We start from the raw sequence: 1,117,805 nt of genomic DNA, 5'->3' as shown, positions 1-1,117,805 counted from the left end.
AGTTACTCACCTCGTGCAGTAATGGTGGTTCTTCAAGATGTCTGTTCCCATGGGTGCTCCACTCTGGATGCTGGTGCGTCCTCGCTCTGGCAACCGGAGACTTTTCTAGCAGTTTCCACCACGCAGCACATGCACAGTGGTGCCCCCTTGTGTTGTTGGTGTCCGTTAGGCGCGTGTGCGGCGTGACCCCTCTGTTCCTTCTCTACCCATGCTGTTAGAGCATGGGGCTCCAAAGCAGGGGAAGGAGGGAGGGTAGTGGAGCACCCATGGAAACACACATCTCGAATAACCACCGTTACTGCACAAGGTGAGTAACTCTTTCTTCTCCTTAGAGCAATGTCCCCATGGGTGCTTCACTCTGGGTGACTATACAGCAGCTGTCAGCCCGTGGAGGTGGGTTTGGAGCCCTGTATTTGTCACTGTGGACAGTACTGCTTGTCCTATCACCATGGATGATGCAATGGAAGAAGAGAGAGTGTAGTGCTGTGCAAATGTATGGTCTGATGACCACGTGGCGGCATTACTAATGTCCTGGAGGGGGATGTTGCTGAGGAAGGTGGTAGTGGAAGACATCTCCCTGGTGGAATGCGCTCTGATGGTTTCAGGTAAGTCTTTATCATGGAGTGTATAGCATGTGTGAATACAGGAGGAGATCCACTTTGAGATTCTCTGTGATGAGACTGCTTGTCCTTTGGATCGTTCTGCATAGGACAGAAACAGTCTCGGGGACGCTCGCCCGGCTCTGGTGTGATCAATATAAAACACAAGTGCCCTGCGGACATCGAGGGTGTGCCATGCAGCGTGCACAGGATTGGCATTCGGTTTGGGAAAAAAGGCAGGTAAGTATGGGTTTGTTGATGTGGAAGGGGGAAGGTACTTTGGGGAGAAACTTCAGGTGGGGTCGAAGTGTAACTGTCCTTGGTGAACACTGTGTACGAGGGTTCGGCCATCAGCGCAGCGACTTCGCTCACTCTCCTGCTGGAGGTCCAGAAAGGACACTTTCATCGATAGATGGGACCAAGAGCAGGTTGCTAGGGGCCCAAAGGGTGATTTTGTTAAGCTCTTGAGTACATGATTCAAATCCCAGACAGGGACTGGTGGGCGGACGGGTAGAAAGGTCTTGTGTAGGCCCTTAAGGAATCTCTTGGTTATCGGATTGGTGAGGAAGGAAGCGCCTTCCTCGGCACGATGGAAAGCTGCTATGGCAGCTGCATGTACTTTGACGGTACTGAGAGCAAGGCCTGATTGTTTAAGGTGTAACAGATAGTCCAACAGAAGGGGGAGAGGGTTGGATTCTGGAGATGTGTTATGAGATCATTTGAACCAATGGGAGAATCTCTTCCATTTATTTAGGTACGTTTTCCTGGTAGATTGTCTCCTGCTGTTAATCAGTATTTCCTTCACCCTTTCTGAACAGGTGTTTTTGGCATCCTGGAGCCATGAAGGAGCCAGGCGTGGAGGTGAAGTTTGTGAGGTTCTGGATGGCGAATCTTCCGATGATTCTGGGATAAGAGGTTGCACTGAAGCGGGAAAGTGTACGGATCTGTGATTGTCATCCTGTGGAGGTAAGGGTACCATGTCTGCCAGGACCACACTGGTGCAATCAGCATCACTCGAGCCTGGTCTATTCTGATCTTGTTGAGGACCTTGTGAAGAATCGGAAAGGGTGGGAAAGCATAAAGGAGAGGTGCGTCCCACCTGATAGAAAAAGTATCCCCCAGGGAGTGCTTTCCTAAGAGCAATAGAGGTGACGCTTTCTGTTGTTCATAGTGGCGAAGAGGTCTATGTCTGGTTGGCCCCATTGGTGAAATACTTAATTGAGTGTGTGCTTGTCTATTTCCCATTTGTGATGGTCGTGAAACTTGCGTCTGCTGTGACACTGAGTACCCCTGAAAGGTACCCACTGGGGTAACGTGGTGAGTGAGGCACCAATTTCATAATTTGATGGCCTCTGCACAAAGGGATGGGGATCGTGCCCCTCCCTGTCGATTAATGTAGTACATGCACGTGGTGTTGTCTGTCATTATAGTGATGGGCTTGTGGGCTATATAGGGTAGGAAGTGTTGGCGTGCATACCGAACTGCTCATAGTTCTAGGAGGTTGATATGGAATGTGTGTTATGTAAAGGACCATTTGCCTTGAGCTGTAATGGTTCCCAAATGGGTCCCACAACCTATGAGTGATGCATCGGTCATCATTGTAAGTGTGGGGGAAGGTTGTTGGAATGGTACCCCCTCTAGCATATTTTGTAGGTTTGTCCACCCCTGAAGGGGGTTGAGGATCCATGGTGGAATGGTGACTAGTTTGGACAGTGGATCTCTGGATGGCATATAGGTTGTGGCTAGCCAAGACTGTAGGCCTCATGTAGAGCTTCACAAACTTTACAACGTATTTTGTGGAAGCTATATGTCCGAGAATTTTGAGGCATTCATGAACTGTCATGGTTGGTGCTGACTGTGCAATTGCGATAAGATTGCGTAGGGTATCGAACCTGTGTTCGGGTAGGGTAGCCTTTGCCGCACCCATGTCGATGAGAGCTCCTATAAACTCCAACCTCTGGGTTGGATGGAACGTGTACTTTGCATAGTTTATATGAAACCCGAGGCTGAGCAGAAAGTTTGTAGTAATATCGATCATGCTCTTTGTTTTCTGAAAAGATACCCCCTTTATCAGGCAATTGTCTAAATATGGGAATATTGACTCCCTGATGTCGTAGTGAGGCCATTACCACTGCTAGAGTTTTGGAGAATACTCTGGGGGCCGTTGATAGGCCAAAGGGGAGCACTCGGTATTGGTAATGTTGGTGGCCCACCATAAATCGTAAGAAACGTCTGTGTGCGGGGTGAATTGTAATATGGAAGTAGGCATCCTGGAGGTCGAGAGCCGAAAGCCAATCTCCTTGATCTAGTGCGGGAATTATTGTTGCTAGGGTCACCATTTTGAAACGGTTGTAAGTGATGTACTTGTTGAGTTTCCTCAAATCCAGTATAGGTCACCATCTTCCACTCTTTTTCTGTGTTAGGAAGTAAGTTGAGTAAAACTCTCGACCCCGAAACTCTGCTGGTACCTGTTCTATGGCACCCAGTTGTAAGAGGTGCAACACCATTTGCTGGAGGAGGGTCTCGTGAGAGGGGTCCCTGAAAAGGGAAAGAGTGGAAGGGTGGGTGGGAAGCAGAGAAGTAAAGGGGATGGCATAACCATGTTGGATGAGTTCTAAGACCCATTTGTCTGATGTTATTTGGGACCACTGCTGAAAAAAGAGGGAGGAGGCATGTCTGGAATGGCACCGTCCAAGACGCTGGCACCGCAAAAGAGGGACTCTTAGGCACGGATGTCGGTGCCGAATGTGAAGCGGTGCAGTTGGTGCAGCTTGTTTTTGTTTTGGCTCTGAATAAGCCCTCCTTTGCAGTGCCAGCGTCTTGGACAGTGCCATACCAGACATGCCAGGCCTAGCTGTGGTGCTGACCCTTGCAGCTGTTAGTGCCGAGGGTAGTGATAGGGCTGGAGACAGACCCGTTTTTGAGGTAGTCGGGCTCGAAGGGGCAGAGGGATGAGCTTTATCCATACCCTTCGGCTGGGAAACCGGTTTTGGGCCCGCTGGGGTGTCCTCTGACACTGGTTGGATTTCTCATAGAGCAGTCTTCAGCCTGTTGGCTTGATCACGGCGTGCTCTGGCCGTCAATTTGGAACAATGGGGGCACTTTTGTGTCTGATGTATCTCCTTCAGGCACTTTATGCACTTTGAATGCCCGTCCGAAACAGGCATAGCATCTTGGCACGAATCGCACCTTTTAAAGCCGGGAGATCCTAGCATGAGACGCGGGGAAAGTGGCAAGCTGCAACGAATTTTTTTTTGTGTGTGTGGGTGTTGGGGTAGGGATGGGGTAAGAAAACTTGGAACTTGAGATAACTGATGGGAAATAACAGGTTTTTGTTGGTTTGTTGATAGGTCACTTGGAGAAAGAGAGGCTCCATCTGCTGCCGAGGACAGTAGAGAAGGAACAGAGGGGCCGCGCCGTGCCTAATGGACACCAACAGCACAAGGGGGCAACACAGCACATGCTCAGTGCAGTGGAAACTGCTAGAAAAGTCTCTGGTCGCCAGCGCAAGGACGTACCAGCACCCAGAGTGGAGCACCCACAGGGACACCATTCAAAGGAGAACAACTGATTTGTTTAATTCAAACTACAAGAAAGCATCCTTAAAATAGATTTTTTTAACCTATCATAACTAGTCAGCTGTGGTGTGATCTGCAACAAAATCCAAATGTTCCACATGTCTGTCTTGTATCAGACCTCCCAACTGCTGCTGTCACATTTGCCATTTGAAAGGTACAGGCAACAGAACAGTCTGGAATCTCCCATCAGGATGCTAAAGCCTGACCTCTTACAAAGGAAAAAAATAATCCCCTTAACCAGAGAGAGATTGTTTCTAATGACTCTGCCTTAGTTCAGTGACAAAAGAGCTAGTTGGGTGACATGTGGGTTTGTACATTTGACCTTGCAAGAGCTCGATGAGCACAGTAATAAATGAAAAATGCTGGCAAATATCACGAGATTGTGAATTGAACAAAACTTGCTCTGCCCAAGACTCCAGACAGTCCAAAGTGTGGTGTAGTTTATCTCTGAAAGGGAAAGTCAAAGCTCTTGTGATTATGTTATGTGATGCTGTCCTCTCTTGCCATGACCTGCCAAAATGGTCTCATTTTCTTCCATGACCACTGGCAATGAGAAAATTAGTTGTTGGGGAGAGTAGGTTCAATCTGGCCTCCTTTCTCTCCCGTGGCTGAAATGCTATTTATGAGTATATTTACATTGCAGTGTAAGCCCAGGGATTGACCTCAGGCTCAAGCCAAAACCCTCTTTCCCATCTACTTTCAAATTGCACTAACACAGGACTTGGACGTAGTGTCCCTTCACCATATGGGGGATGGAGGGTCTGGGCTTTAGTCATGTCAAGACTCAGGGTTCAAACCCTATTACTTTGCAGTGGAGATGCAGCCCCACTGGATTTGGGTTTTGGGAGTCTGCCAGAAGTATTTCATAGCCTAGGCCAACTTTATTTGTCCTCTGGACAGTCAGGTGTGGTGAACAGTCAAATTTTCCTGCCGTGCACCATGAACAAAAATGGTAGAGCAGCTACATTTTGGAAAGGCACTAGGAAACCAAAACAAGCCAAAAAAGAAACTACTTACAGATCAATCATTTGCAACAAGTCCTTGCTACTGTCACATGTACCAGGACTGTCAGAGTGATCGTCTGCGATTGTTACTCCAGGCTCCTCACTGCCTGTTGTTTAACCGTGCACATATGAAAACAGTCCTCCAGCCCTCCCATGAATTATCAGCAGAGAAAGAACCCAGAATTTTTAGCATGGAAAGGCTCCTCTACATGAGCTAAAATCTATTAGCAGGATCTTAGCCTGTGGGTGGGCCAGCCTCTAGCTGTAGACATGCTCATACGTACCTAGACAGTGTTCTAGCCTTCAGTTCTAGTCACTGAGGGTGTGTCTAGACTACATGGCTCCGTCAACAGAGCCATGTAGATGAGTTTACTCGGCAAAGGGAAATGAAGCGGTGATTTAAATAATCGCCGCTTCATTTACATCAAAATGGCTGCTGCGCTGTGCCGATCAGCTGATTGTCAGCACAACGCGGTAGTCTAGATGGGGATCTGCTGGCCCCAGAACCCTTTGTCGTCAGATCCTTTATGCCTCATGAAACTAGACACACCCAGTGTTTGTTTGGAGATCAGGCTTTGAGGCAACTCACAGCTTTTTGCAGGCTACAGTGAGGTCAGCTAAATGAAAGCTTATGGTTCAGACAAGGACTGGTCTCAGCTGATTCAGTCTAGGACTGTGTGTATTAGCACATGAACAATTATAAAATGTTCAAGTTAATCAGGGAAATGTCTGAGTGAACACAGCTCACCCAAGAGACAAGCATGTACCACTGCGCAGCAATTCTATGAGACAGCATGATGTTTCCTTTCCAACAGCATGTAGGTCAGGGGAAGCCAAAGGTGTCTGTATCTTTTCCTTGTTTTCCACAGAGAGGCACAACCGCAAACTTGAGATCCCTGAAGAATCAGAAAGGTTAGTTAGGGCCTCATCCTATGGGATGTTGACTCTTTAACTCCCACTAAAGTAAATAGGAATGGTAGGAAATCAAGTGGAAACCGGATCATTTATTTGGAGGGTTAAGAATGAATGAAGTAACTAACTTTAGACAGCCCCGTTGGAAAATGTTCCCCCATTATCAGACTGGATGGTCACATGGTTTTTTTTGAGCACTTAAACCCAAGAGCAGAACAAATATTTGGAAAAGAAAAACAGATCACAGCTTCCAATTGTGGAAGAAAAGAGGCTGAAGGCAGTATCTTGAATTGGAAACAATAGTGACAGGATGTAATACAGATGATGAGCTGCGATTCCAAATTGGACAAATTGCCAGCAGAAAATAGGCATTGCAGGAAAGGGAGTTCTGATATGATGCTCATAATGCAGGGTCAGCATGATGCTACAGGAAATACCAACGGGCTATGTAGGACAACTCGATGAGGGAGATGGGAGGTAATGTTTCTGTCAGCCAAACAGACTGAAAGAGACAAAGGAAGGAAAACAGGTGTAAAAGGCAATAACATCCTTACAAGAGCAGAATTGAAAAGGAAGGCAGACAGGTTATGGGGGTAAAACTGGGATGGGATCTAACAGTGGTTGGAGGGCCGAGATAGGGCAGCTGCTTGCAGTAGTAATGCAATGCTCCCTTGTCTAGCTCAAAGTGGAGAACTTCACCTGAACCTATTGGTTCTAGCCCCATTGCACAGACAGTGAACACAAGTTCACTGAACCTGAGTCTCTGCCTTTACTGAAATGTCTGGAGTCCCCACAATGATCAAGAAGGGGTTAATGAGAGCTTGTAAACCTAGTCAGCCCTGAGCCATTACACGTGTAAATTTTCAAACCTGGGGGAAAGAGACAGAAGAAGAAAACTCCAGGTCCATGGTGGCTGACAGAGAGAGAGAGAAAGACCTTATGAGTGGGCCCTGTGAAGGAAGGCCTGCCTGGGGCCAGAATCTCACCCAGAAACTGCCTAGGCAGAAAGATCAGTTGGGGCAGGGCCTAACTAGAGAGAGCTAAAGATCAGAGCCTCCTTGGGACAGGAAGGCCCAGTGCAGCTGCTTAGTTATTTCTCATAACTAATTCAGATGCCCTTTGCTTTGGGAACAGGAGAGACAGCTGGGGAACAGCCTGTGAGGAAGGCGTAGCTGCCAGCCATGGCAAGAAGCAGCCAAAGATCCAGCAGAAGATCTGAACAAACATCTCCTCTGCTTTATACAGGGTCCCTGGGCTGGAGCCAAGTGTAGAGGGCAGGTCTGGGTTCTCCTATTGACCCAGGTTGCGCTGGGGAGTGAACACCCTGGAGCCAGTGGCTGGCAGGCCCAAAAGTCTGAGATTCAGCCAAACCCTGGTAGGGTGCTGCCAGACCAGTAGGGTTTCCAGATGGTCTCCCAAAAAATACCAAACACCCAGTATTTTTTTGGTCAACCAAAAAAAAACCCCGCGGGATAAGCAGCGATTGCAACCCCGCCTCCCAGCTGGGACTCACAGGCTGAGAGGCGGGGCCAAAACTGGCACTAGGAGCCTGTGATTGTGCAGAAGCCTGGCGGGGGCGGGAGGAGTGGCTGGGACTCCCAACCACTCCCCCCACCAGGCTTCTGCACAATCACAGGCTCCTAGAGCCTGATTGTGGCCCCGCCTTTCAGCTGCTCCTCCCGCCCACGCCAGGCTTTTGTCCAGTGCGCAGCTAGAAAAATCAGAGAATACCGGACATTGCACATGTCCGGTATTCTCTGATTTTTTTTACCGGACAAAGAGAGCAAATACCGGACTGTCTGGTACAATACCAGACACCTGGCAACCCTACAGACCAGTGGTGCATTGGACTTAAGTTTCTCTGGAAGAGGCCAGACTAAAAAGATAATAGTACACAGCAAAAACAACCCCAGAGCTGACCCATGGCATCTGATTTAGTCTCACTGGGTTCTGGCTGTGGGGATGTTTCATTGTAGTACGGACTTCCAGGCTAGGGTTGCCAGGTGTCCAGTATTCACCCAGACAGTCCGGTATTTTTAGCTCCTGCCTGGTAAAAAAATTCAGAGAATACCAGACACCTGAGATGTCCAGTATTTTCTGATTTTTTCCCTGGCCAGGAGGCAAAAATGCCGGGCACCTGGCAATCCTACAAACATTCAATGCCCAGCCTCCCCTCCCCCTCCTCTGGCCCCCAACAACCCAGCCCCCTGAGCCCAGCCCCCATGCGTACCTGGTTTGCAAGGCTGCCAGCACAAAATGGCTGCTGGCCAAAAGACCTAGGGGAAGCAATGCTTCCCCTCCGTCTTAGCGCTCAACCTCTCCCCTGTTCCTATCCCTGCACTTAAAGGGGACATGCAATTTTAATGCTGTTTTATTTTACATTTTTTTTGGCTTAATAAGTCCTTGGAGTCTCTTTTTTTTTTGCTCAACAACTTTGGTCTCCCCTCCCCCTTTTCTCCCCCCTTCAACAGAATTTTTTCCTGGTGTTTTTTTTTTGGGGGGGGGCAGGGGTGTTCAGTATTTTTATTTCAACCATCTGGCAACCCTATCTGTAGCCTGAACTTTGGCACCCTCCCAGCCAGGAAGTCTACACTGCAATTAAACATAGCCAGAGCCCCTCAGTCCAGGACAGCTGCCATAGACTAGCCATGGGTGTCTACTTGCTATGTAGACATACCCAGCGTGACCAGGTTAGCAGGCATAGGCACAGGAAAAAGCAGACAGCTGTGGGGCCAGAGCAACAGTCAACAGATGGTGCCAAAGCAGGAGGAGAGGAACTACACCATGCCTAGCCCTGAGGGGAGGCGCCTGTAGTGAGTACACTGTTCCACAGTCTGTACCATGATTTCCTATAGTAGTGGCTGATGGTCATATAGCTAGGAGTAATAGGCCTCTTTAGTGCCCAGAAAAAAATAGGACATAATTTATTCGCAGCAGCCATTGTCTCCCAGGTGTCTGATGTATTTCACCTTGCCCAAAAAGTAATTCTAGCTGGCCGGGTCCAGGGTCATGTGTTGCCTGTACAAGATGAATCATCTGCTTTGGTAACAGCCACAAGTCTATGTTTTAACTATTATTGGCATTCACCATCGTCCTCTACTCCCAAAAGGTGAGAAGCCTTCTTTAGTTCAGACCATCATCCAGGGGACACAGGCTGTCCAAAATACCGAGAAGCACAAGCAAATGTTATGAAAGCTTATTACCTAAACATGTTTGCATAAATCTACATTTAAATTTTGTTCTGCTTTAATTTTATACTCTTTTCCTTTGTGCTATGTTTAAAAAAGAAGTATTGGTTATCAACATTCCTGCTTTCAAATACTTGAGTAATGTTTAGTTGCTCTCACAAGCAAATTAACTCTAAAAAGTCTAATTAAAAATTCTGCTGCTAACTGTCTTGTTAAAACAATGCTCAGATGGGGACAGCCATACACAGAAGACTGGGAGCATCTGTTTTAACAGTCAAGCACTAAACTATGGAAAACTAGTAAATGCATATGGTAAGGAAGTAAAAATTAATTAAAAACTTCAAAAGTATCTAAAACAGTTCTATCTGTGCTGAAGAACTGGGGAAATCAGAACAAAGAACATAACTTGTGTTTTAAATGATTTGCTCCCTATTACATTATAAATAAACTAAGTCCATCTTTGTATAAATTCAGGTGGCAAGAGAAATGTGAACAAAAATAAAGCTTATCATGTTAACCAACTTAAAATGTTTAAGGGTGCATCCCAGGGTGTGTCTAAACTACATGGCTCCGTCGATGGAGCCATGTATATTAGGCTGATCGGCAGAGGGAAATGAAGCCGCAATTTAAATAATCGTGGCTTCATTTAAATTTAAATGGCTGCCGCGCTCTGCCGACCAGCTGATGATCAGCTGTTTGTCGGCAGATCGGGGCAGTCTGGACGCACTGCTGTCGACAAGGAAGCCTTTGTTGACCGGTGCAGGTAAACCTCGTTTCCGCAAAAGCACTGACTTCCTACTGTAAGAAATCAGTGCTTCTTGCAGAAATACTATTCTGCTCCCATTCAGGCAAAAGTCCCTTTTGCGCAAAGCTTTTGCACAAAAGGGCCAGTGTAGACAGCTCAGATTTGTTTTCCGCAAAAAAGACCCGATCGTGAAAATGGCGATCGGGGCTTTTTTGCGGAAAAGCGCATCTAGATTGGCACGGATGCTTTTCTGCAAAAAGTGCTTTTGTGGAAAAGCGTCTGTGCCAATCTAGACGCTCTGTTCCGAAAATGCTTTTAACAGAAATCTTTTCCATTAAAAGCATTTCTGGAAAATCATGCCAGTCTAGACGCAGCCATAGTGTATTTGTATTCTCATTAACCATAAAATGTCATTCTAAACACCGATTGCCATTTAAATGTATTTATACAGAAATAGTACACAATTCTGATTGATGCTAATTAGTTACTTCAGTCATGTGACCCTAGTTTTGGCTCAGATGCATTAGTGGCAAATCAGAGGTAGAAATTACGTTGTACTTTTCATTTATGTTTGGTCCATACATTTTGTAATTTATAGGGCTGACTCCCCCATTCCAGTAATTTCTCTGTCTTCAGTGAGAGATATAGTAATTGAGTCTTCTTTCTAAAACTCTTGAATTTATATTTATTTAGTTAAAGAAATCTATGCATATTACATTGCATAGCACGATGCATAACATGGCATGGCTTTTTATTATAAAGAATAACAGAATATTTAGGAAGCTTAGGTCTAAGCAAAGACCAAATTCAATTCACTTAAGGTAAAATTTGCACTCAAAAGACAAACCAGAAAGGCCACTAATCACTCTTTCAATTTCTTTGCCTTACAGTTGATGTTTAAATTATCTACCCAGCTTAACTTTAAGCACATAGTGAAACCTATTGGTATTATTGGGACAACTCATCCTACCCCCTCTGTAGTCCAGTTACCTCGCCACCGTGAAAAATCAGCTCCCGGGCAACATTATTATTTTTACAGATTGTGTATCCTATTGTCAGGGCAGAACTTCACTTCCATTAGCTGTCTGTGCCATTGGAGAATACCCTGAGCTGATGCCCAAGGAAGTTCCCAAAGCAGCAGCATGACAGCTGCTGGAGCTGGGACCGGGGCCACAGCGAGGCCGCGCCCTGGCTCCAGCCGGAGCAAAGTGGGGCAGCTGCCCGCCGCCATGCGGCTCGGCCAGCACCCACCAGACCGCCACCACCGCCACCACTCACCTTCCGTTCCAGCAGGAAAGTGAGTGGTGGTGAGTGCTGCTGGTGCGGCTCTGCAAATGAGGCAGGTGGGCCTAACATTTTTTCTACGCCATCATGCGGGTGTGCAGCTTAGGGGGAACCCTGCTGGCAATGTGTTAAATCATACAGGCCAATTCCCTGGGCCCGATGCATCATTTGGGATCAGCGATACCACATCCTAATTAGGGCCTGCATTACTGAATCCTGCCCAGTGCCTGCTTCCATGCATATTTATTTTATGAAAGTGGTTTTCAGCCTGTGATCCATGAATCCAGGGGGCTCTGCAGACTATGTCTAAGCCTTAGTCTACACTAGAATAACCCCCCTTATTTTGAAATAACAAGCCAAGCGGCCACACTACCAAGCCCATTATTTCGAAATCTCTACTCCTGCTTTCCAGGGGGAATAACACTAATTTCAAAACTGTTATTTCGCAATAGCCATGGGTATGGATGCTCCAGTGCTGCTAATTTGAAATAATTGGCCTCCAGAGGCCTCTCAGAGCTGCACCTGTGGCCGCTCTGACCACACCTGCCAGCTCCACTGCTCCCTTCTCCTGTGGAGCTTACAGCAGCAGGCTGTGGGAGAAGGGCTTGTGGCATATGCAGACCTTTGCCAGCCCCATGCCACACAACACCATTGCAGGAGCCATGGCAGACCCAGTGCTCCCTCTGAGCCCTCCATGGCTGCCACGGGTCAGGGATGCAGAAGAACACTAGCCCGGACTGGTGCGGAGATCCTGGACCTCATCCACGTCTGGGGAGAGACGACCAACCTCCATGAGCTCTGCACCAGAAAAATGTCTATGGATGGTTCGCTGCCACCCTGGCCACGAAAGGCCACACCCAGACCCTGGACCAGGTCTGGACAAAAATAAAAGAGTTCCAGCAGGCCTATCACAAGGTCAGAGAGCAGAGTGGACAGCCTGGCATGGCACCTCACATGTGCTGTTACTATGAGCAGCTCAGTGCCATCATGGGAGGGGGGAGGTGATCATTAAGTCTGGCCAGGACATGCCCAGCATCTGCCTCCAGGAGAGCGGGGTAGTGGAGGATGACAAGGAGGTGGAGGAGTAGGAGCAGGCCAGCCAGGTGACCATGCCTGCAAGCCAGGAGCTGTTCCTCATCCTGGAGCCAGTTCCTCCCTCCCAGGATGTCTCCCAGGTGTCGGACAAAGCTGGGGAAAGTATTTCAGGTGAGTTCCATAATTTTCCCTATACACACACAGGGGCAGGTGGTGGGCTGCAAGGGGCTGTGTGCTCCTTGCCCGGCCTACTTGGCTTGGAGAGTGACACAACAGCCTGTGCATGTGGAGCGCCAGTCTGGAGCACCCAGGCCCATGATGCTCTCACACTGGAACCCCTCGCTCCTCCTCACAGGGTTCTTAGAGAGGCCTGCCTCACTCCAGCCTCTGTGGTGCTGCACGTGGCATTGGCTTACTTGGACAACATTCACTCCCAGTCAAGCATGGCAATGCGGAGCTGTCAGGGAACTGTCAGGGGTGGAGAAAGTGAAGGGGACCCCAGTAAAACTCTCCCCAGCAAGCGGCGTCAGTAAGAACCTCCAAAACACACCCTTGGCAGGCAGGGATAGAAGTTCTCTCTCTGCAGGATACCGCAAGTACCAGACCCGACATGTGTGGGACACAGAAGGAGGCTGAGCTGCCCCCCCTCCCTGCAGGTCCCTGGCCTGGCTGGCATCTTGCCATGCCTGGGCTGTGGGTGTTGCAATGCTTCCTTAGGACATCCGTGCCCCTACTAGGAAATGCCTGCTGTCTAGGCAATAGATGGCCTTGCTCAAAGCACATCACCATTGTCTGAACTGAGACCTTTGGTGTCAGCACAGTGTCTCCTGGGATGACTGACCTTGTAACTTTTCTTCACAGCTGGGCCAGCTGCAAGTACGGTGTGTCCAACACCTCCCACACCATCTCCCCAACTCTGCAGGATCTGCAGGAGGAAACACACCCAGGAAGACCATGGAGCAGATGGCCTTCCTCCAGTCCCTTATCCAGAGGCTCTTCCCTTGCTGGGAAGAATACCAGGCTGCCTGGGAGGAGTGGAAGGCCACCTGGGACCAGCTGTTAAGCCAGCAGGAGGCCATGTGCTCCTCTCTCACCTCAGTGATGGAGCGTATGGCCTTGTGCATGCATCGGGCCACCAGGGCCTGTGGCACCATCCAGAAGTACCCCTTTTTGTTTATGTAGTCTGAGGCATGGTGGTCAGGGGCCAGGATGGGGGTATGAGTGTTGTCTATGGCCCCTCTGCAGTTGGGGAAGCCCATGGCAACAAAGCCATCGACAATGCTATCGACGTTGCCCAGAGTGACAACCCTCCATAGCAGGACGGTGTTGATAGCCTTGGCTACATGCAGGAGCATGGCCCCGACTGTGGATTTCTCCACACCAAACTGGTTTCTGATGAAGGGGTAGCTGTCCAGCGTAGTGAACTTCCACAGGGTGATGGTGACATGCTTCTGCGGGGGAGGGGGGTTGCAGTCGAGTGTCAAGTCACCTGAGGACAGGAGCGAGCCACTCACAGAGCTCCAGGAAGGTGTCCTTCTACATGTGGAAGTTCAGCAGTCACTGCTGGTCATCCCATTGCTGCAGGATGTTGCCGTCTCACCAGTCCAAACTGGTCTTCCACCACCAGAAGCAGCATTCCATGGAGTCCAGAGAACTGAGGGGCATTTGCTGTAGCAGGAACACCAGGACCTGGGTGAAGGGGTGCTCTGGTTCGGGCTGGTCATCGTCCTCCTGGAGCAGCATGGTGGACAGTCTGGATGAATTGCACCATGACGCACAGCACAAGGCCCGGGAGCCTCGCACTGCTTTGCAGCAGCTCTGGCTCCATGGTGTCAGTGCTGTGGTGCCACAAAAGCAACCAGAGCACACTGCGTCTGTTTGGTGTCCCACAAACAGTGGAGGAGAGGCGAGAGATGCAGCCATGAGAGGAGCCCCTACAAGCACACGTTGCAGTTTGCCTGACCAAGCAGCCATAGAAAGTTTCTGCCTTCCTGCTGTTCTCCCCGGAGTGCTTCCAGGTTTCTAAATCTCCAGGTGCCAATCAGTGTGGACGCATTATTTCAAAATAATTCTGAGAAATGTTGATGCTCCCCTGCAGTAGAGATGCACTATTTTGATTGTGTTATTTCAGGAATTATTATTTTGATTTTAACTATTTTGAAATTATTTCCTAGTGTAGATATGCCCTAAGGGGTCTGCGAAAGGTAGATGTTACTATAGAAGAGCAGTTTTAAACCTGTGGTCTGCAGACCCCTGGGGACTATGTTTAAGATTTTGAAAGGACTCTGCATCTCCATTTGAAAATGTGAAGAGGTCCAGAAATGGAAAAAAAAAAAAAAAAAAAAAAGCTGGAAACCACTGTTTTATGGTATCACTACCAATGCTGGGTCTGGATCTGATTGCACAGTGCTTGATAAATTAACTCCTGTCCATTCGGTAGATTACCTGAAAGACAGCATCTCCAAGGAATGCTGGGCTCTACCTCAACGACTGGTGTATCGTGCAGCTGTGCACATTTAAGGGACCACACATGGCTTTTTGTTCCAGTAAGGGATATTAATATTATGCCAATGTGCTGTTTGTAACACTGAGACTCCAGTGTGTGGGCAGTATGACTCAGTAAAATGAGAAAGAGAACTTAGCTGCTCCTGTCTCCTGCCCAGTGAAGCTTAACAGATGGTGACAGCCACAGTAAGGATAACCTATAATATGGGTGGACAGTATTGTGTAATAACTAATTACAAGAAATGTACATATAAAGACCTTGCTTGTAATATCACTACCCAAAATTTCTGTTTAATGTAGGGTTAGGCAATAATTTTTGATGGGGGGCGGGGCATTCCAAGATTTTGGAAAGTGGCCACACTCTTTCATGATATTAATGGAGGAGATACAGGGTCTGGGATAGAAGCTGGGTGAAGAAGAGAGCTTGCAGTAAGGGACTGGGGTGCAGGAGGGCATGTGGAGTCTGTGACAGAGTTTGAGTGAAAGAAGCAGTTGTGACCTGGGGCATGGGACTGGGGTGCAGAAGCAGGGGTTTGGGTTGTGAACTAGGGCAGGAGGGGCATGTGACCTGAGGCATTGGATTGGGGTGCAATAGTTTGAGTTGTGAGTTGGGGCAGCGGACTGGGGTGCATGGGTTTGGGTTGTGACCTAGGGTAGGGGACTAGGGTGCAGGGCCTGGGAGGGGGTATGGGTTCAGGAGGAGGGCAGTAGTGGGGGGAGGGGGAGGGAGAGGCTGCTGAGATGCTGGGGCAGGCTGTGGCTGGGAGACTTACCTGGGTCATTCCCAGCCAGCGTCCCAGCCCTTTCCTCAGGCAGGTTCCCAGCCTGCCCGCCCCCACATAGTCTGCAGGAACCATGTACATCTGTGAGGGGAGAGGGGATTGGTGCTTCTTATGCTGCCTGTTCTTCAAACAGGTAGCTCCCATTGGCTAAAAACCAGCCAATGGGATTGTGCTGGGGATGGGGGCAGCACATGAAACATCTCCCACTTCCCCCTGACTCACAGCTGTGAAACACAAATGGCCCAGCAGATGGTTTTCTGAGTGGCACGTAGGGGCAGGCAGGGCAAGTAGGGAGTCTGCCTGAGGCTACCTTCTGCGTCTGCAGGCCAGATCTGGCCCGTGGGCTGTATTTTACCTAGCCCTGGTTTAATTCATAGTACAATTTGGTCAATTTCACAGATATAGAAATTTAAAAATAATAAATTTCATTATTTCAGATATTTAAGCTTGACTTTTCATGCTGTTGAAATTGTACAGGCCCTAAACCAAAAAGGAATGTGTGTGTGGGGATGTTTGCAAGGTTATTGTAGGGAGGGCTGTGGTATTGCGACCCTTACTTCTGTGCTACTACTGGCAGCAGTGCTGCCTTCCAAGTTGGGCAGCTGAAAAGTGTTGACTGTTGGCTGGGATTGCAGCTCTGAAGGCAGAGCCGCTGCCAGCAGTAGCACAGTAGGATAACATGGTACGGTATTTCTACACTACTGTCCGCAGAGCTGGGCAGCCCTCCGTCAGCAGCCACCATTCTCGATCTGCCCAGCTCTGATGGCAGCAGCACAGAAGTAAGAATGTCACAGCATGGTACTAGCACCCTTAGTTCTGCACTGCGGCTGGTGGAGCGCTGCCGTCAGAGGTTGGTGCTTGGCCAACAGCCATTGCTCTGCAACTCTCTTGTTCCAAAGGGAGCACAGAAGGATGAGCCACCCTCATCCCTTAAAATAACCATGTGTCTTCCCCCTTTCTCCTCCCCCGCAACCTTCTTTTGGTTAGGACCCCCAATTTAAGAAACGCTGATATTCTCCATGAAATCTGTATGGGATAGAGTAAAAGCATGCAAAAGACCAGATTTCATGGTCTGTTCTGTATCCGTGAATTTGGTAGGGCCATACTCATTAAGGGTATGTCTACACTACCCCGCTAGTTCGAACTAGCGGGGTAATGTATGCATACCGCACTTGCTAATGAAGCCCGGGATTTGAATTTCCCGGGCTTCATTAGCATAAGCGGGGAGCCGCCATTTTTAAATCCCCGCTGCTTCAAACCCCGTGCAGCGCGGCTACACGGGGCTCGAACTAGGTAGTTCGGACTAGGTTCCTATTCCGAACTACCGTTACTCCTCGTGAAACGAGGTGTACCGGTAGTTCGGAATAGGCACCCTACTCCGAACTACCTAGTTCGAGCCCCGTGTAGCCGCGCTGCACGGGGTTCGAAGCAGCGGGGATTTAAAAATGGAGGCTCCCCGCTTATGCTAATGAAGCCCGGGAAATTCAAATCCCGGGCTTCATTAGCAAGTGCGGTATGCATACATTACCCCGCTAGTTCGAACTAGCGGGGTAGTGTAGACATACCCTTAGGTAGTATTGTGGATCAGACTATCATTATTCTTATTCCAGTTTCTCAAAATAAATCCAAACTTCAAAACAATTTCCGATGCTTGGATAACGAATGAATTTAAATGGTTATAAATTGGCTTATATTATAAAACCATTAGTTTTACTTGTACTAATTACATGCAGCCTCTTACACATTTTGCTAAAAAGAGTTCAAGTCCCAAACCAATCTCTGCTTATCTCTGCTTCATAAACTAATTTAGCAAAGGTGTCACCCTGATATAATAATAGAGTGACAAGCGGGGGCCTGTTAGCCAAAAACATATGTTAGTTTAGTACAGTGGTCCCCAACGCGGTGCCCGCAGGTGCCATGGTGCCCGCCGGGCCATTTATGTTTGCCCGCGGAGCAATCTGGGCTGGCCCCGCCCCCAGGCGTGCGGCAGGTGCCAGCCCCGGGCGCATGGGCGGCCCCTGCCCCAGGGTTGCTGCACATGCCGGTGCCAGCCCCAGGCGTGCCGCGCATGCCGATGCCGGCCCTGGCCCTGGGTGCGCCGCACATGCCGGTGCCGACCCTGGTCCCGTGGCACATGCCGGTGCCGGCCCTGGCCCCAGGCGCGCCACACATGCCGGTGCCGCCCCAGGTGCACAGGGCCTGGGTGGCCCCTGCCCAGGGTCGCAGCACATGCTGGTGCCGGCCCCGGGTGTGCTGCACATGCTTGGCCCCGCCCCCAGTCATGTGGCCTGTGAGCGGCCCTGCCCCCATACGCCCAGCGCGTGAGTGGCCCTGCCCCCAGGCGCCTGGCAGCCCCAAAACATTGGGGACCACTGGTTTAGTACATAACACATTATACAAAGGCCTGGCAGATATAAAAGCGGAACTGGCCTATGTTTTTTCTAGGGTTCTAGTCACTCATGCTAAACCTCAATACTCTGCAATACTACAGCTCAGCATTAGGCATAAGCAAATAGGAAACTTCTTAAAATCAAGATAGATTTTTTTCTATGTCTTAGTACAAGCTTGGGCAAACCTTCACAGCCAGTACCTGAAGTGCTAGTATTCAAAACAAAGACAAGGAAAGAAACAGAACAATGTGGAACTGGGATGCATGGATGGGCTGTGTTTTAGTGACATGTAAAGAGTTTCATAACTTGTAAAATCATCCTATAATTACTCCTAGCTGAACTGTGTAACTATGGGCACTCAGCTTCTGCAGAAGGTAAATGTAACATTACTGCACACGATGGCTTCCTAAAGACTGGTATCATATAGAACAGTGTTTCTTAAACTGTGTTCTGTGGCACACTGGTGTGCAGCAGAGAACAACAGAATTCAAAATGGCCACCCTTAAAGTGGCAAGCAACTTTTTTTTTTTTGCTCAATAACTTTTCCCGACCCTTTTTTCCCCTCAATAAGTACCCCCCCCACACACACACTTTTTTTTTTGCTCAACAAAAAATCCTTGGTGTTCCTCATAACAAAAAATTGTTTTGTGTTCCTCAGACTTAAAAAGTTTAAGAAACACTGATATAGAACCTTTTCCCTGTATTATATTATTACTGGCCTATTGCAATAAACCAGACAGATATTGTGTGTTTAGTCCCTTGAATATATTCCATTATGAAACAAAGTGTGGTTGAGCAATCATCTATACAATTTATCAACAACTGGAAGTGACAAATAAAATAACATATACATACCTTTAACCCATTTATATCATAGGCGGGGGCTACCACCTCCTAACAATAGCATTTATCTATGGTAAACCTGGCCCTGCTGCCATAAAAAAATGCATATGTTCATTTAACTAAATGAATAAGAGTTGTAGTTCTTTTTTTTTTTTTTCTGAATGAGGCAGCATTTAGTCTGTGGACTGCTAGCCAGCTCACAAATACTTCAGATGTTTCCCATTACCAAGACTGCCTCGTCCTCCATTCCATTTTCCAGAGGCTTCTGTGATCATAGGCTGAGAAAGGGAGCCAGTGGTCTGGGGAGGGAGACCTCCTTTCCAGGGTGCTCATTGGCTTGTAATGCAGAGTGTAGGAAAGACCACCCAGACTGCTGAGTTGCTGTTCGAGGGTTAAGCATTGGAAAAGTAACCGGGGGGAGGGAGCTAGTATGACAGGAACATATACTGTACGGTGCACTCTAAGAATTCAAACTGCACATCAGCTCTGCCTAAGTATAACTATACTGCACAAAATACACTAGATTGATAAGAGGCAATTATGACTGATCATTAGCACGGCTGTATCTACCACAACAGAGCCCCTGTTCTGCTCTGCTCTGCTCAGACTTACTTATATTTGGTGAGATCAAAAGACTCCTTGCTGTCTTGGAGCCAGATTGCCCCCTCTTGTGGAAAATCTGCAGTGGAAGGCCTAGAGAGGGGAAGGCAACTCTGTAAGATTCCCCTCCCAGTTTTCCTTGCAGAAGGGCTTTTGGAACTCCCCCCTCCAATTCCTTTCTTACAGGTTTTGGGCTAGAAACAGAAAGCAGCCGCAGAGCATCTGGCTCCGCTCCCTTCCCTCTCCACTGGCAGCACGATTACAAAGGAAGCCACAGAACCATTGGCTGCCACCCTGCCCCATTTCACAGCAACAGCTGCATTACCTCCCACCCAGTTTCCACATGGACATTTATGCACAGGAGAAAGTCACCAATATAATAAAAAGTGTGATTTTTAAACTGGTTTAATTAAAGCAATGCAAACCCCCGGGAGCAGGGGAGCTGGCAGCTTCTGTGGACCCCTGGGGCAAGGTGTGCATGGGGGGTCCAGCTCCGTGACCCCAGAAGGGGCAGGACCTCAAGCAAAAGGGGCGGGACCAGGGATAGCCAGCTCTCAGCATCACCCAGAGCATGGCACTGGCCTCTGTCGGCTCTCAGAGCCAAGCAGCCCATGTGGCGCAGTGCTCCAGCAGTGATTTAAAGAACGCGGGGCTCCAAGGTAATCACTGGGTCCTGGGGCAACCATCCTCCATGCCCCTCCGCCCCGGCAGGCCTGCCTATGAGGACATTTCAGTTTAAACCAGACCAGTTTAGCCTAAACTTGGTAGGAATCCGTCTAAGTAAAACCAAACTAAGGCCATGCCTGCTTTATAGAGTAAAGTGAATTTAAGTTACTTCAATGACAATAGTCCATTGTAATTACATTGCTAGTGCATGTTCACACAATGCTCCTTGTGTCAGTCAAGCATATCCACATTCTGTGCTCTAGCACTGGCAGAGAGAGCTGTGCTCCATCGGTAGCTATCCCACTGCGCTGCTCACCACTTTTCCTGCTAGGTAGTCTGGGAATGGGTCATGAACTCACAGTACATCATTGGGGGGAAGGATCACTGCCCCCCATGCAGTTTTCTCCATCCCATCATTCCAAGGGCTTCTGACTGTGTTTTGCACCATTTTTCAACTGCCCTGCCACCATCTCTGCTTGAAAGCACAGACTCTGCACAACTCACCAGTACCGTGACGAGCGTGGTGAACACAAGGTGGCTGATTCTACAGCATTTCGTGAGTTAAAAACCTGCGTGGGAATCCGTGCTGCCTGCCCTGCTGTGAGCCATGGAAAGAAACAATTCAAGCTTGATGCTGGAATTCACAGAGCAGCTGCACATAGTGGGCTGTTGCTCTTGGGCTCAGGAAAGAAGCTCTGAGAGGTGGGATTGGATTGTTATGCAGTGTGGCAAGGTCCTTGCTCAGGCCCCTCACCCTGGGACCCCTTCTTTGGTCACAAATCAACCAGAGACCCTTTCTGGTGCCATCACCCGGGCTTTTTATTATCAGTGCCAATTTCCCACCACCTTCTATTTACAGAGCTTCTACGTTCACAGCAAACTCAGCCAACCTCTCTAGCTGGCCGGGGAGCACACTCAGCCACACTCTGGCTCCTTCTCTCCCACTTCCCCTCTGGCTGCCTTATTTAGCCCTCTGGCTAATGAGGCCCATAGCTGCTTCCATGAGCCCCTCAGGCCTGGGCTTGCTCAGCTGGCTTCCATTTCCCTTTTCAGCCCGGCTGTAGTGGCAGAGCTCTGGCTTAGCCAGCAGTCTGTCACAGTAGGTACGGGGTTATGAGCAGTGGCTGCAGAATTTTTATATGTGCAAAGCCATCATCCTTGAACTCCATGTGCAGTTTGCCCCTACTGCAGTTTTCAGGGCAAGGACACCAACATGAGAGCTGTCCTAAGGGTGGGAAAGCACATGGTGATTACGATGTGGAAGCTGGAAACTCAGGCCAGTTCCTGGTCAGTTGTGAATCAGTTTGAAGTTGAGAGATCACTGTGGGATTTTCAGTGATAAAAATGGTACAGAGCCATTAATCACTACCGGCTAAGAAGGATTGTGCCTCCGGGCAATGTGTGGGAAAGAGGGGATGGTTTTGTGGCAATGGGATTCCTTAAGTATGGTGGGGCAATGGATGGCATGCACATCCCATTTTTACCTCCAGATCATCTTGTGACAGAGTACATCAACAGAAACTGCTACTTCACGATGGCATTGCAGGTGCTGGTGGGCTACTGAGGTCATTTCACTGACATCAACATGGGTTGGTCAGGGAAGGTGCATGACATGTATTTTCAGGAATTCTGGCCCATATAGAAAGCTGCAGGCTGGTATTTTCTTTCCAGAACAGGAGTTTCCGGGAGAGGAGGGGGGGAGGGAGGAGGGAAAGGAGGGAGGGGGAGGGAAAGGAAAGGAATGCTGAAATGCCCAAAGTGATCCTGGGAGACCCAGCCTACCTTTTACTCCCATGGCTCATGAAGCCTTAGAATAGATACTTCAACAGCAGCGAGGAGCGCTTCAACAACAGGCTCAGGAGGTACAGAATGACTACAGAAGGTGCATGTGGCCGATTAAATGGTTGCTTGCGCTCCCTTTTCAGCAGGTTAGACCTCAATGAGGAAAATATTCCTTTAGTCATAGCAGCCTGCTGTGCTCTGCATAACACTTGTGAAGCACTGAGCTGGATCGCCTTGCTGCTGATTTTGAGCAGACAGACACTGGGGCTATTAAAGATGCTCTATGAGGAGCTATTTGAATCAAAGAGACTTTGAAGCAGCCTTGTGAAAATGAGCTCCAGCAATGTCTTTTTGTAATTAACTGAGCCAGGCATTGCTTACTCGCTGCACTGAATGATCCTTGCAATGATTCCTGCCTGAGCATTAATTATAGCCTGCAAATGTGCTGATTTCCACTGTGTACGAATATCTGTTGCAACCACCATGTGTAGTCACAAACAAAGAATCAATGTCTTTGTAAACCTAAATCTTTATTACACAGCAAAACACAGATTAACATTTCTTAGGGACATGATAGTGAGCAGCACTCTCTGAAGTGAGGGTCTCACAGTAAGTTCCTCTATCATTATAGAAAGTGTCCCTAGTGGTAGAGCATAAGGGGCACTGTGATAGACTGGGAATGTGAGAAGAATGGGAGGAAGGAGAGAGTTTCGTGAGGGCAAGGAAGGCAGTTCTATATGGGCTTCTTGGGGAGCTGAGCATGGATGTAGCCTGCCTACAGTATAATCAGGGACCTCAGCATCTGTTTACTCCTTCCTTAGTTTTATTATCTACTTCTGGCCTTGTATTATCCGCTCCTGCCCAGTCTCCTCTTCTGGCTACCCATTTCTAGTTTCTCATTTATTGGCTCTCTCCACACCACACTCCATGCTCGCTATCTGCCTGATCTGATGATTGCAGCATTTTGCGAAATATGGCCTCCTTACTCCTCTCCTTGCATCCTTATCTGGCAGAGCTCTCAAGGGTTCATCTAGAGAAGCAAAAGAAACTCAGAGCCTTGAATCATAACAGTCACGTATCCCCTTTCTCACTTTCCTTTAGCAAGTATGCAGCATGGCACTAAATATGAAGAGCTCAGCTTGGGGTTGGGAGTGATGCAAGATGGGACAACGGATCTGGGTAGTTTCAGAAGAGGATCAATGCAAGCCCCTAGGCAACACTATTCTGAATACTAGCACAGCTATCCACAGGCAGGAGCGATCAAAGCTGAAACCACACTATGAGGATAACCAAGGACGCCAGCATGTTCCTGCATGCATGCAGCTTCAAACTGGGTTCATATGCTGTTCACCTGTGTGCTGCTTTGGTTACTGAAGAAGTAACTGCCAATTGGCACAGCAAAGTTTCCTACAACCATGAAAGAAACAAAGTAGCTCTGCTAAAAGACTTTCAGTAGAGGATTGCAAGGTATCTGCAAGAAAGTTTCCTAGAAAACCCTACGGAGGACTTCCAGGAGATCTTGATGGATATTAATAAACTTTTCCACAGGGCCCCCACTGCATTGGGGGGAATTCAAAGCAGATTAAAATAGTACCTAACATGGTGCATTTTAATCTGATCCCTTGCTCCATGTGCACCATGTAACAAAATAAAGGACATAACTACCTCATGCAATCATGCACTATAACATTAAAATGAGTATTTACCAGAGCTCCCCTCTCCTGCCTTAGGTACACCATAGCCAGACTGCTGGGACTGGTTAGAGTGTTCTGGAGTCAAAAAGACACCACCAGACAAGCCTGTTGCCCACATTCTCCTCCAACTCAATCTCCTTATCCACCACTTTGTCCTCAGGATTGATTCTGCTGGCCACTGCCTCCAATCCCCCTGAAGTGTCCACAGGGCTCTTAGCAGTGGAGGTGGAGTTGCCCCTGTAAATGGTGTGCAGGCAGGTGACTGTAGAAGTGGCATGTTTTCAGTGCTGCCCGAGAGTGACAGTTGGCCTTTCTTGCCTTCTGGCATGCCTGTCTCAGCTCCTTCATCTTAGCACGGCACTGCTGCGAGTCCCTTTTGAGCGCCTTCTCATCCATGTCAGGAGCAATATGCTTGTAGGTATCCAAGTGCCTACAGCTGGATTGGAGCTGCAGCTGCACAGCCTCCTCTCCCCACCAGGGCCGGCCCACAACATTTTGGCACCTGAGGTGGGGAGCAAAAATGACGCCCCCATACCCTCTTTTCTCCTGCCTGCCTGTTATGTCTCTGTGCTCTCCTTCCTCCAGCACAGCACTCCACCATCTCAGTGCATCTAGAACAGAGAGAATACATATGCACTAGCAGCAGACACAATTTTCTACATTCTGGGTCCTAGTGGTGCCCCCCCCCCACACACACAGTCTGGCACCTGAGGTGGCCGCCTCAGTTCGCCTCATGGTAAGGCCAGCCCTGCTCCCTGCAGATCCAACTATGGTGTACGCCACACAAGAGCGAATTTGCTGTGGGGGAGCCAGCATGGTCAGCTGGGAAGATGTGATGTGAGCTGTCCAAGTCAAGCAAACAGGAAGTGGAATTTCAAAAATTCATGTGGTTTTACAGGGGGAGAGGTGCATGCCTGTGTACCTGGCTGCAGGGAAGTAGAGTAGAAACTGCTGACCAGAGCTGTCACCACTGGCATTATGAGACACTCCTGGATGCTACTTACAGTGACACAAGCAAGCGCACTGTGTACACCAGGGCTGGGGAATCTTTTTTGGGTCAGGGACCACTGACTCACAGAAAAACCAGTCAGGGACCACACACAATGAGAACCAACAAAACAAAACAAAACAAAACCCCTCATAGATGGGGCCCAACTGATAAACAGAAGCCCCCCACACTCGCCTCACTTATGCAACACCAGCACTGGGTGCATGCAAAGGTCTTCCTAGTTTTACAACAGGCTACATAACAAGTACTAGTGAAGTCAGTACAAACTACAATTTCACATGATGACTTGTTTATACTGTTCTGAGTACTATACACTGAACTACAATAGTTATATTCCTATTGATTTATTTTATAATTACATGGCAAAAACAACAAAATAAGCAATTTCTCGGTAATACTATGCGATGACACTTCTGTATTCTTATGTCACATTTTGTAAACAAGTGTTTTTAAGTAAGGTAAAACTTGGGAGTACACAAGACCAATCAGATGCCTGAAAGGGTGCAGCAGTCTTGACTGGCTGAGCGCCACTGATTTAAATTAATGGCTTGCCTGTACCTATTGAAGCCTATATTTCTAACCTTGAAAATAATGAATAATGAAGTGTATGCATTAACTAATATCCATGCCCATTAAATATTAACAGAAAAACATACACAGGGGACTCATTTGTATGAGTGGAGTTAAGGCAGTGTGCTTCAAAGATGTAATTCAATAAGAAGGAAGTAAAAACAATATACTGCTTCCTGTTTCAATCGAATTCGCTTGGGCAGGTTCACTGTGAGGAGAAATGTTTTCCTGGAGCTCTGATCCAATGCCCATTGACATCATCAGTGGAAACCCAGGTAGTATCTCTCTATTGTCCACGCCTGCCAATTGGCCTGTAGTTCCCCTAAAACATGAGGGGCCTATGATTGTGGATTTCAAGAGCTTCAAAAGCCTGCCCTGGGCATCTGTAACTTACAAGCTTTACAAAAAAAATGTCAATGTTAAACTTTCCATGCCAGCAATTGAGTTACATGGGTATGTTTACTCTGCCAAGAAACACCCATGGCAGTGAGTTTCACAGCTCTGTTCTATGGATACGGGTTGGTGCGGGTTGAGCTGCAGCACTAGAAGGATAGATGCTCCCATCTGGGCTGTGAAACCTGGCAAGGAGGGGGGATCCCTTAACCCAAGGTCCAGCCTGAGTGGCAATGTTTATACTGCTGTTTTTAGTGCCATAGCATGAGCTGGTTTGTATAGATCTGGGCTCTGGGACTTGATTCTATGTTTGTTTTTATGTGTAATTTTTGTCTTTTTATAGTGTAGACAGACTCTCAATGGCAAAAAGGACCTGAAACTTTTCATTTAAGGAAAGAGGAGATCAGTTTTTCCATCTGCAGATCTCTACAGTGTAGGCCAAGGATGAGGACATTCAGGCCCTAAAGGTCAGTTCAAGGGCTCATGAAATGTGGTCAGTTTTGTCAGTTTCTATAAACAAAACCACATATGTTTGCTTAAGACAGTCAAAGCAGAGCTCACATCATAAAAAGAAGTATTCTCCCAGTGTCTATTTATAGCTGATCCTAAAGTTGCACATTAAGGTCACTGTGCCATACATTTTCTACAATTTGAACAGCCTCAAAGTAACCAAAAAATGCTTCCTCCCAACACATCAATAACTGAATTAATGTTAAATTCCTCCACTGTGTTTTGTCCCATTAATATCAGAATAAGATGTAGCTCACCACACACACACACACACACACACACACACACACACACACACACACACACACACACACACACGTGCTGTCTGATTATTTTCCTCATGCAATGAGCGTGTTTTGAAGAGAACAGGAGTACAGTTTGCAGCTCTTTTTTGAGCACTGGTATGTTGAAAGAATAATGTTATAGTACTTCACCCGGCTCATTTGCTTTCCTCTCCAGGGATACTTCTGGTTCATCCTTCCCTGGCAAACATGACATTGCAACAGTAAATAAAAACATCTTAGCTGTATTGTTCAAAGCCAGATCAAATGGTTTCCTCAAAACAACAGTGACCTTTCCTTCACTGTTAAGAATGCTAGCTGATTGAAGTCTTTTTTGAATGGATGAAATACTCTGCTAAGAGGCAATGGATCGGTTGTCAGTTTAAACAAGTTTAAGCAGTGATATAGGAAGCTTAGGGAAAAAGATTAGATCTTGGTAAAGGAAAAGCAAGAGTGTAGGAAAAACAAAAGAAGAAACTGTGATGTTTGAGTAATACTATGCCAGAATTAAGGCAGATAAACTAACAGTTCACATAGGCTATGTCTAGACTGCAAGCCTCTTTCGAAAGAGGCTTTTTCGAAAAATACTTTCGAAAAAGCCTCTTTCGAAAAAGAGCGTCTAGACTGCAAGCGGAACTTTCGAAAAAGCAAGCCGCTTTTTCGAAAGGCAGTCTGGATGCTCTCTTTTGAAAAACCCGTTTGTATTCAAGAACGCCTTTTTTTTGAAAGAGCACTTTCAAAAAAAGGCGTTCTTCCTCGTAAAATGAGGTTTACCGCCGTCGAAAGAAAAGCCGCGTTCTTTTGATTTAATTTCGAAAGAACACGGCTGCAGTCTAGACGCAGGTGAAGTTTTTTCGGAAAAAGGCTACTTTTTCCGAAAAAACCCCTGAGTCTGGACACAGCCTATATATAGTAGAATATATCAAAGACTGTTCTGGATGGGACAGATAATAAAAGTCAAGGGAAATGAAAGATGAAAAAGGTTTTATCTGGCCACAACAGGCATGTGATACAGTGAAGCAAGAGAGTAGTTAAAAGATGGGAGCTGAGCCTGTTTGCTGAAAATCGGACATGACCTACCCAAAGGGCTACTTTTCTCTTTGCAATGTTCATGTTCAAATATTGATTTTAACCACAATTCATATACAAAAATCAAGGCCCTGATCCTGCCACCCCACTCATGTGGAGTAGTATTTACCTTAGTGGTCCGATTAATCCCTATTGAACTCATTCAGGACTACTCATGTGAGTAAAGATGGAAAAATTGGAATGTAAAGGGACTCTAACTGATGTGTCCAAATTTGCAGTCTGAAACAACAGCTGAGATGGAACCTGCCTCATTCATTTTAATGGGTGCCAGAAAGGATGCTTGAAGTGGAAATGTTATCTATTTCTCTGCTCATCACAGCTTGCCAAGAAGAAGAGGAAGTATATTAGGAAGAGCTCTACATCAGCATTTTTCAAAGGAGGGGGGTCAAAAGAGCTGGCTAGGGGAGCATGGAGAGTGCATCCATTACGATTAGTAGGACTTTACCAAACCATGATGTGGTCCTGTTGGGAGAAGGGAATCACATTTGTTTTCATTTTCCTTGAGTTTTCATAAATCTTCAAACACTGGACTAAGCAACTAACAAGACAGCAGAGGGCACACTGTAATCACAAGCGGTACAGGTTGGCTTGGTAACAGTTTGTGATTTAGTCCATGATATGGAAATACATAATTTCCTGACACACAGTCAGGCCCGTAAAAATCTCACTTTTGTTGATGTCCCTGCTTTCCTGGTGCCCTAAGCACATGCTTAGTCTGCCTATTGGGTAATCCAGCCCTGTTGCCCACCCCGATATAAGTCATCCGCAGGGTTGGATCCTTTAGATCCATCAGACAGCTCAAGTGGCAGGGGTCTAAGTAAAACACAGCAATAGTAGGTTGTCATCCTCTGTGTGGATCAGCACGAGATGAGACACAGTCTGCCAGTGGGCTTCACAAAGGGCTGCTGACAGCAGAGGAACGATGTGATTCAGGAATCTTGACTTCCATTCCAGGCTTGGGAGAGGAGTGTGCTCCGGTGATCATAGATGCTTTTGCCTCTTCCTCAAACTTGACCTTTTTGCCCAGTCCCTGCCACACTGTTCCTGTCCCAGTCTTTTCTCTTACCCACTGCTAGCTCCTCATCCCAGTCCCATGATGCTTCCCTACCTCGGCCCAGTCTCTATTCCTCAGGCAGTTCATCCTAGTCCCCTTGCTCAGCAGTCCCAGGCTCCCTCTCCAGGCTCCCTGTACAAGCTAATCCTGGCCACAGTGAGGTTGGGCCAAGTAGCCTGCCTCCCCTCTGCTCTCCGTAACCTCTGTGCTTGCTCCAAGACAGCATGGAGAAGGAAGCGGTCTGATTTAAAGAGGGCAAGAGCCAGATTGGGGGGACTGGAAAGAAGTAGATTTGGGCAAGGAGTTGGGTGAAGCTGGGACTGGAGGTGGGTAAATGCTCCACTGTGACTGGGAAAGTGGTGAGGGAAGGGACTAGGCAAGGAGTGTGTATCCCTCAGAAAAGGGCTAGATTTTCTGCACAGTCCGCTGGGGAGCCCTTCCTGATGGAAAATGACAACTGTGAACCATAGTGGGACTGCAGCCTTCACACAAACAAAACCTTCGTTTAGAGACAGATGGGATGCCGTGGTGCAACCTTCCAGTTAAAAAAAACCAAACAAACCATACAAGTACTGAAATCACAAGTTACTGAAAAATCTCCTGCGGTCCTTGCTGCTTTCACATTGTCTAGGAGGGCAACCTCTGCAACATTAAGGCAGAAAAACTTCCCAAGAGAGAGGTGGGTTCTACCTGTGGAGGACTGGAGAGCTGTGAGCAGTGAAGGGAAAGGGTTTGAGGGAACCTGTTAAACACATTTCTCTGACAACCTTAGCTGTGGTTTTGCTACCAGTCCATCATAATAACTGAAGGGTGTTCGTGCGTCAAACAGCACTCACTCAGCAAGAACAGCAACTTCCTTAATAAACATAATTGCAAGAGGAGCTGGCAATGCCTACACGTAGTTTGTTGGATGCTCCCTATTACAATCCCGTTTTCATAACTGCCACACTTGATGTGGGTGTTCCCCAGTCTGTCCTGTTGAAGCTATTCCATGTGGTATAAACAGTCACTGGAGCAGGGGGACTAGACTCTGAGGGAACCCAGCTGGGGGGTGGGAAACATGGGGTTTGCTGCAGCTGGGAGCATGTCTCCTAGTCCAAGTAGACAGACTGGTGTTAGCTGGCTAAATATAGCAGCATGGACTTTGTGGCACAGGCAGAGGTTCAGACTAGTCACCTGAACTCAGACCCTGGGAGTCACATGTGTCTGAATTCAGGCAGCTAGCCCAAGCCGCCATTGCTGCACCAATGTTCACATTGCTATAGCCAATCCACTACCGCATGCTAGCTTAGCACAAGTCCATTCACCCAGGCTAGGTGGCAGGCTCCCAGCTGCAGTGGAGCCACTCCCCATGTCTCCCATTTCTGAGGTGGGTGCCCTAAACACCAGGTGACAGGTGCTTTCTCTGACCCTGTGCCCAAGTGACTAGTTAAATATTTAAAAAGTGAGACAGCTTGAACAGGAGAGTTTCAGGAAGTCCCACACCAGCATATTCCACATCTTCAGTGAGGGCACATCTAGAAGCAGGGCAGAAGTCAAATTAAGAGACATAACTTCAGCTACATCAATTGTGTAGCCAAAGTAGCTTAATTCGACATTTGGCACTGTCTACACAGCAGGAATTCGAAGGAACAATACTCTCCCTTTGACTTCCCTTACTCCTCGCGAAATGAAGGTTACAGGAGTCAGAGTAAGAAGTCCTCCAGCTTGACATTATTTCGAAATAATGGCTTGCTGTGTAGACGTGTATTTTATCTCAAAATAATGCCGGTTATTCCAAAATAACGCTGCTGTGTAGACATATCCTAAGTGTGCTAACCACTGGGACGATGTAAAGGAAACACCTCCTCCAGCTGGATTTTGAATGGGATCCAATCTGATAGCCATGCTTAGAGCACCCCAGTCAGAATGGAGACAGACATTAGAATGAATTTGTACTATGCAAGCTACAGAAAACAGGAAATGTAACAAGATATCTATGAAAGAAAGACACAGGAAACACATCAATTTATCAAAAATACAAGGGAAAGCATTTATTAGTTGAATATCCCTGGTGATCGCAGGTGATTTTTCACAAAATGTTGCTTTGTAATTGGTTACTATGAATGCATTTCTACTGGAAAAGTTGGATTAATTTCACGGGCAACATTCATTCTGGCATTACTCAAATTGGGAATGCTAGTCTTTTGCAAACAATGTTATATAAACACTGGATTTTTATCTCGCTTTTTCTAGGCTATTAAAATATGCAAATTATCTCATGCAACTGTAACAACACACCACGTGACTCAACAGCAGGTTTGAACAGGACCCATTACCTGCCAGTAGATTGTTATCCTCTGTGGACTAGCTACCATGGGGAGATACATACCACATACCACTGTGAATTTTATCCACAGCAATTACCCCTTTTCAGGCTTCGTTCCTAAGCCCAAATATTTGGCAGGCTCTTTCTAAGAGCTGGTGTCCCAGAACCACAAAGGGACTCAGGTGCCTAAAGCCAGTTTTGTGATTCACAAAAGCCTGACTTGGCTGATATCTACTCTGAAGGCATCTAAACTCACTGGATGCCTAAATTTTTCCAGTACGGTTTTCCTAGGCACCTATATTTCTGCCCCTGGGCACGTGCACTGCTGCCTTATTACAAGCTCCATAATGTTCCTCTGCTTTGGGAAATTTGCCCTTTCAAAGCACCAAATATATGCATCACCACTTGGGCCCATACTGAATGTAATCAGGTCATGTTCACTGGTTCCTAGGCAACCACCAACTTCCAGTCCCATAATCAATTCAAATAAGCCACTGTTAGGGTTGCCAACACTGACTGAATCTGTTCCGGGAGACTTGTTTCCTCAACATGGAGTAATGTTGTTTTCCTAAAATATCCTATTAAAATCTCCAGGATCGCTTGCACTAGTCGCTGGGAAATTAATGCCAATTCTGGGAGAATCCAAGCCAGTCCTGGAGGGTTGGTAACTCTAGTCTCTGTAGTCCAAGCTTCAATGTCAAGATACTCTCAGTGAACATTAAGACAAGGGTATTTCTTCTGGACTGACCCATCCTCGAGCAGGCATAGCTTTTCACTCTGCTCATTCTGGAGAATGACAGCTGTGCTTCAGTTTTATAAACAGTAACGGGAGATAAAGGCAAAGAGTGATGCCTAGGTTTGGAAAACTGGACTCAAGGTAGGGAGCCTTCAAACTGTTTTCAATGGCATTTTACACTTGTCATTTGTTGTGAAAGAACAAAATGGTTCAAACTAATCTTCTACACTTGCTTCAAGATCAAAAGATATTTTCCAACTCAAGTGCAGAATGAATCTCCAAGTGGGGTAGAGTGTTGAAATTGATTAGGAAGTCAAAATCCTTTTGTGACGGGGCATCTGCCCCACACTGGACCTTTAAAGGGTAAAACCCAGCCCAGGAAGAGGGCTGGAGTGGTGAAGCCAGCAGCTGAGGCAGAGGCAGCAACTCAGGGCCCAGTGGGGCTGTTTAAATAGGGGTATGTCTACACTAGCCTCCTAGTTCAATCTAGGGAGGCTAATGAGGGCGACCGAAATTGCAAAGGAAGCACAGGAGTTAAATATCCCATGCCTTATTAGCATGTTCCTGGCTGGTCGCCATTTTAGAAATTGACTAGCCCGAAGTAACTGCCCGAATCTACACGTGGCAGTGAAACAGGATTCTGAATTAAAGCCCTAACTCGAATTAGCTGGTAAACCTCATTGCAGGAGGAATACCAGCTAATTCAAGTTACAGCTTTAATTAGGAATCCCTTTTCACTGCCACGTGTAGACATGGGCAGTTACTTTGGGCTAGTCAATTTCTAAAATGGCGACTGGCCGGGAACATGCTAATGAAATGCGGGATATTTAAATCCCGCGCTTCATTTGCAATTTCGGTCTCCTTCATTAGCCTCTCTAGATCGAACTAGGGGGCTAGTGTAGACATACCCTAAGGCAGTGGTCCCCAACCTTTTGGGGCTGCCAGGTGCCCGGGGGCGGGGCCGCCCATATGCTGCATGCCCGGAGCTGGCATCACCCATGCGCCACACTCCTGGGGCTGGCGCCACAACTGTGCTGCACGCCCAGGGTGGGGCCGCCCGTACACCACGTACCCGGGGCTGGAACAGCCCATGTCCCATGCGCCCGGGGGTGGGGCCACCACCGCCCACGCACTGCATGCCCAGAGCCAGCGCCTGTGCCACTTGCCCAGGAGCTGGCAGCGCCCCATGCCGCGCACCCGGGTCGGTGCCGCCCATACGCAGCAAGCCCGGGGCCGGCGCCACCAATGAGCCATGGGGCTGGCTCCGCCCATGCGCCGCGCGCCTGGGGGTGGGGCCGGCCCCAATCACTTGGCGGGCACACAGAAATGGCCCGGCGGGCGCCATGGCGCCCACGGGCACCACGTTGGAGACCACTGCCCTAAGGGATCCTGGAGGGGCAGAGACAGACTCACTCTTGCTCCAGCTGTGGAGCAGGAGGGACCTGACTGCCAGGGAAACTAGAGGCTTCCTGACGTAGAGCCAGGCTGGGGAAAGGCAGGCAGAGCTGAGGAAGCTCTGGTCAGGCAAGATCCCAGGCTGCAGGGCCTAAAGCAAGGTCTGAGGCTACTAAGGCAGCAGAATGCAGCGGGTCCACATCCTCTTGCCAATGATGAGTGGCCAGTTCAGACTGCAGTTTGCCAGGGGCTAGATGAAGACTGGTGGTGGGTCACTGAGGCAAGGGGGCATAGGCGGTTGAGGGTTCCCTGAGGGGAAGGACCCCAGAATGTGGAGGCACTGTGATAGGGCAGTACCCAGAGGGGAGGATGCCACGGTCTGGGAAGGATATGGGTCCTAATGCAAAGTGGGGGAGAATAACAGCTACAGCAGGTATGACACCAGTCAGAAGGAGGTGCTCCAGGGCTGAAGATGCTAATTCCCAAGTGACCAGAAGGAGGTGCCATGGCAATGACCTGCACCGTATTACACCTTTATACAGTATAAACAAATATAAGCTTCCAGGTGATTTTGCGGGGACATTTGCAAATGATCAACTATGAAATTAAAAGTTTTTCCTCTGAATGTTTCTGGCCCTTGCAGCTCCACATTTGGTGGATTTTCAAGCCTATTGTTTATGTTTAGGACCTGGTGAGTTTCACTGAACTAGGTTTGAGAGACAGTTGGTGTCTTTCACTTTGCAAGTGCTTCCGTTTCATCAGTCTGATCCTGCAGGTGCAATAAAAAAAAAAATCAGCCTGGGACTGCAGGAGTTAAGCAACAGTCAGGCTTTGCTTTATAAAGTGTGGAACTCGACTGAGATTGCTATAGGACATTATTCCATAATATCATATAAATATAGTTTCAAGACAATCCATCTTCTCTCACAGGAACTGAGTTTCTGTTTGTGTACCCCCACATTCAGCAGCATCTTTGCTGATTTTATCCAGAGCTTCTTCTACAGTTAACCAATTGTGGCAGAAGCCTTTTGTGGCTTCAGGGGGACAGGGCCAAAAGGTATTAGACAAAGATTTCAGAATGAAAAGACAATTATTTTGCTTTCCTTTAGTTCTCTTTGTAAGGATTATTCAGCAGTAAGACATGGAATTGCTGGAGGAAGCAAAAAAAAAAAAAGTACTGCAAGCAGGTAGCACATCAGTAACTACAGTGTTCAGAGGTTCAGAGAATTTGCAGCACAAGGAACAATCTGCTAAAGAATTAATTGGTGTAATGTGTGTCTGAACCCTGGCATATTTTCTTGATGTTGGTAGGATTATCATAGTTCGTTTAGAGAACACAGCACATTCTTTGCAAGACTTTCACTGGAATGACAGTAAATGGGCACAATTTGCAGAAAATATTTGATGGGATGTCTGCTTTTGTTAAAATGGACAGTGCATGCCAACTGATAACATGAGGAACAGTGGAAATACTGTCAACTGAACAATAACACTTTGCTATACTGCTGATAGAACTTTCTTCTCCCTCAGATGCAAAAATCTCATTGAAGATAACAGAGGAAATAGAGGATGATTTTTGATACCCAGCAGTACTGAACTTCTCAATATGATTCGTGAAGAGCTCGTCAGATTTGGAAATTAGCTATAGAACTCCCAAAATATATCCATTGTGAACAGATCCATTTTTTTTTCATTTTCCTCACCAAGCAAGTACCTTCTTACAGCAAGAAATGTTTGTTATTCACTTTAGCACCTCTCACCACTAGTGTTCCCTGTAAGCTGTGCACTTTGGTGGCCACAGAGGAAAAATACTGCCCAGCTGATTAGCAGAGTGCCCAGAGCTAGATTTCGTGCTTTGATTGGTGGTGCACATTTACACATGCCTCGGTGCACATAAAAATGTATTCCGCACATGAATGGAAAAGATTAGAGGAAACGTAATTGAAGGATCAGTTCATTTTGAAACTGTTATTTTGACAGTTCAGTATCAATACACTGATTAACTTATCACACGTCAACATAGATAATCAGTGCTACTCTCTTACTTCACAATTCAAACAGTAGGATGAATCTCATCACTAAATCCACCACAAAAATCATGTGTGTGGGGAAAAGCTTGACCATGAAACAGAACACAGTACCAGTTGAAAATAAGCCCACAACTATTTCCATGTAACTGTTTGAGGAGACTTTCAGCTGGTTCTGCTTCAGACTATACTGGACTTTCTGAAGCAGCACATGTAACATTCCCTCAACCACAGCATCCATATGGAGCTACCACTTCATTTGAAAAATGGTTCCGTTTCGCTACTTTGCTCAAAGACTCTTTATGCCGCACTTCCTTTTTTACATTAACTTGCATTTAGAAGAGTGGCTCAGGTACTCAGGTACATCAAATTAATCCATCAGCTTAACTACAGTGTGTGTGTGTGTGTGTGTGTGTGTGTGTGTGTGTGTGTGTGTGTGTGTGTGTGTGTGTGTGTGTGTGAAAGAGAGAGAGATGTGTGTTACCTGCAGTCATGTACATTAAGGTTAAACAAACCTTAACAGCTTTCAAGAGACAAAGGCCAAGGGGCTGGAATGCTTTGCAACAAAATGACTATAGCAGAATGTCCAACGTTATGGTTTTTGTTAAAATGCAAGTGAATGTGATGTTTGCGTATTGTTGATTTGAGTTGGCAGGGGTAAGCTTTGGGTTGGGTTTTCCAGATGAGGTCAGGAGCATCCTTACAGAGAATTGTTCTGTTGAAGTGCGTATTGGTTAATCTGTTCTTTTCACCATCCTGCCACTTTCAGCCTCCCCATCCCCAGGCCCAATTACAAGAATTACTGCAGGAACAGTCCACATATTACGGGACTGCTATGTGGTTCAATGTGCTGAGTTACAATAGAACCCTGGTACTACCAAGGTGACTACGTTGCATATGCTCTCAGGGATGTAAGAGGGGGTTTTGGTTAATATCACAAGCTAAGGAGAAACCTCTCACCTGTGGTTAATAATCCAATGGCCTTGGGTTTGGTTTCCCCAGTCAACTTCTTCATCTTAGTCAAGAAGCTCCGGAGCGAGATATTGGGAGGAAACCCAGCAACATTCTGTGCCCACACAGAAGGGTATCTAGAGAGCTGAGGCAGGTTCTGGATGGCTGTGCCAAGAATATTGCCTAGGGTAGGGGGAAACAAAGAGGGAGTGCTGCTCAGAGCCTACACCACATGAAAATACCACAGCTCCACTGAAAGGTATGGTAGCTAGACATGGTCAGTGTTCACAGGCTCTGAGACCAGTGGTGTCCGTGAATCCCAGGCTGCAGGGGCTCTCTCAAGGAAGCAGAGTGATGTGGGGACTCCTCTTTCATATACAAGGTGGAACGTGTAAGCAAGAAGTGCTGCTTTGTGGACAGACTTCATCCCAGCCACTCAGGCCTTAGTGAACACACCCTCCTTCCCAGGGAGATACCCGATGTCTGGAGGGATCAGACTCCCTGCTTTTGCTCCTTCAACCACCAAGTGCTCTCCAGGATCTCCACAGAAGTCTGGGGGATGCTGGCCACTCTTTCCAGCTGAAATCCAGTCCAATGCCCGGTGGCTGCCACATGTCTCTCTACTCTCCTTTCAACTTCCATCCTCACTGGGAAAGTAGAACTGAATAATTAGGCTCTGAAAGGAGACACTAATCAAGTGTGTCCACTTGGTGCACGTGTTTGAAATGGACCAGAAACTATACCTTCGATATTCAAGGTATAAGTTCATTAGCATAGTTGCTAAGCGCCTCACACTCTAATATAATTTTCCCTCACAATATCCCTGCCCAAGCCTGAGGGGTGTTGTAACCCCATGCATGGAGTTGCAACACCAGCCATGAAGTTTGAACTGTCCACCTGCCATCAGCATTTTCTTTTCTCTGTTGGATTTTGTTTTATCTGATGTTAATTTGCTTGTATAAAAACCATGAGGTTCCCTGAAAGAGTAATTCCATCTCCCTAGTATAGGCTACATCTAGACTACAGGCTTCTTTCAGAAGAAGCTTTTTTCGGAAGAAATCTTCTGAAAAAACTTCTTCCAAAAGAGCGCGTCCACACTGCAAAAGTGCATTAAAAAAGCGATGCTTTTTCGAAAGAGAACATCCAGACTGAATGAACGCTCTCTCACATGTAAGCTGTGATTGCTATGGATGGAGTCGCCACCAGGGCACCTGTGCTTTTTCTTCTTTCCTCTTCACCCGAAAGAACTCCCTCTTCCCTGTCCACACATGCCTTTTTGCGAAAGAACTCTTCCTCATTGAATGAGGATTCCCAATGCCATTCTTTCTTGCAGAAGAACGCAATTGCAGTGTGGACGTTCATCAAGTTTTGTCGGAAAAACAGCAGTTTTTCTGACAAAACTGTAGCGTACACAGGCTGCATCTAAATTGGCATGATTTTCCGGAAATGCTCTTAATGGAAAAGTTTTCCGTTAAAAGCATTTTTGGAACAGAGCGTCTAGATTGGCACGGATGCTTTTCCGCAAAAGCACTTTTTGCGGAAAAGTGTCCATGCCAATCTAGACGCGCTTTTCTGCAAAAAAGCCCCAATCGCCATTTTCGCGATCGGGGCTTTTTTGCGGAAAACAAATCTGAGCTGTCTAAACTGGCCCTTTTGCTCAAAGCTTTTGCCTGAATGGGGAGCAGAATAGTATTTCCGCAAGAAGCACTGATTTCTTACAGTAGGAAGTCAGTGCTTTTGTGGAAATTCAAGCGGCCAGTGTAGATAGCTGGCAAGTTTTTCCGGAAAAGTGGCGGATTTTCCGGAAAAACTGGCCAGTCTAGACACAGCCCTCATGTCCCCAGTGGAGTCCAATTCCATAAGCTAATACCCAGTTTGACACACACCTACAGATTCTCTCATCCCCGCAGGGGTGATCCCTTCTCTAAACGGAATTTCCCCTGCTGAGTGTTTCCAGCCACAGTGATGTTAATGCTTTTTATTGAACTGAACAGTTGGTATGTTTGACAGAAGGTCATAAAACAGACACCTGGCCCTCCAAACTGGGAGCCCACTGAACGACGGCTAAGTGCCTGATTGTGGTGAGGGGGAGAAGACACAAGGAGCTTTCCTTACACCTCTCATACAACCAGGCTTGCTGACAGGGAGCGGCGAAAGGGGCAACTGCCCCAGGGCTCGGTGATTCAAAAGGGCGCAGGGCTCCCAGCGCAACCACCATTGCTACTACGGCAGTGGTGGTGCCTGAAGCCCCAGGCCCTTTAAACCAGCCTGGAAAACCATGCGGCACACTCCAGGCAGCTCGGAGGGCTGGCTGTCTGCAGCCCCACTTCCACTAAAGCCCCGCCCTTCCTGTTGTGCAGTGCCAGCCTTCCTCCTACCTTGCCCAGGGACCTGGCGAGGCAGTAAACTCCTGCTTTCCAAAACGAGGGTATGTCACAATCCCAGGCCTTGTGCTCTCTGTGGCTATGTGTAGACTGCAGGCTTCTTTCGAAAGAGGCTCTTTCGAAAGCATCTTTCGAAAGAGCCTCTTTCGAAAGAGAGCGTCTGGACTGCACGGAGAAATTTCGAAAAAGCGGCTTGCTTTTTCGAAAGAAAGCATCCAGTGAGTCTGGATGCTCTCTTTTGAAGAAGCCCTATTTACATTGAAGAACGCCTTCTTTCGAAAGAGGAACTTTCGAAAGAAGGCGTTCTTCCTCGTGAAATGAGGTTTACCGCCATCGAAAGAAAAGCCGCGTTCTTTCGAATTAATTTCGAAAGAACGCGGCTTGAGTCTGGACGCAGGGGAAGTTTTTTCGAAAAAAGGCTACTTTTTTCGAAAAAACCCCTGAGTCTGGACACAGCCTGTGTGTCAGCCACTTGGCTCTCCAAACTCAGCACCAACCTGTGGACCAGAAGCAGAAGTGGAGGGAGCACACTGCTACTCCCTGTAAGCGGGTTCAGAGCTGGAGCTCCCCTTTGCAGTCCCACCTGTCGTGTCTACACTGCAATTAGACACTCCCGGCTGGCCCGTGGGCTAAGAGGCTGTTTAATTGCAGCGCAGACACTGACTTGGGCTGCAGCCTATGCTCCAGGACTCTCCCTCCTCACAGAATTCTAGAGACCAGGCGCCCGAGCGCAAACACCTGCACAGCAATTCAAGAGCCCATTAATCCAAACTCTGCGAGCCTGAGTCATCTGGCACGCACCAGCTCTGGGTGTCTAATTGCAGCGAAGACCTACTTCTCCCTCCCCCTGAGTCCTCCAGAAAGCTTTAGGGAGGCCCTGAGTCAAAGACTATTACAAATTCCCCTTTCCTCACTCTCGGGTTGCCAGGTGTCCAGTTTTCAAGGGGGAAGTCTGGTTGAAAAGGGACCCTGGTGGCTCTGATCTGCACCACTGGCTCGGCAGTTAGAAGTCCAGTCAGTAGCACAGCCATGCTAATGAAGGCTTCCTGCCTGCTCTGGCTCCAAATAGCTCCTGGAAGCAGTGGCATGTCCCATCTCTGGCTCCTAGGCACAGGGGCAGGCAGGGAGCGCCACGTGCTGCCCCAACTCCGAGCACGAACTCCAGTTCCCATTGGCTGGGAACAGCAGCTAATGGGAGCTGCAGGAGCAGGCAGGGGCAGTACACAGAGTCCCTTGGCCATCCCTGAGTCTAGGGGCTGCCAGGACATGCCCGCTACTTCCAGCAGCCACCTGAGGTAAGGCCACTCCCCTTCCATGTCCCATACCCCAGCCCCATCCTGCACCCCAACCTCATGCCCAACCTCAGATATTGGGATAGAGAGTACTCTTATTAAGTTTTCAGATGATACCAAACTGGGTGGGGTTGCGACTTCTTTGGAGGATAGGGACATAATTCAAAATGACCTTAGCAAGTTAGAGAAATGGTCAGAGGTAAACAGGATGAGGTTTAATAAAGAGAAATGCAAAGTGCTCCACTTAGGAAGGAACAATCAGTTCCATACATACAAGATGGGAAGCGACTGTCTAGGAAGGAGCATGGCGGAAAGGGATCTAGGGGTCATAGTGGACCACAAGTTGAATATGAGTCAACAGTGTGATGCTGTTGCAAAAAAAGCAAATATGATTCTAGGTTGTATCAACAGGTGTGTTGTAAGCAAAACTCGTGAAGTCATTCTGCCGCTCTATTCTGCACTAGTTAGGCCTCAGCTGGAGTACTGTGTCCAGTTCTGGGCACCACATTTCAAGAAAGATGTGGAGAAATTGGAAAGGGTACAGAGAAGAGCGACAAGAATGATTAAAGGTCTAGAGAACATGACCTATGAAGCCAGGCTTCATGAACTGGGCTTGTTTAGTTTGGAAAAAAGAAGATTAAGGGGGGACATGATAGCGGTTTTCAAATATCTAAAAGGGTGTCACAAGGAGGAAGGCGAAAATTTGTTCCTCTTGGTTTCTGAGGACAGGACAAGGAGTAATGGGCTTAAAGTGCAGCAGGGGAGGTTTAGATTGGACATTAGGAAAAAATTCCTAACTGTCAGGGTGGTCAAATATTGGAATAAATTGCCAAGGGAGGTGGTGGAATCTCCCTCTCTGGAGATATTTAAGAACAGGTTAGATAGACATCTGTCAGGGATGGTGTAGACGGAGCTTGATCCTGCCTTGAGGGCGGGGGGCTGGACTCGATGACCTCTCGAGGTCCCTTCCAGTCCTATTATTCTATGATTCTATGATTCTATGCCCCAATTCTGAGCTCCTCCTACACCTTAATTCCCTTCCACACCCCCTCACACTCTGAAACTCTCAGCCCCAGCCTGGACCCTCCTCTGCACCCCAAGGCCTTCATCCCAGACCCCACACTAGAGCCCATATCCCCAGCTGAAGACCTCAACTTCCCACACCCCAACCCCCTTTCCCCAGCCCAGAGCCCCTCCCACATTCTGAACACCTCACTTCTGGCTCCATCCCACAGCCTGCACCCCCAGCTGGACCCCTCATCCCCTCCGCCATCTCAACTCCCTGCCTCAGCCCAGAGCCCCCTCCCATACTCTGAACCCCTCAGTCCCACTGCCAGCCCTGAGCCACATCCTGCACCCCAAGACCATCATCCCGAAGCCCCACCCCCTGCCAGAGCCCTCAGAACCTCCTGCACCCCAACCCACTGCCCCAGCCTGGAGAAAATGAGTGAGTCAGTGAGGGTGGGGGACAGCAAGCAACTGAGGGGGGGGGGGCTCGAAGAAAGCCTGGGGAGGGGCAGGACCTTGGGGATTGGGTGGCGCAAAGGGTGTTCATTTTTCTGTAATCATAAAGTTGGTAACCCAACCTTAGTCCAGAATATGCTGTTTCCTGACAACTACAAAACAGCCCAATAATATACTTTCTGTAATGCTTTCCAAAACGAGACTTTGACTGGATCCGTCGCACTTTACTAATGATCAAGCCAAATAGTGGGGATGAGTGACAGGTCTCTGACTGGTTTCAGTCCCTTAGTAACTGCAGCGGGCCCCCTTCTGCCTCGCAATTCAATGCGAGACATTTTCCCTAGCAAGTAGCATTATCAATGGACCCGCAAGTGAGGCAGATTAGAAGTAACTAAATTAAAAATCCCAACTAGAAGGAGAGCAAAATATCCTTTTGATCTGCAAACAAAGCCCAGGGTCAGCAACAGAGAATGTGGGGCCCGAACCATAACACAGAACATGCTATACGACGACTCAGCTCTCCTTTTCCTCTATAAGTCACACCAGCCTAACACTGGTGTAAAGTGAGATGAAAATCAAGCTCTAGCCATTTAAATCTTACTTCATATTAGAAAGGCTGCTAAACAACTCCTCCGTGAAGTCACAGAAAAGTCATTGTATTGTTTGGCATCACTCCAAAGTGATTTCATTTTCTGCCCAGGATTAAGATGCATTAACAGTCTGAGAGTAGCAATTTTCTTGCCAAAAAGGTCTTTTTCCTGGCTCACATTAAATACTAGGACTTGCAGTTCAGGAACTAAAACCCATCAAGTATTCCCTGAATTTTCAATCAAGTGCAGCATTAGCATTCTATCTGGTGCAAACACTGAGGGTGCGTCTAGACTGGCAAGATTTTGCGCAAAAGCACTTGCTTTTGTAATGTACAAAATCAATGCTTCTTGCGCAAATACTTTCATACTCCCACTCGGGAAAAAGCCCTCTTGCACAAGAATACTTGCGTCAGAGGGCCAGTGTAGACAGGGAAGAACTGTTCTGCGCAAAAAAGCCCCGATGGCTAAAATGGCGATCAGAGCTTTCTTGCACAAAAGCGCGTCTATACTGGGCATGGATGCTTTTGCGCAAAAGCACTTTTTGCGCAAAAGCATCCATGCCAATCTAGATGCTCTTTTGTGGAAATACTTTTAACAGGAAAACTTTTCCGTTAAAAGTATTTCTGCAAAATCATGCCAGTCTGGATGTAGCCTGAGATAATTGAAATGTGCACTCTGGTCTTTGCACAGTTCACATTATTCAGAGGGCAAGTACAGATCCATGTGTAACAAAGGCAAACTAAAAATAATCTGTGACTAAATGCCACACAAAATCAGGTTTAGACGTACCAAACTGCTGCAGAGAGAGCAGTCTCTCATTTCCTAAGGCTATGTCTACACTACAGTGGGGATCGACAACCAGACATCAAGACACTAGCAGTCAATTTAGTGTGTCTAGACTGCGCCAGACCTCCTGAGGTAAACCTCCAGGCTGCTTTGGGCTAGTGCCTAATATGGGGGAACTGTCTGGTCCATAGGATGGGGCCGCTGTGAGGCCTTCCAAAACATAGGGCCTGGGGCAGCCACCTTGAACCATCCTATGGTGACCTCTTCCAACTGGGAAAGCCTGCCCAGCTTTCCTGACCCTAACCCCTTGCCTACCGACAGGAGCGAGGGAGGAAGGCACAGCTGCACTGGGGCCTGGCAATTCAAAAGGGTCCAGGGCTACTGGTCACCTTCCCCATTGCTACTGCAATGGCAGCTTTGGAGCCCTGGGCCCTTTAAATCACCACCAGAGCCCTGGGAGGCTCATGCTGGGCAGCCCTAAGAACTGGGGGTATGTCTACACTACAGCGCTAATTCGAACTAACTTAGTTTGAATTAGTTAATTCAAACTAAGCTAATTCGAACTAACGCATCTAGAACTAAAAACTAGTTCGAATTAGCGTTTTGCTAATTCGAACTAGCGCATCCACACTGATTGGACGCAGGGGCGCATTTAAGGGCAGCTGAAACCGATTCCGGCAGGGCATCAGGTCAGTAGTTGCTTTGTGTGGCTGCTGTCTGAGGCTATCTGAGGCTCGTGCTTAAAGGGACCCCCCTGGACAGCCGGTTCTCAGCTTTTCCTGCTTGCTTGCCAACCTCGCCGAGGGACAGCTGCTGGGTGTGCTGGCTGGGTGCTGGCAGCCTTGCAACTGGCACAAACCCCGTAGCCAGCCCGTGCCCCTTTAAGGGCTCCGGGGCCGGGAGGGGAGCAGTAGAGTTTCCCTGGTGTTGGCCAGAGTGGCCACCAGGGCAAGCTGGGGAGGGCTAGCCTCCCACTAGTTCGAATTAAGGGGCTACACACCCCTTAATTCGAACTAGTAAGTTCGAACTAGGCTTAATCCTCATAGAATGAGGTTTACCTAGTTCGAACTAAGCACTCTGTTAGTTCGAATTAAATTCGAACTAACGGAGCGCTAGTGTAGCGCCTATGAAAGTTAGTTCGAACTAACTTTGTAGTGTAGACATACCCTGGCTGGGGTTGGATGAGTGCAGAGCTAACAGATGGCTGCCCAGGCCCATCCCTTCCACCCCTTCCAGGAGTGCAAAGCTGTCCCCACCTTGCCCAAGAACTCAGCAATTCTGTCAGCCCCCATGAAAGTGCTTTAGCAGGGACCAGAGAGTCCAGAGGACATGAACACAGAGTGGAACTAGCAGTGCCTGGAGCAAGGTGTTGTGGGATATCCTGCCCTACGAGAGCTATCTCCAATTACATACAAAGTCATTTCAGTATGGTTCTGTCTAGACTGGACTGAAGTAATTTTTCCTAAATGTTTCAAAGGAGACTGCAATGGGAAGGGAGAAAAAAATGTAACTTGCCCTGAAAGTTATATTTAATACCCCCCTCATTTGATATGAAATCAGAATTTTTAATATTGGAAGCCATCAGCACTGCTCAGTACTAGAACAAGCATCTTAGCCACAAGGGCTGTTTTCAAGCACAGCTTTTTTCCGTCTACATTTTGAGCTGAGATATGTACATCTGGGATATGCAGGCAAATGGATGGGATTTTAGACTATGCTAAACTCAAGTTCTCATTGCCATTTTGTTCCGTTTTTACTCCTCTAGGTGGGATTATTCAATAAATTTGGATAATCTGTGTAAGAAATGAATGGTGTGTGATCTCAGGTAGCAATGTACTGCTAGTTACATCATTGAGACAAAATGGACAATGCATGGGGACCACACTCAATATTTCAGGGCAGAGTTTTACTGTTTTGTGCTCACAAAGTTTCACTCGAGTTATAACTAGCTGAGGGCCCTTAATATTAAATCATGTGAGTACATTATTCTGTCTTTCAGGTCATTTTTCTACACTCTTGTGGCCATACTCTGCTCCCAGAAACACGGTGAAATTACTGGAAGTTGCACTCATGTAGAAGAAGGTACCTGAGGAACATGCTACTTACTGTTCTGTCTCAACAATTCTGATTTAAGGAGCTGTTTTTCTCTTCTCACAGTAATCACAAGGAAGTAACATTTTGTCTGCTGCCAGCAAAGGAGGACCTGGAATGAGAGTCACCAGAAACTGCTAATCCCTGCCCTCCCATCTGAGCAGCTATCTATCGCTTTGCTAATGTAACTGGAGTTCAGATTAATTGTTCAATGTTCACCAAGAGTCACCCCAGAGAGAAAGACCCACCCAGACCTGCCCCATGTGCCTGTTGGTCTGCAGCTGACTGATTTGAGAACAATTTCTTTAGTCATATATAGAGCGTGGGCCAATTCTGTTCTCATTTAAACTTCAGTGAAACTGGGACAACTCCATCACATTCAGCACCATTATTGGGGAGTTGTACTGAGGATGCTGAATACTATTTGGGCCATGACCTTTCCAACTGTTCCTGGCATGACCTAAAGTATTTAGTAAGGGTGCATCTACACAGCAATTCTGTTATTTCGAAATAAATTCGAAATAATGGAAGGCTGATTCTGACTTCCATAAACCTCATTCTACGAGGAATAACGCCTCTTCTGAAATGGCTAATTTGAAACAGCAATAGTGCGAACACTCCACTGCTGCTATTTCAAAGTAGCTCCTCCCCACGGCCATTCAAAGAAATTACTCCCCAGTGCCTCCTTAGGGGAGCCTGCCTCAGACTAATTTTGAGGTTTCCCTGTAGTGTAGACGTGTTATTTCAAAATAAGCTATTTCAGAGTATTTCTTCTGGAACAGCTTATTTTGAAATAAGTATGCAGTGTAGATGTACCCTAAGAGAGACTTGCTGTGATGAACAATCAGACAGATAAGCATCACAACTATCAATGCACCTGTAGCTCCCATTCCCTCAGCTGCAGAGGTTTCCTGGGAGAGGACCTGCACGCTCTCTGAGGGAGAGGGATGGGATGTGGAGAAGCAGTTCAGGAGCTGTGCATCCCATGATAGCACAGGGGTGAACATTACACCAAAGTCTTCAGGTCCCCACACAAAGTATATGAGGAGAGCAATGTTGGGACAGTAGCAGCCAAGCAGGGACCGAGGTTGCACTGGTGCCTGGATCCTCCACTGCACAGATATATTTGGGACCTAGAAACATTGATCTGAAGCAGCCTCTGTGGAGTGGGTTGAGAGAGGTCTTGCTCCCCAGGGTCAAACAGGACTTCTCTTCAAATTAGCTTCTTAGAGCTGGAATTTCAATACTGGCTTTTGATATTTGAGCTTGGTGCTGGGTCCCTAGGTCTCTCGCTGCACAGGCATTATTAGAGAGACACTGCAAATAAGTTTAGATAGCCAAGATGATCACAATCTGGTGGGAGTGACTTACGCATTTAAATGAAAAAATCATATGCTGTCCAACAACTGGGAGGTGAGCGAGTGGGCAAGAGTCAGAAGCCAGTAGCAGTCAGTAGCCCAGGGTCAGTAGCAGAGTCAGAGGCCAGAGCCAAGGGTCATAGCTGAAGTCAGGAATCAGAACTGAGGGTCACAGCTGGTTTATTTGGAGTGAAGCAAGGCAAGGATGGGTCTGAGGCAGGAACAAGGCTGGAAAACAAACAGACCCAGGAGCTAATGCAACCATGGGCAAATGCTTTGAGCATCTGCTGAACTGCTGCTGGCCTCTTCCCACCAGTAAGGCACTGTAGCCAAGCAGGTAGCCTACTATAAGGCAGCTTTTTTTTTTAAGTTGCCTGGAACCTGGCTCTATTGCAAGAGCCCATTCCTCCCCCACCAAGAGTGAATTTTGGGGCCTTGGTTCTTAGGAGTACTTCTAATGGAACTCTCACAACAGATGTGGGACATAGAGGAAGGCTCCAGTACTTGGTGGACTGGGAAGGCTGCAGTTCAGATGGATCAGTGTTAGGACCGAGAAGAGAACCTCTAAGTTGCAGAGCATTGAGGATTTGGTGGAGCAAGTATTCCTCCTATCCTTAGATCCCAGCTATGGTGGGTTGGTTTGGATATGGGTTCTCCATGTAGGGCTTTGAAAGTGAGATGTGAAAGGTAGGATGTATCTTCAAGGATTTGGGCGGCTGTCATTGGAAGGCAACTGGGTTCACCCAGCCTATAGTCTTAAACTGTCAGAGTCTAGTCTGGGAGATTGGTGGCTCAATCTAATGGTCTGGGCAGAGAGACACACCTTGTCCCCTGTGGCCTAATGGGTGCAACCTCATGGACTTGGCCCACATGCGGTTTACAGGCTCCTTTGGCAGAATGCAAGCGTTCCTTGAGCACTTCGTGCACCCTGTGATACGCTGGAGGGCAGGGATAGGGTCCAGAGTGACCTAGACAGATTAGAGGATTGGGCCAAAAGAAATCTGATGAGGTTCAACAAGGACAAGTGTAGCGTCCTGCACTTGGGACGGAAGAATCCCAAGCATTGTTACAGGCTGGGGACCGAACGTCTAAGTAGCAGTTCGGCAGAAAAGGACCTGGGGATTACAGTGGATGAGAAGCTGAATATGAGTCAACAGTGTGTCCTTCTAGCAAAAAAGCTAATGGCATATTGGGGTTCATTAGGAGGAGCATTGCCAGCAGATCCAGAGAAGTGATTATTCCCCTTTATTTGATTCTGGTAAGGCCACATCTGGAATATTGTGTCCAGTTCTGGGCCTCCCACTATAAAAAGGATGTGGACGCATTGGAGATGGTCCAACAGAGGGCGACTAAAATGATTAGGGCGCTGGAGCGCATGACCTATGATGAGAGACGGAAGGATTTGGGTTTGTTTAATCTGCAGAAGAGAAGAGTGAGGGGGGATTTGATAGCAGCCTTCAACTTCCTGAAGGGAGGTTCCAAAGAGGATGGAGAGAGGCTGTTCTCAGCAGTGACAGATGGCAGAACAAGGAGCAATGGTCTCACGTTACAGCGGTGAAGGTCTAGGTTGGATATTAGGAAAAACTATTTCCCTAGGAGGGTGGTGAAGCACTGGAATGGGTTACCTAGGGAGGTGGTAGAATCTCCATCCCTAGAGGTGTTTAAGTCTCAGCTTGACAAAGCCCTGGCTGGGATGATTTAGTTGGGATTGGTCCTGCCTTGGGCAGGGAGCTGGACTTGATGACTTCCTGAGGTCTCTTCCAGCTCTATGATTCTAAGAGGGGAGGGGAGGTGGAATTGGTTCAAACATGAAAGGCAGCTTTGCAAACAATGAGTCTCCAAACCCCACACCAGCAGCAGGAGAACAACAGAGCCCGCAGAATTGTCGGAAAGGGGAGAGATGGAGTGTGACACAGGCACCCAGTGCTGCACTTGGCACAAAATTGCTGTCTTCTCGTGTGTTAAATTGACAGAAATAGAGAGAGCGATAAATAAATTAGATGAAACCCTGGAGAAGTCGTCGGGAACGGTTCAAGTTGCATCAGCTTTTAGCTGATTTGGGGGATTGATGCAGCTGCCTGAAGCAAGAGAGGAGCAGATGTTATAGCACACTAGAGGCTATCATACACCATGCAGCAGAGAGAAACATCCTCATCAGGTATCAACAAAAAGAATTCCTAAAAAAGCCACTTTCCTTTAACTCTGAACCAGGAACTTGGAATAAAGAAAACAGCAGTGCCCCTAACACAGCTACATCAGCTACACAGTGACACTTCTGCTCAGAGCCTGTCCCAGCTCCTCCTGCCTTGTCATGCCACACAGACTCAAGTTCGGCTCTCTGTGCTGAGGCTGACAGGCCACCCACATGCCCTCCTCTATCATCTGAACATCGGCAGATACCTGGCTGATCAATATGGCTCCACCTTCCCTGGGGCATATTCTGAAAAAGGGTTAAATCTCATCACATACAGGCCCAGTCTTTGGAATCTGATGGGTATCTTTGTCTAGGTTTACTGTTTACTGAGGCTACAGGGACCTCCTTAGGATTTACGGGGCCTTATACAGTACTGTTAAACTGGTGCCCCTTTGCCTAAGAGCAGCCCAGGGGGAAGGGAGATAATTTTTTAAGAGATGCGATTTTATAATATTCAGCAACACACTCATGAAATAGTGTTAAAGCAAATTTTAAACTAGGGCCCTGCAAACTAACACAGTAAATTCAGAAACTGACAGAATATAGTGGGGTTTGCAAATGCCTGTTAAATGGCTTCATTGCCATTCAAATGGCTCTTTCACAGGTTCAGAGTTGTGCTAGTAGCTCTGGCCAGCTTTTTCACTTTTAAGTTCACTAGATCTTCTCTAGGAGGAAGCAGAGTCACAGAACAGAGGTAGGAAGAAGAGAGTAGGTGGACATTAAGACCCAGTGGTGCCCCAAATTTTCAGATGCCCCATGAAATTGTGTATTCTGTGTATGGGTAAAATGGCTCTGGATAGGAGTGATCTGAGGCCTGGCACTCTCTTGAGATTATAAAGACCTTCATGCATTTTGTGAATGTCTGACATGCCGTAAACTTGCCAGGTGTTATTGCTTTATGGCTATGTCTAGACTGCAGGCTTCTTTCGAAAGAGGCTCTTTCGAAAGCATCTTTCGAAAGAGCCTCTTTCGAAAGATTGCGTCTAGACTGCAGGCGGATCTTTCGAAAGAGAAATCCGCTTTTTCGAAAGAGAGCACCCAGCGAGTCTGGATGCTCTCTTTCGAAGACGGCCTCTTTACATTGAAGAATGCCTTCTTTCGAAAGAGGAACTTTCGAAAGAAGGCGTTCTTCCTCGTGAAACGAGGTTTACCGCCATCGAAAGAAAAGCCACGTTCTTTCAAAATAATTTCGAAAGAACGCGGCTTGAGTCTGGATGCAGGGGAAGTTTTTTCGGGAAAAGGCTACTTTTCCCGAAAAAACCCCTGAGTCTGGACACGGCCTATGAGGATGAACCTGGTCTCAGTTTGTGAAAGTCGCTGAATCAATATGCCGTGATAAGCTTCTTTACACCTTTGCCAGAAATAGTGAACATTTTTGTTTTCCAAACATGGAAGGACATCAGTGTCACAATGCTCTGCTCAGCCAAAGCACTGGCATAGCCTACATTGGACCTACTGCTAAAATGATTATCCAGATTCTATGTTCCCTTGAATAGCTGTGGGGACTTTCTCTGACTTAAACTGGAGCTCATCTAAGGGTAAACTGTGGCCCTTAGCAGGAGAACAGGGTAGGCAAATGAGAACAACAATAAACTCATTTTTTCTTGCTATATAATTAAGAGAAGAAAAAGCTAATTTTCCTGGAATCTAGACATATTGATCTCAGTCTGCATGTGGGCCAGGAATGCTTAGCATGCAGAAAACATCATAAATATCACTGCACAATGATCGCACAAGGTCTGCAGGAAGCTTAATGTTCATTTCAGTGATGGTTTTATGTGCTACAGCAGAGCCATTTGTTAGGCAATTTCCACGTTCTAACTGATAATCACATCTAGTTCTGATTTATTCCTGCTTTTATGCCAAAAATAGAGTTTTGCACTATGCAAACAAAAGGGATTCTATATCACTGAATGCAGGGTGTCACCTTCATAGTACTAGGAAAAGATTTTGTTCCAATTTGTGGGTACTCAAAAATTGGACAAATAGTACAAGAAAAAAGCCATTACTTTGTGATGTCAAATCAAGTGCGGTTCTCAAAAAGTTATGAAGGGTTGATATGGGACACAGGCCTGGCAGACAGACATTATGCAGCCTTCATTCACCAGGCTCTGTTAATGTATTTCATTCCTGTCCCTTTGTAGTTCTTGGGCCCCTCCTGAACACAGAGAGGCAACTTGTGCCAAAATGTGTAATAGGGACACTATGCTAATATCTGCAGAGACCACCCAACTCATGTCACTGGTGATCTCATCCAGATTTGGCCATCAGGCTTCAGAACTGGAAAGCTCAGCATGGGAAATCAATGCTTTAACTCGCAGCCCAACCCTGTCCATTTCAAAGATTCAGCCAGCAACAGGCATTTGCACTCACTCTCTATACGTATTTTTTAAAAAGCCTTAAAAAACCCCAAACTGGTCCACTTCTTTGCTTCCATGTCGAAAGGAACAAATACATCTGAACTAACTGTGTTTTTTAAAAGGGGCCTTTTTGCAAGACCCTGTATTGCACGGCTGAGAACGGAGATGGCTGTGAACCAAATGGCAATGAGCCTAACCGGGTTTTCTTCCCTGAGGTCCATTTGGGAACTACTATTAAATTCACACGAAAGTCTCATAAAAGGCAACATTGCACCCCCATTCCTATCTCCCTTTTCACAAAGCTGGAGGGAAGCTTCCATAAAGGACAGGGAGGAAAGAGAATAGGCATAATTCACAAACCTAGAAGCTCTGTGTGTCGCGTCTTTTCTTGCTTTAGAAAGAAAACTAATTTTCTTTTCTATTTGTGTCCTTCTCTCTCTCATTTACACTTCACAATCTCTTTTCTTTTTTGCTGTTTATAGTCTCTGTGAAGTGGGGGGAAAAAAAACACTTTTCTTTTAGGCTACACCTACACTGCAATTCTATTTCGGGATATCAGAGTATCCCAAAATAGCTATCCTGTATCTTCACAGGCCGTTATTTTGGGCTCACTTTTCCAACATCCCTGTAAACCTCATTCCACGAGGAATAAGGGACATTTCAGAATAGAGCTTCATTTCAAAATTTGGTGCTGCGTAGACAGTACCAAATGAGCTATTTCGAAATAGCCTAGTTTAAATTGCGTCTCTTGTTTCGAGCTATAGTGTGCAGTGAGACACAGGCCAGAGTAGTATCCCTGTCCCCTTCATTCTCTCTCCTTTCCCCATTTTTGGTTTATTCCATTTTCCCCCCTTTCCTTATTTGTCTCACTCACACAATTCCATATGTAACATGCTACGAGGTGATGAGCTACAGCGTGGGATTGACTAATATCACTGACAAAAGTTCACTTTGACATGTGTAGAGCCCAACTGAGAGAGTACACAAGGATGCAAACAGCCCTAGAGGTGAGAGGGGGTGGGGTGAGGACTAACACAATCCAGCCAGTGTAGCCCTGGCCCCCTATCTATGTATTTATATATGCTCTCATTACTGTACTAAGATAGAAGAGGGCTGCATGTGAATTAAGCTGTTAAAAATATGCTTGCGATTCTCCTGTTGAAACATACTATGGCATTATTTGTCTCCTGATTGTTAAACTAGCATTAAAATAAGTAAAAAACCCCAACCCCAAAACAAAACAAAACCCTGGCACTACCAAAAATGATACTTTTCATGCAGGAAAGGGTCTCCAACAGCAGGCTTATGCTTGCTTGTCTAAGTAAAAACCTTCAGTTTCATATACAGATGGCCATTCTTTCAGAATACTGCAAGCTCTCACAGAATAAAAGAGGTCTAGTTTTCTCTGAAATCATCTACCCTACTTCAGCTACATGATGATGCGGACTTTCCATGCTGTTGTGCTCCTGCATCATAGCTATGACTGTACTGGGACCAATGAACCGACACAGTATTTTACAGCTGTGCATTTAGGTCTGTGAAATAGGCTCTAAAATCTCTCATGCAATATATAAATAATCCATGTAATTATTAGATTTAGTTACAGGAATGGATAAAAACACTTTTGGCTTCAGTTCTATTCCAGTGTTTCCTTATTTAGATACATGAATTTAGTACACTAAGTTGGGTGCCTTAAAGATTACCTGAAAAGTGGAGGGCATAGATTTGCATTTTTTTTTCTTCTTTTATGCAAAGGAAACCTGCAAGTTTTTTCTAAGCAGTGATTTTTACAGTAGAAACAAACCAACAAACCTTGTTTTTCCTTGAAGACTACAAAGGAGATGGAGGTCTCAGTACAGGTGCAACTCCTTGTGTCCAGGTCTGGAAATTAGCTCCCCCTCTAGCTAATATATACTACTCTTTGTAGCTTCTTCTTCATGACAGGGCCCTCAGCCAGGACAATATACAGTCCCCTCATTATAGTGTAACAAAATCCAACTGGAAACCTGTCCAGGCATTAACTCATTCTCTCTTTACACTGCATTCCAACTAAGGGACCGTACAACCTCTAACCAAGCTCTTCACAGTCCCATTTGTTGTTGCTGCTGCTGCGTCTTCCTTGGGCTTCTTTCTACTCATCCCTTTCTTAAACTTGTTTTCCCTGTAATTTCTCCAGGTGGACCCACCTTTCAGGGCTGTGGGTGGGTGGGTGGGTTGGTTGGTTGCCCCTAGGTTTCCACCAGGTTGGTCCCACACAGTGACTGAAAATGCCATTTCTAGAATTATCTTTTGGGCTCAACTTCCTGGCTTTATATTAGCCCACCTTCTTCTGCCCAGATGGACTTCATGATCACTTAAGCTTGGTTCTGGATGCCATGAATCCCTTCAGGGCTTGGCTGGGGAACACACCCAGTTACAAAATTGGCAGTATTATGACATCAGAGACACGAAACAACTGAATTATGTACCAACTGAGAAAAGAAGTAACTTCTCTTCAGATTATACACAAATATTTCTATTTGTTAATATCCAGTTAGCTCAGATGCCTGAGAAATGGTTAGGGGAAAATATGTCTTTGCTATAGCTTCAACACCCATCCTTGCAATTAAGGGCTGAGAAAACTCCCAGATCATATCTGAGACTTCTAATGAGATCTCCTGCAAAAGCAGGGAAAACAAGAGTTGACATTCCTAAAATAAGTTAAGGAGAAAAAAATCCTACAAAGCTAATTTTGGTCCTCTTTATATCTCATAGAGAAACAAGAGAGTGCAGTCCCATTTCCCCCCAATTTTCAGGTCACCTTTAAAAACAAATCCCAGTTAATTATTCTGTTATTTGAAAATAATTTCCCCTATTCTCATTGGGCTTAGCAGAGTGAGTGAGCTGCTAAGCATGGAATAAAAAAATTTTTCATTAACAGATGATCACACTAAATTCTCCAGACAATTCATTATGGGTGTAACCAGGCACAAACTCCCGTCCAATTTGCTATTCTATTATTTTACAGAAAGCTCTAAACACAGCTAAATTCTCTGGAGTGTCTCTCAGCTGGAACACTCTGATAATCGCTTAGCTATGAGTTCCCGTTTAGTCAGCTGCCCTGCAGGAAATCATTGTAACTGTTTGATACACCAGTGCTTTCAGATATCTGCTCATGTACCTGTGTATCATGAGATCTGTGCCAGCACTAATGGTGCTCCAAGTATTATGCTCTATACTATAGCTGGTTAAAATTATTCCAACTGAACAACTTCCATTACGAAGATACTGATTTAAATGAAACGACATGACATGAAATAATATAATAGTCAAAATGTTTCAGCTATATTATGTTAAACTGGGAAGTCTAGTCAATAAAGTCAAAAAAGAAATATTTCAGCCTTAACAAAATGTTACAATAAGGTTGTAGCAAAATGTAGTTTAGATCTTTCCTAAACAAAATTTTGGAATTTCATTCCATGAACATTTTCAGAATTTGGATTTTTTAATTCCCATTTGGAATGACTTTTAAAAAACTTCAGAAGTTTCTATGGAATAGAAAATTCCAGGTTCCAATGAGTAGTATTCTAGACCAGTGACTTTAAGTTGGAGATACATATACACTGGGGCTGCGTCTAGACCGACATGATTTTGCGCAAAAGCAGGAGCTTTTGCACAAAATCTTGCCGCCTGTCTACACTGGCCGCAAGTATTTGTAATGTACAAAATCAGTGGTTCTTGCGCAAATACTCTGACGCTCCCGCTCAGGGATAAGCCCTCTTGCGCAAGTGTAACATCAATGTTAATTTCTTGTGCAAGAAAGCCCGATGGCTAAATGGCCATCGGAGCTTTCTTGCGCAAGAGAGCGTCTACACTGGCACGCATGCTTTTGTGGAAAAGCAAATCTTTTGCACAAAGGCACATGCCAGTATAGACGCTCTCTTGCGCAAATACTTTTAATGGAAAAGCTTTTCCGTTAAAAGTATTTGCGCAAAATCATGCCAGTCTAGACGCAGCCTGGGGTTACACAGAGGTCTTCCAAGGGGTACATCAACTCATCTAAATAATTGCCTACATTTACAATAGGCTACATAAAAAGCACTAGTGAACTAAGTAAAAACTAAAATTTTCATGCAGATAATGACTTGCCTATACTGCTCTATATATCTTACTATATATTTTAGAAATGTGCACTGAGGCAGCTATACTCATGAATGACCACCGGGGAGCAGCAAGCACCCCAGCAAGAAGCCGCTGGCTGGCAGCACAGACCCTGCCACCCTGGTCTGCACTGTGAAGCAGCTGCCAGCTTTTGCATAGGCCCCACCACCTTCCCTTCCCCTGGGAGAAGTTGGCAGGTGCGGTGAGCGGCCTCCACAGCCCCCGGGTAACCCCTGGGAGAAGCCAGGAGCTATCCCCACCCTGTGCCCTGAGACCCCCATCTCCTGCCCACATCCCCCCTCGTCCCAACCTGCTCCTCTGACTCCTGCACACTCCACCCCCTACCATGCTCCTCTTTATCCCACCAACCCTGACTTCAGCACTCCCCACACCAAGTTTCCCTGTAAACTGTGTGGCAGCACAGCCCCACAGCTGCTTAATCAGCCCCATCCAATCAGGGGCTCTGGTCTCCGTGCACAGAGGTGCCTGGCTGGGGGAGGGGCACTTCTCCCTCAGCAATAGCAGCAGCTCCCGGCTGAAGACAGAGCAGTGAGTCTCTCCCAGGGGGTAGGGACACGTCCCCTCCATACCGGCTGGGAGAGACTCACTGCTCTGCCCTCAGCAGAGAACTACTGCTGTAGCTGAGGGAGAAGTGTCCCTCCCCCAGCCAGGCAGCCCCATGTGTGGCAGGGTTTATTAAGCAGCTGTGGGGCTTAGCATAGCAGAGAGCAAAACTTGTTCCAGGGGCTATTTATGTAGATACTTTTTTTGCAACAATAACTTAGAAATTATGTGACAGGAGCACTGCATCTAATTCCTACATTAAGAAAGACAAAACATACACAAATGCCAATTAAAGTCGTATTGTTGCATAAATTGCTAGTTTCATCCCCTGGAGGCTAGTCCAATTTGCCTCAAGAAGGGTATGTCTACACTAGAAAGTTAGTTCGAACTAACGGACGTTAGTTCGAACTAACTTTAATAGGTGCTACACTAGCGCTCCGCTAGTTCGAATTTGAATCGAACTAGGGGAGCGCTTAGTTCGAACTAGGTAAACCTCATTTTACGAGGACTAACGCCTAGTTCGAACTAGCTAGTTCGAACTAAGGGCTGTGTAGCCCTTTAGTTCGAACTAGTGGGAGGCTAGCCCTTCCCAGGTTCCCCCTGGTGGCCTCTCTGGGCACAACCAGGAAAACTCTTCTCCTCTCCCCCAGCCCCGGGCCCTTAAAGGGGTAGACTCTGGCCAGACGGCACTGGAGTCAGCCAGCCCTGCCAGGAGTCTCTGCCCCGAACCAGTGGCCCCACCATGAGCCAGGCAGCCAGTGGGAGTGACATGTCCCCTGCCCAGTCCCCCAGCACCCAGGGGCCAGCCAGGGGCCATAGACGGCGCGCGGCCTCCTGGACTAGTGCGGAGGTCATGGACCTCATTGAGGTTTGGGGGCAGGCCCCCAACGTCCATGATCTCCGCACTAGGAGGAGGAATGCGGCCGTCTACGGGCGCATAGCAGCCGCCATGGCCACCAGGGGACACAGGCGCACCCAGGAGCAGGTGCGCATTAAAATTAAAAAGCTGCGCCAGGCGTACGCCAGGGCCACCAGGGGTGGCGCCACAGCAGGGGCTGCCACCTGCCCCTACTTCTCTGCCCTCAACCGACTCTTGGGGGGCAGGGCGGTCCGTGCCAGCCTGGGGGACAGCGAGCCGGGACTGGAGGGCCCTGACCCGGGCACACCGGAGGGGCCACCGCAGGATGTCCCAGCACCGGAGTCGGCAGGGTCGTCCAGGGAGACCGTACCGGGTAAGTAGTTTGAATTAAGTAGTTCGGGGGGGGAGGTGGCAGGGAGACCAGGGACCGCGCGCGTGGGCCATGCCTTCCACGGATCACGCAGACACCTGTACACGTGCGAGCACGTGCCATGCCACCCTTGGGCAGGTGGCTCCAGCTGCGTGACACCCAGGGGCCATTGCCCAATAGGCACATGCTTGTGCAAAGAGACGTGACATGCTCCCGACCCCGGGGCAGGACCCAGCAGGATGATTTCCCTTCACATGTCCCCTCTACACGGAGGCAGGGGACATCTCCCCTTTCCCCCCACCGCCCCGGCCACACTATACATGGCACAGGGACATGGGTGCGGTCTTGGGGCAGCTTCCAGTCCCGGGGAGAGCCAGACATCCTGACCATGGCCTCTGTACAAGCACAGCGGCTGTGACGGTGCAGGACATGGTCACCCTCACGTTGCGGAGTTGGGGAGGGGGCTGGGCATCATCCTCTGCGTCCCCAGGGAGAACTGACCCCTTCTCTTCTTTCTCTACAGCTGCACCAGCTGCTCGTGCAGGGCGCACCACCCCGCCTGGGACATGCTCCCGCACCCGCGGCCTGCTCCGGACTGCCAGCACGGAGCAGGAATACTGGGACCAGCACCTTGGGGCCCTGCAAGCCGTGCACCGCACACTGCGGTCATGGATGCAGGAAGACCTGCAGGTCCGCCACGAGCTGCTGTCTGAGGTCCGAGGGCTGAGCACCAACCTGCAGCTCCTGCTGCAGAGCATGGTGCCCCGTGCTGATCCTGCACCAGCTGTCCCCCCAACTGCTGTCCCTCCTCCCACTCCTGCTCCCCCTCCCACCTCTCCCTCCTCAACCCCCACAACCTCTTCCTCAATGTCCACACCCCCCACCTCAACCTCCGCACCCTCCACCCCATCGCCCCGGGGACGCCGAGGCCCCCTCCCTCGCTGTACTGGGAGGCGGTCGGCCCGGCGAGACCCCCACCCCTGATCCTTCAGTTTCCCCACCCCCTCCTTTCCCTTGCTTCCCCCTTTCAGCTCCCTCCTCCCAGTTTTCCCCCTCCCCTCTCCCAGCCTCTCTCTTCCCCTCTCCCACCTCCTTTTCCCAGTTTCCCCGAGTTTTGTTAAATAAACAGAGTTTCTATTTTTGAACACATGTGTCCTTTATTTTGTACATCAATAAGAAGGGGGGCTAGGGAAGGGTAAGTGGAAGGAGGTGAGGGAGGAATGGGGCACGAGCCCCCGATGGGGAGGACTGGGCTGGCTCTGCGGGTTCTGGGGGTGGAAGCTCTCCTGCAGCCCCCCGATTGTCCCCTCTCCCCAGATGGCAGCATGCGGCAAGTGCAGCCGGTCTGATGGCCGAGTGGTGTGATGTGCCCAGTGTGGGTACTTCGGGCACTCCAAGCCAGGACTGGTTTGTAAGCGGGGCACCCCTGAGAACTGTCTGTCCGGGGTGGGGGTCGGGACCCTTTAAGCGCAGCCCTCGGCTAGCCTGAGACAGCATCTCCACGCTCTAAGTCCTCCTCTGATGCCCTGCCAGCACTGCTTCCGGCCATCCTTAAGCCCTGTTCAGAGTCCACTCAATGTGGACTTGCTAGTTCGAATTAGCAAAACGCTAGTTCGAACTAGTTTTTAGTTCTAGATGCGTTAGTTCGAACTAGCTTAGTTCGAATTAACTAATTCGAACTAAGTTAGTTCGAACTAGCGCTGTAGTGTAGACGTACCCGAAGAGAGTCACACTTTCAGGCTGGATCCAACTCCATTTTATTGTTTGCAAACAAGGTCGACAGAGGAGCTCTGTGCTCAAAGCAAGGTCGACGACGGGCAGCGCCTGAGCTGAAACTTTTATGGATTCCACATTCCTTCTGGCCAGCGTGTCGCAACGTGATTGGTTACTGCAAAGTTTACTTAGTTCCCTTATATAGAAAGATCTAGCAGAAAGTTTAGCAGCTTCTAAGGCATGCGCAATCAGCTAAATAATACGTGCTGTTTCGAGCTTAAGCAAAGAGGGGAAGAAGCACACTTAGTTTTTACTACAATATTGTAAATTTAAATGTACAATCAGGAGATAAAACAGTAAGATATTCCCAATCCCAAAACTTGAGGTATCATTTTTAGAGCCTTAAGGCAGATATCAGAAACACAAGTTTGATATGTTGTACACTATTATTACTAGAAATAAAATAAATAAATAAAATATACTTACTCTCTCTAACGACACACCTTGTGGTACTGTCACTATCTACTCTATTTTAGTTAATTGTTTTTCACCACACTAAAAATGTATTTAATTTTAAACATAAGCAAATAAGTTTTTTCTCTTTTATTAAGCATGGGAATTTATTTTTCTAATTATTCTGGGATTTATGTTTATTGATCACAAGTGTGTATGGGACTTGCTAACATTTGACTCCATCACTATTATCAGACTTGGAACTGCATTTATTTTTATACGAGTTTTAAAAGATATAACTAAAATACAGTTTGCAAACAAGTGATCTTCATCTGATGTGTTTAAAGTTATGTGTTTAGCTAATTCAAGCTAAATTTACATACCAGAAGTATACTGTTATTTGATTACATAACTTTAAAAATGAATGACAAAGCACAATATGGTAATAAAAGTAATGAAAATTAAGGCTATGTTTTAGTCATGGGTCTTTTTAGTAAAAATCATGGACAAAATAAAAATTCATGGTCAATTATCCATGACTTGTATTATACACATCTGACTAAATCTTGGGGGGGGAGGGGGAACAGTGCCATGGAGACCACATGGGTGCTTTGGCAGCAGCCCAGGAAGGACAGCAGCAACCCAGGTAGCAATGCACCCCAGGGGGTGTCAGAGGGACTGGGGGAAGGGTTGGTGGGGCTAGCAGGCTCTTGTCTTGACTCTGTGCCTGCCTGAAAGCAGCAACACTCCCCTCAATTAGTTCATAAAACTGGAAGGGACCTCGAGAGGTCATCAAATCCAGTCCTCTGCCCATCTATCATCTCTGATAGATGTCTATCCAACCTGCTCTTCAATATCTCCAGAGATGGAGATTCCACAACCTCCCTAGGCAATTTATTCCAGAGTTTATCCACCCCAAGAGTTAGGAAGTTTTTCCTAATGTCCAACCTAAACCTCCTTTGCTGCAGTTTAAGCCCATTGCTTTTTGTCCTATCATCACAGGTCAAGGAGAATAATGTTTCTCCTTCCTCCTTGTAACATCCTTTTAGGTACTTGAAAACTGCTATCATGTCCCCTCTCGGTCTTCTCCTTTCTAAACTAAACAAGCTCAGTTCTTTCAGTCTTCCCTCATAGGTCATGTTTTCTAGATCTTTACTCATTTTTGTTGCTTTTCTCTGGATCTTATTCAGTTTCTCCACATCTCTCTTGAAATGTGATGCCCAGAACTGGATGCAATTACTCCAACTGAGGCCTAATCAGTGCAGAATAGAGAGGAAGAATTACTTCTCATGTCTTGCTCACAATACTCCTGTGAATGCAGTGTCACAATGTTGACTCATATTTAACATGTGGTCCACTATGACCCCCTAGATCTGTTTCAGAAGTACTCCTTCCTAGACACTTGCTTCCCATTCTGTATGTGTGAAACTGATTGTTACTTCCTAAGTGGAGCACTTTGCATTTGTCTTTATTAAACTTCATTTTATTTACCTCTTCTCCAGTTTGTCCAGATCATTTTGAATGATGACCCTATCCCCCAAAGCACTTGCAACCCCTCCCAGCTTGTTATCATATGCAAACTTAACAAGTGTACTCTCTATGCTAATATCTAAATTGTCAAAGAAGATATTGAACAGAACCGGTCCCAAAACTGACCTCTGTGGAACCCCACTTGTTATGCCCTTCCAGAATGATTGTGAACCATTAATAACTATTATCTGAGAATGGTTATCCAGCCAGTTATGCACCCACCTTATATTAGCCCCATCTAGGTTGTATTTCCCTAGTTTATTGATAAGAAGGGCATGACAAACCATATAAAATGCTTTACTAAAGTCTAGGTATACCACATCCACTGTTTCTCCCTTATCCACAAAACCTATCAAAAAAAGCTACCAGATTGGTTTGACATGCTCCATGCTTCCCCTGCGTCTAGACTGTTGCCACATTCTTTTGAAAGTAAATCAAAAGAACGCAGCAGTTTTTTTGACTGCGGAAAACCTCGTTTTATGAGGAAGAACGCCTTTTTTCGAAAGTGCTCTTTCAAAAAAAGGCGCTATGTAATGCAAACTGTGCTTTTTCGAAAGAGAGCATCCAGACTGCCTGGGTGCTTTCTTTTGTAAAAGCGGCTTGCTTTTTCGAAAGTACTGGTAGTCTAGACACTCTCTATCAAAAGAGGCTTACAGTCTAGATGTAGCCACAGAGAATAAATAGCTGGTATCTAGACACAGATGGGGAGTTCTTAGAGCCTAAAAGCATAATGTACAGAAACAAAAGTCATCACCAAAATCACAGTCCCAGCTTATCTAATAATCCCCTGGAGCTCTCCACTCTAGCAATGGACTTCTTAACTTTCATGCTTTTTGCATATACCTGATTAATCCTATTAATCCTTCACTCTGATTGCAAAAGGCTTCTTACTCTGCAATCTAAAAGGCTTATTGTAAAGCCCTAGGAAACAGGTTCTATAATACAAAGCTTGGTTGCTAACAGACATGCCCAAGAGCTGCAATATCTCTGTTCAGACTTATGATACGCACTACATTAGCTACCATTTGCATTACACAAAATTGGATATGCTGGCTGAAAGGAAATGTGCCTGGGGAAAACAAAGAAACCTACTCAGGACCATAGCAAGACAACAAAACATTCATTGATACTTGAAGCTCGTGGGGAGTCCAACAAATTAAGGAACAGTTTTAATTTCAATAGCCGTGAAACACTTTTTCAGGGCCCGGGGCTCCATATTGTGGTGATGAGCATAACAGATGGATAGCTAGACTGATGTTGCCCTACGTGGGAATGAACTGCACAGAGGATTGGAGTCTCTACAAAGATCTAATTTATAGCATTTCTCATTCTGTCATCATAGGGCAGCGTTTGCTCCCCTGCAGAAGTGGCCAGGAGTTAATACTGAGGATCCCCCAAGATCTGAATGAATCTTGGGATTTCTGATACAGGCAAGAATCTCAGCACACTGTCTGCACTAACACTTACCTTACCACATTATCTTCCTGCACTAACACTACCACTTACCCTCCCACATTCCTGGAAGGCACAGCCACATTGGCTGCTCCTAAAGCCCCTAATGAGGAGGAAAGGGTTTCAGGCTTGCAGCAAGATGCCACAGAAGTTACTATAGAGCTATGGTGTCCAACCAGTTCTGAAGCAATAGCCACTATAATAGCAAACTAGCCACACTCAACCGGCCAAATAGACACATTGTTCAAGCCAACTAGCCCCACACAACCAGCCAAATAGTCACGTGTGGCTATAGAATCTTATAAGACTTTGTCTTGATTCCTCCTAAGCTGCTAACAGGGAACACCCCAGAGACCGTCTATGGGATTAAAACTAAGTAAACAGCATGCTTTCGAGGTGACTCTTCCTGCTCATGTAAATGGAGAAGAATATTTCTCTCTATGACACAATGGCACTATCCTGGCACAAAAATTGTCTCAAGAGGGCCATTTTCACAGTCCAGCATGTTCAGAGCAGATTGCAGGAGCTATACATCCAAATCCATGTGAACCTTGCTGTGTAAATCTTGGCAGCTCACCAACACTGCAGACACTAGGCTAGGATAGATAGATAGATAGATAGATAGATAGATAGATAGATAGATAGATAGATAGATAGATAGATAGATAGATCGATCTTGGAAAACGGAAAGGAAGTCTTTTTAGGAACAGCTCTGCCACTGTGTCACATCTTGTTTCCTCTTTGCTCTTTCTCACTGGGCAGGGTGGCAACAGGATCCTTACTTCAGGATTACTGTTGTTTATTAGCATTACCTGGGAGGCTGCACACTGGAATTACTTTTCTAAAACACACTGGAGTGACTTTAAATCAAAGATGCAGCAGCTATCTGAAGCCAGCATCCCAAGCAAGGGGGAAAAATCACAAGGAAGGGTTGCAGTGAATGAGCAAGCATCTAAAGTATGTGATTGAGAGAAAGCAGACAGTCCACAAGGCAAGGAAAGCAACCTCTTGGAGGTCAGAAAGTGTAGGGTTAACGTGAGAACTGCCAAAATCCAAGCAGAGTTGAAACTTGCAAAGGAATTTAAAACCAACCGAAAAAGGTTATGTACATGGGTGTCTGGTAGCCTAGGCCAGTGTTTCTCAACCTTCTTTTTATAAAGTACCCCCTTTTTAAAAAAAATTATAAGTACTCCCGGTACCTAAAGTTTTCAGACACACAACTTTTTTTTCCACCATTGCAACACATCTCTTTAAACAACTTAATCATAACCAGGCGGGTGATTAAATTTTTGGGTGTAAAAAGTACAAAAATAACAAAGTGCTGTAAAACTTAAAACAAAAATTCAGTTTTCTCCAAATTTCAGTTGTGTTGATGTACCCCCCAGACTTCTCCTGAGTACCCCTAAGGTTACTCGTACCACTGGTTGCAAAACACTGGCCTAGGCAGGGGAAGGTATTGCCTTCCCAAACTGCCAGCCATGGCCCCGCCCGCACTCCCCTCCCAGAACACCTGCTGTAAGCAAATTGAGGCTGGAGTGTTGCTGTCCCCAAGCGCCTGCTGTTCCTGTGCTCTGGGTCTGGGAGGTTGGAGCACCGCTGCCCACCTTCCCTAGTGCTTCAGGCCAGGAAGGCTGGAGCCACCTGGCCTCCTCCCTCCCTAGTGCTCTGAGTGTTGCAGTCGAATTCCCTGCTGAGCGAGTGACAGTGTACTCTGCCACTAAGGCTATGTCTAGACTGCAGGCTTCTTTCGAAAGAGGCTCTTTCGAAAGCATCTTTCGAAAGAGCCTCTTTCGAAAGATCGCGTCTAGACTGCAGGCGGATCTTTTGAAAGAGCAATCCGCTTTTTCGAAAGAGAGCACCCAGCGAGTCTGGATGCTCTCTTTCGAGGAAGCCCTATTTACATTGAAGAATGCCTTCTTTCGAAAGAGGAACTTTCGAAAGAAGGCGTTCTTCCTCGTGAAACGAGGTTTACCGCCATCGAAAGAAAAGCCGCGTTCTTTCGAAATTATTTCGAAAGAACGCGGCTTGAGTCTGGACGCAGGGGAAGTTTTTTCGGGAAAAGGCTACTTTTCCCGAAAAAACCCCTGAGTCTGGACATAGCCTAACAGAACCCTGGGTTGGGGCCTGGTGGAGAAGGGTGAGCACACACTCCCCTACTGGGACTACTGCACCGAACCTGTGACTCTAGCCATTGGGATGTGCTGCCCTGAACTGAGATCTGTGCTATTGATTGTAACCATTAAGCTATGGTTACCCTAGGGCTGTATTATAGACTGTGGCCATTGGGCTGCACTGCCTCGGAACGAGGCGAGCTTGTGATGCGACATGTGTTTTCTATTTTTATTCACTTTTTAGCATTATTGCATGTCCCATAATTAATTATGAATTGCAGGTTACAATCGGATTCATTATTAAAATGTAAAAATAATGATGGCAACTCAAGTGAAGGTGCAATCTACTCAAGGGAAATTACACAAACGTGAACTTAAATGCAAAATATATAAGTACTGTGATGAATAATTATTGTCTGGATTTGCAAAAGTTCTGAAGATGGGCACAAAGTACAATGTGTTCTCTGTTATGAGTATGAATTTATTATCCAATGAATGTATGAAAAGAGCCAAACTTTGCCGACATCTAGAAACAAAACATAAGCAACACATGAACCAATCTGTCAATTTTTCCAAAAGAAACAGCAAGAACTATGTGCAAGCCAGAAATCAGTCAAAAAAAAAAAAAAAAAAAAACCCCGCAATTGGCTGCAATAATGAAAAGGCTGAGTTTGCTTCCTCACAAGTATCCCTATAGCAGAGACAGGGAAACCACACACCGTTGCACAGGAACTAATTCTACCTGCTGCAAAAGCAATGACCAGTGCAATGCTGGGGGATAAAGCTGCAAAAGATTTAAATTTGACCTCTCTACACAATATTGTCAAGTGTAGAACTGAAGATATGTCTGGAATAGAAAAAAGCAGTTAATTAAAAGGTTTGCAAAAGACAATATTATTCCCTGCAACTGGATGAAAGTACAGATGTTTCTGGCAATGCTAATTTGCTGGCATTCGTTTGATACAAATTCAATAGTAAAATTAACGAGGTTTCCCATTTTACCATGCACTACCACTGGGTTGGCCTTACTACGAGGCAAACTGAGGCGGCCGCCTCAGGTGCCAGACTACAGGGGATTGGAGGTGGGGGCGCCACTAGGACCCAGAGTGTAGAAAATTGTGTCTGCTGCTGGTGGCGCGAGGAGTTATGGGGGCATCATTTGAGCTCCCCGCCTCAGGTGCCAAAATGTTGTGGGCCAGCCCTGCACTAACTACCAAAACGTACTACTGCTGGGGCTGCCTTTAAGAGTCTGAATGATTCCATAATAACAAATGGGCATTCTCTGCACTTTTATACGTGAAATCAAAGTACAGAAATTGACTGAATATAGAATCAGATCTAAGAATACAACTTTCCACCACTGAACCAAAACGTTTGTAGTCTTGTTTTGGCAAAGCATCATCATCCTTCACAATACTGATTTGTATGAAGTTTTAATGAAGTTTTCTATCTTTTTAGATTTTTAATTAAATGTTCTATCTTTTTATATTTAATTATAACAAAGAATAGTTCCTTACCCATACATATATCTGGGTAATAATATTATTGGTTCATGAGTGAACCCGTCACAGGGAGACAGCAGGTTGGGGCACAGCTGGAGAGATGTGCTCCAGAAAGGACACTGCAGTCTGAAAGAGATGCAGGTCCAGGTGGTGGAGAGGAGGAAGACAGCAATAGTGATGGGGAATCACCACTAGAACTGGGCATGCTGGCAATTGTGAACTAACTCCCATAACAACCAGCAGGAGGCATCATGCTGGTGAGTCAGGCCCTGTTACAGAGCTTTTCATTAACACAGACATTTTTTTTCCAAATGTAAATAAGCATCGATTGGCTTGGGGCTCCATGCAAAGTTTTAAAACAAAATGCTGGTCCCTGGGTTGCTAAAATTAGATACTGGGTGGCCTAAACAAATACCTTGCTTCCATTTGGAATGAGGCTAATGCAGAGTGTCGAGGAAGTAGCAGGTAGGGTTGCCAGGTGTCCGGCATTGTACCGGACAGTTCAGTCTTTGCGCTCTCTGTCCGGTAAAAAAAATCAGAAAACACCAGACATGTGCAATGTCCAGTATTTTCTGTTTTTTCTGGCTGCGCGCTGGACGGAAGCCTGGCATGGGCGGGGGAACAGCTGGGAGTTCCAGCTGGGAGGGGGGCCGCGATTGCTGCTGGGAGCCCTCAATTGGTTGAGTGTGAGGAAGAGGGGAAGCCTCCTCCTCGCTCGTACGTCCCCGGGAGCCGGCGCGGGACAGGCAGCAAGTGCCCAGGTCAGTCCCGCTCCCCACCGGCCAATTTGCTTACCCTCCCCCCCACTTCCTGGCCGGCCGGTTTTCCCCCACTTCCCCTCCTGATCTTCCCCAGCCAGCCCCCCTGCATCCTCCCCCAGCTCTGCTTCCCACCAGCCTGTTCCTCTTCCTTGTCTCCCCCGGCCAGCACCGCTGCATCCCTCCCCCCGCCAGCTCTGCTTCCTGCTCCCCCTTCCTCCCTCCCTGCTAGCTGTGCTTCCTGCTCCCCCTTACTCCTGGCCAGCCCCGCCCCCTTCTGGCCGGTCCCTCCTCCCCTGATATCCCATGGCCAGCCCCGTTCCACCCGACCTCCTCCCCATGACCAGCCCTATTTCCTGTTGGCCTCCCATCTCCCCCAGCCAACCCCATTGCTGCCCCCCCTTCCCAGCCAGCAGCGCTCCCTTCCTGGTTGTGACCCCCCCCCATGAAGTGTGTTCGGGGTGAGTTGTTTTTTTTAATGATGACCTGGTAACCGCTAGCAGTGATCCAGTGGAGGTTGCTTTTTTTTCTCAACTATTTGGGTCTCCCCCCCCCCTTCAACAAAATGTTTTCCCAATGGTATTTTTTGGGGGGGAGGGGGTCGGTATTTTTCTTTCAGCCATCTGGCAACCCTAGTAGCAGGGTGGTTAATGGCAAAGGGGTTATGGAGACAGAAATGACCACACCCAAGGTGGAAGTCAAATTCAGATGGGGATAAACGGGTGGGGCGGAGGGAGGGAGAGAGGGACAAGAGGCCCGGCTAATCTTCATCCAAGAATATTAAAGGATCTAGCATATGAAACTGTAAGCCCAATAGGAAGGATTTGGGCTTAATAAACTCAGGGGTTATGTTCTATGACTGGAGAATTGCTAACATAGTTCCTGTTTTTAAGAAAGGGGGGGAAGTGCTCCAGGAAATGACAGGCCTGTTAGTTTGACCTCCATTGTATGCAAGATCTTGGAGAAGATGGGGATTAATATGATAATTACAAAGAGGATAAGAAACCAGGATGGATAAAAATCAAAACCATTGGTATTTTTTTATTTAAATTGGATTTTTTAAATTTAAATCTTTTTTTATTTTTTTTAAAAAGCATCAATATAATACTAAATTTCTCATTTAAAAATAACATTTAGAATTACATCTAATCACAAAAATACTACACCTACATTTACAGTCACATAAAAATGAGTTAATGGCTCTAGTCTGCCTAGCCTAACAACCAGCTCTTGCTTCTTGAAAGTTCTGGGCTTTCAATTTCTGCTTCTGAGCAGATTAACATGTGCAAAGACAGAGACAGGCTGGAGAAGATTGTTTTTGTTATGCGGTGGGGAACGTGGGCTATGCACAGCAGAGTTAGTTAAGACATTGTCTAAAGACAGAGGGTATGTCTACACTACAGCGTTATTTTGAAATAGTTAGCTTATTTCGAAATAATGCATCTACACACAAAATGCATTTTGAAATAGCGTTTTGCTATTTTGAAATTGCATGTCCACACTGAGTGGATGCTGAATTGCATTTAAGGCTGGCCAGAACCAGGTCCAGCAGGGCATCAGATCAGGAGTTACTTTGTGTGGCTGCTGCCTGAGTCTATCTGAGGCATGTGCTTAAAGGGACCCCCCCCCCCATGGACAGCCAGTTCTCAGGTTTCCCTGCTTGCTTGCTTGCCTACCTCGATGAGGGACAGCAAAGCATTTTGTCTCTGCGTGCTCCGGTTGCCCTCACTCGGGACACGACACCACTCTACAACATGGAGCCAGAGCTGCCCCAGGGCACTCTGGTGCTTCTTGTGGATGCGTTGCTGCGACCGTGGCTGCACTTGCTGCAGGCTGCCATCTGGGAGGTCCATCAGGGGGCTGTCAGTATCCAGGAGGCCCTGCGGGAGAGCTTCCACCCTGAGAAGCATTAAGAGCCTCCCTGCTCTGCCCCACTGGGGGCTTGTGCCTCATTCCTCCCTCACGTCCTTCCACTTACCCCTCCCTAACCCCCCTTCCTGATGTCAAATAAAATACATGTATTTTCATGAACACAAATTCTCTTTAATTAACAAAACGGGGGGGGGGGTTAATGAAACTCTGGTGAGACTGGGGAAAGGAGACGGGAGAGGAGAGAAGAGAGGCTGGGAGAGGGGAGGGAAAACATGGGAGGAGGGAGCTGGAAGGGGGAAGCAAGGGGAAGAAGGGGGAGAGGAAGCTCAGGGCTTAGGGTTGGGGGTCTCACCGGACCAACTTGATTTTAATGCAAACCTGCTCCTGGGTTCGCATGTGGCCTTTGGTGGCCAAGCTGGCAGCTATCCTGCCTTAGACAGCCATGTTCCTCCGTCTAGTGAGGAGATCATGGACATTGGGGGCATCCCCCCAAACCTGAATAAGGTCCATTATCTCCACCCTGGACCAGGAAGGTGCCTGCCTTCTCTGGGCCCTGGCAGGCTCCTGGGAGCTGGCAGACTGCTCCTGGGGAGCGGTGGAGGGCTGGCTGCCAGTTGCTTGCTGGCTCATGTTTTGGGGCCACTGGGTCTGGGGCAGTGACTGCTGGCTCTGGGCTGGCAGGCTTGGAACTGGCACATGCACTGTGGCCAGAGTCAACCCCTGTAAGGGCTCCAGTGAGGGGGGAGGGAAAGGAGTGTTCTTGGTTGAGGCTGGAGTGGCCACCAGGGCACCCTGGGAACACTTTGAAGGCACCCTATTTCAATATAAGTGTCTACACAGCACTTATTTCAAAATAACTATTTCGAATTTGGTGTTATTCCTCATGGAATGAGGTTTACCAAATTCAAATTAAGCACTCCGCTATTTCAAATTAATTTTGAAATAGAGATTTGCCTGTGTAAACGCTAGTAAAGTTATTTCGAAATAACTTTGCTGTGTAGACATATCCAGAGAGACAATATATAGGAAAGGGCAGAGACAGCATAGAAAGGAACAGTGGAATGGACTGGAAAGTAAAAGGGAAGACGTTATTCAGCATGCACACAGCTTCCTATATTCCCTATGCTTTTGCCACAGAAAAACTGCCATGGCTACTGGGTGTTAAAGAGACCCAATAAGGGAATTTTGAAGAAATTCGTTCCCTGGGTAAAAAAGGAAAATGTGTCAAATGTAAGCAGAGCAAGAAGATGCAGGACCTAGCTGCAAGAATGAAACATCATAAGGAAACCTGCTTTTTCGGAGAAAATGATGTGGCTGGAGATGTGCATATGTCAGAAGCACAATGTAGATCAACTTTTCAATGGATCATTCTTCAAGACTCTCTCTGTGCCTTCTAGTATAAGTGTGATTTAACAAGTAAATTCCCAAGCTGTTTGCTGTGTTGGATGTTCCAAGAAAAAAAATCAGGCATAGCTAATCCTTATGACTTGTTAGGTTTAAAATCTATCACCCAAGTATATAGTATAGAAAGCTGCAGTAAGAGAAATGTAAAGTTGCCAATTGCCACTGAGTGTCATTTTTAAATTTTATATTACACTAGAGGATTTACCCAGCATTGCTTGGATCCTTGTGGGGACTCAGGACAGAGGATGTGTGTGTGTGTGTGTATATGTACACACACGTGCGCAGGAATAAAGGCTGGGGGCTGGGAAGTCTGAGGAGGCTCACTGGGGCCACCTGCAGTGACTGTAGCTCTCTGGGACACCTGGGGCCAGGCTGCCCAGCCAGTGGCTCCTCCTGGTAGCCGGGGCTGCATTGCCTGGTCCCTCCCCAGCCCACGTCTTCTGGGTGTATGTCTGGGGTTGCGCTGCCCAGCCCCCCTGGCCCACATGTCCTCCAGGGGACAGGCCCTAGTGGTGCTCTTGGGAGGGCTGCCACAGTGGGGCCACTGGCTGGTGCCCCCCCCATCCAGTGCTGCAACTGAGGGCCGGGTATGAGGGGTTTGGGGCAGGGGACTACTTACCTGTGGCCTGTGGCTGGCAATATGGCTACTTACCCATGGCCTCTGGCCCCAGCTGGCCACTGTCTTCTTGGTGTGGCCGCCCCACAGTGGTCACTCTGCAGTATAACTGTTAGCCACGCTCATTGCCCCAGTGGTCATTGTGAAGCATTAACTGTCCCTCCTATCAGACCCCTCTTTTTCCATGTTATGGATAACAATCCCATTCCAGGACCTTCCCCTTTTCCTGGAACAACCAAACTCTGACCTTGTTTTAAGTTATGGTAAGCGGAAGCTGCCTACCAGATTTGGTGGTCCTAGCTCTTACCATTTAGGATAAGCTGTTGAACAAACAGACTCACAGAGTGATGGACAGACTCAAGAACAGACAGATAGATGCACAAACCTTCTAAAATATATAAATAGATTGTACATGCACCTTATTTTGGAACATCAGGCCCACAGACCATAATGGTGATGCCGTAAGTCAATTTCCTATTTTGCTTCAGCATAACTCAGCTTTCCCAAAGGAACCCCATCCTGTACTTCTTTCCAGTGGGGCTTACTTCAAAATTAAGTGCGCTTTAAGCATAGTCAGTTTTAACTTTTTTGGTAATTTGGAATCTGCATCAAAATGACAATGGGAGTGGGGAAGATGAGACCACCGCTGCTTACAATGCGCAGTCATTGCTGGACAGAAATAGGGCAGCGGGTAGGGCCCTGCTGGCATGCAGCAGGGGCTCTATTGGTGGACCAGCAGGGGGACTGACCAGCTCTGTGCACTGCAGTTTTGCCCCACCATCAGCATTGCACACCTACTATCATAAATGGCCACTGTCCCCCTTACTCTCCATTGGTGCGTGGGCAGCTGATGAGCAGAGATCTGACCATCAGTAGGACCCACCAGTACTGATGGGGGAGACAGAAAATATAGGACAATTTGCCTGTTTTTCAGAAAAAGTCAGGACAGCTTCAGGAGGACTTAAATAGAGGACTGTTTCTTTAAAAACAGGATGTCCAGTCACTCTGCCGAGGAGTGAAGTTTTGGAACAGACTTCCAAATGGAGTGGGAGGATGGGGGAAGCTTCAATGGCTTCAAGACTGACCTTGAAAAGTTTATGGAGTGGATGGTATAATGAGATTGCCTACAATGGCATGTGGTTGATCTGCAACTGCTACCAGCAAATATCTCAACAGCCAGTGATGGAATATTAAGGGCGTGCCTTCACTCACTGCATGAGAGATCGACATTTTGGCATTTGATTTAGTGGGTGTAGTATAGACCTTCTAAATCGAACACTGAGGACAGCTCCGGCTAATGCCTGTACTCCTCACAGTCATGAGAAGTAAGGAAAGCTGACAGGAGTGTCTGCTCCTGCCGGCTTCCCGCTGTGGGGACACCACCCAGCTCAGTTTAAGGTAAGCCAACTCTAGCTTCATATTCTACATAGCTGGAATTTAGTACCTTAAGCTGACATTCCAGGTCTAGTGTAGTCCTGGCCATATCAGGAGGGCTCTGAGTTATTATGGAGACTTCTTTCCCAGATGTCTAACTGGTGGATCTTGTCCATATGTCATGATCTAACTGACTACCATATTTGGGGTCATGAAGGAATTTTCCCTGAGCCCTGGTCTATACCAGGGAGTTATTTTGAAAGAACCCCCCTTATTTAGACATTATAAGCAAAGCGTCCACCCTACCCAGCCCGTTATTTCAAACTAACAGGCTGGTTATTTTGAAATCTGTACTCCTGCTTTACTGGGGGAATAAGCTTATTTCAAAATAGTTATTTCAGGAGTTATTATTTCAAATTTAGTTACTCAAAATAATTTCCTAGTGTAGACATGCCTTTAGGTCAGAATGGCAGAAACCCGAGGGCTTCTTCACCTCCTCTTCAACATTGGGCACAGCTCACCTGTGGGCTTAAACTAACACAAATGGTCAGCTCTCTGTAACTTCAAGTCATAACCTCAGGATTTCAGTATAATTCAGCCAGAGATTATGGGCCCATTACAAGAGAGGTAGGTGAGGTTCCATGGCTTTCAATGTGCCGGAGGTCAGACTAGATGATTATGATTGCCCCTTCTTGGCCTTAACGTCTTTTTTCTTGAAAAATTTTCCATTTAAAAACACATGTATTCAAGTTGAAACCTGTTGGGATCTTGTTTTCCCCACCTCTCTTTCCCTGCCTTTTCTGTTCATTCCACTTTTCTCAGGGGCGACATGGAAAAAGGGGGAAAATGGGGAAAACCCCAAACCAACCTCTTTTTTTGTTGAAAAATCAGAGCATTCCTTAAAAAATGAAAAACAATCATTTTTAAAAGCCAGTTTTGGTCCAGCTTTAATGATATATTGACCAGCTTTAATTATATATTGTTGTTGTTATTATTATCATCCCCATCAACCCAGGCTACTCTCAACTGACTCGAATTATGTCAATTTTCTTGCTTCTGATCTTCTTTTTGGAGGGCATTGCTTGGATTCACAGAACTCTTGTGAGCCAGATTTGGTGGACCAGAGCAGAAAGGCACAGCTGTGCCATTATCCCTCAGTGGATGAGTTTTACCCAATTTCCAGCTGCCATTTTAGGTTTGCAGCAAGTTGTCCACTTAGCCTCAAGCAACTCAGATGAATGTCTGTCTTTGCTGGTAATAAATGGGCCCTTTTTTATTAAGCAGAGAGGCTGCCAGAAACCCTAAAACAGGGTATATAGTTAGCTCTCTGAACAGGAAACCAAATCTAAACACTAATTTCCTGTCCAAGTACTACCTAGCCCCTAACTTCCTCTTCCCTCAAATAATAAAGTTGCATAGTGAGAGGCCAACTTCAACAATGTCTGATAAATCCACGCACATACGCCTCAGACTGGGCCATGGCACAGAAAAGACACTGACTGTTGGGAGTAACAGTCCTCTCTGAGCAATGAACAGAGAGAGGCCAGATGTCCTTGCTGACAACTGCTTGATCTTTCAGTGGCCCTCAAGCCTATTGATCATGAAATGTTGACAGGACAGTAAGACCAGCCAGAGATTCTTTTTAAATGATCACAAGAGCTATTGCTGCGCCAGGGGACTTCCCTTTGAGAGGGTCTCTGTGGGCTCCTTCTGGCCTCCACCCTCACATGTCTTCTGTTCAGTATCGAAGTGAAGTTGTTGGGAGAAAGTGAGACAATATAAGCTGCTGTACAATCCGTAAACCAAAAACACTCTGCTGTATGGCTCCTTTTCATTGAATCCAGACACAATTGTTGGCTAGGCTCCTCTACTTGTTGGCAGAGACTACGGTGTGCATGAAAGCCAGGTGGCTGTAGCTCAACCTAGATGAGACAGAGAAAACACTGTCTGAAACAGGATGTGCTCTAATAAAATCTATAATCCATCAGCTGAGCATATCTCTCCAACCGTTGTCAAAGTCATCTGCAGTCTTGGGAGCTCGCTAGAGCCAACACTGCTTCCAGATTCACAGAAACAGCTTTTTCATCTACAGCTGCCACCTACCTATAAAAGCCATGTCTGAAAACAAAGAAATAAGTCTACTCAGGACTTCATACAACAGTGAAGTCGATTTTCACAACGTATCTAAACAATTATGGGAACTGAAGGTCAAAGGCTCAGACTGAAGGAGTGGGGAAGGGACTGGTCTCTGGGATGAGAACAGATCGATATGGGGCTCCTTCTGGCAGGAGGTACTCTGCCTCACGCTGTAGGAGAGGAGTTTCACTACACGCCAGACAGCTGGGCCAGCCTCCAGGGGAGAAGCATCGCATCCTTGACTGAGAATGATAGTTGAGGATACTAGGTAGCACCCAGCTGTCAGTGAACTTGTGGCGTTAGCCTCCCTTCAATCTTACATCCACTCCTACCCAGAGGGACCTGAAGCCTTGACAAGAAACTGCAAAAGGTCCACAAAGGGGCACTACTCCAGTTGAGCCATTATAGACAATTTGAACTATAGAGACTTTGTCCCGGACTGAAGGGATGAAGATAGGTAGAAAGCAACTCAGGGCAATGAACCCTCATTCTTTACCAGAGATACAGACCTACTGTTGCTTTACACAGTTCTGGACTGAGAACCAGTAGGGAGGGAGGGCTGGGTCTCCCGATCACAAACTTTTAAGGACAGAGGCCCAGATATGAGTGGAGGCCAGAAAATTCCCAGCCTAAGATCAGACACTTGCCATGGGGCTCGAATGTGAATACCAGCTCTCCCCACTGCAGATGGAAGCCCCAAACTTTGCTGCGAGCTGGATCAAAGTAAGCTGGGGTGGGAGGAGAGCATATCCAGCCCGTGGGCCATAGATTCCCCGCCCCAGGTATATAACCTTGATGTTTCAATTTGCACTGCATTTTCCAAGGCTGGCAACTGCCTTCAGCCAGTCATCTAAAACATTCCACTCAAAGCAAGTCTGCTGGAGACTGAAATGTAACAAGGCTGCCACAATGATAAAACCATTTTCTTTGGTTAATATTCACTTTTTGAAAAAGCACAAAAATAATTACTCTTATTGTTCCCCAGACAAATGAACCAATTATTGACAAAGGCCCCTTCTAATCACCAAAATTATTTTTAGTTTCAAAAGTCTTCAAATGTGTTTGAGCCATTTCTTGGATGGTTAGATGCTCAACCGTAAAAGAGAAATGGGTGGGCTTTAAAAAAAAAGGTTATATGTGAAGTGCCTAACTCAGCTGTGCAAGAATTAATCACAAACAGAACTTTCACTATTGTATTTCACATGGGTGTGAAATTGCATGGGTTATAATAAATGTTTTGTTAACAACCAGTGATGTAGCAAAGGGAGGTGAGGGGGGCAGTTGCCCCTGGACACTACGCTCGGGGGGCACCAAATTAGTTTCCCACCACTCCCCCTGTCATCCCTCGGCTCAACTACTCATCCTCCGCCCCCCACTGCCAGCTGGAGCCTCCTCCCTGCCTCTCCGCCCCCAGCCTGACCCTCCTCTATATCCACTGACGGGTTAGTGCATGCAGGGGCCCAGCCCCAAACTGGAGAGGGCGGGGGAAGACACAGTGCAAGCTCCCCCCTCCCCTCTTCCCAGGGTCGCGTTCAGCTGTGTGCCAGGTTCGAGGCCTTGTCGCGTGGCAGAGGTGGCGCAAATTTTTCCTTTGCCCCAGGTGCATAACACCCTCGCTACGCCTCTGTTAATAACAATTATATCCTAATTAATTTTAAATAATGCATTTGGAATTGAAGCCTGCATACCCGTGCAAAATTAAAAGTGGTGGTAGTGATGGTGTAATGGGGAATTTTATCTTGATAGGGAAATTATAATATATGAAAATATGGAGGATACACGTCCCTTCAAGTTTTCACCAAAGAGAAAAAGACTATTGACAAACTTCAAGAGAATGCGTTATTTGTCAAGAAAATCAGACGAATGCAAAACTGTCATACACCACTCTTGCTGAACAGAATTCTGTAATGCTGGCAGCAGAAGCCAGAAGAGATGAACTGTCCTGTTGATTACCGATTGACTTTTCTACTGTAGATGATGTCCTATCACAGGAGTTGCTTTCAGAAACACACGCAAGTGGAATTTGGCACATATCAGAGATATATTGAATCAGGAAAGAAAAGTGACCCTCAATTTGATCAGAGAGCATCATGCTCATTCCCTTCTATAACCAATAACCACCAGAGCATGAACTTCCTCCATCACTTGGTCATGGGGTATGTTTTTCTTGAGCCAACAATGTAAAAAAGACATGGCACTTCATAAAACAGAGACATTTGAGAGCAACAAATCGAAAGAAAGCAGCACATCAGAGAGGAGATGATAAGTGTTGTTGCCCAGAATACATGTGGACGACTTGATTTCTAAGGATGCAGTTTATCACTGAACACGCCTTTCTTCATACTTGAGTTAAATGAAATTTAAAGCAAAATCATCTACATTGCAACCCTGGGGACCTAGTGACATTGCTTTATCAGCTGATTGAAGAGATAGACAATGATCTATTGTACAGGAAGGCTCTTCTCTTGTACAAGCTGCTGCAAAAGCATAAAGCCCTACCTCCCTCAGACGTAGAAACCACAAGCGATTCCAGGCAAGATTAGAAAAATCTTGGGTCTGCAATTTCATTCTATGCCCAGCATGGACAAGGCAAGTCAGCCACACCGTTAGACGCAATGAAATAACATTAGCTGATGCTATCCAAGCTGCTATCCAAGCTGAAGCAGGAATAGAAATCATCCAAATGTCTTGTGAATGTTCTTCTGATGAATGAGCTTGATGAACAGATGTCAAATTAACAAGCAGTTCTGTATAATGACATTTCAGCGCTTCAGTCTAATATAGCCAAAATGAAACACCCCCTGAATATTGTCCAAAGCTAGGTGACGGTTGTTTACAGAAGTCAACTCTTTTTATACGTCATTTGGATTACATCTAGACTGCAGGCTTCTTTCAGAAGAAGCTTTTCCACTGCATGGATGCTCTCTCACATGTAAGCTGTGATTGCTATGGACAGAGTGGCCACCAGGGCACCTGTGCTTTTTCCTCTTTCCTCTTCTTCTGAAAGAACTCCCTCTTCCCCGTCCACACATGCCTTTTTCCGAAAGAGCTCTTTTGGAAAAAGGCTTCTTCCTCATAGAAAGGGGATTACCAATGCTGGAAAAACCCCTCTGTTTTTTCGATTTTCTTTTGAAAGAATGCAATTTCAGGGTGGACGTAATTGAATTTTTTTTGGAAAAATGGCCGTTTTTCCGAAAAAACTCTGTAGTGTAGACATACCCATGGTGCAGAAGTCTGTCTTTTGGTTTATAGACTGAGGCATGTAATTCAGCCAGCAATGAGTATCTTTCTTCACAGGGCCATCCCTACCAATACTCAAAACACACAACTGGGTCGGGCACCACAACTTTTAGGACACCATATTACCTGAATTATGCAGCTGAGTGCTGTGTATGGGCTCCAGTGGCTCTTAGCCCCATCCCCGGGACGGTCTTCCCCTCCCCTGCAGGTGGTGCCCAGCCCCTGCTCACCAGACAGTGGTGAGCAGCGCAAGCACGGCTGGAGGATTTAGGAGGAGCCGATGGCTGGACAGAAGCAGCGGTTTCCGCTTCAAAGTGCCGCTTCTCTCCAGCCCTCTACTCCTTCAGCCTGCACTCGCCCCGCTTACCGCCACCTGCCCCTCCTGCCTGCTCCCCTCAGGCTGTCAGGTGAACCTCTCAACCTGTCCCACTGCTGCCTACAGTTCCCAACTCTCCCGACTGGATGGACCAGATGCTATTTGTGGCAATGGCATCTCATCCACCTGGCTCAGAAGATTTGGAAACCCCTGCTTCTGCCCCCCACAGCTTCTGCCTCCACAGTGCCCTGCTCCTCTCTCACGCCCCTCTCCCATAGGGCACCAGCATTGGTAGGGACGGCTGATCTTTCAGAAGGTGCCTTTCAACAGCAGAGTGCATACTATTTAACAGTTACTGCTGCACAGCTACGGCATGAATTTGGGTCTCACGATTTAATCGACAAATGACACTTTCATGGTTTCTGCATCAATTACGATGAACTCAAGTGGTTCATCGCTAATGCTACAGCAGTAGAAAGACTCCAGGGAGGCGTGTTCATTCCAAACGGAATTATATCACTTCATGCTGGTGGTAGAAATCTCATCCATGAAGGAGATGGTAACATAGACAACAACATAGGGAGACCATTGATGGAAAGAATAAAGTGGGAAAGAACGACCGACAAGCCTTTTCTGCCACAAGGAAGTGGGTAACAGAGTGGTATGACCAGAGCAAGAGACACTCACAGAGACTAGAATTCCTTGTGCCTCAATCTGGCCATCTAAAAGAACAAACACAGTATGAAACACAGCGCAAAGACAGCTTTGAGGAGCATCTCACAAAAACATCTTGAGAAACAAAGATTTGGATGTCTTTTCACATAGGCAAGTCACGCATTGGATCACCTTTGCAACATGGATGGAAAAAAGTGACTGATGAACCATTTCTAGTACTCTTCAAGGGCCCAGTGGCATCAGAGCCTCTACAAGATCTTAACTATACCTATATCAGTATGACTTCTTGCACAGCCAACTGTGCCTTTACTCAGAACTAGGGATGCAACAGTGTAGTCGATTAACCGATTAACCAATGAGCAAAAGCTTGTAGGTTAATGCTATAGACTACATGCATTTCCCGCTCCCCCTCTCCCTGCCAGTAAATGTTTTAGCAGGCTGGCCAGCAGCCCTGCTCAGTCCTGGCTCGCACTGGGTCTGGGATCTACTCCCCTCTCCCCGCATCTCTGCATTTAAAGTGTATTAGGAGCCAGCCAGGCAGGCAGCCCGGCTCAGTTCCAGTATCAGAGGCAGCAGTGCAGGGCAGCAGGCAACCAGTCCAAGAGGGGAGCTGGTTTTTAAATTGGCTTCCCTCACTGATCAGCTCCCACTTGGCATCCTGCGCTGCGACCTCTGATACAGAGGCAGCAGCATGAAGTGGCAGAGGACACTTCAGTGGCAGGCCAGATCCTCACTGGCTGCCAGCCCCACCCCTGGGGACTATAGACTAGTTGAGTAACCGATAAGAATTCATGAGGTTACTCAACTATTCAATTAACTGATATTTAACATCCCAAGTCAGAACTATCTTCCCTGCACCAAAGCGTCTCAAGCGCAGGCAATGAAGACCGTAGTAACTCAGCCATTCTCAAAAGAGATCATTGTAAGACCTCTGTGTGGCTGGAAAGCTTGTCTCACTTACTGGCAGAAGTTGATCCAATTAAAGATATTACCTCACCCACTTTGTCTCTCTGGAGACCATAATGATGAACAAGATAATTATGCTGACTAGAGCTGTCACCAGTGCTATTACAGTTCAATGATACCTTGTACACATCTATTATTAGCTTTCTGTTTCACCCTTTGGCGTGTTGTTGTTAAGCTTTGAAGTCACAAAGAATTCCAGTTTTATGTTTTGAAATAATCCATAGCCATGAAACTACCAGAAACAAATGCAAATATTTCCAAGTGGCCCATGTGGGTGGTGTCATTGTTTATTGTCATGTCTACTGTAATGGCACCACTTGGCAGCTCCACTTCATAGCACATTTTAAAGTAAACATCAACAGCTTTCAAATTGTGTATGACGGTCTCCAGGCCCCACTCCCACTCCACCCCTTCCCTCAAATGCCCGCCTGGCCTCTTGCCTCCTCTTCTGAGCACGCCCTGCCCCTTCCCGTCTTCCACCTCCCCCCCACTTCCCAGCCCTTCCAGAGCACCACACATCAGCTGATTCATGTCGTTCAAACTCTGGGAGTGAGGGGAGGGGAGCAGGAGCGGAGTGCAAATCAGCCAGTTCACATACTCAGGAAATGCTAGTAGGAAGGCGGAGGAGTAAGTAAGTTTGGGGCCCCCATGCCCAAGAGTCACTGGGAGAGGGGTGTCAAGAAGGTGCATGGGCCACGTATCAAACTCTGAGGGGCCGTAGGTTGCCCATCACTGCTCTATGGCCTTTAACAACACAGTTCTGTGTTGGAGCCTTGGGCATGTAGGAATTTTCCCCCTTCAGGTATTCAGCTACTTAACAGCCAAGTTTATTACAAGCCCTTCTTTCTCCCACTCTGCACTTCCCCTCCCACAAACTAGGAACAATCTTTCCTATGAATGTGAGGAAGTGGGAGAAGTAAGAAAATTAGCTACGTTACGAAATACCACAATTACCATCCTTTAAACAAGCACAGAAGAGGTATTCAATCTCAACTTCTCTCACTTCCATGCCTACACAACAAAACTTTGATTTCCTGTGTGGCAGCAGCTCTGTGACTTGCCTAAACTGGATGATAACTTCAGATGAAGCCAAGAATTTTATTTCTGTAAGAAAAGGCTGAAGCAGCAGGGGGAATGTTGTCACCAGATTTAGCAGGACTCAGGAGAGGCAAAAATGGTTTGTTTAATGCAGATTCTCATTATTCGTGGCACTTTATGACTCATTAAGTGTCCTAGTTTTGTAACTAACTCAGACTGAGCTCAGTTTGATGCAGGTTTATGTGAGGCCCAGGGGTGATAATAATGATTGACCTGCTCATAACTCCCCTGCTTATATTAACCTGGCCCATGAACGAAGGAATTTTCTTAAAAGAAGTTTATGGCAAAGATATTTATAGGCTTTTGCTAACACTGTGGATTATATTTACCTGGGAGAATGTATTAAAAATAGCATTATCTACTCTGCAATCAAACAGAAATGTGCTGAGCCTCAAAAAGTTATGTTCCATCCCAATATATTTTACACTGCTTCTCTTTTTGCTGGAGCATTATTTCTACCATTAACTGATTCATACAGGCTGACTCCCTTCTTGTGGACATTTCAGCAGTCAGATGTTTTGTCTGAAAGAGCAATCAATCACCCTTGTTCCTTCTGGCTGGTAAGAGCCAGTGGGGAAAGTATGAGTCTAATATGGATAGGAAACTGAAAGCAAGCGGTGGTTAAGCTGTTGTTCAGGAAAACTTTTTGAGATGTTAATGACCTTATCAATTGTTATAATATGATCTTGTCAATATGAAGGAATTATTTAAATATATTAGGAGCAAAAAGAACCTCAACAATTATATTGGTCCATTAAGTCTACCAAGTGAAAATGGTAGAATTAATAACGCAGAAAAGGCAGAAGTATCCAATAAATATTTCTGTTCTGTATTGGGGGAAAACAGATGATGCAGATAACTCTTTCTGTTCCACTTGTGCCTGCATAGCATATTAAATAGATGTTACTGAAGTTAGACATTTTTAAATCAGAAAGTCCAGATAAATTCCATCCAAGATTTTTCAAAAATCTATCTGAGAATCTTGCTGGACAGTTAACCCAGATCTCCAATAAGTCTGGGAGAACTGTGGAAGTTTCAGAAGACTGCAAGAAAGCTAATGTTGTGTCAGTTTTGAAATAAATTAAATGAGATTATGTGGGACACTATAGGTCTATCCGTCACACATCGATCCCAGGTAAGATAGTGGAGTGGCTTATACAGGACTCAACTAATAATGAACTGAAGGAAGGTAATGTACTTAATGCAAATCAGTATGGGTATGTCTACATTTGCCCCCTAGTTCGGACTAGGGAGGCAAATGAAGCATACCAAAGTTGCCAATGAAGCATGGGATTTAAATATCCTGTGCTTGATTAGCATATTTGCAGCCGGTCGCCATTTTAAAATGCTGGTAGCCCGAATTAACTTGCCGCGTGTAGACACGGTAGTCTGATCCAAAACCCTTCCTTCGAATTAACTGTTACTCCACATTGCATAATTCGAGGGAAGGGTTTTGGATCGGACTACCGCATCTACACACGGCGAGTTAATTCGGGCTAACGGCATTTTAAAATGGCGACCAGCCGTGAATATGCTAATCAAACACGGGATATTTAAATCCCACGCTTCATTGGCAACTTTGGTATGCTTCATTTGCCTCCCTAGTCCAAACTAGGTGGCAAGTGTAGACATACCCAAAGTCTTTATGGGAAAACTAACTTGCTTTTTTTTTTTAAATTACAAGTTTGATTGATAAATGTAAGTGTTGACTGAAGACACATAGACTTCTGCAAGGTGTTTGAACTAGTACTGCATGACAATTTTATTTAAATAAGCAGAATGATATAAAATTAACATGTAATAAATGGATTTAAAAACTGACTAACAGGTCTCAAAATCTTCAGGGGGTAGCCGAGATAGTCTGTACAAGATAAACTTAAAAAACAAAAAATGGTCTGGTAGCACTTTATAGCCTAACAAAACATGTAGATGGTATCATGAGCTTTTGTGGGCACAGCCCACTTCGTCAGATGACTGGAGTTTTGAGTTTAGGATGTGCAGACTCAAAATAATGTGGGGTCTGTTTACAGCAGTGATCCCAAAGGGATCAGTTCTTGGCTCTATGCTATTTATTATTTTTATCAATGACGTGGAAAAAAACATAAAATCATCATGATAACGTTTGCAGAGGACACAAAAATTGGGGGTATTGTGACTAATGAAGAAGGATGGAAGAATTTAACTGGTTAACCAATTAACCAATAAGCATCAGCTCATCGCTTTCTGTTCCAGTTAAACTTTTCTGCCCTGCAGGCACATGCCAGCTCCCAGTGCATGCCGGCTCCTGGCTGCCAGCCCCACCCCTGGGGAGCTAGCTGCTGTCCTGTATTGCAGGCTCATACTGCAGAACCCGCAGAGCAGGATGGCAGCCAGCTAACCCGGGAGTGGGGCCAGCAGTTGGAAGCTGGTGCATGAGCAACATGGGGCAACCGGTGTCCTGCTGGGAGCAGGGCCAGCGCCCCAGAAGTGGGGCTGGTGTAAGAGCCCTCAGCGCGGGGTGGCTGCCAGCTCTTCAGGAGCCGGGCTGGCACGGGAGCTGGTGTGTACCAGGAACTAGCTTATACCAGTTCCCGGCTCGCACCAGTTCTCAGTTGTTGGTTCCACTCCCAGAGAGCTGGCTGTGCTGCAGGCTCTGTAGTATAAGCCTTATATGGCAAAGCTTGCAGCATGGGGTGGCAGCTGGCTTCCCAGGAGCGGGGCCGACAGCAGGTGTGAGCCCCATGCTAGTTCCCTCCCTAGTCCCATCCAGTCAAAAACAATGAACTGTGTAACCACTAGGATTTTTAACTGTTACACAGTGTTTTTAAACCATTTTTACATCCCTATAGCTTACTCATTCAGAGCAACATAGATGACTTAATAAATAGGGGAAAAGCAAACAATATGCAATTTAGGGGGGAAAATGTACATGTATACAATTGGGATAAAAAATATAGGTCTGAAAAAAGTTTGGGGCTTGTTATAGTCAATCAGCTAAAGATGAGATCCCAGTATGATGCTGATATCAAAAGAGCTAATGTGGTCCTGAGATGCATAAAGACGGAAGTCTTGTGGAGTAGAAAGATTATTTTAGCTCTTTATTTAGCAATGTTGTGACTGCTGCTGGAATACTGTGTCCTGTTCTGGTGTCCACAATGTGAGAAGACTGTTATTAAACTAGAGATAATTTAGAGAAGAGCAACAAGGAGGATTAAAAGATTAGAAATCCTGTTTTATAGTGATAACTCAAAGAGCTCAATCTACTAATTTTAATAAAGAGAAGGTTAATGGGTTAACTTGTCTATAAGTACCTACATGGGGAATAAGTATTTTATAATGGGCTCTTCAGTCTACCTGAGAAAGCTATACCACAATCCAACGGCTGGAAGCTGCAGCTTGACAAATTCAGACATGAAAAATACATACAATGATAATAATTAATCTCTGGAACAATTTACCAAAGTTCATGGTGGATTCTCCATCACTGACAATTTTTAAATCAAGATCTGATTTTTTTCTCATAAAAGATCTGCTCTAGAAATTAGTTTAGAGAAGTTCTATGTCCTGTGCTATGGTCAGACTAGATGACCTCACAATGGTCCCTTCCAGCATGAGAATCTATGAATTTCTGATCTGCTGCCTATACGATAACCTTCCCTTTTTGGCAAAACACCACCACCTAGGGCCAGTCTGATATTGAAAGCCACTAAAACAGCATCCAGCAAGAACTTTGTGGTGGGCGTGAGAATTGGCTTTCCTGAGACAAAGAGTTTTGGGCACAGTGCCATCTGCCTGTCTCTCATGAGAAAATACTGTGTGTAGTCGTCAGCAGGGATGGGCATAAAAGTCTATGATTTGATTTAAGGGAAGGGTGGGGAACCTTTTTGAGTTGGGGACTGCTGACCCACAGAAAAATCAGGGCCAGATCCAGCCTCTGGGCCTTAGGTTCCCCACCCCCATGCAACTGAGATTATAGCTAATCCAGATGTTCTCAAACTTCATTGCACCACAGCCCTCTTCTGACAACAAAAATGACTATGAGGCCCCGGAGAGGAGAGAGGGGGTGAAATCTGAGCCCATTTGAGCCCTGTCACCCTGGGTAAGGGCCAAATCTGAAATCCAAGGGCCCCCCACACAGGGGGCCTTAACCTGATCCTTGTCACCAAGGCTAAAGCACTTGAGCTTCAGCTGTGGGCACTGGGGCTGAGGTTTTGGCTTCAGCAAGTCTAAGACAGATCTGGCAGAGCTGCCCATATTTTCCCAGAATGCACTACAGGCAGACCAGGCAGCATTGTAGAATTGGATGCACATAGTAGGTTAACTCTTGGGTGTGTGAGTAAAAGTCATCTGTGTTTGTGGTAAACAGGACATGAGTGTCACAAGCTGGTAATAAAGCCACTGTAATATATAAACTCACAGTGTGGATGCTGCCCTAGAAGATGAAGACCTTTGCTTTTTGCACTTTTCAGCAACAAAGATAGAAACTGAGGGATGTTATAGATAGATAGAAACATCAGCTTCTTTTCAAAGCTTTAACTTCAAGGGCAGCGTACAGCAGCCAGCCTGCAACATAAGCAATGTCTGGATTGTAAAAAGGCCAGAGACAGAACAAATGAGGGTAAGTGCATGATTGTGGAAGGAAAAACAAGGACGGTAGCTCATTTCAAATTGATGTTATTGCAATGTTCTCCACTAGGTGGAGCTGTGGTAGTCCACGTTAGAAAAACCACCATTGGTTTTTGTTTTAACCCCCAGCCGCAGGGTGAGTTTTGCACTACTTTGTGAATATTTTGAACATTTATGCTTGAAATCATGAGCTTTTAATTAATGATGATATTTTATAATTAGAAGCCTGCTTGGAATCAAACAAAGGAGACTCAATGAAGCACCTGGGAAGAATTAATATAATGAGCTGCAGTGCAGGGTCTCATCTCCTTCAGTGTCAGGGACTGTCTCTGGCATAATTTGGTTCTTCCCTTCCCTTGTGAAACAAGTGGCATCTTTTTTAAAAAGCCTGGCTCTAGGGAACAGTCTCCTTCAGGACAGATTTCACTGAGGTGATCTGCAAAGGACTAGAGCATAGAGACTGGAATATATCACATGCCATTTTTCATCTTTTTTTGTCTCTTCCCCTTTTGCTTTTCTCACAATGGAATATCATCCAGAGCTGTGAAACTTTCACACCAATAGCAGGATGTCCTGGAGATGGGCAGAACATCTTGATCTAGGCCATCTACCATTACACTGGGAGCTGGGACTTGAGCCTAGTCGGGTGTCTTAATTATAAGACCATCCTTTCTAAGGGTCACAGGAATACAGCCCTCACTGCTACTGACCTAAATTGCCACATAGCCTGACCATCTGCTCCCAGGACCAAGACCAGGGGGTCTTCTATGGGAAGAGACCTGCCCGGTGAAGCTACTATATCAGAGCAGGAATCTTGCTCTCACCACCCAGTCATCTTCTCCAGCCCCAGCCCCAGCACTGCCTATCTTATCTCCTGGAATTCTGTGTGCCTCCATTTCCTGAGCCCAGGTTCCCAGCCACTCAGAAGAGATGTAGGATGTGGAAAAGCAAGCTTTAAAAGCAAATGAGCAGCGGACCCTGCATGGATTACAGTGCACAGACTGTGAAGTGTTTTGAGGTCCAATGAGATGAAACACGTGATATAAATGTACGATGGGATTGATTTTCATATTATTATTTGAAGTGCAGGGTCTGCTTCAAAGTGATTTGTGAAAGATTTTAATATTAAATCATATAGCATGAGCCAGATTCTGCTCTATGTTACAGCTATATAAAAGGATAAGTATCTCTATTAAAGTCTTTATAGTTACTCTGGGTTTACCCGTGTATAAGGCTATGTCTACACTACAAGGTTTTTGCACAAAAGCAACAGAGTGTCCACACCTCAAGCGCATTTTTGTGCAAGAAAATCAACGGAACAGAGGGCTTTTGCCGATAGAGTTATTCCTCTCCCCACAAGAAATAACTCCTTTTTGCGCTACAGCTCTTGCGCAAAAAGGCAGGTGTGGACGCTCCATAGTGTTTTTTACGCAACAATCCCCTATCAGGAAAAGCACAGATGTGGACACGCTCTTGCACGAAAGCACATTGCTTTTGCGATGCACTTTGAGGTCTGCACGCACTTTTGTGCAATAACTCTTCCGCAAAAGGCTTCTTGCATAAAAACCCTGCAGTGTAGACAAAGCCTAAGTGAGATTAGAATATGCCCCAAACATCACTGAAGTTAGTGGAGTTACACCACTAGAAATGAGATCATAGCCATATATCCATAGGCCAAAACCTCAGCTAGTATAAACTGGAGTTATTACCTTTTATCCTGGAAGGAAAAAAATATGGATGTTTATAGCTGTATTTAATTAAGCTAAGGGAAAGCCGATTTGTACTGCATCTCTATCAAAATAAAGCTTTTAAGAATGACTCTACCTGAAGCCAAAACCCCTAAGATGGAAAGATTTCCCCTTTCATTAATCAGAGGATGCTGATTTGTGAATATGTCAATAAGGTTTATTGGAGATGTGACTCATGATGAGGTAATTCTGAAGGTTATTTGGCAGCATTTCAAGCAGCTTACCCAGGGGATTAACTTTGGCTAAGGAATCAGAAAGAATTTAAAATTGCAAATCAATGCCAATGGAATTTAGCAACTTTCAGGGTGTCTAATTTTTGTAATGAAAGTTTGAATATGTTTATTCAATGCCTATAAATGCATTGCTTCAAAGATACCATAGTGATAGCCAAGTTCAGACCAAATGGTTATGCATGTGACAGATACAGCAGCAGAGCAACAACCATTGTGTCTTCTGCCCTGGCAGAATAGAGGGTTTTGCCATTGTAGTCTCAATAAACGTGGTGTATTGCCATTTCCCCTATAAAGATCCCTCATACTTCTTATAAGCACAACAGGAGTACATATCAGGAAGGTTTAATCTAAAGTTTTTTTACGTGTGTTGAGTAATTTGTAGTATACAGGTCCTACCAAGAGTATGCATATGGAACACCTGTTCCATTTTCAATTTTCAATCATAAAGCAATGGTTTGCTGTAAAGGGAAGGTGTCATGTTTTGGAGATATCTTATGGTCATTTGCTTCACTATTGAGCACAGTGCATCCTGGAATTGTTTTCTTGTGAATTGTTTAAAGCCAGGTGGGTTCAAGGTTTTTAAATAGCTCCCAAATGTCCTCTGTCTCGACCCCATACTTCCTTCATGGTTGGGCTCATGCAATTTTTAAATTGCTGTTAGCCAACATGAACCCAACAATGTTCCCCACTGCTATGACAGTCAGTGTGAACACCCCATTTGTAAGAGAGTTTTGTGGGTGGGGTGGGGGAAGTTGTGTTTTGTGTGTGTAAATGTGTTTTCTTCTTAACAGGAGCTTAGCAGAGAAGGTGATGACAGCTACAGAAGTAGTGACTCAAGGAATGGAGTAACGCAGTGAAAATAGCTGGATTTGGAAGCTGCAGCATGTACATTATCCTGGAGTGGTTATTTAAAAAGCGATGAGAGGAGGCTGAAGGGAAAACACAAGACTCACAGATGCAAGCTGTACTGGAAAATTGTGAGGGGAGACTGCTGGATGAGGAAAGTGGCCAGCAAAGCATGTGACTACTAACACCAGCAAAAGACTGACTATTGAAGGAGAAAGAGAACTCAAGAATAAATGTGCTGAGTTGGAAAATGAAAAAGGAACCCAACAGGCAGTAACTGAAAGTGGGAGAGCAAAGATGAAGAGAAGTGCAGCAAGCCCTACAAGAAGGGAAGAGTCGATGGAGATTTTGGGGCTTCCAGAAGACAGAGAACAACCCACTGAAAACTGTAAGAGCGAACAAAAGACAAGAGAACTTCTAGCCAGAAAGAATAGAAGGAAGAAGGCTGGGGAATTGTACCAACACAGAGAGAAGCAGGTCTATTTGATTGGTGACTCCCTGTCAGAATTCATAGTTTCGTCAGTCCTTGACCGCTCAGACTGCCAATCAGGGAATTAAATAACTTCAGATTTCCAGGAGACCCCAATCTTTGAAGATTGAGAATTTATTTAATATCAACTGACAAATGATTATCATCTGATGAGAATGGGATTCATAGAACACTAGAACTGGAAGGGAGGTCATCGAGTCCAGTCCCCTGCCCTCACGGCAGAACCCAGTGCCATCTAGACCAGTGTTTCTCAAACTGGGCTCCGCAGAGCCCCAGGGCTCCGTGAGACATCTCCAGGGGCTCTGTGAGGTTGACATACTGGAACCATCGATAGGTACAACACATACGATCAGTGGACTGCTGGGGCTCTGCATAAATTTTTATGCATGTAAAGGGCTCTGGAGCCCCAAAAAGTTTGAGAACCGCTGGTCTAGACCATCCCTGATAGATGTCTGTCTAATCTGCTCTTAAATATCTCCAGACATGGAGATTCCACAACCTCCCTAGGCAACTTATTCCAGTATTTAACCACCCTGACAATCCTGTGCTGGATTAGGCTGGTGATATAAAAGCAAAAGGCTCCCATTCCCCAAAGCCCTTTGTCATCCAGCCTCCCTCTTTTGTTACTGTACATTTCTAAACTTACACAGAATCTCATGATGATTACATTTCCAGTAGCATTCATGTGCTAGGTGTTTTCCCAAAACAGAAAGATTATTCCATATAATGAAGAGCTCACACTCTCAAGACTACCATGTAAATAGGCAGACAGTAGGAAGCATGGGGGCAACAAGTGTGTGTATATGTGTGTGTGAGAGAGAAAGTAAAAAAAATCCTAAATTATTCTTCAAGTTTTCCTTTAATATAATGTACTCTCATACAATTATAAATAAATAAAGGAAACGGTACTGTTAACCCAAGAGCAGAAAGGTATAAACTGGCCATGAACAAATTTAGCCTGGAAATTGAAGGTTTCTAACCTCCATAGAGGAGAGTTCTGGAATAGCCTGTGTGGCAAACAACCTAACTAGTTTTAACACAGAGTTTGGTACATTCATTAGCAGAATTATATGATGAGGCTGTCTCTGATAGCAGGGGACTGCACTCAAGCCCAGCAGGGACCTGTATTTGTGCATTTAGCTTTTCTTCCTTAAGTGGATCGCCTTTCCTTTGCCTTTGTTGAACTTCATTTTGTTGCTTAAACTCCAGTTCTCCAATTTATCAAAATCCCTCTTAGTTTTAGCTCTGTCCGCCAAAATATTGGCAAACTTCCTCAATGTTGTTTTATCTCCTTGTGCAATCAATATGCTCTCTATTCCTATATATAGGTCATTAAGGGTACGTCTACACTGTGGTGCTATTTCAGGATACTTCCAGTATCCCAAAATGCTATTCCGCGTCTTTTGAAATAATGGGCACACTATTCCGATGTCCCTGTAAACCTTGTTCCACGAGGATTAAAGGACATTTTGGAATAGCTGTTTATTTTGAAATACACTCAAAATAAATTATGCAATTTACACCACAATGCATCTACACGGCACCCTTACCTTGAAATAAGCTACATAATTTGCGCGATGCAAATTGTGTAGCTTATTTCGAGGTAACTTCAAAATAAAATGCTATTCCGACAACTCCCTTAATCCTCATGGAACAAGGGTTACAGGGACACCAGAATAGCATGCCCGTTATTTCAAAATATATTTTGAAATAGCGTGTGCGTTTAAAGATGCATAATTGCTATGTCGGGATACTTCTGGTATCCCGAAATAGCACTACTGCCTAGCCATAGCCTAATAAAGCTGTTCAATACAGGACCCAGAAAAGATCCCTTTGGAAGCCCACCTATGACCTCCTTTCAGTTGGACATAATTCCATTAATAGTTACTCTGTCTGTGGTTCTTTAATTGTGTATCCATCTGATGGTAGTTCTGTTGAGCCCACATTTCTTCAGCTTACTTATCAGAATGGCATGCGGGCTTCTGTCTAAAGCCTTGCTGAAGTCCAGATACATTTAGACCATCAGATTTTTCCAGTCACCAAATCAGTTACCCTGTCAAAGAAGGAAATCAAGCTAGTTTGGTGTGACTTGTTCTTGGTAAATCTATGCTAGTTGCATGGATTACCTCTTCATTTGCCAGGTATTCGCAAACTGAATGTTTTATATATTACTCTAATACAGGGAAACTCAACCCGCAGCCCATTGGCCGCATGCACCGAGGCCTGTTTGTTTGCGGCCCTCAGTGCAGTTTGGATTTACACAGGGCTCAACACACGGCCCGTGGGTGGGGAGCCAAAACAAAAAAGTAGTCAGTATAATGGTCTTCTGTTGATATGCGTTTCAGTGGTTAAATTCCTGGACAGTCATTACTCATTAAAAGTGCTGTCATATGGGTGGAAATCAGGTAAATATTGCATTGTATTAATATCAGCAGAACTGACTTAAATGGGGCCTGTGTGTTGTGTAGTCTTGCCTTAATCTCTGTATTCATGCCCATCGGTGTTAAAGAATCTATTTGCATATATTTGCATATATATTTGCATGTATATGAAACCACACTTACATTGCGGCCCTTGGCATGTGTTGAGAGTATCATTGTGGCCCTCGGGACTTCCAAAGTTGAGTAGCCCTGCTCTAGTAGCTTCCCAGATATCAAAGTCAAGCTGACTGGTCTACAGTTCCCCAACACTACTTTTCTCCCCTTTTTGAATGTGGTGTGATGGGGCGTGCATATCCCGCTCGGAGCCAGGAGTTAATACCCTTTAGACGGAGGATGTCCCAACCCACCACAGGCAGCATGCTTAAGGGCTAGGCTAGTATAAAAGAGAGCAACTTAGCTCTGTCTGTGCTGGATGCTGGAGAGGATGGGCCTGCTGCAGGAGCTCCAGAGGTGAATCAGCTGCAGATCCAGGAGACTGGAACGAGCCTCCAGAGCTGGTGGAGCCCTGGAGAGTGACTTGTGCTGTGGAGCCAGAGGACCCTGAAGCCTCTTAGATTGCCCCACTGCTGGAGATGGGAGAAAGTGACCCAGGGAGGCTCCTACCTAAGTGAGCTAGGCATTTTTCTGTTGGGATTCCCCACCAAGTTAGTGGTGGACCACTCCACCACCACCAGTGTCCCTGAGTTGGGCCTGGTGGAGTTGAGTGCGCCTGGATCTCCCCACCAGGGCTACTAACCCATCTCCTTCTTCTAGCAATAGCCTCCTTGGTACTGGCTATTAAGCTGTGCCCCAGGGGCTTCTCTATAGACTCTGGCCAAAAGACTATGCTGCCCTGCAACTGAGGGGCTGCTATAGAGGATCTGGCCATTGGGCAGTGCTGCCCAATGACTGAGGGGCTGCTTTAGAGCAGTGGTTCTCAAACTTTTTGGCCTGGGACCCACCTGGCTCAAACCTGTCCATGGACCACCAGTTGCTAATGGAAACTTCCCTTTAATTACATAATTACAGCTGAGTCATTTTGCTAGTGCTGCAACTAGGGAGAATAGTTTAATTTAACTAGTAAGGAAGGAAATATTAATTTAAAATATTAAACAGATTAAGTGCTTTAACTCAGTGGTTCTCAACCTTTTTTATACTACAGACCTGCAAACCAATTCACAAACTTTTGGTGGACCAGTAAAATTCTATTTGCATTTTCCTTATGCAAATCATGAATATGGAAATATGTAAATAACACATTACCAGTTCACCAAAAGCCCTGGCCTCTAAAGCTGGCTTCAGCTGGCTTCAGCTCAGAAACAGCTGGCTTCAGCTCTGGCAGTCACCACATGGTAGACAGCTGCCACAGCTGAAACCCGCTGTTTGCAGTGACTCTGGGGACCAGCGCAGGAGTGCTGGGGTACCAGTGCCAGTCCTAACTCCTAGAGCCTCCCACCCTTCCACTACCCCCCATTGCTAGCCACTGACCCCAGAGTCCCCTACATGCAACCCCTCCTGTGCCAACCTCCCACTCTCAGAGCCCCACAGTGCCAGCCCCAAATGCCTCTGTGCCAACTCTCACCCTTAGAGCCCCCTATCACCAGAACCCCCAGTGCCAGCCTCCTGTTTCCAGAGCCCCACTGCACCCAATCCCCAAGAACCCCCTACATTGCCAGTTCTTAGAGCCCCCAGCAATAGCCCTGTGCTCAGAGCCCCCAGTGTCTGCCCTACCCCTCTCACATAGCCCTGCAATGCCTCCCAACCGTTGCCAGCTGAGTGCTGCTGCCCAGGTCGCAGCTGCTCTAAGGCTGCTGTACTGGCCTCTGCACGGCCCTCTCACTGTGCAGTGAATCACTCTTCTACATTCATGAGGAGACCCCGCTCCTGATCAGCGCTGGCTGGCTGAGAGGTGGGGCAGGACACAGCTCTCCTAATCGCCATGGCGGGAGGGGAGGTGCTGGGCAGTGTGCCCCAGCCCCAGAGCGTCCATGGCCTAGCATGGCTAGTGGTTTGTGGTCCAGTATAGGGCCGCAGCCCAGCAGCTGGGAACTGTTGCTTTAAACTTTCTGTTAGTTTATCAAACTTCATTTTAAATCAAGGAAAATATTGATTAATGTCCAGCACAAAAGGGTCCCCTGTTTTCTTTATGGCAGGGGTGGGGACCTCTCAGCTGGGGACACACAAGTAGGAAGAGGGAAAATCCCAGCCCTTCCACACATTCCCAACCCTCAGCCATGTGACACGGGGACGGAGGGGGTGGGGACTGAGGGTCAGGACTTCCCATAGGCCAGATTTACTCCTCTGGGGTTCCAGGGCTCAGCCTCCACCTGTGACCCCTGCCCCCTGATTGGCTGCTCACACAGGGGCGGGCGCCTGCGAACGCTCAGAGCCCCCCCCCCCCCCCGCGGGAACCATGGCGCAACCCACGTGGGGGAGGGGCGGTCCCTGACTCCTGAGCGCTGGCGCCGCGCGCTCCCCAGCACAGGACCCCTCCCGCGACCAGACCGCGCTTAGTAACCATAGCAACACGCAGCCACCCCGTGCGCCCCTCCCTCGGCGCGGCCAGTACTTCCGGGTCAGAGGGCGCTTCCGCTCTTGCGCAGGGCAGCTCTCCAAAAAAAAAAAAATGGAGTTGCCTTCTTCCCCGTCGACCTACCGGCCGGCCCCCCTGGCCTCGCTGCCCCCGCAGCTGGACCCGGCCGAGTACAGCGAGTCCCTGGAGAAGCGCCAGGCCGAGGCGGAGCGTCTGGCCATCCGCGCGCGCCTCAAGCGCCGGTTCCAGCTGCAGCTGCACGACCCGCGCTGCACGGGCATGATCGTGAGTCCGCCCGCGGCCCCCGCCCCCCCCCCCCGAGCTGCTCCCGCTTGACTCTGCCGGAGCCGGCGGCGGGACACCCCGGGCCCTGGGTTATGGTGCCCCGCGGCACCCACGCCCCTGCCCTGCGCCAGCCTGCGGGGCGGGGAGCTCCCTTCAGCCGCCGCGTCTGTCAAGCGGGGTCGCGGTTCCCGCCGCCCTCCCTGGTGTCCTGTCGGCGCTCTCGGGCCGCTGGGCGGTTACGCCCGGCTGCGTGGTGACCCGCACGTCCTCCTGCCCCGGCCCGGCTTGAATAGGCCTAAGCACAGAAGAGGGGCCCTTCTGGGAAAGGGGTGAGGCTGGGTCAGTTTAGCAAACGAGCTGCTAAACTAGGTTCTTGGGTCTGGACTTCTAATACTCCATTCATCTGAAGAAGTGGGTTACGCCCACAAAAACTCATGATGCCACCCACATGTTTTGTTAGTCTTCAAGGTGCTGCCAGACTCTTCGTTTTTTATGTTTTAGCTAAATCAGTGCAACTCACAACCTGTTAGTTGAACAGGAGCACACCTGTGAGTAGAGGAGCAAGCCTTAAGCTCTTACAGATGTACTATTAAAAGCAGACTAGGTGCAACCATGCCAACCCCATTGTAGTTTTTTGATAGCCTCCTGAACTATCAATCTATTCTTTCCAAACTTTAAAAACTACGAATAGTCTAGTAGCACCTTAAGACTAACAAAAATACGTAGATGGTATCATGAGTACAGCCCACTTCTTCAGATGAACCTCTGTTCAACAAAGCAGTTGACTCATTCTCTCAGCTTGCTATGCTTGGAGGAGCTGTCCCGTCGTTAGATGAGGTTACTAAGGCAATGTCTACATTAGGAATGTTTAGCGACAAAAGTGTTCTCACAAAATTTGCCAAAACTGGTCAAACATTTTTTTGCCTCCCATTGTCAACATTTCATGGCCACATTGTTAGCACCCTGTTGACAGAGCAAAGCAATGTGGGTAAGCATCCCACAGTGCAGTGTTGTGGGAAGACAGGATGCAGAACTATGTATAATTGGCAGCAATGTGAGGTGCCAGACGAGCTGGTCCATGAGGGGAGCCAGTTTTTTAAAAAAAAAAAAAAAAAAAAAAGCTTCCCTTGTGGACCCAACTGCCTGTTGCCCTGTGCAGCACAAAGCGGCAGCAGGTCCTGCTTGTGGTGGCAGTGGGGTACTGAGTTCCCATACCCAGCGTAAGTTGGAACTGAGCCGGATTGCCTGCCTGCCAGGCTCCTAATACACTTTAAATGCAGAGCCACACTGAGGGTAGGTCCCGGACCTGGCACTGGCCAGCCTGCTAAAAGAAATTTCTGGCGGGGGAGGGAGGATGCATGTAGTTTATAGCATTAACCTATAAACTTTTGCTTATCAGTTAATCAGTTGTTAAACTACGCTATTACATCCTACTATATAGTAGTGTGTATGGTCTCTACAGCAGAAGAGAGCTCAACATAAGGTTAATGCCTCTAACACGTCCTCCTGCCAATCATTACACTTGTAAAATATGCAACTGTATTTGTAAATTCAGGATTAGACTTGCTTCTGCTTGAGAAGCCATAAAATAAAATAAAACCAGAACAAAAATCAGCACTAGCTGAACACTCATCTGTCAAAGTGATACGAGAGTCCATCCGTGAATTGATCTGTTTTAAGCAGAGCCTAAATCTGTCCAGGCACAGAAAAGGGTTGTCCGAAGTTCATGTATTTCCTCCAGTTCTTTTGAACACAAGGAGACTTGGAGACTGCCTCTTAAACCTCATTCTTGTGTTTATATTTAGAAGCAGAATGGTCAAGAAGCTAAGGTGTGGGACAGGGAGTAGTCAGACTTGTATTCTCTTCCTAGCAAAGTCATTGGTCCTTTGCGTAACCTTGGCCCAATCTCTGTACTGCTCTACACAGTAGTGAAGTGGACAAAATGTATGTAGAGGGAATGAGTAATTAATTCAGTGCTATAGAGCTGGTGTCTGAGCAGAAGCTAGAACACAAGTTATACAACAGTCCACTGGATGTCAGTCCCCTTGGGCAGGGGCCTCTGAACAAAATCAATCACAGACCACATGCAACTCTGCAGAGGAGAGTGGAGGGTTGGTGCTTCCTTCTGCATTGGGGTGAGCCTGGTGCTCACAGCTCCAGCCCCACATGGGATGGGGTTCACAGGTTCAGGGGGAAGAGGGCTGGGAATTGGTGTTCAGGAGAGGCTGAGGCCTCTGGGAAGGGGGTGTGGGCTCTGGGGTGGGGATGAGGGGTTTTTGGGTAGGCTCCAGGCTGGGTTCAAAGTATTTGGAGTACAGGAATGGGCTAAAGGCTAGAGCAGAGGTTTGGGGTCTGAAAGGAAATAAGGGTATGGAAAGGATTCCAACTTGGGGGAAGAGGGTTCAGAGTGTGGGCGCTTACTTGTGGTGGCTCCCTGCCTGCCCTGGATCTTGCCACTCCCAGTACTGGCTGCCATCTATCCATCTTCTAGACAGAAGGGCCAGGCATCTCTGTGTGGTATGCACTGCCTTCGCGCGCAGGCAGTGATGAGGTGATTCTGGATGTGCTGCCTATACAGCACAGCTTTTTGTTGGTGATACTGAATATCTGACAACTATATCACCTATCAAATGTTATAAGCATTGCCAAGTTTAAAAAACAAAACAAAACAAGGGTGCAAACAAACAGCAACCATATTTTTTTCAGCATGATTTGATACATTATTCAATTTCATCCACACTAAGGATGTTAAGTATCGGGTAACTGAACATTCGATGCATTTTTGCATCAACTGTTCGATTGGTTGATAGGGTGCCTCTGCCTTTGAAGTGTAATAACACTTCAAAGATGAAAGCACCTGTGGTGCTGCTGCTTTAAAATGCCATGGTGGTGTTTCAAAGCGGCAGTGCTGCACTGAGCTCTGGCTTAGCTGGAGAGTCCCTAGCTGATCCTGGGTTAGCAGTATTCAAAGCGGCAGCACCACATGGTGCCCGTGGTCAGGTGGGGACTCGCCAGCTGATCCTGGGCTCCACACAGCATTCAAAGCAGCAATGCTGCACGGAGCAGCTGGCCCCGAGCTCTGTTTGGCACTGCTGCTTTGAAATATCCTCCTCTTCTTCCTCCCCTTGCTGACTCTCTCTGATAGAGGCAGCAAGGGATGGGAGGGAAAGCGACTAGTCTTTCACATCTCTTATCCAAACAGAGTAAGTTTTGCCATATTCATTAGCTTCTATTAAATATTTCGAAGATCTTCATGGAAGCAAGAAGGTTCTTCAATCAACTGCCATTGAAAGAGGGGTAACTGGGTTTCAGCAATCCATACTAAGTTTCAAGATGCCAGTCTTTTGAAAGCAAAACTCAAAATATTTCACTGTTTGAAAAGTGGCTCAATCCCTGCAGAATTCAGAAAATGGTAGTGCCATGCTATCTGATTCCAAGACCAGTTTCTGAACATTTCTGAATGCAGAAACCTGCAAGAGACCTAAATTTATACTTTGCCTCTCAAGGCTTCTGCTTCAGAAAACTCCCTCCGGTCGCTGATATCCTGACTTTGGGGGAGAGGCTGCCAAGTTCAAAAAACAAAACTTTCTTCGTGAACCCAGGAAAAAAGCACTTGGAATTTCTTCCAGAGGGGTACCCCAATCTCTCTTACCACAAGAGAGTTTGAAAAAAAAAAACCAACCCTGTAATTTCTGATAGCTGAGCTGTCAGTCTTAAGCATTCATATACAGACCTCCTATTACCTTCCAGGACACAAGAATCAAATCATAGCCTTAAAGAAGTGATTTTATTAATAAATCAAAAATATACTTGGTAAAGCATACTTGGTTGGTAGGTGTTTTAAAGCAACTGAGAAAAGAACAAATTAAAACAGAGTATTTCATCCCTGGGAATCATCTTAAAGTTACAGTGTATAGAATGAGACATGGAATTAGCACAGAGAAGTTTAAACAAACAATAAAACAAAGAAAATAACATGATCACATCTAAATAGACATTCCCTTTCTACTCACTTATCTGCTTCAAGGTCCAGTCCATTTCCATGCCCAGTATTCTTTGTAGGCATGGTAGTCCTGCCTGGTTACATTCATCTTGTTCCCTCAGCTCCTGTCTTAAACTCACACAAAGGGAAAATAAAGCAAACAGGGTTTCTTTCATTTAAAATCTCAGTACCTTATCCCATTGGCTCTGCTGGCTCCCTGCCAACTCCACCTACCTACCTGAATTTAATCCTTTAGACACCAAATGCCCAGAAAAGGACAGCACTCCTCCTATCCAGCACAACTGGTCAGCCTATTAGCATTCACATTTAAATGCTAGTCTACAATTGCTAAAAAGGTAATTATTTTACATGTTTTTAGAAATTCATTTAATTTGACATTGTTCTGAGTTACAGTAGCTTAATTTAATATATGTGTTGTAATTAGGCATAAGTATCTAACTAATGGCAATCCTATTGGAGACCATAAGGTCTGACTCCTTTTTGTTACTCCTTTTAATAAACTAGTGCTTTAAATACTTGAACATTTCTGACATTGTTTGACCGGTCAATTGACTACATATCTATCTTTTTTTTTTTTTTTTTTTGACCACTCAGATGTCTAATCCTAAGCTTGCTAATGTTTATAGTGCTGCATCTTAACATTGTTCACTGTGCATTGCTCTTCATTTAGGAGGACCCTGCTATGCACCGTTGGACATATGCTAAATCATACAACATTTACCCCAATTTCCGGCCCACTCCCAAGAATTCCCTGTTGGGTGCATTGTTTGGGTTAGGACCCCTTATCTTCTGGGGGTACGTCTTCAAAACTGAGAGGGTAAGATTGACTAGTCATGTACAACTTTAATAAAGTTATAATACATATGCATACATAGGACAGAAGTGAGGAAAATACCTATTCCCGAGGGCAGAAAACTAGTGTGGGAAGAACTCTCAAATCACTAGTGTCTTATTGCAAAGCTATCTTCTAAGAGTGCTGTCAAAGGGAACATTTCTTTGTTGGTCCTTTAAAAAAGGTGCTACCTTAATCCTTCTCTTGTATCCTAAAACTTGGTAGTATGAAATTCTTCTGTTAGAACACTGCCAATGTGTTCGGATTTTTGGGAGAGCGACACCAAAAGTTTAACCAAAGCTGCTATTTATGTGAAAAGCTTCTGTGTATCTTAAAAATAGAAATAAAATCCTGGTTGACCTGTTGAATCAGTGAGTGGGAGCAAGTGCAAATTTAAATCTCCCCCCTCCCCCCTTTCCTTTTTTTAAGGGACAGTATCTTGCAGGTAGAGTCCAAAATGCAAAAATTTACAGAACTTGTTGCTGGATTATTATGCAACTTCAAACATTTTTTGGTTGAATATGAACATCCTCTGCGACCCAAATGCTTTACCATTGGTCAGGCACAAGAAAACTAGAATATGAAATTGGCTGAATATAATTGACGCCTACACACACTAACAGAAGATAGTTAAAGCTTCAACTTCATCACAAAATGGTCCAGTATATTACTGGCCAGTTCCTTTATGAAGCATCATACGCCCTTTCTCAAAAGTAGCAAGGATGAAAACACCGAGATGGGAGGTGATAGTCTCAACTTCAAATAGTTTATAGTCTTTCTGTTCTGAGGGTGACTGTATAGCATCTAGGACAATGGGTTCCCAGTCCATGACTGGGATTCTTAGGTGCTAACACAAAATAAATAACGTGGTGCAAGTTGACGTAATAGGGGTGAAAAGTGAACAAAGGAAAATGTAGGTGAAACATCTCATGACTTTTTTTATGACTGTGAAATATATTAAACTTTAGGTTATGCACTCAAGTAAAGGGGTGGAAGCCCCATCAAGTTAGGATGTTCTAAATTAGTCGGGACAAACCCCTGTTGAGAATACATTATAAGAATACATTATACTATATCTATTATAGAAAATACTGGCTAATGGAAATGGGTAGATTTGCCTTAATAGAGGTTTATTCCATCTCTGTCCATCATTTTGTTTTTGAGGGTAGGAGCTACACAGCTTCTTCTGCATTTGGACATATTGCATTTCTGGTTCTTGTGCACACAGGTGAATGACAGGATGTTTTGTCCTCACAAATGTTTCTAGAGTGCTGTTTAATCAGAGCTGTCTGTAGCTCTTGTGCTTAAGAACTTGCATGCTCTTTCTCTTTGGAGGTCAGTCTGTGCAATGGACCATATCTTCTCTTTCATAGGATAGTAATTTTTTGTATTTGTTTTTGTTTCCTTCTCAATACAGGATCATAAAGAGAAGCTTATTCGGGAAGGCAAATACAAGCGACCATTTGCTCTCAGCTCCTAAGTCCCTGGAAATTGGATATTGCACAGTTGCTGTTGGGTTAACCATAGACAGTGCTGTATATTGTACATTGATGAAAAGACTAATCATCTATCAAAATAAACTTTATTTCAGCCATATGACCATGACTTACAGTGGAATCTTCTTGTCTAATACCAATATCAATCAGATTACAGACTAAATGTGTACAAGAGATTAAAGACACTAATTTGTGTCCTTGGATGATGTTCAAAGTTTCAATTTAATCTGTCAGAATCACATGCCTTTGTCTAAGAGCAGCTTCAAGATGAATTTTACAATTTATAGTAGGCTAAAGCATCAAGTGAGTCCAAGAAGTTATTTGAGTGGCTGTCTTGTGCTCTCAGAATTTGTCCGGAAATCAGTTTAGTTATGTAGCTGTATCATTCTAATTGAATAATGGACAACTTCTAACTCTGTATTGTGAATAATTCATTAAAGGGGCTGAGCAGGTTGGAAAGCTGCCTGGCTGTTTGTTCCAGGAGCAGTCAGCCTCCCATTAAACAAACTCAGGTTAATTCTCCATTTTTTCCCAGTCAAACAGAGGCTTGTACTCTTGAAAATGTCTCAGTGATTTAATGGGGTCTATTCCTACAGAAGGATTTCTGGATACTACTCAGAATGTGAGCTTGGCGCTTTCTCATTCCTGGGAACCCCTACCGTAGTGAGACTGGAAATAGGATACTGGTTCTATTCCTGTTTCCCATTGGCTCACTGTATAACCTTGGGTAAGTCACTTCACCTCTGTCCTCTTTACCTTCTGTAAAAATGGGCATACAACAAATAAGGTTTTTATGAACAAATATGCATAAGTTCCTTTTAAAATCCATGGATAAAGGTGCTGTTCCAAACCAAAGAGATTAGTGGCATGTTGAGGAAAGAAAGTGGGCTTTTGTGTCCTTTTACTTTATTACATTGTGGACTTAAAAGGCCTGAACATGACTTTTCTGCTTATTTTATACATTAGAAATATCTAGCTGGCGATGGAGGACACGAGAACTAGTAGGGCTGTGATATCATGAATATTGAGAAGAATTGACTTCTTATCATGTTACGGTCAAACAAAAAACTCTCCCCAGCCTAAACAGTAGGGGGGGAAAACTGTTTGAAATGCTTGAGAAAAGCCTCCTTTATGAGGAGTGAAAATTCTCACACTGCACTTGAGACCTCTTAGGGTGTGTCTAGACTACATACTCATGTAAATTAGACTACCTGATATAGTCAATGAAGCCGGGATTTAAATATCCCCAGCTTCATTAAAATAAAAATGGCCGCCATGCTGTGCCGGCTCAGCTGATTGTCAGCACAGTGCGCAAGTTGAGACGCACATCGGTTGACAAGGGAAGCCTCTGTCGACCACTCCTGTAAACCTCATTTCACGAGGCATAAGGGAGTGGTTGACAAAGGCTTCCCTTGTCGACTGATGTGCGTCTTAACTCGTGCGCTGTGCTGACAATCAGCTGAGCCGGCACAGCGTGGCGGCCCTTTTTATTGTAATGAAGCCGGGGATATTTATATCCCGGCTTCATTGACTGTATGGGGTAGTCTAATTTATATGCCTCTGAAGACAGAGGCATGTAGTCTAGATATACCCTAAGAGGCTGTATAGTGATACTAGACTTGATACTTATATTTTACTTCAATATCAAGAGTAAGACCACATTTGTGCTGCTTCTTCCTACACCATAAACAAGCAAGAGAGCAAGTCCCTTGCAGTGTCCTTTGCCAGAAGTGGCTGAACTTTTGCTTCTTCCTCTACAAGAAGACCCCATTCTTCTGATGTTTGTATTATTTCCCAATTTAGAGAAAGGTGAAATCTGCGCTCTTCATCATAGATTAGCTGGCACTAGAGTTGTTTAGCAGCTATGCAGAACTGTAGCATGTCTCTTATCTGCTACTTTGTTATTCTCTGACTCTCAGGCTACATCTAGACTGCAGGCTTCTTGTGCAAGAAACTTTTATCGGAAGAGATCTTCTGCAAAAACTTCTTGTGCAAGAGTGCATCCATACTGCAAAAGTGACTGCATGGATGCTGTCTCAAAAGTAATCCCTGATTGCTATGACCAGCAGGACACCTGTGCTTTTTCCTTTTTACTCTTTTTGCACAAAAAAACCTTCTTCCCCATCTACACATGCCTTTTGGCAAAATAACTTTAGCAAAAAGGCATTCTTCCTCATAGAGGAATACCAATACTCTCTGTTCTTTCGATTCTCTTGCACAAAAATGTGCTTGAGGTGTGGACGCTCCACAAGTTTTTACAGAAAAAGACTGTTTTTCTACAAAAACTCTGTAGTGTATATATAGCCCCAGTTCCCTCTTATTCTTTCACTAGGTTAAATATAGCAAACAGATCAGACTCTTCCCAAAACTGTTTCTGCAAAATACTCACCGTCTTCAGGGACATCACAAAATATAGCTATGGGTCAAGGAAGGGAAAGGCATGAATTCATGAAGAAAGTGGTATTTAAGGAAAGAAAAAATTGCCCACAGGGTTTGAGCATGCTAAATAAAATACCACCGACTGCCACAAACTGATTTGATCTCTCAAGACCCATTTCTTTGGCTAATTGGGCCTTGAGTTTCCACACACACAAATTCTGTATTTGTTTCAGGCCAGTTGTACAAATTATCCAAGTAGGGGTTGCTGAGGAATAAGGGTGCCTCTGGTCACTGGGGAAGCATTTCCAATTGATTTGCCAATACACATGCCTTAGGCCTTCTCTGCATAGCTCTGAAGGAATGAGATTACTCCCCATTTACTGGAGTTTGGTGCTTGGAACTAGATCGGCTTGCGTCGTCTTTTTCATTATTTTCAGAGTTCTCCAAGCTGCCTTTTCAGTTACTTGGGAGGAGCATGTTTGTGCTGCCAGATCTTGAGTTGTTTCCTGGCTGCAGTTGAGGTAGAGATATTTATTGGAAAAGGTGATTATTTCCCATCAGAAATTTGGGGAAAAGAGTGGACAAGTGTAAAAATCTTGTTGCATGCCTAATTTGCACACAATTCCCAGTGTCAGCTATGGAGATGTGCCTATAGCAGGAGGGTTTTGAGCATGTAAATAGTCTATAGCTTTCATGGGTTAGGTCCCCAAAGAGAGCCAAAACTTTCTCCTCTTGAAGCATTTTGTTTTAGGACTGTCTGTGCTTGAAAGCTAATGTTAATTAGGAGAGTGTGAGCTTAACAATAGCCATTTCTAGATAATGCCATGTGGGCGCACTCATTCCACAACAAGAGTGCCTTGTTCTTGGCTAAACTCACTTTCAAAATTAATGAGCAAATCCTTGTGTAGAAAACCTCTTCATTTCATTGTGGGCCAGTTCAGTGAATTGAATCTCTCTGGCAGATTGATTGTTGGTAAGTGGCCTCTTTTCAGTTTTTCTGTTTTAGCATCAGTGCTGCATAGTGGATTTATGTAACAATACTCTGCACGTACAAAACATTCTACCCAAACAGCTTATACAGGGTTGAGTCCATTGTTTGCAGTGACTAAACAAAAAATATCCTAGGTGTCCCACTGCCAAATCACGTGCTCTATGCACTAGACCATTTACATGTGTCTCTCCTGGCAAATAAGTTGTGTGATGCTTATGCCCCTCTTATCCACAGTAATTCACACTTCTTACTTTGAGAAGGGAGCTCATTCAATTATTTCAGTCCCAGATATGTGCCATGGGACATGTGCCTTTTGGTCTAGTGGATTCAATAAACAAGGCCTCATTTACGTAGGAAAATTGAATTAATTTAACTCAATCGGTTCAGAAACACTAGGAAAACTTACCTGGCATTGCCCAGGTCCTTCAGGGTAGGGGGCTGGTAATGTGGTGGGTGCAGGAGTCTGGGGAGGGCCTTGAAGGTAGGTGGGACAGGGCAGGAAGGTAGGGGTGTGTGAACTAGGGTTGTGGGGTGAGAAGGGGCTCAGGGCACGGGGTCTCATGTCTCTCCCCCCTACGTCTCCTAGCCTCCAGGCCCCCCTCCCCCAAGTGCAACAGCCAATGGCCATGGGGTGGAAATATTTGCGATGTGGGGCTATATATGTTGCAGGCAAGATGGTGGAACACCAGCGCTGCTAGCCACTCTTTTGGGCTACGTCTACACTGCAGGCTTCTTGTGCAAGAACTGTTTTGCACAAGAGTTCTTCTGCAAAAGATCTTCCACAAGAGTGCATCCACATTCCAAGAAGAGATCCTCCGGAATAGGGCTTTATTCCGGAGGATCGGGCCAGTCTAGATGCTTTTTTTCCGGCTTTTCCCCAAGCCGGAAAAAAAGCGGTGGACATGTTTATTTAAATCCGTGGGAGATATTTAAATCCCCCGCGGATTTCCCTATTCCCACTTTCAAAATTAGCATGCCCCTTCCGAAAAAGGGGCTAGTGTAGACGCTCTGCAAGTTTTTGCGCAAGAAAGTCTGCAGTGTAGACGTAACCTTGGTGCTGCAGCTACCCTCAGAGGTTACTCTCAGTATCAGATCCCTCCTCTCTGTGCCCCTCCCTTTCCATGTTATGGAAAACAATCCCATTCCCAGCCCTTCCCATTTTTGGCACAACCAAACCCTGACCTTGCTTTAAGTTAGGATAAGAGGAAGCTGCATTCCAAATCTTACTGTTCAGGAGGAGTTCTTGAACAGACACAGCCAGACAGATGCATGTTTCTAAAATATATAGATTTAGATTAATGTGTGCAAATGCTTGTGGGGGCACTTTTGGGCTAGTGTGCAATAGCAATTGATAAAGAATCCATAAAGCAATGGGAAGTCAAGGCTGTAACTCAACCAATTCACTGCATGTTAAAAGCATCATCCAATAAGGGGAAGGGGACTTGACTCTGGGGCAGCGGAGCCAATAGCCTCGTAAGGCCAGAAAGGGTGGGGCCTTGGGTGGAAGGGGTGGGGTTTGGGGCAGCCAGTCCTCAGTGGTTGGCCAGTGGCACCTCTTTCTCTCCCCCGCCCCTGTGGCCAGCACTCACAACTGCCAGGAACACATAGGCTGCGTCTAGACTGGCATGATTTTGTGCAAAAGCAAGTGCTTTTGTGCAAAATCTTGCTACCTGTCTACAGTGGCCACAAGTTCTTGCGCAAGTACACTAATGTTCTAATGTATGAAATCAGTGCTGCTTGCGCAAGAACTCTGATGCTCCCGCTCAGGAATAAGCCCTCTTGCGCAACTTCTTGTGCAAGAGGCCAGTGTAGACAGGCAATATGAATTTCTTGCACAAGAAAGCCCTATGGTTAAAATGGCCATCAGAGGTTTCTTGCACAAGAGAGCATCTACACTGGCATGGATGCTCTTGTGCAAAAGCACATCTCTTGTGCAAACGCACATACCAGTGTAGACGCTCTCTTCTGGAAGAGTTTTTGCACAAGGACTCTTCCACAAAAGAGTTCTTGCACCAGATCATGCCAGTATAGACGTATCCACTGAGTTTAGGGACCTACAGGGTTCAGCAGCAGCCAAGCTGGAGTTGTGTGCACCATAGTGGTGCCTACAATGGGGATTTAGGTACCTGAGTTCCTTTGTGAAACTCATCCTTCGTGTTGACAAACCCAGACAGGTATTGCTGGGAAAAGGTAAATGAGCAGGAGCTGAAGGGTGGGCCCTGTGTCCTATTGGAAAAGTAGCCTTGCCATGATTGGCAGTATGTTTGCTGGGTCTAAGACCTGATCTGCTGGTTCCTCCAAATCCTATTATTTATTCTTACCCTCTCACTGAAAGATCATACCTTGAGTATTCTTTATTAAATTATCAGAGGGGTAGCCGTGTTAGTCTGAATCTGCAAAAGCGACGAGGAGTCCTTTATTTATTCCTGCCTCTGGAAATTTCCACTACATGCATCTGACGAAGTGGGTCTTTGCCCACGAAAGCTTATGCTCCTACACTTCAGTTAGTCTATAAGGTGCCACAGGACTCCTCGTCGCTTTATTAAATTGTTACCCCAAGCATCCCCGTGTAAAAGACACATCCTACTTTCATGAGGGTACGTCTACACAGCAACATTATTTCGAAATAACTTAGTCTGCATCTACACAGCAAGCAGTTATTTCAAAATAATGTCCAAATACTGTCAAGCTGGAGGACTTCTTACTCTGACTCCTGTAACCCTCATTGCATGAGGAGTAAGGGAAGTCAGAGGAAGAGTGCTCTATTTCAAAATAAGTACTGTGTAGATGCTCCCAATTTCAAAATAAGCTATACAACTGACATAACTCAAAATAATCTACACAAATTGAGCTAAGCCCTGCAGTGTAGATGCACCCTGAGGTTATGCCTACACTCACGGTGTCTTGCGTCAGAAGTATGCAAATGAAGCTAAGCATGGAATATCGCCGAGCCTCTTTTGCGTACCTAATGAGCCGCCATTTTTGTAGAAGAGGCTCTTGCGCCAGAAGGAGCTATCTACACTGCCCCTTCTTGCGCAAGAAAAACCCTCTTGCGCAATGCCGTTACGCCAGTTATTTTCAGGAATAACGGCATTGCTCAAGAGGGTTTTTCTTGCGCAAGAAGGGGCAGTGTAGACAGCCTCTTCTGCAGAAATGGTGGTTCATTAGGTATGTAAATGAGACTCTGCGATATTTCATGCTTAGCCTCATTTGCATACTTCTGACACAAGAAGCCGCGAGTGTAGATGTAGCCTGAGTGTCCTGAGAGAGGAAGTCTACCACTATCTCGCTTCAGTACAGGGCAGAGATTTCGTACCATCCCTCCCGGTGCGGGAGCCTCATGGCTTGAGCACTGCAGCTCTTATCCTTGAATTGGATGCTTGAAAGCTTTGAACTGTACTATGCTTCAAGGCTAGACACATAGGTTTGCAAGAGTAATTCATTTAATTGGTGGCTGTTGAAATGACTGCAGTGCAGTGGTGCTCCTTGTATTGACAGATGTGTGTTCCTTTGCCAGCCAGATAAGTATCACTGATTGTTTTCCATCACTGTGACTGGCCTGAGAGTGCACAAGCAGCTCACTTCTGTTTACTTGCAGCTGAGAGTAAAATGGCTTTTCAGTGGTTCCCAGCACTTGTAATAGGTCTTATCTAGACAGTTGGAAGTCTTCAGGCCCCACTTGGTAACAGCCATGCTAAAGGAGGACTCGAACATGAAGGCCTGTTGGGAACCACAGAAAGTACATTAGGGCATGAAGAAGAGGAGGGAGTCTGAATATATACTTTATTAGTCATAGACAAACAATACATCAAATGTGCAGAACTGGCTCCTCACCTGGGGAAGTTTCACAGCTGAGGCCAGCCCAGCATGACTCCTGTCTCCTCAGTTAAGGGGAGAAAGCATCTAGCTCAGACCACTACACTGTCCCTAATCCCCATTAAGATGTACCTTTGCAATGCTGGTGTTTGGCAGGTCCCACAGGGATTTTAGAAGCTGGGAACATCTTGGAGAATCAAGACCATCCAAGAAATCCTGGGACAAGGCCTGATGGGGGATCTTTTTCTAGAACAAATCATTGTTGTTCCTTGGTTGGTCTGAGGAATGGGGGGGGGGGGGTGCTTCTGCCAGGCCTGAATTTCCAAAAAATCTCAGCGTCCCTTTCAAATGTCAAACTACGTGGCCAGACTGTCAGAAGAGCTCAGTGTGTTGTATCACAATGGGGAGAGGGGGGGGACCTATGAAAATCTAACCCCAATTTTAGGTGGTCAGCACTTCATCTCTCTCCGTAGGCACACTTTCAACCAGGAAAGCAAGGGTCTGAGCTGCTAGCGGGTTGTGCTGCTGCTAGATCTTTTACTTGGCTGGGCAATCATTTTATCTGCTCTGTGGAGCTCTTACCATGGTGCCTTCTGCAACTCTCTCAGGCTCTAGCTTGGCTTTGCTTGCCTTCTCAAAACACTCAGCATCTGGACCATGGGGAATCATCATGCTGTGCAGGCTGCCCCCTCCTGGCTGGAACCCTTCTTCCTTCGCTTCATAGTGCCCTTTGATCAGCCCCATGAACTCACTCATGCAGTTCCCTACAGAAATGGAGGCATAGTTGATGTTACAACAGGATACCATTTGCAGTCATTGCAGCAAGGTGGCCATCACCTTTAAGATCACAAACTGAGTAGGGCTGGACCAGTTCACTACCTAAATCCAGGACCTCCAAGCAACTGCAGGGGTGATGCAAGATGTAGGGTTCATGACCCAGTACATGGTGCTCTTAGGGTTCCTTTACATGCAGGTTTTGTACCACCACATTTATACGTATTCAGAAACTGATATCGTCAAAGCAGTAAAACCTCATCTGGATGCAGCTATGCCAGTGTGTAAGGAGTTCATACTGTGTACCAATATAAACATCTTTAAATCAGTATTACTGCCTCCACACCAGTATTACTGCCTCCACACTGCTTTAATTATATTGGTACTAAAACCATGTGTAAAGGAGCCAATACTACTACCTTATGCTTTTAGGCTGCAAACCACTTTATAAAGAAGGGCCAGTCTTCTTATCGCTTTTTTGGAGATGGGAAAAGTGAGACAAAGAGCTGAAGTAACTTGCCTGAGGCCACATAGTAGGTCACTGACAGAGCCAGTAACAGTTTATCTTCTTGGTCATAAAAGTCCAATATATCTCTAATTGTTATAGGCCAAATTTTTCCACCAGTGTTCATGATGCGCATTAATCCCACTGAAAGCAATGCAGTATGGAAGAAGATGCCACACATCTAAGGGTTGCTGAAATTGGCTCTTGAAATCTCATGAAGGTATGTTCTCTTTTCTCTGAAGTATGTATTTGAGTTCCAGTTCTGTAGACAACTAACCACTTGTAGTACCCACTTACCTCACTAGCTTTGACTCTAATGGATTTACTCAGTGTAGTTAGTATTATGCTTGATTATACATTTTTGTAAAACCTGCCATATGGGGCTAGCTGTGTTCTTTACATTTCCATTTTAATGAGCAATGTACCCTTTCTTAAGTGGAATTCAGGAGATGAAGCATTTAACTATTAAATTAATTTAGCAAAATATAGGTACCCTAAAATGCAAGCAAATATACACTACTACTCATTGTTAATCTGCAGTATCATACATAAGAATGGTTTACTGAGAATTTTTCATAGAAATTGCTCATACACTATGTTTGGAGGCATAAAATGTTACACAGTAGTGAAAGATGTTACAGTGGTGTAGCTAAGACTGTATAGTAGCTTGTAGGAAGGCTGGCCTAACAGATAGGACATTGGCTTAGAATTTGAAATGACCTAGGTTCAATTCTTGACTCATCTACCAAATTCCTGTGTGACCACAGAGAAACCACTTTCTGCACTCGGCCTCACTTCCTTATCTGTCAAATGGGCAAAACAGAACTCTCCTCTCCCCTCCTGCCCCAAGTGGGCTGCCAAAGACAAATACATTAATGACTCTCAGATATTTGGATGCTACCGGCATAACAGTCATATAAATACCTTCAGAGATAAGAGACTGGGCACTTCCTAAGCCAGTGTAATGTGTTCAGTGAGTTTATACCCTACCATTTCACAGATGAAAAGCAATCTGATAAATACAAATTTAGCGTTTCAGAAGCACATACACAGTGACCTATCATAGTTGGTCTCTAGCTGTTTTCTCTCTCTCTCATTATTTGACATGAGAGCAGGAGAACACACCAGGGACTTGTCTCTGGGATAGCTCAACTGCCCGCTGCACTGTCAGGGTTCTGGGGTTTTACCAGGAAAAAAAACAAAAACCAAAATACAGGTGTCCCTCAGAACTAAATCCAAGGAATGGCAGGGGAGGAGAGGAAGGCTGGGGAAATGATTATTATACAAATATTTAAGGGGAACACAATACATATGATTGTTTTTAAGTAACATTAGTGCTATCAAAGGTGTGGGCAATGACAACCCTGAAACCCAAGGCCTCCTATTTATAGGCACAGCATGGACAACAAGACCAGGCTTTCCCCACGCTCTGCGCTATCAACGTGCTTCACCCATGCCTGTGGAGGATAACTGCTTGGAGCTTGAGGAGAAAAAGAATCTTTATCATGCATTCAGTCTTTGGCCCCTGTCCAGGGCCACTCAAAAAGAAGCTGTTAGTGTTGGTGAGGGGTTATTTTTCTTCCATTATGTAGTCATCTGCCACTGGAAACAGGACTGAAAAGGATACTGGTTCTTAATCTCTGCCTGTCAGCTCTCCAGATATTGCTGGGTAACAACAACAGCATCACTTTCCAACTGGATACATGTGAAGTGGTGAAGAAGGATGGCCTTGTGGTTATGGTAGTGGAGAGGAGCTCAGGACATCTAGGGTCCAGTGCCAGGTCTGACACAGACTTCCTGAATGAGCTTAAGCAAGTCACTTCACTGCTCCGTATCTCAATTCCCCATCTGTGAAACAGGCATATTTCCCTGCCCCTGCCCTTTGTCTCTCTTCTCCAGTGTGATGGCAAGCACTTGACGGCAGGGACTATCTATAGCGTATGACTACACTGCAAATTGACATGCAGTTATAGCTTGCACAGGTACACCCATGCTAGCTTTAATATAGTTAGTGCAGATATAAATAATTGGGGAGATATGGAGGCACAGATTCTGGTGCAGGCTGGTAACCTTAATACATAGCCAGGGTCCCCTGTGGGGCTGTACAAAGGCAGTGAGTCTGCACTGAAGCCTGAGCCACCACATCTTCACTATTTCTGTTATCTGCTCTAGATTAAAGTTGATGTAGGTCCTCCTCCCTGTGCGACACTCACACCTTCTCTTGCAATGCAGACGTACGCTGACGAGGCATTTGCACAGAGCCAGTACAATGGGCATCCAATGTTGGTGAGGCCTCTCAGTGTTTCTCTGATACAAATAAATGTGTGTATGTAGCTGCAAGCCCCATCACCTCCCTTCCAATTGTCCTCAGCTGCTGTAAATGGGGGCAGCTTTCCTTTCGTTCCTCCCTCAAGAGAGACTGGGCTGGCTGCAAGTAGTCCATGTTAGCTGAGTGAGAGGATGCAGGGCAAAGCCATCTTTCTCCTTGGGGTTCGAGTGGAGTACAGAAAGCCTGGCTTTTTTACCCCCTTCTCCAACCCACTTCTCAAGCATAACAGTAATAGCAGACGTACTGTGGTAATAAGGTGGCCGGAAGGTGTTGTTAGCCACTCCCCATCGGGGTGGGAAGATGACAAAGTCAGCAAGTGCTACTCCAGGTCGTGTTGACTTGGCCGTCAAGACAGTGAAAATAGAGGGGTCCTACAACAAAACAAAACAAAACAAAACACCAAACAGGATGGCAAATCAGAAAACATGGCCAAATTCAGGTCTCTCAGTTCAGCGGCATCCTCTGAGCCACACCTGCCAAGTCAGCCTCTCCCCCTCTGCATTTTAGAAGTGGTTAGGATGGTGAGTGGGATTCTGCAGCAGCCATTCATGCCCTGGATCCCATTCTGAACATTCTGGATCCCATTCTGAAGGAGGAGATGGAATAGGCTGCTTCTTCATTTGGCTGGTCTAGAAGAACCCCAAGTCTTGTCTCTCCCAAGACAGGCACTCTACCACCCCTGACCTTCTCTGGATCCTACTGGGTACCTCAGGTAACTGCACCACTTACTGCAAGAGATGAAGAGGGGCTGTCTTGAGCCCATAACACTATAAATTCCTCAAACCTGCAGGGACTGCTGGTTACCAGGCAGACCATACAGCTGTGCTCCTCTCCCTGCCCTCCACCCCCAGCTCCCTTAATACTGTATGGCATAACACAAAATTTCCAGTAAGTTCCCTGAATGTACTGGGGACAACTTTTTGTTTCAGAAAGTGGAGGAAGTAACCAGGGGAATTGTCATTTTAGCATGGATTCTGACCAATGGGAAGACATTGGTTGTGAATCTGAAGGTAGAAGGCAGTTGGGGTGAAAGCTTTCATGAAATGATAGTTTTCACAAGTCTAAGGGAAAGGAGTGACCGCAACAGAAAAAGGACAATGGACTTTAAAAAAGCAAGCTTTAACAGACTCAGAGAACTGGCGAGGTCTCATGGGAAGAAAATCTAAATGAAAGAAAAGTTAGTAAGTTTCTCTAAAAGACATAGCTGCAAACTATCCTGATGTGAAGGAAGGACAGGAGAATAGTATGGATCCATCAGAAACTCTAATTATTTGAAAATTAAAAAGGAATCCTACAAAAAGTGGGAACATGGATAAACTGCAGAGAACAAAAGAATAGCACAAGTGTGCTAGGGACATAATCAGAAAGGCTATGGCCAAAATTGTTCACTGAGTACATTAGGAGCAAGAGAAAGAGGAGGGAAAGTGCAGGTCCTTAGGAAAGTGGAGGTGTTTCATGCCTTTTTTTCCTTCAGTCTTCACTAAAAGGTTAATAATGATCAAATACTCAGTGCAATATTAACAGGGAAGGAAACAGAAGCCAAAATAGCGAAAGGGGCAAATTAAAAAATATTTAGCTACAATAATTACTTATATATATTCAGTATTCAAGTTAGCAAAATGTGATTAAATTCATTCTAGGGCACTTAAGGAATTAGTTGAAGCCATCTTGGCACCATTAGCAATTATCTTTGAGAATTCCTTGAGGATAGGTGAGGTCCCAGATGACTAGAGAAAGGCAAACATAGCCCCTATCTTTTAAAAGGGAAACAAAGGTGACCTGGGAAATTATAGACTAGTCAGGTTAATTTAAATGCCGGGAAAGATATCGGAACAAATTATTAAACAATCAGTGTGTAAGCCCTTAGAGGATCATAGGGTGTAAGGCAGGGGTGGGGAACCTACAGCTCAGATAATGGCTTACTTTGATCTGGCCTGTGTGACTCAGGGCTCCCCCCATATTCCCCAGGACTGCAAGACAGTGCTTGTGCTCTAGCCACGCAGTGGGCACCATGGATGGAATGCTAGCGCTGTCTCCCCACTGTGTGTGTGTGGGGAGTCCTGAGCCTTACATGTTCAATCCAGGCAAGTTGGGTCTGGATCCTCTCTGCAGGCTCTGCTGGCAGGAGGGAGACAGCTCCACGGAAGGCACGCCTCCCCCCCCACCTCCCGCACTGCATTGCTCCCATTGGCCGAATCACAGCGGTGGGCAGTGCACAAAGCCACACAGAGCCACGTGGGCTGCCCTAAGCTGCACCTGGTAGGCTCCTGCACCCCCTTCCAGACCTCCCACCCCCAGTGCACTCCCACACCCTTCCTCCTCAACAGGGAGCTGGTGCTGTCACTGAGGAAGAAGTGCTCCTCCCCCTGCCAGGCAGCCCCGTGTGCGAGTCCTGAGCCGCTGGCTGGGCGGGACCCATTAAGCAGCTGTGGGTCTGTGCTGTGCACTGGTTAGAGGGGACTATTGTCTGAGGCTCTCCAAGCATTTTGCAGACACAAATCAATAACACCTCAGTGAGGCAGTGCTCTCATCCCCTCAGTTGATGAGGAAAGGGAGTGATTTGTTCTAGATGGCACAGTAAGACAGTGACAGAAGCCTTGAGTCCACAACTCCTCCTCAATCCCTTCCATGAAGTTTACTGGAGACAAGAACATGCAACAGACTACAAACTTCGGTTCAGAGGCAGCATTCCCTGTAAGCTGTGCAGTTAGGTGGCCACTCAGGAGAGATTCATATACTGCCCATGTGATTAGCAGAGTGCCCACAGCCAGCAGCATGTGTTTCTACGACATGCCTAGATGCGCATAACAAAATATATTCCACATATGGATGGAAAAAATAGAGGGAACATTGCTCAAAGGCCTTCATGAGGTGGGAAATAATCACTTTTCTTTTTTACTAGTGGGGAAATTGAGGTACAGAGAGATTGTGACTTGCCTCAGGTCACATAGTGGTTCTGTAGCCTAGCTGGGACTGGTCTCCAGTCTGACTCCCTGGGTTTTCATCACAAGATCATCCTTTCTCCTGGCCTGTTTAACTGGAGTCTGAGCAATGCTTTCTGTTGGCTGCCTAACTAGAAACCCTGCAGAAGCTATGGTAATGAAAACAAATGTTTCGCAGGGCTGGTTCTTTATAAGAGAAGCTGCTTGCATTGATTTTGGCTTTTGTTACTTTTCATAAGCATTAGAAACTATTGCGATGAAAACTGCCAATTCTTCAAATACAGTTATAGCCCTGGGCTCCAGGGACCCAAAGGAAAGACTCTGCAAAGTCATTTTCTAACGACGAGAGGTGAATCAAAATGAGAATTTGAGGCAAAACCTTCTCTGATTTACACAGTGGACACCAATTCCAATAGTCAACTCTCCTTGTAGGTGCACAGTTCCCCTGCTTGGCCCTGTTTAGTGAACTGGGCCACATTCAGTGATATGTAAGCATGTGCAGCACTTAGGAAGTTGCCCCCTTTACACCAGAGCTGGATTGGACCCAGTGTGAAAAGCAGTAGTGATGTCACACAACGTCTTGTAGTGTAACACAGGAACATTTAAAACTTGCTGCTTGAGTCAGGTACCATGGGGTTGCTCTGCTCAGTTGATTGTAAAACAGATAATCTCTAATCAACAGGATGTTAAAGACTTGACTAAGGCTATGTCTAGACTGCAGGCTTCTTTCGAAAGAGGCTCTTTTGAAAGCATCTTTCGAAAGAGCCTCTTTCGAAAGATCGCGTCTAGACTGCAGGCGGATCTTTCGAAAGAGCAATCCGCTTTTTCGAAAGAGAGCACCCAGCGAGTCTGGATGCTCTCTTTTGAAGAAGCCCTATTTACATTGAAGAACGCCTTCTTTCGAAAGAGGAACTTTCGAAAGAAGGCGTTCTTCCTCGTGAAACGAGGTTTACCGCCATCGAAAGAAAAGCCGCGTTCTTTCGAAATAATTTCGAAAGAACGCGGCTTGAGTCTGGATGCAGGGGAAGTTTTTTCGGGAAAAGGCTACTTTTCCCGAAAAAACCCCTGAGTCTGGACACGGCCTAAGAGTGCACTTATTCAGTCAGGGTATGTCTACACTACCACCCTAGTTCGAACTCAGGTGGTAATGTAGGCAACCGGAGTTGCAAATGAAGCCCGGGATTTGAATTTCCCGGGCTTCATTTGCATAAAGCAGGGCGCCGCCATTTTTAAATGTCCGCTAGTGCGGACTCCGTGCCGCGCGGCTACACGTGGCACGGACTAGGTAGTTCGGACTAGGCTTCCTAGTCCAAACTACCGTTACTCCTCCACGAGTAGTTTGAGTAGAGGAGAGTACTCGTCAGGAGATCCTCCACGAGTAACGGTAGTTTGGACTAGGAAGCCTAGTCCGAACTACCTAGTCTGTGCCGCGTGTAGCTGCGCAGCACGGAGTCCGCACTAGCGGACATTTAAAAATGGCGGCGCCCGGCTTTATGCAAATGAAGCCCGGGAAATTCAAATCCCAGGCTTCATTTGCAACTCCGGTTGCCTACATTACCACCTGAGTTCAAACTAGGGTGGTAGTGTAGACATACCCTCAGTTCTTAAAGCAGAGGTGGGTGATGGAGTGGTCCCCCCATCAAAAAACTAACACTTTGGTAAGTGGTCAAGAACCTTACAATTCTATGATAATTAATGGAGGAGGTGTGGGGTCTGGGATGCAGGCTGGGTGCAGAAGTGAGCATGGGGTAGGGGATTGGGATGCGGGAGGAGCTGTGGTATCTGGGAGGGAGTCTGGGTGAAGGAGGGGGTTGTGACCTCGGGTAAAGGATTAGGGTGCAGCACCTGGGAGGGGGTAGGGTACAGGAACAGGGGTGCAAAGGGTTTGGATTATGACCTGGGGAGGGAGTTGGGATGCGGGAAGGGTTGGATACCAGATGCAGGCTCTGGCTGGGTGGTACTTTCCTTAAATGGCTCCCAGCCAGTAGCCCAGTGGGACCCTTGGGCAGGCTCCCTGGCTGTAATGCCCCTGCATGCTGCTCAAAGCAGCCAGCTGCAGAGGCCATGTGCATCTCTGAACCACACGCCCTCGCCCTCGGAGTAGCCTAGTTTCCAGCTAATGGTAGCTGTGAGATTGCGCTGGGGTAGGAGCAGTGTGCAAAGCCTCTGCTCCGCTCCCCTCCCCTGCCTCCCCCCCCACCCCTGGGCACAGAGATGCACATGGTCCCTGCAGCCAGTCACTTTGATCAGCCTCCTGGCGTGCAGTATCCAGGGACCCTGCCCAAGACTCCTGCTGGGCTGTGTGATGGAGAGAGACAGGCTGTATTTTGTCCACCTCTGCCTTAAAGGCACAGGATTACTCTACCTTGGGAACAGTTTCCAAGGAGAGTATTTTCTCTTTAGGCAGGAGGCGAACAGGAAGGTTTGCAAATGGTGATATTTAAGTTATTCAAGGTGATTGGATGCCTATGGGACTATATTCTCTCAGTGTCCCAGGTTACCTTCTCTTATGTCCTACCTCTGTCCATTCAAAAAGATCAGAATCCTGTCTGGGACATCTTCATACCCACTCCCACTGAAACAGATTTCTGAGAATGCCTGTCGGCTAGAACCATGCCCGTCCTGTTATAGCTGTTACTCTGTCTTCCCCACCCTGACCTACTTGTTTGTCTCATCCACCTGTTAGGTCTTGTCTTTTAGAATGCAATGGTAGTCCCACAGTAGAAATGTTAAATAAGAGCAGTAAGTAATAATAATTGTCTAGTGTAGCAGGGACACACCATGCTGTCAGCTACATGCCTGGAGAAAGTCTGTCAGAAATCAGGAATAAGTGGTAAACTAGACTAAGTCCCATCAATTTAGGTGATGTACAAAGTGACTGTAGCTTATATTCCTGCCCCCGCCCCATTACCTATTCAGAGTGCAAGAAGAAAAGCAAAAAGCAGGAGAGCTGAAGATTCCCTGACATAAGGATGCAGGGCCCAAGTCCCCACCCTAGTACACCAGTTTCACCCATTGTTTCATCATAAAAAGGTGTAATGCATTGGAGTACCAGGCCTACCCTGTATGCGGTCTGTCTTGCCTTGCACTGTCAATGCTTTCCCAGCTGTTCCCAAAAGACACAGAGTCACAGCTCTTTGGATGCCAAAATGGTGCAAGCTACGCAGACTTCTAATTCACCGGTTACCTGCCATATCACTTGCACTGTCATTTAGACCACTGCAGGATTTGGCCTACACCTCCAAGGACTTACAGACATTGGTGTTTGGCTGAATTAGATGTCAGCTTTGTGGAGCAACAAGCAGAAGATTGAGCTGAAGAGGAGCAGCAGCATTTTGCAGCTCTTTAAGCAAGAGACTGGGAGTCAGGAGATCCAGGTTCTATTTCTATCTCTGTCACTGCCACATTATGTGGCACTGGAGAAGTTAGGCCAAAGTATTCAAACGCAGGTGCCCCAGTTTTGCTCCTAAATCTATATTTAGGCTCCTAATAAGAAACCTAGTTTTTCAGTGGATTTCATAGGAGCCAATTGCTTTGTTCCACCTCAAACAGTCCTGTACTGACAGCCCCAGAACTTACCACATGGTCAAAAGCAACAGCATTGATGACCATAAAATTGTCCAGATTGTATTTGTATGGTGTATAGTTCCCATGCCAGGCCACCACATTGAATGGGGAGAAATCCTGTCAATTCAAGAAAAACAAAGAGGGCAGAGGATTATCCACAGAACTCTCCAACTCCTTAGTAACATACAGGGCACTGCTCTGTAATTCAAAACACATTCAGTGTTAGTAAATGGTGCCAGCCCGGACTCCAAAGCTCCCTGTATATCAATAGAATAGATACTGCCTGGGCAGTGGCAGGGCACATTTCTCCACACCTCACACTGCCAAGGGGCCTCAGCCCTGCCTCATCTCTAGTGATTGGGGGCCTTCAGTATCCAAGGCCCATGTACTCTTTCATGGTTGTAATGGCAATTTTTTGATGAGGGGAACACCTGCTCACTAGAAATTAGACCAACACCATTCCACACAACACACTCAATTCTTTTGACATAGGCCACAGAATAGCACTTGGAAGCAGTGAGGTAAAGATCATCACCCCGAGGCACAGAATCGCTAACTGTAGAGTCAAACAATTCTTTAAGATACATTTATGATGGACAGAGAGCATTTTAGCTGGAGGGAGAAATGTGCCAGCCAGCTATGGATTCAATCTTAGTTTCATTGAATTCAGTGGGAATTTGGCCACTAACTTCAGTAGTACAAGGACTGGTCCCCCACAGTTATTTGCCATGTTGGTAAACAGTAGTATAATGTGTACTAATTGTAACTAACAGAGCTTCAGTGTGATCCAGTCTTTGTGAAAAGGATTCTGATTTCCTTACCTGTTGGGCTGAAAACAGCTTGCCCTGGTACTTGCTGATCACTGTGTAGTCACCTGGTACTTGGCGATCTTCATACCAGGCAACTGGTACTAAGAAATCGCGTGGGTTAGCTAGACCATTGGCCCCTCAGAGAGAAGAAAAAAAGAAAAAAAACCACAAAATTCTGGGTGATATCTTTACAGAGTAGGGACTGTTGCCCTTCTCTAGTTACACGATGGTATTTTTTAATGATCTTAGAGATACTCCATACTCGACAATACCTCATAAAGCGGATTATGGCCAACAAAATTATTTACATATTTACTATTTACATATGCTCATACAGGGGTCACTGTTACATGCCCAGGTACGTAAATCCATTCCCATTATGGGACTCAGACAGAGCTCTCACAGCTCAGATTAGTAAACTATTATACACCCTCAATAGTCAGGGAGTGTTATCTCATGGTGGCAGAGACTAGACAGCAGGGACTTTCTATTCCAAGTTCTGCCACTCACTGCTTGTATAAATTTGGGGGAAGTTATCCAGAAAGTCATCAGGCACTTGCACATTTCTGGATGTGTGAAAAATAAATAAATGAGGCTAATGATACTTTACTTGTAGGTGTATTGTAAGAATTATCTAATGTTTGTTGAACATTTTTGAAGTGTAAAGCACCATATGAGTGCTAAGCATTCTTTTTCTTCTCATTATTGTTGTTGTTATTACAAAGCACTTTGACTTCCCTGGATGAAAGTGCTAGGCATTACTACCTGCTGCTGAGGTTTAACAGTCAGTACTTTCCTCTAGCTGTCAGTTTTCAAGTGAAAAATGAAGTTAAACAAGAATAAAATATAGAGCATCATGATCTCTGGGGGAAGCAGTGACTGGTGTGGAGAGGATCTCATAATTACTACCTTCTGAAAAGAAGAATTACAGGCAAGCACAGTCATTTTCTTTTCTCCAAAAAGTGGATATTATAATAGATTTTCTCCTTTCTCAGAGACATAAAAATGTCCAAGGTACCTCTGAAAAATGCTAACTAATGAAAAAACTTGTTACAAATACATAGGCATAATGGTATAAATAATCATATGAAACAGGCACGGATTGTAATAATATGAAATTGCTGTATCCTGGCTGGAGTGCTACAGCTAAGGGTGTCAAAGAATCACTCATTCCACAAGACCGCGGGACTTCAGTACATGCAGGCTGTGTCTACATTGGCATCCCTTTCCGGAAAAGGGATGCTAATGAGACACTTCGGAAATGCAAATCCACGGCTGCCGCTTTTTTCCGGCTCGGGGTTTTTGCCGGAGAAAAGCGCCAGTGTAGACGCGATTCTCCGGAAAATAAGCCCTTTTCCGGAAGATCCCTTATTCCTACTTTCAAGGAGTGCCTTTGCACCAAATGGAGGGGGGACCATCCCCATCTGCCTTCCCCCCCACAAACATAATTTCCATCCAGGGGCTATTAAGACAATGGAAAACTCTACTTTTTTGGGGAGATAACTTAGCAGTTAGCTGACAGGAGCACTATCTAATTTCTATATATAAAAAAATAAGAAAATGAAACAAATAATTAGATCCACTCAGCTCTAACACTAACATATTCTGACATCTTGTGGCAAGTCACTTAGGGGACACTGCTTAGCCTTAACATTTTAATGAATATTCTTACTTTTATTACTAACCCCATGGAGAGAGAGAGACCCGGACAGGACTCCTGGGTTCTCTCTCAGCTCTGGAAGGAGAGGGGGGTCTTTACAGCAAGGGGGCAGATACATTTCATCTCTATATAAGAATGTCAGAATGGCCATACTAGGCTAGACTAAAGGTCCTTCCAGACTTGTATCCTGTCTTCCACAAATGAGGCAATCATCGTGATCCATCCCCTATTACCCATTTCCAGCTTCTGCCAAACAGAAGCTAGGGACACCATCTCTGCCCATTGTGGCTAGTAGCCATTGATGAACCTATACTCCTTGAACTTATTTTGTTCTTGTTGTAACCCTGTTATAGTTTGGGCCTTTCCCCCATCCCCTGGCAAAGAGTTCCACAGATTGACTGTGAAGAAATAATTTGTTGTGTTTGTTTTAAATCTGCTGCCTATAAATTTAATTGGGTCAGCTTCTTGTATTATGTTAATGAAGGAATACACAATCTGAAGAGAAAAGACTACATTTGAGATCTGGCTCCCATCCTGACCATAGTAATGATCTCTAGCTCCCTCAGAAATTCTTTTGGAGAATCCTTTCTGGGTTCTTAGCCCATCCATTGTAGGAGATGGGAGAAGAAAAATCAGAGACCTCCTCTTCATCCTCTGTCCTTTGAAAACACAATACAAAGTGGAGGAAGCAGATACCTTTTTAACAATAGAAGGTTGTGTAGACTTTTGGCCTTGCACCAACAAGCATTTATGCACACTAATAAGGTACAGTGATGATTAGAGATGTTAGATATCGGTTAATCAAACAATTGTGTACCCACATCAAATTTTAGCAGTTACACGATTATTCGTTAGTCCCCGAGGGCAGGGCCTGTAGCCAGTGCACTACCAGCCCCGCTCCCGGGTAGCCCCCTGCCACCCAGCACTGCTGCCTCTGATACAGAGGCAGCAGTGCTGGGTGGCAGGCAGAAGCCAGTCTGTGCAGGGAGCCAGCAACCCACAGAGCAGCCTCTGTCCACAGCGAGAGGCTGCTCTGCAGAAGCAGCCCCTGTCTACAAGGGGCCCAAGATCCCTGCATACAGAGGCTGCGCCGGCATCCCATAGAGCAGCCTCTGTCTGTGGTGAGTCTGGGTCTGCTGCAGACAGAGGCTGCTTTGTGGCAGCCTCCCCAGTCCCCGCAGTGCTCTTGCCTCTGATAGAGACAGTAGTGTGGAGGGTGGGGGCAGGCGGCTTCGCAGAGCATGGGCTCCTGCCTGCCCCCCCCCTCCATTGCCTCTGTGGGAGGCAGCAAAGGGAGGGGCAGGCAGTTCTGGCTTAAAAGCCAGCTCCCCACGTGTACTGGCTTCTGCCTGCCCTTGCTCTCCTGCCGTGCTGCTGCATCTGATAGAGAGGCAGGAGTGTGTGTTTGTGTGTGTGTGTGTGTGGGGTGGCAGTTCCATGGGAGCCAATACGCGTGGGAAGCCAGCTTGAAAGCTGGCTTCCTGTGGGTACCAGTTCATGCCTGCCCTCCCTCATCCTATGCTCTGCTGCCTCTCTATCAGAGGCAGCAATGTGGGATCCAGTGCTTGTGGGGTAGAGTACTGGCTTTCACCCCCCCCCCCCTTACTGCATGATACAGGCTTATCGGGTAATCATGTAGTTGACTATACGGTGACCTCCCTAGTGATGATACACAACTGGCTAATTACCTAAACTGCAGTTGTAAATGCCAGTCTGGCACACAGATGCCAGATGGTGGCTGTACAGCAGGCAGGCACACCTGTAATGCAGCTTCCCTGGTGCATGGAACTTCAGCAATGTAGCCCTAAATTTCTAACTAGAGTCACGGGGTTAAATTTTTCTCTCAGTTACATTAGTATAAATCCAAAATAACTCCACTGACTCATTGGAGTGACTGATGCACCCCAGTGCGGCTGAGAGTAGAATTCAGCTCAGTGTTTGTATAGAAGACGTGAAGGAGCTTAAACAAACAAGCAGAATCTAAAAGACCAAGAGACTGTATGGAATGAGCTGGCTTTGGCACAAAAGATCACTTTCTCTACTCCTGGGGGATCAGGGTACTAATGGCCTTCCAAGTTTTTTGTTGGGAATGGGGGCTTCTCTATGAAACAGTAGTGTCCATTTCCAGGGAACAACTGAATAGCATCCCTGGGACTCCGATTGAGCATCTCATACAGGGGCTTCAAATTCTTTCCTAGGAGGGGGCCTCTGAAATGTTAAGCCTTCCCATATTGATAGAGGTCATTTGCCACAAGAAGAGGATGGGTGTGACCTTCTATATCCCCTGTGAATGGAAAGTCTGGGGAGAAAGGAGGAATGGAGTCTGGTTTGTGCAATCCCTTGCTCTTGTATTACACTTGCCCTACGGAATCCCCTGTAAACTTGATGGTGAATCTTTACCAATGGGTCCCAGGTCAGGCAGCTCGAAATGTGCACCATACACCTCTAGGATATAGCCTCTGGTGTCTCCGAACACCTCCACGCTGAAACGCATCCCTTGCTAGGAGAGAAAATACAAAGGTAGATATGAAGAGGTGACCAACCTGCAGCTCATGGGCCAAATGCAACCCACGGACTTCAACAAGGTGGTACAAAAGCTGCCTTCAAATTTAATATGGTGGCCTGGCTTGCTGAGCATGCATAGGCCAGCACGTAGTGCTCAGACATGACCCAAGAAGTTGTGCCACACTGTGTGCTTCTCTATTAAAGATCAGGGTGGCCGTGATTGGTGTACTGTGCACAAACTAGATCAGCCTTAGGATTTGTGGCAAGTTCCTAATGCAGCCTCTGGGTTAGTCCAGCTCTCTGGAGTTTGACTGAGGCCGAGTAAAACTCACTGTTTCAACATCAGCAGCATACTTCAATATCAGCTTCCCTTCAGAAACAAGCCAGCAGGAGGCAGAAACCTGCCTAGTCCTCACCTGAATGACACAGATCTCATTGGGCTCCACCAGCAATTTGCCAAACTCAGTGGTGATCAGCAGCTTGCCTTGCTGCGGTACTGTGGGGAGGAAACATAAGCAACACTCACTGAGGAACTGGAGGGCTTTCCTGTCACCAAAAGTCACAGCTTAGAAGCTTCAATTTATATTTTCATTCTCCACTGTCCACTACCAGCCTCCTAGAAAGACCCCTGCTACTCTTAGCTGTAGGTGCTCTCTGTCCCTCTTGACTCCACCATCAACTTCATCACATGTGCGCACTGGCCTATGAAGAAATGTTGTCTGTAAGCAGCAAACAGAAGCAGATCAGTGTGACAGGCAGGCAAATGTCCCAGGCAGAGAAAAGTACAGAAACGTGTTTTTTTGTTGTTCACGGAAGCAATTGCTTGTGCATGATGCCAGACCAAATGCTCTGCATTCACAGAGCAGGCCGCAGCAGTGCAACAGTGCTTCTCACTGCTGCTTCACTGGTAGGATCACCTTGAGGGGTAAGATACAAATTCAGCCTTCTTGAGCCATTCAGCACTTGGTCTCAGGTGAAACTGACAATAAGAAGCCCAGTTACTGACAACTGTAATTTATGTTTTACTGGAAGATTTACCCGGCGTTGGTTGGGTCTTTAATTCAAATAAGTTTTGTTTTTCTTCATTTAAATTATGGTTCTGGAATGGGGCTGGGGATGAGAGGGTCAGTATGCAGGCTGCCCCAGGGAGAGAGGACATGGTAAGAAGCATCTCTGAATGACCACTGCAGCTGCGGTGGGCACAGCTGGGGGAGGGGTGCATGTCCCCTGACGGGAGACAGACAAACAGACACACAAACAAACTCTCTGAAATATATAGTAGATAGCTGTCCCTTTCTCCTCCTTGCTCCCTGCTGGCCCAATGGGGTTACAGCTATCTGGGTCCCCATCTCTGGCTCCTTGCTGTCCCCTGTGGTCATTCTGCTGTATAACTTTCTCCTGCCAGACCCTCCCTTTCCATTGTATGAGAAAACAATCAAATTCCAGGTATATGCCATTATCCCGACACAACCAAACCCTGACCTTACTTTAAATTATGATAAGAGGGAGCTGCCTACCAAAGTTGGTGGTCTTATCATTAAGGAAGAGTTCTTGAACAAATGGACTCACAGACTGACAGACAGACACACATTTCTAAAATATATAGTAAGATATATCCACTAAGTAGTAGCCTGAGTTTCACAGATTCATTTCATCTAGGCTATGTCTAGTCTGCAAGCCTCTTTCGAAAGAGGCTCTTTAGAAAGATACTTTCAAAAGAGCCTCTTTCGAAAGAGAGCGTCTAGACTGCACGTTGAACTTTCGAAAAAGCAGCTTGCTTTTTCGAAAGAAAGCATCCAGTGAGTCTGGATGCTCTCTTTCGAAGAAGCCCTATTTACATTGAAGAACGCCTTCTTTTGAAAGAGGAACTTTCGAAAGAAGGCGTTCTTCCTCGTGAAATGAGGTTTACCGCCATCGAAAGAAAAGCCGCATTCTTTTGATTTAATTTCGAAAGAATGTGGCTTGAGTCTGGACGCAGGGGAAGTTTTTTCGGAAAAAGGCTACTTTTCCCGAAAAAAACCCTGAGTCTGGACACAGCCCTAGTGGCCAGTGACCAGTCATTAGATGGGAGCAGTGTTCAGTCAAAAACAGTGAAGTACCTAAGTCCCACTGACACCAATAGAAGCAAGGTGCCCAACCACCAATGGAGATCTGGGCTTAGCAGCTGAGGATGGATTTAAACTAGAGACCTAGACGTGAAAGGCTCCATATGCCAATCTCCAGAGCTAGCCAGCCAGCTTTTCCCTTGTGCCCACTCCTCTAGGAGAATAAGTTAATGATTGAGTGGCAGTGAGTGCAAATGTCAGAACTCTGAGTATACAGTGAAAGGGGGCAGAGGTTGCTATTGCACTGTACCTCAGGCAGTGTTTTGGGGATTACTCAACACCTTCTCTCATGTGAGAAGCCTCTCCCCTTCACCATAGATACAAACAGTGTCTACAAGAGCTCCAGGATCCTACGTTCCATATGGGACTGCCCTTTCATTTCTTTCATAAACAACAGAGGTTAACCAGTGTAGGGGTAGTTAACCTTTAGACTGGACTGTTCCAGGAGGGCCCACACTCTAACTGTGGAGTTATATAATGTGTCCCAGGGGTGAAGTTTCCCTTTCATCTCAGGGTGAGGAGAGAGTTCAGCAACTGCAGTTGGGTATTTTGGGGGGGTTTGCTGGTGAGTTCAGTCACCAGGTAATTTTGATTAATCAATTAAGAAAGTTTTTTTTGGTGAAATAAAGAACTCTAAAATGCATGCATTTCAAATGCCAATGCAACACTTATTGTTGAGAATTTGTTCGCCCCAGCCTGGAGGAATTCAGGAGCACCGATCACTCTGACAAGTCTTGGACTGAAGCAAACCTGTGAGCTGTCTATAAACCACAGAGTTCACAGCTTCCTGAAAACCTCAAGGGTTTTTATGACATGCCTAAGAATAGGATTCCCGCAATAGCACTGCAGATCCATAGCCTAAGGAACCAGGCACTGACTTAGCTAGCCAAGGAATCTGGTTCCTGTTAAAAACAAGACTTACACTTAGTGTTCCCTGTAAGCTGTGTGCTTGGGTGGCTACCCAGGAGAGATTCAAATGCTGCCCAGCTGATTAGCAGAGCACCCACAGCCGGCAGCATGTGTTTCTACTGGTGGTGCATATCTGTATATGCCACAATACACATAACAAAATTGATTCTGCACTTGGATGGAAAAATATTAGTGGGAACTCTGCTTACAATCCTGGACTGAAAAAGAGAAGCAGAGTATGATAGGCAATTTAACCATTACCAAACCACCTAATTTTGGATAGTCCAAGAGTGATGTTAATCACCGACCATCAGTCCAAACCTTTCCAGCAGGAAGAATGAACCAGATGTTGGGAGAAACAGAGTAGGGTTGATGGCAACAGAGGCTAACAAAGATGAGGAGGAGAATAGAAATCACATCTGGAACTCACCAATCAGGAAGTCACCATCTGAATTGTAGAAGCACCTAAAGAAAACGAAGAGCACAAGCACACAATTACTGCAGGTTCCAAGTTGAAGGTCTTCAGCAGGCAGAGTGTCAGTGATGCCCATGGAGGCTTACAGGGTTGGTGGAAACTCAGCACATACAGGCACGCAGGGAGTCAAAAGGATCTAATGCACAGAGCCTGGAGCTGGGAACCAGGAACTCCTGAAGTCTAGTTAGGGAGACCAGATGTCCCAGTTTTATAGGGACAGTCCTGATATCCAGGGTTCTGTCTTATATGGGTGCCAATTACCCGCTATCTCTGTCTGTTCACCTTATGTCCAGATCTGCCTCTGCCTAAGTCCTTTCCCTGTGATCTGGGGTACATCACTTCCCCACTCTGGGCCTCCATTTCCCATCTGTCAAATGGAGATGATAATGCGGATCCACCCAACAGAATGGTTGTGAGGAACCATTAGTGTCAGTCAGTATTACTAATCTCCCTGGGTGGGCTTGGCCTCTGGGATGAGGATCTCAGCACCCTTCAATGAAGCACTTCCCAGCACTGCAGCCATAACCCTTCACCATCGCCCCCCCCTCCCCCCCCACTGATCTATGTGCATCTCACCCCCCTGTACAATATTTACCCAAAAGAGTGTCATCTGCCTGTCAAGTTTAGGACTTTCCGTAGCACCTATCACCATACTATCCAAGTACTCTGGTTGTGTGGACATGAATTTAGGGGATATCTAGGTATTGCTATTTGTAAAATAGCTGCTTTATGGCCTGTGTACTCAGTGAGCAGTTGCAATGAATTTCAGATGCTCTCGGGGTGGTTGTCACATATACTTGCAAACCAACAGCCCTGGAAAACCTTGGCCTCAAATCTAACAGTCACTGACCTATTGATCATGGGGGTGTTACAAGTGAAGATGTGGATGGCAATCCCATTGCGTGACTTGGGTTCCCCAGCTCCACACAATGTGTGCAACCCCTAGGAGACAAACACAGAAAGTTAGAAAGAGCAGCAAGCAGGAGGGTTGAGGCAAGAGCCCTTCATCTCCTCTGATGGGGCTCATCCCACTGGCTGGGCTCCTTCCTTCCTCACAGATCCCACCTCAGCAGGCTGGGCTCCCCGACTCTGCATGACTGCTGTTTGCTTGTGTTTAAAATGACCCTGATCTTTGGAGACCACTTCAAACTGGACACGCGACAGAGCGGCAGACCACTGGCTGACAGCTTCTCCAAAGCCCAGTGAAGTGAGGGCTTTGACAGATGGCACAGACCCAGCCCAACAGACACTCGCGGGCAGTGGGAAGGGGTGTGTGCGCCCTCCTCGCCGCGTTTGCCAGGGAGCTTCCCTGTCTCCCCTAAAGGAGCAGTGGAACTCTGGCTTGGTAAGTCAGGCATCATACCCAGGCTGACCAGGGAAGTCTGGGCTCTGAGTGGCCTTGCCGATTTCAGCTAGGGAGTTATGACTGCAAAAAGTCTTCTAACTATTCATTACCAGAATCCTATATAAGGGTATGTCTACACTATCCCGCTAGTTCGAACTAGCAGGGTAATGTAGGCATACCGCAATTGCAAATGAAGCCCGGGATTTGAATTTCCCGGGCTTCATTTGCATAAGCCGGCCGGCGCCATTTTTAAATGCCGGCTTGTTCGAACCCTGTGCCGCGCGGCTACACGCGGCACGGGGTTCGAACAAGCCGGCATTTAAAAATGGCGCCAGCCGGCTTATGCAAATGAAGCCCGGGAAATTCAAATCCCGGGCTTCATTTGCAAGTGCGGTATGCCTACATTACCACCCTAGTTCGAACTAGGGTGGTAGTGTAGACATACCCTAAGAGACTTGGCTGCTTTTCACCCAGACTGGATATTGCCAGTGCACAATCTAGCAGTCAGAGCAGGACTCCTGGGTTCTATTGCTAGCTCTGCCGTTGACTCTCTGTGTGATCTTGGGCAAGTCAGTGTATCACTCTGTGCCTCAGTTTCCCTCTCTGTAAACTGCACAGTACTGCTCTCAGCTCTACTAAACCCTACAAAGAGGGGTAATGCCTGGGAGGCTCCAGCCACTTGACTTACGCTCACGAAGTCCAGTTTTTTTTCAGAAGCTTTCGGGATCACAAAAGGCTTCCATCTCAACTAGAATGAAGCAAATACAAAGTGAGGAAGGAAACGTCAGCCATTATCATATGAACAATGCCAGCTAAAAAGAATGGAAAGTCTTCCATGCCCTCATCCCGCCCTCTGGTGGGTATTTTGGGAGTTTTCTTGCAAGCCAGTTTTAATGCCAAGCTTGAAATTCCTATTTAAGAACTGTCCTTCCCTGTGTTACTAACAGCACCTGACAGGCAAAGAATTTCAAATTAACCTACTTGTCACCCCGATCCTATGATTTGCATTTTATACTTGCTCAGCATGTGGCCATTCACTTACTGCGTGACCCTGGGCTACTCACTTCCCTTCTCCGTGCCTCAGTTTCCCCCACCTGACAGACAGGGGGGCTGTGGGTTAAGGGCTGCTGCTGGTAAATCCCTTGGAATTGCTCAGAGAGAAGGTGCTTGAGAAGTATGTATTATTTGGAATGGCAAAGTCAGTTTTGCTCACTGGCCCCAACAGTGACCCCAGTGACACTGAAGGTATGTCCACATTTGAGCTGAGCAGTGTGATTCCTGGCTTGCAGAGAGGTACCTGAGCTAGCTCTGCTCGAATTAGTACAATAAAAACAGTGGTGTAGCAGAGGTGGTGGCACAGGGTAGCCATCCCACCACATCCCTGCTGAGATCCTTGGACTTATTCTCCAGCTTTACTCCAGTGTAAGTGTACTGGTTTTAATGGAGTTACTCCTGATTAACACAGGTGGATTGGAAGGCAGCATCAGGCTCTCTGCTGAGTTATTTTTAAATCATGAAACATTTTGTAACGTTTAAAAAAAACCCAAAATCTAAATGTTGAGCCTAAATGACTTGTCAGAGTCTCCTTGAAGATTAACCTTAGAAGGAAAGGAAAGCGGCGGTGTGCTGGGCCATGCCAGATGCACCTGGGAGTGAAAGAGTACAGGAGTTCATCACTTATTAATCAGCTGCACAGCAGGCTTGGCACTGCTACTGGCAGATAATTGCTCTGTTCTCTGAAGCCATCTGCTTCCAAAGAAGTCCTGCAGTTCAAGCCCTGGCACAGGCAGCCCTCTCTGGTCAGCCAGGCAGCTTTTGCTCTGGCAGAATCTCCTACTGCATACAAGGAAGTACGCCGAGTATGTCTTTCTGTGACAACAGGATATTGTGGTTTTTTTAAATGTAAGAGTATGGATCAAGACAGTATAAATGAAAAAGATCTGAGTTGAAGGATTAAAACTTGCCTTTACGTGTACTAAGTAAGGGTACGTCTACACTAGCTCATTAGTTCGAGCTAGGTAGGGTAATTAGGGCAAGCGGAGTTGCAAATGAAGCCCAGGATTTAAATATCCCGGGCTTCATTTGCATGTTCCCGGGCCCCGCCATTTTTAAATCCCCCTTAGTCTGAACTCCGTGCCCGCGGCTACACGTGGCATGGAGTAGGTAGTTCGAATTAAAGATCCTAATTCTAACTACCGTTACTCCAGCCCCCCTATAACCCATGGCCCCCCAACTGATTTTTCTGTGGGTCAGCAGTCCCCATCCTAAAAAGGGTTCCCCACCCCTGGTCTAGTGGTTAAAGCAGTGCTCAAAGTTAGAAGATCCAGGTTCACTGGCTGCCTGTGTGACATTAAGCAACTCACTACCTTGCTCTGCGCCTTTGTTCCAATGTCCATGAAATGAGGATGAGAATGACCTATTTTACAGAAGGAGTGGGGCTTATTTCATTATCACTGTGAGATAAAGGGACGGAAGAGGATGGAGCAGAACAAGGGGTTATCTATTAGTGGTAAATGTCATAATAAAAATGGATATGATGCACAAGTAAGGGCAGAGTGAGTTACCAGACAAGAGATCAACACAGGATGCAACAGCTGACAGAGAGCTGGGAGCTATGAATGATACAATAGCCCAGACCATTGGATACAATACTCTTCCTTGGGAGCATCTGGATGAACTTACAGATGGTTTGTTGCCATACAGCAATGTTCCAAGGGGCTCTCCACACAAAGAGATTTTGGCTGCTCAAAAAAAAAAAAGCCTCTGAGGGTGGAAGTATTCAGAAATCTCTCCACCTCTGACCTCTAAAGGAGCTATCAGATTAGGTTGGGGTGTTAAATATATGGCCTGCAGACCAGATGTTGCCCTCGTGATGTATTCCTATGACCAGCATGAAACAACTAATTTATGGACACTCTAAGCTTTCAATATTTATTTAAAAGTGGCAAGGCCTCACTGCTGCAGTGATAAGTGGTGACATGTCTGCCTGAGTCTGCAGACAGCCTGGAGCATTGACCGAGAGGTGTGAACTTCCCTGTCCCCTAGTCATCTCATTGGGAGTGACAACTCTAAAGGGCAATGCTGAAACTTTAGTGTCAACAGTGACAACTTCAGTATCCACTGCTGATCAGTGTAAGCCCTTGATGGCTGGGAACTGACAGTCACTGCAGGCAAGGAAATGCAAATGGAAGGACAAGGAAAAAAAAGACACAAAAAAGAGGAGAAGGGGAGAAAGTCAGATGGGAAAGAAAGGGGTCAAAGGGCAGAAATAAAAGTGGCTTACAGGACAGCAGATTTTCTCACTGAGTGATACTGAATGTGACAAAGCACTGAGTAAATAATAATGTTTACCTCCTACACAGAGGCTGTATTCTCCCCTTGATAAACCTCCTCTGAAATTAGTCAGAGGTCCACCATGGAACGAGGGAAATAGAATGTCCTGAAACTATAGCTTAGCTCATGGACCATAATTAAACATAGAATCCAGCTCCCTCCTCCAAAGGACTTTGACACCCTGTGCTAGATGTCAGGCTACTGGCCTCAGGTTGCATTGCCTGGTGGGTTCTTTGTTATGTCGGAAGGGTTTGTTACCTTGGGGGGCTCTGATCCCAAAGCCCACGAAAGTCAAGGGAAAGCCGTCCATTGACATCAGTGGGCTCTGAATCATGTCCTTAAAGGACTCACCGTGAGCCCCTTATAAATGGATGAATATATAAATAAAAGATCCCACAGAAAACTAAAGTGAACTGCAAGACACCAGCTCTGGGGCCATACCTAAGATCAATTGTGCTGGCAGGCTCTGAGCACCCAGACAGATAACACCCTGACCTGGTGATGCCAATAGGTTCTGGCAACTAACTCATTGATCATGACTATATTTCCAGCTCAGATAGCAGAGCCTGAAAAAGCAAAGGTGCAGTGGCACACTGACTCCCACTATCCAAAAGGCCCTTCATGCAATTAGCTGGAATGCCAGCAGAGGTGCTTAGATACTAGAGTGATGGGTGCCATGGAAAAAACCATATTGATAACAAGACATTCTTCTTGTCATAGAAACTGAATCTTCTCTCTTTCTCCGCCTCCTAAGGTATCAGTTGAAAAATGGCTGCCTGCTCTGTGCTCTAGGAAATTATTCTCCCAGATTTGATTACGGTGGCTTTAAGATGTGAGGGAGGGGATAGCGGTTTTATCATTCTTTCTTCAGGGAATGGATATAATGTAAATAAATAGCTCCAGACACTTCAGGGATGGATACCTTAGAGATACCTGTATTAATAAATCATCATAATCATTCTGTTTGTGCAAGGGGATCAGGGATGGATGAGGCTATAAAGGAAACCATCAAAGCTTCAGCTAGGAAGGAGCGTCGGACAAAGACACACGAATATGATCGTGTGTCTGCAAAACATATTCCAGCACAACTGGGAGCATATTGAGACAAATAGTGGGGCTGCGGGATGGCTGGAAATTAGCTAATGATGATGCATGGAGGATTAAACCCGAGAGAAGCTAGAGCCAATGAATACAAGAACACAGAGAGGGAAGGATGGCAGGAGCAACGAGGAAGATTAGCAAAGCCAAATGATGTGCAGCTGATGAGGACAGGAAATCATGATTAAAGATGATGGCAAGGCCATAAAAGAGGACAAATGCAATCCCTCTGCATGACTCTCTAGAACAAAACCTGATTTCCAATGAGGGCAGAGGAGAAACACATTGGAAGGGAGTTACATTTCCAAAGGCAAGTGGACAGAATGCGTAGTGGGAACAAGCTGCTCCTCTGCCTTCTAGGTGGGAATCAGACGACCTTCTGATTGGGAAACCTGAGACGCTGCAGCAGCAGGGGTGGCAAGCTGGGAACTATGGCTTAGGAAGCCTTGAGCAAATACTGCCCAAATTCTGTCACTACAATGGCTGCTCTGGTAACTGGCCAAGAAACCAAGGGCAGGACACAATTTACATACTAACATGTATGTGGGGAAGCATTTGTTAATGGTTGAAACACAGGGCCAGGGGTCAGGATTCTTGGGTTCTTGTTTTATCTGGGCAAGGATCTCTATGGGTATGTCTACACTACATGGCTCCGTCCACGGAGCCATGTAGATTACCTTTATAGACATAGGAAAATGAAGCAGCGATTTAAATAATTGCTGCTTCATTTAAATTAAAATGGCTGCCGCACTGTGCTGATCAGCTGTTTGCCGGCACAGCATTGTAGACTGGACGCTCCGCGGTTGACATCAAAGGCATTTGTCGACCTCCCCGGTAAACCTCATCCCATTTCCTATGTCTACAAAGGTAATCTACATGGCTCTGTCGACGGAGCCGTATAATGTAGACATACCCTATGTGACCGAGGCTATGTCTAGACTACACTCTTTTATCTGAAAAAGCTACGCAATTTGCGTACCTTTTTCCTATTGGTTTTTTGGAAGAGGCTTTTCCAACATTTGGCCCTGTGTAGACAGGGCCAAATGGTGGAAAAACCTCCTCTTTCAGAGGAGCCCTTATTCCTCATGGGAGGAGGAATACAGGGCTCCTCAAAAGAGCGCATGTGCCCTTCTGCAAAAAAAAAAAAAAGGAAGAGCAGACACGTTCCCTGGATGCGGTGGGTTTTTTTTGCAGTGTAGACATACCCTGACTGGTCTAATCACTTAATTGCTGTGTGCTATAGTTTCCTACCTGGAGTGTTGGGGTGTATGTGATTGAGCACTATTTGTTTGGATGGAAGAGATTGGCTATCTGTTGTTATTAGTGTTTTCAGGACTACACTGTGTCTTTGGGATTTTAATAACACTCATTTCTCTTTATTTTAATGCTGGATTCATGCTAACATATCTTTAAAAATAGTGTAAATTCCTGCTGCGCATTAAGCATGGTGGGGCTGCCAATGAACGAAATCACAGAATTTCCATACACTGATTTCCCTATTCAGATCTGGTTACCTGGTTGGGTTCAGCCTCCACTTCATCCCAGTTGTGTGTCAGGTGTCCTTGATCTATGGGTTCAAAGGGCTTGTGACAGACAGAGGGTAGAATTCTATACAGCCAGCTACAGAAAATGAAAACACCAGTGAAATCAAGCCCAGACTCTACAAATAACTGTTTCTGTGCTCTTGACAGCACCTATGAAATCTGCAATGAGATTAAGTGGATCTCTAGTGTGTTAATTGACCTATTATACTTCACAGTTATATAGATTCATAAGTACTTTATATGAACCAAAATCACACACAGACATATGAATATGGGTAACCAAATCTCTCACTGAAATGCAGCCATACCTGGGGGGCTAAACCCAGCAGCTGTTTAACAGCACACAGCAACAGTACACAACAATGTACAGCAGGCAAGGAAGAACATAACATCTCACTGAAAGTGCCTCTTCACTGCACAGTTAAGGAGGGTGACTGGCAGCAGGATTAGTCTAGCATGAGTGTGAAAAGCCACCCTAGAAAGTCTTACTTCTGTTACTGTGTCCTCATGGCTTCTCCACCTGCTAGTATGTGTCTGGGGGCATAACCCTTCCTTCTGTGCACAGAGATGCTTTGGGATTGTTTCCTAGTCCATTGTGTCAGTTGTAGGGAAATTGGTCTATACCTCCTAGGGAGCTGTGGGATAATAGTGGAGGACCATCAACACTCAAGAGATTTAGCCTGTGTCCTGGATTGTAGCCAGAGCAGAAGCAAAGCAGGAGTTCTCATCCTGCCCTCTCCCACTCAGTCAGGCCAGTTAGACTGGATTCACAGTACCACCCAAGTCAGAGAGTTTCTGCATAGACTGGAGGGGAGGCTGGCCTACAATCCAGGTAACAGCCCAGACTGATGCTAAAGTGAAGACGTATTCTAAGACTACAGGGAAATTACAGACAAATAGAAGGTAATTACCAGTTTGCATTTGGCTAGGTTACTGGAAGTAACATCTTACTCTTGCAAACAGTGCCACAGGAAGGTTAATGAGCAGAGGTAGTCAGTGCCTGTTTCATGAAAGATGGCACCCACTAGCACCACACTGGGTCACCTATCCCTTACTGTTTCATAAACAGCAGTTCCAAAATTCATGTGGGTTTTTTCCAGATAGCTCTTCCGAGCGCTAGCCAAACATATCCCTGCCTAGTTCATGAACCCAGCCCAAAGCTGCAGGCTTTGCTGAACAGGCTATCACTGAATGGCTTGACTTGTTTCCCCAGAGCCTTTCCCTTGCAGCAGAATCAACTTGTGCTCCAGAAACTGTTGGTTTGGGTCATCAGTCTTCGGTAATGCATCACTCACCTCTGTGTGGAGCAGAAGCATCCATGCCTCATGGTGAATGCAATGCATCCACCACAGCCACAGCCAAAGCAGGGCAGAAGTAATCCAGCCACCCATCCAAGGAAATGTCTTAAATGAGCTCCCAGACTATTCAACTCAGCCCAGCATCCCTAGCCTCCCTGGTGAACATATCTAACTAATACTACCACCTCCCCTCCAGATACACAGTGAAAGGCTTAACACCCCGCCTGCCCCCGCTCCTCTGAGGAAACAGGGCTTTAGCGAGTAAGTGCAACATGGGAAGTTCAGCGCAAAACCTGTGTAACCAAACTGCAGGAAACGAAAGTGCTGTTCGGTCTCCTGCGATTGTTTCGTCTCCAAATTTCTCTCCTCAACCACAGCCCCTTTCAAGCTGACCATTCTGAGAAGCTCTGCACTGCACGAAGGGGTCAGGAACTCAGGGCACGCCCGCTCAGCTAGACAGAGCCTCCAGAGCCACATCAGAATTTGCATTTGGGACACTCCAGGAGTAGTCAGGCCTGGACTCTGAGTTCCAGCCTAGCCCCACTGTTTGCCACAGGTGAGCAGGTTGCCCCTCCCTTTGTACAAAGCCCTAATATAACCCAAGGCCCTGAATGTTTCTGTCTGCTATGCCAGTTCCTCAGCCTCCCTCTCTCTCTACATCAGGTGCCTGAGTTTGCATGTACACAGAGAATGGGCTAAGCCAGGAGATGGGCTTTGAACCAGGCAGGTGGCTAGGGATAATCAGGAAGGCAACAAACAGGGTTGCCCGAGCCTCTGCCTTGTTAAGGTTTCTCACTGCAGTTTGGGTGGGGGGAAGGAGCTCTTCTTTGGGAGATGGAAAATTTCCATCAAGGACATTTTCATGCAGAAACAATGAGTCACTCCCTTTCCCACGCACCCTGAGAGATGGCACCAGCCTGGAGAGCAGAGCACTCTGAGGCAGCTCAACTGATGCATCTGCCTTTCATTTGACTGAACAGTGGAGGGGACAGAAAGCCGCTTTGGGAGCAGGGGCATGACCAGCCAGTCTCCTGCCATCAGGCCATGGCCTGAACTTCAGGACTTTGTCTTCTGAACAGCAACACTCTGTTTCCAGCATCTGCGGAGAGTTCTTTGGGGTAAACTGCATGCTGGTGCCTGGTGCCAGTTTGACAGCCCACAGACCAACAGCTCTACTTATCCACCAATCAGACACAGTCCTGCGGCACAGGCAGGAGCTTCCCCCACACCAGTCCCTCACAGTGGGCCTCAACTATGACCTGCAGGGCCATTCCCTAGGCTGAAGAATAGCTCAGATTCCATAGCTCATCTTCTGACACTGCCAACAAGGGGCCAAATCTGAAGATTTTTTCTGTGGTAGCTGCCAGCAGCTGGGCCGAGACCCTCACCTCATTTCCCAGAGCACGCAGATTCACTTCTCAGTGAAACTATTCCAATCCCTTCCCCTATAGATTCCACCCCATGAGACTTTTCTCTCCTTAACCAGTTCATCCTCACCACCCTCCTTAGGAGACTTTATGTCCCTTTCCCCTGATCCTACTAAAACCCTCCCTCTTCTCTTCACTAGTTGAGTGGCACCCCATTCCCACTCCTGTCTCCCACAAAAGAGCCAGCTCCTACCCCACTTTACTGAGATTTTTCCTCTCCCTTCCAAACACTTCCCCAGCCCACTCCCAGAAAGCAGTAGAGTTGTTCACAAGCTCAGGAACAGTGAGTATATTCAGTCAGATCTCACTACCAGCCTTGCTGCTGGCTTCCTGCATGCAGCAATATATCATGGATGTCCCAAGGCAATGTCACAGTACCTTCTCTTATTGGTGGACCTAGGGCAGGTGAAGGCAGAGCCCGAAAGCTGTTCTGCATACAGACCATATGGGCAGACCTGAGGGTTATTCTAAACCAAAAGAGAAGATGATGGATGGGTTAAAGATGACTGCACAAGTATAGCATTCGTTTCATCATCACAGAGAAAATTAAATGATGTATCTGTATTCCCAGTTCCTCTTGGGGTGTGACACCTGAGCCTCTTGCTCAGAATGGTATGGATCTTATTATCGCAGGGATGTTAAGCTGAAGTTATCTGACTACTTGTATAGTCGATACAATTTGTATCAACTACATGATTAGTCGATGAGGGCTGCTCTGCAGAGCCACAGTGGGGGTAGCTCCAGGAGCCAACTCGAGCCAGGACTGAGGAGTTCCGGCTTGTGCTGGCTCCAGGAGCCGCCAGCGCTACAGCTCTGCATTTTAAATGAGTCCAGCAGCTCCTGTTTGCAGCAGCCAGCACTGTCCGCTGGGACCCCTGAGGACAGGGGCTGCTGCCCGACTATCATGTGCCCACAGCCAGGGGGAAGGGCACCAAGGAGTCAGTGCTGTGGGGGGAAGCACTGGCTCCTGTTTCCCTCCCCCTTGCTCCTCTCAAAGAGGCAGGATTCTAGAACTGGGACTTCCTGTCCTAAGCTTTACGTCTACCCGGCTCTTGGTGACAAAAGTCGCACTGTTTACACAGTGCTGGTAAAGGCCCTTGCCCCTTGGCCCTACAGGAGCGGCAGCAAATATTAAGTATATGTTTACCGCCCAGTGAATGTATAGTCCCCTCCATCACAGCCATGGCTCCCGTAACCAAACCATTCTTCCCACACCTAGAGAAAGGGTCCATGCAGGGGACATTAAAAATGGGACAGGGCCTCTGAATGCTAATAGGATAGCTTTCCCTGGGGGCCTTTGGGGATCTCTTTGCGTTTGTGCAGGGTTTCAGTACAACCAGCTCAGTGATTCAACTGGATTGCCCTTGATTGCTGTGGAGTGAAATAATTCCTCTGAGATTATAGATAAGAGTTTTGTTCTTCACGTAAAAGGGTTACAGATTTCCATGCAGACTGACAGCTTTTGGTTGTGACATTAGTGTGAAACAAAGGCACCCAGATAAGTGGAACAGATAGATCAGGCCTACAGACCACCTGCAGCTAACTTGGTATCCTGTCACTCTGCTGTGCCAACACAGACCTGTGGTCCATGAAGTCTCACATTCTGCTCTGACAGCATCTACTGCCAGGAATGCGAGAGTAAAATACAAAGCCATCATGATGCACCTAGTTCTTCCTCCTTTAAACCTCACCTTATGAATATAGTGTGCTCTGAAGTGGGGATCAATAGCCTCTGTAGTTTTTATCTTAGTTAGCATCACCACAGATGCCTGCTTTATAAATACTGCAGAGGGGAAGAGAGCCACCTTTGGGACTTGGTATTTTTTTACTTCTCGAATTTTGTATTAACTGTTTTGACACTCTGTATTGTTTGGAGCAAGCAAACTTTGCTCGAATGAGCATGCTGCATAGCCAACCAGGATTCTGAGTGCTGCATCTAATTTACATAAATTGGTGCAGATTGAAGTTGCCCTCCTTTTGAATAGAGTGGCTCTTGGAGACTATATGTGCTGGCATGTAATGAGCATGCCAGGCATCAGGACACAGCACTGCATAGTGAGACCCACAGTTATGAAAGCTTCATTGTGGAAGTGGATGGGCCTCGATACTGACTTTCACGAATCCCTGACTGGTGTTGAACTGTCTAAAGTTTACATTCCAGGCACAAAACCGTGGCATTAGAATAAGTCCTCAAAAGACAGGCCATTCCAAAGCTGAGGTTCTCTACACAACCTTAACTCTGCTCCCATGGGTGTGCAGTTTATGCTCCTGGGCCTGATTCTCCTCAGCTTTGTACTTAATGCATTTACATGTTTTCATAGTGCAGAGCTGGGTGTAAAATGCTACCACCCTGTCGTGGGTGGGTTTTATACCTGCTCTGCCCAAGGGTAAGCAATTACACAGAATACGAAGTGGTAGAGAATCAGGGTTAGCGGATTTACTTTGGTGTAAATTAAACCAGATCTGGGCCCATAGTCTTTAATTCCCTGATGACTTGTTCTTATTTCTACAGGTTGAATAGGAAGAGTAAGTGAGGCTTGTGGGTCCATATTTAAAAAACAAGGATAACGTATTTTTTAAATGGATATATTTGGAAAAGTTATTCTATTTTATTTGCTTTTAACATTTTTTTAATGAACCTGTCGATTAGAAGTTAGCTAACTGTTCCCAACCCCTGTCCCTAGCATGGGGACACCACCCTGTTAAGGAGTCATTGCTTAGTAAAATCAAATTCAGTTTTGACTTGAACAATTCTCCTCTGTAGGGCTATTTCCCTCCTGGATTTCAAGCTCCTATCCCAATCTACAATAGAGCTAGAGTGGAGTGAAAAGACACATTAAATGTTAATTCCGCCATCTCTTCATTCTCAAATACTGTTGAACTATTTTTATTTCAACTTCCTCTGCCAAAAAAAATGACTCTAGGACAGAGACCAGGCATGGACATTTCAGCTCCAAAGGTGAAAACTTTGTTATGAATGACTGACAACGGGAAGTTTGACCGGAAACTCTTAACTTGTAACTCTTACTAATGCATCAGTTCTATGCTACAAAGAAGCATTAAAAGCATGAGAATGCTTTAGCATTTCTGTAGTGGCAGGCTTGAGATTCATGGTAGCATCTAGAGACTCAAAATAGCAGAGGAACAGGTGCTCATGCTATTCTATGCTATTTAAAAAAATAAATCAGTACCTGTCCTTCAGGTAAAGCTCCAGGGCAGCGTGGATCTTCAGAGGCACATTCATTCCCAAATCCTGGCATGTACTATGAAATAACAAAACAAACATACACTCATGCAGCAGTGTCTAAAAATAAACAGATGTGCTTTTTCCACATTCTTTGGGTACAATTTGAGTTTGCCAAGTGATCTATTTTGGTTTGGTTATTTCAGAGGACTGTCTGTGCAATATGTGAACGGGGGTTTATCTAGCCTCACTAACCAACCATGACATAGGCAGGATTCCTTTTCTGTCTAATCTGTACATGATTCATTCAGCCAACACGGTAGCTTGAGGGCACTTTTTACGTATGCAAGTTAAAAATATGCATGCATTCAACAATAATACTCTTGAGTAGCTCCTTCCACACAAAGAAACCAAAGCTCTTCACTAACATTATGAAAGAGTATTAGCTTCACTAGAGTTAAAATTGAAACAAGAAAACTCTTTCAAAGGTGTTTTTTCGGAGTGCTCTAACATCCACTTGCATGCCCATACTATCTTATAAACTGGTGAGGCTTATTGGAGTTCGGGACATGGTTAATACTGCAAATCACTTGGGTAATGGGGGGGTTTGACATACAGGGCCCCCATAAAAGAGCCTGTCAGTAATTTTGGGTGTGTGCATGCACATGTGTACACACGCCTAGTGCTCCAACGATGATATGCACCGGTAATGCCTGGCTGAGCTAGAACTCAGTGAGTGTTCAGCACCCGCTGCCATGTTAGACTAGCAATATTTTCAAAACATTTACCTAGTATTTTAAGCCGATGTGCAAAGAGGGGATTCACACTTGAGAAGATGATCTGCACGTCCTCCTAGGCCTACTCTGCCTGCAGCGGCTCCAGAGCCGGGGGCAGAGTTCCTAGTCCAGGCTTCTCCTCAGGCCTACAGCTCCTGCCTGTTGCGAGAGCAGCATGGAAGAGAGCTAGGCTCCTCAGAGTCCCTGAACTACCACATGTCCTCCTACCCTAGCCCCTCCCCCAACCTAACAGTGGGAATGGAGGGTCTGGGAGCAGGGTTCAGGGGAGGTATGGAGAGGGCAGAGCAGCCATGCAGGGCTCTCAGGAGTACACTTCCCAGCCCCACTTTCCCTACAGCAGCCCCATAGCTGCAAGCTTCCTCTGATCACCCTGCATGCATCTACACTGCAGGGCTTAACTCGAAATAAGCTATGCAAACAGCTACGTCAATTGCATGTCTTATTTCGAAATATGGAGCGTCTACACAGCACTTATTTCGAAATGGAGCATTCTTTCTCTGACTTTCCTTATTCCTCGTGCAATGAGGGTCACAGGAGTCAGAGTAAGATGTCCTCCAGTTTGACAGTATTTTGACATTATTTCGAAATAACTGCCTGCTGTGTAGACTATGATATTTCAGAATAGCGCTAATTATTTCAAAATTGTGTTGCAGTGTACACGTACCCCAACATGTACCTTAACTCAGAATTTCCTAATTTTCAGAAGTTTAGCTTCAGCCATTCTTCGTCTTCGGGAAGGACATAAGCCAATACCGACCAACCTTAACTCTGCATTAACTATGTTTTTTGGCAGTGACCTACACACACAAAGAGCAAGCTACATATTAATTGCTTGATTTGCAGGTTGCAGGATGGAAACACAGAGAGGCTAGGTGACTTGTCTAATTCACACAGCAAGTCCATAGCAGAGCAAAGGTTAGAACGCACTAGTTTGCCCTTCTCACCACACATTAGGTCTTTTTCACTTTCAGTCACTGAAGTAGCTATGCTGATATAGCTGTGCCAATGCAACCTCCCTGCCCCCTGAGTGCTAAATGAGGCTAAACCAAGATTTACACCAATTAGGGATGTGAAATCCCATTTAACTGGTTTATGTTTAACTGGTTAACCAATTAAAAGGGAGGCGGGTAGGGGAACTACTCCAGCCTCCACCACCCCTCCCCCCGGCCTCCTGAGGTCAGGCCGGAACAGTCCCAGTCTGTGGGGCACCTGTGCTCTGGATGCCAGTGCACACCCTGCTTGCAGAATGGGTTTAAATGTCAAGCTGCAATTTTATTAATTATGCCATGAGGTGGGGGCACAACTTTGCCCACCCAGCTTTCATGTACTGGGCATTCAATTGGCTCCAGGGCTTTGGCCACAAACCAAACAACGCAGGGTAGCTGCTCTTCCTTACCTTACAGACTCAGTTCAGTTGTAAAACCTCAACTCCGTCCCTCTCTCCCCCACATAAGAGATGGTGGATTGATGGTGGCCATAAGGCTGGCTGGGTGGGAAGATCAATCTGCAAAGACTTCAGCCTCTTCCTCCCCTCCCCCCAGCACCTGGTCCATCCACACAATCCTGGGTCATAGAGTTTACCAGATAGTTTCAACAAAAATACCGGACACACTTGACATTACATCATAATCTACATTACAGCTTATTTAGAAAATACCCAACATTTATATTTTCTCAATTTGTTTCCCGAACAGAAAGCTCAAATACTGGACTATCCAGTTCAAAACTGGATACCTGGCAACCCTAGTCTCATTTACCTCCGGGAGCTGGCCCTTTAGTTTTTACTGGCACTGGACACCAGCCACTGGGGACATAAGCAATTAGAAGCAGCTCCTACTCTGCTACACATGTGTTTTGGACTCCATTCATTCTCTGCTGTCCAGTCACATTCTTTCCCCTCACAAACACGCACTAAAGGCGGTAAGAAATATTTGCAATAATAGAGATAGATCAGAGCAGCTAAAACAGTGGCTGAACATTCACTTAGACTTCTTGATAATTGGGTCAGGAAGTTGATGTTTAGGATCAGAAGAACTAAAAATGTCTCAAACAGTCCCCTCACCTGCATCCTCTGACACTTAAAGCATCTGAGTCGCAAAGAAGAGCTGTAAGTGCTCCTCAGAGGTGTATTTGTGACATTTCTAGGAGACCCAGTGGAAAACCATTCAAAAGACAGTAAACACTGTTCCAACATTGTGTAGTTAACAGATGATAATGCAAACCACAGAAAAATTCATAGGGAGTGGGTGTGGAAACAGTGAGTACTTAGCTTTGTATGGGCCTACTGGAGTATTCAACTAGTTGTCAAATAATCTCAAACTGGTGTCAATTCTTATTATATGAATACAGAACTTATGATATTCAATGATTTTTAAAAGCTGTTCATGATCTTGGGATGGTATGTTAAACCTCATGAAATGCTGCCATGAATCAAAATTGCCACCTTCCACTATTGTCAGGAATCAGGAAGGGACCTGCTGGGGGGGAGCTCTCGGTTGGATACTAGGAAAAACTATTTCCCTAGGAGGGCAGTGAAACACTGGAATGGGTTACCTAGGGAGGTGGTGGAATCTCCATCCCTAGAGGTTTTTAAGTCCTCGCTTGACAAAGCCCTGGCTGGGATGATTTAGTTGGGGTTGGTCCTGCTTTTGGCAGGGGGCTGGACTCGAAGACCTCCTGAGGTCTCTTCCAGCCCTGGGATTCTATGATCTGGTGGGAAACAAATAAATATGAAGGGACAGTGGGCATCTATGTAGGATGGTAGAGGGAGTACTCTGCCAGAGTTACTGCAGCTCAGGGGACCAGAACATGGCATAGGGAAAGAACCATGAAGGGCCCAGTGACATGATATGCAGGGGGCCACGGATCACCTTAATCCATTCCTACTGGCTCTAATGGCGCAAACAGTTGGGAACTAAAGGTATAGAGGAGCAAAGTTCCCTGTTACTTTTCCTGAAAAAGAATAAATCACTGGGACTCTGGTCTCTATGTATTTCTGCAAGCACTGCTGCAAGATGTATATTGGTATGCAAAACAGCAGCTCACCAGAAGCAGTCCTGTCAAATGTATTGTAAGGTAGCTTTGGGGGGCAGGAGAGGGGTGCTTTTTTTAAAAAACAGATCTGCAGCAAGATCTGATGGACTGCAGCAGCTCCAGAATTAAATCTGTCCTACTCACTGCATTCACCTTTACCAAAGATGCAAATGCAATGAGGGTAAGCATGTGTGTGTTGGGAAGAGGAGAATAAGGCAACACACCCTATTTTTCCAAGGCCCAGGATGGCCTAGGCCTGATGCAACAAGTCATCTCCACAGTGAAGGGAGGGTTAATGCAAAAAGCCTGCATGAGGAAGAGAGATCATGTGTAGAATATCATATGTGCCTGTAAAATGTCAGGACCTAAAACTGATGTGTACATGGCAGAATAGTTTGTGATTCTCAGAGATATGACTGGCCCTCATATTTGCTAATCTAGTCACGGAAAGCCTCAGATGTATGATGTCCACAGTGCAGCAACATATGGGGAAAAGAGATGAGCTCACTGCTGGGTTTATTACAAGAAAACCCATCAGCTCCCTCACAGCTAAAAAGGTTTAAATCCTCTCAGCTGACCCCATCTATCTGCTAGACAGAATCCCAGCTGCACCCAAATTAAGATACCCTAAACATCTATAAAGTCCTCTTTGTGTGATATCAAAAGCAGCAAATCTGTTCTGAGCCCACATTCTGCTGCACTGCATCTCATGTAGCCAAGAGCATAAGACTGACTTGAGCACACTGGGATGCAGGCAGATTTCTGACAGACTGAGCCACTGTCGGTTCCCTTCATACTTTATGCAGTCAGTGGGCAGGTGCAGAATCATTAGTCATCCCCTATCAATAGACTGAGCACAGAGATTCAGGGGTGGGGGTTGCAGGTTTTATGGGATTCAGTCATGTCAGGGAAGGGTTGCTGTTTAGAGACCTGTCATACAGGCACTGTCAGAGCCCTGTTTTAGCTTCCCTATCTCAGCTGCAGGGTACTGGCAGGAGTGAAAGAAGCTGCTGCTATGGCGTTGTTTGTCAAATGAGTTTTTTCAGATGCTACTAAAAAAAAAAGTCACAGGGAACCGCACAGAAAACCTCCAAAAGACTGTGGTCAGGGAGACACTGTCCTGCCATTAATTTAGTACTGACTTGCTTACAAGGACTTTTATTTTATAGCAAATTCGAAAAGACAGAACTCCCTTAGGGTACATCTGCACAGCAACATTATTTTGAAATAACTTAATCTGTGTCTACACTGCAGGCAGTTATTTCGAAATAATGTCAAAATACTGTCATGCTGGAGGACCTCTTACTCTGACTCCTGTGACCCTTTTTGTACGAGGAGTAAGGGAAGTCGGAGGAAGAGTGCTCTATCTCAGATTAAGTGCTGTGTAGATCTCCCAATTTCAAAATAAACTATGGAATTGATGTAGCTCAATTTGTGTAGCTTATTTCAACACACCTTAGAGATCAGTTGTGTGGACGCACCTTAGAGATCAGTCTAGAACTTCGCAGCATTTTCCTCTGGCTACACAAAGATGCTTTTAACCCCAGAGCCCATTAAACTAAGAGTCATTTGAGTATTACTTTCGAGCACATTCCTCAAACTGGCAAAAATAATAAAACCATGTTGACGAGGGTTGGGTGCAGATGGCTCTGGTGCTAGAAGCGCTCTTACTGATTTGAATCCAATTCATACCGATGTTGTTAGTAGTTTCCACCGTGGGACTATAGTTCGGGGCACATTTAATGAGTGTGGTGAAGCTAAGTCCAAATCCTAGTGGAGAGGTCGCTAGGTCAAAAAGCACTAGCACAACTAGCATCAACTGGCTAGTTGATCAACTGGCCTGTGTATTGACAGTTTCAGTGCAGCCAAGGACTGAAAAGGCCATGGGGAATGACCTCCCTTCTCACCACCAACGGTACATTGATAGCACAAATTAAGATATAACCCTACTGTGGGGAGGCACACCCAGGCTACCTTTAATGTAGCTAGCACAGGTAACAACAGTAGTGAAGACATGGGCTAGCCATCCCAGTACAAGCCCACCAGGAACCCTGGGTACTTACGTGGGTTGCTAGCTTGTCCCAGGTTCATATCACCATAGCTTTCCAATTGTTACAGGTGCTAGCTAGAGTAAAGCTCCTGTACTACAATCACACCTTCATTTGCTCAGGACACACACCCCAACAGTCGCAGTCAGGGCACCATATGGGAAACTTCCCTGCCACTGCCCAGGCTGTATCAGCTCTGTGGATAAAGAGAGGGCTTCACTCGCTGGGGCTGTTACTCTAGCACCTTTCACCAACACTGAATTTACATCTGAGTTTAGACAAATAACACAGAGATGAACTGTAGTGGATTCCCTGGCTTGAACTTTTAATTAATATTATGTCTATTGATCTGCTTTGCACAGGCTGTATTGACCATCCTGTTTGATCCAGGAGACTGGAGCGCCGGATATCAGTGGGATTCCATACAGGGGTAAAGATGTGCTTGCATATACTGTTACAGGACTGGGACACATTTAGCAATGTCTTCAGAGGGCAGAAAAGTTAGCAAGGAAAAAAAAAACACTGAAATTTGTTTGAAATCTACCCTTTACCAAGTTCTTAGATGTGAGGCAAGGCAAGATAATTATTACAGGCTATCTCCCCTGGGAGGCACTCCTTCCTGGTCTGTTTTCATGATTCTTGCCACTATTTCTAACATCCCAGTGGATTGTGGGGGTGAGTTAGTGTGGGAAGGTTTTTCTGTGAAAAGAAAAGTTTAAGATGTCTAGTATATATGCGTTTCTCTCATAATCTTAAAGCATTCTATATAAATATGATCTTAAGACTATATTTTATTACATTTAATTTTTGTTTTGACATTTTTCAGTAAAATGGGGGAGAGAAAAGCCCAGTGCAACATAAAAAATTAAACAACATCCATGGATTTGTATGAATGGGATGCAAAGCAGAGTTCTCTCTTTGGGAGCCAGGCACTGACCTATAAACCATAACCTTTTTCTGGAGAGATTAGACAGCAGGCCTGGAGAAATGCTTCTGAAGTCTGAATACATAGACTGAAATATAATTAATGCCTCACTCCAAGCAATGTGAATAATACATTTTTCAACTACTGCTGGGTAATAACTGAAAAATAATTTATTCAGACACAAAAATGTTACTTTGTGCATCAGTTAAGTTTGGTCTACATATAATACCTAATGCAAAACCACAAAAGCAAGGAAATGAATAAATAAGGCATGTAACAGGAAATAGCTTCTACTCTTCCACCCAGAGATACACATTTCACTAGGGCACTGCCTCCATATGCCACTGTCAATAACCGTACCTCCACCATGGTGCTGATGCTGGACTTCCAGCCCTCCCCTTACTCCAAATTTCCCCTTGCCCAGGTAGGCAGAATTAAGGTTATAGTGGTTCATTCTGCAATGAAAAGTGGCTGTGTTATTTGTGAAGTACAAATCTCTGGGCAAAAGATGCGCTGTTAGATAATTTAATTATTTGGTATGTGTAGACCACCCTTAACAGATACATATTGTGATATTTTGGAGTATGGATTTCCAAGTTTTGGAAAAATTGTGTTTTCTCCTGAAAGAAGGAGGATCTTTGACACAGCAACAGCTCCTTCTGTGAAGAACAAGTTTTTCATGGAAGGGGTGAGATGGCTCAGGAACTTCACTGTTGAAGGTAAAAGCTGATATTGTCTCAAAGATCTGTATCTCCAAACAGGCTGATTATCTTTCCTAAAGCTTGCAGTCCTCCTGTGAGAGAAGTCAGTATCATTCTCCCCATTTTATATATATAGATACTGAGAAGTGAAGTGACTTGACTAAGATAACCTAGAAAGTCAGTATTAAAGTCAGATTTAGCATCTAGGGCTATGTCGTAGACTGCAGAGTTTTATTAGAAAGAGATATGCAAATTGAAAACTGCAATTTGCATATCTTTCTCCGCCTTTTTTTTCAGAAGAGGCTTTTCCGAAATGTGGTCCATCTACCTGGGGCCAAATTTCAGAAAAACCTTCTCTTCCAGAACATCCCTTATTCCTCTCACCGAGAGGACTACAAGGATGCCGAAAGAATGCATCCACTTTTTCAGAAACTGTTCTGAAAAAGCGGATGCATTCCCTGGACGGGACAGCGCTTTTCCGGGATACCTCTGGTATCCCGGAAAAACTCTGCCATCTAGACATAGCCTAGGAGTCCTAAAAATCCTCTGCTCTAACTACTTTTCTATGATGTAAAGAATTTCTATAGCCAGGAGAATGACCACTTGTCCTCAGTTGCTTTGGAGTTAATTTAGAGGATTGCAACAGCTGGTAAGATATTGCAAGACAAATATCATTGGATGGTTGGGGAACACCCCTGCCAGCCAGATCAGCAGCAAGAGGTGTGCTAGGGAGGGGGAATGACAAAAGTCCACATGGAAAGACTCGCAAACTGGGACATTCTGCGTAAATGAGATTTACAATACCCCCAAAGTAAAACACAACAAATTCCATCATCCAAGAGAGGGAGATTTTGTAACCTTGAAAGGTTTTTTTTTTTAAATGAGAGACTTTAAATCTAACTAATACTTGGTATCTCTGTCAAGAGAGCCATGCATAACTCACACATGGACTTTGGCTTTAGACAACTTTCCCGTTAGGTCATCCTAACTGTCCAAACCTTCCCAGTTACCGGGCTCCATCTCATACATTAGGCACCTGACTGCAGACACATTCTAGACATTTCCTTTCCCCTCTCTTTTGGGCTTTAAAGTGCTATGGAACTGCTAACAAGGTGGTGGTGGTGGTGGGATGACGACATATTTCTCTCTCTCTCTTTGGTATCACTTACCTTCAATTCTGCCATTTTCCTCACTTTGCTGTCTTGCTTGGGCAAATACAAAAACGAATGAGATGTTTGGCTAAAATGCTCTGTTGTGGGCTCCTGAAAACAAACTCTTCTTGCTGATTTTCTTGTTGGAGCGGCTGCAGGGAGAAAGCCAGGCTGATTGCAAACTAAATGCTCTGCAAGTGAGAAAGTCCAAAAGACTTTTCCAGCTATTTACTCAACTTAGCCTGGGTTTAATCAATCACAGAGCTTTCTTCTTTGAACCAATCCAGGGACTGATCTGAGGAAGATAAAAAGAGGAGAGGGGAAAGAACACTTTTCCACAAGTTTTCCTTTCTCTTAATAGCTGTTTAATAGCTATTCTTTCTCTCTCTTTAAGTACAAGGAAAGAAAAGTGTACACTTTAAAATCAATAAGGCATTTCAGGAACAAGAAAAAGACCTTTCTGCAATGGATTCATAAGAATCTTTTATTAACAATAATTCTAGCAATTTGCATCCACAGAGTTCACAACATGTGGGATTTGAAAGGAATCACTTCCCCATCTCAGGTGTGGAAGGTGGCAGTTGTTAATCAGTGCGCAGCAATGCCACACTGCAGGGTAGAGACAGAAGTGAAGAAGGATTCCATACTGTACTCATTAGTGTTGGCCAGAACTTTCTGCATTTTGAAATGTTGACATTTTTTGGTAAACTTTTCAACAGAATGTTCATGAAACATGTTTCCTGCTTTTCTGCTATAGAAGCTGGCCAAAATTATCTCAATGTTGATTTTTATTTTTTTTAACAGGAGAGCGTTTAAAAAAATTTAACGTTATTTTATTTTTTGACCAGTTCTAGCATGGAGTGCTAGAGGAGGAATTCTGTGAGGCAGAGTGTATTTGCGCTAGTTGGAATTTGGGCAGGGACTAGGGTTGCCTGCTTTCCCGACCTCTATAAACCAGAACTCTCTGGTCTGGCAATATTTGTGGTCCAGCAAGACCACAGGTGTTCCAGGATCAGAGTCCTGGAGTGCTGCAGGGGGTGGGGGGCCCGGAAGCCCAGCGCAATGAAGGGATATGTGGAGGAGGGGCAGGAGCCTGGTGTGTAGCCCAGCTGGGCTGCCCAGGAGCCAGGAAGCTGCTGGGAGGAGGAGGAAGAACCGGAAAGCCAAGCATGAGGCTCAGCTGGGCTGTGGGAGGTGGAGCCACATGGTTCAGATAAACTGGGTGGGGAAAAAAGGGACAGATTGCCAGGTGCATAACCCAACTGGGATACCTGGGGGAGCAGGGCAGAGGGTGGGGCCAGCAGCAGAGGGGCCAGAAATAACCTCCCCTGCTCTGGCAAAATCCCTCATCTGGAACCAGTCAGATCCCAAGGGTGCTGTACTAGGGAGGTCCAACCTGAAGTGGTTAAGACCTTGAATGAAATCCTAACACAACGAAGATGATGGGAGTTTTCCACTGACTTATATAGAGGTAAGATTTCACCCCTTAGCTTCAATTTTATCTGAAAGTCAGCAGCTTTTCACACATGCCTTGCTAGGGAGATAATCTAGAATCACCATTCTTGACTGGTATCAGAGGGGCAGCCATGTTAATCTGAATCTACATAAACAACGAGAAGTCCTGTGGCACCTTATAGACTGACAGATTTAGTGGAGCATAAACTTTCGTGGGCAAAGACCCACTTCGTCAGATGTATCTGACAAAGTGGGTCTTTGACCACGAAAACTTATGCTCTAATAAATCTGTTAGTCTATAAGGTGCCACAGGCCTTTTTGTTGTTTATGCTTATTCTTGACTGTAAGTTCTTGAAAGCAGGGACTGTCTATACTTTTCTGCACTGTACAGACGAAGAACATCATCAGCAGTGAAGAATAATATTAGCTCATTGTTTCCATATTGATCCAGAATTCTATATAAATGATAGAATTATCAAGAGAGCAGTGAAGAAAAGGCAGATGCATTCTATAAATATTTCTGTTTTGTATTGGGAAAGAACAGATGAGGTAGTCATATCACAAAATTACACTTTTTCCATTCTATTAGCTTCTTAGGAGAATTCTAAACAGCAGGTACCACAATTAGATGTTTTAATCAGTAGTTCCAGACTCCTTGCACCCAAGAGTTTCAGAAGAAGTCTGAGAAACTCTCAGGATTGTAAATGTTGATTTTCAATAAGTCTTGGAACATTCAGGAAATTCCAGAAGACTGGAAGAAGCTAATGTTGTGCCAATATTTAAAACAAGTAAATGGGATGACCCAGGTAATTAAAGGACTGATATCACATCAGTCCCAAGCAAAATAAGAGTGGCTAATACAACTGATCTCATTAGTAAATAATTAAAGGAGGGTAAATACTTAATGCAAATCAATTTGGGATTATGGAAAATGGATCCTTTCAAACTAACTTTGTATTTTCTTTATGAGACTATAAGTTTGGTTAACAAAGGTAATTATGTTAATGTAATTACTTCTGTAAGGTATTTGACTTGGGGATGCATGATATTTTGATTAAAAAACTAGAATGCTAAAAAACAAATGTGATACACTAAATGGGTTAAAAGTTTGTTAACTGATAGATCTCAAAAAGTAATTGTAAACAGTGATTCATCATTGAGCAGGTGAATTTCTAATAGGATACCAGAGAGATTGGCTCTTGGTCTTATGTCATTAACATTTTGATTGATGATCTGGAAGAAAATATAAAACCATCCCTGATCAAATTTGCAGATGACATCAGAGTTAAGGGAGTGGTAAATAATGAAGAGCATAAGTCACTGATACAGAACAATCAGGACCACTTGGTATATAGGATGCAAGCAAGCAATATGCATTTAATAATCCTGGGGGAATTCTGTACCACTGTGCATACTCAGAATTTATGTCCCTGGCAGAATTATTGGATTTCCTGCAGAAAAATGAAATAAGAGTAGTCATGAGACCTTCTCCAGCAGTATGTTTTGGGTGCCCAGGAAAGCTGGTGTAACTGCCACGGGGCCGATTTGAGCCTGGGACTTCTGAAGTAGAATACAGTATAGGAACCTCTACCCTCTGAGCTAAAAGCCAGCTGGCTCCTAGACCATGCTGTAGAGGTCCCTAGATCTTAACTGTTGCTGTGGTCTAGGTGCCACTTGCATTGCTCAGTAACCACACTACATGTGTGGGTTACACTGGCAGAGAGGTAAATCACTGGGGTATGAGAATAAACTAGGGAAGACTCAGTTGGTGGCTTCTATCTTGCGCCAGGTTCAGTTCTAGGCCCAGGTGGGCTGGGGAACACAGAATTTCCTCGTCCCCTGCACAGCATCCAAGGCTAACTCAGAACTACCCCCAGCTTTCTCCCCAAGCTGTAGGAAGCTCTGCAAACTCTCCTCCCTCCATACCCGCTTCCTGCACCCATCACACCTCAGCTGCAGGAGTAAGGATCCCTTTACAGGGAATTGCTTCCCCATCTGTCCGACCCCCTGCTGAGCATCACCCCCATATATAGTCAGACCCCCCCCAAAAGAGCCCCATTGCCCAGCCTCTCCCCTGCTGAGCCCCAACCACCTTCACCCCTCCAAAAAAGTTCCATTACCATTGCACTCAAAACCCCACAACATATCCCTATGCATCCAGATCCACCCCCCGCATCCATAATGCACCCAGGGCTGGACGGAGGCATGGGCGAGCCGGACAGCTGCCCAGGGTGCCAACCGATATGGGGCGCCTGATGGCAGCTGTAAGGGGCGTGTGACGTCCCTTACAGCTGCCATCAGGAGCTGTGCGCCTGGCTCCCGCAGCGCCGGCCCGCCCGCATCCCCATGGCACTGGCCAGCAGCACCCTTCCCCTCATGCCAGAAGGGCTGGCCAGGCCAGGCTGGGCAGCACATGCACTGTGCGCCCCGGAGGGCGGGCCCATGCACTCTGGGGGGGCGGACCCACGCTCCACGGGTGGGCCCGCGCATATGCCCTGCGCCCGGGGCCAGCGCTGCGCGCCCGGGCCCAGGGCGCCAAAAGGGCTCAGGCCGGCCCTGAATGCACCATACAGAACCCTCTCAACCTACACCTGGATCCTCTCACAATAAATCCCTTCATACTTGGACCCTACCATACTTGGAGTCTGGTTACCCACACTTGGTGTACCTGGTGTAGGAGGAGCAGGACCCTCAAGCATTTCTGGAGCAGACCCAGTCCTTGCACTGTGTTAGGGTTGGATGCAGCCTCAACACAAGTCTGTGTCCCAGGAGGGCTGGTGGGGGGAGCTTCACAGTATCTCTCACATCTATGGAGGTGGTGGCTTGTGCTGCCCACTACAATGCTGGAGCCTCCACATTTGACAAATAAAATTTGCAGAATTTTTAATTTTTGAAACAAAATTAAATTCAGGTAAATATAGCCATCTAGGAACAAAGAATATAGCCACCCATACAGGATGGGAGACTTAATCCTCTGAAGCAATGACAGAAAAGATTTGGGGTTGTGGTGGGCAATCAGCTGAACATTAGCTCTCTTTTGGATACTGTGGTTGAAATGGCTAATGTGATCCTTGGAAGTATAACCATAAAATCTCAAGTGGAACAGAGAGGTTATTTTAGTTCTATATTTGGCACTGGTGGGAACATTGCTGGAATATTGTGTCCAGTTCTGATGTCCCGATTCAAGACGTATGCCAATAAATCAGAGAAGGTTCAGAGAAGAGCCAAGAGAATGATTGGGGTGGGGAACCTTTTTTGGGTCAGGGGCCTCTGACCCACAGAAAAATCAGTAAGGGGCTGCACGCAAGTGAGAAGCAAAACAAAAACAAAAACAACCCTCACTGATGTGACCTCTGATTGAGATGCAGAAAGACACTCCCTACATTCCCCTCACACATCAGAGCCTGGGATGGAAGAGGGGGGCAGGCTAGTAGATTTTGTGTGCTCCAGCTCCACAGGGTGGTGGGGGCTGGAGTGCCAGCACAGGATCCCTAATGAAGGGGAGGAGCCCCAAGCCTGGGGGACAGGTCCAGGCAAGCAGAGGGCCAAATTCAGTCTCCAGGCCTTAGATTCCTCACACCTAGATTAAAGGATTAAAAAAAAAAAAGTTACTTACCTCGTAACTGTTGTTCGAGATGTGTTGCTTATGTTCATTCTGCCTAGGTGTGCTGTGTGCATGAGTTCTGGAAGCTTTTTACCTTTAGCAGTACCCATTGGCCCGCCAGTGAGCCCTCTGGAGTCACACTACTATATCGGCACACAAACCCCTGCTGACCCTCCACCCCCTCAGTTCCTTCTTGCCTGACGTTCTGACAAAAGGGAGGCAGGAAGGTTTGGAATGGACATAAGCAACACGTCTTGAAGAACAACAGTTACGAGGTAAATAAGTGTTTTTTTCTTCTTCGATGCTTGCTCATGTCCATTCCACCTAAGTGATTCCCAAACTATACCCACAGAGGAGGGTCAGAACCTAGAACGAAATGGATTGCAACACAGCCTTCCCTCTCCAGCCTGCTGAGTAATTGCATAGTGGGTAGTGAAAGTATGCACCTATGGCCAGGTAGCTGCCCTACAGATGTCCCGGATCAGTACCTGCGCCTTAACACATAGGGGACTCATCTACATTGGCCCCTTTTCCGGAAGGGGCATGTTAATTTCAGAGATCGTAATAGGGAAATCCGCGGGGGGCGGGGGGGGATAAGGGATCTTTCAGAAAAGGCTTTATCTTCCGCAAGATCAGCGTCTAGACTGGCGCTTTTTTCCGGAAAAGCTCCGTGCCGAAAAAAAGTGGCAGCCAATTTTATGCTAATGAAGCGGGGGAGATTTAAATCCCCGCTTCATTAGCAATTGCAATACGTCTAATTTACATCCCTTTTACGAAAAAGGGATGTAGTCTAAACGTAGCCCTAGTGTTCAGTTGTTGTCTCCTTTCCTCCTACTCCCAGTAGTGCTTTCCTCTGTCCTTTCAGCTGTGCACATGCCCAAACTGTAGGCAAAACTTCTTTTATAGCCAGTCTGAACTGGTTTTTTTCATTACTTCCAGGTGTCCTAATTAGCCTAGTCAATTATCCCCAGGTGTTCCACTGACCCTGATTCCCTCTGCTGGTTCTAAACCAGCCCCTTCCTATTATTTTGGGGACAGAGATCCCCTCAGTCTGAAGCTTATCTCTCTCCCCTTCACTACTTTTGTACAGCCTTCTACTCTAACCCCATCATAGTACAGAATAGCTTAAATAAATCATTGTCTATGAAATTTCTGTTCGTACTGACTTTGCTAGTGCTTTTTATATAGCCTATTGTAAAACTAAGTTAGATGAGTTGACATACCCCTAGAAGACCTCTGAGTACCCCCTGAGGTATCCTTGGTAATGGACCACTGATTAGATCATCACAATGGTTCTTTCTAGACTTGGAATCTATGAATGAAATCCTGGTGAAAAGGAAAAAACTAACAGGAAAAGGAAATTGCTTTTTCCCCCCCACATCATTTGCAAGAATCCCATTAGTTGAGGCTGCCTGAGCTCTGGGAGCAGATGGAGATAGTAGGCATTTACTGTATCTATATTAATCAAATATATTCTAATGAATATATTGTCCATAATTGTTTTGTTAATTTGTATTGCTCTTCCCAGAGCTTTCATGCATTACTTATCTAAGAAACTCTTCAGTGCAAGGATAGTAAATGTATTTATACATGGTTTGTACAGTGCCTAGAACAATGGAACGCTCATCCTGATTGTGATCTGTTGGCCTTATGGCAACACAATTATTTAATAATAATAATAGAGACCCACCTACTGAGTCAACACCTACCACCCCTGCCTGTACCACTAAGATGTTCTTTGAAGATCTCTAGTCCAAACACTGATGTAGCCCTGTCCTGCTTGGCTTGCAAAAGCTAATGGGAATCGGAGCACAGGACCATATGGCTATATGTTGTCACGAGTCAAACAAAATCACTAGGCATGGGAAACACACTAGTATGAACAAGACTAGCTGGGAATGTGTTAGCACTTCATGTGGAGTAATGGTGATGGATTGTGTCACTGGTAGGCAACAAGACCCATTGGAAATCTGATGTGGCATATGTCAGAGGCAGAGATGCCAGTAGGAGCCACAGGGAATTTCATCATGTAGTACAGGATTTGAAATGTATTTGGGAACACTACTTTGATAATCTGCCAGTAATGTTGTACATCCACAACATTCGCAAGAAGCAATATGGGGACTAGGGATCCTAAGCATCATAGGGTCATGTATAGGATTATTATGTTTATACTGACATATTTTGTTTACATAAGGATAAATCTTCTCTCCTCTTGTTGTCCAACTAAAATGTACTAACCACATTTGTTAATTTATGCAATCACACCTGTTTGTTACCTCGACCTCCCTTCCCCCACACCATTTGTCTGCATATTCATATACTGCCAAATCCTCGATTATTAGCGCTCTGGGGGCTGGTACTGCCTTGTGTGATTTATTTGTACAATGCCTAGAAAACAGGGCCAGAGCTGGTTGGGTCCCCTACCACAATACAATAACAAACAACAATAATAGTAATGCAAATGTGTCGCTTGTTCTTTTTTAATTTAGCCCTTTGTTTTGCAGCAGATGTTTTTAAAAAACATGTATGTTTAGTTTATTGAGACAGATTATTGTGAAAAATTGTTTCATCATTGTTCTGGGGTCGCCCTGCAGGTGGCCCAGTGGAGGTTAATTATCATTCATTGTTAGTGAAAGGTCCCTGGAGGTCAGCAATGGAGACTAAAATCTCTTTTTAGTCAGATAGCAGAAGGACAAATTGCTCCCCCGCTGTAGCCTGCCAACACATACTTCCACGCTAGGCTGTCCCCACTTCAAGGAGGGAAGAGGTGAAATCAGTCTTCATAGCCCACCCATCCTTAACCTCTGGTGTGACGGCTAGTGAGGAAGCTAATTTCTGATGCTTGCCGGCTTATGTGATGTGACTACTTGTCACCAACAGAATTAAACCACCACTCAGTTCACATGGGACAATAGACAATAAAAATGGAATTTACACCACTGATGGACATTAAATCAAACGAGTTGTTAGGAAAACTCCAGAACTTAGTCCAGATCCCAGAGTCATTAGGACTTCTCTAATAAATCTTTAGCCCAAAGGAACTAGCACATTTCTATGTACATTTATTACCTTTTAGGTCAAAAGATGAAATAGGAGAGCACAAGAAGTATCAACACTGGTGTTTCCTTAGACTGTCTTTTATGAAGCGAGAAGCATCACCCAGTCTGACCTCTGGTGTAATAAAACACAAAGGCTTGTATTTCCTGCTCTCTTTCCCAAATAGGATTTCCATCTAGGCATAAGGCAGAGCCCAGAGTGGAAATCTGCCTGCTCAGTTTCAGTGGATGGGGAACTATATTTTGTGTATTGATAAAACCAGGGAACACAGCAGCTACATCTAGACTGGCATGATTTTCCACAAATGCTTTTAACGGAAAAGTTTTTCTGTTAAAAGCATTTGCCGAAAAGAGCATCTAGATTGGCACGGATGCTTTTCCGCAAAAGCATTTTTTGTGGAAAAGCGTCCATGCCAATCTAGATACGGTTTTGTGTAAGAAAGCCCCGATCACCATTTTCGCGATCGGGGCTTTTTTGCGCAAAACAGTTTTTAGCTCTCTACACTGGCCCTCCTGCGCAAAAACATTTCCGGAAAAGGGCTTTTGCCCGAAAGGGAACATCAAAGCATTTGCGCAAGAAGCACTGATTTCGGACAGTAGAACGTCAGTGCTTTTGCACAAAATCAAGTGGCCAGTGTAGACAGCTGGCAAGTTTAGACAGAGCCAGCAAGTATAACTGAACTAAATAATACTACAGCAGAAGGAAAAAGAGAACATAGTTAAGGTCTCCCCACCTTATCAGTATTTGAGGTTAATCTTGGTTAGGCAACTAGACCACAACTAAACTCACTCCTACTCAGCCTCATCTCTTTAGGCCTCGCCCATACTTCACCTCTTCCTAGCCCTGCTCTGCCTCTTCTCCCCAAAGCCCCTCTCCATCCCTGCCTCTGAGCAGCTCCCACTTGCTCCTTTCTGCTTCCTTCTGCCTTAAGGGAGAGGAATGGGGAAGGGAGAGGAGGCAGAGAGGAGCAAGCAGCAGGGTCCTGAGGGAAGAGGCACAGAATTGACAGTGTCACTGGGAAGAGGACTTGCAGAGGTGGGGCCTCAGACTATGTCTACACTGCATCCCTCTTGCACAAAAGCCTATACAAAGGAAGCACAGATTAGCATATTGCCACACTTCATTTGCATAATTAATTAGGGGCTGTATTTGCACAAGAGGCTTTTGGGCAAAAAGGAGCTGTCCAGAAAGCTCCTTTTTGTGCAAAAACACCCTCTTGCGCAAGAGCAGTTCTTCCTGAAAAAATGAGGAAGAATGGCTCTTGCACAAGAGGGGATTTTTGCGCAAAAAGGAGCTGTGTGGATATCTCCTTTTTGCACAAAAGCCTCTTGTGCAAAAATGGCCTGTAATTAATTATGCAAATGAAGCGTGGGAATATGCTAATCCGTGCTTTATTTGCACAGGCTTTTGCACAAGAGGGAGCAGTTTAGACGTAGCCTCAGGGTAGAACATGGGCCAGGTACTGTTCCATTGAACATGCCCTATTTTTTCCTGAGCCTTGGAGCACCCAGGGAGTCAGCACCATTGCTAGGGTATCTGATGCAGAGAAACCTGGGGTGCATTTGTGATTAACAGACAGTGCTTTTCAGAACGCAAACCGGGCCAGTTTGTGGCAGTTGGCTGTACCTGTCACTTTTGTGTGTGTGTGTTTTGTTATGATTTATTCACTTAAATAACTGACAAGCACTTGGTTAGAAGGATTTAACACACCTGCCTCTTCAATTAAGCTCTGAGAAAACTCACAAGCCACGTTTCAGCAAAAGAAGGGAAGACAGGACTTGAGGTGCTGATATTTCTAAGGAAAAATGGAGCACAGAACTCAATAGTCCTACCTTCCACAACACATACACTATCACACCCCCACCACAAAAACATTCCAGATCCTATTTACACATCACAAACAAAAAAACCACTAATTCAGTCCGCCTGTTACGTTATTGGATTATGAGGGGAGCAGCCGGGTCACTGCTGCACTCATGGGGGGGTGTTCGCCCCAAAAGTGGTACAAAGGGCACCAGGTGAGGGGTCAAACAAAAGCTTACTTTCTTCTGATTCTGTATCTGCTCTTCATATATCTGTATAATGTCTGTGTGTGGAGTTAGGAATCTGTAAACTGTATGGAGACTGGAAGTCTCTCTGAATGTGGTTGAGCATTGGGTAGAGCCCGGTCTATAGACATGCTAATTAGCGAGGCCCTGTGGGACAATAGCACTCAAGGGGCCAAGGACACACCTCGGGAATGGTGACCGACACCTAAGGGCTACCAGCAGGGAACACATTGATATGCCGCTGGCCAGGTGACCTGCTGCAGCCAAGAAGAGAGCAGGAAGGATGTATAAAGATGCCATGTGGCTTACTCCATCTTGGTACTCAGCTCAGCACTTCATCCCAGAGGCAGCAGTGCAGGGATCGAAGAGCCAGAAAGAACTGTGGACCCATCCCGATCTAGGATGCACAACAAGGACTTTTAAGCCAGCAGCTAGAGCCTGCATCGAGAACTGGGAGAGTCGATGCATGTAATATATGATACTTTAGCAACCTTACTCATATGCTGTTCTTTCTTGTGGTAATAAACCTTTAGATGGTAGATTCTAAAGGATTAGCTCAGCGTGATTTGTGCGTAAGGTCCAGAGGGTAAATTGACCAGGGATCTGTGGCTGGTTTCTTGGAACTGGACAGAACTCGTTCGGGGTAGGTGGGATTGGGTGCTAAGACCCCCCCACCTGTGCATGAGGCCCGGGGCCATCTGGGGCATGGATATTGCTGGGGTGTTGGAGGGGTTTTGCTCGTGAGGCTTCAGGCAGGCTACTGAAGCGCTCCGTGGGACTGGTTTGTGGCCTGTTTGGAGAAATCACCAGTCTGGGGGCTGTAAGGAGCCCTGAAGTTGAGCAATTCGCCCTGAGCGGACGCCCTCAGCTGTGCCCAGAAACAGCCTGGTCTGTCACAGCCCCCTAGGTTCAAGAAGGCTGGGAGTATTTTATTCTGTCCTTTTTTGTCCCCCTTACTTTTGGGAGTATTTTATTCTGTCCTTTTTTGTCCCCCTTACTTTTGCCCTTGTATTTACCATGTTCTTCAAAGAGTGGAGTCTTTATCTGTGGGAATGGAGTATAGTGCTGCTGGATCGAGCATGCTTAAGAAAGATTTTCCTCCAAGCTCCCTCAGGTAATACGTCATGGTGTGATGGGTTAATCAATTACTATAATGGATTCATGTAAATGAAAAAAAGCATGTTCAGAGCCATAGAAACACAGTGTTCTAAGGGAATCAAAGTCACCAGTGTTTTAACAAGGGAGTCAGATAGGAGCATGATTTCCATCAGGGAAAGCCAAATAATAGCAATGTAGAAAGGAGAGAAAAAAGCAGAAGGGTAAAGTTTTCTTTGTTTGCAGAACCTATCAGAGTGTTTTGCTAGTAAACTCTGACACAGTCCTATCAGTGGAGAAAGATGACCAGAAACAGTGGGCTGAGCATCCATCAGACTGTATCTAACTGAGGGATTACTGCCAACTGGTTGAGATCTAGAAGTCTAAACCTAGAGCAGGTAACAGCTGCCCTTGATAGTCATATTATAGAAGTATTCAAAGGCCTAGTGAGGATTGGAATCCTAGTATTATTCATTATTTAGATTACAGACATATCTAGAGACCCGAGGTGAGATCAAGACCCTAAAGAGATGTGTGCTGAACAAGCACAAATAAGGAGACAATCTCTGACCAAGAGAGTTTAGGAACAAAAAGACCCAGGAGGGTTGGGGATAGATACAAGGCAAATTAATATGAGAAAAGATTGGCATAGCTTTGTTCCTAACCAAGGTTTAAAAACATTTTTAAGGTAGAGGGAGAAGAAAGAATGGCAGGGAATAGGTTAGTGAGACCGACTGACTGACTAAAGGAAAGAAGGAAAGAGGGACAGTCCCAGTTTATCACTGGCTAAGCCATGATTAGCAGGCAGCGTTTTTGTATGCATTACCGCAGAGGTGTCTTAGGCTGTTAGTCTACACATAGAAGTTGCATCAGTTTACCTAAAGGTACTATGCTAAACTCACACAAATCAGCATGTAGACACTCAGATAGTGGGATTGCCTGACCTTGCGATTCAAATAAAGAATGGTGTGTTCCATCCCCACGATGCATCTACTAACACAGTAACATTGCACAGAAGGATTGGGGTTTCCTTCCTGATCTCCACTGGCAATATTCTGTATCTGGTTTGTGTTGTGCAACAGCAGAAGGATGTGTCAGTTAGCTGGAGAAGCAGTGCAGCATGTTACAGAGAGGAGTGTGTGGGAGAGAATCCTATTTCTACTAAGCCTGCAATTAGATGCTGTGGGATCCCTGAAGCCAGGTCTATACTAGACCTGGAAAGTTGGCCTAAGGTACAAAACTCTAGCTTCATAAAAACGTAGCTGGAGTCGACATATCTTAAGCTGAGCTTGGCATCGTCTTCACAATGGGAGGTTTACTGGAGCAAATGCTCCTGTTAGTTTCCCTGACTGCTCTCAACTGTGAGGAGGCACCCTCAGGGTTTGATTTAGGGGGTCTTTAATAGACCCACTAAATCAAATGCGATCAATCTCTGGCACAGCAAGTGGAGACATGAACTGACTGAAAAAAGAGCCGTTAGAAGGCCAGCACTGATCACAGTTCATGAAATGCAGAGAGAGCTGGATGGAACAAGGTGGTCAAGCACTTAAGGGAAGTTACATTAGGGGTGAGACGTGGTGGTGCACAAAGCTAATCTAATTTATTTTTCTGTTCCCATGTAGCTCCCGCTCTACTTTCTTCTAGAGAAACTACTATTAAACCCAAACCAAAACTATGTTAAACTTGTATTAAGGTCAAGATAGAGAGCAGTAATTTTACCTAATAGTGATGCTGTAATTATCACCAAACTAAGCATTATGAACTCAGGAAATTCTCAGTTCAGGTTAAATTTAAAATAAATCCAACCATGCTAAGGTACAGAAATGCATTATTGATGCATCTAAACCACCTTAACTCTGCCCTGTTGAAACATTATGAAAGAGAATTAAAAAAAAAATTAGATAGGTCTCTAAAAATCAGTTTAATCTAATTTGTGTCCACAAAAACTAATACGCTTTAATCATAATTGTATCAGTTTGCACGGACTACAGGACAGAGTTAAGGTTTCTGCTAAAAGAGAAAGTTCAATGATTAAGAACAAGGAAAATGGCTCTAAACAGTGTTCTCTCTGACGCTATGCTGCCATGCAATTTAAAGGGAACACTGGTTCAAATTTTTAAAAAATTACATCTTGTGACAACCTGTTCACACGATTTCAGTGCATTATAATATGGAAGTTTGAAGAGTCTGTAACAGGGCAGAATTAAAAGCACGTTCCCCACCAGTCTCTTGCCTTCCCCTTACTATTTCTGCCGTCCTTCGTGCCCCTCTTTCCAGCTACAATTCCCATAAACTTGATTCTTTCCCTATTCACCCTCTCCACCTACACTCACCTCCCTCACCTTGTCTACATTAAACTCAATATTGAGGTCCCTGAGATAACATGCCCGTGGAAGTTGACATGCTCCAGACAGTGGAAGTGCCTGAGATGGCCCCCAAAGAGGCTCTTAAGAGCTCTGGGCAAAGAGACCCCCAGCCCCTGCACACCAGCAATGTAAATCCACTTGGATTAAGTTACTTCACAGGCTAAGGCTGCACTTGTGACAGCTACAAAAGTAGGCTCATCAACACAGGATAGTCCTAAATAGGACGAAGTCATCTCACTTCATGTGGGTGAACTGGAGTGAGCCTGTATCAGTCATGTCCTGCCCAGGGCTTGTTTCTGAGATAGTACCATCCATGTAATCAGTGCTTTTTTTTGGTAACAAAAAACAAACAAACAAAAAAAAGTGCCGGTACGCTTTAAGACCCAGCCGACTGTCGGCCATTTTCATTACAGAGGTGCTGGTACTCTGTTCATTCCAGGTTAGCTCTGACTGGAGGTGCCAGTACTGTGTACTGGGCAGTACCATCACAAAAAAAGCACTGCATGGAACATATCTTACCTTAACCTATGTGAACTCTCACCCTTAACTACATTTTAATATAGCTCTTTGGGAAGCTAATCTGGGTCCATAAATACTAAAATGCCTAATCATTCTGGGAAAGTTTGACTCTTCTTATGCTGGAACAGATTAATAGCAGCAAATAACCCAAGTTCAACAGCAGATGCTAGACTTCTTTCAGGCCCCATTTCCAATTATTTTTTAAATTAATTAGTAGATTCACTTCAAAATGTTATGATTCTGGGGAAGATATAGTGCATTTTTTCAGTTAACCATTCTCCCACAAGAAAACCCATTATCTACCTTCAGACCCCTTTCTGATAACTTTAACCATTTCCATTTTGCAGGGTAGTCCCGTTCACTATGAAAATAGTTTAAATGATAAATCCTGCCCTCATACAATTCACGTAAATAAAAAAAGTCACATTCTAACACCTCCATTCTGAACCATTACATCTTCTCCTAAGCAGTGACAGTCTGAAAAGGCTTCAGACCTAGTTTGGGCCTGGGAATCCTCACTGCTTTTGTGGGTTGGTCCCTTTATGATGTTCTACTGATAGTCCCTTGTTAATGCCATCACAGGAGCTATGCTCCTTTATGCAAGTACCCAGTACACCTCTGTGAAACCCCCCTCGGGAGTAAGCTGCAGGGAGTGGTCAGCTTGAACTAGCTCCCTTAGCAGCTGCCATCTTTTACTCCAGAATCTAAGATTTAATTTTTTTTTAAACACACCAATCAACCCACCCTAGCTAATAAGGTTGAGGAAACCTCTCAAATGTGCATCCAATGTAAACCAACCTAGTGGCTGGCTGCCTTAAAACACAGATAGACTTGATGCTTCAGGCTGAGATGTGTAAACTCCTATTTCTCTCAACTGGCAATCTAGTTAAATATTTCACTATTAATCAAATCACGACAGAAAGCAGAGGGATGATCACAGTGTGATAATCTGCAATCCGAGTGGTGTCTTATTTTGGTGCAATGAGCGGGCAAGCCCTTTGGTGCTGGGCAGAGCTTCAGAGTTCCATCACTTGTTTTCCCCCCAGTTTGAGCCCCGGTTGCAGGCAGATCTTGTTACTACTGCTTGCAACAGAAATGCATCTGATAACAGATGCAACAAAAAGTGGCTCCCTCTAGCCCACAACACATCAAATACTGGAAATCCGAGTTGCTGTGAGCATGGATGTCTCCCAGGTCTCCTCTGATGCTGAGGAGCAATCTTCAGGTGAGTGCTCTGTTTGACACACACACAGGGCAGGGTGCGAGTGTCGCTTGGCCTGGACATCGTGCTGCAGTCCATGCATATGGAACCACATGCAGAGTTAGTGTGCACCATGTGGACTCAGCAGGCAGCCCCTGAGCACGGCTTGGATCTGCTCCAAGGCTCAGGGAAGGCCCCCGCCCCATACGTCTGGTCCCGGGGACAGAAAGCAGGCAGCATGGTTCCCTGGCCACCTCGGGGCCCCTGTGAGGCAAGGCCTGCTGAGCAGCCCACACATGGCCTTGCTCCCAGAACATCCCCCTCCTCTGCTCCAAGGACAGTTGGTTGCTGCTCAAAGAGGAGGGCATGGCCTCAGGGACGTGTCTGCATGGATGACTGACCACCTCTTCCTCTTTGTGTTCTCCACAGCTGGACCAGTTGGGACTGAGGGGCGAACCACACCACCTGAGCCAATCGCCAGAGCCCAGGGGATCTGAAAGCGTGCCAGGGACCAGGAAGACCTCATGCGGCAGTATGTCAGCATCCTGCGTGACATGCAGCAGACCCTGGCGCAGAATATCTGGTAGGACGCGGAGTGCTGGAACTATACTTGGGACCAGCTCATGCAGCGGTGCGATAGCTGTCGCTGCTTCTGCCCCCCTGCTATGCCTATTCCCTCTCCCCTCTTCCCCTAGCAATGCCCATGCCTCCTCTCCCTGCCATCCCTGACCTTGCTCCAGCCCCCCATCCTGTGATCCCAGGACCCACCCAACCCCAAGTCCTATGAGGTCCCCTCACCCAAGGCGGCACATCTAGCCAGCCCCCATGCCACTCCGAGCCCCCTCCCCATCCAAGTTAAGAAACCCCCCCCTTTGCCCTCCCCAGCTTTTTTATTGAATGATCAATACACAGTTCATTTTGTTTAAAACCAAACAGGTGTCTCTATTGAGAAGTCAGTGAACTGTGCCTTGAAGTGGCCAAAGGCGCACTCTACCTGGATCCTGGCCCGGTTCAGGTGGGCATTAAATTGGTCCCTACTGGGATCCAGGTGGCCGGTATATGGCTTCATGAGCCATGGCATCAGAGGGTAGACCATATCCCCCACGATGCACAATGGTATCTGCACATCCCCAACTGCAAAGTTCCGGTGGGGAAAGAATGTGCCTGCCTCCAGCTTGCAGTAGAGGCTCGAGCTGCAAAAAATCCAGGCATCGCATGCCCTGCCCAACCACAACATAAATTTCCATGAACTGTCCACGATGGTCAACGAGGGCCTGCAGCACCATCGAGAAGTAGCCCTTGCGGTTGATGTACTGGGCTGCTCTATGCTGAGGTGCGTGGATCGGGATGTGGGTCCCATCAATTGCTCCCCCACAGTTCGGGAAACCCAGGACAGCAAATCCAGCCACAATTGGGTCCAGGTCTCCCAGGTGGATGAGGATGGAATTGATGGTGCTCATAACCTGAAGAAGGAAACACACACACACACACACACACACACACACACACACGAATGGAGAGGGAGTGCCTGAGCCTTTGGGAGGTACCCACCCCTCCCCACAAGCCCTTCCCCACCCCCCAACACCAGAAGAGCCACCCCTATGAGGCCACCCCCCCCAACAGCAGGGATGTGGGAGGGTGGGATGGCACAACCCCCTGGGGATGGGGTTTCCCCCCACCCCCAACCTCCCTTTCCCAAGGGTGCCCCTCTTCCAGGACTCTTCTCCCCCCCCCCCCAACAGCAGGAACTGCAGCCCAAGAATGCCTTACCTCCACAAGGAGGGCCCCGACAGTGGATTTCCCCACTCTGAACTGGTTGCCCACCAACCAGTAGCTGTTGGGGGTGGTGAGCTTCCAGGGTGATGGCAGGCCACAGGGGAGTGTCGTGCCAGAGGGCAGGGACGAGCCAGGCACACAGCTCCATGACCAGCAGAAATTTTGGAGCCACTGCTGGTCGTCCCACCGCTCCATGACAAGCCGGTCCCACCAGTAGGAACTGGTGTCCAGGCTCCAGGAACAGTTCTCCATAGTGGATTGCAAGGATGTTGCTCCTGCACCCAGGGAAAGGGTCCAGAGAATGAACTTGGGATTGAGCTCGGTCAGGACCAGGAAAGCAGCCAGCACAAAGTGCTGCAAAAAATGCAGCATGGCCATGTGGGGCCACTGCGTGCTCAGGAGCAGCTCCAGTTCCATGGCACACAGGAAAAAGCTGTGACATTCAAAAAAGGTGGGCAACCACAGCAGGCACTGTGAGAGCTTTGCTGTCCCTCAGAGGTAGGCAAGCATGCAGCAGAAGCAGAGAAACAGCTGTCCGGGGGGGTCCCTTTAAGCACTTGTTTCTGCTAGGCTCTGGCACCAGCACCTGGAAGCAACTGTTGACTTAAAGCCCTGCCTGAAGTGGTTCCAGGTGGCCTTTTATGCAGAGAGTGTCCAGTCAGTCTGGATGCTCTCTTTCAAAAAAGCAGATTGTTTTTTCGATCTGCTTAGCCAGTGTGGACACGGTCTTTCTGAAGTTTTTCCAGAAGAAAGCTTCTTCTAAAAGAAGCTGCAGTCTAGATGTAGCCTAAGAGACTAAATTTGGAATCTATTGTGTTCTCTGTTCATAATTAGGCCTACGGTTTTACTGGACATACCACAACTCAGATACTTTAATGATTTATTTTAGAAGACAACAGTCTCGTGGCTAAAGGCTGAAGTCTGTAAAACAGGATCCCCGGAATCTATTCCTGACCATATAGTGTGACCTTTGGAAAGCCAGATTCTCATCTTCAAAGATGACACTCTGCAGCTGTCTCTAACAGGACACCTCAAACTGCAAAATGTTGAAGACTTTAGACTGAATATCTTGGTACCTGTTTCTCTGGCTGTAAAATATGAATACTGATTCTCACCATACCTCATCCAGACACTTGGTGCCTTAGTTCATTCAGGTTTGTAAAGTGTTCTTGAATCTCTTTGGTGAAAGGTGCTAGAGAGAAATGTAAATATTTTTACATTTAGTAAGTTAGGTCTGATTATCTCTATGTCATTCCTGCCTTCTAAATAACTATAGGCAGCACTCCATTACTCCCAGCAAACAGCCAGAGAAGAGCCACACGCAGATGCAATGTGGAGTTTGTGGAACAGCATACAGTCAATTTCACACCAATGTTTTACTTTTTTACCCTCCTTTTATTATTAATTTATATTTATATTTAACACTGGCTCTTAGCCTCTGGCCCAGACTAAAGCATTATAAGTTACTGTGAGAAAGAAAAGCTGTTAGTACTTGAACTTTGGGATACTCATTTAATAACCTCAACACTTCTAGTGTTTTATCTCCAGCAATGGCTAAAACCAGTGCTTCAGAAGAATTATCGATTTACACAGTTTAGAAATATGCATCTGTCTGGTTGTCTGTGATTCTGTTTGTTCAAGAACTGCTCCTCAACATTAAGAGCTAGGACCACCAAATTTGGAAGGCAGCTTCCTCTTATCATAACTTAAAGCAAGATCAGGATTTGGTTATGCCAAGGAAATAAGAAGTGCCTGAAATGAGACTTCTATAACACGGAAAAAAGGGGCACAGAGAGGAGGGACACAATACTGAGAGTGGCCACTGGGGTCACCAAGCCCAAAGGAGAGAGCTATACTGCAGAGAGACCACTAGGGCACCACCAAGAGAATGTCCAGAAGAGCTGGGACTTGCCATCTTGCCTGCTATCAGACAGGCTAAGTAGTTCCCCTGTCCCAAAACCTTTGCCCCCCAGCCCTTGGCCATAGCACTGGAGGGGGACAGAAAGCCCCAGACAGCTGGCTGGGAAGATCGGGAGGAGAGAGGAAAGGCCTCTGGTTTTCCCATAATTTTCTTTCTAACCTCCAAAACATCATGGTTAGGAACCCTGAAGCAGATGAATTTGTGTGTCACTTAAAAATTTCTACCCACTCTATTCTAACTATGCAGCTAGGTGGCTCTTACTACATTTAAAAGGCATAGGCACAGCGGTGGTCCCAGAACTGCTCCCCCGGCAGCTAGCCCTGTTGCAGCTCTGCAATTTAAGTGTAGTCAGACTCCTTTATTTAACTGCAGAGCCACAGCAGGGGTAGCACATGCCCCTCTTTATTGACTAATCAAGTAGTCGATGGAAATTCCAAGGACTATTTGATTAGCTAATTAAACACTACCTAACATCCCTAGTCATTAAATAACCCCATGTTCTGGTATTATGAGAAAAATAAATAGGAATACCTGGTCTACTTTCTCTGTCCTCTCTAAACTGCAAATACCAAACTAAAAGGCAATACCAATCTCCATAGGGAATTTTTTTTCAGGCTTTTAATCATTTTGAGCACCTGTCTTGGAACAACTTCTGTTATGTCCCTTTTGAGATGGGGTGATGTAAACCTGAGTGTTCCAGCTGAGGCTGTACTACTGATTTATATGATGGCTTTCTAATGTTTTCCATTCTATTTCTTGTATTTTTCGTATAAAATATATGTCTTATATTTTGCTTGCTTGTTTTGCTTTATGTTAATGTAAATGAGAAGCCTATTCGGTGCTCCTTTTCAGCTAGAACTAAAATTACAATAATGCATTGAAAAAACAAATGTTCATAAATTTTCCAAGCTGTGGGGAAAAAGAGGTACACATGCATGCTGTGCATGAAAATGTTTCCCACAGCAGTGTGGAAAACACTGAATTTATTGCACCAATTCAAAAAGATCCCGTATTTCCACAAGGTTCCTAAGCTGAGGAGGAAGCCTGGATTTCAAAACAGATTTGGGGATTCTTCCCTGTGCCTTCATCAGCACTGATATCTTCCACAGTCCTATTGGCCAAAGCAATTAATAAAATTTATTTTGCCTGGCAAGAGAATGGTAGCTTTCAAGGAGTCCAACAGGGAAAGGAATATGTTGCTGTAAATGGAGAGAACTCGTATTCCATTCAATCTCTGGACAGTGAGCAGTGTTCAATCATAATGAAGGCTCTTCAATGTACCACCTCCAAATCTTTTTCTATCAGAAAAGCCAGGAATCTGTAAATATGGAAGATAAATCACCATGTCAGAGCCAGCATATTATCAAGTTGACAACATTACTTCCTTTCCATCCCACTCTTCCTTCTGAATTAGGAATACCAAGTACTGCAGCATGCGCCTACGTAGTACCATCTTTTGAATTCAATGTAAAAGTGAGGTCCTGTCTATTGGGATATATAAAAATTAATAAGGGTCTGGGATGACTCACATCAGGGGTCTAGCTAAAATAGGCATTGCCCTTTAAACATGTTTTTTTCCCCCCCTTTGTTTCTTCAGTCTGGAAAGATAGATTAAGAATCAGGCTAAAGCAGGTATTATCCTTTCTGATGTATAAATATGCTCTCTTTGTTCTTGCAGCCTAGGAAGATAGACAAGCATGCAGCTTCTCTTCTTTGTTGTGTCTTTTACTTACTCTCACTGACTCTGTAAAAAATATTTTCAGAGTTACTTTTCTTGTAATCTCTGTAACCTGATGATTTGAAAAGTTTGTAGTGTAGAAAGGTGTTGATTTAATTAGAAATTCTGTAAATAGTCAATTAGGGGAGGATAATAATAATATTCATCACCTGCTTGTTAATATTCATTTTATGGGAGTTAACATCCTAAATAAGGTTTTATGGAAAGTAATGATAGACATGTGAATTAATATACTAAAATAGATAAAAGGGTATAATTGTTGCCAAATTGTTGCCACTCGGAACGTTGTGCTATATATCTGAGGTAAACGTGCGTGGGCAATAGAGCTGTTCTGTTTACCCCATCTGCTCTTGAGTTGCCTGTTTCTTCTCTAACACTGTCCACTGGCCTACAGGGCTTCTGGAGCTTTATGAAAGAATTGCAGTCTCAGGAGTACCGTCCTGGCCAAATTCCAAGTTGGTTTACTACATTGTTCCTCTCTAAATCTCTCTGCAATTTCAATTATATACAGCAGCCTTTTTCCTTTTCTAAACTATTATATACAGTTACTGTGCTCTACTAAACAGGTGCTGTGTTCTACTCCAGAGATGGCTGCAGTTTAGCAGTAATTAAGATAACAGTCTTTACATATCAAGGTGTGAAGTTTGGCGAAATCCATCAGAACGAAGAAAGCTGCAGTAAGGTATCAGCACTCACATTTCTGCTGTGTATGTCTAGATAGCGCTTATACTGTGAGAATCAGCGCTTACAAAGAAAGTCTATTCAAAACTACCAGAAATGTCCTTGCTTAATGGGATTTCATGTAGATTTACACTGCAGAGGGCATACAAACACACAATTTCCCAACGGAAAGAGGATCCATGATTCTTTCATCCTATACTATACTACTGCTCTCGTGGCAGCATCTCCTGCAGCTGTCAGCAAGATTATGGTTTGGGAGTCACCTCATCCCTCTGTCTACACATAGGCAGAGCTGAGGTGCTCGCCCAACAGGACATATAGCCTTTCTTACACTGTGACAGCAACCCAGATAATCAATCTACTGTACAAAAGCAATATCAAAATATAAAGTATCTTAATCAAAAGCAGTATATCTGAAAACATGGAGGAAGGGAAAGTACTTTAGACTTCACAATAAAAACAGCCTGTGGGAGTTATCCTACAATGGTAGACTGAAGCCTGGTCTACATTAGAAAATTCGTTTGGTATAATTATGCCATTCTGAAGTGTGAGAAATCTATACCCCTAAGGGTAGGCATGTTACGTATCATGTAAATGAACAGTTGTGTAACCGCATGAAATATCTGCGGTTACATGTCTATCTGATAGTCCCCAGGGGTGGGGCCAGCAGCCAGTGCACTCCCGGCCCCCACTACCAGGAAGACCACTGCCACCTTGCACTACCATGCAGGGTAGCAGGCAGGAGCCAGTCTGTAAAGAGAGCTAGTTTAAAAACCAGCTCCGCATGCAGACTGGGTGCCTGCTGCCCCATGCTGCTGTCTCCGATAGAGGCAGCCGGACAGGGTGCTAGCAGCCCTTGTCCTCGGGCCATCAAATCTGGTCTGCAGCAGCAGCCCCTGTCCATGGGCAATCTGAGCTCCCCATGGAGAGAGGTGACTCCGTGGGATGCAGAGCTACCTCTCTCCAACAGGGACTGCTGCTGCAGACCAGCCTCTGTCTGTGGTGGGCCCCAGGCTTGCTGCAAAGAGAGGCTACTTTGTGACAATCTCCCCTGCCCCACCCCCTGCTACTGGCTCTATTAGAGGAAATAGCAGGGAGTAGAGGGAGGAGGCGGTGGAATCACGGAACTGATGCTGCGGGGAGCCGCTTTGAAGCGCCCCTTCCTCTCTCCCTCCCTCGCTGTCTCTATCAGAGACAGCAATGGGAGGGGGGGGGAGAGAGTCGGACAACGACTAGTTTACTACTATGTTGACTGTCCAATAAGCATTTGCTTATCAGATAGTCGACTACGGGGGTGAGGGGCAGGAGGACCCAGTGCTTGTGGTTAGCTAGCTTAAAGCCCAAGGACCAGCTCCTACTCCCCATCTTGCTGCCTCTGATATAGAGGCAGCAAGAGGGGTGTGTGCATGTAATCCAAGATTAGCCGATAAACCCCGGCTGGTTAATCATGTAGTTGACTACACATTGACATCCCTACCAGAGAGATGCAGTTAAAGCAATCTAGCCCTAATGCAGACAGTGCTAAGCTCACAGGAGAGCTGTCCCATTGACCTAGTTACTGCTTCTTGGGAAGATGGACTACCTATGCCAATGAGAGAACCTCTCCTGTTGACACAGGTAAGATCTATACTGAAGCGTCACTGTCACACATACAGTATTTAATAGTGCAGCTGTGCCAATGAAGCATTCAAATGTAGATAAGAAAGCCACAGATCTTGGCAAAAATATCAGTTCACCGGAGAAGTGCAAGACTTGGGGGCTTTCAACTCAAAGTACTTCACAAACTTACAGCGATAGACAAAGTGGATTCACAGGGATCACTTAGCCGTCACTATAATGCAGTCAGATCTGGGGTGAAACTAGACAACAGTTGATAGCACAGCCAATTGAAATTGCAATGGTATGCCACAGAAGGAAAATGTGAGTACAGGCAGTCCCCGGGTTACGTACAAGATAGGGACTGTAGGTTTGTTCTTAAGTTGAATTTGTATGTAAGTCGGAACTGGTACATATTGTAGGGGAAACTCTAGCCAAACATTTCTCCAGAGCTCAGTTTTATTCTCCCACACCTCACTTCCCTCAGTCCTTTATTCTCAAGCTGAGGTGTCTGCTGAGAAAAGCCACTCCACGTCTCCCTGGTCTGCTGGAGGGGGGGCACTAGCTTCGCGTCTCCCTGGTCTGCTGGGGGAAAGCAGCTAGTGCGGGGTTGCCTCACCCCGTTTGTAAGTAGGGATCTGATGTAAGTCGGATCCATGTAACCCAGGGACTGCCTGTACTAGAATTCAAAGGCAGTACTACACTGGGGCTATCAATCAAACTTTTGCCAAAACAGCTATCGGATCCTTAAAACTGTGGTCCTCCTCACCTGTGGTTATTTTATCACTCCAAAAGATAGCACAGCACTTCACATCTACACTCAGGTATTAGTCCACTATCAACTTAGGAGACAGAATGCAATAACCAGATTCAACAGCACATATCCTAGACCATCCTCTGTGTTCTCTGCTGGTTTCCCACCAACACCAGTGGGATCTGACCACACTCAGAGATCTGACTGATGCTATGGCTGCAAGCTAAATGCAAGATCCCTAGGCTAAGGCATGATTTAACATATGCTTAGGGTCTATTCTTCCATCCATACTTAGGAGAGTTTTGCCATGTATATCCCTGAAGCCAGGAGTGGAAAGAACAGATCCCACTACTATTTTACTATAGATACACAAGGAGCAGATAATTCCAAACACTAATAGTAGGGAATATACTGAAGCTCCTAGACCCCTGTTCAGTTTGTCTGTCTACAACAGGGCTGGGCAAAATACAGCCCGGAGGCCAGATCCAGCCCACCAAGCAACTCAATCCATCCAGCCCGCGGACCACTCTGCCAGGACCCTCAGGCATGCAGCTGCTGCAGTTTAAAGCTCAATCTGTGCAGCTCTCTGCTCTGCAGGCAGGAGGAGGCTGTGTGTGATCTGCCTGCCCCCAGCCCAATCCTCAGCTCCTATGGGCTTGACAAAGCCTTTGCCGGGATGATTTAGTTGGGATTGGTCCTGCCTAGAGCAGGGGGCTGGACTTGATGACCTTCTGAGGTCTCTTCCATCTCTATGGTTCTATGATTGGCTGGAAACAACCAGTCAATAGGAGCTGAGAGACTGACCTTGGGAATGGGGGCAACACAAGCCTGTTCCCTTTTCTGCAGCTGAGAGCCACATGGAAGAAGCAGCCTGCAGTTTCAAGCAGTTTGGGGCTGCTGCAGGCAGCGAGTCCAGCCTGCCTTGGGGGTGCTGGCCAGGAGATTCTTTGGTAAGCACTTCTCAGCCAAAGACTGCCTCTGGCACCCCTGCTCTCCCTCCCCCAGGCCACCATCCAAATCCTCTGCACCCCCTTGCCCCAGGCCACAACTCTCTCCCAGACCCTGTACCCTACACCCTCCCCAGGCCAGAATCCTCTCACCTATACTGCCTCCTGCACACCATCCCCAATCCCCTGCCCCAGGTCACAACCTCCTCCCTTTACTCAAACTCCTTCTCAGACCTCATGCTGTCTCGTGTACCCCACTTCCTTACCCCTTTTGTATCCAATCTTCACCATAGACCCCACAATCTCCTCTACTGAAAAGTGCAGCCCTTGACCTCTTTCCAAAATCTTGGAGTGGCTCCTTCCACCAAAAATTATTGCACACCCCAGTCTACAACAATACTTCAACTTTAGTGATTCAGGAGCCAAATCTGCATTACCCAAAAGACCCACAGTACTGTAAATTTATTGTTTTCTTTACTATTTACACACAAACACACACACACTTGATTATTCTGACTAAAGCCTCCTGACTAGTTGTTAATTAAATCAGTGTTTTAATATCATGTCTTGCAAATAGCCACTCAGGGCTTCTGAGCCTCAGTCTGAGCATCACTGGTCTACAATATATACTTTGACTTGTTTAAGTCCTATTTAACTTCTGTGCTGTCATCAAGGGAACAGATCAAAGTAGCTGGCAGTGAGCTGCAAATTTTTGCCCTTGGCCATAGAAAAAAGAAAGTTAATTCTTGGTTAGCCACTAAAACCTATTGTATACAATAATGTAATCTTGCATCATGGCTTCAAGACAAAAACAAACTCCTGCATTAAGCTATTATCTTCATGAAACAGAGATTCTCTTTTACGTGGGAAGGGGGTACTCTTCCAGGACTGAAATGGAAGAAAACAGATTTGCTTTTAAAAAAATTTGGATAAAAAGTATTGTGAAAAACTGAAATAATACTTTTCCTGCTTTCATTTTCACATTCCCCCCCCCCCCCCCCCAAAGGGACAAAGCACAGCACCGCAACAGGTTTTTAATGTGCAAGTTTTTCTATGTGTTCCTATAATATGCAACTACGTCACTAATGTGAATTAATTAAGCCTTACTACACTTCTCTTGAGATAGATCAGTCCTAAATTATATTCCCTGCTCAGTCACTAGCCTACTAAGTGACAAGTCATTCTTAGGTGCTTTGATTTCCCCATCTATAAAATGGAGATAACTATACTGTCCATCCTTGTAAAGTGCTTTGAGATCTGATAGAAAGTTCTGTATAAAGTTCTGTATTCTTACTCCCCTCATTTTACAGATGGGAACACAGTGTAACACAGAGGGGTGACACAGAGGATTGAAGTGACTTGTCCTAGGTGGGAGAGCCCAAGTCCCAGTTTCTAGTTAATACTTCCAATACTTCAATTAATCAAATTAGTTAAGCATTCAAAGTCCAATTAAGTTGCTATCATCCTGTACTTCTCTGATAGTTACACCAACTTCAGCAGAAATTATAATTTAAAATGTACATGACTAGCCCTGGTTATAAATAAAATTTTGATTGTGATTCAAAATGGTGCTGTGTGATTCTGAATACACAAGCTTGACAACTACTCAGAGATACTAATTCAGCTTCTTTTCCTCTCAATTTCATCTGATTCCCCGTGATGGCAATATTATTAGTTATTTCACTGCTTATTTTATAGCCAAAACATCCAGACTGCGGGTGGCGCATGTAAAAACTGGCACTAGGGATGTAAAATCCCAGTTCATCGGTTGATTGGTTAAACCTTTGCTTTAACCAGTTAAGTAGGATCCTGTTCACAGCACCCCTGCCCCCACACTTGGGGCTGCTGTCCTACCCCCCTCCCTGTGCTGGGAGGCTGGCAACCCCAAGCGTGAGGGGACAGCACCTGACCCCCACCCCCACACAGGGCTGGAGCAGCCCTCTGCCTGTGGCAGGCCACGGACTGCTCTTGGGTAACGGTTAACTAGTACCCGATAAGCATCTTTTCCATGTATCCAACAGCTGTGCTGCAGCAAAACTAATAACCTAACTACCAATAATCACTAGCATTTGAGCCAATATCTCCTATTCTGGGTGACCTTTTAAAGATCAGGGCCTTGTCAGCCAACAAAACCCACAGGTAGCAGTGTACCAAAACTAACAAAAAAAGCCCCGGGGGGGGGGGGGGGGGGGGGAGGGGGCGGGAGAAGAGAGGAGGAGGAGGAGAAGAGGAAGGAATCACTAACCTGATTATTGTCTCGTAACAAGTATCTCTTCTCTATGACCTGGGGGGAAGCAATCAAAGAGAGAACTTAGCAGGTGTGGCATGTACATATAACATGATTAACACTTTAAACAAGATTGAAAAACATCAACAATCGGGATACTTTATTCTCAAATGACAATCCTGACTCCAGACTGCCTAGGTTGGGCGATGCTGTGGAAGCAGTGTCCTCACTACACGGGCAAGAAGGAGCAGCTCATATTGCTCTCTGTTCTCCCTCGAAAAATCCAGGCCAAATAATGATTTGTACAAGAAAGGGGATCTCCTGAGCCTGCATTGCCTTCTCCATCCCGTCCCCTGGGAGCACTACATGGCTTCACCAAAGCATTCCCACTTCCAGTTTGGCTGTTTTCATAGTCACCCTGATGTTTCTCAGGGGAAGAGGGGTGAGAAATAAAGGACTCTATTTTTTTCTTCCAGATTTGTTTTAACCAGGAATAGCAGTGTTGGGCACCTGCATTTGGCACTCACTTAAGTGCTAGTAAAGTGCACTGTAAACCTACTAGCCCGTTAAATGATAGACAATGGAAATTTGCTAGTGCACTACAACACTTTACATTTTATTCAAATTTCAATGTTCTAAGCAGATACCATGGTCAATGTTTCACGTAGAGTAACTGTTCTCAGGAAATCTCCAAGGCTGAAGAATTGCTAACCCATCTCCTCTTCCAACTAGAGATTACAGAATTACGATCCCAGAAATAGCTTCAAGTCTCAAGGCATAAATTGCATAGTAAATGAATGTGGAAAAAGACAGATGAACATTATAGCTCAGGAAAAGTCACAGGAGACCCAAGTGGAGGCTGTGAAATCCAAAAAGTCATGAGCCAGCAGCTAAGGCAAAGTCTCATCAAGAAAGTTGACTGGTTTAAAAAAGGAGTTACATTTATTCTACTCTGTCTTCTAAGCAGAAGAGTGTTTCTAGGTCTATGATGGAGGTCCCCTGTGTTGCCCCAACATACATCATCCTGGGCATCCAGCATTAAAGGCATGAGAGTGGGACAAGATTCCTTTCCTAGAAAACAATTACAACGTCTTACTCAGCAGTAGGGTTATTTCAGAGCAACATCAGTTGCTCCTTTTCCGAGTTAGTCTAACTGGAAAAACTTAAAAAACAACAAATAGTCTTGCAGCACCTTAAAGGCTAACAAAGCATGCAGATGGGATGATTAGAGGGATGGAACTAGCCACAGTCAGACATAGTTCAGTAGGGAACAACAGAACATTTCCTATTCACCATTTAATTCTTTCCCTGTTCTCAACTCCCTATACAACTCAGACAACAAAACGCAGTAATGACTTAACAGTAATAATTTATCAGTTTGTTAGTTTAACTTAACTAAGTCATGTTTTAGATGAGACTGAAGACTCTGACAGTAGAGATTGTGTATTGCAGACTTAAGGGAGATTAGGTCTGAGAACTATCCAAAGCCATTTTCACTTGCAATTCCACACAGGATTTGAACCCAGACTCAAGAAGAAAGTGAGAACAGAAGCCCAACTATGCCATTAGCTCTCAGAAAACAGACAGGATTATTTACATAAAGAAAAACAAAAGACATAATTGAATTTGCATTACCTTATCAAAAAACCTGCTGAGCTTGACAGCATTGGATGAGCCTGCAGCCAGATAGCGGGGATTGGTGCAATCCTGGAACACACAAAAGGCAACTCACAATTAGGAACCATGTTATGCAACATTATTTTCAGGAGCTTTCCTGTTCCTTAAAAAAAAAAAAAAAAAAAGAAAGAAACACACACCCCACCAAACAGGTACACAGCACAACTCTTCATCTTAAACAAAATTATTTTTCAAGGTGCTTGATTTCTGTAGAATGCAAAAAACATGCAATGACAGCCCATACATGTGTCATTTTAAGAACTGATTCTCTAATAGGACATAAATGGGTGAAAACCAAGCCAAAACAGCTGAAATATTTCATTTTGCTGCAGTTAGTTATCTAGCAAAGGGAGTACAAGGAAATAAGTAAGTCCCTCTTTCCAGAAACATGCAGACAAGACCAGTGAAATAAACATGGCAAACTCATACTTAGGGCAGGTCAATACTACGGGGCAATGTAGTAAGGTATGCAACTACAGCTATGAGAACAGGGTAGCTGTAGTCGACGTACCTTAGATGGAGTTGCTGCAGAGTCTCTGCTGCAGGGGTTCAACGTGAGAAACTCTCCCACTGACTCCCCCTTACGCTTTTCTTTCCAGCGAAGTATTGGAGTCGATGAGAGCATGATCAGCAGTCGATTTACTGGATCTTTACAAGGCCCACTAAATTGACCCTTAGGAATTGATCACCACAGCACCACTCCTAATAAGTGTAGACCTGCCCTGACTTCTGCCAAATGGCTTTGGAACAGGACATGGAAAGTGAGGGGGGAAAAAAAAAATCACTGACTGACTTCCAAATGGAACAGGATAAAACTAATTGGGAAACTTTAAAAAAGTTCCTTTTAAACAGAGTTCTATACAAAAGAGATGGCTTCATCACACTCTCAAAACTCTGTGTTAAAGGGAACTTTAGAAGACCCACAACAAATACAAAATCTAAAGTAAGCTGTTTATAACAAGCAGCTGCTTAACATTTTTAAAAGGCACAGTAACAGAAACTGGAAAGCTGTTAGTAGTACAGCAAGAGGTACCCTCCACAGTCTTTCTTCCCTCCCTCCATGTGGAACAGGGATGTTAAATTTAGATTAGTTAATTAATCGAATAGTCAATGGGATCTACATTGACTATTCGATTAGTCTAGGTGGGTGCCTCTGCCTTTCAACTGTAACAAGAGCAGACACCCCACGGGGAGCGGGGCTCTTGTACATTTCAAAGGCAGAATCACAGCAAGTGGAGACTGCCTCAGTCTTTGCTCGTGCCGTTTCCCGCTGTTCCTATACCTCCCCACGAAGATAGTGCTGGGGGAGGAGAAGGGGAAGAGAATCGGCTTTTAAGACTCCCCCCCAGGTCCCATGATCCCTGTGGTGCCTGAGTCTTTTGCATTTCAAAGGCAGAATCGCAGCAGAAGTGCATGAGCGGAGACTGCTTCAGTTCCTGCTCGCAATGTTTCTTCCGCTGTGTCTCTACCTCCCCCTGTGGAGACGGTGCTGGGGGAAAGCCAACTTAACCGGCTCCTGCTCCCCCCTTGCTGCCGCTCTTTGATAGTGACAAAAGGACTAGGAACAACTAATTACATCACTAGTTGACTATCCGATAAGCTTATGCTTATCGGATAATCAACTTGTCCAGGGGTGGCTAACCTGTGGCTCTTCTCCCCCAAAAGTGTGGCTTGCGAAGTCGCTCCTGCGCCCTCTGCAAACAGCTCCCCCCACCCCTGTGCTCACTGGGGCAGTGATTCAAAATGGCACTGAAGATGACAGCCGTCAACAGGAGCTTGATATGGCCAAAAAGCCTAAGCTTGTTTTTTTTTTAAACTCAACAATTCTGGTGCAGCTCTTCGCATTTTTTCCGCCGCTGTTTCGGCTCTCTTTGTTAAATGGGTTGGCCATTCCTAGTCACTTACATTCCTAACACAGAGCTACTATGTTAAGATTTAGTGCACTACTGTTGCCCCTCTGACTGCATATACGCCTATAACAAAACATGGACTCCTTGTGATCTACCCTTTAGGCAGCTGAAGCTTCTTCACAAGTCAAAATACACATAATTGAATGAGTGGTTGTGGGCATAGCTGATGTCAGTCTGAAGTGGTCTAAGTAAGCCAAGAACTATTTGTCTATAAGCAATGCAAAAGGATGTGTCTAGGGTGGATGCTGTACTGAGGAACAATTGAGAGCCAATGATTCACAGAAGCAGCAGCGTAAGATTACTATGAACGTATCAAGGGTGCCTAATAATCAGCAGAAACTGAAGACTTTCACGTTGAGAAAGCCTATAGGAAAGATTCTTCCATGGCACTGGCTGCAACTTCCAAAAGAAATAACCTTTTAATATTCATAGTAACTCCAGTTTAGCCACTTAATTGACTCTTACAATAAGCAATTTTTCCCTCCTCCCCCATCACCTCGCCCCCACCTTCTGTTCTATGTAGCTGATTTGTTAGTTTGTAATTTGTTTACTTTTGTCATTGTATCCCTTTGTTACATAATGGTCATGCCAATTCCTTTTCCAAATATGATCTGAAGTGGGTCTGCCCCACGAAAGCTCATCACCTAATAAAACTATCTTGTTAGTCTTTAAAGTGCTACATGACTGCTTTTTTGTTTTGTTTTACCTAGATCATTCTCAGACCACACTCATGATTTTTCCTCACATTAAAATGCAGAAATCATCAATGTGACTGGTGAGAAAGAAATCCAGATTCCCTGTTTGTACCAGTACAACTGGAGTGCCTCCCACAATAACGCTTACTGGCAAAAGAAGTCACTCTGCATGTTATCTTCTTCAAAGCCCCAAGAGGCACAGGAAAGCCAATATACCAGAACAGCTTTCTAGCCCATGATAGAGAAGTAGATCCTCAGTGCTAAATATAAGACAAATAATTCTTGATACTGATCAGCCACTGATAGGGTTGGGAAAATGATTTATTTATTTGTGGGGAGAACTGACTCAACCAGGAATTTTCTGTAGAGCCCTGACTCAGCTTTGTAAACATGAACTAGAGTTTGACACTTGTCTTTTAAAAAGAAAATTTTCCAGACTTTTTAAAGACTTTTTTTAAAGTGAGCTGTGTGCTAGGGAAAAGTGTTGTTTTACAGCCCTGGAGACTGAAACCCTCTGTTCTCACAAAATATACAGCAGGCAATGCTTTCCCGGTCTGGCTGATGTGTCTTAATCCTGACCTGGTGGCTCATCTGAAAGCATTAAGACAAGTCCAATCTTCAAAGCTGAGAAGCAGACTGAAAATTTCAATACTACATTTCCATTCCCAAGACTTAGTTTCAAACAACATCCAGCCACTAATTCTGCCCACACAGAAGTATAGATATTGTGACATAGTGGGGATTTTGTCCACTCTTGTATTCTACTGTATTCACTATGTTGTTGCATTCACTGTTTGCTTTGTTGTGCTCTGTGTGACTCCTACTCTCCTGTGCTGCTCTGAGGGTAGGCATGTAGGGAATGGCCCAGGATGGCCTGACACCTGAGCTAGGTGGGGGATTCAGTCAGATGACACTTTGCCTGAGAATCTGAACAAAGGAGGGGGCAGGGCAGCCTGGAGAGTTGTGGGCAGTTGCTAGATGTGTGAGTTAGTTTTGGCTGGCTTGGAGGAGAAAGGATCCCAGCTGACCTGGGGGGCCAGGGCTCTGGACCTCCCTTTCCCCAAGATGGGCTGTATTGAATGCTCCTGGTTCCTGTAACAAGTCTGAGCTATGCTGTGTCTCTGTGGCTGTGGATGGGGCTGCAGGCCCCGGTTACAATATAAATGGGTGTAATCTGCATTTGCTCAGAAGGAAAGTTAGTGGCAAAAACCAAGAATAGGATTCAGGACTCCTGACTCCCAATTCCCTAACCTCTGTACCATCTTGCTGACTTCCCCACAACCAGCTCTTTTCTATGGGACATCTATTACTATTATTTCTCCTCTATGCATGCAAGGGTATGGTCAACCAACACTAAGTGACTCCAGAGTAACTGACCAGTCACTAGTAGCCTAGCTCCTACAACTGGAATCTAACAGTTCTGTCTGCCTGAAAAACATCATACAAACATAAGTTCTGGCAAAAATACTAACCAGATTAATCTCTTCTGCATTGAAATCCTCAGCCAGGAAAGCTATTCTGGTCAAAACTTCATTGCGCTTAGTCTCTGGGATCTGGTCCAATTTGGTTCCTATCACCAGTAGTGGAATCTGATTATCAGCAAACTGTTCACGGTCATAGTCCCTGGGCAGTGAAAACAGAGTAATACAAACCTAAGTGAGGCCAGAAAAAGGGAACCAACACCTACTCTTTCCAGTCTAAATGGGTGGCAGATTCTTGGATACTTTGTTCTGATGGCCAAGAGTGTGCCGTTCTGGGACTTGGAGGAGGGTTTCTGCAGTTGAATCACAGGGTGTGTTGGGAGATTTAGTGTGGAAACAGATAAGGAACTAGCACCAGACAAATGGGTTGGGGCTCTTGTCTAAAGAGAACAAGGTGGGAAACAGCAACTAAGAGATGAGCCAGATCACAATATCTAGCTACATAAAGAAGTTTTCATCCTTGCACGTCCTCCCTGCCCCAGACACTTTTCAGGGACCAGCAAAACCGCCTGGCACTCTGGCCTGGACAGATTTTGCCTCCCTGCAGGAAGGAGGGCCAGGAGGCGACAGCAGCTCTTTGCTGCGCTAAGGGTCCCGACACTCCAGGGCCCAGCAGGGAACTGCCGCCTCAGGCCAGGGCCAGCAGCTCTCGACACTCCAGCCTTGACCTCCCCCCCACCCAAGATTAGTGCACCAACACCAGCTTCCTGCAGGGGTGCGGGAGAGAAAAAAGCCACGAGATTCTGCACCAGGTCCAGTTTGCACTTCTCTGGCCTGGAGTCTCAGGGCTTTCTCCTCTCCACCTCTCCCGCAGGAAGCTGGCATGCTAATCTTGCTGAGGGTGCGGGGGAAAGAGTTGAGGCTGGAGTACCAGGCAGGTGGCAGCTCCCCAGAGCACTCCTAGCCCTGACCTAGGCAATGGTTCCCTGCTGGGTCCCAGATTGTCGGGGCCCTGAGTGCAGCAAGGAGCTGCTGCCCTTGTCCCCACTGTCCCCTGGCCCAGTCTTGTCGTCCTCCAGCAGCCAGAGGTGGGCCGAGAGGCCAGGGCTGGCTGCAATGAGGGAGGGGGGACCCCCACCCCAAGAAACTGGGGCTGCTTGCAGCCAGGAGGACGTGGAGGGGGAGGGAGGGCAAGAGGCCAGGGCTGCAACCAAGGAGATGTATGGAGGGTCCAGGGGTGGGAGCCAAGAGGCTGGGGCTGGCTGTGGCCAAGAGGGGGAGGGGGTAGCCACGAGGCTAGGGCTGGCATGGCCCCCGGCCCTCCCCAGTGGGCGTGTGTGTGTGTGTGTGTGTGTGTGTGTGTGTGTGTGTGTGTGTGTAAGGCCAGGGCTGTCTACCCCCCCAGATAGGGAGGTTGGCAAGTGTAGTAAGCAGGGGGCACTGCCCCCTAGTACGAGTTGGAGAAGAGCAGAAAGGAAACAGCAGCTGAGAGGCTGGTTGGGTCACACTGTGCATTTGAAAGGGAGAGAAGAAGAAAGGAACCAGTAGCTGAGGTGGGTCTAGGGATGTGAAAGTATAACTGTGTGAACGGTTCACCAATGAACTTGGGCTCATCAGTTAACACTGCCATCCCGCTGCCTCTGTACCAGAGGCAGCAGTGCAGGGCAGCAGGTGGAACCTGGCACACATGGGGAGCCAGCTGAAAATCCAGTTCCTGGCATGTACCAGCTCCCAGCGAGCTGCCTTCTGCTCTGTGCTATGCATCTGTCTGCGGTGCACATGTAGTGGGGGGGCAGAACCCTCACTATAATCCCCACACATACTCGTTCCATTACTCTCACTCTCCTTTGTATGATTTTTTTTCCAGGGTTTGAAAATCTTCCTCTTTATACTTGTAACCAAGAACAGGGAAAAACAGCAACAAATACTCAGATGGGGCAGTACTGAAAACACATGGTCTGTGAACAGATTTCTTTAGTGAAATTTTTCAGAGATTTGCTAAAGAAATCTGCAAGATTTAGTGTTTCATTACTCCTCACAGGAAAAGAAGCCAGCTAGGACATGGAAACATACACATTTTCATGATAATTCACAATAGATGGCTCTGAATGCCACAAAGCAGCTATGAAAATCTTTGGGGTAGCAGAAAACTATATCTGTTCCCACATAAACCTCAACAAATATAGAAGCAATACGGAGACATGCTCCTCTGACCCCAGACTATGCCCAGAAAGCCCAAGGATTTAGTTGCAATGGGAACTAGGGATGTAATAGTGTAGTCGATTAACCAATACAGCATTAACCTATGAGGTTTTGCTTAGACTACACGTATTTCCCCCCACCCCTTGCCAATAATTTTAGCAGCAGGCTGGCCAGCAGCTCAGCTCAGTCCCAGCTTGCACTAGGCCCTGAACCTACACTTGCTGTGGCTCTGCATTTAAAGTGTATTAGGAGCCAGGTGGGCAGGCAGCTCGGCTCAATTCCGGCTTGTGCTGGGTCCAGGAGCTCAGACCACTTTCTCCCGGACAGAGAATAGTCAACTAACTGATAAAAAAATCATGAGGTTAATTGACATTCAGTTAACCGGTAGTTAACATCCCTAGTGGGAACGGTTCTTTAGATGGAATAGCAGTATCGTTTCTTTTCCATAGTCCCAAAACTCTTCTCAGACTTCCCAACTACACCCTAACCCAAGAACTCAGCACTTCCTGTGGATTTCAAGGGGCCTTAGTGATAAAGGATGAAGAGTTACAGGACAGCTGGAGTCATGTGTCTGATACTGTGGGCATGTTGTACACTCACCCATTTGTCACTAGCACTCCACTTGGAGCCACATCTCGGTTAAGTGCTTCCAAAGACCATCGATACAAGTTCTGGGAGGACTTCTTGTTAGTTAAGTCATGCACTAATATTATACCTAAACAGAGAGAAAAAAAAAAAAGACAGAACATTCCTTAATCATATGGTATTTTCCTAAACTCACCTTTGCACATCAGAGACTAGAAAACTGTGCAACTGAGAAAGAAGAGAGCCTCATCTGGAGTCAGGCTGAAAACATTAGCAAGGAGGAGCTATGTGGTACTACAGGCAGTCCCCGGGTTACGTACAAGATAGGGACTGTAGGTTTGTTCTTAAGTTGAATTTGTATGTAAGTTGGAACTGGTACATATTGTAGGGGAAACTCTAGCCAAACATTTTTTTTAGTTTTGGATAGCATAGGGAAAGGTTAACTCCCCTCTAATGTTTGTTTTGCTGTCTGTTCCCCTGTTCAGAAGATTTCACATCTATTTCTGTCCCTGTGACAAACTCAGGACTAAAGGAGTAACTCATCAAATACCAAACAGCTCTGAACCATGCTTTGAGCTAATAGCTTTATTTCCACACACCACCCAGGGTTCTAGGAGGAGGGTTCTTTTTTTGCTAACACAAGGAGGCCAGCACTTTGTTTGTTTTGGTGGAGTCTTTGTTTGCCCAGGGAGCCCAGCATGTATAGGGGGAGGAGGGGCGGAGAGGCTGCTTTTGTCTGCTGTTCGGCAGCCTGTTGCTGGCAGGAGGGGAGGGGGGAGGCGTGCAGGATGCGAGGCCGCGGGGGAGGGGGGGGGGCAGTGGGCGTGGGGAGGCACTTTTCCTCTGCCCGGCAGCTCTGCGGGATCCCAGTCCCTGTGGCCAGCTGCTGCAGGCAGAGGCCAGTTGGAGCCGGCAGGCCGGAGGAGCAGGCCGAAGAGGAGGAGGAGGTGGATTCTAGGACCCAGGTGAGCGAGCCCCGGGGACGCTGCTGCGCTCAGGGAGCCCGGCATGTATAGAGGGGAGGAGGGGCAGAGAGGCTGCTTTTGTCTGCTGTTCGGCAGCCTGTTGCTCAGGGGAGGGGGCAGCCTGTTGCTGGCAGGTGGGGGGGGGGGGGGCAGCGGGCGTGGGGAGGCACTTTTCCTCTGCCCGGCAGCTCTGCGGGACCCCAGTCGGAGCTGGCCCGAGGAGGAGGAGGATCCTAGGACCCAGGTGAGCGAGCCCCGGGAATGCTGCTGCGCATGTGCGGGAGTTGCCTCACCCCGTTCGTATCTAGGGATCCGACGTAAGTCGGATCCACGTAAGTCGGGGACTGCCTGTACTGTAAATTGCCTTGTCTTTATGGAGGCATGGTTAAATGTGTTAGAGTTAAATGGGACCTGAAGAGAGAGGATGGAGGGATTGGTTTTTTGCTCTTTTTGTTTTTTAATGGTGTATAAAGAAGTTATAAAAGAATATCCCTCTTTTTTTACTTGTTTTTTTAACTTTAGAAGTTATCAGAAATGACAATGTTTATGTTTCTTTTTCTGAGTCACTTGAATTGAAAAGGCATAACAAACTACAAAGTTTTCAACAATATATCTAAAAATCTTCTCTCCCACTGAATGAGGTTGCATTCATTTACAGGCAGGGCTTGTAGCCTTGCCCATTATTAAGGCTGCCTGACAGTTCCCTTTATAAGACCCTGTTTTCAATTGCTTATAATTTTGCCAAACTGTAACCATTTGGGCTGAACTTTTCCCACACTGGATGTCTGCCTCAGACTGAATATGGAATAACTTTTGAATAGTTCAACCAATTTCAGTCATTGCCAAGAACAAGGCTAGGGAAAATAGACTGTTTTGCCCTTGTTAAAAAATGCCAGGTCAACTTTTCAAGGAGGGATTTACAATTTTTAAGGGATGTGCCTTTTGTCATTCTTGTGAAAATCTGCCCAAAATTCACTGTAATATAAGCCCTTTAAATAAATGTTTGCATATGCTCCAAAGAGATTTCTTAAATTTTAGTAGCTAAATTCCCTGAAGATTTTATTCACACTGGGCATGCATGAACCTAGGCTGAGCAGGACTGTTCCCCATAATTGCAGCCCTAGACTGGTCCAGGGCCAAGCACCAGAACTGTGAGCAGGAAGCCTCTCTCTCCTGGGTTTTCAATGACCCTCCTGCTATCCACAATTCGTGTGAAGTAAGCTGTTTGATTTAATGCATTGGGGATACAGGACAGGCCTTCTAGGAAAGGGCATGGAGGTAAGTAGATTGGGACTAGGAGTGCCTTGATGTGGATGGAAACTGAAGGCTTACCTACAATGGCAAGTTATTGCACTGTAACTTTCTCGCTCAGAAGTGAAAAAACCAAAACACATACCCTAACTGAAGTTACAGCACTGTACAGCACAAACGCAAACAGGCTCCTGAAGCAATTAGCTACTCCCCTCATACGGGTGGTTTCTCTCTCCCATAGAACTGCAGCCACAACCATACTGTTGTGTGAAAATGCTGCCATGGCAGCACTTTAATGCTCTGAGCATAGACAAAGCCTGAGACTGGACCATGGTAGGGGGAAGTGGAAACTGGGACTGAGAGTTCAGATGGAGGCACACCAGGCATAGGGACCAGAGGCAGACTAGGATTAGAAGCGGAGGATGAAAATAAGAAAAGGAATGGGGAAACAGAAGTTGAGGGGAGGGAGACCGAGACTGGATGAGGAATGGGAGGATGGGGAAAAAAAGACTGGAACTAGCTGGACAAGGAGTTGGGGGAAGAGGATGGTCTCATAGTTAAGGCAGTTGATGCTGCCCAGAGAATTTGACTCTAGCCCTGCCTTTGCTAGGGAGTTCCTCCATCGAACTGTGCAAGTTACATAATAATCACTTATGAAAAGTTTAGTTATGTGTGTGATCCTCAGATTCTTGGCGTCCAAATTGAGTTCTGGGTCGTATAGGTTCCGGAGCCACCTGCACTGCAGCTCTACATTTTAAATGCTGTATAACAGCCCAGCAGCTTTTACATTTAAAATGCAGGAGGCGTGGTCCCGGCTCGCACTGAGTCCAGCAGCCCCTGTTTGGGGCAGCCAGGGCTGGCTGTAGGCAGGGGCTGCTTGGGCAGCAGCCCACTGTCCGTGCCCAGCCCTGGCTGCCGCGAACAAGGGGCTGCTTGACAGCAACAGCCCCTGTCCACAAGGGGGCCCAGCTCTCTGCTGGGATCCTTGCAGACAAATGCTGCTTTGTGTAGCATCCCCTATTCCTCCCCCCCCCCCCCCCCCACCAATGCCTCTGATAGCCTCTGCAGGGCTCTTGTACATTTCAAAAGCAACAGTGCCTGCAGTAGGAACAGAGCGAGCAGAGACTGAAGCAGTCCCCACTTGCACCCTTTCCCCACTGGGCCTCTGCCTCCCCTGTCCCCCATGGAGATGGTGCTGGGAGGTACTGCCTCTCCTGCCCCGCAGCACCGGCTCCTGCTCCGCCCCCCTTGCTGTCTCTGTGTGATAAAGAGGGGGAAGGAGGCGGAGGAACTAGTTGATAAGCTAAATAGTTGCTAACATCCCTAGTAGGAGGAAATAAATGTCTTCATAGCAGAGTTTGAATAGCACGAAGTAAATAAGGCCTATGGCTACATGTTGAACAGGGAGACAAAAATAAAATATTCAACAGCTGCTCACTATGTAAGTGCTGTCCATTCTATACACTCAGACAAGAATCCTGAACAAAAAATGGTATGTGAATGAGTAATTACAGACTATCATAATAGAGAAGCACAAGTGGGTTGAATTAAGGTTGCACAGGCAACCTGAATTCTGGTATTTCCTAACTTCTGTGTGCTTGACTTTGCAACTTTAAAAATAGTCTTTGAGCAGGTAATATATTTTCATGTCATACCCCCCCTCCCAAGTTCTCCATTCTACAGTCCCAGAGCAGACAAGACCTGATTTTCTACTTCTGAAGAGAAACGTTTCAGTCTGGCTTTATACAGCATAAAGGGCAAAACCCCAATCTTTCATCATCAGTAGCATCACAATAACACTTGCACAATAAGCTCCTTTTTTGTCCCCCAAACTCTTAAGAAGTCCCTCCCAATTCCAATAAGTGTGGGAATTTGGGGGCAGAAGAAAATTTTCTCCAACACAAGAGGTGAATTGGCTCAGCTGATTGAGTTATGGTAACCAGAATATGATGGGCTGGATTTTTCAATTTGCTACATTCACTTCATGCAGCAAAAAGTGAACATACCTGCAACGGTGTCATTTCCCTCCCAAGCACGCTTTATGAAATTTGGCTTATGAATATAAATGTGTGTAACTCGAAGATGTTTTTGACAAAATACCTTATGTAACCTATCAATTTTAATGTTACAATTGGCTGGATCTGTATATCCTATTTTGATGTGTATGAGAAGTTAGAAATATGAAGATTGAGACTATTTATAATTTTAATTGTGCTAATGAGCACGATTATTGGTGTCCCCCTCCCAAAATTTAATGACTTAGTGATCAACTTAATGACTTGTAAACAGCTTTCTTTTTCCTGTAACTCTCCCACTGGCCCCGTGCTCCCCACAGCGTTTCAAAGCGGCAGTGCCGCATGAAACTTGGGATCAGCTGGGGAGTCCCCAGCTGACCCCAGGTTCCATGCGGCCCTGCTGCTTTGAAACACGATGGGGAGCCCAGCATCAGAGTCCACGCGGCATTTCAAAGCGGCAGATTCCCCCACTGGCCCCAGGCTCCACACAGCCATGCCGCTTTGAAACACTGCATGCAGCCTGGGTCAGCTGGGGACTCCCAGCTGGCCCCAGGCTGCATGCAATATTTCAAAGCAGCAGCGCTGCATGGAGTCCAGGGTCTGGCCCTAGGCTCCACATAGTGCTCCCACTTTGAAGCACACCCGCTTTTCTTCCCCCATGCCTTGCTGGCTCTGACAGCAGAAAAGGGGGGAAGCAACTACTGTAGTTGACTAGTTGTTCATATCCCTATTAGTGAATTAGAACTATGAGTCTTTTCATTTTTATTTAGTAACTTACTTTGACCTGTCTGTTTTCACTTGCAAACAAACACTTAAATCCTACTGTTTGTACTTAATTAAAAATACTTTTGTTTACAATTTGGCCCAGTGTAAATAATTGTTATTTGGGGGGAAATGTACATTTCTCTGTCATTGATAAAGAGGAAGACCATCTTCATGAGCTTTCCCTGTGCAAAATCTTTTACACAGAGGATGGACGGATTTATCTGGGATTTTGATTCCTTTTGAGGGCTGGTTTCCTGGGTGCTGTGCCCTAGAACTGCATCCTCTTACAGCTGAAGTGTTCTGCATTGCTCTGCAGGGGATGGTAACCCCAATTCTGTGCCTTGCCTATATCTTGTCCAGAGGATCTGGCTCAGCAGGACAGAGCGGAGCGGAGCCCCAGAGAGCAAGAAGGCAGGCATCAGTGGCATGATCAGCACACCAAGGAACCAATCCCAAAGGGACTTCTGTAACTGCACCCCATCACAATGTCCTGTTGGATATTCCCCCTGTAGAATTTCCCTTGTGTAGGGGGACTCTCTTGTGCAAAAAAGACAGAAGTGTCATAACCACCTCCTTCACCTGCTCTGCCACCATGTGACCATACCACCTGGTACTGGGATTCCATTTTGACTCTGGTATTTTTCCATGTAAAGGGGGGAGGGGTTGGTGTAGAATAAAAGGTTTTCACCCTGGGTAAATGTGTTATATTGAAATGAAAACTTTCTTAGTTTGCCAAATAGCTAGTAGAGACATGCATAAACAACATTTCCTGTATTTAAAAAGTTAAATTTATGGCCCTTTTCCTTGCCAAGATATTTACAACTGTACACCCAATAGTACGAAAAATTACAGGCCAATCCTAGTAGCTGTTCTCTTCTCAGACCACAACCTCCCACAGCTAGAGCTCCTCATTCAATTAGTAATTCCTGGCAGCAGCCAGCACCTTCTTCTCCCAAAATCCTGCCAAAGGAGATGGGCATTTGGGGGATGCCTCTAGGTTTCTCCAGAATTTAATATGCCATGTAATTAAAAACAAGGAAAGAGCACACACTCTTGGTGTGCACACACCAACATGGGAAGACCATTCCCTTTGTTCACAACATTTGCATCCCGTTGAAAGCTTTTTTTCCTGTGTTCACACACCTGGTTTCCCATAGACGCCTCCCATCTTACACAGTAACATGATGCTACCTTTCCATCAACACAACTATCACTTCTTTAAGACCATGCTGCAAAGGATTTTTCCCCAACAGTGCTAGACAGGCTCAAACAGATCTCTTTAACCTTCTGTGCATCCAGTGAGACCCCACTGCACAAGCTCATTTGACTAGGAAGAGCAACTCAAAAAAGGGCAATACTGAGACAAAGCCTGATACAAGAGAGACCTATCACCCATTGCCTGTTCAAAACCTTGTCTACAAGCCAGCAGATGCAACAAAGCCACAAGGTCTCAAGCTGAAGCTCATTAACACTTAACCTGTAGTAAGCAAACAGCAAACCACACACTACTTCATCAACAACGAAGTCCTCAGTATGGCCTGGGTTTAAACTATAAGCATGGTGCCTCTGAATTTGATGTTTTCCAGCCCATCACAGGCCCAGAAAAGACAAGTAGGCAGGACAAAGGACTACATTCATCTTCTCTTCTTACATCAGATCCAAAAAGCACCTGAATAAGATTGTTAGACAAATTCAATTGACTATCTAAACAAGACAACCAATATTCATATAGCTTTCATGCTCAGTTTCAGACCACCAAAGACTAAAGATTTCATAAAATAGTGATAGAAATGTAGCCGTGTTAGTCTGGTGTAGCTAAAACAAAATACAGGACTATGTAGCACTTTAAAGACTAACAAGTTGGTTTATTAGATGATGAGCTTTCGTGGGCCAGACCCACTTCCTCAGATCAAATAGTGGAAGAAAATAGTCACAGCCATATATACCAAAGGATACAATTTAAAAAAGTGAACACATATGAAAAGGACAAATCACATTTCAGAACAGAAGGGGATGCGGGGGAAGGAAGGAAGGTGAATGCTTGTGAGTTAATGATATTAGAGGTGGGGAAGGGTAGATGTCTGTGAGTTAATAGTGTTAGAGGTGATAATTAGGGAAGCTATCTTTGTAATGGCTAAGATAGCTGGAGTCTTTGTTCATGCCCCCGCGGAGAGTGTCGAATTTTAGCATGAATGCCAGTTCAGAGGATTCTCTTTCAAGTGCAGATTTGAATGTCTTCTGAAGTAGGATGCAGGTGAGTAGGTCATTGAGACAGTGTCCTTTTTGGTTGAAATGGCAAGCAACTGTATACCTAGAAACCATCTACTACAAGACAGACCCAAGAAAACCAACAATAGAACACCACTTGTCATCACCTACAGCTCCCAACTTAAACCTGTCCAACACATTATTAATAAATTACAGCCTATACTGGAACAGGACACTAAACTCCAAGAAGCTCTGGGAGACAGACCCATAGTCTCCTATAGATAACCACCTAACCTCAAGATGATTCTTACCAACAACCACAGGACATACCACACTAATACCAACCCTGGTACTTTCCCTTGCAACAAACCCCGTTGCCAGCTTTGTCCACATATTCACTCTGCTGACACCATTACTGGGCCTAACCAAGTGAGTTATAAGATCAAGAATACATATTCCTGTGCCTCCAGAAATATAATCTATGCTATCATGTGCCGAAAGTGTCCGTCTGCTATGTACATTGGACAAACGTCTCAGACGCTTTGCCAAAGAATCAATGCCCACAAAACAGACAGACAGGATCACAAAGAAAAAACAGTTGCTTGCCATTTCAACCAAAAAGGACACGGTCTCAATGACCTACTCACCTGCATCCTACTTCAGAAGACATTCAAATCTGCACTTGAAATAGAATCCTCTGAACTGGCATTCATGCTAAAATTCGACACTCTCCGCGGGGGCATGAACAAAGACTCCAGCTATCTTCCCCATTACAAAGATAGCTTCTCTAATTATTACCTCTAACACTATTAAATCACAGACATCTACCCTTCCCCACCTCTAATATCATTAACTCACAGGCATTCACCTTCCTCCCCCCCGCCCCGCATCCCCCTTCTGTTCTGAAATGTGATTTGTCCTTTTCATATGTGTTCACTTTTTTTTAATTGTATCCTTTGGTATATATGGCTGTGACTATTTTCTTCCACTATTTGATCTGAGGAAGTGGGTCTGGCCCATGAAAGCTCATCATCTAATAAATCATCTTGTTAGTCTTTAAAGTGCTACATAGTCCTGTATTGTGTTTCATAAAATAGGTGATACTTTGTCAACAGTGGTGTTAAAATACTCCAGACCTCTGTGGAGACTTCAACATCCTTCAGTTGGAAAAGCCCAAAATTTAATTTCCCCATTTGGGGGGGAAGAGGAAGAGAAAAATAATGCTAGGAACCACACATGATGGATGCTTACCACACTGCTTAATGTACTACTGAATAGCACTCAAGATACCATGACAAGAGACATAGAACAAGAACTTGAATAAAATAGCATATTTGGGACAAAATTTTCAAAACTGGTTATTAATTCTGGTTGCCTTGTTTTTTCCCCCATGAACTCCCTCTGCCTTGTTTTCACTTATGGCATAAGTAAGGGGTTACAGGACATTATATATTATATTATTCTATTTTAATTTAAATGATGTTTTATGAATTACAAGAATATAAATCCATGTTTCAAAACTAGGATACCATTTACCAATTAATATAAAATATTAATTCCTACCTGGGAGGAGGTTGTGAGATTCAGCTGTTAAAAGCTATTTTGCAGATGAAGTGAAAAAAGGCGTGATGGTAATCAGAATGTTTTATGAGACAATATCCCACAGTCTGCTGGGGCTGCAAATACCTGGCAGAACTATTGTAAATGATTTTACAACCAATACATTTTTCCAAGCATAGGTCCTGAAGCAGCCAGCAGACAGAAAAAAAATTATGTTCCTGCATGTTTATGAGGCCTGGAAGAGTGAAACATGTCTTCATTACTGCATGCATAGCCTGAGGAAACCCTACTGAAGTTTCAAGGACTCCCTGTTGTGTTAGTTCTGGAACACAGAAAGTCTGAAACAGAGTGAAATGCTGGATTCTGCTCATTTGCATAATTACTCAGAATCTTTTTCCAGCTCACAGCTGGTTCCACACAGCTATGTTTGACTTAAGAAATCTATACATTTTTTTCTAATTTCTTTTTTTAAGAAGAAAAAATAAGATCAGCAAGACCTGGGAGAATCCTGACTCAAAATCAATAGCGATATCTCATATCCGAACGTAGCTGGAAACAAAAATATATTTACACCAAACATACTTTACCATTCACAGAGTTGTAAAACACCGCCCGTGTGCTTTTCACACTACTAGCACTGCCCACTGAACCACCAACATCCCATAACTCGATGTAGTAGGTCTTCTCTTCTGGAGTCCCCTCTTTGTAATCATGGATCTGGAAAAAAAACCCCAACAATTCATAAATATGCACAGTATCAATTGCAGAAGGTGAGCCACACAATAAGGACCTCAGCTGGATGGGCAAAAAAACACAGGGATGGAACTGAAACTTTTAAATCAAGTACAGGCAGTCCCCGGGTTACATGGATCCGACTTACATCGGATCCCTACTTACAAACGGGGTGAGGCAACCCCGCACTAGTTGCTTTTCCCCCTAGCAGACCAGGGAGACGCGAAGCTAGCGCCCCACCCAGCAGACCAGGGAGACGCGGAGCGGCTTTTCTCAGCAGACACCTCAGCTTGAGAATAAAGGACTGAGGGAAGTGAGGTGTGGGAGAATAAAACTGAGCTCTGGAGAAATGTTTGGCTAGAGTTTCCCCTACAATATGTACCAGTTCCAACTTACATACAAATTCAACTTAAGAACAAACCTACAGTCCCTATCTTGTACGTAACCCGGGGACTGCCTGTACTGAAGTCATGTCCCAATGTACTGTGAGGCCGTAAGATTGCTCGAACAAAGCATGTTTGGGCCAGGTGATAATTGACACCATGAGTGCTTTAGGATGTAGTCTTGCTGATCCAATAGAGGGCCTTCTTCCTTCGGAGATACTGGTGAACCTAAATCAGGGGTGAACAATACTTTTTGAGGCGGGGGCACTCCAAGATTTTGGAAAGTGGTCAAGGGCCTCACTTTTCTATGGAGGGGGTGTAGGGTCTGGTATGGAGGTTGGGTGCAGAAAGGAGCTTGGGGTAAAAGGACTGGGGTTCAGGGTCCAGGAGTGAGAATGGGTGCAGGAGAGGATTCTGGCCTGGGAAAGGGATGTAGGAGGGGTTGCAGGGTCTGGTAGGGAGCTGTGATCTGGGGAGGGGGAGTGCAGAGGGTTTGGGTGGAGACCTGGAGCAGGGAACTGAGGTGCAGGAGAGAGTGCAGGGTCAAAGAGGGGGTATGGGTGCAAGAGAGGATTCTGGACTGGGGCAGGGTTGTACAAGCAGGTACAGAGGGTTTGGGTGGTGGCCTGGGGCAGAAGAGGGTGATGACGTAGGGCAGGAAGTTAGAGTGTGGGCAGGGATGGGGTGCCAGAGGCAGGTTCTGGCCGGGAGGCACTTTACTAGGCAGCTCCCAGGAAGCGGCCTCAGACAGGCTCCCTACCTACTTCAACCCCAGGCTGCTCAAAGTGGCTGGCTGCTTCATGCATTTCTCTGTGCTGTGCACGAGGAAGGTTGGAGGTGGGAGAGGACTTGGCCCCCACCATCCCAGCTGCCATTTGGAAAATGGGAGTTGCGATGACTGTGCTGGGTGCAAGGCAACATGCAGTCTCCTCCACTCTCAGCTAAGGACATTAAAATGTGGTTAATTGATTCCAGTGGGCAAGCGACCAAGGAGCTTGTGAACAGGACAGCAGCGACGGATGGTGATAGGTCTGCTGTTGTTACCTGCACGGAGTGTGCCATGTTTGTCTTCCTCCCGGAAGAAAGAATGGATTTCATCTGCACTAAGTGCAAGCTGGTTGCCATCTTGGGAAAAAAAATGAGAGGACTGGAGGCCCAAGTGTCGACCCTACGCTCGATCAAAGAGGATGAGGACTTCCTCGATAGAAGGCAGCGTTTAATCCTTCAAGCATGGCAGGCGGAAGAGCCAGAGAGGGCAGTATGGGACCAGGAAGAGAACTGGCAGCATGTAAATTCTAGAAGGGGAAAGAGTCCAGCATGGGAATCCCCCAATGCTATAGAGGTAAGTAATCGCTTTCAGGCTCTCTCCATAGGCTCTGCAGTGCTGAAAGCTTTGGAAGGGTCCTCACAAGGAAGGAACCGCAAGGGAATACCATCTACTAGAATGTATGGGATGCGTAGTCCTAGGGATGGGGGTTTCACGGCCACCACCCCCAAAAGAAAACGATGGGTGGTGGTGGTCGGAAACTCCCTCCTAAGAGGGATTGAGCCATCCATCTGCCGTCCGGACCTAGAATCTCGAGAGGTGTGCTGCTTACCAAGAGCTCGCATTCAGGATGTGACTGAGAGGCTTACCAAAATGATCAAACCTTCGGATCGCTACCCCTTCCTGCTTCTCCATGTGGGAACTAATGATACGGCCAAGAATGACCTTGAGCGGGTTACTGCAGATTATGTAGCGCTGGGAAGAAGGATCCAAGAATTCAGAGCGCAAGTGGTGTTCTCGTCCATCCTCCCTGTCGAAGGGAAAGGACTGGGCAGGGATTGTCAAATTGAGGATGTAAATGCGTGGTTGCGCAGGTGGTGTCGCAGAGAGGGCTTTGGTTTCTTCAACCATGGGACTCTGTTCCAGGCACAAGGATTGTTAGGAAGGGATGGGATCCACCTAATCAAGAGAGGAAGGAGCATCTTCGCGGGTAGGCTTGCAAACCTAGTGAGGAGGGCTTTAAACTTGGTTCGTCGGGGGACGGTGATCAAAACCCTGAGGGGAGCGGGAAAGTTGGATACCGGGAAGAAATTCAAAGAGGAACAAGCAAGGAAGGAGAACCCCAATTAGAATGGAAAAGGTAGGGCAATCAACTGGTTTTCTGAGGTGTTTGTACACTAATGCGAGAAGCCTGGGCAACAAACAGGAAGAACTAGAGGCCCTGGCCCAGTCCAAGAAATATGATTTAATTGGGATAACAGAGACTTGGTGGGATAACTCGCATGACTGGAGCACTGTCATGGAAGGGTATAGACTGTTCAGGAAGAACAGGCAGGAGAGAAAAGGAGGAGTTGCACTATATGTAAGAGAGTAGTATGATTGCTCTGAACTCCAGTACAGAGGGAGAAAAACTTGTTGAGAGACTATAGGTTAAGTTTAAAGGAGTAAACAACAGCAGTGATGTTGTGGTTGATGGCTGCTACAAGCCACCGAATCAGGTGGATGAGGTAGATGAGGCTTTCCTCGGACAACTGAGAGAAGCTTCCAGATCGCAAGCCCTGGTTCTCGTGGGGGACTTTAATCACCCTGACATCTGTTGGGAAACCAATACGGCAGTACACAGGCAATCCAGGAAGTTTTTGGAGAATGTTGGGGATAACTTCTTGGCACAAGTGCTGAAGGATCCGACTAGGGGCCATGCGCAGCTTGATCTTCTGTTCACAAACAGGGAGGAACTAATAGGGGAAGTAGAGGTGGGTGACACCTGGGAAGCAGTGATCATGAGATGGTAGATTCCAGGACCCTACCAAAGGAAGAAAAGAGAGCAGTAAAATATACACCTTGGACTTCAAAAAAGCAGATTTTGACTCCTCAGAGATCTGATGGGTAGAACCCCCTGGGATGCTAACATGAAGGGGAAAGGAATCCAGGACAGCTGGCAGTATTTTAAAGAAGCCTTATTGAAGGCACAGAAAGAAACCATCCCGATGCATAGCAAGAGAGGCAAACATGGTAAGAGACCTGACTGGCTTACAGGGCAAATCCTTGGTGAACTTAAGCACAAAAAGGAAGCTTACAAAAAGTGGAAACTTGGACAAATGACCAGTGAGGGGTTTAAATGTATAGCTCAAGAATGCTGGGAGGTTATCAGGAAGGCGAAAGAGCAAATGGAATTGTGACTGGCTAAGGATGTGAAAGATAACAAGAAAGGTTTCTACAGGCATGTTAAGAAGGTGATCAGAGAGGGTGTGTGACCCCTATTGGATGAAGGAGGTAACCTAGTGACAGATGATGTGGGGAAAGCTGAAGTACTCAATGCTTTCTTTGACTCTGAGTTCACAGACAAGGTGGGCTCCCAGACTAATGCGCTAAGTGACGCAAGATGGGATGAAGATGGACAGCCCTTGGTGGGTAAAGAACAGGTTAGGAACTATTTAAAAAAGCTAAATATACACAAATCCATGGGTCCGGACTTAATGCATCCGAGGTTACTGAGTGAGTTGGCAAATGTCATTGAGGAGCCTTTGGCCATTATCTTTGAAAAGTTGTGGAGATCAGGAGAAATCCCGGATGATTGGAAAGAGGCAAATGTAGTGCCCATCTTCAGAAAAGGGAAGAAGGATGATCCAGGGAACTATAGGCCGGTCAGTCTTACCTCGGTTCCTGGAAAAATCATGGAAGGGATCCTTAAAGAATCCATTTTGAGGCACTTGGAAGAGAGGAAAGTGATTAGGAATAGTCAGCATGGATTCACAAAAGGCAAGTCGTGCCTGACCAATCTGATTAGCTTCTATGATGAGGTAACTGGCTCTGTGGACGTGGGAAAGTCAGTGGATGTGATATACCTTGACTTTAGCAAGGCTTTTGATACCGTCTCCCACAATATTCTTGCCAGCAAGTTAAGGGAATGTGGATTGGATAAATGGACAGTAAGATGGATAGAAAGATGGCTAGAAGGCCGGGCCCAGCGGGTAGTGATCAACAGCTCGATGTCAGGATGGCGGTCGGTTTCTAGCGGAGTGCCCCAAGGTTCATTTCTAGGACCGGTTTTGTTCAATATCCTTATTAATGACCTGGACGAGGGGATGAATTGCAACCTAAGCTAGGGGGAGAGGTAGATACGCTTGAGGGCAGAGATAGGGCCCAGAGTGACTTAGACAAATTGGAGGATTGGGCCAAAGGAAATCTGATGAGGTTCAACAAGGACAATTGCAGAGTCCTGCACTTGGGATGGAAGAATCCCAAGCATTGTTACAAGCTGGGGACCAACCAGCTAAGTAGTAGTTCTGCAGAAAAGGACCTGGGGGTTACAGTGGATGAGAAGCTGGATATGAGTCAACAGTGTGCCCTTGTAGCCAAGAAGGCTAATGGCATATTAGGTTGCATTAAGAGGAGCATTGCCAGCAGATCCAGAGAGGTCATTATTCCCCTTTATTCGGCTCTGGTGAGGCCACATCTGGAGTATTATGTCCAGTTCTGGGTCCCCCGCTACAAAAAGGATGTGGACGCATTGGAGAGGGTCCAGCGGAGGGCAACCAAAATGATTAGGGGGCTGGAGCATATGACTTATGAGGGGAGGCTGAGGGAGTTGGGTCTGTTTAGTCTGCAGAAGCGAATAGTGAGGGGGGATTTGATAGAAGCCTTCAACTTCCTGAAGGGAAGAGGATGGAGAGAGGCTGTTCACAGTAGTGGCAGATGGCAGAACAAGGAGCAATGTGGTGGGAGAGGTCCAGGTTGTGGTGGGAGAGGTCCAGGTTGGATATTAGGAAAAACTATTTCACTAGGAGGGTAGTGAAGCACTGGAATGGGTTACCTAGGGAAGTAGTGGAGTGTCCATCCCTAGAGGTGTTTAAGTCTTGGCTTGACAAAGCCCTGGCTGCATTGATTTAGTTGGGATTGGTCCTGCCTAGAGCAGGGGGCTGGACTTGATGACCTTCTGAGATCTCTTCCAGCTCTATGGTTCTATGAGTCTATGACTAGTCGATGGAAATTCTATCGTCTAGTCGATAGGCACTTCCGCATTCCTCCTTTGAAATGGGGCTCTTGTACTTTTCAAAGGAGGAATGCAGAACTTCGCGTACAGCCCTAGGCCAGCGGGAAGTCTCGCTGACTCCGGGCTGCAGGTGGCATGCCTGCTTTGAAATGCACAAGAGTCCCCAGAAGGGGCTCTTGTGCATTTCAAAGCCATGCAGCCCAGAGTCAGTGGGGGACTCAGTCCCATGCTGACCCAGGCTCCATGCTACGCTGCATGCCACTAGGAGCCCGGGGTCAGCTGAAGAATCCCCAGCTGACCTCAGGTTCTGCAGGGCACTTCCCTGGAATCTGGGGTCAGCCGGGTTGTGAGGATATGTCCCTGACCAGGGCTGACCCTGGCCTCGAGTGCTGCCCCTTTAAAATGCCACCTCTGTGTGATTCAAAGGGACAGCCCGCCACACAGCTGATCCACGTATCAGCTGTGCAGCAGCCACCTTAGGGTTTCAAAGCTGTGCGGCGCTGCCACTTTGAAGGACTCCCCCACCCTTTGCTGCCTCTCTCTCATAGAGGCAGCAAGGGGGTGGGGGGAATATCAACTAGTCAAAAGGCTATCCGATAAGCAAATGCTTATCGGATAGTCCACTAGTCCTTAACATCCCTACCCCCAGTGCAGAGAGACACATGGAGCAACCAGCCACTTTGAGAGGCCTGTGGCTGCAGCAGGCAGGGAGCCTGTCTGAGTCTGCAGTGAGGCTTCCAAAGGCTTTGTGGTCCAGTTCTTGCCCACCTCTGATCTAAAGTCTCACTGCAGTGCTGAAGAGCGCACTGCTGTTTCAGCATATGAAAAGATGAGGTTCTGATCTCCTGTGATCATTAAAGGACATATGGTAATAGTTGCAAGATTAAGATTAGCATTGGCGTCCTGGCAAAAATCCAGATTTAATTATTATCTTCAGCCTCTTTAAAATCTCCCTGAAGTTTCAACTGAATTCAGTAATCATCACTTCTCCTTCTAATGTCCAAAGTTTTGCTGTGCACTTTAAAAACAAATGCCAAATTTCTTTTAAAAAAAAAAGTTGGAAAATGTGTTTTAGTATCTTTTGGAACGAAAAATGTTTTTCAGACATTAAGATAGTATCATCACTAGCCTCAGGCAAGGCATGACACTGGAAACAATGAAATATACCCTCCCATGGCCATTGTATGTTTCTCATTATGCCATGTGGATGGTTCCTCATACATTTCTCGATTTCCCAAGCCATTAGCTTCTGCTCTCAGCAGGTGATAAGAAAGAGGCAACATTTCACCAACGATCTGCTCATTAATGATATGAGCAAAACATTCTTATGATATAAACAAATTAAATTAAATCCTTTTCTATGTTTGGCTGACTCCATAAACGTGAAATTAAGCTATATGTGGCAACTGATACCCAGGAAATTCTGAAGAATTGAATTTATTCACCCACTGATACTAAATTCACTACTCAATGAATAATAAAAATCTCTATATATAGTTCAGAGATTTGCGTGTGTCTACAAGTCCGTTTGTTCAAGAACTCCTCCTAAATGGTAACAGCTAGGACCAAATTTGGTAGGCAGGTTCCTCTCATCATAACTTAAACCAAGGTCAGGGTCTGATTGTTCCAGGAAATTTAGATGTGCCTAGAATTCAATTGTTTTCCATTATATGGAAAGGGGGGGGGGGGGGGGCTGAGTGGAGGAATGCAATACTGCACTGTGACCACTGGGGGCAGCAAGCACTGAGGACAGCTACACCAGGAAACCAGTGGCCAGCTGGGTATTGGGTTTGTCATCTTGCCAGCCATCAGCCCAGGTAAGCAGCCACCCCCCCCTTCCACAAACCCGTACTCCAAGCCCTTGTCGCCAATGCTAGACTGGCAGGAGCCCCGCTGGCACTGCTGCCGAGGCCACTGTCCAGAGCACTATCAGAGCTGTGTAGCGCAGCCCTGGCCCTTCCGTTGGTAATGAGGAAAGAGGAAACTAAAGATGACAGGTAAACCCCTTCCATTAAAAAACTGACCATGAGATCTTTTAATGTCAATACAAAATAGACTTCAGTGTAAGTATTTAAGTCATCATTTGAAAGACTCACTCATAGCACACTTAGATAGCTTGGAAGTATCTTGGGAGATCTGAACCTTTAACTCTAGAGACAACTGCCCAAACTGTCAAGAGATTAGATGGTTAATTTCTTTTAGCTTTTGAAGCACAGACACATTATTCACTACAAGTTTAGAGTTTCACCTACTCGGACGTCCACCGAGCAGCCCACAGTCCAAGACGGGTTTCCCAACACCTGGTTTTGGCACAACAGATGAACAAGTGAAGACTTTCCAACACCTGCAAAACAAACATTAACTGAAGCTGCATAGTTGGCAATGCATGATCCTTACATTTGACAGCAATACCAAAATAACATTGTGTTTAAATCTCAAGAGGGATGATAGCATAATCTTCGATCTATTTAATAAGGTGGAATAATCTTGGTAAATCAGATAAAAAGGCTCAGCAGTCAAATTCTAAATATAGTACAACTTAATATAAAACAATGTACTCGAGTAGAAATAGTATTCGTACTAAGTATAACTTAAATGGCTATGAACTGATTATCAGAGCAAAGGATAGTGTTCTAGCTGTATTGTTAGACAAAACATTTAAAACTATGATCCAGTGTGCAACAGCAGTAAAGAAAATACTAGTGAGAGGAATACCATGGGTTTCTCTACATTAGAGTGGAAGGTGAAATGTCCAATTCAGGTAGATGTTTGAGCTCGTGCACTAAAACAGCAGTATAACTGCAGGTGCACAGGCTGTGGGATCTGCTAGTTGCCTCAAATACAAGCCTGTCTGAAGCCCATCCTGCTGCCTCTACAAAAAGCCTCAGTGGCACTTCTATTTTACACGAGCTCCACCAGAATACTCACATGCTACCCAAACTAGAAATTACTCCTCCAGCTCCACTGTAGACATAGCCTACACATGAAGTAGTTTGTAAAATTAAGGCTAACTAGCATATGGGCTTTTGTCAAAAGAAATACATAAGTCTGAAGCTATTGTTTATATAAAAACATGTAAGCCACATTTGTATCACAGTATCTAGTGCACCTTATCTGAAGAAAAATATAACTGAATTGGAGAAAGTGCAGAATTAGACACCAAAAATGATAATGGATTAGCAGGTGTTAAAAAGGCAGGGATAGTGCTAACGCTGGAAGTGAAGAGTGGACAATGAGAAAGCGACATAATTGAAGTACTTAAGAATTTAAACTGGGACTTGTTCTAAAATTAAGCTTACATCTAAGAATTTACACCATGCTCATAATTCAGAATATTTCATATGTTAATATAGGCCATAGCTTAACAATCTACTTGAAGTTTCCAGACAGACCAGAGCAAGTGGACATGAATATAAGAGAAAACAGAATTTTACAAGGCCGAGACTAACAGGTGGAATGGATTTTCAGTCAAAGTGCAGAGCCAAACAATGAACACAGGTTTAAGCAAAAATTGGATGACTATGAAAAGTATAAAATTCAAAGCATCGTCCATTCGGTTTGTACTCCACAGTGGCTGCTGTACTTCCCCATCCTCCAGTTGGTCCCGTTATTTTTGCTGGCTTATGTGAGTTTCTTTTGCCTGGAAATATCTGTCCTTCTCTGACTCAACATTTTTGAGTTTTTTTGTAAGCGCCATCAAACCGGCCCAGACACCCCAATGGGCTGTGCCGTACCCCACAGGGCTGCGTAAGAACATAGGCAGCGGGGTGTTTTGACACTCGAGTTGTGTTTCTCACAGCAGGTCCCATTTGCTACCCGGCCCCGGGGACTTAGCAGACTCAGGCTGAAGAGGAGCGGCAGGCGAGAGCGAGGGGGCTGGAGGCGGGCGAGGAAACACGAGGGCGGGCACCCACTAGGGAAGGGAAGGCCACTGGGGTCTGCACCGTCCTGCCCAACGGTCACCCCCCGCCCCCTTTCCATTCCACACGCGCCTAGGCCCCCGTTTCTGCCGGAGCGGAGCCCTAGCGCTGGCCCGGGCTTTGCCCAAGGGCGGAACGTTCAGAGGAGCCACGCGCCAGAGCTGGGCCACAGCCTACGGGGGGAGGGGGCGAAGGGAGCCGCGTCAGAGCCGGGGCACGTGGCAGGGCCCGCGTTCCAAGGCAGCAGCTCTGACTTGCACCACTGCGCAAGCTCGAGCCGGATGTCGTTAGCGACGTCGGGGGGGGGGGAAGAAGGGGCGGGGAGTTGCTGGGACACTCGCTCCCGTTGCAAGGCACCAGGCGGGACTGCCCCTGTGCGGAGGTGGGGTGGGGTGGAGCGGGAAACCCCTCACTCACCTGAGTCCCCCAGCACCAGCACCTTGACCCTGTCTAACGCAGCCATCTTACCCTGCCTAGCAACAGTCTCCCGGCACCGCCCCCTCGGACCACTCACTCATCCCATTGGCTGTCCCCTCACTTCCGCAAGCCTCTATGTTGCCGTCTTCGCTTTTGATTGGCAAATGTGGATCGAGGCGGGGCCTAGTGAGCTCTTCAGAGAACAATTGGTGCGCCTTCCTGTCAATGCTCATCGCAGCCGGAGATTGGGGAGCGTCGCCGCCTCCTATCCCCAACTGGGTTGGACCCAACCGGCTCGCGCCGTGGCGAGGGTGGGGGTGCCTCGTGTGTGCGTCACAAAGGTGCGCTGCTGCCGGGCTGGTGTGCGACGAGCGCTGCGTATGACGCGCCGTGACGCAGTTGCCGAAAGCGCCGCCCGGAGACGGAGCCAGTCCGGAGCGGCCGGCAGGCAGGTCAGTCCCGTGCTCTGGCGCGGGGGGCGGTTGCTGGTGCTGCCGCCGCCGCTTTCCGTGCGCTGCAGCCGCGGCGACTCGCAGTGAAATCTTACCCCCCGTTTCCAGGGCCAGGCAGCGGCGGTTCGCTCCCCCCCCCCGCCCGAAGTAAGCCACGTTCTCTGGCTGTTGCAGCCGGACCGAGGCGCGCGGGGGGAGTTAAACGGCGCCGGGGCAGCCCCGCGAGACGCGCCACGTGCGTTGTGCGAAGCCGGCCGTGCGCCCCTCGGGGCAGCGCGCTTCGGGCCAGCGTCCTCGCAACCCCGAGCGCCTCCCTTTGGGCCCCATTGATGCTCCTTCTCAGGTCCAGAGCCTGGTCCTGAGAAGCGTCTGCTGGCGGGGGACCTCTGCCTGGCATCAGGCTCCCCCCGCCAGCTCCTGACTATTCAGCGTGAGAGACGGATCGCTTTCTTCCCTCATCTTTCTGCTTTCCTAGTCGCTGCTTACACCTTGTTCTGCTAGCCAGCTTGCTGGGTAGTTCCAGGTCCAGAACTCAGGCGTTTTGCCTTAAGAATAAAGAATATTCAAAAGGAGATTTTGGGAAAAGTAATGGGGTGCAAGGAAATACATGGTTAGGTTAGAGGAATTATAGAAGGGGGATTTAGGCAGGCTGCTATAATAGATTTGGAGATTAAGTTTAGGAAAAGCACAGCTAATACAGTGGGAGGGGGAACCATCAGAAACAACACACATAGTGGCTGTGTCTAAGAGACTGGCAAGTGTTTCCGGAAAATCAGCCGCTTTTCTGGAAAAACTTGCCAGCTGTCTACTCTGGCTGCTTGAATTTCCGGAAAAGCGCTGACGATCTCATGTAAGATTGTCAGTGCTTTTCCGGAAATACTATGCTGCTCCCGTTCGGGCAAAAGTCTTTTTCCGAAAGACTTTTTGCGCAAAAGGGCCGGTGTAGACAGCACAGGACTGTTTTCCGCAAAGAAGCCCCGATCGCGAAAATGGCTTTTGCGGAAAAGCGTCCTGCCAATCTAGACGTGCTTTTCCGAAAATGCTTTCAATGGAAAACTTTTCCGTTAAAAGCATTTTTGGAAAATCATGCCAGTGTAGACGTAGCCAATAGGTGGAAGGAATGCCATAAGAGACTGAGGTGGTGAGTAAATAGGTGGTCTCATATGAGACCAAGAGGTGGTGAGTGATAGAGGCTGTCTACACTGTAAGCTTTTGCTGCAGAAAATATACTAATGAGGGGTTCATTAATATGACTCAGGTTGTCGTTAGCATATTTTCTGTCTGTTGTTTTTGTGCAAAAAGAAGCAGCATAGCTGCTTCCATTTTGCGCAAAACCCCCTTTTTGCCTCAAAAAATCCTAATGCCTCAAAAAAGGTGTAACCAATCTTGCGCAAAAAGGGGTTCTTGCACAAAAAGGAAATCTCCACACTGCTGGTTTTTGTGCAAAAACTGATCAGAAGAGCGTATGCAAATGCAGTGCAAGAAAATGCAAATCTGCACTTCATTTGCAGTGCCTCTTCTGGCAACACTCATAGGCTATGTCTACGCTGGCGGGTTCTTGTGCCAGAAATATGCAAATGAGGCTACACGGCCCCTTCTTGCGCAAGAAAAACCCTCTTGTGTAATGCCTCTACGCTGATTATTTTCAGGAATAACAGCATTGCACAAGAGGGTTTTTCTTGAGCAAGAAGGGGCAGTGTACATGCTCCTTCTGGTGCAAGAGCCTCTTCTGCAAAAATGGCGGCTCATTAGCTATATAGATGAGGCTTGGCGATATTCCAAGCTTAGCCTCATTTGCATATTTCTGGTGCAAGAACCCACCAGTGTAGACATAGCCAGAGTGCAGATGAGACATGAGTTTGCAGCTGCTGAAAAAATGCCTACCTCGGATACCAAATGACAGGACTTACCCTCCCACCTTTCTTGGGATACTTATTCCTATCCCACTTCAACTAACTAGTTCTCTGCTTTTGCGGAAAAACTTGCCAGCTGTCTACACTGGCCGCTTGAATTTCCGCAAGAACACTGACTATCTCATGTAAGATTGTCAGTGTTCTTGCGGAAATACTGTGCTGCTTCCATTCAGGCAAAAGCCCTCTTGTGCAAATGCTTTTGCGCAAGAGGGCTAGTGTAGATAATGCAGTATTGTTTTGCACAAAAAAGCCCCGATCGCAAAAATGGCAGTTGGGGCTTTCTTGCGCAAAACTGCGTCTAGATTGGCACGGACGCTTTCCCGCAAAAAGTGCTTTTGCGGAAAACCGTCCATGCCATTCTAGACGCTCTTTTCCACAAATGCTTTTGACGGAAAAACTTTTCCGTTAAAAGCATTTGCGGAAAATCATGCCATTCTAGACATAGACCTTATGTTTTGTAGATTCTCCCTCATATGAGTAATGGTATGGAATTAAGACTAATAATGTGCCTTTTCAGCCACCATCGTTTTCTCTTCCTTCTTTGTGTTTATCATCAATGTTCATAAACTGTCATATGCCCCCCCCTTTGTTCTTTAGCTGCACTAAATATTAAGAGCCAGATCATTCCTCATACAATAAATAAGTCAATTCCTTTAGCCTCTTGATTACTCTTGTTGATTTCCTCTGAACTGTCATATCCATCAGTTTGTCAATTTCTTTCTGAGAATGTGGTGCCCAATGCCAAATAAAACGTTCTAGGTACAGTTGCATCCAAGATATAAAGAAAATGAGTTATCTCCTTATCAGAAGTTGTGCAAGGAGAATATACTGAGCCTTTTGGCCTGTATAATGAAATCATATGAGTCTTTAGAAAGGATTCTGAGATGTATGAGAAACATATTACTAAAATAGACCCACCATCTTATTAACTTCATTGGAAAAAATAATTCCACTTTGGTCCCTTAAATTATACTTTTGGTGGAGGAAGATTAGAGTCTTCTGCTGACATCTGCTACAGTGACAGTGTAATTGTGGTACTCTTGGATTCTTATACAGTCCTTAGGAACACATTCATGTACCTTATCAGATTGCTGGTTTTGTTAGTCTGATAATCTGACCTCAGAGGCTATCAATATCTGCTGCATGAGAAATAGACAGTCCCAGCCCCAATAATGAATCCTAGTCAGTTATACAGTTCTGCAGTGATTAGAATACCAGATTAAGAATAAAAAGATCTGAATTCTGCTCTTTGGTTTCTGCTACCAACTGAGCATGGCCTTGAGAAAATCTTTCTCACTCTACTTGTGTCCATATGTGCAAAATGGTGTAATATTGTTTCTCCATCTTTGTTGAGTGCTTTGAGATCAATTAAATCATTTGTAAGGTATATATGTATGTACTAAGCATCGCTGTTATACAGGGTTGGGTTTGCATTCATGTGAAAGGATTACTTACTTGACCCTGCAATGTTCAGTTTATACCCTGAAATGTGGGGACTTCTTTACTTTTACATCATTTTATTACCTCTGGCTCCAGATGTGAATTGCAAAATCAGTCAGATGTGTCTAAATTCCAATCGCCATATTGGACTCAAACCACGTTCTTCAGCAAATGCAACAGGTTCTCTACATAATGCAGTGAAAATATTCCCTTCTATTCTAAAATCATACACCATTAGTTTAATTGTTAACATTTGTGTTTATATTGTGAGATGACAGACTTAAAGAAACACAGCTCAGTTTCTTTTTATCTTTTCTTTTTTCTTTTTTTAATTTCCACTTCTGCGAAAAGGAATCCTCTAGTAAACATAAATAGAAATAAAGTATGTCGGTTCATCTCACACAATGTCTATAAATGAGACAAAGCAGGAGAAAGGAGGTATCAAGATTAAGGATGTGAATGGTTAACCAGTAGGCCTCACCGGTTAAGGGTGAGGCTTACTGGTTCTGGTTAACCGGTGGGGGATGGAGCACCTCCCTGCCTGCCCTGGGTAGGCGGCTGCTTAAGCCCTGCAGGGCCCACTGCAAGCAAGGGCACGCCAGCCCAGCCAGAGTAGCTCCTGTCTGTGGCGGGCTTGGCCTAGTTGTGCTGCACACAGGGCACTCCAGCCAATCAGTTAAGTGGGATTTTACATCCCTTTTTGTGATTGGATTTTAAAAGACTGAGCACAAGGTTTCCTGCAGCCTCCACGAAGTGGCAGTTAGAATGCTGTGGGATTTGAAGGTAGTCTGTTTTAGAAGCAGATTTGCATGGTGATAAATTAGAATAATCCATAGCTCTCAGTCAATAAAAGACAGATAGGGAAGGATGCTCTTTTACTTGGTTCTGAAATAAGCAGCTAGTGGGAATTTGTTTTTGAGGATATATACTGAAGCAACAAATCCTGATTAGACATTTCTATTAATAAATTTTCCTCACTGCAGTTCTGTGGAATCACCTTATTTTCCCTCTTTTTAGTCCTCCTTTATAAAGGAGGATTGAAAAATGCTCTACCTCTTCATCCACTGGAGGACTTCATGCTTATATTCACCAGATTTGTCAAGCCAACAATCAAATTTTGGGGCTCTTGTGTGGCTGCATAAGTAGGATACTGGACAACCCGGGTCATGGAGAGCGAGCGTACCTTGTTATCTGTGTAATGCCAGAACTTTTCATGACAGTTGTCAGAGACTTTTAAAAAAACATTGTCATCATCATGAGGGATAGCCAGCAGCCTGGGGACTAAGGGGTTAACTGTACCTAAGCGAGGTAGCAGTCAGCCAATAAAAATGCAGATAGGGATTTCAAACTGGGGAAAAAGGAATTTTTGCGTTTTTCCCTCCTTTGTCTCTGGGCAGTTTTCTCTTCAGATACTGAGGGAGACAGACATGTCTATTTCTCCAAGAAAGACTCTTCACTATCTGTAAGTAGGGTACAATTTAGATTAATCCATTAGGTTTTATTGTTTTATGGTTTGGGAATGGGAATCTGATGTCTGTGCATTTAGAAATGGGTTTTTCCCTCAGCTGTGTCTACATTGGCACGATCTTGCGCAAAAGTAGTCACTTTTGCACAAAAACTTGCTGACCGTATACACTGGCCGCGGTTCTTGCGCAAGTACACTGATGTTCTAATGTATGAAATCAGTGCTTCTTGCGCAAGAACTCTGATGCTCCTGTTCAGGAATAAGAGCCCTCTTGTGCGACTGTTCTTGTGCAAGAGGCCAGTGTAGGCAGGCAACATGAATTTCTTGCGCAAGAAAGCCCTATTGTTAAAATGGCCATCAGCGCTTTCTTGCACAAGAGAGCGTCTATGCTGGCATGGATGCTCTTGCACAAAAGCACATCTCTGGCACAAATGCACATGCCGGTGTAGACGCTCTCTTCTGGAAGAGTTTTTGCACAAGAACTCTTCTGCAAAAGAGTTCTTGCGCAAGATCATGCCAGTGTAGATGTAGCCCTCCTTTATAACTAAGGTTTTGGCCCACGGGCGGTCCCCAATGAGTATATTAATTGGTGACTTTTCCATCTAGTCATTATGCTTGTAACAGGATTATTGTGGTGATAATAAAAGTTCTTTCTCTTTTCTTTTTTTTTTTAATTAACCTGGTATTGGTTAATTTTTTTTGTATCCTAGTTTTACGTTAGGGCTGAGATTTCCCAAGTGATCTCTTCCCTGGTTTGGGCGGTGACAGCGGATTTTTATCCCCAAAATCTAGGTTTTTAAGATTTTGGGGGGAAGCCTTATACCAAAGCCTAGAAATATAAGGTTTTGGGGTACTTTTGCAGGCCCCCACTTCTGTGTTCATTGTGCCAGAGTGCGGAAAAAGCCTTGACAAACATGGTCCTGGATCTCTGAGTTTTTGATAATGATTACACAAATCTAAAATCTGAATATAACAGATGCGGAAAGCAGGTTGTGGAAGATGAGGAGAGGATTAAAATAAACTAATGTGACTCATACAGTGAGTCAGTTGTAAGTTCTAATATTTGTAAGCACAGACTGAAGTCTAGTGGTTAGGAAAAAATGGAGTTGGGACTTTGAGTTCTTCTTTTTCCCGGTGACTCTCTCTCAACTGGACAAGTCATTTAATCTGTCTGTTTTTCCCTTCTGATACCTTCTGCATACCAACAGCATGAGGCTTAATGACTGAGACCAATAAATATGCAAGTAAGGAATCAGTATAACTCTATTTTAACAACATCAATAATGCACATTCAAATAAATAAGAAGTTACAGGTGTAGTAACCAAATAAAAGTTGGAAAATAAAATTGTCCAGTTTTAAAATAAATATATTTGCTGATCTTGCTGACAGATTGTTGTCCTTAGTTTTTGGCTACAAAAGCTGCTATCCTCACTTTTGTTCTTACCCTGATAGTCAAGTAAAATGGGAAGGAAGATAGATCAGGCATCACTGTCAGCAAATCTGTTTAGAGTTCAGTAGAGTTCTTGAAATATTTGTTGTCGCTGTATATTAGGGATATGAACCCATTATTGGTTAACTGGTTACACGGTGAGCATCACCCTGCCAGCTCCCCTGTCCATGGGATCCCGCTTAACCGGTTAACTGATTAAACAGAATTTCACATCCCTGTTGTATAAAGGTGAAAAAAGGTTTCATTGCTTGCTTTGCATACCATTGGCAAATTCCTGGGTGGTGGGACTGGTTTGCACACAGTGACAGTTCTTTGCTATGACTGTTGAAGGGCTAGCCATGCATCTCTCGCCTTCTGGTCTCTGAATGCACTCCTTCAGGTGCTAGACCTCATATCTTTACTTCAGCTGTGTGTATGTGTTGGGGGGGGGGGGGAGAAATGGGGGGAGTGGGGAGTGGATTCCACAATTCTCCCACTATTAAAATGTATCCTGGACTGTTGCACCCTGTGTATACATTGGGCCTACCCAGCAGGTCCCTCTGGGTTAGGCATCTGTGGTGGTTTCCATCAGTGATCAGTGTTGTGTATAGTGCCTTTTTAAACAAATTTGTTTAATCTCAATAATAACAAAAAGAGCAAAATGGGATTTTAAGCCCCTTCACAATCATATCTATCATACCAAAGACTTACCATCCCCTCATGATAACTTAACAGGTCTAACTTCTACATATATTCCAGAGGGTGTCTGTATCAGTCTGGCTTCCTAGAACAGCTCCCCAACAAATGCTTCCCTTTCTATTGAGAGATCCCTTTTTAAACTTCTAAAGTGCTATTGATCTTCTTGGCTACGTCTACACTGGCCCCTTTTCCGGAAGGGGCATGTAAATTTCAGCAGTCGTCGTAGGGAAATCCGCGGGGGATTTAAATATCCCCCGCGGCATTTAAATAAAAATGTCCGCCGCTTTTTTCCGGCTTTTAAAAAAGCCGGAAAAGAGCGTCTAGACTGGCCCCGATCCTCCGGAAAAAGTGCCCTTTTCCGGAGGCTCTTATTCTTACTTCGAAGTAAGAATAAGAGCCTCCGGAAAAGGGCACTTTTTCCGGAGGATCGGGGCCAGTCTAGACGCTCTCTTCCGGCTTTTTTAAAAGCTGGAAAAAAGCGGCGGACATTTTTATTTAAATGCCGCGGGGGATATTTAAATCCCCCGCGGATTTCCCTACGACGACTAGTGAAATTTACACGCCCCTTCCGGAAAAGGGGCCAGTGTAGACGTAGCCCTTGTGTTACCATGTTTCTTCCTGTCCAGCATAGTATCTTAACCCCTTCCTCAAGGGCTTTCCAAGTGATGACTTATTACGGAGCTATTGTTTTCCTCTCTGCTTATTTTTCCTAATAGCCCCCATTACTAAATCAATAGATTCATACATCTCTAATAATTAGGTCAGTATTAGAGATGTAATAGTTAGTCAATTAACCGTGAAGCAAAAGCTTATGTTAATACTATAGACTACGTGCATTCCTTGCTCTCTTCCCCCCTCCCCGCACCGGCCAGTCGTCTTTTTTAGCAGGCTGGCCAGGGGCCCAGCTCACTTTTGGCTTGCACCTAGTCTGGGACCTACCCCTGCGGCAGCTCTGCATTTAAAGTATATATTAGGAGCTGGGCAGGCAGGGAGCCCCACTCAGTCCTTGCTCACGCTGGGTCCAGGACCTACTGCCACTGTGGTTCTACATTTGTAGTGTATTAGGACCTGCATGGACAGGCACCCAAGCTCAGTTTCAGTTCACGCTGGGTCCAGGAGTTCAGACGTCCCCTAGACAGGAGCTGCTGTCACCCCGTGCTGCTGCTGCTTTATCAGAGGCAGCGGCACTGGGCAACAGGCAGCCTGTCTGCAAGGGGAGCTGGTTTTTAAACTGGCTCCCTTTGCGGATCAGCTGCTGTCTGGCACCCCACGCTGCTGCCTCTGTATCAGAGGCAGTAACACAGAATGACAGAAGGCTCAGGAATGAGGTTGGAGTGCACTGGCTGGTTGCCCCAGCCCTGGGGACTATAGAATAATTGACAAACTGATAAGAATTCATGAGGTTATTCGACTATTCGGTTAACTGATATTTAACATCCCTTATCAGTATACTATATTCATAAATTATTACGGAAGAGTTCCATGTCCATCATGCTTGTCATGAGATTTCTTCAAATTTCTTTGCATGCATAATGAATTTAAGCTTAGCTTACTGCTTCCGTGGGGTGGAAGCAGTTCCCAGGTGTACACATGCAGAGTCCTGCTCACTTGAATTTTAGCCTGTGATCTTTTTTGGGGCTTTGGAAGTACTAGAAATGTATGTGAGTTGCATACATACCCTTCCAAATAAGAGAGAGTGAAAAAGATATTGTTGGGGACTATTACTACAACTGATGGTTCTTTGTGGCAGGAGAGCAAAGTGCAAGCTTTTCGTAAAGAAAAAAAAATCATGAGACATTTCCTAACTGAGTTCTCTTGATATTGACATGCTCTCTAACCATTTCTTTATCTCAAATCACATACAGTATATTTGTGGCGAGATTGAGAGGGCAGTGCAAGCTGACTCCATCCATATGTAGATTATTCATGTTCTTGTCTGTAATCAGTTTGGTTTTAGAGCTTAGTGTAGTAAGAAAGTTGCATTGGTAGTGGTAGAAGATCAAGTGTCCATAATTATTTTTAGATCTGTCATTTGTGGTATTGCCAATTAATTTGCAGACACTGGTGGGGATTGAAAAGGTCTCCCTTGGATGATATTACTAATTGTTATCTGGATCTTCTCTGAAAGACACAGGACAATTGCTTGTCTACCACAAAGGTGCTCTTTTGCAGAATTTTATCTATGTAGTCCTTTTGTTAACCATTTTATTTGGATGGAGGTTAGTGAAGAAGAGTATGGGTTGCAGCAGTATGCTTTAGGCATGTATGTGACTAGTTGACTATCGGATAGTCAACTAGTTCCTCGACTAGTCACTTCCCCTCATCCCCTTGCTGCCTTTAGCAGAGGCAGCAAAGAGGAGGACCAGGAGCGAGTGGTAGGGGGAGCCAGCTTACAAGCCAGTTGCCCCCAGCACCGTCTCTGCGGAGGGCGGGGTGCGGCGTGGACTGGGCACGAGGCGGGAATCAACTGGTGCTCGACTCGTGTCTAGTCCCAGTCTCTGCGACTCTGCTTTTTAAATGTATTAAGAGTCTACCAGCTCTTAATACATTTAAAAATCAGAAGCACAGCGGGGGGAACCCAACATGAGCCAGGCCAGCTGAGCCGGGCTGGTATGCAAGGGGGGGACCCGGTGCAAGTCAGCAAAATCAGCTGTCCTGGCTCACACTGAGTTCCCCCCACTGGTTCTTAATGCATTTAAAAGGCAGAGCCGCAGTGGGGTTAACCACTGGGACTGGGAGCTAACCCCGCTGTGGCTCCATTGCTCCTCTACTAATTGATTAGTTGGTTAAACTATATTAATATCCCTAGTGTGCTTATGTCTGAATTTTATATTTTTTTTTTTTTTTTTTTTTGTCAAGTCACCACTGAAGCAGCTCACCTCATCTAAGACTGTCTCTATAGTGTAAGTACTATAGCAGCACTTGCTATAGCAATGTAAGGGGTCCTCCCCACAAGGCGGTAGTTGGCAGATGGAAGAATTCTTCCATTGACCTAGCAGTGTGTATACTAGGGGTGTTAAATATAGATTAATTGAATAGTCAAGTAGCCTCACGAATTCTTATCGGTAACTCTACTGTTCTATAATACCTGGAGGCAGGGCTGGCAGCCAGTGCACTCTGATCCCTCTCCTGAGGAGCCCCTGTATCAGAAGCAGCAGCGAGGGGTGCCAGGCAGGAGCTGGTCCATGAAAGAAGCCAATTTAAAAACCAGCTCCCCTCGCAAACCAGCTGCCTGTTGCCCAATGCTGCTGCTCTGATACAGAGGCAGCAGTGCGGGGTGGCAGCAGCCCCTGTCCGAGTTGCGGGGGTCTGAGCTCCCAGACCTGGTGTGAGCTGGAACTGAGCCTGGCTGCCTGCCCACCTATCTCCTAATACACTTTAAATGCAGAGCTGCAGCAGGGGTAGGTTCCAGACCCGTCACAAGCCAGGACTAAGCTGGGCTGCTGGCCAGCCTGCTAAAACATTTACTGGCAGCGAGAGGGAAATGCATGTAGTCTATAGCATTAACTTATGAGCTTTTGCTTATTGGTTAATCGTCTACACTATTACATCCCTAGTGTATACTTGAACACAGGTTGACTTAACTATATCTCTTGGGGTGTAAATTTGGGGACTAGGTGAAGGTTAACTGGATATGGTTCAGCCTACACAAAAGTGTCTTTCCTGAGTAAGGGGTAGTAGTTACAAGAAATATAGGAAAATCTGCTGACCCTTCTCACTAAATTCAGTCCATTTTCAGTGCCTGTAATCTAGAGAATTTTGTTGGCTCCCTAGTTGCTACTGCATGTTGAAATAACAGTGGTTTTCTGTACTTGCAGGAGCACTGTTTTATTTGCAGCTTCATTAGGTTTCAGCTTGTAGTTTAAGCTACTCTATTTTAAACTAGCTGGACATACCCGGCATTGCTCGGGAAACCGGAGGAACAAAATTTAGGAAAGGAGGGGACCCTGAGCCAGGGGACCCCCAGGCCCACAGATTCTGGGGGCTGATGGCTCCTGGCCCACACCTGACCCTCTGAGAGCAGCAGTACCCTCCTCCCTGCAGGACCGAGCAGCCAGCCCCCAGAAGAACAGTACACAGTCATGCGGCCAGTAGCAAGGGGACTTCTTTTTGCAAGGTTGGCTCAGGGATCCACCTGCCCTGCCTTGGCAAGCAAAAGCTCAGAGCTCACATCTAACCCCGATGGCTGGAACCAGACACAGAAGAGCCCCACTCACAGTACGAACAGCAGCTGGCTGGCTTTACAGCAGCGTAACGCATCAAAGGTTTAATCCGGCCCCTGTGCTGCAGCAGGCACACGGATTCCTTCTGCTCAGATAAGCCCAGCAAGCTGAGCAGAAAGGCTGTCTGGCTTCAGTTTTGGTTTCTGGAGGGAGGGATGGCAGGTGTGAATCCCTCTTAAAATAAGGGATAAGGGATCTTTCGGAAAAGGCTTTATTTTCCGAAAGATCCGCGTCTGGACTGGTGCTTTTTTCCTGCAAAGCTCCATGCTGAAAAAAAGCGGCAGCCATTTTTATACTAATGAAGCGGGGGAGATTTAAATCCCCACTTCATTAGCAATTGCGATACGTCTAATTTGCATCCCTTTTACGAAAAAGGGATGCAATCTAGACGTAGCCCTTGTGTCTGGCCCGGTGCTGGTTTTAACCATCAGCGCCCTTTTCCACGCCAGCATCCCTGCCAACGCCCCTGCTCTCCCCGGGTCCACCTGCCCGCTGGTTTGCATGCCAGCTGAGATGCACCTGCGCCATGAGCACCGCCTCTGTGCAAGCGCCACAGGCCCAGAACAGCAGCGACCTGGGAGTACACTGCTGCCGGCGGAGCTAGTGCCGGGGGGGGGGGGGGAGAGGAAGTGGGGCCCCCATCACACCCTCCCATAGTACCTTAAAACCTTCTCTTGGAGGAAAGGTTATCCCATGCAAAGTTTGGTTGTGTTAGCTCTTATAGTGTCCAAGTTATTAGAGCACAAACATACAAACATTCTCCTTTATATATTAGATTTAATCACTGCTTGAGGTTTCACTTTAAAAGCATTTTGAAATAATACCTAGTACAGAATTCCGTAGCCTGTTTATTTAACGGGGTCTATGGAGAAAATGTCTTTCACCTAGGCTCTGTGGTAATCCTAGGGCAATGTTTCTCAGATGTGGGGTGTTAACCCATAAAGAGGTCACAAGGCTATTGCAAATCATAGTATCGCCACCCTTACTTCTGTGCTCCCGTCAGAGCTGGGAACGGGGAGGGGGGCCTGGCAAACAGTGGTCACTGGCCGGACACCCAGCTCTGAAGGTGGTACCATTTCCAGAAGCAGTGCAGAAGTGAGGGTGGCATGGTATGGTGACAAGTATCAGAGGGGTAGCCGTGTTAGTCTGAATCTGCAAAAGCGGCGAGGAGTCCTGTGGCACCTTATAGACTAACTGAAGTGTTGGAGCGTAGACTTTCGTGGGCAAAGACCCACTTCGTCAGATGCATGTAGTGGAAATTTCCAGAGACAGGTATAAATATGCAGGCCAGAATCAGGCTGGAGATGACCAGGTGGATCCAATCAAGGAGGATGAGGCCCACTTCTAGCAGCTGATCTGGAGGTGTGAATACCAAGAGAGGAGAAGCTGCTTTTGTAGTTAGCGAGCCATTCACAGTCTTTGTTTAATCCAGAGTTGATTGTGTCAAACTTGAAGATGAACTGTAGCTCAGCAGTTTCTCTTTGAAGCCTGGTCCTGAAGTTTTTTTGCTGCAGGATGGCTACTTTTAGATCTGCAATTGTGTCCAGTGAGCTTGAAGTGTTCCCCTACAGGTTTTTGTATGTTGCCATTCCTAATATCAGATTTGTGTCCATTGAGTCTTTTATGTAGGGACTGTCCAGTTTGGCCGATGTATATAGCAGTGGGGCATTGTTGGCACATGATGGCATATATTACGTTAGTAGATGTACAGGAGAATGAACCAGTGACAGTATGGCTGATCTGGTTAGGTCCTGTGATGGTGTTGCTGGTGTATATATGTGGGCAGAGTTGGCACCGAGGTTTGTTGCATGGATTGGTTCCTGAGTTAGAGTTATTATGGTGCAGTGTGTAGTTGCTGGTGAGAATATGCTTCAGGTTGGCGGGTTGTTTGTGGGCAAGGACTGGCCTGCCTCCCAAGGCCTGTGAAAGTGAGGAATCATTGTCCAGGATGGGTTGTAGATCACTAATGATGCGTTGGAGAGGTTTTAGCTGAGGACTGTAGGTGATGGCCAGTGGTGTTCTGTTGGTTTATTTATACCTGCCTCTGGAAATTTCCACTACATGCATCTGACGAAGTGGGTCTTTGCCCATGAAAGCTTATGATATGGTGAGTTATTTTTTAGGAGAGGTCATCACAACCTGTGGAGAGATCTGGGCTCAACTGGAGCCTGGGCTCTAGAACACTCCCCTCTTGTGGGGTGCCAGAGCAGGGTGAGGGGAGTGGGTTCCAGAGCCCACATTCCAGCCTGAGCTCAAATGGGTAGGAATGGTCTCCCTAGCCTCTGTCTGTCAGAGGCTGGAAATGGATGACAGGAGAGGGATCACTTGATGATTATCTGCTCTGGCACTCCCTCTTGGACATCCGACAATGGCCAATGCCAGAAGACAGGATACGGGGGTAGATGGACCTTTGGTCTGACCCAGTATGGCTGTTCTTACGTTCAAATGTCTGTAACAGTTTTACAGTCTTGTTGCCTGTTCCTACCATGAATATTTAATTGCTACATAGATATGCAGAGAGTTTATAAGCTTGAAGAAAGACTACTGGATTATTTTGTCTATCCTGTATATTGTCAGCCAACACCACAATAAACACAGCAATAAAAATTAGGATGTTAAATGGTAAGTATCGTCCTTAATGGCTGATGCTTACTGTTTTTGGTTAACCAGTGGGGACTGGAGCAGTTCACTATGGGCGGGGGAGCTGTTCCAGCCCCGGGGGGGCTGCAATGGGCAGGGGCGCTTCAGCCCAGCTGGGATGGAATGGCCCCCCACCCGCCCTTCTCTAATTGACTAACCTGTTAAACATCACATTTAACCAGTTAACTAATTATATGCGATTTTACATCCCTAATAGAAATGAGTCCCAAATAAATAAGGCGTATAGGAGACTAGACTATTATGTGGTACAGACAGAGAATAGGAGGGACTGAGGTACACCTTTAGGCTCCCCAAGGACAGGGAAATGATTAAATGAGCTATTCCCAGATAAATCCTGGCAAGTGACCAATACTCACCGTGCAAATATGTTGATTCAGATGGGAGGGGGCTGGTGGGAACTCTAGGTGATGAGTTTTGTCCCTTGAACTCTGTTCCCTGCGAGTTCCATAACAACCTATACTAGTGACTAGGTTTTTGCTGACTGGGATGATTGAGAGTAAACATTTTAAATCAGAATATTTGGGGGGAATGTGTGTGTGGGGGGGGATTGTTTCATTTGAAACTATGGGTTTTGCATTTGTTTGGGTGGTGAACTCTGACCTGCATATTTAAAAGTTGTCTTCATAGAAATGTTATAGGTTGCCTAGAGCTTGAAATAAGCACAGTTAATTAATCTGAATAAATGCCCATAGCCAGAGTCTGCCTTCACATGCTCAATTTGAAACCCTGGAGTGGGTGGGCGTCAGCGTGCCCACTTCTAAAAGCCTCTCCCCCAGCCTTGTGGGAGGGACGACTAGGCCTGGGGATCAACTAATTCTGGGGACAAATAATGAAAAACATGGTCAGGGGGTGCAAGTCACAGGGTCAAAACAAGGGAACCGGATGGGGACACTGAGCAGAGAACCCTGGACAGCGCCCACTGTTCCTCAGAGCTGTCAATGGAGCCCGTAGATGCCGCTCAGAGGAACTCTGCCCAGATACGTGATACAAAGGAGGAACGGAAATAGACCCCACAGTTGCAGAGACCCCCTGCCTTCACATGCACCCTTGTTTTACAGTGACTTAGGGGAGAGCCTGGACAGGGTGTGTTGATTTGAATCAAAGCAATTTAGATCACTAATTTTAATTATGATTTAAATCAGCAAGCAGGAAACATTAATTTAAATATCTGTTTCAATCATGTTTTGCTTCTGTACTTCATTATTTTCCTAATGATTATCATTAATTGGTAAACCATTAAACGTTGATTTTGCAACTGAACATTAAATTTAGTGTTTCTTTTTGCTAACTAGGAGGTTGCATTATAACTGAGCATATTTATTTAAGCATTTAGTACAGTTTAACTTACATTTTTTGAGAGTCTTAAATTTTACATGAATGTTTAGATGAATTCCTTGTTTAATAGATTTGGGGTTTTTTCCTTGTGATTATTTTGTGCCAAGCATTATTTGGATGGAAATTCAAATTAAGTTAAATGCGCAAAAATGTTATTTTATTTCTTTAGTTAATAAAACTATCTTTAAAAGTTATATACGTAGGAAAAAAATTATCAAAACACGCTTTGCATTTAAAACTGACATTAAAAGACACAGTCTCTATAATTAATAAGTTGAAGTGATTGTTTCTGGTCACTGTTTCTTTTCAGATTTTAGAGCTAATGGATCTCATCCCCTTGCACTTCATTTTTAATTTGGATTGGAAAAGGAAAATAAGTGTTCCCACTTTTTCAACTCTTGATCAGTTTCATAGCTCTGAATGAACTAATCATTTAACTGAACTGGTTGAATAAACTGAAATAGAATTTTTTTTAATCTGCACCTGGAGAAGAGGCTACTGCTGTCAAAAACTGAGTTAGCACTTCAACAAACTCGGGTTCTTGTTGCTGTACCAGTGACTTCCACCAGTTCAGTGGTTTCATTTCGTTTAAAACTTAGCAGCATAGGTACTGCTTAACATTAATTTTTATATTTAAATGTTTGTAATAAATTATAATTCCAGGTGTAAATGTAGGTTGTCAATTTCAAATTTAATTTTAAATTAGTTTATTTTAAAAAAGCTGTATTCAATTTAAATTGAACATCTTATTTTTTTAATTTTATTTTAATAGATTTTTATCCGTCTTAAACTTGTCAAAGTAATTTTTAGCCCCATGCAACTGTAAAATTGTATTTAACAATCATTCTTCTTTGATATGTGCAACTTTTTCCATCTCTCTAAAAATAACCATAGGAGTTTAGTATTTTATTGTTACAAAATATTTTGCTTTCAGTCTATTTAAAAGAATTTCTGCCTGAAACCTTTCAAAAAAATGTCATTAACCCCTGCAAAAAGTGAAACATTAATGGAAGTAGGAATGTAAAAGGTTAACTGGATGCTTACTGAGTAAAGGTTGGATGGCCAGTTGTGCCAGGCTGGAACAGCCCTGATAGAGTCCATCCAGCCGTGTGAGGGCAGCAGGCAGGTCTGTGCCCACATCGTACCTCAGCCCTGGCTGTACCAGAGTGGCCCCTGTAGTCACACAGAGTGTATTAGAGTGGCCCCTGCGGTCACTCTGGCCATGCTAGAGTGTTCCAAATGGAAAGGCGGAACCATGGCCTGGTCATGCTGAAGTGGCAAGAGGGACCCTGGGCATGTCAGAGCAGGCTGGTAAGATCCTCGCCCAGCCTGTGCTGGAGCAGCCTGAGCGGCAAGGTGAGGCCTTGGCCATGCCAGAGCTGCCAACAAGATTCCAGCCATGCTGTAGTGCGCCAGCAAGATCCTGGACCTGGGAGGGGTGGGCTGGTGAGATCCTGGCTGGACCAAGCAGAGAGAGCCGTTAGTTAGGACTCTGACCATGCCAGAGGGGCCCAGGCCTCACTGGGCCATCAGGCAGGACCTGCCTGCCAACAGTTAACTGGTTAAACGGTATAAGTTTCTCTGTTTAACTCAGAGGTGGGCAATGATTTTTTTGCCTGGGGGCCACTTCAAAAAGTTTGAAGTAGCCCCGGGTCACCCCGGAGGGGGCAGGGCCTAAACAGGAAGGGATGGGACCTGAACAGGAAGGGGCGGGGCTACCAGCCCCCAGACCAGGGGAGCCCCTTTGCCCCCCCTTCCCACTAGGCACCCATGCCCTGGAAGAGGCTTGGCACGCTCCCTCACCCCCAGGCCAGCCGGGGGCAGGGGAGTGCAGGAAGCCTCCTCCTGCCCTGACAGGAGCACATGACACTTTGAAGTGCTGTGGGCTCTGCGTAGGGCAAAGGAAGCTTCACTCAGCTCCCCCACCCCCAGGTCCTGATAGGCCTGGGGCAGCGCACGAAGCCTCCCCTGCTCTCCCTCCCCTGCCCCCCCCCCTGTGGATCTGGCCCATGGAGGCCCTTTTGCCCACCCCTGGTTTAACCGGTTAACTATTTTAATGGTTATTTATATCCCTATGAAAGGGATATTTATATACCTATGGAGGGACAATGTCACTTTTCACTAGAGTATTATAGTGAAATATTTCGTGTATCCACTCTCACTCCTTAGTAAGGAAAATGGGAAATTGACACCTGTTTTTTATCTTCATTTTCATAGACATGTGCTGTAAGAATTGAGAATCCATGAATTACCCCAACCCTTAAGGAGCAAGTAGTTGATTATTCCAGCAGAAATCTACCTTTACTATAATGTTGTGTCTGAGAAATGAAGTGCTTAAAATGCAGTTCATATATCAGTTAAAGTTTCAGCAATCACCTGAACACTGCATCCTGAGCTGCCATGCTCCATTAAGAGCCTGAAACCTCCTATCTGGATCACTTCAGTTGGATCAAATTTAACACATCATCCTATGGATAGCTCCCTTACTATTAAGGGACCCTCTTGTAATCTGGAAGTTTTGTGTATAGAAGGCTAAATAGGGATTACCTAGTCCGTCTGTTTGGACATGCAAACAGACTTTTTTGAAAGTCTCAGAGGCATAGCAGTGCTAGCCTGTGACTTAAACAAATACGTAATCCTGTAGCACCATAGATAGATAAGTATCGTGAGCTTTTGTGGGCATAACCCACTTCTTCAGATGACTGGACCAAAAAAGGCTTGTTTGAAAAGTAAAGTTGATGTTTATGGGCTAATGTAAAGATAAAGCTGGCATGTTTGTCTTTGACAACTATTTCCCGTGCCACATTCAGTTAGGGGCAAGTTACTATTAGATTATCTCATTCACATTTTGATGAATGAATCACTAGAAGAACTCATCACTAAGGGTATCTCTACACAGCAGAGTTAAAGTGAGAATAAGATACGCAGCTTCATCTACATCAATTGCATAGCTGAAGTTAAAATAGCTTAATTTGGCTTTTGGGGCTGCCTACACATCAGGAAGCCCAAGGAAGAACCATACCTCCTTTGACTTCCCTTACTCCTCGTGAAATGAGGGTTGCCATGAGTTGGAATAAGAAGTCCTGCAGCTTTCCATTATTTCGAAATAAAGGCTTGTAGTGTAGATGCGCTCTTTGTTATTTTGGAATAACGTCACTTATTCTGAAATAATGCTGCTGTGTAGACGTACCCTAAGTGACCTAAAATACATGTCGTCATCTCCTTGGAAAGGGCAGAGACCTCATTTCTTGCATGGACAGGAAATGCCATGCACCACTTTTTCCTTAGTGGCCTGTATTTGTATTGAAAAGCTTCAGGGGGTAGCTGAATTAATCTGTACAGAAAAAAACAACAAACAGTCTGGTAGCACTTTATAGACTAATAAAACATGTAGATGGTATCATAAGCTTTTGTGGGCATAGCCCACTTCTTCAGATGAAACTCCGGTCATCTGAAGAAGTGGGCTATGCTCACTAAAGCTCATGATACCATCTACATGTTTTGTAAGTCTATAACAGCATTTTCCAAACTATGGGCCGCGGCCCGGTACCGGGGAGTGGGACTGACCCGGCCATATGTAGATTTCGGGGCGCTTTTTCCCCCCCCCCCCACCAACAAAGCACGAGTTAGTCCGGCCTGGGGATTCTCTTTACCAGCCAGGCAGTTCGAAACTACAAACTGATACATCTAGTAATAATAAAACTTACCTAATGAGAAAATACCAGACATGTTATATGTCTGGTATTTTCTCAGATTGTTTTTTATGTGTTTATATTTTTGGGCTGCAAAAAACAGTACTAGAAAAAAAAGGTTTCCAGCTAAAGTAAAAAGTTTGGGAAACCCTAGTCTAACCAGCTTTCTGTCTGTCTTACAGTCCATTTATCCAATCCATATTCCTTAACTTGCTGGCAAGAATATTGTGGGTGACCATATCAAGCTTTGCTAAAGCTGTCACTGGGGGTTTTGGGATGACCAGAAACAATGTATTTGAATAGTCATCATTTTATTGATTAATATGTAAATATGCAAATGAACATTACTGGTCCTCCAAAAGTTCGTGAATGGATTTACTGGTCCCCATGTCAAAAAGTTTGGGAACCCCTGGTCTATAAAGTGCTACCAGACCACTTGTTGGGTTTTTTGGTATTGAAAGGTTGTCTGGTTTCTCTGCTTTTTGGTAGCCCAGGGAGGGGTTGAATTTTGTAGCTCTGTAGTTAGTATAAGCCAGGCTAATTCACTAGCTCCTTCAAGTGTTCACTCTCTTCAAAGATAGAATTTCTCCCCACGAGCAATAAATACCTTGCAAAGGATCTTCCCTTGCATTCGTGACGTCATGCTGACATCTCTGGGTCAGGTGGCTGCAATTCTTGGGAAGTGTGCGTGGGAGGAACTCATCATATTGTCACGTGCTAAGCAGGTTTATTAAAATGGAAGAAGTGTGTGGGAGAGGATAGCATAGAAAAAATCAGGGAAATTGGCATTTGAGTAGGTGGGGGTGTCCACTGAAGTAAAAAGAGTCAACAGTTTGGATCAAGCACAAACTGATTTTCTATAGAGAACAGATAAAATGGGAATGAACACAGCATACAGATGGAGGATATGAAAAGTGAGTTCTAGATATACATTTATGAGAATAAATTACTTCCCCCTCCCTCCCTTTTTTACTCCATGCTGAAAAAATGAGTCCTCAAGTCTGAAGCTTTTGTGTATCCCCTAAATAGTCATGGTTAGGGCCCTACCAAATTCACAGATCTGAAAAACCTGTCAGAGACTGTGAATTTGGTTTTGTGTGTGTGTGTGTGTGTGCAAGTACTTTTACCCTACTATACAGATTTCATGGGGGCAACCAGCCTTTCTCTAACTGGAGATCTCTACCCAAAAGAGGTTTGTGGAAGAATTGCAATATTGCCATCCTTCCTTCTGCAATGCTTTCAGACCTAGGTGACTAGAGAAAGGCAGCACTGTGCCAGCAGCAGCGGAGGAGAAAGGGTGACGATACTATTCCAAACCACACTTTCTTCTGTGCTGCTGCCTTCAGAGCTGGGTGGCTGGAGAGTGGTGGCTGCTGGCTGAGTTCCTAGCTCTGAAGGCAGCAGCACAGGACTAAAGGTGGCAATAGTGAAACCCCATGCGATAACCTTGTGACTTCCTGATAGCCCCCTCTTGGGTCAGGATTCCTTCAGTTGCAACATGGTGAAATTTCAGATTTAAATAGCTGAAATCGGGGTTTTAAAAATAGCAAATATCATGACTATGGAATTGACCAAAATGGTCTGTGAATTTGGTAGGATCCTAAGGCTGTCATAGGCCAGGGGTGGATAAATTTCAGCCTGCAGGCCAGATCTGGTCTGCAGGGTTAGTCACTGGCAGGCCCCCACCACTATGTTTACTTGTGCTTTTGCAGGTATTGGACAATCAGAGCTCTTGTTGGCCACTGCTTCCTGCTGCTCGCATTGGCTGTGAACAAATGATCCATTGCCAGTGAGAGCTGCAATCGTCCGATACCTGCAAAAGCGCAGGTAAACATAGTGACAGCGATCCATCAGGGACTAACCCTGGCAGGCTGCTTCTTTTTTATTGCCCACCTCTTGTATAGACAGTGCTGAAGAAGATTCCCTCATGCCACCTCTTACCACAGTATTTTACTACTGAGGTGAAGGGGAAGTTGAGTCTTTGTATTTCTGGTCCCTCTTAGAAATCTAATTTTTTTGTGGAAATAGGTTAGTCAGTTACCTGACAGAGTGTAAGGTAACTAAATTATAAACCATGTATTTCAGGACAAAATCCCAAAGTTCTGTGTCTACATCATTGTTAATGCTGGTTCAGTTTGACTGGGGAAAATTTTCAAAGTTTTCCTTTGAACTCTAATTTAGCTATACTGTGTTATTAATGGTGAGTGCTCCGGTCTAGATGGAGTGTTTTTAAGTGCCCAGTAGACCTGCTAAGATCATATCAAATCTATATGGTGTTAATAACACTGATGGCCCATTTATACAAAGACTCAAGTAGTGGAGATAAAATATGTTAGAGGACACTTCTAAAAGTTTACTAAGTGTAGTACTTTTTTATGTGGGATGTGGAGAGTTAACCATTGATTTTTATGGCATGCATTTACTTTTCACAGAGGAGTTGGAGATATATATCCAAATGCTGACTTCTCTCTGTCATTTGCAGTCTGCAACCCATTCACATTGGGGGGTATTTGGTATCCAAGCTGAGGATAGGATATAGCCAGGAGTCAGGAAAAAAGCAGGGAAGGCGAGTGCAGGGAAGGTTTTTTTAATCCTGCAAACACAGAGGAGAAGGATGGAGCAATAGAGCAATTTTAACTTCTTTATTATGAGCTGTACCAATAAAAGTCTAATAATCCAGCCACCAAGGTCATCAGCTAAAGTACTAAGAGGAGCATAATTTTTAGCTGCAGTAGAGAGATTGAAAGGGGATTGAAAAAAAGCAAAGCTTGAGTTGGAAATGAAAGAAAGGCATCTGTCACTAAGGATAGAAGGGTCTGTACATGGGTCAGGCACCAAGAACTCTTTGTTTGCAGGTTTGTCTTGGGCTATGGAACATGTTATATAAATGATTGCTAGCAAAATCCTAACCAGTCTCAGCTGACAGTGATTCAGCAGCTGCTGAGTCACAGGCAGGGCTTGATGATTGCACAGTGATGGCTCATTACCATGCTTAGATAGATGAAGAACACTGAAGGTTTTCTTGCTACCAGGGATGATTGTGCTCCCTGTCAGTTATGAATAATGGGAGTTCTGGAACTCATGCTTTGGGAGAGTAGATGTTTGTCATAGTGGTGACAAGACAGGATAGTAGTGCAGTCTTTCTTCCTCTATATTTCCTACCCATCCTTTACTTGTGGTCTAACGACTCAGCAAGTGGAAGGTGAGAGGGAAGACTCATGGAAGTGAACACCAAGACAGGTAAAACTGTCTACAGATGGTGAAATGCCTAATTTAAATTGCCTGGGATTAGGAAAATACATGTCAAAAACAGTACCAGGTTTACTGTGATGCAGTCATACTTGGCCCACACTGGGAAGGGGCCCATAATGACTCCAATCCCCAGTGTGTGTGGGGCAGATGGATCCTGTGGTTGTGTGTGTGTGTGGGTGTGTGTGTGTGTGTGTGTGTGTGTGCGCGCACGCGCGCACAGAGACATATCCTAATTAAGTTAATGAACAGCTATTAGCTGGAAAGCAGTTTTTGAGGGAAAGAACAACTCTTTATGAGCAAGGCCAGATTAATGCTCTGTGGGCCTGGTGCCCAATATATTTGTGAGCCCACCTCTAGCCCTAGCTTCTATGAAAAGGGGTTGTGAGGTCCTCCAATCCTGGGGCTACAGCAAGGGGGAAGAAAGAGTGTACAATTTACAAATGTAGATTTTTTTTTTAACATAACTGCACTCAACTATAAAACAACATAAAACTTATTTACTTTGCAGTGCTGATTACCAAATTATCTTGAGACTGTCACCTGAGGGTGAAAACTGGCAATATATATAAGAAGCCTGCAGCAATGTATCCCATAAATATAACAACTTGTTTGTCTTAGCTGTGCAATTGGCTAAGGAGTAGGACTGAATAGACTTGTAGGCTCTAAAGTTTTATATTCTTTTGTTTTGGAATGCCCTTATGTAACCAAAGCAAACTCTACATTTCTACATTGCATTTTCAGAATAGAGATTGCAGTATAGGTCATTTGTATGAGGTCAATTGAAAAATACTACTTTTTTTTTCTACAGTGCCTAATATTTGTAATAAAAATATCAAGTGAGTACTGTACACTGCATTAGATTTTGTGATTGAAATCAATATTTGAAAATGTAAAGAAACATCCAAAATATTTATAAGAGAAATTAAATTAGTATTTTGTTTCACAGTGAATTATTTAAACTTCAATTAATCACGATTAATTTTTGAAGTGTTTGTTTTGAATTAATCACTTAAGTTAATTGCAATTAATTTACAGCCCTACAGATTACCTGCAAATACATTGAACAGTATTGGTCCTAGTATAGGTCCCAGAGGCACCCATAATTTATTCTCTCTAGTCTGAAAACTGACCATTATTCCTTACTTTTTGTTTCCTATCTTTTAATTAGTTAATGATTCAAAAGAGGAACTTTCCTCTTGTTCCAAAACTGTTTATTTTGTTAAAGTGACTGATTGCCATTTATCAGTGAAGCCTCCTACATTGATATCTCAATCTGAGACAGTTCCACAGATTTGTTACCTAAAAAGAATGGCTGAGGTGTAGAAATCTCCCTCACATCCTCTACAGTGTAGATTAATGCGTATAATTCATTTAGCTTCTCTGTGTTTTGTCTTGTCCTCCCTGAGTGCATCTTCAGCATTTCAGTTGTCCATTGGCCCCTCTGATTGGTTCACAGGCTTTCTGCATCTGATGTATTTTCTGCATCTGATGTATTTTCAAAAATTCTGCCGTTAGTTTTGTGTCTGTTTTGTTATAGGGATATAAACGACTAGTCGACTACCCGATAACCCTAGACTTATCAGGTAGTCGAGTCACTCCCCCAGCACCATCTCCATGTGGGTGCATAGGAGAGGCAGAGGCACAAAAAGGGAAATGGCACAAGCGGAGACTAAATCAGTCCCCGCTCGTGCAGGGTCCTGACCGCTGCACCTCTCCCTTGAAATGTAAAAGAGCCGCAGGCAGCTGTGCCTCTGCCTTTGAAATATACAAGAGCTGCCTGGGACCCCATACAAGCAGGGACTGTTTTGGCCCCTTGCATGGATTCCCTTCTGAGCCGCTGCCTTTGAAAAGTACAAGAACCATGGGCAGCTCTTGTAAATTTCAAAGGCAGAGGCTCAGGGGGATAGCCGGTGCACCATCCCTTATTGACTACTTGATTAGCTAATTAATCAAAATTTAACATCCCTGTTTTGTTAGTTGCTCTTCAAATTCTTTTGTGACTTGCCTAATTATACTTTTACACTTGACTTGCCAGAGTTTATACAACTTTCTATTTTTCTTAGTAGGATTTGACTTCCAGTTCATAAAGGATGCCTTTTTGTCTCTTAACTGCCTCTCTTATTCTGTTGTTGTTTAGCCTTTTTTGTCATCTTGCTTTTTTTTTTTTTTAATTTGGGGCATACATTTAAGTTGAGGATTTATGGAATTTTAAAAAAAGTTTTCATGCAGCTTACAGGAATTTCATTCTTGAGATTGTTCCTTTCACTCTCCATTTAACTAGCTTGCTCATTTTTGTTTGGTTCTCCTTCTTGAAGTTAAATGCTGCTCTGGTGGGTTTCTTTGGTATCTCCCCAGGGGATGTATACATTTTAATTACAGTATGGTTGCTATTACCAAGCTGTACAGCTTTTTTTCACCTCTTGGGCCAGATCCTATGCTCTACTTAGAACTAAATCAAAAATTGCCTCTTCCTTTTTAGATTTCAGGGCTAGCTGCTCAAAGAAACAGTCATTAATGGTGTCTAAAAATTTTATCTCTGCGTCCTCTTCTGAGGTGACACATAACCAGTCAGTAGGGGATAGTTGAAATCCCCCATTATTATTGAGTCTTTTTATTTTTATCTCCAATCTCCCTGCATATTTCAGAGTCACCATCACCAATCTGGTCATGTGGTCAGTACAGTAGACTTCCGATAATCCGGCACCTTTGGGACCTAGGTGGTGCCGGATTATTGGATATGCCGGAGTACCAGGAGCTACTATAAGGGGGCATACTCCCAACCCAATCCCCCTCCACCTTATGCTCGGGTCCCAGAGCCACTGTTACAGCCGTGCGTCTCCCTCCAGGTGCTGGGGCACGTGTGCTGAGCGGCTGGCTTTTCAATGAGCTGGCTGGGACGCTATGTGCAACCCAATCCCCCTCCCCTTCCTTTCCCCAGAGCTAAACACTTCCTCTCCTTGCTGTCACCCAATCCCCCTTCTCCCTATTAGCACTTCATCAGCATCTATCCTCCCTTTGTTAGTAGGATATAGCAGATCCCTTTAAAGAATTGCTCTGCTAAGGGATTTTTCTGTCCAAACTGCATGCTCTTCTGCACCTGTCAGCTTTCCCCCAGCCCTTTGCTGTGACCTTCTCTAATTTTACTTGCCAATGATTTGGTTTTGGTGGTTTATCTTTCCTGGATAGGCTCCTCTGTCCCAAATGGTTCTACAGTTCCTAATAAATCTAAAACCCTCCTTCATACACCCTTGTCTCATCTGCATTGAAGCCCTGCCATTCTGCCTGTCTAACTGGCCTTGGTGGTGGAACTAGAAGCATTTCAGAGAATACTACCATGGAGCCCCTGGACTTTAATCTCCTATCTAGCAACCTAAATTTGGCCTTTGGTACCTTTCTCCTACTTTTCCCTATGTCATTAGTACCTACATGAACCACATCCTCTCCAGCACTGCACATAAGTCTGTCCAGGTATCTTGAGAGATCTGCAACCTTTGTACCGTTAAGCAATTCACCATGCATTTCTCATGGTCATCACAAACCTATTTTTAATAATCAGATCCCCCAGTACTATTAATGGCCCCTGCCTAATAACTAAAGTCCCTGTGACAGGTTTGATCACAGGAGTCCCTCTGGGACTGTCAGCTGGTGTGCTGGTCATGTCACTGAGCCAGCCTTTCTGCCCTCTGGGGTGCCCCACCATGCTGTCCTACTGGACCAGAAGCACTGGTTTCCCCGAGTCAAGGCACAGAGTATCCCCACCCCTTGGTTTACAGATCTTAAAGGGATTAGAGGGCAAAGCCTTGTTAAAAAGCTCTTAGCTTTGCCAGGCAGACCTTAGGCTCAGCATATAATGCCCCAGCTAGACCACACTATAAACTTCAGGTAGGCACACAAACAGGCAATAAGAATCTTTCCTCAAGCATCTTGTTGTTGCTCCTCTTTCATCTGGAGAACTCCCTCGTAAAACTCCCTAAATGTCAAACTCACTTATTTCTGTGTCATATCTCTCATTGTAGACATTTGCTTCTTGCTTCCTAGTTGTAAGTCTCAGTTGATGATGTAGCTCTATAAGAGCTCAAAGGCAAGAGATGTTTAATGTTACAGCTTCATCAGAGCAGAAAAATATCACCAACATTTTCACCATTTTGCAATGAAAACAATGTGCTGGCTAATTGTTTGGTGCGGTTAACAACAGCTAGATTATATTGAGGGAAGGAGAAATGAAAAGCTGTTGTCTTTAGTGGTCCTTCCTTTTTAGGTTTTGATAACCTGGATCAAAAGTGATCCACTATGATCACTGGCTTACGTGAGGAAAAATAATTTATTGTCCATCTTTTCCCTGTAGTATACATGAAGCTGCAGTGTCATACCTGATATGACGGACCCGGACGTCCTCACTGAGGTCCCAGCAGCTCTGAAACGCCTTGCCAAGTATGTGGTGCGTGGTTTTTATGGCATTGAACATGCTTTGGCTTTGGACATCCTCATCCGGAATCCCTGTGTAAAGGAGGAGGACATGTTAGAGCTGCTGAAGTTTGATCGGAAGCAACTGCGAGCAGTTCTCAACACCCTCAAGGGGGACAAGTTCATCAAATGCAGGATGAGAGTGGAGACAGCTCCAGATGGCAAAACCACCAGGCACAACTACTACTTCATCAACTATCGCCTGCTGGTCAATGTGGTGAAATACAAACTGGACCACATGAGGAGGAGAATTGAGACAGACGAGAGAGACTCCACCAATCGTGCCTCCTTCAAATGCCCTATTTGTTTTAGCACCTTCACAGACTTGGAGGCCAATCAGCTGTTTGATCCCATGACAGGTATGGGGCAGGCATCAGATGCTATGTGATTTTGTCTTTCATCATTTAGGATCGAGAATTTCAGAAAATTCAGTGCTTTTCAGTAGTAAAATATATTTTGGTAATTGTGATTATTCTCCTGGGTTATCCTGGAGCTGGGGTACTATGCTTTAAGACAGTGTTTCTGAAAGTGTTCTGCGGAATCACTCTCAGAAACACATTAACTGGCTGCCCCAGTTTGTTTATTTACTGGTGCCATGGCCATGGAGCCTCGCGGCTCCCATTCACTCCATTACATCCCTTGCAGCCAAGGGGAGCTGCGGGAAGCGGAGTGGGCCAGGCCACCACTTACCGCAGCTCCCCTTGGCTGCAGAGGACAAAATGGAGCCAATGGAAGCAGCGCCAGTAAATAAACAAACCGGGGAAGCCAGTTAGTGTGTTTCTAAGAGTGATTCCGTGGAACACTTTCAGAAACATTGCTTTAAGAGGTACTAATAGTTGAATGAAATGCAGACCTCATGTCCTTATTATTTGTAATCAAAGATACCATGTTAATTCTTGAAATAGCAAAAGTGTTAGACCCTTCTTATACTGACCAAATTTCAACATGGGTAATTACATGGTGACCTTAGTTTTCTCTTTGTTTCAATAGAACATAGTATTCTTCGAGTGATGTCCCTGTGGGTGCTCCACTGTAGGTGCTGGGCTTGCCCTGGCGCCACAGATTGGAGATTTTCAAAGCGGTAGTTGGCTGGACTGCGCATGCGCAGAGGGCGTCTCGCGGCATTCGCGCTCTTTTGCACCATGTGGTCTGGATCTAGCCAGTTCCTCTCAAACACCTCAGGCTGCAGACGGAGTGAACTGCTCTCTTCAACTCGACTCGTTCGTGAGAGAATTCAAAGTCTTTGATTGTTCTTTAGTAGTTCCGTTATATAGTTCCTTCTGCCGTTACCATTGTTTGCTGTTTACTAGTTTAAAAAAAAACCCACAAGAATCTATTACCTTTACTGTCAGTTATATTCCTTGTTAACTCCTGTACCCCTTGTTGTATATAGTTAGTGTCCCCCTTTTTCAAAAAAAAGAGAGAAAGAGAGAGAAAAAAGAAGTTAGAAAACAAAGACTTAACAGAATGTCAGGATCTCCAGGCTTTAAGAAATGTGAGGCCTGCCGTGAGGCCATTCCCGCCTCAGACAGCCACTCAGTCTGCATATGTTGTTTGGGTGAGGGTCATGTTCCGCAGAAGTGCCCTCATTGCTCTAAGCTCACAGCTAGAGCTCATCGAGATAGGGAGATGAGGCTCTGCATGATCATCTTTGATAAAGCTCTCCAGCCTGAAGGATCAGCTTCCCCCCCCCTCAATCATCGCAGCAGGCTCAAAAGCATAGGGCTTCATCCCCGAGGAAGAGTAAACTCTCTCCAATCCGTTCTCTGCCTGCTACTTCACATGGCAGATTGAGTGTAGGGAGCAAACCGGGATAAGTGGGTATATCTACTACCCATGCCACTGCGATGGCAGTCTTCAAGACAAGGAAAGCAAATATGACGGTGCCGCCCGCACGCCATTCTGCGGCACCGACAATTGGCTGCAGCACTGACTGTCTCCATGTGGATACTGACTGAATCGCCTACACAGGCAGCACTGATGTGCACCGAGCCTTTGTTGGCACCAGCCTCGGTGCTGGAGCGACCGGCACGGCAACCAGATCATGCGGCACTGACTCAAGCTGCACTGGCCTTGATGCTGACCTAGGCGGCGCCGACCGCTGCCTTGGTGGCCCCGGCTCCGGAGCGTGTGGCACTCAGGAAGGCCCGCGCAAAAACATATCGGCACCGGAGCCCGATATCATGCTCCCTGCCTCCAACCTTTTCGCTGGCAGTATCACTTTCACTTCCACCTCAGTCACTGAGGCGATCACCTCCACCAGTCAGGCACTATACATCCTCGGAACGATTGCCATCTCCCTTTCTTACTCCACTTAGGGAGCGGCTTTGTTACTATCACCACTGTTTCTCTGCTTCTTCGCCACCACCACGGAGGTCTTATTCCCCATCACTGTCACCTTGGTCACCAAGGTCTACTTATTGGGGAGAGTATAATAGATCATACATTTATGGATGTTCCCCTTCCCGCTCTTCATATTACCATCACAACCGCTGACAGACGCGATCATCGCAGAGGCTATTCATCACACTGCCATTCCTACCATTATGCCTCTAGATGGGCCCCAAGATCCATTGCAGAATATTCATCCTCCAGACACTCAACTGTGCCCAATCCACCTCTCTTAGACCAAGGACCGGTGTCCCCACACCCTCCCCAATCTGAGCCAGAGGAGGAGCAACCCACTATAGCGGAGGTGCAACACCCTGAGGTATCTCCTGCCGACCAATCATCATCATCACCAGACGAAGTGGTCATTCCAGGGGACATTTCCCCCCTTAATGACCTCAGGCAATTTCAAGATCTTTTTAAAAGAGAGGAAAGTCTGTACATCTTCTATGCTGCTTCTTAGAATAGCCAACTATTTGACTCACTTATCGAACCATAATTTCAATAACTACATTAAACTCACAGCGTTAATGGAGGTGCTAACTTGTAGGGAATAATTCTGGACATTCTGGATGCAGGTGAAAACAAGCTGAGGATTTATTGTACACCAGCGCTGATGGAGTACCACCCAGGGGCTAACCTGGATAGCACTGACTTAATCAAAACATGCATTGGATTATATAGGCAACAAATGGGCGGAGTGAAAACAATTTCATAGGTTCTGGCAGCAAGGCATAATGAGCACATAAGCCAATGAACTACAGGGTTACACGGTATCTCCGCCCATTGCCAATTAAACATGTTATCAATAATACAGGTAATCATTCCTAACAAGCTAAATGAGCCAACATAAACAAAGGCATGTCGATGGTAACTTTGTCAGCTGGAAATACGATACGTCTACTGCAGGGGTGATATTGCCTTGGGTTGGCGCAGCCCTTGGGATCCAAGCTTATTTTCTAGGGATAAAGCAGACAGTGAAAGCAACTTTTGCGTGGTTTGTTTTAGGCACCAGCCAGTCTGATAAGGCTCTCTTGGAATGTAGTTGCCAGGGTGACCAGGGTCACGGTAGCTGCTTGTTCTGTGTGTTCCCAGGCCTCAAATTTAGGATATGAATGAGAATTCTTAGCAACATACCATGGCTTGCCTCAGTTTACCCCTACATACCTGAACCCAAGAAGCCCATCTTAAAATCAGTCGTCCAAGAAGGCTATGCTTCTGCCAGAGCTAGTTTGCAAATAGCAATGTACATAGTGGATGCCATGGCTCGAACCACAGCCACTGCCGTGGTAATGAGAAGAGCCTTGTACCTTCAGTCTGCGGGAGTCCCCAAGGAACTGCAAACAAAAGTAGAGGATTTACCATTTGAAAAAGATAATCTGTTTGAAGAAAAGACAGAAACTATCCTTCATTCTAGTAAAGACTCCAGATCAACCCTTCGAATTCTGGAGATGTACACCCACCCTATAGGAGAAAGCAGTACACCCCCTTTAAGAGGTGTGATGATTATACACACAATAGACAGCAGTTGCAGCAACAGCAGTGGTCCTTTGACCAGTCACGCCAACGCCACAGACCACGTAGACATCATAACCAAAACAACCGCTCGCAGAATCAACCCAATGCCAAGCAGCAGGTTTGACTCCTTGGTTGATAGCAAGCAAATGATCACACGTTCTTACCAAACTAACGTCCCCACCCGCTTGTTTCATCATCGCCTGCAGCCATTCTACCATCAGTAGGCCAACATCACCACCTACAAGTGGGTTTTGGAGATAATCCAAGCTCTACTAACCCTGTCCCTCTTCAGGGACCCCTCTCACGAAGACTTACTCTGCACTGAGATCGACCACCTACTCCACATAGGTGCGGTGGAAAGGGTGCCAGACCAGTTCAGAGGGAAATGGTTTTACTCCCATTATTTTCTGGTGCAGAAGAAAACGGGAGGATGGAGACCGATATTGGATCTCAGGCATCTGAACAAGTATCTTTGAAAGCAATGATTCAAGATAGTAACCCTGGTATATATAATACCATCCCTGGATCAAAACGATTGTTTTGCTGCTCTGCACCTCCAGGACGCATACTTTCACGTTACCATTCATCCCACGCACAGACGATTTCGCCGCTTCACTGTCGGTACAGATCACTTCCAGTACCGCATCCTACCATTCAGACTCTCCGCTGCCCCCAGGGTGTTTACAAAGACACTCTCAGTAGTGGCCATTCACCTTCAGTGCAGAGGGGTTGTCATATTTACCTATTTGGATGATTGCCTCCTAAAGGGTTGATCCTCAGTGGAGGTATCCCGAATGCTTGACATCACCAGACAAACGTTTCATTTATTAGGCCTGCTTGTCAATGAGGACAAGTTGACACTACAACCCACACAAGATTTGGAATTCATCGGAGCTCGACTCGATGCCGTCACAGCAAGAACATTCTTACCCATCAACAGATTTTGGACGATACAAGGATTAATAGACACTTTCTGCTGCAAGTGTACAGTACAGGTGCTCACAGGTCTCAAGATCATGGGTCACATGGCAGCTACAACATACATAGTTCCCCATGCCAGGTTACACTTCTGCACCTTGCAATACTGGCTAGCCACGGTTCACAATTGCACATCGCATGACGTGCACAGAATAGTGGTTGTTCCATCCAGAGTCCACGCCTCCCTTGCGTGGTGGACCATAGACAAGAACATGTTATCGGGAATTCCCTTCCACCAACCACAACCTCGATATCTTATTACCATTGACGCTTCCCTCATGGGCTGGGGAGTGCACACATGGGCGAAGTATCCATCCAAGGTCAGTGGTCGCCCTAGGAAACACTGCTTCACATAAACCTTCTAGAGCTCAGGGCAGTTGCCAACGCCTGCAGGCATTTCCACAGCCAAATTCACAACTGCACAGTGAAGATCCTTATGGACAATGTGGCAATGATGAATTATATAAATCGTCAGGGAGGCGCACGCTCCCGATCCCTATGTGCAGAGGCAGTCTGACTCTGGAACCGGTTCGTTGCCACCAGCATCACTCTTATGGCATCCTATTTACGTGGCATTAACAATACTACAGCGGATTCCCTCAGCAGGAACTTTGCGCTAGGCCACGAGTGGGAGCTTCACCACAGAGTCCTCCACTCTCTTTCCTATTGGTGGGGGACTCCACTCATAGATCTCTTAGCCACTTACAACAACAGGAAATGTCTCCTCTATTGTTCCAGAGCGGGTCTCAGCCGCCACTCTGTAGGAGATGCTTTCTCCTCAACTGGCGCGAGTGTCTCATGTATGCCTTTCCACCCACACCTCTTATCCTAAGAGTCCTTCAGAAGATCAAACTAGACAGGGCCATGGTGATATTGGTCGCTCCAGCACTGGCAAGACAACACTTGTTTCTACTTCTTCTACAATTGTCCCTGTATCCTCCTCCTCAGTTCCCACTGCTCCCGGATCTAATCTCTCAAGACCATGGTTGTCTTCTACACCCATAGCTACACACCCTACACCTGACCGCATGGTACTTAGCTGGTTAAATGCTTCTGAGACCCTATGCTCCGTTCACGTCAAAAACGTACTGATACACAGTAGAAGGCAGAACACAAGAGCTACTTACCTCGCAAAATGGCAAAGATTCACCTGTTGGTGTTCCGAGCATCATATCAACCCTCAAGAGACTCCCATCCACACCATATTGTAATATGTACTGGAACTGAAACAAACAGGATTAGCTTTATTGTCACTCAAAGTCCACCTCACGGCAATGGCAGCTTTTCGGCAACCGATTGATGGCATTTCTGTGTTTGCCCATTGTGACGGAGTGGGCCGCCTCCACCCCACGGACGCGGACCCACCCCGCACTGAACCTGCGGTCGCCCTAACACTCCTCGGGATGACCCGAGGAGTAAGAATGAAGTGCGGCGGTTGCTCTGCCGCCGCCGCCCAGCTGACGAGCGGTGAGCAAAAGACGCTGCCAGTAGAGAGGCAGGGAATGGAAGAAGGGGCGGAGCTAACGTGCGCGACGACCGATGTCACCACGTCGGAATGCCGGTGCGGATCTTTAAATCCCAGCTGGGCCGGGAGAAGGGGGAGAGGTGGTGGTGGACGCGGGAGTGGAGTAGGGAGAGGCAAGAGGCTAGAGAGGGGAACCGACGAATCTACACGGTTAGGACCGAGACCGAGAGGGGAGACACGGGGGAGCTGGAGACGGAGGGCCTGATCAGGAAGGGGGAGATAGGAAGCAGCCCAGGGCAGGGCAAGGAAGCCGGCGTGCTGGTGAGTTTCTGGCTAGTGCCCCACCGGCAGGACAGGTCCCAGTGCACCTGTCCTTAGGGCCCTGGGCTGGGGTCCGGGAGAGAGGGTGGGCCCGGACCCCCCCATGCCCCATTGGCGACAAAAATCGAGGGTATCGCGACGAGTAACTGAGAGAGACAGAAGGTGGACTAGCCACCTCTGTTACACCCATCCTCTCACAAAGAGGTTTATCAGAGGTTTAACGAATTTGTAATCCCCCCCCACACCCTCTTTGGGCTCGTCCCCTACAATGGAGTTTGGACTTAGTACTGTGAACTCTCACTGCTCCACCATTTGAGCCATTAGCCATAATACCTCTCCAGATTTTGACTAAAAAACTGGTATTTCTTCTCACCATCACCTGAGTGCACAGAGCTATCAGCATTGATGGTGGTATCCTTGTATACTGTCTTCAGTAAGGACAGCGTTATCCTTAGATATCATCCAGCCTTTATTCCCAAGGTCTGTTCCAAATTCCATATTAACAAGCTGATCGTTTTACCGTCCTACTACCTTAAGCCACACACAAAGCAGCGCTTCACACACTAGATGTACACAGGGCTCTAGCATTCTACATAGAACGCACTAAACCTTTTAGGAGAACTGACCGACTCCTAGTCTCCCTGGCGGAGCGGTCAAGGGGGGAGCCTTTTTCTTCTCAAAGACTAGCGAACATCATTGTCTCCTGCATAACTCACTGCTATGCTACACGTAATGTACCACTCCCAGAACGCCCTAGAGCTCACTCCATTAGAGCTGTGGCAGCCTCCACTGCCTTTCTCAGAGGTGTTCCCCCTTGCGGATCTTTGTAGGGCAGCCACCTGAGCCTCCTATCATACCTTTGTTAGGCACTATGCTATTCAGCACAGAAGGCTGCCAGATAATTCTGTAGCAGCTGCAATACTTCCATCTGCAAATAGATAAGGAGCTCCGACTCCCACCTGCTTATACACAGGTGAGTACTGCTACTCCAGCACCTACAATGGAGCACCCACGGTGGCATCATTCAAAGAAGAAAGCGAAGTTACTCACCTTGGTGCAGTAACTGTTGTTCTTCGAGATGTATGTCCCCGTGCTCCGCTACACACCCACCTCCTCGCTTCGGAGTCTGTGTTTTTGTGTCTTCCAAATTCATAGGCGGGTTCAAGGAACTGGCTAGATCTGGACTGCGCGGTGCAAAAGAGCGTGAATGCCGCGAGATGCTCTCCCCGCAGGCATGATCTGGCCAGCTACCACTTTGCAAATCTCCGATCTGCGGCACCAGGGCAAGCCCAGCACCTACAGTGGAGCACCCACTGGGACACACGTTTCGAAGAACGACAGTTACTCCACCAAGGTGAATAACTTTGATTTCTTTGCTTCCTGACTTCAATTGTTCTGTAGCGTTGCTGAGAGGTATTAAAGAACTGCCACCTTTTGTCCTAGTGGTTGGCTGTGTTTTGGTGATGGATGTAGTGATACTTACATAGTTGCACGGTCCAACAGCAAGGTATGTAAGGATGTTTGAGTAAAAAGTAATATAGAAATGAAAGCTCAGTATCACAATCAAATTCCTAGAAGAATTAAACAGGTGTTCTTGCTGGTATTAAACAGCCTTGCACCATACACTGCTCTTGCTGATAAATAGTGTGGTTTACTGTTTGGTTCCATTGCTACCCTGATAGAGCAGGTTAGGAAACTTAAAGGAAATAGATTCCTGGTTAAAGTCAAATAGTCATTAAAGAAATTGGCCAAATTTGTCCATGATAGAGGATAAGTAAGATTTTTATTTTTAGGTTTGTCCATATGGTTCTACTGTTGGTGCTTAACTTAAAAAAGACTGGGTTTGGAGGAAGGGGCGGGTTTGGCCAGTGACTGTATCACAGGAACACTTAGGTTAAATGACACTGAATTTGGCTGTTTAACAAAATCCTGTCATGTCAAATTGCAAGGTAATGTGAGTAACTGTGTGAATGTTTAGAGTGTGTAGAAGAGTTGCACTTTTAAACAGAAAGCTGATCTTAACCTTAACAGTAGTGGGGTGGTCATCCGACTGTAATATAACTAGAGATAGGGCTTTATTTTAGCTATCTCTTACAGAGGCCTCTGGGGAATAAGTTAATTTTTTCTCTGCATGGCTTTAAAAGCACAATCTGCAGAAATGTTCTTTCTAAAGACCAAGTGTTGCAAAGTTGCCAAAATCTAAACTCAATACATCTCTTCAAATGGATTTTTGTAAGTACTTAAGAGAAACACAAGGCATTAAATATCCACAAGTACATTCTGTTGTTCATGAGGGTCAGCCACAAATTCCATGTAAGAGAGTAAAATCTTCAGTGCTTTTCTTTTCCAGTAGAGGGAGATGCTCAGTTCTGTCTGGAGACAGTGCCTGGGGAAGATGAATTTGTTAACGGTTACCAACATAAAAACATACAATAGCTTTGTTTGCTGTGGCTCAGGTTAATTGAGTCTGGATGGGTGATGCATATCTTTGATGTTTCTTCCCTCTTCTCCTAGCCCAATCATATTTATGAATCTGACATTCAGTTGTCAAATTCAAGGTTAATCTGAACAAAAGACTACGTGACTAGAAACTGCAAGGGTGAGTGGGTTGTAGTGATGGAGAGACATAAGCTAGAGATCCCACATAGAGTTTTAATGGCTCCCCTCGGGTGCTAGTTCCTGTGGAGCTGCCTGCCTCCCACAGAGACAGCACTGTCATCTGAAGAAGGGGGTTGTGCCCACAAAAACTCATGATACCATCTACATGTTCTGTTAGTCTCTAAGGTGCTACTAGACTATTTCTGTTTGTTAAGTTTTTCCTGCTACAGACTAACTCGGCTACCCTTCTGAAACATAATTTCTCTGAATGCCCAGTTTCTTGCTTCATTCCCTTCAGAGTATTGTAAACACATGTGCCAAAAGTCTCTCAATACTCAATCTCCCACTTTCTCACACAGACCCTGCGCTAACTTTGAATCTTCTACACCAAGTAGAAATTACTGTTAGGGCTCTATGTAACTTGGCCTATCATATACTTTTCCTAGTCTGTTTTCTTGAGCCTACCCATCTGCTGCCCATTCTCATCTCTTTTTACTTTTGATGGTCTCCCTTGTCCATTTCTCACTTCATGTCCCTTCTTTCTGCTCCCTCCCTTTCCATCTTTGAAAAAAATTTCTAAGCACCATGACACATTGAAGCTGTATATCTACCCATTTCTTTGTTCTGTGTACTGTTGAATCACAACCCTAGACCACAACATTTTTGAAGCAGGTATTGTAGCTATATTTTACTTTTCAGGTAGCAGCAAAATGAAACTGACCAGACTCTGCTCAGTGGTCTTTCATTACTTCTCAGAAATGAAATGGGTAATCATATCAGTTTCACTCTGTTTCAGTTTGGCACATCTCTGAAGTACACTCAAGGACAAATGGAGAAATTCAAACTGTAAAATAAGGAACGTTCATTTCATAGTAATGTGTAGAATGACTCCTGAAGAGATATGATAATTGTCCATTGTTTGAAATTTTTAAATCAAGATTATATGTCTGAAAGAAATACTTTAGTTGAACCACAAGTCACTGGGCATTCAGGAATTAGTCGGTCAGTACTGTGCAGAATGTCAAACAAGATTATCATAAATGTCCTTGGCATTACAATTTATGAATCACTGGAGCTGTTGCTCCTAGAGTCCTGTTGAGCATCCTCTGATATCTTATAATGATATCTGTGATATTACCCAGGGTACAACCTGCACTGATGAACCTCTGTGTCCACTCAGTTTTCCAGCCTGGTGTGCTTCACTGTGGGAGTAACCACTCATCTGCTCACACAAAGCCTCCAGCATTTAAGTTATTCCTGGATTTAATATATAAGGGCTATACCTTGCTCCTCTTAATTACACTGCAGAGCAACACAAGCAAACTCGCAGTCTTGGACTTTCCCCAGAATCTGTTCTGTACTGCCTAGCTTTCACTTACATCCCTGCTTGGAACATGATTTTCAAAGTCATATTGTACAGTAGAATCTTATATCTTTACATACAGTGGTGCCACACACTATTTGTGAGGAGAATAATGGCCAGAACGTGATAAGTTTTCAAACGGTAACTCATTTAAGGACAGCCATATTGGGTCAGACCAAAGGTCCATCTAGCCCAGTGTTCTGTCTTCTGACCATTGACAATTCCAGGTGTTTCAAAGGAAATGAACAGAGCAGGTAATCATCAAGTGATCATCCCCTATCGCCCACTCAGAAGACATTCTTTATACAAAATATATTATAGCCCAGTAAAAAGAGGTGAATGTAGGGGTAATACTAGACATATTAGCTGAATTGTGACAATCTTCCTGGAAATGAAGCATCTGCTAAATTTTTCATGCCATGACCAACAGTATTCATACCATGTCTGTCTGGGTGAATCTTGTCAATACAAGCATAGGAAATATCTGCCACATACATTCCTTTCTTGGCTTTACAAATCAAAATACACATAAATAGAAGAACTTCCTTAACCTTTTTGTGAATATTGCTAAGCCTCTGCCACTACGGTGGAAAAAGTTGTTCCTACAGCTTTGTATTATTGTTCTTGTCTTGGAGTATTCTGCTGATTCGCTGTTCTTTTGAAGGTGCATGCTTGGTAAAACAATCTCCCAAGTGTGTCATCCATTTAGACATGGGCATCTGTTTAAATGTCAGATCAAGAGCACATATGGAATCCTGTTACTTAAGTTGCAGTCGATTACATTGTTGGATTCATATTTAAACTTAAGTGCAAACCTAGTCAGTTTTAGCACTGATGCTAAAAACTTACTCTGCTGTGAAGGAGGCTAGATTCGAGGGACAGGACTAAAATGCTAGATTTTAGAGAGCAGTGGGGTCTGTTGTTGTGGTGGTAAATATTTGAATCAGCCTTGACATTGGGAGAAAGTATGAGAGGCTCTTGAAATACAGCACGCCTAGAAGGATGGCCAAGTCAGGATTATAATATCTTGAAATTTCAAGTAGACCTGTAGAGGAGTAAAGCACTGGATAGGTGAGCTTACCCTATATAACATGGCAAAGGTCTAATCCTTATTTAGTGGATGACTGATTAGCAATGTAAGTGTTATATAAAAGTACATTTTGAGGACCTGCATAATTGAATGTGATTGTTATAAACTGCATAACCTTTTAGAGATGAAAGTACAAACAAAGGTTTTGGGGAAAAGAATACTAACATCTGGTCATCCTGTTGTTTATTTTAGACACTACAAAGACTAAGGAAAGTCCCTGTCAAATTATAGGATTAATACTTTTCTTGATGCTAAAAAGGGGAACAACATGTTATGTAAGTTATTGTGTAATTCATAACATCAAGTATATCAATAACTGTTCCAGTTGTAAAGGTAAGAATTGAGTAGTGAATGAGAAGAATGGATGACCGTAAAAGATTGCGTAATATTGTTTATAAAAGCTCATGTCAGATACTAAAATCTTTGCCTTTCCCCTTGTAAATATAGTCAGTTGACTGGCTATCCAATCCCTGGGTGTAACACTCTGTGGGTATGTCTACACTAGAAAGTTAGTTCGAACTAACGGACGTTAGTTCGAACTAACTTTCCTATGCGCTACACTAGCGCTCCGTTAGTTCGAACTTAATTCGAACTAACGGAGCGCTTAGTTCGAACTAGGTAAACCTCATTTTACGAGGACTAACGCCTAGTTCGAACTAGCTAGTTCGAACTAAGGGCTGTGTAGCCCTTTAGTTCGAACTAGTGGGAGGCTAAGGCTTCCCAGGTTTCCCTGGTGGCCACTCTGGCCAACACCAGGGAAACTCTATTGCCCCCCTCCCGGCCCCGGAGCCCTTAAAGGGCCATGGGCTGGCTACTCACTTTGTGCCAGTTGCAAGGCTGCCAGCACCCGTGCCTGCACAGCCTGCACCTGCCACAGGATGAGCCAGCCATCCGAGGGCTCCCAGCCCTCCACTGCTCCCCACGACCAGCCTGGCGGCTCCCGGGAGCCTGCCCGGGGGCGCAAAAGGCGGGCGCCCGCCTGGTCAAGTGCGGAGATCGTGGACCTCATCGAGGTTTGGGGGGAAGCCTCAAATGTCCACGATCTCCGCACTAGCCACCGGAACGCGGCCGTCTATGGACGCATGGCTGCCAGCCTGGCCGCCAGGGGCCACCAGCGCAGCCGGGAGCAGGTGCGCTGCAAGATTAAAGACTTGCGGCAGTCCTACTCCCGGGCCTGCCTGCCAGAGGCTGACCCGGAGGCCTGCCCCCACTTCCATGCCCTGGACCGCATCCTGGGGCCTCATGCCGTCCCTGCCCCCCGGGACGTGATTGACCCCGGGGCAGAGGGACCGCTCCTGGACACCGAGGAGGAGGAAGAGGGCTCTGAGAGCCAGGAGCCTGCCGCCAGCCTTCCCAGGACCCGGGACCCCCGAGGCACCCCACAGAGCCGCTCGCCTGCATCATCAGAGGCCGGGGAGGCGTCCACCTGTGAGTACCCTCGTGTTCCCCTTATGTGTACGGGGGGCTGGGGCGAGAGGGAGCCCCGGGACCGTGCGCCTGGGCCTTGCCCACTACGGAGCAGCAGCTGGGGATCCTGCAGGGGCCCTGGCCTTGCAGAGGGGAGCTGGGTTTCACACACCTGGGCCCCTGGGGTAATTGACCGCTGGTGGTCTTGCACCACAGCTGCAGCACCGGGGACTGCAGGGCGCACCACACCGCCTGCAGCAGCCGCCCGCGCCCGGGCAAGCAGGACAGCCAGGAACCAGGAGGACTACCAGAGGCGGCATCTCCGGTTCCTGGACCGACAGCTCCGTCTCCAGGACCACTGGGTCCAGGAGGACCTCAGGCTGCGCCAGAGGAGTCTGGAGGCCCTGGAGGAGCAGGGCCGTGCCCTGCGAGGCCACCTCCAGAGCCTGCTAGACCGCTTTCCATTTCCTCCTCCCCCTGCTCCCCCTCTTGCTCCCCCTCTTGCTCCCCCTGCTCCCCCTCTTGATCCCCCTCTTGCTCCCCCTGCTCCCCCTCTTGATCCCCCTCTTGCTCCCCCTGCTCCCCCTGCTCCTCCTGTTCCTCCTGCTTCCGCTCCTGCTTCCGCTCCTGCTTCATCCACACCCCCTGTCCTCTCTGCCCCCCCCCTCCACAACCATTCCCCACCGACGCCCCCGGACCCGCAGTGTGGCAAGACGGGAGAGGCACCCAGACTCCCACCCCTGAGCTTTCCTTTCCCTTCCTCCCTTCCCTCCCCTCCCCTTCCAGCTCCCTCGTCCCAGGTTTCCCCCTCCCTTCTCCCACCTTCATTCCTCCCTCCCCCACCCCAGGTCTCTGAAATAAACAGACGTTTTTGTTTGAAAAACAGGTGTCTTTATTGTACAGTAGATAGGGAGGGGAAAGGGGAAGGGGGGGGGGTAGGGTGGAAGAAGGCCCCGGTGGGGCATGCAGGGAGAGGTCAGTCCTCCTCCTCCTCCACCTGGAAGCTCTCCCGCAGGGCTTCCCGGATCCGGATGGCCCCCCGCTGGGCTTCCCGGACGGCGGTGGTGCGGGGCTGACCGTAGTGTCCAGCCATGCGGTCAGCCTCAGCCATCCAGGCTGGCAAGAAAGCCTCCCCCTTCCGCTCACACAAATTGTGGAGCACACAACATGCCGCCACCACGGGAGGGATGTTGTGCTCGGCCAGGTCCAGACGGGTGAGGAGGCATCGAAAGCGGGCTTTCAGTCGCCCGAAGGCCCCCTCCACCACGATGCGGGCCCTGTTCAGCCTGTTATTGAAGGCCTGGCGGGAGGGATTGAGGTGCCCCGTGTAGGGCTTCATGAGCCAGGGCTGCAGTGGGTAGGCGGCATCCCCCACCAGGCAGACGGGCATGTCCACGTCCCCGACCCTGATGTGGCGGTCGGGGAAGAAGGTCCCGTCCTGCAGCCGCTGGCACACGGAGGAGTTCCGGTACACCTGGGCGTCGTGTGCTTTGCCGGACCAGCCCACATTTATGTCCGTGAACTGTCCCCGGTGGTCACACACGGCCTGCAGGATGACGGAGAAGTACCCCTTGCGGTTCACGTACCGGGACGCCTGGTGTTCCGGGGCACGGATGGGGATGTGCGTCCCGTCGATGGCCCCCCCGCAGTTGGGGAAGCCGAGGGCGCCGAATCCCCGGATGACGGCATCCGGGTCGGCGAGGCGGACCACCCTGCGGAGCAGCACCCGGTTGATGGCCTTGACCACCTGCGGAGAGAGACACAGCAAAGCGTCAATCAGTGGGGCGCCCGGGTGGCTGGGAGCATTCATGCCCTGGCAGTGCCCCGCGCCCCACTCCCGGAAGCAACCCCCCTGGCGGCGTGTAGTACGGCCGGGACAGCCCGACCCCTCCGGTGCGGGGCGCCTTCGCCTCCTCCCGCCCCCCCCTTTGTCCCTGGGGCGGCCCATCCCCTCCTCGCAGCCCCCCTCCCCCCCGGCTCGGTGGCCGACGAGCGCCGTACCTGCATGAGCACTGCTCCGACAGTGGATCTCCCCACGCCGAACTGGTTCCCGACGGATCGGTAGCTGTCCGGCGTGGAGAGCTTCCAGAGGGCGATGGCCACCCGCTTCTGGAGGGGGATGGCGGGCCTCATGCGAGTGTCCCTTCTTTGCAGGGCAGGGGCGAGCCACTCGCAGAGCTCCAGGAAGGTGTCCCTCCTCATCCTAAAGTTCTGGGTCCACTGTCGGTCGTCCCAGCGCTCCAGGACGATGCGGTCCCACCAGTCGCTGCTGGTGTCCAGACGCCAGATGCGGCGGGGCACGCCGGTGCCGGGGCGCCGCCGCGGCTCCTCCATGGCCCCCAGGGCGGCCAGGCGGAGAGGCAGGGGGCTGACGTTCCCCAGGTGGTGCCAGGCAGCCTCGAGCCATTGCTGGCAGGCTTGCAGTAGCAAGTCCAGAACGTGCACCAGAAGGTGCAGGGCGAGCCGTGGCTCCATGTTGCCACCTGCGGCAGTCCCCCCCGAAGGGAAGCACCGACACAGACGGGCACAGAGACCGACGCTTTGCTGTCCCTCGGCGAGGTTGGCAAGCAAGCAGGAAAAGCTGAGAACCGGCTGTCCAGGGGGGGTCCCTTTAAGCACGAGCCTCAGATAGCCTCAGACAGCAGCCACACAAAGCAACTGCTGACCTGATGCCCTGCCAGAACCGGTTTCAGCTGCCCTTAAATGCCCCCCTGCGTCCAATCAGTGTGGACGCGCTAGTTCGAACTAGCAAAACGCTAGTTCGAACTAGTTTTTAGTTCTAGATGCGCTAGTTCGAACTAGCTTAGTTCGAATTAACTAATTCGAACTAAGTTAGTTCGAACTAGCGCTGTAGTGTAGACGTACCCTATAAGGGTATGTCTACACTACAGCACTAATTCGAACTAACTTAATTCGAATTAGTTAATTTGAACTAAGCTAATTCGAACTAGTGCATCTAGACCTAAAAACTAGTTCGAATTAGCATTTTGCTAATTCGAACTAGGATGTCCACATTGAGTGGACCCTGAACCGAGGTTAAGGATGGCAGGAAGCAGTGCCGGCAGGGCATCAGATTAGGACTTAGAGCGTGGAGCTGCTGTCTCAGGCTAGCTGAGGGCTGTGCTTAAAGGGACCCGACCCCCACCCCAGACAGACAGTTCTCAGGGGTTCCTCGCTTGCAAAGCAGTCCTGGCTTGGAGTGCCCACGCTCGGCACATCACAGCACTTGGCCATCAGCCCGGCTGCACTTGCCGCAGGCTGCCATTGGGGGATGGGGGGCTGCAGGAGAGCTTCCACCCCGAGGAGCCCACAGAGCTGCCCCAGTCCTCCCCATTGGGGGCTCGTACCCCATTCCTCCCTCACCTCCTTCCACTTACCCCTCCCTGGCCCCCCTTCCTGATGTGCAAAATAAAGGACACGTGTTCAAAAATGGAAACTCTCTTTATTGAACAAAACTCGGGGAGACTGGGAAAAGGAGGTGGGAGAGGGGAAGAGAGAGGGTGGGAGAGGGGAGGGCAACTAAAATGATCAGGGGTTTGGAACAGGTCCCATATGAAGAGAGGCTAAAAAGACTGGGACTTTTCAGCTTAGAAAAGAGGAGACGGAGAGGGGTTATGATAGAGGTCTATAAAAGCACGAGTGGTGTGGAGAGGGTGCATCAAGAAAAGTTCTTGATTAGTTCCCATAATAGAAGGACTAGAGGACACCACATGAAATGAATGGGTAGCAGGCTTCAAACTAATAACAGAAAGTTGTTCTTCACAAAGCAAATAGTCAACCTGTGGAACTCCTTGCTGCAGGAAGCTGTGAAGGCTAGAACTAGAACAGAGTTTAAAGAGAAGTTAGATAAATTCATGGAGGTTGGGTCCATGGAGTGGTATTAGCCAGGGGGTAGAAATGGTGTCCCTGGCCTCTGTTTGTAGAAGGCTGGAGATGGATGGCATGAGACAAATGGCTTGGTCATTGTCTTCGGTCCATCCCCTCCAGAGTCCCTAGTGTTGGCCGCTGTCGGCAGACAGGCTACTGGGCTAGATGGACCTTTGGTCTGACCCAGTATGGCCATTCTAAGCTCAGGGCTCAGGGTCTGGGGTCTCACTGGACCGCCCTGATTTTCATGCAAACCTGCTCCTGGGTGGCCAGGCTGGCAGCTATCCTGCCCTATGCGGCCACTTTCCTGTGCCTAGTGCGGAGGTCGTGGATGAGGTCATGATCTCCGCACTAGACCAGGTGGGCGCCCACCTCTTGCGGACCTGGGCAGGCTCCCAGGAGCCGCCAGCCTTGTCCCGGGAAGAGGCGGAGGGCTGGGTGGCAGCGGGTGGCTGGTTCGTGCCGTGCCAGGTGCAGGGTCTGCTGTCTGGGTGCTGGCAGGCTTGCACCTGGCACGGGCACCGTAGCCAGACCGTGCCCCTTTAAGGGCTCCGGGGCTGGGAGGGCGGCAGACGAGTTTCCCTGGTGGTGCCCAGAGTGGCCACCAGGGAAAGCTGGGGAGGGCTAGCTTCCCACTAGTTTGAATTAAGTGGCTACACAGTCCTTAATTCAAATTAGTTAATTCGAACTAGGCGTTAGTCCTCGTAGAATGAGGCTTACCTAGTTCGAATTAAGCGCTCCGCTAGTTCGAATTAAGTTCGAACTAGCGATTTGCCTGTGTAGCGCCTATGAAAGTTAATTCGAACTAACGTCTGTTAGTTCGAATTAACTTTGTAGTGTAGACATACCCTCTCTGTGTAAATAAAACCTGGACTTGGGATCTAAGCACTCAGTTTAAGCAGAGTTTTGTCTGCTTTCTGTGCATTTGTGAGGTATCCTGTGGGCCTGGTTGAATTGATCCTGAAATATCCTTACGAGACCCATTGAATTCCATTTTCTCTGTCTTCATTGTCTTTCCCATGGCAAGAAAAGGGTACAGATGACTAAAATGGTGGTAAAGTTCAGTGTATGTGCATGTCTCCAGCTCTGAGATGGCATTTGAATAGTTGAGGCTTGTAGGCATATACATGTGAATTTGAGATCTCTGTTAAGGTTACCAACCCTCCAGGATTGTCTGGTGTCTGTTGGAATCAGCATCAATCTCCCAGTGACTATAGAAAGCAATCTTGGTGCTTTTAATAGGGTACAAGGCGTCCCCACTATAAGCTGCCCTTGTATACATCCATTCTGTGCTAAAGTTATTTGTAGTAACTGATGCGTTATAAGACTTCTCATTCCCTGCTCTTAAGTCACGCAAAAAAAAAAAAAAACCCCAGTGCAAATGGAAGTCAGCCACAGAAAAAATATTCCCCACTTTAAGTCCCAAGTTTTTTGGAATGTATCTTGGACTTATAGTGAGGCAAGCCTGTATTTTAAGAACATGACATTAGATCATGTTGGGTCGGGGGGAAGCTCCTGGAATAGCTTCAGTCAGAGTTGGCAACCCTAATCTTACTGCTAGATCTTGTAGCAAAGCTCTGGCTGTGCCCCGAGGGTCCTGCACTTCCAGGCAGTTAGCATTTGCCTCAGAAGCTCTCTGTGACCCTCCACAGAGCATTTGGTCCTTTACTAGAGGCAAAGGTCACAGCCTACTGAGCCATTCTCATCATAGTTTTGTCCATAGTTTGGGGTTAAACCCCTCCATAGTCCTGGTCCTCCCTCTCAGGGGCAGACTCTGTAGTGGCATGGGGAAGCTGGGCACCTCTGCCACCTCACCTCCACTGATACACATATCTTCTTCCCCTGATGACACCCTGATGCCCCCTCCTCCCACAGCAGAAGACCTATATCTGTATTTGGGGGAAGCCGGGCCCACCCACTATTCTGGGTCTGTCCTAGGGACCCTAAGACAATGGCAACTGACAGTGTTTCTTCCTCTTCCAGTCTTTCAGCCTTTCCCTCAGCCACTTCCCCAAATGATCCCCCCATAGTACCTTCTCCCTAGTCCCTGTGCAATCTTTCCTGCTGCTCCACAGCTCTTCCACACTCTCAGTCCTTAGGTCTCTCAGTGCACCTCCTCACTCAGTTGCTGGCCTTGTACATTTCAAAGGGAGAGGATCAGCAGTTGGGACTCTGCGCAAGTGGGGATTGCTTGGTCCTGCTCATGCGGGATAGCAAGTACCCCCCCTTATCAACTAATCAAATAGCTGTCACGAGCTGTCATCTAGTATAGATCCTGGAACCTTAAGCACCTTAATGACTCTGCCATTTAAAGCTGAAACAGTAACTCCATCAGCTGTAGAAGGTGGTTATCCTCTGTGTGAGCCAGCCTCTAGTCAGACAAAACACACAGAGGCACAAGCACAAGGCATCAGTGACCCCACATTCAGCATCGTTGGCACTACAAGTGGTGGCTATACCATATTCGGCACCGGTGCCCCTGACACTGCAGCATTTCATTAGGGCAGAAGAGCTTAGAGTAACGTCCATGCCAACAGTCCTGTTGTTTGGCAGCGACAATACACCCACCTCTAGCAGGTGTACTCTCTCCACCCCTACAGGCTCGGTTCCGTCACTATTTAGTGAAGAAGATGAGGAGCCTCTAGTCGGTACCCATGTACCAAAGCATTCTTCACCAAAACAGCCTCAGCAACAGGCACCACCTCAATGGCAGGCACCCCAATGGCTGCTGCCTCTAATACCACTGCCAAACAACTGGGCACCATACAGAGCACAGCAGGCGCAATCTCAGGCACCTCCTTCTGCTTCATCAAGGGCTACGTCTGTGCCCTCCCTTGGTAGATCTGTGTAACAGGAGGAGGATGAACCACGCTCTAGTGATGAGGAAACCTCTGCCTCTTCACCTCCACCGATACACATATCTTCTTCCTCTGATGACACCCTGATGCCCCCTCCTCCCACAGCAGAAGACAATTTTAAATCGTTCAAAGAACTTTACAGGAGAGTGGTGGACATGCTGGAAGTCTCCCTACTGAGTCTCTCCGAATCCTAGCACAAGTTAACTAGCATCCTGCATGCTTCCCTATCTTCTAAGCTGGCCCTTATGGACCCTATCAAAGTGATCTGGCAGATACCAGCTACAATCCTACAAGTTTGTAAGAGGACAGACCGTAAATACTATGTAGCACCACAGGGTGCTGACTTTTTGTTCTCCCTCCAATTTCTTAATTCCCTCGTGGTGGATGAATTCAACCAAAGAGGAAAACAGAATGCAGCCAGAACGACACCTTATTACAAAGAGCGAAAACCCCTGGATCTCATGGGGATGAAAGCCTATTCCTCTGCTTCTCTTCAGCTCTGGATTTCCAACTATACGGCAATGCTCCCAAAATATACACACCACTTTTTTGAACAAGTATTGCATTTTTTAAAGTCTTCCAGATTAAAAAAAGAGAACAATTTAGAGCTAATATAAATGAAGGGGCTCTACATTCATGGATGGGCCTATAAGCTGCCTTGGATGCCTCTGATACTACATCCTGCTCCATTGCATCAGCCGTCATAATGAGAAAGTCCTCATGGCTCATTTATCTGGGTTTCCCCATAAGGTACAAGCCACGGTGAAGGATCTTCCCTTCCAGGGCTCTAAGTTGTTAGTGGACACCACTGATGCATCCCTCCACTCACTGAAAGATTCTCATGCCCCACTGAAGACGCTTGGCATTTTTGTCCCTGCAACAAAACGCAAGAAGGGAAGATATCTTTTTACATAAAGGTACAAACCGATGCCTTTTAGCCAACCACAAAGGCATTATGACAACAGGAGGTGTCAATGTCTAACCAGACTAAGACAAACTCCTGACCAGCCCCCTCTCTCTCAATTCTTGACTTCATGGCAAACATTTTGAAGTTCAGGTTGAGGGTCAGGTAACACCCCTCTGTTTAAGGCCATTGCATCTCTACCAACTATTTTGCAGATGTCAATATTCATACCTTGACAACTGCCTGATCAGAGCATGCACAAGTCAAAAAGTGGAAGATGCAGTTTCCCTAACCAGGTCGCTATTCCAGACCCTGGCCTGCAGATAAATCTGCTCAAGTTCAAACTCCAACCAGCTCAGACAATAGAATTTATTGGAGCCCACCTCAACTTCATAGAAGCTATAGCTTCTCTGTCACAGCAGAGGTTTCGGGCCACAAAGGACCTCGTATCAGCAATTCAAGCCAGTCCAAAATCCCCGCAAGGATGTGTCTCTAGTTGCTAGGACTCATGGCAGTGGCCACTTCTGTAGTGCAGCATACCAGATTGAACACAAGACCTTTACAATAGCTGTTGAAAACTGCATACAGACCACGTTTCCATAGTGTCAACAAACTAGTATCAATCCCAGTCGGGGTCAAGCAATCCCTGGACTGGTGGACAGACCCAAGAAACGTGTACATTGGAGTACCTTTCCACAAACAACCACTGTCCATGACCATCATGACCCATGCATCTTATGGCTGGGGAATGCACTCTAGCATCCTCAAAACTCAGGGACGGTGGTCTCCACGGGAATCGAATCTGCACATAAACATACTAGATCTCAGAGCAGTATTTTACACATGCCACCATTTTCTATGCGTCATATGCAACAACACGGTACAAATCTTTATGGACAACTAATCAACCACGTATTACATCAGTAAGCAAGGAGGCACCAGATCCCACCACCTATGCAGGGAGGCTGTCCGCCTTTGGACATGGTGAATCTCACACAGCATGCATCTATGTCCTTGCCCAATAGGCTTAATGTCACTATGGATGACCTCCGCAGGAATTTCAGCTCCAGTCACGACTGGGAAATGGATTCCAAAGTCCTCCATCAACTGTTCACCTGCTAGGACTTTCCAACAGTGGATTTGTTTGCAACCAATGCCAACAAGATGTGTCCACAATATTGTTTCCATGCGGGCATTGGCATGCACTCTCTCGGAGAGGCATTCGCAATACCCTGGAAAGCACTGCTCCTCTATGCTTTCCCCCCATTTCTGCTCCTTCATCGTGTAATCAATAAAGTAAGACTTGACACAGCCAAAGTGATCCTCATCACTCCAGCTTGGCCCAGGCAGACATGGTATACTTACTGCTCCAGATATCCAAGAGAATGCCATGGTGACTCCCATTGCTCCCTCATCTCCTGACGCAGAAGTGCGACCGAGTCCATCACCCATGCCTGCAAACACTTCGCCTCTAGGCATGGTTCCTCAATGGTTCACTTCAGTAGAAACAACATTCACCAATCAAGTCAAACAAATATTATTGAATAGCTGAAGGATAACACCCAGAAAATCTTATATATAAATGGAGAAGATCCTCAGTTTGGACTGAAAAAAAATGCTTGAATCCATCAATAGTGCCACTACCTACTATCTTAGAATACCTCCTAGAGCAAGGCTACTCAACTTTGGAAGCCCCGGGGTCCACAATGATACTTACAGCACATTCCAAGGGCTGCAACTTAAGTGTGGTTGCATGTACATGTAAATATATGCAAATACCTTCTTTCACACTTATGGGCATGAATACAAAAATTAAGGCAAGACTACACAACACGCAAGCCCCATTTAAGTCAGTTCTGCTGATATTAATAAAATGTAATGTTTACCCGATTTCCACCCATATGACAGCACTTTTAATGAGCAAAGACAGTCCAGGGATTCAACTACTAAAACGCATATCAACAGAAGACCATTATATTGACTTGCCATTATGGAGCGTGTTCCCATGTTCAAAGGATCCCACTCACAGGCCGCATATTTAGCCCTGCGTAAACCCAAACTGCACCACGGGCCGCAAACAAACAGGCTGCGGGATGCATGTTTAATAGCTCTATCCTAGAGTTAAAAGAATCGGGCCTTTCTTTCAGCTCCCTAAAGGTTCACCTCATGGCCATAATAGCCTTTTACCCATTCATCAACAAATCTGTGGTGGTGTTTTTTACCCACCCAGCGACCAGGCACTTCCTGAAGGGAATACAGAACACTTACCCCTCCAATAAGGCCCCCAGCTCCAGCTCAGGGCCTCAACTTGGTGCTTCGGGCTCTCACCTATAAACCATTTGAGCCCATGGTGACATGCTCCACCTTTCTATGAAGGTGATCTTCTTGGTAGCAGTCACATCTGCCAGGAAGGTGGGTGAAATTGGCAGACTGATGGCAGACCCTCCCTTTTACGGTATTGCATAAGGACAAGGTGGTTCTTCGTCTACACCCAAAGTTCCTCCCCAAAGTCTTGACTTCTTTTCACTACAATGAACCCATACACCTACCTGTCTTCTTTCCGAAGCCTAAAACTGATTATAAGGCGTCTGCATAGCACACACTGGATGTCCGCAGGGCAACTACCTTTTATTTGGACAGAACTAAACAAGCATGTAAGTCACCAAGGTTGTTTATTTCCACTACAGAGAGATCCCTTGGCATGCCAATTTCTACTCAGAGACCACCCACGTGGATAGTGGGCCGCATCAGACTAGCTTATTCTGTGTTTGGTACAGATCCTCCTTTGCAGCTACATGTACACCCTTATGAGGGCCATGGCAGCTTCTACAGCTTACCTGCACAGCATTCCTCTTATGGCCATTTGTAGATCCGCAGCATGGTCCTCCATCCATGCATTTTCAAAGCACTATGCTCCTGATACCTACCTGCCCCACAACACTCATTTTGGGCAGATCATCCTAGCTACTGTACATGATACTGACTACCTGAAGCACCTGCCTCCGATCACGGGTACTGCTCCATAGTTACCTAAGGTGGAGTACCCAAGGGGGGGGGGGCGAAGGAGGAGGTAGCGGCGGAGGCTCACTTTGTGCAGTAAGTTCTTTGAGTTGGTTGTCCCTGTGGGTGCACTGCCGTCCACCCGTCTTCCCCTCTGCTTCGGACATAGATGTTTTTCCAGGGCAGAGAATGAACTGAAGGGAAGGTTGGCTGTGCATGCATAGTAATGACACCATGCATGCTCTACATGCGCAGCCTACTGAGGGCACTGCTACTCAAAATCTCTGACTAGATGCACAGTGGTGCCCCAGACACCTAAGGTGGAGCACCCATAGGGACAACTATCTCAAAGAACCTCCGTTACCGCACAAGGTGAGTAACCTTCACACACACACCTCTTGCTGCCTCTGTATCAGAGGCAGCACCAGCTCTGAGAGAGCCACCAGAATGGTCAGGGCAGGTGGGAACTGGTACATGCAAAAAGACGGCTCCCCCAAGCATCTTGGCTTCTGCCAAGCTGACTGCCCTTCCCCTGCACTACTGCCTCTGTGGCAGGCAGCATTGGGAGGCAGTAGCCAGTATGCTCAGGGAGCCAACTTTTAAGCCAGCTCTCCATGTGTGCTGGTTTCCATGTAGCCACCTGACTCCTCCCACCTCCCACAAAGCCAGCAGCGCAGGAGGGGGGGGGCTGGAGGGAGCTGGTATACACGGGAAGCAGCTTTCAAGCCAAATCCCTATGCGTACTGTCTCCAAAGAGCCTCCTGCCCCCCACACTGCTGTCTCTTATAAAGAGGCAGCGGGGCGGAGGGGCTAGCGGGAGCCATCTCCCTGTGAGCACTAGCTCCTCCCCACTGTGTAAAGATGTAACCACTAAAACATCTAGCAATTACATGTTTACACAAATACATTAATATCTCTACTAACAACAAAAGGGGATTGCTTTCCATTGCTTAAATAGACTTTTCCAGAGGGTGGGAATCCTTTGTTTCACATTTCCCCTTCCATGGAAAATGGATTTCAATACCAGGTGTTATGGTTGCATGTCTTTTTAGACCAACCACCTTCTGAATTTACAGGGGAGAAACAGCTATTTACAAGTTGTTGAGTTGATCACCAAGCCATTAAGCTTCCAGGGTATCAATAATGGCTTTCATTTGCACGTTTAAAATGATAAACAAATTCACACTTCATATTTCTAACCTCACATACAAGAATGATACATGCACAAAAATAGGATATACAGATCCTGCAGATTGTACAATTAAAATGGATAGGTTACTTGAGGTATTTTGTTTGAAGCAGCCTTGAATTAGGCATATTCATATTCACAAGCCAACTTTCATAAAGCACAGGGGGACCGTCACAAAGATTACTGTGGAAATATAACAAGCATCTACATTAATCTTTAATGTGTTCATAAGTATTCATTCTAATATTGAGAAATAGGAAATAACTGGGACTTTACAGTGAAGTGTTTCATGCTATAACTTCAGTCAGCTTTAGTTCCAGCTGCCTTTAAAATCAGAAGAAAAAAAAGAGGTAAGAAAAAGTAATTTTGGTCAGAAACTATTTTTAATTGAAGTCTGTGTCCAGAGTTCTGGAATCATAAAGACGTCACCATATCTTCCACTGAGATGTAGAACTAAGGCCCTGATCCTCTTGTCATTAAAGTTCACTAGCACTTTTTGAGGTGTTTATTCTTAGTGTACTAAACTGAATTCATCTTAAGTAATTATGATCTGCCACTCCCAATTAGTTTGAACTCATTGTGTGATTTTTCTGCACTTCCTGTCCTAAAATTTTATGTCGGTTTCACCCTAGAGGTGTCTACAATATCAGTGATAAAGTGATTGTTACTTGAAAATGTTGTCACCCCTCATGACTTCATTGCAAATATCACAATATGTTTTTAAAGCCCAGCCTACTGGAGTCATGACTGTATGAATGCCTCACTTTTTTTTAATGAATGCTAACTAGATAATCCTCATGGTGGTGGAGAAAAGTTTGGAAACATTACCCAAGTGTACTTAAATACCAGAAGGCAAATTGGATTCCTACCCTTATGCAGCAGATGTGCACATTTAAGAGATACTGGAAAAGTTCTCTGAGTGTAATGTTTTCCTCCCCATTGCCTACTAATCACTTTTCTGAAGAATGTGTTTGGTTGGTAACACACATAATGAGCATATTCATTGCTTTTAAAAAATGCCCTAGTAGAATGTTGTCACAGAATAAAGTTGCAAATAAGAGGGGATGTATATTCTTGGGTAAGGAGCCATTGACGATTGTGCAGTTTGAGCATAAAAATCTCTGGTCAATTCGTTGCAAATGACAATAGATTTCATGAGCCATTAATGTTCCTAAGTTTGCTGTGCAATGAAGCAGAACAGAATCCATATTTTAAGTTGCTAGACATATAGGTACTAAAGAGAGAACAGATCTGTGTAGTTCACTCCCTGCTGATCTACAGTTGTCCATCATGCACATTTTCTAGCGTCTTGTCCAACTTTGCCCTCATGTTTCAAATGTCAAGGTGGGGGTGACAGCCATCATTTCCCTTGGGGAAAATTATCCCACAGTCAAATAAATTGTATTATCTGGAAGTCTGTCCTTTTCTACTAAGTGCTTCAGTTGCACTTCTGAAAAGACATCTTTTTTGAGTCATTGCCCCTAACTGCATGCTTACAATGAACTTTGAGGAAAAACTATCCTTGGATATCTGAGTTTTAGTGGTAATTGGGTCACTTCAGAAGTTGTATATAGGTAAATTCAAAGTAACAGGAGTGGTAGTGATGAACAAACGCTTAATGGCTTGCAAAATCAGTATATATTACACGTATCCTCTACCTGAGGTTATATTAGTGAGAAATCTATTTAATTGAGACACTACAGGCAGTCCCCGAGTTATGCGGATCCGACTTAAGTCGGATCTGAACTTACGAACGGGGCTTTTCTCGCCCCGGAGGACGCGGGCAGCGGGGCGAGAAAAGCTGCTCTGCGTCTCCCTGGTCTGCTGCCCCCCCCCCCCCCCCCCCCAGCAGACCAGGGAGACGCGGAGCAAAGCCGCAGGCTTCCTGGAATCAGCCGCTGATCAGTTTCAGCAGCAGCTGACTTAGGGACACCTGGGGTAGAGCAGCTGGGGTGCTGCTGGGTTGGCGCCGGGTTGCCGGGGACCTACCCAGCAGCGCCCCAGCTGCTCTGTCCCAGGCGTCCAGATTCAGCTGCTGTTGAAACTGATAAGTGGCTGATTCCAGGAAGCCCGGGGCAGAGAAACTCTGCCTCGGGCTTCCTGTAGTCAGCCGCTGGTTAGTTTCAGCAGCAGCTGAATCTGGACGCCAGTTCCGACTTAAATACAAACCTACAGTCCCTATCTTGTACGTAACCCGGGGACTGCCTGTAGTTGAAAATTAGTTGATTTTAGTCTTGCAATGTGTCTAGTCCTGTAATCATGCACTATACCCGCCCCAATAAAAAAGCTGAATGTTGAATGGGGGCAGGTAGAGAGTAAGTGAAGAGAAGATGGTGGAAATTTTCTTTTGGGCATAGGAATGCCTTGTCTTGTCCTGCTACAAGCCAAGTGATTGAAGGATTCCATGAGAGAATTTATTTCATATGTGAACTTACAGATTTCATGTGATATGTGGAGCAGGTAGGATTCTTCGTTAAAGAATCCAGAAGACCATTCTCCTTCAAGGGGAACATACACAGTCAACCATGTTTACAATTTTCTGTATCTCAAGGCTCTGGAAAATACAAAATGAATGGTCATAACATTAGTTTTGCTGATATCTTTTTGCTTTCTTTCCAATTTAAACTGCCAGCTTAAGTGAGGGTACACTGCAGAAATTAGTAAGCATGAACTGAGTTAAAATGGGGGGAAATGTTAAATATTTTCTCAGATGTTTCCATTTTACAGCAGTTGTGAGGATATTGTCAAGCTGAATTTTGCTCTGCTATTTGCAAAATTCCACAAGTGGCAAGGGCACGTACCCTAGGTTTGATTTTTGTCATTTTGGAGTGATCCTACAGAAATGTGTCGTCTGTTCTATTTGCTTCAGCAGTTCTGTTGTGAGGTGGAAGGTACTTGCAGTATGTTCATTCAGGCAGCTTATTTGCAGCAGACACATGAAAAATAAATGAATAATTACTTTCCCACGCTCACGTCACATGGGATCACTTATTTTCACTACCCTGCAGTTCATGCTGCAGGAGTGTGAATAGCACCGTACCCCACAGTGCTCCGCTCTAACTCCCTCAAGTGGATGCTGTAGATGCAAACTGAAAGATTCCTAACATCACATTCCTGTAGTCCTGAAGAGCACTTTGGTGCGTGCTCCTATTTACACCTCCAGGCTGAATATTAGAGCACAATAGACAAGCCTCAATGGTTTTGTCTATATAATATCTGGTGTTAGTGCTCTTCCTCACTAAGACTGTGTCTAGACTACATCCCTCTTTCGAAAGAGGGATGTAAATTAGACGATATTGAAATAGCAAATGAAGCCAGGATTAGAATTTCCCACGCTTCATTTGCATAATCGCGTCACAGCCTTTTTTTCAAAAAACGCTATTTCAAAAGTGAATCCATGGTCTAGACATGGTTCTTTCGATTAGAAAAGCCTTTTTCAAAATAGGATTTTTTGAAAAAGGCTTTTCTTTTGGAAAGAACTGCGTCTAGACTACGGTTTCACTTTCGAAATAGTGTTTTTAGGGGGGAAAAAAATGCCGTGACGCAATTATGCAAATGAAGCGTGGGAAATTCAAGTCCTGGCTTCATTTGCAATTTCGATATGTCTAATTTATATCCCTCTTTCAAAAGAAGGATATAGTTTAGACGTACCCTAATTGCCTACTAATGGTTCTTATCTGCCTCTTTTGACTATCCAGTCTTTTAAGTGCTTATAGACTATTTGTTTTTCCTGTTACATTCCAGCTTGCCTTTCCCCTTGATATTTTTATACCCACTGCCTCTTCTTGTCCTCCTCCCCCCCCCCCCATTTTTTCCTTCTTTCCGCTCGGTGTCTCCCTCTTCCTCCCCCCTTTCTCCCTTATTTATTTTAGTTCTGGACATCCAACACTCTAGTCATCTGAAGAAGTGGGCTGTGCCCATGAAAGCTCATGATACCATCTACATGTTTTGTTAGTCGTTAAAGTGCTACCAGACTGTTGGTTTTTAAGTTTATCTTAGAGGAACAGTTACAGGTACCCCTGACAACAAGGAGCCTGGTCAAGGTGACATGTTGTGTTGAGCAGGGGCTGATTTTGCTTTACCTATTTATTTGTTTCTTAGTGTTAAATGTAAGGAATTAGAGATGTATTGAAAGACTAAAATGTTGCTGATTATTGCTTCCCTCCACAGCTTCTTTTCATTCCTAATGAAGATGTATGAATATTGCTCCACTTTTTTCCCCAAACGCCTTTATTTTCCTAACTTTGATCATGGGAAAGAGCAGTAAGGAAAGGAGGCAGTTCTATAGATTTTTACAAATTCTGGAATGCAGATTCACCTCCTACTTAATTAATCAATAGGTACATCAAGTTTAGTATTCTCTTTTTTCTTATTAGACTACTTGTATATCCTTTGCAATACCATTTCATGATGTTATAGACATATGTTCTCTTCTTAAAATTGAGGCCAACTCCCTGTTCTTTATTTTTTTTTAAAGTAGGTTTTCAAAAAATGTGGAGGGAGTTTTTCTATTAATAATGTGGAAAGAAATACAGTGGTTTAAATGTTTATTCTTTTAAGATCCCTCCAATTAAGTGCCTTCTAAAGTGTGAAGAAAAATTCTGCAGAACCATGCTGGCTGTGCAGATAAGAGAATTAATGACTGTATTGCTGAAGGATCAGCTTTTTTGTCCTGAAGTAACAGAAAATGTCTTGCTTAGAAACAAAAGACAGTAAGGAAAGAAGAGGGAGGGCAGGAAAAGGATGGCTGGCTGATTAGAAATCGCATATGTAAGATGATAGTAATTTTAGGAGAAGATAAACAAGTATTCCAGTTCCACTTAACATGGAATATTTGTTAATCTTCAGGGAGAGATGGCAGTAGCAAAGGGCATGAAATCCATTTGGGTGAAGATTTACATTTCAAAAGGATTGGCACAGCTATTAATTCCTCCATAGACAATCTGGAAAGACATTCATCAGGACATAAGGTCCTTTTTGAAATAATTAAAAGAATTTTGGTACAGGAGGAAAGTCGGCAGCTGCTTTAGCAAAACAAGCAGGAGCTCAAAAATATAGAATAGTTAAGATAAAACCATTTTAAAGCTGCAGGGGTCTGTCTTGTTGCACTCTGACATTCCTTCTTTTCCGTGGGCTGCTTGACAGTCATATGTTGTCTGACTTTCTGTTTATTGCTGTGGTCTAAATGCATGTAGTAAAATTAGATTAAGTCGAAACTGGAGTTAAAAATCTCCCCTTTCCTTATTTTTTACTTATCAGTGGGAAACTGTGGAATCAAGCAGGCTTGAATACAATGTGGGAGGAAAAAGTTAAAATAATCTGACCCTGCAAACACTTTTACTAATTACATACATGAGTAAGTATGTTTCAGGATTCAGGGTAAACTATGGAACTTGTCTGAGTGACACACAAGGCAGCTGCCAACAGAAGGTACAGTCTCTGCAAACAGTTGAATAGGCTTCCATTTGTTTGGGCCAGTGGGGTTAGAATCATAGAACACTAGAACTGAAAGGGACCACGAGAGGTCATCGAGTCCAGTCCCTTGCCTTCACAGCAGGACCCAGTACAATCTGGACCGTGCCTGATAGATGTCTATCTAACCTGTTCTTAAATATCTCCAGTGATGGAGATTCTACAACCTTCCTAGGCAATTTATTCCAGTGTTTAACCACCCTGGCAGTTAGGAAGTTTTTCCTAATGTCCAACCTAAACCTCCCTTGCTGCAGTTTAAAACCATTGCTTCTTATACTATCCTCAGAGGCTAAGGATGACAATTTTTCTCTCTCCTCCTTGTGATACCCTTTTAGATACCTGAAAACTGCTATCATGACCCCTCTCAGTCGTCTCCTTTCCAAACTAAACAAGCCCAGTTATTTCAGTCTTCCTTCAAATAGGTCATGGTTTCTAGACCTTGAATCATTCTTGTTGCTCTTTTCTGGACCTTCCCCAATTTCTCCACATCTTGAAATGTGGTGCCCAGAACTGGACACACTACTCCAATTGAGGCCTAATCAGCGCAGAGTAGAGCGGAAGAATGACTTCTTGTGTCTTGCTTACAACACTCCTGTTAATGCATCCCAGAACCATGGGTTTAAAACTCTTTTGTGCTTCTAAATGTAATTTCAGTGAATTTGGCTCAGTTCAAGGGGTTTTTTGTTTTGTTTTCCCTGCATTTTCATGGCCACTGAGGGCAAGGGAGGAAAAAAGGGATCAGAAAGAAACCCTTATATTATTTAGGGATGTTAAATTTAGTTTAATCAAATAATTGACTAGTTGATGGATTTTCTATCAATTAGTCGGTAAGTGGGGCAGCTGCAGCGGGGTTAGTTCCTGGCCCTGGGAGCTAACCCTGCTGCAGCTCTGCCTTTTAAATGTACAGTAGACTTCTGATAATCTGGCACCTTTGGGACCTAGGAGGTGCCAGATTATCGGATATGCCGGAGTATCAGGAGGTACTGCATACTCCCAATCCAATCCCCCTCCCCGACCCCCAACCTTATGCTCGGGTCCTGGAGCCGCCGGTACAGCCTCGCATCTCCCTCCAGGCACTGGGGCACGTGCGCGGAGCGGCCAGCTTTTCAATGAGCTGGCCGGGACGCTGTGCGTAACCCAATCCCCCTCCCCTTCCCTGGAGCCAAACACCTCCCTTCCTTGCTGTAACCCACGTGAGAGCGGCTGACCTGAGCAGTTCCGGGTTCCGTCCCAGTTCCATCAGGAGCACTTGCCATTTTGATGTCAGACTATCGGGATTGCCAGACAGTTGGGTGCTGGACTATTGGAGTTTTACTGTATTAAGAGCCAGTAGGCTCTTATTACATTTAAAAGGCTGAAGTGCAGCGGAGGGACCTGGCGCAAGCTGGGCCAGCTGATTCACAATTTGCACCACTCCTCCCAGCTGCGCACCAGCCTTAAAGGTAAAAAAGCTAGAGCACAGTGGGGGGACCCAGCACAAAGCTCACTCAGCTGTCCCAGTTCATGCCAGGTTCCCCCCCGTCCTTCTGATTTTAAAATATATTAACAGCTGACAGACTCTTAATACGTTTAAAAAGCAGAGGCGCAATGTCTAGGACTGGGTGCAAGCCTGGAATCAATTGATTCCTGGCTTGCACCCAGTCCCCACTACCCCCTGCCTCCCTTGCCCCCTGTGGAGACGATGCTGGGGGGAACTGGCTTTTAAGGTAGCTCCCCGCAGCACCAGCTCCTGTTCCCCTCTCCTTCCCGCCTCTGATGGAGGCAGCAGGGGGGAAAGTGACTAATTGAGGGACTGGTCGACTATCTGATAAAGCTTTTGCTTATTGGATAGTCGACTAGTTGCTTACATCCACAGTATTATTGAGAGAGATCACTTTTGGATGCTTCTTGAATTGCTGTATTTGGCACTGAGATACTACAATGGAAGGGTGTTCTTGTGGTTAAGGCACTGGACTGGGACTCCAAAGATCTAGATTGTGTTCCCTGGCTTCCTGTATGACCTTGGGTAACTCACTTAGTTACTTTGTTCTCACTTCCCTAGCCTTGAAGTGGGGTCAGTAATACTTTTTTTTAGGGGGGGGGAGTGTCTTTTTTTGTCTTGTCTGTTTAGATTTGAAAGCTCGTTGAGGTAGTGGACTTGTTTACTATGTGTTTTTACAGGAGTCTTGATATTTCTAGAATATGCATATTGAAGACTGATGCCTTTAATATTTCTAAATAGGGCTACATTACAAACTTACTTTGGTATAACTACCTCTTAGCAGCATACTGATACCGATATACCCCTAATATGTGGACAGCATGTTTTCCCATTGACATAGCTAGAGCCCTACGCAGAAACAAAATTAGTATATGCATCCACAGAAATGAGCTGCGGATATTGCATCTAAATCTGCAGAGGTAGATGCTCATGAATATAAAGCGGATATCTGTGGATTTGCAGGGCTCTAGATGTAGCTATTATCTCTCATGGAGGTGGATTAACTACACAGATGGGAGAAGCTCTCCTGTCAGTGTAGTAGCATCTTAAGTAAAATGCTACAGTGGTACAACCACTTCAAGCCCATTATTGCTGCTGCTTTTACTTCACATGTGACTGAGTTAATGCTTGTTGCTGCTAGTCAATTTTCACTTGGATTTTAACTGAAGACATTTAAGTCACTTTTAAAATACACTGTCAAGTAAACTGATAGACCAGACTAACACGGCTACATTTCTAGCTGAAAAAAAAACAGGACTATGTAGCACTTTAAAGACTAACAAGATGGTTTATTAGGTGATGAGCTTTCATGGGCCAGACCCACTTCCTCAGATCAAATAGTGGAAGAAAATTGGCATGACCTATTGTATCCTTTGGTATATATGGTCATGTCAATTTTCTTCCACTATTTGATCTGAGGAAGTGGGTCTGGCCCACAAAAGCTCATCACCTAATAAACCATCTTGTTAGTCTTTAAAGTGCTACATAGTCCTGTTTTTTGTTTCACTGTCAAGTAAAGTAACTAAAAGCAAAACTAGCACACTTTGTATGCTTCTGAGAGGGAGGGAAGGAATTTTACTGGCCTCCTGGGACTTATTTAATTTTGTTTGCTCTGAAAGAAGCATGTATGGTACCAAGCTTTCGTGCATATTGGAGGAAGAAGGAGATAAATAGAAGGCACATAGTACTAAGTAAAACTTCTCTTGAAAGCTCAGGATTTTGCCATGCTGCCCGTTCATAGATCGTCTGGTTTTTAACTCATATGGTCTCTTCCAGCCCTATGATTCTAGTAAAAGAGTGTTCAGCTTCTGCAGGTTTCTGAAGGTGCTTCCCATATTAGGTAGTCAGACATGCACTAACACTGCTCCAGCTAGCATGCTAAAAATGGGAGGGTGGCTGCAGTAGCATATGGGTGATGCTTCAGGCTAGCCACCTTAGTACAAACCTGCCCAACACCCATGGTGTGTACTTTGGTGGCTAGCCCTAGCCACTGCAGCCACTCTACTTTTTATTGCACTAGCCGTGTGTAAGCTATATCTTGTCTGTCTACTCACACTAGAAAGCACCTGCCAGCTGCTGTTGAGAAATTTTCAAGCTGGCCTCACCAAAATAATTTTATCGATCTCTTTTTTTTTTTTAACTGCCTATTTGAATTGGATTTCTTCAGTATAGCACCAGTGTGTTCTACATGTTTTGACTTGGCAGATTAATAATTTTTTCTAATTTTGATAAATACTATCAATGTTTAAAGCATTTTCCTCATGTTTATCAATCTAATTTTGAACTACCGAAAATTCATAGGTCTCTAAGATTTTTTTTTTTAATTTTTAGTGATTGAAATTTTCACAGTTTGAAAGAGTATGAGGGCTCAGACTAGGGATGTTGTCAAACATTTTTGGGGTTAATGTGTAACTGCTGAATTTTTCAGTGGTTACATGTTTACCACCAGGGGACTAGGTGGGAGCCAGTAATTATGGAGAACTGGCTTTTAAACTAGCTTGCGCCTGCCCCCTTTGCTGCCTCTGATTCAGCAGGGTGGGGAGGTACCTCTTCGTGAGAGCCCCCCGCCCCCTCTTGCTGCCTCCTACAGAGGGAGGTCAGGTGGTAGCTGGCTTAAAAGCCAAGGACTGACTCCTGCCTGCGCTCTAGTGCTGCTGCCTCTGTGCGAGGCACGGGGGTGGGGAGGGACAGCTCTATGCGAGAGCCAGCTCCCCATGGGCACTGGCTCCCAACTTCCCCCTACTTTTTCAGCATCTGATACAGAGGTGGGCGGGGGGACGACGACATGTAGTCATTAGGATTAACTGATAATCCCAGGCTTATTGGTTAATTATGTAAACAATTACAAGCTAACATCCCTAGATCAGACTATGAGGAAGATGAGACGCTATTTAGTGACACTAGATTGGGGCGGGCAATAATTTTTTATAGGGGGCCAGTCCAAGATTTTGGTAAGTGATTGAGGGATGCACTTGGTAAGTGGTTGAGGTTGGGTACAGAAGGGAGCTTGGGGTAAGGAACTGGGATGCAGGAGAAGGTGTGAGGTCTGAGAGAGTTTGATTGAAGGAGGGAATTGTGACTTTTGGCAGGAGATTGGGGTGCAGGGTCCAGGAGGGGGCATGGAGCCCACTGTGGACAGGGGTCTTTTACTCATAACTGAATTAAGTAACCATTTTAGCCGGGGACAGATAAAATGGGGTTAATTTATACTATGGGAATACGGCGAGCAATGAACTTGACATTAACTGCTTCTCTTAGGCTGTGTCCAGACTCAGGGGTTTTTTCGGGAAAAGTAGCCTTTTTCCGAAAAAACTTCACCTGCGTCTAGACTGCAGCCGCGTTCTTTCGAAATTAAATCGAAAGAACGCGGCTTTTCTTTCGACGGCGGTAAACCTCATTTCTCGAGGAAGAACGCCTTCTTTCGAAAGTGCTTCTTTCGAAAGAAGGCGTTCTTGAATGTAAATAGGGCTTCTTCGAAAGAGAGCATCCAGACTCACTGGGTGCTTTCTTTCGAAAAAGCGGCTTGCTCTTTCGAAAGTTCCACGTGCAGTCTAGACGCTCTCTTTTGAAAGATGCTCTTTCGAAAGAGGCTTGCAGTCTAGACATAGCCTTAGAGCTAACAATCATTTGTTTCCATTGGGAATACAAATGGTTACTTATAGGCTGAAGATACTGGCTTTGTTTGAGTTTATTAATTTGAAAGGTAATTTTTAGTCTTGTATAGAATACGTGTGAGCTTTAATACAGTAACTTGAACCTTTGCTAAATTGCTATATCAAAAATCTGTATATTGCCTATTGCCTGCACTTGAATCTCTTATCTGGTTTTACTTGACTCTAAAATGGAACCTTTTATAATCACTGAACACTTTCTCACACAAAGAAAGGACACATCTATTCTTGTGATTAGGGTTGCCATCTTTGATTTAATTTTCCCGATGTGTGTGATGCAGACAATGGGCAGATAAAATTAGGATAAATAAAGTGATGTTTAAATGATGGATTCTGTATTTTGAAACCAGGAGAAAGAAAGTCCTTGGACAACACAAAAGATACCATTTAACTTCAGCGCTTTCCTCCTTCCTGTACCGAAGGAGAATCTTGAGCTTTCTGGTTTTGGATTATATTGATGAAGGGCTGACTTCTTGTGCATTTTCTGTTCAGAGCTCTGTTCATAGTTTTGCAGCAAGTGTTTAGTGTGGGGTTCTAGTGGAGGTTTCTCGCCAGCCCCAGTTAAGTGGATCTAGGGAATATTATGTCCAAATCCACAGGTAGCTCATTTAATTTCAGAGTGAATTGCTTCATCCCCCTGACTGGCCAGTTCACAGTGAGATTAGTTTTCCATTATTTATGGGGAACCAAAGCTCTCATGAAATGAAGGCTGCAAGCACCAGCTCAGAAAGAGTGTGTAGTTGATTCTTGGGCTAAACAGATAGGGAAAGAATGTAAGGAATTTTGGTTAAATGGTGTGGAATGTTTAGCAAAAATAATCTCAGTAGAGAGTAGTTGACTTAGATATCCAGAATAATTTATTTATTTCTCAGGAACACCTGCATGCACACATCCCAGTAAACTGGAGATATACATATATAGCATCTTGTACTACTGTGATATGTGCCCATTAAGTGAATGTGAAATGTTAGCTCTAAGCAATACTTTGTACATTGTTTAACAAAGTAGTAGTGAGAGTGTTCCAGCATATAGGCTTCAGAATGATATTTACAGCATTAACTCTCTTTAGTGACTGTGTCTCTATCTCTGATACTTTGGGAGCTATGAAATCAATGTCAAGAAAGACTACATTAGCAGAGTAACTGCACCTCTGTTCACTTTGTTGCCTCTGGAGGGAACCCCCCTCCAGATCTCAGAACAATAGTCATCACCTTTCTTGGGCATGAACATCTGTTCCTCTTCTCCAGACTACAGATTTAGGCTCTAATTCACTATGATCACAATAGCAAATCTGAGTTTAGTTTAGCAACTGCCAGTGTAGTCTCTTCCAGGAGCAGTGGCAGGCTTAACCAGTGACTAGTCAGCTTTAATAAAGCTCTGTCTACTGATTTCCTCTGCAACTCAGAATAACAGCTTACATACCATCTTCCGTAATTCTTAGTTTTGTTTAATAGCCATCCTCTACCAGTTCAAATGAAGATATGCAGTTTTCCCCGGGTGGGCTGGTGTCTGTGAAGAGTTGTTTACTTGCCTAGGGATTTGCATTAATTACATGCACCCCACATGATTTTAGTTCCTGCAGGAAATTCCTGCAGCTTCTCTTTTGCCTTTAGCTCCTAACAGATATATATGGCACTTACCAAAGTGATTCAATGGTATTTGAATAGTCTATAATTCTAGTGTTTAATTTGCCAGTTGACAGTTCTTCATAGTTTGCAGTGTTCTTCACTTCATGTTAAATGGTCTTCTACGTGGCAGCCACATCTTTATTTGTCCCACCTTATACTCGGCTTGGATACTCTGATTATGAAGAGCCCTGTGAAACTCAAATGCTTCTTTTTTCCACCAAAAGAAGTTGGTCCAATAAAACAGTGGTTCCCCACCCTTTTTTATACTATGAACTGGGAAACCCCCTCACAAACTTCTGGCAGACTGGTAATATTGTATTTGCATATTTACTATGTAAATAAACAATATGTAGATATGGAAATAAAATGTTACCTGTCCGCCTAGCCCTAACTCAGCCCCTTGCTACCTACCCTTTGACCCCACCCTATGACCCCTAGAGCCCATGCCAACACCCTCATGCCCTGTGATCCCACCACACCCTTACCTAACACCCCTTTGACCCTTCCCCTCCCTCACACTCCCCAGAGCTCTAGGGAGCGTGGTCATTACTGCTGCACAGGCAGGGGGAACAGCCGTTGGCGGTGAGCCCCCTCCCTTACCTCCCAAGTGCATCTTGTGCCCCCATGGGTAGAGATGGGGGCGGAGCGGGGAGTCCTGGGTGGGAGGAAAGAGGGAGGCATCTCCTGCTGCACCCCCTCTTGCCACTGCCTCAGCCCCAGCATTACCACTGGTCAAAATCAGCCACCAAAGCTGCTGGAGCTGAGCTACTGTGAACAGCTGGCTTCACCTCTGGCAGCTGCCGGCAGCCAGCAGTTCATGGACCAGTGGTTGGGAACTGCTGCAATAAAAGATTCTGCCTGATGTGCCTCCATCTCTCTGTCCTTGATAATCCATTCATGGTTATGTGACTTGCCCAGTCATTGCCTTGTTCGTTCTGTTTCTTAAAAGATATTGAACTCACTATACCTAGCAAGTAACAATATGTGGGGGGGGAACCAAGTAAAAATATATCAGGAAGTTTTCCAGTCCACTAAAATTGCCTTGTGTGTTTGGGTTCTGTGTTGCCATGGAACTTTTTCTATAGTAGTCAGCAATATTATTGCCCCTTTTTCTGAATTCTGACTACTCAAGTCACTGTATTAGTTAACAGTAAAGTTAGAGTTTATTGGAAAGGTCTCTCTCCAGTGGTAGATGCAGTGTGGAGTGTACTGGAGAAACTACTTCCTAGTTTTCCTGATCAGTTAAGGAAACCGCACATTTCTCTGCCTTCCTCCTCTTTCCCAACCTGCTTCAGCCCTGCAGGTGAGGTGGACCCATATCCTTATCCCCACTGAACAGCTGAGGTACAGGAAAGTTAAGTGACTTGCTCGTGGTAACAAAAGAAGTTAGAGATAGAGCCAGGAATAAAATCCAAGAGTCCTGACTCTCAGTAAAGTAACTATCAAGGTTTTTTGAAATGGTTTCAGTGTATTCTTTCAGACTATAAACAGCTAAGCTGACTATGGTGTGAAATGACAAATATAGAGTGATATTTTCTCCATCAGTTAATGCTGCTAATGTGAGAGTGAAAGCCAAGCTGGAACACTAATGTAACTGTTATGAGTCTCTTGTTCTCATTGCTGTATAGGGAAGCCAGGATTCATCTACACAATACTTTTAAAATATATTTTCAGTGTCCTAAGACACCTAGTGATACAATTTTTCAAACTTGGATACTGACCCTGCATGCTCAGATACTGCACCTGGACACACATTTTAAGCACCTAAATTCTGATTTCAGCCTGGAGATTTATAGGACCTATTAAGTGGCCACTGTTAGAAAACTGGACTCATAACATATAGAAGTATATTGAACTTAAGTGTTCACAAGACACAATCAATTCCAGGAAAGATGCTTTGATTTTTATTTTAAAATCCTCTGTTGGTTATTATTATGTGATATTTTATGAACTTTTACGACTTTCCAACAGTTGAATTCATAATCTGGGAGAGCCTGCTAGACCCCAGTTGTTTGAACTTGACACTCTGGTTAATTGGCAGGTGGATGGGTGTATTCATCTGAAATAAATTTCCAAAAAACTTCCTCAAAAATGAGGAAGAACGGCTCTTGCACAAGAGGGAGTTTTTGTGCAAAAAGGAGCCACCTACACTGCTTTTTTTTGTTCAAAAGCCTCTTGCTCAAAAACAGCTGCTCGTTAATTATGCAAGTGAAGCTCCACACCGAGCTTCATTTGCATAAGTTTTTCCAAAAGAGGGCTACAGTGTAGATGTAGCCGAGGTGACAAAGGCCAGAAATCACTGTGAAGTCCACATCAACAAGCACAAATGAAAAAAGAGAATTTTGTCTTTTTGTTGTTACATAAATGTTTGAGCGCAAGTGAGATTTCCAGCATGATGACCAGTTTGCAAACCAGAAAAACAAATAATGATAAATGCATTCTGTCTCAATCAAAAGGCCTGATATATCTTAATTTCATCTCCCAGCCTACTACCCTCATTCTTCTCCAGGCAAATTACTGATATAAATATATATATAGGTAGAGGTTAAAGTGGTTTAAGTGTTTCTCTGTTGGAGATTTGTACCCTTTTAAAACAGATTGATTTTTAAATTGATCTAGTCAGGGGCCAGAGAACTACTGGAGGGTTACTCCGTCAACCCATAGTAATGCTCACAGTTACATCAATACCATTTAATGGTGATAATTATCAAATGCTGTTCATAGATGTCAAAACAGTATAGTTCTTTGGTCTTTGTGAAGGAATAGATGGTTCTGGTTATCTTGGTTGGTACCTAGGCTTTCAACCACATTGATTGAAGACTTTAAAAAAAAAACAAGAGAGCAAAACAACTGGCTCAAAAAGTCCTGGAGCTGCCTCACCACAAACTTATCGACAATCTTTTCTGAAGAATTAAAAAAGATTGAAGATAGGCCAATAATTGGTGAAATTGTCACACCACAAGATGGTTTCTTGAGCAACAATATAACAATTGCTATTTTTATAAATACATTGTCAGTATGTCCTTTAGGGAGAGCAGTCTCGCCCAGTAACGATTAGCTAATGTCTATGTCACCACATCCTTCCAAAACCACTTCTTGTCCCTATGGGAGAGAGTAACCTGATCTACTGTGTGATGTTACTTTAAAACATTTTGTACTGAAAAACCAGTAATCCTACATATGTATGAGATATGGAAATACGTGAAATCTAGATGTCACTCAACCCATATAAGAATGAGTTAATGTTTTTGGGTTGCTGGGAAGTTGTCCGAGTTGAAGAGACTATCTGCATTCCTTAACAGAGGACTGTCATTTGTAATATAAACTCACAAATATTGTTATATCACAGAACAAGTAATGCCAATGCTTTGTGATCTACATTGGCTGCCAGCTACAGATATTTTAACCCAGTAAAGTTCTAAGTGGTTGGGGAGCTGATGACTTGAGGGACCATGTGATACTGCGTCATTTGATACCAGTGGAGAAACTTACACTGGGCCTATCCTGATTTAAGAGGCAAGGATTGTGGAAGGATATTCTCAATGAGAAACACTTTATTTTAGAGTTATTTCATCCTTCTCCCCTTCTCCTGGATCTTTCAGAACTAGGGATGTGAAAGTATAACTGTTTACATGGTTACACTCAGCCCTCTCCCCCTCCCCTTGAGCTGCTGCCTATGTATCAGGCAGTGTGGGAGTGGGCGGGAGCCAGTGCTCATGGGTAGCTGGCTTTTAAGCTGGCTCCCAACATGTACCAGCTCTCGCAGCACTGCCTCTCTCCTCTTTCCCCCCCACGTATAATCACTAAATTTTTCAATTGTTACACTATTACATAATTAAACATATTTTAACATCCTTATCCAGAACCTGGATTTTCAATCTTCTGTTCCTGCTCGTCTCTTGAGCATTCAGAGAAGAGGTAGCTTGGTGTTTTAGGAGTAATAGTAGCTTGGGTCATTGTTGTCATAGCCATGGAAACAGGTAATATATCTATGTGATGCTGCTGGACATCTTTGCAGCCTTTGATAAAGTACACAGTCTCAGACCTATGCTCAAGCCTCTGCACTGGCCCTTGATAAGTTTCCAATACCTCTTTTAAGTACTTTATGACTTCAGAGCAATTAATGACTCAAGCACCAGCTACTTTAGAGACTGAGTTTTAGTCTGTGAGCCACCATGATGGCTATAATCCTCTGGGGCAATGCACATCTCAAATCTTATGAAAGGTAGGAGCAAAGCATGCTCTGTCAATGGCGTTCCGGCTATGAAACAATCTTCAGATGAATCAGTTCAGGCACTGTAAAGGGGTCTATGAAGTCTATAAACTTCACTATTGATTTTACTTTGTAGGCGTTCAGATATTGGTGGTAGTGGAAAGCCTACACAGATGTCATTTTTATGATTGCATTAACTTTACTTGTGGAAAAATTAACAGCTTTTACACGTCTATTAAATACTGTATAAAATCAATATATTAACATTTGGGGAGGGGTTAAGCAATAGGAGCACATGGAGTTTTCAAAAGCTGATAGAAAAAAACCTCAAAAGTCTAAGATATTCTATCTTTAGCTTTTCCTTTTTAGGGGGTCTCTTTTTTTTTTTTTTTTTTTTTTAACCCCTCATGTCTTCCTCTCTCCTTTTCCTCCTCCCACACAAAGCAAATGCTCCATGTGGGTAAGGACTTTGGACCTATGAAATCCATCTACTGATGCTGCATTGTATGAGCCATCTTTAGTGCTACAATCATAGTAAATTATTCTTGGGGTATAATTTGGGTTGACATTTCAACTTTTTTGGCTAGTCAAAAGGAATCCTTCAGTTCCATTTGAACTTCCCCAGTACGTATTTATGTAGATGTGTAGGGAAAGAACGGACCTCAAGAAGTTATTTCATCTACCTGCAGTGAGGATGATCCCTTGATCTCACAGACCTTGGGAGCTAGGCCAGTCTTCACTTACAGACAGCCCCCTCACCCCCCAGTCTGAAACAGTGTGGAGTGTATGGTTGGTGGTGAGTCTGAGAGCAAGGGATCATCATTTGGGATAGATTGTAGATCTTTCTTCTTCCATTTCATGCATCTGATGAAGTATGTTGCAACCCATGAAAGCTTATGCCTTAATAAAATTGTTAGCCTTTAAGGTGCCATTGGACTCCTTATTGTTTTTGTTGAAACAGACTAGCACGGCTACCTCTGAAACCTGTCATTAATGAAATATTGAGTGATTCTAGACATAGGACAGAACCTTAAAGGACCCTGCTGTGAATGCTGGGTAAGTCCTCCCATTTAGACAGTAAATCAGTGATAACTGTTCCTTGAGCTCAGTCTTTAAACCAGTTGTGAACTCAACTTGTAGTAATTTAATCTAACCCACATGTCCCTAGATTTTTATGGGTATGTCTTGTGCGATTATCAAAAGCATGACTTAAATCAAGATATGTCACACCTGCTGCTTGTTCCCTATCCTCTAGGCCAGTAACCCTGTCAAAGAAGAAAATTAAGTTGGTTTTGCGTGGCATAATTTGTTTTTGATAAATCCATGTTGGCTAATGCATCTAACAATTATTCTTCGAGACCTACTTACAATTGGTTGTTTAATAATTTGTTCCAGAAGTTGGAGTTAGGCTGACTGGTCTATAAATCTGTGGGTCCCCTTCATCTCCTCTTTTCAATATAGATACTTTGCCATTCTCCAGTCATCTGAGACCTCACCTGTGCTCCATGAGTTCTCAAATAATATTGCTCGTATTCCCAAGAATGCATCATCTAGTCCCTTAAATCACCTATGATGAATTTCATCAGGCCCTGTCAATGTGAATACATCTAACTTACCTAAATATTGTTTAATCTGTTTTTCCCTATAGTGACATATGTCCCTTCCTTTCCCTCTTGTTAATATTCATTAAATACCTGGTCACCATTAAGCTTTTTAATGAAGACTGAAGCATAATAGGCAATAAACATCTGAGCCATCTTGGTGACATCTGTTGTTAGCTCTCCTTCCCTACAAAAGTGTAGCTCTGCTACTTTCTTTGTCTTTCTCCTGCTTGAAGTGTATTTATTAGACGCTCTCCTTACTACTTTCTGCATCCCTTGTTTTTAACTTTTCTGATTTTGCTCCTATGTAGGGTTGGGAATGGAATGAAGTCAAGAGCTTAGCTTAGAAACTGAGTGTCTTCTGGTCCAGTGACCATGCATCCTTTAATCCTAAACCGTGAAGTGAACAACAGGGATGGCTCTTGTATCCTGCTAAGTACAGTCTGTTCCAACTCAAGATGACTTCTCGGTCACTCGTCTCTAAATTGCCAAGAGGTTTTGGAACAGAATGCAAGAATAAACATTGCTGTTGATTTTTATATGGAAGGTGCTCTGATACTACAGAAATGAATGGCAGTATGAAATTCCAAACCAGATGTCCTTTTTAGGATTTGGTGAACTCACATAACTGTTGGAAAATGAGCAGCTGTATATTTGATCAACATGCAATTATTCAACCATCAACCAATTAAGAGATGCATTTAAATGATCAAATTTTTTTTTTTTCCTGTGACATGCCTGCATGAACCCAGTGTTAAACAGGGCCGGTATATTCAGATGTGCAGCAGCATATCAGATCGATACCAAGAAAATGCTGCCTTATTTTCCTCCTTCCCCACCTTTTTACCTTCCTAAGCTGTTAAGATTGCCTGGGTTACCCAGAGAGTTGAAGGGTAATTGGGACATTCTATTTATATTTGCTGGAAGAAATTAATCAAAAGACTGGCCATATGGAGAATAAATAGTTTCTTTCTTATGATCCTGCATTTATCCATCTGTTTCCCATCGTCAGTCATGCTCGGAGAACATGTGAATGGATTCTCTCACCTTCTCCCCCTGCCACCACCCAGCAGAAGAATGGATCCAAAGAGACGATGCTGCTCCTACTGTGCTCAGTGCACTGGATAGTGCAGTGACTGGTTTAGAAATAAATTAATCTGAGAGCAGATGGCGAGGCAGATTATTGTGCATCCTAGGGCAATGAGGATGATGGGCCAGCTAACTGCTGGTGTCTGTTAAAATTAATCAGGAAATGTTGTTGCGCATGATAGATAAGTGAAGCCACTGCTCCACCAGAGAAAAAGGAAGGAAAAGGAGAGGGGCAAATTTTCAGTGATGCATTTTGCTTTCCCAAGGATGAAAGCAAATGTCTGGTCCAGAAAGGGGAAAAAAAATACTTCTCTTTGTAGCTCACTCCTGTCAAGCTCCCTGTCTTTGTACAGCTGTTCGGTATTCCCAGTTCCTCAACACATGCTCAAAGGGTAGACTTCTTAGTTTTCCTCTTGTTTTTTGGTTTAGCTAGACTGCAGAGGCCATGATGGATGCACTTTAAAATTAAAATGCTTCTAAAAAGGTCTAGACTAAATTTAAAACCTTCTTCCAGCAGTAGGGGGAGCCCAGATTACTCAAATGTGGATGTTTTTGAGTTTACTTGCCTTTGTCTTCTGGATCACAAAGCTTGGCACTTATTTTTTCAAAGCACTTTACAAACATTAATTCCTCACAATACCCCACGAGGAGAGTAGCATTTCTCTGTCTTAATAAAGCAGGATTATTCTAAGATAGTGATTCTCAAAGTGTGGTCTGCAGAAGATGAGTCATCCACAAGAGTCTTGTAGGTGGCCATAGGCTCAGGGCTTGCTCTTCCCCTGCATCCAGAAACCTGCACTGGTGCTCCAGCCCTGTGCCTCCCCTCTTCTTCTCTGTGAGGTTGGTGCACCTGTGCCAGTTTCCTGCTGCGGGGGAGGGAGGAGCGAAGGGGGAGGAAGCAGCTCTGCACACTGCCACACCCCCACCTTCCCAGCTGGGAGAATGGCTGTGCAGGAAACCACCCACCTGGAAGCTTTGCCTGCTGCTCTCATTGGCCAGAATCATGGTCAGTGGGAGCAGGAGGGGGTGGCATCTGGGAGTGGCGGGAGGCATGGATCCAGGTAAGCCCTCCCATTCCTCTCACGCAAACTTCCTGCCAAGTCTTCACAACCCCCTCCCCACTTCTGCACCAATTTTGTCATCATGGATGGTTGGCTGGTGGTCCGTGGAAAGGTCTGTGTTGAGCGGGGTGGGATGCGGGCCAAAAAGTTTGAGAACCACTATTCTAAGGGCAAGTCTGCATGACAAAATTAAGTTGACCTAAGTTACATTGTCTTATAGTTTTTGCACGTTCACGGTACGCTCCTTTTGTCGCAGGTATGCATTCTCACCAGGAGCACTTTGCACAATGTAACTGTTATGGTGGGGCATTGTGGGACAGCTTCTGAAAGGTAGCAACAATTGCTGTAAGCAGTGCAACATCTACACTGATACTGCATTAGCCTAACTTCATTGACCTAAGCACTGTGCTTCTTAGAGAGGTGGAGTTATTAAGTTGATATAGTGGGCGTGTTATATTAGTGGGAGCTGCAGTTTAGTGGAGGTGCTTACAAAGTTAGATCAATGTAAACTGCCTTACATTGACCTAACGTGTAAACCAGATACTCTTGCCCAAATCCATTCAGCCAGTGGCAGAGTTTATAACTTGGGAGTTTTAATGCTGAGCTCAGTCTGTTAAACTACACTGCCTCATTGAGTGCCATTGAAAAAGTAAGTTTTGTGAGGGCTTAAATGTTTGTAATTGAACTAACTTAGGAATGGACATTCATTTTCAGTTCCCAGTCAAACTCAGAATCAACCGTAAAATTAGAAAATCACTTAGTCTGTCATTTAAACTTTGTGTGCTAAACATTTCCTTCTTTCTGTATATTCAGCATCTTATTTTCCTGTTATCTATTCTTCCCTATTCAAAGCATATTCTGTAAGCATGCACCAGATCTCACATCAAAAGATTCATGTAGATGGTGTGTGCTTTTGGGGGAGGGCTCATTTCTGCTTCCAAGATGTGTTCTGTTTTGGGAATCGATACAGAAGACTTCAAACCCCAGAGATTGTCAAGTCAGTAAAAACTACTGTTAGCTGTCACTCATTTCCTTACCTTGAGATGAAATAGGGACTGGGATCCCTTCCACCTTTATCTCTCTTGTTTACTTCTTTCCTTGAACACAACTCTTCTCTTAAGGTTGGTATGAAGAGGTACTGGAATTTCAGGGTGCTGGAAAAATGCAACCATTGCCAAATAATCTAACTTCTATCTGTTTTTAACAATGCAGTGAAGGCAATTATGTTGTTCATTTAAGCCCCTCAGATCTGACCTTTCCCATAACCAACTGTGAAACAATAGAGATAGGAGGAAATTAACTTAGAACAGGAACGTGTCTGAGTGGATTCAAGAGAAGCTGTTTCTGTGAGCTCTCAAATTTACAAGTGTAAGGGAGATTTTTATTGCTTTGTCTGCTTTTGTCACACTAGTCCTTGTGCTGCAGTAATCTTGCTTCCCAGCCTTATGAATGAGATGGAAGGTCACCAGCAGCAACCTTGGGGCCAGGAAAATTGTCAACATAATCCTCCTGATTCTAATGTTTCCTTCCATGCTGTTAACAATGCTACAGTTTATTGGAGTGGAAATAATCAAAACATATAACTGGCTTGTCATCATAGATGCCTGTTTCTTTTTGCATTTAGCTCAGGTTGGACTATAAAACTAGTTTTGTACATTCTCTCTCAGGTTAGTTTTGCTTTTTAGTTCTCATGCATGGCACAATACTGAAATATTTTTGATCTCCAACATTTAAGATGAATGTTTATTTTAAAAAAATCATTGGCATAATTTCAAGAATTTAAATTTCTTTTACACACTCTCCTGGGAGAGAAGGAAGTTTGGCTTGGTTGTTACAACTTTTAAAGTAATTAGGAATAGGAGAACAGGAGAGTTTATATACACAGTTAGCCACTCTTATAAGTTGGTTGGGGGGGGGGGGGGGGAAGCCTAAAGCCTTTTTTAAAAAATGACAGCCTAGGAAAGGTCTTGATATGGGATTTAATCCTATGGGAAGCAAAGTTGAAAATATATATTCCATAAAGATAAGAAGACAATTTCCATAGTGAGAGAGGAAAGAATTCTCAGCATCTTTCCAGAAGTCGGTAACGAACTCCAGCCGACAGGACTTCAACCAGGCCCAGACCATGATTATAACCGATTTCCTAGGAATATTAAATTATATAGCATACCCGTATATTAGCTTTTTCCCTGCACTACAAACAGATATGGAACTGGGCTTTTAAAAGAAGGATGCAATGTGAAGAGAGATATGTTTAGGAGGAGGAGTATCACTGTCACACTTGAACTTTTCTTGTGCTTCTCAAGTTTCAAAGCAAGAGGAACTGATCTCTCGTGTACAGAATTACCATAATTTTAGGGAATATGGAATGCTTGTTATTAGAGTGAGTAGACTGTTTACCTCTTACTCTGTGTTGTCATTGAATCATCTCTCTCCAACTCTTGCATTTCCTCTGCATAGAGGTACACTTAACAGATTCATCTGGGGATTTTCTTCTGAGGGTCCTTGGAATTAATTGTCCTGCATACATTAAAGATACGTGCAGAATAATACATTTGTTCCACTTTCTGATAAGAGAGTTTAAGGACAAGATCTGAAGGGATTAGGTTAGTCTTTCAACACTTTTACTCCAAATGGTATTTACTAGATAAAGTTTTGAGAGAGAAATTTAATGGTAATAGTCACCTCATCTAATTGTGCACATTTTATTGCCTTATTTCAACCCATATAGTGTGGTCTTTTCATCTTTTTTTGTCCTTAGTCCCATGTAAAAAGTTAAATTATGGCCACCTCACTCCCTCCAACCTGCAATTGCCATTCCTATTGGCTGGCTGGGATTCCCTGGATTGGAGATTATTTCTGCGGAAGGGAGGCCTGAACTTTCATGGTTTTGGTGTTTGGCCAAATCCAGTTGGTGTTTTGAGTTTGCACACCTCTGTAGCAAATGCAGCGTTCCCTTTAGCAGATGCAGTGTTCCCTGTAAATTGAGTGGTTGGGTGGACATCCAGGAGAGATGCAGAATAAGGATGTTAAGAGGTGGGTAATTGACTAATTGTGTAGCCGATACAATTTGCATCGACTACACGATTAATCGATAAGGGAAGGCACTCTGTCCCAGCTCACATCAGTTCAGGAGCTATGCCCACTACAGCTCTGCAGTTCAAATCTAATAGGAGCCCAGCATGCAGGCAGCCTGGCTCCTACAGCGGGAGTAGGTCCTGGAACAGCGCAAGCCAAAACTGCTGCAGCTCTGCATTTTAAGTGACGTAAGAGCCAGGCAGCTGTCCCAGACCATCGCAAGCCAAGATTGAGCCAGGCTTGCTCAGTCCCAGCTCGCGCTGGGTCCGGGCAGCCTCTCCCCAGAGCCAGCCCAGGCCACTGCGAACAGGGGCTGCTGCAGGGGCAGCCTCTGCCTGTGGCCCTGCTGTTTCTTCCTCCGAGGCAACATGGAGAGATGTGCACTTAAAGCCCATTCCAAGCTTTAGTAGTGACCCTTCCTAATATCATGAATGATGCTTTCATTCTGGTTAGCAGATCCAGCCCAGTTGCTTCTGTACTCCTCTTAAGCATTCTTCCTCCTTGCCTTCTCTCCCTGCTGTTCCTAGCTCTAGAATGAGTGAGATTTCCTCTGGCTGCTCCACTTTTCTGTGGTAACTGTATCATTCTAATTTCTTCCTCTTGTACAATGCTGGCATCTTTCTGCAATTACCCAAGTCTGTCCTTTGAACCCTCTCTTTTCATCTGCTCTTATTCTCCGCTCTGAGAGAGGGGTGTCATTCCCACCAGCTATTGCCTATTTACTATGAGACATGGCATACTGCCTGAATTTTGAGTGAGATTTCTAAATTTCTCATGTTCTTGTTTACCACACATTCAAAAAAAGTTATAGGCCTGCCTAGTTATAGAGCTTTGTTGGGATCATACAGTTGATTTAGTTTTGCATTGATCTCACAAATAACACCTGAATCTGCTACATGAGGGTTCGGAAGCAAGATACATCAAGAATAGAAGAGATTGATGAAAGGAGAATAAAAGATTCATGACATGTTTGCGTGTAAAGAGAAGGGAGGGGCTTCCATGTTAAGATACATTTAAGAGGCCTAGAATTAAGGAATAATAATAATAAGCAGCAGTATGGATTATAAAATAACTAGAAGACTTATCTGGTGTTGCTTGGGTCCTTAAAGACAGGTTGCTGGGGGGGGGGGGATGCAGGAATCTGGGGGGAGGGGAAGTGGCTCAGGGCAGGGGTGGGGAGAGTAGGGTTTGGAGGTGCAAGAGTCAGGGCAGGGAGTTAGGAAGTGTGAGGGAGCTCAGGGCACATGGCAGGGGCTGCATAGCCCATCTGCTGATTTCTCCCCAGAGCCAGCGGGGGCTGTGTGGCCCAGCCAGCAGCTGCTCCCTGGGGATAACCAGCACAGTGGGGACCATTCTGCTGGCCAGAGGCTAATTCGCTGTGGTCATTCTGGGTTATAACTGTTCCCTGTGCTTGCTTCCCTCTCACCCCGCCCCCCCCCCCCGCCCCCCCCCCCTCATAGCCATTTGTGAGTATAACTGTCCCTGCTACCACACTCTTCCCTTTCTGTTTGATGACAATCCCATTCCAGGCACATCCCATTGTCCTGGCACAACCAAACCCTGACCTTGCTTTAAGTTATGATAAAAGGAAGCTGCATATCAAACTTGGTCATCCTAGCTCTTCCCATTTAGGTAGGAGTTCTTGAACAAACAGACTCACAGACAGGTCGACAGACACACAAACTCTTAAATATACAGTAGTCTAAAATCCATGGAAGTTTATTTGGGTGTTCTTAGTTACTCCATCTCAGTATAATTATAAGATTGCATGTGGTGAAATATAACATGTAGCTCACTTAAAATGGATTTTAAAATACTATTTATGTGATTAAGAATAGAGAGCTACATTAGCAAATATCAAACAACTATTAGCTCTGAGATTTCACAGCATAAACTGAATCCTGGGTTGGTTAGGGAGAAATGTCCTTCCATTATATACTATACACATTTGGGTGCACTGAGTTGTTTTCTTAAAGTTGCTTTCTGTAACATCTGGATAAGATGGATGGTCCATTGGTCTGATCTGGTGCATCAGGAAGAAAAGGCTATTAAATCCTGGCCTATTCTAGTATTGCAGAGAAACAGGATATCAGGCCAGATGGCCCATGATAAGTCTGTCTGGTATGGCAGTTCTTAGTTCCTAAGTAACCACTCGCTGAAAAAAGCTGAATGGTTCTCCTTAAGTGCCCACCAGTGAATGTTGGTTCTTAAATTAGAAGGAAAGAACAAGCTGAAGAGCAGCATGTCTCTTGCTCTCCCTTCAGGACAGAACCTGCTGGGAAGTAGAGGTTTCATATCTTGTAATAAATTTAAATACAAGATTATGAATGTGATTATGTGTAAGTACAAGATGTGTAGAGAGCACAGGAGAAAGGAACCCATCTTGAAATACTAATAAATAGAATATTTAAAAAACTATCATCTTGAAGTTCCCTATTGAGCTTTCTCATTTGTACTCCTGTGATCGGTAGCTTCAGCCAGATTTCCAAAGCATGCAAATTTTTGTAGCACCAGGACCCATATGCAGGGTGTGTGTGCAGAATGCGTGAATGCATCCCCCCATGATCCCCCAAGTAAGTGTGAGGGGGCTCTGCAGCTCAAACTCAGCCCCCCTCCTTCCCTCCTGCTGCGGGAAGCCAGCACTGGTGCTGCCACTCTCTCCCCTGTTTAAGTTTAAGACAAGTATCTTACTTTCATTCTTTGTTCTTAAATAGATTCCTTGTGTGAAAATGAGGCTTTGTGTTTCATTCAAATCCTTTCCACATCTATATCATTTCCTTTCTGAAACCTTTTGTTTAACTGGAGTTTACTGTAGTGAGGAGGGAATTGCATATTTTTTTATTTGCCTATGTTGTCTGTTGGCTCAAGTGGCTTTGTGATGAAAGCTCATAGAACTGTGAGCTCTAATAGCTAGAGCCCTGCAAATCCACAGATATCTGATTTATATCAATGCAGATATCCATGGCTCATTTTTGCAGTTACAGATACAAAAACAAGGCTTTACTAATAACTGCATCAAACGACAAAGAGAAGTAAATCTTTTTAAAATAATCAACACACAAAAAACAGTGTGGTCTAACAAATGAGCATCGGGCATAGAAATCATAAACTCTAATCCTGGTTTAGCCATTAACTCTGTGTGGGCTTGAGCTAGCCACTTAACCTATCTGTGCCTGTTTTCCTATGCATATCCTAGGGATACATATCTACCTTTATCATGCACATTGAGATCTTCTGTAAAAGATAAAATACTTTGTATATGCGAAATGTTTTTTATTCTTTTAATGATTCTTTAACAATAAGAACAAGAGCTGTTATGGCATCTGTTTGATGCTCTGAGATAAAATGCACTGAACTACCTCATTAAAATCCACTCTGTAGCTTAATGGAGACCTTCTGTTTCCAACACTGCCAGTCCCTAACCTTTATGGATATACACGTTTCTGAAATTGAGAATACATAATGCATAAACATATGTATTGGTTAAGTGAAATTTCAACTCTGGATGTGGTGAGACACTGATTAACAGCAGTTATAAACCACCATCTTGCAAATAATGCATCGTGTCTGTGTTTGTCTCTCCTCTTGATGTATAGTTGCCATTTTATTTGGTTTTAAATGAATTTTGTTTAAAAGGACAGACGGGGAATTCTGAGAGCTTTGCACATGCTGGGAAATTTATAGTTTTGTACCCTCCAGAAAACGATGTTTCCTGAACACGTTTCTGGTGGGTATTAGTTAAAAATAGTTCTCATGAATGAATACCCTTAAATACAGTATCTGTTGTATATATTTCAAAATAATGGGGTCTTGATAATGCAGTGGATTAGTGCACCAGCACTTCACTAGTTGGGTGCAATCTTGGCTTACATCCCACATGAAATGTTTGGCCTCAGTTTACCTTTTTTTAGTGGGCAAATCCATATTCTAAATCTCACATAACTGAGTAGTACCTGCTCAGGAGAGCCCAAGGAATAAGTTGAAGGTGTTGCAGTGTTTGCACTGGCATAGCTGTGGGGGTGGGAGGGACAGGAAAAACAGCATAGTGGCTTTGCTGCATTCACCTCACCCCTTTGCACATCTGACCCAGTGAGCATTGGGGAATTCCACACACTTGCTTCTGTGTTGTAGTAGTAGTTCCTCAGGTGGACCTGCCTACCTCGTTTTGAACTAAATCCATGTTTTTCACCTGCTCTTCTGAGCATCACTTTTTATGTCTTGCTTTCACTTCCTCATTTTCAGAGGCCTTTCTCTGTCACTGTTTCTAACCTCTGTAATGTTTCTCAGTAATAGTGAAATGCATTCTATGTGAAGGTGAAAGAAATGTAAAAAGTATTTTTAAGTGTCAAGATGAAAACCTATGCATTTTAGGTGAGATTGGCAAGGTGACTTTTATGCAAGATTTTGGATTGCAAATATTCTCTAGATGCCAACCTTCATTGGGTACAGCCAGGTGTTTTATAAAAGCACTTCTTTCAGTAACATGTGCATTGGAATATCTACAGCCACAGACAAGACTTAATGTAAAAATTTACACACTCTTCCCATGTCATATTTCAGAGCTAATGTTGCAATCATCTTTGGGCAGTAGAATGTCCTTAAGAACTTGAGATCTACTGGACCATGAAATCTGTTTCAGAAAGATTACATGTAGCATCTGTATGGCTTATGTTAATAGTGTTCTTGGCAACTGCCTTTTTTAAATACTTGTTGCAATAAACTACAGTATTTGTAATGATGAGTTTCTGATAAACTTGATGATTTAAAAACACCACCTTGCACATTATTGCCAAAAAGGTTTGCTTTTTTGGAAGTGAGCCATGAATGCAAATGTGTCTATAGTGATGGGACACCAAAAGAGACTGACACAACATATAAGGGAATAGACCATATATCCTCAGGACTGGAGGCTGAAATGCTCCATTTTCTGAACAATCATGGTGCTTTCTTCTCACAATCCTGAGGGGTTGTTTATAGAGGAGCAGGAGTCTGAATGGTCCAGAGAGCTATGTGAATTGTTTTGTGTGTGTGAAACACGTTGGATCAAGAGCTTTTGGGTTCTAATTCCAACTGTGCCACTGATATTTTATGAGCAAATCTCACAATCTCCCGTTGCCTCAGTTTTCCCTCTTGCTCCAGTTTCTGGTAGGCAGGTGTCTAAATACACAGCAGGCACATTGGTCCTTCTGTCAAAATTCTTAGCAGGAGGCTAAGGATTAAATGGTCTGCAGAGACTGAATACTTTCATCTCTACAGATGGTCCCTGAGGCCAGGTCTTAGGTATGTTAACTAACTAAACTTGTTCAAAGTCACAGAGGAAGTCTGTTTTAAATATGGAACTAGAACTCGGGAATCCTGCCTATAATTAAGGTTGATGGATATTTCCCATTTTAACTGTAGCTGTTTGGCTAGGGAAGGTGTCTTCCTCAAACTGAATTGTTTCAGAAAACTAGAGCCAAAAGAGTTCTCCCATGTTCAAGAATAAGACTAGGGGAAAAATTGTTTTGTATTTTAAAAAATCCATGGCAAGGTCCTCATGCTTTGGAGCAGAAACTTTAAATCTGACAGGAGACTGTCTTTGTTTCAGATGTACCTTTTGCTCTTCCTGTGACAGTTGAGATTATAAACCTTTGGAAAAAAAGCCGCTTGTACATGCTAAATAGAGCCTTATTAGATTTGTAACAGCTGAATTCCCTCAAGATGCCATTCTCAACGGGCATGCATTTGTCCCGGGTGAGTAGGACATTGCCATGCAATTTCAACTGGGGCCGCTGTGAGTCTGTCTGTCTTGGCTCCTGAGCTAAAGGCACACTCTGCTGTGTTCTCTGATTCACTGCTGGGGACCTTAGAGAGGAGGAAACTGATTTGAAAGCAGAGGAGTAAGAACTATTCCTTTTGAGCTGTGTGGGCAGAGTTGATTGAAACCCAGAGTCTTTGGTGAGTGGATCGGAGAGGACCTGGAATGGTTGGGAGGAGACTGGGATAGGAAGCCAGGAAGGGACATTGTCTGGCAGCCAGTACGGATGAGGAGCTGAGGTGGCAGAGTGGGACTGACTGGGAAGAGCGAATGGGGCTGAGAACCAGTGATGAAGAGAGAGAAGAGACTATTCTAACCTTGCCGCTGTCACAGTGATCCTCCATGATCCTAAACTGAACTTCTCACAAATGTTCACTCAATGTGTACTGCTCATGCACCGACAGTCTGCCTTGAAATCCGACAGTCTGATTTGCAGAAGTGCTGAGCACTCATAGCTGCGACTCGGGCCACTTGGCGCTGTGCTTTGAATGTATGAAGTGCTGTGGAAAATCAGGTCTCGGGTATTTCAGACCTGAAATTAGTGGATACTTTTAATCTTTCTCTGTGCCTCAGTTCTCTAGCCATGAAATGTGAATAATAATATCTCCTTATCTCACTGGGGTATTGTGAAAATATATTCATTAATATTTAAGCACTCCAATACTATGGTGACGAGCACCACAGAACAGCCCATGGGGAAATTAATAATTGTGTCTTTAGGCGGGGTTTGAAGCCTGTGCCGTGAATAAGGCCTAGGGTCAGGCTCTGAATAATGAGTATAGAACAAAATATTGAATAGTTCCTCATTTAAGTGAACATTGTCCATCATGTGTATTGAATGAGTCAGGAGTCCTGTTGGAAAAATAGTGTGTAATCATTAGGGATATCAATGTGTAGTTGACTACGTGATTAATCCTATTGACTATAAGCACTACTCCCCCCTTGATGCATCTATCTCAGAGGCAGCAAGAGGGGGGAGGTGGTGCAACAAGTATAAAGCTAGGATCACCCTTTCAAGGTATGATAGCTGAGCATTTGGTTTGCATGTCAGCATCTAAGTGGAAAAGCAAAACTGGGCCTTTGTTGGGATGATAGGAATGATGAATGGTGGAAGTCTGACAATTTCTGACCTTAGAGCAGGGGCAGACAAAATACAGCCACAGGCTGGATCTGGCTCATGGCCAGTGGGACCCTCGGGCATCTCCTTATCTTTCACACCCCACAAACCACTCAAAGCAACTGGCTGTGGAGGCCATGTGTTCTCTGCACACTGCATGCCGGGGACAAGAAGAAGCGTGAAGTCTCTCCCCCCCCCACTGCCCCTGAAGCACATGGTGCACAGAGAATACATGGCCCCCCACTCCTGGCCACTTTGTAATCAGCTAATCAAGTAGTTGATGGAATTTCCATCAACTACTCAATTAGTCAATAAGGGAGGAAACTGCGGAGCCACAGCAGGGTTAGCTCCTGGCCCCGTGAGCTAACCCTGTTACAGTTCTGCCTTTTAAATGTATTAAGAGTCACCAGGCTCATGCTCGGTCCCAGCTACATCTCTGCTTTCCCTGTCCCTCCAAACAGTGCTGAGGGGAACTGGCTTTTAAGTTGGCTCCCCCAGCACCGGCTCCTGCTCCCCGCCTCCTTTGCTGCCTCTCTCTGATAGAGGCAGCAGAGTGGGAGTGACATGGGGAAGTGACTAGTCGAGTCACTACTTGACTATCTGATAAGCTTATGCTTATCGAATAGTTGACTAGTCGTCTGGTCACTTACATCCCTACTCTGAGCCATGTGCAGGGGTGTAGAATGCAGGGAGCCTGCCTGAGGGGTTCTACTAGGCTGTTGGCCAGGAACCACCTAGGTCAGTGCCTGCCTCTGGCACGCTAGCCCTCCCTGCCCCCAACTGTCTCCTCCTCCCCTGCCTCAAGTCACAACATAAACCCTTTATGTCCTTGATCCTGCATCCCCTGCTCAAGGTCACAATGCTCTCCTAGACTCTCCACTTCCTCTTTTACCCCTCCTCTAGTTCAGAATCCTCTTCTGCACCCACCTCCCTCCCAGATCCTGCATTCCAGTTCCTTGCCCCAAGTCACAACTTCCTCCTGCCCTAGATTACAACCCAAACCCCTGCCTGCACCACTGCCCCAGGTCACAACCCCTTCCCAGACATTGCATCCTCCCCTAAACCCGTACTCCAAGTCAGAATCCTCTTTTGCACCCATATCCCCTCCTAGACCCTGCACCCCCTCCTGCACCCTAATCCCCTGCTCCAAGTCACAACTCCCTCTTTCATCCGGATGCCACACCCCCTCCTGCACCTCCTTCTGTGCTCAACCTCCATGCTCCTCCATTAATATCACGGAAAAGTGTGGCCCTTGACCACTTACCAAATTCTTGGAGTGGCCCCTTATCAAAAATTATTACCCACCCCGCCTTAGTGTGACCATTATATTTCAAGCTTTTCTAATGGGATAAATTCCTACATGACAACATTGTAATTCACATTCGGCAGAAAGTTGTATCAAAGTTGTTGTGATGCAGTTTCTCAAGGCAGTGATGTACATTAGTCATACAGTGATTTTGTGATCTCTTTTACATCCCATAAGTGAGGTTTTCAGCACTGCCTTGATGGGCAGCACTAAAACTAGCTGCTCAATTCTGCTCCTAAATGTGGGTATTTCTTTTTAAGTGCTGCCTCGCCACAAAATCTTGAACACTATTGCAGGAAACTTGTCACTTCAATCATTCCCCAAGGTTTTTTACGCAACTCATTGCATTGACATTTATTTTTTGTTCCTTAAGAGCCCTGGCGATGTTGCAATAAATCAGCTTTAGTTTTAAATATTCTGTTAAATTAGAGCTGAATTAACTCTGTGATTTTTTTTTTTTAAGATGCTTTGAATTGGAGCTATCCTAACTGGTTTTAATCTTAAGACTCTGGAGGTTTGTGAGTAAAAATTGAAAAGCACAAAAAATGTATAACAGTTTTTTCTTTAGGGCTTGCAGTCAACCACTGTCCAGGCAATAAACTCCTATTATAAGCTAAATCTTATTAATTATTGTAGACTTATTTAGGTTGTTCTATGAATTTAGGGGGTACTGATGGTGTCAGATGTGGAATGTGAATGAGATCAAACTGTGACTTAAAACATAACTGGACTGACAAATTATATAATGTGGCGTTTATGCATGAGTGGTGGTGCCTTTCCTAGCATGAAAAAAATAAACATAGTGCTTTATGCTTGGGTTAAGAAAGGTCTGGAGAAAGCCAGCTATTTCCCACTTTCACGCAACGTTTCTTGCCACCACTGCTCTTGCTTTCCTGTGTAGATAACGTTAATACCTAAAAATAAGGGCTGAAGAGGTTTTGTCAAATTTCAAAATGATTTTGACTTCATGAGTTGAAAAAGTTGACTTTAATGCCAACATTACTGGACTTGTTTTCTGGCTAGGAAAAGCTCCCGGGGGGGGGGGGGGGCCGAGAAAGGAGAGAGAGGTTTTAATGCAAAAAAATAAAAACTTTGTGTAGCGTATACATAAGCACTAATTTGTCTCTGCTTAGGTTGCTGTAGGGAGAGAGACAGAGATGTGCCGTCCCTGATTCACAGGACAAAGAGAAAAAGTTCATAAATTGAAACGAATTTAAACATTTTAGAAACCCTTGTGAAGTGATGCAGGGTGCCCCTCCTGTAATGAACAGCACTTACTGTAGTGTCTTATTTTCAGAGCACTAACTTGTGACGAAACTATAAGTATTATCCCCATTTTACATCCAGGGAAGCAGAGAGATAAAGTGACTGGCCCCAAGTTGATGGGGTAAATGTTGGAAGCAATATGAGACCCTCAGAGTTCTGACTCTGAATGCTGTGTCTAATCTACTCTCCCACAGTGCTCCTGAGCAGGTCAGCCACTTTCTTTCCTGCACCACAGTGTCCCCATCACCTGAATCTATGACCCAATGGGTGAGATACAAAAATGTACTGAGTCACGACTTCCAGAAACTTCCAATGCAGTGTGGCATCTTGTCAGATATATTGACTCTTCCCCCCCCACCCCCAAGTTTATCTCTTCATCAGAGTTGACCCACAGGTGAGTTTGCATGTGGTGACAGTGATCTAGCCATTGGTGTGCATGTTCATTGTGAGATGAGTTGACTTCCCTACCCACCTTGCCAAGTCAACAAATGAGACTGCTATTAAATAGAGTGCAAGGTTTCTATGAAGCTAAAGTGCCCTGGAGACCGTAATACAGTGAGCTAGGCAGGTAAATGTTATCCCCAGTTCACAGATTGGGGAACAGAACAAGGGGAAATTGCTTCCCTACCAGATGCTTTAATCTGTTCAGTTGGCAAGAAACTAGGAGTGAGAAGGTGTGGTTCCAAATCCAAATTTTGGCACTTACTTTCCACATGGCCTTCTGCAAGTCACTTCTCAATGCCTCACGTTCCCTGTTTGTGAAAATATTTACCTTCTTCATAGGGCACTCTGAGGCTACACTGAATGTTTGCTATATAACGGGAAAAATAATGCAACCAGTTAGTGGTAGAAGTGCAAAGAAAAATCTCAAAACCTCTGCTGTCAGCTGTCAACTTAGCAAAACAACACCACTTTCACCATCTAGGATTTGGCATGACCTGAATTTCCTATGCATCACTGCAAATTTAGCATGAGAATGTGTTTTGCAGCACCTCTAATATTGTGCTGGATGGTAAAGTCCTATTATTAATGTGCCTCCCTAAAATTCTTACATACAGATTATCAAGTAAAATGAAACAGAAAATCCTCCACTGGAACTCTTTTTTTTTTTTTTTTTTTTTTAAAGTTAACTTCAGTGCCACTGGACCAATTTCCTTTTCACTTGGCTTGTTTCTTAGGTCATGTTGATTAATAAAACAAGCTGAATTAGAGTAAACTCTGATCTTTCTTACCCAAAAATTCTCAGTAAAATGCAAGAGACCAGGCTTCCCCTCCCCGCTCCCTTTTTTTTCTTTAATATCAAGCAACTCAGAACTAAGGATGTTAAGATGCAGGTAATTGACTAATCACTTTGTCAATTTGAATTGATTACGCAATTAGTCAATAAGGGAAATTAGTCTCTACCGGTTCATGCCAGTCCAGGAGCTGCTCCCGTTGCAGCTCTGCAGTTTAAATGTGGTAGGAGATGGGTGCACAGGTCCCTGAGCCAGGACCACTGTGGCTCTGCATTTTAAATGTTTTAAGAGCCACAGAGTTGGCCGGGAACAGGGGCTGTGGGCAGAGGCTGATGCGTGGTAGCCTCCCCTACCCCCTGCTGCTGCTTCTGATAGAGGGGGAGAGGGGAGGGGGGAGGGAACCAAATTTTAAGCCAGACTCCCCAGCACCAGCTCCTCCCCTCTCAAGGAAGCAAGTAGTCTAGTAGTGGACTCAACTACTTTCTTAGATACCTACTCTGAACTAACAGAACAGATTTTTAAAAAGAAAAAAAATTGCCTTTGTTTGGAGACCAAGCATGGAAAATAACATTTTGGAGAAAATTGCTACCAATTGAAAAGGAAAGGGAATGGGTTATTCCTTTTGTGGAATGTGAGCATTAAAAACACTGTTTTCAGTCCATGTTGAACCTATCTATCTGGCACCCTCAGGATCTAACCGGTGCCGAACCAAAGAATTTGTAGAACCACAGGAGATCAATATTGTCTAGAAGTATTGCCAACACGTCCACTGTTTACTGAGCTCTCAGAAGACATTTAGGGTTAAATTAGAGCTAAATAACAGCACGGAACACTGGGAGCCAGGACTGGAGGCTGTAAACAAACTGTATGGGACCACAAGAAGTTTGGCCGGGACCACAAGAAGTTTGGCCACACCCATGAAAAGTGGATGTCCAGCTAACTAAAATTATGTCGGACCACTGATGTTGCTGGACCAGAGAGTGCCAGATTACAGAGGTTCAAGGTGTAACAGTATTCAATGAACCTGAGTGAACTGCCCTTGCCTCCCCCCTGGATTATTTTGGAAAGGGATGAATGCAAGTCTTACAGACAATGGAGACCCCTAAAACAGGAGATACCCATCCCAAAATACATCTTGAAACTGATATTGCAGTGCCATTAAAATGTATGGCAAAGAAAAGAATGTGTAATGCTAAGATATGTCCTGAATGGTGCCATTTGCCATCCTGTAAGGCTTCACAAAGAGTGAAAAACCCTACCCTGTTTTCAGCATCACTAGATGGCATTTAAAATCTTACTTTATGTGGTTAAAATAATAATCCAGTACATTATGTGTGGGAAGAAAATTGTCTCAAGGAAAAAAACTATGTAGTTTCAATATATGAGAACAGCAAAATACTCTCACTCTCTCTTTAAATGCTGCTTAAAGAGTTGGGCCTTTTGACTTTCTCCTTGTGCTCATCAGTTTCTTTTCTCTTTAGGAACCTTCCGCTGTACCTTCTGTCAAAATGAAGTGGAAGAGGATGAGTCGGCAACGCCCAAAAAGGATGCCCGGACTCTTGTGGCAAGGTTTAATGAGCAGATTGAGCCAATCTATGCACTCCTACGGGAGACTGAGGACATTAACTTGGCCCGTGAAATTCTTGAGCCAGAACCCACAGAGATTCCTGCACTGAAACAGAGGTGAGAATGGGCACAAAGCCCTCTTCAGCCACACTGCATTCATATTGCATATTTATCTGCCTTAATCATATCATTACCTACATCTTGACAACTTGCTTGTTCAGCATCAGCAATGCAGGATACTGATAAATAATATTTGCTTCAAGAGATTTACAGTCTAGGGATGTAAGCAAGTAGTTGAGTTGAGTACTTGACTACTTGCTTTCCCCACCCCTCCTCACCTTCCACTGCCTCAGTGTCATAGGTAGCAAGGAAGGGAGAGAAGGGGGGGAAAGAGGAGCTGGCTTAAAAGCCGGTTCCCCTTGCACCGTCTCCATCGTGCTGCCTGCTTTCCTACTCACCCCTGCGCTCCCTGCTGCTGCCTCTATTAGAGGCAGCAGCAGGAGGGTGAGTAGGGGAGTCTGCAGCGAAGCTGTCTTTGCCCACAATGGGCCAAGGCTGCCGCAGGCAGAGGCTGCTCTGGCAGCAGCCCCTGTCCGCAGCCAGCCTCAGCCGTCACAAATGGGCTGCTGCCGGAGCAGCCTCTGTTCACAGTGGTCGGGGCTGTCTGTGGACAGGGGCTGCTGCCAGCCTGGGCTGCCATGAACAGTAGCTGCTGGACCCGGCATGAGGCAGTACCGAGCAGTCCTGGCACACACTAGTCTAGGACTGCTGCAGCTCTGCAGTTTAAATGTATTTAAGAGCCAGGTGGCACTGGTCCAGGACTTATCCCAGCTGCGGCTCTGCAGTTGAAATGGATTAGGAGCTGGGCTGCCTGAACACCCAGCTCCTACTGCATTTTAACTGCAGGGGAGTAGCTCCTAGATCGGTGCCAGCCGCGACAGAGCACCTTCCCTTATCGACTAATCATATAGTCGATACAAATTATAGATTGTAATAAGGATGTTAAGAGACCATGGCTGCAACCATTTTTCATAAAGCAGAGCAGACCGAAGTTGCCCTCGCTTTTTAATAAGAATGTTTGTCCAACAGGAGGCTCTACAATGATGAGCAACCTAGGCTAGTGAGTGGCTGCATGAGTGGCCTCCTTCATATCAGTGTGCCACAAGATTGTTGTAATCAAGATGGTCTCCTGGGATAGGTCAGTTTTGCTGGGGTTTTTCCATTGTAAACATCTTTTCTTTTATCTTTTTATTTTGCTTCTGTAACTCTGTAGTTTTGAAAGTCTAAACTAGCTGTGTCCACACTTTGCTTCTTCAAGCCCACTTACAACAAACCTCTCAAAGAAATTATTTGAATTCCTTTTTATTATTTCATTCTTATTTCTCCCTACTTTTATGGAGTAAAACCTGTTAGTCATAAATTATAAGATTAATATTTTTCTAGCATTAGGAAACCAACTTGCACCCTTCAGAAGACTTCTAACTACACAAACTAATCTTGATAGAGATATTTTTTTTTTCATACTTAGATACTAGATAGGTTTCCATTTAATTTAATTTAATAGCAAAATGCATTGCCTAACTCTAGCTCCTTCTAACCAGGGAGCTCAGATATTAACTAACTAATATTCTCCATCTTCCAGGTGAAGCAACTAATGTGTATAGAGAGGGGAACTGACTTCTCTAAGGCCACATGGTCAGAAAGTGTAGTAGAATGTTGGTGCCTTTATTTCTAACCCTATGGCTTTATCATTAGCCTTTGCTTGAAAATCAGTTTCCAAAGTTTGACTAGCACATTTGGCATAGCCTCCCCAAATGAGAAAAACAGCCCTTTGTCAATCCTGCACATGGCACATCATCTCTCTGACCAGAAAATTAACACAGCAAAGGCCTGGTACAGTCCCATGAATAATAGTTAAGTAACAGCAGCACCCACTTATGTGGCTCTTCAATGCTTTAAAAAATTGTAAATGATTAATTACTCTGTGCAAGGACTTAAAAAATAAATAGGCCACTTTTTAAATGGTTCCTTGAACACAACTAGCTTCAGCACATACAGTGATTCAATTATTTATTAACCCTTATTAATTCAAAGCAGTTAATTGCCTAAAAGTGCTGCAGTGAAATATTAAAGAATATCCTCTTTCCCCCATATCTCCCTCTGTATACATACCTCTAGGTTATTTATTTACTCCATTTCACAGATTTTTGAAATATTGGACTTTTGATGCCACTGAAGAAAAAAATCTTCTGAATTTTCCTACTGCCTTTCCTATTAACACAGGAGTGAATAAAACTGTATGTTTTGTGGAGAGGTTTAGCATTCACTGCCTACACTGTAAATTGTCTAAGGATCCAGGCATCTTCATTGCAAGACTGGCCAAATCATTTACTTAGGTTTTTCTAACCTGTCTTACGTAATATGTTTTATAAATCCTCTAGTAAGCATGAATTTGTCCCATGCAAATTTCATAAGAGTCTGCTTTTCCTAAACCTGTCCCATTGGCTTTCCAGATGGGTTGAATATAATCTCCCCTCCACTTTTTCTTGGGTAAAATATCTGGACTTTATGTAACATCCTACATTTCCTGAATAGCTTGCTTTTTGCAGCTACACTATTGAAGGCTGAGAGTCCATATGCCTTTTAGTGGATGCTGCTAAAAACCGTATCATGAGAGATTTGTCCAGTTCCCATTAATGCAAATCACAGATATATACTTACATTACAGGCAGTCACAGAGTTACGCGGATCCGACTTATGTCGGATCCGCAGTTAAGAGCGGGGCTTTTCTCGCCCCGGAGGACAGGAGTAGCGGGACGCCCAGATGCGCTGCAGTCCGGCGTCCCCGTTCTCCGGGGCGAGAAAAGCTGCTCCCCGTCTCTCTGGTCTGCAGGGAGACTGGGAGCAAAGCCTTGGAGCACGCCCGCAGCTGGACAGCTCGGGTGCGCTTGAGCTCTCCCCCTGCGGGCGTGCTCCGCGGCTTTGCTCCCCGTCTCCCAACCAGCAGACCAGGGAGACGGGGAGCAAAGCTGCGGAGCACGCCCGCAGCGGGACAGCCCAAGTGCGCCTGGGCTGTCCCGCTGTGGGCGTGCTCCGCGGCTTTGCTCCCCATCTCCCTGGTCTGACCAGCAGACCAGGGAGATGGGGAGCAAAGCCTCGGAGCACGCCAGCAGTGGGACAGCCGCAGCACGCCTGGACTGCCCCAGGCTTCCTGGAATCAGCCGCTGATCAGTTTCAGCAGCAGCTGACTTGGGGACGCCTGGGTTTCTTAAGTTGAATCTGTATGTAAGTCAGAACTGGCGTACAGATTCAGCCGCGGTTGAAACTGATCAGTTTCAGCAGCGGCTGACGCCAGTTCCGACTTACATACAGATTCAACTTAAGAACAAACCTACAGTCCCTGTCTTGTACGTAACCCGGGGACTGCCTGTACTATACACATTTGTTGGACACTAGAGTTTTTCCTATTCTTGTCTTTTCTTAAGTTTCTATAAACCGTTGAGATGCAAAACCTGTGTTTGATTTAAATAATTTGAGCTCTGCTCATTGGTTTCCCTTAGCTATATCCTAGACTTGGTGACGATGCTTTGTGCTACCTTAAATCTAGTTTAATCCATTATCTTGGGGGACTTTCAATGTAAGTTGACCCCCAAACAGCATAGTCAGTGTAGCCAGCCACACTACTGTCTCATCTCTGATCCCCAGCTTCATAATAGCACCAAGGAGCTGTAGCAGCCAGGCGAGTTCAGGGCATTCCTAGCATGAGCCAGAGGACAAAACAGCCCTTAGAACTGAGAGAGATGGACAGCTTTTCATAGGTGTTGCATTTTCTCCTCAGCTCTGTTTTAAAACACTGCCTTGGTGCAGCTGAGTATCTGGCCTTCTGTCTATAATCAATGGTGTTTACTCCACCTCTCCAGAGCACAGACACTGAATAAAAAGGCTCTGTTGCTTTGTAGCAGCAGGTAAATCCCCAGTCCCAAGGGGCTGCATGTTGCTGCTAACAGCATAATTGATGATACTGTTGTACTAACAAGGGAAAAAATGGAGCCATTTACTTAGTTATTGACCTTAGCAGGGGTCAAATTGTAGACGTAAACCCTCCAGGTTTTGGTCATGCTGGGGCATGGCAAGGAGCTCAACTCGCTCATTACTCCCTGTAAATTAACCACATTGCAGGTGATGGTTTAATCTAGTTTACAAGGATAGGTATCTGTTGTTTAAGAATTGTTACTTTAAAAATTATCTTACATATCCAATGATGTTCTATCACAAGTAAATGGAACTTCATAGGGAAAAGGAGACTTTGAATTCACAAGGCAATCCCTGACTCTGTGGATCACTTAAATGTCACCGCTGCAGCTCTGATGAGGGAGGTGGTTTTGCATTGTGTATTGTAGGAAAGTGGATTACATAAAATTGTCAGGGACGCTCTACTGTTGCTGATTTTTTATTGTGGGTGAGGGAGAATGGTGCTCTTTACAGAACACATGCTATTCTTTGAAAACTGAAAAGTACCAGTATTTGAAAAAACACAAATGGAGAGATCTCTGTGTGGTTCCTTAAATTGCATACGTGATCCACATGCATCAAAAATACTCTTCCACTTGCTCAGAAATTCATGTTGTTTAGTTCTCCTAATTGGGCTGACTGTGGGAAAGAAACACAAGTGATTGATTCTGTGAATGTGTATATGTTGTGTAACATGTGTCCATATATATATACAAAATGTCCTGCAGGACAACAGTGTGACGACATCATGTCACTTTACACCCTGTCTGCCTCCTCCCTCCCCTCTCCCCTTTCCCTGGTGCTCATGGGGAGCTGGCACTGCCAAACCATGGACTTGGCCCACCCCCCTGGCGGCCGGGACGGGGAAGGGCATGAAGCCAGGGCTGGTGTGGCGTAGGCTCTACCCGGCAGCCAGGAGGGGGAGAGCCAGGGCTGAGCCAGCCTTGGCCTGGCAGCCCACAGAGGGGAGGGGGCAGTCTAGAGCTGCCATGCCTTGGCCTGGCCCTCCCCAGCAGCCAGGGGGAGAGCCAGGGATGCCTACCCCCATAGAGAGGGGGCTTGGCAAGCATAGCGAGCAGGAGGCATAGCCCCCCAGTAAACATAAAAATATTGTGTTTATGTGGTTAGTAGTTCCTGAGAGGTTAAATGTTTCTTGCTCCTGGCAGAGATCTGAGTGCACAATTATTTTCCACTTGAGCAAATAAAATGGTGGCATACATATGCAATTTCCCAGGACCAACATCTTACACCTCTCCAGTTACCACCACCTCACAAACTTCCCCTCTTTAAGGAATCTTATTGAGAGGATCATGGCAGAATATCTAGATCTTCTGTCAGTTTAGCTTCAGCCCTGGGGGTGGCACAGAAATAGCATTGGTATCCGTGGTTGATCATGTCCTTTACAAAAGGAGGGTCGTGCCCATGCGTATTTGTTATCTGTCCACAGTCTTTGATACCATTTACTATATAACATGTTGAAAATACTTGAGAGGTCTAGTAAGGGTGGATGGGTTCTTTCTCCATTGGATCTGTCAATTCCTTTGAGCAGTGTTCACCTAACATTTCATTCACTCTGGGTTTCCCTGAAGGGGAAAATGGCAAGGTTATTTCTGCAGCCTTTTCTGCTCAATATGCATATAAGAGCACAAGACCAGATAGCGAAGGTAATTTGGGCTGATTGCTATCGATGGCAGAGGACATTCATATCTATGTCCTCTTTAATCAGACCAAGTAGTGCATTTTCCTGGCCCACATAGAAACCTAGATGAGGATGATTTGGATGTGGATCAATTGAGAAAACAAGCGCATGTTAAATTCTGATGAGCAGTCTCTTGCTGTTCCAGCCCTGGGCACTCACCCAGTAACCATCAATACTGACCTTCCAGCCCTCAATACCTATTACTCAGGGTTAGGACAAAAGCCTCCACCAAACCTTGGTTATTGCACCATTCTGTTGCTGACCTGTAGACCCACAGTCTGACTTCCTGTGTAACACACGCCATAGAACTTCACCAGGTAGTTCTTGTAAGATCCTTATCACTTGCAATCAGAACTGGGATTTACACTTTTGTTTTCTGATGTGAATTTGTCTAATGGCTCATAAGCACTATGAATAAAATCCCCACATCTGAGCATTGTAAGACTCCAATCTCGTCAGCATACTTGGTTAAACACAGAGTTGGTCTAGAACAGTGGTCACCAACCAGTCGATCATGATCAGCTGGTCGATCCTGGGGAGTCTCTCAGTCTGTGGTACTCCTTGGTGGTGGAGCAGGACTCCCTGCTTGCTCCAGTCCTATGCCACAGGACCATTCCCACAAGCAGCCAGTGCGGCTTCATGGCCATGTGTATGTGTGGAGGAAGGGACAGGAGACTTGGTGCGCTGCTCCTGCCTGTAGGCACCATTCCTGCAGGACCCATGGGCCAGAAGTAGGGGACCGTGACCAATGCGAGCTGAAGGGTTGGTGCCAGCAAAGAGGGGCAGCACATGGAACCATGTACCTCCTGCTCCACAGCACCAAGGCCACAGGGACTCTTTGGCCCCTTCTGGGAGCGTTGTGAGGACAGGACATGGGGAGCCTGCTTTAGCCTCACTGCGCCACCAACCAGGAGCCACCCATGGTAAGTGCCACCCAGCAAGAGGCTGCACCCCAATTCCCTGCTTCCTCCCACAGCTAGAACCCCTTGCCCCCTCCTGCACCCTAAGCTGGGGTAGGGATAGGATAGAATCACTTAAATTTTAGAGAGTGTTCTTGGGCATAAAAAGGTTAGAGACCACTCGTCTAGAAGTTCTTGGCAAAATGGTTAAGAAAGGGGGTTGAGATTCTCTAAGCATATCATAGGAGATAATTAATTTTAAAAGGCACTATGTGGCTTAATCCTTGGGCTCTTTTAAAAATTACAACAGGAAATGTCTGTTATTCCTGAAAGGACTATTTCTGAACAGAATCCTTTTTTTTTAAACCCTGTGGCTGTTCTAGCAAGGAACGTGCTGCTGCAGCTGCAGGAGCAGCTGGCCTAGCAGGTGGACACCATCGGGAAGCATGGACTACAAAAGGACCATCATATGAAGACTTGTACACCCAGAATGTTGTCATCAGCATGGAAGACCAGGAGGATCTTAATCGGCCAATGAATGAAGGGAAACCAGCCAGAGAGAGGCCAATTTGGCTCCGGGAAAGCACGGTGCAGGGGGTTTATGACCCAGACGAGATCAAAGATGGTAAGAAAACTAAAGGGGAGAAGTGCCGCATAATCTGACGGGAGAATATTTTTGCCCCTTTTCTGTTAGGGTTGTGAATGGGTAACAGGTTTCCGGGAGCGGCCTAATCAGGTGATGCTTACCAGGTACTGGTTAATCAGCACCTGGGAGAAGCCCCTGGCCTGTTGTGAGTGGAGGGCTGCTCTAGCCTCCCAGGGGTCAGGAGCCAGACCAGGAGAGCAAGGGCCAGCCAGGAGCAGAAGCTGGCCCCTCTGTGCACTGGGCTGCCAGCTCCTTCTACTCTCGCCCGCTTCCCTCCTCCCCCATGCACCAGGGACTGGCAGCTGCAGGAACGGGATCCTTCTTAATTGGTTAACCCAGGGGTTCTCAAACTTTGTGATACTGCGACCCCCCTCTAAGTTGCTCGCGTCCCACCCGTGGGGGTCGGGATCCACAGTTTGAGAAATGTGGGTTTAACCAGTTAAACCTGAGGATTAACTGGTTAACTGATTCACTGGGATTTTACATTTCTACTTTCTATCTAGAGCTGCTGCTCCCAGCATCCTAGCACTTACCTGCTATTCTGTTACATCTTTCGTCTGCCTTTGTAATGCCTTTAGAAGCCAGGCAGGTGTAAAAGAACAAGATGTACCAGGCACTTCATTGAAACCCATGTCAGTAAAGCTGAGTTGCCCACAGTGTTATGATTAGGTTACTAAAATGTTAATTGTTCTTTAGCTTTTCTGGGAGCTTCAGAGACAGATGTTCTGTCCCATTCTGGCTTGTTTGGGTTTGGATGAAAGATTTTTCAGCTTCTTGTTACCAAATGGATGGAAAATGAAACTCAGATTTGTATGTGTGCTAAGCACAAGGCTCATCAGATCAGCTATTAGTGGAGATGCAATGTTCTTATATCCACTTTCCCCTTCTGTCACCAGTTGTCTGTATTTTCAAGACTCCTATTTGTATGCAGAGAGCAATGCACCAGAACCGCACCTTTAGAGTGTAGGAAAAGCAGGAATGAGAACATTAGGAAAATCAGTCACTATAGTGGGTTATTCGTTATTGCTTCCTTCTGAGACTGTCAACCATCACCAGCCTTTTATTTTTCAGTTTTTGCTTTTATTGTTTGTATTATTTGCATCCTCAAAAGACCCCAGTCAAGATCTTGGGCCTATTGTGCTGAGCTTTGTGCAAACAGAGTAGCAGACTGTCCCTGTTTTGAAAAGTTTATTAAAATCCCACAATAAAGAAATAATAAATGGAGACTAGTTTAGATTTTTAACAGGCCGATTCAACTGAAATACACAATCACATGAGCTGTGTGAGGAGCATCAAAGGAAACAGGCAGTGTATCAGAAAACAGAACCAAACTCCCAAAGCAAAAGTGTTGGTTTATTTTCAGAACCCTAAAACCCAGCACAAAGAAGAACATCTTTGCAGGATGCCTGCAGGTTTATTAGTGTTGGGTGGACTCCCAATGCTCTTTCCAAGTACAGGAATCTGGCAAGAGCCTTATGCAGAAGAGCTCAGAAAGCCTTCTTTTTAATAGAATGGTGGTTTTGAATCCTTGAACTGTAGACACGCTGCTTACTCAAACACTATCAAATTTTTCCAGCTATTGTACAGCAAATACTACTTAACAGACATGCAGCCCTTTCCCAGTACAGAAAATGCCACTTCAGTGTGTGTCTGTCTGTCTCTCACCTGGGACACTATAATTCCCTACCAGTGAAATAAAGCTCAGAAACAAGTCTCAGATTGAAGGAGCCCATGCCACCAAGAAGAAGTTGGCGTGAAAACTATCAGCCCTTTTGTGTTGCCTGTTCAGTCAAGGGCATTCCTGTTCCACCTACCATGCAGGATTCATTTTATTGAATAACACCATGTTCCTGTAATAAACTTTCTCTTCCTGCAGACCAGGTGCAAGGTTCCAGGACACTTCTCCTTGTTATATTTATCCATATTTCATCTGAATTAAAGGCCAGAGGCTAAACATTTATGTTTATTAACATACCAAAAAAAAAACCCTCTGCTTTTCTCCGTAGTGACCAAAAAGTTTCCATGGAGCCCCAGTGAGCATAGTTTGTTTATGGCCCCCTATGGTGAACTGTGTTAAAGGAGGCACTTCCAGAGCAGTGCTGAAACAGTGCTCTCTAGCAAACAGACCCGTCCTGAGATGCCAAAAATGGAGATTCTGCCCACCCATTCCTCTTTCACCAAATGGGGACCCTCTTCTTGTTCATTGGTTTGTAACTGTGCCTTTGGAGCTCAGATACAGCCTAGGATCCTTTGCACTGCCTGCCATGGCACCTCATTTGACACACCACTGCACTCTGCGCAAGGATGCGATTGGAGAAGTGGTTTGCCAAATAGCCCTGGGCCCAAGTGCCAGCCCTCCCATAGCCACCTTCTCTGCACTGAGACTTCTTGTAATTACCATTTGTTGTCTGAATCGTTTCAGTTGCAGCTGGTTTCTGCATGATGGCTTCATTAGCCGCACAGAACTGGTATTTGGAAGTTCAGCTTCAGAGCCTGCAGATTACTTTCCAGCGAGCTTTCTTGTGGCTCCTTACTCTGGAGGAAAATGTCCATCCTTCATTGTGCTAGGCACTGTACAAAGTTACTTGCTTGGCTGATACCCCTCTGTGGAGCCTCTTCCAAATACCGTTATTTGTATTATAGTAGCATCAGGGCCCCATTGTGCTAGGTGCTATACCGAGCACAGAACTGCATGGCAGTCCCTGCCCCAGGGAGCTTAATATAAGGCAGGAATCAGCAGATGGGGAGTTTTTGAGATAGCATCTGAGGGGTTGGATAGTGAGGTAGCTTGGTGGATGTTCATGGGGAGTTGCTCCCAAGCATGTGGGCTGCCAGGGAGAAAGCACAAAGGGGCTTGTTTGAAAAAGAATGAGTAGGTGATGGAGGCTGGCTTTATGGGTCAATCAGAGGGGAGCGGAAAATCATCAGTAGGGTTGGAATTGACCTGTTCTTGCTGCATTCTCTGATACACATCAACTTGCTGTTCTCTTGCCAGGGGGTGTCCCCCATCTACCCTAGGGGTTGGGAACCAGTATGGCTACACACCTTTCACAGTCTGTCAGCAGTTAGCACACAGTTAGCCTCGCCCTGCTCTGAAGAATACCAACTCTCTCCACTTTAAGATGGGCGAAGGGAGGAAGATGTGGAGAAAGGAAGCAACTTGCCCCAGGCCCCACAAGCAGCGACAGAGCTGAGACTAGAACTGAGGAGATTTGACCTCCACCCCAGTAGCAGGCTGCCCTCACCATTAGATCATGCTCCATCCTTAATGGCCTCCATGATGTAGTGATATGACTACTTACCTAGCATTCTTCCATGCTTTCTTGCAGGTGGTCAAGACATGGATACATTTCAGGAGCGGGAGGAGGGCCGGGCGGCCCCAGACAATAACGAGGAGGTGATGCGCGCTCTGCTTATCCATGAGAAGAAAACCCCCTCTGTCTCTGCAGCTGGTGTGGGGGGGGCTGCTCCCTTAGCCAACCCCAATGCGAGCGACTCGGAGAGCGATACCAGCGAATCAGAAGAGGAAACCCCACCCCGCCTGCCTGCTACCACAGCTTCGCTGTATGGGCTCGAGGATGAAGATGAGGAGGAGTTTGAAGTGGTGGCAGAGGACCCCACTGTCATGGTGGCTGGACGTCCATTCTCTTATAGTCAAGTGAGCCAGCGGCCTGAGTTGGTGGCCCAAATGACCCCGGAGGAGAAGGAACTGTACATAGCCATGGGGCAGCGTATGTTTGAGGATATGTTTGATTAACCCTTTCCCTCCGCAACAGCTTTTAAAGGTGAATTTTAACAGGAGACACCCTAATGAAACAGCATCGCTCCCTTCCCTGCACAGTCTCATGCACGGGCTTGGGGGATTAGAACACCTCACTGACTAAAGGGACTGCTGATCTCAGGCCTCCCACACACCGGAGGAGGGTACAATTAACTGGGTGTGCTGAAAAGGGAGGGAACCCAGGTGGCTGATGGAGCATATGGATTTTTTTATCAGGTGAGAGAGCTTGCAAGGTAAAACTTACTTGCTGCTGCTTTAGCCCAGCTTCCTTTTTCCTGGTGTTGATTTTTTTAATAGAAAGCCAGAGATCAGATTTTGGTGCAGTCCAGTTCCCTCTCCATGGAGTATTTGGATGCTCTGTGCTTTGATCAGGCCTTGCTTCCTGGTGTTACAGAATCAGAAGTAAAAGCCACGCCGTGGGGCGGGCGTTGGATGCTGAGACAGGCTGCAAATAAAGTTGTTCTATGGACCTGACCTGAGTCTTTTTACAGTGGCTAAACCTCTCAACAAGGTTTATAGCCCCAGCTTCCTCAGAGTGACCAAAGATGCTTAGCTTCAACCATGTATTTTGGCCAAGTCATGTTTGAGATTATTGTCCAACATGGCTAGGGAGCCCTGGAGTGGACAGCTGGTGATCATGGTTGTAACTGAGGATGTAAATGGGAGATTGCTTTCTGGTGGGGAGAAGGATGGGAGACAGTCTCTAGAAAGAGGAGTACTGATCTCTAGATGATGCTCATTTGAAAGACTGTCAGTAGTTAATGCCTTAACTACTACTGTCCAGTTTCAATCTCCAGTCTTTAGCAAACAGGTATTGCAGTCCTCTGTGAAAAGATAGGTCTCCCCTCGCCTGCCTCCCTCTTCCATGCCCCCGCCTTCCATGCCCATCTGTTGGAATTTTCAAATACGAGATCTAAGGATAAGCATCTAACCAGTGGCTTGATTTTTCAAAGGTACTGAGTGTGCTCATAGTGTGTGTTGATTTCAATGGAAGCTTTGGGTGCTCGGCACCTCAGGGACAGATAATAACCTAAGCACCCAAATTTAAAAGTCTTGGCTTATTGTAAGTATAATGAAACCCTCAGAAGGAACTGAACAGGAAGAGCATTCTCTGGATAGGTCACAGAACCTTCAATATACTGTTACTAGCAGTCACCTCACCTTATCCCCTTTTAAGCCCCAATAATACAGTCTGAGCTTACAATAGATGGGCTGTCAGCCAGGCAATACCAGGGAACACATAGCTAGTTTTAATTTCACTAACACCCAAAGATTTGTATCATTTAAAAAGGAATTATGCAGAGTTCTGAATTCTGCTATTTAGCCTGGCACTGTCTGTTTAAATAAAAACATTTTACCAGTACCTATAGCAATATCATATTTGTAATGTTATCTTAAAAGTGTTACTTTTTTAAATAATTGTGTTTTCTTATCCAGTGCTCTGATGAAACAAGTGATAAAAGGATTTTGCATTTAAAGGCGGTATCAAGCGCTGTTTGATTTACATGACTGGTACAGATTTGCCGAGCATTTAAACTGTAAAGCTATTTTATACTGACTAGCCTTGTATGCTTCCTTTGTGGTTTTATTTTCAGCATCTTGCTATTTTACCCTTTTTTAAAAATAGTGTGGTAACTTTGTTGTCATTTTTTAAAAGAAATTAATAAAATGATGCTTCTGTCCTGGGTTGCCATTTCAATCTATTACTTGTTCAGCTGTTTTACTTGTTCCATGGCTTCTGATACGTATAATATGCTATTTGGAAGGCTTCCAGCTGCTTTGAAATTATAACCCCACCTTCAGCCTTAGTTCTTGCTTGGATACATCTCAGAATCCTTTGCACTGTTTTCCACGGTGTTCCCAGCTTGGAGCTGGGAACGATGGTTGATTGCTGTGTCAGAGGGATCTGATGGCTAGCTCTTGCATACTTTTTCAAACTTCACTGAGGGTATGTCTATACTACAGCACTAATTCGAACTAACAATTCAAATTAGTTAATTCGAACTAAGCTAATTCGAACTAGTGCATCTAGACCTAAAAACTAATTCGAATTAGCATTTTGCTAATTCGAAATAGCACATCCACATTGAGTGGATCCTGAACCGAAGTTAAGTCTGGCCGGAACCAGTGCTGGCAGGGCATCAGGTTAGGACGTAGAGTGTGGAGCTGCTGCCTCAGGCTAGCCAAGGGCTGTGCTTAAAGGGACCCAACCCCCACCCCGTACAGGCAGTTCTCAGGGTTCCCTGCTTGCTTGTCTAACTCGATGAGGGACAGCAAAGCAGTCCTGTCTTAGAGTGCCCTGAGTTCCCACACTCGGCACATCACAGCACTCGGCCATCAGCCCGGCTGCATTTGCCGCAGGCTGCCATCCAGGGGGGGGGGTGTCAATCGGGGGGCTGTCAGGATCCAGGAGGCCCTGCAGGAGAGCTTCCACCCCGAGGAGCCCACAGAGCCACCCCAGTCCTCCCCATCGGGGGCTCGTGCCCCATTCCTCCCTCACCTCCTTCCACTTACCCTCCCTAGCCACCCTTCCTGATGTAAAAAATAAAGGACACGTGTTCAAAAATAGAAACTCTCTTTATTTAACAAAACTGTGCGGGGGAGAGGGGGCAGATTAACCTCTGGGGAGACGGGGAAGAGAGAAGGTGGGAGAAACCTGGGAGGAGGGAGCTGGAAGGGGGAAGCCAGGGAAGAAGGAGGAGGGGAAGTATAAAACTATGGTACGCCATATCTTCAGTACTGTTTACAGGAGGTCTCCTCACCTCAAAAGAAATATTTTGGCCTTGGAAAGGATTCAGAAAAGGACAACCGCCGGGGGGCGGGCGTTGGATGCTGAGACATAAAATGATTAGGGGTTTGGAACAGGTCCCCTATGAAGAGAGGCTAAAGAGACTGGGACTTTTCAGCTTAGAAAAGAGGAGACTGAGGGGGGATATGATAGAGGTATATAAAATCATGAGTGGTGTGGAGAGGTTGAATAAAGAAAAGTTCTTCATTAGTTCCCATAATATAAGGACTAGAGGACACCAAATGAAATTAATGGGCAGCAGGTTTAAAACTAAAAAGCGAATGTTCTTCTTCTGGGCACATAGTGAACCTGTGGAAGGCTGTGAAGGGTAGAACTATCACAGAGTTTAAAGAGAAGTTAGATAAATTCATGGAGGTTGAGTCCATGGAGTGCTATTAGCCACAGGGGTAGGAACGGTGTCCCTGGCCTCTGTTTGTGGAAGGATGGATGGAGATGGATGACATGAGACAAATCACTTGGTCATTGTCTTCGGTCCATCCCCTCCAGGGTACCTGGTGTTGGCCGCTGTCGGCAGACAGGCTACTGGGCTAAATGGACCTTTGATCTGACCCAGTACGGCCATTCTTATGTTCTTAGCTCAGGGTCAGGAGTCTCACTTTGATTTTTCATGCAAACCTGCTCCTGGGTTCGCATGTGGCCTTCGGTGGCCAGGATGGCAGCTATCCTGCCTTAGACGGCCGCATTCCTGTGCTAGTGAGGAGATTGTGGATGTTGGAGGCCTCCCCCCAAACCTCGATGAGGGCCACGTTCTCTGCACTAGACCAGGCGGGCGCCTGCCTCTTACGGCCCCGGGCAGGCTCCTGGGAGCCACCAGCCTGGTCCTGGGAAGAGGGGGAGGGCTGGGTGGAAGCGGGTGGCTGGCTCATGCTGTGCCAGGTGCAGGGTCTGCTGGCTGGGTGCTGGCAGGATTGCAACTGGCACGAGCACTGTAGCCAGTCTGTGCCCCTTTAAGGGGTCCAGGGCCGGGAGGGGGGCAGAAGAGTTTCCCTGGTTTGGCCCAGAGTGGCCACCAGGGCAACCTGGGAAGGGCTAGCCTCCCACTAGTTTGAATTAAGTGGCTACACAGCCCTTAATTCGAACTACTTAATTCGAACTAGGCGTTACTCCTCGTAGAATGAGGCTTACCTAGTTCAAATTGAGCGCTCTGCTAGTTCAATTTAAATTTGAACTAGCTGTTTGTATGTGTAGCCCCTATTAAAGTTAATTTGAACTAACAGCTGTTAGTTCGAATTAACTTTGTAGTATAGATATACCCTGAGGAAGTACTGTTAGCTAAAATAGTATCTTAAAATTGTCTTGCTGATTTAAAATGACTAATGTGACACAGAAATGTGTATGAGGCATGATACGTATGGATATCAAACCACAAAGATGCTAAATCATGCCAAATGGTGGTCAACTGAGAGAAAGGAGCTTTACAGACTCCAGGAAGATGCATACAAGGTGACAGAATATAAATGAATAGATATTACTGACCACTGGCTGGAAACTGGGGGACCAATCCTGCACACACTATAGTTAACTCAGACTCCTAACTTCCCTAAGTCGTTTCTACTGCGCTTCAGTATTTGCAGGATCAGATCCTCAGTTTGTTAAAGCTTTAGCAAAGGAATAGGGTTACCCACTGTTGGCGTCTGAGAGATTACAAAGGAATAGCTTATGTTTTGAATAGTGCATACAGAAGCGGTCATCTCATCTCAAAAAAGATATATTGGCATTGGAAAAGGTTCAGAAAAGAGCAACCAAAATGATTAGAGGTTTGGAATAGATCCAATATGAAGAGAGATTAAAAAGACTTGGACTTTTCAGCTTAGAAAAGAGGATCTTAAGGCAGGGTATGATAGAGGTCTATACAATCATGACTGATGTGGAAAAAGTGAATAAGGAAAAGTTATTTACTTATTCCCACACTATAAGAACTAGGGATCACCAAATGAAATTAATATGCAGCAGGTTTAAAACAAAAAGAAGTTTTTCTTCACTCAGCGCACGGTCAACCCATGGAACTCCTTGCCAGAGGATGTGGTGAAGACAGGTTTAAAAAAAGAGCTAGATAGGTTAATGGAGGTTAGGTCTATCAATGGCTGTTAGCCAGGATGGGTAGGAATGGTGTCCCTAGCCTCTGTTTCTCTGGAGGTGGGTGACAGGGGAGGGATCACATGAGGATTACCTGTTGTGATCCCTCTCTCTGGGACATCTGGAATTGGCCATTTTTTGGCCAGCGGTCTTTGTCCATGTATGATCTTAATATAATGTCATTCAAGATTCCCAAAATGAATAGTAAACCTGCCATCAGGAATCTATTCAAATATTTATAGAACACTCCTGGAATTTCTGGTTCACCAATGGCAATTCACCGAGATGCTGCTCTGCTGGAGGTAGGCATATGAGCAGATGTACTGTCCCCAAACAGCTGCTGAGTCCCTAGATCTGCTAGCCAGTTTATCGCAGCCAGTTCAGGACTCGTGTGAGAGGAAAGCGATGCAACTGTTGTCCTGATGGGATTGTTGTTCCTTTGAACAGGAGCAGTGAAGGCCAGTGGCACTTCTAAAACGTGCTCTGTGAGAAGAGACTGTGCATGCACACTAGCGGAGAGAACTGGCACTGTAGCAATTGCTACAAGTGAAGCACTGCCAAGTGCAAGACGAGATCACAAAGCAAAGTGGTGACTGCAGGAATTGAGCCCATGAGTTGTGATGGACACCCAGTCTGACAACTGGACCACTGGTTTATAGTTTGTCTCTAGAAATTGAAATCAAATGATTGTGTATACAAGACCATCCTGCTCACAGTCTCTCACAACCCCATTGCACTGAGTTTCTGCTCCTGACTTCAGCATCATCTGCAGTGTTTCTGCTTAGTAAATGCCAAGGTACAGAATTGCACCTCTAACAACGTATTTTGTTAGTCTCGAAGGTGCTGCAGAACTATTTGTTGTTTTTTAAACGAGAAGAAAATAAGCCTATACATGTAGAAATCCCTCTCAGCCATGTGTCTGTTGTTCATGGTACTATATATAACCCTGGTGTCTAACCAGATCTGAAGAGTACTGCTTTAGTCAACTAGCCACACTCAATCAGCCAAGTAGCCACATGTGGCTAGTGGTTAGCATGTTGGACACCATGGATATAGAACATCCCAAAGCCAGTAAGAAATGCAGGTTCCAGCCATCTGACTGGCAGAGCATTGCTCCCATGACAATGAAGCGTGCAGCCTTCCTTGCTTAAAATGACTTTATCTCCTCTAACTGGCTAATTGCCAGGCTGCCTGGCTATTTGGAGGGAGGTGTACCATAATTTGAAAATGGAGGAAGCTTTGATTTTGATTTTGATTTTCACAGAGATCCCAAGAAGCAGCTGCCTGGAAACAACATGTCTGTCCTACCAGCTTTTCTTTTCTCTGTTGCTTTCTTCTTCAAACAGACTCAGATTAAGCAGACTGGCACTAGCAGAGCAGCAGGGGAGTTGAAGATCCCCTAGAGGTAGGACGGAAAAATAGAATTACCCCGCCCTGACAGATCTAAGAGCCTTGACTCCATGATGCCTTGGGGCTCCTGGCTGGCTGCTGAGAAGTTTACCAATGCTTGGCAGGGAAAAGCAGAAAGCTTAGTTCTTCATTATCTCCTGCTGACGCCCTTTGTGGAGGGGGAAGTAAGAGGATAGAGAGAAAGCATAAACCAAGGTACTTTCATCAATGAAATGGGAAGTTTACAGTTGGAAATGAGTGTGCAGGGGGTGCAGCTGAACGTCAGCAATGAGGCAGAGTGCTCAGCTGTTCTATGATGAAAATTAGTCCTTGGGGGATTCTGCAATTTTACTGTGGCTCCAAATGCAGCACTTGCAGAATTCCCCCAGGACTAGAAAATGCTTCATAAAACAGGTTCCTGGGATGAGACCCTGTGAGGGCTGCGATGTATCCACCCTCTGCTGGATTTCCAGTCTGTGGCAACCCCAATGAATGGAGTCAGAGGGCTGTGATGGGTGTAGTTCCTAAAGGGAGAAGAGCACGTCACGCTGCTCAGCAAAGACTCTCTGCTGCTTGGTCAGGACTGATGCTTCCAGAGCCACGTAGGAGCTCTGGCTGCAGTGGCCGGGTTTCCCACACAGCAGGCATCTAGACATTACAACTAGTTTTGATTTAATGAACACAAGTAATATATCAAAACACACCCGGACGGTTTTTCTCACTTTTTTGGGTGTGTGCATGGTACCTTAAATTCATTCAAAAACAAGGTCACACCCCATATGGGCCTGATCATGGACATTCTTCAGAGATTGCCCAGGCTTCTATATAAACAGAAAACATAATAGCAGCTGACCACAGAGATGAGGGGATTTCACAGGGAAAAGGGAAGACGCCTTTGGGAGAATATCAGAATTCTGAATTGTCAGTGTAACGCTGTGCAGTGCAGTATTTGGGATTTATTCATCTCCTCCATTTAGTTGTCATAATCCTAAAGTTCATGCCTATTAAAATTCATATTTCCCAGCCTCTCAGAGCTGGCTTGTCACCAGTGTACACAAGGCAGGCAGGGTGAGTGTCTCTGTTTAGAGGCAAGAGAGCAAAGATTGCTGGGTTTGGAGCTGGTAAATCTGAGCAAGGAGGGCTGTCTGAGTCCCATAGGCTTGGCACAGCCAGGCTCCCCTATGTTCAACCCAGGCTGCTTCCAACCCAAGGCCCTGCCTTTGAGGTCATCTCAGACCCTCTGAGCCCAGCCTAGAGGGATGCAGAGCTACATCTGTTATCTCAGGGGGGTTAGATACAGATTGGCCAAGGGCAGCCCAAGTGGGCCCTATACACCCTAGTTTGGGCCTAGTTGGCCCAATGTAACTCTGCCCCCTTCTCATTGCCCACCCTGCCTCATGGGCCAGAGTGCACAAGGACCAGCCACTGACATCAAACTATCACATGTCCCGGGACTTACCTTTTATTGGTTGCTGGTGAGAAGGGGTGGTGCCTATTGAGGCGCCTGAGCTATAAATACCAGTGGCCGTAGCCCTTACTCTCCTTTCCTTGGTGGCTCAATGTGTGAGGTGAGCGCAGTGGAGAATGGGCCCCAATTTGCTTCAGGAGGTGGGGGTGGGTCATCCCCTTGGCTTCAGGAGGAGAAGTGGGGGTTGGGATGACCTGGCAGGGCTTGGGGTGGGCTGTTTGCACTGGTGGTGATGGGGGGAGGGGGATCAGGGTGGGCCTGAGGTGTCCTCTATCCTTTCCACACTGTAGGGACACACACACCTTTACCCAGTTCCTAGGGCTCAAGGTGCAACCCTGTAAATTTACACACCCACCCTTACCCAATTGCTAGGGTTCAGGGTGTAACAACCTGCCGGTTGGCAGGATCTTTAGCCACTTGAAAGAGCTTCACACAGTAATGTTCTTATCCTCTGTTTATTGACAATTCCCAAACAAGCAGAATGCACATGCTAAGCACACACTGTCATGCTCACCAATCCTGATAAAGGCAGGCAGACTTCCCCTGTTGGCCAGGCAATATCAGTCTCTCTGGTCTTAGGCTGTGTCTGGGAGGTGAGTTCTTCTTTTCCAGGTCTTCTCCCTCCTCCTGGTCCTCTTCTAGCCTTTTCTTCCTTCTGTTACTCCTGATGATCTTCTCCTCCTTCTCCTTCTTGAACCCCAGTTTATATAATGAAACCTGAGTCTTCCTTAGCTATACTTTAACCAATTATTTTAGTATAATTTTACTAACCAATCATACCCCACCACCTTAATTGATTTACACCTAGCAAAATTCATTATACAGCAGACAGAAACAGTTACAAACCAGACAGAGATCACACAGTCAAACAATAGGAAAGTGTAGTGACAATGCTCACAGGATGAGGATTCCACAACATCCTCTATTGATAAGCAGTTCCTTACCAGACAGAATGGTGTTACGCACAAATTTCTTTACCCATCTTGAGATCTGTTTCTTTATCTGGTGACAGTGAGGGAGCTATCAGGGCAACATCCCTCCTCACAACCTGGTGTGACACTTTGTAATACAATTTAGATGGAACTGTGAGTATGTGACTCCAGGTCTTACAGTAATGGCTGCTACTCTTCAGTCTGGCTGCAGAAAGCGGCTTTGGTTCAGGCCTAGCACAGGCCTTCCAACATGGCTACAGAAAAGCCATATTGTTACGCCCACATCCCCAGCCCCCTGACAGAAGACCGCCTGAAGGCACGCATGAAGCTGGATTTGACCAGTTGTGATGTCAACATCACAAAGAAATGCACGGAAAGATGCAGCAGCAGAAGTCCCATTAAATAAAGTCTGTGAGTACAATGTTTCATTTATGCTGTTATTAATCATTATGTCAATTATCAGTAATATTAAGTTGTATATTTTCGGTCATGCAAATGGGCATGCGTATATAGCTCTTTGCTGACTGCTTATTCTGAATTTTGATGTAATTTGGCTTTTTGCTTTGAAAAGGTTGCCGAGCCCTGCTCTAGGCATTAAAACCCAAATTTGCTTATAGTATATTCAGTCATGCATGGACAGCTCACCCAAGGAAACAGAAGAGCAGGAGCATCAGGCTACGTCTAGACTGCTAAAGTGCATCGAAAAAGCTTGTCCACACTGCTAAAGCGCATTGAAAAAGCTATTTGCTTTTCGAAAGAGAGCATCCAGACTGAATGGACGCTCTCTCGTATTTCAGCTGTGGGTACTATGCACGGAGTGGCCACTAGGGCACATGTGTTTTTTCCTCTTCCCTCTTCTTTCGAAAGAACTCCCTCTTCCCCGTCCACACATGCCTTTTTCCAAAAGCTCTTTCGGAAAAAGGCTTCTTCCTCATAGAAAGAAGATTACCAACACCGGAAAAACAGGGTGGACGTAAGTGCAGGTTTTTTGGAAGAACAGCCACAACCTCAGTACCTCACCCAGATCTGTAACCAGGTGCAATCTCAACAGGATATCAGCACGAAGGGGACCTTGCCTCAGGCAAACAGTAAGGGGAGGAGTGTTCCAACTCACAGGTTGGGGCATAACTAAAACACTGTCTTAGCAGGTGCCTCGCCTGTAGTCAGTTTCCAGTTACACTTTCCGCCTCTTCTCAGTATTGTGGCTCCACAGCCCCTCTAAAGAGGGGCAGCAGCTCGGCTCTGCTGAGCTCAGTTTCTGGAATTTGGCCATTAAAAAGTCCAATTGGATCACCAGTAGAGTGGGCTGCCAGCTGCACAACACATTCCTTCAGAGCCCTCTGGAACCTGACACGCTCCCTAATCAAAACAGGGCTAGCCCCCTATGGAAGCCTCAAGCCTCCAACTACAGGGCAGTAATGTTTGATCCAGAACCACACTAAGCGCACCCAGATGGCAAAAGGCCTCTTGATATGCCTTAGTACAACTCAGTTGGCTTGACTAGCTCAGTGCACCTCACACTTGTAGTGATATTTATTTAACTGGTGTTTTCAAATAGCACTTGAAAACTAACACCACACCAGCCATTAATATCCTTGTGAAATATAAGTACCCTGTATGTTACAGGAACCCTGCTGTGTGCGAATGTGTAGCTGTTCAGATATTGTTTTTGCAAATCTGTAAACAGATCCAGAAGGCAAAACAGATTTTTTTCCAAAGGAAGGGGAATGGCCGACACCTCTTGGACTCAACTGAAAAATCAAACCAGGTGCAGCCAAGAACAAGGGACTATTTATTTGCATCAGGGATCCCAGGAAGACAGTTGCCATTGTGAAATTACAGGACACTGAAACATTAGCATGGCAGTGGCTCCCTGATGAGCACAGACAGCTGAGTCCCCAGGAGGGTTTTCTGTGGATGTAAGGAAGTGTGGAAAGACTTGGAGATGTCGATCGCTTTGACTAAAAGAGCAGTGGCTCAACTTGGACCAGGAGGCAAGAGTAGCTGGAAACTGATGATAAGTAACAAACCTGCTGAGACAAAGATGGTAACTGGATGGAATTGTTTTAGTCACTACAAGCCTGATTTGGTTTGATACTTGTAATCCTCCCGTCTGGCCTCCAGCTTCTTATTCTTTAAATCTTTGTTAATAAATGTATTCTTGGTTTATTACAAAACCACCTTAGTGCTGTGTATTAAACTGAAGGGTAGACTCCTCAGCCAGATTATCAGGGTAGTGTCTCCCTTGCCTCTATGGAGGCAGTAACTTAAACTTCTGTGTAGGGCCAAAACCAGGTTGAGACCATTGTGCTATGAGCAGGCTGCCGGTGTCAGCACTCAGCCCAAGCTGCACAGCACAGAAGCACCCAGGATTGCAGAGCGGGTGGTGATACAACCCCTTACGGGTGTGGGTGAATCACAGGCGACTCTCCAAACTCCTGCCCTACCCCCGACATCAGCTCACAACCAGCATCTGGCCAGTACTTGTATCAATCAGTGGCTCCAAACATTGCCATCTCTAACATCCTTGTAAAACAGCATTTTTTGCTTTTCCTTGTCTCTACCTTCCCTCCGCAATTACTTGAGGGAAATCTGTTTTTTCCCCCCTTTTAGCCTCCTTTAATGAGAACTGCCAGGAAGTGGCTCTCTTATTTAGACAACAGCTCAGCTTTGGGGAGCACCTCTTGTACCATGGAAATGTAGGAAAGACAGTAATGAACTTGGTTCTTTAGCTCCACGTGCTGTCATATCTGCCGCAGACAGCGAGTCTCTGCATAAGATGAGACTCCCATTATATTTAAAATAAATTTCTGACCTAAATATATTTCCATCCCTTTGAATAGTCTGAGTCTAATGAATCAGCCAGGGGAGGCTGGTCCAACTGGATGGGAACTAATTCAGCTCCACTGCCATGCATGACAGACACTGCACTTTAACTTAGCTACATGCTGAGGTTGGAATACAGGGCCCTGGCAAGGGCTGGACAAATCAGCAGGAAGAAACTTTGGCCTGATCTGTTACAGAAACAGTGAATTACGCCTTCTGATTAAGGCTGATCAAATGCTGCTCCAGGTGTTTTCCACATTCTAGAGGGGAAAGCTACAGCTTCCAAACAGAAAAGCGTTGCCATGCCTCTGGGTTTCCCCAGACGTGTCTTCTTGTTTTGGTGGTATGCTCTCTGGGTGGATTTTCCCATAGGAGAAACGTCTGTGATTTTCAAGCAGAGCACACACTGCAGCTCGGAAGGAGGTGTCTCTGCGCCCCAACTGGTCCCTCCCTGCAGCTGTAGTTGCTGCATCCCGGCCGCCCCAGCCCAACCCACTAGATAAGCGGAGTTGCCAAGCACCTCTCCGCTGGGCCTCCTGCCCCACAGGATTGCCAGGTGTCTGGTTTCCAACCAGATAGTCCAGCCAAAAAGAAGAGCCTGGCAGCGTGGGGTCAGCACTGAGACACGACACCCAAAGACCAGCCACCCACAGTAACTGGCCCCTCTGCCGTGGGGGCTGGGAAGCCTGCTCCTGTGCTCTGCCCAACTGCTGAGAGAACTGGATAGCTGCTATCTGTGGGGAAGGCCTGTCAGTCTCCCTCTGACACACCCTGTTGTGCCCCATTTTCTTCACCCTGGCACCTCACTCCGGGGGACCCATCCCCTGTGACCCAACTGGGCAAGTGGGCTCCAGGTCAGCTCCTCCCCACCCAGCCCTGCAGGCAGCAGGTGAGTACCGGGACAGAGGGAGCAAGCGCCATGGGCAGGGGAAAGAAGTGAGTGGGGGGGACACCTGAGGGAAAAGGCAGGGGCCAGGCCAAGGTATCGTACTGCAGGGCCTCAAAACCTGGCTCGGAGGGGAGGGAGAGGTATGCAGGGAGGTGCTGACTGACAGGTGGGCACTAGAGGCTGAACCTGCGCTAGCTGCCCTGCCACCATGACAGGGAGCACAACACTGCCCCCCAACCTCAAGTGTGATGCCACAGATATGCCCTCCAGCACCCCACCAAAATCTCCTCCCAATACACACCCCTTCAATGCCCCCAACTCTCCCACCCAGTACACTCACACCACTCCCAATCCCACAGAATCGCCTAACCATACACACACCCCTCCAGTACCCCCAACATCCTCTCAGCACACCAAGTACCCTATCCCCATGCACACAGCCCTCCAATACCCCCAAATACCTTCTGCCAGTACACACACAACCTCAGCTCTCCCAAAATACCTCCTCCCATCCCAGTTCAAGCCCCTTAAATGCCCCTTCCTAGCATGCACGCCCCTTCAGCCCCTCCAAATACTACCATCCCAGCACACACACAGACACCTCACCCCAGGCAATGTCCTCTCTTTGGGAGCTTGAAATATGATCATCCTAAAAGACAGGAGTGTGTCAAGTATGAAATTGTTAAAGAACTGCTTTGATGCTCTTGTTTATTTTTTTTTAACCTGGAATCCTTCTCTTCAATATCCCAGCTGGTTGCTGTGAGGTGATAATTATGGTAATTCATATTGTAAGCTAAAATTGTGAGCAGATCTGGCAAATCTCATTCAGACAAAGCTATGGACTGACTCTTATTCTTCAGTTTTATGTTTATCTCACAATCTACATCTGCTCTTTCTAACCTGAAATGTATCTGATACAGCAAACGTTCAAGCATTTATGAAGCTTTTCAGATATCTTTGTGCTGTGAAGTATAAGAAGGTGGGCAAGGTTGGTGAACTATGCCAAACATCGAAAACACAGTTTAGGGAGGCTAGCAGGCTTAGGGGATTTAAGTGGATTACAGAGCCTTTCAGTGCTAGTTTACTGAGTCGAAACCAAACCTGGTCCATAGTGGATCTATGGAAACATTGGGGTCCTTGTAATAAAGAACACATTTGAATTTAGTCATTTAAATTAACCAGTGATCCATAGCTCATGAATGTGTTGAATTTTTATCATTGTTGCTACCGCAGCAGTGCCTACAGACCCTGCTGTAGACCAGGCCCGTTGTGCTAGGGGCTATACACGGAACAAAAGAGACAGAGCTGCTTAGCTGAAGTACAGACTGGAGAATTCTCAAACGTGAAATGAGACTTCAGCTTAGCTTTCTGGGGACAGAAGTGGTTGGTGACAGGGCTGGATTACCCATTAGGCAAACTAAGCACATGCTTAGGGCACCAACAAAGCAGGGGCACCAAAAAAAAAAAAAAAGATTTTACGATATAGTATTGTTTTATTTTGAATTACATATGGGGGGCACCATAATCTTTTCAGTGCTTAGGGCCTCTATACGTCTTAATGTGGCCCTGGTTGGTGATGTCATAATATAATGGGGGAGGGAGACTAGGAAAAGTCAGACACCTCCTCTCCTACCCACTGTAGAATTTGAAGCTAGTTCTCCAGAGAGAGAAAGCTAGTGTGTACAATGAGCCATCAAGCACACCTGGAACGACTCCCCCGCTGTGTTTCCCCTAGTGGGACTGGGAACTGGAGCCAAGAACATTTCTGAAGAACTTTGGCAATGAAAAACGTAAAAAAAACAACAAATAGCACCTTCAAGTGGCAGGTTGTGCCCACGAAAACTCAAGATCCTGTCTACATGTTTTGTTGGTCTCTAAGGTGCAGGACTATTAGTTGTTTTTTAAGTTTTCCAGTTACAGACTAACTCAGCTACCCCTCTGAAGCATTTGGCAACGAAGTCACACTGGACTGGTTGTCCACTTCAGCTCATTTATTTTTCTTCCTTTACTACACAAAGAGCTGATAGGATTTTCCTGGATCTTATTTTTTATTCTTCTCATCCCTGCCACATAATTTGAGTTGCTGAATTTCTCATGATCCATTTCCTTACTGCTAACAAGATTTTTTTTTCAAGTGCAAATGAGACTGTAAAATCGTTTTAGGGAGACAGAGCTGTTCTCCTTCCCCTGCCACTATAATTACAATTACTTTGCCATAACAATGCTTCTTTGCAGGAAGATGTGCAGGCTTTGAACATCCATCACTGCCACTAATGATTTCTATGGGAAGACAAAGATTAGTCCCTAGACTGAGGAAGGGGAGAGAAGGGGTGGGAGAAAGGTTAGAAGGCTAGGATAAGAAGGAATGTGTCTACTTTAACACTGGCTCTTGTTGAGAGACATTTCATTGTTGTACATGCTCCCAGGCCATGTGTTTATGGAGGAAACTTTTAAAACACATATTAAACAGAAACAAGCTGCAATAAGGATGAGGAATAGAGGATGTGCTATGGTTGAATGAACCCATAATCCAGCTAGCCTGGTATGCTGTCCTAGTTCAGCCAGATTCCTTTACCAGTTACTTCCAAGGAATTGGGAAATTTTCTGTGCACATAACCGAATAATGTTTTCTGACATGGAAGGTTCCCAGTTAGTGATTTAATGCTTTAGCCCTTTTTCAACTACCTAAACTATTTGCTTCAACAGTATCCCACAGCAGCAAGTTACATAAGTGAGTTCAAAACTGCAGGAGCTGATGCCAACAGCAGCAGCAGATCACTAATCTAGACAGTCACTCCAGTGTAATTACTCCAATGTAAATAAAAAATAGTTTATTTTCATAAACTATGTGCATTGTGAAATCTGTTAGAGTCTTATCTGAAAGGGGGTGTCACCATCATCTTGTCCAACTTTCACTATTTGACTTTTTTTCTTTTGCATTTCTCTACACGACTAAAAACTAGCACTGAGATCTTCATTACACCAATGGACTACGGCTTGATCTGAACCAAGAGCCCTCTTGTACTTAGAGCTCTTTGTTTTGAAGTTTCTTCATGTGTATTCTCTTAGGGTGGGAGAGGCAGTTTCAAAAGCTGGTGATTGCTTCCCATCTTAAATCCAACAAGCAGTCCTGTGGCACCTTAGAGACTAACAAAAATACAAATAGTATGGTGAGCTTTTGTGGGTAAAACCTACTTCCTCAGATGAACTTGAGTGGAGGAAAAAAAAGCATTTCTTAAACAGAATTTCCCCAGGTGCGAATCCATTGTTTAACTCTCCCCATCTCCCTAGAAAAATACCAGGTTTAAGATGGATTCTAGGACCAGGTGGCATAGTCACACATCTTTGTAGGACTAAACACTGTTTGGGTTTACAGGAAAACCACAACTATTTACTGATCGTTTTTTTCCATCCATAGAAGGTGGTCAACATCTGCTAAGACCAATGTACTATGCCTCTAGCTAGCTATGATTTTGTTTTGGCTGCACTTCCCCATTAGGTTTCTGAGGGTCTACTGACTGCACGGACAGCTGCCATTTTATGATGCAGAACTGATGGAGCATGTTAGAAAGGAACCACACACACATTATGCTCTTTCTTTGAAGACTTTATGTCTGTTTTATTAGTTTTGTCAATGTTTATTCCTTAATTGAAAGTAAAAGTGAGTCAAAGTGAGGGTGGGAAATGTTTATTCTTTATGTTGGTGTGTGTGTGTTGGGGGGGCGGGGGGAGACTAACAATATCCAGGACTACAGTTTGACAGCAGGGGATCAAAGAAAATTGATGATTCCTGGTTTTGACTTCATTGGCATGAAAGAGTAATTATTCTGATCTGTTGCCTTGAGCTGCTGCCAGGCAGACATTCAGTCTGTGGTTAAATGAATGACAAGGACTTTTTTTGCTCTATATGGCTCTGTGCTGGAATGCTTGGCTTAATGCGTGCTCATGACATGTTGCAGGCCCATCAGCTACTGTCTAGCACCTAAAGCAAAGCTGCAAGACAAGAACTTTTTAAAAAATGCATGAGGGGACTGAATGGCTCCAGGACTATGTAATGAGTCACAGTGACCAATTCATAGCACCCTTCTGCACTGAGCTAACCTTGTTACTGTTGAAGAACTGTTCTGATGGCCTCTATATGACTTCAGTTGGGTGAGTCCCGGTTCATCTCCTAGCAGAGAGGTATTCAGATCTCAAAATCATCTCCCACAAATGGCTTCAGTTGTCTCCCTTGCTGGCAATCTCAGCCAAAGTCCAAAGGGGCCATGGAGCTAGAGTTCCTAGAGGTGACCTTTGTAGGGCAAAATTTCCACTTATTAACAGATAATGTATTTAAAGAGAATAAAACTCACCACAGTAGCTCAGCCCCAATAACAAGAGAGAGCTCAATTTGACTCAGACACAGAAAGCCAGACTATGACTGCAGTAAAAAGTCAGAATTCATCAGTGTCCATGCAGCAGATCATCATCCGGTTCCCCCAAGTAACTTAGGGCCTGGCACAGGGAACTATTACTGTTCACATAGAAGGCTTCTCAACAGGTAACAAAACAATTTCCCTTGCAATTAGCAGCTGTCTGTAGGCATCGGGCCTGAGATAGGAACCCCCAAGTTAGTGATTACTTGAACCTATAGACCAGTTCACAGTTTCATTCCTACAAACTCATTCTGAGGAAGTAGGACACTGATTGCCAAGGAGACCTACATTCATAAACCACTACAGGACATCTTTTCAGACACACATGCAGGTAACCTTGTGCACCTGTTTATTTACTAGTATATAATACTCTGCCCCCAGGAGCTCAAATTTCTCTGAAGTGGATGGGTAAATGTCCATCTATTTTGTTCATCCACTGACTGCTGGTTTTTTATCAGGCCAGAAGTACTGGCAGCAGAATGTAAATGTTATATATGGAGTATCTGCCTTTGATCTGTCCAGAGAAGGATTGCAACCAAAGTGCAGACTAATTCATTACGCCCAGCAGGTTAGCTCAACCACTAAACTGTTACAGGGTACTGAAAGAGAACAGCATCCCCTAGTGAGCTGTTTCTAATGGACACGGTTTCACATTGTGTTAATTAACATCATGAATAACTGTCCACCAGGAACCACACTGAGACAACCAACAGACTTCATACAGACCTCCAAATGGTCCACTTGTGGAAACAGCGCTACTGGATTCAAATGAGTGACGCTACTGGAGCAAGACTCTGCAGTTCATTCTCAATCCTCTGACTCACAAGCTTTTCTTTGTGTTTTCTCTTCCCTCTCTATTTGCTGCATGGATGTGTCATGGTGAAATGGAAGCTGCCTTGCTTCAATCACAGATAATTCTGTATGGTCACTTCACAGCCAATTACATTTACTTTTAAAATGTTCAGAAAAAAACAACTTGTTTTTGAAATGTTCTCCCAAAGTGTGTGGTTTCTGTTTGTCACTCACAAATGGTGAGTGCAGTGCTCCTCAGGGAGGGATTGGCTCACTCCAGCTGGGCATAAGGGTGGCAGAGCCAGCTGCTCCCTTACAGATGAATGGCTTGCCACGCTTGTTTCTGTTGCTGAAATTCACCTCTAGCATTGATCTTCTCCCCTGAAAACTAAGCACCAAGCACTCTAGGCAAAGCTGACGCATCAATAGAGAAAGCACAGGTAACTAGCAAATGGGATCATCAATATAAATATTATCTCTCTATAAGACTAAATGAATATCACACATTTCTGAGGGAAGAAGCAACAGCAACCAGACTAATCAAATTGGTGCTTAAAATAATCCACCGCAATCTACATTCTTCTACTTAGTCAGTTAATGATCCCCTTCCTTTGTTCAGTCACTTTTACCATATCAAAAGAATACCTCATCTTTGAAACTAGCAGCATTATCAGTTTGGTCCAGGTCCTGTCTAGCCCCCTTGCGTTGCCTACCTGGCTTCCTGAAGGTCATTGCTTTATGTCACAGCATCCTCAGTGTAGTGCAGCATCAGCTAAATGAAATAATAATTGTAACAGGACTAAAACTCTGCACATTTAGAATCAGCCTTCCAGCCATGCACTTTATCAGCTTGAACAGACTATTATTCTTATTGCTTGTGTAGGAAGAGTGCTCTGGGAGCTCCACAGACAGACACGATTGCAGGACCCCTACTTCACAGAGCTTACCCTCTAATTGTGCAATGCACAACCACAACCACACACTACTGCTACTGGTAGTGGAAAGAGACCTGTGTGAGGAGGAAGCAGGAAGGCAGGATATGCCAAGTTTTGAAGACCAGGACCAGGCCTTTCCTTCTGATGCAGTGCATTAAAGGAGTCGAGTGAGAGGAGCTGGATGGGAGCAGAGAAACGAGTGAGGCAGAGGATTTTTGCAGCAGCATTTTGGAAGGGATGAAAAGGGCGAATAGGGGCTTGAAATGCAGAAGGAAAGGAGCTCAATGAACAGAAGCATTTTAGAGTAGGAGTAGGACAGGGCAGAAAGCAGAAGAGGTGGTTGAGGGAGAAACAATGACAAATAACACGAGTTCAGTACAGAAACTAGCTAGATCATGGCAGAGGAGCATGAAAACTTAGTCAAGGCTCTGAACAAGCCAGAGAAACAAGTGAGTGCTACAATCACCATTTCACATATGAAAACAGGCACCTCACACTGATGTGACTTAGCCAAGATCACAGGCTGAGCCACTGATGCACCTGACAACTGAGTCCAGAAGTCCTGATTCTATGCTGTTCCCTGGCCCCTCCCACTGCGACTCCTGGGCTGGGCTGCCTTTCCGTTAATATGAATTAAAATTAAACTCTCTCTGGCTCCTTTCCTTTGCAACTCAGATTTGCAGACCAGGGTAGGATCCATGAAGGGACTGAGGGACTATGGCACTTAGCACTGGGGTGCCTAACTTTTAGACCCCCGGAAAATCAATGGGTGACACCAACCTTGCGATCCACAAAGCCTGAGCTAAGTGTCTAGGCTCTCTCTGCTAGGGAGAGCAAGGTGCCTAAAGCGTGTGATCCACACAAGCCAGCATGCTAAAAGGGACCTTGCCTAAGCTAGCCTATGGGAGAGACTGACCAGAGTGCTGTGTCCTATGCCCTGCCTCCTCGCATGGAGATAGGGACTGAAATCAGGGCTACAGGGAGGTGCCCATCAACTCCTGATCCACACACTGAGAAGAGAGAGGAACTCAGGCACTTGAAACAATACTAGTGAGGAGGTGCACGTCCCTGATGATCTTTGACCCAGTGGAAAGGGTACCCAGCCAAGATATGGGACACTGCCATGCAGGTTCCTATCACTCCTAAGGATGAGATGGGATTTGAGTTTGACTGGGCTTTGGCCACTTCTGAGGTGAGTGCTCTAACCACTAGACTACAGTGTCATTCTAACTTGTCCTGGCCCAGTTATTATTTAATTACACACTTATTTAAAGTGAAACAACATCAGTAGGAGAGAGATGCCTCCATGAGAATATTCCATAGCCCAGTGGTTGAGGCACTCATCTGAGACGTGGCTGAGACTTGTTCAAATTCCTTGCCTCCCCTTCCTCCCATTCTATAATAAAGAGAGAATCTGAACCATGGTCTATTGCCTGCTGGGCCAGTACCGAAACACATGGTTAAAGAAGATCCCTCCCGTCCCCCCCGCCACTCAGCTCTTTTCATGTGACCTTGCCTAATGGGACTGGCCAGGTAGGCAGCCTCTAAACACACTTATTAGATTGGGCCCTCACATACCACATAGACAGCCCAATGCCTATCGTCTCAGGGTCATGGATTGCTCAGGGGCTTAGGTGAGAGAGAGGCAGCAGGACACATGCCCAGATGCAGAAACATCAGTGTGCAGAGATCTTCTACTGTCGAAACATAGACGTGATGTGAGTTCAGGCACCTGCAGAGCTCCACGGCAGCCAAGTGGGAGTTTTGTGGCGCGCTGTGTTACCTAAAGCCAGAACTTGGGACCTAAGAACCTTTGTGATTTGCACCCCGAGTGATTTGTGAGGTTCCTGGAGGTGGTAAAATATAAAATGGAAGAGCCCTTAGCAGCAGCTCCCAGAAGTGAGAAAAACACTGTAGAGAGTTGCCTCCATTTAGGACCTCAACCTCTCTCCCTGCCAACTTGTCATAAGGACCTGGAGTTGTGGACAATTAGCCCTTTCATAGCGGAAGATGTTCACACTGTACAGAAGCTGTCACAGAAGGATCATCTATGAACTGGTGGGAAAGTGTTATGTTAATAAAGGCAACTGGTGTGAAACCTATAACTCACTCACTTCACACTAGTCCAGGAGTCCTAAACAAAACTCATCTGGGCTTTTGACTAGTGTCTCTGGCTCAAGTTCTGATGTCAGCATCTGAGCTATCAGCAGTAGCAGATGAGACTCACATTACCAGATCTCTGAGGGTATGTCAACACTACAGCGCTAATTCGAACTAACTTAGTTCGAATTAGTTAATTCGAACTAACGCATCTAGAACTAAAAACTAGTTTGAATTAGCGTTTTGCTAATTCGAACTAGGATGTCCACATTGAGTGGACCCTGAACCGAGGTTAAGGATGGCCGGAAGCAGTGCCGGCAGGGCATCAGATTAGGACTTAGAGCGTGGAGCTGCTGTCTCAAGCTAGCCGAGGGCTGTGCTTAAAGGGTCCCGACCCCCGCCCCGGACAGACAGTTCTCAGGGGTGCCCCGCTTGCAAAGCAGTCCTGGCTTGGAGTGCCCTGAGTGCCCACACTGGGCACATCACACCACTCGGCCATCAGCCCGGCTGCACTTGCCGCAGGCTGCCATCTGGGGAGAGGGGACAATTGGGGGGGCTGCAGGAGAGCTCCCACCCCCAGAAGCCTGCAGAGCCAGCCCAGTCCTCCCCATCGGGGGCTCGTATCCCATTCCTCCCTCACCTCCTTCCACTTACCCTTCCCTAGCCCCCCTTCCTGATGTACAAAATAAAGAAAACGTGTGGTCAAAAATAGAATCTCTCTTTATTGAACAAAACTCGGGGAGACTGGGAAAAGGAGGTGGGAGAGGGGAAGAGAGAGGGTGGGTGAGGGGAGGGCAACTAAAATGATCAGAGGTTTGGAAGAAGTCCCATATGAAGAGAGGCTAAAGAGACTGGGACTTTTCAGTTTAGAAAAGAGGAGACTGAGGGGGGATAGGATAGAGGTCTATAAAAGCATGAGTGGGGTGGAGAGGGTGCATACAGAAAAGTTCTTCATTAGTTCCCATAATAGAAGGACTAGAGGACACCAAAGGAAAGGAATGGGTAGCAGGCTTCAAACTAGTAACAGAAAGTTGTTCTTCACAAAGCAAAGAGTCAACCTGTGGAACTCCTTGCTGCAGGAGTGGTATTAGCCAGGGGGTAGGAGTGGTGTCCCTGCCCAAAGTTTGTGGAAGGCCGGAGAGGGATGGCACGAGACAAATGGCTTGGTCACTGTCGTCGGTCCATCCCCTCCAGGGTCCCTAGGGTTGGCCGCTGTCGGCAGACAGGCTACTGGATTAGATGGACCTTTGGTCTGACCCAGTACGGCCATTGTAAGCTCAGGGCTCAGGGTCGGGGGGTCTCAGTGGACCACCTTGATTTTCATGCACACCTGGTCCTGGGTGGCCAGGCTGGCAGCTCTCCTGCCCTAGACGGCCACTTTCCTGTGCCTAGTGCAGAGGTCGTGGACGAGGTCCACGATGTCCGCACTAGACCAGGCGGGTGCCCACCTCTTGCAGTCCCGGGCAAGCTCCCGGGAGCCACCAGCCTGGTCCCGGGAAGAGGGGGAGGGCTGGGGGGCATCGGGTGGGTGGCTCGATCCGTGCCAGGTGCAGGGTCTGCTAGCTGGGTGCTGGCAGGCTTGCACCTGGCACGGGCATCGTAGCCAGCCCATGCCCCTTTAAGGCGTCCGGGGCCGGGAGGGGGGCAATAGAGTTTCCCTGGTGTTGGCCAGAGTGGCCACCAGGGAAAGCTGGGGAGGGCTAGCCTCCCACTAGTTCGAATTAAGGGGCTACACACCCCTTAATTTGAACTAGTAAGTTCGAACTAGGCCTAGTCCTCGTGCAATGAGGTTTACCTAGTTCGAACTAAGCGCTCTGCTAGTTTGAATTAAGTTCAAACTAGCGGAGCGCTAGTGTAGCGCCTATCAAAGTTAATTCGAACTAACATCCGTTAGTTCGAATTAACTTTGTAGTGTAGACATACCCAGAGACTTTAAGAAACGTTTCCTTCATAGGTAGGTAGGTAAGGTAGGAAGGAAGGAAGGAAGGAAGGAAAGAAAAGGCCATACTGTTTTGTGAGTATTATGGCTGGGTGGTTACAGCTGTGACACTTAACATGGGCAATCCAGGTTTGCCTAGTCCTCATGGGCACTTAGCTTCCTTCTAGGCTAGAAAACACACTCAGCTACTTACAGTGATCATGTCTGACTAGTTGAGGCATGGGACTGATATTCCAAAGCAATTGTGTTCCATTCCCTTTGGATGAAACCTGGCACCTTGATGTGGAAGAGAAACGGTGCTGTCGCCAGGCATATAGTATACAACACCACAAATCTTAATTTCTCCTCTCCTTCCCACACCCTTAATAGTGGGGTCTCAGTCTTTGTTTAGTCTTACCATCACTTTGCTAATGGTCACGTGGCTGGCTGGGGGCCTACAGGGATCTGATACTAAACGTGGTCCTGACTGACTGGAAATACGAGGCCTAATGTAATTTTTTTGACAGATGCTGAAATGAAAATAATTGCATAGAGCAACAGGTACTACCCATCTAATAACTGTCTTACAGGAACAGCTGCTCCCTGGCCCATAGCGTAGCAATGATACAGTTCTTACAAGGAGGTACCAGAACAGGTACAACATGGGAAGGACACACTTCCCTGAACCAACACTGCAACAATGTGCCTGTACTACAGCTGGAAGAGATCACCTCAGGGCTCCTCTGACCTCGGCTGTGACTGGCCAAATAGGATTGGTGGATCTGAGAACCGGGTATTAGAACTAGAGTGTGCCCCCCCCCAACTCATTCACAGGGCTCACCAGAAGCACGGAGCAAGCTCAGTGTAATGAGTACCTGACTCTGCCTACAATTTAGGCAGCCTTTGATTGTCTGATCAAAGCTATGGGATATTCTGATGTGGGGCTTCCCAAGTCTCTCCTCTTGAGGCTGTTCTATTGTGTATGAGTAATGAAAGAGCAACTGGAACGGGGACTGGCCCCAGGTTTCTCCCATGTGGGTGCTCTACCCACTGACTTACAAAGTCATTCTCCTTCTCTGTGGCCCACTCACATTCCACTGTGGATAAATACTTAGGCAGCCATTGGGCCCACATCCCACGTCAGCAGTCTAACCACTGGTTCAACAATGATAAGGTGGCGCCGCCTCCTCCAGCTGATGCTGAATGGGAGCCAGTCTGGTAGACAGCTTGTGCACACCTCTAGCTGATCAGACCACACAGGCAATGTAGGCAGCTAAATGACCATCTTCTCTGGTTTTGGAATCATACTGAGGTTAAAGCAGGAGATAGGTGGCCCAGTACCCAAAGGGAGGCAGCTCCACTTGTGCCCAGAATCTGAATCTTAGGCACCAAAGGGAATTTCAACTTTGAAAACTTGGGCACTGTCTGAATGTAGGCACCTGGAGGGTTCAACTGGGACTTTTAGGATTGCAGTGGTGCCAAAACTGGGACTTAGGTGCCTAACTCTGGGATTTAGGCACCTAAGGAGGTTTGTGGATGTGGAGCAAAACCTTTGCTCCAGAATTCTCTTTTCACTGATCCTTAACACACACCATCAGTGAACCTTTTGCAGTCACTACATTGTACCCTGCACAGAGCCCTACATTCACACTCGCTATGCAATTTAAGATTCTTTACTCCTTTTGACTTCAAATAACTCAACTCTCAATTGCCTCCTTTTGTGATTTTATTCCTGAAATTACCACTCACTTCTCTTTGCCTTTCTCAGAAACATACTTCTGTGTACTGAATAACTGTATTAGATTAGGACTCCCTTTATAATAGTCAGCACAAGAGTGCAGTGCAGGTATGTAAGCCCAGTGGGAGTTGAAGGCAATTTTCCCCCTCTTCTTAACAGATTACTGGTCTGGCATTTCTCTGGATGTTATGCTTTTACTAACGGTTGACCCAGCTCCTCTGATTCATGGATCTATTTTCTGTCTGTCACGGAATTTTCTCATCCTCCTACTTTAGGAATATTTTCTACCATGTTAGGTTTTTCACCTATTTCTTTTCACCTGCGCTAGCTTTCCCAGGTCTTCATCCTCATTGCTTTATTGAAGGTTCGGACTGCCTGGCTGCACTAACATCTGCTAACAGGCTTGGCTTTATTGAGAAAATTTGTGGGCTGGAAGTTCCTGAAAAGCATCCCTGTTGCCCTGGATCGCAGTTCTCCATTTCTGTAGGGAAATAACACAGTCGCTTGTATGTTATGTTTGCCCTCTGCAGGAACTATCCTACACACAGAAATTAGTAAACATGAAGCTCAACATTCAAGCATATCTCAATGGTCTGAGTGCACATGAACTTTCAAGCGTATTAGACTGAAAAAAAGCCGCCCTACCAGTGTGAAAGACTCAGGAGGCACAGAGTTAAGGTTGCAGTTCCCAAACAAAACACTCACGAGCATCTTAATTCTGTTTTCAGACAGGCATCAGCCTGTCACCTTCCCTTCTTTTCAAAGAGGGTATTGAAAATGCACCCCACAGAGCATGGTTTACAGTTTGGTTCATAAACACACATCTCCATTTCCCAGGAAGAGTGGCAGTGGGTTGTCACCCTAACTTTCCCTGCCAGCATTCTGATGGTGTGGGCACCTGTGGGTTATGTAAGGAGTCATCTAAAGAATACTTGAATAACTGGTTGCCTCATGGAGTCATAGGACCTGATCCTGTGAGGAGCTGAGGAATTCTGGAGAGAGGCAGTGAGTGCAGGCAGCACCTGGCAGGACTGCGCACTGGACTCTACCTTTCCTCAGGATACTGATACTAGTCAGAAATTCGCATGTGCACTGTGTAAAGTTACACAAGCATCAAGGGACAGAGCCCAGTACTTTTACTTATGTTGAGTAACACATTACACCATGGGCACATCTGCTCTAAAGGGGAGTAGACGTACATAGCTGGAGTTGACATAGCTTAAATCACTGTCCATACAGTGGGATGTTGATGGGAGCAAATGTTCCCATCAGCTTCCCTTACTCCTCCTGAGGAGCAGGAGCATCGGCACCATCAGGGACATCCTCTCAGTTCGAATTAGCAGGTTTTCACTAGACCCGTTAAATCAAACCCTGGAAGATCAACTATGGCAGTGTCGATCTTCCCTGTAGTGTAGACATGGCCCATAAGTAATCCCATTGAAGGCAAGTGGCACCATTTTATGCTGATGCAGGGCATCTACACTAGGGCTTTGAATCAGTACTGCTATATCAGGATAGCCATATCAGCACAAAACTTCCTCTTAGGAACAACTACAGGCCTGCATGTGCACATGTGTTTCATTTCTAGCAGTAAGTCTCTTCTCTGATTCTCTTCCTCTCTCACAGAGGCATTCTGGCAAGGATCTAATTTTTTCAGGAATTCTCGTAGAGCCAGTTGCTCTGGCTTCAGTTTTTGTGCTGGCCTGGAAAAAAGCCTCTTCCGTTGCCTTCATTAATTCCTCTTTTAATTGGATCAGAATGAAGGGGAAACAGCAGGATAATTTAATTGTCCTCTGTGCGCAATGCGGAGAGCAGTGATGGGGGCTGAAATGCCCTGGTGGTGACAGTGACTCTCGGCCTCTGGCTGGACACAAACAAGGCAATTCACTGTGTTCTCAGGAAAGGAAGTGATCTGCCCCTAGTGTGCAGGCAAAAAATGACCTAGCTAGCCCCTGGTCTCAGGGAAGAAGCTCCAGCCATTATTAGTCTACCACAAGGCCTTCAGCCTACATGGCCTATAGACATCCGAGAGGCTCATACACTACAGCCAGACTCAAGTAACAGAGCTGCCAATGGCCCCCATCCTCTATCCTCTCACTGTTTGTTCTCTGTCTGTATTATTTACATTAGGGGTCCTGGACCGGTGCTGGCTCTCTACAGGGTTGTTCCCCATGGCTGTACTATGTAGGGTGGTGTTTCACAAGCCACATGTGGCTCAGTGAGCCAGCTGGAAGAAACCTGCAGCTTGCCCCATGTTACCAACACCTGTTCACGTAGGGACCTTGAATAAGTTGCTTAACTTCTTTGTGCCTCAGTTTACCCATTTGGGACATGAGTAAAACAATACTTCCCTACCTCACACAGGGCTGTGAAGATTAATGCGTCAATACTTGCACACTAATGAAAACTAAGGGCCCATCTAAATGAACACATTACTCACAGAAACCTGGGGTGTAGCCTGCTGCACACTGAGCATCCATGTGAACTATGTTGTCATGCACTAAAAGGTCCTCAGTGTGGTTTTATCTACTCCTCTTTCCAAGCAGTGTAAATCAAAGTGTGCTACAGAACTTTTCGTGGTGGAAGGCTAGGATGGGATAGATTTACACCTTAGCTTGTCATGTGAAGTATGTGTTCATGTAAACGAACCCTATGTAGACACTTACGAAGAATTACAATGAACTTAATTTTGTTTTAGCTTACTTAACTAAACTAAATTGTATTGAAGGCACTTTAATTCTGACTAAGAGCATCCACGCATGATTAATTGGTTGTATCTAATCCACTTTAAATTCACATCTTGAATTAACTTTTCTGTATGTCCCGGGATAGACCAGCCCTTACATGATTCAGAGAGGAAGTGAGGGTCCTGATGACTATTAAGCAATATGGGATCAGTGGGAAACAATTGCCAGGGTAAGTCTTTCATACAAGAACATGAGAATCTACCATCTCCTCAATATATCTATTGACCGCACGTTCCCCCCAGCTCCAACCTCCTTTGCTTTCGTTTACTCAGTCTTCCTTCCACTATAAATGGTAGGTTACTGGAACCTTCAGTAAGGCCTCCATCCTCAAGTAGCAACATTTAGAAGGCTGAAAAATACTAATTTAAAAGTTATCAGATAAAGCTGTTCATTGTTACTCCTCTTTTCAAAGGTACCAGTGAATTAAGAGAGCTGTATAGGATAGACTATCAAACAGAGAAAAGAGCACTTTGTTGCCTAATTCCAATTGGAAGCGCACAGATATTAGATGCCCAGGTACAATTTGTGCCTTTGAAAGTTTATTCCTGAGTCAGTGCCAGGACAGGGAAGGGAAAGGGACAGGAAAAGAAAGGGGTGGAGTACAAATCTGGTGGGCTGATTACAGCATATAGAAGACATAAGACATTTTAGGTTAGAGGACTTACATTGAATTTTTCCAGTTACTGGGAGATGTGCACAAGGTCTAACTGATAGCCAGGTCAGCTTGGCAGTGACCTTGGAGGGGTTTCACTTTCATCTGCAGTACAGGTCACTTGCTAGGATCATCTGGGCATATCTCACTTACTCGCTTCTCTGCTAATGCAGGGGCCTCGGGTGCACCTCCGTCCTTCTAGTCACTCTGGGAAACATGGTAGCTTAGTCTTTTGAGAGCTGTAACGTTTTGGTCTAATTGTTGGTTTTAATGTGCAGGTGGTAGAGTTTCATCAATGACCTGTGAAAGACAGGAGGTCAGACTAGAGGACCTAGCAGTCCCTCCAGACCTTAAACTCTGCGATAGCCAGTAGAAGATAAGGGTACCTGTTTTTCTGGGACATCAAGCTATCTTTCCTCAGTGCCAGTCTTGCCCTAGTGCAGACTGGGCTCATGATTGAGATACAGGCACTCTCTGGCTGTGTCTAGACTGGCAAGTTTTTCCGCAAAAGCACTTGCTTTTGCGGAAAAACTTGCCTGCTGTCTACACTGGCCGCTTGAATTTCCGCAAGAACACTGACTTCCTACTGTCTGAAATCAGTTCTTCTTGCGGAAATGCTATGCTGCTCCCGTTCGGGCAAAAGTCCTTTTGCACAAAGCTTTTGCGCAAAAGGGCCAGTGTAGACAGCTCAGATTTGTTTTGCTCAAAAAAGCACCGATCACGAAAATGGTGATTGGGGCTTTTTTGCAGAAAAGCACGTCTAGATTGGCACGGACGCTTTTCTGCAAAAAGTGCTTTTGCGGAAAAGCGTCCGTGCCAATCTAGATGCTCTTTTCCACAAATGCTTTTAACAGAAAACTTTTCCATTAAAAGCATTTGTGGAAAATCATGCCAGTCTAGACGTAGCCTCTGTGTTACAAATAGCCACACATACAGACAAAAGCTCACCTGCAGCCTCTCAGGGAAGTGGAAAAAAGGCCCAGGTGATGGTGAGCAGCACAAATGCTAGCCGGGGACTCCAGAGGAGCAGGGGGCAATCACACAGCCCACGGCTAGAGAGAAGTGGCACTTTGAAGGGGAAACTCCTCCAGAGTCCTCAATTTTGCCACTTGCTGCCTACTGGTGAGAAGGGGCTGTGTGCAGCCTGCAGGGGCTGGGCAGGGGATGGGGCTGGCCACAGGAGCCAGCAGAAAGCCACAGGGAAAGGGATGGTGGCTGGTGGATGCCTACAAATCCCCTTCAGACTCTCCACCTACCTCCTCATCCTTTTCTAATTAAACCTGCCTTTCCTCAAGCAGTAGCATTCAAGGTTAAATTAAAAAAAGATTTCTACTATTTTTCAATGCAAATATACAGTATTCCAAGTACATTATGGGTTACATAAGCTTTTGTGGGCTGGCCCAGAAACCTATGATATATAACGTTTTGTTTCTATGGGAATATGTGTTCTGAGTTCCAAACAACTGACTGAAAACAAACTTCTGGAACAAAATCCGTTCATAAGTTAGGGACTTCCTCTAGTGTGGCTGATGGCTTGGATATTATGAGTGGGACATAGGATCATAATCAGTCACCTCTAGTAGAAATAGATGTAGGTGTCAATCTATCCTGTTCCTGGTTCAGATTCTGAATCTCCTCTGAAATTCATGTGCTTCTGGATCTGGAGTTTTGGTTCAGACTATAGTGGAGACAGTGGTTAAATGTAAACTTCAGATTCTAAATCTAAACCCTTCTTAGTCCTCAAAGACCAGAGGTGTTTGGATTTGAGGGTTGCGTTTGGACCCTTCTGCTGATTAGTGATCTTAGCACATGCGCAAGATGCCTCATATGGCATGTGACCAGGATTCATCACCAAATTTGGTCTGCTGGTTGGATTATTAATTTCCCTTGTTTGGTCCTTGTACTGATGGGAAGTGCAACATGAATGGTACCCTTCAATTCTAGAACAAGTCTCATTGCAGGAGATGGCAGAAAAGTATACCAAAAGTTCACAGAGAAAAATGACATCAGAAACATTTTAAGGACAACCAGGGTAGATGAGTGATTACTGGATGTTGCTCCAGGTCACTTAGATAAAGCAGATCAGTATTGGTTTTTACTGATAAGCAAGGGTTTTTGACTTTGTGGGTTTTTTAATTATGCTGATAATGACTGAGATATAACATAGTTGTTAGGGGGACATGTTTATAGGATTTTGTTTTTTCACTGACTCTGTTGGCTGACTCTTTCAAAGCATGGCAGGGCAGAAGAATCCTACCATGCATGCCAGCATCATGTGAGATTTCTGAGAGGAATCCCCTGGCAAGTTTCTAAAACTAGCCACAACTTTTTGTCATTTTTGAATTTTTGCAGATGGGTAGTAACACTGGAAAATCTTGACAGTTGCCCAGATACTAAGAAATCTCATCCTGAAGAGTTAGATTCTTGTTTCTGTGGGTTACTGGGTGTGTGGGTGGAACAGGGGAGAAGTAGCTGACTGGACAGAGCTGCTCAGGTAATGGAGAGGCCTGGATGAAACCATTGCAGCTGGAGTAACTTAGAACAGTGTAGGGACTATTGTAAGTTACCCCAGGGGCAGCTTTTGCCACCAACTGGCCCAGGTGACCGGAGCCACCTTTCCTTCTAACTCACAGCCAAGAAGCTAGCCCTTTATTTTTCCATGTCTCTCAGAGTTTATTCTTAGTGAGTGGCATCATAAATCAGGGCAACCGTTCCCATCAGTGGTCCAACAAGGGCACCCTCTTCTCAAGCTTCTCTCTCCCTAGCCAATGCCTTTCTGGGTGGTGACCTGTGCCTCAATCTCTTCTCACTGTGACATGCCCAGGCTGCATGGTTCCCTGCCTTCAGGGTTATCCCCAGCACAGACAGTTGCCTAATCACATCTGATGGCTTTCCTTTCAGATGGGGTTACCAGGTGTACTTGCTACCATTATTAGCAGGCCTGCCAACAGGGGGTGCAAAGGGAGCAAATGACTGGGGCCCAGCAATTCAAAAGGGCCTGGGGTTCCGGGCCACCTCCCCATCTACTGTGGCAAATGCAGTGCCTGGCACACCAGGCCCTTTAAATTGTTACTGGAGCACCACGTGGCATGCTCCAGACAGTGCTGAGGGTTGGGGTAGGGGTGCACTGTGGTCTGCACAGCGCTGAGGGCTGGCAGACCTGCCCCTGCCCCTGCCCCTGCCCCTGCCCCTACCCCTTCCAGGAGCATAGAGTTGTCCCCGCTCCTTGTCCTATTTGGAAAACCATGGGAGGGTGTCAGTGTGCCTGCTTATAAGGCACCACAAAGCATATGCTACGCAAGCCCATTTTATTCTCCAGGCAAAAGCATTATAGAATAAATATATAGCAAACAAGAAAAAAACCAACACATATGCTAATAAGCATAACAGTGTCCACCTTAATATGGATTCTGGCAGGACCAGTCCTTCCACATCTTCTTTCCCTACAGGACTCTTTGTGATTACAAGTTCATTACAACTTCAGCTCATCAAAAGCTAGAGTTGCCAGATGATTTAAACCAAAAATACCAAACCCCTCCCTACACTCCCCCCAAAAAAAATTCTGTTGAGAAAAAAAAGGGGGAGACCAAAATTGTTGAGCAAAAAAAACAAAACAAAAAATCAGCATGGCCCCTTTAAGAAGAGGCTTTTTTTTTTTGCCAGTGGCCATCTTGTTTTTCTGTTCCAGTCACAAGACAAGCCCATGTGGAACCAGGTAAGCAGGGAGTGGGGCCTGGTGGAGGAGCTGGGGGGGCCTGGCAGGGGATCCAGGGGCTGGGCCCAGTAGCTGAGTGTGTCATAGGTTTGCCAAGTGTCCAGTATTTTCGTCTCCTGGCAGGGGAAAAAAAACCCAGAAAATACCAGACATTTTAGGTGTCTGGTATTTTCTGAATTTTTTACCGTACAGGAGGCAAAAATACCGGACTGTCTGGGTCAATACTGGACACCTGGCAACCCTACAGGTATCTGGTATTTTCACCTCCTGGCATGGAAAAAAACCAGAAAATACCAGACATTTTAGGTGTCTGGTATTTCCTGATTTTTTTTACTGGACAGGAGGCGAAAATATCAGACTGTCCGGGTCAATACCGGACACCTGGCAACCCTACCAAAAGCACCCAGTCTTCTGAGGTAAGTAGGCCCAGTCCTTCCAGGCCTGCCCTAAGGAATGGGACCTTCGGTAGAAAGAAGAGCTCTGTCCATTTGCAGGATCAAGAAGATGGTTTTGAGCCAGTTTAATAGCAGGCTATTTATCCAAAAATCCTTTCTTTGCCTGCCAGTCCAGGAGAATCTAGTGTAAACTGGTGTATGCACCCTACTCCAGAGATGGCTTCAAAGTTCTGATGATGAAGGGAAGTACATTAACATTCCCCTCCCTACTAGAGAAAGTACATTCAGTGCCACAATAACAGATAAACAATTTCATTTTGAATACAATATACCCCAAAGGTATTAACCCTGATTCAATAAGGCTTAACTTAATTCAGTAACGTTTATTCAGGATATTACAGGAAATTGTCAGTCTGTCACAAGACTTCTTGTCTTTCAAACATCCATGCTTCTAGGATTGAGCAAAATGTGTTTAGTTATATTCCCTTGTAGGCCTGTGTTACAGGAGGGTCTTTCATCATGTGATCCCACAAGGCCTGGCAATGCGACCATTGAGTACTGACAGTGTAAGGATAGGCAGCTTCTTACTAATGAGGGAATGATTATTCTAATGTAATTCTCTGATTAGTGGCCCTGTAGCATCTTAGAGACTAACAAATATATATATCCAGGCAGTTCCCGAGTTACGCGGATCCGACTTATGTCGGATCCGCAGTTACGAACGGGGATTTCTCGCCCCGGAGAACTGGAGCAGCGGGATGCCTGGTCCCGCCGCCTGCCTTCTCCGGGGCGAGAAAAGCTGCTCCCCGTCTCCCTGGTCTGCTGGAGGGAGACTGGAGCAAAGCGGGGGAGCACCGGGGGCCGGACCCGCGGCCGCTTCCAGATCAGCTGGAAGCGCCGCGGGTCCGGCCCCGGGTCCTCCGCCGCTCTGTTCAGTGTCTCCCTGGTCTGCAGACCAGGGAGACGCTGAACAGAGCGGCGGAGGACCCGGGGCCGGACCTGCGGCCGCTTCCAGATCAGCTGCAGACCAGGGAGACGCTGAGCAGAGTGGCGGAGGACCCGGGCCGGACCCGTGGCGCTTTCAGCTGATCTGGAAGTGCCGCGGGTCCGCCCGGGTCCTCCGCGGCTTTGCTCAGCGTCTCCCTGGTCTACAGACCAGGGAGACGCTGAGCAAAGCCGCGGAGGACCCGGGCCGGACCGCGGCGCTGATCTGGAAGAGCCACGGTTCGGCCCGGGTCCTCTGCCGCTTTGCTCCATGTCTCCCTGGTCTTCTGGGGGGGGGAATGCAGCTAGTGACCCCCCAGCAGACCAGGGAGACGTGGAGCAAAGCCGGGGGCCTGTGGTAGAGCAGGTGGGGCACTGCCGGTTGGTCCCGCAGCACCGCTCCTTGGCGCTACTGGACCAACCCGGCAGCACCCCAGCTGCTCTGCCCCAGGTGTCCTGATTCAGCTGCTGATCAGTTTCAGCAGTGGCTGAATCAGGATGCCTGGGGCAGAGCAGCTGGGGTGCTGCTGGGTTGGTCCAGTAGCGCCGAGGAGCGGCCGCGCTACTGGACCAAGCCAGCAGCACCCGAGCTGCTCTGCCCCGGGCGTCCCAAAGTCAGCCGCTGCTGAAACTGACCAGCGGCTGACTACAGGAAGCCCGAGGCAGAGTTGCTCTGCCCTGGGCTTCCTGGAATCAGCTGCTGATCAGTTTCAGCAGCAGCTGACTTGGGGACGCCTGGGGTTCTTACGTTGAATCTGTATGTAAGTGGAACTGGTGTCCAGATTCAGCCGCTGTTGAAACTGATCAGTTTCAGCAGCGGCTGATGCCAGTTCCAACTTACATACAGATTCAACTTAAGAACAAACCTACAGTTCCTATCTTGTACGTAACCCGGGGACTGCCTGTATATATATAGTATCATGAGCTTTCATGGGCATAACCCACTTCTTCAGATGAGAGGAGCAAACGGGGTTTCTGTTCCTTTTGCTCCATTCATCTGAAAAAGAGGGCTGTGCCCATGAAAGCACACCTCTCTCTATATATATAGATTAAAAAACTTTCCTGTGGGACGACAGAGTGACATTATCACGTCACTCTGCATCTTGCCTGCCTTCTCCCTCCATCCCCCCTTCCCTCTACCCAGATGCCAGGAGGAGAGAGCTGGGGCTGGCATGCCAGGGCCTTGGCCCGGCCCCCTGCCACTGGCAGCTGGAGGGAGTGAGCCAAGGCTGGTGCACTGTGGCCTCAGTCCCCCTCCCCCACACCTGTGGCCAGGGGGAAAGAGCCCCAGCTAGCCCAGCTTGGCAGCCGGAGGTGGGGGAGGGGGCAAGCCAGGGCTTCCATGCCTCAAATTAACCTTCTCCAGTAGCCAGGGTGAGAGCTGGGGCTGCCTAGCCCCAGAAAGAAGAGAGGGGGGTTGATGAGCATAGTGAGCTGGTAATAGTGATAATATGTATATATATAGTTAATCTCTAAGATGCTACAGGACCATTTGTTGTTCCTTAATGGTTTGTTTTTAAGTTACAGACTAACATGGCTACCCCTCTGAGACTTTTTCTCTGCTTTGTGTTGGTTATACCTTTATAGTGATAATATTTATGGAAGTATTATAAATGTTAACTTTTTAATTAAAAGCAGGGATTCAATTTCTTTGTTGTGTATGAAAAATACAATATGTCCTCCCCAGAATGACAGCACTTGCTCTTTGAGCACAGAATTAATTTTCAGATAATTTACAAGTAAAAGTGTAAGAAATCTTTAGTAAGGAATCTGGCACCTGCTTTCAAATTTGGGTATTTTGCTCCTCATAATGTGTTCCAGATGATTCAAACTTCCCCAGCACAATTAGGCATTTTAGTGTTTGTGGCCCCAGATTAACTTCCCAATGGATTTAAGGTTGAGCATCCACACAGCAATGTAGGGTAAAGTATGTTGCATGGATGTTATCATCCCAAAACACAAGCCTTGGGAGCAGCTGCTGATCATCACAATCTTTAATGATGAAGCCCACCTGGGAGGAGCTGGGTGAGTGATTATAAAGCCAGGAAGTTTGTAGTAAAGCAGCTGTAGAGAGAATTTGCAGTCATTCTCTGGAGGTTTGAAAGAGACAGCAAGGAGTCTGAGGGAGTAAAGCTTGGCTGCTGGCTGAAGTATCTCTGGTCTGGAATATAGAGCAGAAATAGGGCTGGGTACTAGTACAAGTGGCTTGAAACCTCCTGTGGCAAAAGGTGTAAGGATCACAGAGATTCATGGAAGGTCTGTTGTAAAGTCATTATCTAGCTGGTTGGACAATCTGTTCTCCCACAAAAGGTGAGCTAAAGTGTGGACTTGCTGGAGGGCCAAGTTGTGGGAAGAGAGAGCACCACAGTGATAAAATGGTAGTTGGCAGGGGGTGCCATAGTGGGAAACAGCAGCCATACTGTGCCTGGCTACAAGGAGGGTGCACCTGTGCTATGTGAACCCCTCAATAGAATGCAATTGGTCAGCAGCTGTCCATGCATGTAGGTGTTGGGAGAGCTGGGAATTGAGGGAGCATTCTGCACTTATCATCTGTGCAAACAGTGTCCCGCATGTAGTCTGATAACATAATCTACCACAATTATGTTGTATTTTTACCATTTGACAACTGAATCTCTGAGCACCTTGAGGCTATAGGTTCATTTCTTCCTGTGTGGCTTCTGCCCCAACGATTACTCCCATTTCTCAACTGGCCTTTGCAGCTGGGATTCAGCATTTGTTCCCCTGCCTACACCTTGTGTGCTACACAGTTCATGCTTTAATTTAGATGTAGATTTTTCTGTGCCAGTCATGAATAATGAAAAGGTCTCTTCACACATGTGCAGACAAGTGTGTCATCTTTTGATCCTAATTTCTTCACTTGCCTAACACATCAATTGGTATTACAATGACAGCTCCTTGAATCCAGTGAGTACTAGAAAAGACTAATGGGCAAAGAGCAGAACTGAAATTATAAATAAGTGAAATCTGATGGTTTTAAATAATGTTCAAGCTGTGTCTCAGGCCAACAGAAATTGCCAAGAAATGCATACTGCAGATTGATTCTTCCTTCTTTATTCTGTATTGCACTATTGAGGAAAAATAAGATGGTTAAGGGCACAAAGGAACTTAGTGGATCTTTGCTGAGTGCTGTAGTACCTAACTAACCTCCAGGTTCTAGCACCCAATGTTTTCCTGTGAAGGATAATGACAACATCAGCCCTTCAGCATATATCACTCAAATTGAAGTGACCCCAGGCTGACCCAGCTTTTTTTCTACACATTCTAGATAGCTGCGAGAAGAGCTGGTCATCCTGTTACCTAGTGTGTTTGGGGGTCTATAACAGGTATCAACTAATGGCCCATGTTTTAGTTGATGGAATACTGATTCATCAGCACTCAAGCATTTTCTTCTGAGTTATCAGTGACTTGGAAACAAGTAATGTCATTTCTGACACAGTGCCACCTTGCCTCCTTTTTTACCCACTCAATCTCTCCTAAATAGGTTATAACAATTGATTATTTTTTTTAACATTCCAATCATGGGAATCATCCCACCAGGTTTCACTATTGCTGCATAGGCAATTACAGAATTTCTTCTCCATTTACTTAGGTTCCTTGTTGAATTTTATTCTCCACATCCCAATTTTGTGCTAAGTGAACACTCATATCTGTCCTCTTTTTACCTCCTCTTTCTGTTATTAGTTCAGTGCCATCCTGACTATTCTAGCCAGCATGTCCCTGAGGAGATTAGTCCTCTTCCTACTGAGGTGGAGGCTATCCAAACCGTTCAAGCCCCCTCTCCACATAGGTGAACCAATGTTCCACCAAACCAAAACTATCTATCCTACATCAGTTACCTAGTCAGTGGTTCATTTCCAGAATCTTCTGCTTTCTGTCCTCCTTCATGGGAAGGATTACAGAGAAGACCTCTTGAATATTCCTCTTCTTCAGAACACTGTTGGGCTACGTCTAGACTGGCATGATTTTCCGCAAATGCTTTTAAAAGTTTTCCATTAAAAGCATTTGCGGAAAAGCGCGTCTAGATTGGCACGGATGCTTTTCCGCAAAAGCACTTTTTGCGGAAAAGCATCCATGCCAATCTAGACGCGCTTTTCCGCAAAAAGCCCCGATCGCCATTTTCACGATCGGGGCTTTTTTGCACAAAACAAATCTGAGCTGTCTACACTGGCCCTTTTGTGCAAAAGCTTTGTGCAAAAGGACTTTTGCCCAAACGGGAGCAGAATAGTATTTCCGCAAGAAGCACTGATTTCAGACAGTAGGAAGTCAGTGTTCTTGCGGAAATTCAAGTGGCCAGTGTAGACAGTTGGCAAGTTTTTCTGCAAAAGCATTTGCTTTTGCAGAAAAACTTGCCAGTCTAGACACAGCCTTGAGTTCCCTGAAATCATCTTTCTGAAAGATATCCCATGACACAGTGTTATCAATGCCAATATGAGCCATCACCAGTGAATCATTTCCCATTGACTTCAAAAGCTTATCCAACCACGGAGTGATGTCTTGGCTCTGGGAGCTCAGCACATTGTCATGTTTTCTGCCTGTCCTTCGCAGAATGTTCTTTTGATTCTTCCGAGTATTGAATCCAAGCAAGGATTGTCTGTCCTCCGTGCATGGCTAAAGAAATGTTTAGGGAGAAACTTGATTTTCTTACAAGTTGGGCTGTGCTGTCATCTGTGGGTTAGCCTCATACTTTTCCCTGTTCTCTTGGACCATCTAGATCTTGAACTATCTTCCATAGCTTCCACACTGAAGACCTGGGCTACGTCTAGACTGGCATGATTTTCCGGAAATGCTTTTAACAGAAAAGTTTTCCGTTAAAAGCATTTTCGGAACAGAGTGTCTAGATTGGCACGGATGCTTTTCCGTAAACATACTTTTTGCAGAAAAGTGTCTGTGGCCAATCTAGATGAGCTTTTCCGCAAAAAAGCCCCGATCGCCATTTTCGCGATCGGGGCTTTTTTGCAGAAAACAAATCTTAGCTGTCTACACTGGCCCTTTTGCACAAAAGTTTTGCGCAAAAGGGACTTTTGCCCAAACGGGAGCAGCATAGTATTTCCGCAAAAAGCACTGATTTCTTACAGTAGGAAGTCAGTGCTTTTGCGGAAATTCAAGTGGCCAGTATAGACAGCTGGCAAGCTTTTCCGGAAAAGCAACTGATTTTCCGGAAAAACTGACCAGTCTAGACACAGCCCTGGTGTTAAATGGAAACTTCATGTTTCTTCCTAACTGATTCTCCATATTTTCAAATGTTAGGGTAAGTCTACACTGCTCATGTTACAAAGCTGTTGCCACAGTGCTGTAATGTGGACAGTGTAGCCAGTCTTTATCGCTGAGGGAGAGTTCTTCTGGCAATTAAGAAACCCCAACGAGAGGCAATAACTTTATTGCTGGAATTGCATAACCCAACAACAAAGCACTGTCTATACTGGCACTTTTCAGCACTAAAACTTTTATCGTTCACACCCCTGAACAACTAAAGTTTTGATTGTTGAAAGTGGCAGTGTAGACAGAAGTTTGGAAACATCTCTGTTCTCTTCACCTGTCTCTCTTAACATCTCTCCCTCTCCCTTCCTGCTGTTGTTTGTTGTGTAAAACTGTGTCTGTTATTTAACTTACTAATGTATTTTAGGATACAGTTTCCATGAAAGAGACTGTGCAATAAAGCTGCATGGAGATATTGCTTCAGTGAAGACAATTCTACTATGTCTCTTGGCAGCTTTTTCTATTGACTAACCATCCATAGCTTTATAAATATTTTAAATAATACTTCACCTAATTATTTCCTGTTGCCTTTTAAACCCATTTCTATATGTTATGTATGTTAAGGGGAGATTATATAAATTGGATAATTTGCAGGGCCATTGTTCTTACACAACTTATCTTTGATCACTTCACCTGAACTTTACCCACTAATCTATCTCCCGTGGGACTTATACCAACTTTCCCAAACTCTAAACATCTTCTCTCCAGGCATTGCTTCTCTCACATCCATATCTATCCTGGGCACATACTGTCATGGTTATGCATTATGCAGACATTTTTGACAGAACAAACATGGCTTGAAACCTTCATTTTGAGAGGGTGGAAATGAATGGATTACTTATGATTTGCAAGCCCCTCACTCCATCGTCTATATCAGGGCTACTCAACTTTGGAAGCCCCAGGGGGCCACAATGATACTGCCGAGGGCTGCAACTTAAGTATGGTTGCATATACATGCAAATATATAAGCAAATAGTTTCTTTCACACTGACGGACATGAATACAAAGCACTTCCCGCAATGCCCTGGTGCTCCCGGCATCTCCTCCCTGGGGGCTAGAAACGCCGACACTCTGTATCCGACCATTCCAGAGAGTCCATCTGCTTGTCTCTTTCAATGCTCACCCCAGCTAGGAGACACCTCGCCATTGGGAGCATGTTCCCAGGGGAAGCCAGGTTCAAAGGATCCCACTCGCGGGCCATGTGTTGAGCCCCGCATAAGCCTAAAGTGCACCAGGGGCCACAAACAAATGGGCCGTGGCCCACGGGCTGCGTGTTGAGTAGCCCTGCTCTATATCATTTATTTTTCTGTATGGTTCAGTGGGGAAAGCCCGAGGACTTTTTGTTCATCTGCATGGCAGCTGATCTTGTACCAGCTTATTGAGCCTTCCACTGATATGCCATGTAATTATTTAGTGGCTCTAGCTGCACTTTCTGTTTCCTGGCTCAGGGGTTGTTGTGTGTCCTCCCTATGGCTTTGTTAGTATTTTTCTGATTTCTCCCCTATGACATTCCCCTTCTTCTTTTCCTAGCCTGAATCTGGTGAAGGGTTGGACTCTGTGTGCTCTGCGATTCTGCTCTAGTTCACTGTCAATTATTCCTTTTTGTTTATAGTAATGCTTCATATCAGGCTTGATTGTCGTGGTGGCTGTGTCTTTCACACTTTTGCCTTCAAACACTAAATTTATTCCTAAACCTGGCTCTTTTTAAAAAATTTGCTTTATATAGTATTTTAAATCTGGAAGGATTTTTGGTGGGTGTGTTTATTGTTTAGCTGTTATGCAGCAGCTGTGCCCATGTATTGGGGATTATTGTTCAATTTTCTGTGAGAAACATGGATGTTTTTTCTTTTCTTCCTTTGTTTCAATCCTTGTACCTGCCTCTGGGCCATTCTTTCCCTCCCTGTCGGGCCTTTAATTCACACTCCTTGTTTGGTTCTTTTGTTATCTATTGTGTTGAGCAGAGATGTACATGTGTGAAAGTGCTTGTGGTTATATGGGCATTATCTTCTTCTAGCTAGATACTTATAAGAGGGGTAGTCGTGTTAGTCTGGATCTGCAAAAGCGACAAGGGGTCCTGTAGCACCTTATAGACTAACAGATTTATTGGAGCATAAGCTTTTGTGGGCAAAGACCCACTTTGTCAAATGACCTCCTGAGGTCTCTTCCAATCCTATGATTCTATTCTCCTAGGGAACGTCTACACAGCAACATTATTTTGAAATAAAGTAGTCCACGTCTACACAGCCAGCAATTATTTTCACATTATTTTGCAATACTGTCAAGCTGGAGAACTTCTTACTCCAGCTCCTGTAAACCTCATTGTACGAGGAGTAAGGGAAGTGGGAGGAAGAGTGCTCTATTTCAAAATAAGAGCCGTGTAGACCCAACCCTAGGCTGCAATGCATTTTCTGAGTTTCTCTCTCTCTCTTTTAAAAAAGTCATTTTGTAATGTCTGCAGGAGAGCATGACAGGCCTGCCAAGTGCAGAAATGTCAAGTGAGATGCATGATACTTGGCAGGTTTGCTCTCTACAAACAGATACAAAACTGGTGAAAAATAAACATAGAATTAGTAATAGAATGGCATTAACTTAGGAGGCTGCCTGGAATGCCACCCTTTCTCAATTGCCCAATCCAGTTGGGAAAACAGCAAATCAGTGGGAAGATACTAAAATGGGAGAGTGTACATAACCCAGGGCTTTGTTTATTCTTAGATTCTATCTTGGAAAACTGGACAAAAGTTCTGAAAAAACAAACAAACAAGATTTAACCATCAAAATGTAAAAGGAGGGGGGAGTATAACAAGCAAATATAGAAAAAGAACTATGAAAGATGTGAGGCCATAAAGCAGGAGTGAGGAATCTTTTTTTGGGTTGGGGGCCACTGACCCACAGAAAAATCAGTCAGGGGGCTGCACAAGTAAGAAGCGGGGAAAAAAACCCTTCACTGTGGCCCCTAACTGAGAAGAAGAAAGACACTCCCCACATTCCCCTCACACACCAGAGCTGACAAAAAGCTGACATGAGATTGACAAAACTATAGGACTATTACCTATCAGGATCTCCACATGAAATAGGGGTGACACCTGGAAATTATCAGAAGTATAAACTCTTCATCGTTTAAGATGTTTTCTGTGTAATGCTTTTGCCCTAAAATAAATCTACTGTGCTTTGTGAAAGCTGGATGGTCACTAGTAAACTAGACATTCACTCTGCGACAGAGTTAATTGCAGGTGAGGGACTCTTCTGGGATCAACATAGTGCATTGCAGGGGAATGGCAAACCTAGACTCCTGGTCTGAATGGAGAAGAACATAGGACCTGGTGATAGCTGGAGGCCTAAGATCTAAAGGAGTGCCTTTTCCCAGACCTGTAATGGACTGGGATGAAAGCAGTCCGGACTAGTGGTCAGAGCAGGAATCAGGTTTAGAAGGCAGAGCAGGCATCCAGCGTGGGGAACAAAGCAAAGGATCAGAGCCAGAGTCAGCCGACAATTACCAGAGCCAGGGGTCAAGTGTGGAATCAAAGCTGAGGCTCAGAACCAAAGTCAGATACTAAATTCTTGAGCCAAGAGTGAAGCTGGAGTCAGAAGTTGAAGGCCAGGGTCAAGCCAGGACTGATAACTGATGGTTGCAAGAGAGGCATAAGGGCAGGAACTAGAGGAGAGACCAGGATCAATCACAGAGCAGGATCACAGTGGTAATAGGAACAGTGGAGAGCCAAGAGCACAGCAGGAACAGGGTTGGGTGAAGGAAACAGGGCCAATGCAGCAACAGCAGGAAATCACCTTGTTCCTCCAACTATTTCTTGTGCTTCCTTCTGGCTTAAATAGCATGACTGGACCAATCAGAGGAGCTGGGCAATCCTCCAATCAGAGCTCCTGTAGGTGGTGCCTTGGCTTAGTGCTGCTAGTAGCTTGTCCCATGTCATTGGGTGGTTGTCAGCAGGTGGTGGCTGTCTAGGCGATGTTACAGAAGAAGCAAGTGACCTAGGAGCGGATGGAGTAAACAGAACTGCTTTATTGCCCACACATGTTTACCTCGGATGTTCAACACAACAGCTTCAGAGGAGTAGCTGAGTTAGTCTGTAACTAGAAAAACTTAAACAACGAATAGTCTAGTAGCACCATAAGACGAACAAAACATGTACCTGTTATTCAACACAACAGCTGAGTGGCAACCAATTGGCACCAATTACACCTTTTTATCTATTTTAGTATGTTAATTCACACGTCTATCACTACTTTTCCTAAAACCTTAATTAGTAGTATTAACTCCCATAAAAAGAATATTCATAAGCGGGTGATGAATATTATTATACCTGCCCCTAATTACTATTTACAGAATTTATGATTAAATCAACACTTTCCTATACTACAAACTTTCCAAATCATCAGGTTACAGAGATTACAAGAAAAGTAACCCAGAAATATTTAAACAGAGCCAGTGAGGGCAGATAAAAGACACAACAAAGAAAAGCAGCTGCATGCTTATCTATTTTTCTAGGATGCAAAAATGAAGGGAAAGAGCATGTTCAAGGGTAATGCGTATTGTGGCTGAACTGCTTATCACTATCTCAGACCTCTATTCTTTTTTGCATATTCCAACATTCCTGTGTCAGGGTTATACTGCTTTGGTTCTGCACACTGCTGTAGGTACATTTTAGATCCATATGAGAAACCAAGAAAAAATAAATATAACACATTCACCCACACACAGTTACATTTCTTTTGTTTGGTTGGTGGTTCCTTGTGATTCCTTGTTCCCAAGGACATCTTGAGTGCTTGCTTACAAGTGGCAAAGCATCCACTCAAAAAGGTGAGCAAGGAGATTATGTATTGATTTTCCAGAGCCAGAAATAAGAGAATGACTCTGGATATGGGCTCAAACCCTAGTTTTTATTTTTATTTTAGGAAGTGACCCCTTGATCCATTGAACCTTGCCCTTGCTGCTGCCATTGGCACCTGATAGATAAGTTACACATATCTCTAAAAAGATCAGGGTGGAATGAGTTTAAGCTACAGCAAGCAGAGTCGGTTAAATAATTGGGGAAAACAAAATGGGCCAGATTCTGAAGTCAACAGAGTTTAATGAATTTACAATCAACTGAGTATCTGGCCTTTAAATCTAAGAACGATTTGTCAGTAGAAGTTGCCATAAGAGGTGGTGGAATCATCTCCATTGTGGCTATCATACAACCACATTTTGTTCCATGGCCTTGATTAAAAAAACTGTATCCTGAAATGCTCTTTAGAGTTAAGCAGTAATGAAGATAACACAGATTGATGACTTGAAAGGCTTATCAGAAGAGGGAGAAGAGACGCTTTCTCTGAAATCTGCAAACAGAGGAAGAGTCAGGAAAGAAAGGGAGGCTATCCCAGTCTGTGGGAGAGGCAGCCAGTGATGTGTTGGGATGAGCAAGGAAGAGAATAAGCTGGAGTAACAATTAACCTGAAAGTTATAAAAAGGAGATTCTTAATTAAATTGTGAAACTTTCATTTTCAATTCCTTTGAAATGCATTTCTAATTTTAGGAAAACCCTCTGAACATGAACTGAATGTAAACTGCACTTGTAGCAATAATGGCTTGCATCTGCAGAAACCTCATGTGGAGCTGCTTTAGGCTATCTTAATGGGGTAATGACTCCAAGGAAGAATGTAACCTACTTGTATGTTACAGGTCCCCCTCTGTGCAGAGGATAGGAGTCTGTTATATTTGCAAGAAAAGAGCTAAGAATGGGCAAATTAGTATTTACTCTTGAAATGCTGCAAGAACTCAAGTGAAAGCAAAAGAAATATTCAGTTGCAGATAAAACGTACCTCCAACACCCAGGCACAATGAGGTGTATCATTAATTACTTGCTTTAGGCTGACTAGTGCTCAGAAGTCAGAGGAGATGCAATCACTTTCATGTGTGTCTGTTTTGGCAAAAGTATTGTTTTCTATCTAAATGTTAATGTTCCTCTAATATATTTGTCTTTGGTATTTGATTTTATTATCCAGAATTTATTTTACCAAGAACCCCCACTTCCACCCAAGATTAATTTCTCTTGTTTTTCTTGTTTAATAGTTTCGTGGAGACCACAATAGAAATAAGTATAGTACAATCTGGTACTAGCACTAGAATAAACCTTCCAGCAATGAATGATCCATATGGAAATGGTGACTATTAAACACTAGCACAAGAGGTATTCTCCACATGAGTTCTTTGAAATGTTCAACACTGAAATCACTGCAAGATGGCAGCTAATGAATTCCAGAGAAATGTCTGCTCCCAGAAATCAGCACTGCATTTCCACTTACCTTTTCTCTGCTTTGTAGTAGACAAGTTGGAGAGAGTTCACAGAACACCAACAAATTACTGTAATAGAGAGATGTAATGATCGACTAGTAGAAAAGAGTAAAAGAGCTAAATATGCACAAAATACTGAAGTATGGAGAAACAATGACTGAGGGCCTGTTTCTACAGTCCTCACACAAGAAAACTCCCTGTAACTTTAATATGAGTATTGGCAGCAAATGATTTTGGGGTTTGATCCTAAGGGGGAATTGGATAACTGACTACAAGTACTTGAGGATATAAACACACTGGAGTGAGAGGAATTATTTTGATAGACTATCATTAGGAGAAGTGGGATGAAATTCAGAAACTTTCCTAACAGTTCTGAAACTTTCCAAAATAGTTCCAAAAACTTAAAATGTCCTACCTCCCAAAGGTGGTATACCTTTGAATCCGTGAAATACAGAGATGCTAGTCTATGCGTAGTTAAGTTGAAGCTACATTTTTGCAATACACAGAAAAATATGACACATTTGCTCACTTTTCTTTAGAAATTTGAGAAACTATTATTTTAAAAGTTCTTGTGCAATTTTTTCCTCCTCATCCTTTCAGCCTTGATCCTTGATTATCTAACACTCATATGGTGACATTTGCTTCTTGACACCTGCATAGTGTAAAACAATCTTTAAAACAGAGTGAGGAGTCATGGTTTATTGGTTAGAATGGTGGCGGGCAATCTGAGTTCTATGCCTTAGCCTTGCTTTATGATTTTAGGTAAAACCTCTCGTCCCTTGGTAAAACTGCATTACCCTTTTTCAGCAGTGGTCATATGTCCTAACACATTTGTGAATTCCTATTCTACCCACATTAAAAGAACACAAAGACTGAGTTGTTCAGATCAACACTGCTTCCCCCACAAACATTCCTCTGTGCCCCCCAGTTTTCAAACATCTGTTCTAGAGCCACAGGTTTGATGTGGGTCAGTCATGGCCCTGCCCCTCCCCTCAACCTTTAAATTGTGTTTCTTGGTATCAGCTGTGATGTGTTGCTTCTGCTTCTCTGGCTCACTTCAGCTAATAGGATGGGAGTATGCTAGTGAATAAGGAGGATGGGGTGACTTTTCTCTCTGTGATTCTGCTGACATTCACCTATGATCTGAGCAATTCACAGGACAGTGGAGAGAAACAGAAAAAAAAGCAAGACAGAGGCAAGAACAGGGGAACTAACAGTTTCTATGACGACAAAATACACCAGCCTGTGGCATGACTTTGATCTGAGTGCATCATGGTAAATGGCAGTACAATAAGTCAAAGTGAAGAGCCTTCTCCTGATAATAGCAACACTAAGAAATTTCTGAACCAGCTGTGAAAGCATTTTTATTGCACATTATGATTTTAATTGTGTGTATGTGTAGGTGGCAGAAAATTGGATCTTTAAACTTTATAATCAAGGTGAGAGAAGGGAAAGTGTTTGAAAAACACTTGTCATCAAAATACTCACATCTATTACTAATTGTTTCTCAGGCCGTAGTAGCAAAGCTTTCTAACTTCCGCCTACTAACTTCCTCCACAGTTCAGAGACTTCCTGAGTCACACTTATCTATGTATTTATTCATTTTGGTATAAACAGAGATAAAGGCCAAGGTGAAATAACTACTGCCTTGTCTTTGGTAGGATTTTACCTCGGGTTAGTTTACTATGTGTTCACTCCAGTTAAAAAGACATCATTTTTTCCTCAATGAAGACAAGGCCTAAGTTCTAGGGTTGCCAGATGGTTACAACAAAAATACCGGACACACTTGACATTACATCACAATCTACATTACATCTTATTTAGAAAATACCGGACATTTATATTTCCTCATTTACATTTTCTCAATTTGTTTCCCGAACAGAAAGCTCAAATACTGGACTGTCTGGTTCAAAACTGGACACCTGGCAACCCTACTAAGTTCTGGATTCACAAAAGTACTCTAGTGCCTAAATCCCAGTCTTAGGTATCTAAGACTGGGTATAGGTGTCTAAAGCTGGGGGTTAGGTATGAGAGTACTTCTGTGAATCTAGAACTTAGGCCTTGTCTTCACTGAGGAAAAGAAGATGTGTTCTTAACTGAAGTGAACACATAGTAAACTAACCTGACATAAAATCCTAGTTCTAGCATTCTGCTGGGATCCCCAAAACTCCTGCTGAGACCTGTTATTGCCTAATCTCACTTAGCGTCTATTTTTTTTTCAGTAAGAAGTGCCTAGATGCCTATGCTTCTGCCCCTGACCATGGGCACTGCTGCTTCCCTTTAGGAGTTCAGGTGTCTCTCTCAGGCATAAGTCCCGAATGCTTAAAAAACCAGAGAAGACAGACATTTGGTGGGGCAGGGGTTTGGGAGAAGAGGTGGAGTGGGAGTGGGGTCTTGACCAGAGGTAGGGAGTTTGAGTACCTCATAGCAAGAAGATAAGTCAGTCAGAGTCAATGTAGCCAGGCATAGTTGGGAGTGATTTACATGCTGGAGAGTTTTTGTGAGCAAATCAGGTTCAGAGGCTACAGCAGCAAGGCAAGAGCTCAGATCAGCAGTAATTGAAGGTTGCAGATGACCCAACTAGATTAAATGAATTGTTGGGTTTAGTCTAATTCCTACTAGGGAAAAACACAAATCACACTAATTACCTTTATAACTGTCATAATTACTTTGGTAATCGCAGAAGACTCAGGTGGCTGGAGGTCTGTATGTGGGAAGTTAACACTTTTTACAGCCTAGCTATACCCATTCAAAAGATAAGAATAAAGAAGTATCAGTATCTAAGGTACTGTTCTTCAGTTATGGATTTCTTTAAGTTTTGAGTATTTGTAGATAATATTACATTGTTGTATAGTGGTGCTGAAGCCCACTCCAGCAAGGAGAGGGTTACAGACAAGTCAGAGGAGGCTTGTGCAATGCTGGCCCATTAGTATGGGGAGCAGTTAGGCAATCAAGGCCAGGCTGGGCCCCATAAAAGGCTGCAGGACTGAAAGGAGGTCACTCTTGTTCTGGCCAAGTAGGGAGCCTAGAGAGAACAGTGCTGGGCAGGCTCAGAGGAGCTGGAGAGAGGCTCCAGGCTGTTACCTCCCAGGCTATGGCCTTGATACAAGGGCTATGAAGGTATAAGGGTAATGGGGAAGTGGCCCAGCGAATAAGGATAATTAAGGGGAGTGAAGGAGGGTAGGACAAGGCTGCCACCAGCAGGTGTCTGGGTTGGGACCCAGAACAGTGGGTGGGCCTGGGTCCCCTCTTGCTCCTTGTACTGCACCTTGCCACACTGAAGCATAGCCTATCAAGACTTTAACTTGCCCTCAGGCAAGCGGCTAGGCTTTGGGGCTGCAGTTAGCTACAGTGGTAGGTGTGAGACTGAGGGCTGCTTATACCCCTGGAAGAGGGTGAGAACAGAGTGCTGGGCACTGCCCTGAAGAGGACATTGCAGTCTAGGGAATGACATGGGTCCAAAGCCAGAGGGTGGAGACAGTGGAGTGGAGCAATGATGGGTGAGACACCTGCCAGAAGGTGGTGCACTCAATGGTCAGAGCTAGTTCCTGGTGTGACCAGCAGGAGGTGCTGTAGCAGTGAGTTGACTTCACTATATTGCAATATTATTGTTTTGCTATCTGGCCACACTTTGAATGTTCATGGAGTAAATATAGAGAATTTAGTAATTTGAACAATTCAAATTAGGCCCTTTGGCTTATCTTAAATTGATTGCTGTAGTAGCTGGAACTTCTGTTTTACTCCACTGCTTTCTTTCTTTTGACCTTGTTGTTCAGGGCTTATGTCTGAATTCTCTGCAGTATGTTAAGAGCTAGGCTGAGTGCTCAACTAATCTCAGATACCTTGTAAAAGGCCCATTGAATGGTGGTGGAGAAAAATAGGCAGAAAATGGATTCTTCTATTTGCACCAGTTCATAGATTTTTAAACAAATCATATTGGGCTGAGTGTTTCTTTTCTTCTTTTCTGCCTGCTAGAAATAGACTGAAGCTTTTATGCATGGCTGTCTGTAGCTGGGCATTTAAATAAGTGGCCTGATTTTCAACTCTGCTGTACACTGGTAGCCATCACTGAAATAAACTGGGGAAAGTCTGAAAACCAGTCCTCTTGTATGCCTAACTTTAGGCACTCACACTTGAAAATATTGACTACTTCCTGTTGTATGTGTACCTGTTGCAATAATTATGGCCTCTTCTTCAGAGGCTCTCAAAGCACTAAGAATCCTAGATAGCTGAGGAGAGAGGTGCCAAGAGACTTCTCTGCCACCTCCTTATCCTCCTTAGCAAGGGCTAGACATAATAGCAGCCCTTGCTCACAGAAGAGAACTATTCCCTCCTTGTGCCTTTAGAGACTTACAGTGATAAAGCTAGGAAAGAGGTGGAGTCCTGGCTCTGCTTCCTTGTGTGTGCCAGAGACAGGGTGGAACAAGTTTCATCATTCAGGGAGGTACGTAGGGGTGTCCGCTCCTTGTGTTTTCCATGGAATTAGATGGGATTCAGTGTCTATCAACACATATGCACAAACCTAAACATGGGCCACTTTGTGAGCTGTATTCTTTTGCCTGTTAAGGAACAGTCTCTTAAAACCCCAGTAAAGTAAGTGGCCTATTGTACAGATTTGGGGGTAGGTGAGGTTGGGGGGAGAAACTAAAGCCCAAAGTGAGAGTTACTTGCAAAAGGTTATACAGCAAACTGGTGACTGAGCTAGAAATAATCTCAGGATGTTTTCTGGATATATATCCATATGTAATACAGGTGTATGACTGAGCATTCATTGCATTTTTATGCTGCCTGTTGACAGAGGTGAATGAAAATTAGTAAAAATGGTCTTTCTGCAGCATGACACTAAGGGATTGTAAATATGTTTTACGTTAAAGGGTGATTTCAATGTAGCAATAGAAGTTAGAATTAAAAGGCCCTGACTGCCTCATGTATAATTGTTCCCAGCAGGCTATAATCTTTCAAGAGCAACCTGAGGTCAACTTAAGATAGCTGCCTAGGGTGAAGTAAAAGAGCATTTGGGCCAAATATCCCCCCCGCCATTTTCCATGGAGTACCTTGTGAAGTAGGATCCTGCCACAGTTCAACAAAGAAGCTGATCTTACGGGACTTAGTTGCTTGATGATGACTCTAGAGTAGAAGCTGTGTGAACTAATGCCTTGGAGGAAACTAGAACAGAGTAGCTACTTAAGATTAATGACTGGATTCATTAAAAGCTACTTATGTGAGAGGTAATGTTTTATGTACAACTCTCAGCCAATTAATAAAAATGGGTCAATTAGACTGTCAAATGCAACAACATACATTCAGTGTTCATATATTTATGAATGAGATAAAATACATACAGGAAAACACCTACTTGCATCACACAAAGCAGATACAGCTGTTTAACCGATGATATTGAACACTTCATTCAACTTGCATCAGTGTCACCCACCCACTCATTAGAGAGGGCAACATGAGGGTTTCTGTCATGGGTGTACTATAACTGGAACTTGTCATTAGGGTGCCTTTCATCCCAAAATAACCATTACAAATTAGACATACAGGGCAATCAGTTCACATATGACAGAAATGCAGCCACTTCCGGTGTTGGAAGGTGGTAGCCAAACCATGGAGCACAGCAGTGAGCGGAGGGGAAATTTTAGGTCATTTGAGCCAACCTTTTTCATATAAATAAGTGGTTTTTTTTAACCTTGAATATCCCTGCAGAGCAGAAAAGAATTCTTAATTCTTTCTTTTTAATATCATCCCAAAGATCCCAATGCAGAAACTGAATATCCATAAATTAATCTAGCTTGGAAGCAGAGCTAACCTTGCCAGAATCTGGTTTTTAGGGATTCTGGATTAAACATGATGCTCAGACCATTAATGGTATGTCTACACAGCAAAAGGAAACAAACAAAAACCCCAAACCCATGGTAGCGAGTCACAGAACCCAGGTCAACTAAAATTAGCAGTGCAACACCTGGGTTGGAGATATGGTGTCTAAGCCCACTCTCTCCCCCGCTCCCTCACCTCAGGTCTCAGATCCTGTGTTCCAGCCCAGGGGTGCTGAAATAATGTGTATAGTGGGGAAACAGACATTGAACCCAACTGTAAATCCTTTATATAATGGAAACCACTTTAAGCCATGGGGTGCTGCCATACCCACAGCTCCCCTAGTTCCTGCACCTATGCTTCACTCTGAGGAAGAATGTCTACACTGGACTATTAATTTTAGTTCCCTAGAGTAAACCCCATGGCTGTGTCTAGACTGGCCAGTTTTTCCAGAAAATCAGCCACTTTCTGGAAAAACTTGCCAGCTGTCTACACTGGCCGTTTGAATTTCCGCAAAAACACTGACTTCCTACTGTAAGAAATCAGTGCTTTTTGCGGAAATACTATGCTGCTCCCGTTCAGGCAAAAGTCCCAGTGTAGACAGCTGAGACTTGTTTTCTGCCAAAAAGCCCCGATCGCGAAAATGGCAATTGGGGCTTTTTTGCGCAAAATCGCGTCTAGATTGGCCACGGACGCTTTTCCGCAAAAAGTGCTTTTGTGGTAAAGTGTCCGTGCCAATCTAGATGCTCTGTTCCAAAAATGCTTTTAACAGAAAACTTTTCCGTTAAAAGCATTTCCGGAAAATCATGCCAGTCTAGACATAGCCCATGAGTCCAAGTTACTTGACCCTACCTCTGAGACCTACTGCCATGGTGTTTTGTATGCATTTTTGGATTTGCTGTACAGATGTATGCTAAATCAACCCCTGGAGTAGCTTCTTTTGTGGCATGTGGGAAAGAATGAATTGTATACATGTGTAAGAAACACTTCTGGTGACTGATTGCCAGAACCATGAAATGTGTTTCTTTCCCAAGGTGGCTATAATCTCCACTATCATCAGCTATATGTAATTTCAGAGAGAAAAACAAGAAATAGTACCCGTAGAAAATATACATGCTGACTTGAGGAATGGACGATCTATTTGCAATATAATATGCAAGAGGCTGGGGTTGTCCATAAAGAATAGGACCTGTACACAGGTGAGAAATGACATGAAATGTGAAAAGGAATTATTTATAAATAACAATCTAGATAACTGTCCCAATGGCCATACCTGTGCAATAGATTTCATTTTCTTATTCCACATGAGAGTGCAGGATTGTAACTCTGGGTGTCAGTCTGAAGCCCAGAAGGGTGGTTGAGCTAGTGTAAAGCAGCGGAAACAGCTGTAAATTGAGGGTTTATTTTTGTCTAGAATATCACAAATATCATGTGGCTTTGCTATCTGTTGCCATTAGGTATTTAAGTTCTAAACTATTTTAACTTTGGGATATAGCTCTACATAAAACTGGTATAAGGCCATGAGAAGTCCTAGACCACGGTGTTATCAGAGGCAACTCCACCAATCGCTACCCTTACTGTCCAGTTAATTTTCATGCAACAACTCTCTACAGTCACCATACAATCAATGGTAGATTATTTAGTCCACAACATGGGCTCCTAGTAATATCTTTAATTTACGTAGTACCTTCTCATTGCAAAGGTGTTTTAAAGGTTGTACAAACAAATATTGCCATTCACTACCGATGGACAGCTCCCGCAGGATTGCTATTACGCAGCAATCTATAGGAGGGGACACCAAACAATCCTACATCCAACTTGAAACTATAGGAAAATTTTTAGATGGGAGAGAGATACAACTACATAATTTTGAAGCTGGTCAAGACAGAATATTTTCTGAATACAAATAGTCAATAAGTGCCAAGAGAACTTTTGTATTCTTAAGGGGTGAGTGAGGACTTTGATTTTATATCTCATCTGCAAGATGACACTAGACAGAACAGTGCACAATAGCCCTGTGAGGAGATATTGTGTGCAGTACGATTCTGAATGGAAAGCATTTCCCTGTGATGCCATCTAATTCTCTGAAACCATAGTGCCCTCTGGCATCACAGTGGGATCCATATTGACTCAAGGCAACAGTACTCCTTCATGAGACACCCACTCTACTTCAGGAAGAATAAAATAGTCCAGACACCCAGCCTGAAGGCCTTGACCCCTTACTAAATTGCTAAAAGTATCGGTTATGCACCTCAGTCTTCAAATTTGCCAGTGTGTGAAACAAGCCATTAAAATGTGATAAATATTTGAGATGTGGAATACCTGGCTTTTGCTGCATAGTGTTTCCTAATTGACACAATTGTTTTGAAATGTAAAATCTGCAATAAGGGATTTCCCCCCACTGTATACATTCAGCTTTCTAAAAAAAGAGAACCAGAGAAACAACTTCCCTCACACACAAGGATAATTAAGGCAGTTGATTAATCAGTTAACTCGTGATTAACTAAAAAGAATTAATTGCAGTTTGAATCGTATTTTTTCTACATTTTCAAATATATTGACTTCAATTACAACACAGAATACAAAGCGTTTACTGCTTATTTTATATTTTTATTACAAATATTTGCACTAGAAATGATAAACAAAATATACAGTATTTTTCAATTCACCTCATACAAGTACTATAATGCAGTCTCTTCATGGTAAAAGTGTAACTTACAAAATATAGATTTTTTTTTAAATTACATATACTGAAAACCAAAACAATGTAGGTGCTAATGTTTTACAAGTCCTCTGTGTTACTTCTTGTTCAACCAATCGTTAAGACAAACAAGTTTGTTTACATTTAGGGGAGATAATGCTGATGGCTTCTTATTTACATTGTCATCTGAAAGTGAAACTAGCCATTCACATGCACTTTTGTAGCTAGCATTGGAAAAGAACGGTTACTTACCTGTAATTGTTCTTCGAGATGTGTTGCTCATGTCCATTTGAATTAGGTGTGCGCACCGCGTGCACTGCGTCTTCCGGAGTGTTTTCCCTAGCGGTACCTGTAGCGCCGGCAGGGCGCCCCCTGGAATGGTGCCGCCATGGCGGGGCATAAGTACCCCTGCCGGCGCTCCCCCACTTCAGTTCCTTCTTGCCGGATGCTCCGACGAAGGGAAGGTGGGGGGGAATCGAATGGACATGAGCAACACATCTCGAAGAACAACAGTTACGTAACCGTTTTTTCTTCTTCGAGTGGTTGCTCATGTCCATTCGAATTAGGTGACTTCCAAGCCAATCCCACTTCAAGGAGGAGGAGTCGGAGCACTCAGAAAGAGTAGTCCACGAAAGTTGAACAATCCAAACAAATTTATTCAACTACACGAACACAGAGAACTGTAGAAAAGTACAATGTGGTACAGGTAAAAACAAAAATATTTACAATACAGAACTGAGGACTGCAGAGCCCAGTCCTGTGTCCTCCTTGGCCTGCTGTGTCAGTGCATAGTGCGCCGTAAAGGTATGGACCAACGACCACGTGACCGCCCTGCAGATTTCAGTGATTGGAACCTGCGTCCCAAAAGCTACAGAGGACGCCTGCACCCTGATGGAATGTGCTGTAATCCGGGATAGGACCTTCCCGTCCAGGGCATAACACTCCCTGATACACCCTGCAACCCAATTGGACAACCTCTGGGTCGATATGGGGAACCCTTTCATTCTGTCAGTGACAGCAATAAACAATTGTGTGGACTTGCGAAAGGGTTTAGTCCTATCAATATAAAAGGCTAGCGCATGTCTAGCATCCAGGGAATGGAGCACTTGCTCCTTAGGGGGGCTTTGGAAAGAAAACCGGGAGGTAAATTTCTTGGGACAAGTGGAATGGAAGGCAAAGAGACTGGCCAGGCAGAGGGGTGGAGCAGGCCCAGGCCAGTCCCCTAGGGGCAGTGAGGGAGAGATACTCTGCCCCCTGTTCTGCTCTAACCCCACTCCTAAGCACTTGGACACGACGGCTGTGTCTACATTGGCACCCCTTTCCGGAAAAGGGATGCTAATGAGACCAGTCGGAATTGCAAATTCTGCGGGGGATTTAAATATCCCCCGCGGCATTTGAATTTACATGGCTGCCGCTTTTTTCTGGCTCAGGGTTTTGCCGGAGAAAAGCGCCAGTCTAGACGCGATTTTCTGGAAAATAAGCCCTTTTCCGGAAGATCCCTTATTCCTACTTTCAAGGCAAAACCCCGAGCCGGAAAAAAGCGGCAGCCATGTAAATGCAAATGCCGCGGGGGATATTTAAATCCCCTGCGGAATTTGCAATTCCGACTGGTCTCATTAGCATCCCTTTTCCGGAAAGGGGTGCCAATGTAGACACAGCCTACGAGTATTTCTACACAGCAGCATTATTTCGGAATAACGTCCATTATTCCAAATAACTATAGGAGCATCTACACAACTAGCCCATTATTTTTAAATTATTTTGAAATAATGGGCATCTTATTTCAGCATTCGTAAACCTCATTCCACGAAGACGACGCTCCACTGCTGCTATTTTGAAACAGCTCCTCCGCCAGCTCCAAAGTAATTGAGGCTCTAAATCGAGGTAGCGCATCCACAATAGGGGAGCCTGCCCTGGACTAATTTCCAGGCTTCCTTATAGTGTACATATGCTATTTCAAAATAAGCTATTTTGGGGTATTTCTGCTAGAATAGTTTATTCCAAAATAATCATGCAGTGTAGATGTAGCCTAAAAGTCTGGTTACCTGCAGAAACTGGCCTTCACCAGTGGCAGTGAGTGGAAAGAGCAGCAACTGCTGCTGGAGTCTAGAGGACCACTCAAATAGCTTTATGCTGCTTCCCCTCCCCCATCCTGCCCCCACACCAACCCTGCCCTAGCTTTGTGGAGTGGGACACAGAATTAAAAAAGCATGATTTAAAAAGTTTGAGATCATTGATCTAGTCTGACTTTCTGCATGTTGAAGGCCACAGAACCTAACTCGCTGACTCCTATAATAGGGTATGTCTACACTACAGCATTAATTTGAAATATCTTATTTCAAAATAGTTAATTAGAAATAAGTTATTTCAAAATAATGCGTCTACACACAAAATGCATTTTGAAATAGCCTTTTTCTATTTCGAAATATTGCGTCCACACTGAGTGGACACTGATTCAGATTTAAGGCCGGCTGGAACCAGGTCAGGCAGGGCATAAGGTCAGGAGTGTCTATGTGTGGCTGTTGCCTGAGGCTATCTGAGGCCCGTGCTTAAAGGGATACCCCTTCCTTCCCCCGGGCAGCCGGTTCTCAGGTGTCCCTGCTTGCTTGCCTGCCTCAATGAGGGACAGAAAAGCATTTGTGTCTTGGAGTGCTCTGGTTGCCCTCACTCAGGACACCATAGCACTCTGCAACATGGAGCCAGAGCTGCCCCTGGGCACTCTGGTGCGTCTCGTGGACGTGTTACAATCAGCCTGGTTGCACTTGCTGCAGGCTGCCATCTGGGAGGTCCATCCAGGAGGCCCTGCGGGAGAGTGTCCACCCTGAGGAGCACTCAGAGCCTCCCTGGTCTGCCCCACTGGGGGCTTGTGCCTCACGTCCTTCCACATACCCCTCCCTAACCACCCTTCCTGATGTCAAATAAAATACATGTATTTTCAAAATATAAACTCTCTTTATTTAACAAAACGGGGGGGGGGATGAAACTATGGTGAGACTGGGGAAAGGAGGCGGGGGGGAGAGGGAAAACTGGGAGGAGGGAGCTAGAAGGGGGAAGAAGGGGGAGGGGAAACTCAGGGGTAGGGGTCTCGCTGGGCCAACTGTCTCCCAGCACAGCAGGTGCAGGGGCCTCAGCGTCCCTGAGGGAATGGGGAGGAGGGTGTGGAGTGAGAGGCAGGAGGGGGAGAAGGAATGGGAGGAGGAGCGGTAGCTGGGGAGGCAGCAGGCGCTGGAGTGACACGAGGCAGCACGCTCTGCACCAGGGTCTGCATGTGTTCGCAGATGACATGACCCTGGGCAAGCAGCTCCTGCCAGAACTCCCAGTAGTCCTGCACCCAGTGCTCCAAGGTGTGGTGCAGGGCTCACAGGGCCCCCAGGTGCTGCTGTCGGTACCCCTGCAGTGTTTGGGTGGACCTGCTGAGCCCGCGGGTGTGGGAGGATGTCCCGGGCGAGGTGGTGTGCCCTGCATGTGCAGCTGGTGCGGCTGTGGAGAAACAAGAGGAGTGGTCAGTTCTCCCTGAGGACATACTGGGTGAAGCCCAGCCCCCCTCTGAGAGGTGAGGATGACTGTGCCCTGCACCATCAGAGACGATGTGCTTGCACAGAGGCCATGGTCGGAATGTCTGGCTATCCCCGGGAGTGGGAGCTGCCCCAAGACTTCACCCATGCCCCTGTGCTGCGTATAGTGCAGCCAAGGTGGGGGGAGATGTCCCCTGCCTCTGTGTAGAGGGGGTTTAAGAAGGGGGGGCGTCCTGCTGTTTATGAGGGGGGGTCAGGAGCATGTCATGTTTCTTCACACACGCGTGTGGCTATCAGGCCACAGCCCGTGTGGCAGGCAGCTGGAGCCACCTGCCCAGAGGTGGCACCGCACGTGCATAGGTTGCTGCGTGATCCATGGTAAGCAAGGCCCACACGTGCACTCCCTGGTTCCCCCCCCCCCGGCAAGGGGACAGTGATGGTACTCACCTGGTCTGGCCTCCCCGGATGACCCTAGTGACTCCGCTGCTGGGACAGCTCGGGGGTCCTGTCAGCATGGCACCCTCCGTGGCAGCTCCTGTGGCTCCTCCTCTGCGCCCTGGTCAGGGCCCTCCACTCCCGGATCGGTGCCCCCCAGGGTGGCACGTACCATCCCACCCCCCATGATGTAGTCCAGTGTGTCAAAATAGGGGCAGGTGTCTGCCCCTGTTGAGGAGCTGCCCCGAGAGGCCCTGGAGTACGCCTGCTGCAGCTCCTTAATCTTCATGTGCCCCTGCTCTTGGGTGCACATGTGACCTTTGGTGGCCATGATGGCAGCTATGTGGCAGTACACAGTGGCGTTTCTCTGTCTAGTGCGGAGATCATAGACATTGGAGGCCTCCCCCCAAACCTCAATGAGGTCCATGATCTCCACACTATTCCAGGATGGTGCCCGCTGTCTCCTGCCCCTGGCTGGCTCCTGGGAGCTGGGGAACTGGGTGGGGGACAGCTGGCTGGCACTGGCTGCCCGGCTCATACTGGGGCCACTGGGTGAGGGTCAGTGACTGCTGGCTCTGTGCTGGCAGGCCTGTAGCTGGCACATGCACTATGGCCAGAGTCTACCACCTTACGGGCTCCGGGGTTGGGGGAGAGGAGAGGAGTTTTCCTGATTTGGACCAGAGTGGCCACCAGGTGAAACTGGGAAGGGCTGAAGGCCCCATATTTTGAAATAAGCGTCTACGCAGCGCTTATTTCAAATTAGCTATTTCAAATTTGGCATTATTCCTCGTAGAATGAGGTTTACCAAATTCAATAGAAGCGCCCCACTATTTCGATTTTATTTTGAAATAGCGGTTTGCCTGTGTAGACGCTAAGAAAGTTAATTCGAAATTGGGGCTGTTATTTCGAATTAACTTTGATGTATAGACATACCCATAGACCCCTAACTTCTGGCTGAGTTACTAAAGACTTCAAATAATTATGTAAATATTTTCAAGTTACAGAGAATTCACCATTTACACTAATTTAAATCTGCAAGTGACCCAGGCCACAGAAAGTGCACCTCCTCCTGGCCCCCCCTTGCATCTCGGTTAATCTGACCCCAGGGCAAAATTTCTTCTTGACCCCAAATATAATGATCAGTTAGACCTTGAGCATTTTGACAAGACTCAAGATTCAGACATTTGGAGGAAAGAATTATTTGTAGTAACTTGGAGCCTTCCCCATCTAGTGTCCCATCACTGGGTGTTGGATATTTGCTATAAGCAGCCACAGATTGGCTATATGCTGTTTAGGCAATTCCATCATACCCTCCCCTCCACAAACTTATCAAGATCAGTCTAGATGCCAATTAAGTTTCTTATGTAGAAGGGGTATTGGAGGCATTGCCTAATATAGGGAAGCCTTGTAAGTGGGGGTCCCATTGACATGTGTGTTCAGGAAGCTGAAGGAGCTGAACAAATGCCCCCAACCTTGTATGGAGGGATACGGCCTCTGTGACGATGGTCCTGTCATCCTGCAACAATCTGGGTGACCCCAGTCATGGAAGCAAAATTACTTGGGAGGGTCAAATCCCACCCCTCAGTGGAACAGCTCCAGAAAAACTCCAGTAGGTAAGTCATAGTTTTTTCTGCTACACTGAATTCTCTCCCACAGGTTTTTCTGAAGAAGGCAACAGAGTCCAAGAAAATTTAGATTTTAAAAAGAGTAGAAAGAAATTTGTTTTTTTTCTGGGCCATAGAAACATCATAACAAAGAAGCTAATTTATTTGTTTGATAATAAAGTAGAACATTGATAGCTCCATTTCACTATGGAGCATGTGCATTATTGCGTTTCTCTTCTTTTTGTCATTTTATCTTTAAAAATGTTTAACTTCATATTCACCAGGGATAACAGCAGTATGTATAGGAACTTAGCTACCTTTTCCCACAGGGTTATATAACAAAATTGAAAGTTGTATTACAACTAGCATATTCCCTACTGGATTTCTCTGATGGAGCAGTTTATTACAGCACATTTAGTGTTCCAGAAGAGACAACAGTAATGTATTTATAGGTCAATCGGAATGTAACTGAAGATCCTCCAGACTTATAAAGATGAAGGAGAATTAAATGCTCTTAAAGAAGGAAGTATTGAAATACTGAGATTGTACTCTATCCCCCTTTCTCTTCTTTCCTTCCTTGCATCCATCTTTCTAACACCATCTGCATCTTTATGCAAATGTATACAAACTATGCTGCTGCTTTCCCCCGCCCAAAACCACTGCTACCCTAAACAATTTGTATATAATTTACAGCTTCTTTTTTTAGTCTGTTGGTAGGCCTTCACAATATTATTCCTACTTGATGTCTTCAGTATCACTGTTCAGGCCCTTAATGTGGGCAGTGTAATCTAATGGTTGGAGCCCAGAATAGAGTTGAGGTAGTGGTTAGGAGTCAGACACCACAGCTATGGCTACATTGGCAAGTTTTTGCGCAAACACTTTTAACACAAGAGTTTTTGCGTTATAGAATTTGCGCAAGAGAGCGTCTACACTGGCATGTGCTTTTGCACAAGAGATGTGCTTTTGTGCAAAAGCATCCGTGCCAGTGTAGACACTCTCTCGCACAAGAAAGCTTCGATGGCCATTTTAGCCATTGGGCTTTCTTGCGCAAGAAATTCATGTTGCCTGCCTACACTGGCCTCTTGGCTTATTCCTGAGCGGGAGCGTCATAGTTCTTGCACAGGAAGCACTGATTTCATACATTAGAACGTCAGTGTTCCTGCACAAGAACTCGCGGCCAGTATAGACAGGCGGCAAGTTTTTTGTGCAAAAGCACTTGCTTTTGCGCAAAATCTTGCCAATGTAGACACAGCCCACTAGAGTTAAATGAATCAGAATCGAGCCAGAGGCAAAACTGGAAGCAGATCCAAAACTCATACTATGGGCCAAAGCCAGAATCAGAGTTTAAGTCCATTCAAAGGGTCAAACTAGAGTCAGTGCTACACCACGGGTCTAGAAGCCAGAGTCAATAACTGGAGTTAGGGTGAAGAAGGAACAAAGAAGGAAGTGAGGGAATAAGGACAGGAAACAGGAACAATGCAAGGAAGCAGGAACAGATCAAGTCAGCAGCAGACCTAGCAACTAGTTGCTCAGACAAAGGATGTGGCAAGAACAGAAAGCTTTATGCCAAGAGGTCTCCAAGATATAAACCAGAAGGGATTTATTAACGAAACAGCTCAGTGGTTTAGCACATGTATATAAATAGGCATTAAGCATAAAAAACTTCCTATGTTACTCAGCTGCAGGAAATAACCTGAAACCAGACCGGATCAGTGGTCCCAGCAACTTCTGAGCAGCGAATAGGGCAGCAGTCAACAGGGGAATCTGCCTGGGAAACGTCCAAGAGGAGCTCAGGTAAGTGTGGATTTTGGGGGGCTGTGTTGTGAGCTGGTGGGGTGAGTATCAAAGTGTTTATCTGTCTGTCTGAGCATTTGTTTGACTATGTGCTTGACGGTTTGAAAAGAGCGGCATTTGAAAAGTGTGAATTGGGAGTGCTTTGTCCCAGGTGGGCCGTCAGGGGTTGATTGCATTAGAGGTAAGGCTTTGAGCCCGGCCTAGTCTCAGCCTTATACAAAGGGAAGAAGGATAATCCAGGGAACTACAGACCAGTCAGCCTTATCTCAGTCCCTGGAAAAATCATGGAGGGGATCCTCAAGGAATCCATTTTGAAACACTTGGAAGAGGGGAAAGTGATCAGGAATAGTCAAAATGGATTCAGCAAGGACAAGTCATGCCTGACTAATCTGATTAGCTTCTATGATGAGGTAACTGGCTCTGTGAATATGGGAAAGTCAGTAGATACCTTGATTTGAGCAAAGCTTTTGAGACAGTTTCCCACAATATTCTTGCCAGCAAGTTAAGGTATGGTTTGGATAAATGGACTGTAAGATGGATAGAAAGCTGGCTAGACTGTCGGGCCCAATGGGTAGTGATTATCATTGGCTTGATGTCAGGATGGCGGTCGGTTTCTAGCAGAGTGCCTCAAGGATTGGTTCTAGGGCTGGTTTTGTTCAACATCTTTATTAATGACCTGGATGAGGGGATGAATTGCAACCTCAGCAAGTTTGCAGATGACACTAAGGTAGGGGGAAAGGTAGATACGCTAGAGGGCAGGGATAGAGTCCAGAGTAACCTAGACAGATTAGAGGATTGGGCCAAAAGAAATCTGATGAGGTTCAACAAGGAGAAATGTAGAGTCCTACACTTGGGATGGAAGAATCCCAAGCATTGTTACAGGCTGGGGACTGAAAGTAGTTCTGCAGAAAAGGAACTGGTGATTACAGTGGATGAGAAGCTGGATATGAGTCAACAGTTTGCCTTTGTAGCCAAGAAGACAAATGGAATATTAGGAGGAGCATTGCCAGCAGATCTAGAGAAGTGATTATTCCCCTTTATTCGGCTCTGGTGAGGCCACATCTGGAGTACTGTGTCCAGTTCTGGGCCCCCCACTATAGAAAGAATGAGGGTGCAGCAGAGGGTGACCAAAATGATTAGGGGGCTGGAGCACATGACCTATGAGGAGAGGCTGAGGGATTTGGGTTTGTTTAGTCTGCAGAAGAGATGAGTGAGGGGGGATTTGATAACAGCCTTCAACTTTCTGAAGTTGGATATTAGGAAAAGCTATTTCACTAGAAGGGCAGTGAAGTACTGGAATGGGTTACCTAGGGAGGTGATGGAATCTCCATCCTTAGAGGTTTTTAAGTCTCGGCTTAACAAAGCCCTGGTTGGGTTGATTTAGTTGGGATTAGCCGTGCTTTGGGCAGGGAGCTGGACTTGATGACCTCCTGAGGTCTCTTCCAGCCCTATGATTCTATGATTCATCTAGGAGCCTTGGGAGATCGTGCCACCATTGGATCAGGTCGTGACCTGATAGGAACCAGAGCAGTTCAATGACAGGAACAGGTCTTTACTTTCAATGTTATCATGAACGAGCACAGGACACCTCTAGGGAGGACAGCTTCTGGTACCCTTCAATGAACTCCATAGGTGACTGCTAGAGAGGGACACATGGGGTCCAGTAGCCATGTGATCATCCCCTTGTGACTCTTCTCCATGCTACCCCTAGTCTTGGGGAGGGTGTCGCTAAAAGGGTGGAGGATGTGGGAGAGCCCCCAACTTGCCCTCAGTCCACCCTTTCCCCTCTGCTCTGCTCCTGCCCAACCCCCACTCCACATCTTCCCCCTTCCTGAGCAATGAAGACTGGAAAAATAGTAGAGTGCTTGGCGCTGGCTTAAAGTGTGGCCCCCTCCCTCCCTGCACTCACAGCCGATGGTGAGAAGTGGAGCAGCCTGGCTCTAGCTTGTTCTGCTCCCTCGATGGCCAGGCTTCCCCAAGCAACTCAGCTGGGAGCTAGGGAACAGAGCAGGCTGGTACAGCGTTGCTCTGCTTTCTTTAATCGGTAAGCTCAGGGGTGGGCCTGACCCCTATTGCCAACGCCAGGCCCCTTATTAGTCCCTTAGGCTGCCCTATGTCCTGCCTGGGATGGTTGCCCGAAACCATCCAATGGATGGGATAACTGCATGCTGGCTGCTGCCTCCCCTCATGGGTTCTTTTTTAGGAAAGGGGGAGCATGTGACCCTTTGTGCCTCCACCCACCATGCTTTTGCACTGATGAACCCTTATTGAGTTTCCTTTGCCAAGCAGATTTTTCCCAAGGTCAAATGTCCTTTTTTGGCTTTGGCACTGTTGGTAGGCAGAGCTCTTTTAAACTCATCCAATTAAAAAATAAGGAATAAAAGAAGTGCCAAAATAAGCACCAAGAAGGAGAGGCAATGTGGAGGGTAGCAAACAAAACAAAAACGGATAACAGAGCAGGTTAGACAGACATCTATCAGGGATGATCTTGACCGTGGTTGGTCCTGCTGTGAGGGTAGAGGTCTGGACTTGATCTCTCAAGGTCCCTTCCAGTTCTAGTATTCTATGATAATACCTAAAACCTTTCAAAAAGTATGGTCTTCTGAGTAACCAAGCCTGATAAGATTGGGGACCTGTCCCTAGTTTCTACCAAATTCAAATTGGTTTGGGGTTTTACTCAAAGGACAAAGTTCCATCCAAAAAAATCGATGAAATTATCTCCTTCCAAGTCACTCAAGGCCCATTGTTGGGGAAAGGCCTGTTTGTCTTGAAGGATCTACACCTGCAGGGGAATGTGCAAAAGTGGGAAGGAATGAGGGCCTCCTAGTTGAACATAAACTTGTGGTCTTCTGGTCATGGTGCCTAGGAAAAGACAGAGCCTGGGCCTAATCTTTTCCTGTTGTTCAGTTGGCAGAGAGTTTGGCAGGACACAAGGATAACACACACCTTGCTCCTCCACAATAGAAACAGATCTTTTCCATGTCTATTACTCTTGCCTCTCCTGTCTCCAAGAGCCATACCCAGTCTATCTGTATGGGTTTGACCAGAGCCAAGCATCCTTGAGTCTGAAGGCTGAGCCTGGGGCTGAATATACATGGGAACTTCCTGCATTCCATTTGTCATTCATGAAGTCTGTTGTATATCCTGATACATGGATTCATAAAGGCCTCCAACTTGGTAGGAGGGTCTACACAGGCCTGGTCCTTTTAATTTGTTGCAGAGATCACCTGAAATGATGTCACATTGCTCCACCAATTTTTGTATCTGCAACCAACTGTATAAGAAGGGTTTTCCAAAGCTTATGTAAAGTGGTCTCTGCACTGAACTTTATCTGGGGCCATGTCTCCACTTACCAGAGGATCTATGTTCTAGAGTTCATCTTCCAGGGTTCGATTTAGTGGATCTAGTAAACACCTGCTAAATGGAATGCTGAGGGTGCCCCTCATTGGCAGCAGTATTCCTCACTGTCACAAGGAGTAAGGGAAGTATATGAGAGAGTTTCTCCCATTGACCTTCCACTGTGGGGCTGCCCCAGAAAATCTATGCAAGGTACGTCAACTCCAGCTATGCAATTCACATAACTGGAGTTGCTCATCTTGCGTCGATTCCCCCCCCTTTTCCCGCACACCTCCCTCCACCTGGCCTGGGTCATCAAAAATAGTGGAAAACACTTTCAGGAAAGAAGCCCAGCTTGTCAACAGTAGCTGGTCCAAATCTAGAAGTGCAGACGCCTTTTGCAAGGGTCTTGCCAGAAGGGAAGTTAAGGGCCAGTCCCACCTTTACCTGATTTGTGGTGTATTTGTGCTCAACCCCTGCATTGGGTAATAAAGTCTCTCAAAACTTGTTGAAGGTAGGGGAGTGGAATGGACAGAAAAATGAATACTAAAAGGTGTCCAATCAGCACTCTATTGCTAGTCAGCTGATTCTGTTGAATCAGCAGATTTGGGGGGGGGGGTCTGTCTGCTCTTGTAGCAAAGTGATGCAGATGATAAGGCTCTTGCTCAGCAACTCTAAGCTTAAAACCTGACTTTACCTGGCTATCTTTAATTAGACCTTTACTGTGATTTGAGCATTCCTTAAGTCTGGTTACTGGTAGTTCTGGTCAAATAGTGGGTATGAAGATTTTATTAGGGTTATCCAATGATAAAATGTGATGGATGCAATACAAAGATTTGAAATAAACACACACACTAACAGTTTCTGAAAAACTGTTTCTACGCCAGACCCAAAACTTTATATTGGGCACCATCATAATTTTCAATGTTAGACTAAATACTCAAAAGAAAAATTATGGGTGCAAAGCAAGATCACAAAAAATAATGATAGAGACATTACTGTAAAGTCAAATGTGGACATCCTTTCTCCTGAAGGGAAATCTTTGAAATAAATCATGTAATCACACAAGGATTTACCTACTTTTTGACTTAAGTATTCAATTTTTATTTTTTATACTAATTTCTCAGCCAGCTGCTTGTATTATACAAGTAATTATGGAAGGTTCTGTTGAAAATCATATGAAATACTGTTTCTGGGAGCGTATTCTTAATCAGTTCTAAGCTCTTGTGTACCCTTACAGACTTTAGGCAGTGGCATGAGTCCTTTTTTAACAGCTATCTCATTTGCTTTTGAGCTCAATAGACTTCTTGTTGTGCATTGGGCATAAAGTTTGTTTCACGCTTCTGAAATCAGACAGGCCATTTGTGAATTCAGAATAAGCCTCTGGAACTCAGTCATTTAAAAAACACTATTGGGCCATAACTGTTGCAGCTCCATTAGTAGTGAAAATGGTGGAAACTGTAATTTCCCTTGTACAGTTTCTCTGATTGTGTGGTTCTTTCACACAGAACAAGATGAAAGAATATTTTAATGTATTACAAATTTGATATTAAAGTACAAAAAATGAGCAAGGGGATCAGGGCAGGTAAAAAACATGAATTAATTTAAACTTTCTTAAAAACTGACTAACTTTGAAGTAGGCTGTCCCCCTTCCTCCTCAATTCTGTGTCATTAATCTGTTTAGAAAATTAAAGCTAACACTGATTTTTTTGTGGCTTTCAAAAGAAAACTTTCTAACATTGCTGAACTTAATCTTTCTGAAGGCAGAGTGTTAACTTCCCTTAGATGGGTAGAGGAAAGGACTCTTCTTAAGAAACCCTCTGTCACTGATTACTACTTTGCCTTTTACCACATGGCCTTGAGCATCGTAACATGAGTGGGGTGGAGGGAGCTAAGGCCACAGATATAGCTAAACTGGAGGCCAGAGTTTATTCAGCATCCTGCCACCAATAGCAACTAGGACTAGCTGCTTCAGAAGAAGGATGAAGAACCCCTGCCAAAGCTGATTCTGTAACTGCCCTATACAGGGGTGTGATGTGTTCCCCGTTTCTGCTGATGTTATAGTTACTAGTCTGTTGCTTGCAGTAGCCTAGCTGCCAGTTAGGCTGACTGCAAGGGAGGAGCTTGGCTCTGTCAGTCTGGACCGATGCACTAGAATTTTGGCAGGATGAAACCACCCAAAACATGCAAGACACCCCATCTTTTATGGGAATCCCTTCTTGTGCAAATCTATGGATTTTTGGTGCATCATGTTATAATATGTCACTTTGCAACATATCTTTATCTGGAGGTTGTATCAACAGGTGTGTTGTAAGCAAAACTCGTGAAGTCATTCTGCCACTCTACTCTGCACTAGTTAGGCCTCAGCTGGAGTACTGTGTCCAGTTCTGGGCGCCACATTTCAAGAAAGATGTGGAGAAATTGGAAAGGGTACAGAGAAGAGCAACAAGAATGATTAAAGGTTTAGAGAACATGACCTATGAAGCCAGGCTTCATGAACTGGGCTTGTTTAGTTTGGAAAAAAGAAGATTAAGGGGGGACATGATAGCGGTTTTCAAATATCTAAAAGGGTGTCACAAGGAGGAAGGAGAAAATTTGTTCCTCTTGGTTTCTGAGGACAGGACAAGGAGTAATGGGCTTAAAGTGCAGCAGGGGAGGTTTAGATTGGACATTAGGAAAAAATTCCTAACTGTCAGGGTGGTCAAATATTGGAATAAATTGCCAAGGGAGGTGGTGGAATCTCCCTCTCTGGAGATATTTAAGAACAGGTTAGATAGACATCTGTCAGGGATGGTGTAGACGGAGCTTGATCCTGCCTTGAGGGCGGGGGGCTGGACTCGATGACCTCTCAAGGTCCCTTCCAGTCCTATTATTCTATGATTCTATGATTTGTTGTTTAGTATCAGTATGTTAACTATTTTTCTGGGTGTTACTCCATCCTGGTTTTAATAGGATTTGTTATCTTCACATGTTGGGAGTGCTTCCTTCTAACGTCAGGGTCGCCAATCTGTCCCTCATCTATCACCAAATACTATGGACACATTTGATAGTTCCTTTGTGCCCCCAAGATTCTGACCTTCTGATTGCTGTGCTGGACTTCAGACTAATCTCTTTTAAAACTGACACTCACATTCTTTACTTACACAAACAGAAATTACATAATTGTTTCATACAAGTAGAGATTACATAGTTGGTGTTGTAAAAACAGATTTAGTAGAAAATATTTTAAGATTAAAATAAATTACTTCAAATTCTTTCATAATAGCAAAAATTTTTACTCTCTTAAATTAAAGAAAACAATCCTAATGGTAAAAGGGGAGTTGCCTGCTCTCCCATCCCCTGGATCCCAGCTGCCTGACCCCAGTGGGGTCCCAGTCTCTGTCCTCTTACCCCTGTTGGGATCCCCCTTTCCAGAGCCCCAGCATTGCTCCTGGCCCCAGCTCTTGGGGTGTGGACAGGGGTAAGGATGTTCAAGGTCAAAAGTAGGGGATCGCTGCTTTACAGTTTAGTTAGCAGGTTTTCAGCACCCTTACTGTGTAAAGTGTTCCAACACCACTGCAAGTCTCTGGTTTTTGTTTCTCTCCTTTATCTTCAGCTCCTCCTCCTCTTACGTGGAGTCACGTAAGGGGGGGGGCATAGAGCTCAGTGGTTTGAGCATTGGCCTGCTAAACCCAGGGTTGTGAGCTCAATCCTTGAGGGATCTGGGGCAAATCTGTCAGGGATGGTATATGGTCCTGCTGTGAGGGCAGGGAACTGGACTCAATGATCTCTCAAGGTCCCTTCCAGCTCTATGAAATAGGCATATCTCCATATATATGTAATGTCCCCCGACCTGGCTGTGCCCAAAGAGCAGAGCAAGCTCCATGGCAAAGGCAGATGCCTCAGAGGGGGGATGTGGGTGTGGGGCTGGGTGGAGTGCACCCTTCTCACTGAGGCCCCATGGGCCAGGTGGTTGTGCGTTTAGCAGGAAACACAGAGGTGGGGGGGGACTTAAAAATACACTCAGCACTTGCACACTTTGTAGCACCAACAAGCTCCTCCTGGCTGGGCACCCCAGTGCCACCTTCTGGTCAGCCACCAGTAGTAGCACTGGGCCATTCAACTTCCCAATTGGTTGGCAGTACTGCTGTCAGGGCCAAGTGGGGAGGAGGAGCCGCTGCTGGTTTCTGAAGCTGGGAGAGCATCAGAGAGCAGCTTTGTGGCAGAGCTGGAGTTATGGGACCGGTATAGCAGTTGCCCCATTACTTTGTTTAGCTTCTGAAACACAGACATGTGACTCCTGCTCAGTGGCTGGTTTAGAGCTATGCCGGCTATCCTGGCATCACTGAGCACAATTACTCTGGCTACAGTAGGATCAGCTTGGTAACACTTGGCACTGATACCCCAACTACCTTGGCACTGTAGGGAAAATTCTGTATTAACTTCTGCCCCTTCAATCACCATCTTGGATTACCATAATGGTTGTTTGGGATTCATGTTTGTTCCCTTCTCCTACACCAGTTTAGCCCTCTTTTCCTACTTTGTTGTTCTTTTGAGTAAAAATGTGGGAAAAGCTAAGGGCACAGGACTGACTAATCGGCCCAGCAATGGGAAACTATTAAAGTCCATCTCCACAGTCACCTAGGGCTACCACTAGCCAGATAAACATCTTCAGACTGGTTGGCAAAGGTTAAACTCTCTTCCCCATCCTTATTAAGGAAGACATGATAGCCCTGGTACATGAGTGCATGTCGGGGAGGATTTTTGATGCTCTTCCCAGGCACCTTTATATAGTTGGTGTGTACTTCAACTTGTAGCTACATAAAGGTATCCTAAATTTTACCATCTTCACCAAAACCTAATTCTGCTGAACAGCACTGAGCAAATAAGCACCCGGAGAAATGCCTTCATCTGAAAAAAACTCCTCAATTGGCAAGAAGACTCTGCACAAAGCAACATTCCTGAATTTAGGGAAGTAATCTTGCAAGTACTTACCATAACTCTCAAGGACCCCTGGGAGCACTGGATCCACAGGGGAATTTGAGTCTCACCTCTGAGAGACATTTGAAATATGAGAGGCCTTCCCATTGTCAGCCTCAAGGAAGCAAGTGACAGTGGTCACACAGGAGAAGGAGTTCAGAAAGGATCCGCAAGAGAGTTCCCGCTACTCTTGAAACACCAGAAAACCTGCAATAATGTACCAGAATCAGGAAAATCAGCCATGCAGGACTGCACTGAAGAACAGAAAGCACTCTGTAACTTAATATGGAAGCAGCTTCAACATGAAGAGAAAGAAGACATCAATAGGCTGGTTCCTTAGAGTCTGGCCCTGCACAAAAAGGGCTAAGCAGATCAGCTAATTGCCACCTCCTCTAGCTTATTGTGACAGGACCAGATAAGGCACCAATATTCCATGACAACTGGAGAAGATGCGTAAGAATGATCATTATGGACGGAGAGTTTGAGGAACTGAGCCAAACTACGCTGGTGAATACAGATGCCTCTGTTTCTACCCTGTGTTCCAAAGGGGAATCTAAAGTCAAACTAATTGCCATTGTAACCAGAAAATTATTGGTGGGAATCAATGGAGGTATTAATATGCTGTCCTTTACTAAACCTATACTCATAGGTTGGCAACATGTCTGTGCATGGACACAAGTGTCTGTAATAAAAATTGAGGTCCATGGTAACTTTTCAAGAAACATTCATACTATGAGCTCTGTTTGGAAACAAGTACATTATTTATCTATGTACATCTTATAATTATGATGCAACAGTGCCAGATCTCTCCATAAAGCGACAGTAAAGCCAAGATTCTACCATCACTGTGGTGACTGTACAATCTTGATGACATTTAATAAAGTTATCCAATCAGACAAACATTAGCTACGCTCATTATTATGTGCATTTCCCTTCTCCCCCACCCCCCACATTCCAGTGGGGAAAGCGCATGCACAACATGGCACTAAATTCTAAAAAAAGACTGTTCAACCCAGCTTGGGAAAGAGAGAATATTTTATGTATGAAAGACCTACAGATTGTTTTATAGAGCATGCAAGATATAGCTAAGTAATGAAACAGCTCGAGGAAACTGTAGCTGATGACCAAGCTGAGAAGTAGTCCTAAAAATGTACAACACTTCAAACATGTCAAGTGTAGAGAAGGACAAATTCATCAAGGACACTAAAGCAAAAAGAGAGAAAGCAAGGTACTACCATTCTTAACCAGGATGTCAAAGATGCATAGAATGATCTTTGTCTTGTCGATAGTTCAGCAAAAGCCAAATTGCTATTAACAGCAGGCATTGTTTTCAAAGAAATTGCCAAAAAAAAATTGGCCCTATATCTGCTCTTTTTCAAAGACTGCACTGCAGTGCCAGAACCATGGCAAGAAACACTAAGGATTTAGATGGTAACCTTTACAATGAAACTGGTAAAGTAGCAGTAAATGCTTAATTTGTTAACTATGTATTAGAAAAGTACACACAACAGTGACAAGTGTCAGTTTATTATTTACTATAGTTTTGTGAATGTTGACACAAGCAAAATTTGCTCTGAATTTTTTAGCTGAATTGAACTAGCTGAATACTATAAAGCTGAAAATCTGAATGCAGCCACGGTTGGTTATTTGGGGGAAAAAAATCAAAATAAATACCTTATGGAGAAAGTCGAGGGATTTATATCAGACAGGCCATCTGTAATGCTAGCCCAACGTTAAGTGTTTCAAAGTGACTGAAACATTGCTATGGTGATTTATTCATCCAGCATTGTACCTGTCGCCAAGCCCTAATGGCTAGAGATGCTGAATCAGTCGTACCTGACTCTTCTTTTGTGGAAGATACAATCAAAACGACATTTATACATTTCAGTGGGGCTGCAAGAAAGAAGGAAGTTAGACAGATTTGTGAGCAGAATGAAGAGGAATATTCAAATCTGGTTAGCTATGAAAAATTAACTGGTTAAGTTTTGGTGGCCAGCACTGAGAGGGTGGAGCTACAGGACTTATCTTGTCTGGCACCCTTGGGACCTTACTGGTCCTGAACTAGGGAATTTGCTGGACCAGGGGAGGTCCCCTGCTACTACCCCTCAGCCTACCACCTCTCCCTGCTGCCAGCCCCAGTCACCCCCCCCAAAGCTACTGGGGCCTCCCTATCCCCACTACTGGGGATGCTGGGGCCTCCCCGTCCCAGCCCCACCATGCTCCCAGCCCTCTTGCTGCTGCAGAGCCTGACGAGATCACTGCGTCGATGCCGGTGCAGATGAAGGCACGGAGACGGACGCCAGCTCCTGGGTGACCTCCATGGAGGAGAGAAAGGTCTGAGTGGACGCCACATGGCTACTCAGATACGGCACCGGCACCGCCAGGTGGGGAGCTGGTAAGGAGCTCAACTGCAGCTCAGTTCGCGCATGGCTGGAAACTCCCTGAGAGTGACAGCTCGGCGACGAGAAGGGTGCCGAAGTAGCGATCGGTACTGACCCCACATGGGGTGGTCCCGACGCATAAGCCACTTTAGCATGCTGACCTGGGCCATGCTGGGGCGAAGCCGTAGCCAGCCGAGCCTCCGACGATGGTGATCTCGACCCTTCCGAGTCAACTGAGGATGGAGGGGAGGTTATGAGGCTAAGGTCCTGCACCGCCTCGAATGTATCCGGCGTGGACGGGCGGTGTGGAGGCAGGCGACCAGGACTACCTAGGCCTCCTCGGCACCGATGGTGCGGAGGGGACGATACGCGTACCGGAGAGCCCACCGTGCGGTGCCCAACAGATGTTGTCTTCTTTGAAGGGGACCTTCCCCAGGATTTCTTCATTCTCTTAGTCGGAGGAGAGTGCGACCGGTGCCGAGAACTCGACACCGACGCGCGGTGCCGGTGAGGGGCCTCCCGCGTGGAAGCTGGTGCGCTGCGCAACGCAGGCTGTTCCGGTGGCACCGGCTGAAGCGCTGTCTCCATGAGGAGAAGTTTCAGGCGGGAAACCCTTTTTTTTCTGGTACGGGGCTTAAAGGACTTGCAGATCTTACAGGCAATAGCCAGATGAGCCTCACCCAAGCACTTGAGACAGCTGTCGTGTGGGTTGCCCCTGGGCATAAACTTCCCGCAGTCAGCGCACGTCTTGAAGCCTTGTGACCCTGGCATTCCTTACCCCCAAGCGGGAAGGAACAAAGCAAAGAACCTAACTATCTAACTGTGAGAACTATTTACAAACGACTGTGAGAACGGGAACCATTAACTAACTAAGTAGACTGGGAGATATGGAGACACTCCAACGACTGTTGCTGCGGTAAGAAGGAACTGAGGTGGGGCAGCGCCGGCAGGGGTACTTATGCCCCGCCATGGCGGCGCCACTCCAGAGGGCGCCCTGCCGGCGCTACGGGTACCGCTAGGGAAAACGCTCCGGAAGATGCGGTGCGCATACCTACTTCGAATGGACATGAGCAACCACTCGAAGAAGAAGATCTGTGATCTAGTTGCTGGGACTACAGAGTCCCAGTTTTGGGAGGTCCAACCTGTACTAAGATTCTCTAGTGCAATATTTTGAGTGTGTCATTTAGGAATGGATTGATAATTACAGAACAAGTTGCCAGAATATCTATGACATGCTACAGTCTCCTAAATTCAGTCTATATCTGCTTCCTGAATAGGGTTTTGCCACTTCTTGCAGCAATGAATTTGGCACTTTAGAAAGAGAACTCTGATCTCTGCTATGCATTCTGCTCTCTGTTTAAGCAGTCTTCAAGTGAAGAATATATGTTAGAATCTTTTGTAACGCCAAGCAACCTATCTATTCCCAGTGCTCAGGTCACAGATACTCAGGGAAGGTGAGGAGCAGCACTACTTTCCTGGAATAGAGATTGCTCAGGTAAAAGCAACATTCATCGAATATACAAAGACTTAATAGGCACTGAAGGCCAGGTTTCCTGAAATGATTTGGTGAAATGCATGCTTTACTCAGCACCTGAAATCAAAAGCCAGCACTTTCAGAAATTAAAAAACTTTCAGCATAACTTACACAGCGCATTGACTCCAGCAAGGTTGAAATGCAGTATAGGTTGTACTGTGAGGATGATGCAGTCAAGACACTTTTCAGCTCAGACTGAATTATCAAACGATGTATTTTGTTTAAGACAAGTGAGAGTGAATATACTGACTTGGCAAGGCTTTCAATTCTTTTATTGTCACTGAGCCCTGACGTGATGCTGCGAACGAGGCCTTGGTCACATGAACTCGAAACCTCCATAAGGAATCGCTTCAGAAGTGTCGTGTTAATGCTTATCTACAACACGCAACAATGAGCATGCAACTTCAACAATGAGCACAAAGTACTTTCATGTAGCTGTGGTGACAAGATACATTCAAAAACATGAAACTGAGCTGATTTAATTAATTAGCTAGCGGGGTAGGTTACTTTTTTTTTCAGCATGGAAAACTGCACTATTTTACAGGTTGAATGACACAACCTCCTACCAATGTGCATTACATAGTCCGGTAATTTTATCAAGTGGTAGCTGTGCAACATGGCTGTGCCGACCCCTGCCTATAAGGTGCATCTTACTTTTGCATTTAGGATCTCATCCAACGTGCGGAAGTTCAGCAGCATGAAATTTCTTTCATTCCACCGAGTTGCTGCCTTGGAAGCTTCTGAAGATCTCGATTTGCAGATATAACTAAGGTGGTAGTAAAGCTAAAGTTTCCTTGGCATATCCCAAGCTGGATCAAGTATACCAACTACAACTAGCAACATCAAAAATGGCATCAGCACTGTCCTGATGTAAGACCAAGGAAATGACCCAAGACCTGTCACATATGGATCTCCTATCCTCAATGAGGTGGTGAATCAGCTCACTGACTGTGAAAAGGAAGTTCTTGCCCTGGTGTAGGAATAGGTGGATGGTATGGCCCCAGTGATCTCAAAGAGAACCCAGACGCCTTTGAATTGTGTGCTGGTAGCTTTTGTAAACGAGGGAAGAGTAGCAAGCCCTAATCTTACCATTTGGACTAATAATATAGATATTAGAGTACAAAGAACAATGCAGCTTAGTGTCATAATATATGCCCTCCGGGCTGAGGAGCAAAACTTGGTGTGCCCTTTACCTCACCAGAGCCATGAGTGAGTTCACCATTTAAGGGAAAAAAACCACTTCCAAAAGATCAAGGAGCAGAAGTTAGTTGGTTGAGTGGGAGGTTGGGATAGAGGACAAATTCTTTTCCAACCAAAGCCGCACTTTATGCCTTCAGTGGGTGTGACTAGCCTACATCATGAATAGGACATGGTTGTATATTTGAAATTGAGCTGGAAGGGAAAAAGGGCCAAAAATCTAAGTGCTTCCATTCAAGCCAGTTAAAAGACTGGAAAGGGCCTATGTCTGGAGCTGACAAATCTTAACTGTTATTTGTTTTGTTGAAAGGACCACATTTCATCCATTGCCTGGTATGGTCCTTGCTATGCATAGAGATGTGTTGTACACTCATTGTGAACAGGATCACTGTTTTGGCCTTCTTAGTCAAATAATGACATTCAATATACTGGCAAAATTAGTGTGCTTATTCCAAAGCCTGGCATCATTTGTGAAGGAAGGACCTGTGATAACTTTTGTCTATAGATGTGATGTCAATTGCTTTTTTGGTATAAAAGAGGAAAAGGGAAGTAGGTCCTCTCATGGAGCTTGTTTGCTATGAAAGCTCATAATCAGTTTTGGATCAGCAGGTTGTAAACATGTCAAGAAGTTGTCAAAAGGGACTCTATACCAGCACCTCATCAGTTATACCAGTGGTTCAGAGAGACGAAGTCCCTTCACATACACTTGCATGATGTCCAATTTAGTCTTTACAGTAAAGAAAGGATTCATGTTTATAGGTAAGAAGGCATACTGCTGTCGCAACCTATTTTGTCCAGTTAAATTGCAGCAGTCCAATAGTGCCATACTGTAATATATCCAATTATATAAACAATTTTAGTTATTATAGCTTTTCAACTTTTAAGATAAGTTGTGCTGGTAACCTAGATTTCTCTGTAACTGTAAATGACTCTGGGAACTGGTACTTGGCAGGAATGTTCAGGGTTAAGCAACATAATAAGGTAGCAGTTTAGAACTACTGGGCTTATATTGCCAATACAAGCCTCTTTATGGGAAGTATCGGCCTAGTAGTTGTAAAAAGAGATCTTAAATGCTGACTAATCGTAAATCCAAGGTATGCAGTAAAGAGTCACCATGGACATGCAGCTATTCATTAATAAAATAAAACTTGCCTGTGCTTCTTTTGTCCCTGCATTAACAGTGAACAGAAGGGCCAGTCTAGATAGCATCAATCAAAGGTTTTTTTTAGAAACACATTGTGGTAAGATACTTGGTGGAGTGCGGACAGGATGGGAGGGGGCCAAAGCCAAAAGCACAGTTTAACACTAAAGCCATGTAAGCTATAATCTGGCCTCACTAGATGAGCCTCTCAACTCTTAACTGAAGACAGATCAGGGGTCTATATTATAAGGTAACATCAGTCATATCTACTTGGTACTCTACCTAGGAACAAGACCAGATAAAAACACTGGCAGCTTCTTGCGCAAGAACTCTTTTGCGGAAGAGTTCTTGTGCAAAAACTCTTCCAGAAGAGCGTGTCTACACTGGCATGTGCTTTTGCACAAGAGATGTGCTTTTGTGCAAGAGCATCCATGCCAGTGTAGACGCTCTCTTGCGCAAGAAAGCTCTGATGGCCATTTTAACCATAAGGCTTTCTTGTGCAAGAAATTCATGATGCCAGTCTACACTCGCCTCTTGCGCAAGAACAGTTGCGCAAAAGGTCTTATTCCTGAGCGGGAGTGTCAGAGTTCTGGCGCAAGAATCCCTGATTTCATACATTAGAACGTCAGTTTACTTGTGCAAGAACATGTGGCCAGTTTTTGCGCAACAGCGGCTGCTTTTGCGCAAGATCGCGCCAGTGTAGAGACAGCCTGAATGCTATGCGGGTGTGACAATCTAATCTGTTGTGGGCTCTTACCTGAGTACAGGTGCAAACATGACTCCAGACAATCATCAGCAGGGGACATCAGCCTGTTATCTCTGAAGAAATTAAGTCTAGTTATAAAGGATGTTCTCCTATTTAAAAAAAAAATGAATGGTGGAAGTCCATAGACTTTGATTTTTGACCCAAGTTATGCATCTACTAGCTATTAGCAATGCTAGTGGTCAAAGGGTTTACATCTTAATTCTGCTGGGCATCACTGCCATGATCCCGATGGATCTCCTCCAGTAGATAATAAAGGTAAAGGAAGTGTATCATAGCACAGATCTAAGATAGTGCGTGTGTGAACTGGAAGTGGGTGTATGCACAGCACAGATATGTACGTAGGCCCATATATCTGCTTGACTGCTGATCAAGGTAGATGTCATTACAACTTGCAGTTCCAGCCAAGTAACCAGTTCCAGCCAGTCATAATTGATTAACAATACAAAGGTACGATGTGGCTTTCATCTCTGAAAACCTCAATGTGCAAGATATTAAAATAGCCCACCAACTATATACACACATATCTAATGCATTTGGGAGCTAATCTTATCCTCAGATTGAGAAGGTTCTCCAAAAGGTGCTGAAGAACACCAAATATAATCGCTGAAGGGACAGTTTGCTCATAAGCCCCAGAGAGACGATGAAAGCTTGGCATATCCCTATGTACTCTTTTATAATTATCCTTGTGAATTTATCACAATTTTGTTTATGGTTTTAATTACATAGGTCAAATCAAAGGTGTGCAGAATTAACTCAAGATGCGTACCTGTACCCAGATGATTTAAAAAAACAAAAAAAAGAAAGGCGTGTCGAAAACCTCCCTATAGCAGCATGAATACCATGTCACCAAGAAAGGGAACTGTAGGAAAATTTCATATTTTAACATCTGTCCCGACAATCACCATCAGGGCCGGCCTTAGGCCGATTTGACCGATTCGGTCAAATTGGGCCCCGCGCCTAAGGGGGCCCCGCGCCCCTGAACCCGGAAATGCTGGGGAGTTACAGAGCCGGGGGCCCTGCTCCAGCAATATGTGGAGCTGGGTCTCTCCTCCAGCTCTGCCTGGAGCGGGACCCGGCCCTCCCCCCGCCAACCCCACTGCACGTTCTCCAACCCCGCCCCCAGAGCGTCCTCCATGGCCCCGGACCGTCCCTGCCATGCACAGCTCCCCTTCACCACCTGCTGCTGCCCATGTGTGGCATTGCACATGGGCGGGGAGGACGCCCGGGTGTGACGTGACGGCCTGGGATTTTAAAAGTCCTGGGAGGCACGTTGGGGGGCCTGGCTGGCTCCGGGTTCGGCCTCCGGGGCCTGAGCGCAGTCTCCGGCCCTGCAACGTGGAAGGCAGAAGGTAGGGAATGGACTTGTGCGGCAGCGATGGTAGGGGGAAAGGGGGGAAGGGAAGGGGCTTGGGCTGAGGGAGGAGAGGAGGCGGCAGCAGCGGGAAGCTTGGGCAGGGGCTAAGGTGGAGGGCAGGGGGAGGGGCTGGGGCGGAGGCAGAGGGGCGGAGGGGGAGGGGTGGAAGGAGAACGGGTTTGGGCGGCGGGAGGGGAAGACACCAAGAGAGAGGTGCAGAAGAGACAAATGGCAGGGGGCCAAGTGCAGACAATGAGGGAAAGGGCAGGAGGGGAGGTGTCAGTGGGAGGGGGAACAGGGTGATGCTGGGAGAAGAGAGGAGAGGGGAAGGGAATTGGGGGCAAAAGGGGGGAGGTGCTGGGAGAAGGCTTGAAAGAAGGGGCGGGCATGAGAAAGGTGGGGATGGAGCAAGTCGTGTGTGGGCACAGAGGGGCAGGAGGGGAATGGGGCAGAGAGTGGTGAGGGGGTGGGCATCAGGGAAAAAGAGGGCAAAGGGGCAGGGGCAGTAAGGGAAGGGGGAAGCACCAGGAGGGTGCAGGGCTAAGGGAAGGTGCAGGTGCCAGGGGATTCAGGGGTGAAGCAGAAGGGCAGACACCTGCAGGGGAGAGACCAGCACCATAGGAGAGAGGCAGGGCAGGTGTGTAGAGGGAGGTGTTAGAAGAGAGGTAGCTCACATGATCAGAGTGGGGCTACTAGAGGAGTGGGCACAGGGGGAAGAGAAGGGCTGGTGGAGGGGGGCAGGTCGCAGGTGGGCTGAGGGCAGTGAGGAGGGCAGGAGTCAGGACAGCAGAGGAGGGTGAGGAGTTGGGGGGCAGCAGGCACCAGGGGAGATGATGGAGCAAGGAGAGGAGACATGGCAGCAGAGAGAAAAGGTAAAGGATTATAAAATATTTATTAATAACTTGGTATGCTGCCCACGGCCAGTTTGTTTGTGCCCCGCGGTGCAGTTTGGGTTTATGTGGGGATCAACACATGGCCGGCAAGTGGGAGCCAAAACAAAAAAGTAGTCAGTGTAATGATCTTCTGTTGATATGTGTTTTAGTAGTTAAATTCTTGGACTGTCATTGCTCATGAAGAGTGCTGTCACATGGGTAGAAATCAGGTTAATATTGCATTTTATTAATATCAGCAGAACTGACTTAAATGGGGCCTGTGTGTTGTGTAGTCTTGCCTTACTCTTTGTATTCATGCCTGTCACTGTGAGAGAAGCTATTTGTATATATTTGCTTGCATATGCAACCACACTTAAGTTGAGGCCCTCAGCATGTTCTGTAAGTATCAGTATGGCCCCTGGGGTTTCCAAAGTTGAGTTGCCCTAGCTCATCCCTGACAGGTGTCTGTCTAACCTGGTCTTAAATATCTCCAGTGATGGAGATTCCACAATTTCACTAGGCAATTTATTCCAGTGTTTAACCACCCTGACAGGCAGGAAGTTTTTCCTAATGTCCAACCTAAACTCCCTTGCTGCAATTTAAGCCCATTGCTTCTCATCTTAACTTCAGAGGCCAAGCAGAACAATTTTTCTTCCTCTTCCTTATGATACTCTTTTAGATATTTGAAAGCTTCTCTCATGTCCCTTTTTGGTCTTCTCTTTTCCAAGGTAAACAAGACCAATTTCTTCAGCCTTGCCTCATATCTCATGTTCTCTACACCTTTCATCATTCACGTTGATCTTCTCTGGACTTTCTCCACATTTCCTGAAATGTAGTGCCCAGAACTGGACATGATACTCCAGCTGGGGACTAATGTAGGCTCATTCCCTGCCTAGGGGATGTGAGACTGGGTGGGCTAATTTCCAATCCTCCTTTTTATTCTTTTCCTAAGCCAGGAGGGCACAGTAGTTCTGATGGGGGCTCTGCAGGAAGGCAGCCCGCACTGCCCCCTGCATGAAACCTTGTGCAGGTGTTAAACAGCTGTCCAGCCCACCCTAGAGGTGACTGCATTTCAGAATGCCTGAAGCAACACTGCACCAGCAATGGACAGGAGAATGGCTCCCGGGCATGGCTTGCTCATGACTGCTTCAGTCCCATTGATGGGCCTCAGCCTCTTTCCTTCCACTCCCCCGCTTTGCAATGCGGCTGTAGACTCTGGGGGGGAGGTGGTCTACCTGCGGCAGATGTAGACATGTCTTTGTATTAATCATTCTCTCATTGAAGTTTTTAGCTTTGTAGTGAGTCCTTTTACATGGAAACTTTGTATTACATCTTGGTAGAATAGTCCCTAGGACAAGTGAGGCAGAGACTGTCTCTGTGGGGTGAATGAGGTGGGAATGGATAAGGTGGAAGGTGAGCACCTCTGGGCAGTTGCAAAGGTTGGAGAGGGGATGGAAGCCAGATCCAAAATCAATGAGCCCTGGGAAGTGGGCCCATTGAAAGGAGACTGGACCTGTGGATGCCTTGAGGGTCTGCAGCAAGGGACTGCTTTGGGAAGCCCCCTCTTTGGAGGTGAATGTGGCAGCATTGAGACACCACCCAGAAGCAGGTGCCACAGACACTAACTGCAGATTCATGGAACGGCTCTCACAGATCTTACACATGCATAAGATGATAGATCTGCAGGAGGGGGCAGTGGTGTAGTGAGGGGGCCGGAGGGTCAGATGCCCCTGGGAGAAAAATAATATAAATTTAGTTAAAAATAGATGTCACATGTTTTTAAAAGGAATACCATATCTCCTGCCTTTTGTCTATTTTTGTCTCTTTAGGCCCCCAGTTAAAATTTTCAAAAGCACTTGAGTGACTAAAGTCATTTTTGAAAATTGGACTTGGAAATCTAAGCTCAGATTTTCAAAGGTAATTAAGCTCCTAAAGAGACAGTTGCCAACTCGGATCTTCAAAGATATCTATCTGATCTTAACACGTCTTCAAAAATCTGGTCATAAGTGTCCTAGTGAGTTCTGAACGTGAGATGTAGGAGCCCAGTCCTAATTCCTTCAGACTTTTTTTTTTTGTAATTTGAACATTTATCTACACTAATTCCCCTCCTTTCTCTTTCTCTATCCAATAAATACATGGATCAAAATTATAGGTGCTTTGTGAATATGCTGACTTGAGAGTGGAAAGATTTCATATTGTCATGTATGATTCCTGGTAACCCATCTCAGATATGAAAAACTAGGTTGATACCTGTTCATATCAGGAGCTGTTGAATTCAGTTCACCATTTGCAGTATCTCATTAGGATGTTTAGTGGAGAAGATATTGTTTTTTTTATTTATATTGTGGGCAAAGCATGGCTCTCAAGAATTCCTCCATTGTTTTACCATGAGTCTCAAAACATTTGGTGTTTTTCTAAAGGCCTGGAGTCAATTAATTATGTAGGAATCTCAGCTTTCATTTTAAAAAGTTCTCTATACTTCTGGGCCTTACAGCTAAGGAGGAAAGTTTTAAAACATAAACCCTAAATACTCAAGAAACAAAAGGCCAATAAAAATCCAACATGTTTTATTTTTAAAAAATCTTATGATTTGTAGGTATTCCTTGTGATTTTGGGGTAGGCAATACTGCTCTTTGATTGGTGAATTTAGAGAGGTCTCTCCCTTCAGTTTCCCTTTCCACCCTCCTTTTTTGTCACAGGTCATCAGAGAATCATAGAGACAATGGAGAGTAGGGTGAGTCCATGACTATGGTTAATGACTGGTCAGGTTGACTAACTATTATCAGCCAGTGGTCTGAATGAGCTATCTACTGCCATCTGTTAATCAACTGTAGGAAAAGGCTTTAGGAGCTGACCTTATTTATGTAGACAACCTACTTTGCCACAGAGATCAGTAGACACACTTGCTGTGTCAAGGTGATCTATTTTGGCTCTTTTGGGTTGAAATTCACTTAAGACTTGGAGCTGGGAGAATGAAATGTTGTTATCCATATTGTATGATTAAAAGGTAAAAGACCTGAACTTAATACCATAACTTGGCTACCATAACTTGAACACTAAGCAGAGGATAGTGAGTCACATCTAACTGAAAGTCACAGAAGATGGAAACAGGTTTTATTTCTGGTGGTGCAGAGTCTATTTGGGAGTCCTCAATTATATGTGACACTTTACATCCTACTTTAAAGTAGGAATAAGATCCTCCGGAAAAGGGCGCTTTTTCCGGAGGATCGGGGCCAGTGTAGACGCTCTTTTCCGGCTTTTCTAAAAGCCGGAAAAAAGCGGCGGACATTTTTATTTAAATGCCGCGGGGGATATTTAAATCCCCCGCGCATTTCCCTATTGCGATTTCAAAAATTACCATGCCCCTTCCGGAAAAGGGGCCAATGTAGACGAGCCCCCAGTGTTTAAAGGCAGAGCTGACTAGAATCAATTGAGAATTCTTGTCTTGTCTCAGTGATCGCTTGAGCAAAAATCATTGATTAAAATCTTGTGTAGACTGACCTTGGACTCAACATGCAGGCAACGTGTTGAAGGGCAGTGCAAAGGAGGCAATGGTGGTGAGGTACCATATTACCTAGTGAAATCATTAGTGCTGAAATCACTAAGGATTGGAATTTGACCACAGAACTTTCTTAACAAAGACTCAATTTTTGCTATTTAAAAAGTAAATCAATGTAACAGAAAACAGCAATGCTCTCTGGTAACTTTTTAAAAATCAAACTTTAAACTTTATTGAAAAAATTGGATAGTTTGCAATTGAAAATATTTGACCTACACTTAAGGCAACCAATTTAATTTTGTGTAAAATTTTGCATAATAAAGGATGGCATTTTTTTTTGAAAATGTTCAACTACATTGATATACATTTTGATCAGATCTACTTCTGATGTGGTATGTGTGTGTGGTTGTGGTTTGTTGTGTGGGTGGGTTTTTTTTTTTGCCCAACAAAAAATCCTGGGTGGGGGAAAAGGGCCGCCAAAGCAGTTCGAATTGGGCCCTGCACTTCCTAAAGCTGGCCCTGACCACCATCTTGAATCACCTTGTTTGGGATCAATGTTTGTTCTCCTTCTCCGTCACGAGTTTGGTGCACTATTTCAACTTTGGGTTTGGGTTTTTTTTTTGAGTAAAATGGCAGGAAAAGCTAACGAGCTGTGACTAGCTAATCTGTGTGGCAATGGGGCACAATAAGGGTACGTCTACATTGCAACACTATTCCAAAATAACTAGTGCTATTCCACAATAACTTAGTCTGCGTCTACACAGCAGGCAGTTATTTTGAAATTGCGTCAAAATACTCTCAAGCTGGATGACTTCTTACTCTGACTCCTGTAACCCTCATTGTACGAGGAATAAGGAAAGTTGGAGGAAGAGTGCTCTATTTCAAAATAAGTGCTGTGTAGATGCTCCCTATTTCAAAATAAGCTATTTTGAAATAAGTATGCTATTGATGCAGCTCAATTTGTGTAGATTATTTCGAGTTAAGCCCTGTGGTGCAGACGCACCCTAAAAGTCCATCTGGCTGAGCACCTAGGGCTGCCTATCAGAGAGGCAGTTAGCAGATGGCTGCATTTAGGGTAGCTGAAGCATTAATACCTCTGGCTATAGGGTTGGAATTACTTGCCTGCACAAAGAATAGCAGTCCATTAGCTGTCCTTGGTCTCCACACACACAGGACGTTGCAGGGTAAGACCACCAATGGGAAAAAGACTGGCATCTCTGGTTATAGCTCCATTTTCATGGAGACCCGTTGGGGAAAGATCAGCTTACTTGTCTTGGAGCCCCGTCTTCAAGTCTTATCTTCATCTATCATCTGTGTCCAGTACGCTAGTCCTGACATGCTCATGAGTGTCTGTCGCATCCTGTTATTGAGACATGATAGACTGTCATTTTTGTAATGGTTGCAGCCTGCCCTTAGAGTGCTTTTGGATTTGGAGGTCCTAGTTAAGTACATGTCTGTTAATTTACTTCAATAAATCATTTAGTCCCAAAACAGCATAACAATCTGATGACAGATGGACAAAAGAAGGGGGAGGACTAGCCTAATTGCATTTTGGTCAGACAAACAACACCATCAGGCACAGCTGCCCTGGCAACACCAGGCACAGTTGCTCCAGCTACCCCAGAATTGTCAGGAAGGGTTGCCTTGGGACTGAGAGGAACAGTTGTTCATTTACCCCTGGTTTGTGTTGTGGTGATGGAGAACCAGTCAATTGTTTTAGGGCTGTGGGTGATCAATTGGGGTATGTCTACACTACCCCGCTAGTTCGAACTAGCAGGGTAATGTATGCATACCGAACTTGCTAATGAAGCCCGGGATTTGAATTTCCCGGGCTTCATTAGCATAAAGCCGGCGCCACCATTTTTAAAAGCCGGCTAGTGCGAACCCCACGCCGCGCGGCTACACGCGGCACGGGGTTCGCACTAGCCGGCTTTTAAAAATGGCGGCGCCGGCTTTATGCTAATGAAGCCCGGGAAATTCAAATCCCGGGCTTCATTAGCAAGTTCGGTATGCATACATTACCCCGCTAGTTCGAACTAGCGGGGTAGTGTAGACATACCCTTGGTTACCCTGGGATTAGGCAGAGAACAATTTTTGCTTTTCTCATGACTGTAGGGCATAGTCAGTCAGTTAATCCAGGACCAAGAGTGTAATCTGTTACTCTAGGTCTCAAAGGAACAAACTGATTGTCAGGCTAACTGTTTTGAGACTAACAGGTTATGTCAGTAGCATGTAACCTTTTTTGATCTGCGACCCCTGCACTGCGGGGGCCACCAATTGCCGGGCCCAGCCACAGGTACCGGCTGGATCTAAGTGCCGTGACCCCCCAGGAAGATATCTGCATTGTGCACCACTGGGTTATGTTACCAGAAGGGACAGTGTCAGTTGTTTTGGAACCAAAAAGCAATCAACTACTCGAGGATTGCTAGGGAACTTTTATTGTTTACACAAATATCACAAAAAATGCCTGTGATCAAAGGATTATCAAAGGATTAACAGGCAGTTTACCCCAGACCAGTGCAGCAAGGTTTTGTTCTCTTACAATTGTGACAAGTATCCATAGTCTGTATATACAAAAATAGGAGTCCTGTGTCATGGGACTCCACATTGTTGTTAGAAGTGAGTGTGAATTTTGGGATACACCAGGAATATGTGTGTGTGGGGGGGGGCGGGGTGTGCTGTTCAGTGATGTTACAGCTATGAAGTGTCTTCAGAGGGTGAGGGGCAGTTCAATTCTCCTATGACTGTGCTGGATACCAGTGAGAAATGGTAGATTAATCCACCCTGGAGACAGAGAGAAAAGGGTGAGTGAGAAAGATCAAGCACAGCATCAATTGCTGTGGCTGCTGGGACAGGCAGAGACCAAGAGCAGGAGGCGGCAGCAGAGTCAGGGAGAGAATCCAGGCTTCAAAAATACCATAGTCCCAAAATAAAACTGTAAAAGCTGTATTACCCCGCCCTGTGCCAATAGGAAAGCTGTAACAACTGGCATTTCTAATCGCCGGAGAAAATCGGATTTATAGTCCAGTTAGCATCAGGCGTGCGGGGGGGGGGGGTTGCTACTGCACCCCCAGATTTTAGATGGGAGTCCTCAGGGTCCCGGTTGTCGCCTCGGGGCTCGGTTCCTGGCTCTGCGCAGCGAGGACTGGGCAAGGGGCTGCCTGTCAGCTCCTCCATTATGAAAAGACTTGCTGCGCCGCTACTCCCGCCGTGGCTTCCCCGAAGCGGCGACGAGTCCCTGTCACTCGTAGGCGGGGAACGGCCACGGGAGGGGCGGGGGTGTCAGAGCGCGGGGGGGGGGGAGGATAACGGCCATGGGGGTCGCAGTGCGTGTGTGGGAGGAACAGCACCGGGCGGTTGGAGGGGGGAGGGGGCTCACCTCAACCGACTCCCCGCGAGCGGCGCCGGCGACCAACCCTGAAGGTTCGAGCCGAGGCAGGCGGCTCCGCACCCTACTCCCCCGGCCCGGCGCTGGCTCCACAGATCCCATTGGCTGGGATTCTGGCCAATGGGAGCTGCGGGGGCGGAGCTTGCGGACGGGGGCAGCGTGCGCAGAGCCTCCTGCCTCGCCGCGCCTCCGCCTCGGGGCCGCAGGGACTGGTCGCTGGCGCCGCTTGCGGGGAGCCGGCTGAGGTGAGCGCCCCTCGGATCCGGCGTCCCGCGCCCCCATCCCTCACCGAGCCTCTCTCCTAGAGCTCGCGCCCGGACCCTCCCCTGCGCGCTCCAGCCCCCCCCGAACTCCCTCCCTCTGAGTTAACCCCAATTTTTCCACTTAGCGGCCCCCCCCCCCCCATCGACACGCCGGATGAAAAAGCGGCCCCCGCGCCTCTCAGCGAAGGCGGTTTGGGGAGTCTAACGTGCCTTGTTATCGGTACCTAAACACTAAGCGTTAAGGGCAAGGCTGAGGCAAAGCAGAACCGGCTCCTCTGGGCTGCAGGTTTAAATTTTGATGGATGGTTGTTGATTCGTTTGGAACCAAAATCACTAGAAAACGTGGTTTCTGTGAGAGAACCAGCTGCTGGGTGTGACATTCTTTCTTTTTCCTTTTTTACTGTAATTCCGAGTTTTGCTGCTTGTGGAGTTTTTAGAGGACCTCTGCGGGGCTGCTTTTACCTCTTGACAAAATGAAGCCCATATATTTTTCAGTCAGTTATACGTAATATTGGCAACCTGCTTGGCACAAGGGACTGGCACTGCCTGACCCAGCAGAACATTGGACACTCCCTCTCTCTCTTTCGCTCTCTCTCTCTCGCTTTCTTCTTTTTTTGCTACATGTAACTGATTGTGTTAAAGCACACTGGTTTTTTTCCCCCCCACATCCTTTAAAGATTTTTCCAAAATGAAGAAATTTAATTTCCGCAAAGTTTTGGATGGTTTAACTGCCTCATCTCCGGGTGGCAGTAGCAGTGGTGGCAGTAGCAGTGGTGGCGGCAGTGGGGCTGGAAGTGGATCCATGCATTCAGGAGGAACTGCAGGTGCTGCAGGGACACCCAGAGAAGAGATCCAGGAAATCCTATCTTCGGATTGTTTCCAGATTTGTAAGGTAAGGACTGGAATGACTTTTTCTATTCATTTACTATTAGAATTAAAAGGGAGAATGAAAGGGGAAAAAAACAACTATTGGGGGCTTGGGTGGTGTGATGCCATCATACCCTTTACTTGACAACTGCAGTATTTGTGGAAGTTAACCCTGGAGTGAGGGGATGAAAATTGCATTTATGCTTGTTCTTCCCTGTGCACAGTTGTAGTAGTCAAAACATTCATAAGGCTCCCAATGTCAGCATCAAAAGCCCAATCCAGAGCTCATGCTCAATTTCCAAATTGGTAGCACTACATTGCCCAGGTAAGGAATTCAGGGGAAGCGCCTAAGAATAAAATGTGCAAGTTAGCGCTTTTTTTTTTTTTAAAAGAAATTCAGAGTATTTAAAAGTTATTTTTCATTTCAGGTAATGCATTAAACAAATCCATCGTAGTTAATGTTACACCTAATGTTTTCATTTCTCATTTGTGATGCATTGAAAAGGGATCAGTAATTTTTCTTTAATATTCATAATGAAGACTGTTAACTATGGCAACATTATAATAATAGAGCAGCATCCGGATTGTAAAGCCCAAAATATGATTGGTCTTTGTTTTTCTTAGGTGTTGACCTGATCCTTCAATGAGAGTTTTGCTTAAGTAAGAAGTGTAGGGTCATCCTTATGTTTCTTTTTCATGTTTGTTTTTCATAATGAAAGCTTCAGCACTGTTCTTAAATAAAATACAATTAATACTAGCTTTCTCAGTAATTATTACCAACACTACATCAAGAATTTTTAATTAAAAAAATAAATGAAATATTGAGCTCGATCCTATTATCTTTAACTTTGACATGAATTCTGTTGACTGTGACTGGGAGTTTTTCCTGAAAAGACTGCAGATTCTGGTCCTTTAATATTGAACTTTCAAGTATGTCCTGTAAATAGTGAGAGAGGAAAACAGATATTTTCAAACTATTATAATTAAAAATTGCTAGTAAGTTTTAAAAGCTTTGTTGATTTTTCCCAAAATATATTTCATCCTTCAAGGTTTTTGAAGTTACAGTTTGGCTCAAAACTTGATGTACAAAATCTTCTTCAAAGGATAAACTATTTATATTTATTTTTTGTTATTTTGCTAACACCTTTAAAGAATGAAATAATTTGATTGACAGAATGCATATAAAGACAAATAAATGAAGTTTACGTGTTTAAGTTACTTTTTCATTACTCAACAGAAAAGGTTATCCTTTAAAATTTGGGGAAAAAAAGAAATCTAAGAGATTTAACCATGGTAACTATGCATTTTTATTGTGTATTAACATAACTATTTAAAACTGAGGGCCCATATCTGATGTCATTACACAAACTACCAGCACAATTTTGGGAATTATGATTCTAATTCTGTTCCCAATTAAAGTCAAGATCGAAACTCACATTGAGTTCAGTAGGAACAGGACCAGAAGGAAAATTACTTCACAGTGAGCTTTGGATTAGGCTCTGTGTTTTTAAAAAAAGGGGAATTTTGCCTTTGATTACTTTATGTGAAAGTAGGATCAGGCCTTTGGTTGTCTCAAATGGAATTATATGTGTTTACACCAGGGTTCGATTTGGCTCCTTTTGTGTATGTATACAATACAATAGTATTATGTCAAACTTCAAATATTTTAATAAAAGCCCTGCCTACCCTTTTTAACATTACAGTAATAGAGGAATACAAATAATCAAATAAAACATTGTAGAATCTGACTTAAATCCACAGTGTCAAGGGAATACTGAGTTAACATGCTGAGTTTTAGCCTTAAACTCCATGATGAAGTCATCTTACAGCACCTGAGATTTGTATTTGTCTCAGAATAATTTTGTTATCTTATGTGTCACATATTGTAATATAAAGTCAAAATAGGATGCATTAAGAACAGTGCCAGTTCATTTTGAGCCTTAATTCTGAATCTCCTTGTTACCTTAAATTATGTCTGTGGTGTTATTTTCAGAAGAATCTATCTACAAACATGAGTACATTAAGAATACATCATTTGGGGAAGATTTTGGCAGGGGAAAAATAGTTTCTCTTTTTAAAATTAGCAGACTTTATTTTTTAAAAAACTTATTAAGTTGAACATTAATATCATTACAAAGAATACTTGAGGCTGCAGCAGCATTGCTTCTAAAAGCATGGTACTGCAGAGGCCAACCTGATAGTGCAAAATAATTTATTTCCTTTGATCAAAACACATGGATACAATAAAAACAAACTTGCCAAAATATTCCATACATATGTTGTGATGACAGTGTCGTTTTTTAATCTTATGGGCACTTTTGGTAATTTTACAAAATATGTTTGACTAAACTAACAGAAGACCCAGAGGCCCAATCCTGCATTTTGTAGCATGTGTACGGACTGCTGTGCTCACTGTGACCCTCTCTGAAGTCAGAGGAGCACCACATAGACACAGCAGTCCATCTGCATCCTACAAGGTGCAGAATCAGAGTAGTAATTTGTACCATAAACCAATTCAAAAGAAATGTTGCAAAAATAAAAATAAAGATAGGGTCATAGACTCCAAAACTTGCCCTTTTTTCAAGCTACTCCCAAACAGACTTTTGAGATTACCATTGAATATTACTCATCAAGAATAGGTAAGTTTTTTTGGCTGCGTGTCTGAGGGCCTGATCTTACAGCCCTTGCTCACTCAAAATTCCCATCGAAGCAAATGGAAAATTTGGATTTTTATGGGCTGAAGGCTAAGGACAGGTAGACCAACTGTTCAGCTAATCTTCTGAAACAGTTTTATTTTTCTTTCCTTTTTTAAGGCTTCATTTAGATGTAGGATATAAAAGCTGACTCATACTTCAGAGTTATAGGGCCAGTCCTTATTTAGGCACAACCTCCTATTTGAAGTGAATGGGAGTTTTTCTTAACTGCAGGATCTAGTTCACAGTTAAGACACTGTTTTTATTACTAAGAGATTTGAGGGCTCTTTGTGTATTTTGAAGTTGTTTATTATTGGAGTATCTGTCAGCTATATTTGCAAAATATGGATTTAGGCAGGAAGCTAATAGATGGAAACTGAATATTTTATTTTATTGAATATATTCACAATTGCCTTTTGGTATTTATTTTCAAAAACAGGGGACTTGCATTAATGATATTAGGAGTATAAATTCACTAGATTGGGAAATATTATGAGTTAAATTACTATTGACTTTCCTAACAAACATGATACATTTAGATGAAGGTAATGCTGTAATAATAAATCAGTGGCAACTTTTACATTATTAATATAATTAAATGAAATTCTGACACTTATAGTTGTTAGCTACTGTAAAATCAGGAGACTGAGATACAGTTCACACAGTTTTACCTAGCTGGTCTTGGGAGGTGGATATGCATATGCTTATCATAAAGATATTGATTATAGCTGGGATCAACAGAATCAAAATTTTTAATGTGGCTATGACGCTTCATGCTGTTGCAATATCTATTGGCGAGACATTTTTAGTTAAGTGTATTGAATGGTTTATATAACATTGTGGACCATGGTTTGTATGCAATTTCAAGGAGGAAGGATCAACACAGCTCCATGGGGAACTAAAATGAGTAGGGAGTGATTAAAATGAATCATTTAGATTGGGGTGGACAATAATTTTTGGCCAGGGGCCTCTTCAAAATTTTTTGGAGTGGCCCTGGGCTGCCCAGGAAGGGGCAGGGCCTAACTCAGAAGGGATGGGGCCAGGATGCTTCTGGGCTACCTCACCCACAGACCATGATTGGTCTGGGAGTGAGGGAGCCCCTTTGCCCCCCCCTTCCCACTAGGCACCCATGCCCCTGGCAGGGCGGAAAGAGGCTTTGTATGCTTCCCTACCTCCAGGCCAATTAGGGTCTGGGGGAGTGGGGGGAGAGCCCGTGAAGCCTCCTTCCACCCTGCGAGGACCATGTGACGCTTTCAAGTGTCGCGCGTTCCTCACAGGGCCAGGGCAGGGTGAAGGAAGCTTAATGCAGCTCCCCTGCCCCCAGGTCCTGATTGGCCTGGGGGCAGGGGAGCGTGCGAAGCCTCCCCGTGCCCTCCTCTCGCCCTGCGAGGAGCACGTGGCACTTAAAAGTACTAGTGCTCCTTGCAGGGCAAGAGGAGGCTTCACGTGCTCCCAGGCCAATCAGGGCCTAGGGGTGGGGGAGCTGTACAAAGCTTCCTTTGTCCTATACTCACCCTGCATGAGCGTATAGCACTTTGAAGTGCTGTGCACTCCTCACAGGGCGGGGGAGAGGGCAGAGGAAACTTTGCTTGCTCTTTCTGCCCCCAGGCCAATCAGGGCTTGAGGGCAGGGGAGCATGTCATGTCTCCTCCCATCCTGCGAGGAGCGCATGGTGCTTCAAAGCACTGTATGGTCCTGCCTGGGTAGGAGGAAGTTTTGTGTGCTCCCCGCTCCAGGCCCTAATTGATCTGGAGGCAGGGGAGCGTTAGGGCCTCTGCAGGTGGATGAACCCTCTTGATGGGCTGGATCCGGCCCACAGAGGCCCTTTTGCCCATCGCTGATTTAGACTATAAATACTCCAAAGATGTACCACATCTTTGAGAGGCTTCAGTAAGGCAGAACCTCTCTAATCTGGCAGTTTCTGATCCGGCAACATCCATGATCTGGCATGATTTTAGCCAGCCAGATGTCCACTTACGACTGGTGTGGCCATATTTCCCATGGTCCCATAATGTTTGTTTATAGCCACCAGTCTTGGCACTCAATGCTCTGTGCTTTTATTTACCTTTAAAGTCTTGTAAGAGCCCAGTATGCAGTGGAAGTTTTGGTAATGCTGCTAGACAATACTGATCTCCCATGGTTTAGCAAATTCTCTGGTTCGGTTTAGCAAATTCTCTGGTTCGGCAACAGTTAGGTCCTGAGGGTGCCAGACTAGAGAGGTTCAACCTGTAATAGTTCAGGCTTTTCTTTTTAAGAAACTAACAGACAAAGAAAATGCTTTTGGTATAAAAAGACTGGGTTTAAGCTGATTTCGGGCCACGTTTGTAATCGAGCAAATGGACAGGACCTTGTGTTGAAGAACTCCAACCTTCACAAAAGGGTAGAAACCCATAAGACTGATGGATGACTTCTGATAAAAGTTCCTATACTTATGCTAAAATTGTTATTGTTTTTGACACGTTTTCTCTGTAATATTTTTATCTTTCGAATAAAGGTGCTTGCTTGAGGGGAGCTATGCAGTAACTGATAATACACGATTAATAAAATGGAGAGGGAGAAGCAATTCCGGCCTTATAGTGTAATGCAGGGAGCTGTGCACCTTTAAAGCCCCAGTCAGAAAGAAGAGAGATACAAGTCTCCAACCAAGAGAGGTGATGGCTGAGAACTGTAATCCTTTGAGTGACCACTGAGCGGGAATGTAGGTGTAGTTATCCTGAAATGAACAATAGTCTCATGCCAAAAACTGTACCTAATCGAGGTGAAGAAAGTAGCCAACGGGCAACAGTTATCATAGGTGGGGGAGGGGTAGCTGCCGCTCCAATTCTTGGTTTCTCGCCCCCCTGGCTTTTCATAGGTCTATACTCTTCATTATGTCTTCCATTCCCCACTCCTCCCCTACTTTGGGTGTGATGATTAGGAAAGCAAGAATTGCCTAGTTTTTCTCATTCCTGATGCTATTTTGGACAGAGAACGTTCTGTATGCTGACGCAACTTTGTCAGCCCTTCCTCCACAGAATTTTTCTGAAATGACAGCCTGATAGTAAAGCTCAAATTGAAGTTAGTGGCATAGAATTAGCTTCATTCTTTGGAACAAGGAGTATAGTTTCTTATATTTTGTCATTGTATTAAATGGCTATTTTCCTAACAGAAGTTTACAGGTAAGTCCAAGCCAAAGTCCACTAGGCATGTAAAATCCCATTTAATTAGTTAACTGGTTAATCATCACATCTGGTCAGTCCTAGAGAGACTATGAAAGCACGTTTTGTATGTCTACTAGAGAAGTTTACTGTTGACGAGACCACCATTGAATTATTGGATTACATGGTCTCTTTAGAGTGTATTCAGATGGAGCCATGTACTACTTGACAACATCCTAGACCCTTTGGGAACTTCAGTACTACTTATATAGTGTGAATTTTCATAGGTGATTCATCACCAATTTGTTCGGAGAAATAGCCCTTCAGACTTGCCTCTTTCATAAAGTCATTTAGTATTCTTGGTGACCTGAAGCTCAGCTCGAAATTGCCTTTGTCATGGCCCTGATTTTTTCATTCACCCTGAGCTGACTTGCCTATTTATAGTCAAAACGGATTCATCCAACATGCCATCTGGGTGGTACTCTTACAGCAACTTGGACTGCACCCTTGTATGTTCTGTTCTTGAGGACTTGGCCCTGCTAAGATGAACTATGGAATACTGGACAAGGAGCTGCTTGCAATCCAAAGTGCATTTGAAGAATGGTGTCACCACCTTGAGGGAACTCAGGACCCAGTGCTGTTTTATACAGATCCATAAGAACGTCGGATACCTCTTTAAGATCCAAACATTGAACTAGAGGCTGTTAAGGTTGGCCTTGTTCTCCTCTTGATTTGAGTTTACAATGACTTACAATCCAGGAAACAAAATGAGAGCCAACACTCTAATGCAGTGTTTCCCAATTTTATTTGGCCATGGAACCCTTTTCAACTTGAAAGAATTTTGCAGAACTCCTAATAACGGTCTTATATATGAAGCTGAAAAAGTAGACCACAAATAAGTAAGGATAATAATAAACAAATGCTAAACAAGGTCATGAGATCAACATTTTGTTTAATTGCACATATTTAAAAACAAAAATCATATTTAATGTGCATAAACTGTTAACGGTGGTATATAAAAGGTGATCGCACTATTGATTGACTGCGCATGCAGCACTGAGTAGTGACATCGTCTCCACTTTCTGGCTAAGCTGGCATTACACAGTGACACTTATCGTGGCAAACACAAATGAAAATTGTTTTCCATAAAATTCATAAATGCTTAAATATTAATTTTTTAAAATCAGAAAATGTTATTGTAATGGAATTTTCTTGCGGAAACCTTATTTTCACTTTGTGGAATGCCATGGTTCTGTGGAACGCCTTTTGGGAAACACTGCTTTAATGTGAAAGGGGAAATACTACTGGGAAAATGACAAACTTTCCTCTTACCTGTTTAATCTTAGTAATTTGATCAGTGCTACAGTTCAGGAGGACCTGTTTTCCCTTACCCAGTTCACCTTGAAAGAAGAGTAGCTTGCCCAAGGAACACAGCCTACTGGTGACACAGATGCACTGTTCTGTGTTGAATGGGGTAATACACATTAATGAGTATGTCCTCTGGGCACCCTCCCTAATTGAAGGTGCAACAACTGTGCTAAGGTGCTCTGTTGGCAGGTGTCTTAAGCCCTTCCACACGGTTGTCCAATTTTTCTGTTGGCCCCAAATTTAGGCCGAAGTCCAAGCTTACATGGATTCCTGCAATTGCTGGGCATGTTTGCCAAATTGCCTCAGAGCAGACCCCTTAGTATTCTTGGAGACTCCAGCTAGTCTTTGATCTGCCATCAGTCTAGGCTTCATTCTGAAAGTCATTGCGTTAGATGGTCACATAGTCTTAATGATTGTGGACTGTCTCACTAAAACTGACCATTTCATTCCTTGCAACCAGCCAACTTCTGCTAAGACTACCAGCCAACTCCTTGTACAAAATATGGTTCATCTCCATGGCCTCTTGGATTACACTGCTTCAGACTGAGCCTATAGTTTAGCTCTCACTTTTGGCACAGAGCATACAGGTTACTGGATGCCTGCATATTCATAGAACACAAGAACTGGAAGGGACCTTGAGAGGTCTTTGAGTCCAGTCCCCTGCCCTCAGGGCAGGACTAAGCACGGTCTATATTATTCCTGATAGATGTCTATTCAACCTGCTCTTCAATATCTCTAGCAATGGAGATTCCACAACCCCTCTAGGCAATTTATTCCAGTGTTTAACCACCTGACCGTTAGGAAGATTTTCCTAATGTCCAACTTCAACCTCTCTTGCTGCAAGTTAATCCCATTGGTTCTTGTCCTATCCTTAGAGGCCAAGGAGAACAACTTTTGTCCCTCCTCCTTGTAACCACTGGAAGATTCTCTGAAGCTAGGCAGTGCAGGGAGTACTGTCCAGAAGGGCCTTAGAAACACCCCCTCACAACCTACTGATTGGATTATGCCAATATATAAACCCAGACAGCTTCTCAGCGGTTATGGAAAGCAGTCTGAGCAATGATGCAGACTGTCTGCTTACTATCACCTCAGACCTTCTCTTTCTGTGGACCCTTGATTTCAGCTTCTGACTCGGGTTGTCCCTGATTCTGCTGTTTGCCTGATGTCCAACCTGATTTCTTGGTAACTTGACCCAGTTTGACCCCCCAACTCTGTTGTTCGTCTGCCATCTGTAACTTGGTGCCTGACTCAGACCCTGCTACTATTCTCCTGATTTGGTAACTGACTGGTGCACACAAGCTCCCCACAGCCTGGTTCTGACACAATATGTAGAAATGACCAGTTAGTTGGGGGAATAAATCTTAACATTGAGATCTTGCAAGATCATGTTTAAAATACTGAAAATCTCTTAAGTACAGAAACACCATAAATAGAGAATTGAAGGATTGTATAACTTTTGTAGGAGATTGGTTGCTAGGCATGATGTAATTTGGAAAAGATTGAGAATTAAAATGTATACTTATCAGCAGGGCTCGACAAATAATACAATCTACTCGCCCGTGGCGAGTAGATTGCAACCTGGAAGAGCCGGGTTTGGGTGATCTGCGCATGCACAGATCACCAGACAGCGCAGCTGGCAAGCAGGACTCGCTGCAGTTTGGTGAGCCCTGCTTATCAGACATAGAGTTGGTATTTTTTATGCAGGGAAATCTCCCATTGGCGAGAATGTGAATTTTTCCTTGAATAAGGAATATAGAGTTGAGCATGTAGACAATATATATTTAATTTAGACTTTACAAAAATGTTGGAAATTGAGAATTGGGTATACATTCCCATGGAAAAAGTGATGGTACAAGAAGAAACTTGCATTAAATCCATTTTGCAGAATTTTCTAGGAGGCATCCATTCAAAGGAGATTGGTTGCAGTGGGGGGTTTATGGAATGTGCAGTGGTGATGCCTCCCAACTCCACTTGATCTGAGAGTGATGTCTGCCCCCCAAAGAAGCAGGAGGGCTACTGTCTGCATGTAAGGAAAAATTCCCCTATGCCCTATCCTGGTAGTCTCCATTCTGTGGATTCAGCAGGAGCCATGTTTTCATTGGCTGAAAGAAAGTGACACTGTATAATTATTACATGATTTTGATTAAGACATTTTTAGTGTTTGTAATGCCAGATAAAAAAAAATTTTAAACACACACTAGATTTAGTTAGCCTGGAAAAGAGAAAACTGCGATGAGTCATGATAGCAGCATTCAAGTACTTAAAAGATTGTTAGAAGGAGGAGGGAGAGAAAATAATCTCTTTAACCTCTGAAGGTAGAGCAAGAAGCAGTGGACTTAAATTGCAGCAACGTAGGCTTTGGTTGGAGGTTTAAGTTGGACATTAAGAAAAATTTCTGTGAGGGTGGGTTAAGAACTGGAACAAATTGCCTAAGGAGGTTATGGAATCTCCATCATTGGAGATTTTTAAGAGACAGTTAGACAAACACCTGTCAGGGCTGATCTAGATGGTGCTTGGTCCTGCCATGAGTTCCGAGGACTGGACTTGATGACCTCTTAAGGTTCCTTCCAGTTCTGTGATAGTGTGATTTCTCCCCCCCCCCCCCCATGGGGTCTGTTGCAGGCCACAGATAAGGTTGATCAGTGGCCTTAATTGTGCCTTTACATACCATATCATGTCCGGGTTTCTTTCAGGTGTAAGGTTAATTCTTAATTTGCAGTGTTTATCATGTTTGGTTCTTGGACAACATGGCTGCAAAGTATTTAACCCTAAATTACTAATATGTACTCTGAAGCCTTGCATTGATTTGATATAGTTTTTGTCTAGGAATTTTTGCTTTTAATTAAAAATGTTATATATGAACACTAAACAAAAAACTCATAGAGAACGTTTGCCATATGATACTTCTAATGATTTGAAGATACAAAGTTCAATGTTAAATATTTTAATTGTATGGCTAAATTAAGCAGTACACTCTAGCACAAAGTATATTGGTTAGGTAAACAGGGTTTGCTGTTGCTTTATTTCACCAAAATGTACACTAAAGATTAACCCTCCTTTTGAAATTCCCTTCTTTCCTTGCACACACATTCCAAATTTCCTCTCCCGCTTGCTCCACATCTCTTGCGTGCACACATGTACTGCAGTTTCTCATTAGACTCGGACATTTTCCTTTGTGTGTGTGAGTGAATGTGTGTGTGCGCGCGCACGTACACACACATACATTGAGCCCCCCTTCCCTCTCTGTTCATTAGAATTTGTGCAACATACAGCTTTTGAAAAGGAGAATTTAAGATGAATGATGACTTTTGATTGTCTCTTTCCAAAAGCCCACCATCTTCAAACTACTCTCTTAATTTTTTCCACTTATGTGCAGAATAAATTGTATGTGCACCGAAGTATATTAAATGTGCACCACCAGTAGAAATACATACTGACAGTTGTGGGCGCACTGTTAATCAGCTGATTAGCATTTGAATCTCTCCTGGGTAACTGCCCAATCACTTGGCTTACAAGAAACACTGACCACCTTCCATTGTTCCAAATGAAAGAGAGGCCAATCTCTCCTCATGAACATGGTGATAGCCTATGCTGTCAACTCTCAGAGAGGAACATAAAGAGTACAGGAGGCAGCAGTCTATGGCAGTGAGTTTTAGAGCTTGGATTAACGGGCACTAGTTTGTGGTACTGTCCTAAAAATAGCTGTGTAGCTTAGGGATGTTAGTGAATAGTCAACTACTCAGGAAGCATAAGCTTGCCCCCGCTCCCCTTTGCTACCTCTCTGAGAGTCAGTGGGGATGGGGGGAAGAGAACAGGAGCTGGTGCTGGAAGGAGCTGGCTTAAAACCAGATTCCTCCCAGCACTGTCTCCATGGCGTTGTCTGCCCCCTCCTGCTGTCTCTATCAGAGGTAGCGGGGGGGGGGGGGGCGTAGGCTCACCATGGGCAGAGGTTACTTTGGCAGCAGCACCTAGTCACAGTGGGGAGCTGGTCTGCAGCTAGCCCTGGCAGCTGCGAACAGAGGCTGCTGGACTCAGCACGAACTGGGACTGAGCAGTCCCAGCTCATGCTGGTCCGGGATGCTGCTCTTCTGCATTTTAAGAAATGTAGTCAGAGCCCAGCGGATTTGACTACATTTAAAATGCACAGCCACAGTGTGGGTAGCTCCCGGAGCTGGTGCGAGCCAGGACTGTAGGAGTTACCCCTGCTGCAGCTCTGCAGAGCAGCCCTTAACTAATTGTGTAGTCGATACAAATTGTATTGACGTCACGATTAGTCAGATAACTGCAACATAACATCTTTAGTGTAGCTATTACAGCTTGGACTGGAGTTAATGCTCTGAAGCCCATTTCTCCCGCCTCCTTCCCCCTCCCCCCCCCAAGCTTTAGAGCCTGAGCTCCAGCCCAAGCCATGCTATCTACAGATATTTTTAGTGCAGTAGAGTGAGCACTGCTGGCCTAAGTCTGTCAACCCAGATGAGTCACTGCCCTGGGCTATGTAGATGTTTCCTCAGTACTAAGGATGTAAAATTTTGATTATTTGGCTAATTGAATAGTGGATGCAATTTGCATTGAATATTTGATTAGTTGATAAGGGCTCCTCCACCTTTGAAGTATAGCAACAGCCCTCGAGCTATTGCTACACTTCAAAGGCGAAAGTGCTTTGGGGAGCACTGGGTCAACGGGGTACTCAAGCAGTCCCCTGTTGGTCCCATGCTCCCTGTGGTGTTTCAAAGCGCCAGTGCCACAGGGAGCCCAGGGGTCACAGGGGACTCTGAGCCCCCAGCTAACCCAGGACTCTCTGTGGTGCTGCTGCTTTTAAATGCTTCATGGAGCCTGGGGTTAGCGGGGGAGTCCCCAGCTGACCCCAAGTTCCATGTGGTGCTGCTGCTTTGAAACATCGTGTGCAGCCCGGCGTCAGCAGGGAACTCCTAGCTTGCTCTGGGCCACATGTGGCATTTCAAAGCGGCAGCGCCACATGGAGCTCAGGGTCTGGCCCCAGGTTCCACATGATGCTGCTGCTCTAAAAGTATCCCTTCCTCTTCCCCTTCCCTCCCCTTTCCCCTTGCTGCCTCTCTCTAATAAAGGCAGCAAGGGGGGAAGCAACAAGTTAACTAGTATGTTGACTATCTGATAAAGCATTTGCTTATTGGGTGGTTGACTAGTTGTTCACATCCCTACTCAGTACTGCTTAATATGTTAGAACATATTTTTTTCAAAGTAGCCACCTGATGGCATAATGGAACATGTCTGCCATTTTGAAAGAGTTTTTGTGTAGGATTTTATGTACTACACTATTATTCTTTAACATCTGCTGAAGGAGAAACTTTCAGATGTGTTTGTTTTGTAATGATGGTGCTGCTCTGGGGTTAGTATCCTCTTTCTCTCTTAGCACAAAGTGGGAAGAACTGAAATGCTGCCCTGGTAACAATCGGTCTGTGGACCCTTTTGGAGAACAGCAAAGGAAACAAGAGAAGTATGGTTCCCAGTCCTGCAGCATTGGCCTAGAGTGTCCCAGTCTCTCGGTGACTATTGAAATCACTCCTCAAAATTTTAATAGGATATTTTAAGAAAATAACATTCTGCTTCGAGTGGTCCCTGTGGGTGCTCCACTCTGTGTGCTGGTGCGTCCTTGCGCCGGCGACCAGAGACTTTTCTAGCAGTTTCCACCGTGCCACACGTGTGCCACAGCGCCCCTTTGTGTTGGAATCTGTTAGATGCGTGCACGGCGCAGCTCCTCAGTTCCTTCTCTACCATCCTCGGCAGTAAATGGAGCCTCTTTTCTCTTCTACTTCTGTGAAAATAATAGATACATACCCAGTTAATCCCTGCAGTTACCTCATCATCCAAGTTCTTTCAATCCCATTCTCCATCCCAGTCAAAAGTTTTTTTTTGGGGGGGAAGGTTTTCATTGTGGTTTGCTGCTTTTCCCTGGTGCCTCATGCCCAGTTCTCCTGGCTTTAAGAGGTGGGAGATGTGCCGTGATGCTATGCCTGTTTGACGGGCACTCCAAGTGCATAAAATGTCTGGGGGAGTCACATCAGACATAAAAGTGCCCTCACTGTTCTAACCTCACAGCAAGAGCGTACCGTGATTGCGCTAATAGGCTGAAGACGCTCCTCTATGAGAAATCCCTTTGACCATTGTCAGAGGACTCTGCCGCGGCTCCAAAACCGGCCTCCCAGAGTAAGGGTATGGATAAGGCTCATCCCTCTACCCACTCTGGCCTCGCGGCATCGAAAACAGGCCTTTCCTCAGTCTGTTCGCTACCCTCAGCACTGCCTGCCTCCCGGGTCAGCACCGAGGATAGGCCCGGCAGGTCTGGTATGGCACCATCCAAGATGTTGGCACCGCACAAGAGAGCCCACTCGGAGCCAAAACAGAGACCATCGGCACCGCCCACAACTACGGCACCAGATACATATACGGCAGTGGTCACACTGGCAGGCCAACATAAGAACCGCTCAGCACTAAAGTGCCATAGCAAAAAGGCACCGGTATCCCCACACTGACATGCCTCTGCCGGATTGCTTGGCACCGGTGCCGTCTTCGGCACCGACTAAGCCACACGCCTCGGCACGGATGGAAGGACGAGAGCATTACCGATCCCCAGTGTGAAGTCACACGCCAATGGCACCGATTTCACTGGGCTCTTCCATATAGTCGCTGCGGTCCCGCAGGTCATCCAGTGTTTCTCGGTCTCCCAGTGAGGTGGGTATGGAATCAAGGAATAGGTTTTCTTCCCAACATGCCAGTCGAGCCCACAGACCTCCCTCTTGGCAACCTGGTTCAGTACAATACGCATACCCTCCTCCACCACCATCATGGTATGCACAACAGTATGCCTACCAGCCACCACCATACACCATTCAGTGGCAGCCATGGGAGCCACGTCTCAGAAAGAGCCACCATTGTGCCTCTTGTATCATCTCTAGACCACCACCGGCCTCGCCTCCTATTGCTACTTCAGTGACTGAGCCAAATTCTCCAGCTCACTCCAAAATATAGGACTCTGTCTCAGAAGGGGAAGATAGAGCCTTCTTACACAATTCGTGATCACCAATGAGGTAGTCACAGCCCAAGCTCCACCATCCGGTGACGACGTGAGAAAATGCCAAGACCTTTTCAAAAGAGTAGCCTTGGCGAAGGAGCGAGATCTTCAAGAAGTACAAGTAAAGCAATATCGACTCTTACGCACAGTACAATCTCCCACTACTTCCAGAATAGCGCTCTCCATGGATGAGGCTATTATGGACCCCGCGGATAACATCTGGCAAACTCCTGCATTCATTACCCCGACAAACAAAAGAGCTGATCGCAAATACTTTATCATGGAAAGACATGGACTTTCTTTTCACTCATCCCCCTCCAAACTCATTAGTTGTGGACTCTGTTTGACACAAGGGAAGACAGCCTAACCTTAGGACTGCTCCACAAGACAGAGACAACAAAAAAGTTGACTTCATGGGCCACAAGGTCTACTCTTCCACCACTTTGCTCCTTAGAGCAGCGAATTATATGGTGATGTTAGTGGACTATGACCATGCCAACTACTCCAAACTGCAAGATCTGGTTCAACACCTTCCAGAACACGAGACCAACTTTACTCAATATCATGCAGGCGGGTCACACCATCTCCTGTACTGCCCTGCAGTCCACAATGGATGTAACAGATACCACGGCCTGTATTACAGCACCCACAGTTGTACACTGAAGGATCTCGTGGCTTCAGGCATCAGGAGTCCTGAGAGACTTACAGCAGAAAGTTGAATACTTCGACAAGACCAACCTCTTCGCAGCCAAGACAGATGAAGTGTTATATTCTATGAAGGACTCCCATACCACCCTCAGAACCCTGGGAATGTACACTTTCCCCCTTTAAAAGAATGAGGTACTCGACTTACCAGAGACTCAGGGAGCCCTTCAGACAACAGATCAGATATGACTTCCGTCAGAAACAAAGACCCCAATGTTAACAACACTCCTCCACAACCCACCCACCTACAACCAAACAACAGATTTGAAAAATCATCCCCTGCATTGGATCAAGGGGACTGGCTTTCGGCTCTCGACCTCCAGGATGCCTACTTCCACATCACGTTCCATTCAGCTCACAGATATTTTTTACGGTTTATGGTGGGCACCCAACATTACCAGTACCAAGTGCTCCCCTTTGGTCTCTCAACTTCCCCCAGGGTGTTTTCCAAATCTCTGGCAGTCGTAATGGTCTCACTTCGGCATCAAGGGGTCCTGATATTCCCATATTTGGACAATTGCCTCATAAAAGGGTCATCCCTTCAGGAAAGCAAAGCCATGACCGACACCATTATTCACCTTCTTGTCAACCTGGGCTTTCATATAAACCATGCAAAATCTACACTACTTCCAACCCAAAAATTGGGAGTTTATGGGAGCCCTCATCGACATGTTAGCAACAAAAGCTACTCTGCCCGAACACAGATTCAACGCTATTTGCGACCTTATCATGAGTGCGCAATCAGCTCCCACTATGACGGTATGCGAATGCCTCAAAATCCTTGGACATATGGCCTCTATGACACACGTCGTCAAGTTGGCCAGACTCCACATGAGGGGCCTGCGGTCATGGTTGGCCACAACCTACAAGCCTTCCAGCGACCAACTCTCCAAAATAGTGTCTATTCCACCACGCATCCTCAGTTCCCTTCATTGGTGGACAATTCCTCAAAACACACTAGACGGTTTACCATTTCAGCATCCTTCCCCCACGTTCACCGTTATGACAGAAGCCTCACTTATGAGTTGGGGAGCCCAGTTAGGGAACATCACAGCCTAAGGCAAATGATCCTTCATGGAACAAACCTTTCATATCAACCTTCTCAAATTACGAGCAGTCAGATATGCATGCCAACACTTTGAACTATATGTAGCCTACAAGTCTATTACCATCATGACCGACAACACCACCTGCTTGTACTACATCAACCCGCAGGGGGGTGCACGGTCCCCATCCCTTTGCACGGAAGCCATCAAATTATGGAACTGGTGCCTGGCACATCAGGCCACTCCAATAGCTTCTTACCTTCCTGGGGTATTCAACATCACAGCAGATGTCCTAAGCTGCACATTTCACGATCAACACGAATGGGAGAGAGACAGACACGCTTTCGCTCCGCTATTCTATCAGTGGGGCCAACCAGACATAGACCTCCTTTGCCATGAAAAACAACAGGAAGTGCCGCCTCTACTGCTCCAGAGCAGCCTTAGGGAAATACTCCCTCGGAGATGCTCTTTCCATCAGGTGGGACACATCTCTCCTCTACGCCTTCCATCCCTTTCCCCTCCTACACAAAGTCCTCAACAAGATCAGGACAGACCAAGCTCGGGTCATACTAGTGGCACCAGCGTGGCCCAGACAGAGGCTAGAGGCTCAAACGGTGGCTTTGTCAGGCTTTTTAGAACGTGGTTCAGATCCCAGACAGGGACCAGAGGGCAGAAAGATGGTGATAATGGACCTGTACCCCTTTCCACTACATCATGAACTCCTGTCACAGAATTACGGGAGGACTCTCTCCATCCAGAACTCTCTAAGCTTCATGTCCACTCCTGGCTCTTTTATGGCTCCAGGATGCCAAAAATACCTGTTAAGAGCTGGTGAAAGAGATACTGATCAACAGTAGAAGACAATCTACCAGGAGAACATACCTATATAAATGGAATAGATTTTTCTCACTGGTTTAATTGTTCGCACACATGTCCAGAGTCTGCCCTCTCCCTGTTCTGTTGGACTACTTAATATCCCTGAAACAGTCAGGCCTTGCCCTTATCACCATCAAGGTCCATGCTGCTGCCATAGCAGCTTTTCATCATCCCACCGATTGGGTTTCCTTCCTTGCTAATCCGATAACAAAACAGTTACTTAAGGGCTGCAAAACACTTTCCCACCTTTCTGCCCTCTGGTCCCTGTCTGGGATCTGACCACGTTCTAAAAAGCCTGACAAAGCCACCGTTTGAGCCTCTAGCCACATGCTCTTGGTCTCATCTTTCCATAAAGGTGTCCTTCCTGGTTGCGATAACCTCCAGTAGGAGGGTGAGCGAACTCGCTGGCTTGATGGCTGAACCCCCATACACGGTGTTCACGAAGGACAGTGATACTCCGACCCCACCTGAAGTTCCTCCCCAAAGTCCCTTCTCCCTTCCATGTCAACGAACCCCATGCACTTACCTGCCTTTTTTCCTGAGTCGCATGCTGATCCAGTTCAGGCCTCATGGCACACTCTCAACATCCGTAGAGCACTGGCATTTTATGTAGACTGAACCAGATCCTGGTGAGTCTCCCCTAGGCTGTTCTTGTCCTACGCTGAGTGATCCAAAGGACAAGCAGTTTCATCTGAGGATTCCGAAATGGATTGTCTCCTGTATTCGAACATGTTATACATTATATGACAAAGACTAACCTGAAACCATCACAGCTCATTCCACCAGAGAGATGTCTTCCACAACGGCCTTCCTTAGCAACGTTCCTCTTCAAGACATCTGTAACACTGCCACTTGGTCATCTGACCACACATTCGCGCAACATTATGCTCTCTTCTCATCGATTGCATCTTCCATGGTGGTGGGACATGCAGTACTATCCACAGTGACTACCCCGTGGCTCCAAACCCGCCTCTGCGAGCCGACAACTGCTCTGTAGTCACCCAGAGTGGAGCACCCACGGGGACCACTTGGAGAAGAAAGAATTACTCATATTGTGCAGTAACGGTGGTTCTTTGAGGTGCCCCACTACCCTTCTTCCTTTCCCTACGGCACGTGTGCGGCGCGGTGGAAATGACTAGAAAAGTCTCCAGTGCGAGAAGGCACCAGCACCCAGAGTGGAGCATCCACGGGAACACATCTCAAAGAACCACCATTACTCAAGGTGAGTAACTCTTTCTTACATCATGGGGGACAAGGGGCGGGGAGGGAATCTCCGGGAACAGCTTCAGTAAGACTTGGCACTCAGAGAGAGAAGAGAGTCAGTCACTACTATAGACAGTGAGGGGGCTGCAGCACAGAAGTCAACTTTGACTGTCCAGACCTAATGGGTGTTATAGGTATTTATGCAGTAAATGTGTTGCATTGACTCTCAAATTCTATTGTACCTGCTATTTTTATGACATCTAATGTGGGAAAAGAGCATTTTAATTATAAAAATATTTTCCAAAACAATTATTCCTAGCAGTAGTGTAGTATTTTTCTTGAAAAAGGGACCTATAAATTTGGTCTCAGTGTTTTAAGAAGTTTGGATCTTCATTTTACATATGGAGAAAATGAGAAATGAGGGATAAAGTGACATACACAAGATCAAATACTGTGTGTGTGTGTGTGTGTGTGTGTGTGTGTGTGTGTGTTTCTGTAATAGATTTCCAGTTCTGAGGCAAGACTACATGACCTTTCAAGAGCTCTTCCAGCCTGAAATGTTTGATTCTGTGTTTTTTTTTTAAAAAAAAGCTGTTTACATGGATTTGTTAGCTTGTCATAGCTTACATAAGACTCTTGCTGAGAGTAAGAGAGGAGGAAAGAGGGTTGTAGGATTTAAAGTATAAGTGTGTGTCGGAGGGAGGAAATAGCAGTGTTGTCAGATACAGGTGGTTGATAATACTTCACTTTTTAAATGGAATGTGATGCTATCCCTGGATAGTTATGTCTAGTTTAATAGGCGTTTGCTAGCGAGGTTTGTGAATATAAAATGCAAGTGGGAGATGCTGGGTGCTTGCAGTTTAGGATACATTTTGGGATCACATACCTTTTGCATAACTCTGAAGTCACTAGGATTGCACACTAGTCAATGCAAAATTTGATATTAGCGTTTAAGGCTCTGACCCTGGCTGGTAGTGGCTATAGTAGCACACACCTTTGTACTCAGAAATAAGCACACCAATTTCACTGGTATGTTGTACAGATGCAGCTGTTTGCAGAATCACAGCTTAAACAATTAAATGGATTGCTTATATTTCATACAAAAAACGCAAAATAATAACAATGTTGCAGATGGAAGCACTCAAAATTCTGGAACCTGATTCACCTCTGTTCCCTTGCTTGAATACACAACAATCTAATTTGTAATACAGGCAGTTGCCGAGTTACGCGGATCTGACTTACATCGGATCCGCAGTTATGAACGGGGTTTGCTGCCCATCTCCCTGGTCTGCTGGAGACCAGCAGACCAGGGAGACAGAGAGCAAAGCGGAGCAAAGCCGTGGAGCACGCCGGCAATGGGATAGCTCATAGCTGGTCTGGGGAGACGTGAAGCAAAGCAGCGGAGCACGCGGGCAGTGGACAGCCCAGACGTGCCGCGGCTGTCCCGCTGCCGGCGTCCTCAGAGGCTTTGCTCCCCGTCTCCCTGGTCTGCTGGTCTCCAGCAGACCAGGGAAATGGGCAGCAAACCCCGTTAATAACTGCGGATCCGATGTAAGTCAGATCCGCGTAACTCGGCAACTGCCTGTATTACAAATTAGATTGTTGTGTATTCAAGCAAGGGAACAGAGGTGAATCAGGTTCCAGAATTTTGAGTGCTTCCATCTGCAACATTAATGTTATTATTTTGCGTTTTTTGTATGAAATATAAGCAATCCATTTAATTGTTTAAGCTGTGATCCTGCAAACAGCTGCATCTGTACAACATACCAGTGAAATTGGTGTGCTTATTTCTGAGTACAGAGGTGTGTGCTACTATAGCCACTACCAGCCGGGGTCAGAGCCTTAAACGCTAATATCAAATTTTGCATTGACTAGTGTGCAATCCTAGTGACTTCAGAGTTATGCAAAAGGTATGTGATCCCAAAATGTATCCTAAACTGCAAGTCATATCCCCCACCCGCGTCTCCCTGGTCTGCTGGGGGATTGGGGGGGGGGGGGCGCAGCTAGTCCAGCAGTCCAGGCTTTTCTCCGCTCTGGGTGCTACTGGACCAACCTGGCAGCACCCCAGCTGCTGTGCCCCAGACGTCCCCAAGTCAGCCGCTGCTGAAACTGACCAGCGCTGACTACAGGAAGCCCGAGGCAGTTTTGCTCTGCCCCGGGCTTCCTGGAATCAGCCGCTGATCAGTTTCAGCAGCAGCTGACTTGGGGACGCCTGGGGTTCTTAAGTTGAATCTGTATGTAAGTCGAAACTGGTGTCCAGATTCATCTTGTTGAAACTGATCAGAGGCTGATTCCAGGAAGCCCGGGGCAGAGCAACTCTGCCTTGAGCTTCCTGTAGTCAGCCGCTGGTCAGTTTTAGCAGCGGCTGAATCTGGACGCCAGTTCCGACTTACATACATATTCAACTTAAGAACAAACCTACAGTCCCTATCTTGTACGTAACCCGGGGACTGCCTGTATATTACATGTACTATTATTACCCCAGGATACTTGCCTGTTTTTGGGACAGATCCTCATCTGATGTAGATCAGATTTGCATTGAGGGTCTGGTCCTTTGTATACAGGTTGGATGGTGTATAGTGAAAGAGGCAGCTGTTTGATATTTATTTGTATGCTCCTTATTCATTGAGAAATCCTTTGCCTCACTCACTGTACATCATGCAGACTGCATGCTAAATAAGTTGCTGGTCCTCTGATACTTGTCTCATGACATATATCCTGTACATGCAGGGACTAAATGTACTTTTGGTGAATATATGTGTTAATTTGGTTTTATTCCAGATTTACACTGGGCTAATTTTAAATATAATTTGCCCCCCCCCCCAAAAAAAAAATAACCCCCAACAATACCCAAACCACAAACCCATAAGGCCTCTGTTTGATTCAGTGTATATCCCTACTTCAGATATTGTATACTGTTTAGTCTGCACACTGGGTGTGAATAAATGCAGGGATAATAGCATGTTGTCACTTACACAAATATCTGATTCTCTAGTGCCTTGCACATTGTGTAGTCATTACATCTGTACCGAGACTGCTACATGAGAGGGTAAAATGTCTTCATTCTGATTTGATAGCATTTCATACTTTGCATGGATGTAAATGACTGCACAAGTGGAAAGACAGTGAAGAATCACCCTTTAAGACTCTGTCATAATGCACATACAAACGGCTAGGTTTAGAGCTAAGATGGTGTGAGCAAACTTAATTATGGCTTTTTTTCATTTTCGGTGCATTCTTAATGCTCTCAACATTTTCGTATGAAATTTTCTAGGAATTTTTAAAAGAATGTTTTTAAAAGCAAAGACATTCCATTATGTGAAGTTCTTCTGTATATAGCAGTAAAGTGCTATGTCCTGCACAAAATGTGTGCTCTTTGACCTAGATTCTGGAGTTGTCTCTGAAGCAATGTGAAGGTGAAGAGCACAAAGGTGATTGTAAGTCACTTTTATGATTTTCCCCAATCCTGGAACTTTCAGAGCACAAATTCAGTCTCTACATACAATGTTGAGCAGTCTGAGGCTGCTCTATTTATTACCTTTGGTAGTCAGGGATTGCTTATTTTGCATTGACAATGATTTTATGTGGTGGGTTTTTTTTTTTTGGTGGGGGACAAAATAGTTCATATAATTGGTCATTGATAAGATTGATATTCATAAAATCAAGGTTTGCTACTTTCTCAAATAACTTCAGACTAAAAAATGGATGAATTATTCCAATTGAAATATTTCAAACTGTGGTATCCAACCAGTTCTGAAGTAGTAATCTCTGTCGTGGCTATTGATATAGCAAACTAGCAACGCTCAACTGGCCAAATGGCCACATGGTTCAGGCCAAGAGGCAGCCAAATAGCTACATGTGGCTAGTGTGTTGGACACACAGTTTTAATCCTTCCCCTCAGAAATGAAAACACCTACATTTGGGCAAAGACTAGCTCTGGAAAATTTAATCCCCAAATATGAACATTTTAGAAAGTTTTAAGAAGTTGGAAAAAATAAGCCTTTAAAAAAAGACATAAGCAGCTTTAACTGTATGTAGATTGTTATGTATTGAAAATTATAACTGCAATAAAAGTGGGCTTGTTTTACTTCCCGTTAATAAACTACCATAAATTTATTTTTGGTGTGCTGTTTGGTGTTGAAGAAGAGACAGGAATGCTTCCTGTCAAGACTTACAGGAATGTTGAATATTTTACAGTTCTGATAAATATCTGCAGACTAGCTCTCCTTTGCACAGATGTTGCTCTAAACACAGTGTATCTTCTGTTTTTAGATTATTATGGTTAATGCTTCAACAACAACAAAAATCAATATGAACAACTACTTTGATTTGGGGCCAAATACACAGTCCCAATTTGAGATAATGGGCCATATGTAGCACAAATTTAGGCAATGCCCAATTCCATAAGAGCTGATTATTTTTCAGTTGGATTTTTACATAAGGATTGAGGTCCCAGGCCCAGAACCACAAAAGGAACTTGCACATTGCAATGTCTAACTTTTAGGTGCCTAAAAAATGACTGAAATAAAGCTGCAATCTATCAAGCCTGAGCTAGGCACAGAGACTCCCTGAACAATGAATGGGGGGAGTGGGAGGGAGAAAAAGAGAGGCACTTAAGAATATGATCCACAAAATTCAGCTTGCTAGTCAGGGAACTTCCTAAACTAGTCAATAGGGAGATGCTGGCAAGAGGAGTTTGTCCTAAACCCTGCCCTTCTCCCAGAAATAGGCACGTGAGTCTAGTACTTATGGTCTTTTAGTACTGACTTCCTGTATAACAAGCTCTTGAGCTTTCTCAAAATAATTCTTAGAACAGATCGTTTGAAAAAACATCCAGTCTTGATTTTAACATGGTGAGTTATGGTGAATCCCTTGGTAAAGTTGTTCTAGTGGTTAATTATCACCATTTAAAATTTATGTTTTATTTCCCTTCTGAGTTTATGTATCTTCAACTTCCAGCCATTGCATTGTGCTATATCTTCCTCTGCTAGCATTGGAGAGCTTATTATTAAATATTTATTTTCCTTCTAGATATGTATAGACTGTGACTACCGTATTTTCCGGCGTATAAGGCTACTGGGCGTATAAGACGACCCCCTCATTTTTTAGTTAAAAGATAGGTTTTCGTCTTATACCCCAGCGCCCCTCTGCCTCCCCGGCTTTGCTCCCGGTGTCCCTGGTCTGCTGGAGACGGTCCCCAGCAGACCAGAGGCACCGGGAGCAAAGCCGCAGCGGCGGTGGGGTCCCGCGCCTCTGAGGCTTTGCCAGAGCAAAGCCTCAGAAGCGTGGCACCCCCCCGCCGCTTCGGCTTTGCTCCCGGTGCCTCTGGTCTGCTGGGGACTGTCTCCAGCATACCAGGGACACCTGGAGCAAAGCCTCTGAGGACGCCCCGGCAGCGGGACAGCCCCGGCGCGCCTGGGCTGCCCCGCCGCCTGTATACCCGGCGTATAAGACGACCCCCGATTTTTGGGGGATGTTTTTTAGCATCAAAAGTCGTCTTATACGCCGGAAAATACGGTAAATTGCCCATTAACCTTCTCTATTTTAAGCTAAATAGGTTGAAGTCTTTGACTTTATCGCTATCAAGCATGTTTTTAATTGTTCTTATGTCTCCTTTCTGAAATTGTGGACACCAGAAATGGACACTGTATTCACTGGTCACACCGGTGCTAAATATAGAGGTAGAATAACCCCTTAACTCATAATCAAGATTCCCTTTTTATGCATCCAAGGATTGCATTAGCCTTTTCAGCCACAGTGTCATACCAGGAGTTAATGTTCAGCTGGATGGTCCACCATGACCACCAGATCTTTTTCAGAGTCACTTCTTTTCAGGATGGTGCTTCTCCCCTCTTGAGTAAGTATGGCCTACATCTTTATTCCAAGATTTATACATTTACTTTGAACTATATACATGTTATTTCCGTGTGCCGTTTATCAAGCAATCCAGATCATTATGTATTCATGATCTTCCTTTTCATAAGTTACCACTCTTAATTTTTGTGTCCTCTGCAAACTTTATCGGTGATTATATTTTCTTCCAAGTCATTGATTAAAAATAGCATAAGGAAAAATCTAAGCTCTGCAAGATCCAATTAGTCGCACCCATTTGAGGATTCCTCATTTATAATTAAATTTGGAGATCTATCAGTTAGCCATCTTTTAATCTATTTAACGAATGACCTGTCAATTTATCTTTCTAGTTTTTAATAAAAATATCCTTTAGTATGAAGTCAAATGCATTACGGAAGTCTAACACTATTACCTATTAATAGTGCATCAACACTGTTACCTTTGTCAACCAAACTTCTCTTGTCAAAAATATATCTAGTTAGTTTGACAGGATTTGTTTTCCATAAACTCATGTTGATTGATAGGCATTAACTATATTACCATTCTTTATAAACAATATTTTTATCAGCCACTCTGTTATCTTGCTCAGGATTGGTGTCCAACTGGTAGGCCTGTAATTATCCAGATTATCCTGTTTGTCCTCCCCCTAGCTTCACGTATAACTCAGGGAGAGGTTGAGGACAAGAAATAGTACTGAGAGATGTAGGAGAGAGAGAATGAATGATTATATAGGCTTATATTTAGGCATTCACCTGGGAGGTGGGAAATCAAAGGTCCAGTCCCCCTACTAGAATGATTTTTTAAACACAATGGAAATGCTGAGGAGAGACCAAGGGAAATTGATATCACATATCTTGTAGTCCAGCAATTAGAGCACTCTCCTGGCAGAGGAGCAGATTGAACCATGGTCTCCTGCATCCCAGGTGAGTGACTAATTCCTGTGCTAAAAGTTATAAGCAGTGTACTACTGCTAGCCAGATTTTATTGGGGCCCAATTTAGGAGACCTGCTAGAGTCCACCTACCAGATTTGGCCTATTGGTGATAAGTGCTCATTCAGTTTGTGGAATACCTTGGGAGATAAGCCTCTGGATGCCTAGAATGATGCAGTAGCATGTGCCCCCAGAATAAGAAAGCTAAGCATCTAGGAAACAGGGAAACTATTGGTACCTACAGAGTTAGGCAGTCGCCTTACTGATTTTTTTTTAATTATAGTGTTGCTTAAGACTGGGATTTAGGTGTGTAAGTCTGAGACTTCAATGTCTAAGTATCTTTGTGGATCTGGGCCCCACTGCTCTTCTTCTGTTTCACTGCCACTAACTGTCCAGCGAAGATTATCTTTCAGGGGTTATGCTGCTCACATGGAAACTCAGATACGTGGTGCATGTGGTAACTTTGGTGTAGTTGTTCAGAGGCAGGCCATGGTGGCACAGGTTTAGCACCATCTAAATTGGCATAGGAAAAACCCAAGGAATAATGCAGAGATTCACGTTTGGTTAGGCATGTGAAGGAGTAACTGGTTAACCAGTTACCTGGTAAGCACGGCATTATCAGCCTGATTACCGGGGTAACCAGTTGACTGGTGCCTGACTGGATTAGCCCCCTGCTCATGGCATGATGCGACAGGCCAGTTAACTGGTTAAACCAGTTAACATTTTAAACAGGATTTTACATCCCTAGGTTCAATGAGATTTCTTTCTGTATTTTGGGTTCCTGAAATTTGAAGGTCTGTATTCTCATTGTGTGAGACAAACCCTACATATGTAAAACAACAGAGCACAGGTAATTATTGTCTGAAATCCCAAAGTTCTTATTCCTCAGTGCCTTACACAGAGGCTGCAGCATGGGAGATGGGGATCCTGTGTGTAACCATACATGTTAAACGATGAGCCCAGGTTTATCGGTTAACCGTGTAAACAGTTGCACTTTCAAATCTCTATTAAACAGTATGGGCATTTCGTGTTTCTGCAACCTGGGGTAAAACATAATGATTCTGAATTGGTAGTGTTTCAGTTTGCACAGGCAAATATAACAAAACTGAGAAAAGACAGCGGAGAATCAGATTACTGGAATTTCTTAGTCTTATATGGATTTTTCACATGAGGAGAGGCTTCTCAAGTAAGGATTGTAGGATTTTTCCTTTCTTCTTGTGACTATTTCTGGTTTTAGTTTTTTGATTTTTAAAAAAAATAAATTAGTTCACTGAAAAATGTATTTTTATATCACCCCTACTTTCATGGGCCAAAATAATGAGGGGTGAATTCAGAATTTGTGTGATGCCTTGTGTTACAGCGTTAGTGATACAAAGTTGTTGATGAGCCATATATACTGTGAAGACATTTTGGAAATAGTTAAATGACAAGTATACATTAGAAAAAAAGATCAACTTGATATGACTTTTGTAATCTTACTTTTTTTATTATTGAAATAGAGTTATTACCAAATTGTAGTTCAAACATGTGCTACTTCCTTTTCATAATATATAAAAAACATGTTGAGGTCCCTGTTTCCAAGGGAAAAAAGGCCTTGCATGTACATAATGCCAAAAAAAGCATGATATAGGCTCATTTGTTAAATTCAAATGCTAATAACACAATTGGCAGTGTATGATATTTATGAAATCAAAGTGATTAAAAATTTCAGTCTCAGTTTAAAGTGTAGTTTGTCTTTCATTCAAGGACAGAAGTTTCTTAATATTCTGCAGTGTTACATTAAATAACCTTTTATACTGCAGTTAATATTATTAATTGAGTAAGAATTCAGAAGAAGAAAAAAACCCTGTAAAATGTGGGTTACATACTGAAAAGTGACTATCATGATACCTTAACCAAAACAGATCTCATCCCCGGGTATACTGGAATCAGATCTTTTGACTTCAGTGACTCCATATCTACACTATGAGATGAGGTTGAATTTAGTAAGGCTGGTTTCTTGCCAACTGATTTTGCCAAGTTGAAGGCCCATGTCCTCACTGGACACAAGAATTCAATGTAGTTCAAAGTAGCGCATCCCTAGTAGGGAGACTGCTTTCAATTTTAAGAGTGATGCACTGTGAGTAGCTACCCACAGTGCCTGCGCTGCTTTGCATTCTGGGTTATGCTGTGCACTGGGTGGTTATAGGTTCATATCATCAGCATCTCATAATGCACTCGTCTACTCCCTCCCCCCTTGCTTGAGATCAACAGGAAACAGTCTTTTTGTGCCACTTTTGGCCCTGGTTACACACACAGATACGAAAGCAGTGCAAGCATAGGTCCCATGTGTGCCGCAAGGTGCTCCATCACAGCTGCTGTTGTTGCCTCAGCTGCAGTTCCCTGCACCCTTTCCTCTTCAGCTTTTCCACTCTCATTTCCTCAAGGAGCGTATTCCTCCATTCCATTTGCTCCTTAAACATGTCTCCTCTTGTCTGTTTTTGCCTGCGGATTTGTGTGAGCCAGGTAGTTGCTAGAGCCAAGGGAGTTCATCAAGTTCCCTGCTGTTCTCGCTGTAATGAAAAGTTACAAGAGCACATTATGGAACTTAAAATCTAATCTGTTAACATACAGTGAAGGTCTCTATACAGACAATGGAGATGTGTTCTGTGCAAGACCAAAGTTATGTTTTAAAGTGCCTGCTCTTCAGTAGATACACAGCAGATTTCTCAAAAGAACACCTGGACTCACGCAACTTGGAGGCAGGCATGGTAAGGGGCCTGAGAGGGCCTGATCTTGTGTGCAGGAGAGAGGATGGAGATTGGCGGGGCAGCACGGTGGCTCACATGACTTCCTTCCTGAATACTACACTCCACTTCCTGGGAGAGTGCTGCTTTCCCATTCCACAGGCGCCTGCATGCGGGAGGATAAGAGGTAAACGGAGGGAGAGGGTGCCAGAGGCTTAAGCCATGCTAGTAGCACTGGCAGCAGCTAGCTCCTCCTTCATCCAGGTTGCAGTATGAGATACCAGTCTTCTCTGAATCACACAGAGTGATGGGGAACTGATGCTGACTGAATGTGGCCAGAAACCTGGGCCTTGTGCTGCAGTGTTTTGTGCTGCAAAGAGTTCCTGTCTGAGAGCTTTATGGAGATATGCAGGGAGGATTCCTACTTCAGCTCCAGACATCTTAACAAGCTGTTCTGGGCCTGCCCCCATGCTGTGTAGCCACACATCACACCCAATTGCCTTAACCCACTTGTAGCAAGAAAAAAATTGTGAACTCACCAGAAGTCCCCTCTCCAGGATCTGTGCTCAGCTGGGAGATTGGCTCCAAAGTGATGAAAAGTTCTTGGCTTTCTCTGATCACAGGGGCTGCTCTCCTTATCCTCCTCCCCCTCCAACACCATGCTGCTGCCCTGAGTGTTTTGGGCTGCCTCCACAGTCTGGCTTGGGAAGCTGGTTGGATCTCACCTTAAGATTGATTGCAGCTGGTCATAGAAGTAGCATGTTTGTGGCGATGCACCAGACTTTCCATTTGACTCCTTTGTTTTATGATAGGATTGCGTCAGCTCTTTTATTTTAACTCTGCACTGCTGGGTGTCCCTGGAATATCCTTTCTCCACCAGGCATTTTGCTATCTTAGTGTTGATATAATTTCCCTTGTTGTTTCGGAGCTCCGAGAGAATGGATTCCTCACCCCTCACCTTGATGAGGTTCGAGATCTCCTGCACACTCCCTGCTGGCACTTTATGTCCTTGGGTACTGGAGCTTATGGGGCATGAACTCATTTAAATCATGGCCAGAAGTGTTGCTCAGATGTTCTGAGATGTGCTTGCAAGGCTGACCACATGGGAAATGAAATTCAAACATTCCTAGGGCTTTTCCTGTTCAGACGGAGAGCAGTAGAGGTGCAAGTTCTGACCAGAGTGGTCACAGTTGGGCTCTGTGGGATGCCTGCCAGAGGCCAACAATCTCAACTTTCTCAATTCTGAGTCTACACTACCATAAATTCAGCGATGCAAGATAGGGACTTGAAGGATTAGTCGACTATCTGATAAGCATATGCTTATCGGATAGTTGACTAGTTTTTCCCCCCCACCTTGCTGCCTCTATCAGATAGAGACAGTAAGGGAGCGAGGAGAAGAGAGGTTACTTCAAAGTGGTAACGCCACTTGGGGCCAGACCATGGGCTCTGTGCGGCGCTGCTGCTTTGAAAACCCACATGCATTGACTATTTGATTAGTCAGTTACCTGATACTTAACATCCTTAATGCAAGGTCGAAATTTGTATTTACTCTTCCTAAAAGCAGGAGTACCCAAAATCAACTTCAGCAGCCCTTAAATTTGACAGTGGTGTGGATTCACTGTTAAGAAAATTAACCTTATGTGGCTAAATTTGATCTAAATTCCTATTGTAGACCAGGCCTCAAATAATTTTTCACCGACTTACACTCCTGGTAGCCCTGCACAATCAGAGTCAATAGAACTAAGAGTTAGCTGGGTTCTCTCTCTTTAGTCAGTGGTGCTAAATCTGGGGATCCTCAGACTGTCTAAGATTTCCAAAGAGGTCTGTATTTCCATTAAAAAATGTTTAGAGGTCTCTGAATGTAAAAAGTTTGAGAACTATTGCTTTAGTGCATCTTGACAGAATTGTTTCTTCACAATTACACCTGTTCAGTTCTTTTGAAGACAATGGAATTGCACAGATGTTACTAACAGTCTAATTTTGTCTTGCAGATTTTGTATTACTAGTGATGATTCATGAGCAGAAAAGAGCCCAGCTTGACCCTCAGATTGCAGGGCTGACAATGATGGAAAATATCTTTTTGCCTATAAAATGAGCATATTTGATATGGAAATCAGGAAGGCATTAAGCATAGAGCCTCACCATTTCAGTTTTCAGTCACTTTGAAAAGTAGAAATTTGCAATAAGATAACAGTAAAGTTAAATGTTTTTGAAAATATAGAAAACAGAGACAATATTGTGATCCACTCATCTGTATGGGGAGGTGACCCCCTGCAAGCCAATATCTTTCTATCAATATAAAAAATCAAGGTTAGCTGACTTTGTGGCACTATACCTTACCTTTGCCTAGATCCTGAAAAGATCTCTGGTCCTGTGATCTGTGAAGTGGGAGGGTCTCAGAGCTTGGGCTGCAGCTTGAACCCATAAATTTAAATTGCCACGAAACAGTCTCACAAGCCTGAGTTAGCTAGTATAGGCCAGCCCCGGGTACTTGCTTGCAGTTAGGGATGTGAATGACTAGTTAACTATCTGATAAGCAAATGCTTATTGGATAATCGATGCACTAGTTGACTAGTCGTTCTCCCCCTCTCTCTGAGGCAGCAAAGTGGGGGTCCCTCCTCTTCCCCCTTGAGTGCTGGTGTGAAATGCCATGGGGAGCCTGACACTGAGCTCTCCACGAGTGTTTGAAAGTGGCAGTGCCACTTGGAGCCCTGAGTCACCTGGGGAGCTGACCCTGTGCTTCCTACAGTGCTTTTTGCCTTTGAAGTGCTTCAGACACTTCTTTGGGCGCCTCTGCCTTTTCGAATAGTCGATGCAAATTCCATCGACTATTCAATTTGTCAATTAATCTAAATTTAACATCCCTACTTGCAATGTAGACACACCTTGACTAGGCAGGCAGGTGGAAACCATGGCTGTTCCTCCTCCAATTACACACAGAATCTGCTTAGAAGTTAGTACAAACTGGAGCAATATTAATTCCTGAATGGAGTTTCCTTTCCAATGTGGAAACTCCAATTAAGGAATTACAAGGGCAGTAGCAATGTGGAGACCACTCTAGTCGTCAATGCCAACAGGGAACTAAGGGGAAGCATCAGAGAGCCAGAATACAGCAATATAGGGACATAAGGTCTGTACAGATTGGCTTGATCTTCTAGCAGAAGGGTGGGTAAAAGGTCCTCTGTTGGCTGGATCCAGCCTGCTAAGCGGGTTGATTTGGCCTATGGAGGCCCTGCTACTCCCCTCCCCACCTCCATGCCAATCAGGGCCTGGAGGTAGAGGGAGTGTGTGAAGTTTCCTCTGCCCTGCAAGGAGCGTGAGGGGCTTGGAAGCGCCATACATTCCTGTCAGGGTGGGAGGAGACTTTGTGCGCTCCACCTTCCCCTTCTTCCCCCTCTCCCCCCCAAGCCTTGCTTGGCCTGGGGGCAAAAGCGGGAGTGCGGGAAGTCTCCTCCCACCAGGGGCCATGGGAGCCAAGGAGGGGGCAAAGACTTCTCATGCTCCCCCACCCCCAGGCCAATCATGGTCTGTGAGTGGGGAAGCAGGGAAGTATCCTGGCCCCCACCCCTTTTGGGGTGGCCTGGAGTCACTGCAAAAATTTATGAAGTGGCCCCTGGCAAAAAAATTATTGCCCATGCCTGCTCTAGCTGATTCCTACATCTCTGGAGATCTGCTGGTTCTGGGTCCTTGCCCCCAAAAGAAGAGCATAGAGGAAAACTCTGAGGGGAGGGATACCTTGTGAAAACTTCTGACACTAGCATGCAGTTTTCTTCCTAGAGGCACAATTTGACACATGCTAATGTCCATTTCCAAAGTCCTGTATATTTCTTGAGACATTCTAGATTTGTTCTTCTGTTATTATTTTTAAGAATTTTTTTATAATTTTAATTAAGAAATACTTTACTAAAATGGGAACCCATGGTTAGAATACAGAATTAATAAGTACCACATATAATTTTGCATGATAACCCTCTCCTCCCCCAAAATAATCAAGGCTTTATCTTAATGGTACATATACTAAAGCTAAGTTACAAATTAGTTCTTATTGAGGTACATGTATGTTTCAAAATACCCTCTAAATGAAGTCATTCTGATCAGTGTATTAATCTTAACAGATTTAAAAGTAGTAATCCTAATTTGCTAGCTTTGTCAGGTAGAAAAACTATGAAATTTAGAGCACATCTATTGTAAATTCATGTAGTACAACTAAAGCTGAACCACTTCTGGGAATTGTGCCCACAGATGATAAATGCAATGACAATCATCTTGACTCAGCAGAATGCATTTAGGATGTTACAGTTTGGATATTGTGTTAAGTATCATAGAAATTATAAGGGCATGTGATTGCAGCTTTTACTTTTAAACAACAACAAAAAGTTAATATATAAGCATATCTTTTCTTTGGCACCAGACCAAGTTAAAATAGTGATTAGAAGTATATGTAATGATGTCCACTGTTTCATTCTTGATATGAAGCAGACTAACACAGATACTCCTCTGAGACTTGTACATAAGTAATGTGTTAATATTATTTATATATTTAATAATATTAAAAAGGCTTATCCATGGTTTCAGAGGTCTTTGATACATATTAAAAATACAATTAACCAATACCCACAAATCCATTACCAAAACTTAACCTTTACATTAGAATAACCAGGCAACCCATCCACAAGTCTCTGAAAATAAATGGGTTTTGCAGTGTGCTCTAATGTTCATTTTCACAAATGTATGGGTTTTAAGACTAGAAGGCAACGATTTTGATCTAGTCTGGCCTGCAGAAATCAGACCTCACCCAAGAAAATTCTTATATCAAGCCTAAAACATATGTTTAAGCTATATCTATTGGAAATAGGGATGTTTAAAAATAATTTAAAATGGTAACCATTAAATATCAATACCATTGGTTATATGATTAACTGTTGGTCTAGCCTGGGGACGTACTACAGCAGAGGTTCCCAAACTTTTTGACACGGGGGGGCCAGTAAATCCATTCACGAGGTTTTGGAGGACCGGTAACAGTCATTTGCATATTCATCAAGCAACTGATGAATATTCAACTAAGTTGTTTCTGGTCCTCCCAAAGCCCCCAGTGCCAGCGTTAGCAAAGCTTTTGATACAGTCACCCACAATATTCTTGCCAGCAGGTTAAGGGACTATGGATTGGATAAATGGACTGTAAGATGGATAGAAAGCTGGCTAGATCAGGGTTTCCCAAACTTTTTACTTTAGTTGGAACCCGTTTTTTTTTTTAGTACTGTTTTTTGCAGCCCAAAAATATAAACGCATATAAAAAAGAATTAAAAATGAATAAATTTTCAGTGTTTCATCTGGCTGCATCCTCCACCCACCCTGGGCCAGGCTTGGGTGACCCGGCACTGCATGGGCACTCCAGGAGGCAGGAGCATGAGCAGATTAGGGGTAAGGTATCTGGCTAGGAGAGAGGGTGCAAGGAGGGGTAGGGTTGCCAGGTGTCCAATTTTGTACCGGATAGACCGGTATTTGAGACTTCTGTCCAGGAAACAAATTGAGAAAATACTGGACATATAAAATGTCCAGTATTTTCTAAATAGGTAAGTTTTATTATTATAAGGTGTATCAGTCCTTATCTGCAAACTGCCTGGCTGGTAGATGTGCTCAGGCTGCGTGAGTGTGTCTACCAGCCAGGCAGTTCGCAACTACTCGAGGGAGGGTATTGGGGGTGGGGGGGCAAAATGGAATCCCTGGGGCCATACTCACTCGTTTGGCATGTGGCTGGATCAGTCCTGCTCCCCTCCCCTGGTCAGCCCCGCTCCCCCAACGACCCCCCCCCCCCACCAGCCCTGCTGCCCCCATCCAGCCCTGCTTCCAGCAGCTGGTTCTCCTGTCCTCCTCCTCCTGATCTCCCCCATCCAGCGCCCAGCCCCACCCCGTCCCCTGGCCAGCCCGCTGCCCTCGTCCAGCCCTGCTTCCACAGGGTGGTTTTCCAGTCCTCCTCCTCCCGATCTGCCCCGGCCAGCCCCCTGGTATCCCGTTCAGCCCTGGTTCTGTCTCCCGCCCTCCCTGACCTCTGCTGGACAGCCCCTCTACTACCCCAACCCTGCTTCCGTTGCCCGCCCGGATCTCTGCGGGACAGCCCTGCTACCCCCAATGCTGCTTCTGCGGCCCGCCCACCCAGATCTCTGCGGGTCAGCCCCGCTATCCCTAACCCTGCTTTCCAGTAGCTAGTTTCCCCCCGCCCACACACATACCTCCTCCCAGTCCGCCCTACTCTGCTCCCCTCCTGGCAGCCACACTGAGGCCTGGTATTTTTTTCCAGGCCATGGCCCATAGTTTGGGAAACGCTGTACTATAGCCCTCTGTGGGCTCTGCATTTGAATTTGGAGTCAACATGGAGGCTCAGTTCCAGTATATGCCATGTCCTGGCAGCTGGCTCCACTCTTGGGCTGCCTCTGCTGCAGCTCTGCATTTAAATGTGGAGTTAGCAGGCAGGCTCAGTCCTATCTTGGGAGTGTGGCCAGCTGCCAGGACTCAGCACACATCGGGCCTGAGCCTATCTGCTGGCTCCGATTTGAAATGCAGAGCCACAGCGCAGGGGATGGCTGACTCCATTCTTGAGCAGGGTTTAACAGGTAACATTAATTGATAAGCTGATGCTTATGTGTTAAACTGGTTAAACACTTAACATCCCTAGTTAGTATGGTATCTAATTTTGATTTAAAGACTTAAGTGAAGGAGACTCCACCACATCCCTTGGTAATCTTGCAAGTTTTGTGTCCCAAAAAGTTCTGTGTCTGCTCCCTGGTAGCCAGGATCGTGCTCATCACTGCTCAGTATCAAGAATGCCAAGTGTGTAGGTTACATAACAAGATAGGGGACTGCTTCTTTCCTTATCTGGTTTTCCCTTGGCTTTTTGATTGCTTTCTGCCTTTCTTACACCCAGACACATGCAGCTGTCATCAATCAGTTCCCACCCCATGTGTTTCTCTGGTTTAGTTTCTGCTCAAGTCTTGCCAGAATGGTCTTTGGTCCAACACTTCTGTTTTTTCAGCTGTCTCTACACGTAGGGGTATTAGATGAAAGAAACAATTTAAGACAAAATGAAAGGTGCTTAGTGCACTCATCAGCTTTAACCAGGTCTGTGGTTGATTTAAAGATCTAAGAAATCCTTGATGGCAGCCATCAACACTGAAAAAAGTAATGAAAAAATTCAATGGTTTGAAGTTGTTTTCATTTTGTACTGTTCCAAATGGAATAGCTTTTTATTTTTTCAAAACTTTTTAAAAACTATTGAATTGTGAGGTTTTGTATTTCCCCCATTAACTGCAATAAAATCAGCGAATCCTAGCTTAACCTATAAGCTAGGGATGCAATAGTGTAGTGAATTAACCAATAAGCAAAAGCTTATAGGTTAATGATATAGACTATACACATTACCAGGACCTACCCCCGCTGCATTTAAGATGGAGTAGGAGCCAGGCGGGCAGGAAGCCCAGCTCAGTTCCAGCTCGCACTGGGTCTTGGCACTCAGACCCACCCCTAGACAGGGGCTGCTGCCACTCTGTGCTGTTGCCTCTTCATTGGAGGCAGCAGCACAAGGTGACAGGCAGCTGGTCTGTGAGGGGAGCTGTTTTTTAAACTGGCTCCCCTTGTGGACCAGCTCCTGCCTGGCACCCCGTGCTGCTGTCTGATACAGAGGTAGCAGCGTGGAGTGGTAGGGGGCTTCTCTACCTCCCCCTCCTACTCTGGAGTGAGGCCAGAGCATACTGACTGCTGGCCCTGCCCCCGGGGACTACAGAATAGTCAACTAACTGATCAGAATTAATGAGGTTACTTAACTATTCAATTAACCAATATTTAACATCCCTACTATAAGCCTTTGCTTATTGTTTAATCAACTACACTGTTAGATCCCTAGTTCTAAAAGCTATAGAGTACAAAAGGAAAATGTAAATCTGTGCCACTTTAAATTTTTGAAAACGGCCTCAAATTTTAGAGAAGTTAGAATGGCAGATATACTCCCTCCCCTTCTTTTGCATTATGTAACCTAACTTTTCCAAAGTTGAGGAAGTTTTTAAAACTTCCAAAGTGACAAAAGGGACAAAAAAGCCTAGACATAGTTCATTCTAGTGCATTTTGTGGTGGACACGAATAAAAGAAAAATGGAGAAGAAAGGGGTAAAACCCAAAACTTTAAAATTTCAAAATAGAAGAATTACCTGGCATTGCTCAGGTCTGTAACTCAAAACATTTTTGTTCTTCATTTAAATCATTCCTTTGGGTTGGGGATCACCCTCTCCAGTTCTAATTACACACCATAATAAATTAATTCTGCTTTCAAAGTTTACCCCCAAAATGTTATATCTAGAAAATATTAACAGAACTCCAGGTTTTTTTTAAACTTTACATTATTAGACAGATTACACAGGAGCAATTTGTGAATACATGCAGTGTTACTTCATGGAAACCCTTAAAATCAATCTTACACTGCATTTTCTGGAGTTGTTTATGGAAGATCAAAAATACACTGAAAGGAAATAGCTTTACAAGCTAATATATTTTGCCATAGGACAAGAGTTATTAGAAGGTATCATCACTGTGTAAATAATTATATTGTTGTATGCATACTAAAATCTATTGGGATTTTGTTGCTACAGCTACAAAAGAATCTGATTACATCTCCTGGGTAGCTTAATTGAACTGAAATGACCGTGTTGTGTTAGATACAGTTTTGGTAATGTTTTCAGTTTTATGAGTGAAACATTGGCAAACCCAGTTAATCTTATTTCAGTTTAAGTCTAGATAATTTACTTGCATACAGGTGTGGCAAAGTTTATTTCAACTGCCTTGCATTTGAAAAAGAAATTAAAAATGTTGAAGAAGGACTTTGTTCGGTTTACAAGAAAGCATCTTATATCTTTGGTGTATACTGGATGTGGTCTGAGGAGCACAGGTACTGCTCACTTCTTTTGCCTCCAGGGATCAATATGCCAAAAAAGGAGATAGAAGATGGTGGGATTATGTGAGGAGAAACCCCATCTCCTCACTGTCTTCTCTAATTCCTTTTTTTTTTTTCATGTCAAGAATAAGTTGTTCCTGCAATCAACAGAGCTGCTATTTTGGGATTCCTTTGTGATCCCACTACCTGCTATTTTGATAGTTTAATCATGTAAATGATTTCTAGTTTTGTTGGTATTTTCTTTTTCTAATATCCATAATTTGGGGTACCCTGTGCCTATTAGGCAAAGCCCAAAGTATAGGATAGTGTTTAGCACCAGCAGACATTCTTCTGTCTGAGAGTTGCAATGTTCTTGTACTATTTCGCCTTCTTATCTCTGCTTCAAGTGTATTCAGGAAAATCAGACAGGATTGTGGATTTCATATTAATGGTTTTCACATGACCTCATTAATTTGGTAGGTTAGATCTCTGACTTCGAGTGAAACCTCCAGTTCAACTTCTAGCTCTTTCATTGATCATTAGATTGAGATAAGTTTCTCCTTCAAGATCTTATGGCTTGGAAGCATGATGCAATCTGACTTCTAGGGGCCAAATGAAAAGCCCTGGTAAGAACATAACAGCCATATTGGGTCAGACCAAAGGTCCATCTAGCTCAGCATGGCCAATGGCAGGTGCTCTAGCGGGAGTAAACAGAAACAGGTAGTCGTCAAGTGATCCCTCTCCTCTCATCCATTTCCAGCCCCTGACAAACAGAGGCTAGGGACACTATGCACTGCATGAAGAAACTTCCTTTTGTTTCCTTTAAACCTGCTACCTATTAATTTCATTTGGTGACCCCTAGTTCTTAGGTTATGGAAACAAGTAAATAAATAACTTTTCCTTATTCACTTTCCCCATACCCATCGTGATTTTATTGACCATTATCACGTCCCCTCCTTAGTCTCCTCTTTTCCTAGATGAAAAGTCTGTCTTTTTAATTTCTCTTCATTTGGCACTCATTCCAAACCCCTAATCATTTTTGTTGCCCTTTTCTGAACCTTTTCCAATGCCAATATATCTCTTTTAGGATGAGATCAAATTGGTACACAGTATTCAGGATGTGAGCATACCATGGATGTATATAGAGGCAATAAGATATTCTCTGTTCTGTTCTCTATCTCTCTTTAAAATGATTACTAACATTCGGTGTGCTTTTTGATTGCTCCTGCACATTGAGTGGATGTTTTCAGAGAATTGTCCACAATGACTCCAGTCTCGCTTTTGATTGGTTATAGCTAAATTAGTCCCTATCATCATATATGTGTAGTTGGTATTATTTTTTCCAATGTGCATTACTTTGCATTTACAAGGTGTCCCCGTTATAAGTTGTCCTCGTATGCATCTGTTCCACACTAATGTTATTGATGCTTGTAGGAACTGATGCGTTATAAATCCTCCCATTCACCGCTCTTAAGTTGCACAAAAGAAAAAACCAAAAAAACCCAATTTGCACAAATGGAAATCAACTGCAGGAAAAAAATTCCCTGCTTTAAGTTGTTTTGCTATAAGTCCCAAGTTTCTCTGGAACGTAATTTGGACTTATAGCAAGGACAGCCTGAATTAATATTAAAATTATTTTGACATTTTGTTACCCAATTACCTTGTTTTCTGAGATCCTTTTGAAGTTCTTCACAGCCTGCTTTGTTCTTAACTATCTTGAGCGGTTTAGTATCACCTGCAAATTTTGCTCCCTCACTGTTTACCCTTTTCTCCAGATCACTTAAAAATAGTTTGAATAGGATTGGTCCCAGTACAGACCCTTGTGGGGCACCACTAGTTACCTCTCTCCATTTTGAAAACTGACCATTTATTCCTACCCTTTGTTTCCTTTTAACCAGTTATCAATCCTTGAGAGGACCTTCCCTCTTATCCCATGATAACTTACTTAAGAGCCTTTGGTGAGGGATCTTGTCAAGGCTCTCTGGAAATCCAACTACACTATATCCACTGGATCCCCATATCCACATGCTTGTTGACCTCCCTCAAAGAACTCTAGCAGATTAGTAAGACATGATTTCCTTTTACAGAATCCATGTTGACTTCCCCCCACAAATTATGTTCATCTAGGTGTCTTGACAGTTTTATTCTTTACTATAGTTTCAACTAATTTGCCTAGTACTGATGTTAGACTTACTGGTCTGTAATTGCCAGGATCACCTCTAGAACCCTTTTTAAATATTGGCGTCACGTTAGCTATATTCCAGTCAATTAGGTACGGAAGCTGATTTACAAACCAGAGTTAATAGTGCCACAATTTCCTGTTTGAGTTCTTTCAGAACTCTTGGGTGAATGCCATCTGGTCCCAGTGACTTGTTACTGTTAAGTTTTAGTTTGTTCCAAAACCACCTCTAATGACACCTCAGGGATACAGCCCCTTTCCTTTGGATCTTGACCAGCTTTTGGCAAATTGCTGAAATAGAGGAAGAGGATCAATTGTACACCACTCCTCACATAGTGTCCGGCTTAGGGAAAATGCTAGAGTGTGGTCAGGGAGAAGATGGACTGAAATGCTGCAGCATTCCTTGGTTGATTGGCTTGTTAAAGTCAGATGCAATATCCAGTAGTCCTGAGGCGGCTCTAAATTGTGTCATGCCTTGAACTATAATGCTGTCTTTGTCCTCTGGTCTTTAGCTGTGTTGAGAGGAACTTGGGGTGCATCTGATGACTGAGGCTTTTTTGTTGCCAGGAGTCTCAATTTTTGCTGAAGTTTCAGAACCCTTTCATAATAAATGTGTTACAAAGTGGAAGAGGTTTGCATTATGGGTCTTTCTTTAGTGTAGTACTCCACTGATATTTATGTGCCCCCAATTTTTTACTATTAACACCTATATAATCCAGATTTTCTTTGAGCTATCTTGAAATTCACTTAATTCTCATATGCTTAAGTCCATTGGACTTTATTCTTCCTTCATTCTTCTATTTACACAGATTTCTGCCTGTTAATAATTACCTTCATTTTAACTATTTAATTGCATTCTTCTTTTTATAGATTGTATTTTAAATTATTTATATAGCCATGATGGAGAGTTAGTAACATCACAAACCAGATGGTTGAACATCCCTGTGTTTTATAAGAGTAATAGGGTTTTGTACCCACATCCTAACTTTTTTTTACCAAGATTGTATCTGAATTTCATCTATATTGGTCAATTAAGTTCCTAGTAGTTACCCTGGACCTCATTTTGCTCAGAAGAGGCAGATTACATATAAGTAATCTATAGGATAAGACTTCTAAGTTACTATCTTGATAGGACAAAATCTATACAGAAGTTTCCTATATAGAATCATAGAAATGTAGGGCTGGAAAGGACCTTGAGAGGTTATCAAGTCCAGTCCTTTGCACTGAGGCAGGACCAAGTAAACCTAGACTGTCTTTGACAGGTGTCTTTCTCTAACCGGTTCTTAAAAGCCTACAATGGAGATTCAACAGGCTCCACTGGAAGCCTGTTTCGGTGGTTCTCTTATTATAAAGTTTTTCTAATATCTAATTTAAATTTTTCTTGCTGCAGAGTAAGCCCATTACTTCTTGCCTTACCTTCAGTGGACCTGGAAAACAATTGATCACTTGACTCTTGATAACAGTCCTTTAAATTATTTGAAGACTGTTATCAAGCCATCTCAAGCTTCTCTTCTTAACATGAGCAGTTGAGATTTTGTAATCCTTTAATTGTTTTTGTTGGTCTTTGCTGAGCTCTTTTCAACTTGTCCACATCTTTCCTAAAGTGTGGTACCCAGAACTAGATACATAGTTCTAATTGAGGCCTCACCAATACTGAATAGAGTGGAAAAATACCTCCTATGTCTTATATCTGTCTTTCCTATTAATATACCTCCCAGAATATTAGCCTCTTTTTCAACTGTATCATATTGTTGACTCATATTCAGTGTGACCCCTGATCCTTTTCAGACGTACTACTGCCTAATCAGTTATACCCTATAACGGGATCAGATTCACCACTGGGGTACCTGTGTTGGTCATGCTGGGAATTTGCTCTGTCCTTAGCAGAGTGCCTTGGCTGGTGTTTTACCCATGTTGCTCCATGCTCTCTCCAATAGGGATTTGAAAGGTTAATTGGTTAACCGATGGGGTCTGGAGCAGCTCTCCACTTGCTGTGGGCAGGAGGGCTGCTCCAGCCTGCCTCCCCCCTTTAATCAGTTAGCTGGTTAAATGCTACATCCCTACTTTCTGGGCTCTGTTCTGGACCCACATTGCTCCTTGGATTGAGGTGTCCTCTTTCAGGAGCAAGAGGGGGGGAGATAACCTTGAATTCTAATCCTACCCTCCAAAGTCCTAGAAATCAATAGATTGAGCTCCTTAAGTCTATCAGTTTAAGGCATTGTTTCTAAGCCATGAATTGTTCTTTTGTCTCTTCTCTGAACCCTCTCCAATTTATCAACCTCTTTCTTGAATTGTGGGCACCAGAAGTTGACACAGTATTTCAGTAGCAGTCACACCAGTGCAAAATTCAGAGCTAAAATTAACTTATCTATTCCTACTTGATATTCCTCTGTTTTTGCATCTGAGGATTGCATTGGGAGAGTGGGAGCTCATGTTCAACTGATTGTCTGTCATTACCCCCAAATCTCTTGCAAAGTCACTGATTGCCAGGAAGGGGCCCTCATCCTGTAAGTAAGTCTTGCATACTTTGTTTCTATATTTATTCATTCACATTTAGTTGAATTAAAATTCTGAATTCTTATTCTCTCATCCCTCCTTACTTCTCTGTTTTTGGATGTGGTGAATGAATAGGGAAAACATCACCACATCAGGCTGATCCCCTATGACAGACAAGAGCACTCTTCCCTCTAACTTTTTCCGTCCTTCAGCGGGTTGAAATTTATGCGCACCAATAATGCGGGTATGTGTGTGTGTGCACCACCAGTACAAATAAAACACATAAACATAATTTTAAGCAGTCCATATGTGTGGAAGAAAATATATTAAAACAAGGGATTTTTAACACTGAGCAATGCATATGATATTTAATGTGAAATTAAATAAAGAAAATTAATATTACCCTTGGAGAGTACATGTATCAACCTTTCGAACAGCTCAAGCTAGTACTTGCTACATCTGACTCAAAGCCAGAACTCTACCAAATAACACAGATCTGGTCTTAATGCCATACAATATACCATGTATTAATTAGCAACAAAGATTTTTTTTAAAAAGTTCAGAGTTCTAGATATCTGCAACACTCTATAAACATTCTGTTAATGACTTAAGAAAAAGATTCTTTTAACATCTTATGCAAACTTTGTTTGAAATGAAATCATGCAAATGTCCTGGCACACACACAGTTTTCTTGCACCCGGTTTCCCACCTCAACCCAGTCAGACAGAGAACTGCAGCTAGTCAGACACCCCAAATAAACTGCCCCTGCCTCCACCTTACTGCACAGATGCCAGCATCCACCCATCCTCTTTCCCCAATCTACCCCATGCAGTCAGCCCCTTACCTCCCCCTTCCCAGGAGGCTTGAGAGTGCAGAGTTTCTGCCTCTCTTCTCCTGCAGAGGGATGCTCTAACTCCCCTCTGACTCCTCATCAGCCAATTACTTACTTAATTCCTCCCTCCCAATCCCTCCCCCCCCCCCAGCCACTAATTGTCTCCTCATTTCCCTTTTTACTGGCTCTGGGAGCTCCTCAATTCAAGCAGACAGCAAGCTCAGTTTAGCTGCTTGCTCAGCAAGACACCCTCCCCCCTGCAGATCAGCTGAGTGGGAGCTTTAAACTTCTGAGCAGAGCTCAGAAAACTTGTGTGAGTGCGCAGGCACTCAGCTTACAGGGAACCTTGGACAAGAGATGCCTGGACCTTGTCTGTTAGAAATCTTACTCATCTGCAACCGTACAATTTTAAATTATAAATTACCATGGTAAAATATAATTATACAAATGACACAATTGACTGCTTTTTGTGGGCACCATCACTGGAACACAGCAAACATTTTCAGGCCATCGTTGATTAAGGAGTTAGTGGTCAGGACATCCTGTCAGGTGTCCTCAGATAACTTCTGCTGTAGAAATTATGTGCTTGGCATTCTGGACCCAATTATCCTGTTTTCCTGGAGAGGTCCAGAGAACAGCAGAGAGACCTCCCTTTTGATGATCTGAAGTTGTTTTCAGATGAAAACATGAATGAGTTCCTGCACATTTTGAAAGACTCTAGAGTTGCTTTGCAATCTCTGGGAATGTATACCTTTGAACAAAGGAAAAAACAGGTGACCCAATGTTGCCATCCAATCCAATTCTCTGGTTTGCAAAGACATACTGATCCGTCTATTTACCGGTCTCCCCCTGCAAATGCTATGGCTACGTCTACACTGGCCAGTCTTGTGCAAGAACATATGCAAATGAGGCGTGGCGATGAATATTGCCATGCATCATTTGCATGCTTAATGAGCCACCATATTTGCACAAGGGGCTTTTGCCCAAGAGCCGTTCTTCCTGAAAATAAGCGGCAGAACGGCTCTTGTGCAAAAGCCCCTTGTGCAAAATGGTGGCTCATTAAGTATGCAAATGAGGCATGGTGATATTCATCACCATACCTCATTTGCATATATTCTTGCTCGAGACTGGCCAGTGTAGACCTAGCCCATAGGTTCCAGAGGAAGAGAAGCACTCATTCTGAATATTCAGCCTCCATCGTTACTGAAATACCCTTTCCAAGCTTTAGGTCGTTAATTGCAACAATTTGCCCGCCTCTCTACATTGTGAGATTTTTAATTTTTGTTCTGCATGGGAGTGAATTACTACACACAATGGGTCTTGAAGATTATAACACTGAACTACATCCACTTTACCTACTCCCCGCTTCTTTCCTATCCTGCTTCAGGGACATGATCTTACTGAGACAAGCAATAAAACTACCTTCTTTGTTTAAGAACGAGAGAGGCTGTCTCTGCTCAAAATGAGGGAAAGGGCTTCTAGTCAAAATACTTTCTTATGCCAAAGAAAGATGAAGGTGGAGGGTGACTTTAATTTTAAGGCAACTAAGCTAATTTTGTAAAGTCTAGGAAGTTCAGGATGATGAATCTGGCAACTCTAACTTCTTCACTAAATTTAGGGGGTAGTTGTTTTTTTGGCCCTTTATATGCAAGATGCATATCACCATATAGCAATACATTCATTTCACAGACAATAAAATAAAATAAATTGTTACAGACCAGGATCATTTCAATACTAAGTCCTCAGCATTGGGCTCACCTCATCTAAAAGTGTGTTTTCAAAGGTTCTAACAATGGTGAGAGGCTAATATTCCTATGTTTTGATGATTGGCAGTTCATGGATCAGTCTTACCAAAGAGTGCTGTCAGCCACTCTGTTTCTCTGTTACAGGTAATTGAGTCTTCAACTTAATGCAGAGGTAGGCAATAATTTTTGAAGGGGGCCCACTTCACAAGCTTCAGAAGAGATTAGGGACTGCCCCACAAGGGGCAGGGCCTCTGGCAGAAGGGGAAGGGCCAGGAGATGTTGCGTATTGCCCCCACCCACAAACTCTGATTAGCCTGGGGTGGGGGAGTGCACAAAGTGTTAGCCCCCCACCCTGCCAGGAACGTGTGGCGCCTAGAGAGAACCACCAGCTGTTTGGAATAGCTGATAGTTCCCTCTAGGTGCCATGTGCTCCTGGCAGTGGAACGAAACTTCACCTACTCCCTCCCATCCCCAAGCCAATCAGGTCCTGGGGACGGGGGAGCGCATGAAGTCTTTCCCCTCCATGGCCTGTTCAAAACAGCTTGTAGTTCTGTCTAGGCCCTACACACCCCTGGTGGCAGGGGGGAAACTTGGTGTGCATCTCTGTTCCCAAATCTCGATGGCCTGGGGGTGGAGGAGCAGCAGGGCAGCCATGGGCCGGATCAATTGGCTTGGTGGGCCAGATTCAGTCCACGGAGGCTGTCTTGCCCAACGCTTACTTAATGTGGGAAAAAATCCATGATGACATTGCAGAAAAAAATACAGGTCATGGGGCATCCTCCCCTTCTCTACCTCTGTAGAGATTCTTAGCCCAAGTTACTTCTCAGTTCTGGGAACAAGTATTTTTTGTTTTTGTTTGTTTTCCTTTCTCAGGAGTATTTCCAGGTCCATACACAGGAGTGTGCTTTCTTTATAAATGTGGACTGCAAGGGTGCAATCTCCCCTACCCCCATACTCTCCCGTGCTCCGGCCCATTGGGAAGGCAGGAGTGGTGCACTGTTCGAGCTTCCCTCTCCCATGCTCCCGCTGGACAGGGGACGGCGGGGGCTGATTTCCCCCCTTCCCGCAAGAGTGAGGCCCAGCTCTTCCCCCAGCCACGCTCTTGGGGCAGGAGAAATCAGCATTCGCACCCTTCACACATACCCTGTGTACAGGCCTGCTAAAGTTAGGATCCAAATTCCTGATTCTGCATTGTGGATGTCAAGGTTTATTCTCATTGAAATAGTAGAGCTGTAGGCACTGAAAAGACTTGGTTTTCCAAAGTACTGAAGGTCATAGAAGTTATTGGGTTCTCAGCACTTTTGAAAACCACTTCTATATAGGTCTATAAGGATTTAGAAGCCTAACTCTTAAGCTCCGATTTTTAAAATTTTGACTCAAGTTTATCTCTCTCAGTCTGTTTTCAAACTTTCACAAATATGAATAGCTGATGTTAGAAATGCTATGTCTTCACATTATAATTATAAATCTTTATTACTTAAAAAAAATCCTCATTCATCTCAAATTATCCCTTGGTCTTTCAATTTCTTCCCTTGTTTCAGCCTTTTGATGTTAATTGTAAAGGCCATTGTTGCATTAAACAGATTAGTGGGTTGAACAAATATGCTGTAATTTATTAGACAAAATATTTTTACAGAAGTAATAAAATGGAGTAAACAAGATGAAAATATTCTTAGTACAAGGAGCACATTGATTTGACCACAGAGATCTAATGATCGGATCTAGGGGTATGTTACTTACTTTTCTCCCTATATTAATTTAACTTTTCCAAAAGTCTTGCAGCGATGGCTATGGGTCTTAAACATATATAAGAACATCACTGCTATGCCCTTTATTCTGGTTGCCCATATAATTCAGGCTTGGATATGGGAAAGCAAAATTCGACTTTGAAAAATAAAAATCTGTGCAAGGGGAAATCTGTCACACACTTTCCTTACACTCACTCTCTCTCACACACACACACACACATTTAGATTAAAATTCTTACATGCCTAAATGCTGTGTATGGTATTGTTTTTAAAGCTATTATAGTTTGTCACTATTTCCCTGTGAAGATCTGTATTATTTTACACCAATGCAAATAGGTTAAAATGTTAGTTATATAAAAATGAAAGTCATTTACTTATGTCGCTAGTATGAGTTATAAAGAAAATTTAAAGTCCTCTTTAAAGGTGACTTGGAAAGGGGGGGAAGAAACCAAGCAGGACTTTTGTGTGTTTTTTGTTGCTGCTTTTAAATGTATAAATTATCACTTTTCCATTTTTAAATGTGATTTCCTCCTGGCTTACAATAGAAATTCAAGGCCTTCCTAGGATGGTGACCAAGTGACATAATGACATTAAATAGGCAGGGAAGGAAAAGTGAGCAACCGAGAAGGGAGAGAATATTATAACACTTGGTCTCAGACACAAGGGGTCAGGTCTAAACATACTTCTTGAGATACCCTTTATACAGCTAACACCCAGCTTGAAGGGGTAAGGTCTGAGCTAGCCAGTTGAGTGTGTAGAAGGAATGCTCTGTGTGGGTGGGTGCGTGGGCGGAAGGGGGGGGTTCTTCCTGAGAGTAGCATGTACTTACATTCCAACCACTCCACTTGCCAGCATCAATGCAAACTTCTGCACAGGAAAGAAACTTTGTGTGTTAGTTTTGGTTCAGCTGCAGCATGTCCCAGCCTGAGGGGTGTGTGTGGGGGGGGGGGGGGGGGGGGAATAGAAGTTGTATAAGTAGCAATTACCTGCCTCAGTGGATGAGCTGAGCCCACAGCCCCCGCGTCTGCCCCCAAGCCACTTCCACTACAGACTGGGTTACCTCTGAGCCTGCGCAAGTCTCATTCCCGCATCCCCTGCATGCTGTCCCTGCTGAAGCTGTAGCTGACTGCGAAGGGACATATGTGCTGGAAGGACAGTAGCTGTGCACATGGTGGCCTGGTCCTGCCCTATGCCTTGTCCTGACATAGTGCAATAAAAGCTCCTGGAGTAGGGCATGTCAGCCCCTGCCTTTCCTTACCCGGCTGGAGTGTGGGTGAGGGAGGCTTGTGCAGGGCACCTCTCCTGCCTTACCCCAATGGTCCAGATTCCGGCCGGAGGGGGTATGTGCATTCGCACCTTTCACACCCCCCCCCCCCCATTGCATATGGGCTTGATCTCACACTATATTTTTAATCAAAATTCAGTTTAGCCATAATTTGTAATGAATTGCCATTTAGGTACATTTGATGAGAAATACATTACTTGGAACACAAGTTAGTAAGGAGAGCTCAATAATCAGCTTTAAAAATCATGAAAAATAAGAAAAGGATGGAAGCAGGAGGGCCTGAGTTTTCAGCAAGCTTAGCCACTGCTTTGAAAAGTCACAAAGAAATATAATTCCACACCCACAAATTCATCTGCCTTTTACTTGGACTCCAAACAAAACTTCTGAATGAAAAGTCTGACTCTTATTGCACCATAAAAATACTGGGAATAAAAAGAAAATGCTGAAAATATGGATAGAAATGCAAAACAGGTTTTATAAAATCCTTCACTTTCCAGGTCTCCAGATCCAAAGGAAACTAATTTTAAGCTCCGTCTAGGAAACCCCTATAAGAAAATGTTACTGGTATTGGAATTGCTGGAACTACAAAATATATTCTCTTCTTCAGAAGAAATTTGTAAATTGTTAACACTGAAATGAAGCCATGTAGACAATGTGGAATCATGTTTCTTTCTCATGGTGAAGGAAATGAATAGACAAGAACAGAGAAATCCTAGTTATCAAGAAAATAAGTGAAATAGACAGTGGGGAGGAAAAAGATCCAAAGAAAGACAGTAGAGAATATTGGCCCAATTCAAAACCTTGGTAATCCTTGAAAGTCTGACAATAGCAGAGTATTTGTATTGCACAATATTCCAACTCCGGCCAGGGTACTGCAAAAACAAAGCTGTTTATTCTGAAATAATGCAGACCTCCCAACAAGAGACTGGAACTATAGTGATTTGAGTTTTTGTTTTGTTTTTGTTTTTTTTCAATTTCCATATCATTGACAACAATTAATTACTAATGATTGTCAGCATCATATCTCTCACCATCATAGATTAGATTTTTTTGCAATTTAAAGACTAGGTAGGAATGAAGGCCAATATTCTTCAAAGCCCTATGTGAGGGATAGTTTTCTATAATTTATTAAACATTTTTTGTTCTAGTGCAGTAATTCTTAACATTTCCCTCCAGGGACTCCTTTTCCCACACTACAGTCTAGATGGGGCATTTCTCCTACTTGGCAACAACAGAAGGGTAGATTCCTCACCTCCTCCTAAAACATGTTCACAATCCCCAGTTTAAGAACTAGTGTTGCTATTGTTTCAGCATATCTGCAGATTCAGGCATGCATTACTACGTCAATTTATGCTCGCTCTGTTCACTATTTCAGGATCATATCTGCAACTACAAGTGTAATATATTTTAATTAAAGGATAAAAACAGGAGGGTGATTGTGTCCCTCTTGAAAACGAAAGAGAACCCCGGTTCTAATTCCGTTTCTTTTTTGTTACTCCTGTTTGCTGCAGTGTTTTGAAGCACCATTTTATGTACTATCAGTGTATAGCTACAGTTGTCTTTGATAGTATGAAAGAATGTCTATACAGCAAACGAACAACATGTACCGGTTGTTTTCATTTATGTATATTTTGTCTTTTCCTATATTGCTACAAATATTTGTAAAATACATGATTTAAAATGTCTTTGTTGGAAAGTAATTTGTATGGGTCTAAATAGCATATGCTTCAAAATAGTTTGTTTTGATAACATTTATTTTGAGCAAATACAGTTTTGAATAATTTGTAAATTCTATTTACATGCAGTTGGTATGCAATATGTATAGTGAATTTAGTGCTTCAGATCCTATACTTTAATTGTTTGCTCTATTTCAGACGGTTCGCCATGGTTTTCCTTATTTGCCCACTGCCTTAGCTTTTGACCCAGTTCAGAAAATTCTGGCTATTGGGACAAGAACAGGAGCCATACGAATGTATCCTTTCTTATTCAGAGATTTTACAGTTTGTGTACTTTTGATATTATGGTGACTTGAATCAGCTTCACTTCAGCATACATTCAGGTAAGATACATTTTATAAAATTAAATTCTGATAATTTTTCCAGTCCAAACAGTAAAGGAAAACATATCTGAAAAAAGTTGTAGCTTTTTTGGTTGTTCTGGAATTATTATAGGCTTACTAATGTGACTGAAGATGATGTTTGAGGTATGAATTACTGATATATGAATAATACTGACTAATAAATAGATGAGTTAATTGTTATGCTCAGGATATGAAAGTGGAGGGAATAAAAACAAATAGGTTAGGTTCCAAACAAGAATACGTGTGGAGGACATTTTTATGTGTTCTCATTCTTCATGAGTTTTTCAAAAGTGAATACCCATTTATAAAACTTGGCATTGTTACAATAATGTATTGCCTTAAAGTTTTGATGTTTATAATATGCATAACTTTCAACTCTGTCTTGAGACTAGGATATTTTTAGAATCCATTTTTACAAAAGATTAGGATAACCATGAGCCTCATTGTATTCAGAACAAAATACAATGTTCACTTCCCCCCCATAATTTAAAAAAAACAAACCCACAAGAAACCCCTAAAATAAAGGGAAGATGAGGAAGAAAACTAGAGATATTTTAATATAATTTTTGATTTTTGCAAAATGTTCAGATACCATGTTGATGAGTGTGATAGAACTGTTGTGCTACAGATAGATAAAATGAGTCAACCTGTAAACATAGGGAAAAATTCAGTACAAAAGAAATGAAAATTGAAACATTCGAACTAACGCATCTAGAACTAAAAACTAATTCGAACTAGCGCGTCCACATTAAGTGGACCCTGAAGTGGGGTTAAGGATGGCCGGAAGTAGTGCCGGCAGGGCATCAGAGGAGGACTTAGAGCGTGGAAATGCTGTCTCAGGCTAGCCGAGGGCTGTGCTTAAAGGTTCCCGACCCCCACCCCGGACAGACAGTTCTCAGGGGTGCCCCGCTTGCAAAGCAGTCCTGGCTTGGAGTGCCCTGAGTGCCAACACTGGGCACATCACAGCACTCGGCCATCAGCCTGGCTGCACTTGCCGCAGGCTGCCATCTGGGGAGAGGGGGCAATTGGGGGGCTGCAGGAGAGCTTCCACCCCCAGGAGCCTGCAGAGCCAGCCCAGTCCTCCCCATCAGGGGCTCGTGCCCCATTCCTCCCTCACCTCCTTCCACTTACCCTTCCCTAGCCCCTCTTCTTGATGTACAAAATAAAGATAACATGTCTTCCAAAATGGAATCTGTCTTTATTGAACAAAACTGGGGGAGACTGGGAAAAGGAGGTGGGAGAGGGGAGGGCAACTACAATGATCAGGGGTTGGGAACAGGTCCCATATGAAGAGAGGCTAAAGAGACTGGGACTTTTCAGCTTAGAAAAGAGGAGATGGAGGGGGGACAGGATAGAGGTCTCTAAAAGCAGGAGTTGGGTGGAGACGGTGCATACAGAAAAGTTCTTCATTAATTCCCATAAAGAAGGACTAGAGGACACCAAAGGAAAGGAATGGGTAGCAGGCTTCAAACTAGTAACAGAAAGTTGTTCTTCACAAAGCAAAGAGTCAACCTGTGGAACTCCTTGCTGCAGGAGGCTGTGAAGGCTACAACTAGAACAGAGTTTAAAGGGAAGTGAGATCAAGTCATGGAGGTTGGGTCCATGGAGTGGTATTAGCCAGGGGGTAGGAGTGGTGTCCCTGCCCAAGGTTTGTGGAAGGCTGGAGAGGGATGGCAGGAGACAAATGGCTTGGTCACTGTCTTCGGTCCATCCCCTCCAGGGTCCATAGGGTTGGCCGCTGTCGGCAGACAGGCTACTGGGCTAGATGGACCTTTGGTCTGACCCAGGACGGCCATTGTAAGCTCAGGGCTCAGGGTCGGGGGTCTCAGTGGACCCCCTTGATTCTCTTGCACACCTGCTCCTGGGTGGCCAGGCTGGTAGCTATCCTGCCAAAGCCGGCCACTTTCCTGTGCCTAGTGCGGAGATCGTGGATGAGGTCCACGATGTCCGCACTAGCCCAGGCGGGTGCCCACCTCTTGCGGTCCCGGGCAAGCTCCCGGGAGCCACCAGCCTGGTCCCGGGAAGAGGGGGAGGGCTGGGGGGTATCGGGTGGCTGGCTCGAGCCATGCCAGGTGCAGGGTCTGCTGGCTGGGTGCTGGCAGGCTTGCACCTGGCACGGGCACCGTAGCCAGACCGTGCCCCTTTAAGGGGTCCGGGGCCGGGAGAGGGGCAGTAGAGTTTCCCTGGTGTTGGCCAGAGTGGCCACCAGGGAAACCTGGGGAGGGCTAGCCTCCCACTAGTTTGAATTAAGGGGCTACACACCCCTTAATTCGAACTAGCTAGTTCGAACTAGGCTTAATCCTCGTGGAATGAGGATTACCTAGTTCGAACTAAGCGCTCTGTTAGTTCGAATTAAATTCAAACTAACGGAGTGCTAGTGTAGCGCCTATGAAAGTTAGTTCAAACTAACGTCCGTTAGTTTGAACTAACTTTGTAGTGTAGACATACCCAGAGAGAGAGAGCGAGTCTAAAAAGTACATTTCAAAGTCTGGAATTGCAGGATGTTCTTCTGAACACTTTTCTCAATTCGTTAAGGCTCAAATAGTTCTACCAAACTGGAATATGTGTCATTAAAGGAGAGAAAAGAAAAATACTACAGGAGTGTTAAAATGTTAAGGGTTTGATGTATTTAATAGAAGGAATACTTTTTTTGTAACTTAGTTCACAGGTTCAACTCTTCTGCTGTAAATAATTGGCAATAAGTGAGAACATGATTGCCCTGATCATATGAACACTAACACACAAGCTTCACTACAGTCCAAAAGGATTTTATTTTTAAGGTTTTCATTCTTTGTGCACATTCTGTACCCTGTAAATGCCAGGTTTAAACAGAAAAATATTTTGTGAAGTATGGTCAATTTAATCTATATTCTTTCTCTGTCACCCTGATGCCTGAATCTAGTGACAGCAGAGACAAGGTGCAAATAAAGTGCAAACTGTTTATTGGGAAGCTCAGCCAGTGCCTCACGTAACATATTTAGCAACCAGGACTTTGATTCTTCACATCTTAGAGTGCTCTTGTACTCAATAAATTTTATTCTCAAAGGCTTTGATGTTTTTCCAATATAAGCCTTCCACAAGGGCACTAAACCAATTATACCACAAAGTCTGTGCTGTTGGTGATTCTGCTCTTAATAACATATTATTTACCTGAATCAGAACATATTCCATTGAACACAACACTTCTGGGATAGAAAATCTTTGCATGGTCTATACGTCTCACACACAGCAACTCAAATGGTCAGATTGTACTCTTCTGTAGAAATACCTGTGGAAGGGGTCTAGGGCTTCACCTCTGGATATTTCATTCACTGTCACTTCAGAACACTGAATCCTCAGCCTTCTTCCCCTCCCTAGTAGCCAGGCTCTTTTAAGAGCTGTGCCACTATTAGCCTTAGAATGCCTAGCCACATAAATTTCCTGCTCTTAGGAAGAGGCAGGGGCAGGGACAGAGCTCAAGTTAATGCTACTTTCAAGCTGTGGTATAGCTAGGAGTGGAAATCTAAGAGGCTAGCTAAGCTTCTCCTCAGGCACAGGGCTTTTCCTGCCAAGCTGGGCATGCACATGGGGCCAAGATCTCATTCCTGTGTTCCAGTGTGAGTAGCTGTCACTGATATGGACACTGATCTCCTCTCGCACTTCAGTTGACCATAGCCTGAAGGCTATGCTATCTCTGTTTGCGTTGTACCCAGCCAGGGAAACAGGTTCCCTGAGCCGAACCATCTTGGGAAGAAAGAAAGTTTATCCAGAGCAAAGAGGGGAGACTGGATGGCGAAGGTAGAAGCCAAGAGCTGGAATAGAGAAGAAGCAGGACACAGGTGTGCAGAATGTGGGTGAGACAGCAAAACTTGGAGGAATAGCAAAGTCTGTGGCTGGAGGCTTGGACAGAATTGGGGTATGTCTATACTACCACCCTAGTTCGAACTAGGGTGGTAATGTACGCAACTGGAGTTGCAAATGAAGCCCGGGATTTGAATTTCCCGGGCTTCATTTGCATAAAGCCGGGCGCCACCATTTTTAAATGTCCACTAGTGCAGACTCCATGCCGCACAGCTACACGTGGCACGGACTAGGAGGAATGAAACGAGGAGTAATGGCAGTTCGGAATAGGAAGCCTAGCGGACATTTAAAAATGGCGGTGCCCGGCGAGATGCAAATGAAGCCCGGGAAATTCAAATCCCGGGCTTCATTTGCAACTCTGGTTGCCTACATTACCACCCTAGTTCGAGCTAGGGTGGTAGTGTAGACATACTCTAGGCGTGTAAGAGGGGTCAGATTAGGCATAGGAGAATGGTGCAAGGGAGATCTGGGACACGGGGGAGGGGAACAGGGAGAAGGATGACCAGGAGGGATCGGGGGCTGGACTTCCCCCAGCCCTTCCAGCCAGCTCTTGCCCAATCAGTGTTGTTAGAAGATGAGGCTGCCTAGGGAGCATAGGTTGTGGGGTGTGCCAGTGGAACAGAGGGGATCCTTCCGGGGCTCAAGCTCTGTCCACCTCACCTGACCCCGGTTTGGTGTTCATCCACCTGGCCACCCATGTTTCTCTGTCCTGCCATTGCTGATATGTCCATGCGTCCTTCACTGTATACTATGACCTGAATATACCTAACATTCCTATGACTGCTGCGGATTGTGAGAATGGATATAGTAAATTAATGCCATTTTTTAATTTATGGGAATACTGAAGGAATACTTAGAATATCTTAATTTTTTAAAAAACATGTTAATTTTCTCTTCTTACAATTTGCACATGGTTAGTAATTTAAACCAAATTTATTACAATAATTTGTTTCTGAGCTAAGACCGTTATGCTAATTTCAACATTTTTGCAGCTGATTGATTGTTACCCTCCTGAAAATTGAATTTGTAATAGAAAGACTTTTAAAATATAAAAAAGCAGGTTTTAATGACTGTATTACATAGCCTTCTGCATAAACTGCTTCTAGTGGATTAATACATAATATTCTGAAACTCATTAGTGTTAGATAATAGAATGGAGGAATAACTTCAATATACTTTGCTATTGCTTTTGTTTTCCCTGCTGTTGGTGTCACTGAACAGTCCTGGTGATGGTACAAGGAGGACAGTTTGTCCATCTTGAGGAAAATCAATTCAATACCAGTATCTGATTAAACTGGATTACTGATTATTTATGTATTATGGGGTATCTCAAATAACCAGTTAAGATCAAGATCTTGTTAGACAACAGAAATACACATGAAGAGAGTTCCTCTCCAAAAATGCTTAGGGGTCATGGAACAAATGTACCTTTTAATAATGCAAATCGTGTGGTGTTAATATTGCTTTTCTTTCTAGCAAATAATCTATTTTGTGACATTAAAGTTGATAGATCTAAAATTGCTGACACAAACTAGAACCAGGTGCTACAGTACATCATTTCTCTGTTAGATTGAATTAGGAACCAAGGTAGAAAGTAGATATACATATGGAGGAGGTGAATTTTTCTGTGCATTTTTATGGGAAATATTGAGACAAGAGGGAGAACAATAGTGTGATAGAATTGACAAGAATAAGTAATTCCTTATGTAAAGATTGTCTCTTGTGACACCAAAGTTAATGAACAGTGTTTTATGACATAGGTTGAACCTCTCTAGTCTGGCACACTGTGATCTGGCAACATTGGTCATCCAACATGATTTTAGTTAGCTGGATGTCCACTTACCATGGGAGTGGCAATAGCCCTATGCAGTTTGTTTACAGCCACCAGTCCTGGCTCTCAGTATTCTGAGCTGTTATTTAGTTCTAATTATCCCTAAATATTTTCTAAAAGCTGTTGGTAATGCTGCTATACAATATTGACCCTCCCATGGTTTGGCAAATTCTTTGGTTCGGCACTGGTCAGGTTCCAAGGGTGCTGGTCTGGAGAGGTTCAACCTATATTTAAATTTCAATTTGTGCATATGATCTTTAGCCTATTAATTCCAGGATATCTTTCAGGAGCAAAAGGGGCAGGAATGAAAAATAGTGGCTTCTGGCAGGAAGATCAGCAAGGGAACAAGAGCAACTTCGGAGGAAGGATGGAGAACTGGTTGAGTAGGCAGGAGAAAAGATACAAGAACTGGATCTGATGAGTTCATCTATTGAAAATGAAAGGAAAATTGGGGACAATAACTTTAGGTCCATACTGTAATCTGAAAGTATAGAATAGCTTGGTTTCTTATAAAATATGAAAAATGTTTCCTAATTGCATCTTTTCTTTATTCTGTACTTACAGAAAGGCCAAAATATTTTTTATTGCAATGGGCACCTAATAGCAACCTTTGTAGTTACATTAGCAAAATAATTCTCTTTCTAGCCACCTATTTTAAAATGCCCATCTCCTTTGAAGAGAAATTTTTTGTGTATGCTTCACTAACCCGAGGTGCCTATCTTGCATATTGATTTAAATTTTAGCATTAGGTTATACAGTGTACAAAATAAGGATATTAATACTTAACCACCTTTGTAAAGCATTTTGAGAGCTACAGATAAGTGTTACATAATTGCAAAGCATTGTTAGGCCCTTTATACAGAAATGAAAACTGATACAAAGAAAGATGGCATGAAATAGCTGAGCGGCAGTGACAGACAGTGGGTTAGATCTGAGGAAAGATTTCTGGGTCTGAGTTCTCATTTGACAATTATTTACTGTCTGACCTTGACCTTCTTGTATCCTCCACTTGTAAAATGGGGATATTGGTTAATGGGGACTGTTTGCACAGCTCTTTTGAAAAAACAAAGTTCTATATAACTAACTTACTAACTCCAGTAGTATGGCGGAACAGTGAGCATGGCATATAGAAGAATAAATTGTTCTGCCTCTATTTTAAATTACATGATCTGGTGGTTAGGGTGCCCACTGGAGAGATGGGAGTCCAGGGTGCAGTCTCTTTAATCCAATGATTATCATGCTGGCTTTTTTTGATCACATTCTTAGGTGCCTCTGTCTCAACATTCATTGATCAGGGAGACACTGCACCTAATTCAGACTTTGTAGAGTATGATGTTGATCCAGAGATTTGCTAGGTGCATAAAAGTTAGATATGTTGCAAAGTTCAGCATTACAATACCATAAATCCCTGTGTGGGTCCAGAGCTTAGTAAACAAGTCTGTTGATGCACAAAAAGAGGCGGGATTAAGCTCTTCCTCTTTTAGCCATGTTCGCTACCATGAGTAAAACACATCATAGTTTGGCGGAGCGTTTTTCCCCTAGCAGTACCCATAGTGCCGGCAGGTCGCCCGCTGGAGTGGAGCCGCTATAGCAGCACATAATTATCCTGCCGGTGCCTCCCCTCCTCAGTTCCTTCTTACTGCCAGTGACTGTTGGTTGGAGCTGTCAATTACATTAGTTAGCTTAAGGTTCCCCCGCTTACCTCTTTTGTGTAAATAGTTTCTCTGTAATTATCCCATTAGTTAGGTACTTAGTGTTAGACTTTCCTTTGTTTCTCCCCAGGGAGTAGAGAATGCCTGGACCACAGGGGTTTAAGCCTTGTGCGTCCTGCAAGAAGTTTATGCCCAGAGGTGACCCCCATGACAACTGCTTGAAGTGTCTGGGGAAGGGTCACTTGACAGACGCCTGCAGAATCTGCCAGGCGTTAAAGCCGCAAACAAAAAAAGACAGGGACTCGCGCTTAAAGCTGTTATTGATGGAGGAGGCTCTGCAACTGGTACCGGTTCTTCAGACCGTGTTAACCAGTGCACCAGACACAGCGCATGCTGTGCTGGCATGCGATGGGGCATCGGTGCCTAAGCCACCAGCACTGAGACAGGGTTAAGGCTTCAAGGGGTCCGTCGCCTGGAAGCCTGGTGCAGGCAAGCACCATCGCCAGTGGAGATCCGAGCGGTCTGATGCTCCTCCCTCGGGGACTCAGAAGGACGGTTTTGGCAGTAGTCCAGGCGTGCTGTCACTGCACTGGCCATCAATGCCTGAGACCTTCAAGGCGACTCATGAGTTGATCCCCCTCATGGCCTCCTCGCACTCAGTGCTGGGGCTAGTAGGATCATGGCCGCCAACACCGGGGGCTGTGATGGCACAGGTTGCCCCCCTGCAGGGTGAGCCTTGGTCAGTGGCGGTGCCACAGCCGCTCGTGGTGCTGTCACCCCTGACAACCCCATTACCGGCACCGGTGACAGAAGCACAGTGGACGCCAGGAAAGACATTGGCACCACTTCCGGGGCCTATCATGCCCATGTCGGGTGCCCCGCAGCCAGCCCAGTACCAGCAGGCACCATTTCCTGTGGTCCCACTGCTGCAGCACCCTCCAGTCTGCCGCCCAGTGCTGTGCCAAGCAGGGGCATCATCCCCACCCCCGGCGCTTGCTACTCTAACTCCGGCTCTGGCACCGCTGCAGGCGCCGGCAACCACTGCTTCTACTACAGCACTGGTGTCAGTTTCAACACCGGTGCGGGCATCCACCTCGGCACCGGCATCCGGCTCGAGCGCCCGCCTCGGCACTGCTACCCGGCTCAAGGGCCCGCCTTGACTCCTGCTGGAGTACTCGCCGCGGCACCCGCACTGACAGCTGTTCCATCTGGCACTGATGACCTGGTGCCCGTGCTGGAGAGGAGGGAGCACCATCAGCCAGCATCAGCTGTTGTGGGCACTTCATTAGCACTGGCTCAATTGCGGCTTCCTGTACCGGCCCATGCTGGTAAGCCTCTGTCTATGGCCATGCTTAAACCCCCTCAGTGTCGGGGACAGCCTGGCTCTGCACCGCCTTGGTCCGCCTCCGACTACTCGTCGGAGTCAGATGTAGAGTCGCTCCGCTCAGAGGCTTCCTCTAGATCCTCATCCAGGCACCGTTCCCATCCCCAGCGCCACGTGGGCCAGTTCCCGTCCTGGCCCCCGGAGCCACAACCCCCCTGGCCTTTTTGGATGCCTTGGGCTTATCACCAGTGGCAGGGACCTGCACTGCCCACACAGGAGTCCGCCTCCTCCCGCCGACACCCCCCTTCCGCGTCAGCCTCACTTCCCAGGCCTCTGTCGCCCCCAGGGCCTGTTGCTTCCCATATGGAGGTCGCAGACCACCCCCCTCTGGAAGTTGTGCCACCGCAGCCGAGTCCCCAGCTTCCTCAGGTGCCTACTCCACCGGAGGTGCTCCCGCCTTTGGAGCCCACGAGAGAGTCTTCCTCATCCTCCTCCCCAGATAAGGCTTTAGCTGACCCTGCACCCTCCATGCTGACGATGGACTCCAGGTCCCATCAGGACCTCTTATGTCACCTCACCTCCAACCTGGGTGTACCGGTGGAACCAGTGCCAGAAGAGTCAGATCCCATGGTGGACATCCTATCGGGATGCTCCTGCCAAGCTGGCTTTGCTGCTGAACAAGACGGTAGCCAAGATAACTACCACGCTTTGGCAGACCCCCCCCCCTGCCTCACTGACCCCTACCCTTACAGGTGTTGAGAGCTGTTATTTTGTCCTGCAATCTGGTCATGAGCACTTGTACTCTCACCCCGTCCCGGGATCCATCATAGTCCAGGCCGCAACACAAAAAGAAAATCTGCCACAGCCTGGGTCAACCCCAAAGGCCAGGGAGCCTAAGCGCCTGGACTTATTGGGGCATAAAGTTTATGCTATGGGGGGGAGTACAGCTTCGCATTGCTAACCAGGCAATTCTTAGCCACTATGCCTGTAATAACTGGCAGGCTGTCGACAAGTTTGGGGATAAGCTTCCGCCTGAGGCACAGCAAGAATTGGCTGCCATGACCACGGAGGGCAGGGCAATCGCATGCACAGTCCTGCAGGCCTCTTTAGATGCAGTAGATTTGGCTGCCAGGACTGTGGCATCGGGCGTGGTTATGTGCTGCAGCACTTGGCTGCAGGTATCTGGCATACCACCAGATGTGCAATCTACTATCCAGGACCTCCCATTTGAGGGGAAGGCCCTCTTCTCAGAGCATACAGACTCTAGACTACACACGTTGAAGGATACTAGGTCGACACTTCAGTCATTGGGGATACACACGCCAGCTCCTCAAAGGCGGCAACTTCCCTGTAGACAGCCGGGTAGACCACAGTTCCAGTAGAGCCGTGGAAATTACTGGAGGTGCTAGCCTCGTGCTCCCAGTGGGGGCTCAGGGGCAACAGGGGCTGCAGCCTCTAACCGCAGGCGCTGTCGCCCTTGCCTGGATAATGCTAGGGGAGCCGGTTAGCCCCCTTCTCACCCCACTAAGCCCCAGTTGTGACAGCATCAGCGAGGATCGTCTGCCAACCCCCCTTTTCTCCCCATTGTTTGGGGACAGGCTATCCCACTTTGCGCAAGCATGGGCCGAGATTACCTCGGACAGATGGGTCCTCGATTTAGTGAGGATGGGGTACTCTATCCCTTTTCAGGGTTCCCCCCTTTCTTCTCTCCCCCCCATCCCTTTTTAGGGACCTGTCTCACAAGGCCGTCCTGCACCAGGAGGTCCTCACCCTCCTCGAAAAGGGTGCGATAGAACGGGTCCCCTCCCATTTGGAGGGCAAGGGGTTTTATTCCCGGTATTTTGTTATCCCAAAACCAAAAGGGGGGGTTCGCCCTATTCTGGACCTCTGAAACCTCAACAAGGAGGTGATAAAGACAAAGTTCAGACTGCTAACCCTGGCCTCTTATCATTCCGCTAATGGAACAGGGCGATTGGTACGCGGTCCTCGACCTCAAAGATGCGTCTTATCCTATAGCGATGAGGCCAAGTCACAGGAGGTTTCTACGATTTATTTTGTCCCCAACCATTTTCAATTTACTGTTCTTCCCTTTGGGCTCTCTATGGCCCCCAGCGTGTTCACGAAATGCATGGCGGTAGTAGCCGCATTTCTCAGGACCCAGGGCATCCAGGTTTTTCCCTACCTGGATGACTGGCTGGTTCCGGGGTGCTCTCAGGCACAGGTGGCAGCTCACGTAGACTTTATACAGTCCCTCTTCACGAGACTGGGGCTTTTACTGAACAATGAGAAGTCAATCTTGACCCCTTGTCAGGAAATAGTTTGTCGGGGCTCTCCTTGACGCCAGGGTGGAGCGAGCCTTCCTTCCCAGGGTAAGGTTCGATACCATACTAGCCATGGTAAACGACCTGAAGTGTTCCCCCCTTGTTTTTGCCTGTACCTGCATGAGGTAGCTGAGCCACATGGTGGCGTGTACCTATGTCGTTCGCCATGCCAGGCTAAGACTTCGGCCCCTCCAGGTGTGGCTGGCAACTGTTTTCAACCAGACTTCAGTTCACTGGGACATACTACTCACTGTACCTCCGCGAATAATTGCCTCCCTTCAATGGTGGACTCGCAGGGAGGTGGTATGTGAGGGGTACTGTTCCAGATCGAGCTGCCGTCAGTCACGTTGGTGACAGATGCCTCCGACGTCGGCTGGGGAGCTCACCTTCGCTGCCGCAGAACTCAGGGAGTGTGGACACCTCTCGAGAGAACCCTACATATCAATGAAGCAAAATGCAGGACAATGTAGCACTTTAAAGACTAACAAGATGGTTTATTAGATGATGAGCTTTCGTGGGCCAGACCCACTTCCTCAGATCAACTAGTGGAAGAAAGTAGTCACAACCATATATACCAAAGGATACAATTAAAAAAATGAACAAATATGAAAAGGACAAATCACATTGCAGAACAGGAGGGGGATGCGGGGGCGGGGGGAAGGAAGGAAGGTAAGTGTCTGTGAATTGATGATATTAGAGGTAGGGAGAGTGGGATGTTTGTGAGTTAATGGTATTAGAGGTGATAATTGGGGAAACTATCTTGGTAATGGGTGAGATAGTTCAAGTGTTTGTTGAGTCCTTTTTGGAAAGTGTCGAATTTTAACATGAATGACAGTTCAGAGGATTCCCTTTCAAGTGCAGATGTAAAAGGTCTTTGTAGCAGAATGCAGGTGGTTAAGTCATTGAGAGAGTGTCCTTTCTGGTTAAAATGGCAAGAAACTGTTTTTTCTTTGTGATCTTGTCTGATATCTGTTTTGTGGGCATTAATCCTTTGGCGAAGTGTCTGAGATGTTTGTCCAATGTACATAGCAGACGGACACTTTCAGCACATGATAGCATAGATTATATTTCTGGATGCGCAGGAATATGTGTTCTTGATCTTATAACTCACTTGGTTAGGTCCAATAATGGTATCAGCAGAATGAATATGTGGACAAAGCTGGCAACGGGGTTTGTTGCAAGAGAAGGTACCAGGGTTGGTATTAGTGTGGTATGTCCTGTGGTGGTTGGTAAGAATCATCTTGAGGTTAGGTGGTTGTCTATAGGAGACTATGGGTCTGTCTCCCAGAGCCTCTTTGAGTGTGGTATCCTGTTCCAGTATAGGCTGTAGTTTATTGATAATGTGTTGGACAGGTTTAAGTTGGGGGTTGTAGGTGATGTGTCATCCCCTGCCCATGGTCCCGGACCTCATCACTCAGCGCTATCGGAGGGGACTCTTAGTCCATCCGAATCTCAGGTCACTCCACCTCATGGCGTGGCTTATCAGTGGTTAACACATGACAAGCGGGCTTGCTCGCATGCAGTTCAGATGGTTCTGTTAGGTAGCAGAAAGCCCTCCACTAGAAAGTCTTATGCGGCTAAGTGGAAACGCTTCACTGTATGGGCATCACAGAAAGGGCTGGAACCATGCTGAGCTCCGGTTCCGCTGGTACTCAACTACCTGCTTGGATTACAGCCGACGGGCCTATCCGCCTCGTCTATTAAAGTGCAATGGGCTTCCCTTTCTATCTTCCACGCTGGTTCAGGGTCTAGTTCCCTATTTACTAATCCGATAGTCAAGAGATTCAGGAAGGGCCTAGACAAAGTGTGCCCTCATGTGAAGCCACCCGTTCTTCTTCGAGTGATGTCCCCGTGGGTGCTCCACTATAGGTGTCAGGTTTGTCCCGGCGCCGCAATCCAGAAAGTTTTCGCCAGCAGTAGCCCCTTCCGGAGGACTGCGCATGCGCAGAGCCTTTTCTGCGTCACGCGGTCCGACGCGCCAGTTCCTCCTAACCGTCCACGGCCACAGACGGACTTGGAACATGCTCCTCTCCTGACGAGAAACTGTATCGTAAATTCTTACTATTCCTTCCCAGTTAGCCCCTTCCTACTGTGAGGGACTCCAAGAAGATCTCACCAAACTAAGTGATTGGTCAACAAAATGACAAATTAAATTTAATGTGGATAAGTGTAAAGTAATGCACATCGAGGAAAAATAACCCCAACTATACATACAGTATGATGGGGGCTAATTTGTCTATGACAAATCAGGAAAGAGATCTTGGAGGTATCGTGGACCGTTCTCTGAAAACTTCCACACAGTGTGCAGTGGTGGTCCAAAAGGCAAATAGAGTGCTAGGAATTATTAAGAAAGAGATAGAAAATAAGACCCAGAATATCTTACTACCCCTGTATAAAACTATGGTATGCCCACATCTTGAATACTGTGTACAGATGTGGTCTCCAAACCTCAAAAAAGATATTTTGGCCTTGGAAAGGGTTCAGCAAAGGGCAACTAAATTGATTAGGGGTTTGGAACGGGTCCCATATGAGGAGAGGCTAAAGAGACTGGGACTTTTCAGTTTAGAAAAGAGGAGACTGAGGGGGGATATGATAGAGGCCTATGAAATCATGAGTGGTGTGGAGAGGGCCGATAAAGAAAAGTTATTTATTAGTTCCCATAATAGAAGAACTAGAGGACACCAAATGAAATTAATGGGTAGCAGGTTTAAAACTAATAAAAGGAAGTTCTTCTTCACATAGCGTGTAGTCAACCTGTGGAACTCCTTTGCCAGAGGAGGCTGTGAAGGGTAGGACTATAATAGAGTTTAAAGAGAAGCTAGATAATTTCATGGAGGTTAGTTCCATAAAAGGCTATTAGCCAGGGGATAAAATGGTGTCCTTGGCCTCTGATTGTCAGAGGCTGGAGAGGGATGGCAAGAGACAAATCGCTTGATCATTGTCTTCAGTCCACCCTCTCTGGGGCACCTGGTGCTGGCCACTGTCGGCAGACAGGATACTGGGCTAGATGGACCTTTGGTCTGACCCAGTACGGCTGTTCTTATGTTCTTACATAGTGTTAGTCAGTTTATTATCATAGTTAGTCGTTTAAAAAAAAATTCTCTTTTGCTGTTATAATTACTGAGGGCTGCTCCGACCAGCCCCTCAAGTTGTTTCTTCCCCCGAAGACCGCCGCACTAAACATGCCCAGCTCTCCCGGCTTCAAGAAATATGCCTTGTGCGGCGACACCATGCTGACTTCCGATGGCCACTCCTGTTGCATTAGCTGCCTGGGAGAGGGCCACATCCCCCAGAAATGTGGTCACTATTCGAAGTTGACCGCTTGGGCGAGACGGGATAGAGAAATGAACCTGAAGATGTTACTCTTCAATAAAGCGCTTCAGTCCCCGTCAGCAGAAGAACGGGAAGTCCAGGGACGGAAAAAGCTCCACTCCGCCTAGGAGCATAAGTGCAGGAGAGGCACGGAGATCATTGGGCTTCTCTCCCAGACAGAGAGCAGATAAGTCAACCAAAGCCCAAAGTACATTGGCGCCTAGCCCCGCGCTTTCAGTATTCTCGGTACCGCCAGGTCGTCCAGAATCGGCACCGAGTCTCCACGCGGCACCACAGCTAGATACGGTGTGGTCCTCGGCACCGACACACCCGGCACCATTGCCACATACGGGACGGGACCGGACCAGACGTCCAGGGCGGAGTTGGCACCGATGACCGTTCCTGCACCGAGAGCCGATCCGGCACCGAAGACTAAGCCGGCACCAAGAGCCGAATCAGCGCAGACAGCGGAGCTGGTACCGAGAAAGCACTCAGCACCCAGATCAACCTGGCCCCATTCAAGACCTGGGGACGTGGCTCCACATCGCATACAGGGCACGCCCGCACCGACTACCCAATGTGTGTGACCCGACCTGCACCGCCCGTCGTTTCAGCTCCAGTCCCTGTGGTCCAACAATCCTTTGGCTCGGGAGGATACGGCACCAGCATCCCCATCCTCCGCACCTAGGTCACCACGCCTGTTGGGGGAAGTTTCCGACTCTGCCTCGGGCGTCTCGATCCCCGGTAGCCCAATCCCCATGGCTCCCCCATCCACGAGAATACCGACTAAGGCACAAAGGAAGACTCACCATCCCTGTACGCCTTCCCCCAGTCCCGACAGGGCAGCGTTTTCTCCTGAGCCATCGCTCTCACCTTGTCAAAGACGACTGCACTACCATTATGGACACTGTCTCACACACCGTTACTGCAGATCTCTAAGACGATCTATCACACCACCATGTTACCACCGCACATACTACTCTAGATCTCCATGTCGTCGTTCCCATCGCTCACGATCCCCGGGGTCCCCTTCTCTCTCGCGTTACTATCGTCATAGGAGCACTTCTTCTTACTCTCCGGCATATTTGCACCATGACTTCCATTACCGTAGCTGCACCTTGCCCCATCTTGATGGTTCACATTCCTTCACAAGGCCTTCACCCCCCCCTTGTCTCCAGAACGGCAGCAATTATATTCACCATGACCAATGACCCAGGACTCTATCCCGCTGGCTCAGCGCCCACCAATGCCTACCAGTGATGCGTCGTCAACTTTTGCTCCCCACAGTGACGTCACTCAGTCACCTGTTGTGGAGCAACAACCCACAGCTTCCCCAATGGACATCTCTTCCTCCTGCCCAGATGATGCGGTATTTAATGATGAACCCTCTCTCGTGGATGATTACAAACAATTCCACGAGCTTTTTAAACGGGTAGCTTATTCACAAAATTTACGTGCCTCCGAGGTGCTACAGAAGCAGCATGCCCTCCTCAGAAACCTCCAACAGTCCAACAAATCGATGCTGCGATCTTGAAATATCTAATTACATCTGGCAGACCCCAGCGTCCGTGCCCCCTACCAACAAATGCACAGACAGGAAATACTTTATTGACGCCAAGGACGCGGAATTTCTTTTTACACACCCCGCTCCTAATTCCATCGTAGTGCAGCAAAAGGCGAAGTCTGCACAATCGAGAAACTCTGCCACGGACAAGGAAGCTAAGCGTCTGGACTTGCTCGGGAGGAAGGTATATTCGTCGGCAACAGCCACACTGAGGATGGCCAACCAACTACTCCACCCAACTTGCTAACCACGACTTCGATAATTACTCAAAGTTGGTGCCTTTAATGCAACATTTTCCGGACTCTAAATGTGACATACTGAAATCCATTGTGCAGGAGTGTTATACAGCATCCCGAAAAGCACTCCAGATATCTCTGGATATTGCTGACTCGGCTTCCCGCACTACAGCAACATCGGTCGTCATGCGACGTGCCTCTTGGCTCCACCTTGCTTCTGTACCGAAAGATCTACAGCCCAAGGTGGAGGACCTCCCATTTGATCAGGCCTCCTTGTTTGCCCAGAACACGGATCAAGTGTTCCATTCTAGAAAAGACTCCCGAACTACATTAAGAACCCTCGGGATGCACACTACGCCTTTCAGGCGCAAGAGAACAGACAGAGGCCTTCTTCTTCTTCTTCTTCTTCTTCTTCTTCTTCTTCTTCTTCTTCTTATTATTATTATTATTATACCGCCCAACGCTTCAGGCCTTATGACCAACATAAACAAAGGCAGAGCCCCCAACGCCGCCGCCAGCAGCCTAATAAGACGCATAACCAACAACAGCCTTGGCAGCAGGTTTGACGCCGTTGTCGAGGGTCTGCGCACCACTCCCCTATTGGAGCCCTCGTCACGAGTAACCAAACTTTTCCACCGCTGCCTAGGCCCTTATTGCTGCCACTGGTTCGCCATAACCACAGACCGTTGGGTCAGGGAGATCGTAACCTCTGGACTCACCATTCCCTTCTCCACTCTACCTCCCTCCAACCCCCCATCTCCGTCCCTTTTCAGGGACCCCTCTCACAACCTTCTACTGCGTCAGGAGGTCATGCGCCTACTTATCATCGGTGCAGTAGAAGAAGTTCCTCCTGAGTTCCGAGGCAGAGGCTTCTATTCCCGGTACTTCCTCACCGAGAAGAAGTCTGGCAGATGGAGACCGATCCTGGATCTTCGTGGACTCAACCGCCACCTGCAGAAACAGAAATTCAAAATGATTACTTTGGGCTCCATCATCCCAGTGCTACACCAAGGGGATTGGTTCACGTCCCTCGACCTCCAGGACGCGTACTTCCATATTTCCATCCATCCAGCTCACAGGAGATTTCTACGCTTTACCCTGGGCAACGATCACTACCAATATGCGGTGCTTCCCTTTGGTCTCTCTGCAGCCCCAAGAGTGTTTTCAAAGACCCTGGCAGTCATAGCTGCGTACCTTCGACGGGCCGGCATCACCATCTTTCCCTATCTCGACGACTGCCTCCTCACGGCCCCCTCTATGCAAGAGACCGAGACCACAGTTACCACTACAAGAGGTATTTTCAAGACTCTTGGACTAATCAATCTTCTAAAATCTTCTCTGGTCCCAGCCCAATCCATCGAATTCATTGGCGCCAGACTGGATTCTACAACCGCTATGGCGTACCTACCCATAGACAGAGCTCACGCCATCCGAGACCTATCGAGCGTCCTGCTTACTGCCCTGTCAGTCTCGTACCATATCTGCCTGAAGCTGTTAGGCCACATAGCGTCTACAACGTATGTCATAGCACACGCTCATCTTCGTATGCGGTGCATGCAACATTGGCTTCTGGCAGTCTACAAAACCAGTATCACCAATATCCACAAACGCATGTCTATCCCTGCCCGCGTCAAGGACCTGCTCGCATGGTGGCTTGACCCTGCCAATACTCTCGCGGGTGTCCCCTTCTGTGCTCAAGCCCCGTCAATCCAGCTTACCACGGACGCGTCCCTTGTAGGCTGGGGATCACATATGCATCAGGTCCAAGGCTTGTGGTCCCACCAGGAATCCCTACTCCATATAAACTTCCTGGAGCTCAGGGCAGTTTTCAGTGCTTGCTGCCACTTCGTCCACCAGGTCCAGGGAACCACACTACATGTTCTCACGAACAACACATGCACTGTATACTACATCAATCACCAGGGCAGAGCTAGATCCAGAACTTTATGTGAGGAATCGGTATGCCTTTGGAACTAGGCAATTCGCCACGGCATCACACTCATAGCCTCCTACTTCCCCATCAGGATCAATACCATTGCAGATGCACTCAGCAGATCCTTCCACTCCCAACATGAATGGGAAGTCTTCTACTACGTAGCCCACGATCTTTTTCAACTATGGGGCTACCCAGAAATTGACCTCTTTGCCACCCGCGACAACAAGAAATGCCGCTGTTACTGCTCAAGAGCTGGCATAGGCAGCCAATTGAAGGGAGATGCCTTCCTGCTCAATTGGGGGACAGATCATCCCCATACGCCTTTCCTGTGATTCCACTGATACCCCGAGTGATAGGGAAAATACTAGCTAATGCAGCGACAGTAATCCTGGTGGCTCCCTTCTGGCCTCGTAAGACCTGGCTGATGCAGCTCATGCAGATGTCGCTATCCCGACCTCAACGACTTCCACAACTGCACAACTTGCTCTCGCAACAACGCGGCAGTCTTCTCCATCCAAACATCGACTGGTTGCATCTGACAGCGTGGCTCCTAACTGGCTCCAAGGGCTAGAACTAACCTGCTCCCAAGCAGTCAGACGTGTTGGTACAAAGCAGGCGTCAGACCACTCAGAGGTCTTACCTCTACAAGTGGCGTCGCTTCTACGCCTGGTGCCACTCACAGGCCGTTGATCCTCTCCAGGCACATATCCAATGCATCCTAGACTATATACTCCACTTGCATTCGCAAGGCTTGGCGGTCGCTTCCCTGAGTGTACACATTATTCACTCAACAGGGCGTCATGCCAGCCTTTGTGCCACCCAGCCTTTGTGCGAAAAGTTAATTCGTCATTCCACGTCAATGAGCCTATGGTTTTTCCTACCTTCTACCCCAAGCCACACGCCATGCCTGAGGAAGCACGCTTACATACATTAGACGTAAGAAGGGCGCTTGCATTCTACTTGGACAGAACACATCCCTTCCGGAAGTGCCCACGATTACGATTATCAATGGTGAACCGTTCTAAAGGTCATCAACTATCATCACAACGTATATCGACACATCGTTAACTGCATCACTCGCTGCTACACCCTTAGGGGCAGGCCTCTGCCCTGTGCACCAACAGTGCCCTCCACCAGGAGCATGGCTACTTCCACAGCATTCCCGAAGAACGTCCTGCTATGAGACATATGCCGCACGGCAACCTGGTCGTCGTCATCCATGTTTGCTAGGCATTATGCCCTTAATTATTTCAGAGCTATGGACGTAGCAGTCGCTCAAGCAGTTCTTCTGTACAAAGATAATTCCGAAGCACCATCAGCCGTTTGGATTACTGTTTCATACTCGCCTATAGTGGAGCACCCACGGGGACATCACTTGAAGAAGAAATTGTCACTCACCTTGTGCAGTAACATCTGTTCTTCGAGATGTGTGTCCCCATGGGTGCTCCACGACCCGCCTTCTTCCCTGCTTCGGAGCTCTTTTATTTCTCTGTTTCAGATGTTCTGGCTAGGAGGAACCGGCGCGTTGGACCGTGTGACGCAGAAAAGGTGCGAATGGCACGTGACACCACTGCTTATGTGCGGTCCTCCAGAGGGGGCTACTGCTGGTGAAAGCTTTCCAGATTGCGGTGCTGGGACAAGCCCGACACCTATAGTGAAGCACCCACGGGGACACACATCTCAAAGAACAGATGTTACTGCACAAGGTGAGTAACAATTTCTTCCGCAGTGGGACCTCAATCTAGTGCTCACAAAACTGATGTCAACTCCATTTGAGCCCTTAGTGACTTGCTCCTTAAGGCACTTGTCCCTAAAGGTAGCTTTTTTTAGTGGCCATAACTTCAGCACACCGGGTCTCTGAGCTTCGTGCCTTGACTATAGAGTTGCCTTACTCGGTGTTCTCAGCGGATAATGTGAGACTCTGCCCACACCCAGCTTTCCTCCCCAAGGTGGTTTTGCCTTTCCATATGTCGCAGGAAATTTTCTTACCCGTTTTCTTTCCGAAACCGCGCCACTCCCCTAAGGAACAAGCGTTGCATTCTTTAGACGCCAAAGGTGCCTTGGCTTTTTACATAGATAAAACAAAACTTTTCCGTAATTCAACGCAGCTGTTTGTTGCATACGCAGACAGAATGAAGGGCCTTCCCATTTCGACCCAAAGGTTATCCACCTGGGTTTCCTCGTGTATCACAGAATGTTATAAGTTGACCCACAGGGAGCTACCCCAGGTTAGGGCGCACTCCACTAGGGCTCACGCGTCCTCCACGGCGTTTGGGGTGCATGTTCCCATTGTAGAAATCTGTAGAACAGCCACGTGGTCATCTGTCCACACGTTTGCGGCACACTATGCGCTTTCCCAGCAGGCTAGAAATGATGCTGCGTTCGGGGCCACTGTTCTCAGTTCTGTACTGTTTAAAAAAAAAAAAAAGTTAAGAGGTTTTTTTTTTATGTTCTCTCCCTTCTGTGTTGTTAAACTATATGGTGGTTGATTTAATCTCTCTCTTTGTGGTTCTAGAGGCTTACTCCGACCCCACCTCCGTAGAGGTTTTCTGCTTGTGAGTCACCTCACTCGAATGAGGTGCAACCACTCGAAGAAGAAAAGAATGGTTACTTACCTGTAACTGTTGTTCTTCGGGATGTGTTGCTCCTGTCCATTCGATTTCCCCCCACCTCCCCTTTGTCGGCGTGTCCGGCAAGAAGGAACTGAGGAAGGGAGGCGCCAGCAGGATAATTATGTGCTGCTATAGCGGCGCCACTCCAGGGGGGCAATCTGCCGGCACTATGGGTACTGCTATGGGAAAAATGCTCTGCAGGACTGTGCACTTGGCGCGCGCACATCTCACTCGGACAGGAGCAACACATCTCGAAGAACAACAGTTACAGGTAAGTAACTGTTCTTTTCTGCATGTGCGCTCTGGATATCCTTATGCTATGTACCAAAGTCACGAAGGGCAGCATCAATAAATTATATAATCAGTTGCTTGACCACACTTTGGTTTTTCTCTTCAGTATATTTCATAACATTGTGAGTCATATTTATCATGAGCCAATAATAATACAGTGTAGGCAAAGTTTCCAGGAAGCCATTACCTGGAGTGTTGATATATTCATTCACTGTAAACAGAAGTTGTTACCAAAAAAAAAAAAAAATCTGTGAATCCATCTTTTTGTACCCAATTTGTTTACAGATTTGAGGTACTGTGTACATCAACTAAAGCTATATTTAACTAATCGGATTTTTGTCTTGTTTTTCCTAATACTATAGTGTACTGCATAGCTCTTTTTGTTCTGCAGATATGCATTCTCGCTACCAAAGGGCATAAAGCAAAGGTCTCAAACGCTCGGCCAGTGGGCTGGGGAGGCCTGTCTGTTACTAGCCCCCAAGTCTTACCCCTTCCTGCTATCACCCCACTCTCTCCCTCCCATGGCATCCCGCCCCCATGAGCATGTGGATTTGGGGATCCCCAGGGCAGGTGGCCTGGTACTGTGCAGGGGCTGACACGTGCCAGAGTCCTATAGTGGAGGAGTTGGCAATGAATTCTGGTGAGCTTTTAGTAAGTCTATAGGAACATTTATTGGTTTTAAACTGAATATATATTTTATGATGCTTTTAGCTTAGAATAAATGTATGCCACTGAGAGAGAGCTGTCTGATTATAGTCCTCAGAGAGAAAGCAGCACAGAGGTGTTGGTTGTTATCCACAGCAAACCAGTTTGCCTATCATAGTGTAAGGTGGAGATAGGCAGCCTTAAAGCCCACCTTCAAAAAGGAGTGGGAAAAGAGACAGATGATGGCTGGAGATTTTAGACCTGGCTGGGCATCCTGGAGTGGACCATAAAGGGGAGGAATATAGCTGAAGCTACCCTGAAACTGTGATTTGAATCCCATTCAGCATCATTCTCCAATTTGATTCGCTGCCATTTATTATTACCCTTAAGCCAGCTTTCACTCCACACAACTCAATTTAACATAATGCTTTTCTTAAATCTAAGTATGTTGTATCTCCTGTGCTCCCTTAATGCACTAATTCAGTAATTTTAGCTAAAAAGAAAGCACCTGTAGATTGCTTAGCAAGAACAGCTCTTTATCACTTATTATTTTTACACTCCAAGGGTCAAAGGCTAAAGCCCTTAGTAAGGGATAGATTGTGGCGTTTATGTATATTTGAACCACAAAGGAGACTGTGGTCTGATGTGTGGCGTTTCCTATGCTATTAAAAATCTCACTCCAGCACCACCAGCAGGCATTACACTATTGCATTCTGTTAAAGGGAGAACTTTTAAAAGCCCTATGGTAATGAGGCATCTAGCAGTCCCAGGTGTCATGGAAACTCTCCTCTTTATGTATAGACAGACTCCAGAAATAGATTGCACTGAATTTGGGGCCCAAAGAATTGGTATCAACACTGAATTGAAAGCCATTAGAAGTCTTTACCCTTGTATAAATTGACACATTAAGGCTGTAGGTGTAACCCATGTGCATTTATACTATTGCTTTCTATATTTTTAAGTCGAAAGAGGGGGTGGGCAGGATGGGATTAATTGGTATGATCTGTATTTCTGTCCATGAGCTCCTATTGCGAGTAGTTGCCTTATCTTTTCAACTAAGGGTGAGGAACCGGTGGATCCAGCCCACAATTGACTCTTGGGGTGCCAAATGGAGAGAAAAAGCAATGGGAGTGAAGTTTAAAGATTAAAAATCAGGGGGACTGGAAATAAGCAATGAAATGGGAATCTCTGATAGCACCCACTTCTTCTCAAAGGTGTCTAAGAAGTTAGTAGACATGTCCTTGAAGAAATTTTTTCTTGGAAATGTGACTTAATGAGGGACCAGAAATGGACCCCACTGTCAGAGAACCTCTCCTGCCCCACTCAGCTTCCTTTTCCTCTGGGGGAGCCAGAAGAAGGGGTTGTAAACTTGATGCACTCAAAATAGATAGGTTTCTGGGACTTCCTCTGATCACAAAAAGGATATGTGTCATGGTGCACCAGGAACTATTTCAGAATCACACCCAGGTTCACAGTTTCATGGAGGAACTGCCAACTAATATCCCTTGCAGGGTATAGAACCAGAGTAGGTTACAGAGTGGTCCACCAGGGCACCCCACCTGCTGCAGCAAATTCTGTGACTTGGAGTAGGGATGGGATATCCGTGTAGAGAGCAGAGCAGGTGACATTGATATACATATGCAGAGGAATAACACCTCACCGATGAGTTGTTAATTACTGAACAGGCTTAATAATTGTTTGAAACCAGTGTTGAAATCAGCATTAGTGGAATCTCTGTGTGTCCTCAGCTCAGAAGTTGAGCTGACAGGAGCTCAAAGGACTGAAAAGAGAAGGCAAAGAGAATGTGGCTACCAATATGGCTGGGTCTCAAAACCTGTACAAATCCTGCACTTGGTCCCAAGGTGATTAAAAGCAATGCTGGCTCTGCTGGCCTTCTGAGCATGCAGCATCAAGAGGAGTGGGTTAAAAGTTGCTCAGCAGATCAGGTAACAGATTGTGGAGAGGATGTCAGAGAGAAAAATCCTACTTCAGGAAGCCAGAGAGAAGGTGAAACCTGAGAAGGGACTGCAGAGTGGGCAAGGCCCCCAAGGCACTGTGTTTTGTAACCCCACACGCTTTGAGAGCCAGCTGGTCTTGCAGGGCCCTGCTCGTCTGAACTTCGTTTGAGAAGCTGTTGACAGGACTACAGAGGCTACACCCAAAAGCAAAGGTGCATGTAGTTAGAAAATAGCCCAGTGTAGTGGACTTATTCTTTGCAGGTCAGTCTCTACTAATGTTACTTTCTGCAAGGTCCTGGACTGAGACCAATAGAGAGGAAGATCTGATTTTTCCTATCATGCCCCATATAAGGGGAAAAGGCCTCAAGAACGAGATATCACTACTGACTCCATCCACTGAGGAAGAGATAAGAGATTGGAGGTCAGGTGCACTAAGCCAGTTAAGAACATAAGAACGGCTGTACTGGGTCAGACCAAAGCCCAGTATCCTGTCTACCGACAGTGGCCAGCACCAGGTGCCCCAGAGAGGGTGGACCGAAGACAATGATCAAGCGATTTGTCTCCTGCCATCCCTCTCCAGCCTCTGACAGACAGAGGCCAAGGACACCATTTTATCCCCTGGCTAATAGCCTTTTATGGACCTAACCTCCATGAAATTATCTAGCTTCTCTTTAAACTCTATTATAGTCCTACCCTTCACAGCCTCCTCTGGCAAGGAGTTCCACAGGTTGACTACACGCTATGTGAAGAAGAACTTTCTTTTATTAGTTTTAAACCTGCTACCCATAATTTCATTTGGTGTCCTCTAGTTCTTCTATTTAGGGAACTAATAAATAACTTTTCTTTATCGGCCCTCTCCACACCACTCATGATTTTATAGACCTCTATCATATCCCCCCTCAGTCTCCTCTTTTCTAAACTGAAAAGTCCCAGTCGCTTTAACCTCTCCTCATATGGGACCCGTTCCAAACCCCTAATCATTTTAGTTGCCCTTTTCTGAACCCTTTCCAAGGCCAAAATATCTTTTTTGAGGTGAGGAGACCACACCTGTACACAGTATTCAAGATGTAGGCGTACCATAGTTTTATACAGGGGCAATAAGATTTTCTGGGTCTTATTTTCTATCCCTTTCCTAATCATTCCTAGCATCCTATTTGCCTTTTTGACCGCCGCTGCACATTGCGTGGAAGTTTTCAGAGAACTGTCCACGATACCTCCAAGATCTCTTTCCTGATTTGTCGTAGCCAAATTAGCCCCCCATCATACTGTACGTATAGTTGGGGTTATTTTTCCCAATGTGCATTACTTTACACTTATCCACATTAAATTTAATTTGCCATTTTGTTGCCCAATCGCTCAGTTTGGTGAGATCTTTTTGGAGTCCCTCACAGTCTGCTTCTGTCTTGACTATCCTAAACAGTTTGGTATCATCTGCAAACTTTACAACCTCACTGCTTACCCCTTTCTGCAGATCATTTATGAATAAGTTGAAAAGGATTGGTCCCAGGACTGACCCTTGGGGCACACCACTATTTACCCCTCTCCATTCTGAAAATTTACCATTTATTCCTACCCTTTGTTTCCTGTCTTTTAACCAGTTCTCAATCCAAGAAAGGACCTTCCCTCTTATCCCATGGCCATGTAATTTACACAAGAGTCTTTGGTGAGGGACCTTTCTGAAAATCTAAGTATACTATATCTACTGGATCCCCCTTGTTAACCCCTTCAAAGAACTCTTTAATAGATTAGTAAGACAGGATTTCCCTTTACAGAAACCATGTTGACTTTTGTCCAACAAATTATGTTCTTCTACATGCTTCACAATTTTATTCTTTACTATTGTTTCGACTAATTTACCCGGTACTGAAGTTAGACTTACCGGTCTGTAATTGCCAGGATCGCCTCTAGAGCCCTTTTTAAATATTGGTGTCACGTTGGCTACCTTCCAGTCATTAGGTACGGAAGCCGATTTAAAGGATAGGTTACAAACCACAGATAATAGCTCAGCAATTTCCCATTTGAGTTCTTTTAGAACTCTTGGATGAATGCCATCCAGTCCCAGAGATTTGTTAACATTAAGTTTTTCTATTTGTTCCAAAACCTCCTCTAATGACACTTCAATCCCGGACAGTTCCTCAGATTCATCACCCACAAAGGGTGGTGCAGATTCAGGAATCTCCCTAATGTCCTCAGCCATAAAGACTGAAGCAAAGAAATCATTTAGTTTCTCAGCAATGGCTTTATCGTCCTTGATTGCTCCTTTTATAGCTCGATCATCTGGGGGGGGGACAGGTTTTTTAGCAGGCTTCCTGCTTCTAATGGACTTAAATATTTTGTTATTTCTTTTTGAGTTTTTGGCTAGCTGTTCCTCAAAATCTTTTTGTGTTGTTCTTATTACATTTTTACACTTGATTTGACAGTGTTTATGTTCTTTTCTATTTATTTCACTAGGATTGGACTTCCACTTCTTAAAAGATATCTTTTTGTCCCTCACTGCTTCTTTTACATGGTGGTTAAGCCACGGTGACTCTTTTTTAGGTCTCTTGCTATGTTTTTTTTTAATTTGGGGTATACATTTAAGTTGGGCCTCTATTATGGTGTCTTTAAAAAGTTTCCATGCAGCTTGCAGGGATTTAGCTCTAGTCACTGTGCCTTTTAATTTGTTTAACTAATCTCCTCATTTTTGTGTAATTCCCCTTTTTGAAATTAAATGCCAGGGTGCTAGACTGCTGAGGTGTTCTTCCCACCAGAGGAATGTTGTTATATTATGGTCACTATTCCCAAGTGGTCCTGTAACGGTTATATCCTGCGCTCCACTCAGGACTAAATCGAGAATTGCCTCTTCCCTTGTGAGTTCCTGCACCAGCTGCTCTAAGAAGCAGTCATTTAAGCCATTGAGAAATTTTATCTCTGCTTCTCTTCCTGAGGTGACATGTATCCAGTCAATATGGGGGTAATTAAAATCCCCCATTATTACAGAGTTCTTTATTTTGGTAGCCTCTCTAATCTCCCTTAGCATTTCAATGTCAGTATCGCTGTCCTGGTCAGGTGGTCGGTAATATATCCCTACTGCTAATTTCTTATTATTGGAGTATGGAATTACTATCCATAGTGATTCTATTGAACATGTTGATTCATTTAATATTTTTATTTCATTTGATTCTACATTATCTTTCACATATTAAAGGCCCCTCTTACAGAAGCATTTAAAAATGTCTGGTTCATTTCAGGGTATTGTATCTAATGGAAAGTTTGGGAGGGGCACTTTTGTTATTTGGGAGACTACTGACCTGTTTATTTTACATTTACTTATCTGTTAATTGTTCTAAATTCGGATTCTGACTCTCTAATGAAAAATAGAGGTAGAGCTTAATGAGATGGTACTTTCCATTTGATGGTGGCTGGGAGCTACGATTAATCCTTAAATTCTGGGTTTAACTACAGTGACCCCTAGGCATGACTCTGTATGATACCTTCTGAAAAGACAAAACCTTGGCCTTCACTTCAGCAAGAGTTAAAGTGAAATATAGGCAGATAAGTGTAATAGTAATTATGCATATATTTCCTATGTAATGTCTACATAGCCTTATATCAGTGGTTTGAGTCCATATTGCCTTTCAAGAATGTATTGTTTATTAAACAAACTTAGAAACCCTGGAAATGTAGAGTTAAGGTATGCTTCTTAAAAAAGGCAACCACACTCCATTAACTCTTTTTCTGTAGAAAGACCAGACCAGCATCCCTTTTTGGCATAAATAATGAAAATCTGCACCACAGAATATGATTTTGCAAGTTACATAGAGATCTTTGTTTCTAAATGTGGTAGTTTGTTGCCACATTAATTTCTGCTCTTTTAATATATGTTCGAATAACATAATCTGGTCACATCTATCTATATATTTTGGAAATATGCATAGATGGACAGATGCACATGTCTGTTTGTTCAAGAACTCCTCCTAAATGTTAAGAGCCAGGACCATCAGATTTGATAGGCAGCTTCCTCTTATCCTAATTTAAAGCAAGATCAGGGTTTGGTTGTGCCCGGACAAAAAGATATGCTTAGAATCCAATTGTTTCTCAGAAAATGGAAAGGGAGGGATCCAACAGGAGACAGTTATACTGTTGAATGACCACAGGGGGACAGCAAGCATCCTAGCCAGGAGTCACTGGCAAGCAGCACCTAGTAGCCTTGCCTACCCTGGGGAGCAGCTGTTGACCTTTGTGTAGCTTCCTGCTCCCAGACCGGCCCTGAGGTGAAGAGGCAGCTGGAGTGTGTGGTCCCCTCCGCCCCTGAGCCACCAGCCCCAGGGCAAAGCTGGTGGCTGGGATGCACCACCCACATATACCCCAGCACCAGGAGGAAGCCAACAGGAGAGAAACCAGCATCAGGATGCCTGGCTCCATGCCTGACCAGGGCCAGACACGGTCAATGCTGGGTAATTTTTTCAGTAAGTTTTATATATGGAAACTAGTCATGTTAAAATGTGTTTATTTGTGCAAATGTGTATCTGCTGAAAATTTTACAAGCTGGGAGTAGGGGAAAGGTGGGAGCCAGCTCCTGTTCTCCTCCCCCCCCCCCCACTTTCTCTGTATCAGAGATAGGGTGGGTAGTTGGCTTGGTGGGATCCAGTATACATGGGGAGCCAGTATGTATGAATCAAAGGCAGCAGCAGGGCTGGGGACTCTGTGGAAGCCAGCATGCATGGGAGCTGGCTTAAAAGCCAGTTCCTTGCGTGTATCTGCTCCTACCTTCCCCCCTGCGCTGCTGCCTCTGATACAGAAAACTGGCTTCCCATGTGTACCAGCTCCTGCCTACACCCCTCACTCCCTGTGCTGCTGCCTCTGTAACTAAGGCAGCAGCATGGGAGGGTAGGGGAGGATGGCTCTTTGGAAACCTTTTCCTCCCCCCCCCACTCCTTGAGCAGTAGCTCCGCCTGTCCCCCCCCCCCCATGCTGCTACCTTGAGCAGGGGGTTGCTCCAGCCTGGCGATGTCTGCAGCATTTAGGGGGTGCTCCAGTCCGACTGGAACAATGTGCCATGGGTGGGGGTGATTCAGCCCGTGGTGGGCCTGGCCTTAAGGGAATGTTTACACTGCAACCAAACACCCAAAACCAGCCCATGTTACCTGACTTGGGGTAAAAACGGGCTCAGGGAGTGTTTAATGGCACTCAGACTGGAGCTCAACCACTGAGCTTCAATTTGTGGTGTTCATATAATAAGAATGTTAGAGGCACTGGACTTTATAATTTAGGTCTTTAGATAAGCATTTGAAACTCTTTTCAATTAAAAACATTCTATGTAAAAGTTTAATAAAATAAGGAAATTAATTAAACACATATGCAAAATTTCTACTTTGTTAATTTAAGACTAGAAAATGTGAGACTAAAATAACTGGCAATTTGTAAATGTTTTTAAATGTTTAATAATGTTTTTGTTTTCAAAGCAAATCATATTTTTTATCTAGCTCAATTGGAGCTTTTCTTATTTATTTTTTAAGAGAGGGAGACTGTAAGAGGTTTGTCAAATTTAATTAGAGTTCTGCATTTGTTGTTAACCTTAAGTCCCTTAATGAAATCTTTTAGGGGATAGGAGTTGTTTGTTATTCTTTGGGGGAAGTTTTGATAATTTCTAATTTGCCTGACAAATTACTTCATGAAAAAATTGAATGAAAGATGTATTTAAATACACTTATAAACTAACTGTTAAATTCTATCATCCTTTAAAAAGAAATTGATGGCCAAAGCTCTCTTGCTTAATCATACAAATAGTTATGTAAACCATGCAAGTTCCAAAGCAAAATTACGGGCCTGAAGCATTCATATATTGTATGGATTTTATGTTGTATTCAGATTCTAAATGTTAAATTGCCTGCCTGTCTCTCTTTATTGGGGAATACACCCCATATGCAGACAAATTAACATTTGACATAAGGAAAAGTTGTTCTTAGTTCCTCATTCCAATTATATTGCATATAATTGGCTTTTTAAAATCCCTGGAGATTGGAGAAAAAACAGTTTACTCTGCAGCTTCCCAGGTTTATCTTCTTGCAAAAATTAGTTTAACTGCAATAGTATACTAAACTTGCATGCCAATAAACAGGAATGATGCAAAATCATTATCCCTACAGTAATTGACATTAATATATAAATTCAAGTACTGTACTGATTTAACCCAAACTGGTAGCTGCAGGCAGCCAAAAACTTATTATTCCTGCCCTAACACTTAGGAACCCTAATCATGGACCAGAGCCCAGATTCACAAAGGGATTTAACAATATAAAAATGGTGATACTGTGTCAGACCAACGGTCCATCTAGCCTAGTACAGAGGCTGGCATCAAATGCTTCAGAGGGAATTAACAGAACAGGGCAGTTTATCAAGTAACCTATCCCATGTCATCTGATCCCAGCCTCTAGCAGGTCGAGGTTTAGGTATACCTAGAACATGGAGTTGAGTCCCTGACCATCTTTGCTAATTGTTTTTAAGAAACCTAATCTCCATGAATTTACCTGATTTTTCAAAACCAGTTGAATTTTTGACATTCACAACATCCCCTGGCAATGAGTTCCATAGGTTGACTATGTGTTCTGTGAAGAAGTACTTCCTTTTGTTTATTTTAAACCTGCTGCCTCTTAATTTCATTGGGTGACTTTTGGTTCTTGTGTTACATAAAGGGTAAATAACACTTCCTTATTCACTTTCTCCACACCATTCATAATTCTATAGACCTTTATCATATCACCTATCAGTCATCTGCACATAATTCTCTGCATACAAAAGCTGTTGCATGCCCTTAGTTATTTATGTTGCACTTCGTTATACTTTTTCTTATTCTGGTAAATCTTTTTTGAGCTGTGGAGACCCGAACTGCACATGGTATTCAAAGTGTGGGAGAACCATGGCTTTAGAAAATATTATATTTTCTGTTTTATTATCTCTTTCCTAATGTCTCATAACATTAGCTTTTTTGACTCCCATGCACAGTGAGCATATGTTTTCAGAAAACTGTCCAGGATGACTCCAAAGAATTATGTCTCATGTCTTGCTTATAGCATTTCTATTAATACATCTACGAGTGATGGTTGGTTGCTTGCTCTTTTTTTTTTTTTTTCCCAGTAGTCACACTGTTCACTTGTATTTTGTTTGTGGTCCACTTTTTCAAAAGCTGTGTTGATTCTTCCTCATCAAATCATTCATCTATGAGTGTGGCAAGATAAACTGGATTTGGAGGCCCAATCTCTTTGTATCACTCCTGCCCCAGAGCAGAGCAGCATGAACTCCTCCAGGCAGCCTAGAGTGACTGCAGAGGAGAGGACAATCAGAGGAGCTGCTGAAGTGATCAATAAGAGTCAGATAAAATGCAAATAGGAGAGCAGAACTTTCAATTGCTGGGGCACAGAATTGTGGTGCTGGGGTTTGGGTTGTGACCTAGGGCAGGAGGGGATTGTGGTGCTGGGTCTGGGAGGGGGTATCAGCTCAGGAGAGGGGCAGAAGGTTTGCATTATGTGGGGTAGAGGGGTAGGAGTGGGGGGCGGGCAGAGGGTTGGGGTGCCAGAGGCAAGGTCTATCCAGGAAATTTACCTGGGTGACTCCTGGCCAACAGCCTAACACATTTCTCAGGCAGGAGCCTTCCCCATCCCTGCATAGGCTGCAGGGGCCATGTGCATCTGTGACTAAGAGCCTGAGGGAAGGGGGACATTGGTGCTTTGTGTGCTGCCTGTTCTTCAAACAGGCAGCTCCCACTGGTCAGAAACCAGCCTCTGGGATTGTTCTGGGGGTGGGAGTAGCACGTGAAGCACCAGTCCTTCTCCTTCTCCCCACCCCGCCCTCCCGCTCACAGTTAGTAGAACAGCTCAGCAGCTGCTTTTCTGAGCAGTGTGCAGGGGCGGGGCAAGCTGGGGAGTCTGCCTGAGGCTCCTTGCTGCATCTGCAGGCTAGATCCAGTGGCTTGGTGGGCTGTATCCAGCCCACTGAGGGTGTGTTTTGCCCAGAGCTGCCTTAGATATTACTTTGTGCTATCAATTTGTGTTCCTTTAGAATTCTCGAGTGACTGATGGTGCAGGTGACTTATTACTGTTTCATTTATCAATTTGTTCCAAAACCTACTATTGTCATTCTGCAGTAGTTCCTCACATTTGTAACCTAAAACGAGTGGCTCAGTTGTGTGAATCTCCCTGATCTCATCTGCAGCTTAGACTAATGTAAAGAACTCATTTAGCTTCTCTGTAATGGCCTGGTATTCCTTGAATTCACCTTGAGTTCCTTGATTATCCAATGGGCCCACTGATTGTTTGTCAGGCTTTCTGCTTTTGATGTACTTACAATTTTTTTTCCTTGTTAGTTTTTGTGTCTTTTTCTGCTTTCCAAATTCTTTTTTGACCTACCTAATTATACTTTTACATCTGATTTGCCAGAATGTATGCTCCTCTTTGTCCCAGTTTCATGCTCCATTGCAATCCACAAAAACCCCACTCACCTGGTGCTTATATTTTTACTGTAGAAGTCTCCTAGGTACCTATGTTTCTACCGCTGTGGATACATGATGATGCCTGAGGCAGGTGCCTGGAAACCTACCTCACACTTAATTCCCAATGTGTTAGCCTGCAGGTCTGATATCTCTGAGCACCTCTAACTCTAAATAAGATAATACAGAGGTGAGGAAAAGGAAGTAATAGTTTCCCTCTGAATCTTTAGCCTAGCGGTTATGATACTCATCTGGAATATGGAAGACTCCAGGTCAGTCCTTCTCTCTGTGTGATGAGGAGAAGGGATTTGAACAGGTAGTCCCTACTGAAATAGTCTCATTAATAATAAATAGTAGTAGTAGTCGATTCATCGGAGTTTGAGGATGGTGGTCTTTCTGTAAAATGATTGCCAATTAATGCTTTTAAATCTTCAGCTGGCTAATACCACCAACCTGGGATCTACACATTTTGTCACAGGTAGGACAGGCTTTTCCAGTGGAATGAGAAGATCTGGATTGTTAAACTGGGCTGTAGCATGTACTTTCCCTTTATTCCATTTCCTGTTGGATCTCAAAATACTGAGATCCCTGACACAAGATCCTCTTCCATTTTAGTCAGCTGAGGGCTTGGTTCTCCTATGAATTTGTCAGTATTGTACTAGTTTCCGTTAGGGATGTGAAAGTGTAACTATATACATGATTAACTGATAAGCCTAGGCTCACTGGTTAACGTTCACGTTACATGCAGTCTCCTGATGCCTGCAGGGAGCTGGCTTAAAAGCCGGCTCCTGGCTGTATTGGAGGCAGCAACATGGGACAGAAGATGGCTCCTTGTGTATACCAGCTCCTGCCTGTGCTTTTCCCCCTGCACATCAGAAGCTGTTGTACAGGGGGGCAGAAGGGCAGGCTGGAGCCAGTAATCTTGGGGAAACTAGCTACCTGTGCACCACTTCCTGGGGAGCCAACTGCCACCCCATTTGTAACGCTGTAATTGCCGAAATGTTTAGTGGTTACATAGTGACTTAATTACATGGATTTTAACCACCCTACTTCATGTTGGCTTAGAGGGAATCTTTGAAATGCTCTTTTTGCCTGCCCCATATCCATTGGCCATGGCTCAGGTATCAGAACATTGGAGCCCAGAATGGATACAAACTTCCATAGCCACATCTGTATTTGCAAAAATTAGATACAGATAGCCACATTCACATCCGCGTATGTGGAAACCCACGAATAGAAAGTGGATATTCTTCTTTGAGTAGTGTCCCTGTGGGTGCTCCACTGTTGGTGTCGGGCTTGTCCCAGTGCTGCAGATCAGAGATCTTTTAGCAGTCGTCTGCCAGATCGTGCATGTGTAGCGGTAGTCTCATGGCTTTTCGCGCCGTTTCTGGTCGTGCAGTCCAGCTCCCGCCAGTTCCTCCTAACCGTCTTCAGGCGCAGATGGAGAAAGCTCCCTCTCATATTAAACCTGTCAGTAATCGAGAGACGAAAAAAATTGTAAACAGTTAGCAGTTGTCACCTAGTTGTTAGTTAGTAGTTGTATATAATAGTTCAGCACGTTTGGTTAAAACAAGGATGTTCTTCACAATGCTATACCAGGATCAGCAGGCTTTAAAAAATGTGATACATGCCGCGAGCTGATGCCTACGTCTGACGGGCACGCATTGTGTATAACGTGCTTGGGCGAGGGACGTAGTCCACAGAAATGTCCCCACTGCTCGAAGCTTACTGCTCGAGCGTGACGAGACTGGGAGATGCAGCTGATAATACTGTTCTTCGATAAGGCGCTTCAGCTGCAAATGGACTTCCCTACCCCTTCACAATCGTTACCAGCAGCCAAGTGTCGACTACCTCTAAAGGTGAAGCATTCTAAAAGAAGGCCTTTTCTCTCTCGCTCCCTGCCATCAATTTGCATGAGCACAGGAGATAAGCCAGGCACTTCGGGCACAACTACAGTTCGCTGACCTGACAAACAGAAACAGGTTTGGAGTGTCTCGGCACGAAGCCTGGCACCGACAGCACAGCCGGCAACGGTCACACAGACCGCCTGCCCCGGCACTGACGAACCATTCGGCACCAGCACACTGCCCGACCATGGCACCATCATCCTGCGCAACTTCCCAGACAGCACCGACTCCCACGTCAACACCTCCCTCATCACGAACACAAAACTCTCTGGCACCGACCAAAGCGCGTCGGAAAATACACAAGCTACCAACCCCATCGCCAAGTCCGGAATAGGTTGCGTTCTCTCCTGAACCACTTTCACCTTCTCCGATTCCATCAATCCATTCAGGCCACTTTCCATCCAGAACTCACCAAGTACCTCTCCTTCTCCCAGATAGTACCATTAGCACCGTTATCCGTCACCCTCTCCGGTGCTCTCACGGGGTATATCCAGATCACTGAGGTCCCCTACACTTTACACCAGCTCCAGATACTGATTGTTTACAGACGCAGCCATCACCACAGATACTCCCCGCACTACTATGACCATCAGCATAGACACAGTTGTCATGACAGTCGTTACTCACACTCACCGGACCATACTTCATGCAAGTCACCATCCTATCATCGGACACGCGCGACCAGTGACAAAACTCTCTCTCCCTCTCCCTCTACTGTGAGGCCACTCACACCTACTGAAAACCATCCAACCATAACACATCAGTCTGAGCCAGAAGAGAGACAGCTATTAGACAGAGATGAACCACAAGACCATTCTCCTGCAGACATCTCTTCCTCTTCACCTGATGATGCTGTCTTCCCTGGAGACTCCTCACCCATGGACAACTTTATGCCAATTTCGGGAGCTGTTTAGAAGGGTTTTTGACAGCCAAAAGATGCAGCTATCAGAGGTCCAGCAGAAGCAGAACCATCTCCTAAGAAATCTGCAGCCCTTGCAAACATCAAACGTGGCTCTTCCACTTGACGAGGCAATCCTAGAAGTGGCCAACAACACCCGCCTCCACTCCAGTGACAAATAAAAAGGCCGACACAAAGTACTGGCAAAAGGTATGCAGTTTTTATTTAACCATCCACAGACTAACTCCCTCGTTGTTGACGCGGTGAAACAAAGAGCCAAAGCGCCACAATATAAGAACACCTCTGGAGACAAGGATAGTAAGCATCTGGGGAGGAAGGTCTTTTGGGGAGGAAGGTCTATTAATCGGCCACTTTAACATTGAGAGTGGCCAATTATGCAGCATTATTGGCCAACCACAATTTTGATAATTATTCAAAACTAATTCCCCTCCTCGAACACTTACCGGACACTAAGCGTCAAGTACTCAAGGCTGTTGTGCAAGAGGGTTACATGGCTTCCTGATCGGCACTGCACATTGCCCTTGATACCGCAGATGCGGTGGCGCGGACCACAGCCACATCAGTGGTCATGTGCAGGGCCTCATGGCTCCGCATGGCAACAGTGCCAAAGGAGCTTCAATCGAAGGTAGAGGATCTGCCTTTCGATAGACACAGCCTGTTCGCTGAGAACTGACCAGGTGTTACACTCGGGTAATGTACATGCTGCCCTACCGTCGCAAGTGATATACGCCTTACCAGAGACAAAGACCTTTCCCTTACTCAACACCACAGTTCAGAAATTACGAATAGCAGCATTCCAGGCAGTGTCATCAGAGATGGAGGCCGCAAGCCAACAGGTCATCCAATCAGCAAAACACCAGGCAGCAGGTTTGACATATCGATCGAGGGATTGCAAGCCATTCCAATATCAAGTGACCGAGACATCACCACGAGACTCTTTCACCATCGTTTAAGGCCGTTTCAACATTGTTGGGCTGCTATAACCACAGACCAATGGGTCCTGCAGCTGATCACATCAGGCTACACAATTCCATTCACTTCGCCCCCTCTTCCTACTTCTCCCTCCCCATCCTTCTTCAGGGACCCCTCTCACGTGTTCCCTCCTAAGACAAGAGGTGGCTCTTCTGCTGGATATCAGCACAGTGGAGAGAATACCAGAGGAATTCAAAGGGAGGGGATTTTATTCCCACTATTTTCTAACTTAAAAGAAGTCAGGGGGCTGGAGGCCAATTTTGGACCTTTGTTGGCTAAATCATTACCTCCGCAAACAGCAATTCAAGATGGTGACGTTAGCAATTATTATTCCAGCACTTCACCAAGGGGACTGGTGTGCATCCCTCAATTTACAGGACACCTACTTCCATGTGACTATCCATCTGGCACATAGGCGATTTCTATGTTTCGTAGTAGGATCCGAGCGCTTCCATGGTCTTACCATTCAGCCTCACTTCAGCTCCCAGAGTTTTCTCAAACACTGGCAGTAGTAGTGGCATTCTTCCGATGGTTGGAAATCATTATATTCCCTTACCTAGACGATTGTCTCCTCAGAAAGTCTTCCTTCGATGAAGCACTCTGTGTCACTAACATGGCATGGGCACTATTCAAGATATTCGATCTTATAATCAATGTTCCCAAGTCATCCATGACACCTCAACAGTCCATAGAATTTATAGGGGCTTGACTCCATTCAGTCATGACGTGTGCATACTTGCCCACCACCAGGTTCCATGCTATTCGAGACCTTGTTCAAGTTCTCACCACCAGTCCAAGGGTTCCCATACTTACTTGCCTACACCTCATGGAGCACATGGCAGCTACAACATATGTCGTGGCACATGCAAGACTGCATTTTCGATGCCTCCAGCATTGGATGACCGCAGTGTACATGCCGCACAAACGTGATGTACACAGGATGGTGTTGGTGCCGCCACGCATGGTCAAGGAATTGTTAACATGGTGGACAGTTCCCTGCAATATGTTGGCTGGGATACTTTCTACCTACCCCAACCATCCATGCAGATCACAATCAATGCATCCCTACTTGGCTGGGGCGCCCATCTCCACGACAAACACCCAAGCTCGGTGGTCTGCAAAGGAGTCCATTCAACATATAAACCTTCTCGAGTTGAGACCTGTCTTCAATGCATGCAAACATTTCCTTCGTCTTATTCGTGGCTGCGTGGTGCATAGGCTCATGGACAACATGACAACAGTATAGTATATAAACAGGCAAGGAGGGGCTCGGTCCTGTTCCCTGTGCATGGAAGCCATACATTTATGGAACTGGTGCAATGGGCACAAAGTTGCCATTACAGTGGTGTACCTCCCTGGTGAGGAAAATTCCACAGTGGATGCCCTCAACAGGCATTTTACCTAGCAGCACAAATGGGAGATACATCCTGCACATTCTATTCAACCTCTGGGGATATCCATCCATAGACCTCTTCCCCACTCAGTACAACGTGAAGTGCCCTCAATATTGTTCAAAAGCGGACATCGGTCAGTCTGGCATCCAGAGGAGATGCTTTCCTCTTCAGTTGGTGTCGTCATCTCCTATATGTGTTTCCTCCCATTCCTTTAATTTCAAGGGTTCTAGAGAAGATAGCTGTGGAGGGAGCCAGAGTGATATTAGTGGCACCCCTCTGGTCATGTTAAACGTGGTTTCCTTACCTTTTTGCATGTCACTCCATCCCCCATTTCATCTTCCCAGAAGACCCAATCTACTGACACAGGACCACGGGCACCTGCTACATCCTCAGCCAGACTGCCTCGCTTTCACAGCATGGCTCCTAATTGGTTCCAACAAGGAGAAATGAGTTGTTTGCAGGCTGTCAGGCATGTTCTCCTACATAGTAGCAGATCTAACATGCGTACCGCTTACCTGCACAAATGGCACCAGTTCTGTTCTTGGTGCTTGGACTGGAAGCTAGACGCTAACATGCTAATCCTGCAATCCATCTTGGATTACATTCTCCACCTCAAACACCTGGGCCTCACACTTTCTTCTCTGAAGGTCCATTTAGCGGCAGTCACGGCTTTTCGACAACTTGTGGATGGCTATATTGTTTTCTCGCACCCTATCACAAGAAGATTCATGAAAGGGTTGGTCATTATCTTCCCATGCCACAAGCAACCCCCAGATCTGTGGAATCTGGAATTGATCCTAGATACCTTAATGTGACCACCATTTGAACCGTTAGCCATGTGTGATTTACCCACTCTAACTATGAAGGTTATATTTTTGCTGACAATAACTTCAGCACTCAGGGTGGGAGAATTGGCAGCCCTATCGGTGACACCTCCCTATTCTGTCATTACACCTCAGGGAGTCATACTACAACCCCAACCAGTATTCTTACCTAAAGTTAAGTCAGAATTTCACATAAACGAGTCCATATTCCTTCCCATATTCTATCTGAAACCACATTCTTCAGAACAGCATACTTGACTGAATTCCCTGGTCTGGGGGTAGGGGAGTCCCTTTGCCCCCCTCCCCCTTCCCAGTAGGCATCCATGCCCTAGAAGAGGCTTGGCACGCTCCCCCCACACATCTGGCCCTGTGGGCGGGGAAGTGCGGGAAGCCTCTTCCCGCCCTGTGAGGAGTGTGTGGCTCTTTGAAGTGCCGTGGGTTTCTTGCACAGTCAGGGCAGGGGAAAGGAAGCTTCATGCAGCGCCCCCAGGCCCTGATTGGTCTAGGGATGAGGGAGCGTGTGAAGCCTCCTCAGCTCCCCTCTACCCCCACCCTGTGAGCAGCACATGACACTTCAAAGCACCATGTGCTCCTGGCAGGGTGGGAGGAGGCTTTGCACGGTCCCCTGACCCCAGGCCCTAATTGGCTTGGGGGCGGGGGAGCAGCAGGGTCTCCGTGGTCTGGATCCACCGCCTTGACAGGCCAGATTCGGCCTGCGGAGGCCCTTTTGCCCACCGTTTTGCCCACCCCTGTCATAGCTTCCAAACTTGAGGTTTTGGTTTGGACCAGAACATTGACGTTAATGTATTGGTCACCGCACTTGATTTGGAATATCTTTCAGAGGCATTGATTAGCATTGATCAAGTACCTTGACTGTATATGACACGCCCTCCCCCCTTTTGGCAGTCTCAGTACAGTTGCAGCAGAATTGTTGTGTTAAATGGTTTAACTACTTGAAAGCACAATTTTTAAATGAAACCTTTTGTTTGATTGAAGTGCATTAACATATTAATATAATTCCATACAAGCACAGAAAAAACAGTGCAAATAAATTTAATCTTAACTGTATTCACAGGAAAAATTATACAAAGATAAACCGAAATTGAACTAGTAATCAGTACAAGATACTATCATCTATGCTTGTGATAGATTTAGGAATGGTCCAGGAAGAGAAAAGCTAGGAAATTTTATTTAGTAAAATTGTCTTGATCTTCACAATCTTCTTTTACTGTGTGTCTCACTTAGGGGTAAAAGTGACGAGTAGTCCTGTGGCACCTTATAGACTAACTGAAGTGTAGGAGCATAAGCTTTCGTGGGCAAAGACCCACTTCGTCAGATGCATGTAGTGGAAATTTCCAGAGGCAGGTATAAATATGCAGGCCAGGATCAGGCTGGAGATGACGAGGTGGATCCAATCAAGGAGGATGAGGCCCATTTCTAGCAGCTGATCTGGAGGTGTGAATTCCAAGAGAGCCGAAGCTGCTTTTGTAGTTAGCGAGCCATTCACAGTCTTTGTTTAATCCATAGTTGATTGTGTCAAACTTAAAGATGAACTGTAGCTCAGCAGTTTCTCTTTGAAGTCTGGTCCTGAAGTTTTTTTGCTGCAGGATGGCTACTTTTAGATCTGCAATTGTGTGCCCAGGAAGATTGAAGTGTTCCCCTACAGGTTTTTGTATGTTGCCATTCCTAATATCAGATTTGTGTCCATTGATTCTTTTATGTAGGGACTGTCCAGTTTGGCCGATGTATATAGCAGTGGGGCATTGTTGGCACATGATAGCATATATTACGTTGGTAGATGTGCAGGAGAATGTACCAGTGACAGTATGGCTGACCTGGTTAGGTCCTGTGATGGTGTTGCTGGTGTATGTATGTGGGCAGAGTTGGCACCGAGGTTTGTTGCAAGGATTGGTTCCTGAGTTTGAGTTATTATGGTGCAGTGTGTAGTTGCTGGTGAGAATATGCTTCAGGTTGGCGGGTTGTCTGTGGGCAAGGACCGGCCTACCTCCCAAGGCCTGTGAAAGCAAGGAATCATTGACCAGGAGGGGTTGTAGATCACTTAGGGGTGCAATTCTTGTCTGCCATTTTTCCTACTTCAGGGAAACAGTGGCTCTTGTTAATGTACCCAGGCTCAAGGTTTAATGGGATAATGTGGATTGAACACTGGACACCATTGTGCTTTACTACTAATGGGTCAAATTCTTGTCCCATTCTGATCAATGTCAAAATTCCCAGTGATTCCAGTGGACCAAAATTTTGCTCTTCTTTCGGCTAGTTCCTCATCCCATAGCAGTCATCTTGATGTCTGTCACAGCACTTTAAATAATAATACTATTAATCCATAATAAATAAAGCTGGTTTGAATAGCTAGTTGAGGATTCCCTGTGTATGTAGGGACTCCCAGAATGGTATGTAGCTGGCAATATGCCAAATCTCTCATAACCATCAATTTACAGGGTCTGCTGGGGAAGGGAACTTGGCTGGAACATGCTCTGCTTGCTTCAGTGAACTCCGTCTGCCACGATGGTCCCTGGGGCCTTTTTTGTGGAACACATTATCTTATTTTTATAAAACATAGATTGAATTTAATGTTTTGTAGGTGTTTTAGAATATAACTTTCATACAAGTGGTTCATTGAATAACTTGTTAACATGGGCTGAATAACTTGTTACGCTATGGGCTGAAATGGCTTTTGGTAACTCTGTAATTGCCAAGGTAGTTCTTGTGCTTAGTGCAGCGTGAGTGAACCCAAACTTCTCAGTCTTCAAATTGGCTAATTTGTGACACAAGAAATCAAAATGTTTGCCAAATGACTAACTTTAAAACACCTGTGTTTTGTTTCTTGTGAGTCATAAGGGAAAGAATTGTAACTATAAGATCTGATTTAAAGGATGTTTTTCTTATTAGGTGAATTAAATCACCTTGTTTAAAAACAATGGAAATGAGAAATTCTGTCATGTATAACTCTAAGGATTCCCCCACTCCCGCATACACAATTTCAGTATGGTTTTAATCCTGGACTTTCAGAACTAAAGGAATGATTGTTTTAGTCTGTGGACCGTATGGTGATGCAACACATAACAGTGGTTACAAAACCAAGTGCTAGACAGCAATGGAATGTTGGATTTCTGAATTCCTGTTCCTGTCTCTAGGTGTAGCAGAAAAACTAGTGATTTCACACTTAACCGCAAAGCACATAAGCTTGGCAAATTTAACATGAAAAGATATGTGTCTGAGCAGAAGTGATTTTTTTTGGTTTGCCTTATTAGAAGCCTGGATTCCATTCCCAACTTTGCTTCAAGTGATTGTATACAATCTTTCAGTTAATGCAACTGCCTTGATTAATACTGACTACAAAGTGCATGTAGGCAATGATCAGAGAAAGTGAGATCTGGATTCATAGGCAATGTTCCCACTAATCTTTTCTATCCATGTGCTGAATACATTTGGTTATGCGCGCTAAACATGTACAGATGTACACCACCATTAGAAACAAAAACCTAGCTGTGGGTGCTCTGCTAATCATCTGGGTGGCATTTGAATCTCTCCTGAGTGGCTGCACAACACTTAGCTTATAAAGCAGGGGTGGGGAACATTTTTTGGGTTGGGAGCTGCTGACCCATAGAAAAATCAGTTGGGGGTCGCACACAAGTGAGAAGTAGTGTGAGATGCCCCTGAATGAGAAGGAGAAATAGACTCCTCACATTCCCCTTGCACACCAGAGCCTAGAGGGCCCCGGGCAAGTCAGTTTTGTGCACGCCAAGCCTGCGGGTGGGTGGCAGCTGGGGCTGGAGCGCTAGCGTGGGCTCCCCAATGCTGAGCCTCATGGACAGGATCCAGGCAAGCAGGGGGCTGCATCTAGCCCCTGGGCCTGAGGTTCCCCCACCTCTGTTATAAAGGGAACACTGCTCACAGGATATGTGTATACTGCAGTGAAAGAACCACAGCTGGCTCCTGTGGACTAACTCAGACTTGATGGGGCTTAGGCTGCAAGACTGTTTCACTTTGGTATAGACTCTAGCATCCTGTAAAATTGGAAGTGTCCCAGAAATCAGGCTCTAGTCTGAAATGAAACAGCCTCACAGCCTGAGCCCTGCAAGTCTCTGTTATCTGGAATGGGCCAGCCACAGGTGTCTAGGTGAAATGTAAACATACCTGTAGTTTCCTGGCTCTTAGCCCTACTTAATTTTACCTAGACCAAAGGTATTTTGACTGGCAGTATTTTCTTTTCTTCCTTCCCTCTCTTCCTCCCCCAGTGGAACGTTAGTTAACATGGGAGTGCAGAAACCTAAGTCAGCTAAAATTGGAACATACTGTTGCTTACTCAGGTAAGCCATTTACTCAGCTTCCATTAAGGTTAAAGTAATAGTGTTCAAAAGGGTGCCAACCCCATAGACTCATAGACTTTAAGGTCAGAAGGGACCATTATGATCATCTAGTCTGACCCCCTGCACAGTGCAGGCCACAGAATCTCACCCACCCCTCCTAGAATAACCCTATGGAATAATCCTGGAGTCTTCAAGAATTAAAGATTAATCTAAATGAAATATTGTTTTGTGATGAAACCTCCAGGAACACATCTAATGAAAATTGGCAACCCTCGTGTTTGGGAGTGCAGTCCCAACCAGTAGGGGTTAGGGATGTTAACTAATGGGTATTTGTGTAAACGTGTAACCACTTGATTCATTTAGCGGTTACACATTTACACTGTTGAGGGGTGGGGGGCAGGCAGAAGCTGATCCTCACGGAGAACCAACTTTTAAGACAGCTCCCCGCAATCACTAGCTCCCTCCCAACTCCCTGCACTGCTGCCTCTGTGAGAGGCAGGGGGCAAGCAGCTCTGTAGAAGCGGTCATGCGTGTACCAGCTCCTGCCTGCCCCCCTATGCTGCTGCCTCCGAGTTAGTCGGTACATGTAGTCTTTAGGATCAATTGATATGCCCAGGCTTATTAGTTAATCATGTAAACAGCTACACGTTAACATCCCTAGTAAGGATTTGTAAGGTAATTGCAGAGCAGGTAGTAACATAATGACTTGCTGCTGTAGCTCCCAGCCTGGGTTGCTCATAACCAGCTTACCAGCATGAAGATCACACCTTGAGTGACTGTGTGCTTAGACAGCCCTAGTTCCACAGCTCTGACTTCACCTAACTATCTGTAGTTCCACGCTAGCTTTCAGCAGCGTTGGTTAAAACTAGCCAGGTGTCCCCAACATTCTCTCAGTCCAGGATTTTCCCCAAAACCATGTGCTCTGTAACATCCAGCCCTCTCATGGAAAGTTCAGAGAAATAATAAGGTGTCTCGTTCCTCTAAAGACACAAAAGCACATCATGGCTAAATAACTTAACTGGGAGACTCCTTCCATTTAATACATCTTCTATTTAAACACTGCACTGAAATGGTTTATTTGTAAAACCCATGTATTAATAAAACAAAATAGTTTAAGTGATGGACAAATAAAAAAAAAGTTAGAAAGGGTTACATGAAAATAAAATTTAAAACATGGATATAAAAGCGTAAGACATAATCTAGCAAAATACAAGCATTGTTCCGGATATTATCTCATCTATGTTCAGTTCCCAGAAACTTCAGCTTCACCCTGCTAGAAGGACCCATCTTTCTCAGCTTGCAAGATCTCTGTTCCCTTGTGTGTTTCTGTCTTTAGTGATTTATGCCATAAATTGCTTCTCTTTAGTTACCGTATTTTGTATAGTGTTCAGTAACTTAATTCCAGTCATCTGAAGAAGTGTGCTGTGCCCACAAAAGCTTATGATACCATCTACATGTTTTGTTAGTCTTAAGTTCTGCCAGACCATTTGTTGTTTTTTCTGTACAGACTAACTCGGCTACCCCCTGAAGCTTTTGTAAGAGGCAGGATGACCTCATGCTTTTCTTTCCTTCCTGTGAATTTCCCACCTCCCTGTATGTAAATAGGACTTCCATTGTTTTGATTCCACCATGTTGAATTTACATAGGAGCCAGGTAAATAGCTTCCTGTTCTCCTCTCTGGAAGGGAACATGTTTCTCTATTTGGCCACAGACTTTAAACACAATATAATTAAACATTTCTTCTTCAAGTGATGTCCCCATGGGCACACCACTCTAGGTGTTGCTGTGTCCTCACGCCAGCGACTGGAGATTTTTTTCTAATAGTGGCCTTTCATACCTGCACATTGGTGTCTCCCTCTGCCATTGGTGTCTGTTAGTTGCACATGTGGTGCCTCAGTTCCTTCTCTACTGTCCGCAGCAACAGATGGCGCTCCCTTGCAGTCACCCTTTCTTGGTCTTAAATTAACAGAAAAAAGTTCAAAGTGCCTCAGTTTTTATTGTTCTCCAAGTTTTTCAACCCTTCCCCATTTTTCATTAAAAAAATCCAAAGCAAAATAAAAGCTCTAAACAAAACTTTATTCTCCTGCATTTTTCCCCCGCACTTCAACATGCCTGTTTCAACAGGTACCAACTCATGTTGAGAAACCATGCCCACCTGTGATGGGCATTCTTCCTGCATTAAGTGCCTAGGAGAAGGACACTTCACCCAGTAATGTCCTCATTGCCTCAACCTGACTGAGAGAGCAAGGTGGGAACAGGCCAACAGACTGAAGACATTCTGTATGGAAAGTCACTACAACCTGCTCTTGAGGTCTCTTTTCCACCAGCACGGTTTAAGGAGAAGGAAAGTGTCCACAGTTCAGACAAAAGCCACTCCCCTCCTCCCGCTCTTCCTCCTCCGACTGAGTGAAGACGAAGGCCATGGTTTCCCCAGCTAAGTTCCTGCCCTTGGCATCAAACTCCTCAAGGGTGAGCCCTGCTGACAGGCCCGGCACCGTGCTAATGAAGGAGAATATGACACACAAACAGGCACGCTTAGAGCCCAGGTATAAATCATTGGCACTGCCTGCACCATTGGCACTATCAACCGTTGCAGCACTCAGAAAGTCTGCATTGAAGTTGGCACTGAAGTCGGTCCATGCTGACATGCAGCCACCATGTGGTCTAACATAGACACCATCTGCAGTACTCTTTGCACCGTTGTTGGCACCGTTGTCAGCACCGACCAAGATGGCACCGCATAAAGAAACTCCCAAACACACCATGGCATCAACAGAGCATATCTCGTTGGTACCGCGGTCACCACTTTAACCCATTGTATTCATTCACCTTGATCTCCAGCTCCATCTATCCTGGTCAGTGAGGCAGACACAGGACCACAGAGCTGCTTCTCCGCCCAGCACTCCTCACCCACACAGAGGCCTCCACCCTGGAAGTCAAACTCAGTATGATCAACTCACATGCCTCCGTCACCCTGCTGGTACAGTCACCACTGGCCATACATACCACCACCGTACTGGGACAGTGGCCCCCATGGAACACATGGTTGGTCCACAGGAACCAATACATTGTTCCTTCAACATCAGCTAGAAGGCCACCTAAGTCCCCACTGCACCAATCCTGTAATATGGCACTGAACTCCCTGGAGCATTACCAATCTGAAGAGGAAGACTCCCACTCCAAAGGAGAAGACAGATTTCCCACACACAATTCTTCATGCTCTTCTAATGAGGCCATAATTCCCACCTCCCCAACTCCAACGTATGACATAAAACTGTTTCATGAGCTTTTTAAGAGAGAGACTAATGGACAAGAGCTGGACCGCCAGGAGGTACAGGAGAAGCAGCATAGGCTGTTTCATATACTGCAACCGATGACATCCTTAAAAGTTGCACTACCCATGGACGAAGCTATCCTCGACCCTGCCGATACAATCTGGCAGATGCCCCCCTCTGTCACACCTACAAATAAGAGGGCTGACAGAAAATATTTTGTGCCCGCCAAAGGGATGGGTTTTCTGTTTTTCCATCCACCTCTGAATTCCCTGGTGGCTGATTCAGCACATCAACATAAGAACGGCCATACTGAGTCAGACCAATGGTCCATCCAGCCCAGTATCCTGTCTGCCAACAATGGCCAATACCGCATGCCCCAGAAGGAGGGAACGCAACAGGTAATCCTCATGTGGTCCCTCCCCTGTCACCCACCACCAGAGAAAGAGAGGCGTGGGACGCCATTCCTAACCAGATTGAAATGTTTTGCAATAACTAAAGTCATTGGACTCAATAAAATAATATCTTCATGAACCATACTTACTTTTATCACATACAGGTCAAACAATATGATCTTGTGGTCCTTTGGGCTTTAGACACTATCAAATCATAAAGAATTGTCTCAAGCAAGTAAAGCACAAGTTTCCTATACAGGAGCTCTGGATGATATAATTCCAGGACTGAAACTGACGCTAATGTGTTATGCAACCTTGAACTAGTTGCTTAATCTGTTTCCCCAGCTCTTTATTGGGAATATTTGCTTACATGAGAGGTATTGTAAAACTTAATTTATCTTTATAAAGTGCTTTTAAAATGAAATGTGCTATTATAATAATGAGCAGTTATCTAATACTTAGCATGTTTAGAGCTCGGCAGAAACTGTCTTTAAATACTTTGTAAGATATATAGATATCTCCATTTTACAGAAGTTGGAAGTTGAGTTACAGAGGTGAAATGACTTTACCCAGTCCACCCAACAAGTCAGTGTCAGGACTAGGATTAGAACTCAAGATTACTTAACTTCCAAAATTATACTTATTCTAAAGCATGTTTCCTCTTGTGAGTGTAAACTGTCACCTTGTATATTGGGAGTACTCTTTCTTTATCATCTAAATAAATATACATCTTTGGAATTTCACATTTTATTTGCTTAAAAAACATGTAGCGTGTAGAGCAGCTGCTTTTTACTGCACTGCTAGTCTGCAGTGGCAGCAAAACATTAGTAAGTGCTGTCACCAGGTACCTGAGAATTGGACCAGGACTACCTGTGAACAATTAGCTTGCCTCCTTCAATGAAGAAAATAAGCAATTTGACATGACAGGTAGGCCATGTGATTAAATCAGGCCTCTGTCTGTAGTGTAGATAACAGATGCTTGTGGGGAGCCGTAAGGGATAGGCAAGACCCTGGTTAGACATCCATGAGAACTTTCTCTTGATAGGGAGTGCGGAGTGACTCAAAGGAGCCAAAGAGAGGCAGAGAAGAAAGCTTCAAGAAGAAATGGTCACGTATGTATGACAAGCTTGAGACTGGAGTGGAAGACTTTTTGTTTATTTGGGACTTCTATAACTCAAAAGGCCTAGTTGCTGCAGCAATTTACCACAGTGATCAAACCAGACTGAAAGGTTGGGAGATTCAAAATGAAAAAAGAGAAAATGAGGCAGCTGCTATTTTGAAGCCAAATTGAACAAAAAGTGCTGCTGCTATGACCTGTTAAGGATCATCCTAATGTAGTGCTTACACTTTGTACATCTCTACTATTTGTTGATAAAAGCTGACTTTTGTCAACAAAACTATGTAGTGTAGACAGGATATAAGACTTCTGTCCTAAGTTGTTGACAAAATCAGTTGAAAGGGAACTGTTCCACCAGCTACAAGCATTCGGAACACAAGGCGTCAGGCTACCACCTTTCTTAAGCAAAAGCCTGAATAAATAAGCCTTGCAACATAAACTGAAGAACAATGACCTCAAACTCTGTTAAACCAACATAAAAGGCAAATTTCAGAGGTGAAGAAAAGCAAAGAGAATGTCCTACCTCTGTCCTCTGAAAGGTCTTATTTGGTTACTGTTGGCTAGTAATGGTGGATAAAGGGGGGAGAGGTGTGAAAATTGCCACATTTCAGTGCTTCTGTAATATTATTTCTGTTAATTTGTTCTCTTGGGTACTGAAATTGAAAAAGAAAGGCATAATCTGATTAGGTCAACTTGGTTTTCTCTATAGTAGAGAAACTGTGTCATTTTGTTGTAAGAGTGAAATTAAATCAGGGAAAAATTGATACTCTTCTTTAGAGCAGATGCAAGTTTCAGGGCTGCTGAACAATTTAGGGTTCTTCTTCGAGTGGCCCCGTGGGTGCTCCACTCCAGGTGTTGGGTCTGTTCTGGTGCCACTGATTGGGAGATTTCATAGCCATATCACGCCGGACCGAGCATGCTCCCTGTGCTGCTGGTCATTTGCGCCCTTTCTAACGAGTGCAGTTCGGCCCCCCCCCCCCACCAGTTCCTCTCAACCGTCCTTGGTTGCTGACGGGAGCTGGTGATCTCTCTTCAGTCGCTTACCATTTCTCTGAAAAAAATCATATAAATAGTTAAACTTTAGTGTTAATTAGCCTTTGTTTAGTCTTCAAAAGAAAAGAAAAAAGAAAAGAAGATAGTTTTAGTCAGGTGCCAAAGCGCTTTTCTTGTCAGTTTCACCGCCGTGTCCGGATCACCTGGCTTTAAGCGGCGTGTTCAGTGTAAAGAGGCAATGCCCGCTTCTGACGGGCATGCACTCTGCATTCGTTGCCTTTGGGAGTCTCATGTCACTAGCAAATGTGCCTATTGCTGTAAGTTAACACCAAGGCCATGAAGAGACAGAGACCTATGCCTGAAACTCCTGCTATGTGATAAGGCTCTTCAGCCATCACACACTCTACAGCAGGCATCATCTCACCCCCCAAAAGGAAGGGCATTATCCCCTGCGGCAGTGGGAGCAAAGAAGAAAAAATCCTCCCCCGCCCGCTCCTTGCCAATAGTTCCTCTGCCTCTGATAAATCAGGGAGACCGGGGATTTGAAAATAGCTGGTCGGCGGCTAAGTCAGTTTCATGGCTGCGATCTTCTAAGCCTGTCAAGCTGTGCACGGCATCTTCCCCGCTGCCAGCCTCCTCTCTCCATAGGGAGCATAAGCAGGCTTTGACCCCTTTGGGGAGCAAGCGGCCCCTGCTAACGGCGCAGACGGAGAAGGCACCATCCCCGGAACAGCGAGATATGCCAGGATCGGCACCGGAGTTGGCAGTGTGGGTGGTCACTGAGACGGTGCCACTTACGGCTCTGCAAGACCAGGTGCCGTCGGCACCGGACAGGAGATGGCACTAGGAGAGCCCCACACCGCAAAGTGTGGAGCCAACGCCGACACTGCAGTCGGCACCGGCAGCAATCAGCTGTTCCGCAGCACACTCAGTGCCGCGAGAATTACCCTGCTCGGCACTGAGAGTGCTCTCGCACTCTATTCAGCAGTCTACAACAAGATTGCAAACAGGCTCTCATTCCTCCCGTGACTCACTCTCCATCAGTGGAAGAGATCTATCAGAGCACAGCAGGGGACTCTTCAGTTGTAAAGGGTCACTTATCAATCCCTACAAAAGCATCTAGGAAGTCAATCCCTAGGGATCATTCACTGTCTCCTCCTGTGCCTTCAGCAGACCCTTCCCCACCCCATTATCCTGAATCGGGAAGGGGGACCTTATTTCCGGGGAATAGGTCTTCGCGTTCCCCGTGATGAAGATCTGACCATTATTGCAGATACACATCTCGTTCTCAGAGTTACTCTCCTCCAAGATCTCACCATACTAGACATGGGAGTAGATATGCTTCCAGAGCATCATCTCCCGATTATGACGATAGGTATCACAGGAGTTATTATACGGGGAGGCAGGGCAGATCACAGTCCCATTCTTATTCATATTGCTGCCGCCAGTCATCTTACAGATGCCGCTCGACACCTGTCTCTGACCACCAACCGCTGCGGTCACCCAGACCTCCTCCTAGTGCCCCTTCAGTTTCGGTCCTGTTGGAACCTGAAGAGGGTCAAATCTCAGACACAGATGAGTGTATGCCACAAGCTTCCCCTCAGGATGCCCAGTCGTCTTCTCTCAATGACACAGTTTTTGAAATGGACTCCTCGCCACCAGATGATACCCGAGAATTTCAAGACCTCTTTTAAAAGGGTGGCACAATCACAGGAGGTTCAATTAGCGGAGGTGCAAGCAAAGCAGTATAAGTTACTAAAGAACTTGCACCCTAGACAGCAATCTAAAGTGGCTCTACCGCTGGACAAGGTGATCCTGGAGCCAGCCACAGAAATTTGGAATACGCCGGCTTCCACTAATCCATCATGTAAGTGAGCCAAGAAAAGAGATTTTATATTTTCAGAGGGTGCTGAGTTCCTTTTTACTCACCCTCAGCCAAAATCGGTGGTGGTGGATGCAGCTCTGCAAAGAGCAAAAAATCTGCAAGTAAGGAATTCAGCAGCAGACAAGGACTCAGAGACTGGATGCATTCGGAAGAAAAGTGTACTTCTCTTCAGCACTTCTCCTCCGTATTGCAAATTACGCAGCGTTACTTTCTAATCATAGTTTTGACAACATCACAGAATTATTGGGAATTGCTCAGAGGATTTCCAAAACCGACAAGATACTTCTCCAGTTTATACTGCAGGAGGGCTATGCATGTGCCAGAGCAGGATTGCAAATTGCCATGGATGTGGCCGACACAGCAGCTCGAACAATTGCAGCAGCAGTTTCCATAAGAAGAGCTTCATGGCTTGCGACCGCTGCGGTACCGAAAGAGTTACAATCCATGGTCGAGGATCTTCCATTTGACAGGATTAAGTTGTTTGCGGAGAAACCCCGCCGTAAGCATTATTTCCCATTCCAAAGACGTTACGAGTACCAATTTCGCAGACAGCAAAACCGTCCGTATGATCAAAAACGGTCCAAGCAGAGGTCACAGCACAGATGCCTTCAGACATCTAGGGCGAATAACGCAGTGACACCCAAGCAGCAGGTTTGACTCCCAAGTCGAGGGCATGCCGAATGTTCCTGTTTTAGTCAGACACACCAATCCCATTTTCCAACACAGGCTCCGACCCTACTACCATCAATGGGTTGTCATATCATTGGACAGATGGGTTTTGGAAGTGATAAAATCCGGACTCACCATCCCATTCACTTCCCTTCCCTTCCCCCCACCACCCCTCCCACCCCGTCCCTTTTCAGGGGACCCTTCTCACGAGGCCCTCTTACAACTGGAGTCCTATCACCTGTTAGAAATCGGAGCGATAGAAAGGGTCCCAGACTGCTTCAGGAGAAAAGGGTTCTATTGGAGGTACTTTCTAACTCAAAAGAAAACGGAGGGTTTTGACTCATACTCGATCTACGAGGGTTAAACCGTTATCTGCGGAAGCAGCAATTCCAAATGGTGACTCTGACTATGATCATTCCTTCTCTGGACACTGACGACAGGTTCTCGGCCCTTAGCCTCCAGGATGCCTATTTCCATATAGCCATACACCCTGCAATTTGTTATAAGCAACAAGCACTTTCAGTATTGCATCCTTCCGTTTGGGCTGGCTTCAAGAGTTTTTTTCAAAGACCCTCGCCGTTGTCGCCTCCCACCTTCATCGTCTCGAAGTCGTCATATTCCCTTATCTGGACGACTGTCTCATGAAGGGAATGTCATGACAGGATACGACGCAGATGCTTTCAATAGTCAGAGAGTCTTTCAACTCAATTGGGCTGATGGTAAACGAACAAAAGTTCACGTTAATTCCAACACAGAATATAAAGTTCATAGGAGCAGTTCTCGACTCCCATACGGTGAGAGCGTATCTGCCCAGGGACAGATTCCAGGCAATAAAAGACCTGGTCAATCTTCTCTACAAAACCGCAACAGTCTCAGCATATACTTGCCTACGCTTGCTCAGCCACATGGCTGCAGCCACCTTCATCGTCCCGCACGCACATCTCCATCTAAGAAATCTACAGCAGTGGCTGTCAACGGTGTATGTCCCCACAAGACACGACATACACAAGTTAGTTACTCCTCCATCTCCCATGCACAGGTCCCTTCGATGGTGAACGCACCCATCAAACATCCTCACGGGAGTACCATTTCACCAAGCTCAGCCATCCATTCAGTTAACGTCAGATGCTTCACTCATCGGATGGGGTGCTTACATCGGTGGGGAGCGCATCTAGGGATGATGGTCTCACACCGAGAGAAGCCTTCACATCAACCAACTAGAGTTGCGAGTGATCTTTCTAGCGTGCAAACATTTCCTCCCCAGTCTGACACACAAAGTCAGGGTGTTGACAGACAACGTAGCGGCAGTGTATTATATAAACAGACAGGGAGGAGCTCCCTGTGTGCCGAAGCGGTACGATACTGGAATTGGTGCATACAGAGCAACATAATCATAACAGAATCGTATTTACCTGGCATAACCAATGTCATTGCTGATTCCCTCAGCAGACGCTTCCCCACGGACCGTGAGTGGGAGGTAAGGCAGGATGTACTTCAGAAGATCTTCCGCAGATGGGGAATGACCCGGTAGATCTCTTTGCAACATCCATCAACAATAAGTGTCACCTTTTTTGCTCCAGAGCAGGGATCGGCAAAGGATCTCTCGGCAATGCACTCCTGATCAATTGGAAAAAGTCGCTCCTATATGCTTTTCTGCCAACAGTCCTCGTTCCCAGAACACTAGAGAAAATCAGGACGGAGAGGGTGACGGTAATTTTAATAGCACCAGCTTGGCCGAGGCAAGCATGGTATCCGTTCTTACACAAAATATCACTTCGACCACCATGGCCTCTGCCCTTGTACTGAGATCTCCTCTCTCAAGACCAGGGATCTCTCCTTCACCCGAAACTAGAAGCATTGCACTTGACGGCGTGGCTCCTGACTGGCTTAGACTAGATGAAAAGCTTTGTTCAGATCAGGTCTGGTCCATATTGATACATAGTAGAAAGACATCTACGCGAAATACTTACCTCGCTAAACGGCGCAGATACTCCTACTGGTGCCTCCAGAATAACATGCAACTGTTGTCTTCTCATCTACACCAAATTCTCGAGTACATTCTTTACTTGCGAAACTTGAAGCATTCTCTGGCATCCCTGAGAGTTCGCTTGGCAGCCATCAGTGCCTTCCATTACCCAATACAGGGTTCTTCGGTGTTCTCTCATGTGACAACTAGACGATTCTTCAAAGGCCTGATCAACATAAGCCCACCTCGAAGGCCACATCTGCCGTCGTGGAACCTCGACCTGGTACTCGATATAATTATGTATCCTCCATTCAAACCTCTAGCAGCTGTACCCTTACAGATGTTAACCATGAAGACCATCTTCTTGCTCGCAATTACATCAGCATGTAGAGTTAGCAAGCTAGGGGAGATAATGTCAAATCCTTCTTTTACCACTTTCTCGAAGGAGTCGGTGACGCTACGATTACACCCAGCGTTCATACCCAAGGTCTCTTCATCATTTCATATCAATGAGCCGATCATCCTTCCTTCCTTTTACCCTAAGCCGCATGCTTCAACGAGGGAGGCCCTGCTGCATACGCTGGACGTAAGGCGCGCTCTTTCCTTTTACATAGACAGAACCCGCCAGTAGAGACAGAGTTCTGATATCAACAGCTCACCGATCTAAGAGTGCTGCACTCTCCACTCAGTGCATTGCCAAGCTTATCACCTTATGCATTACCACATGTCATTCCATTCGGGTAGACCCTTGTCTTCTCAGCCACAAGCGCACTCGACCAGAGCAGTGGCGACATCTACCGCCTTTGCCAGAGGAGTTCCATTAGCAGATATTTGCAGGGCAGCCATATGGTTTTCCAGCTCTACATTTATGAGACATTACGCTATAGTACAAAAATGAGCGGCAGACCATGCAGTGGCTTCTGCAGTCCTTTCTACAGTAAAACCTAATTAACCTGGAGCGCTCCTTGTTCCAGCTACTGCTATACAGTCACCTAGAGTGGAGCACCCACGGGGCCACTCGAAGAGGAAGTTGCTCACCTTGTGTAGTAACGATGATTCTTCGAGATTTGCCCCGTGGGTGCTCCACGTCCTTCCCTCCTCCCCGCTCTGGGGTTGTTTCTCTCTTTCTCGTTTCAGAGACCGAGTGGTGAGAGGAACTGGGGGGGGAGTGGGGCGAACCGCACATGATAGAAAGGGCACGAATGACCAGCAGCGCAGGGAGCATGCGTGGTCCGGCCCGATATGTCTATGAAATCTCCCGATCAGTGGCGCTGGGACGGACCCGACACCTAGAGTGGAGCACCCAAGGGGCACATCTCAAAGAACCATCGTTACACAAGGTGAGTAACTTCCTCTTCTGAATCACTTCTAAAACAACTTAAGGACCTCACTTTCAAAATTTTTGGGAATGTAACTCAATTACTACAATTGCATGTACACCTCTGGTATAACCATTTGTAAATAAACAGTTTTCTGTCTATATTGTCATTTGTGTGCAGACACTCACTTGTGTATTTACTCATGATTGCACATCTGACATGTCTGAGTTTTAGTTCTTTAAGAATATTTGTATAATTATTTAAATAATTAAAAATGTAGTTCATATGTTGGGACAACATCTATAGTTAAGTTTGCTTAACACTTTCCATTACAATTTCTTGTGTTAATTCACCTACAACTTTGTTAAAATATTAGCCATTTAGAGGCAGATTTTTTTTAAAGTATTTGGGTGTATTTAGATGCAGCCCCATGGCCTGGGTTTTCCTCAGACTGCTAGATGTTGGGACTCGATGATCAGAGAATCGATCATGTGATGATTGTCCTTCTCTGATCATTCCCTCTGAAGCATTTGGCATTAGACATTGTTGCAAGACAGGAATCTGAACCATTGGTTTGACCCAGTATGGCTGTTATGTACATGGCCACCTGTTAGGATTTTCAAAAGTACATAGGCATCGAACTCATGGAAGTCTAGCTTTGGACCAAATTCTCAAGACTTAGGTTCCTATCTGCATTTTTGCACATACAAATAGTATTAACATTTTCTGTGCTTCAGGCATAATGGGTTTTTTGACAGTTTCAGTAAAATGTCTCATTAGGGAGAGGGAGAAGGGAGCTGGGGGCAGTGCACAATGTAGGATCTTTCTCTAATCTTGAGCTGTCTGACTGCAGGAACAAGGATGCAGGGCACTAGGCTCCCCTATAGGCCAGGAACAAGAGGGAACCATGTGGCAGCTAGCAAAGAGCCTGCCAGTCTTGCTGCATGCCGTAGCGATAGTACCATCACCTCCAGATGCAGTACTAGCACCTCCAGTCAGAGCTCAACAACTTTTCCCCTGGAGTACTGGCACCTTTTTTTTTTTTTAACACAAAAAAAGCACTAGCTGCGTTGATGTGCCACCAAACTGGAAAATCATTTGTCTAGTTGGTGGCTGTCAAAGCTGTTCCTCACTCTGGCACTCTGAGTGCAGAAGGTGGGGGGCCTGCAAGAGACCTAAAAAATATCTTGCCTTTATAGGCTTCTGCTTAAAAAACTTGCCAAGGTCACAGGTTCCCTGGCCTTGGGAGATTAGGCCCCCATCATCAAGTGAAAATCCCCTTGTTGGACACATGAAGAAAACACTTGCACTTCTTCCAGAGAAGTATTCCCAAACTCTTTTTCCACAAGAGAGATTGAAGAAAAAAAAGAGAGTACAATCTATAATCTTTGATAGCTGAGCACTCAGTCTTAGGCGTATATGCACAGACCTATTACTTTCCAGGACACAAGAATCAAATGGTTGCCTTAAAGGTAATTTTATTAACAAAACAAAAATATATACTTGGTAAAGCGTATTGGGTTGCTAGGTTTTACAGAACAACTGAGAAAAGAGCAAATTAAAACACAGAGAAAATGGTATCTTTGAGCCACGTGTATGGAGGGGGCACGTGGACTTAGCACAGAGAAGTTTAACCAAACAACAAAGCAAAGAAAGCTGTGATTAATAGATTGCGACTAAGTAGACATTTTCCTATCTACTTACAATCTGTGCTTCAAGGTCCAGTTCACTTTCATGCCCAGTATTCCTTGTAAGTATGGTAGTTCTGCCTGGTTCAACACATCTTTTTTCCCCAACTCAAAACTCCCCCAAAGAAAACAACAGGCAGGTAAGTCTTTCAATTCAAATGTCTACACCCTCTTCCATTGGCTCTTCTAGCTCCCTGCCAACACCCAATAATTACCTGAATTTAACCCTTTAGTCACTGAATGCTGGCCAGCACTCCTCCTATCCATAACGGTGGCACAGCAATTCCCATGGGCTGTGCAGCAGGGCTCAGAGGCAGTGCTCATGGGAGCCACCAACATTCCTGTTTGAGTGAGTGAGTGTTCTGTTTCAGAACTGGACACCTGATCACCCTATTTAAGTCCTGAAGCATGAGCATTTATTTTGTCTAACTCAATATTTTTATTCCTATAAATACTCATTCCCCTTTTGTCTTGCTAAATTCTTACCCTCCATGACATTTGATGATTTACACAATCTAATTACCCACTGTGCAAAAAGCCATTCCTTTCAATTTGCCACCTTTCAATTTCATTGTATGTCTATTATGTCATGTCTTGTGTCTCTTTTCTAAGGTAAATAATCCCAGTCATTTTAAGATATATTTATATGAGAAACTTTCCATGCTCCAGATCATTCTTGTCACCCTTTACTGGACCTCCGCACCCTCTGATTGTTTTTACCATGCTATGAACCTTTTAATGATTTTGTGGGCCCGACTATAACACACACGCACGTATTACTATAGTCTTCAATGTGAGCAGCAGGTAGCATGTGATGGAGAGTACCAAAGGTAAATTAAGCTTCCACAGGTAGATTTTTATTCGAAACGCATGCAAAAATCTGTATGCAATGAAAAGGGTAAAGCTTCATACATGCAGGGGAAAATGTTTTTTTTTTTTTTAAAGGGGAGAGAACAGCACTTCGTAAGCATGTACACCTACCTGGGAGAGCTGCATCAATGTATGTGCAACTGTGTGTTTAACCTCCCAAGGGTATCTCTTCAGTATGTACTACTGCTTTGGTATCTGTTTTTACCTGTCTGTGGAAAATTTAAATTCTGTTTCTTTTCATTCTTCCTTAAAACCATGCCCTCTTTTCCCACTGCCAAAGGCTAAGTATCCTGACCTCAGACCCAGTGACACTTTGCCTCTCTTGACTTCTGCTATGCTTGATCTTTGATTTTTTTTTAAATGCCATGGCTATGTGTCCCTATCGTAGTCCTTCTCCATGTCCCAAGCAAGTTCCTGCAGCTGGAGCAGAGCAGAGCTCTCCCCACAGACCCAGGAGATCCAGCACTTCCTGTGTACTCCAAGCAAGATCACATTTACTATGTGAAGTTGGTATGCTCAGCTGAGCAGCTGATATCTGAGCATCCCATGTCCTATCAGGAAGGCCAATATTTTCTGGGGCTTTAAAGGTATAGGGGTGCCTGCCTGTGTACCTGGCTGCAGAGGAGTGGAGTTCAAACTGGTGGGACACTGAGGTCTGCTGACGGAGAGAGGGAGATAGAGGTGGGGGAAGGAAGCAACTGCTCCAGAGTCTGGCAATTCAAAGGGGCCCAGGGCTCCTGGCCACCACTAGTGTGGCAGTGGCCAGAGCCCTGACCCATTTAAATTGCTGTTGGAGCCCTGCACATTGCACATCAGATAATACCAAGGGTTGCTTGAGGTAGGCTCAGCATGCTCCAGTTGGCACTGAGGCTGTTGAACTGGAGGTGAGGAGTGGGAGGGATATCAGAGAGCTAGCTCCAGCCCTGCCCTCTTCTGCCTGAGGCCTCACCCTTTCTGGAATATGGAACTGCCTCTCCACCTTGCCCAGGGTCCCAGCAAGTCTGTCAACTCCACGGGGGAAAGCTCCTGGAGGCCATTTAGGGCAGCATAACTAGAGTGATGCAGAATCAGTGTAAGTATTGTGCTTACCCTAGTTCTATCTCTCTCATTGTGGTGGCTTTATTTTGTTGCCTAAGGAGGAGAGTTAAACCCATGAGGGCAACATTGCAGTATGTACAATTTCATAGAATCAGGACTAGAGAGGACTTTGAGAAGTCCTGTAGTCCAGTCCACTGCCCTCATATTAGGACTGAGTATTATCTAGACCAGTGTTTCTTAGTCAGTGGTACGAGTACCCTTAGGGGTACTCGAGAAGTCGGGAGGGGGGATGTCAACACAACTGAAATTTGGAGAAAACTGAATTTTTGTTTTAAGTTTTTCAGCGCTTTATTATTTTTGTACTTTTTACACCCAAAAATTTCAGCGCCTGCCTGGCTACGATTAAGTTGTTTAAACAAATGTGTTGCAATGGTAGAAACATTTTTGTGTGTCTGAAAACTAGGTCAGGGGTGGCCAGCCAACGGCTTGTGAGCCGCATGTGGCTCTTCACCCATGAAAGTGCTGCTCGTTAAGCCCCCCCTCTTGCAGCTCGCAAAGCAGCCCCATGCACCCCTACAAATGACCCCGAGCTCCCTGTACTCACCGGGTGTAGGGAGCTGTCTGGCACGGCCTTTTGTTTTTCTTTTCCTCAACAACTTCCTTTTTTATTTTATTTATTTATTTAGCTCAACAATTCTGGTGCAGCTCTTTGCATTTTTTCCACCGCTGTTTTGGCTCTCTTCGTTTAATCAGTTGGCCACCCCAGCTGTAGGTACTGGGGGCACTTATATTATTTTTTGGAAAAAGAGGTACTTTACTAAAAAAAAAAAAAGTCGAGAAACACTGATCTAGACCATCCCTCAGAGGTGTTTGTCTAACCAGCTCTTAATTCCACAACCTACTCTAAGCAATTTATTCCAGTGCTTAACCACCCTGAAAGGAATTTTTTCTTAATGTCCAATCTAAGCTGCTATTGCTACTATTTAAGCACATTGCTTCTTGTCCTATCCTCAGAAGTTAATGAGAACAAGTTTTTCTCCCTCCTCCTTGTAACAACCTTTTATGTTCTTGAAAACTGTTATCTTGCCTCTTCTCCAGACTAAAAAAAAGCCCAAATTTTTTCCAATCTTCCCTCCTAGGTCATTTTTTTCCCTAGACCTTTAATCAGTATAGTTGCTTTTTCTGGACTTTCTCCATTTTGTACATATCTTTCCTGAAATGTGGCATCTAGCTTTGGACACAGAACTCCAGTTGAGGCCTAATCAGCGAGGAATAGAGCACAAGAATTACTTCTCGTGTCTTGCTTACAACGCTTCTGCTAATATCTCTAAGAATGATTGACTCATATTTCACTTGTGGTCATATTTCACTTGTGGTCTTTCTGCAGTATTCTTTTCTAGGCAGTCATTTTCCATTTTGTAATGTGTGCAACTGATTGTTCCTTCCTCAGCAGAGTACTCTCTAATTTGTCCTAACAGAATTTCATCCTATTTATTTCAGACCATGTCCCCAGTTTGTCCAGATAATTTTCAATTTTAATCCTATCTTTCAAAGCCCTTGCAACCTCTCTTACCGTGGTATCATCTGTAGACTTTATTATAGGTTCACTCTTCATGCCATTATCTAAATTATTGATGAAGATATTGAACAGAATACTATGCAACTGAGCCTTATGGGACTCCGCTTGACATGCCCTTCTTCCTTGAGTATGGAGCACTGGTAACTAGTCTCTGGGAATGATTTTCCAATACGTTGTGTGCCTACCTTATAATAGCTCCATCCAAGCTGTATTTCCCTAATTTGTTTGAGAAGTTCATGTGAGAGCATCAAAAGCCTTCAAGATCTACCGCTATTACATTGATTTGACATGACTTGTGTTTGACAAGTCCGTGCTGACTGTTGCTTATCACCTTATTACAGGGGCCTCAAACTCATGGCCCACGGGCCGGCCATCTGTGGCCTGGAGCGTATTTGGTATCCACCTGGGAGACCCAGTAGCCTGGGGGCAGGGGCATGCTGATAACCATCCTGCCTATTCCTGCCGCTGCCAACCCTGTCCTCTCCCCCATTGTCTCTTGAGGAACCTGGCATTAGGGATTACCAAGGGGCCCTGGTGTTGGGTTGCATCAGTAGTCAGTCTTCCCTTCCTATGGTGGTGGAAAGTTTAGAGCATTTTGTGCGCACACTCGTGTCGTGCTTTTTTTAAAAAAAAACTTTTAAACTTACTAACCTTTTTGGTGAACCCTGACACACACAAGTCATTTAGTCCTTCTGCCATTTCTACATTTTCTGTTATTTCCCCCCCCCCCAAAATTATGTAATGGGCCTACCCTGTCTTTGATCTCCCTCTTGCTTCTAATGCATTTGTAGTGTGTTTTCTTGTTGTTCCTTGATGTTTCTATCTAGTTTGATCTTGTTTTGTGTCTTGGCCTTTCTAATTTTGTCTCTACATGCTTGTGTCATTTATTTATATTCATCCTTTGTAATTTGACCTAGTTTCCACTTTATGTAGGATTCCTTTTTAAATTTCAGATGTTTTGTTAAGCCATGGTTCTCTCTTGCCATACTTCCTTCCTTTCTTATGCAATTGAATAATACGTTCTTTTGTCCTTAATAACGTGTCTTTGAAATACTGCCAGCTCTTGAACTGTTTTTCCCCTTAGACTTGCTTCCCATGGGATCTTACCTATAACATTCCCGAGTTTGCTAAAGTCTGTTTTCTTGAAATATATTATCTTTCTTGTGCTATTTTCCCTCCTACCATTCTTTAGAATAATCAATTCTGCCACTTCATGGTTGCTTTCTACTGAGCTGCCTTCCACTTCGAAATTCTCAATCAGTTCCTCCCTGTTTATCAAAATCAAACCTAGAACAGCATTTCCCCTAGTTGCTTTCTTCACCTCCTGAAACAAAAAAAGTCTCCAATACATTTCAAGAACTTGTTGGATAATCTGTACCCTGTTGTGTTATTTTCCCAACATGTGTCTGGGTAGATGAAGTCTCCCATCACCACCAAGTCCTATGGTTTTGTTAGGATGGCCCCCAACCAGACAATCAGAATCAGAGAGGAGGACATGCCCATTGTGATCCTGGGTGATGCAGCCTAACCCTTGCTCCCCTGGCTCATGCAGCCCTACGTGGGCAGTCTGAACCCCAGCAAAGAGAAGTTCAACAACAGGCTGAGCTCTTCCGGAACTTGCGGCATCCGACAGAGAGAGAACTTCCATCACTGACCGCTGGAGAAGGGGGAAGGTGTGTGTGAGCACCACATGCTGCTTGCTGGAGACAGTGCTAATTGATTCACCTTCTATTTCTCCTCCTGGTAGTTCTCATGATATCAGCCTTCTCCACATTAACATGCTTGATTTGGAGTGAATGCTGATGAACCTACATAACATAAGAACGGCTGTACTGGGTCAGACCAAAGGTCCATCTAGCCCAGTATCCTGTCTGCTGACAGTGGCCAGCACCAGGTGCCCCAGAGAGGGTGGACCGAAGACAACGATCAAGCGATTTGTCTCCTGCCATCCCTCTCCAGCCTCTGACAAACAGAGGCCAAGGACACCATTTTATCCCCTGGCTAATAGCCTTTTATGGACCTAACCTCCATGAAATTATCTAGCTTCTCTTTAAACTCTATTATAGTCCTAGCCTTCACAGCCTCCTCTGGCAAGGAGTTCCACAGGTTGACTACACGCTGTGTGAAGAAGAGCTTTCTTTTATTAGTTTTAAACCTGCGACCCATTAATTTCATTTGGTGTCTTCTAGTTCTTCTATTTAGGTAACTAATAAATAACTTTTCTTTATCGGCGCTCTCCACACCACTTATGATTTTATATACCTCTATCATATCCCTCCCTCAGTCTCCTCTTTTCTAAACTGAAAAGTCCCAGTTGCTTTAACCTCTCCTCATATGGGACCCGTTCCAAACCCCTAATCATTTTAGTTGCCCTTTTCTGAACCCTTTCCAAGGCCAAAATATCTTTTTTGAGGTGAGGAGACCACATCTGTACACAGTATTCAAGATGTAGGCGTACCATAGTTTTACACAGGGGCAGTAAGATATTCTGGGTCTTATTTTCTATCCCTTTCTTAATAATTCCTAACATCCTATTTGCCTTTTTGACTGCCACTGCACACCGTGTGGAAGTTTTCAGAGAGCTGTCCACGATAACTCCAAGATCTCTTTCCTCATTTGTCATAGCCCTATGTGAGCTGTGTGCTGTACTGATGTGTGGTTCCATGGTACCAGACTACTTACTGGTGACTTGGCATGGGGAGGTATCCTACCACGGAGGCTGGAGTAAATCAGGCCTCTCCAGGAACATTGTGAGAAGGGTCAAGGGATTCCTATGTGAGAGTGTCATGAAATTGATTGCTCCTGGCTTGTGCTCCATTTGCAGACCCATGAACAAGCTTTTCTGCAATTCCTCATGCTGAGTAGACCAAGAGAGGCTCACGCCACTTGTTGCCCGCTTCTTGTGTGTCCAAGGAGAAATTATGTATGCTATCTGTGCGTTAGGATACATCTATGCTTTAATCTGGAGGTTTAATTTCTGGTTCAACGAGAGATACCTGTACTAACTCTGATTGAGCCAATGTGATGAAAATGGAAATCTCAGACAGGATCATATTTGGGTGGGGCTACATTTCTCTTTGTTGTATGTAGCTCAGTCAGAACTAATATGGTAGGTCTCCTCTAGCTGAAAATTACATCTCCAGCTCAAAGAGTGGACATATCCTTTGTTTCCTCATCTGTAAAATAAGGATAAATACAAGATTTGGAGCTAAATTGTTTAGCATTTATAACACATATTAAGCTCTTTGAATGGAAGATACGAGTGCAAATTATTTTCAAATTCAGGTTTTGAGCAGCACTACAGCACATGCAAGGACTTGTTGAACATACAAGAACTAAACTGATAGATGCCATATAAATCTAGGATAAACTGATTCATTGTGCACATTCCTCAAATGTCAAAGGATGTTTTAAAAAATTTCATTGCACAGACGGCCTCATTTTGTGTTATTTCTGGCATTGCCTAAGGTAGGAAAACAGAGAGAATACTTAATGTAGAAAAGAAAGGAAAGAAGGATATCTTTGGCATCCATATAGTACCAGATTGCATTTACTTCTCAAAGGTTTTCTGTGGGAGAGCTGTCTAGGGTTGCCACCTGTCAGGAAAATTCTAGGACAATTCTGATTTTTGAATATGTATCATTTGGCTTGATCTCAGTTATTTAGAACACTAAGAACAGACAAATTACGGCATCCATGCTAGCTTGAAAGGAATGGGTAGTGTGACAGTATTTGGTCCTTTTAATGGGTTTAGAGGATATTGAAAATAACAGTTTACTAGCATTATAAAAGAACAAAGAAATTGCTCAAATTGATGTAAGAGAACAGAAGCCTGAGTTGAGGCCCTCAGCAGATTCAGCTTGATAGTCCCTTTTTCGTAGAGTTGCCAACCCTCCTGGATAACCCGGAGACTCTAGGAATGAAAGATTAATCTTTTATTAAGGATGATATCGTGTGATGAAACCTCCAGGAATACTTCCTGCTAAAAATGGCAGCCTTGCTTTTTGCTTTGATTGTAGAGACCAATTGTCCTCCAAAACATTACCTTTTCAAAATCTCTCTCCATTTGAGCCTCTTTTAGAATCTTTCCTCCCTCTCTGTCCACATTGAAAATTCAGCTGCGTTGGTGGTGTTTGGGCCTGTGTGGCCTGGAAACTGAAGACCAAATGCTCCCCTGCATTGGCTTTTCTTTCATAGGGACCGGGAAATTCCCAAGTTTTCATTTTCCATTTCCTTTTCATTCTTCCACTCTGGAGGGTGGAGGGATTTGGGAAACTTGGCCTTCCATTTACCATCCACCATCACGGCAGTCTTTGTGGAGGTGTGGTCTTTCTGCTCTGATGCCACCAATTCTGTTGCCTTATGCACCTCAAAACTTCGCAAAATAACCTGTTTCTAAATTCACAGATCTCAGACTTGTTTTTAGTGTGGACTATATCTTAATAGATAAATTGTTTCATGTATATCTTTCTCCCATTTGCCATCTCCTTTCCTGGTTGCAAATTCATGGGAAATGTCCCCTGCCATGGTCATTTAGGGCCAACAAGTTGTGCACTTCTTGAAACCCTGTCAAACATTACTGCAGCTCATCCAGATTTTCATATGTTGAGCTAAGCTGTGAGAAGGCAGCAGTCATTTGCCTGCAGTTTTGCCTTTTGGCTGTCCAGAGCTGGTGAAACATCAAGCTTCCTGCTGCTCCCCTGCTGGGTCACAGGCTGGAAGGAACAATAATAGAAGGTCACTGTGGCATCAGAACACCAAGGTGAGGCCTCAGACTTCCCAAATGGCTCTCCGCAACTGCAGCTGGCTCCCCCCAGTGCATGGCTCCAAATACCACAGAATTATTCTTCGAGTAGTGGCCCAATGGATGCTCCACTGTAGGTGTATGTGTGTCCCTGCGCCTCTAATCGGAGATTTTGGTAGCAGTGCCCATTGAGCCCGCACATATGCTCTTCCTCCCTTGTGATGAGCCTCGAGGCTGTCTAGCACTGAACAGGTAAAAGCTTCTCACTTCCTTCTCAAGTGCTTTGGCCTCACAGGGAGAGAGCTGTTGTCCCTTCCTCATCTGTATCATTAGCATAATTAGTAGCTTTTATTTCTTTTGTTCTTCCTAATAGTGTTCCCTTGTGATTAAAAAGGGGGGGGGGGAGTTGTTTTTATCCTGTCTGGGGGCATTTCCTCCTTTCCCCCCTCTCTGATAAAAGAAAGGAAAAGAAAAGAGGAGTAAAGAGTTAGATTTGCTTGCTTCTGCATTCCTCATTGCTAGAGATTGCTCTGCCCCCAACTCCAACCCATCAGCATTCTTACTTCTTCTAGCTCTGACAAGTTCCTTTCCTGTAATCAGTTTCTGTAACAGCCTGTCACATTATTGGGTTTTAATGGGATCAGGCAGATCATTGCTACACTCAGTGGTATGCGTTTGCCCCAAATTTGGTGCAAGGTTGGGCCATATCAGGTGTCAAATGAAAGCTTATGCTGTTCTGACTCCATCTAGGTTACTCATGTATTTGTACAGTCTGTGTGTAAAGTTATGAATACTGGCTTTATATTGGTTTTTTACATATTTTCTGCTGTGTGGGTGGTTGCTCCATACTGCATGGACAATGGCTTGTAAGTGTTGCCAATTTATACCTGAGGAGCACACGATGGCCCCTTGCCTGAGAAGGATGCACCTAGGGACTACATGGCTCCTTGCTTAAGAGGGACAGAAACTGGTTTATGGGTCATGTGATGGCCCATTTTGGGAGGGACCAGTACTCAGAGGAGGAACAGGTTTTCCTTCTGCACAGGCAGGATTACAAAAGTATCATGAGGATGTGTCCATCTTGCCTTTATCTGTGCTAAGAGCCTGCATCAAGTACTTGGTGATTTGGTGTATGTAATGTATTCTCTTTAACAATCTCTTTCTCAACTTTTTCTTTCTTTTATTAACAAACCTTTAGATTTTAGATTCTAAAGGATTGGCCCTGCATGCTTTTTTGGGGTAAAATCTGAGGTATAAATTGACCTGGGACTGTGGTTGTTTCTTTGGGACTCGGAGAACCTGTTCAGATTTAGTGAGATTGGTTTTTATAACCTCTCACTTGTGTAGGGGGCGGTGCTGGCAGTGGCACAGAGAACGCTGGAGTGTCTAAGGGAATTTGCTTATGTGGCTTCTTGCTGGTTAGAGAGGCAGCTGAAGTGCTTGGTGTGACTGTTTTGGTTCCTTATAGGGAAGGATCCCTGTCTTAGGCTGTAAGTAGTCCTGGTTCTGAGCAATTCTCCCTGATTTGACCCTCTCAGTGGTGCCCAGACCCACAAGATATATTACACAACCAGACACTCTCGCTGTGTCTGATGCCAAGGACAGCCTCACAGAAGTGCTTTAACCACCACAGGCACTAGGAGCTGAAGTTTAAAACTCCCCCTAAAGGAAAAGGAACTTCAGTCTCCAGGTGACTCCTGACAGGTTATCCTCAGAGACTTGAACTTCAATGAGGGTAGAGTCATTAAAAATCTACAGGAGACTCCTGCAAGCTTGGAGTCATTAACAGCCAGAGGAGTTTCCCCAGAGCTGCTACCTCAGTACTGACAGAGAAACCAACTCGGAGTGATTGGCCAGCTAGTGGGGAGTCCTCAGAGCTGCCACCTCTGCAGGGACAAAAAACCTAAACTTTGAGTGGTTGGCTTTCCCAGAGCTGCCACTTCAGCACAGAGTGATTGGCAGCCAGAGGAGTTTCCCCAGAGCTGCTACCTCAGTACTGACAGAGAAACCAACTCGGAGTGATTGGCCAGCTAGTGGGGAGTCCTCAGAGCTGCCACCTCTGCAGGGACAAAAAACCTAAACTTTGAGTGGTTGGCTTTCCCAGAGCTGCCACTTCAGCACAGAGTGATTGGCAGCCAGAGGTGTTTCCCCAGGGCTGCCCCCTCTGTAGGGACAGAAAAACAAGCTTATCATAGCACCAGCAGCTCTGTAGCACTAGCTCTGCTCTGCAGCACAGACTGCAATAGCATGCGATAAGCCAAGGTCTGTCAGGCTCTCAAGCAGTTAACACAATTACTGTACTGTTTCTAAACAAGTGGCACAGTTAAAACTTTTGGTCTGAGGTGACAGAACTCCCATCTAGGGAGTGTTCTGCACCTTCCCAAGCATCTGTACTGACAGTGTACCACAAACAATCCTCTGCAGTACCAAATTAACCCATAGTAACACATGAGATCTGGTGTCCTGGAAACCTGTGGCCTTGGTACCCAGGGAATAAGAGTTGCTGTACTGTTTCCAAAAGTGTGGCACTGACAACTTTCAGTACTTGGCTCAAGAAAGCTCTTACCTAGGGAGTGCTCTCCACCATCTCTACCATTGGTACCAATAAAGTGCCATGGACATTAGTCCATGGTTTTGTGTGAGCCCAGGGTTCTGCATGAACTCTGACATAGAAGCAGCAAGGGAGTGGAGGGAATATGAGCAGTTGGCTTGACTACCTGCTAAGCCTAGGCTTATTGGGTAGTCAACTATTTGACTACTCATTTACATCCCTACCATTCACACACATGTCATGCCTCTCAGAAGTCACCTGGCCCTATTTTCCAGCAACTGTTTCATGTCTGACAGATCCTATGGTGGGGGTATTTTGAAAAGTTACACCATTCAATTCATGTTGTTTCCCCAATACAAACTTCCTGCTCTGTCCCCCTTCAGGTACCCTTCTCGTGAGAATCTACTTAATCAGGAAATATATAATTTGTTATTCCATTGAACCAGTCTTGCTACAACTCAGGAGCAAGGGGGTTTATTCTTATTATTTCCTGATCTTCAAAATGAAGGGAGGTTGAATTTCCATTCTAGATCTAAGGGTATTAAACAAATACGGGAAGGTGCAGATAGTTACACTAGCAACCAAAGATTTTCAACACTTTGCCATTGGGCAGGACCATTATCAGTACAGACTTCTCCAACCAGGTTATTCACCACGGTTCTCCTCATTGAATTGGAGCACTAACCCCAGTACAGCAACTAGAGTTCTTAGCTCTACCCTTGATGCTTGTGTGGCTTCTTGCTGGATTCACCACCTTGGGACAGAAGCCTTCCTAATTGGCTGGGGAGTTCACCTACATAACCACAAGGTCCAGGGAAAATAGCCTTCTGCAGAAGTGATCCTCCATAGGCTCTTTCAGACCTAAGTGTTGGCAGGAATGCCTGTATGCACTTTCTGACTTTCATCAAGGTGAAGGATATGAGGGGCTTAAAATGATCTATATATTTTACATAAATCACCAAGAGGGTGCCAGATTGCCCTCACTCTTCAGGGAAGCACTCAGACTGTGGAAATGGTGCATCCCTCACAACGTACTTATCCCAGCTATCTATCTACCAGAGATACGGAGCATGACAACCAACAGTCTATCAAGATTTCTGTCACGGCCCGAAATAGGAACTGAATTCAGAGGTTCCTTGACTATATTTGCCCTCCGGGTAGCCTTGTCTACAATCTCTTCTCTACTTAGTGGGACAAGTAATGTCCTCGATACTGTCCCAGGCCAGGCCCAACATTCATGATGAGGTGCCCTCATCCTCCTATGGCATAGTGCCCTCTTGTATGCCTTTCCCTGGTTTCCTCTTCTATCCAAGGCCCAGTTTAAAAGTGAGAGTTATTCTGATTGCCCCTTTTGGCCAAGACATGTCTGACTCTCTTACCTGACACAGATGGCTATATGCCCTTCTGTACCTCCTCGGCTGATTCTACACTTAATATACTTACCCACAAAATTGGAAGTGATTCCAAGTTGTTGTTAATCTAAACATATACCCAATCTCATCTTCTCTTCCTCTGATTTTACACTACATTTTAGACCTCAAGATCAAAACTCTTACTCAGGTCTATTAAGGTACATCCTGCAGTGAAAACATCCTTCCGCGACCAAGTAGACCAGGGCTACTCAACATGCGGCCTATGGGCCGCATCTGGTCCACAGCCCATGTTTGCGGTGTGGTTTGGGTTACATGGGGCTCAACCCACAGCCCACAGATGGGATCCTTTGAACATGGCCTCCAATGGGAACATGCTCTACAACAGTGAGATGTCTCTCAGGCAGGGTGAGCACTGAAAGATGTAAGCTGACAGGCTGGCTGGAACAGAGATACAGGGTGTTTCTAGCCCCCAGGGAGGAGGTGACGGGAACACTGGGGCATTGTGGGAAGTGCTGGCTGCTTAACTTTGTGGGGAGAGCCTCAGAGGTACTGACTGGCTCACACTGGCCATGTTTGGGTCTGGTGCAGCAGCTTACAGCTTAATCTTTGTATTTATACTTGTCAGTATGAAATCTATTTGCATATTTTGGAATGTATATTTGCATATATATGCAGGCTCACTTAAGTTGAATCCCTTGGCATGTGCTGTGAATATCATTGTGGCCCCCGGGGCTTCAAGTTGAGTAGCTCTGAAGTAGACCTATACTCAGTGTTTGCTAACTTGCTGATGTATAGATTCCTTAAGGACACTGGGAATCTCTTTCTACGTCTGACACCACCCACTCCAGCCTGAGATCTTAACCTAGTTCTCAGGGCTTTGACTAGACCTCTCTTTGAGTCCATGGCAACTTGCTCTTTTGTGCACGTGTACATGAAGACACATGCACAGAAGATGGTCAATTCCTTTTTTAAAGACAGACTAACTCTAGGACCATCTCAAGTTTTCCCCTACTCCAGGGGTGGGCAATAATTTTTGGCCAGGGGCCACTTCAAAAATTTTTGAAGTGGGCCCCGGACTAAACCAGAAGGGGCGGGGCCTAAACCAGAAGGGGCTACCCCACCCTCAGACCATGATTGCTTTGGGGGTGGGGGAGCTCCTTTGCCTCCTCCCTTCCCTCTAAGCACCCTTGCTCCTGGCAGGGCGGAAAGAGACTTTGCACGCTCCCCCACCACCAAGCCAATCAGGGCCTGGGGGCAGGGGAGCTGTGCAAAGCTTCCTTTGCCCTGTCCTCACCCTGTGCGAGCGCACAGCACTTTGAAGTGCCATGTGCTCCTCACAGGGCTGGGGGTAGGGATGAAGAAACTTTGCATGCTCCTCCCGCCCCATGGTCAATCAGGGCTTGGGGGTGGGGGAGCGCATGGTATCTCCTCCCGCCCTGCAAGGGGTGCGTAGCACTTTGAAGTGCTGCGTGCTCCTCGCAGGGCAGGAGGAGGTTTCGTGCGCTCCCCAGGATCTAATCGGTCTGGGGGCAGGAGAGCGACAGGGCCTTCATGGGCTGGATCAACCTGCTTGGTGGGCTGGATCCGGCCCATGGAGGCCCTTTTGCCCACCCCCGCCCTACTCCTTAGGAATCAAAAGATTAATCTCCCTGTTTTTTCCCCCAACCCACTCTGCGACAACGGTGCGGGAGGATTCTGTATATGCTATGTATTAGAAGAACAGTAGCATTCTACTTGCAAAAGACTAAGGATATTATGAAGTCCCGTAAACTCTTCCTTGTACCCACAGAAAGATCCCAAAGCTCTGCAATATTGGCTTAAACTTAGACTGTCCAAATGGGTCTTTGGTTACATTAGTGGTTGTTATCAAGGGCACAGTGTGCTTCCATCCAGAGTCCATATGCACTCCAGGAGGTCAGTTTCTAACTTGGTCACATTCCTTACTGATATTCCAATTTCAGTAACCTGTAGAGCAGCGACTTGGGTCTCAGTTCACACACTCACAAAACATTATGTGATCACCAGATTTGGCTCCCATGCCATCTTTGACTCCAGAGTGGAGTCTGTTACTATACAAAGCACTATGAAGTCCCAGCGTCCAGTGATGAGTACTGCTTGGAGACACCTACAGTGGAGTACCCATAGGGACACTATGTGAAGAAGAGGAGGAAGTTACCTTGCGCAGTAATTATGGTTCTTTGAGATGTGTGTCCCTATGGATGCTCTACAACCCACGCTCCTCCCCTCTGCTTCGGAGCTCTATATAGGACTCTGCAGTAGAGAGCGAAATGAGAGGCATTTGCCTGTGCAGAGCTTGATAGTTTTGAGGCTTGTCAGGAGAGAGGGAGATCATGTGTGGGCTCAATGGGCATTGCTACCAAAATCTCCAATTTAGAGGCATAGGGGTGCACATACACCTACAGTAGAGCACCCACAGGGACACACATCTTGAAGAACCATTGTTACTGCAAGGTGAGTAATTGCCCCTTCTCCCAACCCCAGCACCTCCTCATTACCCACTTCCCATGCAACCCAAAAGACCCAGAGGCTTCTGTTTCCACACATCTCAACATTTCCCCTGCTTCAGTATGTACTCCCCAACAATCCTGCCAACCAGCAGACATCCACCTCAGGTCCACCCCAGCACTGATCCATCTAACATCCCTGGCTGCCTCTGCACCCACCCACTCTGCTAACCCCCTCAGATAATCTCCAGCCTTCATCTATCATGAATTTCCCATATACCCAGCGCACACTTTTTTTTACCTTCCAGCTACAGTTGCCAAATTTTGTGCTGTTCCATGTCCTACCCTTCTAATTGCTTGTAGTGGTATATCTTGACCATGAAGTATAGGTTTATGATAACATACAAATTATTTAATTTGTATAAAATGTCACACCCAGCTGCTCAGAACTTGGAAGTCATGAATCACATAGACAATTTCCAATTTCATTTGCAAGTAACAACTTCCTGACACTTGTAATAATGGCTTTTATAAAAAGTTACATTTTTAAAAATACAATCAGTTGGGGGAAAAAAAGGAGACAAGGATATATGACCAGCCAGTTCTCTGAGACAAGTTTGAGAACCACTGCACTAAAATATGTTTCATTTCTCTATTCGAATAATGTTTGAATCTCAGAGTATGTGGTATCAAATAATTGATTATTGCATTCTGTGTTTGATAGCAGTTCATAAGTGCGGAAGATTCTTAGAGCAATTAGTTTTGCTTTTGGTCTAAAGATATGAATTTGTTGTGTGCAGTGATCTTCATAATGTGTCATCTTTAATTGATTTCCTACATTTTAGAGGAGAAAAGTAGTAATTTTAAAAACACAAAGTACTGCAGTGTATTCAAACTGCATGTATAATATGTGAAATGAATTCTAATTCACTTTCATGAAAAAAATCAAATGCCCTTTGACTACTCTATTTTTAGTCAGAAAATCTGCTGACATCTAATGCATTATAAAAATTAATCTGTACGAGTTACATTGGTTAGCTACTGTCTGGATAGCTTACCAAAGGCTCATATTCATTTAGTGAAGTTACAATGTGTGTAATTTGTTGTCTCTGGCTCTTTCACCAACAAACATTGATTCAACCAAAGGGCAAGAAGAATTATTAGGAGTATGGAACAGCTGCCTATATGGGGAGACTAATAAGACTGGGACATTCAGCTTAGAAAAGAGAAGACTAAAGTGGGATATGATAGAGGTCTATAAAATTATTGCTGATTTGGAGAAAGTAAATAAGAAAAAAAAATATTTACTTCCATACTACAAGAACTCACCAATTGAAATTAATAGGTAGCAGGTTTAAAACAAAAGGAGGTATTTCTTCACATAAGGCATCCTGGACAGAGGATGTTGTGAAGGCCAGGTTTTGAACAGGGTTCAAAAAAGAGCTAGATGAATTCATGGGGGTTAGGTCTATCACTGGCTATTAGCTAGGGCCAGTAGGAATGGTGTCCCTAGCCCCTGTCAGAGTCTGGAAATGGGTGACGGGAGAGGGATTACTTGACGATTCCCTGTTGTTTATTTCCTTTGAGGTTTCTGCCATTGGGCACTGTCAGAAGACAGGATACTGGGCTGGATTGACCTTTGGTCCAATTCAGTATGGCTGGTCTTGCGTTCTTATGTCCAATAAAAGACATTGCTTCACCCATCTTGTTTCTCTGCCATTTATTTAGTTATCATAAAGGTCAAATAACTATGTACAGCTAAGGGAATTTTGAAAAACCTACCTGGTTAGAAAGCTTGATTTTTTTTCCCAAGGTTATTTAAAGATGCTATCATGACACAACTCTCACACTTCCTCACACTTCAAGATAGGTCAGACTCCAATAGCTCAAAACTATTTGAGATTTTTGGGCACTCTAAGGCAGTGGTGGCTAGTGCCAGAGGCTCCTTCTCTGCTAATAAGTAGTTGTGAGCTACCAATTGCTATTACTTGAGTTCCTACTAACAGAAGTATCCTGTTAGTTCGTGCTTGGTTGCCTTTTAAAGGAGTTCCAGATAAGAGTTGTCCCACCAAACTCTCTTGAGATTCTGATCTGGATCTCTCTCTCTCTCTCCCAACAGGATTCCAGCCCCTGTTCCCAATTCTGTTGGTTTTCCAGATCCTGCCACTCTTTTCGCTCCCTTTCTGGGTCCCCCATTTTGACCCTCCTTCTTTATCTCCTCTTTTAAACCTCACATTCCTCTTCTTTCTGTCTCTACTTGTTCCTTTCACCGACATAAGGTGGAGAAGGCTGTTTCTTTTATTGACTAACTTCTGTTGAGACACAAACTTACCAGCTTACATAGAGCTTTTCTTCAGGAGTTGTTTTCACTGCATTGTTCTCCTACCGGAGTAACCTTCCTGGCTGGAAACCACAGTGGCCTTTAGTGGCCAACACGAGGTGCAGAAGTGTGTCTCATGCAAAAACTGTATTCTGGTGACTTGGGCGATGTGGGAACAGGATTTTGGGAAGCAATGACCTAGTTTGTAGGTTAAGCAGTCCTAAAGAATCATAGGAGCAGCTGGGAGAGAAATTTGAGCATGGATTTTAACTTTCTTTTGGTACAACTAAATCCCAGAACAAGGAGTGAGATTTTGACACCATGTGCAGCAATCTTCTTGTTTTGGAGCAAATTGGAAGAGACACCTATCTACTCACATTATTTCTAGTAATTTCTTTTGAAAAATGTGAACATATGTACTTGCATATGTTTTCTAACTGACATGCTTGAAATCTCCAGTGTTTTAGGGGTTTCTGGTCTTCAGTTAAAATTTGTAATTTGTGACAGAGGCTTTAACTCGCTTATCTCAAGATTAAGATCATGTAAAGGGCCACAATGTGGCTTTAAATTTTGACCTTCATTCTCGGGGGTATGTCTCCAACCAGATGTTCTAGAGGGGGAGAGCTACAGCTATGGGAATTCTGCCACTCCTGAACGGGTAGATTATAAAGGTCTAAATCTTACTGTTTTTAATTCATTTGAGCACTCTTTTAATAATCCTCTTCTAGAGATGTGCTCATGGTGCAGGTTGGACCAATGAGACCATTTAGTTACAGTGCTCTCATGCCCCCTTCTGCTCCCCTTGTGGGTCTGAACATTCAGATGGCAGTACTGTAAAATGGGGCATTGATTTCTTTAGTTCTTTCTAGCTGACTGTTTCTCATCCTCACTGAGTCAGTGATAGTTCCAGTGCTGCCACCTTACTGCATTTAGTTTTTAGGTATTATAGTGCGTGGTTTTTTTCTTCTTTGTTTCATTGACATATCTTGAATTTAAAAGCTGGAGGACATTAAATTGTATATAAATTGCATCTACATTTATACAGATGTATACTTTACATCCCAGAGAAGAAGCCTTATTTTTTCACATTTACATAAGGAGAGTGCCTTATGGCAACAAATAGGTGGCATTCCACTTTGCTAAGCAACATACAAATATATTTTGGAAAGAGACTATAATTTATTATACTTGTCAGTCTAAAAGACAAGCCATAACATGTGAATGAAACAGGCAGCTAGGATGGGGGGTGGAGGACACAGTAACATATACAATACGATGTTTCAAAAAATTGGCTGTGGGGATTATTTAACTAATCTTGGTTTTATTAACATGTCCATTTTCCTTGAAAGGCTGCAAAATCCAATAATTTATATGGTTCCAGACTCTTGCTCGGCCTGAGAACTGATAGTTGTTTTGTCAGTATTTTCCACATTTAAAATTTAACTTTGTCAAATTCTCTCTCATTTCAGGAGAGAATCTGTAGGGTGAATATTAGTTTCAGGATAGTTTCCTTGCTATTGTCTTCGCAAGAACTATCATTATGTCAATTATCTGTTTAGTTTCTTTTTCTAGTTTTAAATAAACCCTTAGCTATGGTTAGTTTGGTTTTCCCATTGGGGCACTTAGGGGAGGCATTGGGACCATTATTAATATGTTGAATTTGTTAAATAGTTAATTACAAACATTTAAAAAAACCTTCCCCTCTGTAAGGTAAATTACAAAAAGATTGAATTTTTGTACTAGCATTGGTAATGACATCTCACTGTTCTCAAAACATACATGCTTCAAAAATTATAAGATCATTTGTATTCCGTAGCTTTCTTTAAATCTTTGCCTGGGCCAAATGTGCTACTTCAATGTTTTCTGAAGAATTGTCCTGGAAGTTTGAGTGATCACTATGAGAGAGTGTTTAACTGTCTCATTATTCCTGAGTTATGAACCAATTGTTTTACGTAGGGCCAACATGGCATATGCATAAATTAGTTATTTGTTCCTACCATTACATGGACAATGATAATAAAAGCAGAGAAAAGGCCTTGGGTGGTAAGCCATGCAGTCATTTGTTCTTTATTTTTGACAATATATTGGCTGTTTTGTGAAAGCCAGAGATACAAAGTGCTCTTTATTTTGAGACGTCTCACCCAATGGCTGAGACAGATGCTCTTTAGAAAGATATTCAGCAATGTCACATTCAAATAATCAAATGTTTCTCTGCTTACCAACAAGTTGCTTGTTACGTGATTCTGTTTAACTAATTTTGTCAGATCTTATTTTATTAATAATGGTAACTTTTCACAACAGGCGTGATTGGTGTGATTCTGCATTCTCTTCCCCATTTTTTTTCTTCATCTGTCTCTTACTTAATGAGTGCTTTCCTTTCTTCCCCCCTCTCTGTTGCTCTGTGGAATACTCATCATAGGATGGTTATCACTCCTCATGTTTCCCCTATTTTAATTTGCATTGTTTAGTTCTGTTATTGGTTGGACCCCACTGTCAGTAATAAAAACCACTGTCAGTAATAACTAATGGATAAAAATAGCTGTTTCTTCAAAATTAAGTAGATAAAATTGTCCACTCATTACAAGCCACTTCATCATTCAGCCTCACTCAGATTTGTCTGTCTGTCTCTCTCTCTCTTTCAAAATTGAGTTTTGTCCTCATAATTCCTGTTGGGAGGGTGATCTAGTTCCTGTTATGTTTCAGAGCTTATGTTGTTAAATGCCTAATCATCTTCCTGTCTACCAGTTCTCCTCTTTGCAAATAGTTCTTCATGCCCTCACCAGGGAACATGCTTCAGGTTTGGAAAACACAATCTTCATTACAGTATGTAGGAAAGGAGAGGACGTGTCATGTTATGAACAGTTAAAAACAGCACTGACAAATACAAATTTAGTACCAGAGTTAGCACTCTCTGAAATGTGTGGAATAGCCTATGTCTCAAAATTATTTTTCTATCTTTGTAGACTCAAGAAAACAGGACTACATTGCTTATATTCACTTTGTATGAAGATAGTCTCTGCAGAAACAGGGTACGTCTATACTAGCTCGTTAGTTCGAGCTAGGAAGGGTAATTAGGGCAAGTGGAGTTGCAAATGAATCCCGGGATTTAAATATCCCGGGCTTCATTTGCATGTTCCCGGGCGCTGCCATTTTTAAATACCCCTTAGTCCGAACTCCGTGCCCGCGGCTACACGCGACACGGAGTAGGTAGTTCGAATTAAAGATCCTAATTCGAACTACCATTACTCGTGGAATGAGGAGTAACAGTAGTTTGAATTAGGATCTTTAATTCAAACTACCTACTCCGTGCCATGTGTAGCCGCGGGCACGGAGTTCAGACTAAGGGGGATTTAAAAATGGCAGCACCCGGGAACATGCAAATGAAGCCCGGGATATTTAAATCCCGGGATTCATTTGCAACTCCACTTGCCCTAATTCTCCTACCTAGCTCGAACTAACGAGCTAGTGTAGACGTACCCTAAGGGACTACTTTCTAATGAGAATTGAGCTTTGGGAGAAAAATCACGTGTTCTACACAGAGAAATGCTACTGTAAACTGAAAATATGAATCTTGATTAAAGTGCCTCATGTTCTGGGATCTGTTCAGATACAGATTTTTCCCAAGTAAGGTATTCCCCAAGAAAAGCTAGACAACTTCACACCAGAAAGAAGGCACTTATCTAGGGAAACAGGCTTTTTGTTTCTATGGGGATATCATTTGTGGGATTTGGTGTCTTGGGCATAGAACTGTGGAACAACCTTGAAAAGCTGAGTGTGTGGTGTGTATTGAGGGTGTGTGAAGGCTGTTCTCCACTCTGCAATGCCAGGTGCGGAAGGTAAGGGCCTACAAGAGACCTTAAAAATATCTTGCCTCTGTAGGCTTCAAGGATGTTAAATCAGTTAATTTCCTAGTTGAGTAGTTGATGGAATTTCCATGGAGTACTCGACTAGTTGATAGGCACGTCTGCATTTCTGCTTTGAAATGTACTATTTCAAAGGCGGAATGCAGAACTGCGCATGAAGCCCGGGACCAGTGGGAAGTCCCGCTGACTCTTGGTTGCACACGGGCATACCAGCTTTGAAATGTACATTTCAAAGTGGAAGTGTCCTCATGGACCCTGGGCTCTGTGTTGCGCTGCAAATTTGAAATGCCACGCAGAGCGGATCCTGGGCTCCGCACAGCATTTCAGTGGAACCCAGTATCATATGGGGAGTCCCCAGTTCACTGTGGGTTCCTCGCAGCATTTCCCCAGAACCCTGGGTCAGCTGGGGATTCTCCAGCTGACCCCGGGCTCCACGGAGGCGGCGTTTCAAGGGGGCAATGCTGCACAGCTGAGCGGGGATCAGCTGTGCTGGGATGCCCCTTTGAACACTGCCTCGGCATTTTAAAATGGCAGCATCACACAACTGATCCCAGAGGCAGTAAGGGGGGAGGAATCGACTAGTCAACTGGGTATCTGAAAAGCATTTGCTTATCTGATAGTCAACTAGTCCTTAACAGGCTTCTGTTTAAAAGCTGCCCAAGGTCACAGATTCCTTGGCCTTGGGAAAGAGGCTGCCACCACCAAGTGAAAAACCGCTTTCTTCTTGAATCCAGGAAAAAATACTTGGAACTTCTCCCAGAGGAGTGCTCCAAGCTCTTCTAACGCAAGAGAGCTTGAATAAGAAGAGCAAACAAACTGTAGTTTCTGATAGCTGACCTCCCAGTCTTAGGCATGCATACACAGACTTCCTATTACCTTCCAGGGCACAAGAATCAAATCATCATCTGAAAAAAGGTGATTTTATTAAACAAAACAAAAAGACATACTTGGTAAAGCATACTTGGTTGCTAGGTGTTTTAAAGCAACTGAGAAAGGAACAATTTAAAAACACAGAGAAATTCCATCCCTGGGATACAGCTTTAAATTATGACATCAGGGGGCCACATGGCCTTAGCACAAAGAAGTTAAACCAAACAACAAAACAAATAAAATAACCTGATCATGTCTAATTGGACATTTCCCTGTCTATTTATGATCAGTGCTTCCATGCCCAGCATTCTTTGTAGGTATGCTAGTTCTGCCTGGTTTAATTCATCTTGTTCCCCACGCTCCTGACTTAAAACTCATGCGAAGAACAGCAGCAGGCAGGTATTCCTTTTATTTCAGATCTCAACACCTTCCCCCATTGGGTCTCCTGGCTCCCTGCCAACACCCCTTAGCTACCTGAGTTTAACCCTTTGGTTACTGAATGCTGGAATGTTCAGAAAAGGCCAGCACTCTTCTTGTCCGTCACAGGGTGCCTGAATATTGTGTGGGGGGGGGGGGATGCTGTATTGCATTACTCTCATCCCTTCAAATGCATTAATTCATTTGCTAATGCTTCAGGGAGAGTAAACAGAGCCTTGCCTTCTTGTGTCCTCAAAGACTACACCTTTATTTAGTTTCTCTTTTAAATAAGCCGCTACGGACTTCAAGAGGTATGTCTCTTGGATGGGAACTATACTGTGTTTGGTGCCTTCCTTTTCTGGGAGAGCCCCCTCTGGTACACATCATCATAGAATCCTAGAACTTGAAGGGACCTCCAGAGGTCATAAAATCCAGTCCCCTATCCACTCAACACGACCAAGCACTGCCTATATCATCCCTGACAGGTGTCTACATAATCTGCTCTTAAGTATCTCCAGTGATAGAGATGCCACAATATCCCTAGGCAATTTATTCCACTGTTTAACCACCCTGACAGCTAGGAAGTCCCAACCTAGACCTCCAATTCATTCAACTATGCGTCATAGCTCATGTTTTCTATACCTTTTAATCATTTTTGTTGCTCTTTTCTGGACCTTCTCCAATTTATCCACATCTTTCTTGAAATGTGGTGCCCAGAACTTGATGCAATTCTCCAATTGAGGCCTAATCAGCACAGAGTAGAGTGGAAGAATGACTTCTCATGTCTTGCTCACAATACTCCTGTTAATGCATCCCAGAATCATGTTTGCTTTTTTGCAACAGTGTCAACTGTTGACTCATGTTTAACTTGTCCACTATAACCCCTAAATTCCTTTCTGCAGTACTCCTCCCTAGACTGTCCCTTCCCATTCTGTATGTGTGAAATTGGTTGTTCCTTCCTAAGTAGGGTACTTTGCATTTGTCCTTATTAAACTTCATCCTGTTTCTCAACCATATCTCTAATTTGTCCATATTATTTTGAATTTTGACCCTATCCTCCAAAGCACTTGGAATCATACCCATCATAGTATCATCTTCAAACTTAAGAAGCGTATTCTCTATGCCAATATATATATCATTGATGAAGATATTGAACAGAACTGGTCCCAAAACAGACCCTTGCAGAACCCCACTTGTTATGCCCTTCCAGTAGGATTGCGAACCATACTCTCTGAGAATGGTTATCTAACCAGTTATGCACCCGCCTTATGCAGCATGCCACACCTTTATGCTCCTGCCTGGGAGAAAGAGAATTGAGATTGCAGACTCATTTGGTTTATCAGTGCCTAATTCTGTGGTGTCCAACCAGTTCTGAAGTGAACTAGCCACACTCAACCAGACAAATAGCCACATGTGTCTATTAGCTAGTGTGTTGGACACCATGGCCCTAAAGTATGATGTTTTACCAGGCTTCTTCCCAGTATTAAGAGTAGCCTCTATGCTGAGGTAGTCTTCCACAAAACCCAAGAAGCACCTTTCCCTTTGAGTTACCCCAGTGCTGCCTTCTGTCAGTCAAGACTAGGAGCTCTCATCACCATTCTGGGAATGAGTCTCTCAGCAGGCACCACCAGTATCCATCAGATCTATTACTGTAAAGTCAATACCAGTCACTAAGCCAGCACTGCCTAATGGCTTTGATGCCAGCTCAGGAGAGTTTCACCCTGGAGCTAACTTTGCTGACTCCAGAGCTTACACCAGAAGTGTCCTCTGGGATCTCTGTGCCTCAAATCCAGTCATCTGCCTTAGATTAAAGGAGGAGAGAGGAAGTACAACTTCCCATAAAAGTGGTATAAAAAAATGGAAGTGCCATTGCTCAAATACTCCTTAGTCCACAAGACAGGAGTGTTTAGTGGTCCCTTAAACATTATCACAGTCATCTCTTCTCCACACACTTGTGATGTTGGACTCAGCACCAATCAGCTAGTCATGTCAGAAGTTCAGATTCTGATTTTTCTTGAATCTCTTTGTTTCTGACTGGAGGAGCACTGTTGAGGTTGCTGGCCACTCTGCTGCATACATTTCTGATTCTTGACTGTGTGATTGCAACTATGTCTCCTTTTCCAATTCCAGACAGCTTTCAACAACTTTGGAAATGGATTTGGAAGGGTCCCTGAATCAACCTCAGGAAAATAGGCTTCTTCCTTCTCCTCAGATTCACACTTTGCAGTAGACCCTGCAAAATGTCCACAAAAAGAACATTTTGCAGGGTCTGCTGCAGCTGTTTGTGACACTACATATAGGACTCTATATAGGCTGTCCTGGAGGCCGAGGTGCGCTCCAACTATTACCCCAGCAGTGACCAAAGTAAGAGCAATCGATATGCCTTCCAGCACTGCACCCTTCTTTGCCACTGATTCTATCACCAATGTTTGTTTCACATCCAGTGCTGATGTCCCATCATTGCTAGTGCTGATGTCAGCATCAGATCCCTGAAAAAATTTGCAAGACTATTTCACATTGGTAGGCATTAGGAAACGTAAGTGTAGAAGTCACTTTTAACACCCCATGTAATTAAACCCCAAATAGCTTTGATACCTACATGGGTTCCCCTGCTCCTTTTCACATCTGGATCCAGGATGGTCAGCAGGGTGGGAGAAGAATGGAGCCCCTGTGGTAATCTTCCCCTTTCTACACAGTTTCATTTTTTCTGGAAAGGAAGTGGGAGTGGAGAGAAGAGCAGACCAATACTAGATTTACCCATCTTCTTCCAACCTATGGGAGACGAATGTACAAGAAATACTGCTGGCTGTTCCTCTAGTCTAGAATTCTCCCCTATTTTGGGCAAGATTCTGGGAGCAATCACTTTTGGGAGAGACCCTAACAATAGAACTCCATCAGGAAACAGTTTGCCTAGTGGCTAGGTGAGTACAGAGACCTAGAGGCTCTGTATAGATTGGGGTGGGCAGGAGCGCCTCCACAGGCCAGATTTGGCCCACCAAGCCTATTGATCCGCCTGTGACTGCTCTTCCACTCCCCTGTCCCTAGTCCAATCGAGACCTGGGGATGAGGGAGTGCGTGAAATCTCCTCCCCTCCTGCCAGCGGTGCACAATGCCTAGAGTGAACCACCAGTTGTTCTGAAAACTAAACTCTAGATGCCTCATGCCCCTTGCTAGGTGGGGACAGGGGGCAAAGACTTCATGTGCTCTTCCCACTGTCAGGCCCTGAATTGCTTGGGGGTAGAGAGAGCACGCAGTCTTCTCTTGCCCTGCAAGGTGTGCATGGAGTATAAACCACCAGCTGTTCAGGACAGCTGGCAGTTCTCTCTAGGTGGCGGAGGCAAAGACTTCACGCGCTCCCTAAACCCCATGCCAGTCAGGGTCTGTGGGAGCATGGGGAGTGTCCTGGCCCTGCCCCTTATGGGGCAGCCTGAGCCACTTCAAAGATTTCTGAAATGCCCCCCCTTCTAAAATTATTGCCCACCCTGATATAGATGATGTTTCTTGTCTCAAGAATGCCAAGATTCTTAGGCTTTAGGAAGTGGGATTCCTAGTCCCTTGTTTCTTCCCTATCTTCCCCTTTCACCACTAAATCCTGGCATTTCCATTTACCTATGTTACAGTAACTTGTAGGAGCGAGAATCAAACAGTCTTAATTATATCTATTTGAAAAGGTATATGCTTTCAAATTTATACCACATTAAGTGTTTTTGGGAGAACAGAATATAATTCTGCAGCAGGACTTGCATCTTACTGTGCCTCAGAAAGTCATGGCTAAGTTCTATGAGTTAAAGAGGTCCTGCAGCAAAATTTTAAATGGAACGATTAATAAATAGAATTATGCAGAGCATCTTCAGCAGGCCAAGCTTTGAAGGAAATGAAGGCAGTGGGGTTTTTTTGGGGGGGGATATATATGTATGATATTTAAAATAGGATCTCAAAATTTTACAAGAGATCAGCAGTCCTATACACTTCTACTCAAGCATAGAAGTGTAAGTATTATTCTCCTGCTCTAGTGGGAGTGTTGAATGTAAAAGGGGCAATGACAGTTTAAAAAGCTAAATAACATGATTTCAAAAAAAAACTGACTAATGCTTCATTTAAATCTAGAAACACTAAGTGGTCATTTTGACTGCAGTATACTTCCTGAATTATTAAATAGTTTAGCAATGAGAATGAGCTGAATTGCACACAACCCTCCAAACACTCAGAATGCACATGTCGCCCAGTAAGAGGAGGAGATACACCCCTTACCAGAGGTCTAGGGATACCTCTTACCGAAGACAACGTCAGAGGCTTTTCAATAACAGATGGAAACAACAGCCCAATAGAAGAAGAGCTCAACATACCCAGTCATCTGCCGCTCAATCAGCAGCACCTAAATAGTAAATTTGAAGGTGTGATCAAGGGCCTGAGCAAACACCCTGCAGATCTGGTGCACATCATTCACACTTTCTATCTTCAATTGGGACCCTTTTACCACCAATGGGCTCTCATCACTATGGACCAATAAGACCTCCAGGTATTAAGAACAGTCTATACCATACCTCTTTATGTCTATACCCCCTACCCACCCTCCTTCCCTGTCCCTTTTCAGGAACCCCTCTCACAAGCCCCTTCTACAAGCAGAGGCTCAAAAACTACTCAGCGTAGGAGCCATGGAGCAAGTTCTACCCAGACTTCATGGAGGAAGGTTCTATTCCAACTATTTTCTTACTTCCAAAAAGAAAGGGAGATGGAGACCCACTTTAGATCTCAGGAGACTCAACAAGTTTGTCTGCAAAAAGAAGTTCAGGAAGGTGACCTTAGGAACCATCATTCTTGTACTGCACGAGGGGAACTAGTATTCTGCCCTTGACCTCCAATATGAATATTTTCATATACCAATACACCCTGCCCACATGAGGTTCCTCTGGTTTCCAGTGGGCAAAGAACATTACCAATACCATGTCCTCCTCTTCGGGCTATCAGCAGCACCCACCACGTGTTCTCCAAGACTTTGGCCGTACTGATGGCCTTCCTCAGAAAGCTGGGTGTTATGATATTCCCTTACCTAGACGACTGTCTAATCAAGGCAACTTTTGTACAGCACACAATCATGACAAATATTACCTGAGGGATCTCCCGCCTGGGTTTTCTGATAAACGTACAGAAATCTACTCTGGATTTCACCCAAAGAATAGAATGTATCAGAGACCTACTAGATTCTACCTTGGCTAGAGCCTTTCTTCCCCTAACCCGCTTTCAGACCCTGTGTGGCATAATAGACAACATTCTCCAAGTCCCGGTAACAATCATTTACACACATCTTCAGGCCATAGACCACATGGCAACCATTACCTTTGTGGCACCTCTTGCAAGATGACATATGAATTGCCTATAGGCCTGTCTGGCAACAGCGTATATCCCCAACCGACACAGCCTCACAAAATAAATTACTGCTACGGTGTTGGTGCTGACATTACTGGGGTGATGGGCCTGTTCATGCAATGTCCTTTCAGGAGTACCCTTCCACTGACCAGTTCCCTCACGGGTAATAACTACAGATGCTTTCCTTCTAGCCTGGGGTGTTCACTGCAGGCATCACATAGTCCAGGACGAGACTGCACATCAATATTTTGGAACTCAGGGTAGTCTGCAATACCTGTCTCCATTTCCTACCAATTATCCGTGGCCATAAGATACATGTCCCTACAGACAACACTCCGTGTATGGTAACATCAACTGACCGGGGGGGGGGGGGGGGGGGGGCATGCCTGACAACGCTTACTATGTGCCAAAGGTTTGAAACTGGGGCATGAAGAAACATCACACCGATGGCAATATGCATACCAGGCCAACAGAATACCATGGCAGATGAACTGAGCAAACAGTTTTCTGAACCGCACGAGTGAGAGCTCAGCCTCAAAATCATCCTGCCCATATTCTGACAGTAGGGGGTTTCCGGTCATAGATCTTTTCAAGACAACAATCAACCGCAAATGTCACCACTTCTGTTAAAGGGCAGGCCAGGGCAAGCACTCAGCATGAGATGCTTTCACCATACCATGGATGGGCCCTTTGTTGTACACGTTCCCCGCCAATTCCCCTCCTTTCCAGGGTAATCTACAGGATCCAAGTAGACTGAGCGAAAATCATTCTGATGTCTCAGCCAGTATGAAGCTAACATTGGTTTCCTTGTTCCTCCATTTCCTGTTGATTGCCAGTCCCATTCCCCTTCCTATCAGTCCTCAGTCCCTAACTCAACGCAACAAATGAATGTGTCACCCAAACCCTCAGGATCTGAAGCTCACTGCGTGGCTTCTTCATGGTTCCAGAATGATTAACTTACCTGCTCTGAGTAAAAACAGAGATCCTCCTTAGCAGTCGTCGTCCTTTTGTGAGGTACACCTATGAAAACAAATGGAAGTGGTTTCAGGAATGGTGCGATCAGTGGCATCTACAAGTACATCCCCCCCCCCCCCCATACCTTCCTTGCTGGAATACTTACTGGACCTCCGTGACTTCAGGCTCTCTATCAGCTTCATAAGAGGTAATCTCTTGGCCATCACAAACCAGTAAATAATGTCTGTCCGCTCATCCAATTACCAAACATCTTAACTGGTCTATCCAAGGCACATCCACATACGCCCACTTGTTCCACCATGGGATCTCAGCCTCATGCTGTACTCCCTGACAAGACCACCCTTTGAACCATTAGCGATGGTCTCAATGCAGAATATGGCCATGAAAGTGTTCTTTCTCATTGCAGTAATATCCACATGAAATGTAGGTGAAATCGCAGTCCTTGTGGCAGATCCACCTTATATACTTTTCACCAGAGATAAGATGATTCTCAGACCCTATTCTAAATTTTTACCAAAAGTCACTTCTGATTTTGACATTGAGCCCATTTACCTATCCACTTACTACCCTAAACCACATGACTCCCCAAGAGAAGCAATATTACATACTCTCGATGGAAGAAGGGTGCTGGCTTTTTACATAGAACTCCCAAGTAAAGTAAGGCTGCAGGCTTTATGGGTTTCAAAGTCGGGTTTGCTTGCATGCTTTATTTATTTGTTATGACAATGGCATCTATGCCACTGGCTTTCTATGGTCACTTCTGTTCTATTTGTGGGTGTGGAGTCTTTTTTGGGTCGGGGGCCCCTGGGCCACAGGAAAAATCAGTCGGGTGCCTCACATAAGTGAGAAGCAAAAATTTTAAAAAAACCAAACAAACAACAAATAAAAAAAACCCTGACTGATGTGGCTCCTAACTGAGAAGGAGAAAGACACTCCTCACATTCTCCTTGCACACCAGAGTCTAGGGGGTCTCAGGTTCGTAGATTTTATGTGCTCCAGCTCCGCGGTGGGATGATGGGGGTTGGAGCCATCAGCCCGGGCTCTCCAATGCTGGGTAGGGAGCTAAGCCTTGGGGGGGCTGGATCCATGTAAACCAGGGGCCACATCAGGCTCCCAGGACTGAGGTATCCCTCCCTTGGTTTACATGAACATACAGGTTAAAACTTTCACACCCAACTAGTATAGGGCCCAATTCTGTCACTTTAAGTAACTCTTTCTGTGAGTAGCCCCATTGAACTTGAAGTGACAGGACACCGCTCCATAGGAAGGTGTCAAAATCTGGCCCATAGAGTTTTTGTTTTACTTTCCCCTAATTTTAGACTTAGAAGTTGCTGCTTCTCCCTTCTGCATGCAGGTATATAGACCCTCCTATTAGCTGAATTTTTGGCACCCTGTCCTGGGGCAGCCTGACTCCAAAGCCCCACTTTTTCTGTTTAATGGCAGGACAGTCCTGGGTTTTCTCTAAACACATAAAATAAGACATTGTCCCTTCCCAAGAGAGAAAACTAGGAATACAATTTGTTACTAGCCAGGATTTGGGTTCATTCAGTGCTCCTTTACTCCTGCCACCAGAGCTTTCCAACGTTCTGGATAGTCCACAGAGGTCCTCTTTGCTCAGAGCATGAGTTGACTTCTCCTGTGTAACTTGGGTACCAGAACATTTTTTGTTTGCATTTATCTACATGGCTTCTTAATAGATTGAAAGAGGTTGCACTGTCCTAAAACAGTGAATTCTTTGAAGCACACCAATTTCTGGCCACTGTTCGTTCATTCTTCCTTTAGGGTTTTCTAGTATTTATGTGTGGTACTGGCTCTCTGTCTTCCCACCACGGATGTTAACAGGTGACTGGGTAATGGTTAACCAGTACTTGGGAGCCACTCCCTGCCAGGCTCCTGCGGTGGCTGTGTGTTGGCAACTGGCAGCCCCCACATGGACAGGCAGGGACAGCCATGGCAGTGTCCACATGGGGACTGTGAGATGTGGCAACCCCTGCACAGAGGCCAGGAGTCACAGTGGCAGATTCCACACTGGGCCTGGAGCAGCTCCTGCCTGCAGTGGGGCCACTCTAGCTTGACCTCAGCAGGCAGAGAGACTGTTTCACTCCACTGGAGTGGCCTCCTAGCCCCCCCCCCCTCTCCCGGCCAGGTTAAATGTAGTCTAGCATTATATTTAACCTTTTAACCAGTTAATCGGGATTTTACATCCCTACTTACATTTACTTTTCCAAAAAAAAAAAGAGGACTCCCCTTTTCTTCTTATAATCATCATAGTTGACAAAAGCACTTTTAGTATTGAAGAGGTAAGCTCTCTGTACGTGAAGGGGATGCGAGGTAAGATGATGAATCAGTCCATAAAAAGTTGGAAGCTATTTGGATCTGTCAGATTGCCTCTGAGATTCTGAATTTTATATCGGAGGATGTTTCCAGGATCCTAGTGCACTCCATGGATGAGTAAGCGACACTACAGGGGGGAGAATGTCTGTCAGATTTGTACTCTTGTATTTTATGTTTGAGGTCTGCTTAAAGTCCTATCCCCCAAGGCAGCTCTGAACTGCAACAGAGCTTGAGCTGCTCACAGCTTTCTTTTGGGGGCAGGGAGTGGCATTTCATTGGGCTGTGACAGAGTAGCCGTGCACAGTAGAGTGTCACCTTTGAGCTAGGGAAACCAGCATTGAGTGGTGGGATCATATTGTCATGCGGGTGAGGGATGAAGACTAGTGATTACAGAACTTTTGAATGCGTGAAGCAATCTTCCTGGAACTGTGTGCTGAGGTGGCCCCTGACACTCGAATGGGAGCTGCTCTTGCGGTAGAGAAGTGTGTGGCAATTGCTGTGTGAAAGCTGTTGACTCCTGATTGCTGCTGTTGACTCCTGATTGCTACTGTTCAGTTGCAAATCAGTTTGCCATGGGAAGTCTATTGTTGGGGCAGCACTTATGCAAATGTGCAGGGCAATAGATCACATTTTGCTGCATATGACTGACTCTGGGATATGTGAATGCCATAGAGGTTGACTTTGCTGAAATGGGCTTTCCGAACTGTGGCAAAGCAATCGATCGCACACACATTCCCCTTGTAGCATCACACTGACCTTGCCTCAGAATATATCATTTGGAAAGGGTACTTATTTATTATGCTTCTGGCACTTGTGGATCACCTTGGGTGTTACACAGACATAAATGTGGAGTAGTCTGGGAAGATGTATGATGCCTACCATGTCCTGTTCAGAAAGCTGCAGTCTGGGACTTCCTTTCAAGACCAGAAAATTACAGTAGGGGATGTGGAAAGGCCCATAGTGGTCCTAGGTGATGCAGCTTACCCCTTACAGCTCTGGCTCATGAAGCCTTAAAAACCTGGAGAGTCACAAGGAGCAGTTCAACAAACAGGCTAAGCTAATGCTTCGTGATTGTTGAATGTACTCTTGGCAGATTGAAAGCGAAATGGAGGAGTGTGTCTGACATGCTGGACCTTTTGGAGGATCATATCCCCCCAGGTGGTAGCCACATATTGCTTACATAATTTGTGTGGAAGTAAGAGTAAAGCATTTGGGCAGGGGTGGAACAATAAGACACAGTACCTGGATGTACAGTTTGAACAGCCAGACACTTGTGCTTTCAGAGGAGCCCATCAAATTAAGGAGACTCTGAGGAACCACTTTTCAATGAGGGGTGTTTACATTTCTGTATATTGTGGTTACTTCCCTGCCTCATCCCACTGCTCATCCTGAGCGAGGCATTCCCATGAAACTAAGGGATATTATAGGCTACCACACTGGCCAGAGCAATTGGTGTGGGTTGTCTCTCACACAATAAACTCATGGAAACCTGCATCAGATTTGTTTTTAGTGAGGTCTTTTGATCAGGGTGTTTGGTGCTAAGGATTGGTGAGTGTTATTGGAAAACCTCACAGTGGTGTTAACGTCCAGCTGTTAAAATCACAGCTGCTTTGATGGGGAGTGGAGTGTGCTGAATTTTTTTTTCTTGATTGTGAAAATGAATGTGTGGGCATAGAGAAAGGGTTGCTGGATAAAGAATTTTGCATGTGCAGCTGTGGAGGCTGATGTGTGGTTGTAGAGGGACGGTTGCTACGAAAAAAATTCTGTGTGCTGATAGGGAGGCCTCTGGTTTTGTTCGCTCTGCATTTTGATAAGACACTTCACCATCTAATTGATGATGATCCCTTTAAAAAAGGGAAGAAGGACAATCCAGGGAACTATAGACCAGTCAGCCTTACCTCAGTCCCTGGAAAAATCATGGAGTGGATCCTCAAGGAATCCATTTTGAAGCACTTGGAAGATGGGAAAGTGATCAGGAATAGTTGGATTTCCCCAAGGGCAAGTCATGTCTGACCAATCTGATTAGCTTCTATGATGAGGTAACTGGCTCTGTGGATATGGGGAAGTCAGTGGATGTGAATATACCTTGACTTGAGCAAAGCTTTTGATACGGGCTCCCACAATATTCTTGCCAGCAAGTTAAGGAAGTATGGATTGGATAAATGGACTGTAAAGTGGATAGAAAGCGGGCTAGATTGTCAGGCTCAATGGGTAGTGATCAAGAGCTCGATGTCTGGATGGCGTTGGTTTCAAGCAGAGTACCCCCAAGGATTGGTTCTAGGGCCGGTTTTGTTCAACATCTTTATTAATGACCTGGATGAGTGGATGGATTGCAACCTTGGGAAGTTCGCAGATTACACTACTTTAGTGCGAGATGTAGATATGTTGGAGGGTAGGGATAGGGTCCAGAGTGACCTAAACCAGTGTTTCTCAACCAGTGGTACAAGTACCCTAAAGGGTGCTTGAGAGAAGTCTGGAGAGTAAGTCAACACAACTGAAATTTGGAGAGAACTGATTTTTTGATATAAGTTGTACATTGCCTTCTTATTTTTGTACTTTTTACACCCAAAAATTTTATCGTCCGCCCAGCTACAATTAAGTTTTTTTAAACAAATGTGTTGCAATTGTAGAAAAATAATTTGTGTCTGAAAACTCTAGGTACTGGGGGTACTTATATATATATATTTTTTTAAAGGGGGTACTTTATAAAAAAAAAGGTTGAGAAATAGTAACCTAGACAAATTAGAGGATTGGGCCAAAAGAAATCTGATGAGGTTCAAAAAGGACAAGTACAGAGGTCTGAGAGTCAGAGATCATTTTTCAGGATAGGTTATAAGTTGTCAGTGATGTACTGGAGGGGTTTTAGCTGAGGGCTACAGGTGATAACCAAAGGTATTCTGTTGTTTTCCTTGTTGGGCCTGTCCTGAAGTAGGAGACTTCTGAGTACTTATCTGGCTCTGTCAGTCTGTTTCTTTACTTTCCCAGGTGGCTATTTTAGTTTTTAAAATGCTATAGGTATGTGTTTGTCGCTGTCTGCAGGACTGGAGCAGATACAGTTGTATCTTAGGGCTTGGCTGTAGACAATGGATTGCGTGATGTGTTCTGGATGGAAGCTAGAGGCATGTATGTAAAAATAGTTATCAGTAGCTTTCTGGGATAGAGTGGTGTTTGTGACCATCATTTATTTGTACTGTAGTGTCCATGCAGATCTCTTATTAAATGTTGGGGAAGGAGAGTTTGGATGCGGTCCCGAGTATAGGCCGCGCTTGTGCAGAAGGTGTACATGAAACAATTAGTAATAATCCTACACTTGTCAACAGGCTGCCATTACTCTGGCTGACGTGTGTCATGCCAGGGTAGTGTGGAAATAGCAGCCCTGCCATGGAATCTCTTCGAGAAAATTGAGTACATTGAGAAAAGCTTTGACACCATCTCTGAGCAAGAGTCTAGTGATATCTCTCTGTATGTCAATGTTCTTTTTGGACGTAATGCAGACCCAAGCAGGGCTTAGCCAGCTCACAGAAGTACAGCTTCAGTTTTCCCCCATATCCCTTCCCAGATGCAAGAGCAACTTCCCAAGCTGATGCCCTCCCCCTCCACCCTGCTGCATTACACACCAATCTACAGCCCTGCATAATTACTGCCTGCCCCCCATTGCACAGCAATGACTTACCCTGGATCTGTTCCCTTGCTTCATTCTCCACGTCCAATTGCTGAGAGTCCTCATAAACCTTGAGACTTGAGAACAAATCCTCTCTGCTCGGTGCACAGGTTTTCATTGGATTGAGCCCCACCTCCTCATCCATTTCTATCTCTGTATTGCCAAGAGGCAGTGGTTCTTCCCTTAAGGGATTTGGAGGCAATAAGCACACAAATTGGGTGAAGGCTTAAATATTTTACTAAGCAAATATTAGGGTAAAAGACAATGCTTAATACTAGAGTAAAATACAATGAAGCAAATTTTAGACTAAAATACAATACTTATTAAGCCTATTGCAATAGCTCAATTAAGCCTAAATGCAATACTTATTGCCTAAGCAATCCTCAAAATAAAATGCAATGCTTATTAAGAAAGTACAATATTTATTAAGCCTAAGCAGATCTCAGAATAAAATGCAATGCCTACGTCACTTCTGCTGCCGGGAGCCCTCTGAAGAAGGACAGCGGATGGATCCCAGTGGCCAGTGCGTAGCACTTTTGGTCTACGCTGAGGTTCCAATGTTAGGAATATTCCTGGCCTTTATATACTGTTGGATCTACAGTAATCACACCTGTTGTTTTGAGAACCTAACAAGATCGTTGATACATTTCATATTTTCCCAGATCCAATAATCAGCTTGTTGATACGTTGCATATTTTCCCAGGCCAAATAATTAGCATTATCAGGTGGGAAACATTCAGCATAAATAGCTATGTGATCTTCCCAAGCGCTCCTGCACTCCCATGCCAGGTGGCTGGCCTTGGGACCTGTCCCAGAACTTGTTGAAAGTCAACAGTGCATTCCTACACTGTACTATCTTGAGCAAATCAGCTAACTCTTTGAGAATAACAAAAGAAAAATTGAATAGGGAAATGTTATTTATTCCTTCACTAACATAACACAAGATGCTCACTCAATGAAATTTATAGATTGAAAAGAAACAAAGAAAATTATTTCTTTACAGTCAATCTGTGGAACTCTCTGCTGGGGATGGTTGAAGGGCCCAAACTATAACAGGATTCCAATAAAAATAAAATAAGTTCGAGGATAGGTCCATCAGTGGCTACTAGCCAGAATGGGCGGGGATAGTATCCTTAGCCTCTGTTTGCCAGAACCTGGAAATGGGCAATAGGTTTTGATCATTAGATGATTGCCTCTTCTTTTCATTCCTTTTGAAGCACCTGGCATTGGCCACTGCTGGGAGACAGGATACTGGGCTAGATGGACCTTTGGTCTGACCCAGTATGGCCATTTTGATCTTACAGAGAACCCAAAAGTATCTGCCCCCTGCTCTAACCTACTAGATTCCAATCCCACTCCCCCCAATCTGAAATGGAGCCCTTCCTGATGCCTGCCTTTGTCCTGTCCACTATTCCTTACTCCCACAATCTCCTCCCCCCATGCTGGGAGTTCTGTGCCCTGTGCTCCATTTCCCACTCCCCTCCGCCAAGGTCCCCCCATTCTCTCCTTATGTTCCAAAGGCTGTGGGCACTTCCTCCATTTCCTTTTCCTACAATGATTTATTCTTTCTGCCTGGGAGAGAGAAGTCATTCAGCATGTTAAACTATTGGGGAGATTGGAGGGGGGATAGTTATTTGTGAAGGTGTTCACAGGGGCCATCAACCAGTTGTGTTTTTTTGTTTTGTTTGGGTTTGTTTGATCTGTAGACAATTGCAGTGGTGCTAGAGGCAGGAGCTGTACTAAAATGCTGGCAAGGGCTCAATTTACCTTCTATCTTTCCTCTTTTGGTGTTCCATTCCCTCCTTTTCCCAGATCAATACCATTATGACCACTGAGGACTAGAGCATTTCTTTAAATACTGGAACTGATTGGATGTGACATTCAGAAGTTACTGTGTTACATCTAGAAAGGCATCACAACACTGTTGAGTTGGGGTAAGCTTTTTGCAGTCTTCCAGCAAGACATTTTGTTACTGGGTGAAAAAAGGATTAACCTCAGTTCAACTCTCACCCCTTTTACTGGTGCCATGGAGAAAGCACTACTAATTGGCTGATTTGTAGATGGAGGGGATGATTTTTTTTGGCAGAGGCTGGAGTCTATAGAAGAGTCACAGAACTACTGTTATCCTGAAACTTTGAGTTCTTCTTTGAGTGGCCCCATGGGTGCTCCACTCCTGGTGTCGGGTCCCGTCCTGGTGCCGTGAATCGGAGAGCTATCAGAGCCATGGTCTGTCGGACCGCGCATGCGTGGCTGCCTCTAGCAGTGTTCGCGCCTTTGTGTTGCGCACGGTCCGGCCTTGCTCAGTTCCTCTCATCCGCCCCTGGTCGCGGACGGAGCTCCCTTTCTGTCAGTTTCAGTTTCAATCATTCTCTTCAAAAGTCTTCACAATTGTAAATAGTGAAGAGCCTTTCATTGGCTACTTCTTTCTTCAATAGTTTCTAGTTGTTTAAAAGAAAAAGAAAAAAAATTTTCTCCAGACATTTCAGACAAGCTGTTGCTGCTACCTGTCTTAAAAAAAAAATGGAGAGAGAACTGCCTCGGTTCAACAAAGTAATCGAAGGAGAGAGAGCAGCTAGTCAATTTCTCTCTCCCGGCTACTTTCAGCGATGCAGGTGTCCCCCGGGTTTAAGAAATGCCCCGTCTGTTAGGAAGCCATGCCAGTGTCAGATGGACATGACTTCTGTGTCAGCTGCTTGGGAGAGACACATGTCCCCCAGAAACGCAGCCACTGCAGTAAACTAACTGCAAGAGCAAGAAGAGATCGGGACCTGCACCTGAAACTGATCCTGTATGGTAAGGCGCTGGAGTTGGATGCTGTTTCTGCCGTTGGGACAGTAGTCCATAAGCGACGGGCAACTGTTACAAAGAGAAAGAAGGCATCCCTAACTCGATCTCTGCCAGTGACCACCAACACAAGATGTCTTGAAAAATCATCTGGGGCAACTACCCCAGGATATCAACAGGCTCCCAAGGCAAGGAGATCACCTGAGCCAGGGCTGAGAGTGCAAGCGGCATCGGCACCGGCAGCAGCGCAAAAGCTGGTACCGCCAACAGCATCTCAAGTGGCACCGGCTGTAGCGGGGTTAACCCCCTCGGCACTGAATCTGCAAGTCTCGCCCACAGCACCACCGGCATCGTGCAATATGTCGGCACCGAACTCATCCTTGGCACCATCAGCACCGCCCCCATGTGGAGTCTCTTCGGCACCGCAGCCACGTTCGGCCCTGGGCTCTTCAGCAGCATGTGAAATTGACAAGGCTTCCCTGCCTTGCAAAGCTGCAAAGGAGGAAACTTACAGAGCTTTATCTCTGTCGCCTGCCTTCTCTCCGGGACCGTCTCCGTCGCCATCCAGGTACCAACGGCACCGAGACTATAGCCTTTCTCCTACTTACCAAATACTTAAAAGACCCACACGCGGGGACACTGTCTATATAGAAACAAGACTCTCTCCATCGCGTTCTCATTTATCCAGGAGTTTACCAAGGAGTAGATCACCTAGACGATTACCACGGCAGGTCTACTATATCTGTGGTTCAAGATCCTCCAAATACTTTTCTCCAGAATGGTCTGAACTATACTATGGGTGCTACTACAGGGCTGACTATGATTGTTCCCACCCTGGGCACGCTACCCTATCTTATATAGGGGTTCATCATGTACCCGCCCATCACCCAGTGCACAATACTTACCTGAACGTCCACAGCAGTTGCTCTCGCTGCCCCCATCGGAAAATTTGACCATCCATCAAGAACACTCAGAACCAGAAGAGGGCCAATTGTCTGAAGCAGAGTTCCTCAACCGCACATTTCCCCAACCGACTGTTCCTCCTCTTCACCAAATGAGGCAATGATTCCAAATGACGCTTCTCCATTGGATGACCTGAAGCAATTCCAGGATCTGTTCAAAAGAGTTGCACGCACATAGGAAATACAATTAACGGACATTCCCATCAAAAAACATTGTCTCTTGAAGAATCTGCTACAACAACAGCGAGCAAAAATCGCCCTTCCTATTGATGAGGCAATCATGGAAGTGGCAGACGAAATATGGCAGACCCCTACATTGGCTGCCCCAACAAGTAAGAGGGTCGATAGGAAATATTTTGTGCCCGCCAAAGGGTTGGATTTCCTTTTCAATCACCCCCAACCCAACTCCCTTGTAGTTGATGTGGCACAGCGCAAAGCTTAAGCATCTCAATACAGAAACACATTGCAAGACAAAGGCAATAAGAAACTAGATGTTTTCAGTAGAAAAGTTTACTCTTCGGCTACGTTATTATTACGTATTGCAAACTATTTGGCCCATCTCTCTAACCACAATTTTCGAAGTTTACGGAACTACTAAAACATTTTCCTGATGCCAAGAAGCCCTTACTGAAGGCCATAGTCTAAGAGGGATATATATCTTCTAATACTACTTTGCAGATGGCTATGGATGTGGCTGACACAGCCACACAGGCCACGGCTACAGAAGTGGCGATGAGACGGTCTTCCTGGTTACCCTCTGCAGGAGCCCCACAGGAACTTCAGAATAAAGTTGATAAGCAAAAACTCTTTCCTAGCAACACCGACGAAGTTCTCCATACTGGCAAGGACTCTCGTGCCACTTTACGTACACTGGAAATGTACACACCTCCCTATAGGCGCAAACGCTACTATCCCTATCAACGAAGGTACGATTATACGTTTAATAAGAATCAACCATGTACCCAAGAAAACCAGCACTTCCAACAGCGTCCTCAATGCAAACGATCCCAGGTGAACCGCTCGTCCAATCATCCTGCACCAAAGCAGCAAATTTGATTTCCCCGTCTAGGATGCAATCATGACTCCCACAGTCAACGTACCATAAAATTCTCTCCACCTTTTTCACCATCGCCAAAAGCAGTACCACCGTCAGTGGTCCAATATTTCGGACAAGTGGGTACTGGAAGTGGTATAATCTGGTCCCCTTTCTATCCATTCCCCCTACCACCTCACCTACCCCATCCCTTTTCAGGGACACCTCTCACGAGCACCTGCTAAAGCAAGAAGTTCAGCATCTTCTGAACATCGGTGCAATAGAGAAGGTACCAAGTCAGTTTTGGGGGAAAGGATTTTATTCCCGATACTTCCTTTCCCCAAAAAAAGTCAGGAGGATGGAGACCCATTTTGGACTTACGCAAGTTAAATAGCTACCTCAGGAAACATCGCTTCAAGATGGTGACTTTAAATGCCTTCATTCCGTCGTTGAACAAGGGAGACTGGTTTGCAGTCCTCGACCTGCAGGACACCTACTTCCACATAGCAATCCATATGGCACACAGGCGTTTTCTCCGTTTTCAACTAGGCCAAGAACATTTCCAGTACAGAGTACTGCCTTTTGGCTTGGCATGCGCACCCAGAGTTTTCACCAAAACCCTGGTGGTAGTGGCTGCCCGCTTACGCAGAGTAGGAGTGACAATTTTTCCATACTTGGACGATTGCCTCATAAGAGGGCTAACATATTCAGAGGCCAGACAAATGGTAGTAACAGCCTCTCAGGTCTTCGACTCTCTGGGTCTCCTCATATATACGCAGAAGTCTTCACCAGAACCTACACAGGACCTGATTTTCATAGGGGGCGAGGCTCGACTCAAAAACAGCACGCGCTTACTTACCCGCCGAACATTTCGCCACGATCCGAGAGCTTGTGTGCACACTGACGCATGCTCCGATGTTTCCCATTCGAATGTCTTTACAACTAATGGGACACATGGCTGCTTCAACTGCTGCAGTTCAGAACTCAGTTCATTTTCGCTGTCTCCAACACTGGTTGGCCACAGTATATATTCCAGTGAAAGAAAGCGTCCATAAGGTGGTGGTACTACCACCACATGTGCAACAATCCCTGCAGTGGTGGACCAAGCCATACAGTCTTATGGCAGGCATCCTTTCCACTGCCCACAACTGTCAAAACAAATAATGATGGATGTGTCCCTTACCGGTTGCGGAGCGCATATGGACGACTTGACGGTTCAAGGTTGCTGGTCCATGCAGGAGATGCTCTTACACAACAACGTTCTCGAGCTAAGAGCGGTACGACACACATGCCAGCATTTTCAGTCCCATATAAGAAATATGACTACCAGAATCCTCACGGACACTATTGCTACCATGTATAATGTGAACAGACAGGGAGGTGTTCAATCTCGATCCATCTGTATAGAAGCAATGAGTTTGTGGAACTGGTGTATCCGCTTCAACACCGTGCTGACGGCATCCTATCTGCTGGGTATCCACAACTCTATTGCGGACTCACTCAGCAGACTTTTTCCCCACGACCACGAGTGGGAAATTTGCATAGACATTCTGCATTGTATTTTCATCCAATGGGGCTTTCCTACGATAGACCTGTTTGCAACTCCAGCTAATGCCAAGTGCCCCAACTATTGCTCCAGAGCGGGAATAGGACATCACTCTTTGGGAGATGCTTTTCTCCATCACTGGGGAACGTCATTACTATACACTTTTCCCCCGATCATTGTAGTTCCCAGAATTCTAGAAAAGATCAGTATGGAAAGGGCTCGAGAAATCCTCATAGCCCCAGTGTGGGAGCATCAGCCCTGATATTCAATACTCCACCAGATGTCCATCAGGACACCGTATATGCTTCCTCTGCTCTCGAACCTCTTGACTCAAGACAACGGCTCCCTGTGTCATCCGAAACCTTGCACCTCACGGCATGGATGCTCCTTTGTTCAACTCTGCTGAACGCTCATGTTCACAGAGGGTCAAGCAAGTATTAGTACACCTCAGGAAGGATTCCACTCGAAAAACTTATCTAGCCAAGTGGACCAGATTTAAAGCCTGGTGTGACAGTAATATCATGGATCCCCACGTGACAAATGTATTCCAGATACTTGACTATATTTTATATCTTCACGACACAGGCCTTGCAATAGCCTCCTTGCGAGTTCACTTAGCAGCGATTAATGCATTTCATCAGAAGCAGGAGGGGTTCTCCGTATTTGCTCACCCCACCATAAAGAGGTTCCTGAAAGGACTTACAAACCTCAACCCACCATAACGACCATCACCACCTTTCTGGGATCTGGACCTTGTTCTAGATTCATTGATTCGCCGCCCCCCCTTTGAGCCCTTAGCCACGATATCATTACAGCTTCTTACTACTAAATTGCTGTTTCTTCTTGCCCTTACATCAACCCGCAGAGTGAGTGAGATAGCAACGTTCATGTCATCACCACCCTACACAGTTTTTACTAAGGAGTCGGTGACTTTGAGGTCTCATCCAGTATTTATTCCGAAAGTTTGTTTGTATTTTCACATCGAGCCAGCGAACGCCACTAGAGGCAGCCATGCATGCACGGTCCAGCAGACCATGGCTCTGATAGCTCTCCAATTCGTGGCGCCAGAACAGGACCATATACCAGGAGTAGAGTGCCCATGGGGCACATCTCAAAGAACAATCGTTACTTCACAGGGTGAGTAACTTCTTTTTTTCCATTTTCTTTCTGATTTTGTTAACTTAGTATGCTCTGCTGGTTACAAATACATATGTTTGTTTGGAGATCTTTAGCATAGTCATTCCATTTTCAGTTTATGGGTCTATTATATTGGGTATTCACACAAGATACTTATTTGTGTTTTAATTATTACTTTTTAACTCTAGAGAAATGACAATGAGCATGGTAAATTATTGTACTGAAATCCTGGAATAACTAGGAGTTTTAACTTGATAACTGAAAGAGAAATTACAGCCTTTGCTGTTTCATGAAGCCGTATTTATACAATTTCAGAGCCTCAAGAATTATTTCTGTGTGATTATGTGAACTACATAATGAGCCACATTTTAAAGTACATGTACTATTGAAGTCAATGGCAGTCTAAATTACGAATTAGACTAATTCATAAATTAATATTGTGTACGGTACCATTTAGAAATCGTGATCTGATGCATAAAAATAAGTATTGTATTTTGCCTCTGCTTTTTTATAAACATATACATGCTATTTAATGTCAAAGAAATGTAGCCCTGGTTTTTCTGAATGAGTAGTGACTTTGTGTGTCAGTTTTCAGATGCCCCACCTAAGTGACATAAAAAGGGTAAATGCTCAGCACTTTTGGAAGAGCAGGTCCCGATCACTTGACATTGAAAAGTAAAAGGTCTGATGTTTAATATCCAGTAGCACCTAGCTACAATACATTATAGCAGAAATCAAAGAAAATGTACAGATATTTCCTGCATCTGCATTTAGATAGATGGCTTGTTAGGATTAAAACTATCAATCAGCATTGTAAGTGAATACCCACATAAATAATCATTTGCAGAATCAAATCCAATTTCTCGCTTGGAGTTCAAAACATTGTCAGTACAAAAACATTTCTCTAAGGGTTGTCTAAATGAACTGTTCTTCTTGGGGTAGTATCCTCATGGGTGCCCCACTGTGGGTGTCGGGCTTGTCCCAGCGCCTCAGATCAGAGATTTTTTAGCTGTTTTCTGCTGGACTGCGCATGCACAGCAGCCATCTTGTGGCTTTTTGCGCCATTTCTGGTTGCGCAGTCTGGCTCCTGCCAGTTCCTCTCTCCCTCTCGAAACAGCTCCCTCTCGTGTCAATCCTGACAGGAATTGAGAGAAGAGAGGAAAAACTTGTATATAGTTAGTTGTTTATTAATTTATAGTTGTAGTTAGTTCTTATTTAGCGCGTTCGCTATATACACACACACACACACACACACACACACACACACACACACAGTAAAATTCATCAAGTTGCTAAATGCCTGGATCCCCAGGATTTAAGAAGTGCGCAACATGCAAGGAATCCATGCCCACTTCAGACAGTCACGTGTCTTATATAAGATGCCTTGGTGAGGGACTGTAGCGGGGTTCCCGCTCCACCACAGTGCCCCTGCCGTCTGCTCGGGGAATTATATCTGCCGGCAGGTGGCGCGGTCTCTTCGGGACACTGCCCTCCGGCAATGTCCACAATAGCCTGAGCTTTTCCCCCCTTCCGGGGGATGGTTCGTTGTAGGCCAACTGGCCTTTAGGAGGCAGATCCTCCGCCTTGGTACACTGGATGGCTAGTCGGTCCCATGGCCCTACCGTGCCTTAGAGTAGTCTGAGTCCTGGCCCTTTAAAAGGTCCAATCCGGGTGCTGGCCGGGTGTCAAAACCCTTATACGGATGCCCAGGCCCTCGAGCAGGGCAGGGCAGCAACTGCTGGCCAGGCCCCAACGCCAGACGGGGCCGCAAACAAACCCACAGGTCTGTAGGAGCTCCTAGTTCAAGAGCGGGGCCGGCAGTGCAGCTGTCGCAGTGGAAAGGGGGTAGGAGACTGCCACACGGTTAGTGGGTGGCAGGGGGCGCAGGCCCACCCACTCCACTGCGCCCCGGCCCAGGGGCCCTGGATGCAGCCGTTCAGCTGCTACGGGCTCAGCAGGGGCTCCAGCCCGCAACTTGCTGGCCTAGGGCTGTCCTCAGCCCATGCTACTCCCTGGGCCACTCCTCGTCTCCCCCCCTTCCCCAGTACCTGTAGCCTCAGCGGCCTGTCGGGGAGTTGAGGCCCACGTCGTCTCCGCAGGGGCCGGCGGCCCAATCCAGGGGTTAAGAGGTCGGAGCTCTGTAGTGTCCTGTAGCGCTTGTCCAGCCCGGCGTTCCCGTACCCACCGGGGGTCCAGCTGGTCCAGCGGTGCGGTCCCGTCCTCTGGGTCCGCGAGTGGTTCAGCTGGCGGGCCAGGCCAGGTCTTAGTAGCCTGGGCAGGGAGTCTCTGGCCGGCCTCTGGGAAGGTGGCTGAGGGCGGCCTACCCCAGGTCTTAGCCTCCCCAGGCAGGAGCTCCAGCCAGGCCTCTGGCTCCCTCGGAGGCTGGCCTCTGACTGAGTTCCCAGGCAGCCTTCTTATAGTCCTAGCCCCGCCCTTTGACTTCCGGTCAGGTGAGGGGGCGGAGCTAGGCTGGCCCCAAAATGGCTCCCAGAGGGTTTCTTCTGCTTCCGGCTCAGAGGGCGGCCATTCCACCCCTCTACAGGGACACATTCCCCAAAAGTGTTCCCACTGCTCAAAATTGACTGCCCGGGCACGCTGTTCGACAAGGCCCTTTAGCTGCAGTCGGACTCCTCAGCTCTGCCGCCCCGTCATGCTTCTCCAAAGGTGGCGCATAAAAAGAAAACCTTGTCCCCGTCTCACTCTCTACCACCGACAAGAGTGAGCACGGAAGACAAACCGGGCACCTCCCGATTGACAGTGGTCCATAGATCGGACAAAGACAAACCATCGTGTAGCACATCGGCACCAAGTCCAGCAGTGCGTACTACATCTCGATTGAAATCGGCACCAATGCTGGTGGCACCCACCCCAGCACCGACATCCTCAGCACTTAGTCAGCCACTAACATCAGCACCAGACCCTACACCAGCACCGCGCATGCCGGCACCAAGCACCCCGGCACCAAGCACCCCAGCACCCACCCCATCGGCACCGACTCTGCTGGTGCCTGGCGCTTCAGCACTGTACCATTCCACAACAGTTCCATCGGCACCAACACATCCCTATATGGAGCCGACTTACTCGCGAGTCATGACGACTCCTACATTGACGTCACCTACACCATCTGTACATCATTCCCAGACACCGATAAGGGGAAGAAAGAAGACACATATAAGCTTCCAAGTCCAGAATTAGAAGCATTCTCTCCAGAACCACCTTCCCCATCTCCGGTGTGGCCCTCTCATTTAGCCCATCATACCTCCAGGGCATGGCATTTTTTACCCAGCATATCTCCACACTCAAGATACCACCATTACCACCGATATTCCCCTTCACCAGCTTATTCACAGAGAAGATCAAGATCCCCTGGGTCTCTCTCGTACTCCAGAAGTTCCAGGCATAGGGATGACCTTAGATGTAGACACAGGCATTTGCCATATCATGATGACCATTGTTGCAGGCATTATAGTCACCGGGAGCACTCCTCCCGTTCACCTGCCCATTCAAGAGGCATCTCACCTTCGCCTGCTCCTTCATACGTGGCCCCAGACAAGAGCAGAGCTGCCTTCCCACATACAGACAGGCCACCTACACCCACTGGCTATCAACCGATAACTGTCCAACAGTTTATGGCGGAGGGTATGCATCTATCCGACACGGATGCATCACACCGACAGTCCCCCACAGATGTAGCGTCTTCTTCTCCGGATGATGCTGTATTCCAAGGAGACACCTCACCAACAGATGACCTGAAGGACTTCCAGAAGTTGTTTAGAAGAGTTGCCGACAGTCAAAATGTCCAGCTGGACAGGTTCAGCAGAAGCAACACCACCTGCTGAGGAACCTACACCCATCCCACTCATCCAAGGTTGTTCTCCCATTGGACAAGGTGATACTTGAGAGAGCCAACAACATCTGGCAAACTCCAGCCTCCATGCCGTCGACCAACAAAAGAGCGGACAAGAAGTTTTTTGTCCCTGTCACAGGCATGGAATTTTTATTCAACCATCCTCAACCTAACTCCCCGGTTGTGGACGCAGCTCAGCAAAGAATGCCACTGGGGATAAGGACAGCAAAAGGCTTGACCTCCTAGGCAGGAAGGTATACTCGTCGGCAACTTTGACACTCCGTATGGCGAATTACTCTGCTAATCACAACTTTGATAATTATGACAAACTTGTTCCTCTCCTTGAACATCTCCCGGAGAGTAAACATCAAGTCCTTAAAGCAATCATAACAGGAAGGATACACGTCCTCCTGTTCTGCACTTCACATCCGATTGGACACGGTTGATGCAGCAGCCCGGACCACAGCTACATCTGTGGTCATGCGTAGGGCTTCGTGGTTACACATGGTGGCAGTACCTAAGGAGCTCCAGAATAATGTGGAGGACTTACCCTTTGATAGGCAAACCCTGTTTGAGGACAAAACCGACCAAGTCCTCCACTCTGGTAAAGACTCACGCACAACACTAAGAACCTTGGGCATATATACACCACCGTACCATTGGAGATGATTCACACCTTACCAAAGGCAGAGACCATTTTCATACGCACCACCTCAGGCACGCCAGTATGATCCTCAACGACCCAGGCAACGTCCCCAGAGGCGACGTCCACAAATTGCTAGGCCAGCCCATCAACTGCCAAGCAAGCAGCAGGTTTGATGTGACCATCGAAGGATTGCAAACCATACCGTTGTTGCCCACTCACAAGGTCACCAATGCGCTCTTTCATCATCGCTTGAAGCCCTTTCAACATCGTTGGGCCAGAATAACATCAGACCGATGGGTCATACAGCTTATAACATCAGGCTACGTGATCCCATTTGAATTCCCTCCACCCACACCTCTTCCCCTCCGTCCCTTTTCAGGGACCCATCTCACAAATCTCTTCTCAAACAGGAGGTGCCTCATCTACTCCACATTGGAGCAATAGAGGGTACCGGAGGCCTTTAAAGGGAGGGGTTTTTACTCCTGCTATTTCCTAACTGAGAAAAAATCCAGGGACTGGAGACCTATACTAAACTTTCGGCGGCTGAATCAACATCTCCACAATCAGCGCTTCAAGATGGTGATGCTAACAACTTTCATACCAGCACTCAAGCACGGCGATTGGTTTGCATCCCTTGATTTACTGGACGCCTACTTCCATATTACCATTCACCTGGTTCACAGGCAATTCTTCCGCTTCTTAGTAGGTGCCGACTACCAATACAAGGTCCTTTCATTCGGACTATCATCAGCCCCCAGGGTTTTCTCCAAGATGCTGGTGGTGGTGGGAGCGGCATTCCTTCGGCGACTAGGGATCATCATTTTTCCCTGTCTGGACGACTGCCTCCTCAGAGCCCCTTCTTTCAAAGAGGCATTACAAACAGTCAATGTAACAAGGTCTCTGTTCAACACCTTGGGTCTCATAGTCAACATCCAAAAGTCGTCCTTCACACCACAACAATCTGTAGAGTTCATAGGAGCCCGCCTCGACTCCATCACGGCACTTGCTTAGCTACCTGCTTCCAGACTTCACGCTATACAAGACCTTGTACAGATCCTCACCACGAGTCCCACTGTGCCCATACTTACCTGCCTGCAGCTCCTAGGTCACATGGCAGCTACAATGTATGTTGTAGCTGATGCAAGGTTCCACTTTCGATGTCTTCAGCATTGAGTAGCCAAGATATACACCCCTCCCAAACACAACATACACAGAATGGTGGTTGTCCCCACCATAGTCAAACAATCTTTGAAATGGTGGACTATTCCCCGCAACATGTTGGCAGGTATACCATTCCACCAACCCCAACCTACAGTCCAGGTTACAACAAATGCATCCCTTCTCGGCTGGGGAGCTCATATGCAAAACAAGCAAGTTCAAGGCCGCTGGTCCCCCGAGGAATCTCTCCTCCACATAAACTTGCTTGAGCTGCGAGCTGTCTCCAATGCCTGTAAACACTTCCTACCGCTTATCCACAACCAAGAGGTGCGGGTATTCACAGACAATATTACAGCAGTCTATTATATAAACAGGCAGGAAGGAGCTCGGTCCCACTCCCTTTGCATGGAAGCTGTATGTTTGTGGAACTTCTGCAACGGGCATAATATGACTCTCGCAGTAGCCTACCTTCTGGGGATGGACAATATCACGGCAGATGCGCTCAGCAGGTGTTTTGCCCAGCAACACGAATGGGAATTACACCCACACATTCTTCAGACTGTAGTCGACTGCTGGGGCCACCCATCCGTGGACCTGTTTGCCACACAGTACAACGCGAAATGAGTACAATATTGCTTAAGGGCAGGCATCGGCCAGGCATCCAAGGGGGTTGCTTTCCTCTACAACTGGGGTCATAGTCTCCTATATACATTCCCTCCCATTCCCCTAATTCCCAGGGTCCGGGAGAAGATAATCATGGACAAAGCAAAAGTGATCTTAATAGCACCATTCTGGCTGCACCAGACTTGGTTTACTTACCTGTTCTGGATGTTGCCTCATCCTCCGTACCATCTTCCCAGTCGATCAGACCCGCTGACACAAGATCACAGACAAATACAACATCCACAACCGGATCACCTCAGTCTGTCTGCAAGGCTCCTAATTGGTTCCAAGAGAGAGAGATGACTTGTTCCCATGCTGTCAAGAATATTCTGTTACATAGCAGGAAATCCTCAACTCGTAGTACCTACCTGCAGAAATGGCAAAGATTCCAAGAATGGTGCTCGAATAAGAACCTAGACCCTGGCAAAACTGTATTACACTTGATGTTAGAATATATTTTACACCTCAAGCACCTTGGGCTTGCCCTTTCATCTCTCAGTGTGCGTCTGGCAGCCATTACAGCGTTCCACCAGCGTATCGATGGTTATACCACCTGTTCCCATCTGACTACAAAAAGATTTATTAAGGGACTCACTAGCCTTTTCCCTGAGCACAGACAACCTCTGGATCTGTGGAATCTAGGATTGGTCTTGGACACCTTAATGCGTCCGCGATTTGAGCTGTTGGCCACATGCGATTTCCGTACCTTAACCATGAAGGTGTCTAGTGTTGACCCGGGCAGTGCAATATTTTCGCCTCCTGTCTGGTGGTAAAAATTCAGAAAATACCAGACATCTAAAATGCCCGGTATTTTCTGTTGTTTTTTTTTTCCCTTCCAGGAGGCAAAAATACCAGATACCTGGCAACCCTATGACACGTTCAGCAACCTGGCCCAGCCCCTCCCCCTCCCCCTGGGCTCCCAGACCCCTGCCCCTGGACCACCTGGTTCCGCAGGGAAGCTGCTTTCTGGCTTGACCAAGAAAACAAGATGGCCACTGACAAAAAGCCTAAAGACCCCAAGCAAGGGGAAGCATTGTCTTACCTGGGTCTTAGTGCTCAACTCTTCCCTATCCCTATTCTGACTCTGCATGCACGTAAAGGGGCCATGTGGTTTTAATACTGTTTTGTTTTGTTTGTTTATTGCTTAATAACTCTCGGGGTCCTTTTTTTTTTCCCCTCAACAACTTTGGTCTCCCCCCCCCCCCCAAACAGAATTTTTTCCCCAGTGTTTTTTTTTAGGTGGGGGTCAGTATTTTTGGTTTAAACCATCTGGCAACCCTAGTGTATGTGTGGGGCGGGAGGGGTTAAGGACCCACTGCCCTGATCTAACTCTATGGTGCAAGGCTGCCATGCAGTCCTCTATGGGTTGGGTTGTGGGGTTTTTTTTTTGTTTTGTTTTTGTTTTTTCAGCCAATGGATCTGCAGCTCCTTTGTGCTTGTTTTACAGAGCACTGGGACTTCTGTATTCAGTTATCCATGGACTCTCTTAGCCTGCCCTCAAAACAATTTTCAGTGTGGGCCCTCCATAGATCAGTGCAGAGTCCATGGGAAGTGGGTGATGCTGTTGCTTAGAGAGCCAAGTTCCTCAACCTGTGGCCACATCCATACACCATCCCTGCTCTGCCCAGACCCTGCACCCTCCTTACTATATCCCTCTTCTCTCTGTTCAGCCATTCTAGCCAAATCCCTGAATCCAAATGTAGCAAATGACATTTGGAAAAAACAGTCTTCTAAAATTTCTTTCTAAAGAAAATGGAGCATGTTTTCCACTGAATGCCAGATTGTGATGACTGGTACCAAATTAAAAACACTAAATTTGGGAATGAAAAGTGTCAGTCAAAGGTTTTTTATATACCCTGAAGTTTATCAGATTTATTTGTGAAAATTTTGTAGTAAGAGCAGGTCAGTTGTCCTGCTGAATACAACATTAAATATTATGGAAAACCGGATGCAGCCTTTCTCTGTTTTCTTAGTCAGGAGTGGCTTTGTGAACCGCACTTTTGGGGGAGAAGAGCTGCATGCAGCTTGCGACTTGCTTTAAAGGGGTGGCGAGTGAAAGGAGGGTAGGCTTGTATATAAAGGACAGGAAAACTTTGGAAGCAAATTCTTGTACTTTTTTAATTTTCATTACTATGGGTATGTCTAGACTAAATGGCTCCGTTGACGGAGCCATGTAAAATAGTTTATTAGGCATAGTCAAAGAAGCGGGGATTTAAATAATTCCCGCTTCATTAAAATAAAAATGGCTGCCGTGCTGTGCCGACGATCAGCTGATCGTTTCACAAGGCATACAGGAGCGGTCGACAACAGCTTCCCTTGTCAACCATGCCGTGTCTAGACTGCCGCGCTGTGCTGGATCAGCTGATCGTTGGCATAGTGCGGCGGCCATTTTTATTTTAAAGAAGCAGGGATTATTTAAATCCCTGCTTCTTTGACTATGCTGAATAAACTATTTTACATGGCTCCGTCGACGGAGCTGTGTAGTCTAAATGTAGCCTAAATGTATTTTAGATTAGAATGGTCTTTTGAAGAATTTACTAAAAATCGATGTGTGTGAAGAGCCAAGCATTTAAGGCTAGAGCTGAATACTCAGATTCTGCCTCTAAATAACTATGCAAGGATTTTTTGGGGTTGTGATTTTATAATCTTCAGCAATAGACTAATGAAATATTTAAAGCAAATTTTAAACTAGGATCCTATAGACATAGCAATGCATGATTGGTTTTGTCGGTAAATTCAAGGTTGGCACTTGCCTGTTAAATGGTTTCATTACACTCAGTGGCTCTTTTACAGGTTCAGTGTTCTGCTGATATGTCTAGCAAGCTGCAAGGCTTTTCACTTTTAACAAATCTTCTTCTGGAGAAGAGTCATCACTCTGCAATAGCTTGCTCTGGGAGCCAGCAGGAATGGTCAGAAAGGGATAAAAAGAGAGGAGAGGTTGAACACTAAGACCCAGAGGAGGCAGTGCCTCTCCTTGCCTCTTATACCCGCCACCCATGGCACAAATTTTAGGGGTTACAGAGGCAGTTTTGTTACTGCTCAGCAGCACCCCCTCCCACTCCAGCGCAGTTTTTTATTGAATAAATGTATCTTCTTGCTTCAGCCTTTTAAACTTAATAATTTGATTGCCAGTTGCCTAATGGATGGCCAAGATGATTCTGTGGTTTTTAAAATGACACTGTAGTCTCAAACAATCAAGATAGAGGGCCTATTCTCTTGTGTTCTTCACCGAAAGGAATATTTGAGTGTAAGAAGATGTTTTGTACTTCTTTCTTGCTTTGTAAAAGGTAGTTGAGCTGAAGTTAAATCACAAGGCTATAACAAAGATACCACAGAAGGTATCAACCACTTATTCAGCTAAAATAAAAAAGTGGATCCTTATAATGAATTGTAACTTGTTAGATAACAAGAATTGTAGTACTTTTGACATCTTGATTACAAAATGCAGTCCTGATGAAAAAGCTTTTCAGATAAAACTGTCATAGTGCATATTATAGCCACATTACAACAGCTAAAATTATTACTTGCTAATCCCTATAACTCAAAGGAGTATTCAGTAGATGCATATCAGATATATTATTAAAATGCTTTGTAAGGGACATATCAATGTATGTGTAGCTATGCTAACAGGAACCCCATTGACAGAACTGTGTGGGAGTGCTTTTAGTACTTCACTGCAACATTTTTTATTCAAAAGCGAGTTAGGAATACTAAATTACTGTAGCTGACAAAAACAACAATAATCAGGGATGGTGAAATTCAGAGCAGCACTGTATGAACTATTAAAAAAATTCCTGATAGTCCTGCTGTACAGCATGAACTAAAAATACCCACCTCTTGATTATTTTCCAGTAATAGCCAGACTGGAAGCCTGAGAGAACCACGTTAATCTTGTAACCTTTGTGTCTGAAGAAGAACCATAGATATGTTACTGTGTCCTATAAAATGCATAGCTTCTAAAATGATGCCTTTGTTTTCCTGACTGGTTGAAAACTATAGATGCACTGAGAAGTTCTCATTCAGAAAGTGAAGTGCTTTTTAGAAGACATGAACAGTGAAATATATTTCACTTAGAATAGTTTGATGTAGAATATCTTTGAATGCTGTGCTTGTAGCCAGTCAGCATGCAGTTGAGACTTACCTCATAGAAAACATGGTGCATAAGGTAGATGTCAGGAATATCTGTAGTTTGAATGATTGACTACAGAATAGTGTTCTGCAATTCCAGGAGATCAGGCAAAGTCTTGTAATCTGTCATACACCTTGTAGTATCTGTATTATTCATTTGTCATGATTTCAGTCCACAAGGGACCCAGGCTTTACAAATTGTATCTATGTAATAGAGAAGTTACAACTATGGTATCTACAGCATTTATTTGTAGAAAAACAAAGAAGAAAATTCCTTGTTTAAAAAAAATCACATATATGATAATACATTTGCTTGTGAAAGAAAAAGGATTAGCCACACGAGCAAGTGCAGATCTGAAGGTCTAAATTTTCAAAATGACTGTTTTTGTTGGCCTCAATTTTTGTAAGCTCAACTTGAGACTTCTTAAAGGGTCTCTTACTCAGAAGTGTGGAGGTGCTCAGCAATCTTTGAAAAATCAAGTTAATTTTTAAGCTGTTTCATGTTGCACGTCCACAGGTTGAAGCATCTAAAATCACTATCACTTTTGAAAAAATAGGCCACTTTGTGCATAGCATATGTATTTATTTCAATTTATGATATGTCTAGCTTACAGATTTAGATGCTTTCACTGTAATTAAAGCAATTTCATATAGTACTTGCCTGATGCAATAATAATCATAACTGTATATCTAATCACCCTTGCCTAAAACTTTATTTCATCTCTTTTACAAATGTCCAAAAAAGAGGAAGTAAGGGAGCTATATACACTATATGCAGGAAGTTAACAAATCTGGTGCATCAGAGTTGGAAGTGAATTCCAGAGTGCTGAGAAACTGCCTGTAGCCTTTTGCTGTCTAAACTGGTGAACATAGGTGTAGTGGAATTGCACCGGATGATAAGTATATCAAGCTACCAGATCTCAAATCATGTAGCGCTATATTGATTAAGGCCAATCAATTGGATTCTGCCTTGAAGGCAGCTAGTGTAGTCAGTGGAATTCTTGTGTTAGGTGCTCATGACCTGAGGTCCTGTTTTAGAAGTGGACAAACACATTTGCAGTAGCTTCCATGTCCAGATGTTTCAAGATTCAATCCTATGTAAAATACATTATGGGAAACTAGTTTTGAGGTGACAGAAACCTTGGAGAACAGAAAAAGGATAATACTCACCTTAACTAGCAATGGATGTGTGTGTGGTTCTTTTTATCAAACCAGTTAAGTCTGAATCAGAGCAGTTTTATCCTCAAAGTGCTCCTTACCGTAAATAGGATGTTACTGAGAGAATCCTACACTGGATGGCTACAGAAATGGTCCCTCAGTTACTCGCCTTACCTTCTGAATCAAATCTCTGTCTCGCTTGTTGTGAACTCAGCAGTAACACACTAAGGCTGGGGTGGGCAAGTCAGTCTCCACAGGCTGGATTCAGCCCGCCAAGCTGGTTGATCTGGCCCACAGCTGCCCTGCTACTCCCCTGTCCCGAGGCCAATTGAGACCTGGGAACGGGGGAGTGCGTGAAGTCTCCGCCCACCGCCAGTGGCTGGGGGCAAAGATATCACGTGCTCCCCCATTTCCAATCAGGGTCTCTGATCAGGGAGCATGGGAAGTCTCCTTCTGCCTGAGGACCTGCCTCTTCCAGGGCAGCCCGCAGCCACTTCAGAAATTTGTGAGGTGGTCCCCCCCCTTCAAAATGTATTGCTTATCCCTGCACTAAGGTAAAATGTGTGAATGCTTTATCAATGATAAATAATGGAGAAAAATTGCTCATTCTCCAGAATTAAGTAGATAAGATTCTTCATTCTTCACTTGGTGCCTGCATGCACTACTGACTCAGGGTGTCAAGAGCTCAACATTCTGAGCTGTTGAACTGGATCACCAAAAGGGTCATTTGTGCCTGCTCTCTGCTGCAAGATGTCAAACTCACTGCTTCAGCTGCTTACGTTTACAAGAGGCTGTGACGGCGCGTTGGGGGTCCCCCGTCTCCTGCACCCCAAAATGGCACGAACAGACTTCACCAGCCAGTAGAATACAGGTGGTTTATTGCTTCTCCACGATACAGCACAGATGTAATCTAGTTACAGGAACTGGGGGCTAAGAGGCCTCAGCGCCCCCCTTGAGATAGGGGAATCCCAGCCCCCTCCCCAGTTCCTTCTCCCCTGCTTTCCAGCCAGGAACTAACTCCACCTCTCCAAGCCCTGCCCCCAGCCAGGGCAGCATTCCACCTCCCTTTGTTTCTCCCCATGGGGGGGTTGGTTCAACCGGTATGGAGTCACCTTTGCATAATAAGGTTTTCCCTGCTGTGTCTTGCTCCAGACAGAAGAGGTCACCACAGCCCAGCAAGTACCCCCACTACGTCACAGAGGCAAAAAAAGCAAACAGTGCTGCTGTGATGTCCAACAAGAATTCAGTGCCTTGTAGAGTGTTTAGTGTTTTCCCTTCCTTCTTTTAAGGAACTATTTTCCTTTTAGTTCAGTTTTTTCTCTTTTTGACTGGGATGTCTTTCTGATTTTTCCACCAATTGCAAGTAGCAGCCAGCAAATTTAATAAATGCAGATAAGACCCACAACTAGTGGATAAAATGTCTTACAGCAGGGTGTTTAATGAGGTCGATCTGTTTAGTTTATCAAAATGACCAAGAAGCTCCAAAGTTTGGCAGCTCCAGGTCTTTGGTGAGCTGCCATCAGGACACACTATCTACTTATATTCTAAATTTGTTTGGAAGGTCCTGACATACTCCCATCTGAATCAATTGATTAATTTACTTGTATTTTATCTAAAGCCCCGTAACACTAGAGATAACAGAAGATTAAAATCTCTAGTTGCTTGATGGGTCCTGAATTTCTACTTGGATAGACAACACCATTTAAAAAAAATCTCCTCAATTCATTTCATTTGCTGAAAGAATGGAGAGTGAGCCTGTTTCTTCTCAGGGACTCTAGAAGCGAATCGCTGTCTAAGCCCTCCTCTACATGGTATCAAAGTTCACTCAACTGGGGCACAAGCTGCCTCTGTAGCATTATTGCAAGGTGTTTCTCTGAAATCTGCTGAGCAACAACTTGGAGCTTCATCCATACGTTGACTGGGCAGTCTGCTCCCACTCAAGCCTAGGAAGGTGTGCATTCTTTGGTTCAGAATCGTACTGCCAATAGTGCCAGTTATCTCCCTGCATCCTCCTCCTCCTCCTCAATAATCACTGCTTGGGAATCATCCACAGTGAATACCCAAAGGGACCTGCACTAGATGAAATTAAAGTCTCTGCGAGTTCTCCCATTCTGCCCTCCTCCCCCTTTACCACAAATCACATGAGGACCTAAAGGAGAGTCAGAAGTGAAAGGACAGTTGGTCCACATTGCCACTGATGCCTTTGTGCTGCAGCACAAGGAGATGTAGTGCACAAGCACAGACCAACGGACTATCCTATTGAAGAATTTCCAGTGTCAGATCCCCTAAGAGTATGTGTACCACAGCGAATATCCACATATCTTGACGAATTCCTATTACTGTAAGGAAAGTAATCTTTGTGCTAGCCAAACACAAATTATTGGCAGAGGTGCTGGCGGTGCTACTGCATTCCTGACCTGAAGTGGTTTCCATCATATGCAGGATTTTCAGTTGGGTTCAATGCCTCTCAGCACCTCCAACATAAAAATTACTCCAGTGCATTTGGCTCATTACAGGAATAACTGGATGAAATCATATGGCCTGTGTTATATAGTAGGTCAGGCTATACGATTGGCCCAGGATCTTAAAATCTATGAAGGTTCACATCAGTAGAGTAGTAGCTGCCTCCTCTGATAAAATTGAGAGCAGCATGGCGGTTCAGACATTTGTGTCATGTTGTGGTCAAAAGACACTGGTATGGCATCCTGTATGACAGTTTGTTTAGAATGACCTCTGCTTACTTTTGTTACAATTCTGATGATTACTAGGCTTGCCAGATGGTTTCAACAAAAATACGGGACACACTTGACATTACATCACAATCTACATTACATCTTATTTAGAAAAATACCGGACATTTGTATTTTCTCATTTATATTTTCTCAAATTGTTTCCTGAACAGAAAGCTCAAATACTAGACTGTCTGGTTCAAAACGGGACATCTGGCAACCCTACTGATTACTGCTCCAGATCCAATCCATCTATACTGTTAACCACATGAATGAGAATTTTGGGGTTCCAGAGTTAGTAGATTTTATGGACCCCCTTAGGCTCTGGGCTAGGAACAAAAATGAGGGGTTCAGTGTGCAGGACAGGGCTGCCAGCGAGTGGCATCCTGCCAGGGATGTGGTGCAGGATCTGAGTGGGAGATGAGGTGCAGGAGAGGGAGGGTTGTTAGGTGTGGGTGGGAGGTAGGGTGCAGAAGCAGGCTTGGGAGTATGTTGTCTGGCCAGGGGGAGGGACGAGGAGCAAGGGAGGATGTTGGAGCAAACTGTGGGGTCTTGGTGGGGAAAGGGGAGTTAGAGACATTGGGTTGTGGGAATCTGCACATGGGGGGGGGGGATACTTACCTGGCTTTGCACCCCCTTGCAGTGGGGAAAGCCTCCGGACAGCGTGCTGTTGTTCCCACAGTGGGATGAGGAGGGGGAGCAAGCTTACCCCTCAGCACAGTGGGGAGCCTGCACAGCTGCAAGGCTAGGAGGGTGCGGTGGGGGAGGTGAAGAAAGCTCTAACCTTCCCTGCCAGTCCCTTCAAGATGTATTGGCTAACCACCTTATGTGTGTGACCCAGGAGCAAACATTTGAAATCCAGGTATAGAACTCATAACTTCAAATGCAAAAAAACTATTGACACCTCACTTGGTACACTCTGTAAAACATTTCTTGCAGTTACATAACACTGATAACACGTGGTCATATTTTATTTAATTATATATCACATGGTCATATTTTAATCAGATGTCACAATGATATAAATTACAAAGACATTATTTTATATGTATTTTAGGGTGTGTACATTAAAGCTGGCATAATTTATGTACTTGGCTTACTGGTGTGGAAGAAAACATTGTTTTTACTTTGAGTTTGTAAGCAACAAGTAGCCAGAGGCAGTTTTATTACGAGCTGCAGCAAGGGAAAAACTGGTTTGGATGGGGGGGAGCCCCCCCCACCCTCCGAGGCAGATCTTCGAATACAAGCAGTTATGAAGCAGTTTATATACTGTTTATTAGATATAATAACAATAACAATTAGTCTTTTTTTCATTACAAACACCAATGGCTAACAGTTATTTAGTTTTACCCAGATGGTCCTTATTTTAAGGTTCCTGCCAGAGTTCCCATTTTATTTTTATTTCCGTATGGAGGCGAGAGGCAAAGGCAGCGTCTAATTACAGATCTTGCATTGTCAGGCCACAGACTTAGCCTGACTTTTGCTTTTTTGTTAACAAGACCAAGATGGCTGCACACAAATTTCCTTATTCCCTTTTCCTGCCTCCACACTGGTGAGGTAGGCATCTTGAGGGCTTCAAGATATAAGCTTCTTTTTTCTTCATTTTAATTTTTCCTTGTGTTCTTTTCAAGTATCAAAATTTGTCTAGCCTTCCAGCCAGTTTAGAACAGAATTGTAATTAAAACAAAATAATTACATTGCCAGGATGGAAGGACATTTCCCCTTGTTCTTATAGCCTGAGACTTTAACCTCTCTTTTTAAATTTGGCTTTTGGATCTGTGTAACTGCCAGGTGTACTTTGCAGTCGGAAGTGCATTCTTTCTCTTTTCTCAAAGCTGATCTTTAGAGACTTTCTGAATTAAATTCAAGGGAATATTCTGATTGACTGAGCTCTTACCCCTGTGTGTGCAGGTGGGCAGAAGATAAGGTAAGAGAGCAATTTGGAGAGGTCTAGGGGGAAAGGAAATATTTGTAATTTGTCATTTTGAAACAAAATTAAAATAAAGAATCATAATACTGAACTAACAAGTATACCTATCTCCACCCATGATCACTTTATTTCATGCTCCCCTTTCTCCATTTCCTAACTGGTACATTAACTCTTAGATTGTAAAGTATTTGGGGTCCAGGATTTTATTTTTGTACATCTGACTGAGAGACATAGACCACATTGTGGGTAGTAAATGAATAAGAGTACTAGTTTGAATTTTTTGTTTTACTTACATCATTGGATATTCACTTATGATATTCCACACCACCAAGTGAGTTCTATGATATTCCCATCATGAAGCTGTTTTCTAGAAGATAACTGCAGTTACCAGATATAGCATATCTTGACTTGCCTTAATTGATTTTACCTTCTAAAAGAGTGTAGGTTATACATTAATTTAAACCTTCTTAACCTGTGTAAAGGATCTTATGCTTTATCTGTAGTGAATTTTATTCTGGATTTTTGTACTCCAGCTGGCTAATGTTTTGCTGATTTGCTAAAATGCCAACCACTGAAGCCTATTGTAGTAACTACACATACAGATAAAATTGTTTAGAGCCCTAAATCACTATTTGGCAATTCCTTTTGTTTGTGTGTGTTTGTATTTCCCATGTTGTAGGAGACCAGTTTACTGCTATTGCTACCATCATCATCCTGCTATAGAATTAACAATAAATCTGTCAAATATTCAGTGTGCAGTGAATACAAATATTGAAAATTAGAAGGGATTACTGAAGAGGAAGACGTGGTTTGTTTTTTGGATTGTCAGTGTGATTTTGGCATACATCACTGTTAAATAGGGATAATGAATAGCTGTGCGATGTGATCATTGAATAGCAGTCTGCATTTTATTGGAATTAAAATCCATATTTTCTGTATTTCAGTACTAGATATAAACATGCATTTGGGGAATTTACAGTTAGCCTGGTTTTGGCAGGGTCAGCATCATAGTTGAAGCTGTTATTTATAGGCTAGAGAGAGTTCTCTTTTTTTTTCAAGCTGATTTTAATTTTCTAGGTTACAAGAAAAATGAGCAATTACCGGAGTATAAATGAGATTAATGTTTAAACTAGATCATTCTCATATGCAGAGTTCAACTGAACAGCAAATTTGGATTTGAGAAGAATCTTTCTTTACAGGGCATGTGGTCAGCAGACTTCTGAGTGGCATTTACCTTCCTCTAGAATATTAAACATATATCCTACTAGCTGGAGTTACCTGGCGTTGCTCAGTCCTGCTCCCCGCCGGCTGATTCGCTTCCCCGCCCCGCCAACCTGCTTTCTGCCGACCAGTTCTCCTCCTCCCAATCTCCCCTGGCCAGCTCCACTCCTGCTGGCCACCCCCCCAGATCTTCCCTGGCTAGCTCCTGCCCTCAATCTCCTCCCCCACCTGCTCTGCTTCCCACCGGCCATCCCCTCCCGATCTCCCCCAGCCAGCCCCACTGCCCTCGCCCCCCTCCCGACCAGCCCTGCTTCCCAGCCCCCCCTTCCTCCCGGCCAGCCCTGCTTCTCTCCCAGCTGGTTCCTCCCCCCCCCCCACTCTCCCACCCCTCCTCTCCCCCCCACACCAGTTTTTTTTGTAAGACTACTTGGTAACTGTAGCCGCGGGGGAGCAGGGTGGATGCCCAAGCCGTTGTGTGTGTCGGGCGAGTCCTGGACGGTGCTTGCGGGCTGCAGGCAGTGGGCACGTGACCTTGGGTGGGTGGGGCTGCCCCTGCAGTGCAGTGCAGCAGGTTATTTTTTATTTTTACAGGTTGAGATCAGGCTCAATCGGGTCCAAAAGTACCTTAAAACCTTCTCCTGGAGGAAAGGTTATCCCATAGAAAGTTTGGTTGCGGTAGGTCTTATAGTGTCCAAGTTATTAGAGCACAAACATTCTCCTTTATATATTAGATGAAACAATCTAATGTGCATTGTGAGAGAGGTGCTGTACTTACCACTGTATGGTGCTACCCCCAGCAATTCTAGGGATTAGCTCTGTCAGGCGGTTGCCCTCCGTCTCCCTGTCCACCTCCATTGCTGACTTTAAGAACTTCATGACTCACCCTCTGGCCAGATCACTCAGAATTTGTTTAACCTTTGGGGGTGTTTTTGAAAGTCCCTTTCCACAAGCAGCATCAGGCAGTGTTCAAGCCCTCTGCCCTGACTCTGTCACTCCAGTGGCGACTCTGCCATCAATGCCACCTCTCTGAAGCAGGTGGTAGCAGAATTCAGACCCACACTAACTACTCTGGTTCCAGTCCAGAGCACTAGAGTGGACAGTGAAAATTCTTATTGCTCTCCCCCGAGGACTTCTTCCTCCCATACTTCATCTTCTCTTCTTCTCACTTACCTTAGGTGGGAGGACTATGCTTCATCCATGCTGCTCCCTCTCACATTATTTTAAGCTTCTTGGCTTTAAAGAAGGCCTGCCTGTTACTTCACAGATGACCTTTTGCATTTGCTTCTTCCAGCTTTAGATTTCACCCCTTTATAGCAGGGGTGGGGAACCTGAGGCCCAGGGGCTGGATGCAGCCCTCAGCTTGGCTGGATCTGGTCCCCGAGGCTCAGTGCCTTTCTCTAGCATTTGGGAGCCCATGCTGGTGCTTCACTACCTGCTACTCCCCCGGGGGGCTGGAGTGCACAAAATCTACTAGGCTGAGCCCCCCCCAGTGCAAGGAAAATGTGGGGAGTGTCTTTCTCTTTCTCAGTCGGGGGCCACAGTAAGGTTTTTTTTTTCTGCTTTCATTTGTGTGCAGTTCACGACTGATTTTTCTGTGGGTCAGCAGCCCCCCAACCCAAAAAAGGTTCCCCACCCCTGTTTTACAGTCTAACTGATGTTTTGGCCCAGTTGACCTAATTCATCTCTTGCAGGGGTTTTGTGGGTATGGGTGGTAGGTAAATGGCTGGCTGGACCCCACCTGGCCCTGCCTCTCACCTGGAGCCTGGATAACCCTGTCCCCATGGCTGCCTGCTCACCCCACCCATCCTTGGAGCACTGGACAGCCTGGTGAGATGACTTGCCATCTCCCTGTTTGCAGGATAGGAGGTGTGCAATCCCTCCCTTCCCCCAGCCTCTGAGTGCAGGGCTGGCGGGTGGCTCATGACATCCGCAGCACCTAGGCACTGTGTGGTCCCAGCCACTTTAAGCCCCGGCTACCTTGTCCCAGCCCTAGCAGCATGAAGAGGAACAGCCTCCCTGAGCTAGGGCCAAGGGGGAGGGGGAAGGGCAAGCAGGAGGCAGCTTGGGAAGGAGCATGGACAGGGCCTCACCAGCCCATTTGGGGAGGCACAACCTTCTGCCTATGAGATGTGCCACCCATGAAGTGCCAAGTACAACTCTTCTACATTACCAGTTTGCAGGGGAGTCACATAGGTGTGAATCAGTCCTTTCTAGATTTTGAGGCCTGTAGACAGAGAGGAAGAAATCATATAAACCAAGCAGTGGAGAGGGGTGCCATATGCCTGTTTACACACACATATTTTATTCCAAATAAAACATGTTCTGTTTTCCCCTTACCTAGGAAGGTCATCAGCTAACACTCTCAGAGAAATCAGCTAAACCTTTCTGTTCCTTTGTGGAAGATTATTAGGAAACAGAGACAGGACAATCTTCAAGTAATCTTAGTAGCTCTGACTAAGTCTTCTCAGGATATGTCTGCACTACGGGAGAAGGTTGAATCTACTATGGTTGATTTCTGGGCACCCAATTTTGAGAAGTTGAAGGTCAGTGTCCTCACTGAGGAAAAATCGAATGGAGTCCAAACTAGTGCATCCCCATTAGGGAGCTTTCCATCGACTCACAGGGCGATGCACCATGGGTAGCTTTGCATTCTGGGCTATGCTTATGGTGCTCACTGAACCAAAACTGTGCAGCGAGTAGTCATGAGTTCATGTTACCAGCATCCCATAATGCACTTGTCTAATCCCCTCCCTTCCCCTCGCATGAGATCAGTGGGAGGAAATGTGCCTTTTTATGTCCTGGTTACTTGAGCAGATGCCAGAGCAGTGCAGGCACGGAGCTTGGTTTACAGCAAATCATTGTGATGCTCATGTGTGTCATGGTGCACCTAAGGGTGCAGTATTTGGAGAGCATATGCATGTACTCCTTCAGGAAGAGAATGAGGATGAAGCTCGGCCTGGAATGGAGGCATGGCTCACGCAAGGCCTGGCGCTGATGCTAGCACAGCCACCAGTCAATCCTGTGGACATAGTGCAATGCCGGTTCTGGTGTCGTGAGACAAGCTCAGACTGGTGGGACTGCATTGTCGCTGCAGAACTTCCAAATATGCAAGGCCTCGTTCTTAGAACTTTGCAAATGGCTTTCTGAGGTGCCAGAAAACCCGAATGAAACTCTCTGTGGCTGTCGAGGTGTGTGACTATTACCTTATAAAAGTTGACAATGCCAAACATCCCAGTCAGTGGGGAATCAATTTGGAGTGGGTAAAACTACAGTGGGGCCTGCTGTTATACCTATAGCCAAGGCGATCAATAATATTCTGCTATGGAGGGTGGTGACTCTGGGGAATGTGGATACCATAATGGATGGCTCTGCTGCAATGGGTTTCCCTAACTGCGGTGGGGAGATATAGAAGGAACACACATCCCCATCTTTATCCCCAAACACCTTGCCGCAGAGTACATAATCCACAAGGGGTATTTCTCCATGGTGTTGCAGGCACTGGTGAATCACAAGGGCCATTTCACCTATATCACTGTGGCGTGGTCAGGAAAAGGTGTATGATGCCAACATCTTTAGGAACTCCTGCCTCTTCAGAAATACACAGAGTGGCACTTTTTTCCCCAGACAGGAAAGTCAGAATTGGAGCGTTGGAAATGCCTATCGTGATCCTTGGATCCAACCTACCCCTTGCCTCCCATGGCTCATGAAGCTGTATATGAGCAACCTGAACCCGAGCAAAGAGGAGTTCAACAACAGGCTGAGCAAGTTCAGAATGCTGGTTGGTTGATTGTGCATTTGGACATTTAAAGGATAGGTTTAGGAGTCTCCTGACTCAGTTGGATCTTGGCAAATGCAATGTTCCCTTTGTGGTGGCAGTCTATTGTATGCTCCATAATCTGTGTGAGAGCAAGGAGGAAACTTTTCTGGTAGGGTGTAGGGGACTGAGGCAGAGCACCTAGCCAGAGGGTTTGAGCAGCTAGACACTGGCACAATGATGAGGGCAACTGCAAGGGGCGGTGCAAATCAGAGAGGCCTTGAAGGACAGTTTTATGCATGGCCAGTTTTGAGACTCTTCCCTGTGGCTCTCAAAGTTGCCCCTGGATTTCCTGTGTTTACCTTTAATCTCCCATCCCACCTCTGCAGTTTAAGCAGTAGAGACCATTATTCAAACAGGAGTTTTTATTTGGGGAAAATAGCAAGGAAATAAAAGAACTAGGAACGCGAAGGTGTTCAGGAATGTCTGTGGGACTGGTTTTTGCCTCCCAAGGTCTTGGAATGTACAGTTGCCCTGGCTGCCCCTGTCAATCCTGGGAGTGGAAGCAATGGGGCTGGGGGAGGAGGGACCGAGGGTGTCAGATGAGGTTCTAGGAGGAGGCCCTCTCCAGACATGAAGTTAGGCACTACATCACAGTGGTCAGGGAGGCAAACATGGTGTTCTGCTGCTCCCTGGCAGCTCTTTTCTCCTGTAATTTCACAATCTGGTCTAGGTGATCTGCTTGCATCTCCTCCTCAAGGGAGTTCATGTAGTTCATCTGCTCCTGGAACATGTCCTCCCTTGTCTGCGTTCGTCTGCGGATCTGAGGCTGGCAGGCAGATGCTGTCAGAGGGGGAGTACACTGCAAGATGGCTGCTGTCCTGGCTACAGTGAAAAGTTCCAAGGGCAGACGTTACAGGAGATATGTTGTTAAGCCTAACCCTAATCTGTTAGCCTACACCAAAGGTTTCTGTAAAGACAATGGAGATGTGTTCCGTGCAAGGCCAAATGTTTGCTATAAAGTGGGAACTTTACAGCAGGTGTGCAGACTTTTCAGGTGAGCATCAGGGGACATTGAGCTCAGAGGCAAGAGGCATGCCAGGGCAGAAGCCTTCAGGCAGGAGAGAGAGGACGGGAAAAGGCAGCTTCCTGCTGTGTCCGGCACATGACCTCCCGGGGAGAGTGCTAGTAACTTCCCCATCTCCTTCATCCAGGTTGCCATGTGAAATATCAGTCTTCTCCAAATCCCATAAAGTGATCGGAAATGGATGCTGAGTGAATGTGGCCCAAAACCTGGGCCTTATGCTGCTTTGTGGTTCAGTGATGTCAGACTAGTTGCTGGTGGTTTGGCATGGGAGAGTGTCCTACCGCAGAGGATGGAATGAGGACTGGCCTCCCCAAAAACCTTGTGAGAAGAATTAAAGAGTTCCTATCTGAGAGCTTCATGGAGATGAGCAGGCGAGACTCCTACTCCATGTGCAGACACATTAATGAGCTGTTCTGTGCCTTGTACCACACCTCATATCCCGCTTGTAGTTAGAAAAAGTTTGTGAACTCACCAGAAGTTCCCTCCTAGGGATAGGTGCTGGACTGGGAGATATCCTGGGAAGAGGGGACCGGCTTCAGCATCATGAACAGGTCTGGTTCCTCCTCCTCCTCCTCCGCCATCACATTGTCCTTCCTGCTGATTCCAGGCATGTCTTGGCCGCACTGCACAGTCATGCTAGGGAAGCTGGCTGGACCCCTTCCCCCCAAAAATTGTGTCCAGCTGTTTGTAGTAGCAGCATGTTTGAGGTGCTGTACCAGAGAGTTTGTTGACCTCCTTCACCTTGTGGTAGGACTGCCTTAGCTCCTTGATCTTGCCTCAGTACTCCTAGGCATGCCGAAATAGCCTTTAACCACCAGGGAGTTTGCAATCTTGCTGTAAATGTGTGTTTCTTGCTGTAAATGTGTGTTTCTTGCTGGTTTGGAGCTTGGCGAGAATGGATTCATTTCCCCATGCCTCGATGAGGTACAAGATCTCTTGGACACGCCACACTGGCACTCTTCTGTGCCCCGGGAAGCTGGAGCCTGTGGGAACAGAGGTATTCAAAGTCATTGCAGTGTTACTGGAATGGATCAAAGTCATGTTCACCTGTGGCATGGTGAGCTCACTCTGAGATGTGCTTGCAACATTGGCCACATGGGAAATGCAATTCAGCTTTTCCTGGGGCTTTTTCTGTTCACCTGGAGAGCAGTAGCAGCACAAGTTCAGGTTGGAACAGGGAACTTCAGGAGGCCTCTCAAAGCCAATAACCTCAACTTTCACCCAACGCTGTGTCTACACTGCTGTAATTGTGACCATGCAAGTTAGGGAATAGTGGTGCTCCTCATGAAAAGCAGGAGTACTGAAATTTACTTCAGTGGCCCTTGAAGTCAATGCGACAGGCTTTGTAGTCTGGATGCTCACTTAGAAAATCAACCATATGCAGCTAAATTTGATGTAAAGTTTTAGTTTAGACCAGGCCTCAGTGTTTGCAGCATTATTTTCTGGTATCAGTTTGTCTAAACCTATGATTTTCAGGCTGAAGGACCATTTCTCCACCCAGATCCGAAGTCTTAAGTCAAGTAGTATAGATACTCAACTGCTAATGGACTCCTTACCTGTTCTCTAGAGTTTCAAAGCATTTTTCTGGAGAGTAGAAAGCTCTGTGTTAAATAGGATGTTTCTGCTGGGATCCCTCACAAAACAAGCTCTTTCTACAATTCTTTCAGTTTAGACTTATTTCTCCACCCCGGGAAGTCTTGATTGTCATTCAGTTCTATCAGAGAGCTTCTAGCAGGCATCATCCTGTGTTTGTACAGCCTGCAGCTCTGCTCAGCTGTCCTTCTCAGCAATTGGTATCTTGAATTTTTTAACTTGATCTTCTCTTCCATGCTTTCCTCATTCCTTATTTCTCTTTTTGCCTGCCTCTGGCTTTTTGAGATGCCCCGAACAAGTCTTTGGAGACTGGCACAGATCAAGTGGCCCACTCTAAAGCACTTCTTTTTTGTGTGTACATAATCCCTTGCCAGGCTGAGGTGGCTTCAGCGCATTCAACCTACAATTTTTTATGTTTTCTTGCCTGTGCTGCTGATTTATATCATGAAGACAGACTCAAGATAAGAGCAGCAATGGTGAGAACCCCCCACGTCCAGCTTCAGGACCCCCTTCTTCTTTTCTAGCTACTTGTAACTCCATCTCTATGCAATGTGATGGTTTATATGTGTACATTTATGGAAGTGAATTTTGAGGGTATAATTATCTGTTCTCTTGGATTATCAGTTTTATACTTTTATATGTATGTTTTTAATTGTACCGTTCCTTGGTATTCGTGCATAGTCTAGTATCAATCTTAAAGTTCACAAATACTCGAGTTTTTAATTTAAAAATTTAAATGACAACCTTCTGAAAAAATCATGGTGTATGAGCTGACTTGATTCTGTTCCTAAATACCTGCATAATTAACTCCAAAGTGACAAGTAGTCCTGTAGTTCCTTATAGACTAACAGATGTATTGGAGCATAAGCTTTCGTTGGCAAAGACCCACTTCGTCAGATGCATGTAGTAGAAATATCCAGAGGCAGGTATAAATATGCAGGCCAGAAATAACGAGGTTAATTCAATCAGGGAGGATGAGGCCCACTTCTAGCAGTTGATCTGGAGGTGTGAATACCAAGAGAGGAGAAGCTGCTTTTGTAGTTAGCTGGCCATTGGCTAGCTAACTACAAAAGCAGCTTCTCCTCTCTTGGTATTCACACCTCCAGATCAACTGCTAGGAGTGGGCCTCATCCTCCCTGATTGAATTATCCTCGTTATCTCTAGCCTGATTCTGGCCTGCACATTTATACCTGCTTCTGGATATTTCCAGTACATGCATCTGACGAAGTGGGTCTTTGCCCACGAAAGCTTATGCTCTAATACATCTGTTAGTCTATAAGGTGCTACAGGACTACTTGTCGCTTTTGCAGATCCAGACTAACATGGCTACCCCGCTGATACTTAACCCCAAAGTCTATTTTATTCTGTCAAACAGTAAAGAATTGCAGCCAATAGAGGCAAATTATACTGCACAGGTTTAGGCTGGCTCCTCAGCTGATGTACTGTAGCTAAGGATCTGTCCTTCTATTGGTTATCAACACTGGATTTATCAGCACAGTAGGCTCGCCTTCAGTTGAGAAATGTAAGGGTAAATGGGAGTCGCAGAAGACATTATAGCCTATATCCTGTGTGTTTGAAAGGGAAAAACTTTTCTCTAACTGTCTCTTTTAGGAAATACTTGCTCCTTATTGGGTTTTAATACACTCAAATAACATTGCTCTACAGCCAAAATGCTTCTGAAATAAATGTAGTCAAACTTTACTAATTCTGGGTCACTGAGAATGAAAATGATGCTTAAAATTGTTGATTGGCTCTAGTTTTCAAGATATGCTATTGGGTCAGTATATACGACCCTTGACTTGCAAATGGCGGAGGATAAGTGAGTTATAAAGGGAAGGGATCTCAATTTAAACCAGAAATGACTAAAATACATCTTTGACTGGATCTATGAATAAATCTATGACTGGGTTTAGACAGTACTTGCTTTTTAGGCAAAACAATGAATGATGCAATCTGAAGCTGGTATTGCGTCATACATTATATGAATTGCATCATGTTATTCCTAGAAGTCATGGATGTTTTGCTTCATAATGGCAATGTTTTGCCATCAATTCCAGTTGGTCATGCAGGAAGGAAACCTAAGACAGAATGAAACAACTTTTGAGGTGCATAAACTATGACCAACATCAGTGGCAGTTTTGTGGCGATTTGAAGGTTGTTGCTCTCTTGCTTGGTCTGCAGACTGGATACACAAAGTACTGCTGTTTTCTCTGCGAATGGGATAGTCGTGCAAGAGATTCCCACTACATCAAGATAGATTGGCCACTCCGACAGCCATTGGAGCCTGGGAGGAAAAGTGTTCAGCATCCACCACTTGTTGAATCCAGGAAGATTTTGTTACCACCCTTACACATTAAGCTGAGTCTGATGAAGAACTTTGTCAAGGCCATGGACAAAACACAAGCAGCTTTCAAGTACCTCCGTGGAAAATTTCCAAGGTTAAGTGAAGCTAAGATAAAGGAAGGTGTCTTTGTTGGTCCTCAGATTTGTGAACTTCTTCGAGATGATGCATTTGACCATGCACTGAGTTGCAAGGAAAAGACAGCATGGAAAGCCTTCCAGTTAGTGGCAATAAATTTTCTCGGAAACAACAAGGCAGACAACTACAGGTTGTTGGTGGAAAACCTCCTCAAGGCATACAAAAGCCTTGGTTGCAACATGTCACTAAAGATACATTTTTTTGCACTCTCATCTAGATTTTTTTCCACCGAACTGCGGAGCAGTTCGCGACGAGCACAGTGAGCGATTTCACCAGGACATTGCAACAATGGAGAAACACTATCGGGGCAAATGGAGCCCATCAATGCTTGCAGACTATTGCTGGACAGTGACAGGAGATGCTCCATTTAATGAATACAGGAGACAAGACAAGAAGCGCCGAGTAGACCCTGAATAGGACTAAACTATATACATAATAGTTTTTTGCCTTTTGTTTAATAATAAATTTTATTTATATAACCCTTTTGCTGATTTTTAAAGTGTTACAAACACAGGACAGGTGAAATATTATCATGTAAAGCAACCATAAACACATGAAAAGACCTAGGTTTACAATTTATGATTAAAACTCTACTATCTACACAATATACATAGATGTAAAATGTAAAAACTTAAATATCTTGGAAACAGTAGCCAATCAGTTGTTTTAATTGTCATATTTGAATTTAGCACATCAAAATACATATTAAATAGCATATTTTATCTCTGAAGCAGACGACATTGAAAAAATTGTAGACCAGTGTAATTAGTCATGTTTTAACACGTTCACTAACACGCATATAAATTTTAATGTAACAGGACATCAGTGTTTCACACAATTGGCATCAAATGTGTGTGTAGTATCTACACATTTACAGTTGTGTTAGCTAAGATAACTAAAATTTAACTGTATGGAAAGGGTTTAATCAATGACAGAATGATGGGGCTGATTAATAGAGTCCTCCGGTGTAATGTGTCTGAATATCAGATGAACATATGTGTGGCTCAAGAGAATCACAATATTGGATAAATAAAACTTCTAAACTGTATTTCTGCTCCGGAGAGTTGGGAATAGTGTGACAATGTCATGCTTTGTTTTCATTTACTGTAACCGAATTTAAAAAGCCCCCTACCTATATTTTTCAGTGACTATGGTGTGAATTACTTCTTTTAATTTGGTAGGTCTGATGAGTGTTAATTTAACATTTACATACTATATAGCAACATTTACATCCAGTTCTGTGAACTGAAGCTGCCCAGGAAGTATTTTCTGTTTGCTGTAAATACCATGTAAAATTCTTACTTCATTTTACATGTTCTTTGCTTTCAATTTTTCATAGTTTACCATTTAATTTTACTTTTAAAAAATGGAAAAACAGTTTCTTTGCAAACTCAGAGCCTTTACACACATCAGACAAAATATGCAGGAACTATCACCCTCCTTCTACATCAAAATTTTTAGAAATGGTAGGCTGCTAAGTCCTGGTTTAGGTGCCTAAAATAAGTGGCTTGATTTTGAAAAGTACTGAGTATTCAGTAGCTTCCATAGTCCATGGAAATACCATCATTCTATCTTGGAGCAGATAGATAACTCAAGTTCCTAACATTAATATTTTATTAGTAAGAATCTCACAGATTTTATTGCCCTTCTGCCATCTTTACTTTTCAAAAAATGTTATGTTGGAGAACCAAGTTATATAGATAATAGATTCACCCATCTGTGGCACCGTTCTCCTGTGCCACAAATTCCTGATATCCTGACTTAGGAAGCAGGGATTACATCTTGAGCAGGGATCACACTGCTTACAGAATTATTAAATAAATTCAAGAAGTTCCCTGGTGACTTCAAGGAACACAATCTGTGCCATGAGTATCTATCTACATTGTCTTGTGCATAGTCAGTATAATGTATGTATGGCCTGGAGCAAATTCTCCTTTTGGCATCTTGACGTCAAGTATGGAGCTGTCCTTAGTGTATATTTACACTGACCATAACATCCCAAATTTTCCAGGACAGTCCCGAATTTAAACACTCTGTCCTGGTATCCCCATCAAGTCATGAAATGTCCCGGAAAGCCCTGCCAGACATTTTGTTACTTGATGGAGACACTGGTTTACAGGGAAGAAGCGACCAAGAAATGACTCCGTACCATTGTTCCTCGCGATGCAGCAGATTCCTCCTTCCTCCCCCCCCCCCCCCCAAACAGGGCACATAGGTGGTTCCAGGAGCTTTGCCGGTGGGTAGCTGGGCCAGATTCCAATGGTGTGCAACCTCCAGAACGCTTGTTAGTACAGCTGGTGCAGCTGCCACTGCCAGGGGGCCGGATGGGACCAACCCAAAACCTGACGGAGCCACACCCGGACCTCAGTGCCTCAGCCCCAGTAGACCCCTGCTGGGGCACTTCAGGGCCAAGCGTGCTCAGGCTCGGCAGCCTCTGCCCACTCCACTGGCAGTGAGCTGCTCTGGTGGGGAAGATTGGGGTTTCTTCACGCCCACTGTTACAAATCTGTCCCTTTGGGAATGGGTGATCAGACCACTCCAGGGATCTTATAGAGAAGAGCTGAAGGATTGAGGGCACAATGACAGTAGTGTCCTTATATTAGTTTTATTCCATATATATATATATATATATATATATATATATATATATATATATATATATATATATATCAACAAAGATGTTAAGATCGCTTATATGTAATTGCAGTATATTCTATTCCCCTTTTCAAGCATACTTACACAAGCATACTTATCAGGTGGCCAACCCTGATAGTAGCTGGAAGAGGTTGGAGATCTGGTGGTGCATGCGCTGCCTCAGTGTCTGTTGATTCATCTCCACTGATGCCCCGGTAAGAAGGATCCTTATATACTTCTAATCAGTAGCTCTGTCGATTCACTGAGAAACTTCTGCATAAGACTTTCCTCTGGGTATTACACAGTCACTCTCCTTAGTCATGCTTTTTTCATGTTGTTTGTCCCATAATTACTTTGCGCAATGAAGTCTCCTGATGCTTTTGCATCTTTGCCTTCTGTGCACTGCACAATCATACCACATCCACACTTATTCTTATTCCTTCTTACCCTGTTAATTCATTATAATCAGTACATAAATTAACAAAATGTGAGTCGCTCTTGACCTCCAATGGTGAGACTTATTGTGGCAGGTGGGCATGGCTAAACAGGTCAGGAGTCGTGACGAATGTGTCCCCAATTTTGGTTCAGAAAATATCGTCACCATATGTATATTTCTTGATTCAATGGAAATGTACAGCACATAATATTTTAATCCTAAGAATAAGCAAATTAATCTCTTGTAGCACTCACCTGGCTGGGCAGAACAAGTTCAGGCATTATCTTTCTCAGTGAATCAGTGTGACTAAGGGAACCTTTCTGTAACTTACACTGGAAGAATTTGGTGCACTGAGTTTCCCTTCACTGAGTTTCCCTTGCTTAGTGCATCCTTGTATATTGATATAAACAAAGACCTTTCTGTGTCCATTTAGATCACTAAGAATTTAAGTTCTCTCTGTGCTTTGATGCTGCTCATTGAGATTTTTTTGACACATTAGCAAATCAAGACAGCTCTGAGTGAATCCTCTTTGGACATATCCAGACAATTCACTTTGCTTCATTGCTTTAGGGCTCAATTTAGAGAGAACCTCTTTGTGCTTATTCCAGCATAATCAGAAGATTTACAGTTCATTGACTTCTAAGGGTAAATTGATTTAAGAAGTTCAGCTTTTGCATAAAGATAAGAATCAGAATGCTATACCTGCTTCACAATTGATTATTGGATAGTCAGTATGTCTTCATAATTGATTAACTATATCAGTAGCTACCCTCGTTTTAGAATACCTCCAGGGATTTGAAATCTTTATACAGCTGAGTCTGAGATTTTTTTTTAAACAGATTATTTCTGGATTTTTCTGGCTTCAGTTTGTCATGAATTTAGCTTTCTGATAGAGCACAGATTATTTACAACAAGTGTTTTCAACTTAAATATAGCAATCATCAACCCTTCTTTTTCGATGCTCGTGTTTTATAATATGTTATATACTTGGTCTCTATTCTAAACTGCTATTCTAAATAAAAGAAAAAATAGTAAAGACAATTAATATTTTAGCGTAAAATTAAGAAGAAGAAAAATACTTTTCCCTTTAAAAACAAATTTTGCAGCTTTCTGAACAGGACTGCTGAAATGATTGAGGTTTGAACATTGTGATTTAGCATAGGGATAGCCCCAGCAGGGCTGACATCTACTGTGAACCTTGGGGCAAGATGTGTGTTCGGGGGTGGTTCTGCACCTCTAGAAAAAATGGTGTCTTGGATGGAAGGGACAGGGCTTTGGACAGCTACCCCTTGGTGCCACCCAGACTGCAGCAGGTTCCGTTGGTGAATCAAAGGGGTCCTGGGGCAAGTCCCCCCCCCCCCCGTCAGGGGAGGGATAGCTTGGCGGTTTGAGCATTGGCCGGTTCAATCCTTGAGGGGGCAATTTAGGGATGGTACTTGGATGGTACTTGGTCCTGCTGTGAGGGCAGGGGACTGGACTTGATGACCTTGCAAGGTCCCTTTGAGTTCTATGAGATAGGTATATCTCCATATATATATAAAATTCTCCCCCTCCCCTTTCGTCCCCCCGCCCCCTTCCCTTGGCTGACCTGAATAGCCTGCAATCAGTAGTGCACTAACTTGTTCCGGAAGAAACTGGTTTTTCACACATTGCATTACAAGTATTTGACATTCATGTTTTAAACACAGATAGTGGAGCTTTAAAGTTCATGCCTAAAGAAGAACTGCAGTTATGGGAAGCTAACATTACAGTCAACTGTTCTAATCCTGAGAATTGGCCAAAAATAGCCAGGAGCACCTTGGAGGAATTTTGGAAAACGCAAGATCTTGTTAAAGGCGATGGCTACTTCTTCTCATAAAGATATCCACTTAGCCCAGAGCAAATGTTCATAGATTTTTAAGGCCAGAAGGCATCACTGTGGTCACCTAGTCTAATCTAATGCATCTGAGAGTGCTGAGGGAGTTGGCTGATGTGACTGCAGAGACTTTGCCATTATCTTTGAAAATGCATGGTCATTGGGGAAAGTCCCAGATGATTGGAAAAAGGCAAATGTAGTGTTCATCTTTAAAAAAGGACAATCTAGGGTGCTACAGATGGTCAGCCTCACCTCATTCCCTGGAAAAATCATGGAGGGGATCCTCAAGGAATCCATTTTGAAGCAATTGGAAGAGAGGAAAGTAAGCAGGAATAGTCAACGTGGATTCACCAAGGGTAAGTCATGCCTAACTAACCTGATTGCCTTCTATGATGAGGTAACTGTCTCTGTGGATATGGGGAAGTCAGAGAATGTGATATTCCTTGATGTTAGCAAAGCTTTTGATACGGTCTCCCACAGTATTCTTGCCAGCAAATTAAGGAAGTATGGATTGGATAAATGGACTGTAAGGTGAATAGAGGGCTGGCTGGATTGTCAGGCTCTACGGGTAATGATCAGTGGCTCAATATTTCAAGCGGGGTGCCCCAAGGGTCGGTTCTAGGGCCAGTTTTGTTCAACATCTTTATTAATGACCTGGGTGAGGGGATGGATTGCACCCTAAGCAAGTTCTCATGACACTAAGGTAGAGGGGAGCGATAGATATGTTGGAGGGTAGGGACAGGGTCCAGAGTGACCTAGACAAATTGGAGGATTGGGCTGAAATAAATCTGATGAGGTTTAAGAAGGACAAGAGCAGAGTCCTGCACTTGGGACAGAAGAATCCCAAGAACTGCTACAGGCTGGGGACTGAGTGGCTAACAGCAGTTTGGCAGAAAAAGACCTGGGCATTACAGTGGATGAGAAGCTGGATATGAGTCAACAGTGTGGAGGCATATTGGAGTGCATTAGTAGGAGCATTGCTAGCAGATCTAGAGAAGTGATTGTTTCCCTTTATTCGCCATTGGTGAGGCTACATCTGGAGTATTGCATCCAGTTCTCCTCTCCCCCCTCTCCCCCCCATTGCAGAAAGGAGGCATTGGAGAAAGTCCAGTGGAGGGCAACAAAAATGACTAGGCTGGAACACATGATTTATGAGGAGAGGCTGAAGGATTTGGATTTGGTCTGCAGAAGAGATGAGTGAGCAGGGATTTGATTGCAGCCTTTAACTACCTGAGGATGGAGTGAGGCTGTTCTCAGTAGTGACAGGTAATAGAAGGAGGAGCAATGGACTCAAGTTGAAGTGGGGGAGGTCTAGGTTGGCTATTAGGAAAAACTATTTCACTAGGAAGGCAGTGAAGCACTGTGGAATGGGTTAACTAGGGAAGTGGAAAATCTTTATCACTGGAGGTTTTTAAATCCTGGCTTGACAAAGCTGTGGCTGGAATGATTTAGTTGGAATTGGTCCTGCTTTGGGGAGGGGGTTGAACTCAATGACCTCCTGAGGACTCTTCCAACCCTATGATTCTATGATTCTGATCTCTTGCAAAACAGGTGCCACTCTGAAACATATTGGCCCCAGCAGCTTGATGATATAAGCAGCTTGTGTGACCGTGGCATGCATAAAATCTGCCTGAGGGTCCCATTGGGCTGCAGGATATTGGTGCACAGTATCATGACGGACTGGATCTGAATGTTTGGTGGGCTGGAGCCGTCCAGTAGGCCACCTCTGATTTAAAGAGATAGCATAGTCAAGCATGAATGTGGTGCACATCTTCTGAAAGGCAGTACACTAAAATAGATGTGCCGTCTGATAATAGAACTGGATTCTGTACCCACTGGAAATGAACATTTATAGTCTTTATCTCATCCATCAAATGAGTGAATGATAGATTTCTTACTCTAAGGTACGTTTATGAACTACATCTATCATTCTTGAGTTGTAGCTCAGTGACCTTTCCCCAGAGACTTTTGTGGGGTGTGTAACCCTCTCACATTTTCTCATTCACTTTTTGGAATTTTACCATCTATGTATTCAGTAGCTTTCTCAGCCTTCTGAAATAAAAAAATGTCTCCAATGCAGTCCAAAAACTTACTGGATGATCTGTGCCCTGCTGTGTTAGTTTCCCAACAGATGTCTGGATAGTTCAAGTCCCCCGTCACCACCAAATCCTGTGCTTTGTATGATTTTGTTAGTTGTTTAAAAAAAGCCTCATCCACCTCTTCTGCCTGGGTAGGTGGTCTGTAGTAGATCCCTAGCATGACATCACCCTTGTTTTTACTCCTTTTAATGTAACCCAGAGACTCTCAACATGTCTGTCTCCTATGTCTATGTCCATCTCCATCTCAGTCCAAATGTATACATTTTTAATATATAAGGCAACTCCTCTTCCCTTTTTTCCCTGCCTGTCCTTCCTGAGCAAGCTGTACACTTCTATACCAATATTCTAATTGTGTGTATTTTCCTACCAAATCTCTGTGATATCAGCTATGTCATAGTTGTGTTTGTATACTAGCACTTCAGATTCTTCCTGCTTATTTAGAACTAGACAGTGCTTGGTCCTGCCGTGAGGGCAGGGGACTGGTCTCAATGACCTCTCAAGGTCCCTTCCAGTTCTTGTGTTCTATGATTCCTCGTACTCCTTGCGTTTGTATACAGGCATCTAAGATATTCATTTGATTCTCCCTCCGCCCACAGTTCTGCCTTGCCCCTCCTTTATCTCTGCTATTATAGCCCATGCTCCCTCCCATTTCTGACCCATCTCCCAGGTCTCCATGTTTTTCACTTACCTGGGGACTTTGGTCACCTGCCCCTGTTGAATCTAGTTTAAAGCCCTTCTCACTATAACTGAGGCTAGCTTGTCATCTACTAGGGTTGCCACAGACAGAGGCTGCTCTGTGGGAGATGGATCAGCCTTTGTCCATGATCAGCCTCAGTTGCCACAGACAGAGGCTGCTTCACAGCAGCCTTCCTCCCCGTCAGCAACCTCTGTCCATTGGGAGCTTGGCCCCCTTGTGAACAGGGGCGGCAGGCAGCTGCTCTGCAAGGAGAGATGGGATTTAAACTGGCTCCCCTTGCGGACCAGCTCCCACCTGCACCCCACACTTTTGCCTCTGACACAAAGGCAGCAAAGCAGGGTGGCAGGGGGCTCCCCAAAATGGGGCAAGGTTGCACTGGCTGCTGTCCCTGTCCTCAGGGACTGTTGAATAGTCGAGTAACCCCAAAGATTTCACGTAGTTACTTGACTATTCAATTAACTAATAACTAACATCCCTAATTTCTATCATGAATTTTGTATTAGCTTCAAGTTCTAGTCACTGGAGTATGCTATACCTTTCTCTGTTAGACTGAAGAGCCCATTATCAACTAGTTATTCCCCGTGTAGGTACTCATAGACTGTAATCATCCCTTAACTTGGTTTTAGTTAAGATACTCCTTGAATTTGTCAGCATACTGCAGATTTTCTAATCCTTCAATTTTTACTGTGGTAGTATTTTGAACTTTCGCTAATTTATCAACTTTGTTCTTGAATAGTGGATGCCAGAACTGGACATAGTGTTCTAGCAAAGGTCTCGTCAGTGCCAAATACAAATAAAATATCCTCTCTACTCCTAATTGAGATTCCCCTATATATGTATGCAAGGATTGCATTATCCTGTTTGGCCACAGCATCACGCTGGGATCCTATTTGGATGGTTATCCAACTTCATCCCTTAAATCTATTTTAGTCACTGTTTCCCAGGATAGTGGCTCCTGTCATGTAAGTATGTGTGCATTCTTTGTTCTTAAATTTGTATATTTACATTTAGCTGAATTAAAATGCATATTGTCTGTTTGTACCCCCTTTGATTCAGACACCTCCCTTAATACAGCATACTGTGTCATTGGCTTACTTGCCATATTTCTTGTCCTTTTTTGTTGGAACCAGATAAGGACACTCTGTTAATACCTTACATATTGTGTATTGTCCAGACCTCTACTACCTATGCCCTTTTGGGCATTTCACATTGTATCATGTCAAAGTCTTGTGCATTAATGGATTACTGTACCATTTGCCATCATCAGTATATCATAGTACAGTATAATTCAGTATAACACACAAAATGCAGGACAATGTAGCACTTTAAAGACTAACAAGATGGTTTATTAGATGATGAGCTTTCGTGGGCCAGACCCACTTCGGCCCACGAAAGCTCATCATCTAATAAACCATCTTGTTAGTCTTTAAAGTGCTACATTGTCCTGCATTTTGCTTCAACTACCTCAGACTAACACGGCTACATTTCTATCACTGTATAACACACAGTGCACTATATTAATTTCAAATAAACACACTCCTTAGCAAGTACAGTAGCTAATTTCTACAATGAAAGAAAGGATTGGAAGTGGAGTCCATAGAATGATGTCTCCACAAACAGGTAATTGTAATGGTTTAAAATGACCCCAGTCGTTTTGGAGTGGATGGTCTGGAGGTTTGGGCAGCAGTACTTTGTCCCTACTCTGCTCCACATGTCCTATATAATCTTGAGCAACTCACAGTTCCCATCCATAAAATTTGGTCAGTAATACTACTGTAACTCAAGTAGTTACATTGAAGATGAAGAGATACTGCTGTGATGTGTGGCCACCCATCACCTTTTTTGGGTTGGAGGCTGCTAACCCAAAGAAAAAATCAGTCGAGACCACACAAAATTGAGAAGAAGAAGGAAGAAAAAGTATAAGTATCCAAGATATACAAAGCTAGGTAGAACTACCATTTAGTGGCTACATAATTGGTCAAAGAGAGAGTCTTAATGGAATTATATCAAATTGGAAGGAGATCTCAAGTGGAATTCCACAGGGATCTGTTCTGGGTTTTGTGGTATTTAACATCTTTATTAATGTCCTGGATGTAGGAATAGAAAGCATACTGATCAAGTTTGAGGATGCCACAAAGATAGTAGGGATTGCAAACTCTTTGGAAACAGTAAAATTCTGAGGGGTTTTGGTAACTTGGAGAACTGGGCAATAAAAAGAAATTCAACAAATGTAGCACCTTATGTTTTGGGAAGAAAAACCAAATGCACAAATACAAAATGGGAGGTAACTGGCTTGGCAGCAGCACTGTTGAGAAGGATCTGGGAGTTGCGGTGGACCACAACTTCAACATGAATCAGCAATGCAACACTTGAACAAAATAAACAAATGCAATTTTGAGTTTCAGTAACAGAGGCATAACGGAAGATGATAGTACTGCTGTACTTGGTGCTGGTTAGGCCTCATGTGGAGCACTCTGTCCAATTTTGGTCACCAGTATTTAGATAGGATGCAGAGAAACTGGAGAGGATACAGAGGCCAAGATAAAAGATTATCAAAGAGATGAAAAGCAACCGTTAGAGTAAAGGCTGAAGGAACTGGGTATGCTTAGTTTGGAAAAGAGATTAAGGGGGCAGTGCAGCATGGCACCCTTTCTACTAAGAGATCTTTAGGTTCAACAATCACTGGTGTGGTTTATTTACAGTGTGCCATCCTGTTACCTTCTCTCCACATTCAGCTTGTCAGGGTTCAACGGTGAGGACACCTTAGCCCAGGGGTGGGCAATAATTTTTGAAGGGGGGCCACTTCATGAATTTTAGAAGTGGTCATGGGCCGCCACAGAAGGGGCAGGGCCTTGGATGGAAAGGACAGGCCAGGAGACTTCATATGTTCCCCTGCCCACAAACCCTGATTGGCCTGGGGACAGAGGCGCACATGAAGTCTGTCCCCCATCCCCACCCTGCCAGGGGCTGGGGGGGCCTAGAGTGAACTGCCAGCTGTTGTGAACAGCTGGCAGTTCCCTCTGGTGCTGTGTGGTTCTGGCGGGGGGAGGAGATCTCATGCAACCCTGTCCCCAAGTCTCGATTGGCCTGGGGGTAGGGGAGTGTCAGAGCAGCCATGGGCCAGATCAGAGGGCTTGGTGGTCTGGAGCCAACCCATGGAGGCTGCCTTGCTGTTGCCCTAGGGACGTGGACAAACAATTAAATCAAAATGGCCGACGGAGTGGATATAAAAGGGGAGAGGGAGTCCCTACACAGAAGAGAGATCCGTCCTGAGAGCCGTATCTAATCACCGGTGGATCTTTAGCCACAAATCAGGCATACACAATTTAGGGCCAAACCATGTATTTTTGAGTAAATAATGGAACAGATATACAGTTAACAGTAATTTTCAACAAACCAACCCTCCCTAACCCGAAGAAAGGAGATAGGACAGTTCCCTAAATACATAAGGTATATACAAAGCCTGAGGCGATCGATGCCTGCGACCTGCAACCCTCGGGCTATTTGTAAGCCTCTGGGGAGGACAAGCAGGGAGATCCCACGGTAGTGAGTCCTCTGTGAAGAGACGACCCCGATATGGATCCTCGATCTGGAAAGGAATTCCCTCTGGACACAGTCTGATCTGTCCTTCGACAACACCGTCTGCTCCAGTAGGTGAGTAATCCAATGAAGATGACAGGAAAGAGAGTCCCAGTTCCAGTGACCAGTGCAGACAGGAAAACCTTGTGGGTATTTACCAGACAAGGGTAGCACAGTTCAAAAGTCCAGGCCTCTGATTACATAGATGGTATCCAAGCTTCAGGCAAACCATACACAGAGCAACAACAACAACAACAAAAACTAAGGCTGGGGAAAATCCAAGGACCCAAGCCCCTGATACCTCAGGGCTCTTATTGGCCCAGAGGCAGGAAAAATATGCTAATGAACTTAAGGGTTGAGGGCAGCTTCCTAGGGGCTGTGTGCAGTGGTTTTGGTGCTGAGTGCACCTCTTTTGGTGCTGAGTGCACCAGATAGTAACGGGTGCACAGCCTGCTTGAGAGGGGTGCACAAGGTAGTGCCGTGTGCAAATCAACAGGTTAGCGGGAAAAAACCTCCATCATGTAGAGAAAAGAAACTGTCTCTTTCAAAATGGAGCCCACTGAACTAAACTATAATACAGCCCCCTTTTCTAGGGTAACATTGCCCACCCCTGGAGTGCAGAGTTTGGAAGAGGTTTGTAACCTGGGGTGGGCATGCAGGGATTTGGGCTGTGATCAGGGGTAGTGGATTGGGGTGCAATGTCTGGGAGGGGGTTGTGGCCTGAGGAGGAGTGTAGGAGCCAGGCAGTTGGTTTTTGGCTGGAAACTGACCAAAGGGAGTTACTGGAAGTTGGAACAGGATGAGAGGCCTCTGCCCTCACCCCTGGGCTCTCAGTGTTCACAGAACCACATGACCCTTCAGCTGTTTTTCTGAGTGCTGAGCAGGGTCGGGCAGGCAGGGAGCCAGTTGATACTCTCGCAGACAAGATCCAGCAGTTGTTTCCCCTTTGTCAGTCAGGCCAGGTTTCTCGAGCCAGCTCCAACTTATTTCCTGTCACATACGTCAGAGCAATCTTCAAATGCTTGCAAGACTTCCATAAAAAAGATGGCGAAAAAAGGTTTTCTTTTGCCCAGAGGCAGGACAAGAAGCAGTGGGTTCAAATGATAACAAAACCGATTAGACTAGATGTCAAGAAACAAAAAATCTAACAAAGAACAGGAGGACTGTAGAATAAACTGGCACGGGAAGATGTGGAAGCTACTTGATTGGAGATTATCAAAAGAGGCTGGCTAGCCATCTGCCTTGGGTGGTTTAGACATACAAAGCCTCCTATCTCACCTCCCCCTTCCCCACTAGCTCTGAGACTTGTTGTTGGGCATTTCTTTTTTCTATGTAGACATACCCTCAGTAACCTGAGCTCAGCGTATCCAAAAGATTGTCTGAAACTCTGAGCTGAAGACAGGTGGATAATTCTGTCCCTCAGGCGTGACAGAACTTTCTTCCACAAGGATAGAGCTTGTTTGTGAAAGAGAAAGAACTTGCACAAGGGCATGTTGTAGACTATGGAAGCAATCACCAAAAAAATAAGGTCAATAGATTTTATCACATTCTACTCCAAATGCAAGGAGCACTCCTTCCACCATTCTTTTTTCTAATGAAAACACATGGACATTTACAAAACAGACAAAAAGTTGTACTGAGGTATGCCTACATTGCAAATTAAAGTGTGATTGTAGTGCAGACAGGCATATCCACATTAGGGATGTAAGCAACTGGTTGACTCTCCGATAAGCATTTGCTTATCGTCTAGTCAACTTGACTGGCTGTTTCCCCCCTCTTGCTGCCTATATCAGAGAGAGGCAGCAAGGAGGGGGAGCTGAAACCGGTAAAGCTGGTTACCTCCAGCACTGGAGTCCCTCCAGGACTCTTGTACATTTCAAAAGCAGAAATGCTGTAGGGAGCATGGGGTGAGCAGGAACTTAAAACAGTCTCTGCTCACCCTGTGTTCTTTGCCCCCCTTTGCTGCCTCTGAGATGCAGCAAAAGGGGGACAGGAGCTGGTGCTAAAAGCCAGTTTCCCCAGCTGCCTCTTGAGAGGCAGCAGGGACGCTGCTGCAAAGTAGCCCCTGTCCGCATGGGTCCCAGCAAGGAGCCGGTCCCCACTGCAGACAGGGGCTGTTGCTGCCAAGCAACCCCTGTTTGTGGTGACTAGAGCTGGCCACAGTCAGGGGCTGCTGTGTAAGCAACCCCTGCATGCTGCCAGCCCTGACTGCCATGAACAGGGGCTGCTGGACTCAGCGAAACCCGGGACCAAGCAGTCCCTCTGCAAGATGCCTTAGATTTATAGTGTCTTCACTCTCCTGCAGATCTCCACCAGTTAGTCATCACATGCATATGCATAATTTGTGAGAGTCATCATATGCATATGCAGTTAGACATCTGTGGCACTTTCTTTTGGGCTGTCACATTCTCCTTCAAAGAGGTGCTTCCAAAAGCAGGCACTTGCTGCTGACTCTCAAGGCATCCATATGTCTAGTCTTTTTTCAATGAGCTAACTTCACAGGTCCCATTGTTCTTGGATCTGGCTTCCACCCCTCTCCAATCTTTCCCCACTGTGCTGCAGCACACAAAATCTACTAGCCTGGGCCCCCCCCCCCCCCAAGCTTTAGTGTGCAAGAGCAATGTGGGAAGTGTCTTCCTCTTTCCCAGTCAGTTTTTGTGTTTTGTTTTTTCTTTGCTTCTCACTTGTATGTGGCCCCCGACTGATTTTTCTGTGGGTCAGCGGCCCCTGACCCAAAATAGGTTCCCCACCCCCGATCTAAGGTTTACAGGTCTCTCCAGGAACAAAGGAGTGGCTGGGAAACAGCTGAGCTCAACTCTGGTGCTATAGGTGTAGGTTTGAAACCCTGAGCTTTGTGTTAATTTTCCGATGTTGTCTTTTGTCTAGATAAACTTTAACTGTGACAGAGACATGACTATTTTTTTTGTCTGAGCCATTTGAACATTTTATTTATTTATTGAGATTTTGTTTTGGTTTAATAAATGTTTAAAATTTAGTTTGTATTAAGACTTTTTCACTTTGGTTGAAATCAGTGGAATAGCTCTACTACAACAAAATGAGGCACTAAACCCAAGCAACATTTTAGATTAGTGTTACTTTTGCACTGAATTATATAATACGGTAACACCATCCCACAAGCATCTGTTACATCTGATCTGGCATCTGAAATCAAAAATGCACTCAGAGTATATGTCTGACATTGAAATAATATCTTCTCAGTAGTCATTATAGGTAAAAGAAAAACAGTTGTAGAAGCAAAACTTGACCAGAGGCACTTGATTTACTTCCAGGAGGTTGACATAGATTCCAAGGCCAGAAAGGACTGTTGTGATAATATAGTCTGACCTCTAGTGTACACAAGCCATAGAAGTTTCATAAAATAATTCTTAAGTAGCAGACCTTTTGAAAAAACATCCAATCTTGATTTTAAAATAGTCAATGATGGAGAATCCACCGTGATGACTGTACGTAAGTGGTTGCAATACTTTATTACTATTACTATTAAAATTTTTCACCTTATTTTCAGATCTCAAGTTCCAATTATTAGATCGTGTTATACCTTTCTCTGTTGGGCTGAGAAGCCAATTATTAAATATTTATTCTTCATGCAAGTACTTATAGAGTGTGATGAAGTCACTCCTTAACCTTCTCGATGTTAAACTAAATAGATTGAGCTACTTGAATCTGTTACTATATTGCATGTTTTCTAATCCTTTAATCATTCTTATGGCTCCTCTCAGAATCTTCTTCAATAAGAAATCCAGACACAAAAAGTTCCTTATTAGTAGGGTAATGTGTAGTCAAGTGAAACCACCGCATGGAAGTTCAATTTGATTTCTTTGTTATGGCTGCAGAAAGGATGCTTAGTTTGTGGAGAGATGTGTCTCACATCCCGAGTGGCCAACTTGGGAACAGCAAGCATCCAAGAACCCTGGAAGAAGAGAGAAAGTGCTCCTGCCTTTTTACTCTGGAGTCTGGGCCATCTTTAAAGTCCCATTCTTTACCTCTTTAATCTTCTTACAGCAGGCTGCTATTGCAATACTGTTCTTCTGACCAAAATGGGGAAAGAACTTTGCTGATTCTTCTCTGTGTATACCTATAGAGACAACAGAATGTAACTTAAAAGCAAAGCAGTGCATGCAACATTCTCTGCTGGATGCCAAATTTGATATCTCTTGCCACATATATAACATGTTGCAGAGTTCTCTGAACTTGTATCTCATGTTCTGAACACAGAACACTATATCCTCTTTCACAACCTACAGATCCTTGATAAGGCATTAACTGTTTTTTTTAACAATCAAAAAGCATGTTTTTTGATGAAATATTACTGCTGTCATTTGTTTGCTGTTCAGCATGTGTAAATCAGTTTCTACTTGTTCCTCTCTCATTTACATATAATTGCTGAAGGTATCCAAATTGAGTTTTCCTTTTTTCCCTTCTGAGATGGCTATAGATTAATGTAATCTGACAGTTTTCCTATGCATGACTTCTAGGAAATCCCTTGTATTGGTAGGAATCAGAAGATGGCAAATGGGGCTTATCCTGGGAATCAGAAATTCAGACTTTAAAGTATTCAGCATAATTGGCTGGATAACCGTAGTCAGAGAGTTGTTGTTAACGGTTCTAAATCCTGCTGGAAAGGGATAACAAGTGGAGTTCCTCAAGGGTCTGTTTTGGGACCCGTACTGTTCAATATCTTCATCAATGATGTAGATATTGGGATAGAGAGTACGCTTATTAAGTTTGCAGATGATACCAAACTGGGTGGGGTTGCAACTTCTTTGGAGGATAGGGACATAATTCAAAATGACCTTAGCAAGTTAGAGAAATGGTCAGAGGTAAACAGGATGAGGTTTAATAAAGAGAAATGCAAAGTGCTCCACTTAGGAAGGAACAATCAGTTCCATACATACAAGATGGGAAGCGACTGTCTAGGAAAGAGCATGGCGGAAAGGGATCTAGGGGTCATAGTGGACCACAAGTTGAATATGAGTCAACATTGTGATGCTGTTGCAAAAAAAGCAAATATGATTCTAGGTTGTATCAACAGGTGTGTTGTAAGCAAAACTCGTGAAGTCATTCTGCCGCTCTACTCTGCACTAGTTAGGCCTCAGCTGGAGTACTGTGTCCAGTTCTGGGCGCCACATTTCAAGAAAGATGTGGAGAAATTGGAAAGGGTACAGAGAAGAGCGACAAGAATAACTAAAGGTTTAGAGAACATGACCTATGAAGCCACACTTCATGAACTGGGCTTGTTTAGTTTGGAAAAAAGAAGATTAAGGGGGGACATGATAGCGGTTTTCAAATATCTAAAAGGGTGTCACAAGGAGGAAGGAGAACATTTGTTCCTCTTGGTTTCTGAGGACAGGACAAGGAGTAATGGGCTTAAAGTGCAGCAGGGGAGGTTTAGATTGGACATTAGGAAAAAATTCCTAACTGTCAGGGAGGTCAAATATTGGAATAAATTGCCAAGGGAGGTGGTGGAATCTCCCTCTCTGGAGATATTTAAGAACAGGTTAGATAGACATCTGTCAGGGATGGTGTAGACGGAGCTTGGTCCTGCCTTGAGGGCGGGGGGCTGGACTCGATGACCTCTCGAGGTCCCTTCCAGTCCTATTATTCTATGATTCTATGATCTTTTTCTTTTGTTTTAACATCTTTAAAAGATATTCTGCAGTTTTTGCTGACAGGACTATTTGTTGTTTTGTTTTAAAAGACAGAAAAAATAAAGGCGAAAATAAATCCAGCTCAAGGCTTGTACCAGCATCTGACAATATAGATTCTGGCAGAGGGCTGTAGTATAAGAGAGTATGCTAACAAACATCACAGTAGTGATGAATTCTGCAGTATTTCTTGAAGTAGAATAATGGGGAAGTGAATCACTATTAGAGAAAATGGGTATGACGGGTCAAGGAGGTAGACAGCCTAAGAAGATGATGTGCTAATCTCTCAGCAATTTTTGTCAGACCCTGTGATTGGGTATCTACCCCACAGAAGACCTGAGTGGGTTAGTATGGGCTAGAAGGACCCAGTTAATCTTACATACACCACCTGGAGGGGAACCAAGCGTTAATAGGGCCTAATGACAGGTGAAGTCCAGCTGCGGGAGGAACTGGGCTAAATTTAGAAATCAAGACGTGAGCATAAGCAGGATGTCTGCAGTCTGTCTCTAGAGGGAAAGGAAATTGGCTAGAGATAAGTAGCAGTACAAAGGGAGAGTAAGCAGGGTCCTGTCTTTGACTGGGGAGTCCAGCGAGAGGGTGAGAGTGATGAAGTAGCCATGGAGAGCAAAGGAATTTAAGGTAGTAAACAAGAGATAGGTAAGGCTATAGATAGGTGGAGTAGCAATGACCCCAGGGAAACAGCACCAAGATCTGAGACTGAACAGACTTAGATTGCTAGTCGTAGGGTCCCTGAGCTAGAGCTCAGAGTAGTGGGCAACATTTAAGCTACTAGCCTCTGGGAAAGTGGCACCAGACCTGGAGACTTGGAATAGAAGACTGAGAGAGAGTCCATACAGCTTGTCTGGGTAGAATTTATTAATCTGTAAGGTAGCCATTATTTAGTCTCCTGGCTAGATGGCTCAGTCACTAAGAGAGAGTCCCCTGAAACCTGTAGGGGGAGGGGGAGACCACAAGACATGAGGCCACCACATGGAGTGAGAGCTTCTTTCCAGATCTAGCCCCAGTGAGAAGCATCTGTGGTGAATGACATGTTTACAGGCCCTCAGCACAGCCACTCACATACTTGAAAGCTGCTGCCACTCAGTGATATTCCAAAAGCTGTGATAGCGCCTATTGTCTTGGTGTGAATCCCTGCTTCAGTATGATTGGCCGGACAGGTATAACTTAGAGCCTTAGTCATATAAACATTCGCTTCAGAGTGAAAAGTGATATGTGTGTAAACAGAATTTTCTTGTAATATTTTTATTTGGAATATGCTGAATGTCATTATCTGCTTCATTAGGTTTTTCTGCCAGAAAACTGATTTCACCTACTGATAGTAAATGGTGGTGGTAGCTGGTTAAGGAGATTAGCCTAATTTCTCATGTAAGAGAAAAGCATTAGATAGTGTCGTTTATTTATATTAAGATGTAATGTTCAAATTGAAGCAAAGCTATTCACTAGTAGTAATTCCCAATCAGTCAAAACCTCCCCTATGCTCATTCTCTGTTGCTTTCTTTCTTGGAATAGGGCTTTTCCTTATCTTTTAGAAGGAGACTTAAGAGGAAACACGATAAAAGTGAATGGTATTGAGAAGTAGGGATGTAAGAGACTAGTCAACTATCCTATAATCAGAAGCTTATTGAATAGTCGACTAGTGATACGACTAGTCGCTTCCCTCCACCCTTGCTGCCTCGGGGAGCAAGAGCCGGTGCTGGGGGGAGCCAGCATAAAATCTGGTTCTTCCCAGCACCATCTCTGCAGGAAACAGGGGAGGTAGAGGCACAGTGGAAACAACATGAGTGAGGACTGAAGCAGTCTCGGCTTGTGCTGCTTCTGCTGCAATTCTGCTTTTGAAATGTACAAGAGCCCCACCAGGGCTCTTGTACGTTTTAAAGGTTGATGCACCGCAGGGAGCACGAGGCCAGAGAGGTCCCCCGCTGGTCCCATGCTTCCTACAGGACTTCCTTTTGAAATGTACAAGAGCCCCAGAGGGGCTCTCATACATTTCAAAAGGAAGCCCCATGCTTCAGAAGCAGAGGTGACCTTATAGACTAATTGAATAGTCGATGGAAATCCCATCAACTATTCGATTAGGTAATTAATGTAAATTTAACATCCATATAGAGAAGGTGAATTGAATGCTTCTGCTTTTTTTTATCTCCTAGCATAAGGAAGAGCCATTCAGTGAAACTGAATGACAACTTCAGCACTGATAAATCTTTTTACACAGTATGTAATTAGACTGTGAAACACTGCCCTGGGTTATTACTGAGACCAAGAACTTAATTTAAGCAATCTCATTATCTTTCTTGCCTGTCACTTTAACTATATCACCCAGGCTTTGGTACCTGCCACTGGCTTCCCCATGTTCATTGTGTTAAGTATACAGGTCTTATTTTCCTTCAAGTTGCTAAAAGCTCCAATGTGAACCTTAGACCATATCTCTCTCTTTATCTCCCACAACTCCACTACTGATGCCCCGTTTGTTTATTTTTACCATGCCTGCCCCTATGCTCTTCTGTATCCTATCTTGTATCCAGTGAACCCTAGTATATCAAAATGCCACCTTATTTCTATTCAGATCATTCAGCTCAACTTCTGTTTGGAAAAGTTGAGTTCATAAGAATAATTAAAAAAATACTTTGTAATTCCTTCCTTTTTTTCCTGTAGATATCTTTTCAACTGAAAAATCTTAGGGAGCATAGACTTTGTCTCCTGTATATATTTTTATCTTTGTATCTTGTTCCGTGCGGAGTACATTGTGGGAACTAAATACATGAGAGTAACTTTTATATAAATGACAAAGTAAATCTGTAGCAATCTTGCCGATTTTTATCATTAGCTAAATCTGGTTGTACTTATAGTATTGTTACTTCTAACTTCTGTTACTATGCAGTTCTTGTGCATGCTAACTGTAGATATATAAAATGCCCGTGGCTGGTCTGTGTCAGCTGGCTTGGGATGTGGGGTTATATAATTGTAATGTAGACATTTGTGCTGAGGCTGGAGCCAGAGTCAGCTGACACAAGCCAGCCATGAGTATCTTAACTGCAGCATAGAAAGACCCATGGGGTCCAACACCACTCCCATGGAAGTCTGTGGGAGACTCTCCATTGATTTCAGTGGGATTGAGATCAGATTTTTAAGGACGTGGTCCTGACAAAACTTGCTTCTAGGAGTAGTGTTCTTCTGCAGTGTTTAGTCTTATAGCTACAGTCAGGACTGCTTCCTGAGGGCTCTGACAATACTCCCATGTGGGCTAACTAAGCTATTCCTCATGTTGTTGTTGTTGTTGGTGATGCTGTGGCTGGCCAGATTGACACATGCACTCTCATGAGATGCACATGTTGAGATGCAAAGCATGGTTTTATCCATCCTTAAGAGATTCTTTATGGCCTAAAATAGCTTTCAAAGAACAGATGTATGAAGAAAGTTACATGCAGAAAATGGAGTAAAAATTACTGGTACAACATTATGAAAGGGCTAATTATTCACTTGAAATAATATGCACTTTGTAGGGGGAAAACAGTATAAATGGTGCATAGCATGTTATTGACCCAGCTCCTACATTATTAGTTTTGTGTGACCAATATAATAAAAAACAGCTGATATATATACAGATATAATATGAACATAAACTGTGAAAATGAAATAAAATGAATTTGAATTTAAAATGTGTTCTGGGTGTCTCTTCATGATAATGTATGCACTTTCATTCATAGGGAGGAATATAACCAAGAACAAATCACTCATAATTATACGTGTATCAGGATGATAGTGCAGATACTTTGATTAGAACAGCTGAAGGTTAGTGTGGACTGCTTTGCTGTAGAAAAAGCAAGAGCGATTGTTAGATCTAAGGATAATTGCAAGATCATTCTGTTCATGTCCTCTTTGCTGTTTAATCTCGGTGATAACAGATATGTCAGAATCCTTGACTTTGACTGCAACAGACTGGGCAGACCTGGTGTTGATTGCTACTGCCAACATGAAAGTGGTGCCGCGGTATTGCAGCTCCAGTTCTTAATCAATGAGGTAAGGCTATATGTACAATGTGCAGAATCTTCTCTCCTTAAACTTGGTTGACTGGTGCAATCAGTAAAATTTTGCAGAGTAACTTCCAGACAGTTTCTTGCTGACCCCTTAGTTTGCCTTGTGGACCTGATTCTGCTGTTCATACTTGCACTCAGAAGTATAATTTTCTGTATAAATAAATAGCGCTATGTGTAGTATAAAGTATTACTCAGATAAATATGGCTGGTAAAATCAGGGCCTTTATATAGGGATATTAAATACTGAACAGAGAGCAAACTGCATATATGCAACCTACATTTTTGGATCTGTCAGAAATGGCACTAATAGAAAAAAAATTCTGCTTGTCTGAAAAGTCATCTCAGAGTACTCTGAATAATCAGAACTGATCCTAATAAATTATACAGCAAGTGGTTTGAGATCCACCTCCTGAATGAAACTTAACTCTGGAAATTATTATTAATAATAACTATTAATTATGGGGTATTAAACCTTCCCCCCCCCCCCAATTGAAGTAGGGCAGCTTCCTCTTTCTCCATATTGTGTAGGGCCCGGAAGGAAGAGGAAATACTGAGTACAGATGTTTATCTGCTGAAAGTTCTGATGCCACAGCAGACCCTGGCAGCTGGGAAGTGCAGCAACAGAGATAAGCTTCATCCCCTGCAGCCACAGATGGAGTATACTGGGTCACTCTGGGAGATGCACACTGTACATACGCAGTCCAGTCAGCATGGAGGAGCTGTAAGGGTTGACACTTGCTTAGTGCAGACAGAATCTCAGAAAATGTAGCTTCCAAACACTAACAAATCTCTGCTGAGCATGTGCAACCTATTTTTTGGTCATTATTTTGAAAGGCACTCAAATTGGCTATATTTGAGCATGAGGAAGCCAAAAGGCACATCCCTGACACATAGACCACATCCTGGCAAACTTCAGGCTCCTGTTCCAAAGCATGGAGCATTGTAGGTTCTCAAAAAACAAAACAAACAAATAAAACCCGCAACCATGTTAATATATGCAAAACAACTTTTTTCTTAATCTTGTTCTGAAAAATGACTGAATCATTTTAGCTGAAACTTTTCAGTAAAACTCAGCCTGAGGCAAACATCTGGCAAGGAATGTTTCATCATGAACAGTTAATGTTTGGTGAAGTTATATACAATTTGAAATAGGGCTTTAAAATGGAAAGTCTCAGGCAGCCTTAATTATAAGTGTAACTGCCCATAGCATACTCTTAGTTAGATACAAAATGCAGGACAATGTAGCACTTTAAAGACTAACAAGATGGTTTATTAGATGATGAGCTTTCGTGGGCCAGACCCACTTCCTCAGATCAAATAGTGGAAGAAAGTAGTCACAACCATATATACCAAAGGATACAATTAAAAAAAAAAGAACAAATATGAAAAGGACAAATCACATTGCAGAACAGGAGGGGGATGCAGGGGCGGGGGGAGGAAGGAAGGTAAGTGTCTGTGAATTGATGATATTAGAGGTAGGGAGAGTGGGATGTTTGTGATACCATCTTGTTAGTCTTTAAAGTGCTACATTGTCCTGCATTTTGCTTCAACTACCCCAGACTAACACGGCTACATTTCTATCTTAGTTAGATAGTTTAACATAGGTATTTAACATGTAAATAAATAAAACATAACCTAAATAAATTATACATGGAGTTTAAAGGAAACATGCTCATAGTCAAACTGAATGAAACATTTCTATTTCTACGTTTTTTTCCACTTACTAGCAAGACTTTTGAAGTATATGTGTGAATAAACGTGTGCCATCATTTTGTCATATGAATCACACTTGCTTTCTTTCTGACCTTAACTTTTGTCATTCTGTGCTCCCCTGCATCATGTATTCCCCTGCTGCCTATTCATTCAATGTTTTCTTTACTAGCTCCTTTACTTCCTTATCTATAGGGTTTTCTGTAGCTTGGATCTCTGTCCTCTCTTATTTCTATTCTTTATACATGTTTATCTTTTCTGATGGATTTAACTAGTATATCAAATCTGATAGTTCTGGATTTACCTCTTTCCGTATGCACTCATATCTAAGAATAGATGCCAGAGGTAGAGCTACAGATGTTCAACCACCATCTCAAACCCCAGTCTTCTTACCTTGCTTCCCTTCTTACCTTGATTGAGAACTCCACTTTCCTTCCTGTTCCCCAGGCCCATAAGCTTTCCTTTCCCCCATACTTCCATAACCAGTCTTTAAGTCACATAACTTCTTCCTGTTTATTAAAAAGGTGGATTTTGGTTGCAATTGTCGACCACTGTCCCTGTGCTTATGGTGCCCATTTCCAGGGGTCTATTGGAGGGCCCCAGAGTCATGCGTGACCGAGGAAAGCACCCACACCTTAACCCAAAGGTGGGCTGGATCCAGCCTGCCAAGCGGTTTGCTCTAGCCCGCCCTGCTGCCCTGGCCAATCAGGACCTATGGGCAGAGAGTGCAGGTCCTGATTGGCTCAGGGGTAGGGGTGTGAGAGAGAGGCATTGCACATGTCCCCCATCTCCAGGCCAGCAGGGCCTAGTGGCAGGGGTGTGCGCAAAGTCTCCTTCTCCCACCAGGGGCATGCAGCACCAGAGGGAACTGCCAGCTGTTCAAAACAGCTGGTTCCCCTAAGCGCGGTGTGCCCGTGGAGACTCTGCTCCCCCTTTCCCAGGAGCACGCTGTACCTAGCGGGAACCACCCCTTCTGCCTGAGGCCCTGCCCCTTCTGGGGGCGGAGCCTACTGGCAACCACTACTAGAATTGGTGAAGTGGCCCCTTTACAAAAATTATTGCCTATCCCTGCCCTAAGCCCACTCCTGGGCAGCAGTGCTGGGTGGCAGGGTGGCACGGTGGCTGGGGAAGCACCTTCCATCCCCAACTGTTCCCAGGCAGCCGAACCCCATGCTCCCAAGCCTGCTCCCAAGCATTAAGATGGGAAAAGCCTCTGTGACCCCAGACACTGCTCCTAGGTGGCAACGTTGGGTGAGCACAGAGGAGAAGCGGGGAGCCCCACAGCCTCTAACCCTAGCAGTAGCCATCTAGTCATGGGAAGCCCCCAGTGCTCTCCCAGCCTAGTCTCTTGCAGAAACCAGGGGGAAGCAAGGCAAGACCCAGGACTGGGACTCCTGCAGTGACACCAGAACTGGAGGAGTTCTTGCAATCTGTAGCAGCATAAGGGCTGGGGCAGCCTGGAGCCACAGTGGTGAGACAGAGCTTCTCTGGCTTTGGGGTCAGAATGTGGGGGCCCGAGTGGATCAGAGGTGGGGATTCGGGGAGGGGCCAGAAAGGGGTGGAGTAATGGGCAGGCTCACATGGAAGGGGACAGAATGAGGGCAGAACTACAGGTGGGAAGGGATGGATTGGGGCCCAAGAAACTTTAATATGTTTCTGGTGTCCCCACATGCCATTTCCTATCTTAATTACTTTGAATCTTCTCATCTCTAGTTCATGCTTCTCCACTGTGGCCAAACATTGATGAGCTTTTCATCTTTTCTATCAACTCTTGACCACATCACACCCTTCAAGTCCCTTTGTTACTGTCCTATCTTGTACTATATTGAATTGAAATGATGCAAGGGCCAGCATATCAGATTGAAAAGAACAATTAATGGGGACTGTGATATAAATCCAGGGTGCCTAAAGAGAACTCTACTTGTAACAGTCACATTTTCCGCCTGGCTTCTTAGACCTAGATTAAAGCACTTCCTTCTGTTGGGCAGTGGCTGATTCTTGCATGCTATACCATAGCGATCATGCACTTGCTTTTTTCTTGGGCCTCTCCCCTTGCCATGAGCTCATTTCTTTGGGATTGCTGAGTCCATGTAGCAGCACATGCTCTATCCTGCAGTTGCTCCTCAGAAATCATCTGATTCTTCCAGTCAGATGAGATATAGCAGCTGGAATTGGGCTGAATTTCCTGCCCGCCCTCTGAGGAAGGATTTCTCCTCCTAGGGAAATTCTGCATTACTGCACATGTGCAGAATTCATAGCCTCCTCAGATTTCTTTGCTTCCCTGCAGAAAAATGACTTCTGATGGGGGAAGTAAAAGGAAACCACAAGAGCAGTCATGAATCCCTTCCCAGCAGTGCAGGCAGGTCGGTTTGAGTGCCCAGAGCAACTGGTAAAGATGTAAAAACTCTGCTGGGGCGGAGGGTAAGGTCATGCATGTGTGTGTGTGACAGCATGGAGGGGTAGGGTTTGGGGGTTTTTTCTGAGGAGGTAGGTTTGGGGCAGACTCTGCCCCCTCAGGCAAAGCAGAATGTAGCAACCTGCCTGATTAGTAAATTCCTCCAGGAGTATAAAACTGGTGTAACAGTTATAAGGCTCCTTTACATTGACAAGAGTGGTGAAAAGGAGCCTTATTGCATGGCCTTATAAATGCTTATCTTGTTTTAGTGATTAGAGCTGGTTTAACTTTTGGACTGTAAAAAATTCCTATCACTTGTGGTCTATGAACTGTTTGCTACTGACCTTTCTAGAGATGGTCACTAGTCTACATAAATTGTGAGTTTGAATCTCCAGTTCTCACTTGCTCTTCAGTTGCCTATGATGTAATACTAAGCATATGGCTGCATATAATTATTGAATATTAATTACAAATAAAGGTTCATCAATGCTAGCTAGATTCCTGTTAGAGAGCATTTGGGGATTTCCTCCAGTGTTCCCCAAACCCATTCTCCATCCACTGTACTGTTGTTTAAGTAAGTTACCAAAATAATTGAAACCAGCATGATTACATTGCATTATTTTAAGAAGTAAAATATGAAGAATTTTGCATTTTCTGTTATTTTCTGTTAGTCAGACCAAGATCACAGAAAATGCAAAATCAAGAATGTGAAGAGCACATCAAAGAAAGAGGATAGGGATAAAAGTAGGAATACTGAACAGGGGAAGCTAGTTTTTCTTTCCTGTTGTGCTAAGCACATTCTCCTTGCTTCAAATGCCTCCTTCAAACCCATCTTTTCTAGATAATACATCCTCCCTTCTTATTCCTATTCTTCTGCACTCTTCCTGATTTATCAATCAGAAACACAGTTAATATCACATCTTTAATACTAGAATGAAATATTGACTTTCCACATCAGCTCAAATGTGAATATTTTAAATTAGTAAAAGATCAGCCAAAACAAAGTAATGGCTATCGCAGAGTAATTTTTTTTTTTTTTTTTTTTTAGAAGGAAGGAAGTATTTCACGGATGTTTTACTCCTGTCTACTTACAAATCTTTGTCTTATTCTTCAATATTCTTCCCTTTCAATATGCAAATGAATAACATTCCACCATGATCTGTCTCTGATTGCTGTAGGGTGCCTTGGTCAGTGCAAGTGCAGATGACACACTTCATTTGTGGAACCTAAGACAGAAACGGCCGGCTATTCTTCATTCTCTGAAATTTAACAGAGAACGGTAAGCCAGTTTGACAATAAACAAAAACGTCATTTTAAAAACTGACTAGCTAGATTTTGTTGACCTATCAGTGGTGGAAGGATTTGGTTTTGCCTACGGGTTCCTTTTTTTGTGTGTGTAGGGGGAGGGGATTTTGCAGACTTAATGATGAAGTTGATGTCCTTGAAAGTTTTTGTTCATTTATAACTTTTAAAATATAGCTTACAAACAACATGATTCATCAGAGTGCTGTTTGTGGTGCAGTAATACCCCTCAAGTCTATAGAATCTATTTCTGCTTCCCATTAGGGTTGTAAAGGACTAGTTGACTATCTGATATCTGATAAGCAAATGCTTATCGGATAGTTAACAGGATAATCGACTAGTTGTTTCCCCTCCTCCCCGCTGCCTCTCTCAGATAGAGGCAGCAAGGGAGGGAGATGGGGGTACTTAAAAGTGACAGCGCAGCATGGAGTCTATGCGCTGCTGCTTTGAAATGCCGGGTGGAGCCCGGGATCAGCTTGGGACTCCCCAGCTGACCCCAGGCTCCACGTGGAGTGCCAGCTTTGAAATGTACAAGAGTCCCCAGAGGGGGCTCTTGTGCATTTCAAAGATAAAGCACTGCATGGAGCCTGGGGTCAGCCTGGGGTCCCACTGACCCCAGGCTCCATGCGGTGGTTCCTCTTTGAAATGCACAGGACCCCCTGCTGGGGACTCCAGTGCATTTCAAAGGGGAAGCACAAGGTGGAGCCTGGAGTCAGTGGGACTTCCAGCTGGCCCTAGGCTCCCACTGGAGCTCTTGTACATTTCAAAGGCAGAATGCAGAAGTGCTTATCGAGTAGTTGATGGAAATTCTATCGACTACTTGACTAGCAAATTAATCGCTACTTAACATCCCTACTTCCCACTAAAGATGAGCTTCTGTGACCATCTAATTGTGCAAATTTGCACAACTAACAGGTCATTTTAAGGACAGGAAAGACTGCTACAATCTTCTATTGTGACATACTACACAACACAGGCCATAAGTCCTTCACACAATAATTCCTGTATTTAAAGAATTTTCATTCAGCATTTTCCTCTACTGTGTAACGATGTAGAATCCAATTTTCAACATGTACTATTATTTTACAATAAATACTGGTACATTAATATAATAATGTTGGTGTGTAATATAATTATGATATGTAAATCTAAGATGATTCAGAGATTTGCTTTCATGATTAGTTTTGCTTTGTGAATGGCTAATTAGAAGTTTCAAGACAAAATAGCTTAAATCAGTGGTAAAGTTTTTCAAATTTAGCTACCTATCTATTAGCCACTTTTAAATATGTCTGTATTTTCAGAGATGGTGAATGTGTAACTCATAGTGACATCATTTAGAGCTGCAGGTAGAGGAAGGATTATAGCAGAGCTTAAATTTTGACTGTTCTAAATTGTCTAAAATTTTATGGTTACTGGGATTGCCTTGATATTGGTGTGCCTCATGCAGAGGGAGCTGTTGAATCAAGTGATTCCTAAAATACCCCATGAGAGGGGAGGAAGCAGTAAGAGTGGGGGTGGGCAGCTTTTCTTGAAGTTGACTTATTCTGGCAATTCCTTTTTTGTGCACAGAGCTCAAACCCTGGCTCTTAACATTGCACTAGGATCTCCAGTGCTTGAAGGCTACCCCAGTAGAATGTGGGGTACCCAGCAGCTCTTTAGAAAGGAATCAAACAAATAACATTATTTGAAAAAGATTTTGCTTCTCCCATTTGTCAGGTACCAAGCAGTTTTGAAGTTCATGTGTCAAACAGATTATTCCCAGAATGCATGAACAGAGTTAAAAAAATTTTAAAGGCTGAATTCTGTTACTAGCTGGATATCCCAAGGGACTAAGCAGTAGTCCTTTATACCTAACCTTTTGTGTCAGTTTAAGTTGCACTTTGTGCGGAAATCTTGAAAAGATCAGAATTACAGTGATAAGAACTGTCTGTCAGGCGGTGGTTTGATTTTTTTTTTTTGAGAGCAAGTACTTTGATTACCTTTCCCCTGTTCCCCCTCCCCTCCAAAAGAAACATAAATGTTTACTGGCAAGAAAGGGACATTTTAGGATGCTGGAGTGGAGGGAATAAGAATAAGAAGGATTTGGGGTTGCATTGAAGAGAGGGGGGACTATGAGGGGAGGGTAAATGAGGATGAATGGTAGCAGAGGTGAGAGGAATTAGGTCACTCAGGTGATCTAGAAGGACACTGGGAAGGAGACTGGGGAGAGTGCTGGCAGGGGTGTTTTGCCCCATGTTTTCTCCTTCTGTCTGTCTGCCAATATTTGGGGACCCTTTGCCCTTCTAGGGCAATCTGGGCCTCTCTCCCTGCCCCATCTTCATGTGGGCTGCAATCTGGGATTCCTTGCCCTTGAATGGTGGTTGAGCCCAATTCACTTGGTATCCTGTAAGTGTGAAGTGGTTAAGTTTCACAAGTGTGATATTCTGTCAGGAGAGTACACAAAGTTTTTGAGGGTAGACTAGAAACGGGTAGCTCCCTTCCTGCACAATGAAAAAGTAGACTGCAGGAATGTGAACATATTGGCTACGTCTACAATAGCCCCTTTTCCAAAAGGGGCATGTTAATTTCACAGGTCGTAATAGGGAAATCCGTGGGGGATTTAAATATCCCCCGCGGCATTTAAATAAAAATGTCCGCTGCTTTTTTCCAGCTTTTAGAAAAGCCGGAAAAGAGCGTCTACACAGGCCCCGATCCTCCGGAAAAGGGCTTTTTTCCGGAGGATCGGGGCCAGTGTAGACGCTCTTTTCCGGCTTTTCTAAAAGCTGGAAAAAAGCAGCGGACATTTTTATTTAAATGCCGCGGGGGATATTTAAATCCCCCACGGATTTCCCTATTACAACCTGTGAAATTAACATGCCCCTTTCGGAAAAGGGGCCAGTGTAGACGAGCCCATTGGGTTATCTCTGAGAGGACAGAGTTTAGGTTACATGGGCATATAACTTAACTTTCAATTTCCGGTTTTCTGATATTTGAGTTTTTCCAAACAGTGTTTTAGGGCAGCTTTAACTCTGTGTCAACAAAGATTATTGCCATTTATTACCTTTTTCGTTTGTGTGAGAAGGTTGTAGAACTCTGAAGACATCCAGAGAGACTTACTGTTGAGTGCTTGGGAGGAGCAAGCGGTTGTAGTACATGAAAGTTCCAGTCATATAGGGCAGTGGTTCTTCATCAGTGATTCAGAGCCCCCTGGGGGTCTGTGAGCAGGTTTCAGAGGATCTGCAAGGCATGACCAACATTAGACTTGCTAGAGTCCAGGACAGAAACCCAAAGCCTTGCCACACGAGACTGCGGTCCAGGCACTGAGCCCCACCACTCAGGATTGAAGCCAAATCCTGAGCAACTTAATTTTGTTTTGTTCCCTTTGGTGTGGGGGTCTTGGGCAGTTGTTCTGCTTGCCGCCCCTTAATGCTAGCCCTGGCTTTTATATACAGAAAATCAGTTGTCAGAATACAGCTGGGCTATGGAGTTTTTATAGCATGTTGGGAGAGAAGGGCTCAGAAGGAAAAAGGCTGAGAACCCCTGATATAGAGAAAGGAAAAAAGAAAGATCCTGTAGGTCAACTTTAGGTTGCTAGGTAAGAAAAAAAATTTAAAAACCCAACAAATAGTCCTGGAGAACCTTAGAGACTAACACAAAATGTAAATTGTATCCTGATCTTTCGTGGGCACAACCCACTTCCTCAGATGAATGGAGTTTAAGGAGTCAAAGTTCCAAATAAACAGCAGAGAAAGAGAGGGGAGGGGGAAGGGAGGGAAAGGAAAGGAGGAAAAAAATGGGAAAAGAATAGCTGATAGGGTTCTAAGTGCTCATAAGTACTTGAGGTTTGGCCTGTTACATCATTAGGGTGTGAAATGTTGTGGGTAATCCAGTTAAGGTCTTAGTTTAAACCTCTATTGTAAGTACCAAACTCGTAAATGAAATTGTTCTGCAGCTTCCCTGTCAAGCAGGTTTTTGATATTGGCTTGTAATACAGAAACTTTTGAGATCCATTTGAGTGCCCGGGCAAGTGAAAATGTTCTCCAACAGGATTTCTGTTACCTTTTCAGTACAGAGTGGACTGAGTTGGCACCGGAGTTGATTGCAGGGGTGGGCTCCTGGATAATTATGATGGGCCTGTGTTATGTGATTGTTGGAAAGAATTTGTTTGAGTTTAGGGGGTCTGTAGGTGGGAATTGGTCTGTCTCCCAAGGCCTGTGTGAGAGAGGGGTCATTTTCCAAGATAGGTTGCAGATGGTTGATAATACATAGGAAGGGTTTAAGTTGGGGACTGTAGGTGATAACAAGTAGAATTATGTTGTTTTCTTTGTAGGGCCAGTCTTGAAGAAGCATAGGCCTGGGTATTCGTCTGGCTCTGTCATCTGTTTTTTTTTACTTCTCTGGGTGGGTATTTTAGTTTTAAGAATGCTTGATCTAGATCCTGTGGGTGTTTGTCTCTGTGGGATTAGAGCCAATCCAGTAGTATTTTAGGGCCTGGATATAAACAGTTGGGAAACGTGTCTTGGGAGGAAGAGTCGTGTAGGTAAGTGTAACGGTTGGTAGGTTTCTGGTATGGGTGGTGGAAACGTGGCAATAATGTAATTGTACTGTAGTGTCAAGGACGTGGATCTCTGTCAGCTGATGGTCAGGGCAGTGTGTGTGTCTATGTTATACCCGAGTCTTCAACTGCTGGGACACAAGGTCCCATCGCAGCAGGAAGCCTAGGGAGGCTGACGGGTGCCCCGAGAAGTTTAATGTCCGTGTCTTTGACCGCTAGGACCAGGTCCCTTCACGGTGGGCAGCCAACAGGCTGACAGACACCCCAGAGTTTACAGGGAGAGCTTATTACACTTCAGACTTTGACTGCTAGGATACATGATCCCTTCACAGCGGGCAGCCTAGGGAAGGCTGAGAGATGCCCCTACGGATCTGTCCTCTGGAAGCGACATGATCCAAATGCCCAGCTCTGTCTGTATCTGTCCCTTATGACTGGCTGGAGTTCTTTTAAATTGTGCTTGGTTCTATTACAGCAACTGAAGCAATCAGGTTAAAGCTTAAACAGTTACAGGTTTATTAAAGAAGCTTATAAATCCTATGGTTACAATGGCTATTACTCTATTTCTTAACTGCTAGCAAATATAGATCTTAAAAATGGTTACAAAGAAAATTAAAGATAGAAAATAGAAATAATGGTACCAGTGACAGCTTAATCTTTAAAGAGCTCTAAGTCTATGTGTACATTTAAGACAAAGGACACATACAGGTACAATTTTTACCCCCTTCTGTGCCTCTCGACTCCAGCGTGTCAGGCCAGGGCCGGTCCCTCAATTCCTAGGAAAGACGAATACGAGATGGGCGTCCCCGTGGAACCTTGGGAGGCCAATCACCTAACCCGACCACCAGATAGATGGTAGATTGACGCTCAGAGTAAGTGTGCTGCTGGACCCATCTTTATACCCATAGGGGCCCATATCCTCTTTCTTATCTAAGATGCCAAATTGTGTTGGTCTGTCTTTGTGACACCAGTTCTTACAAGGAAGTTTCAAGTTAATTTACACTTGCAAGAGAGATAACTAAATTGTGAGTACTGGACATTCTTTACTGGGTGAGAGATTCCTCCTCCGGACAAGTGTGTGTTCGTATCAATATGGGTTTCAGTCAAGGCAGTTCTCGCAGCCTCGAGGTCAACAATTGGCGTATCTTTGTTTACAGCCATCCAGGGTCACAGCAGCCAGCATATCTGGGCCTTCTGTCAAGGCATCAAAGACTATGCTGATTTTACTGCTTTGTGTGCCCTGTATGCTTCCAGGCAAGCAAAGATGGATGTTACGGGGGGGGGGGGGGGGGAGTTTCCTGTCTGGCTACAATCTCTCGTGTGGACTGGTCCAAGCTAAGGTTGATGGTGGGGTAGCAGTTGTTAAAATCCCTGTGGAATTCTTCCAGGGTCTCCTTCCTGTAGGGCCAGATGATGAAATGTCAGCAGTGTAGCATAAGTAGAGTCTTCTCAAAACCTTCAACAATAATAGGAGATTTCAACTATCCCCATTTTAACTGGGTATATGTCACCTCAGGACTGGATGCAGAGTAAAAATGTCTAGATATTTCTACATGACTGCTTCTTGGAGCAACTTGTCCTGGAACCCACAAGGGGAGAAGCAATTCTAGATTTAGTCCAAAGTGGCATGCAGGATCTGGTCCAAGATGTGAATATAGCTGAACTCCTCCATAATAGCAACCATAATGTAATTAAATATAATGTCCTTGTGGGGAAGGAGGGAAACAAAAGTCCACTTCAGTAACACTTAATGTCAATAGGGAACTACACAAGAATGACCAAGCTAGTTAAACAGAAACTACACAGAGTGTTCATAAATGAAATTCCTGCAAAGCTGCTTGGAAACTTTTTTTAAAAAAAAACAACCCCTATAATGGAGGCTCAAATTAAATGTATGCATCCAAAGGTGGGAAGAAGGAATTGAGGGTCATTTAGCTTTGCTCCGTCCTTTATGACCTCAGGTTTGAGGTTGGGGAGAGGAGGAACAAGGGCAGGGCACAGGTATGGTCCAACACACTACTGGGCAAAAAATTCTAATCATGAGCACATGAAGTGCTAGTCTACCAGAATCGAACACACACAGACAAGCACTTGAAAGAGAATGAGTGAACTGATACAGTTTAAAAAAAGCAGCCACTCCAACCATCATGTATACTTAAACTGAATATCTGAGGTCATGAAAGTGGAGTCAGTGTTCAGATCACCACCATCCCTTCAGATAAAACCTACTGCACAAGTACTTAAAATCCTACTGGGATGATTGTCCTCATAGCATTGTAAAAAGTCAGACAAGGAATTACTCAAATAACTCTTGTTACTTCATATATAAAATAAAGTTAATTATACTCCTCTCATGATGGTATCTGATAGTTTGCAAAGCTGAGAAGTGCTTCTGATGCTTTGCAAAGAATTGCGAGCATACTATTATTTTTGTTACCCTGTTTTCCACCCTGCCATCCCAGCCCACTTGACACAGGTGCCAGACTTATATTTCAGACAGCAAGCTCTCTGGGACAGGAAGTGATGTCTTCTTTATGTTAGTATAGCACTTAGCACTACAAAGCTCCCAAACATGATGGCTTCTAGGATGTTACCATAAAATTTTAAATTTTACTCCTAGAGTAGTGTTAAGATAAATTCTCTTTATTTGCTTCTATAATTATATGGTTTATTTGGGATATGTTTCTTATATTGAGAAATACCACACACAGTTTTCAAGCTTGAACTCCAATGCAGTTAAATCCACTTAAATGAAAGTTGCCTGATCTTCAGAAAATACTGAGTTTATGTACTATTATACCTTGTTTTTCAGTAGCAGTGCTGCTGGACTCCATTGGCAGGGCCACCAACAGGGAGAAGCAAAAGGGGCAGCTCTCCTGGGGCTCAGTGATTTAAAAGTACCTAAGTCTCCCAGCTATTGCTACTACAGCAGCGCTGGCCAGATCCAGGGTAGGAACACTGAGCCCTTCAAATCACCACTGGAGCCCAGGGTCTCTTATATGCTTCCACTGTAACCCTGGGCAGGGCTCTTGCCCACCCACAGAAGCAGTGGCCGTGAAGGGCTTGCAGCAGGAATCTGGCCCCTAGGCTGCTCCTTCAGTTGAGGTCCCATCTCTTTTGGGTGCCCAGAGTCAGCCCCTTTGCCCAGGATCCCGACCACTTCAGGCTGTGTACTGGTATGTCCCCGTACTTACCTTCACCCCTGGTTGTCCCCAGGCAGCAGAAGTGCCAGAAAGCTGTTCCATTATACTCCTGGTAGCTAGGACTTGAACTGGTACAAGACCAGTTCATGAAAATGGCCACATTGGGTCAAGCCATACCCTTTCTTCCGACAGTGGATGTTGCAAGATGCTTCAGAGGGAAAAAATGGACCTGGACAACTTATCAAGGGTAAGGATCACAACACCTCTTCGTGTTTGTTGCAGAGCATTCCAAGGTACACGAATCTCAGCCCAGTGCATTTCTAAATGGATATCATCTTGCATACTTCAATGCTATTCTATCTGCAATAAATCATTGACGGTTCCTCCAAGAGCACATTCCACCCGTAACTTCCATGGCTTTCCTGAACAATGTTGCCCTCAAGGACATCTACTGGGCAGCCACTTGGTCATCTGACCATTCTTTTGCCAGGCACTATGCCATCATGCCTCAATTAGCATCAGATTAGCGGTGGCTACAGCGGTACTATCCTCGACTGCCAAGCAGTGACTCCGAATCCCACCATCCATATTAGGCACAGCTTTGTAGTCACCAACTGTGGAGCACCCACACAGAAATCACTCGAAGAAAAGGAAGTTATTCACCCTGTGCAGTACAGGCAGTCCCCGGGTTACATGGATCCGACTTACATCGGATCCCTACTTACAAACGGGGTGAGGCAACCCTGCACTAGCTGCTTCCCCCCAGCAGACCAGGGAGACGCAAAGCTAGCGTCCCCCCCCAGCAGACCAGGGAGACGCAGAGCGGCTTTTCTCAGCAGACACCTCAGCTTGAGAATAAAGGACTGAGGGAAGTGAGGTGTGGGAGAATAAAACTGAGCTCTGGAGAAATGTTTGCTAGAGTTTCCCCTACAATATGTACCAGTTCCGACTTACATACAAATTCAACTTAAGAACAAACCTACAGTCCCTATCTTGTACGTAACCCGGGGACTGCCTGTAATGACTGTTCTTCAAGATGTGTGTCCCGGTGGGTGCTCCATGACACTGCCTCCTCCCCTCTACTCGAAGTCCTAGCTACTCAGGCATAGAGGAGGAACTGAGGGAAGGTTGGGCCATGCGTGTGTGCGAGAGGCACTAAGGCATGAATGCCAGAAGTGCCTTTTTGTGTATACGTGGTCCAACTGACAACTGCTTGAAAAGCTCCAATCTGTGGCTTCAGGATGACCTGTCACCGACAGTGGAGCAGCCATGCAGACACACATCTTGAAGTATAGTCGTTACTGAACAGGGTGAGTAACTTCCTTTTAGGGCAGAGACTGCCATTTGTTCTTATCAGCTGGAGTGTCTGGCTTATGAATTTAACCAGGAGGAACCCTGCTATTCCTTCTGGTTAAAGATTGGTTAAGAGCTATGAAATACTAGAAGGAACTTGACTTATATCCTCTCTTCTTTCTAGTACTATGGTAGTACAAGTCGAATCTCTAAAATCTGGGACTCTAGTCTGACATCATCTGGGCTAGAGATCCCCAGCTGGCCAGATTCTGATGCACAGCCTGGGCTGGGTGGGCAGTGGGAAGTACAGCCCCTGTGGGCTGGCGTAGTGGGGGAAACAGCCTCATTTGGGGCTGTTGCTTTAGGCGAGATGGGGGCGCAGCCTCGGTCATGGCTGGTGGTGGGGCCAGCTGCTGGGTGCGCAGCCTGAGCCAGCTCAGTGGGGGGTGCAGCACCAGCCGGGGCTGGAAGCAGCAGGGCCAGCCTCTGTCCGGGGCTGGTGAGGGCTGGCCTCTTGGGGGCCTGGAGACAGTGGCGCAGCGGCAGGGGGCGCAGCTCCAGCTGGGACCAGCACTGACAACCAAGTAGGGAACCTTGACCTCCCCTTGTCCAGTAAACTCTCTAGTTCAGGACCACTCAAGTCCCAAAGGTGCCAGACAAGGGAGGTTTGACCTGTATTAAAAATAAAAGAAATTCTCATGCAGTAGTTTTTTTTAAGGTGAAGCTGAGATTGAGAGTACAAAACAGTAATTTAAGGATAAAAATCTTTACTTTCAAGTACCTTATAGTAACAGCAAAAATGAAAAGACTTGAAAATTAGAATTAAGGATAAATTTGCACTCGAGTATTTGATAGTATGGAATTTTACAGTTAATACTATAACTTACTCTACTATGGGGACATTTGCATTACAAAATAAGGTTGAATCTAATGTGCTCGAATTCCTACTATCTGATTTTGCAAAGTCAAAGGTTTGTGTCCACAGAAAAGAATGAAATGTAGTCTGAAGTAGTGCATTCCCATTAGGGATCCTGCCTTTGGCTCAGAGAACAAGGCACCATGGGCAGCTTTGCATTCTGGGCTATGGTCATGGTCAGTGCTTTTTTTGTAAGAAAAAAGGTGCTGGTACTCTGGGGGCAGGGGAAGTTATTGGGGGGTGAGGGGGGGACAACTACCGGGGACCGAAATGCAGTTGCGGCTTCTTTAAGAGCTGCCTCAGGAATAGAATTCCCGAGGGGAATGCAATTAATTTAAGTTATGCAGGGAAAATAAAAAAAGCTGGTCACAATGTCAGCTAGGTCCAAAACTCTGCAGCGGGTGGCTAGAGGGGCTTATGTCGACAGCATCCCTTAAGGCAGTCATCTATTCCCTCCCACCTTGCATTAGATAAAGGGGAGGCAGTGTGCTTGTGCATTTTGGTTCCCTGGTCACTCATTTGGATGACATAGTAATGTGAGCTGGAGCCCACTTTACAGGAGAGCATTGTCATGCTCATGTGTGTCATGGTGCACCTAACGGCGCTGTACTTTAAGAGTGTATGCATGTTGCTCTACCTGGAAGAGGACAAGGATGAAGCTTGGTGTGGCGTGGAGGCGCTGCTCAGACAAGGCCTGCCACTCTTGTTAGCGCACCTGCCAGTCAATGCTCTGAGCACAGTGTAGTGCCAGTACTGATGCTGTGAGACAAACTCAGACAGGTGGGACTATATTGTGGTGCAGACATGAGACAATCAGTAGTGGCTGCAGAACTTCCGCACGTGGAAAGTCACATTCTTGGAACTCTGCGAATGGCTTACCCCCCTGCCTTGAGGCACCATAATACCCAAATGAGACCTGCTCTGACTGTGGAGAAGCACATGGCAATTGCCCTCTGGAAGCTTGCTATGCCAGACAGCTACTGCTCAGTTGGGAATCAGTTCAGAGTGGGGAAATCTATGGTTGGGGCTATTGTCATACAAGTAGCCAAGGCCTTCTGCTACAGAGGATCAGGACTCTGGGAATCGTGGACACCATAATGGATGGTGCTGTTGCAATGGGCTTCCCTAACTGCAGTCATCAATGTCGGATAGTCGGGAAAGGTGCATGACATCTGCATACAGGCAGTCCCCGGGTTACGTACAAGATAGGGACTGTAGGTTTGTTCTTAAGTTGAATCTGTATGTAAGTCGGAAATGGCGTCCAGATTCAGACACTGCTGAAACTGACCGCCAGTTCTGACTTACATACAGAATCAACTTAAGAACCCCAGGCGTCCCCAAGTCAGCTGCTGCTGAAACTGATCAGCAGCTGATTCCAGGAAGCCCGGGGCAGAGCAACTCTGCCTGGGGCTTCCTGTAGTCAGCGCTGGTCAGTTTCAGCAGAAGCTGACTTGGGGACGCCTGGGGCAGAGCAGCTGGGGTGCTACTGGACCAACCCAGCAGCACCCCATCTGCTCTGCCCCAGACGTCCTGATTCAGCCGCTGCTGAAACTGACCAGCAGCGGCTGAATCAGGACCTGGGGCAGAGCAGCTGGGGTGCTGCCGGGTTGGTCCAGTAGTGCCCACGGGCGCTGCAGGACCAATTGGCAGTGCCCCAGCTGCTCTGCCCCAGAGTCCAAAACAAAAGCCTGGTCTGCTGGGGGGGGGGAGCACACTAGCTGCGCCCCCCCCCCCCAGCAGACCAGGGACACGGGGAGCAGAGCCGCAGCGGCAGCGGGGTGCCGCGCCTCTGAGGCTTTGCTCTGGCAAAGCCTCTGAGGCGCGGGACCCCCCCCCCCCCCCCGGCTGCGGCTTCAGTCAGGGTGCCTGTGGTCTGCTGGGGACCGTCCGCAGCAGACCACAGGCACCCGGACTGAAGCCGCAGCCGCGGGGGGTCCCGCGCCTCTGAGGCTTTGCCAGAGCAAAGCCTCAGAGGCGCGGGGAACCGCCGCTGCTGCCGCTCCAGTCTGGATGCCTGTGGTCTGCTGGGGACGGTCCCCAGCAGACCACAGGCACCCGGACTGAAGCCGCAGCCGCGGGGGGGTCCCGCGCCTCTGAGGCTTTGCTGCCACTTTGACTGAAGCAGACCACAGGCACCGGGTCTCATGCGGCAGCAGCGGGGGTTCCCGCGCTTCTGAGGCTTTGCTCTGGCAAAGCCTCAGAAGCGCAGGAACCCGCCCGCTGCTGCCGCTTGGGTCCCGGTGCCTGTGGTCTGCTGGGGACGGTCCCCAGCAGACCACAGGCACCGGCACCCAAGTGGCAGCAGCAGCGGTTCCCGCGCTTCCGAGGCTTTGCTCTGGCAAAGCCTCAGAAGCGCGGGAACCCGCCCGGGCCCCTGGTCTGCTGGAGACGGTCTCCAGCAGACCAGGGGCACCGGAGCAGCTTACGAACGGGGCTTTCTCACCCCGACTTCCGGGGCGAGAAAGCTCTGTTCGTAAGTGCGGATCCGACGTAAGTGCGGATCCGCGTAAGTCGGGGACTGCCTGTATTTCAGAACTCCTGCCTCTTCTGAAACATGCATGCCAGAACTTTTTCCCCTGACCAGACGGAGTTAGAGATGTGGAAATACCAGTAGTGATCCTTGGCCACCCAGCCTACCTCTTGTTCCCCTGTCTCATGAATCCCTACATGGGCAGCTTGGACCTGAGCAAGAAGGAGTTCAATAACAAGCTGAGCAAGTGCAGAATGGTGGTGGAATTCCCCTTTGGACATTTAAAGGGTAGGTTCATGAGTCTCCTTACTTGCTTGAGCCTCAGTGAACTCAATATTCCCTTTGTGGTGGCAGCCTGTTGTGTGCTCCATAACCTGTGCAAGACCAAGGGGGTAACTCATCTGGCAGGGTGGGGGCTGAGGAAGAGTGCCTAGCTAGAGAGTTTGAGTAGTCAGACACCAGTGCAATCAGGAGAGCACAGCAAGGGGCAGCATGAATAAGGGTATGTCTACACTACCCCGCTAGTTCGAACTAGCGGGGTAATGTAGGCATACCGCACTTGCAAATGAAGCCCGGGATTTGAATTTCCCGGGCTTCATTTGCATAAGCGGGGAGCCGCCATTTTTTAAACCCCGCTGGTTCGAACCCCGTGCAGCGCGGCTACACGGGGCACGAACTAGGTAGTTCGAACTAGGCTTCCTATTCCGAACTACCGTTACTCCTCATTTCACGAGGAGTAACGGTAGTTCGAACTAGGAAGCCTAGTTCGAACTACCTAGTTCGTGCCCCATGTAGCCGCGCTGCACGGGGTTCGAACCAGCGGGGTTTTAAAAATGGCGGCTCCCCGCTTATGCAAATGAAGCCCGGGAAATTCAAATCCCAGGCTTCATTTGCAAGTGCGGTATGCCTACATTACCCTCCTAGTTCGAACTAGGAGGGTAGTGTAGACATACCCTCAGAGAGGCCTTGCAGGACAGTTTTATGCAAGGCCTCTTTTGAGACTGTCATGTAGCTCTCCACAAGTTGCCCCTGCATTCCCCAGTGTTTTCCTTTAATCCCCCACCTCACACCTGCAGTCCAAGCAATAAAGAGGCTTTTGTTTATTACTCAGGAGTTATTAGGGGAAAACAACAGGGAAATGGAAGAACTGGGAACCAGAAGGGAAGAGAGGGGCTCAAAAACATGAGTGGGACTGTCTTCTCCCTTCTGAGGGGCTGGCTTCCCTTGAGCCCTTCCCTGTCTCCTCTCTTGCCCCCCCCCCCCCCCGTGTCCTGGGACCCTGATGGCCCTTTGGGGAGGAGGGAACAGGGGCGTCATCAGGGTGGTCAGGATTTTGGGAGGAGGACCTCTCGAGGCAGATTGCTACGTGCTCCATCACAGTAGTCAGGGAGGCAAACATAGTCTCATGCTGTCATGTGAGCTGCTCTTTGGCGGCTCTCTCCTGCCATTCTGCGATCCGATCCTGCCACTCTTTGCACAGGTCTTCCATGAGGGAGTACATGCAGTTCATCTGCCAGTGGAATATTTCCCCTCTTGTGTGTTTTTGCCTGTGGATCTGCGTCAGGTGGGCAGATTCTGGAAGAGGGGGAGATCTCACCGAGCTGACTGCTGGCCCAGCTACAATGAGAAGTTACAAGTGTAGACATTACGAGAGATACATTATGTTAAGCCTAACCCATATCTGTTAGCCTACACCAAAGGTCTCTAACGAGAAAGGAGATGAGTTCTGTGCAAGAGCAAATGTTTGCTTTAAAGTGGGCACTTGACAGCAGGTGCTCAGGCTTCTTAGAGGAGCATTGGGATGCACTCGGTCTGGAAGCATTCAGGCATAGTAAGGGGCGAGCCAGGGCAAGAGCATATATGCAGGATGGGGATAGCAGCAGAGACTGGTTTGTCTCTGTTTTTGGCACATGCAGGGTTCAGCACACATGATCTTCCGGAGACACTGGTTCCTTTCCTGCCTGGAAAAGGTGGGGGCAAGAGGAATGTGTGTCCAGCACACTCGGCCTGCCAGGGAGAGTGCTAATAGGTTTCCCTCCGCCTTCATGCAGGTTGCCATGTAAGATATCAGTCTTTTCTGAATCATACCGAGTAATGCTGCTATGAAGGGTATGCTGACTGAATGTGGCCATAAACCTGGGCCTTATGCTGCACTGCTTTGTGGTTCAGTGATGCCGGACCACTTACTGGTGGCTTAGTGTGGGAGGGTGTTCTACCGCAGAGGATGGTATAAGGCTGGCCTCCTCAAAAACCTTGTGAAACGCATTAAAGAGTTTCTATGTGAGAACTTGAAGGAGCTGTGCAGATAAGACTTCTGCTTCATTTGCAGACACATTAAGAATCTGTTCCGGCCCCTCCCACCTCACACCCTATTGCCTTAACCCCCTTCTAGTTTGACAAAGTTTGCAAACTCACCAAAAGTGCTCTCCCCAGGGTTGGTGCCTGACTGGGAGACATCCTGGAAAGAGGGGACTTGCTCCATTATCAAGAATAGATCCTGGGTCTCAGGGATCGCTGGCTCACTAGTGTCCTCGTCCTCCTCCTCCATCACCACAGTGTCCTCCAGGCGGACTCAATGACCGCGCTGGGGATCTTAGCAGCCTCTCCCCCCTCTCCCTTCCACCATGGCATTCAGCTGGTCGTAGAAGCGGCACATGTGAGATGCTGCACCAGACCATCTGCTCTCCTCCTTCACCTTATGTTAGGACTGGCAGCTCCTTGATTTTTACTTGGTACTGGTGGGGGTCCCTGGAATAGCCTTTAGCCTCCCATGCAGTTTGCAATCCTGCTATAAATCTTGGCAATCTGCTTGGTGGTTCAGAGTTCATTGAGGAAGGATTAATCTCTCTACACCTCGAAGTCAAAGATCTCCAGGTGTTCTTCTGTGCCCCTGGGAACTGGAGCCAGTGGGAGCAGAAGTCCTCGACATCGCTGCACTGGTGTTCGGATTATTGGAAGTTATTTCCACGTGTGCCACGGTGTGCTGCTCACTCACAAAAATGGCTCACTGCTCACTCACAAATGGGCTCGCAACACTGGCTACATGGGAAAGGCCTTTCTGCTGTTCCTGGGCCTTTTTGAGTTCAGCAGGAGAGCGGTAGAAGTGCAAGTTCTGACCAGAGTGGTCAGATTGGGAAGCTGTGGGGGGCCTCCTGGAATCCAATAGTGTCAACTTTCTGGCAACGCTGCATCTATACTTGCATAAATTTGACCGTGCAAAGTCGGGAATAAGGTTACTCCTTATGAAAAGCAGGAGCACTTGAATTGACTTCAGCAGCCTTTCAGATCGATGCGATAGGCTTAGTATTGTAGACACATCACTTAGAAATCAACTCTATGGGGCTAAAGTCAATGGAAAGTTGTAATGTAGACCTTTAAGAGTACAGGTTAGTATAGCAAGAAAGTGTCATATTTTGTATTGTAGATATAAGAAATATCAAATTATATCAAAATCATCTCATTTGAAGAAATAGGTTTTGCCAACGAAATCTCATGATACTATAGATATATTTTTGTTGGTCTCTAAGGTGCCACAGGACTACTCATTGTTTTTCAAGTTACAGACTAACACTGCTAGCCCTCTGAGACAAATTATATTTTAAATGCTTCACTTGTAAATAAGTGATCCATTCCTTTTTAACAGCACACAACACTAAACAGTTAAAAAAATAGTGGAGGTGGAGGAAATCTTTCCGTTTGAGCCCACATGTAGAAATTTTGGAAGATGAAATGTACGATTATTAACCATATGCATTCTTTGAACTGATATTATCATCTTTTCCCTTCAGGGAAAATATTAAAAGTGTTATGATGATTGAGCTTATATAGGATTTTCATTCCCCTTATGCAACTAATTGTAGATTTTTCTCTATGACCAAATGATATTTTTTAATGGTATCATGAATTCACGAAAGCTCATGATACCATCTACATGTTTTGTTAGCCTTTAAAGTGCTACCAGACTGGGGTTTTTTTTTTTTAAGTTTATCCTGTACAGATTAACTTGGCTACCCCCTGAAGCTCCAGATACTTTTTTGTTGACATTTCTCATTTTTTAAAAATCTGCTATGCAATTTTATGTTTAAACTACTTTATCTATCTGTATCTAGGCATATGATAAGATATATGCAGTATTAAAAGCAAGTTATCGACAGAGCTCTTAATTCATCCCTGGCTAATTCCTCTTAAGTCAATTCAATTTGGCACACGCTTTTAAAATATTTCCAACAATAACAAGAAAATTAAAGCTAATCATTAAAATCATGGTTATATTCCATTTTGCAGACTTGAAACTTGCTGTTCTTGAGCAAAAAAAAAAAAAAAAGTCAGACTTCAACCTGAAACTGTTGAGCTGGAATTAATATGCAAATTGGATACCATCAGAGTGGGGCTGAATAGAGACTGGGAATTGCTATCTCATTACAATAAGTAACTATCCCCTTTAGGTATTCTCACCTTCTTATTGCTGTTGGAAGTGGGTCATGTCCAACCTGATTGAATTTGCACTGATATAATACTTGCATCTCTATATCTCTGCCATCTGATTTTTTCACTTCATGCCTCTGAAGAAGTAAACTGCAACTCTCAAAAACTTATGCTGTAATATGTTTGTCTTTAAGGTGCTACAGGACACCTTGTTTTTGCTGAAACAGACTAATACAGCTACTCTCTCTTTGAAACATGGCAAAATGTTGCATCCTTTAAGCACTCTTTTTTTTTTTTTTTTTTTTTTTTCATTCACTGGGAATTTATATCCTAGCCATATAGAACCCATTTTTGTGGAAGTCTGCAACAGCAGCACCAGTATTTGTATAGGGGTTATTCTGACAGTTGCCTTATCCTACTAGGCAGTAGGACTTTTTCAGGAAGGGAAAATGGTCACAGAGAAGGCACTTCTGCTTCCACTTTTAACCAGCCAACCTTTTCTCATTTTAGCGTTCGGCAAGCAACCAATTCGAGTTGTCTATTGAAATCAGCACTTCAGTTATAAACTTTCCAACCATATCTATGTCGTTTGAGGACAGGCTATCTAGCGAAAGGAATTTCCTAAGCCCCAATGAAGGGGCGAGACTTATTCTCAATCTCCAATGTTTCAATAAGTACATCAAATACATGAGATTCTTTATGGTCACGTGGGTCAAAACAACTGGTTTTGATATCCAGGGTCCCTACTTCCATGTGGAGATTTTCCTAAGTCACAGAAAGTTTCTGAGATTTATAGTGTTGATCAGCATTATCAATAGCACAGTAACCCAGTCTGTCTTCATGACTGTCATAACAGCATGTCTCAGGGGGAAAAAAAGGAATTAATTTCTTTTGTTACCTGGATGACAAGTTAATGAGGGACAAGTCCAGAGACCAAATTCTCTATGTCCAGTTCACACTGTCTCTTTGATTAGGTCTGGTTTTGAAAAAAAGGGAAGTCAACATTAATTCCAACACAAAAAATTATTTTGGGGCCCTATTACACTCTAAGTTTGAGTTTTTCTACTTAACAATTTCAAGCAATTCATCACCTGTGTCTGTCCTTCCAGTTTCACCCTTCAACTACAGTCTACATATGCCCGAAATGGCTGGGTCACATAGACTTACATAGTCCAGCATGCCAGATTGTGTCTTTGTCTTCCTCAAGACTTGCTGATGTTGTTTTCTCCTGAGTTTAGTCAATAGACAGGTTGGTACATCTCTGGTTTTCACCAGCCAACCTGGAATCTCTAGAGTAGTAGGCAGATCAGATCAATGCATTCAAAGGTGTTTCCCTTCTTCTACCAACCATAATCAAAGTTACCAATGCCTCCAAAGTTTGGTCAGCTTTGGAGTGGAATGAAGAAGCATGCATAACTTTACACACTAATTTAAAAGAGAAAACACAAATACTAAGCCTAGTTCATGGATTCCAAGTCCAGAAGAGATCACTGTGATCGTGTAAAGTAATCACCTGTGTAACAAAGACCATAGAATGTTCCCAAATAATTCTATGGTTAGCCTCTATTGAGGTGAATAAAGTTTCAGATGGCTAGAATTTATTCCAGTGTTGTTGCCTGAATTTACAGGATGGAATTTAGGTAGGCACTGGGCTTTTTGGGTTTGTTTCCTCTTTACCAAAGTCTTAATAAACCCAGGGGCTCTTCAGCTTCCCTTTGATGAGGCTTGGTATTTCTCACTGGGCAACTTGAGCTTGGCTCTCCTTTGGGCTCCTTGATTGGGGATGGAAAAAAGGGTAATGTCTCCCAATCCCACTCACTTATGGTGCCAGAGTGAAGATTGTGCTGATCCTCATAATATAATCTCTCTCCTTTCTTTCATGGTTTGATCAGTGAGTTAGCAGTACTCACATTTCAAATAGTATAACTTATATCTGAGCTAGCACCCATTCAGCTCTGAGCAGGTCACACATCTCAGAGCTCTTGTTTCAGGTGCTGTTTACAAAGACAAATTTAAGGAAACTTGATGCACATTCTGTGGCTGTTTCAGCGACTATAATGGCTAGAGCCTAACTGTTTTTTTTTTATTAAAGCTTGAATTCTGGAGAACAAGCACCAATGTGAAAAAAGTGACTGGTGTGCTATTTTCTGCATATTGGCTGGCTGTATCCAAGTCCTGGAAAAGAGCTTTGGACTCTCTAATTACTGTAAATAGCAGGAAAAGGGAATCTTCAAAAGAAGCCATCTCAAGCATCACAGCTTATGCTAACAGCATGCTGGGATACTGAACACCCAGAGAGGAGGGAGGCTCCAGTATGGTAGGGGGCAAGTCTAAGCTGCACTACCCTCTGGGTTCATTTCTTTTCCCTGCTATGGATTGCCTGAGTGCTCTTGCGTAATTGATTTGGTGTTTCTGTTGTAGTTACCTAAATATACAGTGTGGATAACAGCACTTGCTGAACTCACAGCAGTAATTACATAATAGATTGTAAAGCATTCAGATACTATGGTAATGACTATGAGGGCCATATAAGTATGCTTGTAGATAAATAGAACCAAGTGCAAACTGATGTAGTGATATGACTGTTTCCCCCAGAAAGGCCTGAAACAATATCTCTGAGATGGTATTAACTGTCTTATTTAACCTAGCCATGGACCTGTAGAGACAACCACAGAATCTGACATTTTTCCAATAAGCTACAGATTATTGCAGCTTCATGCCTCACCATGTACTTTTCTATCTCCCTGCCCTTCTAGGACCTGCTGTCATCTGCTTCTTTCTGTCTTTCTTTCTAGTTTTTCCCTTCTAGACGTTATTTGGACTTCAGCACATGCTTCCTGCACTGTTAGTAACATGGGTCAGAGAGCCAGAGCTGCAGCCCAGCAGCAGACTGGTGAGGTAGGCAGCCTAGAGAATGATACAAGAACTGAAGCCTCAGCAGCTGGGAAAATAAGCTGCCTTCAAGGTCCTTGCTTTCTTGGCACGCACTGGGGTGCCAGATTTTGAGCTGGACAGTATTGCTAAAGCTGAAGTCCTGTAGTGGATCTGTGCTGCTTAGCAAGAATAATGGTGGAAAAAAATCCTCAAACATAATCACTACTAGATTGCACACTGATGTGTATTTTCAGTAGTGCGACATATCTGCGCGTGGAGGCAGGATGGAGGAATGAAAGATGTTTCATTGCATTAGGATAAATGAATGTATAGATTTAAGGATGCTATGGAATTTGGGTATTACCACCACAGAATTCTGTGGTTGTTACCTCCAGAATTTGGTCCCTCTGTGCCATAAAATACACAAGGCCCTGATTAGAGTTTTTAATTAGAGTTCTAAGACTGTGTACATTGGTGTTGTCTTTCATCTTCATTGTTTTTGCCTCACTGATTCAGTGTGTTCTTCATGTCTTTTAATAATACCCACTGTAAACTGCCATTGCTTCCTGCTTAGCCTGAATTCAGACAATAATTGTAGTTTATCAATTTAATCCTGTACAAATCCCACTTGCATTTTTGTTGCGATATCTCATTTAGGGAATTGGGGCTTTTATGTTGTTGGTAAACAGGGTGGTACATATTGTTGACTCCTGCTCATTTGAGATGCATTTCTTTTAACAATCCCCATTTATACATTTTGCTATTGAGAATTCATTTTTGTTCCTTTAGGTTTCTGCTTCCTTCCAGAAATGCTAGGAAGCCAATTATGCAAGTTAATTGGCAGAAAGATTGCTTTGTTTTGGGCACTTTCAGTCAATCTGGCCTTTTGTACTGACAGGTTCTGTGCTTTGGTACAGTAGCTGTACTTTTTTTCGTTAAAATATGTTGCACAAACTAGACTTGCACCACATGCAGAGACTAGGCTATGTGCATAAATAAATTGCAATGATTTCTCCTTCATTTGGAATTGAAAGGAGTTTACTGTGGCATACTATACTGATGACGAATTTGCAGTCATGAGCAGCATGTTTAGCCTCTGGTAAGCAAGCATTTAAATATTATCTAAAGCCGTCGTCCCAACCCATTGATTGCAAGGCGTTCAGGGCCCCCCCCCCCATTTCCCCTACCCCCAAGAATCCCCCACTGACACTACTTCTCGCGACAATGGAGGTAGCACCAGCTTCCTGCAGGGTGGGAGGATGTTCCACAGCTGCGCGCCACTTCCGGGTTTTCAGGAAGTGCATCAGCTGCTCCCCTCTCTCCCAAACTTCTGGCATGTTTCCTGGCATGGGGGTTGAGGGGTGGGAGTCCCGGGACTGCCTGAGCAGTTGGAACTGGTGCAGTCCCGGGACTTCCCCCCCTCCCCTGCACAGGAAGGCAGCAGGGGAAGGAAGTTCCTGGCGCATGCTTCCTCCCGGGACTCCTACTCCCTCCCCCCCCATGCAGAAAGGCAGCAGGGGAAGGAAATTGCCCATGTGCCACAGACCTGACGTTTCAGGAAATGCACCTGCTGTTTGGGGGACGGGATCAGCTCATGTGCTTCCTAAGACTGGCTGCAGGATCCCCAGGTACTGGCCCGAGCTAACCCTGTCCCCTCCCTCTGGCTAGACTCCCCCTCCCCTCACGAGTACCCTGCCCCAGGATCCTGCTCCTAGCACCCTGTCCCCTCTCCCAGCACCCCCCAGCACCCTGTCCCAGTACTCACCGGCACCCTGCCCCAAGCACTCTGCTCCAAGCACCCACCAGCACCCTGCCCCTACCGGCACCCTGCCACCTGTCCCTTTCACTGGCACCCTGCCCTGACACCTGTTCCCTTCCCTGGCACCTGCCCCCACCGGCACCCTGTCCCCTGCCCCGGCACCCTGGCCCCACCCACATAGTTGGGGCACCATTAGTTTTTTAGAGTGGTTGTGTTTTTGCATCTCACTTGTGTTGCCCCAACTGACTTTTCTGTGGATCAGTGACCCCCGACTCAAAACAGGTTCCCTGCCCCTCTCTCAAAGACTATGCTGAAACCTTTTGTGTTTGACATAATATTTTATTTAAAAATGAAGCCAGGCCAACAAGCCCCCAATTGGGGGCAACCCCCCATTTGGCCGTAGCATCATAATACTCCTGTTCCCCCATCCCAACCCCAAATCTGAGCCTGTCATACACTGGAACCCCCCCGTCCTGAGCCTCTCACATCCCCAAACTCCTGCACCCCCACATCCTCAGTCTTCTGCCACCACACTTCTGCACCATCCACACATCGCAAATCTGTGTCCTGAGTCCATCATACTCCCAACCTCCCTGCCCTGTGCACTCACATCCACAAGCCTGTGGCTTGCTCAGCATCCCAACCCTCCACCTGACCCCAACACTCCCCAGCCTGGAGCCTCTTTCCCAAGCCAACGTCCTCTTCTCCACATCCTCCTTCATCCAAATTCCCTCCCAGAGCTTGCATCTCTCACCCTTTTCCACACCCAAATTCCTCATTCCCACCCCAGAGCCCACATCTCCTGTCTCAACCCAGTGAGGGTACGGCTAGACTACAAGAGCTTTTCTGGCAAACACGCTCTTTTGGCAGCCCCTGTATTCCTTGTTCCACGAGTAATAAGGGGACTTCCAAAAGAAAGGGTTTTTCTGACATTTGGCTTAGTCTAGAGTGGCCAAATGTTGAAAAAGCCTCTTCTGACAGAAGGATTGAAAAAAGCTGTACCCTGAGAGTGTATAAGGGCTAGGGATAGAAAGTGATGGAGAGGAGGGGAGCAAAAAGGGCGGGGCCTCAAGGAAGGGGTGGGGTCTTGGAGAAGGGATGAGGTAGATCTTGGCTTGTCCTAACATTTAAAAAATGATCTTGGATGTAAAAAGGTGGGAGACTTCTGATCTAAAGTGAGAAAATAACTCTTCTCCCCCTCCCTGTGGTACTTTATGGGATGACCTTGATAACTTGGCATAACTATTACTCAGCTTTCATGTCCAGATATTGATTCTTAACACACTGATCCACACTAAACATAATTTATGTTAAGGCTCTGAATCTTAAGTTTAGGCTACACTTGCAATTGAAAAAGAAACCTTTTGTCATTCATGGGAACTTAAAACCCTTCCCCCCGCAAATGACAAAAGTTTTACTGCAGCAAATGCAAGTGTAAATACTGCTTTGTTGGCAGGAGTGCTCTCCATAGCCATTCCCTGTATTGAGAGTGGGAGTTAAAAGAGAAGCTTCATAAGCATAGCTGTGCCCAAAGGCATTGTGCCTGAGAGTGAATGGGCCTGGGTGTACATTGGGTGGATTCCTCCCATGCTAGCCAGGCTAGTATGCTTTGCTTTCTGAAACCTTGCTCTCCAGGAGTTTCAGAATCAAGTTTGTTTGTCTCCTTCAGAGGAATACTGTTTACCTGCTCTCTCTTATCTTTTCTACCCTTTATGTACTACATGGTGCACCTGTGTAATACAGGCCCAAATCTAGCCCCTAAACATAAAATGTAATATGGCTACTTTTAAAATCTTGTCCAGTTCATTTCAAGAAAAACTCTTGAGTGAGTTCTGTTTCCTCTAGCTAACTTTCAAGAAAATGTACTTAAAACGTTCTATTCCTATATTTCAGGAAGAACCTTGTCTGAGTCAGAGGCATAAAATCCCACACTTGCATTTAGTAATACCATTATGCAGTGCATTTCGGGATACCTCACATTCAGATTCTTACAATAACCAAGACAAATATTGCATATATATTAAACATGGACTTACCTGTGTCTTAAAAGCATCTATCTAGAGCTTTGGAAGAAGCTGTTTCCCTTTTCCTTGTTGTGAATTAGCTGCAAACCAATCATGATTTTCTCAGCTTTGCATGTTATGTATATGTTAATAGAAAGTATTATTTGTTCCCCAGGACCACAACAGCATCCCCAGATCAGGGAGCAGGAAAGGTAGCTTACAGTCAATCACATCTGCTGGATCACTTTCCTTAAATGTATGCCATGGAGCGCATTAGAGGTCCCTTCCTATTTTTGAAAAATGTTTTAATTTGATCCAAAGCCTATTGAAGTTAATGAATGACAGTTATTGACTTCCACGGTGTTTGGATTGGATCTTTAATGTTTATTGCAATATATATATACCATTAAACTGAGGTTTCTAAACTAAGAAAATTTTCATCATCTCTTCTCTCAGCAGTTCTAACTTTAAGCATTAGAAGGCTAAATTTTGTAGCCAGAGCTACACATAAATAACAACTAATTATGAAGTTTTGAAAAGTGATGTGGAATTATAAATAGTAGTGCAACATTTTGAAAGCATTCACATTTCAGTGTGCTAGATAAGCTTGTTGTGATTATTAAAGTTGGTTCCTATAACACTGAATTGGGGAAATACAGTTTTAAGACATTTTATATTAGCAGATGATTGTTACATTTCATTTTTATTACCATCACCAAAGAAAAATCTGATTTACAGAGATATGAGAATGAAGATAGGATGTGAATTGTCAAGGCTTCTACAGTTAAGGCAGGCCTGAACAATATACGGCCCGTGGGCTGCATGCGACTCCCAGGGGCTCACTGTGCAGCCCGTGACGATTATGGGTGGTGCGGCCCCATCCAATCCACCAGCTGGGCAGAGGAGTGGAGCGCCGCCGGGGAGGGGGAAGTGCAGCAATTTTCACCACTGGGCTGCCTGCGTGCAGCTCCGGCGCGAGGAGGCAGGGCGCGAACCAGAGAGCAGGACGCTGGCGTGATGTAGTGTTGTGGCATCATGGCCAGCAACTGCCGGATTAAAAAAGGCTCTGGCAGCCACGCAAACTGGAAGGCAGAAGCTGGGTAAGGGAGTTGAAGGGGCTTATGCTGAGGGGAGTGGGGCAGGTCAGGAGAAAGGGGAAGGCACCAAGGGACAGAGGACAGGAGAGACAAATGCCAGGGGGCCAAGTGGAGACAATGAGGAAAAGGGCAGGAGGGGAGGTGTCAGTGGGAGGGGGGACAGAGTGATGCTGGGAGAGGAGAGTGATGCTGGGAGAGGAGAGGATAAGCACATTGGGAGCCGTATGTTGTGCAGGCATGATTTAATTGAAAAATTCTTAATAAAGTATCATTTCCCCCCCCCCCCTGCCCAAACCTACTCTTGTGGCTAGGGTTGCCAGGTGTCTAGTTTTCTACCGGAGAATCCGGTATTTGCACTCTCTGCCTGGTAAAAAAAATTCAGAAAATATCAATGTCCAGTATTTTCTGAATTTCTGGCTGGGCACTGGATGGAAGCCTGGTGGCGCTTCCTGTGGTTGCGTGCTGAAGCTGGGTGGTGCAGGGTTGTGGTTTTTGTTTTTGTTTTTGTTTGTTTGTTTGTTTTTTTGTATGCCTGACATATGTGGAGGGGTTTTTTGTTTGTTTTTTGTTTCATTTGCTCGAGAAAAATTTTTAGCCCATATGTTGGGTATTTTTTGGGAGAGCATCTGGCAACCCTACTTGCAGCCCACAGCTGTTTCCTTTGGAGTAATACGGTCCTCGCCGCTTTCTGAGTTGTTAAGGCAAGGTACCCTTTAAAAAATAGCCAAAATCTCTAGAGCACTATGATGATGGTAGCTTGTTTTTCAATGACGTAATCTTTATTGCCAAGTCAACAGCATGTTGGATAAAGGGCATAATAAACCACATCTTTCCCCTTCACTCATCAGGAAAATAGTCTTTTGGTTGTGTCTAGAGTTGCCTCTGTGAAGTTGGCATATAAGAAAACTACTCCAAGTTTCCTCTTTGCACTCAGGCCGATTTCTAAACGTTTGATTAATGCTTCTTCCCTGTTTTACATTGGCAAAACATTTAGCACCTGAAGAGATCAGCAAAGGCTATGAGCCACCAAAAACAAATTACTGAAGACATCATCAAGAGGAGGCTGAACTTCTGCGAAAACTTCTGCAACTTCCTTTTACTTTGACAATTTGTGTTTACACTCTACCTTTTGGGTGTCATCTCCATTCAGTATAAAACAGGGGTGAGCAAGAAGTGGTTAGTGGGCCGGATCCGGCCCACCAATCTGCTGGATCTTGGCTAACACCCTTACTGCAGAGCAGGGGCAGTTGCTTTAAAGAGCAGGCTGCTAATTGCTCTGCAAGCTGGGCAGGGAGGAAAAAGCTTCACATGCTATCCTGCCCCCTAGCAAAATCCCCCAGCTCTCATTGGCCAGTATCTGGTCAATAGGAGCTGAGAAATTTTGCTGAAGGCAGGGGCAGCGAATGAAACCTTTTTACTGCCCCCTCCCTCCCTCCCTGTGCCAGACCAGAGCCATGTGGAGCAGCCCAAAGGTAAGGAGTCTGCTGGCTAGGAGCTGCCTGGATAAGCACCTCCCAGCCAGAGCCTGCCTCTGGCACCCCACCCTCTGTCTCGCCGCTCCCCCCTCCCCCCCAAGTACCTGTTCCAGGCCACTATTTAAACCCTCTGTATCCCTTCTCCCCACCTCCTCCAGGTCGTAACTCCCTCTCCAACCCTGTGTCCCCTCCTACACCTCTGCCCTAGGTCAGAATCCTTTCCTGCACACCTACCCCTCCCTGACCTTGTTAACGGTTGTTAACGGTTCTAAATCCTGCTGGAAAGGGATAACAAGTGGAGTTCCTCAAGGGTCTGTTTTGGGACCCGTACTGTTCAATATCTTCATCAATTATGTAGATATTGGGATACAGAGTACGCTTATTAAGTTTGCGGATGATACCAAACTGGGTGGGGTTGTGACTTCTTTGGAGGATAGGGACATAATTCAAAATGACCTTAGCAAGTTAGAGAAATGGTCAGAGGTAAACAGGATGAAGTTTAATAAAGAGAAATGCAAAGTGCTCCACTTAGGAAGGAACAATCAGTTCCATACATACAAGATGGGAAGCGACTGTCTAGGAAGGAGCATGGCAGAAAGGGATCTAGGGGTCATAGTGGACCACAAGTTGAATATGAGTCAACAGTGTGATGCTGTTGCAAAAAAAGCAAATATGATTCTAGGTTGTATCAACAGGTGTGTTGTAAGCAAAACTCGTGAAGTCATTCTGCCGCTCTACTCTGCACTAGTTAGGCCTCAGCTGGAGTACTGTGTCCAGTTCTGGGCGCCACATTTCAAGAAAGATGTGGAGAAATTGGAAAGGGTACAGAGAAGAGCGACAAGAATGATTAAAGGTCTAGAGAACATGACCTATGAAGCCAGGCTTCATGAACTGGGCTTGTTTAGTTTGGAAAAAAGAAGATTAAGGGGGGACATGATAGCGGTTTTCAAATATCTAAAAAGGTGTCACAAGGAGGAAGGAGAAAATTTGTTCCTCTTGGTTTCTGAGGACAGGACAAGGAGTAATGGGCTTAAAGTGCAGCAGGGGAGGTTTAGATTGGACATTAGGAAAAAATTCCTAACTGTCAGGGTGGTCAAATATTGGAATAAATTGCCAAGGGAGGTGGTGGAATCTCCCTCTCTGGAGATATTTAAGAACAGGTTAGATAGACATCTGTCAGGGATGGTATAGGTGGAGCTTGGTCCTGCCTTGAGGGCGGGGGGCTGGACTCGATGACCTCTTGAGGTCCCTTCCAGTCCTATTATTCTATGATTCTATGACCTTGCACCCCATTCCCCTGCCCCACGTCACCACCCAAACTCTCTGCAGTCCCTTTCCTCACTTCTCGCATGTCACAACTCCCTCCCAGACCCTGCACCCCCTCCTACACCTCTCCCCCACGACAGAACCTCTCCTGCACCCATAATCCCTCTTGGACCCTACACTCCAAGGCCCTGCCCAAGATTATAACCCCCTCCTTCACCCAAACTCCCTCAGACCCCACACTTCCTCCTGCATCCCAGTCACTTACTCCATTCTGCAGCCCATGTGCTGTCCCGGACCTCACGCCCCCTCCACAGAAGTGTGGCCCTTGACTGTTTACCAAAATCTTGGTGTGACCTCCCCCCATAAAAAAATATTGCCCATACCTGATGTAAAAGGAATCGATGGTGAAGGGAATCAGTCTCGTCTTAGAGCAACACATAAGGTCAAGAAATGTTTGGAAGTCTTTTAATTAAGCACTGCTTTAACAAGTTGCCTGAAACTCTACATCATGTCCTTTATGAAGCATTAAAGTAGATGATTTTGGCTCTGTGACCAGGCCACTATTCTTACTTGGCATTGTCTTGGCACCATCCACTTACACTGCCTTGCATAGCATAATATATTACTCCCATTGAGACCGAAACTATTACTAAGACATTCTTCTTTAAATGTCTTACCACCAGTGCTGGCAACAGCAACATAGACAAGGAGCTGACTTGTTTCCCAACATGCTTTTACAACTTTTTATTTCAGAAGGTTGAAAAAGCTACTGGGGGGGAAGCTGTTCTAGATTTGATCCTAACAAATAGGGAGGAACTGGTTGAGAATTTGAAAGTGGAAGGCAGCATGGGTGAAAGTGATCATGAAATCATAGAGTTCACAATTCTAAGGAAGGGTAGAAGGCAGAACAGCAAAATAGAGACAATGGATTTTGGGAAGGCGGATTTTGGTAAACTCAGAGAGCTAATAGGTAAGGTCCCATGGGAATCAAGACTGAGGGGAAAAACAACTGAGGAGAGTTGGCAGTTTTTCAAAGGGACATTGTTAAGGACCCAAAACCAAGCTTTTCCTCTGCGTTGGAAAGATAGAAAATATGGCAAAAGACCACCTTGGTTTAACCGCGAGATCTTGCATGATCTAAAAATAAAAAAGGAGTCTCATAAAAAATGGAAACTATGACAAATTACAAAGGATGAATATAGGCAAACAACACAGGAATGCAGGGCCAAGATTAGAAAGGCAAAGGCACAAAATGAGCTCAAACTAGCTATGGGAATAAAGGAAAACAAGAAGACTTTTTATAAATACATTAGAAGCAAGAGGAAGACCAAGGACAGGGTAGGTCCACTGGTCAGTGAGGGGGGAGAAACAGTAACAGGAAACTTGGAAATGGCAGAGATGCTTAATGACTTCTTTGTTTCGGTCTTCACCGAGAAATCTGAAGGAATGCCTAACATAGTGAATGCTAGTGGGAAGGGGGTAGGTTTAGAAGATAAAATAAAAAAAAGAACAAGTTAAAAATCATCTAGAAAAGTTAGATGCCTGCAAGTCACCAAGGCCTGATGAAATGCATGCTAGAATACTCAAGGAGCTGATAGAGGAGGTATCTGAGCCTCTAGCTATCATCTTTGGAAAATCATGGGAGACAGGAGAGATTCCAGAAGACTGGAAAAGGGCAAATATAGTGCCCATTTATAAAAAGAGAAATAAGAACAACCCAGGAAACTACAGACCAGTTAGTTTAACTTCTGTGCCAGGGCAGATAATGGAGCAAGTAATTAAGGAAATCATCTGTAAACACTTGGAAAGTGGCAAGGTGATAGGGAACAGCCAGCATGGATTTGTAAAGAATAAATCATGTCAAACCAATCTGATAGCTTTCTTAGATAGGATAACGAGTCTTCTAGATAAGGGAGAAGCGGTGGATGTGGTATACCTAGTCTTTAGTAAGGCATTTGATATGGTCTCGCATGATATTCTTATCAGTAAACTAGGCAAATACAACTTAGATGGGGCTACTATTAGGTGGGTGCATAACTGGCTGGATAACCGTACTCAGAGAGTAGTTATTAATGGTTCACAATCCTGCTGGAAAGGGATAACAAGTAGGGTTCCGCATTGGTCTGTTTTGGGACCGGCTATGTTCAATACCTTCATCAACGATTTAGATATTGTCATAGAAAGTACATTTATTAATTTTGAAGATGATACCAAGCTGCGAGGGGTTGCGACTGCTCTGGAGGATAGGGTCATAATTCAAAATGATCTGGACAAATTGGAGAAATGGTCTGAGGTAAACAGAATGAAGTTAATGAAGACAAATGTAAAGTGCTCCACTTAGGAAGGAACAATCAGTTTCACACATGCAGAATGGGAAGCGACTGTCTAGGAAGGAGTACGGCAGAAAGGGATCTAGGGGTTATAGTGAACCACAAGCTGAATATGAGTCAGCAGTGTGATGCTGTTGCAAAAAAAGCAAACATGATTCTGGGACGCATTAACAGGTGTGTTGTGAGCAAGACCTGAGAAGTCATTCTTCCGCTCTACTCTGCGTGTGTTAGGCCTCAGTTGGAATATTCTGTCCAGTTCTGGACACTGCATTTCAACAAAGATGTGGAGAAATTGGAGAGGGTCCAGAGAAGAGCAACAAGAATGATTAAAGGTCTAGAGAACATGACCTATGAAGGAAGGCTGAAAGAATTGGGTTTGTTTAGTTTAAAAAAGAGAAAACTAAGGGGGGAAATGATAGCCATTTTCAGGTATCTAAAAGGGTGTCAAAAGGAAGAGAGAGAGAACTTGTTCATCTTGGTCTCTGAGGATAGAATAAGAAGCAATGGGCTTAAACTGCAGCAAGGGAGGTTTAGGTTGGACATTAGGAAAAAGTTCCTAACTGTCAGGGTAGTCAAACACTAGAATAAATTGCCCAGTGAGGTTGTGGACTCCCCATCTCTGGAGATATTTAAGAGCAGGTTGGATAGACGTCTGTCAGAGATGGTCTAGACAGTATTTGGTCCTGCCATGGGGTCAGGGGACTGGACTCGATGACCTCTCGAGGTCCCTTCCAGTCCTAGTATTCTATGATTCTATGCTAGCTAATCTTAGGCCTGCTGTACATTACAAAATTAAGTAAACATAAACTGCTTTTCACTGACCTAGTTATGTAGGTGTCTGTGCCTAAAATTTGTCTCCCACTCATATAAGTCCCCCATTACGGTGATCCAGTAACACCACCTCCCTTAGTAGTGTTGATGGTTGAGGCGGAGTGAGTGTAGATGCTTCATTATTTATGTTGACCTTAACACTCCTGCAGTAGCTGTCCCGCAATGCACAACACTGACCACTCTGGTCAGAGTTGTGAACTCCATTTCCCAATAGTCACAGAGCCCAGAAACCCCGTCACTCCCTCTTTAAATTTCAGTGAATTTTTGAAATGCTTTTTCCTGACTGTCCAATTTGATGAGCACATCTTGCAGCTCTCCTTTATTGTATATAATTGCCCCATTGACCATGCTGGTTACATAGTGCAGATACACTCCAGCCTGGAGTGAAGAGGAAATACTGGTGGTTCTTCGAGGATGTCCCCGTGGGTGCTCCACTGTTGGTGCTGGGATTGCTCCGGGGCCATAGAACAGAGATTTTTCTGGAAGCAGTAGTCGGCCGGACTGCAGCATTTGCGCTCTTTTCTCTGATACGCGGTCCGGCCTCCTGCCAGTTCCTTCCGACTTCCTCAGGCTGCAGACTGAGGAACTGCGCTCTTCACAGTATCACCTTGTCATGAGACTATCTGTTCTATAGTTATAATTCTTTATCCTCTTCCCTATATCGTTCAGTTTCCCCCTTCATAAATCTAAAAAAAAAATTATTTAATTTCTTGTAGTTCTATACAGTTAAGTTCTCGTTGGACCCCTTTCTCCTTTTCCTTTCCTGTTGTATATAGTTACACAGTTACTAGATTTTTGTTAAAAAAAAAAAAAAGGAAGAAAAGAGAATAACAAGAAAGAATAAACTCAGTAAAAGCAGCAAATAAACCCTCTCCAGGCATTCACTGCCGTCGTTGCCAGGTTTTAAAAAGTGCGACAACGGCCGCGAGGCAATGCCTGCTTCGGATGGCCACTCCTCCTGCATAAGGTGCTTAGGGGAGTCCCATGTCCCACAAAAGTGCCCCCATTGCACCAAACTCATGGCAAGGGCAAAGAGGGACATCTGCGCATGCTCCTATTCGACAAGGCTTTGCAACCGCAGCGCCCTGCCTCTGCTGCTGACGAACAGCCCCCAAAGCGTAGGGCTTCGTCCCCCGTAGCAGCCTCACCTAAGAAATCGAGACTCTCCCCTACAAGGTCTTTACTCGCTGCCTCACACAGCAGAATGAGCCATGGAGAAAAGCCCGGCACGTTTGGCTCAGCGAAACCGTGCCGTAAGCTGTCAGCGGCGCCAAAACCAAAAAGATCTGCAGAGCTGGCACCATCCCCGGCACTGAGGGTTGCATCAGCTCCTCCTGCACCCAAGCCGTTGGCACCAACAATTGAGCTGGCGTCGAGAGCATTGTTGGCACCGGTAACGTCGGTACCAATACCCAGTGCGGTGCTTGATCATACAGTTCCGGGGGAAATGCTGCCTAAGAACTCGGCACTGATAATGACGGCACTGGAGCCAGTAGCACCAGTAAAGATTACTCCGGGGAGAACGGCACCGTGCTCGTCCCCAGACTGTACCGCGAGTCCAACCCCATGACACCACCAAGTCAAAGCCGTTCTCACTCCCTTGTTTTCTTGCTGGCACCGTCCCCTTCCCTTCCGGCACCATGTTCTCCATCCTACCGCGGTAGCCATTGCAGATCTTCAGATTCACCACGCAGATAGCCATCTCCAGGGGTCAACAAATTATGGAAAACCCTACTCGCCAGACAAAAAAAGGACTCGCCACCCTCCCCCACAAAAGGTGTTTTTTTTATGGCATAAATTCATAATAAGAATAAGAACAGTAATTACTAATAAGTTATTAAAAAATATCACCCAGGTTATTAATAAATATCTTATAAACCTCTACCTTTTCTCTCTGCTGCCATGTCTCCTCCCCATGCTCCATCAGCTCCCCTGGTGCCTGCTGCCCCCTAACCCCTCACCCTCTGCTGTCCTGACTCCTGCCCTTCTCATTGCCCTCAGCCTTCCTGAGACCTGCCCCCCTCCGCCAGCCCTTCTCTCCGCCCTGTGCCCACTCCTCTAGTAGCCCCACTCTGATTATGTGAGCTACCCCTTCTCATCCCCTCTCCTAAAACCTTCCTCTACAAACCTGCCCTGCCTCTCTCCTCTGGTGCTGGTCCCGCACCTGCACCCTCCTGGTGCCTCTCCCTTTGGTCTCTTTTCCCCTGATACCCACCCCCTCACCACCTTCATGCCCCTGTGCCCTCACAGATGACTTGCTCAATCCCTGCCTTCCTCATGCCCACCCCTTCTTTCAAGCCTTCTCCCAGCACCTCCCCCTCCTCCTTTAGCTCCCAGTGCCCTTACCCTCTCCTCTCCCAGCATCACTCTGTCCCCCCTCCCACTGACACCTCCCCTCCTGCCCTTTTCCTCATTGCCTGCACTTGGCCCCCTGGCATTTGTCTCTCCTGCACCCCTGTCCCTTGCTGCCTTCCCCTTTCTTCTTATTCTTCTTCTCCTGACCTCCTCCCCTCAGCACAAGCCCCTTCCCCATATTTTTCCCCTCCCCTCCCCACAGTCCAGCCCAGCCCCTTCCCCTCCCCAGGGGCCAGCTCTAGGTTTTTTGCTGCCCCAAGCAAAACATTCCCCCCCCCCTTCCTTTGTTGTCTTTTACACATGTTTGCATTTTGCAATGGGTTTTTTTTTTGTTTTCTTTTTTGTCCCAGCATTTTAGCCCTATAAATAACAAATAGCATTTTCATTAGTTTTTTTCCATAAAGGCAAAGGCGCTTCAAGTGAACTCCCCTTTTCACTCACTGCTGGGTCACAGCAGCCTTTTCCCTGCCCTGTCCAGCTCCTCCCTATGGCCAAGCACCCTTGACTCCCGACCCACAGTGGGAGCAGGGTGCAGGGACAGCACAGAGCCACAGGGGTGCAGGGAACAGTGCGGGGGTACAGGGGTGGCGTGGGGAACAGGAGGCACAGAGCCAGAGGGATGTAGGGACCAGGGGTAGCAGCGTGTGGTAGAGGCATGGAGAATGGGACGCAGGGAGGGACAGAGGGATCGGGGTCTAGGGGCAGTGCAGGGAATGGGCAGCACAGAGCTGGGGGGGCAGGGATTGGGGGGGAGCAGGGTGTGGGCTGTAAGGATTGCACAGAGCCAAAGGGTCGCAGGGAAGAGAGGGTCCGGGGTGCAGGGGAGGCGTGGGGAACAGGTGGCGCGGAGACAAAGGGGTGCTGGGGTCGTGGCAGGACTGGAGCCGGTGGGGCGGGCCCTGGCTGTGCTGCACGCTGCAGCCAGCTCCCAGGGACATGCGGCCAGAGCCGACCTGCCGCGGCCCTTTAAAATAAGCGGGGCCAGGTCACGCTAGCATCCTGGCGTCCCACCCCGCCTCCTCGCTCCGCTGCTGCACTCAGGCATCTCGGTGGGAAGAATCGCTGCACTTCCCCTTTCCCAGCGGCGCTGTGCTCCTCCGCCGGTTGGCAGATCGGATGGAGCCGCACCGCCCGTAGCACGGGTTTCGGCCAGCCCGTCACAACATCCCAATGGGCCGGGCCAGTCAGCCCCTGCACTCACCAGCTGGAAAAATCTACTCGCCATGGGCAAGCGGGTGAGTGCATTTGTCGAGCCCTGGCCATCTCCATTCCTGGCCTCATATCCTTACCATGAAAGACTCCACCACAGACATCACTCCATCTCTCCTGCTTCCTCCAGAGAACTTACAACCGCTCTCGTTCTCCTCACTCCCCCCGCATCCATCATTGGCAACGCACATAGTCATACTATCCAGGAAGACGTTCACCGTTGGATAGAATGGACGTACCACCGGGACGACCATTACTCCCTCGATTCTCGTAGCAGATACTCCTACCATTACAGATCTCATTCCCTTACACAATCCAGCTACGATTATGGTTCTTCCAGGCATTCACCAACTCCAGCTCCCCTGATTCCTATGAGGCAAACTATATCGCCGCCTCAGCTTCCATCGGAACCAGAGCAGACACATCTCGATGACCAGCCACTGGAAGTCTCTCCAGCAGACTCCTCTCCACCAGACCAAGTGGTCATCCCTGACGAAGTCTCTCCACCAGATGACCTTCTTCAGTTCCAAGAGCTTTTTAAATGAGTAGCTATCACGCAGGAGATACCATTTGGAGGAAGTTAAGGACAAACAACATCGGCTGTTCAAAAACCTTCAACTGCAGCATAGGTCATGACTGGCTATTCCTCTAGACGAAGCCATCCTAGAGATTGCTGAAGAAATATGGCACACGCCAGCATCTGCTCTCCTGCCTAACAAAAAAGCTGACAGGAAATACTTCGTTCCGCCAAAGGGAATGGAATTCCTCTTCACCCACCCCCAGCCCAATTCCCTGGTGGTGGATGCGGCCCAACAGAGGTTTAAGGCCCCACAATTTAAACACCTGGGCTCTGATAGAGAGATGAAGAAGTTGGATCTTCTGGGCAGAATAGTCGATACATCGGCAACATTAATGCTCAGAATTGCCAATTACACAGCGCATGTCTCCAACCATATCTTCGATACATTCTCGCATTTAACTCCATTGATGGACCATTTACCGGGCTCTAAAAAGCCCATCTTGAAATCAGTGGTTCAGGAGGGCTACAAGTATCCATGGATGTGGGAGACATGGCGGCTCGCTCTCTGGTCACTGCAGTGGTTATGCAGAGAGCGTCCTATCTCCAAGCAGCAGGAGTTCCCAAGGAGTTACAGAGCAAGGCCGAGGATTTACCCTTTAAGAGGGACAAGTTATTCGCCGAAAAGACTGACACCATCCTGCACTCCTCAAAGGACTCCTGCACAATTGTGCAAATGTTGGGGATGTATACCCCCCTTATTTAGAAGACGTCGGTACATCCCATACCAACGGAGGTACGATTACCCATATGTTCAACACCAATGGCAACAACACCTGCAACAAAGGAGCTTCGACAATCAACGTTCACGCCAGAGGCCTCAATGATGACGCAACAGAATATCTGTAGCCAGACCGCACCTACCAACAAGCAACAAGTTTGATGCCTTGGTTAGGAGCACGCAAACTGTTCCGGGCGGCATCAAAGGCCAGTTTACCCAAATTTTCCATCAACGCCTGAAGTCCTTTTTCCACCGATGGGCCTAAATTACTACAGACAGATGAGTAATGGAAATTGTTCAACCAGGCTACACCATTCCATTCACTTCCATCCCTCCTACCAACCCTCCCACCCTGTCCCTTTTCAAGGACCCATCTACGCTTAGAAGTCTCTCTAGGGGCAATAGAATCACTCCCAAACGAATTCAAGGGCAAAGGATTTTACTTCCACTATTTCCTCACTCAGAAATAGTCAGGAGGCTGGTGACCAATACTAGATCTCCTCTGTTTGAACAGATTCCTACGAAAGCAAAGATTAAGAATGATCTTATTAGCTGCCATAATTTCCGCACTAGATCGCGAGGACTGGTTTGCGGCCCTTGACCTCCAGGACACTTACTTTCATGTTTCAATCCATCCGGTCCACAGAAGATTTCTACATTTTGTTGTCAACACGGACCATTACCAGTACAAAGTCCTACCATTCAGCCTCTAGTCTGCTCCCAGGGTATTCTCAAAGATCCTGGCGGTAGTTGCGGCCTATCTCCGAAGACAGGGAGTAATTATCTTTCCATACCTAGATGATTGTCTACTCAAGGGTCGTACTGCCTCCGAGGTGCTCAATATGATTCAAGTCATGAAATTAACTTTTCAAACCCTCGGACTCCTCGTAAACAAGCAAAAGTCCATTTTGCACCCAACGCAAGATCTCGAATTCATAGGAGCTCATTTGGACTCAATTACTGCCAGAGCCTATCTACCCCTGCAGAGATTCTAGGCTATCCAAGATCTCATTCAGATCATTGTAGTCAGTCCTACTGTCCCAGTCATCACTTGCCTGAGACTCATGGGCCATATGGCTGCCACAACATATGTGGTGCGCTATGCTAGACTGCATTTCCGCGCCCGCCAATATTGGCTGACACTGGTATACAATCACACCAAGCACGACCTCCACAGGTCAGTGTCATCTCCACAATCCATCATCCAATCACTTCTTTGGTGGATGAGTCCCGGTAACCTTTTCTCAGGGGTACCCTTTTATCAACAACAGCCCCAATATCATGTCACAACCGATGCTTCCCTGTTGGGATGGGGAGCCCACATGGGGCCAATTTCAGCACAAGGCCAGTGGTCGGCAATGGAGACGTGTCTGCATATAAAGCTTCTAGAACTACGGGCAATATTCAATGCCTGCAAATGCTTCCGTGAGCACATCCAAAACACTACGGTGAGAATCCTCTCGGACAATGTCACGGCCATCTATTATGTAAATCGTCAGGGCAGAGCTCATCCCGTTCCCTATGCACAGAATTTATCTGATTCTGGAATTGGTGCATTTGCCACAGAATAACACCTGTGGCATCCTACTTACGTGGAACTACGAATGTAACTGCAGACTTTCTCAGTAGGCACTTCCATACGAAGCACGAATGGGAACTACACGATGGAGTCCTCCACATGTTTTTTCAAGATTGGGGAACTCCCCTAGTGGACCTCTTCGCTACCTACAGCAACAGAAGATGTCGCAAGTATTGCTCCAAAGTGGGCCTCGGCCTGGACTCCCTAGGGGACGCCTTTCTCCTCAAGTGGTACGGACCCCTAAATCATATGGATAAAATCATATCAATAAAATCATATTGATAGCCCCAGCTTGGGCACGCCAACACTGGTTCCCCTTCCTTCATCGCCTGCTGTCACACACACCGTTTCTCGTCCCAGTCCTTCCAGACCTCCTTACTCAGAGCCGGGGCCATCTATGATGCCCCCAGATTCACACCCTGAAGCTCACAGCATGGTTCCTAGTTGGCTAAGTCCATCTGAATCCCTATGTTCGGCATCGGTCAAATACGTTCTCATACACAGCAGACGACAAACAACTAGAAAGACTTACCTCTTCAAGTGGCACAGATTTGTCGCCCGGAAGTGGCTCCTCTTCCTCTTATCCTTGATTATGCACTACACCTGAAGGATACAGGTCTTTGATTATCATCTCTCAGGATACACTTGGCAATTTTTGCTTTCAGACTGCCAATTGACGGAACCTCCGTCTTTGCTCACCCCATTATAAAGAGATTTATTAAGGGTCTCACAAATATGAGCCCACCAAGAGATCCAACCCCACTGATCTGGAACCGGGATATGGTCCTTGAGGCCTTATGAACCACTGGCCACTATACCCTTACATCTCCTAACTATGAAAATGGTATTCTAACTAGCCATAATATCAGCACACAGAGAAGGAGAACTCTGTTATAATGGCGACACCACTGTACACAATATTCCAAAAGGATGGTGTAATACTGAGACTGCACCCGAAGTTCATCCCCAAAATAGCATCTCATTTTCATGTCAATGAACCAATAATTCTGCCAGTGTTTTACCCGAAACCCCACTCCTCCCCACGAGAAGCGGCCCTCCATACCCTCGATGCCCGAAGGGCCCTAGTCTTCTACATTGACGGGACAAGACCTTTCAAACCCACCGATTGTTTAATCATATTGCTTGCCCAGAGATCAGAAGGACAGCCTATATCCTCTCAAAGGATTTTGAAACTAATAACCTCCTGCATAACAGAGACATACGTGGTGAAGTGTATACCGCTTCCAGTTCAGCTTTGGGGTCACTCCACTAGGGTCATGGCGACTTCCACCACCTTTCTTAAAGGGGTTTCCCTTAAAGACATATGTAAAGCGACCACTTGTTCCTCACACGTCACTTTTGCCAAACATTACACCTTATCCCAGGGGAGGCACTCGGATGCGGCGGTGGCGATGGCGGTGCTCTCCACAGCGGATAAATAAGGACTCTCTTCTCTCCTTCCATTCTGGCGACTACTGCTATTCAGTCACCCACAGTGGAGCACCCTCGAAGGACATCCTTGAAGAAGAAAGTGAAGTTACTCACCTTGGTGCAGTAACTGTCATTCTTCGAGGTGGTGTCCCCGCAGGTGCTCCACTACCCGCCCTCCTCCCCACTTCGGAGTCCACTTTTCTGCTTGTGTCTTATGGACTCTGAGACGGCCTCGAGGAACTGGCGGGAGGCTGGACTGCGCGTCAGAGAAAAGAGCGCAAACGCCGTGAGCCACCGCGGCGCATGCGCAGTCCGGCCAACTACTGCTTCCAGAAAAATCTCCATTCTGCAGCACCAGGGAAAGCCCAGCACCTACAGTGGAGCACTTGCGGGGGCACCAGCTCGAAGAATGATAGTTACTGCACCAAAGTGAGTAACTTTGCTATCTCTTGGGACTATGGGGAGAAGTGACTGAAGGCACAGCTGTGGAACAGCCATGGAAACGTTGGCATCTACAACCGAAGATACTATGGCAGGCATGCCAGGGAGGCCAACAGTCAGTCTGGTGCCAAACTACAGACCTGCTGCTTTTACAGAGAGATGCAAACCATACTTGGTGAAGATACCACTCCTCTCTGCAGTATACTCTGGAGAGCTTTGAGGAGCCTGCAAGACAGACCCCTGACATACTGAAGCAGAAGAGGAGGATGGGGACATATGACTGGAGGTCCAGCTATGCCATGAGCCAGGACCTATTTGAGGCTCTACCACAGTTATGTCAGTCCTAGCAGTTGCGCACAAAGGAGCCTAACAGAGAGGAAAGGGTTTGGGATCAGTGTGTAAATGTATTTGCCTCTATAGTGATGCACCGATGGTGTCCTCAGCTTAACAGGATTCAGCTATTGTTTTTCATGCATTTGGGTAGCGTTACCTGCTTTTCATTTCCTTTTATAGTTAGGCTGGGGAACAATTTGTTTACATCCACAGGGATGTCTTTTGAATCCTCCTGAGAGGTCTCAATAAAAATTTCATGGAGATACACTGCAATCTTCTCCCAAAGGTTTCTGTCGATGGCGGCCTTATTTCTCCTTCCAAGGAAGGACACTTTCTCATGTCAGTCAGTGATAACTTCAGCAGGTAGCAGTGCAGTAAACAGCCTAGCAGCATATGGGCCCAAGTAGTTTTGGGATGCCAGCAGCAGTTATGCTCTCTATGCCTTTGTTACATTCAGGAGTGAGAGAGCAACTCATATCACCTCTGCTTGTGGAAAGTGATACCATTATGCGTGCCATTGCCATATACTCAGTTTCATGCAACTAAATAATTCCCTCCTTTTTTCCCCTGGCTGGTAGTGGGCCACATTTACCATGGCTGGCACGTAAATGGTACCATGCAGAAGCAGTCCAAAGCAAAAGTGTCAATAAACATGTCTAGTTTAAAACTTTAGGTGAGGAAGGGAAGGAAGTTCTGAATCTTAATTTTTTCTGTCTGTTGTGAATATACTCACAGTGGTATTACTGTGTGTTTTAGCTGGAGCTGCTGAGGAGGAGAAAGGTGAGAACTCAATATGACCTGTTCAGCCAGATCCTGCTAGCAGGTGCTGCATCATACCCTGACCAGAGGGCCTGGGAGAGTGAATATTACAGACTGGATAGAGAAGGTTAGAATGGACAGGAGAGAGGCCCAGGGTCCCAGCAGGAAAAGAAGACATGCGGCAGGACCAAATGGGGCTTCTCTGGCAGCAAACATAAATACTGCAGAGTCTTGTGGACCTACAGGTTCAACAATCCTGGGCTCACCTCTTTTTGCAGGCCATGGAGAACTCCATTTTGTACCTCCCTGAACCTCTATCAGCATTCCATGTGGCTTCATGAATTGCACCGCTACGCCTACTGTGCTACACCCTGGGACAGTAAGGAAACCCAAGCTTCACGTACACTCACCTGGGAGAGCCACACTTGCCTGATGTATAGTCAACACAAACATCAGTGTTCTTTCCCCTTGTTAAGCGTTCATTAAGTTTTTGAGATATTTTCTTGTTACTGATGCAGAATTTTTGCAGAGGTTGTGTTAATAAAATTCTATTTTTTGGCAAATAAATAATCTTTATTAGTTCCCAACATTTGCTTTTGAGTGCCTAGCCACAAGGAAAACACCCACTTGTTTGTGTATAATGTGGCACAGCTCGTCAGACCAGTGTAATAATCATAAATGTACAGGAAGAACAAAAATTAATAAGTAAATTGTCAGTGTTATTTTTATAGATCTCCATCAATAACCACACCATTTATAGCAGCTCCCAAAACTGCCAGGCTAGTAGAGCAGAGTCCATCAAGCTCATTATGGTGGCTCATGTTCTTCCAAGGCCTCCATGAGGCACATAGCTCTTCACTGAGTTCTTTTAATATACTTGGTGTCTAGCTATTCAAACTCAGCCCTCTGGCAACTTTTCTCCCTTTGCTTCACAGTTATAATGCAGGATGCAGAAAATAGATATGACCATTGGGATTTTTTTTACTGTGATCCAATCTTCTGAGTAAACAAACACACCAGCATCCTGTCCAAAAGCACATTCTCCGTCATTTTTCATCTGCTGAGCCAGTACAGGATGTATCTCTAAAATCCGGGATTCTCTGGTCCGGCAACATCCATGGGCCAGTATGACTACGGATGTTCCAGGAACAGAGTCCTACTGCACTGCAGGGGAATGGGGACCCAGGAGCTGCCACGTGGCTCAGTTGGGAGGGAGAGGGGAAGCCAGTGTGTGACTCAGCTGGGCCGCGAGGGAGGTAGGGAGCCAGTATGTGGCTCAGTTGGGCTGCTGGCAGGGAGGAAAGGAAGGGAGCTGGCATGTGGCTCAGCTGGCTGGGGAGGGATAGGAAGCTGGCACATGGCTCAATTGAGCTGTAGGAGGAGCCAGGAAGTCCTTGTGGGGATAACAGGGGAGGCAGCAGCAGAGGACCTGAAATGGCCTCACCTGATCCAGAAAAATCCCTCATCCAGGACCAGTTAGGTTCCGAGGGGGTCAGACCAGGAAGGTCCAACCTGTAATTGTGCTATTGAGATGTTGGGATTGGTCCTGCTTTGGGCAAGGGGCTGGACTCAGTGACTCCTGAGATCTTTTAGCCCTATCAGTCTATGTTGTCTTCACGAGCCAGGGGATCAAGAGGTAGGTTCAGTTACTCAGGATTACTCTTAGCACTTCATCACCTATGGTAATCTGCTGGTCAAGCAAGGAAGTCTTTGCTTCTAGTTTTCTGAACAGTCCTAAAGATGACCAGCTAATACTGATGTCAATGAAGCATCCCCAGTGATCCATCACTACTTGCATGACTATAAGATTGTAGTTCTTTCTGAAACATGTATTTTTCTGGTATGCTCTGAGAGCAGGGTGGCCTGGTGCCAAAATAGGCATAGCTTTCAGAGAGTTAGCCATGTTAGCCTCTTTCAGCAAAAACAACAGAGAGTCCAAGTGGCACCTTTATTATGACATAAGCTTTTGTGAATTGCAACTCACTTCATCAGAGGCATGAAATGAAAGTATAAAATTAGGGATAGGTATGCCCTCTATCGTCCCACCATGCTTTGGGAATCTATTACTACAAAACCTCCTGAACATTGCCTGCAGTCATAGTCCTGTATAGTAGGAGGCATACTTGCATGACAGCTATACACAAAGAGTGGATTCTCTTATTCTAAAATGATTGTCCGTTGACAACATCCAGCATTGCCACCTTCCACAGTATTATTGCTACCCGCTTCTCCTCTCTCAGTGCAGCTCTCATTCAGGTGTTCCTGCGGTTCGAGGGCTAGGGTGAACTTAGTGCACAGACCCAGGATTGTGGGGTCTTGCCCACCCAAAAGTTGTACGGCCACTGTTCATCGTGTGAAACCTGCATTAGGGTACAGTCCCACCAGCAGCCAGTACTTATTTATCCAGCTGAGAAGCAGTTTTCTGCAATCTGCAGCTCTCTCTGAATGCCAGCAACAACCTTGAATTGATTTTTGCTTTTTCCCACAGCAATTTATCTTTCCAAGAAATTGTCATGTTCCCTGCTGATTTGGGTCAACTCGTGACTATGCAGTTACCAGAGGATCGTGTATCCTGTGATTGCAACACTAATGATGGTAGTACAGAGCTGTGCAGATTCCAAGCTTGTCAGAGATGGTAGATAGTCAGAAGGACTCTGTAGAAAAGTGGGATTTTTTTTAAAAAGACATGAAAAGTATGGAATAGGGATGACATTATGGAATGGAGAAGATTGTATGCTGGGAAGTTGACCCCTTGCTCCAGTCACCCCTTGTAACAGTTTTCTGCCCCACCATGTATTGGCAAAACATCTTCAAAATGTGCTGGATGATAAGCCACACCTGCTCAGGATGTACTGCACTGTACACTGAGACAAGCAATCCTGGTGAGTACGTGCAGTGCTGATGCAAGAAGCCAAGTATGCACATGCACAAGTGATTTGCTTATGTCAATTCAAGTTTGTAGTGTAGACACAGTCCTAGTAAATGCGAAAGATGAAAACACAGTCAGTGGGCAATGTCTTGTCTACTTCGAAGGCTGTCACCAAAGGAGCTGCCCTAATGGTCGAGCAGTGGTGGAGTATTTATTTATTTAACCACTCAATGTAGACAACACTTGAATGTGGACCTTTTTTGCTGCTTCCCATAATGTCTTACATAAGCATTCTCCGATCCTTGCGATCTGTCTAGTCACCATTTGCAGTCAAAGGGAACCACAGGAAGTGGTGCTGCTTCCTGAGGCTTCCTTCGTGTAGCTCCCCTTGGCTGCAAACAGCAAAATGTGCCTGTTAGCAGCTTAACACTGATCTAGAGCAGTGTTTCTCAAACTGTGCTCCGAGATATCTCCAGGGACTCCGCAAGGTTTACAAACTGGAAACATCGATAGGTACAACACATACAATCAGTGGACCGCTGGGGTTCCACATAAATTTTTACGCATGTAAAGGGCTCCGGAGCCCAAAAAGTTTGAGAACCTCTGATCTAGATGAATTGCTAAATAGTCATTTTACCAGAGTTTTAAAACTAATTGTGCTTGGATACCCCCGGCTAGGTTCCCTAATATGGTGTGAAATACGTTATTTGATAAAGGGGCTTTTCTTACATTAGGCAGGGGTTCTGAAACTTTGTGATACCGTGACCCCCCTCTAAGTTGCTCATGACCCCCCGAGGGGTTGGGACCCACTCTTTGAGAAACGCAGCATTAGGGGCTACTCAGGAAAGAAAAATAGTTTCTGCAATGGCTATATCTTGCATTGTTTTGTGATTTACAAAGATACAAATACATGTCTGAGGGTCATTTGTGTTGACTTTGTCAATAGAGCTGATAGGAACATTTTTGATTGATTTTTTTCAAAATGTGGTGTTTTGCCAAAGACAAAATGTTTTACAGAGGCATATTGATTTTGACTAGGTTTTTGTTGGGAAGATGTCCAAAATCCAGGATGGACTCCTTTTGGTCAGTTCCACAAAGAGAGAGGAATAAAATACCTGACCTTTGTTATCAGAAAACAGACATTTTGATATAATTCCATTTTATGAAAACATTTTAAATGTTTTGCTTTCATTCCAGTGCTGAAAAAACAAAAACAAATTTTGAATCCTTGACAGTGATTGGGAACTTATTCTCTGGCCATATGTAATTGCCAGTCTGAAGGATTGGGTTTTTTATTTTATTTTTTCCCCAAAGTTTTGGGTTTTCTTCAAAAACAAAAACAAAACTCCCTCAAACCTTAGGTTTATTAGTCAATGACAGCTGGTTGGATTTATGAAAGTTGCATCAAGCTCAAATGCTTCTTAATCTCAGCAGTGCCACTTCAGATCATGCTATCAACTGTTTTTTCCTACCTCTTAGAATAACAAATATGTTGTATTTGTCATCAGATTTCCACATGTTTTTTTTTCTGAGCCAGCAATGAGGCAGCTAGTCACAATCCTTTTCACAAAAACCTATACGTTTCTAAATTGCTAGTTGGCTGGATCTGAGTTGTAACAAAGATTATAAGTTGTATGCAGGCACTGCTCAGCAAAGCAGTTGGCCATTAGCAATTACAAATGATAGGTTTGCTATTCTAATTCAGGGATACATTTTGACATGGCCTGTGTGTATGGGTCTTGCTTTTCCATGTAAAACACGTTAAATATATTAAAAATGGTTTAATATACAAGGTAAATCCAGGCACTCAGATGCAGATTTAATACTGTTTTATTAATGGTGCTCTAGCAGCCTCGAGTAGCCTACCATTGCTCTACTTTCAGGGATTTTCAGGTTAAACCTAATACACTTAAAAAGCATACATCAGTAAAGGATTGTGTTAGTACTTTTCAAAATAATGTTAAGCATACTGAATTTCTTTCCAATTTTTTTATTTTTGTGTGACCTCTGCAAGTCCCTGGTCAGATCCCTTCTGCAACCTCATTAATATTGCAAACCATAATTTGAGACAACATAGTATTAAACCACTGAAAAATAAGCAACCCATCCTTTATGTTAAGTCATTTGGCTTTTTAAAGCTAAAATTATTTTTCCATTGTCCCTGTGCTATTCAAGCACATGGCAGCTCTAAATGGAATCAGATCCAGTGATTTAGGGTAATTTTTCTTTCTGTCATATTAAACTCTGGGCATTAATCCAATAAATCAGAAATAATATTGAAATTACCTCATTATGCAGTACATGAGCTAGAAGAGAAAAGAATACAGTTTGCAAGGAAACAAGAAAGATTAATCACAAAGTCCCTGTCTGCTGAAACGTGGCAAATGGATAACAGCTGGCCTCGAACAAATCTGTGTGATATTAATTGATGGACGTTATTTAAAAAAAATTTTTGACCTTAAGTTAATTTCAATATTCTACTAAACCTGCAACCAAAAAGGTCATTTAAAAATTATATGCTCAGTAGTGGTATCAGTGGGACTTGAACTCAGTACATTAGGAATTTATCACAGACCCTTTATGTAGTAGGTACCATAGCTGTAACTGCAGCAACTCTTTTAGGGAAAAAAAATACATTTGCATGTTTAGTCTACTTTCCCAGCAGTATAACCACTGAATGAAGGGCAGAATCATTCAGATAGAGACAAACCTGAAACTCTCATCTTTGAACTCAAATCAAACATAAATTTTGAGGTTATAAAATATTTGCTAACAATAGAAAACTGCATTTTCTAATGTGGAATGAAGTACTACAAGAGACCAGTCTTCTCCTGGTCTCTTTGGAACAGCCACATCCAGAAATATGTGGCAAATATTTCAAGAAACACTTCTCCTTTTCTGAGAATTCCATCCCAATCTTCTGTTGCTTTTGTGTTTCAGCTTCATTTTAGTTCTAGAAAAAGTGGAATAGCTACTTCTTTGTTCCTTTGCTTTGTCCATCAGCGTCACAAGGATTTATAATACCTACTTGAAAAGCCAATAGCTAGAGAAAAATACTATAGCTTCTCTCTCTCTCTCTCTCTCTCCTTACTTCTTCCACCCTCCCAAAAAAAGAGGAGAGCCACAATCCAGACTCTTTCTTTTCCTGTTCCTCTTTCAGTCATTTGGCAAGTTCTCCACTCTTATAATTGCTTAAACTACTGGGCTATGTGTACACTCGCGGCTTCTTGCGCGAGTAATATGCAAATGAGGCTGAACGTGGAATATTGCTGAGCCTCATTTGCATACCTAATGAGCCACCATTTTTTTCAGAAGAGGATCTTGCACAAGGAGGAGCGTCTACATTGCCCCTTTTTGTGCAAGAAAAACCCTCTTGCGCAGTGCCGTTACACCTATTACTTTTCAGGAAGAACGTTATTGCACAAGAGGGATTTTCTTGCGCAAGAAGGGGCAGTGTAGATGCTCCCTCTTGCGCAAGAGCCTCTTCTGAAAAAAATGGTGGCTCATTAGGTATGCAAATGAGGCTCGGCGATATTCCACGTTTAGCCTCATTTGCATATTACTCGAGCAAAAAGCCGCAAGTGTAGATATAGCCCTGTTGATTTTGACCATTGGTTCTAAGTTCCCTCAGCAAAATCTAAATTGATCTCTGTGGCTTGCAAGTACAATACTCAAATCACATAAGGATATTGTTGTTATGGCTTTTGGACTAGCTTCTGGCACTGTGATTGCACTGATGGAACTGGTTGACGACCATCTCCTGGAGAAAGTAAACATCAAGTGCCCATGGTAGGAGTACTATATCTATCAGCTACCTCTGCTGTTGGTATTGTCCGTGGAAAATTTGCAAGGGAACTTATGGTAGGCAATGCAGTATACAATTGAAATGAAACAAATGGAGCCAGATAGCTATCATTTTTGCCCCAAGATATTTCTTTGGTCACAATCAACATTTAATCTAATAGCTGAATTTTTCACACCAGATATGCCCATCATTTTTATATAGCTCCTTAAGTCATAGTAGAGAGATATCCTATCCTCTTCCTCTCTTACTTATCCTCAATGGAGTTCTCATTCAAATTCTAAATCTAAAGACTACAGTGAGTGAGATAAAAGAAGCTGGATAGAGTATAATTTATTTCTGTGATGCTCATTACTGTAGAAAGTAAGCACCATATACATTAACTAAAATTTGCATACTGAAGCTTTATGTGAGGCTTAGTAGTGGACTCTGCTCTTTGCCGTTCCCAGGTCAGCATCTTTTTCCTCCTGGCATGTTCTGGTTTTGTTGCTGCCATTGTTTTTCCTTTTTATCTTGGATTGTTAACAGAGGCCTTTGCAAAAAGACAATCTTGATTATAGTCCAGCTCAGTCTTATCTCCTCTGTTTGATCACCCCTCAGTCATGCATCTTTGATGGCGATTGCCTTCTCTCTGGCTCTTGAAAGATTACCCAGGACATTCGCTCTCAGCTGCATTGTCTCAGGACCTTGAATTGGCATCAGAGGCAAATTGGCAATCCATGGAAGGTATGATGCTTGGGGAAGTGGGGTGCTGTGCTCTCCTGGAATTCCATGTTCTCTCAATCATTCAGCCTAGATGAAGTGATTATAATACTTCAGCCCATTGGTGGTGGTGGCTGTTCATTATTTGTATTGTGCTTGTTCTTACAGCCCCAATGAGGCATAATTTCTACTAATCCACTTATTACAAAAAGATAATTGCCACCAAGAGTTTACAATCTAAATAAAAACTCAGTCAGCAATTGTGTGCATCATTGTGGTTACTTTGTCTAGGAGAAACTAAAGTAATTGCCTATTGAGCTGGAGATGTAATAAGATGTTGGTATCTGCTTCTCTTGCAAGTTGTTTTCATGGCATGTGGGAGAGGAGAGTGACCATCTCTTCTGAGTGCTGGCCTTTTGGATTCCACTAGTGCCACGTGTAACTTTTGGATTGCTGTTCCAGGAAACCAGTGGCATTATTTGGGGGGTAGGACTGGCATAGTTATATTTTTGAACCTATGGAAATTGGATGGTAGCTGCACATTGAACATACTACTCTTTGTGGAGCTATAGCATGATCAGCTTAAAAAAAGATCATAGCTGAATTAAAAGAACATAAGAATGGCTGTACTGGGTCAGACCAAAGGTCCATCTAGCCCAGTAGCCTGTCTGCCGACAGTGGCAAGCACCAGGTGCCCCGGAGGGCGTGGACCAAAGACGGTGATCAAGCGATTTGTCTCGTGCCATCCGTCTCCAGGGACACCATTCCTACCCCCTGGCTTAATAGCCTTTTATGGATCTAACCTCCATGAATTTATCTAGCTTCTCTTTAAACTCTGTTATAGTTCTAGCCTTCACAGCCTCCTCTGGCAAGTAGTTCCACAGGTTGACTATGCGCTGTGTGAAGAAGAACTTTCACTTATTAGTTTTAAATCTGCTACCCATTAATTTTATTTGGTGTCCTCTAGTCCTTATATTATGGGAACTAATGAATAACTTTTCTTTATTCATCCTCTCCACACCACTCATGATTTTATTTACCTCTATCATATCCCTCCCTCAGTCTCCTTTTTTCCAAACTGAAAAGTCCCAGTCGCTTTGGCCTCTCCTCATATGGGACCTGTTCCAAACCCCCTGATCGTTTTAGTTGCCCTTTTCTGAACTCTTTCCAAGGCCAAAATATCTTTTTTAAATGGAAGACAAGGAGGTTGCTGCATATCAAGGTGTGGGTGAACTTACAAAGAGTGTATCTTAACCTTCTGTTTTTCCAAATGCTAAATACGATTAGATTTTTTTTAAATGAGATGTTTCTTGAAATTTATAACACCCAGGTTTATGGATTAGGGATATTAATGGTTAACCAGTTAATTGATAAACATCAACCTTACCGGGTGATGCTTACTGGTTATAGTTAAGTGGTGCAGGCTAGAGGAGCCTGACGTGGGTGGAGTGCTGCTCCAGCCCTGTTTGGCCCACCATGAGCAGGGGCATTCCAGCCCAACTGTGGTGGGTGAGGAAGGAGAAGGTCTGCTTCAGCGCAGCCAGGCTGGAGTAGCTCCCCTGCCCATCCCTATTTAATCTGTTAATTGGTTAAATGTAACATTTAACTTGTTACCCGATTAATCGGGATTTTACATCCCTTTTATGGATTTACTCCAATAAGAACCTCCATGTATTTTCTACTTCACACTCTAACTGCTTAGACTGTGGTGTCCAACCAACTAGCCACACTCAACCAGCCAAATAGCTACATGTGGCTAGCATGTTGGACACCATGGGACTGTAGACTGTGATTTGTGGTCTAGTTTTAATCTGAAGTAACTGACTGTAAATTAATTTGCATTAACTAGCATATTTGTAAATGCTAGTTTAGTCATTCCCTCAGTATTTGTTCATTGTGGGTTTCGTAAACCACCAGCAGGGCTGTTCAATGGGGCATGAGGCAAAGAAGGCAATTGCCCTGGGCCTGGAGATTTAAAAGGGCCCATTACTCTGGGCTGCCCACAGCTGGAGTACTAAATTGCAGCCAGCCCCACACAGCCCAATCCGGGCAGTGCGGAGGGCTGGCTGGGAGAAGTGAGGCATGGTCCAGGCAGCATTGGCTTCCCCTATTCCCACTCTTCCACCTGAGGCCACTCTTCTTCCAGGGACTGGAGCTGAGTCCTCCCCACATTGCTTAGGGCCCAGCGAAGTTTATCGCCAGCCCTGTGTCTTAGGACAAATGTTTGAGGGGACTATCTTTTGTTATCATGTTAGATAAGAGATTGTAAGGTAACACAAGTTAAAATAGGACCATAAACTAGAGACCTTCGGCAATGTCCTTTAGGCTGTGTAATTATGGAATAATTTCATCTACTTAGTGCTCCCACAAGAACTTCTGAAGAAGGATCTGACTCTTTTTCATCAAAGATATCGTTTAGTGAAAAAACAAGGGACTGAAAATATTGCAAATGCCTTCCTCTGAAGCATCAGCTATTGCCCCTTCCAGAGGCAGGGCAGCAGATTGGATTCACGAGTAGTCCAAACTGATGTGACAAATTGTGTGTTCATGTATGCATGCCTAATATTTAAAAATAGAACGGTTTTTCAAAGTGTTCAAATTATTACTATTAAAACTACAGATACATTTTAGGAGAAAAAAATCTATATCAATTCATTCCTTGTTTTTGTCTAAACATTGGATTGTCCTGTCTGTGCCCATCTTTATAGCCCCGAATTTGTGACAGCAATATAATTTCCAGTGCTAGAGATGCATATCACAAATACAGAATTGTGGGTAGAATTTGGCAAAAGGAGCAAATGGTTTAAAAGAAAGCTTATTCTTGTGCAAATTCAAATATCTTTTAAGAGGATATTGAAAATATGTAGATGAATGCTTTCTTTTAGTAAAAATATCTCATGTTTTGTAAGTTTCTTCAGAGTGATTGGGCAACTACCACTTTTTGAAAATCAGAACCCTTTAAAATTGTTTCCAGGTAGATATCCAAAAATCTAGTCACTTTTTTGAAAATCTTGGTACAAATCTTACAGCAGATTTGTATGTTATTTAGGAGGTTCTTCCCATACCACTTACATATTTTATATGGAGGTTTCAAAGTCTACCAAAATAATATTTTTAACTGCTTTTCAGACTCCTTGTTCATATTTTTGTGCTAATTTTGGGTACAGTAGTCAGCTAAAAAACATAGTACAAGAAGCATTTACACCAATAAACTTCGAAAGCAGCAATGCGTGTCCAGCTAAATGACATGATTAAATAAATTACAAGAGGATAGCAACATAAATTCTTACTTAGCAGAAACTAGTATTCATAATCTTCAGAAACGGTGTTTTAAAAACTCCTTCCTTTTTCCTAAAATGCAGTTGGAAGCATACTAAAACAAAATATTGACACTTTCAATTTGGGTAGGAGGGCGGAAGAAACACTATTTTGTGAATACAAATATTTTAATTACATGCCACTTTTCATAAATGTTGGCTGATGTCTAGGATATGTTTGGATTGAAAATAAAATTGTCAGAATTCTGTTTTACTTTACATTGTGCATGTAGATTTTTATTTTTAGACCCAATAAATATGCAAATGGTATAGGATACTTATGCTAAGATTTGGTGGTGATTTTTAGAATAATTTAGTGTACCTCAGATTATTTGTGTATATTTCATTTTGCAGTTAAGGGAACCACTCTCTAGTATCACAGTTCCAATCATGTTTTTTGCAGATAAAATATGTACTGCTCATCAGTAAGCTAAGTCTGACTTCCAAATATCAGAGCTACATGTTATTGGGAGAAGGTATGGTGATAGGGTCGGTGGAGAAGGCTATATAAAGTAGTGGGGGGGGGGGAAGCTCTATAAGCCTCAGACTGAGGAGATTCCTGCCCCCAGAGTAACAGGGTGGGGCTGGTTTAGATCCAGCAAAGGCAATCAGGGTCAGTGGAACACCTGGGGCTAATTGACCAGGCCTGCAGAGTCAGTCCAGCCTAACCCTTTTAGGACACCTAGGGGTAATTAGGAAAACAAGTTCAGACTGGTTATAAAAAAAAGCTTGCCTGCAGTGATAGGGTGCATGCAACTGGGAAGAAAGAAGAGGGCTCCCCGGGAGTAGGAGGAAAGATCACAACTAGGAGGAGGAATGAGAGAGAAGGAAGTCTTGGAGCTGTATTCTAGCAGATATCAAGGATTCACACGAGCAGCTACTATCACAGGGCTGTAGGCTGGAACCCGGAGTAGGGGGTGGGCCTGGATTCCCCCCAACACCCACCTCCACATTTCTACTCTGGGGAAAAAGACCGTGGAGTTTATTCTTCGTTTTGCTATACACTGGCCAATGATGAAAAGAGCTTAGCAAACTAAAGCCCTACATGTGGTACCTAAAACTGAGGGCTGCTATGAACCTCTGAGGCAAGCAAATCTGCCAGGAAGCGCAGGATTCACCGAGTTTTCATAGGAGTTTTGTCACAGTACATATACAAGATTTAGAAGCATTCATTAATTGCTTCTCACTATGTGTGTGTTGTGGGGTTTTTTTGGTAATGGTTATCTTTTTGTTTGCTTTCTTTGGCTCTCCGCTTTCCTTGTCTGTGTAGTTGATAGTCCCATCTTGAAAATACCCGAAAATAAGTTGTGATTCTTTAAGAAGTCTTTAAAACAAAAAACCTAGTCCAGTGGGAAGGTGTCAGCTTTTTCAAAATGCCCATTATGCTTCAGAATTATTTTTCTGGATTAATATTGCAAGAGTTTTAAGTCCCAGAGTTTAGACTTACACTAATTCACAAGAGAACTCTGTGGCAAAAATAAATAAAAAGATGGAAGCTTTGGTGCAAAGTGAAATGACTTGCAAGAAGAGTGATTTATTTAGAAAATACATTATTTGGTGTTAATAGAATGGTTTATTCTTTAATATGATATACAACCTCCACTTAGGCAAAATAAATTAGGTTGGGGTATATGTTCATATTTGTAGTGTTAGTGTTTCGTGTGCCAGGAAAGAACCTGCTCCTATAGTTGAGTTGTTTTCAGAGGTCTAGTTTATCTACAGAAATTCAGAAATATGCAATATATGTCTGACAGGTCATCTGTATACAGTGTTCAGGGACCACACAAAGGAGTCTAATAGAGGCCTGCTTCATTCTGTCTCTTGCGTTCTAACTTAACATGAGCATCTGCATAAAATAACCAGTACCGAGTAGCTCTTGCAAGAGCCTGTGAAAAGTACAGTTCCCCTACCTGTATGGAGCCTGACTAGAGGTGGGTACAGTGACATATTTCATTTTGTGGATGATTTTTCTAGTTTGAAATTTCATTTTGCTCTAATTCTGAACAAAATGCAACAATTCTTAAATTTAGGTGTTGGCAGACTACCCTGGAGCCACAGACTCTGGAAATCCTAGGCTCCCTGACCATGGGACAGTCCACACCAGTGTTTCTCAAACTGTGCTCCGTGGAGCCCTAGGGCTCCGCGAGATATCTCCAATGGCTTTGCGAGGTTGACAACTGGAAACATCGATCGATACAACCCATATAATCAGTGGACCACTGGGGAACTTTGTTGAAACTGAAATGCATCTGCAGAACGTTTCAATTTTGATAAATTCCAATAAAAACTGTTTGAACTTTTCTGACTAACTAATTCTGGCTACACATCTGTACTATTGGAAAGAGAAGAAAAGCTTTACACAGATTTTTTGACTCACGAGACAATTCAGCCCAGTCCCCCTCTTGTTTGTGGTCCTTCATAGAGGAAATAATAGAACAACATGCATAAGCAGAGTTATAGTAGGCATTGAACATACATGTGCACCTACTGATTGTTTGAAAGTGAATTGCAGTACGTGTGATGAACTGTAATACAAGAAAATAAGTGTAAATTCAATAAATGTACTTAGCAGATTTGTGAGAACTATGGTTATGTATAGATCTTGACACTTAATACAGGAGGAGGGAGTTTTCCTGGAAATTCCTAGCCAAAGTCCCTGCACCAGTGCAGTTAATACAATGAGACAGACAACAGTACATAAATGCATCCGTTGCAATGTAGTAGACAAAAGTATAACACAGTTCAGTGGCTAGAACTTAAAGGTAGTTAAAGAGACTCAAAATAATCTGAAGAAGTGGGTTGTGCTCATGATATCGTCTACATGTTTTGTTAGTCTGTAATAGGAAAAATTTAAACAACAACAAATAGTCTAGTAGTACTTTGAAGATTAACTCGGCTACTCCTCTGCAGTTTTTAAAATAATGTGTACATTTTTAACAAGTGAGCATAATTAATGTTTGGAACAATTTACCAGTGGTCGTGGTGGATTCTCCATTGCTAGCAATTTTGAAATCAAGGTTGGATTGAAAAAAAAAATGCTATAGGGCACAGGAATTAGCTCAAGGCAATCCTATGGCTTGTGTTATACTGGAGGGCAAATTATATTAGATCATAATAGTCCCTTTTGGCCTGGGAATTAGTTAAGCAAGTAGCAGTGAATGTTTGTGCCATTTAACAACTGGTGAATGGTTGGTGTTTCAGTGGTATAACATGAGACAAGGGGAATTAGTTCATGAATTTATTAATTATGCACAATAATGTTTAGGTCATTCATTCAGGAAACATAAACAATACCATATGGTGTAGGTGACTAGTTTCACAGTGTGAATAGTAAATATTTGCAGTGACAGTTCATGAACAATTAATGGGCTAATTTTATTTGCACAGCTGATTCATTGAGGAAATATAAACAGTGAGCAAATTCCTAAAACCCACTCTCAATTCATGGATGATTCATGACTGAAATATAGAGCTAAATTTTTTTTAAAAAATTGTTCATTCTTCTTTTTCTTAATGGCCATTCCACAGTAGGTATGTGTGTTCGAAATATGCACCGTGCCAGATGTTTTTCCCTTGGAGGCATAAGGGGTGCCACATGCTCCCCTCACCCTCAGTTCCTTCTCACCAGCAGTGACAGTACAGGAACTGCTGTGCTTCAGCCAGTTTTTGCTGTTTCTGCAGTGCAGTCTATGCGTAGTGTATTTTGTTCTCTTAGGAGTTTTCTTTGTGTTAGTTGGTGGTTTGTAAGTTTGTAGTGTCCCAAATGGGACTTAGCCTAGGGATGGGGCATGCTCTGGTCCACAGGCTTCATACAGTGTCTAGAGTGCAAGCATCCTATTTCTGTTAGTGACCAGCACATGCCCAGAGTCGCAACTTAAGTGTGGTTGCATATATACAAATATATGCAAATAGCTTCTTTCACACTGAGGGGCATGAATAGAAAGATTAAGCCTTAAGCCATGGCATCAGACCCAAACGTGGCCAATGTGAGCCAGTCAGCATCTCTCAGGCTCTGCCCACAATTCTAAGCAGACAGCATTTCCCACAGTGCTCTGGCACCTCCTCCCTGGGGGCTAGAAATGCTGACACCATCTGTAACCATCTGTTCTAGCCAGCCCATCCGCTTGTGTCTTTCAGTGCTCACTCCACCTGGGTGATGCCTTGCTGTTGTGGAGCATGTTCCCAGGGGAGGCCATATTCAAAGGATCCCACCCAAGGGATGTATGCTGAGACCTGTGTAAACCCAAACCACACCGCAGGCTGCGAACAAATGGGCTGTGGGCTGCATGCAGCCTGTGGGCCACGTGTTGAGTAGCCCAGCTGTCAGGGTATAGGGACAGGCCCAGCCTTTGAGCAAGGCAAACGAGGCAGTCACCTTGAGGGCCCATGCATTCAGGGCCCCACGCTGCTCAGCTCCCAGCCCCGCCCACCTGGCTGTGAGCTGCGTGGCCATGCAGATCACTGTGTTGCTTTGGGTGACTCTAAATCTCCATCTGAGTGTCAGAGACCGAGTCAGGCAGAACTGGCCAACCCTCCCTACCCCACTGTGGCGACGCCAAGCAGCAGTGAAGGTCTTAGGCACGTGGAGGCACTGTCTGCCCCAGGGAGCACTGGATATTATGGAACCATTTAGGGAGGTTGGAAATTGGCAGAGGGCTAAACCACGACATAGTAGGATACCACTTGCTCTTCTTTCCATTCCCCTGACTGTCAGGGAGTGAGAAGAAAGCACACAGCTTTGGAGTACTCTGTTGCCTCCATCTTGTGATATTGGCATCTTCCTCATCCTCAACAGACAAAGCCATTATGAATCCCCTGCACCTGTTGGCACATAATGATGTGAAGACATACCAGGAGCTCCTGGAGCAGGTCACCTCCAAATTGAGTTCACGATAAGGATCTCAAGGAAGCAGTGGATGCTCCATTTGATATGGTTTCATGACTCAGAAACACTCTGTTCAGAGTAAAACATGTTCTCTTGCATACCAGATGCAGTAACACATGGAGTACTTACCTACAGAAATGGATGACATTTTCCCAATGGTGCACGCTGAAGTCTGCTGACCCACACAGCCCACCTCCACATGATTCTGGACTACATCCTTGATCTAAAACAATCAAACTTATTCTTATCTTCCCTTCAAGTCCACCTTGCTGCTATCAAAGCGTTTTGTTCCCTGGTGCATGAGCATTCTGTTTTTGCACACCCTGTCACTAGACATTTTCCTAAGGGCCTCCAAAATCTAATCCCACCTCGAAAATCTCCACCATCATTATGGAGTTGGTGTTGGACACATTATTTCAACCTCCATTTGAACCATTAGCAGCATAAACTTAAACAAAAAATAGTCTGGTAGCACTTTAAAGACTAACAAAACATGTAAATGGTATCATGAGTTTTCATGGGCACAGCTGGTCATCTGAAGAAGTGGGCTGTTCCCCCAAAAGCTCATGATACCATTTACGTGTTTTGTTAGTCTGTGCAGGATAAACTGAAAAAACAACAAATAGTCTGGTAGCACTTTAAAGACTAACTCGACTACCTCCTGAAGCTCATTAGCAGCATGTTCATTGTCTTTAATAATCTCCAAAGTGGCTTTCCTTTTAGCAATAATATCTGCTCGCAGGGTCAGCGACTTAGCAGCCATCACAGAATCACCACCGTACACGGTTTTTACTAAGGACGGTGTTATATTATGACCCCATCTATCCTTTTTATGTGTTCAGACTTCCTTATCAATGAGCCAGTCATACTATTTTCTACCCAAAACTGCACTCGTCTGCACAGGAAGCGCTCCTCCACACTTTAGACATCAGAAGGGCCCTCTTCTTTTATATTAACCACACAAGACCCTTCCATAATTCTCATCATCTCTTTGTTGCAACTGCAGAGTGATGTAAGGGCAGTGTGTTAGGCTTCAATGAAGCACATGAGATCTTTTATAGGGGAAAAGGCAGTACGCCACATTTATTGAGAATACAACAGTTGCATATGCTTTTCAGTCAGTCACACACAAACACCATACAGACACATACAGTCCCGCCAGACGATGTTATAGTTATCAGTCCAGAGTCTGTATCAATCTAATGGCCAGTTAGATCGATCACAGAGGGAGAGCAGGGCCTTTTGTTGGTCGCGATCCGATGCTCATATGGAGCTGGTGGCAAGACGAACCCAAAGTCCCATAGCAAACCACCCTGCTTTTATAATCCATTTCTCTGTTGAAATCTATGGATTCTGCTGAGTCCATCTGTGACCGGCATGTTATCTTGTTGATGTCAGTCATTCCCAAAACATTTCCAAAGCTCATCCTGTAATCAGTCGTCTTTTAGGGGTGCTTGCTTCACTTTAAAGCCTTCAATCTGCCACTCCGATCACTCCTTGGCCATGGGTTCACACTGGTTGTTACTGATGGTTCTTCTGACGCCGATCAGTCTGTTTTCACCCACCGTCACCCCTCCTTTGGACATCTGGTTCTGAGCAATAACCTTCACACCTTTATCTCAACATACCATAGAATCATAGAATACTAGGACTGGAAGGGACCTTGAGATGTCATCGAGTATAGTCCCCAGCCCTCATGGCAGGACCAAATACTGTCTAGACCATCCCTGATAGACATTTATCTAACCTACTCTTAAATATCTCCACAGATGGAGATTCCACAACCTCCCTGAGCAATTTATTCCAGTGTTTGTCTACCCTGACAGTTAGGAACTTTTTCCTAATGTCCAACCTAAACCTCTGTTGCTGCAGTTTAAGCCCATTGCTTCTTGTTCTATCCCCAGAGGCCAAGATGAACAAGTTTTCTCTCTCCTCCTTTTAGATATCTGAAAACTGCAATCATGTCCCCCCTCAATCTTCTCTTTTCTAAACTAAACAAACCTAATTCCTTCAGCCTTCCCTCATAGGTCATGTTCTCTAGACCTTTAATCATTCTCGTTGCTCTTCTCTGGAGCCACTCCAATTTCTCCACATCTTTCTTTAAATGCGATGCCCAGAACTGAACACAGTACTCCAATTGAGGCCTAACCAGCGCAGAGTAGAGTGGAAGAATGACTTCTCGTGTCTTGCTCACAACACACCTGTTAATGCATCCCAGAATCATGTTTGCTTTCTTTGCAACGGCATCACACTGCTGACTCATATTCAACTTGTGGTCCACTATAACCCCTAGATCCCTTTCTGCCGTACTCTTTCCCAGACAGTCGCTTCCCATTCTGTATGTATGAAACTGATTGTTCCTTCCTAAGTGGAGCACTTTGCATTTGTCTTTATTAAACTTCATCCTATTTACCTCAGACCATTTCTCCAATTTGTCCAGGTCATTTTGAATTTTGACCCTATCCTGCAGATTAGTCGCAACCCCTCCCAGAGCCGGTCCCAAAACTGACCCCTGCGGAACCCACTTGTTATGCCTTTCCAGCAGGATTGTGAACCATTAATAACTACTCTCTGAGTACGGTTATCCAGCCAGTTATGCACCCACCTTATAGTAGCCCCATCTATGTTGTTTTTACCTAGTTTATTGATAAGAATATCATGCGAGACCATATTAAACGCCTTACTAAAGTCTAGGTATACCACCTCCACTGCTTCTCCCTTATCCACAAGACTCGTTATCCTATTAAAGAAAGCTATCAGATTGGTTTGACATGATTTGTTCTTTACAAATCCATGCTGGCTGTTCCCTTCCTCTGTAGCATGGGGTACAGATCACAGCTAGAGGATTCTCTGCATCTTGGGGTCTTCAAAGTATTTGAAGGCTTCAATATCTGAGATATAGGTGAGAGGATTATTCTAGGAGGGGTGGGTGAGATTTTGTGGCATGCAGTGTGCAGGGGGTCAGACTAGATGATCATAATGGTCCCTTCTGACCTTAAAGTCTATGAGTCTATCACCTTGCCACTTTCCAAGTGTTTACCGACGATTTCCTTAATTACTTGCTCCATTATCTTCCCTGGCACAGAAGTTAAACTAACTGGTCTATAGTTTCCTGGGTTGTTCTTATTTCCCTTTTTATAGATGGGCACTACATTTGCCCTTTTCCAGTCCTCTGGAATCCCTCCCGTCTCCCATGATTTTCCAAAGATGATAGTTAGAGGCTCAGATACCTCCTCTATCATCTCCTTGAGTATTCTAGGATGCATTTCATCAGGCCTTGGTGACTTGCAGGCATCTAACTTTTCTAGGTGATTTTTAACTTGTTCTTTTTTTATTTTATCTTCTAAACCTACCCCCTTCCCACTCGCATTCACTATGTTAGGCATTCCTTCAGATTTCTCGGTGAAGACCGAAACAAAGAAGTCATTAAGCATCTCTGCCATTTCCAAGTTTCCTTTTACTGTTTCTCCCCCCTCACTGACCAGTGGGCCTACCCTGTCCTTGGTCTTCCTCTTGCTTCTAATGTATTTATAAAAAGTCTTCTTGTTTCCCTTTATTCCCGTAGCTAGTTTGAGCTCATTCTGTGCCTTTGCCTTTCTAATCTTGCCCCTGCATTCCTGTGCTGTTTGCCTATATTTGTCCTACTTTCCATTTTTTATAGACTCCTTTTTTATTTTTAGATCATGCAAGATCTCGTGATTAAGCCAAGGCAGTCTTTTGCCATATTTTCTATCTTTCTGACACATCGGAATAGCTTACTTTTATACATACCACTTCCACACACAAGCAATCTTTTACAAGGCCTTTAGAAGAAAAGCATAATATTAGTATCTTATATTGGGCAAAGCAAGAGGCATTGTAAATCAAACAATTAAAACTTCAGCCTTCAACATCCCTCTGGTTTCATTAACATGGACACAATACCAAAACTCTATTTCCTTACTTACTAAACTCACTAAAGTTTAAAACAAAAGGGCTTACTAAAGGGCTTAATTTAAATATAATAATATGTTATCTTACATTGCAACATTATTTAACCTAAAAATACAAATATAAAAAGGATAAAACTTTCAGTCCTAACAAGTGCACTTTCGTCATGACACACAACTAACATCATAGTTTCCTGTATCACGCAGTGCTACATTCTGTCATAAGCCTCTTCTTGTTCACCCCTGGGCACACTCCACCAGGGCAGTAGCTACATCCACGACCTTCCTGCGAGGGGTTCTTCTCCAAGACATTTGCTTTGTGGCTACATGGTCCTTGGACCATATTTTTATGAAACATTATGCCATACTCCAGCATCTTTCCAACAATGCTGCAGTAGCCACCACAGTGCTTTCAGCTGTTAATAAAAGGTGACTCCAATGCCTGCTATCCTTGTTCCAAAGCTTTTAAGCTTTTATAAAAGGAAGTTACTCGCCTTCTGTAGTAACAATGGTTCTTCGGGATGTGTCCCCTCATGGGAGCTCCACTACCCTCTTCCCCCTCTTCTTCAGAGGGTTTCTCTTGTTTCTTCTTTCAGATACTCAGGCGTCCACAAGGAATTGAGAAAGGATCGGGCTGTGTGCATGAAGCAAAGGGCATGGACAGCACGAGGCACATGGAATGCATGTGTGGCCTGACCAGCTACTGCTATGGAAAGCTCCGGTCTGCAGCGCTGGAGCAACCTGACACCTACAGTTGGGCACCCATGGGGAGACACATCTCAAAGAACCGTCGTTACTGCATAGGGCAAGAAACGTCCTCTTTCTCCTCCAGCCCGCAGTTAAGGGTGGCCAATCACCAAGCCCTCTTTGGCCACTATGATTTTAATATGTGGCAAGGCATGGCAAAGTTTGATGAATTATTTCCTGAAGGTTTCAGGAAGGAGTTCAGGATCTCCTGGAGGAGGGCATGGCGGCAGCTAGAGTGGCCCTCCAGGAATTCTTGGATGTGGCAGACTGAATAGTGCATATAATGTCTTCAGCCAACGTTCCTTCTAATCTTTTCCATCTATGTGTGGAATAATTTTATGTGTACCTAGACACGTGTGAATGTGCACTACCAGTAGAAACAGAGACCTAGCTCTGAGCACATTGGTAATCAGCTGGGTGGCTTTTTAATCGATATTGAGTGGCTGCACAAGCGCACAGCTTACAAGAAGAACTGGCATCAGCCATATTGATGTGTTGAAACTCCTTTCTGGATTGTTGGTGGAAGCTCATCAGTCTGTGCAGGACTTTGTTTGATGGTTGTGCCCTAATTGCAGAACAGATCAGCACAAAATTACATAGGCATAAGGACATTTGCACTGCCCTTAAGATCCTTGGGTTGTATGTTCCAGGCCCTGTCCAGAAAAGGTTCCGACCCTAGTACTTTATCAGTGAAAGGATCCAGCCACGGCAGGAGCACCCCCTGCTAAAAAGAGCAGTGGTTAAAAGCTTTGGTTGAGTCTACAGTCAACTTCGACCCAGTTGGGCCTGAGTTGGCCCAAACAGGGAGCTAAGAAGTCATTTTCAGGGTGCACCTGAAGACGATATATCAGACTTCCCTGTGGATCTAGTTCCCCCCTCTCCTCTTGTTTGGCAACTGCCTTTCTCACTTCCAGCCTGGATATCCAATGTCGTGCCATTGAGTCCTGGTTACTGTTTCTCAGGGTTATACCCTCAAAATCCTTTCCACTCCCACATGCCCTCCCCATTCCTTTTCCAAGAGACCTCACATGAGAGTCTACTCATGCAGGAGGTTCAGGAGCTTACACAGTTGGAGGTAGTGGAAGAAGTATTGGAACAGGGAGTTTTATTCCTGATATTTCCATAAGACCCAGTGATGCCCCAGATTTTCTAGTGCCCTACGCAGCTGCATATTCTACTTATAGGTGAGTTGATAAACCACTTTATCAACTGGTTCCAGTCCACAAAAGGTTATGCCCAAATAAATTGTTTAGTTTTTAAGGTCCCACAGGACTCCTCATAGTTTTTGCTTTATGTTACTGTAACTGCTCATCAAACAAAGATGGTTGGCTATGGGTGAGACTCTCTCTGGAATCCACTTAGTGCTAATTTATCCTTTAATGAACTGCTCAAGCAACGACCTCCTCATTATCCACTCGTTGCCAGAATCAACTTATGTCTCATTCTCTTCATATTTCTTCAGAGGGACACTACAATTTAAAAATGATCAGTTCCCCCCATTGAAATTCAAATAGCAAAAGCGTATTATACCAGTTAAACAGGGCCATCAAAAGAAATAAAAAAATCTTTCTACACCTGTCTTACAGTCTCTTCTAAACCCAGTAACCACACTGTTAGTATAGGACATGGGCTTAAGAGATCTGGTTTCTGTTCTTAACTCTGACTGAAAGTAGCCATTTTGACACAATCTAGGTGCTCAAGTTGGAACTAAGTACTCAGGAGATTTTCGGAGCTATTTTTTGGGCATACCTATGCTGTCTGAATATCCAGTGGGTCAGGCACGCTGGGTATTTCAAATGTGTGGGCTTGGATGTCAGATCCCACACAGCATTTCCAGAAGTGCCAGAGGACTCAAAAGGTTTCTTCAACATTAAGTGCTGTCAGAGGTAGTACAGATGTTCTAGGCCCTCACTTGCTACACACAACATAATGAGCTCATGAACATTTATGAATCACAATTTGGTTTAATAATTGTCTCATTTCCAGCTATGACCCATGGCTGTGTTGGGTTTTTGGATTGTTTTCCCCTTCAGTTCCATTTAAATATCTGCGACACTGCTTCAACTCATTTTCAAGTGTGTTATGAGAGGCAGAAAACTCTGTGTCCCTCACAGCCTAGTTTGGGTGGGGTCACTTTAGGTCCCTTCCCCTAGATAGAAGGTGGGAGAGAAGCTGGAGAGAGCATGAGGAGGTCCTCAACTGACTGGAACTATTCCTTCCATGAAAGTCAGCCTGATTCTGGCCACAGCATGTTGAACATAGTTTCCATGGTTGGCCTATGCCAGAAAGAAAATCAATTTCCACAGCACAAGCAAAGTTTGCTGTCTAATTGCAGTGCACATCAAAGGGAAGATGAATGTCAAGTCAGACTAGCTAACCAGGCAAATGTTTGGGTAAGTCGTTGCCTCCGCACCAATTACCTGTTTTACAGCTTAGCCTCAGGTCTTCTGTTTTATGCTGTTAGAGAGAGTGTCTTTGAGTGCTTATTCAGAAGTGTACCTGTGAAGCTATGATGGTTTTGGTGTCAAGTGAGTCTGTGTATTTGAGCTTCCTCTCACCTTCTGTACTATTATCCATCACATCAGTTTGCCCCTTCCTCAATGATGTCTGAAACTAACTAGCTAGCTTTTAATCTACTTACCTCTGGCTATCCAAGCATGATTTCTGTATTTAATGGATGTATTTGTATATGCCTATATATGCCTATAACACCATGCCCTAAGCATGCAGGAAATGTGCATAGGTGTATTTAAAGTAAGGCCAAGACATTTTGCCTTAACCCTTTCAGGGTTCCTGAGCCTGTATACGTATGTGTGCACACACCTGTGGCCCTGTAAAGATTAGAAAAATCAATTGTGTGTCTAAAATATTGTAGCTTACACATTTTAAAGTACACATTTTAAAAAATAAATTTAATATAAACTAGGTAAGTTGTGTTTAAAAATGTTGGATGGTGGTATATTAAGAGAAGCTTAGGTTTAACCTATAATTAGCAAACATATTTTAAAACATGACCTATTTTATTAGTCTAGACATGGCCTGTGTTTAGAGAATTCTTTGACTAGCATTACGCTTAACAAACTAAATCACAGTTGGTGAGTCATGGAGAATATACTGGATAGGTCACATGGAAATGCAGTTCTTTTCTTTTTCTTTTCCTTAACAGTGCAATCATTACTTTTTTCCTGGTTCTGGCCCTTTAAAGCGAGGCTTTGGGAAGTGACCCTAATCCTTCCTCCTGTGGTTAGCAGAAAATAAAAACAGGACATGCCTGTAATGCGCACTTACTTAATGGGAAAGAAGGTGTGTGAGGAAGTCACCCTGCCACTGTTTGCTGCCTGTACTGGAGAAGGTCTGAAAAAATGGCTTATCACTGAGGTACACAAGGATCTTTGAACATCTTTATAAGTATATGATGCAGGAAAATAGCGATCACGTGGACTCATCTCAAGCGGGCATTTGCCATGCTGCCTGGTTTGCATAACTCCATAAACAAAGCAGAGTCTGTCAGGGACCTCCCTTATTCACATTTTGATATCAAATATTCTGTTCCCCTATTCATGCCTACTTATGATGCTTTTCTATCAATTCAAGTGTTTATCACATTGTTGAACAGATTTAGTAAGGTGCATATAGAGCTGGACAAATAGCTGGCAGGGGGGTTGGCTCACTGGCTAGAACAAATATATATATATATATTTTTGATCAAATGAAAAAAATCATTGTGGGTCAAACAAGCATTGGGGTTTTGAAGCTTTTTAAACATAGGCTGCGTCTAGATTGGCATGATTTTCTGGAAATGCTTTTAACGGAAAAGTTTTTCGTTAAAAGCATTTTCGGAACAGAGCGTTCCGAACGCTGTTGGCATAGACGCTTTTCCGCGAAAGCACTTTTTGTGGAAAAGCGTCCGTGCCAATCTAGACGCGCTTTTCCGCAAAAAAGCCACGATCGCCATTGTCACGATCGGGGCTTTTTTGCGGAAAACAAATCTGGGCTGTCTACACTGGCCCTTTTGTGCAAAAGCTTTGTGCAAAAGGACTTTTGCCCGAACGGGAGCAGCATAGTATTTCCGCAAGAAACACTGATTTCTTACAGTAGGAAGTCAGTGCTTTTGCTGAAATTCAAGCAGCCAGTATAGACAACTGGCAAGTTTTTCCGGAAAAGCGGCTGATTTTCTGGAAAAACTGGCCAGTCTAGACACAGCCATACAGTTTAAGTAAAATTCAAAACTCAAAATTATTTCAAATAGAAAAATCAAAATGATTAATTTAAAAAATGTCAAAATGAAGTGTCTTTTTTCCAGAATATTTTTTAACAAAAACAGTTTTTTGAATTTGTCTACCCAAATATGCATTTTTGACCCCAAAACCCTCCAAAACTGTCTGAAAAATTTTCAACCACCTTTTAGCCATATGTGTTCATTATGAGGATTTTTGAAGTGATTATCCAGGGATGGGAGGTGGGGCAGCTGTGACATTATAAAATGGAAGGAGTTTTGATACAGTGACATGAATGCTTTCTAATAACGTTATCTTGAGAATTCCCTGGGTGGCCATCCAGCTAAACTGAGTTTTCGGACCCCTTGAGTGGTCAAACATTTCAGCATATTTTTGGATATCTTCACAGAGTGCTTTAAAAATATTTCCCCTATTTTTATAGGCCCATACTGTGGTGTAATGTGACTACAATTCCTGAATGTATAGGAAGTGATTGGATACTAAGATGAGTTCTGTCCAAAAGTCTGCTATATAACGAACATACATGTCTTTTTTTATGCACTTTACCTCAGAAGCTGATCAAAATGCACAGCTTATCCCCTATATATTTCACCACTCTGTTTAATTTTTTGAACACACACAATGCATTTGTTATACAAAAACATAATGTATTGTCTGGTCTTTCAAAAATGTATTTCCATATTTTTCTCTCTACAGTAATTTTTCTTTTTCTTTAAAGCAATTAAAAATTGTTCTTAACTATTCTGTTCCCTGCGTTTACATAACTCAAACCAATGTTTATATTTATTACACTATAGTACATTTCCTTTTTTTTTAACAACTGTAGTTGAGCAATCATTCTATTTTCTCATATTTCTGTACACCACTTTTCAGACAAAGAACAATTTTAGGATCAATTTGTGCATTCTTTGCACTCAAAGTTCAATCAGAACTTTTGGCATGTAAGAAATGTAGTACTGGACGCATTATCGATGATACTTTGTGTTCCTGTAGTGGGGAGAGGATAGGTGAGAGAGCAATCTTTGCACACACAGATCAGAAAAAACTAGTCATCTTTTAAAGCTGTTACATTTTTCAGTTGAAATAAATAAATATAGTTAACTTTTTTATTCAAAAATATTTTTGACAAAATATTGCCTTTTCGCTATGTGAAAATGTTCATGGAAATGTTTTGTTGCTTTTAAAAATTTTCAGATTTTTAATTAATAGAAAATCAAAAACAACCAAGGTAGTGGAAAATGTCCACAAAAAGTTCTGTAATTTTTATAAAAATAATGAAAATTTTTCATTTTAATTGGGGAGGAGTATTGATACAAAATACTTACTGTTTTCTTAACCTTTTCTAAAAGTTATGTCTTTTCTATATTTACCTTTACTGTAAAGATGCAGTTAAGGAATCAAACAGCCTTACATTAACCAGAAAACTCTAGTTAAGAAATTTACAAATATGTGTATATCTGCAGATAAGCAATAAACATTTTGGATTAAGCTCTTAATGAAGGAGTGAAGGAATTTAATTAAAAAATTTGTATCACTCTAAAGCAGTTCTAAATTTTGGCTTAATTGTTGATATTATTTTCTTAAATTAGTTTGTAACTTCATCTGTATTACTTGTAGAATTCTCGCAATAACTTTGGGATTTTTTTCTCTAATTTAGTGATTATAAATGAAAAAATCTTAAATTGTTTTCAAGACCACACATTCAGGGAGAACTAAGAGAATTGCTAGGCCCATGGGCAAAGTATGTGTTGTGGGACGGGGTTCCTTTGCATTCTTAGAAGAGCTGGGACCTTAGGCAGAAAGGGCAGGGCAGGGCTGGGGCAGAGAGCCCTTGGGACTGCCTGGAGTGTGGCACTCCAGTGGCAAATTAAGGGCCTGGGAACTGCCCCTATTTTCCCCCCTCATTGGCAGGCCAGCACTAGATGAGTGGCGATGGACTGTGATTTCCAATTTACAGCATTCGCTCTGTCTAATACATGTCTAATACAGAGATTTTTGTCATCAGATAGAGAGCAGAGATGGTTGGCTGTTCACATTTTTTGTAAAGTGGACATTGTCCAAATTTGTGTCTGTTTTAGCTGTTAATTTACATGTTTGTATCTATGCCCAGAAGTTATGTGAAGATGGATGCTTAATCAATCATTCGATAAATAAAACAATTATGTTAAATTCTGTTATATTTTTTTTATTATTTTTAATTGCATCATTCTCATTATATGAAGCCAAAACAGTACACAGAAGTGTGAGGGGATGAAGAGAGTGTAAGTGCATGTGCATATTTTTTAAAATTACACTGAAGGTCTGATTTGGTTTCCATTTTTGCACTCAGAAATAATTATGGGTATAAATGCTCCTGTTAGAAGTGCTACCTAATTGCACTCTCAAGCCAAGTAATTAGATGTCTGTATTGGGCACTTTTCTTTATAGATGCAAACCATGCTTGCAAATTTTAAAAATCTGCCCCTAAAGGCTTGCATCTGCTGAATTTAATGGAATCTTTGCCACTGACATAATTGGACCTGTAATGGTAAATTTGTCCCTGTGCAGGGGGTTAGAACAAGGCCTGTGTTCTGGTCAAATCATCAAAATAAGATTGAAATGATCCATTGCCTTGTCTGGCCCTCCAATCAGGGATGGACACCCTGACTGAGGATTTCTTGGTTGTATTACTTAGATCAGCGTTTCTCAAACTTTTAGGGCTCTGGAGTCCTTTACATGCATAAAAATTTATGTAGAGCCCCAGCGGAACACTGATTGTGTGTGTACCTATCCATGTTTCCAGTTTGTCAACCTCGCGGAGCCCCTGGAGATGTCTCGTGGAGCCCTGGGGCTCCGCGGAGCACAGTTTGAGAAACACTGACTTAGATTTCTTAAACCTGGACCAATATAAAAGGAAGAAGTAAAACTAGCAGGGCCGACAGCCAGTGTGGGCCGGGAGGCAAGGTGTGGAGGGGCCTGGTTCTGCACTCTGGAAGGGGTGGAGCTGAGGGCAGTCAATCCTTAGTGCCATCCAGTACATGGCACTAGGCATTCCCCCTGCTCTGAGAGCCATGCTGAGTGGCATTCCTGTGGCAATTAAAAGGGGCGCAGGGCTTCGGCCTCCACCACTGCCGGTCTGGGAGTTCCAGGCCCCTGTGCAATTGCGCGCTCCCCTCCCCCATCTGCAGGCCTAAGTAAATGTATTTGAGTGTGTTCTTAAAATATTTTGATGATATGATTATATAGCCTCAAAAACTGCAATCACGCAAAGTACTGTGCAGGTCAAGAGAAATATGGAGTGCTGAGTATTCCTCAGAAATAGGTGAAATTAGTTTCCTACTGAAGTGCTTCCTTTCATTTAGGAGGTTGTGAATATCCTTAGCCACAAGGGATGTAAGTAACCATACCGTTTTTGACACAAGATTGTGGGAAAGAAGCTTTCACTCCATTGTAAAGTAGGGAAGAAAGATTGATACTTCATAAAAACATTAACTTGAAATTAGGGTTGCCAGGTATCTGATATTGACCCAGACAGTCCAGTATTTTCATCTCCTGTACAGTAATAAACTTCAGAAAATACCAGACACCTAAAATGTCCGTTATTTTCTGAATTTTTTTCCCCCAGCCAGGAGGCAAAAATCCCGGGTGCTTATCTGGTTCCACAGGAGAGCTGTCTGGCCCAGAGCAGGAAGACAAGATGGTGGATGGCTGCCGGCAGCCTGTTAGGGCCAAAAAGCCCCAAAGGCATTTCTTAAAAGGGCCATGCTGGGTTTTTTGGGGGTGCTTTTTGTTTTTGTTTTTTTGCTTAATTCGAGGGGGCTTTTTTCCCCCCTCAACAACTTTGGTCTCCCCCTTTTTTCCCCTGGTGGTTTTTTTTTGCGGGGGGGAGGAGGTGTTCAGTATTTTTGGTTAAACAATCTAACAACCCTACTTGAAATATATATATTTTAAATACTGTATATCATAATTAAAAAAATAACTGAGGGTAAAAATACTAATTCAGCTATCCACTCATCTCAAAGCTAGTAATGTTTGCTTTTGGAATCTCATGAATGACAAATATAATAAAGTAATAAAATATTGCATACCAGATGAAGTGGGTGCTTTTCATAAAGACAAGCCTCCTGAGTTCTAGAATATACTGTAGGATCAGATAGCGTTAAAGCCTATGTAGGCAGTGCAGATGTAATTACATTTGAGCTGCAAATAGTCTCCATATCTCATGTGGATTCTCTCTTTTAATGTAATGTAAATACTGTAATGTCAAAAAAAATTGACTCTATCCTTTCATCATCTTTATGAATATTTTTGTGTCTTATCAAGAGATTTTTCTTAAGTGATATAGCACTGGGCTGTTCTATAAAAATGATATGCATGTGGGAGTGATTGTGCTTGGTAATGCTTTATCAGTTCCATAACCTACAGACTCATTAAGAGCTAATAAAGTGAACACCTCTTTGTTTGAATAGTAATGTTATATTTCCTTTGTACAAAACATTAAACATGCTCATGTCTCATTAATGCCTATATACTGAACTGGACAAATAGTTTTTTGTAAAGAAGAAAATCAGAATTTGTAGCTTAACAGTCCTCATATTTTGTTCATAGTTTGGCCCCTATATTCATAGAGAGATGATCTTGTGTTTATCTCCGCCCATTCAGGATTGCACTAAGCACGTTAAGATGGCTCCTCTTTCCTGACACTGTTAACAGTAGGTAGAATGGCTCTTCCTCCTTGTTTCCAGCTTCTTTACTAGGAGGAGCTTGAACATCTATAGAATCAGTGGGGAAAAAATGAGCTAGCTCCACAGACTATGCCAACTCCATGGATCAAATACTGGGAATGAGAACTGTGCCTAAGCTGCTTTGGCCTCATGGCAAAACCAAAGGGACAACTATTTCAAAAGGAAGTTTGTTGAAAAATAAGATTGGTGGTACAACTTTAAATGGGATATTTTTTCCCTTACAGGATTACTTACTGCCATCTGCCCTTCCAGAGTAAATGGCTCTACGTTGGAACAGAGCGGGGAAATACACACATTGTAAATATTGAGTCTTTCATTCTTTCTGGATACGTTATCATGTGGAACAAGGCAATAGAACTGTAAGTGTGGATCTTTTTATCACTTTCACATTGCTTGTAATTCTTTTCAGCTTCTTTTCTGTGAAAATTATTTGGTTATAACCAATCACTATAATTACTTTGTAGTCTCCTATTTTAAGGAACATTTTTTCTGTACTGAGTGTTTCATCACAAAAGAATTTTACAAGGAAATTCAATTTCTAGGTATATTATAATGATATGATGTCATCTTTTGAAAAGCTATATTAGTTTGATACACAATGCCATTAACAGAATAATATATTTGCTTGAAATATTTAATACAATGTAGGCAGTCATGCACCCCACAAAGTCACTGAACATCCATTGGACCCAACTTTTGCATTGGGACATAAGGTTTGGAAAATTTGATCACCAGAGATCCTCTAGGTCAGTTGTTTACAACATTTTTTGCAGAAGTGTGAGGCAAAATCAAATCAGTATCTTAGATGGCTATATACAAATGCAAGAAATATTGGTAATTAGCATTTCAAGTTGTTCCTACTTATAAATAAACATAACTATGACATCTGTGGCTTAAAGTAAAAGGTTCGGAAATGTGGCTAGTCCCAGGAAGGCGCAGAGACAGGCAAACTATTACTAAATATCTTTTAAACTTTTATTAGAATGCTTCCAATTATAACTTTTCTTTATTAGTCTCTTACATGTGTGGCCGCCAAATAACTATTAGTAGGAGCAATAAGCAAAGTCCAATACAATAAATGAAAATTCCCTGAGCTTTTTCTAAGTCCCAATAGTTGTCAATAAGGGTCCAGGGATTATCAACACTTACATTTACATCAATCTTACTCATAAGTCTAATTACTTATCTAAAACTCTTAACAATACTACTTAACAAAACTTTTAACGAAGTTTAGATAGCAATACTCACACTTAAAAAAAACACAAAGTAAACAGCATAGTTGGTATACGTTACACTCTACAGGAACTCATTCGGTTCGGTGAGCGGGAGGTGGCCCTCGGGTGATCAGTCCTTGGGCCTGGCTCGTATTCTGCCATTCAATGTTTATTCGGGATTCCTCAATTTGATACAGGAGGGGAAGCTGTTTTATAGAGAAAGCTTTTGCGCGCTTTTTGTGATAGGCTAGCAGACACTGTCTGTCTTTCCTTTTCTGCCTTATCGGGCATGGCACAGTCAGCACAACCAGCACGAACTTTACATGAACTTTTGGGTCTGGTTTTGGTTCCTGTTCGTCGCTGATCTTTAAGTTACATAGTCTAAGGGTTTTCATTAAGGGGAAGTTGACCTTTTGCTTAGATGGCAATACGCACCAGAGGCCTGGCCAGCAAAGAGCCTGCTTCCACAACATCGTTGGTATCATAGAGACTTGGTGGGATAATACACATGATTGGAATACTGGTATAGAAGGTTATAGCTTACTCAGGAAGGATAGACAGGGTAAACGGAGGAGGTGTTACCTTATATATTAAAAATGTACATGTTTGGACTAAGGTGGAGATGGAAGTGGGAGACAGACTTGTCGAGAGTTTCTGGGTTAGCTTAAAAGGGGTAAAAAACAAGAGTGATGTCATGCTAGGGATCTACTACAGACCACCTACCTAGGCAGAAGAGGTGGATGAGGCTTTTTTTAAACAGCTAACAAAATCATCCAAAGCACAGAATTTGGTGGTGATGGGAGACTTGAATTATCCTGACATATGGTGGGATATTAACATAGCAGGGCACAGACTGTCCAATAAGTTATTGGATTGCATTGAAGACAATTTTTTATTTCAGAAGGTTGCAAAAGTTACTGGGGGGGAGCTATTCTAGATTTGATTTTAACAAATAGGGAGGAACTGGTTAAGAATTTGAAAGTGGAAGGCAGCTTGGTCAAAGTGATCATGAAATCATAGAGTTCATGATGCTAAGAGGTTGTAGAAGGAAGAACAATGGGAAATAGAAACAGTGGATTTTGGGAACACAGATTTCAGTAAGCTCAGAGAGCTGATAGGTAAAGTCCCATGGAAAGCAAGACAAAGGAGGAAAAACAACTGAAGAGAGTTGACAGTTTTTCAAAGGAACATTATTAAGGGCCCAAAAGCAAGCTATTCTGCAGCTTAGGAAAGATAAAAGTATGGCAAAAGACCACCATGGCTTAACCAGGAGTCTTATATGATCTAAAAATGAAAAAGGAGTCCTTTAAAAAGTTGAAACTGGGACAGATTACCAAAGATGAATAAAAGCAAACAATATAGGTATGCAGAGACCAGATTAGAAAAGTAAAGGCACAAATCAAGCTCAAATTAGCTACAGACATAAAGGGAAACTAGAAGACTTTCTATAAATATATTAGAAGCAAGAGGAAGACCAAGAACAGGGTCCCTCCTCCATTGCTCAGTGAGGAGGGAGAAAGAGTAACAGGAAACTTGGAAATGGCAGAGATGCTTAATGACTTCTTTGTTTCAATCTTAACCGAGAAGTCTGATGATGAAGGAATGCCTAACATAGTGAATACTATTGGGAATGGGGTAGGTTTAGAAGATAAAATAAAAAAGAAGTTAAAAATCACGTAGAAAAGTTAGATGTCTGCACGTCACCAGGGCTTGATGAAATGCATCCTAGAATACTCAAGGAGCTAATAGAGGAGGTATCTGAGCCTTTAGCTATCTTTGAAAAATCATGGAAGATGGGAGAGATTCCAGAAGACTGGAAAAGGACAAATATCGTACCCATCTATAAAGAGGGAAATAAGAACAACTCAGGAAACTATAGACCAGTCAGTTTAACTTCTGTGCCAGGAAATCTAATGGAGCAAGTAATTAAGGAATTCCTCTACAAATACCATGAAGATAATAAGGTGCTAGGTAACAGCCAGCATGGATTTGTAAAGAACAAATCATGTCAGACCAATCGGATGGATTTCTTTGACAGGATAATGAGTTTGGTGGATAAGGAAGAAGTGGTGGATGTGGTATACCTAGACTTTAGTAAGGCATTTAATACAGTCTCACATGATCTTATCAATAAACTAAGCAAATACAACTTAGATGGGTTTACTATAAGGTGGGTGCATAACAGGCTGGATAACCATTGTCAGAGAGTGGTTATTAACCATTCTTATTTGAGCAGTGTCCCGTGGGTGATCCACTGTGGGGGTCGGGATTGTTCCAGTACCGCAGGGGTCTCTTTTGGACTGATTCTGTTTTATATCTTCATCAACAATTTAGATATTGTCAGAGAGAGTACGCTTATTAAGTTTGTAGATGATACAAAGCTTGGAGGGGTTCCAAATGCTTTGGAGGATAGGGTCATAATTCAAAATCATAGAATCATAGGACTGGAAGGGACCTCGAGAGGTCATTGAGTCCAGCCCCCCGCCCTCAAGGACAAACTAGAGAAATGGTCTGAGGTACATAGGATGAAGTGTAATAAGGACAAATACAAAGTACTCCACTTAGGAATGAAAAAGTGTTACATATACAGAATTGGAAGTGACAGTCTAGGAAGGAGTACTACTGAAAGGGATCCAGGGGTCATAGTGGACCACAAGCTAAATATGAGTCAACAGTGTGATGCTGTTGCAAAAAAAGCAAACATGATTCTGGGATGCATTAACAGGAGTGTTGTGAACAAGACCTGAGAAGTCATTCTTTCGCTCTACTCTGCACTGATTAGGCCTTAATTTAAGAATTGTGTCCAGTTCTGGGCGCCACATTTCAAGAAAGATGTGGAGAAATTAGAGAAGATCCAGAGAAGAGCAACAAGAATGATTAAAGGTCTTAACAACATGACCTATGAAAGAAGACTGAAAGAACTGGGCTTATTGAGTTTGGAAAGGCGAAGACTGAGGGGACATGATAGTGGTTTTTAGGTATCTAAAAGGGTGTCACAAGGAGGAGGGAGAAAAATTGTTCTCCTTGGCCTCTGAGGATAGGACAAAAAGCAATGGGCTTAAACTGCAGCAAGGGAGGTTTAGGTTGGACATTAGGAAAAAGTTCCTAACTGTCAGGGTGGTTAAACACTGGAATAAATTGCCTGGGGAGGTTGTGGAATCTCCATTACTGGAGATATTTAAGAGCAGGTTAGATAGACATCTATCAGGGATGATGTAGACAGTGCTCGGCCCTGCCATGAGAGCAGGGGACTGGACTTAATGACCTCTCAAGGTCCCTTCTAGTTCTAGTGTTCTATGATTCTATGATTTTTTTTCATTTGTAATCTTCTAAAAATTTTTGAATGGAGCTGCTGACAGTTTTGGAAATATTAGATGTAGTCTGTAGACCATAGGTTGAAAACCATTGTTCTAACTAACTACATTTCTATGTTAGCCACCCAAATGTCCTCCTTAGGCAGTGCTAGTTCTCATTTTGCTTTGTAGGTGAACAATTACCCCAAATTCCTTGGAAGTGTTCCCCTGTGATAATAAGCTCTTGTCACTGGCTACTCACAGAAATACTAGGTTGCTATCTCCAAAGGACTGTGTACAGGCTGTCTTGATTGAGTCAACTGAAGATCGCATCATATACAGGCAGTCCCCGAGTTACGCGGATCCGACTTATGTCGGATCCGCTGTTACGAACGGGGCTTTTCTCGCCCCGGAGGACGGGAGCGGCGGGACGCCCAGATGTGCCGCGGTCCGCCGCCCCCGTCCTCTGGGGCGAGAAAAGCTGCTCCCCGTCTCCCTGTTCTGCAGGGAGACGGGGAGCAAAGCCTTGGAGCACGCCCACAGTGGGACAGCCCGGGCGCGCTTGAGCTGTCCCCTGCGGGCGTGCTCCGCGGCTTTGCTCCCCGTCTCCCGACCAGCAGACCAGGGAGATGGGGAGCAAAGCCTCGGAGCACGCCAGCAGTGGGGCAGCTGTGGCGCGCCTGGACTGTCCCGCTGCCCGCATGCTCTGCGGCTTTGCTCCGCGTCTCCCAGGTAAGCAGACCAGGGAGACGGAGAAAAGCCGTGGAGGACTTGGGCGGTCCCGCCACCCCCGTCTCCCTGGTCTGCTGGGGGGGAGCAACTAGTGCCCCCCCCCCAGCAGACCAGGCTTCTCTTGCCTACCCCTGGGGTAGAGCAGCTGGGGGCTGCCGGGTTGGTCCCGCAGCGCTGCTCTGGACCAACCCAGCAGCACCCCAGCTACTCTGCCCCAGGCGTCCTGATTCAGCCGCTGCTGGTCAGTTTCAGCAGTGGCTGAATCAGGACGCCTGGGGCAGAGCGTCCTAGGACGCCTGGGGCAGAGCAGCTGGCATGTAAGATCGCCTCTAGTGGTGCATAAGAGAAAACTGTCCCCCCACTTGTTAGGTCCTGTTATGCAACTCTCACATGAAGAGTTCTGCAGCTGTACCAGTAGCACCATTTTTTTTCTTGGAGGAAAAGTGTAATTTAAAATGTCTTTTAAATGTAATTTTAATTATCAGGAATATTTGTGTTGTGGGTTTTTTAAAAATCCTGAAGTTGGCTCTTTTTTTTTTTTTTTTTTTTTTTTTTTTGCAAGGATATTTTTCTTCCAAGTCCTATGGCATTTTATTTGATTTTATCTTTTCAATTGTTTTTTTCCCCTAAGTTTCTGTTATAATTTCACCCTGATCATTTGAAACCTGATATTTCCAGTAAGGAAAAAAACAAAAAAAAACTATGTGAAGCAGCAGCAGCTTTTATACTTAGCCTAGAATGCACATGAGAGAGAATGAATAGTTGTTTATTTTGACTTTGGATAGATCATATCTGTTCAGAATGTGGAATCAATTTAAAGATGTTACCACTAGCTGAGAAATTTTTAAAAGAATCAGTGCAATTTGATTATCCAGTTATTATCCAGTAAGAGACCCAGTCCCACCCTAGGACCTTAATTGAGAGTATCAAGTCTTATGGGATCACCCTTCAACTAGAGATGTAAAATCCTGGTTAAATAGTTCACTGGCCGTAAGGGAGTGCGACAGGGGAGAGGGGGCAGTGGAGCCAAGTGGTGGGCAGAGCTGTGAGGAGGAAGAGGTGGAGAAGGAAGCAGGGCTTTGGGAGTGTGCACACAGATGAGGCCACAGATGCGGAGCAGGGAACAAGGCTACGGTCTAGAGACCAGTGGCCCCCCCCCTTCTAGAGAGCTTCTAGCACTCCTATGAGAAGCTGCTTCAGCAAAAAACTGACACACTGCCTGTGGTGGCAACCATTTTTCATTTGTGGACCCCTAAAATTTTTCAAATGGAGGGTGCCAGACCCCTTTGGAAATCTTAGAGCAAACGTCTCAAACTACCAAACTGAGGAACACCTGTGGCCCAAGCACTTTCCCAATCTGGCCCTTGAAATATTTGGAAAAGTTACTGAATCAGGCCTCCATGACTGCTAGCACTGGTAGTGGGGTGCAGGGACTCACCCTCGCACACGGTTCCCAGCAGTACCCAGTCCCCCAGCACTCACATAATCCTGGCTGCAGAGGGTGCCGCTTGGTCTAAGAAGCTTCGTTGGCTGCCTCTGCTGTGATCCAACTGTGCAGGCCAGGGAGCTGCCTGAGCTGACATGCTTCTGCAGGCAGAGAGGTGGAACCAGTGGGTTTTGCTTTTGGTTACCCCAGGCAGGGGCGGGGAATATCAGTGAGAGGGCTCAAATGTTAGTGGGTGAGGAGAGGCATCCCAATGCAAGGACATGGGGGTGTCAGGGTGAGGACTCAGTTTCATGTCTTTTGTAAGATCCTGGACACAGGAAGACACTATCATTTTGTATGTACTGTATTGCCAACCCCAAGCATTCAAAACTCATGGATCAGGGCCCCATCCCACCTCTGAAAAAGAGAGTGGCTTCTTGAAATTATAGATAAAAATACACTTTGAGATCTTTTTATTTGGCATCTGGTGTTTGAGTTCTTTGGCAGAACTGAGGGAACGTTTTTTTAGCTTTTCTCCACAAACCATGAGACCTACAGTCTTAAAAAAAAAAAAAGAGAGAGAGAGAGGCTGGGGTTCTCTTCTCATACCAAGCACCAGCAAACAATCTACTAAATCAGAGTGATCACAGTTGATAGCAGTGCATGAGGCATCATGTAGTGAAGTTACCAGATCTGGTTTAATTCTGATAACATGCTGGGGCTTTCCAGAAAAATAAAATCCCCAATTATCAGGAAGCTTGTGATCAAATCAGAAGAGTTGACATCCCTGATATCTAGTCAATTTCACAAACCACCCCCGGGCTACAGGGGGCAGTGGCATGGAACTAATAATAGGAGGAATCCCATCTAGCCCCACTTCACTGCCGGTGGTGGCGACGAGAGACCCTAGGGTTTTATATTGCCCAGGTTTGCCAGGAGGCTTGGAGGAGTGTCCTTATACACCATAGAGTGTCTTATGTTCCCCTAAAAGGCACATGTTTTGGAAAAGTGGATAAGGAGAAGATGGTGCCATGGACCTATCTTCCCTTCTAAACCCACCTGCATAGCAAAGCCAACATTTCAAGGCGAGAGCTTATGAGATGGAGCTGAACTTTTACTTGACTTTAAGGCAGAAGGGATCATCATCTAGTTTAGGCGTTCTCAAACTTTATTGCATCATGACCCCCTTCTGACAACAAAGTTACTGCATGACCCTGGGGTGGGAGATAGAGCCCAAACTCCATTGCCTCTGGTGAAAGGAAGGAGGGCTTGAACCGGTGGAAGAAAACATTGTCCTCACTCTGAGTTTGTAAGCAACAAGTAGCCAGAGGCAGTTTTATTACGAGCTGCAGCAAGGGAAAAACTGGTTCGGACAGGGGGGAAGCCCCCTCCCCGAGGCAGATCTTCGAATACAAGCAATTATGAAGCAGTTTATATACTGTCTTTTAGATATAATAACAATAACAGTTAGTCTCCTTCCCATTACAAACACCAATAGCTAACAGTTATTTAGTTCCACCCAGATGCTCCTTATCTCAAGGTCTCTGCCAGAGTCAGCATTCTATCCTTATCTCCGTCAAGCCCCACTGTCTTGGTTGGGGAAGATGGGGCCAGAGTCCAAGCTCTGCCACTCCAGGTGAAGATGCAGCTCTGGCTTCAGCTTTAGGCCTTGGTCCCAGCAAATCTAACCTCACCCTCCCACTCCTGTAATAGAACTATAACCTGTGGCTAAGTTACTGTCATCCTCAAATCATGATTTAAAGACCAAGTTACAGAGAATCCAACATTTACTCTAGTTTAATCCTGCAAGAGTAATCATAAGTCCCTGAGCTTTCATTTGGTTAGTCCAAACAAGGCAAGCTCTTTAAGTCTCCTTGGCTCATGCTAGTAGCCCTTCTCTGCACATCTTCCAGTTTGAATTTATCTTTCTTAAACAAAAGAAACCAGAACTGTACATGGAATTGCAGATGAGGTCTCACCAGAGCTTTGTATAACGGTGCTAATTCTTACTTGTCTCTACTGGAAACACCTCACCTGATGCATCCTAAAACTGTATTAGCTTTTGTTATGGTGCCATCATGTAATCATCTTGTGATCAGTCAATATGGACAGGTCTGTTTTTCTCCTCAGTCACTTCCAATGAGAAATCCCCAGCCCATTGCAAAAATTCTTGTTAGTTCCTAAGTGCATGACCTTGAAATGTATACTGTTAAATTTCCCTCCATTTCTATTACTCCAGTTTCACAGTCATCCAGATCTTCTTGTATGATATTTCAGTCCTCCTCTGTACTGGCAATACCTCCTAACTTTGTGTTATGTATTAATTTTTTTAGCACACTTCCTCCTTTTGTGCCTAGGTCATTCCAAGACCAATTCCTGAGGAACTCCACTAGCATCCCCACCCCTGTACCCTTATAGTTCATGTGTCAGTAAGACTCACAGTAATCTTCTCTTTAACCAGTTCCTTACCCACTTTTCAATTCTCATATTAATCCCCGTCTTCTATAGTTTAAGTAATAATTTCTCATGTGAAAGAGTATCAGATGCCCTACTGAAATCCAGGGAGATTAAGTCCATTACTTTACTATAACTGAGCGAGATGATTGCATTCCAGATAGCAACAGCTGGGTCAGCTTCTCAGCTTACTCTTATGCATTGACTATGAGATGTGCACGTATTTCAGATCTGGCAGAGTTAACAACAACTTCAACAAAACAAACTGGACTCTTAATATTAATATTAAAACATTGCTATGGATCATGAGTTCATCTGCCTACAGATAAACCACTCTGCTAATTTGGAGTCTTTTTAACTTTCATAGCTAGTGGATGCCCATACTATCCACATCCATTTATACCTGGCAGAAATTTGCCTCCCATCCTGTAGAACGCAGACTGGGCTACAATAATTTTTGCATTTATGATATGTTAAATATGAATTGGGCCAGAGAGAGAGAGTGAAAATGACACTATACCCTGGAGATTAGATCCCTCATCTAAGAAGTGGCAGACCAAAGATCCAGTTTCCCTAATCCAATGACTCCTTAATAGAAAATCATGCTATAGCTTCCATTGGAGACATTGAGGGCATTAGAATATCCCATAGCACAGTAGCTAAGGCACTCACCTTATCAGGCAGAGGGAGGACTTCAGTCAGGGAGTCTCCTGCATCCCATGTGAGTATGTTATCCTCTATGCTACAGATTTTGAGAGAGGCACTCCTCTTGACTGTTTTGTATGGAACTAGATGGCTTCTGTGCACGTCTGCCAGCTTGGGCCTCATAGGTGAGATAGGCAGAGGCGCACCTATCTTTACACAATTGGTGGATAACCTGGGGGTTTGGTCATCTGAGTGCCTAGAGCAAGGTAGCAGTACATATGCCCAGAGATAGACACATAGATGCAGAAGGAACTTTTACTTCAAAAGTTTAGGCAATGTACAGGCTCTATTTAGGGTATAGAGTGTCTTGATAATTTTTAGAAAAATCTTCCTAAAAATAGTCTAAATAATTACATCTAGTAACTTTGCTTACAAACCTTTGCTTATACAGATTGTGTTGCTTAACTCTCAGAGATCATTGTAACAATTTACAAGATGGCCTCCATTGTGGTGAGATGTAACTGATGACCTCAGTTGAGATACTTTTGACATACAATTATATAAATTAGAGAAGAATGAAGACCCTATGCACCTGAGGACAAGGCAAAAAGAACATGTTACCATTGTTTCTGAAAACCATCTCTATACAGGAAAAAATATCTGATAGCAATCCTGAAAAAAAAGCCCCAAGTCCTTAAAATAATTTCTGAAAGCAAAATAGATAATTGGATTTTGAAGAAGAGCCTTTCTCATTGCATTACAAAGATAGCAATATGACAACCAAAGTAGGCAAAGAGAAAATAGATACAGTCCTCTCTACAGCCAACACAAGCAGATACCAATGCATTATTACCTGAAATAAAAGATCTGCAAACTGATATTCATACTATATTAACCGAAGAAGAGATTGCTGCTATATGGGGAAGAGTTGCTTGTTATGGAAAAATGGCTTGGTAAGTACTTAGTTACATATTTTCCAGCCTAAAATAATAAACAAAATGGAACAAAATGAATGAGGTCTGACAAATAAAATGGATAGTGATAACAGAGAAAGGCTAATACCTTGTCTACTCGGGGGCATCCAGTAAAATTAATCTGAATTAACTAAAAGTGTGATTTTTGCAGTGGATTAGTTAAACTACAGTAAACCCTTGTGTAGATGCTATTGTTCAGAATTAAAGTGACCTTAATTCAATTTAAATTAAAATCACTTTGGAAGTGAATTAAAACAAAACAAACTAAGGGCACTTTAATTCTGAATAAGGGTGTTCACTCACAGAGTAGACATAATATAGTATAAAAGTTTCTTTCATGTAACAATTTAGATCCATTTATATGTATGAAGAATGTATGCTTTATTATGCAAAAATAGTTTTTAAATCGGGGGTGGGAAACGTACGGTCTGGGGGCCAGATGAAGACCCCGATTTGCTTAGATCTAGCCCCTGAGGCTCAGGGCCTCCCCCAACATTCAGGAGCCTCTTCTGGCACTCCCTAGGGTTGCCAGGTGTCCGATATTAACCCGGACAGTCCGGTATTTTTGTCTCCTGTCCAGTAAAAAAAATTAAGAAAATACCGGACATCTAAAATGTCTGGTACCTTCTGATTTCTTTCCCAGCCGGGAGGCGAAAATCCTGGGTGCTTTCCTGGTTTCTCGGGGGAGCTGGCTGGCCCAGAGCCAGAAGACAAGATGTCAGACAGCCTCTGGCAGCTTGTTAGGGCCAAAAAGCCTCAAAAACATTTATTAAAGGGGCCATGCTGGTTGGTTGGTTTGTTTGTTTATTTATTTATTTATTGCTGAATAACTCTCAGGGTCCTTTTTTGTCTCTTTCCCCCCACCCCCCCCCCCCTCAACAGCTTTGGTCTCCCTCTTTTTTTCCCCAGTGTTTGGTTTTTTTGGGGGGAAGAGGGGAGTGTTCGGTATTTTTGGTTAAACCATCTGGCAATCCTGGCCCCTCCCCCTGGAACTCCACTGTGAGGCTGGAGCACACAAAATGTACTAGGCTGTGGCCCCCAGGCTCTGATGTGCAAGGGGAATATGGGGAGTGTCTTTTTCCTTCTCAGTTGGGGGCCACATCAATGATTTTTTTTTTATTTTGCTTCTCAAAAAAAGCCCCTGGACTGATTTTTTTTTCTGTGGGTCAGTGCCCCCTGACCTAAAAAAGGTTCTACTCCCCTGTTTTAAATGATGTTACATACATTTACCTAAATCATTCTTGGACTTCAAACTTACCATGTGTTATTTAGAAAAGATAACTGGAATTTACAGTACAATATATGATTCTACATAATGGGTAAGGTCTTTTGTTGTTGTGTGCAAATATCCTTCTCCAGGGGGATTTTCCAAACAGATTTGGATTGCCTTGTCTCAACCACACCTAACATCTAACATAAATATTCTCCTTTTTTAGTGAAAGAGTTCATGTTTTGAATTGATTTTGTTTTGCAGATCCACAAAGACTCACCCTGGCCCAGTTGTACATCTAAGTGATAGCCCAAGAGATGAGGGAAAAGTGAGTACAGTAAATCATGATGTAAAATATTTTAACATTTGATAGCTCTTTCTAACCATAGCAATTTTTCCTTTTCACTCATTCACTTCTTAATTTTCATTGTAAGATACTGAGGTTATACTAAAATATTGCCTTGAAAAACGTTTGGAAAATATTGTAATTTCCTTCCTCCTTTTCTCTCTCTCTGTCATCCCACAGGAAAAAAATGTTATACAGGCAGTCCCCGACTTACGCGGATCCGACTTATGTCAGATCCGCACTTACAAACGGGGCTTTCTCGCCCTGGAGCTCGCAGGCAGCGGTCCCGCCACCTCGACCTCCGGGGCGAGAAAAGCTGCTCTCGGTGCCCCTGGTCTTCTGGGGACTGTCTCCAGCAGACCAGGGGCACCGGGAGCAAAGCCGCAGCCGCGGCGGGTTCCCACGCTTCTGAGGCTTTGCCAGAGCAAAGCCTCAGAGGCGTAGCACCCCGCTGCCGCTGCGGCTTTGCTCCCCATGTCCCTGGTCTGCTGGGGGGGGGGGCGCAGCTAGTGTGCTCCCCCCCCCCCCCAGCAGACCAGGCTTTTGTTGTGGACCCTGGGGCAGAGCAGCTGAGGCGCTGCCGGTTGGTCCTGCAGCGCCGCTCTGGGCACTACTGGACCAACCCGGCAGCACCCCAGCTGCTCTGCCCCAGGTCCTGATTCAGCCGCTGCTGGTCAGTTTCAGCAGCGGCTGAATCAGGACGCCTGGGGCAGAGCAGCTGGGGTGCTGCTGGGTTGGTCCAGTAGCGCCGAGGAGCGGCGCTACTGGTACAACCCAGCAGCCACCCCATCTGCTCTGCCTCAGGCGTCCCCAAGTCAGCCGCTGCTGAAACTGACCAGCACTGACTACAGGAAGCCCGAGGCAGAGTTGCTCTGCCCTGGACTTCCTGGAATCAGCCGCTGATCAGTTTCAGCAGCAGCTGACTTGGGGACGCCTGGGGTTCTTAAGTTGAATCTGTATGTAAGTCAGAACTGGCGGTCAGTTTCAGCAGCGGCTGAATCTGGACGCCAGTTCCGACTTACATACAGATTCAACTTAAGAACAAACCTACAGTCCCTATCTTGTACGTAACCCGGGGACTGCCTGTAAAGTGACATCATCATGTCACTCTGTGTCCTGTCTGGCTCCGCCCTCCGCCCTTTCCCCAGTGCTTGGGAACAAGGGCTACTGCACTGCGGCCTCGTCCTTCCTCCCCACCGAGGCTGGGGGGAGAGCACGGAGCCTGGAGAGACCATGGCCTGCTCCCCTGCCACCCCGGCATACGGGGGAGAGCATGGGGCCTGGTGAAGCCTTAGTCCTGCTTGCCCCCAGTGTCCCAGGAGAGAGAGCTGGGGATAGCGAGGCCTCAGGCTGCCCCCCCCCCTCCACCTCCCTCCAGCAGCTAGAGGAAAAGAGCCAGGGCTGGCACAGTTTTGGCCCTCCTCACTGTTGGGGGTGTGGGAGAGCCGGGGCTGGAGTGGCTGGGGGGGGGAGGGAGAAAGGATGGAGTTGGGGCTGGCACGTCCTCAGCCCCGCCCAGCAGCTGGAGGCAGTGGGGTAGAGCTGGAGTTAGTTCAGCCTCAGCCCTGCCTGACAATTAGGGGTGGGGGGAGCTGGGACTGGCGAGGCCGGGGGAAGTGGGTAGAGAGAGGATAGAGACAGTGCTGGCACGGCCTCAGTCCTCCTGGGCTGTTGGCGGATGGGGGAGATCTGGGCTACTGGGCTTGGTGGGAGGGGCAGGCCAGGGTTGCCATGCCTCAGCCTAGTACTCCCCAGCGGCCAGAGGGAGTGCCAGGGCTGCCTACCCCCAGAGAGAGGAGGGTTGCTGAGCGTAGTGAGCTGGGGGTTCAGCCCCCAGTGTATTGAGAAGAATGTTATGGTATAAACAATATGCCGTATTTTGAAGTTCTCATTCAAGCAAAGCTACTCTTGACTCAAAGGTAGTTTTTTCCTCAGTAAAAAGGAGTATAAACTGTTTAAGGACTTTAGAACTTGGCCAATTATGTATTACATGGGCACATTTATTAATTCTTTTCCATGACGAGAACATTTGTTGCAATATTTCATAATTGGAGCTTGCTGCTATTTGTGAACAGAGACGAAGACAGCAAAGAGCTATCAACCATGGAAGACAAGTATGCCACAAGCTCAGCTCCTGACTCTAATTCCTCAGACAGGCAGGCAGGTAGTTTTAAAGATCATGCTACTGTGGTCAATTTTTCCCTCTCTACCACTACCTTTCTGCAGCTCTGATGTCTTGGCATCATGCTCTAGGGCCCTCCTTCATCCCATTAGAAGCTTTTGGTTCTAAATTTGTCCTAACTGGCTCCTTTTGCTCCATTCATTCTCCTGGCCTTCATGCTTAGGTGCAGGGGTTTACACTCCATTAAAAAAAAATTCCAAAAGAAAAATTTCCCCAGTCTGGACCTTTGAATCTTTGTTTTCTTCCTCTTAGCTGGATAATACTTAAGATCAAAGACACAGGGAGGGATAAACATACTTTAATATAAACTTCCCTTTTTTGCCCCTAAAATTTGTCCCATGGAGTGAATTTTCTAAACCAGAATCCATTAAATCTGGCTAGGACACTCATCTTTTTTTTAAAGAAGAATTTGAGGCCACTAGTCTGTTAAAATAGCTTGTTGTCGACCTCCAGGCTTAGTCAGCCAAACCATTGAGAAATTTCCTCCCCAGAGACCTCCAGAAGAAGTTGGTGATTCCTTCTGATGAGATAGTAAGACATTAACCTCAATAAGTAGAAGTTTCTGAGCAATCAGGATAAGGCTTAATAGATATGTCCTAAAATGTTATTAAAACTAAGATATTTTTTTTAATTGTTCCTGAACTTAGGCTTCTACCAGCAAGTCTGTGTTCAACTACTTCAGTAAATGGCATTATTTTGTAAGTGTTGAGTACCCAAACCTGCTGTGCTGGAACAACATAAAATAATAGCATTGGACCAGGATATAGTTGATTGTGGGTTTTGGGTTTTCTGGAACTCTGAGAAAAGCAGTTTAAAGCAGAAGTCTGCTAATATAAGGATGGAGTAATGCAGATCCACTGGAGGAGTGAGCTCTCACCAGGATTATACCTCAGATCCCAACCAAAACTTTGAAAGATTCTCCAGACTCAGACTATAGCTTCCTGGGCCAGAGAACAGAGAGGGATACGTCTCTGTTTTCTCCCAATCTGGCTAACCATATCAGGGACAGATGGGCACAGGAGTTACTCTGTTGAAGTCACTCCATAGTTACAGTTCATCCAAATCAAATATAAGAAAGTTTGATCTTACAGTTAAGGTCCCTTGACTATAAATCAGGAGGTCCGAGTTCAATCCTGCAGTCTCACAGGCTTTCTATATGACCCTTGGGCACAACATTTAACCTTTCTGTGTCTTAGTTCCCCATTTGTAAAATGGGAATGATCATACTTCCTTTTCTCTTGCCCTTCATACTTTCTTTTCTCCTGCCCTTTGTCTTGTCTATTTAGATTAAAAGCTCTTCACATCAGGAATTTTTTATTTTTTAGTATGTGTATATATAACACCTAACACAGTGGTGCCCTAATATTATCTAGGGCTTGAAAAAGCTAGTATTATAATACAATAATAATAACTGTTAAAATAATAAAATAACAGGAAACTCCATCAGCCCCTCATAAGAACATCAAATTGATCATGTTGTCCAGCAGATAGGAATCAGAAACTTTCATGGAGATTCATATGAGTGTGTACTCGTGGCACAATAATAACTAAGGAGTTTGATCTGCACAAACCATTCAAATCATTAAGCAAGAGCACCAGGAAATTCTGGAATCCACATTAGCATCTCTTTCCACCTGGCACTGCCTTAAACTGATAGAACTTGTGAATGTTTTTATTTTCCACATCCCTTTTTATTGCTGCCTCCATTGTTTTGGGTGTTAATTTAATTTGTGTTACCAAAATGAATAGTACTAGGACAAAATTGTTCCAATTGATCTCTAACCTGCTTTCTAAATGTTTATGGAAATCCTGGTGCTCACTGAATCTCCTTTCTCATATTTGGACATCTTGAGTTTGAGTCCAGGAAGCTGCCAAGATGGTCATTATGAAGTTCCAAAACCATGAGTCTGATCAATTTGAGTGAGAAGAGACTGCACCCCATCCAGTGGTCAAGCCAAGAAGAAACTCAGAGCATAATAAATCTGCTTAAGTTGAGAACAATCAGATTAGCCCTGGTGAAATATCAACCTTTATTTCCAGGCCATTAATACTAGTCACATCAAATATAATAGTTTACCTGAACAGATGTTCAAAGTTCAAAGAAGTGGTTTTCCCCCAATGGGCTTGGTATGATATTCTTCCTGTTATGGAAATGCACATATGAGGGTTCTCTGATGCTAGCATGGACAAAGCATACATCATCAATATACCAGGAGGAATACAGTTTCTCTAAGGAGATCTTTTAACCTTGTAGTGGACAGAACTATCAGCTGGAACATGACATCCCTAAACTAGACAGAACTCAAAAAGGCAAAATTGCTTCAGCTAAAGGAATTCAAAGGTGAAATAGGGCCACCTACTCAATGTCTTCCTTCCTCTTCACTATCTTGAGGAAATCTGTGCAAAACATTGGTGAGAAGAAACATCAGTAATCCTATGTTACAAACAGGACTTAACAGTCTGACCTAGTGGTCAGGACACAGGTTGGGTCAGATACCAAGAGATTAGAGTCTGAGATATGCCAGAGAGCAAACTGTGAGTACGATGTCAGGAGGTAGGCAGTCTCAGATGACTAGGAGACCAGTCAGGCAATACAAAGGAAGAAGTGCTAAATGGGAGAAACGCTGTTGAATGGACAACTTCCTATTCTGAAGCTTTTTTTAAATAGAAGCAGGGACCAGTCAGGATGCCAGAGTTCTGGAGTCCTTTGTTGGGCTTGAGCTTCTGGTTCTGGATCACATCATGGCAGGTATGAATTACCTGGTTCTAAGAGCTCTGTGATACAAAGCTTGATTTGGGAAGAAATTAAAGTCCAGGAACTCCCTGGTAGCATTCTACTTCAGTTCTTCTTTCAGTGCTTGCTCATGTCCATTCTGGATTGGGTGTGCTCTCACTGCTTGCACTGTTGCCAGACATTTTTTCCTCAGAACTATAGCCTGAGGATTTCTCACATTGTCCTTAGACTCTAGGAGGAAGTGAAGATAATATCCCATTAACTGAATCTGAGGAAAAAATAAATATGTCCTTATCCTCAGAAAAAAGTTGAGCATTAAAATCTCTGAAAAGAGCAAATATTTCCCTAAACTGGTAATAAAAGATTCAAGTTCTGCATATAAAGACTCATAGAAAGGGAAACCCTAAGAGGGCAATTTGAACATTCATGGTAATAAAGTAGATTTATCTGGGAAAATAATGCTATTAGCCTACAAATAGGATCATGAGGTATTAATGTTGAAAATATGACAATTATAACAAGTAAGAGGAGAATCGTTCTCTTTGTATGTCCAAAACCCCTTTTTAAAAAGGATTGAAAGGTCTATATATATAAGGACACATCCTTTTAAAGTCAGGTTTCTTGGAGGAAAACTAAATCAAACAGATATAATATTCCTAAAATCCAAATCCTAGAATTTATTTTTAAGGCTAGCAGTATTGCATAAAATACTATCAGGCCCATCTAGTCAATCCCACTTCCCTTTCTAGGGCCTCAGTGAAAAAATTGCCGTGAAAAACTGCACCATTAGCTATGGGCAAGTCTGTACTGCGGGTTGTTTTTGGGATATCGGAGGTATCCCAGAAAAATTCCGCTGTGTTGGGGGGAAACATTTGCTCTTCCACTTTTTTGGTGGAAGAGCAAACGCACTCTTTTGGGGAGCTCTGTATACCTTGTTCTACGAGGAATAAGGGCTCCTCCGAAAGAGGAGGCTTTTTTGCCATTTGGCCCCGCTCTTCTGGAAAAGCGTTTGGAAAAAACTACAGTGTAGACCTAGCCTATGTGATTACATCTAATTCTTCACAGATTGTGATCTTCAACCACCTGGATGGCTCATAGATCCTGAGATCAGCCTGTTTGATAAGAAAATAGGATATAACCCAATTGGTTTTGCATGGGTGACCTAATCATTTCTTTTGTTATTAAAAGGAACAAATTATTTCTAGACTGCATCCTTTTGATCTTTTCTATCCGATGTCATCACTTGCTAAAAGCAGCTCTCAAAATTGTGACTTTCTTAACTGCCCACAAATCTTTAAACTCTACCTATTCTCTTGCTCGAGGACCAAAATTAGAGACTTTTGTTACCTTTAAAATTTGGCTTCTGGGTGGCAAATACAACACTGTTTGTTCCAGTAACACATACGGATGATATTGGAAACAGACCTGTGAGTGACTCAGCTTTTTCCCTAGATGCATTTTTAAAAACCAGAGCCAGAAACCAAAAGTGCATAGACTTTCTTTGTCTTAAATCAGAGGTACTTGAAATTAGACCAGGTTGAAAGGATGAAGCAATGTTTGGAAACTCATGTGGCTGTTTTACTAACTTCAGAGGTTCATAAGGAATAAAATTGCCATCTCATTTGGAGATGTACTAGGCTCACTATTGATGGACATAGGTCTATCACATCATCTAGGTTTTTCCTGGACAGAGTTGGTGTCAAATATCCTGTTTCTGTTAGCAGATATTAATGAGAGCATGTTGAGGAAATACTTCTTAGAATTGTTGGATTCTTGTCCAACCTGCCATAATCACCACATCCTCAACATAAGTTAGAAATCAAATAAAGATTCTTTTATTTCTGAAATATCTGTAAACAGCATATCTCTTAACTTCCCTATAGACAGACAGTGCTCACAGTCGAGAAAAGGCTCTGTTGAGCTCCTTGTGAAGAACTGGTATTTTCTCCATGTAGAGACCTTGGGAATGAACATTGGTAAAGAATATATGTGACAGGAAGATCTAAGTTTCTATTAGACTAGACTCTTTATAATGGGAGGGTTATCCAGTCTGTGACTCTCAGGAGGCGTTATCTGCTAAAAATTACGAATTGGATAATCAGCCAAAGAACTCAAGGTATAGGCAGGACAAGTACTTGATGATAAATTAACACTGATAAATCAGAGGTTTGTCAAGTAAAGTGACCTCTTTAACCTCCTTAAATTCCTTTCTTGAAAATATTAAAATGGAAGTTGGTCTACACTATAGGATAGTGTCAAGATTTTAATAAGAGGTAATATCTGGGCCCCTGCAGGACTCCCTCTCACCATGGATACAAGAGATTATGAAGTCTGTAATTTTGGTTTGGCCAAAGATGGGAATGGATGAGTCCAATAGAGGCCTTATGACTAGGCCTTTTAGCTTGTTGCATTCTAACCATCTTAGCTAAAACTGGACCTGCTTGGACCCTTTTAGTCACGTCCTATAGTTAGATCCACTCAAGCACATGTACACTACCCTCTCTGTGCTACTGAAACTGCTTCCTGAATTCTTCTTCTTTCTGTGTCTGCCTGGACTCTTCACCACTCTACTGGCATTAAATTGTCTTCTCCCTCCACATGAGAGCAGAGCAGAACAGCCAAGAGCCCACCTATCCTGAATGAACCAAAATTTCCCAAACCAAAAGAGTTAGAGAGAAAGATATCAGAACATCCTAACACATCATTAACAAGGAAGAATATCTCTTCAGTGCGTGGAGACAAGGCCTCATACGTACACGCCGTTCAAGTACAACCAATGTCATGGTTACATCTGCTTCCTGGCTAATAGCAGGAGTTCCAATCCCATGCAACTTTTCTTACTGACCTTGCTTTGGTAACTCTGAGGGCACTGGCCTGACCAGCTAAGTCTCCATTAACAGCTAATGTTCAGCTGGAATGACCACCACTCTGGCCTCCAGATCAATCATCTAGCATGTCTAAGTGGCCATTCCAGCAGGACCTCTCAGGGGCTTTTCTGTCCACTTTCCACTACTGGATCCTTGACTGCTGATGCTGTAACCACTGCTCTCATCCTACCAATTGCCCTGTGTACTAGGGATGTTAAATATTGGTTAATTGAATAGTCAGTTGACCTCATGAATTCTTATCGGTTAGTTGACTATTCTGTAGCCACCGGTAGCTGCTGTCATAGGGGAAGGAGGAGGGAGGAGAGGTCTAAGCTCCTGGACCCAGCATGAGCTGGAACTGGGCCAGGCTGCCTGCCCGCCTGGCTTTTAATACACTTTAAATGCAGAGCTGCAGTGGGGGCATTGGGAGGGTATCCAGGACCCAGTGCAAGCTGGGATTGAGCTGAACTGCTAGCCAGCCTGTTAAAAAAATGTACTGGCAAGTGGTGGGGATGAGGGGGAAATGTGTGTAGTCTGTAGCATTAACCTATAAGCTTTTGCTTATCGGTTAATCAACTATACTATTATATCTCTACTCTGTACCAGCCTTATCTTGCTATGTCAATCCCTACTTGCTTTGTATTGCCACTCTTACACCAAACCTTCTGTACTACTCATGCTGCTGCCTTCTCCCAACAAATGCAACATTCTGGTCATACAGACTCCACTACACGCCCTCATTTTCTGTGGAATCTGCTGCTATGGACCAAATCACCTATGATCCTCTGGTACTAGAGTTGCCTGACAGTGCTGCCACTTCCAGAGAGAGACAGTGTGTCCCCTATCCAGTTTACCTGCTTTTTTAATAGGAGAGTCCTGCTGTAGAGTCCTGTCTGCATCTGATTAGAGCAAATGTAACCGATATTCTAGAATTCCACTAGTAGAGCTTGCATTTTGGCCTCTTTTCCTAAAGTTGTAGGTATCAACCCTAATATTAATGTCACATGAGCTTATATTGTACATCTTCATATAGTGAGTTTTTTCATGGCTATAAAAAGTGTTGGACTTAATAGGATTGAGAAAATTCCCACCTAGAATATTAATGCAATATAGTGCTCCTGGCATGAATGGGTGAAATACCTGATGCTATTTTTCAATGTTGCTATATTTTTCAGTACAAAGAGAACTGCATTTTATCAAATATTTAAAAAGCATCATTCCAAACTTGCAACATGATTTCACAGACTTTAGGATATTGTTCTATCCTCCTTCTGCCCAAATACATAATGCAGAATATCTGACTTCCTAATCATTTCCTATAATATATGTTGTCATTAAAAGAATGCAGATGTAGTCACTATCATCAGATGGATAAACAGTGCATAATGTAGGTTTACAAGTCCAGAAGACTGATTATATTCCAGAATCTGCAATCCCACTCTTCCATGTACATGGCAGATTTTGAGCCAAAAAAGATTGAGCTGTACCAGAAGGAAACTGCAGAGTACATAAGTAGGGCAGTCTTCACGTTTTCTCCAAAAACTGAAATCTTAATATCATAGACTTGACAAATATATCATCTAAGTGAATGAAGGCAGATGCTTTAATAGAGCAATAATTTAATCCTCTCTTCAGCAGGAATCAGAAAACAGATCATTTAAATTCTTTTTCTCCTATTCCATTATCTATCTTCTCTGCCTTCATTCTTTAGGAAGTGCATCACTGCTGGTTATTTCTTAGCTGTAGAGGATTACCAGACATTCTAGTTTGGGGGAGAGGAAAAAAATGGCTTACCTGCTAATTGATTTTCTACTATATTTGTCTGTCTCATTCTTGTTGTGAAATGCATTTAGAGAAAGAGAATACAGAAATAAAAGGAATATCAATAAATCAGACTTTAATTTGATGACACTTTGCTTTGGCCATTGTTGTTTTCAGTAACTCAGTTATACTATGGAAAGTTTTGTCTGTAGCCATAGGAAATGGGGAACCTGTTTCTGTGATTGACAACTGTGGGCTGCCTTCATATTTTCTCAGTGGTAATAATGCAGCACAGTAGTTGAAGCGAGCTAGATATAGTATAGGAAAAAATTAGCAGGTAAATTATTTTTTTCACACTAGAAACTAAAGTATCTGCTGTCTAATATACTAAATATTTGAAAGAAGATAAGTACATCTAAAGTAAAATAAGCACAATTTAGATATAACAAAATTTTCTGTGATGGTTATAATCCAAGTTATATGAGAATTATCTATCCTTTATTATTCTTTGAGATTTGTTGTGCATGGCCATTCCACTTCAGGTCTGCAGTGCATCAGAGCCAGAGATTTTTTTTCCAGCTTTGTCTACACAGCAGCGTTATTTCGGAATAACTAACATTATTCTGAAATAGCATAGTCCATATCTACACACAAGCAGTTATTTCAACATAAATGTCAAAATAATGTTGAGCTGGAGGACTGTTTACTCCGACTCCTGTAACCCTCATTGTACGAGGAGTAAGGGAAGTTGGGGGAAGAGTGCTCTTTCTCGAAATAACTGCTGTGTAGCCAGCACTAAAAGTTGAAAAAAGTTCTTTTGACTTAAGCTATGCAATTAACATATCTCAAGCTGCGTAGTTTATTTCAAGTTTAGCCCTGCTCGGTAGACATGCCCTTCCTGTAGTAATGCCCATCAGTGTGTTCATGTGCCCTCTGCAAATTTGTGCTGCTAACTGAAGGCATAAAGGATGAAGCTCCCTCAATCCCTCTCAGTTCTTATTCATTACTTGTGATCAGTAGTCAACATGTATATGCTTGTTGCACTCCTTTCCATTCCTCTTAAAGAGAATTTTTTCCTAAAAGTTACGGTGTATAGTTAAGTTAGTTTAACATAACTATGGTTAGTGGTACTAGTTTTTAACCATTTTTTTCTAGGTTTTTGGGTTTTGTTGCTTTTCAAGCTTGGTACTGAGACATGTCTGTCTCTAGGATGTAAACTCTATTCTGGCCTGTAAGTCTATTCTAGTCAACAATCCTCACTCATGTTATTTAAAGTGTTTGTGAGAGAGACTCTTTAGGCATAGGTGCCCTATCTGCAGAGAATTTAAGGCCAGAACTAAGTGTAGGAACATAGGGCTCCAGATGGAAGCTGCTCTACACCCCACTGGGAACGCAGCCACTCATTATGCTGGGTTTAGACTCTACTCTTTTGAGGAGTGCATTGCCAAACTTGGCCATATCCCCTCATCACAGGGAGCCAGAGAGAAGCCAACATTTTCTTTTTTCCACTACCATAGAAATGTCAGAAAAAAATCAGGTGCCTTGTGCTCTTCTAGTCAGAAGAAGTCCCTATCATTCATGACAGCAAGGCCTCCAATGGAGTCTCTTGAAATGAAGGTGGGCACTAAGGCTAGAACACAACATTGGCTAGGCAATCTTGGGTATAGATTGAATACATTCTGCATCTTGGAACATACAGTCATTAACTCTGTACAATCTTCAGTACTGTCAAGATCAACTCCATTGCTGGGACCTTCTTGCAACATCTACTTCATCTTCGGTGTACACTTCAGTGCATCCCACCTTCTCAGTATGGAAGATGTTTAAGGCATGTGTAGTGATTAGGGATCTCCTTTCCCTATCAATACCAGACACACTGTTGCTACAAGATATTGAGGTTCCTGCCTTCCAATGATGCAAGCTTCAGTACCTTGGCACCAGCACATTCAGCACCATCAGTTTTGAATAACAACAGTAGCCAAAAACTCTGTTTCAGCTAGGTAGATGATTTGTACCATCATCAGGAAAGCAACCAATGATTCCCCCATACCGCCTATTTCTCAATGATTCAGGTGATAGCTTTCTGCTATACCACCCAGTACTATCCCGTCTTGGCCTTCAGACTGTACTTCTTGTTGGACTTGGAAGTGAGGTCTTACACATTGAGATCCCATTACAAAAGATCTGACATTTCCCTTCATTCATCCTTGTGCAGACTGAGCTCACAGAACTGGCAGTCTCTCAGGAGCTGGTCCAATGACAAATATGCTTTGTGTTTTAGCTGTGGTTCCATATTCACCAATTTTTTTTTTTTTTGATTCCTTAGTGCAGTGTTTCTCAAACTGTGCTCCGCAAGACATCTCCAGGGGCTCCCCGAGGTTGACAGACTGGAAACATCGATAGGTACAACACATACAATCAGTGGACTGTTGGGGCTCCACATAAGTACAACACATACAATCAGTGACTGCTGGGGCGCCGCATAAATTTTTATGCATGTAAAGGGCTCCGGAGCCCAAGAAGTTTGAGAACCACTGCCTTAGTCTGTCCCTCCAGACCTTCAGTATTAATCTTCTAGATCCCATACCACTAGGTATCCATCAAGGCACCATTTTCTACCTGGTACTGATCCCAGTACCAAGAAAGTGAGGGAACTTACAACTCTAATACATGGCCCATCTGGCAGGGAAGTTCTGTATGTATCAAAATAGGTTGATACTATGCTGTCACCACTTCTTCATATTCTCCTGTTTCTGAATCATGCTCCCTGGTTCTTGAGGATAACAAGACATAACTGGAGCTTATGAGGTCCCAAGCTCCCCAAGTATACATGTGGAAATAGTTTAATTCAATCCACATAAATAGTGGATGTTTTACTTACTGCAGGACCTCCTGAAAGATTTTATCCCATTAATGAAGTCATCTTAGAATCCTTTGGCAAACTCCTTCCTCTTGCCACCCACTCCCAAAAGAATGGAAGAAGATACCAAGTTTCCTCCCAGAGTCAGAAGTATTTTTATTCACATTCAGCTGTCGGAATGTTGGTATTGATGACTGTAAATGATAAGGGAATACAAGGCCAGTCTAAGGCTACTTCCAAAAATAAAGAAGCAAACACACTGGATTTATTTGAGGAAAGGTTTATTCATGCTGAGATTTGCATTTCAGAACTGCATGCTGTCCAACTGTTTTCATTTATTAAACTTTTTCTGATTGGGACACAATGTAAAAATTTATGGACAAGTTACTACATAATGCCAAGAAGGAGTAGCAGGCACTTGTGAATGATGGTGGCAGGTAGCAGAATCAACCCTGTAAGCTGCATTGAATGGGTCAGATTCAGCAGTACAAGTGATGGCAATGATGACCATTCAGTGCTAAGAAGAAAATTTGTACTGCAGGAGGTTAACTGGTGATTATTAATGATCATCCATAGCCAATAGAGCTAGAACTTTAACAGGGTTCAAAAAAGAGCTAGATAGATTCATGAAGGTTAGGTCCATCAATGGTTATTAGCCACGATGGGTAAGGAATGGTGTCCCTAGCCTCTGTTTCTCTGGAAGTGGGAGATAGGGGAGGGACCATGTGAGGATTACCTGTTTGTGATCCCTCCCTCCAGAGCATCGGTATTGGCCACTGTTGGCAGACAGGATAGTGAGCTAGATGGATCTTTGGTCTGACCCAGTATGGCCAATATTATGTTCTTAATAATAGAAGAATTTATGCACTGAACTTTAGTTGTCTGCTTGCTGAATGGACTTTTGTTATGGTGACCAGTGCATTGAGTGCTATTGTATTGGGTGTGGATTTCATCTAAGGAAATCACAAAAATATTTGTGTGTACGTAGAACACTCTTGTCCCAGGACAATATTCAGACACTCCTGCTGGAAGTGGGTTGGAGGAGGTGTGGACACTAGAGGGCAATTTTGGGGGCCTTAGGCATCTTTATCATACCTATAGGATCACAGATGCTAGTGGCATGGGGTAACGTTGTGGTGAAGCCAGATCATAGTGCAGTTATTTCCAAAAGGATAAAAGATGGCTGCAGTTTACTTATAGGTGAAAGCACATTGAAGACTTGAGGAAATACATTGACCACAGGAAATAATTCACAGACTGTACAAGATAGTTACCCACTTCTCCACACAACAGATACCCTAGATAAAATGTCAGGAGCAAACTAATATACTAGTTTTGATTTGGTATTTGGATATCATCAAATTAAATTGGCACCTGAGAATGATTTTAATTTGCAAAATGCCTCTCAGACTTACGGCATTGGGTTAAATGATCTAACCCAAGTTTTGAGAATTGAAGACATCCGCAAATATTAAATAACTTGTTTCCACAAAACTTGGAAGGAACATCAGGTACGAGTGAAAATGGGAATGGTACACTGAGGTTTTCAGGCTCTTTATTTGCAAGAGTCGGCACAGCTCTCCCATCAGTTTGGATGTAACGTTTGTGCCCTGATCCGTCAGGACCTCCTTGGGTACCCCCACCCTGGCAAAAATCTTTATCAACTCTGCTGCCAGGTTCGGTGTGGTGGTGGTTCGTAACGGTACTGCCTCGGGGTACCTTGTGGCATAATCGATTACCACTAATATATATTGGTGCCCCGCCTTCGTTCTTTCTAGGGGGCCCACCAAGTCCATGGCAATCCTTTCAAAAGGGACTTCTATTACTGGAAGAAGGATTAGAGCGGCTTTTGGCACCCCTTTTGGTCCTGCCCGTTGACACTCGGGGCACGAGCTGCAGAAGTCCTTCACCTCTCTATATATTCCTGGCCAATAGAACCTCTGCAACACTCGCTGCAGGGTCTTCTCGTATCCCAAATGTCCCGCCCACGGGTTGGCATGTGCCAGCTCTAAAAGCTGGGGGCAGTATCTCCGGGGGACCAATAACTGACGCACTGAGCCACCCTCTTCCTCCCCCTCTGTGACCCGGTACAGGCGGTCTTGGCATACCTGGAAGCGGGGGCCTTTGTGCTTTCCTTCCTCCTCGGTAACCAGATCGTTCACGTCCCTGGCATCAGCCGAGGCACGCTGTAGTGCCAAGCCCTCCCTTTGTTCTCGGAGGAAGTCCCCTTCCCAGACGCCGAGGGGGGAGTAGATGTCCTGGTCCTCCCCCTCCCCCTGTGGGGGGTTGGTTCCCGGGTTTCTGTCCGTATTTGTAAGGATGCTGTCTGGCCGCTCGGCCTGCTTGCCCGGTCCCCCAAGCAACCCTTCCCGGGTCGGAAGAGTACCTTGGTGTTGCCATTCACCCATGGCCCTCCGAAAGCCACTCCAATCTCGCCCCAGTAGAACGGAATATACCAATCTCGGGGCTACCAACACATAACACCAACTCACTTGGTCGTCGTCAGTTATTTGGACCCAGGTGGTGGTGTATTGGTGCACGTCCCCATGTATGCACTGCACTCATACGGGCGGCCCCCTCGGGCCTCCCTCTTCGACCAGCTCTGCCCTTAATATAGTTTGGCTACAGCCGGAGTCTACAAGGGCTAGCACTCGGTGGTCCCCAATCTGGACCTGTCTCAGGATTTGGCCTCCTTTCCCCTTGTTGAGGTCCCTCTCTCCCGTCAGGGCCTGCGCATAGGTGCAGTCCATGTACGGGCAGTCCTTTTGAAAATGGCCTTCCTGCCCGCACCTATAACAGGCCCCCTCTAGACGGTCCCTGTTTACTCAGAGCCTTTCCGCCTTCACCTAGGGTGGGCGGCTTTTCTTGCGGAGTGCCCTTCAATGGCATTGTCCATGCCGGGGCTAACCTTCCCTCCCCTCGACCTCCTACTCGGCTTCGGTCCCTCTCAGGGCTCCCCTTTGGTCACTAGGACCGGGGGTGTTTGGTCCTACCTGGTCTACTCGTTCCTTCTGCCGTCTCTGCAGCTTCATAGTCGTTCATCAGGTCGACCGCCTCGTCGACCACCCAGCGCTGCCCTCCACTGGGGAGGATATTTAGAAATTGTTCGAGCACCACCATCTCGGCAACTTGTACCCCGGTGCGTTGGTCGGGATCGAGCCAGTGCCACCCTGTTTCCTTCAATCTTTATGCCACCACCCGAGGTCTCGTCCCAGTGGTGTAGCGTTCCTGCCTGAACTTTTGCCGATATGTCTCCGGGGTGATGCCCATCTGGTCCAATATGGCTTCTTTTACTTTATAATAATGTAAAGACTCCCGGGCGCTCAGGCTGCGGTAGGCTAGCTGGGCCTGTATGGGGCTAAGATCGTGGCCCAATGGTCTTCCAGCCAGCGTGCTGCTGTCGCCACCCGCTCAAAAGTGGTTAGATACGCCTCTGGGTCATCCATAGGTCCTATTTTGGTCAGGCGGACTGTCAACCATGGGCTGCCATCTCCGTCGTCCTCGCCATTCGCGGCATGGTCCCGTACTGGCGCACTCACTGTTCCTGCTGGCTCTGGAACTGCTCTGATAACTCCCTCACCAGTTGCCTCTGCTGCTCTTGGTGCTGCGCTGAGAGCTGTTGTATCAAGAGAGTCTGTTGCTGCTGGTTCTGTCGCTGGGCCTGAGTTAGCCACTCCAGCATCTGGGCCAGTTCCATCTTGCCGGTGCCTGCAATGTCTGCCTCACTCCCAACTAGGGGGGGGGAAGGTCCGCCTACTGCAAATGTGACTACATAAACAATAAATTAGGCCCCCCCACAAATCTAAACCAAAAACTCTCTAGGGAATCTACTCTAACGCTGCCCCTACGGGCGTTTTCCCTCTCTGAGGATAGCGCTCCCCCTTTTACTCCGGGGGAGGGAGTCGGTTAACGCCCGCATCCTCCACCATCTTGTAGGGATTCCGTCAGCCCCCACAGCGTCGCTCGTCGTCGACTTTGGGGAATTCGCTCTGCTGACGGTGATACTATTCGATTCAGGTCACTGCCCTCCAACAGTGCCCACACAGCCTGGGCTTTACCCCTTCCGGGGATACGTCCTTTCTCAGTTACTCCGAGTGGGGGTGCAGGGTAGGGAGGAGAGGGGGGGCCCGGGCCCACCCTCACTCCCGGGCCCCAACCCAGGGCCCTAGAGGACGCGGACCGGCTTCGGTCCGGGTCCGGTTGACAGGGGAGTCCTCCCGAAACCTGCCCAAGTGAGGGGATTTTATATGGCCCCTCCCCGGGCTGTCCCCCTCTTTCCCTGCTGTTGGCTTACTCGACCCTCCGTGGGCCAGCCGCTCGTCTCTCCTGGGCGACTTTCCAGACCCCGTTGCTCCACGGTGGTCCGCGACATCCTACATTCCGCAGCCAAACGGGGGGCTTACCCCGCCCGCCGTCCTCGGGGCGAAGGCTCCAATTCCCCCGCCGCTTGCCTTCTTCCACATGCCCCTTCCCATCTTCCGCCCGGGGCGGCGTTTAAAACTCCCGCCGCGCCCAGCGCCGGAGGGTGACGTGCTCCTGACGTCACCAGCTGACTCCGTCCCTCCCACAGCGTCTGTGCCGCCGCCACCACCCCTGAGGTGGTCAGCTGTTCCGCAGTGCGAGTACACCCAGCACAATGCCGGTGTGCGCTCCCCTGCCGCCTGAATAGGGCTTTTGCCATGGGAGTTTTTAGAGCCGGGTTGCGGGGCCCCGTCACACGGACCCAGACAACTGGAGTCACCTGGGAACTTTCAGGTTCTTTAGTTCATGATGCCCTGCAGGGATTAATATCCAGGAATTGAGGAAACAGTTTGAAAGAGCCAGACAAGTACCTAGAAGTTACCTACTTGAAGACAGGCTCAACAAGGAAAATAAGAGAACATCACTGGTCATCATCTACAGCCCCCAGCTTAAACCCCTTCAGCACATCATTGACACTCTACAACCTATGTTGGAAAACACTCCTCAGTCCTTGGTTTGTGGCCTGTGTTATGTTGGAGATCAGATTAAATTATCATAATGGTCCCTTCTGACCTTAAATCTATGATAATTATTAGAAAACTAGAAAATTCAGAGTCATGCTTACAAGTAACTGAAAAGAATGTATTCTTGTAAAACACTGAAAATAAGAAATTATAAAATCCCAAAACATACGAACATTTCAATGTATCAAAATTCACAGAGTACCCAAAATAGTTTGCTGTGTAAAGATGCCAGGTGTTCCCACTGTTTCTTCTTTGTGAATGAAGTGCATCACAGAACACTGGTTTTTAAAATTGCATTCATACGTACAACATCAAACTAACCTTTTTCTCTTTTCTTGTCATAATATCTTGAATGAATAGTCTTGCTGTAATGACTCTATGTAGTCATGCTACCATGTTACATAGTGACAGATTATTGGCTGTCACATGGAATCATAGAACCATAGAACTGGAAGAGACCTCAGAAGGTCATCTAGTCCAGCCCCCTGCTCTAGGCAGGACCAATTCCAACTAAATCAACCCAGCCAGGGCTTTGTCAAGCGGAGACTTAAACACTTCTAGGGATGGAGACTCCACTGCTTCCCTAGGTAACCCATTCCAGTGCTTCACCACCCTCCTAATGAAATAGTTTTTCCTAATATCCAACCTGGACCTCTCCCACCACAACTTGAGACCATTGCTCCTTGTTCTGCCATCTGTCACTACTGAGAACATCCTCTCTCCATCCTCTTTGGAACCTCCCTTCAGGAAGTTGAAGGCTGCTATCAAATCCCCCCTCACTCTTCGCTTCTGCAGACTAAACAGACCCAAGTCCCTCAGCCTCTCCTCATAAGTCATATGCTCCAGCCCCCTAATCATTTTGGTTGCCCTCCGCTGGACCCTCTCCAATGCGTCCACATCCTTTTTGTAGTGGGGGGCCCAGAACTGGACACAATACTCGAGATGTGGCCTCAACAAAGCCGAATAAAGGGGAATAATGACTTCTCTGCATCTGCTGGCGATGCTCCTCTTAATGCAACCTAATATGCCATTAGCCTTCTTGGCTACAAGGGCACACTGTTGACTCATATCCAGCTTCTCATCCACTGTAACCCCCAGGTCCTTTTCTGCAGAACTACTACTTAACTAATTGGTCCCCAGCTTGTAACTATGCTTGGGATTCTTCCGTCCCAAGTGCAGGACTCTACACTTGTCCTTGTTGAACCTCATCAGATTTCTTGTGGCCTAATCCTCCAATTTGTCTAAGTCACTCTGGACCCTATCTCTGCCCTTAAGCGTGTCTACCTCTCCCCCCAGCTTAGTGTCACCTGCAAACTTGCTGAGGGTGCAATCCATCCCCTCATCCAGGTCATTAATAAAGATATTGAACAAAACCGGTCCTAGAACCGAACCTTGGGGCACTCCGCTAGAAACTGACCGCCATCCTGACATCGAGCCGTTGATCACTACCCGCTGGGCCCGGCCTTCTAGCCATCTTTCTATCCATCTTACCAATCCACCTTCCCTTAACTTGCTGGCAAGAATAACAGTGAATTGTGTGTGGCATCTTATCTATCTTAAGTTATGATTGGGGAAAGATTTTCTTCATTATGCTCTTGCTTTAACCAAGAATTTTTAAAATATTACTTTACTTGAAAGAGAGCCATGGTTCTGTTGACTTTACTCCTGCTGAAGAATATTTTGGTATGTGTATTGAGTGCTGTACCTAAATTTATGGCTAGGCAACCTTTATCCAGGTCATCGACTTCCAGGTAAACTTCCCAAGGATGGTCAGAGTCTTCAGAGAACCTTACAAAGGTCATCACAATCCAATATGCCACTCTGATTTTCCTACTGTTGTGTTCATTGACTATGAAAATGTCATTGTTATATTCAGAAATGTGGCTTTGTACACTACATTTCTACCAAATAATTCTAATGCACTTAATTTTAACTGTTCTTACTGTCCATACTCAATCTTGTTCTCTAACTAAAAGAAGACTTTTCTGTCTGGTGAATAATTATTTCTACCAAACCTGAAATTATTTTCTGGTCTCTGTGCATGGAAGAGGGCTAGAAACTTTATTGTAGGGAAAAATACAAAACCATAGAGAGCTTAAATATTTTAAATGCATTTTAGTGTTGAGAAGATAATCATGTTTATTTTTCTCCCTAGCTATTAATAGGCTATGAAAATGGGACGGTAGTACTCTGGGACTTGAAATCGAAAAGAGCAGACTTGAGAGTCTACTACGATGAGGTAAGCAGTTCCCATTCATCCAGTGTAAATGACATTTCAGTAGTATGTTGAGTGTTTTAAAAGGCATAAAATATATCTGAAAGGCACAGTTTGTTTTGGAAATGTGAAATACCACACTCCTATTTCAATCCATGTCCTATTGGTAGCTGATATCAAAACCTGGGGTCTCTGAATCTGAGTACATGTGCCCCTTGAGTTAAAAGATCGAACTTTCCTAAAGCAGTGCTGGTGCAGGCTCATCAACTTCTGCGTGGCCTACCTACTACTGGGGGACAGAGCACCACACCACATATGCGTGAGTTAAAAGAAGAATTCTGTGAATAATTGGGAAGGGAGGTTGGGTTCAATGTAAATTTAAAAAATTAAGAACAGTTTTGGGTCAATTTAGTATGACTGATGAGAATTTTTTGGTTTTGTCAAATCTACATTTTTGCCTAAGTAAAGTTTCAGCTGTGAGTGCAACAGTCTGATAACACTGCATTGTTGTCATTATTGTATATTTCTACTTCATCAGTTAATATCAAAACCATGTTCTTTAATAGATTTTATATATTATACAGAGACTCTGAGTAGCAGTTGTTTTCAGTGTGTTGTATTGTCACGAACCTACTAGACCACTGTTACTTGTGATTTGTAACTAAATTGGAAAATCAGATGAAGATTCAGTTCTTGTGTTCCACAGAATTCTTTGTAAAATTATTCATGAAATGTTTCATAGATATACACAGAACTTAGCAAAAACAGCCCTCATCTTACCAATCTTCCTGAATAACCCAGTTCAGACACGCATAAATATAGCTCATGCATAACAGAAAGAAATAAAGGAGGATTTCTGGGAGAAGATCCAGGCAGGATTTTTCACTCCTCCTCCCCTTCTTTTATGAATGTATGAAGAATACCTACAAACCTAAAGAGATGGTTCCCATCTCTAAAAATTGTCTGGGCAGGATTCTTATCCCTGGGTCTTGTATTCATTAGTATGAGATTGATAGACATCCCCCAAGATCTAAAATTATTGTTCCCTGAAGGGAGGGATAGTGGATTAGCTTGTGAGCCATCTACCTGTTGGCACATAGGTAATAGTTCGGTGTCTTCTGGGTTAATAGACAGAGGTGGGTGAGGAGTCTGTGCTCCCTTTTGATGGACAGAAGAATTGTATGCAAATGAACATTCCATTTGCAGATTAGCACTCTGTATCAATTCAGCTCAATTCAGTGAGGTTTTATTAGCATGACAAGCCATCTAGGTTTTGCTAAACTCAAAGAAACCCCAAAACAAACCAACAAAAAAGGCTCTTCATGCATGAGGTATGTTAGAAAAAATAGATTCCTGTGGTGAAAATAGCTGGATCATTTTTCTGTCAAGGCTCATTAATAGTGTAGCTTCACAAAATCAGGCGAGGCTATGTCTACACTACCAAGTTTTGTCAAGGAAACTAATGCTGACACACAGAAATCTACAGCATCAAAGCGTGTTCATACATGTTCCCTCTTGTTAGCTAGTGTTCACATTTTTAGCTCCCCCGTCAACACTGGGAGCAATGCACTGTGGGTATATATCCCACAGTGCCTAGCAACACCATCTGTTGCTAAGTGTTGTGGAAACACAGAACAGTGTGTGGGGCATCTAGGGGCTGTGCAGAACCTCCAGTCAGGCACTGCTTTGCTCATGGACTTCTGGCATCCTTGCACACCATTTTTTCCAGCTGCCACTCTCTGCTGTATATTTCTGGCATTGGCAGAGAGAGAATGGATCCCGCACTTCTCTTGCATGCACTGTTAAGTGTCATGAGAACCTCATGCATGGCAGCAGAGATCATCTTACAATCACTGACAGAGGAAGAAGACTGGGAGGAGCCTGACAGAGTGTCCAATATGGACAGCAGCAATCTGTCATTGCATTTGGCAGTCACAAAGCAGCCATCCAAGGTAGTTTGGTGTTTTTAGACTAGAGAAACTAGCACTAAGTGGTGGGATTGCATCATCATGAAGATGTGCGATGAAGAGCAGTGGCTACAGAACATTAGGTAGGTAAGGTTCATTAGGAAGCAAGACACAAGTGCAAAACAACTGAAGAGAGTCTGTAGTTTTTCAAAGGGACATTATTAAGGACCCAAAAGCAAGCTATTCCGCTGCATAGGAAAGATTAAAAAAGCATGGCGAGAGTCATATAAAAAGTGGAAACTAGGACAAATTACCAAAGATGAATATAAGCAAACAATACAGATATGCAGGGGCAAGATTAGAAAGGCAAAGGCACAAAACGAGCTCAAATTAGCTACAGACATAAAGGGAAACAAGAAGACTTTCTATAAATATATTAGAAGCAAGAGGAAGACTAAAGACAGATTAGTCCTATTACTCAGTGAGGAGGGAGAAACAATAACAGGAAACTTGGAAAGGGCAAAGATGCTTAATGACTTCTTTGTTTCGGTCTTCACCGAGAAGTCTGATGATGAAGAAATGCCTAACACAGTGAATACTAGTGGGAATGGGGTAGGTTTAGAAGATAAAATAAAAAAAGAAGTTAAAAATCACTTAGAAAAGTTACATGTCTGCAAGTCACTGGGGCCTGATGAAATGCATCCTAGTATACTCAAGGATCTGATAGAGGAGGTATCTGAGCCTTTAGCTATCATCTTTGAAAAATCATAGAAGATGGAAGAGATTCCAGAAGACTGGAAAAGGACAAATATCGTACCCATCTATGAAAAGGGAAATAAGAACAACCCAGGAAACTACAGACCAGTCAGTTTAACTTCTGTGCCCGGAAAGATAATGGAGCAAGTAATTAAGGAATTCCTATACAAACACCTGGAAGATAAGGTGCTAGGTAACAGCCAGCATGGATTTGTAAAGAACAAATCATGTCAGACCAATCAGATAGATTTCTTTGATAGAATAATGAGTCTGGTGGATAAGGAAGAAGTGGTTGATGTGGTATACCTAGACTTTAGCAAGGCATTTAATACAGTCTCGCATGATCTTCTTATCAATAGACTAGGCAAATACAACTTAGATGGGTTTACTATAAGGTGGGTGCATAACTGGCTGCATAACCGTTCTCAGAGTAGATAACAGTTCACAATCCTGCTGGAAGGACATAACAAGTGGGATTCTGCAGGGGTCTGTTTTGGGACCAGTTCTTTTCAATATCTTCAACAACGATTTAGATATTGGCATAGAGAGTATGCTTATTAAATTTGCAAATTATACAAAGCTGGGAGGAGTTGCAACTGCTTTGGAGGACAGCGTCATAATTCAAAATGATCTAGACAAACTGGAGAAATGGTCTGAGGTAAATAGAGTGAAATTTAATAAGGACAAATGCAAAGTACCCCACTTAGGAATGAACAAAGGGTGTCACACATACAGTCTAGGTAGAAGGAGTACTACAGAATGGGATCCAGGAGTCATCATGGACCACAAGCTAAATATGAGTCAACAGTGTGAAGCTGTTGCAAAAAAAGCAAACATGATTCTGGGATGCATTAACAGGAGTGTTGTGAGCAAGACCTGAGAAGTCATTCTTCTGCTCTACTCTGCACTGATTAGGCCTCAGTTGGAGTATTGTGTCCAGTTCTGGGCACCACATTTCAAGAAAGATGCGGAGAAATTGGAGAAGATCCAGAGAAGGGCAACAAGAATGATTAAAGGTCTTAACAACATGACCTCTGAAAGAAGACTGAAAGAATTGGGCTTATTGAGTTTGGGAAGGAGACGACTGAGAGGGGACATGATAGTGGTTTTCAGGTATCTAAAAGGGTGTCACAAGGAAAAGGGAGGCAAATTGTCCTCCTTGGCCTCTGAGGTTAGGACAAGAAGCAATGGGCTTAAACTGCAGCAAGGGAGGTTTAGGTTGGACATTAGGAAAAACTTCCTAACTGTCAGGTGGTTAGAAACAGGTATAAGTTGCTGAGGGAGGTTGTGGAATCTCCATCTCTAGAAATATGTAAGAGCAGGTTAGATAGACATCGAGCAGGGATGGTCTAGACGGTACTGGGTCCTGCCATGAGGGAAGAGGACTGGACTGAATAACCTCTCGAGGTCCCTTCCGTTTCTAGTGTTCTGTGATTCTAAAGCAACTTCCTGGAGCTGCATGCAGAGCTAGCTCCCAACCTGCTGCAGAAGAACACCAGAACAAGAGCTGCCTTCTCAGTTAAGAAGCTTGTGACCATTGTTTTGTGGAAGCGGACAACTGACGATTGCTACCAGTCAGTTGCATAACAGTTTGGAATTAGAAAGCCTATATTGGTCCTGTACTGCTGCAAGTTTTCAGGACAATAGATTGTGATCTACTATGGAGAACCGTGACTCTGGGAAATGTCTATAAAACAGTGGCTGGATTTGCAGACATGGGATTTTCCAACTATGGGGAAGGAAAATAGATGGTACACATTCTGATTTTAGCACCAGCTCATGTGCTGCAGAGTATATCAACAGGAAGGGCTACTTCTCAATGGTGCTGCAAGTGCTTGTGGGTCACCATGGACTCTTCACTGATATCAGTGTGGGGTGGTTTGGAAAGGTATGTGATACTGTAGACGGATGGTTCTTGGGCACAGAATTTTCACTGTTTTGTTTGACTAGAAACTTGAGGGTCTCCATCAGTTCCTCTGACATCCCATCCATGTGTTCTGTGGCCTGCCTGGCAAAGGCCTCGTTATCCTTGTAGTTCCACAGCTTCTTTTGCAAGCATTGTTCCCAATGTCTGCACTCACATGCTGATGAGTTTAGCACTTTGCAAACCAAATCCTCCCTGTTCAAGTGCTTGCTCGTGTCCATTCAATGTAGGTGTGTGCTCTCACGATGTATATCAGTGCTGGAAGGTTTTCCCTTGGCAGTTCCTGTAGGTAGTGGCATGCACATGCCATACTATATAGGGCATCTCTGCCCCCTCCTCCATCCTCAGCTCCTTCTTGCCTGGGGTGGACAATAGTTTTCACAGGGGGACCACTTCTTGAATTTTGGTACATGAAATGGGCTGGCTTCGGGCCTCCTGGAGGGGGTGGGGCCTCAGGTGGAAGAGATGGGGTTGTGGTCTACTGAGAGAGAGAGAAAGAGTGTATGCATGTGAAAGAGACACCGTGTGTGAGAGGCAGAGTTTGTGACACAGATTGAGGGTGTGGCCATGTGTGTGACAGTGACTGTGTGTGTGGGGCACAGAGACTGGAAGAGTGTGTGTGACAGTGACACAGAGAGTGTGTGCTAGCTGCTGCTGGGTAAGTTTCTGAGAGAACCTACACACATTATTTTTAAGACTGGGAAAGCTGTCCTGCTCTGTTGTCTCCCCACACCCCGTGCTCTGCAGAGATGTGGAGAAGTGAGAACTGAAATCTTAGAAACCATGCACTGCCTCTTAAGACAGGCACTCCTCTAAGTCACTTACCATCCATGCTTTAGATTGGAGCATCTCTGCTGCCTCTCTGACTCCTGCGCTCCAGGATATGTGTATAAGGGCAGGGGGACACCCTGACTTAAGCCCTGCCCTTCACCTCTCCCACTCTGCATGGCTAGCAAGGAGTAGTTTGGCTGCTGGATAGAGCAAGGTTGGGGAGAGGACCAGCGGAACACATGCTGCCCACAGTAAGTATGCATACTCTGCTAATCATCTGGGTGGGCCAGAGAGAAATGCTTGGCAGACCGGATCCAGTCCGTGGGCTTGATTTTTGCCCACCCCTGTTCTTGCCACTAGTGACAATGCTTGGAACTTGCTCATCTCAGCATTAGTTCTTTCTACCTTTTCCAGTTCATTGGACTGTGTTTTATGCATTTCCTCCAATTTTCCTCATCGCCAAGGTCCTGGTGAATGTCAAGCATGACAGAGCCAAGGTCATTCTTATCATGCTGGCGTGGCCCCACCAGCACTGGTTTGTTACTCTGAGTCTTGTGTGCTTCCTCCATAGCCCTTACGTCTCAACCCAGACCTGTTCTCTCAGGACCACGACTGGCTGCTCCACCCAGACCTGGCATCGCTCCACCTTATGGCATAGTTGCTTCATGGCTGAATGCAGAGGAACAGTCATGCTTGGCTGCAGTTCAGCAGGTTCTCTTGGGAAGCCATAAGCGATCAACTAGGCAGATGCTCATGACCAAGTGGAGTAGGTTTTTGGTATGGGCCAAGCAGAGAGGTTTCTTCCTTGGAAAGGCTCCTATTCAAACCATCTTTGATTATCTTCTCTATTTAAAGGAGGAGGGCCTGGTGCTTGCATCCATCAGAGTACATCTGGCAGGAATCTATGCCTTCCATCCGCTAATACAAAGCCAGTCCATGTTTTTACATGACAGTCAGGTTCCTGAGGGGTCTTGAGCAGCTCTTCCTACATGTACAGTCTTGTTACCCTATGAAGTCTTAATTTGGTCCTCTCCAGGCTTACTGGACCAGCCTTTGAGCCCAAGATCATGTGTTCTCTTCTGAGTCAGTGTTGGAAAGCAGCCTTCCTGTTGGTGATTGCATGGTTAGGAAGATCTCCAAGCTACATGCCTTGACTTCGGAGCCCCTGTACTCTGTCTTCTTTAAAGACAAAGTCCAGCTACGACCACACTCCAGCTTCCTACCCTAGGTGGTCTCAGCCTTCCACATGAGTCAGGACATCATCTTCCTGGTCTTCTCCCCGAAACCTCCTACAACTAACAAAGAGAGGCAGCTGTGCATGCCTTATATATTCGCAAAGCTCTTGCTTTCTGCATTGATAGAAAAAAGCCATTCCGTAAGTTGTCTCAGCTCTTTGGTGCATACGCTGAGAGGATGAAGGAGCTTCCAGTATCCACACAGAGAATCTCCAAATGCATAATGTCATACATTCGGACATGCTATCAGCTGACAGATGCACAGCCGCCCCCACTTGTCAGGGCCCACTCAACTAGAGTGCAAGTCTCCTCTGTGGCCTTCCTCGCCAATCTTCCTATCCAGAAGATTTGCAAAGCTTCACTATGCACTGAGCCATGATGCAACAAGCCCAAGAGGATGCAGCCTTTGGGAGAGCTGTGTAGCAATCCGTATGACTGTGAACTTCTCCCACTTCCAGGGATTCTGATTGCAGTAATCTAGTTGAATGGACATGAGCAAGCAGTTACCTGTTTCTGTAACTGGTGTGCTTCGAGATCTGTTGCTTCTGTCCATTCAATATCCCACCCTCCTTCCTTAGCATTGGGGGGTTTCTAGGAAGAAGGAACTGAGAGTAGAGGGAGGCCAGAGGTGCTCTAGTGGGCACCTGAAGTGGCACCTCCTATGGATATTTCTAAGGGAAAATCTTCCAGCACTGGTGCATGTGGCAAGCACATACACCTTGAACAATACCAGTTACAGCAACAAGTAACTTGTTTTCTTTTAGGGTTCTGTTGCAACCTCCCTGATGCAGTCTCTGGTGGAGCTGTCAAGGTCTCTGCTGTTCACAGTACTCAAAAAGGAGTCTGTTAACATAAAGTCCTAAACTGTAAAATTTCATTTACAAACCCCTTTTCCAATATTTCCACTTACTTTTCCGCTGATTCTTTCAAGGAACTGATCTCAGCAAGCACCATAACTATGGTGTGGGTGGCTGGTGGTTGTGCATAAGGACAAAAGAAATTCTAGTCGTGAGTAGAAAATTCCCTTTGCAGATACATGGTTCTAATTATGCCACACTTCTCCACAGGAGTGTAGCACTCTGGCAGACCTCTCCCTGCTCAGGGTAAGCAAGGAAACCAGGGCACATCTTTTTACAGGCTTGTGACTTTTGCCTAGTTCTGTATGTTCCACTTTAGTTCCTGCACAAGTGATTGATTAATGGTAGAGCTATTGTCCTACAGTAGGGGAAAAGGACAAAGCTGCACTGCCATAGAATCTGCGGCAGAAAATGCACAGGTCCCTCTTGAAACGTTTTTGTAGCTTCTCTGCAAGGTTCCATTAGGATCACAGTGAGCAACAACAATCTGCTCAGCCATATCAATTAGCTACACAGGGGTACGTGCAGCTCACAGGAACAAAACCAGCCTCCCACACTTCCATGTCCTCAGACCTGCAATCCCCAAGCCACAGCCACTTATGCTGTATCTCATCCCCTACTTCCTGGTCCCTGGAAAGTGGTTGCTCAAACTAGCTATGTCTCAGACCATTGGAGAACAGTTCCTGGCTGCCAGACATACTTGGCTACCCCAGAGGGAGCCCCTGGTTCTTGTCCATCTCAACTTGTTATCTACTATTTCATCCTCTGGGTTAGGTCCTGCCATGTACTGCCTCTGTGCTTTCCAAAGTACCCATGGGGTTCTTGGCAGCAGAGGTGGGGTCTCTGTCAAGGATTACATCCAGCTTCTTATAGAAGCGCTGGGTCTTTGATGAAGCACCGGAGCATCAGTTCACTTCACAGACCTTCTAATAGGCTTCTCTGAGTTCTTTAATCTTTGTCCTGTACTGCAGCACGTCCTGCTCATTCCCTTTTCACGCAAGGATTGAGAATTGTGCCTGTATGTGTCTCAGTCCCTACAGGTCACTCTGAGCTGGGACTGAACAAACTTCTGTCCTCATATGCTGATCAGATCCAACAGCTCCACGACAGTCCAGGCAGTGGCAGCATTTGGTGCAATGGCCAGGCATGGGCACGTGGGAAGATAGCATGAGATCACTGCACACTGAGCCAGCCGCTGGGGTACAGATGTCCAAGTGCTTATACTTCATAGGGCACCAAGATTTGTAAAATCAGCCCTGCATGATGTATCTTATGCATTGCATCAAATACCATGTGGATGAAACCAGACAGTCGCTATCCTCTCCAATGAACTCACACAGAAAACAGACTTGCAAGGGGATGGGGCGGGTAGTTGGTCACCTGACTGCAGGGCAGTGGAGTTCAAATTGCTGACCAAAGCAGCTGCTTGGAAATTGTGGGCTACTTCCTGGAGGCCAGACTCAGCAACAAAATGCCTTGACATGTCTGTACTGCATGTTCATTGACAACACAAGGAGGGAAAAAGAAAAAAGTCCCTTGTGGAAATAGGAGATTTTTGTTGATGAAAATGGGTATATTTCCTGCTAAAATTCACATTGCAATGTGAATACGTATGCAGTTTTGTCAACAAAAGGCATTTTTCCTCGACAAAGCTTGCCAGTATAGACAATGCATCAAGAGCATAGGAATTGGGTTACTAACTTGATGTATTCTAGTCTGATTTCTGATAGTGACTCATACAAGATGCTTGTGAAGAATAAGTAATTTCTGCAGGTTTCTCCTTTCTGGAGGTCACTTGCTCTTTGAGTTTTTTTTTCCTGGCTTCTTTAGTTTTTAATTATTTTCTAAGCAGAAATTATATGCTATATTTCCTTTTTCTGCTAATTGAATTGATATGGCATATTCTCACATTGTCAGATTCAGTTGTATGTTGGTTCTGATTGTTCCTTTTTTTTCCCCTAGTATTGTACACGTTAACTTTCATCTTTTCTTTGCCATCTCACTTCCAAACTGCATCCTTTTGTTGTCACTCCATTTTCACACCCTTGCTCTATATAGCCATTCTCTCATAATTCAAGCAACATACTTGGCTTCTTTCTTTCTGTGCACTCATTTACTCTTTCTGCTGTCTACCTATTTAATCTTTCTCATACACATTTGGCTTTTCCTTATCGCATCTTTCCAGAATGTTTTCAACTTGTACGAAGTGGCACAGTTGAAAATGTCATCCTGTTCCATTGAATTAGTCATCCATCAGTTACTAGATATTTTAACTTATTTTTAAAATGATATAGCCCACACATTGAAGCAAAATGAATTTTACTTAATTTTAAGAATTTAGTTTGACAAAATAGGAAGATAATTTTGTATGCCGCTAAATTGATGAACATAGAGCAAAATTACAAGTATGTGAAAGGAGTGCAAGTGTATTTATTACCAATAACAGATACTTTTGCTCAGACAACTACGTAAGAAATTTAATTAATTTCAGATTGGAGAAAAACACCCCAATACTTTGAGCATCAATTAATACATATAAGTATAATTGAAATAATCTACTATATATTTGAGAGAGTTTGTGTGTCTGTCTATGTCTGTCCATATGTCTGTGAATTCTAAACGGTAAGAGCTAGTGCCACCAAATGTGGTATGCTGCTTCCTCTTATCATAACTTAAAAGCAAGGTAAGGATTTGGTTGTGCCAGGACAATTGGATGTGCCTGGAATCCAGCTGTTTCTCATCAAGAAGAAAGGGAGGGCTCTGATAGCAGGGACAGTTATACTCCAGAATGACCACAGGCAGGCACCAAGAACCCCAGAACTGGGGAGCAACCACCAGCCGGGTATGCATCCCCCACCACCCTGGGCTGGCTCCAAAGAGCAGCCACTGGTTACCCCATCCACTACCCTGACTCCTGCACCCCCACACCCTGTCCTGTGCCAACAAGTCACAGTGCCTCTCCCTCCACAGCACACCCATGGTGCAGCACAGGGGTGGCAGATGGCAGGGACAGGGAACACAGCCACTGTTATGCCAACTCCATTGGCAGAAAGAGGAGAGCAGATTTTACTGGTAGGGGAGTGGTAGTGGCACTGACTCAGAAGTGAGGGGAATCTAGGAAGAAAATGATTCAACCTTCTTAGGCTCAAGTTAGGGCAGGAGGGCTTGGGTCTGGTTCCATTCTGGTTCAGGCCTAAAAATTTGTCCAAAGTAGACCTCTAGATCTGTGTTCCATACATCACTTTCACCCCTCACTCCCGTACATACACATGCTGGGGACTCACACATAGCCCTGAACATTTTCCCATGTCCACACATGCACAAGTATTCTTCCAACTCTCAAGGGGAATCTTAAAGGTTCTTCTCCGCACCCAAGACCTGTGGAAGGGGCATTGGGAGAATTACATAAGAATATAAGAACGGTCATTCTGGGTGAGACCAAAGGTCCATCTAGCCCAGTATCGTGTCTTCCAACAGTGGCCAATGCCAGATGTCCTAGAGGGAATGAACAGAAACAGGTAATCGTCAAGTGATTCCTCCTCCTGTCACCCATTCCCAGGCTCTGACAAACAGAGGTTAGGAATGCTGTTCCTACCGTCCCGGCTAATAAACATTGATGGACCTATCCTCAATAAATTCATCCAGTTCTTTTTTTTAACCCTGTTAAAGTCGTAGTCTTCACAACATTCTCTGGCAAGGAGTTCCACAGGTTCACTGTGCATTGTGTGAAGAAAGACTTCCTTTTGTTTGTTTTAAATCTACTGCCTCTTAACTTCATTTACTGATCCCTAGTTCTTATGCTATGGGAACAAGTAGATAACTTTTCCTTATGTACTTTCTCCATACCAGTCATGATTTTATAGACCTCTATCGTATCCCCCCTTAGGGTATGTCTAGACTGCAAGGCTATTTCAGGATACTGGAATACAAAAACAAAACCAGCCAGGGCTATCCTGATTAGGAGTGAGACAATGAATTTTTGAAACTATATCTGGGGTCTAGGTGGATCCTTACTTATTCCTTCAGTCTTTGGCTATGTCTACACTATACTTCTTTTCGGAAAAGGTATGCAAATTGCGCTCTGCAATTTGTGTACCTTTTTCTGATTTTTTTTGGAACAGACTTTTCTGAAATGTGGCCCATCTACAGTGCGCCAAATTTCAGAAAAACCTCCTCTTTCAGAAGAGCCCTTCTTCCTCATGAAACAGGGTTTACAGGGCTTCCAAAAGAATGCGTCTGCTAATCCAAAAAATTTTTTGGAAGATTAGACGCATTCCCTGGACGTGGCAGAGTTTTTCCAGGGATACCTCCAGTATCTTGGAAAAACCCCATAGTGTAGACGTAGCCTTTGAGGACAAGCTGCGAGTAGGCTTTTGCTCTTATGAGAAGGGATCTCAGCCAACCTGCCTGAAAATACTCAGAAAAGGACTTGGGATAAGCTAACTTGTAGAAGATAAACGAAAGCCTTGTTAGTTAAGTTTAGCTCTAGAAGGTGTGTTGTGATTTGGTTTTATATGTATCATGTTTTCCAATATTCTCACTTGCTAGAACTTGAATCTCTGTTCTTTGATGATAAACTTATTCTTGCTTTCACTATACATACATCTAAATGGCATGTGTTAAGTGAGTGGGCATCCTAAGATGAATCTTGCAAGCTGGGGTGTATTATTCCTTTGAGAATATAATTCTAGAGTGATTATAAGATCAGAGCTGAGAGGTTCCAGGCTTTGGTGTGTCTTATCACTAACCTGTACAGAGAGAGCAAAGCTTGCAGAGTCCTGGAAGACAGTGCTTCTGTTGCCAGAGACTAATGATTTCAGGGAACTAATTCACAGGAGACACAAATAAGACTTTCTCAAGCCTAGGACAGGTGAGCCATGCGTCTCATAACCCCTATGTACCTTTGTGAAATTTTGCAGGCTGTCTTTGCAGCAAGTGTCCACTAGCACATTCTGAGCTTTCGGTTGTGTCTGGTGTTTTCAGTAAAATTGAATAATACTTTTAGATAAAATTTTTGGTGCATATGGAAAAATGATACACACTAAGAAAAGTCACCATACATTTAGATTAGCATGTACAGTACAGCGCTTCTTTGTCTGATCAGATGAACAATTGGAGTGAAAATAATTTAAAAGGGTGTTGTTGTTGCTGGATTGCAGACTAATAAGGCAAATTGCTGAAATGCCATTGGATATGGATAACTGAAAATCATACATTAAAATGTAGCTGTATTGGCTAATGCAAACTGTGTTCTTATAATAACTTTCCTGCCTGTTCTCACTACCATTTCTGAAGGCTATTCATTCTGTTGATTGGCATCATGAGGGGAAGCAATTCATGTGCAGTCACTCTGATGGCAGCTTGACTCTGTGGAACTTGAAAAGTCCTAGCAGACCATTTCAGATAACAATCCCACATGGTAAGAAATATGCTTTTAAAAGTATATTGCAGGGAAAGGATGAAAGAGAGGATTTTATTACAGATATCTCTGATTAGCTCATTTTATCTGGTCTCTGCTCCTATTTCATAGCCATTTCTCCTGTAGTCTTTAATTTACAAGAATATTTTCAAAATCAAATAGCGATGTTACATTTTACAATAGAGGACTCAAAAAAGCTCATCTCGGTTTTTTGGTGATGCCCTCTGCTTCAGACAAGCTTTGATTTGTTTTGCTTGTTGGAAACATAATTTAAGCTCATGTGTTTACAAAAAAAGCACTGTATAACAGAAAAAGAAGGGAGAGTGGAAAGTACAAAGTATTAGATATTCTGAGGGCCTCCCTTTTTCTCTCCACTCAGGCTCATCTGAGGAAGTGGATTTGGCCCACAAAAGCTCATGATACCATATATATATTTGTTATTCCCTAAGGTGTCATAGGACTACTTGTTATTTTTAATATTACAGACTAGCACAGCTACCCCCCGAGACTTTCTTATTTTAGTAATTTTCAGTGAAGGAAGAAAATATGTGATTAAAAGTATAAGGAATCTAATTATTTCATACAAATTAATATCCAAGGTGTAGTGGAAGATAGTATTGGTACACTGCCATCTACAATGACTGTAAAGTTCATTATTGTACTATATGAAGAACTATCCAGTCTGTTACCAATTTTAGGAAGATTCATAACTTTTTTCTTTCCACAGGAAAAATTCAAAGAGATGGGAAAAAACCTGAATCTTGTAAACCAATTCTTAAAGTAGAATACAAGACATGTAAAAGCAGGTAAGTTTTTGTCCTTAGGAGAAGATTAAGCCAATTCTATGTGCTTGGTTACACTATGTAAAATGGAACTGCTTATGAACTTCAGCTTTCCAGGAGCCTTGCTACTTGATAGCAAATCAATGATATTGCTTAGCTCTTCTGCAGAGCACTGTTGGACATGCAGATGAATGATACAGACTGCAGTTACATGATTGGATGCTGATTGTTCTGGATGATTAGATGAGTGGCAAGGGCCCAGGAAAGTGAGGTATCCATGCTCCTTACCTTAGCCATAGATTTCCTTCACTGCTGAGGAGGTCGTTTAAACCAAGTTTTCAGAGGTGTCTTCAGCATAATATGGTCTGCAGAAAAGTAGCAGAATAATGTGTTTTGGTGTTTCTAACTTACGCAGTTTTAAAATTAATTACATGATTTTTTAAAATGCAGCTGTTAAAATAAAAAGGAAACTAATCACCGAATACATAGCAAATGAAATGGGACTGCCCTGATTTTTTGCTTTTTTTTTCTGTGCATTCTCTGAGACACATTTAGTCTTCCAGAGATTGATCCTTCCTACTGTATACAATATTTTAACTCTTTCAGGAAAATAATGTTCATAATTCTCCTTTATTTAGTGTCCAGCAGCAAAAATAAAACATGGACTTGACCTCCAATATATTCCTTTGTCTTCTTTCCAATTTTATGTCCACATGTACATTACAATATTAGGCCCAAAATCAGAAAGTCATTTAAGCACATGTTTAAATATATACTTTGAAATAACTGGTTTTCAAGCACATGCTTAAAATTATTACATGCTTGAAATACGTTCCTAAATTGATATCTGAGAAGGGGTTATTAGTTAAAACTAGTTAGTTTTGGGACAAATTAATAGAAACTGTAGTAAAGAATAATATTATTAAACACATAGATGAACATAATTTGTTCAGGAAAAGTCAGCATGGATTCTGTTAAGGGAAATCCTGCCTTACTAATCTACTGGAGTTCTTTGAGGGGATCAACAAACATGTGGACAAGGGGGATCCAGTGGATATAGTATACTTAGATTTCCACAAAGCATTTGACAAGGTCCTTCACCAAAGGCTCTTAAGTAACATAAGTTATCATGGGATAAGAGGAAAGGTCCTTTCATGGATTGATAACTGGTTAAAAGACAGGAAACAAAGGGTAGAAATAAATGGTAAGTTTTCAGAGTGGAGAGAAGTAACTAGTGGTATCTCCCAAGGGTCCATACTGGTACCAATCCTATTCAGCCTATTTATAAATGATCTGGAGAAAGGGGTAAACAGTGAGGTGGCAAAATTTGCAGATGATACTAAACTACTCAAGATACTTAAGACCAAAGCAAACTGTGAAGTGCTTCAAAAAGATCTCACCAAACTAAGTGATCAGGCAACAAAATGGCAAATTAAATTTAATGTTGGTAAATGTAAAGTAATGCACATTGTTAAACTAATTCCAACTCTACATACAATATGCTCTCTGAAAACATCCACTCAGTATGCAGCGGCAGTCAAAAAAGGAAACAGAATGTCTTTTTGCCTCTATATAAAACCATGGTACTCCCACATCTTGAATACTATGTACAGATGTGGTCGCCTCATCTTAAAACAGTATCTTGGCATTGGAAAAGATTCAGAAAAAGGTAACAAAAATTATTAGGATTTTGGAACAAGTCCCATATGAAGAGAGATTAAAAAGACTAGGACTTTTCAGCTTAGAAAAGAGGAGACTAAGGGGGGATATGATAGAGATCTATAAAATCATGACTGGTGTGAATAAGCAAAAGTTTTTTACCTTGTTCCCATAACCTAAGAACTAGAGGTCACCAAATGAAATGAATAGCAGGATTAAAACAAAAGGATTTTTTCCCCCATACAGTGCATAGTTGGCCTGTGGAACTCCTTGCCAGAAGAGGTTGAGAAGACTAGGACTTTAACAGGGTTCAGGAAAGAACTAGATAAATTCATGGAGGCTAGGATCATCAATGGCTATTAACAAGAATAAGTAGGAATGGTGTCCCTAACCTCTGTAAGAGGCTGGGAATGGGTGACGGGAGAGGGATTGCTTGATGATCCATTGTTCTGTTCACACCCTCTGGGGCATCTGGCATTGGCCACTGTGGGCTAGATGGATTTTTGGTCTGACCCATTATGGCTGTTATGTTATGTTTAAAAGATCTGTGTGTGTCATATTGTCTACTAAATTCCTACATACCAATTTTAAAAAAGGAAATTCTTCTTTGAGTAGTGTCCCCGTGGGTGCTCCACTCTAGTTGACGGGTCGCCCGGAGCCACAGATTGGAGCCTTGCAAAGCAATTTCCCCTATTGGGCTATGCATATGCAGGAGGCATCTCGAGACACTCTCGCCTGATTGCTGGCACGCGGCTCAATCCTCCCCCCCTTCAGTTCCTCTTCAACCGCCCTTGTCAGCAGATGGAGCTAACACTATCTCCCTGTCAGACTCGTACCTTTTACAGTTAAGGAGTTAGTTTTCCTCGGGGGTGTGTGTGTGTGTGTGTATGTGTGTGTGCGCGCACGCGTACCTTTTACAGTTAAGGAGTTAGTTTCCCTCAGGTGTGTGTGTGTGTGTGTGTGTGTGTGTAAGAAAAGAGAAAGCTAAGGAACATAAACACTGTCAAATCAAGTGTAAACATGTAATAAGAAAAGCAAAAAAAGATTTTGAGGAACAGCTAGCCAAAAACTCAATAAGAAATAACAAGATGTTATTTAAGTACATTAGAAGCAGGAAGCCTGCTAAAAAGCCTGTGGGTCCCCTAGATGATCGAGCTATAAAAGGAGCAATCAAGGACGATAAAGCCATTGCGGAGAAACTAAATGATTTCTTTGCTTCAGTCTTCACGGCTGAGGACGTTGGGGAGATTCCTGAATCTGCACCGTCCTTTGTAGGTGATGAATCTGAGGAACTGTCCTGGATTGAAGTGTCATTAGAGGAGGTTTTGGAACAAATAGAAAAACTTAATGTTAACAAATCTCCGGGATCGGATGGCATTCATCCAAGGGTTCTAAAAGAACTTAAATGGGAAATTGCTGAGCTATTATCTGTGGTTTGTAACCTATCCTTTAAATCGGCTTCCGTACCTAATGACTGGAAGGTAGCCGATGTGACACCAATATTTAAAAAGGGCTCTAGAGGCGATCCTGGCAATTACAGACCGGTAAGTCTAACTTCAGTACCGGGCAAATTAGTCGAAACAATAGTAAAGAATAAAATTGTGACGCATGTAGAAGAACATAATTTGTTGGACAAAAGTCAACATGGTTTCTGTAAAGGGAAATCCTGTCTTACTAATCTATTAGAGTTCTTTGAAGGGGTTAACAAACATGCGGACAAGGGGGATCCAGTAGATATAGTATACTTGGATTTTCAGAAAGCCTTTGACAAGGTCCCTCACCAAAGGCTCTTGTGTAAATTACATGGCCATGGGATAAGAGGGAAGGTCCTTTCTTGGATTGAGAACTGGTTAAAAGACAGGAAACAAAGGGTAGGAATAAATGGTAAATTTTCAGATTGGAGAGGGGTAACTAGTGGTGTCCCCCAAGGGTCAGTCCTGGGACCAATCCTTTTCAACTTATTCATAAATGATCTGGAGAAAGGGGTAAGCAGTGAGGTAGTAAAGTTTGCAGATGATACCAAACTGTTTAGGATAGTCAAGACAGAAGCAGACTGTGAGGGACTCCAAGAAGATCTCACCAAACTGAGTGATTGGGCAACAAAATGGCAAATGAAATTTAATGTGGATAAGTGTAAAGTAATGCACATTGGGAAAAATAACCCCAACTATACGTACAGTATGATGGGGGGCTAATTTGGCTACGACAAATCAGGAAAGAGATCTTGGCGTTATCGTGGACAGTTCTCTGAAAACTTCCACACAGAGTGCAGCGGCGGTCAAAAAGGCAAATAGGATGCTAGGAATTATTAGGAAAGGGATAGAAAATAAGACCCAGAATATCTTACTGCCCCTGTATAAAACTATGGTATGCCCACATCTTGAATACTGTGTACAGATGTGGTCTCCTCACCTCAAAAAAGATATTTTGGCCTTGGAAAGGGTTCAGAAAAGGGCAACTAAAATGATTAGGGGTTTGGAATGGGTCCCATATGAGGAGAGGCTAAAGAGACTGGGACTTTTCAGTTTAGAAAAGAGGAGACTGAGGGGGGATATGATAGAGGTCTATAAAATCATGAGTGGTGTGGAGGGGGCCGATAAAGAAAAGTTATTTATTAGTTCCCATAATAGAAGAACTAGAGGACACCAAATGAAATTAATGGGTAGCAGGTTTAAAACAAATAAAAGGAAGTTCTTCTTCACACAGCGTGTTGTCAACCTGTGGAACTCCTTGCCAGAGGAGGCTGTGAAGGCTAGGACTATAATAGAGTTTAAAGAGAAGCTGAATAAATTCATGGAGGTTAGGTCCATAAAAGGCTATTAGCCAGGGGATAAAATGGTGTCCTTGGCCTCTGTTTGTCAGAGGCTGGAGAGGGATGGCAGGAGTCAAATCGCTTGATCATTGTCTTCGGTCCACCCTCTCTGGGGCACCTGGTGCTGGCCACTGTCGGTAGACAGGATACTGGGCTAGATGGACCTTTGGTCTGACCCAGTATGGCCGTTCTTATGTTCTTATGTTCTACCCATTGGGAAACCCTCTTTTAGTGGAAGTTCAGTTGAAAATCACAGCCTAGTAAAATCCCATTGGAGAAGTGTGGGGACAGAGCAGGCACAGAAGGAAGGGAGTTTCTGCCAATCTAGAACTGGTTTAAATTCAGAGGTTCCATTCTGTGAAAAATAATAACATTTCAAAATTTATTTTCTTTACAAATCAGAGCAAAATAAAGTTTTAAAAAATTCTGATTTTTTAAAAAAAAAACATAGTGTCAAGTTTATAGGTTTTATGCTAATTTTGCTTTTTATTTTATGCTACAGTTTATAATATAATATGAAATAAAATTTGAAACTGAAGGGATAGGGCATTCGCCTGAGGAGGGCAGGGTGACGGGTTCAAGTCCTGCCCACTCTGGGAGAGGCGGGATAAGGGACGCCCTGAAGGTGAGGTGGTGGGGCAGGTTCTGGCATGGCTTAAAGGATAGGACGCTTGCCTGCGGAGCGCAGGGAACCTCCTCATATATGGCAAATTCCCTGATTCAGGATGGGTCAGGTTCCAAGGGTGCGGGACAAGGGAGGTCAGACCTGTAGTATTTAAGGTTGCAGTATACAAAGAAGTTTAAATTTATTGTTACAAAGAAGTTGACATGCATCGTCACTTGACATGCATTGTTTCAGAATCTTCAGCTTTCTTCCTTATATTCTGAATTATTTTAACAATACATTTTTCATCTATCATAATCTTTTTGGAAACCAAAATTAACAGATATAAGATTCCAGTTATACAAGTTAGAAGTGAGCTGGTTTGCCTATATGAGTTGTTCTATATAGTTTGTGTAGAGGCTGAAATGCTGTCACAAGTAACATATTACAGAATAGGTACAATAGGACATTAAAATATTAATCGATGCATTAAAAAAATCTTTAAAAGGGTTTTGAACTTTGTAAAAAACTGTATAGTTTAACAGTAGCATCGCATCTTTTAATACTTCTGCCTCTTTTTGTTCTCTCCTCCTCCCATTTTTTTCCTTCCCCCTGCCCCTTCTCCCCTATTTCATTTTGGTTCTGGACATCCAACACTCTGGTCATCTGAAGAAGTGGGTTGTGGCCACGAAAGCTCATGATACCATCTAGATGGTTTTTTTAGTCTTTAAAGTATCACTTCATTATAGTTAGAGAGGCAGGCAGGCAGGCCTTTCTCTAGTGCTTTCTCTACATGTTTTGTTAGTCTTTAAAGTGCTACCAGACTATTTGTTGTTTTTTAAGTTTATCCTGTACAGACTAACTTGGTTACCCCTCTGAAGTTTTATAATAAAGTAGACGTTCCTGGTGTAATGATGCCTAATTTCTTATAAAGAAGAACAAATGCAGCTTCATATGTTAGAAAAGACTATGAATGTAAAATCCTAGAAAACATCCCAGCAAAATTAAATAAGGGAGAAGGGGGCAGGGGAATGGGAGGAGGGAGGAACAATAAGAGGCAGTGGATATATAAATATCAAAGGGAAAACTGAACTGGTATGTAACAAGCAAAACTGTAAACTATAAACACCTAAAGACTGGATAGTTAAAGGAAACAGATAAGGAACATTAATTAGCATTTAGAGAGGAAGAGTATTAACACCAGAATCTACACAGACAAAGAACCATTGGTATCTTCATTGTTTGGTAGGTTGATAATGATCCAGCCATCCGGTATCTCGATTCAAACCATTGGCATGAGCATGAAACTTATGAATGAATTGTAGTTCTGACCCTTCCCTGTGTATTTGGCTTGTGGAGTTTTGCTTGTTACATACCAACTCGGTTTTCCCTTTGATATTTACATACCCTCTGCCTCTTCCCCCATCCCCACTCTTTCTCCCTTATTTAATTTTGGTTCTGGACATCTAACACTCCTGTCATCTAAAGAAGTGTGTTGTGGCCACAAAAGCTCATGATATCATCTACATGTTTTTTTAGTCTTTAAAGTATCACTTTACTATAGTGAGAAAGGCAGGCAGTCAGGCCTTTCTCTAGTGCTTATTAATGATAATATCCTTTCTCTCTGCCAGACCTGAGCAGATCATTGTTTATCTAGTCCATTGCTCTGTCTCCTTACTATACCGGGACAAGACCAGTGGTCCAGTTAGTCTGATTTCCTGTCTTCTTAAAGTATCAGTTGATTTGTTGTATTATTGAAATGTAGTCTTTGGAGGAATAAGTGAGTGAATACCAAGTAGGAGCAAAAAGGTAACATTTCTTCTGTATTCAGCATTTCCATAGAAAGCATGTTAGGGTATGTCTTCACTACAGGCTGGATCAACAATATATAGACCTAGTATAGATATGATAAATCGATGGCCAAGCACTCTCCAGATTACTCCAATACTTCATCAGAATGAGAAGGGTAAACAGTCAACTGGAAAGCAGTAGAATAGTGATAGAAATGTAGCTGTGTTAGTCTGGTGTAGCTGAAACAAAAAACAGGACTATGTAGCACTTTAAAGACTAACAAGATGGTATATTAGGCGATGAGCTTTTGTGGGCCAGACCCACTTCCTCAGATCAAATAGTGGAAGAAAATTGTCACAACCATATATACCAAAGGATACAATTAAAAAAAATGAACACATATGAAAAGGACGAATCAAATTACAGAACAGAAGGGGAATTGGGGGGGGGGGGAGGAAATGTCTGTGAGCTAATGATATTAGAGGTGATAATTGGGAAAGCTATTATATTATGATAGCTTCCCCAATTATCACCTCTAATATCATTAGCTCACAGACATTTACCTCCCCCCCTCCCCCCCACATCCCCCTTCTGTTCTGTAATTTGATTCGTCCTTTTCATATGTGTTCATTTTTTTTAATTGTATCCTTTGGTATATATGGTTGTGACAATTTTCTTCCACTATTTGATCTGAGGAAGTGGGTCTGGCCCACGAAAGCTCATCGCCTAATATACCATCTTGTTAGTCTTTAAAGTGCTACATAGTCCTGTTTTTTGTTTCTGGAAAGCAGTAGGCAGACTTAAGTACTCAACTTCAACTACATTACTCACCTGAAGTTGTGTAACTTAGGTTGATGGTAAGTTTGTAGACACGTCCTAGTAATGGGAAATGAGAATTTTTCAGTTACGTTTGCATTACTTTGATGTGTTAGGTGTGAACAAACTACTTTTCTCAAACTCATCACCACACACAAACAGATCAGACTTGCTTTCTCCCAGGTCTATATACAGCTACAGGATATCACATACACCAGGGCTACTCAATACACGGCCTGTGGGCCACATGTGACCCGCAGCCAGTTTGTGGCCTGTGATGCAGTTTGGGTTTGCACAGGGCTCAACACACAGCCTGCGAGTGGGACCCTTTGAACATGGCCTCCACTGGGAAAACGCTCCAAAATGGCTATTCAGTACAATGGTCTTCTGTTTATATGTGTTTTAGTAGTTAAATTCCTGGACTGTCATTACTCATTAAAAGTGCTGTCATATGGGTGGAAATTGGGTAAATATTAGATTTTATTCATATCAGCAGATCTGACATAAATGGGGCCTGTGTGTTGTGTAGTCTTGCCTTAATCTTTGTATTCATGCTTGTCAGCATGAAAGAAACTATTTGCATACATATTTGCATGATATGCAACCACACTTAAATTGCAGCCCTTGGCATGTGCTATGAGTATCATTGTGGCCCTCGGGGCTTCCAATGTTGAGTTGCCCTGACATACACTCAAGTTTGGGGAAGACAGTGCAGGAAGGCTAACACCTCTACTTGGTGTCAAGGTTGTAGTATGTTGTTTGAAGTGGTTATGCTAGTGGTGAGAAGTCCGTCTCTGGATGGAGCAGTGATAGGTTATGTTCTCTTGGGTGTTTTTAACTTTACGTTTTTGGTTTTGAGATTTTGCTTTAGTTACAGTCTGTATAGATCAGTCTTAATTTACACACACATTGTAGTGTTCTTGTGGATTAATGGGAATGGCTCCTTTCATGGAAAACCTTATCTCTGTCAAAGCGTCCAGTTGTATCTGCGGGTTACTTCCACAAAAATCCTTGTTATAGAAGGATCTTCAACAAAGCCATATCTATTTTTAATGAAAAGACAGGATCTTCATAAAAGTGTTCATACATCTCAAGAGCCCAAATAAAGACTTCCAAATGCAGCTTCAAATATGGAGGTAGATGACATACTGTATATCAAGCTATTCACTGTTACTCATTGTTGATACATTTTCAGCTATGTTGAAAAATACAAATTTTGTTTTAATTGATAAAATAATTATATATTTTACAGTGTAATAATCTCATTATGTACTGCTTTTTGGAGGGTAGTTGTTAAGATAGAGGGACCTCAGAATGATGAGATTCAAAATGTGATATTTTAAGGCCTATTTTATTTAATTTTAATACATGTATAAACCTGCTTTTCTCAGTTCTAGAAATCTCTCAAAGTATTTTCACACACAAAAATAAACCCTTCAAAACCTGCTTCTGTATTAATAATGTAAAAAATACAAATCCACTAGCACAATTTAATTTTTGTCTTTGTAAAAACCCTTCAGAATGAAAAGCGTGACACACACGTAAAATTATATAATCTATTATTGCTTTTGTTTTTTGACAGTGAACCATTTATAATCTTTTCTGGTGGACTGTCATATGACAAAGTTTGTCGAAGACCAAGTCTAACCATCATGCATGGAAAAGCTATTACAGTTCTTGAAATGGATCACCCTATAGTTGAGTTTTTAACTCTTTGTGAAACACCATATCCAAATGGTGAGTGCATCAATAGTACAATGTTGTCAAAGAAGAAAACATGATTGTTAAAAAATCATAGGAGGTGGTTTTATCTCAGAATGTAGTGTCATGATACAGCATGATAAACAAGTTGGGGATCTTAGCTCCTATGGACTGTTCTCCACATTACAAACACCAACATCACAATAGACAGCATTGGACTCTTTGTTTGCAGTCACAGCAGAAAGATCAAGAAACAAATGGTGGGTGGAAAGAGGGCTCTAGGTCCCAAGTGGATCATGCTGGTCAGGGTAAGTCTAGACTACATTTAAAAAAAAAAAAAAAAACTTCACTTGCATTCACACTGCAATCACGTTCTTTCGAAATTAAGAACGCAGGGTTTTTTTCGACATTTGTAAACCTGAAATGAAAAGGCAGAACGCCTTTTTTGAAAGAGCTCTTTCGAAAAAGGGCATGCGTGGACACAGAACAGGGACATTTTTCAAAAGTGGAGGCAATCGAAAAAAGCACAGGAGCCCTGGTGGCTGTTCTGTGACTAGCAATCAGGGCTTTCTTTCAAGAGAGCGTCTATGCAGTCTGGATGCTCTCTTTTGAAAAAGCAGATTGCTTTTTCGATCCAGTTGTGAGGTGTGAATGCTCTCTTTCGAAAGAAGCTTGCAATCTAGATGTACCCTCAGTGTGAGGAAGCTTACATTGCCATTGCTCAGAAATAGGTGGAGAGCTGAAGTCTCATGGCTGTAATTGAACTTTACGTTCCTCAATCCCCAAAGTGTTTAAACTTGTGCTTAAGTCCATCCATTTTGAACACAATGCTTAAGGACAAGCTTAGATGAGAATATGCTGAAGTGTTTTTCTCAGATAAACAGGGAATGACTGCTAAATCAAGGATTAATTTACAGAAAACACTAAGAAGGGTGAGGGATGGGGAAAGCTAAAAACTGAAAAGATTGTCTGGTATCTTCAGCATAAAAGAGGGTAGGTGGAAATATAAAAGAAACATTTAGCACATCAGTTAATTAAAAAAAAACTTCAATAATTTGAATTGGAATAAAGCAGATATTTATTTCCAAAATCTACTGAATCGAGGCTTTACTAATTAAATTCATGTGTCTGGGCTGCCAAATCTCTATATTAAACATAGTGGTGCTTCCATTAAATGGGTTCTTTACCACCCATTACTGATTTACACAAAGATATGTTTTTGTTTTGTTTTAGTCTGTGTTCATAATCCAGTGCACCATTATACTACCATGGGATATGTGCATTAGTAGTAGACCTCAAAGAGAAGAGCATTATTTGGTGCAGTTCTTCAGATTCATTCAGCTTTGTGCCTTCAACTGTTTGAAGGGTACATTGTTGCACACCATAAAGTGGCTTACTGTTGTTTGAATTTTATAGTTCATTAGCTTAAAAACACAATCTGAGGGTTTTTGTTTCTTTTGCATAAAGAGCAACCACGTACTCATACTTTTGATCTAAATAATTTTTATTTTACCCTAAAGAAAAAACATAAAACAAGAAAAAACAAAAAATATGGTCTACCAAAAGAAAGGAATGTGGGGGGGGGGGGAAGGTGAGAGAGAGAGAGAGAGGCGCTGGCTGCATCTGAATTGATTACAAAATGTTAGATGCCTCCAGCAGGCTGACAACAGAATAATAACAATTATACCTTTATATAAACCAATTTATGCAATGTATGTTTTAATTATGAAAAATACTTTTTAGTATATAAATAATGCATTATCCTTACTGTGCTAATTTTATTCTTTTCCTGCTATGTTTGCCTTAATTATCTAGAACTTGTTTTTATTTTAAAAAAAAACTTCTAAACAAGATTATCATATTTTGGATGCCAAGGTGATTGACAACTTAGATAAAAATACACTTTAAAAAAAGAAAGCAATGTAAGAGTAATTGGAAGACCACAATGTACACTGCAAAAAGCAGCTTGACATTTAGGAGAGGAAGCAGTGATTTAAATCTCGGTCTTCTTTTTCAGCCCTTTATACGCTATTCCTCCCCAACTCTGTTTCCAGTACAACTGTATCTTTCTTTACCTTCGAGCATACGTTCAGCATCTTTGTCTCCAACATTTGTCCAATTTACATTTTAAAATAATGGATCTAGTTAATATTTTGCATCTGAGGTCACAGCTGTGCATTATCAGAAGTGGGTGAAATGTAATTTTGGACAATCGCTGCTCATAGTGAAACAATAATGCCCATTGAATCTTTACAGTCTGTGATGACAAGGTTCTCTCTATGTATAATTAGATTCAGTAATAGAGTAACACATCCAGTTGTCTTCACATGTTCATGTGGGCTCTCCTACTCCACTCTATTACTTTTCATTCAACACCATGTTGATATGCTATAATGTACCGTGCTATTTTCACCATATATGTTTATCAACAATTACATCGTCAGACCTACTTGTCTTTGTGGAACTTCTACATCACTGTCTGACTCTAATCAAATGCCTTTCTTTTAAATTTGCAAATCTGTCTTTAGCTATTCAGATTTCTGTCTCAAAGCATTTATTTAATGTACAGTAATTGTTCAGGAGATTATATAATTTGGCTAACTTGTTATAAAGGAAGCTGTGCATGTGTTTTGTGCTTGATTCCTCACTTTTAGAATTTCAAGAACCCTATGCTGTAGTTGTACTGTTGGAAAAAGATCTCATTGTTGTTGACCTAACACAAAGCAAGTAAGTACAAAGTCTACATGAAACTGTTCCTCCTGCATCAATATCTACCTGATAGTGTTGAAAACCTTTCTATTTTATTTTGGTGGTGTAAAAACTCTACATCAATGGAGTCAGTTTTATACTAGGATAATGCAGGATTTTCCATTTTCTCTAAATAATATCTTATGTCCATACAAAGAAGATGCTCCAAAATTATCAACATCTTCAGCACATCCCGGCCTGTAATTCTAATACTTATTCTTTCTCCACTCCAGTCAACACTGACAATATTTCACTATGCAAACATATTCTTTTGTCTGATTTTCTGTGTAAGTCAGTTCAGTTACAGCAGTGTAAAACTGGTGAAAGTGAACTCAGCCCACCTTATTTGGGCTTTTGTCCCTTTTGGTGCTCTAGATGAGGATGTGTGTACACAACATGATCTCAATCAAAGATTTTCTGCTATTGGTGCCTTCAGGCCTGCAACTACACCTTATGCCTTCACATGCTCTAGTATAAGGGCATAGTGGTAGAAGCAGACCGTTCAGTTCCATCTCAATCACCTGCAGCTAAAGATGGACTTCTGAGGCATTTGCTATCTATCTCATGCAGTTATTTTTCTGCCACATTTTTATTTTGAATTTTAATTTCACGTTTATTTGTAATTGTTTTAATTGTTTATTTACCTTTATAACACAGTTTGTGCTTTGAAGGGGGGGGATCTCCCCCATGTCTTCCACTCCTTGTTCCTCTCAGCACTTCTCAACTGGTAACTTTTCTTTCAGAATATGCCCAAGACCCCAGGATTCAAATCCTGTCAGATCTATATCTGGTCTATTTCCCCCTCAGTGATGGGCATTCCAGTTGCCTCCATTTCCCTGGGAAGAGTCATGTCCCTTCCAAGTGGAAGATCTGCTCTGCTTGACGTGCAGATCTCAAAAACTGAGGGAAGAAACTTCTCCCTGAGTGTTCCTTTAAATCCATGGTGTCATAATTCTACACCCACCCACCCCGTCCTGTACATTGTATTCAGCTGCAGAGACTTCATCAGCTCCAGCTCTGACCTCCAGAAATGAGGGGACACCTTCAGTCCCACAGAAAACAACCACTAATCAGCCTCTCTTCAATTCTGAGTCTCCAATTACCAAGTCCTGCTGGCAAAATATGACTTAACCAACTATAATAGGTTTCCTTACTCTATTGAGTTTTTGCCTCTGGATAAGAGAACAGTTTCAAGTTCTTATTACAGAATGTGAACAATAGTCAAAGTTTCCCTGCTTTCCTCCCTTAATATAGCAGAGATGGCTTCTCATTTTGTGGTTACTGCCACAGTAATGCACTGTGCCTCCTGTCTACAGTCCTCCATTTTGCTTAGGAAAGTGCAAAATACTGGACAGATCTCTTCACTCATTCAAGGACACCAGGGCAACGTTGTGCTCACTTGGTATCTATATTCCCTCTACAACAAGGAGAATACAGGAAAATTAGACCATGCAACATTCCCATCTGGTGTACCATCAGGCACCCTAAAGAACTTTTGAGCCATCAAGGAAAAGGTTTAGGCCACACAAAAAGGTCCTATCTTCCACTGCCACTTCTCTGATGGCTACCTCATCCAAATAACCATTTTGACACTGGAGTTGAGGCCTGCAAATCCTCCTCAGAGGATCTTCAGCTATGACATCCATCCATTCACCTAGCCTTTGGAGATCAACTTGTCCTTTTCTTTACTTCATAGGAGCATATCATTTCAGACGAATGGGTACTGGAAGAAAACTCAACAGGCTACTCCATCAGTCCAGCTCCATCCACCCCTCTGCACAGCCCCTGTTGGGACTCTTCTTAAAAAAGTCTCCTAAAGCAGGACGTAGAGTTCCTTCTACAACAGAGGGCAATCAAACTGTTCTTCCAGACTTCATCAGAAAGGATTTCTACTCTAGCTGCTTCTTGGGCCCTCAAAAAAAAAAAAAAAAGGAGGGAAAGACCAATTCAAGATTTTCAGTCTCTAAACACTTGTATTCATAAGCAGCACTTCAGGATGGTCACACTACCATCATTCTGTTGTTAGATCGCAGGGACTGGTTGTTTGCTCTTTTCAGGATGCCTAGTCTCATGTAGCCATACACCCACTTTAGCAGTGCTTCTTCAAGTTTATAGTAAGTGTTGATCATTAATAGTACCATCTGCCAGGCCCAATGACAGAGGTGGGGAAGTGGGCAGTTGCCGCAGGGCACTACGATTCAAAGGGATCTGAGACTCCTGTCCACCACTACTGCTACCATGGCAGTGGCAGCGACCGGAGCCCAAAGCCCTTTAAATTGCTGTCCGAGCACTGCATTGTGCTCTCTGGATGACTCTGAAGGATGGAGGGAGCACCACCCAGCACCCCTTCTCCACATGGCCCCACCCCTTCCAGGATTGTAACACATGCCCCCCTCCACACCTTACCCAGGGATGCACAGAGGCTGTCAGCGCCCCTGCCATCTGCTGTCTTTCAGTCTATCAGTGGCCCTAAGGATCTTCACAAAAGTCCCCTCCTTAATCTATTCCCTCCAGTGCAGGACCCTACCCCACACTGGGAACATAATTTAGTACTTGACCTCCCTTTTGAGTTTATAGCAACCTACTTGCTGTTACATCTATCCTTCAAGATTGTGTTCCTTGTAGCAATCATGTCAGCCAGAAAAATAGTGGAACTAGTATCTCTCATGGCTGATCCTCTATTACAGTTTTTTATCCAAAGTTTTGTTGCACTGCAGCCTTCACTTCTTCCCTAAAGTGTCATCAGAGTTCCACACTAAGCAGGACATTCAGCTGCTGACATTTTACCCTAAGACCCATTCATGCAGAGAAGACTGGTACCCCTACATTGGACATAAGATGAGTTCTCACTGTCTATCTTCACAGCCCTAAGCCCTTCAGGATAGCTCCCAGATTCTTTTTCCTTTTGCCATGAAAAGCTGTCGAAATGGGCATTGAGGTGCATTTTGCATTGCAACCCTCTCCTACAGTTGTTGCTGACTTTACCAGGTCTTAATCTGTATCTGTTGCCCTCCTTCAAAATGTGCCCATCAAGGACATTTGAAAGGCAGCCACCTGGTACTCCATCTCATGTTTTCATGGCATTATGCCCTACTCCATGCTTCTGGTGTGAATGCAGTCTTTGGTGGAACTATTCTAAATGCTGTACTGGGTCCACCTCTCCAGCAATTTCTTTCATATCAGGAGTCTCCTCACACTGGGATGCTGAAACTAGATCATTTGATAATTACACTTTTCTGTTCATTGCCTCTGAAGCATCTGGACACTGTCAGAAAACTGGGCTAAATGGACCATTGGTTTGACCCAATATGGCCATTCTAATGTTCATGTGGTGCATCTACCAGGACATTACCTTGAAGAAGGTGATGTTACAAATACAAGTGGAGTTCTTTGAGATGTTTTGTCCATATGAGTGCTCTGCTACTCATGCCCCCCTCCCCTCCCTTTCAGAGACTTTTCATGGTGTGAAGCTGAGAAGGACCTGGAGTGGCACAGGTATGTTCTTCCTTATATTCTTTCATACTGGAGCATGAGGAGGCCTACATCCCCACAGAAACTATTAGTAGAAATATCTCTGATCAAGGGTACATGGACACACTCACATCCTCACATGGAGGACCCATAGGAACAAAACGTCTTGAAGAACTCTAGTTGCTGTATAAGTAAAGTAACCTCTTGTGCATTTTTTCATTTAGGAATTATATTCTGTACTTTTTGTTGCTCTAAATGTGGGGCATTATTCCTTATCTGACAGATAAAGTTAATACAAGTGAACGGCAATTAAACTGAGGACTCACTTGTCTGCAATTGCTACCACAGTACAAATCATGGAAAATTAATATGCCACCATCAAATTGAGTAAACTAGTTTATTATGAGACCTGATTACTAATACAGATATCTAAAGCATAATTTTATGGACAATGCTTCTCATTAATTGTAATATAAAAATCATATGTTGTTGACTCTGGAGTTTAGAACCTATATGTAAACTTTCTTTATAGGGAAAATTCTACAGATGTTAGGAAAAATTAGAACCTGATTCTGCAAACCCTTACTCACACAAGTAGTCCTATTGTCTTTAGTAGGACTACTCACGTGACTAAAAACTAACAAAAAAGGACTGCAGTTATGGTACATTAATTTTGTAACCTTTATTGACTCTCAGTAAATTTTGGTTTTGGAATAAAAAACAATAAATACATTTTATGAAATAAGAAAAGTTGTATTTATTATGGATGATAGTTTTAATTTAGATACATTTATTTTTGTTTTATATACTTTAAGAAAATCTAATATACTCCACATGTCACAATGGTACTAATAAATTGTCTTCCTCCATTAGTTTTCCAATCTTTGAAAATCCTTATCCCATGGACATACATGAGTCACCAGTTACCTGCACAGAATATTTTGCTGACTGTCCTCCAGATTTGATTCCTGTACTGTATTCTGTAGGAGCTAAACATAAAAAGCAAGGATATAGCAATAAGGTAAAAAATACACATTTTATTTACGATGAGAGTTTAATTGTAAAAATGTACACTGTATACAAAATCTTTTGTAAAATTATTTTCACTGTGTGTCTTCTGACATGAATATTCTTACTAAAATAAGGTAAAGGAATGCCACCAACTTGAAATTCACATTTCTGTCTCAAAAGTTTTCCATTATTGTAGTTACAAGTAATCTCTGAGATTATTATAATTGAAAGACTTTTATCAGGGAAAGATTTTATGCTACTTTTTTCAGTTTGTTTACTTTGTCCATTTCATAGAAGGTATGCATGGACAATTTCACTCTTTCCTCTGTAAAGTGAGTTAGGCCTTGATCTTGCAATTGATTTTGTGTAGGAACTCAGACCCCATTTCCCACAGAGCGCTCCATTTACTTCTTCAGGGTTTAATGAGAAAGTATGTTCCATCCTTGCAGACCTGCTTGCAGGATAGTGGGTCCTTTCTGAGAATTGGCAAGTCAATCTGTTAATTAGTTTGAGGTAAAATTTATTCAAACTATGGGTCCTTTAAGAAATTTAGCTCCTGGTATCAGATTATATTTTGTCTCCACTGTTTTCAATAATGAAACAGTATGACCTTCCAAACTTCCCATGTGGTTAAATCACACAGAAACCTAATGCATTGGCTGCACTTGCAGATTTTTTATTTTTAGAATTAATGGTACTTTTTCGCCTTTACAAAAAAACTATACTCTCATTTACATATATTTGTGATAGAAAATACCTTTATGATATTGCCAGTTTGTCCTACACACACACACACCCTATTCATTAATTCCATACTCCCCCAACTAGCAGTCATTCTCCCAGTTACTTACTCTAGCTATTTTCTGCCCACATACACACAACTCCTCACACACTTCACTACCTACCTCCATTCATTCCACACTTTCGCATCTGTTCATTCTTCACTCCATCTTCCTACTTCACATCCATCCATTCCACACCAGACGTGCATTCCACAACACCCATCCGTTTTACTAACACACACACACACACACACACACACACACACACACACACACACACACACACACACATTCCATGCCTCCTACCCAAGTCCCCAAACTACCAGGAGGGGAGGGAAGAATATAGTTTTAGTTCAGTTATTTATAAGCAAAGCCCACGGACAGACAGGATTTCCAGTGAAAGTCCTGTCCTTCCCAGTCAGTATAAAATTTGTATACTTGTCTCTCCTTTCCCTAGGCAAGAATCTCCCACAGCCCTAGTCCCTTTGTAACTAGCTCTCCTCCTTGAGAAATAGATGATGTGGGGGGAAGCAAATGTGCCTTTACGAAACAGTTTATTATAATTTGGGATCACAAGAATTGTTATGCATTACAAGGCATCCCCGCTATAAGGCACCCCGGTATACATGCATTCCGCACTAACGTCATTGAGGCTTGTAGGAACTGATGCATTATAAGTTCTCCCATTCTCCACTCTTAAGTCGTGGAAAAAAAAGCCAACAATTTGCACAAATGGAAGTCAGCCGCGGGGAAAAAATTCCCTGTTTTAAGTTGTTTTACTATAATAAGTCTTAATTTTTTTAGAATGTATCTTGGTCTTATAGTGAGGGCAGCCTGTAGTCAGAACAGTAGGGTTATTGCTTGGCTTCTTTACAGGGTAGAGTTAAATTTGTTCAGATGCACTAAACTACATTTCCATACCTGAACATGCAAAGATTTCTTTTAAGTTTAACCATAACTCAGAATTTCCTGGATTTACAGCACTTGTTTTGCGATTAATTATAACATCCCTGTAATGTTTTAGCCCTTAAATTACTGATGTGCTTTTAATTCTGTCGCCACTTTAAATGGTTTTTAATTGGGAATACCTATATTTCTGGTAACTGAGAGCAATTATCTTGCCTTTTTCTTGAACTTCTTGGCTACGTCTAGACTGGCAAGATTTAGTGCAAATACTCTAAACGCAAGAGTTTTTGCGTTAGAGTATTTGAGTAAGAGAGTGTCTATACTGGCATGTGCCTTTGCGCAAAAGATTTGCTTTTGCGCAAAAGCATCTGTGCCAGTGTAGATGCTCTCTTGAGCTAGAAAGCTCCAATGGCCATTTTAGCCATCGGGCTTTCTTGCACAAGAATTTGATGTTACCTGTCTACACTGGCCTCTTGCGCAAGAACACTTATCCCTGAGTGGGAGCGTCAGAGTATTTGCGCAAGAAGCACTGATTTCACAGTAGAACGTCAGTGTTCTTGCGCAAATTCTCGCAGCCAGTGTAGACAGGTGGCAAGATTTTGTGCAAAAGCGGCCGCTTTTGTGCTAAATCTTGCCAATGTAGACACAGCCCTTGAGTTTAACTTGGCCTGAGCAGGTATTACCTTCCTTTCCCATGAAAACTGGGATGTGCAGGAATCATGAAGGTCAAGATAGACTTCTTTATGGACTTAAAGATTCCATGCTGCCTTAGCAAAGAAAGCAATATCTCAAGTGAAGGTTGAATTCTCCTTCCATCCTTAGAACTGGTCACATCAGTGAAGGATTGAGGTATATTCAGATCTAACAGTTCTGAGGATATCATTTATTTAATGGAAGATTTACCTTACGTTGCTCGGGTCCTTCAGGGCAAGGGGGCTGCATATATGTGGGGGTTCTGCAATCAGAATTCAGGGTTGAGGAGTGGCTCGGGCTGGCAGTGCGGGAGCCAGCAGGGTCCACGTTGTCCAGGCGGCAGCTTTACGGCCAGGGCCATGCTGCCCGGGCAGCAGGTCATAATCTTACCTCCATCCCTGTCCCCTGCTGCTCCAATGGGGTTAAAGCTATCCCAGTCTCCATCTCTGGCCCCTTGGTGCCCACCTGTGGTCATTACCTTCCCTGCTAGCAGCCCCATTCTTTTCCATATTATGAAAAGCATTCACATTCCAGGCACATCCAACCAAACCCTCACCTTGCTTTAAATTGTAAAAGGAAGCTACTTACCAAATTTGGTGGTCCTAGCTTTTTCCATTTATGCTGAGTTTCTCAACAAATGGATGCACCAATAGACTTGCTCACTCACTCATTCATTAACCAACAAACTCTCTCAAATATATAGTAGATTATTTAACATTTGTATGTAACATAAGACATATTCCTAGAGCTTTGAAGAGGGCCAGATTATGATACTCTTACTCCTGCTGAATAGAATCTTATTTCACAAGGGATCTCATTGATTTCACTGAGTAAGGGTTCCACAGTCTGGTCCACAGGGAGTAAAAACACTGTGCATGGCACAAAGAGTGTAAAATGTGAAGCCCCAATGCTGCATTTGGATCTTCACAAGAAGACTGTTATTCTTATGCAGAGTCCTACTGAAATGCCAAGGATGAGCCCTTGTGAATCCAACAGAAGGATGAATTGATTATTATTCCTTCTTATAAAGAATTTTAGTCTGAAAAGTTGTTAATTCAGAACCTTCTACTAGATGATTTAAAGATTTAGGATAGATAATATAAACAATCAGAAGTTACATGTACATAAATGTATTTAAAATGATCAAGATAATGTTACAACCTCTTCATTTTTATAAATTAGGTATATTCCTTTTTAGAATAATTTGTTATGATGACCCTCATTTTTAAAGTGTGCATTCCACAGTTTAAGAAATAACTGTTTTCTATGAACTCTTGTAATTGTGTTTAGGAATGGCCAATCAGTGGGGGAGCATGGAACCTAGGAACACAGACATATCCTGAAATTATTATTACAGGGTAAGAATGAAACAGAAGAGTTGTACTTTTGCAAATGTTAATATCTAGTAGAACTTTTGATAATGTACATTTATAGGTCAGCCCTATCTGTCTCACAATATAGTTGGCTGAGAGTATGAACACTGACACCATTACATAACAGACATTTATATTACTTTTAGGGTGAAATTCACCCCAATACAGAGGGTCCACAGAGGTGTTTATGAAGGTCTTAAGCCCAAATGATTGTCTTAAGTAGCATATAGAGCCATGTGCTCAAGGTAGGGATGCCAGTTCTGGTTGATGTCCTTCTGGAGGTTTCATAACAAGACATAATATTTAATTGAATATTAATTTTTAATTCCTGGAGACTCCAGACAATTCTGGAGGGCTGGCAACCCTAACTCAAGAATATATTAATACAGGAACTATGGACTGAGGCTGTAAGCCAGTAAATGGCCCTTGTACCCATGAAGAGGTGGCAGATGTAAGAGAGTGCTATAGTCCTCAGTGGTTTTTAGGGAGGTAGTAGCATTAGAAGGACTGAGAGGTAAGAGTACCACAAGCTTTCTACAGAAGTGGTCTTGTGGTTTATTGGGGGTCCTGTGGCTGGATTGTAGCTGGAACCTATTTAGTGTTAATGTCCCTTAATTTGTGTGACTGCTGTGCATTGGTGTGATCTTTACCTTTCATGCTAGATTGTGCATGTAATGCACAGCTCTGAAGTAGAAAAAAGTGGAGGGTGCAGGGGATCATATTGCAGTGACAGGCTCAGGAACAATTCTGGATGACTCAGATGCGTGAGTGGAGAAATATTTACAGGATTAAAGTGTTCTGTGTTTTTAAGCACTCATCATGACTGTCAACTCTTGGAATAAGTTTTATTTATTCAGAAATGCCACCCATGTAGAATATTAATTTTGTCCATATTGGGGTTACTCATAATTTTTCTCATACTAGTAATTCTCTTTCTAATTCCCTGTTTTATTTATCCATAGAGTATTAATTGAAAAGCATAAGTTTGGATGTGAATTAGTTTGTGCTAACTGCTATAAAATATTGTGTTTTACTGGGTTAAGCAGTTTGATAGCCAGACATTTCCTTACAGATATAGTTATGAAAAACTAGAGATTAGAGCTGGGCAAAATGTTTTGTGCAAAACATTTTTTTTGTGAAAATGAAGGTTTGGAGACACCAAAATGCTTTTAAAATTCATGTCGGTTTTACCAAATTGTTTGGTAGGAAAAACCTTTTTAAAAATAAACCTGAAACATTTTATTTCAACATAAAAACAATATATTCTAAATGATTTTTTATTCATAATTTCCTTTTATTTAAAAAAATTGAAAACTTGAAAAAATGTTAAAAACCAAAATAAAATGTTTCATTTCAGGTCCAAGAAAATAGTTCATTGAACCCCAAATTATTTTCCTTTACTTTTTGACTTGCTGACAGTTTTTAAAATTTCATTTTCATTCTGACCCAAAAAGATTTTTTCCCCAGTTTTTTAGAACTGCCAGAGAACTAAAAGAGCTCTGTCAGACATAATGATTAATTTCTTCAATTTGTAATTTATTAATACACAAATATGACTGGATTAGAATATGTTCAACTTTGTTTCATGAACTACCATAAATATTGGATAATCATTGGCAAGGTAATATTTATTCAAACAAAATTTCAGAACCAGAAGGGGGATACCGTATCATTTAGTCCAGCAGTTCTCAAACTGTGGATCAGGACTCCAGAGTGGATTGCAGCTCTGTTTTAATGGAATTGCCAGGTCTGGTGTTAGATTTGCTGAGGCCCAAGGCCAAACTCCACTGCCTGGAGCCAAGAGCTTTAGCCCTGGTTGCAAAGGCTCAGGTTATAGGCCCCCTGCTAGAGTTGAAGCCCTGGGGTGTTGGCCTTGGCTCCCAGGCCTGGGGCAGAGGGGCAAAGGGTTGGGCTTTGGCTCCCCCACCCAAAGCAGTAGGGGTTGGGTGGGCTCAGACTTCCCTCTACCCCCTCCTGATGCTGTGTAGTAATTTTTGTTTTCAGAAGGAGGTCACAGTGCACTGAAGTTTGAGAACCCCGGTCTAGTACTGTGGTTCTCAAAGTTACTTGATAGAGCCCCACTTTTTGTGTGTAGTCATTTACAATCTCCCACCCTCCACAAGTACATATTCACCACCCTGCACCAAAGGCAGTGTCATGACAGCAGCATCGAAGTAATGATATTTGTCAATATCATTTTTCACAGCCAATTTAGTGCCCTGTTGCTACCTTGATTTCTGCACTGCTAGTCCTTCCCACAGCTTCCACTGACTGGAAACGTCAAACTGCAGCCACTAGGAGCTACGGCAGACTGTGCCTGTGGGCGGTCAATGTAAACAAAATGTCTGATGGCTCATGCCTATGGATTACTCTGATGGGCCACATGCCAAAGGTGCTGACCCTGGATTCTGAGCGTTTGAGCAAGCATTGGCCAGCCAAGCACCTGAGAGGGAGAATGCTCAGTTCCACCTCAAAACACTGGCCTATGTCCTATCTCCAGCCATAGCCATCTATGATGTTTTAGAGGAATAGATTGTGGGATTGGAGGAAATCCCTTACTGACCCTGGCAGATGGTCAGTTGAAGCCCTGAAGCATGATCTTTAGGAACATAAGACATAAACAAGAAGTGAGCCCTGGGCTGATGAACCCTGTCCCCTACTCGGGATGTAAAATCCCATTTATTAGTTAACCAGTTAAACATTATGTTTAACTGGCTAACCAATTAAACGGAGAGGGTGGAGGCCCCCCTGCCAAAAATGAGGGCTGCACCCACCACTTAACTGTAGCCAATACACTTCACCTGTTGAGGCTAACCAGTTAACCATCCCTATCTCCTACCATCATAAGCAAGCAACCCAACCATACAGTTGCACTCATTATTTGTCAAGCTTTCTCTGAAAAGTAATTAATTTGTCCCCACAGTTTCTCTTGCGAGACTATTTCAAAACTTCACTCCTCTGACAGTGAGACTGAAATTTAGAAGGTTTCTGATTTGTTCATGGCCAGGTTATATACATATGTTTGCATGCCAACATTGTCCTTTGGCTGAAATAGCTTTTCACTTTCCTATGTGTTTAGCTTTCTGAAGTATTTATAGAAAGCAATTATATCCCCTCTCAGCCTTCTTTTTGCTAAGCTAAACAGACCACGTTCTTTAGCCTCCTCTTATAAAATAAGCCCTTCATTAACCTGAGCACCTTAGCAAATCTTCTCTGCACCTCTTCCAGTTTGAATTAATCTTTCTTGAACATGGGTGACAAGAACTGTACAGGATATTCCAAACGAAGTTTTACCAGAACCTTACACAGTGCCATTAATACTTCTACATTAATACTTCTGTCTCTATTGGAAATGGCTCACATGATGCATCCTTGGATCACATTTGTGTTTTTCGTAGCCTTGTCGTATTCATAGCTCATGGTAACCCTGTGAGTTACCCATACACTCAGCTCTTTCCTTCTTTCTCTGTTGCTTCAACTGATGCCCCCCCCCCCCCCACCTTGTAGCAGAATTTCTTCCTCTTAGTTCCTAAGTGCATGATCCCGGACTTTATACTATTAAAGTTCATCCCATTTCTGTCATTTGTGTCCTCAAGGTGATCTAGATCTTCCATTACAATCTTCCATCCCTATTCTGTATTGGTGATGCCTTCCAACTTTGTATCATCATCAGATTTCATTAGCACATTCCTACCTTTTATGTCTAGGTCGTTAATGGAAATATTGAACAAAATTGGTTCCAGGATTGATCCTTGAGGAACTCCACTAGTAACTTTCCTCCCATAAGACCACATTTTAGAATAATTTGTTGCCTTCTCCCATTTAGCCAGTTGCTTATCCACTTTACAGTTCTTGTGCAGCTGCCCATATTCATTTAGTTAATATTTTCTTGTGTGGTGTTCTTTCAAATGCTTTACTGTGACCCAGTATAGCAGAATCTGGCCTTTTTGGAGGTTATATATAATGGACCTCGAAATAAACAGTGACTTTCAAAAAGAAGAGTACTCTCATGGCACAGTTTAAAAAAAAAACTAATTTACAGGCTACTTCGGAGACTCTATTTTGTGGTATATGTCATGTATTAAAAGTCTGGGAATTTCTCTTAATTTTTTTTGTCTTTTATCCACGTGAGCTTTTCTATTTAAAAAGACCTACTGTTAAAGTGTATGTGAGAGCTCTCTCTCCTAAAAAGTTTAAAATTATGTGAAATCCTATACAACAGTCACGTGGCAACAATAATTGGAGTAACATACGGTCAATGTTTACTTCCTTTGGTATGTGTGTACGCTACAAATCAGTTAAACTGATTTATTCTATTGACTTGGATTAATTGGCCTTCTAATATAGATTGCATCATTGCAATTTTATAGTTAATTTAAAGGTTAGGCTACACTGTACAAATAATGGAAAGCTCATTTAATTACGATATTATATAACAAATACAGTAACTCGGAGCTGAAATTATATGTAGCTATTTCTTGTTTTAACCAACATTTTAATTTTTTTTAAGTCATGCAGACGGATCGATAAAGTTTTGGGATGCTTCTGCCAGTAAGTTTTTAAACTTCCCTTTCTCATAGTATAAACAAATTATAGTATATAACAATATTGGAAGAGAGGGGTAGTTATTTAAGATGGTATCAGTGGGCAACTAAGAGTAATAGGATGAAATTAAGAAAATAATTATTAGGCTGAATATCAGTAAGAAAAAAATTCTGGCAGTACAATATTAGACTGTAGAAGTCTTCCAAAGAGAGTGGTGGAAATGTCAGCATTTGGACATTGAATACCAAAGTGAACAAAGCACCAAATTCTGCAGTTGGATTGGGGAGTTAGGACTAGGCTGAATCTAGGTCTGTTTCAGCTCTAAGTTCTATCTCTTTCTGAGTACAGTATATATTCCTACCTGTAACTGGATTATTTTTTTAAATAGCTAAACCTGCAATAATACATTCTAATGCACATATAATTCAAGATATTTGATATCTGATAACAGGCTCTACATGGTCTATTTAGTGTTAAAGTGAATATACAGTGTATTACATTTGAGTAGCTGTACTGCTTTGAACAAGATAAGAACCAAATCTGCACAGCTGTGTTTGCACAGCAGCGAGCAAAAGTGAGCCTTCCAGACCAGGACAACAGACTTGAGTTAGCAGGGCTCATGCTGTGTAGATAGTGTTTTGAAGTTATGGCTCAGGCTGGAGTTTGGGCTCTGAAACACACCCCCAACCCTAGGCCTTCAGAACCTGAGTCATAATTTCAGAGCACTTTCTACCCAGCTGTATTTAGATTGTTAGCATGCGCCCGTCTAGCCCATGTCTAGTAGACTAGCCCACTCCCAATGCGTAGATATGCCCTTCGAGTCTTCTCTTTGAGTTTTATGAAAAGTTATTCCATTGTGCTATCAACACACACACTGTTTCAGGCAAAATAGCTGAAAATATCATAAAAATATTATATTGTGCATAGAGGAAGTCACAAAATAAGGAGCTAGTTTTACAGAAAATGTTGACTGACAAGGAATTATTGCTAAAAACAAAAATATTTTGACTAATATCGCAATATTATAATTCAAAATGTTGACACGGTGCCTAATGGGAGTTGTAGTTTGGATGTCTTATGCTTCCATTCTCCTTTATGTCTTGGACTATTTTAACTTCATTGCATTTCCCATGATGCATCAATTTACTTTTCCTGAATTGAGTGGTATGTCATAGTCCTTAGACCTGCTACTTCATGGGAAATGTTGTCTGATCAGAATGACAGCATAAGGTCCCTGACAAAATTCTCAGGAGGCATTGTAGCACATTCATGAATCAAAATATTTCAGGTTTAAGTCAGTCTTCCCCCCTCCCCCATATATGGTATTAATGCTTAGGGTGATTTTGATTTTACTAAGTTGTTCTCAGTTAGACCTTTAAAGCCATGATGTCCAACCAGTTCTGAAGCAGTAGCCACTATAGCGAACTAGCTACACTCAACCAGCCAGATAGCCACATGTGGCTAGTGACTAGCATGTTGGACACCATGGCCTTACAGTCCTTCTTGGGAAGTAGTCATTCGCCTGTTTAGCAACAACCTTTGCATGTGGCAGGTGGAAAATGGAGATTCTCCTTGCCCTAGTCATGCATTACACGGAGGGTGAGGCTTTCTCAGATTTCTGGAATCTTACCAGATGCCCACTGAATATGCTCAGAAGTTATTTTTCAATAATTTATTTATTCAAAATGCATAAAAAGACACTTTCTCATGTAGGACCAGGCACACATCAAGTTTGGAGTATATTTTTTTTGCCATTTTTAAGCAAAAAAAATCTTACATTTAAAAAAATACTTTTTTAAATGTAAGATTTTTTTCCCCCACTTACCCTTAATTAAAAAATGTCTGTTTTTTCTTCAAGTTTTCCAGAAAAAGTGTCGAAGAAGTTAAGTGTGTAAGAACTTAGCTGTAAAGGAGGATTTTTTTTAGAAAGTTGCAATATTACTTAGTGAAAATGGGTGCAGTAAAATATCGCATATGGTGCTAAAATGAGCCTTTAGTCCCAGCCCTAAGTGTGACACGGTACATAAAAAGTTGATAATTAGTGGTGATTTAGAGTCACAACTCTTTCTTATTTTGTCCCTTGCTCCAGTCAGGAACTAACTTACTGAAGCCCTGAAAAAAAGTGTAGTTTACTTGCCCCCTTTGTTTCTGACTAGCACTTTGGAAGGAGAGCAGAGCCAAGGGCCTCACCCCAACTATCTGCCCCAACTAGAGTGAGTAGTGTTATGTGCAGTAGCCCTGCTCTCCTTTCTGCACTTGAGCCACACTGCATGGCCATGTAAGATGTAAAAGAGATCTAACTCTCTGCATTGATGTATTAAACTGGCTCACAGTCTGCCCTTTGAGGTATGTAATACCATATGTCTCTGTGTGTGCGTGTGTATGTTACTGTATATACATAAACTTAATTATAAAGATTTTTCAAAGGCAAAAACGTGAGTTAGACATCCACCCCCGTTCATTACGACTCATACTAAGGCACATAAGATTCAAATTTCCAAAGTGTCTAAGTGATTTAGAACCCAAATTCCACTTAAGGGCTTATGCCTCAATGAAAGTCAATGGTACATAGGCTCCTAAATCACTCAGGCACTTTTGAAAATGTTAACATAACAACCCTTTGTGCTTTGAAAATTTCCCTATGTTAGCAAATTAAACGTTGATGCTATATCATTGTGGGTTGGATTAAATTATTTGTTATGGCTTGGGCATAATCATCACCTTGCATTCAGAATGAATGTAAAGAAGTTAAAAGACAGCAAATAGTCTGGTAGCACTTTATAGACTAACAAAACATGTAGATCAGTGTTTCTTAAAATGTGGTATGCTGCGAGGCAGTTGGAGGTGTGCCGCACAGAACAGAGTTCAAAATGGCAGCCCTTAAAAGGGCAATGCCTGAACCGAGTTCAAAATGGCTGCTCTCCTGATAAAAGGGCAAACTGTTCGGGTTTTTTTGTTTAACAACTTCTTTTCCCCGTTCTTTTTTTGTTTGTTTTTGGCTCAATAACTTTTCCCTTGGGCATGGCTGCCCTTAAAGGGGCAAGCTTTCCTTTTTTTTTATTTTTTTTTTTGCTCAACAAAAAAATCCTTGGTGTTCCCCATAAAAAAACATTGTTTGGTGTTCCTCTGTCTTAAAAAGTTCAAGAAACACTGATGTAAATGGTATGCTAAACCATATTACACTGGTCAACCACTAGGTGGTGCTGTGTAAAAATACCTTATTTAAGCTATCTTTAGCCAAACCTTGTAGAGCACTAAATAAAGGATCATACAGCCTAGTGAACATGTCTGGTGTTAATATTGCTGAGAAGTAAGGTTTGTAATAAATCTATACCTGATAAAGAATCCTGGCTTACTAGTATCAGTCATGCAGCTTCCCATGTAGAAGAAACTGCTGCTATTGATAGATTAAGATGGTGGCTAAGCTGTTGGTCTACAGTAAAAGCCATTGAAAATAACAGAAAATAACACAACAGAAAACACCAAAGAGAAGCATAGGAGAAGAAAGCAGGTTGTGGACATCAGCGAACCTTGCATCTGTTTACATCAGTACAAGACGACATTGAAACAAACTTACCCTTATACATCAACGACAATGGGGGATTCCAGCAACACCAACATGATATAATATTGGGAATAAGCTAGTACCAGAGCAGATCAAACAGAGGCAACAAAATTACAGAAGTTGCAAACAGAATAAAGCAACAAAAATTTCAGGATTTCATCAGTATGCCAATCTTCAATATCCCAGAGAGCAATAAGATTGAGAAACCCTCACAATGGACAGACTGAAAACAATGTTTTGTGAGATTTAAAATTGCTACAAAGCTCTGTCACGAAACTGGAGATATTCATGTATCATCTTTAATTTAGGGTCTTGTGAAACAGACATCTTTAAATCCTTTGATTTTGCTGGAGACCATTACAAACATAGTTATGAAAAGGTTCTGGCTATGTTTTATGCAAACTTTGTCTCAAACTAATGTGGCTTATGAAAGAACATGTGTTTTCACCAAAGAATTCAAAAATCAAAGGAAAAATTGAATGCTTATAAGATCTCTGCATGTATTGACTAGAAACTATGATTTTGGTACTTCAGAACATATCAGAGACAGGCTGGTTTTTGATTTAACAGATAGTTTTTCACAGCAGCTACAATTTAAAACAGATTTAATCCTAACCACAGTTGTACAGATAGCAAAGCAGACTGAACAAGATAAACAGCAGAATGAAAGGCAGGGGAATAACTTGAATAACCTGAAGCTAACATAGAAGTTGTAAGCAGAAACCTGAGTGCTAAAAGTAATTATAATAAAATCCCTAAAGTAGGGAGACGCTCAAATGGACAAATGGCAGCCTACATGCACAATATGTGGTGAAAAAATCATATCCCAAGAGAAGGTGCATGTTCAGATCGAAGTGCGGCATGTAATATATACACATGTATTTCACAATTGTTTGCCACACCAAAGCAGTCAGGAAGTTGACTCATCTTAAAGGCAATCAAGAGCCATTGTTTCTGTTATCTATCACTAATGACTGTACTGAACCTGCTTAGAGAGTGAAGCTGTATATCCACAGCAAGACTTTTGACTTGAAAATTGTTTCAAGAAGCTGACATCACTATTATCTCAGAAGGGATTTACAGTCACCTTAAACTCTGCCCAACACAGCTCTGATAAACTGGCTCACACGGTTGAGAATACTATCACAAAAACAACTTACTAAGACAAAAGCTTTACATTTAGAGTTCAAGGGATCACGGTGTAACAGCTATGATGCCTCTCTTGATAAAGTAGAGAACTCAATAAAGGATTTGATGGTACTGGACTTCTGAAAGGAAATCCAATACATATCAATCTAAAGTCAGGTCTACACTAAAATTGAACGTCGAATCAAGATACACAGCTCCAGCTATGTTGTTTATAGCTGGATTTGATGCACCTTGTTTAAAGTTTCCCTGCCATTCCCACAGTAGGAGGCCAATGGGAGCAAACACTCTCATCAGATTCCCTTACTTCTCACAGAAGCAGGAGTACGGGCTGCCAACAGGGGCGCCCTCTGAGTTCAATTTAGACTAGCTAAATCAAACTCCAGAAGATCAATTGTGGCAGTATAGATCCGTTTAGTGAAAATGTGGCCTAAGAGACAAAGCTTGAACCATACAGTGTCCCACCAGAGAAACCTCTAAAGAGACTAACTGCAGGTTTATGTGAATTCAGAGGGCATCATTATCTGGCCATGATGAACTATTTTTCCAGGAATATAGAAATAATAAACTCTTACTATTCACTTATTCTCCACAAGACAGTGCAACAAAATTTCTCATTCTGAATGAAATATGATTTTGATCACATTTCTAGCTGTGCACATGGCTCACAAGTGAATGGAGAGACTAAGGGAGCTATTCAGACAGCCAAGAAACCCCATTTTTTGCATTACTGAGTTATTCATCAACACCAACAGCAGCTATTAGACATAGTTCAGCAGTACCTTTGATTGGAAGATACCTCACAACTAAGATTCCTTTTCAAAGTCATAACAAATCTCCAAAGTGCCCAGGCATGTAAAAAGTAGCCAAATCCAATAAAAAGAAAAAAAAGAGATGCCACTCAAAGAACTGCCACATTTGGAACCTGGCTATCATGATTGCATCTAATTGGATGAAGACAAAGGATGGACATTGAGCACTCAGATCATATGTGAATTAGACTGATAGTAGAGAGTTCAACAAAAACCATCTGCATGCACAGTTTGTTCATTAGAAAGAACAATGAACAGAGCAAACTCTACAGCTGATGGATGCAGAACAAGAAGAGGACTGAGATTCCAAACCAACCACAGCCAGTCATTCCAACCTATGGAAAACCAGATGATTATGTTGTTACATGTTCAAGGAGAAAACCAGTATAATTCCCAAACACTTAACAGACTGACTACTGAACTTCAAAGTTAGTGTGGTAGCTCATATTTTTCTACATGGTAGGAATGTAAAACTTAATGCCACCAGTTTATGTATAAAATATCTTATTTAAAGCTAAACTTTGCCATACCTATCACAGCATTAAAGGAGCATACAGCGAACACATCTGGTATGTATCTCTCTGAGAAGTAAGCTGTGTAGTCCATTGATATTTGATACAGAAGTCTGACTTGCAAGGAGCAGCCCTGCTGCCTCTTATGTATAAGAATCTCATTTTGTTTGGTTCCTCCTGCATTTGGAAAAACAGGACTTTGTTCACTCCTTGTAAAGAAACAAGATTGCATAAGAGAACATAGCTGACTCCATTATCAGTTTCTCCTTTTACTGAAATAACCCACAATACCCCAAATTTGGCAAATTGTTTGGGTCAAAGGAGGTAACAGTAAGATTTGATACCTATGCCTGTTCACTGTTTCTATGCACAAACTGTGTACGTTCTCTGTGCAAGTCTGGTAATTAATGCTGGTGTAAAATCATGTAAATCAGCCTTGCCAGATCCCAAAATACTTAGTGTACACTGTACTTGTGAACCAATGTGCCAATGCTAGAATGCAGCCTCTTTTAGGGTAATTATGTGGAAAAACAGCTCCCCTTTTTTTCCCCAATTGGTGGACTTGCAATAACTGTGGGCAAGGTTTGTGTTCTTTTCAGGAATGTGTATGTTTATGTGTTGGGGGGGGTGGGGGGGGGAGGGGATGTTCTCCTTGCAGCAGGGAATAATAAGCTTAAGCAACTAGGTGATGTAGCAATATCAGTTGAAGCTGAATCTTAGAAGTGAAAGCCTGGGTGCTGCACAACACACAAGCTTCCACTAAAGCCAATGGAATTTACCAGTGCTCAGATGGAGTCTGACTCTTACTCCTAGAACTGGGCAACATTGTTCAGATGCCTTTTGTTTTTTTGTTGGTTTTGGTTTTGGTTTGGTTTGGTTTTTGTACCTACAATTTCCTATTCAGGTTGACTGAAATATATTGCAAATTTGTGTTGAATTTACTGAATTGTTTTGGTCAAGAAAATGAGAGGGGAGATCCCAGAATGTCTATGTTTTTATTTTAACAGTTTCAGAACAAAATGTTTCAATTTTTCAGTTGGAAATGCCTCTCCTTTTTTAATTTTGCTTCAGTTTTGTTTTGTTTTTTAAAGATTTTATAAAGTAGACCTTGAAAATCAAACCACATATTTCATTAAACCCCAAACAATTTTTGTTTTAATTTTCTGGTTTAGACACAAAATTGAACAATGAATTATTTGTACAACTCTTCTTAATCCTGCTTCTTAAATGCATGCTATGCTTGCTCTGCTTATGTTTAAGGTTTTCTGATTACAAAGTTTTAGTTAAAATTATCTTAATCCAGTTTAAGGTTTTGTTTGGCAGTTCCTGACAAACGTTTATCAGCCCCATGATCTTCAAAAATATAAAGTAATCTTCTTTTAGGTACTGGTTAGTTATCTTTTATTTTCTTATCTGAAACCATGGGTATGTTGAGCATGTAGAATTGCTAAGCTGCTAAAGCAATTTCAAAATTTAGTCTTGCTCCTGAGCCATTTCATTAGTTCTTCTTTGTTTAGGAATAGGTGTTGTTTAGTCCTGCACAAGTACACAAGGAGAAGAAAGGCACACAAAAAAAGCCATGGTGCCCCTGAGCAGAGACGAGGTTCAACTGTGATTCTTGTGTCTGTGGTATGCACAGACTATAAGAGTCTATCTCTGAGGGTAGCACTGGACTCCCCCAGAAGTCTGCTGTTAGCTCCGTAGCCTCTTTCCACCTTATCTCAGGCCAGCGGAGCTATGTGAATACTGCAGGAACATATGATATGACGTGCAAATGAGTTACAGGCCTGAATTTCCTAGGATTCATAAAGGCATTAGCCTAGTTCATCATTGTCCTGGACCTTGTATAGTCATTAACACCAGGGCCTGGCCAAATGAATGCAAAATAAGTGTAAAATAATACATTATCAGAATAGGAATGTTTTATTCCCATTTAATCTTATGTAAATGGCTACACAGGGTTCAGAGCAATGGTAAATTGAGCCCTTCTCATCCCCAACCTACAATATAGGTAGTGACTTAAGCTGCAGTCCTACATTTGGGTGCTGCGTTAAAAACACCAATGTCTAAAAAGATTTTTTCACCAATCATAAAATACAGTTAATGCTTCAGGAATTAACAGGCATGGTTTTATTTTTCTTGCACCACTTGAATCTGGAGTAACTCCATTAAAGTCAATGCAATTATACTGGTGTAAAACTAATAGTTAGGCGCTAAAATTGATCCTGATGGTGGAGACATTTTAGGAAAATATGATTGCCATGTTTTTTCTGCATAAACTATACTGATGTAAAAGATTTTGCAAATAGAGGAGAATGTGGTTAGTTATAGCACATTTCATACCTTTTAGATTCTAATGACTTTGGAACGGGGACCCTGAGCAGTCCTGAACTGAGTTTTTGAACATTGCCAATCTATATAGTACTATAAATATAAAACATTGATTATAAAAACACTGTAAATATTAAATTATGATTTCATAGCTAAAATATTCAAAGCATTTTACAACATAATCAAACGGCAATGAAAAAAACTTAAAAAATAATGAATAGTCTTGAGCACCTTAGAGACTAACAGCAATGTAGATGGTATCATGTGAGCTTTCGTCGGCATGACCCACTTCTTCAGATAAAACTGCAGTGGTTCTGCAGACAGAGCAATCACTGTGTTATCTTACAGGCTTGGAGCTGGCCAGGTAACCAGAAATGTCGCCTATCTTTTACCCTGAAAGTGCCATAGAATCTTTAATGTCTACCAAGATAACATTTACTGTCAGGCAAAAGAGATACCAGTTAAATATCTCATAGGGAAGAAAGCACCAACAGTCTGTCTATCTTGCAGCACAGCATCTCCTGCAATATAACTGTTGAGTAAGTGCCTAAGTCTAAGGCTATATCTACACTGGCATGATTTTCCGGAAATGCTTTTCACGGAAAAGTTTTACGTAAAAAGCATTTTCGGAAAAGCGCGTCTAGATTGGCATGAATAACAGTTCAGAGGATTCCCTTTCAAGTGCAGTTTTAAAAGGCTTCTGAAGCAGGATGCAGGTAATTAAGTCGTTGAGACAGTGTCCTTTCTGGCAAGAAACTGTTTTTTCTTTCTGATCCTGTCTAATATCTGTTTTGTGGGCATTGATCCTTTGGCGAAGTGTCTGAGACGTTTGTCCAATGTACATAGCAGACGGACACTTTCGGCACATGATAGCATCAACCAGAAAGGACATTGTCTCAACGACTTAATTACCTGTATCCTGCTTCAAAAGCCTTTTAAAACTGCACTTGAAAGGGAATCCTCTGAACTGTTATTCATGCTAAAATTCGACACTTTGCGCGGGGGTCTTAACAAAGACTCTAGTTATCTTACCCATTACAAAGATAGCTTCCCCAATTATCACCTCTAATATCATTAGCTCACAGACATTTACACCCCCCCCCCTCATTCCCCTTCTGTTCTGAAATTTGATTTGTCCTTTTCATATGTGTTCTTTTTTTTAATTGTATCCTTTGGTATATATGGTTGTGACTATTTTCTTCCACTATTTGATCTGAGGAAGTGGGTCTGGCCCACAAAAGCTCATCATCTAATAAACCATCTTGTTAGTCTTGTTAGTCTTTAAAGTGCTACATAGTCCTGTATTTTGCAGTAGCTGCTAAGACACCATATAACTAGAAGTGAGGTATAGATTTGTTTAATATTAAACAATAATTTTAGATGTGTTGTAATATTTTTCAGTAACTCTACAGATGTTGTACAAGTTAAAAACCTCAAAAGTTTTTGAAAAACAGAAGCTAGGAGAAGGAAAACCAACAGCTGAGATTGTAGAAGAAGATCCTTTTGCCATTCAGATGATGCACTGGTGTCCTGAAAGCCGAATATTCTGTGTGGCAGGAGTCTCTGCATATGTTGTTGTTTACAGATTCAGCAGACACGAAGTGAATACTGAAATAGTGGTAAGTTGTTAAAAGTTTTGTTCACATATGATGTTGATTGAAAATGGTAAATAATATAGACCATCATTTTCAAATTTGAGTGCCTCATGTGAGGCCACTCAACCTATGTATCTGAATAAAACTATTAAACTGTCCAAGAATAAATTTTAGGAGCATTCATTTTTAAACATTGTGGATGAAATCTTCAGCCCACTGATGTCACTGGCAAAACTCATATGGATTTTACTGGGCCTTGATCCCATCCTTCTGCAATAGGAATAAAATATAAGTCAAGGCTTAGGCTGCTTCCAAGCCATTAGGATGGGTCTCTGTTTTGGTTGCTTGCTCCAGAAATGCTTGGTGCTGAACCATGTTATGGTTTTTATAATTTGAGATACATTTTTGGCACCCAAAAACAGACCATTTATTCTCAGTAAATAATTTTACACTAATATACAAGGTCAGTTAGCTGTGCCACTTTAATATTATATGTTAGTTTATTTCATTGCACGGTAATATCACTGTTTTAACTCAAAAGAGTTTATGGCTTTTAATTTATCTTCATAATGCTTATAATACAAGTAATCTAACATTTTCCTGAATTTTTTTTTTGAGCCCCTGACCTAAAACAGATTCCCTATCTCTTCCATAAATAAAGACAATGTTGAAATCTTTTGTTTTGGACATAAATTAATATTTTTCTGTATTTAAAAGGAAGTTTGGTAAACTTAACATGATACATTTAAAGCACTTAATCTGTTCAATTATTTTTAATAATATTTCCTTTTTTACCAGTTATATTCACCTTCTTATGTTATAGCTGCATATTTACATTTTTATGCTCTAGTATCCCTAATATGCATAATTTAGTATTTACGGTATTTAGAGATAATTGAAGGCATTTTATCATCATGGGTGGTTGGCTGGTGGTCAGTAGAAAGTTTTGCATTGCACGGGGTGACCCTCAGGCCAAAAAGGTTGAGAACTGCATTCCCTAGATCTGGGGAAGGCCCAGCTTCTTCATGCTCCTTCTGCAGATCTCCCTCTTTCAACTTGTCCACAGGGCATGCCTAGCAATTGACACTCCTCCTTCCCTTGAGAAGCCTTTTTACTCTTCAGGATATTTTCAAGCTCTAGGCTCCCATCATGACAAAACTCCTTTGTCAATTTGGTCTGGATCCTAGGAGTATGCCATTATTCTGTAATTACCCACCTTTCTCCCTTGCACATGCTTGTTGGGAATGTGATGGATTCCCTCACTGATCTGACTCCCCAAGTGAGGAGGAGAAAAATCCCTTGCTGATGTGGCCCCCAGCTGAGAAGCAGAAAGAAAAAGACATTCACCTCACTCATGGACTCAAGGCAACAGATTTCCCCTCACACTCCAGCCTCAATGTGTCCAACACACTGGCCACTAGCTACATGTGGCTATTTGGTCAGTTGAGTGTGTCTAGTTGGCTTGAACAATACGGCTATTTGGCCAGTTGAGGTGTGGCTAGTTGGCTTGAACAATGTGGCTATTTGGCCAGTTGAGTGTGGCTAGTTTGCTATAGCAGTAGCCACTATAGTGGCTACTGCTTCAGAACTGATTGGACACCAATATGGGGTGGAGGTGCTGAGGCTTAGGGCTTCCCTCCAGAGTTGGATTAACTTTTTTTGGAACTCAGAATTAGTAGATTTTGTAAACCCCCCTTCCCCCCCACAGTCCCTGGATTGGGGACAAAAATGAGGGATTCAGTGTGTGTGAAAGGACTGATGGGGAGTGGGCTGGAGGATACAAGGTCTGGGCAGGAATTAGGGTGCAGGAGTGAGCTAAGAGTGTCGGGTCTGGACAGGAGGTAAGGTGTGAGAGCAGGCCTACGGTGGGGGAGGTGGGTCTGGGTGATAAGAGTGCACGAGCGGGTGGGGTCTGGGTAGGAGATAGGGTTCAGGAGTGGGCTATTGGTAGGGGGAACATAAGAATGGCCATACTGAGTCAGACCAATGGTCCATCCAGCCCAGTATCCTGTCTTGCTGACAGTGACCAATACCAGATACCCCAGAAACACAACAGGTAATCCTCATCTGATCCCTTTCCTGTCACCCGCTTCCAGAGAAACAGAGGCTAGGGACACCATTCCTACTCATCCTGGCTAATAGCCATTGATGGACATAACCTCCATGAATCTATCTAGCTCTTTTTTTGAACCCTGTTAAAATTCTAGCCTTCACCACATCCTCTGGCAAGGAGTTCCACAGATTGACTGTGTGCTGAGTCCTTTTGTTTGTTTTAAACCTGCTGCCTATTTGCAGGAAGTTGCACGAGTGGGGTGGGTTGTTGGAGGGACCAAGGGATTGGGGCACTTACTTGGTACAGCTCCTGAGGAGAACATGTGGCTCTATGTGGCCCTGCTCCCATTGGCCACAATTCCTGGCCAATGGTAGCAGTGGGGGAAAAGCCTCCAGGCCCCTGCCCTACTTTCCCTATGCTGCTGTTCCCCCATATGGATGAGGAGGGGGAACAGGACTATACAGAGCCACTTCCTTTTCCCCGCCAAGCAGGGCCACAAAGGGGCTTTAGCACCAGCTCCCTGCTGCTTTCCCCCATAGCCAGGTGGGGGAGAGCCTGGAGTCCTGCGAGACATTCAAGGGAAGCAGGGGACAGATATGGCCCGTGGGGTGTACATTTTCCATCCCTACCCTAAGTGATGATACAGGCAGGCTGCAGATTCTTAAGGGGCAAACTGCACTTTTAACTAGGAATAAAAGATCCTCCGGAAAAGGGTTTATTTTCCGGAGAATCATGTCTAGACTGGCGCTTTTCTCCAGCTTATCCCCAAGCCAGAAAAAAGCAGCAGCCATGTAAATGCAAATGCCGCGGGGGATATTTAAATCCCCCGCGGATTTGCAATTGCGATGTGTCTCATTAGCAACCCTTTTCCGGAAAGGGATGCCAATGTAGACACAGCCCAGGAGTTCCATTTGCAGGCTAAAAATCCCTTTAGCTTGGGTCCAGCATTTCCTCTACTTTGGTCTTTGTTACTCAGGTGTTTCTAGGAGTCATTTTGTGTGGAGAGTGAAAGACCCCACATGATGGCACTCTCTGCCTTATATAGCTCTTGCCTGTGTTAATTCATTTCAAAACTTGGGTTCCAGACCAGTCTTTAGAAAATTACTGGCATCCTAAGTTGGAGTCTAAAGAGGGTGTTTGTAGCATACACAGGAAGATCTCCAGGTGGGAGATAAGCTTCCTCTAATGCCTGTTCTCTCTAATGGCCCTTTCCCACCCAGTATCTAGGCTGAAGCATCTTGTCTAGTGGCCATTCCTGAGGTGTTACTACATTTGAAATAATGATACATAGTCTATATTCCTGGCTTCACATAAAAATGATACATGTGTACAAATAGGAATATTATATTCAGCAAATCATAATCTTTCCAATGACATCTCACATGACTTATCTTGCATAAAACAATCTTGTCATATTGTATCACAATATCACTGTGAGGACTAGGGGGTGCAGTTTCACAGTGAGGTTTGCTTATTTTTAGTTATTGTCACTTTCATGCTTAATTTTCCCACAGTACCTTATAAAGCTAGATCAGAATATTCTTGCAGGAAAATCAAACCACTCAATACACAGTAAAATTACTTCACTGGCCACATTACATGCAATATTCATAACATTATTACATCTCAGTGTTCTTAGGAGCTTCAAGTCTGCCATACTTGTTACCTGCATTTTTTCCCACTATTCTGTTTTTCAGCTGATTTGCCACAAGGAATGGCATTTTCGCTGAATGTAATAATACGTGTAAATCCAATACTGCACATTTCAAATTTTGTCTCCAATTTAGAACAGCTGTTTTACCATAGTTTCTTCTCCAGATGGCACATCCAGTTAGATCTGCTGAATTTTGGGCACTGCCATCTCTACCAAACCTCTCATACCTTCCTTCATCAGTTGTTCCTTTCTGTGTCCCAGACATGCAGCTCTTTGCCCTAGAAAAATAGTTCTTCTTTGAGTCATGGTCCCCGTGGGTGCTCCACTTTAGGTGCTGGTGCATCCTCATGCTGGCAACCAGAGATTTTTGTGTAACAGTGCCCTACTATGTTGTGCATGTGCACTGGTGTCTTCTCATGCCGTTAGTATCCATTAGTTGCACATGTGGCACAGCACATCAGTTCCTTCTCTACCGTCCTTGGCAGCAGACAGAGCTCCTTCTCAGTCATCCTTCTTTCACCTAAACCAATGAAAAAATGTTTAAATTTCCTCAGTTCTTCCTGTTTTCCAAGTTTTGACCCTTCGTCATAGTTTTTTCATTAAAAATAAAATCTTCACCCGAGTTTTTCCTCGCTTCACCATGCCTGACTCACCAAGCTTTACGTGATGTGACTCATGTAGAGACATAGTAACCACCTCTGACGGGCATTCTATGTGTATAAAGTGTTTAGGAGAAGGACAAATGTCCTCATTGCTCCAACCTGACTGCGAGGCCTAGGCAGGGCCAGCCCACAACATTTTGGCACCTGAGACAGGGAGCTCAAATGATGCCCCCATGCTTCCTCACTGCACCAGTGGCAGACACAATTTTCTACACTCTGGGTCCTAGTGGCATGCCCCCCTCCCCCCATAGTCTGGCACCTGAGGCAGCCGCCTCAGTTCGCCTCATGGTAAGGACAGCCCTGGGCCTAGGCAGGACTGAGTGAGTAGTCTAAAGACTTTACTTTACAAAAAGTCACTTCAACCGACTTGGGAGGACTCTTCTCCATCATCGCAGCCTGAAGAGAGGGAAAATGTCCATAGTTTGGACAAAAACCATCCCTCCTCCTCATCAGACAGGGCAAAGATGAAGGCTAGGATCTCTCTGGCTAAGTCCCTGCCCTTGGCAGCGAATGCCTCAAGGGTGAGCACTGCCAACGAGCAATTGCCTTTTACCTTGATAGAACAAAGTCATGTAGGAAACCAGCAAGATTCTTCATCTCATTTGCAGAACTCTCAAAGGGACAGGCAGTCTCCTCCCAGAGAATATCCAAATAGATCTCCTTGTGTATCCATGCTTATTATACCATTCACAACAAGCAACCACCATCAGTTATCACAGCTCATTCCACCAGAGTGGTGGCTTCCACCACAATGTTCTTGAACAACATCCCACTAGGGGTCATCTGCAGAGTGGCAACCTGGTCCTCTGAGCACACCTTTGCCAAACACTGTGTCCTGACCTCCAGCCTAATTCCAACAACATCAGTGGGCCAGGCAGTACTATCCATAGTTACTGGGGCAGGCTCTAAAACCCGCCTCCATGGGACAGACACTGCTCTTTAGCCACTTAGAGTGGAGCACCTACAGGGACATCACTTGACGAAGAAGAGAGAGTTACTCACCTTGTGCAGTAACAGGTGCTCTTTGAGATGCTGTCCCTGTGGAAGATCCACTATCCTCCCTCCTCCTCCACTTTGGAGCTTCTTTGGGACTATAACCAAGGAAGAGAAGGAATGGAGGTGCGGTGCACACAACTAACGGACACTAACGGCACGAGGAGACACCAATATGCATGCACATGCGCAGCGCGGTAGGACACTGCTAGAAAAAAATATCAAGTCACCTGCATGAGGATGCACCAGCATTTAGAGTGGAACACCCGGGGGGGACACATCTCCCATTGCTGCACAAGGTGAGTAATTTTCTCTGTAGGTTTCCAGATGGTGGTATAAGCATTATATCAGGCTCTTTCTGCCCTTTTGCACCTGTGATTATTCCTTCCTGCTCAGGTTCACCCTCCCCTTATGGGGATAAGGTGGATGTCTAGCTGAGATGAGAGCCAAGACCACGTCTATCTAAATGGGTCAACAGAAAGCTTCTGGGGAAAGGGGCTGTGAAATTCCCCAGTCTATCACAGTATCAGTCCTTCCCTGCTATGACTCCTTGACTAAACTTTTGATGAGACATCAGAGAACAGACTTTCTATCTTTATAAATACAGCAAAAGGTCATTGAATAAGGTCATGGTAATCTCCAGGACACCCCCAGCAGGAGATGCCTTTGCAAGATACTCAAAAATCATTTGGAAAGGCATACATCACAGTGGCGTAGCCAAAAGGGCCCACTTGGGTGGGCCTTGACTTCAGGTGGGTGGAGAATAATAGGGGGCAGGGAGAGCAGGACAGGAAGGATGGGGGTGGTAAGCCTTGGGTGCCCTTTCTGGTCAGAGTGCTGGGGTGGAACAGAGAAAGCTGTGGCCCTGCTCCCCAACCGAGCATGGGGCAAAGTAGAGCAGGGTAAGCCCCAGCCCTGCTCCCCAGCTGGCTTGCATTCTTTCACCCTCCAGACAGGGCCTGAGTCACAGTCAGTGATGGAAGCATACATCTGAGTATTTCTTTACTGGTTTGGAGACAGATGGGTTGTTTTCAGCTATTGGGGTTGAGATGTTAATGAGTAATCATTTTCTGTAATAGCAAAAAGCAATGATAAATGTGCTTTTATTGTTAGACGCAGAGTTAGTGCTATTTAAAAGCAATTACATCTAAGCTCATTTTAATAAATTGTAACTTAGATTTTTATTTACTTCAGTCATTAGAGGTGCGACTTCAGTATGAAGTAGAAGATATCATCACTCCTGAACCAGAAATAATTCCTCCATTTCCAGATGCCTCGTCCCAGCTTCCTTCCTTAAAGAGCCTGTCGGGCAGTACCAACACTGTGGCATGCGAAGGAATGATGAAGGACAGTATCCCATGTCTCAGGTAAAGTAATGCACCTACTTAAAGACTTCCAAAATGTATTCTATTCATTCAAATAAATAATATTTAGCAACTTATTCTTTAATTGGAAAAAGAGGATAAAATATGTTAATATATTTAACAAAGGATACTAAAATGGGTCTATAGCAAACACCAGTGAAATAAACAATAGAAAGGGGTTTCTAATAGGCAGAAATAGTCATATAAAAATCAAATGAGATTCAACCTGAACAAAGACAATTTAATATATCAGTCCCTTATTCAGCGAAGCAGATGAACTTTAAGAATGTGCTAAATCTCATTGAAGTTTGTTGGAAAAGCAATGAAACAAGACTCCTCACTATCTGCTGGGAGAGACTCAGTGTTCTGTCCTCAGCAGGGAGCTGCTGCTGTAACTGGGGGAGAAATGTCCCTCCCCCAAGCCAGGCAGCTCTGTGCACAGAGCCCTGAGTCCCTGACTGGGCGGAGCTGATTAAGCAGCTATGGGGCCGTGCTGCTGCACAGTTTAGAGGGAACTGTGGCTCAGTCTTTTGTCTTGGTCGGAGAATCAATGAAGAACTACCCTGATGATGTCACTCCCTTGCCTTAAATAGTTTTTGCATATAGTGGGAACCTTTTATCACTCAGGGTGAGTCCCACCCCGCCAGTGGAAAAATATTAGTATTGTCATAGAGTCCAGTATGAAGTGACTTGGTCACATAATCCTGTGAAAACTCAAAGGCTGTTTACAGTGTCCCCAGGAAGGCTACCCGGTGGGAGATTAGCATCTTCAAAGACCTGTTGTTTTCCCTAATGGCCCTTTCCCACCAGCAGTCCAGAATGATTGCATTTTCGCTAGTAGGCATTCCCCAATGTAAACACATTTGTAATAGATTATAAAGTCATAGGACTGGACGGGTCATCTCGTCTAGTCAAGAGGTCATCTAGTCTAGTGCAATGCACTTGTGGCAGGACTATATATTATCATTTCAATGCGCCCGCCAGGTCCTCGGGGCTGGCCTGGCCCCGGGCACATGGCGCATGGGCGCTTGCGGGGAGAGCGCGCTTGGCGGGGGGAACGCCGGGCGCGCGGCACTCGGCGGGAGGCGGCGGGGGGGAGCGCCGGCCCCGGGCGCGCGGCGCTCAGCTGGGGGAGCGCCGGCCCCGGGCGCTCGGCACTCGGCGGGGGGGAGGAGGAGCGCCGGCTCCGGGCACTCGGCACTCGGCGGGGGGGAGGAGGAGCGCCGGCTCCGGGCGCTCGGCACTCGGCGGGGGGAGGGGGAGCGCCGGCTCCGGGCGCTCGGCACTCGGCGGGGGGGAGGGGGAGCGCCGGCCCCGGGCGCGCGGCCCTTGGAGGGGGCCCTGCCCCTGGGCGCGCAGCTATGGGGGGCCCCGCCCCCGGGCGCGCGGCTAGGTGGGGCCCCGCCCCCGGGCGCGTTGATGGGAGGGGGCGCCCCCGGTCCCCGCCCCCTGGCGCCCGGCGGGCAAACGGCCAAGCCCCCTGGCGCCCGACAACCTAAAAAGGTTGGGGACCACTGATCTAGACCATCCCTGATACGTATTTGTCTAACTTGTTCTTAAAAACCTCCCATGATGGAGATTCCACAGTCTTTCTAGGCAATTTATTTTAGTAGTTAACCACCCTGACAAGCAGGAAGTTTATTCTAATGTCCAACCTAAATTACCCTTCCTGCAATGTAAGCCCATTGCTTCTTGTCCTATCCTAGGATGTTAAGCAGGACAGTTTTTTTTCTCTCCTCCTTGTAACAACCTTTTTATGTACCTGACAACTGTTGTGTCCCCTCGGTCTTCCCTTTTTCAGGCTAAGTAAACCTCATTTCTTTTTCAATTTTCCTTCATAGGTCATATTTTCTACACTTTGCTCTTCTCTGAACCTTCTCCAGTTTTCCTCATCTTTCCTGAATTATGGTGCCCAGAACTGGACACTACTCCAGTTGAGGTCTAATCAGTGTGGAGTAGGGCAGAAGAATTACCTCTTGTGTCTTTTTTACAACACTTAGTTGTAAACTTTTGAAAGAACCGTAACGTTTCGTTCAGAGTTGCAAACATTTCAAAGTTATGAACAGCTTCCAGTCCTGGGGTGTTTGTACCTCTGAAGTTCTACTATATATCTTTCTTGCAGAATGGGTGTGTTTACCTTGGGAAGCAGTGATTCTGAAAAATATTTGGCAATGGGCATGAATAAGCAGCAGAACATGAGCTCTCAGTGTGATACTGTGATCAAAAGAGCTAATGCAATCTTGAAATGCAGAAACAGAGGAATCTCAAACAGGAGTAAAGAATATTTTTTTCATCTCTGCATTGATGTGACTACTGCTGGAGTAGTGTATCCAGTTCAAGATGTTTATGATTAAATATAGTGACAGATGCAAGAAACCTAATCTATTTCTCTATTTACAAGAGGAGGCAAAGGATTGACTTGATTAACATCTTTACATATCTCCCTGAGGAAAAAAATATTTAATAATGGGTTCTTCACTCTAACAGGGAAAGGTATAATACAATCCTGTGACTAGAGGTTGAAGCTAGGCAAATTCAGAATGGAAATAACATACACATTTTTAATTGTGAGAGCAATTTACAGTTGGAACAATTTACCAAGGATTCTGATGGATTCTCATCACTGATCATTTTAAAATCAGGATTGGATGTTTATTTAAAAATATATGCTCTAAGAATGTGTTTAAAGAAGTTTTATGGCATGTGCTACACAATAAGTCAGAGTAGACAATCACAATGGTCCCTCCTGACCTTAGAATCTATGTATCTAAGTTAGAAGTCCTATAAAAACAAATTTAAAAGACCCAGCCCATAATCATTTGTTATCAGTAAGCCAATATTACTTTAAATTGCTGTATCAGTGATCAGGAAGGTGATAAACAATAGATAGTTATAAAGTTTAGCCAGTCATGAGCTAAGATTATTATGCTATTTGGGTACCACTTTTGAGTTTTGCTGCAAAGGAAAACTTGCCTGTCAGAAAACACTTTATCCTTCCTCAAGGGAGATGTAATTTTTATAGATGTGATGCTATAAGTAAAGTATAGATCCTTAAAAACAATGCCCCACATTCATCCCTCGCATAACTTCATTGAAGCCAATAGAGCTACAACATGAATTACATTGACCCATAATTTGTATAGTGTACATTCCCTGTAAGAACTGACTAGTATTACAAATGAGACAGAATCTATCCAATCCTAATTTTGATATGATTTGTATTTTCACTGTTATAAAATTACATTCATTGCAATTTGATTGCAATGAATGTTATTTTTTTATAACAAACTACTACTATTTTCATATACAAACTAAAATATAAATGTCTTGTTAAAGAGAAAATGCTAAAGAAAGGAAAGTATACAGTAACTTCGATAATCTCAGGAGGGTTAAAAATATGATAATCTAATGGGGTTTATGCCACTGGAATGTTTAAATAATTTTAAAAGCCTGCCTGGTATTATAAACTGCATCAATTAAGGCAAACAGGACATTGTCTTCAGTGCAGTTTTTGAAAGGTACGTATATTGCACCAATGAGAATAGAAAGGTTCTGAAAAAAGAAAGCAGCCATGTAGTACGTGAAGAATAATCTTTCACAATTTCTTTGGTACATCTCTGGAACCTTCTTGCAGACCATTGAATCTCTCTGTAGCTTGAAAGCGTGTCTCCTTCACCAGCATAAGTTGGTCCAATAAAAGATGTTACCTCACCCACTTTGTCTTTCTTACAGGAATCCATTCAGTCTTCAAGGCTAGATTAGGGACTGGGTGATTGTTCTCAAAGGAAGAGAGTTTATATTATTGTGCCCTAATCATTTTGTTTGTGTTTCTATTTTCTGTCCCTTTTTCTTAGTGTTAAGACCCGCCCTGTGCGAATGCCTCCTGGTTACCAAGCAGAACTTGTTATTCAGCTGGTATGGGTAGATGGTGAGCCGCCACAACAAATCACCAGTCTGGCTGTAAATTCAGCCTACGGACTGTAAGTAACTAAAAGTCATGTTGTATTGATTTATTCTTTACTCAACTAAGCAATGTATGTTTCAGTTATTCTTTGAAGTTCCCCTGCAGGGGACTTAATAGTCACGATGAAAAATCAAAAGTTGCTTTTGGTTATATTCTTGAATAAAAGATTACAAGAATAAATAACTCACATAAAGGGGGTAATATGAGATGCTTATCTAACATTCTCATAATCAAATCTTTCATTTAATATCTCTGTCCTTTCAATCAAAATCTAATTACCTTTCTGAGTTATAATTTTTTAAAAGATATCGTAGGATAATCATCAAATTACCTGCAGATTATACTAGGCGGTGCAATTTACACCTCCCTGTGTCACCCTGAAAGAATGCAGGCACTGGTGTCACTGCTGCCTTCACTTGGGTACCTGTTAAAAGGGACAGTTTTCATTTACAGCTCAGTCTTTCTAGCTGTCAGAGGTCTCCTGAGAAATGCAGCTGGAATAGGTTGTGGTGGGGATGCCTTGGTCATCCAACCAGCATAGCATCCAACACCCTCGGCGCATGCCAAGCAAGAGGCACTGGCCACTCAGCTTACATTACCACAAATCACTCCGGTACTGGCTCCACTATCGCAAGCTTTCCCAGCACCCAGGTCTCAGGCACCCACCACCCAGTTGCCTGAACATTCCATCTCTGAGGGAGAAGAGCAGGCTGAGGTTAATGGAAGAGGAGCAAACATCTGATTCTCCTCCACCCACCTGTCATCCTCACTGTCATGGCCCCATCTTCAAAAGAGTGGTGGGCTCCCTGGAAATCCCACTACCAAGCATGCCAGAGAATCAGCATAAGCTGACAAACATACTTCATGCCTCTCTGCGTAGCCACCCCAGGGCAGACTTCTTCTTTTCCCTTCCTACCCCAAATTCTCTGGTGGTGGAGGCTGTTAACAAACTGCCTACACAATGCCCTCGGATGAGAACAGGAAGAGATCGGACTTGCTAGGGAGGAAGGCGTACTCCTCAGCCAGTCGGCGAGTCAAAATCTCCAATTATACTAAGCTTCTGGCAAAATACATGTACATTTTAAACCATCTGATGCCCTTTATTGAATTCCTCCCAGACAACAAAAGAGCAGTTTAGATCAAATATCAATGAAGGTGCTCTAATCTCCTGCACAGCTCTGCAAACCATACTTGTTTCGGCCAACACAGCGGCTAGATCCATATCAGCTGCAGTAGTTATGAGATGGGCCTCATGGCTGCAGCTCTCTGGGTTCCTGGATTTTCCCTTCGAAGACACCAAGCTCTTTGCCGAGTCCACTGATACCTCACTGCAGTTTGAGGGACTCATGAGCCACACTGAAAACACTTGGCATCCATGTTCTTGTCACAAACAAAAATCAGGGAAGGTCATTTACACACAAATACAGACCAACACCGTTTAACCAACAGCACAGGCAATACAACAACAAGTGTGGACCATGTCAGAATAGGTGGAGAAAAGCATCTAACCAGATATCAGCTCCACAACCAATCACTTCATGTCAGACCTCTTGAAGGGTTGATTGAGGACCTAACAGACCCAGTATCTCCACAGCAGCAATCCATCTCATCTACACCATTTGGCAACAGACTAGCCTCATTTTATCCAGCATGGCACAACATCACCACTGACAGATGGGAGCTAGAAATTATTCAAACTGGTTAATGTATCCCCTTTTCAATTACTCCCTCGATCCTCCTTGTCCATCCCTTTTCATGGACCCCTCTCACAAAGCAGGGCTCCTACATGAACTGAACCATCTCCTCCAACTAGAAACCATAGAAAACATATTCCTAGAGCATGGGGGCAAGAGGTTCTACTCCCATTATTTTCTCACAACCAAAAAGACAGGTGGATGGAGGCTTGTCTTGGACTTCCACAACCTCAATCAGTTCATTCAAACTCAACATTTCAAAAAGGTAACCCTAGCTACCATAATTCCTGCCTTGGAGAAAGGAGCCTGGCTGTCTACCCTCAACCTCCAGGACACTTATTTTCACATCTCCCCACACCCAGTGCATAGATGCTTCCTCCAATTCCCCATTCGAGACCGCCACTTCCAATACAGAGTGCTGCTATTCAGACTACCAACAGCCCCACAAGTCTTTTCCAAGGTCATAGCGGCGGTGGCAGCACACCTGTGAAAATGGGAATTACCATCTTCCCATTCCTAGACTACTGCCTCCTGAAAGGTCTCAGAGTGCATGACACTGAACAGGCAGCCATCAACACCAGAGCCCTATTCGATACTTTAGGACTCCAGATAACTCTCCAGAAATGCACACAGTGTCTAGAAATCATACGGGTGCACCTAAATTGCCTAACGGCAGCAGCATCCCTACCAACACAAAGGTTCTCAGCAATTGTGGACCTAATATCACTAGCAAAAATGTCCATGTATTACAACACGACACTGCCTTCAATTCCTGGGCCACATCAGCCACCATGTTCATGGTACCATACACTCGTCTGCGTGTGCGATCATTGCAGGCCAGGCTGCACATGGTATACAGGCCACATAACCACCATATAAACAAACAGCTCACTATGCCCTCCAAAATAAAAAACTCTCTGTCCTAGTGGACCATCCGTGACAATGTTTGCAAAGGAGTGCCCTTCTAACTACCACAGCTGTCTGTAACCATCACCAGGGATGCTTCCCTTCACCTGAGTCCAAACAACACATCAACCTGCTGGAACTCAGAGCAGTTCACAATGCCTATTTGCACTTCCTCCCTTTAATTCAGGACAGGACAGTGCAGGTAGGGATGGACAACCTTATCACCATGTTTTATATAAACTAGCACAGTGTGGGGCCTGATCCTACCCACTGTGCCAGGAAGAGGTTCCTCTATGGGAATAGTGCATCCCACAAAACATTCATCTAATTGCAGCCTACCTACAACCCAATGCCTGAGTTATTGCTCCATTGCAGGGGAAGGCCACCGCTCTCTGGGGGACACGTTCAGCATAAGTGGGAAGCTCCCCTGCTTCACACATTGCCTCCGTTTCCACTCCTGCCATGGGTAATTCTCAAAATAAAACAAGGCAAGGCCAGGGTCATCCTCATAGGGCCCTGTGGCCCAGACAAAAATGGTATCTGTACCTGCTACAAATGAACATAGCTTCTCCATGGTGCTTCCCACTAGCGTCATCCCTACTCACACAGCAGAACGGGCAGCTCCAGCATCTCAATGTACATACTCTGCACCTCCAGGCATAGCTTCTGGTTGGTGGACTCCTCTGCAAGCTGTATGTCCTGCATCTGTACAGGAAGTCATCATGAACTGCCGTAGACTCACTACAAGAAAGACATATAGACATAAATGACACTGACTCACTTAGTAAGGTGCTCTGAACAGAACTGTGCACCTGCATTCACAGACCTCTCATAGATTCCCCAATACTTAGTGTCTAAAGATCTCCAGTCTCTCCCTTACCTCTATTAAGGTGTACCCAGCTGCAGTCACAGCTTTCCATCCCCCCGTAGACATCTCTCTGTTTTTGCACATCCACCAGTTAAGCGCTTCCTCAGGGACCTATACAGTGTTTCCACTGGTGAGAGACCCAGCTCCAGCAAGGGTCTTAAATTTAGTGCTGAGAACCATAACAGGCAAACCGTTTGAGCATTGGCCATCTGCTTGCTGCTTCATCTCTTGATGAAGGTTTCCTTTCTCATGGCAGTTATATCAGCACATAGAATAGGCAAGTTAGGAGCTCTCATGACGGACCCTTCTTACACTATCTTTCATAAAGATAAAGTAGTCCTCTGTGCACACCCAAAATTTCTCCTGAAAGTACTTACATTGTTCCGTTATAATGAACTAATTTCCTTACACATCTTCCAAGCTTCTATCCTAAGCCTCACAAGGACTTCAGGGAAGCAATCTTACATACCTTAGATGTCCACAGGGCAATTGCTTTTTACCTACAATGCACAAACCCTTCTGCAAGGCTTTTTGTCTCAACCACAGAGAGGTCTCAGGGTCTAAACAGACAATCCAGATGGATCTCAGGATGCATACTGTGATGGGATGAGGTCAAAGAAGACCTCTTGGTGCTTCCTGAGGTGCTGACAAAAGCACTGACACTTGCCTTCCTGATATTTGGGGCTTCTCACAACCCTGTCTGGCTGATCCAGCTCTCTGGTCTCTCCCAGCCAAGGCACAAAGCTGAGATCACTGCCCCCCTGAAGAGCAGTACAGACAGTGAAACTCTTCAGGTCCAAGGAATATGCAGGTTTGGGCCCAGCTTCCAGGAATACCACCACCCAAATGGGATCAGAACCCCAAATGAATTATTTAGGTAAGTCCCCTTCAACAATGAAAGGAAGATGTACGCACTGATTGCTACCCCAGGTAACAATCACTTACACTGGGCTTGATAGTAAATAAAAGTGATTTTTAATTACAAGTGGTAGGATTTAAGAGGTTGTAAGTGAAAATAGGCAGAGCAAAGTAGATTACAAATTTAAAATAACAAAAAACAGTTAGCTTATTCTAACACTAAAACCTCAGTACAAACTTATTAGAAACTCACACTATAACTGTTCTTATTCCATTCAAAGCCTTCAAAACCAGGGATGTCTCCTTTTCCCTGGGGTCTTTAATTATCCTCCTGGGTGTGCCATGCCAGCTAAAGAGAGAAACTGTTAGCTTCTCATTGTTTTATAGAGTCCACTCGGGGAGGGGAAGGAATTCTGTTTCTACACTCTGATATTTAAATATTAAATTTCAGGGTATTGTAGTAAGCTATAAATATTTTAAAATGGCAAAATGTATACATATAAAGCTCTTAAGTCAACATTTCTCAAATGGGGTGTCCAGGCCCAAAAGGGGATTGAAAAGCTATTGTAGGGGTATCATAATATTGTCAGCCTTACTTCTATGCTGCCTCCTGAGCTGGGTGGCCAGGGAACGGTAGCTGCTGGCTCGCTGCTCAGCTCTTGAGGTAGCACAGAAGTATGAATGGCAATACCATGACCCCTCTAAAATAGACTTGCAATCTCCTTTTGGGTCAAGATCCTGAGTCTGAGAAATGTTGTGTACTTTTACCGTATAGTGAATGTACACAAAAGACCATGTTGCATGGGGAAGACCAGATTTCATGGTCTGTGACACGTTTATATATCTAGGAATGTGGTAGGGCCTTAGTTATATATAATGTAAGGTTTGTGAACTTAATTTTCATTATCTACCACATGATTGTAATTACTACAGATCTGTTGTTCCATATGGCAACCTTTAGATATTATTAAAATAATAAAACATGCAAAGTGAGTGTTTAAGATAAATTAGATCTGTTTTGAATAATGTTAATTATAATATTTTAAGACAAGTTTGTTTGAATTCAGAATTATAAAATCATTTATAATTACAATTAAAAATTTAAGGTTTGAAAATAAGGTTTTAGGAAATGATTGCAAATTCACAACAGTAGCTATTTTAAATGATATTTTCTATTAATTATACCATATAATGCTAGACTATAATGCCTTTGAGGAACATTTCTTTTCTCAGTGTTGCATTTGGGAACTGCAATGGTTTGGCTGTTGTGGATTTTATGCAGAAGACAGTATTGCTGAGCATGGGAACCATTGACCTATACGGATCAAGTGATCCATACCAGCGACAGCCGCGTTCTCCACGCAAAAACAAGCAGTTCACTGCAGGTAGGAGATAAAATACAGTTGTTTTGAGCCTGAATCATTCTTTGATTTTTTTGCCTGCAGCTTTTTATAGTGCTTTTGAAATGCATGATTATCTGCCAGCCAGTGGAATTTATAGAACCACACGAAAGGAAATCTGACTATTCTTTAGATCCTGAAACTTCCTCAAATGCAAAGCATTATATATGAAGCTTAATTGTTTGGGATGGTGGTCAGCAAGTAATCTTCTTAGCTGAGTTCCTAGGTAATTTGTGAGGTGTAGGAAAACTGATTATCTTAACAATAGCAAACTCATGATATGCAAAGTCAAAATGCTACTTTTTTTTTTCCAATTGCTAAATGCCTCAGAGAGAGAAAGCAACATGTATTGTCTGGCAACTCACATGCTTTGGTCTTTAAATAAACCTTTATGGTTGAGGGACTAATTCAACACATCCAAGGGATATCTTCATTAAATAGTGGAAAGTAGACATTTTTATTCTGTTCCATTGGATATAGTAACTAGAGTGCTTGATAGAATCTTATTAAATCTGCCTGTATGACTTTTTTTTAAAAATATGTCAAGAATCACATGACAGATGTCATTAAGTGTTGCATGGTGGAAATAAGTTTTCACCAATACAGTTAAACTTTGCTTTATGTTTCTGTTACTATAAAATATACATTTGTCAGAAAATTAGTAAAATAAGTTTTTATATTTGTGTAAAATATTTTTGTCTGTTTCATTTTTACACAAAACAGTCTTGTTGACAGATAGTTACAAAATTTTAAAATTAGGTAACAAAACAATTTGAATGAAAACTTTCAGGGCTTATAATCTAGTCATGAATTTTTAAAAATGTAAAATGTAGTGTACTATTAATTTGACAATTTATATGTTCATCAATATACCCTATATTGAGGCACCAAGTCACATTCTCATTGGAAACTTAAAGAAAGCTCCATGCTCTACTTTTGTCCTTGAAATATTTTTCTCATTTTCCAAATTGTTAATCCCATCAGGTTCAGCTCTTAGTTATTCCAAGTGTAAGCATGATGTAAATTTGCCACAGCTGATGAGAGCAATTCATGGTCTGGCCAAAGGCCACAGCAGCTCCTGCATAATTTGGGGCTGCTCTGGTACACACACTTCAAGCAGAATCAATAGGAACTGCACAGATGGGGGAGTATGGGTGATATAAGACAAGCTGTACTGACTTTGCCCCACTTGAGAATTCCCTTGTATGAGGCAGAATCTTTGGCTGCTCCTTTAGGGCAACATTCTATGGCTACGTCTACACTGGCCCCTTTTCCGGAAGGGGCATGTTAACTTCAGCGATCGTAATAGGGAAATCCGCGGGGGATTTAAATATCCCCCGTGGCATTTAAATAAAAATGTCCACCGCTTTTTTCCGGCTTTTAGAAAAGCCGGAAAAGAGCGTCTACATTGGCCCCGATCCTCCGGAAAAAGCGCCCTTTTCCGGAGGATCTTATTCCTACTTCAAAGCGCCCTTCAAAGTAGGAATAAGATCCGCCGGAAAAGGGTGCTTTTTCCGGAGGATCGGGGCCAGTGTAGACGCTCTTTTCCGGCTTTTCTAAAAGCCGGAAAAAAGCGGCGGACATTTTTATTTAAATGCTGCGGGGGATATTTAAATCCCCCGCGGATTTCCCTATTACGATCGCTGAAATTAACATGCCCCTTCCGGAAAAGGGGCCAGTGTAGACATAGCCCAGCTGTTTTGTGCGGCTGATAAGTGAACCCATCATGGATAGATACCGCCTGAAAATAGGAACACTTTTTAGACCAATCTTAAAAACTATGCACCTGAATCAAACCTCAGCTGCTTTCTGACCATCCATCCCATACTCTTTACTTTTCTGAATTATTATTTTTCCTTGTTATACCTTCTGACCATAAGGTAAACATCTGCTGACATTTTTTCACCTTGGCTGTTCTAGATGCTGGTTATGGTATCACATCCTTTCACTTTAGACTGTTTTTTTTTTTCTCTTTTTCCTCTGCCTGCTGCTGATGCTGGTGTACTGGCATGTTCCAAAGACAACTTTTGCATGCGTGGCCTGTCTAACTTTTATCCAGATTTAACGAAACGGATCCGTACTTCCTATCAGAGTAAGTTCTATAAAGGTTAGGCAAACAGCTTTATCACAATCAGAATATGCCTGACTTAAACCCATTATGTTTGTGCTCCGTAATGTGTTTCTTTAAACACATTCAACATGCATGCAAATTTTTTATTTTTTATTTTATGAGAAATTTAAACAATGTTGAGTGCGGACAATTATTTTCATTATACCAACATTTCAGGTCTATTTCTGCCACCAGAGACATCAATAACAAAACTCTCATTGGCTTACCATGGGGTTGGGCCTTAAAATGGATTGTTCAGCAATATTTACTTCCTGATGATCACTATCATCCATTGTTGTTGTGTTAATTTTAACATAGATCTTCTTCTGCAAAGTGCCTCATGTTTTGAAGCGGTGCTGCCCCAGTGTAGTTGTAAATAAAGTAACTATTGTACTTTTTAAGATCACCTATGTGGTCTATAGGAATAATCCGAGGTGAGCAATAAGTGGTGTGAGCTGGGCCACCACTTCCTGCAGCTCCCATTGGCAAGGAACAGTGAACCGTGACCAACGGGAGCATGAGTGGCCATATCTGCAGATGCTCAAGTAAACAAAGCATGTGGTGGCCCGTCAGAGGCTAACCCTGGCAAACCATGTTTGGGCCACTTATTGCCCACCCCTGGAATAAACAATGGCATGGAACCCATGAATACTAAGTTCTAATCCTTGGCTTACTGTGTGGCTTTGAGCAAGAGAGCCCATCTCTCTGAGGTTTGGTTTCCACATTTGTAAAATAGATATTATAATACTTATATATCTGAAAGGAGGGTTGTGAAGATTAGCTAATATTTGTAACTAGCAGGTAAGGCCTATCGTTGACTGGGCAAAGTAATTTTGCATAGATGACACTTATAGGAAAGTTCAAACATTAAATAAAGGTAATAAAATTGTTTATTAATGTTTTTGCAAAAGGGAAGAAAAAGAACAGCTTTAAATTTGTAGGATTTCAATGTTAAACATTATTCATTTTATTGAATAATTACGATACATAGAAATTTGAATCAGAAACTCATGAAAAGTCCATTACTCTGTCTGTGACTAATTTGAATTTTTGTGATTTGTAACATTAAACATTTCCTTTGCACTGAAAGTTGAATAGGCGACTCGATTTTAATTTTGTTAGTAAATATTTTATATGACCTATAACCATAATAGTCATGACTTTTTTGCAATGAGAAACAAAAATAATTATTAAATTAAATACTTATTTAAACCTTTCACCCAGCATATTCTGGTGTAAAAAGTAGTGCATTCAGCTAGTTTAAGTGGCAGGATTGTTTATGCAAAATTTGGTGTCTGTAGGTAACTGTGAAGTATGACTTTATTTTGCACAAACAAACTCTTCAAAATATATAATAGATATGCTTTCCAGGAGACATACCTATACTAGCCCTGACTGAATTAGCATGGTAAAAATACAACACAGCTGCCACAGTGCAAACGTCAGGAGGTCACCCTGAGTACATAACTAACGTACGTCTTGACTGGGTACATACTCAGAGCAGCTTGCCCTTCCTGCTGCTTGCATTACCATGGCTACACACTGTTTTTAGCTCTGTAGCGCAATTGGAGCTAGCACAAATATGTTTCCTGGAACTGGAAATTACACCTTCCCGTTCAAATTGTAAACATGTCCTTAATGAACTGGTCTCCAGGCTGCCTCTTGCTCAGTGCTTTTAAAGATAGTTCTTTTAGATCTGGATAGGCCAATTAAGCTAAGTACTCAAGGAGGGCTAGGTAACTTATGGGGTTCGGTAGCTTACTAAAGTATGCGTACATAATGCCATTAAAATGTGGGATTGTTCTTATATGAGATGATATCTTCCCTTTCTCCATGCTGATTGTTCTTTACCTGCTTTTCATGCAATGTTTAGCCCAGCTGTAGCAATGCATTTTGTATTAAAAGTGGGTAAAATGTTTGAAGCATTTTAAAAATGTGAACAACTTGTTCATTAAATGTGAAGTCCATCATAAATCTGGGAATTTGTTTAAAAGAATGTTATTTGTGAGCGGAATAATGCATATGACAGAATGTTTTAAAGCATAATTGCCCAATTCCTGCTAATTTTACTTTGTCTGTAACTGGATGATGAAGAAACAAGCTGCTATCAAAAAATTTTTAAAGTATGTACTATCTGGGAAATTGAGGCTGGCATTGTTTGCCGAGCATAGATGGGAGTCAGCCTTCTGATAATCTAGGTAGGTTGAGGCTGAACAGCGGGCAACTTCGTAAGGACAAGGAGAGCTAATGGAAGGACTTAGAGGGCATAGAACAATGAACCAAGAAGCTGACCTTAGAAGCACTGATTTGAATGGATTTGAGGAAGGCAAGCTTCCAGGCATTGAGGCCAGAAAGGAGGGGATTATAGTAGTCAAGGAGCATGATGATATTTGTTAATATGATATTTGTTGAACAAGAGTATTGTCAGAGAGGAGAGCAGTGAGTGGTTGGATTTAGGGTTGACAGAAAAAATACCAAACAACAACAAAAAAACACGCCAGGAAAAAGTTTGTTGGGCAAAAAAAAAAAAAAAAGGACCCCGAGAAGAGTTAAACAAGCAACAACAATAAAAACCCACCATTGCCCCTTTAAAAACCGCTTTTTGGCCCTAACAGGATGCTGGCGGCCGCCCACCATCTTGTCTCCCTGCACGAGGCTGGACAGCTCCCCGGTAAGCACTAGGGTTGCCAGGCTGCCTCCGTATTGAGCCAGACAGCCTGGGATTTTCATCTCCTGTCCGGGGAAAAAAATCAGAAAGTACCGGGCATTTTAGGTGTCCGGTATTTTCTCAAATTTTTTATCAGAGAGGAGGCAAAAATAACGAACTGATTCAGTACCAGACACTTGGCAACCCTAGTTGGATTATTGGAAGAAATATGCATCCAGAAGAAGGATCTAGACCAAAATATATTGATGTTGTGTATGGAAGGAACCTGAGGTGGGAGTAAGAGGTTGAGGAGAAAAGTGAGAACTGGCGTGAGGGTGAGTCTCTGCTGCCAATCCATTGTGTTTTCATTGACAACTACTGGCAACCATGTAATGAGTGTCTCAGTTTCAGAATAACTGCACCTGTTCCCCCTTCCCTGGTCCATTCCAGGAATGTCCAGTCATGTCTCAGGTCTCCAGCAATCACCTGTCTCTGAGTAAGGACCCTTGTCTGACTCCCTTCTTACTGGGAGTTTTCAGGCCATTCAACCCCATGCCATACACAGTTATATCCCCAGTAAGCCAGTCTAGCCAATGGCATTGGTTTGCATTGTGCTTTCTCTGAAGGCTAAGTACAATGCATTGCAAGCAGTTACAGAGAAAACCTAATAAAAACAACAAACAGGTTTAAACACACATTAAACATACCAGGAGTAACCAATCTGTGTGACGGGGCCTGTGTAGGCCAGAGTCTTTTGCAAGGGTTGTGGCTCCCTTGGATAGAAAATCCTGTTTATTTGCTAGATTAGACAGAAGGCCTAAATCAGTTTAAATGCAACCAAAAGCCCATTCATTATCTGTTGATCTCTGGAAAATCCTGTTTGAACTAGTATATGAAAGCCTTCCCAGGGCTGATACCTGTCTGGAGGTGTTTACAAGCCATATGATTCAGTTTAGTCTCTTCTTACCATTTTTGGTTGGAGGAATTGACGTAATCCTCGCCTCTTGAGTTGCATATAATTCCTAGTCCATAGTTGTATATACAGTTAATACAATATGGTCTCCAAAAACCATGATATCTGTCATAATGATACTAACTGCAGATAGAACATGGTGTAGTAATTCAGTGTGGAGGCGATGAACAGGGCTGCCATAGGATTTATGGGGCCCTATGCCAAACTATTAAACTGATGCCACTATGCCCAATGGCAGCCTGGGGTGAGGGAATGATGATTTTTTTAGAGCTGTGATTTTATAATCTTCAGCAAGACATAATGAAATATTTTAAAGCAAATTTTAAACTAAGGTCCTGTAGGCTAATGCAGTAAATTCAGAAACTGACAGAATATACCTGGGGTTGGCAGATGCCTGTTAAATGGTTCCATTACTACTTGAATGGCTCTTTCACAGGGTCAATATGCTGCTAATAGCTCTGGCTGGCTTTGTCACTTTTAAACTAACTAGATCCTCTCCAGAGGAAGCAGACACACATGATAGGCATAAGACGAGGTGGGTGAGTCAACATTCAGACCCAATGGTGCCCCTACAGAGCTGCATATTCTGCATATTGGCTCTTGTGATGGACCAGGATAACCGTCCACATCAAGCTGCAGTTTCCTTTTCAAGCAAAGGTGCAAAAGTTATCTGGGTTGTTTCTACTATGAGGACTAATAAGAATCCAGTTGAGTCCCTACAAACCTTCTCTGAAAGCGACAAAGTATCTCAGTGGAAGGCTCCTATGTCATCAGATAAAACATAAGAACGGCCATACTGGATCACACCAAAGGTCCACCTAGTCCAGTATCCTGTCTGACAACAGTGGCCAATACCAGATGCCCAAGATGCCTCCTTTACTTTCTTTTCCCCTGTCAAGATAGCATCATTTTTGCCATATCCAAACTGAGCTTCAGTCAACTACAAGTGCCAATCCTGGCTTGACATTGGATGATCTGAAAGACTGTACTTGCTGCATATTATGCAAAAAGAAGTAGAGTTGAGTAATCTGCTTATACTCGTAACATTGCAGCCCAAAGTATCTCACTATGTCCGTCAGCAATTTCCCATACACCATGGCTGTGTCTACATTGGCATCCCTTTCCGGAAATGGGATGCTAATGAGACACTTCAGAATTGCAAATCCGCGGAGAATTTAAATACCCCCCGCGGCATTTGCATTTACATGGCTGCCGCTTTTTTCCGGCTCAGGGTTCTTGCCGGAGAAAAGCGCCAGTGTAGACGCGATTTTCCGGAAAATAAGCCCTTCTCCGGAAGATCCCTTATTCCCTTGAAAGTAGCAAGGCCCAACAAGGGCATTGGGCTGGGAATCAGGAGACTAAGGTACTATTTCTGGCAATGCCACTAACCTTGAACTTCATCTCTCTGTGCCTCAGTTGCTAGATAAGAGTTTACTACCATTGATAACAGTGGCAGTCCATGTGAGAGCTTTGAGGGCTGGTTAAAAGACAGGAAACAAAGGGTAGGAATAAATGGTAAATTTTCAGAATGGAGAAGGGTAACTAGTGGTATTCCCCAAGGGTCAGTTCTAGGACCAATCCTATTCAACTTATTCATAAATGATCTAGAACCATGGTCACTAACAGGTCGATCGCGAGGTCTCGACCAGTCGCTCGTGAGGCGTCCTGTCCACCCCACCTCTATTTCCCTCTCACCCCCCAGAAGCCCCACTACTTACCTCAAGAGAAAATGGAGGTAGTGTCGGCTTCAGAAGTCCCGCAGCTTAGCGCCACTTCCGGCAATTCCAGAAGTGCGCTAGCTGCTCTGCACAGGAGGGGTGAGTCAGCCCCGCGGGAGGCGCGCAGGGGGTTGGCCCCGGGGCAGGCATGTGCACGGGGCTTCCCGGCGCGGGGGGGTTGGCGCCAGGACAAGCGCGTGCAGGGCTTCCCTGTGGGGGGGGGATAGGCCCCCTGGGCAGGCGCGCGTGCAGGGCTTCCCCGCACGGGGGGGGTTGGCCCCGGGGCAGGCACGCGCGGGGCTTCCCTGCACGGGGGGGAGGGTTTGGCCCTGGGAGGAGGCAGATGCAGGGGACTCTCTGCCTCCACTGGCACCCCACTCCGCAGCCCCCACTCCCCAGTCACAGAACGCTGTCTCCACTCCCCTGTCCCCAGCTACAGAACTCTGTCCCCATTCCCGTCCCCAGCTGCAGAAACCTGTCCCCACTGGCACTCTGTCCCCTGCTGCAGAACCCTGTCCTCTGCCAATTGCTCTCCCAGCACCCTGTTCCCTCTCCCCTGCCCACGTGATTTTAATTGTATGTATCGCATAATTTAAAAATAAACTCTTTATCAGTGTGCAGCAGCAGTCAAAAAAGCAAATAGGATGCTAGGAATTATTAGGAAAGGGATAGAAAATAAGACGAAGAATATCTTACTGCCCCTATATAAAATTATGGTATGCCCACATCTTGAATATGGCATACAGATGTGGTCTCCTTAACTTAAAAAAAGATATTTTGGCATTAGAAAAGGTTCAGAAAAGGGCAACTAAAATGATAGGGGTTTGGAGCGGGTTCCATATGAGGAGAGGCTAAAGAGACTGGGACTTTTCAGTTTAGAAAAGAGGAGACTGAGGGGGGATGATAGAGGTATGTAAAATCATGAGTGGTGTGCAGAGGGTGAACAAAGAAAAATTATTTACTTGTTCCCATAATATAAGAACTAGAGGACACCAAATGATATTAATGGGTAGCAGGTTTAAAACTAATAAAAGAAAGTTCTTCTTCACATAGCGCACAGTCAACCTGTGGAACTCCTTGCCAGAGGAGGCTATGAAGGCTATTACTAAAACAGAGTTTAAAAAACAGCTAGATAAATTCATGGAGGTTAGATCCATAAAAGGCTATTAGCCAGGGGGTAAGGTATTGTGTCCCTGGCCTCTGTTTCTCAAAGGCCTGGGATGGATGGCAGGAGACAAATCGCTTGATCATTGTCTTCGGTCCACCCCCTCTGGGGCACCTGGCACTGGCCACTGTCGGCAGACGGGATACTGGGCTAGGTGGATCTTTGGTCTGACCCAGTATGGCCATTCTTATGTTCTATACCAATAGTTCTAAAATACACATGAAGTAACATTGGTTCAATAGTAGCTAAGACAGCCACTAAAAGAATCGGCATGGACACTTGATAACATTATAACAGTTTTCTAGTACATGGAAGGTTGTTATAAGGAGAAGAGGAAAAATTCTTAGTGTCAGGAGATGGTTTCTTGAGTGTAGGCCTAACAGTTGTTTATTATGCAAAAATAAATGTTTCCAATATCTACAATCCTTTTTCCATTACAAATTGGTTATTCTGTCCTTAAAGCTCACTTTTGCTTATCCTGCATTCCACCAGGAAATGTTTTGGTTGCTTGTGCAGCTTTATCAAATTTTAAAAAACAAAACTCATGACAGTACTTAGCTTCAGATGCTTTTTTGCCAGAATATAACTCAAATTAAATAATAAAAAGACTTAAATTAAAATTGATTAACTCTCAAATGTTGTTAATCCAACTGTGTACCATAATTTTTGTACTTCGATTAAAAAAAAAGACAAAATAGTGAATCAAGGAACATATGCCTAAAATTGTTTTCCTGTGAGGTCTTCAGTATGTGTTTTTTTATGTGTGTGCATTCACAAAGAAGGTAAGCTCTGAAAGAATCTGCATAAATAACACTTTAATTAAATATAACTTTAGTGTGCATATCTAAAATATAGGTATTATCCATATTATTTTGGTAGTTTTAGGAGCTTAGCATAGTCAGTTAATGCACTGTTCATTTTATCTTTAGAGAGTTATCAATATACTTGTTACGGTTCACATTCACAAAGGCACTGCGGCCTCTTAATCTCATATTTAGGCACCATCAAGGGGGATGGGTCTCCATTTGAAGCCTGAACATCAAGCCTCCTGTTTTTAACCCTGAATTGTGAGCTCCAAGAGCCTGAGTCGTTGGACCCAAGCGCTGAGATTTGCAGCTGTTGGCCTTTTTTACAGTGTAGACAGGCTTTGGTACATATAAAAAACAAGTTGGGGCAAATCTGAGTCCCTGCATATCAGAGGCCTGCAACTGGAATTATAGAAATGTCAGAGCAGTCTCCCACAGTAGCCGCAGCAGTTGCTGAGAGCCCTGGGGTCTTCAGAATCGCTATGCCTCAGGACAACTTGCCCCTTTGTTTCCCTCTTCCTCCCGCCTGCCGACGGATGATTTTCAGCCTGAGGAGGAAAGCATTTTGAAAGGTCTTTCAGTAAAGCGGCAATAATTTGGAATGATTTGACTAGACAACACCATTTCACATACTTTAGGGAGTCCATAGTAGTGAATCCTGCTCTCTGACTCTAGAGCTACAGAGCTGAGGAATGTGGAAAGCTCTTGTCCAAAATATATAAGTCCTAAGGTCCATCAGAGGGGGCCACTTTCTGGAAAAACTTACAAAGGGCATACAGCTAATCCTAGTCCTTTCACACTTTCAAGAAATTATTTTTGTTGTATGTTTGTACAATACCTAGCACAGTGGGGCAAGGACCTCTAAGTGCTACTGCAATGCATATAATAATTAACAATTCACTCTTGTATGTAGACTCCTCACAATCTTTCACTCATCCTTCGCTATATTCAGTACAGACAAAAAAAGTGTATACAACATGCTGTACGTATATACATACATAGTTAGTTTCACATGATGATCATAACTTGGTCAAATCAAAATCAGCATTCTCTAAAACATTTTTAAAATCACATTTTCTCAAATACCGCAGTTCATTCTACTTGAACTCAAAATGTGCTGAATAATTTCTTTTCAAGTTTTCAAAAAATTTCAGCTTGGGGCAGATTCGGCCCAGGAAATTTCGACTTGAAAATTTTAAAATTTCAGAGAAATATTTCAGCAACTAATATCAAGACCGTAGTATGGAATAAAAATGCAGCCTTCATTGTAGTGGTCACTGATATTCCTTCTATAATATAATTGTATTGTCTATACTCCTGAGATTTCCTGAAGAAAGGTGGTTCAGAGAGAGGTGACAAGAAAGACTTAAGTGCAAAGACAAATTCTCATAGGAAGAGACTTTTAAAAAGATGGAACTGTTTTAATTTGAAAAGCAAGCAAAAAAAAGAGAGGGAGGACATTTAAATATATATATAGGAGATAGAGAAAGTTGGTCTGGAGTTATGTTCTTATCTTACAATACAAGAACAAGGGGGTAGTTGATAAAATTGAAAGGTGTCAAATTCAATTCTGATAAAAGGAAATATTTTTCAATCAATGTACAATTAGACTGGAATCATTGCCACATGATGTAATGAGGTCAAGAATTTGCTAGGCTTCAAAGAATGATTGGATCATTATATCAGAGTTACACCAGATCATGTAAAAAGGAATTTGGAAGCAAATATATCCCATGCTTCAGCACTTATTGTAATCGTCACTGGTTAAAGATTGGTTTAAGACCTTCATGCAGAGCAAATCAACCCACAGCTGTCTGCTGTAGGGTTTTTTGCATCATCTTCTGAAGCATCTGGTGCTGGTCATTGTCAGAAACAAGAGTCTGGACTGGATGGACCATGGGTCTGATCCATTATGGCAATTCCTGTGTACTTACATTATGGAGATGGAACATCATATTTGTTATATTAGGTTGGTGCAATGGGCATAAAGATAAAGGAATCATTACAATCTATGTATTTGATTTCTAGGTTTTTCAGAATGGTTATGTGTTTTGGTGTGTTTCCTTTATTTTTTTTAATAACTGTATTGTTTACACTGACATCAAGTTTCATATAGAACATGTTCTACTTTGTAGCAAAATTTCACATTCATATGTCATCCACTGTACAAGATTTACACTGTACAACTTAATCCTGCAGATCTGACTGCACTTGCAGGTGTTCAATTTGAGAGTTATGATTTGTGGTATAAATTGACCAAACAGCCTCCTTAAAACGAAAGCACTGTTTATTTTGTTTATTCTTACAAAGCTGTTTTTCTCTAAAAGGATTTTGAAGTAACAAACAGCCTAAATAATTGTCTTCAGCTTGAGTCCTGCTGTCCTCTAATGGAGACATGTGAAGTCCTAGCTTCTCCTGACACCCCAGCAGAGTTCTGTTATTCTTCTGTGTTTGTGGGCCTTGATTCTATGGGTCATAATCAGTCCTTAACAGGAGACAGAGGCAGACTCGTCAAAGCTAATAGTTCCAACGTTGTCCCTTAACTGCTTTTAAGTGTATACTAAGGTGGCTATCTTAATCCATTCTTTTCATTTCTGCCTGTGTTCCCATGCTGCCCTGCGATTCATATGGCAAACATCCCAACAATCATGCCATCGTACAATATTAATACATTTTCACAAAGCATCTCTACTGCTGTCATAGTTAGATACTGTTCAACCACATTGACTAGTGCTGTACCTTATTAAATTGCAAAAATATATTTGACTTTAAGTTAATTGCAGCTTCAGGTGTTCTGCACTTCTGAAAATCAGATCAGTTTTATTTTAAAATGTAATTCTGGATATAGAAATCACTGAGGTTTGAAAATTTTGGCCCTAATTCCTATAAAAATGACCAGGTCAGGCATGAACATATTTTCAAAACAAGTAGCTGATTCTGAGCCTGCAGTTCTGCAGTCCCAAGCAGGTACAAACAAGACAATTTAAATTGTCAATCATATGGTTTCTTATAAAATCAGATAGATGGCTACATTTGAGTATATTTTCATAATTAATCGCACCCAGAATTGATTGAAAATGAAAAATTAGAAGTAGTGCTGAGGTTCTTTGATCCTAAACACTAAGTGATATTTACCTGTGCAAGAGTTGGACACAATTGTTATTCTAGCACAGGAACAGTTCCACCAGTGATAGCATCTCTGGAAGACGAGGCATTGTATTTTTAGTTCTGTATCTATCCCTGTTCAGAACTGATCTAGATTATGTGATAATAAAAATGCTAGCAGCCAGCCTACACTAGCATTCCTACTGTTAGCACCAGTGAGGCCACTAGTGATACAGATATGGTAGGAAATTTTACAGCAAATCTTGAGAGTAGACTGCTTTCTATAGACTAGGGCATTGGATTCAGAGAGTCCATAGCCTTTGCAAATGGGAGTGACTATTGTGTTGCAGGATGCATTGTGCCTGTTTGAAGCACAATGCCCCAGAGATCCCAATGGGAAGTCATGACTCTGCATTGTCCACACTGCAATATGTGACTTATTGTCACAACTAAATCCCTAAACAGTGTCCATAGCATTTAAAACAAATGTATAAAATATCTTGCATCATAAATATTATTGTTACAGGCAGTCCCCGGGTTACGTACAAGATAGGGACTGTAGGTTTGTTCTTAAGTTGAATTTGTATGTAAGTTGGAACTGGTACATATTGTAGGGGAAAGTCTAGCCAAACATTTCTCCAGAGCTCAGTTTTATTCTCCCACACCTCACTTCCCTCAGTCCTTTATTCTCAAGCTGAGGTGTCTGCTGAGAAAAGCCGCTCCGCGTCTCCCTGGTCTGCTGCAGGGGGGGCACTAGCTTCGCGTCTCCCTGGTCTGCTGGGGGAAAGCAGCTAGTGCGGGGTTGCCTCACCCCGTTTGTAAGTAGGGATCCGATGTAAGTCGGATCCATGTAACCCGGGGACTGACTGTACTTTCAGATAGCATTACCATCATCTTTATATCTAGTTCTCAAAATTAGCCATTGTGTGAATACATATAAAGAATCTGATATTAAAACAATTGGGCTGTTTTTTTGTTTTGTCACCACTACTCAGTTTCCTCTTCTTTCTGTGTCACTATTTCTTTCCCACCTCAGTGATTTTTTTCCCCTTTCCTCAGAAGTTGAAAATATGCAGAATTATTTTCATATCAATTTGACATGGATGAGTAGGGTTGAGTTATACCATAACCGTTTTAACTTTAAAGCTTTATTTACATGATCTCATTTATGATGTGAAGTCAGCCAAGAAAGTTGAAGTGCATCCTGCTAAAGTTTAACTTACCTTTTTAACTCAATTTTTTTCAGGCCTGACTGAACTCACTGACAGTCCAGTTTCCCTGGAGCTAGAGCGTTGCAAGTCTCCCACTTCAGGTAAAGGTGATTGGCATCTCCTCCTGCAGTCTGTATGAGCCATTCATGTCATACATCTGTGTTTCATTAACCTTTAGGATGTGAAGTACATCATCATTTACATTTATAAAAGCAGAGTTTGTTTGGAGGGGAGGGCTTGCTACATATCAAGGCATGATGCTAAGACAGTACATTTACATTAAAGAAAAGGTACATTGAGGATGGTGTGTGGTGTGGGAAAGAAGTATGAACTCATTTGAACTGACAATTTCGCATTGGCTACCTCACTGTTTTTTTGTTAGCCTTCTTTAAAGAGCTAAAGAATTATTCTCTTTCTAACTGGCCTTTTTAAGTGATGTTATCAATATAGGGAGGATCCATTTTTTTAGAATTAGATCATAATTTGAAGTGGTGTGATGTGGAGATGGTAACTCTTGAAAGCAGCTGATGTCTAAAGTGCTTCTACAATTTTGTTGTAGGAACATTGTATCAAAGAAAACTTAATCACACCAGCCTCTAGCTCTGCAAACCACAGATTGTCTACCAATTTGACCCCAACAGTGAAATCCTGGCCCTATTGAAATTAGGGGCAGGACATCTGGTCACCCCACTCATGTTTCTCTTCCTTTTGACTGGGATTTGCCAGCCTGCAACATTCCCTGTTTTCACTAGACATTTTTCCCAATAACACCTGCTTGTTTGCTTTCAGAGACAATTAGCAGATGCAATTGGTACAGTTATAAATACCACACAGTTCTTTCTATACAAGCCTAGATTAGTCTTAAGGTAAATGCATTACAGAGAAAACAGTAAAAACAATAAAAAGACCTATCTGAATGTGAATTCACTTATCAGACTTCATCCCAATCCTAACATGGATTCTGACAGGCTCAGACCTTCTGTCCCTACCCTAAGGATTGGGGTGCTCCCTGCACCAGGGAGCCTGTACCAGGAAGAAAATTCTGAGCCAGTTTAAAACCAGGCTATTTATCCAAATCTCTTTCTGTATCTGTCAGTTACTAGAGCAGGGGTGGGGAACCTCAGGCCTGGGGGCCAGATGCAGCCCCTGGCTTGCCTGGATCCAGCCCCTGTGGCTCAAGGCTCCTGCCCCTGTGATGCTGTTCCAGCCCCCCATGGGGCTGGAGCACACAAAATCTACTAGCCTGGGCCCCTCAAGGCTCTGCTTTGCAAGGATAGTATGAGGAATGTCTGTGTCTTTCTCCTTCTCAGTTGGGGGTCACATCAGTGAGGGTTTGGGGTTGTTGGTTTGGGGTTTTTTCCCCCCAGTTTGAAGTAGTAGTAATCCAATGGGGTGTCTTCTCTGGAGATTAATACTTCTCTAACCATCCTGTGTTTTTCTCCTGTTTTCCCTTCACATCGTAGTACAAACAATTCAGTAGTAACCAGATACACAATTGCATTTTTAATTCAGTGAACTCCAAAAACATCAAAACTAATTCAATAAGTTTTAGCTTAATTCAGTAAAATTAATTCAGGATATTGCTGTAAATTGTCAGTATGTCATAGCAAGTTCAGCTGTTTCTCTAGGAACTTCATTTGTGATTGTCTAGTCAGTGTTGATCTGCTCAGCATGGGCTTTGCAGCTGGCCCTTTAAATTAGGTGGAAAGAAGCAGCTAGAGCCTTAAAGTAGCCATTTTGTCTATGATGCTCCAAACAGCAACTTCTTTCTATCCATGATAGCTCAGTGGTTTGAGCATTGGCCTGCTAAACCCTGGGTTGTGAGTTCAATCCTTGAGAGGGCCATTTAATGATCTGGGCCAAATTTGTCAGGGACGGTACTTGGTCCTACCATAAAGGCAGGAGACTGGATTCCATGACCTCTCAAGATCCCTTCCAGTTCTGTGAGAGAGGTATATCTCCATATATTATTATTATTATTCAGTAAGTATTTTTAGCTACTATCATATTTCATACTATACCTCCTTTCTTATTTATGAGGAATTAACCGTCCACCAGCATGCTCTTCAAATCTTCAGCTTTTGGCTCCTATATTTATTAAACTTTAAAGGGACGTGGTCACTCCAGATCTGGCCCAGCAATCAGTATATTATAAAACCTAAGATGAATATAAATGTTTTGAAGAAATTTTAAAAACTGCAACAGAATTAGTTGGGTTTTTAAAAGAAACAGTCCCTGTAGTGTTTGCAACTCAAATGTTTCAGATGTGAAAACATAAAAGTAAAACCGGATAGAACAATATTGCCATTCCCAAGAATTCAAAATAATGATTTAGGCTCACTAGCTAAAAGGGTTGTTACAAGGAAAAATTGTTCTCCTTGGCCTCTGAGGATAGGACAAGAAGCAAGGGGCTTAAACTGCAGCAAGGGAGGGTTAGGTTGGCCATTAGGAAAAACTTCTTAACTGTCAGGTTGCTTAAACCCTGGGATAAATTGCCTAGGGAGCTTGTGGAATCTCCATCAGTGAAGATATTTAAGAGCAGCTTGGATACACATCTCTCAGGGTTGATCTAGACTAGGGGTGGGTAAAAGAATCTCCTCAGGATAGATCTCGCCCACCAAGTAGATTGATCCAACGAGCTGAGGCCCTGCTGCTCCCCCTGCCCCCAGGCCAATCATGGTCTGGGGGTGGGGAAATCGGGAAGTAAACAAGTGGCTCCCGGCAAAAAATTATTGCACATTCCTGATCTAGACAGTGCTTGGTCCTGTTGTGAGGGCAGGGGACTTGACTTGATGATCTCTCAAGGCCCCTTCCAGTTCCAATAGTCTATGATTTTACGGTTGCCAACTCTCCGGGATTCACCTGGAGTCTCCTGGAATTGGCATCAATCTCCAGTGAGTATTGAAAGCAATCCAAGAGATTTTAATAGGATATTTAAAGAAAATTACCTTATGTCATGAAGGGAGAGAAAAAATCTCTCAGAATAGCTTTAGTCAGAGTTGCAACCCTAGTTAAGCCCCCAAAACTAGTGAAATTGTCTTAAAAATAACAAATGTGTGTTCTTTTTATTTAACTTCTGTTGTTTAAGCCAGTGAGGTTTGCATTTTCCAACTTTTCTCTGCAGCTATGAAGGCTAAAAGCTTATATTAAAAAGAAAAATAAGTAGAGATTCTCACATGGGCCCCAAGTTTGCAAACACTTATGTGTGTGCTTAAAACTCTTGTGGGGTGAGGTGCCATTGGGACTAGTCATGGTAATAAAATTAAGTGCATTTTTTCTAATGCTGTCCAAAACTTTCTGCTTTAGATCAGTTGATTACCAGTTATTTCACAAGGGATTTGACATTTGTTCTGCTATTTGTCTTTTCGGGAAGCAGTAGTCAGGGTAAACCATGAGTGTTTTATGCATGTTACCTTTCTTAGTTCTTCTAAGCACGGCAATATTTATTGTGTTTGTGTCTTTGAAGTGTAAACTTAATCACCAGCTGAAATTGTATTTGCAATGGTTGTCATTCAAAAATACCTCTGGTATGAAACACACATTTCATTTATTTTAAATGAAACCTATTTAATATGTAAGCAAGGGTAATGGATTTGCAAAATGTAAAGATAGTTCCGCATCAGTATATCGACTGCAATAAGGGGCAAATTGAGCGTCCCTCACAGTTGGAATAATTAAACTGTGAAAATGGGATTGCCAGGTATTTTGAATTAGAATCCCCAAGATATAGAACCATTGAGTAGCTTACTGTAGTCTCATGGCTTCAGTAACCTTGGTACTGCTTGGTCCTTATCTTTCTTGGGGAGATGATGGGTGGATCTTCTTTGTTATGGGTGCACTAACTGCTATTCTACTACTACCTTTGATCCTCACAGTGTTCATTTGATGTGACACACAATGAGCCCAGGAAACTCGGCTCTGTAGCAGCCTCTGCACAGTCCTCTAATTGTTCACTCAATCAACTTATACGAGCATATCACCATCCACATCCACAAAAGAGACAGTAGGACTCGATCCTCCATAAATTCAACAGAAACATAGCAAGAGACCTAAAAAAGAGTCACCGTGGCTTAACCACCATGTAAAAGAAGCAGTGAGGGACAAAAAGATATCTTTTAAGAAGTGGAAGTCCAATCCTAGTGAGATAAATAGAAAGGAACATAAACACTGTCAAATCAAGTATAAAAATGTAATAAGAAAAGCAAAAAAAGATTTTGAGGAACAGCTAGCCAAAAACTCAAAAAGAAATAACAAAATGTTTTTTAAGTGCAGGAAGCCTGCTAAAAAAACCTGTGGATCCCCTAAATGATCGAGCTATAAAAGGAGCAATCAAGGACGATAAAGCCATTGCGGAGAAACTAAATGATTTCTTTGCTTCAGTCTTCACGGCTGAGGACGTTGGGGAGATTCCTGAATCTGCACCATCCTTTGTGGGTGATGAATCTGAGGAACTGTCCTGGATTGAAGTGTCATTAGAGGAGGTTTTGGAACAAAAAGAAAAACTTAATGTTAACAAATCTCCGGGATCAAATAGCATTCATCCAAGGGCTCTAAAAGAACTCAAATGGGAAATTGCTGAGCTATTATCTGTGGTTTGTAACCTATCCTTTAAATCGGCTTCCGTACCTAATGACTGGAAGGTAGCCAACGTGACACCAATATTTAAAAAGGGCTCTAGAGGCGATCCTGGCAATTACAGACCGGTAAGTCTAACTTCAGTACCGGGCAAATTAGTCGAAACAATAGTAAAGAATAAAATTGTGAAGCATGTAGAAGAACATAATTTGTTGGACAAAAGTCAACATGGTTTCTGTAAAGGGAAACCCTGTCTTACTAATCTATTAGAGTTCTTTGAAGGGGTTAACAAACATGCGGACAAGGGGGATCCAGTAGATATAGTATACTTGGATTTTCAGAAAGCCTTTGACAAGGTCCCTCACCAAAGTCTCTTGTGTAAATTATATGGCCATGGGATAAGAGGGAAGGTCCTTTCTTGGACTGAGAACTGGTTAAAAGACAGGAAACAAAGGGTAGGATTAAATGGTAAATTTTCAGATTGGAGAGGGGTAGCTAGTGGTGTCCCCCAAGGGTCAGTCCTGGGACCAATCCTTTTCAACTTATTCATAAATGATCTGGAGAAAGGGGTAAGCAGTGAGGTAGTAAAGTCTGCAGATTATACCAAACTGTTTAGGATAGTCAAGATAGAAGCAGACTGTGAGGGACTCCAAGAAGATCTCACCAAACTGAATGATTGGCAACAAAATGGCAAATGAAATTTAATGTGGATAAGTGTAAAGTAATGCACATCGGGAAAAATAACCCCAACTATACGTACAGTATGATTGGGCTAATTTGGCTATGACAAATCAGGAAAGAGATCTTGGAGTTAGCGTGGACAGTTCTCTGAAAACTTCCACGCAGTGTGCAGCGGCGGTCAAAAAGGCAAATAGGATGCTAGGAATTATTAAGAAAGGGATAGAAAATAAGACCCAGAATATCTTACTGCCCCTGTATAAAACTATGGTACGCCCACATCTTGAATACTGTGTACAGATGTGGTCTCCTCACCTCAAAAAAGATATTTTGGCCTTGGAAAGGGTTCAGAAAAGGGCAACTAAAATGATTAGGGGTTTGGAACGGGTCCCATATGAGGAGAGGTTAAAGCGACTGGGACTTTTCAGTTTAGAAAAGAGGAGACTGAGGGGGGATATGATAGAGGTATATAAAATCATGAGTGGTGTGAAGAGGGACGATAAAGAAAAGTTATTTATTAGCTCCCATAATAGAAGAAGTAGAGGACACCAAATGAAATTAATGGGGAGCAGGTTTAAAACTAATAAAAGAAAGGTCTTCTTCACACAGCGTGTAGCCAACCTGTGGAACTCCTTGCCAGAGGAGGCTGTGAAGACTAGGACTATAATAGAATTTAAAGAGAAGCTAGATAATTTCATGGAGGTTAGGTCCATAAAAGGCTATTAGCCAGGGGATAAAATGGTGTCCTTGGCCTCTGTTTGTCAGAAGCTGGAGAGGGATGGCAGGAGACAAATCGCTTGATCATTGTCTTCGGTCCACCCTCTCTGGGGCACCTGGTGCTGGCCACTGTTGGCAGACAGGATACTGGGCTAGATGGACCTTTGGTCTGACCCAGTATGGCCGTTCTTATGTTCTTATGTTCTAAAATACATTTAGAGGGCCTGAGTCACACTCACTGAAGCAAGAGGGTGCAAATTTCTGTCTTTGGGCACACTAAGTGATTCCCAGCTTCACCTCCATACTAGAGCATGTGGCTGGGTACTATCAGGAATCCAGGGACCTTTCAGCCAGGTTTCCATAAGAATTCTACTGAAGGAGGCTACTTGAATAAATTGGAACATACCCTGCCTCACTCCACTCCTGGTTTTATCCTACCCAGTGCTTTGGCTGCATTAGCTTACTCAGGGTTCCCCAGGAGAATGGTATTTGCAGCATCAAACCCTGCTCCTTATGTATTTTCTGCTTCCTGTCTCTTGGTACTGAGTGTGTAAGACTAGGCCTATTGTATGTAGTTTAACCCAGGAACAGTCAAGAATTCTATCAAGTTGTTTGTTTATGCTCCTATTTTTCCAGCAAAACTCGTCATTTGAATTGAGTCACTGATCACTCTAGTTGTAGAGCCTGTGTTTCGAATACTAGAACCCTAAGTTAATGATGGAGTACAGCTAGAATCTGGGGCAGATGGCCGTTTTGCGGGGCCCCGGGCAGCATAATTCCACGGGGCCCCCCCCTTTGCCACGGCGCATGCGCGGGGCTTTCTGAAGTGCGGGGCCTGGGGCGGCTGCCCCGTTCGCCCTGCCCTATATCCGCCCCTGGCTAGAATACTCCTTATGTTATAGTTATATACTATGATACTGTCCTAGTTACTGTACAAACCCAGCCTGTTCCAATAGGCAATAATTTAAACCTGTTACATAGGATTTTTTTTAACATAGCCCCATTGTTTGAATTTAGAAGCCATAGGAATGCAGTGAATACACCTGGAAAATCCTGACTACCTTTTGGACGGGAACATGGAATGACTTGATTTGATAGAAAGATTTCTCAAATGCAATCTGCCAAATATTGTCTTTTGAATAAGTGTGGGGGGGAGGGGGAGGAGGGAGGGAGAATTTAAGCCCACGCTTTGATGGGGTTTGGCAGGAGAGATGGAGAACAGTCTTTTTGCTGATATGCCCATGGAATTTGATTAGCATTTAAATGCTGTGGTGTTGAATTCATGATACAGTAGATGGGAAATGAACTTTAAGAAAACAATTTGGGAAATTTCTATTTGTTTGTGGATACCTGGGTGGTGGCAGATTGCACAAAAATGGAATCATAAATTAGTAAAAATTGCAGAATGTAAATAGTTCTCTTTTTAAATGTGTATCTCATTATGACAGTATGGTTTACCATTCAGTGACATTTGATTGATGTATTGCGTGTTTAAAAATCTCAGACAGTGGAAAGGAATATGTTGATTGATGTTTTGAGCTCACTCTTTGTGGGTGTTGTTATGATGCCTTATTTTAAATCAGGAGTGCAAGATTAATTCTTTGAAAGAAGAAAGCCGAATTACATGTTTGTTTATCGTCTGTGATTTAGAATTAAAAAGTTAAGTCTGTATACTATCTTCACCCTACTCTTGGAACTGTAAGTGCTCAGTATCTCTCTGAAAAAACAGGCCATAATCTCTGAAGCTTCAGATGAAACATTTATGTCCTCAATAAGTAAACAGCAAACCCATACTTAACATATTTTAGCATCAGTACCTTATTTAGTAAACTTACTGTTTTTCACCATACCTAATTAAGGACAATTAATTCAGGACCTTTTAGGCACAGTTATTTCTGTCTCGTGTTTATTTGGCTATTTGTACAACTAGTTATAGCAATTAGGCATGCAACTGAGAACACATATTGTGAGCAGAAAACTCATTCCCTTACGCGTAGTCTTGGAAGGATTAGATATTTATTGACAATGATGGTAAACATCAATTTCACTGTACGCACACAAAAATCAGTAGATAATTGAAATTTACAGACAGGCAAAGTAGAAAAATGCTGCTTGAGAAATCAGTGTGTGATTCAAGACTATTTATTTTGTATATTTTGACGTGTTATGTTGACAGTTTATGTTTTAACAGTTTTATAAAGCTATAATTTTTTGAATCTCAGTATCTGATAAATATCTGACTCTTCCATATTCTGAACTCCCATAACTTACCACAACTATGAAAATAATCAATAAAAACGAGTAAAATAAAATAAAACTGTTTATAAATAAACAGTATAGCCATCAAAATTATTTAAAAAATAAAAATCAAATTCTGCCCAACCTATTTGTGTCATCATTAGGTATCATTGCTGACTTTCTTCTGAGATGAAAGAGACAATTTACACTCCTGTCAGTATGTAAAAACTTTCAAAATGCAGCAATCATAAGCATACTGACTAGAAACCTACTTTTTAAAATGAAAGCTTCCATATTACATCTATTTTAAAGGGTCAGCTCACGATTTAGGCTGAGAAACAAAGCCTCTGAAGCAATAGATCTTTCCATTGCTTTCACTGGGCTTTGGATCAGGTCTTTAATATAAAAAATTACTATTGCTATAGTCAGTGAAATTTTAAAATGCTACAGATTTGGTTTAATCAGCTGAGACTGGGCCAATGCCAAATTGCAGCTTTCAAACATCAGATATTTTGTACATAGCCCAGTTCAAAAAAAGTATATGTAACATTTTGCAGAAGTCCTGTGTCTTTTTTTTTTTTTTTTTTTATTCTCCCACAAATACAAAATGGCAGATGGGATTTGGCTCATTTAAAAATAAAGTTCTTGCGGCAGAAACCAAGCAAGGAAACTGTCAGGGCAAAAAATAGATATCTTGAAGCAGTTTGAGCATACGAAAACATGAGATTAGTATATGAAGTATTTTGTAAATTTGATTATGCTGGCCAGCACTAGGCATAACCATTTTTATTATTGATAGAAGGAACCCCTTGCTAGGTTTAATGGTTATGTGAATCATTCTGAAGTTATCCCAGCCCTATTCCAATTATCAGTAACTTCTCGGTCTGCAAAATTTGACTATCAACAGGCTTTTTTATGAGATTCTGGGCTCGTCTAGACTATATCCCTCTTTTGAAAAAGGGATGTAAATTAGGTAGATCAAAGTCCAAAAGAAGCGCGTATTTAAATATCCTGTGCTTCATTTGCATATTCGTGTCCGATAGCTGTTTCGAAAAAGGGTATTTTGAAAGTGAAACCGCAGTCTAGATGTGGTTCTTTCTGGAAAAAAAAAAAAAAAAAAAAACTTTTTTGAAAGAACCCATACTCCTCATTTTTTCAGTCACAGTGGAACAGTAGTAGTGATTGCATGGTTGAAGTTATAACTAGCTTTCCAATAGAACCTGTTTTTATAGCCTCAAAAATGTCTTCCCAAAAAAGATTTGTGTGAGGGCTTCTCCTGGAGCCCCTTTTTTAGGATAATCTGAGGTTAATTGGACAAGATGTTTAAGAATTGAGTGATTTGTCACTCCCTGAAACTCCTCTTTATTTTTTTTTTTTAATGCTACAAGACTTGCCCCATTGTCCAGGTCCTTCAGAGCAGGGGGGCTTGTAGTGTGGGGGGTGCAGGAGTCCGGGAAGGACCTTAGGGGGCACAGGACAGGAGGCTGAGAGCATGAGGGGTGCAGGAGTATGGGTGAAGGGTTGAGGAGGGGCTCAGAGCATGAGGCTGGGGATGTGGGGGAGTGTGGAAGAGTGAGAGGTTTGGGGGTGAGGAGGGGCTCAAGGTGTGCGGGGGGTCCCATCTGGCAGGGCTTTCTACCACCCCTTCCCCCCCCCAGCCTGCGGGACCTTTTCCCCCTTCCCTGCCCTCAGCTAGCACGAGCCTTCTGTTTCTCCTTCCTTTTCCCCCAGCCCCTTCAGCTAGCATGAGCTTTCTGTCCCATCCCCCACCCCCACCCCGCAGCCGGCATCGCCTTCTGTCCCCAGTCATTCCCTCCCCAGGCTAGCATGGGCCTTCTTTTTCCCTCCAGGGTCTCCCCGAGGCCTTGTGTCTCCCCCCAGCCCTTCCCCTGGTCCCCTCCCAGCTGTCACAGGCCTTCTCTCTCTCCCTGTAGTCCTCCAGGCCAGCAGGAGCCAACAGTTTCTTGCCACTTTAACCAGAAAGGACACTCTCTAAATGACTTAGCCACCTGCATTCTGCTACAAAGACCTTTTACATCTGCACTTGAAAGGGAATCCTCTGAACTGTCATTCATGTTAAAATTCGACACTTGCCAACAAGGACTTAACAAGAATTTGAACTTTCTCACCCATTACCAAGACAGTTTCCCCAATTATCACCTGTAATACCATTAACTCACAAACATCCCATTCTCCCTACCTTTAATATCAGCAATTCACAGACACTTACCTTCCTTCCTCCCCCTTTCCACCCCCCCCCCGCATCCCCCTTCTGTTCTGCAATGTGATTTGTCCTTTTCATATTTGTTCATTTTTTTTAATTGTATCCTTTGGTATATATGGTTGTGACTACTTTCTTCCACTATTTGATCTGAGGAAGTGGGTCTGGCCCACGAAAGCTCATCATCTAATAAACCATCTTGTTAGTCTTTAAAGTGCTACATTGTCCCGCATTTTGCTTTAAAATTAATGTTATTTTAAATTTTAAAAGAATAATTGAATTACTTATAGTTTATATTAATGCCATCCAAGCTTGAAACCAATCCATTTTCTTGCCCTTGTTTCTCTTCTGTTCTTTGGTTTGTTGTTGTAGATGCATGAGCGGAGTCCATTGTTAAGTCTCCATGTGTAATTTTATCACCACAGAAATTGTGCCTATAATATTGAAATGGTATATATAAAAACAATACCAGGTGTGTCGGAGGTTAACTGATGCCTGCAGAGTAGTGCAAAAGGTTGATTTTGGGGGGGAAAGAGGGGAGTTCAGGAGCCAGATTGAATTAAAAAAAAAAAGATGCTTCAGGTGAAAAGAAAAAAAATGTTTTTCAGTAAACCAAAAGAAGTTTAAAATATACATTTCATTTTGTTTGAGGTGTCTTCATCTTTAGGAAAAAAAATCAATCAAATTGAAATAAAATTCTAAAGTGTTTTTAGTCAAAAGGGTCATTTTGGGGGAGGGAACCATAACAAATTGGTGAATTCAAAAGGACTCTGTGAAGTGTTTCAATTGACTGAGATCTGCATTTTTACTGAAAAAGTTTTGTCTAAAAAAATTTCAGATAGTTTTAGATGTTAGCACTATGATGAGGTTTCCTCATAACAGAAATATCCACAGATTACAGACCCTTATAAGCTCTGAAAAGTCTTAAATCGTACAGATTATCTGGAGAGTGAAAATGCCAGCCTTCCTCAGAGATGCCAATGCCTTCTCCATACTCAGAAGTGATAGTTTGCTAAGAGGTTGCCTGGGCTAAACCTCAAGCTGGGGGTTGCAATTCCCATTTTAAGGAAAGTGATACTTCCCAGCAAGGCTGTCTTCTTCACAAGTGGACTCTCAATTATACCCCTTCTTTCCTCAAGACCAAAACAAGCAGTACTAGTGCTTGTACCTATCACTATTCTGGATCTGGAGCAAAGAGTGGACAGTGGCAGCCCAAAAACAGGAAGAGGTTTTGAAAGGGATATATATGTGAACTTACGCTCCATATAGTCTCTCTGTGGAAGCAAAGAGGTGCGCTGCAGGGAACAGAATTCAAAATGGCCACCCTTAAAGGGGCAGGCGACCTTTTTTTTGCTCAATAATTTCCCTCCCAATAATTTTACTGCACTTTTCCCAAATATTTAAATAACCCTTTACATCAGTGTTTCTTAAACTTTTTAAGACTGAGGAACACCAAACAATTTTTTTTAAAGGGGAACACCAATGATTTTTTGTTGAGCAAAAAAAGAAAAGAAAAGGTTGGGAGGGAAATTATTGAGCAAAAAAAAGGTCGCCTGCCCCTTTAAGGGTGGCCATTTTGAACTCTGTTCCCTGCAGCACACCTCCGACTGCGGTGTGCAGCAGAACACAGTTTAAGAAACACTGCATTACATTATCTGAGGCAATACCTGTGAAGGTAAACATTTCTCTTTTGAAAAGTGTGAAGCAAAGCTATTTTGCAGAATAAGACATATTAATAATTGAACCATATCACATGGTATAGGGAGTCATTTCCTTATTAGAATGATTGACTGATTAAGTTTTAAAATAACCCAGATGAACACTTATTTTAAACGCTCTTTGTTGACAGTCTAGGACTTGAGTATTCTAAAAGGAAAAGGGAAGTGCTTGGTGGGCACATTTCATTGCAAGTCAATGCCATGGCTATTTCATGACAAGGCTGGTGTCTAAACTCTGGACACACAAGAGAGTTGAGATTGGGTGTGAGTGAGGTGAGTTCTCTATTGTTGAGAATCCTGGCAGATTTTCCCACTTTCAACATGAGAAAAAAGTGAACTAATTACTTCTGATTATTTTTTCATGGTTTAGTACCTGGCTTAAATTTGCAGTTGTCCTGTCACCTCAACTTGAGAAATGATAATTGCGTTGACCTGGAAGAAAAACCGGCAATTAAAGAATGTGCCAAAATACATATACCTGCGTCTCTTTCTGTCATGGCAGGGGTTTTTATAGCACTCCTCACCAATGTGTCCCAAAGATGTGAATTGGTCCAACTAGATAGTGGGCCAGATTCGGCTCTTGGTTATCCTGTGCACCCTCCTATGAAAACAGGGGGAAATGGCATATGGGAGCAGGGAGGCGAAGATGCACTGGTCAGAGAGGGAAAACAGCAGATGAGAGGGAGAGGCAGATATTAGAATCGTATCTTGAAAATTATTCCAACTATTTCCCCTTCTGGCTGAAGTGTAAGCAGAGTGGAAACATTCTGGTTATGACTTCCTGCCCCTTTTGTTGTTGCTTCCCAGTATGCCTATTAGCTAGAATCAATAGTGTATGAACAAAAAATTCCCATCTGTCAGAGGAGGGCAAGTGAATTGTATAACGGGCTGACCTGGCATTTGGAAGTAAACAACACTGTGGTGGGGGAGTGTGGCTAACAAACTTGATTATTGCAACCGAGCACTATTAAGTACATGAATGCCTCTCCCTGAATCAGACTCTAACTTGAGTGACCGGATGACCAGGGAATAGCTGAATCTAGGGTTACCAGGTGTCCGGTTTTCTACTGGACAGTCCGGTTTTTGGGCCCTCTGTCCAGTAAAAAAAATCCAGAAAATACTGGACATGTGCAGTGTCCAGTATTTCCTGGATTTCTGGCTGGGCGCCGGATGGAAGCCTGGCGGGGCCTGGCGGAGTGGCTGGGAGGTGGGGCACGATTAGCGCTGGGAGCCCTGGCTCTGTCTGATGCCTTGAGGAGGAGGAGAAGCCCTATCCCTGCTCCTGAGTGCATGGTGGAGCCGCAGCTGGACTCACTCATGCTTCTCCAGACCATGTGCGGGACTGACAGCACCCTGGGATCTGCATGTGCCATGTGCCCTGGTCATTCCCGTGCTTCCCCCGACCAGCTCCGCTGCCCCTGACCCCCTCCTGGCCATCCCTGCTTCCTACTGTCCGGTTCTCCTCCTCCCAATCTCCCCTGGCCAGCCGCGCTGCTCCCAACCCCCCATCCACCAGCCCCATCCCCCAGCCTCCCGCCCATCTCCCCCAGCCAGCTGCACTGCCCCCGACCCTCCCCCCATCTCCTCAGGCCAGCCGTGCTTCCCCCAATCCCCCCATCTCCTCAGGCCAGCCGCACTGCCCCGACCCCCTGCCTGCCAGCCCCCCGTCTCCTCCAGCCAACCACGCTGCGCTTGACCCCTCCCTATCTCCCCGGGTCAGCCGCGCTGCCACCAATCCCCCACCCTCCAGCTGCTCCCACCCCCCTATCTCCCGCGGCCAGCCATGCTGCTCCCACCCCCCCTCCTGGCCAGCCCCGCCCCCCTCCTGCCCAGTTTCCCCCCCATCAGGTGTGTCCGGTATTTTTTCTAAACCTACCTGGTAACTCTCACTGTCACCACCTCCTTTGGGATTTGTTCTTACACAGAGTAATTGAGATGGGCTCAGTTTAACTGTTTGAGATTCTTTTTGTTTATTTTACTGTGCCACATTTTTCAAACTTGGGTACTTAGTTAAGCTCCTAAATGCATAATTAGACACCTGAATAGAAGTAGCCCCATTTTCAGATTGGCTGAGCACCTGTAACTCTGCTCTGCCATTAAATTCAGTTAGATTTGTGAAGTCTCATCTTTTTCTGAAAACCAGGCCACTTTTGTTCAAGTTTCTAGCTATGTATTTAGAAGACTGTCTGTCTGGCTAGAGTTAAGTGTTATGGTTTTGTTAATCTGATGGCAATTCCAAAAAGTAAATCAAAAAAAAAATGTTCCCTGTTGAACTGGAGATAGATTTAAAAAAAAATTAAAAAGTGTAATTTGGGTCAAATAAAATGTTGCATTCAATCTGAAACAAAATATTTGTTTTGTTTTCAAGCATTTTTTTACATTTTTAATACAGATAGAATCTCTCTGGTCTGACAACATCCGTGATCCAGAAGGCACCCTGTAGCTAAGAGCTGGGGCCGGCTGAGAGTCCCGGGGCCAGGAGCAGGGCTGGTCCCATTGCCAGGGAGCTGGTGGCCTGGAGCCCAGCTAGGGGGGCCGGGAGCACAGCCAGTCTGGCAGCAGGTGGGGAGGAGACTGGCCAGGGCCAGCAGTGGAGCCCTGTGGTCAGAGTCGGCGGTTGTGAGGAGAGCTCGACCAGGAGACTGGTGACCACCGGGAAGAGCCCAGAGGCTGACAGCAGAGGGTCTAAAGTTGACCTTTCCTGGTCCAGCATACTCCCTCTTTCAGGACTAGTCAGATACCAAGGGTGCCAGACCAGGCAGGTCCGACCTGTATTTTAAAATAAATGTATAGGAAATTTTTATACAAGAAGTTCTTTCAAACAAAAACATTGAAATGTTTAATTTAAAAAATGTTAAAACGTGGATTTTCTTGCAAGAGAACAAATAAAATAAATTCAATATAGTATTTTGATTTATATAAAATATTAAAACGTATCTTAAAGCTATTGTATTTCATTCCTATGCAATCTTTCCTCTCATCTATAATACGTACAGTATGTGTGCTGTCTCCATAATATATGCAATAAACCGTCTCCTTTACAGTTGATGTCTTTTAAGGAATGGTGTCTTCAGAACCTATTAACTCAGTGGCACCCTCTTATTGAACTGGTTACCAGTTATTAAAATATTTTATGATATTTTACAACATCTGCACTTGCAACATTTACCTTACTCTTATCTTTTTTTGTTATGCCAGTCATAGTAAGGTAAGATATTGGAATACACAGCAAAGACTTTGTAAAGGACCATTCACTTTGCAGCTGGAACACTGTCTTTTCCAATGTTTTGGTCTTCAGATGAATTTATTTTGCTGAATGATGTTAGGCAAACACTAGTTCTGAACACAATATTTGAACACCGTTTCAGCCTTTATACACCGATACAAAATGTGCAACATGGTTTTAATCAGAAGATGGCATGTTGTTCTCCCTCGTTCCTTCTTCTTTCTTAATTATTAACAACTGCCTTTCTCCTTTTTCTGTTGTTTCAGTTAAAGGATCAAGAAAGTTAAGTCTGCCAACAGATCTTAAGACTGATCTTGGTACGGTAGGCGAAAGCCGACAGTTTTAAGTTTCCTTACATTCATTTGGCAAAACATTTTTACCAACTGATCCATAAGATAGCACGATAACCTTTGAAGGCTTTGTTTGAAAGGCTTTCTTAAAACCACCTATTAACCCATACAGTTCTGTTGGCAGCATTCAGCATTTTGCTTGTTTAACACTCATTTTTCATGTAATTACATTTTGCAAATCGTTGCACACTTGCGTGTGTAATTTTTATAATGAAATTACTTCAGACCTTTGGACAAATTTGAACCAAACCATTCTGATTGGTTGTCAATTATGTTTATCTGTACCTGTAACACTCAGTGCATGCACTAGTCTATTTTCCTAATTTTATGTATAAATCCCATTTCACAAGCATGATGGGACGCTTATGTATTTTATAGTGTCTGTTGCACTTCTCAGGTGTCAGGACAGATTTTGGCCATTTGTCTCTCAGAACACCACTTGAAACATACTATAACAGCTCTTAAATGCACTACTTGAATCTTATTTCTCAGTTATCTTCTTTAATTATTTTAGTGAAGTGGAACAGTAAATGAAGGCAAAGCTTGAGCCAAGGGAACTTAAACCCAACATTTAAAAGAGGGCAGATAAATTGTAACTAATTAGCTCAAATTATGCTATCTCACACGTGCACATGCAGGGAGCCTTCGAGCATAGATGCCATGTTCCATGCTTAAGGTGGGCTTAGAATGGCACCCTTCCTTTGCCTCTCTCCTCCTCTTCTCTGGTCTCATCTGAGGGAGGAGTCAGAGTGAGCCAATTTATTTTGTTGAAAGGCTCACACAAAGCACTTTGAGAAGAAGTGTCTCTAAAGACTCTTGGTCATGTGGAGTTTATTTCTCTCTCAAGCTGTAGTGATGTTTATAAAAAAAAATGTAATGAAGAATGACCCTAGCAATTGCTTTCCTATAACATTAACTTCAGTCCCTAGTAAAATAATGTTGATAGTGACACCTGAAATCTGAATTTGAAAAAAATTAATTTAAATTGATTTGAATAAAAAATCATATGAACTGAAAACAGGATGACAGAGCATAAACCAAGAATGTGTGTGATAATATCTGGCATTGGGAAGAGTCCCTGTTGGGTAGACTAGTAATATAAAACTGTCTTATTACATATCTTTATCAGTGATCTAGAAAAAGGAATACAAAGGATATTGATGAAATATACCATTGATGCTAAAGAGGTAGAAAATAGTAGGGTAGACCTAATATGTCTAGGGAAAATTAATCCAATAATTCAGATTTCAGGGATCGCTGTGAAATGCCTCATCCCCCTCACACACACTCTTCTACCAAGGTTCTGGCACTCCTGGCTCAGAGGCCACCTAAGAGATTGGACTCTATATAAAATGGAGCAATTTCTACAGCGCTGATTGAGAAAGATCCATCCCAGACTTAGTGCCTTTTGAAGTAGGTTGTCCTACAACACAGCCTCTAACAAGACCAGGCTTTCTTGGACATCAGGTAACAGGATTATTTACCTTTGCACCAACGAAGTTGGCAAAGCACCAAAGTCTGCATGTGGTGTGTGTCCAGGAAGACTTCATGGTATTCATGCTGTGTGCCCTACAGTCCTTATGAGATTATTAAAAACAAAGATGCGTATGGTTGTTCTAGGTGTGCTAAATGTTTCCGCGGCAGAATCAAACAAGCTTTCCTTATTGAGGAGCAGAAGATTGTTACGATGTTGAAGGCACAATCACTGAGTCAGAAATCTAAGTGATTCTCTCTATTGTCTGCCTAATAAATGAGAATTCAACTTAAAAAATATCCCCTTGAGGGATGGTGCTTAGGCCATCCCCTTCTCCTGGGCATCTCCTACTGGCTTGCTTAGGCAGCCCCTCACCTGGCATGCTGGCTTTTTTTAGACTTTTTCTTTGGGGTCTAACTTTCACCATGCATTAAATAGGGAGTCTGTGCACTTCACTCAGGGCTGAGGATTCCACTACGTGGAATGATACTTAAAAGTTAGGCACTGCAACACCTAGCCTAAGTAAATCACTTTGTGGTATAGCCATTAGAGTAATATAGGTGACAATCCAGACTTTGTAGGATGATGGACTGGATGATTAACAGGGTTTTCTATCTAATTTCTGTGATTCTCTGATTCCAAATGAGCATGTGTCTTCTATTCTTCTACCTGTCTCTGTGAATTAACTCACAGGACACATTCAGTGTAAGCTAACAATGGCAGCAGAGATGCCTGTTTTAGTGGTCTGCCTTGAAGAGACTGACAAACGTGAATCAGTTGCAGACAACTTAGGTGTTGAGACTGGTTATACATTATGCCCTCTGTTGTCTCTGACTATCAGTAGCATGTTTTTCTAAATACTCTCCCCTCATATGCTGTCCATACAGGTGATCTTGGTATATAGATAACTTGTTACAGATAAAGCACATGTAAGTTGAAGTCAGCATTGTAGTGATAGTCATTCCGCTGTAAGGTTGATCAGTGGCGGCGTGGAGAATTTTTCAAAATTATGTGCTATAGCTGGCAGAAGGGAAGCATATTAAGGTTCATGAAGTTTCATCTTTTGAAACTGTACTGGATTCTGGATAGCTTTGTAAATCTAATCTATCACTGCCTGGAAAATAGAGTAGATTTTTCTCGCTGTGAGGAGTTTAGCTTAGAAAATAAAATCTCAGGGGTCAAATGCCACATTGTTTGAATTTCAGCCACTTTTGCCCCCAGCTTAATATACTGTCTCCTATTTGGTTATTATCCATGTCCATAACAGCTAGTAAATTCTAGCAGAGAAGTACGGAGTACTTTGTTGACTGTGATCATTAATGCCTTTCTAAGGGAAGACAGAGAGGCAATATGTCCCAGACAAAGAGCTGTAAGGCCCTTGCTCAAGAAACCATCTCTTGAAGTTGATGGTCTCATTAACTATTGCTTTTTCTCTGTCCTAGCTTTTTGGGACAAGGTTATTCAGATATTGTGGTAACGCATCACTTGGATTCCTCTCTGATAGCCAATAATACAATTGTTGCAATGGTTCCTGAAGATACTTAGGGTTTTATGGACTAACTCCTCCTAGCAAAGATCAGTTGTCCATATTTACTGTCTTCTATCTGTTGGTGGCATTTGTTACCCTTCACAAAGTCATTCTGTTCACTTGGCTGTTGAGTCTGGCAGGTCATAGAGTGATGTATAATTGCTCATCCAACCTGTGTTCATCCAGCAAGAGAAGACTAATCTGTCACCACCTCTTAGTCAGCATGAACCAAGGCTACTAGGGAGATGCAAGATCCTGGATCAATATGGGAAAGATGTACAGCTTTGTTTCTTTCATGGGACATGGATAATCTAATGATTTCATTTTCCTGTTGTTTTGAATGACAGCAAGTTGCCTAAAGCTTAATCCATGTAAGGTAAAGGTGAATGGTGGATTTGTTAGGATGCAGCTTCAGTGTATGGGAAAGAATAGCTACCCTCCCCATGACTGAGAAGGTCTGTCCATCCTTTCATAATGTGGGATACTTCTGGGTCTCGAGTTTGTGCCTGGAGTACTTGGTGTTTTGTGGAGCTAGAAATGTCTTTTTTTTAAATCTGTAATTGGTAAAATAATAGCTGGCATTTCGGGGCGGGAGGGTGTGGGGAGAGAAGGGAGCAGCAGAGACTCCTTGCAGATATGGAGTTGGGAAGGATAGGTGGGAGAGTGAGGTGAGACACTGATACTCAGATAGGGACAAAACAGACAGCTCCAAACTAGAAAGGAGGAACCAAGCTTTTCCTGCCTGATCCCAGGCCTAATCCAGCTTGTTCAGATCAGGAGCTTGTTTTAGTCCACTCTAATACTGAAACCTCCATAATAATTATGTGCTCTTTGAGGGATATGCTGGTAGACCACTTGGAAGTTACAGCTACTGCAGATTGTAACAGACCGCATATTTATAAGGGCAGACCAGAAGCAGTACATTATTCCAATATTCCCTGCACTTCACCAGTTCCCAGTTGGTGTTCAATTGCAACTCACTGAGATTATATCTGTATTTTTAGGTGTAATGTGGTTTGATCCAAGCTATCTGAAAAGATCACTTGTCTCCCTCTCTCCATGGCCTGTTACAACAATTTAGATGAATTAAGGAAATCATTCCAAACTTTCCAATATTTGATCATCTCAGGGATAGGAACTGTAGGGCTATATGTTACTGCTTTAACAAGAAGGGTTTTTATTTTTGCCATATCTTCCATTTCACTTTTGCAGTTCTAGATTTTCCTCATCTCATAAGGGAATGCTGCTCATTGCATTAGAAGCTTTTAATGTTTCCACAGTTATTACAGGGATTCAGAGCCATCCTCCATCTGAAAAGAGAGTCATTATGGCCTTATTTAAATATTTAAAAGCTTTGTTTTAATTGCTGTAACTGCTGCTTTGATCACATAGATTTGTGCTGTACACTGTCATGAATCCAGACTCTGAGTTATCCTTTGGTCTTTGACTAAAACAGGGCAATCAGTTATCAGCCATGAGTTCGTTTTACTGTTTTAGTCTCACACTATTAAGCAGCTTCCTTCAAAAAATAAACATAATTTCCTAAGATTTATCCAGACATTTTTAGGCAGGTGAATAAAATATATACAGCATTTTGGGGGGGGGAGAGAACTCTGCCTACTAAATGTCTGGTATTCACACTAGGATAAAAGGCAGTGATATAAAATCAGTATAAATTTCTCTGTTGGCTTAGCAGGAAAGCTCGTTGGTTTTCCTCAAGCAGCTTTGCTGATATGTTACCTTTCACTCATAGAAAATTACTTGTGACAGTCCTCTAGCCATTTCCTGAAACAAAATACTTGCCCAGAAGATATTTATAATACAACTGCAAAATGGCTTTGAGATCCTGCTGTTACAGGCACAGTACAAATGCAAAGCATCTCATTGCATGAATAATGTGAAGATATCAACAATTTGATCAGAAATTATAAAGACACCGTACATAGAGCTTAAGAGAAGCTTCCTGTATTGTCTGTGATAGTAAAAAAGCAAAGCCATTATTTCTTCATTCTCCAGTTGAACAATTTGAAATCATGCTGAATGTTTTTAAACAGAAGTTATCTTTCCATAGAAGTATGGCAAAAAATTAAAAGCTGCTTAAGATCACTTGTTTCAAAAGTAAATTCAGCAAGAGCTGCCAAGCATTTAAAAAAAAAACCCTTCTATTATTTTTAAAGGGAAATATTCTCTGACAGCCTGATCTGGTTTCCCTGAGGTCTGTGCAGGTTTTCCATTGACGTCAGTAAATATGGGACAAGGCACTAAGGCCTAGATCCATCAAGGAACAATACAAGAGGAGAGAGGGGCACCTAAAAACAGGATCCAACATATTAGGCAGTGAGACACCTAAGCTAGCCACTGTCACCAGTCAGTATTTGCCCTGAACCCCATCCCTTCCAAGCAGTATGCACCTAAGTCCAGACTGTAGGAAATGCCTGTCTCTGCTGGCAGTCCATAGGAACCTCTCTCCGGAAGTCAGACAGGTTAGACACCTAACTGTTCTTACAAGAAACACCAGAGGAGAAGGTATGTGTACCTCCCTTGTAACTTTTATCCCAGTAGTTAGGGTACTGGCCAGGGATGTTGGAGATGCAGATTCAATTCCCCCCTCACCTCTTGGGAGGAAAGGATTTGAACAGGAGTTTTTGCACTCCTAAAAGAGACTAACCATTGATCTATTCAGATGTGGAACTCCTTGTCTGTCTTTTTGAAGATGTTCCATTGTGGGTAAATAATAAATAGTCATTGAAGCAGGGGGACTATACCCTGCATCGCCTACCTCCCAGTGTACCAGACTATAGAATCTTTCTTCATTTGCTGCTCCAATTGGCACCACCAACTAGGCCATTCAAAGACCAGTCAGCAGTGCAGCAGGGACCCAGATCTAAGGAACTCTCCCTACCTGTCTTGGTTCCCTGCGGCTCTTGGAAGCAGCCACCGGGGCTATGGGAAGGCTCCACATGCTGCCTCTGCCTCCCAGTGCCAGCTCCACAGCTCCCCTTAGCCAGGGACTGTGACCAGTGGGAGCTGCAGGGGTGGTGCCTGCAGGTGCAAGGGCAGTGCATGGAGTCTCTGGCCACAAATATACCTACGGGCTGCAGGGACCTGGTAGCCACTTCCTTGGAGCCACAGTAAGTGCTGTAAGGACACACGCACACGTGCACCTAACCCCCTGCCTCAGCATGGTGTTCCATCCCGCACCCAAACTCCCTCCCAGAGACCACTCCCTAACCTTTCCACCCCATCCCTGAGCACCCTCTTGTACCTCAAATCCCTCATTCCTGGCCCCTCCCCAGAGCCCCTACACCCCATCTTGCTCTCCAAATACCTGTCCCAGCCCAGAGTCCATACCCCTAGCCAGAGCTCTCACCCCCTTCCTGTACTCCATATAGCTGCCCCAGCCTGTTGAAAGTGAGTGAGATTGAAAGCTATTTTGGGGCCGGAGCATCTTTTCCTCACATGTGAACACAATGGGGGCTTCAAATCTGATTGGAGCTTGTAGGTGCTTCTCGAATATATAAACAATTCATCGTAATGATTGTGATTACCAAATTAGAATTCTTAGCTCATATTGACTATAATATTTATTTTAGTTCACACTTACTTTGCACATTTATTTATTAATAACACAGAGTGCTAGTTTGTAGAAAATCATGCTCAAAGAAAGAAGCTGGGAAGACGCTTCTCCTAATGTGGAGCCCAGAGAATCATCCATTACTTTACCTTGCTAGTTGGTAACAAAACAGCCTTTTCGTACTCATAACTTGATCAAGAAGGGTTGGAAAGAAATTGCAAGTCTTTCTTCTATCCAGCCTTATTTCATTTTTCATAAATATAGGATAATATTAAAAACATCCACAGACTGATTTGTTCTTGAAAATCCATGCTGTCTATTCCTAGTAACTATATATCCTCTAGGTGCTTTTATATTGGTACTTTAAAATGGCTTTCAGTATCTTTTCAGGTAAAGATGTTAGACTGACTGATTTATTATTCCCTGGGTCATCTTTTTTGCCCTTTTTAAAAGTAGGTAATATTTTTGCCCTTCTCTAGACCTCTGGGATTTCACCCATCCTTGAATTTTTGTAGTCATGTTCAGGCAAACCAGTTGATTTTAATTGATGTGTATCCTCAGGACTTTTCAGGCCATAGAAAAAGCTACCCAAAATTTGAGGCTATTTTTGAAAATTTGGGTTTATATGTCTATGCCATGATTTTCCAGAATGTCAGTGGCAATAAGACTAGAAACACACGATCCTGATTTCCAGTTCTAGAAATATATTATGCACAGTCCACAGCAATGCCCCTCCCTCCAGAATAGCAGGCTAACCATGTCACATCTCAAAATGAGGACTTCTCTATTAAAGAAGTAAAAGAAACATATTCAATACCTTCTTGTCTAGTACTAGTAATGGATATGATAGCACCAATTTTCCTTCCAAATGAGAATAAAGTAGGTTGATATATAACTGTCAGACAATTTTGAAAAAGGTTTTATGCTGTAGCAGGAATCTGTGAGCATCCTTTCAGTGAGTAAATGACACAAAAAATAGACTAAGCTTCTGAAATGTAAAATAGACATGTGGATCATCATAGCACAAAATAAAGTCATGTTCTGTATGATCTTTTTTAATTACTGGAATTATGCTGGCAAAGAGCAATATTCTTACCTGAAAAGCCTCACTATAAATGCACATATTTAATACTTTATTTTTTTTAAATATATGGATGATTTATGTAAACAAGAAGAATTTAGGGAAAGGGAAAGAGAAGTTGAGCTGAAATGTGTATGATAGGAATACAATGTTTTATACAGTTGCTACCTTAATTTGCTTACTCTCCTAGGCATCAACATCCTATTTTTTCTGATAAAATGAACATTTTGATTATTTCTTCTTTGACTGTGGACCCAGTGTAGCATTTTTTTTTTAAGTTGGATAACAGGGCTAAGCAGAAAATGTTAGTCGTTGTGTGAGTGGGCAGCCATAAAATCTTGCTGGGCTAGTAGAATCTCAGTATCAGAGATAATTCTCCCTTCTCCTATGTCGTTTGTTGAAGCCTGATGAAAGTGCCTCAGTGAGTGCTATCAGAGGTCAGATGTTTTCTTTTCTTCACCCTTTTCTTCCTTGCCTTCCTCTTTAAAACACAAAAATACAAATATAGCAGCTTGCATTCTGGGATCTCAAAGAAGTTCCCAAGGTTAATTGTCTCAACAATCTTTTTAGTTAAAGCCTAGTAAACTTACGACCATCCATTCTTGTCACTCTTGCAATCACTGGGCTTTACTTTACAACCTAATAGTGGACTCCAGCAGGGACCCATAGCTAAGGCAGCCTCCCTACCTGCCTTGGCTCCACACGACTGGCTGCACTTCTTCGGAATAGGCCACCTCCTGTCTCATACCTCTGGCTGAATGCTAGAAGCCAGGTACTTTTTTATCCTGTTCCACCTCTAAGAATGTGGCTTCACTGGGGGGTGGAAGCTGCGTTTTTACCTTGTGTTGGGTAATCATGTGATGCCCAACATGAGGTAAAATCCTAGTGAAGATAAAGTGCTTTGTAGTTCATACATTGGCAGTTCAAGTAACGGATATGATGGAGCAGAGAGTATACTTTGACTGCTAATTTGTTTTAAAATTACTATTATCATGTCTTCCTGAGGTTAGAACACACTTTTTTTACACTGAAGAAAAAGCCTTAAAGGCCAGAAGAATTTCTTTCTCCCCAGACACACTACTAGTGTTTCCGATATCTCTCCCTTTTCTCTTTTTCTTTGTCAGCATCTGTGAGGGAGGTGTGCAAAGCCCACATTGGAGAGTATGGAGTTAATGTACTAATGTGGGTTCATGTGGCTTCCTCTGTCATACCTGTGGTAAATGTCAGCTTTGGAAGGAGGCACTTAAGAGGGGCAACCCAGGCTCACTTGACAGCAGACCAGACAGGAGAGTAGTTCATCAGTCCTTAGTCCCTAGAGAGAAAGCTGAGGGTAGGCAGGAGCTCATCAAATGGCTACTGCCCAGTGACTCCTTTGAGATAAAATTATTCCTTTGTATTAATTATTAACTCCAACTAAGGCCACAGCCGAATGAGTACCTTCGGAAGGAAAAGAGCCTCAACTCAGCTTTGAGACGATTCATTTGTGTAAATTTTCCTTGTTTATGTACCCCAGAAGGGAAAACACTTTAAAGTGACTTAGTCGGAAGGCCAAGTCATAGGAAGAGGCAGACCAATGCAGTGCCAGAGTGACCCTTGGCAGATGACATCAGACAGGGCTACGCCACTCCTGACCTTTCACAGCATTTCAAAGTCAGTCTGACTCTGTTCTCTGACAAAGAAGCTCTGTCTTTCTTGCCTTATCTTCCTGAGGGTCTTTCATCCTCCTCATCACCATTCCAAACAAGACATCATCCTTTATGTTAGTGCACAGAAATATTAGTTCTCCATTTCCACGCTTGTGAATACTGTATGTTCAGTTAGGTTGATTCCTATCTGGTGCAGTGTATCCAAGTATCCCATGAAAGCAAATATTTGTGGAAGGACAGTCTCTTTGATTTCCATTTCATTCTTTTGTAACCCATATTACCTTTTCAAGGGCATTTTAAATCTGGCAAAGTGTTAGGTGAAGAGAGGCAACACTTGGGCATTTACCTCAGCAACCTGCAGTCGACTCTAATTAAAATGGAAGCCACCTCTCCTCGTGAATGGAAGTAGCACTGATCAGCATTCTCTTCTGGTTTCTGATCTGCAAGCACACTTTGGTTATGTCTAGACTACATGCCTCTGTCGTCAGAGGCATGTAGATGAGGCTACCAGGCGTAGGAAAATGAAGCGGCGATTTAAATAATCACCGCTTCATTTAAATTTACATGGCTGCCGCGCTGAGCCAATCAGCTGTTTGTCGGCTCAGCGCAGTAGTCTGGACGCGCGGGTGTCGACATCAAAGGCATTTGTCGACCACCTAGGTATGCGGAATGAGGTTTACCTGGGAGGTCGACAAATGCCTTTGATGTCGACACCTGCGCGTCCAGACTACCGCGCTGAGCCGACAAACAGCTGATCGGCTCAGCGTGGCAGCCATGTAAATTTAAATGAAGCGGCGATTATTTAAATCGCCGCTTCATTTTCCTATGCCTGGTAGCCTCATCTACATGCCTCTGGCGACAGAGGCATGTAGTCTAGACGTAGCCTTTCAGAGAGCCTCCTGGGTTTGCAATGTACAGTAACCAGGAGTAACCAGTCAAGACTTTTGTAAAGTGTTCCATTACCTGGTGACATTCAGGCTGGGCAGTAAAGTTTTCCCACAGTGCACCACAGTACCAGGACTAGAGGTGCCACATTTTGGGATAGGGGACACTAGGGACTCTGAGGTAGGGTTACTTTAACTTGGGTGTGTGCTATGCAGTGTGGCCACAAAAGCCCTAGGCTTGAGCATGAGTTAGAAGAGTCTTAACATAAGGTTGAAATACAATGTAGATGTTTAAGGCCAGGGTTCCTTAATATAAGTCAACTGATTTGAGTCCCACTAACCCTGGATTTATATTGCAATGTAGACATGCCCCTAATAGAACCAGGATAAAATTAGAATCAAGAAATATCCATTCCCAAACTTTCAGCTACAGCTTCCCAAATAGCTTCAGCTTCCCAAACATTCCTCCATACCACCCACAAGCAATCGCCTTAACAAATGACCTCTGTGTATTGTAAGACAGCAACCAGTGATTATTAATTCTCCAGGCTTATGTATTTTGGCAACAAATAAACTGCTGAAAGAGTAGATAAAGAACTGAAGGATTAGCAGCTCCCCTGCATAAAATCTATTCCTGCTGCTGCATCCTATTTATTCCCTTCTTGGTAATTATTTCTTTAATGAATCAACTGGCACGGATTAAATTCTGTATGGCATCTAGAAGATTAATGTTAGACAGTTTTATAAAAGATGGTTGCTGTTTGAATTGGCCGACTACTACAGAAACAGTGGTTGCAAACATATGTTCATATTTTGAATGGCTGTTCTGTGTGACAACATGTATGCCCCTTTTTATTCACTATTTGCAAATGGGATCTTTGCCTGTGAATAACTGTGGAACAGCTGTTCTTCATGCGAATAACTAAGCTGGCATGCTATAACCAATACATTGATACACAAACAAGAATGTTTACTATTTCTTATTCTCCTGTGTTTTAAAAAATGTCTATTCACAGAATAGAAATACCATGGAACTTAGAAGACCAAATCGTTGCACCTTTTGACAAATAATTGTGAATAGCAAATACATAATTTAGTTGTAGTATTGCTAAATTCACTAAAAGCTTCCATTCCATGTCATTTTGAATTTTAATCCTAGCTTCCAAAGCACTTCCAACCCCTCCCAGCTTGGTATCATCCACAAACTATATAAGTGTATTTTCTATGTTATCATCTAAATTGTTGATAAATACCTTTGTTAAATCATTGATAGATATTGAACAAAACCGGTCCCAGATCTGATCCCTATTGTTCCCTAGAGGCTCATACAACTGCACATCCTCTAATGTGATCTGTGCCATCAGGTGTCAGATGCCCCTATGCCATATATATTGGCCAGACCGGATGGTCTCTATGACAAAGGATAAATGGACACAAATTAGACATCAAAAATGGTAACACAGAAACTAGCAGGGGAATATTTTAACCTGTCCAGTCAGTCAATCATGGATTTTAAAGTAGCCATCTTCTACAAAGGAATTTCACTAATCAATTAGAGTCTGTAGAACTGGAATTTATCTTCAGATTTCATAGTTACCCTGGCTTAGATAAAGACATTAATTGATTGACACATTACAAAGCCAGTTTCTCCTGCCTCTAACATTTTCTTTTTCACATCAAAAGCTATGAATGGGATACATCCAGCCCATTTAATTAGCCTTATTGACATGGGTTCTACAATTGACAGGTACTACTTCTCCTTTATATATATTTTGTTTCTTGTTATTTCCACAACAGTTCTTCTATTAAGTAGGTTTTACCAACTAAAGCTCATGATTCTATATAGTTTGTTAGTGTCTGAGGATTACTCGTTGTTTTTAAAGATGCAGACTAACATAGGTATCCCTCAGATCTTACCTGTAGCACAGACCTTACCTATTTTGGAAAATAAATGCTAGTTTTGTATTTTTTGGGTTTTTTTCATGAGGCACATGCTGCTACTTTGTCATGAAGTATCTAAATCTATTGAATTCTTTGTAGGGGTGTTAGCAAGTAGTCGAATGGAGTATCGACTACTTGCATTTCCCCCCACCCTTTGCTGCCTCTATGTGGGGGGACAGGAGCTGGTGCCCCCCAGCACCAGCTCTGCAGTGCTGCTTCTCCCCTCCACTGCTTTTATCAGAGGCAATGGAGGGAATAGAGGACACTGTTCCAGCAGCAGTCCCTGTCCATGGGGGTCCCAGCGGGGAGCTGGGTCCCCCTGCAGACAGAGGCTGCTGCTGCTAAGCAGCCGCTGTTCGCAGTGCCTACTCCAGCAACAGCCCCTGGCTCTGGCCAGCCCAAGCCACCACAAAAAGGGGCTGCTGGTCCCGGCAGAGCTACAGCAGGGTGGCTCCAAGAGCCAGCACAAGCTGGAACTGCTCAGTCGCAGCTCGAGCCAGCTCCTGCAGCTACCCCCACTGCAGCTCTGTAGAGCGGCCCTTATCAACTAGTCGTGTAGTTCAGCTGTGGCCAACCCGAGGCTCTTCTCTCCTCCCACCTCATCCCCCCAGGTGCGGCTTGCAAAGCCCTGCCCCCCCCTTCCCGCCCCCATGGCTTGAAAGCTGTCCCCGTGCCCCCAAAAACGGCCCTCTCCTCCCAGCTCCCTTTGCTGACCTGGGGAGGGGAGCCATCCGGTGTGGCCATGAAAGCTGCAGAAATAAAGATGGCAGCAAGCAGCAGGAGCCTGCTGTGGCCAAAAAGTCTCAAAATGCATTTAAATGCGGTTTCTTAAAGGGGCAGAAGCTTTTTTAGAGCTTTGCTCTCCTCCTCTGCCCCCTGCTCTTCGCACTGGATCCACTGCTATCTTGGCTCTTTGCCCAGAATGGGTTGGTCACCCGGTGTAGTTGATACAAATTGTATCGACTATACTATGAGTCAGATAACTGCAATTTAACATCCCTTGTTCTTTGTGACTACTTCACTGACTCACCATCTCAGATTCAAACCTCTGAGACACCTGCACTCCTATCCTTCCATCCAGTGCAATTCTCCTTTTCACAGATGGAGGCCAAATCTTATTCTTAGGCATCCATCTCTTCTTATTCATTGTATAGGAAATGTGGGAGCCTAATTCAGGCTTTGAACATCCAGTTGTTGTTCTAGTGATTTTTCTAGATGCCTAAATGTTAGGCATTGCATAGTTCAGCATCGTAGTATATATATTGTACCATGATGCCACATAATATAGTTTGTAGTGACATAAAGCCAAATGGAAAACTTAGTACCGATACTGTAAGATACCTGAAGAACATAGTGAAATTGTACATTAAGATCTATAAGGTTTTTTGCACCCACAGAGGAGAAGTTAGTGATATCTAATCGGTTTCCTTCACAGGCAATCCCTTTTGAGATGGTTCTGTGCAACATCAATTCTTACCATTAACATTTTATTTCCAATAGATCTGATTCGTTCCTAGATCATTCATGACTGAAGTCAGGGCAGTTAAATCAGCATAAAACTAAAGTAACAGTGTTGAATCTAGCCACCTACCTACATCACTCTTTGAAATCATATTGTATCAAGTCAATTTTAAAACTCCTGTTGAACTGTAATATTGCTTTCCTTTTTAGCATATAATTTATACTTTTTCATATGATGCATAGAGATATTGTTCCTCAAATTGTAATTTAACTTTCCTTCTGAAAAATTCTCCAACATTCATCTTGTACCATAATAACAGATAACAAGGAATTCCTTTTCAAATACAATTGTGATTTCCCTCTTCCATTTGAACATGTTAGTTTTGTCTTCCTATTTCCCCAGTCTTTCAGCTGAAATGTAACCAGGTGCTGTGCACTCTGCTTACTATACTTGCCAACCCACTCTCTCTGGCAGCTTTCACAGACAGGCCACATGGGAGCTATGCTCGCCATAAGACCATAACATAAGAACGGCCATACTGGTGTCAGACCAAATGTCCATCTAGCCCAGTATCCTTTCTTCGAACAGTGGCCAATACCAGATGTCCCAGAGGGAGGGATCACAACAGGTAATCCTCACGGGATCCCTTTCCTGTCACCTGCTTCCAGAGAAACAGAGGCTAGGGACACCATTCCTACCCATCCTGGCTATTAGCCATTGATAGACCTAACCTCCATGAATCTATCTAGCTCTTTTTTGAACCCTGTTAAAGTCCTAGCTTTCATCACATCCTCTGGCAAGGAGTTCCACAGGTTGACTGTGCACTGAGTGATGAAAAACTTCCTTTTGTTTGTTTTAAACCTACTGCCTATTAATTTCATTTGGTGACCCCTACTTCTTATATTGTGGGAATAGGTAAATAACTTTTCCTTATTCACTTTTTCCACGCCAGTCATGATTTTATAGACCTCTATCATATCCTCCCTTAGTCTCCTCTTTTCTAAACCGAAAAGTCCAAGTCTTTTTAATTTCTCTCCATATGGGACCCATTCCAAACCCCTAATCATTTTTGTTGCCCTTTTCTGAACCTTTTCCAATGCCAATATATCTTTTTGAGATGACGCGACCACATCTGTACGCAGTATTCAAGATGTGGGCATGCCATGGTTTTATATAGAGGCAATCAGATATTTCCTCTTATTCTCTATCCCTTTTTAAATGATTTATAACATTCTATTTGCTGTTTTCATCGCCGCTGCACACTCTGTGGATGTTTTCAGAGAACTATCCACAGTGACTCCAGGATCTTTCTCTTGAGTAGTTGTAGCCAAATTAGTCCCCATCATATTGTATATATAATTGAGATTATGTTTTCCAATGTGCATTCCTTTACATTTATCAACGCTGCATTTAATTTGCCATTTTGTTGCCCAATCACTTAGTTTGGTGAGATCTTTTTGAAGCTCTTCACAGTCTGCTTTGATCTTAACTATCTTGAGCAGTTTGGTGGTATCTGCAAATTTTTGACACCTCACTGTTTACCCTTTTCTCTAGATCATTTATAAATAAATTGAACAGCATGTGTCCCAGGATAGACCCTTGGGGGACTCCACTAGTTACCCCTCTCCACTCTGAAAACTTGCCATTTATTCCTGCCATTTGTTTCCTGTCTTTTAACCAGTTATCAATCCACGAAAGTGTTACCAGCAAAGGCGCACTAGTAAACTAATTTAGACTGGGGCTGCTGACTAGATGGTAAATGCCTTTGTCCCAGAAGGAGATCCGGCCTGGAACCCACTGTATCTATCACCAGCGGATTTCTCGGATGGAAATAAACACAGACTCTGATATCGAATTTAAAAATGTAAAAGTGTATTGAAATACAACGGGTAACCAATAAACTTGAATAAACACAACACAACACTGTAAAACCAACCCTACACCCTTTTAAAATAATAATTTCCTTTATGCAGTGTGTAAAGGAAATTATACTCATTCTGTCCAGAGATGGTAACCAACAGCCAAGGCTCAGGACCTACAACCCTTTAGCTCAGATAGCCTCGGGGGAGGAACACTGAGGAGTCCTTGTTGTTGCTCTGTCGATAGTGTAATAGTCAGTTTGTGAGTAGAATACACACAAGATGGTCTTCCCAGCTCCGGAGTAGAGGGCATTCACCACAGCAGTTGGAGTTAGGCGGTGTGTCCGGTTCGTCAGGACAGGTAGCTGGAGTCCACTTACACTGGGCTTTTGCCACAGTGGTGGGCTGAAGCACCCTGTGGGCAGCAGATGGTGATCTGTTCCAGGCAGGCCTCAGCCTTCGCCAGGGTCCTTTGGAGAACAGCAAACTACACAAACCGAATGACGAACCAGCCGGAGTGGAACAAGGAACCCGAACTCTCTTGGGGTCCAAGCTTATAAGCGCTTCTTGGCGGGATAGCAGCTGGAGTGATGAGTGCAGAGAATGGTGCTGGGTGCAGACAAACTGGTATGGTGTGAATAGTCACGTACCGTGTGCAGAGAGTGGTTTTGGAGGCAAAAGTCTTCTCAGTCTGTTGGGTTCCATTTTAAAATCCCATCATGCACCACAACTCCATTTTGAATTGTTCCTTTAGTCACAGTCTCCATTTTGGTTTCAGTGCATTTCTAATCACATTAAATTCCTGCTAACAAAAGGACCTTCCCTCTTATCCCATGACAACTTACTTTACTTAATAGCCTTTGGTGAGGGACCTTGTCAAAGGCTTTCTGGGAATCTAAGGATATTATATACACTGGATTCCCTCTTGTCCACATATTTGTTGACCCCCTCAAAGAACTCTAGCAGATTAGTAAGGCATGATTTCCCTTTTCAGAAACCATGCTGACTTTCTCCCAACAAATTATATTCATCTGTATGTCTAACAATTTTATTCTTTACTATAGTTTCAGCTAATTTGCCTGGTACTGACGTTAGAATTACCGGTCTGTAATTGCCAGGATCACCTCTAGAGCCCTTCTTAAATATTGGCGTCACATTAGCTATTTTCCAATCCTTAGGTGCAGAAACTGATTTCATAATTCTGCAATTTCCCATTTGAGTTCTTTCAGAACTCTTGGGTGAATGCCATCCGGTCCCGGTGACTTAGTACTGTTAAGTTTATCAATTTGTTCCAAAACCTCTTCTAATGACATCTCAGTCTGGGACAATTCCTCAGATTTTTCACCTAAAAAGAAAGGCTCAGATTTGGGAATCTCTCCAACATCCTCAACTGTGAAGATTGAAGCAAAGAATTCATTTAGCTTCTCCGCTATGACTTTATCATCTTTGAGGGCTTCTTTAGCATCTCGATCATCCAAGGGCCCCACTGGTTGTTTAGCCAGCTTCCTGCTTCTGATGTACTTAAAAATATTTTACTATTACTTCAGCATTATTTTCCCTCAGCAGTACCTGTTGCGCCAGCTGAGTTGTCCCCGGAAGTGACACCACTCTATCGATGCATATTTACCCTTGCTGACCCTTCACCCCCTCAGTTTCTTCTTGCCGGAATTCTCCAATGAAAGGGAGGTGGGTGGGATTTGGAATGGATATGAGTAACACATCTTGAAGAACAACAGTTACAAGAGGTAAGTAACCATTTTTTCTTCGAGTGCTTGCTCATGTCCATTTCAGTTAGGTGACTCCCAAGCTCTACCAAAGGAGGCAGAGTTGGCGGCTAATCTACATGGACTACAGCATAGCCCTACCAAAGGCTGCATCATCTCTGGCCTGCTGTGCAATGGCATAATGGCTTGTGAACATATGTACTGATGATCAAGTAGCCGCCCTACAGATGTCATGAATGGGCACCTGCACTACGAAGGCTGTCGATGAGGCTTGTGCCCTTGTGGAGAGGACTGTAAGTGGGGGCACTGGTCTATTGGCAAGGTCATAGCACATTTTACTATTACTTTTTGAATTTTTGGCTAGCTGTTCTTCAAACTCTTTTTTGGCTTTTCTTATTATATTTTTACACTTAATTTGACAGTTTACCTTTTTTATGTTAAGTGCCAGCAGTCTGGTTCCATTTTGGTTTAGGTGGAGCCCATCCTTCCTGTATAGGCTCCCCCTATCTGAAAAGTTTCCCCAGTTCCTAATAAATCTAAACCCCCATCATCTCATCCATGCATTGAGACTCTGAAGCTCTGCCTGCCTACCTGGCCCTGCGCATGGAACTGGAAGCATTTCAGAGAATGCTACCATAGAGGTCCTGGATTTCAATCTCTTTCCTAGCAGCCTAAATTTGGCTTCCAGGACCTCTCTCACCCTTCCCTATGTCACTGGTACCTACATGTACCACAACCACCAGCTCCTCCTCAGCACTACACATAAGACTATCTAGATGTCTCAAGAGCTCCGCAACCTTCGTACCAGGCAGGCAAGTCACTGTACAGTTCTCCCGGTCATCACAAACGCAGCTATCTGTGTTTCTAATGATCGAATCCCTCATTACTAATACCTGCCTTTTCCTTACAACTGGAGTTCTCTCCCCTGGAGATGTATCCTCAGTGTGAGAGGATACAATAATATCCTCTGGAAGGAGGATCCCAACTATGGATCTCTGCTTCAGTTGAATCTTTTCCTTCCCTGAGCCTTTCATCCTCCTTAACAGTACAGGGGCTGTCTGACTGGAGGTGAGACAGTTCGACAGTGTCCTGGAAAGCCTCATCTACATACCTCTTGGCCTCCCTTAGCTCCTCCAGTTCAGCCACCCTGGCCTCCAAAGCTCATACGCGATCTCTGAGGGCCAGGAGCTCCTTACATCAAATGCATACATACGCCACCCACCCACAGGGCAGGTAATCATACATGCTACATTGGGTGCAATAAACAGGATAGCCCCCACTCTGCTGCTGGGCTTCTACCCCCATTCTCTCATACAGTTGCATAGGGTATTGATAGGGCTTTTATTTTAAATCGGGAAGTTTTGCTTTTAGTTTAGTTTAAAAGTTTTTAAAGAATGGCAAGTGTACCTCACCCCCTTCCAACTCCCCTTCAGAACTCCCTCTTGAAACTCCCTGTTAGCTGCCCCTGTTTGCAAAGCTCCCTGGTCACTTACTCACGCCAACCCTTTCCCTCCCTCCCCTCTCCTGTGGGTAGGTGTGGGCTGAGGGCAGGCAGTCTGGTCAGGCTGGAGGGAGCAGGAGCAGGCTGGGAGTAGGTGTTTGATCAGGGGGAGGGTACAGGAGCAGGCTGGGGGTCTCAGTGGAAGGAGTGAGTGAGGGGGCTGGGGAAGCAGGGTCTTGGTGGAGGGTGTGCATGAGGAGGCTGGGGATGGTGGAGTTCTTGGCTGAGGGGATATGAGTTGGCTTGGAGGTGCAGTGTTTTGGTCGAGGGGATGCGTGAGGGGGCTGCGGGTGCAGGGTCTCAGTGGAAGGTGGGGGGGGGCTGGGAATGCAGGGTCTCGGCAGGGAAATGAGTGAGGGGGCTGGAGTGTGGGGTCTTGAGTGCGAAGGTTGGAGGTTGCACAAGGAGGGGCTGCAGCCAGTAGGGCTGTAGGGGAAGAGGCCAGTCAGTGAGAAAGGCAGCTGGGGCCAGAGGGAAGGCCCAGGCAGCTAGTGGCAATGATAGCTTGGCATGAGGAAGGGCTGCAGCGAGTAGAGCTGTGGGGGAAGAGGCCAGTCAGCGTGAAAGGTGGGGGTGCACGTTCTGGACTTTGTCCAGGCTCTGGTGGTGATAGCGTAGCGAAAGGAGGGTCTGCAGGCTGTAAGGGAAGAGGCTGATCAGTGCGAAAAGCGGCGAGGACCAAGGGGTGGGGGCAGGAACTGGTGGTGGTGGCCTAAGATAACCCTTCCCTTGCAGGAGTGATGTAAGGGCCAGAGGAGCTGCCTGGAGCTGTGGGCGGGGCAATGCGGATGATGTGATGATGTCACTCTGTCCCACAGGAAACCTTTTTGTATATATAGAGACAATAATGCCATATCTCAGAAGCTGCATCAGCATACACTTGGGTCATTACTGAAATTAGGTTAATGCAAAATTTAGAAGTATGGAATTTTTAACCATCACTTAATTCCCCACCACACGCTAATGTGGCTCATCTAAATTAAGTTCAATTCTTGAAGGGATTTCTATGACCAGTAATGGGTTAAGTTTCGAAATTATAATGATTGGCAATTGCACATCCCAAAATCTGATTTATGTTGTAAGAACAAACCGGCTTTGCTTATACGACATGGGATTTTGAGACACTTATTAGAGGTAGGTTCCCAACTTCCACTGATTTTTAGTGGAATTTGGGTACCTAGCTCTTTTAGGCCCTGAATACAAATTGAGTCTAACAAGCATATTATGAGAATGAGGGAAGTGACTATTAAAGTTTGATGTATTAAAATCACAAGCCTAGAGAAATTTTATTACATAGAACACATAGGCTAAGGGGCTTACAAATACTATTTACACTTCTGTAGAAATTGACTCATTTTACTCTGATATATTCCTCGCTGTTGTCCAAGATCCCTTTGGAGATATTTAGCTATCATGCCAAAACTCCTTTACACAAACTAAATTTTGAAGACAGGAAGCAGCCACATGAGGTTGTATCTGTGGTTGAAGTTAAACAATCAATCTCTGCTCCTGAAAGCTCCCCATCCCAATGGATTCTCTGCTGAAATCTATACATATTTCAAACACCTTCCCGAACTATAATGTTGAATGAATCATCCAAATCAGACCAGTTTTCTCAGGTTTAATATCTGCTCTTAGCTAAGTGATATCTGTGCATTAAAAAGATAAGGAACATAAACTTGTGCATACTCCTGCACCATTTTTATGCCGTACAAATATTAACAGGTAAATAATTAAATTGATTTCTAAAATAAAAATAGACTGAAAAATTCTTTCCAGTTTTGCTCATTGTGATAAAGTTGGTTTCATGTGGAAAAGGAATGGCTCACAGCATTACCAAATAAGTCAGTATGCATAATGTTATCTAATGATAGTTGTAAATTCAGGTCATATAAAAAGTCTTTACTTGTGTGGCATGGTGCTATCATTTTCCTGCTTGAACTGTATGGAATTTGATCATAAATACCTCACTGGATGAAAATGAAGTACACAATTCCAGCTGTTGGGATTGAAAGCCAATAAATTAATCAGAGCCTTCCCATCCATAGAGATGGGTGGTGGAGCAGGGGCAGATCTGGGAGTAGAGGGTAGGGTGAGAGCGAAGCATGGATGGGAAGAGGTAATTATCAAGTGAGCCATCCCATCATCCATTGCTGGTATCAGGCAAGGGGACACTTCAGAACGGGGTGGGCAACAATTTGTAATTGGGGGCAACTGAGATTTTGGTAAGTAGTCAAGGACTGAACTTCTTAGGAGAGGGTGTGGGATCTGGGATGCTGGCTGGGTGCAGAAGGGAGCTTAGGATGGGGGACTGGGATTGCAGGAGAGGGTGAAGGCTCTAAGAGGAAGTTTGGATGAAGGAGGGGGTTGTGACCTGTGGCAAGGGATTGGGGTACACGGTCCAGGAGTGGGAATTGGGTGCAGGAGGAGGTGCAAGGTCTGTGAGGGATTTGTGATCTGGAGGAGGCAGGGAGAAGGTGTACAGATGGTTTGCGTGGTGACCTGGGGCAGGAGAGGGTGGTGGCTTGGGACAGGTAGTTGGGAGGAGGGAGAGGGTGGGGTGCCAGACACAGGCTCTGGCTGGAGGCACTTACCTAAATGGCTCCCAGCCAGCAGTCCTGGGGCAGACTCTCTGCTTATCTGCTGCAGTCCCAGGCTGGTTAAAACAGCTGGCTGCTCCATGTGGCTCTCCTGTGGGGAGAGGAGAGTAGGGAGGAGGCTTCAGACGCTGCCTCTGCTGTCCACAAAATTTCTCAGCTCTTATTAACCAGAAACTTGCCAAAGGGAGCTGAGAGATTTTGCTGAGGGTCAGGGGCAGTGCATGAAGCTTCCCCTTCTCTCCCCAGCATCCAGAGCAGAGAACAGCCAGCCATTTAAAGTGGTGTGAGTTGCTCTGTGGTAAGGATCCCGGCAAGGCGGCCACGGACTAGATCCAGCCTTTTGGTTGGCCATATTAGGCTCGCTAGCTGCATCTTGCCCACCCCTGCTTCATAGCTTGGTTTTGCATTATCTGACTATGAAGATATAAACAATCTAGGATAAAAAGAGAGATGGTCCAGTTTTTGCCCTTACAATATATGGGAGACAAAGTGGATGAGATAGTATCTTCTATTGAACCAACTTCTGTTGATGAAAGAAACAAGCTTTCCAGTTTATACAAAACTCTTCTTCAGCTCTGGGAAAGCTACCTGCATGGGTATGATACATATTGCTATTGTTGTGAATTACAAATATTGTGTTGCTTTGCATAGTTCTATATTTTTGATGTTTGTTGATTATAAGAAGTTACAGTGCAAACTGCAAATAGTAAATATGATAGTAAATCTGAATGATCTGCAGACAAAAAAATCAAGAAATGTTTTAAATAACATGCATTTTAAAATGTTGTGATTTCTTTGTTTACAAATAGAACAAAGGTGGGATTTCACAAATCAGTTATTCATTGTGAATTATTCATTCAGCTCTTGGGCTCCACTGTAAGATTCAGCTACAGGAATTGCCAGTTCTATTTTTTTTAAATGGTCAGCTTTCTTTTACTCTTAAGTATCTCCATCACAATACTTCTCAGATTGTCTATTTGAATTCAGATCTTTACATTGCAAAAGAAAAAATGCATTCAGCAATTGATCTCTTATGACAGTCTAGGTAATAAGAATGTGTGAGGTAGGGAAAGAGTATGTTACTTTAAGATGAGAGATGCTGCAGTCCACCAGTAAAATAAATACATATACTGGTTGAACCTATCTTGTCCGGCACAATCTGGGCAGCATCCATGGTCCTTCATGATTTTAGTAAGCCAGATGTACACTTATCATGGGTGTGGCCAAATTTCTCGCAGTCCCATAAAGTGTATTTGCAGCCACCAGTCCTGGCTCTCAGTGTTCTGTACTATTTTTAGCCCTATTTTACCCTTAAATGTTTTCTAAGGGCGCATCTACACTGCACTTGTAGCTCGAAATAAGCTACTCAATTTGAGCTACGCAAATTACGTAGTTTATTTCAAATTAATTTTGAAATAGCTTATTTCAAAATTACAGTGCCAAATTTCAAAATAGAGTGCTATTCTGAAACATCCCTTACTCCTTGTGGAATGAGGTTTACAGGGACGTCAGAATAGCGAGCCCGTTATATTTTGAAATAATGGGCTTGCTCAAAGGATGCAGAATAGCTATTTCTAGATACTTCTGGTATCCGTAAATAGCTCTGCAGTGTAAATGTAGCCTAAGAGCAGTAAGCAATGAAAGCGTAATTCTGCTGAACATTATTGACTTCCTGTGGTTCGTCAGATTCTCTTGTTTCGCACTGGTCAGGTCCTAAGGGTGCCTAACTTAGACCGTTTCAGAGGGGTAGCTGAGTTAGAGGTTCAACCTGTATTATAAACAGAATGGAGTATAAAGATAATGTAATACAACAGTCAGATATAGTATGCCTTACTTTTTAATGTCCCCAAAGAATGACAATTAGATATATGCTAAACTGCATCTGCATATCTTTCTAACTGCAATATTTCGCTCTTACACTAAATTCCACCCATTATTTCATTTTTATGGGAGTAAAAATGGAAGAATAATTTTCAAAATTATGCTATATATGCTTATCAGATGTGATACAAAAGCTGAACTTAAGCATTACCACCCATAAGTTAACTATCTACATATGGAGGTAAAGAGAAGCCCTAGAGCCTCAGGATCTCCAGACGTCAAACTAATACATAGCATAGTAACATCTGATCTAGAAACAGTGGCCTGGATTTTCCTCTTGGTTTCAGTGAAGTAAGTGGACTTACACCATTGTAAATGTGATGTGAGGGAAGAATCAGTCCAAAAGACTTCAGTTCTACACACCTTTTTATAAAATAGTTGTATTGATAAAGAAACTGTGAGTTCGCAGAAATCTATAATGTACCTGCAAAAATAATATACAGTTCTGTGGGAAATTACATCTAAAATTATTCTCAAGTATCAGCATTTACAACTCACTTGCATTCTGGATATTGGAAGCTGCCTCTTTACCTTGGACTTTTTTGGGGGATTTTTTTTGCAGATCATGTAAATGGACATTGTACAAGTCCAACCTCCCAGACTTGCAGCTCTGGAAAACGGCTCTCTAGCGCAGATGTTACCAAATCAAATCGCCGAGGACCTGGGAGGCCGCCATTTAGAAAAGCACAGTCTGCAGCTTGCATGGAGATTTCCCTTCCAGTTACAACGGAAGGTGAGTGCCACTCAGCATTTTCATTAGGTATGTGTTAGTTTCACTTTTCCACAAGATGTGAAAGCAAACTAGTTACGCACTATTTAGCATGATCCTTGTCTCAGTCACTTCTCTAAAATGCTGTCTTCATTTAATTGTTTAGAATTAGAATGATCCCCTTGTGTTTTAGTGTTGTTACTAACCAGCCAGCCTGCTACTCACTTTTGTGCTAACTAGAGATGCAGTTATATGAAACTTCCTAAAACTCTTATAGTCCTCCTACCCTCTTTTTGAGCTTGGAAGCTTTGCTTCAGATGAGTGTTCATCAGAATGTATGTACAGTAATTATAACAGCCCATGACACCAAACGAGTAAAATATTCTGATCCCTGTTTATTCATAAAAAATAGTATGAAAATGAGAAATAGATTTATAAGACTGAGAGTTTTACTTTTGCCCTGCATTGTATCATTCTTTGGTATTAAATAAAAATAAGGGCTGAAAATTCTGCAATTGGATCTCCCCTTTCCTAGAGAACCACAGTTCAGAATCTAAGCTTTCTTTAAAATAATTTATGTTTTGAGCTCTTATATTTGTGAATACAACATCCAATTTTTGAACTAAGTATAGGGCATGCAGTGTTGTTTGCCTGAATTTGCAGACACATTCAAACAACAGTTCTGAGGAGTATAAATTGTCCCATTCATGTCAATGGGTTAAGTACAAAACCTAAAATATGCCCATTTAAATGTCAGCATTGCTAACTATGCCCATCATTCTAACAGAAGTATCCAGCAGATGTGCTTTCCTTAATTTCATAACACCTCCCGCACCTGGTGAGGTGCTGCCACTCCCCGTTGTCCCTCATCCACCAAACCTGCAATTTCCCCCACACTTCCCACAGATTCTACAGCACAAGAAGGTGTTGTCCATACAAAATGCTTTGACAGTACAAAGCTACTCTACTGATTGTATTCTTAATTTTAATATTTAACTCAGGGCTGGGGAATTTTTGGGGGGTTGGAATCCACTGACCCACAGAAAAATCAGGCGGGGGGCTGCACACAAGTGAGGAGCTCCCGACTGAGAAGGTTGCTCCTCACATTCCCCTTGCACACCAGAATCTACCGCGCTCCGGGCAAGTAGGTTTTGTGTGCTCCAGCCCTCTAGGTTGGTGGCAAGGGGTGGCAATAGGTTTCCCAATGCTGACCCTTGGGGGCTGAATCCCAGCAAGCTGGGGGCCGCATCCGGCCCCCGGGCCTAAGGTTCCCCACCCCTGATTTAACTCATTAAAAACTCTAGTTTTAAACTTAATTAAGACTGCCACAGAATTTGCAAGCTGCCTAGATTACAATAGCTTCCCAGGGCTACCATCTTGGTTTTAGCTCCAGACCCACCCACGACATGCCGTTTTTGCCCCAGAGCACTTCCAGAGTGCCCTCCACACCATGGCTCGCCAACAGATCATTGGTCTTTTGCCTCTGTTGAGCAATGCCTGCACCAGGGTACTTCTCCCAGCATCAGAATAAGAGCTTTCAGAGCCTCTTTATGCAGCTTCAGTCCTGTGACCCATTGCAAGGGGGACAGAGTGAGTGATGATCCACCCATAGTGTCTGATGATATACCCTTTAAATACAAACTATAGAAAATACCTTTTGTTTCCAAATGCGAAAAGCTCCCTCTACTTACAGGAAATTGATAGAACACCAGAACCCCCTTTCTTAGTATTTCTGGTAGGTGGCTCTCCAGAGTTTATTCATTATATGATATGATAAAATAAAGGAATCACTGTTGATCCTCTGAGAAATAGCTCATGACCACTTCATGACCATTTGAGATCATACCACAGAAAGACAGAAGAGATTGGTGTAGGGGTGTCACTGAGTAGACAACTACGCTATTAACTGATAAACCTGGGCTTATTGGTTAATCTTGTCAACTACATACGCTCCCCCCCTTGCTGCCTCTGTATCAGAGGCAGCAAGGAGGAGGGGGGAGTGGGAGCTGGCATCCATGAGGAGCTTGCCTTTAAGCAGGCTCCTCACAAGCACTGGATCTGCTTCCCCCTGCCCCTTCACTGCTGCCTCTGATAGAGAGGCAGCAGTGTGGAGGGTGAGGGGGGCAGGCTGGAGTCAATATGTGTGGGAAGCCAGCTTTCAAGCAGGCTCCCCATGCGTGCTGGCTCCACAGACCCGCCTGTCTCTCCCTCCCTCTCCTCTCCCCCTCTCTTCCCCTCCCCCCCCCCCCCCGCTGCCTCCTACAGAGGCAGCAAAGGGGGGCAAGCAGGAGCCGGTGCTGGGGAGAACCAGTTTAAAAGCTGGTTCTCCCCAGCAACAGTTCTGCAGTGCCCCTTCCCCTCCCCCCCATGCTGCTGCCTCTATCTCACAGAGCAGCCCCTTTCCTTGGGGGGGGGGGCGGTCTGAGCTCCCCACGGATAGGGGCTGCTGCTGCAGCAGAGCAGTCTCTGTCCGCAGAGTTCAGACTCTCACAGACGGGCTGCTGCCAGCCTGCGCTGCTGCCTCTGTATCAGACACAGCAGTGTGGGACAGCAGGCAGCTGGTGGTTTTTTTGGGGTTAGTTATTGCTAATAATAATAATAATAATGTAGCTGATACGTAGCGTTTTCATCTGTTGATCTCAAAGCTTTTTACAGAAATGGTAAATATCATTATAATATTATAAATAGGATTCCTAAGGTTAAAATTGTCAGTGAAAGGGTATTCTAGCTTTCCTTGATGTCAACAAAAAATACTTAAAGGTATCAGTGATATCAGTAAAATGGTACTGTAGCTCTCACTAATGAGTGAAATGACTGCCTATTCTCTGTCACAGTTAACAGCAGAATAATTGGTCAGAGTATATTATATTAATATGTAGTATGTATACAAATTGTTTGGAATATATATAGACCAGTCCTTCTTGTACTTAATATGCTCGTTAATAATAGGATGGAATCCTTTTAAAAGAATCCTTATTTTGAAACACACGTAGGATGTTATTTCAATATAAATAAGTTAAATATTTAACAGATTTCTGCTGTTGGCTCTTTTGAGTATTGGCTTAGTAGTTGATCTGTATCAAATGACTGGTATGTAAGAACTCTTCCACAGACATTGTTTTGGCATGTTTTTTGATTATCTCTGTAGTGTTTTGTATTAAATACTGCTGCCAGAGTGAGCCCTGAAAGATTCTTAGCTTAAAAAAAAAAGACTTTTCAAAAGAAAATGCTGAGAATCCTTTTTTTGTCCAGACAAACTCGTTACATTTCAGACATTGATCAAAATAGAGGCTCCCTTTGGCCAACCCATTAAGAAGCTTTGCTAAGCTTTTCAGAACCGCATGTCAGTCTTTCACCCGCTATTTAGGAATTTATGCCACAATAAACAGCACATGTAATTTGGAGGAATTGACTGCCTGTGTTCTGAAGTGGTGAGCAGACATCAATAATATATCGATTTTAGCCATTTGATACTTCACAGAAAGAGACAAGGGCTAGATTTCAAAGGAACAAAGGTGCTATGGTGCTGAGCAGTACTCTGCCCAACTTTTAGGTGCCCAGAAAATTACTGATGATTTACACCACCTGGGTTAGGCATCTATGCTCCCTGTACAGTGAGTAGGAAGAGCTGGCCCCTTAGAATGGGGTTCAAATGCTAGGTGACACCTTCCCTAAGATGGACAGTAGAATGTGCCCAGCTGAGAGATACGTGTTACACCCTGCCCTCTCTTGGAGAACTAACTCCAGGTCTGTGGGAATTAGTTCCCTCTGTTTAGGATTCTGTATTTCATAGAATCATAGGGCTGGAAGAGACCTCAGGAGATCATCAAGTCCAGCCCCCTGCTCAAGGCAGGACCAATCCCAACTAGGATTTGAGCTAGGCTTGACCATTGTTCTAGCAAGAAGCCAGGGGGAAAGGAGGACTTCCCTCATACTACTTAGCTCAGTGGTGAGGGTACTCACCAAAGAGGGAGCAAGGATTTGAAGAGTGACCTGCCACTTCTGAGGGGAGCGCTCTAGATGCTGTGTTGTGACATATTGTGGGGTCAGGCTCCAGCAGTCTCTCCTGGTAAATCTGTTCCAGTTTGGATTAACCAATGAAAGAATCACTGGGGGCAAGAGAGAGACCATGCATGGGAATAATTCTAGCGTGGTGATTGGTGCAATCTTGTGGGAAGTGAGAGATCTGGGGTGCAGTCCCCCTACTCATGTGGTGGGCAACCAGAAGCCCGAGTGCCACATGTGGCCCATTGAGGTCTATGTGTGGCTTGAGAGGCATTTTCTTTACCATTTGCCACATGCAGGGTTGCCAAAGGCTGCTGATTTTGTCCACAGTAGGTTTTTTTCTTAACAGTTTTACTAAAGTGACATACATTTAAAAAAAAGGGCATGTGACATGAGGTGCGTGCTCATTGCACACAGCACTGACTGTGAGAGCTGTGTACTCCCCCTGCATCCAATCAAAGTGCTGCTATGGTTCAGTGGGCACACCTCCGCAAATTCTAGGTACGCAAATGCAGTTAGCAAAATGCTCTATCCTAGGAGACTGCCTTGGTTACAAAAATCTTGCAGCTCCTTAAGCTGAAGCAGGCCACTCGTGCAGTCCCCTCACTAACCTATGTTGCCCATCACTGTCCTACTCCAATGACTTTTTAATATTATCCACAATGGAACAGCTTCAGTAGGAGAGACTGAAGGAGGGAGACCCACAGGGGAATATCCCATAGCTAAGGCACAGCCCTGAGTTTAGCAGAGCCATGTTCAAATAAGCTGGAAGGCGACTTGAACTGGGATCTCCGACCTACCAGGAGGGTACCCTAACAAGTGAACTAAAAGTTTTGAGGGAGATTCCCCTCTCTCTTGGCCATTTTGTGTGAGCTTATCTGTGGGGTCCTATCCAGTAGACAAGGTCTGAGCATATCTACCAGATCAGCATACCCTCCGTGCGGATGCTTCCACTTTGAAATGCACAAGAGTGCTCTTGTGCATTTCAAAGATTGAAACGTCACATGTTGCATGGCACTTCCACCTTTGAAATGTAGCAACTGCCAGGTGGGCCTTGCTACATTTCAAAGCAGAAGTGCCCTTCTCAACTAATCAAATAGTTGGTGGAAATTCCATCGACTATTCAGTTAGTTGATTAATTTTAACACCCCTAGTGTAGATGTTTTTTTCATTTCTCTTACTGGACATTGAAAATAAACTAGTCAGTTTCAGGCATTGTCTGGAATGAAAACACTCAAAAGAGAACATTTGTTGTTTTTAAACATAGCTTTTGATATTGCATAAGAACATAAGAACGGCCGTACTGGGTCAGACCAAAGGTCCATCTAGCCCAGTATCCTGTCTGCCGACAGTGGCCAGCACCAGGTGCCCCAGAGAGGATGGACCGAAGACAATGATCAAGCGATTTGTCTCCTGCCATCCTTCTCCAGCCTCTGACAAACCACAGGCCAGGGACACCATTTCTATCCCCTGGCTATAATAGCCTTTTATGGACCTAACCTCCATGTAATTATCTAGCGTCTCTTTAAACTCTGTTATAGTCCTAGCCTTCACAGCCTCCTCTGGCAAGGAGTTCCACAGGTTGACTACATGCTGTGTGAAGAAGAACTTTCTTTTATTAGTTTTAAACCTGCTACCCATTAATTTCATTTGGTGTCCTCTAGTTCTTCTATTATGGGAACTAATAAATAACTTTTCTTTATTCACCCTCTCCACACCACTCATGATTTTATAGACCTCTATCATATTCTGATATTACACAAGCATCGGAAAATGTTGCTATTGGTCTTATTTTTTTCAAATCTAAATTTGGGTCCAAATTTGACCTAGCAGTGTGCCATTAAGTACCAACAGCTATAAAATCTCCAAGGGCACAGGTTCTCCTTCCCCTTGTGAAAAGCAGCAGAGGACATTTTTTCAGATTGTCCCATTGTTGCATAAAGTAAAATGTGGTTTGCCCCCAAACTTGGTGGACTTTCTGGCAGGCCAGAAGCTACCTGTTCATAGAGTCTCTAGTTCTGTTCCACCTCTCAGCTCCTTGTAGCAGTTCCTGGGAATTCTAGAGTGTGCACAATAAAACGTCAGGGTGGGGTTGTATTATTTTTTTCACCTCTCTTCTGTGGAGCTGATATGCACTCACCTAGCCCGCCTTGTGTCCTCCTCTTGCACAGATCCCAGGAGGGTTACCAGGTAGACCCCCCCCCAAAATACTAGACACACTTGATCGTGGGCGGGGGGGTACCGGCTGGGAGGGGGGCGGTGGCAGGGGCCGCGGGGCTGATGGAGAGAAAGGGGGGTGGGAGGTGGGGCGGGCGGGGGTCATGGGGCTGGCCGGGAAAAAGGGGGCGGGGCTGGCGGGGTGGGTCGGGGGCCATGGGGCTGGCCAAGAGGAAGGGGGGGCAGGAAGCAGAGCTGGGGGGGCAATCGAGTGCTGGGGGGGGCTGGACGGGAGAAGGGGGGGCCGGAGGAAGGGGGCGGGGGTGGGAAGCAGAGCTGGTGGGGGGAGGGTGCAGCCACTGGCCACAGCCAAAGTCCAACAGGTCACGCCCCCAGCAGGCACTCCCTCTAGTTGCTAGTAGAAGCCTCCCAGCTTCTGCACGCAATCCAGAGGCTCCCAGCTAGGTGGCAGGGCCACGATTGGCACTGGGAGCCTCTGGTTGTGTGCAGAAGCCGGGCGGGGGGAGTGGCTGGGAGTTTCAGCCACTTCCCCCACCCCGCCCAGCTTTTGCACATGACCACAGGGCTCCCAGCGCCAATCGCGGCCCCGCCTCCCAGTCGCTTCCCCGCCCCCGACAGGCTTCTGTCCGGCACCCAGCCGGAAATTCAGAAAATACTGGACATTGCACATGTCCGGTATTTTCTGAATTTTTCTACCGGAAGAGGGTGCAAATACTGGACTGTCTGGTAGAAAACCGGACACCTGGCAACCCTAGATCCCAGAGGGTACAGAGAATCCTTCTCCGAGTCTGGGGGGCAGTACTGCGGAGCCATCCCAGTTCCAAGTGTATGTGGAGGAGGGGAGATCTGAGCATGAATATCGGTCTCTGTGGGGCTCGTGTGTGTGCTGTTTCTGTACATGAAAGACAACATGCACTTTAAGTCTTTTTATTTTTAACTTTAGATTAAGGAAAACTCTGGCATTAAAGAGCAAAAGTAAAGTTGCCAGGGGAGAGCACTCTGTCTCCTCTGTAATAGAATAAAAAAAACTCTGAGAAATACTTTTGTCTGGAGATTGTCAATAGCTACTGTCTTTGAGCCTTCCTGATCACACAGCTTCTTGTTCTCTGGAGAGGCCTGTTAGTTAATGAGATGGAATTGCCACCTGGTGTTTTCCATTGTCTGAGTGTAGGGCTGATGAACTCTTATCAGCATAGGAGTACTATCAGTAGCATGCTGAATGTCTTCAGAAGATGTCCTGCTTCCTTGGTTTTGTGTAGCTCTCTTTTGTTTCACCTAACCTTTGTCTGGTTATGATAAGACAGTGGGGCAGGTGGTATACCTTTTTGGGAGGGAGCAGGTGCCAGCCACTTTGTATTTGAAATGTTACATTTTCTCCCACTTGAAGTGGAATGACTGACTTTCTTGTTGTAGTAATTCTTCTGTTCTAGCTGCTGTTGTGTGTTGTTTTGTTTTTTGCTACTTCGGGATTACATGCCTTTTGGCTTAAAAGGCTTGTTGGATGCTAATATTGTGCTGTACCTTTCTTTCTCAGGGATATGAAAAAAATACGTGCACACCCCAAGCACAGCAAATTACAGCGCTACAATGTGCCACTGTAAACGGGCTCCCAGTGCTGTTATCTACTCCTCTTGTGGAGGTGGTTTACCTAGAGCTCTGGGAGAGCTCTGTCCCAGCATGGGTGCCATGACCATGCTGCCATGGCAGCACTTTAAACCTTATTTTACAGATAGGGATAGCTGAGAAATAAAGTGATGGGCAAGTCCCTGGCAAAGCGTAGACAAAGCCTACATTTTTTTCCTTCTACCTCATCTTCTGAATAGATGATTTATATAAAGCATTTTGACATGTGTTTATTTCCTTACCTGTGCTAAGTAGAGGTTGCTTGAATCTGCCTCCTCTTCTGTGTTGTTTGTGCTAATCCCTCTGTAGTAAGATAAGGGCCTGAAACAAAAGCCCATATAACACAGGCCTGGTTTGAGGCCTGAGGCCTAGCTAACAAAGGACAAAACTTGTCTAATACTAAGCAAAGCTAAACTGTGAACAAGAGGCAGACACTGCTCACAGAACTTGGCACAAACAGGGCTGACAGTGTAAAACATTAATTGGTAATAGGCCCAGGTGTAGAACAGGAATTGGTACTAGGTACTGACTGTAAAACAGTAATTGGTACTGGGCATATGTTGAAAGCACATTCCAAAAGGACAGTACCACTAGCTTGTTAAGCAATACCTTGGTACCCACACTCCCACAGATAGTTCAGGAAAGGATCTAAAATGACAGGATGATGGATAGAGATGATATAATCAAACCAGGAGGTGCAAGGTGAAGGGTGGTACCTAAATAGTGTCAGAGGGTGGTAAACTGACAATGTCAGGAGTTAGGTGAAACTTGTTTGTACCTGTGTATAAAGAAGTGTCTTGGAAGCACAGTCTTTGTCCGGCCTAGGGGGCGAACCTTCCACTGACTGAGCTGAACCATTGTCAGGGGGTACATATGCATAGTGGACCAACAGAGTCTACTGACAACTATCACTGTACTTTGCTTAACAATAAACCTGGCCAAGCATCTTAGATGCTTCTCTGATTTGAGTTCTTTGCGGGCTCTCTGAGTCTGTTGGGGTGACTAATTATTCAGGTCAACATGGCCCACATGACCGAGTAGACACGCATGCGGCCTTCTTGTTATCACCATTGATGGAGCAGGAGATCTGTCAGGACAACATGACAATAAATCCTGACCTACTACACTTTTAATACTAGTTTAAGGGCTTCAACTGACACATCAGTGAGAATTGCCAAAATGAACTGTTTACAGAGCTAGGCAGCAGCTGAGCAGGAGTTTTGTGGACCACATTGGTGCCCAGAACTAGAATTTAGGTGCCTAAGTGTGGGGTTTAGGTGCCTAAGCACCTCTCTGCATGTCTCTGTCCTTGCTCTGACTCCTGCTAGCTCATTCCTATTAGAAGTGACTCAGTCTTGAGTGTCAGATAAATGCTTCTAAAGAGGAAATTTTGTACCTTTTGGAGCAAAAGACTTTTCCCCCAAAAGACAAAAACTGTCCATTAGAAGGCTGCTCCAGCACCTTCTGCCAGAGCTTCACCTTCCTCTGCCCAATTTCACACTACCTAGCGTGAGAACCATACCATGTATCCCATACATTGTTCAAGAATGGAGCATAAACATTTCCAGCAATGTGTAGTTCACCCCACTGGTTTGCATCCTTCCTTGGCTATGGATATGATGAGAGAGTTTTGACTTTAAATGGGAAAACAAACAAATTTTTCCCATTCCCTCCTGCCTTTTCTTTCAAAGTATGTGCATGAGTAGTTTTACAGAGGCCCTGGCTCAAATATTGATAGTCAATTTAGTAATATACTAAGTAAACAACAACAGATGGAGGGGGAACAGTTTTGTTGTTATAAGTTTTTTGGTCTGGGAATAGTTTCTCAGTGTGATTCTTCTCATTAGATTTAAAATATCTTGTTACCCACCTGAGCTTTCTAGAGACCTATCACATTTCCCTTACTTTTAAAGTGAACAAAAATAAAAGGAAATTTACTATCTGAAAATTATATGATGTCTGCTTAATTGTAATACAACTCCTTATCTATTTCATTCCCAAGTTAAGATGACTGAATGAAACACTCTAGACCCAGCTGAACACTGAGACTGTTGTTTTGCACTGTGCCTTGAGGAATTTATTTGCAATTGCTTCACTTGCTAGCAATTAATTATATGAGACAGAAATTGTTTTCCAATATCTGAAGTAATGTTGACACATTGTAAAAGTGAAGCATACAGTCAGAGGATCCCCTGTGTCTCTATAGTTCCAGTTAATGTGGTTTGCTGAGGCAATAGGTACAGCCCTGCAAATCTGCAATTTATATCTGTGGATGTAGATATCCGCAGATCATGTTTGTGGATCGCGGATTGGAAGTGGATGCAAATTTAGTATCTGTGCAGGGGTCTAGCAGTTTGCACTCAGGGACAACCTGTTTAGAAGTGCTTGCATTTATTTGATGTTAACATTATGCAAGTATAGTAATTCCAAATGCAAAGCATTTCAAAGTTACTGTTCCTAAAATAGTTACTGTACAAACAAATATGCAGGTAGGGAACCCATCAGAGCCAAAACTGAATTTTAAAATGCTTTAGGTTGCATGCTTCAAGAAACAAAATGAGATATTTTGATTCCCATATAAATGAACAGATAACTTTGTTTTCTGAAGTACTCTTTATACTCTCCTTGCCCTTAAGCAGTGTTACATAGAAAGCTTACCTCAAATCCTTGCTGACATACAAATTGCATCGTGCATAAATGGAAAGTGCTTGAAGACAAGGGGATATTTTAGGACTCTGATAAGCAGTTTCAGACTCTTATATAAGCTCTAAAGAGTTTGATATCTTTGAATTAAAGATGGGCCCAGATCTCAGCAGCCCACACACTGGGAGTGTTTGAAATCCAAATTCAGCTCAAGCTCATAGTCATTTGAATGTGAAAACACTTCAATTGTGTATGTAGAGGCAAGTGATTCATACAATAGAACACCGAAATCTTTGAAAATGAAATAGGTGAGTGTTTCTGATGGGGAATATAGATCATGCAATGAAAAGGTTTGGCTCCGTCTGTCTTCATATTAAGTGGGATTTTTGCTTTCACGGATCCTGATTATTTTTAAAATAGACTGAACCACAAAACCCAGGCCTGCGCACAGGTGATTTCAAGCGACAGGGCCAAATGTTCTGCCTTCAGTATCTTCTCTGACAGCCTGATTCTCCATCATTTCACACCAGTTTTCTCTCAGTAAACCCTGCTGAAATCATTAGTTATATCAGGCTTCAACTTGTGTGACCTGGTGGCGAATAAGGTACAGAATCTTCATACTAACAAGTGAACAGTTAGTCTGAGGGGGCCTGGTGACCACCTCTCACCATTGGGCCCTATGTTAGTAGACAAAATTGCTCTGATGTAGAAGATACTCCATTAATAATGAGTTCACATGGTTACCAATACAACTGAAAATGTGAAGTAGGGAACTACCTGAGTCTGTTCAGTAGCAGGACACTCACTATAAATGCCCAGTTAATTTTCCAGCGTACTTGTTTGTGCTTAAAACAACTCTTGTTGCTTTCTAGTGAATTGCTTTAACATGCAATGTAGCTTTAGCGTGGCACCAGTAAAATGTGTTTAGAAATGTTCCTTTATCCAAATCTATGTGCAGCATTCTTAAATGTTTCACTGCCCTGTGGTGTCAGTTCCTACCCTTTTGCTCCTCTGTGTTGCTGAAGCATTGCCATCAATTATTTGGTTCCATTTCTGTCTGCATGTCTATGTGATCAAAAGTTTAGGATTAATTTTAGGACTGTTTGTTTACACTGACTGTCAGAGATTTGTGTTGCTACAAACAAACTCATAACACTAAGGAAAAACATTTTAATATTTGCATTGGCTTCCATGAAATGAGATGTTGAGTGCTTGGGATTTACAGAAGTGCCTAAGCATTTTCAACTATGTAACTTTGCTTCCAAAATATCCCGATTTTTATACAGAGCACTGGCTTCATTCTTTGACAGACTTTATTAGCAGATCAATGGTATACACTTAATTCATTAATGTAAAACTACACACTACAATCATCTATAAATGAACTCCAAATGTGTTAATTGTAGGGCTCTCGGATGGTGAATGTAGACATTACAGTGCAAAGATTCATCTTAGTCACTGGTATTTTTCTCTTCATAACAAGTAATACTTTTGCTTTCACAATTCCTGACTGGAAACATGAAGGATTTATGCTTGCTCGTTAGTGTTTATTCTGTTATTTTGACACACAATCACAATGTCACCTCCATGGAAGAGATGATTTACAGGGGCATATTCCTCTTTCAAGGCCCATGCAGAAGCTAATGAGAACAGAAAGGAGAATATTTCCCTAAAGCTGTGTAAGTCAGCAGCATATACATTTTCATTAGTATTTTTGTTTTTAAGTCTGCATGGGACAGTGAGGAAACTGTGCTGTTATTTCCACTAAGCCAAAGAGAATAGAAAACATTATTCATTTTAAGACTGGTCTATAAAGTTGGCAAGTCTGGGTTTTATTTCCATAAATTAAAGCATGGGAAATGTTATATTTGAATTGCCTTTTTAATATTCCCCAAAACCAAATCCAACTTTCTTTTAAAGCTTCCAGCTAACTGCCACAGGACCACTGTGTCTGGCAAGAAAACTGCGCTAGACTGTAATTGCTCGGTGCTGCTTTCATATAAATGTCATGATGATGGTTGGCTCAATTGTTCTTGTCCTTTTGCAATGCATGCATTTTTGTGGCAGTAGGTTACATTTCCAGACGGGCAATGCTTCAGCAATTACATGGAGTCAGTACATTCTCACATGACGAGCGTCACTATGCCACTTACACATGGATGGAGAAAGGTAAGGCTTGACAACACTGCCTGCATTTTTATCCTAACATGTTAGCTGAAGTATCCTGTATTTTTCTGTCGCTGTGAGGGGGTAATAGAGGCTCCACAGTCAGGGGAAGTCAGATACAAGACACTGATTTTATTTGTCAGAAATGTTTCTCCACAAGCTGTTGACAAAAATGTGAACATAACATGACAAGCAAATTAATGTTATAAACCAACAATTGATTCATGTAGGTCAAGCCATGTCTGAATAACCCAATCCATATATAGGGCAGAATTGAATGTAAACATTGAGGAGAAAGGATAGTTGTTTTTAGTTGGGCAGAGGTAGCCTGACAGGCCTACTACGCCTACTTTGAAGCTCAGAATTTATTATTAGTCATTTGGATGGCATAATCAGTGTACACACTACATGCCACTTTGCAGTAGGCAAGCTTCAAATGAGAATAAAAGCAACTGTTGGCGGGGGCTATCTAATGGATAAACAGATACCATACAACATGTCATACCAAACTGTAATTTGTGAAGCACCTGCTAAAGGGTCTGTGGAGATTTGTTTTTTTGAATGGTCGTGGCTGCATTTCTCTGGTTTCGAGCTGCTTCTACAGGTATTAAGAAAGAGCCCAGAGACCTATAAAAGCAGTTAGAAGCTGGGAGAAAGAGCAAGCGTAGCTCCATCTACTAGGAGGAGAAGAGGAATTAGGAACCAGTAGCAAGAGGAGATTGCTCAGGGCAGAAGAAAATGAGGCATCTAGGGTTTGAAGAAATGGGTGGAGGAGGTCTGGTTATCAGGCCATGAATCCAGGATACAAGGAAATTTAGTGGTAGAAAAGCATGTTCAGGGGAGAGAGCACCATATAACGGGAAGAGACAAGAAGAACGGGATGAGGTAGCAGAGGAACATTTGCCCTGGAAAGAAAAACAGGACAGACTGGGGAAGAGAAATGAAGGGTAACAAAATTGACCTTATTAAAGAGAGCTGTAAATAGATTTATTTCCTAAGAGCGCTGGCCCAGGCAATACATTCCTTTGGTTGCCAAGGAGCTGTTCTGTGTTCATAATTGGGAGGGGTGGCAGTAGCCCTTATGATCATCAGTGGGAAGAGGAGGAGTCCACAAAACAATCTATATTAAGAAGATACAATGAAGATACTTGAACGCCCTTGTGTACAGTAGGAATGTTCAATTTCAATTAATTAACTAATCAGATAGTAAATGGGATTTCCATCGACTATTCAATTAGTTAATAAGAACTACCGCGTTCCGCCTTTGAAATGTACAAGAGTCCCAGCAGGGGCTCTTGTGCGTTTCAGAGATTGAAACGCTGCGTGGAGCCTGGGGCCAGCTGGGAGTTCCGCTGACCCCCAGGCTTCATGTGGCTGCCAACTTTGAAAAGCACAAGAGCCCTCGCTGGGGACTCCTGTACTTTTCAAAGCAGAAGCACCGCATGGAGCCTGGGGGTCAGTGAGGGACTCAGAGACCCAAGCTGGCCCTAGGCTCCATGCAGCACTGCTGCTTTGAAAAGCACAAGAATCCCAGCGGGAACTCTTGTACATTTCAAAGATGGCCACTGCTGTGCCCTTGCCCCCTCCCATGGAGCTGGAGGGAACTGGCTTTTAAGTCAGCTCCCTCCAGCACCCCCTCTCCTTGCCCCCCCCCCCCCACTGCCTCTTTGTGATAGAGGCAGTGGTGGAGGTGAAGTGACTTGTCGACTAGCATGTCAACTATCCAATAAGCTTTTGCTTATCAGATAGTCGGCTAGTCGTTGACATCCCTAGTGTACAGAGCAATATAATACAGAATGCACACAGCATGACCTGCCATCTTTGTGGCTGAGCTATTTTTTACATTAACAGCAACTACATCCGTCCCACCTGGTGGAAAATTCTGAGGCTGCTGGGAAACATTAAGTGAGTTCTAATGTGGCGGTGTGAGTAGCTTGTTAACTGTCCCCTGTGTGTCAGAGATGGGAGCACTCTCTCCATAAGAGAAGGGAAGGTGTGGGCAGAGCAGTCTGGAGGGAGCAGTGAGACCTGAGGAGATGGAGCTAAAGGTTTTATTATTTGATGTCAAACTCAAGGAGGGTGGTGAGGTGACTCTATTCAGCACATGGACTTTGTTTTAGAGCAGCCTGCTCAAGCAGGGTGGGATATTTTGATGTATTCAGCAGAGAGGGTTTGGGGGAGGGAAGGTGGAGGGAGAGAAACAACCTTGAATTAAAGAACATGAGGGCAGGAGTGGCAGCCTTGCAAATTTGTGGATATCCACTTTATATCTGTGAGCCATGTTTGCAGTTCATGGCTTGAGTGCAGATACAATTGCTAGGTGGACTCGTAGTCCACCCAGACTTTGATGTAAGAGGGCTGGATATTACATGAGAGCCTTAAAGAATGAGAATCCATACAGGTCTCCTGTGAATACAAGGACTTCAAGGCCTACCCAGCAGATATAATTCCCTGTGATTAGGGGCAGTTTACTTGTTTTATTTTGCTCCGTTGAAATGCAGGGAGACTGGGAAAGCTCTGTCTGTCCTAGTTTTGGAGGTATATCAAGGAGTTCATAACCATGAAGAATGAGATGTTGCAGATGGATAGTCCTCTGGTCATCAGAGGGACTTTAGGAGTAAGATTGTCCAGGAGCGAAAGCATTGACTATGGCGGGGAAAAGGCTGTATCAAGTTGGCCATGCTTGCCTAACAATCATAGAAGTGTAGGACTGGAAGGAACTCAACAGGTCACCTGAACTGAAGCAGGACTAAGTAATATCTAGACTAGGTGTTTGTGTAACTTTCTTGTAAAAAGGTTTAGTGCTGGAGATTGCTCAGCTTTCCTAGGTGACTTGCCGTAAGTGCTTACCTGCCCTGACAGGATGTTTTTCCTAATGTCTAACCTAAACTTCAGTTGCTGCGGTTAAAGCCCATTGCTTCTTGACTGGTCATTGGTAGCTAAGGAGATCAATTTATCCTCTTCTTTATAACAGCCTTTTAGATTTTATCATGTCCCCCTCCATTGTCTCTTCTTCAGACTAGACAAACCCATTTTTTAAAATTTTTCCTCATACAGCATATTTTTTAGACCTTTAATCATTCATGTGGCTCCTCTATGGACTTTTTCAAATTTGTCTACATCTTTCCCAAATTATGGTGCCTAGATCTGGACACAAAGCTCAATTTAAGGCCTTATCACTGCTGAGTAGATTGGAAGAACTGCTTGTGATTTTGCCTACAACACTCCTGCTAACAGATGAAGCACACCTCCCTATTAGCAGCCATTGAGCCTGCTGGAAAAGGCTTAGAGGAGTTCAGCTAATTGACTGAGGCAGGTGCTTTTATATCTCACTCAGATAAAAGGGAGTGGCTCTATGAAAAGAGAAAGAGAGCAGATCTACAGTGTGAGAGACCTTGAGGGAGGAGCCCTAGGAACAGCACATCTGAGGAGAGGCCTAACCTGAACTTTATCAGCTGATTATTAAAGCTAAATTCCAAGAAGGGGTGGGGTTTTTACTTGGTTTTAGAGCAGGCTTGGAAGGTCACGTGGTTTTCTTTAAATTATGTGTTTCTATTCAAAAATCTTTCATGACTCCAAAGTTTAAGAGATGTCATGTTGAGCTTTTGAAATTGAATCTGAATATTGTATTTAATGGAAAACAGCACGACATGTTCCCAAAGCGTCCTAAAGATTATACCTGTTAACGTCAGTTCTGCAAAAAGGCATTAGTTAATTGTACCACACAAGCAAGGAACATTTATTCTTATTTAAAGGAAGGAAAAAGTCCTGTGACACATGCAAATAGCACATCATGTATTTTAAACACTCTGCAGGTCGCCTACACAGACTGAGCAGACATATTTGTCCCTTCAGCACCTTTCACAGCCTGAACATCAATATGTTTGCTTTTTACATGCTCTTGTCATTAATACCAGCTATTAAAGGGAAAAATACATACAGCCTGTGCATCGTGTGCGGGAAATGAGGCCCTGGACTACTCTGGGTTGTGGGGTCTGGAACACTTTGCATTAGCCCTCTTTGGTCAGCAACTGGTGCTTTGCTGATGAACATTCTCCAACCCTGTGGCTAGAGTGCGGCAAGATCTGTGAAGGCCTGGGGCACGGCCATTCACAAGGCAGTAGATTCAGTTGTCAGCCACCCCCAGCTTTTATGCAGGCCTGTACAGTAGTGTTGAGTCAAGATCAGACGGCAGCAGTAATACCTGCACTGAGAGTTGAATGTAAACTCGCTGGCTGGGGAGCATATGGAACTTGGAACCTGAACCAGACACAAGTTTCGCTTTAGCGTGGGGGGACTAAAATCCTGCAGTATTGCACAGCTCGGTGTTTCGCAAGGCAATGGCCTCACTCAGCATAGATACTGACCCCTCAGCTTCCAGACCTTAATCTGTATAGCAGTGCTGTGATGTGCGCCTGTCCAGTAATTCTCAGGGGGGTGCTGGCAACTGGCTAATTTCTGCCACTAGTACAGAGGCTTGAGGGGTGGAGAAGGAAATTTAATATCACAGCAGATGCTGCTTGTGGGACAGGGATCCCTAAACGATCACTTCCTCAGGCGAGCAGGAACTGTATATCTGGTAGTATGCTTTAGCTTCTAGCCTCTTGTGTTGCAGAAAAGCACCTGTAACTTTCAGTGTTGTGTTGTAAGCCAGAGTCTGCCTCTACCTCGGTTTAGATAGATTGCAGAGCTGGCCCAAGCCTGTCTTGCAAAGATTACCCTGGGTCGCTGATTTCTTCTTGTTCAGGAAGCACAGTGAAGGCATTAGAGATGAGAGATCAGTAGCAGCAATACTCAGAGTAGGGATATAAGTTACTAGTTGAATCTCTGATAAGCAAAAGCTTAGCTGATTAAACTAAATGTAACATCCCTAACTCAGAGCAGACCAAGCTGTCAGGGAGACTAAGCTGCTGCCTTGGGTACCAAGAAATAAAAAAGAGCCAAAAAGCAACCCCCTTCTACCTGCTGCAGCCATCTCCTGCTCCCTCCCCACATGTCCTAATGCCACACCCAGATCCTTCACTGTGCAGTCCCTTCTCAGATGCTTGGTCTGATGATAGACAAGGCTGAGTGAGCATAACCCTAATCCCGTGATGTCCAACCAGTTCTGGCTATAGCAAACTAGTCACTCTCAGCTGGCCAAATAGCCACATGTGGTTGGCATGTTGGACACCATGGCCCTGATCGGTGCCTTCAACACCCTCCGGGAAGGGTTGGGAAGAGGCCCCTTTCCTTTGAGAAATGCCTAGTGAGTTTGGTGTGGGGCAAGTGTGCGTGTCTATTTCTAAGTGGCGGTCACAGCAGCCTCTAAAGACACACACAAAAGCTATGTGTGGTCCAACCCTGTGGTGTGGAGTTGGTTGAGGAGCAGAGCAACTTTCTCACTCCACTGTATGGGGAGTGAGAGGTGATTTGGGGGGCAAGGGCCTGAAATGCCTGAAATGGGCCAGTTCAAGGGTCAGTGCCTCCTCCCAGCTGCCAAGAACATCCCAGACTAAGGAGGGGTACTCCACACATAGCTATAGCAGTGTTTGGTGCAAGGCAAAGGGCATGTGCAACAGGACAGTGATGCTGGCACCAAGCCCTCATTTCATGTCCTGTAATAGGGTACATGATTTAATTTTAAATACACTGGTAATATGAGAGTCTAGGAGAGATCCCTTGAGCAGATTCCAGTTAGCTTCTGATGATCTCTGTAATTAGCAGCTACTTGGAACAGGTTGATTTGTCTGGAGAGGTCTCACGGTTGTTTATGCACCGGAAGAAAATTAAGACCATGCAAGTATCAAATAGTTCCCATAGACCATAACAAGTCAGTGATGTCCACGTACAACATTTTCATTTGGTTTGTGTCCGTGCTCCAGCCCAGCCAGTTCATATGTGCTCGATTGTATTTACCTTATTTAAACAGAAAACCGGGAAAACACCTTCAGCCGTTCCCGAAGCTCTAGTGTCTCCAGTATCGACAAGGAGTCTAAGGAAGCAATTACAGCTTTGTACTTTATGGAAACCTTTGCACGGAAGAATGACTCTACTGTCTCCCCCTGTCTGTGGGTTGGAACAGGCCTCGGTATGGTCTTAATCATCTCCCTTAATCTGCCTGCTACTGAGGAATTAAGGCAGACAGAACCGGTCATGGTGTCTCCAAGTGGTAAGAGTTTCTGTCTGCTTTCCTGTTCTTTGTCTGTCTCTGTAGCAGGGTAGGATATAAATATCTGCTTTTATCGGGTTTTTCTGACCAAAATCTCTCATGTAGTGAATATTAACCCACTCATTATACTGAGTGCACAGAGGGATATAAAGAGGTGATTGTAACATTGATAGATGTAATTTAGAGACCTAGGGCTGTCTGTTTTATCAAAGGTAAAGATTAGATCTTACCTAGAGCGCCGCACATTCCTTGTAAGATCCTGGAAACGAGACTTTTTTCAGACTGGAAAAATAGTTTCCACCTGGGAAAGTGTATTTAGGATTCCCTTGAATGTATTAAGAATTTGATGTATCATGTGGCAACAGAAATGTCAATAAATTCCAGTAGAAGGTATTTTTAGGTGTAGACACAGTGATTAGCACAACTAGTTATTTTCACATTAAAAAGCCTTCATAAACCTTAACTAATTATTCCTTCCCTGTGACATAGGGAGCTGCTCCCATTTCTGCACGAGGCAACAGGCATAGACAATAAACGACTTGGCCAATGTTAAGAGGGAGCCAGTATTAAAGAACTCAGGAAGTCCTGCCTTCTAGCCCTGTGCACTGATCCCACAGACAGGCCTCTCTCTTAGAGCAGTGCTAGCTTTCAGCACAAACCTGCAGCTGTTTGTAACAGTAGTGGCAGAATAAACTAAGCCTTACTTTTGCACCAAGGTACAATTATGAGGCAGTTATGGACACTGAGGAAGCCATGCCATGAGAGTAGAAATAAGGGCAGAGAACAAATGAGACTGGGTTTTGGAAAATACAAATTAATACATGTGAGGAGCAACAATTGCAAGTACATATACTAAATGGCAGGGGGAACCGCAGAAAGCAGAGACGCCTAGAGCTAGCAGTAGGCAGCAGATTAGTCATGAGTTTGAAGATATGGCTGGGAAACGAGGCCAGTATAATTTTGAAGAGCATAGACAAAAGTATTTTGTCACTGAGCATAGAGGTTGTAGTCCTCCTACGTACAGTTCTGATCCAGCCACAGCTGGAATAGTGTGATCAGGTTGGGGGTGTCATTGCCAGAGAAACAAGAGGGAGGTAATGATGGCAGGTAAAGGGTATAATTTACAGCAAAATATTGAACGATACATACCACATCTTGGCTAAGTTACAGGGGATACCGGAGGGGTGTAAACACCACGGAGGGACAGGATGTATTACCAATTTTAAGGGGCGCTAACTAGGAAGAGTGGGAGGAAATTTAGATGTAAGGAACTGTAGTTTATATTTCACAAGAAAAGGATAGGAGCCACCTCAGTTGCATGTTTAAACCCAGACTTGGATAAACACTAGAAATTGCTCTGTAAAGAATAACCCTACTGGTAATAGAATGGTCTATTTTTATCTCTCAATTCTATTTTATATTGAATTTTTATTGAATGTTGCCTGAAATATTTTCAATAACTGGCTCACCATCTCTGCATGGCTGCAAAAATATTTCATTTGAAGCAAAAAATTACTTGGTGCAGTTGGCTGTGCAGCTTTTTAGCTTACTTGGGCTCAGATGTCCTGTAGTATCCATAAAGGGAAAACTGGGATGCAAAACAGGCTATGAGACACATGTACTATTAGTGACCACTGGATTTTTTGGAAAAGCATATGCCAAAGCTAGAGAATTGTATTTTACAGGTACAGTTCTGACGCTGAAGGGAGCAGTGCTGACTTTTTCATGCCTGGACTGCATGGGAGCATTGATACATCCACCCTATGAAGTATGGAGGGACCCAAACAGCATAGAAGATAATGAAAAAATGAGAAAAAGGAAACTCGTCATGCATTCTCCTTCCTCTTCTCAGGATATGGGAGATTATCAGTTTGCGGTCATCTGCTCAGAAAAACAAGCCAAAGTTTTCTCTCTGCCTTCCCAGACATGCCTCTATGTTCACAACATCACAGAAACGTCCTTTCTACTGCGAGCAGATGTGGTGACCCTGTGTAATAGCATTTGCCTGGCTTGCTTTTGTGCCAATGGGCATATAATGACAATGAGGTACTTCCTTAACTTATCTGCATCTGATGAAGTGGGTCTTCGCCCATGATAGCTTATGCTCCAATACATCTGTTAGTCTATAAGGTGCTACAGGACTACTTGTCGCCTTAACTAATCATTTGTCAAAATTGTAAAAAGCAACAAAGCTAGGTTGTAAAGGGGAGCAGGATGAACAGTGGATTCATTCTCCATGTGCAATCTGCTGGAATGGGCAGCTAAGCTTCTTTTTATTATGTACACATGTAAAGCAAGATGAGTACAGCTTTACTCTGCTATACAAGTTCTCTGAGTTAGCAGTCCTCACCATACAGTCCCAGGCTCTCTCTGACAGCAATTGCATCGGAGAACCAACACTCATTGGGAGTGTCTAGACTACAAGGTTTTTTCAAAAAAACTTCCCCTGCGTCTAGACTGCTGCCGCATTCTTTTGAAAGTAAATCGAAAGAACATGGCAGTTTTTTCGACCACAGAAAACCTGATTGTATGAGGAATAACACCTTTTTTCGAAAGTGCTCTTTTAAAAAAAGGCGCTATTTAACACAAACTGTGCTTTTTTTGAAAGAGAGCATCCAGACTGCCTGGGTGCTCTCTTTTGAAAAAGCGGCTTGCTTTTTCGAAAGTACTGGTTATAGTCTATCTTTCGAAAAAGGCTTGTAGTCTAGATGTAGCCAGAATGACTGAAGTTGTAGAATAATTTCCATGCAACCCATCTCTCTTCAGTCACTTGTAACTTTCTGCTTTCATCTTTGGGACAAATCACTTCCAAGTCTGGTTTCACTCACATATGTTAAATGATTGTGGAACTCAATATATCTTTCGCTACACTGTTAAAAAGGAATCTTATGAATTCTCTTTTGGAGAGCTCCTCAATCAGAATTGCCAAGTTAGAAAGTTGAAAGGTGGCAATAAAGCAGCAGTGCCAATGAGAACTGTATCCAACACTGGATTGGATTTAACCAAACTCTGACCTTTGAAAACCACACATTGCATGTTCTGTGGCTTTTTTTTTCTTGCCACGGGGTCTTTAGGATCCTCCAGGGCTAAGTAGCAGTTGAGCAGGATTTAAGAATTTGAATGGTATGACGACGCGTCGGGGAGCCCCTCACCCTGCACCCTCATTTGCAGCCTGATGAGACTCCGCCAGCCAATAGAATAGAAAGGGCTTATTGCTTCTCCGAGATACAGCACAACACAGCACAGCCTCGATGCTGACATAGGAGCCAGGGCAGACAGCCTTAGTCTTCTTGGGGGAAAGAGGTTTACAGGCCCCTGACCCTCCCTCCCTCTCCCCTGTATTGGTCTGTCTGCTTTTTTCATGCTTCCCCCAGCCAGGATTGACCCACTCCCAGACCCTGCCCTCCAGCCAGATCGCCATCTCCGTCTCCCTTCCATTGTCTCTCCTTCTGGGAAGAGCCTTGTTAACTGCTCAGGCTGGTACTTAGGTGTCTGGGTCAATACACATGTGGGGTGAGTCAGCGGGAATCACAGCCAGGTGGGGACACCGGGTAGCAAAGCAGACAGCCCCCCACTATGCCACATATGGGAACTTAATGGACTTCAGCTGCCTAACTTGGCAGTTTGGTGTCCTATTCCTTTTGTGGAGCTAGCCCTAAAATCCTATCTTTGTCATTGAAGTTCTCTCTGAGACCAATACACAGAGGGAACAGATCTATGAAGTGGGAAGGTGCCATTTACTGTAGTGCATTTAAGAGTAAGACTGCAATGTAAATACCATTGCATTTCCAGCTCTATATGGAAAATATTAAGTTACCAGTGGGTTTGAATCCTAGACTAGAATCAAAGCACTTTCTCTAAATCCCAACATAACACTGTTATCTGTTTCTCTTCAGTTTGCCCAGCCTTCGCCCAATGCTGGATGTCAACTATTTGCCTGTAACAGACATGAGGATAGCACGGACATTTTGTTTCACCAATGAAGGGCAAGCTTTGTATCTCAGCTCTCCCACAGAGATCCAGCGACTGACCTACAGCCAGGAGATGTGTGACAATCTCCAGGTAGGGCCTGTAAATGTAAACAGCAAACATACTGCTTAGTTTTCTTATTGTGGAGAAGTCTTTGGCGCACTAATGGCCTCCCATTATCAGATCCATGCTTCCTACAGAGGAAGGCTGTATGTTTTTAGCACTTCTAAGCCACCCTTCCACCACTGCCTTAATCACATTAGCTTACACTATTCTCAGACTTTCAAGTGTAACACCATGTCCTCCATTTTAAAATCTAGTGCAACCTGTTCCAGATAATCTTCATTAAATCCAGTACATTCTTATTTTTAATTTGGAATCTGAAACTTCCCATAAAATAGCAAAGATTTCGCAGGATTTTTTTTTTTAACATTTGCAATTTCTTGCAAGGAAAATGTTAATTTACATCAACATTTCCAAAGAGAAGCAATTTTTCAGGAGAAAAACTATATTTGGAAGGAGTAAAATGGAAAAAGAAATACTTAGTGGCATAGTGTCATTGTCTAATGCTTTGATCCTTTAATGTGCACATTCCTTGTGTTAAGCCTATGAAAGAATGTAGATCATTAACACAAAATTTTATCAGCTAAATATGGGGGAAGCAAAAGAGAGAGACTTCTAAAACCAGATTTGTTCCCAAAGAGCAAATGGTGCATGTGTAAGCAATCAATTCATCTGAATAGTTATCTTTTACTAGTAGGTTTCTCAAGGTGACAACACTTATTGCTCTTCTAAGCTTAGCAGAAGTTAGTTAAATAGATTTAATTAATTAAACGTTAGTTTTAAATGGTTAAAAATGGTAAGAAGTTGAACAGTGGCATTATGGCCAGCAGATGTGTCACGCATTAATTTTAATGTAAGATGTGATCTAGTGTGAAACTTCTGTGAGAAGGCAGTTTTTTTGTTTTTTTTAAGTGAATCAGTGCTAGCTTGACAATCTTATAGATGGAAAGTGTTTATTTGTAGCACAGGAAAGTGTCAGCAGCTGCAACAGCAGGCCACACCTCCCATGTGCACACCATACACCCCATGTATACCACAGGCTTGTCCTAAAAGAAAAAAACGTTATTTACCTCTCATAACTGTTCTTTCAGATGTGTTGCTCATGTCCATTCCAGTTAGGTGTGTATGCGCTGCATGCATCAATTCTGGAGCTTTTTTTATATAAGAATTGCCATACTGGTTCAGACCAAAGGTCCATCTAGCCCATCTATCCTGTCTGCCAACAATGGCCAATGCCAGAGGCCCCAGAGGGAGGAAACACAACAGGTAATCCTCACGTGATCCCTTTCCTGTCACCCATTTACAGACAAACAGAGGCTAGGGACACCATTCCTACCCAGCCTGGCTAATAGCCATTGATAGACCTAACCTCCATGAATCTATCTAGCTCTTTTTTGAACCCTATTAAAGTCCTGGTCTTCACAACATCTTCTGGCAAGGAGTTCCAGCGGTTGACTGTGCGCTGAGTGAAGAAAAACTTCCTCTTGTTTGTTTTAAACCTTCTGCCAATTATGTAATTTCATTTGGTGACCCCTAGTTCTTATATTGTGGGAATAAGTAAATAACTTTCCTTATTCACTTTTTCCATACTAGTCATGATTTTCTAGACCTCTATCATATCTCCCCTTAGTCTTCACTTTTCTAAGTTGAAAAGGCCAAGTCTTTTAAATCTCTCTTCATATGGGACCCATTCTAAACCCTAATCATTTTTTTGCCCTTTTCTGAACCTTTTTCAATGCCAATATATCTTTTTTGAGATGAGACGACCACATCTGTTCACGGTATTTCAGATGTGGGCGTACCATGGTTTTATATAGAGGCAATCAGATATTTTCTGTCTTATTCACTATCCCTTTTTAAATGATCCCTAACATTCTATCTGCTTTTTTGATCGCCACTGCACACTCAGTGGATGTTTTCAGAGAACTATCCATAATGACTCCAAGATCTCTCTCTTGAATAGTTGTAGCCAAATTAATCCCCATCACATTGTATGTATAGTTGGGATTATTTTTTCCAATGTGCATTAAATGTAGCATTGATAAATGTAAAGTAATTTGCCATTTTGTTGCCCAATCACTTAGTGTGGTGAGATCTTTCTGAAGCTCTTCATGGTCTGCTTTGATCTTAACTATCTTGAGCAGTTTGGTATCATCTGCGAATTTTGACACCTCACTGTTTACCACTTTCTCTAGATCATTTATAAGTAAGTTGAATAGGATGGGTCCCGGGACAGACTGTTGGGGGATCCCACTAGTTACCTCTTTCCACTCTGAAAACTTACCATTTATTTCAACTGTTTCCTGTCTTTTAACCAGTTATCAATCCATGAAAGGACCTTCCCTCTTATCCCATGACAGCTTTCTTTACTTAAGAGCTTTTAGTAAGGGACCTTGTCAAAGGCTTCCTGGAAATCTAGGTATACACTACATCCACTGGATCTCCCTTGTCCACGTTAGTTGACCTCCTCAGAGAACTCTAGCAAATTAATAAGACATGATTTCCCTTTACAGAATCCATGCTGACTTCCCCCAACAAATTATGTTCTTCTATGTGTCTGACAATTTTATTCTTTACTATAGTTTCAGCTAATTTGCCTGGTACTGACGTTAGACTAATTGTCACAATCACCAGGAGGGGAGAGACAAAAGGGGGAAAACTCCCCAACAGCTAATTACCTACTCAGCAAACTATTTACAGCTAACTAAAAAACTTTGAACTAATGCTAACTACTATATACAGAAAGCGGTGGGTTGGACTATTAGGTAGTCAGGCGCTCCAGCTTACCGTCACAAGAGGTAAGGAGGAACTGAGGGGGTGGAGGAACAGCAGGGGTTTATATGCAACAATATAGCAAGGCGACTCCAGGGTGCTCCCTGGCTGGGCCAGTAGGTACTGCTGAGGGGGAAAAAAGCTCCAGAATCCATACATGTGGCGTGCATACACCTAACTGGAATGGACATGAACAAGAACTCGAAGGAGAACCACCTTATTGGTACAAAGAGGAGGTCAGCAGTATTTTTAGTCTTTGAGTAGTTCCTGTCCCCTAACACTTGACCAAGCCCATAAACTGCCAGTAATGGTGGTAACTTCTGGTTACTATTAAGTTGAGCCAGATTTGAAGCAGGTCAGTACTTGGCCATAACATGACCCTGTTCCAGGACAGTAAAGTCCTGATATGCTGCTCAGGTTGAAAGATCTGTTTTAAAATGTTATGACGGCTTAAAAAGATATGGTGCTTGGTAGCTGCATGGATCTAACTGAAGGTAAAGTGCATCAGCGCAATTTCTGTTCCTTCCCTAATGTGTTTATTTTACTCTAAAAGTAAATGCAAGCCCCACTCTCCACATTAATCCAGCTTCCCCAGCATTCAGACAGTGGGCTAGCAGGACAGGCATTCTGAGTTAGATTATACACCATTAAGAGTCAACAAAAAGGGATTAAGATGTGCTTTTGAATTATTTACCATAGTTTTCACAACTGTGATACCGCCCTTTATTTGCAGGTGGGAAAAGCTTCTTGTGTTGCATTAGACCATCTGCGTAGCTGCTGTGTGTTAATGTAAAAGTCATTTATACTAAGCGAAAGCTAGTTCATCGTGTTAGATTTTTTTTTATACTCTGAAGAGCATTGAAGGAAGTGACATATGTGTGGTTGTTGGGGAAGGACCATTAGCGGTGGAAAAAAAGGAAATAAGTTTGAGGTTGTCTAATTAGCAGAGTACCAGGCTGCCAACATGGTAAGTTACATGGTATAACTGGCATTTGGTAGTCCATGGGAATGTGTTGAGCAGCAAAACTCATCACGCAGTGCTGGCATTTTCAGCACTGAAGAATTGTGATGGGGAATGAGTATTGCAGCCAGGCTTGGGTCCTCTAGAGAGGAAGAGGATTTGAAGTGATGGTTTCCAAATTATTGGAAGGACTTCAAAATACATCACTGGAGATGGGTTAGACTTGTGTTAGCCCAAGTAAGGGAATAAGGCTCTTACCTCTTAGCACTGCTGCACTCCCACCACTCACATCATAGTTTCTTCACAGAGAGAAACAGCACGGGCTTTATATACACCTGGTATTCCCCTCATGAGCCAGTGGGAGGAGCATGGGCAGAGAGCCAGGGTTTCACCCACCCTGACGTACCAAGTGACCGAGCAATAGTATTAATGTGCTGAAGCCATTGCCTGACCCTAGCAGGTTGCAAATAAATTTGAAAGCTTGATTTATTCCTAAATACCCACTAATCTGAGGGATACAGGTGTCAGCTCTGTGGGGGCAGGACCATGTTTTCAGATGTGTATGTCAGTGTCTGTCTCACTGCTATTGCTGTGTAAATAGCAAAATTAAGTGGGAGGTAGATACAGCTAGCATCCAGAGATGAGCTCTCGGAGGGAAGCCAGTGGCCTTTTATAAAAATCACTTCCTGTCAGTAAGCATCTTTGTTTTCTCTTTGCAAAGTATTGACACTCTGGTTGCCTGAATAATCACTAGTGCAAAACACATAATTCATGAGTCATTTCTTCAACAGTTTTATTTCTTCTGCTGCTCACCCACTGATTGTGATTTCTTGATTTTTAGTCTACATTTGCAATGAGGGCACTAAGTAAAAATTCCCCCCAATCATAAAATATGGACCTACAAGAGGAATGAATGAAAACTAATTTTTTAAAAATGAGAGTGGATTTGGTTGGAAATTTTATTTGCACGATTGACCCTGCTCTAGTAATAACCGGACATCAGATGCTTAACATCGTACTCTCCATATTATGAGGATTTTTTTAAGAATTGACTTAAAAATAGTCAAATATTGTCCCTGCTAGCCCTGGGTTTGCAGTACAAGCTGAATTCAGCCTTGTATTTTCAACATCTGATGTCAATGATTCTTTATTCTACCTCAGACAGTTAAGGTAAATGACAGTCTTCATCCTTCTAGTGCCTCACATTTTCTTCTGTCTGATTTTGGTTAGGACATGCTTGGGGATTTGTTTACCCCAGTGGAAACACCAGAAGCCCAGAACAGAGGCTTTCTCAAGGGGCTGTTTGGAGGAAGCGGGCAGACCTTTGACAGAGAAGAGCTGTGTAAGTGATTCTTACTGAAACTAATGGTCAGAAGACATAGAACAGCTAACCCTATACAAGGGCTCCCCATGTAATCTAGGAAAGAAGGAATGTTAAAAATGTTAAAGGTAACAGTATGAGGGAGGGCAGAGAATTTGTCCCAGGAGCTGCTATGAGGAGCAAGAGCTTGATCTTTGAGCCTTGTTTCTGTCTACTCAAAATGTTTCCTTACTCCCCAGTGAGAGCAAGTGAACAATAAAATAAGCCCCATTTCTGCCACTGCTGAAGTGGGCACTAGTATCAAACCTACCTGGATAGTTTGAGGCAATTTTTATGTACCACAGTACACCTCCAGATAACAGCAAGGGAGTGAGGAACTGGCAATGAACGTTCTAGTTATCAGTGGGGGAATGCGCTAACTCCCACCTAAGCATCCACTTTCCCTGTGCAGTTGGCGAGGCTTCAGCAGGAAAAGCCTCTCGTAGTCTGGCTCAGCACATCCCTGGCTCGGGTGGAATCGAGGGTATGAAAGGAGCTGCAGGAGGGGTAATTGGAGACTTGGCTCGTGCACGCCTCGCCCTTGATGAGAGAGGACAGAGACTGGGAGAACTGGATGAAAAAACAGCAGGCATGATGACTAGTGCAGAGGCGTTTTCCAAACATGCACATGAGGTATGGATCATACACGTACACAAATGGAGAGAGCTCACTCTAACCTGGGTTATCCAAAGTTAAGAAAGCTGAACCTCCTTCAGGAAAATTAACCCAATCACAGTTCCCCCAGGGATTGTCACCTTAATTTATACAGCACTCTCCCCAACACATTGGGGAAAAATGGTGTAGATCTTCATTATGTGACACTTCCTCTTCTTTCCTACATGCCTTGACAAGCTGCAAAATACCATTTTCATCTGCACCAATTAAAATGAATGGGGCAGTTTCCCACCTCAGAGCTATTATTTCAGGCTCTCTGCAAAGTCAGGCAGCCATTTACTTTGGTTACACTTAACTCCACATTTCTTAGAGGTTAAGGTGGAAAGGGATGGCCAGAGCATCGAAACGGGGGTGGGCAATAATTTTTGGCCCGGGGCCACCCTTCGAAGGGGCGGGGCCTTAATGGGAAGGGGCGGGACTACCCACCCCCAGACCATGATTGGTCTGAGGGTGGGGGGGAGCCCCTTTACCCCCCCCTTCCCACTAGGCACTCATGCCCTGGAAGAGGCTTAGTACGCTCCCCCACCTCCAAGCCAATCAGGGACTGGGGGCGTGGGAAGCCTTCTCCCACCCTGCAAGGAACATGTGACACTTTGAAGTGCTGCGGACTTCAAAAAGCTTCATGCAGCTCTCCCACTCCCAGGTTCTGATTGGCCTGGGGAGCACATGAAGCCTCCTCCGCTCTCTCCCCCGCCCTGTGAGTAGTGTGTGGCACTTCAAAGCCCCACAAAGCTTTTGACACTCTGCCCCCGCCCTGCGAGTATCGCAGGAGCAGAGCAGAGAAGGCTTCGGGTGCTCCCCTGCCCCCAGGCCTTAATTGGCCTGGGGGCAGGCGAGCAGCAGGGCCTCTGCAGGCCGGATCTACCTGCTTGGTGGGCCGCATTCGGCCCACGCAGGCCCTTTTGCCCACCCCTGTTCTAAGCTCACCAAAAGGCCATTACATCAAAGGCCATTACATTTCACCTGAGTATTCTTATATTAAGTTCAAAGACTTCAGTTGGACCAAAACATTTCAGTACTCAGGAAATGAACCTGTGGGTCATGAACAGAACAGAGGAGAGCCAAGGTGTCACCAATGCCTGAAGCTTTCAGTGTTTTCTTCATAAACAAGTGTCTTTCAAAACTGCTGCCATCACCCCGTTGTTCTCAGTGGGATGGAAACTACAAAGTGCCCTCAGTTAAGACCATTACCTTCATTCATTGACAACTCTCACCCTTCTTTGCAGGCAAAATAGGGGCCTCAACCCCTTGGGGCTAATAGGAGAGAAGGGCAATACTCACAAATTGCTAAAAAAAATGTACTTGCCTGTCGCTCCTTCCAGTGATGAGCAATAACAGGAGAAGGAGAAACAGTATAATCATGGGTGTCTTGTGGCTCAGACAAGGGAAGGCTCTGGCCATGCCCACCCTCAGAGTGCCTGTTATAGGTGTTCTGGCTGGGGGAGGAGAGAAGTGTTGCTTCCCACAGCGCCCACCCTCCTGGTGCTCCTGGCCAGGGAGGCTGGAACCACCTCCTCCCCTCCCCTAGTGCTACAGGAGCCATGCACCCCTTCCCTATCTGTGCTCCTGAGAGGCTGAGAGCCTCAACATGCTGCCCTGCTTCTCCACCCCTCTTGGTGCTCCTGGGAGGCTGGGGAGCATGTGGCACATTGCCCTGCTTCTCCAGGAGGCTGGGGAAGACTCAGTGTGCTGCCCTACTTACTTTCCTCCCCAGGGGGCAGGGTCTCTGCAGAGGATGGGGCTGTAGGTGGAGCTGGGGGGCCCTGCCACCCCCAAACTCAGCTGCACCAACCGCTCATTAGTATAATAAAACCTGCTTGTAGAAAAGGCTGAACTGAAACTAGGGTGTATCACACGTGTATATCTATATTCAGGGGAACAAACGGGGGGCTTTGGGAAACTGGAATGGGGGCATGATCTTAGTGTTTCCTCTAAAAACAACACTTTGCCAGAAGATGACATTGCAGTTTAACATGCTTAGTCCTAAATTTAGGGATCAACTAAAAAGATGAGTAAGTACATTAAGGAATAGTTAACTAGAATAATGATTCCAATTGTCTGCACAGCTGGATAACCACCCACCCCAGGGAGAATGTTTATTTGTATTTGGTTTATTTTAGTTTTTCTATTGGCTGTTAAAACATGAGGCTAAACTACTCAAGGAGATGCATAGAGGTACTGACAGATGGTATTTGAGAGGCACCTACCATACCCAGTGCCTCAGAGTCCTACTTTGCCTTATGCAGACACCAGTGTGCTAAAGTAGGAATTCCATGAGGAGTGTCTCTTCCATGACCTAGGGGGAAATAATTAAGTGTTTCAACTCCACAAAGAATATTATGACAGAGGAAAAAAAGGGGCGGAAGAGAGTATTTCACAGAAGAAAAGGGCAGTGACATGTTTAGCAAAACACAACCTTCTACAGTTTGCTCCAAATTTTCTGCTTCAATATGAAGTCCATGACAATTAATGGAGCTACTTCATTTGTGGTACACCACCACCAGCTCACCAGAGTTCTGCCACATTAATGTGGCATAACACGTTGCCATCAGCAAAACACATTTATGTATCTAATTTTCATTTTGCTTATTTTCCATCCCTGTAGTTGATGCTGAAATATAAGGACAAGAAATGGTACCAGTTTTAGACTGCTGCTTGACTTTCATGAGAACACTATTCAGGGAAGCGGAACTTATTCCCAGCACTGGCCAGAAGCAAAACTTTCTCCTAGGAAATGTTTTCTTGTTTGTTTGGATTCACCACAACCAGGGAGTCAAGGAGAAGTTTTACAACCCACAAGATGGAGCCTAGACTTGTATTGGTCTTTTAGTCAAAATACCTGGGCCATGGTGTAGTAAATCTTTTCTCAGAAGCAACTGAACAGTCATGTTGGCATGTAGCTTTTTTTCAGAAGCTCTAGGAATGAACGGTGGAGAGTGTGTCTGATTAAAGATATCTTGTACAAACTAGAATGTTAATGCACTTATTTAAAAAAATTTTTTTGCATGACTGACATCTTAAAACAAAAAGACAGCATGTTGTGACCGAAGAATAAGGGATTTATTTCTATGCTGAGCCAAATAAATAAATAAAAGCAAAGCAAAAACCTTTATTTTTTAAAAACTACACTATAAATAGTCAGTACATTTCAAGCATGGGGGCTGCTGATACTCAACAGAAAAATTAGATGAGTTGCATTTTCTTAGTTGCTGCTAGTTCTTTTTCTTAGCTTGAAATCAGTGCAATTTAATTCCTGTCCAAAGAATTAAACTAACATCCAAATGCTTTATTTAGAGTTTGTGAAGGAGCTAATTGGGGGATGTTACTCTTTACCATCCAAAGAGTGCAAGCAATGCCTTCCATAAATACTAATTTTCTGAAAGAAGTGTACAGAGTCTAGATACCTCTGAAGCATCCTGGGGAGCGGGAGGGGTGCTGTGACATGTCACCCCAGAAGTGTGTGACTCACTCTGATGCCTTGGCTTCTGCCCCCAATATTAGAAGCTGAAGAGAAGGTGAGTTATTAATTTCGGGTACGTCTAGACTACATGCCTCTGGCGACAGAGGCATATAGATTAGGCTACCTGGCATAGGACAATGAAGTGGCAATTTAAATAATTGCTGCTTCATTTACATTAAATGGCTGCCACACTGAGCTGATCAGCTGTTTGTTGGCTCAGCATGGTAGTCTGGATGCTCCGCGGTCGACATCAAGGGCATTTGTCGACCTCCCAAGTAAACCTCATCCCAAAGGCATGTAGTTTAGATGTACCCTTTTTGAATTAAACTGAATAAAATAAAGGGAGCAGTGGATCAAGCAGCCAGATCCCCCCCAAACTCAGAGACTTCAGCAGCTTAAAGGAACAAGTTTCCTTTCACATTGCACTGAAGTGATGCTAAGTGCCCCAATTTGTAGCTTAAACCTGTTACCATTGTGATCTTCAGCCAGCCAACTTTAAAGCCCCCTGTATGTAATTTTAAATACACCAGACAAGACAGTGGAGAAACTAGTCTATCACCACTTGAAATCTCTGTAAAACATTTCCACAGCACTGAATGACTGGAGAATGCAGTAGCACATTGTCTACTTTGCACAAGTGTAAATACCTACAGAAGGTGCAAGGTACGGGGGAAGTAGGCTGTTTATATCAGGAAAGCTGCTGCCATGGAGCTTGCTGCTTTCCACCACGTGCTTTAATTTTCTTCATTTTGCAGATACTATCAGATCGTTTTCACAGCAGTGTACCATGATGTATTTGCGTGATCAGAATTACAGTTACCTTCTCTCCAGGTCAGTTCTATTCCTCTACATCAGCATAATTTCAAAGTAATCAACTTTCAGATGGAGTCTAAAATTAGCTTGGGAGCAAAGTGCCAAGTTCTGGTTTGCCGGTAACTATGCATAAGTACAAACTAAAGGAATGAGGGAGAGACCTGTTGCATCAGGTGAATTCATTTGGAAGGAAAATGGTCTGAGAAAGCAACTGCAGTTGGTGCCCTCCCAAATAGCTGTGGCTATCAATCAATCAGATTTGCTTTAACTTCATACATGTGTGTATCTTGACAGTGTAATACATATTCTTGACCACAAGCCACTGCTTTGGATTCTGCATTTCCACAGGAAGCAATCAATGCTCCTAACTCCTTTCTGATATTGTCTCTGATTTTAGTGGTAGGGTAGGTGCTCACTGGCAAAAACATCTAGGCTAGCCACCATTTTTTGCAGAAGAGGCTCTTCTGCAAAAATGGCTCATTAGGTATGCAAATGAGGCTTGGTGATGGTCCACGCTTAGCCTCATTTGCATATTTCTTGTGCAAGAAGCTGCAAGTGTAGACCTAGCCCTAGCGTATTGCTAATTCAGCTCTATTTTAGATATAGTTGTTGGACTCCAGACTCTGGCATCACAAGCTGTGAGAGTTAAGGTTAAACTGTTATGGCTCAGTATGAATTTTTTGCTATGTGTCATTTTAGCCTTGCCTACACCAAAATTTAAACAGCTTTGACAGTTATAGGCCTCTAATAGGGGCTAAGACAGCTCTGGTGTGAATCACCTGTTCACTCTACATGTGCTCTGGCCTATAGTTAATCTAATAATCTAGGCAATATTAGCATTACTGACACCTTAAAGAGGATATGTTCCCTAACTTATCTGCAAGACTAGAGAAGAGATTTAAACTGTCACTAGGTACAGTCAGAACAAATAGGTAAAGATTCAAGCTGGAACTTATTCTACCAGGGCCCTGAGTTTATTCTGTAATTTACCCCCCCCCCCCCCCCCCACTTGTTTCTATACCAATATAACCAGCAACACAGATATTCCTGGTTCAAATGTAGAGCCGCGTAAACCACCTCAACTGGCTTCAATGGAAGTTTCCATTGCAGTTCAACAATAGGCTGCAATATCTATAAATGCATCACAAGTGACAGTGTGGACAGACTCCTGGGATGCTTGGTATGTGCTTAGGATAGTGCTAGTTCTCTATTAGAGTGTAGAAATTCTTGGCTTGCTTATTCCTCTTTTAGGCAGAAGTGTTGCTCTAGCATCATTTCAGCCTGTGCTCATCAATAAAATGGGAGCCTCCTTAGATAGTGTAGAGCTGCCCTCAGTGACCTCCAGCATTTAGCTCAGGATATTGATTTAACTTACACCACTTCAGTTACATGACTAACATAACTGAAGTCAACGTTGTTAGACCCACTTACCATTAGGACTCCAATGGGAAAGTGTCTTCCATCTACCTCCCCAAGAAGCATAAGGGAAGTTGACTATACAAAATTGAAAGGAGCGTGCTCTCCCATCCATTTAGTATGTCTTCACCAGACTGGCTAAATTGGCAGTGCTGCAATGGATGCAGTGAGTGTCAATCTACCAGCATTTGAAGACATACTCCATCATGAAGCAGTTGCACAAGTCATCTTAATTATTCAGTAGCTACAGCCTGCAGAGAGAAATGTGCCTCCAGTAGGTCATTTACATGACACTTGCTCCATCAGCAGTCTCTAACTTAAAGCTTGGCATTATCAGTAGGAAAGCCAGCTAATAGCTTTCAGCTTGCCTCTACTTCATAAAAGAAGAATTTAGATTCCCCAAACATCCAATTTGTAATATTTAAATCCATCTTTTACTCTAGAAAAACTCCCCATGAGGTCACAACTGTATCTTCCTTTCATCTATGACATATTGTACATCTTCCCAGAACGTTACAAATTCCTGTTTCTGTAATGTTCAGCTCTTGTGACTATAATTAACAATTTTCTTGTAGTCTGTAGAGATCTAAAAAATTGTATATGTTTGTAAATAGAATGTTCTATATATATATATATATAAATATATATGTAATGTATATGTTGTATAAGTTTGTTAGTGCACACTGTTAATGCTTTCTATTGAGATTTACCATGAATATGGGAAAAACCTTCACCTTAAAATTTAATGAGGGAGGGGGAAGCCTCGCTTGTTAGTTTCTTGTGACATAAGGAGGAGTGTGAGATTTTTAAAAGGCCTTCCCTAAACATTTTTTGTTAATAACAAGAATAATAAAGGTACAGCCTTCAAGCTGACAAGCATAGCAACAATTTTGCTTGCTGAGAGGAAAATTAGGACACTAAGCTGTCTTAAGAAGAATGTTGAAGTCAAATGTGCTTTCACCTTATCAACCAAACCAGCACCAGCTCACAGAAAATACATAACTTTTGTTCCCTTTAACCTCCAAAACTTAGTTCAAAAGTTCAAACTCCAGCTAGGTTACATGAGATTTAAACTATGAAAGGCCATAGCTAGGGCCACTTTTGGTATAATGTTGCTCAGTGAAAATTTTTGTTAGTGTATTTTTTGAGAGTGAAAACTGTATTTTCTAACTTTGTCCCAATCAATCAGCTATACAAAATCCTCTCTCTCTCTCTCTCACACACACACACACACACACACACACACACAGCGCTAAGGGTGTAATATGCAGATGAAATATTAGATTCATTATGTGGCTTCTCAGACAAGTCCTTACTAGTAAGAACTATTTTAGAAGCAGCCAACACCTAGACCACTTTAAATTTCAATCTTGAATTATAATTTTAAATAAATCTAATGAAATTCTGTTCCAATACCAAGATTTGTTTTCTATAATCACACAAGATTTTTCTAAATCCTCTTTAACATTCCTATTACCAGGGCTTGACAAACCACAGTGAAATCTACTTGCTAGCCCCGCACTGCACATGCGCGCACTGCTGGTGAATGGGGCGACCGGCTAAAATCCACTCGCCCAGGGCGAGTAGATACACTGATTTGTCGAGCCCTGCCTATTACCAAACTATTTATGAGTAGAAACTGTCCAAATTAAACATTTTCTCTCAGAATAGTTTTTGAATAAATATTTAAACAAACATATGAGACACCGTATGATGTTATCACAAAAATTCTCTGTACAACTTCTTACATATTCCTTTTTCAGAGATCATCTCACACTCTTCCTTGTGTGTGTTGCATACTGAAAAAATAAATTCTGTATCTATCCAACATGAAAAACCATCACAGCTAATGGGAAAGCTGTATTTAATCTCAGGATTATTCTATTTATAAGTTATGTTTTATAATTATCACAGGCAAATTGCCAGACTGCATCTAGTTGCACCCTGGGTATCCCACAACACTTTTCATGACCTAAAAATGAATGCAAACACAGTATATTTTAGTCTGGATTAATTTTGGCTTGGTAAGGTCTCAGTAAGAACACACTCTCTCATGAATGAGTTACATGTTTCCATTTGTAGACAACACTTCAACTAGGTGCAAGTCATGTAAAAGTTTCCATTTGTGTGTTTTCTGTTATGTGACTGACTAAAATCAAAATGTTGTACTTTTTTAACTAGTGTCCAATATTCTGGTTCTGTCAAGAAATGGACAAATAATGTGGTTTTTATTAATGACTCACCATGTGTATTTCAAAATGAAGATTAAATCCAGGAGTGAACCATGTGTTCCTTCTGCTCCATTAACCATTTACTGATAGATATCCTAAAATTGGCATCACAAAGGTAAATTAAGGCACCTTTGATTGAAACTGTTCTGAGTTTCCGGTGAAAGAACTGATGGAAAGAAAATAAAGAAAAGAACTGACATTCTGTGTAACTCCCTTTTTTCAGACGCTAGTGTCACGGGTATGTAGTTAAGTAAAGGGTTGATAAATGCATATTCCATGTGGCTAAACATCCCTTTTATAGTCAGTATTTCTACACACAGCTTTTTTCAATTTACAACTTCCATACAAAGTCAGGCTCCATTATTGTCACATTCCTAGTCTCTTGGGCTGTTATTTCTACATTTTCATTTTGTCTAAGACTACCACAACATGCTAACAAAGCAGGGAGGCATAGGGGGAGCTTATGTCTATTTAGCTATTGTAGTTATCAGTGCTGTATTGCAGTGGCTCAAGCATTCCTGCCTAAAATCAGTGTCAGTCATTGGGACTTGTGCTCCTAAATCACTGATGTGCTTTAACCCCCCCTCTGCCCTCACACATGCACATATAAGCTTTGAGTACATTACAGCTACACCATTTGCTCAGACATGTCACTTTGTTCTCTAAAGTGACACAGGAACTAAAAAAACCCAACAGATGTTCTACACACATTTGCAAATGGAACCGATTCGCCCAGTCCCACAGTCAGGGGCAGCACTTGTGTTGGTTCACGTTCTAGCATATGGAAAGGACCCCTCACCACACCTCAAGATGCAACTTCCCTCTCCCATAATCTTCACACCTCTTTTGAATAGATCAGACTTCTTGTTGTTCATCATCTCAGAGAGCTCTGTTGTGATTCATGAACATTACAAACCCAGGCCAAATGATCATCCAATATTTGCAGCACCACAGGAAGAACCACGGAAATGGAGGGTATGATAATTTTTGAGGCCAGTCTGTTGTGGGACAGAGCAAAAACAATTCAAGATTGTTGGGGATATTCAAGAAGCAGCTACCTATTTGTCCTCTATTTCCAAGGGTGCAATGTCACTGAACAGTGGTACTATTTTCCAAAAGCAGTGATTTTAGTTGATCTCTCACTCCTCAGGGCAATAAAGGCACAGGTGCTGCTGGTGCCCCAAACCTGTCCTAGACCCATATGCCACTAGCCTGTTAACTTAATGGTGCCTGCTAAAGCATCATGGAGTGGCATGGGAAAGTGTCCTACTGTGGAGGATTAAATGAGGCAGCCTACCCCAGAAGTCTTCATGAGAGGGTTACAGAGTGCCACCATGGAATTTTCATTAAGCGCTCTCACAAGGAAACATCCTGTGGACATAAACAAGCAGCTCTGCATGCCCAACTCCCAACCCTACAGAGGGATAAAATACTAGTATCTCTACCTCATTTGTTGTACCACTACCTCCTCTCAGAGATGCAAACCAGTGAAACAGTCGATAACTGACTCCAGCTAACTGGAGGTCGGGCAAGGCCTCTTTATATTTAAACATTGTAAAGAAAAAGCATGCACATGTACCTGAGGTTCCTTTCCCTTCATTGGGCTCTTCTGCACTTGGCTGATGGGACTGGCTAGACAGGTGGAATCTCAAGAAGCTCTTGGCTCATGGAATAGCTGGATGTCCCCACTGCCATATCCTTCCTCTTCCCCTTTGCTGTTCACAGCAGGGTTCTGTGTCTCAGGCTCCTCAAATATATCTGAAGTGTTCTGCCAAGTGTGGCATGCAGCTCATTGTAAAAGTGGTAGGCCAATGGCTTAGCACCAAATTGATTGTTGGCCTTGTGGTATGTCTGTAGCACTTCCTTTCCTTTCCCTCAGCATTGCTGCTGGTCCCTATCATATCCCTTTGCCTGCAATCCCTGTGCAATATTTTCCTAGATGCCTGTATGTCTATGACTTGTCCAAGGCTGTGTCTGCACAGCCTCTTCTTCACACAGACCCAGGAGAGCCAATATCTCCTGGCTACTCAAGAAAGGAGAGTATCTAGTACATGGAGCTGTCATGGTTGGTAGGGCAGTTGCTCACAACAAATGAGAGATGTGCCCATCAAAGTGAACAATAAGGAAAAGGCATTTCAAAACTTAAGAAGGATTTAAAAGGGGGTGGTAGCTACTCGTTGCCAGGACTACAGGATAATGGAGCTCACTACTGTGATCAGAGCAGTAATTACTGGGTATTGTGGGACAGCTATGGCAGACTTAAGGATGACATAGGTGAGTCTCCAAAATAATCTCCAGGGAGACTTGAGCTCTCATGGAAATAAAAGTTTAATTCCTGTACTTTACAGCTATTATGAATGCAATTAAAAAGGGCACCTTAAGACAAAGTTTCCATCCCTCTAAGGTGCTTTGCTACCAAGAGACCCAAGAGCACCTGGAAGAGGAACGGAAGGTCTCACAGAAGAACCAAGTGCTGGTGCTTAACTCTGTGCAACAGAATGGAACAAAAGAAGCTTTTAGTCCTAGAGATGAGGAACTTCTCTACCCTCTGATGGCATTTTGGGTTAGCAAAGAACTGATACACACAGACCTGGAAAGAGTTTATGAAGATACAGCTACACTGAAATAAAAGACCTGTGGCACAGCTGTGGCTGGACTTGGTCAGATGACCCAGGTTCACAGGGCTTGGGCTGTCATGCTAAAAGCTGCTTATTAATATCATCTGGCTTATGCTAAGACAATTTATCATGTTCTTTCCTCCAAGATAAATTGATCAGGAGGATGGAAGTTACGACTTACATCCAAGAATACAGCAAGAAGGCTTTCTGAAGCCTCTTGGGAGCACGGTTCCCAGTGGCCATCTGGTTGTTACTCCTCACAGCGACAAGACTCTGATGGAGGGAACTGAAAAAGTAAGGCTATTTACTGTCTAGGCGGCGGGAAAGATTACTTTAAGAGGCACAGATCTGCCTTAGCCTGCTAGATGTCCATTGGCCTGACGAGCAGAAGAGAAGATGACCAAGAATAGGCCAGAATGGACAAGTTGTGTGGACACTGAAGCACAGCAAGTGAAAACATCCCCTTCCCCCTCAATTCTAATCAATAGCAGCATGTCCCAAAGTGCTATGCTGTAACTCCTCCATTGGACACTGCAGGTGTGCACTGAAAGGTCTCAAGGTTTGAACTCCGAACCTTTTAATTTACAGCCACACTATCCACACGTGGGATTTACAGCACAGAACTTTGGTGTAACTACTATTCACACCTGCTTAGAGCTTGCTTACTCTACAGGTTATGTCGGTCAGGGGTGTGAATAAGCCACCTGCCCGAGCAATGTAATTTATATTGAACTAAGTGTCAGTGTGCACAGTCCTATGTTGCTGGGAAAGTTTCTCCTGCCAACATCGCTACCGCCACTTGCAAAGGTGGTTTTATTATGGCAAAGGGAGAGCGCTCTCCCACCTGCATAGACAGTCTTCCCAAAGTGCACTTCATTAACATGAAACTTTCAATGAGTCTCCAGAATAAACTCCAGAGAGACTTAAAAAACTGAACTCTCGTGGAAGTAAAACTAAGTTTAGTTCCTAACCTTTGCAGCTACCATGAATGCAATTAAAAAGGCACCTTAAGACAAAGTAGTTTCCATCCCTCTGAGGTGTTTTGCTTCCAAAAGAGACTAGCCCTGAGCCTGAACTGTCAGGCAGCACAGACATGCCCTTCCTCTTCCTTCTGGGTTGCTGAGGCCATAAGCAAGTGTCATTGCTATGAAGAGATCTTTCACCTCCAAGAAAAGAGCAGATAGGAGAGGGGTACCCTAATGGGGATCAGAAAAAACACTTCAGCTGATTGTTGCATCCTGCCTGTGAAATTTGAAGAGGAGATACCCTACTGGTCTGTGCTGAGAGAACCAGATCACCAAGTCAGTTCAGTCACTGGCAACAAGGCGATAGGCATAAAAAACCTCCAACTGAGCATCTGATCAGCCCTACCACAGCAGCAGGGATCAGAGCAACCCGAGAGCCAGCTCTCTCCACTTTCACCTGCTTGCCTATTTACAGTGCAGAACAGACATCATGTAAAGATTCCAGTCGAGTCACAGCTGAAGTCTTAACTACATAGATTCAGCCCAGGGCTTCTTGCAACACATCATTCAAAGGATAAGAGCTTATTTTCAGAGTGATTTACAGTAGGGATGTTAGCCTGTAGTCGATTACATGATTAGCCAATAAGCCTGGGCTTCTCGGTTAATCATGACGACTATACACGAAGAGAGGTGGGAGCAAGCGCCTTTGGGGCTTTTAAGATGGCTCCCCACATGTGCCAGTTCCCACAGAGATGTCTTCCCCCCTCCCCCCGCCCACAGAGGCAGCAGCGTAGGAGGACCAGGTGGAAGCCACCTCACTCCATGCTGCTGCCTCTGATCGAGGCAACAGTGTGGGAGGGAAGGAAGGCGGGAGCCGATACACAGAGAGCCAGCTTTTAAGCCAGCTCTCCATGCATTACGGCTTCTTGGAGCTGCCTGCCCCCACTTCCTGCTTCTGTGGGAGGCAGCAAGGGGGAGAGTGGCAGGTGGCTCCACAGACAGCCAGCTCCCCACATGTATCAGCTCCTGCCAAGCTCTCTGCCTCCTCCCAGCTGCTGTCTCCTCCTACAGAGGAAGCAGCGTGGGGAGGCAGCAGGCAGGAGCTGGCACATGCAAGAAGCCAGTTTTTAACCTGGATCTCCATGCATGCCAGTTTCTGTAGAGCTGCCTGCCCTGTCCCCGCCCCCAAGCACTGGCTCCTCCCTGCCTCCCCCAATCCCATGTTTAAATGTGCAACTGCTAACATTTTCAGTGTTTACACAAATAAGCTATAGTTAGCATCCCTAATTTACAGTCCAGACAGACAGGAACACACTTAACACGGCTCCTTTTTTCAGCAAGTTCTTTTCTAGTATCTTTGGAGATTTGTTTTTGCCAATGACCACAGACCAACCCCAAAGACAACTTCAGCCAAACTAACAGTAGTGCCCTCCTTCCCTCCTCTCCTGTTTAGCCTTGCTAATAAGTTGAAGAAAATCTCATCAGAATTTAGGAACAAAAATAACAGCAATCAGATAACTGCTCAGAATTTTAATCTGACTCATATGCAGCAGCCTCAGTATCAGAGCAGTGACCACATTTTATCTTCTGTTTTGCTCTAAATGATTGATTAATTATAATTAATCCATTGAGTTTATCAAATAAGTTTAATTCTGTGCCAATCATTTTATTCATTAGCATCTCTACACAGATTTTGCTGAGAATATGTATAAGGTCCCTCTGTTCACAATTTTTAAAAACAGAACTCAAGAGGGAAAGATAAAAACACAGTATATTAATGAAGGAGTAACTCAAACCAGTCACCCTGTTGAAGTCTGAAGCATGCACTCAGGAAAGTATGAGGCTCTGGTACCTCGGTAATGAATTCAGACTGGTTCATGCAGCCATGCATGGGCAGACACTAGATTAATGTCTTGCTGCCAAGGCCCATATCTATTCATACTAAGCTTTAATAGCTTGGCGAACAAGGGGGAAATAAGCATGATTCCTGCAGCTGAACTGCAGGGTGAAGTATACAAGAGATGTCAGACACCATGGCGACAAAACACACAAACCTAAACTGACAGCCAGCCAGAGGGTGATCGTGACAAGTGAAGGTGGTGTGAACTGAAGATGAAACACTGAAGAAGACATAAGCGCTGCAGGACAGGTCAGGAATAAGCTGAGAAGTATAACAAAGGTGGTTATTCAGTGCTTTCAGTTGGCACCATGTGTCTTTTTCCCAATACACCCCCACACTGCGGGAACAAAGCCCAGCTGCCAGACCCTATGCACTCAGTGAGTTTTAAAATGTGAACAGAGCCTATGTACTCATGAAATCTCAATTCCAGACACCCTTTCTAACAGCACAATGGCTGTGCTTGAAATTAACAAGCAGTAGAAAAGTATCTTGCTGTTTTCAAAAGCCAAAGGTGTAAGAGTACTCCATCTAGGTGCGGGTTAAAACAGGAGCATCAAAGATTAATTCCGCAGTATCCTTTTACAGAAGAAGTTATGGGAGTTCATAAATGAGAGGATGAAGGAAAAGCTCTTGCATGAGGAGTGTGTGAAAAGATGGACTACCTAGCTTAGAAAGGAAATGAATAAGAGGGGATATGATGAAAGTCTAAAAAAAGATGGTCTAGAGAAGGCAGATTGGGAGCTTCTGTTATCCCTATTTCAACATGTTCAATTAAATTAAATGGCAGCAAATTTGGGACCAGACATTTATATGACAGGCTCGACAAATCTGCTTAGCTACTCGCCCATGGAGAGTAGATTTCAGCGGGTCACCCCATTCACCAGCGGTTCGCACATGCGCAGCTAGCAAGTGGTTTTCACCACAGTTTGGTGAAACTGTTTATATGGATAACAAGATTTCCAAATGGCTTGGTAGCACTTTATAGACTAACAAAACATGTAGATGGTATCATGAGCTTTCGTGGGCACAGCCCACTTCAGATGACAGGAGTTTTGAGTTTAGGATGTAGAGACCCAAATAAATAGGGGAGAAGGGGGAAGGGGAAAAAAAGGAAGGGGGCAGGAAACAAGGAGCAGAGGGTCTGAAAATATCAAAGGGAAAAACAAGTAGGCAGAAATGGTAATCTATAAGCACTTGAAAATTCGATAGTTAAAAAGAAGCAGATAAGGCTCAAAGGATAGCAATTAAATAGGAAGGGTACTAATGCAAGAAATCTACACAAAGAACTGTTGGCACCTTCACTGAATGTTAGGTTGATAATGTCCCAGCTATCCCTTCTCAACTGAGAAGGTGATCAGTGAAGGAATTGAATTTGTGGATGAATTGTAATTCCAACACCTCTCTGTGTATTTGGCTTGTAGAATTGGTTTGTGACAAAACAGCCACCTGGATAGTAGAAGATGAAATCTAGACAATTTTCAGCACAGGCTGACCAGCAGTATCAAAGTTTGTACCAAAGAAGGGGAAAGACTGGTATCTAAAGCTTAGCCATTTACAGCAAGAAGTCAATTAGTGTTTAAATTACTCATCAGCATGACAGGCCCCAAAATGCAAGTTGCTTCTTCTGGTCCCCAACTCCAGATTTTCTCAAGGTATATGGTTTTTATTTTTTGATGCTTTTTTTTAAATTGAGCATTAGAAGTTGTGACTTTTTAAGGGGGCGTTGTTTTTATTTAAAAACAACATCATTTTCTGAAGGTCAGTTCTAAGATGAACAGCATGCAGACAATAGGGATACAACAAGCCACTGACTTTGTTCAAATATTAAGGCCCTAGCAGGCTAACAGTATTCCTTCTAGCAAAGAGAATTCTCTGCTCTGGCTTACACGCCTACCCTATGAGGCAATTCTTTACTCGTAAAATACAACCTGTTTGTAAAATCATTTTCACACTTTAATAAAGTCTCTAAAATTCTGCCATCATATTAGGCTCACACAGCAGGGCCTGAAGTGTTGACCATACACGAAGTTTGTCATTAAATACAAGTAAAGTAACATCCTATTTCTTCTCTTATACACAGCTCTGCAGGAACACTTCCTGAGTGACTCATTTTTTATTTTATTAAAAAGGTCCATGTAATTTCAGATGCAGTAAAGTCATTATGTTTGGGTTTTTAAATCTATATCCTCAATTTACATATTTTAACAGGAATTCATTTAAATATTAGCATTTAGAAATTAATAATTTTACACCTCTGTAAACACTCCTTGATGTGCTATCTGACCTCATTGCCTTGAGGAATTCATACAAGTCTTCCAAAACATTTCAGAAGCCAGTCTGTAATATGCTTATTAAAAAGAAAAGGCACCAGTTAGCTCCCAACTTGCTGGATTTATCAGTAAGTATGCAGCTAATAATGTCTCCACCTGTGAGTAAGTTGGCACCTGCTCTGTAGAGTCTATGGAGCATGAAGTTTCGCCACCGTGAGAGGGTCTTGTTTCATGCTCACAACTCCAGCTCCTGCAGGTCTCCCCAGCTAGGTCCAATTTTCACTTTAACATTCAACTTCACCAAGAGTTTTATGGCATTTTCCATCTCGTGTTTGACAATCTGAGCTACCTGCAGGGAAACAAACAAGGTTAGATGTTTCAAGGAACTGTTGAGAGACCTAGAGCCACACACTTCAGATGCTCCATTTCATCGTCATCAGTTTGGCAGGTCAGGGGCTTGGAGCCCTCCACTGTGTATGTTTGGCTAGGTTCTCCATCGACAGGAACCTGACAAAATGTTTCAAGATTGATTACGATATATAAAAGGAGAGGCTTAGGGAAATATTAATACATTTTCTTACAGATCTGCATACACTGGAGACCTATCTTCCTGCTTCAGCCAGAAACAAATTCCACCAGCACTCTTCCCAAAGCATGCAAAGGAGAGAGGTGAAAGCAAACCATTTGAGTTACATTACAGGGGAGATAAAAAGCAAGGGAACCCAGGAATAAAGACCTCATTTTGTCAGTACAAGAGGCACGCTATAGAAGACACAAGAACTCAGAAAATAATCATTTTACCAAAATCATCCTATTGGATCCTCCTAATACACATTATCACACTAAACATATAGCTGCACAGTTACAGAACATACTGAAAGAGATATTACAACACATACTATATTATACCCAATGTACAACTGTCTACTTTTTGTTCTAAAAATCTACAAGCAGCACAGTTTTTCCCAAGATAACCCTGAACTTCAGTATTATCTTCAGGCCTGGCCAAAGGGTTTGCAGGGCCCAAGGCAAGAAGCTGGGAACAGGGCCCCGGGCCCAGCCGGTGGATGGTGAATACTTAGTAGCCCCGAAAGCACGGAGCCCAAAGCATTTGCCTTGCTTTCCTTGTCCTAGGGCCAGGCCTGATTATCTTCCCACTTGCCTGACTGAACTCCCCAATGCAAGTCTTTAAAATTTTCAGGTTCAAATGGAGCTATAGGCCACAAAAATTTCTATTCTCTATTTAGTGTATGCTACTGATATCAGAAATGTGGAATCATGACACTGAGGGTACAGAAAATACACACAGTGAAGAAACAAACCTCATGATACAAGCAGCTGCTTTAAAAGATCTAGTTTGACAAAGTATGCTGAATATAAAAGTCTGCACCATAGATGTCTGAAGATCTGATTGAAGGTAATCTTAGTGAATGAAAGGAATTTAGTGTGATACATAGGGATGTAACTAGGAGCACTAGCGTGAATTTAAGAACTAGAATAAGAAAAAGTATCAGAGAAAGTGTCAGGAGAGACATACTGGGCTCTCCAGGGAAGTGATGCAAACTGTATCCCATGGAATTTTTAAAAGGTTGAAAGAAACAGAAAATTGTCCTGTGAGAAGCAATCCTGCATTGACTCCATAAAGAACCACGAGATTGGGCCTGACAAATTCTGTGATTCTAAAAACACTGATAATTCCTAGTGCATCTGGGGGAGTGAAGCACAGGCTAGCCCTGCTTACACACTAACACTGACTAACATGCCTTACAAGTAAGGAATTTGCTTCAGTTTAGGCTTGAGTGTGATGACAGATTCTCATCCTTGGAGAGCCAAACCTGCCAAGGACATGTGTTTAGCCCAACAAATCATCTCATGGACACTTCCGTTCCCATTCACCATCATGAAAGGGAAGGTTACTCACCTTGTGTAGTAACTGGAGTTCTTTGAGATGGTTGTCCCCAAAGGTGCTCCAACTTAGGTGACTACAAAGCAGTGTCCATATTTGGTGGTGGGTGCTTCGGTTGTGCTAATTCAGTAGCTGCGAGAACAGTTCGCCCAAAGCGCATGTCTGTATCGGCAAACACCTGAATTGCGTAATGTTGCGTGAATGTAAATACTGAGGCCCAGGTTATGGCCTTGCATATGTCCTCAGTTGGTATCCCCTTAAGGAAGGCAGTTGTAGCTGCCATTGTTTTCATAGAGTGAGCCCTTATATGCCACAAGGAACTGCCTGCTGACATATCGTAAGCACCCTGATACCCATTTTGATAGTATTTGCTTGGATATGGGTAACCATCTTGATCTTTCCATAGATGACACAAAGAGTTGTATTGTAGATAAAAGCCTATTGCCCTGCAGACATCTAATGCGTGTAGTGCCCTTTCTCTGTCGTCTTCATGTGGTTTGGGGAAGAAGACAGGTAAGTGTATCGGTTTGTTGCATCGAAACAAAGAAAGTACTTCAGTTAGGAATTTAGGGTGTGTACATAGTACCACCTTGTCTTTCTGGAAGACCAAGCAGAGTGGTTGTGTCATGAGTGCACTTATCTCCCCCACCCTTCTTGCAGTAATTGCCACCAGAAACACCACCTTCACGGATAAATGTAGAAGGGAGCAAGTGGCCATTGGCTCAAAGGGTTTTCCCATAAGAGCCCTTAGGACCAAATTATGGTCCCATGCGGGGATCGGGTCCTGTCTTGGTGGAAACACATTCTGCAGGCCTTGAAGGAATCTTTTGGTAGATGGGTGAGTGAAGGCCAAGTATCTTTGTATCGGCAGGTGAATGCCACTATGGCGGCGAGAAGTACTCTGAGTGAGCTCAATGATAATTCCATCTTGTGCAGGTGTAGTAGGTAGGCCAGAACGTCTGAAATTGTGTTTTAAGCACCACAGTGTAAAGCGATGCCATTTCTGCCGGAATCTCTTTCTGGTTACAAGCCTGCAGTAGTTGATGAGGATTTGTTGCACCTCCTCTGGGTAGTTAGCCTCCTCCTGCATCAGTCAATCGCCAACCATGCATGAAGGTGAAGTGTGATCACTTCTGGGTAGTGTCTCTGTCCATCCTGTTGCATCAACAGGGATTGGAGTAGTGAAAGAGGTTAGAGCAGCCGAGCGCTCATCTGCAGTAGGTAGGGGTGCCCAGCCTGTCTGGGCAACTTTGGGGGTATCAATATGACCTTCGCTTTGTCCTGTCTGATTTTGAGAATTGTGCGTTGAAGCATTGGGAAACTGTAGAAAAACATGCAGTAGCGGTGTGTCCCATCTTATGCTGAATGTGTCTCCCAATGGCCCTGGGTCTATGCCGGCATGTGAGTAATAATATGGGCACCTCTTGTTTCTGTGGGTGGCAAATAGATCTATCATAGGAGCTCCCCATTTCTGAAAAACATAGCGGAGAATTGTGGGTTGGTCTCCCACTCATGTTTGTGAGAGCATCTTCCAGGACATTGCCCTTGCCTGGGAGGTTGGTGACTATCAGTGTTATTTTTCTCGGTATGCACTGCTCCCAGAGCTTCATTGCTTCCAATCAGTAAGATCGTGATCCTCCTTGTTGAGTGATAATGTACATTGTTGTGGTGTTATCCATTACTATTTGGACCATTTTGTTCTGAATTACAGAATGGAAGTAGTCACAAGCCTTGCAGACTGCCCAGAGTTCGAGGAGGCTTATATGTCCGTTCCCCTCATGTGTCAGCGGCCTTGTACCACTCATTCTCCCAGGTGAGCTCCCCAACCTATCAGGGAGGCATCGATGGTTGTTGTTCATGTTGTGTTTGGTCGCTGAAAGGGTATCCTGCCATACACATTGCGGTTTAATATCCACCATGTCAGCGTGGCCTTTATTTTGTTTGGCATGGAGAGCTGACTGCTCAGGTGATGTGTGCATGGTCTGTGTACTATTTTGAGCCATGCCTGTAATGGTCTCCTCTGTAGTCGGGCATGCGGTACCACGAATGTGGCCACTGCCATGTTACCCATTATCTAATGGTAAGGCAGTGCCTACACAGTTGGGCTGGACTGTATTAGGGTCACAAGGTCCTTGATCGCTGAGAACCTGTGTTCCCATAATGCCAGGGCCTTGTTGCAATCCAGATGTGCCTATGTGAACTCTGTTGTGTGCTGGGGAGAGGACACACTTTTCCGAGTTTATCTGTAAACCCCTGGATTCTAACAGTTTTCTGGTGGTCTCTACTGCCTTTTGTTTGCCATGTGCTGTGGGGTCTCTTAAACCAATCGTCTAGAAATGGGAATATGGTTATGCCCTCCTTCCTGAGGGGGCTGCTACCACTACCAGAGCCTTTGAAAAGACTCTTGGGGCTGTTAAGAGTCCGAAGGGCAGCACTTTGTGTTGGAAATGTTGATCTTTTATGGCGAATCTTAGAAAACGTCAGTAGGATTGATGGATGGTAATATGAAGATACACGTCCTGGAGGTCAAGGGTGGGCAGCCAGTCTTCCTTCTCTAAAGGCGGGAATGATGGTGGCTGGGTTTACCATCTTGAATTGCTGATAACGTAAAAAGTGGTTGAGTTTTTGAAGATCCAGAATCGGCCTCCAACCCCGTGACTTCTTGATGGCAAGGAAGTATTGGGGGTAGAAGCTCCTCCCTAGACAAAAAAGAAGAGGTTACTCACTTTGTGTAGTAATGATGGTTCTTCGAGATGTGTCCCCGTGGGTGTTCCACTCAAGGTGTCGGGTCCCAACCCGGCGCCGCTAGTCGGAGATTTCCAGAGCCATAGCCAAGCCGGACCGTGCATGCCTGAGAGCAGCACGCGGCGTTCGCGCCTTTGCAACGTCTCGTGGTCCGGCCCCCCCTCGTCAGTTCCTCTCACCGCTTGGTCTCTGAAAGATAAAGCAGAAAGACCCGGAGCGGGGAGGAGGGTGGGGCGTCGAGCACCCACGGGGACATCTCGAAGAACCATCGTTACTACAAAAAGTGAGTAACCTCCTCTTCTTCTTCGAGTGGTCCCCGTGGGTGCTCCACTCAAGGTGACTACAAAGCAGTAACCCAGAATGCGCTCCGGGTCAGTTATTTGCTACTGTGGATAGAACCACAGAGGCCACCACGGCATCTGAAGCCCACCTCCTAGTTATGGCATAATGATGCGCAAAAATTACACTAGAGACCCAGGTAGCCGCGTGGCAGATATCCGCAAGGGGAACTCCCTTTGCAAAAGCTTTGGAGGTTGCTACTGCTTGCGTAGAGTGAGCCCGAGTAAAGAAGGAAGAGGTTTGTTCCAAATCGAATGGCAATTTGTAATACAAAAAGAGTAATTAGTTTGGCAATGCGCTGAGTGGAAAGTGCCTTGCCCTTGGATCTCTGTGCCATAGATACGAACAGCCTGTCCGTGCGCCACCATTGGTGGGTTCTGTCTATATAGAAAGAAAGCGCAAGTCGGACATCGAGCGTGTGGAAAAGAGCGTCCTTACTTGAAGAGTGAGGCTTGGGGTAAAAAGCTGAGAGGACAATAGGCTCGTTAATGTGAAAGGGAGAGCAGACTTTGGGAATAAAGTCCGGGTGTAATCGTAGCATTACCATGTCTTTGGAAAAAACTGTGAAAGGAGGGCTTGCCATCAACGCCCCCAGTTCACTCACCCTTCTCGCTGATGTAATTGCAAGTAGAAAGACTGTTTTCATGGTTAGCATATGTAAAGAAACCGACACTAGAGGCTCAAAGGGAGGGTACATAATGGTATCCAACACTAAATCGAGATTCCAAGAAGGGGGAGGCGCCCTTCGTGGTGGGTATAAATTCATGAGTCCCTTTAAAAGCCTCTTTGTAATTTGATGAGAGAAGAGTGAGGAACCCTCTACTGGATGGTGGAAGGCACTAATAGCTGCTAAGTGCTCGTTTAAAGATGATAATGCAAGTCCCGAATTTCGTAGATGAAGGATGTAATCAAAAACATGATGCAGAGGAGATGAGAGAGGCTCTATGTTATTTTGAAGGCACCACTTAGAAAATCTCTGCCATTTCGCAAGGTAAGTGTTCCGCGTAGATTTTTTCCTGCTATGTAGAAGTATTGCTGTGACCTGTTCAGAGCACAGGTTCTCGTCTCCTTTTAACCACTCAGGAGCCACGCCATCAGATGTAATGCCTGGAGTCTGGAGTGTAACAGCGAACCTTGTTCCTGAGAAAGATGATCTTGGTGGAGAGGAAGGTGATATGGTGGCTGTATCAACATTTTGTGTAAAAATGGATACCAGGCTTGCCTGGGCCAGGCTGGTGCTAGCAAAATGACAGTCACCGCTTCTCCTCTGATTTTTTCCAGTGTTCTGGAGATGAGGGCCATAGGGGGGGAAAGCATACAGAAGTGCCTTCTTCCATCTGACTAGAAGCGCATTGTCGAGGGAGCCCTTGCCGAGCCCTGCTCTGGAGCAATATAGGCGACACTTCTTGTTGTTGGTCGTTGCGAAGAGATCTACGAGGGGCATACCCCATTTGCGAAATATCGCACGAACTACATCTGCCCTTATTTCCCACTGTGACCTACTAAACCTTCTTTCTTGTAGGTATGTCTGTGCCCATTGATTGTCCAATAGCCCTAGAGTCATTCAAGGTAAGGTTCAAGGTAAGGTTCTCAGCATCATTCTGGAATTCTCTTGGCCAACTCAAGAGCTGGAGCCATAACCCCTTCCACATAACTACCACTATGGAGATGGAATTGGCAGTAGTATCTGCAGCATCCCAAGATGCTTGAAGAACAGTTCTGGACAATAATTTGCCCTCTGAAAGAGTCCCATATGGTCCTGTGACAGGTGTTCAATAAAAGCAGTAAATCTAATATACAGGCAGTCCCCGGGTTACGTACAAGATAGGGACTGTAGGTTTGTTCTTAAGTTGAATCTGTATGTAAGTCGGAACTGGCATCAGCTGCTGCTGAAACTGATCAGTTTCAACAGTGGCTGAATCTGGACACCAGTTCCTCTTACATACAGATTCAAGGTAAGAACCCCAGGCGTCCCCAAGTCAGCTGCTGCTGAAACTGATCAGCAGCTGATTCCAGGAAGCCCAGGGCAGAGCAACTCTGCCTCGGGCTTCCTGTAGTCAGCCGCTGGTCAGTTTCAGCAGCGGCTGACTTTGGGACGCCTGGGGCAGAGCAGCTCGGGTGCTGCTGGCTTGGTCCAGTAGCGCGGCCGCTCCTCGGCGCTACTGGACCAACCCAGCAGCACCCCAGCTGCTCTGCCCCAGGCATCCTGATTCAGCCACTGCTGAAACTGATCAGCAGCTGAATCAGGACACCTGGGGCAGAGCAGCTGGGGTGCTGCTAGGTTGGTCCAGTAGCGCCAAGGAGCGGTGCTGCGGGACCAACCGGCAGTGCCCCACCTGCTCTACCACAGGCCCCCAGCTTTGCTCCACATCTCCCTGGTCTGCTGGGGGAGGCACTAGCTGCGTCCCCCCCCCCCCCAGAAGACCAAGGAGACATTGAGCAAAGCGGTGGAGGACCCGGGCCGAACCGTGGCTCTTCCAGATCAGCGCCGCGGGTCCGGCCCGGGTCCTCCGCGGCTTTGCTCAGCGTCTCCCTGGACTGCAGCTGATCTGGGAGCGGCCGCGGGTCCGGCCCCTGGTGCTCCCCCGCTTTGCTCCCATCTCCCTGGTCTGCTGGCTCTGCCAGCAGACCAGGGAGACGGGGAGCAGCTTTTCTCGCCCTGGAGAAGGCGGGTGGCGGGACCAGGCGTCCCGCTGCTCCAGTTCTCCGGGGCGAGAAATCCCTGTTCGTAACTGCGGATCCAACATAAGTCGGATCCGCGTAACTCGGGGACTGCCTGTAATTTGAAAAATTCTGTTTGGCCATGAACACTTGATCATTCGTGATCCTGACTTGCACTGTTGCTGACTAATGAAACTTCCATCCTAAGAGATCTATTCTCCTTTGGTCTTTGTCATAATGGGTAGCAGAGCCTCAGAGCTGTGGGACCCAGAGCAACATAATACTTCTGTCTGCTTGCTTACCTTTTGGTAGAATAGTAGCATGAATCTGCTATCCTGTCTTATCCATATCTAAGAGCACATCAGTAGATACTCAAATCCTGGAGTATGCTGTTGACTGCAGGATATCCAGCAGTTTGTGCTGAGTCTTTGATCTTTTTCAAGTGGAATTTAAAAAGCATCACCTACCATATTCGTGAGGTCTTGAAATTGCCAAAAATCATCGGCCAAGGAGGGTGGCAGATGCCTAACAACCTCACTGAGACACAAGGATGAAATAAGTGGTGGTGTTTTTTTGCCTTGATCTCCTATTTTCAAATGTCTCCTCCTCTGTGGGGGCTGGCTGGACAGGAGAGAACTGTATGACTCTAGCTTCCCTTTGAGGCAGTTCCAGTTTGGCAAATTTCTGCTGCTAAGCAGTCCAGAGATCCCAGTATGACACCTGGACACTTGATACAAAAGTGGGGCTGGTATACAGGATTTATTTCACCACCTTGATTATGCGTATAGTCTTCTCTGTGACTGTTAAAAACAGATTTCTAAAAGGATATGTTGGAGAACCCTGAAAAAAATGGAAGACGCCAACTGGAAGTCCTCTTCTTCCTCCTCAATATTAGACATACCTGCAGAAAAGAGAATGGAGAGGTACCTGCAGAAAAGGGAGGAGAGGAGCAAAGGACAGTGAAGATCTGGAGATCAGAATCTTGGAACCAACAGACGCTCATTACCCATGAAAAGTGGGGATTCTAACTTGACCATAACAAGTTCTTTATGTATCTGAATTTGTGTGGTACTAAATAGGGAATTGGTACAGATGCAGTAGCCAATTACATGGTAGCTGAGGTTGATGGTACCACTGAACATGTGGTGTCTGATGCCAATGCTTTGCTAAGTATCAAGTATGGCAAATAAGATAGGTACTGATGGGGCTGAACCTCATGGTGCAGTCTGGAGTTCCTTGAAGGGCACCAAGATCCTGTTTAATCCTTTTCTCCCCTTTGAGCTCCAGGACTTTCCATACCCATCAGTACCAGAGGAGGGATCCTTCAATTCAAGGGTATTGAACTGAGAGGCAACTATAGATTTCACAGAGGACCTGAGTTTCTTCAAAGCTGGCTCTGTAAGAAGAGAGTCCACGCTTTTCTTTTTGAAAGTCTTCCCTTTCTTAATGGAAGCCTATGCTGAGGTTGAAGGGAGACTGAATTTGTCTGGAGAAAAAAAAGAATGGAGCAGGGGGGTCTCCTAACCTGGCTCAGAAGCTGGTCAATGTGTTCCATGATCAGCAGTCTGAGTTTAATCTCCCTATTTTTCCTTGCTCTGGATTTTAGAGTCAGACAAAGTTACCTTTCTGAGAGCATTGCTAAGGAAACTTGGGCAACGCAATAGGCCTATACACACAATACCAAGACTTTATGTCAATCAAACAGCACCATTCCCTAACTTTCTCAACTAACCAAAATCCTCCCTCGTTAAAAACAAGCTGACAAGAGCTTGAGGTGATTCCATTAGGAAAAGTGAAGTATCTTAAAGAACTTGCCTCCTCTTTAAGATCTCCAACTGCCAATGGCATCTGCCCTCTGAGGATTAAACTAGCCCATAGCTTCATGGTCCTTTTACATTCCTGCTCATACCCCAAAGAGTTACATCAACAAAAACATCCATTTCTATCTCAGACAGTCCAGGAGTTTGTACCACCTCTATCAGACACAGACTTGGCCACAGTAAAGCATACATTTCTAACGTCCTTGTTAAATGCAATTTATATTTACAAATAAGTCACATGACTTGAAAACCTCTCAGGTACAAATTGCTACAGCCAGTCAGTTCAGCAGTACAATTCACCATGAACACATAATCCTAGTGGTCTGATCTCAGTGTGATGGCTGCAGAGCTGCCAAATAACTACCTAAGAATACTGAGATGTAATACTTTTATGAACACTGTATGATCTGGTCAGTGAGGGGAAGTTATTGTAGACTGGATTTATAAGCCTTTCCTCCAAGAATATACAGATTATCCTAATAAGAAACTATGGGAAAAATGAGCAGGAAAGCAACAAAATATATCCAGATAAGGAATTTCCAGACAGAACAACTGGGGGAAAATTACAAGAATATGGGGGAATTATTAGCCTTGAGGAGACTGTATCTAATTTTCAGCAAAGATACAAGACTTATTTGGCCAGCCTCGTAACCCAGACATCAAAATGACACTAACCGAGAGAGGAAAGGTGAGGTTAATTATCAAGGGCTGTCCAAGGGGACAGGCCAACACAAAGAGAAACTCTGAACAGAGCCTGAAGAAACTGGGCCTTCCCCACATCCAGGGAATAGTAAGTTTTAGGGAGAAATAGGCACACAGAGAGATAGGTTTATTGTCACAAGATCTGTTTTTCTGAAATGCTTTTGTTCTAAGTAAATATACTTAGCGTCAAGAATGCTGTTTGGGCACTGAATAGCCCTGTCAAAACTTCTGGAGAGAAATTAACTGCAAGTGCTGTTACCTTAGGCAGACCTGACTTGGGGGTAACCACAGGTGACTGCAGCCCAGGACCCAGTCAGAGAGTGAGAGAATGGCAGTTTGATTCCACATGCCCTGGTTTTGGCCCTAGATGTCTGAAAGATTGCCTCTCCCTCTGACCATGACCTCTGTGTTCCACCAGGACGATGAAGCTGTCAACTGCCATAGAGCAGTGTTTCTCAACCAGTGGTACGAGTACCCTTAGAGACTGAGAGAAGTTTGAGGGGTACATCAACACAACTGAAATTTGGAGAAAACTGAATTTTTGTTTTACGTTTTACAGCATTTTATTATTTTTGTACTTTTTACACCCAAAAATTCATTGCCTGCCCAGCTACAATTAAGTTGTTTAAACAAATGTGTTGCAATGGTAGAAAAAAATTGTGTGTCTGAAAACTGTAGGTACTGGGGGTACTTAAATTTTTTTAAGGGAGGTACTTTATTTAAAAAAAGGTTGACAAACACTGCCATAGACAATTCATGAGCACAGGAAACAAAACTTTCACAGGCACTGAACTAAAACTAGAGAACTTGCCATTTACAGAACTAATAAATTCTTCTCTCTCATACACACAAATGACAAGCATATAAATCAGTGATTCTCAACTTATTACACATTGTGGACTGAACATGCAATGTATTACCCGGGCTGGGTTACAGAGCAGCGTCAGTCCTGATACTAGTCCTCCATGGCACAAGGCCAGTCGGCAGCTCTGGCATCCTGCCATATGGCTGCCCTGGCCCCTAGAGCTCATGAAACCAGCTAGTAGCACTGGCTGCCACCGCGTGGTTAGCCCAGATTTCAGAGCTTATAGGGACTACTGGAAGACTCGGATCCCTGACCTTGAGGGGGCTGGCTAGCAGTCCTGACCCTGGACTCCCACCACTGGGGTGGGCTGGTGGCCCTGATCCCAACCATGCTGGGTGGTGGAGCAGCCTATAATCCTCCACACCCAGGAACCTGGTAGATCTCAGTACATCAGCAGCTTTTAGCTCACAGATGATCTAGGCCGCAGCTGTGTGCTAACTGGGCCATGGCTTGAAAACTGCTGCCTGAGAAATCTGGAGTAGAAATGCAAGAGTGAATCCAGGCAACGATGCCTTATGTAAATACATCAAGGATTCTAAGTGAGAAGGGGAAAAGAAAATGCAGCTGCTTCCAATCTGAAATGCTTAGCCGGTGCTCAGATACTATGGTGACTAGGGACATATAAATGTATAGATAGGTTAGAAATACTTTTAGTTGTTTTTGAATGCACTTTAGCAGCTGGAAATAAATTAGAGCTAGCATTAAGCATGTAACCAGGCCAACTCTCCACAGACCATAATTGCTATAGCAGCCAAAAAACAGTATTGTTTACATCCTTCTACAGTCTTTACATAAGGCACAGGTAGAGAAGAGAAACTTTCCTCTGATCTATGTTTTTCCCTAAAAGATATGCTTTAGTTCACCAAGAAGTCCCATGGCTTGTGTTATACAGGGGATCAAACAACCTCACCTGCCCCAAAAAGCAATCCACAACAATGCATTCAAAATGAATATGCAGGAAGGAGGGAAAAAGTGATCAGTCATTCCAAAGAAAACAGATTCTATAACATTTGTTAGCCAAATCTAGACTAGAAATGCAAGAGTGAACCCAGGCAATGATACTTGATGTAAATACATCAAGGATTCTAAGTTGCTGCATAGAATATCTGCTGGATGGAACAGACAATGAGTAGTGCTGTGGCACTTTATAGACTAAGATTTATTGGAGCATAAGCTTTCGTGGGCAAAGACCTACTTTGTCAGATGCAAAGTGGGTCTTTGCCCAAGAAAGCTTATGCTCCAATAAATCTGTTAAGTCTATAAAGTGCCACAGGACGTTGTTTATGCAGATTCAGACTAACACAGCTACCCCCTGATACTTGCTAGGTGGAAGTAGTTATAAGGCAGGCTACAGAAGCTGATATTACTTCTGTCTCAAGGTGACCATGAAGTTGCAGGCCTATTAAGACATAACAATAAAGGATGCATCAGGAACGTACATAGCCCAAGTTCTTCTGAAGACAACATGATATATTGATCTATTGTCAAAGTGTGGAAGACTGGATAGTCTAGGAACTTTAGCCCACTTCAGATTGAAAGATTAGAATATTTTCACATCAATTGCAAGGAAATGGGCTGTTCTGAAATGGACATGTAGCTGTGGACAAAATTATGGACAGGATTCAGAAGATGGAATTCTGATATCTGTGGAAGGAATTTGGGATATTTTTTAAACACCAGCTTATTGTTAAAAACTTAGTTTTAAAAAAGAGTTGGACAGTCAACTGCCATCTGAAGTTCTCTCTGTCAGGAAGTGATGTCTGCCAGAATGAAAACAACCTCCTGTTAGAAAAGTGAACCCAGAGTTGAAGAGGTTCCAGAAGCTGGTCTACCTTCAGTGCATTTCTGGAAAGCCAAACAGAAGAGGTGAACTCTAAGGGAAGATGCCTCATACAGACGGACAAGTGAAGAATACAACTGAACAGATTTCACAGCAAGCCAGCTTGTAATCTGATCTCATTCTGTTAAACTCCTTCCAGGCAGCTATGAAGGCTGTACTTGCTTTAAAACACCATATTCTCTATTTGGAGTCGCAGCTTATAAGGAGAAGTACCTCAGCAGAAGATGTCAAGAAGTCTCCCTATTCTGTGTGATGAGATGTAGTGAGACTCTCTGGGAATAGCCACTGCAAGTCCTAAATAGTGTTAGCGACGAGGAGTCCTGTGGCACCTTATAGACTAACTGAAGTGTAGGAGCATAAGCTTTCGTGGGCAAAGACCCACTTCATCAGATGCATGTGGGTCTTTGCCCACAAAAGCTTATGCTCCTACACTTCAGTTAGTCTATAAGGTGCCACAGGACTCCTCGTCGCTTTTGCAGATTCAGACTAACACAGCTACTCCTCTGATACTAAATAGTGTTGAGAACCTTATTTAGCACTGGTAAGGGCATTAAGATAATGGAATCTTTATTAATATCTCCTCAACTTAATCGGAACCAGAAGCAATGGGGGAGGAAACATGTATATTTCTTCCAACCAGCAGTGAATGGCAATGTCATCTTCCATCAAAGCCTTTACTTGACACTTTGTGCAGAGGAGCATTTAGTGCTCACTGGAGAGAACACCACACTTGGGCATGCCCCACGTTAGAAAGGTCTCATCTGCTTCTACTTGATCCAGAAACCACTGCCATGAGCCTATTACCAATTGTCTTAGCCTGCCTATCTTATGGTATACAGCAGTGGTCCCCAACCATTTGGGGTTGCCGGGTGCCAGGGGGCGTGGCTGTTCGCCCGCCGGGCGCCCGGGGGGGCGGGGACCCCCCATAGCCGCATTCTGGGGCCGGCGCTCTCCCCTCAAGCGCCGCGCGCCCGGGGCCGGCGCTCTCCCCCCCCTCCCCCAAGCGCCACGCGCCCAGTGCTCTCTCCCCCAAGCGCCGCGCGCCCGGGGCCAGCGCTAGCGCTTTCTCCCCCCCATGCGCCGCGGGGGGTGAATCCGCGGCGCGCCCGGGACCGGCTCCGCGCATGCACCACGTGCCCGGGGCCAGGCCAGCCCTGAGCACTTGGCGGGCATCGAGAAATGCCCCCGCGGGCGCACCGTGTTGGGGACCACGGGTATACAGGGTCACACTCTAGGGGAGACAAAACCATGACAGCTGAGTCAGAGGTTTTCAAGTATCCTATCCAGGAATCAAAGGTAGAGGAGTATCAGCAAATGTGATTGCCTTGTCTGAGTCATTGAGTGTCTGAAGCAGCACATGCTTGAAATCAGTGCCAACCACCAGCAGAGCACTCTCCCTCTGCTCTGAGTCAGACAGACACATCGAAGGTGTAGAAGCAGCCTGGGGACTCTTCTTTCTAGATTTGGAAGGGAAAGAGACAAGTACCAAACACACAGCATCCTTCTTCCCTCACACACATTCTAAACTACAACAACAAATAAATAATACATTTAGTGACTCAATACATAATAATTCATTTAGTGACTCAATGCACAAAGCAAAGTTGGCCCCATGAGGCAGAAAACTCCCAAACTCAAAGAATCCTTTAAGTAAGGAGGGAAAGTTGTCCATGAATATTGTAGTGTACACACATTCAGAGCAGCTGCACAGGGGAGCTACTTCACCATGCTGAGTCAGTCTGAAAGTTGCAGGTAACTAGAGATCACCAGCATTCCAAGCCAAGGCAGCATTTCTTTAGTCTAGAACTTTAGCCAGGTGACGTCCTGACTTACTCAAAGAATCTGGATTCAAGACTGTTTCTCTTTTTACACCTCTATGGCCTTAAGAAAAAACTTTATTTTAATAGACTCATAGGGCATGAGTTTGCAAACAGCTCACGAATAGAAGACAGATCTCTAGAAAGGAACTTAACCAGGTTGTTATAGAAAAGAACATGGGCTCTTCTATAAGCAAATACATTCCCTACCTGAATTACACTGTCTTCTGCAACCTCATAGAGGAGCTCATCATGGAGCTGGAGGATGAAGAAACCTCCACTCTGTAACTTCGCTCTGTTTCTCCTCCTGTCTAACCTTCCTGTACAGGGAAAACATATACACAATTAACCAGCATCACACACAATCATATCTGTTTTAGCCCAAAAGACCTACATACCTTCATAATGCTACAAACAAGAATTGTATGACAGAGTCCAAGATGAAAAAAAAATTACACATGCGGATATAAGGACAGATATATAAAATATCATTATTATACTAATTGAAGGCTGCATCCACTGTTCACTATGCTTGGCAACACCCCCTCTCTGGCAGCTTTTGCCACCAGAGAGAGTGATGACATTCTGTCATGCAGCAGGAAAAACTTTTTTATGTAGAGAGTTTATTTCAATATTCACTAGGGATGTTAATGTGCAACTGTGTACATGGTTAACCCGTAAGACTGGGCTCCTCGATTAAGCCTCACAGGTACACGCACTCCTTCCTTCCCCGATGCTTCTGTGAGGAAGGAGGTGGTAACCCATGCACCTAGGCAGCTGGCTAAAGCCAGCTCCCTGTACCTGCCTGCACTCACCCTTCACACAGTTTTGGGGGGAGGGCTGGAGCCGGTACTTCCAGAGAATTTTTAAAGCAGCTCCCTATGAGCACCAGCTCCTACAGAGCTGCCTGCCCCCTACAGTGCTGCGTTGGTATCAGAAGATGCCGGGGGGTGGGGAGAAGAAAGGGGGAAGAGGAGAAGACATGCGGGACCTAGTGCCCATGGGGAGGTGGCTTAAAAGCCAACCATCATGTAAAAGTGTAACCTCTTTGTTTACAAAACAAAATGTATTTTAACATCCCTAATATTCATACAACTGTCTTTATTTAAAGAATGTTAATGCAAAGCTTTTCAAATATAGATATTCTAGCCTTAAATTATAAAGATGTAAATTAGGAAAAAAAACAAAGACATCCACTTCTCCTACACCATCTGTTTTACAAGCAAATTTTAAACACAATCACATTGGGTTTAATGAGAATTTGGTATATAATGTTCTCTCAAGCAATAAATTAGAAAGCTGTTGCTTCCAAAACTGTTTTAATAGCTAATTCTAAAAAGGCAGTGAGGTTCTACCCAGCCAACTCCAGTGACCAGGAGTTACAGCTACTACTACTAAATAACATAAGCACACCTTGCCGAAGTCACCAAACAAGAGTTGTGTACAATGGATGTTAGATTAGTTATTAATTTGCTTCTAGGTCTGTAAATTGTATACACAGTATTAGGACAGTCTCACTCACTACATACTTGGAGGGCTATGAAATACAGAACCAATTACAATTGTTCTGACTCAATGTAACATGCCTAAAATATACAGATAAATATACATGTTGTGCGCCACAAAGGTTGAATAATTCAATTGAAACTGCTAATTCAAGAGTAGTATGACCAGCCCAGGTAGACACTGACAAAAGCTTTGTACCATATCTTTGTATCTTAAAACACGCTCACTCTAGACTTAAATCTAAAGGAAACAGTATTCTTTGGCAACTCTGTTGTCACAACTGGTGTTTTCTTGCCTTTGAAGATGGAGCATCTGCATTTCTTTTTTCTTTTTAAACAAATCAGTAGTAACATCAAGGAATTTAGCACAACTGAATTCCAGTTTTCCTTGTCCAATTTTCCAAATTTCTGCAATGCCCTCTGAACCAATCAGGTATTTAGGGTTTTCAGATCAGAGTATTCTGTTCTCATTCACAAGCTGAGCCGACATTGCCTCTCTTAGTACTTGCCCATTCACCTACTCATGGCAACAAGACAGCCTATCCAGTATGAGAAAATAAACATTTATTCCACAACACCTGCCCAAAGCCCACAGCTACAACAAGCTTTTATTTTAAGCGAATTTTATCAGCTTTAGACTTTTGACATCACATACAAAGGAGAATAAAAGCCTACCTGTCCTGTTGCTCTGGAACAAGCTCTCCAGATGTCCATGGGACTTCACTGCTGATGGGAACGCTTCAAGCTGCCTCTGAATGTTCACAGTGGCTGTTTTAACAATGTCAGCCGCAGAACCCTGAACAGCTGTGTTCACAGCCTGGCGCTCTGCCTGAGGATTACAAAGATATCAATTCTGAAAATTCATCCCATAGTATAAACTCTGTTATACACTTTGTAACAAATCTATGGAAGCTGGCTTGAGAAGAGAAGTCATGATTCGTTACACAAACCACAGGCATCTATCACTAGACAAGAATTATTATTATTACTAAGGCTGATAAGATTTATCAGCCACCAGCCATTACTGGGAAACTTCCACACGTGTGAAGAGCTCATTTTGTCCCGCAAAGGACAATCACACAACTAGCTAGATGCATTATGGGGTGTTTGTGCTTTTTTGCAACATATAGGCTACGTCTAGACTGGCATGATTTTCCGGAAATGCTTTTAACGGAAAACTTTTCCATTAAAAGCATTTTCGGAAAAGCGCGTCTAGATTGGCAGAACGCTTTTCCGGAAAAGCACTTTTTGTGGAAAAGCGCCCGTGGCGAATCTAAACGCACTTTTTTGCGGAAAACAAATCTCTGCTGTCTACACTGGCCTTTTTGCGCAAAAGTTTTTCGGAAAAAGACTTTTTCCCCAAACGGGAGCAGCATAATATTTCCGCAAAAGCACTGACAATCTTACATGAGATCCTCAGTGCTTTTGTGGAAATTCAAGCGGCCAGTGTAGACAGCTGGCAAGTTTTTCCGCAAAAGCAGATGATTTTGCGGAAAAACTTGCCAGTCTAGACACAGCCATAAAGTATAGGATAGCACTAGAAACAAGATGATAGACTTTTTGGCCCACCGGTCTGATCCACTGGGGCAAATCCTACCAGTAAAATGTTCGGACAACTTTTTCAAAAACTAAACCATGCTACATTACTATAGTTTAAGGCAGGTTTTTCACATAAAAGAGAGGTCTCTCTACCAGTGCTTTTCTTAAACGAGAAAATTCTCTTCCCAAGGTGGTTCTTTCTTTACCTCTGAACTGAAATTCATGAAGGAGAATTTAAAGGAAACTGAAATTAAAATAAAACCTCAATCTTATAAAGGGCCTTAAATATAATTTTGGAAAATTAAATATTGAATAAAAGCTGAATCTTTTCAAATAGCCTCTTTAAGATTTAGTAACCTATAAATTAATCTAAATAGTGTTTTTTGAAAAAAAAATCACCAAAATTAAAAACCCCAACTCCTTATATCAACATTTTGAAAGTATCCTGTTACACTATGCATTTATTTGGTATCTGGATTTCCAGTGAGTCCTAATGCCATATTATAACATTAAGCCTCCCACTGAGAAGCATAATGCTGTGTCAGGAAAATGGCATCTCCCCCACTGAGTCAATTCACTGTTAGGGAAATGGCAGAACAGTGACAGATCTAAGTGTCACCTTGCAAAACATTTTCTATACATAGCTGAATATTTGTAAAATATGAGACTATCTAGTTAGTAGTCACTGCAGTTTTCCGTTAAAAGGTCCCTTTTTAACATAAAAAATGTAGAATTTGAAATATCTTTTTGATGAAATGCTGACAATATGCAATTAATGAGGCCTGTTGGGTGGGACTTATTTATCCCAAAGAGTTAAACACTGCTCTACTTTTTTAAATTGTGTCCATTAAAATCAATGCATTTCTCATTTTAACTAATCAGTGAGGGTCATGATGAAGTGAGGTTACAACCGTGATGATTTTTACACACCAAGCTGCAGAAGACGTAGTTCAGAGTATGGGCAAAAAGCTCTAAAAAGTAATTAAGGAAACACTGAACTAATGGATTGTTGGAGTAATCTGCATGCCCTGAATGAACTTGGTAAAGCCAGAGTTATGATGGGAAGAAAAAAAGATATATTTAAAGCATTCAAAAATTGTAGTTTGATAAATCTTTAGATTATGTGTTATTTCCTCCATATCTGGAAAGCACTGTATACTGTACAGGCACTATTTAAATTATACTAGCATATTTACCCGGTGTTGCTCGGGTATGTAACTCAAGAAATGGCGGGTTGGGTTTTGTTGGGAAATAAAAAAAATGCAGATGTGTTATGTAAATTATTGCAATTTTCAAACAGGAAGGAAAAAATAAGTTTGTATTAACAAAAGAATAAAAGTAAATCAAACATTAGATACAGCTTGTTCGTAGTTTTTCTGTCTTTTGCTAGAATAAATCAATTTTTGGAACTTCCCATTCTTGAGCGTAACAATATATTGTTGCCCATGTACAAAGCAATCCATTCTCAGATTCACTCCTCTAATTGTGAAGAACTGACCCTATGCATTGTTCATTGTTATTTCAAAAATGAGTCATTCTGGGAATTTGAGATATTTAAACTGAAATGGATAATCTGTAGATATCAATGGAATCTGTGGTAAAGACATCCTGCCCTTCAGCAAATCCAGTCAAAATGGTAGGTTCAATGGTGTGTAGCCTCAAAGATTTAATGCAAAGTCTTATGCTTTGCAAAGTCTTGGAGCATCTAAGTTTCTTAAAAGCATGATTGCACATCCAACCTCCAATACCAGGTGATGTTGGTTGTGGCATACTACTAGGATTGAGTGAATTCAGAAATTCTGTGGATTATTGAACAGCTTAATTGATGTTCACAAATGTGTCAATTGATTTGTAGCACACAATCTCTCCACCCCAGGTGAAGCAGTGCAGAGGGAGAGAGAAGAAGGAAATTCCCAGACCCCAAGAGGAGTGGCAAGGACAGAGGGAATCCCCATGCTCTGGGTGAAGTGGTGAGAGAGGAATCACTAGACCCTGTCTCTCTCTCTGGGATTCCTCGAATTGAGTAAGATTTCCCCTTGGATACCTATAATAGATGAGTGTGTAGATGAGAAATTAAGCCAATTCTGCAAGGAACACTCTGGCAGTGGCTGCATAAAAGTTCTCCATCTCCAGCAGCACCAACGTGGGCCCAGGCACACTCCTTACGTCGGGCTCTATGATCTTCTTCATGGAGACACTGCTTGACCTCAAATTGTTGGGCACCGTTCTTGATAGTGGTCGTCCAGGTTACCCAACCCTTCAGCTGCCTCTCCGAGGTGTCATCAATGCCACACTTTACCAAGGTGTTCTTAAGAACATCTCTGTAGTGCTTCCTCTGCCCACCATGAGACCTCGTCCTGGTCCTCAGCTGAATGTAGAAAATCTGTTTAGGCATTCTGACCACGTGACCAGACCATCATAGCTGCATGTGACCAACTATTGCCTCAATGCTGCAAGAGTCAGCCTCTCCAGGACACTAACATTGGTCCATCTGTCCTGCCATGCGATGCCCAATATTCTCCTCAGGTACTTTTGGTGGAATTTCTCCAGATCTTTAATATGTCCTCTATAGGCAGTCCAGGCTTCATCTCCATACAACAATGTCGAGATGACTATTGCATTGTAGGCGTCAATCTTGGTCTGAGTCTCGATCATCAACGACTCACCTCCATAAACATCCATAAGCTGCACTGGCACTGGAGATTCGATGGCGGATTTCATTGTCGATGTCAGCATTGAACAGATAAGCTTCTGAGATAAAGGAAGCTGTTGACATTCTCCAGTACTTGATAGTCCAGCGTGATGGTTGGTTTGGATAATGGTATGGTGGGTGTTGGCTGAACGAGAACATTGGTCCTTAGTGTATTGAGAGTCAGTCCCAACCTGTGGTAGGCCATGGTGAAAATGTCAACAATTGCTTTGAGCCCATCTTCTGAGGTGGCACTGACCTGGATATCGTCAGCATATTGGAGTGCTAACACAGACGTTGTGGTTATGATCTTGGTCTTGTCTCTGAAGCAGCCCAGACTGAAGAGGCTACCATCTGTCCTGTAGGTTATTTCAACTCCGCTTGGAAGGTCATTTCCAATAATCTGGAGCATGGTTGACAAAAAGATATTAAATAGCACATGGGATATCATACATCCTTGTTTGACTCCAGACCATAAGCCAATTGGTTCAATTGCACCGCCATTGTTGAGTATCATGGCCTGCATGTTGTCGTGTAAGAGATATATAATACTGACAAATTTTGGTGGACAACAAAAGTGTTGCAAGCTCTTCCAGAAGGCCTCACGGTTCACAGAGTCAAATGCTTTTGTCAAATCGAAGATGCCATATACAGAGGCTGACGTTGCTCATGACACTTCTCTTGTATTAGGCAGACAGAAAAGATCATATCAGTTGTTCCTCGCCCTGGTCGTAAGCTGCATTGTGACTCCGGAAGGACTTCTTCAGCCAGTGGAAGGAGACAGTTCAGAAGGACTTAGGCAAGAATTTTACCTGAAGTTGAGAGCAAAGAGATCCTTCAATAGTTTCCAGTCCATCTTGTCACCCTTCTTAAAGATGGTCACTAGGATGGCGTCTCTGAGCTTGCTGGGTATGGTTTCCTCTCTCTAGATCATTAGATGAGGGAGTATAGGCATGAGAGCAGGGATGGTCCTCCCTCCTGAAATATCTCAGCAGGGATTCTGTCGGTGCCTGTTGCCTTATTGTCGGTCTGTCTTTTGTGTGTGTGTGTGGGGGGGGGGGGGGGAATGTGTGGCTGCTTGGTTCTTGTAGATGGAAGGTTCACGATCCATACTGACACGGACAAGTATAAAGACAGATAGAAGCCTCACAAAGGGAAGAGGAATCTCCACATGCCCACATGGAGTGGCAGGGGAGTGAGAGTGTGCAGGCCCCATAGCAGGGTGGGCATTACCCCAAAGCCACTTTAGCTGTGCAGGGTGTGGGGGAACCTTAACCGTTGAAGGCAGACTAGCCGGCAACATGCAAAGCCCCATCTCCAGCTGATCAGTCTAGTGCTGGTGTAGCTGTCCCCAGTACTCACTCTGCAGCATCCTGTCCCTGCTCGCTGCCTCCAGTGAAGAGTGAGAGGATCACGTCCCTCCTCTCTCTGCCCCTCCTTTTCCATGCTGTGGAAAACAGTCCCATTCCCGACTCAACCAAATCCTGACCTTGCTTTAAGTTAGCTTCATATTATCCTATCTACCAAATTTGGTGACCCTTGCTGTTACCATTTAGGAGGAGTTCATTGTGTGTCTGTGTAAAATAATAATATTAATGAGGATGATGATGGAGGGTCTCTTCTGGAGTTCATCAGGACAAATGTTCCTAGCTGAACCCCCAAGGAATGTTACTATACCTATCTATTTGTCCATTTGTTTTTGCCATGTTAAAGAGAAGCAGTAAGTCCATAGCAACCAGCCATCCTTCACTCTGATGACTACTTCAGAGTGAGGAAATAACGATGGTCCAGTACAGCTGGAATTGCTACTATTCAGGAAGAATGGTTCTCAACATACATGTGCTTTGCTGTAAGGGTTTGGATCTTTGATAGATGGCAGATATCTGCGCCTCCCCAGGATGCTCTGCACAAAACCATCCCTACTGCATTTCTTCACTGTCTCCTTCAGGAAAGTCTGAATCCCTGAGAAAGGAAACAAAAGAAAGAATGTCCCATCATTCCACACTACTGCCAGAGTTCCATCACTCCCTCACTATACTGTGCTCTTTATGCTAGAACATCTGGTATTTCATGTTTACTCTAAACTCTGTTTTTGCTCTAAGGCACTGACACTAGTTTTGGAATGCCAAATATTACATCACTAATATGTGAAGAAGAGGAAGTCCTTATATTTCTCAGTCCCTCTGTGAGACAAAGGACATGAGTGAGGGATCTTTCTTTCATACTTATAGTCAGTTCTTCTGGGTTAGTTTATTATGATTTTGAGGAAAATGAGGTTTTAGCTAGCTGTGAACAAGAGTATCCAAGTGGTAGCATGTCAAAGGTACATCGCTGCTATTTATTCTTGATTATGGAAAATCAGGACTTGGCAGTAGTACTGAAGGGACATACATCAGGAGGGGAATTAACTGAAAGAGAATAAGAGCCTTTGTATAGTGTTACTTCAGATCTTCAGAACAAAAAGAATTAATCCAACTAGGCTCGGCAAGGAAAGGACAGAACGCATCATGAGCATAAAAAGAAACTCCAAAAGTATGCAAGTCAGGGATATTGTCCACTGAGGAACAACCAAGCTCAGATAATTGTACTGAAGTGGACAAAGATTTACATTTTATAAAACTCTTCTGTTTTAGGGCTTCAGAAAGATTCTTTCAAGGATTTAAAAAAATTGAAAATATTAAAAACAACATTATATTCTAAAAGAGAAAAGTATTCAAAAAAGAGACTGAATTATTCAATAATATATTGAGTCAGTGCTTCCTAACTGAGTCTGTTACACATTTATAGACAGATAGATAATTATATGTATGTGTTCTGTATTATGAAATGTTTGAGATATTCTTCCTTTGTATATTAGAGTGGGTGTCATATTCTGATGGACCTCAGTTGAAATGGAAAATTATTCAAAAGTTATCAGAGATAACCTTAGAACAGACTCAGTTAGGGAGCACTGACTCTTCACTTCATTATTTTCTAGCTCAGCTCAAAGCTCTCCTATTAAAGCTTGCTGTGAATCAGTCCACTTGACCTCTGCTCATTTTCAAAATGCTATCTTCCTGTTCAGGCATTTTTTTCTAGGAAACTTGATATGTTCCTTAAAATTATGATGTCTTTATATAAAAACGGTGTCAGAGCTACTCTGAGCAACCAGATAAAAATGGCAGGGCTAGCAGCAAAGATGTGAAAAAGTTCATTCAAAATGGAAGATGACTAGTTGATCTTACAAACAACAAATTGAATCCTTAGATCCAAATATATTACATATTCTAGCAAGGAAACTTATTCTAAGTTAGGTTAATTTTTAAAGCTCCCTTCAGGGAGGATTAATTGACAGTCAAAACAACAAAATCATTAAAATAACGTGGCATTCAATTTACAGAACATAATTTAACAAAGCAGGGGCACTGAGTATATGTGAAAGCAGAAACCGCATTTCCTTGTGTACACATACAACCCTGAGAAGCTTTTTCATAAGGCACAGGAGAAGATAGGAGTTGAAGCAGTTCCAGGAAAGGAAGAGAACGCAAGGGAAGAGAAGCAGGGCCACAAACATGTACCTTACCTGGGTATCTGGATTTGAAGGATTCAATGTAACAGGCAGCATCATTTTCTTCAATACCCATCTGTTCTCCTAAAGATTTAGCTCCCATTCCATAGATAATACCATAGCAAATCTGTCAGAAGAAAGGCAGCAGAATCACAATACACAGTTAGTGATTCAGAGAGCAAAGTAGCAATAAAATTTGAACTTCAGAAGACAGTAAATCCCAACATGATTTTAGGATGCAAGTCTGGATCCTGCTGCTTTCGGGCTAACTAACTGTATTCATGGAAAAATGAAATACTTCAAGGACACCATTTTGAACTTGAACTTTGAGGATAACAAGATTTACTTCAATACATCAGACCAGTGGTTCATCCAGTCGAGTATCCTACCTTTAGAAGAGGCCAGTAACTGATGCACCGTAAAAATACAACTTCTCTTCTCCTATTTTCCAGGTAATGCACTAAACAGTAATGTGAATGAGAGAAAGGACTAGGTAATCTTCCAGAATTTGCAGCTATTAGCTAAAGCTCTGATATGTCCACACCAACAATCTTGGTCTCAAATTCCATGTATTTTGATGACTCCAGAAAATTATGAACCCCCACACTCCCCCCTTTCCCCATCTTTTTGGGGATAGTTTTCTTTGATAAATCAATGGAAAAACGCCTGACAGGGTGCTTAAATATATTCTGGATAGAGGGCTACATAGAAACTATTTTATATCTTAGAGGGAGTCAAAAAAACTATTGAGGTCCCCTATTTTATAATTTAATAGCCAAAGGAAACAGATTTTTGAAGAAGAAGGTTGCCCCTGTACATTATAATATTTGATCAAGTCCATTCTACTCACTAAGTTGCTACATCTGATGCAGATAGAAATTTTATCTAAGACTACCTGTTTGGCTTGTTGCCTTATCTCATTTCCAACAGCTTCAGGGTCAATCATCTTCCACTCAGCTGCAATGCTCTTGAAAACATCAGCCCCACTGTTCAAGACCTCAATGAGACGACGGTCACGAGACAAGTGAGCAAGGATCCTCAGCTCAAGTTGGGAATAATCAGCAGCCAAAATTAAACCTCCTGCAGCCAACAGACCAAATTAATCAAAACATTGTCTTTTATAAATTAACACTCAGATATCATGTCAAAATCCATCACCTGAGGAACTACAGACAAGATCCTCAAAAGCTTTGCCCCAAGATCATCATGTACATGAGTGCAAAGAGAACAGATTTCTCCACTCACTCACACTGATGATAGCTTTATATAAGTGCAATTCCAGGGCTGCACAAGGTGAAAGGCAGTGGAGATTCATTTGGCTAAGCAGCTACTATTTACAAAACTACACCTACTGCTCCTGTTGTGAACAGCTTTTCACCAATATGATTATGGTCTACCAATTGCATGGTCTTTCCCTGTGAAATCTGATCTCCCCCTTGCTACTGGGTAGGCCACATTTGGGGGGCTCCTAGCTGCAAGTCCCCACTTAGCCAAGGAGGGATAGGACTGCTCTTTCCTCTGCACAGCCTCTTTCATGGAAAAAGGAGAAACAACCTCAAGCACCTTCCCTGCTGCAGGAAGCTACAGCGTGGAGCAGCAGCTCTGGAAGATCCTGAAGTTGGAGGAGGCTTCTAGATGTGAGTCCGATCTCCTAGCTGCAAAAAATCCCTGTAGGGACAGGACTGCATCTTCCTTTCTACGGCAACTCTTGGGGAGGAGGGAGATCAAACTCACCTCTAAGTGCCTCCCCCTGCTACGAAAAGCTCCAGAGCTAGGCAGCAGCCCCAAAGTTCCCTGCAGCTGGAGGAGTCTTGTGATCTCTCCCTGCTGGGAAAGCGCCTAGCTGCAAGTCCCTGCTGCCAGAGAAAGGATCCCCACAGTTACAACACTGAAATTTCAGATGTAAATATCTGAAAATATGAAAGCAACCTATTTTAAGACCCTCTGGCTATGAAACTGATCAAAATGGACCATGAATTTAGTAGGGCACTAAACAGGATGTACTAGTAACTTCTCCTCATGCCTCTGCCTCCCATTGCAGACATTTCTAGCAGATGTGAGGCTGGGTGCTATGCAGGGCCTACCTCTGTTAGTGAATAGCTTCAGGGCTTGCGTCTGCTGCTGTTCAGAATTTTGCCAAATAGCAAAAATTAGACTGATTCTTTTCCGCTTGCCTGATGCCCAGAGAGTTCTGAGTATCAACAAGGAAAAATGACAAGACTCTGATCAGCATTAACTGTCGGAAAAGTTACAAGTAGAAGCAGATATACTGGAACTATCTGTCTGCAGACACAAGCAAAAGAAACAGCATCATTTTACGTTCAATGCCTATTTAGAAAGTTTTCTTCACCACCATAAGGGATATGAATTTGATGGAATTGGCCATCACTCACACCCCAAGAGAACTTCCTATTTACAATAGATGAATGAATTTTTCAAGCTCTGACTCAAAACAACCAATTGCCCACTCCAATGCACAGCCTTCAAACTGTTACCTCCATTAGACGTAGACCCAAAATAATAGCCATTTGAACAGAACTATTAACAACAAATGGAGTTGCATATGCTCTACAGCTCAAAATAATCAGATCACTTATTTAAGTTCATCATTTTAACATCAATTTTAATTAAAACCAAGTTTGATAAAACAAAGGAATAGTTAAAACACAAGCCAATCAAAACAGGCACATGACTACAGAATTTAATGAAATTGGCAGTAAGATCTAAAGTGTTTATCCATCTAATAACTATATTGGACAGAAGCTGGAACACCCCAATTGAAACAGAACCATGGCAGTCAGTATGAAGACATTCAAAAATCTCATTGAAAAACAGATATAACATAAATTGTATTAAGTACTACATCAAGCACAAATTATATTTTTATATGAGAAAAAATATGAACCTATACGACCTTTATAAACCAATATAAAAAGTGTGAACCTAAATATCCCTCCATGCCTGGGCTTTCCTCTTACACTGCCTCTTTCCGAATAACTCTGGGAAAAATTACTAACTACAATATTGGATTTTCAATCATACTGCCCAAACAGATGTACACATCAGCATTTCTTCCCTTCATTTCCAGATCTAAATTTTCATTAGCTATGTGCTTAACTGAAGAAAAAGGTGCAATATACTAAACTATCAAATCATTACCTGAAAAAGGAACAAAAGCATGCCTCATGCTAACAGAAAATGGCATCCCTCTTCCTTTGGATCCTTCATAAGCCAGAACCTTAAGGCCACAAGGCAAGGTACTGCATCGCTTTCTACCTCTGTGGAGGCAAACATAGTTTACTCAACTAATTTTTACAGTATCTGTTGTTGAATTAACTGTGGTGACAAAGAAATTAATCACTTGCAAAAAACCAAACAAACAAACAATCATAACTTTGTATTGTTCTTTAAGGTCAATAGTCGGACTTTGTCAGACTCTCTGATCATGCCAGATCATACCAAAGACACTGGCTCTCACTACATACTGACAACCGACACATAGCTGAAAACCAGTTTGGACTGTCTCTGTGTTAGTATTGTTAAACTAGATATTAGAGTTATAAGAATATGATTAGCCTTTATGGAATGCTTGTAGGATGCTACATTTGCTAATCCTACTTGTAATATCTGTAAGCCCATGTTAGAAGGTAAAGTTTAAATGTTTGCTAAGATTGTAAACCTCCACAGTCAGGGGAGTAGAGATGTAAGCGATTAGTCTACTATCCAATAAGCAAAAGCCAATAGAGGCAGCAAGCCTTAAAAGCCAGTTTCCCCCCAGCACTCTTCCTGCTAGAGGGGGCAATGGGGACTGAGTGCAAGCCAGGAATCAGCTGATTCCCAGCTCCTGCCCAGTCCCAGACACTGTGCCTCTGCTTTTTAAATGTATGAAGAGCCTGCCAGCTCTTCATACATTTAAAAATCAGAAGTGCAGCAGGAGGAACCCAGTGCGAGCCAGGAATCAGCTGGCCTGGCTCACGCTGGATCCCCCCCCCCCCCCCCGCACTGCACTTCAGCCTTTTAAATGTAGTAAGAGCCAGCAGACTCTGAATACATTTAAAAAGCAGAGGTGCAGCATCTGGGACTGGGCGCAAGCCGGGAATCAGCTGAATACATTTAAAAGGCAGAGAGCAGCAGTGGGATTAGCCCCCAGTACCAGAAGCTAACCCCACTGCGGCTCCCCCACTTATTGACTAATCAACTAGTCAATGGAAAATCTATCAATTAGTCGATTAGTTGATTAAACTAAATTTAACATCCCTACAGGGGAGAAACATTACCAAGCGTGAAATACAAGTTTACCATAAGCAGTACCATAAAAGAACATCTCCAGACACCAAAGTCATTCTGGAAGATCAGTGGGCAAAAGACTTTGTGGGTTGCTCCCCTGACACCCATGAAAAGGAAGGAGACTTGCATAAATGCTCATCCCACCAGTTTGTATGTTGGGGGCAGGGAATAAAAAAAATCCTCTTAAGGAATAATTGTATCCATATGCTGCTTGAATTCTGAGAAGTTAAGATTTCTAAGCACGAGCAAGGGATCTCCCAACTGTTTAGCTTGGGTTAATCCTAAAGGACATAACAGTTTGCATATCATAGTAGCTACTATCACCTTTTGGAACCTAAGACTCTCTCATTTGTGCGTTTATGTTTATCTGCTTTAACTTTGTAAATAACTTGTTTCTTTTTCCTACTTAATAAACCTTTAGTTAATTTTAAGATTGGCTACAATCATTGTCTGGTAAGACATCTAAGGTGCACTAGATCTGAGGTAAGTGACTGTCTCTTTGCACTAGGAGCAACCTAAATATTTTGTGATCTTTGGTATATAGCAACCATCTATCACTAAGTCCAGCTTGTCTGGGTGACAAGATAGACTGGAAAGCTCTAGAGGACTGTCCGTTGACTTAATGGTAAGACTGTTATAGTGTTTTAGGAGTTCACATCAGCCACCAAATCAGAGGATCATTTAACTGCACATCCACTAATGTGATCTATGTCATCAAATGCCAGCAATGTCCCATTGCCATGTATATTGGCCAAATTGGACAGTCTCTACAGGAAAGAATTAATGGACCCAAATCAGATAACTGAAAAGGCAATACACAAAAACGTGTTGGAGAACACTTTAATCTTCCTGGACATTCATTAATGAATCTCCAAGTAACTTTTTTTTCCAGACCAATTCCACAAGTCAAATACACAGAGAAGGGTTGGAACTTAACTTCATTCACAAGTTTAATTCTTATGCAAATGGTATGAATCCAGGATATTGGATGGCTCCCACATTATCTTCCACATCTTAATGACTTAACCAACCAACCAAACAATGAAGGTGCTAAAGGGTCTTGATGTCTGTGCAGAATCTGGTGTTGGTCATCTTCCTTTCCAAGAGCAAACTAATGGTTCTTATCAGACCCTTGTAACTATTTAGTCTTTAAGGTACTCCTAGAGACTATTTGTGGTTTTTAATGTTTTTCCTTTTACAGACTCATTCAGCTATCCCCTCTGAAGCTTATCTACTCACTGTCTCTTTTTTTCTTCCTTCCTTCCTTTTTTCTCCCTTCCCTCACCTTCCATTATTTATTCTTGGATCTGGACTTCCAACACTCCTGTCATCTGAAGATGTAGGCTGTGCCCACAAAAGCTCATGATATCATCTACATGTTTTATTAGTCTTTAAGATGCTACTAGACTATTTGTTGTTTTAAGTTTTTCCTGTTACAAACTAACTCGGCTATCTCTCTGAAGTATTTTAATTCTCATAAAGTTAATTAAAACATGTTTTGCATTTTAAACAAACCAATTTATTAAACAATGGAGGCTAGTGAATTGAACTGCTTGTTTCTGGTCACCATGTACTTCCAGATTTACAAAGCACCACACATAGCTCATTTGCAGTGTTCCAGCTCAGAGAGGGGGATGGGGGAGCAGGGATGGGGGAGGCGCTTGGGGGAAGAGGTGGGGCAACTGGAGCCCCATGGCTCGGGCTTCACTCCTGGCCTCCGGCCATGGGGCTCCACAGTTGAGTAGTCGACTACTTGATAAGCCCAGGCTTATCGGGTAGTCGAAACAACTCTTCAACTACTGACTCCCACCCCCTCCCCTCCGGCCTCTGTATCAGAGCTAGAATCCTCCGTTGACAGGGGCTGCTGCAGCCCCTGTCCATGGTGACCCAGGCTAGCTGCGGGCAGAGACTGCTCCAGCAGCAGCCAGTGTCCCAGTTCCCTGCTAAGAACCCCTCCTCCCCCCCAGACAGGGGCTGCTGGACCTGGCGCAAACCAGGACTGAGCCGGGACTGCTCAGTCCCAGCTTGCACCAGGTCCAGGACCTATCTCCGCTGTACCTCTACAGTTTAAATGTAGTAGGGGCCGGGCTGCCTACATGCCTGGCTCTTACTACATTTAAACCGCAGAGTCTCAGCAGGGATATCCCCTGAACCTGGTGCAAGTTGGGACTGATGAAGCTTTCCCTTATCAATTAATTTTGTAGTTGATAAAAAAATGATCTACTACATGCCTAGTGGATTACCCACCTCTAAGCAACGTTACTTTAAAGGCTAACAAATTTATTAGGGTATTAGAGCATAAGCTTTTGGGAGCTCAAAAAAGCTGATGCTTGAGTACTCTAATAAATATTTTAGTCTTAAAATTGCCACTGGATTCCTTGTTGTTTGTTTTTATGGAGACTGGTGCTAAAAGGAAATAACTGAGTGGAAAGGAGGTGCTAAAGATGTGATCACTGAAATGAACTACGTGAACAAGCTAAAAAGAAAAACACTCTCTCTGTATCTGCAAGAGGCTACTATTGTCAAAAGCTGGATCTAGCATTTCCATGGACTTTGGTGCCAAGTGTTTAGACACTGACTTTCACTAGTTGAATGGTTTGGCACTATGTTCAGTTGTCTCTCATCACACTACACAGTTGTGACATTGTTAACCATTCATGGAAGGTTCCCCATTCAGGGGCTCTGAAAGGACTTCTGAGTCCTTAGTTTCCACGTAAGAGACTCTAGCAATCAGCTTAGAGTGAAAAACATCTCTTGAGATCAAGGTCAGATTCCTCAGCCTGCAAAGAGCTAGACAAAATGAAGAGAGAAAAGATACCACCCACTTTCTGTCAAGTTCTTATTAGTTTCCTTACTTTCTTTTCTGGTTTCTCTCTCCTTTGGAACAGAGACTACAGGAAACCGAAGAGGATTCAGAGAGACCATGGAAAGAAATTTTTAAGTACAGATGAAGAAGGTAGGTATGGCAAGTGAGAGGTACAGAGAAAATCTCCAGCAAATATTCCCCAGTTAAGCCATTGATTCAGGGATTTGTCATCCAAAATTTGGTATCATCATCGCATTTAGCTACATCAGAGCCTCTGATTTAATAAGGACACTTTAAAGGACCAGATTAGGAGCCAAGAGTTAGGAGATTTGCCATTGCCTAGTCAGGTGAGCAATTACCAGAAAATGAAGGCTGCTCCTTACTGGTATTTGGCAGGTTTACACTGCTAGGCCAGGACTTACTTAAATAAGAAGTCTCCCTTGTCCAGTAGCCATCTTTTTGCCCCAGCATATTGCTCTCATCCCCATATTGCTTTGCTCACTAGATTACCACACAATACAGCACTAAGAATTTGTTCACCTTGATAGTTCTATGATAGTTCACAGGCACCTCATTTAAAAACAAGTTTGTTCTACTTCTGAAAGGTATCAGTGAATTGAGCTAAAAGCCAAAATTAAGCAACTCCTGAGTTCTCATCCCAGCTCTACTATGCCTCAGTTTGCCCATATTTAAAACAGGTAAAATACTAACCTAACTCACTCTGTGATTGTGAAGATTGATGCTTGTACGGTGTTGTGCAAAGATAAAGTGCTATGTAAGAGTTAAGTGCTATTAGATAAATAAGGTATTTCACTGCACAACTGATTTTCAGACATTTATCTTCTCTAAATTCTGAGCAAAACATTGACCAACAAGTCAGACATCAGATATTAAAGCAACCTGTATCAACCTCTGTAAAATGTGGAAAAAGAAAACTGACAAGACAATCAAGTTAAGAGAAACAGTATAGGTGAAATCACTGCTGAACACATTCCTACCTGTTCCCAAGAAAAGTAGAGCCACATCCTCGTGCTTGAGAAGGAGGGCTCTCTGCAACCACAGTTGGCATTTCAATCTCAAAGTCTTTTGGAACATTCTGAATATTCGGTTCTATGAAGCTTACGCGACCTAAAATGGATCAAGTGCAAGAAGGAAAGAGTTCAAGGCAAGCATACCGTATATTTGAACCCACAGCTTACACACAATTTCTGTGCAAAGCAGAGAACACAGGAAATCTAAGTGTTACATTCACTGCTTTCTAAACTATAAACATCTTGGGAGAAATGAGACTAAACTTAAAATCACTAATTGTCAAACATCTTAAGAACCAATTTCACCTCCCTTAAAACTACTTCAGTCTAAATAAAACAAAAAGACAGGACTATGCAGCACTTTAAAGACTAACAAGATGGTTTATTAGGTGATGAACTTTCGTGGGCCAGACCCACTTCCTCAGATCAATTTGTGGAAGAAAATTGGCACGACCCAATTTTCTTCCACAAATTGATCTAAGGAAGTGGGTCTGGCCCATGAAAGCTCATCACCAAATAAACAATCTTGTTATAGTCTTTAAAGTGCTGCATAGTCCTGTCTTTTGTTTCAGCTAGACCAGATTAACACAACTGCATCTCTATCATCTGTCTAAATGGGAATGCGTAACAGCAGAGGTGGATTAAGGATCCTTGAGGGGATCCTCAAGGAATCCATTCTGAAGCATTTAGAGAGGAAGTGATCAGGAATAGTCAACATGGCTTCACAAAGGGTAAGTCGTGCCTGACCAATCTCTCTATGATGAGGTAACTGACTCTGTAGATATGGGAAAGACAGTGGATGTGATATACCTTGACTTTAGCAAAGCTTTTGATACAGTCTCCCACAATATTCTTGCCAGCAAGTTAAGGGAATATGGATTGGATACATTGACTGTAAGATGGATAGAAAGCTGGCTAGACTGTTGGGCCCAACGGGTAGTGATCAACAGCTCGATGTCAGGTTGGCGGTCGGTTTCTAGTGGAGTGCCCCAAGGATTTGCTCTTGAATCGGTTTTGTTCAACATCTTTATTAATGACGTGGATGAGGAGATGGATTGCACCCTCAGCAAGTTCGCAGATGACACTAAGCTAGGAGGAGAGGCAGATAAAGCTGGAGGGCAGGGACAGGGTCCAGAGTGACCTAGACAGATTACAAGATTGAGCCAAAACAAATCTGATGAGGTTCAACAAGGACAAGTATAGAGTCCTGCACTTGGGACGGAAGAATCCCAAGCATTGTTACAGGCTAGGGACTGACTAGCTAAGAAGCAGTTCTCGGGATTACAGTGGATGAGAAGCTGGATATGAGTCAACAGTGTGCCCTTGTAGCCAAGAAGGCTAATGGCATATTGGGGTGCATTAGGAGGAGCATTGCCAGCAGATCCAGAGAAGTGATTATTCCCCTTTATTCGGCTCTGGTGAGGCCACATCTAGAATAGTGTGTCCAATTCTGGGCCCCCCACTATAGAAAGGATATGGACACATTGGAGAGGACCCCACGGAGGGTGACCAAAATGATTAGGGGGCTGGAGAGCATGACCTATGAGAAGAGACTGAAGGATTTGGGTTTGTTCAGTCTGCAGAAGAGAAGAGTGAGGGGGGATTTGATAGCAGCCTTCAACTTCCTGAAGGAAGGTTCCAAAGAGGATGGAGAAAGGCTGTTCACAGTAGTGATGGCTGGCAGAACAAGGAACAATGGTCTCAAGTTACAGTGGGAAGGTCTAGGTTGAATAATAGGAAAAACTGTTTCACTAGGAGGGTGGTGAAGCACTGGAATGGGTTACCGAGGGAGGTGGTGGAATCTCCATCCATAGAGGTTTTTAAGTCTCAGCTTGACAAAGCCCTGGCTGGGTTGATTTAGTTGGGATTGGTCCTGCCTTGGGCAGGGGGCTGGACTTGACCTCCTGAGGTCTCTTCCACCTCTATGATTATATGGTTTTGTGAGGCCATGGGCCGGAGCATGTGTGGAGGATTCTTGGTTGCATCGCAATCTCAATTTTTAATGCAGAAGACCATGTCTCCACTAGCATTTATGTTGGCAAAACTCAGGAGTATGAAAAAAATTGTCTCTCGGGGATGTGAGAAAAACCACAAACCTGAGTAACAAATTTTGTCAGCATAAGTGCTTATATGCACAGCACTAGGTCAGTGGGAAATGCTCCCCTGTTGACATAGTTATTGTTGTTCATTAAGCTGATTTTGTTACTTACTCATGTCGGCATAATGCAACTAAACAAGAGATCTTACAGCAGCATAGCTGTATCTGCACAGCAGTGCCGATGTAAGCTTGTAAGTATCGACATGACCTAAATGGCATCTATAAATGCCTCTATTTTAATGTTTCTCAATGCAATTTTTATGCTGTTATCTTACAGTACTGTTGGCAGGAGTCCAGCTCCCTCCTCCCTCTCAGTTCCCAGATATAGTTCACTGGAGAAAAAACAGTCCAGAGTGTAGTCTGCAGGCAATACAAGGGGGTTATTGGGACTAAACAAGCAAGCATATTCCAAAGCTCTTCACACCAGTTATGCTTATCTCTATACATCAGTTTCTCTCTTCTCCTCACCCACCTACTGTTCTATATGCCTATAGAATCTCTTCTATTAACCCAAGGGTGGGCAATAATTTTTGAAGGGGAGGGCACTCCAAGATTTTGGGAAGTGGTTGAGGGCCGCACTCTTCCATTATATTAATGGAGGAGATGCAGAGTCTGTGATGGAGGTTAGGTACAAAAGTGAGCTTGGAGTAAGGGACTGGGTTGTAGGAGGGAGAAAGGAGTTTGGGAGGGAGTTTGGGTGAAGGAGACAGTTGTGACTTAGGGCATGGGTCTGGAGTGAAGCAGTTTGGGATGTGACATAGGGTAGGAGAGGACTGTGATCTGGGGCAGAAAACTGGGGTGCCAGATCTAGGAAGGGGTATGAATGCAAGAAGGGGGCAGAAGGCTTGGGTATGTTGATGGGGGGTGCAGAGGGTTGGGGAAGGGAGAAGCTGGGGTGCCATAGACAGGCTCTGGCCAGGACACTTACCAGCCAGCAGCCAAGCCAGCCTGCTTGCCTGCTGAGCTAAGGCTTGCATAGCTTAAAACGTTTCCCAGCCAGCCAGTTTGCCCAGCCATTTGCTTCAGCGAATAACTCTGCCGAGGAGACTGGCCAATGGGATTGTGCTGAGGATAGGAGGCAGTTCCTAAAGCTTTCCCCCTCCCCACCAGTTTGAAAGAAATGGGGCACGCAAGTCGCATTTCTGAGCAGCATTCAGGGCAAGCAAGGGAGCCTGCCTGGGGCTCCCGATGCCTCCGCAGGCTGGATCTGGTGGCTTGGTGGGCTGGATGCAGCCCACTGGCCGTATTTTGTCCAGGCCTGTCCTAGACCCTAGATATGCATGTTAAAGAAGCTCCCTCTTCTCCCTTCTCTTTTCAGTAAATTTAATTATACTTGTAATTCCCCTTCCGATACCTCCCCATACAACATATGTTCGGGGGAGGGGCGGGGAGAGCTTAGATCTGAGGTCAATAAGACCACTTCTCTTTTAAGATGATGGGAGGGGTAAGAAGTAGGGTTACTTTTTGCCATAGACACTCTCTCACAGACTCAGTGTCTCTTCCTTATACCTTCTTGTCCCCTCCAGCTGCTTAGTTACCATAGCAACCACTTGCTCAATTAGGTCCCCTTATCTTCTCTTATTACTAAAAGGCAAGGTCATCAGAGAGCAGGGGAAAGCAGCCTTGTGCTTTCACTCACATTGCCTCGATTGCTTATTTGACCTGTTTAAATTAAAGGCAAGGCCAGAAGAAAGATTATTATTATTATTATTATTTAGTCTTTACCCTATTTCCTTCACATTCTCCTAACAAAGTACCATCATGATGACTATGTGCATGGTGGCTACTGTCAGGAGGTCTGTCAGATCCCGTTCTGTATCTCCATGTCATGCACAACTTGCAGATGTGCAATTTGCCCTGTGCTTTACTGATTCAGGGTTAAATCAAGGTTAGTTGTTTGAAACTCAATTAAAATAAGATGGAGAAGAGAAATTATATTATTGGGTCCCCAGAAGCTTCTACATGTCCAAGCAGTTAGATGCAAAGAGTACCTGTTTTTATTTACACCAGGCTACAAAGCAAGCACTTTTCTGTCAGAGGTAGGGACCTTATCAGCACTGAATTATTGTAGTGCACTCTGCTAAATAGAAATCCAGCACAGAACACTGAGAACCAGGACGGGTGGCTGTAAATAACCTTTATGAGATCATGGGAAACTTGGCCACACCCATGATAAGTAGACATCCAACTAACTAAAAGCATGCTGGACCATGGAAGTTGTCGGACATGAGAGGCTCAACCAGTATACAATGCCATAATATTTTCCAGAATTAGAAAGGCAGGCGCAAGCCAGTTCTTCAGAAACAAAGATACAATGCATCTCCTGCCAGGTATAACATAACCAATTGGACAATCACCTCATAAATGGCCATTCCATGGCAGGAAGAAAGGTGTGGGCAAGGACTTGACAAATTAGCAGAGACAGGATCGTGGGTTTCCATGTAAACAACTTGTCTCTTGCCAGAACCCCAAATGCAGATACTCATCAGAGGGAAAGAAAAACAAACATGGAGGGCACACACAAAACACTAATTACCACTCTCTACCACATCTCCACTTACAGCAGTTATTATGCTCGACAAAAAAAAAAAAAAAAAAAAAAAAAAAAAAAAAAAGTATCATTGAACTGGCTGGAAGGCTTTTCATCCAGCATAGACTACTGTAAATATATGATGAGACAAAACCTTTGTGTTTTTCAATTACTTCGCTTGTTACAGTAGGTGTTAGCCTGCGTTTTACTCTTATTTCTTCTGTAGCCACTCCCAACTTTTATGCATCATCATATATATAGTAGCCCAAAGTCTGTGACTCTGTAAAGCTGGCTGTTCCCTCTGGGCGGGACCGTTGCCTCCCGCTGTGGCGCTCCGCAGACTCCTGTGCTGCTCACGGGAGTGCTTCATGGGGAGCGCAGGGCCTAAATGGCCGCTTGCACCTCTTGCTCCTGCGCAGCAGCCCAGCTGAGTGGCACAGAGGTCAGCCAAGTGCCACGGCGGGAGACAACAGCGCCGCACAGAGGGAACAGCCAGGGGGCGGGGCCAGGTCGAGTGTGCATCTGACGTCAGGAAAGGGTGCCAGATTCAAAAGGAGGAAAGCGGAGCAGACACAGAGGAGACAGAGAGGAGAAAGGAGGAGATAGAGGACAGCAAGAGAGAGAGAGAGAGAGAGAGAGAAAGACGCAGCAGGAGGAAGAGAAGAGAAACACAGAGTGAGAGGCAGGAGGGGGAGAAGAGAAAGAGATGGAAAGCAAGGCAGGAGGCAGATGAGAGCTGAGAAAGAGAGAGAGGGCGAGGCAGTAGGAGAAGAAGAGAGAAAGGCCGTTTGTGCTGCTTGCTCCCGTGCAGCTGCCCAGCTGAGCAGCGCAGAAGTCAGCAGAGTGCCACGGCGGGAGGCAAAGGGGGGCGGAGTGGTGGTGTACATGCCCAGGGGGCGGGGCTTGGACAAGCCTGCATCCCTAATGGAGACAGAGGAGAGCAGAGAGACAGTGAGAGGCAGGAGGGGAACAAGAGAAAAAGAGAGATGGAGCGGAGAGAGAGTGAGAGGCAAGAGCAGGAGAAGAGAAAGAGAGACGGAGAAAGAGGAAGAAGACAGAGGAGAGCGGGGGGGAGGCAGGAGGAGGAGGAGACGGAGCGAGAGACCGGAGGCTCAGGAGAGAAGACCGACGTGGAGGAGAGACCTGAAAATCCCGTCTTATGACGGGCTAATTGGCTAGTTATTTATAATTATGGCTATCAATTAATCTCAGCAAAATCATGTGATTAACTCAAAAATTAACTGCAATTAAAAAAATACTTCCATGCTGATGACGCTCTTTAAAAAATAGCAGTTCAATTAAATCTATAACTGAGCCCCTGGAGGGGAGAATTATGTGTCTCCTGCTCTGAGTTTTACTTGCATTCTGCCATATAGTTCATGTTATAGAAGTCTCACGTGATGATTCAGCACGTTGTTCATTTTCAGAACACTTTCTCCACAGATCTGACAAAATGCGAAGGTACCAATGTGAGATTTCTAAAGATAGCTACAGCACTCAAACCAAGGTTTAAGAACCTGAAGTGCCTTCCAAATTCTGAAATGGATGAGCTGTGGTGTAAGCTTTCAGAAGACTTAAAAGAGCAATACTTCAATGCAGAAACAACAGAGCCCAAACCACTTCTCCTTATGGCATCTGACTTAGATGATGAACATGAATGTGCATCAGTTTGCATTGCTTTAGAACCCATTACCAGCAAGGCCACATGTCCATTGGAATGGTGGTTAAAGCATTAAGGAACATATTAACCTTTAGCGCATCTGATACGTAAATATCATGCAACAGCTGCTACAACAGTGTCATGCGAATGCCTATCATTTTAAGGTGACATTGTAAATCAGAAGTGGTCAGCATTATTTCCTGCAAATGTAAACAAGTTTGTCTACCTATCCTCCTTAGGCCCTGCATAATGAGGTTGCCAAAGTGGGCTCCTCAGCCTAGATTTGAGGCAATCACAGATCAATGTCACTGATAGGAATGAGACCATGAAGGGAACCCCTCCCAACATTAATCACAGATCTGTCCACTAAGTTAGTTAGGGAGAACACCACATTTGACAGAACTGTGACCATTACATCCAAATGGTGCCTGTCAGGGGCGTAGACTGACTAACTCCAACAGTGGTCTGAGGTGCAATCGTGCATGCCAAACTACGGAAGTACATGATGCCATGTGATCCAATAGCCTGAGTCATAGCCATACAGTCATGAGCAGATGGACTCTGACATGTGCCATGAGCTCTGACATAGCTCAAAATCGGATTTCTAGTAGGTAGGCTCTCGCATGAATAGAATCAAACACTGCACCTATTAACTCTACTCTCAGAATGGAGGCCAAATTAGATTTCTATTCTTTTATCAGGTCTGCCCCGGGCAGGTGGCTTGGAGTAAGTTAAGGCTATGTTGGACTTTGGACTCAAGATCACCAGATTTTATGAAGTCCTTGACAGTGGTTACAGTTTTCCTGAGATTTGCATGCTACAGCATCACAGACAAGGTGCTACCCCCATCATGCATTGCATGAAAATCCTTGGAGCCACCAAGATGCTGGAAGGGCAGAACTGTGAACATACAATTGCTCTGGGCTACTACTACAAATTGGAAGAATCTCCGGTGTCAGTGGAAAACTGAAATATTGAAGTAGGTGTCTTTCAAATCAATAGCAGTGTACCAATATCCCAGATCCAGAGAGGGTTAACTCTCTTATCCTTGCACCATGCCAGAAGGAGAGGCATGGGAAGAAGTTAACTTGATGAGTTCCCTCACAACCTCAAACACGTCTGGCACGGAGGGTTGGTCCACCTCAGCCAGGTCATCGTCTGGTCTTGGATCCTGACGCAGGCTTGACTGGTGCCAAACAGGAGCCAGGGACCTGGATGCTGTGGCCAACTAAGCATAGTGCCCTGCCTGGGGATGCACTTTCGGTGCGTGCTTTGACAGAGACCTGCCCCTTCTAGGTCTCCACTTCTTCTGAGGCACAAGGGACTGGGAGCAGTGCCGGAGACAAGCAAGAATGTCCCAGGGCCTCCCGCACCAAAGCCAGTGTGCTCTGGGTGGCTGGTGCCGTCTCAGTGGCTGGTGCCAGGCGAAGAGCCACCTCCATTGGGAGGATCTTCAGCCAAGAGTCTCTCACTTACTATGGGGCTGAAACTCCGACAGATCTTACAATTATCCATACAATGGATTTCTCCAAAGCACTTTAGGCAGGCTTCGTGGGGGTCTCCACAAGACATCAGCATCAGGCACTTGGTACAAGGCTTGAAGCATTGGGACCTGGGCATGCCTCACACAAGGTACACGGTAAACCCCTAAACTACTAACAGCAAACTAACTAACACTAAAACTGAACTAGAACTGCTAAGAAAGAACAATGAGAATTGCTAAGATGCACTTGCTAAGTAAGCGGGACAAGTTCTAATGCCTGTCACAGGCAGTAAGAAGAAACTGAGGGAGTGGAGGACCAGCAAGGGTATATATGCGCCAATATAGTGGCACCACTCCAGGGGGCTCCCCTGCTGAGGGAAAAATCTTCCAATGATCTGTGCACGTGGCACACACACACTTACATGGAATGGACATGAGCAATCACTCAAAGAAGAAAGAATCATTACTTATCTCTGTAATCATTGTTCTTCGAGATGTGATGCTCGTGTCCATTCCAGATCTATCTGCCTTTCCTCTGCTGGACTGTTCCAGCAAGAAGAAACTGAAGCGGGAGTTGGGTCAGCTGGGTCAGCTATAAATGTGTGACACTGAGGCATCACCACAAAGGACGCTAACGCTGACCCAATGGGTACTACTAGGGAAAAATCTTCCAATAATCATACATGGAGCACAAACACACATATTGGAATGCATATCACATCATCAAAAAAGAATAATGGATATACATATCCTGCCCTGAGGTTTAGATATCTGGCAATATACCTGGCAGTGTACAAGAAAACGTATTCCAAGCTCTTAGATAGGGCTTTTCTGTAGATCTCAAAGTACTTTAAAACAATTCCTTTGAACATGGGCAAGTGAAGTACTGACAGGTGAGTGACTTGCCCAATACTCTAAAGCAGGGGTCTCCAAACTGCGGCCCGCGAGGCCCTCTCATCCGGCCCGTGGAGACCTTTTTGTCTGGCCCCGCCTTCTTCCGCGTGCACCAACCGGAGCCAATCAGGCGGAGGGTGGCTGCGGCGGTGGAAGGAGAGAGCTTGAGTCCGAGCATTGGTGTCAGCGGGAGAAACGGATTCGCAGGCGGCTGCGCGAGGCCCCAGCGCGCGCACGGGACAGCAGGTAGCCCAGGTCAGGGACGGCTCCGCGTGCCGCTTGGCCGGGCGGGCGAAAAAGGGGGGTCTCTAAGGCGGGCTCCGGACCAGACCCGGTGGCAGAGGATCGCGGGAGGCTGGATGGAGGGGAGGAAACCCGACGGTGGTTTCTCAGGGGCTAGGAGCGAGGGGCTACTTCTCCGGGGGCGGGGCTGAGGAGCTGGTGCCCATTGCAGGACGCGGTCTGGTTGCTGTGGCACAGCCTCTGGGTGACGCTGTGCCGTGCCTAGCGCGCTGCCCTGGTCCCTGCAGTGCGCCCTGAAGAAACATCCCTCTCCCTTCCACGTCTGGTCTCTCTCATCCACAACCCAGAGCAGCACCGCCCTGCCAGGTATCAGTCTGTGGGAGCGTTGGGCACTGCTTTCCAACTTCCTTTACCAAGTGATAACGTGTCTGCTTTCAAACCAGCTTTTCCCATTAAAATGCATGCCCCTTGTTCCATGGAGCTATGTTACAAATTGTCACCTCATTCCCTGCATGATAGGAGAGCGATCACATCTCTTCAAGTGTGAGTGTCTTAGGCTGAACATATTGCCAGGATTATGTTGCTTACAATTTTCATCACATTGCGCAGGTGGAAATGAGTTCTCAGTAGTTTCCCCGTTCTGGAGCCACTCCTGCAGGACTAGGACAAGCACCACCCCCAATTTCAAACAGTGATTTCTAAAGCCAGAAATGTCTGCTATTTTGGCATCCAGGAAACAATTTCACCATTCACACTAATACAGGTGTTCATGTGTAGTGTATCAATGTGTTATTAAATAATAACTGAATAAAATAATATTAAATAAATAATTAAAAACAACATCCATGTTTTGATTGTTTTTTATTTGGACCTCAAGTGTGTAGTCGGCCCCCGAACTGCTGTTTGATAGTTAATGCGGCCCTCGGGCAGAAAAGTTTGGAGACCCCTGCTCTAAAGCAAATGGCAGACCAGTAAAAACAAAAAAACCACACACACACACACACACACACACCCCCACACCCACCCCAAACAAGTCAGCACTCAGGCCTCTTTATTCCTAGTATTCACAAGACCAAATTGCTTCTCTGTGTGTAGAAACATGTAGGAAAAAGTGAAAGGATGGAAAAAATAAAGAAAGCATTTAGCATAGAAACATTGTCCCACTATCTTTCTACCAACGGCCAGAGGCACATACCAGACACCCTGTCTATTTGCCTCATGGGGGCAGCAGAAAGGTGGAGAAAGAGCAAAAGATGAAGAATAATGCTAGAGGGCAAAAAGATGGGAAGAGAGAAACGGGATCTGCTTGCTGGGTCCTCCCATAAGAACATGTATGGGTCTTCAAACTTCTATTTTTTAATCATTCAGTTGCTACCTAAAAGATTTTCATGGTGCAGAATCTACAGATCAAGAGCACAATAACAAACATTTAAACACAAATACAAAAAATACTGAACTATAATGCACATTCTACTTCATGGCACGACTCTAAAAAATCAGTTAGGACTACATCCATTCATTAGAAAAGGAAAAAGCAAATAAATAACTAAATGCAACAAAGAATGTCATCTCATCCATGACAGTCAAAGGTGATATTTAATAATAGTTCGGTGGGTAAAGTGCAACATCTGGGAATCCACACTCCTGAGTTCTCTTCCCAGCTCTGCCACTGAACCTGTAAGACCTTGGATAAGTGACATCACTCCGTTGTGCCTCAATTTCCATACCAACAGTTAGGATAATACTTATGGTACCTCTAGGGAAAGAGACTGGCTATTTAATTAGTGTTTTGAAGTAGCTTGAGCAGCTCATATGGAAGGTGCCCCCCAGAAATGTTTTAAACATTAAAGATGCCCCCCATAATGATGTAACTATTTGTAGGGGACTCCAGAAACTTACACGTTGACACATTCTCAATATACTAGTATTATTGCAGGAGTCATGCAAAACTACTCAGGATTTTAAAGGCTTTAATTTTAATACAAATTAGTGCTCTTCTATATTTAATTGAGTCATCATTAGTTTGGATTAAAAGTTAGAACATACTGAGTTCTTCCTCTTCATCCAGAGGTGGCTCGAGTCTGTGACCAGAAAGGATTTCATATACATCACATTACCTGTAGCAGTGTGAGTCTGAGATACAGGATAGATCCTCTCCATCCCTAGTGCAGGATTCAAACGCTTCTCCCTCTGCAGTGGAAACACCACTTTGGTCATTGCATTGGTGATCCTTCTCCATTCCAAAATCAGGCCGGGTAATGGGTGTAAAGCCTTTAATTTTTCTAAAATATCCTACAAAGGTAACAGCAGGACAAATATATAAGCTGTCTTGCCAGTGCTACAAAAAGAGTTTCTTCAGTTCTGCAGAGATAATCTACAGGGAGTGATATACTTAGTCTTCAATTTTTATATTCACATCTCAATATTAAAAGGGATCTAATGCTGTCATACATTTGCTGTTTGGGCAGCAAGAATGCCATGACACACAGCTGCTATAACACGCAGCTACAGAAATAATAATTAAAATTAACTTGTATTTTGAATCCTAAATATTGTTTTTAAATTTCCTTCAAATAAGTCACATGAAATTATCACTTACACTATCCCAATTTTGTCTTCTGTTTCCCATCATTAAATTCTCCTTCATCCTGTTCTTACACCATTTCTTTCCTTTCCTATCTATATATTAGGAGTCCTCAAACAAGGACCTGCAACAAAGTGGACTGCCAGCAGTCAAAGCCTTGCAGTTTAAGTCAAATGCCATTTATGGATGAAGGAAGGTGAAAGCAAAAGCAAAGATGGCTTATAAGCTCATTTATACACAATCTGAGTACAGACACCGAACTACTAGTAGTTCAGTACAGTGCTCATCCTCATAAAAAAGTTAGGCAACTCCAGTTGTGTATTCTTAACTTCTGCCCTTTATCCCTTTGTGCTACCTCTGCTGTACCACACCAGTGCTGAATATCAAGCAAAATCTACAAACACTATAATCTCTTCACTGCTGGAAGGTTTCCTGAGATCAGTATTGCTTGTCAACACTTATCATATTGCAGCAAAGGAATATTGGGAAGACCGCACAAGTTAATGAGCCCTGAAAATAAGGAACACATAAATCTGTTAAATCATTTGTCAACAAAAGCAGTAATTAGCTCCCAATAATCAGGATGAGCACTGCATTCCACAACAGTTAGCTACTGACAATCCTGTTGTTGGTCACAGATCTTATACATGCTTCCAATATATTAAATTTCAAAATTGCAACAAGCTTGTGCTTCTCAAAGCAAATTCTGTGAAGAATAGAACACAAGAATGGTCACAGGGAAAATTCAGCTGCTGCATTATGCCACACAGGATCTGGTATGTGGCACCAAAGCAAATCTCTTCCCTGTACGCTTACATTTTTTTCTGTGTATCTACACTGGCATTATATTGCATTTATTACCATCTTATCTGAGCATCTTTGAAGATGAATAACTGGTTCATTGATGGAAGAGTCTCCAACTGTTAGCTCTATACAATTAACCTGAGATCTAAAACTCATTCTGTGCTTACAGTAAACACTGCACACCAAATTCATTTCTGACCTAAATGCATCCAAATTCACTGTTTTAAAGTTATGTCCTCACCTACACCTCAGTCTTTTCCTAAGGCACAATTGTAACTGAGGGAAGAAGAATGACATTTGGTTAAAACTTCGTTGATGTTGAAGGCCAAACAGCATCCAGTCCATACTTGAAGAGCTGAAAAGGTTCTGCAGTGCTAAAAGGGGCAGAAGGTGGATGTAGTTTATTTTTGTCAGAGGAGAAAGTTACTCAGCTACTGCTGTAACAATGGTTCTTCAAGACGTGCGTTCCTATGGGTGCTCCACTTCAGGTGACTGAAGAGCAGTGTCTGATTTTAGCAGGTTGGCTTTGGAGCTGCGTTCCAGATATAGTGGAGAGTACTGCTTACCCCACTGATGTAGTTGGGATCGAGTAAGATGTAATAACGTAGTGTCTGGCAAAAGTGTGCTCCAATGACCAGGTTGCTGATCTGCAAATATCTGTAAGTGGGACATTGAGAAATGCTGTTGTTGATGCTACAGCTCTGGTGGAATAAGCCATAATGGTTGCTGGCAATTTCTGTTGTGAATGGTATAACTGATAGGGATACAGGATGAGATCTATTATGATAACCATTGGGAGGAAATTGACTATCCTTTAGATCTTTCTGCGATGTAAATGAAGAGCCCCGCTGATTTTCTCAAGGGCTTTGTCCTGTTGGAGTAGAAAGTGATGACTCACCAGAGTTGAACTTCTATTTGTAACAGACTCTCGTGAGAGGAGTCCCAGAAACAGGATGGGGAAAGAGGATGGGAAAAGGGCCAAAGCTGGTGGGTGATCTTAAGGTCTTTTGATGTAGATGCTATCACCACAGCAATGTTGCTCAGACCTAGGGATCGACTATCCAATAAGCATAGGTTTATTGGACAGTTAAGTAGTTGCTTCCCTCACTCTTGCTGCCTCTATCAGAGGCAGTGGGGAGGGAGCCAGCTTAAAAGCCAGTTTTCCCTGGCACCATCTCTGTGGGGGACAGAGGAAGCAGATGGGTAGTGGGGATCGAGTGAGAGCTGGGAATCAGCTGATTCCTGGCTTGCATCCAGTCCCAGACACTGCGCCTCTGCTTTTTAAATGTATTAAGAGCTGGCAGGCCTGTCGGCTCTTAATACATTTAAAAGGCAGAGCCACAGAGGGGTTAGCTCCTGGGGCCAGGAGCTGCAGAGGCTCTTCAGTTTCCCCCATTTATCAACTAATCAATGGAAATTCCACTGACTAGTTGATTAGTTTAGTAAACTAAATTTAACATCCCTACTCAGACCAGACCAAATCTTCAGAATTGTTGTTTGGAGGTGGAAGGTTGGTTTGTTGAAGGCTGGTGTTGACATTGCAGACCTGCGGGTCTGTTGCCTTTGCCTATAATCAAAGGATCTCTGGGTCTACCTGTAAGTGTCTCTAGACCTAAGTAGGTGGTGTATCTCTGATGTTTGTTGGATAGCATGTATGTGTCTAGGGTCCTGAGGGCAATATGAGACTCCTTCATTGTTTGTAGGACCTCATCCATTTTGCTGGCAAAGAGGTGTGACCTGTCGAAGGGGAGGGGTCTCCACCTTCAACTGAAGTTCTTTAAGTATGCCCAAAGCTTGAAGCCAGGAGGCCCTATGCATGACTATAGCTGTTGCTGTGATTCAGGCTGCAGAGTCTGCCCCATCAAGGGCCGTTTGAAGTGCTGTGAAGGCAACTGTATGGTAATCTGTGATGATGGCCTGAAGTTGTGGGCACTTTTAGTCAGGGAAGAATTCCAGAAGGTCTTGTAGCTTTGAGAAGTTTGTATAATCATAATCTGCTAGGAGTGCGGAACAGCAGGCTACTAGGGTCGCCGATGAATATACTTTCCTTCCTTGTATATGTAGGGGCTTATGATCCTTGTCTTGGGCTGTGTTACAAAATTGTGGGTACTCTGACTTGTGGTGCACCACATCTACCACCAAAGAATTAGGCAGGAGGTGAGAAAAGAAAATCCATATCTTTCACCATCACAAAATATTTCCTGTCTGCTCTTTTATTCGTGGGGGTCATGGACGCTGGCGTCTGCCATTTGGTATTGGCAAGGTCGAATATTTGCCTCATCCATTGGAAGCGCAATCTTTGATGACGTGGATGGCTGCAGAATTCTCTATATGCTGTTTTTCTTGGACCTCCTGGAGGTCTAATTCTTGAGCACTAGCGATGCACTTGAACAGCTCCTGAACTGTTTCAGATCATCCACAGGAGCATGGGTTGTGGAGATGATTGTCTCATTCAGAGAGGAAGATGAATTGTGAGGAGGGGATCTCTGCTCCTCTTCTGCTTTATCCTCCTCCTCATCATCAGATGTTGGCTGTTCTAGGTTTAGTATCCTGGGTCTGATGTGGAGGAGATCTAGTAGGTCTCCTCGCCAATGTACAGGGCTGCTGTATATTGGCTCCTGTATGAGGACTGTGCATCCTACGGTGGCCAGGGCCCCAAGTACAGTGGTGGCAGGTAAGGCCAATATCAGCCATACCATCAAGGCAAAGGTGGTGCATAAGTGGATCTGGTGTGTCATGGCTCCCAGGGGGACATCTTTGGGTGGGAGAGGAGTGCTGGAATGAGAATCTGCTGCCCCTTGGTTTCATGTCTGGTTCGCTATTGGAGACTGATGGTGAAGACGATCTGGGGGAGTAGATGGAGTAGGCAGATGAGGCAGGACGGTGCGGCACCAAGAAAACCTCTGGCTCTGTGTGCGCGAAGGGGGTCAGTGCCGAAGCGTGTTTGTAAGAGGATTTGTGCAGTGATGGCTTCTGTGATGCCGGTGGCAATCCTGTTAGTTCAGAGGATTGTATTGGCATGGGATGATTTCGGTGCTGTCTTCGAGGCCGCTTTCAGTGCCACGGTTGGTGCGATGTCCGGGGTCAGTGTGGTTGGTGTCTGTGCCAGTGTCTTGAGCCTCAGTTCCAACTGTGCATGCTTGTGTGTTGAACTGCCCTTTATTGGTGCAGTGCAGAGGTGCCGAGCTTCTCAACAGTATTGGTTCTAACTGCAGTAGGCATTGGAGGTAATGACTTGGCCAGAGATGTTCTGGCCTTTGAAATTGACTTCTCCAGTGAAGACGTTTCTTCATTGAAGAGGAAGATTTATCCCTGTTTGAGGTCTTTTCTGAGGATGGCAGGCCCCCCCAGGGTGGTTGAAGAGACTTTTCATATAGGAAGGTTTTGAGGCAGTTTTCTTTCTCGCCTTGCTTGCGCTGTGAGGTTAGATCAGCATGGGCACTTCTGGGAGAAATGGCCTTCTCCTGGGTATTTTAAGCACAACAAAATGTCCAATGCATTAGGTCTTTACATGAACTGCACCTCATGAAGCCTGGAGAGCCAGGCATGGTGAAGAGGGAGATTACAATGGCGGGAAAGTCTTTTTTTTTTTAAATAAACAAGAAACAGGGGTTGAGAGAACTTGATCATGAAAAAACTAAACTAACTAATCAACTATTTTTTCATTATAGATTGAAAGAAAGGGCAACTGCTGGAGCTGCATCTACTGCCAAGGATGGGAAAGAAGGAGGTGCCGTGCTATGCGCACAGTAAATGGACACCACAATGCGAGAGGGTACTACTGCGCATGCACAGCGCAGCAGGGCATTGCTAGTGAAAATCTCTGATAGCCAGCATGAGGCTGCACCAGCACCTGAAGTGGAGCACTCAGAGACATCACTCGAAGAAGAATAAGCAGATCTGACACCCATACTTCACAAGTCTGCTCCCTGTATGTAACAAAGTTCTTTTGACAATCACTTTTCAGATGAGAAGTACACTTCAACTATACCTTGGTTGTACTAAACTGCTTGCCCAGCCTGACTCTGTTTCCATTAGCAGTAGCTCTTCTGGTGTAACCCAGCGTTTTCTTGTTTCCTTGTATTTTCACGTCTCCATTTGGTGGCAATTTCAACTCCAAAAACAATACCTAAAAGAGGCCAGCATTTCAGTTAAATATTTATACTTTCATCCCAGAAGAAAACAGCAAGTGATTCTGAGCATGAAAATAGCCTATATTCTAATGAAAGCCCAGTACAAATGCTTCAGGTTATTAAAAGCTGATTAAAGAACTGTGTTGCCCTCACATGTTCTTCCTTATTTTAATTACAAAATGTAGTTTAAAATCTCATTTCCTAACCCTGAAAGTTTGGGTGAGAGCTGTGTTTCTAGATAAGGTAACTTCCTTGATAAAATGTTATCAAGGAAAAGACTGCAGAACAAACTGCACTGAAGGAACCAGTGGCAATTATTTATGGACTAGCTTAAAATAATTTGGATATAGGGATTTTTCTATCAATTTCCATCAGTTAAAAAGTTAGCCATGTTGAACTATTTATCTGTCATTTGATACACAGGCACACTGGTAATAAAATAAGTAATATGAGTAATCCACAATTGTTTATTTCTCATCCTAAATTGTTGTATAATATTTTGCACTATTTAATAGCTGCTGTGTTTCACTGCAGAGTTGGCAGGCATGAGAGGAAGTAATTTTCACACATTTGTAAATCATAAAGGTTTACTGACGAGATTAGAATAATTTTACTCCCAGCGCACTCTGGGTTTAGATTTTATTTGTTTGTCTCTCCTTCTAAGGCATCAGAGATAGACATGGCTGGGGATGGGGATGGGGACCATGGGCTGGGCCAGTAATCTGATGAAGCACAGAGAAGTGTTTCTTCAGTCTTTAGTTGAGTGGTTCTTCCTCACAGGCTCAGGCTCTACCTGATCGTCATATGTGGGTGAGGAAGGAATTTCCCCCCCAGGGTCAGATTATCAGTGACGTTAAGGGAGTTTCACTTTCTTCTGTGGGGTGTGAATGTGACCTGCCAGGGTCACCTTGGTATCTCTTAATTAATCAATCCCTTAACTGTTGCAGGGACCTCAGATATTAGTGCATCACAATCCCTCCTGTTCTCTGCCTATGACACAAAATAGCTGAGTTTCCCGAGTCTACTTCCAGTTTTTGGTAGAGTACACCGTGCAAGGTGGTAGTTATTTTAGAAAGGTTTAATTTAATTTCTTTTTCTGTGTCACAAAATACTGGTCCCTACATTGGTCACTAGGTTCAGGACTGGCTTCAAACTAGAGTAAATTCCATATTTGCAGGAAGGAAAAATATATTTGTATCATTTTTTTTAAATGGCAGTTGTATAGAATTTCCTAAAGGTTTGCAATATTAAAAATTGTCCTGGTGGAGAGGAAACAGAAAGATAATTCCAATGTATTGGTGTAATCAAAACACACTGTATGTATAGGAAGCATCCATTTGGATGAAAAGTATTATATATATGCAAACTTATCAATAACTGATTTTTGAGTCTTTTTGGAGGGATTCATTTGTATGAATGAGTTCACAGGTTCTAACAAGCTAAATACACTTGTTTCAAAACTTTTGAAAATAAGATTTATATTTGTTTATGTCTAAAATGTCAAGGGCAGGAGTAATTGGTAAACACAAATAAATTCATATGCCAGTCAGATCATACAGTAGGGCTACTCAACTCGTGGCCCACGTGTGGGAACCAAAACAAAAAAAAGTAGTCAATATAATGATCTTCTGTTGATATGCGTTTTAGTAGCTAAATTCCTGGATTGTCATTGCTCATTAAATGTGCTCTCATATGGGTGGAAATCGGATAAATATTGCATTTTATTAATATCAGCAGAACTGACTTAAATGGGGCCTGTGTATTGTATAGTCTTGCCTTAATTTTTGTATTCATGCCTGTCAGTGTGAAAGATGCTATTTGCATATATATATGTGCATGTCTATGCAACCACACTTAAGTTGCAGCCCTCAGCATGTGCTGCAAGCATCACTGTGGCCCCCAGGGCTTCCAAAGTTGAGTAGCCCTATCATACAATGTCACAACTCATGCATATAAACATCAGTGTTTCTTTAAATCAGGCAATGTTCATATAATAATGAAACAGCTCTAAGGCTTGTCTACATGGGGAAGCTACTGCCCAAAATAAGGTATACTATAATTTTAAAATGCAATAGCTATGCCACACTAGCTTCCTGTGTGAACAATCTTATTTTGCACTAAGAGTGCCATTTACCTTAATCCAAATGAATTAAACTACAAAAAGTAATTTCAATGTAGAATAAGTATACATACAGAAAGCCAGAATGAAATAGCTATTTCTCCATGTGGGCAAGCCTTTACTCTCTCAGAATTCGGCAGCAATCTGACAGGTGGTACACCCCTTACGTCAGTCTGCTGATGGCATCTTTAAAAGAAAGATCTGAATCTGCAAATTGCTGCAACTCCTCACCTTCCACTTGGTCAGTGGGAGGTAAGTATCATGCAGGAAGCACTCAGCACATTACAGATTAGGGACTATGATAGCTAAAAAAGAAAATCAACTTAGATAATAATTAAACTTTGTCTTAAAGTGCGATTCCCTCATTACCATACACACATTCCATTCAACAATGTTTTTATCTAAATGTAAGAAATTAATCTGACAGAGCTCTCAAACAGCCTACCCATATCCTTGAAATACCTCTGCAATGTCATCAGGACTGGTCAAAGAGAAGCTGTGGCCTGCCATCTGATAAGCCTGAGCCTCAATCTCATTCAGTTTAGCTTGCATAACCTGTTTTTGGGTCTCACACTCTGTTGTGCTAAAACCTATTCCATTCAGTTCCAGCAGGGCCAAGCAGTATTGAGTGGGCATCTCCACTTTATGGAAAACATCTGAAACAAGTAGAAAAGCCAGAAAATGAATTTATAATGTCAATGCCACGTCTCTTACAGCTGGATTTGTCAAATACCACATCAACTAGATTTATAAACCCACAATACAATGCTTGCTCACGCTCACTGTAAATTTCTAATCCCAGGATGACAACAAAACGTATGCAGTATTGTTGTAGCTGTGTTAGTCACAGGATATTAGAAAGATAAGGTGGAAGAGAGCTTTTACTAGATCAACTTCTGCTGGTGAGCAAGCTTTTGAATGCATATAGTTCTTTTCTTCAGGTCTGGCTGAAGGTGGTCTACCTAAGAAGGGCTATGTGTAAGCTCAAAAGCTTGTCTGTCCCATCAATCAATTGTAAAAGTAACTACAATTCACCCACCTTGTCTCAACAATATTTAGGACCATTATTGAAAACTAAATATGCAGCATAAGGAGATGTTTGTGATCGAACACAGTGAAATCAGAAGTTGGAGAGCCTTATATCAGGGAATTTTATAGAGCCTTGTATTGAGGACTGCTACATTTTTCAGAAAAATAAAATAAAATAAAACTCAAACACAGAACTTCACAAGCTTTGAAATAAAACATGCTTATTTCTCAGAACAAAGGTTTCAAACCCCAGAATTATCATTTTTTGTATATTCGATACTACAATAATTGGCATTATAGAAAACCTGAAGTTATTCACTTGCATAATATATGTCACAATTAAATAGAAACTAGATACAGGGCTCTAATAACATGATCTGACATGGCACACACATACACCCTTCTTTTACTTTCACAGGAGAATTATTAACATTGTGCTACAAAGTTAGACAACTTCCCAATACAAATTTCAGTGCAAAACCACTGAGCCTGCAGGCCCAAATAACAAGGACTCAAAACAGTTTTGTGCATGCATGTATACACGTGTTGAAAAAAATCTCAACAAGTAAGTCTGTTCATGAGATTACCTCCAGATCCTTTTTACCTGTTAGATTTTCTTTCTGCAACAGGGTGATGAGTTGGTTCATGGTGTTGAAAATGAGGACAGATTCTATGGCTGCTCGGTACCGGCCAGAGTAATCAGCACTGGCACCAAGTCCCAGGCTTTGAACCCCTTGGCCAGTTCCCAGCCCTTCAAGCAAGGGCAGCTCGTGAGGGAGAAAGTTGGTCACCATGTTGTGAAGGGTTCGCTCCTTAGAGCCAGGATCCAGCAGCCAGCATGCTATCTAAAATGGAGACAAACCTAGCCTGAAAATCTTTTTACTGATTATACTTCAATAAAAACATTAATTGGGAATTAGACCAAATATTTTTAGTACTATTAGTAACATCCAACATCTCCAAAGTATCAGCTTTCTTGATTAAGCAGATGAGTTAAAGTAATTCCTGGGAGAAATCAAATGATTAGAGTGATATTTTCAAAAGCACCTGAATGGGATAAGCAGTCTATAGCCCTTTCTATAGAACAGATATTTGTTAAAATCTCAGATAGAGTAAATATTAAAACTATAGTTAAAACATGACTACTCTGAAAACTGACTGTAAAAAGTGGCATCAGACTTAACAACTTGATAAGAAGCTGAGCTATTTTCCCATTTGTATATTGGCACTAGTAATAAGGAATCAGCAAACCAAATTCTATTTTCACTAATCCCTGTATAAGTCTACTGTATTTAATGAAATCAAAATTCTACCCTGAAACTGAAATATAGTGTAATAGTCCTGTTAATACTGCATAGCTATAAGAGAATCCAGCTCCTTTTCTCAGAATCAAACTGCAGAGCAAAAAGAAGTTTTAAAAAATTATCTTTGTAAGATAAGTCTTCCTGGTGGATTCCTTCCTGCTGTTGATTAATATTTGTTTTACTCTTTCGGAGAAGGTATTTTCAGCATCTTGGAGCCATGAAGGAGCCACACATGGAGGTGGAGTTTGTGTGGTTCAGGATGGAGAATTCTGCTGTGATTCTGGGAAAGAATATGGAGTTGAGGCGGAAAGGCATATGGATCCACTATCGTCATTCAGTGGAGGTAAGGATACCATGTTTTGTCTCGACCACGCTGGTACAAGGAGAATCACATTGGCTCGTTCTGTTCTGATTTTGATGATGACCTTGTGGAGCATGGGAAGGGATGGGAATGCGTAGAGCAGTGGTCCCCAACCTTTTCAGGTTGTCGGGCGCCAGGGGGCGTGGCCGTTCACCCGCCGGGCGCCAGGGGGCGGGGACACATGCATGCCCGGGGGCAGCCCCCCCCAGCCGCATGCCCGGAAGCAGGGCCCACCGCATAGTCACGCGCCCGGGGCCGGCGCCCCCCCCCCCACCAAACACCGCACGCCCGGGGCCGGTGCCCCCCCCGCCGCGCGCCCGCGCGCCCCCCCCCCCCGAGTGCCGCGCGCCCCCCCCCCCCCCGCCGAGCGCCTGGGGCCGGCGCTCCCCCCCCCCCCCCGCAAGCGCCTGTGCGCCATGTGCCCGGGGCCATGCCAGCCCCGAGCACCTGGCGGGCGCATGGAAATGCTCCCGCAGGCGCCATGGCGCCCGCGGGCACCGTGTTGGGGACCACGGGCGTAGAGTAACGGTGTGTCCCATTTGATGGAGAAAGCATCCCCAAGTGAGTGCTTCCCTAGGGCTACTCTGGAACAGTAGAGGCGGCATTTGTGGTTGGCCCTGGTTGCGAAAAGGTCTGTGTCTAGTTGGCCCCAGAGATGAAATATGCAACTCAGGGCCTGTGTGTCTATTTCCCATTCGTGGTGGTCATAGAACTTGCAACTGAGGGTGTCTGCCATGACATTTAACATTCCTGGGAGGTAAGTGGCTGCAGGGGTAATATGGTGCACCAGGCATCAATTCCATAGTTTGAGAGCTTCCATACATAGGGACGGAGATCATGCACCGCCTTGCCGATTGATGTAATACATGTAAGTAGTATTGTCCATCACAATGCTGATCATCTTGCAAGCTATATGGTACAGGAAATGCCTCACCACTCTCTGTTCTAAAACGTTGATATGGAGCATTGGCTCGGTAGACTCATAGACTTTAAGGTCAGAAGGGACCATTATGATCATCTAGTCTGACCCCCTGCACAGTGCAGGCCACAAAATTTCACCCACCCCTCCTAGAATAATCCTCTCACCTATATCTCAGATATTGAAGCCTTCAAATACTTTGAAGACCCCAAGAAGCAGAGAATCCTCTAGCTGTGATCTGTGCCCCATGCTACAGAGGAAGGCGAAAAACCTCCAGGGCCTCTGCCAATCTACCCTGGAGGAAAATTCCTTCCCAACCCCAAATATGGCGATCAGCCCTGAGCATGTGGGCAAGACTCATCAGCCAGACACCCAGAAAGTTCTCTATAACAACTCCTATCATCCCTCCATTGACCTATTTCCCACTGATAATGAATGGTCAATTAGTTACCAAGATCATGTTATCTCATCAAACCATCCCCTTCATAAACTGATCTAGTTTAATCTTGAAACCAGATAGATCTTTTGCCCCCACTACTTCCCTTGGAAGGCCGTTCCAGAACTTCACTCCTCTAATGGTTAGAAACCTTCGTCTAATCTCAAGTCTAAACTTCCTACTAGCCAGCTTATATCCATTTGTTCTTGTGTCCACATTGGTATTAAGCTTAAATAATTCCTCTCCCTCCCTGGTATTTATCCCTCTAATATATTTAAAAAGTACAATCATGTCCCCCCTCAGCCTTCTTTTGGTTAAAGTAAACAAGCCAAGCTCCTTGAGTCTCCTTTCATAAGACAGGTTTTCCATTCCTCGGATCATCCTAGTGGCCCTTCTTTGTATCTGTTCCAGTTTGAATTCATCCTTCTTAAACATGGGAGACCAGAACTGCACACAGTATTCCAAATGGGGTCTCACCAATGTCTTGTATAATGGCACTAACACCTCCTTATCCCTAATGGAAATACCTCGCCTAATACATCCCAAGATCGTATTAGCCTTTTTCACGGCCATGTCACAATGGCGGCTCATAGTCATTCTATAATCAACCAGGACTCCGAGGTCCTTCTCCTCCTCCGTTACTTCCAACTGATGTGTCCCTAGCTTATAACTAAAATTCTTGTTATTAATCCCTAAATGGATAACCTTACACTTCTCACTATTAAATTTCATCCTATTACTATCACTCCAATTTACAAGATCATCCAGATCTTCCTGTATGATATCCCGATCCTTTTCTGAATTGGCAATAGCTCCCAACTTTGTGTCAGCTGCAAATTTTGCCTTAGGCTGTGAGGGCTCCTACATGGCATCCTTATCCCATGAGTGATGCATCGGCCATCATGGTAAGTGTCAGGGCCGCTGATGGAATGGAACACCGGTTAGAATTTTGTGTGGATTCATCCACCAGTCCATGGAGTTGAGGACCCATGGCGGAATGGTAACTGACTCTGGAGAAATGTAAAGTGTGGCAAGCCAAGACTAAAGGCACCTCATGTGGAGCCTTGCCAGTCTGACAACATAGGTTGTAGCGGCCATGTGGCCTAAGATATTCGCGAACTCTCAAGGTGGGGGTCACACATGCTCCTTCTATGAGGCTGCACAAGGTCTCAAATTTGTGTGTGGGAAGAGTCAACGTAAGAATGGCCATATTGGATCAAACCAAAAGTCCATCCAGCCCATTATCCTGTCTGCCAACAGTGGCCAATGCCAGCTGTCCCAGAGGGAGTGAAAACCGAACAGGTAATGATCAAGCTATCTCTCCCCTACCATCCATCTCCACCCTCTGACAAACAAAGGCTAGGGACACCACTCCTTACCCAGAGTGGCTAATAGCCAGGGCTTGACAAACCCCAGCGAGAGCCACTCGCCAGCCCTGCACTGCACATGCACCAGACCAGCACTGCGCATGCTCGAAGTGCCGGTGAATGGGGCACTCGGAGTGACCGGCTGAAATCTACTTGCCACAGGCGAGTAGATTCAGAGGTTTGTCGAGTCCTGCTAATAGCCATTAATGGACTTAACGTCCATGAATTTATCTTGTTCTCTTTTAAGCCCTGTTATAGTCCTAGACTTCACAACCTCTTCAGGCAAGGAGTTCCACAGGTTGACTATGCGCTGTGTGAAGAACTTCCTTTTACTTGTTTTAAACCTGCTGCCCATTAATTTCATTTGGCGGCCCCTAGTTCTTTTATTTATTTGTTCCCATAATATCTTTTCCTTATTCACTTTCTCCACACCACTCATGATTTTATAGACTTCTATCATATCCCCCTCCCCCCTTAGTCTCCTCTTTTCCAAACAGAAAAGCCCTAGTCTCTTTAAAAAGTCCCAGTCGCTCTGGATGTGTCGGTATCAATGTTTGCTCCTAGAGCTTGGGTGGGATGGAGAGTGGATTTCTCTTAATTTATATGGAAGGCAAGCCAGAGGAGGTCTGAGGTGGTGTTGACCATATCTTGTGTCTCTTGGAAGGACCTGCCTTTTATGAGAAAGTCGCCTAAGTATGGAAATATTATGACTCCCTGATGATGTAGGTATGCCGCCACGATGGCTAGTGTTTTGGAAAGAACTCTGGGAGCTGTTGAAAGGCTGAAAGGGAGCACTCGGTATTGGTAATGGTGAAGACTAACTGTGAATAGTAGACGCACCTGTGGGCGGGATGAATTGTTATGTGAAAATATGCATCTTGGAGGTTGAAAGCTCCATTCTCTGTTCTTTTTCTGTGTTAGAAAATAAGGTGAGTAGAAACCTCTCCCTTGGAACTCAGTTAGCAATGGTTCTATGACGCCTAACCGAAGAAGGTGAAGCACCTCTTGCTGAAAGAGGGTCTCATGAGAAGGGTTACTGAAGAGGGATGGGGTGAGAGGATGGGTACGGGGAATGAAAGTGAAAGGGATGGAGTAACCATGAGTGGATGAGTTCCTGGACCCATTTGTCCGATGTTATTTGTGCCCATTGTTGTAAAAAGGGGCAGAAGTGGTGGTTGAACTGTTGATAATTGTCCGATAGTGTGACCGCAAGGAAAGTGTCTTTCTGGCTCTTGACCAAACCTTCAGATCTGCTGTTTGGACGTAGAAAGTTGGGCTGCTGACATTTGATGTTGAGGTCTACATTGTTGGGGCCTGTGTTTTTGTGGCAAGTCATACCTTAGTTGTTGCCTGCATGGCTCCCCGGGTCTTTGATAAGTGTTGTACCTGGCTCTCTTGAAGGGCAGGCATATAAATGCCCAGGGTTCTGAAGGTCATGTGGGAGTCCTTCATTGAATGAAGTACCTCATCAGTTTTTCCCTTGTCGAAGGGCAGATCTTCAACCTTTTGCTGCCAGTCCCTTAGTACCCCTGATGCTTAGAGCCAAAATATTCTATGCATCACAATAGCCGAGGCTGTGATGCGGGTAGCCGTGTTGTCTACATCCACTGCGGACTGTAATGCTGTGCAAGAGACTGTATGGCCTCCTGCATGATGTTGAGGATAGGCCTTTTGTGTTCAGACAGGCATTGTATGAGCTCTTGCAGCTTTAAGTAGTTGGACTAGCCATAATCCGCTAGCATGGCAGTGTAGTTTGCTGCTCTGGGGAGTAAAGTGGCCAAGAAGTATACTTTGCATCCCATAATGTCCATTCTTTTGTGGTCCTTGTCATGTGGTGTAGTTCTGATATTTGGTTGTCTGGATCTGTGTCTAACAGAATTGACTACTAGGGAATTTGGTGGCAGGTGAGTGAAAAGGAAGTCCATTCCCTTTGGTGTGATGAAGTACTTCTGATGCACTCTCTTATTGGTAGGCGTGATGGACGCTGGGGTTTGCCAGATGTTGTCGGACAGGTTCATAATGGCCTAGTCCATGGGGAGGGCAATCCTGGAAGATGTGAGAGGTTGCAAGGTTCACCAGATGCGGTATTGTTTTTCCTTGGATCTCCTATAAATCCCACTCTTGCGCTAATTCCACTCTCTTAAAAAGTTCCTGGAACTTTTGTGTTGTCCATTGGGGGTGGGGTAGTGGAGATGACCGCCTCGTCTGGTAAGGAAGAAGAATTATGCACAGGGGACCTGTCTTCACCTTTGTATAAAGAGTCTTCCATCTCAGTTTGGATAGGGGAGTTCGGTAGGCTGACTACATCGCAGACGTAGGCTGGGGAGAGTGGGGTGGTTCTCTGGATGTTGTGGAAGGCACGGCGTGGTGACTCTTCCTATGAGAATGTGACTCCCATAATTGTCATCACCCAGAGTAAGGTGGCAGCGGGTATGCATAATGATGTGCATACCGGGGTGGTGGATAGGAATACATAATAGGACAAGTATCCTAAGATGGAGCGCTCTGTGTTGGGCTGGCATGTTGGGAGGAGAACCAGATGCCTAGCTCAGTGCCGGCTTCGTTTGGGGATGTGGCATAATCGGTGATCTATGTGACCACACCGATTGTATAGAGGAGCATGGAGACAACGGTGCTGTGGTGCTGATGAAAGATTGCTAGTCAATGGAGACTTGCATCATAGTTGCTCCCATATCGGTGCCGGGGTTTGTGTAATACTCGGTGCCATCGGTGTAGGTGGCACTGATTGCTCGAGAGGTGGCATCTCGGCACAGGGTCTCTGAGGTGTTGACAGGTGTTTGTGAGAAATAGGTGGTGCGGCCGGTGCAGTCAGTGCTGGTTGTTTTTGTTTGGGCTCCGAGTGCCCTCTCTTATGCAGTGCCGGCAGCTTGAACGGTGCCACACCAGAAGTGTCAGCTCTGTCCGCGGTGCTGACTCTCATGGAAGTCGGTGCTGAGGGTAGTGATCTGGCTGGGGACGGCATGTTTGAGACAGATTTGCCAAAAGAGATAAAGAGATGAGTTTTGTCCATACTTTTTGGCTCAGATGTTGATTTTGAAGTAGATGATGTATCTTCAGAAGGTGGCTGGAGCAACTTTTCATACAGGAAGGTTTTTAACCAGTTGGTGTGGTTGCGGCATGCTCTGGCTGTCAAGTTGGAGCAGTGAGTATACTAGTGTCTGGTGAGCTTCTCCAAGGCACTTTATGCACGAGGATTGCCTAAGACGGGCATAGCATCTCAGCAAGATTCACACCTCTTGAAGCTGGGAGATCCTGGCATTGGTCCACTGGTTCTCCTGTGCCTAATGACAGACTTTTTTTTTTTATATTGTAGGTTTGGGGGGGAGGGAGGGTCTAAAACTTGGAAGTATGAGGAAACCAAGGAGAATTAACAGTTTTGTCTATTTTTGTTGAAATGGGTGAGAGAAGCAGCTCCATCTGCTGCCAAGGACTGTAGAGAAGGAACAGAGGGAGCCGCACCGCACTTGAGCCTAACTGACACCAATAGCACGAGGGAGCGCCACGGCGGAAACTGATAGAAAAATCTCTGGTCGCTGGTGCAAGGACACACCAGTACCCAAAGTGCAGCAGCCACGGGGACACTGCTTGAAGAAGAACTAACAGTTCCAGGATCAAATACGTTGACTTTACAACTTCTAACAGCAGAAAAATGTAAGAATGAATCGGGCCATTAATTCTTATCTTCCAGGGAGAGGGTCTGATAGATGGAAAGGGAATGCCTGAGAGAAGGCTATCAGTATGCCAAGTGTGTGCATCTGAAAAATGGCAAAACAGGAAGCACAATGTGAAAACACTATCCTGTAATAAATATCCACCATTCAACATCTGATCAGAAGCTTGTATTGCCCTTTTATAGTGCTAGGAAGACCTCCATATTGATTTACTTGCTTACATCAGTATGTTGGAGACACAGTCAGAAAGGAAAGCAGCTCTGCAAAGATCATACTATCGAAAATGTAGTACAAGACATTGCTGACCTGGGATCTGGGGGTTTCAGTGGTAAGAGAGCTTCCAGACCAGGAGTCTCAAGGCCAGGGCTCAGATGAAGCCCCCCACTCACCTGGATTTGGCCCCTGAGACTCAGAGCTCCACACTCCTTCCCCCACCCCTGCATCCCAGCACTGAAAAGTCCTTGCTGGCGCTCCAGCTCCCCTATGGGAGCCCCCCCCCTCAGGCTTTGGTGTGCAAAGGTAATATGGGGAGTATTTTAGTGTCTTTCCCCTTCTCATTTTTTAACTTGTTTAAAATTATTTTACTCTTTTTTTCATTACATGTCATACTGTGATATGAACTTTCAAAGTCTCCATACACACACTGTGACAGAGTCAGATCAGAAAGATACAAGAGGGTACAGAAGAGAGGTATATTATCCTCAGAATGAGTAAATGTCTGTTCCCAGGATAAACTGGCAGGAGCTAGTCCAGAACCAGTGACAACTTGCCAGAATCAATCAGGGCAATTAAGCACCTGGAGTTTATTAAGTGGACTTACAAAGTCATGTGAGCCAAAGCTACTTAGAATGCCTATGGTCAGTTAAGAACCAGTTGAGACTTGTTATAAAAAGAGCTTCTCTGCACTTGCGTATGAGGAGCTCAGAGGACAGATGGAGCACTGCAGAGTCTAGGAGGAGCACCAGCAGGTACTAGGAGAGAGAGCATGAGAGAAGGAAGGTGCTAGGGAAGGTGTGGGGAAGTAGTCCAGGGGTTTTGCAGCTGTCTTGCAGCTGATATTGGAGACCTGTATAGGCAGCTGTTATTACAGGGCCCTGGGTTAGAACCCAGAATAGAGGGTGGCTCCAGGTCTCTCTCCTACCTCCCCCACCACACACACACACACACACACACACTTTCCCATTTCCACTTGGGGAAAAAAACTGGATGGAGAAAAGAATGGGGCCTAGACATCCCAGTACTAATTGGAGGGGTCCTCCAAGACTGAGGAGTTTGGATTTCAGCATATAAAGTATAGAGGGAACAATCATGAGTAGCAGCTCAACAAACAGCAAGCTGATGCCCTAGATGAGGTGCCTAAATGGAGGGCTGCTGTGAGCTGCTGAGGCAAGTAATCCCCTTTAAAGTGCAGGATCCACCAAGTTTGAGTAGGAGCTTTGTCACAACACTTAGAAACGACAGTGCTTTTTACTAAACAGGGCTGGGTTGGTTTTTAAATCTTTCAACCACTTTAATTTATTTCCAACCACTGGAAATCAGTTTTTCTGAAAATGAGGGACTGCTATCAGCAGTGAGAGTCACGAAAGAAAGTTCTTGTGCAGGATTCCCTCAGATCTCTGCCTACATACCTCTTCTGCCATTCCATCACAGGCCTCTTGTGTCAGTGGAATAAAAGCATTGCCACTAGGATTTATATGAGATCCAAACTTATTTTCTAAATGAAGACATGAAGCCAGCCACTTACAAGTTCACAAAATACTAAAAATGGAAGGGACCTCGAGAGATCAACCCCTCACAGCAGGACCAAGCACCATCTAAATCATTCCGGATAGATGTCTATTCAACCTGCTCTTAAATATCTCCAGTGATGGAGATTCCACAACCTCCCTAGGCAATTTATTCCAGTGTTTAATCAGCATAACAGTTGGGACATTTTCCTAATGTCCAACCTAAACCTCCCTTGCTGAAATGTAAGCCCACTGCTCTTTGTCCTATCATCAGAAGCCAAGAACAATTTTTCTCCCTCATCCTTGTAACATCCTTTTAGATACCTGAAAACCACTATCATGCTTCCCCTCAGTCTTCTCTTTTCTAAATTAAGCAAGCCCAATTCTTTCAGTCTTCCTTCATAGCTCATGTGTTCTAGACCTTTCATCATTTTTGTTGCTCTTCTCTGGACCTTCTCCAATTTCTCTACCCCTTCTTGAACAGTGGTGCCCAGAATGGGACACAATACTCCAACTGAAGGTAAGGTGGTGGAGTGGGTTCTGGCATGGCCTAGCGGATAGGGCATGCACCTGGGGTGGGGTGGGGTGGGGTGGGGGATGGGCTCAAGCCCCCACCCTAGCCCAAAGAGTGCAGAGTAGAGAGGAAGAATGACTCCTTATGTCTTGCATCCCAGAATCATGTATGTATTTTTTACAATGTCACACTGCTGACTTATATTTAGCTTGTGGTCCACTATGACCCCTAGAGCTCTTTCTGCAGAATTCCTTCCTAGACAGTCACTTCCCATTCTGTGAGAGAGAAACTGATTGTTCCTTTCTAAGTGGAGTACTTTGCATTTGTCCTTATTAAACTTCACCCTGTTTACCTCTGACCATTTCTCTAGTTTATCCAGATAATTTTGAATTATGACCCTATCCTGCAAAGCACTTGTAACCCCTCCCAGCTTGGTACCATCTGCAAACCTAAATAATACTACTCTTTATGCCATCATCTAATTGTTGAAGATACTGAACAGAACCAGACCCAAAACAGACCCCTGTAGATCCCCACTTGTTATGCCCTTTCTGCATGACAATGAACCATTAATAACTAATCTCTGAAAACAGTTATCCAGCCAGTTATGCACCCACCTTATATAGACCCATGTAGGTTGTATTTCTCTAGTTTATTGATTAGAAGGTCATGCAAGACCATATCAAATGCTTTACTGAAGTCTAGGTATACTACATCCAACACCTCTCCCTTATCCACAAGGCTTGTTATCCTATCAAAGAAAGCTATCAGATTGGTTTGACATGATTTGTTCTTTTCAAATCCATGGTGGCTGTTACCTAGCACCTTATTTTCCAGATGTTTGCAGATCAATTCCTTAATTACTTGCTCTATTATCTTCCCTGGCACAGAAGTTAAACTGACTGTAGTTTCCTAGGTTGTTCTTATTTCCTTTTTTATAGACAGGCACTATATTTGCTCTTTTCCAGTCTTCTGGTATCTGTCCCAACTTCCATGACTTTTCAAAGATGATAGAGAGGGTATCTGAGCCTTAAGCTATCAGCTACTTGAGTGTTCTAGGATGCATTTCATCCGGCCGTGGAGATTTGAAAACATCTAACTTTTCTAAGTAATTTTTAACTTTTTTTTATTTTAACTTCTAACCTACGCCGTTTCCACTAGCATTCACTATGTATGGCATCCCGTCATCATCAAACTTCATGGAGAAAACCAAAACAAAGTAGTCATTAAGCACCTCTGCCATTTCCAAGTTTCCTATTATTGTTTCTTCCTCTTCACTAGGCAATGGGCCTACCCTGTCCTTGGTCTTCCTCTTGCTTCTAATATGTGTGCAGAATGTCTTCTTGTTACCCTTTATATCTCTAGATAGATTGAGCTCATTTTTTGCCTTTGCCTTGCTAATCTTGCCCCTACATACTTGTGTTGTTTGCTTATATTCATCCTTGGTAATTTGTCCTAGTTTCCACTTTTTATATGACTCCTTTTTTATTTTTAGATCATGTAAGAGCTCCTGGTTATGCCAAGGTGATCTCTTACCATACTTTCTATCTTTCCTATGCAGTGGAACAGTTTACTTTTGGTCCCTTAATAAAGTCCCTTTGAAAAACTGCTGATTCTCTTCAATTGTTTTTCCTCTTAGTCTTGCTTTCCATGGGATCTTACCTACCAGCTCTCTGAGTTTACTAAAATCTGCGTTCCTGAAATCCAGTGTCTATTTTGCTGTTCTCCCTTCTACCATTCTTTAGAATCATGAACTCTACGATTCCATAATCACTTTCATTCAAGCTGCCTTCTACTTTCAAATTTTCAACCAGTTCCTTCCTATTTATTAAAATCAATCTAGAACAGCTTCCCTCATAGTATCTTTCTCAACCTTCTGAAATAAAAAATTGCCTCCAATGCAGTCCAAGAACTTACTGGATAATCTCTGCCCTGCTGTGTTAGTTTCCCAATAGATGTCTGGATAGTTCAAACCCTCCATTATCACCAAATCCTGTGCTTTGGATGATTTGTTAGTTGTTTAAAAAAATGCTTCATATACCTCTTCTGCTTGGGTAGGTGGTTTGTAGTAGACCCCTAGCATGACATCACCCTTGTTTTTTATCCCTTTTAGCCTAACCCAGAGACTCTCAACATGTCTGTCTCCTATGTCCATCTCTCCACGTCAGTCCAAATGTATACATTTTTAATACATAAGGCAACTTCTCCCCCCTTTTTTCCCTGCCTATCCTACCTGAACATCTGTAACTCGAAAGTGTTCGTAACTCAGATCCTATAGAGTTACATGGCGACCGCGCTGTTCGTAAGTGCGGATTGCCATTCGTAACTCGGATCTGCATTTACGACCAATTTGGTCGTAAGTGGAGGTGGTCGTAACTCAGGAAGCAGCTGTATTCCAATCATGAGTATTATCCCACCAAGTCTCTGTGATACCAACTGTCATAGTTGTGTTTATTACCACTTCAAGTTCATTTTTTGCAGACACTGAGAAACTTACTATCAACAGTAAGTAAATGTAAATTATTAGTTAATGTGGACTTCTATTACTTTTAGCTGTGAATAACATTAAAAACTTGACAAATGTTTGTTTTCAACTCTAAATGTAAGACTAAGAACTTGAGAGCAAAATAATAAGCACTAAAAGCTACTCAGACTCACTGGTTTAAATAATGAATGGAAGTTCTAACAAGAATAATTTTTTTAAAAATTTCTGAAACCTTTGGATCCTCGAAACTTCCCTCCAGGGAGATCCCACAAGCCAATAGAAGTGTCTTATAATGCTGGATGAGGTTGTACATGATAAGTGAGTGCTCCCCCTCAGATTCTTTCTGCAAGCAGGATTGTACTTGACACAATCTCTCAGTCACAGACAGGTCCTGATCCAAAGGAGGGGGTGCCAAGCTGGCACTGATTTCTGAGATAAAAGGACAAATTAGTTTATTTATTTGATTAGATGACTTACCTGGTGTTGCCTAGGTCTTTCAGGGCAGGGGGCTGTCAGTGTGGGGGATGCAGGAGTCAAGGCAAGGCCTTGGGCATGTGGGGGGGACGGGAGCATGGCAGGAAGCTGGGGGCATGGGAGGGTCTGAGAGTTAGAGCTGGGGGGCAAGGAGGGGCTCAGGGTGGACAGTCCCATGCAGTGGTGCTTTCTCTTCCCCCCCCCCAGCCACCAGGGGCCTTCTGTCTCCCCCTAGTCCCTCATGGACACCAGGGGCCATTTGTCTTCCCTAGTCCCCTTGCCAACCAAGGGCCTTCCCCTCCCCTCCTCTCTGGCACTGCAGCCAAGGGCCAGGAGGGGTGTAGGGTTTGGGGCAAGGGAGCCACTTATCTAAGTCTGGTAGCAGACAAGATGGGGAATCCCTAGACCTGCTGGCCATTCTTTTGGTGGTGTGGTGTGGCTGCCCCCCAGTGATCATTCTGTACATAGCTCTCCCATGCAGGCTTGCTGCCCCCAATGACCACTTTCAGTATCCTGTCTCTCCTCTCTGTCCCATCCCTTTCCATGTTATGGAAAAGAGTCTCATTCTCAGCACTTCCCATTTTCTTGGCACAACCAAACCCTGACCCTGATTTGATACAACACAGAACACTAAAACTAGAAGGGACATTGAGAGGTCATCAAGTTTAGTCCCCTGCCCTCACTGAAGGACTAAGCACCATCTAGACCATCCCTGATAGATGTCTATCTAACCTGCTCTTAAATATCTCCCTAGGCAATTTATTCCAGTGTTTAACCACTCTGGCAGTTAGGAAGTTTTTCCTCATGTCCATCCTAAACCTCCCTTGCTGCAGTTTAAGCCTGCAATTCAATGCTTTCTTGATTTTTTAATGTAACCAACTAACTTCACTGCCTCCTTTAGAAATGGAGGAACAGAAAGTATAAAAACAGTGGCAAACAATTCTCTCTCAGCCCTGGGTGTTAATAATCAATATAGCTGATTATGTTTATCATGCAACTGAGCTGGGATAGGATTCTGATAGGGGACATACTGTTGGAAACCATATCCCAAAAGGGATGCCATCTCCTCACGGTTCTTCCCTGATACGTGTGGTGGTGTTCAGTTTGGTCTGTCTGGCAACGCTCACTTACCAGTCTGGCGATCTTGCTTCTCCTGCAATGAGATATAATAGGCGTCCTTTCCACCCCAGCACACAGACAACCCAACCACCAAGATGTCTTCACAGCCTTTGATAGGAAACCCATCATCTTTAACCTGGAACCGCTGGGGAGATCGTACTAAACAAATGTTTTAACAGTTATATTTCTAAAACAGCATCCAAATACAGTGTGTTCAATTGAAAATCTAATAAGGAAACACCCCAACAGAGTCTGGAATTCTCCAAACTGAACCAATGCTTTAATTCTCTTATAAGCATTAGACTCTCTCCATATCTCAATTCTTTTTTTAAATAGTGACTTTAGATAGCAAGGTGCCTGACACAGCCAAACTACCACTTAGGATTCCTTAAAGAGAGTTGGCTTTCTGCTTCATAGCATACCGAAGAATTGGAGTATAGGGTTACAGGTGGAACCTCTCTGGTCTGACATGATTTTAGTTAGCCGGATGTGTTCTGTGATGTTATTTAGTTCTAATTAATCCCTACATGTCTTCTAAAAGCACAGTAAGCAGTGGAAGTGTTGGTAATGTTGCTAGACAATATTGACCTCCCGTGGTTTGGCAAATTCTCTGGTTTGGCACTGGTCAGGTCCTAAGGTCCCAACTAGAGAGGTTCAACCCGTACACTTCCCTAATCAGCACTGGGACACATCTCATTTTTAGATAAATGCATTGATTACATTTCTGCTGCTGAGAACAATTTTTTGGTTTGGTTCCTATATTCAGGCAAATTGTCCACAGTGTTTAACTTCCTGGTCTTTTGTGGTTTGGGAGGAGGGGTTGTAAGATAGGAATAGAGAGTAAAATTAACAAATCAGTACATGTTGTAATATTTGCGATCAGGCACTGAGAACTTCAGAGAAAATCTGCTGCTGATGGGTCCATCTCCTTCCCTGAAATACATAGAAGGAAGCTGCTGCTTGCTCATACTTCTTAAAAGTTGGGGGTAAGGGTGTGGCAAAAGGAGTTCTTCCTCTAAGAGAACTCTGCTTGAATTTGCCTCCCAAAGGCTCCTGAATGCCTGCCTTCCTTCCACTGCATCAGATCCTTAGGAGAATTGCAGTATATGAATACTAAAGATGAAAAAGTGCTGAAGCACAGCAATGATCTGAGGGACTGGGGACTAGAATGAGTTTCATATCTAAACAATTAAATCGATCCAAATTAACTTTTTTAAATTGGAAGGTACTTAACCTCTGATTAGCCTACAATGTCTAAGGAATACTGCCTGACTAGCAGCAGTCATTAATCAGTTGCTTATACAGGCAGTCCCCGGGTTACGTACAAGACAGGGACTGTAGGTTTGTTCTTAAGTTGAATTTGTATGTAAGTCGGAACTGGTACATATTGTAGGGGAAACTCTAGCCAAACATTTCTCCAGAGCTCAGTTTTATTCTCCCACACCCCACTTCCCTCAGTCCTTTATTCTCAAGCTGCGGTGTCTGCTGAGAAAAGCCGCTACGCTTCTCCCTGGTCTGCTGGGGGGAAGCAGCTACTGCAGGGTTGCCTCACCCCGTTTGTAAGTAGGGATCCGATGTAAGTCGGATCCATGTAACCCGGGGACTGCTTGTATTTGTTTCTGAACTTAACATTTTTTCTGAACTTGGTACCAAGATGAAGCCATTTATATATCTCCTGTTTCACCAGAAGGAGGCTATAGCACCATTCCATTTTAAAGTGAGTGGTGTGATCAGTTTTCAGATCGTATTTGTTCTGTGCGCTAACTGGTCTGAGTGTGTGTTCTTATAAATATGAAAAAGAGTCTGGAAATAAATATAGGAAGCAAGTACTTAATGACTGCTCTAGGGTGGTAACCGTGGCTGTCTTAAAAAATGCTGAGGCCAATCCACACTCCAGCCATCTTCCTTTTCCCAAATCCAACTTATAAATGATTCACCTAATACCATTCATTCTTCCCTCCTGATCCCAGCTCCATCCTTCTATAGTGTGTCTCAGTACTCAATTCATATGGAGTCTTTATCCTCTTATTTAGATCAATCCAAAGGAACAAATTTATAACAATTTCCACTGAGCCTGCAAGTTAAACAGAGTACTGTTTATAATTTAGTGTAGTAGGAATGTGAAAGAGGAACTGACCTTGTTTAAATCTGCCACCTATAGTTGACATGGGGGACAAGAGGCATTTTGTTCTTTCACAAGCCAGTGAAATGGCAAATCTGCTTTTGTTCCTCCATTCTCTGATGAAGGTATGGAAGAGAGCTTTGTCACTTGCTACATCAATAATAGAGAAACTTTCAGCACTGCAGGAAACAAGTGGCAAAACATCTTGAGATAGTTGCAGTGAAAAGCTTTGGTCTATAACAGAATTGTCTTTTACAGTGTTAGTCTCAAGCAAAACCTCACATGTTTCTTCAGTCCCAGGATTAAATGGCAGTGTTTTTATCAGGTGATCTGAAGTAGATTTGCTATTTTTCAATGGTTGAAAAGATGGGACTTCATCTATGTGGCTAACATTTTTGTTTTTTTCAAACATTAGAGAGGATGTGCCAAAACTCTTTGGAACAGGTTCTTTAGGAGATGTTTGAGGTATAAATCCATTGCTGATATCTAGCTGGGGGTCAGATAATCTGTTGCTTCCCTTGAGCAGCAGATGGTTGTAAGCTGGTTTCTGAACATCCAGAACTCCCTTATTGCTCTCTTTAACTTTGAAATAATTCTTTAAACCCTGGCAAGTGGATGACGACTCTCTTGGACAACAGCTGAATTCAGAAATTGCTCCAGGCTCTTGTTTACTATTTGAGTTTACTAACTTTCCTATTGAGGAGAAGACTTTTGGACTTAAAACAACAGGTTTATTATCTGAAGGACTAGGCCACCTGTCTAAAATATCTTGCAACTCTGGGCTTAAGTTAAATGAATGATCAGACCATACCACTGGATTGGTATTCTTTCCCACAGCTTGTTGGGCATTCTGGGGTCTTTCACCTTGATCCAGTCTTGAGTCCTCTGGTCTGTGATCATTCTCCTCATGCCTTGTTTTTCTTAACCCTAGTTCAACAAGAACTGCAGATGGACTGTCTCCTTGATATGGAGGTAAGTCTACATTACCTAAAGCTTCAGCCATCTGGAAAGAATCTATATCAGAGAATATAACAGACTCATCATCACACGGTGCTGGATGCTGCTCACTGACGTTTATATCGACAGTTAATACATCCTGAATAGGCCCCAAGTTCTGCTGATGCAAAAGATCATCAAGAGAGCTAGAAGTGGCTTTAGAAGAAAGAGTCACAACTTTCTGTTTCCCAGATTCTGCCCCTTGAGCTTCACCTGCATGCATAGTTGGAGAGCCACTGACATTATTGAAGCTTTCATCAAAAAGTAAACTGCCACTGAAATTCAGACTAGTTTCAGGAGGCGGGTGGCACTCAACTTGTACAAGCACAGTGTGAGGGTGCTGGCCATTGCAGGGAGAGACTGCCTTCTGAAGATCTTTAGAGACATTTTCCTTAACTGAATTTTGGGTCTGATAACCTTGTAAAAAGCTATATAGTTGTGAGTCAGTGAAAGAACAATCATTTCCTTTAAGACAAAATGCAGATTCTGTGCATTTCATTGAAGACTGTACATTAGTGCTTCTAGAGCCCAAAGCATTAGTGCAATGTAAATCTGTTGTTTCTTTCATAGTATTTGCTGTCCCCAGACTTGAACAGACCACTTTTCTAAGTGCTGCAGCTAGCTTTTCATCTGCAACATCTTCATTTTGTAAAGTGCTGGCACAGTGTAGTTTCATGGAAATGTTCTGCACAGGTATCTTTGTCCGTTCTGTCTCTTTTTCTCCCCACTGTTTTGCAATTTCAGCTGCCATCAGCTGCTGTAATATCCTATCAGTCTGTGTATCCAACTGGAAGCTGTCTTCAAATTCTTTGGAAACTGAATACAGATCAGGAGAATAGCCATTTTTAACATCTTTTGGAACACAAAGAGCTCCAGATTTTACCGTAGAATCTTTCAAAAAATCCTCTTGCTTGTTATCTGCTTTACCTCCAGTTTGTAACATTCCACTGGGCTTTTCAAAACTTGTTTTGCCATCATTTTGAATTTGAAAATGGAAAGATGTATTCTCTTCAGGATAAAAATAAACTGTTTTCTGTTTGCTAATACCGATGCTCCCATACATGTTTGCAGAACTGCTGTCTGCCTCATTACAAAGATATGTGCCTAGAATCATTTGTTGTTTGGAATACATCTTTTCAGCACAGTTTTTAACTGATTGGATGTTGTTCTGTTTTAAATCACTGTTTTCATTTTTTGCTGACCTGCTAGAAATTCCCAGGTTTCCCATATTATCATCTATCACCACATTCATGGGTGGAGCATCCCTCATTTCAGTATGCCTAGCTTCCAGACCAAGCACTGTTTCTTTAGGACTGGCTTTATTAGAGATGGAAGGTTCTGTAAGTAATTCCTTCATTATCTCTTTGCTTTCTGGTTGCACTTTATTCACCTGTAAAGATTCTGAACCTTTGACAGTGAAACTCTTGTGAGAAGATGATTTGTTCTCTCCAAATCTTTTTTTCCTTTGGTGTGAAAAAGATGTATCTTTAGACTTGCTATGGCTAGATACAGAGGGCCCATTTAACTCTGTTGTGTGCATCACTGACTTATCAAGTCGGAAATGTTTTGGATCAATGCTTTTGCCCTCAATTTGGCTGAAACTAGTGTCCATAGTCATCCTGCACCCAGATGTTTTAGAAGTTTTCTGTGAAGTGCAGTTCAAGGTTGGTCTTTTTCCTTTTTGAGTAGGGAATTCTTGAATAGTTGCTGCACTGCTTTTGGTCAGAAAAGTAACTTCCTTGTTTTCTTTACCTTTTCTCAAATTTGGCCGCTTTCTAGCATTGCATGTGATGGAATCACCATTTCTTTCCTTTTTCTGGGTGTGATCTTCCTGCAGTTCGCTATGGGACCTGGAGTCTGATACACTAGCATTTAACAACCTTTTATGTCCCTTTTTAATATTTGATGACTTCCCAGCTTGAAAATTGGTGCCGTTATCAGTTAGAATTCTGTACCTTTCATTGCTGAATACTTTCAAAGTCCCGAGTGAACGTTCCCCATTCTGTTTATATTTTCTGTCCTCCAGCTCTGATTCACTGCTGGTCATGGAAGATGTATCAGACTCAAGAAAAGAATCTGGATTCCACTGCACTCCCATCCTAGCCAAGTCCTGCTGTAGGAGTATTCTAGCCTCCTCCACAATAAGGGATGCTGCTTCACCTTCGGTTAGGCCCTTCATTCCCGCCATCCAGATACAGTGGGTATTCCGACGCTCTTCGGCTGCCTCTTCATCTTCATCCACTGCCCTACGAATGCTAATAGAAAGAAAACAACTTAAAATTAGTTGGAAAGTTGTTTAGAAACAAATAATGAGCAGTCAAAGCAACCAGTATCATACTATTGTACTTTTATCTTCAACTAGAATACTAGTTTCAATGAAATATGTTTCTGGACCACACAGGCTGCACCTACTAGGAAATGAATATGTTTGTTTTTAAAAGGTGAATGTAGTGCTAGTCAAGGTAGAAAAGAGTGATCATGCTAAGGCTGCAGTGCAGTGTCCCCATGCAGGCTTCCTTTCAGTCTTCCCTTGCTCTGATGAAAACAAGGAGCAACTCATGTAATAGTAATTAATTTTGGACTCAAAGTCAATCTCACTCCTGAGCTGTTGTTTTACTATGTCAGCTCACAATCAATCCAGTCTTGAAAGACTACCAGGTGGGGCATGCCCATTAATTTCAATGAGCACTGTGCACAAAGGAACCCACAGGAAGCAATTAGGATTTCCTCATATGGACAGCAGCTTACAAGGAAATGGAATCAAAGCCACCAAAAGCAATCACCAATATCACTTTCCTTTGATGTAGTCCATACAAAGTTTAGAAAAACTGCAGGTAAATCATATTCATAGCATAATGGAACACCTAACAACTACATCAGTTTTGAGTGTCAGAACAGGGTCCCTGTAGGAATTTAAGCAGCTCACCTATGTAGACATGATTATTCCTTAGGCCATTCTGTGACAAAAAAATTAAAAATTCTACCCCAAACGATTAAAAATTGTGCGCACAATATTTAAAATTCTGCACATTTATTAAATAAATGTTGAGGATCCAGCATGGCAATGGGGAGCACAGGCTGCACAGAGGTGGGAGATCACTCTGCAGCCTCCCCATGCCTCCAAGACAGGGACTCAGATGTGAGGCTGCACCCAACCCTGACAACACAAGCAGCAGGCCTGTCCCAGAAACAGTCCTAGGTCCTGCCTGTCCATGTCAGGTGCACTAGGTATGGACAAGCAGGCTCAGCAAGGCAGGATCCAAATTTCGAGGGGCTAAGTGTGGGGAGATCCAGGTGTGGATTGAAAAGGTTCCATGTGGGGTCATCCGGGTGCAGGTGGCTCAGTGGGGGATTCAGGTACAAGGGAGATCTGGATACACAGGGCCTTGTTGGGGGTTTTGGGGTGCAACAATAGTGGGACTGTGCAGAGGGGTCCAGCTGAAGGTGACTGAGCTCAGCAGGAATGGGAGAAAGGTCCTGAGTTTGAGGGCATAGAGCTTGGCAGAGTAATCTGGGTGTCAGGGATTCCAGATGCTGGGGGAGTAGGGCTCAATGTTGTGGTGATCCAGGTGTAGTTGGTTGAGGCTTGGTGGGGTGGGGATCTGGGAGTGGGTGGCTCATCAGGGGGTCCAGCTGCAGGGGGAGTGGGGCTCATTGAGGATGGGTGTTAAGTGTGGGAGAGGTGAGAGTGTGGGAGAGGGGGATCCTTCCCTCCTCCTGCAACTGAGGAAAGATAGGTGCAGGAAGCGCAGGGGGCAATTTGCATAGCTTCATGCATCAGGGAGAGAAATCAGAGGGTGGGTCTGACCCAGCCCCAGATACTGTGCAAGAGAATAAGTCATCCTGTCCTCCCCAGCCCAGCTGGGACTAGCACCTGAGCCTGGCACAGGGTAGGAGCCAGTCTGGTCTTCCCTACTCCCATTTTATACCTCCATCATTTACCATTCTGCACCTAAAACATACTGGTGGGGAGGACCACATGATCGCTCTTGTGGCTTCCATTTGCTTCCCCATGAGAAAGTGATTTTTTTTTGGCAGGGAAGTAAAGCAATCTGTAGCAGACATAAATCCTGTGCACGCACAGTAGCACAGAATTCTCACAAGAGTAATATTCTGTATGGATTACTTTTTGAATGGACATAAACTTTTGCTTTATTACAGGTTTAATTTGGCCAATGATTCAGTTTAAAAAGGTACCACAAGCACAAATTTCACAAACTCCTAACAAAGCACAGTGGAATTACACCAGTAAAATTATTAGCAGTCTCTTCAAGTGACAACTTGCATTCAAATAATTATGGAGGTGTCTGTACATTTCTTAAGATGACTCTTTAGCACATGCAAAATTGAATTGAGTTTCTATCGTTGGAATTCCTTCTGCTGACAGACAAGCTCACAAACTTACAGTTGTTCACTAAAATTGTTATAGTATTTTGTACTAGTAGTTTGTTCTAACATAACACTAGTAGAGAATCTCAGACTATGTTGCAACATACGATTAATTAGAATATCCCTGATGAGTAAAGAAATATCATTTCTGATCAACAGGAGTTGAAACAAGGACTCAGAGTTAGTCTACAGTGCAATAAAAATACTCGTGACTGGCCTGGCTCTGCTGACTCAGGATTACAGGACTTGAGCTGTGGGGCTATAAAACTTCTGTGCAATCTGAGCTCTAACTACAGCCTGGGCTCTGGGACCTGAAAAAGTGGGGAGCATCCCAGAGCCCAGACTCAGCTTGTGTCCGGACATCTACACTGCATTTTATAGCCCAGTGTTTCTCAACCAGTGGTATGAGTACTCTTAGGGGTACTCGAGAGAAGTCTGGGAGGTACATCAACAGAACTGAAATTTGGAGAAAACTGAATTTTTGTTTTAAGTTTTACAGTGTTTTATTATTTTTGTACTTTTTACACGCAAAATTTTCATCACCCACCCAGCTACAATTAAGTTGTTTAAACAAATGTGTTGCAACTGTAGAAAAAAAACCTGTGTGTCTGAAAACTGTAGGTACTGGGAGTACTTTTTTTTTGGGGGGAGGGGGGGTACTTTATTAAAAAAAAGGTTGAGAAACACTGTTATAGCCCATAGCCCAAGTTAACTGACATGCCAAGCCTGGATATTTTATTGAAATGTCAACATACTCTAAGAGATAAAGGACTTTATGCAGTTGGTCAGAGAAAAGTGAAGAACAGCACCCAAGACTCCCCAATTTATCCTGTAACCATCACATACTCTAATTCATTAGAAGTACTCTGGGAACCATATAGTCAAGACTGAATACCTGTTAACACCATTTATAGTAGAAAGGACTGCACCTAAAAACGTAACCAGGTAGACAACCTGCTGAATGTCTCACCTTTTGAATGGTACTGCATTCTTCAAAGCAACTTCTACTTCAGCAGTATTTCCTTTAGCAAGATCAGCCACCGTGATGAAGCCAGCATTATAAAGAATTCTGGCATGCTGTGCATTTAGCAGAGATATCCGAACCAGGTCACACAGTTCCCTTTGGACACCAAACATAAGGCGACTCTGAAACTGGGAGAGCAACTGTTCCATATTGTGCCACCCCAAGCGGTTAGAAAAAACTGTTACCATCCCTGGAACATGAAATTACATTGTTAGGCTTAATTTAATTTCAATTCTAAAGAGTTAGATCCATTTTCTTCTCTAATGCCAGTTTAAACATGAAAAAAATAGAATTTAAAACTAATAATCATCTCTTTAATAAGTCAGACAGCATTCTTGATTCCCCAGTGTAACAATACTCTTACATTGCTAAATGTCCTGGCCTATGTTTCTTAGGCATTCTTCTGACTGTACCAGGAAATGAGCTATTTCTCCTATATAAAATATTTGCTCAAGAAATTGTCAGTAGAGAAGTTGTACTCTGACACCAATTTTTAAAAAGGGCTCCAGAGTTTATCCTGGCACTTACAAACCAGTAAGTCTAATTTCAGTACCAGGCAAACTTGTTGAAACTACATTAAAAAATAGAATTGTGAAACACATATATGAATATAATTTATTGGGGAGTGTTAACATGATTTTTCTAATGAGAAAACATGCTTTACCAATTTACTAGAATTATTTCAAGGGGATTAACAAGCACGTGGACAAGAGGAATCCAGTGGATATAGTGTACTTAGATTTCCAGAAAACCTTTGACAAGATCCTTCACCAAAAGCTCTTAAGTAAAGTTAGCAGTCTTGGGATAAGAGATAAGGTCCTCTCATAGGATAAGAGATAGAAAACAATGGGTAAGAATAGTCAGTTTTCAGAAAAGAGACAGGTAACTAGTACTGGGACTTATCCTATTCAACATATTCAGAAATGATCTGGGGAAGGTGGCAATCAGTGAGTTGGTAAAATTTACAGATTCAAAATTGCTTAAGATAGTTAACTCCACAGCAGACTATGAAGAGCTTTGGAAGAATCTCACAAAACTGGTAACTGGACAACAAAATGGCAGATTAAATTCAATGTTGATAAATGCAAAGTAAAGCATAATGGAAAACAAACAAACAAACAATCTCAACTATACATATACCACATATTTGATGTGGTCTTAACTAATTGTTACCAATCAAGACAGAGATCTTGGAGTCATTGTGGATAGTTCTCTGAAAACATCTATTCAACGTGCAGCAGTAGTCAAAAAAAGCGAACAATTTTGGGAATCATTAAAAGGCAGAAAATATCATAGTTTCTATATAAATCCATAGTATGCCAGCACCTTGAATAGTGTGGGCAGATGGGGTCTCCCAATCTCAAAAAAAAAAAAAATAAAGTTCAGACTTTTGTATCTACACATACATATTCATATAGATAATATATCTCTATCTTTGTGAGCTAGAGATGGTATTCTAACTACAGAGAAGGGTGGGAGATCCCAGGACAAGCTAACAACTCAAGATAAGTACTACTTCTTGGGTGAATTGTATATACTCATTCACACCAGGTACAAGTGGCACAGTAGACAAAGAAGGAACTTTTGGTATAAAGGGGGAGGCTGAACTGAGTCAGTGATCCTCTTTGATGCTCAAACTGCCATGAAATTATAACCAAGGAGGCAAAACTTTGTTGTAAGGATTTGAAAGATTTTGGAAACCTATCAGGGTTTCCATGTTGCAGACTGATGATATCTGACAAGCTTAGCATTTGATATAAACTGTTTATTGGCTTATACTGTATTTCCTCTGTAATGCCGGAGATAAATATATTATGTTCTGTGAAAGCAGGTGAGTCACTGGCAATCCTGCCACTTGGTAACCTTGAGTGAGAGTGAACCACAAGTTCTGAACTAAGATCATACCTGCTAGGATAAACACAGTGAACTTCAGGAGGAATATGTGACGTAGTGGGGGTACTTGCTGAGCTGTGGTGACCTCTGCTGTCTGGAGCAAGACCCAGCAGGGAAAACCTCACTATGCAAAGGTGATGCCAAACTTGTTGAACCAGACACCCCCCATGGAGAGGAACAAAGGAAGGTGCAGGCTGCCCTGGATGGGGGGCAGGGCTGGAGGAGAGGGAGGTTAGTTTCGGTCTGGAGCATGGAGGAGACAGCCTAGGGAAAGGGGCTGGAGTTTAGGGGCCCAGTCTTCCCCCACCTCAAGGGGGCCTGAGGCATCCTAGCCCAGCTCTGTGACCAGATTCCATCTGTGCTGTATCCTGGAGAGGCAATAAACTTCCTCTATTCCACCGGCTGGTGCAGTCTGTTTGCGCCATTTCGGGGTGCAGGAGACGGGGGACCCCCAACGCGCCGTCACACGGATAAACACAGTGAACTTCAGGAGGAATACAAGTCTAAATCCTCTGTCTGAACGGAGAGAGCCACAGGTCCTTGCCCGTAGAGAGGAGATTGCTGGAATCCTGAGTGTTAAGGGGGAGTACTTCAGGAGATCATGGAGTGTGTAGAAGTGTAATTTACCTCCACAACTGTGACAGGGAACATCTAAGCTTACATCCTAGGATAGAGCTATTATTTCATGTGTGGTTCAAATTCTAGCAATCAGAAATGTTAAAAGAACAATTCAAACATCCAAACTGAAAAAGTCTCCAAGTTAAGATTGAGCATGCATCCCTAAGTCTGCCCCTAGTCTAAATGTAAATACAAAAGGCTTTAATTACACACACACACACACACACACACACACACACACACACACACACACACGAAAAGATTGCACCTCAAAATCCGGGATTCTCTGGTCCAGCAACATCTGTGGTCCAGCATGACCACAGAAGTTCCAGGACCAGAGAGTCCCAGCGCACTTCGGGGGGGGGGGGGGGAGCTGGCGCATGGCTCAACTGGGTTGCTGGGAGGGAGGCAAGGAAGCTGGTCTTGGCTCAGCTGGGCTGCAAAAGGTGGGGAAGGGAGCCAGCAGCCGGTTCAGCTGGGCTGAGGGAGAGGGCGTGCGGCTCAGCGGGGCTGTGGGGAAAGCCAGGAAGCAGGAAGAGGAGCATTGGGGGGAGCCCTGAAATGACCTCCCCTAGTCCGGAAAAATCCCTCATCTGGGACCAGTCAGGTTCCAAGAGTGCCGGATCAGGGAGGTCCTACCTATATTTTCCTCAATATACAGGCAGTCCCCGAGTTACGCGGATCCGACTTATGTCGGATCCGCAGTTACAAACGGGGCTTTTCTCACCCCGGAGGACGGGAGCAGCGGGACGCCCAGATGCGCCACGGTCCGCCGCCCCCGTCCTCCGGGGCAAGAAAAGCTGCTCCCCGTCTCCCTGGTCTGCAGGGAGATGGGGAGCAAAGCCTTGGAGCACGCCCGCAGCGGGACAGCCCGAGCGCGCTTGGGCTGTCCCACTGCGGGCATGCTCCAAGGCTTTGCTCCCTGTCTCCCTGGTCTGACCAGCAGACCAGGGAGATGGGGAGCAAAGCCTCGGAGCATGCCAGCAATGGGACAACCGCGGCGCGCCTGGACTGTCCCGCTGCCCGCGTGCTCTGCAGCTTTGCTCCGCGTCTCCCAGGTCAGCAGACCAGGAAGACGGAGCAAAGCAGTGGAGGACTTGAGCGGTCCCGCCACCCCTGTCTCCCTGGTCTGCTGGGGGGGGTGCAGCTAGTGCCCCCCCCCCAGCAGACCAGGCTTTTCTTGCCTACCCCTGGGGTAAAGCAGCTGGGGGCTGCCAGGTTGGTCCCGCAGCGCCGCTCCGGACCAACCCGGCAGCACCCCAGCTGCTCTGCCCCAAGCGTCCTGATTCAGCCGCTGCTGGTCAGTTTCAGCAGCGGCTGAATCAGGACGCCTGGGGCAGAGCAGCTGGGGTGCTGCTGGGCAGCTCCAGTAGCGCCGAGGAGCCGCGCTACTGGAGCAACCCAGCAGCACCCCAGCTGCTCTGCCCCAGGCGTCCTGATTCAGCCGCTGCTGAAACTGACCAGCAGCTGACTACAGGAAGCCCGAGGCAGAGTTGCTCTGCCCCAGGCTTCCTGGAATCAGCCGCTGATCAGTTTCAGCAGCAGCTGACTTGGGGACGCCTGGGTTTCTTAAGTTGAATCTGTATGCAAGTCAGAACTGGCGTCCAGATTCAGCCGCGGTTGAAACTGATCAGTTTCAGCAGCGGCTGACGCCAGTTCCGACTTACATACAGATTCAACTTAAGAACAAACCTACAGTCCCTATCTTGTACGTAACCCGGGGACTGCCTGTACTGTATTTTTTCCACAATCCTACTTACATGTGTAATATTTGGCCATATTTTTTAGTCTTGTACTAATTCTGGACCATAACACCTGACTTTTCATAAAGTATCTTCTCATTAGTGCATGCATTTTACTAAGTATTAGTCCTAATGTACTACACATTTAGCATAAATAATTCAATTAGAGACACTGCTAAGCAATGACTGTGGAAATGTTCTTAAAAGCTATCTCTTTAAAAAAAACTCAGATGTGTATTGAGAGATTTTTGACTGCCTCTGTCAGGGCTGCTCCCCACTTTGGCACTCTGAGTGCAGAAGGTGGAGGCCCGCAAAGACTTTAAAAATACCACCTAACCTCAAGATGATTCTTACCAACCACCACAGGACATACCACACTAATACCAACCCTGGTACCTTCCCTTGCAACAAACCCCGTTGCCAGCTTTGTCCACATATTCATTCTGCTGATACCATTATTGGACCTAACCAAGTGAGTTATAAGATCAAGAACACATATTCCTGCGCATCCAGAAATATAATCTATGCTATCATGTGCCGAAAGTGTCCGTCTGCTATGTACATTGGACAAACATCTCAGACACTTCGCCAAAGGATTAATGCCACACAAAACAGATATCAGACAAGATCACAAAGAGAAAACAGTTTCTTGCCACTTTAACCAGAAAGGACACTCTCTAAATGACTTAGCCACCTGCATTCTGCTACAAAGACCTTTTACATCTGCACTTGAAAGGGAGTCCTCTGAACTGTCATTCATGTTAAAATTCCACACTTGCCAACAAGGACTTAACAAGAATTTGAACTCTCTCACCCATTACCAAGACAGTTTCCCCAATTATCACCTGTAATACCATTAACTCACAAACATCCCACTCTCCCTACCTTTAATATCATCAATTCACAGACACTTACCTTCCTTCCTCCCCCTCCCCCCCCCCCGCATCCCCCTTCTGTTCTGCAATGTGATTTGTCCTTTTCATATTTGTTCATTTTTTTAATTGGATCCTTTGGTATATATGGTTGTGACTACTTTCTTCCACTATTTGATCTGAGGAAGTGGGTCTGGCCCACGAAAGCTCATCATCTAATAAACCATCTTGTTAGTCTTTAAAGTGCTACATTGTCCTGCATTTTGCTTCATATAGGATAAGGTTCCTTGACAGAAGAGTAAGCATAGAGTAGCCCTTTCAGAAATCTGCATCTTGTAAGATGTGAAAAGATTGAACAGAATTAGACAATTGAGAGACACAGTGAAATCACTGCTAGATGAACTTTGACAGAACTGAATGAAAGCCCCAATTGTTTTAAATCCTGGAGGTAGTGCAGGTATCTTTGGTATGGGAGACTCTGCTGGCTCAGGACTGCATTAGGTTGTCCATTTTGAGACTCTTTTCTGTTTAGAGGAATAAGTTTTCCTTTTAAGAGGTGTCCTGCTTTGTAGAAGGATTTCTCGCACCTTAAGAAAGCAATCTGTCAATATCAACCAGCCATCAACCAGCCAGCACCCAGCCAGCACCCAACCTGTCAGATGCAGTGACTTCTGATCCAAGCAAAGTATCTGACCTCAGCGCTGCAACACTAGTAAAATGATATTCAGAGAGTATCTGTTAGCCAGAACTATCTTGGACAGCATGGAGTTATTAGGACTATTCTGCATTTGTCCCAGCTGATCTTGCAAATTCACCTGGGAAATCAGGGGAATATTTGGCAAAGTATACAGGGCTCCAAGGACTTATCAAGTGAACAAGACATCTTGTGAGCCTCCACTTAGGTGTTCTCTGAAATAAAATAGCTGGTCATTTCCTTGTTACTGGAAAATTAGGTCTATGATGGACCTCAATAGCAACCACTGCTGGTTGTGCTGGACTGTTTCCTTAGGAAGTCTGTCAGAATGTTGCTAATTCCCATTAGGTAGAAGGCTGTTGGGGTTATTTCATGCAGTTGACTCGGGGCTGATGAGAAAGCATGTCCTTGTTTGTGTATTATACTGCAGATTTGTTGTCCATCAAAATTTGCATTGTGGAATTTTGTAAAAGAGGTCAGAATGCAGGATAGCATGATCACTCACAGCTTCAATACATTTATGTGAAGAGTCAAATCCTTTTGAGCACCAGACCTTTGAATCCAGAGGTTGTTCAGGTGGGTTTCTCAGTCCATGGCTGCCGAATCCATGAGACATCTTCCTCTTAAGGGGCAAAGTTTGTTTATGTGGGGATACGCTTTGTAGATTTGGCATTCTCCTGAACCACATATGCTACTAATGATCCTGACTGGGTAAGCACAGAAATGCTTGGATCCCTTCTGTGGAACTTCATACTTGCCTCCAACCTTTTCATAGTAGGAGAAATGGTGACCAATATTTGTCATAATACCTTTGAAGAGTCAAGTATCCCCTTCCTAATTGGGAGGGTTAATCTAATCAGTGCTGAGGAATTTGAATGACTAAAATCTGAATATCCAGGGATCTGAGTTAAGATAGCAGTTCCTGAAATGTCTTAAAATCATGTGGTGCTAATGCTGGAGCCTTCACATTATAGCAAAACAATGAGGATTCCAAGAGAGGTGACGGAAGATGTTGTTGTTCCACTAATCCCATTTCACCCAGTGAACATTGTTCATTGTCTCAGTCCAGTGTGGGCAGGCTGAACAGCAAAGCTGATGAGGAAAGGGATCTCTTGCACTTGAGAGATGGGATTGAGATCGACTCCTGGAAGCATGGGACAATGGTACCAAAAAGACCCAGTAGTACTAACATGGCACATTATACTGCTTCAGCTGGCTTCACTGGGGTGGCCAGCCATTACAATCCATGTCAGGATTGTGATACAAATCTACTGGGAAAGCATTTAGTCCATTCAACAAAGTTTTCTTTCTGAATATTAAAGGGAGATAGTTCTATGCTTGATGCTGGCAAAAAGGTATGGCTAGTGATGGGAAAGAATAGTATATCTTGTTCAAGAACAGTGCCACAGTATAAGGTGATCTTGATGCCAGGATATCCAGTACTGACCATGTGCCAGTACTAATGATGGTTTCTGTGCCTTGGAAGACTTTGGTAAAGATGTAGACTTCCCTGCAGCATTGGAACATAAATAAGCAGAGGACTCTGCAGCCAGTGCTGACATCAGTGATGTATCAATGCTGCCATTGAGCTCAACACTGGGTGCGATTGTTGATGCCGAACTTGTGACTAAGCCTGCCCTGCTAGCCCGTGATGGCAGAAGACTTAGTGAACTTCTCTCTGACACGCTGTTTCAACTTCTGCTTATGAGACAACAACCACCAATGTCTACAGCAATGGTTTTGTATGTGCGCCAGCCAAACTTGCCCCTTACTACCAGTCTTTGGTGCAGAGCTGTTGGTGCATGGATCATCCATGCGGAGTCCTTTGACAGGGCTTGGTGTAATGAGCCATCTGGTGGGGGGCACTCAAAGAATTCCCCAGTGCTTGATCAGTCTTAGGAGCAGTCTCCTCAGAGTGAGATGACAGCTCACTGACCAGTCCACAGGATAGAGCTTGAAGCATGTGTCTGCAAGGAGAATGAAAAGCAGACAAAGCACTGATCCAACACATAGTTCTCTTCAAGACAAAACAAGCAGCAGCTACAGCCCTTAATAAGCAGAATGAGGCAGTCATAGAATGGACAGGGCTTAAAGTTTTGAGTTCACTATCAAGCACATGGTAGTGAAAAGCTCCTAATGGATCTGTAGAGGGAGGCAGTGAGAGAGATTTTGGGGGGCAGGGTTTCAATAGTCCCAAATGGGTAAACTAAGGGGAACAGGAACATTTTTAAAAGGTGGGTAGATGACTGGGCTATCAAAATATAGCAAACACTAAGGAGCAGAAACCTGGATATGTGTTCTGTCATGGACAGTAGGAGAGAATTGAGGGCAGCTATTGCTCCAATGTCTTTATACCCTCAAATGAGAGGCATGAAAGCATGTGTTGAACATCTGTAGCTCCAATGGATACTGACGTTCAAAATTCCAACCTGCCACAAGGTACACATGCAATCTACACTGGTACTCAAAGAAAAAATTATAGAAAATATAATCAAATGACTATGAGATTGACACTACCTGGATAAACTTTACTAAATCTTACTGAAGTTCATTGTATTAAAAACACTTATTTACTACCTTGGGATTGTACGGATCTTCAAAGAACCTTTTCAAACAATGTGAGCCTTTAACATTAAGGGTTTTTTCCCCTAGGAGGAGGGGATTTATGCTAATATTCCTCCAGTTATCAACTCTTTAAAGTAATCATCCGAGAGAGGTGCACATATACAGTTTCAAAATGGATATTCCATGGATCAACAGAGAAAGGGTTTTTGGATAAATAGCCAGGTTTTACATTAGTTTGGGGCCTTCTTTCTGATCCAGCAGATGTACAAAACACCTCAACTATGGAGGATCCCAGTCTTCAGAAAAGGATAGGAAGGATCTGGCTTACTGAGGCCACATAATACTGAGAATTTCTTCTGAGCTGAAGCAGAGATGAACTTGTGCCTACAAAAGAAACTTCTTGGGTGGTGAATTGAAGGACAACTACTGCCAAGACTGCTCCATCTGGGTTATTGGATGATCTCTGGTCAACTTATTAGCACACACTTAGCTCTTTTTATGCAAGCATGTTTTCTCGTTAAGATAAAAGCACTACAGATAAAACATTAAAAATGATAAAAGAACCTATGTGGTATGATTAACCTGGGCAGTCACACTGTTAACTGTCTCTGAAGAAAAAGCAAGTAGGTGTGCTGGAGCAGACGGTCTCATCTGGGAACAACATAGCAAAGGCAGGGAAACTGTGCAGCCTGGAAATGCCATGGAGAGAGAGTCATAAGTTTCTATCCAAAAAGGCAACAGGTATGAAGCTGAAAATCTGAGGGTGGCCCACAGAGGGGAAATCCAGGTGCAGCTTCCCTGAACTATTAAAATGACAAAAATTGGCTTCAGAAGTCAGGGGTAGATTGCACAGAATATATGGCCTGCACAATTTTATTACTGATGACAATGTGTGAGATTGACTCTCAGATACCAGATTAAATTTGCAAGGCTAGTAAATCGAGGAAAATGAAAACTCTACTCCTTTTCCTGGTCAAATAAACATACTGGATATGGAACCATTGGAAGACAGACACAGAACCCCATTTATATAGCTACTCAGAGCACAACTACACTTATTCCTCTTAACCAGACCTTATAATTCAAGAGGCACCATTCATTTTAGCCCCAAAGTTACCTATATTCTTGAAAAATCTTGTACTCCCTCACTGACTGCTAAAAATGATTTACACTGGGAATAGAGAATCCTTAAACATATTACAAGCAGTTAATAATATCAGAATGAATACTATTAACATGTCAAACTTTCCCTCCCAAGTACTTTTTGTGTGCCCTTCATTTTGGGTCTTTATCACACAATGCATCCTACAAATTGGGCCTTGACAAGCTGGTAGATGAGACTACTCTAAAATTCATGGACCCCATTTGTGGAGTTAAAGAGGACTTTAGTGATTAAACAAAAGTTCTCTTACTCATGTTATGTCCTGTTATCTTTTGATTTGCCAGTCCAGTTTTGGCAGACAAATTAATGCACTATGAACCCCTATTAAGTGTTTGAGAAGCTATGGTAAGTGACAGAGACTTCTGTCTTTTTTGACAATTGTAAAATTCTATTTTTCAGCCAGTTAATTTTCCAACAGAGAAATCTCTGAACGAAAAATCAGAGGCACCCAAACTTTGTCCACATGAGACCACCACATTGGTAGCTCGGCAGGAGCACGGAATTAACCTATATTTAAATTTACATAAAATGGGACAAATTACATTCACTTACCATTAAGATGAAACCTTTGGAGACTATATTTCCCACTATGTAATTTTCCATCTTTATCCTAGTATCCTCCAGTGAATGAGGACGCTTTTCCACATTAGAACAGAGGACAGCCACAGGTTATCCTATAACAGTGCTTGAGCCAAATTTATCACTACCACATTTTAGCCAGCAATACCATATATGAAAAAAAACCAGTTAATCTTTTCTCCAATAACAAACTGGAAAGACCAAATATTTAGAAGGAGGTCACCCAAGACTCCAGAATTTTTTCTATCCCTATAACTCACCTGCATAGGTGGCAGCAGACTGTTGCAAGGACTGAAGCTGGCCACGACTACAGTTATATTTCTTAGTAATATCTTTTAAGGGAACCTCATTGATTAAATCCAGTAGAGCAAGGCTGGTGAAAAACCTGTAACAAAAGCATATACAAAATGTTTTAGAAAATAAAGTAATTGAAACCAAACATGTGCTACTCTGAGTTAGACGTGGAAAACAAAGGAAATAACTTTTTGGACTATTCTTCTTCACACATACCCAAGCTTCCTGTAGATACAATTTCTTAGCCAACAAGCATAAATTCATCAGGGACTGATGCAAAATGTATTAGATACCAGGTCAGCCAACAGAAAAGCCAATCCCAGACAAAGTTTTCATGTAGAACAGAACCTAAAAATTGGATCTTCCCTTCACATATTTATCCTTTAGAACAAGGGTGAAGACCTATGGCCTGGGGACCGGATGTGGCCCCCGGCTTGCCTGGATCCGGCCCCCAAGGCTCGGGGCTCCTTCCCAGCATTTGGGAGCTACTGGCACTCCAGACACCCTCCCCCACTGTCCGCCCACAGAGCTGGAGCACACAAAACCTAATAATCTGGGCCCCTCTAGGTTCTGGTGTGCAAGAGAAATGTGAGGAGTATCTTTCTCCTTCACAGTTGGGGCCACATCAGTGAGGGGTTTTTTTTCTTCTCACTTGTGTGCAGCCCCCAACTGATTTTTCTAGTGGTCAGTGGCCCCCAACCCTAACAAGATTCCCCACTCCTGCTTTAGAACCTCATCCCCTTAAGCACTCAGGCCTCTCTCATTACCTTTTATGAATGGCCATTTGTCTGTGTTGTTTTTCTGTTTTGGCTATGATTTTGCCCTTTACAGAGCGAGCCAAGAAGCCTTCTTCAATCCCCACCAACTCAGCCACTCGCTTCATAGAAGAAGGCAATTTCTCCCACAGGCAGAAAAACTGGTACCAGTCAATAGCAGTCCACTCCTCGTACACAGGAGTGACCTAAAGAAAAAAAATCAATATTTCATTCTTTAAAGCAAAACCTTTACTTCACATGAATAGGCATAGCACTACGTTTGCAAGAAAGAGGATAAATAATAATGTATTTCAAGATATATGCTTAGTGTCCTACATACAACTCTGATGCACTGAATGAGAACCACATACCCTGAAGAACATAAAAATTCTTCCAAACTAGTTTATAATATTTGGAGTAATGCGCTCTGACACCTGTTGGTGTATTCTCACAATTACACGGCTCAGGCCCGTTGTCAGATTGTTCCCTGAATCCAAGACACTAAAAAAGGCTTTATTTTTACTTCACATAACTGACTAACATATGCCTGTCTATTTAGATCAGTGTCAGAAAGACACATTTTCCTAGACCATTCCACCAAAAAACAGGACATCCAGTTACAGCAGCCTTACTAGACACTGGCATGGTATCTGATCATGTAGGAACATAGGTTCCGCAGTCTACTTTTCCTCTCACTTCATAATTACCTCAAGTACAAACATTTCAATGCTACTAATATGAATACAAATATCCAAACAATCAAACCTCTAAGGCCCAAAATAAATCTGGTTATAATTCAATCTGCCTTCAATACCAGAAGAGATAATGTCTTAATATCTACATAACCATATTGAGAAAACAAGTTAGTTCAAAACAAAGTCTAATAGTACTAAGAGCACATTTAGCTCAATACAACATAAATGTCTGGGGGTGCAGCTACAAATCCTCCCTCTCCCTTTAATATTGGAAAAGGTAAGAATCACTAGACAGTATCCCATTTCAGAGAGGTAGGCTCTTTTCACACATTCCTAACCAACAAATATTTTTTCTTTTTACCAAACTCTAGAAAAGGTCAGCCATAGATGTATACAATCAGAACGTTCAAACCTAAGGGAGTTAAGAACCATTATCACAGTAGACAGAGAACAACTATAACATAGGATATATTTAGAGAACAACTCCCAGCAAAAATAATCTTCAGTCCTACTTTAGAAATGAACAGTTTACAAGCAATGTTTTAGACAATGTTAATGGGAAAAGAATCTCAGGAACATTTTGTTCAATAGCATTATATTAAATTGAATAACAGGACAAACCACTGTCCTTGAAATCTCCAGAGAGAAAATACCTTATTACATTTACATCTCCTGCCTCAGAACATGAGCAGAACTGCTGGATACTATACAAAACAGCTCTTTTTTATTTACTGAAAATAGAAACAATATAAAGCTCCTCCTGATGTAGGCAGTTTGTATGCACATATAGGACACTAGCATATCCTACAAAATCATTCAGTTTTGGTCACCAGCTGAGTCAATAACAGAACAAGCAAAGGAGTAAAGTTGAGAGCAGGCAAAAGCATGCACTCTTCTCTGTTTATGATCCCAACAATCACATCATCCCTACTTTGTTTTGTATGGATCACACAGTTCCTCAGGAGGGATTTCAAAACTGTCACAAGCCTGTTTCAGAGGCTATGTTTTGACTTTGTTGTGACAAACTATAAAGATGCACGTTTAATTGGGAGAAGGGAATATCAGATTTCGTACAACATTCCTTTAAAGCCCTCTTGTCTGCAAATCTTTACAGGCTCGTGATTCCCACTCCAGGAATTTTAACTGGCTTTGGGGACTTCTTCAATATGCACACACAGATCATAGTTGTCTTGCTGGGGACTGCACCCCACAACAGACTCCTCAGGACTCCCCTTTCATAGCTGTAGCAGGCTCCTCCATCCCAAATGTGCTGAACAAGTTCATTAGGGACCAACAACCTTTTTAAAGCTTATAGTGAAGTTGGGGTTAGTTGATAGGGCCCAGTAAGTCAGAGTAGTTGATAGGGCCCAGTAAGTCTCCAAAGTCTCAGTGCATATCTGAGGTAGAACTTTATGAGCCTAAGTCTCAGGACAACCGCAGATTCAGAAAACCTTTGCCAAATTCACTTCAAATATTTTAGAAAGATTATACCTCTCTCTCCCAGGCACAAAATTTAAATTTTGAGACAGATGAGACTTTTCTGTGAGTTTAAGGAAAACAGTGACCAAATTGGGTTTATAATAGACCCAATCAATTGAATCGCAACTATGAAGAGGCAGCTGCTTCATAATATTCACTGCAGAAGCAGGACAGTTTCCAAACTTACTCAGGATGGATTGATTTAAATTACTGAAGTTGCCAGACCATGGAAGATGTCGGACCAGAGAGCCCCATTGATTTTGCTAACAACATAGCACTAGTTATTGACTCAACAGATGAGCTAGTTATAGAAAGCTCAATGGCAAAAGTCAGCCTGAAAATTGATTAGAGTGTCCACCAGAAGAATTTTGGTTTTAATTTCAAACATGCTGCAGGCTCTAGGATCTTAATGGATGGCTACACAATCAAGACATGTCAATGATTTCATCTACTTCAGTTCTGTTATCAGTAACAGGGGGCATACTGAGAAAATGTAAACCGTTGGTAATGGAGTTCCTCATTAAGAACATATTTCACAAACCAAACATCCTGATAAGTGGAGCAATGAAATTGAAGATATAGAATACTACTGTAGTCAGCATTCTGATCTCTAGAACTAGAACATAGCGCCTCATTGCCAAGATTGAAAACCAGGACACCATTCAGATGAAGCATTACTAAATGATTGAGAATATCAAGTAGTATGAATTCAACTCAAATGAAGCTATTTTCTAATTAAACAAGTCTTGCTCTCTCAAAACTGTCACCCAAAGCTCATTAAGATGGCATGGTTATCTATGGCGAATGCCTACCAATTTTTCTGTAAGAGTCATCTCCAACTTTGACCCCAAGAAAGCAGGATGAAAAAGACCCCAGAAGACCTGAAACATGATGACTGGGCAGCATCAACAGGTACCTGTCCATGACAAACATCCGATCCTGAAAAATGCCAGATTTGGCTCAGGACAAACATTAGAGAGGCACATAACATGTTCAGAGATCACTTCATTGCTCAACCAAAAGCATGAAAACTTAATGTAATTTAAATTAAAAAATCAAATTTAAATTAAAATAATCTGATTTTTTTAAGTCATCAATTTTATTGACCCTGAATTGAATGCTTTTCAAAATATTTCCCCAAGAGGGAACACATGAACAAAACTAACCAAACAAGAGATCCTTGCACTCAAGATGTTGTATGCTGTGCACTCTCTCTTCTCCTTCACCTGTACAAATAAAGCTGCTCTAAAGAGATGAACAAGGAACCTACCAAATAGAGAATATGCAGGTCATTCTCCAGGACAAAACCCTTCATTGCTCGTTGGAGGTCAGCAAAGATTCCCAGAGCCTCAGTTGGTGACAGAGAAGAGGAAAGAGTAGCTGTACCAAGGTGTGTTGGATGATAGATCTCTGCTGTAACAGAAACAGGCACTTAATGTTACAGATAAACGAACTTTTTCAATTTATAAAGTGCTTAATAAATATTAATCAACCCTCTTAGGAAGAAGAGGCATATTTTTCCATTTTACAGATGAAGAACTGAGACAGGAAGTCTAAATGCCTCACCCAAAGCTAATTAGCCTAAAAGCTGGGATCAGAACTCAGGCTCTCAATCCTGTGCTCCACTGAATAAGAGATCACAATAATAAGTCAAATAAGACACGAGAGTTACATATTTTACTTTAAAAAATATTGTGTTGTCTTTGTTATTTGTACATCAGGAAACTCTAAAGTGACCAATAGCTGGGATTCTCCAAATATACTGGAACGATAGGAGTTGCACTCCTCTGCTTGCAGGTCTCGGAACCTCAGAAAATAGTGAAAACAGTAAGCAGCACACTTTCCCACTGATGTTATGAAAGACTTCCCTCCCTGACAACTCCTTTTCAGGTTGTATCCTTTTCCTCTAGCAAACAACAGCTGAAGATTCAAGGGAAAAAGGAAGGGTCAATGTGGATCTACAATGTGAGATAACATTCAGTTAACTTCAGCTACAAGTAACTTTCTTGCCTCCGAAAGTTGAATATTAGACAAAGTCTCTGAGGCTGGAATTTTCATGGGGTGAGAGCTTAACATACCAAAAATCTTATACAAAAATTCCCCACCTATGCTGGAGATGAGGGTTGGGAATTTTCATGTTAGGCACTTCGTTTAAAAGCAGAATGCTTTACTGGTATCACCATACTGGGATCCTATACACCAGGGGTCTCCAAACTACGGCCCGCGGGCCGGATGCGGCCCGCGAGGCCCTCTCATCCGGCCCGTGGAGACCTTTTGTCTGGCCCCGCCTTCTTCTGCGTGCCGGTGTGACGAGGCGACCCCCGCCCGTCCCTGGGGCGCCGAACGGGCCCTTCTTGCCGCGGGGGGGGGCCCTGTCAGGGGTGTGCGGCGTGTACTCACGCCGCGCCGGGGCAGGAGAAGCGGGCCGCTCCGCTGACAAGCGGCCGCGCGGCGGCAAACGGCGCAGGGGGTGGGGGTTAGCACGGGCGGCATTCCCCCGCGCAGACTGACAGGGCAGCCGGCCAATCAGGGGGCAGGATGGGCGGTGGTGGTAACGCCCGCCCGGTGACGTGCGGGGGGACGTGAACCCCGGCGGGAACTTTAAAAAGGTGACCCCTTCCGCCGGGGGGGGGGGGAAGGAGTGAGCGGTGGCAAGCAGGAGGGGAGGACAGCGTGCAGAGGAAGGGGAGAGCAGGGGGAAAAGCCCCCCCCTTCCGGGAGAAACGGATTCGCAGGCGAATATTCTGAAGAGGAAACATTAAAAGCAACAATCTCTCTACCATAAGTGGATATATTTGCACACTATATTCAGGTAAGTTTAACTTAAGAAATCATAAGCATTTTTAAAAATTGTTTCGGGTCATTTGCAGCTATTATTGCGACAAAATTAGTTCGCATAATCAGGTTTTTTTGAGCGATATTGTGTGCAAGATACTTTCAGTTTCATTATTTATTCATGTTGAATTCACTTTATTTTAGTGCCCAGCGATGGCCGAGAAGAGGAAAAGAAAAATAGACGATGAGTGTCGGCAATTTCAAGAAGAATGGAGTTTGAAATACTTCTTCATCAAATCCGGCGAGAAAGCATTGTGTGTGATTTGCAACAAAACCGTGGCTGTGATGAAAGAATACAACCTGCGCCGTCATCATCAAAGCAAACATCAGGAGAAATATGTACAGTTGAAGGGTAAAGTCCGTGCCGAAAAATTTTCTAAATTACAAAATCAACTCACATCTCAGAGGACATTGTTCAGTAAATCCTCAAATGAAAATGAATCCTTAACTAAGGCCAGTTATAAAGTTGCCTACGTCCTGGCTAAAAGTGGCAAACCCTTTACAGATGGTGAAGTAGTGAAGGAATGTTTGTTGGAAGTGGCTGAGGAACTTTGCCCAGAAAAGTCAAAACAATTTGAAAATGTAGCTTTGGGTGCGAATACCATTGCCCGCCGTGTTGCAGACATGGGTGAAAACATTGTGACTCAAATAGCGAAAAATGCAAGCAAGTTTCGCCATTTTTCAATTGCAATGGATGAATCGCTGGACAGCTGCTCCACCTCTCAACTGCTTGTGTTCGTTAGAGGTGTGGATGAAGACATGAACATAACACAAGAGCTGGCTTCCCTACATAGCATGTATGGCACTGTTACCGGAGAGGATATATTCAATGAGTTGAAAAAAACATTTGCTGATTATAACTTGGACTGGACTAACCTCAGTTGCCTGACTGTTGATGGAGGAAAGAACATGAGTGGCATAAAGAAAGGCTTGGTTGGACAAGTGAAGCAGATGTGTAATGAGAAAAACATTATACAACCAATGTTCCTGCACTGTATTATTCACCAGCAAGCTTTGTGTGCTAAATATGTGGACATTAGCAGTGTACTGAATCCTGTGGTGAAGATGGTGAATTTAATAAGGTCACATGGGCTCAACCATAGACAGTTCAGAGACATGTTGAAAGATACAGACACAGAATCGCAAGATTTACCATATTACACAGCAGTAAGATGGCTAAGTTGTGAGAAAGTTCTGAGCAGAGTATTTAAGTTAAGAAAGGAAATAGGTGACTTCCTGGAAAGTAAAGGCAAGCCACAGCCATTACTGTCTGATGAAGAGTGGATATGGAAATTGGCTTTTGCTGCAGACATAACTAGTCATTTAAATTTTCTGAACCTAAAACTACAAGGAGAGCAAAATCTAGTTTCTGATCTATACACCCACCTAAAGGCCTTCAGATCCAAACTTGTCTTGTTTTTGGAACAAGTACAGGCCAACAACTTGACGCACTTTCAGCAGTGCAAGGTCTTCATGGCTGAAGCAACAGCTGAGTTCCCCACGTCATTTGCATGCGAGATCATCAAAGACCTCCAGCTGCAGTTTCGGCAGCGGTTTTCTGACTTGGATTCAAAGGCAGAAGAAGTGAGATTGTTTCAAAACCCATTTGAAGCAGATGTGGCCAGTTGCCCAGATGAACTGCAGCTGGAAGTCATTGAGTTGCAAGCAAATGACCTCCTTAGGGACAAGTTCAAAATAGGACTGGTGGGTTTTTACCAGTTTTTGCCCAAGGAAGACTTTCCTAATGTCAAAACTTTTGCATCAAGGTACCTTTCAATCTTTGGAACAACATACCTGTGTGAACAAACATTTTCAAGAATGAAATATGTGAAGAACAATTTGAGAACAAACTTGTCCGATGATAATCTCAGGTCACTGTTGATGTTAGGGACAACAAATCTAAAGCCAGAAATGTCTGCTATTTTGGCATCCAGGAAACAATTTCACCATTCACACTAATACAGGTGTTCATGTGTAGTGTATCAATGTGTTATTAAATAATAACTGAATAAAATAATATTAAATAAATAATTAAAAACAACATCCATGTTTTGATTGTTTTTTATTTGGACCTCAAGTGTGTAGTCGGCCCCCGAACTGCTGTTTGATAGTTAATGCGGCCCTCGGGCTGAAAAGTTTGGAGACCCCTGCTATACACCAACAGGAAAGAGATTTCCTATCTTTAACTGAACAAAACATTAAACGTAATTATCCTAAATATAAAGTGCCTTGAGAGTCAAAACAAGAAGAAATATTCCAGAACCAATTTTGCTGGCAAATGAGGAGGAACGAACAAAGATTAAAGTCTGAAACAGCTGGACCCTGCTGAGTTTTCACATACCCTGTAAAGGCCACACTGCATTATCATTTTTGGACTTGTAAGTTAGATCATGAGTCTTAGTGGGGATCTGCAGAGGCCACGTCATAAAGATTTTTTTTTCTTAAGCATGTACCAAAAATAAATTAATGAAAAACTTTAATTCATGGCATCCTAATAAAAGGTCAATATCTGTTAAAAAAAATTTTGACCAAATCCCAGAAGGCTTATTTTAAATTTACACTTAGCCCTTGAAGTTCTGCCCTGTCAAAAAAAATCTCTAGACCAGACTCACTCAAAGAGCAGAAAATATGGACAACACATAGGAGCAGTAATCTTTACCTTTTACTCCATTACCAGAGTCTAAAACCTGGATGAACTCATTCTCTAGCAGCCATCTCACACAAGCCTCAACAGCTCCATTCTGAGCTTTCTCTTCACCTCTCCCACTTCCTTGCTCACCATCTTTCAGACTGGCAGCAAGAAGTGTGCAGGAAGCATAGGTTCGCACATCTTCTGGCGTATTGGCCACTCCACCCACTATGATCTATTAAAGAAAATTCCATGATCATCATTGCTGAAAACAAGTAACATAGAATTTAATACTAGGGATGTTAAGATAGCATGAAATATCTGGCTTTAATAGTCATGTAACCTCAAATTTTAATGGTTACACAATTATTCAATAGTCCCCTATATTTAAGAGGCAGTCAGAGTGCTCCAGACCCCACTCCTGGGGAGCCTCCTGCCACCTTGCATTACTGCCTTTATATCAAAGGCAGCAGCACAGGGCTACCATAGCCCCTCTGTGTGGGGGGCTTGAGCTCCTCACACACAAAGGCTGCACCGGCATACCATGGCGGGCCCGGGCTCATTGCAGACAGAGCCTGCTCTGCGGCAGCAGCACCTGTCCGCAGGGGACCCGGGCTCCCTGTGGAAGGAGGCTGCATGGTTACCCACAGAGCAGCCTCTGTCCACGGCAAGCCTGATCGAGGCAGCAATGGGGGAGGGAAGGGGAGGCAGAGCCAGTGCTCAAGCACTGGCTCCTGCCTCCCCCTGCTACTTCTGTGGGAGGCAACAAGTGGGGGGGGGGGGGGGGAGGCAGCTCCACAGAGCCAGCACATGCAGACAGCCTGCTTAAAAGCTGGCTCCCCACACGTATCGGCTCCCGCCTGCCCCCCCCCCCATGAACTGCTGCCTCTGATAGAGAGGTGGCAACACAGGGGAGGGGGAAAGGGGGAAGAGGCAGGCAGCTCCATGGGATCCGGTGCTCATGTGGAGCTGGCATGAAAGCCAGTTCCTCACGGGCACCAGTTCCCTGCTTCTCTGCACTGCTGCCTCTGATAGAGAAGCAGCAGCGTAGGGGGGCAGGCAGCTCCACGGGAGTCGATACGCACAGGAAGCTAGCTTGAAAGCCAGCTTCCTGTGTGCACCAGTTCCCACCTTCCCCCCACTTTGCTGCCTCTGATACAGAGGCAACAAAGGGAGAGAGAGCACATGTAGTTGACCAAGCTTATCGGTTAATCATGTAGTTGTCTACATGTTGACATCCATATTTAAGACATGAAAAATTTAATGAGTTGACCGGTCATGAATCCAAAGAAAAAGTTCTGTATAACAGGAACATGTAGTAATGCAGTTTCAAACTTCTACTACTGAGAAGTATAACTGTTAAGACTCTTTATTTTGTAAGAAAAATAAAATGCTTTTGACTCTGCTTACAGTATCAGATTGCTCACTGCAAGAGAAAGTTAACTAGTAAGCTGATTTTTAGAACAGCCTAACATTTTTGAGAAAGTAATGCACATAGTAGCCTGTCAATAAGGATATTAACACTAGACTCACTCAAACACTACTGTGAGATTCAAAAAAGGGTAAAATGTGATTAAGTTTTAGATACAGAACAACCAAACCAGGAAGCAAGATTCTCCCTAGCACTGTTCATCCTACTGAAGTATTCTGTTTTGTGGGTTTGTATACTTTTTTTAAAAACACATGCATATATCATAGCCAAATACTGTGTTCCTCATTTAAAGTGTAATGCAAAAACCTCTCTATTTTATATTATATATGAGCCTCATTCTTTGTGAGTTACTACTTCAGCACTGGAGGTAAGGGAGGAATTAGTAACAAAGCATTCTGGAGTGAATTCACTTTTTTTTTTAAAGCAAAAAACTAACTACTAACAAAAAGGGAGACATTTTGGAGAGCTGTTTTTACAACAGTTCATTTAATTAGAGATCCTTATACTCAGTATACCTCTCACTGCTAATAAAAAATACAGATTCTGAGACATATCAGACCAATCTCCTGATACCATCTTGGTTTATTCAGAAGAGGTTATATGTAAAACAGTTAAGAAAGGAACTGGATTACAAAAACATTTAAAGCATGAAATGCATCTTTGTAAAAATGGGCAGAGCTGTTCCCTAGATTTTAGAATCAGATCAGTGCATATATGTGACAAAAATAATTAATGTTGCTTTGTTACTTAACTTAGTCCTGCAGAATGAGTACAGATAAGAGAAACTGAACAGAATTCTACTTCTCATTAACAGAATAATTTACTAAGTTCCAGTCAATAATACCTGTACAAAAGGAGTGCATGACTTAGGGCCTAAATTGGCCTACAGAACCTTTAATATTAATAATACTGCACAAAAATTAACTACAGTGAAACCTTTGTTATCCGGTACACTGTTAACCAGAAAACTTTGTTAATCGGCATTGCCCCCAGCCACAATACTGTCACATCTTCAGGCACACTGGCCTGGCTTGTTTTACCATGATTGGCTTAATTTTTTATTTAAGAAGTTCTAATCATCTTTAACTCAAAATAGAAATCTGAGACCAAATGCCTCACACTACAAAACCACCAATATTAAACACTTGAGTTTTACTATTATTGTCCATTGGTTTTTCCTAGGTTGATTCAGAGAACCAGAATTTTTAGATAACCAGAACGCCCTAATCCCCGAGCTTGCCGGATAACACAGGATTTACTATAGTTTGGCTCGAAGGTATAGCTAAACTACAGCCTAAGGGCGTGATTTCCCTGCTTGTGTACACATACTTGCGCACACATATTTGTGCTAGCTCTTATTGAACTAGCACAAGTATAAACAGCAGTATAGCTATGGTAACAGGTAGCAGAAGTACAGGATGAACCTCTCTAGTCTGGCACCCTCAGGATCTGACCGGTGCCGAACCAGACAATTTGCTGAACCACAGGAGATCAATATCGTCTAGAAGCATTGCCAACACTTCCACCACTTACTGAGCTCTCAGAAGACATTTAGGAGTAAATCAGTGTTAAACAGCACAGAACACTGAGAGCCAGGACTGGTGGCTGCAAACAAATTTTATGGGGTTGTGGGAAACTTGGCTACACCCATAAGTGAACATCCAGCTAACTAAAATAATGCCAGACAAAACGTTGCCGGACCAGAGAGGTTGAAACTGTGGAGGCACAGCTTAGCTATGCCAAGTATATACCCACCACAGGTATATACTCACCTGGATCAGCTATGCCTCTGGGCTGCTAATCATGCTACCTCAGCTATGCTACTATTTATATTCGTGCTAGCTCGATGAGAGCCAGCACAAGTATGTGTACAGGCGCAGGGGACTCACATCCCTATCTTTTAGCATAACTGTTGCCTCAGATCTCAGTTTAAACGTGCAGTGCTAGCAATAACAACGTTTTCCACCTATAACCTGTGCACATTTAATAGGGAGTCTCTGAGACACAAAGACAGACTCCCAATGCCACTTTCAGAGTAATTTCCACTCTGAATTAACAACAATCACAGACTGAAATGGATTTGTATTACTTTCAGTGAAGCTGTCTGGATTGGTAATGGGAGGGGGAGGAGGAACAGGAGAAAGAAAAGAAAAAAGAAGAATGGGTGTGAAGTATGTTTTTACAAGACTGCTAAACAATCATCCTAAACTTATGTGGAATAACAGAGCAAACAAAATTCCAGTCCATGTGTCCCATACCTCCAGGATTGCTCGTATCATGCTAGAGGTTACCCTTTCCCCCTCTTTTCTGAGCAAACAGCTGTGGACTGGCTTGAGCGATCCCTGAAGCAGAGCAATGCCTTTCGATCTCTCAGAGGGCTTGCATACTAGAATACTTTCACCTATGAAAACAATAGAGATGAAGTGCTCAAAAACAAAGGGAGCTACATTTTTAATTAAGACATAATTTGAAATGTTTTGCATTAATTTATTTAATCATCAATTCATGCAAAGAACAATTTAAATTTACAAAGATCGGGACTAAAAAATTTCGGTATTCTGTAGGTAACATTTCTCTGGGCAATTTTCCTGTAATAGCTCCACAATTCAATGAGGACACATTATCAAAAACATGTCATGTGAATACTTTGGATGATATAGGCCAAGAAGCCAATCAATTTCATATTTGTACACTCATTAACAGTTTACCTAATGCTGTGGAATGGCTCCATGTGTATATGACAGTTAACAGATGGCATATACTGCCCAATTAACAGACACTGCACTCACTAAAACCAATACAAGGGAATACTCAGGACAAAGAAAGCTACAGCTTGTTCTGAAGTTAACTAGTTCCACACTTCGCAGAGGAGTCCATTTTTCCGCTCCTCTGTTGTAGGATGAAATGACTGTCACAAATCCGAAGAGAAAACAGAAGTGAAATGTGACAGACTGGGCAGCACAGATAATAAAACTACACAGCACTTGAATGACACCTATCTAATACAAACAGTCTGACAGCAACACGCCTAAACATATTGAAAATATATTTATTATTAATATCCTGGTATCTTTACAGATACTACAACAGCAGCCTTAAAACACTGAATTAGTTACCATGTGTTCTCCAACTTAAAGTTTCTTCTTTAAGTGGAAACAATATAAAGTACATAAGGCATTAACGTATCAGTTAACATTAAATTAATCTCTGATACATGTAATATTCATGTATTTATGAAGTTCCAAGCAAGGCAGGGAAAGCCATGCAATGATTCAAAAGTTGTGAATCAAAACTACTGTCCTCTGATATACTGATAACAGTCATAGAATCATAGGGTTGAAAGAAACCTCAAGAAGGTCATTGAGTCCAATCCCTGCTAAAAGCAGGACCAATCCCAACTAAATCATTCCAGCCAGGACTTTGTCAAGCCGGAACTTTAAAACCTCTACTGATGGAGATTCCACTGCCTCCCTAGATAACACATTCTAGTGCTTCACCACCCTCCTAGTGAAATAGTTTTTCCTAATATCCAACTTAGACCTTCCCCACTGCAACTTGAAATCACATTATCTGTGATGATAAAGTGAACCATAGGAGGGGAAGAAAAGATAGGGGAAGTCATGGAAAAGAGGGGACATATTCCCTCACTGCAAAGTTAGTAAACATTCAGACACAGAATCTCTGGACAGCTGCTGAACAGTTACAACAAACAGGCTTAGTCAGATGAAAACATATTCTTTTTCAAACAGCACTAATCAACCAAATTCCTAATCCATACTAGAAAAGGTTTTTTTTCGTTTGTTTTTCAAGTGCAGTTGATATAGTAGAGCAGCAGCTGATATGTGCGATTATGTTCTCACTTTCATCCAAAATGCTTTATAGAAAAGGGAAAATCGTACATTTATAAATTTATAAGCATATATTCAGACTGAATACTGTGCAATAAACTCGGGTTCACTTCAGACAGGTAAAAAATAAAAGCCAAAAAAATTCATTTTATAGACGCGCTGGTCAAAGTGTAGACACCAGGTTACAAGAAATTCTACAATAGAGCACGACTTCCCTCTCAATGCAGCAGTGTGACAGAGTCTGTAGACTCTGCATTTCAGTATATGATGCTGTCAGGTTGCTGAAATCAAGATGGAATGCTACATTTCAAGACCTGTAGTGTCTACAAGCTACAACCGTACATTAAATATAAAAGTAGCCATAATGAGAGTGCAATGAGCTTCCACCAAGTTGTCAATAACATCCTCAATAGGGCAGCCTTGTTTAATAATTATATTGATATATGTAATCTCCATATGGTTTACAGATTTGCAAAAAAAAAAAACCACACCAAAATTTCTATCAATAAAATAAATTTTCATTCTGAATAAAACTGACATTAATAAAGTTATTTGCCTTCCCATGCCAAGAGTTTTTGATTGATGGTAGCAATCTCAAGAGACTTTCTATGAGCTGCCTGTGGAGACAGGGAGAAGCACTCAACATTTTCTAGGGTTACAAAACATTTTCCAGTTCACTGGAAGAGAGGCTTATAAACCTAAGTAACTTGTCCAAGTGGAAAGTATTTGTTTGCCAAATTTGGGTCTACAGCTTGAGCCTCATTGCCCAAATTTTAAGCCTATAAAACTTGCTAACCTTGCCATAACCCAAAGAATTAAAGCAAATAATCAAAGTATTAGAAATAAGAAAATCAACAAACAGACTGTGCTTCCAATAACCTGACATGTAGACACCAAAATCAATTCATGCAAAGAAAAAAAATCCTCTGGGAATCACAATTATATTGCCTTTAATACCAAATAAATTAATCTTGATTAACTTTATCATACTGAATACCAAAGGAATGAATCATGATTAATCACTAATTGTAAAGCACTGCCCTGCTTATAATTAGGTTAACACAGTTCTTAGAGAATGTTAATAAAGCCTCCACTTACCCACTGTGTCTACTCCTTTCCTTCCTGCCCTCCCAGCCATCTGTTTGTAAGTTAGGATGTCTAGGAGTCTACCACCAAATACAGGTGTTCGGACAATTACCCGGTGTGCAGGCAGATTCACCCCAGAAGAAAGGGTGGATGTTGCTGCCAGGACTCGAATCAACCCTTGGCGAAAGGCCCCTTCAATGATATCCCGTTCATCAAAAGTAAGACCTGAGGAAACAATGCTTTTCAATGAATGCACTAATATTATGTTTGTGGTGAAGCATAACCTCCATGAGGGAAAGCCTTGCGAGAATAGACAGTACATTTACTAACATTTACCATGTATCAGTTTAGAATGATGGAGCCATGTCATACCAGTTTCTTGATTGTTGCTTGGAAGCATGACAAATTAATAAATTCTACAGAAACACTTTCCTTTTACTATCCTAACCAATAGCAATCTGCTCCTCCAAAGTGCTTACAGACACCATAAAAAGTCAGAAAAACACAGGAAAAAAGTTGGATCCAGTAGTTATAACAGGGGCTCAGAGGTAACAGCTTTCCCTTTCTACATTTCTGTGGTTTGCTATCCTGAACCTGGAGTCCAACTAGCTTATCTAGTTCATTTCCATTAAAAAATCCACAATACACATTTTCCATTGTTTACTTCAAGCAGTGAGTCCAAAGCAATGGGATTCCTAACACTTCCTTTGGGATGCTGCTGAACAGCTTAATAGATCTTATGGCCAGGAAGTTTCCTGTTTATGATTTCATCCGTCCACTTCTAAATCCACAGTCTTGCACCACACTAAGTTATTCTTTTTCTTCCTTGATATTTATCTCAATATATACAAAATTTTTCCTGAGACACAACAGTGACATCACATCACACTGCGTCTCACCTGCCTCCTCCCTTCTTGGTGCTCAGGGAGCAGGTGCCATGTGGCCTCCTCCCTTCCTGGTGCTCTGGGGAGGAGCCAAGGCTGCTGTGGCCTCAGTCCAGCCAAACCGCCCAGCAGCCAGGGGGAGACAGCTGGGGCTGGTGTGGCCAGGATGGAGTGGGTAGAGCCAGGGCTGGCACTGCCTCGCCCCTGCCCGATGGCTGGGGGGCAGTCCAGGACTGCCACGCCTCAGCCTGGCCCTCCCCAGTGGCTGGTGGGAAAAAGTCGGGCTGCCTACCCTGGGAAGGGGGATGGGTTGGTGAGCATAGCGAGCAGGGGGTGAAGCCCCCTAGTAGGCTTGAAATATTGGTAGACTTTTTTCTACCAATTTCTCTATATTCAGCTCCATCTTTCTTTTTAAGTCACTCTTCTCAGGTTCACTCATCAGTTTGACCTCCTTCTCTTAGTGGGCTGTTGTGATGATGGAGCCAACAAGCCAGTTTCCCCATGAGGGATAAACTATCAAGTTTAAGGCCTATAAACTGAAGAGCTCTTATCCTGGGACTCACAAAGGAGCTAAAGTTACTCAAAGTCACATCAAGAAGGAACCTGATGTACACTGGGAATCTTGTTTTGAAAAATGAACTTTTGTTGGCATACTTTCAAGGTAGTGGTGCAGAAACATTTTTGAGTGGGAGTGTTGACACCCTCAACTTACCGTCTCCTCCCATCTCTCCCCTTCCTCTCAGCTGAGGCTGGGGTAATGCCCTGGTGTGTAAAACCAGCAGCCAGGACCCAAGGCTGGCAGACAATCCCCCAGGGCGTGAGGCCAAAGCAGAACCCCTGGCACACAGGACCAACAGCCAGGACCCCAGGCCCAAAGCCAGAAGCAGAGCCCACAGCAAGCAGAGAGGCGAGGACCATGGGTGCTAGGCCAGGAGCCCGGGGGGTGCTGCAGAATCCCCCACACCTCTAGTTCCCACACTTATGTTTCAAGTTTGGGCTATTTTTAAATTCAGTGGAGCTGAAAGGCAGTGGGACCACTGGAAGTCTCCAGAAAAGAATGCCATATTAGCTTGAGTAGTTTTCCATTAACTACATAGTTAGTGGTATCCAAGGGTACGTCTAGACTACATGCCTCTGTCGCCAGAGGCATGTAGATTAGGCTACCAGACATAGTAAAATAAAGCGGCGATTTAAATAATCGCCGCTTCATTTAAATTTACATGGCTGCCGCGCTGAGCCGACAAACAACTGATCAGCTGTTTGTCGGCTCAGCGCGATAGTCTGGACGTGCGGGTGTCGACATCAAAGGTATTTGTCAACCACCCCGGTAAGCCTCCTGGGATGAGGTTTACCTGGGTGGTCGACAAATACCTTTGATGTCGCCACCCGCGCGTCCAGACTATCGCGCTGAGCCGACAAACAGCTGATCAGTTGTTTGTCAGCTCAGCGTGGCAGCCATGTAAATTTAAATGAAACGGCGATTATTTAAATCGCCGCTTTATTTTACTATGTCTGGTAGCCTAATCTACATGCCTCTGGCGACAGAGGCATGTAGTCTAGATGTACCCCAAGTAACTCATGGGGAGAGAAGAGCTTTCTTCGGTTGATTCAGCACACCACAGCTCTTTACTTTCAATATTTTCCAGTCTAAGTGTAGAGATCAAATGAATGCTTAACCTGTAGGAATTTCAGACCAGGATTTCTCTCAAGGTTAACTACACACCCTAGTTGTCTCTGAATTCTGGTCACTGTTTGCACATTTGTTGTAGTCTCCACTGATTTCTACCACCAGGGCGGATGTGGAAACTTCTTCCAACAATTGCACCTTGCTTCCAATCAGGCACATTCCTTCTGAAAGGCTAATCTGAGAAACAAATCACAGATTTGGAGTAAACAGCAAACAGCTACCACTAATAGTGACAGTCTTTCTTTCTTTACATTTTCACCTTTTGTCAGAAACACAGAATAACTGTTCCTGTTCATCTTCACCTGTCTGATTCAGTGTTTGGTTGTGTAAATTGTCTTAACTCACTAACAAAGTTTATCATTTTGCAAACTGTCTTAGTTATGATTCATTACTTGGTTATAATTCATTACTTGTAAATTGTTGCTGTCCTATGTGCTGAAATAGATAGAGAGAAAGTTTGCCATAAAAAGAACCTCAGGCTTAGCTTTAGCTGTGACTGGCAATGAGATTTTGTCCTATAAGTGACAAAAGACATCAGAATGTGACTGGTAAGTACAACTACATTAATATCTATAATAGTAAGCTAATGAGAAATGCATTAACAGCTAAGAAATACCTGCATGATGAAATGCCACTCCCCATGGTAAAGTACGCTTGAGAACAGAATCCAGACCTGAGGGTGAGCGCCTCAGCTGGTCCATCACCTCCTCTATTGCTTTCTTGTCCAAGGCAACTGGTAAAAGTTCTGACGTTTTCGTAAACCCTTCAGTCAGGAAAGAGAAAGAATATGTTTATAGCTCTCATCAAAATTACTTTGCTACACGAGCACAGTGCAGCTCACAGTCTCCTAAGTAAGCTCCTTCCCCATCCCCTCTTACTCTCAGCATGCTGCAAGGACCAGAGCTGAAGGTTGTAGAATTCCCTGGCTATGATGTCTGCCAGTTTTTCACACCAGTTCTTCGATGGACAGAAGAGCAGGACTGAATGACCATCACGAATAGTTTCATAACACAGGCTCACAATATGATCTTCATCTCCCTGAATTGAGACAAATAATTCTTTCAACAAACTCGTGTGTCATACAGGGATTGCAAGTGCTGCCATTATGACCTCACACTTCAAATCCCTTATACAAATTCAGAGAGAAATAAGGGAAAGAAAGGGAGCTGAGTTTTCTTGATCTTTGAAATTCTAGGGATTAGTATAGTTTCATTGATGTGTACATGTCTTGGGCCCAACATCAGATAAATCTGAAGATTTAGATCCAATTATCCCTAGTTTATACTATTGTTATAATCACAATTAAAACCTTTTTAACCTTGTACTAAAATGCAAAGAACAGTTAACTTCTGAAGTTTCAGATGCTTAAAGTAAAAATTTTTAACAGTTTCTTTATTCACTTTCCCTTTAGCTGTATAGGGTTTTTTTATATGGAAAATTCCCTTATTCTAGCAGTTTCTTTAGGTGATATTGAAGATAACCATTGAGTGGTTAAAGTTCAACTTTATTTTAAGATAAAACAAAGCAAACATATACACTCCCGAGAAAAGGAAAAGAAGTATAACTTCTTGCTATTTTATGTATATGTACTTAAAACTTAATTTATTTAGAAATTACAGGCAAAGCACATAATTTTAATAGTCAGAGACTTCGCAAACTCTTACTAGTCAGATTACAACCTTTGTCAATAGCTTGCTTCTTATATAATAGGTTAAAAACATGTTCCTGACATGAATTTGTTCTGGATATTTAAATTGATTTTAGGCAGAAGGCCAAAGGAGTAATAAAGGATAAAGCATAAATCATCTAGGGAAGGAAAAAACAATATTACACTAGGAGAAAGCAGTAGCAGAAACTTCAGATGCATATAAAGTCTTATTCAGCCAACCCCAGAAGAAGGGGTGATGTCATTTGGGTCCCTTTCTTTGCCCAGTCTAGCCATGACATCTTGCAGGATCATGACAAAGGTATAAGACCACGATGGTAGATTCCAGGAATTTAGTGGCCACCTTGAAGATGAAATTCCTTCCCTTAGTCTATTGAGTCTACAAACTTGGCTTTCCTGCCCACTTCCACTTATACATATTACCAAGTAACCTCTAGAAAAAGGATAGGAGCCACCTCATCCCATCAAAATGATCCAATAAATATATAGCTCCAGTCATTGCAATTGTGAGCATTTCTTTTGGTTTCTGGAATCCCACCATCTGTTAAGCCAAACTATGATCTCTGATGAAATTTCTTTCATTTAAACAAATCCAGTTTTTTTGCTTCTCTCCAACTTTTGCTTATTTTATGTAACAGGCTGAGCTGGTCTTAGAATTACAGAAATGTTGCACTGGAAGGGACCTTGACAGGTCACATCATCCAGCACTCTCCACTGAGGCAAGTCTAAGTATTATCTAAACCATCTCTGACAAACATTTGTCTAACTTCAGGCAACAGTGCTTAATATACAGTTTGAACATTTTTCTTAATGTCTGACCTACACCTCTCTTGCTACACTTTAAGCCCATTACTTCTCATTCTAGTCTTAGTGGATCAAGAAAACAATTCATCTTCTTCTTTATAACCACCTTTTGCATACTTGAAGACTGCTATCATATTCCATGCTCATCCCTCAATCTTCTCTTCTGACTAACCAAACCCAATTTTTTCCGATCTTTCCATACAGGACATTTTCTAGACCTTTAACCATTTTTGCTGCTCCCCTCTGGACTTTCTCCAATTTGCCCACATCTTTCCCAATGTGTGGCACCCAGAACTGTATACAGAACTACAGGCCTTATCAGCTTAGTAGAGGAGAAGAATTATTTCTCATGACTTGCTTACCACAATTCTGCTAATACATCTTAGAATGATGGTCAAGTTTTTGCAACTGTATTATATGGACCACTCATTTAGTTTGTGATACTTTATATCCCCCCAGATCTTTTTATATACAGGCAGTCCCCGACTTACGTGGATCCGACTTACGTCGGATCCCTAGATACGAACGGGGTGAGGCAACTCCCGCACATGCGCAGCAGCATTCCCGGGGCTCACTCACCTGGGTCCTAGGATCCTCCTCCTCTTCGGGCCGGCTCCGACTGGGGTCCCGCAGAGCTGCCGGGCAGAGGAAAAGTGCCTCTCCACGCCCGCTGCCCCCCCCCCAACTCCCTGCCAGCAACAGGCTGCCCCGTCCCCTGAGCAACAGGCTGCCGAACAGACAAAAGCAGCCTCTCTGCCCCTCCTCCCCTCTATACATGCCGGGGCTCCGGAGCGCAGCAGCGTCCCCGGGGCTCGCTCACCTGGGTCCTAGAATCCACCTCCTCCTCCTCTTCGGCCGGCTCCAACTGGCCTCTGCCTGCAGCAGCTGGCCACAGGGACAGGGATCCCGCAGAGCTGCCGGGCAGAGGAAAAGTGCCTCCCCACGCCCGCTGCCCCCCCCCGCGGCCTCGCATCCTGCACGCCTCCCCCCTCCCCCCCCCCGCCAGCAACAGGCTGCCCTCTCCCCTGAGCAACAGGCTGCCAAACAGCAGACAAAAGCAGCCTCTCCGCCCCTCCTCCCCCTATACATGCTGGGCTCCCTGGGCAAACAAAGACTCCACCAAAACAAATAAAGTGCTGGCCTCATTGTGTTAGCAAAAAAAGGACCCTCCTCCTAGAACCCTGGGTGGTGTGTGGAAATAAAGCTATTAGCTCAAAGCATGGTGCAGAGCTGTTTGGTATTTGATGAGTTACTCCTTTAGTCCTGAGTTTGTCACAGGGACAGAAATAGATGTGAAATCTTCTGAACAGGGGAACAGACAGCAAAACAAACATTAGAGGGGAGTTAACCTTTCCCTATGCTATCCAAAACTAAAAAAAATGTTTGGCTAGAGTTTCCCCTACAATATGTACCAGTTCCGACTTACATACAAATTCAACTTAAGAACAAACCTACAGTCCCTATCTTGTACGTAACCCGGGGACTGCCTGTAGTAATTCTTCTCTAGCAGTCATTTCCTATTTAGTATTAGGAAGAAATAATTAATTGCACAAAGTGTACTATATTGCATTTGTCCGTACTGAATTTCATCCTACACATTTCAGATAATTTCTCCAATTGCCAAGTGTGTTTCAAATTCTAATCCTGCCCTCCAGAAAGATAGCAACTTCTACCAGCTTGGAATCACCCTGAAACTTTAAGTGTATTTTCTGTGCCCTTACCTAAATCATTTATGAAGACGCTGACTAGAACTGGACACAGGACAGATCTCTGTAGGATCCCAATTGATATGTTCTTCCAGCTTCACTGTGAACACTGATAATCTCTCTCTGTGTAGAGTTTTCCACCTAGTTGTGCACCCACCTTTTACAGTAGGGTCAACTTGCATATACTTCCCTTCTTTGGTTATAAGGAGATCATGTGAAACAGTTACCATATTCCAGGATGCAATCCAAACAAGTGAGGAGTTGTGTCAATGCCTACTATGTAACCTTGCATGCCTCACAATGCTTTGCTATTGTAGCTCCCAATTTTGACTTGTATACTGGTAGACTGTGAGCAGTCCCACTCTAAGTGTCTGTGTATAGTTATGGCCCCAGTCCAGTAACTCTGCCCCAGCAGCTTGTCAACACACACCAGTCACAGGCAGGCTAACAACAGCCTTCGATATCACCTGCAGTATGATCCCAATAAACTCCCAGCTCCAAATTTTCCCCCAAAACATGTGTGCTGAACTATGCAGCCCTCTCATTGGCAGCTCAGATATCAGAGGTCTGTTGCCCTGCAAGGGATCACTATTCAACTGTTTGGTAACTCCATTTAAAGTAGCAAACAGTTCAGTTTATTTTTTTTAAACTGGTTAACTACAAAGAGATTAATTTTAGGTGAGCACGTGAAAAAGGGTATTAAAGTCAGAAATGAACACATGATAAAACACTTTCTGGTACCTAAAACTTAACAAGCTAAAGTTGGCCCAAGGTAAAAAATGTTATCACAGGTTCTCATTGACATTGCTAGCCAAATTCCCAGATGAGAAACTCCCTCAAGGTCAAAGGGCTGGTTCCTCTATCTTCTGAGATTAACAAGTGAAATAGGAAAAAGAGATCAGGATAGATGAAATTGGAGTCTTTTTCCCCACCCTCTAACTTTTATGGTTCAGTCACACTTTGAAGTTGATTCTACTGAGGACTTTCCATCAAAGAAAAGTTTATTCAAATAATAAAAGCAGTAACATAGAGTCTGGTGAAGGTTGCTCCATGCTTTTTCTTCTCCCCTGTGTTTGCTGAAATGCAGATTTGTCTCATCTCCTGCCATTTCCCCCTCTTGCTATTTCAAGGACTCTGCTTACTATTTGTATGCAAATTGAGGTAAACACATAATCTTGTGTTTAGGATAGGCTAGATTAACAACTTTTGCCTAGTTAGAACTGTGTGGTTTGGAACACGTTATCATCTTGTAAGGGAAATTCATAACTTTATACATAATGTTACTACACACATTTCATTATATTATTGACCACAACATTATTAGTTTTAAAATAATACCTCAAGGCATGTGTGTGTGCAAGGTACAATATAGGCAAATAATACCTCAAGGCATATTTGTGTGCAGGGTACGATACAGGGATGCTGTTGATCACTTCTGCATCAAAAGCTTTAATAAAGTCGAAATACATCACATCTACTGCTTCCTCCATCAACAAGGCTTGCTACCCTCCTAAGAGGGAGCGAGTCATCCATTGGCCATCTAGATCAGTAATCTTGAGAATTGTGCTACTTACCTGTGACCAAGAGTCTTCCAAGACTGATCAAACCTTCAGACTGCTATGCCTTCTTATTTCTCCATGTAGGAACTGAAAATTCTGCCAAGAATGACCTTGAGTGGGTCACTGCAGATTATGCAGCATTGAACAGAAGGATCAATGAGTCGGAGGTACAGGTTGTGTTCTCATCCACCCTCCGTGTTGAAAGAAAAGGTCCAGGTAGGGATCATTGAATTATGAAAGTAAATGCGTGGTTGCGCAAGTGGTGTCGGAAAGAGGGCTTTGCATTCTTCGACCATTGGATACTGTTCTGGGCACAAGGATTTCTAGGAAGAGATGGGATCCCTTTAATGAAGAGAAGGAAGAGCATCTATACACAGGTAACCTTGCAAACCTAGTGAGTAGGGCTTTAAACAAGGTTCATTGGTGACCTAAGCCCTGAGATAAATGGGGAAGTAGGAACACCAGGAGGAAGGTGCAAAAAGGACCATCAATTTGTAGTGAGAAGGTAGGGCAATCAGCTAGTTATTTAAGGTGAAACAAGCAGGAAGAATTAGAAGTCCTGGCACAGTCAAAGAGCTGTGATTTGATTGAAATAACTGAGACTTGGTGGGACAACTCAGATGATTGAAAGGGTATAAACTGTTCAGGAAGGGCAGATGGGGACGAGAAGGTGAAGGAGTTTTGCACTGTATATAAGAGAGTAGTATGATTGCTCAGAGCTCCAGTATATAGTGGGAGAAAAACCCGTTGAGAGTCTTTGGGTTAAGCTTAGAGGCAAGAGCAACAGGGGTGATGTGGTTTGTGTCAGCTATAGACCACTAGATCAGGTGGATGAAGTAGACGAGGCTTTCTTCAGACAATTAACAAAAGCTTCAAGACCACCGGACCTGTTTCTCAGGGGGGACTTTAATTACCCTGACATCTGTTGGGAGACCAATACAGCAGTACACAGACAATCCAGGAAGATTCTGGAGAATACAGGGGACAACTTCCTGGTACAAGTACTGGAGTAACCAACCAGGGGCCATGCACAGTTTGACCTGCTGCTTATGAACATGGAGGAATTAGCAGGAGAAGTAGCTGTGGGCGGTAACCTGGAAAGCAGTGATCATGAGATGGTCAATTTCAGGATCCTGACCAAAAAAAGAAAGGAGAGCAGCAAAATAACCATGATGGCCTTCAGAAAAGCAGACTTTGACTCCCTCAGAGAACTGATGGGCAGGATCCTTCATGCTAACATGAAGGGAAAGGAATCCAGGAGAGTTGGCTGTATTTTAAAGAAGCCTTATTGAAGGCACAAGAACAAATCATCATCATGCGCAGTAAGAAAAACAAATACAGTAGGCAACCAGCTTGGCTTAACAGTGTAATCCTGGGTGAGATGAAACACAAAAAGGAAGCTTACAGAAAATGAAAACTTGGACAGATGACGAGGGAGGAACACAAATATATTGCTCAAGCATGCAGGGCTGTAACCAGGAAGGCCAAAGCGCAATTGGAATTGCAGCTAGCAAGGTATGTGAAGGGTAACAAGAAAAGTTTTTACAGGCATGTTAGCAATAAGAGGGTGATCAGGGAAGGTGTGGGACCCTTACTGGATAAGGGAGGTAACCTAGTGACAGATGATGTGGGAAAAGCTGAAGTACTCAATGCTTGATTTTGCCTCTGGCTTCACAGACAAGGTCAGCTCCCAGAGTACTGCATATGGCAGCACAGAATGGGAAAGAGATGAGCAGCCCTCGGTGGCGAAGGAAGAGGTTAAGAACTATTTAGAAAAGCTAGACATACACAAACCCATGGGGCCAGATCTAGTGCATCCAAGGGTGCTGAGGGAGTTGGATGATATGATTGCAGAGCCATTGGCCATTATCTTTGAAAACTCATGGCAATCAGGGGAAGACTCAGATGATTGGAAAAAGGAAAATGTAGTGCCCATCTTTCAAAAAGGGAAGAAGGCAATCCAGGGAACTACAAATGGTCAACCTCTCCTCAGTCCCTGGAAAAATCATGAAAGTGATCCTCGAGAAATCCATTTTGAAGCACTTGGAAGAGAGGAAAGTGATCAGGAATAGTCAACATGGATTCACCAAGGGCAAGTCACGCCTGACCAACATGATTGCCTTCTATGACAAGGTAACTGGCTCTGTGGATATGAGGAAGGTGATGGACGTAATATATCTTGATGTTAGCAAAGCTTTTGATACAGTCTCCCACAGTCTCCTTGCCAGCAAATTAAGGAAGTATGGATTGGATAAATGGACTGTAAGGTAGATAGAAAGCTGGGTAGATTGTCAGGCTAAACGGGTAGTGATCAACGGCTCGATATCTGGTTGCTGGTCAGTATCAAGCAGGGTGCCCCAAGGGTCGGTTCTGGGCTGTTTTTTTTCAACATCTTTATTAATGACCTGGATAAGGAGATGGATTGCACCCCCAGCAAATTCACAGATGACACTAAGCTAGGGGGAGGTAGATACACTGGAGGGCAGGGACAGGGTCCAGAGTGACCTAAACAAATTAGAAGACTGGGCCAAAAGAAATTGGATGAGGTTCAACAAGGACAAGTGCAGAGTCCTGTACCTGGGACGGTACTGTTACAGGCTGGGGACTGATGGGCTAAGCAGCAGTTGGGCAAAGAGAGACCTGGGGATTACAGTGGATGAGAAGCTGGATATGAATCAACAGTGTGCCCTTGTAGCCAAGAAGGCTAACGGCATATTTGGTTGCATTAGGAGAAGCACTGCCAGCAGATCTAGAGAAGTGATTATTCCTCTTTACTTGGCACTGGTGGAGTCACATCTGGAGTATTGCGTCCAACTCTGGACCCCCCCATTACAGAAAGGATGAGGATGCACTGGAGAAAGTCCAGTGGAAGGCAACAAAAATTATTAGGAGGCTGAAGCACATGACTCATGAGGAGAGGCTGAGGGATTTGGACTTATTTCATCCACAAAAGCATGAGAAGGGATTTGATAGCAGTCTTCCACTACCTGAAGGAAGATTCCAAAGAGCATGGAGAGAGGCTGTTCTTTGTAGTGAAAGGTGACAGAATGAGGAGCAATGGTGTCAAGTTGCAGTGGGGAAAGTCTAGGTTGGATTAATGATGTTAAATAGTGAGTAATTTACTAGTAGATAAGCTTTTGCTTATCGGATAGTTGACTAGTCCTTAAAATCCTTAGGTTGGATATTACGTACAACTATTTCACTAGGAGGGTGGTGAAGCACTGGAATGGGTTACCTAGGGAGGTAGTGGAATCTCCATCCCTAGAGGTTTAAGTCCTGGGTTGACAAACCCTGGGTTGACAAATCCCTGGCTGGGAATATTTAGTTGCTGTTGGTCCAGCTTTGGGCAGGGGGTTGGACTCAATGACCTCCTGAGGTTTCTTCCAACCCTGTGATTCTATGATACCTACCTAATATCATTCTTTGATAGGGTAAGTCTGATACAGTTTGTTCTTAACTAGGATATTCTGTTACTTGTTTCCTTATCTTAAAAGGTGCTTACAAATTTATTGTTTGCTCCATTATCTTTCTGGGTACCAAAGTCAAGCTGACTGGTTCACAATTCTTTGGGTTGTCCTTATTTCCCTTGTCATAGATAGGTATTATATTTGCCTTTTACTAGTCGCTTCCCCCCTTGCTGCCTCTATCAGAAAGAGGCAGCAAGAGGAGGGGGGAGAGAGAGAGGTGGGAGTGCTTCAATACGGCAGCACCACGTGGAGCCAGGGCTCCATGCGGCACTGCCACTTTGAAATTGCTGGCCCCGTGCTCCCTGCAGCACTTTCCCTGGGGCGGCAGTTATACTTCAAAGGCAGAGGCTCCCTTACTTGACTAATTGAATCGTTGATGCAAATTGCATTGACAATTTGATTAGCCAGTAAATCTAAATTTAACATCCTTATTTTCATGACATGCCAGTGGAAATTTCAGCAGTATTTTCTAACCCACTAAAGGTACATGATGAATTTCATGATGGAGCAGAAAGAGAAGGAAGCATGACAGACTTCCATTGGCTGATGCTACCAAGTAAAAACAGCACAGCCATTGATGCTGTGTAGACCAGCACTTCTGATGCAGGGCCACAAGCACAGACTGGAGGGATCACATTATCAAGCAAATCCAGGATGAACCGCAGCAAGATCAGAACTTTCTTATGAAGAAAGCTATGTTTCTGGAGCTTTATGAGTATCTTGCTCCAACAAGCCAGCATAAAGACATATCAAAGAGAATTCATTCTTGCCGGTCCAGAAGCAGGTTGCTGTAGCAGTCTGGCGACCCCAGACTGCTTCAATTCCATTGCCAACCAGTTTGCTGGTGGAAAATTAACTGTGGTAGAAGTTTCTGATATATGATTTACTCCAAGTTGGTGGGCATTAAAGATATTCCTGATGTCACTGCTGACAGAACAGGGTTTCTTAAGTGCCCAGGGGCATGGCAGTGCACTTAGGAATGACATGACAAACAATGAAGTGAGGGATGTATCACAGCATGGGTACGTATAAGGAACTAAATGAACTGTGAATTGCTGTAGTTAGCTGCACAGAGGAAGTGTTAGCTTAGTCATGTATAATCATTCCTCATGTATTTATCTTTATTATCTCAAATCATGATTGTATGATGGGCTACAGTAATAAACTTTCTTGATGACACAAAAGGCTTTATTTGTAAACATGTCACTTGTTCTTTCAGTCTGATTCTACTCTATTTACACTGAGTTTCGCTATATTAGTCATTCAATCGCTGAAACTTTTTTTTTGGGGGGGGGACACAAAAGGGGCATATGAACAATGTAGCCATTACTGCATTTTTTGTTAGTCCTTCCCTTCTGATGCAATAAATAGGCCTTCCCCAGGACTGGGCAAGATGCAGCCCCCAACACTTTGACCCAGCCCGCAGACTGCATCTGGCCGCTTTCTATTTATATCCTCCTACCTGTGCCACTGAATTTCCAGGAGGTGGCTTAGGCAGCAGAATCCTGTTTAAATTAGGGATGTAATAGTGTACTCGATTAACCAATAAGCAGAAGCTTCTGGGTTAATGATATAGACTACACACATTCCCCTGCCCCACCAGTAAATTTTTTAGCTGGCTGGCCAGCAGACTGGCTCAGTCCTGGCTTGCAATGGGTGCAGTACCTACCCCTGCTGCGGCTCTGCATTTAAAGTGTAATAGGAGCTAGGTAGGCAGGTAGCCCATCTCGGTCCTAGCTCACGCCAGGTGTGAGAGCTCAGACCTTCTCTGGACAGGGGCTACTGCCACCCTGCACTGTTGCCTCTCTATCAGAGGCAGCAAAGTAGGGTGAAAGGCAGCTGGTCCATGAAGGGAGCTGGGTTTTTTTAACTGTCTCCCCTCATGGACCAGCTCCCGCCTGGCACCCCACACTGCTGCCTCTAATACAGAGGCAGCAGTGCTGAGTGGCAGGGGGCTTCGTGGGAGCGGGGCTGGAGCACACTGGCTGCTGGCCCCGCCCCGGGTACTATAGAATAGTCAAGTAACCAATAAGAATTCATAAGATTAATAGACTATTCAATTAACCAATATTTAACATCCCTAATTTAAATAGCTCCCAGATGTGGCACTACCTCTGCAGGGGCTGGAGCTACCAGCCTTAAAATAGCTTCAGCAACCCCAGGTGGCTGCCAGGCTGCACAGCAGCAGTGGGGCTGGGCACTGTGAGCCCTTTGCTATGTGTTTAATTCAAAGCTTCTGGCTCCAAAGAAGTCTGGGAGGAAGGTAGTCCCAGCCGTTCCCCGCCTGTCCCAGGACCTGCCCCTTCCAGGGGTGAAGCCAGCCAATGACCACGTACCAGAAGTCATTAAGTGCCCCCCCCTACAAAAATTATTGCCCACCCCTGGCCTACACTGTCTTTCACCACCCTCTTGCTTCTAATATCTTTGTAAAATGGAGTCTTATTACTTTTTATGTCCTTAGCTATTTAATCCTGTTTTGTGCTTTGGTCTTTCTAATTTTGTCCCTACATACTGTGTTCTTCTATACTCATCTTTCATAATTTGCCCCATTTTACACTTTTTGAATAATTTTTTTTTTGGAGTTTTAAGTCACTGAAGATCTCCTGGTTAAGGCAGGATGGTCTCTTAACATACTTCCCATATTTTTCCTATGCATTGGGATAGTTTGTTTTATGTCCTTAATAATGTGTCTTGAAAAAACTGCTCTTTCCTCTGAATTTTTTTCCTTTACACTTGCTTCTCAAGGGGTCTTATCTATCAATATGTTGAGTTTGCTAAACTCTGCCTTCTTCCCATCCATTGTATTTATTCTGCTGTTTTCCCTTCTACTATTCCCTTCAAATCATTAACTATCATTTCATGATCATTTTCAACCAAGCTTGCCTTCCACCTTCGAAATCTCAACTAGTTCCTCCTTATTTGTCAAAATCAATTCTGGAACTTCTTCTCCCCAAGTTGCTTCCTCTATCTTCTGTAATAAACATTTGTTTTCAATGCATTCCAGAGAACCTGCTGGATAATCTATGCCGTGCTATAGTACTTTCCCAACAGATATTTGGATAGCTGAAGTGTATTATCACCACCAAATCGTATGCTTTGCATGGTTTTGTTGTTAGTTTAAAAAAAGCTTCATCCACTTCTCAGTTAGGTGATCTATAGTAGAATGCCTCCCATGACATTACCCTTTTTTCACTTTAATCACCATTCAGAGGCTTTCCTTAGTTCTGCCTCACACTTCTCTCTCAACAATACCAGAGTATGTATAAGACAACACAATTCTTGTCCTGTTACTTTAAATCTGTTTAGGACAATCTTAGATATAGACAACTGCACAACAGGTCCTTGGGGATTTAAAAGTTAAAATAAAGGTGGTAGAAGGCAAGCTTTCAGGTCAAGAAATGCATGGATATAGAAAATGAAAATACGGTAGAGGCCATCCATCTATTAGGGTTGTAGGACAAGCACCTGCTGTACAAGCTACATCCCAATGTAATCAAAATCATAACTTAATTTGCTGACACTGGCAAACATTTTAATCAAGAGTGGATTTTTTGTTGTTCTTAAAGATATTCTCTAGCTAAAAACAAATTATTTGCAGCAAGTTATACGGCCAGTCTTATACAAGTGGTCACACTGAATGATGACAGTAGTTCTTTCTTGCCTTAGAATTTATGAATTCTTAGTTCATGTGTGTCCAGTTAGCTCCAACCTAGTTCAAAAGAAGGGTTGGAGCGTCTCTCTGAAGCAAAGGATACTAAGAACAATTAGAACTAGCTAGGGAAAATTCTGGTTTTGAAAGGAGTTTACCATAAAAACCAAATCACAGGAAATGGGAATCTTTAGGCCTAAGTCCTACTTTGCTTCTAATATAGAGTCACCTGATTAAAACATTACACACCTACTGATACATTTTAAGAGTCTTCTTTTAAGTTAGACAGTAAAAGCAACGTTATCTTGGAGCAACTAGTTAATAAGATTCAGTCATTACCTTGACTTGCAGCATGGGTTGGAATTCCCTCACCAGCTTCATTGAAGAATCATAAATATTACTGCCAATTTTCACCCATTCCATGAGGGGTACAGGACGAAAATCAGTATGGTACAGCTCAGCATTCAACCAGGAGGCCAGATGGTCCAGATTAGGAAGGGTAGCACTCATGCCTACTATCTGTATGCTGTTAGAAATAGGAGAAGTATTCTCCTTTGTCTGTCTATAATGGGTTAAAAGAAAATGAAAAATAGAACCTTCAGCAACATTCTGGTGCAAAATAGCAAATCCTATTTATCCAATCTGGGATCCTGATGCTCAAACAGTACACTGAATACATGAAGAGTGAGCACTCTCCTCGCAGCATACATTACAACAATTACTCTGGTCATAAAATTATGCATAATTAAAAAATAATGTGGCTGCAAGGTTTAGCCTCTGAAGGCACTTACTGCCACAATATATATGAGGGGGAAAAAATAAGATTTCCTTGCCATTCATTTTAAGAATTCAACTTATGGAATTATGGAAATAAAAGGGACAGATGTTTTTTCACTATAACTTTCATAATCTTAAGTATCTTATTTCAAATCCACTCCATTTAGACTAAAGTTTTCAAAAACAGTCATTGAAAGTCAGGTTCCTTATTTAGGCAATTAAATAAGTTGCCTCATTCTCAAATGATGAGCATTCATTAGCTACAGTTAAATTAAAGAAAAGCAATGGGTGTTCAGAACTTCTAAATAAGGGGCCTGATTTTTCAAATGCCTAAATAAGGATGTAAGATGTAAAGCTCAAAACTTATTTAAAAAAAAATCTGTGTAAAAAAACTAGAACTATTTAAAACACTGACCAAATGCATGTTGACCCATCCAAAACCCACAGAATATAGGATAGATTTTTTTTGAAAGCTTGTCTACACTACAGAGTTAATTCGAGTTTAGCTTAATTTGAATTAACTATTTCGAATTAAGCTAATTAGAATTAACGCATCTACACACACAACCTATTTCGAAATAGCGTTTTGCTATTTCGAAATAGCACTTGCACACTGAGTGGACCCTGAACCCAAAGTTAAGGCTGGCCAGAAACAGTGCCAGCAGGGCATCAGGTTAGGACTTAGTGTGTTGGGCTGCTGCCTGAGGCTAACTGAGCTCTGTGCTTAAAGGAACCCTACACCCACCCCGGACAGACAGTTCTCAGGGTTCCCCGCTTGCTTGTCTACCTCGATGAGGGACAGCAAAGCAGTCCTGTCTTGGAGTGCCCTGAGTGCCCTCACTCGGGACACCACAGCACTTGGCCACATGGAGCCAGAGCTGCCCCTGGGCACGCTGGTGCATCTCGTGAGGTCATTGCCATGAGCCCAGCTGCACTTGCTGCAGGCTGCCTTCCAGGGGGTCCATTGGGGGGCTGTCAGGATCCAGGAGGCCCTGAAGGAAAGCGTCCACCCCGAGAAGCCCTCAGAGCCACCCCGGTCCTCCCCACCAGGGGCTCGTGCCTCATTCCTCCCTCACTTCCTTTCACTTACCCTTCTCTAGCCCCCCTTCCTGATGTCAAACAAAAGACACGTATGTTCGCAAATAGAAACTGAGTTTATTGAACAAAACTGGTGGGGATGAACCTCTGGGAAGACTGAGAAAAGGAGGTGGGAGAGGGGAAGAGAGAGGGTGGGAGAAGGGAGGGGGAAACCTGGGAGGAGGGAGCTAGAAAGGAGAAGCAAGGGGAGGAAGGGGGAAGGGAAGCTCAGGGCCCAGGGTTGGGGGTCTCACTGAACCAACTTGATTTTCATGCAGACCTGCTCCTGGGTTCGCATGTGGCCTTTGGTGGCCAAGCTGGCAGCTATCCTGCCATAGACAGCCGTGTTCCTCCGTCTAGTGAGGAGATCATGGACGTTGGGGGCATCCCGCCCAAACCTGAATAAGGTCCATGATCTCCACCCTGGACCAGGAAGGCGCCCGCCTTCTCCAGCCCCTGTCAGGCTCCCGGGAGCAGGCAGACTGCTCCTGGGGAGCTGTGGAGGGCTGGCTGCCAGTGGCTTGCTGGCTCATGTTTTGGGGCCACTGGGTCAAGGGCCCTGGTGGCCACTGCTGGCTCTGGGCTGGCATGCTTGGAGCTGGCACAAGCACTGAGGCCAGGGTCTACCCCTTTAATGGCTCGGGGGCTGGGGGAGAGGAGAGTAAGTTTTCCTGGTTGTGCCCAGAGTGGCCACCAGGGCTCCCTGGGAAGGGCTGGAGGTCCCCTATTTCGAATTAAGTGCTGTATAGACACTTAATTCGAAATAGCTATTTCGAATTTGGCATTGCTTCTCGCAGAATGAGGTTTACCAAATTCGAATTAAGTGCTCTGCTATTTCGAATTAATTTCGAAATAGCGGTTTGCATGTATAGACACTATTGAAGTTAATTTGAAATAACAGCTGTATTTTGGAATTAACTTTGCAGTGTAGACATACCCTAACTTGCTGCACATTCTACAGGTCTTAATTGGCAGACTGTAAATGCCCAACCCATATACCAACATGAAAAGCTCCACAATAATTACAAACACAAATTGTGTCCTAGAACGAGCCAAATCACATCTGGTATGAACTGCTTTTTCAATATAATTTCCATTACACACAATTTCCTTTCTTATAAAGTTCACAAAAGCAATGCCTAGTCTCAGCCTTCCACTCCTTCTTAGGGCTTAAAACTTAGAGTAAAAAAAGGGCTCTCTATTTTATTGTGGGGTTTATAAGTTTTATGGTTTAGTACAGAAGACACATGAGATAACAGGTTTTTTTAATCTTTTGTATGTCAAATAGTAACACATAAGCAGGTGGAATAACTCAGCAGAAGCTGTAATCAGCTAGTGCTTTTCCTTTGGAAATAATATTTTGATTTCTTAATTATAAACAAACAAGAAAAAAAATTTAAATGATTTCATTTTATCTCTGTCCCACAAAGATGCAAAGTCTTTCTCTGAGCTATGTCCTTGTCTACCACAGGATGCCTGATCATATCCATCTTTCACACACATCAATTTTTTGGTGAAATCTTTTCGGTTGTAAAAAAAAAGTCTCCAAAACAAGGCAACAGTGATAGAGATACCATCGCCTGAGAATGAAAAATTCATCTACTTTAAATTTGAAGTTAAAGCTTCATCCCAATTTCTTTTCTTAGAAAATGAATTTTACATCAACACAAATTAAAAAAATGAGGAAAAAGGTTTTTTACTACAATTACAGCCTCCTGATGCAATAAAACCTTAATAACCGAGGGATCCTAGATCAGAACGCTTACCAAATTCTTGAGCCAACTCATATCTCCAATCCCTCAAAAAGCAACCTGAATACTGAAGCAACCCAAAGGTCTACCCACCTTTTAGCAATTTTCTCTGTAACAAATCGAACTTTGGTGAGCAGGAGTTCCAGCAGATATCCTCGGTGAGAATCTCCCAGCATGTGCAACTCATCCACAACCACCATTCCTGGTGAAAAGAAATACTGCAGATATTATACCCACCAAAGCTCATAGGGAAAAAACAATAGAAATGTAGCCATGTTAGTCTAGTCTAGCTGAAACAAAAAACAGGACTATGTAGCCCTTTAAAGACTAACAAACCATCTTGTTAGTCTTTAAAGGGCTACATAGTCCTGTTTTTTGTTTCAGGGAAAAACAAATCTCCCATCACTCCTTCAGCACCATATTCCAGATGAATAGCTGAAATTTACAAAACTCCCAAGCATGCCAGTGACATTTCTGCTATATCTTCTCTGATACTAGTGAAGACAACAGCAGATCAGTTTCATAACATTATATCTCTAAAAATTCTTTTTTTTTAAAAAAAGAAAGAAATTTGATAGTATGTTTGGTGGAATCCAGTTACCATTCATCTTTCCAAATTACATGATCTTTCTAACCTTCACATCTCACCAAATAACATTGCCCTCAAGGCCTGTCTACAGAGATAGTACAGATAGTCAATCTAAAGATGAAAGTGAGGGGGTGTGCCCAGTACACAGCTCCAATAAGAACTGGCTGAGCTAAGGCGTAAGAACAGCAATAATGGCTCAGACCAAAGGTCTATCTAGCACAGTACCCTGTCTTCCAACAGTGACCAATGCTAGATGCCCCAGAGGGAGTGAACAGAAACAGGTAATCATCAAGTGATCCCTCTCGAGTCATCCATTTCCAGCCCTAAACAAAGGCTAAGGTCACCATTTCTACCTTACCCATTCTTAATTATTCTGGCTAATAGTTTAAATAGCTAAAAGCCAGCAGGAAGCTACAATTTCTTTAGATTTGTTCCTCACATTGAAATTAAACAATACTGTAAGGAAACTTCTCCCTTTCCTGTTTACTGAAATGCTAGTGACTGCACAGATTACATAATAATTAAACTCAAATCAAATTGTTCTGAACTGCCTTAGGCAGCAGAGACAGCTCTGCCAGCAGCAGGAATTGAGTTTCTCTCAATTTCCAGAGGCAATCTGAGCTTGCAGCAGGGGGCTGACACCAACAAAAGGAACAGCTCAAGATTGAGATGGAATCCAGCCAGATCCGCAGTTGTCTCTCAATAATTCATCTCAAAGAATAAAACAGTCCATTAAAAAAATAGTCTAAATTTAGACTTAATTAGGCAAGCGAAGGTACAATGTTGCAGCATCACACCAGCTTAATGATGGCTATATTTAAAGTCATTTTCAGCTTTTGTCGGTATTTTTAGGCTTTTATAAAATTTGCCTTCATTACCCTTTGGGATGAAGTTTATCATTTTTACCATCAATTTCAGGGGCTTTGGGTTTTTTTGCACTTTAAAAAATGCAAGACAAGTTTACAAATTTTAATGAGGTACCAGTATGTAGACACAAGCTCTGCATATGTAATTATATATTTGTGTGACTTTACATCTACATAACCCTCTTGATGAGCACACGAAGAAAGGCATAGGAACTGCATCAATACTAAGGAATTTGGCATAACACCTCTCAAAAACTGCAGAACTCTTAAGGTACGTCTCGACTACAGACTTTTGTCGACAGAGGCTTTGTTGACAGATACTGTTGACAAAACGTCTAGACTACATCCAGTTCTGTCTACAAAGCAAGCCGTTTTGTCAACATGAGAGTGTAGACGCAAAGGACAGTGTAGATGCAATAACGCCTTCTGTCAACAGAGTTCTGTCAACAAAAGGCGTTATTCCTCGTGAGTGAGGTTTACTGCCGTCGACATTATGTCGACTGAACTTGGTGGTAATGTAGACGCAGGTATAGTTTTGTAGACAAAAGTCCACTTTTGTCGACAAAACCCTGTAGTCTAGACACACCCTTAGACTGCACATCCAAATACACCCTCACCCCATTGGTTAGTTGAAAGTATTTATAGCACATAAATCAGTGTACTATCCAGGGGCCAACATGTGAATGTGCACATCACATAGCCATACACATTAAGATAAAATCATCAACCTCTAACTTTGTTTTGTTACTCTCCTCTTTCAGAGCTACTCAGCTGGTACAGTGAAAAGTTATGGCATTAAATGCACATCAGGAAATTCCAGGGCGAGGGTCTCAATTTAATACTCCTTTTGATTTCTGACTATTCTTGGTTTAAAATATCAACCCAAATACTACAGTAATATCATAAGGCAGGTGCAGGGTGGGAAGAATTACGTATTAAAGAATCATCAATTGCTGTTAATCAGCGAGGCAACCACAAAGGAAGAATGAATTTTTGATTGTTCTAAGAAAAAGACAGCTTCCTCCTCACATGTACACAGGACACCTAGAGGTTGCTGATGATTTCACCCTCTCTCTACACATGCATCTTATCTTATTTAATGGACACCACCAAAACCTAGGGCCACAGAGAGTAATACAGGAAGTCCACATTCCTGAAAGACAGCAGGCTTGATTCTTCTTAAACTACTATTGGAAAAATGGCCACATCAACCATCTTTGAATTCCAACCAATCAAACCCAGAAAAGACCCATCTACAATTTAGGGATGTAGGCAACTAATCGACCAGATGCTTTCCCCCCCGCACATGTTTCCTCTATCAGAGAGAGGCAGCAAGGAGGGAGAAGCAGAGAGGTTTTGGGGGAGCTGGCTTCAAAGCCAGTTCTACCCAGCTCCAGCTCCATGGGAAGAGGGGCGCAGCGGTGGTGTTTCAACTTTGAAATGTACAAAAGTCGCCGCTGGGGCTCATACATTTCAAAGCAGAAGCAGCTGCATGGAGCCCAGGGACCACTCGGCATTTCAAAGGTGGAACGCCATGCAAGTCCTTATTGACTAATCAAATAGTCAATAGAAATCTCATCAACTATTCAATTAGTTAATCGAAATTTAACATCTCCACTTCAATTCCATTCCTACTTCAGACCACATGAATTCCACATAGACACATTCCTCAGCCCATCAATCTGGCATACAGCAGATTCATGGACTCAAAGTCATGCTTAAGACACCCTTCATTGCTTAAACCTACTCATGAGACTCTTTCACAAATACTGACAAGCCCTACTCATGGATTTTCTCAGTCATATTACCCAGTCCAGAAAAGCCACAGCCACAAATTCCACCCGCCAACTCCACTTCCCGCCATACTGAACAATGAAGAGCAGCTCCTGAATGGAATCCCAAAGGCAACCTATAAGCAGCATGATGGAGGGAAGACTCCTTCATTTTCCTTGACAGTTTCTCAGTCTCTGGAAGCCTTGAGGACATTTCCCATTTTCTCTGATTCTCTCACACACAAATTGTACAAGTGTCCCAGGTCAGCTTAATCTCCCCTTTCCAGAGAGTCATTAGGGATGTAAAATCCCACTAAATCAGTTAAATGGGTAGGGAGCCTGTTCAGGCCGCATGACAGGAAGGCCTTAGGCAACAGCACAGTGCAACAGGTGGCTTCCCGGAAGTTGCTGCACGCCAGGAGCCAGGTTTTAAGACGGCTCCCCATGCCTTCTGGGAGCCTGCATGTAACCATGAACATTAACCAATGAGCCCAGGCTCATCAGTTAATCATGTATATTAGGGCTGGGCAAAATCCTACCCTCCGGGAGCCACATCTAGCCCGGGAAGCTGCCAAATCCAGTACACAGACTCAGCAGGGAGTCTCAGGCAGACTCCCTGCTTGCCCCTCAAACACTGCTGAGAAAAGCAGCCATTGCAGGTCTCTGTTTGAACACCTGTGAGCCCGGGGAAGGGCGGAGAGGCTTCAGGCACTGCTTCCGCCCCCAGCACAATCCTATTAGCCGGTTTTCAGTCAATGGGAGCTGCCTGTCAGCAGCTTGTGAAGCACCCCACCCACTCCCATTAACCTCCTACCTGTTCAAAAACCACATGGCCCCTGCAGCCAGTGCGAGGGGGGGGGCAGGCAGGGGAGTCTGCTTGAGAAGGCTGCTGACTGGGAATCAAACAGATATGCCTCTCAGCCAGAGCCTGCCTCTGGCACCCCAACCCTTTGCCCTCTTACCCCGCATACCCCAAAACCTCTGCCCCTATAACCCTTCCCAGATCCTATAACCCAATCCCCTGCCCAAGGTCACAACCCAAACCTCTGCACCACAGTCCCCTAACCCAGGTCACAACTGCCTCCTTCACCCAAACTCCCTCCAGACTCCACACCCACTCCTGCATCTCAATCCCTTACTGCAAGCTTCGTTCTACACCCAACCGCCATCCCAGACTCCACACCACCTCCATTAATATGGAAGAGTGTGGCCCTTGACCACTTTCCAAATTCTTGGAGTGCCCCCCCATCAAAAATTATTGCCCACCCTTGGATACACTTTCACATCCCTACTGAACACATCCACGAATAGCTTAAGTTCATCCTTTCCCAGAGCTCCAAACTTGTACACACTCTGGTTTATAGATTACTCCCTTCAAGGACATGTGATAGGAAGGGCAAGCAGACTTTGCAGAAAGATTTCTAAAATGAATACCCTTTACTTTAGGCAGTAAAAGAGATGCATAGATTTAAGTAGACCACCACCTGTCTGTTGTTTCCTTCCTCAATATTCTTGGCACTCAAATGTTCTTTTGGATTTGGGTCAGTGTCCTTTCAGGTTACAAAACCCATCTGTAGGACTGGACTTCTCCAGCTGAAGGCTTCTCCAAATCACGGCATCTCTCTCTGACCCCTGCATTCAAAATATTCCCTTTCAGGAAACCTGCCTCTGAGTCCCTCATCAACTTCTCAGCCCTCGTGTTTTTGAATCCTTGGCCAGATGACTAGTTTCTTTGTTACCCTTTGGGATTTTCCACTTTCAAGCCCTAGCTCTTTGCATTCAAGCTAGAGAAAACTTAACTCTGAGGATACAGTCATCTCACTGCTCTGCTGGGGCCCAACTGTACACTAGGTTTTTAAGGACTATCAATACCTCACCAGGCACCACTCACTGACTCCTTAGCACAAGTAGTATGAGGCAGGAGTACAATAAAAATACAAGCTTAAACAGAAAGAGTGTATAAACTGAAAACAAAATGCAGGACTATGTAGCACTTTAAAGACTATTAGATGATGAGCTTTCGTGGGCCAGACCCACTTCCTCAGATCAAATAGTGGAAGAAAATAGTCACAACCATATATATCAAAGGATACAATTTAAAAAAATTAACACGTATGAAAAGGACAAATCACATTTCAGAACAGAAGGGGGATGCAGGGAGGGGAGGAGGAAGGAAGGTAAGTGTCTGTGAGTTAATGATATTAGAGGTGGGGAAAGTTAGATGTCTGTGAGCTAATGGTATTAGAGGTGATAATTGGGGAAGCTATCTTGGTAATGGGTAAGGTAGTTGGGGTCTTTGTTCAATCCCCCCCCGGAGAGTGTCGAATTTTAACATGAATGACAGTTCAGAGGATTCCCTTTCAAGTGCAGATGTAAAAGGTCTTTGTAGCAGAATGCAGGTGGTTAAGTCGTTGAGACAGTGTCCTTTCTGGTTGAAATGGCAAGAAATAGTTTTTTCTTTGTGATCTTGTCTGATATCTGTTTTGTGGGCATTAATCCTTGGGCGAAGTGTCTGAGACGTTTGTCCAATGTACATAGCAGACAGACACTTTCGGCACATGATAGCATAAATTATATTTCTGGGTGCGCAGGAATACGTGTTCTTGATCTTATAACTCACTTGGTTAGGTCCAATAATGGTATCAGCAGAATGAATATGTGGACAAAGCTGGCAACGGGGTTTGTTGCAAGGGAAGGTACCAGGGTTGGTATTAGTGTGGACATACCCCTCTCCCTGCATCCCCCTTCTGTTCTGAAATGTGATTTGTCCTTTTGATATGTGTTCATTTTTTTTTAAATTGTATCCTTTGGTATATATGGTTGTGACTATTTTCTTCCACTATTTGATCTGAGGAAGTGGGTCTGGCCCATGAAAGCTCATCATCTAATAAACCATCTTGTTAGTCTTTAAAGTGCTACATAGTCCTGCATTTTCCTTCAGCTACACCAGACTAACACGGCTACATTTCTATTACTAAACTGAAAACAAAATTCTTAACTGTTCCGAGTCTCCATACTGTCACAATAAACATGTCCCTTCCTGCTGCAGATGGGTCAGGCCCCAGCATCTTACCCAATGAGTCCATCTTGTTCTCCTCAATGAGTCTATTGATTAATCCGTTGGCTCTCTCAATGGTGCAGACGGCAACATCCAATGCTGAGAAACGTCCAGCAGGGGAGGTGCTTCCCATATAGCCTTCAACCCGCACACCCACCTCCTGAAACAGAGTCTATGTGCCCAAAAAAAGACAGAGCATTTGTTCACAGGATTAGACACTTTAGCTGTGATCAGCATGTGCTGCACACTGGAATCAGTCCAGTACACATATCCTAAAACAGATTCCCAACACTATACAGATGAAAAGCATGGCTGATCCAGTTCGTGCCTGCTGCTCCGATTCAACTGTGTGCTTCCTGTACACACAAGAGTAGTCCAAGCCACAGCAACCAAAAGGACCTTCTATTTGCACTCTACTGATTACTAGAAGAAACTTTGTACAAAATATGACTTGGGAAGTATGATTTGAAAATGTATGTCTAATTTGTCAATAATATGATGAAATGAGTGTAGCTACATTATATGTAGAGTTGTAAATGCTCCTTGTATGACGTGATTAGCACTTGTTCAAACCTATATAGTCTTGCTTACACAAGAGGTGTTAAACAAAACAGTCCTAATCAAAGAAATACATATAAATCGAAGTAAACATAAAAGTATTAAACAGGATCCTCAAGACAGCAGAGAGATTTGGCAGGAAACAGAACAATTTCTATTTTAGCAAATAAGTGAGTGAAGAAAGAACAGATATCAGGGCTACTCAAAACGTGGCCAGCAGCCCATTTGTTTGCAGCCCACAGTGCAGTTTGGGTTTACGTGGAGCTGAACATACAGCCCACGGGCGGAAGCCAAAACAAAAATGTAGTCAATATAATGGTCTTCTGTTGATATGCATTTTAGTAGTTAAATTCGTGGACTGTCACTGCTCATTAAAACTGCTGTCATAAGAGTGGAAATTGGGTAAATATTGCATTTTATTAATATCAGCAGAGCTGATTTAAATGGGGCCTGAGTGTTGTGTAATCTTGTCTTAATCTTTATATTCATGCCCATCAGTGTGAAAGAGGCGATTTGCATATATTTGCACATATATACAACCACACTTAAGTTGCAGCCCTCAGCACGTGCTGCGAGGTATCATTGTAGCCCCCAGGGCTTCCAAAGTTGAGTAGCCCTGGCATATATCTTCCTTCACTACTAGATTCCATGTAGGCTTCCTTACTGCTTGAATCAATGCTAGTTTGTAGAGTAACCTTCTGAAGAATCCACTTCAAAGGTTCACTGGCCTATAGAAGGGGCAGAGAATAGGGATGTTAGTGTGTAGTCAGTTACACAACTAACCGATAAGCCTGGGCTTATCAACTAATCATAATGACTGATACGGAGATAGCAAGGAAGAGGTTGCATACAGATACAGCAAGGGGGGAGCCTGTGCCCATGGGGAGCCAGCTTTTAAGCAGGCTTCCTGCACATGCTGGCTGTCCCCACACCACCTCTCCATGCATGCCGGCTTCTTTTCTCCTCCCCCCCGCCCCACCCACCCACCCACACAGGGAGGAGGAGGGAGCCAGTGCTCAGGGGGAGCCAACTTAAAAGCTGGCTCCGCACAAGCACTGGCTCCCACAGAGCTGCATGCCTCCCCACCCCGTGGGCAGCAGCACAGGCGGTGAGGGGGGCAGGCAGGAGCCAGTACATGTAGGAAGTGGCTTTCAAGCGGGCTCCCCATGCATATCAGCTTCAGCGGAGCCATCTGCTCCCCACGCTGCTGATGCTTCTTTATCAGAGGCAGCAGGTGGGGAGAGGGAGGAAAGCAAGAGCTGGTGCTAGCAGGGAGCCAGCTCCCCCTGAGCACTGGCTTACACCTGCTCCCCCCCACACACACATGTAATCGTGTAACCACAAAAAAAAAATCCAGCAGTTACACATTTACACATATACACAACAGTTAACTTCCCTAGCAGAGAACCCCAAGTTCTCTTTTACATAAGACAAAAAAGGCACCAGGACCTTTGGAAAAGATCCTGGTCAAGGAAAGGGTCAGTCACCATTATAATGGAAGACTGTGTGTGAAAAAAGCCTTATCAAAGCCTTGAGCAACACTTGCTAGATTAAGTTTTAGACACACATATTTTTATTTCCTGATAACTATTTTATAACTTTATCTCCTACTTGAAATAAACTCCTGTCTTCTCTTGTTAATGAACTTGCTTTCTTTTTAATCTAAACCTACTCAATGCTGTGTTTTAACTGGAGTTACAAAACAGTCCAGCTCAAATAATCAGTTATTGAAAGTGACTGCATAGCAGAGTAATGAATCTTAATATCAGGACTGTACAGGGGAAAAAATGGACAGTACAGAACAAAGTTTTGGAAAAATCTAGGAATGGGAGTGTGTTGTGATCACCCTGCAAGTAGTACCCAAGGCCAGTGGAAGCCAAAGCATGGCTGGTATATTGCTGATAGACTGCTGAAGCCCAAGGACTACAGCTATGCATATACATGTAGTGTGATATCTATACTAGGCTGGTTGCGAGCAGCCCAGGTGGGGAGCTACAGCAGTAAAATCTTGTGAAGTGTTCAGGGCAGGTAGTGGCACAATCCCATTACGACTTGGAATACACCTTAGAATGTGACAAGATTAGTGTAGGATGAAGCACACAAGCTGAACGCGGTGAGCAGCAACACACAGGAAGTTTGTTTCCGAATAAATCCAAACAAATATTCCAAAATGTTAAAGCATCTTGTTTTTGACATTTTTGGAATAAACATTGACATTTTTAAATGACCTTTTGTTATATGTACTATATGCACACATTGTATAAACAATGTAAACACATTTTATACACACACAAATAAAATACAACATAAAAGTAGAAATTGAAATGAATGTTTTGATCAGCCCCAAATTCCTTCACTTAGACTTTCAGCATTTCAGGTTTTGTTCTGATTTGGAACTAAATCAATTTCCAAAATCCCTCACAAAAACAGAATTGGTATCTGTAAAAGCTCTATTACTCCCATACACAACCCCCAAATTCATACAAACATTTCCACATTCAAGGTTCAAGTTTGGCAGCTTTGACTCATATCCTCACACTACTGTATGCCACTTACCTGCAAATAATACTTTTTCTCTTTGGCCACAGAAACAAAAGGGAGGATGAACAGAGCTTTCTTATGGGTCTCCAGGACTCTCTTCAAGATGAGTAACTCAGCAACTAATGTCTTTCCAGCACTAGTAGGAGCTAAAACAACATGATCCAAGAAAAGTATGTCAAAATTTAAACTACAAGAGGTTAAGAACTGAATTACTCCAGAAGTGGAAACTGCATACAAAGAGAAAAATGCAGAAGTGACTAAATGTCTAAATCACTTTTTAAATCAGGACTTAGGCATTTCAGAAAACTTCTCAGAGCCTTTCACTTTAAGGATGCTAGTCCATACCCAGCTCCTGGTTCACAATGATTGAAAGTCATTACCACTTTGGTGGCTATTCAGTCACCCAAGTAAAACCACCCAGCAGATCTCCACCCAGTTCCTAGATGACAGAAAGCCACATGAAAGAGTGCTGCCACAATTACCATCAATCAGCTCATTGTTACCATCTAAAAAATGCGGCAGACCCCTCCAGGATGAAGCAGCTCCCCCACTCACGTCACACTGCTCTGGCCAGGCCAGGCCTGTCCCATGGCAGACAGGGGCTGGGCTGGGCCTGCTCCAGGTGGGAGTTTTTCTGGCCAGACTGGAGACCATAATCACCAAGCATCACCCAGTAAAGGTGATGCTTACCAGTTAACCAATTACGTCCCTAGTGAATGGTTAACCAGAAGGGGATAGAGCAGCTCCCCACCTACTGCAGGCAAGGAGCTGCATCAGCCCACCACAGGCAGGGGTTGATGCCCTGACTGGACTCCCAACTGTAGGCAGGGGCTGCTTTGACCAGCCAGAACAGTCCTCGTCCAGGGTGGAGGGCTGCTCCAGCCCGCCCATGGCAGGTGAGGGGGCTCCAGCCTAGTGGGCCCTGCAACATTCTGGCTTCCACCCTGCCCACCTTCCACACACACCTCCCCTTTCATAGGTTAACAGTTAAACATAATGTTTAACTAATTAGCCAATTAAATGGGATTTTACATCCCTATCAGTCACATCCTTATGTAGGAGGAGTTCTTAAACAGACACGCACGCACATAGGCAGGCTTAAAAACTCTCAAATACATAGTAGATTAATGAAGTTAGAGTGCATGAATCTGTCAGGTATCTGCATACCTGAATAAACCAGGTTCTTCCCCTCCAGGACTTGTCCAAGCATCAGGCACTCTGCTTGCCATTCAAACATATGCACTACTCCCAGACTGTGGTATTTCTCCAGAACTAGTTTGGGAAGACCCCAGCTTGCTAGGAGCAGTTTGTCTGCTTGGTCATCAGGAACATTCATCTGTTGGCATTGCCCTTTGGAGAAAAATTCTAGCAACAGCAGAGGCAACATAGTGAGTAATAGGATACTTAGGACTTATTCACTAAACTTTCAGGCAGCACAGGGACTGACATGCTGAATCAGACTTGAGGCCCATTTTGTCAATGATCCTTCCTATCTCTGACAGTGCCTAAGACCAGCTGCTTCACAGGAATAACTTGCTCCCCCAGCCACCCAAGAAAGTATCCTCCCTAACCCACAATAGTTAAGAGATTGGATTATAGCCTGAAGTATGAAGGTTTATACCTCTTCCAAAAATATGTACTATTTTAACTCTGAATAATCTTGCCATCCATTTAAATGTCCAATCCTTCTTGCCATCCATTTAAATGTCCAATCCTTCTTGAATACTGCTAAAGCTCTTGGTCCCTCCAATCTATAGGCTAGTTGCACTTTGTATAAGTAGTATTTCCCATATTAGTTTTAGTTCACCATGTTTCAGTTTCTCTTAATATCTTTAAATTCTTGTATTTTGAGAAAGGGTCACAGGGGATTTACCTATTCTATACTGTTAATTATTTTTTATGCTTTTTAATCTTCCTTTCTATTTACTTTCTAAAATATTTTCAATCTCTCTTCTTAGGAAAGCTTTTCCATATCCCGGGGTCAGTTTTATTGCCCATCTCTGAACCCTCTGTAATCTGCTTTTTGACATGGGATGATTCAATATGAACAGAGGTTCCAGTTGAAGGTGATTAAGATACTGACAGCATTATAACATTACATCACATTTCTTATACATTCTAACACTGTTTTCTTTTTTGAGAGCAGCTACATATTGAGCAGAAATATTCACTGAGTTTTCCACAAGTCTCACCTAGGATTTTTCCTGACTTGTTATAGCTAATTCAGCACCCATATTAGCAGTCCTTCATCCCCTCAAGCTAGCACTGGTGAGAGGTTCTCTCCTCATCCCCAAAATATAAGACTGGTAGAGACACAACCTCAAAGAGCAACTTTCACCTTCAAAGATCCCACAGTACAGAAACTAAAATTAAAATTCTAAGGATACAAAGGGGTCAGTCAAACCAGTACCCTCAAGAATGAAAGGCAGCGGCACTACACAACAAAAGGAAGACTATCAAGGAGCAATTATGCTACATCTACAGAAAAATAAAAGACCCACATCAACAAGTCTCAGAGCCTGGACCAACTGACTTAGGCACACACTGCAGGGCAAGCACTGAAAAGATACAAATAGTAATGTAGATGTTTGGGCTAAGAAGACTGGTGAGGGGGGGGAATGGTCTCGTAGCCTGGTCTCCAGCTCAGGCCTGAACATCTACACTAATTTTAGTCAGAGAGCACAAGCACTTGTCAGTTTAACTTTGGTCTGAGATTTGCTACATTTGTTTAAGTTTTTTTTGGTGTGAAAATATGCCCTCAGAAAGGAATATAGGAACCCCTACTGGGATTTGGCCAGTATGACAGGATTAAAATCCCCTAAATTTTTTTAAAGGGGTTACATAGCAGGTTCTCAAACTTTACAGCATGAAAATCGGAATAGAGAAAATGTCTGTAAATAAAGCTAATACTGAAAAGTAGCCAACCTATGGGACCCACCAGGGGCCTTACAAGATGACATGGTACAGAACAGCTTGAAAGCCACTGTACTGAATGATCTTAAGCCCATTTAGGTGAATTGTGTTAGCACCCTCCTTCACATTACAAAAAGGCTAGCTAGATGTCAAAATTATGTAGATAAAATTAGTGACTATAAGCAATGGTAAGACCTGGGTGTCAGGTTAATCTGAAAGACAGAACCTCCATCAACATCAGCTAGCACCAGGTGAACTCAGGAGAATCATTTATTGAATCATTTTGTAGTGTGAATCCCATTCAAACACTGATCTAACCCAACCCCACTTGCCGTGTGGGGTCCGTCAGAATTACATCGATCATAAGATAGTAAATGGCTGGAAGCAGAACCCAAAGGGTGTCAGTGTTCACAGAAGAGTTGTGAAAACAGAGGAAGGCAAAAGTAATCAACATTAAACTGAAAGTCACCCACACGGCTCTGTGCTCGAAGATATGAAGGAGCTGCAGTCAGGACCACGGGACATTTACTGCATCCAAATGAGCCACTTAGCTAATCTGTTCTACTTTCCTTCCTGAAGCACAACTACGAGCCTTGCTCGCTGCCCTAAGGGACGCAAAGGGCGATGCATTAACTGTGGTGCGCCGGCAGCACCTAGAGGCACCTGTGCGCACACGAGCGTCTCCTCCTCCCCAAGAGCGCACGAGCCACGTGCATTCGATCCCCCCCCCCCGGCGGGCAGTCACGGGAAGGGGCGGTGACTCCCCTTTGCCCTGCCCCCGCCATACACTGGACCTCGGGCCCCGCAGCAGCTGGCGCCAAACAGCCCCGTCCTCCCACCGAAGAGCCTTCCCGGAGCCGGGGCTAGCGCAGCGCGGTCTGGTCTCGCTCCCCGGCTGCGGCAGGAGAAGGGGGCGCGCCGGCCGGTACCTGAGCAGCTCGGGCTGCCGCTGCGCCGCAGGGAGCGCTCCAGGCCGGGCGGGGGGCTCAGCACGGGCCGGGCGGGGCCCGCGGACCCGAATAGGACACAGTCCCCCAGGGAGCGGGCCCGGCCACCCCGCCTCGGCCTCCCGCCGCTACCGGCCGCCATCTTCCCGCCCCGCCATTCAAACCCCAGCGCCGGCCTAACGGAACTGGCGCGCGCGCTCAGCCAATCAGAGCGGAGTCTGGCGAGGCGCTCGCGGGGCAGGCACAGCTCGCTAGCGCCCCCTGCTGGTGGCGGGCCGCGCCTCCCACCCCTGCCGGGCCGGCTGCAGAGTCCGGGGCTACGCCCCGAGAGCAGACCCTTGAAGGCTGCGTGCAGTGCGGATACGGCCTAGGGCGCTCCCGGTGATCAGGTCACCCCTCCATAGAAGGGAGAATCAATAGCCCCCACCCCCAAGGATGCAGATTCCAAGCGTGGAAGGGCCACCGCAGTTCAGGAGTGTCATCTGTATCTACCAACACACGCGCGCGTAGACGGTGGCTGTGTCTAGACTGGCAAGTTTTTCCACAAAATCATCTGTTTTTGTGGAAAAACGTGCCAGCTTGTCTACACCGGCCGCTTGAATTTCTGCAAAATACTAAGCTTTTCCAGAAATACTATGCTGCTCCCGTTCTGGCAAAAGTCTTTTTTCCGAAAGACTTTTGCGCAAAAGGGCCAGTGTTGACAGCACAATACTGTTTTCCCGCAAAAAAGCCCCGATCGTGAAAACGGCGATCGGGGCTTTTTTGCAGAAAAGCGCGTCTAGATTGGCCACGGACGCTTTTCCGCAAAAAGTGCTTTTGCAGAAAAGCATCCTGCCAATCTAGACATGTTAAAAGCATTTTTGGAAAATCATGCCCGTGTAAAAGTAGCAGGTGAGTGTTGCCAAAAGTAGCTGCCAACAGGCCTTACGGCCTTCGTAAATCCCCCCATCTGAAGGGATATTCTGGAACATAGCCCTGATCTTGCTGTTTTATTGCATAAATGAGAGATGTGTGAGGGTGTAGCATTCCATCACACTTACATAACAAAGCCAACAAATTGGAATGTAATGGCACTGGACCGCATGCTGTCTTCCCAGGGTGGAACTACACTGGTTCGCTGGCCTGGCAAACATCACCGGTCAGGAGGTGCATGATTAAGGGTCAACCACTGGCATTGCATATCTTCCCCTTTTTATTGACAGCCCTGATTGCCTTATTTGGCAAACACTCCTTGCTCTTGGGATTTAGCAGTATGTCCCACCACTCTTGGTTGTTTTTGTGGCACGTTCCTGCTCCTTGCATGTGATTGATCATACAATTGTGATGTGCCCCTTTTGCTTCCACATGCAATGCCATACCATCACTGCCCTTTGCCTTGTGTCTTATGGGCCTTACCTTCATACATACTAACGTACACACAGGGGAAAGGATACAATTCATGACCATTACAGAAGGCGCCTGCTTTGCAATGACCCAATTTACAACCCCCCGCACTTACGACCTTTTCTGTAAGTGCAGAAGGGGCCAAAAATCCCCCAACTTATGTCCTCGGCCCCATATTTACGACAGCATACGACACCTCTCAAATGCGGATTCGAGTTACGGGTTGCTAGATGGTTGAACCAAAAATACCAAACACTTCTTCCGGTATTTTCACCTCCTGGACAGGAAAAAAATCAGAAAATAGACATTTTAGGTGTCTGGTATTTTCTTTTTTTACCAAACAGGAGGCAAAAATACTGGACTGTCCAGGTCAATACCAGATGCCTGGCAACCCTAGTTAAAACACCCCTGACTTGCAATGCTATCTCCAGAACTGATCTTGTCACAAGTCAGGGGCAACCTGTACAATTGTGAGAAAACAAATGGTCACCCTATTCACCCTCCCAACAGTGCATTGGTAGATGTTACCATCTACATGTTTTGTTAGTATGAGCTTTCGTGGGCACAGTCCATTTCTTCAAAATGTGGTCATCTGAAGATGTAGGCGGTGCCTACGAAAGCTCCTGCTACCATCTACATGTTCTGTTAGTCTTTAAAGTGCTACCATACTAGTTGTTGTTGGTTAAGTTTATCCTGTACAGACTAAATCGGCTACCCCCTGAAGCTTTTGGTAGATACTGATACAGTTACACTCCCTCAAAAGAGTATCACCCTATTTGAACTTTCAAAAAAGACAACCCTAGGATTGGGGCATTTGGAAATCAGAGACAATGCACGTGGCAGTTTCAATGCTTTTTATTTTCACATCAGACAAGCATTAGCAAGGATCAGAAAATACTGCTTCTTGCAGTGGTAAGGCACCAGCATAACAGCTCAGGACCCAAACACTCCCTCTGAAGAAGACAGAGGAGAAGAAAATTTTGCAAAGGTGTCCCATTCTTCTCCTTTTTTCCCCTCCCTTCGTCCCTGAAAAACATAAGGTCCCTTATTTTTAAATTTTGAGCACCCATCACTCATTGATTTTGGTCTCATTTGTGCACATTCAGCCATTCTGAAAATCAGGTTCCGGGACGGTTAAGCTGGGCCCAAGAAAATAACAGAAACTACACACCTGCAAAAGTGGTTTTAATTACTTCCACACTATCATACAAAAATTGGGATGCAGAATTGCACCCCAGTTCTTCTGCCTCTAAATTTCAGTAACAGCAAAGGTTACTACCATATTCACTGCACATCCAGCTTCTGCAAGATGCAAAGAACCTACAACCAACTAATTGAGTACACAACCCTGATTTATTTTTAGAGTGCTGTCCATTCTGTGTGTAAAGCTATAGTGTACTCATTTTCACATTTAAACAAAACTACTGCAGAGTTCGCATTCTGCTGCATTGACTTGCTTAGATAGATTACTGTGGTCCAAAGCAAGCAGCCACCTGTGAATAGGGAAAAGATGATCTGAGGCCATTTAGCATTTTAAAGGACAGATTGGCCCTACTTTTATAATTGAGTGATGGCCCTTGATCTTGATTTGGATCATTGCATGGCTCGTCGGTATTTGGCCTCTCTGACTGAAGAACTAAAATCATGCAAGTACTAGACACAGGTTATTTCTCCATTACTTTTGTTAACCAGCATGGACAAGGATTCAGTTTTCATGCTGTAGCAGGCTTTTCAGCATTTTTCATACCTCAATGCTCAACAAATGTTATCTAGTTATTGCTTTCTCATCAGAAAGCCATCATTAGATCTGGCAGTTATCTAAAGTAGTCATTCATCTCTTTGCATCCATCTTCTATTTCCTCTCATATTCCATCTGTAAATTCTTTAGAAGCAGGGACCACTTTCTGTTCTGTTGTACAATAGCTAGTACAACAGGTCCTGGACCACGCCTTGAACTTCTAGACACGGTAATAAAGAGAAAGACCAAAAACTTGATAGACAATCTCTAGCCCTAAATAAGGTGCAGGTCCAAAGCACATAAATTCAGTGCTCAGAAGCTTATACTGATACTTACCCTTTCTATGGATGAATAGATAGCTGTAGTTTCCAGGACTGACAAAATGGCACCTTTTAGGAGCACTCCATTACATTTGTTATCTAGCTAGAGACCTTTAACTTCTACATTTTGTGACTAAAAGAATGGGTCTTCCAAAGTTTTTCCCTGCTCCATCTTACCTTATGCCTCTTACTGTGTTCTCCCTATTTAGCATCCCAGTTAGCATGTTGTTTCTTTTATTCTTTTATGTAAAATAAGGATTTTTATTAAGCTCCAAAAATAAACATGTATATCAACAGCAGACAGAACAGAAGCCATAATATGAGACAGGATAAACCATACTAATCACAGTCCAATACATACAGGAAACAAAGTTTGCTGTGAGTTTTGAAATATTACACAAGTGGGCAGGTAATACATAACCTCAGAACCCAATATCAGGAATAAACAACTGTGGAAAGGGGATGGAAAATGGAAGTATACTGGTAAAGCAGAATGATTTGCTAGTTTGGATTCAACAGATGCACAAAATGAGTAATTTACATGTAAAGGTCAACTTGCAGACCTTCCAACAAGTGCTTTCTTCAAAAAGGAGATGGAAGCTATCTGCCTCTTTTCCATAAGCTACCTGGAGCATAGCTACCCTCCTGGGGCCACTGGCCACCTCAACTATAAGTGTGCAGTGCATAGCTCTCTGAATCCCTAGAGTCAGCACTATTCCTATGATTAAGTTCAAATCTGCTAAATTGTACTGAGTCTGTTTCTGCTAGTTTTCAAAGTAAGCTACACACAGAACAACTGGTCCCGAATCCCTCTCCCTTGAACTAACATTACCCTCTGATTTTTAATTACATTTCCAAAGGACCTTACTTTCTAAATTTACACTAAAAGCACCTTACAGGAGCTCATGACACATGGGCTTCTAGAAGCCCAAATATGACGCAGAGAGGGCCTTGGTTTCTATAGGACTTCATTTTTTCTTCAGTTTTAAGTAGCTCAGCTGTCCAAAAAGAACCTTTCAAATTCTTAAGTTTGATTAAACTGCAGTGAGCACAAAACATTGCTTCAGAATGTTCTCACTTATGACAGAAGCAGCTCTGTGCAAAATCAGTCTATAAACCAGAATCTGAGAACCACTGGGCTATACAATCAAAAACCCACTTTAAGGGTTTAATACATATACTTCCTAATTAAACGATCTATTGCCTATTATCAAGGATAAAATATTTAACCAATATGACATTGGTTGGTTAATAAAACAAGAAAAGATATCTAAAATTTTCTCAGAAGTATTATTCCTCATTGCTATGCAGGAGAAACATTGATCTTTCTTACTCAAAATTGAATCCATTAAGTCAAAGGCATAAATATTTTAGTTTCTTCTATACAGATGTGTTTTCTTCATCTTTAACTTTTATGGTAAACAAAAACACAGTATTAATTTTACTTGCATTATATGAAACTTTCAGGGAGTCATGACTGTTCCAAGCAGTTTGTCAACATTTAGTGCATTCTTTTAAAAGATAATGTGAAAGGAAATTGAATTAATGCAATCCCCTCAGTTGTGTTAAAATCTGATCTAAATAAAATAACTGAATACAAAAATTCAAAATGATTTTAGGATATCAAATCCAGTACCCTGTGTAACTGTTTTACTAGAGGTTCAAAGCTTAAGGACAAGACAAATAGTGTATCTTATTTCATTGGCCTGCTATAGTGCAAAAGACTTATATACAATTTCTGCTGAATATTTTTAGAACTTTGATGAATGCACACACACTATTCAAAGTGATCCTAATTGCATGAGCAGGTGCATTTGCTGCAATACATCAATAATGTATCTTTCTCCTACTGTGGATTTCACTTGCAAGTCCCATACTAGTGTAATGCAAACAATGTCACAACTTATTTCCTGTCACTGAGCCACTTCAGATTCCTACACTAACAGATTCTGCCATTTCCAGAGAGCCATCAGCTATTCTGTCCTGTATTCTCCACATCTTGTGAAGAATCTCCACATGGACAAGCTCATCCCTCGGGAGGCCGGATGGGGATATCAATGCTCATAATTCCTCCATCAGTCTTACGTGAAGTCTAAGAGAAGACTGATGGAGAATCTCTACTGTATCCTCTTGGGGGAAACAGATTCCAAGTACAGCTCGAGCCAAAAAAAACAAACAAAAAAAACCACATCAATAGTACAGCTCCTACTAAAGAGGGCACAGGGCCCTGGATCAGCAGCTGGTAGCCCAAATTCTGTGAGTTCTACAGTTGAACTCTATCCCCATCCCACCTTCACTGGTCAACATCATAATGTATTTTCCTATCCATCTTTATATCCCCTATGAGGAGTTTTTCTGGTCCATGGAGTGAGGGCAACCTCTAATTCTTGCTCTTCCTCATTAAAAACTTCATAGAAATTTAAGTTTAAAGTGAAGCCAAATCTTTCAGGAATTATTGTTTGAAAACACCACACTTGCATTCCAGCTAGGCAAGCTCCTGTGTCTGAGTATGGAATGCAGTGGGTATACAATACATATTCTAAAACAAAGTATGCCACAGTTAATTTTTCTTAACTTGTAAGTTGAATGAGCACCACATAATTTTTTCTTATTTAGCTCAAACTAAAACTCAAGATTAATGACCATCTCCAAAATTATCCAGCTCTCCTGTATTATTTTGTGCTTTTATGAGTGGTCATTTAAAGAACTGTCACCGGTTATCAAAAAGTTGTTCAGCTGAGGCCAAACACATAGGGAAGAAGATGGAGGTGGCAGCAAGTGCCTGGTTCCAAAAGACAATACAGGGAACTAATCTGTAGGGGTAAGAGCTGGAAAAACCTTATATTCCTGCAATAATGATGTAAAAATTTTAACAGTGTAGTGAACATTAATTCTATTTAGAAAAGAGAACTGTATTTCCACTAAGTTAGATCAGAAAGACCAGAATCAGCTGTAATGTTGCCATATTAAACCAACTACTGAGCTAAAATAGCTTTCCATTTATCATGCAACATTGCAGTGTTTCTTCAGCACTGTTTCTCCTACCTCTCATTATTACATACTTAGGATTCCTTGTATTTAAAAAAGGCTCTGTTTAAAAATAAATTGGATCTCATCTCTCAGTTTTGGTCATGACTTTTTTTAAAACATTGCTATCTCTAAGTTTCTTTTAGACTATTAAAAAGAGGATTACATCAACAAAATCCAGAATTGATTTCTACTATACTCTGAAGAAGGCTAACTAGCAACCAGTCGAAAAATCTGATTTCGTAGGTAGGTGCACAGTTGATTCATTAAATCTCTGTTCTGTCCTTCAACCCAGTGCATCTCTGCTAATGCATCATCCCCTTCTTTCTTCACATTTATTAAACACTTAAAAAGAAAATGTCCAATGGTTCCTTTGGGACCTAGTTCTTTTAGATTGCCAACATCTTCTGAAGCATCAGGCTCCTCCTTTGCATCACTGGAGTCTTCACAAACTAATGTTTCTGCTTGTTTTGCTTCTATATCCTCCTCTTCCATGAGTTCCTCATTGTTTTGTTCTTTAACAGGAGAATCTTCCCTTTGCATGTCATTCTTGGCTGAGTTGACATCCTCATCAAGCATCACTGATCCCATTTCAGAATTTTCAGTCTTGTTTTGCTCATTCTCTGCAGGTTTTTTTGAGTCTTTCTGACTGTTCTTCTCCTCTTCCATTGCTTGCAGAATATCTTCAGAAGCTCGAGGAAGTTCTCGTAGTTGTCTTACTCTTTCTCGTTTCTTTCTTCTTAAATGAACCCAAGAGTTTTCAACGGCTGTTAAAAACAGACTAACTTCATCTTTTCCACAGGGAACATACTTATGCTGAACCTATTGTAGAGAATAGGAGAATCTCATAATCACGCTACTTTAAAAAATGTTTACATTTATGCCCCAAAGCATAAATGTTCATAAAAGCATCTTGTACTAAAATGTACCACTTAATATTGTACCTTCAGGTCAGTCAGTATTTTTTCTATCCACTTTGTAACCACTGCTATGCCTTCCACAACATCCCAACCCATAGCTGAAGCCTTGGTGGATAACTCTTTGATTGTGGATGCCAACACTATAAATGTAATTGGCTTCCGGGGCTTTTCTAACTTCCTTCTTTTAGAGGGAGGTGACTGAAAAAAAAAAAGCAACAAAACAAATTCAATTACAAACAAACATCAGAAATGCACAATACTAGTGGGCCAGTTTTAACACCCAGAACACAAACAGTCTGTAACATCCTGATGTCAATACAGTAGAACCCCCATTTTCCTCCCTAACTGGCTCTCCACATTTACCGAACAACCAGGACTCCAGGGCCAAAAGCAGGTGATCTCTCCTTGTGCCACTAGATGGCACTGCGGAACTACATTTTCCCATTCCTTGGTTTATCCAATTTTGATTATCGGATACCAATTAGACTAGAGCAGCGTTTCTCAACCTTTTTTTAATCAAGTACCCCTTTAAAATAATTAAAAAAAAAAAAGTACTCCTGAGCATGCACCCTCACTCCACTCTAACCCAATGCTTCCATCCCTGCCCCAGAGCCAGGCACCCCACTCTAACCCAATGCCCCTCCCCTCCCCCCCCCAGAGCCAGGCACCAGACAAATGGTAACCCTAACTTTGAAGTGTCCGCTCCCACCACCTGTCCCTGCCTTGGCAGCTTGTCTGCAGGCAGCAAGTGGCCAGCCAGCACCAGGCTTGCCACGTGGGGCTGTGTGCTTCCACCCCAGCCCAGGGCAGCGCCCAGCGGCAAATGCTCCCTGTCCTCCTTCGCTACGCCACTGATGCGGGGGGGCTCTTTTGGAGCAAAGCTTATCGTGCCACTTCACCACCTTTTAGTTCCTCTCTGCAGCACCACAGGGAAGGGACGATGGGGATGCGCTGTACTGAGCTGCTGGCAGGAGGATGGGAGGGAAAGGGGAGAAATGTGCGTCTCCAGGTTCAACTGCCCTGCCCACTGAAGCACCCAGGGAGGCTGCCAGAGAGGAAACGAACTAGGAGAGGCGGCCGTGGCAGTGATTTATTTTCTCTCTGCCCAAACCCGCCCCCCCTCCAACTTGGAACTGCCCTGGGTCTCACTGGAGCTGCCACTACTGCAGCCATGCGCTTTTCCCACCAGCTCCGGGTGCATGGCTCCAAACATTCAATTTGACAGGCAAGCGCCGCCACCCACCCCCCACCCTCCCCCGATCCCCTTTGCAGGGCAAAATCCCAGACATTTTTTGCCAAATTTCACTTGTGTTGATATATCCCCCAGACTCCTCTCGCCTACCCCTAAGGGTACACATACCACTGATTGAGAAACACTGGACTAGATAAATGGGGTTCTGCTGTAATGCCTTGTACATTTATATCATAGCCTGTGTGATACTTAAGCTCTCAAGAGGGTTTTAAGTAGGACTTAAGAGGTACATATGCTTTGTACTGGCCTGCTGCATGGACATTAGAAAGAATCAATTATGAATTCCTTCAACTGCCATTTCTGAAGAGATTATGTAACTCTTGGTGCTACATTTGAAGCTACTAATGTTTTGATTCGGTCACACACAGGTGAACCACTGCATCTGTCTTGTAAAATGAGATATTGCCTGTGCAAGCACCTGTGCAAAAGTACATACATTGGATCTAAAAAAGAGAAGCAGATTTTGATTGAATATATTAACAAGCTTGATTCAGCTTATATACATGAATGTAAAGACCTGGCTATTTTCAATTGTTCAAAAGGGAGCAATTTTATTTAAGCACCGAAGTGGCCTAATTTTCTAGGCACCTGCAGCTCACAGTGAAGCCCAAAGAAGATTTTGCTGACCTGAGTTCTTTCTATGGATAGGCTTGGCAGAATTAGATTTTTTTTATAGATAAAAATTTGATACTGATATTTAATTTTCAAACTCTTACAAGTTGTACCCATTTAAAAGCACGTAAAATGGGCTGGAAGTACTGGACCAACAGATGCCCTCATAATACATGGGGCTTTCTCCAAGCTGAAGCTCTGATGAATGTATTCATACAAAGAATCCATCTTGGATAAGGGAATTTGAAGGACTGGCTCTGTCCAAATCCACAATAAGATTAATTCTGACAAGCTTATTAGCATGTCTGTAGATCTTGCTTTTAATAAGATAAAAGCATTACACAGAAAACTTAGGAATTAAATCAGCTTGCATAGGAAATGCTGTTGTACCTTATAACTATAGCAACTGCACTGGTTAACTGTCTCTAAACAGAAAGCAAGCAGGATCTTATCAGGCAGTCTGTCTCTGCTAAGGATACAGTATAGGAAGGGAACTGTCCAGTATGGAATATCCCAGTTAAAAGGGAGAGAAATGCATTTCTCCATCCAGGAGTAGCAAAACTTGGGAAGTTGAAGGCCTGAGTGTGGGTGCCCTTGCTTAACGTTAGAGGGAGGAAAACAGCTACAGTTGCCCTGAACTGACAAATATATTTCAAAATATAAAAATAAATATCCTCTTAAATCAAACTATTTTTTCAAGCAGTATTTCTTACTTGGCTCATCCATAAATTTCCACCATCAAAATATTTTTTCTTCAGTTTGTGAATGTATGGTGAAATGGATGTTTATTGACATTTACTGCTAATCTAATTCTGCCAAGTCTATCTCTAAGTATGTTTGAGTTTGATACAAACATCAAGTGATATTAACAGCTAGACTTAAGGGCACTGCAAGGTGCTAACTGGTTATGCTGCCACACAAGAAATGCAGCTCACACAATAATTTTGCTAATGTACTCTAGGCTGAAGAGGAATAGCTGTGTTGTAGAGGACATACTTGTTAAACCCACCCCCAAATAAAGCACAGAGGACCATGAAAAATAAACCAAAATACAGGCACTTACAGGCACTCTGACATCATCATAGAAACTCCATGCCAGTGCCCACCTCATGGTACGGCCTTGACAGAATTCAGTGTGGGTTACTTTAGGAACCTAAGTGAAAGAAAAACTTTCAAGTTAATGAAGTGTCATTCTGTTTTACACACTTATTACTGTAACTTCATATGTTACAAAATGAAGATTTTGAACCAACAATATGGAAGTGAAATAGCAACCATTTAACACCCCCAAAGAGCTTTACCAAGAATAAAATAGGCAACTTAAATCCACCTTTCACCCTTAAAAATTAAATTCATTTTAGTCACCACAGTATGACAGAATGTGAACAGGGTAGGCTAGAAGGTCTCCAAATTCTAACTCCAGCTCTGCCTCCAACATTCCATATTACCTTTGGCGCACAAACCACTATGCTTCAGTTCTGAAAAATATATCAATAGCCCTCAGAGATAGCGGTGGTAGCACCCTCTTCCACTTTTCATCACAAGTGGCAAGAGGCTCCACCATCTGTTCTTCTGCAGGTGGCCTATAAAAGAACCCAGGCTTCCCTGGAGAAGGAGAAAGAATATGCCATGTATAAACATCTAGTCTTGCATTTTAGGAGATCAATGGGACAACATTCGATACGTGTTTCATGTCATGGGGCTGAGTGCTTGGAAATGATGAAGCAATAAACCTGGATTTTGAGACAGTGAAATAGCCACGTGTACAGCACGTGAGCATGAGCTCATGGAGGTGAAATATGAGGGATAGTTTTCTATCAAAAGTATTAAGAACAAGTATTAAGAGGGTGGAATTTGATTCAAGTTTGCTTATGAACTAGGGATGTAAAAGGTTAACCAGTAGGGGCTGGAACAGCATCCTATCTGCAGCAGATCACAGGCTGGCTGGCTCCCCAGGAGCAGAGCTAGAAGCAGCCCTCGCCAGCCGCTGCTCCCAGGGAGGCTTCGCTGCAGGCTCTACAGTGTAAAGCTTATTTAAGCTTTATTCTACATAGCCCACAACACAGATAATGGATATAATTTTTAGCGGTTAATGGCTAAAATTTTTAAACACCTTTTTACATCCCTATTAATAACACAGTGAATTTACATTCCAGTAACACCCAGAGGTCAAAGAGGCAGAAGCAGAGCTGGCTAGTGACAGGGTCTGTCCCAAAAGGTTTACAAAGCAAAAGACACAAAACATAATGGGTGAATAAGAGAAGTGAGCAAAGGTAGAATTAATATAATGAAATAGCAAAATGAAAGAATATGAACAATTTTTAGCCAACGAGAGGCAGTAATCACAATCCACCATTGTATGGTTGTCCTTTCCTGCAAATATTGCAGAAAAGGTGAGTTCTGAAGATATGAATTCTGATGGATTCTACCTGAGCACATTTCCCACTTCCCATAAAAGTGTTTATCAGAGTAGAGAACTGGGTTTTGGGAGTAAGCATCACTGTGAACCTCACTTTAAAATATAAAGGTCAGATAGGAAGGGCAGAGTTAGGCTGTGAAGCACTTTGAGAGTACCAATGAGAAGTGTGAGCCTGATACAGAAGAAAAGGGGAAGCCAGAGGAGGAACTAAACATAGGATGACAGGGCGATGAGCCAACATTATTTTAGCAGCAATCTGAACAGAGTTGGGGGAAGTTACACTGCACACGTCAATGCCAGAGGAGAAGGAAATTGCAGTAGTCAAGGCATGAGAAGATTACAGCTTGGATATGAGTTTTGCCAGTTTGAGTACAAAGGACAGGAGAGGTTAGATTTGAAGATGTGCTGGAAAATGCATCATGATTTAGACACGCCTGGAAACATAGGTCACAGAGGACCAAGTCAAAAATGAAGCTAGGAGTATAACCTTGAGCTACAGAAGATGGTCATGCTGTACACAGCGATACAAAAGCAGAAATGGAAAGGTTTTGAGGGAAGACCAGGAATTCCATTTGGTCATGTTATGTTTCAGTTGACGGCTGGACATCCACAAGCAGATGTAGAAAGCTGGGCTGAGAACGTGGAAAAAGTGAGAGAGATATTTGCCAGTCACCAATATGGTATTCAGAACTGTATCTGTGCAAGAAATCATCCAGAGAAAAAAGTAAAAAAAAAAAAAAAAAAAAAAGATAAGGGGGCCAAGGACAAAGTCCACAGAGGGCAAGATTGTGAGAAGAGTAAGATCAACAGAGTCTGAGGCAGACAATAAGTCAAGGAGACAGTGGATCACTGGCCCTGAAATTTGACCAGGAGGTCATTAGAGACTTTCATTCAAGTTATTTCTATGAAAGGTCAAGGGTGAAAGGCATGACAGAGTGAAATAATGGAGTTTTCAGGGCCCTATTTTAAATGCACTGCATCTTTGCAGTCAAAAGCAGCCTTCAAAAGCCCATATATTTAAAAAAAAATCCAAGTCTTTTAAAGGATTTATTAGTGTTCAGTGGAAGTCAAGTATTCAATCATTCTCCATTTATCTCCCCTCGCCCCAAACACACACATTTAAATTAAAAAAAAAATCTATCCTGGGAAAAGAAGCCTCCAGAAACATTTTTTAAAAGAGTGAATACTGCTACCTACTCTTTGCTAACACTCACTTTTTTGTATTCTTTGTATTGAAATTTGCTAATGTTCACTTTTTTCATTGTATTCCTTTGATATATATATGGTCATGCCAATTCTCTTCCAGAATATGATCTGAGGAAGTGCGTCTGGCCCACGAAAGTTCATCACCTATTAAATCATCTTGTTAGTCTTAAAAGTGCTACATAGCTTTTCCTTTTGTTTTTGCAAGATCAGACTAACATGGCTTCCTCTCTATTATTGTTTGATAATGCTGTACTACTCCCTGTTTGGGAAGATTCTATTCCTGCCCACCATCCCCAAGCCTTTGTGTTAAGGGGAAGTGACTGCCCCTGAATATATACAGCAGTATTCAGACTCTTCTGCTTTAAGGGAATCCACTGACACTTCTATTCACAGCCTTGTAAGACACCTGATACCTCAGACCACAGGAGACAATTCACTGTTCTTTTGGTCTACAGATCCAATGAGGACTCTTGATAAATGCACAATACTATACTAAATTAAATTAGAACCCAAATATTTGTAGTATAGAAATTAATCGAGAAAAATGAGCTCTTGTAAAGTCTCAAAACTTGCAGAATACTGTGCCTTCTCATATTGACGAGGCACTGTACTCTCAGGCTGAATCCCTGTTTTAAGTTCAAAACTCTACTTACCCTCAAGTTTGGAGTTGCTAGCAGTGCCTTCATAATACAAAAGCATCTTCCAAAGAACTATAGTTTAGTTACTTGTAAGAAACCTTTAGGTAACACAAACTACACAGTATATACAACTATAGTGTATCTGGAGAAAAAACTTACCCCTTGGATTCGAAGTTCTTCTTTTAATGGAGCTAAACTGCATTTCTTGCCCAGCATGCAGCTGTACCACCTATGAACGACATTTGACATTAATCAGAGGGTCAGTCTGAATTTGCATAAACAACTGCAGCAAGGGAGGTTTAGGTTGGACATCAGGAAAAAGTTCCTAACTGTCAGGGTGGTTAAACACTGGAATAAATTGCCTAGGAAGGTTGTGGAATCTCCATCTCTGGAGATGTTTAAGAGAAAGTTAGATAAATGTCTATCAGGGATGGTCTAGACAGTACTGGGTCCTGCCACGAGGGCAGGGGACTGGACTCAATGACCTCTCAAGGTACCTTCCAGTCCTAGTATTCTATGAAGTCCTGTGGCACCTTATAGACTAACATTTATTGGAGCTGAAGCAAAATGCAGGACAATGTAGCACTTTAAAGACTAACAAGATGGTTTATTAGATGATGAGCTTTCGTGGGTCAGACCCACTTCCTCAGATCAAATAGTGGAAGAAAGTAGTCACAACCATATATACCAAAGGATACAATTAAAAAAATGAACACATATGAAAAGGACAAATCACATTGCAGAACAGGAGGAGGATGCGGGGGGGGGGGGGGGGGGAAAGGAAGGTAAGTGTCTGTGAATTGATATTAGAGGTGGGGAGCTCTACATGCATCTGACAAAGTGGGTCTTTGCCCACGAAGACTTATGCTCCAATAAGCTCTCCCCACCTCTAATATCATCAATTCACAGACACTTACCTTCCTTCCCCCCCCCCCCCCCCCGCATCCCCCTCCTGTTCTGCAATGTGATTTGTCCTTTTCATATGTTCATTTTTTTAATTGTATCCTTTGGTATATATGGTTGTGACTACTTTCTTCCACTATTTGATCTGAGGAAGTGGGTCTGGCCCACGAAAGCTCATCATCTAATAAACCATCTTGTTAGTCTTTAAAGTGCTACATTGTCCTGCATTTTGCTTCAGCTACCCCAGACTAACACGGCTACATTTCTATCACTATTTATTGGAGCATAAGTCTTCGTGGGCAAAGACCCACTTTGTCAGATGCATGTAGTAGGAATTCCAGAGGCAGGTACAGTAAAACTCCATTAGTCCGGCATCCAATGCTCCGGGACTCCTGATGATCCGGCACCAGTGCTGGGGCAGCTGGACAGGCTTCCCCCATTCAGCTGCTGCTGAAACTGACCAGCAGTTGAATCCGGGAAGCCGGGAGCAGAGCAGCTGGGGTGCTGCCGGGTTGGTCTCGTAGCGCTGCCCCTCGGGGCTGCGGGACCAACCCGACAGCACTCCAGCTGCTCTTGGGGACGCCTGGGGCAGAGCAGCTGGAGGGCTGCCGGGTTGGTCCCACAGCACCAAAGGATGGCGCTGCGGGACCAACCCGGCAGGACCCCAGCTGCTCTGCCCCAGGCTTCGGGATTCAGCCGCTGCTGAAACCGACCAGCAGCGTCAGTTTTACCAGCAGGCTGAATCCGGACACCTGGGGCAGAGCAGCTGGGGTGCTGCGGGGTTGGTCTCGTAGCACCACCCCTCGGCGCTGCGGGACCAACCTGGCAGCACCCCAGCTGCTCTGCCCCAGGGGTCCCCAAGTCAGCCGCTGCTGAAACAGATCAGCGGCTGATTCCAGGAAGCCCCGGGGAGAGCAGCTCTGCCCGGGGCTTCCTGGAATCAGCCACTGATCTGTTTCAGCAGCGGCTGAATCGGGGACTCCTGGGGCAGAGCAGCTGGGGTGCTGCCGGGTTGGTCCCGCAGCACCGTCCTTTGGCGCCTCGGGACCAACCTGGCAGCATTCCAGCTGCTCTGCCCCAGGCGTCCCCAAGAGCAGCTGGGGTGCTGCCGGGTTGGTCCCGCAGCCCCGAGGGGCAGCGCTACAGGACCAACCAGGCAGTACCCCAGCTGCTGTCCCAGGCGTCCCCAAGAGCAGCTGGAGTGCTGCTGGGTTGGTGCCGTAGCGCCGCCCCTCGGCGCTGCGGGACCAACCCAGCAGCACCCCAACTGCTCTATTGCAGGCATCCCCGATTCAGCTGCTGCTGAAACTGACCAGCAGCGGCTGAATCAGGGACGCATGGGGCAGAGCCGGACTATCGTATGGGGGGGGCTATGAGGGGTCTGGGGTAGCATCACCTCCCACCCCACTCCTGACCCCTCATAGCCCCCCATTCTGATAGTCCAGCATATCTGATAGTCCGGCACCCCCTGGGTCCTAAAGGTGCCGGATTATCGGAAGTTTACTGTACTATCAATTTAGGATTAAACAAAGACTGTGAATGGCTAACCAACTACAAACCCAGTTTCTCTTCTCTTGGTGTTCACACCTCCACATCAGCTGCTAGAAGTGTACCACATCCTCCCTGAATGAATTGACCTAGTTATCTCTGGCCTTCCTCTTGATCAGTACTCCTTTCTTTTCCTGTGCCAGTATATTTATACCTGCCTCTGGAATTTCCAATGCATGATTCTGATGAAGTGGGTCTTTGTCCACAAAAACTTATGTTCCAATAAATCTGTTAGTCTATAAGGTGCCACGGGACTTCTCGTTGTTTATTTTACTATTAAAGCTTATTAGAAACAGTTCAATTGAAAATGGCTACTAGCTGCAAAGGGTTCACACCAGAGGTCTACAACCATCACAGGAGGGAAAATACTCTTCAGTTGAAATAGTAGCAAGCCCATATTAGCCATATTATTTGAGCAAGGGTAACTAAGGAAAGAAATCCTTAGTAAAGAAATCTACCTGCATTTTTCAAAATTAGATTTTGGGTAAAATTTTTAAAAAGTATCTAAGCAACTCTGTCCTATTTTCAAAAATGACAAAGTGCTTTGGAAAAATGGTACCTGTCACACCCCCTTGCTTTATAAAAATTGGCTTATGAATATGTGTAACTCTAAGATGCCTTAGACCATGGGTTCCCAAACTAGGGTGTGTGAAGAAAATCTGGGAGAGGGAGGGGCACAAGGTGACCCAGCCCCCTTCCCCCCTGTCAATCCCTCCTCCCTAAGTTTTTCTGATATTTTTGTTTTTCGGCCCCGGTCAGTTCCTTTTTTTTTTTGCTCAACAAGTTTTGCTGCTATTTGGGGGGGGAGGTGCAGGAGGGTCTCTCAAAAAGGGGGCATGATGCCAAAAATTTTGGGAACCGCTGCCTTAGACACAATACATCATGAAACATACCATTTTTAAAGTTACAGTCTACTGTGCATGGATCATTCTTGTATGTGAAGTTAGGACTATGAAAGGTAAAACTTTTATTAATCCAAATCTTCTAGTAAAAGCCATAGTGGCACTTAAGGAAACTTAATAGCCTGCTGGTCAAGATAAAGATCTGTAAATAGATTTGTTTTTCCTGTATGCTCAAACTGTGGTTGACCCTACAAAGACGTGACCATGCCACCTGGTGCTGGAATCCCATCTTGAATCTGGTATATTTCCATGAAGATGGGGAGATGAAAAAGAATTCTGGCCATGAACAAAGTCTGCTTAAGTGATGGAAAGCAATCCATCTTATCTTTAGCTGGCTTTTGAAATTGCCTCCCCATCCAAAGAGAAAACATATGAAGAAACCTGAAAACAAAGAACTCTAAAAGACACAAAGATCTGGAGACCCAGACCAATGGAAAAAAAACAAGTCTGTCTTGTAGCATTTTACCTAAAATAAGGGCAAGGTAAGGAATATACTTTGAAACAATTTCTTAGTGTATAAGGCCTAACTGGCATGGTTTTTTACATTTTGGATTAGTAACTTATTTGAATCTGTCTGTTTTCACTTGCAATCACTTAAATCCTAATTTTTATGCTTAATAAAAACACTTTTGTTTATTATGAGGTCCAGTGTCAATAACTGTTACCTGGGGGGAGCAACCAGTGTGTATCTCTCTCTGACACATTGAGACAACTTATAAGCATGCCCTCTATGTAAAACTTTTATACAGAGCAAGACAGATTTAATTTGGGATTTAGTCAATGGCTCCATAGCTGAGCCTTCCCAGAGCTAAACTGATTCAGTGTCTCTGTTGCTCTCCTAGGGGACTGGTTATCGCAACTCTGTGCCTTGGCTGGGGGAAACCAAAGCTTCTTACCCAGCAATGCAGGATGGAGTGCTCACTAGAGGGCAGGTAGGTAGATTCAGTGGCATGATCAGCACACTGGATGAAAGTCCGCAGCGAATCTCTGTAATCCAACCCATCACACTTATACTTTATAATACATTTTTTTCAACCTTTCAATGTTAACTTTTCAAAGAATGAAGAGAAATGACAGTAGCAAAATAAGAGCTTGTGCCAGACAAAAACCGGCCCACTCCCTAGTAGCTCTACTTATGAGAAATTTAGATAAATTAATTCTCTCAGTTTTCAACCCTCTAAATCCATATCACATCAGTGGATAAACAGAAGGATGTGGGGCAAGAGAGATTATCCTGCTTCTCGGAATTTACCATCTTCTTTAGATCCAGATCGCACAGACTCTTCCAAAAGCAAAAGTCTGTGTCCTTTAGCAGAATTTCCCAAAGTTCCTTTACGAGCACGTCCACAAAACTATTTTAAAAAAGAAATGTTAGGGCCCAATGGAATAATTTATAAGTACAGGCAGTCCCCGGGTTACGTACAAGATAGGGACTGTAGGTTTGTTCTTAAGTTGAATCTGTATGTAAGTCGGAACTGGCATCCAGATTCAGCCGCTGAATCTGGACACCAGTTCTGACTTACATACAGATTCAACTTAAGAACCCCAGGCGTCCCCAAGTCAGCTGCTGCTGAAACTGATCAGCGGCTGATTCCAGGAAGCCCGGGGCAGAGCAACTCTGCTTCGGGCTTCCTGTAGTCAGCCGCTGGTCAGTTTCAGCAGCGGCTAACTTGGGGACGCCTGGGGCAGAGCAGCTCGGGTGCTGCTGGGTTGGTCCAGTAGCGCGGCCGCTCCTCGGCGCTACTGGACCAACCCAGCAGCACCCCAGCTGCTCTGCCCCAGGCGTCCTGATTCAGCCACTGAAACTGATCAGCAGCGGCTGAATCAGGACTCCTGGGGCAGAGTAGCTGGGGTGCTACCAGGTTGGTCCAGTAGTGCCAAAGAGCAGTGCTGTGGGGCCAACCGGCAGCGCCCCACCTGCTCTACCACAGGCCCCGGGCTTTGCTCCACATCTCCCTGGTCTGCTGAGGGGGGCACTGGCTGCGTCCCCCCAGCAGACCAGAGAGACGCGGAGCAAAGCGGCGGAGGACCCGGGGCCGGACCCGCAGCACTTCCAGATCAGCTGGAAGCGCCGGGGGTCCGGCCCCGGGTCCTGCGCGGCTTTGCTCAGCGTCTCCCTGGTCTGCAGCAGACCAGGGAGACGGGGAGCAGCTTTTCTCGCCCCGGAGGAGGCGGGCGGCGGGACCGGGCGTCCCGCCGCTCCAGTCCTCCGGGGCGAGAAAATCCCCGTTCGTATCTGCGGATCCGACTTAACTTGGGGACTGCCTGTACACTGTAAACTTTGCACCCCAACAGTTTTCAATTACAGTACTGAAATGCAGTACCTCCTACATATTTTAAAAGCAGCTTCTTTGAGAGATAAAATGCTTTAAACTGATCATGTGTAAGTATAAGAGAGAAATTAAACCAGTATTCATGCTGTATTGTGAAGAATTTAATAATTTTGTTTTCAACTGAAATCTGGCTTAATAGATTTTATAAGACCAAATGACAATTTACGATCATCCAGTCTCCCCCATAACAGGACAGAGAATTCCACCCAGTAATTCTTGCATTAAGCCCAATAACTTCTGGCTGATCTACAGAACATCTTCAAATCAAGAATGAATAGCTGTCTCAATATGTCTACATTTTGAAGTATCTACCTTAGTGCTTAGTAGGTTATTCCACTGGTTCATTACCCTATTGAGAAACATGAAGTGGGGGGGGGGGGGAAAATCACATTTTTAAGATTCAGTTCCCAGTCACTGAATCATGTTATATCTTTGTCCCCAATAGCTGGAATATTCTAGATGAAAAAGGAGCTATCAAGTTCTTCCTTTGAGCAGCAAGTCTCAGTCACCTATGTAAAGAGTAGCTCAACATTCTGGCCAGTTTCCTCTGAGAAAAAAAGTCTGGCATTGCTCTTTCACATCCCCAAAGAGCAACTTATGAAGAGGTCTGCAAAAATGCAAAACTGGGCAATTCTCCATTCTTTTTCAGAGTACTGCAAAATGAATATGTTTTAATATAGCCAAACATAAACAATAAAGATTGTGGAACACACTTTCAAGACTATATCTTAGAAAGTAGGAATTGAAAAAATGTAGTTAGCCACCCGAATAGGGCAATATTCTGGACAAAAGAGTTACCTTGCTCTCCAGGTATATAAATGGGAATATCAGACTGCAGAAGGAAAGCAATATTACCACTGTATATGGCATTGATGAAGTCATTAGAATACTATGCCCAGTTCTACTGTCCACGCTTGAAAAGGAAATTTAAAAATTGTCCAGTTCAGAGAAGAATGAGAATGATTAATGGTTGGGGGGAAAAATGCTTTACTCTGAGAAACTAACGGATCTCCATCTATTTATAGTTTCTTGAAGAGACGGTATGGTAGTGAGTATCCTATGCCTACACAAAAAGGAGATATGTATTATAAGACACTAATCCAGACTACAAAGTTGTGACATGATCAAATGGCTGCAAGTTGAAAATCAGTATTATTCTAACTGTCAAAAATGCAAGTTTTTAAATTGAAGGCAATAAATTGTTGGAAGAGACTACCAGGACTGCCGATGGGGGAGGCAAAAGGAAGAGGAAGGGAGAACTGCTCTGTGGTCTGAGAAACTGAAAAGGGTGTGAGGCTCCCAACTGCCACAATAGCGACAGCAGGAATCTTTTAAATCACGGCAATTTAAATCATAGTCACTGCGGCGATGGCTTATGTGCGCCATGTTAGCATGCAGCAGGAGGCACACCCAGAGCCACTGACGGGGGGCAACAGGGAAGCAGCCCTGGACACTTTAAAAATCACTACCAGAGCCCCAGGCAACACTAATGGGATGGCTGGGAAAGCCTATCCTCCAGCCCCAACTGTCCTTTCTGAGGCCCCAACCTCTCCCGGGGCCCAAAGATGCCCCCCACCCTGCCCCGAGGCACAGCACTTCTGTTGGCAGCCTCCAGAATACCATGGGATGTGAAATTCTCCTTGCCATGGTGTCCTGAAATCAAGACTGAGTCTCTTTTAAAAAATGTTCTACTTAACCAGGGAGGTGAACATGTACCCATGAACACAGTTAATCAATAAGCTTGGGCTCATTGGTTAACTCTCATGGTTACACACAGCCCCTGCACTGCTGTATCAGGATGGGGAGGAGGCGGCAGGAGCCAATGCACCTCAAGAGTCAGCTTTTAAGCCAGCCTCCCACAGAAGCAGCAGTGAGGGGGCACAGGGGCAAGTTCTCACTGAGCCAGTTGCCTCCCCTCACACACACTACTACCTCTAATACATAGGCAGCAGCGGGGGGAGGGTGCGACTCCCATGGAACCACCTCCCCTCTCCTTCAACTGCCTCTGCTATAGAGGTAGTAATGGGGAAGGTGAGGCAGAAAGCAGGAGCCAATGTGCATGGGGAGCCAGCTTAATAGCTAGCTCTCCATAAGCACCAGCTCCCATAGAGCCACCTACCCCCTCCCGTGTGTAAATGTGTACATTTTTCGGTGGTTACATGTTCATAAAAATAAATGTACTTTAATATCCCTAACTTTAACTGCAAGTTACTGAACTAACCACAAAAATCACTCAGTGAAGTTCTTTGGCCTGTGTTATGCAAAACATCAGACTAGAACAGTCTCTTCCGCCCTTAAGATCTACAAATCTGAAAGGGAGAGCAGCTGTCCTCTGTTTGCTTTTATGTAAAAACTGCGTTTCTTGGACGTCGAAGAGCTTACTAATGTGTCTCAAATGAGCCCGTCGACTTCACTGACCTATAGCTTTAAAAAAAAAGAAAGATAATTGTCATACAAGTTGACTTTCCATCCAAAACAAAAATGTCCTCAGTTAAAGTCCCTTCAACAGAATTTCCACAGCAGGGGGAGGGCGGGAGGGAAAGTTTTCTTAACTCTTCCAGTCCTTACCGCAATCTTTTTTTAAGCTGCAGACTATCATGGATGATTCTTTTGACAAATTCTAGTTCTCCCCCTTCAGCCATGATCTCTGTGATCCCCCCAGTGTTCACAGAGCTAGGAGGAGGCCGTCGAGGATTTCGAGAATTCACTCCCTGAACAAGAAAGAAAGTCTGAGGTTTAAACCATTAATAAACTGACTCCTTTACACTCTGCCAGTTAGTAACACTATCAGCAATGCACACTTTCCCCACTGCAGAAATGCTAACTTTTCAAACTTAACGTAACTTATTACTCCCTGTCTATATCCATCTACTGTGTCTGGATTTTATAAGCTCTGTGGGGCAGAAATAATCTTTTTGTTCTGTGTTTGTAGGGAACTCATCAGAGTGGAGTCCTGGCCCATGACTTGAGCTCCTTGGCTGCACAGTAATACAGAAAACAGAGCAAAATCTATAGTCTCAGCTACAAAAGAAAGTTAACAATATATTGATGCTTTATAACAGTTAGGGATGTTAAGAAGCATGTAATTCATTAATTGTGTGCTCAACATAAATTGTGTTGACTACACAATTAATCAGTAAGGTTTAGCACTGCTAATGCTCAGTCCCAGCTTATACCAGCTCCCAGCAACTACCCCCACTATGGCTCTGCACTATAGGCACTTGTACTGCCGAGGCACAGTGGGGGCTGATGCCAGGTCCCAGCACAAGCCAGGACTGAGCCAGCCTGCCCGCATGTCAACTCTTAGTGCTAACCTGGCAACTTCCCCCACTGTGGCTCTACAGTACAAACACTAAGAGCTGATGCAAGGGCAGGGTGACTCAGTCCCAGCTCACGCCGATACCCAGGATCAATGCCCACATTGACTCTTAGTGCTTGTAGTTCAGAGCTGCAGCGGGGCAGTTGCCAGGTCCCAGAGTGAGCCGGGGCTGAGCCGGTCTGTCAGCCAGCCTGCTAAAAAAAATATACTTGCAAAAGCGGGAGGGGCTGTTGCACATAGTCAATAGTGTTAACCGATAAGCACCTGCTTGCTGGTTAATCGTTTAGTGGATTACACTATTACATCCCTAATGATAGTAGCATTAAACATCGGATTCCAAAGCACCTTAGCACACAGTCATGTCAGAAAGTTACAATCCAATGTTCAAATGTAAAGTTACATAACTTACACACTTCCCTGTGTTTCTAAAACCTGAAGCTGTCACTATCGAGGCTAAGAGTCTAAGTTTCTTATTGGTGTAGAGTCGGGGCTTCTCTAACTGGCACACTGGTGACGGATACTTAATGGGTCTGGTAAAGATGTGATTAGTGGGAGAGTACTCTCCCATCAAATTTCAGTACAGTACTCCATTTACTCAAGAGACAGAAGAGAAGTCAGTGGTGGGAGAGTGTTTGCCACTGACACAGTGCCATGTAGACACTGCAGTAGGTTGATGTAAGTCAGTGGTCCCCAACTCGGTGCCCGCAGGTGCCATGGCGCCCGCCGGGCCATTTATGTGCGCCCGCAGAGCAATCTGGGCTGGCCTCGCTCCCAGGCGTGCGGCAGGTGCCAGCCCCGGGCGCATGGGAGGCCCCTACCCGGGGGTCACGGCGTGTGCCGGCCCCGGGCGGCCCCTGCCAGGGTCACAGCACATGCTGGTGCTGGCCCCGGGCGTGCAGTGCATGCTTGACCCCGCCCCAGGCACGTGGCCCGTGAGCAGCCCCGCCCCCAAGCGCCCGGCAACCCCAAAACGTTAGGGACCACTGATGTAAGTTATTTTGCTCGGGGGAGTGATTTAACATCCTGGAGCAAAGTAACTTATGTACTGCTGCTTAAGTTAATATATCAGGCCTCAGACTGGTGCCACAACGGCAAAGCCAAACGACATGACATTACTATCAACAGTAAAGCTCACCAGTCCCTCATTTGTTCTATTACAACAGGAAGCTCAACAGCACCAGGTCCACGGTGATTGCCTCATCTGTGCCAAATCTATTGGTGACAATTTGAGTACAACCAATGAAAGAATGGTATAGTTCAATTCCCACTTCAGAAAAAAAAACTCATTTAAGTTAATCAGATTATTGACCTAAGTGGGTTTTGCCATGTTGCTTTTTAAAAAAAAAAATTTTTTTAAGCTATGCATATATGAAATGACAACTTCTAAAACCCAGACACAAGGTTTTTCACATAGAGCCTTCAAACACTTGAATCTTTTCAGGTATTACCCTCCCCACCTTCTAAAAATCAGCAAAAAGTACTATTCAATCTATCTAATCAGCACACTGTACCTTGGCTTCCAATTGGTTGGCAAAAAAGGGAGGGTTGCACATGCAAAAGTCGTAAATGATTTCAGATTCCTCTTTTAGAGCATCCATTAGAAGGGTCTTCTGTGGTACTTTAACCACTAGCAGAAAAAGGAGGATGTTTATTGGTAAGGACCTAAATTAACTGTAGTGTTACATAAAGTACTTTAACACTTCCTTTAGGATATAATTAACATATTATACAACCAAATATACCAAAATACCACAATGCAAACACATATTAGGTTAATCTAATGAAAGAAAAGGCATATACACAGCTTTTCTTATAGCTAGTATAGAATTAGAGTTTCTTTCAGAGATAGCAGCTGCTCCATAGTTACAGTTGCAACTGAGTTTCCATTATAAATCTGATTTTGGTTCCTCAAATAGCCAATTCTTAAACTGATATTCTAGGTCTGAAGCAGAGAGAACTGTTCTATTAAAATTTGAATTAAACTGTGCGGTGTTCCAGAATTATCACACCCTAAAAATAGATCTTCACAGCTCAGAGTTTTCATTTTCTACCAGTTTATTTTTAAAAAGGGGAAGGAAGGATAATTAGCCTAGTTTACCAAATTTCCCTAGGTGAGGTATAGTGAACAGAACCAAATTTTAGTTGAAGTCTAATAAAATGTATTAACTTTTGAATATGAAATACTGCTACTGCAGTCAAGTGTGGGGTCAACAGGAGGAGGCTAGGTATCAGTGTCTGCTCTCCCAAGCATTATGCACCATGCAGACCTAGCACCCCACAAGGCTGAAGCAATTCACAGACGCCCATACACAATCCCACTCACATCTTAATAGCTTTATTAACCCACTGTCATATTTCTGCTTGCAGTCTGACAAGCCTAAAGAAAGCAAGGAATGTAGGGACAGGGAGGTGAGCCCTCAAGGAACCTCTTACACCCATACGCAGGTTTGTAGGCTCTGATAGCTATCTTAAAATTGATGGCTCATGAGTCCTCTTCCTAATAGTGAGTTCTCTTCCTAATACTCACAACTCAACATCTAAGGCTTACAGAGTAGAAGCTGAATCTAACATTTGAGAAACTGTGGAGAGAAAAAGGATAGTGTCTCCACTTCTGCAACCCGCTCCAGAGGGACGAAGAAAGAGGAGAAATCTTGTATTTCCATTGGTATACTACTAGTGTGAGCATTTTCTTCTCATTTCATCTACTTCTTGAAGATCTTCAGGAGGAAAGGCCCAGTCTAGAAGACATTAGAAGGTCGATTTGAAAAGGGAACTACACTCCCACCTCTGGAGCATAGGTGGTGCATATAGCTTAATCCCAAGAACCTATAAAGATTTGCAGGAATAGAATTCCCTCTTTCTGGCCTTAGCAGATTGGAAGCATAGGGACTTCCCTTCCACAGGTCAGGGAGTGAGACTAACTACCAGAATATCTGTGTCCAGGAAAGCTAGAAGGTATTCCACACTCTCTCTCTCTCTCTCCAGTTCTTAGGCCAATAAAAAGAGAAATCCACATACAGGAACATGGAGCTTGAATGTATATTATTCTACAAGAAAGTCACTTAGGAAAAATATCAGATTAGAACCAGCAATTTTAGAGTTAAGGCTGCTCTTCTTAAAACCCTAGCATTTTAAGTGTTATGAGTTGTCTGATGAGTAGGGTTTTTGTGCATATATGGATGTAGTACTGTTCAAAACAAATTACTGTGAGTGTTACAGCAACCTGAAGGAAAAGTATTTGCCTGTTTAACAAGCATAGAAATCTTCATCACATACATAATATTTTACTACACTACATAGTGATGCAATAAAAAGTTGACACGGTATTAATGCCATAGGACTATTTTATGGCAAAGCACCAATAAGACTCAGATGAGAACTTTGCAAGAAATATTAGCTAATATAGTAATATATGACTATTCAATACAATGCCACATAATGAGAATCAAATGCTCTGACAAAAATCACCAATAATGAAGTACTGTGGCTGGCAGCCATACTAAATGCAGAAATCATGCTAATGCAAAGGCAAATTACTTGGGTCAGTCATGTCATACCTGCAGATAACAGTCGACTGCTCAAGAGAGTGCTGTGCAGTGAATCTGAAAAAAGCAGCAGGAAGGGATGACCATCCCAAACTCCACTACAAGGATTGCATCAAGTAACATATACTTTCTGCTGACCAGGACTTCATGACCTGTGAGGATATGGCCAATGACAGGCATGCTTGGCACTGCTACGAACAAAATAGAACATGCAACAGAATATCACCAGACCAACTTGGCCACCAACAGGAGTGAATGTCGATATCTACTTTCCTTGACATGTTTCCTGAACCCTTTATGTAGAAACTAATTTCCCGTCATTGCCACTTGAATACAAGTATGACTGTCATCATTATTTATATTATAGATTTTAATGCTAGAAAGAAGTTGCACTTTTGGGAAATATGACATTCCCAGAGAAAATAGATGCTCCGGAAGTAACTGTCATTCATCAAGAGTGACTGTTTGGCTGGGATGCAATGTAGGAAACAAGGAAAACCAAGCACATTATCTTAGTAAAGTAAAATGTCAAGCAGGGAGGACAAACCATCTGAAAGCTATAATTTAGGGGGCTGTTTTTAAACTTCTACAACTAAAACTATTAAGAACTACTAAAAGAGTTAAGGGGACACTGCTGAAGTAAAGTTCAGTGTGAACAACAGCTAAGACTCCATTTCACACCAACACAGTTGAGAAGGAACTCCCACACAGTTCTAAACAACAGCAGGGAGCCCGAGTATCATGCATGCACAAGCCAAAGAGATAATGCTATGAGAAAACTCCAGTCAAAGGCGGGGGGGGGGGGGGGGGGGGGGGGGGAGGGGTGGAAGCAGAAAGAAGTTGCACATTAGAGAAATATGGAACACCGCAAGACACTCCTCAAAGAACAAAGAGTTATTTACACAAGATCCCTTAAAGTATAACCCCTCATCAAAACTAAGTAGCTGGCAAAGAATTGTACTGTATTCAAATGAGTAACACTGCAAACAGTTACATGATGTTATCCAGGTTGATAGTTACTTTAGGGGCATTCATATCTTAGTGAAAGCTACCAGCAGAGTGACTGGCATAGCTGTTCTAGCTGACTCTTGCAAGAGGCAGGAACAGAGAACGCAAGCCCTGCAGATCAACAGTTGCTGGAGGGATCCCTTTCAGCCAGTATCTGACTGCATGCCCCACAGCAGTGTTTCTCAACCTTTTTTTTTTAATAAAGTACCCCATTTAAAAAAAATTACAAGTACTCCCAGTACCTACAGTTTTCAGACACACAAACATTTTTTCTACCTTTGCAACACATTTGTTTAAACAACTTAATCGTAGCCAGGCAGATGATGAAATTGTGTGTGTAAAAAAAGTACAAAAATAATGAAGAGCTGTAAAACATACAACAAAAATTCAGTTTTCTCCAAATTTCAGTTGTGTTAACGTACCCACCAGACTTCTCTTTAGTAACCCTAAGGGTATTCATACCACTGGTTGAGAAACACTGCCCCACAGATCCTACAACCACTGAACTGTGTCCTCCCTCTTCCCAGCCTATGGATAACCTTGTTACTTCCCTTAGCTGATAAGACAGGCTTTAGCACTTTTATTCATCACCTTAGGGACCCTTCCAGGCCAGAATAACTTCTGGTGGGATGGTCCATCGCTACACCATTCAGAGTATGGCCACAACTGTGGCAGTAGCAAAGCTCTGACACTTCTATTGTTCTCTGCACTGAAGTATGGATCTGGAGCCTCCAAGAATAAGAGAACAGGTGAAGAACAAAAGAAAAATAGGGAAAAATTACCATCAAAACTAACTGGTCAACGGTCTTTCCCCAGAGCTACTCACTGTACAACACTGCAAGATTAAGGCCAAGACATATTTTCCAGGGTCATATAAGGAGAGCAATTCAAGTGCTAAGATTTTTTAGCTATCAAGTTCCTTGAGGCGATTAACCTCGAGGATACCTATTAACCCTTCAGTCATGACTGATGACTAGAAGTTTCTCTATGAACAAGGCAGAAGAGGTGGATAAGACTTTTTTTTAAAACTAACAAAATCATCCAAAGCACAGGATTTGGTGGTGATGGGGGACCGCAACTATCCAGAAATATGTTGGGAAACTAACACAACAGGGCACAGATTATCCAATAAGTTCATGGACTGCATTGGAGACTTTTTTTTATTTCAGAAGGTTGAGAAATAGGGGAGGAAGATGTTCTAGATTTGATTTTAACACAGAGGAGGAGGAACTGGTTGAAAATTTGAAAGTGGAAGGCAAGTTGGGTGAAAGTGATCATGAAATCATAGAGTTCACAATTCTAAGAAACGGTAGAAGGGAGAACAGCAAAAGAGAGACAATGGAATTCCAGAAACCCAGATTTTAGTCAACTCAGCGAGCTGATAGGTAAAGTACCATAGAAAACAAGACTAAAAGGAAAAACAACTGAAGACAGTTGGCAGTTTTTCAAAGGGACATTATTAGGGGTCCAAAAGCAAACTATTCTACTGCATGGGAAAGATCGAAAGTATGGCAAGAGACCACCTTGGCTTAACCAGGAGATCTTATATGATCTAAAAATAAAAAAGGAGTCATATAAAAAAGTGGAAAATAGGTCAAGTTATATTCATTCTTTGTAAGCAAATAAGACAAGTAATTAGGGGCAAGATTAGAAAGGCAAAAGGCACAAAATGAGCTCAATCTAGCTAGAGACATAAAAGGTAACAAGAAGATATTCTACAAATATATTAGGAGAAAGAGGAAGACCAAGGACCGGGATAGTTCCATTCCTCAGTGAAGATAAAACAACAGGAAACTTGGAAACGGCAGAGGTGCTTAATGACTTCGTTTCAGCTTTCGTCAAGAAATTTGATGGTGACGGGATGCCGAATAGTGAATGCTAGTGGAAATGGGGTAGGTTTCAATGTTAAAATAAAAGTAATACACAAGTTAAAAATTACTTAGAAAAGTTAAATGTCTTCAAGTCACCAGGGCCTGATGAAATGCACCCTAGAATACTCAGGGAGCTGATAGAGAAGGTATCTGAGCCTTTACCTATCATCTCTGAAAAGTCATGGAAGTCAGGAGAGATTCCAGAAGCCTAGAAGAGAGCAAATATAGTGCCTGTCTATTAAAAGGTAAATAAGAACAACCCAGGAAACAACAACAGACCAGTCAGTTTAACTTCTGTGCCAGGGAAGATAATGGAGCAAGTAATTAAGGAATTCATCGGCAAACATCTAGCACATAATAAGGTGGTAGGTAACAGCCAGCATGGATTTATATACAGTAAACTTCCGATAATCCGGCACCTTTAGGACCCAGGGGGTGCCGGATTATCAGATATGTCGGACTATCGGAAGGGAGGGGCTATGAGAGGTCTGGGGTGGGGCGGATGCCACCCCAGACCCCTCATAGCCCCCCCTTCCGATAGTCCGGCTCTGCCCCCAGCGTCCCTGATTCAGCCACTGCTGGTCAGTTTCAGCAGTGGCTGAATCGGGGACGCCTGCAGCAGAGCAGTTGGAGTGCTGCCAGGTTGGTCCAGTACGCCGACCCTTGGCACGGTGAGACCAACCCGGCAGCACCCCAGCTGCTCTTGGGGACGCCTGGGGCAGAGCAGCTGGGGTGCTGCTGGGTTGGTCCCACAGCCCCGAGGGGCAGTGCTACGGGACCAACCCGGCAGCACTCCAGCTGCTCTGCCCCCGGCTTCCCCGATTCAGCCGCTGGTCAGTTTCAGCAGCGGCGAATCGGGGAAGCTGGGGGCAGAGCAGCTCCAATGGCCCGGCTGCCCGGAGCACTTCCGGGTTCCTGATGGTGCCAGACCATCAGGAGTGCTGGACCATCGGAGTTTTACTGTAGCACAAATCATGTCAAACCAATCTGATAGCTTTCTTCGATAGGACAACAAGTTTTGTGAATAAGGGAGAAGCGCTGATGTGGTATACCTAGACTTTAGCAAAGCATTTGATACAGTCTCGCATACCATTCTTATCAATAAACTAAGGAAATACAACCTAGATGGGGCTACTACAAACTGGGTGCATAACTGGCTAGATAACCACTCTCAGAGAGTAGTTATTAATGGTTCACAATCATGTTGGAAGGGTATAAGAAGTGGGGTTCCATGGGGGTCTGTTTTGGGACCAGTTATGTTCAATATGTTCAATTATTTAGATGATGGTATAGAGAGTACGCTTATTAAGTTTGCAGAGGATACAAAGCTGGGAGGGGTTGCAATGCTGTGGAGGATAAGGTCAAAATTCAAAATGATCTGGACAAACTAGAGAAATGGTCTGAGGTATAAATAGGATGAAGTTTAATAAAGAAAATGCAAAGTACTCTACTTAGGAAGGAACAATCAGTTTCACATATACAGAACGAGAAGGGGCTGTCTAGGAAGGAGTACTGCAGAAAGGGCTCTAGCGGTAAGCGTACCACAAGCTAAATATGAGTCAACAGTGTGACACTGCTGCAAAAAAAAGGCAAACATGATTCCAGGATGCATTAACAGGAGTGTTGTTAGCAAGACACAAGTAATAATTATTCTGCTCTATTCTGTGCTGATTAGGCCTCAGTTGGAGTATTGTGTCCAGTGCCAGGCACCATATTTCAAGAAAGATATGGAGAAATTGGAGAAGGTCCAGAGAAGAGCAACAAAAATGATTAAAGGTCTAGAACATGACCTGAGGGAAGACTGAAAGAATTGGGCTTGTTTTGTTTAGAAAAGAGAAGACTGAGAGGGGACATGATAGCAGTTTTCAAGTATCTCAAAGGGTGTTACAAGGAGGGAGGAAGGGAGGGAGGGAAATTGTTCTCCTTGGCCTCTGATGATAGGACAAGCAGCAATGGGCTTAAATTTCAGCATAGGAGGTTTAGGTTGGACATTAGGAAAATGGCCTGTCATGGTGGTTAAACATTGAAATAAATTGCCTAGGGAGGCTGTGGGGTCTCTATCACTGGAGATATTTAAGAGAATGCTAGATAAACATCTATCAGGGATTATCTAGATGGTGCTTGGTCCTGCTATGAGGGATGGGACTGGACTTGATCTTTCGAGGTTCCTTCCAGGTCTAGTATTCTATGAAATGCAAAGCAAAAATTTGAAGGAGTAGAGGGCATTTGTTGTACAAACTGTTTTGGCGACAACTCTGTCACGTTCATATAAAATGTAGCATATACAAAAAACATATCTGCAATCTTAAATGCATCTAAAATTTTTGTATGGGATTGCCATGTACAGTAAAACTCCATTGGTCTGGCATCTGATGGTCCGGCACTCCTGATGGTCCGGCACCATCAGGAACCCGGAAGTGCTCTGGGCAGCCAGACCATTGGAGCTGCTCTGCACCCGGCTTCCCCGATTCAGCCACCCCAGCTGTCCCCAATTCAGCCGCCGCTGAAACTGATAAGTGCTGACTCTGGGAAGCCCGAGGCGGCGCTACTGGACCAACCCGGCAGCACCCCAGGTGCTCTGTCCCAGGCATCCCCAAGTCAGCCGCTGCTGAAACTGACCAGTGGCTGATTCCGGGAACCCGGGGCAGAGCAACTGGGGTGCTGCCGGGTTGATCTCGCAGCTCCAAGGGGCGGTGCTACCAGACCAACCTGGCAGCACCCCAGCTGCTCTGCCACAAGTGTCCCCAAGTCAGCCGCTGCTGAAACTGACCAGCAGCAGCTGAATCGGGACGCCTGGGGCAGAGCTGGACTATTGGAAGGGGGGCTATAAGGGGTCTGGGATGGCATCCCCCCCACACTACCCTAAACCCCTCATAGCCCCCCTTCTGATAATCCAGCATATTTGATAATCCGGCACCCCCTGGGTCCTAAAGGTGCCAGATTATCGGAAGTTTACAGTAATATGCAGATATATGATTAGTCATGCATCAAAAGTCTAGATCTCTCCAACTGGTTTATAGTAAGAATGAACTGGGTTTTCTGTTAAATTTTTGGACCATTTGTAGTCTGATTTCAATAAGGGGGGTCTAGAAATCTGTGGGTTCTCTTTGCTACACCGACATCAGGGTATAATAAATTTGGCAGAACTGCAAATTCTCTTTAGCCACGTAAGGCCAAAGATATATCACAACATCCATTTAAAACAGGAAAAGCAGAAACATCGAAGGGGAATGAAAGTTAATACGTTATTATTATTATATGGTACCTTTTATAAGCTCAGATAAATTATTCTGTTCCACATTTTTCTTTGCATAATTGAAGCACATATCATCCACTTCTGTTGCCAGGAAATACCAGCCATTCAAAGTGGCCCCTAGTAATGGGTAGATGCAAGATGCCCCTGTACCTGCAGCAAATTTTAAAAAAGGCTAAATTAGCAAAACATTAGATTTAATAAATAATCACCTGGTGTATGGTGTACATTTTTCTGTTATAGAAATGAACCTCAATATTAAACACTAATCGACATTTTACCAGGCAAGTATATATCAATCCCTATATTTCCTAATTTAAAAATTGTATATTTTCAAATATGCATTTATTTTGCAGAACATCTGACTTGTTCCAGGACTAGCATGATAAATCAATGTCAAGATTTTTTCAGTGGGTTTTTGTACACGAGTAACTAATTCTCACACTAGTAACCAAATATATTTCTAGTCATTCAGAAGACTTAATGAAGTTACAAAAATATTTTTCTCCTTCCGCATTTCTCAATCTATATTGATTAAGTCGCTTCACTTATACCAATGACAAGAAGAACTTTCTTCCTCAGACATCAAGCATTAAGAAATAACCAAAGCTTTAACTAAAAAAAGTCTGAGTCTCAAGATAAAGTATACAAATAATAAAATCAGCATACAGTACAAGCTCTATTATCCAGCACGCTACAGGAACGGTGAGGTGGTGGTAAATTAAAAACTCCAGTTACCTAATAGGAAGGGGTTTACAATGAGAGATGTGTCAGGAAGGGGCCTGGGAGGGATTGCAGTGAACAGGGTCTGGGAGGGAGCTTGGGTTCAGCATGCAGTTAGTGTGCAGGAGGGGCTCAGAGTGCCAAACTTGAAGCAGGCACTCACCTCCAGCCACCTTCACTGCTCCTGGTGGAGATGTAGCCAGATAACTCAGCTGCAAGTAGGCATGCTGCCTCCGTCTACAGGTGCTGCCCCCTGCAGCTCCCATTGACACTGGTTCCCAGCCAACAGGCTGGGAGCAGTGGAGTCAATGCTTGGGGAGGGGAGATCAAGGCAGCTTAGCTCTAGAACCGCCTGACTATGCCTGTGCCAGCAACAGCAGGGATTGAGAGACATTTGTGGGGGTCTCCTGGAAGTGAGCACGCTTCCATGCCCCAAACCAAAGCTCCCCTCCTAGACCCAAACTCCCTTCCAGAGCACCCCCCGCAGCCCTTTCTATGCCCTAGCCCCCTGCCAGCCCCATACCAACCAATGAACCAGACTTTCTGTGCATACCAGTAATGACATTTTACTGAGGTTGATGTGCTGGATAAAAGGGCTTTTTACTATATATACACTTATCTAATAGCTTCTGATAGGGAAAAGAAATATGTCTTAGCCTATGGCACATTACATGACCACAAAGTAGTGTCTGCGAGCACCAGCTCCCGCCTGCCCCCTTCCTCTCTCCCCCTTCCCCATGCTGCTGCTACTGATATAGTGCCCAGCAGTGGCCAGGGGAGAGAGGGAGATGGCTCCATGGAAGCTAGTGTTCACAGGGAGATTCAGTCTTACAACGTTTACATGAATACATGCATTTTAACATCCCTAGTGGATACTGAAATTACTAAATAGAATCTTCAAAAAAGGCCCTCTTTCAAAGATTAAATACAAAGAGGATTAGAATCAAATAATGTTGAATAAATAGCCACAGATCCCATGTCTCTCAATTTGATAATATGCTCTCTCAAGTGCAAAACTATTTTCAAAATAAAGTCTTCAAAATATAGAGAAAAGATCTAACTAATGACAAAACTAAAAAGAAATACAGATGCTAAACTATAACAAAATTGACCTGTCCAGATTTTTTTTTTTAATAGAACCTCTGAAATCAAGAAAATCTTTCTTATCTGATTGGCTTAATCAGTGGATAAATCAGTAGAGATCAGAAAGGTTTGATTGCGGACAGACATTTGACAAATAATTTAAGGAAAGATTACGTTTTATACATTTGTTTTCTATAGATACATAAAAGTCTTCGCATAGATATCAATGCTCAATTTTACTGATGTTTCCTTGATTTGTTTAAATCCCCTGTGTAATTTAACACAAAAAAAAGCTCTGAATTGAAAATAATTGGACACTGAAGAAAGCAAACGGGAATAGCCACCTAAAAAGTATATGAAGAATACTTAAGAATCCGGATTCAAGAAGAGTGAATTGATCAAAAGATAACACTTTTTTTTTTAACTATGCTACGTGTAAGGAATCTGATTCACATGTGCAAAATCAAAGAGTAAAGAATAATAAAATACCCTGCACACCATAACTTAAGGCTAGTAAGCATTGCAGCCAAAGATTTAATTACTTGAATTAAAAGATTTCATTTGTGTATGCTCACAAATGAGCTCAAGAGAAGATTTTTCCAATTTATTAACTCCACTAAATTCTATTTAATAAACCATCTAAGTTCAGGAAAACTCAAGAATGGGCAAGGCAGCATTATCAGGCAGAACTGACCTGCACTCATTCACAAGTTTTCAGAAAAAGCTTAGTCCATGAAGATGTGACCCAGTAACACTGGAGATTGGACAGAGTCTCACAAGTACAAATACTTTTGTTGTTTGGAACATGTAATTTTTTTCCAGACCGATGGATAGATTTTGCTTTATATCACTTAATGTCATTTCCAAATTCTTAAACTAAACAACCAGACAAACCGACTGTGTCTAGACTGGCAAGTTTTTCCGCAAAATCATCTGCTTTTGCAGAAAAACTTGCCAGCTGTCTACACTGGCCACTTGAATTTCCGCAAAAGCACTGACGATCTCATGTAAAATCATCAGTGCTTTTCCGGAAAAACTATGCTGCTCCCGTTTGGGCAAAAGTCTTTTTCCGAAAGACTTTTGCGCAAAAGGGCCAGTGTAGACAGCATAGTACTGTTTTCCGCAAAAAAGCCCCGATCATGAAAAAGGCGATCGGGGCTTTTTTGGGGAAAACCGCGTCTAGATTGGCCACGGACATTTTTCCGCAAAAAGTGCTTTTGTGGAAAAGCATCCTGCCAATCTAGATGCGCTTTTCCGAAAATGCTTTTAACAGAAAATTTTTCTGCTAAAAGCATTTTCGGAAATTCATGACAGTGTAGACGTAGCCACCTAGTCCAACAACAGAAAACTACCTAATGCCAAGCATCACACCTACCTATGTCAATTCCCCTTCTAAGAGCTTGTTTATCACCTTCTTGATGACCAATAAGATCTTCCACCCAATGAATATAGTTAAGCCTCAAAGGAACAGTAGGGATAAGCCTCTCCAATGGTATATCAATTGTAAGTCCAAAGTCTTCTTTCAAGAGAGTACAGGTCAGAGCTCTCACAGCTTCTGGATCTTTGAAATTTAGGCTGCAAGGCATAAAATACAATTAAGAGACAGAATCCTTGCATTACAATTGGCATCGAACACTCTTATTTGGGGTTATGTAGTAGAGTAAAAAGTGTCTTCTTGGCATTAACTTAAACTATCAGAGAATAAAATTATATGTCACATATTCAAAACAAGAAATAAAAAACTTGTTTCTGCATATAAAAACAAGATTAATCAGAAATCATAAAGTTACAGGAACAAACTTAAGTGACCACATGGGAATACTACTTGAGCAGTATTCCTTAACATATGAGAAGGAAAAAGCCCTAGGCTACGTCTAGACTGGCATGATTTTCCGTTAAAAGCATTTGCAGAAAAGAGCGTCTAGATTGGCACGGATGCTTTTCCGCAAAAGCACTTCTTGCGGAAAAGCGTCCGTGGCCAATATAGACGCGATTTTGCGCAAAAAAGCCCCAATCGCCATTTTCGCAATTGGGGCTTTTTTGCGGAAAACAAATCTCAGCTGTCTACACTGGCCCTTCTGCGCAAAAGTTTTCCGCAAAAGGGACTTTTGCCCGAATGGGAGCAGCATAGTATTTCCGCAAAAAGCACTGATTTCTTACAGTAGGAAGTCAGTGCTTTTGTGGAAATTCAAGCGGCCAGTGTAGACAGCTGGCAAGTTTTTCCTGAAAAGCGGCTGATTTTCCGGAGAAACTGGCCAGTCTAGACACAGCCCTAAGGAAAAAATAAAGTGTTAATGTGCCAATAAATGTGCTGGTTCTGGAACAACTCCAACCCTTCAAAACATGAGACTTTCTCTGTACCATCTACTGCAGTGGTGGGCAACCTGCAGCCCTTAGGGCTTCTGTGTGCAGTCCATGAGACATTTTGTTTATCATTGCCCACATACCTGCAAGGTTTTCAGAGTCTGGTTTTTATCCACATACTGACAGGCATGTGGAGCAAGGGGAAATAAGATGCATGCTGATTGTACAGAACATAAGAGCAGTGTGCTCCCTCTGTATCCAATCAAACTGCTACCACAATGCAATCAGCACACCCCACACATTACAGGTATATAAGCACAGGTAGCAAAACTACCCTATCCTGAGACAGTCTCTTGGTTACAACAATCTTGCAGCCCACGGAGATGGAGGAGCCCACTCACTAGACTAGGTTACTCCTCACTGACTGATCTACTGGCTCTGTCACAACCATTAGCCTGTGATGGAATTTATTCCCCCCGTTTGTATTTAAAAAAGTTAAACAGCTCCATAAGGAAAACGCTGTGGTTGCACTGACAAGCAGTCATAATTAGGACATGCCAGAGCAACTGTAGCTCTGTCCCTAAGGTACACTATTCTGATGATGTCTGATGCAGCTTCCCGCCCCCCACAGGATCCCTGGCTCATTCACTGAGAGGTCGGGTGGGTGTTCTAGGGGTGGCACAGCAAGGGAAGCTAAGCCCATGTCCACAGGCCAATCCCCGCTGTAGCACAGGCCCCTTACCGGTACCGCTACCAGAACTAAGCCAGCTACGGCGGTGCAGGACTCTGCTGAGGCGCTGGCGTTTGCCCGCCATGCGGGGTGGGGGGGGGGTTGCTATTGCCGGGACAGCGAGGCCGCAGAGGAGAGTGACCGACTGGGAGTGGGGGCGGGAAGCCGGACCAGGGGCCGGTGACGCAGGGCGATGGCGGAGGGGGGGGGCTGGGCTCCCCCGCCGCGGCGCAGACCCAGGCTTGCCCCGTGTGTCCGAGCGGCCGCGCTTCCCCCTCCCCCCCCCCGCCCGGGACCCACCTGGCCCGGCCGGAGAGGCTGGTCTGCACGTGCTGGCGGAAGGCCGGGTACCGGGACGCCAGGTAGGCGAAGTCGGGCGGTTTGTCCCGGTAGCGGTTCCGCGCGTGCATGGGCTTGTTCAGGGCCATGGCGGGAAGGGGCGCGCGCGCTGCGACGGGGGGGGGGGGGGGGGGGGGGGGGGCGAGCGAGCCCGCGAAATATCCCAGCGAGCAGAGTCTTCCCGGCGGCCGGAGAGTCTGCGCATGCGCATGCGCTGCCCTCCCAGCATGCAATGCGGGCAGCCCGCTCCAGCCCGTAGGTGGGGAGTACATCTCCGAATTCCTTTCCCCCGCCCTCGGGAACAGCTGAGGGGAGGGGCCGGGCCGCATGCGTGCGCGCTCGCGGCTCTAGCGGGGGGAGGGGCACCGCCTCGTCCTGCATCTTCCGCGAGGGGGCGGGGGGGAGCCCGAGGCGCTTTCCGAGGCGGGGGCGGGGCGCGTCACGCAGCAGCTGCTTCGGGGGGAACACGAGCGCTTCCCTAGCGCCGGCCGCAGCTTCTCCACGCGCCGCTCGGCTGCCCGGCCCCGCCCACCAGCGCGCGCTGCGGCAAAGGCCGCCGGCTGGAGCCCGCCCGGGCCCCTCAAGCTCAGCCCGGAGCAGAGCGCGTGGTCAGAGCTAGGGCGCCCGCACCCTGCTCTCCTCCGGAGAAATTAGCCCGGGCCTGCTCCCTCTTTGCACTGTCGCCGCTGGGCGCGGTAGGAGGCTCGTCTCGAGACTGTATAGGATTCTCGGTGGCTCCCTCCCTGGTTTCCTTTCACCCTGCAAGCTTGTCTAAAAGTCGTAGATTGCTTGGGGAGGTTCTAAGATTCTTGGACCAGGAATAGGGCTGCGAAGTTTGGATCGATTATTCCTGGAGGTTTCATCACATGATAGAGTCTTTAGTTATAATCCATTAATCTTTAGTTCTTGGAGACTCCAGGGCAACCCTATAGGCTTGGTGAGAGTCCAGATTGCTTTGTAGCTATCTGAGTTTATGGCAAGTAACCTGAGAGGAGATGGAGTCATTCACCTGTGTGATAATTGGATCTTTACAGTACTTTGGCATCATCCTCGGGGGTCATGGCTGTTATCACCATCACATACTGAGGCTTGGCCATTTACAATTTTATCAACAAGTTCTAACTCACACTAACCTTGAATCATAAGGATGGAGATGAAACAAAAAAAACAGGACTATGTAGCACTTTAAAGACTAACAAGATGGTTTAATAGGTGATGAGCTTTCGTGGGCCAGACCCACTTCCTCAGATCAAATAGTGGAAGAAAACTGTCACAACCATATATACCAAAGGATACAATTAAAAAATGAACACACATGAAAAGGGCAAAACAAATTTCAGAACAGAAGGAGGTGGGGGGAGGTAAATGTCTGTTGATTCATCATAGAAATATAGTGATGGGCACCAGTACAAAACTCTAAACTAGAATTAGCTGATGAAGGAAGCGCCTTTCCACCTTAAATTGTAAGTTCTTTGGGGCAAGGCACTATACACATAGGCTACATCTATACTGGCATGATTTTCCGGAAATGCTTTTAACGGAAAACTTTTCTGTTAAAAGGATTTTTGGAAAAGCGCGTCTAGATTGGCAGGACGCTTTTCCGCAAAAGCACTTTTTGCGGAAAAGCGTCTGGGGCCAATCTAGACGGACTTTTCTGCAAAAAAGCCCCGATCGCCATTTTCGCGATTGGGGCTTTTTTGCAGAAAATAAATCTCTGCTGTCTACACTAGACTTTTGCCTGAACAGGAGCAGCATAGTATTTCCGCAAAAGCACTGACAATCTTACATGAAATCGTCAGTGCTTTTGCGGAAATTCAAGCAGCCAGTGTAGACAGCTAGCAAGTTTATCCAGAAAAGCGGCTGCTTTTCCAGAAAAAGTGGCCAGTCTAGACACAGCCATTAGGGATGTAAAAACTTGGCTTAAAAAGATAATTGTGTAACCACTGAAAATCTTAGCAGTTACATGCACTGCAGGCTCTGCAGTGTAAAGCTTATTTAACACAGCAAAACCTGCAATGAGGCCTCCCCCAAGAGCAGGGCCACCTATTGGCGGGACTTGCCGGGAGGCAGGTCTCTGGTCAGGATAAGTCTGCTGATTGAAAAGAAAAGAAAAAAAACAAGTATTGAATTGTCTTTGTCAAGTTAGATAAACTCTTGAGAGTAGCATATCAGATTGAAATGTTAGCCATCTGATTAATATGTGGTAGGAAAGTGTTAATCAGCTCATAGGCTGAATGACCCAGATTTGGCCTCTGAAGATTTGTTAGGAAGATAGCTAAATGATAGTTGGGCTATATTACATTGTTAGAGTAGAACTTTGAAATGCAAACTTGCATAGTTAGAGCATAAGAATGGTAAGTGTTGACTCAAGTTTTGTGATGTGAAAAAGACCATTATTTTTTATTACTATAGTCTTGCTTCAAGGTCACAAGGGAATATTAACATTTGTGATGAAACTTGATGTCTGTCTCTTTCAATTGCATTATTCAGTAACCACACTAGGTGTGTGGGTTACATACTTCCCCTCGGTGAGGAAGCACATCCTGAGCTTCAGAGACCTAGCTGAGATCCCAGACAAGCCCCCACTTGCCATGAGGTGGATTTGAACCTAGGACCTTGGAAGCAGAGTATAGGAGCCTCTACCCTCTGAGCTAAAAGCCTGCTGTATATGTACTCTTTCATGGATAAATTACCCTATGCTAATTGCCTTGATGTTTGGAAAGCAGGTTACATCACAAGCCTACTGTTCTCCCCAGCTAAGAGGCTTCTGGAAATTAATTATAAAGGCCGCACATGATCCTTTTTCATCTCATATCTGCTTGGATGCTTAAAGGGACAGCTGGAGGCCATAAGGAATGAGATCCCAGGAAACCCGGGTACCCTTATAATGAACATTGACTAAATATCTCTGGACTGATGCTGAAAGATCCATCTGCCATGAGGGTATAGCAATGGGTGGGCCCAAGTGGGCTGAGGTCCACCCAAATCCACAGGCTGGGGACTCCTCACCCCAGCTGGGTGTCCATCAGCATGGCTGCATTGTTCTCCTGCCAGCTGCATGTGCTGCTACCCCAGTCTTTGGCCTCAACACTAGCCCCACGGGGTAAGGGATGTCTGTCTCATAGGGGCAGGTCTTTACAGTGCTAGCTCTGGGGCTGGAAACAGGCAGCAGCATTCAGAAGGATGGGGGTTTGCCTAGGGCTGGCAAACACCAAGCTGCAGATGGAAGGGATGTACAGAGCTCAAGTACAGTGAGCCCCCAACCATGCCCCATGGGTGTGACCCACCCTTTTTGTGCTGCAAGTACCTGCTGAGCAGTAAGTGGGGGTGGAAGGGACAGGTCTTTCTGTCCCTTCTGCACCCCTTCCTGCCCCTCCCCACAAAGCATTTTCTCTCTCCTGCCCCCCCTTCCTACCTCCACAGAGCATCACATCCCTCTTGCACACCCCATCCTTCCAGTTTCCCTTCCCCCCGACTCTCCATCATCATTGCCCACCTACTTTTCCTGTCCTAACTTTCCTGCAACTATAAAGCTCAACAACTCTATGAATCTGACTAAAGAACTTTACTCCTGGTGAAACATATTTGATTCTTATAAACCATTTCAGCTCTCACCTTTTCTTCTTATAAATAAACCTTTTGGCTACATCTACACTGGCAGCTTCTTGCGCAAGAATGCTTTTGCGGAAGAGTTCTTGTGCAAAAACTCTTCCACAAGAGAGCGTCTACACTGCCACATACTTTTGCGCAAGAGCATCCATGGCAGTGTAGACTCTCTTTTCCGCAAGAAAGCTCTGATGGCCATTTTAACCATAGGGGCTTCTTGCACAAGACATTCATGTTGCCTGTCTACACTGGCCTCTTCTGAAAGAGCTCTTGCCAATGTAGACACAGCCTTATAGTAAATGAAACAATGATTTCACACCACCATAGCTCTTCTGGGTGATGTTGATTACTAATTTGGTTCCTGAACTACTGAGGTCTAAGTATCACTGCTGTAGACACTGTTGCTTACACTGAGTATTGCTGCCTTTCACTAACCATCCCACAATGCCCCACACTGACAATTGGTGCAAGCCACTCTTGGTGAGGACACAAGAAGCATAGTGTGGATGTGTAAAACAGATTTAATTACTGCCATGGCTGTACATCTATGTAACTTAGGTAGACTTAATTTAGTAGTGGAGACTTGCCCTAAGTGAAGTTATTTGATTAAAAGAACTAACTCCAAGTGAGAAGAGTAAGCAGGGCTAGCAAATAGAAGGTTGGAATAGTATTTAGGAGATCTGGGTTTTATTGATATGCTGCCTCTGACCTGTGTAGTAACAAACAAGTTATTTCACTTCAGTGTCATGTGTTTCTCCAACTGTAAAGTAGTAATAATAACAACAACCTTCTTTGTAAAGTACTTGCAGAAATGTGCTAAATGAGAGCACATCATTTTTATACTAGCTGTGAATCAAATGTGGATCTTAATGTTAACTATGGAAGAGCTGCCATTTCATTATAATTCTTCCCTGTGCTTAATCAAGGGTATTTTACTATTAACTATTGTTTGCAAGTTCACTAAGATTTGCTAGCACTTGAATAAATTAACCCTCCAAATGTCTTGAGACCTCCATTCATGCTCACATTCAAGTCTTTTCCCCAGCCATATTTCCTCCAACTCCCCCAAGTCTTTGGGACAGTTGGATTCTATGTGCAAAAGAAGAGCTCCTTGATTCCATAAAGCCAATGTTCCATCTCTGGCTGTGGCCCATGCTGGTTGCTTCTGGGGCACCCCCCTGCTCATATCTCTCCCAGTTATATTCAAGAAAGGAGGAAATGGACAAATGCAGACTGGAGACAGGGTTACAAATTGGCTTTTATTTCAGAGTATTTAGTGTATTTACAAGAGTTTAAAGAAAATCTTCCTGGCCCTCTGGCCCTGACAGAGAACCCACATTCACAAGGTGTGAGGATAATTTGAGCTCTTAGCTATACACACACACCTCACAAGGGCTAACACTTGGAAGACTGTAACAGGTATAAAGAGCTGTGTGGGCAATATCACTCAGTAACTCCAATTTTGGGGCAATTCGTAAGTTGGAGACTGAGAAGTAGTGTGAAATTGTTCAGAAGTTCCTAACAAAATATATACAAGCATCTTTGCAGTAAAATCAGATTCAGCAAATCATCCAAAGGCAGACATGATGACACGAGGCCACAGTTATACATGCCTGCCTTGCCTGAGTGTAAGCAGAGATGTGCAGATGCACTCACGCCACCATATGTGCATGCAGTTTTCTGTTCCCAACCAGTCATTCATGTATGCACACAGGCAAGTACATTCAAAACCACATTCGCGCCCATTCATGCAAACTTGCAGGTGTGCACACCTGCTCTTGTCCACACACACACACACACACACACACACACACAGTGACACAAATACATGTACATTGTTAATGCTCTTTTACATATGTTTTTAGGTACAGAAAAGAACTACAGAAATAGCACCAACCATCTCACCTGGCCCATCAGCACCTGAGAAACCCTCTTATTCCCTTCAACCACTAGAGGAACAGGAAGTTCTTCCCCTCTTTCTTGTGGGAGCACCATCCAACACCTAAATGCCTATGCCCAGGCCTCAGTCAGTGATCCCTTTCCAGAGCTAGGAGACTGGATTCCGTGTTATGGGTCGACTGCCATGTTTTGGTCACAGAATCAGTCTGTTCCATTCATTAGCAGGCACTCCCCCCGTGGCATTTGCTGTAGGACTCTCTCTTGGTCTGGAGGCATAATTGACTTTGTGGTTCATTGAAAAGTGATCCATAATCATCTACGAGCATCACTGGCTGCCAGTCAACAAATATAACAGAGGGGTGGGGAATAGAGGTGGAAAGAAACACAAAAGAGTGGATTAGAATCCTCCCTGAAGAGGAGGCACAGAGCTAGAGAAGGGGGCACTAAAGCAGAGGGGGTTAGAGCTGGCTGTGAAGGAGGTAAAAATGGAAGTTAGGGCTGCCTAGACAATGCCTCCTGAACAGCCTCACTGCAACCACTCAGTTCCATCTGGTTGAGGACATAGCTGATGCGTTCAACTGTAGCACCATGGCCCATCTGCAGCCTCCACTGTCGCAGCATCTCATACTGGGCATCCCGCACCCGCCGCTGCTCCAGCTCAATTCGCTCAATCTCGTAGTCACTCAGCCCCAAACGTCGCACAAATTCCTTCCACCGAGACGGCAGCACGTGGTCAGCCACAGTATAGAGAACAGCAGGATCTGTGCAAGACAAACAAGGGGATGTCAGCAGCAGAGTCTGGGAAAGGGGATGCAAACAGTACCAGTGGAACATCAGAAACGTGAAGCACATCCCCCAGATCAGGTTTTGCACCGCTCTGAGCAATCACACAGACATGTGTCATATCTGGCTCTGAGCCTATATCTAGAAATGAATATGGGGAACCCTGGATGCTTGTTCACAGGCATGGTCTTGTGTACGCGTGAACCCATACGGCAGGTCATTCTTGTAAATATGCTTTTACTGTATCATTGCCATGCATTCACACAGCAAAGTATAGCATCAAAATAAGCCTGTCAATATGTGATCATATGCAACAGGCTGCTCTTAGCTAGCCTCATGCAAACATCTATGCATGTGAACTCATATGATCAAGTCTGTTTGGGTACAGAGCTGAAACTGACACAGAGTTTTCCTCATGCACATATGCACGCTGGTGCACATGCACATGCACATGCACTTCCCACTCCCACCTTCCTATGCACAGATAAATCCTGTTTCAGGGGGAGCAGCACTTACTGTCTGGGAGTTGAGTCTTTCCAGCAGGTCTGACACAATCGGGTAGCTCGTGTGCAACCATTGAACTTGGTGCAGCATTGACAGCCCACATTGCTTCAAGCTGGGGTGGTTGTGGAGAAAGGATGGCAGCTATCTGCTCATTTATCTCAACCTGGGAGAAACATATATTTACTCTGGAATCACCATCAGGGCAGCCCAACAGTCCCTGTATCTCAGGGGAACAGCTGACTGCACATCAAACAGATTAAAGAGAAGTGTGGATCGGGGACCCAGGAGTTAATACTTATGTTCTTATGATTCCACCCCCCCCACACACACACTATCTGAGCGGATGGGGTGGAATATGTCATACCTGCAGAGCATGAGTGGTTAATCTTTATTTTGAAATGAAAAAACAAGGATACAGGAGGAAATATCTACAGAACAAAGTTCTAGGAGCCCAGCACAGGGCCCTTAGAGATCTCAAATGAGTTCCAGAGGGGGAAGGGACAGTACCTCTTTGTACAGTCTTGAGGAGACACCAGCTGGGATACTGCGCTCAGTTCTGAGCTCCTTAATCCCAGGAAAGCAGTGACAATCGGAGAACTCAAAGAAATGCCTTAGAAATGCTCAAGGGGCAGAAGAGATCAAGTTCTGAAGAGAAAGTCAATGAGCTAAATTTGCCAGGCTTAGCCAAGCTAGGCATAAAGGATGGATGTGTGTAAATAAGGATAGGGTGGAACATGAGACCCATGTACAAGTGTCTAAGAAGCATGAATCCTGAGCGAGAGAGAAGAGAACAAGGCAAGATGAAGGCTGGGGACAGGAACTCAGGAACTATCCCCCCAGTAGGCAGGGTCTGTCAAAGTGAGAAGTTGTCTCCTTGGCTACGTCTAGTTTGGCATGATTTTCCGCAAATGCTTTTAACAGAAAAGTTTTTCCGTTAAAAGCATTTGCAGAAAAGAGCATCTAGATTGGCACGGACGCTTTTCCGCAAAAGCACTTTTTGCGGAAAAGCATCCGTGCCAATCTAGACGCAGTTTTGCGCAAGAAAGCCCCAATCGCCATTTTTGCCATCGGGGCTTTTTTGAGCAGAACAGTTTTTAGCTGTCTACAGTGGCCCTTTTGCGCAAAAGCATTTCCGGAAAAGAGCTTTTGCCCAAACAGGCGCGTGAAAGTATTTGCGCAAGAAGCACTGATTTTGTACATTACAAAGTCAGTGCTCTTGTGCAAAATCAAGCGGCCAGTGTAGACAGCTGGCAAGTTTTTCCGCAAAAGCAGTTGCTTTTGCGGAAAAACTTGCCAATCTACACACAGCCCTTATGTATAGGGCCCAGTGTCCCAGTGCTCAAGACATTCAGAAGTACAAACTCTGAGAACATGCTGAGGGGAAGAATATTGCTCAGGGCTACAGGCAGGCAGAATGAATGGGACTGAGAGGAATGATAATCTGAAGGCAGAGGGGAGGTTTCTGCACTGAGTACCTTGCTTGTTCCAGATACCGGCTCCTTTGTTGGCTGCTGCGTCGAAACTGAAAAAAGGAGAAATTTTGTTTACTTCTTCTGCTCAAAGATAAACAGGAAAAGCTGCTCAAGCTCCTGGGTGCCTCCACTGTTCTGACTTCACTTGAAGGATTGTGGTGAAATGCACAAGTCCCAGCAATGAGCCTATGTGAGGGAGTCTCGTCACAGCATGAGTGTGGATGTAAGACTGTAAGAACAGCCAAGATCAACAAGGAGCTCATCTACCCTGGCATGCAGCTCCATCCTTGCACTAGACCAGTGTTTCTCAACCTTTTTTTTTTTTTTATAAAGTACCCCTTTTTCACACACACACAAAAAATTATAAGTATCACCAGCACCTATAGTGCTCAGACACACAAATTTTTCTCCATTGCAACATATTTGTTTAAACAACTTAATCATAGCCGGGCGGGCGATGACATTTTTGGGTGTAAAGTACAAAAATAAAGCGCTGTCACACTTAAAAATTCAGTTTTCTCCAAATTTCCGTTGTGTTGACGTTCCCCCCAGACTTCTCTCAAGTCCCCCTAAGGGTACTCGTACCACTGATTGAGTCACATTGCACTAGACCAGAGCAGTGGGATGCTGAGCCCTGTGTCTCCTCTCCCCCCGCCTGCCAGCATCACCACAGAGAACACTGTACTCACCACAGGAGTAGAAAATAAGAGAGGACCCTTTTTGACAGTATTTCTTGATCAATTTAACTGCAATGACCGCTCCAAGGCTAGTTGCAAACACCACGACGAGGCCGATGAGTAAGAGGGTATGACCTAGATAAGGGAGAGAGGACAAGTGAGTACAGAAGGAAGGAGAGAAGGTGGGGGTAACGACAGTATCAAGACAGGGAAGGGGACATGTGAAGAGGGGGATAGGAGTGAAGGCAGGAAGTCTGGTGATGGGGTTGGTAATGAAAGCAGACGTAAATGTTGCAGAAATGCCAATACCCTGAGTTCTCCAGTTCTCATCTGTCACTGTGGGGGAAATTGGTGGTCTCTGTATTGCACCACAGTCCTTACATTCTTCTTCACTGCAGCTGAAAGAGAGAAGCAGAAAGCTGAGCAGTGTGGAGAGCAAAGGCACAATATATCAAGTATTCCCAGGGACTGCCCCATTTCAAAACCCCTTGCAAATCTCCATGATGATAGTACCAGGGGAAAGCCTGGGCCTGGAAGATGTTATTCCATATACCCCAGAAGGTAGCTAATGGAGTGACACTGAGGGGAGTTTGCACTCAGCTTTCACTGTTGCCCAAGTAAGGGGAGCACAGGAGCAAGAACCAACCTGCTGCAAGGTTTGCAGTTATTATGTTTGTTCAGGAAGAATCCATGGTGACATACACAGAACGTGTCACTGTTCTGTGTACCTGTAGAGAAAAGAGGGAAAACATCAGCCCTCGGGGAGACGAAGGAGAAAGAAAATCTCTCAGGTGGGGAGAAGATCATCTTTCTTTGGGATTGGAGAAATTGCTTTCAGGAAGGTGAATCACTCTATGGCATCTTTGGTGGGTGGAGATGAAAGCAGGTGTAACACTACCATAGATGGTGGTTGGGGAAAACTGTTCCAGAGCAGGGAATTACTCTCTGGCACAGGACAGAGGGAAACTGCTCCAGCGTAGAAGAGACTGGGCTGAAGGATAAAAACCTGAGAGGCTGCGTCTAGACTGGCATGATTTCGCGCAAATACTTTTAACAGAAAAGTTTTTCCATTAAAAGTATTTGTGCAAGAGAGCGTCTATACTGGCATGTGCCTTTGTGCAAAAGATTTGCTTTTGCGCAAAAGCATCCATGCCAGTATAGACGCTCTCTTGCGCAAGAAAGCTCCGATGGCCATTGTAGCCATCAGGCTTTCTTGCGCAAGAAATTAACTTGGCTGTCTACACTGGCCCTCTTGCACAAGAATACTTGCGCAAGAGGGCTTATCCCTGAGCGGGAGCGTCGGAGTATTTGCGCAAGAACCACTGATTTTGTACAGTACAAAGTCAGTGTTCTTGTGCAAATACTCGCGGCCAGTGTAGACAGGCAGCAAGATTTTGCGCAAAAGCAGCTGCTTTTACGCAAAATCTTGCCAATCAAGACACACCCAGAGGGTGCATAAGAAAAAAAAAATCATTGAGCAAACGGATGTGAGGGAGGAAGAAAAAAAAAATGGCTCCAGAACAGCAAGCAGTATGGAAGGCGAAATTACTGGCAAGTGTGGGATGTCACGTATGGGTGGGCAATATCTGTAAAGAAAATTGCTCTAGTGCAGTTGTGAGAAAAGCTGCTCAAGAGGAAGTCACATCATTTGAGATGTGGGAGGGAGGAAACCGGCAAGGGTGGAGAGAGGCAAGCCTCACTTAAGGAAAGGAGAGAAAATGGCTCCAAACCACACAAGAGGGTGGAGAATAGTTCTAAGTCAGAGGAGAGGGAAGGAAACTGCTCAAGTGCCGGGGAAGTCACTCTAGGGCAAGCCTATGAGTGTGTGTGAGAGAGAAATGGGAAGGAGCAGAGCAGAAAAGGGGTCTCAACTAAGGGACAGGAAAACTCATGCCAAAGGAAATGTGAGATGTGGAAGGGGAAAGTTGCCAAGGAGAGGAAGATGAGCTTTAAAACAAATGGGTAGGAAGCTGTCAAAAAAGAAGGAAAACAGACTACAGAGCAAAAGGGATGGAGGAGGAAATCAGTCTCTCTCAGGAGGGAGATGGTGCAGGTCTAAAGCCTGGTCTACTTTAGAAAATTAGGCTGGTTTAACTACATCAGTCGGGGATGTGAAAAATCCACACCCCCTGAACAGCACAGTTGATCTAACCCAAGTCTCTGTGTAGATAGCACTAGACCAAGGGAAGAATTCTTCCATCCACCTAGCTACCATAAACCTTCAGTCTCTCCATAACAAGGAGAGGGGTATGGAAAAGTCACTCCCAGATCAGGGAGAGGCTGGAGGAAAGAAGCGCCCCAGGGCAAGGGAGAAGGTAATCAATCAAGGGCAGGAGAAGCAGAGAAGAAAGTGATTCTAGAATCTAGACCAATGTAGGAGGTCACACTTCCAGGGCAGGGGAGGTGTAAAGCTGCTCCAAAGGAAATAGTGTTTGCGAGAGTAGAGCGTATCCTTCCAGATTTTGCTGACAGCGGTGGGAAGACATTGCTTCAGAGCAGCAAGGGGGAGGTATCTACAACAGAGCGGAAGGAAAAAGGTGTTCCAAGGCAGATAGGACTTGCTCCAGAACAGCCAGGGTGGGAGGAGGCAGAGATGAGAGGAATTAATGTAAAGCAGAACATTTCTCCTGGGTATAGGGAGAAGGGGAAATTTCACTCTGTGGGACAGAAGAGAGATCAAAACTGTGAAAGGAAAGCAAGAATTGCACTGAGGCAAGCAGGAGTAGGGAAGACTGTTACAGCACTGGAGAAGGTGAAAGGCATTCCTGGACTGAGCAAAATAGGGTAGGAGGGAAGAAACAAGAAATTGCTGCAGGAGGGAAATCACTCTGGGGCAGGAGATATGGCTCTCCAAGGATACATGGGTGAGAGGAGTGTCACACTTACATTTGTGCCTGATGGTCCCATTGTTGCATAGGCTACAGTTCCTACATTGGAATAAAGTTTTGGCTGAACTCTTATACTGATTATCTGGACAACCACACACTGTATCCTTCTTTTCCGTGCACTCAGACAGTGTTATCTGGTTCAGTTCTAACAGGAAACAGAGAAAGAGAGGGACAGAGATGATTCCACCCTCTTCCCGCACTGGGTCCTCTTCATGATGGCAGCACAAGCCCACAACAGGCATCATCAACCTTTGCTTTCTTCCAACTAAGAGCTAGTACCAAAGAGCCTGACAATTACTTCCTTTGAGCTCTTGTCCTCATCAAGACTCCACCGCACTGTTTGCCATCACCATTGTCCCTTTCCCCCCACTGTTCCGCTCTATCCTCATTCCCCAGCACCACATCCACTCCAGCCTTTGCTATCTCTCCACCACCACCCATATCCCCCATCCTCATTCCCCCTGGGTGAAACTCACCTGAACGGCACCGTTGGCAACTATGGCATTTCCTAATAGTGTTATCCGTAGCCGTGTACGTGCCCACCGGACATCGCATGCAGATAGGCGCAAGATGGCCTGGCTTACAGTCTTCTGCCAAATATGTCCCTGAAACAGAATCACTTAATAGGCATCTGACAAGGAAAGAGAGATATTCTGCAGGGAAAATGAGAGGCAGGGAAAATGCAGGGGAGAGCGGTACCCATAGCCGAGAGGCTGCTCTAGCTATCAGCAAACTAGACAATTGTCTAGGGTGGCAGCTTTTGGAGTAGTATATAAAATGAAAGTGCAGGAAAATGGTATGTTTTCTTAGCTCCAGGAGGAAATGCACTCCCCAGGATGAGAGGGTAAGGGGAAAGGAGATCTCACAATTAAGAGTATGTGTCTCCTTTAGTCCTGAATGGGGCACTCTCATCAGAGACAGCCAAAGAACAAGAGATACTTGGGATCCAGGAAACAGGAAAGTATCTGTGGCCTTAATAGTAATGACTCACTGTTACAGTATTTTACCTGCGTGGCATCTCATGCAGCAGTGGGTCCTGTTTGGATGTACATACTCTCCCAGCTGACATTCTGGCTCCCTCCTCTTTCTCCCCACGGATATCCCATGGATTTGCAGGGTATCTGGGTTTGAGGCAACTCCCAGACATTCCTCGGCCCACACCCAGATCAGGATTTGAATGAGCTGGAAAGGGAAAAGACCACTGTGAGAAAACATTTCCTCAGGTAGAATTCACAGCTGACCCAAGCACCAACCAGACATGACAATGAGACTGTAGCTAGCTTGGCTTCCCAGTGAGGTTCCTCCTCCTCCATGTTAGTGGGCGGCCACTCTGCCCCACTACACTGTGGCTACGTCTACACTGGCCCCTTTTCCGAAAGGGGCATGTTAATTTCAGAGATCGTAATAGGGAAATCCGCAGGGGATTTAAATATCCCCCGCGGCATTTAAATAAAAACGTCCACCGCTTTTTTCCGGCTTTTAGAAAAGCCGGAAAAGAGCGTCTACACTGGCCCCGATCCTCCGGAAAAAGCGCCCTTTTCCGGAGGATCTTATTCCTACTTTGAAGTAGGAATAAGATCCTCCGGAAAAGGGCGCTTTTTCCGGAGGATCGGGGCCAGTGTAACGCTCTTTTCCGGCTTTTCTAAAAACCGGAAAAAAGTTCCTACTTTGAAGTAGGAATAAGATCCTCCGGAAAAGGGCGCTTTTTCCGGAGGATCGGGGCCAGTGTAGACGCTCTTTTCCGGCTTTTCTAAAAGCCGGAAAAAAGCGGCGGACATTTTTATTTAAATGCCACGGGGGATATTTAAATCCCCCGCGGATTTCCCTATTACGATCTCTGAAATTAACATGCCCCTTTCGGAAAAGGGGCCAGTGTAGATGAGCCCTGTCTCTTTCAGCCAAGCCCCACGTCCATGTCCGACCTTCCTTCAGGCGGGTGGCACAATACAAAGTTTGCTTATATATATAGGCCCGGCCCTGGTTCAGGGTGGGCGGCAAGCCAACAAAGACCATTTTGGGTATAGGCCAAGCCCTGGTTCAGGGCGTGGCAACAGATAAACCCAGTTAGTTTATAAGGAAAGGCCAGTCCCTCGCTCAGGGTGTGGCTAGGGTTGCCAGATGGTTGAAAAAAAAATACTGTTGAAGGAAAAAAAGGGGGGGGAGTGGGGAGAAGAGACCAAAGTTGTTGAGCAAAAAAAAGGACTCCGACACCATTTTGTGCCAGTAGCCTTGCAGAACCAGGTAAGCATGGGGGCTGGGGCTGGGGGTGTTGGGAGCCAGGAGGGGCTTGAGGCGGGGAAAAGGCAAGTTGCTTCTCAGTTTAAATCTCTGTGGTAATCACAGGGATAGGATCACTGCTAGGGTTACCAGGTAGTCATTAAAAAAAAAAAATACTGGACACACTTCATGGGGGAAGGACCAGCCGGGAGGGGACCGGTGCTGGCCGGAAAGAGGGGGGGGGGAAGCCAGGAAACAGAACTAACGGGGGGGCAACAGGGCTGGCCGAAGGAGATGGGGGGGCAGACAAGAAGCAGGGGTGGGGGTGGGGTGTCAGGCAGAATGGGGCTGGCTGCTGGATATCGGGGGAGGGTGGCCGGCGGGGGCAGAGCTGGGCGGGGGAGCTCAGGAGGAGGGGAGAACTGGCCGCCGAAGCAGTGCTGGCCGGGGAAGATCCGAAGCAGGAACTGGCCAGCGGGACGCAGAGCTGGCAGTGGGGGCGGGAGGGAGGGCCGCAGAGAGGGACTGGCCAGGGAAGATCCAGAGCAGGAACTGGCCAGCGGGACGCAGAGCTGGTGGAGGGGGCAGGGGAACGAATCAGCAGGGAGCTTTTTCGGCAGATCCTGTATCCTCATTTTTTGAGGAGTTCAGGAGTACAGGAATGAGGAGTACAGAAACTGCCAAAAAAGCTCCCTGCTGTCAGCAGAACCATGGCTACACTTTACTTTCACTTTCGACACTGAGCCTGATCAGCACAGCATCCGAACATGAGTATGTAAATGAAACCCAGGATATTTAAATCCTGGGCTCACTGCTGAAGTGCTCGATTTGCATCCCTCTGTCGGCAGACGGATGCAGTCTAGACGTAGCCCTGTGTTTTCCTGACTTTTTTGGTTGTTTTTTGTTTTTCTTATTTCTTGTTCTAAGTTGTAGGTCTAATGGTTGTCAAGCCTAGGCAAACCGCGGGCTTTAATAATGTTTATTAATTGTCCAGGATTTGATACTAGCCTGCTCATTTTACACTGTTTCTGCTGGTTTCTTGTTACTGAGACGGGAGGAAATATTACCTGTCACCTGCACCTCATCTCCAAACCAGTTTGCCAACCTGACCTATCCATGGATCAGGCTCTCACCAGCCTAGAAAGCTTCAGAGAAATCTAACAAATAACATTATAACAATCCACTTCTCTCTAATTTTATAACAGTATCCACCCTCTGTTTATTTTAATATTTTTGTTTTCTGGTTGGTTGGTTGGTTGGTTGGTTGGTTGGTTAAGTTACTTGAACAAAATAATTTATAAAGCTGTGAGCTGAGAATATTTTTGGCTGCAGTCTAACTAGTTTTTGCATCAGTTAAGAAAAGTTTTATTTTCTTTCCTTATTTAAAAACTTTTGTACTTCATATGTTACCTCATGCAAAGTGTATTGAGAAGTTAAGCCCTGGGTTGTGAGAAAAGAAAGGAAATCCTATGTGAAAGCTTTTAGATGTATAATTCACTGAAAAGTTAACTATATATTTTGGTGGCCTATATCTGCATAAGGAGTTAAGTAACATTTTTTTCTTGTAACTGAGGTGGGCTGATTTCTCAATGATAAGTAAGCTGTGAGAATGTACTACTTCTGCTTTGCTTTGGTGAAATTGTTTCGATCCTTTTATAAGGATCTTTGTAGTGTTATGAGTACAACATTTCCCCAAATTACCCATGAAGTGATTACTACTAGCTGCAAAGACACAAATTTTTTTCTGCCGTGAGAAGTCTAACAAAAGTGAAAGCTAAACAAACAAAGATAATCTATAAAGTTGATACCAGTGTTGTGGTTGTGGGTTTAGGAAAAGATGAGCATAAAAAGGTGTCTGTTACATCTGTATCCTATACTATTTCCCTTTCAAAAGTTAGACAGTTGTGAGAGAAAGTTACACATGTGAAAGCCATTCAAGACTATGGAAATAGTAGGAAAATTAAATTCTGGCAAACAGGAGAACCTCTGCTCTCCAAGACTGTCAGAGAGCTATGCATCATATATATAGTAGCGCAATGTCTGAGAGTCTGTAACGCTGTAGCGTTACAGTCTTGCCTCTGGGGGGCGCTCTTGCCTCCCGCCGTGGTGCTCGGCTGAGTTCTGAGCCACTCAGCCGGGCCGTGGCGGGGGAGCAAGCGGCGGCAAGTGGCTGCTTGGGGTCCGCAGTCCCCATGCAGCACCCTTGTGCTGTATGGGGAGCGCGGACTCCAAACGGCCACATCCCGCCGCATGCTCTGCTGAGGTGGCCGGGCCAAGTGGCACGGAACTCAGTCGAGCGCCACGATGGGAGGGGAAGGGGAGTGGGGCGGTGACGTACACGACCAGGGAGCGGGACCCAGCCGTATATGTTACCGTCCCGCCCCCCTTCTCCTCCTGCCATGGCGCTCGGCTGAGTTCTGCGCTGCTCAGCCAGGCTGCCACGGGGGAGCCCAAACGGCCGCTTGCTCTCCCGCGGCGGCCCAGCCGAGCGGCGCAAAACTCAGCCAAGCGCCAAAGCAGGAGGGGAAGGAGGGCAGGGCGGTGACGTACATGGCCCCGCCCTCTGGTTGTGTACGTCACCACCCCGCCCCTTCCCCTCCTGCCTTGGCGCTTGGCTGAGTGCAAACTCAGCCGGGCCACCGCGGGGAAGCCCAAACGGTCACTTGCGCCGCTTGCTCTTTCGCGGTGGCCCGGCTAAGCGGCGCAGAACTCAGCCGAGCGCCATGACGGGAGGGGAAGGGGGCAGAGCGGTGACGTACACGGTGTACGTCACTGGGGTAGGGTGTAAAAAAAAACGGACACCTTTGATCGGGGGCAGGAGGGGGGAGGGACCGGCTGGGAGAGGAGCGGGGCTGGTTGCGGGGGGGAAACATGGCTGGGGGGGTAAGAGGCAGTGTACCTGGCCAGGGGAGAATGGGGGAGGGGCGGCCAGCGGAAAGCAAAACTGATTGGGGGTTGGGGTCGGAGGCTGCGGGGCTGGCCGATGGGAAGCAAAGCTGGTCGGGGATGGGAGTTGGGGGCAGCGAAGCTGGCCGTGGGAAATCAGGAGGAGGAACTGGCTGGCGGGGGGGCGGGGAGAGGGAATTGGCCAACGGGGAGCCGGACTCACCCGGGCGCGTGCAGATCCCAGGGTGCTGCCCGCCCCGCTCATGCATCCCCGACAGAGATGGAGGAGAGTGGAGAGAGAGTGAGAGGTAGGAGAAGGAGAAGAGAAAGGGAGAGTGAGAGGCAGGAGGGGGAGAAGAGAAGGAAAGAGACGGAGAGAGAGAGGCAGAAGGCGGAGGAGAGCTGAGAGAGAGAGGGGGAGGCAGTAGGAGGAGGAGGAGGAAGAGAGAGACGGAGCGAGAGACCCCTGCTCTGTCCTCATTCCCGCCCTTCTCCCAAACTGCTTCCCCTGAGCAATGCGGTCCAGATGATTAGTGGGTGGGAAGGGAGAGGTTAGCACAGGCCTGGTGCTGAAAGCAGGAGGTGGACCCACCACTACACTCACTGGCAACAGTGGGAAGTGGAGTGACTCAGCCCTAGTCCACTCTGCTTCCACAACTACCAGCCATGTCGCTCCTCTTCTCACCACCAGTGAATGTGGGGACAGTCCCATAGCTTCCCCAAGCTATCTCCCTGAGGGATGCTGGTGGAGCAGGCTGGGGCCAGGTTGCTCTGCTTCTTGTCATTGCTTGTAAGTGCAGCCTGACCAGGGGCATGCCTCCCACAGCTCTTGCATCCACAGCCCTTGAGCTCAGCCCAGTGTGTGGGGGGCGGGGAAGGGGAGAGGAGGGTGCATAGGGCACCAGAGCTGCTAGGGGCAGCCCTGGGTATATGATATATTGAACCAGGCTGTTGGTGCTTCAAGGTCACTGGTCTGACCTAGGCACAAGTCCAAAGATGTTTACAAGAGGGGCTTCAAAATTCTTTTCAAATCAGCACAGCAAGCTAGAAAGATGCAGCTTGCAACAGGCCATATTGGAGTGCTGAGGTCCACCAGGGACCCAAAGAAGCTAAAGAGAGGTGGTTGAGAAGGGAAAGCACAGAGGGCCCTGTGTCTTATGCCCACATTATCTGTGGCAAAGATAATCATGAATTGAACTTTTTAGCCATTCATAGTACACATGACACATAGCAACTGGACTGCTTTGGCACTCATCCGCTTTCAAGAAGGACAGTTGCTATTAATCAACTCATATGGAGGCAGGATAGCTTCCACAGTTCCAAGGGTAAGCTAGTTAGACACAAGAACTGATTGCAACTGACAAATAGTTTAAGAATGTGGCTTAATTACTTGCTGAAAAGAAATGGGAAGATGGTCTGATAATAATAAAGGTGATTTTCTAGCCAAAGAAGAAGCTTTCAGCAAGATACCATGGAAACTTATAAACTTGAACAAAGTATAAATAAAGTACATAGAGTAAATGTAGGAAATACTAGAAAACCCAGGCCAAGAATATGAAACACCAAGTCATGCAAGTTGATTAAGCTGATACCAAATATTCAGGCATAACAAAGAGACCGGCTAATACATTTTATGACTAGAACTGTTAAGTGATTAAAAAAACCTTAATCACGATTAATCGCGCAATTAAAAAATTTAATCACAGTTAATCATGTGTGCTGCCCCCAGTGCAGCAGCGCTGTGGAAGCCTGGGATAAGCTGGAGTCCTCAACTAACGCCAGGATCAGTGCAGATGCCTCTCTGAAATGCAGCAGCGGTGTTTCAAAGGGGCAGCACTGTGGGACCCCAGGGTCAGCTGGAGAACCCGGCTCTGTGCAGTGCTGCCCCTTTGAAGTGCCAGAGAGAAACTTCAAAGGGACAGTGGAACACGGAACCAGGGATCAGCTGGAGTGCCCAGCTGATCCCCAGCTCCACATTGTGCTGCCCCTTTGAAGTGCCACCCCAGCTCAAAGGGACAGCGCTGCAGGGAGCCCAGGGTCAGCTGGGAACTCCAGCTGATTCCAGGCTCCTAATGCACTGCTCCTTTTGAAGTGCCAGAGTCACACTTCAAAGGGGCAGTGCAGCATTAATGCCTGTGATTAACGCATTCGCTTTTTTAACACGTTAATCCTGCCCTGTGTTAATTGCAGGCGTTAACACAGATAATTGACCGCCCTATTTATTACTGATCAATATCTGAGGAATAATCAAGAACTATAAACCAAAGATGACCCAAAACTAATTACCTAGCCTTTTTAAAAGACTTTTACACACACAAAAATACCATAAGTATTTCCAAAGAACTATTAAGAACTTTTGTTAATATATATCCATGATGATTTCTACAGAAGTAGCAATTTAGGAATCCATGATAGCTAACCAAGCAGTGAAGCAACCAGCATCCTGGCAATACGTCTGTGAGCTGCTTTGGAAGAGGATGTTATACACCATAAATAGCAATCCATCAGGACAAGGTGCAGACGTCCTTTGCAATCCACAGAACTTGTTTTTGATGGTCAGATTTACATGACTTCAGTGGACCCATTCCACAGTCCAAGACAGGATAAGTATATGCTAACTGACAACTGTTTGTTTACAAAATTGATAGAATTTATTCCCCACATCAAATGGTATTTCAAACCACCAAACCACAGCATGTGCTGGTGAATCATGTTTTTTGTCACTGAGGCTTGCTTTGGGGAACAGTCAGAAAGATGTTCAAGCTATGCTTCTGAGACCATGGCAGACATATGTAAAATACTGGGAATTAAACCCAAGCTTGCACATTATATACCAATTTATTTATCTAGCTAAGACCCTCTCAACTGTCCTGCATTTGCTATTCATCAAGGAGCCAGTTCTAGCTTCCTGTTCCACATTTTTGCCCTCTCATGTGGTTGTCTACCCCTACTGCAGTGCCTGTCAGCTGGGAGGGGGAGGGATAGCATCTATATATGCCCATCCCCTGTATGTGCTGGCGCTAACACAATGCATAGGCCTCACCCACCACAGCTATTGGCTGGTGCAGAGGGGCATTGAGAGCCCCAGGGCTGTCCTCGGCCTGACAAAATCCAAAGCTACCACCTCTGCAATTCACACTCACACATGCACTCCTGCCTAGCCTGAAAGTACTGTATTGTAAATGTCTGCAAGTAAAGGGACAAAAAGGATGAAGCGAATAAAGTGAGGAAGAAAACAAGAGAGAAGAAAAAGAGGGAGCAAATGGGGAAGAAAGTAAATGGTTGCAGAAGAGCATAGGGGCAGTTGGTGAAGGCAAGTCGGACATGGTATTAGAATTAGAAGACAGGGGCTAAAGGATAATCATCAGTTTGCTAAGTTTTTATTTCCTTTGGGAAGAAACATTTGAGTGATTATTTCAGGAGAAAACAAAATCTTACAACATAGATGATTTATTTACATGTAAAGAATAGGTAAGCTCACTCCCTCTAGTGTGTATTTTAATAGATCGTTCATCTGTGTGGCACAATTGTTTTTCCCCAAACATATTCATTCCAGTGTTTCTCCTCATCGAGATGAAAACAAACTATTAACACATTCTAATTATTTAAACTATTAAAATTAAATGCATATGATTAAAAACCAAAATAATCTTTCAAGTACTAATTTAAAAAAACTAGCATCTGTCATGTATTCACAACAGAACACAGGTATTTTTCCATATTTTGGTCATTCGACACGCATTTTGATGGCTCATGTCTAGGGATATGAATGGTTAACCAGTAAGCACCACCCTTACTGGATGATGCTTAATGATTATGGTTAACCGGTGGGCCGGAGCAGCCTCCGGCCTGCAGCAGGCTGCTCCAGCCCTGTGGGGCTCACCACAGGCCGGGGGAGCAGCCCCTTTGTGGTGAGCCCGGCCTGGCCAGAACAGCCTGCAACCCACCTCTGTCTAATTAATTAACCCATTAAACATAACATTTGACCAATTAACTGATTAACCAGGATTTTACATCCTTACTCATGTCACACACTAGCCAGTTTGAGAAGGAAAACTGATCATAACCATACTAAAGAATAGTGATAGAAATGTACCCGTGTTAGTCTGGTGTAGCTGAAACAAAAAACAGGACTATGTAGCACTTTAAAGACTAACAAGAAGGTTTAATAGATGATGAGCTTTCGTGGGACAGACCCACGAAGTTTTGATCTGAGGAAGTGGGTCTGGCCCACGAAAGCTCATCACCTATTAAACCATCTTGTTAGTCTTTAAAGTGCTACATAGTCCTGTTTTTTGTTTCATGCTAAAGAAGAGTTTGTGCAACCATCCAAGAAACTGGGATTTAAGATTTACTACAATTATTTTGTCTATTCATTCTCTACCAGTTAGGTTTATAGAATTTGTTCTTTTTGACCTCATTTTACGCCACATGGGAGTCCTACATCACATAGCTATCTGGAAAGATTAACAGAAATAAAACCTATTATGACAAAAAATATAAAATTGATGGTAAGAAATTTCATTTTAACTCCAGCCTAAAACAGGAAGGCCCAGAAACATTTTGATGCAAGGTCCCTATGAAATCAGAGAGAAAATGTTTCTGTAAAACATTTAAAGAACATCTAAAATCTCTAAAGGTCACCATTTCATATCTCCCCACTTAGAAGGATTTATTCCTTATCCTACTGATACAGACAGAGAAAATTATCAAAGCCAGTAAGTAAGGAAATTCACAATGAAGAAAGACGTTTGCATTGTTGTAGTAGTCATGTTGTTCCCAGGCAGGACTGTCGCTAGGATGGTGCAGATCCCGGAACCCCCACCATCACAGGCCCCGGCCCTACTCCACCCCAACTCCAAGTCCCTGCCCCGACTCCACCTCTTCCTCCCTGCTCTGCCCCTATTCTGTCCCATCCCTGCAAGCCTCTGCCCTCTGCTGTCCCGAGGCAGGATGTAGTGGGGTTAGTAGCACTGTTGCCAGCCCCTGCGCCACCCAGGCCCCACATCCCCTTGAAGCAGGGGCCCCACAAAGCACAGGGCCTGGGGCAACCATTCTGAACCATCCTATGGATATAGGGTTACCAGGTAGACCTCCCAAAAAAAACCAGACACACTTGATCGTGGGCGGGGGGGTGGGGAGGAGGGACCAGCCGGGAAGGGGGCGGGGCTGGCCGGGAGGAAGGGGGGCGGGAAGCAGAGCAGGGAGGGATCGGGGGCCGGATGGGGGGGGGGACGGAGGAAGGGGGAAGGGAAGCAGAGCTGGCGGGGGTGGTGCAGCCACTGGCCGCAGCCGGAGACCAACAGGCCGTGCCCCTGGCAGGCACTCCCTCTAGTTGCTAGTAGAAGCCGGGCAGGGGTGGGGGGAGTGGCTGGAACTCCCAGCCACTCCCCCTGCCCGGTTTCTGCATGCAACCAGAAGCTCCCAGCTGGGAGGCGGGGCCACGATTGGCACTGGGAGCCTCTGGTTTGTGCAGAAGCCGGGCGGGGGGAGTGACGGCTGCACGCGACCACAGGGCTCCCAGCGCCAATCGTGGCCCCCATTTCCCAGTCGCTCCCCCGCCAGGCTTCCGTCAGGTGCCCAGCCAGAAATTCAGAAAATACCAGACCTTGCACATGTCCTGTATTTTCTGAATTTTTCTACTGGACAGAGGGCGCAAACACTGGACTGTCCGGTAGAAAACGGGACACCTGGAAACCCTACAGGACAGCTCTGTCTAGGATATAAGAGATATAAGGTATATGAGGTAATTTTAGACCAACTTCTGTTGGTGAGAGAGAGAAGCTTTTGAGTTAAACAGAAGTGTTACACAATCTGAAGGATCTGAAGAGCAGCTCTGGATAGCTTCAAAGCTTGTCTTTCACCATCAGAATTTGGTCCAATAAAACACTGATTCTGAACCAAGATATGCATACCCCTAGGTCAGTGTTTCTCAAAGTGGTCCATGAAACCACTCTGAGAAACCTGCTAACTGGACACCGCAGTGTGTTTATTTACCAGCTCTGCAGCCATGGAGTCTTGCAGCTCCCATTGGCTCCAGTTAGCCATCTGCAGCCAAGGAGAACCACAGGAAGTGGTGTGGGCCAGGCCACCACTTCCCACGATTCTCCTTGACTGCAAACAGCAAACCAGAGCCCATCAGAGCCATGAGCCTCCGTGACTGGAGAGCTGGTAAATAAACACACCACAGCAGCCAGTTAACAGGAAAGTCAGAGTGTTTTCGCGGACCACTTTGATAAACACTGACCTAGGGGTACACGGTGGTCTTCCAGGGCATACACAATCTCATCTAGATATTTGCCTCATTGTATAAAAAGCTTCATAAAAAGCACTAGCAAAGTCAATATAAATTAAAATTTCATACAATGACTTTATACTGCTCTGTATGCTATGCACTGAATTGAAGTACAATATTTATATTCCAATTAATTTTATAATTATATGGTAAAAATGAGAAAGTAAGACTTTATGTATTAGTGTGCTGTGACACCTTTGTGTTTTTGTATCTAATTTTATAAGCAAGTAGATTTTAAGTGAGGTGAAACTTGGAAGTACACAAGACACTTTAAACTCCTGAAGAGGTACATTTGTCTATAAAGGTTTAGAGCCACTGCAGTAGGTGCAGTGGGGAGGGAGGGGGCAACTAATCAACTAGTCAACTATACCATAAGCAAAAGCTTATCGGATAGTCAACAAGTGCTTTTTTAGTTTAAAAAAAAAAAAGTGCTGACACTAGGGTTGCTGGATGGTTTAAAAAAAATGACCCCCCCCCCCCCCCCCCAAAAAAAAAGACGCCAGGGAAATTTGTCAAGCACGCAAAAAAAAAGGGGCAAGCACGGTCCAAAATGTGGTCACAGCCCCTTTAATTGTCGCATGTCCCAGGCAGGCCTCCATCTGTCATGCCGCAAGTGCTCCCAGGGTTGAGTGGGGGCTGTGCTGGGGGAGGAGGGGAGAAACAATGAGTGCTTCCAAAAAAAGGTGACGTCACAAAAAAAAAAAAAGCACTGGTCAACACACTAGTCGACCAGTTGCTTCCCCCCTTGCTGCCTCTATCAGAAAAAAGCAGTAAGGGGGGGGGGGAAGAGGAAGTGCTGGGGGGAGGGACACAGCAGTGACGTTTCAACTGGGGCTTTTGTACATTTCAAAGCTGAAGCACCCATGGAGCCCAAGGCCATCAGGGGACTCAGAGTCTCCAGCTGGCCCCAGGCTCCATGCAGCATTTCAATCTTTGAAATACACAAGAGCTTCTGCTGGAAATGCCATCAATTATTCAATTAATTGATTAATCTAATTTTAACATCCCTATATTGCAGTAAGAGATATTACTTCATCCACCTTGTCTCTCTAATGAAGAAAGATAGTGGATTAATACAATAATAATTACATGAGAAACAGAATGAATGAGGATTCATATGGTGTATTTATTTTATAGAAACACAAAGTTAAGCAACTCTTCAAAAATAGCAGCAGAAAGTCCTACACTAGGGGTATTTGAAGGAAATACTCAATATCCTAGAACAGACACTTATACAATAACGGTCATCTTTTTTGAATCTTGAGCACTGATCTCCCTGTGGAAAGGCAACTAGGTAAAATTAGTGACAACCATTTTTTGAAATGGAATCACAGACATCTGTCCCAAAAAGTATGGCCACTGTTACAGTCCAAGAGAGCAATCAGAGGAGATAAATACTATCACCCAAAAATTTCTGATCCCAAAGACTTGCTCCAAAAGCCATTCACTAGAATCAGTGATGCCAAGATAGTATGACAAGAAAGATATACAAAACAGGAAAATATCAGGCTAATAATGAATGTTTGTGGAAACTGAGGTAACACTGGATATCAGAGTATGCCTCAATATTGCTCTGCCTGATATTGTCTAAGGATAGCTGTTGCTGATTATAAAGCAGATTACAGGCAGTCCCTGGGTTACATGGATCCGACCTACATCAGATCCCTACTTACAAACGGAGTGAGGCAACCCCGCACTAGTTGCTTCCCCCCAGCAGACCAGGGAGACGGGAAGCTAGCGCCCCCCCCTCCAGCAGACCAGGGAGACAAGGAGCGGCTTTTCTCAGCAGACACCTCAGCTTGAGAATAAAGACTGAGGGAAGTGAGGTGTGGGAGAATAAAACTGAGCTCTGGAAAAATGTTTGGCTAGAGTTTCCCCTATAATATGTACCAGTTCTGACTTACATACAAATTCAACTTAAGAACAAACCTACAGTCCCTATCTTGTATGTAACCCGGGGACTGCCTGTACTCTAAACTGGGAAGATGCTTTCCTTCCAGTCACACTTGTGGAGGAGAAGTAGTCTGTATCTTAACTCTTTATTTCCTGTTTTTCAGAGTACATGAACTCAGCATTCTGGAAGGCCACAAGTTAGCATGGGGTAACCTTAACTCTGCATTAAAGCTTTTTTTGGCAGTAAAGTAACAGTGTACTGTATCCAATGTAGATTTTAATGCAAACAGGATACAAATTCTTATTGCTAGAGATGCTAGCACAATTACAAACAAACATTTGTGCTCTAGAACAAATATTTGTGTAGCCTCTGCATTAGAATTTAAGTTAGTGCTAAATAATGTTAAAACTAAACATTCAAGTGTAAACAAATGTGCACAAATGCGGTAGCTTTTATACTATAAATACAGCACATGATGCTACTAGAGTCTTTTGGGAGGAGGGGAAATTCAAGTTCATCTGCAGACCCATCTGCTTATGCCCCTCCACTTTTAGATTAAGTTTATTCCACTGGCTGCAAGCTAGTTTCTCTGTGCTTGATGTTGGTAAATTTATTTGGTGAATGCAAGGTGACTATATCACAAATCTGTTGACGTGTGGTGTTTTTCCATTGCCACAAGTCACACAATTATATGAGAACCTCAACTTTCTTTAAAAAAAAAAAAAAAGGGAAGTTACTCTCAGAATTGCAGAGAAAAAGCTTGAAAATGTGACTCAGTGTTCCCTAAAGAATTAAAAAATCCAGAAACAAGTAAAAAATCCAAATTATATGCTTTAATAAGAACTTATCCCTGGAGCCCATTCCTCCGTGTACTCAGCCCTCTGCCCAAACATGGCGTTAGTGAGTGCTGTACTGCGTGGAGAACCAGGGGTGATTGAGAAGGAAGCAGTCTCTCCTTTAAGTACTAATTCTCCTATATGGGAATTAGGGGTTACATTCCACTTAACTCTTCCATCAGTAAGGCACAGATTCTCCAGCCTGCATAGGAGAGGAGAGGGTCCTTTCTTTCTGACTGATGCCAGTAAATGAGGAGTTAAAATCTCCAGGATGACTGGCAAGTCTAGAAAGCAGCTCCAATTCCTGTAAATCCAACCTCTTGCTGAGTCAGAGACAGATTAGGGAGGCAGCTCACTAAGAATGAATGGTTTTTCCTGTGCCAGAGAGTCAGAGACATTACCTGGGGCCCTGGGGAGAGAACACTAGACTGACACAGTAATCCTTGAAGTCATTGAATACTGATATCTGCCATGATAGAACTATTAAACTTTTATGATTCTGACTAGTGTCAGGTGATTGGGATTAATAAATAAAGTTTAGTTTTGTAATAGTACAGAGTCTAGTAATTGATTACTTGCTTCCCCTCCCACCCACTTCTGTATGAGAGGCAGCAAGTGGAGGGAAACAGAAGCCAGTGCAAATTGTATCGACTACATTATCAGTCAGTTACCTGCCTTTTAACTTTCCTACCACACAAAGCCTCCTTGACACTCCAAGGCTCACCCACACCACTCCTACTCCAGAAACAATCCTAAGACTTCAAGAATCCGTTCTGGAGACTTAACACAGATATCAGAAACACCTGTTTGATTCTTTGTACACTATCTTTAGGGATAAATAAAAATAAATAAATCTGCTTAAAATCGGCTTACTTTCTCTATGGCCATTATTTACTCTATATTAGTCATCTGTTTTTTCACTCCACTAAAAAGGTGTGTACTTAATTTTTAGCACATATGATTAATTTTTTTTCCTCTTTTAAGAATGCAAATTGATTTTTATAGTTATTTTGGCATTTCTGTTTAATGATCACAATTATGCCGGGGACCCACTAACACTGACTCTAACATTACTATCAGACTGGGAACCTCACTTATTTTCATACACATTTTAAGTTATTTTCCAGATATAACTAAAAATGCAGATTGCAAATAAATGATCTTCATCTGCAGTAAGGAGTCTAAAGCTATGTGTTTAGCTTTTTTTTTTTAAATAAAAACTGGCACTACAAAGGTGAGTACAAGCTACATTTGCATGCTAGAAGGGTACTATTATTTGTCTGTGCCACTTTAAATAATTAATGACAAAGCACAATAGGATAATAAAAGTGATGATAATGACTCCAGCCAGGACAGGTTATAAGCTTTAGAACTCACTACTCAAAGAATTAAAAATAAGCATGAGAGAAATAAAACTATGAAATTCGCAGACTTGTCAAAAACTAACAACAGTACTTAAATCCTTGACAAATTTTGTAAGAAGAAAATACAGACAATATATGTACATTGTGCATTTCAACGGGAAATATCAAGACATAAAATTATAATAATAATACAAGTGTGTTAAAGTGTGTGCGTGCATTGGGGGAGTGTATGTGGGAAACTGTGTTAGCATAGGAGTGGGGGTGTTGAGGAGCATGGTGAGGGGGAGACTGTGTGTGTCTGAGCTGAAAGCCATTCATTCAGGAGACTGAATGCTTGTATTATACAGCAGTAGCTGCAGCTCCCACTTCTGAGCCTGAGGCACTAGCACAGACAGGCTCCCTTTCTCTCCCCCATCCCAGCTCAGCAGAGACCCACTCGGTTATGGTTATCTCTAGCATCAGGTGAGCTCACCTGGCTCCATGCAAGCCATGAATCAGCTTCCAAAAGAAAAGAAGACTACCAGGGCTACAGTGGCAGGCTGGGTGCCCAGCTCTGAGAGGAGTGCCTAAGGAAAATTTTAGGATAGCTATAGCCACAGGTAAGCTCTCCCCTAGCACCTCTCTATTGGGAAAACTATAATGGTGCAAAACTTGTGGGGGAGGGAGCAAGAATCCTCCTCCCTAAATGGTGCCCCTGGGAATGGGAGAGACACAGGAGATTACTGACAGGAATCACAACACAACATCCTTTATCAAAATTTGTGGAACTGTGGAGTATTGGCTAAGTAGATAGTGGGAGGACTGGAGGAGTATGGCATTTGCAGAAAGCAGAGATGTGCAGGAGTGTGGAAGTGGCAGGGAAACTTCAGGAGAAGCAATTGCCTTGATTGCTGGTTCAAGTGTTACTTCCTGTGGTAAGATAGTGGGAGAAAGCAACCTCAGGTTGCATCAATCCAAGTAGGCTAACCTTCACTCTCCCTTGAGTAAGGGAACCTCAGCAGCACACATGCAAGCTCTAGGTCTGCCATCACTTATCAGGTGAGTGCAGGTTATTGTAGCTGCGTTGGTCCCAGGATATTAGAGACAAAGTGGATGAGATAACAGTTTTTACATAACCAGTTTATGTTGGTGAAAAAGACAAGCTTTCAAGCTGAACAGAGCTCTTCCTCAGGTGTAGGAAAGGTAGAAGAGCTCTGTGTGGCTCACACATCTGTCTCTCAGCAACAGAGAAAAAAGTATTACCTCAACAACCTTGTCTCTCTATAGAACTCATCAAGTTCAACAACAAAGAGGTCCAGGAAATGTGGTTGTGGGTTGCATCCCCTCCTGAGGCATCCTCATTGGGGGTACAGCTGGGGCCCAGGCCAGCTGGGGTGGGACAGGAAGGGAGCACAGCCAAACTCTACTCCTGGCCCCGGGGCCTTAGCTGCCATGCCTGTGCCCCACGAGAAGGGGCCCTGCCACTCTGAGTTCGTCCCCTGCCAAGTCTCCGCTCCTGGCCCCAGCCTCCTCTCCCTTACGGAGCCGCACCCGCCCTCTTCCCGGAGCCATGGTCTGTGCTCCCAGTCCCGGGGGGGGGAGGGGGGCAAACAGGGATGGGGGGGCACGAAGGAAAAAGCGTGGGATAGGGGACCACTGTTCTAGGGACTGGCACCAGCGGAGACAGCAGCTCCCCAGAGGAGGCAGATATCAGTCCAGTAACAGCATTTCTACAGAGCGGGGAAAGGAGACCTGCCGAGTGGAAGGGACTCGCCAGAAGAGACATCAGAAACTCAGGGGGCCTAACTCCCACTCTCCTCCCACCAGACCCAGCTACACAACCCAGGAGACTTGGCTCCCAGTCAGCAGCCAGAGCCCGCACCACTCCCAGCCCCGCGCTCGCATTAACCCGCACCTCCAGCCTGGGGACTGACGATTGGAATCAGACACTCGGCCCCAAGTGACACTCACCGTAGCCACCACCGCAGGGGAAGGCTCCCGTCGGGCCATGGTTTTGTGGTCTCCTACGTCCCCATGATAGGACCTTCTCCCCCAGAGAAGTCCCCCAAGGCCAGGGGCTCTAGCACCAAGAGACCGAACACAAACTGAAACTAACAAGTTCTGCAACTTCCTGCCAGCAAAGGGCGAGAAAGCAACAGGAAAGGGGGGAGGGGGCAGACGAGGAAGCCGGGCAACAAGTAACTCTACTTCCAACACACAGAATTAACCCTCCCCTACCCACAGGACAAGGACCAAACATTCAGCCCTCACCCCATGCACACTACAACCAACCCCAAGGGACAAAGACCCAGTCGTTTTTAACCCTTCCTTCAGGGTAGCAGACACTCAAATTCCCTACTGACCCTTTGTAAAACTCTATTAAACTTTCTATGAATAATGCTTCATATATATGTCACTAACAGATGCTCTTCATATTATCTAAATATATATTTATATACAGATACTCAGTGCTTTTTTGTGACGGTACTGCCCGTATGCAGTACAGTCAGAGCTCAACAACGTCCCCTGGAGTACCCGCACCTTTTTTTTAAACAAAAAAGCACTGCAGATACTGTAATAGAGACTAGACTCTTAGTGATAGAAATGATAGACTCTTAGGTTACTTTGCACTTTCCATAAAAGAGTCTTGCAACATTTGTTTGAACACAATGTGAACACAACAATAAATGCTGACGTTTTCCTTTTATTTTCACCCTTTTAAGATTTTGGATTAACTGTCATTAAACCACAGTTTGTGCCCCCTTACAGCTGCCATCTGGCGCCCCCCATAGGTTGGCGTCCAGGGCAGCTGCCCAGCTAGCCCATGCCTTAATCCGGCCCTGGTGATCACAGAACTGCAAAGTGCTCAGTTACTAGGCCTGAATCACTGGACTATACTGAGGCGCACACACTCTGGTTCACTTTGGTTACTTTTGTGCTATTTATCCAAACAAGACAATTATTTTAATGTTTTTCATTAAGAAATGAGACAGGACCTGCAGAAAAAAAAACTAGCATGAGATCCAAGTAATCAAAGACTATTATAAAACCAAAACACAAGGAGGCAGACTTTATGTCTGTTAAACTAACTTCCAAGAGCTTTGCTAGGCAATATTCTTTTAATATATTTTTTGATCTGGAACTACCTATGGCTATATTTAAAAAACAGAAACTAGAGAAAATTGGTAACTATCTCTTCACTATCTGTCTAAACAATTTGGTTAGGCTGTGCAAAAATGGCTAATCATGAAACAAGGTTTCTGTGCTTACAATAACGTCAGATGACTCCTGCTTTATTTAATGTGATTTAAGAGAATGAACAAAATGATACAAATAAGAGCTCTGTGTAAGGCTGGAAGTTTATTTCACTCCCCAACAGAAGTTGGTCCAATCAAAGATATTAATTAAACCACCTTGTCTCTCTAAACTAAAAGAGAGTAATAAAAGCCCATGGTTAAAAAAGAATATGAACACACCATGGTTTATATGGCTAACTGATAAAGTACTCCCTTATTTAAGTGTTGTCTCTTCCCTTCATAAGTTAAGACAAGGCCCTTGTACAAAAGTTCCCTCCTTTACCCAAATATGTGATCACACCTTCTTTGTCCCCAGGTTTACGATATGCTCAGCAGGAAGGAAAAAGCAGGGTAAGCTCTTCCCAGATTGCACTCAGCTCTGGCAGTAGAGATGGAAAAGGCTCGTTCAGTCTTGTCTAGCTTACCTACTTTTTTTAACATGGCCATACAGGATTGTTTCCCGGGAAAAAAAATCTAATGTACTCATGTGAAGAATGAAGTCACACCCTAATTAAGAAAAAAATTGCCAAGTTTTTCTCATGTCATTATGTTAGTGGATGAGCTTTACCCAGGGTGGATTTGATATAAATCAAATTGATTTAAATCATGATTTAAATCACTAGTTAAAGAAGACTGATTTAATCACAGTTTTCTTCATAAAAGTGCATTCTTGTTAGTTGTCATGACCCCAACATTACCTTAATACATATTCTTCACAATTCAAAGATAGATGTAGGTTTCATTTTTAGAAAGTACACACTATACATTTTTAAATAGTGATTTATTTTGAAAAATTTCAGATTAAATTTCTTAATGTACTTTTAAAGTTATGCCAGAACATGAATGATTGTTTGATTATTTCATTTACCAAAAAGTAATTGAAGCAGATATTTATTAAGTCATTGGGTGGTGAACTATCTCCAATTCAACAGGTTAATCATTCATATTTGGTGGATTTTCTTGCTATGCTATATTAGGAGGAGAACATCACCAGACAGACATTTAAATTGTTTTAATTAACTAAAACAATACTATGTATTCTGGATTTTTTTCTTCAACAGCAAATATATAATATTTTAACAAAACAGGCATATGCTTTTTTAAATTTAGTTAAACATTCAAGTTTTTTTAAATCAAGTTTGTTTTTGTTAAAATTGGTTTTAAATGAAATAGTTAAATGAAATATAATTTTAAACTGAAAATTAAATTAATATCAGGCAGGTCAACATGAGACACGTCAAATACTGGTTTCTATTCATGTAACTCTTTGAAACGTTGCACTTTTAGAGAGAGGTAAGGGCACTCTGTGTACACAAATTTGCAGAGGGGCAATAGGGTTGAGGTCTGTTATTTCTCACCTAAATATATTATTTATTTGTTTTAAAACATTTTTGTTATTAACAAGCATGCTAGCTCTAGAGACACAAAACCACAATTTGAGAACTGCAAAACTAAGCATCTCTCATGGTATTTTCTAGACTGAGCACTCAGTCCCATTGGGTAAATAGAAAAACTATCCTAAATAATCTATACAGAAACCTCTGGAACCCCATAAGATTGGGTCCCTAATCCATGACATATTGAAACTCATTTACATAACTTTTCTTAAACATTACATACATTAGAATTTATCATCCTTATTCCATGATATCTTTGAGCTATCTTTTTTTCCTCAAAAAGCATTTTATAAAAAAATCCAACTTAAATTAAAAAATCCATTTTTTAAAATCAATTATTTCTATCCACCTCAGCTTTACCCCTACTGATTCTAGATTTCAGCTTCCCGAACCAACAGATGTCCCGAGATCCATGCGGATTTCAAAGGATTCCCTAGAGCAGTGGTTTTAAACTAAGGCTACATGTCCATCTAGAGCCAAGGCCATCCCTTGGGTACAGTAAATCAGAGCAACCACTCCAGGATCCATGATTTGGGAGGCCTGTATTTTGATAAAATCAGAACTGTCACAATATTTAGCTCTTTGTCCCAACCAATTTTTGATTAGGACACCATTTGTCCCAATATTCAGGTGAGCGTGTAGCCAAAATGTAGTATTTTAGTGTTTGTATAAAAGTATAATAAGTATAATGAAGGTATTAAGTCCTATATAATCTTTTGCTTATAAGATCTGCATGCTTCTGTTTCACCCTGCCAGCCACTCTTCAGCTGTGTCTACACTGGGGCATTTTTGCGCGAAGTCGGCCACTCTTGCGCAAAAATATGCCATCTGTCTACACTGACCGTGCGTTCTTGCTCAAGTAAACTGACGCTGTACTGTAGAAAATCAGGGCTTCTTGCACGAGAACTCTGACGCTCGCTCTCAGGAAGAAGCCCTCTTGGGCAAGAGTTCATCCAGAAGAGGCCAGTGTAGACAAGCAACATGAATTTCTTGCGCAAGAAGCCCTATGGTTAAAATGGCCATCAGAGCTTTCTTGCGGAAGAGAGCGTCTCCACTGCCATGGATGCTCTTGCGCAAAAGCACATCTCTTGTGCAAAAGCACATGCCAGTTTAGATGCTCTCTTGTGGAAGAGTTTTTCCACAAGAACTCTTCCGCAAAAGAGTTATTGCGCAAGAAGCTACCAGTGTAGACGTAGATTTCATGATTAGCAGGAAGGAATGGCCTATGCTATTGGTAGATACACACATGGGCTGTGTCTAGAATGAATCCCTTTTCCGTAAAAGGGATACAAATTAGACACATCGCAATTGCAAATGAAGTGGGAATTTAAATCCCCCCCGCTTCGTTTGCATAAACATCGCTGCCGCTTTTTTCCAGCTCGGAGCTTTGCCGGAAAAAAGCGCCAGTCTAGACGGGGATCTTTCGGAAAATAAAGCCTTTTCCAAAAGATCCCTTATTCCTCTTAAAAAAAGGAATAAGGGATCTTTCGGAAAAGGCTTTATTTTCCGAAAGATCCCCGTCTAGACTGGCGCTTTTTTCCGGCAAAGCCACGAGCTGGAAAAAAGCGGCAGCCATTTTTATGCTAATGAAGCGGGGGAGATTTAAATCCCCGCTTCATTAGCAATTGCGATACGTCTAATTTGCATCCCTTTTATGAAAAAGGGATGCAATCTAGATGTAGCCATTGGGTAAACTGATTAGGGCATGTGAAGGCAGGGAGAGATCATGATTTGTTATGATCATTCCTTGTATCTTAGGACATGGTTTCATTACAATGTTTGCTATAAGCTCTTGCTTCTTGTCTGCATTATAAACTAAGTTGTGCTTCTGGTCTGCGCTGCAAACTCAGTTGTGTAAAAGTTTTTTGTAATTTTTTTAGTAACTATATAACCCTTTCTAAAATGTTCTTTGTAAAATTACTTGGTGTGAGTGAAGAACGAATGCATAGTTAAGGATAAGTGTAAAAGCCATTACAAAGAAATGTCCAGATGGTCAAGTGAGAAACTTGGAAAGACCAGGAGACAATCAAAAAGCATCCATTGTGCCAGATGCTGAGTGAGTTACTAGAACTGACAACCTTGGAGAGAGGTAGACATTTCCAAAGGCAAGAAAACAAATAAGATATAAGGAAGGAAAGCCTAACAATAACCAAATGACAACTATGTAAAACCCCAAGATTAACACCATTTAAGGATTAACAATTGCAGAGTGACATCGTAAAATCCATAGATTCAAATGGGAACTTACAACTATAAAAATAGGGTGTATTGCTATGGTTCTTTGGGTTCAATTGGGGCAACTGGTGCAGAAGGATGCAGGTGTGCACCAGCCATGGGATCACCCACTCCATGTGACTCCTCTTTGTACCTCCAGGAGAGGGCCAGAACAATGTCCCCTCCTACCTCTGCTCTGCCCCCGCCCCAACCACTCCTCTTTTGCCTCTTCTAAGGGCCCCTCCCCTGAGCGACATGGCCCCTGGGACTAGTTGGGGGGGGGGAAGCTGGGACTAGCAGCAGGAATTGGGCCCCCTGCACTCACCGATGTACTAACTAACCAGATTAACTACAGGATAGTTGATGCTTCATTAACTATATAGAGAGGCCCCCTATATCCTATTCCATAAGCAACCAGGCAAAGTGAGGTGGTGGGAAGGGAAATGTGAGACTGTATGTTGCTTTTCATGTTGCTTTATTGTTGTATTTTCAATAAACCCAGCATATCACTTTTTTCCCTGAAAAAATCCCATGTACCTAAACATAGCAAAGCGGCAGGTGGAGAGATGAAGCAGGAGAACTAGTGGGATGAGGAAGCAAGTGGCATGTGGGAGTGAGCTGAGGAGGCTGGCAAACAGCGAGGAGGGGAACAGCGTCCAGCCATGGGGGAACACCAGGCAGATGGCAAGGAGATTAGCAAGGAGGCTGATTTGTCTAGGGGTCCGCTCCCTCCTAGGGATGGCCCCATGGGCATGCAGAAGTCTTCCATGGGTTAAACCAACTCATGGAAATATTTTCTTAGTTTTAAAACAGGCTACATAAATAAAGCCCTGCAAATCTGCAGATATCTGCTTCATATCTGCATGTATCCACATCCACATTGCGGATCATTTTTGTGGATACAGATGCAAATGCAAAATTTTGTATCCATGCAGGGCTCTCTATATAAAAAGCACTAGCAAAGTCAGTATGAACTAAAATTTCATGCCAACAATGACTTACTTATACTTTATACTGCTCCATATATCAGCAGTTCTCCAACTGTGATTTTGTTTCATTGAGGTCCTTATCAGGGCCAGCATTTGACTAGCAGGGGCCCAGAGCGGAAAACTGAAACCCAAACCTCACTACATGGGGCTGGAGCCAAATCCAGACATTTTTAAATGGGGTGAAGCTTGATGTATGTAAGGCAAATTAGACTTTTGAAAGTGATACATGTAGGCTGGAAAAGCTCAGAAGCACTGCCTTAGATGTCTTCACATCAGCAGGCTCCCATTTCCCTCACCACTACCTCACTTTACTTTTTTCCCTGATTGTATCTGTTCTTGGAAACCCCTTGAAAGGTTGCTTATTGGGTAGGGCATAGGGGGCCTCTATGTTGGGAAGATGAAGCAGGAGAACGAGTGAGTTAACCAGTGAGGGGGGACAACATACCTTCTCTCTCAGCTTCTTCCCTAGGTCAGCTGCCAGCCCTCAGTGGAATGGACTCTGCTGGACCTTCAGAGTCTTCTGACAGCTTGGAGCAAGAGAGAAAAATGTCACAGGGGAGTGAGACCAACACATGAACCCCGAGGAAGAAATATCTTCTCCCTCCTGCTAAGCATTTGTATTTAAATTTAAAAATAAATAGTGTGACGTAGAGGGGGTGGTATCTGCTCTGTAACCCGGGGTTCCCCTGCGCTGTGATGTGTGATTCCCACTGACTCACCCGCATGTGTATTGGCCCAGACACCTAGGCTGTGTCTAGACTGCAGGGTTTTTTCGAAAAAAGTAGCCTTTTTTCGAAAAAACTTCACCTGCGTCTAGACTACAGCCGTGTTCTTTCGAAATTAAATCGAAAGAACCCGACTTTTCTTTCAACGGCGGTACTCGTCATTTCATGAGGAAGAACGCCTTTTTTCGAAAGTGCTCTTTCGAAAAAAGGCGTTCTTGAATGCAAACAGGGCTTTTTCGAAAGAGAGCATCCAGACTGCCTGGGTGCTCTCTTTCGAAAAAGCGGCTTGCTTTTTCGAAAGTACTGCTTGCAGTCTAGACGCTCTTTTTCGAAAGAGGCTTTTTCGAAAGTATTTTTCGAAAGAGGCTTGCAGTCTAGACGGAACCCTAGTCCTAGCCTGAGCAGATAACAAGGCTCTTCCCAGAGGGGGAGACAAAGGAAGGGAGGCGGAGACGAACACCTGGCTGGGGGACAGGATCTGGGAGCGAGGCAGTGGTAGCTGGGGGAAACCATGAAGGGGACAGTCTAAGCAGAGGATTGGGAGTTTAGGGGTCTAGCCACCCCGTCCCAAGAGGTCTGAGGCATCCTGGCCCTGACTCCTGTAGCCACAGCATGTCTATGCTGTGTTGTACCCTGGAGATGCAATAAACCCTCTCTATTCTACTGGCTGGCGGAGTCTGTTCTGGCTGCTATGGGGGTGCAAGATTGGGGGGTCCCCGCTGTGCTGCCACAGTGGTGTCAGGGGTGGGATGCACTGCACCCCGTGGATGGCGCTTCCAGCAGCGAGTGACAAGGAGCAGTAGAAGGAAGGGGAATGCAAGAGCTAGGTGGGCTGGAGGGAGAGTGAAGTGATTCCTGGGAGTTGCGGGGCATTGCAGCACTCAGCTGGTGAGTCTATACCCCAGGATCGGTGGGGAGATGGCCTACGCCCAGCTCCTGAAAGCAGACCTTGTGGGGCTGTGCAGAGAGAGGGGCCTGGCCTTGGGGAAAGCAACCAAGGCCCAGCTGATTACCCGGCTGGAAGAGAATGACCAGTCCAGGGGCCTGGATTCTGTCCCAGTGGAGAGCAACTAGACACCTCCTCAGAGCGTCTCAGGCCCTCAGACTGGAGGGAGGGCTGTAGCCCGCCAGAGAGACATGGTGCCCATCAGGCTACGCTCCGCCAGCAGTGGTTCATCCAGGGTGGGGTCCAGCCCGGCAGAGCTGCGGCGGCTGGAGATCAAGCTGCGGATAAAGGAATTGGAGGTACAGGACCAAGAGAAGGAATGCTAGGACTGAGAGAAGCACTGGCATCCGCAGGACTGGGACAAGTACCTACCCTCCTGCTGTCTGCACACAGGGAGATGCCCAGAGGGTCTACCAGGTTCTCCCCAACTGAGCCATGGTGCAGAAAGGGGAAGGACCCCTTGGGCTTGCTGAGAGAGTTATGGGAGGGGGAGACCTCCCTGGATGGAGAGTCGGGGTGGAGGACGTCCTGGTTTCCGGGAAAGGCTCGCTAAGCTCATGGGCCCGACCAGGGAGGCCCTGGGCACAGCCCAAAGGAAGTGGAAGGGCGGGTACGACCGCAGAGAGTGGGCCTGCGCAAGCCCCCTCAAAGCCATGCAGCAGCCAAACAGGGTGGAGCCAGCTCCCGCAAGGCACCACCATGGCAGGCACAAGCCAAGGGGAATGCCAATGTCACAGCTGCTTTACCTGGCAGGAGGCCTGAACTTCCCCAGGTCACAAGCGGAGTGACCCTGCTCAGTTCGCTCTCAGTGTGGGGAGTGATGTGACCTATCGGGGGTGCTGTTTGCTCTGTAACCAGGGGTTCCCCTGCATTGTGATGTGTGATTCCCACTGACTCACCCACATGTGTATTGGCCCAGACACCTAGACCCAGCCTGAGCAGATAACAAGGCTCTTCCCAGAGGGGGAGACAAAGGAAGGGAGGCGGAGACGAACTCCTGGCTGGAGGGCAGTGGGAGCGAGGCAGTGGTGGCTGGGGGAAACCATGAAGGGGACAGTCTAAGTAGAGGGTTGGGAGTTTAGGGGCCTAGATACCCCATCCCAAGGGGTCTGAGGCATCCTGGTACTGACTCCTGTAGACACATCACGTCTATGCTGTGTTGTACCCTGGAGAAGCAATAAACCCTCTCTTTTCTACTGGCTGGCAGAGTCTGTTCTGGCTGCTTCAGGGGTACAGGATCGGGGGGTCCCCGAAGCGCTGCCACAAATAGTCACTGCTTTAAAGCACCATCAGATGAATCACCAGATCAGGAACGTTTTCCATAGATCTATCCCTGTCCTTTTTTCTCTCCCCAATTCCAGCTCTCTGTATAGGGCAGAATACTGCTGGGGCCACATCTAGGCCTACTACAATTCACCTGCCTACTGTAGGCCGCTAGCTCTTTTACCTTCCATAGAAGACAAAGCCCCAATCTGACCTTCCTTGTCATGTATGGAATGCAGTTGTGGCCCTGGGCATCCCAGCATATTAGAGACTAGGTGAGTCAGGTAATATCTTTTATTGGATAAACTTCTATTGGTGAGAGAGAAAAGCCCTCAGGCTACACACAGTTCTATTTTCCCTTAAGAGAAGTTTGAGTAATCTTCAGAGCTTGTTTTTTTCATCAATAGAAGTTGGCCTTTAGGTCTGGGAAAACTATTCCCCTTGACAGCAGAGATCCCAACAGGCGTTATTTATACTTCCACATGGGGCAAATCCATCTTAATCCCAGGCCTTTTGTACGGAAACAACATTAACATAAGAATGAACAGTGCAGCTGCACCAATGTCAGCAACAGCTTAAGCACTAGCCTAGGGCAGGACCAAGCATATTTTTGAGATTAGAAATACAGATGCTTGTCTGTACTAGCAGCGTGGCACCAGTGCAAAGCCCCTATTCCTAGGGCACAGGAAGTAGCTTTGCTACCATTCATGCACCACTGCAAAGTGAAGAATTCTACCTACCCTACCCATACTCCAGAGACTCTACCCCATTAGCTTCCTTACCCAGCAGCAAGGCCCTCCCAATGTCCCCTAGGGCCTGCTCCACACACCTGGCTTTGATTGGTACAGAGCTCACTTTCGGGGTGGGATTTCTACAGAAGTAGCTGGTGCGGGCAAGGGCTTTGAGTTTCTGAGCTTCCCCTCCATCCATTGCCTGCAGTAGCTGGGCTACCTCACTGGAAAGTCCCTCCCACACAAGGGATGTGAAGGACTAGTCAACTATCTAATAAGCAAATATTTATTGGCTAGTCCATAGACTAGTTGACTAGTCGCTTCTCCCCCCCCCCATCGTCCTGCCCTAGGTTAGTACTTGAGCTTTTGCTGACATTGGTGCAGATGCACGTTCATGCTAATGCTAACCTTGTTTCCTATCAAAAAGAAGCAAGGGTGGTGGGAAAGAGGGGGTGCTTCAAAGCAGCAATGCTGTGTGGAGCCCAAAGTCAGGTGAGGACTTTTCTACTGACCCTGGGTTCCACACTGTGGTGTTTTAGATGCTGCTTGTAATTATTAGAACTGGGAGCACCGGCTGTTGGGAGTCTGGAAGCACAGGAAGGGGGGAGGAGGGAGATTAGCTAGGGCTGAGCGAGAACTACAAAGAGGTGTAGCAGCTTTGTAAAGAGGTTTCACTTTTGGTAAATAAAGTCCTGTTGAAGTTTGTTAGTACCTTGCTTGCATGATACAACACATGCCTGACACCAGGCTCCTCCAGGCATTTCAAAACAGCAGCACTGCATGGAGCCTGGGGTCAGTGCCGGAGTCCCCAGCTGACCCCAGGCTCCACAGGACACTTCAAAGGTGGAGGTGCCCTAGGGACTAATGAATGGTTGGGACTACTTTCTTCCACTATTTGATCTGAGGAAGTGGGTCTGGCCCACGAAAGCTCATCATCTAATAAACCATCTTGTTAGTCTTTAAAGTGCTACATTGTCCTGCATTTTGCTTCAGCTACCCCAGACTAACACGGCTACATCTCTATCACTATTCTAGGGACTAATGGAATAGATGGTGCAAAAATGCATCCCCTAGTTGATGAGTCAATCAGTCGATATTTAACTTCGCTGGCCCACAGGGCGGCGCAGCTCGCTCCAGGGTATGGGCACTTGGCACAGGCTGCGCAGGTTAACCCGGGGCCGGGCTAGCAGTGCGGCCGCCCAAAGCGCTAGGGAGCCCCCGGGGCCGCGCTCTGACGCCGGCGGGGGAGGGGCGCCCGACGCTGGAACAGCGCGCCTGAGGGCCTGCCGCGCCGGAAGGAACGAAAGAAGCCAAGTGCGCAGCGCCGCGGCTTGGCGGGAAGGCTCCGCCCTTCTCTCCCCCCCCCCCCCCCATCCGGCGCTCACGCGCCAGCTCCTGGAATCTCACGAGCACGCGAAGGGCGGGCAGGCGGAGCGCGGCCGAGGGGGGCAAGCAGCGCTCTGATTGGCCGGGAGCCGGGGCCGCAGGGAATGTTCTACACTTGATGCCTCGAGCTGCCAGCGCCGCGTTCCCATGGAGACGGCCGGAGCCGCGCTGGGCATGGCGGGGCCTGGCGGCGGGGCGGTAAGTGCCCCACGCGCTCCCCGTCCCCGTCCCCCTTCCCGCGCCGCGGCCTGACGCGCCCTCCTCTCTCCCGCAGGAGCCGCGGTGGCTGCAGGCGGCCCGGGCCTTCGTCTGCGAGACCCTCTGCCCCGCGGGGCCGGGCGGCGGCGGCCCCGAGCAGCTGGCGGACTCGGTGCTGCGGTGCCTGCGGAGCACGTGGGGCGGGCGGAGCGGGGAGTTCCCGCTGGGCTACAGGTAACACGGGGGGGGGGGGGGCATCGCGTCCCTGCCCGCCTCCGCTGCCCCGCCCCGGCACAGGCGCGGGGATGCTGCTGCCACCCCCTGGCGAGAGGCGGGTTCCCTCCCACTGGTTCGTTCGGTGCCTCTCGCCCGCCCCGCTGCGTCAAGTGCCCTGGCGAGGCTCGTGCCAGCTGGAAATGCTGCTCCCGCCCCTGTCCCTGAAGCTGGGCGTGTCAGGACAGCAGAGCCCTGCTCTGTCCCCGCTTTCCTGCTCCATGACGGGAACTGCAGGGCCCGGCCCTCCGCGCCAGCGCAGGCTGCTCTGATGTGACCGCCTTGTATTAGAACGACCCTTTCACAAGGTCTGAGTCCGCATGACTAGCCAAGGGTAGCACTCAGCCCGGCTACGGTCAGCTCTGAGTCTTGGGGAGAGTTTGGTTCCCTTGTTTCAGAGAGGTAGCTGTGTTCCTCGGTTCCCGCAAAAACAAGGTTTTTGGTGGCTCTTTAAAGACTAACCAATTGATTAGGGTGTTAGAGCGTAGGCTTTTTGTGAGCTACCACTCATTTGCTCAGATGCTGAAGAGAAAAAGAAAGGATACAGAGATGGGAGCATGACATCCGGATTAATTAAATCAGAAGGGATGTGGCTCATCTCTAATAACAAAGGTGAGAGTACCTAAATGGGAAATTACCTATTGTAATTGGAGAACCACTCCATGCATTTCTTTAGACCTTGGTTCAGAGTGTCAAATTTGCACATGAATTCCAGCTCAGCAGTTTCTCTCTGCAGTTTGTTTTCAAAGTTTTACTGAGAATAGCAACTTGCAAGTCTGAAACTGTGTGTCCAGGAAGGTTAAAGTGCTCCCTTGCTGGCTTTTGGATGTTGCCATTCTTAATGTCTGATTTGTGAACATTTGTTCTTTTGTGTAGACTGTTTGTTTGTTTGTATATGGCAGAGGGGTATTGTTGGCACACGATGGCATATATTACGTTAGTAGATGTGCATGTGAATGAGCCTTTGATATAGCTGATGTGGTTAGGTTCTGTGATCGTGTCAGTAGGGTAGATGTGTGGACAGAGTTGGCAATGGAGTTTGTTGCAGGGATAGGTTCCTGGATTAGTGTTTCTGTTGGAGGGTGTGAAGTTGGTGGTATTTGCCTTAGGTTGGGTGGCTGTCTGTAAGCAATGTCTTGCACATCTTGGGAGGCAGGCAAGTGTGAGGGATCATCATCTATGGTAGGTCGTAGATCCTTGATGAAGATCAGGAGGGGTTTGGCTTGTTAGCTCTAAAGGTATAGGCTTCTCTTGGTCAGCCTGGTACATCTTCTTGACTTAATTGACTCCCACTTACTAAGGCCTGACTATACCTGAAAGTTAGGTCAACCTAGGTGCATTGCTACTCCGTGCATCATAATTAGGTTGACTTATGCCCCCTGCAGCTAGTTGGATAGAAGAGAAGGGTGGATTTTTCACACTAGTGGAAGAAGCCTTTTTATTGCTGTAGTGAGTGTTTATACTACACAGTGTACCTGCACTTGTGCCATTGCAGCGCTTGTAGTGTAGACCTGTCCTTGGTCCCTGCAACTCTATAGTTTGCAGCACTTCATCTGCATTCTGTGGAGGCCCTAGTTTAAACAGCATTCCAACATAACAGCCGTTTCCAAAACCTTGTCAACTAAGTACAAAGGTGCAAGAGTTGAAACTACAATCTGGAGTGCTGTCTACGCTAAAAACTTCCCATGTTACTGATATTGGTGTTGACACCAGTAGGAAGTTTTTGCTGAACTTTCTTAATGTAGACAAGGCCTATATCTGAGGTGTGGGTATTGTTACTGCTAGGCACACAGATTGCTAGGCCAACCAGCTGGGTTGGGAATGCTGATGATGTCACCAGTGTGTCTGATATTTAGTGACTTGATCAGTCTCAACATTGTAGAATCTCTGGCACATAGTGTTGCTCACTAACAGTGCTTGATAGGGTGGAGAACTTGTCTTTATCCAGTCTCATAGTTTAAGGTGGAATACATTAAGCTTGGCTACATTCTTACAGATGAAGAGATGAGCCTAAGATCGCTTTGATTTGACATCTCAGCCTCACATCCTTTAATCAAGGTCTGTTAAGATGAAAATTGAACTTTAAGGTTAGCAGCATTGTTTTGATCCTTCTCCATAAGTGGTACAGAGACGTCTACAGTCAGCCTCTTCTGGCTACAGGTCAGGACCTCCAAGCACCTTGCTGGGGAAATGGGGTCAGTATTAATTTAGAAGAGAGAAGTGCCACTTTACAGAATCCTCCACCACACTCTAGGCATTATCCTTGGTCTTCTCATGGAATGGCCCATTAACATTCTGCCTAAACTGTGGAATAAAGCCTCCTCACATCTCCTATGAAGGTTGTTCAGATGAGTATATTTTTCACTTGTTGTTCCCAAATATTTCTTCACATGTCCCGTGTGTGCCCAGCCATGTGACCAGATCACTTATTAAGTGTGCTCTTAGGGTAAATATGGAAACAGATTGTCCTCCTAATACGGTGGCCATTTCAGCGTTGAACCCTGTATAATGCCATTGAAATGAGTACATTCTCGCCCAAGATTTCCCATATGATGACACAACATCTCTGAGGGCAAGTTAATGGCATTACATTACATTAGGAGATTATAACACCTGTGCTGAGCCTGACCGGCAGCAAAATGTCTAAATCCCCCCCCCCCCCCCATTTCTTCCTCATCCTTTCATGTTATAATTCTTTCCCTTTTCTTCAGCTTCATCTCCATCTCTGACCTGCAATGCCAACAACACACACCCTGCTGTAGTCACATGACCTGGAGCACCAGGGAGTTCAAGGAATGGGCTCACCAAGATGAGGTCATCGTGCCCAAACAGAGTGTTCTGCCTCGGGCTCACCTAATCCTGATTGGCTACCTGACAGATGGAAGAAAGCAGGAGGGGAAAGCGAAGCTAATGGATGGTAACCTGTATGTGCAAGACAACACTGGTTCAATGCCCTGTGAGGTATGGCAACAGGCAGCCTGCAGGATCCTGCTCTTGGTACAATATCTATGGGACCTTGCAAACAACAGAATGTGTAACTTGGGAGAGCAAATATGTGTCTTGTGAGGGAAAGGTAGTGAGTTCAAATGCCAGGGAGGGACGGTGAAATTTGTCAACTTTCATTGCTAACGAGATAGCTCCTAAACTTTTTGGACTCTGGAATAACTGGAGAAAAGAAGCAGGGGAAGAAGGTTGATCTTGTCAATTACCATTGAAGTGTAGTTTCAGTTACTAATCAAGTAATGGAGCAAACACTTTGTGAGATGTACTCTGAGAAGCTGATAAGACCAACAACAGGAAGCTTGCTTGCATTACAGGCTGTGAAGCTGAAGTTACAACGGGGGAATGAATTATGCTAGGCTTTTGGTGAAGCCCATGATACTGTGTATAAGGATGTTAAGGACTAGTTGACGAGTCGATTCCCTCACCCTTGCTGCCTCTATCAGAGGCAGCAGAGGGGGGGAAATGGGTTATTTCAAAGGGGAAGCTCTGCATGGCTGATCTTGGGCTCAGCTGTGCAGAGCTGCCCTTTGGAATGCCGTCTCGGCATTGGAAAGGGGCAGCGCTGCGTGGAGCCTGGGGTCAGCTGGGACTCCCCAGCTAATCCCAGGTTCTGCATGACATTTCCGTTGAACCCGGGATCAGCTGGAACCCTGGGATCAGGGGAAATGCCACATGGAACCCGTGGTCAGCTGAAATGCCAGGCTCCGTGTGGCATTTCAAATTGGCAGCGCAACATGGAGCCTGGGATCAGTGGGCAAGTCAGAGTCCTCCGTTGACCCCGGGCTCCATGAGGGCACTTCTGCTTTGAAATGCATAAGAGCCCCCACTGGGGACTCTCTTACATTTCAAAGCTGGCACGTCACATGCAGCCTGGAGTCAGCAGGACTTCCCACTGGCCCTGGGCTGCATGCGGAGTTCCACATTTCTCCTTTGAAATGTACAAGAGCCACAGCAGGAAATTCCATCGACTACTTGACTAGTAAATTAGCCAATAGGTAACATCCTTAACCATGTACCACGAAATTTTGGCTTGGATGGGATGCAACTGTGATGAGGCCTGCCCCGAGGCTCTTGAGTAAGATGCAGTATCTGGAATTGGAGGCTGATGCGTGACACCAATAATGGAGGCTCAGGGTTTTCTGTTTTGCAACTTATCAATAATCTAAGATAGGTGAAGAGCACGTTAATTTTATTTGCAAAGAACTCTGCATTGGGATGAGCTTCAAACGCTGGTGAAGACAGGTTAGAAATATGGTCTGGAAATACCAAGCACTGCCAAAGCTTAGGATGCTATAAATGAATTGCCACCATACCGTTGGTGGGAAGAAACCTGAGCCTAGGGAATGCAAGGCCTAGTGCCCAGTAAATTGCTACTTCTGGTAGAATTCTGTGCAGAAAGACACTCCACATCCTCCCCTACAGATTCTCTTTGCTTCCCAGAGAAAAAGAGTTACAGTGGGGGAAACAAAAAGAAAACTGTATCAGTGCTCACATGACCCTCCCAGCAGTCTGGGCAGGTGGGGTAGAGGTAAGTCACCATGGGTATGTCTACACTGCCACCCTAGTTCAAACTAGGGTGGCTAATGTAGGCATTGGAACTTGCAAACGAAGCCTGGGATTTAAATATCCCGGGCTTTATTTGAATGTTCCCGGGCGCCGCCATTTTTAAATGCCCCGTAGTTCAAACTACTGCCCGTGGCTACACGCGGCACGGACTAGGTAGTTTGAATTAAAGCTCCTAATTTGAACTACCGTTAAGCCTCCTTGCAGCCGCGGGCAGTAGTTCGAACTACGGGGCATTTAAAAATGGCGGCGCCCGGAAACATGCAAATAAAGCCCGGGATATTTAAATCCCGGGCTTCGTTTGCAAGTTCCAATGCCTACATTAACCACCCTAGTTTGAACTAGGGTGGCAGTGTAGACATACCCTACAAGAAGGAGGAGGTGTGTTTGGGATGTCCCACTGGGGGAGGATGGATGAAGTTTCCCCTTCTCTGCCCCTGCCAGGGTTGGATCAGATCAACCCACATAAACCTCTCCTGTCTGCACAAAGCTCTACACCGAGGAGGAGGAGGGGTTTGGCAGGGAGAAGGGACATGTCTTGGTGCAGGAGGTGAGGCTCAATGGGGTATGGTTGCCAGATGTGGGGAAGGCTCAGCTTGGCAGAGAGGTGAGAAGTTTGAGTGTGGGGAGGGTCCAAATACACAGGGGTTAAGCCAGCAGCTCCCCATACTGTGACCCCTCTTCCCACTACATGGCCTCATTGCTCCTCAGCTACAAAGGAGCAGTCTCACTGTAGAGCAGTGGTCTCCAACCTTTTTACACCCAAGATCACTTTTTAAATCTCAGAAAAGGCGAAGATCTACCGCCCCGCCCCTTCCTTGAAGCCCCGCCCCTTCCTTGAAGCCCCGCCCCTTCCTTGAAGCCCTGCCCTCTCTATTCTCCTCCTGTCCATCACTTGCTATCCCCAGACCTTACTTACACACTCTGATAAACAGTTTATTTTTAAATTATGCAATGCATACAATTAAAATCACGTGTTTATAGTTATGAAATAAATGGTCTGTTTTTTATTCATGCTATTTAAATCTAAAATGAAGCATTTATAATTATACATTTTGTGGGGACGGAGTACTGTGGCTGGGGGCAGGGGAGAGGGAACAGGGTGCTGGGAGGGCAGAGGACAGGATGCTGCAGCAGGGGACAGAGTGCCAGTGGGGACAGAGTTCGGGGAGTGGGGACGCGAATGGGGACAGAATTCAGGGAGTGGGGACAGTTCTGTAGCTGGGGACAGGGGAGTGGGAACAGGGGAGTGGGATGCCAGTGGAGGCAGAGAGTCCCCTGAATCTCCCTCCTCCGAGCATCCCACCCCCCCCTTCCCCCCCCGGAAACCAGCGCTTGCCTGACCAGGGGGCCGACCCCCCCACCCGCGCAAGGAAGCCCCGCGCGCGCCTGTCCCGGGGCCAATCTCCTCCCCCCCCCCCCCCCCCCCCCGTGCAGGAAAGCCTCGCGCGCCCCTGCCCAGAGGGATGACACCCCCCCCCCCCCGCGCGGGGCTTCCCTGCGCGCCTGCCCCGGGACCAACCCACCCCCACCCCCCCCGTGCAGGAAAGCCTCGCGTGCGTGCGTGCCTGCCCAGGGGGCCGACCCCCCCACCCGCGGAGGGAAAACCACGCGTGCGTGCCTGCCCCGGCACCAAACCCCCTCCGCGCAGGGAAGCCCCGTGCGTGCCTGCCCCGGGGCCAACTCCCCCTCCACGCAGGGAAGCCCTGCGCGCGCTCACCTGGCCCGGGGCCAACCCCCCGCCGCCCTCCCATGCAAGAAAGACTCGCGCGCGCCTGCCCAGGGAGCCGACCCCCCTACCCGCGCCAGGAAGCCCCGCGGGTGCTTGTCCTGGCGCCAACCCCCTCCCCGCGCCGGGAAGCCCCGGAGCCAAACCCCAGCACTCCGCAAGCCGACACTACCTCTGTCTTCTCTGGAGGTAAGTAGTGGGGCTTCTGGGGGGGTGGGAGGGAAATGAGGGCGGGGCTTACAGGGCACCTCGCGAGCAACTGGTCGAGGCCTCGAGATCGACCAGTAGCTCGTGAGCGACCGGTTGGTGACCACGGCTGTAGAGGGATCTGCTTCCCCCATCCTCCCAACGCTTATGCATCTGGACCACTAGTAGGCTTCCCTGCATAGGGATCCCCCAAGCCCAGAACCACCCCACTGAGCCTTCTGGGCCTCCACCCTGCCAAGCTTCATCCCCCTGCGTCAGGAGCTCCCTGCACTCAGATCTCCCCACACCCAGAATTCCATCACTGAGCCCTCCTGCATGCAGACTCCCACCCCTCAGAGCCTCACCTCTTCATCAGGAGCCCTTCACACCTGGACCCCCACCCAGATGCTCCCTGACCCCACACCTCAAATGCCAGGACAACCTCCCCCCCTCTCCTCCCCACCCTACTGAATCTCCCACACCCCTACTCCTCCCACTAAGCACTAACCTTCACTCTACGGTTCTACAAGGGAGCCGATTTCCCATGCACCCAGAACCCCACAACAAGATCATGTGTACCCCCAGGCTCCTTTTTCCCTTCCCCTATCGAGCTGCCTGCACCCAGATTAAGCTACACAGTACCCTGGTATTCCTGAGGGAATTCCGGGTCAAAAAATTCTGCATATTTTAGTTGAAATAATACAATATAGTCACACCATTTTCAATGACTGGTAATTTATTTCAAAATAATTGTGACAAAATAATTGAAAATGGTATGATTATATTGTTATTTTGACAAAGTATGCAGAATTTTGCATTTTTTTTTCTTTTGGTACAAAATTTCCTCAGGAGTAAAATAGCATAGGTGTTTTCAAGGTTATTTAAAGTGTTCCTTCTAATTTTTCCCCACACATGCAGAGTAAGTTTTGTTATGTGCACCAGTTTGGAGGTGATGTGTGACATTTCATCAGTTTTCATTAACAAAATTCATGTGGTGAAGGTGGGCCAGAGGGGTTTGGGATGGGGGAGGGCTCAGCGCTGCAAAAGAGGATTGGGGTTAGAGGCTGGTGGCACTGGCTAGGAGCGTGAGGCCAGGGATGAGGGGTTCAGGACTGGGGCAGAGAGATGGGAGGGGAGGGAGGAGGGCTCTGGCTGGGAGTATGAACTTTGGAGTTGGAGTGGATGGTGGTGAGGGGGGGGATTGGGGTGCAGGATGCCCCAGGACTATGACAAGGAGAGGTGCCTTTCCCCACCACGGCATCTTTGAACCAACAGTGGCAGTTTTGGGCTGGGGAAGGGTGCCTGTATCCCAGCTGTGGCAGGTCTGGGTGAGGTGGGCTCTGACTGCCTGCGTGATGCTTAATAGATTGCTGTGTAGCTGTGTGGCACAGCTTACAGGAAACTTAAGCAACATGTAGTTTGGGGTTCTCTCCTGGAGCAAAGAGGGGGGAGTTTATTCACAGCTCAGTCACTTGCCACTGTTTGGGGAGCAACAAAATGTTCATCTTACTGAGAACAGATCCCTGCTCTAAAATGAGTGGTGAGAATTTGTGCTGTGTGATGGGAATGTTGGGATAATGCTATAAATGTCTTAGTTCTGGAGTTATATTGTAACTATATCTCGAATTGAGGTACCATTTTCTTTCTTTTTTTGGTTTAGCTTCTGCATTTTGACTTTGAGTGGCTGGAGTTACTGTTTCTCTTCCCCAGCTGGGCATACATACCACATACAAGTCAGAGCTCAGCTGGATATGTGGAAATCCTGGCAGATCCTGTGCCAGTGGATCCTCGACCAGAGAGAGTGGTGAACACCATCCCTGTCTTCTACCCAGCAACAGCTGCACAGTTGCTGAGTACCAGGTAAACACTCACTCTTCTTAATTCAGTCTGTGCAGCTGTTGCTACTGCCTTTTTGTCACAAGTTCCCTCTGCATCACAGCAAGAACCTAGCCTGTTCAGGGATATGTTGATTGGGTTAGATTCACACTGAAGGCATGTGAGAACAAGTGGATATAATAGAAAACGTGTATATTCAATAATTTAAATCAATGAATAATGTATATTCCAAAAATTTGCTGGAATTGCTTAACTTGAGTAACATACAGAGTCAAACTTTTGTGACGCCATAGCTTTTTATTAACCCAAATAGAAGTTAGGAAATAATAGAAAAGATAGGAAGATGGCAAAATAATGCATTTAATTTTAAGCAACAGCTCATTTAAAATTGCAAACTTAACACAAACAGATAGCTCTTCTGGCGTAGTGAGCCACAGTAATTAAAGTCACAAGTTTTGGATAGGTAATTCTAGATTTAAATATTGAACAAGTATATATTACAATTCAGAACATTATTAGAGTGCTAATTTAAATAAAGGTTCATTTATGCAAATCAGAATGTCTTTCATCTAAACCCAAACAATTTTTAAAGTTTATAAACTTGGAAAATAAACAAAAACTATAGTAAACACAAAGTCAGGTTTATAATTTCAAATTATATCCTAGATAAGTAAAGTGTGTTTATGTGAAAGAAAAAAATTCACAAACAAATATGTTAATTACACCAAATATGCAGAATTAATCAAAAGCCACTTGAAATTTTAACCTCAGTTAAAATATTCTGTATCAGGCTATTTCAAACATTTTTATTAACAGTGGTAATCTTTTTAGCTAAAAGATCTGTCATTCAACAAGATCTACTTTCTTTCTGGTATAGTAGAGAAAGCTGTAGGCTCTGTGAATCTTAGCTTACCTTATGCAAGCTATGTAAATAGAGATCAGAAAGTCATTAATAGGTTTCATTTCTGTAACTGAGCAGGCTCTCAGATCTTTGTGTAATGAACATACCAGTGTATCTTAGGCACTTTAGAAACATCTTAAAATCAGTATATGACTAAGCAGTGAAGTTGCAATTTATCAGAAGTGACTAAGACAAATTGTCTATTTAAGTAATATACAAGTTTTATAAGCTAGTACTCTTGAGAAGTTGGCTTAACAAGAGCATTTGTCATTTGAATAAAAACATATACATAAAAAGAGTCTTTGATATACAACAACAATACACATTAAATTTTCCAGCAACTTGTTGGGTTTTTCCTGAGATGAGAACATGTTCACCATGGACTTTGGTTAATGGTGGTACTGTAGTTGGTAGGCAGTTGTCAATCCTTTCTCCTCTGGCTTCAGAAAAGATTGTAACACCTAACTTTAGCAAGTTTTTCAGGGTTTGTCTGATCCTGGATCTTTAGATTTCTTGTATTTCTTTCATTATATGTGCAACATGCCTTAGGTGGTGGATGACCAGGATTCATCACTGAATTTGATCAGGTTGGATCATTAGTTTCCTCCTCCCAGGTTGGGGATGCAGCATGATGGTGGCCAGCCATTAGAATCCCCAACTTTTCTTTTTATCCCCAAGTGATGTTTTTTGCAGATTTTGTTCCTGCCTTTGAAGTTTAAAATATTAGTGAATCAAGCAACAGTGACACCTCTTTTTGGTGGCACCAAACAAGATTTGAAGTCCCAGTATGTTAAGCAATCTATATACATTTAGTAGAAGACAATCAGAGCTCTGATTGTTATCTATCTATGTATCTATCTATATAGACAAGTTAGGTGAAGGTTAGACAAATGAAGTAGTAAATTCATATCCCACTTTTCAGATGGGGAATTTGTGAGGAATAGGGAGATTCAGTGACTTAGCCAAGATCCCCTGATAAGTCTGTGGCAGGATAGGGAACTGAACTCAGATGTCCTGAATAGGGATGTTAAATTGCGAATAAGCAGCTAATTGAGTAGTTGATGGAATTTCCATTGACTACTCAAGTAGTCAATAAGGGGGAGGGCATTGCAGCCCGGCCCCTACTACATTTAAACTACAGAGCCACAGCAGGGTTAGCTAAACAGTCTCAGCTTGCGCCGTCCTCAGGCGCTAACCCTGCTGTGGCTCTGCTTTTTAAATGTAGTAAGAGCTGGCTGGCTCTTACTACATTTAAAAGGTAGAGGGGCAGTGTGGGACTCAGCCTGCTTTTACTACATTTAAAAGGCAGAGCTGCTACGCCTCTGTCTCCCCTGTCTCTTCCCCCCCCATACACATACACCCACCCCTGTGGAGATGGTGCTGGGGGGACCAGCTTTTAAGCCATCTCCCCCCCCCCCACACACACACACTCCCTCCCTGCCCTGGCTCCTGCTTCCCCTCTGATATAGAGGCAGCAAGGGCAGGGGGATGCGAGTAGTCAACTTGACTACCTGATCAGCCTAGGCTTATCAAGTAGTCGACAATTCAACTACTCTTTTACATCCCTACTCCTGAGTCTCTATCCAGAGTTTTAAATGTAAGATCATCCTTTCTTTTATCCAGGTTCAAGCTGATATATCCACATTCTGTCCTATTTAGGTATCTAAATAAAGTGTTATTTATCTCTGCCATTTTCAAAATTTCCAATCATAAACCTAATATCTACACAGTTAAAAGTTTATCTGTTCTTATATTAGTTTTATGTTAATCTGGTGGTCACTGGTACCAGATCATCTTGCCAGATTCTTCTTCTTCTTTATAGCTGTTCCCTGTTGTAAAATTCCTATGTGAGTACATGCTGTGGAAGCAGGGAAAGGGGAAAAAAGGGATTTGTGTGCAGCCATCTTAGGGTTGATAGAAATAGAGCAAGAGACAGGCTAACCTTGAGGCCTAACAATGTGAGAGTGAGAATTGTAAGAGACTCTTCGCTCTAAAGATGAGGATGGAATGCTGACTCCAGCATGAACCTTGAGATAAGGTGGCATCTGAAGGGAATTGTGTGGGCAGGGAGATAACAGTTAGCCGTTGATGTATGTAAAGGGAAGGTGTATATATATACTTGCCTTTTACTGCTTGTACTTTGAAGATCTATTTAAGGAAGGGGGGGCACCCTCCTCCCCATCCAACCTCAGTCTTCCCTTGCAATTGCTCGAAATAAACTGCCTCTGACTTGTTGCTTACAAATGCAGAGTGAGGACTTATTTTCTTCCACAATGCCAAATTTCTTGGATCAAGTCAACTTTTGAAGTCGCAGAAATGTGTTTTATCATAAATCTAGACTCTTTTAATCTTCTAACAATAAAGATGTTAACATATATGACATTTAAAAAGTTTCGACCAATCCTCTAGTATGTATTCTGAGCCTTTTTTTCTTATGAAGTTACACAGCAATAGCTGAATAACATCTTACCCAGAATTCCACTGTAATCCTTCTGGTGCTGACTCTGGAATTTTTCTTTTGTTCTATCAGAACATAAAATGTAACATTCAAAGTGTATTACATATAAAAACTGTGTTAAAGTAATTATTTCAGTTGCAAAGTCAAGCACTTGAAAGTCAAGAAATGCTAGATTTTAAGTTACCCGCACAGTTTTAATTCAGCCCCTTTGAGCATCCATCTTGTATACTGAATGAGGCAGCAGTTGTGTGGAAATTTATAGATAATTATGTAATTTATACATCTTATAATGCATATGAAAGCAGAATTATGGTTGCATGAACTGTAAATCTGGGATCTTCTAACTTTGAGTGTTTTATTTTGCAACTTCAAGAACACTCAACAGTTTTTACATACAATTCCTAGGTTACTTTTTAAAGAAAAAAAGTAAAAACAATTTATGTACAGCTGTAACAATCCTTCACTATCATTATTCTGGAGGGAATTCTGCACCAAAAAAGCTGGTGCACTTTTAAAATTCTGCAAAACTCTGTGCTTGTTGTTTGTGAGCAGATAAACGTGGAGGCGCTAGAATGGCAGTGGGATGAATAGGCTTTTGGCTGCACAGAGGTGGGAAATAATCCTGTAGTTCCTCTCCTCTCCACTCCCCTCAGACACAAACTCAGAAATGAGATTGCATCCAACCCTGACAGAGCAAGGGTTGGACCTGCCCCAGAAACAGCCCCTGACCCTGCCTTTCCGTGCCAAGTGCACCATGTGTGAGCAGGCAAGCTCAGCCTGGTACGATCCAAATGTGGAGGGTCTTAGTGTGATGGTATCCAGGTGTGGGGTGAGAGGGTTCTATAGGGGGACAGTCTGGGCAAGGACAGCTCAGTTGAGTTCTGGGGAGGGTAGGATGAAGATTTGAATGCATGGGTGCTCATTGAGGGGGCAGGTCCAGGTTAAAGTGGTCAGGACTCAGTGGGGGGAGGTATGGATATGGGGGGGATAGGACTTAGCAGGGTAATTCTTCAAAGGGACTTGGAGACTGGGATGCACCTGTTGTTAACCAGCAAGGTGAAGACAGAGCTGGCATAGCCTGAAGGAAAGTGCTTAAGTGGATAAAAGGCTGGAGGTGGGAGGAAGCTAACACCCTGCATCCACAAGCAAGGCTACCTCTTGCTAGAGCCTGGAGGGAACAAAGTGACTCTCAGTCTGGGTATCCCAAGACTCATCACAAAGCTGTGTGACTTGCTGTCTTTGAAGATCTCATAACCTGTCCCTGTAAAGGGGGAGAGTCTGTGTTATTCCTTTGGGACCTTTTCCTTCCATGAGTAATATGTTTCACCACGTGTGCCTTGGCTTTGTTGTTGGCCTAGTTGTGAGTTTTGCTTCCATATTGCCTACTCACTTCACTTCCCTGTTCCCAACTTCCCATAGGGGTGAATATAAGAAAAGAATAAAGCTGAATATGGCAGGTGAGCTGGCCAGACTCAGCACCCTTCTGTGCATCCACCACAAGACGTTCTTTTTCCTCTTTCTGAAGTGCTTCTCCTCAGTCTCCTGTGTCCCAGTACTGGTGCAGGTGAGTCCTTGAGGCTTTGCCCACAATTTGCCATCTGTATCTCTGTGCTGATGCTGCCTACGTGCTTGTCATGAGGTTAGCCTTTTCCCATCTTGAGTCTTATTTATCTCTTAATTACTCATAATGATCTTCTATCTCTCGAACCTTCCAATCCAAAGGGTCCCATAGCATTAGGTAAACTGCATAAAAGGATCATTGTAGCCTGCAGAAATACAGCCACAATTCACGTGATACACAGTTCCATTGTCCCAGCAGGATGCAAGGGCTTGGGGTAGAGTATGGTACAGTCCCAAGGGTGAAAAAGATGTTGTACTGCATTCCTAGGGACAGACTGGCTGCTGGGAAAGTTCTTCTCTAGTTCAGTGGATACTGATGTTGACTTTCTCTGCTTCAGAAGCCTCCCCAGCTAGCTTGGCACCACATGCTCCAGTTGGGCCATGGCTATGTGCTGACAGCATTGAGTGTGTCCAGCCTGAAGGCATCGGGACACAAGGTATTCGTCACCAGCTTCTCCTCATGCCTCCTGCCATACTCTGCAGAGCAGGTAAAGGAACAGACTCTAGAAAATGCCTGGCATGGAGGACCACATCGGACAGTTTCCCCTGAGGCCTCTGTGCAGCTCAGCAGCCCCCTGGAGCTGACAGATGAGAAGTTGCCAGTGCTAGTCAAAGAGTCCAAGATCCTGTCATACATGGTAAGGAGCTTTGCCTCACCTGTACCCATTCCTGCTTTGAGACCCCCCCCATGCCCCTGAATTTCAGCTCCTGCCCTGCAGGGCATGTGGGCACTGTCTTGGCTGTGGGATTAGGTTTTCTCCTAGGCCATAGTGCTGCAGTGCCCTCTGCGCTTTTAGTAAACTCACTGCCCTTATCTGTGCTCCTACTCCAGGGGACCATCACCCAAGTACTAAATGCCCAGGCTGGCCTCTATGAGCTTGATAACAAGGTCTGTCTGTGCCTTGCTTACCAGCAGCAGTTGAACTCTGCCCGTGGACTCCGACCAGGAGCATGTGTGGAGGTAAGGTGATATGGCTGGAAGTTGAAGCACACCAGGAGGTAGCTGAAGCTCAGGCTTGTGGGTGGTGGTGTGTAGAGCAAGCTTGGTGTGCAGTGTGGGAGCAGGAATACTAAATCAACCAAGGGTAGCCCAGAACCCGGCTAAATCCAGAGTATGACTGTCTCTGGACTTGGCCAGAGGTGGCTAATAGTATCAGTGTGTTCCCCTGATTCCCATGTAGGTGACAACAGGTCACTGAAGGCCCTTTCGGATTGATGAGAAATGTAAAGGGCTTTGTGTGGGGGTGAGAGAGTTTTTGGGAAGAGACAGCAGAATGGCCACTTGTTTGCTATTAAGTCATATGTTTGTGTCTCTCAGCTCCGAGATGTTCACCTCCTACAGAAACCCCTGGCTTCTTTCCCCTTTGTTGTCATCCTTGGTGCCTGTCTGCAAAGCACTGTTGTTCTCAAGGGTTTTTCGAGGCTCAGCACCTTCCACCAGCTTGTAGTCTCCTCTAGAAATCTCTACATGCAGCTGCTCTTCCGCTTCAACCTAGGCCTGCCGCTCTATCTGTGGCTGGTGAGCTTGTTGGAGATGCTGGAGCAGAGGTGAGGACACTCCCTTCCCAATCCCATTGGGAAATGGTTGTGCTGGCCATTCAGAGCTCTCCTTGACAGATCACTGCCCTTCTTCCCTTCCACCCCACACACGTGTCCTTGATGGTTCTGCCAGCCCACTGATGGCTTCACTTTTGTTCCCCAGAGAAGTTGTAGGTTGGTTTCTGCAACAACTCCTGGGTTCTGTTACGTAACATGGTTTTTGTTCTGGAGCAGTTAAGGTTGCTCAAGTCCAACTGCTAATCCAAGTATTAAACATTATGATACATGCAGTTATGTCACACCCTACACAGCCGCCAGTCTACAAAAATGTACAGAAAGTTCAGTCTTCATCTGTCCCTGGTCAGTACATACATCTATCATATCCTCCACTAAAATAGCCTTAAAATTGCTACAGTCTTCAGTTCTTTGTTCATTTCTTCTCTGTCTTGTTTTTAAAAACATGCTGACCACTAATGATGATCATGGGCCTTTTCTTTTAAAGATTTGTTGGTTTTGAATTTAGTGCTATTTGAGGAGAGGGCTGGGGTATGACATTCATAGATTATAACCAAGGGTATCATTAATTAAAAAAACTACCGTGATACTCCCATCTTCCTTTCATCATCTGTATTCTTAAGATCTCTAGTTAGATTGTATTTTATGGAAGCTGTAATATTAAAATATGGTAAGACATTCTTGCTATAACCAATGTATTTTCCATGTAATTTTTATGATCCGTGTTTTGCAGTTTGTATGTTTACCAAGTGCATGCTGTTGGCACATGAAGTGGTTCAGTATTCATGTATGGTTTATTAATAAACCATGTACAGTCTATGTATTTTAGGTAGAGGAAAACCTTGGAGTTATAAATGCCAGAGTTACACACCTCATTTGGAGCCAGAAGTATGCTCAGCCAACAGCAGAGACAAAAAAAAACAAATACAGAACAGTACCACATTAAATGTATGCTACTAAAAATTAAAGGGAAAGCAACATTTTTCTTTTGCATGTTAAAGTCTTAAAGATGTATTAGCCACTCAGTTGTAAAACTTCTGAAAGAACAATTATAATCTTTTGTTCAGAGTTACAAACAATCTCCATTTTCCCGGGATGTCTGTAACTCTGAAGTACTATTATGTTTATATGGCTCCTTTTACAGGCGTGTCTGAGTGGTAGGGAAACATACTTCTGTTTTATAGTACTGACCAAGTAGATGAGTGACTTGCTCAAAGTTGCACAAGAAGTCATGGTGAATTCAATTCTACCAAGACTTAGGCTGTTTTAACCATTGACCTATCCTTCCTCTCCTATTGGCATTTGACATGTTATTTGTGTATTTATGAATTTAAATATATCTTTTGTGCAGATTTTAGAGGTGGTCAGAATTTTCTGAATTGCAATCATATGTAAATGAAGCACTACAAGCCAGTACAATGGAAGCCAAATCTGCATACAGAGCGAATAGGGGAATGGGAGGATACTGGAGACTGAAACCCAGGGGGCTGTCCAGTCGGGGTGGGAATGAACTTGGAAGAACATAAATAAATAGAATGCAAGGAGACGATTTGTTCATTCACCCGTTGAAGGGTGGGTTGGATGTTTGGATCCTAGTATGACTAAAAACCAGCTAGGTTTGCAAAAGACAGGATTCTTGGGGGAAATCTACCATATTAAATACAAAAAATAACCATTGATAAGTGTGGACCTAGATTTACATTTTATGTTTTTTGTTTTACATGTAACTATTTCTGTTTCCATTATCCTTACTATCTCTTAAATCTTAGTCTTTGGTAATAAACTTAGGATTGTTTTCACTATAAATGTATCTCAGAGCAGTGATAATCCCAAGTTTTACTAGTCAAGCTTAGTGTATTGTATACTGTTGCCTTGGGGACAGCAAACCAGTAATTTCTGAGAGTGTCTCGTGGCAGGAGCTGGATCACAAAGGAATGCTTCAAAGAAAATTGAGGTGCACTGTTGGTTAGCCTGGCTGGGTGAGCCCTGAGGAGATTGTTTGGGTGACTAACAAACTGGTGGTGTTAGGGATCAGGTATCCAGTTTTGCACAAGCAAATCTTGTGCTGTAGGTCAAGCGGGCCCTCAGTATCCTAAGAGATTCCCAGTAATTTCCTTGCTCTATGTGCAAAACTGCTCCGTAACTATGGGTGAACTACTAACATCTGTATTGTTCCTCCTCTCAGATTTTGCTGTTTCTTTGGGCGCCGGCGGCTGTTCATCTGCTCGGGCCCTCAGAGGCCTGGAATAGCCGAGAAGTTTCTTGTCCCCATTCTGAAAGCTGTGGTGCCTTGTAAGGAGCGAGTGAGAGATGTTCATCGTGAGATCCTAGCAGATATGCACCATTGTCCCCTGCAGCAAGTAAGGCCCTGCTCCCAGTGCTCCCTCCCTTTGCTTGAAGGGAGGAGACTCATTTTTTTTCTTGCTTTTTGTATCACTTAGTATCAGCCCCTGGAGCCCCCATGCCAGGCCCCACCTCTTTCTCTGCTGTGCTCTGTGGCTGAGCAGAGAAGCTGGGAAGCCTTTAATCCGTCACAGCTGCTGTCCCATTTGGATGCCCAGCACATGGGCACCCAGGAGCTGAATCGCAGACTGGCTTGGTCCTATAATGCATTCTCAGCAGAGAGCTTCCAACCCCGAATGGTACGTGCCAAAACTCCACTTGCTATCTGACCTACTCCCCTCCTTCCTCCCACTGTGATATATGGGGGAGGAGGACTGGGGCTTACTCTCCTCCTAATTGACATGTGGGGAGGATCCTGCTTTCCCTATCTGTGGTGGTAGGTTGCTGAGGGATGGTGCAGGACTCTTCAGTCCCATGCCCTTCAAGTTGAGGACTGGTTGATTCTCTTCCTTTGCAGGTATTGCTGGGAGTGCTGAGAGCTTCCTCCAGCAGCGGCTCCCTTCAGCTGCGGGACAAGAGTGATTTGCTTCCCTGTGTAATATCCCACAGAGATGGCAGTCCCTTCAGTGACACAGCTCTCATAGGTGCATCCTACTCAGCTCAAGTTGGAGATCTTGGTCTCTTGCTGCTTTGCCACCTTGCCAGCTGGCCCCAGGATGTGGGCAGGAGATGGGAGGGGGGCACTGAGCTCTTTTACCTTGCCTGCTGGCTTTGCAAGCGAAAACACTGAGCTTGCTCTCTCTGCTATGCCTGTCTATTGGCTGACCTCTTCTCTCTGGTTTGATTGCAGGATCCCTTTTGCAGGTGGAAGCCTACCAGCTTGTGGTGGAACGATTTCTTCAAAGTGACTTTCCCTCCTGGGAGCAACTGTTGACTCCGGAACATGTGAGGGGCAAAGAAACAAGGTAAGTGTCCCTTATGCTGGGCCTTGGAGAATAAGGCCCTGGCGTCCCAAACGGATGAGTGAAAAACTTAAACAGAAGTGGGAAATGATCCTGGGCCTTTGGGCCACAGTGTCATGTGCTGGAGCTGGATGCATGGCATGAAGAGGCATAGGCCAAAAGCCTGGAGAACAGCTCCAGAACCTTAGATGAGAGGAAGAATCACTCTGAAGTTCAGGATGGGTAGAGATGAATGGGGGAGCAGCACAATGCTCCTCAGCTTGTGCTCTCACCTGCTCTTACTGTTCCCTCCTCACTTGTTTGGCCCCAGAATAGTCCACCACTGTCCTTTCACCTGAGCATGCAGTGGTTTAGACAAGTCCCTGCTGGTTAGTTCCAAGGTTCCCCAATGCAGTTGAATCTCCTGGCTGTTCCTTTTTCCTTCTATGGCACCAGCCTGGGGAGTCCCACAAAGTGTGTGCCCATTAAATCTCCTCCACCACCACTTAACGCATGTTCGCACATGCACAGTTTCTTGTGAAATTCGAGAAGTTGCCTATCAACGTGATATCTTGGTTCCTACATGCATCTCCTATGCAGTCCGCATGAACAGAGTTTCTTTCTGAGAGACAAACTCACCATCCCATTCTGTCCACTCCACCTGTGCCTGCTGTCTGAACCTTTGACCAGGGCTTCTCTCTGCTGGCCACCTAGTTTGAAATCGTCCCCCCATCTCTGCTAAGTTGGAGTTGCACTGATGTCGCCTCTTGTCACCTTTTCTCTCTCTAGGCTATATGTGCAATTCTGCTTTGAAGACGTGCAGATTCTTCATATGCCTGAGAGACATGTCCAAGAGGGTCCTACAAGCAGTGACAGTCCCTTGTTGGGGAAGAAGGATGGTCAGTGCTCAGAGGTGGAGCTGAGATCCCCAGAGGCAAAGGTGCCAAAGCTGGAGAGGACCAGCCCAGGAGCTGGCACTGCAGAGTGCTGTGATAGAGGCCAGAGCAGTGCCAGAGGAACCAGCTGCATGTCCCGTCTGTTCCTGGTCACACAGAAAGAGGGGCTTATGTCTCGCAACTACCTTCCGGCTGCAGGAGGAGATGGAAAGGGGCAGGATCTGCAGCTCAGCTTCCAAGTCACCGTACTCTGGATGAGCAAACCTCAGCTCTGGAGGCATCCCAGGGAAATTGGGAACTTGCCAGAGCTGGAGCAGACCAACAAGGACAGCAAGGCACAACAGAGAGTAAGGGAGGGCTGGAGGAAGCTGTGGGAGGGTGGCCTTCTGGTAAGGATGTGAGCTGGATCTCGGTATTGGGAGATTCCCCTGACCCTCAGGCAGCTGGGTCCACAGAGACTGTGAGGATGGTTGTCTCTTGGCTATTGATGTAGGTGACTGCAAGTGGCCGTCCTGGCCCACCATGAAGAGTTCCACAAGTCACACATCCCATTATCACTTGTAATCCAGCCTTTTACTGCAGGGCGCTCTGCCCCCATTCTTGGAGGCGATGTGTGCTTGCTTTCCTTTCCATTTGCCCACTCCCACCATAGTGACAAGATGAGCTCTCCCTCATCAGTTTCTCCTCTTGTCCCATTGCAGGCGCTGCTGTTCTTTATGGGGAGATCACTTCGATGGTTCCCATTCCTGCACCCAGATGGGCTGTACCGGCTTATTGTGCCCCAGTGTTTGGTATGGAGGTGCCTTGATGCTGCCCCCTGCAGGGCTCCAGAGCTGCCCACCCGGTCTTTCCATCACTCTCAGAATAGCTTGTCAACTCTTTGGCTTACCAGAGGCAATTGAAATTCTGCTAACCCCAGTAAGGGAAGCACATTAACTTCTTCCCTGCTGGAAGAGGAGGAAGCTAAGGTCCTGCTGGTCCCAGTCATGTGCTGTTAACCAGAGCGACACATCTACTTCCTCGAATGACAAATGGAATGGCCAGGATGGTGCTATCCCTTGAGCCACCTACAGACTGAGCTCTATGGAAGGCATGGAGTTCCAGCAAAGGAGACAAAACACCTGGTTTTGGGGCTCTAGCCTGCCCATTGGCCAATCTGCTTCACATCTATGTTACTCAAAGTCCTCATGGGTCTCTACAAGGGTTTTTCTGCTATTGCTCCCTGGGCCCCTCCTTCTCCATCTATGTCTGGGGCCTTCACCCCGCTGATTCTTTCCTTGCGTCTCCCTTGACGTGCCTCTTGCACTATTGTTCTCGCAGGACTTTGGGGTATTTGAGCAGACCGGTCTCTCACCTTTAGAAGGGAGACTTTTGAACCAGTCAGGATGCCCTTCGTATCTACTGGTTTCAGATACCTGGCACCTACAGCACGAGACCTGGCTCACCTGCTTGGCTCAGCCCCAGGTAGGCAGCATTCTATAGCTCTGTGTTTCTAGGGGTCACCGAGACCTTCCTTGGAGATCTGGCTCAGGAGACCACACAAGACAACTCCTTGGCCACACAATCATGCCTATAGGCAACCCTGAGGGCAGTGTGGGGCTTTAGACCTTCTCAAAGAAGTGAAGAAAACTCACTACAAGCCATCCTTCTTAGAAACTTGTCCTTGTCTGTGCAATGAAGCCCACTCCCACCATAGGTTTCTATAGTAAGGTAGTCTCCCAGCTTCCCTCAGTTCTGTGCTTCTTGCCCCCAAGGATGGATGGGTTTGGGGTGGAGCTGGTTCATATTGGTGGCAGGTACATACAGGCAGTCCCCAGGTTACGTACAAGATAGGGACTGTAGGCTTGTTCTTAAGTTGAATCTGTATGTAAGTCGGAACTGGAATCCAGATTCAGCCGCTGCTGAAACTGACCAGCGGCTGACTACAGGAAGCCCGGGCTTCCTGTAGTCAGCGCTGGTCAGTTTCAGCAGTGGCTGACTTGGGGGCAGCTGGGGTGCTGCCGGGTTGGTCCAGTAGCGCCCAGAGCAGCGCTACGGGACCAACCGGCAGCGCCCCAGCTGCTCTACCACAGGTGTCCGGAGAAAAGCCTGGTCTGCTGGGGGGGAGGGGAGGGCGCACTATCTGCGCCCCCCTTCCCCCCCCCCCCCAGCAGACCAGGGAGACGCAGGCGACGGACCGAGACGCACCACGGTCCCGCCGCCTGGGTCCTCCACGGCTTTGCTCCGCGTCTCCCTGGTCTGCTGGGGGGGGTTCTCCCCCTCCCCCCAGCAGACTAGGGAGATGCGGAGCAGCTTTTCTCGCCCTGGAGGACGCGGGCGGCGGGACCGCGGCGCATCTGGGCATCCCGCCGCTCCCGTCCTCCAGGGCGAGTAAAACCCCATTCGTAACTGCGGATCCGCCATAAGTCGGATCCGCGTAACTCGGGGACTGCCTGTATTGTAATCTCATTAAGTCTGATTTCTCCTTTTCCAGGCGATGCCAGAGTCTGTCTGCCCCATCCCTGCCAGCACCGTCTTCTCCATTCCAGAGCTGCTGAGCAACAGGTATGTTGGTCCTTCTGCTGTGACATTATGGTGATGGAGATGTGCCCACCACTTGTGAAATAAGATCAGTGCTGGCTTCCTTTACTCAACCATCCGCACCAGTCCCTGCAGTGCAGTGGGGTTTCTTTGGAAATCTCCCTCCCATGCAAGCGCTGGCCTGATCTGGCCCTATTTTGTATACAAAATGTGATGGGATCATAAGTGAGATACTTTCTGAATGGTCCCTAAAATAGTTTGGGCTTTTGTTGGCGTGGAAGTGGGTCGCCACTGCATCGCTCTGAGATTGGGCTAAGGAATGTCTGGGTCAGGAAGATGGAGAGTTACCTTCTGTTGCCTGTCCAAATGCTATGGAATGGGGCTGGAATGCTGATCTTTTCAAATGTGTTTTTAATCGGAAGTGAATGACCTTGTCTGTGCAATGAAGCCCACTCCCACCATAGGTTTCTATAGTAAGGCCAATTCCCTTCCCTTCTCCTCACCTGCTCCATTTCTAACTTGGGTGTATAAATCCTTTATTTTTCCACAGCCTTATTAAGGTAAGCTTCTAGGACTTGCCTTCAGAATGCCTCCCACCTGGCACCATCCCCTTGGCCCTGATGCCTCCCTCCCCCTGCTTTCCTACTGCCTTTGCTGTTGCTTCTCCAGATCCAGCAACAAGGAAACGGATGCAGGGAACCCCGTACTCTGCTTTTGTGGGTGTGGGACTGATCGGAACTAGCTCCATGGAAACCTGTATTCCCCACTCTGTCTGTAGCCTATATGCTACAGCACCAGGAGTCAGTCCCTCAGTGAGAGCCAGTAACAAAGCAGAATGCCCCATGCTATGCTGTGGTACTAGCCTCACTAGCTGCCTATAAGAGTTAGGGCTAAACCTCACAGGGAGATGCCACATCAGCCACCAAAGACCTTCCACTCCTACCAGGGTAGCTGCAATCTTGAGTCCCTTGAGCTGATGGGAAGGGGCCGATGCGTAGGTCTGCTCAGAGCTGAGCTTCAGAGCATGTGTCTCACTCTGTCTTGACTTTGAGATGTACTGTAATGTACCCGTTGTCATCTCAGGCATTCCCTGTGACTGGGAGTGTATGGGGGAATCTTACTTGCGGAAAGCTTATGCTCTTAATCCACTGTCTGGCTGATGCCAGGAACAAAGTCCATCTGATTTGATAGGCAGATGAAGTACAGGTATGGAACAACAGTGATGCCTCCCCAGCAAAGGGCTGTCACGAATCACCCCTGCCTCACTTAAAACCCTGCCCTCTCCTGTTATCCTGCCACACATCCTGGCCTATTCTTCTGCCACATCACTTCTTAGACTACGCAACTTTCCACATGACATGAACCAACACAAACACCCACAGGAAACCCACATTCTGGGACCGAGTCGGTGCTATGTAGGTGATGCCCCGGTGTAGTCATGGCCCTGTCGATGTCCCAGAGGCCCTGGGACAGATGAGCTCAGGGGAAGGTGCTGAAGTGGCTGTGCCTTAAGTTTCCTCTGTTGCTGGAAACTGAGTGGGGGAACTTTTCAGCCTAGTCTCTGTGGCCTGACTCTTTGCTGCGCTCTCAGTTTCACAGGCTCCCTTGTCTCTTTCTCTGGTGTGATAGTGGAGCGGACGTTGTGTGCTGAAAAGTTCTCTACGCCCTGTGACATGCGGCGGCAGAAAGGTCAGCATATGCCCGCCTCTGACAATGCTTGGTCCCCTCTGCACTGTGAGGAGACAAAGCCCCAGGCCCCATTCTGCATGCATACGTTTGGAGGGTAGGGGAGGCATGTCAGGGTCCTGCAGCCCTGTGAATAAGTCAGAGGGCCAGAGAATTTCACTTTGTGCGTGCTAGGGTTGGACACTCTGCCTAGGAAATGGGGTGGCTGTGTCCCGTTGTGCGTGTGTGTCAGGGATGGGGCATTTTGCTGGTGCTTGCCATGGAGGGGGATGCTCTGCCCTGGTATGTGTCTGTGGTTCAGACACAGTGTCCCGTTTTGTGTGATGGCGGGACCAGTACTCTGTCCCCTGAGTGCGTTGAGAGCAAATGGAGAGGTGCTTGCCCTAGAGGTGGGTGTGGGGGGTGAAGAGAAGGTGCATGGGCCTATGTGTACAGGAGGAGGCAAGGGGCATTAATGTATGACTCTGGGGACCAGATGCTGGTTGGTTCGTGGGGTAGGGCTCCTGAAACTAGCCTGTAGCAGGGTAAGCTGGAAGTAGGTTAAAGAAGCGGCTGTGAGCTCATCGTATCTTTGGCCTTCTGTTTGCCTAGGGACCCTCCTGTGTTGGGATCACAGTGTGAAGCTGAGTGTCTCAGCTGCTCCTGGCTCCTCTGCTGTTCTGGATGTTTACATAGCAAGTGCCTTCCTTCAGCATCTCTGGGGTTTGCTGCCTGGGGCCAAGATTCTCTTCCAGAACCTGCAGCGCAAAATCTCCAGGTATTTTTAGTCTCTGAACAGCCATCAGGCCAAATCTAGGCCCTGACGCTCTCCTTTCCCCACCCTCACAGGTACATGTCCTCCTGCCACCACCACTTGGCTTGTGACCGGGCCTGGATGCAATTGGCTGCATCCTGCTCCTTGTCTTCGTACCTTGTCCCTCTGCCTTCCTGATGTACTGTCCTTTCTCTCTTCATCCCATTCAGCTCTTAGCCCCACTCTCATGGGCTGTGTGAACGTGAAAGGAAGACCCCAGCCCATCCAGACAAAGGGGCATCCTAAGACTTCCCCTAATGTTTGGGGTTTTTTTTATATTGCAGATTCCACAATGTTTATTGCACATACATTGCCTCCAGCTGCATCAGCATCCTGGCTCTACCACCTTCCTGCCTGCTCCTTTCCTCCAAGTGAGTCTGGGCTCTGCCTTGCTCTTCCCCAGGGAGTTTTTCTCCATGGTAGGTTATTCACATTCTTCTTTTCTAGTCCTGCTGGTACAGCCTTCAAGTCCCCAGCAGACACGTCCCCCACGCTGGTGGTTCTGTCCGAACTGCTGCTTCAGCCTCACAGCCTATCCCAGGGCCAGATTCTCTGCCACTTGTCGTGTGTCCTGGATTTGTCCGTGCAGTGGATCTGCTCTGACTGCAGCAGCATCTTCAGAGAGGTACCCAGAATCATTGGGATCACAGGGATCATTGGAGAGGAGCCTTCATGGGAGTCATGTGCATTCTGCTCGGACGCCATTAGCTGGCTTACTGACTCTGACCTCTGCTCACTGGGAATGTAGCCCTTGTCAAATACTGGGTGGGAGAAATTAATGCTTCCTGACCTCATTTGCATTGTCTGTTGTTGTTAATGCCTCTTACACAGTAGTGCCATGATAGAAGAGGTCCCAAAACACCAGCTGCATGTGCCTGTGATGTCTGGCTATGCCACAGGCCTATGTGCAGTGGTCAAGTTGGCCTGGTTCTGGGCATGCAGGGGAGAATCCTGCAGTATGTCAGTGCTGTGCCTTCCCAGTGCATACTCCATTCCTGGGAGAGGGTTTCAGTCCCACCCAAATCCTTAGAATAGGGAACATCAGCATCTGGGTGGCTCCTTTTACACAGATACTAAGGCCTAGCTGGACTCTGCTTGAGACACTGTCCCTGGGACTGCAGCTACCAAGATTATTAACATGGGGAGGCTCACAGAGTATTAGCTTCTTCCCCTCCCCGCCGCTTCCAGCTCTGATTTCTGCTCTTGCTTCAGGGGAGATGCAGCCGACAAAGCCCGCCCTGCCCATCACACACAGGAGTGAGTAAAGCCTTTGCCAGGTAAGTGCTGAAGGTGCAGAGATTGGGAGGAGGTGGGTAGGAGAAAGCCAAGCCCGCTTTGCTTAGGGAAGTGAGAGGAGTTGATCAAGCAAAGGCTGGCTGAGAACAGATGACATGGATGGAACAGCCAGTTAAAACTGTCCCTTTCTTTGGCGTTGCCACAGCCCTCCTTTCCCCACTGAGCTCACATGTGCCTGTTCCTCCCGCTGACCAGGCCGCTGTCTCCTTCCATCTGTGCTTGGCCTGCAGGATCCTGGTAGAGGATGGAACAGGTGAGGTTCTGGTGCTGTGCAGGAACCAGCAGGTGGCAGCGTTGTTGGGCCTGAGTCCTGCGGAGTGGAATGCTGTGCAGAGCAGTGTGCAGAGCAGGGGCAGCATTTTAATTCAGCATGGAGGTGCTGGTGCCAGGCCCTGGGTGAGTGGCTTATTCTGGTACTGGCTGTGGTGCTGGGCCTGAGCCTCACTTGAATGGGAGTCCTTGGCTCCTGTGTAGCCATCTGGCTCACTGTCCAGTTTCACTGACAATACTTTGGTTCCTTCCTCAGTGTGTGGAGGAGCCTGAAGACCCTGTCACTTGCTATCTCAGGAACCTGTGTAGAAGCCGTGCCATCAGCCGGCCCATGCTGCTGGATTTCAGCCTTGACAGGAAACCGTCAAAGATTCCCCAGCCAGGTGAGTAAGTGCCCTTAGCTATCACCATCAGCCTCAAGTACTGCTTGACTGGGGAAGGAAAGAGTCACCTTGCCTGGTGGGCAGAAGAGGGGTGGGGAAGGATCCTCCCAGCAGCTTGTAGGAGGATGGCATGCGGGCCACCTCTCTTCAGCCAGCCCAGGGGAAATTACCTTAGCTGCTAGTATACTCCAAGTCTTCTGACTTCAGCCAGGCTGTGTGGGATGTTGATTCATGTGTTTTGGGAAAGGCTATGGCAAGGTTCAGTAGGTGTGTGGTGTCTCCCAAAATGTAAGACTGCTCTGACTTTTTTTCTACCAAAACTTTTAGGAGGGGTAATTGTTACTCTTATAGACCTGGGGAGGGAGAAGAGGAGTGTGTATCTGCCTTTGTTGGCTTCTTTCTGGTGTAGAGAGAGGCTGAAAAGGTTATTTCTGAGTGTCTTGTGTGTTTCTGTAAAGAGAAACGTCAGGTCTTGTCATCTTTGTTACTGGAGAGCTCTTTGGAGAACTGGAGCTTCTTCTGATAGTGTCTTCTGCATAGTTTCACTCCTGGAACGAGTTTCTAATTCTCCATGTTCCTAACACACATCTGCCACCTTAGCTGTAAGATCCTGACCTCAGACAAGAGCAGGTCAAGCCAAGGCTTGGTTTAGAGCAAGGTTAGGGAACCTCAGGCCTGGGGGCTGGATACAAACCCTGGCTTACCTGGATCTGGCCCCTGAGGCTCAGGGCTTTCCCCTGTGGGGCTTGAGCAGCCAAAATTGACTATCCTCCCCAAGTCTCTGCTGTGTGAGGAGAATGTGAGGAGGGTTTTTCTCCTTCTCAGTCAGGGACCCCATCAGTGAGGGTTTGTTTTGGTTTTTTTGCTTCTCATTCCCCAATTGATTTTTTTCTGTGGGTCAGGTGACCCCTGATCCAAAAAAGGTTTCCCACCCCTGGTTTAGAGTTTGCTGATGAGAACCCAAATTGCATAGTGCTGGCACCAGGAGCAGAGCTCTTCCGTCAGTCAGAATTGGTCCCAGTGCCGCACTGGTGCAAGGGGCTGTGCTGCTGAGACACTCACCTCTATCAGATGATACTGACCCTAGGGCTGCCAAGTGGCACTGTGCTGCAGTGCGTGGCATGGGTGACACAGCAAAGTTAAGGTGTAATCCATTGGTTGTAGAGCTGGGGCTGGCATTAGAGGGAGTAAGTGCCATACCCCTGTACACTTGCTGGGTGAGCAGTGTATCGCTCCTAATCCTTACATGCTGACTTGAGTTGTCATTAGGGCCTTACTAAATTCATGGTCCATTCTGGCCAATTTCAGTCATAGGATTTTAAAAATAGGAATTTTAATGATTTCGGCTATTTAAATATGAAATATCAGTGTTGTAATTAAAGAATTGGGGGGAGTGATTCGCAAAGTTATATTAGTGATGGTTATTGTACTGCTACCCTTACTTCAGTGCTGCTGCTGGGCAGACAGAGAGCAGCAGCTGCTGGCTGGGAGTCCAGCTCTGAATGCAGAACTGCCACTAGCAGCAGCATAGAAGGATGGCATGGTATGGCATTGTCACCTTACTTCTGTGCCAGATTTTGCTAGGAGATATCAGATTTTGCCATCTGTGGTGCATCTTTCATGGCCATGAATTTGGTAGAGCCCTGGTCATCAGAAAACTATTATTTTCCTCAGAATAAGAATACTGGTTTCCATAGCCCAGCATTTTGCCTTCCTCAGTCTTTCTGCTGTTGGTTGGTAACTGAGTTTAACAGATGCTCAGGAGTGAAGGACAAAAGTTTAACAGCTGCTGCAGCCTGTCCCCAGGTCTTGCGTTGCCATGTCATACATGGGTGAGTATATGGAATATGAGTCTGTGGGCTACTTGTATTTTCTTGTATTTACTTAGATTCATCGCAGCCAAGAAGGTTTCTGACTGGTGAGGTGGAGTATATCTCCCGAGTTGGAGCTCGACTGAGCCTAATGTGCCTGAACATCCAGGAGGCAGATCCCAAAGTCTTGTGTGGTCTAACCAGCAAGAGAATCAAAACATGGATCAGTCACTCAGCTTGAGAGCTGGTCTCTCACACCTGTCCATAGGGAAGACACGAGGAAGCCTCTAATCCAGCTTAGCAACATGTGAGTTGTGGCTGAAACTCCAGCCTGCGGGCTGGGACTGGTGCATTTGTTATTGTGGCTTTGAGGTCAGTGAGTGAGGGATGGAATTGATTGTGTTTCCCCTGAGTTTGGTCGCTCTGGGACTCTTGACACATGGCCTGTTTAGGGCTAAAAATCTGGGAGTGACAAAGTGTTCTGCCCCTTTTAGCACTCGGCTGTGGGCTGGACACACAAGATTGTGTATATTTTATAGTAGAGTATCTCATGTAAATAAGTGTTTTTAAACAAAATTATAAAGACTATTAGAGGTAGAGAACTTGAGCAGAAGAGCATTTGTACCAGGCTTGAGAGCTGAGCACAGAGTTGCTTAAACTGGCTTGTTTGCCTAATAAACCAAACAGCAGCAATGGGGAAAGGCACATAATCAAAGATGAAATTAGCAGCCCCATAGAAAGTGGTTGGAAAGTCATTTGGACCTAGATTCAAAGGGGATTTAGGCCTCTGTGGTGCCTGTTATAGGCACCCTGCTACCTAGTGGTATTCTCAGCCCCAGGCAGGCTTTCCTTGCATTCTTTGGGGGCTGTTAGAAAGGGCTTCTTCGGCAAGCTGAGCAAGGAAATGTAAGCAAGCCAGAATGAAGCCCTGAGGAAGGGGGCAGACCAACTAGGTGCCCTGCTTTCATCAACCCATAGTTACAGTCCTGTCACTTGGATGCCTGGAGGAGATGCTGCTATTCCTGGCTATGTGTGTCAGCAATAAATTCACTTACATCAATGTACAAAGAGGTGTGATTAGTTGGTCCGACCTTTTTAAAAGGCACGTGAACGTGAATCGAAGCAAAGTACGCTTTGGTTTCCTGGCTTTTTCCAGTAGACTAGTCACATGCTCCAAAATGGCTGTTCTCTGTCAGTGTCTTACCTCTCTCCAGCTGACGTTAGACCAGTGGTCACCAACCAGTAGCTCGGGATATGCTGGCAGATCTTGGAGCCTCTGACAGGTGATCCTGACTGGTTTGGCCAAGAGGCCATCAAGTGCCAGCACATCAACTGCTCCTCCCTCCACTGTTGCACATCTGCTTTTTGCCTGGGAGCTGGCCCCCTTCTCCCTTGGGAGCCTCCTGCTTGCTGTACAGAGCAGGGAAGGGAGAAGGTGGGCACTCATGTCAGGGTGAATCCCTTTCCCCGTCATGAATCCCTGCATCCTAACCATGCCCCAGCCCTGAGCCTCTGGATCCAAATTCCCTTATGGAGCCTGAACCCCCTCTTGCACCCCAGGCTTAGCTCAGAGCCCCTCTCACACTCCAAATCCCTTTACCCAAGACGAGAGCCTTTACCCCAACCCTCTTCACCTTCCTGGTGAAAGGGAGAGAGCAGGGACAGGGTCTTGGAGAAGGGGCATGAAGGAGGCAGGGCAAAGGTATTTGGCTTGAGGTAGATCCTGAATTGCACTTAAATTCAAAAAATGGTCTTGTGCTTACAAAGGTTGGCGGTCCCTGCATTAGACAATGCTCACAAACTGCAAAAAGACCCACTGAGGATCTCAGAAGAGTAACTCGGTTTTTAGACTACAATATTAAAAACCACACACACAAAAAAGCCACACAATAAATCTGACTAGTAAACATGGGAGGAGAATTCAGAATGCTACTGTGTGGAGCATATAACCAGCATCTGCAGGTCATTTTCCAGGGCAATCAGAAAACATCTCTCATGTTTTAGGCTAAAAGGCTTGAATAATTGTATGACCAATAAAAGTGTGGATCTGCATACTGATGAGGGCTGGAAGACTGTTATTGCCATTTCTAGTTGATTTTATTTGATAAAGAATTTCTTCAGCTCTATAGCTAATTACTGTGTGAAGCATTACTGAATATTCTTGCTATCTATACACAGACCTAATAGGAACATGAATGCTTACCCTGTTAACTGATCAGTATCAACCTTCTGGGTGATACTTACCGGTTACAGTTAACTGGTGGCCTAGGTGGGCTGGATCAGCTCTCCACCTGCCTGCAATATAATGGGCCTGGTCGGAGCAGCACCTGTCGCAAGATTTCTATTTGTGGAAAATGTAGCCATTTCAACATTTGTGTTCTGATGAAGAAAGAATCCAAAGACTTTTCAAAAGCTTTTGAGCAAACAATTCTCCCCCTGCTCCTGAACAGCCATCTAGTTAGAGCACCGCAGCTAGTATATAGGAGTCCCAAGTTCATAGTTCTCACTGCAGCTGATCCCTACTTTAGCTAATAATATCCAGACACACTAGGTGCAGGTGAAAACGAGCAGAGGATTTATTGGTTCACACAGCTGGTGGAATACTTATGGGGGTTAACCTGGTGGGCACTAACTTAACCAAAACATACATTAGATTATATAGGTAGCAGAAGGACGGAAGAGAAGTGATTTGATCAGTCTAGCAGCGGAAGTGAAATATGCACATAAGCCAATAAGCTACAAAGTTATACAGTATCTCCACCCATTGCCAATTAAACATATTATCACTAATACAAGTAGTTATTCCTAACAAGCTAAATGAGCCAGCATAGACAAAGGCATGTGGATGGTCATTTTGTCAGCTGGAAATATAATGCATCTCCTGTGGGGGTGGTATTGCCGTGGCGTGATCTTTGGGATCCAAGCTTATTTTCTAGAAACAAAGCAGACAATGAAAAACAATCCTGCGCGGTTGTTTGGTACCAGCCTTATCAAAGCAAAGTGAGGCCCCTTTGGAATGTGTTGCCAGGACGACCAGGGTCAAGTTAACTGCTGTTTGTGTGCTTCCCAGGCCTGGCCTAATGATTTGAGTTGTCAGTTCTCAGCAAGATACCATGGACTACCTCAGTTTACCCTACACCCACAATCCAGCTACATACTGTGATCCCAAAGCAATTCTGGTGTGGTGTACTCTACTTTGGATTACTAATCACACCATGGATCTGAACATTTTGGCAAAATGGATGTTTCTAAGGAAAGTTTGTTTTAATAAACCAGCATTTTCTGATACAAAAGTGTGTTGTCAAAATGTTTCTGATCTCTAACCCCCCTTTACTTCTCTAACCCCCCTTTACTTCTCGTATATCTTTTTTTTGAAACCAGGTGACCAGAACCCAACGTGATATCCTAGATTACTTTAATAATAGTGCTAGATTTACCCACCATTGCTCGAGTCCTTAATTTAAATGAGCTTTGTTTTTCTTCATTTAAATCATTGTTCTGGAGTGGGCTGAGAAGAAGTAGTTTAGTCTGCAGGCTGTTCCGGGGAACAACCCCAGCCTTCTGTCACAGCAGCCGCTTGAGGTCAGGTGACAAGAACCTATCCATGGTCACTGCAGCAGGCATAGCTAAAGGAGGGATGCATGTCCCTAAGGTGGAGGACTGACAGCCAGACATACAAACTCTCTGAGTGTGTCTAGACTACAGGTTTTTGGTTTGGTTTTTTTTCAAAAACTGTACCTGCGTCTAAACTACCACCGTGTTCTGTCAAAAGTAAATTGAAAGAATTTACCGATGGCGGTAAACCTCATTCTACAAGGAATAATGCCATTTTTCAAAAGTCATCTTTCGAAAAAAAGAGCTATTGCATGAAAACGGGGCTTTTTCAAAAGAGAGCATCCAGACTCTTTCGAAAAAGCAAGCCACTTTTTAGAAAAATCTTGTCTAGATGCTCTTTTTCAAAAGAGGCTTACAGTCTTGACGTAGCCTCAGAAATATATAGATAGCTGCCCCCTTTTCTACCGTTGCCCCCTGCTGGAGCTACAGTTGTCCTGGTTCCCCCTTATGGCCCATTGCTGCCCCCGAGGTCATTCTGCAGTATAACTCCAGCCTACCAAGCCCCTCTTTTTCCATTGTATGAGAAACAATTGTGGCCATATCCCATCATCCTGCCACAAACAAACCCTGACCTTATCATAACGTAAAGCAAGAGGAAGCTGCACATCAAATTTGGTGGTCCTAGCTCTTACCATTTAGGAGGAGTTCTTGAACAGTTTCACAGATGGACAAACAGATGCACATTTCTAAAATTAATACTAAGATTATAATGTTTTCCATATTGTTCTCTTCCTTTATGCTAACATTTGTTTGCTTTTTTGGCCTCATGCACATTCACCAAAGATTTTCATTGAGAAGTCTGCAGTGATGCTCAGGCCTTTTTCCCTTATTTGGCAATTATGATGTTCAATATGCAATTACTTTCCATTTGTCAACCCTGAATTTCATCGTCCAAGCATGTTGTCTACTCAATCAGGTTGGTTAGGTCATTACTAGTATAACCTCAAAAGGATTTTGGTCATCTGCAAATATTACTACTTTACAAATAGTCGACTAGTCCTTTACATCCCTATCTGATAAGCAGGGCAGTTGACTAGTTCCCCTCCTCCCCTTTGCTGCCTATCAGATAGAGGCAGCTAGGTGTGAGGGAGAGAAGAGCCATCCAGCCTACTCTAGCTGGGGGGTCTGCATTGGAACCAGCAACTGCAAAGGCTCTGTTGCTAACTCCAAGTTTCACAGCACATGAGCCCACATCCAGTAGCTGACACTTCTTCAGCCTATGGCTAATGCCTTTAAGCAGTGCTGGAATGTACCTGTAACTTTGATGTCCCCTGTAGCTTTGGAAATGTCATTCTTAATTACACAGGTCTAGGCAGTATTAGCTGTAATGTGGTGCTGAACAGACACCACCGTCATTGTGACATTCTCAGAGTTCAGCTTGCAGCTGGTGTTGAAGATTTCAGATAAGTTGTCCATTGTGCTATTGTGTGAGGTCCAAATCACAACAGGTTGAGGGAACCACCAGGGAGCCTCATACCGCAGGGTGTCCATGCCACTGTTGTAATCCACATGCACCTCTGGAGAGCTGAAGGCTGAATAATCAGAAGAGAGGTAAACAAAACTGGAACCCTGAGGCATCAGGTATAAAATACCTGCTGTGTGTGTCTGGATCATAGTTCTAAAGTGCCTATCACTGTAACATCTAGGCACTGTATATAGGTACTCTGAAGTCAGAGATTCAAGAACCAGTTTTGATCCTTCCATGGCAGATGGAGTTCTACACAATTAATTATGTCTGGGGCTGAATGCAGAATATCCCCAAGTTTTGCAAACCTGAGCAATTTGGTTTATCAAGCTAACAAGTTCCTGTACTAAGTAACCATGAACATAAGAACAACTATACTGGGTCAGACCAAAGGTCCACCTAGCCCACTATCCTTTCTGCTGACAGTGGCCAATGCTAGGTGCTCCAGAGGGAATGAACACAGCAAGTAATCATCACGTGATCCCTCTCCTGTCATCCATTTCCACACGGAAGCTAGGGACAGCATTCCTACCCCTCCTGGCCATTGATGGACCTAACTTCCATGAATTTATCTAGCTCAGTGGTTCCCAAACTTTTCAGCATCATGCCCCCTTTTTTATTTTTGAGAAACCTTCACAGGCTCTCCCCCCCCCGTAGCAAAAGTAGCAAAAAAAAAAGGATCTCACCAGGGCTGAAAAACAGTCATAGCCCCTTTAGTTCCTGGGACCAGTGTAAAGGTGCTGGTACTCCAGAGGAAAAGTTGACCAAAAAAAAAAATTGCCCTTTTAAGGTGGCCATTTTGAAGTCTGCCCAGGATGCTCCATTCTCCCCCCATCCCAGATAGCCCAAGCTGCGTGTGTTCTGGCAGACACCCGAGCCACGAAAAACATTTTTGTTCTTGTCATAGACATTCGTTTAAGATTAAACAGAAGCGAAATCTCCAGATGAGAGCTCAGTACGCATGTGTCTCCTCTGGAAGAAGATGAGGACAAAATGGCACACAGGTAGGATGCTTACAAATGTAAAGATAAAGTACACAGAAAATAAAAGGCTTTGCCATTTCCTGGCTACGTGCACCACTGGATAGTTATGTTCTGTAGGACAGGGTGCTTACTTTGGCAGGGAGACAAGTGGATGGGTTTTAGTTGTGTTAAAGATGTTTGCCATCGATGGACCTAACCTCCATGAATTTATCTAGCTCTTTTTTGAATCCTGTTATAATCTTGGACTTCACAACATTCTCTGGCAAGGAGTTCCACAGGCTGAGTGTGCATTATGTTAAGAAGTACTTCCTTTTGTTTTAAACATGCTACCTATTAATTTCATTTGGTGACCCCTAGTTATTGTGTTATGGGAAGGAGTAAATAACTCTTCTTTATTCATTTTCTCCACACCAGTCATGATTTTATAGACTTCTATCATATCCCCCTTAGTCATTTCTTTCTATGCTTAGAAGTCCCAGTCTTATTAATCTCTCCTCATATAGTAGATGTTCCATACCCCTAATAATTTTTGTTGCCCTTTTCTGAATTTTAATTCCAACATATATTTTTAGATGAAGTGACCTCTGCATGCAGTATTCAAGATGTGGGCATACCATAGATTTATATAGAGACAATAAGATCCCTTTTTTAATAATTCATAACATTCTGTTTGGTTTTTTGACTGTCACTACACATTGAGTGGATGTTTTCAGAGAACTATCCACAATGACTCCAAGATCTCTCTTGAGTAGTAACAGCTAATATAGTCCCCAGTATATTATACACAGGGCTCAACAAACCGCTGTTTCTACTCGCTCGTGGCGAGTAGATTTCAGCCAGTCGCTCTGTGTGCCCCATTCACCGGTGTTGTGCACATGCGCAGTGCCAGTCTGGCGCATGAATGGTGCGGGGCTGGCAAGTAGCTCTCGCCGCAGTTTGTCGAGTCCTGATTATACATATAGTTGGGATTATGATTTCCAATGTGCACTACTTTGCATTTATAAACACTAACGTTTATCTACCATTTGGTTGCCCAATCACTTAGTTTGGTGAGCTTCACAACCTGCTTTGGAATTAACTAGCTTGAGCAGTTTAGTATCATCTGCAAATTTGCCACCTCATGGTTTACCTTTCTCCAAATCATTTATAAATAAGTTGAATAGGACTGGTTCCAATAAGGCCCCCTGCAGGACACCACTAGTTACCTCTCTCCATTCTGAAAACTGACCATTTATTCCTACCCTTTGTTTCCTGTCTTTTAACAGGTTATCAGTCCATGAAAGAACCGTCCTTTTTATCCCATGACAACTTACTTGGCTTAAGAGCCTTTGGTGAGGGACCAGCAGATGCACAGATGGCAATTTTGGGAATTACTAGAATAGAAGAGGAATTAGCAGTGGGTGTGAGCACTTGTCCATAGAAAGCCAGAGCACTAAAGAAAGGTCGCAATTACAATATTAATCACAGACCTACATAGGATCAAGAATTAGAGTCTTGGTCTTTCAACTGCTTTAAAAAGAAAATTAACAGATGCATTGCTGATAACTCAGTTAAAGTTACTAAATGATAAGAATGTTACAATGTAGTTTTTCATTCCTAAGCATATGCAATTAAACCTCTTGTAGTGAACTGTTAAGGAAAGTAGATAAAAGTCAAATACACTCACAGTTCAGCCTTTTACATGTGTAAGTAGTAATAACTTTCTGTCGCTGCCAACCCAGACTGCATTTGACCCAATGGCCTACAAAGAAAAGATTATATCTGCTATCCCATTCACTCAAACTAATTCTCCCAGCTGCCTGTAGGTAGAATGTGTGGGCTTCTCTATACTACAGTAAAACTCCATTAGTCCGGCATCCAATGCTCCGGGACTCCTGATGGTCCGGCACCATCAGGAATGCGGAAGTGCTGGGGCAGCCGGACAGGCTTCCCCCATTCAGCTGCTGCTGAAACTGACCAGCATCTGAATCGGGGAAGCCGGGAGCAGAGCAGCTGGGGAGCTGCTGGGTTGGTCTCGTAGTGCTGCCCCTTGGGGCTGCGGGACAAACCCAGCAGCACCCCAGCTGCTCTTGGGGACGCCTGGGGCAGAGCAGCTGGAGTGCTGCCGGGTTGGTCCCTCAGCACCAAAAGATGGCGCTGCGGGACCAACCCGGCAGGACCCCATCTGCTCTGCCCTAGGGGTCCCTGATTCAGCCGCTGCTGAAACAGATCAGCGGCTGATTCCAGGAAGCCCGGGGCAGAGCTGCTCTGCCCCGGGCTTCCTGGAATCAGCCACTGATCTGTTTCAGCAGCGGCTGAATCGGGGACCCCTGGGGCAGAGCAGCTGGGGTCCTGCCGGGTTGGTCCCACAGCGCCGTCCTTTGGCGCTATGGGACCAACCGGGCAGTACCCCAGCTGCTCTGTCCCAGGCATCCCCAAGAGCAGCTGGAGTGCTGCTGGGTTGGTGCCGTAGCGCCGCCCCTCTGCGCTGCGGGACCAACTCGGCAACACCGCAGCTGCTCTATTGCAGGCATCCCCGATTCAGCTGCTGCTGAAACTGACCAGCAGCGGCTGAATCAGGGACACCTGGGGCAGAGCCGGACTATTGTAAGGGGGGGCTATGAGGGGTCTGAGGTGGCATCACCTCCCACCCCACTCCAGACCCCTCATAGCCCCCCCTTCTGATAGTCCAGCACCCCCTGGCTCCTAAAGGTGCCGGATTATTGGAAGTTTACTGTACCTGCCAGATCCGTGGGCAGTGATTGATGCAGCAGGGGTTGATTTATCATGTCTACTATAGATGCACTAAATCAGTGGTCTCCAACCTTTTTACACCCAAGATCACTTTTCAAATCTCAGAACAGGTGAAGATCTACCGTCCCGCCCCTTCCTTGAAGCCCCGCCCTCTCTATTCTCCTCCTGTCCATCACTTGCTATCCCCAGCCCTTACTTAAACATTCTGATAAAGTTTATTTTTAAATTATGCGATGCATACAATTAAAATCACGTGTTTATAGTTATGAAATAAATGGTCTGTTTTTTATTCATGCTATTTAAATCTAAAATGAAGCATTTATAATTATACATTTTGTGGGGACGGAGTACTGTGGCTGGGGGCAGGGGAGAGAACAGGGCAGGGGACAGGATTCTGCAGCCGGGGACAGAGTGCCAGTGGGGACAGAGTTCGGGAAGTGGGGACGCGAATGGGGACAAAATTCAGGGAGTGGGGACAGTTCTGTAGCTGGGGACAGAGTTCGGGGAGTGGGGACAGGAATGGGGACAGCATTCTGTAGTTGAGGACAGGGGAGTGGGATGCCAGTGGAGGCAGAGAGTCCCCTGCATCTCCCTCCTCCCAGTATCCCCCCCCCCCCCGGAAACCAGCGTGTGCCTACCCAGAGGGCCGACCCCCCCCCACCCGCACAGGGAAGCCCCGTGCGTGCCTGCCCCGGGGCCAACTCCCCCTCCACGCAGGGAAGCCCTGTGTGTGCTCACTTGCCCCGGAGCCAACCCCCCACCACCCTCCTGTGCAGGAAAGCCTCGCGCGCGAGCCTGCCCAGGGAGCTGACCCCCCTACCCGTGCCGGGAAGCCCCGGGGCCAAACCCCAGCGCGCCGGAAGCTGACACTAGCTCCATCTTCTCTGGAGGTAAGTAGTGGGACTTCTGGGGGGTGGGAGGGAAATGGGGGCGGGGCTTACAGGATGCCTCGCGAGAGACTGGTCGAGGCCTCGAGATCGACCAGTAGCTCGCGAGCGACCAGTTGGTGACCACGGCACTAAATAGATCACTGAGAGCTCTCCTATCAGCTCCGGTGCTCCACTGGAATGAGAAGTGCAGGTGGAGTTGATGGGAGAGCATCAGCTATCGACTCACTAGGGTGAAGACAACTTGGTAAGTAGATCTAAGTACATTTACTTCAGCTACATTATTCACAGAGCTGAAGTTGTGTAGCTTAGATTGACTCCTGGAAGTGTAGATCAAGCCAGTGAGACCCCTTTGTGTACAGGAAACTGCCTTTTCTTATGAGACTCTGCCAGTGAGAGTAGATGGAGAAGAAACAGGAAGGTGTCAGCCTGAGGCCTGGCTCACTATTTGATCCTAGTTTTCTATAAAGTGCAAGCTGCTCCCAGTTCTCCCTAATGCACACAGGCAACACGTGCCTGCACTTCTGCACCTCCGCTCACCGCCAGCAGCAGTGTTTCTTATTGTCACACTGGGAAATCCAGTCTGGCCCAGAACCACCCAGGCCACTTCCTCTAGCACCTTGAATTTTCCTTGGATTCCCCTCTGCCAAATATTTTCTACACCATCCTGCTTCATTTTGTGGGATTCAAGCCATACACCTGGAGATGCTAGGGACAGTAAAGCTCGCCTACAAAATACCAGATCTACTGTATGAGATTGACTGTAATCTGCAACTGGGATTTTATCTCTGGGCTGGCCAGAGAGGCATAAGAAATACATAATCTGCCAAGCCTTTCCTAAACAGCTGCAGAACCCCTTCTGGAATGTGACATAAGAAGCATCTTTGGCCTCATTGTAACCATCTTTTAAGAATGGAGCAGGGAAAGGGAACACTGACCTCATCTTTTCCATCCATGTGCAGAATTTTTTTCACCCATGAGCGGAATAAATTTGTATGTGCACCAAGGCAAGTGCAGATATGCACCACAAATAGAAACACAAAGCCTAGCTATGGGCGCTCTGCTAATCAGCTGGACAGCATTTGAATTTCTTCTGAGCAGCTGCACAAGCACCCAGCTTATAGGGAATACTGGTCTTGGCCTTCCAGGACTGTGGTGACCAACACGCTAGCCACTGGCCACATGTGGCTATTTGGCCGGTTGAGTGTGGCTAGTTTGCCACGGCTCTAGGAGGTAGGTGTGTGTGCTGATATCTCCACTTCAAGCCTGTTCTCCCGGGCATGGAGCTTAGTGACTGATGAGAGTGACTTCTCTCTCTCCTCAGTGTGCAGAAATCAGCGACATGACTCCTAGAGCTCCTCCCAACGGCACGTGAAATAACCTGTCACACACAACCCTGGGATGGACTGTAAGGCACATGTTTATTTTAACACCTCTCCCTTCCCAGCCCTCACAGCAGCCCTGGATCTCGCCAATGAGTGCCGAGTGCCGGTCCCTGCACTCCTGTTGGGTTAGGCCTTAGCCCCAGCCTGTGGAGACACCGCAAGCTCCAGGAGACTCTCCACCAGTCAGAGCGCCACTGTTTTGAGCAGGCCTCTCTGCGAGTTCTCACCAGGCGGCACAGCAGGGCATTCAGAGTTTTCAGCTGCTCTGCCACAGCAGGACCAGTGAGGACAGCCCGGGTGACCTTTGTGACCATGACCACAGCCTTGGTACCCACCTACCCATCACAAGGACAGAGAGAAATACCATTAGCATTGCTGAAAACAGCTTAGAGACCATTCCAGCGGCCAGTGATTTCTTCATGTTCCCCCAACCCACAGCTGGCTGACTGCTAGGGAGGGGCATTGCACATACAATGAAGTACTCCTGCTGTGGGCTGCCAGCAGAGATGAAAGGAAGCAGGTGCGCCCTGGTGCACGACTCTGGCAAGAGCTTGCTGAGCTGTGGCAAAAGCCAGCAGGGAGCTGTTTGAAGAGCTGTCAGGGCCCCGGGTGGTAACAGGGCAGTACCCGTAAGAACTTTTAAGTTACTTTCACTGCTGGCTGGCAGGACCAGAATCCTTCAAACAAACTGGGACAAAACATGTGGGGCCCACCCTAGTAATCCCCAACAAAAAATTATTAATAGATTCATAGAGTCCCAGGCCAGAAGGGACCATTGTGATCCTCTCTGACCTGTATAACACAGGCCATAGAACTTCCTCCAAATAATCCTACAGCAAAGTCTTTAGACAAACCTCCATTCTTCATTTACAATTGTCTATTGATAGAGAATCCACCGTGGCCTTGGTAAACTGTTCTGATGAGTAATTAACTCTGCAACAAAGTTGGCATTTAAAAAAATATTTTCATGAACCCTATGGCTAGATCTATGCTTCAGCTATTTTTCAGGAAAAGTGATGCAAAACGCACTCCGCATTTTGTGTAGCTTTTTCCAATTTTTTTTTCAGAAGAGGCTTTTTCGAAATTTGGCCCACTGGGCCAAATTTCAGAAAATCCCCCTCTTTTGGAAGATCTCATAGAATGAGGAACACAGGGTTTCCAAAAGAGCATGTTTGCACTTCCACACAAAAAAAAAGCAGAAGAGCAAACGCATTCCCTGGATGCAGTGGAGTTTTTCCAGGATACCAGAGGTATCCTAGAAAACCCCCACAGTGTAGACGTACCCTATGTGTGCCACAGGTTCCCCCCATATGTTGCATTGCTTCCCAATTGAGAGGCGGGGCGAGAAGAGGATTTAGTTTGTTCTTAGGGCAAATTAAGAGACATAGGTATGCACCGCCCTGTCTGTGTGGAATGAATACAGTCATTAAGGCACTGGCTGTAATGGACCCAGATCTACAAGGGGTCCAGAAAGACAATGCAAGATCCAGTGACTCATGATTCAACACTCAACTGCAGGAAGCGCTAGCCAGGAGAGCGGTGAACTGAGCATGGCCCTGAATGGAGAACAAAGGACAGATGCATCCAGTGGGAACAAAGAGGTATTTCCTGGAAGAAGCTGGGAGTGCTCTAGTGGAACTGACTGAGGAAGTAAGAGAGAGACAGCCAGGCAATGGAGTTCACTACAGCTTGCTTTGTCAACTGCTCTGGCTTGACCAGAATGGATTATGCTTTAAACCTTTATTGCTCTGTGTTGATGGAAGGACTTCTAGTGCTATGTTCCAGCTGCCCAATAAATTCCAAGCAGTTTTGAAAATGCTGTTAGGGTGGGACTGCAAATACTGCTGCAGTGCATTAATCCCTGAAATGTGCCCCAGTCTGTACCAGAACTCTATCTCCGTCAGACTTGCTGAGCAGAGCTTACAGCGCGAAGCAGAAGTGTTACAGCCCACAGGCTCAGTCTAGGAGGCTGCACAGTCTAGTTTTCAGGAAGAGTGTGGGCTCCTGGAGATCTGGCACACTGATGGCGTTCCTCCAAGAGACTATTTAAAAGGGGGGGAGCACAAACCCTGCAGAACTGTGACAACCCCCTCTGTTGAAAAAATGTACGCCTCCTCGTTCGTGTTCTTCACACCGCCTGCAATGTATTGGGAGCCTTCGCCGTCCTGAACCACACCGGGCCAGGTTGTACCGTCCTCACGGACAAGGAGTGTGCTCCTGCCAGAGCTGGCTCCAGATCAGGTATGGAAGAAACCATTTCTACTTTTACAACAGGCAAACCTTACAAACATGAGTCTCATGCAGGGAGACAGAAAACAGCTCTGATGAAATGACTGAAAGCTGAAGAATATTCTCAAGAATCACAGAAAATGAGGGCTGGAAGAGGCCTCAGGAGGCCATGTAGTCCAAGCCAACCACAACTAAACCATCCCAGCAGGGCTTTGTCAAGCCAGAACTTAAAAACCTCAAACACATTCCAGTGCTTTGCCATCCTCCTATGAAAGTTCTTCCTAATATCCAACCTAGACCTCGCCACTGTAACTTGAAACCATTGTCAGCACTGAGACTAGTTTAGCTCCATCCCCATTGGAACTCCTCTTCAGGTGGTAGAAGGCTGCTATCAAATCCCTCCACTTGTCTCGTCTGTAGACTAAATAAGCCCAGTTAGTTCCCTCAGCCTCTCCTCATAAGTCATGTGCCTTGGCCCTCATTATTTTTCTTGCTCTCTGCTGGACTCTCCAATTTGTTCACATCTTTTCTGTAATGAGGGAGGGGGTCTGGACACAATACTCCAGAGGTCACCTCACCAGTGCCAAATAGAGGGAAATAATTAGTTCCCTCAATCTACTGGCAATACTCTGACTAATGCTGCCCCATTTGCCGTTAGTCTTCTTGGCAACAAGGACACACTATTGACTCATAACTAGCTTCTTGTCTGCTATAATCCCCAGTCCTTTTCTTCATAACTGCTGCTTAGCCAACTGATTCCTAGCCTGTAGCAGTGCATGGGATTCTTCAGTCCAAGCGCAGTACTCTGTCCATGTTCTTGTTGAACCTCATCAGATTTCTTTTGGCCCAATCCTCCAATGTGTCTAGATCACTCTGGACCCTATCCCTGCCCTCTAGCGCATCCACCTCTCCCCCTAGCTTAGTGTCACCTGTGAACTTGCTGAAGGTGCAACCCATCCCCTCCTCCAGATCATTAATGAAGATGTTGAACAAAACCAGCTCAAGGACTGACTCCTGGGACACTCCACTTAATACCAGCTGCCAACTAGACATTGAGCCATTGATCACTACCTGTTGAGCCCAATGATCTAGCCAGATTTCTGTCCACTATTACAGACCCAGAGCAGCTGTCTGCCCTTCACTGGTGGAGGGAATACATGCTGGAGCTTCAGTAAGGAGCTCTCTCTCTTCTCTGAGTAAAAACGGGCATAAGCCTAAGTTCAGCATAATCAGGTACCTGGGGTCAATTGGAACTTGCTAGGAGCTGCAGGCTAATTGGACACCTGCAGCCAATTAAGGCCTGTGGTGCTGCTATAAAAGAGCTCCCCAGGCAAGGTAGTGGGAAGGAAAAGAGTGAGGATAGGAAGTGCTGTGTGTGGGTAGAGGGCTGGTGAGCAGGTACCAAAGGAAAGGTGCTGGGGAGATTGTATGGGGGAGGTGGCTCAGGGAAAAGCTGCCAGATTGTGAGTGGCAGTAACCCTGCCTTAGGGTCCCTGGGCTGGAACCCAGAGTAGTGGGTGGGCCTGGGTTCCCCTCAACCTCTGCCTTGAGAAAGGAGATTAGTACTCCAGAGGGGTGTTCACTACCAAACTTATGAACTAGCCTGTGTTGAATTTGGCTCAGTTGACAGGGACTCCTGCCTTTAGCATACAGAAAGAGGCAGTGTGGAGGCCACAGCGAGCCTCTGAGGCTAACGCTTCCCATCAGTAGCACGGGAATAGCTGGAGCTTTTCCATGCTGCCTTCTAGTCCATTCATCCAAGCCATACGTCTTTAACTTTTTGGCAAGAATACTGTGGGAGACCGTATCAAAAGCTTTGCTAAAATCAGCCTATATTACATCCATCTCTTCCCCATATCCACAGAGCCAGTTTTCTCATCAGAAAAGGTACTCATATTAGTCAGGCATGACTTGCCCTTCATGAATCCATATTGACTGTTCCTGATCAACTTCCTTACCTCTGAGTGTTTCAAAATGGATTCCTTGAGGACTTCCTCTATAACTTTTCCAGGGACTGAAGTGAGACTGACTGAACTCTAGGTCCCTAGATTCTCCTTTTTCCCTTTTTTTTAAAGATGGACACTGCATTTGCCTTTTTCCAGTTGTCCAGGACCTCCCCACAATTGCCACGGATGCTGTTGGATGCATTAGATCTGGCTGCCAGGAGATCAGAGTCAGGCAGCAGAAGCAGGTAATAGAAAGGAAATAGGTTTAAGTGGAGCCATGCCAGTTGCATGGACAACTTCCTGATCCTGTGCTTGGTTTAAATACAAGCATGGAGTTAGTCAGGTCCACCAGTCAGATCCCAGAACTGGAGTCCTATGCGAGAATTCAGCTTCTACTGCTGGTGACTGTTTGCAGTTGCTGATTGGCATGTCTGAACTTATTGGCACCTAAGAACCTGTTGCAAGACCTGTGGTCCATGACAACAGTTTATCAAGTGTTGCAGTGGTCTCCATCATGGGCCATTAGGCTGGATGTGTGCCTAAAAGATGTGCTCTAGCAAGTATGTTGGGGAAGTTCTATGGCCTGTGCCATACAGGAGGTCAGACGAGATTATCACAATGGCCCCTTCTGACCTTGGAATCTATGAGGATCTGGGTCTTAGTGCTCACCTGGCATGGTCCCACCGCAAGCACAGCGAGCGGCTTTCTGGCCTCCACTGGAGCAGAATGAGCAGCAGTGAAACACACCCTGGTGTTTGCGGAATTTGTTCTTCACGGTCAGAGTGAAGGGCGAGCCCTGCAGGGCACAAGAGAAGACAGAGTTGCGTGCCCACTACATCCTGCTGTTCCACCTGGGCACTGGAGGGGGTCAAAGGTACTGACATTTTAAAACATGACCAGGAGGTGGTGATAGCAGTTACAGAGCTGTGAACCTGATCTGAAAACCAAATCCCCTAGAGGAACAAGATGGGAATGGGAAAAGCCAACATGGCTTCCACAAACCAACACCCAGCTTCTGCAGCCTACTAGAATTTTGAGCCAGCCAAAACAGCACATAAAAGAGAACTGATGAGCACTTCCTTTAGCTTTCAAAATCCCTTTGGGAAACCCCCTCGCAAAAGGCAGTGATAACAGGTTAGGAAGGGAACCCGACAGGGCTGAGTGGGCAGCAGGAGACAAACTGGGGAATCCTCAGTAGAGAGGTGCAAGAGATCAGCAGGGGGATCATGGAACTTTTTAGAGGGGCCCAAGCAGGCTGCAGCATGGTTCGTAGGGCTGGGCTGGGGTGCTTTCCAGGAGTCTGCAGGCAGCTCCTTTATTGGGGGAGACCAGCGGGGGAATTTTAACTAGGTGCTGTGGGAATTGGGGAAAAAAGCTGGTGCAAGGGATCAGGAGTCAAGCTCCACTGGGAAGAATAGGGCATGTGGATGGGCTACCAATGGAATAATAGGTCTCTGGTTAGAGCAGAGGGCGCTAGAGGTACGGAGCTTGCCTAGGGGAATAGCTCATTGGGCTTCACTAATTAGTGCCCCACCCCTTATGCAAGTTCTAAGCCTGTGGGGCAGGACCCAAAGTGGGTCATGGCAACCTTTTAATGGGCTCACCAGGGTTGGCATTAGGCTTGCTGGGGCCCAGGCCACAAGGCTCAGGCTTTGGCTTCACCCTTGGGCAGTGGGGTTCAGGCTGCAGGCTCCCCACATGGGCAGAAGCTTTTGGGCTTGGGCTCTGGCCCCCTCGCCCGGGGCGGCAGGGCTTGGGCAGACTCAGGCTGTGACCCCCCCCCCCCCATCCTGGGGCTGTGCAGTAACTTTTGTCGTCAGAGGGCGGTCATGGTGCACTGAAGGTTGAGAGCCCTGGGCGACAATGACAGCGAGTCGAAAGCCTACCTGGACATGCTGTCCTTTGACACAGATGCAGATCGTGTATGCACCCAGCTCCTCAGGGGTGTAGGAAATGTGATAAGTCCCATCCCTCTTATCGCACACACTGGGCTTGATTGTACTGTAAAGACAAAAAGGGAGGGAAGCCAGGTCAGCAACTTACAGAAAACCAATCTCACAATGTCACTTTGTGGATTAGATTTACAGGAAGGTTCTTACCCCATGCCCCAGTTCAGGAATCTAAAATGTCCATGTGTAACAGCCCCCTGAATTATGATGAATGTGCTGTAGATTTCACACACCTACCTGCGGTCAGAGGCCATGGTATCATATGAAGGAGACCAAAGAAAATCAGTTACACTGCAATGATTTGCAACAACCCCATGAGTACTGCAAGAGGAGAAGCAGAAAACACAGTAGCAGAGGGAGGAAGACAGGTGTAATGTTTCAGCCTGTTATCTTCTCTTTCCTACCTCATGAAAACACTGTCACTGCTCAGGGCAGGTCTATGCTACAACATTGTTTGGTCACCATGAGGCATGTCCACACTATCCTCCTCCTGCCAGCGGTGCACCTCACCAGGAGCACCTCCACTGACTTGAGAGGCAACGTGAGCAGGCTGGCTGGGATCCCTGGGGCAACCTGGCTGAGCAGGGAGCCTGGGTAGCATCTCGACATGGAGCGAGGAGCTCCCACCCATCCCAGGGTGGCAGCCCTGTGGGTGGCTCTCCTGTCAATTTCAAAGTGGCCAGCTGCTGGGGCCAGCGTGTCTCTCTCTGCAGGGCTCGCCCCTTAGTGTGAGGGGAAGCAGCAGGTCTCCAAGTGCTGCACATGCCCACAAACACTGCCCTTGCAGCTCCCAGTGGCTGGGCGGACTGGGATTGCTGATGATTTAACAAAGGCATCCTACAAAATGCTAATCACTCATTTAATTTACATAGGTGTTAACAGAAAGAAAAGTCCTCATTCTCCGTGGCCCAGGATCACGTGCAGACACCGTGTGGAAAGGGTGTAAAATGCTGCCATATTAAAATAATTTACACCCAAATTTTGTGATAAAATCATGAGGTGACAGTTTGGTGTAGATTAGGGATGTTAAATATCAGTTACTTGAATAGTGGATTAACATCATGAATTCTTATTGGTAACTTGACTGTTCTACAGTCCTGGGGGAGGGGGCAGCAGCCATAGTGCTCTGACCCCACTCTTGAGGAGCCCCCTTCTACTAAGCACTGCTGCCTCTGATACAGAGGCAGCAGCCCCTTTTAGGGGAGGGGCCTGAGCTCCTGGACCCAGTGTCAGCCAGAACCGAGCTTGGCTGCCTGCCTGGCTCCTACTACACTTTAAATGCAGAGCCCCAGCAGAGGTAGGTCCCAGATCTGGCGCAAGCCAGGACTGAGCTGGGCTGCTGGCCAGCCTGCTAAAAAATGTACTGGCAAGGGAGAGGGGGAGGGAGGGAAATGCGTGTAGTCTATAGCATTAACCTATAAGCTTTTACTTATCAGTTAATCAACTACACTATTACATCCCTAGCGCAGATCTCCCCACAAGGTGATATTTAACCTCAGGCCTGTACTCAGCTCATTGGTGCTTTGCATGTCTCCCTGTAAATCCTGGCCTGCCCATGGAAGTTCTTTACTTGCAGGGGAATGCAGACTTGGAGGTACCTAGAGAAGGGGTGAGAGAGTCTGTAGCAGAGATTTTAAATCCACACAGAAGGCAAACAAAACCACTCTGGCCATCCCAGGGATGGTACCAACCAGTCCTTCTTGTCTTTGTGGGTGATAGTGACCCGGACGGGTTCTCCTCCTCTCCCCATCTGCTCTCCTGATGTGTCCTTACACAGCAGAGTAAAGCTGGCCTGCTGATTCTGACGGGCACTGTGGAGACCTGAAAGGCAGGGCAAACTGTCCCTTACGGTTCCAAGCAGGACTGGGAAGAGACGCTTTTGACATCAGCCAGCAGCTTCCCAGCTCCCAACCTCCCCAGGATTTTACCAGGTTCCCCATCGTGGCGGTGTCCCAGTCCCTGCCATGAAATGTCGAACCAAACACATTTCTAATGGCTGGCCCACAGATGCAGCTCAGAAGTGGGCTGCATGCACCCCCTTTGCAGTCCTTTGGTTTGTGAGCTCTGGCAGGGATTGCGTCAGTCCCCAGAAGGGCTGCTCTAATCTAGGCTTAGCTCCGAAGAGAACACCATGACAGCCAAAGAGAGTCAGAGTGCAAGGACTGCTCCTGCCTTGTCCCTATACCAAGCTACACCCCCAGAACGTCCCTGTGCGTGGCAGGGCAGGGCAGGACACATAACCATTCCACTGGCTCTACAGCAACATGCTCCCCCCCCTTCAGAGACAGAGACATTCTCTAAGGGCTGGTCCCATTGGTTTTCCAGGGCTATAGGGCCACTGCTGGTGTGGAGAGGCTGCAGCAGAGATCCAGCCTCTATAGGTGCTGGCCTTGGGGTGAGTTGCCGCTATAGGGTGCTGGCCTTGCACAGGAGTGTTTTTTTGATAGCAAAGGGCTATGACAACAATGCTTCTTTCCCTCCCTTTTCCTGACAGAGTTCATGTGTTATAGCTCAGAGGTCAGGAGATCCTAGACGAAGGAACACAACCCTGGACTTACCCGCATGGACGGATCACCAGTTTGCTTCAGGGAATGTAACAGAAGTTACTTCTTCTTTCAAAAAGCAGTGACACTAGAGATGTACAGTGAAGTATAGGGACAGCCTAACCACGGCCCAAGGTGCAGGACCGCCCACTTCTCCATCTTTAAAATGGAGGTGGGGGCTGTGGATGATGTCCCATTGCACAGTGTGACCGTCTATTCACATCAACACAGGGCACTGCATTCTGGGAGCTGTCATCTTGGCAGGCCAAACTTCCATCTGAGTCAATACGGAAGCAGATGAACAGGCCAAGGAACTTTTCTTCTTAAACCTTTGGCTGTGTAACCCAAAGTTGCTGCTCTCTGACAGATGCTCAGGGGCCTGCATGAAATGCATCTGACTGTCTCACAAAGGTCTTAGTGGGCAGTTGTCTATAACACAATCTGCACTAATTGGTCCCCCCTGTGGTCAGCTTCAGCAAAGGAATAACCATGGAGACTGAACTACTTGCTCAGCCAGAGAGGTGGTCTATGCAGTTCAGAGATGAAGGACAATGACAAGAGGCAATAGGAAAGAAGTTTGGCCTTCTACTTCACACACTGTACCTATGTCCTAGATAAACTATGGTCTTCAGTATCTAAGACTGCCTCCAGGGTGGTTATGCAGTGCTCAATTAAGCAGTGACATCTATAATATGGGCTTTTAGGGTTCACCTCAATCCCTCCCACTTTTATTTTAGCACTGGTCAAACAGAATCAAGTTTTCCCCATACCTTCCCCTTGCAGGACACACTTGGCTGGATCAACTGTCCGATTGAGGAGGGTCCCAAAAACTGCATAGCCACAGCATTGGCCAGCCTTCTCACGGGGAGAGAACTGGATCCCATCTTCCACTCCAGGGTGGATGTTATAATCCACTTTATTCAACTTCCTCAGCCGGTTCGCCACCACCCCTTTGATGAGAAGGATCTCCAGGTCTGAGCCACAGGTCAGCAAGCGCTCAGTGAACTCCACCCCAGTCTGCATGTCCATCAGCAGCTGCTCCAGCTGCACCTTCTGTAAGTGCAACAGGGTCTCCTTCTGCACCTTCAGGTCTTCCAGCTGCTTCAGCAACCGGTTCCGATGTTCTTCAATAGCCCTTATGTATCCATCTGCAAATGTGCGGATCTCCCCAGCCACAGCCTCCACACGACTGCAGATGGCACTGCTGACCCCTTCGATGTGGCGCAGGGCCCCTTCCAGGGTGCCCACATGCAGCTGGGTACTCTTCAGGAGCTCCCGCATGGAATCCCCATGCTTGTGGATGACATTGGCAGCAAAGTCATATGGATGTTGACGGTGCTGGCCCACCACACAGTCCCGGCACACTGGCTGGTCACACTGCTCGCAGAACAGCGTCAGCTCCTCTGAAGGGTGGGAAGGACACAGGATGGGCTTCCCAGTCTGGCTGTAGCCCTTTCGGTCCTCTAGGCCCACCACAGCATGGGAAGCTGTTTTCTTCTGTCTCCTAGAAGGAAGCATATGGGAGAAAGCATATGGGAGAAACCTGGGCTTGCCAACAGGGGATTTGCTGATTCCTACAGAGCAGTTGATAATAATGGGATCTTTCACGTCCTTGGGTGACATCTCCACACAGAAGAAGACGACATCTGCAGCCTGCCCCCTTTTATTGCTAACTAGAGGTTGTTCGCTGGCTCCCTGCATGCTGTTCTCAAATGGGAATGTGTGATTCAGGCACCAGGAGGTGGTTGTCACACAGACAACCTGGAAGAAGCAGGCCAGCTGCAATGACCCCAGAGCTCACTGTGATGAGTGTAGCAAGACGGGGGGCGGGGAGGTGCCACCAGGTGAGGGCCAGCAGGCAGTGCCATAAAGTAAGTTTGCTCAGCTACTGCCTTTTCTGTGGAGGATGAGGGGATGTCCGGCCTTCTAGTCACTCACACAAAAACTTGCAAACCCCTGCAGGGAGATGGGAAATCAGGTCCAGCCAACAGCCAAATAAGGATCTGTAGTAACATACTAAATATTCTTAAAGCCAAATGTCATCTCCCTTCTAGATACAGGCCTTGTTCCTCATTAGCACAGCTGAGGTGGGGGTCAGGCACAAAGCTTGTGGGACCATCCAGCTGCCATGCCAGTGCCAAGCATATGGCAAAGCTGTCTCAAAGTTATTCTATTTTTATGCTGCCAACAGCCCCCAGAGGCCATGTAGCAGTGGACAGACAGACAAAGGGTATGACTGTCTGAGGAGAGGTAGGAGATATAAAGATGGTTCTATACCACCTAAGGATTCTCCAATGCAGGAGAAATATTCCAGGCGACAGTAGGATAGCTCTAGAGCTGTTTTGTACCACCCAAGCAATGCAAAGTCGCCACAAGACATGGCATGGCACTCTCAGACTTTTGCCTCATTCCTCAGTATGAACACTCCTCTTGCTCCTGCTTGTGTTATGCCTGCATAGCTGCTTTGAACCATTTGCCTAACATCCCTCACAATTCACCTCACCTCTCCCTTGATGTCACCTCTGCTGAAATCTCTCATCGATCCACCAAAAAGCATGGCAACTGCATGCCCATCTTCACAAAATTCCATTGGCTCCCTATGCAGTGCTCCTCCTGGCGCCTGATCTCACACCAGTATAGATCAGAAACAGCTTCACTGATTTTAAAGGAATGCCCCCAGTGTAAAAGTGATCTCAGTAGATGAGATGGGAATTGGGCCCCTTTGGCTAGACTCTCTACTGGATAGTTATTTATATCAGTGTGCCATTCCGGTCTCAGTACTTTGCTTTCCAGTATCTTGTGCCACCAAACGGGGTTTAAGATATTACCCGTGCAGAATGGTAACACTTTGGCCTGGTGTAACTGATCGTACAAAGTGGAGGGCAACTGGGAGTCAAGACCCTGTTGCACAGGAATAAGTGGGCAAGGCAGTAGAGAATCTGGACTGATTCTTGGTAGTGCAAAAGGACACTTTAAAGTATTCTGGCATAGCCCTTCTCTCTCCCCCCCCCAGCCCCTCTCCCCAGCCACCAGGGACCTTTTATCTCCCCCTTCCCCAGCAGCCAGGTGCCTTTTATCTTCCCTTCAGACCCCTCCTGGCTGCCAGAGGTCTTTTCTCTCCCCACCAGCATTGCATGGCTGGGAGTGGCAGGAAGGTGTTTGGGGCAGCGGGGGGGAGGGGGGGGGAGAGAGCTAGTTACCCAGTGTGCTGGCAGATAAGATGGCCACTCCTTTGGTGGTATGGCTGCCCCCCTCCAGTGGATGCTCTACAGGATAATACTCTCCTCCCTTTGCATGTTATGGAAAACAGCCCCTTTTCCTGCACTACCAGTTGTCCTGGCACAGCCTAACCCTGATCTTTCTTTAAGTTAGGAAAAGAAGAAGTTGCATACCAAATTTGGTAGTCCTAGCGTGTACTGTTTAGGAGTTCTTGAACAAATATCTCACAGATACAGACAGACAAACAAATGCACAAATCTCTCATATATATATATATATATATATAAAAAACAGGGCTCACCGAACCGCAGCGAGCCCTGCTTGCCAGCCACGCTGTCCGGCGATCTGCGCATGCACAGATCGTTCTGTGCATGCGCAGATCGTCGGAACCTGGCTCTTCCGGGTTACAATCTACTCAGCACAGGCGAGTAGATTGTATAATTTGTCGAGCCCTGTATATAATTGTATAAGGCCAGAAACTGACATGGAGTCAGGCTGGACATTAGGAAAAACTTCCTGCCTGTCAGGGTTGTTAAACACTGGAATAAATTGCTTAGGGAGGTTGTGGAATCTCCATCACCGGAGATATTGAAGAGCAAGTTAGACAGACACCTATCAGGGATGGTCTAGATGGGGCTCGGTCCTGCCGTGAGGGCTGGGGACTGGACTCAATGACCTCGCGAGGTCCCTTCCAGTTCTAGTGTTCTATGCCTGTGTTCTATGGTTACATATGGGCTGTGTGCCTCTGTTCCCTCCTCCCATACCTGTGAGCTTGGCAGCAGAAGTGGCAGAGATTGGCTTTGCAGATGGGACAGTGCTTCACGGCTTCCCCATCCACACAGAGGTCACACAGAATTCCTGGGCCTGGTGCCTGAAGGGTTTCCTGTAGCATCTCATTCATGGCCAGGTGGTCAGTGGTCAAGTCATGAGTGCCCCCTGGTGGCAAACCCACCTCAGTGTCACAGATGGGACAAAGGATGCTGAGCGGTGGCTGACGATGATCTTGGAGCCATGACCCCTCGGAGGTAGAGTCTGAGTCCTCCCCCTGGACGCTGAGCACTGAAAAGGGTTCCAACTGCTCAAGGCAGGCCATGCAAAATGTGTGTAGGCAAGGCAGAATTTTGGGGGATGAGAAGAGCTTTGTGCACAGTGGGCACCTAGTTCTGGCTAGGCCCCTGACTTCACAAGGGATTTTGGCCATGATTCCAAGCTGCTGCTGCTGCTCCTGCAGGTCAGACATCTTCTGAAATACAGATTATGGAATGAAAATAAAACTCAGTTCATGAAATTTATGATGTGCCAGGGCTGTCCTGACAGGCCCTAAGTGAACCCCTCTCACTCTCTCAGCATGGATGGAGCCTATACTAGGGTCCATCTCCAGCCATCCCAGTGCATATGAAAGGGCACTTTTGCAGCAGTTCTGCCAAGCAGGGGTGCTCTGCAGGAAGGGACAGGCACTCTCATGATGCCACTGTCAAGGTGGGGGGCATGGAGAGTAACTCTCAGAGCACTGCTGTTGGTGGCAGGTATATGGGACACTGGGAATACGGGAGGCACTTTTAGGTGGGATGCATGTGAGGTATTTTTGGGCAGGGACTATGCAAGATACTCTCATGGGGGTAGAGGGCTGTTCTCACAGCGATGCTGTCAGTTGTACAGGAGGTGGGTGCTCTCAGGTGGCATGGGGCACTCCTCTGCTGTCACCACCTGCTGGGGACTCTAAGAGCATTATCAGGAAGTAATGAGGTGTTCTTGGGAGGGGAGCTGACGGTGCTCTCAGGGGCAGGGGAGGTGCTCTTGGGTGGGGGGTTCAGTGGGGATGCTGTTGAGCTGGGATATGTGGCTATTGGTGCAGTATTGCTAGGTGGTGGTGGTGGGCCAGTGCAGTGCAGGGGCTGTCTGGTGAGATTGCTGTGGGGTGGAGGGTGCTGGGAGGGGAGGTTGCATGGTGGGGGGGGGGGAAGATCTCACGGGGTTACTGTCAGGCATGTGGGGCCCTTTCTGGGGGAGACTCATGGGCACCCTCCGGGTGTTGCTGTTGGGTGGGGGGCACGCGAGGGTGGAGGAAAGGGGGCGATCTCAGGAGGGGGGATGGGGCGCTGTCAGGGCAGGAACAGGGGGCGCTCCCGGAGGTACCGGCGCGCCGGAGGGGGGCGCTACCGAGGTGCTCGGCCCTTGCCTGCTCCGCAGCGGGAGGTGGCTGGAGCCGGCCGGAGCGAGCTCACCCGGCAGCCGCGCCAAGGCCGCGCGGCGCGAGCAGGGCCCGCCCGCTGGTGCCGTCCCCGCTCGCAGCCCCGGCGCAACCCGCCACCGCGCAGCCCCGGGGCCCGGAGCGCCGGGCCGCCCAGCGCGCTCAGCCCCGTGTCCGCTCGGTGACGGGCTGCCCCGGAGGCTGCTTTGCAGTGTCCCCTTCCCGCCACTTGCCTCCGCAGCGGCAGCCCCGGCCCGGGAGACCGCGGGGGAATCGCGCCGCGCCCCGCTCGTGGCAGGACCTTGAGCACAGTCAGCGCGGCGCGGCCTTGACGTGGGTCTGCAGGGCGAGGCGCCGGCCGGAGCTAGCGACACTGGCCCCGGGGAGGCTGGGCGCGCGGGGATCCGCACGCAGACACCGCCCTCCCCGGGCGGCCCCCGCCGCCGAGCCACCCTCGCGGGCGGACAGGAGCTCGCCCCCCCCCCTTGTTAGTGTCTATGTCACGTGGGGGACGTCTGGCTTGGGCTGCTCCTGCACCCCCGCCCTGAAGTGGTTTCCCTACTGGGTTCACCAGCTGGCCCAATGAGTCTCAGCTCTGGACACATTGTTCCAGCCCCCAGTCCTGACAGTGTGAACAAGGACACAAAGTGCCAGCAACTGAGCCTCGCAGTGCAGAACGGCACTTAGTTCCCACTAAGTTTTTCCACCCATGTGCAGAATAAATTGTGTTATGTGCATCAAAGCATGTGTGCATGTGGACCACCAGTAGAAACACATGCTGCTGGCTATGGGCACACCTACAGGACCATTGGTTGCTTTTTCAGTTTTGTTTTTGGGGGTTTTTTGAGTTACAGACTAACACAGCTACCCCCTCTGAGACTGCTAATCAGCTGGGCATCATTTAATCTCTTCTGGGTGGCTGCCCAAGCCCTCAGTTGACAGGGAACACTGCTCAGAACTGGGCAGGATGGTTCAGTAAAGAGAGTTGCTGCCCTTCAGTGACTGCGATCTCCTTGAAGATAGATGTTGGCAATTGACATGTGCCAGGTAAAACAAGACCAGTTGCTTGAATTTGAAGATCAAAAGAAAACCAAAAAATGGTTTACTGTATTTGTGTTTTCTGGGAGAAGCTTGTTAGGCAACAACACATGGTCTGCAAAAGATGACTGAGAAGGTAACTGAACTAGAAGGAGCCAGGAAGTTAAGGAGGACTTTGTAGTAGTGTGGGTGGGTGGGCGGGGGGGTGTTAGGAGAAAGGGCTTTAGATTAGGGAGTTCAGTAGTGGGCATTTCTTCAGGGACAGAGAAATAGGTCAAGGCCAGGGCACCCAAAATAGAGTGCTCCTGCTCCAGAACATAGTTACCGCTGGACTCTGAAGAGGGATATGCTGCAATCCTTTACAGGCTCGGGATAAGAGGTTCTGGATTGCAGATTCTGTGCATTTGTCTACAGCAGGGAGGATGAGTCATTGGTACTGGAGAGAACAGGAGCCGTAAGCGCACACAAACAGACAGATCCTGTAACCTCTTGGTTTGAGCACTCATGGGTGGGGGGGGGGGGAGAGGGAAGGGGAGATGCCTGAGATCCCTTCTCACTACCCCAGTATTGTTTTAATTAGTTATCCACAGTGAACAACTTCAACAGAAATGCCTGAGGGAGACCCACATCTGACTATCGCAAAACGTGGAAAATCCCTGATCAGGTGGGAGGCATACTTGAACTAGGTGAGTGCTTCAACCATTGGGCTAAAAGTTATGAGGAAGCCCCTCTTGTTTTTCCCTCCCCACCCTCCTCAACAGGCAGCTGAATAGCTATCTTCTCCCAGTTTATTAATCACTCTGGGACTTGGATGACAGTTGCCTGGGTGGGTGACTGGAATCAGGCATAAGTGCACATGCAGAACCATATGCACCTAGAAACTTTTAATGCAAAAACATAAGTGCCAAGTGAATTTAGGCACCTATAGGGATCAGCAGGAGCTTTGTGCAAAATGGGATTTAGGCACCTAACACAGGCCCTAGCCACTTACTTTGGTGTATAAGTGGGAGCTGAGCTTTTTAGAAAATCTTGCCCAATATGAAGATAATATCTGCTGAACCAGGTTTATGTGCCTGTGCCTTCTAATTATTTTATAGGCAAGCACAGTTCCCAGAAAATTTCCTGCATGCCCACATTGATTAAGAAAAAGGAAAGATTTTCGTTTTGAGAAGTCCAGATATTAAACCCTAGTACTCAGGATTGCCACCAATTTATAAATCTCAATCTTCATAATTACCGATCTCAACACTATGTTCTGCTATTTTAATGTCTAAAGTTCAGCAAACCACTATTGCATGTTGGAGTCTGTTTACCTTCCTATTGGGAATACCTGAAGCTGCACTACTTGTTTCCATGCAAACTGTTTTGTATTGTCTATTCCCCAAACACCTAGCCAATACCTCTATCTGTTTACATGTCTATCCTGAACTCTCCCATCCTCCTCCAACCAGGGAAAGCGCTTTGGCAAAGCACTTAAGTATATTCCTAATTTTAAGAACATCTGTTCTTCATCCTTACTTAGCAAAGCACTTGAGCATAGATTTAGTTAAGTGTAATCCGATTTGATTATTTACCTGTGGCTCTCAAAGTGTTTTATGATTGGGAGTACGCAGGAGACACTCCTCTCAGTCTCCTGGTTTTTAAAATAGAGATCTTCTTGGGATGTGTGTGTGTGGGGGGGGGGAGATACAGAGAAAATTGTGGGGAGAACCCAGACACAATATATATCCCCAGACTGCCCACACTGTGATCAGATGACAGGCACCAGAGTCAAGTTGCAAAAGTTTATTAATAAGAACTTATTCAATATTTGGATTGGCTCTGGAGACTGAGCCAGTGTTGGCTTGTAGAGAAACTGCTCAGCATCAGAACTTGAATTGTTGAAGATTATGCTACTCTTGTCTCACAACTGTGTAGCTTGGCTCACAAGAAGTGCCACAGAGTGGCCAGAAAGACTTCTCTCCTGCTGTAGCTTGTAGCCCAGAGAGAAGTGCACTGGCGTACGTACTGGGACTAGGAGTGGTGGGGGCACTGCCACACCCTATAGTTTGAAGTGGCTTCCTTTATATACAAGGTTTACAGTTTGGTTCAATATCGCTCAGCCAGGGGCACCAACAGGACTGGCAGGCCCCTGGGCAATGTGGGCTGGGCCCAGCTCCATGCTCCTGGAAGGGGCAGGACCTCGGGTGGAAAGGGCAGGGCCTTGAGCAGAAGGGGTGGGGCAGCCAGCGCTCAGTGCTGCCTGGACCACTGTGGTGCTCCCTCCTGTTGGCCCTAAGAGTGGGCAGTGCATCACCCAGCACACAGGAGCGGATTCAAAAGGGCCCGGGGCTCCGGCTGCTACTGTGCCCAGGGCCCTTTGGAATTGCTGAGTCCCAGGGCAACTGTCCTCTTTGCCAATCTTCTCCCCTCCCCTTCCTTGTCAGGGGGGCCTGCTCTCAGGAGCCCTGCTATACACATTGTTCCAGCGCCATTGTGCACTAGGTTAGGCTCCACCAGGAGCTCATGCTGCTTTTACCTGTCCTGTACATTTCCAGGCAACCTGGAATCAACCAAGGTCTCATATGCCTGTTCCGCAGGACAGGCACCTATCACGCCCCATTTTATATGAGAGGACAGTGAGTCACATCAGCTAAAGGTGAGACTAGAATTCAGTAAAAACCATGTCTCATTCACCGAACCATACTGCTCCTGGAAATGTAGGCACTAATCCTGTCTTTAGTTGCCGGCAGCCTGGGAGACATGGCTGAATTTCCCTGGGCAATTGTCACACCTGTGCAGTGTACTGCCCCCATATAGGAAGAAGAGAATATGCCCTTGTGCTTAGGATCACAGCCTGGGATTGAGCAGTAAAGGGGATCTAGCCTATGCAGTACTACACCCTGGCAACGTGGTGGCAGCAAAAAGCCATGTGGTAAGGGGCAAGGGTGGGCAGGAAGCAGCTATGAAGAAAATCAGATGATTCAGTTTGCCATTGTGGGCTGTATTGCCCAGATGGGTGTATTCCTAGTATCAGACTATTTGCCATATGTATTAACAGCCAGAAAATCCTCTGGCAACTGGGTTGCATATTTTTGTGCCCTTGCTGAATAAAGAATCTAGTGCAGGGGTGGGCAAGATATGGCCCACAGGCTGGATCTGGCCCACCAAGCCAAGCCGTTTGGTTTGGCCTGCTGCCACCCTGCTACACCCCCAGATCAACTGACACCTGGGGTTAGGGGAGTGCACAAAGTCATTCGCTGTTCAAAATGGGTGGCGGTTCCCTCTAGGTGTTGTGCACTCCTGGGAGGGCAGGGGTGAGAGACTTCACACACTCCAACCCCTAGGCCCCAATTGTCCTGGGGCCAGGGGAGTGTGAAAAGTCTCCTTCCCCCACCAGGGGCATGTGGTACCTAGAGGCCTTCAACCTTTTCTACATGAGGCCCCACCCCTTCCAAGGGCAGAATTGGCTCATGGTCACTACCCCCAATCTGTGAAGTGGTCCCCCTGCAAAGATTATTGCCCACCCCTGACCTAGCATAATCTTCCTGCCTACTTGATTACTTGAGCAGAGCCAAGCCCAGCCTCAGCATCTCCTTCACCCAGCTCCTTCCTGGCATTCCCTCTGGTGTTCTCTGTGCATATTGCACTTACTCCTGTTTTACTAGTTCTCCAGGGAACAGCAGTCTGAAGGTGAGGAATAATATCCCAAGCTCTCTTGAATGAGGAATGTGTCTCTCTGAAAACTCAGGGCATATCCCCAATCTCACATAATGTTCCCACTGAGGTTGTTAACATCGATGTACAGGAGACAGGCTGACTGTCAACAGCTCCACAGTTGCTGGTTGTAATTGTGATCTCCATTCCCAGGACATATACCCTATTTCTTGCTTCCTCATCCAGCCCATAAAAGCAGGTTGCCCCAAGAACAAGGAGCAGGGAGTCCCATTGTGTGTGTAATGTGCCCAGAACAAGGGGCACATTAAAATCCAGATCGGCAAAGGCAGCTCATTTAATTTGTTTTTAGACACTACTACATTTAAAGCATGGAAAAAATGGCTCATTTGTAATGGAGAGTAGAAAGCCCTGCTGTGTGCGCATCATGACAAGAGATCAGCCTGCCTTACTGGATCCTAGGGGGTGCCTCTTGGCACACAGAGAAGGATCTGCTCCAGCACCTTATTTCCTGCTTCTTTCTCACCCTCTTTACCTGTGCCCAGGTGCCTGTATCCAGGGACGTAGGGTGACCAAAGGCAAGTACTTACTCTAATCCAGACAGGTGCCTCTTTAAATAAATAAGAAAGATGCTGAAAGACCATCTGATAGCCAGAGTCAAAACGTCTACCAGGTTCAAGCGGGGAACTGGCTTGTTCTCTGCTCTCATCCTCGTCTTGGTCTCAGCCTTGTGCCGATTTGCAGGAAATCATAGGTCCAGATTGCTGATTGTGGGCTTTTTACTATTGATTTTATTATTAAGTGTGGACAAATTTGTACCAAAAAATCAGAGGTGGGAGGCCAAAGGAGCTGGCGCCACAAATGAGCTCACTTCCCCTTCTCCCATAGGCCCCCCGGTAATACATGTGCTACATTTATACCCTAAAAACCTACACACCTGTCTCCTCTGAACTTGCAGCCATAGATTCCAAGGCCCTTGTGATCATCTAGTCTGACCTTCTGTATAATACAGGCCAGAGAACTTGCCCCAAATAATTCCTAGAGTATCTCACGCTTGTTATATTTACTCCTTAAAACACAAGAATTAGGGGTCACCTAATGAATTAATAGGCAGCATGTTCAAAATGAACAAAAAGAAGTATTTCTTCACACAACAGTCAACCTGTGGCAAACTCTCTGCCAGAGGACATTGCGAAGGCCAAGACTATAACAAGGGTCAAAAAAAGAGCTAGATAAATTCACGGAGGAGAGATCCACCAATGTCTATGGGCCAGGATAGGCAGGGATGGTGCTCCTACCCTCTGTTTGCTAGAAGCTGAGGGGGACAGCATGGGGTGGATCACTTGCCTGTTCTGTTCATTCTCCCTGGGGCACCTGGCATTGGCTTCTGTCGGTAGACAGGATTCTGGGCTAGATGGACCTTCAGTCTGACCCAGTACGGCCGTTCTTACATGCTAGTTAAGATGGTAATGACAAATGGAATTGACTCGCACAGAAAAGGAAATTAGCTTATTGCTTCTTCTCCTAGAGCAGCTGTGCCTCATGTGGTTTTCTGGTAGCATAGGTATTGTTTAGAAGCACTGAGAAGCCTGAGACACAGCTGTCAAAGCCAGTCCTGCCTGCCC

At 44.6% G+C, this 1,117,805-nt stretch overlaps 10 protein-coding genes, 1 long non-coding RNA gene and 1 pseudogene across 33 annotated transcripts; 5 read left to right on the top strand and 7 right to left on the bottom strand.

Moving 5' to 3' along the window:
• The first annotated feature begins 92,522 nt into the window (after positions 1–92,522).
• On the top strand, positions 92,523–99,192 carry NDUFB4 (NADH:ubiquinone oxidoreductase subunit B4). Its single transcript, XM_075905288.2, has 3 exons — positions 92,523–92,758; positions 97,432–97,578; positions 99,011–99,192. Exons 1-3 carry the CDS (start codon positions 92,567–92,569, stop codon positions 99,071–99,073), a joined length of 402 nt encoding a protein of 133 aa, XP_075761403.1. The 5' UTR covers positions 92,523–92,566; the 3' UTR covers positions 99,074–99,192.
• Positions 99,193–105,884: 6,692 nt separating this feature from the next.
• HGD (homogentisate 1,2-dioxygenase) lies at positions 105,885–146,952 on the bottom strand. Of its 3 annotated transcripts, none has more exons than XM_075905273.2 (15): positions 146,758–146,952; positions 145,248–145,342; positions 138,092–138,163; positions 135,279–135,367; positions 132,146–132,251; positions 126,889–126,948; positions 125,706–125,797; positions 124,811–124,845; positions 121,783–121,862; positions 121,262–121,361; positions 117,214–117,338; positions 116,405–116,509; positions 110,128–110,254; positions 106,858–107,039; positions 105,885–106,179 (listed from the first exon to the last, which is right to left on the bottom strand). In XM_075905273.2, exons 2-15 carry the CDS (start codon positions 145,254–145,256, stop codon positions 106,048–106,050), a joined length of 1,314 nt encoding a protein of 437 aa, XP_075761388.2. In that variant the 5' UTR covers positions 145,257–145,342; positions 146,758–146,952; the 3' UTR covers positions 105,885–106,047. The 3 variants fall into 3 exon arrangements, with proteins under 3 accessions (XP_075761388.2, XP_006132967.3, XP_006132966.3); XM_006132905.5 differs by lacking the exon at positions 145,248–145,342 and adding an exon at positions 143,978–144,158; XM_006132904.5 differs by lacking the exon at positions 145,248–145,342.
• A 19,768-nt stretch (positions 146,953–166,720) lies between these two features.
• Positions 166,721–201,664, bottom strand: RABL3 (RAB, member of RAS oncogene family like 3). 3 transcript variants are annotated; one of them, XM_025189594.3, is made up of 8 exons: positions 201,534–201,664; positions 199,328–199,419; positions 191,569–191,698; positions 182,233–182,347; positions 179,482–179,632; positions 175,363–175,434; positions 173,746–173,784; positions 166,721–167,102 (listed from the first exon to the last, which is right to left on the bottom strand). In XM_025189594.3, exons 1-8 carry the CDS (start codon positions 201,643–201,645, stop codon positions 167,037–167,039), a joined length of 777 nt encoding a protein of 258 aa, XP_025045379.2. In that variant the 5' UTR covers positions 201,646–201,664; the 3' UTR covers positions 166,721–167,036. The 3 variants fall into 3 exon arrangements, with proteins under 3 accessions (XP_025045379.2, XP_014433967.2, XP_006132969.1); XM_014578481.4 differs by having other exon boundaries at positions 201,510–201,647; XM_006132907.5 differs by having other exon boundaries at positions 201,413–201,539.
• Positions 201,665–201,719: 55 nt separating this feature from the next.
• GTF2E1 (general transcription factor IIE subunit 1) lies at positions 201,720–301,682 on the top strand. The gene is made up of 5 exons (XM_006132906.3): positions 201,720–201,864; positions 228,320–228,797; positions 288,880–289,081; positions 295,957–296,198; positions 299,549–301,682. Exons 2-5 carry the CDS (start codon positions 228,350–228,352, stop codon positions 299,974–299,976), a joined length of 1,320 nt encoding a protein of 439 aa, XP_006132968.1. The 5' UTR covers positions 201,720–201,864; positions 228,320–228,349; the 3' UTR covers positions 299,977–301,682.
• A 36,156-nt stretch (positions 301,683–337,838) lies between these two features.
• LOC112547422 (uncharacterized) lies at positions 337,839–384,728 on the bottom strand. Of its 2 annotated transcripts, XR_012897160.2 has the most exons (4): positions 384,628–384,728; positions 382,517–382,608; positions 341,841–342,041; positions 337,839–340,798 (listed from the first exon to the last, which is right to left on the bottom strand). It is a non-coding gene; the product is annotated as an uncharacterized LOC112547422 (long non-coding RNA). The 2 variants fall into 2 exon arrangements; XR_012897159.2 differs by having other exon boundaries at positions 337,839–342,041.
• Positions 384,729–384,742: 14 nt separating this feature from the next.
• STXBP5L (syntaxin binding protein 5L) lies at positions 384,743–836,054 on the top strand. Of its 7 annotated transcripts, XM_089772234.1 has the most exons (30): positions 384,743–384,881; positions 385,577–385,791; positions 434,427–434,524; positions 579,471–579,552; positions 584,853–584,953; positions 654,232–654,366; positions 666,220–666,283; positions 685,846–685,929; positions 698,651–698,774; positions 699,502–699,580; positions 708,821–708,975; positions 711,594–711,666; positions 716,032–716,179; positions 719,841–719,908; positions 724,434–724,474; positions 734,236–734,453; positions 740,986–741,158; positions 745,010–745,135; positions 750,679–750,830; positions 752,866–752,937; positions 764,616–764,681; positions 780,220–780,270; positions 804,021–804,191; positions 816,687–816,785; positions 822,694–822,933; positions 824,619–824,979; positions 826,830–826,995; positions 831,929–832,040; positions 832,471–832,691; positions 835,339–836,054. In XM_089772234.1, exons 2-30 carry the CDS (start codon positions 385,588–385,590, stop codon positions 835,378–835,380), a joined length of 3,726 nt encoding a protein of 1,241 aa, XP_089628360.1. In that variant the 5' UTR covers positions 384,743–384,881; positions 385,577–385,587; the 3' UTR covers positions 835,381–836,054. The 7 variants fall into 7 exon arrangements, with proteins under 7 accessions (XP_089628360.1, XP_089628343.1, XP_075761286.1 ...); XM_089772217.1 differs by lacking the exons at positions 780,220–780,270; positions 816,687–816,785 and adding an exon at positions 715,138–715,182; XM_075905171.2 differs by lacking the exons at positions 780,220–780,270; positions 816,687–816,785.
• On the top strand, positions 780,936–782,279 carry LOC102452174 (large ribosomal subunit protein eL34 pseudogene; annotated as a pseudogene).
• Positions 836,055–846,544: 10,490 nt separating the features above from the next.
• On the bottom strand, positions 846,545–980,674 carry POLQ (DNA polymerase theta). 4 transcript variants are annotated; one of them, XM_014578482.4, is made up of 30 exons: positions 980,443–980,656; positions 977,768–977,965; positions 976,616–976,746; positions 973,517–973,673; positions 967,310–967,418; positions 963,951–964,173; positions 951,639–951,798; positions 951,377–951,523; positions 948,202–948,414; positions 945,514–945,656; positions 941,854–942,058; positions 937,630–937,772; positions 934,198–934,391; positions 933,397–933,521; positions 922,958–923,201; positions 916,618–919,853; positions 914,493–914,639; positions 913,120–913,316; positions 900,687–900,927; positions 899,516–899,709; positions 896,793–896,930; positions 891,531–891,705; positions 880,473–880,602; positions 875,541–875,659; positions 873,277–873,461; positions 872,397–872,508; positions 870,672–870,796; positions 865,282–865,435; positions 863,312–863,421; positions 846,545–848,755 (listed from the first exon to the last, which is right to left on the bottom strand). In XM_014578482.4, exons 1-30 carry the CDS (start codon positions 980,600–980,602, stop codon positions 848,642–848,644), a joined length of 7,929 nt encoding a protein of 2,642 aa, XP_014433968.4. In that variant the 5' UTR covers positions 980,603–980,656; the 3' UTR covers positions 846,545–848,641. The 4 variants fall into 4 exon arrangements, 3 of the variants coding, with proteins under 3 accessions (XP_014433968.4, XP_075761238.2, XP_075761257.2); XM_075905123.2 differs by having other exon boundaries at positions 937,630–937,769; XM_075905142.2 differs by lacking the exons at positions 846,545–848,755; positions 863,312–863,421; positions 865,282–865,435; ... (1 more) ...; positions 872,397–872,508; positions 880,473–880,602 and having other exon boundaries at positions 873,326–873,461; positions 980,443–980,667.
• A 2,008-nt stretch (positions 980,675–982,682) lies between these two features.
• Positions 982,683–1,018,061, bottom strand: METTL16 (methyltransferase 16, RNA N6-adenosine). The gene is made up of 9 exons (XM_075905106.2): positions 1,017,798–1,018,061; positions 1,015,839–1,016,038; positions 1,012,670–1,012,810; positions 1,004,492–1,004,607; positions 1,002,230–1,002,372; positions 994,135–994,204; positions 990,776–990,865; positions 987,873–988,046; positions 982,683–987,750 (listed from the first exon to the last, which is right to left on the bottom strand). The coding sequence occupies exons 1-9, from the start codon at positions 1,017,923–1,017,925 to the stop codon at positions 987,139–987,141; spliced, it is 1,674 nt and encodes a 557-aa protein (XP_075761221.1). The 5' UTR covers positions 1,017,926–1,018,061; the 3' UTR covers positions 982,683–987,138.
• Positions 1,018,062–1,022,682: 4,621 nt separating this feature from the next.
• Positions 1,022,683–1,047,290, bottom strand: TNFRSF1A (TNF receptor superfamily member 1A). Its single transcript, XM_006132912.5, has 10 exons — positions 1,047,108–1,047,290; positions 1,030,673–1,030,847; positions 1,030,142–1,030,270; positions 1,029,664–1,029,810; positions 1,027,424–1,027,505; positions 1,027,087–1,027,175; positions 1,026,790–1,026,912; positions 1,026,104–1,026,150; positions 1,024,641–1,024,791; positions 1,022,683–1,024,102 (listed from the first exon to the last, which is right to left on the bottom strand). Exons 1-10 carry the CDS (start codon positions 1,047,144–1,047,146, stop codon positions 1,023,834–1,023,836), a joined length of 1,251 nt encoding a protein of 416 aa, XP_006132974.3. The 5' UTR covers positions 1,047,147–1,047,290; the 3' UTR covers positions 1,022,683–1,023,833.
• A 10,759-nt stretch (positions 1,047,291–1,058,049) lies between these two features.
• Positions 1,058,050–1,094,406, top strand: CTC1 (CST telomere replication complex component 1). 5 transcript variants are annotated; one of them, XR_012897129.2, is made up of 26 exons: positions 1,058,066–1,058,281; positions 1,058,358–1,058,515; positions 1,061,266–1,061,515; positions 1,066,696–1,066,895; positions 1,071,650–1,071,794; positions 1,072,189–1,072,488; positions 1,072,683–1,072,811; positions 1,073,169–1,073,398; positions 1,075,590–1,075,764; positions 1,075,846–1,076,046; positions 1,076,265–1,076,391; positions 1,076,598–1,076,712; positions 1,077,478–1,077,931; positions 1,078,286–1,078,375; positions 1,078,905–1,079,048; positions 1,080,058–1,080,128; positions 1,081,696–1,081,793; positions 1,082,382–1,082,547; positions 1,082,868–1,082,954; positions 1,083,031–1,083,208; positions 1,083,796–1,083,860; positions 1,084,110–1,084,275; positions 1,084,406–1,084,532; positions 1,086,421–1,086,650; positions 1,092,331–1,092,427; positions 1,093,672–1,094,390. XR_012897129.2 is itself a non-coding variant. In XM_025189599.3 (24 exons), the coding sequence occupies exons 1-24, from the start codon at positions 1,058,231–1,058,233 to the stop codon at positions 1,086,582–1,086,584; spliced, it is 3,891 nt and encodes a 1,296-aa protein (XP_025045384.3). In that variant the 5' UTR covers positions 1,058,066–1,058,230; the 3' UTR covers positions 1,086,585–1,088,401. The 5 variants fall into 5 exon arrangements, 2 of the variants coding, with proteins under 2 accessions (XP_006132979.3, XP_025045384.3); XR_012897126.2 differs by having other exon boundaries at positions 1,092,331–1,094,406; XR_016347673.1 differs by lacking the exons at positions 1,092,331–1,092,427; positions 1,093,672–1,094,390 and adding an exon at positions 1,089,414–1,089,636.
• Positions 1,088,410–1,111,981, bottom strand: TRIM45 (tripartite motif containing 45). 5 transcript variants are annotated; one of them, XR_012897139.2, is made up of 9 exons: positions 1,111,722–1,111,981; positions 1,110,062–1,110,540; positions 1,106,849–1,107,582; positions 1,105,227–1,105,356; positions 1,103,773–1,103,856; positions 1,103,473–1,103,587; positions 1,102,256–1,102,382; positions 1,091,212–1,091,490; positions 1,088,410–1,089,275 (listed from the first exon to the last, which is right to left on the bottom strand). XR_012897139.2 is itself a non-coding variant. In XM_075905085.2 (8 exons), exons 2-8 carry the CDS (start codon positions 1,110,535–1,110,537, stop codon positions 1,089,193–1,089,195), a joined length of 1,749 nt encoding a protein of 582 aa, XP_075761200.2. In that variant the 5' UTR covers positions 1,110,538–1,110,540; positions 1,111,722–1,111,980; the 3' UTR covers positions 1,088,413–1,089,192. The 5 variants fall into 5 exon arrangements, 4 of the variants coding, with proteins under 4 accessions (XP_075761200.2, XP_075761190.2, XP_075761209.2 ...); XM_075905085.2 differs by lacking the exon at positions 1,091,212–1,091,490 and having other exon boundaries at positions 1,088,413–1,089,275; positions 1,111,722–1,111,980; XM_075905075.2 differs by lacking the exons at positions 1,088,410–1,089,275; positions 1,091,212–1,091,490 and adding an exon at positions 1,097,431–1,097,746 and having other exon boundaries at positions 1,111,722–1,111,979.
• Positions 1,111,982–1,117,805: the final 5,824 nt, after the last annotated feature.

The sequence above is a fragment of the Pelodiscus sinensis genome, chromosome 1 (assembly GCF_052426305.1).
Source record: "Pelodiscus sinensis isolate ZL-2025 chromosome 1, ASM5242630v1, whole genome shotgun sequence".
In the NCBI taxonomy this organism is placed as follows: domain Eukaryota; kingdom Metazoa; phylum Chordata; order Testudines; family Trionychidae; genus Pelodiscus; species Pelodiscus sinensis.
Note: the sequence above shows the minus strand (reverse complement) of the source record. Positions and strands in the feature narration are given on the sequence as shown.

Excerpts from the sequence above, each read along its gene's own strand:
- STXBP5L (XM_089772234.1), top strand. The coding sequence starts at position 385,588 with ATGAAGAAATTTAATTTCCGCAAAGTTTTGGATGGTTTAACTGCCTCA. Across the intron at positions 698,775-699,501 it reads TCAGATAACAATCCCACATG|GAAAAATTCAAAGAGATGGG; the intron begins GTAAGAAATATG and ends TTCTTTCCACAG. Across the intron at positions 745,136-750,678 it reads GTAAATTCAGCCTACGGACT|TGTTGCATTTGGGAACTGCA; the intron begins GTAAGTAACTAA and ends TTCTTTTCTCAG.
- TRIM45 (XM_075905075.2), bottom strand. The coding sequence starts at position 1,110,537 with ATGTCTGACCTGCAGGAGCAGCAGCAGCAGCTTGGAATCATGGCCAAA. Across the intron at positions 1,107,583-1,110,061 it reads TTCTGCTGCCAAGCTCACAG|GAGACAGAAGAAAACAGCTT; the intron begins GTATGGGAGGAG and ends GCTTCCTTCTAG. Across the intron at positions 1,103,588-1,103,772 it reads ACCATGGCCTCTGACCGCAG|TACAATCAAGCCCAGTGTGT; the intron begins GTAGGTGTGTGA and ends TTGTCTTTACAG.
- GTF2E1 (XM_006132906.3), top strand. The coding sequence starts at position 228,350 with ATGACGGACCCGGACGTCCTCACTGAGGTCCCAGCAGCTCTGAAACGC. Across the intron at positions 289,082-295,956 it reads ATTCCTGCACTGAAACAGAG|CAAGGAACGTGCTGCTGCAG; the intron begins GTGAGAATGGGC and ends TGGCTGTTCTAG. Across the intron at positions 296,199-299,548 it reads CCCAGACGAGATCAAAGATG|GTGGTCAAGACATGGATACA; the intron begins GTAAGAAAACTA and ends GCTTTCTTGCAG.
- METTL16 (XM_075905106.2), bottom strand. The coding sequence starts at position 1,017,925 with ATGGCCCTGAACAAGCCCATGCACGCGCGGAACCGCTACCGGGACAAA. Across the intron at positions 1,012,811-1,015,838 it reads TAGAAGGGGAATTGACATAG|GTACAGGGGCATCTTGCATC; the intron begins GTAGGTGTGATG and ends AATTTGCTGCAG. Across the intron at positions 1,004,608-1,012,669 it reads TTTATCTGAGCTTATAAAAG|TGGTTAAAGTACCACAGAAG; the intron begins GTACCATATAAT and ends TTTTTCTGCTAG.
- TNFRSF1A (XM_006132912.5), bottom strand. The coding sequence starts at position 1,047,146 with ATGGCCCGACGGGAGCCTTCCCCTGCGGTGGTGGCTACG. Across the intron at positions 1,027,506-1,029,663 it reads TGGGACCATCAGGCACAAAT|GTACACAGAACAGTGACACG; the intron begins GTAAGTGTGACA and ends TTTTCTCTACAG. Across the intron at positions 1,026,151-1,026,789 it reads TCTTATTTTCTACTCCTGTG|TTTCGACGCAGCAGCCAACA; the intron begins GTGAGTACAGTG and ends TCCTTTTTTCAG.
- POLQ (XM_014578482.4), bottom strand. The coding sequence starts at position 980,602 with ATGGCGGCCGGTAGCGGCGGGAGGCCGAGGCGGGGTGGCCGGGCCCGC. Across the intron at positions 948,415-951,376 it reads AGTGGCATTTCATCATGCAG|GTCTTACTTTTGATGAACGG; the intron begins GTATTTCTTAGC and ends TTGTTTCCTCAG. Across the intron at positions 896,931-899,515 it reads GTCCTGATGACATTGCAGAG|GTATTGTTTTTGGAGTTGAA; the intron begins GTATTTCAAGGA and ends GGCCTCTTTTAG.
- NDUFB4 (XM_075905288.2), top strand. The coding sequence starts at position 92,567 with ATGGAGTTGCCTTCTTCCCCGTCGACCTACCGGCCGGCCCCCCTGGCC. Across the intron at positions 92,759-97,431 it reads CGCGCTGCACGGGCATGATC|GAGGACCCTGCTATGCACCG; the intron begins GTGAGTCCGCCC and ends CTCTTCATTTAG. Across the intron at positions 97,579-99,010 it reads ACGTCTTCAAAACTGAGAGG|GATCATAAAGAGAAGCTTAT; the intron begins GTAAGATTGACT and ends TTCTCAATACAG.
- HGD (XM_006132904.5), bottom strand. Across the intron at positions 121,362-121,782 it reads ATGAGATCTGTGTCATTCAG|CAAGGGATGCGTTTCAGCGT; the intron begins GTGAGGACTAGG and ends TTTCTCTCCTAG. Across the intron at positions 107,040-110,127 it reads CCGGCCACCTTATTACCACA|GGAACTGCATGAGTGAGTTC; the intron begins GTACGTCTGCTA and ends CCATTTCTGTAG.
- CTC1 (XM_025189599.3), top strand. The coding sequence starts at position 1,058,231 with ATGGAGACGGCCGGAGCCGCGCTGGGCATGGCGGGGCCTGGCGGCGGG. Across the intron at positions 1,076,047-1,076,264 it reads AGAGCTTCCAACCCCGAATG|GTATTGCTGGGAGTGCTGAG; the intron begins GTACGTGCCAAA and ends CTTCCTTTGCAG. Across the intron at positions 1,082,955-1,083,030 it reads TGCCTGCTCCTTTCCTCCAA|TCCTGCTGGTACAGCCTTCA; the intron begins GTGAGTCTGGGC and ends CTTCTTTTCTAG.
- RABL3 (XM_014578481.4), bottom strand. The coding sequence starts at position 201,645 with ATGAGCATTGACAGGAAGGCGCACCAATTGTTCTCTGAAGAGCTCACT. Across the intron at positions 199,420-201,509 it reads GGGGACAGCCAATGGGATGA|GTGTTGGAAAGTCTTCACTT; the intron begins GTGAGTGGTCCG and ends TTTGTTTTGCAG. Across the intron at positions 179,633-182,232 it reads GGAGTGCTAGTGACAAATGG|GGACTATGACCGTGAACAGT; the intron begins GTGAGTGTACAA and ends TTCACTGCCCAG.